Source organism: Anomaloglossus baeobatrachus, chromosome 1 (assembly GCF_048569485.1).
Source record: "Anomaloglossus baeobatrachus isolate aAnoBae1 chromosome 1, aAnoBae1.hap1, whole genome shotgun sequence".
NCBI lineage: Eukaryota > Metazoa > Chordata > Amphibia > Anura > Aromobatidae > Anomaloglossus > Anomaloglossus baeobatrachus.
In genome coordinates, this window is record NC_134353.1 from 784,262,290 (window position 1) to 785,415,722 (window position 1,153,433).

Here is a 1,153,433-nt window from a genome sequence, read left to right on the forward strand (position 1 = left end):
ATTGAGTTAATTTGAAATAACTTTTTTTTATCAATTTTGGCATTATCTCTTCTCGCTCAATGCCGATCACGTGACCCCTAGCTATTTTAGCCACTGGTATCCGGTGATGTCACGTAAACTTCTGGGCATTGGAAGTTGACGTGGCATCACCCTATTGTGCGGTAGTCACTTGATAGTGCTATGAGCAGTGTTTCACCACCCACAGCATAGCTTAAGAATGGAGCTCGGGTACAGGGTGGGCTGCAGCATGTGGGGTACACTGGTCCACCCACACCAGTGCCTTAGTGCCTGCTTCAGCAGGATGTGCTTCCAAGGGTGCACATCCAACTGAAATACATTGCAGCACAGAGACCTGTTGAGTCCCTGCAGTGCAGATTGTGGCAGCACTAGGTCACAGGAAGCCAGCACTAACGAGAACACATGTGCCCTTAGCATAAAGATATGAATATTCACTGCTCCTCATGCCTATAGTCCCAACTATCTCTCTGCACTGCGGACAATTAATATGAGGTCATTAAAGGGGATCTAGGTTCTGTATTTATTTAGAGGCTCTCTTATGGGGTAAATAGAGCTGCTATATTTAGGACGTCTTCTGCAGGGTCTCTCAGAGTATCTTGGGGTCTGTAAATTTTTAGATTTTTAGAGGTCTGTGTATTTTTAGAGCTCTGTGTTCATCATTATACACTTAAAACCTTATTATAATATCAACTCTGTTGACGTCTGCACTACACAGTTCTCATGCAGATCATGATACTTCCATGTGTTTTACATTTTATTATAAATTGTAGTTTATTTAGTATAACTTAGTAATGGAATCTGCATTTTGGACTAGAAAGCATGATTTATATATCAGCAAAGCTTTTTTTCATCCTCAATAAGCACAATTTGGTACCAAATGATTAAAGAAATGCAGCATTTGGGAATCTAACTTATTAATCTGTCTAAGAAATGATTAGGCTAAATTGAGATGTAATGGCCAAATCTATGTATTAATTTACATCAAATGTCATAATTTTAGTGTCTTAATTTGCTAATGATTGCAGTAAAATATGACTGTGTATTATGAGCAGACAGTAGCTTTATTAATTGTACTATGTGTAAAAATAAGCCCACAAATACGAAAAATATAAAGGAGACTGTAGCTTTAGATTTAATAGTGTCATTAATATATCAGGAATACTTGATTAGTGAGATTTTATTACAAAGGACATTTTTTTTAAATTGAATGGAGCATAAAATTTTCAGTATCCTTGGTCTAGTGTTCACTTTGATAGTCCAAAGCCACGGGCCCAGAGACCTGTGAACCACCACTCACACTATCCTAGGCTCCTCTTTAAATTATGTGTTTAGACACAACGTCATCATTCCATTGTGATACAGGCATATCATTGCTAGAGTTGAGCGCGGTTCTAGGTTCGAGGTTCTCTAGTTCTAGGCTCGAGTGATTTTGGGGGCTGTTCGAGATCGAACTAGAACTCGAGCTTGTTGCAAAAGCTCGATAGTTCTAGATACGTTCGAGAACGGTTCTAGCAGCAAAAAGCAGGGCTTTTTACAGCTACAGTGTGCAGGAGCCATCTCTGGCAGCCTGCCAGAAGCTGGTAACCATGATAAACATCGGGTATCCAACCAAAGCGCTTTGGTTAGTAACCCGATGTTTATCCTAGTTACTTGCAGTAAGCCCACACTGCCCCGCTCAGCTCGCTCCACCCCCTCCTGCCCGCGGCATGTACACATACACACACATACACACACACACACACATGGCCCCGCTCTGCTTACCTGCGGTGATGAAGTCCCGCCATCCCGACCTCAGCGCTGTCACTGTCCTCCATGGCCGCCGCTTGTCACATCACCTCTCGCTTCCGACCCGAGACTAACTAGCGGTGACATCACGGGCCTCTCGCGATACTTGGTGTGAAGGCGCCGGTCATTGAACTCAGTGACAGGGGCTGTCAGTGTGCTGGAGATCAGCGCAGGTAATGTACCTCGCTGACAGCAGCACTTGTCATCCCCTGCAGTGACCTGGGCTGACCCATTGATGTTAGCTCAGGTCACTGCACTGCTCTCCCAGCCAATGGGGAACATCCTGCTCTTCATTGACTGGGACAGTGTGGATCGTCATGGCAACCCCTTGGATTACACCAGACCTGGATTTGTTTTTCTTTCTAATAAATTGGTTAAAGAGGGAATGTTTTGGGGAGTGTTTTTTCAAATAAAAATGTGTTTGTCGTCTATTTTTTTTTATTACTGACTGGGTTGGTGATGTCGGGTATCTGATAGACGCCTGACCTCACCAACCCCAGGGCTTGATGCCAGGTGACATTACACATCTGGTATTAACCCCATATATTACCCCGTTTGCCACCGCACCAGGGCGCGGGATGAGCTGGGGCGAAGCACCAGGATTGGCGCATCTAATGGATGCGCCAATTCTGGGGCGGCTGCGGCCTGCTATTTTTAGGCTGGGGAGAGTCCAATACCCATGGACCTCCTTAGTCTGAGAATATCAGACCCCAGCTGTCTGCTTTACCTTGGCTGGTGATCCAATTTTGGGGGGACCCCTACGTGTTTTTTTTTTTTTTTTAATTATTTATTTAATTTAAAATAACAGCGTGGGGTGCCCTCAGTTTTGGATTACCAGCCAAGGTGAGGTTGCCAGCTGTGGCCTGCAGGCTGCAGCCGTCTGCTTTACCCTAGCTGGCTACAAAAATAGGGGGAACCCTACGTCATTTTTTTTTTTTCATTTTTTTGGCTAAATACAAAGCTAAGCACCCCTTAGTGCCACATGAAAGGCACCAAAGGGTGCAAAATTACAAAATGCAGGAGAGTGGGACATTATGTGTCTTTCTGCCATTATAATGACAGAAAAGACTGATATGAAGTGCACAAGCACAAGAAAATCACCAGAGCGCTCTACGCTGTGAAAAGCAGTAGAAAATGGCACTGGAGTGAACATGTGACCGCCTCATGTAGGATGAAGCTATGGATCCTGGGTAAATTTATGCATTTACCCTCATTCAGCTTTTTTGCAGTACACAAAAAAAAACGGAAGGCACACGGATGACAAACAGATGACATACGGACCGTCTACGGAACGGAAACGGATGCCACACGGATGCACCCGTGAAAAAAAAGGACTGTTTTTTGCAGACCACAAAAATGGATCGGTCGTGTTAATGTAGCCTTATTCTGATCTGCCGTTTATAAACAGCAGGCAGAAATAAGTGAATAACGCCCCCCAGCGTCAGAAAATCTCCGGGGTTTCAGGGCTAGCTGAGACCCTGGAGATCATGATTCAGGACGGTTTTTCCGGTCCCCGCTCATGTGATCACAGGTATACACCGTACACCGATGATCACGTTACAGTAAATGACAGCGCCGGTAAAAAATTATTTATCTCCCATCTGGCATGAACAAACACTTCTCCACTTCTTCTCCACTTTTTCTCCACTTTTTCTACATTTTTTCTCCATTTTTTTCTCCACTTTTTCTCCACTTTTTCTCCACTTTTTTCTCCACTTTTTTCTCCACTTTTTTCTCCACTTTTTCTCCACCTTTTCTCCACCTTTTCTCCACCTTTTCTCCACTTTTTCTCCACTTTTTCTCCACTTTTTCTCCGTTCTTTTTCTCCGTTCTTTTTCTCCGTTCTTTTTCTCCGTTCTTTTTCTATGGTCGGTCTACCCATTAGCTCTGCCATGCATAGTGTAGCTCTACACCTACTGCACATGTTACTTTATGATTGACATCTCTTTCGTACCAGAGCTGTCTAAGCCTACTCTGACCCCATATTTGTCATTACTATATTGTCCTTGTACTGTATTATGACATTTGTATCATGTGTTTCATTTCTTGCTGTGTTGCAATTTTTTTGCTGCATCCCAATTGTACCTCTACATTGTTCGAGTTTATGTTATTGTTCTCTCACTCTTATGTGATACTGATTATTGTCATTTTTCATGATTACATGCAGATAAGTCCAATCTGACGAAGGCTCAGGCCGAAACGTCATTTGTAACTTGTTTTGGACAAAACATATATGCTTATGAAAATTTTTTTTTTCTTAATACGGACCAATAAAGAGTGATTTTGCATTACTATCCGTTGTGACTTACTGACTTAGTCTGGGAGATTTAGAGTGCCGAGGTTACTCACTAATTTTATCTATTATTACCTCTGAGCACCTATATACCAGTGAGCAGAGCTTCCTCTACAGTAGTTCTCCTGATTAGGCATGCCCTTACCTCATGAGCAGGGCATTGCAGCTTTGGTAGCAACCATTACGACATGGACTCTGCTGCTGTGGACCCGGGGAGAGTGAGTGCAGATTCATTGCACCCACACTCCTCACATGAAGGGTCCGCACTCCTAGAAAATGGGGGATACATTCCCTGAGTGTCTCCCCCCCCATATTCTAGACGGTCCAGAGTCGTCGTGGGACCCCTTTATTTTTTTTCTTACAATAAATTGGTGAAAGAGGAAATGTTTTGGGGACTGTTTTTTCAAATACATTTCTTTTGTCGATTTTTTGTTTTTGTTAGTACTGACAGTTTATGATGTTAGGTATCTAATAGACGCCATGACATCACAAACTGCTGGGCTTGATCTCAGGTGACTTTACAGCTAGTATCAACCCGATTTATTACCCCGTTTGCGACTGCACCAGGGCACGGGATGAGCTGGGGTGAAGCGCCAGGATTGGCGCATCTAGTGGATGCGCCACGTCTGGGGTGCCTGCGGCCTGCTATTTTTAGGCTGTGAAGGCCCAATAACTATGGACCTTCCCACCCTGAGAATACCAGACCACAGCTGTCCGCTTTACCTTGGCTGGTGATCCAATTTGGAGGGGACCCTACTTTTTTTGTGTAATTATTAATATTTATAAAATAATTATAAAAAAAGAGCCTGGGGGGACCTCCACATTGGATCCCCAACCACGGTAAAGCTGCCAGCTGTGGTTTTCAGCCTACAGCCGTCTGCTTTACCCTAGCTGGCTATCAAAAATGGGGGGACCCAACGTCATTTTTTTTTTTAACTATTTTTTAAATAGAAAAAATTAATGGGCTTCCCTGTATTTTGATTGCCAACCAAGGTAACGACAGGCAGATGGGGGTGGCAACCCATAGCTGTCTGCTTTATCTGCGCTGAGAATCAAAAATACCGCGGAGCGCTATGTCATTTTTTTTAAAGATTTATTTTTACAGCACTGTGATGTCCAGCAATCAAAATACAGGGAAGCCCATTTTGTTTTTAGTTATTTAAATAAATAATTAAAAAAAATATATATGGGCTCCCACTGCATTTTTTGTATTGCTAGCTAAGGGTAATTCAAGCAGCTACTGGCTGCTAACCCCCACTGCTTGGTGTTACCTTCACTGGCAATGGAAAATCCAGGGAAGCATTTTTTATTTTTTTGGCCAAAAAACTACAAGAAAAGGACGTGAGCTTCGCCATATTTTTGTATGCTAGCCATGTACAGCATGCAGCTACGGGCTGCCTCCAACCCCCAGTTGCCTAGTTGTACCCGGCTGGGAACCAAAAATATAGGGAAGCCCTTTTTTTTTTAATTATTTCACTTATTTCATGAAATAATTAAAAAACAAATGACGTGGGCTTCGCCCCATTTTTGTGTCCAGCCGGGTACAACTAGGCAGCTGGGGATTGGAATCCGCAGCACAGGTTAGCCCGAGGTTTCTGGGCGCCTCTGCTGCGAATTTCAGTCCGCAGCCGTCCCAGAAAATGGCGCTCTCATAGAAGCGCCATCATCTGGCGCAGTATCCAACTCTTCCAACAGCCCTGGAGCCGGGTGGCTTGTTGGGTAATCATGAGTTAATACTGGCTTTGTTTTACTAGCCAGTATTAAGCCAGAGATTCTTAATGTCAGGCACGTTTGACCCGGCCATTAAGAATTTCCAATAAAGGGTTAAAAAAAAGACACCACACAGAGAAAAAATACTTTAATAGAAATAAATACACAGACACATTAGAGACTCCATCTTTATTATCCCCTGTCAGCCCAATAAATACCCAATAAACCAGCGCTGATAAGAGGTTTTTAATAGAGGCTTAAATTATAAGCAGCAATTTCAGCGTTCCAAGTGCCTTTAAATGAATTTGAAGAAACTGCACTTCAGGATTGTAGTGAGGATTGTAGTGAGGATGAGGTGCCCCAGCCCATTACTTGATGGGCTGGGGCACCTCATCCTCACTACAATCCTCACTAGTGTAGTAGTAGTGACGATTGTAGTGAGGATGAGGTGCCCCAGCCCATCATGGGCTGGGGCACCTCATCCTCACTACAATCCTCACTAGTGTAGTAGTAGTGACGATTGTAGTGAGGATGAGGTGCACCAGCCCATCATGGGCTGGGGCACCTCATCCTCACTACAATCCTCACTACAATCGGGAAGCAGCGTGCAGCCTTCACTCAGTGAGTGATTAGTGCTGCTAGCGGTAACAGCGGTAACGCTGACAGACGCGTTACCATAGCAACGGTGCTCCCGGAGCCGCGGTTAGTGGTGACATCACCGCTAACTGCGTTGCTATGGCAACGGTGATCTCCGTTAATGACCGGCTGTGTCAGCCGGTCCCTAACGGAACGGTGAGTCGACCGTGTGCTAGAGCATATCGCCGGTACACGGCGATACACAAATGTGCACCGTGTACCGGAGAGATGCACTCACAGGTCCTACATGACGTGTCATAGTCATGTGACCAGTCTGTAGCCAATGAGATAATAGCCACGTGACTGGTCACATGGCTATTTTGACGTCACGATAGGTCCTGCTTCTCTGCTGGCAGTGCCGGTCACCGGGAGGATTCAGCGATCATCGGATGGAATAGCGGCAGGAGACAGAGTGCAGGAGGGATCGCGGGGACCGGTAAGTGTTATGGCAATGTTTATTAACTGTTTTTGTACATTTATCATGCATTTTTATGTGTTTGTGATTGCCTCCCATTATAGCCTATTGGTTCGAGTTTGGTTCGTCGAACGTTCGACGAACCGAACTCGAACGGGACCCCCGTTCGGCGAACCGACCTCGAGCCGAACCGTGACCGGTTCGCTCATCTCTGATCATTGCACCAATGACAAGGCTGTTTGACCACTGTCTTGCAAATCAATTTCCCTAATTTTAATTTTCAATTATTATTGCAAACAATATCTAGGCAAAACATAATACCCCGTAAAAGAGGTTATAAGTGAAGTACTATATGCATTATAAAACCCGCTCCTTTACTTTGAAAGTGAACATATATTAAGTGCTAGCTGTAGTACCCGGCGTTGCCCGGGATAGTACCTGTCTCTCTGTTAGTCTCCTAGTCTCTGTCTGTCTCTCTTTCTGTCTGTGTCTGTCTGTCTGTCTCTCTCTTTATCACTTTGTCTGTCTCTTTCACTGTCTCTCTCTCTATCTCTTTGTCTGTCTGGCTTTGTCTGTCTATTTATTTCCCTGTCAGTCTCTATCTGTCTCTCTGTCTCTTTCCCTTTCTGTCTCAGTATGTCTCTTTCCCTATCTGTCTTTCTATTTCTTTCCCTGTCTGTCTGTAGCTTTCCCTGTCTGTCTGTTTCTGTCTTTCTCTCTCTATTTGTCTGTCTGCCTCTTTCTGTTTCTGTCTGTCTCTGTCTGTTCTGTCTTTTGAAATGTCAGTCTCTGTCTGTCACTTTCCCTGTCTGCTTCTGTCTCACTGTCTGTCTCTTTCCCTGTCTGTCTCTGTATCTTTGTCTGTCTCTGTCTGTCTCTCTCTTTCTGTCTGTCTCTGTTTCTGTTTGTTTTTCTCTCTGGTTTTCTCTTCTTCTCTGTCTGTTTCTCTGTCTATCTGTCCATCTCTCTCTGTCTTTCTCTGTCTGTCTATTTGTCTGTCCCTCTCTGTCTGTCTGTCTCTTTCCCTTTCTATCTATGTGTCTGTGTCTGTCTCTGTGTGTCTGTTTATCTCTCTGTCTGTCTCTGTATCAGTCTCTGTCTCTCTCTATCTCTCTGTCGCTCTCTATCTGTCTGTCTGTGTATCCGTCTGTCTGTCTTTTTCTCTGTCTGTCTCTGTTTGTCGCTCTCTTTCCCTGTCTGTCTCTGTCTCTTTTACTGTCTGTTTGTCTCTGTGTCTTTCCCTGTCTGTCTCTTTCCCTGTCTGTCTATTTCCCTGTCTCTCTGTCTGTTTCTTTCACTGTCTGTCTCTATCTTTGTCTGTCTCTTTCCCTGTCTGCCTTTGGCTTTGTAGCTTTCCTCTACATTATGCTGGTTTCAGATTAGGTGTTAAAAACCTGGTAACAGATTCTCTTTAAATATACTTTTTTGGGATTTTATGTGATATACCAACCCTAAGTTGCAAGTATTTGTGAATGATATATGGTTTTCTAAATATTTTAAAAATATAAATCTGAAAATAGTGACATACATTTGTATTAAGTCCCCCATAAGGCAATGGATGGAGAGTTTCTATGAACAGCAGTTTTCAAGTCTTGGACAAATTGGCAATGAGATATACTGTAGGTCTTGACTTTAATTGGCCGATTCAAACACATGATTTTCGTCACGGGGGTAGCATGCCGGAGAGTGGTCCTCTCTATTCCAGGTGTCAGGAGATTGCAGTGCATCTCTACATTTAAACTGGCACGGGTTATGTAAGGGTAGGCCTGCTGGGCTATAGGTCGTTTGTTCAGATGTAATAAGATTATCTGTGTGCATAAATAATTAAAGTATAGATGTCGTTTCATAATTATCTGTGTGTCTATATGACAATCGCACAGACGCCATAATATGATACTAAGATGTGTGTACAGTAAGGTGTTAACAGAGATAACAAAGCCAGAATGAACAATGGAGAAAGGAGTATTCATAAAACACTAGTTCTCACCATGTGAGATGTGGAATGTGAGGGAGAATTGACTCCTCGTTCTTTTTCAGCAACGTGTTAACAAAGAAGTTGTTAGAAGCTGGTTTGAGCTAGTATTAGGAAGCAAGAAACAGGCTGATGACGGGGAGGGGTACACCAGTGATCGGAGATAGGGGTTAGGATAATATATTGGTATATTTCTGTTGTTTTTGGAAGATCAGTGCCCTAATTTTTAGGAAGATCTGTGACCTGTTTTTGGGATATTTCCTGCAGTTTTTGGAAGATCAGTGGTCTAATTTTTAACAAGATCTGTGACCAGTTTTTGGAGATATTTAGCTGAGGGAGCACCTAATATACTTGTGGAACGTTTCAGTGCCGGCCGGACTGTGATGTGCACCATATAGTCATAAATTAGTGTATTCCGATTACCACCACCAAGATAGAAGTAATGTTTAGAACAGAGAAGACAAGGTTAAGAAACCTGAGGATTCACAGAATGTGTTGGATTTAGCGAACATTTCTTAGTTGGGAGCACGTGCTGGAGGGAGTTAAGCTGTGCATCATGCCCCAGAGATTTTCAGAGTATTATTTGTTGGATGATGCAGAGCTGTCTGACATAGTAGAGCAGACATTGCAATCCAAAGGATACGTGGAGTTAGAGGATGAGGACTCGGAGGGAGATATTGTATTTTACTATATGTTACCCAAGTCTGAGGACAGAGCTGAGGGTCCTCCGGCAGGTTGTTTTGTTGCTACCCCACAACCTGATCCCCATTCCATTTCCCCTGTCCCGGAGCTGCTTATGGATGTTACTGTCCCGCCCACTGGCCAAGATCCTTTAGATCTTTCGGTATCGCCCACATTGGCCCCTATGATCCCTGTCCCTGCATTAGCAGCAATCCCCACCCCACAACTGGTAGAACCACTACCCCCATATTGATACCGCCCACGCTGGCTCCGACTCCTATCTATCCCTAACTGATCCCAACTTAGCAACCACTCCCATATGATCCAGCCGGTTGTAGCTATTCCCCTCCCCTCTGGAGAAATGTTTATTCTAACTGTGCAGTTCACCGCCCACAGCCCGGGCTACACCCATGAGCCTGCCCCAACCTTCCCTAATGAAACAGAGGAAAGCCCCGGACTGCTTGCCCACCTCCTTCTGGCCCCTCCGGTTCCCATTAGCTACAGTGATTTCCGGTCCCAAGCCACCCTTCCTAATGATGCCTTCCATTCCACCCCATTCATGTTAGAGCTTCTGTGATATATGTTTCTTTAATGAAAGTTATTTTCTGTGGCTGTAATGAAAGTTCTGCCCATGGCCCCTCCTGTATCTGTAATGCTGTCCCTCTCTCCACCAGCCATTCTGACACCACGCACCCTGACTCTGGCTCCTACCAATCCCCCCCACACCTGTTTCTTTCAGGGCATATGATGGTCCTGGTGAGCCCTACTCCGAGTGGTTCCGGAGGTTTTCAGTCAATGAGATATGACCAGATACTCACTACGCCCTCGTATGGGATATTTGTTCACACAGGACACAGGAGTGTATGTTATCCCAGCTAATTCAGATTTGTATCATGCTGAGGGACTGGCTAGTTGAAGGAGAAGTGGGGGGCTATATATGCCCTCAGCGATGTGTAGGAGTATGTAATCATTGTAAGCTGGAGCATACTGCAACTCATAAGAAGTTGCAGAAGAAGAAAAAAAAATAGTTCCAGCAGAAAGTTACAAAGCTGTTTGTGTTTCACGCGTACTGATGAGTAAAATGTGCCCCTCCTGGCTGGTGGGGTGGGTCTTGTTTAACTCTTAAGGGGGTTTTACATGCAACGGCATCACTAACGAGATGTCGTTGGGGTTACGGAATTCGTGACGCACATCCGGCCTCGTCAGCGACGTCGTTACATGTGAAACATACGAACGACTGCTAACGATCAAAGATATTCACCTAATCATTGATCGTTGACACGTCATTCAAATCCCAAATATCGTTGATGATGCAGGATGCAGGTTGTTTGTCGTTCCTCAGGCAGCACACATCGCCGCACAAACCGCCCCCTTAGAAAAGAGGCAATTCGCTGGCCACAGCGACGTCGTTAGGCAGGTAAGTATGTGTGATGGGTGTTAGCGATATTGTGCACCACAGGCAGCGATTTGCCTGTGACGCACAAACAACGGGGGCGGGTGCTTTCATGAGCGACATCTCTAGCGATGTCGCTGCGTGTAAAGGAGCCTTTAGAGTTCAGGATTTTACAATAGATTATCAATAGTATTCTGCTAATATCTAAATAATGAAATTAATTTTGCAGGGAAAATTACATTTCTTAAAATATGCAAATTAGTTTTTTGTTTTTATGGTTATATTTTTGTTTTGTGTTTCTGCATACAGACTGCCAGTATTTTATTAATTGGCTTATTTTTCTTTTATAGATACAGTATATATGAACCGCGTTGTCTATTGTAAGGTATCAAAATTCCCCAGCAGTGTATGGGTTATATCCATTGGTTATTTTAATTAAGTTTTATAGTAATATATTGTCTGCTGTTTTATTTTTTTTTTTTTAGAGAGTAATAGCATAAAACTGTGAATTTTGTTAAATTGCTAAACAAAAAGAATAAAGGGGGGAGCAAGTTATCTATTATCTTTTTCCAGCAGTAGAGGCCGCAGCAAATATATTAGATAGGATTTGAAGCTGATAGGCTTTGAAGCTGGCCTTTCCTTTGCAACAGTTATATTTACTGGACTACTATGAAACATGTCTCTTATAAGAATGATCTAATTCATATTTTTAGTTTTTGTTTCATAGATGGAACAAGATGCTGGTCAATTCTACACTGGATATGCTACGGTTTACACAGCATGAAGTATTCTAAACTTGAACCACTCCCTCCCCTCCTATTGGTACAGGAGGCAGTGACATATTAATACCCTCTCTACCCTCTATAGATGGGTGGAGCAGAAGTAGGTAAGATGGTCAAATGTGTATGTAGGATATAGATCTTTCCTGTTGTCAAATAAGCTAGGAATGCTGAAGATAAAGTCTAGATCTGAGCTGACGGAATCGGATGGAGATCCCCGCAAAGGTGCAGCTGACTAGGAAGCAGTGAATGGGCCTAGAGTTGGCTAGTCCTTTACCAATGCAGACGGACTATACCTCGGTGGCACCTGTCACGTTAGTGACTTTTGTCACTCCTTGTGATCTTAAATCCCTAAAGAAACAAGCGAATCAACAAGGAATGGAGTGTGAGCCAGCTCACTGAGGAAGGTCTGTGGATAAAAGGCGGTAAGCTTTCCCTGCCATGAGATCTCTTCTCATTGATGGCCCAGGTAACCTATGAACTAAAATCTGTGTAAGACGATATCAGTGTGTGCTTTGGTGACACCAGGGTTCAGTACCCAGGTGGGCAGACTTACTCAGTCTTGTAAAACAATTCCTTAAAAGAATGTGAGAAAAAAAACTGTAAAAAGTCTGCTGAAACACCCTGCACCTGCTCTGCCCATTTTAGAGACTGCAAACTGATTATAGATGTATATCATGAGCACATTGTATGCAAGTTTTGTAAAATGTTTTCAAGGCTTGGTCAGAGGTAGAGATGAGCGAACCGGTCGTGGTTCGGCTCGAGTTCGGTTCGTCGAACGGAGGTCTCGTTCGAGTTCAGTTCGTCGAACGTTCGACGAACCGAACTCGAACCGCATAGGAAACAATGGGAGGCATTCACAAACACATAAAAACACCTAGAAAACATCCTCAAAGGTGTCCAAAAGGTGACAAACAACTCACAACACAGCACAAACGCATGGGAAAGTGACAAGGACATATACTCATGCGAAAACAAAAGAGCTGGACAAGGAAAAAGAGGAGGAGACACAGATATAGGCTTGGCACGCCCCTCTAAAATCATGTAAAACACCGCAAGGTGACTCCAAGCGGAGTCTCCCTTTTTTCCAAAAATTGGGCCATACACACACCCACGCCTTCAGTGGCAGCAGTTGTGCCCCAATTGTACACTTCACAGCTAGATTAGCATCAAGCACATTCAAAAATACGCCATTCTTAACCGTCCCCAGGATGACACCGGGGTAGGTAGCTAAGTCTTTCCTGATCGAAGCTCTGTTCATTTTGGCTCCTTTTTAAAAACACTGTAAGCAAGGGTTACTCCAAACGGAGTCTCCCTTTGTTCCAAAAATTGGACCACACAGACACCCCATCAGCGGCAGCACTTGTGCCCTAGTTGCAAACAGGATGTTTTGATTTGCATCAAGCACATTCAAAAATACGCCATTCTTAACCGTCCCCAGGATGACACCGGGGTAGGTAGCAAAGTCTTTGCTAAACCATGACTTGTTCATCTTGGCTCCTTTTAAAAAACACAGCAAGCAAGGGTTACTCCAAGCGGAGTCTCCCTTTTTTCCAAAAATTGGGCCAAACAGACACTCCATCAGCGGCAGCACTTGTGCCCTAGTTGCAAACAGGATGTTTTGATTTGCATCAAGCACATTCAAAAATACGCCATAATTAACCGTCCCCAGCATGACACCGGGGTAGGTAGCTAAGTCTTTCCTGATCCCAGCTCTGTTCATCTTGGCTCCTTTTTAAAAACACTGTAAGCAAGGGTTACTCCAAGCGGAGTCTCCCTTTTTTCCAAAAATTGGGCCCCACACACACCCACCCCTTCAGTGGAAGCACTTGTGCCCTAGTTGCAAACAGGATGTTTTGATTTGCATCAAGCACAATCCAAATCCACAAGCATTTACTCTCCCCAGGATGACACAGGGGTAGTAAATTCCTTGTGGATCCATGACTTGTTCATTTTGATGAATGTTAGTCTGTCCACATTGTCACTGGACAGACGCGTGCGCTTATCTGTCAGCACACACCCAGCAGCATTGAAGACACGTTCAGAGACAACGCTGGCAGCTGGACACGACAAGATCTCCAAGGCGTAAGTTGAGAGCTCTGGCCATTTTTCAAGATTTGAAACCCAAAATGAGCAAGGCTCCATTTGCAAAGTCATGGCATCAATGTTCATTTGGAGATACTCCTGTATCTTCCTCTCCAGCCGTTGACTATGGGTCAGACTTGTTGTCTCTGGTGGCCTTGCAAAGGACGGTCTAAAAAATTATGAAAAGATTCCATAAAATTGCTGTTACCAGCACCAGATACGGTGCTACTGGTACGGGTAGACTGTTGAAGATGACGAGACCATCCCATGTTTGTCAAGTTACAACTGGGAGATTCACTCCCTGCACCTGCACGGTTGTTTGTTGGAAAAGCAGAGCTAAGATTGAGTAACAGCTTCTGCTGATACTCCTGCATACGTGCGTTTCTATGGCTGGAATTATGTCACAAAATTTGGACTTGTACCGGGGATCTAGTAGTGTGGCAAGCCAGTAGTCATCATCACTTCTAATTTTGACAATACGAGGGTCATGTTGGAGGTAGTGCAGCAAGAAGGCGCTCATGTGTCTTGCGCGGCCATGCGGACCAAGTCCACGCTGCGTTTGTGGCATAGAGGTGCTAACCGTTCTTTGTTCCTCTGACATCTTCCCCCAACCTCTTTCAACTGAAATTTGACCAAGGTCTCCCTCATCCGCTGAGTCTTCCATGTCCATGGACAGTTCGTCCTCAATTTCTTCATGTTCTCCTGCACCTTCCTCAACATTTCGCCTGCTACCATGCGCCCATGTTGATCCCTGTCCCCCATGGTCCCATGCCTGCCGCGTTGGTGATGATGAACGTCTGGACCTTGGTGATGTTGTTGTGTCTTGCGCATATGAATCCTCCTGTAGTTACTCCCCTTCCTGTTGTCCCACCCCCTGACTCCGAATAGTGTTTAGCGTGTGCTCCAGCATGTAAATGACTGGAATTGTCATGCTGATAATGGCATTGTCAGCGCTAAACATATTCGTCGCCATGTCGAAACTGTGCAGAAGGGTGCATAGGTCCTTGAATTGAGACCACTCCATCAGGGTGATCTGCGAAACCTCTGACTCTCGTTGGCCCAGGCTATACGTCATGACGTATTGCACCAGGGCTCGGCGGTGCTGCCACAGTCGCTGTAACATGTGGAGAGTCGAATTCCAGTGTGTCGCAACATCGCATTTTAGGCGATGAACCGGCAGGCTGAAAGACTTCTGGAGTGATGCAAGTCGCTCAGCTGCGGCGGTTGAACGGCGGAAGTGAGCAGACAGTTTTCATGCCCTGGTCAGAAGGCCATCTAGGCCGGGATAGTGTGTTAAAAATTGCTGGACAACAAGGTTCAACACGTGAGCCATACAAGGCACGTGTGTCACCTTGCCCAGGCGAAGGGCCGCACCCAGATTTGCAGCATTGTCGCACACGGCCTTACCAGGCTGCAGGTTGAGTGGAGACAACCATTTATTAAACTCGGACCGCAGAGCTGACCACAACTCCTCAGCTGTGTGACTCCTATTCCCAAGACATGTCAAGCTAAAGACCGCCTGATGCCATTGTGCTCTGCTGCCAGCATAGTAATGAGGAGTGCGTGATTCCTTCTGTGCAGTTAGAACGCTGGTGGCCTGACCAGGCAGGCTTGGGGCGGAGGTGGAGGACCCAGATGAGGTGGAGGATGCAGAAGCAGTGGCGGAACTTGGACAGACAGAGGATTGACACACAAGACGTGGGGACGGCAAGACTTGTGCAGCAGACCCTTCACCATCTATCACCATAGTTACCCAGTGCCCAGTCAGCGACATGTAACGTCCCTGTCCATGCTTACTGGTCCAAACATCAGTGGTGAAATGCACCCGTTGACACACAGAATTTCTCAAGGAAGCAGTGATGTTGTGTGCGACATGCTGGTGTAGCGCGGGCACACCTTTCTTAGAGAAGTAGTGGCGACTGGGCATCTGGTACTGGGGCACAGCGACAGACATAAGGTCTCTAAAATCCTGTGTGTCCACCAGGCGGAAAGGCAGCATTTTGGTAGCCAAGAGCTTACAGAGGGATAAAGTCAACCTCTTAGCTTTGTCATGGGTCGCAGGAAATGGCCTTTTATTTGTCCACATCTGAGGGACAGAGATCTGGCTGCTGTGTGTAGACGGTGTTGAGTAGGGTGTCCCTGGAAAAATGCAGGTTTGTGAGGAAAGTGCAGGCGTAGACATGATGTCGCCTTCATCCAACGTTGGTGCTATCGATGTCTGAGAGAGCTGTATACACGTACTTGTTTCCCCTTCCAAACCAACTGACGACCTACCAAGCAAACTGCCTGTTGCGGTTACAGTGGTGGAAGTTGTGCGTGGAAAACCAGGTGTGACAGCTGTCCCCACAGTCCTAGAAGATGAAGAGCGCGCGGATGCACTAGAAGGGGCAGGTGGTGGATGGTTCGCTCCGCTAGGCCGCATTGCAGCACGGTGAGCTTCCCACCGGGACATATGATATTTATTCATGTGACGATTCATGGAAGAAGTTGTCAAACTGCTGAGGTTTTGCCCTCTACTAACAGAATCATGACAAATTTTACAGATCACATAATTTGGGCGATCGTTTGCTATGTCAAAAAAGGACCAGGCTAGGGAAGGCTTAGAGGGCATGCGACCTGCTGATCCACCCCGACTAGTGCTCAGAGGCAGAGTGGTGGCTGAGGATGCAGTTGTAGACGTGCTACCAGTACTCCTACTCTGTCCAGGAAGGCGTAAGGTAACTTCGTCGTCAGTTGCATCCTCCTCCACTATCTCTGTTGACCTCCTCGAGGGCCTGACTGTGGGTTGAAAGTAGGTGGGATCTAGAACTTCCTCATCAATTGTTGTGTTTGCACTCCCCTCACCCTCAGATCGAGCCTCTTCTTGCCCTGACCGAATATTTAAGTTGTCATCAAAATCTGGTATCTGTGTCTCATCGTCATCAGTATGTTCCTCATTGTCTATAACAACAGGTGTTACAGTTTGTGAAAAAGGGTCAACATTATGCTCAGAAACTTGGTCCTCACGGCCTGAATCAGAGTCACAAAGGTTCTGGGCATCACTGCAGACCATTTGCTGGTCTGTACTCACTGTAGCTTGGGAGCAGACCTCTGATTCCCAGGCTATAGTGTGACTGAACAGCTCTGCAGACTCAGCCATCTCTGTTCCACCACACTGTGTAGGGCGGATGGAGACTTGAGAGCTGGGAGAAAGCAAGTGTGATTGGGATGACAACTCAGAGGACTGGTGTTTTTTGGATGTGGTAGTTGAGGTGGAGGAGAAGGCACTTGTTGGACCACTTGAGATCCATTCAAGCTTTTTCTTTTTTTGGGCATCATCTACCTTTGTTCCAGTTATTCGTGTCCGTAAAAAAGGGAGCACATCGGATTGTCCACAGAAAGTAGTAGACATCTTACTTTTGCTGGTAGATGGCCTATCTTCAGCAGATGTTAATGGAGCTTTGCCACCTTCCCCACGGACACAAACTTTTTATCCTTTTAGAACACGCCTGTTCCCCCTTCCACCAGCATCTGTCATTTTGCCACTCATTTTGATTGCAACAAGATAGTGCACTTAAAATGTGGTAGTAAAAATTGAGAGGTGGTGTAGATTTCAACGGTGGTCTAGCTTTATTAACAGCAGAATAAACAACAATAATTATCCCTGACAATGCAACTACGGCCCTTAAACTGGCAGCAGTGTTTGCTAGCATAATGGCTTAGTAACAATGAGTTTGAGTGTGCAATGCAGGCAGACGTGCTGCAAATATCTTTGCTCTAGTGGGACAATACAGAAGTCCAACAGCCACTTTTATGATGCCACTAAGTTCACTCAGTGTTTGCTAGTATAATGGCTTAGTAACAGTGAATTTGAGTGTGCAATGGAGGTAGACGTGCTGCAAATATCTTTGCACTAGTGGGACAATACAGAAGTCCAACAGCCACTTTTATGATGCCACTAAGTTCACTCAGTGTTTGCTAGTATAATGGCTTAGTAACAATGAGTTTGAGTGTGCAAAGGGCCGGAGGGTACAGTGGCAGGTTTGTGGGTCTCTGGGTAGAGGAAAGGAAGCCTGCCTTTCTATTCCTCCTAATGGGGAAATGCAGCGAGGAAATCCCTGACCTTAGCTACACAGACGCTGTCATCTTGTGTAGCTGTTAAACTCTGTTTTCACGGACCTGTCACCTATGGCTCTGACCCTGCCGGTATTAGCCCTTAAAAGGACTGATAGAAAGTGCTATCCCTATGCTGTACAGCGCTGTGAATAGAGCATACACAGCAGTATCGGAGATAGGCACTGCGCCAGCGGTGACTGACACCAAGGACGCAGAAGAGATAATGGCGTCCGGACGGGCAGATACTCGTTTTTATAATGCAGGGACATGTGACATGGGCATCCTATCACACATGCCGTTGCTTTTCTGGCTAAAAGTCCACTTAGCTGTGTGTGTGTCTGGGATTGGCTGACATGCTGGCCCGCCCCACTACACGCGCGCGCTTAGGGAAGGAAGACAAGGAAAAAAAAAAATTAGCCATTATCCATACAGCAGTGAACTGAAAGCGCTGTTCCCGCACACTATACACTGAAATTTCATAATATTGTGAGTCACAGAGTGACTTACACTATTACAGCGGAAAGCCAGCTAGTAATTAGCTGGTCTTTTTGCTGCTAGAATCATTCTCGAAAGTATCTAGAACTATCGAGCTTTAGCAAAAAGCTCGAGTTCTAGTTCTATCTAGAACAGCCCCCAAAATCACTCGAGCCGTAAACTGGAGAACCTCGAACCGCGAACCGCGCTCAACTCTAGTCAGAGGCATTCCAGTGCGGGAAAACAATATTATTGCTGAAAATCCACATACTGAAGGTGGTATGTAAAAAAAAAATTAAAAAAAAAAAATGGGTTTACAGAGGTAAAAAAAGTGTATATTTTATGGAAAAGTAAAAAAATAAAAAAACTAACAGGTTGTGAAATAAATGTGTGTTTTGTTTCGTTTTAGTAATGAACAGGTCTATTTGTGGGGTATTTTTTAGTTTAGCACAGGCATGTACAATTTTTATATGATTAAATAGTGTAATAACAGGTGTATTTTCTAATTCGATATCCTAAATAAAAGTTTGTAGCATATGGTTTTCAGTCAGGGGACTGATTAATTCAAAAAGGACAAGCGAAAAAGAGCCATGAATCAAGATTAGATAGGTTGATCCAGTTTCTCCCAACCACAGAAATTTCGATGAAGCTCAACGGCAGGACAACATAGATTCATGCCTCGCATTGCAGAAGGGTCGATCCACTGGAGCTGCACTGAGCATCTTGCTTGTATTTATCCTTTTCAAAAGACCTGTACAGTTTCAGACCATCATTGCCAAAACAGAAGAGAGGACTTATAGAGCCTTGAGACAAGGCAAAGTCCAACTACAAAGGGTGAGGACTTGTCTAGGACTCCTTGGTCTCAAACCGATGAAGAAAACCTTTCCCCTCTCCACCCATGCTTCAACGTTCAGTCAGGCAGGTTTTCCCAACAGATCTTTCTTCCTCTCTTCCTAAGGGAACACAGTACCCTTAGTATTTGGAAATGGCAGAAGTGAGTCTTTGGGGGGACAGTTGAGGGTACAAATTGAGTAACCTAAAATACTTAATTCAGCCATTTCACAGACCCAAATATGTGGTTTAGTTGATGTAGTCTAACATATTTATGAATGTTTTTGTTTCCTACTAACCCATATATGAATATATTTAGTGATTTTCCTTAATACAAAATGCAAGCTGTGGACTCTCTAATCTCGGAAAAAGCTTTGGAAGAATCCTTCGTGAAGATGTTCAAAGATCCTGAAACAACTAAAGCAGAAAGCGGCTGCCATTTTACCGATTATCTCAGAAGGCTTCTCTAAGTCAGCGCCACAAACTGTTCACATGAAGCCTCATCATGCTTTGGTTCTTTATCAACAGCAGATCATCACGGTTCACAAGGTGGTCCTAAATGGACTAGCACCAACCAAGTATCCTCCTTCTCATTAAGTGTGGGTGGGTCACAAATAAGTTCCAAATAAAATATGTCTAAATGGGAAAATTTGAAAATTTAACTTTGACAATAGTCACAGATATCTTATTAAGGGGGGACTGTGAGGGTAGGCTTGCTGGGCTATAGTTCGTTTGTTCAGATGTAATAACATTATCGTACGTAAATAATCAAAGTATAGATATCGTTTCATAATTATCTGTGTGTCTCTATGACAATCGCACAGACGCCATAATATGATTCTAAGATGTGTGTACAGTAAGGTGTTAACGGAGATAACGAAGAAAGAATAAACAATGGACAAAGGGGTATTCATTACACACTAGTTCTCACCATGTGAGATGTGGAATGTGAGGGAGATTTGACTCCTCGTTCTTTCTCAGCAATGTGTCAACAAAGAAGTTTTTAGAAGCTGGTTTGAGCTAGTATTAGGAAGCAAGAAACAGGCTGATGATGTACTGTATGAACATTGCTGGATATCTCTAACCAATCAGGGACAATGTTGAACTGAATATCTGTGTGTATTTTATAATATACGGACCAGAAGACATTGAGCTTCTCCCGAATAGAGACACGTCTCTGTGTGGTTATTGCTCCTCATGCATACATCTGCGCGTATAAATTTGAACTCCGACCTCTGTGACCCAGACGAGGGACCCCATTTGTTGTCTCCCCTAAATTCCCGACCTTGACAATTAAATCTGATAGCTGTGCAGATTATCCTTTATCCAGTGCTGCAATGGTTAAGCAGTTGTTTTGGTCTCCTAACTCAGGATGAAAAGCCTGATCTCAGCTGTTCTAATTTTCCTACTCAACTCTGCTATAAAAATTCTCCTCTAAGCTCAGGATGTGGCCAGTAATAAAATCATTCTACAAGAAGGAGGGGAGAGCTGGATGTAGACCCACTATTCCCAGAACCAAGCTTACTCTGGTGACCTCCATGAATAAGTGCCTACCCAGTCTTCACCAGAGCCTCTGATGGTGAGGTTAGACTTGTCAGATAATAGGCACCAGGTACCACTCCTAATTGTTATGTTCCCCCATGGGAGCTGGTCAGCACAAAGCGAGACAGGGGAAGGGAATACACTGCTACTAGGTAAGGATTTGGAGGGACAAGCTCCATAACGTCCCTAGATGGGTTCTTTCACTCTATATGGCGATCATGTTCCTATCCTTATTTTTCCCTGAACACAACCCTCTCTAGTGTGCAGGCTGGCATGCACACTAGTCCCACTCTAGGTTAAAGATACAGAGGGGATAAGACAAACAGGTCTAAAATCAACAGCAATCATACAAAGCAAACAAAACTACAGGAAACAGTAAAGGAAATGGATAAGTGAGGCAAACTGAAAAGGGATTAAAGGAAGGCAAAACACCACATAAACTTCAACGCAGCAATATCCAGCTACTGCTACAAAAACAATTTCTTAGTGAACAGCTCACAAGTCAACTCTAAAGGCAATATATAGGTAAGCTATCACTGGCAATTACCTGAGCTCAGAGGAGCGTATTTACAGCAGAGGTGAGTTGGAAAATCAGTACATCTGAGATTAGACTTTTCATCTTGAATTAGGAGACCAAAAGAACTGCCTAACCCTTGCAGTAGCCAACTAAGCGAACCTGCACGGCTAGCAGATTTAACCTATGCAAGTGTGGGTGTAGCCATGCGCTGTGATCTTCTAACACCTGAAATAGAGGGGACCACTGTCCACCGTGGTACCCCCCTGACAATTATGCTTTGATCTAAACCATTCCATTGTAGCTCGACAGAATGTTTAAGGTGTTGTCCTGCTGGAAGGTAACCTATGCCCTAGTCTTAAGCCTTTCACAGGTATCCCTCCAGGTTTGCCCTGTATTTAGCTCTATCCATATTCCCATCAATTCTAACCACCTTCAATGTCTTTGCTAAAGAAAAGCATCCCCACAGCATGATGCTGCCAACACCATGTTTGAAAGTGGGAATGGAGTTTGTTTTCAGGGTTATGTGTCATGGTAGTTTTCCCCAAAACACAAAGGAGCAAGAAAAGTGCAATAGGGTGAGACCATAAGACAATTGTGTATGGATAAGGAATGTGTGCTCACCAGATTTATTTGTGCGTCATACAACAACTTTACAGTATATCAGCTGCTGCAGGTCACATGAGGTATGAAACAGGGGAGCTGTAGGAAATAGGAGTGATTTCTATCTGCGCTGCGAGAATTCTTGCAGTTTTTTTTAGCGTTTCAAGGTTATCCAACCTCTCCATCAGGAAAAATTACATTACCTGTTAATGTGTTTTTTTGTTCCCGTGATGAAAAGGTTAGAATATCTTTAAATGCATAGATAATAAAGCCATATTACCTACAATGTGTTACTTTTGTCTCAAGAGTAGTGCATCCCTATGCTAAATCTTATATTGGAGTGAATTTACTTTCATTTCATGTTGAAGGAGTTAAGGACTCTTTCCCTCCTGGCTGAGATTACTCATTGCCTTAATCACAGCTGCCGCATCTTATCATCACTGCTTTCCGATATATTTACCCACTCCTGGCTTCACTCCATGATGGTTATAGATCTTCTGTACAGACCACTTTCAAGAAGCCTGCCTCTGGAGAAGCTGATGTGTTCGTTTCAGTTGCAGCTGTGAAGTTTCCTGCTGGAGAAATCAAGGAGTGCTATTTGTTGTGTTTTTCCTACACTTTTTTGTTTTAATTTCCTCGTGTTCTTTTATTGAAATAGTGAGACTAATGTCTTGCTGGCCTACACACTAGTTATGGTGAGTTGCAGGCCATAAGGGTCTAGGCACGTGATGGCACATAGGGAAGGACCCATCTAGGGACATTACTGAGTGCAGATGAGATCCGATTCAGATGAGTGTGAGGAGGTGGCTCCACTTCCCTTTCAATATCACCAGGACCTTCCTTTACATCTTCCTGGGTTTCCTTTCATGTTGCGCCTAACGCAGGGCATTCCTTCACCCCGGTGTGACATTATAATCTGCCCAATTTTTTCCAGGATTCAAATACGAATCCAGTTACAGCTCTTACACAACAGTTGCAGAGTTTATCTCTGAAAATAATGGATCAGTGGTCACATGTTTTGCAGCAGATTGCGGGTCTGCTGGTGTCGACTCGCAGAAAGACTCAACAAGAACCGTAATTAACCCTCGTAGACAGGTTTTTTGGGGAAGGGATACATTTGTGGCTTTTAGAGAATCTTGTAAACTTTATTTAAATCTTCGCCCAAGCTCCTCAGGGAGTGAGGAACAGCTTGTGAGCATTATTGTTTCACTCCTGGAATGGCATATCCAGTCCTGGGCCTTCTTCTTTCACTGATTATGAGTCCTTTTGGTCAGTAGACGAGTTTTTTGCGGCCTTGGGCCTCATTTATGAGGACATTGGCTGAGTCTCCCTTGCTTACTCCAAGCTCCATAGGCTTCAGCGGTGGGGTTGGTTAGCTGAGGAATTTTGTTCAGAGTTCTGCAGATGGGCCTCTGACATCAGGTACAATGACCTCGCCTTTAGAAGTAAATTTTGTCAGGGTCTGTCTGAAAAGTTAAGAAATGCCCTGTCTATGTACGAAGCGCCTGTGTCTTTGGAGCCACTATGGCTTTAGCCTCAGACTGATAGACGCCTTTTGAGTGTTTACCACTTTTTCAATAGATCTCGTCTGAGAATGAAAGCTCCCTCATGGTTCCGGATGAACCCATGCAGTTAGGGGGAGTCTCTCCTTCATCTGGGTCTCCTGCGGCTCACCACAAGATGGGGGGGTATTTTCTTTGGTACTTAAACAGAAAAATAATCCATCTGAAAACTTCAGACCCTAGGCTGTGTGAAGGATTACAGCCTGGGAGTATATATCTCTTCCACATGTGCATCTCCATAGGTCTGAAAACTGAAATTCTCTCTGTTCTTTTGGATAGAGGGATGGGGGCCAATATAGTGGATGCTAGGTTGGCTCAAACTCATAGTTTCTCTTGTAATATTTTGGTGAAACATTTCCCCATATTTGCTATCAACTCTGTGCCTCAAGGACAGGGGTGTTTGCCATGATTTGTGCATAATTTGAACCTTTGCATAGGGGTCCTTCACAGTGAACTGATTTTGTGTCATGTTCTTGTTCGACTTCCTACCACTATAGTACTGGGCCTACCCTAGCTGGTTAGGCACAATCCAGTGATTGATTGGTAGTCCAGGGAGATTATTAGATGGAGTGATTTCTATAAGAATAACTGTCTGAATACTCTTCTTTCTATAGTCTCCACCGAGACCCTAACCTCTTTTCTGTCTGGTTTTAAAGGATGCATTTGCAGAAGTAGAGTGTAAAGCTTTGCCCCTCCTTCGTGCTTATGATTGCCCCATTAACTTTCTCCCTGGATCACATCTACGTCAAAAGTCTTTCTGGCCTCGAAAGCCAGGTTATGAAAGATTATATCTCCAAAAACCTTACTAACAGACATATTTGACCCCCCTCTTGTCCCTTGGCTGCAGAGTTCTTCTTTGTGATTGAGAAAAATGAATGCTTATGTCCTTGTTTATACTTTAATGAGTTAAATCAGATTACCATCTAGGACCCTGACCCTCTTGTGCTCATAGATTGATCTGATCAGATTGTTGGTGCTAAATGGTTCTCCAAGTTGGACATTTGGGGAGCATATAATCTGATCAGAGTCATGGTAGGGGATGAGTGGAAAATGACATTTAATAATCCTGAAGGGCACTATGAAAATTTGGTCATACCATTTGGTCTGACCAATACTCCCACTAACTTGCAACATTTTGTCAATTACATTTTTACCATATATGTTTGTCTGTAGTGGCCTATCTAGACGATATTTTTATTTACTCGGCTGATTTTGAGTCACATCAGGTACACCTCAGGCAGGTATTACAGATATTACAAACTAATAAACTGCACGCTAAACTTGAAAAAAGTGTATTTACTGTTCAAGACATGCAATTTTGGGGCTACCTCATGTCGTCTTCAAGTTTCCGGATGGACTCTGATAAAGCCTACAGTGTATCACAGGGGTTGTCTCCCCAAAGTTTCCACTGGGGGAAAAAGTTCTGATGACATTGTACCTATTTTGCAAAAGGGGTGGTCTTTTCAACTGTGTGCCCTAATCTTGAGGGAAGAGTGTTAAAGGTTCAGGGGGGGACACTCCTGCTACCAAGGTTCAGAGGGACCCCCTGTGGCCTGTCCTATAAGGAAACTTAGGTCAATATCATAAATCGGTTCTTTCAGGTAGTAAAGCAAGTTTGGACTACCTTTCTCATCATTTTTGATGGCCAGGGCTGCACTATGATATAGTTGATATTTGTCCACCTGCCACATACCTCTCATACCTTTAAAACACATGGCCCATAAACGTTTGCCAGATCTGGGCCTATGTGTTAATTTATATGTGTGTTTATCTACGAGAAAAGAAAAAGGTTTTAGTACTGTGTTAGCCAGTTGAAAAACTGTTTGGATTCTCACAGTGAGAGAAACAAAATTATAATTTTGTAGTTGTGATACCTTTTAATGGCTAACTAAAAAAAAATAAAATGATGTTACAAAGCGAGCTTTAGAGAAAAATTAGGTTAAATGTTAATTCTTGGAAACTGGGTCCTAGGTTCATTGGTCCTTACAAAGTTATCACCATCATTAACACTGTGGCTTTTTGCATTGAGTTATTGGAAGCATTTAAAATCCATAATGTATTCCATAGGTCAATGCGCAAGAAATATGCTGTGTCCTCTGAACCTTTTCCATCACTTCCAGTGATTGTTGATAGTAACTTAGAATGTCAGGTGGCTAGAGGCATTGATTCCCGTTTTCTTTGGAAGAGTTATAATCCCAAAGAAAGGATATGGGTATCAGTATCAGAAGTTAATGCAAGTAGGTTGGTGCATTCCTTTCATCTCATTTCGACAAACATGGCCCTGAAGGTCCAGAGGCCCCTTATAAATGGGTGTTATTACAGTCATGAGTGTGTCTCATCCGCATGTTGCATCTTGTATTGTAGTGGATTTATTTTCATTTGATGCTGAAGGGGTCAAGGATCCTTTGCATTCTGCCTAAGATTACTCATAGCATTATTCACAGGGACAGCATCTTATCATCTCTCTTTTCCTTTATATTTACCCAGTCCTAGCTTCACTCAATACTAGTTAGAGATCTTTCATACTGACCACTTTGAAGGAGCCTGCCTTTGGAGAAGCTGATGTGTTTGCTTCAGTTGCAGATGTGAAGTTTCTTGCTGGATAAACCTAGAAGTGCTATTTGTTGTGACTTTCCGCATCTGTTTGTCTTCCCTTCCTCATGTTGTTTTATTGCTGTAGTGAAGCTAGTGTTTTTCTGGCCTACACACTAGTCAATGTGAGCTCAGGGCTACCGAGGGCCTAGGCACGTGACTGTGCACCGGAGAAGGACTCTTCTAGGGACATTGGGTTGTGCAGGGATCAGAGTCAGATGAGTATCAGGAGGTGACCCTGTTTCCTTTTCCCTATAGGCTTTCCTTTACATGTTCCCTGGTTTTCCTTTTGTGTTGTGTCAGGCATTCTCGCTCCATGATGTGAAAAGTTTTCCGCTACAGGTAGCATTTTTTATTTACCTTTAAAAAGTTCTACTTTGATCTCATCTGATCAAAGCACATTCTTCCACATGCTAGCTGTGTCCCATACATGGCTTTTTGAAACTATAAACAGTATTCTTATGATTTGCTATAAAAATAGCTTTCGTCCAGCCATTCCTCCAAAAAGGCCAGATATGTGAAGTATACGACTAAAGGGTGCTTTACACGCTGCGATATTGCTAACGATTTATCGTTGCGGTCACGGTGTTTGTGACGCACATCCATCATCGTTAGAGACATTGCAGCATGTAACACGTACGAGTGATCTTAAACGATCGCAAAAGAGACAAAAATCGTTGGTTTTGGAGAGGTCGTCCAAACACCAAAAATAGTTGCCTCGTACGTAGCGATGTTGTTCTTCGTTCCTGCGGCATCACACAACGCTATGTGTGACACCGCAGGAGTGACGAACATCTCCTTACCTGGCTCCACCAGCAATGCGGAAGGAAGGAGGTGGGTGAGATGTTACATCTCGCTCATCTCCGCCCCTCCGCTTCTATTGGCCGGCCGCTTAGTGACGTCGCGGTGACATCGCTGTGACACCGAACGCACCTCCCCCTTGAAGAAGGGATTGTTCGGCTGTCACAGCGACGTCGCTGCACAGGTATTTGCGTGTGACGCTGCCGTAGCGATAATGTTCACTACGGCAGCGATCACCACATACCGCTCGTACAACGGGGGCAGGTGCTATCGCGCTTGACATTGCTAGCAATTGCTAGCAATGTCGCAGCGTGCAAAGCACCCTTAATAGTAGTGTTGTGAACAGATTCTACTACCTGAGCTGTGGATCTCTGCAGCTCCTAAAGAGTGACTATGGGCCTCTTGGCTGCTTCTCTAATTAGTGCTCTCCTTTCTTGGGATGTCCGTATAAGTGGACTTCCACTCCTTTCATTTTTGAATGATGGATTGAACCATGCTCCATGAGATGTTCAGAGCTAGGGCTATTTTATTCTAACCTTGGTCTGGTATGTTTCTTGGTTTTCATGATGTTGTTGTATCTCTAAATCATGTATAATTTCTTTAAAAAAACTTGATGCTTTTTGATAGTATAACATCAAATGCCCAATAACATACAGTACAGACCAAAAGTTTGGACACACCTTCTCATTCAGAGTTTTCTTTATTTTCATGACTCTAAAAATTGTAGATTCACATTGAAGGCATCAAAGCTATGAATTAAAACATGTGGAATGAACTACTTAAACTCTTAAACAACTGAAAATATGTCTTATATTCTAGGTTCTTCAAAGTAGCCACCTTTTGCTTTGATTACTGCTTTGCACACTTTTGGCATTCTCTTGATGAGCTTCAAGAGGTAGTCACTGGAAATGGTCTTCCAACAGACTTGAAGGAGTTCCCAGAGATGTTGTTGTCCCTTTTGCCTTTACTCTGCGGTCCAGCTCACCCCAAACGATCTCGATTGGGTTTAGGTCTGGTGATTGTGGAGGCCAGGTCATCTGGCGTAGCACCCCATCACTCTCCTTCTTAGTCAAATAGACCTTACACAGCCTGGAGGTGTGTTTGGGGTCATTGTTCTGTTGAAAAATAAATTATGGTCCAACTAAATGCAAACCGGATGGAATAGCATGCCGCTGCAAGATGCTGTGGTAGCCATGCTGGTCTTTGAATAAATCCCCAACAGTGTCACCAGAAAAGCACCCCCACACCATCACACCTCCTCCTCCATGCTTCACGGTGGGAACCAAGCATGTAGAGTCCATCCGTTCACCTTTTCTACAAAGACACGGTGGTTGGATCCAAAGATCTCAAATTTGGACTCATCAGACCAAAGCACAGATTTCCACTGGTCTAATGTCCATTCCTTGTGTTCTTTAGCCCAAACAAGTCTCTTCTGCTTGTTGCCTGTCCTTAGCAGTGGTTTCCTAGAAGCTATTTTACCATGAAGGCCTGCTGCACAAAGTCTCCTCTTAATAGTTGTTCTAGAGATGATAAGGTGTGTCCAAACTTTTGGTCTGTACTGTACATTTAAATTTGTTAGCTAAAATGAAATAATGTGGGTCAGCTCAGGGGGTATGAAAACTTTTTCTTTTCAAGACACTTTGGAACTTTTGTTATTAGCAAGCATTTTTAAAACATGTATCATGTATAAACATGTATGTACGTATGCTAACTAGTAATGAGCGAGTACTAAAAAGCTCGGGTGCTCGAGGCTCGGGCATCCAAAGATACTCGTGTACTCGGCCCGAGCACCGAGCCCAATGTTATCCTATGGGAGACCCGAGTATTTTTGTGAAATGACCCCCGGCAGCATGTAGAAACCCTATAAATGTCACAAAAGTCTCAGAAGAGTGCTCAAATGACATGGCAACAGCATGGGGAAGACCTCTTGAAACATTTATCACTCAAAAGTCACAGCTGTGAACAATTTTGTCCGCGTTTTACGCCATTTTTACGGACTCACCAGAAAACCTTCCAAAATGATCGCGCTACTCACCTCAATTGCTGCATGGAGCTGACTGGAGCGGCGGTGAGTAGCGCGATCAGCTGAGCTGTCACTGAGGTTACCCGCGGCCACCGCTGCATCCACCGCTGCATCCAGGTAACCTCAGTGACAGCTCAGCTGATCGCTATACTCACCTCATTAGCTGCGTGGAGGTGACCGGAGCGGCGGTGTATTCTGCAGCTCCTGTCACCTGAATGTAGCAGAGCTGGACGCGACGCTGGAGGACCGTGGATTACGCCGGACATGGAGGGTTTGTCGGGGTTAATAAATTGGTGATGAGGGACTTTGTTATTGTTTTTTATTTCTAATAAAGGAATTTTCAGGTGTGTGTGTTTATTTACTGTAATTTACAGATTAATCATGGAAGGAATCTCGGGGAGACGCCTGACATGATTAATCTAGGATTTAGTGGCAGCTATGGGCTGCCATTAACTCCTTATTACCCCGATTTGCCAATGCACTAGGGTAAATCGGGAAGAGCCGGGTACAGTCCCAGAACTGTTGCATCTAATGTATGCGGCAATTCTGGGTGGCTGCTGACTGATATTGTTAGGGTGGGAGGCTCCCCATAACGTGGAGCTCCCCATCCTGAGAATACCAGCCTTCAGCCGTATGGCTTTATCTGGCTGGTATTAAAATTGGGGGGGACCGCACGCCGTTTTTTTTAATTATTTATTTATTTATTTTACTGCACAGTATAGACACGCCCACCGGCTGCTGTGATTGGGTGCAGTGAGACACCTGTCACTCAGCGTGGGGGCGTGTCTCACTGCAACCAATCATAGGCGCCTGTGGGCGTGGAAAGCATGGAATATGAGATGGCTGTGTGCAGAGCACAGCGCGCCCGCCGGTATAAAGGCTCGGTCACGCTGTGCAGGCCGGCCAATCACTGCAATTCCACAACTAACAGGGCTGTGGCATTGCAGTGGTCTGCCAGCCAATCCCTGCATGAGGGCTGGCTCTCAAAAGAGCGCCAACATGCAGGGATGAAGACCACGAGTACAGCACGAGTATTGCAAAATTACTCGGTACCCGCCGAGTAGCCCGAGTACAGTGATACTCGTGCGAGTACCGAGTAGTGACAAGCATACTCGCTCATCACTAATGCTAACCATTCGGTTGAGCATCGGGGTGCTAAGGTATGTTCGGTTCCCAGCTGTCACGCTAAGTACAGGGAAGTTCCAAGCAAACAGTGAAAGGGAAGGGAAATACTGTGTCTAGGAAAGGGGGAGCTGGTGACCCTTGACCAAGTCTACCACTGGACCCTGGGTTCCATCACCACCCTAGATAGGTTCCACACCTATGCGCTGAGGCGGATGCCTGGCCCTAGGCTGACTCTTATCTGAGGCCTAGGAAAGGAGCAGATGGGATGAGCTCTTTGTCAACCCCACTAGCTACTAAAGGACACACAGGGATAACAAACAAGGGAAATCAACAAACAACTTATCTCTAGTTATCTCAGGGAGAGAAGCTGCAACAACCACCAAGATTCTACTGATGTATGCAAGCTGACTTGATAAAATATATCAAATATCACAAGCGGGGGGCGTGGCCTGGACAGGAATGGAGTAGGCAGCATGAGTCCGAGCTCCTGGGCTTAATCATCTACAGCGACATAAAAAAGCGAAGTGGAAATTATTAAAGCAATTAATGGTCTTAAAATTAGGAAATCTCACGGGCCTGATGGCTTTACTAATGAGTATTTTAAATCATTTTCACATCTTCTGGTGCCGTACTTAACAAAAGTCTTTAACAAGGTGTCTTCAGTTGGGGAATTTCCTGCTGAAAAACAAATATTATAGTGATCCCCAAACCTAAAGGAAAAAAGAGCTTGTTAGCAATTACAGGCTAATTTCTTTGATTAACACTGATGTAAAATTATTTGTCAAAATAATTGCCACAAGATTGAAAAACATCCTTCCGGGGATCATTAACAATGATCAGTTGGGCTTTGTTGAGGGTTGTCAGGCCTCAGACGGCACTAAAAGAATGTTAAACTTGATATCCGTTATGGGAGACACAAAATATCCCTGTCTTTTATTGGCCTTAGATGTTGAAAAGGCATTTGATCGAATTAATTGGAAATATTTGAAATTAACCCTAACTAGATTTGGCTTTAATGAAAACTTTATCAAGACCATTATGTCCTTGTACTCTATCCCTTCTGCAAAAATGTATGCGAATAACCACTTCTCCCGACCAATTGCTATTTCTAATGGCACTAGGCAAGGTTGTCCTCTTTCTCCACTGTTGTTCGCTATGGCAATGGAACCCTTGGCTGAAAATATTAGAAGTAATGGCAGCATAAAAGGCATTCTAATAAATAATCGCCAATATAAAATAGGATTATTTGCAGACGATGTTATTTTGTCACTTTCTGACCCTCTGAACTCAATTAGGGAATCAAAGGCTATATTGGATTGATTTTCAAGAATTTCCTACTATAAATTAAATTTGGGAAAATCCAAAATATTACAATTCAATTTAGAAGATGCCATTATAAGAAACATTGAGAGCTTTACCTCGTTTACATGGGTAGAAGAATCACTGGAGTATTTGGGAATCTCTCTTAGTAATAACTTGCAGTTTCTAATTGAGTCTAATTTAGAAAAATTGGTTGGAACAGTCCAGAAAGATATTAACAATATGATAAAGACTGATTTAACTTGGCTTGGAAGAATTTTGTCTTTTAAAATGGTAATTCTCTCGAAAATATTATATATTTTTAAAGCAATACCTTTAACTATACCATCAAAATATCTTAATGACCTCCAGAAATTACTAAATGACTTTGTTTGGAACCATAAAAAACCTAGATTAGCAAAAACTATTTTAACAAAGCATAAGAAAAAGGGGGGGGTTATAGTCTTCCAAATATAAAGGGTTTTTACCAAACAAATTTAATAAGACAAAGTCAAAATTGGGTGAATAATAATGATTCTCTTGCCTAGATTGAATTAGAGACAGGGCTCAATGGTGGTTCCTCACTCCGCTCACTTATTATCTCCCACATTGCGAATCCCCTTTTGATCCTACCTAAATTTCCTACTCTTTCAGCGACCGTTAATGCGTGGAAAGAGTTATCTAGACATAGACTGGGTGTATCCAAATTTGAGGAAAGATTATCCCTGAGGGCGGCTTTGCACATTGCAACATTGCACATGCAATGTCGGTGGGGTCAAATCGAAAGTGACGCACTTCTGGCGTCACTTTCGAGATCATAGTGTGTAAATGCTAGATGATACGATTAACGAGCGCAAAAGCGTCGTTATCGTATCATCGTTGCAGGCTCCGACTTTTTCATAATTATGCTGCAGCGACAGGTACGATGTAGTTCCTCGCTCCTGCGGCTGCACACATCGCTGTGTATAACACCGCAGGAGCGAGGAACTTCACCTTACCTGCCGCCGGCGGCTATGCGGAAGGAAGGAGGTGGGCGGGATGTTTACATCCTGCTCATCTCCGCCCCTCCGCCGCTATTGGCCGCCTGCCGTGTGACGTCGCTATGACGCCGCACGACCCGCCCCCTTAGGAAGGAGGCGGGTCGCCGGCCAGAGCGACGATCGCAGGGCAGGTGAGTGCATGTGAAGCTGGCGTAGCGATAATTTTCGCTACACCAGCTATCACAAGATATCGTACCTACGACGGGGGCAGGGACTATCGCGTGCGACATCGCAGCATCGGCTTGCGATGTCGCAACGTGCAAAGCCTGCCTTAATGTTTCTGGGAGTTTTAGCGAATGTAGAGATTCCTTTGTCCTGGGCCCAGCTGGGATTAAAAAGCATTAAAGATATCTATAATGGCAAGGATTTTATACATTTTATAGATATAAGACTTAGATTTGGTATCCCTGACTCAGCTTTTAAACCGGTTCTCTCACTTAGAGGGGCTCTTAAAGACTTACTCCGTAATAAGAATTCTTTGCCAGAACGTATTAGTTTCCTGTTCTGCAACTCAGCCAGTGTAGCAATTTGGAAAACAAGGAATATTTATGATTTTATTACTAATGACCACTCATTCGATAAGAGTCCTTATATGGTCAAATGGCAAAAAGATCGAAATAAGATCTTCTCGTTGGAGCAATGGCAACGCTGCCTTAAAACAACATATAATTCTATTGCTTGTGAGACTTTGCATGAATCATTTTACAAGACCATCACAAGATGGTATTATACCCCGGTGCTTTTAAATAGAGCAGCATTAACTCCATCGCCATTTTGTTGGAGAGAATGTGGAAGTGAGGGAAATCTCCTTCATACCTTCTGGAGCTGCCCGAAATTAAAAGGCTTTTGGTCAGGAATATCCGCTCTGATAAACCGGATAACCCACATTTCTATTAACCTTACGCCACAAATGGCTGTTTTATCTTTGGATATGGAGCACATCGACCCAATTGTTAGACCAATTATAATTCACATATGCGTGGTAGCTAAAAATCTAATTGCATCATACTGGAGACAAGTTTTGATTCCCACAATCACCGAGGTGAATGACAAAGTTACCTTACATAACGATCTCGAACAAAGTTATGCAATTTATAATAATTCATTTGCTGCATATCATAAAAAATGGAGCCCTTGGCTTTCTTACCAACAAAATTCTTAATAGAGTCTGGTCCATGTCTGGTCCATGTGCTTAATGTCTGATTTTTAAACTTCACAATCCTTGAAAATTGAGACTTCTATACCCGGAATTTGACTTTTTTATTCTGCATTTTATCTTCTTTATGTATATATACTTGAATTATTATAAAAGTTCTCCATTGTTTCTTACCCTTTCACACTCCCTTCCCTCTTTCCCTCTCCTGCCCAATAAAATGTTATTTCCTTCATCCCATCCCTTCCTTTTCTCCTTACCCTTTCCCTTAGGTATGATGGTTTACTCACTTGATACGTTAATGTCTACATATACAGTCAGGGCCAGAAATATTTGGACAGTGACACAAGTTTTGTTATTTTAGCTGTTTACAAAAACATGTTCAGAAATACAATTATATATATAATATGGGCTGAAAGTGCACACTCCCAGCTGCAATATGAGAGTTTTCACATCCAAATCGGAGAAAAGGTTTAGGAATCATAGCTCTGTAATGCATAGCCTCCTCTTTTTCAAGGGACCAAAAGTAATTGGACAAGGGACTCTAAGGGCTGCAATTAACTCTGAAGGCGTCTCCCTCGTTAACCTGTAATCAATGAAGTAGTTAAAAGGTCTGGGGTTGATTACAGGTGTGTGGTTTTGCATTTGGAAGCTGTTGCTGTGACCAGACAACATGCGGTCTAAGGAACTCTCAATTGAGGTGAAGCAGAACATCCTGAGGCTGAAAAAAAAGAAAAAATCCATCAGAGAGATAGCAGACATGCTTGGAGTAGCAAAATCAACAGTCGGGTACATTCTGAGAAAATAGGAATTGACTGGTGAGCTTGGGAACTCAAAAAGGCCTGGGCGTCCACGGATGACAACAGTGGTGGATGATCGCCGCATACTTCCTTTGGTGAAGAAGAACCCGTTCACAACATCAACTGAAGTCCAGAACACTCTCAGTGAAGTAGGTGTATCTGTCTCTAAGTCAACAGGAAAGAGAAGACTCCATGAAAGTAAATGCAAAGGGTTCACATCTAGATGCAAACCATTCATCAATTCCAAAAATAGACAGGCCAGAGTTAAATTTGCTGAAAAACACCTCATGAAGCCAGCTCAGTTCTGGAAAAGTATTCTATGGACAGATGAGACAAAGATCAACCTGTACCAGAACGATGGGAAGAAAAAAGTTTGGAGAAGAAAGGGAACGGCACATGATCCAAGGCACACCACATCCTCTGTAAAACATGGTGGAGGCAACGTGATGGCATGGGCATGCATGGCTTTCAATGGCACTGGGTCACTTGTGTTTATTGATGACATAACAGCAGACAAGAGTAGCCGGATGAATTCTGAAGTGTACCGGGATATACTTTCAGCCCAGATTCAGCCAAATGCCGCAAAGTTGATCGGACGGCGCTTCATAGTACAGATGGACAATGACCCCAAGCATACAGCCAAAGCTACCCAGGAGTTCATGAGTGCAAAAAAGTGGAACATTCTGCAATGGCCAAGTCAATCACCAGATCTTAACCCAATTGAGCATGCATTTCATTTGCTCAAATCCAGACTTAAGACGGAAAGACCCACAAACAAGCAAGACCTGAAGGCTGCGGCTGTAAAGGCCTGGCAAAGCATTAAGAAGGAGGAAACCCAGCGTTTGGTGATGTCCATGGGTTCTAGACTTAAGGCAGTGATTGCCTCCAAAGGATTCGCAACAAAATATTGAAAATAAAAATATTTTGTTTGGGTTTGGTTTATTTGTCCAATTACTTTTGACCTCCTAAAATGTGGAGTGTTTGTAAAGAAATGTGTACAATTCCTACAATTTCTATCAGATATTTTTGTTCAAACCTTCAAATTAAATGTCACAATCTGCACTTGAATTCTGTTGTAGAGGTTTCATTTCAAATCCAATGTGGTGGCATGCAGAGCCCAACTCGCGAAAATTGTGTCACTGTCCAAATATTTCTGGACCTAAACTGTATTGCTATGTATTGAGTATCCTGTATTAAGTTACTGTTTGTTTTGCATTGATTGTTTGTATGAAAATTCTTTAATAAAAATTATTTCAATTCAAATACCACAAGGACTGAGTAATAGGAAGTGAAGGTATATAAAGACAAGGGAATTACTAATGAACAGCAGTTGACAGGCTGAAGAACGCTACAGAATTCTAGAAGGAAAGGGATGAAAACCAAGCAGGAATGATAGAAAGTCAGGGAGCAGTCTGTGCAGCCAAACACAGTGACTTTTTATAGCTGGACACCACAGGACTGTCCGTCAACCATGACAAACCCGTGACATTGACCCAGTGCGAGGAGCTGGCAGTTTCTAAATGGCTATCACTGGAGGTAAAAACAATGTTTCAGATGTAATGTGTTAATAATAAAAAAACGCCCTCCGTTCCTCAGAAATGCTCTGTTTATGGCTGGCTGTACATGGGCAGAGAGCTGAACTGGCCAATCATTGATTTTCAGTGGGGTTCGGGGTCAGAGATCGTGTTCAGGTCCTGAACTGAACTTTATCTAAAGTCCTGCTGAACCCGGTGAAGCCGAACTTCCAAGGGTCCACTCTTCTCTAATTATATATCTGCAAAAACAATTTGCTCAGTGCTAGGGAACAACTTTGGGACGTTTCTAAGTGCAAATGTGTTTTAGTTCATCAAGACTACTGGGATCCTTGATGTGTATAGCACTTTCAGATCATGACATAGCATCTTGGTATTGCTAACTTTTGGACAGCTTTTTGCTGTCAGATAGGGATTAAACTATCTCATTCGTCGGTGTTCCAACCTCAGTCTAATCGGCAAACGGAATGAGTGAATCAGAATTTGGAGCAGTATTTGTGTTCCTTTGTTTCTGATAATCAGGAAGAGTAGTCCTCGTTCCTTCTTCTCGACGAATATGCCATCAACAATCGCCGCTATGAAACTTCTGGTTAATCTCCTTGTTTTTGTGTCTACAGTCATCATCTCCAGTTCTGTATGTTTCAGAAGGGGCACTCGTCAGGAGTACTTGGTGAGGACCAATTGGTCTCAGCATTATCATCTACATGGGAGAGGGATCAGCAGTATTTGCATGACATGGATTCTAATTAGAGATAAGTAAACCTGAGGTTTGTTGTTTGGTGTTCATATTAAACACAGACTTTACAAAAAAACAGAGTTTGGGTTTGGAGTTTGGATGCTTTACGTATGCAGTCAACTCAAGCGAGCATCGTTGTGCTTGGGTACGTTCAGTGCTTGGTGTAGCACCCCTGAAGACATCAGGGAGCTTCAATGTACTGCATCCTCACCAGGATGCAGGGACTACCTCATAGGGACCCAGAAGACCAGTGTTGGTAACATGCAAACACTCCAGAAAATCCATGCTTTCCTCAACATCACCCATAGAACGGTACGAGGCTAGGGTTGGACCAATAGATAGCCATCTAAAGGTGGAGCCAATCTAGTCCATTAGATAACCAGGTGGGAGGGGCAGACAGTGGACAGTCAGACAGTAGACAACAGTCAGTGTGAGCAGTGAGAGTGTAAGTGAGCAGACGGACTGACAGGAGTGAACCGTGACCTGAGGGCCAAGGCGGTTAGTTGCCAGTGGAGTACGGTGGAGTACTCTCGGATCTATGCACCAACGGGGTACAGAATCCTAGATCAGGCAAAAGTTCCCGGCAGACCTGATAAAATCTGCACAGTGAGGGGACCCTCAAGAACCTCACTGACCTTGAAGTTCGGGACTCAGTAGCAAAGGGAGAACTGGGGACAGGACCAGAGACTCCAACCCCAAAGGGTACATGCTATCGTCATATGGACTGCTGAAGAAGACAACCAGGAAGGGACCCCCAACCGCTTTACGCCACGGGGACCCACCAACCAAAAGACAGGTGCAGGGGAAGAAGCCACCAGGTCACTAAACCGGCACTGGGACTACGTGGACCTGCGGTTAAGACCAGCCAGCCTCGCATGACCAGTTACCAGCTTGCAGTGAGTAAAGAACCAGTTACATTGAAACTCCCGTTGTGGCCTACCTTCTTTCCACGCCCGTCTACATCACCTATCCTCTGGGGCCTGACCCTGCTTGCGGAGGGTCTAACATCCAGGCTGCCATTAACACCAGCCCCCAGTTGTGAAAACTGTGCAGCGTTGGCTCCATCCACACAGTTACAAAACCGCAAGTGGCGTCATGTATAAACTTTATTCAACAATACCCTGTAAATATTCCACTTTTCAAAAAGCACCCAGGGCATAGAACTGGGCAGCGGCCACCAAAGTGATGTTCCCCAGTTAAACACTGCCCGGGACCGAGTACTTGGCCCTGTGTGAGCTGCTTGCAGTGTTTAACTTCTAAGGGTCTCCTCATATCTAGTTCTAAGGATAAGCATGCAGCGGCCTGTAGACGTGTGCCTGGTCCAGACCTGTGTGTGAGTGATCTGTTGTGGCTGTCTACAACAAACATTAAACTTAAGATACCTTCACTGAAGTTAGATTTTGGTGTATTGGATCAAATAAAATCACAGCTGTCATTATTGCGGTTGTTCTCCACCTGGCATTACCAGCATCTTACAAGATTCATAATGTTTTCCATAAATCTCTGTTAAAGTAATATGTGGATTCAAGAACCCCTCTTCCCTTGCTGCCCTCCCCTGTCTTAGTCAATGGGTTATTAGAATTTCAGGTGTCCAAAATTGTTGATTCTCATTTCGTTCACCGATCTTTACAGTACTTGGTTCATTGGTAAGGTTATGGTCCTGAGGAGAAGACTTGGTACCAGCTTCAGATATCCATGCTGAGTTCCTGGTTAGGAAATTCTATCTTCTCCATCCTGAGAAGGTCCAGAGGCCCCTCTTAGAGGGAGGGGTACTGTCGCACTGAGTTTTGCACAAACTTCACTGACCGTCATGGCAACATTGGGCGCTGTTCAGATTTTCAGAATCTTACACTCCATCTGATGGTTTGTCTGGTGTCTTGGATCAACACAAACAGACTAGGGCGTTGACCTGCTGTGTGCTGATTCATAGGTAGGCTAGCAAGAAGTAATCTCTGTTGATCTGCTTGCTCCTTTGGTCACAAGTTGTGGGAAGGCCTATCACATCTGCTCCCTTCCTATTTATGCTGGTTGAAACCTTCCATCAATGCCAGCTATAGTTTATTTTATGTTAATCTGTGAGGTGTGATGTCCCAGACTTACTGTTAAAATTTGTGCTCTTTGCTTGGTGCAGTTGTGGATTTTACCCCTGTTGTTTTGTAGTTTCTTTGCTGCTCTTGTTTTTACTCCTAAACCTCTTATTGTCTTTACCTTTGTGTTTGCGTGCTGTGTGACAGAGTTTTGGTTTTGCCCTGTCTATTTTTTATCTGTGGGTTTCATCACATTACTGTCCTGTCCCTCCCCGGGGTAGGGGGAGGGAAATCAGATTAGGACTAGTCAGGAGCAGGACCAGGAAAGAGACTAAGGACTTTCCATTATCATCTCTGAGATTAGGGATAGCATAGGGCCCACTAGCTTGAGCGACAGTTTAGCATCTTCATTTCCTTGCTATCCCATAGTCATCGTGACAGTTGAAAGACACAATAGTAAGAGTCATTAACTTAATTTGTAGAATCTTAATCTAACTATGGATTGATATACTGGAATGATGGACTGCTTTCTGCAATTTTGATAGGATCCCTGCTTTGTCTGATGTAGACCCCCCCCCTAAAGGGTGCTTTACACGCTGCGACATTGCTAGCGATTGCTAGCAATGTCGTGCACGATAGCACCCGCCCCCGTCATACGTGCGACATGTGGTGATTGCTGCCGTAGCGAACAATCTCGCTACGGCAGTGTTACACGCACATACCTGGTCAGCGACATCGCTGTGACCACCGAACAATCCCTCCTTCAAGGGGGAGGTGCGTTCGGTGTCACAGCGGTGTCACTAAGCGGCCACCCAATAGCAGAGGAGGGGCGGAGATGAACGGCCGGAACATGCCGCCCACCTCCTTCCTTCCTTCCTCATTGCTGGTGGACGCAGGTAAGGAGATGGTCGTCGTTCCTGCGGTGTCACACACAGCGATGTGTGATGCCACAGGAACGAGGAACAACCAGCGGCATGCAACAGCAACGACATTTGGAAAAGGAGCAACGTGGCAATTATCAATGATTTTTGCCATTTTTCCGATCGTTGCTCGTCGCTCCTAGCTGTCACACACTGCGATGTCGCTAACGGCGCCGTATGTGCTTCACAACCACCGTGACCCCGACGATATATCGTTAGCGATGTTGCAGCGTGTAAATGGCCCTTAACCCTTACTGGCAGCTTGCTGTGTGAACTGTAAGTTGTTAGAAAGCTTTTACTCAGTGGAGAAGACAAGTTGCACAGATAGCCTCTCTGCTCTGCACGTGAAACCTAGTCCTATAGTGATAATACTATCCTGCTGATAAAACACTGATATGTATTGAAACAACAGCACATAGCCTAATAAGTGACACATCAATGGAATCAGGATGTGAGCTCCTAAATTATGCTGCTCTCAGATAAAATAGCAAAAAGCTGCTAACAGATTTCCTTTAATTACCTTTTCACTCTTACAAAATTCATCATTTAGGATCATTTACGTCTAAATGTGCTCAATAAATGATATGAACAACAAAACTGAGTGTTTTTCTAGAAACAAGCCAGTCAGACTTCTAAGTGTTCTGTTTTGTAATTTTTCTTCTCCTTTGTTTAGATATTCTTTATTGCATTTCACTGGAGATGAAGCTTCAGATATATATCTGGCTTTACTTTGATATTGTTTATTTCATAGACATTAAAGCACCTTACTCCCAAGACGGTCCTTATGCCTTTTGTTGTGAAATAAGTTGTAATATGACAGGCTTTAAGGTCTTCAAGGATAGCTTTGTAAATAAGTGTGTCTGATTGCCACATTGCCTTGAGCCATGCTTCAGGCTTTTCTGGGTCACAAAGCAATATTGTTTTAGTTTACTTGGATCTTCCTTCAGAATGTTATCATTTCCAAGTTCTTTATCATAGGTACAAGAACAGAGGATAGGAAGTACAAATCTTATTTAGTATAGTGTCCTTCACTGGTTATACGAAGGTACATTTCAGCTTGATTTAATAACAGATATTGCTGCAAGCAATACAATCATGTAGCAATGATGAATCAAAAGTGATGTGTTTAAAGCTAACAAATTGGGAGGGTAGTTTTCACCTGCCAAGTACACTAAATTTTGATTGCTAATGCTTGAAATGACAATACAAGCTTAGAATCTTGCACATAACGTAAAAAAAATCCCTTTAAATGGCCATTGATTACCTGTACATGTGATCTGTTGATACTGTAAAAACTATGTTCAACTCTTACTGGTGCTAGTACTATGATAAAATACATATTTAGACTGAGCCTACATCATTTTGTTGTTGATGGGATATATCTCCACTCCATTAAAGCAGGAAATATAGGACATACAGTTAGGTCCAGAAATATTTGGACAGTGACACAATTTTCGCGAGTTGGTCTCTGCATGCCACCACATTGAATTTGAAATGAAACCTCTACAACAGAATTCAAGTGCAGATTGTAACGTTTAATTTGAAGGTTTGAACAAAAATATCTGATAGAAATTGTAGGAATTGTACACATTTCTTTACAAACACTCCACATTTTAGGAGGTCAAAAGTAATTGGACAAATAAACCAAACCCAAACAAAATATTTTTATTTTCAATATTTTGTTGCGAATCCTTTGGAGGCAATCACTGCCTTAAGTCTGGAACCCATGGACATCACCAAACGCTGGGTTTCCTCCTTCTTAATGCTTTGCCAGGCCTTTACAGCCGCAGCCTTCAGGTCTTGCTTGTTTGTGGGTCTTTCCGTCTTAAGTCTGGATTTGAGCAAGTGAAATGCATGCTCAATTGGGTTAAGATCTGGTGATTGACTTGGCCATTGCAGAATGTTCCACTTTTTTGCACTCATGAACTCCTGGGTAGCTTTGGCTGTATGCTTGGAGTCATTGTCCATCTGTACTATGAAGCGCCGTCCGATCAACTTTGCGGCATTTGGCTGAATCTGGGCTGAAAGTATATCCCGGTACACTTCAGAATTGATCCGGCTACTCTTGTCTGCTGTTATGTCATCAATAAACACAAGTGACCCAGTGCCATTGAAAGCCATGCATGCCCATGCCATCACGTTGCCTCCACCATGTTTTACAGAGGATGTGGTGTGCCTTGGATCATGTGCCGTTCCCTTTCTTCTCCAAACTTTTTTCTTCCCATCATTCTGGTACAGGTTGATCTTTGTCTCAACTGTCCATAGAATACTTTTCCAGAACTGAGCTGGCTTCATGAGGTGTTTTTCAGCAAATTTAACTCTGGCCTGTCTATTTTTGGAATTGATGAATGGTTTGCATCTAGATGTGAACCCTTTGTATTTACTTTCATGGAGTCTTCTCTTTACTGTTGACTTAGAGACAGATACACCTACTTCACTGAGAGTGTTCTGGACTTCAGTTGATGTTGTGAACGGGTTCTTCTTCACCAAAGAAAGTATGCGGCGATCATCCACCACTGTTGTCATCCGTGAACGCCCAGGCCTTTTTGAGTTCCCAAGCTCACCAGTCAATTCCTTTTTTCTCAGAATGTACCCAACTGTTGATTTTGCTACTCCAAGCATGTCTGCTATCTCTCTGATGGATTTTTTCTTTTTTTCAGCCTCAGGATGTTCTGCTTCACCTCAATTGAGAGTTCCTTAGACCGCATGTTGTCTGGTCACAGCAACAGCTTCCAAATGCAAAACCACACACCTGTAATCAACCCCAGACCTTTTAACTACTTCATTGATTACAGGTTAATGAGGGAGACGCCTTCAGAGTTAATTGCAGCTCTTAGAGTCCCTTGTCCAATTACTTTTGGTCCCTTGAAAAAGAGGAGGCTATGCATTACAGAGCTATGATTCCTAAACCCTTTCTCCGATTTGGATGTGAAAACTCTCATATTGCAGCTGGGAGTGTGCACTTTCAGCCCATATTATATATATAATTGTATTTGTGAACATGTTTTTGTAAACAGCTAAAATAACAAAACTTGTGTCACTGTCCAAATATTTCTGGACCTAACTGTATATATGGATTGTTAAGGATAAGCAAAACATGGACTTTTAACAGTATGCCCGTTTCCATTTCGAGATCCTGTTCGGGTTTGTCATCTGAATAAACCTTGTTGAAAGGCTGCAGAGCAGGAAATCAGCAAGCATTTCCAGCATGGGCACAAAGCTATATTAAGTATTAGCATGGCTATGATTCGGCACCGCTTGGAAAGAAATTATGACGTGGACTCCCTCCCTATTTTAGATGACAAGCGTGAGTAAAACAGATATCTATGGGCTGCAACACCAAGCAATCTGCTTGTCTTGGCTGGTTATCAAATATAGAGAGGGTCTCATGTCAATTTTTAAAAATTATTTAAATAAAAAATATAAAATACGACCTGGGGTCTCTCTCATTTTTGATATCCAGCTGAGGTAAAGCAGACAGCTAGGGTTGGTGTTTTCAGGAAGAGAAGGGCTATGGTTATTTGGCCCTTCTGAGCCTAAAAATAACAGCTCTCTGCCACCTATTAAGTGACATATCTATTAATTGTGTCAAATCTGGCTCTTTACCCAGGTCTTACCGATTGCCCTGGTGTGGTTGCCACCACACCAGGGCAATTGGGACAAGCAGGGTAAAGCATTGGATGCACCACTTCTAGGTCGGCTGCAGGCTGCTATTTTTATACTGAGAAGGTAAAAAAACCCATGGCCCTGTTACAAATCGGCGCCGCCATAGCCGCAAGCAGACTTCTGCAGTTCCAGTTGCACCCAAGCGCTGACCGTCATTTTTGGCCGTGCCTCGGGTCGTCCAGCTGGCTGCTTCCTCCTCCACATCTAAGTGTGGAGATGCGGCTAGTGCACATGTGCATGCCGATTTACCCCAGCCAGAGCCAAAGTCCAGTGTTTCACCTAGTGAGCATGCTTAGCTTGACTGTGCCATTTCTGAGGAAGTCCTCGGTTCAGGCTACTGAGCATGCTCCTACACTTAGTGCGAAAAGCCTCTTTGCACAGGTACTTGGACATCGTGCCATATCGAAGTTCTCTGTTGTGCCTAAAGAGCATGCTCAGGCAGATAGTCTGATTTCTGAGACTGTTGTTCAGGCTACTGAGCATGCTCAGGCACTTAGTGCATCAGAGGTTAGGTCCAATAAGGACCTCACTGGGCATGTCCGTAAGGTGGCAGGCTCTGATAGGCCGACACACATCAGGTGTCCTGATGATGTGGCCACTCTGGACTGGCTCATGGAGGCTCGCCCCTATGACACGGCACCTCACCATTGGTCGTCAGACGATGACTGGTGAGGTGTTTGGGGCGTGGCAGCCATGAGGTCATCAGTGACGTGGCGGTTCCGGATAGGCCGCTGGTGATGTCGCTGATGACGTGGCACTCCGCTATTGGACCCTGGAGGTGCCATTGTGGTCCACAGTGGGTTTGGGGTGGACCCAGGTTATAAAAGGGGCAGGAGACAACATGGAGGTGCGCAGTCTTCTCATATGCTTGTTGTGAGCACACCTTCATGTATATAGCCCATTGTGGCATAAGCCTTTGTTTGGAAGTGGTAGTTAGGGTTAGGCGTCCGGTGCTTGTCACGCCAAGACACCCGTGGCTCAGCACGTTAGGGTCAGGCACCGGGCTCCCATCTCCTACTGTTCAGTCCTGCTTGTGCAGCCCAGTGGAGTTAACTGGGCTGCGGCTGCTGTACCACCTGTCCGGGTGTGCCCCCCTACGCACAAAGACAGCGTACCCCAGGACCCCTGTGGTGTTAACAAGGAGTTCCTGGGCTGGATGTGGCTGTGGGTGTACCCTGTTCCCCTCGTAGCGGCTTCCCAGTCAACACTACCGGTGTGACCACCTGGCCTGACGTGTCCTGTACACGCGTGGCCAGTTGAGAGCCCTAGTGGCCAGAAACGTTAATCGGGGGATCGCTTGGTCTGATGTGTCGCACAAACGTGGCTAACAGTATACTTTTGCGGCGGTCTTCCGGTCAACTCTACCTGGTCACCACCCGGCCTGACGTGTTCCCTGTACACGTGGTCAGTGTAGCGCCACAGGCACACCAAAACGCTAACTGGGTTGTCGTCTTGTCTGACATGTCCCTACACATGGGACCGGTTCCCAGGTCTCCAGTGTTGTTTTAGAGCTGCCCAGCTCTGTATTCAACCTTTGGGTTGCCAGCAGCTCCATCATCTGGGAGCACAGTGGACCCCGACTGGTGATTGGGAATACACCACCTTATCCCAATCCGCCAGTCACCCAATAACAGGCCCTTCCTGCCCTGATAATACCAGCCCCCAGCGGTCTACTTTAGTTTGGCTGGTTATTGAAAATGAGAAGAATACAGCCCTATTTCTTAAATTATTTATTTAAATAATTAAAAAAAGCAGCCTTTTTTTCTCTATTTTTGATAACCAGCCAAGGTAAAGCAGACCACTTTTGGTTGTAGCCCAAAGTTGTCTGTTTCACCTGTGCTTATTATTAGTGATGGGCGAACCCAAGCTGTAAAGTTTGGTGTCCATACCGAACACATAGTGTTCGTGCACAAGATCCCAAACACAAGCTTTCTGGGAAGCTTGTGTTACAGTTTGGGTCCAGTTCAGGTCTAGGGGCTGTTAAAAAAAAGCACATTATTAAAAACCATTATGATTATACTTACCGCTCCCACTATGCGTCCTGCAGACTCTGTCTCCCGTCCGCTTCTGCTTCTGGGTCTGATCATTAACTTACGGTGGTATTCACTGCATTGCTCGTCACTTGGCAGTCTTTGGCATTTTTCAGCCGTGTTTGCAGTGACGTCAGGGTTCACTTGAGTCCATGAGCCATGGACTCGATTGAACTTTGACTGTCACTGTGCAAGTCTCTCATCGGTATCACTCGGCACGACGCACACTCTCCTGAGGAGAGTGTGCGGCCGTGCTGGGTTATACCGATGCGACACTCGCAGGAGTCATATGCAAGTGGAGGCATACCCTCTGTGTCAGCCTGATTCTCGCTCTGTACAGAGCGATGAAGCAGAGATGACATGGCTCTCCATTTGGACTACATCGGACTAAGGAGTTTTTTTATAAAAATAAATAATTTTAAAAAAATGATGTAGCGCTCCACGGTATTTTTTATTCTTAGCGCTGATAAAGCAGATGGCTATGGGCTGCCACCCCATCTGCCTTGCTTTACCTAGGCTGGTAATCAAAATACAGGGAAGCCCATTATTTTTTTTTTTTTTAAATTATTTAAAAAAATAATTTAATAAATATGTGCTGGCTCCCGCCGTATTTTGATTGCTAGTAAGGTAAAATCCGGCAGCTGGGGTTTGGGATTCTCCACAGCCCGCAGCTGCCCCTGGAAATGGCGCATTGTTAGTGCCATTTCTAGGTGCTTTACCCAGTTCAGCGGCCCTGATGGTGGTGGCACACTGGCTAACAAAGGGGTTAATACCAACTTTGTATTCTCAGTTGATGCTAAGCCCAAAATTCACAACACAGAATTTTTTTTAATTAGAAATAAAAGAATAAAAAATGTAGAAACTCCATCTTTATTATAAAAAAAACTCCTTAGTCCAAAGTAATTCACAGGGAGAGCCATTTCAGCTCTGCTTCATCGCTCTGTACAGAGTGAGAACCAGGCTGACACAGAGTATGATTCCATTTGTGTTTGATTCCTGCGAGTCTCGCATTGGTATCACCCAGCATGGCCGCACACTCTCCTGGCAGCAGCACCTCACCTGCATGGAAATACATGCAGCCAACCCGCTTCTGTGGGAAGAGTGTGCGTTGTGTCGGGAGATACCGATGCACAGTGATTGTTAAAGTTCAATTGAGTCTATGGCTCAGCCATGGACTCTGGTGAACCTTGACGTCACCGCGAACACAGACGAAAACAGCCAAAGACTGAGGAGGGATGAGTAGTGCACTGAATACCACCGGACGTTAATGATCGGACCCGGAAGCAGAAGCGGCCGGGAGAGAGAGTCTGCAGGACGCATCGCGGAAGCAGTAATTATAATGACAATGTTTATTATTAACTATATTCTTTATTTTCCAGATCTCCCTGCCTCATCCAATAACTGTAAAGTCCAAGTTCAGGGTTCAGACGCAAGTTCGCGTTACCTCAGAACCCAAACTCATACTTTACAAAACGTTTGGGGGAGTCTCCCGAACACGAACATTGGGGGGTTCGCCCATCACTACTTATTATCAAAAATAGGGTAGAAGCCAATTATTTATTATTATTATTTATTTATTTTTACACTAATACAACTGAGTAACTGGACCAGTCACAGACACCGGCATAGAGGGTGGGGGGGCATGTACAGCAGTCTGACTGCAATCAGTCAAAAATGATGGTGCAGAAAGTGGGGGGGGGGGGTAAGCAGAGGATATTAATGTAGTTTAATGCGCGGGCCAGAAAAGAGTCTGACTGATGTGTTATCTTCGGGGAAACATTGTATGCATAATTGTAGAAGGGTTCAAAAACTGACACTTTCACCAACCAGTTGTTTTTAAAAAAGTTGCAATGGATTAGCAAGAACATGACTGTTTGTACCTGAACAAATGTTTCATATGGATTCCTACAGTACCTTGTTTATAATGTTGAAATCATATTTTAACACAGATTACATACAATTTTTACAAAACCCTGTCACTTTATATATAGAAAGTTTGTGCAACCATATTCTATTTTTATGTTATGATTGACATTTTCTGTGAGTGCATATTGAGGTCGGAGAGTTTACGGCATTGACTTAGTGTAAAATAAAAATTGTCTGTGATGCTAGTCACTTAGTAACGGGCAAGTCTGGAGGCAGGTTATTCAGGTAATCCAAGGTCAGATACCAGGAGAGCTCATCGTGGATTCAAGTAGTAAACTGATATGTAGTCAGGTAATGGTCCGGGGTCAGGATACCAGAAGGACACATTGTAGATACAGGGAGTAAACTGAGGCTAGTTTCACACTTGCGTTGGCAGGACTTCAAAAAAGTAGGTGCGTTAAAACAACGCATCCGTCAAACAACGGATGCCCAACGGACCATTTGACGCATTATTTTACTGGAATCCGTTAATGGATTCCCGTAAAATAACGGATCCGTTACGTCCGTTACATCCGTTATGCTTCCGTTAACGGACAAAAAAACGGATTCCGTCGGAATCAGTTTCTTTGGTAATTGGATAATTAGTGGGCGTTCCTCAGGAAATTCACGTTTTCAAGTGTATATATATATGAGAGGAGGCACAATCTATCTCAGACAGGCTAGAAAACTAGAGAAATGGACGTCATAACGGGGAAGATCGCTGAAGCCTATATCGAATATTCCTACCAGGCAAATGTCTTGGCGTATCGACTTTCAGAAGCTCAACGGCAACGTCGTCGTCAACAGAGAAGGCGTCGCTACTGGGTTCACCCCATTAATGAAACCAGGATTTTCCGTGGTGTCTTTTACACTCTTTACCTTGAATTGAGAAGGCACCCTGAAAAATGTATCAACTATATGCGCATGTCTGAGGACACTTTTAATCGTCTATTGGAGCGGGTGGATCCTTTTATCAAGTGGAAAGATACTTTTTTCCGTAAGGCTATTAGTCCTGCCGAGCGTCTACTCATTACTTTGAGGTAAGCATGTGGTACACAAAATGTAGTCTAATTTTTTGCCAAGTATGATTGATTATTAATTTTTTTTTTGATCTTTTACAGATTTCTCGCTACTGGAGAATCTTACTCATCCTTACACTTTCAATTCCGAGTGGGGATTTCTACAATTTCTGGAATCGTCTGCTCCACATGCCAGGCTTTGTGGGAATGTTTAAAAGACGAATATATTCCTCACCCCACCGAGCAGCAATGGATGGATGCAGCTGAGAAATTCTACCAAATATGCAACTTCCCTAATTGCTGTGGTGCCGTGGACGGCAAGCATATCAGGATTCTTAAGCCACAAAACACTGGGTCAGAATACTACAACTATAAAAAAAAAAATTCTGTTGTGCTAATGGCAATTGCCGATGCACAGTATAAGTTTTTGGCCGTGGACATTGGGGCATTTGGCCGAGCAAATGATTCCCAAGTTTTAAAGAATTCGGCAATTGGAAGAAATCTTTACGGAGGACATTTTGCTTTCCCGCAACCAAAACCGCTTCCAAAAAGTGATGGACCACCACTCCCCTTTGTATGTTTGGGGGATGAGGCCTTTCAATTGTCCCAAAACTTATTAAAACCATACTCAAGTCGTGGGCTAACACATGAGAAAAAAATATTTAATTATCGGCTAAGCCGTGCAAGGCGCATGGTCGAATGTGCTTTCGGGATTTTAACTGCTCGCTGGAGGATCTTGACAACGGCAATAAATGTGAAAATAGAGACTGTTGACGAAATAATCAAAGCCTGTGTCATATTACATAACTTTTTGTTGTCAAATGGCGTTCCTCCACTTGAAGAAGAAAGGACAAACTTTACCCTAACACAATACAGCAACGTATCCTTCCGCATCACCACTGAAGTCTTGCGTATTCGTGACGAGTTTGCGTCATATTTTGTGTCGGATATTGGTCATCTGGAGTGGCAGGATACAATGGTTTGATGTACTTAGATTGTAATCCGTGTCTGATAATGTACATTTTGTGATTTTGTGTAACATTTAAATCCATGTTTCATAATTATTTTCTGTGTTTTTAGTCTAAATTTTACAAAACATTCTTACAAATGATATTCAATTTGAATTTTACAATTGAAAATTGTTTTTTTATTTTTTTCAAAAGTTTGTTTATAAAAAACAAAGTTGGTTTAATTTTTTTTTCATTATTAGTGAAACCAAACCAAGTTGAACTTCAGCCAAGTTCAGACAGTGAAATTGGGACACACTGGCAAACATGGTAGTCTGATGACTGTCCCCCCCTTTACAGGAATCGCCTTCCTCCTTGTCAATTGACAACACACAACATCTGCCACAAATGTCGTTATGCTATACTGTCCCCGTGTCACCACAAATCCCCCTGAACTATACATCCTCTACCCGTGTAGTGTCATGCATCTTGCTATACCACAACATCGGCACCAGCCACTGTATGTGTACCATTATCACATTTTTAATATTTAATTCCAATAACTAAGTAAAAATAAAAACAAACACAATGTTCAAGAAAAAATAACAATTTATTATACATAAATTTAAAATTACATTAATTTAAAAAAAAACCCAAACTATAAATTTTGGTAATGTGGGGTGGAGACATCGCTGGATCCGCTCGCAGAATTGTTCCCTCCAACAGTTGGGGTATTAAGTGTGGATTGGGTAGGTGAAGGTTGGGTAAGAGGTAATGGTGAGGGTGTAGAAAAAGAAAGAGAAGTGGTGGGCAGAAAAGGGCTTGAAAGACAAGATAGTTGAGGGCTGGTAGATGGGCGAGAGCTTGTAGAAGGGTGAGGTATTGGAGTAGGTTGAGGGTTGGTATAAGGCAGAGTGTTAGAAAATGGAAAGGTGGAAGTTGGATAAGATGTTGTGGTTCGGCAGGAAGAAGAAGACTGATGTAATGGGTTAGGAATTGCAGGAGACAGTGCGGTTGGGGATGGAGTTGTGGAAGTGTTGTCGTGTGGGCTGGAAAATGGAGATGGGGAATAAAGGGATGTTTGTACAGATCTTGTAGTGTACATAGGGTTTCTGTAATGTGTGGGTATTGTAGATTGTGAGTATTGGTGAGTCTGTGTCGGAGGCTGTAAGTGTACTGGGGGTGCATCTGAGGGGCTGTGGATAGATGTGGTGCAGTGGTGGGAGGGGGATGTTGATGGAGTTGCTGGATGGCATTCTGGAAAGCCCTCATTACATGGATTTGCTGGTCAGATGGTAGGCTTTCCAGATCACCGATAACAGAATGAAAAAAATGTTGACTAGGTGTTTGCCTTACAGCTGAAAGCACCTCATCCATCTTGCTGGTCAACACTTGTAAACTATGGTTTACAAGGTTGAAGCCAGCGATTTATTTGGTCCGATAAAACTTTGATGAAGCTATGGATCGATGCGTTCAGGTGTAAGAACTCGGGGCTGGCCCTATTCTGACCACTGTGACGCTGAGGACCCGAACCTAACGCGGTTCGAGTTTCGTGAGCATCAGAGTGGTCAGATAAGGGAACACCTACTCTCTGACCAGCCTCATGTAATGAGGTTTGCCAGTATGCCGATGGGCAGGTTGGGTAAGAGGGGAAAGATGGGAGGTTAGATAGTGAGGGATTAGAGGGATTGGTAGAAGGGAGGGAGGGCTGTGAAGTTGAGGTGGAAATAAGGGAGGGTTCAGAAGAAGAGGTAGAAGGAAGGGAAGGATCAGAAGTGGAGGGCCTGTTGGAGGGTTCACCGGTGACGTTCTGTTCAGCAATCGCTCCAAGAGGGTTAATTTCTGATGCAGGCTCCACGGTGCTACAGACGGTTCTGTGGAATGATAAAAAAAAAAAAATAACATATAGTATTAACATTTGACGTAGCATGTGATCGATTACAAAGGATACATACATTCAAAGATGCTTAAATTAAACACCCAAAAAATATATACATACCTTCTTGGAAGCATGCTGCCTCTTAGGAACGCAAGGGCACGCCCATACCGGTATTGGGTGCCCTTGCGTGCCGCCGAACCGCTTGGAGCCTGCATCTCCTTGTTTAAGTCCCTCTTGAAGCGATCACAGAGTGAACGCCACTGGGTCGTCAGACGGGTAACTGAAAAGAGAAAAAAAAAACAAACAAAATTAAATTCATCTTTTAATATGGTGAGTTTTGCAAAGCATGTTTGGAATACTTACTTGCTCTTTTACGGTTCCTCGTGTCAAGGTTCTCCCACCCATCTATAAGTTCTGCTGCTACTTCTTCCCAGAGCCGCCGTGTGATGATAGAATTGGCATGGCAGGGGTCTCTCATGTCCCACAGCGGCTCTCGAGCATGGACGAGGTCGATGAGGAGTTCGACATCGATGCCACCTCCCTCCCCATCAGAATCCTCGTCCTGCCTCCGTCATGAGACATGTCAACAAAACAAAATTAATTAGAAATAAATTAAAAAAAAAGAACTTTAACATTTTGAAGCCATAGAAGGCATCAGAAAAAAAAAAACAAAAAAAAATACTCACATGGCTGTGACCACGGCCATGCCGACGACGACTCTGGGAGCAGCGAGGAGGACCTCTAATGTTCGGAACATCGACCTTAGAGAAAAAAAAAAAAATAATGAAATCCAGTTAATAATTGTACGTAGTTCGTGATGGTACCTCCATAGATAACATAGCTATGTAACTTACGTAGTTAAGCATAATACGCGTCGATATGTGTGTAGGTAGGGTAGCTATGTGTCATTAAGGTAGGTAGTTATGTTCGGTATGTAGATAGGGTAGGTATGTGTCGGTAGGTATAGTATGCATGTATGTATATGTATAAAGCTATGTGAGATATGCATGTATGTTGGTTAGTAGATATGTCGCGTTATTTGTGATGTCAATGAAGTGGATATACTTACATCCTGCGAGCTCTCTCCATGCATATCTCCACCCCTTTCTTGAATGTTTCCAACATGTAGCCTTGCGTGTTCCGCCGCTGCTGCCGCCGCATCCTGTGTTGGATTTTCTTCCTAATAAAATTTTAAAAAAAACTTAATAAAACAAACTTTGAATAAGAAAAAAAAAAAAAAATTAATATTACCTGGAATAGGTCAGGGCTAGGGCTGGATTCTCCAGACATTCTGAAATATATCTATTTGTTGGGAAATTAAAAATTAGCAAACAATGCAATACTGTAGAAGAGCATAGATTAAAACACAAAAAGTAAACTTACATTTTTTTCTCAAATTCTAAATTTGAAGTGAAGACTGCTTTGATGTAACCTATAAGTTGGAAAAAAAAAAAATGATTAAAAAAAAGGAAAATTAAGGTGGTGGGCTAGGGGGGGCTAGTTGTTTTGGTGGGGTTGGTTGGATGGTGAAGTTGTGTTTACATTATCACAATTTAAAAAAAAAAATGTTTAAAAAAAATAAAAAAATAAAAAAATTTAACCAGTGACAATTGCATATGCTACCTTCAAAAAAACCTTAAAAAACCTATGTTTAGTTAGATTGATGTTACACCACCAAATACATTTAAATTGCACCTCTTAACCTAAATCAATAACCATAGGCTAAAATTACGTGAAATAATCCAACAAACACTGCTTTTGCAAAATTTTATTTGTATTTTTTTTTTTAAAATGTAAAAACTCTTTATTGATCACAAGAAAAAACAATACAAAGAGGTGCTGAGGGTGGGGGGGTAGTGATGGCCCTGAGGGTGGTGGCGGGTTGGTGGTGCATTGCTGGGGATGAGGGTGGTGGGGGGTGGACTGGGGCTGGTGGGGGTTCAGGAAGGTTGTCCTTTCTCACCAATGGAATCTCAGGGCTCCAGGCAGGGCTCCAGGCAGGGCTCCAGGCAGGGCTTAAGTCAAGGCTCCAGGCAGGGCTCCAGGCAGGGCTTCAGGAGTGATGAACTGGACACCTTCTCTGATGAGATGTATTTATACCCCATCATTAATTGGGAGCAAACAAGATAACTGCTACAGCAAACTAAACATGCAGGATTCCGTTAACGGATTCCGCCTCTTAACGCAGAGCGCAGGAATCCGCTAACATAGGACACCATTATACACCTTGACGCATTCTAACGGAATCCGTTAAGGTGCGCTATTTTAACGATCCAAAAAACGTTACATGCTGCGTTCAATCCGCTAGACGCAGCGTCAAAATAACGCCGCTGCGTCGTCTAGCGGATGCAATGCAGACACTTGCGTTACAGTGCGTCGTCCATACAACTCTATGGAGAATAGCGCGGTCCGTTAACGGACTGCGCTATTCTCCATAGTCACGGAATGCGCTGAACGCAAGTGTGAAACTAGCCTGAGGCGTAGTCAGATTATGGTCCAGGGTCAGAATACCAGGAGGACACGTAGTCAGTACAGAAAGTAAACAGAGGCGCAGTCAGGTCAAAGTCCAGGGTCAGATAGCAATAATCAGAACAAGGAAGAAGACAGAAATTCAGGCCAGCAGCACCATGTAAACAGAAAGCAATGACTGGCAGAGTTCTGGGATAGACTGTTTAGCTAAGTAGCTGAGAATTCACTGGAAACAACCTGAACAACCCTTCACCCCCAGAATCAGATTGGATGACTGAGCTGTCATTCAACTCAAAGACTGCTCAGCACACCCCACTACCTGATTGGGTAAAAGAGCTGTCAGTCACCAAACTGACAGCTCAGCTTATCCTGATTTCATAGTAACAGCAGACATTTACTCATTACATTCTAGATGCACAGAGTGAAGGAATCGTGACATCGTCACAGTGCAGTAAGTGTTCCTATTTCTGATCTTATATAATTTGGTGGTATGTACTGTATATGACCATAACACTGCCAATTTTGTGAGACTCACAGTGACTGTGCATAACGGTCTCTGTGCTCTGACTGTAAAACATGGATGGCTGAATTTGGCTTAAGTCTGAAACAACGATTTAAGAAGTGACTGCGTTATAGTCACCTATACTGAATTTAACATTCTCGTATATGCCTAGAGAACTGTCGAGTTTAGGTGAGGATTCCAGCAGTCAGTCCAAAATAATGCTCCATGCTGGAACTGTGATATATCAATATCTTAATTCAGCCCGTGAAAATCATGCACGTGTTTCACGAACATGTCAAAGGTGCGTTTTCCCCTCCGTGTGCCGTGTTTATGGCACTACGTGTGTTCTCCGTATGTTATCACATAATAACACATGGAGAACGAGAACTTTCAACTCACCTGTCCCTGGCGTCGCTGTCTGTGGTGCTGATCTTCGGTCTCCAGCCCTGCCGACTCCCCGCTGCTGCCGCTTCCGCCGCAGTGAAGTGAATATTAAGTGAGCATAATGAGCGGCGGTCGGCAGCAAGTGACAGCAGCGGCAGAGACAGCAGGGCAGGAGAAGGTGAGTAATGTTTTGTTATTTTTTTCTCTGACACGTGTGTTTCTCCGGCGCGTGTTACACGGGACTGCATCCACACTACATCCGTGTGGTACGGGTGCGGGCCGTGTGACACCCGTGCTGCCGGAGAAAAACGGACATGTATCCGTGTGGAGCACACGGGCTCACGTCTGCTCCACACGGAGGCACGGGCCAATGGATGCACACGTGCGTGCACATAAACCCATTGATTTTAATAATTAATAGGTTTACATGTGCCCGTGTCTCCGGTACATGCGGGCACATACCGTAGACACGTGCGTGTGAAGGGGGCCTTAAAGGGGTTTTAAATTTATTTTACTCAATAGATTATGAAAAAATAAAAAGTTCCATAATTGGATGTGTTTAACAAAATGTTTCTGCCCTGAGATAATCTTATATATGTGTCCCTGCTATGTACTGTGTAATGGCCATGTCTGACCGTACAGGGACATGGTCTGATCATACCACATCTCCTGGGAAGGGGAGGATACAAAAGAATATAACATAGCTAGAGAAAAAAAGACATGAACTGCTCATCCAAAAATCCTAAGTTGATCTAATGCTGCTAGGCAAAAATTTATATACCTGAGCATCAGGTTCTTGGTTTAACATTTTGATCAGACTGTATGAAGCCCACTGCCAACGTGGTGAACCTCTGAATGGGTCCCTAATTTATTTGAAGCCTTAAAGGTATGGCTCCACTTGACAACCACCAACACAGCGACAGTGCACCAGCAGGGCAGGTGCCTCACAACAACCATGCTGCAAAGCTGAGTCCCCATGTCTCCAGGCCACACTACCCCATCAACACAAAACCACCACAGCAATGGCCACCACACAGCACAAACATTTGAAAGGAGCTGGTCAAATCACCTTCCACAAGCTCCCAGTATGTAAACTGAGAGCAAAAAAGCAGAACCTCTCTTGCAGTCTTCTGCTAATTAAAAATACCTCTACTAAATGGGAGGAGTGCTTGTTCAAGTCAAAAACAGAGGGGGCAGACCATGTAATGCAACATAGCTGGAGAAAAAAAAAGACATATGTGACACCCTGGACTAGCCAGGTAGTCACAGATAGCGCCCCGGCACAACACCATTCCCACACAAGGTAACACCAGCCAAACCACATAAACCCTAGTCACATCCCTCAGTGCCTAATGGACACACCAGGGAGGCGGAGCCAGATGGTTGGCACACCCACCGAGGAGTTTAGAGGGCCTAAGGCAGGAAATACAGCAGATTAGTTCAGAGGGTGAAGTAGAATGGAGGCAGGCCTGTGTGTCAGGTCTGCAACTAACTGACAGGTGTGAGGGTCATAGCCCGCACACCTTGGCTAGGAGGCATATGGTGGCCTAGCCTGCAGGAGCCAGGAACCGTGGTGGACCGGGACAGGGTAGTGGCCCGCCGGTACCGACCCATGGAAACGACTGGAAACCGGAGCACACTGGGGGGTACGCAGACCCTGAAACGAGGTCCAGAATCCACTGGACTGAGTTAATTCACTGATTACGGTCTGGACTATAGGTCCTTTCCTTTCCCACCCAAGTCCCGACTGAAGACAACAGCCCACCGAGGGGGATAGAAAGCCACCGCACGGGCAGAAAGATCCCACGGGCCAGCGTCTTCGGGCAAACGCGTTTTCCCGGCATACATACAGCCGGGGAGCGGACTCCCGTCGCTGAAGCGCAGGCAGTCTATGCATACACTACATGGTGCAGGAGAAAGGCAAAGACCACCGAACCGAGTGGGGGACCAGACGCAGCCGGCTGCGGGCACCGACCACCATCAACTTTGTTTACCAGAGACTTGTTTGTGTCAATAACAGTGAGTACAACAGTGCCATCCGGCCGCGCACCGCATTCCACCGCCCAGCTCTCCCCAACGGGTCCCGGGGCCATCATCCCTGCCCACGGAGGGGTTAACATCTTGCTGCATAACCATCTCCCCCGGGTGCCCCGTAACAGCAGTGGTGGTGTCTACACCTTCACCACATCCCGTGGGTGGCATCACGAACTCAAACACGGCTCGGGCCGTACACCTACCTACCACCCCCCTACATAGCGCCAGCACCCTTTCAGAGCAAAGTGACCCCGGGTCCGGAGGCGCGCGAGCAACCCACCAACGAGCCCGGATCCGAGCGGCTCGGCTGCAGCCGAGTGCGGGGCGGTACACATGAACTGCACATCCAAAAATATAAATTTATCTAATGTCACTGGCCAAAAATTTATAAGGGTGCACATGAGATTTTTGGTTTAATAACTTTCTGATAATGCACTGTCGCTGTGGCGGTGGTTGGCACACATCGCCATACTTTTACGGCTTCAGAGGCTCCCCGGGACATGGCAGTAGGCTTCAAACAGTCTGATCAGAATTTTAAACCAAAAATCTCATGTTCAGGCATATATATTTTTGCTCAGCGGCATTAGATCAACTTATGATTTTTGATGTACGGTTCATGTCTTTTTTCTCCAGCTATGTTGCAAAAGAGTATACAGACCTTACAGCGCAGGATCGTAAATAATTATTTCTTTGATGTAAAACATCTCTCAAAAACAGGCAGGGAAATATTTTACCTCACAAAAGAATCAGCTGTGATCCTATGCTGCAGGGGTATAACGATCTTGGTTGCAGAGATCGCAACCTCAACCAAGCCTGGCAGGGTTACAGGCCCAATGCGCACCCCGCAGAGAAGCAGCTGACTCCTCTCAGTGAGAGAGGAGCTGCACTGTTGACACGCCCGCACCGGGGCCGTGGGGCACTCGTTACCGGGCTGCGGATCTGTTTCTGGGATGCTGCAGTGGCAAGGCCCGGGTCCGTGACCCCGGCAGTATCGTTTAGTAGAAAGGGGATATTTACAGGGGATGATAGTTTGTGATGCCACCTGTGGTACTTGGCCAGAGATAGTTGACTCTGAGACCTCTGAGGCAGATGGTGACGCAGCTTGGTTGGTATAGCACTCCACAGGTAGAGCTGGGCCCAAGGTGGTTGGGAGTAGTAGTAGGTAATAGCGGGAGTGCAGGGCTGGAGGCACAGACACATGACAGAGCGACACAGGGATGCAGTCTCAAGGATTTTACTCACTGTAGCAGGTTCCAAGGTAACACGACTAGTCATTGACTGCCTTTGGAGTGCTGGGTTCTAGTGTGATGGGCTCCAGTCGATCCCAGGTAGTTTGGAGGTCAAGACCGCAAGACCAGTGCACCCTTCTATTGTTCCTTCCCTGGTCATCTTCCTGCTCTGACTTCTCACCCGCCTGTCCCGCACCTACGCACACAGTGCCATGAGCCAGTATCCGCGGACCCTGTTGGTGGCTTGAAGCTCTATCCCTTGGCCCTATGTGGTAAAATAGCAATCCAAATATAGATAAGGTACAAAATCAGCATATAAAATACACCTTTATTCCTAAACTTGTAGGAGCAACAGTGTTTACTCCAGAACACACAAGTCAGGTACTGAAAGCCATCACTACTAAAGGTGAAAAACACCCTGGTCACGTAGGTTAACCCAAATAGGCACGCGCCCAGAGGGGTCACGTATAGTGATGGCCACTAGAATAACAAACACATGAAAAAAACTAAACAAACATAAAGGAAATTGATGTTGCTGTAGGCAAAGGACAGTGGTCCAATTGACAGAAAAAACACAACATACAAAATAATACCTAAAAAAACAAGCAAGGTGCAATGCACTCCATTGACTGACAATGGTCAGTCATACAGATACATGAAATGCAATAAATTTTTAGGCATTAAAAAAGGAATGGTCTCACCCAATCCCTTTTGATGGAGGGACATGCAGTCTCTTGGTCCTGAGTAGTGGATACGTCCGCCATATACTGGCCCTACCACCTACCAGATATAAAATAACAAAAGACTGCTGCCCCAGACTTCCGTCCTGACAAGGACGGACCACAACTAGGTCTCAGGCTGGACCCCTATGCTGACCCTGATGACATCCCGGCGTCCCGACGCGTTTCGTCACTAAGACTCCTCAGGGGACATGATAGTCGTCAGTCAGGTCCTTACTGCCAGCCCTCACCAAACCATAGTGTCAAAGGTTCTGGCGTGGTCAAGAATAGGGTCATTTAAACCTGTGAGTGATATCATTGCTCCAATCAGAAGCTACATTCCACCTGATGCTTATTCAATCGAGATCACGTGGATATCCTCATATTGGTTTGGATTAAACATGTGTAAAACACACCCCCTATGTGATGTCACCAGCATTACACCAACGTGACATCCATATCCTCAGAGGGAGCTAGTCCAATCAACGATTAGGTGTATAGCTGCGACAGGTGCATACTCAGGAGTCCTCCCCACATCCCCTCCAATCAAGTATTTACTCACATCCGGCCGGGGAGGCACATCGCGTGTGCGCCGGCATCAGGGGGGAGGGACTTCCTCTCTAATCAGGTGTTTTACTCACATCCGGCCAGGGAAGCACATCCAGTGTGCGCCAGCATCAGAGGGGAGGGACTTCCTCTCTGGTCGGATGTTAATCCACTTCCGGCCGGGGACGCACATCTCGTGTGCGCCGGTGTCAGGGCGGGACTTCCTCTCTCCTCGGATGATGATACACATCCGGCCGGGGATGCACATCTCGTGTGCGCCCTTCTCAGGGGGGAGGGACCTCCTGTGGGCCGTGATCATGTGATCGGGAGTTTCCCGCATCACTTCCGGTCCCTGGTGTCAATCATTCCACCGCCGGAGCAGTTCCCACATGCATAAACAGTAGGGGAGGTGCTCCCATCATGCATGGACACGTCATCGGAGGTGGGCGTCAGGACTACACCACGCATCCCCACCCGCTCCATGCCCAGTATGGAGATAAGGGGACCGCCCCCTCTCCATGGGGATACGGTCCGATCGAAATATAAATGCCATAACGTGCATAACCTCCCACCCCCATAAACAACAACAGTAAGGGGCAAAATATTGCACAGAGGCATATAGCCAATAGGCTTCATCGGACAGATCACCATTCTTCATATGGGCATGTTTAGGGGATATCTCCAACACCTGAATACCTTAAACATAAAGGTTACAATAACTAAATCCAACCCAACAGGATAATCAAATCCACAAGGTGTTGTTATATTATCACATATGCATGCAGCTGAGTTGCCAGATGCATACATAATACTTGTGACAATTATTGATGAAAAGTAGGAATGGCGAGAATAAGTTTCTTGCCATGATTCCAATGAATGTAAAGGTATGATTAGAATAAGATGGCAGCGAAATACACTCCATAGGAACCTAAATAAAACTGTTGAATAGTAGCTGCTCATTTAGGCCTTTGGGGGAGAGGGTTTCTAGCTGGAAGATCCATTTTGTCTCCCTTTGCAGGATGAATCTATCCCAATCCCCCCCTCTCTTTGGTCTCAGGACTTTGTCAATTCCAGTGAACCTCAGGACACTAGCATCTCCGCCATGTTTTTCAATGACGTGTCTAGCCACCGCCGTGTCCCTACGATGTTCAACGTCACCAAGGTGCTCACCAATCCTCCGTCTGAATTCACGGATGGTTTTTCCGATATATTCAAGACCACAGATACAATCAATCTTGTAAATAACCCCCTGTGTACGGCAGTTGATAAAATGCCGGATAGCATACTCTCTCAAGTTTACATTGCTTCTGAATGTTTTGGTGGTCTGTATCACAGGGCACGCAATACAACCTGAGCACCTAAAACATCCCTTAACCCCTCTTGTCAGCCAATTCTCCTCGACTGACCGTGCAAAATGACTATGGACCAGCCGGTCCGAGAGGGATTTACCCCTCTTATATGTAATTTGTGGTCTGGTCGGGAGAATTGGACACAAGTCCTTGTCCATTTGCAAAATGGCCCAGTGTTTACCTAGTATCCGACGTACATTATCCGCCCCGTTGTTAAAGGTGGTTATAAATCTGGTTATGCCGAACTGAGTCTCCTCTATTTTTTTCGGGACCAGAAGTTCAGTTCTAGGTCTTTCCCTTGCCACATCATAGGCTCTTTTAATGATGGTATTTGGGTATCCCCTCTCCTTGAACTTAACTCCCAGGTCATTCGCCTGTGTGTGGAAATCACCGTCTCTGGAACAGTTTCTTCTAACACGAAGAAACTGTCCCTTCGGTATACCCCTTTTTAGATGTTGTGGGTGACTACTGTCCCATCGGAGAAGGGAGTTAGAGGCTGTCGGTTTGTAATAGGTGCATGTCTGTAGATTCCCCATTGGATCTTTCTGAATAAGAACATCCAAAAAGGGGAGGGAACCTCCCTCCTCAAAAGCTGATGTAAACCTTAGACCAATAGTGTTCCTATCCAGACCCGCCACATAGTCAGACAACTCATCCCTGGCGCCATTCCAGACCACCAGGATGTCGTCTATGTAGCGGGCCCAGATCTCAAAGTATGATGTTAACTCCTCCGTTTCAGATGTAAAGATCATAGTCTCCTCCCACCAGCCCAGGACAAAGTTGGCATAGGATGGGGCACAAGGGCTCCCCATCGCGATGCCCCTGAGCTGGTGGTAGAAACGGCCATCGAAGAGGAAGACATTCTTGGTCAAGCAAAAGTCAAGGAGTCTCAACACAAAATCATTATGTTGCTGATACTGAGTACCCCTAGTCGATAGAAAATATCTCACCGCCTCCATCCCTTTATCATGTGGGATGGAGGAGTAGAGAGCCTCGACGTCAATGCTAGCGAGAGTAGCACAAGATTGAACGCTAATACCCTCTAACTTGCGTAGAAGGTCTGGTGTGTCCTGGACATGAGACTGCAGGGCCAGGACAAAAGGTCTCAAGATTTTGTCAAGATATATTCCACAATTCTGTGTGAGACTGTTAATCCCCGAGACGATCGGTCTCCCTCTCAGGGGATTCAATCCCTTGTGGATTTTGGGGAGACAGTAGAAAGTTGCCACCACAGGATTTTTTTGGAGCAAAAATTCGTATTCCGTTCTGTCAATAACTCCTACCGACAGACCCTCATCCAAAATCCTTCTCAGCTCTTCCATGTAGGTCCTAGTGGGATTCCCTGGGAGAATCTCATATGTATCCTTGTCACTCAATAATCCCAAACAGAGATCAACATATTTGTCCTTATCCATGACGACCACATTGCCACCCTTGTCTGAGGGTTTGATGACAATGTGGTCGTCACTCTCCAAATTTTTCAAAGCTTGCATCTCCAAGCTATCAAGATTATACCTGGAGTAAGAGCCTGTCACAGAAAGACTCTTAAGCTCATCCGTCACCAACCGCTCAAATATATCAATCGCTGATAAATCCCCAGCGGCAGGCGGCATCTTTGAGCTCTTGTTCTTAAGATTTGTAAAGGGGCCAAGACCCCTCAAGTTAGGGTCCTCTTCCTCCAAACTACTCAAGAGCCTTACGTCTGGAAGTAAATCAGATGGGATGTCAAGATCTTGACAGACCCTGGCATCCTGCCTGAGAAAATGCTTCCTCCACCTCAGTTTCCTAAGAAACAAACTGAGGTCTTTAATAGACTCGAAATGATCAAAATTGGAGGTTGGCACAAATGATAATCCCCTTTTCAATAAACCAATTTCTATTGGGCTGAGTGTCTGATGGGACAAATTGATAATCTCTATATTGGGTGTCATTTCCCTCTGTGGAACTGCCGGTTCCTCAGAAAATGGGGCTCAAAGGATTGAGTGGGGGAGGTGAAGTCCTGGGGAAAACCTGGGGAAAGGGTGGACTTCACCTCCCCCACTCAATCCTTTGAGCCCCATTTTCTGAGGAACCGGCAGTTCCACAGAGGGAAATGACACCCAATATAGAGATTATCAATTTGTCCCATAAGACACTCAGCCCAATAGAAATTGGTTTATTGAAAAGGGGATTATCATTTGTGCCAACCTCCAATTTTGATCATTTCGAGTCTATTAAAGACCTCAGTTTGTTTCTTAGGAAACTGAGGTGGAGGAAGCATTTTCTCAGGCAGGATGCCAGGGTCTGTCAAGATCTTGACATCCCATCTGATTTACTTCCAGACGTAAGGCTCTTGAGTAGTTTGGAGGAAGAGGACCCTAACTTGAGGGGTCTTGGCCCCTTTACAAATCTTAAGAACAAGAGCTCAAAGATGCCGCCTGCCGCTGGGGATTTATCAGCGATTGATATATTTGAGCGGTTGGTGACGGATGAGCTTAAGAGTCTTTCTGTGACAGGCTCTTACTCCAGGTATAATCTTGATAGCTTGGAGATGCAAGCTTTGAAAAATTTGGAGAGTGACGACCACATTGTCATCAAACCCTCAGACAAGGGTGGCAATGTGGTCGTCATGGATAAGGACAAATATGTTGATCTCTGTTTGGGATTATTGAGTGACAAGGATACATATGAGATTCTCCCAGGGAATCCCACTAGGACCTACATGGAAGAGCTGAGAAGGATTTTGGATGAGGGTCTGTCGGTAGGAGTTATTGACAGAACGGAATACGAATTTTTGCTCCAAAAAAATCCTGTGGTGGCAACTTTCTACTGTCTCCCCAAAATCCACAAGGGATTGAATCCCCTGAGAGGGAGACCGATCGTCTCGGGGATTAACAGTCTCACACAGAATTGTGGAATATATCTTGACAAAATCTTGAGACCTTTTGTCCTGGCCCTGCAGTCTCATGTCCAGGACACACCAGACCTTCTACGCAAGTTAGAGGGTATTAGCGTTCAATCTTGTGCTACTCTCGCTAGCATTGACGTCGAGGCTCTCTACTCCTCCATCCCACATGATAAAGGGATGGAGGCGGTGAGATATTTTCTCTCGACTAGGGGTACTCAGTATCAGCAACATAATGATTTTGTGTTGAGACTCCTTGACTTTTGCTTGACCAAGAATGTCTTCCTCTTCGATGGCCGTTTCTACCACCAGCTCAGGGGCACCGCGATGGGGAGCCCTTGTGCCCCATCCTATGCCAACTTGCTCCTGGGCTGGTGGGAGGAGACTATGATCTTTACATCTGAAACGGAGGAGTTAACATCATACTTTGAGATCTGGGCCCGCTACATAGACGACATCCTGGTGGTCTGGAATGGCGCCAGGGATGAGTTGTCTGACTATGTGGCGGGTCTGGATAGGAACACTATTGGTCTAAGGTTTACATCAGCTTTTGAGGAGGGAGGTTACCTCCCCTTTTTGGATGTTCTTATTCAGAAAGATCCAATGGGGAATCTACAGACATGCACCTATTACAAACCGACAGCCTCTAACTCCCTTCTCCGATGGGACAGTAGTCACCCACAACATCTAAAAAGGGGTATACCGAAGGGACAGTTTCTTCGTGTTAGAAGAAACTGTTCCAGAGACGGTGATTTCCACACACAGGCGAATGACCTGGGAGTTAAGTTCAAGGAGAGGGGATACCCAAATACCATCATTAAAAGAGCCTATGATGTGGCAAGGGAAAGACCTAGAACTGAACTTCTGGTCCCGAAAAAAATAGAGGAGACTCAGTTCGGCATAACCAGATTTATAACCACCTTTAACAACGGGGCGGATAATGTACGTCGGATACTAGGTAAACACTGGGCCATTTTGCAAATGGACAAGGACTTGTGTCCAATTCTCCCGACCAGACCACAAATTACATATAAGAGGGGTAAATCCCTCTCGGACCGGCTGGTCCATAGTCATTTTGCACGGTCAGTCGAGGAGAATTGGCTGACAAGAGGGGTTAAGGGATGTTTTAGGTGCTCAGGTTGTATTGCGTGCCCTGTGATACAGACCACCAAAACATTCAGAAGCAATGTAAACTTGAGAGAGTATGCTATCCGGCATTTTATCAACTGCCATACACAGGGGGTTATTTACAAGATTGATTGTATCTGTGGTCTTGAATATATCGGAAAAACCATCCGTGAATTCAGACGGAGGATTGGTGAGCACCTTGGTGACGTTGAACATCGTAGGGACACGGCGGTGGCTAGACACGTCATTGAAAAACATGGCGGAGATGCTAGTGTCCTGAGGTTCACTGGAATTGACAAAGTCCTGAGACCAAAGAGAGGGGGGGATTGGGATAGATTCATCCTGCAAAGGGAGACAAAATGGATCTTCCAGCTAGAAACCCTCTCCCCCAAAGGCCTAAATGAGCAGCTACTATTCAACAGTTTTATTTAGGTTCCTATGGAGTGTATTTCGCTGCCATCTTATTCTAATCATACCTTTACATTCATTGGAATCATGGCAAGAAACTTATTCTCGCCATTCCTACTTTTCATCAATAATTGTCACAAGTATTATGTATGCATCTGGCAACTCAGCTGCATGCATATGTGATAATATAACAACACCTTGTGGATTTGATTATCCTGTTGGGTTGGATTTAGTTATTGTAACCTTTATGTTTAAGGTATTCAGGTGTTGGAGATATCCCCTAAACATGCCCATATGAAGAATGGTGATCTGTCCGATGAAGCCTATTGGCTATATGCCTCTGTGCAATATTTTGCCCCTTACTGTTGTTGTTTATGGGGGTGGGAGGTTATGCACGTTATGGCATTTATATTTCGATCGGACCGTATCCCCATGGAGAGGGGGCGGTCCCCTTATCTCCATACTGGGCATGGAGCGGGTGGGGATGCGTGGTGTAGTCCTGACGCCCACCTCCGATGACGTGTCCATGCATGATGGGAGCACCTCCCCTACTGTTTATGCATGTGGGAACTGCTCCGGCGGTGGAATGATTGACACCAGGGACCGGAAGTGATGCGGGAAACTCCCGATCACATGATCACGGCCCACAGGAGGTCCCTCCCCCCTGAGAAGGGCGCACACGAGATGTGCGTCCCCGGCCGGATGTGTATCATCATCCGAGGAGAGAGGAAGTCCCGCCCTGACACCGGCGCACACGAGATGTGCGTCCCCGGCCGGAAGTGGATTAACATCCGACCAGAGAGGAAGTCCCTCCCCTCTGATGCTGGCGCACACTGGATGTGCTTTCCTGGCCGGATGTGAGTAAAACACCTGATTAGAGAGGAAGTCCCTCCCCCCTGATGCCGGCGCACACGCGATGTGCCTCCCCGGCCGGATGTGAGTAAATACTTGATTGGAGGGGATGTGGGGAGGACTCCTGAGTATGCACCTGTCGCAGCTATACACCTAATCGTTGATTGGACTAGCTCCCTCTGAGGATATGGATGTCACGTTGGTGTAATGCTGGTGACATCACATAGGGGGTGTGTTTTACACATGTTTAATCCAAACCCATATGAGGATATCCACGTGATCTCGATTGAATAAGCATCAGGTGGAATGTAGCTTCTGATTGGAGCAATGATATCACTCACAGGTTTAAATGACCCTATTCTTGACCACGCCAGAACCTTTGACACTATGGTTTGGTGAGGGCTGGCAGTAAGGACCTGACTGACGACTATCATGTCCCCTGAGGAGTCTTAGTGACGAAACGCGTCGGGACGCCGGGATGTCATCAGGGTCAGCATAGGGGTCCAGCCTGAGACCTAGTTGTGGTCCGTCCTTGTCAGGACGGAAGTCTGGGGCAGCAGTCTTTTGTTATTTTATATCTGGTAGGTGGTAGGGCCAGTATATGGCGGACGTATCCACTACTCAGGACCAAGAGACTGCATGTCCCTCCATCAAAAGGGATTGGGTGAGACCATTCCTTTTTTAATGCCTAAAAATTTATTGCATTTCATGTATCTGTATGACTGACCATTGTCAGTCAATGGAGTGCATTGCACCTTGCTTGTTTTTTTAGGTATTATTTTGTATGTTGTGTTTTTTCTGTCAATTGGACCACTGTCCTTTGCCTACAGCAACATCAATTTCCTTTATGTTTGTTTAGTTTTTTTCATGTGTTTGTTATTCTAGTGGCCATCACTATACGTGACCCCTCTGGGCGCGTGCCTATTTGGGTTAACCTACGTGACCAGGGTGTTTTTCACCTTTAGTAGTGATGGCTTTCAGTACCTGACTTGTGTGTTCTGGAGTAAACACTGTTGCTCCTACAAGTTTAGGAATAAAGGTGTATTTTATATGCTGATCTTGGCCCTATGTGGTCAACTTTCAGCGGATTAGAGTGCGGAGTTGGCTTTGGTACTAAATATGTCCTTAGCCTCCGGTTTTACTAGATGAGCACAATGGTTCTTCTCCTCTAGTCTAGGGACCAGATCCTCGTCTGCGGCCAAATCCCTCCACTCCAATATGTTGTATGTGGAACGAGGCCACAGGAGTATGGCACACTTACCGTGGGCTCTAGGACCCCTTCTCACTTGTGCCTGGACCGAGCAGCACCAGCTCCAGACCACAGGTCTTCACTGCTCCTTGCAACTGTCTGACTTCCTACAGGCTACTCCCACTAACTAGACTCCACCCCCCAGCCTTGCCTTAGACTGTCACTAGGCCCTTACCATGGTCTGAGGAGGTGTTGCAGAGTAGTGTCATTGTTTTGTGTGCATACCGGTGGATGACCTCTTCCTTACCCAGGATGGGGCACCAGATCTCTTGCTGAGATGCAGTACCTCTGTGGTGACTGAAGCCTCAGGGGCGCCACACTGTTCAGTGGCATACCGCCAATGGTGGTGAACCACGCAGCCACTATGCGGCCCGTGAGTAAAGGGGGCCCGGTGACAGTAGTGGCAATGGCCCGTCATCGCACAAAGCACTGATGAGAAAGGAAGTGGAGTGCTCTGCTCCAACCTTCATCATTCTCCCCCTATGCTTGATATCTCAGAACAGCGGAGCGTGGTGACATCAGTACTGCTTGCCACTGTGCTGAGACAAGCAGCAGCATGCTCTGACCGGAGCAGTGGGGAAATGAGGAGAGGCGAGTACTTGTTTTATTTTTTTTTTATTTTAGTCAGTGAGTACACGATCACCCTAGGCCTATGGGGTGCATTAAATGGTATGGGGGCTGCATAATACAATATGAAGGACTATGAGGCCTGCATTATAATACATATAGAACTATGGGGGCTGCATTATAATATATGTAGAGCAAAGGGATACATATTAATACATGCAGAACTATTGGGTACATTATAATACATGTAGGACTATGGGGGTTGCATTATAATACATACAGGACTATGGGGGCTGCATTATAATATATGGAGGACTATGGGGTGCATTATAATACATGGAGGACTATGGGGGCAGTATAATATGTAGAGGACTATGGGGTGAATTATAATACCTGGAGGACTATGGGGGCAGCATTATAATATATGGAGGACTGTGGGGAGTGCATTATACAGGAATACATGGAGGACTATAGGGATACATTGTAATACATGCAGGACTATGGGGGCTGTATTATTATTCATGGAGGACTATGGGGGCTGGATTATTATACATGGAGGACTAAGGCGGTTTCATTATATAGTAATACATGGAGGATTATGGGGGTGCTTTATAATACATGGAGGACTATGGGGGCTAGCTTACACATGGACTATGGGGGTGCATTATAACACATGAAGGACTATGGGGATGCATTATAATACATGCAGGACTATGGAGGCTGCATTATAATATATGGAGGACTATGTGGTGCAGTATAATATATGGAAGACTATGGGGTGCAGTATAATATATGGAGGACTATGGAACCCATTATACTATATGAAAAGCTATGTGGGGGCCATTACTGTATTTGGAGGGCTATGAGGGAGTCATTACACTTTATGGAGGCCATTATACTGTATGCAAGCAATTATGCAGTGGGAATGTTTGTGTGCTGAGGGAAAGATGTAGAAAAAAGCATGGTGAAGCTGGGTGCTGAGGACAAGATGAATATCAGAACGGTCTTGTGTTTTAGCCCGGAAAATGGCTGTTGGTTGAATTGTCAATCAAGTCCTGTCACGCACTAACAATGTCTCTTAAGCAGCAGTAGCTGTCTATCTGCTTGCTCAGGAAGAAATGCACCTAAGATGGCGTTGTTTGCTTATTTAGACCTAATGACGTGATCCGCCTAGCCAATGACAGTAATGCCAGTAGCAAAGATGGCTACAGCATTACTGTGAATCGCAAGGAAACTCAGCATGTTTAGTGGCTGAAAATAAGACACCATACATGCTGGGAGGTTACTCAAATCTCATCAGGCGAGGAGCAAAATTCTTGTCAAGTAACGAATATCGCAAATACCGTACTATTCTATCGTACTATCGTGCGAGTAATGAATAGTGCAAAGTAGATTCACTCATTATTACTTGTGGGTACCATGTTGCATTTGCAGGTCCCCAAAGGGGCCTAAACGGCAGAAACCTTCCATAAGTGAGCAGATTTTGAAAACTACACACCTCAAGGATTTTTTCCAGGGGTACAGTGAGCATTTTGAACCCTCAGGTCCTACACAGACTTTGATAACATTAGGTTGTGATATTGAAAATGTTCATTTTTTTCACAAACGTGCCCCAAATGTTTCACTTTTGGAAGAAGTAACAGTAGAACATGGACCACACAAATTGTTACTTATGGGTGTGGCGATTCCCTACATGTAGTAAAAAAGTTCTGTTTGAACAAATGGCATGGCTCAGAATTGAAGGAGCACTATTTGAATTTTGCAACACAAATTTTGTTGAAAAGCAGTAGATTGAGGATACCATGTTCCATTTGCATCTGAGGTAAAAAAGATCCGAAACCCCCACAAGTGACCACATTTTGGAATCTAGACCCATCAAGAAATGTATACAGGGGAGTGTTGATCATTTTCTACCCATAGGTGCTTCACAGAACTTTTGAAAATGTGGATTTGAAAATTATTGTTACTCTTTTCCACTAAAATGTTATTTTAGCCCCAAAATTGTAATTTTGACAATGGATAATAGGAGCAAACTGATTCCATAATTTGCCTCAGAAAGCGAACAGTGCTATTTAATTTTTGGAACGCAAATCTAGATGTTTTCCATTTCCAGAGCCCCTGAGGTCAAAAATACAGAAACACATACATGACCCCATTTGGCAAACAAAACCCTATAATGAATTCATCTATTGGTGTGATGCGTATTTTAACCCACAATCTGCACAGAATTTAATTGGTTGAGCTGTGAAAACAAATATGTTTTGTATGGTTTTTCAGCTAAAATTTAACTTTATCCTCAAAATTTTAATTCATACAAAAGGTTAAAAGAGAAAATGCCCAGGTCTATTTGTTTTTCAAATTTTTACCGATCGAAGCAGTAACACATATGCAGTTATACAGTCATATGAAAAAGTTTGGGCACCCCTATTAATGTTAACCTTTTTTCTTTATAACAATTTGGGTTTTTGCAACAGCTATTTCAGTTTTATATATCTAATAATTGATGGACTGAGTAATATTTCTGGATTGAAATGAGGTTTATTGTACTAACAGAAAATGTGCAATCCGCATTTAAACAAAATTTGACCGGTGCAAAAGTATGGAACGCTTATCAATTTCTTGATTTGAACACTCCTAACTACTTTTTACTAACTTACTAAAGCACTTAATTGGTTTTGTAACCTCATTGAGGTTTGAACTTCATTGGCAGGTGTATCCAATCATGAGAAAAGGTATTTAAGGTGGCCACTTGCAAGTTGTTCTCCTATTTGAATCTCCTATGAAGAGTGGCATCAACTCTCAAATGATCCGAAAAAAAAAAGATTCAACATAGTTGTTCAGGGGAAGGATACAAAAAGTTGTCTCAGAGATTTAAACTGTCAGTTTCCACTGTGAGGAACATAGTAAGAAAATGGAAGAACACAGGTACAGTTCTTGTTAAGCCCAGAAGTGGCAGGCCAAGAAAAATATCAGAAAGGCAGAGAAGAAGAATGGTGAGAACAGTCAAGGACAATCCACAGACCACCTCCAAAGACCTGCAGCTTCATCTTGCTGCAGATGGTGTCAATGTGCATCGGTCAACAATACAGCGCGCTTTGCACAAGGAGAAGCTGTATGGGAGAGTGATGCAAAAGAATCCGTTTCTGCAAGCACACATACAGAGTCGCCTGAGGTATGCAGAAGCACATTTGGACAAGCCAGTTACATTTTGGAAGAAGGTTCTGTGGACTGATGAAACAAAGATTGAGTTGTTTGGTCATACAAAAAGGCGTTATGCATGGAGGCAAAAAAACACGGCATTCCAAGAAAAGCACTTGCTACCCACAGTAAAATTTTGTGGAGATTCTATCATGCTTTGGGGCTGTGTGGCCAATGCCGGCACCGGGAATCTTGTTTAAGTTGAGGGTCGCATGGATTCAACTCAGTATCAGCAGATTCTTGACAATAATGTACAAGAATCAGTGACGAAGTTGAAGTTACGCAGGGGATGGATATTTCAGCAAGACAATGATCCAAAACACCGCTCCAAATCTACGCAGGCATTAATGCAGAGGAACAATTACAATGTTCTGGAATGGCCATCCCAGTCCCCAGACCTGAATATCATTGAAAATCTGTGGGATGATTTGAAGCGTGCTGTCCATGCTCGGCGACCATCAAACTTAACTGAACTGGAATTGTGTTGTAAACAGGAATGGTCAAATATACCTTCATCCAGGATCCAGGAACTCATTAAAAGCTACAGGAAGCGACTAGAGGCTGTTAATTTTGCAAAAGGAGGATCTACAAAATATTAATGTCCCTTCTATGTTGAGGTGCCCATACTTTTGCACCGGTCAAATTTTGTTTAAATGCGGATTACACATTTTCTGTTAGTACAATAAACCTCATTTCAATCCAGAAATATTACTCAGTCCATCAGTTATTAGATATATGAAACTGAAATAGCTGTTGCAAAAACCCAAATTGTTATAAAGAAAAAAGGTTAACATTAATAGGAGTGCCCAAACTTTTTCATATGACTGTACTCTACTGTTTGAGCAGTGGGGATCGGATTGGAAGTAGCGCAACTTTGTATTTAGAACTCCGATTCCACTTGAGTATGTTTTGCTTCTACCACACAATAAAAATGCTTTTTTATAATAAGTAGATTTCAGGTTGCAATATTTTGAGAGTTGTAACTTTTTATTTTTTGTCAAACTGACTGTATAAGGTTTTATTTTTTGTGCGACAAGTTGGATATTTGTTCGGTAACATTTTAATGCACCTAGCATTTTTTATCTCTTTTTTCTCAGATTTTTCACATATAGAATTAACAAACTATCAATTCAGTTATTATTTTCTTACATTTTTTTTGCATGTTTCAGTGTGTAGCAAAATGGATAAGACAAAATTATTCTTCCGGTTGTTATGGTTACAGAGTTGCCAGATGTATATAGTTTTTTTTATACTTTACTACTTTTATACACTAAAAACTACATTATATAAAAATCAATTTGTTTATACATTGACATATTCAGAGAGCTGTAACTATTTTTTTTCCAACTGAGCCACCTTAAAGCTTTTTTTATGCATTTTCAATTCTACAATTGTTTAACTTTTTACCTTTTTTGTTTACTTTTTCACTTAGTTCCACTGTGGGACCTGTCAAGGATTCATTAAATTATAGCAGGATCTAACAGGCAGCTTTACCCTGAGGTCATCAAATGACCTCAGGGTATCATGGCAATGATTGGCACGGGGGGGGGGGGGGGGCGGGGCGATCCTGCAACTGGGGGCCATTTAACTCCCATTTAGCCTCTTAGATACTGGTGTCATGATTGACAGCGGTATTTGAGGGCTTTAACAGGCCCTGATTTGTTCCAAAACCATTAGGGGCCGATGCCCTTGGGTCTCAGCTGCCATGTACAGCTGTCAATCAAGGGAATTTCACGCATGGGGCGATGTTATTCACTTATTCCTCAGCGCTGTTAGAAAGCCGTGCTGAGGAATGAGGCCCCTAAAAAGCATGTCAGTGGTCATTAAGAAGTTAAACTGAATGAATTTACATGTTACTTTTAATATCTTAATCACTAGATTTCCATAGATACAGAAACATGTTGCACATAAATAAAATCCCTAGATAATGTGATATTATAATACTTATGCCTCCTATTGAAATTTTGAAACAGATGATGTAGGTTTCTTGCCAAATATAGTGTGGCATTTACAGATTGTAATTGAGAAGATATAAAAATAGGTTGATAAAGCACATTTTGATTGTATTGCTTAAGAATGAAACATATAGTGATGATAACACTGTGAAGGGGGCTGAAATTGTCAGATAAGGGATTATTTTATGTGATTTGCTCTGAATAATAACTGTGCCAAACAGTGGTATGTAAAAGTTTGGGCACCCCTGGTCAAAATTCCGATTATTGTGAACAGTTAAAGGGAACCTGTCAGCTTATCCTGATTTCATAGTAACAGCAGACATTTACTCATTACATTCTAGATGCACAGAGTGAAGGAATCGTGACATCGTCACAGTGCAGTAAGTGTTCCTATTTCTGATCTTATATAATTTGGTGGTATGTACTGTATATGACCATAACACTGCCAATTTTGTGAGACTCACAGTGACTGTGCATAACGGTCTCTGTGCTCTGACTGTAAAACATGGATGGCTGAATTTGGCTTAAGTCTGAAACAACGATTTAAGAAGTGACTGCGTTATAGTCACCTATACTGAATTTAACATTCTCGTATATGCCTAGAGAACTGTCGAGTTTAGGTGAGGATTCCAGCAGTCAGTCCAAAATAATGCTCCATGCTGGAACTGTGATATATCAATATCTTAATTCAGCCCGTGAAAATCATGCACGTGTTTCACGAACATGTCAAAGGTGCGTTTTCCCCTCCGTGTGCCGTGTTTATGGCACTACGTGTGTTCTCCGTATGTTATCACATAATAACACATGGAGAACGAGAACTTTCAACTCACCTGTCCCTGGCGTCGCTGTCTGTGGTGCTGATCTTTGGTCTCCAGCCCTGCCGACTCCCCGCTGCTGCCGCTTCCGCCGCAGTGAAGTGAATATTAAGTGAGCATAATGAGCGGCGGTCGGCAGCAAGTGACAGCAGCGGCAGAGACAGCAGGGCAGGAGAAGGTGAGTAATGTTTTGTTATTTTTTTCTCTGACACGTGTGTTTCTCCGGCGCGTGTTACACGGGACTGCATCCACACTACATCCGTGTGGTACGGGTGCGGGCCGTGTGACACCCGTGCTGCCGGAGAAAAACGGACATGTATCCGTGTAGCACACGGGCTCACGTCTGCTCCACACGGAGGCACGGGCCAATGGATGCACACGTGCGTGCACATAAACCCATTGATTTTAATAATTAATAGGTTTACATGTGCCCGTGTCTCCGGTACATGCGGGCACATACCGTAGACACGTGCGTGTGAAGGGGGCCTTAAAGGGGTTTTAAATTTATTTTACTCAATAGATTATGAAAAAATAAAAAGTTCCATAATTGGATGTGTTTAACAAAATGTTTCTGCCCTGAGATAATCTTATATATGTGTCCCTGCTATGTACTGTGTAATGGCCATGTCTGACCGTACAGGGACATGGTCTGATCATACCACATCTCCTGGGAAGGGGAGGATACAAAAGAATATAACATAGCTAGAGAAAAAAAGACATGAACTGCTCATCCAAAAATCCTAAGTTGATCTAATGCTGCTAGGCAAAAATTTATATACCTGAGCATCAGGTTCTTGGTTTAACATTTTGATCAGACTGTATGAAGCCCACTGCCAACGTGGTGAACCTCTGAATGGGTCCCTAATTTATTTGAAGCCTTAAAGGTATGGCTCCACTTGACAACCACCAACACAGCGACAGTGCACCAGCAGGGCAGGTGCCTCACAACAACCATGCTGCAAAGCTGAGTCCCCATGTCTCCAGGCCACACTACCCCATCAACACAAAACCACCACAGCAATGGCCACCACACAGCACAAACATTTGAAAGGAGCTGGTCAAATCACCTTCCACAAGCTCCCAGTATGTAAACTGAGAGCAAAAAAGCAGAACCTCTCTTGCAGTCTTCTGCTAATTAAAAATACCTCTACTAAATGGGAGGAGTGCTTGTTCAAGTCAAAAACAAAGGGGGCAGACCATGTAATGCAACATAGCTGGAGAAAAAAAAAGACATATGTGACACCCTGGACTAGCCAGGTAGTCACAGATAGCGCCCCGGCACAACACCATTCCCACACAAGGTAACACCAGCCAAACCACATAAACCCTAGTCACATCCCTCAGTGCCTAATGGACACACCAGGGAGGCGGAGCCAGATGGTTGGCACACCCACCGAGGAGTTTAGAGGGCCTAAGGCAGGAAATACAGCAGATTAGTTCAGAGGGTGAAGTAGAATGGAGGCAGGCCTGTGTGTCAGGTCTGCAACTAACTGACAGGTGTGAGGGTCATAGCCCGCACACCTTGGCTAGGAGGCATATGGTGGCCTAGCCTGCAGGAGCCAGGAACCGTGGTGGACCGGGACAGGGTAGTGGCCCGCCGGTACCGACCCATGGAAACGACTGGAAACCGGAGCACACTGGGGGGTACGCAGACCCTGAAACGAGGTCCAGAATCCACTGGACTGAGTTAATTCACTGATTACGGTCTGGACTATAGGTCCTTTCCTTTCCCACCCAAGTCCCGACTGAAGACAACAGCCCACCGAGGGGGATAGAAAGCCACCGCACGGGCAGAGAGATCCCACGGGCCAGCGTCTTCGGGCAAACGCGTTTTCCCGGCATACATACAGCCGGGGAGCGGACTCCCGTCGCTGAAGCGCAGGCAGTCTATGCATACACTACATGGTGCAGGAGAAAGGCAAAGACCACCGAACCGAGTGGGGGACCAGACGCAGCCGGCTGCGGGCACCGACCACCATCAACTTTGTTTACCAGAGACTTGTTTGTGTCAATAACAGTGAGTACAACAGTGCCATCCGGCCGCGCACCGCATTCCACCGCCCAGCTCTCCCCAACGGGTCCCGGGGCCATCATCCCTGCCCACGGAGGGGTTAACATCTTGCTGCATAACTATCTCCCCCGGGTGCCCCGTAACAGCAGTGGTGGTGTCTACACCTTCACCACATCCCGTGGGTGGCATCACGAACTCAAACACGGCTCGGGCCGTACACCTACCTACCACCCCCCTACATAGCGCCAGCACCCTTTCAGAGCAAAGTGACCCCGGGTCCGGAGGCGCGCGAGCAACCCACCAACGAGCCCGGATCCGAGCGGCTCGGCTGCAGCCGAGTGCGGGGCGGTACACATGAACTGCACATCCAAAAATATAAATTTATCTAATGTCACTGGCCAAAAATTTATAAGGGTGCACATGAGATTTTTGGTTTAATAACTTTCTGATAATGCACTGTCGCTGTGGCGGTGGTTGGCACACATCGCCATACTTTTACGGCTTCAGAGGCTCCCCGGGACATGGCAGTAGGCTTCAAACAGTCTGATCAGAATTTTAAACCAAAAATCTCATGTTCAGGCATATATATTTTTGCTCAGCGGCATTAGATCAACTTATGATTTTTGATGTACGGTTCATGTCTTTTTTCAACAGCTATGTTGCAAAAGAGTATACAGACCTTACAGCGCAGGATCGTAAATAATTATTTCTTTGATGTAAAACATTTCTCAAAAACAGGCAGGGAAATATTTTACCTCACAAAAGAATCAGCTGTGATCCTATGCTGCAGGGGTATAACGATCTTGGTTGCAGAGATCGCAACCTCAACCAAGCCTGGCAGGGTTACAGGCCCAATGCGCACCCCGCAGAGAAGCAGCTGACTCCTCTCAGTGAGAGAGGAGCTGCACTGTTGACACGCCCGCACCGGGGCCGTGGGGCACTCGTTACCGGGCTGAGGATCTGTTTCTGGGATGCTGCAGTGGCAAGGCCCGGGTCCGTGACCCCGGCAGTATCGTTTAGTAGAAAGGGGATATTTACAGGGGATGATAGTTTGTGATGCCACCTGTGGTACTTGGCCAGAGATAGTTGACTCTGAGACCTCTGAGGCAGATGGTGACGCAGCTTGGTTGGTATAGCACTCCACAGGTAGAGCTGGGCCCAAGGTGGTTGGGAGTAGTAGTAGCTAATAGCGGGAGTGCAGGGCTGGAGGCACAGACACATAACAGAGCGACACAGGGATGCAGTCTCAAGGATTTTACTCACTGTAGCAGGTTCCAAGGTAACACGACTAGTCATTGACTGCCTTTGGAGTGCTGGGTTCTAGTGTGATGGGCTCCAGTCGATCCCAGGTAGTTTGGAGGTCAAGACCGCAAGACCAGTGCACCCTTCTATTGTTCCTTCCCTGGTCATCTTCCTGCTCTGACTTCTCACCCGCCTGTCCCGCACCTACGCACACAGTGCCATGAGCCAGTATCCGCGGACCCTGTTGGTGGCTTGAAGCTCTATCCCTTGGCCCTATGTGGTCAACTTTCAGCGGATTAGAGTGCGGAGTTGGCTTTGGTACTAAATATGTCCTTAGCCTCCGGTTTTACTAGATGAGCACAATGGTTCTTCTCCTCTAGTCTAGGGACCAGATCCTCGTCTGCGGCCAAATCCCTCCACTCCAATATGTTGTATGTGGAACGAGGCCACAGGAGTATGGCACACTTACCGTGGGCTCTAGGACCCCTTCTCACTTGTGCCTGGACCGAGCAGCACCAGCTCCAGACCACAGGTCTTCACTGCTCCTTCCAACTGTCTGACTTCCTACAGGCTACTCCCACTAACTAGACTCCACCCCCCAGCCTTGCCTTGGACTGTCACTAGGCCCTTACCATGGTCTGAGGAGGTGTTGCAGAGTAGTGTCATTGTTTTGTGTGCATACCGGTGGATGACCTCTTCCTTACCCAGGATGGGGCACCAGATCTCTTGCTGAGATGCAGTACCTCTGTGGTGACTGAAGCCTCAGGGGCGCCACACTGTTCAGTGGCATACCGCCAATGGTGGTGAACCACGCAGCCACTATGCGGCCCGTGAGTAAAGGGGGCCCGGTGACAGTAGTGGCAATGGCCCGTCATCGCACAAAGCACTGATGAGAAAGGAAGTGGAGTGCTCTGCTCCAACCTTCATCATTCTCCCCCTATGCTTGATATCTCAGAACAGCGGAGCGTGGTGACATCAGTACTGCTTGCCACTGTGCTGAGACAAGCAGCAGCATGCTCTGACCGGAGCAGTGGGGAAATGAGGAGAGGCGAGTACTTGTTTTATTTTTTTTTATTTTAGTCAGTGAGTACACGATCACCCTAGGCCTATGGGGTGCATTAAATGGTATGGGGGCTGCATAATACAATATGAAGGACTATGAGGCCTGCATTATAATACATATAGAACTATGGGGGCTGCATTATAATATATGTAGAGCAAAGGGATACATATTAATACATGCAGAACTATTGGGTACATTATAATACATGTAGGACTATGGGGGTTGCATTATAATACATACAGGACTATGGGGGCTGCATTATAATATATGGAGGACTATGGGGTGCATTATAATACATGGAGGACTATGGGGGCAGTATAATATGTAGAGGACTATGGGGTGAATTATAATACCTGGAGGACTATGGGGGCAGCATTATAATATATGAAGGACTGTGGGGAGTGCATTATACAGGAATACATGGAGGACTATAGGGATACATTGTAATACATGCAGGACTATGGGGGCTGTATTATTATTCATGGAGGACTATGGGGGCTGGATTATTATACATGGAGGACTAAGGCGGTTTCATTATATAGTAATACATGGAGGATTATGGGGGTGCTTTATAATACATGGAGGACTATGGGGGCTAGCTTACACATGGACTATGGGGGTGCATTATAACACATGAAGGACTATGGGGATGCATTATAATACATGCAGGACTATGGAGGCTGCATTATAATATATGGAGGACTATGTGGTGCAGTATAATATATGGAAGACTATGGGGTGCAGTATAATATATGGAGGACTATGGAACCCATTATACTATATGAAAAGCTATGTGGGGGCCATTACTGTATTTGGAGAGCTGTGAGGGAGTCATTACACTTTATGGAGGCCATTATACTGTATGCAAGCAATTATGCAGTGGGAATGTTTGTGTGCTGAGGGAAAGATGTAGAAAAAAGCATGGTGAAGCTGGGTGCTGAGGACAAGATGAATATCAGAACGGTCTTGTGTTTTAGCCCGGAAAATGGCTGTTGGTTGAATTGTCAATCAAGTCCTGTCACGCACTAACAATGTCTCTTAAGCAGCAGTAGCTGTCTATCTGCTTGCTCAGGAAGAAATGCACCTAAGATGGCGTTGTTTGCTTATTTAGACCTAATGACGTGATCCGCCTAGCCAATGACAGTAATGCCAGTAGCAAAGATGGCTACAGCATTACTGTGAATCGCAAGGAAACTCAGCATGTTTAGTGGCTGAAAATAAGACACCATACATGCTGGGAGGTTACTCAAATCTCATCAGGCGAGGAGCAAAATTCTTGTCAAGTAACGAATATCGCAAATACTGTACTATTCTATCGTACTATCGTGCGAGTAATGAATAGTGCAAAGTAGATTCACTCATTATTACTTGTGGGTACCATGTTGCATTTGCAGGTCCCCAAAGGGGCCTAAACGGCAGAAACCTTCCATAAGTGAGCAGATTTTGAAAACTACACACCTCAAGGATTTTTTCCAGGGGTACAGTGAGCATTTTGAACCCTCAGGTACTACACAGACTTTGATAACATTAGGTTGTGATATTGAAAATGTTCATTTTTTTCACAAACGTGCCCCAAATGTTTCACTTTTGGAAGAGGTAACAGTAGAACATGGACCACACAAATTGTTACTTATGGGTGTGGCGATTCCCTACATGTAGTAAAAAAGTTCTGTTTGAACAAATGGCATGGCTCAGAATTGAAGGAGCACTATTTGAATTTTGCAACACAAATTTTGTTGAAATGCAGTAGATTGAGGATACCATGTTCCATTTGCATCTGAGGTAAAAAAGATCCGAAACCCCCACAAGTGACCACATTTTGGAATCTAGACCCATCAAGAAATGTATACAGGGGAGTGTTGATCATTTTCTACCCATAGGTGCTTCACAGAACTTTTGAAAATGTGGATTTGAAAATTATTGTTACTCTTTTCCACTAAAATGTTATTTTAGCCCCAAAATTGTAATTTTGACAATGGATAATAGGAGCAAACTGATTCCATAATTTGCCTCAGAAAGCGAACAGTGCTATTTAATTTTTGGAACGCAAATCTAGATGTTTTCCATTTCCAGAGCCCCTGAGGTCAAAAATACAAAAACACATACATGACCCCATTTGGCAAACAAAACCCTATAATGAATTCATCTATTGGTGTGATGCGTATTTTAACCCACAATCTGCACAGAATTTAATTGGTTGAGCTGTGAAAACAAATATGTTTTGTATGGTTTTTCAGCTAAAATTTAACTTTATCCTCAAAATTTTAATTCATACAAAAGGTTAAAAGAGAAAATGCCCAGGTCTATTTGTTTTTCAAATTTTTACCGATCGAAGCAGTAACACATATGCAGTTATACAGTCATATGAAAAAGTTTGGGCACCCTTATTAATGTTAACCTTTTTTCTTTATAACAATTTGGGTTTTTGCAACAGCTATTTCAGTTTTATATATCTAATAATTGATGGACTGAGTAATATTTCTGGATTGAAATGAGGTTTATTGTACTAACAGAAAATGTGCAATCCGCATTTAAACAAAATTTGACCGGTGCAAAAGTATGGAACGCTTATCAATTTCTTGATTTGAACACTCCTAACTACTTTTTACTAACTTACTAAAGCACTTAATTGGTTTTGTAACCTCATTGAGGTTTGAACTTCATAGGCAGGTGTATCCAATCATGAGAAAAGGTATTTAAGGTGGCCACTTGCAAGTTGTTCTCCTATTTGAATCTCCTATGAAGAGTGGCATCAACTCTCAAATGATCCGAAAAAAAAAAGATTCAACATAGTTGTTCAGGGGAAGGATACAAAAAGTTGTCTCAGAGATTTAAACTGTCAGTTTCCACTGTGAGGAACATAGTAAGAAAATGGAAGAACACAGGTACAGTTCTTGTTAAGCCCAGAAGTGGCAGGCCAAGAAAAATATCAGAAAGGCAGAGAAGAAGAATGGTGAGAACAGTCAAGGACAATCCACAGACAACCTCCAAAGACCTGCAGCTTCATCTTGCTGCAGATGGTGTCAATGTGCATCGGTCAACAATACAGCGCGCTTTGCACAAGGAGAAGCTGTATGGGAGAGTGATGCAAAAGAATCCGTTTCTGCAAGCACACATACAGAGTCGCCTGAGGTATGCAGAAGCACATTTGGACAAGCCAGTTACATTTTGGAAGAAGGTTCTGTGGACTGATGAAACAAAGATTGAGTTGTTTGGTCATACAAAAAGGCGTTATGCATGGAGGCAAAAAAACACGGCATTCCAAGAAAAGCACTTGCTACCCACAGTAAAATTTTGTGGAGATTCTATCATGCTTTGGGGCTGTGTGGCCAATGCCGGCACCGGGAATCTTGTTAAAGTTGAGGGTCGCATGGATTCAACTCAGTATCAGCAGATTCTTGACAATAATGTACAAGAATCAGTGACGAAGTTGAAGTTACGCAGGGGATGGATATTTCAGCAAGACAATGATCCAAAACACCGCTCCAAATCTACGCAGGCATTAATGCAGAGGAACAATTACAATGTTCTGGAATGGCCATCCCAGTCCCCAGACCTGAATATCATTGAAAATCTGTGGGATGATTTGAAGCGTGCTGTCCATGCTCGGCGACCATCAAACTTAACTGAACTGGAATTGTGTTGTAAACAGGAATGGTCAAATATACCTTCATCCAGGATCCAGGAACTCATTAAAAGCTACAGGAAGCGACTAGAGGCTGTTAATTTTGCAAAAGGAGGATCTACAAAATATTAATGTCCCTTCTATGTTGAGGTGCCCATACTTTTGCACCGGTCAAATTTTGTTTAAATGCGGATTACACATTTTCTGTTAGTACAATAAACCTCATTTCAATCCAGAAATATTACTCAGTCCATCAGTTATTAGATATATGAAACTGAAATAGCTGTTGCAAAAACCCAAATTGTTATAAAGAAAAAAGGTTAACATTAATAGGAGTGCCCAAACTTTTTCATATGACTGTACTCTACTGTTTGAGCAGTGGGGATCGGATTGGAAGTAGCGCAACTTTGTATTTAGAACTCCGATTCCACTTGAGTATGTTTTGCTTCTACCACACAATAAAAATGCTTTTTTATAATAAGTAGATTTCAGGTTGCAATATTTTGAGAGTTGTAACTTTTTATTTTTTGTCAAACTGACTGTATAAGGTTTTATTTTTTGTGCGACAAGTTGGATATTTGTTCGGTAACATTTTAATGCACCTAGCATTTTTTATCTCTTTTTTCTCAGATTTTTCACATATAGAATTAACAAACTATCAATTCAGTTATTATTTTCTTACATTTTTTTTGCATGTTTCAGTGTGTAGCAAAATGGATAAGACAAAATTATTCTTCCGGTTGTTATGGTTACAGAGTTGCCAGATGTATATAGTTTTTTTTATACTTTACTACTTTTATACACTAAAAACTACATTATATAAAAATCAATTTGTTTATACATTGACATATTCAGAGAGCTGTAACTATTTTTTTTCCAACTGAGCCACCTTAAAGCTTTTTTTATGCATTTTCAATTCTACAATTGTTTAACTTTTTACCTTTTTTGTTTACTTTTTCACTTAGTTCCACTGTGGGACCTGTCAAGGATTCATTAAATTATAGCAGGATCTAACAGGCAGCTTTACCCTGAGGTCATCAAATGACCTCAGGGTATCATGGCAATGATTGGCACAAGGGGGGGGGGGGCGGGGCGATCCTGCAACTGGGGGCCATTTAACTCCCATTTAGCCTCTTAGATACTGGTGTCATGATTGACAGCGGTATTTGAGGGCTTTAACAGGCCCTGATTTGTTCCAAAACCATTAGGGGCCGATGCCCTTGGGTCTCAGCTGCCATGTACAGCTGTCAATCAAGGGAATTTCACGCATGGGGCGATGTTATTCACTTATTCCTCAGCGCTGTTAGAAAGCCGTGCTGAGGAATGAGGCCCCTAAAAAGCATGTCAGTGGTCATTAAGAAGTTAAACTGAATGAATTTACATGTTACTTTTAATATCTTAATCACTAGATTTCCATAGATACAGAAACATGTTGCACATAAATAAAATCCCTAGATAATGTGATATTATAATACTTATGCCTCCTATTGAAATTTTGAAACAGATGATGTAGGTTTCTTGCCAAATATAGTGTGGCATTTACAGATTGTAATTGAGAAGATATAAAAATAGGTTTATAAAGCACATTCTGATTGTATTGCTTAAGAATGAAACATATAGTGATGATAACACTGTGAAGGGGGCTGAAATTGTCAGATAAGGGATTATTTTATGTGATTTGCTCTGAATAATAACTGTGCCAAACAGTGGTATGTAAAAGTTTGGGCACCCCTGGTCAAAATTCCGATTATTGTGAACAGTTAAAGGGAACCTGTCAGGTGCAATATGCACCGAGAACCATGAGCAGTTCTGGGTTTATATTAGTAATCCCTGCCTAACCGTCTCTGTATCTAGTAGCACAGACAAAGAGATCTTTAGAAAAAGTATTTCTAAAGATCTTTTATGATATGCTAATGAGTGCAGGGTCAAGTCACAAGGGTGTTAGTTCCTGTGCTTATTCCACCCTCTTAGCATGTTAGCATGCTCACAGGGACGTGCTAACATGTTAATTCAAAAACACTAACCTCTGATTGTCACACCCGCTCAGCGTAGGGGTAATTATACAAACACTATTTGCCCGAAGGGCAACAAGAGGTACCCTAACTAAAGACCTAATCAAATAAACTTTATTAAATTATATAAATGGACAAGGATTAAAATTGGCAGGTAGGAGGCCAATTCTGTATTAGATGAGTGCGGCCGCGGACCGACGCTGCTCTGGATAAATTCCTATAGCTTCAGTCCCCGATGAAGCCAGTCATGGCGAAACATATTGGGGAGGCTATTAGCTGTTAGGTAGTTTTTAACAAGCAGTGTAGGTGATAGCCAGCCATATTAAGTTAGGAATTTATCCAGAGCAGTGTCGGTCCGCAGCAGCACTCATCTAATACGGAATTGGCCTTCCACCTGCCAATTTTAGTCCTTGTCCATTTCTATAATTTAATAAAGTTTATTTGATTAGGTCTTTAGTTAGGGTACCTCTTGTTGCCCTTCGGGCAAATAGTGTTTGTAACATGCTAATTCAATGCCCAGCGTCATCAGCGGTGAGGCACGTGCCTGGGTCCGCTCTCACCACTATTCAGAAGTCCCGTCACTTCTACTCATACACACTAGATTTCTCTGAAGCCGGGACACGTACACACGGCTTCCTACTGCGCATGACCGGAAGTATAGGGCATTCTGATCAATGGTGACAGCGGACACACGTACATGCCTCACCGCTAATAATGATCCTTGGAAAAGTCTTCCAGTTCTGTGAGATTTCTGGGTCATCTTGCATGCACTGCTCTTTTGAGGTCTAGTCACAGGTTTTCAATGATGTTCAGATCAGGGGTTTGTGAGAGCCACTATAAAACCTTCATCTTGCACCTTTTGAGGTAGTCTATTGTGGATTTTGCCGTATGTTTATGATAATTATTAATTTGGGAAAAACCTACACAACAGTAACTAGTAATATTAATATGTAAGTATAATATATCTTGATAAATTCACAATTTTATACAGGCAGGATTGTGATAAGTTTATAACTATAGCACCCATCGGAAGCACCAGGGAATAAATGTCACAAAAAAACGACAAGGTAAAAGAATATTAAATTTAAATGTTATTCTTTTATAATATTTCAAACCATTAATTCCTGGTTTGAATTACTATATATATCATTTATATACAAAAATTAGAAAAATCTACATAACAAATATATATATATATATATATATATATATATATATATATATATACATATTTATATTTAAAAAAATTGGTAGCAAAATATAACAAAAAAGTGAGATGACAATATTGTAAAAAAATATTTTGGATATAAATATATATGTAGTGACTCTGTGAGCAGTGCAACAATATGTATCACAGATAATTATGTAAGACAGGAGTTGAGTGAATATAATTATGTATACAAATATAGAGTGCAAGTACATTAATTATAATCATGAAAAATACATAAATATATTAAAGTGTCTGTGTCCATATATGCAGCTGTGTTGGAACTTACAAAAAAATAGATGACAATATAGTGACTTAGTGACTTGTATCGCAATGTGTATAACAGTTAAATATAAAAAAATATTAATAAATATAACAATAAATCAAATAAATAATAATTAAATATACTATTACATACAAATATAAGGTGCAAGTGCATTTAAACACAACAATCCATTCACTGGTATATTAAAGTGACTACATGCATGTGTGCAACCATAATTAAAACAGATGTGTAACTAAGTGCAACAGATACAAAGGGCAGTTTATCCTAATAGCCAATAAATCTTTGGGATGATAACCCGGAAATCAATTTATTCAATGTGATAACCACATATGCGTTCACCAAGGTAAACCTGGTTATGAGGCACGCAATGTATATTTCTCGTTCACAAACAATGATCACTTTTAGTTTAGCTTAACACCCCTCAATGATGCAAACAGTCATTGGGAAAACAGAGCGATGAATTCAAACAGTAATTACATGGTCATGAGGCACGCCACTCAGACACCCTATGTACGTTTCGGAGCTTTCTTTCGTCAGGGGTGGCCTTTGTTTATTCCTTTATTCCATATGTATCCTTTCAAGGTATTGCTGCCTTAAGTCTGAAATTACAATGTGCATTTTCAATAATAACAAGGAAAATCATTTTATGAATAAGTGTGTCACAACTTTTGACCGATACTGTACATTGAAACAAATATGATGAGAATAGCAATAAGAAAACGTATTAAAGTAATTTTTGTAAATAACAAAAAATTTTATTTTTCATTATTTTACTTGGGAATCTATTAAAAAAAATGTGCATTGTAGAACTTGTAACATCACAACTCCAGCGAGTAAATAGAGACTGAATCAGTGAGAAAGAGGTGACACTGCAGGAATAAGTATCATCTGATTTTTTTTTAAGTTTGTCCTAGAGTTGGCCATTAAAGACCAGAAATATGTATTAAAAAAATAGCATTTAGCATAAATCTTAATAAGAATCATATCTATAGCTGTGGATATATATTACATGTTTGGATATGTTATATTTGATAATGTTAACTTAGTTACCGTATTTATCGCTTTATAAGACGCACCTGATTATAAGACGCACCCCCAAATTTGGTGAAGGAAAAGAGAATTTTTTTTTTAATGTTAAATGGGGTCGATCTTATAATGCCAGTGTCCCTCTAACAAATCATATAGGGTATATGTTCCTCATAGCCCCCCATCCTAAAATTAGCCCCCTTAATCTGGATATGGCCCCTTATATTGAATATAGCCCCCTTGTGATGGCACACGTTCCCCTGTGCTGCCTATGGCCCCCTATGGATTGCATACAATCCCCTGTGCTGCCTATGGCCCCCTATGGATTGCATACATTCCCCTGTGCTGCCTATGGTCCCCTATCGATTGCACACTTTCCCCTGTGCTGCCTATGGTCCCCTATGGATTGCACATGTTCCCCTGTGCTGCCTATGGCCCCCTATGGATTGCATACATTCCCCTGTGCTGCCTATGGTCCCCTAAGGATTGCATACGTTCCCCTGTGTTAGATAACGCCCCCATGCTGCTGCCCATGGCCCCTATAGATCGCACAAGTCCCCCTGTGTTAGATATCGCCCCCATGGTGCTGCCCATGGCCCCTATATAGATCACACAAGTCCCCCTGTGTTAGATATCGCCCCCATAGTGCTGCCCATGGCCCCTATATAGATCGCACAAGTCCCCCTGTGTTAGATATCGCCCCCATAGTGCTGCCCATGGCCCCTATATAAATCGCACAAGTCCCCCTGTGTTAGATATCGTCCCCATAGTGCTGCCCATGGCCCCTATATAGATCGCACAAGTCCCCCTGTGTTAGATATCGCCCCCATAGTGCTGCCCATGGCCCCTATATAGATCGCACAAGTCCCCCTGTGTCAGATATCGCCCCCATAGTGCTGCCCATGGCCCCTATATAGATCGCACAAGTTACCTGTGTTAGATATCGCCCCCATAGTGCTGCCCACGGCCCCTATAGATCGCACAAGTCCCCCTGTGTTAGATATCGCCCCCAGGCTGCTGCCCATAGTAAAATAAAACTTTCCTTACCTCCTCCAGCGTTTATCTCCCTCCTGTCTCCCTCTGTGCTTCTCTTCCTTACTTCCTGGTTCTCGGTGCGGTCATGTGATCGGCACAGCAGACTGAGATCTCTGCGTGCCTGATCACAGTGGAAGCAGGGACACGGGGAGTAACGCTGGAGGGGGTAAGTAAAGCTTTTTTATTTTAGAATGAGCAGCAGCCTGGGGGCCAAATCTAACACAGGGGGGGCATGTGGCATCACAGGGGGGCGCAGGCTCATATTATATGCACCGCTCCCCCAGCCCATCACTGCGTGCGATTTCAGCACCATTGGAGATGGACAGCGGCTGTGCATATTATATGAGCGGGAGCAGGAGATCAAAGGCTGCAGCCCGCAGCGTTCCCCTGGGCTCCAGAGCTGCTGCCCCCACCCCCCCTGGACCCTGCAGTGTACATATATATATACCCCCCCGTATATTCGGCTTATAAGAAGCACCCCCTACTTTCCCCCAAAATTTGGGGGAACAAAAATGCGTCTTATAAAGCGAAAAATACGGTAATTCCTTAAGGACAGTTGTAAATATTATAATTGTCTTTCTTTTGTACCAGTTAAATCCATGTAATTTACTGTTAATTATGTAACATCACAAAATATGAAATTGAGCGTCATTTAGTTCATGTACTAATATTCCTAACTGATGTAAAAGGAGCAGTTTAAAATCTGATATCTAGAGCAATAACTCCTTATCATGAAAAATAATTGACCTTGTAGAGTGGGTTGTTTAATGGACATTGAACAGAAGCTGTTCTATGTTAGATCCATTTAAGCATGCTTAAAATGCTGCAAAAGAACTGAACATTCCTTGCTGTTAAAAAGTGTGGCATCCCAAAGCTCATTTATATTCATTATACGTTGTACATCTAAGATTACTTATATCAATACATCCCATTATAATCACACTCCACTGAGGTCTTCACCCTGATCATCTGAGTCTTCATGGCTAGAATTAACTCTCACCCCAAGTCTTACAAAGAATAACAATTATGTTATAATGTGGATAGAATTTGTAATGGAAAGTATTACAGGCAGCATCATTAGAGGAAACATGATAAATTCCAGAAGGCAGGTACACTAAAAACTGGAATATTTCAAAACATATAAGATTAGTACTTTGAGCAAAGATATATTTCATTTCAAATATTCAAACTTATTCACACCAATTTAGTTATTGCCTAAGAGATCATTTTTAGACGGTAAGGATCATGTTAGCTACTAAGTATCTGTCTAATTTACATAGAATATGAATTTATGAGAAATGATGCATACAAGAATTTGAAGCTTTGCTCATAGAAAGATAATCAGAATTCATCTTCAATTTTTTTCAGAACTGGTCTGAATACTCATGATCAACTTAGTTTCTATTGACTTAACGTCTTGTACTTAAACAGTACCAGTCAAAATTGAAAAACAAGAGAACCAAGGGGATTCTTTGTATATTTAGATAAGAGATAGCTCAATAATTAGTCAAGTCAAACCTTCTTGCGAAAATAGAACAAGATTTTTATTATTAAAGTGCATACAGCAAGAGGTAAATACAGCGATTTCAATACATAATACAAATATCAGGTGAACATGGGGAGTCCCCAGGAACAACACTGATTGTACAGCATGACAAATCTGAAAATGCTTAAATAGTTTGTCACATGGGGGTATATTATCAGCACAATGCAGAGGGGTTAGTAAACCCCTGCATATCAGCCATAATCTTATTTTAGTAAAAAAATTAACAAGGCTCTATTAGTACACATGGTGCATAAATAACATCCCACAGAGATAAATCATAGTCTCAATCACTCAGTTACCTTGTAACCATAAATAAATGTAATTAAGAGGAAAAACCTCTAAGTCGCCAAGTGATTGGTATTATGACTCACCCATGTCAGACTGAACGTCCGGTGTAAACGTGCACTGACCCGCAGCTTTCGTGTTTTCTTCCTCGGGGGGCAGTGATATTTTTATGTGCCAGATTCCTGGGTTTAAATAGGGAGTCAGGATGACCGCCGCTGTTTCCATTGGTCGCATATGGAGAGGAAACTCCGACAGAGGTTTGCGCGGTCGGGCGCTCCCGGAAATGATGCAGGCCCTTTCTGTGTCATCACACAGGATGCCTGCTTCACTCAGTATGGAGGCCGTCTAGCGCGAACATGAGAGGAGAACCGCTGCGCATGTGCGCCACAGCGGCGGCCATCTTGGTAACTGGTAAATGACCCGATCGTGCCCAAAATACAAAGACAGCTCTCAATGCAGCACTTGAATGGAGACACATTAAAGTCCATACTCCTAAGGTTACATATATTAGACTAAGGTGTATTGGCATAGTTACACAATTCATGTTGTTTTTAGGTATGGCCCCAAAGGGCTGCATAATCCCCATATGCAGATGGAATTATCATAATCCAATAATAGAAGAGAGACACACTGTAATCTAAGCATACCGCATGAAGAGTTAAGTATCCATTTATACAGCAAATTTCAATTCATGCAGAAATTGAATCGGAAAAATACAATTAGATATATATATATATATATATCTATATATATCTATAATTGTCTTATTCTGTCTGTCTGTCTGTCTTGCTCCAAAATTGTGTCCTTAGAGTGACAACCGTCGGATTGGCCGCTGGGCTCAGCCTGGCCCCGCCCCTCCACACGGATTGGCCGCTCGGCTCAGCCTTGCCCCGCCCCCCGCATGGATTAACCGTTTGGCCAGGCCCACCCCCCGTACGCGATGCCCGCTAGGCCACGCCCCCCGCATGCGATGCCCGCTAGGCCATGCCCCCCGCACGCGATGCCCGCTAGGCCACGTAGCCCACACGCGATGCCCGTTAGGCCACGTCGCCCACACGCGATGCCCACTAGGTCACGCCCTCCGCACGCGATGCCCACTAGGCCACGCCCTCCGCATGCAATGCCTGCTAGGCCACGCCCCCGCACGCGATGCCCGCTAGGCCACGTCCCCCGCACGCGATGCCCGCTAGGCTAAGCCCCCGCACGTGATGCCCGCTAGGCCACGCCCCCCGCACATGATGTCACTAGGCCATGCCCCCCGCATGCAATGCCCGCTAGGCCACGCTTCCTCACACTATGCCTGCTAGGCCACGCCCCTCACACTATGCCCTCTAGGCCATGCCCCCTCACACTATGCCATGCTAGGTCACGCCCCCTCACACTATGCCTGCTAGGCCATGGCCCCTCACACTATGTCTGCTAGGCCACGCCCCCTCACACTATGCCCGCTAGGCCACGCCCCCGCACACTATGCTCGCTCGGCCACGCCCCCCGCACACGTTGGGCACCTGTACACCTCCCCCCAGGACAACTCCTCCCATTATACTCCTCTTTCCCCAGGACTACTCCTCCCATTATATGCCTCCTATTATAATCCTCCTATTATACTCCTCTCTGAGGGGTTTGCAGCATGGGGGATGGAGCACGATGGGGAGTGCAGCATGGGGGATGGAGCACGATGGGGGGTGCAGCATGGGGGGTGGACCACGATGGGGGGTGCCCAGAATGGGGGGATGAAACACGATGGGGGTGCACCGCATGGGGGATGGAACACGATGGGGGGTGCAGCATGGGGGATGGAGCACAATGGGGGGTGAAGCATGGGGGGATGAAACACGATGGGGGGTGCGCAGCATGGGGGATGGAGCACGATGGGGGGTGCGCAGCATGGGGGATGGAGCACGATGGGGAGTGCAGCATGGGGGATGGAGCACGATGGGGGGTGCAGCATGGGGGATGGAGCACGATGGGGGGTGCCCAGAATGGGGGGATGAAACACGATGGGGGGTGCGCAGCATGGGGGATGGAGCACGATGGGGGGTGCACAGCATGGGGGATAGAGCACGATGGGGAATGCAGCATGAGGGATGGAGCACGATGGGGGGTGCAGCATGGGGGATGGAGCACGATGGGGGGTGCAGCATGGGGGGTGGACCACGATGGGGGGTGCCCAGAATGGGGGGATGAAACACGATGGGGGGTGCGCAGCATGGGGGATGGAGCACGATGGGGGGTGCGCAGCATGGGGGATGGAGCACGATAGGGGATGCGCAGCATTTTGGAAGGAGCACGATGGGGGGTGCAGCATGGGGGGTGGACCACGATGGGGGGTGCACACCTCCCCTCAAAACACACACACACCGCCACACACTGGGAACCATAAAAACCACCCTACACAGACACCCACACACACACAGACAACGCCGCACACACACACAACACACAAACACCGCGGCACACACAAATATATGCAAATACCGTGCAACACACACATTGCACAAAACATACCTCCCCCCAAAACACACACAAGCACCCCACACACACACACACACCCACACAAACCGCGCAACACACACAGCACCACACACACACAACGCTACAGACACACAGAGCTCCACAAACAATGCAACACACAACGCAACACACAAACAACACCGCTCTCACACCCCTCCACCCAGACATCACCCAGAACATTTACAGCGCCCTACACAAACACTTGGCCACTACACACAACAAAATCTATATATATATATATATATATATATATATATATATAACAAAAATCATACATTAACTACACAATATGTAATTTCTAGAATTATTGCATTAGAATCGGGGCACCTTCTAGTATTTATATATATATATATATATATATATATATATATATATGGATCAAGGTAGATATGATAGGGTTCCTTCGTCCCCAATCTATGTTTTATACCAGGGTAATGTCTTTCATTATACAGCCAAAATATAGGGTCTCTAGATTCATCCACAGCACACCACCAATCACGTTCAAGGAAATGAATATAAAGTCCATGGACTGTGAAGGAGGTAGTCAGATTATATAGAAGTCCTCCATTGTGCATAGTCAGATCATATAACCAAAGTCTCCACATAAACTTGGATGTATACTAATTAAAATTAACAAAAAAAAATAAATGAAAAGAAAAAGAGGGAAAATATTAAAAAAAATATATAAAGACACATAACATATTAAAATGAGACAAGGCAAGAGAATCAATATCATTCTATATATAATTAGAGGGGAAACCTCAAGGTTATAGGACAAATCATTTCAAGAGAGCTGAGCAGATTAGATCAGAGAAATGGGGCAAACGAGAGTTTGTCGTTCAGTCAACTGGGCGACATCGTGCCCAGTGTGACAGTCCATCTACATTCCAAACGTGCAAGTGCTTGTTTGAAGTTGCCACTCCTAGATCCCAAATGGAGTCTGTCTATTCCCCTCACTTGAAGAGAGGCAGGATTACAATTATGGAATATCTTGAAGTTTTGGGGGATGGTTTTCAAGGAGTCAAGATCAGTTATATCCTTTGCTGCCAGGATATCCCTGACATGTTCATGTGTGCGGATGCAAAATTGCCTTGATGTTAAACCTACATACGACAAATTACATCCGCATTTGGCCAGATAAATAACAAATTCTGTGCTACATGATATATATTGTCTGATCTTGAACTCCTTTTAACCATCTGCCGACACAAAAGACATGGCCCTCTCTATGTTTTTACAGGAAAGGCATGACCCACAGGGGAAGCAACCCCATCTTGGTTTGCCAGTTTTAAATGGAAGGACATTCTTGCAGGTGTAGTGACTGTGTACAAGATTGTCCTTAAGGTTTTTCCCCTTTCTAGCAGTCGATAATGGTCGATCTGCAAGAGCCGTCCTCAAAGTGGGCTCTGTCATCAAAATAGACCAATGTTTATTAAGAATGTGTCAAATCTCATTCCACCGATTATTATAGGTGGAAATAAATCTGATTGTGGGAATCTTAGAGTCTTTTTTTATTATTGATGCTGGAAGTACTTAGCTCCTGGCTGTCGCTCTGGCAAGACCTTTTTTTATGTTCCTTGAGCTATAGCCTCTATCTCTGAATCTCTGGGATAGTTCCTCCGCCTGGACTTTGAAATTATGATCTGTTGAGCATACCTTCTTGATTTTTTAAACCGGCCCAACAGGCACAGCCTTAAGAGTCGATGGTAAATGGGAAGAGACAGATGTTGACAGATGTCTCTTTTCTATAGATATCAGTTTGGACAGATCTATCCGCCTGGATTTGTATCCTAATATCTAGGAAATCAATTGTCGCAGGATCACTCCTGAAGGTCAGCCTGTGATTATGATCATTACAATTTAGATTGGAAATAAATGTTTGTACTTCCAGATCGCTTCCCCTCCAGAAAATAAGTATGTCATCTATATAACGCAACCAGTACTGCACATGGGAAGCAGCGTGGGCGCCACCGTCAAAAACCTCCCTCTGCCAGTAGCCAACAAAGAGATTAGTGTACGATGGCGTGCATGCCGCGTCCATTGCAGTACCGTGTCTCTGGAGGAAGAACTGATCTTTAAATAGGAAGAAATTTCGTGTCAGGATGAACTCCAGGAGTTCAAGAATCAAGTCCTGCAGAGGAATATCCCAGTTGCACATACGCAAAAAATATTTTGTGGCTAGCAAGCTATCTTTATGATTAATACAAAAATAGAGGGTCTCCACATCTGCTGCTACCAAGATAACATCTGGATCTAAAAATAGACCGTCAATACTTCTCAGGACGTGAGAAGTGTCCCTGACATAGGAGGGCAGCGTTTCAACCAATGGATGTAAGTAGTATTCAATGAATCTACAGATGGGATCGCATAGTCCTCCTATGCCAGAGACAATAGGACGCCCCGGGGGACAGTGTGGATTCTTATGTATCTTGGGCAGCAGATAAAAGGTAGGTTTTACCGGATGTTTAGTGTGGAGACCCTCATAGATTTTTTTCGTAATAATACCCTGAGCCAGAGCCACATCAAGGATGCCAATCAGTTCCAACATGAATTTAGTAGTAGGATTTTCAGGTAATGCCATGTATGCATCCCGATCCCTCAGCTGTTTGAACACTTCATGCTCATACATATGGGTCTGCCAGATCACCACATTGCCATTCTTGTCCGCAGGCTTTATAACCACTTCCTCCATAGATTTTAATTCCTGAATAGCCTTTCTTTCTTAGACAGACAGATTATGGCGATAGCCTGATCTCTGTAGTTTGTTCAAATCGTCCATAACCAGTGTGTTGAAAGTTTCTACCTGCGGACAAAGAGCCATCGGGGGGAACGTGGTAGATATAGGCATTATATTGGATGGAAATTTACCTGTTGTTGTTATAGTGAACTTCTCCTCCAACTCCTTCAAAATCTCAATCGCCTCCAAATCCTTGGGTGAAAAATATTGATTGTCTGTATTCCCTGTTGCATGTAACTTATGGAGTATCAGTTTTCTTAAGAAAAGATGGAGGTCTTTGATCACTGAAAAAAAGTCACAGTTAGAGTCCGGAGAGAAAGTGAGTCCCAATTTAAACACTTCTAACTGTGTATTGCTTAAGGTAATATTGGACAAATTAATTACCTCCAATTCATTTTTGCTCTTTTTCTCCAATGACAGAGGAGGTGTCAGTTTACGTTTGCTATTGGAACTCCTTTCTCCCCGGCTCTCTGCTCTGAATGGTACCTTCAGTCTTCTCAAGAATTTGTTACTGAACCCCATATGTTGAGAATCTTCAGTTGAGGAGACCGAGGAGATGGAGTTAGATAGGGAGCGCATATCCTGCCTATTAAATCCACGATTTTGTCTCCAACCATAGACATATCCATTTTTAGAATCCAGTGTATCCCTCTGGTAATTCTTAATTTTACATGTTGTAGGCCATTTTTATTTCATCGGTTTTGGATGTTGTTAATTCCCTGGAGCATGCTACTTTACCAATAATTACTTTTAGGATTAATTCTTTGATTATTGGTTGACATGGTCTTGGAGGGGACAACTTTACATACTTTTTTCTTTCAATTGCAGAAAGAAAGTCCCCCACTTATATGCAAACGGTAACATTTGCAATAGGTGATACAAGGTTTTTTTGTTATCTTCATCAAAATAGGAGTTGTCTTTAGAGATGAGTGGATATGATAAAGTTCGTATTCAACAAATTGTGAAGATTTTACTGGGAAATTTGATTTGCAGCAAAGTTATCCTCCATGAATTGAATACTCCCTAATTAGCTCTCGGGTCCCTCTAGACATCTTCCTTTGTTCAGTTGTCAGTGAGATAAATTTTCACCGCTTTCTGTAATCACATAGTTATTAGAGATGAGCAAACCTGAGGTGCGATTTTCGAACCGAAGACCAACTTAAAAAATCAAGGTTCAGGTTTGGGGTTTGGATGCTTTACGTATGAACTTTACTAAAGCGAGCATTGCTGTGCTCATCCATGTGCTAGCCACTTGCAGTGTTTGAACGGCTCGCACTGGGGGGTAACATCAGCATGATTACATGTAGTTTGCAACCCAAAACTTGTTTAAAAAAACCCATAAGTGATCTGCTTAAGGTAAGCTGTTTGTGGGTGGAGACTCAAACTGCCAATCAGTTACTTGCTCAGGGTTCGGGTCAAGCTCGAACCAGTGGAGGCTCAGCTCCTTGGCTGCCGGAGAACTGAACTTCCATGGAACCACTCATCTCTAATAGTTGTCTCCATCCCCACAAAGGAGCTCAACCATATCAGTCTGGCTTCAAAGAGCCAAGAAATAAGGTTATAATACTGCTTCTTACTGATATGTGCCCAAAAAAATATGGTAGCTATGAGTGTTCACCGAAAAGAAGTGCAATTGCTTAATGAAGCTAGCAAGAGGCATTTCTTTGGAGAGTGCAGCGATAGAATTTCCATCCAAGCAGTGGCACCATTGTTTAAAAGGCACTTTTCCAATGCAAAAGCAGTGCTATTAGCGTTACATTTCTGGAGTTTAATGAATGCTTACAACTTATACTACTATATTTTTTACCATATGGATGAACCAGTTTACTTTTAAATCATTAGAAGTCAAGTCAAAGGAAATCAACATCATGCTCAGTCAACGAATTGTAAGCTTCAAAAGGAGGCAGTGAACCCTAATGGAATCAGCAGTAGATGCTGAGAACATGACGTAAATATAAATTTCATTTTTTTCTCATTGTTTTCTCCATTTGCATCTGTCATACTCAGTCGATTCAGTATATTTTTAACTCAAAGCAATTATCTCCTAATCGTACATTTAAAACCTCTACTAACTATTTTAGGAATTACTTTCCTATCTAAAGTAAAGGCATAAAATAAAATTTTGAAGAAGCACTGTTTAAATGTTTGTCTTTGATGGTTATTGGAACACAATAGTATTATTATTGTTAGTACTGGTGATAGTAGTATTAGTACTAGTAGTAGTTTTAATAATAGCTTTGCATTTTTGTGTAGTAGTATATTACTACAACCACAATGTCACGCTGCTGAGGCGTGGAGATGTTACTGTGGATTCACTGGACCACCGGGTGAGTGGTGGCAGCAGATTTTCGGATACAGCGAGAGACTGTAGAGAACTTGGAGAAAACAGAAGATGTTTTATTTAAAGGGATGGTGAATAAGAGCTGAAATTGAGAGGATCCAAAGGGTCAAGATGCTGCGCACCACTGAATCAGCAACTGGCAAGAGAACCTCTATACAGGGATTATCTCAACACAGCCCCAAAAGGTCAGACAGCCACTTGCCAGAGGGACAACTCAGACAGTACGTAGGAGTTCCAGCTAGATTGTGGCATGCAAGCTCAATCAGAGAGGGGAATCTGTAATGTTCTGCACTATCCAAGGGAAGCGGATCCAGTAGTTGAAGGAATCCAAAATTCTCTGCACCTTCCTGGTGAAGCCAATCCAGCCATTGAAAGTTTCCAGAGGGTTCTACAATGATCACAGAAGTAAACATGACAGAAGTGGAATCCAGGGCATGCAGTGAAGCCAGGAATGATGGACTAAAAGACTGACGGCACTCACCAAACTGAGGTGTGAACAGGTGCATAACTGAACATGACAACATACAAAAAAAGTCAGTTTGCACTCTGATAATGCTAAAGTATGGAAACCATGAATGTGTGAACATGAACCGGCATTACTGCTAAGGAAAGTGCAAAAATGAGACATTTAGCATACATAATTGGCCATTTGTATATTTGCCCAGTTGTGTCATGTTCAGTAATGCACCTGTTCACGCCTTAGTTTGGTGAGTGCCGTCAGTCTTTTTGTCTATATTAAGAGGGTCATACCTTCTGACTGTGCACCCCTCCTCCCCCACTTGCCACAGGTAATCTTATCCTATATAGCAAGTTCCTACTTGCCCGTACACAGGAGGTTTTTTAACCCAGAGAGAGGCTTCAGCATAGTGTAGGTAGCCAGTTACGAGATATGCTGTGAAGGGGCAACTGGGCAGATATACAAATGGCCATTTATGTATGCTAAATGTCTCATTTTTCTTGGATTTTCCTTAGCAGTAATGCAGGTCCATGTTCACACATTCATGGTTTCCATACTTTTGCATTATCAGAGTGCAAACTGTCTTTTTTTGTAGGAATGATGGACTGGCTGCAGGAAATTCTGTGGAGAGAGAGGTAAGTATCTTGCACAGCAAAGCAAAGTCAAAGAGCACAAAGCATTGCAGCTGAGGACTAGAGTTGAGCGCGGTTCGCGGTTCGTGGTTCTCCAGTTCTAGGCTCGAGTGATTTTTGGGCTGTTCGAGATCGAACTAGAACTCGAGCTTTTTGCTAAAAGCTCGATAGTTCTAGATACATTCGAGAACGGTTCTAGCAGCAAAAAGCAGGGCTTTTTACAGCTACAGTGTGCAGGAGCCATCGCTGGCAGCCTGCCAGAAGCTGGTAACCAAGATAAACATCGGGTATCCAAGCAAAGCGCTTTGGTTAGTAACCCGATGTTTATCTTAGTTACGTGCAGGAAGCCCACACTTCCCGCTCAGCTCACTCCGCCCCCTCCTGCCCGCGGCATGTATACATACATACACACACACACATACTCTCACTCACGCACACCCCCCCCCTCCCAGCTACAGTGTGCAGGAGCCATCGCTGGCAGCCTGCCACAAGCTGGTAACCAAGATAAACATCGGGTATCCAAGCAAAGCGCTTTGGTTAGTAACCCGATGTTTATCTTAGTTACGTGCAGGAAGCCCACACTCCCCGCTCAGCTCGCTCAGCCCCCTCCTGCTCGTGGCATGTATACATACATATGCACACACGCACACACACACACACTCTCACCCCCCCCGCTCGGCTTACCTGCGGTGATGAAGTCCCGCCATCCCGACCTCAGCGCTGTCACTGTCCTCCATGGCCGCCGCTTGTCACATCACCTATCGCTTCCCCGAGACTGACACTGCCGGTGACGTCACGGACCTCTCGCGATACTTGATGTGAAGGCGCCGGTCATTGACCTCAGTGACAGGGGCTGTCAGTGTGCTGGAGATCAGCGCAGGTAATGTACCTCGCTGACAGCAGCACTTGTCATCCCCTGCAGTGACCTGGGCTGACCCATTGATGTTAGCTCAGGTCACTGCATTGCTCTCCCAGCCAATGGGGAACATCCTGCTCTTCATTGACTGGGACAGTGTGGATCGTCATGGCAACCCCTTGGATTACACCAGACCTGGATTTGTTTTTCTTTCTAATAAATTGGTTAAAGAGGGAATGTTTTGGGGAGTGTTTTTTCAAATAAAAATGTGTTTGTCGTCTATTTTTTTTTATTACTGACTGGGTTGGTGATGTCGGGTATCTGATAGACGCCTGACCTCACCAACCCCAGGGCTTGATGCCAGGTGACATTACACATCTGGTATTAATTCCATATATTACCCCGTTTGCCACCGCACCAGGGCGCGGGATGAGCTGGGGCGAAGCACCAGGATTGGTGCATCTAATGGATGCGCCACTTCTGGGGCGGCTGCGGCCTGCTATTTTTAGGCTTGGGAGAGTCCAATAACCATGGACCTCCCTAGTCTGAGAATATCAGGCCCCAGCTGTCTGCTTTACCTTGGCTGGTGATCCAATTTTGGGGGACCCCTACGTGTTTTTTTTTTTTAAATTATTTATTTAATTTAAAATAACAGCGTGGGGTGCCCTCAGTTTTGGATTACCAGCCAAGGTGAGGTTGCCAGCTGTGGTCTGCAGGCTGCAGCCGTCTGCTTTACCCTAGCTGGCTACAAAACTAGGGGGAACCCTACGTCATTTTTTTTTTTCATTTTTTTGGCTAAATACAAAGCTAAGCACCCCTTAGTGCCACATGAAAGGCACCAAAGGGTGCTCCACTTTTTCTCCACTTTTTCTCCACTTTTTCTCCACTTTTTCTCCACTTTTTCTCCACTTTTTCTCCACTTATTCTCCACTTATTCTCCACTTTTTCTCCATTTATTCTCCACTTTTTCTCCACTTTTTCTCCATTTATTCTCCACTTTTTCTCCACTTTTTCTCCATTTTTTTCTCCACTTTTTCTCCACTTTTTCTCCACTTTTTCTCCACTTTTTCTCCACTTTCTCTCCACTTTTTCTCCACTTTTTCTCCACTTTTTCTCCTCTTATGCTCCACTTTTTCTCCACTTTTTTCTCCACTTTTTTCTCCACTTTTTCTCCACTTTTTCTCCTCTTATGCTCCACTTTTTCTCCTCTTATGCTCCACTTTTTCTCCACTTTTTCTCCACTTTTTCTCCTCTTAATCTCCACTTTTTCTCCTCTTATGCTCCACTTTTTCTCCTCTTATGCTCCACTTTTTCTCCACTTTTTCTCCACTTTTTCTCCTCTTATGCTCCACTTTTTCTCCACTTTCTCTCCACTTTTTCTCCACTTTTTCTCCACTTTTTCTCCTCTTATGCTCCACTTTTTCTCCACTTTTTTCTCCACTTTTTTCTCCACTTTTTCTCCACTTTTTCTCCTCTTATGCTCCATTTTTTCTCCTCTTATGCTCCACTTTTTCTCCACTTTTTCTCCACTTTTTTCTCCACTTTTTCTCCTCTTATGCTCCACTTTTTCTCCACTTTTTCTCCTCTTAATCTCCACTTTTTCTCCTCTTATGCTCCACTTTTTCTCCACTTTTTTCTCCACTTTTTTCTCCACTTTTTCTCCACTTTTTCTCCTCTTATGCTCCACTTTTTCTCCACTTTTTCTCCACTTTTTCTCCACTTTTTCTCCTCTTATGCTCCACTTTTTCTCCACTTTTTCTCCACTTTTTCTCCACTTTTTTCTCCACTTTTTTCTCCACTTTTTTCTCCACTTTTTCTCCACTTTTTCTCCTCTTATGCTCCACTTTTTCTCCACTTTTTCTCCACTTTTTCTCCGTTCTTTTTCTATGGTCGGTCTACCCATTAGCTCTGCCATGCATACTGTAGCTCTACACCTACTGCACATGTTACTTTATGATTGACATCTCTTTCGTACCAGAGCTGTCTAAGCCTACTCTGACCCCATATTTGTCATTACTATATTGTCCTTGTACTGTATTATGACATTTGTATCATGTGTTTCATTTCTTGCTGTGTTTCAATTTTTTTGCTGCATCCCAATTGTACCTCTACATTGTTCGAGTTTATGTTATTGTTCTCTCACTCTTATGTGATACTGATTATTGTCATTTTTCATGATTACATGCAGATAAGTCCAATCTGACGAAGGCTCAGGCCGAAACGTCATTTGTAACTTGTTTTGGACAAAAACATATATGCTTATGAAAAAAAAAATTTCTTAATACGGACCAATAAAGAGTGATTTTGCATTACTATCCATTGTGACTTACTGACTTAGTCTGGGAGATATAGAGTGCCGAGGTTACTCACTAATTTTATCTATTATTACCTCTGAGCACCTATATACCAGTGAGCAGAGCTTCCTCTACAGTAGTTCTCCTGATTAGGCATGCCCTTACCTCATGAGCAGGGCATTGCAGCTTTGGTAGCAACCATTACGACATGGACTCTGCTGCTGTGGACCCGGGGAGAGTGAGTGCAGATTCATTGCACCCACACTCCTCACATGAAGGGTCCGCACTCCTAGAAAATGGGGGATACGTTCCCTGAGTGTCTCCCCCCCATATTCTAGACGGTCCAGAGTCGTCGTGGGACCCCTTTATTTTTTTTCTTACAATAAATTGGTGAAAGAGGAAATGTTTTGGGGACTGTTTTTTCAAATAAATTTCTTTTGTCGATTTTTTGTTTTTGTTAGTACTGACAGTTTATGATGTTGGGTATCTAATAGACGCCATGACATCACAAACTGCTGGGCTTGATCTCAGGTGACTTTACAGCTAGTATCAACCCGATTTATTACCCCGTTTGCCACTGCACCAGGGCACGGGATGAGCTGGGGTGAAGCGCCAGGATTGGCACATCTAGTGGATGCGCCACGTCTGGGGTGCCTGCGGCCTGCTATTTTTAGGCTGTGAAGGCCCAATAACTATGGACCTTCCCACCCTGAGAATACCAGACCACAGCTGTCCGCTTTACCTTGGCTGGTGATCCAATTTGGGGGGGACCCTACTTTTATTGTGTAATTATTAATATTTATAAAATAATTATAAAAAAGAGCCTGAGGGGACCTCCACATTGGATCCCCAACCACGGTAAAGCTGCCAGCTGTGGTTTTCAGGCTACAGCCGTCTGCTTTACCCTAGCTGGCTATCAAAAATGGGGGGACCCAACGTAATTTTTTTTTTTTAACTATTTTTTAAATAGAAAAAATTAATGGGCTTCCCTGTATTTTGATTGCCAACCAAGGTAACGGCAGGCAGATGGGGGTGGCAACCCATAGCTGTCTGCTTTATCTGCGCTGAGAATCAAAAATACCGCGGAGCGCTACGTCATTTTTTTAAAGATTTATTTTTACAGCACTGTGATGTCCAGCAATCAAAATACAGGGAAGCCCATTTTATTTTTAGTTATTTAAATAAATAATTAAAAAAAATATATATGGGCTCCCGCTGCATTTTTTGTATTGCTAGCTAAGGGTAATCCAAGCAGCTACTGGCTGCTAACCCCCACTGCTTGGTGTTACCTTCACTGGCAATGGAAAATCCAGGGAAGCATTTTTTATTTTTTTTGCCAAAAAACTACAAAAAAAGGACGTGAGCTTCGCCATATTTTTGTATGCTAGCCAGGTATAGCAGGCAGGTGCTGGAAGAGTTGGATACAGCGCCAGAAGATGGCGCTTCTATGAAAATGCCATTTTCTGAGGTGGCTGCAGACTGCAATTCGCAGCAATGGGGCCCAGAAAGCTCAGGCCAACCGGTGGTGCGGATTCCAATCCCCAGCTGCCTAGTTGTACCTGGCTGGACACAAAAATGGGGCAAAGCCTACGTCATTTGTTTTCTAATTATTTCATGAAATTCATGAAATAATAAAAAAAGGGCTTCCCTTTATTTTTGGTTCCCAGCCGGGTACAAATAGGCAACTGGGGGTTGGGGGCAGCCGTACCTGCCTGCTGTACCTGGCTAGCATACAAAAATATGGCGAAGCCCACATAATTTTTTCAGGGGGCAAAAAACTTCTGCATACAGTCCTGGATGGAGTATGCTGAGCCTTGTAGTTCTGCAGCTGCTGTCTGTCTGTATGGAGAAGAGCAGACAGCAGCTGCAGAACTACAAGGCTCAGCATATTCCATCCAGGACTGTATGCAGAAGTTTTTTGCCCACCAAAAAAATGACGTGGGCTTTGCCATATTTTTGTATGCTAGCCAGGTACAGCTGGCAGCCACGGGCTGCCTCCAACCCCCAGTTGCCTATTTGTACCCGGCTGGGAACCAAAAATATAGGGAAGCCCGTTTTTTTTAATTATTTCACTTATTTCATGAAATAATTAAAAAACAAATGATGTGGGCTTCGCCCTATTTTTGTGTCCAGCCGGGTACAACTAGGCAGCTGGGGATTGGAATCCGCAGCACAGGTTAGCCCGAGGTTTGTGGGCGCCTCTGCTGCGGATTTCAGTCCGCAGCCGTCCCAGAAAATGGCGCTCTCATAGAAGCGCCATCATCTGGCGCTGTATCCAACTCTTCCAACAGCCCTGGAGCCGGGTGGCTTGTTGGGTAATCATGAGTTAATACTGGCTTTGTTTTACCAGCCAGTATTAAGCCAGAGATTCTTAATGTCAGGCACGTTTGACCCGGCCATTAAGAATCTCCAATAAAGGGTTAAAAAAAAGACACCACACAGAGAAAAAATACTTTAATAGAAATAAATGCACAGACACATTAGAGACTCCATCTTTATTACCCCCTGTCAGCCCTCCACGATCCTGCTCTTCTGTCTTCTTTCTTTCTAGTGTAGTAGTAGTGACGATTGTAGTGAGGAAGGATGAGATTCACCAGCTCATCACTTGGGGCTGGGGAACCTCCATCCTCACTACAATGCTCACTACAATCGCGAAGCAGCGTGCAGCCTTCACTCCGTGAGTGATCACTGCTGGCTGCTAGCGGTAACGCTGACAGACGCGTTACCATAGCAACGGTGCTCTCGGAGCTGCGGTTAGCAGTGACGTCACCGCTAACTGCGTTGCTATCGCAACGGTGATCTCCGTTAATGACCGGCTGTGTCAGCCGGTCCCTAACGGAACAGGGAGTCGACCGTGTGGTAGAGCATGTCGCCGGTACACGGCGATACACATATGTGCACCGTGTACCGGAGAGATGCACTCGCAGGTCCTACATGACGTGTCATAGTCATGTGACCAGTCTGTAGCCAATGAGATAATAGCCACGTGACTGGTCACATGGCTATTTTGACGTCACGATAGGTCCTGCTTCTCTGCTGGCAGTGCAGGTCACAGGGAGGATTCAGCGATCATCGGATGGAATAGCGGCAGGAGACAGAGTGCAGAAGGGATCGCGAGGACCGGTAAGTGTTATGGCAATGTTTATTAACTGTTTGTGTACATTTATAATGCATTTTTATGTGTTTGTGATTGCCTCCCATTATAGCCTATACGTTCGAGTTCGGTTCGTCGAACGTTCGACGAGCCGAACTCGAACGGGACCTCCGTTCGGCGAACCACCTCGAGCCGAACCGCGACCGGTTCGCTCATCTCTACTGAGGACATAAACCCTAGCAACTTTCCTAAGAAATGAGCATGTTGTCCAGGCACAACTCATAGGGAAAAGGTGCCTTATAAACACAGAGCAATCCTGCAATCAGAGCAACAAGGAACAGGTGTACTGTACCTTTAAATTGCAGAGTGCACCACACGCTGCCTAAGTACGCTTCCAGGGGACCTGCTGAGAGAGCACAGGTTCTGGTAGCAGAAGGGAAGGAGGCGGGTGAACGCACAGCACTGCGAACAGGGTGAGTAATACACTGCATAGTAGCAGTGGAGCCCACAAAAGGAGCCGAACCAGATGCAGGAATGGAGGCACGGAGAGAACGTCAATCTACCTAACCAGGGGAGACCAACCCCGCGGCCCAGGGCATGACACACAATTATGTTATTCCTTTTATTTAGCATAATCATATATTACTAAAATTTTATTTATTATTAGTTTTGTGAAAAGTTATATTACAATGCAGCAAAGCCAAGAGAGACTAATAATATTTTTGGTTTTATCAGTAAATTTATTCATAATACCTGAGTAATAATGGTGGTGGCATTAACCATTCTGTATGATAGATTAATTTATATTTTTTAATATTCAAATGTAAAACATATTAATAAAATTTCCCACAAATGCTTTATTGAATTTTTTTTCTCTAACAAACTGACATATAATCACTGGAAAACTGAGCAGATTTTTAATAAAAATACTTTAAATGGATATTGACCTGAAATGACTGATGGGGAAAAATAATAATACTCTAAATGAAAATTAAAATGATTGAAAAAAAGATTATGCACTTTGTGTGTTGCCTTAGATAAAGTTCAATAACTTGCACAACAAGGTCCTCGTGATATTAATAGAGCTGTGGGTCTTGTATTGTGTGCCACTGTAACCAATTACATCATTACAGCCAGCATGTATAATATGTTTTGACAGCTTGTCAGTTCAGAGATTAAATGGAGCATAGTTATTTGATCAATATTGTCCTATGCTTCTGTGAATTGCTGTCTCTTTTATGAATACACTTATTTAAATGCAGTTATACCATTCAGTCTCGTGTTTTACGTACATTGTCTATTTATGAGTTCAGCTCACTAAGTCTGGACTCTGTGTTGTGACCTCTGTTCATTACATTTCTGCATATAGTATTGTGAATCTTTTCACACCATTCTCTTCAACCAATAGACTTTCCTTTAAAAGAACATCATGGCTCCGATTCAGCACAGCAAATTTGCCAAAATTCTGGTGTAAATTGCTTTGAGAAGTTGTAAAGTTTTGGCACAACTTAGAGTTGCACAGAAATGTTGCTTTTCACGCTATTTTCTTTAAGTTACACCAAAATGTGCAGAACTGGGGCATCACGAAGTGGGGCATGGTGTGGTCATGACTAGAGATAAGCGAACTGAGGTTCAGTTTTCGAACCGAACACCAAATTTAAAAATCAAGGTTCAGGTTCGGGGTTTGATGCTTTACGTGTGAACAAAACTCATGCGAGCAACACTGTGCTCAGGTACGCTCGGTGCTCAGCCCTGTGTGAGCCGCTTGCAGTGTTTGAACGGTGCACACTGGGGGTAACAACAGCGTGATCACATGTAGTGTGCAACAAAAAAAAGTTTGAAAAAGCCCGTCCGCTCTCCCCTGTAAGTGATCTGCTTATGGCTGTCTCTATGTGGGCGGAGACTCAAACTGCCAATCAGTGACTTGATCCAGGGTTCAGGTCAACCTCGAGCCTGTGAAGCTAAACTCGTTTGCTGCCGATGAACCAAACCTCGACAGAACCGCTCATCTCGAGGCCTGAAGCCATGGCTTGTCTAATTTATGACATTCATGAGCTGTTGTGTTTCCTACTCCAGAAATCTTACACCAGTTCGGGACTGATATATGACTTCTGGTGTGGTGCACAAAGAAGCCACCTGGTCATCAGACGCTGCTGATTCATGAAGAGGCGTGCACCACACCATGACTTAGGGTTGTCTAACTTCACCACAACTTCATGATTGGTGAGAAAATCACCAAGTTTGATGAATAAGGGCCCATGAGTACATTTTTAAAAGATAGCTTAGAACCGCCTTGCTGTAATCCCACACCTATTGGGAACCTTGCTACCAGCAGATTAATACCTAATATCTGTATGAGAAAATATCACAATACTTTACAGCACCAATTGGTTGTTTTTCATGCTTTCCTTTAATAATATATTTATAGGTAAAAAACAATCAGATCAACATATAAATAGCATCACTGGTCTAATGATGTACCAAACTAGATAACTTTCTCCATTTCATTAGGGGTCTTAGATATGCTATCCTGTCCACTCACATTTTGTGTTTGGTTGTTTGAGTTTACTAAGTGCATAGTGTTAACAACATATATATATATATATATATATATATATATATATATATATATATATATCTATTGCTCAAATAAAATAATAATAAAAAATAAAGGGAACATCACAATGGTATTTTAGTGTTCCCTTTATTTTTTTGGAGTAGTATATATATATATATATATATATATATATATATATATATACAGTATATATATATATATATATATATATATATATAATATTTCTTTTGCTTAAAAACAGCTATAGCAACATAAGGTAGGGACACATATCCTGTTTCCAGCCATCACTTATTTTACTGCTTGCAAGAGTTATGATAGAGTCACAATTTTGTCTGCTGCAATTCTAGCAGAGCCCAGTTGTTCAACTTTCCTTACCACTGACTAGCAGTTGTCTGTGTACTTTGTATAGTGACAAAAAACTACTAATCAGTGCTCAGAGAGTGGTTGGACTAGGATGTACAAGGCTAGATTTCCTGTAGTGGTAATCTCTTGCTGGTTAAACACTGATTGTATTGAAAAGCATAGACTAGTGAATGGTGCATATGTGGTGCCCCTGAGGCTTCAGTCGCCACAGGGTACTGCATCTCTTTTTAGATGTAGTACTAATCCCGGGTAAGGAGAGGTTAATCGCTGGTGTTTCTCATACTCACACAAACCACACAGTTAGGTGCCTTCCCACTGTGGGGATGGCCTAGGGTAGGCAGGGGGTCAGCCATCACAAAGCACGGGACTTTCCCAGTCACTAGGACAACCAACTGGGGGGCAGGCCCCACTTGGGGAAAAGGGAAGGAGCATCTCTACACATCGGCAGTTAACCCCGGGCACAGCTTGGGGTGAGACACACGCTGGGACCTTGGTCCAATCCTTTACCTTACACTTCTGGGAGCTCCATAGGACCCGTGACTTGGAGCAGACAGCTCAACCAGGATTCCCTACAGCTACACGGGATTCCAGGGTCTGCAGAGAGTGCAGGAAACACCTGACGCCTGTTCCACATTCCATTTACAAAGGGATTGGAGGGACCCCGACCAGAAAGGACTCACAGTGGGTACACTGGCGGTGACCTCGAATTGCTCGGGATCGACTGGGGCCCATCATGGTAGTGACCGGCATCTTCCGAGTAAAACCAGGTCTCTGAGTAAAGAACAACTTGTACCCGCGGAGACGGTCTCCGCCTGTCCTTGCCGGCACCGTCGTCCCACGCTTCGGCGCCCACCATTACCACTTCTTCCCTCATCATCCTCCCCGGGGCCTGTTTCACCTGTACTGGCCAAAACCAAAGAAAATCCCCCTTACTGTCTCCTCTCTGTGGGAGACGTACCAGGATAACTCTGTACCTGGTCCCTCAGACCTTATCAATTATCTATTGTCGACCGGACACGTCACCCATCAGTGTATATCAGCAGTATACCTCCTGCTACACAAACAGTTAATTATTATTATTTATTTTTTTCCCTTCACTCAAAGAGACAGCTCCAAAGTACATTACCGTGACACTTCCTCATTTCAGCTGTAAGCGAACAAAGTACAGAACTGCCTGTTTTTCATAAGCAGCAAGTACAGTAACTATCTCTGCTTGCTTCAAACAGACGTTTCAGCAGATGAACACAATGACATAAAATGTAGGTATTAATATGACCGGGTTCAGGAGCTAGGACTTCATACAGGTCGGTCATCAAGTGTCTGGACTCTGGTAGCCGACACCTCCCTCTCCCCCTAAAAAATTAACACAGGAGGATAAGATAAGATAACACAGAATTTCCTACCTTCTAGGAGTTGCAATCTCCTAGCCTCCTGTGGTTGTGATAGAGTGGAGGTGTTGTCACGGCTTTCCTCGGTCTGGACTTATTACGCCCTAGCCCCGCGCTGGGACGCCAAATGATATGGATTTAAATTTAGGTTGATGCCATTCACATGATACGCATCTATCCCTTTGACACCTACACACCAAATTAGTAATTAAAGACCTTTATCGCATGCGATATATTTCTCTACACAAATCAAAGACAGCCAGTCATGATTGATGCAAAATTCTGAATTTATTTAAGAAGTACAAAAGATAATATACGAAGCCCCTTGGCTGAGGGCCAGGGGTGCCTACTATAATCCTATTGGTTAAGTTGCAAAAAGAGCTTACGTCGAGTAAAATATATATATGTATGCATTTCATAATGTTATATTAACTAACACAAGACATGGGTGTGTTAGATAAAATCAAGCGCCATTTTATTAGTCCAGCATTTTTTTTTGGTTATATTCAATATGTATTAAATTCCATTCATAACACTGTGACATTCCTGACCTGCAACAGATCGGCAACGAGTATTTAACCCCTGCCCTGTGGGGCGCTACACATCACTTTAGGAAGGTTCTCTGCTCTTTCATTATGGTTCTCTTATATTACACAGCAAAAACATGCTGACAGATTCCTTTTAATGTCTATGTGTTTTTTTTAAATCTATTGGTGACACATTTTTTGTTCTATCAATTTACTTAGTTTCCAACTTTGACTTTAAACTATTTAGATTCTTGTCATTTCACTGCATTGCTACTTATTTGCTCTTACAAATCTAAATTTAAATAGTTTGTTAGTATTTTGTAAATTCACCTTTCGCTTTCAACACTGTCTGAATCCTTCTGGACATGCTCTCGATCAGATTCAAGCAAGTCTCAACTGAAATCTGATACCAGGCCTCTTCTACACATTCCCAATGTTGGTGCATACTGATCACCTCACTTGTGTATGTATACAGGGGCTTTTTTTTAACTCTACTCACAAGTGTTCAATTGCGCTGAGGTCTGAGGACTGTGGGGACTAATCCAGCACCTCTACTTGTCATTAAACCATTTATTTGTCAATATCTTCATAGTTTTTGGGTAATTGTACGGCTGAAACACTATGTCATCCTTTTTATACTCATAGTACTTGAGTATATGAAGTAAATTGTCTTGTAGGATACTCACATATAGCTCAGCATTGAGACCACTATCAATCCTGGTCAAGCATCCCACACCTCCATAAACTTGTATTGGTGAGTCTTGTCCACTTTATGTAATCATACTCAGCATCCTGTAGTATTTCCTCAGGCTGAATACACCTGAGGAAAAAATCACAGATCAGCACTGAATAACATTTGTGCAAGTGTAATCCGATTTTTTTCTCACATTGTGAGCGAAGCAAATGGATGGGGCAGCAAATCAGGAAGAAGTCATTATTATCAAGGACTTCAACTACCACGATAAATATTGCGGCGCAGAAACCTGCAAGTTCATCAAAACAAACAGGTTTTTGACAACAAGGAAAGACAATACCTATCATAACTTGTCGGGGCACAAACCTGAAGGGGGCACTGTTGAACAATTAGCTGGACTGCAGATCAAATATATTGGTTAAGGGTCACTTGAATAATAGGGATTACAAAATAATATGTTTTCATGTATCCTTTCACTAAATCTATGCTAATGGGGATAGAAGCATACAAATTCTCAAGAAAGCTAATTTCCAATTACTAAGAGATGATCTTAATGCCATAAACTGGGACAATAAACTACACAAAGTCAAACTGTTATGCTAACTTGATCAGCTTCTATGAGGATACAAGTTCCAGACTCATCAGCAAATCACAGTGGATGTTTTCTATATAGCTTTTTCAAAGCTGTTTGATATAGTGTCACACAATAGGTTGCTATGTAAAATGAGAGTAATGGGACTAGATGACAATATGTGTAACTGGGGTAGCTGGCTCAGTGATAGGAAACAAAGAGTAGTTATTAATGGAACACACTTGTATTGTGTCACCATTAACAGTGGTGTACCGTAGGGGTCAGTATTGGGCCCTCTTTTTGAACATTTATTCATGACCTTGTAGAATACAAGGTCATAACATGGAGAGTAGAATTGGAGAGTTTCAATATTTGCAGAATATACTATATTCTGCAGGGTAATCAACACAGAGAAGGATAATTTAATATTACAGAAAGATTTATGTATCTGGAGGCTTGGACTGATAGATGACAACTGAAGTTTAGTGTAGATAAATTGGAACAGTTGCTTTTACATGTCAGTCTGGCATGGAAACATTATTGAGCTTTCATGAGCTTTCACAGACATTGCGCCTACAAAACTCAATCAGGTGAGTATTTCACCTGCATCTATTATTTATTTGCATAAAGGTATCACCCCATAGTCCAATGCACTTTGTTTCCCAACATTGTTTATCTAATGTAGATAAATATAAGCTTATGCACTTGGGCAGATGAAGTAAAATGCATAATTATGTCCTAAATTTTGAAACACTGGGCAAAACCGTTACAGTTTTATTACTGCAAAGGTCTCACAGCGATCCTGGATTATGCTGGCTAGTCTGAAGGGTGGTGACGGTGAGTGCACTAGATTATACCACAGCAGTAATAAAACACAGGGGAAGGAAGATAGACAAGGGGGAATCAAGACTTTGGTGGTGTTCAACTTTTTCTGATCAGAGCAATCCAAACAACCTTAAAGTAGGGGGAACATGTAGCACCATTCACCATGTATTTTTTTCCATGATTTAATGCATTTCAATAGCCCATGACAATACACAAAATAGAAGGTTACATAGTTACATAGGTTAAAAAAAGACCTAGGTCCATCTAGTTCAACCTTCCTCCACCAATTCTACATTTTGTCCCTAAGTCGCTTATAACCGACAATGTTGTGTGTACTGAGGAAATCATCTGCTGTTTCCTATGTCTCCGGCAAGGGTTTTGCTACCATCCTAAAAGATCAGAGTTCGGAACCTCAAAGTACGTGTCTCACCATATGACCTGCCCACCACTTAAAAATAGATCTATACACATATAATTACAGTATACCACTATTGCTAACTCTAAAAGAAAACACTTTAAAATAATCAATATTACCAGAATTACTACTTTACAAGGCCAAAATAATACAGCTATACAATGTTCAATACCATTACCACTACATAGTGAGAACATAATATTATGATATGCTCATTACCTTTACAAAACAACACACATTATAAAAGACCCATAATACCAGCATACACTTACCAATACATAATGACTGAAAGGCACCAAGCTGTTACTAAAAAGTGATTAAAAAAAGACTGATATCACCACTATTTGATGACCATAGAGTGGTAGATACCAGTCCTGCCAACCATATTAGACAGATTAAAGTACAAATATATACAGTATAGTGACTTACAGCTGGTGTTCTTTCTGATGAAATCGTTCACATTTCCCATCTTTTCTATCTTTTCCATCTGGCCCAGATATGCATAACAGTTTCTTCCAGCCACCAGTCATCTGCAAAGATTATAGCGACACATTTGACTCACATTTTCAGCCTCATCCTCATCTTCTTTCTTTCTCTCAGTTCGGAGACTGTGTGATTGCTGCAGTCAATCACTTGACAGAGCCATCAGCTCCTGATTGGTAACTTTGCAAATGAGACATGGGTGTTACCAGTGAAAGTGAGTCCCTGAGACTGACCGTTGTGCTAGAGGAGACGCAAATGTTTACGTCTCTTCACAGATTAAAAAATAAAATAAATAAATCTTTATTTTTATATAGCGCTTACATACTCGCAGCGCTTTACATAAATCAGGAACACTGTCCCCATTAGGGCTCACAATCTATATTCCCTATCTGTATGTCTTTGGAGTGTGGGAGGAAACCGGAGTACCTGGAGGAAACCCACGCAAACACGGGGAGAACATGTAAAGTCCTTGCAGATGTTGTCCTTAGTGGGATTGCTGTTCTTCTCCAATGCAGGAGCCATTTTGGCAAAATTGACATTGTAAGTATACTAGTATTATCAGGTCTACAACATCTATTTAAATATTTAAAAATGTTTGCAGGTTGGATTGTGAAATCTGATGACAGATCCGATTCTGATAAATAAAATCCTTGCATTACCTAAAATTGCATTGTCTAGAAAAGTAACTGATATCCATGAATTCTTATACCAGTACAGTATACATTTGCCACTATTCCATTTAGTTTCACAGAAAAGCCTTTGAGCTATTTACAGATGACATTTTTTTGCTTCAAGCTGATTCTTTAAGCTACTGATAATATTAGCAGATCTGTAACTGCTGTCAAGCAAGGAGTAAAGGAAGACAGTAGTTATCTGGAATGCCACATCTATGGCACACTGCATGGGTTCATTTATACTGCTGTTCTGCTGTAGCTAGAGTTTGGTTTACAGCGACACCTTATAACAAGTCTACAGATTTGCTAGAGTTTTTAGATGCAGTTTGATTTTTCTGGAATTTTCTGACAAAGTCATCTGAGTTTCACAATATAACAGACTCTACAATGTCTCAAAGCCATAGGCTCACACCATCTAAAAAATGCTGTGGACTTTCATTAAAGTCCTTTTAAAATAAATTGAAATGTGTGTGTGCGTGTGTGTGTGTGTGTGTGTGTGTGTGTGTGTGTGTGTGTGTATGTGTGTGTGTGTGTATACACTGGAGATCAAAATTAGAGAACAACACACAATTTCCTAAATGTTGAGGTCATTGTGTAGTCCTATATGATGATATCCTAACATGAATAAACTAGCAGTATTTTAAGCTTATTTCATAAATTGAGTTTATTGTAAAGCACACATGAAAAATGTAAATGAGATAAATGAAAAAGAACATGGATCAAAATTACAGAACAAATTCAGATACCTACAAGTTATTGCTGTTAATCTGACACCTGGTGCTAATTTCCTTAATTATCTGATAAACCTTATTTATCTGGCAGCCTAACTTTCCAGTTTGCACTGATTTTGCAAAAATATTGTGCCGTTCCAAAGTGACTGAAACCTCCACCAGCAGCAGGTTGTCCAGATGAAGACCAAAGGGGTGACCTTATCAGTCATAGCAAGAGAAGTTGGTCATTCCAAATGTGTGATTTCAAGAATATTGAAGCATCACAAACTTTAAAGTCTGCCAATAAGGCTGGTCATCCTCCAATGACAAATGTAAGAGAGGACAGGAAAATGCAGAGACTCTCCATGGGTAATCGTTTAAACACTGCAGCTGGAATTGCTCTCCAGTTCAGCACTGAACAGGGTAAGGATTTGTTTTGTCATACAGTGGCAGGACATTTAAGAGCATTTGGACTGAAAGCCCACTCTGTAGTGACCAAACCTCTCATTAGCAGAAAGAATCAAAAGGCTAGACTCACCTTTGGTGAGGAGCATGTTGTGTGGACATAGGAGAAGTGGTCCACAGTACATTTTAGTGATGAAAGAAAGTTTACTTTATTTGGGTCTGATGGGAGACAATATACTCGGTGAAAAACTTGGGAAAGACTGAGCCCAAAGTGTGTTAAGAAGTCAGTGAAAGTTGATGGAGGTAGTGTCATGGTTTGGGAATGTTTTCTGCAGCAGGAGGTGGACCTTTTACACAGTTACATGGCAGAGTGAATGCAAGTGTGTATCAGAACCTTCTTCAAGAACACATGACTCCTTACTTGCGTTCATCAGTCAATCAGTCAGCAATATTCATGAAGCACAATGCCCCATGTCACACAGTAAAACGGGTAAAGCAGTTCTTTGAAACAGAAAACAAGGAAACAATGAAATGGACAGCTCAAAGTCCTGATCTTAACCCAATAGAAAACCTCTGGAAAATCATTAATGTCAAAGTTATGGCCAAGAAACCCACAACCGTCAAAGAACTATGGGAGAGAGTGGAAGAAGAGTGGGCCAAAATCTCACAACAGCAGTGTGAGAGACTAGTGATGTCCTGTGTCTGCAAATGTGCTGAAGTCATTCAAAGCAAAGGCCTGTACACTTACTACTGATTGGTGACTGTTGTTACCTTCAGAAAATGTAGTTATAATTAGTGATGGGCGTACTTCCCCAATGTTCGGGATTGGGAGACTCGCCCGAGCTTTTTGTAAAGTCTGAGTTCGGGGTCGGAGATAACGTGAACTTGCACACAAACCCCGAGCTCGGGCTTTATAGTTATAGGATGGGGTGGGGAGGATGTAAAATAAAGAATATAGTTAATAATAAACATTGTCATTATACCGATCCCATGACGTGTCCTGCAGACCCTCTGTCTCTTGTCCGCTTCTGCTTCTGAGTCCGATCATTAACTTCTGGCGTATTCACTCCCCTGCTCATCACTCAGCAGTCTTCAGCTTTTTTCGGCAATGTTCACGGTGACTTCAGGGTTCACCTGAGTCCATGGCTTACCCATGGACATGATTGAGCTTTGACTGTCACTGTCAGTGTCAGCCTGCTTCTTGAAAAAATAAATAAATCTTTAAAAAAAATGTCACAGCGGTTCGCAGTATTTTTGATTCTCAGCACAGATAAAGCGGAAGGCTACGGGCTGCCACCCCTTGCTTCCTGGCTTTACCTTGGCTGGCAATCAAAATTCAGAGAAGCCCAATATTTTTTTTTTTTTAATTCTCTAAAAAAATATTTGAAAAATAATTGCATAGGCTCCGCCATGTTCTGATGGCCAGCCAGGTAAAATCAGGCAGCGGAGGGCTGGAATGCTCAGCGTAAGGTGGCTCAAGCTGTCTGGGCCTTCCCCGCTAGGGCCAGCTTTCTATTATCAGCTGCTACAAAGCCCAAAATTCATGGTATCATGCCAAATTAGACATGGCCACCATGAATTTCTAGTAAACAGTAAAAAAAAACAACACAAAAAAATGTTTATTAGAAATAAAACAAAAAAAATTAGAGAGACTCCATCTTTATTATACAAAAATGCTTAGTCCAATGTAATCCATAGGGAGAGAACTGTCAGCTCTGCTTTATCGCTCTTTATAGACAAGCAGCTCTACAGAGCGAGAAGCAACCTGTCAGTGATAGTCAATGTTCGATCGAGTCCATGGCTAAGCCATTGACTCAGGTAAACCCTGATGTCACCGCGAACACAGCCAGAAAAAAATGAAGAGTGACGAGCAGTGGCGTCAATACCGCTGATAGTTAATGATCAGACCCGAAAGCAGAAGTGGCCGGGAGATTGTGGGTCTGCAGGACGCGTCGCTGGACCAATAAGTATAATCATAATATTTTTTAGTAATGTGCTTTTTTTAACAGTCCCTGAACTTGAACTGGACCAGAACTGTAACACGGTTTTTCCTGTTCCGGACCTTATGCACAAACACTATGTGTTCGGTACGGGTCCAGAACTTTACAGTTCGGGTTCACCCATCACTAGTTATAATCTTTCTCTGTGCTACAGTTATTGTTGTTCTCTAATTATGATCATCCTGTTTTCGGCTCTGATGTTTTATCCTTAAGCCTTCTTCAGGTATAATTGTGAGAAAAAATATGTATACCTGTATGTATGTATGTACAATGTATGATTACTTGCTTTTTTCAGAAATAATGTAATCTACATTGATCAACATTGATCAATATTTAACTCACAAAAATCTTGCCTATTATAACATACTTCCCCACCGGAGTGGTAAAGCTTCTATATCAGAATTAATCACACAAAATCTGTTAAAGGTATACAGATTTAAAAAAGCTCAAAGAAGTCAAAGATTTAATTAAAAAAAATTTTCTTTATTGAAATATCTTCTCTTTTAAAAAAATATATAAATAATTCCACAATATAGTACCCAAGGACAGGATAATGAAGGTCATAGAGTAATTATCCCACACCAGCATATGGATTCAAGACATTAACATATCATAGCACCTTACAATTAATTAGACATGTATTAAGCTGCAGTGAAAATTTAAACCTTCTTTTTTTTATATAAAAAATTATTTAGTAACAATAGTCACAGCAGCATACCGTGTGGCATACCGTGTGGCAAAACACATGCTAGTACGGGATTCCTGATCATTAAGTTCGTTCCCCGTTCTGTGGACGTGTGGCAAAAAATTACTATATTTCAACTTACAGAATGACAAGCCACATAGCTTGAATGAAGGTAATGAATCCACAGATCCACCACAGAGAAAAAACTGTTCACGAACTTAATGATCAGGAATCCCGTACTAGCATGTGGTATCTGATACATAACACTCTGCACTTTTTTCAATTGATTCTTGTGATTTAAAATTGTCACAGTGAGGAATCGGTATTCATATGATATTTTATATCTTATGAGGAACTGATAAATCCTATGGCACTATATTTTTTACATATTTATGATTAATGACTCTGCACCAAATGTCAATTTATGCACTGTTTTGCCACACGGTATGCTGCTGTGACTATTGTTACTAAATATTTTTTTATATAAAAAAAAGGAGGTTTAAATTTTCACTGCAGCTTAATACATGTCTAATTAATTGTAAGGTGCTATGATATGTTAATGTCTTGAATCCATATGCTGGTGTGGGATAATTACTCTATGACCTTCATTATCCTGTCCTTGGGTACTATATTGTGGAATTATTTATATATTTTTTTAAAAGAGAAGATATTTCAATAAAGAAAAAAAATTTTAATTAAATCTTTGACTTCTTTGAGCTTTTTTAAATCTGTATACCTTTAACAGATTTTGTGTGATTAATTGATCAATATTTGCAGGTTTTTTTGTAAGGGTACACCATGCCACTAGAACAGTGTTTTATTTACAAAATAGTCAAAGCATATCACCATAAACCCTTTATTTTGCCCAAAACAGGATGATCATAATTAGAGAACAACAATAACTGTAGCACAGAGAAAGATTATAACTAGTGATGGGTGAAGTTCTGGACCCGTACCGAACTATGTGTTAGATTACATTATTTCTGAAAAAAGCAAGTAATCATACATTGTACATACATACATACAGGTATACATATTTTTTCTCACAATTATACCTGAAGAAGGCTTAAGGATAAAACATCAGAGCCGAAACGTGTTGTATAATTATCCATATTTTAATGTACAGAAAAAAAAATATCTCTTTACTTATTTGTATATTGGTCCAGTCATATCATATGACCAAAAATCATCCAATATGTTCCACCATTGGTAGCAGGAGCTGGTAATTGCCTTTGGAACTTCTTTCACTATGTGGACCTGCTGGAGGGCTCCTCTATAGTATACAGTGCGATTGCTGCATACTGCACCATAATCATATTGGAAAGTGGATCAACTCCTCTTGGATTATTCCAGGCTTTCTAACCTCTGAACCAGGTGAGAGTTCCACTATTTCAACACCTTTATATATAAAAAACTCACTACACTCAGATTGGCGCCGCGTTTGTCTTTTCCTATCTTTCCCTGTCTCCAGGGTATTTTTTCAGTAATCATACATTGTTTTGATCACCTGTGTGTATATATATATACAGTACAGACCAAAAGTTTGGACACACCTTCTCATCTCTTGAACAACTGTTAAGAAGAGACTTTGTGCAGCAGGCCTTCATGGTAAAATAGCTGCTAGGAAACCACTGCTAAGGACAAGCAACAAGCAGAAGAGACTTGTTTGGGCTAAAGAACACAAGGAATGGACGTTAGACCAGTGGAAATCTGTGCTTTGGTCTGATTAGTCCTAATTTGAGATCTTTGGATCCAACCACCCTGTCTTTGTAGAAAAGGTGAATGGATGGACTCTACATGCCTGGTTCCCACCGTGAAGCATTTGGGAGGAGATGTGATGGTGTGGGGGTGCTTTGCTGGTGACACTGTTGGGGATTTATTCAAAACTGAAGGCATACAGAACCAGCATGCCTACCACAGCATCTTGCAGCGGCGTGCTATTCCATCCGGTTTGCGTTTAGTTGGACCATAATTTATTTTTCAACAGGACAATGACCCCAGACACACATCTAGGCTGTGTAAGGGCTATTTGACCAAGAAGGAGAGTGATGGGGTGCTACACCAGATGACCTGGTCTCCACAGTCACCAGACCTGAACCCAATCGAGATGATTTTTGTTGCTACGCATCTCTGGGAACCCCTTCAAGACTGATGGAAGACCATTTCCGGTGACTACCTCTTGAAGCTCATCAAGAAAATGCCAAAAGTGTGCAAAGTAGTAATAAAAGCAAAAGGTGGCTACTTTGAAGAACCCAGAATATAAAACATATTTTCAGTTGTTTCACACTTTTTTAAGTATTTCATTCCACATGTGTTAATTCATAGTTTTGATGCCTTCAATGTGAATCTACAATTTTCAGAGTCCTGAAAATAAAGAAAACTCTTTGAATGAGAAGGTGTGTCCAAACTTTTAGTCTGTACTGTATATATATATATATATAAATATATATATATATATATATATATATATATATATATACAGTGCCTACAAGTAGTATTCAACCCCCTGCAGATTTAGCAGTTTTACACATTCGGAATTAACTTGGCATTGTGACATTTGGACTGTAGATCAGCCTGGAAGTGTGAAGTGTGGAAGTTTTTTTTTTTTAAATTGAGAAAAGTTTATTCAGAGGGTCATTTATTTTTCAACCCCTCAAATCACAAGAATTCTGTTTGGTTCCCCTAAAATATTAAGAAGTATTTCAGACACAAAGAACAATGAGCTTCACATGTTTGGATTAATTATCTCTTTTTCCAGCCTTTTCTGACTAATTAAGACCCTCCCCAAACTTGTGAACAGCACTCATACATGGTCAACATGGGAAAGACAAAGGAGCATTCCAAGGCCATCAGAGACAAGATCGTGGAGGGTCACAAAGCTGGCAAGGGGTACAAAACCCTTTCCAAGGAGTTGGGCCTACCTGTCTCCACTGTTGGGAGCATCATCCGGAAGTGGAAGGCTTATGGAACTACTGTTAGCCTTCCACGGCCTGGACAGCCTTTGAAAGTTTCCTCCCATGCTGAGGCCATGCTTGTCCGAAGAGTCAAGGCTAACCAAAGGACAACAAGGAAGGAGCTCCGGGAAGATCTCATGGCAGTGGGGACATTGGTTTCAGTCAATACCATAAGTAACGTACTCCACCGCAATGGTCTCCGTTCCAGACGAGCCCGTAAGGTACTTTTACTTTTAAAGTGTCATGTCAAGACTCGTCTACAGTTTGCTCATGATCACTTGGAGGACTCTGAGACAGACTGGTTCAAGGTTCTCTGGTCTGATGAGACCAAGATCGAGATCTTTGGTGCCAACCACACACATGACGTTTGGAGACTGGATTGCACTGCATACGACCCCAAGAATACCATCCCTACAGTCAAGCATGGTGGTGGCAGCATCATGCTGTGGGGCTGTTTCTCAGCCAAGGGGCCTGGCCATCTGGTCCGCATCCATGGAAAGATGGATAGCATGGCCTACCTGGAGATTTTGGCCAAGAACCTCCGCTCCTCCATCAAGGATCTTAAGATGGGTCGTCATTTCATCTTCCAACAAGACAACGACCCAAAGCACACAGCCAAGAAAACCAAGGCCTGGTTCAAGAGGGAAAAAATCAAGGTGTTTTAGTGGCCTAGTCAGTCTCCTGACCTTAACCCAATTGAAAACTTGTGGAAGGAGCTCAAGATTAAAGTCCACATGAGACACCCAAAGAACCTAGATAACTTGGAGAAGATCTGCATGGAGGAGTGGGCCAAGATATTTCCAGAGACCTGTGCTGGTCTGATCCGGTCTTATAAAAGACGATTATTAGCTGTTATTGCAAACAAAGGTTATTCCACAAAATATTAAACCTAGGGGTTGAATAATAATTGACCCACACTTTTATGTTGAAAATTTATTAAAATTTAACTGAGCAACATAACTTGTTGGTTTGTAAGATTTATGCATCTGTTAATACATCCTGCTCTTGTTTGAAGTTTGAAGGCTTTAACTTATTTGCATCTTATCAAACCTGCTAAATCTGCAGGGGGTTGAATACTACTTGTAGGCACTGTATATATATATATATATATATATATATATATATATATATATATTATACTGTATATATATATGTATATATATATACATGTATATGTATATATATATATATATATATATGTATATATATATATATATATATATATATATATCTCTATATATATAATTGCCTTATTCTGTCTGTCTGTCTGTCATGCTCCAAAATTGTGTCACCGTGACATGTCCTTACGGTGACACAAAGCTGATTGGCCGCTGGGTTCGCCATGGCCCCGCCCCCCCACACGGATTGGCCTCTCGCCCCGGCTGCGCCCCCACACGGATTGGCCAGCCGCTCGCCCAGGCTCTGCCCCCCCCACAGATTGGCCTCTCGCCCCGGCACCCTGCAGGCATTGGCAACTCGCCCACGCCACGCCCCGCCCCCCTCACGCAATAGACGTTAGCTCTCGCCCCCCCCGCATTGGCCGAACTGACACGGTCACGGAGCCACGAATCCCAGGTGAGTACTGTACTCCCCCCCTTTCCCCCCTCACCAACGGGAGCCCACATCAGCGTACGCCGCCGTATGCTGGTGTTGGCTCCCGTGCGAGCGGGGGACGTGTTGCGCTGGTAACCATGCTTGCATAGTTACCAGTAAATCAAGGTCCTGCAGCGGCGGGACTTCCACACGCACAAACATAACAGCACACACACACGCATACACACACACATCAGATCGCACTCACTCTCACAAACACCTCACACACACCTCACACACACCTCACACACACCTCGCACACACATCGCATCCACACACTCACAGCATCCGGCGATATCGCTTGCTTCTCGGCCTCGATACTGTGCTGTTGTGATCTTCCAGGACCTGACGGAGGATCACATGGCCAGAGGCATGTGGTATGTCCGGATGTTGTGAGTATCAGCGCGTATGTGCGATATCGTCAGTGTCTGTGTGTGTGAGTGGATGCGATCGGGTGTGTGTGAGTGGATGCGATCGGGTGTGTGTGAGTGGATGCGATCGGGTGTGTGTGAGTGGATGCGATCGGGTGTGTGTGAGTGGATGCGATCGGGTGTGTGTGAGTGGATGCGATCGGGTGTGTGAGTGTCGGCAGAGGAGAACGGCGTGCTGGAGGAGGCTGAGAGCAGAGAGGCTGATCATGGGGAAGGCTGGGAGGAGAGAGGCTGATGATGGGGGAGGCTGGGAGGGGGAGGCTGATGCTGGGGGAGGCTGGGACGAGGGAGGCTGATGCTGGTGGAGGCTGATGCTTGGGGAGGCTGATGCTGGGGGAGGCTGGAAGGAGAGAAGCTAATGCTGGTGGAGGCTGATGCTTGGGGAGGCTGATGCTGGGGGAGACTGGGAGGGGAAGGCTGATGCTGAGGGAGGCTGGGAGGAAGGAGGCTGGGAGGAGAGAGGCTGATCCTGGGGAAGGCTGGGAACGGGAGGCTGATGCTGATGGAGGCTGGAAGGAGTGAGGCTGATGCTGGGGGAGGCTGGAAGGAAAGAGGCTGATGCTGGTGGAGGCTGATGCTTGGGGAGGCTGATGCTGGGGGAGACTGGGAGCGGAAGGCTGATGCTGAGGGAGGCTGGGAGGAAGGAGGCTGGGAGGAAGGATGCTGGGAGGAGAGAGGCTGAACCTGGGGAAGGCTGGGAAGAGGAGGCTGATGCTGGGGGAGGCTGGAAGGAGAGAGGCTGATGCTGGTGGAGGCTGATGCTTGGGGAGGCTGATGCTGGGGGAGACTGGGAGCGGAAGGCTGATGCTGAGGGAGGCTGGGAAGAAGGAGGCTGGGAGGAGAGAGGCTGATCCTCGGGAAGGCTGGGAAGGGGAGGCTGATGCTGAGGGAAGCTGGAAGGAGAGAGGCTGATGCTGGGGGAGGCTGATGCTGAGGGAGGCTGGGAGGGGAAAGCTGATGCTGGGGAAGGCTGGGAGGACGGAGGCTGGGAGGAGAGAGGCTGATCCTGGGGAAGGCTGGGAGAGGGAGGCTGATGCTGGAGGAGGCTGGAAGGAAAGAGGCTGATGCTGGCGGAGGCTGATGCTGGGGGAGGCTGGAAGGAGAGAGTCTGATGCTGGTGGAGGCTGATGCTTGGGGAGGCTGGGAGAGGGAGGCTGATGCTGAGGGAGGCTGGGAGGAGGGAGGCTGGGAGAGGTAGGCTGAGAGAAGAGAAGCTGATGCTGGGGGAGGCTGATGCTGGGGGAGGCTGGGAGAGGGAGGCTGATGCTGGGGGAGGGTAGGAGGAGGGAGGCTGGGAGGAGAGAGGCTGATGCTGGGGAAGGCTGGGAGGAGAGAGGCTGATGCTGGGGACAGAGAGGAGAGGCTGATGCTGGGAGGAGAGAGGCTCATGCTAGGATGAGAGAGGCTGATGCTGGGAGGAGAGAGGCTGATGCTGGGAGGAGAGAGGCTGATGCTGGGGGCAGAGAAGCTGATGCTGGGGGCAGAGAGGCTGATGCTGGTGCAGCATGGGGGATGGAGCACAATGGGGGGTGTGCAGCATCGGGGATGGAGCATGATGGGGGGGTGCGCAGCATCGGGGATGGAGCACGATGGGGAGTTCACAGCATGGGGGATGGAGCACGTTTGGGAGTGCGCAGCATGGCGGGTGGAGCACGTTTGGGAGTGCGCAGCATGGGAGATGGAGCACGATAGGGGGTGCGCAGCATAGGGGATGGAGCACGATGGGGAGTGCGCTGCATGGGGGATGGAGCACGATGGGGAGTGCGGAGTATGGCGGATGGAGCACGTTTGGGAGTGCGCAGCATGGCGGATGGAGCACGTTTGGGAGTGCGCAGCATGGGAGATGGAGCACGATGGGGGGTGCGCAGCATAGGGGATGTAGCACGATGGGGAGTGCGCTGCATGGGGGATGGAGCACGATGGAGAGTGCGCTGCATGGGGGATGGAGCACGTTTGGGAGTGCGCACCTCCCCCCAAAACACACACACACACACACACACACACACGCGCACGCACTGCACAACACACCACACATCACACACACACACACACACTAGGAACCACAAACAACTGCCCTACACAGACACCCACACACACAGACAATGCTGCGCACACACAGCACCCAACACACAAACACCGCGGCACACACAAATATACGCACATACCGCACAACACACACATTGCACAAAACATACCTCCCCCCAAAACACACCACACACACACAAACCGCGCAACACACACACAACGCTACAGACACACAGCGCTCCACAAACAACGCAACACACGCAACACACATACAACACCGCTCTAACCCCCCGTCACACCCAGACAACACCCAGAACATGTACAGCCCCTACACAAACACTTGGTAACTACACACAACAACATCTATATATATATATATATATATATATATATATATATATATAACAAAAATCTTGCATGAACTACACAATACGTAAATTCTAGAATACCCGATGCGTAGAATCGGGCCACCTTCTAGTATATATATATATATATATATATATACATTTACTGCATTTTCCGGTGTATAAGATGACTTAACCCCTGAAAATTTTCCCTAAAGCCGGGGGTCATTTTATACGCCGGGTGTCGTCTTATACGGCAGTGCACAGTGCCGTCATGGCTTTACTGCCGTTGTTTGCACACAATAAAAGATATTCTTACCTGTCCTCCATTCCCGCGGTGCCTCCAGCAACTTCTTGCAGACTGCAGGCACACAGAACCCTCCGTATTTGCATCCAGTGCAGGGAGCGGCTGCTACAGGATGTAGTCATGGCTTTACTGCAGTTGAATGCTTTACTGCGACACAATGGGAATGGAGTACAGGTGAGAATATATTTTATTGTGTGTAAACAACGGCATAATAGGGGACAAGAAGGGAACCAGTAGGAGGATATTACTAAACAATGGGCACATCACTGCAGGAGACATTACTAAACAATGGGCTCATTAGTACAGTAATTACTGCAGGGGACATTACTAATCAATGGAGACATTACTGATGGAGACATTACCTAAACAATGGGCACATTACTCTGGTCGGCTTATACTCGAGAATATAGGCTATATCCCAAACTCTATATTTTAACTGGAAAAGTTGGGGGTCGTCTTATACGTTGAAAAATACGGTATATAGAATACAAATGTAAATGCAACACTTTTGTTTTTGCTCCCTTTTTTATGACCTCAACTCAAAGTTCTAAGATTTTGCTGTGTACGCAAAAGGCCTTTTTCTCAAATTATGTTCACAAATTTGTCTACATTTGTGTTAATGAGCATTTCTGCTTTGCTGACATAATCCATCCACCTCACAAGTGTGGCATATCAAGATGCTGATTACACAGTATGATTATTTCACATGTCTGCCTTAGGCTGGCCACAATAAAGGACCACTCAAAAATTTGATGTTTTAAAGTATTACAAAGGTTTCAGGGGGATAGGTGGGGTCAGAAAACCAGTCAGTATCTATTGTGGCTGTAATTTTCCTGTCTGCTGTCTGTCCTGAATAGTGAAAACCGGGATTCATCAGTGAAGAGAATACCTTTCCATGGTGCCAGACGCCATAGAATGTGAGCCTTTGGGGGACATTCTTGTAGTCAGCTTGCCAATTGCACATTCCTTCAAAACGTGCGACATCTGTAGCATTGTGCTGTGTGATAAAACTGCACATTTTACAGTAGCTTTTTTTTATTGTGGCCAGCCAAAAGCACACCTGTGCAATAATTATGATATCTAACCCCTTTACCCTGAGCCCATATTCAACTTAATGACCAGGCCATTTTTTTCAATTCTGACAAGTGACAGGTTATAACTCTGAAACGCTTTGATAGACCCCGATGATTATCACAATGTTTTTTGTGACATGTTGTACTTTATGACATTTGTAAATTTAGGCAATAGTTTTTGCATCTATTTTTGAAAATATTGGAAATTTGGCAAAAATTTTAAAAATGTCGCAATATTCAGCATTTTAAGTTTTATACCCATAAATGCAAGAGTTATATCACACAAAATAGTTACTAAATAACATTTCCCACATATCCACTTTACTTCTGCGTACTTTTTGAAAAGTAATTATTTTGTTAGGAAATTAGAAGGGTTCAAAGTTCATCAGCAATTTCTTCCAACAGCATTTGCAAAACCATTTTTTAGGGACCACATGACATTTGAAATGACTTTAAGAAGCCTAGGTGACAGAAAATTCCCAAACATGATACTAGTCTTAAAACTGCACACCACACACTGCTCAAAACCACATCCAAAAAGTTTGTTAACCCTTTAGGCGCTTCATAGGATCCAAAGCAATGTAGAAGGAAAAAATGAACATTTTACTTTTTTCCATAAAAATATTACTTTAGCCATAAAATCTTGCATTTTCACAACAGTATCAGGAAAAAATGCACTTTAAAATGTATTGTGCGATTTCTACTGAGTACGTCATATTTGGTGGAAATCAATTTTTTGGGCACACGGCAGAGCTCGGAAGGAAAGGAGCGCCATTTGAATTTTTGAAAGCAAAATTAGCTGGAATCATTAGCAGACAATGTCGTGTTTGCAGACCCCCTGATGTACCTAAACAGTAGAGCTCTCCCACAAGTGACCCCATTTTTGAATCTAGACCCCTCAAGGAATTTGTCTAGATGTTTTATGAGCATCTGGAACCTCTGGAGACTTGACAGAATTTTAGAACGTTGAGCAGTGCAAAAGGAAAAATACATTTTTAACATCAAAAATGTTGTGTTAATGCCAAAGTTTTAAAATGCACTATGGTAACAGGAGATAAAGTACCTTGCAATTTGTTACACAATTTCTCCTGAGTATGCCAGTATCCCATATTTGGTCAAAAACTACTTCTGAGGCACAGTACAAAGTGAAGAAGGGAAGGCGCACCATATTAAAGTGCAAATTCACTTCAAATGGTTTGCAGGTGCCATGTCACATTGGCAGAACCCCTGAGGTGCCAGAACAGCAAAAACCCAGCACAAATGACCCAATTTTCCAACTGCATCTCTTAATAAATTCATCCAGGTGTGCACTGAGCATATTGACACAATAGTGTCACAAAATGTTATACTATTGGGCGGTGAACAAAAAATAATTACTTTTTTCCCACTAAGTTGTTGTTTTAACCCCAGATTTCCAATTTTCAGAAGGGGAATAGGTAAAAATAGGTACCATAATGTGTTACACAATTTCTCATGAACGTGGCAATAACCCACATGTGACTGTGCAGTACAGTACAGTACATATATATATATACACACCCACACACAGTTGAAACTACAGGTTTACGTACAATATCTAAAAAGATATACATGCATGTTTTTTTCACTATCTGACATGTAATCAGAATAAACCCTTCCCTTTTTAGGTCAATTAGGGTTACTGAAATTATTTATATTTTCCAAATGCCAGAATAATAGGAGAGGGAAAATGTTTTAATACATTTTTATTACTTTCTGCAAAGTCAAAAGTTTACAAACATTTCATTAGTATTTGGTACCATTGCCCTTAACCCCTTAGTGAAGGAGCTAATTTTCACCTTAATGACCAGACCAAATTTTGCACTTCTGACCAGTGTCAATTCATGAGGTTATAACTCTGGAACGCTTCAACGGATCCTGGTGATTTTGAGACTGTTTTTTCGTCACATATTGGACTTCATGTTAGTTCCAAATTTAGGACAATATTTTTTGCGTTTATTTATGAAAAAAATTGAATTTTGGCAAAAATTTTGAAAATTTAGCAATTTTCAACGTTAAACCAGAGATTTCTGTGACACAAAATAGTTAATAAATAACATTTCCCACATGTCTACTTTACATCAGCACAATTTTGGAAACAAAATTTTTTTTGTTAGGAAGTTAGAGGGGTTCAAAGTTTATCAGCGATTTCTCATTTTTACATCAAAATTTACAAAACCATTTTTTTAGGGACCACATCACATTTGAAGTGACTTCAATAGGCCTAGATGACAGAAAATACCCAAAAGTGACACCATTCTAAAAACGCACCCCCTAAAGTACTCAAAACCACATTCAAGAAGTTTATTAACCCTTCAGGTGCTTCACATGAACAAAAGCAATGTGGAATGAAAAAAAGCAAAAATTAAATTTTACCTAAAAATGTTGCTCTAACCCAAATTTATTCACTTTTAGAAGAAATAACACAACAAAATGGACCCCAAAACTTGTTCCCCACTTTCTTATGAGCGCGCCGATACCCCACATGTGGTCAGAAACCTCTGTTTGGACAAATGGGAGGGCTCGGAACAGAAGGAGCAATATTTGAATTTTGGAAAGCAAATTTGGCTGAAATAGATTGCGGGCACCATGCTGCATTTACAGGTCCGCTAAGGTACCTAAACAGAAGAAACCCCTCACAAGTCATGCCATTTTGGAAACTAGACCCCTCAAGGCTTCTATCTAGGGGTATAGTGAGCATTTTGGATCCACAGGTACTTCACAGATTTTGTTAACGTTACATTGTCATATTGAAAATTTTAATAATTTTCTCAAAAATGTTGCTTTAGCATCAATTTCTCACTTTTTCAAGAGGTAATTCCAAAAATTTGACCTCAAGGTTTGTTAACCACTTTTTTATGAGTGCGGTGATACCTCACATGTGGTCTGAAACCTTTGTTTGGACAAATGGGAGGGCTTGGAACGAAAGGAGCAATATTTGAATTTTGGAAAGGAAATTTGGCTGAAAAAGATTGCGGGCACCATGTCGCATTTGGAGGTCCCCTAAGGTACCTAAACAGCAGAAACCCCGCACAAGTGACCCCATTTTGGAAACTAGGCCCCTCAAGGAATTTATCTAGATGTTTAGTGAGTAACCTGAACCCCCAGGTGCTTCACAGAATTTTATAATGTTGAGCCATGAAAATAAAAAAATTAGATTTTACCACAACATTGTTATTTCAACCAGGTAGCTTTTTTTTCACAAGGGTAACAGGAAAAAATCCCCATGAAATTTATTGTGCAATTTCTTCTGAGTTTGGCGATACCTTATATGTGGTGGAAATCAACTGTTTGGGCGCATGACAGGGCTCGGAAGGGAAGGAGCGCCATTTGACTGCAAAATTGGCTGGAATCAATAGCGGACGCAATGTTGCATTAGGAGAGCCCCTGAGGTGTCTATACAGTGAAGCTCCCCAACATGTGGCCCCATTTTGGAAAATAGACCCCTGAAGGAATTTATTTAGATGTTTGGTGAGTACCCTAAACCCTCAGGTGCTTCACAGAAGTTTATAATGTTGAGCTGTGAAAATAAAAAAATACATTTTTACCACAAAATTGTTACTTCAACCAGGTAGCTTTTTTTTTTACAAGTGTAAAAGGAAAAAATTCAGCATAAAATTTATTGTGCAATTTCTCCTGAGTATGCTGATACCTTATGTGTGATGAAAATCAACTGCTTGGGTGCACAGCAGTGCTCGGAAGGGAAGGAGTGCCATTTGACTGCACAATTGGCTGAAATCACTAGCGGACGCTATGTTGCATTTGGAAAGCCCCTAAGGTGCCTAAACAGTGAAGGTCCCACACAAGTGACCCCATTCTGGAAACAAGACACCTCAAGGCTTTTATCTAGGTGTATATTGAGCAGTTTGAATCCAAGAGTACTTTACAGAATTTGATAAGCTTAGGTTGCCATATTGAAAATTTTCATTTTTTTCACAAAAATGTTGCTTTAGCATCATATTTCTTACTTTTTCAAGAGGCAACAACAAACTGTGGACCCCACAGGTTGTTATCCAATGTCTTATGAGCACAGGGATACCCCACATGTGGCCAAAAACCAAAAAATTGCGGGCACCATGTCACATTAGCAGGGCCCCTTGGGTACCTATAAAGCAGAAACCCCCCACAAGTGACCCCATTTTGGAAACTGGATTTTATTCAGGAGTATAGTAAGCATTTTGAATCCACATGTACTTCACAAAAATGTTGCTGTAGCAACAAATTTCTCACTTTTAGGCTATGTAGCCATGATCCAGCGACACGGCATCTAGTAGTCTAGTGTCAGCCTTCCTGCAGAGATGTGAGTGTTGTCCACGGGAGAACGCAGCTGCCCATGCCCACGATTTGGGTTCAGGCTGCTGTGGAGCTCTATGCTACCTGCAGAGAACACTCTTGTCTCCGCAGCATAAATTGACATGCTGAGGCTCGGGAAGCTGCACCACAGGTCGGTTTACGCTGAGGAGAAAAGAAGCACATTGGGCATAGGATTTCTAAAAATCCTTCCACTGTGCTTCTACTGCACAATGCAGCGCTATGGATGCAGGGAAAACATTCTGCGCCCAAAACGCTGCAAACCCTGATTGTGGGCACATAGCCTAAAATGCTACAATGGATGAATGGATAGATGTCAAACATATATAACGTCCCACCCCCCTGCATATTCTAAGCTGGCGCCCTATAGTGCCTTTCATGTGGCACTAAAGGGCGCCTAGCCTTGTATTTAGCCCCCCAAAAAATTAATAATTAAAATAAACAACGTGGGGTCCCCCCTATTTTTGATAGCCAGCTAGGGTAAATCAGACAGCTGTAGCCTGCAAACCACAGCTGACAGCTTCACCTTGGCTGGTGATAAATTTGGAGGGCTCCCCAAACGTTTTTTAAAAAAAAAAAAACAAAACGTGGGGTCCCCCCCAAATTAGATCACCAGCCAAGGTGAAGCGGACATCTGGGGTCTGGTATCCTCAGGGTGGGAAGAGCCATGGTTATTGGACTCTTCCCAGCCTAAAAATAGCAGGCCACAGCCGCCCCAGAAGTGGCGCATCCATTAGATGCGCCAATCCTGGCGCTTCGCTCCAGCTCATCCCGCGCCCTGGTGCGGTGGCAAACGGGGTAATATACGGGGTTGATACCAGCTGTAATGTCACCTGGCATCAAGCCCTGGGGTTAGTGATGTCACGGCATCTAAACAGATACCCGACATCACTAACCCAGTCAGTAATAGAAAAAAATAAACACAAAAAAAAAATTTATTTAAAAAAAAAAACTCCCCGAAACATTCCTTTTTTACCCATTTTTTTGAAAATATATAAATTTCGGTCGCTGTAATCCATTTTGAAGGTCCCTCGGCGACTCTGGACCTTCTAGAATATGGGGGGCACGTTCAGGGAACGTATCCCCCATTTTCTGGAAGAGCAAGCTCTCCATGAGCAGTGTGGGTGCAGTAATCTGAGAATACTGCACTCACACTGCCCCGGTCCAACCTAGGGCAGAGTGACCTGCAGTAACCTCATTCCAGAATATGAGGGGCACGCTCACAGAACGTATCCCCCATTTTCTAGAACAGCAGGCTCTCCATGTGAGGAGTGTGGCTGCAGATTACTGCACTCACTCTCCCCCCGGTCCACAGTGCAGCGGCGAGGTCAGCGTCCCAAGGATCCAGCTGACAGCCGCTGTCTGCGCATGCGCCGCCAGCTTTCTAGGAGGCGGAGTGATCGCGGGGACGGAGCAGCAGCCAGGTAACGGGGCTGACCGGGGCTGACCGGGGGCTGACCGGGGGACCTGGGGACGACTTTTCTGCCACATGTGACGTGTCACATGCGGCAGAAAGAGCAGGATGAATGCGGCCGCGCGCTGTGCGCTGCGCACCGCAATCTTGCATGCTCCGGAGGGGGGGGAAGGGGAGCGCTCTAGAGAACCGGAGGGGCTCCGGTGGACCGGAGGAGGGGTCAGGGGGAGGACATTTCCCTCCGATCTGAAATGTTTGATCATTTCAGATCGGAGGGAAATGAATGCAGAGCCGGCGGCGGCTGCAGTTTTCTGTGCGCTTCGGCGCCATTTTGACTGCTCCGGAAGGGGGGTAGGGGAGGTGGGGGGACTCTCTGGTACCAGGGGCTTTGGGGGCACTGGGACTTTATATTTCTTTCTCATCTGACATGTTTGATCATGTCAGATGAAAAAGAAATCAGTTTTACCGGCCATTTATTTTTTTTCATGTGTTTGTCGGTATACGGTGTATACCGCCGATCACATGATCGGGGTCCAAAAAAAACACCCCGATTCATAATCTGGGGGGGTCTCAGCTACCCCCGGTAGCTGAAACCCCCAAGATTTTCGGTCGCTGGGGGGCGCTACAGGGTTTTTTCGGGCCGCCGCTTTAAAGCGGTGGAACAGAATAAGTACCCTGTTTTGCCGCCGCTTTAAGTCGTACGGCCGTCGTTATGAGGTTAAACTGTATGACTTGGGTCAAACATTTTGGATATCCTTCTACAAGCTTCTCACAATAGTTGTTAGGAACTTGGGCCCATTTCTCCTGAAAGAACTGGAATAACTGAGTCATGTTTGTGGGTCGCCTTGCTCGAATCTGTATATTCAGCTCTGCCCATAAATTTTCAATAGGACTGAGATCAAGGCTTTCTGATGGCCCCTCGGAAACATTGACTTTGTTATCCTTAAGCCAGTTTGTAACTGGTTTGGCAGTATGCTTTGGTTCATTGTCCATTTGGAGGACCATTTCTGCCCGAGCTTTAAGTTCCTGGCTGCTGTCCTGTGATGTTGCTTCAGTATTGCCATATGATCTTCTTTCCTCATGATGCCATCTATTTTGTGAAGTGCACCAGTCATTCCTGCAGCAAAACAACTATACAATCTGTGTTTAACAGTTGGGATGGTGTTCTTAGTCTTCAAAGCTTCTCCCTGTTTCTTCCAAATGTAAAGATGGTCATTATGGCCAAACAATTCAATTTTAGTTTAGTCAGACCACGGGACATGTCTCAAAATATGAAGGTTTTTGTTCCTGTGTGCATTTGTAAACAATAATCTGGCTTTTTTCTGTTTCTTTTGGAATAATAGCTTTTTACTAATAGAGTGGCCTTTCAGCCCATATTGATACAGTACTCATTTCACTGTGAATAATGACACAATCTTACAAGCTTCTGCCAGCACCTTCACAAGGTCTTTTTTCTTTTGTTTTTAAAATTATTATATATACATACAGTACAGACCAAAAGTTTGCACACTCTTGGCATTCTCTTGATGAGCTTCAAGAGGTAGTCACTGGAAATGGTCTTCCAACAGTCTTGAAGGAGTTCCCAGAGATGCTTAGCACTTGTTGACACTTTTGCCTTCACTCTGCAGTCCAGCCCACCTCAAACCATCTCGATTGGGTTCAGGTCTGGTGACTGTGGAGGCCCGGTCATCTGGCGTAGCACTCAATCACTCTCCTTCTTAGTCAAATAGCCCTTACACAGCCTGTAAGTGTGTGTGAGGTCATTGTCCTGTTGAAAAATAAATGATGGTCCAACTAAACGCAAACATCTGCAAGATGTTGTGGTAGCCATGCTGGTTCAGTATGCCTTCAATTTTGAATAAATCCCCAACAGTGTCACCAGCAAAGCACCCCCATACCATCACACCTCCTCCTCTATGCTTCATGGTGGGAACCAGGCATGTGAGTCCATCCGTTCACCTTTTCTGCATCGCACAAAGACATGGTGGTTGGATCCAAAGATCCCAAATTTGGACTCATCAGACCAAAGCACAGATTTCCACTGGTCTAATGTCCATTCCTTGTGTTCTTTAGCCCAAACAAGTCTCTTCTGCTTGTTGTCTGTCCTTAGCCGTGGTATCCTAGCAGCTATTTTACCATGAAGGCCTGCTGCACAAAGTCTCCTCTTAACAGTTGTTCTAGAGATGTGTCTGCTGCTGGAACTCTGTGTGGCATTGACCTGGTCTCTAATCTAAGCTGCTGTTAACCTACGATTTATAAGGCTGGTGACTCGGACAAACTTATATTCTGCAGCAGAGGTGACTATTGGTCTTCCTTTCCTGGGGCGGTCCTCGTGTGAGCCAGTTTCTTCGTAGCATTTGATGGTTTTTGCCACTGCACTTGGGGACACTTTCAAAGTCTTCCCAATTTTTCTGACTGACTGAAGTAATGATGGCCACTCATTTTTCTTTACTTAGAATTTGTATTATGGCAAGAAAAAAGCAGCTAACAGTCTATTCAGTAGGACTATCAGCTGTGTATCCTCCAGACTTCTGCACAACACAACTGATGGTCCCAACCCCATTTATAAGGCAAGAAATCCCACTTATTAAACCCGACATGGCACACCTGAGAAGTGAAAATCATTTCTGGTGACTACCTCTTGAAGCTCATCAAGAGAATGCCAAGAGTGTGCAACGCAGTAATCAAAGCAAAAGGTGGCTACTTTGAAGAACCTAGAATATAAGACATATTTTCAGTTGTTTCACACTTTTTTGTTAAGTATTTCATTCCACATGTGTTCATTCATAGTTTTGATGCCTCCAATGTGAATCTACAATTTTCAGAGTCATGAAAATAAAGAAAACTCTTTGAATGAGGTGTGTCCAAACTTTTGGTCTGTACTGTGTATATATATATATATATATATATATATATATATACAGTTAGGTCCAGAAATATTTGGACAGTGACACAATTTTCGCGAGTTGGGCTCTGCATGCCACCACATTGGATTGAAATGAAACCTCTACAACAGAATTCAAGTGCAGATTGTAACGTTTAATTTGAAGGTTTGAACAAAAATATCTGATAGAAATTGAACGAATTGTACACATTTCTTTACAAACACTCCACATTTTAGGAGGTCAAAAGTAATTGGACAAATAAACCAAACCCAAACAAAATATTTTTGTTTTCAATATTTTGTTGCGAATCCTTTGGAGGCAATCACTGCCTTAAGTCTGGAACCCATGGACATCACCAAACGCTGGGTCTCCTCCTTCTTAATGCTTTGCCAGGTCTTTACAGCCGCAGCCTTCAGGTCTTGCTTGTTTGTGGGTCTTTCCGTCTTAAGTCTGGATTTGAGCAAGTGAAATGCATGCTCAATTGGGTTAAGATCTGGTGATTGACTTGGCCATTGCAGAATGTTCCACTTTTTTGCACTCATAAACTCCTGGGTAGCTTTGGCTGTATGCTTGGGGTCATTGTCCATCTGTACTATGAAGCGCCGTCCGATCAACTTTGTGGCATTTGGCTGAATCTGGGCTGAAAGTATATCCCGGTACACTTCAGAATTCATCCGGCTACTCTTGTCTGCTGTTATGTCATCAATAAACACAAGTGACCCAGTGCCATTGAAAGCCATGCATGCCCATGCCATCACGTTGCCTCCACCATGTTTTACAGAGGATGTGGTGTGCCTTGGATCATGTGCCGTTCCCTTTCTTCTCCAAACTTTTTTCTTCCCATCATTTCTGGTACAGGTTGATCTTTGTCTCATCTGTCCATAGAATACTTTTCCAGAACTGAGCTGGCTTCATGAGGTGTTTTTCAGCAAATTTAACTCTGGCCTGTCTATTTTTGGAATTGATGAATGGGTTGCATCTGCATGTCTGCTATCTCTCTGATTGATTTTTTCTTTTTTTTCAGCCTCAGGATGTTCTGCTTCACCTCAATTGAGAGCTCCTTAGACCGCATGTTGTCTGGTCACAGCAACAGCTTCCAAATGCAAAACCACACACCTGTAATCAACCCCAGACTTTTTAACTACTTCATTGATTACAGGTTAACGAGGGAGACGCCTTTAGAGTTAATTGCAGCCCTTAGAGTCCCTTGTCCAATTACTTTTGGTCCCTTTAAAAAGAGGAGGCTATGCATTACAGAGCTATGATTCCTAAACCCTTTCTCCAATTTGGATGTGAAAACTCTCATATTGCAGCTGGGAGTGTGCACTTTCAGCCCATATTATATATATAATTGTATTTCTGAACATGTTTTTGTAAACAGCTAAAATAACAAAACTTGTGTCACTGTCCAAATATTTCTGGACCTAACTGTATATATATATATATATATATATATATATATATATATATATATATATATATATATATATACATATATATATATATATATATATATATATATATATATATGTATATATATATATATATATATATATGTATATATATATATATATATATATATATATACAGTTAAAACCAGAAGTTTACATACGCCATCTAAAAAGACACATGCATGTTTTTCTCACTATCTGACAAGAGATTAGAATAAACCTTGGATGTTTTAGGTCAATTAGGTAATAAGTGAGAGAATGCTAAAGGCATTTTTATTATTTTCTGTGAAGTCAAAAGTTTACATGCACTAAGAGTACTATGCCTTTGTCAGGGCCAGGCGGTCGGGCAGACCCAGGAGGTGGATCCACTGGGCCGAACTCTAAGATGGTGGTAAGGAGTCCGGTAGCTGCAGCAGTATGGGCAGTAGAACAGTCCGTGCAAGTGAAGGTACCGAAGAAGTCCCTGGGACCACGGAGTCACGGATGGTAGTCCGGGTGACGTAGCTCAGGTTCGGAAGCCGAGATGATGTCAGGCGGGGTCCGGAACCTTTTGGAGCGAGATGACGGGTCACTGCAGGGATCCGAGATGGTACGGACTGTCAGATGGCAGACGGACAGCGTGCGGGGTTCGGGATTCAGCAGGCCCGGCTGGCGAGGCAGGATCAGCTCTAGAAGAGAGATACGTGAGTATGGCAAGACGACACAAGGAGACCTGACTCCTAGCTTGGAAAACACGAAGATCAGGCCCCGCCCCCTTGGACACTAACCCCCTTTATACCCTGTACCTGTTCAACCTCATTTCCTGTTAATGGACGCTGGCCCTTTAAGAAAGGGTCAGTGACCGCGCGCGCGCCCTAATGCGCATGCGCGCCGCCCGGGTGCCAGAAGCCAGGGAAGGAGGCTGAGAGGAGGACGCAGGGGAGCCGGCCAGATCCTGGGAAGCCGTCGGGCGCTGGAATCGGGCACCAGGGGGCCTGGGAAGGACGGGCACCGGAGGCTGGAGAGCGGGGAGCGTGGCAGGTGAGCCGGGGAGCGGGGGTGAGGACCCGGGGAGCGTGACAGTACCCCCCCCCACGCCCCCCTCCCCGCAACCGGGACATGAAGGCACGGATCAGAGGAGTGCCCACGTTCTCCCTGGGCTCCCAGGACCTATCCTCAGGACCATACACTTCCCAGTCCACCAGGAAGAACTGTCGACCACGTACGGTCTTCATGGCCACGATATCCCTTACCGCATAGATGTCGTCATCGGCTATAGGAGGAGGAGCCGAACTGGCAGCAGCGGAGAAGGGACCAAGGACAACCGGCTTGAGCAGGGAGACGTGGAAGGAGTTGGGTATCCTCATCGTGGCCGGGAGCTGGAGCTTGTAGGAGACCTCATTGATTTTGCTGAGGACTTTAAACGGCCCGATGTAGCGAGGACCCAGCTTGTAGGATGGTATCTTCAACCGGATGTACTGGGAAGCAAGCCAGACTAGATCTCCAGGAGAGAAACACGGAGGGTCCAGACGCCTCTTGTCAGCGTGTTTCTTCATCCGCTGGGAAGCGCGTCCAAGGGACGCCTTGACAGAGTCCCAAATGGTAGCGAAGTCACGGGCTACAGTATCAGCCGCAGGGACATCCGAAGAAGGGGATACAGGCAATGGGACGGAGGGCTGAAGTCCGTAAACGACATGGAAGGGAGATTCGGAGGACGACTCACTGATGTGGTGGTTATGTGAGAATTCAGCCCAAGGCAGAAGCGTGGACCAGTCGTCGTGATGGGCGTTGACATAGTGACGTAAGAAGGAGGTCAAGATTTGATTGACCCTCTCCACTTGGCCATTAGACTGAGGATGGTAAGCAGAAGAAAAGTCCAGAGTCACTCCCAGATGTGTGCAGAGCGCCCTCCAGAAGCGGGAGGTGAACTGAGTTCCTCTGTCGGACACGATGTGGGATGGAAAGCCATGCAAGCGGAAGATGTGATGTATATAGGCTTCCGCGAGTTCCTGAGCAGAGGGCAGTCCAGCCATAGGGACGAAGTGAGCCATTTTGGAGAACCGGTCCACCACGACCCATATGACCGTGTGTCCGGAGGACAATGGCAAGTCAGTAATAAAATCCATTGCTATGTGTTGCCACGGAACTGAGGGTATCGGCAGAGGCAGAAGACGGCCATAGGGCAGGTGTTTGGGCGTCTTGTTCCTGGCACAAGAGGAGCAGGCAGAGACAAAAGCAGCGACGTCTGTGCGAAGGGATGGCCACCAGTAATGGCGTACAATCGCACCCCATGTTCTCTTCTGGCCTGCATGGCCGGCTGTTTTTGAGGCATGGCCCCAGTGTAACACTTTTTGTCTGTCAGTCTCAGAGACATAGGTCTTTCCGGGCGGTATCTGGGCCAGGGTGACAGGGGCCACCGGAATGATCTTGCTAGGAGAGATGATAGGTTGGGTAGTCTCTTCCTCCTGCTCCATGGGCATGAAAGACCTAGACAAGGCATCAGCGCGTACATTTTTGTCCGCGGGTCGGAAATGGAGCTGGAAGTCAAACCTGGCAAAGAATAAGGACCACCTGGCTTGCCGTGGGTTCAGTCGCTGAGCGGACCGCAAGTATTCCAGGTTCTTGTGGTCCGTGTAGATAATCACGGGGTACACTGCTCCTTCCAGGAGGTAGCGCCACTCCTCCAGAGCCAGTTTGACTGCCAATAATTCTCGGTCACCGATGGTGTAGTTGCGTTCAGGCGCTGAGAAGCTCTTGGAGAAGAAACCGCAAGTCACCATCTTCCCGGAGGAGGACTTCTGCATGAGCACTGCTCCGGCTCCCGAGGAGGAGGCATCCACCTCCAAGGTGAACTGGCGGTTTAACTCCGGACGGTGGAGTACAGGAGCGGAGGCAAATGCTCGCTTCAGTGAGCAAAACGCGGCGTCGGCCGCAGGTGACCAGTCCTTTGGATTAGCCTCCTTTTTGGTCAAAGCGGAGAGAGGAGCAGTCAGGGCAGAGAAGTGAGGGATAAACTGGCGGTAGTAGTTGGCGAATCCCAGGAACCGTTGGATTGCCTTCAGTCCAGAAGGGGGAGGCCAGTTGAGTATGGAGGAGACCTTCCTTTGATCCATTGGCAGTCCAGTACCCAAGATGATGTATCCCAGGAAAGGAAGAGAGGACTGCTCAAAGACACACTTCTCATATTTGGCGTAGAGACGGTTCTCTCTCAGTCTTTGTAGAACCAGCTGTACGTTCTCTCTGTGGGTCTGGAGGTCAGGAGAGTAGATAAGGATGTCATCCAGATAAACTACTACACAGATGTAGAGGAGATCCCGGAATATGTCGTTCACCAATTCTTGGAAGACTGCTGGTGCGTTACACAAGCCGAAGGGCATCACGCAGTATTCATAGTGCCCATCGCGAGTATTAAACGCGGTCTTCCATTCGTCCCCAGAGCGGATACGAACTAGGTTGTAGGCACCCCGCAGATCCAGCTTGGTGAACACACGGGCTCCTCTGAGCCGGTCGAACAATTCGGGGATGAGCGGCAGAGGGTACTTGTTTTTGACGGTGATCTGATTCAGACCCCGGTAGTCGATGCATGGGCGTAGGTCACCCTCTTTCTTCTTAACGAAGAAGAAGCCTGCTCCCGCAGGAGAGGAGGATCTCCGGATGAATCCCTTTGCCAGGCTCTCTGTGATGTAGGTAGACATGGCCCTGGTTTCGGCGGGAGACAACGGATATATCCGTCCTCGAGGTGGTGTTGCTCCTGGGAGCAGGTCGATGGCACAATCGTAGGGACGGTGTGGCGGAAGTACCTCAGACTCCTTCTTGTCAAAAACGTCTGCGAAGGACCAATAGGCCGAGGGCAGTTCCGGTAGGTTCTCTGGAACCGGAGGTCGTCGGATGGGTTGTATGGACTTCAGACACTTCTCATGACAAGCAGGACCCCATCGGGTGATTTCGCCAGTACCCCAGCTGACTGATGGTTCGTGAGTCCGCAACCAGGGAAGTCCCAGCAGGATTTGATGGGACATGTGTGGAAGGACGTAGAGAGCGATGTTCTCGGTGTGCAGGGCACCGATACGCAGTTCGACCGGTCTGGTGACCCAGGAGATGGTATCAGAGAGGGGTCTCCCATCAACAGAGGCAATCACTAGGGGCTTCTCGAGTGGAGTAACAGGCAGCTGGTACTTGTCCACAGTGGCCTGCTGGATGAAATTGCCTGCTGCTCCAGAATCGAGGTATGCCTCAGCCGTGAAGCGCGTCTCTCCCGTTGACACTTGCACAGTCCACATAACCGGGTCTGAGAGAGTCCCAGCACCTAGGGTGGCCTCTCCTACCAACCCTAGGCTTTGGAGTTTCCCTGCCTTTCCGGACAGGAGCGTAGGAGGTGTGTGTCTTCTCCGCAGTAAAAGCAGAGACCCTTGGCGAGCCGCTCTGCTCGACGTTGTTCAGACTGTCGTACTCGGTCGATCTGCATGGGCTCGTGGACGGGAATCCCAGCTGTTGATGACTGAGAGACGGAGGGCTTCTGTGGGGGAGAAGAATGCCGTACCGGACGCCTCTCACGAGACAGCTCTTTGGAGCGCTCCTGAAAACGAAGGTCCACTCGAGTTGCTAGGGCAATCAGAGCATCTAGGGTGGAGGGCACGTCACGACCCGCCAACTCATCTTTGATGCGACTCGAGAGTCCTTCCCAGAAGGCGGCTGTTAGGGCCTCATTATTCCACCCGAGTTCGGAAGCCAAGGTGCGGAAACGGATGGCGTATTGGCCCACCGTCAGTGTTCCTTGACGTAAGCGGAGAAGGGATGAAGCAGACGCAGAGGCGCGTCCCGGCTCGTCAAAGGTGCTGCGAAAGGCCTGCAGGAACTCTTGAAGATCCTTGGTCATAGGGTCCTCCTTCTCCCACAAGGGATTCATCCACGCCAGTGCCTCGCCCTCGAGGTGAGACATGATGAAGGCGACCTTGGCTTGGTCGGAGGCAAACAAGTGTGGTAGCTGCGTGAAATGAAGGGAACATTGGTTTATGAAGCCCCTGCAGGTCTTGGGATCTCCGGCATAACGAGGTGGTGAAGCCAAACGGAGTTGGGAAGCATTCGAAGAGGCTGCCACGGGTGCGGGAGTCGTGGATTGACTAGTGGAGGCCCGGAACGTTGAAGGCGTAACTGCCGCTTGTAACGTGTACAGGCGGGTGTCCACGGAAGTCATAAAGTTCAGCATGCGGGTCTGGACTTCACGCTGGCGTTGGAGTTCCTCTTGCAAGGCCGCTAGTGCTGCAGCGGGATCCATGGCCTGATCTTACTGTCAGGGCCAGGCGGTCGGGCAGACCCAGGAGGTGGATCCACTGGGCCGAACTCTAAGATGGTGGTAAGGAGTCCGGTAGCTGCAGCAGTATGGGCAGTAGAACAGTCCGTGCAAGTGAAGGTACCGAAGAAGTCCCTGGGACCACGGAGTCACGGATGGTAGTCCGGGTGACGTAGCTCAGGTTCGGAAGCCGAGATGATGTCAGGCGGGGTCCGGAACCTTTTGGAGCGAGATGACGGGTCACTGCAGGGATCCGAGATGGTACGGACTGTCAGATGGCAGACGGACAGCGTGCGGGGTTCGGGATTCAGCAGGCCCGGCTGGCGAGGCAGGATCAGCTCTAGAAGAGAGATACGTGAGTATGGCAAGACGACACAAGGAGACCTGACTCCTAGCTTGGAAAACACGAAGATCAGGCCCCGCCCCCTTGGACACTAACCCCCTTTATACCCTGTACCTGTTCAACCTCATTTCCTGTTAATGGACGCTGGCCCTTTAAGAAAGGGTCAGTGACCGCGCGCGCGCCCTAATGCGCATGCGCGCCGCCCGGGTGCCAGAAGCCAGGGAAGGAGGCTGAGAGGAGGACGCAGGGGAGCCGGCCAGATCCTGGGAAGCCGTCGGGCGCCGGAATCGGGCACCAGGGGGCCTGGGAAGGACGGGCACCGGAGGCTGGAGAGCGGGGAGCGTGGCAGGTGAGCCGGGGAGCGGGGGTGAGGACCCGGGGAGCGTGACAGCCTTTAAACAAAGATATGATGTTATGTCTTTGGAAGATTCTGATAGGATTATTGGCAACATTTGAGTTAATTAGAGACACACTTGTAGATGTATTTTAATGCACGCCTGCTTCTTTGTGTAGCATCATGTGAAAGTCAAAAAAATTCAGCCAAGATCTCAGGAAGAGAATTGTGGACTTGCACAAATCTGGTTCATCCTTGGGTGCAATTTCAAGTTACCTGAAGATGCCTCGTACAAACAATTATACGCAAGTACAAACAAGATGGGAATGTCCAGCCATCATACTGCTCAGGAAGGAGACGGGTTCTGTGTACCAGAGATGAACGTGCTTTGCTCAACATGTGCATATCAACCCAACAACAAAGGTCAAAGACCTTGTGAAGATGCTAGTGGAAGAAGGTTAGATTGTGTCATTAGACACAATGAAACGAGTACTGTATCAATATAGGCTGACAGACCACTCTACCAGGAAGAAGCCATTACTCCAAAAGAGACATAAAAAGCCAGATTAATGTTTGCAAATGGACACAGGAACAAAGACCTTAGTTTTTGAAGACATGTCCAGTGGTCTGGCTAAACTAAAATTGAACTGTTAGGCCATCATGATCATCGTTATATTTGGAGGAAAAAGGGAGAAGCTTTGAAACCTAAGAAAACCATCCCAACTGTGAAACATGGGGGTGGCAGCATCATGTTGCATGGTTATTTTGCTGAAGGAGGGACTGTGAACTTCCTAAAACATATGGCATCATGAGGAAAGAATATTATGTGGAAATACTGAAAAAACATCTCAGGACATCAGTCAGGAACTTAAAGCTTAGGTGGAAATGGATTTTCCAAATGGACAATGACCCAAAGCATACTGCCAAACTGGTAAAAAAGTGGCTTAAGGGTAACAAAGTCAATGTTTTGGAGTGGCTATCAGAAAGCCGAGGTCTCAATCCTATTAAATATTTATGGGCAAAGCTGAAGAGGCAGGTGTGAGAACTGATGCATGGTTACATTTCATATTGTTAAAAAGTAGAACAATGGAAATATTAAATTAATGACTACAACCCAAATTAAAGCAAATAAATATTTCAGAAGTAACCTGAGATGTATATTAGAATATATCAATCATAGCCATTTTAAACAGGTTAAGATACAGGTATGCTTATATTACACTGCTACAGTGCATACATGTCATGACCATGCTCTGCAGGCCCACCATCCTGCAGAGTTGGTTTCACGCTTTTGCTCTGTAGGCCGGATTACTGCAGAGCTGGATTACCCTTTTGCCCCCCCAGGTTTTCGGCATCTCCCTGACCTTGGGGAGGGGTTCCTCCGGCCCTCGATTTTCACTCCCACTCCGCTTTATTATGGACCTGATCCTGCTGCAGCGCCGCAAGTGATATTTCTAGTTTCAGCAAGTACTCGGCTCTGGTCTGCTTGTATCAACATGGATCTTGGCTCACTACCACTCCCCTCCTCTGTCTCTCCCAACTTTCTCCCTCTGCCTGTGTCTCCATTCCATGACCTCTCAGTGACCACTCTCCATCTCATCCCCTGATTCCGTCCCTCTCTTCCTAGTGTTCTGACCTCCTTCCTCTGTGTACCTCTCTTTGTCTAACCCACCTTCTCAACTCCTTCCCATCCGTGTGGACAAATTACATACCTACTTACTCACTGACTCCCTCTGTGTACTGACTTTGGCTAGCTCTCTGACTTTTAGTGTTCCCTATTGTCCTGATGTTACCTCTTTGTAAATTGACCTTGGCCTGTTTGACTACTCTCCACTAGGTTTTGCGCTACCTGGTGTTTCCTCCCGACAGTTCCTTTCTGTTAGTGCATTGGCGACACCTGGTGGTTTAGCCTCTAACTGCACCAGGTATAGGTTTTCTTCTAAATTTAGGGAAAATATAATCCTGTTCTAAGCACTAAAGGTAATTTCTGTGTGCTCATGAATATTTGGAACAGAGCTAAACAACAACTAACATTGAATATTGGAAGTACAAATATTTTCCTTATATTTTTTTTAAACATTATGTATTTAGCATCATCCAGTTTCAATATTACATGGGTGGCAATTATTTTAATACATCAAATATGGAACTTGGTTTTGAGCAAGATGGCACATTTAAAATTCTCTAAGTCTTGGAAGGTTTACCAGCGCCCCTAGGATATTTTTAATGTCCACTTGAATAGTGATAAGTTTCCCGACTTGTATTCTGAGGACTCATTCTAAAGTAAACTTACCCTTGCGTAGCAGGATTTGAACCCCCCCATAGTGCATTTTTGATTTGAGTTCAATGTTGTTTGACACATGGCAAAGATGCACCAATGATTAAAGGACTAAATGATTAGAATTGTTAGCCAAAAGAAATCATCACATACCACTACATATAACTCCACAAAGATTTCTCAGACTAAATTTATTTTTGGCAAAAATCAGAGTAACACTGTAGATAAAATTTAGATAATGATATGCTTTTTTACTTTTTAACTGTAAGAAAAGTGTCAATCCAGTTTAATCTAAAACCTCTTTGTCATTGAAGATGCTGCTACTCAGAGGCTCCACTTATGAGCCAGAACTGATAGATGGTTTCAGCTCAAAACACTCGACCAATTCAAGAGCTAAGTGGGAGATTATTTGCAGGGGAAATGTCTGTCCAAATGCAGAATATGGAGAGAATGTAGTGACTATGCAAGGGGGAATACTTGTAATAGCAGTAACTGCTGTGTGAATACTGGCCTGAAAAATACAATAGATACATGTAAACATGAAGACATGACAATGGAATCTGCATTACTGCCATGAAATATGAATGAAGATAAATTTAGCTATTGAATTGATCAATGCAGCAGAGCCCCAAAACCTCTTCATTGTATTCTCTTATTTTTTGTGTCTGAACTGGGTGCAAAAACCTAAAATACCTTCTCTCCATATATTGAAGGTTTTTTCCGGTTTTTGCACCCAGTTCTGACTTAGAATAGTGTTCCAAACGTTATTTCTTTATTTGCTAGTAGTCTTTCGTCTGTGAACCCAACCCCACCCACACCTTGCCGGTCCACATTATACATACAGTGCCTACAAGTAGTATTCAACCCCCTGCAGATTTAGCAGGTTTACACATTCGGAATTAACTTGGCATTGTGACATTTGGACTGTAGATCAGCCTGGAAGTGTGAAATGCACTGCAGCAAAAAAGAATGTTATTTCTTTTTTTTTTTTTTTTTTTTTTTTTTTAAATTGTGAAAAGTTTATTTAGAGAGTCATTTATTATTCAACCCCTCAAACCACCAGAATTCTGTTTGGTTCCCCTAAAGTATTAAGAAGTATTTCAGGCACAAAGAACAATGAGCTTCATATGTTTGGATTAATTATCTCTTTTTCCAGCCTTTTCTGACTAATTAAGACCCTCCCCAAACTTGTGAACAGCACTCATACTTGGTCAACATGGGAAAGACAAAGGAGCATTCCAAGGCCATCAGAGACAAGATCGTGGAGGGTCACAAGGCTGGCAAGGGGTACAAAACCCTTTCCAACGAGTTGGGCCTACCTGTCTCCACTGTTGGGAGCATCATAAGGAAGTGGAAGGCTTATGGAACTACTGTTAGCCTTCCACGGCCTGGACAGCCTTTGAAAGTTTCCACCCGTGCCGAGGCCAGGCTTGTCTGAAGAGTCAAGGCTAACCCAAGGACAACAAGGAAGGAGCTCCGGGAAGATCTCATGGCAGTGGGGACATTGGTTTCAGTCAATACCATAAGTAACGTACTTCACCGCAATGGTCTCCGTTCCAGACGAGCCCGTAAGGTACCTTTACTTTCAAAGCGTCATGTCAAGGCTCGTCTACAGTTTGCTCATGATCACTTGGAGGACTCTGAGATAGACTGGTTCAAGGTTCTCTGGTCTGATGAGACCAAGATCGAGATCTTTGGTGCCAACCACACACGTGACGTTTGGAGACTGGATGGCACTGCATACGACCCCAAGAATACCATCCCTACAGTCAAGCATGGTGGTAGCAGCATCATGCTGTGGGGCTGTTTCTCAGCCAAGGGGCCTGGCCATCTGGTCCGCATCCATGGGAAGATGGATAGCACGGCCTACCTGGAGATTTTGGCCAAGAACCTCCGCTCCTCCATCAAGGATCTTAAGATGGGTCGTCATTTCCTCTTCCAACAAGACAACGATCCAAAGCACACAGCCAAGAAAACCAAGGCCTGGTTCTAGAGGGAAAAAATCAAGGTGTTGCAGTGGCCTAGTCAGTCTCCTGACCTTAACCCAATTGAAAACTTGTGGAAGGAGCTCAAGATTAAAGTCCACATGAGACACCCAAAGAACCTAGATAACTTGGAGAAGATCTGCATGGAGGAGTGGGCCAAGATAACTCCAGAGACCTGTGCCGGCCTGATCAGGTCTTATAAAAGACGATTATTAGCTGTAATTGCAAACAAGGGTTATTCCACAAAATATTAAACCTAGGGGTTGAATAATAATTGACCCACACTTTTATGTTGAAATTTTATTAAAATTTATTTGAGCAACATAACTTGTTGGTTTGTAAGATTTATGCATCTGTTAATAAATCCTGCTCTTGTTTGAAGTTTGCAGGCTCTAACTTATTTGCATCTTATCAAACCTGCTAAATCTGCAGGGGGTTGAATACTACTTGTAGGCACTGTATATAGCCTGGGTCTCATCTTCCCATACATGGTAAGTTTCTTAAGTGCATGAGAGGACACACATTAGCTAGGGACCCCAAAAATAAGAGATTGCCGTGAAGAGGTTTTGGGGCTCTGTTGCATTGATCAATTCAATAGCTATATTTCTCTTTATTTATATTTCATGGCAGTAATGCAGATTCCATTGTAATTTTTTCATTTTTAAATGTAGCTATTGTATTTTTCAGGCCAGTATTCACACTGTAGTTACTGCTATTACATGTATTCCCCTTGCATAGTCATTGGTGTGCATACCTTCTCTTCATATAGTGAAGTTTTTTTAGGTATTTGCACCCAGTTCAGAGTTAGAATGGTGTTCCAAACGTTATTTCTTTATTTGCCATGCAGAGACAATCCCTTAATACTCACAAAGTGTGCATATTTCTTTTTTCTTTCCTTTTGTATTGGTTGCTCTATTATGTAAATGTGATCACATTTTGTCCTTGGCCATAGATGTGCAATACCTATGGGGTCTCTTAACAAGGGTAATGCAGATTCAGACCAAACATACATTTTGGGTGCACGGCCTAGTTATAGTTTTGCTTAGGCGCGTGTTGTAAGAACTCAGTTACCCCAGCTGCCATTATAGCAGCATCTAATTGGCTTCTCAATAGTCTGAAACACTGAAATTCATATACTACAGAATGATTCCACTCATTTATATACTACAGTCCAGTCGCTGAAGGCAAAGACCCAAGACCTTCACCTGTAGCAGGACAATTAACAACCAGGGGTGTATAGAAATCATTAGGTCCCACAGCAGAAGTCCTAATTGGGCTACCACAAAAGAACAATATTTGGCAGGGACACAGAAGAACACATCTCACAAGTTTGAAGCCCATACAAAGAAGTTTTCCTCTTTGCAGTCTTTACAAAGTAATTTTCCTCTAATTGAAGTTCCTTAGTGTTTCCATGCATTAAGATACCCTTTTCATGATGCCAACAAAATTGCCCCGCCCCCTCCCCAAAAAAAGTTTGATACGCCCTCAGTGAATTCCTACATTTTACCCTCCACATGCACAGTTTTATTACCCTACAGTTCACCTCCCACAAGTTATGACACCCCACCGTGACCCCAACACAGCATGATGGCCTTGACACAACCCTCCATACAGTATAATGGCCTCCACACTTCACACAGTATGATGGGCCCTACACAACCGTCTACACAGTATAATGGCCCGCATTAAGTATAATTGCCCCAATCAGCCCTCCAATTAGTATAATGGCAACACATAACCCTTCAATCTGGATAATGACCCAACATAGCTCTTCAAACAGTATAGTGGCTTTGAACTATATTGTTATTCCTCTCTGTGGTGTTACAGTATAGCTCCCTATTAAAATCTATGGGAAGAGTTGGTGGGAACATGAAGTTGCAGAGAGAATAAGTGTTTTACATAAACTTAGAATTTGTTTCACAGCATCTCATTTTATTAATGCTATATAGTATCCTCTATGCTGCTGCTGGCTCTGAATATGAGGTACAAAAGCAGAGACGATCAGGATTCACTTGTCACTGTTGTGTGCTATGTATGTGCGCCATCCTAGCTGCTAAGTTTCCACCTAGTCTCAGACAACTGAATTAGATATGGAATATGTAAACGAAAAAAAATGGTAAAAAATAAGGATTGAAGTCATATAATAGCCAGAAAGAGTGTTAATCCTCATGCACACATATATCACGTTATTCTGAACAGTCAGCTGAAATGGCAAGAATGGTTTTGTTTTCCTCACGGTAAGGCCACGTTCACACGTTCAGTACTTTACATCAGTAATTTTAAGCCAAAATCAGAAGTGCATAAAAAAATGCAGATGTGGTGGCCGTATTTCTATTATAATTTTCCTCCTGGTTTTGACCTACAAATAATAATCTAAAATACTGATCAAACACTGAAAGTGTCAATGTGGCCTTATTTTGTAGATAATACATGACTAATTTTATAAATGTTGCAGGATGATCTTTTAACTTTTGAGGCCAACAGAGCTTTTCAAGATATAACAGTTTAAAAGTCTAATAATCTCTTTTAAATATAAACTTGGTGTAGAATGTGGATTTACTTAGGTGAAAAGCAATGTTTCATGTAACTCTCTCGTTACATATTTCTGCATCTGGCACATTAACTCCTCTACTGTGTATAGCTAATCCTCACATGTAAATATTATGTAAAATGCATCTTTGTATCTCTTGAATAATGATATCTCATTTTGGGGCCACCTGGCTCTTTTGAACATATTTCATAAAAATCTAGATAATGGCCGTTTGTCAATGTATTTTTATATGTGTTTGAATAGAGGAGTTGTAAATGACTGAATAATGTAGAAAAAAAACTGTATGGAAATGTTTTGTGGAATTATTGATTTGTATGAATTACACATTAATTTTTAAAATATACAGTTCTAAAAAGAATATCAAATCTTGAGTGTCAGTTCATAGAATCATAGAATTATAGAATGGTAGAGTTGGAGTGGACCTCCTGGGTCATCTAGTCCAACCCCCTGCTCAAAGCAGTATTCACTAAATCATCCCAGACAGTTGTCCATTCAACCTCTTTTTAAAGACTTCCATTGAATGAGAACTCACCACCTCTTGTGGCAGCTTGTTCCACTCGTTGATCACCCTCACTGTCAAAACGTTTTTTTCTAATATCTAATCTGTGTCTCCTCCCCATCAGTTTCATCCCATTGCTTCTAGTCTTTTCTTGTGAAAATGAGAATAAAACAGATCCCTCTACAGTGTGACAGACTTTAAGATATTTGTAGACAGCTATTAGGTCTCCTCTCAGTCTTCTCTTTTGCAAGCTAAACAATCCTAAATCTTGTAACGGTTCCTCATAGGGCATGGTTTGCAGATCCGTCACCATTCTGGTCACTCTTCTTTGAACTTGCTCCAGTTTGTTGATGTCTTTTTTAAAATGTGGTGCCCAGAACTGGACACAATATTCCAGATAAGGTCTGATCAAAGAGGAGTAAAGGGGGATAATGACTTCACGTGATCTAGAATGTATGCTTCTGTTAATACATCCTAGAATGGTGTTTGCCTTTTTTGCTGCTGCATCACACTGCTGACTTATGTTCAGTCTGTGATCTATTAGTATAGCTAAGTCTTTTTCACACATGCTCTTTTCATTATTCTTGCAAAGATGTATGACTTTAAATTTCTCCCTTTAAAAACCATTCTATTAGTTGCTGGCCATTGTTCCAGCTAGTTTAGATCTTGTTGAATCATCTCTCTTTCTTCTCTAGTATTAGCTATTCCTCTTAGCTTTGTGTCATCAGAAAATTTAATCCATTTACCTTTAATTCCATCCTCTAAATCATTGATAAATATGTTGAACAATACGGGGCCCAGGACAGAGCCCTGTGGTACCCCTTTTGAGACAGTCTTTCAATTGGATGTGCAGCCATTTATGCCCACTCTTTGACTCCAATCACTAAGCCAGTTACGAATCCATCTAACAGTTGCCTTGTCCATTCCACACGAGCTCATTTCAATAAGGATTGTATGACATACTTTGTCAAATGCTTTGCTAAAGTCAAGATATATTATATCTACTGCATTTCCCTGATCCACCCAGTCAGTAAATCTGTCATAGAAGGAAATTAAGTTAGTCTGACATGACATATTAGTTACAAACCCATGCTGATTCTGGCCAATCACTTCATTCTCATCCAGGTACTTGCATAAATGTTGTTTAATAATCTGTTCAAAGATCTTTAATGGTTATAAATAAGAGCAACAATAGGGAAATTAATGACCCAAATAAATTATTAGAGTATAGAAAAAACTCCAAAGATGTCCCATTTTTTGGTAAATATCACAAATCTTTATTAATACAAAAGACAAAAAATCTCACACCAAAAATCAGAGGACAATAATAATACAATAGTGACACAGGTTAAAGAGTTGAGTGTTCCAGATAAAGAAATCTGCTACATGTGGATCAGGAATGGGAGGTTACTGCGCTGAAGTGCAGAGAGTTTCCAGGTGCTTCCTGGAAAGATCACTACATGCGGCTATAGTAAAGTTCTTTTTATTACACATGTAAGACTCCAGATAAAGAGTCCCACCATATATAGTGCATAGTGCATTTACCGCATGCAGTGACAGTTTCCAGCAACACACATCAGCTGAATAGTATATGAAGCAAGTGCTTACCCATCCTGGTCCACCGGCAACAGATAACAAACGCGCCCCAACGCGTTTCGTGGTCTTCCTCGGGGGGCTGCGACAAGGTGTGGAGCGGTATCAGGGATTTTATAATAAAAGGAGGGTGACTGTAATCCAATGTGGTCACGTGCATAGCGGGACTCATCAGCAGGACTCCGGCGTCAGGCGTTCCCGGAAGTTACGCGGGCATTACAGTGTCATCACACTATGCCCGCCCCATCCCATTTCAGGAAGCCGTTGCCACGGAGACCACAACAGTGAGTGACACCGCGCATGCGTGCCTCAGACGCGGCCATCTTAGATAGGGGCAAAAAGTATGGGCAATATAAGGAGAGTAAGAATGCTACTGATAACAATAACAAATATCATCGCGCAACCAAAGCGCAAGTAGTATTAAAACCAATAGCATTAAATTAGTCTCATACAAGGAGAAAAAATTATAACAGCATTTCTGTACCCAAACTTGCCAGGTGCAGCTATCCTGAAACCAGGAAAGGGAGAATTTGAATTTCTAATCCATACACTATCAGTACTGGTTCAGTAATACAGAGGATGACACATCAATATATAATATATAGATGGACGATGGTTAAAGTCAAGGCGAGGTTCATCATCCGAAGATACGATTAATCCCATAGATAATTTAGTCATCCAAAATCACCGGCTCAAACACTTTTTAAAAACTGGATGATAACTAAAACACATACAAAAATGACACCGTTAAAATCTGAGAAGGGACATATTAAAACATCAATTTAAATAGATGATGTGGAAGTCAGGCTCACAGGCCTGTAGTTCCCTGGGTCCACCTTCTTCCCCTTTTTGAAGATAGGGACAACATTTACCCTTCTCCAGTCTTCTGGAACTTCTCGTGTTCTCCAAGAATTTTCAAAAATTATGAAGAGAGGTTATAATATTTCCTCTGCTATCTCCTTCAGTACTCTGGGGTGTAATTCATCTAGACTAGGGGACTTGAAATCATTTATGTTAGCTAAGTATTCCCTCACCATCTCTTTGTTTATAGATGGCCTGGTTTCTTCTAATCCTACAATAGAACGGTGAAGATCAGTTGATTTTACATTTACTTTTTCAGAGTAAACAGATGCAAAATAGGAATTTAAAAGTTTGGCCTTCTTAACATCATTTTTTACAACTTTACCATTTTCATCTTGTAAAATTCCTATAACATCTTTGACTTTTCTATTATTTTTGACATAACTCCAAAATACTTTTTTATTGCTTTTGACATCTCTTGCAAGCCTTATTTCATTCTAATGCGTGCCTTGCAGGTTTTGCAGGCTGTGTTATATTCTTGTTTAGATATGCCTCCCTCTTTTAATTTGATAAAATTTGTTTCTTCCTTTTTAGCATGTGTTTAAGTTCTCTGTTCATCCATCCTGATTTCCTTAAATGTTTCCTATTCTTCCCTCTTTTAGGGATTATTAACGATTGCACTTTGAGAATCTCATTTTTTAAGGTGTCCCATCCTTCCAGAACATTTCTGTCTTTAATGACATACGGCCATTGAATCCCTGTAATCCTCTTTCTTAGTCCCTTAAAATCTGCCTTTCTGAAATCCAGCCTTGAAGTCTGAGTTTTCACAGGTCTCCTCTAGTTATCCAAAACTCTATGATACCATGGTCGCTGCTTCCCAGTTCAAAGCACTCATCATAAGACACTACCACGTACACTTCAGTGGCGCTCAGCAATGATATATGAGAAGTCTAAAAGATATAAGCATATAAGATATAAACATATAAGAAATGAATTGGGACACTCACCGGTACATTAATATTCCGCAAACTTTATCCCAAAGACATTACAATACAGTGAGGATGTTTGTGGAATACACAAAATACATAGGCAACAGCCATTTGACATACTTTTCCTGATGCCCAAAGCTCCTATTCCAGCATATACTTGTTTCTCATGGTTTGTGTTCAGTCCTCACCAGGAATAGCTGAAAATGCCGAAATGCTGGATGACAGGGTTAATTCTGCTCTATCAAAAGTGTACTGCATAAAAATGTACCACTAGGAACAGGATACATCTGAAGATGATGATGTTTGGGCCGTTTTCCTTACCACAGCTAATTAACAACCCTGGTCAAGCGACAGCCCTCCTTACAGCCAGGAGAGGGCCAGGACACGAATGATTAATCCCACAGAAATAAACAGAAGAAAGGAAAACCAAAGCTCATACTCACAGCAATCACTCACAGAGCTATAGACAGTACGTGATCAGGAGGAAACTAAAGGAAGTGAGGAAATAATTAGACAACAAGAGTATCTCCACAACACACTAAACAGCACACAGATGTTCACCAGAAACTGGATATTAAAGTACAAGGATGAGGATTGCATAAAGCTATCATCGGCATGGGGGACCAGGCTCCGCCTTCTTAATAAGTGATAGGTCTCCTTCAATAGGTAACTCAATCAGTAAGCCTCAGGCTAGCAGAAATTAACTTCTGATTACTAACAAGAGCACAGTTGTTCGACGTCCGAGCCTGTCTGTGCAAAAAGCAGCATCATGTGTAGTGTCTGACTCAGATGTAGTCTTGACACTCGGCGAATTTTGAGCCAGACACCTTGTGACATATTTGTCATCAACTTTGGCTAGCTAATAGCTGCTAAAACAGGTTAACAAGTGTCACTGGTAAAACTGAGTGGCCCACTCAGCACTTATCCTTTTAGAGTAAGGTGTGAATACATGAATTTATTTAAGACACTTAGGGCTCCTACACATTGGCACAACCTTGCATAGCAGAACACAGAGTCTGCTTGGCTCTATGTAAATTAGTAGTCTCTTGCTTGTAAATGCTGAAATTACAAACTGAAAATATGTTTTAAATATTAACATATTTTCAAGATATTTTTTTTTAAAGCCCAAACGATGTCTGCTAAAAAAATAAATAACTGCATCATGCATGACCCATAATTATAGATAATGAATGGCATTGCTTAGTCTCTCAGCAAAGTTATTTAAGTAGTTGTTTATATGTGAAATGGTTCAGAATTTTTAAATTACAATCTAACTTTTCTTGTTATTATTTTTTTATTTCAGATGTCTGAGTCTATATTTTTACAATGTATGTGGCAGTATTTTATAGACTTTATTTTTTTGCAAACTGAGCAGTTAACATTTCTCTTACTAAGGCCTCCTTCACACGTCCGTGTCTCCGGTACGTGTTTTGTCCATTTCCTCAGGTACCGGAGACACGGGCACACGTAGACCCATTAAAATCAATGGGTCTGCGCTCACGTGCGTATTCTGCCATGGACCGTGTGTACGTGTGGAGCATATGTGTGCCTGTGTGTTCCACACGTAAACATGGCCGTTTTTCTCAGGCATCATGGGTGTCACGCGGAACGCAAACGGGTCACACGGAACGCAAACGGACCACACGGCTGTGTTCCGTGTTACACGAACCGGAGAAAACACGTGTCTGTGAGAAAAAAACTTTACTCACCTTCTTCAGCCCTGCTGTCTCTGCCACTGCTGTCACTTGCTTCCAACCGCCGCTCATTATGCTCATTGCATATTCACTTCACTGCGGCTGGAAGCAGCAGCAGCGGGGAGTCGGCAGGATTGGAGACCAAAGATCAGCAGCACGGTCAGCGAAGCGAGGGACAGGTGAGTAGAAAGTTCCCGTTCTCCGTGTGTTATCACGGATAACACACGGAGAACACACGTGTGCCATAAACACGGCTCACGGAGGGCAAAACGCACCTTTGCCACATCCGTGAAAAACGTGCGTGATTTTCACGGACATGTGAAAGAGGCCTAAGATGTACGTGTTTATACAGTGCTCAAAAAATTAAAGTGAACACTCAAATAACACATCCTAGATCTGAATGAATAAAATATTCTCATTGAATACTTTGTTCTGTACAAAGTCGAATGTACTGACAACAAAATCACACAAAAATCATCAATGGAAATCAAATGTTTTAACCAATAGAGACCTGGATTTCAAGACACACACAAAATGAAAGTGGAAACAAGTCAAAATGAAAATCAAAACAAGACAAAACAAGACAAAATGTAAGTGGAAACAAGTCACAATGAGGCTCCATATTGTGTGTAGCCTCCACGTTCATGTATGACCTCCCTAAAATGCCTGGGCAAGCTCCTGATGAGGTTGCGGATGGTCTCCTAAGGGATCTCCTCCCAGACCTGGACTAAAACATCCGCCAACTTCGGGACAGTCTGTGGTGCAACGTGACTTTGGTGGATGGAGCGAGACATGAAGAAATGCCACCCCACACCATTGCTGACCCACTGCCAACCCGGTCATGCTAAAGGATGTTGCAGGCAGCAGATTGCTCTCCACGGTGTCGCCAGACTCCGTCTCATCTGTCACATGTGCTCAGTGTGAACCTGTTTTCCTTCTGCTTCTCCTTTTTCCTTCTGATTCTTATCTACTCTTACGACATCTGGTTAGTTAGTCAGCTAACCAAGTCAGCACCTAGTAGTTATCCGTCTGGATATTGAAGTCATACAGGACTTTTGTCCTTTCATTTTCAACAACTTTTTATGGAGTTTCCCATCTTGACTTACTGGGACTTAGCCCATTTGCTGTAAAAATGTTCCTAAAGACAAATCCTGCCAAAAGAAATCTGACCTCTGCTGCCAGATGGGAATTTTTTTTCTTCAGATAAGAATTCTTAAACTATGGCCTTCTGGTATTGTACCATTTTAGTAGCCCTCTCCACCGTAGGGTGAAGAGATTTAAAGTTTTTTCAGAATGTACCAAGCTGTTTATTTAGCCACTCTTAACAATTCTGCTAACTCTCTGATGGATTTATTTTTTCAGCCTAATGATTGCCTGGGTTTTTTCTATTGAAAGCTCCTTTGACCGCATGTTGTGGGTTTTCAGCACACTGCTTGCAAATGAAAAATGCCACAGTTGGAATCATCTCTAGACCATTTACCTCCTTAATTGATGATGGATACTGATGGAAGGACCGGCCTGGAATCCTAAGTGTTGATCTGGCAACTCGGGAAATAAAATTAAAGGAAAAAAAAAAGAATGAAGCAAGTGGGCTGTACTTACCGAGTCTTCGGAATGGCTGTAACTGCTCCCGTGGCCATTCATTCACTTCCAGGGCCACTCTACCTTCATTGCATATGCACTGATTTCCCTGCTCACTGGCATCTATGATTGGTTGCAGTCAGATGCGCCCCCAGCCTGTGTGACAGTGTGTCTGCCTGCAACTAATCACAAGTGCTGTCTGCAGGTCTATCATACCATATTATGACATCCAGCACAGATAAAACCTATGGCTACAGGCTTCAGCCCCAAGGCATGCACTTATCTTGGCTGTGTATCAAAATAGGAGGAACTGCATGCAACATTTTTTTTTAATTATTTTGATACCCAGCCATGCTAAAGTTAAACAGCTAGGGGCTGGTATTCTCAGGCTTGGAGACCCATGCTTATCGGCCCCCCAGCCTAAAAATAGCAGCCTGCAGTCGCCCAAGATTGTCGCATTGATTACATGCGACAGTCCAGGAACTTTACCCGGCTCTTTCCAATTGCACTGGTGCGGTGACAATCATGATAATAAGGGGTTAATCACAGCTCACAGCTGCAACTAATCCCTAGATTAGTAATAAGAGGCATCTATGAGACCCTCCCAATACTAATCTGTAAGTGAAAGTAAATAAACAAACAAAAACAACAAAAAGTCCTTTATTTGAAATAAAACACAAAAAAATACCCTCTTTCACCACTTTATTAACAGCCAAAACACCCATGCAGGTCCGATTTATTCCACACAAAGTTCCACAAGAATTCCAGCCCTGCTACATATCTAAATTCACAGAGTGTGATCATGGAACATGGCAACCTGCTGCAAACTTCAAATAGAGAATGAATGAGCCGCACAATCAGCGGTGACGTCACTCAGGTTAGTTGAGATCACTGCTAGAGGTTCCCACTGTTCTCCACCTGTGAGTGTAGGTAAAATGACCATAGAGGACCTCAGGTAACCTCAGTAAACTCAGGTTTACAGATCTGCATCTGGCAGAAATTGTGGTTTTGCCAAGAGAAGCAGATTTGATGCTTTAATTTTTAGTTTCTCCAGCCTGAGAATACCAGCCCCCAGCTGTTGGGCTTTATCATGGCTGGGTATCAAAATTGGGGGGACCACATGCTAGTTTTTTTTAAATTATTTATTTCAATAATTTTAAAAATAACATGCGAGTCCTCTTATTTTGATACACAGCCAAGATAAGTGCATGGCTGGGGGCTGCAACCTGCAGCCATAGGCTTTATCTGTGCTGGGTATCATAATATAAGGGAACCCTATGCTATATATTTTTTTTATTTATTTTTACTGTATGAAAGACCTGCAGACAGCACTGGTGATTGGTTGCAGGCAGACACGCTGTAACATAGGCTGGGGGCGCTTCTGACTGCAACCAATCACAGATGCCAGTGGGCGGGGAAAGCAGTGTATATGCAATGAAGATAAATGAGCAGCCCCTTAAGTGGGAATGAGTGGCCTGAAATCAGTTACAGTTGTGCCAGAGACTCGGTGAGTATAGCCCGCTTGCTCCTATTCTGCTATCCCTTCTACCAACATTTTTAATCCCCGGATTCTGGTTCCCTTAGATTTATATCGGGACCAGCATCTGGCCAAGAAACATATTTTTTTTTGTAATTCAATTGAACCCACCAATCCCGGTTAGCTGTGAGTCCGCCCATCACTAATGATGGATTAATAAGAGAATAGTCCACGTAGCCCATTAAAGAGCTTTTGAGATAATTGTCCAATTATTTTTGGTTCCTTATAAATGAGGCAGCTACATATTAAATAGCTGTCATTCCTAAACCCTTAGTCCAGTTTGGAAGTAAAAACCCTACAATTAAAGCTGAGAGTCTGTACATTAATCCAATATTAATTATATAACTGTATCTTGAATATATTTTGGTAAATAGCTAAAATGTCAAAACTTGTTTCACTGTTCAAATTTTTCTGGCACTAACTGTATATATATTAACAACTTTAAACTGGTTGACATGATTATTATCTTGTATTTGCTGTTATGCTGTACTTTAAATATAATATAGATATGAGTGAAATTGCGTACTTTTTATTGTGCCTTTTGAACATGACAAGGGCATTGGGCCAAACTGACTGCCTAAAGGGATCTAAATTTTAATAGTTTTGTGATAACAGAGAATTTTCTATTACTAGGGACTAGTGAATCTTCCTTAGAGATGCCAGATGCCTTAATGACATTGATTTATCAAGTATTGTGAGCCCTTTTATTTTAATTCCCGCTAGCTTTCTGCTGTTATTATACTAAATTTAGTTTTACAGCTACCGCTCAACCTATTGCATAATTCATAAAAGAGGGAAGGAAAATAAATATAATGATTGAACTTGCAAAAAGTGATAACTCGAAAGAAGTAATTTGTTTGTATATATTTAATTTTGCGTAAAAGTGGAATAAACTGTATAAAGAGCCAGGAAAATCATTATTTAACATCAAAATGAATACTGCTTAGAAACATCAGCAAATAATGCAAGTTACATAGAAGCTCATTTCCCATGCCTACCTATCTGATGGCAGTGAAGGCTAAGACAAGTAATAAGTAAGCTAGGCATGTACCTTTAGAACAAGTACAGTGGCTGTAGTACTGTGCTAAAAAAAACACGGTAAGGCTTCATTCAAATTTCTGATTTTATCACATACAAGAAAAACAGACCTATATATTTTTTATCAGACTTTGAATAGAGTTTGATCAGAATGTGGTTCAAATGTCTCAGTTTTTCTCGTACGTGGAAAAACAGAAAGGTTTCTCCACCTTCTTTCTGAAAGTCCATCAAAATCAAACCACATTTGAATGTCATCCAAGAGGGCTTCGATTTCTTCAGATAGACTTGCATTGCCGATTTTGATCTAGCTATTGGACATGTGTACGAATGATGCAAACAGTGGAAAATTTCACAAAGAATCACAGATGTGAATGGTCCACAGACTATCACAGGTACGAGTGCTATCTTTGTAAAACTACGGATAGCACTTGCATGCAAAAATTGAACTTCTGAATAAGGCCTAAAACTGGAATCTAATTTTAATGGATCATTTCATTACATTCAGGCTGCGCAAACCTCAGACAGCATGAATCACAGCCTGGCTGCATATACAGTGCTGGCCAAACATATTGGCACCCCTGCAATTCTGTCAGATAACACTCAGTTTCTTCTTGAAAATGATTGCAATCACAAATTCTTTGGTATTATTATCTTCATTTAATTTGTCTTCAATGACAAAAAAAAATTGTCAGAAAGCCAAATTGGATATAATTCCGCACTAAACATAAAAAAGGGTGGACAAAAGTATTGGCACTGTTTGAAAAATCATGTGATGCTTCTCTAATTTGTGTAATTAACAGTACCTGTAACTTACCTGTGGCACCTAACAGGTGTTGGCAATAACTAAATCACACTTGCAGCCAGTTGACATGGATTAAAGTTGACTCAACCTTTGTCCTGTGTCCTTGTGTGTACCACATTGAGCATGGAGAAAAGAAAGAAGACCAAAGAACTGTCTAAGGACTTGAGAATCCAAATTTTGAGGAAGCATGAGCAATATCAAGGCTACAAGTCCATCTCCAAAGACATGAAAGTTACTGTGTCTACGATCCGCAGTGTCATCAAGAAGTTTAAAGCCCATGGCACTGTGGCTAACCTCCCTAGATGTGGAAGGAAAAGAAAAATTGACGAGAGATTTCAAAGCAAGATTGTGCGGATGGTGGATAAAGAACCTCAACTAACATCCAAACAAATTCAAGCTGCTCTGCAGTCCGAGGATACAACAGTGTCAACCCGTACTATCCATCGGCGTCTGAATGAAAAGGGACTGTATGGTAGGATACCCAGGAAGACCCCACTTCTTACCCCGAGACATAAAAAAGCCAGGCTGGAGTTTGCCAATACTTACCTGAGAAAGCCTAAAACGTTTTGGAAGAATGTTCTCTGGTCAGATGAGACAAAAGTAGAGCTTTTTGGGAAAAGCCATGAACATAGAGTTTACAGGAAAAAAAAGAGGTATTCAAAGAAAAGAACACGGTCCCTACAGTCAAACATGGCGGAGGTTCCCTGATGTTTTGGGGGTTGCTTTTCTGCCTCTGGCACTGGACTGCTTGACCATGTGCATGGCATTATGAAGTCTGAAGACTACCAACAAATGTTGCAGCATAATGTAGGGCCCAGTGTGAGAAAGCTGGGTCTTCCTCAGAGGTCATGGGTCTTCCAGCAGGACAATGACCTAAAACACACTTCAAAAAGCACTAGAAAATGGTTTGATAGAAAGCACTGGATACTACTAAAGTGGCCAGCAATGAGTCCAGACCTGAATCCCATAGAACACCTGTGGAGAGATCTCAAAATGGCAGTTTGGAGAAAGCACCCTTTAAATCTCATGGACATGGAGCAGTTCCAGCAGAGCATTGTAAGAAACTCATTGATGGTTACCGGAAGCGGTTGTTCGCAGTTAATTTGGCTTAAGGTTGTGCAACCAAGTATTAGGCTAAGGGTGCCAATACTTTTGTCTGGCCCATTTTTGGAGTTTTGTGGGAAATGAGCAATGATTAGATTTTTGTTTCATTATCTTTTGTGTTTTTCCCATTGCAAGAAAGATAAATGAAGATAATAATACCAATTTGTGATTGCAATCATTTTCAAGAAGAAACTGAGTATTATCTAACAGAATTGCAGGGGTGCCAATACTTTTGGCTAGCACTGTAGGGATGTTTTAGGCCTGGTGCCCACGTAGCTTTTTTGAACTTTTTCATGTATTTTTCCTTGCTTTTTAATTAATAAAAGCAAGGCAAAAGCATCCCAGCAAAGTCTATGAGAATCGTGACTTGTGCATACGCTGCTTCTTTTTTCCTTGCAGGTTTTGTTTCTGAAACAACAATCATCATGTCAATTGTGCTTTATAACTACAGGGGATTATATCGCAGCACTTTGCCTCAAACACCATGTATATAGCATGGTGTGGAGGCTGTCCATAGCTCAGTTACCCGGAGTTGTCACGGTGATGACCCATGGTTACTATGACAGCGATCGGGTCCCTGTAATCACATTACAGGGACCTGATCGCTAGGGAGAGTTAAATGATTCCTCTCCCTTACTTATGAATGCTGCGATCACACTGATTGCAGCATTTAGGGGGTTAAATTGCCAGGAGCAGTACTGGCACCACTCTGGGCAGTGAGAGCTGGGTCCTGGCTGTAACAACAGCCGGTGACATGGCGGCGATCACTGGGGGTACAGTGTCTGAAGCCCCGCAACCACCATGACTAAAAAAAGCACAAAAAGAAGCAGGAAAAAACACATGTAAAAAAAGGCGCAAATGCAATAAAAAATGCACGTTTTTTTTCTGCTCTGTTTTTCCTGCCAAAACATGTTTTTTTATGTGCAGAAAATAAGCACATAAAAAAGCAACGTGGGCACATAGTCTCACTCTGAAACTGGATTATTTCACTGTAAACACTTTGAAAACTTGACAGGGAACCATAGACAGAAATGTGGATACTCGAATCATGGCCACGGCTGCCTTTTTCCCACCCTGCTTGAATTGATTGACAGGTTTCTCTCATGCCTCTTTTATTTTTACCACTGTACTTGTAATATTTCAAAATCACAAACATAGAAAACATTACAGCCAAAAAATTAGTAATACTGCAGTTGCAATATTGAAACAGCATATATAATGCAGCAAGATAGGAGTAGCCGTATAGGAAAGGTAATCACATCAGATGGAAACAATGTTCTGAAGTTGTAGCAGTAAAGATAAGGCTGAAATACAACATTGTTCTATGAATTAATGCACAGTAAATGATTTACTTAATGCTGTGTAATAATCAGAAATTTTTATTTTTTTCTTAGGTTAGCAATGAGTCTTTTATAATTAATTTCTTTAATTACTAACCGAAGTGCGCAATGTTGGCTCTATTAATTGGCATTTCGTCAGCCATGAGACATTAATAGTGAATTATCTGAATTCTTCAACCTACAAGTGACAATACTAACTTAATATAATAGATTAATTAGTACAATTAGTCCTTATGACCATCATCCTCTATTGAGTTATCACACTTATTATAAAAAAGTTTGTGTTTGGAAAGATGCAGTATAAGATGTTCAGCTCTAATATGAAGAAAGTATTATGGTTTAGTAATGTGATGAATAGTTATAGAATTTATCAATATATCGTCTACATCAATTTCTTATAATTTTCAAGATATTCGTTTGTAGTTATTCATCTGTGATGCAGCACTCTTAGGGCGGCTTTGCACGTTGCGACATCGCACGTGCGATGTCGATGGGGTCAAATCGAAAGTGACGCACATCCGGCGTCGCAGTCGATATCGCAACGTGTAAAACCTTTTTGATACGATGAACGAGCGCAAAAGCGTCGTTATCGTATCATCGCTGCAGCCTCCGATATTTCCATAATGCCGGTGCAGCGACAGGTGCGATGTTGTTCCTCGGTCCTGCGGCAGCACACATCGCTGTGTATGAAGCCGCAGGAGCGAGGATCATCACCTACCTGCCTCCCGGCTGCAATGAGAAGGATGGAGGTGGGCGGGATGTTTACATCCTGCTTATCTCCGCCCCTCCGCTTCAATTGGCCGCCTGCCGTGTGACATCGCTGTGACGCCGCATGACCCGCCCCCTTAGGAAGAAGGCGGGTCGCCGGCCAGAGGGACGTCGCACGGCAGGTATGTGCGTCTGAAGCTGCCGTAGCGATAATAATCGATACGGCAGCTTTTACTAGATATCGCACGTGCGACGGGGGCGGGACTATCGCTGCAGAATCGGTAACACATTGTTACCGATATCGCAGTGTGCAAAGCCCGCCTTAATCATGAGCCACTATATTTGTGCCAAAGAAAGATAAAAAGAGCAAACTAACGTACTTCTCTGTTGGAGCTGGACTTTACTTCATTTGTGGACTAGCTTCAGGCGTGACAGCACCTTGTCCGGAGGATTCTTGAGATTGATTGGAAATGGTGAGCTGAATCTCCTTTCTTATTGTACCATGCATTAATTTAGGCATTCCTTACAAGATAGCAAATAGTAGAAGACATAGCTGCATAATAAAGACACTCCCAGCATTCACCCAGCTAAACCATATCTCCTGAACAAGTCTTTGTTACAAAAGTGAAATTCCACACCCTAAGATGAGTTTTTGGAAGGTTTGATGATTTTAACTCCTCCCTTACTGTAACATTTCCCTTTATTTCTTCATTCCTGTCAAAATCATTTGTATACCTTCCTAACAAATGAGGTTGGTTAATCCACCCCCTATGTCTCACAGAAAAGAAATTGGCCCTTTGCTATATGGGTATACCATACCATTCAGGGTGAGCATCACCACCCCCATCCCTATCCCTGTCCTATCTTTGAATTCCACATAATCTATTTACATAATAAACAGTTCTGGATGTCCACCTATTCCGGCATGCACCGCGCCACTGTCAGTTGCGCAGGTGCAGTTCAAATTGCACCTGTGCAAGTAACACACATCACTCACAGTTTCCACATGTGGCTCCGCCCCTCGCACATTACACATGTGGCTACCCTCCCCTCCCCCCAACATTACACACATGGTTCTACCCCCACATTACATACGCGGATCCCCTCCCCCCCCGCACATTACACACGCGGATCCCCTCACCCCAGATTAAACATGTGGGTCTGCTCCCCCGCACATTACACATGTGGCTCCCCTCCCCCCACATTACACACACACAGCTCCGCCTCCGCACATTATATCCACGGCTTCGTCCCCTGCATATTATACCCGCAGCTTCGCTTCATACTCCCGCACAGCACAGACCTGCAGACACAGAGCAGAGTCCTCTGGAGCAGCAGCTTCTGATCATGTGACTGATCACATGACGGTGACATCACACAGGTCCTGTGAGCACATGGTTGCATCTAGATTGGAGTGGATTTTTGAGGATCTCCCTGCAGCCTCCATTCTAGACAGTTCCAATCTGAAGTGAGGACCACAAAAAAACTCCAATCTAAACAGCTCATCATACATACACAGTATATATATACAGTACAGACTAAAAGTTTGGACACACCTTCTCATCTCTAGAACAACTGTTAAGAGGAGACTTTGTGCAGCAGGCCTTCATTGTAGAATAGCTGCTAGGAAACCACTGCTAAGGACAGGCAACAAGCAGAAGAGACTTGTTTGGGATAAAGAACATAAGAAATGGAATGGACATTAGACCAGTGGAAATCTGTGCTTTGGTCTGATGATGAGTCCAAATTTGAGATCTTTCGATCCAACCACCGTGTCTTTGTAGAAAAGGTGAACGGATGGACTCTACAGTACATGGCTGGTTCCCATCGTGAAGCATGGAGGAGGAGGTGTGATGGTGTGGGGGTGCTTTGCTTGTGACACTGTTGGGGATTTATTCAAAATTGAAGGCATACAGAATCAGCATGCCTACCACAGCATCTTGCAGTGGCGTGCTATTCCATCCGGTTTGCGTTTAGTTGGACCATCATTTATTTTTCAACAGGATAATGACCCCAAACACACCTCAAGGCTGTGTAAGGGCTATTTGACTAAGAAGGAGAGTGATGGGGTGTTACGCCAGATGACCTGGCCTCCACAGTCACCAGACCTGAACCCAATCGAGATGGTTTGGGGTGTGAGCTGGACCGCAGAGTGAAGGCAAAAGGGCCAACAAGTGCTAAGCATCTCTGGGAACTCCTTCAAGACTGTTGGAAAACCATTTCCGGTGACTACCTCTTGAAGCTCATCAAGAGAATGCCAAGAGTGTGCAAAGTAGTAATGAGAGCAAAAGGTGGCTACTTTGAAGAACCTAGAATATAAGACATATTTTCAGTTGTTTTACACTTATTTGTTAAGTATTTCACTCCACATGTGTTAATTCATAGTTTTGATACCTTCAATGTGAATCTAAAATTTTCAGCATCCTGAAAATAAAGAAAACTCTTTGAATGAGAAGGTGTGTCCAAACTTTTGGTCTTTACTGTGTATATATATATATATATATATATATATATATACACAGTATATTACACACACACACACACATGCACACACATGCACACACATACACACACACACAAATATATCTACATACATAATCTCCAGTTTTATCTGTTCTCCTATTCCGTCATGCACCGCAGCACTGTCAGTTGCACAGGCGCAGTTCTAACAATGCTCTGCCTTTCAGGTCCTCATTGCACGCAGGCACGCACACACACACGTGAGCACATATACACACATAGCAGACACACATGGTTACACCGAGCATATACACACACATATGTCTTCACTCACACACACCACACACACACACTACTGTATACTCACCTGTTCGGGGCCGCCGATTCTGCTGTCAGGGTTTTACTGCAGTTGAATGCTTTATGGCGCCACAAAGCACAGAGGAGGAGAGGTGAGAATATATTTTATATTGTGTAAACAATATGTGTGTGTGTTACAGCTGTATAGCAGAGCTGTGTATGTGTTGTGTTATCTGAGTGTATAGCAGAGCTGTGTGTGTGTTAGAGTTGAGTGTATAGCACAGCTGTGTGTTAGAGCTGAGTGTATAGCAGAGCTGTGTATGTGTTATCTGAGTGTATAGCAGAGCTGAGTGTGTGTGTGTGTTAGAACTGAGTGTATAGCACAGCTGTGTATTAGAGCTGAGTGTATAGCAGAGCTGTGTGAGTCTTAGTGCTGGGTGTATACCAGAGTTGTGTGTGAGCTCAGTGTATAGCAGAGCTGTGTGTGTGTTAGAGCTGAGTGTATAGCAGAGCTGTGTGTGTGTTAGAGCTCAGTGTATACAGAGCTGTGTGTGTGATAGAGCTGAGTGTATAGCAGAGCTCTGTGTGTGTTTGAGCTGAGTGTATAGCAAAGCTGTATGTGATAGAGCTGAGTGTATAGCAGAGCTGTGTGTGTCTTAGTGCTGGCTGTATAGCAGAGTTGTGTGTGTGTGAGCTCAGTGTATAGCAGAGCTGTGTGTTTGTGTTAGAGCTGAGTGCATAGCAGAGCTGTGTGTGTGGTAGAGCTGAGTGTATAGCAGATCTGTGTGTGTGGTAGAGCTGAGTGTATAGCAGAGCTGTGTGTTAGAACTGAGTGTATAGCAGAGCTGTGTGTGTATTAGAGCTGAGTGTATGGGAAAGCTGTGTATGTTTGTGTGTATTAGAGCTGAGTGTATAGCAGAGCTGTATGTGTGTGTTAGAGAGAGAGAAAGAAAAAAAATAAAAAAAAATATATATATTTATATATATATATATATATATATATATATACATACATACATACACACACATTGTGTTTATTTACAATAAAAATGCACACAGCCTTTAACACATTTAATTAGCCCCCAAAAATTGTCCGTGGACATTTAGCTTACAAGAGACTACATAGTGTAAACACACACAGCACACAGGGGAGAGACCACATAGTGAACACAGCTCAAGAAACACAACACCAGATACCAATATACAGCACACAACAAAGAAGAGACAGTGCACAGGGGTGAAAGAGATCAAATGATGCAACACATACAATACACAAATGCGGAGGGATGACATACAACAGATACTGTATGTTGGAAAGCGTGACACATGTCCATCGGGCCTATTTCTAGTATAACATATTTGTGACATCCTGGGTTTACTGCAGCTATGACATCCGTTGGTCAAATGTGGTGGAAGATGCTGCTATAGTGCTAGTCAGCTGGTCATGGTTCAAGAGATATGAAGTCAGACTCTTTTAGCTGCAACATAAAATTTTGCATTAGATCTTTTTAAACTTAGCTTAATCTTTCTAATTTTGCACACTCTGATAGACAGATCATTATCATGCATATCACTACATACAGTTGAAACCAGAAGTTTATATACACTATCTAAAAAGACACATATGCAGGTTTTTCTCACAATCTGACATGACATCAGAATAAACCTTTCCTTTTTAGGTCAATTAGGAGCCAAAATTATTTATATTTGCCAAATGCCAGAATAATCAGAGAGACAGAATGTTTTAAAGCATTTTTATTATTTTCTGCAAGTCAAAAGTTTACATACAATAAAGGGGGCTTTACACGCAATGACATACTGTATCTAACGATATGTTGTCGTGGTCACGGAATTCGTGACGCACATCCGGCGTCGTTAGCGACGTCGTTGCATGTAACAGCTCTGAATGATCAAAAATACTCACCTTATCGTTGATCGTTGACACGTCTTTCATTTTCAAAATCGCGTTGGTCATTGTGGACGTAGGTTGATTGTCATTCCTGAGGCAGCACACATCGCTACGTGTGACACCACGGGAACGATGAACAAAAGCTTACCTGCGTCCTCCGGGAACAAGGTGGGCGTGTCGATAATGCGGCTGCTCTCCGCCCCTCCGCTTCTATTGGACGCCAGCCATGTGACATCACTGTGACGCCGCACAAACCGCCCCCTTAGAAAAGAGGTTGTTCACCGCCCCCAGCGACGTCACTGGGAAGGTAAGTCTGTGTGACGGGGCCTAGGGATATTGTGCGCCATGGGAAGTGATTTGCCCGTGATGCACAAGCGACGGGGGCGGGTGCTTTCATGAGCGCCATCGCTAGCAATGCCGTTGTGTGTAAAGCAGCCTTAAGAGTACTGTACCTTTAAACAATATGGGACAGCCCATATGATTCTTGTTGCACTATCTGCAACATGATGTCTGCATTGTTAGGATTAGAAATAGTGCTGACTAATGGGTTGCCACTTTGATAGATCCACTGTACAAGAGTAAATTTAGCAAGATGCTTCGTCCCCTGGAAAGGAAAGTACGGATACTGGAGTATCGAAATAAGCTTGCAGACCTTCTTAACTGCAATTTTTCACAAGACCACAGTGAGGCACACAGTGTGCATCAAAGTTCTAGAGTTCCAACTACGCAGCATTTTTTAGCAGCAGCAGTTCAATTGGCAGAAACAATTTTTGTGAGATTTGACACATTTTTTTAGATTATCACATGCACCAGCAGAACAGAGTTGAAGTCTGACACATAGTGAACGCTTGAAGAGGATGGTGCAGGAGTATCTAGAGCTCAATAGCAATGCCATAAGAGGGAAAGGACCATTTTGCATTTTTGTCTTTAAAAATGGAAGAGTGGCCTGAGCTCACCAGTCATGCCTTGGATGTTTTGGTCTGCCCTGCACCCAACATTCTCTCAGAACGTATCTTCAGCGCTGCTGGCGGTGTATTGATGAATAAGCACATACGGTTGTCCCCTAAACGTGTAGACCACTTAACCGTCATAAAGATAAACAAGTCATGGTGGTCCAATGACTTTTGCTACCCCAGTCCTAGACTGACCAGACTAGGTGATGGTGTACTGCCAGGAGTCTGGGAGCAACAGCCCTACGCCAGTATGCCATCTTGCTGTCTCTGGTGTAGGTAGAAATGCTGGTTCAGGCCTTGTTAAAGGGACAGTCCCACGCAGCCATCTTGTGGTGTTCTACTATTTGTAGTCTGTGCCAATTGTACCAACGTTTCCTGTTGTCTTACCTTAATTTTTGAAATGTAGAGACTCCAAGTAGGGTCTCTGAAATGTTTTTTTGCCTGCACTGCAAGGTGTCTGGGAGAAACAGCCCTATGCTTGTCTGTCTTCTTGCTGTCTCTGGTGAAGGTAGAAATGCTAATCAAGGCTTGTTACAGGGCCAGTCCCACGCATCCATGTTGTGGCATTCCACTATTTGTAGTCTGTGCCAATTTTTGCCACTTTTCCTGTTGTCTGACCTTATTTTTTTAAAAAATAAAAACATCAAGAAGGGTCACCAAATGTTCTTTTGCCTGTAGTGCCAGGGGTATGGGAGCAACAGCCCTATGTCTGCCTGTCATCTTGCTGTCTCTGGTGAAGATAGAAATGCTGGTTCAGGTCTTGTTACAGGGCCAGTCCCATGCAGCCATGTTGCAGCGTATGACTATTTGAAGTTTGTGTCAATTGTTGCTACTTTTCCTGTTGTCTGACCTTAATTTTTTGAAATGTGGAAACTCCAGATAGGGTCTCCAAATTGTCTTTTGCCTGTAGTGCCAGGGGACTGGGAGCAACAGCCCTATGTCTGCCTGTCATCTTGCTGTCTCTGGTGAAGATAGAAATGCTGGTTCAGGTCTTGTTACAGGGCCAGTCCCATGCAGCCATGTTGCAGCGTATGACTATTTGTAGTTTGTGTCAATTGTTGCTACTTTTCCTGTTGTCTGACCTTAATTTTTTGAAATGTGGAAACTCCAGGTAGGGTCTCCAAATTGTCTTTTGCCTGTAGTGCCAGGGGTCTGGGAGCAAGAGGCCTAATCCTGTGACTCATCCACCTCTTACTTTTAAAATTTGAAATGCCAGGCTACAGGCTGTGTGTTGCATGGACCAAACCTGACTGCTATGCAAAGACACTATAGAGGATTTGGGGGACAATTGATACCACTGTCCTCCTGCCTGCCTGAAATGTTTTTAAAAATCAAGACTCCAAGATGTGTCTCCAAGTTGTGTCTTATCTGTACTGGCAAGTGTGTGGCAGCACCAGCTTTACACCTGTCTCTCATCCATCTCAATATTTCTTATTTCAGTAGTCTAGGAAGCTAATGGCTGTGCCAAAATAGTGAGGTTGCAATGTAAAACATATTTTTGCTGTTTTGGAAGCTTTTCAACCACATAAAGGTGTTTTTCTCTGTCTTAGATTTGGCCTCCCACTGAATCCAATGGGTTTAAAAAATATTCGGCAGATTGTTCTGCGAATATCGGCAAGTTCGCCACAGATCGGTGAACTGAACTTTGCAAGGTTCTCTCATCTCTAGTGAACACTTCTGTTATCATCTGTGATATTCTTGAAAATCAATCACCTTAAATGAATTAATTGGATTCAGGCAAAATGGTTATTGTTCCCATCACAACTGGGCGTGCTACTACTATGTTTTTTATTGTTCTACCCTCTTAATTCAGTTCTACATGTTTAACTAATCAAGTACAAACTCCCTTTACACCCAAAAACTGTCTATGCAGGGCATTTACTTGACTAATATAGTTGTTCTAAAAATGTTTTTCTTTTAACCCCTTCACGACCTTTGACGGATCTAGCCGTCATGGTGCCCTGGTACTTAAAGACCCATGACGGATACATCCGTCATGGCGTAATCGCAGCACCAGAGCACCGGGCACCGCGATCGGTTTTAAAAAACTGTAGATTCGGGAAGGAGAGGACTTGTACCTGACCTCAGGAGGGGTGGTGTCTCCTTCCCGGACCTACAGAGGCTGTGATTGGCTGACGAACGCCGCTCAGCCAATCACAGCCAGTGTTATGTTTCAGCCATTGAAAATGGCTGAAGCATTGAAATCCAGCTATGTCAGTGCAGCTGCAGCACTGGCGATTGGCTGGAGCTCAGTGAGCTTTACTGTACCCGCCCCCAGCTCTGATTGCAGAGATCGGCCTTGTGACCTATTTCTCCAAGCAGCACCGTGCATCTGGGACCGGGTGAATTCGCTGTAGGAGATCGCTCTCCTTAGCTTCTCCCTCTGTGGAATCTGAGGAGAGCGATCCCTGCGGGCGGCCATCTGTGAGTCACAGCCCCCGATCCACCGCTGCCCTGCTCCATGTGCTTCGCCCCTGCTCTCCCGCTGCGCCCCTGCACGTGACGCCGCTACTTTTCCGCTTCGCCCCTGCATGTTATGCCGCTACTCAGCAGTAAGAGAGCAGCGGCGTCAGATGCATGGGGGCATCTGACGCCGCTGCTCTCCTCACGCTGCGCCCCCCCGCATCTGACGCTGCTGCTTTCTTTCTGCTGCCTGCTTGTATCTGCCGCTCCACCGCCCCTGCATCTGCCACTGCACTCTCCCCATCAGCCGCTCCACCGCCCTTGCATCTGCCGCTGCACTCTCCCCATCAGCCGCTCCACCGCCCCTGCATCTGCCGCCGCACTCTCCCCATCAGCCGCTCCACCGCCCCTGCATCTGCCACTGCACTCTCCCCAATAGCCGCTCCACCGCCCCTGCATCTGCCGCCGCACTCTCCCCATCAGCCACTGCACTCTCCCCATCAGCCGCTCCACCGGCTCTGCATCAGCCACTGCACTCTCCCCATCAGCCGCTCCACCGCCCCTGCATCAGCCACTGCACTCTCCCCATCAGCCGCTCCACCGCCCCTGCATCAGCCACTGCACTCTCCCCATCAGCCGCTCCACCGGCCCGGCATCAGCCACTGCACTCTCCCCATCAGCCGCTCCACTGCCCCTGCATCAGCCGCTGCACTCTCCCCATCAGCCGCTCCACCGCCCCTGCATAAGCCGCTGCACTCTCCCCATCAGCCGCTCCACCACCCCTGCATCAGCCGCCACACTCTCCCCATCAGCCGCTCCCCCGCCCCTGCATCAGCCGCTGCACTCTCCCCATTTGCCGCTCCACCGCCCCTGAATCAGCCACTGCAGACTCCCCATCAGCCGCTGCACTCTCCCCATCAGCCACTGCACTCTCCCCATCAGCCGCTCCACCGCCCCTGCATCAGCCACCGCACTCTCCCCATCAGCCACTGCACTCTCCCCATCAGCCGCTCCACCGCCCCTGCATCTGCCGCCGCACTCTCCCCATCAGCCGCCGCACTCTCCCCATCAGCCGCCGCACTCTCCCCATCAGTCGCCGCACTCTCCCCATCAGTCGCCGCACTCTCCCCATCTGCCGCCGCACTGTCCCCATCTGCCGCTGCGCCACTGCATCTGCCGCTGCACCCCTGCATCTGCCACCTCACTCCCCCATCAGCCTCTGCGCCCCTGCATCTGACACCTCACTCCCCCATCAGCCTCTGTGCCCCTGCATCTGCCACCTCACTCCCCCATCAGCCTCTGTGCCCCTGCATCTGCCACCTGCTGCCTGCTCTCTCCCATCCCCTTAATCCTCTGCCCCCTTCCTCCCTCCCGGATCTGCTGCAATCCTGCTGCCTAGATCCATTCTGTAAGGTAGCTATCCCCAATCTCACCTCCCACTCCCCTTCAACCCTTCTCCTCGCCCCCCCTTCCTCCGCAACTCCTGCATCCGTTGTGCCCTCACCCATCTTCCGCCGCTCCTCCATCCACCGTGCCCTCTCCCATCCATCCGCCGCGCCCTCTCCCATCCTCCGCCGCGCCCTCTCCTATCCTCCGCCGCGCCCCCCCTCCCATCCTCCGCTGCTCCTGCATCCGTTGCGCCCTCTTCTATCCTCCATCCATCTTTTTTCCATCCCACCTAGTCCCCCCCTTTTTGCAGCACATCCGTGCGTTCGTCCTAATTTTTTTTATGTAAACTAAGAAAGAAATGCAAATAAACTTAGTTTAGGGCCAGTAAAATTATACTGTAGTAATTGTCAACTACAGTATTTTTTACTGAATATTGTAAGGGTCAGCCCAGTGCCACACATGAGAGGGATGCACAAGACTCACATCGCATCATCCGGCATGGTCGCTCTCTTCCAGACAGGAGTGTGCGGCTGTGCCGCGTGATGCGCTGCGAGATTTGTGCATTGCTCTCACGTGTGGCACTTGCCTTAGTGTCAGTTGCAGGCGCATATATATATATATATATATATATATATATATATATATTTTCTTTTTTTTACTGACGTCTGTATTTTTTATTTTGCCAAACTAATATTTCTTTGTATGGGGGGGGGGTCTAGTTTCCAACATGGGGTCACATGTGGGGGAGCTCAACTGTTTGGGCACATCAGGGGGATCTCCAAACGCAACATGGTGCGGCTAACGATTCCAGCTAATTTTCCATTTAAAAAGTCAAATGGCGCTCCTTCCCTCTGGAGCTCTGCCGTGCGCAGTGGTTTTCTGCCACATATGAGGTATCAGCGTACTCAGAACAAATTGCCCAACAAATTTTGCGGTCCGTTTTATCCTGATACCCCTGTAAAAATTAAAAAATTGAGCCTAAAATAACATTTTTGTTGAAAAAAAAGTACTTTTTTGTTTTTATGCCTCAATGTATGAAGCACCTGAGGGTTCAAAGTGCTCATTACCCATGTAGATTTATGCCATGGGGGTCTAGTTTCCAAAATGAGGTCACTTGTGGGGGAGCTCAATTGTTTAGGCACCTGAGGGGGTCTCCATACGCAACATGGCGTACGCTAATAATTCCAACCAATTTTGCTGTGAAATGGCGCTCCTTCTCTTCTGAGCCCCGCAGTGTGCCCAGACAATTACTTTCCACCACATATGAGGTATCTGTGTACTCAGGAGAAATTGCACAATACATTTTATGGTGCATTTTTTCCTGATACCCTTGTGGAAAAAAAAGCTACCTGGTTGAAATAACAATTTCATGGTAAAAAAAAATATATATATTTTCACGGCTAAACATTCTAAACTTTTGTGAAGCCTCCAGGTGTTCAAAGTGTTCAGTAAACATCTAGATACATTCAATGAGGGGTCTAGTTTCCAAAATGGGGTCACTTGTGGGGGAGCTCTATTGTTTAGACACCTCAGGGGGTCTCCAAACACAACATGGCATCCACTAACAATTCCAGACAATTTTGCGTTTGAAAAGTCAAATGTCGCTCCTTGCCTTCCGAGCCCTGCTGTGCGCCCAAACATTTGATTTCCACCACATATGAGGTATCTGTGTACTCAGGAGAAAATGCACAATACATTTTATGTTGCAATTTTTCCTGATACCCTTGTGAAAAAAAAAGCTACCTGGTTGAAGTAACAATTTCGTGGTAATTTTTTTTTTTTCACGGCTCAAAGTTATTAACTTTTGTGAAGACCCTAGAGGTTCAAAGTGCTCAATAAACATCTAGATAAATTCCATGAGGGGTCTAGTTTCCAAAATGGGGTTACTTGTACTTGGGGTTACTCCATTGTTTAGGCAGCGCAGGGGGTCTCCAAACGCAACATCGCGTCTGCCAATTATTCCAGACAATTTTGCTTTCAAAAATTCAAATGATGCTCCTCTTCCGAGCCTTGCTGTGCACCCAAACAGTTGATTTCCCCCACATATGGGATATCGGTGTACTCAGGAGAAATTGCACAATTAATTTTATGGTGCATTTTTCCTGATACCCTTGTGAAAATGCTAAATTTTATGGCTAAAATAACATTTTTGTGTAAAAAAGTCAAATTTTCATTTTTTCCTTCCACATTGCTTTGGTTGCTGTAAAGCTCCTAAAGGGTTAATAAACTTTTTGGATGTAGTTTTGAGCAGTGTGAGGGGTGCAGATTTTAGAATGGGGTCACTTTTGGGTATTTTCTGTCACCTAGGCCTCTCAAAGTCACTCCAAATGTGATGTGGTACCTAAAAAATGTTTTTTGTAAATTTTGTTGGAAAAATGAAAAATTGCTGATGAACTTTGAACCCTTCTAACTTCCTAACGGAAAAAAATATTGTTTCGAAAATTGCGCTGGTATAAACTAGACAAATGGGAAATGTTATATAGTATATATTTTGTGTGACATATCTCACAGATTTATGGGCATAAAATTTAAAATTTTGAAAATTGCGAAATTTTCAAAATTTTCGCTAAATTTCCAACATTTTCACAAATAAACGCAAAAAATATCAGCCTAAATTTACCATTGACATGAAGTACAATATGTAAAATATGTGAAAAAACAATCTCAGAATCGTCAGGATCCGTTGAAGCATTCCAGAGTTATAACCTGTCGAAGTGACACTGGTCAGAAATGTAAAAAATGGCCGGGTCTTTAAGGTGAAAACAGGCTGGGGGCTGAAGGGGTTAAAACATTTTTAAAATCTTTTACAACCCCTCATCTTGATTGTAGATGTATATTTATTGAATTATGTTCATAACTAATACAAAACCACTTATTAAAACATATGTAGCGATGAGGTTTACCTTGTGCTAGTCTTTATTGAAACCTTTTTACAATGAGAAGTGTGTATAAAAGGGTTATATCTTTCCAATGTAACGAAGGTTGGTTAATTGGACTTAGGCGGGCTTTGCACACTACGACATCGCAGCCCGATGCTGCGATGCCGAGTGCGATAGTGCCCGCCCCCGTCGCAGCAGCGATATGTGGTGATAGCTGGCGTAGCGAAAGTTATCGCTACGCCAGCTTCACACACACACTCACCTGCCGTGCGACGTCCCTGTGGCCGGCGACTCGCCTCCTTGTTAAGGGGGCGGGTCGTGCGGCGTCACTGCGACGTCACACGGCAGGCGGCCAATCAGAGCGGAGGGGCGGAGATGAGCAGGATGTAAACATCCTGCCCACCTCCTTCCTTCCGCATATCCTACGGAAGCCGCAGTGAGGCCGATAGGAGACGTTCCTCGCTCCTGCGACTTCACACACAGCGATGTGTGCTGCCGCAGGAGCGAGGAACAACATCGGACCGTCGCGTCAGCGTAATCATGGATTACGCCGACGCTGCACCGATGATACGATTACGACGCTTTTGCGCTCGTTAATCGTATCATCCAGCCTTTACACACTGCGATGTCGCATGCGATGCCGGAAGTGCGTCATTTTCAATTTGACCCCACCGACATCGCACCTGCGATGTCGCAGTGTGCAAAGTGCCCCTTAGAATGTCCTTCAACTTTAGTTTTCAAACTTTTCTCTATGCTTGTTCATTGTAATCCAGTCTCCAATATTTAGTCCTCTAGGCCTTTTGTATCTGATATAAACAACAAAGCATGGTGATACATTTCTGGAATTGTCTACTGTAGTGCACTGACTTATTCCGTCATGTTCCTGTATAGGTGCTGTAATTGCTAACGGAAATAACAATAGTAGGAAAGGAGAAGGTAGGACTCAGCACCAATACCATATAGTAAAACTTGGAAACTTTATTTCATCCTTTTAAATAATCAAGGGTTTTCCAGAAAGAACGCCATGCGGCTTGACGCGTTTCGGACAAGAAAGGGGAATTAAAAATAGTCCTTAATCATAAGCCAAGAAGTATTAATGGCAACAAGTATTTATAGCGTTCAAGGCAAAAAGACAACAAGTCAAAGAGCAGGATGGGTGTAACCCTTAAAAATGCGAATGAGAAAAGAGGAAGAGATGAAGGAATTCCTTCCGCACGTAACTTGACTTCAGCTGACTTCAGTAAACTTAGTGACCTCACCTCAGGTGAGACCTGCATCTCCTGGTAGAAAACATTTTTTTTTGACAAAAGATGCAGATTTGGTGCTGAAATTTTTACACCATATTCCTGCACCCAATCTATACCTCCTGGCAAAAAACACATCACTACCGCATCATACCGCTAGTGGTTTTTTTGCCAGGAGGTGTAGATTAGGTGCATGCACATGGTGTAAAAATTGAATTACCAAATTTGCATCTTTTGGCCCAAAAATGCAAAAAAAAAGGTTTTGCACTATTTCAGTGCAGTTTTCTGATAGGAGGTGCAAATTTGTTGTGAACTGTCTCCAGCAGACTTAAGCAAAAAATGTGTACCTACTGGCAGAAAAACGTTTTTTGCATTGTTGGGCCAAGAGATGCAAATTTGGTGGTGAAATCCACCCAATCTACACCTCCTGGCAAAAAAAAAACAAATCAAAACCACATGCGGCATGATGCGGCAGTGATGTGGGGTTTTTTGCAAGGAGGTGCAGATTGGTTGCAGGAATATGGTGGAAAAATTTCAGGACCAGACCTGCATCTCTTGACAAAAAAAAAAATGCACAAAATGGCTTTGATGCCGTTTCAGTGCAGTTTTCTTCCAGGAGGGGCAAATTTGGTGCTAAAATCTGGTGCAGACATTACAGCACCAAATTTGCACCTCCTGGAAGAAAACTGCACCGAAACGGCTTCAAAATCATTTTTGTGCATTTTTTTGCCAAGAGATACAGATTTGGTGCTAAAATTTTTACATCATATTCCTGCTCCCAATCTACATTTCCTGGCAAAAAACCCTGCATCACTAACACATTATATTACATGCAGTAGTGAAGCTTTTTTTGCTAGGAGGTGTAGATTGGGTGCACTTATGTGGTTTAAAAATTTCATCACCAAATCTGCATCTCTTGGCAAAAAAAAAAAAAATCACAGTTTTCTGCCAGGAGATGCAGGTCTGTGAACTCAGTGAGAGTTCATTGAGGTCACCTGATGGGTTAGGTTACCTGCAATCAGAGGTGGAGGACTGTGGGAACCCCCAGCTATGACCACAACTAACCTGAGTGATGTCACCGCTCATCACGTGGCTCATTCATTCTCTGCCTGAACCTCACAATGTTCGGTCATGTTCCATGATCGCACGCTTTATCTTCAGTATGTAGGAGAGCTGGAATCATCATGGGACCTCATGTGGATTATGTCGGACCTGCAGGGGTATTTTGGGGGTTAATAAAGTGGTGAAAGAGGGTGGACTTTTTTGTCTTTTATTTCAAATAAAGGATTTTTTTAGTGTTTGTGTTTATTTACTTTCATTAAATATTGTTAAAAGAAAAAATGAATGGTGTCGGCGCTGCCAACCACTGTACCACAGTAAAGTTAAAAATCATTTATTCCACAATAAAGGATTTTTAACTTTACTATGTTATTTATCACCATTATAAGGACACAGACAGGAGGCCCCATCACACACAGAGATAAATGTTTGGCAGATCTGTGGTTGAAGTGAAATCATGGACATATTGTTCCATTTGTATACAGCCACAAACCTGGCACTGATTGTCCACAATTTCCCTGCAACCACAGATCTGCCGCAGATTTATCTCTCTGTGTGACAGGGCCTAGAGTCTGTGCTTCCAACCAATCAAGACATTGTCTCAGAGGGTGGGGATGTTGTCTAATGGCAGCCAAGCAGTGGGAAAAGCAGTAACTATGCATTAGGGTTTTTTTCCACTTGCGTACTGCTTCCGATGCAAGAGCATCGGAAGCAATTTGCTAATGACCCTCTGATGCGGTGTCAGCTGAGGTTCATGCGACTGTGATGCGATCTTGCGATTGCATCACAGGAGCGGAGAAGAGGGAGGGAGCACTTTCTCCCCATCTCCTTCGTTGTCTGTCTCTGCGTGCACCGCACTGCAGTCGCATAACATGCCAGTGCAGTGGGATTTTACACACACACACGTGAGCCGAGACTCAGTGCAAATCGCAGCATGCTGCGATTGCACCGAGAGCCCGATTCGTGTGGAGAAAAAACGGGACAGAGGAAACTGCCTCATTGTTTAACACTAATGTGAGTGCAATCTGATTTTTTATCTGATCAGACTTGCACCATGAAATCGCAGATTGAAAAGCGCCCTTAGATATATTTATCGGACCTGGAGGTAGTGCTGCAGCCGCAATATATTAGGTAAGTTTATACTGCTTTAACCTTTTTTTTATTTTCTTTTTTTGCAACCCCCCCTACCCCATTTTACAATACATCCCTTTGGCCTCCCATTAAATTTAATGGGTTCGGCTAGGATCGACGATCGGATCATCAATCTCAGTCAGGATCGGCGGTTCTGAACAGATCCGATTCTTGGTAGGATCACTCATCTTTACTTATTACACATCACATAATTTATGAACACCTATGATTTAATTTTTTTGCCTTTGTGGATTGGATTGGTGTTATCGACATCTGGTGAGAAATTCTTATTGATAGAATCTTTAGAAATTTATTTACTATGAAAATCTCAACATATTTGATACTTATTGATACTTATATTACAGCACTGTATTGCTTTCTGAGGGTACGGTCACACGAGCGTATGAAGCGGACAAGTGCAATGCGAGAAAATCTCGCATTGCACGCTGACCAATGTTAGTCAATGAGGGAGAGGAGTTGGTCAGCTTTTTTCTCATCCAGATTCTGGATGAGAGAAAAGTCGCAAAATGCTGCGATTTGCTGCCAAAATCGTCCGAGACTCGCCAATGCAAGTCAATGGCTGTGAGAAAAAAACTGATGCCACACGGACGAAACACGGACCATCCCAGTGACATCTGTTTTTATGGATACATTACTATCATGTAGAAAAGAACACTGTAAATGCTCCTATAAATGACTAATAGCTGCTGAGAAAAAAACGGATTGCAAACTGACAGCACACTGAGAGCACACGGATGACAAGTGAGAAAAAATTGTCCTACTCTCCTGGATGAGAATGGGACCGTTTTTTCATACGTCCGTGTGAGCCCAGACTTAGCTGCAGTCTCAGACCCCTCTCCTCCCCTCTGCTACTGCCGACTACTCTACCTCTTGATAAAACTACAAGAAGAGTGGTGAAATATGTGTCGGGGTCGGTCAGGGTACACACTATCGACAGCATGTCTCAAGGTAATATGAGGGCAGAAGGCTGGCTTTATCAGCTATCTTACTGATATTAGCCTTTATTTTGCTGATTTCCATGCTCAACTATGCAGGTGTTATTCGTTGCATACTAACTCTCTATGACTGGTCTGTTTCACACCATGGTTCAGCCTTGCATGCTTTTTCATCTTTTGTTATAATGTGGGCATTTAAATGGTTCATCTTCAAAGGGGGCTTTACACACTACGATATCGTTAATTATTTATCATCGGGGTCACGACGTTAGTGACGCACATCCGGCGTCATTAACGATATTGCAGCGTGTGACACTTTTGTGCGACCTAAAATGATCGCAAAAGCGGCCAAAATCGTTTGCCATGGAGAGGTTGTCCTAAAACAAAAAATCGTTCTCTTCTAATTAACGATGTAAAGTACTCCTATAAACAAATAGCTAATACACAAATGATCATAATAAAAACAGGTTTTATTAATGAATAATTAAAAAAATATATGATTAAAAGTGCAGTTTTGCACAAAAAGGTAGCACGACAGGGGACAGGAGTAATTTACAAAGTCACAAGAATATATCACAAAAAATTATCTAAATGGTTCCACCATGAATGTTATAGAAAATGTAGATGTATTTAATAGAGTTGAGCGCGGTTCTGTTAGGGCCAGGTGGACGGGCAGACCCAGGAGGTGGATCCACTGGGCTGAACACCTCACCGAGGGCAAGGTGCACGGTAGCCGGAGCACTAGCAGGACAGTCCGTTTAGAGGAGTGGTGTAAAGAAGTCCCTGGGACCACGGGGTCTCTGATGGTAGTCCGGGTGACGGAGCTCAGGTTCGGAGGCCGAGATGTCGTCAGGCAGAGTCCGGAACCAATGGAGCGAGAAGACGGGTCACCACAGGGATCGGAGATGGCAGGAACTGACGGGATGGCAGGCCGTCACCGTTCGGGGTTCGGGTATCGTCAGGACCGGTTGGCGAGGCAGGAGCGGCTCTACGAGAGAGATAGGTGAGTATATCACAGACACAAGGAGACCTGACTCCTAGCTTAGAAAACACGAAGAACAGGCCCCGCCCACTTGGAAAGGATCCCCCTATATACCCAGTACCCGATCCTTCAATATCCTGTTGGAGGACACTGGCTCTTTAAGAAAGGGTCAATGACCGCGCTCGCGCCCTAATGCGCATGCGCGAGGCCCAGGTGCCAGAAGCCAGGGCAGGGAGCGGTGAACAGGAGGCAGGGGAGCCGGCCTGGAGCAGAGCTGCCGACGGGCGCCGGGAGCGGGGACCGAGCCGCCTGGGGACCGCAGGTGATGGGGGCTGGAGGCTGTGGAGCGGGGGACGCCTCACAGAGGAGCCGGGGAGCGAGGCAGGGAAGCCGGGGAACGTGGCAGGTGAGCCGGGGAGCGAGGCAGGGGAGCCGGGAAGCAAGGCAGGGGACCCGGGGAGCGTGACAGGTTCGCGGTTCGAGGTTCTCCAGTTCGCGGCTCGAGTGATTTTGGGGGCTGTTCTAGATAGAACTAGAACTCGAGCTTTTTGCTAAAGCTCGATAGTTCTAGATACGTTCGAGAACGGTTCTAGCAGCAAAAAGACCAGCTAATTACTAGCTGGCTTTCCACTGTAATAGTGTAAGTCACTCTGTGACTCACACTATTATGAAATTTCAGTGTATAGTGTGCGGGAACAGCGCATTCAGATCACTGCTGTTTGGATAATGGCGATCGTCATTTTTTTTTTTTCCTTGTCTTCCTTCCCTAAGCGCGCGCGTGTAGTGGGGTGGGCCAGCATGTCAGCCAATCCCAGACTCACACACAGCTAAGTGGACTTTTAGCCAGAGAAGCAACGGCATGTGTGATAGGATGTCCATGTCACATGTCCCTGCATTATAAAAACGGACATTTTCCTCCAGCACGCCATTATCTGCCTTCTGCGTCCTTGGTGTCAGTCACCGCTGGCGCAGCGCCTATCTCCGATACTGCTGTGTACGCTCTATACACAGCGCTGTACAGAATAGGGATAGCACTTTCTATCAGTCCTTTTAAGTTCTAATACCAGCAGGGTCAGAGCCATAGGTGACAGGTCCGTGAAAACAGAGTTTAACAGCTACACAAGATGACAGCGTCTGTGTAGCTAAGGTCAGGGATTTCCTCGCTGCATTTCCCCATTAGGAGTGATAGAAAGGCAGGCTTCCTTTCCTCTACCCAGAGACCCACAACCCTGCCACTGTACCCTCCCGCCCTTTGCACACTCAAACTCATTGTTACTAAGCCATTATACTAGCAAACACTGAGTGAACTTAGTGGCATCCTAAAAGTGGCTGTTGGACTTCTGTATTGTCCCAATAGTGCAAAGATATTTGCAGCACGTCTGCCTGCATTGCACACTCAAACTCATTGTTACTAAGCCATTATACTAGCAAACACTGAATGAACTTAGTGGCATCCTAAACATGGCTGTTGGACTTCTGTATTGTCCCACTAGTGCAAAGATATTTGCAGCACGTCTGTCTGCATTGCACACTCAAACTCATTGTTACTAAGCCATTATACTAGCAAACACTGAGTGAACTTAGTGGCATCCTAAACGTGGTTGTTGGACTTCAGTATTGTCCCACTAGTGCAAAGATATTTGCAGCACGTCTGCCTGCATTGCACACTCAAACTCATTGTTACTAAGCCATTATACTAGAAAACACTGAGTGAACTTAGTGGCATCCTAAAAGTGGCTGTTGGACTTCTGTATTGTCCCACTAGTGCAAAGATTTTTGCAGCACGTCTGCCTGCATTGCACACTCAAACTCATTGTTACTAAGCCATTATACTAGCAAACACTGAGTGAACTTAGTGGCATCCTAAACATGGCTGTTGGACTTCTGTATTGTCCCACTAGTGCAAAGATATTTGCAGCACGTCTGCCTGCATTGCACACTCAAACTCATTGTTACTAAGCCATTATACTAGCAAACACTGAGTGAACTTAGTGGCATCCTAAACGTGGCTGTTGGACTTCTGTATTGTCCCACTAGTGCAAAGATATTTGCAGCACGTCTGCCTGCATTGCACACTCAAACTCATTGTTACTAAGCCATTATACTAGCAAACACTGAGGAAACTTAGTGGCATACAAGAAGTGGCTGTTGTACTCCATTAGTGCCCCACTGGTGCAAATCTATGTGCAGCACCTCTGCATGACACCCTCCTGCTCTGTTTTTAATAAGCTATAATGATAGCAAAAAATGCTGCCATTTAGTGGCATACAAGAACTGGCTGTTGTATTTCATTATTGTCCCACTGGTGCCAAGCTATTTCTAGCACCTGTGCAGGACACCCTCCTGCTCTGTTTTTAATAAGCTATAATGATAGCAAAAAATGCTGCCATTTAGTGGCATACAAGAACTGGCTGTTGGACTTCCATTTGTGTCCCACTGGTGCAAATCTATTTGCAGCACCTCTGCATGACACCCTCATGCACATTTTGCTACGCTAATTTTATAGCAAACTCAGGGAATTCCTTGCTGCATTTGATCATTCGGAGGGATAGAAAGTGAGGCTTCCTTTATCTTTTCCTTCTGTTCATAGACAGCATCTCCAAGTCCACACCCGAAGAGCAATTTCTCCTCCACGTCTAAGTGTGAAGCGGCAGCTAGTGCGCATGCGTGTGCCGATTTACCCCAGCCGCAGCCTAACTACAGTGTTTCGCCTAGTGAGTATGCTCAGCCTGACTGTGCCATTCTTGAGGCTAAGTCTTCATTTCGGGATACAGCGCATGCTCCCACACTTAGTGCGAAAAGCCTCTTTGCACAGGTACTTGCACTCCGTGCCGGGTCTAAGTCCTGTGTTGTGCCTAGACACCATGCTAAAGCTGATAGTCTTTTTTCGGAGACTGTATTTCATGCTACTGAGCATGCTCAGGCACTTACTGCTTCAGAGACTAGGTCCGGTAATGAACTCTTTGGCACTGCCCCTGATGTGGGGGGCCCATATAGACCACAGGGCATCAGGTGTCCTGACGATGTGGCCAGGCCACTCCTAAATGGCTTGCAGAGGCCCGCCCCTATGACTTGTCACTTCATTATTGATGGTCAGACGATGACTGGTGAGGTGTTTGTCCCGTGGCAGCCATGAGGTCATTATTGAAGTTGCGGTTCCAAATAGGACGCTAGTTATGCCACTCATGACGTGTCACTCTGCTTTTGTCTTCAGGAGGTGCATTGTGGTCCACCCTGGTTTGGGACGGACCCAGGTTATAAAACGAGCTGGAGCCAACAAGGAGGTGCGCAGTCTTCTATTATGCTCCGAAAGAGCACACCTCCATGTGTTGAACCCATTGCGGCTTTAGGCCAGAGGTAGGCAGGGATAGGGCGTCGATGCAGGCCGCCACCACAGTTGGTAACGCAGAACGGTTAAGACCAGCTCCTGTCCTACAAGTCCTCCTTGTGCAGCCCAGTGACATTAACAGGCCTGCTGCTGCTGATGCGCCTGCTGTCCACAGGTGTGGCCCCAATGCACACGGTCAGCGTACTCAATGGCCCCTGTGTTGTTAACAGGGAGTTCCTGGGCTGGGTGGGCATGTGGACCCTGTGACGCTAACAGGGCTCCCAGTCTCCAGATCCGAGTGGCGTCTAACTCGGTTCAGGCTACTATTAGTTTCATAGCCACACAGCTCTGTATCCTCCACCTAACCTTCCAGTTGCCAACCTCTCCTTTTCCATCTGGGAGCACGGTGGACATTGACTGCTGATGGGGATATATACCTTTCTCTTTCTTTTCTTATTCATTTTCGTTATATATCGGTAACATAGTATATACCACCTTATCAAATCTGCCAGTCCCACCGTAACAGATGGTGTTTCTTCATCAAATGTTACTTTTGCTTAACCACCAAACCCACGGACAAAAACTTTTTTCCCCTTTCCAACACAACTGTTCCCCTTTCCACCAGCATCTGTCCTTTTTCAACTCATTTGGTATATGACCAAAAGTGCAACTCTGCAGGGACACCGTACTCAATGCCATCTCAGCACAGCAGCCAGCCCTCGGTCCCTCAGATGTGGACAAGTAAAAGACCATTTCCTCCTATCCATGACAAAGCGTTGAGATTCACTCTGTGCAGCACTGGTGTTTACTGGAAAAGCAGATCTAAGAATCCGTACCACCTTCTGCAGATACTCCTGTATACGTGCGTCCCTTTCTATGGCAGGAATTATTTCGCCAAATTTTGTCTTGTACCGGGGATCTAACAGTGTGGCAACCCAGTAGTTAGCATTACTTCGAATTCATACAAACCGAGGTTCATGTTGTAAGTAGTGCAGCAAGAAGGCGCTCATGTGTCTTGTGCATCCAGGAGGACCAAGTCCTTGGTGTGTTGGTGGCAGAGAGGTGAGAATCGTGCCTCCTTCCTCTGCCCTCTCCCCCCAACCTTGCACAACCGAAATGTGAGCAAGCTCTCACTCATCTGCTGAGTCTTCCATGCCCATCGCCAGTTCGTCCTCCATTTCTTCATGGGCTCCTGCACCTTCCTCAACAAATTTTGCTGATACTATGCGCCCTTGTTAATCCCTCTCCCCCACCATGACTGCCGCCTAGGGGCCGCTCACCGTCTGGACCTTGTAGATCTTATTATCCCTTCTGCATATGACTCCTCCTGTACTTCCTCCCCTTCCTCTTGGACCAACACCTGACTCGGAATAATGCTTACAGTGTGCTCCATCTTGTAGATGACCAGAATTGTCACGCTGAGAATGGCATCGCCATTGCTAAACATCTTCGTCGACATTTGTAAACTGTGTAGAAGGGTGCATAGGTCCTTGATCTGACACCACTCCAGCAGCGTGATCTGCTCCACCTCTGGTTCAAGTTAGCCCAGAGTATACGTCATAATGTATTTCAGCAGGACTCTGCGGTGCTGCCACAGACGCTGCAACATGTGCAGATTCCAATTCCTGCGTGTCGGAACATCGCATTTCCGGCATTTAACCGCCAGACCCTAAGGGGCACTTTGCACACTACGACATCGCAGGTGCGATGTCGGTGGGGTCAAATTGAAAATGACGTACTTCCGGCATCGCATGCGACATCGTAGTGTGTAAAGGCTCGATGATACGATTAACGAGCGCAAAAGCGTCGTAATCGTATCATCGGTGCAGCGTCGGCGAAATCCATAATTTCGCTGACACAACGGTCCGATGTTGTTCCTCGCTCCTGCGGCAGCACACATCGCTGTGTGTGAAGTCGCAGGAGCGAGGAACATCTCCTACCGGCGTCACCGCGGCTTCCGTAGGATATGCGGAAGGAAGGAGGTGGGCGGGATGTTTACATCCCGCTGATCTCCGCCCCTCCGCTCCTATTGGCCGCCTGCCGTGTAACGTCGCAGTGATGCCGCACGACCCGCCCCCTTAATAAGGAGGCGGGTCGCCGGCCAGAGCGACGGTCGCAGGACAGGTGAGTCTATGTGAAGCTGCCGTAGCGATAATGTTCGCTACGGCAGCTATCACAAGGCTATCGCAGCTGCGACGGGGGCGGGGACTATCGCGCTCGGCATCGCAGCATCGGCTTGCGATGTCGTAGTGTGCAAAGTGCCCCTAAGACTTCAGGAGCGATGAAAGTTGTTGAGCTGCTGGGTGCGAAGGATGAAAGTGAGCACATAGCAGCGTGCCCGCTGCACAAGGCCATGTAGGCCGGGATGGTATTTTAAAAATTGCTGGAGAATCAGATTCAACAAGTGAGACATACAAGGCACGTGTGTCATTTTGCCCTGCCGAAGGGCCGCAGACAGGTTTGCATCATTGCCGCACACGGCTGTTAAGTCACCAACGTAGTCCACTCAATCAATTTGTACTCCGGTCGCCAGGTGACAACGTGTTCCTTTCGTGCATAGTGCTGATGATGGGAAAGGAGTCGATGCCAGCGGCGCAGGTGGACGCAGGTTATGGTCACCCACTGGGTTGCGTTACCTTGACAGATACAGAACCACAGGCTGAATGTAGGTGGTGGGTATCTCACAGATGAAGTACCATCAAACAGGTACAACCAATGGGAAGACACCACACCCTTTTTTAGGCCCCTCCTGTCTGAAGACCACTGCCAGACAAAGCTATGAACCTCTTGTTACTGTTAACCCCAGTTCAGTTTTATGATTTTGTGTGCTTGTTACCTGACTACTTTTCCTGCTTGCTGTTTATGTACCTCGTTGGCCGATCCGCATTTCACCTCTGCTTGTTTTCTGATTAAGTCCTGGCCATCCCATTCTGTTCCTCTTCCTCAATTAATGTTTTTGACCCTGCATGACTACTATTCTCTGGAACTGCAGCCTTCCACAGGTATTGATCAACTTGGGCCCTGTGTAATTCCAAATCACTGTATAGGGGTTAAAGGGTTTCAGGGTTCTGGGTGTCCAGCTTGGTGAGTGGCTTGCCTCCAGCCTATGCTTTACAGCCCATCTGAGTGTGTCGATCCAGGCAGGCATACACCGTGCCCTCTGCAGAAGGCCATGTAGGCCGGGATAGTGTTTTAAAAATTGCTGGACAACCAGGTTCAACACGTGAGCCATACAAGGCAAGTGTGTCACATTGCCCTGAAGAAGGGTCGCAGACTGGTTTGCATCATTGTCGCACCCGACCTTCCCTGGCTGCTGGTTGAGTGGAGACAACCATTGATGAAACTCGGTCTCACTCTCCAGAGCTTACCGTCCACAACTCCTCAGCGGTGTGACTCACATTTCCCAGACATTTCTAAGTAAAGAGTTGACCGCATCATGCTGTTGAGCTGTGCTGCCAGCATAGTAAGGAGGTGTGTGGGATTCCTTGGGCGCAGTTACAAGGAAGGGTGGCCTGACCACACAGGGCTTGGGCCGAGGTGGAGGACCCACACGAGGTTGAGGAGGCAGAAGCAGTGGAGGAACTTGTACATACAGAGGAAGGATTGACACACAAGTCGTGGGGACGGCAAGACTTGTACAGCAAACCCTTCTCCATCTCTCACCATAGTTACCCAGTGCCCAGTCAGCAACATGTAACTCCCCTGTCCATGCTTACTGGTCCAAGTATCTGTGGTGAAATGCACCCTGTCACACACAGAGTTTCTCAAAGAATCAGTGAGGTTGTGTGCGACCTGCTGTGGCAGCACGGGCACGCCTTTCTTGGAGAAGGAGTGACGACTGGCCATTGGCTCTTGGGGTACTGCAATGGGCATAAGGTCTCGAAAATCCTCGGTCTCAAAAGGATGTAAAGGCAGCGTTTCTGTTGCCAACAAGTTGCAGATGATGAAACTCAACCTCTTAGGCATGTCATGCCCTTCGAAAATCATGTAAAACACAGCGAGGGGACTCCAACCACAGTCTTCCTCGTTTCCACTAATTGGGCCACACACACACCCCCTTGACTGGCATCAGTTGACCCCCATTTTCAAGATGAAAAAGATGCTTTGCATGAAGCACTCTCAAAAATATGCGTGCCTTTCACCTCCCCCGGATGAGCCAGGGGAAGAAAAGTCCTCTGAGAGCCATGACTTGTTCATCTTGGTTCTTTTTTAAACACTGCGAGGGGACTCCAACCACAGTCTCCCTCGTTTCCACTAATTGGGCCACACACACCCCACTTGGCTGGCATCAGTTGACCCCCCTTTTGAAAAAGAAAAAGATGCTTTGCATGAAGCACTCTCAAAAATACGCGTGCCTTTCACCTCCCCTGGCTGAGCCAGGGGAAGAAAAGTCCTCTGAGAGCCATGACTTATTCATCTTGGTTCTTTTACAAACACAGCGAGGGGACTCCAACCACAGTCTCCCTCGTTTCCACTAATTGGGCCACACACACCCCACTTGACTGGCATCAGTTGACCCCCATTTTCAAGATGAAAAAGATGCTTTGCATGAAGCACTCTCAAAAATACGTGTGCCTTTCACCTCCCCTGGCTGAGCCAGGGGAAGAAAAGTCCTCTGAGAGCCATGACTTGTTCATCTTGGTTCTTTTTTCAAAAGCGAGGGGACTCCAACCACAGTCTCCCTTGTTTCCATTAATTGGGCCACACACACCCCACTTGACTGGCATCAGTTGACCCCCATTTTCAAGATGAAAAAGATGTTTTGCATGAAGCACTCTCAAAAATACGCGTGCTTTTCACCTCCCCCGGATGAGCCAGGGGAAGAAAAGTCCTCTGAGAGCCATGACTTGTTCATCTTGGTTCTTTTTTCAAAAGCTAGGCAACCACAGTCTCCCTCGTATCCACTAATTGGACCACACACACCCCACTTGACTGGCATCAGTTGACCCCCATTTTCAAGATGAAAAAGATGCTTTGCATGAAGCACTCTCAAAAATACGCGTGCCTTTCACCTCCCCCGGATGAGCCAGGGGAAGAAAAGTCCTCTGAAAGCCATGACTTGTTCATCTTGGTTCTTTTACAAACACAGCGAGGGGACTCCAACCACAGTCTCCCTCGTTTCCACTAATTGTGCCACACACACCCCACTTGACTGGCATCAGTTGACCCCCCTTTTGAAAAAGAAAAAGATGCTTTGCTTGAAGCACTCTCAAAAATACGCGTGCCTTTCACCTTCCCGGAAGAGCCAGGGGAAGAAAAGTCCTCTGAGAGCCATGACTTGTTCATCTTGGTTCTTTTTTAAACAGCGAGGGGACTCCAACCACAGTCTCCCTCGTTTCCACTAATTTGGCGACACACCCCCCACTTGACTGGCATCAGTTGACCCCTCTTTTAAAAAAGAAAAATATGTTTTGCATGAAGCACTCTCAATAATACGAGTGCCTTCTACCTCCCCTGGCTGAGCCAGGGGAAGAAAAGTCCTCTGAGAGCCATGACTTGTTCATCTTGGTTCTTTTACAAACACAGCGAGGGGACTCCAACCACAGTCTCCCTCGTTTCCACTAATTGGGCCACACACACCCCACTTGACTGGAATCAATTGACCCACATTTTCAAGATTAAAAAAAGATGCTTTGCATAAAGCACTCTCAAAAATACGCGTCCCTTTCACCTCCCCTGGCTGAGCCAGGGGAAGAAAAGTCCTCTGAGAGCCATGACTTCTTCATCTTGGTTCTTTTTTCAAAATCGAGGGGACTCCAACCACAGTCTCCCTCGTTTCCACTAGTTGGGCCACACACACCCCACTTGACTGGCATCAGTTGACCCCCATTTTCAAGATGAAAAAAATGTTTTGCATGAAGCACTCTCAAAAACTACGCGTGCTTTTCACCTCTCCCGGATGAGCCAGGGGAAGAAAAGTCCTCTGAGAGCCATGACTTGTTCATCTTGCTTCTTTTTTCCAATGCGAGGCAACCACAGTCTCCCTCATTTCCACTAATTGGACCACACACACCCCACTTGACTGGCATCAGTTGACCCCCATTTTCAAGATGAAAAAGATGCTTTGCAGGAAGCACTCTCAAAAATACAAAAATACGCATGCCTTTCACCTCCCCCGGATGAGCCAGGGGAAGAAAAGTCCTCTGAGAGCCATGACTTGTTCATCTTGGTTCTTTTACAAACACAGCGAGGGGACTCCAACCACAGTCTCCCTCGTTTCCACTAATTGTGCCACACACACCCCACTTGACTGGCATCAGTTGACCCCCCTTTTGAAAAAGAAAAAGATGTTTTGCATGAAGCACTCTCAATAATACGTGTGCCTTTCACCTCCCCTGGCTGAGCCAGGGGAAGAAAAGTCCTCTGAGAGCCATGACTTGTTCATCTTGGTTCTTTTACAAACACAGCGAGAGGACTCCAACCACAGTCTCCCTCGTTTCCACTAATTGGGCCACACACACCCCACTTGACTGGCATCAGTTGACCCCCATTTTCAAGATGAAAAAGATGCTTTGCATGAAGCACTCTCAAAAATACGCGTGCTTTTCACCTCCCCCAGATGAGCCAGGGGAAAAAAAGTCCTCTGAGAGCCATGACTAGAGATGAGCGAACCGGTCGCGGTACGGCTCGAGGTTGGTTCGCCGAACGGACCTCCCGTTCGAGTTCGGTTCGTCGAACGTTCGACGAACCGAACTCGAACTGCATAGGAAACAATGGCAGGCAATCACAAACACAGAAAAACACCTAGAAAACACCCTCAAAGGTGTCCTAAAGGTGACAAACAACTCAAACACATTGGAAAGTGACAAGGACATATACTCATGCGAAAACAAAACAGCTGGACAAGGAAAAAGAGGAGGACACAAAGATATAGGCATGGCACGCCCTTCTAAAATCATGTAAAACACCGCAAGGTGACTCCAAGCGGAGTCTCCATTTTTTCCAAAAATTGGGCCACACACACACCCACCCCTTCAGTGGCAGCAGTTGTGCCCCAGTTGTACACTTCACAGCTACATTTGCATCAAGCACATTCAAAAATACGCCATTCTTATCCGTCCCCAGGATGACACCGGGGTAGGTAGCAAAGTCTTTCCTGATCCCAGCTCTGTTCATCTTGGCTTCTTTTAAAAACACATCAAGCAAGGGTTACTCCAAGCGGAGTCTCCCTTTTTTTCCAAAAATTGGGCCACACAGACACCCACCCCATCAGTGGCAGCACTTGGGCCCTAGTTGCAAACAGGATGTTTTGATTTGCATCAAGCACATTAAAAAATACGCCATTCTTATCCGTCCCCAGGATGACACCGGGGTAGGTAGCAAAGTCTTTGCTGATCCCAGCTCTGTTCATCTTGGCTTCTTTTAAAAACACATCAAGCAAGGGTTACTCCAAGCGGAGTCTCCCTTTTTTTCCAAAAATTGGGCCACACAGACACCCACCCCATCAGTGGCAGCACTTGGGCCCTAGTTGCAAACAGGATGTTTTGATTTGCATCAAGCACATTCAAAAATACGCCATTCTTATCCGTCCCCAGGATGACACCGGGGTAGGTAGCAAAGTATTTCCTGATCCCAGCTCTGTTCATCTTGGCTTCTTTTAAAAACACATCAAGCAAGGGTTACTCCAAGCGGAGTCTCCCTTTTTTCCAAAAATTGGGCCACACAGACACCCACCCCATCAGTGGCAGCACTTGGGCCCTAGTTGCAAACAGGATGTTTTGATTTGCATCAAGCACATTCAAAAATACGCCATTCTTATCCGTCCCCAGGATGACACCGGGGTAGGTAGCAAAGTATTTCCTGATCCCAGCTCTGTTCATCTTGGCTTCTTTTAAAAACACATCAAGCAAGGGTTACTCCAAGCGGAGTCTCCCTTTTTTCCAAAAATTGGGCCACACAGACACCCACCCCATCAGTGGCAGCACTTGGGCCCTAGTTGCAAACAGGATGTTTTGATTTGCATCAAGCACATTCAAAAATACGCCATTCTTATCCGTCCCCAGGATGACACCGGGGTAGGTAGCAAAGTCTTTGCTGATCCCAGCTCTGTTCATCTTGGCTTCTTTTAAAAACACATCAAGCAAGGGTTACTCCAAGCGGTGTCTCCCTTTTTTTCCAAAAATTGGGCCACACAGACACCCACCCCATCAGTGGCAGCACTTGGGCCCTAGTTGCAAACAGGATGTTTTGATTTGCATCAAGCACATTCAAAAATACGCCATTCTTATCCGTCCCCAGGATGACACCGGGGTAGGTAGCAAAGTCTTTCCTGATCCCAGCTCTGTTCATCTTGGCTTCTTTTAAAAACACATCAAGCAAGGGTTACTCCAAGCGGAGTCTCCCTTTTTTCCAAAAATTGGGCCACACAGACACCCACCCCATCAGTGGCAGCACTTGGGCCCTAGTTGCAAACAGGATGTTTTGATTTGCATCAAGCACATTCAAAAATACGCCATTCTTATCCGTCCCCAGGATGACACCGCGGTAGGTAGCAAAGTCTTTGCTGATCCCAGCTCTGTTCATCTTGGCTTCTTTTAAAAACACATCAAGCAAGGGTTACTACAAGCGGAGTCTCCCTTTTTTTCCAAAAATTGGGCCACACAGACACCCACCCCATCAGTGGCAGCACTTGGGCCCTAGTTGCAAACAGGATGTTTTGATTTGCATCAAGCACATTCAAAAATACGCCATTCTTATCCGTCCCCAGGATGACACCGGGGTAGGTAGCAAAGTATTTCCTGATCCCAGCTCTGTTCATCTTGGCTTCTTTTAAAAACACATCAAGCAAGGGTTACTCCAAGCGGAGTCTCCCTTTTTTCCAAAAATTGGGCCACACAGACACCCACCCCATCAGTGGCAGCACTTGGGCCCTAGTTGCAAACAGGATGTTTTGATTTGCATCAAGCACATTCAAAAATACGCCATTCTTATCCGTCCCCAGGATGACACCGGGGTAGGTAGCAAAGTCTTTGCTGATCCCAGCTCTGTTCATCTTGGCTTCTTTTAAAAACACATCAAGCAAGGGTTACTCCAAGCGGAGTCTCCCTTTTTTTCCAAAAATTGGGCCACACAGACACCCACCCCATCAGTGGCAGCACTTGGGCCCTAGTTGCAAACAGGATGTTTTGATTTGCATCAAGCACATTCAAAAATACGCCATTCTTATCCGTCCCCAGGATGACACCGGGGTAGGTAGCAAAGTCTTTGCTGATCCCAGCTCTGTTCATCTTGGCTTCTTTTAAAAACACATCAAGCAAGGGTTACTCCAAGCGGAGTCTCCCTTTTTTTCCAAAAATTGGGCCACACAGACACCCACCCCATCAGTGGCAGCACTTGGGCCCTAGTTGCAAACAGGATGTTTTGATTTGCATCAAGCACATTCAAAAATACGCCATTCTTATCCGTCCCCAGGATGACACCGGGGTAGGTGGCAAAGTATTTCCTGATCCCAGCTCTGTTCATCTTGGCTTCTTTTAAAAACACATCAAGCAAGGGTTACTCCAAGCGGAGTCTCCCTTTTTTCCAAAAATTGGGCCACACAGACACCCACCCCATCAGTGGCAGCACTTGGGCCCTAGTTGCAAACAGGATGTTTTGATTTGCATCAAGCACATTCAAAAATACGCCATTCTTATCCGTCCCCAGGATGACACCGGGGTAGGTAGCAAAGTATTTCCTGATCCCAGCTCTGTTCATATTGGCTTCTTTTAAAAACACATCAAGCAAGGGTTACTCCAAGCGGAGTCTCCCTTTTTTTCCAAAAATTGGGCCACACAGACACCCACCCCATCAGTGGCAGCACTTGGGCCCTAGTTGCAAACAGGATGTTTTGATTTGCATCAAGCACATTCAAAAATACGCCATTCTTATCCGTCCCCAGGATGACACCGGGGTAGGTAGCAAAGTATTTCCTGATCCCAGCTCTGTTCATCTTGGCTTCTTTTAAAAACACATCAAGCAAGGGTTACTCCAAGCGGAGTCTCCCTTTTTTCCAAAAATTGGGCCACACAGACACCCACCCCATCAGTGGCAGCACTTGGGCCCTAGTTGCAAACAGGATGTTTTGATTTGCATCAAGCACATTCAAAAATACGCCATTCTTATCCGTCCCCAGGATGACACCGGGGTAGGTAGCAAAGTCTTTGCTGATCCCAGCTCTGTTCATCTTGGCTTCTTTTAAAAACACATCAAGCAAGGGTTACTCCAAGCGGAGTCTCCCTTTTTTCCAAAAATTGGGCCACACAGACACCCACCCCATCAGTGGCAGCACTTGGGCCCTAGTTGCAAACAGGATGTTTTGATTTGCATCAAGCACATTCAAAAATACGCCATTCTTATCCGTCCCCAGGATGACACCGGGGTAGGTAGCAAAGTCTTTCCTGATCCCAGCTCTGTTCATCTTGGCTTCTTTTAAAAACACATCAAGCAAGGGTTACTCCAAGCGGAGTCTCCCTTTTTTTCCAAAAATTGGGCCACACAGACACCCACCCCATCAGTGGCAGCACTTGGGCCCTAGTTGTACACTTCACAGCTACATTTGCATCCATCACATTCAAAAATACCCCATAATTAACCGTCCCCAGGATGACACCGGGGTAGGTAGCAAAGTCTTTGCTGACCCATGACTTGTTCATCTTGGCTTCTTTTAAAAACAATGTAAGCAAGGGTTACTCCAAGCGGAGTCTCCCTTTTTTCCAAAAATTGGGCCACACAGACACCCACCCCATCAGTGGCAGCACTTGGGCCCTAGTTGCAAACAGGATGTTTTGATTTGCATCAAGCACATTCCAAATCCACAAGCATTTACTCTCCCCAGGATGACACAGGGGTAGTAAATTCCTTCTGGATCCATGACTTGTTCATTTTGATGAACGTCAGTCTGTCCACATTGTCACTGGACAGACGCGTGCGCTTATCTGTCAGCACACACCCAGCAGCACTGAATACACGTTCAGAGACAACGCTGGCAGCTGGACACGACAAAATCTCCAAGGCGTAACTGGAGAGCTCTGGCCATTTTTCTATGTTTGAAGCCCAAAAGGAGCAAGGCTCCAGTTGCACAGTCATGGCATCGATGTTCATTTGGAGATACTCCTGTATCATCCTATCCAGCCGTTGAGTATGTGTCAGACTTGTTGTCTCTGGTGGCCTTGCAAAAGAGGGTCTAAAAAAATTATGAAAAGATTCCATAAAATTGCTGTTACCGGCACCAGATACGGTCCTACTGGTACGGGTAGACTGGTGAAGATGACGAGACCGTCCCATGTTTGTCAAGTTACAACTGGGAGATTCCCTCCCTGCACCTGCACGGTTGTTTGGTGGAAAAGCCGAGCTAAGATCGAGTAACAGCTTCTGCTGATACTTCTGCATACGTGCGTCCCTTTCTATGGCTGGAATTATGTCACAAAATTTGGACTTGTACCGGGGATCTAATAGTGTGGCAATCCAGTAGTCATCATCACTTCTAATTTTGACAATACGACTGTCATGTTGGAGGTAGTGCAACAAAAAGGCACTCATGTGTCTTGCGCAGCCATGCGGACCAAGTCCACGCTGTGTTTGTGGCATAGAGGTGCTACCCGTTCTTTCTTCCTCTGACATCTCCCCCCAACCTCTTTCAACTGAAATTTGACCAAGGTCTCCCTCATCCGCTGAGTCTTCCATGTCCATGGACAGTTCGTCCTCCATTTCTTCATGTTCTCCTGCACCTTGCTCAACATTTCGCCTGCTACTATGCGCCCTTGTCGATCCCTGTTCCCCATGGTCCCATGCCTGCTGCGTTGGTGATGATGAACGTCTGGACCTTGGTGATGTTGTTGTCCCTTGCACATATGAATCCTCCTGTAGTTCCTCCCCTTCATGTTGTCCCACCCCCTGACTCCGAATAGTGTTTAGCGTGTGCTCCAGCATGTAAATGACTGGAATCGTCATGCTGATAATGGCATTGTCAGAGCTAAACATATTCGTCGCCATGTCGAAACTGTGCAGAAGGGTGCATAGGTCCTTGATCTGAGACCACTCCATCAGGGTGATCTGCCCCACCTCTGCATCTCGTTGGCCCAGGCTATACGTCATGACGTATTGCACCAGGGCTCTGCGGTGCTGCCACAGTCGCTGTAACATGTGGAGAGTTGAATTCCAGCGTGTCGCCACATCGCATTTCAGGCGATGAACCGGCAGGCCGAAAGACTTCTGTAGCGATGCAAGTCGCTCAGCTGCGGCGCTTGAACGCCGGAAGTGAGCAGACAGTTTTCGTGCCCTGTTCAGAAGGCCATCTAGGCCGGGATAGTGTGTTAAAAATTGCTGCACGACAAGGTTCAACACGTGAGCCATACAAGGTACGTGTGTCACCTTGCCCAGGCGAAGGGCCGCACCCAGGTTTGCAGCATTGTCGCACACGGCCTTACCAGGCTGCAGGTTGAGTGGAGACAACCATTTATTAAACTCGGACCGCAGAGCTGACCACAACTCCTCAGCTGTGTGACTCTTATTACCAAGACATGTCAAGCTAAAGACCGCCTGATGCCGTTGCGCTCGGCTGCCAGCATAGTAATGAGGCGTGCGTGATTCCTTCTGCGCAGTGAGAACGCTGGTGGCCTGACCAGGCAGGCTTGGGGCGGAGGTGGAGGACCCAGATGAGGTGGAGGATGCAGAAGCTGTGGCGGAACTTGGACAGACAGAGGATTGACACACAAGTCGTGGGGACGGCAAGACTTGTGCAGCAGACCCTTCACCATCTATCACCATAGTTACCCAGTGCCCAGTCAGCGACATGTAACGTCCCTGTCCATGCTTACTGGTCCAAGTATCGGTGGTGAAATGCACCCGTTCACACACAGAGTTTCTCAAGGAAGCGGTGATGTTGTGTGCGACATGCTGGTGTAGCGCGGGCACACCTTTCTTAGAGAAGTAGTGGCGACTAGGCATCTGGTACTGGGGCACAGCGACAGACATAAGGTCTCTAAAATCCTGTGTGTCCACTAGGCGGAAAGGCAGCATTTCGGTAGCCAACAGCTTACAGAGGGATAGAGTCAACCTCTTAGCTTTGTCATGGGTCGGAGGAAGTGGCCTTTTATTTGACCACATCTGAGGGACAGAGATCTGGCTGCTGTGTGTAGACGGTGTTGAGTAGGGTGTCCCTGGAAAAATGCAGGTTTGTGAGGAAAGTGCAGGCGGAGACATGATGTTGCCTTCATCCAACGTTGGTGCTATCGATGTCTGAGAGAGCTGTACACACTCACTTGTTTCCCCTTCCAAACCAACTGACGACCTTACAAGCAAACTGCCTGTTGCGGTTACAGTGGTGGAAGTTTTGCGTGGAAAAACAGGTGTGACAGCTGTCCCCACAGTCCTAGAAGATGAAGAGCGCGCGGATGCACTGAAAGGGGCGGGCGGTGGATGGTTCGCTCCGCTAGCCGGCATTGCAGCATGGTGAGCTTCCCACCGGGACTTATGATATTTATTCATGTGACGATTCATGGAAGAAGTTGTCAAACTGCTGAGGTTTTGACCTCTACTAACAGAATCATGACAAATGTTACATATCACATGAGTTGGGCGATCTTTTTCGATGTGAAAAAAGGCCCAGGCTAGGCAAGGCTTAGAGGCCATGCGACCTGTTGATCCACCCCGAATAATGCTCATAGGCAGAGTGGTGGCTGAGGATGCAGTTGTAGACGTGCTACCAGTGCTCCGACTCTGTCCAGGAAGGCGCAAGGTAACTTCGTCGTCGGTTGCATCCTCCTCCACCGCCTCTGTTGACCTCCTCGAGTGCCTGACTGGGGGTTGACAGTAGGTGGGATCTAGAACGTCATCATCAATTGTTGTGTTCGCACTCCCCTCCCCCTCAGACCGAGCCTCTTCTTGCCCTGACCGAATATTTAAGTTGTCATCCCAATCGGGTATCTGCGTCTCATCTTCATCAGTATGTTCCTCATTGTCTATAACCACAGGTGTTACAGTTTGTGACAAAGGGTCAACATTATGCTCAGAAACTTGGTCCTCACGGCCTGAATCTGAGTCACAAAGGTTCTGGGCATCACTGCAGACCATTTCCTGTTCTGTACTCACTGTAGCTTGGGAGCAGACCTCTGATTCCCAGGCTATAGTGTGACTGAACAGCTCTGCAGACTCAGCCATCTCAGTTCCACCATACTGTGCAGGGCTGATGGAGACTTCAGAGCTGGGAGAAATCAAGTGTGATTGGGATGACAACTCAGAGGAATGGTGTTTTTTGGATGCGGTACTTGAAGTGGCTGAGAGGGCACTTGTTGGACCACTTGAGATCCATTCAAGCATTTTCCTTTTTTGCCCATCATCTACCTTTGTTCCTCTTGTTCGTGTCCGTAAAAAAGGGAGCACATCGGATTGTCCACAATAAGTAGTAGACATCTTACTTTTGCTAGTAGATGGTCTATCTTCAGCAGATGATAATGGAGCTTTGGCACCTTCCCCACTGACAAAACCTTTTTTGCCTTTTCCACCACGCCTCTTCCCCTTTCCACCAGCATCTGTCATTTTGCCACTCATGTTGATTGCGACAAGATTGTGGACTGAAAATGTGGTAGTAAAAATTGAGAGGTGGTGAAGATTGCAGTGGTGGTCTAGCTTTATTAACAGCAGAATAATAAAGAATAAATATCCCTGACAATGTAACTTAGTTATAATTCGTTGGAGTGTGCAACGCAGGCAGACGTGCTGCAAATGTCTTGGCACTAGTGGGACTATAGCAAAGTCCAATAGCCACGTATAGGATGCCACTAGGTTCACTGAGTGTGTGCTAGTATAATGGCTTAGTTATAATTAGTTGGAGTGTGCAACGCAGGCAGATGCGCTCTGCAAATGTCTTGGCACTAGTAGGACTATAGCAAAGTCCAATAGCCACGTATAGGATGCCACTAGGTTCACTGAGTGTGTGCTAGTATAATGGCTTAGTTATAATTAGTTGGAGTGTGCAACGCAGGCAGATGCGCTCTGCAAATGTCTTGGCACTAGTAGGACTATAGCAAAGTCCAATAGCCACGTATAGGATGCCACTAGGTACACTGAGTGTGTGCTAGTATAATGGCTTAGTTATAATTAGTTGGAGTGTGCAACGCAGGCAGACGTGCTGCAAATGTCTTGGCATTAGTGGGACTATAGCAAAGTCCAATAGCCACGTATAGGATGCCATTAGGTACACTGAGTGTGTGCTAGTATAATGGCTTAGTTATAATTAGTTGGAGTGTGCAACGCAGGCAGACGTGCTGCAAATGTCTTGGCACTAGTGGGACTATAGCAAAGTCCAATAGCCACGTATAGGATGCCACTAGGTACACTGAGTGTGTGCTAGTATAATGGCTTAGTTATAATTAGTTGGAGTGTGCAACGCAGGCAGACGTGCTGCAAATGTCTTGGCACTAGTGGGACTATAGCAAAGTCCAATAGCCACGTATAGGATGCCACTAGGTACACTGAGTGTGTGCTAGTATAATGGCTTAGTTATAATTAGTTGGAGTGTGCAACGCAGGCAGACGTGCTGCAAATGTCTTGGCACTAGTGGGACTATAGCAAAGTCCAATAGCCACGTATAGGATGCCACTAGGTACACTGAGTGTGTGCTAGTATAATGGCTTAGTTATAATTAGTTGGAGTGTGCAACGCAGGCAGACGTGCTGCAAATGTCTTGGCACTAGTGGGACTATAGCAAAGTCCAATAGCCACGTATAGGATGCCACTAGGTACACTGAGTGTGTGCTAGTATAATGGCTTAGTTATAATTAGTTGGAGTGTGCAACGCAGGCAGACGTGCTGCAAATGTCTTGGCACTAGTGGGACTATAGCAAAGTCCAATAGCCACGTATAGGATGCCACTAGGTACACTGAGTGTGTGCTAGTATAATGGCTTAGTTATAATTAGTTGGAGTGTGCAACGCAGGCAGACGTGCTGCAAATGTCTTGGCACTAGTGGGACTATAGCAAAGTCCAATAGCCACGTATAGGATGCCACTAGGTACACTGAGTGTGTGCTAGTATAATGGCTTAGTTATAATTAGTTGGAGTGTGCAACACAGGCAGACGTGCTGCAAATGTCTTGGCACTAGTGGGACTATAGCAAAGTCCAATAGCCACGTATAGGATGCCACTAGGTACACTGAGTGTGTGCTAGTATAACGGCTTAGTTATAATTAGTTGGAGTGTGCAACGCAGGCAGACGTGCTGCAAATGTCTTGGCACTAGTGGGACTATAGCAAAGTCCAATAGCCACGTATAGGATGCCACTAGGTACACTGAGTGTGTGCTAGTATAATGGCTTAGTTATAATTAGTTGGAGTGTGCAACGCAGGCAGACGTGCTGCAAATGTCTTGGCACTAGTGGGACTATAGCAAAGTCCAATAGCCACGTATAGGATGCCACTAGGTACACTGAGTGTGTGCTAGTATAATGGCTTAGTTATAATTAGTTGGAGTGTGCAACGCAGGCAGACGTGCTGCAAATGTCTTGGCACTAGTGGGACTATAGCAAAGTCCAATAGCCACGTATAGGATGCCACTAGGTACACTGAGTGTGTGCTAGTATAATGGCTTAGTTATAATTAGTTGGAGTGTGCAACGCAGGCAGACGTGCTGCAAATGTCTTGGCACTAGTGGGACTATAGCAAAGTCCAATAGCCACGTATAGGATGCCACTAGGTACACTGAGTGTGTGCTAGTATAATGGCTTAGTTATAATTAGTTGGAGTGTGCAACGCAGGCAGACGTGCTGCAAATGTCTTGGCACTAGTGGGACTATAGCAAAGTCCAATAGCCACGTATAGGATGCCACTAGGTACACTGAGTGTGTGCTAGTATAATGGCTTAGTTATAATTAGTTGGAGTGTGCAACGCAGGCAGACGTGCTGCAAATGTCTTGGCACTAGTGGGACTATAGCAAAGTCCAATAGCCACGTATAGGATGCCACTAGGTACACTGAGTGTGTGCTAGTATAATGGCTTAGTTATAATTAGTTGGAGTGTGCAACGCAGGCAGACGTGCTGCAAATGTCTTGGCACTAGTGGGACTATAGCAAAGTCCAATAGCCACGTATAGGATGCCACTAGGTACACTGAGTGTGTGCTAGTATAATGGCTTAGTTATAATTAGTTGGAGTGTGCAACGCAGGCAGACGTGCTGCAAATGTCTTGGCACTAGTGGGACTATAGCAAAGTCCAATAGCCACGTATAGGATGCCACTAGGTACACTGAGTGTGTGCTAGTATAATGGCTTAGTTATAATTAGTTGGAGTGTGCAACGCAGGCAGACGTGCTGCAAATGTCTTGGCACTAGTGGGACTATAGCAAAGTCCAATAGCCACGTATAGGATGCCACTAGGTACACTGAGTGTGTGCTAGTATAATGGCTTAGTTATAATTCGTTGGAGTGTGCAACGCAGGCAGATGCGCTCTGCAAATGTCTTGGCACTAGTGGGACTATAGCAAAGTCCAATAGCCACGTATAGGATGCCACTAGGTACACTGAGTGTTTGCTAGTAAAATTGCTTAGTTTAAAAAAGTTGTAGTGTGCAATGCAGGCAGACGTGCTCTGCAAATGTCTTTGCACTAGTGGGACTATAGCAAAGTCCAATAGCCACGTATAGGATGCCACTAGGTACACTGAATGTTTGCTAGTATAATGGCTTACTTAGAATGAGTTGGAGTGTGCAGAGGACAAGAGGGTACAGTGGCAGGATTGTGGTGCTCTGGGTAGAGGAATGGAAGCCTGCCTTTCTATTCCCTCCTAATGGTGAAATGCAGGGAGGAAATCCCTGACCTGGGCTACACAGACGCTGTTGCTGTTTGCAGGACCTGTCACTTATGGCTCTCTGACCCTGCCGCTTTGAGCCCTTAAAAGGACTGCTAGAATGTGCTCTCCCTAAGCTGTCTAACGCTGTGTATGCAGCGCATACAGCTGTATCGGCTATAGGACTCAGGAGGACGGAGCTGCGACACTGATGTCTGACACCAAAGACGCAGAAGGCAGATAATGGCGTTCGTGAAGAAAATGTCCGGTTTTATAATGCAGGGACATGTGACATGCAGATCCTATCACACATGCCGTTGCTTCTCTGGCTCAAAGTCCACTTAGGTGTGTGTGTGTCTGTGATTGGCTGACATGCTGGCCCGCCCCACAAGACGCGCGCGCTTAGGGAAGGAAGACAAGAAAAAAAAAAAAAATGGCGATCGCCATTATAGAAACAGCAGTGATCTGAAGGCGCTGTTCACGCACACTATACACTGAAATGTGATAATAGTTTGATTCACAGAGTGACTTACACTATTACAGCAGAAACCAAGCTAGGATTTAGCTGTTTTTTGGCTGCTAGAACCGTTCTCGAACGTTTCTAGAACTATCGAGCTTTTGCAAAAAGCTTGAGTTCTAGTTCGATCTAGAACATGCCCCAAAATCACTCGAGCCGCGAACTGGAGAACCACGAACCACGAACCGCGCTCAACTCTAGCCATGACTTGTTCATCTCGGTTCTTTTTTAAAAAGCGAGGGGACTCCAACCACAGTCTCCCTCGTTTCCACTAATTGGGCCACACACACCCCCCTTGACTGGCATTAGTTGACCCCCCTTTTGAAAAAGAAAAAGATGTTTTGCATGAAGCACTCTCAATAATACGCGTGCCTTTCACCTCCCCTGGCTGAGCCAGGGGAAGAAAAGTCCTCTGAGAACCATGACTTGTTCATCTTGGTTCTTTTACAAACACAGCGAGGGGACTCCAACCACAGTCTCCCTCGTTTCCACTAATTGGGCCAAACACACCCCACTTGACTGGCATCAGTTGACACCCATTTTCAAGATGAAAAAGATGCTTTGCATGAAGCACTCTCAAAAATACGTGTGCCTTTCACCTCCCCCGGATGAGCCAGGGGAAGAAAAGTCCTCTGAGAGCCATGACTTGTTCATCTTGGTTCTTTTTTCAAAAGCGAGGGGACTCCAACCACAGTCTCCCTCGTTTCCACTAATTGGGCCACACACACCCCACTTGACTGGCATCAGTTGACCCCCATTTTCAAGATGAATAAGATGCTTTGCATGAAGCACTCTCAAAAATACGTGTGCCTTTCACCTCCCCCGGATGAGCCAGGGGAAGAAAAGTCCTCTGAGAGCCATGACTTGTTTATCTTGGTTCTTTTACAAACACAGCGAGGGGACTCCAACCACAGTCTCCCTCGTTTCCACTAATTGGGCCACACACACCCCACTTGACTGGAATCAGTTGACCCCCATTTTCAAGATTAAAAAAAGATGCTTTGCATGAAGCACTCTCAAAAATACGCGTGCCTTTCACCTCCCCTGGCTGAGCCAGGGGAAGAAAAGTCCTCTGAGAGCCATGACTTGTTCATCTTGGTTCTTTTTTTAAAATCGAGGGGACTCCAACCACAGTCTCCCTCGTTTCCACTAGTTGGGCCACACACACCCCACTTGACTGGCATCAGTTGACCCCCATTTTCAAGATGAAAAAGATGTTTTGCATGAAGCACTCTCAAAAACTACGCGTGCTTTTCACCTCCCCCGGATGAGCCAGGGGAAGAAAAGTCCTCTGAGAGCCATGACTTGTTCATCTTGCTTCTTTTTTCCAATGCGAGGCAACCACAGTCTCCCTCATTTCCACTAATTGGACCACACACACCCCACTTGACTGGCATCAGTTGACCCCCATTTTCAAGATGAAAAAGATGCTTTGCAGGAAGCACTCTCAAAAATACAAAAATACGCATGCCTTTCACCTCCCCCGGATGAGCCAGGGGAAGAAAAGTCCTCTGAGAGCCATGACTTGTTCATCTTGGTTCTTTTACAAACACAGCGAGGGGACTCCAACCACAGTCTCCCTCGTTTCCACTAATTGTGCCACACACACCCCACTTGACTGGCATCAGTTGACCCCCCTTTTGAAAAAGAAAAAGATGTTTTGCATGAAGCACTCTCAATAATACGCGTGCCTTTCACCTCCCCTGGCTGAGCCAGGGGAAGAAAAGTCCTCTGAGAGCCATGACTTGTTCATCTTGGTTCTTTTACAAACACAGCGAGAGGACTCCAACCACAGTCTCCCTCGTTTCCACTAATTGGGCCACACACACCCCACTTGACTGGCATCAGTTGACCCCCATTTTCAAGATGAAAAAGATGCTTTGCATGAAGCACTCTCAAAAATACGCGTGCTTTTCACGTCCCCCAGATGAGCCAGGGGAAAAAAAGTCCTCTGAGAGCCATGACTTGTTCATCTCGGTTCTTTTTTAAAAAGCGAGGGGACTCCAACCACAGTCTCCCTCGTTTCCACTAATTGGGCCACACACACCCCCCTTGACTGGCATTAGTTGACCCCCCTTTTGAAAAAGAAAAAGATGTTTTGCATGAAGCACTCTCAATAATACGCGTGCCTTTCACCTCCCCTGGCTGAGCCAGGGGAAGAAAAGTCCTCTGAGAACCATGACTTGTTCATCTTGGTTCTTTTACAAACACAGCGAGGGGACTCAAACCACAGTCTCCCTCGTTTCCACTAATTGGGCCAAACACACCCCACTTGACTGGCATCAGTTGACACCCATTTTCAAGATGAAAAAGATGCTTTGCATGAAGCACTCTCAAAAATACGCGTGCCTTTCACCTCCCCCGGATGAGCCAGGGGAAGAAAAGTCCTCTGAGAGCCATGACTTGTTCATCTTGGTTCTTTTTTCAAAAGCGAGGGGACTCCAACCACAGTCTCCCTCGTTTCCACTAATTGGGCCACACACACCCCACTTGACTGGCATCAGTTGACCCCCATTTTCAAGATGAATAAGATCATTGCATGAAGCACTCTCAAAAATACGTGTGCCTTTCACCTCCCCCGGATGAGCCAGGGGAAGAAAAGTCCTCTGAGAGCCATGACTTGTTTATCTTGGTTCTTTTACAAACACAGCAAGGGGACTCCAACCACAGTCTCCCTCGTTTCCACTAATTGGGCCACACACACCCCACTTGACTGGAATCAGTTGACCCCCATTTTCAAGAATAAAAAAAGATGCTTTGCATGAAGCACTCTCAAAAATACGCGTGCCTTTCACCTCCCCTGGCTGAGCCAGGGGAATAAAAGTCCTCTGAGAGCCATGACTTGTTCATCTTGGTTCTTTTTTTAAAATCGAGGGGACTCCAACCACAGTCTCCCTCGTTTCCACTAGTTGGGCCACACACACCCCACTTGACTGGCATCAGTTGACCCCCATTTTCAAGATGAAAAAGATGCTTTGCAGGAAGCACTCTCAAAAATACAAAATACGCATGCCTTTCACCTCCCCCGGATGAGCCAGGGGAAGAAAAGTCCTCTGAGAGCCATGACTTGTTCATCTTGGTTCTTTTACAAACACAGCGAGGGGACTCCAACCACAGTCTCCCTCGTTTCCACTAATTGTGCCACACACACCCCACTTGACTGGCATCAGTTGACCCCCCTTTTGAAAAAGATGTTTTGCATGAAGCACTCTCAATAATACGCGTGCCTTTCACCTCCCCTGGCTGAGCCAGGGGAAGAAAAGTCCTCTGAGAGCCATGACTTGTTCATCTTGGTTCTTTTACAAACACAGCGAGAGGACTCCAACCACAGTCTCCCTCGTTTCCACTAATTGGGCCACACACACCCCACTTGACTGGCATCAGTTGACCCCCATTTTCAAGATGAAAAAGATGCTTTGCATGAAGCATTCTCAAAAATACGCGTGCTTTTCACCTCCCCCAGATGAGCCAGGGGAAAAAAAGTCCTCTGAGACCAATGACTTGTTCATCTCGGTTCTTTTTTCAAAAGCGAGGGGACTCCAACCACAGTCTCCCTCGTTTCCACTAATTGGGCCACACACACCCCACTTGACTGGCATTAGTTGACCCCCCTTTTGAAAAAGAAAAAGATGTTTTGCATGAAGCACTATCAATAATATGCGTGCCTTTCACCTCCCCTGGCTGAGCCAGGGGAAGAAAAGTCCTCTGAGAACCATGACTTGTTCATCTTGGTTCTTTTACAAACACAGCGAGGGGACTCCAACCACAGTCTCCCTCGTTTCCACTAATTGGGCCAAACACACCCCATTTGACTGGCATCAGTTGACACCCATTTTCAAGATGAAAAAGATGCTTTGCATAAAGCACTCTCAAAAATACGCGTGCCTGTCACCTCCCCCTGATGAGCCAGGGGAAGAAAAGTCCTCTGAGAGCCATGACTTGTTCTTCTTGGTTCTTTTTTCAAAAGCGAAGGGACTCCAACCACAGTCTCCCTCGTTTCCACTAATTGGGCCACACACACCCCACTTGACTGGCATCAGTTGACCCCCATTTTCAAGATGAATAAGATGCTTTGCATGAAGCACTCTCAAAAATACGCGTGCCTTTCACCTCCCCCGGATGAGCCAGGGGAAGAAAAGTCCTCTGAGAGCCATGACTTGTTCATCTTGGTTCTTTTACAAACACAGCAAGGGGACTCCAACCACAGTCTCCCTCGTTTCCACTAATTGGGCCACACACACCCCACTTGACTGGAATCAGTTGACCCCCATTTTCAAGATTAAAAAAAGATGCTTTGCATGAAGCACTCTCAAAAATACGCGTGCCTTTCACCTCCCCTGGCTGAGCCAGGGGAAGAAAAGTCCTCTGAGAGCCATGACTTGTTCATCTTGGTTCTTTTTTCAAAATCGAGGGGACTCCAACCACAGTCTCCCTCGTTTCCACTAGTTGGGCCACACACACCCCACTTGACTGGCATCAGTTGACCCCCATTTTCAAGATGAAAAAGATGTTTTGCATGAAGCACTCTCAAAAACTATGCGTGATTTTCACCTCCCCCGGATGAGCCAGGGGAAGAAAAGTCCTCTGAGAGCCATGACTTGTTCATCTTGGTTCTTTTTTCAAATGCGAGGCAACCACAGTCTCCCTCATTTCCACTAATTGGACCACACACACCCCACTTGACTGGCATCAGTTGACCCCCATTTTCAAGATGAAAAATATGCTTTGCAGGAAGCACTCTCAAAAATACGCATGCCTTTCACCTCCCCCGGATGAGCCAAGGGAAGAAAAGTCCTCTGAGAGCCTTGACTTGTTCATCTTGGTTCTTTTACAAACACAGCGAGGGGACTCCAACCACAGTCTCCCTCGTTTCCACTAATTGTGCCACACACACCCCACTTGACTGGCATCAGTTGACCCCCCTTTTGAAAAAGAAAAAGATGTTTTGCATGAAGCACTCTCAATAATACGCGTGCCTTTCACCTCCCCTGGCTGAGCCAGGGGAAGAAAAGTCCTCTGAGAGCCATGACTTGTTCATCTTGGTTCTTTTACAAACACAGCGAGAGGACTCCAACCACAGTCTCCCTCGTTTCCACTAATTGGGCCACACACACCCCACTTGACTGGCATCAATTGACCCCCATTTTCAAGATGAAAAAGATGCTTTGCATGAAGCACTCTCAAAAATACGCGTGCCTTTCCCGTCCCCTGGCTGACCCAGGGGAAGAAAAGTCCTCTGAGAGCCATGACTTGTTCATCTCGGTTCTTTTTTCAAAAGCGAGGGGACTCCAACCACAGTCTCCCTCGTTTCCACTAATTGGGCCACACACACCCCACTTGACTGGCATTAGTTGACCCCCCTTTTGAAAAAGAAAAAGATGTTTTGCATGGAGCACTCTCAATAATACGCGTACCTTTCACCTCCCCTGGCTGAGCCAGGGGAAGAAAAGTCCTCTGAGAACCATGACTTGTTCATCTTGGTTCTTTTACAAACACAGTGAGAGGACTCCAACCACAGTCTCCCTCGTTTCCACTAATTGGCCCAAGCACACCCCACTTGACTGGCATCAGTTGACACCCATTTTCAAGATGAAAAAGATGCTTTGCATGAAGCACTCTCAAAAATACGCGTGCCTTTCACCTCCCCTGGCTGAGCCAGGGGAAGAAAAGTCCTCTGAGAACCATGACTTGTTCATCTTGGTTCTTTTACAAACACAGCGAGGGGACTCCAACCACAGTCTCCCTCGTTTCCACTAATTGGGCCAAACACACCCCATTTGACTGGCATCAGTTGACACCCATTTTCAAGATGAAAAAGATGCTTTGCATGAAGCACTCTCAAAAATACGCGTGCCTTTCACCTCCCCCGGATGAGCCAGGGGAAGAAAAGTCCTCTGAGAGCCATGACTTGTTCATCTTGGTTCTTTTTTCAAAAGCGAGGGAACTCCAACCACAGTCTCCCTCGTTTCCACTAATTGGGCCACACACACCCCACTTGACTGGCATCAGTTGACCCCCATTTTCAAGATGAATAAGATGCTTTGCATGAAGCACTCTCAAAAATACGCGTGCCTTTCACCTCCCCGGATGAGCCAGGGGAAGAAAAGTCCTCTGAGAGCCATGACTTGTTCATCTTGGTTCTTTTACAAACACAGCGAGGGGACTCCAACCACAGTCTCCCTCGTTTCCACTAATTGGGCCACACACACCCCACTTGACTGGAATCAGTTGACCCCCATTTTCAAGATTAAAAAAAGATGCTTTGCATGAAGCACTCTCAAAAATACGCATGCCTTTCACCTCCCCTGGCTGAGCCAGGGGAAGAAAAGTCCTCTGAGAGCCATGACTTGTTCATCTTGGTTCTTTTTTCAAAATCGAGGGGACTCCAACCACAGTCTCCCTCGTTTCCACTAGTTGGGCCACACACACCCCACTTGACTGGCATCAGTTGACCCCCATTTTCAAGATGAAAAAGATGTTTTGCATGAAGCACTCTCAAAAACTATGCGTGCTTTTCACCTCCCCCGGATGAGCCAGGGGAAGAAAAGTCCTCTGAGAGCCATGACTTGTTCATCTTGGTTCTTTTTTCAAATGCGAGGCAACCACAGTCTCCCTCATTTCCACTAATTGGACCACACACACCCCACTTGACTGGCATCAGTTGACCCCCATTTTCAAGATGAAAAATATGCTTTGCAGGAAGCACTCTCAAAAATACGCATGCCTTTCACCTCCCCCGGATGAGCCAGGGGAAGAAAAGTCCTCTGAGAGCCATGACTTGTTCATCTTGGTTCTTTTACAAACACAGCGAGGGGACTCCAACCACAGTCTCCCTCGTTTCCACTAATTGTGCCACACACACCCCACTTGACTGGCATCAGTTGACCCCCCTTTTGAAAAAGAAAAAGATGTTTTGCATGAAGCACTCTCAATAATACGCGTGCCTTTCACCTCCCCTGGCTGAGCCAGGGGAAGAAAAGTCCTCTGAGAGCCATGACTTGTTCATCTTGGTTCTTTTACAAACACAGCGAGAGGACTCCAACCACAGTCTCCCTCGTTTCCACTAATTGGGCCACACACACCCCACTTGACTGGCATCAATTGACCCCCATTTTCAAGATGAAAAAGATGCTTTGCATGAAGCACTCTCAAAAATACGCGTGCCTTTCCCGTCCCCTGGCTGACCCAGGGGAAGAAAAGTCCTCTGAGAGCCATGACTTGTTCATCTCGGTTCTTTTTTCAAAAGCGAGGGGACTCCAACCACAGTCTCCCTCGTTTCCACTAATTGGGCCACACACACCCCACTTGACTGGCATTAGTTGACCCCCCTTTTGAAAAAGAAAAAGATGTTTTGCATGGAGCACTCTCAATAATACGCGTACCTTTCACCTCCCCTGGCTGAGCCAGGGGAAGAAAAGTCCTCTGAGAACCATGACTTGTTCATCTTGGTTCTTTTACAAACACAGTGAGAGGACTCCAACCACAGTCTCCCTCGTTTCCACTAATTGGCCCAAACACACCCCACTTGACTGGCATCAGTTGACACCCATTTTCAAGATGAAAAAGATGCTTTGCATGAAGCACTCTCAAAAATACGCGTGCCTTTCACCTCCCCTTGCTGAGCCAGGGGAAGAAAAGTCCTCTGAGAACCATGACTTGTTCATCTTGGTTCTTTTACAAACACAGCGAGGGGACTCCAACCACAGTCTCCCTCGTTTCCACTAATTGGGCCAAACACACCCCATTTGACTGGCATCAGTTGACACCCATTTTCAAGATGAAAAATATGCTTTGCATGAAGCACTCTCAAAAATACGCGTGCCTTTCACCTCCCCCGGATGAGCCAGGGGAAGAAAAGTCCTCTGAGAGCCATGACTTGTTCATCTTGGTTCTTTTTTCAAAAGCGAGGGAACTCCAACCACAGTCTCCCTCGTTTCCACTAATTGGGCCACACACACCCCACTTGACTGGCATCAGTTGACCCCCATTTTCAAGATGAATAAGATGCTTTGCATGAAGCACTCTCAAAAATACGCGTGCCTTTCACCTCCCCCGGATGAGCCAGGGGAAGAAAAGTCCTCTGAGAGCCATGACTTGTTCATCTTGGTTCTTTTACAAACACAGCGAGGGGACTCCAACCACAGTCTCCCTCGTTTCCACTAATTGGGCCACACACACCCCACTTGACTGGAATCAGTTGACCCCCATTTTCAAGATTAAAAAAAGATGCTTTGCATGAAGCACTCTCAAAAATACGCGTGCCTTTCACCTCCCCTGGCTGAGCCAGGGGAAGAAAAGTCCTCTGAGAGCCATGACTTGTTCATCTTGGTTCTTTTTTCAAAATCGAGGGGACTCCAACCACAGTCTCCCTCGTTTCCACTAGTTGGGCCACACACACCCCACTTGACTGGCATCAGTTGACCCCCATTTTCAAGATGAAAAAGATGTTTTGCATGAAGCACTCTAAAAAACTATGCGTGCTTTTCACCTCCCCCGGATGAGCCAGGGAAAGAAAAGTCCTCTGAGAGCCATGACTTGTTCATCTTGGTTCTTTTTTCAAATGCGAGGCAACCACAGTCTCCCTCATTTCCACTAATTGGACCACACACACCCCACTTGACTGGCATCAGTTGACCCCCATTTTCAAGATGAAAAATATGCTTTGCAGGAAGCACTCTCAAAAATACGCATGCCTTTCACCTCCCCCGGATGAGCCAGGGGAAGAAAAGTCCTCTGAGAGCCATGACTTGTTCATCTTGGTTCTTTTACAAACACAGCGAGGGGACTCCAACCACAGTCTCCCTCGTTTCCACTAATTGTGCCACACACACCCCACTTGACTGGCATCAGTTGACCCCCCTTTTGAAAAAGAAAAAGATGTTTTGCATGAAGCACTCTCAATAATACGCGTGCATTTTCACCTCCCCTGGCTGAGCCAGGGGAAGAAAAGTCCTCTGAGAGCCATGACTTGTTCATCTTGGTTCTTTTACAAACACAGCGAGAGGACTCCAACCACAGTCTCCCTCATTTCCACTAATTGGGCCACACACACCCCACTTGACTGGCATCAATTGACCCCCATTTTCAAGATGAAAATGATGCTTTGCATGAAGCACTCTCAAAAATACGTGTGCTTTTCACCTCCCCCAGATGAGCCAGGGGAAAAAAAGTCCTCTGAGAGCCATGACTTGTTCATCTCGGTTCTTTTTTCAAAAGCGAGGGGACTCCAACCATAGTCTCCCTCGTTTCCACTAATTGGGCCACACACACCCCACTTGACTGGCATTAGTTGACCCCCCTTTTGAAAAAGAAAAAGATGTTTTGCATGGAGCACTCTCAATAATACGCGTACCTTTCACCTCCCCTGGCTGAGCCAGGGGAAGAAAAGTCCTCTGAGAACCATGACTTGTTCATCTTGGTTCTTTTACAAACACAGTGAGAGGACTCCAACCACAGTCTCCCTCGTTTCCACTAATTGGCCCAAACACACCCCACTTGACTGGCATCAGTTGACACCCATTTTCAAGATGAAAAAGATGCTTTGCATGAAGCACTCTCAAAAATACGCGTGCCTTTCACCTCCCCTGGCTGAGCCAGGGGAAGAAAAGTCCTCTGAGAGCCATGACTTGTTTATCTTGGTTCTTTTTTCAAAAGCGAGGGGACTCCAACCACTGTCTCCCTCGTTTCCACTAATTGGGCCACACACACCCCACTTGACTGGCATCAGTTGACCCCCATTTTCAAGATGAATAAGATGCTTTGCATGAAGCACTCTCAAAAATACGCGTGCCTTTCACCTCCCCCGGATGAGCCAGGGGAAGAAAAGTCCTCTGAGAGCAATGATTTGTTCATCTTGGTTCTTTTACAAACACAGCGAGGGGACACCAACCACAGTCTCCATCGTTTCCACTAATTGGGCCACACACCCCCCACTTGACTGGCATCAGTTGACCCCCCTTTTGAAAAATAAAAAGATGCTTTGCATGAAGCACTCTCGACAATACGCGTGCCTTTCACCTCCCCTGGCTGAGCCAGGGGACGAAAAGTCCTCTGAGAGCCATGACTTGTTCATCTTGGTTCTTTTTCAAACACAGCGAGGGGACTCCAACCACAGTCTCCCTCGTTTCTACTAATTTGGCCACACATACCCCACTTGACTGGCATCAGTTGACCCCTATTTTCAAGATGAAAAAGATGCTTTGCATGAAGCACTCTCAAAAATACGCATGCCTTTCACCTCCCCTGGATGACCCAGGGGAAGAAAAGTCCTCTTAGAGCCATGACTTGTTCATCTTGGTTCTTTTTTCAAAAGCGAGGTGACTCCAACCACAGTCTCCCTCGTTTCCACTAATTGGGCCACACAAACCCCACTTGACTGGCATCAGTTGACCCCCATTTTCAAGATGAAAAAGATGCTTTGCATGAAGCACTCTCAAAAATACGCGTGCCTTTCACTTCCCCCGGATGAGCGAGGGGAAGAAAAGTCCTCTAAGAGCCATGACTTTTTCATCTTGGTTCTTTTACAAACACAGCGAGGGGACTCCAACCACAGTCTCCCTTGTTTCCACTAATTTGGACACACACACCCCACTTGACTGGCATTAGTTGACTTCCCTTTTGAAAAAGAAAAAGATGTTTTGCATGAAGCACTCTCAATCATACGCGTGCTTTTCACCTCCCCTGGCTGAGCCAGGGGAAGAAAAGTCCTCTGAGAGCCATGACTTGTTCATCTTGGTTCTTTTACAAACACAGCGAGGGGACTCCAACAACAATCTCCCTCGTTTCCGCTAATTGGGCCACACACACCCCACTTGACTGGCATCAGTTGACCCCGATTTTCAAGATGAAAAAGATGCTTTGCATGAAGCACTCTCAAAAATATGCGTGCTTTTCACCTCCCCCAGATGAGCCAGGGAAAGAAAAGTCCTCTGAGAGCCAAGACTTGTTCATCTCGGTTCTTTTTTCAAAAGCGAGGGGACTCCAACCACAGTCTCCCTCGTTTCCACAAATTGGGCCACACACACCCCACTTGACTGGCATCAGTTGACCCCCATTTTCAAGATGAATAAAATGCTTTGCATGAAGCACTCTCAAAAATACGCGTGCCTTTCACCTCCCCCGGATGAGCCAGGGGAAGAAAAGTCCTCTGAGAGCCATGACTTGTTCATCTTGGTTCTTTTACAAACACAGCGAGGGGACTCCAAACACAGTCTCCCTCATTTCCACTAATTGGGTCACACACACCCCACTTGACTGGCATCAGTTGACCCCCCTTTTGAAAAAGAAAAAGATGCTTTGCATGAAGCACTCTCAAAAACACGCATGCCTTTCACCTCCCCCGGATGAGCCAAGGGAAGAAAAGTCCTCTGAGAGCCATCACTTGTTCATCTTGGTTCTTTTACAAACACAGCGAGGGGACTCCAACCACAGTCTCCCTGGTTTCCACTAATTGTGTTACACACACCCCACTTGACTGGCATCAGTTGACCCCCCTTTTGAAAAAGAAAAAGATGCTTTGCTTGAAGCACTCTCAAAAATATGCGTGCCTTTCACCTCCCCTGGCTGAGCCAGGGGAAGAAAAGTCCTCTGAGTGACATGACTTCTTCATCTTGTTTTTTTTACAAACACAGTGAGGGGACTCCAACTACAGTCTCCCTCTTTTCCACTAATTGGGCCACACACACACCCCCTTGACTGGCATCAGTTGACCCCCATTTTCAAGATGGAAAAGATGCTTTGCATGAAGCACTCTCAAAAATACGCGTGCCTTTCACCTCCCCCGGATGAGCAAGGGGAAGAAAAGTCCTCTGAGCGCCTTGACTTGTTCATCTTGGTTCTTTTTTAAACACAGCGAGTGGACTCCAACCACAGTCTCCCTTGTTTCCACTAATTTGGCCACACACACCCCACTTGACTGGCATTAGTTGACCCCCCTTTTGAAAAAGAAAAAGATGTTTTGCATGAAGCACTCTCAGTAATACGCGTGCCTTTCACCTCCCCTGGCTGAGCCAGGGGAAGAAAAGTCCTCTGAGAGCCATGACTTGTTCATCTTGGTTCTTTTACAAACAAAGCGAGGGGACTCCAACCACAGTCTCCCTCGTTTCCACTAATTGGGCCACACACACCCCACTTGACTGGCATCAGTTGACCCCCATTTTCAAGATGAAAAAGATGCTTTGCATGAAGCACTCTCAAAAATACGCATGCCTTTCACCTCCCCCGGATGAGCCAAGGGAAGAAAAGTCCTCTGAGAGCCATCACTTGTTCATCTTGGTTCTTTTACAAACACAGCGAGGGGACTCCAACCACAGTCTCCCTGGTTTCCACTAATTGTGCCACACACACCCCACTTGACTGGCATCAGTTGACCCCCCTTTTGAAAAAGAAAAAGATGCTTTGCTTGAAGCACTCTCAAAAATATGCGTGCCTTTCACCTCCCCTGGCTGAGCCAGGGGAAGAAAAGTCCTCTGAGTGACATGACTTCTTCATCTTGTTTTTTTTACAAACACAGCGAGGGGACTCCAACTACAGTCTCCCTCGTTTCCACTAATTGGGCCACACACACCCCCCCTTGACTGGCATCAGTTGACCCCCATTTTCAAGATGAAAAAGATGCTTTGCATGAAGCACTCTCAAAAATACGCATGCCTTTCACCTCCCCCGGATGAGCCAGGGGAAGAAAAGTCCTCTGAGAGCCTTGACTTGTTCATCTTGGTTCTTTTTTAAACACAGCGAGGGGACTCCAACCACAGTCTCCCTTGTTTCCACTAATTTGGCCACACACACCCCACTTGACTGGCATTAGATGACCCACCTTTTGAAAAAGAAAAAGATGTTTTGCATGAAGCACTCTCAATAATACGCGTGCCTTTCACCTCCCCTGGCTGAGCCAGGGGAAGAAAAGTCCTCTGAGAGCCATGACTTGTTCATCTTGGTTCTTTTACAAACACAGCGAGGGGACTCCAACCACAGTCTCCCTCATTTCCACTAATTGGGCCACACACACCCCACTTGACTGGCATCAGTTGACCCCCATTTTCAAGATGAAAAAGATGCTTTGCATGAAGCACTCTCAAAAATACGCGTGCTTTTAACCTCCCCCAGATGAGCCAGGGGAAGAAAAGTCCTCTGAGAGCCATGACTTGTTCATCTCGGTTCTTTTTTCAAAAGCGAGGGGACTCCAACCATAGTCTCCCTCGTTTCCACTAATTGGGCCACACACACCCCACTTGACTGGCATCAGTTGACCCCCCTTTTGAAAAAGAAAAAGATGCTTTGCATGAAGCACTCTCAACAATACACGTGCCTTTCACCTCCCCTGGCTGAGCCAGGGGAAGAAAAGTCCTCTGAGAGCCATGACTTGTTCATCTTGGTTCTTTTTCAAACACAGCGAGGGGACTCCAACCACAGTCTCCCTCGTTTCCACTAATTGGGCCACACACACCCCACTTGACTGGCATCAGTTGACCCACATTTTCAAGATAAAAAAGATGCTTTGCATGAAGCACTCTCAAAAATACGCATGCCTTTCACCTCCCCTGGATGACCCAGGGGAAGAAAAGTCCTCTTAGAACCATGACTTGTTCATCTTGGTTCTTTTTTCGAAAGCGAGGGGACTCCAACCACAGTCTCCCTCGTTTCCACTAATTGGGCCACACACACCTTACTTGACTGGCATCAGTTGACCCCTATTTTCAAGATGAAAAAGATGCTTTGCATGAAGCACTCTCAAAAATACGCATGCCTTTCACCTCCCCCGGATGAGCCAGGGGAAGAAAAGTCCTCTGAGAGCCATCACTTGTTCATCTTGGTTCTTTTACAAACACAGCGAGGGGACTCCAACCACAGTCTCCCTCGTTTCCACTAATTGTGCCACACACACCCCACTTGACTGGCATCAGTTGACCCCCCTTTTGAAAAAGAAAAAGATGCTTTGCATGAAGCACTCTCAATAATACGTGTGCCTTTCACCTCCCCTGGCTGAGCCAGGGGAAGAAAAGTCCTCTGAGAACCATGACTTGTTCATCTTCGTTCTTTTTTAAACACAGCGAGGGGACTCCAACCACAGTCTCCCTCGTTTCCACTAATTTGGCCACACACACCCCACTTGACTGGCATTAATTGACCCCCCTTTTGAAAAAGAAAAAGATGTTTTGCATGAAGCACTCTCAATAATACGCGTGCCTTTCACCTCCCCTGGCTGAGCCAGGGGAAGAAAAGTCCTCTGAGAACCATGACTTGTTCATCTTGGTTCTTTTACAAACACAGCGAGGGGACTCCAACCACAGTCTCACTCGTTTCCACTAATTGGGCCACACACACCCCACTTGACTGGCATCAGTTGACACCCATTTTCAAGATGAAAAAGATGCTTTGCATGAAGCACTCTCAAAAATATGCGTGCCTTTCACCTCCCCTGGCTGAGCCAGGGGAAGAAAAGTCCTCTGAGAGCCATGACTTGTTCATCTTGGTTCTTTTTTCAAAAGCGAGGGGACTCCAACCACAGTCTCCCTCGTTTCCACTAATTGGGCCACACACACCCCACTTGACTGGCATCAGTTGACCCCCATTTTCAAGATGAATAAGATGCTTTGCATGAAGCACTCTCAAAAATACGCGTGCCTTTCACCTCCCCCGGATGAGCCAGGGGAAGAAAAGTCCTCTGAGAGCCATGACTTGTTCATCTTGGTTCTTTTACAAACACAGCGAGGGGACTCCAACCACAGTCTCCCTCGTTTCCACTAATTGGGCCACACCCCCCCCCATTTGACTGCCATCAGTTGACCCCCCTTTTGAAAAAGAAAAAGATGCTTTGCATGAAGCACTCTCGACAATACGCGTGCCTTTCACCTCCCCTGGCTGAGCCAGGGGAAGAAAAGTCCTCTGAGAGCCATGACTTGTTCATCTTGGTTCTTTTTCAAACACAGTGAGGGGACTCCAACCACAGTCTCCCTCGTTTCCACTAATTGGGCCACACATACCCCACTTGACTGGCATCAGTTGACCCCCATTTTCAAGATAAAAAAGATGCTTTGCATGAAGCACTCTCAAAAATACGCATGCCTTTCACCTCCCCTGGATGACCGAGGGGAAGAAAAGTCCTCTTAGAGCCATGACTTGTTCATCTTGGTTCTTTTTTCAAAAGCGAGGGGACTCCAACCACAGTCTCCCTCGTTTCCACTAATTGGGCCACACACACCCCACTTGACTGGCATCAGTTGACCCCCATTTTCAAGATGAAAAAGATGCTTTGCATGAAGCACTCTCAAAAATACGCGTGCCTTTCACCTCCCCCGGATGAGCCAGGGGAAGAAAAGTCCTCTGAGAGCCATGACTTTTTCATCTTGGTTCTTTTACAAACACAGCGAGGGGACTCCAACCACAGTCTCCCTTGTTTCCACTAATTGGGCCACACACACCCCACTTGACTGGCATCAGTTGACCCCCCTTTTGAAAAAGAAAAAGATGCTTTCCATAAAGCACTCTCAAAAATATGCGTGCCTTTCACCTCCCCTGGCTGAGCCAGGGGAAGAAAAGTCCTCAAAGAGCCATGACTTGTTCATCTTGGTTCTTTTACAAACACAGCGAGGGGACTCCAACCACAGTCTCCCTCGTTTCCACTAATTGGGTCACACACACCGCACTTGACTGGCATCAGTTGACCCCCATTTTCAAGATGAAAAATATGCTTTGCATGAAGCACTCTCAAAAATACGTGTGCCTTTCACCTCCCCCGGATGAGCCAGGGGAAGAAAAGTCCTCTGAGAGCCATGACTTTTTCATCTTGGTTCTTTTACAAACACAGCGAGGGGACTCCAACCACATTCTCCCTCATTTCCACTAATTGGGCCACACACACCCCACTTGACTGGCATCAGTTGACCCCCCTTTTGAAAAAGAAAAAGATGTTTTGCATGAAGCACTCTCAATAATACGCGTGCCTTTCACCTCCCCTGGCTGAGCCAGGGGAAGAAAAGTCCTCTGAGAGCCATGACTTGTTCATCTTGGTTCTTTTACAAACACAGCGAGGGGACTCCAACCACAGTCTCCCTCGTTTCCACTAATTGGGCCACACACACCCCACTTGACTGGCATCAGTTGACCCCCATTTTCAAGATGAAAAAGATGCTTTGCATGAAGCACTCTCAAAAATACGCGTGCCTTTCACCTCCCCCGGATGAGCCAGGGGAAGAAAAGTCCTCTGAGAGCCTTGACTTGTTCATCTTGGTTCTTTTTTAAACACAGCGAGGGGACTCCAACCACAGTCTCCCTTGTTTCCACTAATTTGGCCACACACACCCCACTTGACTGGCATTAGTTGACCCACCTTTTGAAAAAGAAAAAGATGTTTTGCATGAAGCACTCTCAATAATACGCGTGCCTTTCACCTCCCCTGGCTGAGCCAGGGGAAGAAAAGTCCTCTGAGAGCCATGACTTGTTCATCTTGGTTCTTTTACAAACACAGCGAGGGGACTCCAACCACAGTCTCCCTCGTTTCCACTAATTGGGCCACACACACCCCACTTGACTGGCATCAGTTGACCCCCATTTTCAAGATGAAAAAGATGCTTTGCATGAAGCACTCTCAAAAATACGCGTGCTTTTAACCTCCCCCAGATGAGCCAGGGGAAGAAAAGTCCTCTGAGAGCCATGACTTGTTCATCTCGGTTCTTTTTTCAAAAGCGAGGGGACTCCAACCACAGTCTCCCTCGTTTCCACTAATTGGGCCACACACACCCCACTTGACTGGCATCAGTTGACCCCCCTTTTGAAAAAGAAAAAGATGCTTTGCATGAAGCACTCTCAACAATACACGTGCCTTTCACCTCCCCCGGATGAGCCAGGGGAAGAAAAGTCCTCTGAGAGCCATCACTTGTTCATCTTGGTTCTTTTACAAACACAGCGAGGGGACTCCAACCACAGTCTCCCTCGTTTCCACTAATTGTGCCACACACACCCCACTTGACTGGCATCATTTGACCCCCCTTTTGAAAAAGAAAAAGATGCTTTGCATGAAGCACTCTCAATAATACGTGTGCCTTTCACCTCCCCTGGCTGAGCCAGGGGAAGAAAAGTCCTCTGAGAACCATGACTTGTTCATCTTGGTTCTTTTTTAAACACAGCGAGGGGACTCCAACCACAGTCTCCCTCGTTTCCACTAATTGGGCCACACCCCCCCCATTTGACTGGCATCAGTTGACCCCCCTTTTGAAAAAGAAAAAGATGCTTTGCATGAAGCACTCTCGACAATACGCGTGCCTTTCACCTCCCCTGGCTGAGCCAGGGGAAGAAAAGTCCTCTGAGAGCCATGACTTGTTCATCTTGGTTCTTTTTCAAACACAGCGAGGGGACTCCAACCACAGTCTCCCTCGTTTCCACTAATTGGGCCACACATACCCCACTTGACTGGCATCAGTTGACCCCCATTTTCAAGATGAAAAAGATGCTTTGCATGAAGCACTCTCAAAAATACGCATGCCTTTCACCTCCCTTGGATGACCGAGGGGAAGAAAAGTCCTCTTAGAGCCATGACTTGTTCATCTTGGTTCTTTTTTCAAAAGCGAGGGGACTCCAACCACAGTCTCCCTCGTTTTCACTAATTGGGCCACACACACCCCACTTGACTGGCATCAGTTGACCCCCATTTTCAAGATGAAAAAGATGCTTTGCATGAAGCACTCTCAAAAATACGCGTGCCTTTCACCTCCCCCGGATGAGCCAGGGGAAGAAAAGTCCTCTGAGAGCCATGACTTTTTCATCTTGGTTCTTTTACAAACACAGCGAGGGGACTCCAACCACAGTCTCCCTTGTTTCCACTAATTGGGCCACACACACCCCACTTGACTGGCATCAGTTGACCCCCCTTTTGAAATAGAAAAAGATGCTTTCCATAACGCACTCTCAAAAATATGCTTGCCTTTTACCTCCCCTGGCTGAGCCAGGGGAAGAAAAGTCCTCAGAGAGCCATGACTTGTTCATCTTGGTTCTTTTACAAACACAGCGAGGGGACTCCAACCACAGTCTCCCTCGTTTCCACTAATTGGGCCACACACACCGCACTTGACTGGCATCAGTTGACCCCCATTTTCAAGATGAAAAATATGCTTTGCATGAAGCACTCTCAAAAATACGTGTGCCTTTCACCTCCCCCGGATGAGCCAGGGGAAGAAAAGTCCTCTGAGAGCCATGACTTGTTCATCTTGGTTCTTTTACAAACACAGCGAGGGGACTCCAACCACAGTCTCCCTCGTTTCCACTAATTGGGCCACACACACCCCACTTGACTGGCATCAGTTGACCCCCCTTTTGAAAAAGAAAAAGATGCTTTGCATGAAGCACTCTCAAAAATACGCGTGCCTTTCACCTCCTTTGGCTGAGCCAGGGGAAGAAAAGTCCTCTGAGAGCCGTGTCCACATTGTCAGTGGACAGACACGTGTGCTTATCTACCAGCAGACCCCCAGCAGCACTGAAGACAGGTTCCGAGAGAACGCTGGCTGCAGGACACGACAAGATCCCCAAGGCGTACGTGGCAAGCTCAGGCAATTTATCCAGATGGGAAGCCTAAAATGAGGAGGGCTCAAGTTGCACAATAATGGCATCGACGTTTCCTTGCATATACTCATATATCTGTGTGTCCTCCTCTTTTTCCTTGTCCAGCTCTTTTGGTTTCACATGAGTATATGTCCTTATCACTTTCCCATGTGTTTGTGCTGTGTTGTGAGTTGTTTGTCACCTTTTGGACACCTTTGAGGGTGTTTTCTAGGTGTTTTTATGTGTTTGTGAATGCCTGCCATTATTTCCTATGCGGTTCGAGTTCGGTTCGTCGAACGTTCGACGAACTGAACTCGAACGGGACCTCCGTTCGACGATCCGAACCACGACCAGTTTACTATCTCTAGTATTTAATGGACAGGACAATGTATATATGTCAAAAGGTAAATAAATGTAAAAACAGCACAGGATTGCACAAACGCAGTATAAAGTAACAATAGATAAAAAAATATAAATAGGATAAATATAATAAATAGTCACATGCACTAGGTAAAGTGCTGGACTATAGTGCAAATTATCAATAATATATATAATAAATGTAAATCCAAGTGAATATATGTAAACAATAGATAGCCATCCGCAATGTAAAGTGCAGGATTAGAGAAATAGAAATCCACTGCTGATATTAAGGTGCAATCAAGTAGTGCAAAAATCAAGAACTCATGTCCAATGTTAATACATAGTAAATGTGGTGGAGGATGATAAGGGGTCAATACCCAAGCATAAGATCAGATAGATAAATCAGATATAATGAAGAGGTGGTGAGAAGGATTTACCTGTAGACATGTCTCGCTGCCGTGCCGACGCCAAACCAACACTTGTTTCGGCACGTGGCCTTCTTCAGGGAGGTGTGGTGTCGGACGGCAGGAAGGGGACCCATATATACAACCCTACACCAATCGGTGTGGGTTCCTGAGACAAACCTATTGGGCGCACATGACCTGGCCAGACGCGACGCACAGCATCCCGAAGGACGTCACCCGTGGGCGGAGCCGATGACGTGAGCGGCCATGGAGCACGTGGGAAAACCACGTGATTCCGGCCGATCACCTGACTGGGTCCGGACACAGGAGATGAGACGCTCCCTCGATGACGCGCGCCGCACGAGCCAGCGGGTGCGCACATCCCAGCAGTGTTCAGATAGTCATTGGTATGTAATAATGAAATAGGAATAGAGGATCAAAAGATTAAGAATAGTGTATGTGGCGGTGAAGAATAGCATATTTGATACAATAAGATGTTGACACAAAGAAAAAATAAGGAACAGTGTGCAAAACAAATGTATAAATATGTAAAAGTGTGTATATATATGTAAGATATAGGAAAGTGAAAGTGCAAGAAGTATGTAAGATGTCATTTAGTATGTGTATATATGTGTATATATACATACTGTACTATATACAAATATGTGAATAGAAAGTGAATAAATACAAAATATGTGATATAATTATAGATGAATAAATATATATGTATACAAAATATATATATATATAAGTGAAAAAAGTGAGAAAATTGAATAATAAAAATATAAATATATATAAATATATAAAAATAGTTAAAATAATCTTGATCCTCTTCGTATTTCTTTCTTCATCTACATAGGTACGTAACATTAGGATGGAAAAAACAAATTAGATCCAGCAGATCCAAGATACCGTAAGAGATGGGCAATACTGGGAAATAAAGTAAATAGAGTTAATATATGTAGAAAGATATGAAAAATAAGAGGGAGTGAAAGCCGACAAACAATACACCAGAGGTTAAAACATGAAAAATAGCGTAGGCAAAAATGGCGATTAAATAGATCTATATAAATATAATTAAAAAGAATAAAAACACTGATGCACAAAAGAGAACCTGTAAGATATATATTATGTCATTACTCAAGGATTAAGAAAAAGTTCAAAGCAAGAAGGCCTGCGGAGACACCATCACATGTTTCTCAACGCTGGCAGGAAACTAGCCAGGTCTTTCACCGGGAAGGAACAACCACGGAAAGGGCAGTCTCCAGTCAAGGAGACCACCTATGCCAAACATGGTATCCATCCACAGACAGCCGTTTCAGGGTATTTGCCCCTCATCAGACTGCCCTTCCCGTGGTTGTTCCTTCCCGGTGAAAGACCTGGCTAGTTTCCTGCCAGCGTTGAGAAACATGTGATGGTGTCTCCGCAGGCCTTCTTGCTTTGAATATTTCCCAGGGGGCAGTGCTCTAGAATCACTGCGTTGAGAAACACGTGATGGTGTCTCCGCAGTGGTGGATGTTGATCTCCCTAAGGTCAACCATCCTTGCTCACATAGTCTTTTACTAGGCAATGCTCCCACTAGCCAGATTCCTACTCCACACTGATGAGGGGCAAATACCCTGAAACGGCTGTCTGTGGATGGATACCATGTTTGGCATAGGTGGTCTCCTTGACTGGAGACTGCCCTTCCCGTGGTTGTTCCTTCCCGGTGAAAGACCTGGCTAGTTTCCCTTCAGCGTTGAGAAACATGTGATGGTGTCTCCGCAGGCCTTCTTGCTTTGAATATTTCCCAGGGGGCATTGCTCTAGAATCACTGCGTTGAGAAACACGTGATGGTGTCTCCGCAGTGGTGGATGTTGATCTCCCTAAGGTCAACCATCCTTGCTCAAATAATCAAGGATTAAGAAAGGGGGCGAAGCTCAAAACATCATTCAACCCTTTAGGGTGTACAGTATCCAAGGTCCAAATCCATTTACATTCCTGTTGAGCCAGTCTCCTCATCGTATTACCACCGTGAATGCCAGTGATAATGTGATCTATACCAATCACCCTGAGTAGAGAAGCATCACAATTGTGATGTTCTTTAAAGTGTCTAGGAATTGAATTCAAGACACTTAGATCCGTTTTAGTTCGTGCCTGTTTAATATCCCGGACGTGCTCACGAATACGGACTTTCATCTCCCTACTCGTGAGACCAACATAAATCAGGGACACGGGCATGTGGCATAATATGTGACTGCTTTTGTTGAGCAGGTAATGGTATGAGTGATCACATATATCTTTGTATAGAATCAAAAAACTTAGTGGCCACATCCACGTTTGGGCAAGCTACACATCTCCCACAGGGTTTGCACCCCCATTTCGAGGGAGAGATGGAAGGAAACAGTTTCTTTTGAATAGGTTGATAGTGACTTGAAACTAGATGATCACCAATATTCTGGCCACGCCTCGCAGACATGCTAGGATATGGTTTGATATATTGTTTAATAATTGGATCCGTTAGGAGGATTGGCCAAAATTTCTCAAGACATTTTCTCATAGTAGGCCAGTGTGAATGATATCTTGAAATAAATATCACCTGATCCGATTCTTGGTACTTGCGGGGTGTGTAAAGTAGGTCTTGTCTCTGAGTTTTTAGCTCTAATATAGGCTGCATTGATGGATTTATTGCTGTATCCACGATTTTGAAATCTCCTTCTTAATTCAGACGCTTGGTGTTCAAAATAAGCTTCTGTAGAGCACACTCTCTTGATGCGGAGAAATTGTCCTACTGGTATCCCGTTAAACATCTGAGGTGGATGAGACGATTTATCATGAAGAAATGAGCTCGTTGATGTTGCCTTATGATAAATATCGGTCTGTAAAAGATTAGATGCATCGCGTTTAATCCTGATGTCCAAAAAGTCAATCGAGATTGGATCATACTTGTAGGTCAAGCGCAGATTAAGTTTATTCTTGTTCAGAGAGTCAAAAAAATGTTTTAATTCCACAGCAGAGCCCCTCCAAATCAAAAAAATATCATCAATGAAGCGCGTCCATAAAATGACGCGCTCCATTGATATCTGAGACTCATCAGAAAATAGCTCCCTCTCCTACAGCCCCAAGAACAGATTTGCATAAGTTGGCGCGCAAGCCGTGCCCATTGCGGTCCCTTGGAGCTGCAGAAAGAAGGAGCCATTAAAAGTAAAGAAATTATGATGCAATGGGAATCTCAGAAGATCAAGAATGAAGTTGCTCTGCTGCGGATCCAAATTGCTCATCCTGAGAAAGACCGAAACGGCATGTATACCCTCTTTGTGTCTGATGCTTGTATACAATATATCATGCTAACTGCACTATTGAAGGTAGAATATGCCAGTTACTGTCACTGGCTTAAATATTTTTTTTTTTTTTTGGTGTAAAATTTTTTTAAAACTTCAAGCTTTTTTTTTTCATTTTTTAAAATTTAACCACACAACACCCTCACCATCAAACCAACCCCACCAAACCACCTCCCCCCCCTTTATTTTCCTTTTCTTTTAAACGTTTTTTTTTTAATTCCCAAAATCTAGGTTAAATCAAAGAAAAAATTAATCGCCACCTGGGAGAAGCTTTCCTACGCGGTTGAATCCTTGTGGTCTGTCATTTAAAATTTTTAATTTGATAAACATGTAAGTATACTTTGAGTGTTAATAACCGCTTTTCTAAATTATTTTTTGTGCTAAATAATTTTTAATTTCCCACCAAATAGATCTGTTTGAGAATGTCCTCAGAACCAAGCACACCAAGCCCTGACCAATTGCAGGTAATATTAAATATCTTTTTTTTTAATTTTTTTTTTTTCTTACCTCAATTTTTTTATTTTGTTTTTTTTTTAGGAGGAAAATACAACAGAGGAGGCGTCAGCAGCGGCAGCAGCAGCGGCGGTAGCCGCACCGCTAGAAGTTGGAGGAAATGTGCGAGAAAGGGGTGGAGAGAGCTCGCAGGATGTAAGTATATCCACTTGATTGACATCACAAATAATGCGACATATCTACTACCTACATACATGCATACCTCACATAGCTTTATACATGCCTACATACTATACCTACCGACACATACCTACCCTACCTACATACCTACCATAACTACATACCTATTGACACATAGCTACCCTAACTACACACATAGCGACGCGTAGTCACCGTAACTACGTAGGTACCATAGCTACGTTAGCTATGGAGGTACCATCACTAACTACGTACAATTAGCTATTGGATTGCATTAGTTAATTTTTTTTTCTTTTTTTCAGGTCGATGTTCTGAACATTAGAGGTCCTCCTCGCTGCTCCCAGAGTCGTCGTCGGCATGGCAGTGGTCGCAGCAATGTGAGGGTGTTTTTTTTAGTTTTTTTTCTGATGCCTTCCATGGTTTGTAAATGTTAAAAATGTTTTTTTTAACTTTATTTTAATATTTAATTTTGTTTCGTTGACAGGTCTCACGGCGGAGGCAGGACGAGGATTCGGATGGGGAGGGAGGTGGCATTGATGTCGAACTCCTCATCGACCTCGTCCATGCTCGAGAGACGCTGTGGGACATGAGAGACAACCGCCATGCCAATTCTCTTATCACCCGGCGGCTATGGGAAGAAGTGGCAGCAGAATTTATAGATGGGTGGGAGGACCTTGACACTAGGAACCGTAAAAGAGCAAGTAAGTATTACAAACATGTCTTGCAAAACTTTCCATATTCAATGATGTATTTAATTTTTTTTTTTTTTTTTCTCTTTTCAGTTATCCGTCTGACGACCCGGTGGCGTTCACTTCATGATCGCTTCAAGAGGGACTTAAACAAGGAGATGCAGGCTCCAAGTGGTTCGGCGGCACGCAAGGGCACACTATACCGGTATGGCCATGCCCTTGCATTCCTAAGAGGCAGCATGCTTCCAAGAACGTATGTATATATTTTTTTGGTGTTTAATTTCCCCATCTATGAATGTATGTATCCTTTGTAATCGATCACATGCTACGGCAAATGTGAATAATATATGTTAATGTTTTTGTTTTTTCTCATTCCACAGAACCGTCTGTAGCACCGTGGAGCCTGCATCACAACTGAACCCTCTTGGAGCGATTGATGAACAGAACGTCACCGGTGAACCCTCCAACAGGCCCTCCACTTCTGATCCCTCCCTTCCTTCTACCTCTTCTTCTGAACCGTCCCTCCCTTCCACATCAACTTCACAGCCCTCCCTCCCTTCTACCAATCCCTCTAATCCCTCACTCTCGACCCTCCCATCTTTACCCTCTTACCCAACCTGCCCATCGGCATACTGGCAAACCTCATTACATGAGGCTGGTCAGCGAGTAGGTGTTCCCTTATCTGACCACTCTGACGCTCACGAAACTCGAACCGCGTTAGGTTCGGGTCGTCAGCGACACAGTGGTCAGAATAGGGGCAGCCCCGAGTTCTTACACCTGAACGCATCGATCCATAGTTTCATCAAAGTGTTATCAGACCAAATAATCGCTGGCTTCAACCTTGTAAACCATAGTTTACAATTGTTGACCAGCAAGATGGATGAGGTGCTTTCAGCTGTAAGGCAAACACCTAGTCAACATTTTTTGCATTCTGTTATCGGGGACCTGGAAAGCCTACTGTCTGACCAGTAAATTCACTTAATGAGGGCTTTCCAGAATGCCATCCAGCAATTCCATCAACATCCCCCTCCCACCACTGCACCACATCTATCCACAGCCCCTCAGATGCCACCCCCAGTCCACTTACAGCCTCCGACACAGACTCACCAAGTACCCCAAACTTACATGCACCCTGCCCAATACTCACAATCTACAATACCCACACATTCCAGAAACCCTATGCACAATACCAGATCAGTCCAAACATCCCTTTATTCCCCGTCTCCATTTTCAAGCCCACACGACAACACTTCCACAACTCCATCCCCAACCGCACTGTCTCCTGCTCTTCCTAACCCGTTCCATCATTCTTCTTCCTCCTTCCGAACTCCAACATCTTATCCAACCTCCACCTTTCAATTTTTCAACACTCAGCCTTATACCACCCCTCAAACAACTCCAATACCTCACCCTTCTACCAGCTCTCACCCATCTCCCAGCCCTCAACTATCTTGTCTTTCAAGCCCTTTTCTTCCAACCACTTCTCTTAGTTTATCTACACCCTCACCAGTACCTCTTACCCAACCTTCACCTACCCAATCCACACTTCATACCCCAACTGTTGGAGGGAACAATCCTGCCAGCGGTTCCAGCGATGTCTCCACTAGAGTTGAGCGCGGTTCGTGGTTCGTGGAACTCCAGTTCACGGCTCGAGTGATTTTAGGGGATGTTCTAGATCGAACTAGAACTCGAGCTTTTTGCTAAAGCTCGATAGTTCTAGATACGTTCGAGAACGGTTCTAGCAGCAAAAAAAACAGCTAATTCCTAGATGGCTTTCCGCTGTAATAGTGTAAGTCACTCTGTGACTCACACTATTATGAAATTTCAGTGTATAGTGTGCGGGAACAGCGCATTCAGATCACTGCTGTATGGATAATGGCGATCGCCATTTTTTTTTTTTTCCCTTGTCTTTCTTCCCTAAGCGCGCGCGTGTAGTGGGGCGGGCCAGCATGTCAGCTAATCCCAGACACACACAGCTAAGTGGACTTTTAGCCAGAGAAGCAACGGCATGTGTGATAGGATGTCCATGTCACATGTCCCTGCATTATAAAACCGGACATTTTCCTCCAGCACGCCATTATCTGCCTTCTGTGTCCTTGGTGTCAGACATCACTGGCGCAGCTCCTATCGCCGATTCTGCTGTGTACGCTCCATACACAGCGCTGTACAGCATAGGGTTAGCACTTTCTATCAGTCCTTTTAAGGGCTCATACCGGCAGGATCAGAGCCATAGGTGACAGGTCCGTGAAAACAGAGTTTAACAGCTACACAAGATGACAGCGTCTGTGTAGCTAAGGTCAGGGATTTCCTCGCTGCATTTCCCCATTAGGAGGGATAGAAAGGCAGGCTTCCTTTCCTCTACCCAGAGACCCACAACACTGGCACTGTACCCTCCTGCCCTTTGCACACTCCAACTCATTGTTACTAAGCCATTATACTAGCAAACACTGAGTGAACTTAGTGGCATCCTAAACGTGGCTGTTGGACTTCTGTATTGTCCCACTAGTGCAAAGATATTTGCAGCACATCTGCCTGCATTGCACACTCCAACTCATTGTTACTAAGCCATTATACTAGCAAACACTGAGTGAACTTAGTGGCATCCTAAACGTGGCTGTTGGACTTCTGTATTGTCCCACTAGTGCAAAGATATTTGCAGCACATCTGCCTGCATTGCACACTCAAACTCATTGTTACTAAGTTATTATACTAGCAAACACTGAGTGAACTTAGTTGCATCCTAAACGTGGCTATTGGACTTCTGTATAGTCCCACTAGTGCAAAGATATTTGCAGCACGTCTGCCTGCATTGCACACTCAAACTCATTGTTACTAAGCCATTATACTAGCAATTTATGCTGCCAGTTTGAGGGCCGTAGTTGCATTGTCAGGGATAATTATTCTTTATTATTCTGCTGTTAATAAAGCTAGACCACCGCTGTAATCTACACCACCTCTCAATTTTTACTACCACATTTTAAGTGCACAATCTTGTCGCAATCAACATGAGTGGCAAAATGACAGATGCTGGTGAAAAGGGGAAGAGGCGTGTTGGAAAAGGAAAAAAAGGGTTTGTCCGTGGGGAAGGTGGCAAAGCTCCATTAACATCTGCTGAAGATAGACCATCTACCAGCAAAAGTAAGATGTCTACTACTTACCGTGGACAATCCGATGTGCTCCCTTTTTTACGGACACGAACAACAGGAACAAAGGTAGATGATGGCCAAAAAAGGAAAATGCCACCTCAACTACCGCATCCAAAAAACACCAGTCCTCTGAGTTGTCATCCCAATCAAACTTGCTTTCTCCCAGCTCTGAAGTCTCCATCAGCCCTGCACAGTATGGTGGAACTGAGATGGCTGAGTCTGCAGAGCTGTTCAGTCACACTATAGCTTGGGAATCAGAGGTCTGCTCCCAAGCTCCAGTGAGTACAGACCAGGAAATGGTCTGCAGTGATGCCCAGAACCTTTGTGACTCTGATTCAGGCCGTGAGGACCAAGTTTCTGAGCATAATGTTGACCCTCTGTCACAAACTGTAACACCTGTGGTTATAGACAATGAGGAACATACTGATGACGATGAGACGCAGATACCAGATTGGGATGACAACTTAAATATTCGGTCAGGGCAAGAAGAGGCTCGGTCTGAGGGTGAGGGGAGTGCAAACACAACAATTGATGAGGAAGTTCTAGATCCCACCTACTGTCAACCCACAGTCAGGCACTCGAGGAGGTCAACAGAGGCGGTGGAGGAGGATGCAACCGACGACGAAGTTACCTTGCGCCTTCCTGGACAGAGTCAGAGCACTGGTAGCACATCTACAACTGCATCATCAGCCACCACTCTGCCTCTGAGCACTAGTCGGGGGGGCTCAGCAGGTCGCATGCCCTCTAAGCCTTGCCTAGCCTGGTCCTTTTTTGACATAGAAAAAGATCGCCCAAATTATGTGATGTGTAAAATTTGTCGTGATTCTGTTAGTAGAGGTCAAAACCTCAGCAGTTTGACAACTTCTTCCATGAATCGTCACATGAATAAATATCATAGGTCCCGGTGGGAAGCTCACCGTGCTGCAATGTGGCCTAGCGGAGCGAACCATCCACGGCCTGCCCCTTCCAGTGCATCCGCGCGCTCTTCATCTTCTAGTCCTGTGGGGACAGCTGTCACACCTGGTTTTCCACGCACAACTTCCACAACTGTAACCGCAACAGGCAGTTTGCTTGGTAGGTCGTCAGTTGGTTTGGAAGGGGAAACAAGTGCGTGTGTACAGCCTTCTCAGACATCGATAGCACCAACGGTGGAAGAAGGCAACATCATGTCTCAGACTGCACTTTCCTCACAAACCTGCATTTTTCCAGGGACACCCTACTCAACACTGTCTACACACAGCAGCCAGATCTCTGTCCCTCAGATGTGGACAAATAAAAGGCTATTTCCTGTGACCCATGACAAAGCTAAGAGGTTGACTTTATCCCTCTGTAAGCTCTTGGCTACCGAAATGCTGCCTTTCCGCCTGGTGGACACACAGGATTTTAGAGACCTTATGTCTGTTGCTGTGCCCCAGTACCAGATGCCCAGTCGCCACTACTTCTCTAAGAAAGGTGTGCCCGCGCTACACCAGCATGTCGCACACAACATCACCGCTTCCTTGAGAAACTCTGTGTGTGAATGGGTGCATTTTACCACCGATACTTGGACCAGTAAGCATGTACAGGGACGTTACATGTCACTGACTGGGCACTGGGTAACTATGGTGATAGATGGTGAAGGGTCTGCTGCACAAGTCTTGCCGTCCCCACGACTTGTGTGTCAATCCTCTGTCTGTCCAAGTTCCAGCACTGCTTCTGCCTCCTCCACCTCATCTGTGTCCTCCACCTCCGCCCCAAGCCTGCCTGGTCAGGCCACCAGTGTTCTCACTGCGCAGAAGGAATCACGCACCCCTTATTACTATGCTGGCAGCAGAGGGCAACGTCATCAGGCGGTCTTTAGCTTGACATGTCTTGGGAATAAGAGTCACACAGCTGAGGAGTTATGGTCAGCTCTGCGGTCCAAGTTTAATAAATGGTTGTCTCCACTCAACCTGCTGCCTGGTAAGGCCATGTGCGACAATGCTGCAAACCTGAGTGCGGCCCTTCGCCTGGGCAAGGTGACACACGTACCTTGTATGGCTCACGTGTTGAACCTTGTTGTCCAGCAATTTTTAACACACTATCCCGGCTTAGATGGCCTTCTGACCAGGGCACGAAAACTGTCTGCTCACTTCTGCCGTTCAAGCGCCGCAGCTGAGCGACTTGCATCGCTCCAGAAGTCTTTTGGCCTGCCGGTTCATCGCCTGAAATGCGATGTGGCGACACGCTGGAATTCGACTCTCCACATGTTACAGCGACTGTGGCAGCACCGCCGAGCCCTGGTGCAAGACATCATGACGTATAGCATGGGCCAACGAGATTCAGAGGTGGGGCAGATCACCCTGATGGAGTGGTCTCAGATCAAGGACCTATGCAACCTTCTGCACAGTTTCGACATGGCGACGAATTTGTTTAGCGTTGACAATGCCATTATCAGCATGACAATTCCAGTCATTTACATGCTGGAGCACATGCTAAACACTATTCGGAGTCAGGGGGTGGGACAACAGGAAGGGGAGGAACTACAGGAGGATTCATATGTGCAAGACATAACAACATCGGTCCAGACGTTCATCATCACCAACGCGGCAGGCATGGGACCATGGGGGACAGGGATCAACAAGGGCGCATGGTAGTAGGCGAAATGTTGAGGAAGGTGCAGGAGAACATGAAGGCATGGAGGACGAACTGTCCATGGACATGGAAGACTCAGCGAATGAGGGAGACCTTGGTCAAATTTCAGTTGAAAGAGGTTGGGGGGAGATGTCAGAGGAAGAAAGAAGGGTTAGCACCTCTATGCCACAAACACAGCGTGGACTTGGTCCGCATGGCTGCGCAAGACACATGAGTGCTTTCTTGCTGCACTACCTCCAACATGACCCTCGTATTGTCAAAATTAGAAGTGATGATGACTACTGGTTTGCCACACTATTAGATCCCCGGTACAAGTCCAAATTTTGTGAAATAATTCCAGCCATAGAAAGGGACGCACGTATGCAGGAGTATCAGCAGAAGCTGTTACTCGATCTTAGCTCGGCTTTTCCACCAAACAACCGTGCAGGTGCAGGGAGTGAATCTCCCAGTTGTAACTTGACAAACATGGGACGGTCTCGTCATCTTCAACAGTCTACCCGTACCAGTAGGACTGTATCTGGTGCTGGTAACATCAATTTTATGGAATCTTTTCATAATTTTTTTAGACCATCCTTTGCAAGGCCAACAGAGACAACAAGTCTAACACATAGTCAATGGTTGGAGTTGATGATACAGGAGTATCTCCAAATGAACATCGATGCCATGACTTTGCAAATGGAGCCTTGCTCATTTTGGGCTTCAAATCTTGAAAAATGGCCAGAGCTCTCCACTTACGCCTTGGAGATTTTGTCGTGTCCAGCTGCCAGCGTTGTCTCTGAACGTGTCTTCATTGCTGCTGGGTGTGTGCTGACAGATAAGCGCACGCGTCTGTCCAGTGACAATGTGGACAGACTAACGTTCATCAAAATGAACAAGTCATGGATCTACAAGGAATTTACTACCCCTGTGTCATCCTGGGGAGAGTAAATGCTTGTGGATTTGGAATGTGCTTGATGCAAATCAAAACATCCTGTTTGCAACTAGGGCACAAGTGCTGCCACTGACGGGGTGTCTGTGTGGCCCAATTTTTTGAAAAATGGGAGACTCCGCTTGGAGTAACCCTTACTTACATTGTTTTTAAAAATGATCCAAGATGAACAGAGCTGGGATCAGGAAAGACTTTGCTACCTACCCCGGTGTCATCCTGGGGACGGTTAAGAATGGCGTATTTTTGATTGTGCTTGATGCATATCTAGCTGTGAAGTGTACAACTGGGGCACAACTGCTGCCACTGAATGGGTGGGTGTGTGTGGGGCACAATTTTTGGAAAAAAGGGAGACTCTGCTTGGAGTAACCCTTGCTTGCTGTGTTTTTTAAAAGGAGCCAAGATGAACAAGTCATGGTTCAGCAAAGACTTTGCTACCTACCCCGGTGTCATCCTGGGGACGGTTAAGAATGGCGTATTTTTGAATGTGCTTGATGCAAATCAAAACATCCTGTTTGCAACTAGGGCACAAGTGCTGCCACTGATGGGGTGTCTGTGTGGCCCAATTTTTTGAAAAAAGGGAGACTCCACTTGGAGTAACCCTTACTTACATTGTTTTTAAAAATGATCCAAGATGAACAGAGCTGGGATCAGGAAAGACTTTGCTACCTACCCCGGTGTCATCCTGGGGACAGTTAAGAATGGCGTATTTTTGATTGTGCTTAATGCAAATCTAGCTGTGAAGTGTACAACTAGGGCACAAGTGCTGCCACTGAATGGGTGGGTGTGTGTGGGGCACAATTTTTGGAAAAAAGGGAGACTCTGCTTGGAGTAACCCTTGCTTGCTGTGTTTTTTAAAAGGAGCCAAGATGAACAAGTCATGGTTCAGCAAAGACTTTGCTACCTACCCCGGTGTCATCCTGGGGACGGTTAAGAATGGCGTATTTTTGAATGTGCTTGATGCAAATCAAAACATCCTGTTTGCAACTAGGGCACAAGTGCTGCCACTGATGGGGTGTCTGTGTGGCCCAATTTTTTGAAAAAAGGGAGACTCCGCTTGGAGTAACCCTTACTTACATTGTTTTTAAAAATGATCCAAGATGAACAGAGCTGGGATCAGGAAAGACTTTGCTACCTACCCCGGTGTCATCCTGGGGACAGTTAAGAATGGCGTATTTTTGATTGTGCTTAATGCAAATCTAGCTGTGAAGTGTACAACTAGGGCACAAGTGCTGCCACTGAATGGGTGGGTGTGTGTGGGGCACAATTTTTGGAAAAAAGGGAGACTCTGCTTGGAGTAACCCTTGCTTGCTGTGTTTTTTAAAAGGAGCCAAGATGAACAAGTCATGGTTCAGCAAAGACTTTGCTACCTACCCCGGTGTCATCCTGGGGACGGTTAAGAATGGCGTAATTTTGAATGTGCTTGATGCAAATCAAAACATCCTGTTTGCAACTAGGGCACAAGTGCTGCCACTGATGGGGTGTCTGTGTGGCCCAATTTTTTGAAAAAAGGGAGACTTAGCTTGGAGTAACCCTTGCTTGCTGTGCTTTTTAAAAGGAGCCAAGATGAACAAGTCATGGTTCAGCAAAGACTTTGCTACCTACCCCGGTGTCATCCTGGGGACAGTTAAGAATGGCGTATTTTTGAATGTGCTTGATGCAAATCTAGCTGTAAAGTGTACAACTAGGGCACAAGTGCTGCCACTGAATGGGTGGGTGTGTGTGGGTCCCAATTTTTTGAAAAAAGGGAGACTCCGCTTGGAGTCACCTTGCGGTGTTTTATATGATTTTAGAAGGGCGTGCCATGCCTATATCTGTGTCTCCTCCTCTTTTTCCTCGTTACGCTCTTTTGTTTTCGCATGAGAATTTGTTCGTCACTTTCCCATGTGTTTGTGTTGTGTTGTGAGTTTTTTGTCACCTTTTGGACACCTTTGAGGGTGTTTTCTAGGTGTTTTTATGTGTTTGTGAATGCCTGCCATTGTTTCCTATGCGGTTCGAGTTCGGTTCGTCGAACGTTCGACGAACCGAACTCGAACAGGACGTCCGTTCGGCGAACCGAACTCGAGCTGAACCACGACCGGTTCGCTCATCTCTAGTCTCCACCCCACATTACCAAAATTTGTAGTGTTTAGTGTTGATTATTAAATTTGATAGCATATTATAATAAATTACAGTGCCTTCTACCGATGTGGAACAGCAAAACTGTATGCCCTGCACTTTACATTTATGTTTAATAAATCATTATTTTTTCTTTTACATTGTGTTTGTTTTTATTTATATTTTTAGTAATTTAATTGAAATACATATTAAAAATGGGATAATGGTACACATACAGTGGCTGGTGCCGATGTTGTGGGATAGCAAGTTGCATGCCACTACACGGGTAGAGGAGGTGTAGTTCAGGGTCAAGGGGGATTTGTGGTGACACGGGGATAGTATAGCATAACGACGTTTGTGGCAGATGTTATGTGTGGTGTGAATTCACAAGGAGGAAGGCGATTCCTGTACAGGGGGGTACAGTCATCAGACTACCAGGTTTGCCCGGGTGTCACACTTTCACTGTCTGAACTTGGCTGGAGTTCAACTGGTTTTGGTTTCACTAATAATGATACAAAACTGAAACCAACTTTGTTTTTAAAAAAACACTTTTTTGAAAAAAAAATAACAATTATCAAATTTAAAATGCAATATTTATATAATTTGTAAGAACTTTTAGGAAAATTTACACTATAAACACAGAAAATATTAAAATGTAACTAACACAAAATCACAAAATATACATTCTCAGACACGGATTACAATCTAAGTACATCAAACCATTGTATCCTGCCACTCCAAGCGACCGATATCCGACACAAAATATGACGCAAACTCGTCACGAATATGCAAGACTTCAGTGGTGGTGTGGAAGGATACGTTGCTGTATTGTGTTAAGGAACAGTTTGTCATTTCTTCTTCAAGTGGAGGAACGCGATTGGACAACAAAAAGTTATGTAATATGGCACAGGCTTTGATTATTTCGTCAACAGTTTCTACTTTAACATTTATTGCAGTTGTCAAGATCCTCCATCGAGTGGTTAAGATCCCGAAAGCACAGTCGACCATGCGCCTTGCTCGACTTAAACGATAATTAAATATTTTTTTCTCATGGGTTAACCCACGACTTGAGTATGGTTTTAATAAGTTTTGGGACAATTGAAAGGCCTCATCCCCCAAACATACAAAGGGGAGTGGTGGTCCTTCACTTTGGGGAAGCGATTTTGGTTGCGGGAAAGCAAAATGTCCTCCGTAAAGATTTCTTCCAATTGCCGAATTTTTTAAAACTTATGAATCATTTGCTCGGCCAAATGCCCCAATGTCCACGGCCAAAAATTTATACTGTGCATCGGTAATTGCCATTAGCACAACAGAAATTTTTTTTTTATAATTGTAGTACTCAGATCCAGTGTTTTGTGGCTTAAGAATCCTGACATGCTTGCCGTCCACGGCACCACAGCAATTAGGCAAGTAGCATATTTCGTAGAATTTCTCAGCTGTATCCATCCATTGCTGCTCTGTGGGGTAAGGAATATATTCATCTTTTAAACATTCCCACAAAGCCTGGCATGTGGAGTTGACGATTCCAGAAATTGTAGAAATCCCCACTCGGAATTGAAAGTGTAAGGAGGAGTATGATTTTCCAGTAGCGAGAAATCTGTAAAAGATCAAAAGAAAAATTAATAATCAATCATACATGGAAAAAAATTACATTACATTTTGTGTACCACATGCTTACCTCAAAGTAATGAGTAGACGCACGGCAGGACAAATTGCCTTACGGAAAAATGTATCTTTGCGCTTGATAAAAGGATCCACCCGCTCCAATAGACGATTAAACGTTTCTTCAGGCATGCGCACATAGTTGACAAATTTTTCAGGGTGCCTTCTCAATTCTAGGCACAGAGTGTAAAAGACACCACGGAAAATCCTGCTTTCATTAATGGGGTGAACCCAATAGCGACGCCTTCGATGTTGACGACGACGTTGCTGTTGATCTATGGAAAATCGATACGCCAAGACATTTGCCTGATAGGAATATTCGATATAGGCTTGGACGATGTTCCCCGTTATGACATCCATTTCTCTCCTTTTCTGGGCTGTCTTAGATAGACTGTGCCTCCTCTCATATATATACACTGGAAAATGCAAATTTCATGATGAACGCCCCCTAATTATCCAATTTGCAAAAAAACGGATCCCGACAGATTCCGTTTTTTTGACGGATAACGGATGCATAATGGATGCAACGGACGTAACGGATCCGTTATTTTACTGGAATCCATTAACGGATTCCAGTAAAATAACGCGTCAGTGGGTCCGTTGGAGATCCGTTGTTTGACGGATGTGTCGTTTTAACGCAGCTACTGTTTTGATGGAGTCCTGCCAACGCAAGTGTGAAACTAGCCTAAGCTGTCTGTAGGCCTCTACCTCATACATAGTGCCGCGGAGAGGTCGTCCTAAAACAAAAAATCGTTCTCTTCTAATTAACGATGTTTTTTCTCGTTCCTGCGGCAGCACACATCGCTGTGTGTGACACCACAGGAGCGACGAACATCTCCTTACCTGCCTCCACCAGCAATGCGGAAGGAAGAGGTGGACGGGATGTTTACGTCCTGCTCATCTCCGCCACTCCACTTCTATTGGATGCCTACCGTGTGACGTCGCTGTGACGCCGCACGACCCGTCCCCTTAGATAGGAGACAGATCGCCAGCAAGACCAACATCGCAGGACAAGTAAGTCCGTGTGACGTGGGTGCGCGATTTTGTTCACGATTTTGTGCACGACGGGTAGCAATTTGCCCGTGTCACACAAACGATGGGGGCGGGAACGCACGCTAGTGATATCGGTACCGATATAGCAGCGTGTAAAGCCCGCTTTAGACCCTTATTAATACATTTTTATAGTGTTTTGCCGTAAAAACCATACTATGTATGTTGTTTTCATTTATTTTTGTATTATGTGCACTATTTTTTCCACTTGTAATTATACCGACATAATTTGTTGTCTGTTTTTTAACAGTGATATCAGGTATTAAATATTTACAAGTATTTATAACAATATTAAAAACTTTTTTATCACATCTGCTGTGTTCTCAAATTGTTAGTAAGCTTGTTTCATACTATACAATAGCAGTTTCTTTTACTTTCTTTGTGTGTTGCGACCTGTGACAAAGTTTACACCTGAAGACTTTCTCCTGATACCTCCCTGACTACCTGGAGACTTATGCGGGCGTCACAATATGTATCACAGTATGATCTATCGTAAGAATTGAACGAGCGATCGTACCCACCCCCGTTGTTTGTGCGTCACGGGCAATTAGTTGCCCGTGGCGCACAAGGACATTAAACCGCCGTCACATATACTTACCTGCTGAGTGACCTCGCTGTGGGCGGCGAACGTCCACTTCCTGAAGGGGGAGGGACGTTCGGCGTCACAGCGATGTCACACAGCGGCTGGCCAATAGAAGTGGAGGAGCGGAGATGAGCGGGACGTAAACATCCCGCCCACCTCCTTCCTTCCGCATTGCCAGCGTGTGGAGGTGTCACACGAAACGACGTCGCAAGCGATGCCGGATGTGAGTCACGAAAACCGTGACCCCAACGATGCATCGCGCGATAGCTTGTCTCGTGTGACGCCCACATTAGGCGGGCTTTAAACGTTGCGACATCGGTAACGATATATCGTTGGGGTCAAGTCGTTAGTGACGCACATCCGGCGCCGTTACCGACATCGCAGCGTGTAAACCCTAGAAGCCGATCACCGATCGCAAAAAACATCAAAAATCGTTGATCGGTGACACGTCGCTCCTTTTCATAATATCGCTGCTGCCGGTACGATATTTTTTGTCGTTCCTGCAGCACCACACATCACTGTGTGTGACACCGTAGGAACGACGAACATCTCCTTATCTGCCTCCACGGACAATGCGGAAGGAAGGAGGTGGGCGGCATGTTATGTCCCGCTCATCTCCGCCCCTCCACTTCTATTGGCCGGCTGCTTAGTGACGTCGCAGTGACGTCGCTGTGACGCCGAATGCATCTCCCCCTTGAAGGAGATATTGTTTGGCGATCACAGTGACGTCGCCGACCAGGTATGTGCGTGTGAAGCTGCCGTAGTGATAATGTTCGCTACGGCAGCAATCACCACATATCGCATGTGTGACGGGGGCGGGTGCTATCGCGCTCGACATCGCTAGCATTTTCAAGCGATGTCGCAAGGTGTAAAGCCCGCCTTAGCCAGTAGTATGTGTAGACAAAAAGTACTGTTTTCAAAGAAGTCTTTTGGAGATGTTTGACTGTATCTTGTACACTAACTGTGTAAATGCAGGTGCTGCTTCATCATCTGATTTTATACAACTCTATCTATTGTCATTTTTTAACCCACTATCTTTTTAACACCACTTTACTCCTGAGTGCTGTAGATGTATCTGTGATCTGTGCAGGTCTATATTACAACGCATTATGGAAAGACAAATCGAATTCTGAGGTGTTTGGATCACACAGAAGAAGATTTGTGAGATGCAGAACTATTGAAAAGATGCTGGAAGAGTGCCTAACTCCATCTGTCAAGCATGGTGGAGGTGATGTGATGGTCTGGGGTTGCTTTGGTGCTGGTAAAGTGGGAGAGTTGTACAATGTAAAAGGGATTTTGAATAAGGAGGGCTATCACTCCATTTTGCAACGCCATGCCATACCCTGTGGACAGCGCTTGATTGGAGCCAATTTCATCCTACAACAGGACAATGACCCAAGCACACCTCCAAATTATGCATGAACTATTTAGGGAAGAAGCAGGCAGCTGCTATTCTATCTGTAATGGAGTGGCCAACCTAGTCACTAGATCTCAACCCTATTGAGCTGTTGTGGGAGCAGCTTGACCGTATGGTACACAAAAAGTTCCCATCGAGCCAATCCAACTTGTGGGAGGGGCTTCTGGAAGCATGGGATGAAATATCTCCAGATTACCTCTGCATAGTAACAGCTAGAACGCCAAAGGTCTGCAAAGTTGGAATTGCTGCAAAAGAGCATTCTTTGACGAAAGCAAAGTTTGAAGGAGAAAATTATTATTTCAAGTAAAAATGAATATTTCTAGATTATAACCTATGCAATGTCTGGACTATATTTTCTATTCATTATCCAACTCATTTCAAGTAAAAATGATTATTTCTAGATTATAACCTTTGCAATGTCTGGACTATATTTTCTATTCATTATCCAACTCATCTGATAAATAAAAGTCTGATTTTTTTATGCAAAAGAAAAATTGTCTGGGTGAGCCCAAACTTTTGAACGGTAGTGTGTATATATATATATAATTTTTCTTTTCAAGAGTGGTGGCATACTGTGGAAGGTTTGAGGGGTGGAGGCAGAGCTGGGGTGGAGCCTGGGCTGAGTCTCAAAGGGGCCCCAAAATTTTGCCAGTATGGGGCCATGAAATTCCTAGTGGCGGCCCTGCACATCTTTATAAGTGTGTGTAAAAAAGCACACAGGATTTTATGGGTATGTGCGTTAATGTTCTATTTATGTTCCTTTCCGCACAAAGGTTGATCCTTGGTACAATTCTAATTCAGTTGTTAGTGTACCCCTAATGTTTATGATCCACTCCATATGAAACCAAAGAGCTTTCACAATAATGTTAGACATACAGTATTTATGTGCTCTTTTAGTTACTGCAGGTATCAGGCTTTATTCACATCTGTGTTCATTATTTTTTCTTTTCCTTTTTCCTTTTATATATATATATATATATATATATATATATATATGTATATATATATAGATACATCAGAAAAGGGTAACATAAACTAAACCATAAGCATTTAAATTAATTAACTACTTTATTTAGAAATTAATAAAATGATAACATGATGAAAAAGTCAAAGAAAATATTTTGACAAAATGTCTAGTAAAATGTGCTGGAAGATAGCAAACGGTTACATTGTAAATGGCTGATATGTATCCCAGAGGTGCTTGTCCTCTGGGATGTAAACCTGTCTACTCTGGTACCTGTCATGGCACAAGCTTTGCTAAGCAGTTCAAGGGCCAGGTTTATGGTTAACTGGAAAGAGGAGCGGGTCTGGATATCCACATACCTCCAGCCGTGGGTGTATCTCATGTGTTTTTAAAAAGACTGTTTGTTTGACACATGGCAGTCTGTGTGTGAATACTCTGAGAGAGTTGTTGTACACTGACTGGAGTCAGTGTGTGTGGAGGCAGCCATACCGCGAAGATAATGGACTGAAATCCATGTGTATGCATACTGGATTGGGTCAGTGGGATACTTGTGTGGAAGAGTATATCCAAACTTGAGTGGGTGTGCCACGAGTGAGATAAATATACTGTATGTTGTGTATTTATGTTCCTATAGAGCTGACAGAAAGTTCCTTGTTTCTTTAACCTGTGTTGGTTTATGAACGACGAACTCGAACGATTTACTTCATGTTCGGCCGTTCGAGTTACCGTTTGATAATGGTTCGATCACCAAAAGCGTGGCTTTTCACAGTAAGTATGTGCGCACGTTGTGTATTTGCATGCGTCCTGCGTCCCCAGCACAGTCCCTCTCTCTTTCCTACTCACCGATCAGCTGCACAGCTGTCACAAAGCTCCAGCGGTTTTTCCTCTTTTGAAAATGGCTGCCGCTCATTATTCAATCTGGTATTCCCTGCTTTCCCCGCCCACCGGCGCCCATGATTGGTTGCAGTCAGACACGCCCCCATGCTGAATGACAGCTGTCTCACTGCAACCAAACACAGCCACCGGCGGGTCTGTATCGTGCAGTAAAATAAATAAATAAATAATTTAAAAAAAACCCTGCGGTTCCCCCCAATTTTGATACCAGCCAAGATAAAGCCACATGGCTGGAGGCTGGTTTTGTCAGGATGGGGAGTGCCACGCTATGGAGAGCCCACCACCCTAACAATATCAGCCAGCAGCCACCCGGAATTGACGCATCTATTAGGTGCAACAGTGCCAGGACTCTACCCGGCTCATCCCGAATTGCCCTGGTGTGGTGGCAATCGGGGTAATAAGGGGTTAATCATGGAAGGCATCTCCCCGAGATACCTTCCATGATTAACTTGAAAGTGAAAATAAATAAACACACACACCAAAAAATCCTTTATTTGGAATAAAAGACAAAAAAACCCCTCATTTACCTCTTTATTAATCCCCAAACAACAATCTAGGTCCGAAGTAATCCACACGACGCTTTCAGCTCTGCTACATGAAGCTGACAGGGAGTGCCGTAGAACACGAGCGCTCTGTGTCAGCCCCACGCAGCAACTGAAGTGAGCCACGCTGTCACCGGAGACTTCACTCAGGTAGTACCTGCGTGGGATATCTCTTTTTCTCTCTCTCTTTCTCTCTCTTTTTCTCTCTTTTTCTCTCTATCTTTCTCTCTCTTTCTCTCTTTTTCCCTCTTTCTCTCTTTTTTCTCTCTTATTCCCTCTTTCTCTCTTTTTCTTTCTTTCTCTCTCTTTCTCTCTTTCTCTCTTTCTCTCTCTTTCTCTCCCTTTTTCTCTCTTTTTCCCTCTTTCTCTCTTTCTCTCTTTCTCTCTCTTTCTCTCTGTCTCTCTTTTTCTCTCTTTCTTTCTTTTTCCCTCTTTCTCTCTCTTTCTCTCTCTCTCTTTTTCTCTCTTTCTCTCTTTTTCCCTCTTTCTCTCTCTTTCTCTCTCTCTTTTTCTCTCTTTTTCTTTCTTTCTCTCTCTATTTCTCTCTTTTTCTCTCTTTCTCCTCTCTTTTTCTCTCTCTTTCTCTCTCACTCTTTTTCTCTCTTTCTCTTTTTCTCTTTTTCTCTCTTTCTCTTTTTCTCTCTTTCTCTCTCTTTCTCTCTCTCTCTCTCTTTTTCTCTCTTTCTCTCTTTTTCCCTCTCTCTTTTTCCCTTTTTCTCTCTCTTTCTCTCTTTTTCTCTCTTTTTCTTTCTTTCTCTCTCTATTTCTCTCTTTTTCTCTCTTTTTCCTCTCTTTTTCTCTCTTTCTCTCTCTCTCTTTTTCTCTCTTTCTCTCTCTTTTTCTCTCTCTTTCTCTTTTTCTCTCTCTTTCTCTCTCTTTTTCTCTCTTTCTCCCTCTCTCTGTCCTCTTTGTAGCTGAATAATCCACTTCTGGATTTTCTACTGCAATACAGAGGTGAAGATTACCAAATCTTCCTATGCTTTTCATTAAAGGCAGTGGCTCAATAGGTAGGGGAGGAGCTGGACATCAGCTGTGAGCCGCGGGACACACCTCTAAAATCGGAGCAGTTCACGGAATGAGGCTGCATTGCTCTCTCCCCTCTCTCTTCTCTCTCTCTTCTCTCTCCCTTCTCTCTCTCTTCTCTCTCTCTCTTCTCTCTCTCTCCTTTCTCTTCTTTCTCTCTTCTCTCTCTCTTTTCTCTCTCTCTCCCTTCCCTCTCTCTTCTCTCTCTTACTTCTCTCTCTCTTCTCTCTCTCCTTTCTCTCTCTCCTTTCTCTCTCTCTTTTCTTTCTCTCCTTTCTCTCTCTCCTTTACTTCTCTCTTTTCTTCTCTCTCTCTTCTCTCTCTTCTCTCTCTCTTTCTCTCTCCCTCTCTCTCTTCTCTCTCTTTTCTCTCTATTTTCTCTCTCTCAGACCTGGCGATGATTAGCTTATGCGGTTACCTGACGGAATCAGCTGACACTATAAGTCAAGCGGTGAGGCCGGCTTTTTACCGCCCGGCTAAACTATCAGCTGCTGCTATCGGACAGGAGTCTGCACAGAAGTGTGTTGTTTGTTTTTGTTTTTTTTTGCACTGATGCATCAACTGATTGTATAAAAGCCGTTTCTACAATCAGCTGCTGTGCCATGTGATTCAGGCCCTTGAACCTGACACATCATCTGATCGCTTTGCCTTCCAGCGAACCGATCAGATGATATTGGATCTGGATTGGATGTCGCGGGACCCTTAACCCAGGATTACTGTGGAGGGGGGTTCTTTATTTCAATAAAGATAGAGTCACCAATTGTGTTGTGTTTTATTTCTAATAAAAATATTTTTCTGTGTGTTGTGTTTTTTTTTATCTGTACTAGAAATTCATGGTGGCCATGTCTAATATTAGCGTGACACCATGAATTTCGGGCTTAGGGCCAGTTGATAATATACAACTAGCCCTAACCCCATTATTACCCAGCAAGACACCCGTCACCAGGGCAGCTGAAAGAGTTGGATACAGCGCCAGAAGATGACGCTTCTATGAAAGCGCCATTTTCTGGGGCAGCTGCGGACAGCAATTCACACCAGGGGTGCCCAGAAAGCTTGAGCACCCTGTGCTGCGGATTCCAATCCCCAGCTGCCTAGTTGTACCTGGCTGGACACAGAAATTGGGCGAAGCCGACGTCATTTTTTTTAAAAAATTATTTCATGAAATTCATGAAATAATTAAAAAAAAGGGCTTCCCTATATTTTTGGTTCCCAGCCGGGTACAAATAGGCAGCTGGGGGTTGGGGGCAGCCCGTTGCTGCCTGCTGTACCTGGCTAGCATACAAAAACATGGTGAAGCCCATGTAATTTTTTTGGGGGGCAAAAAACTCCTGCATACAGTCCTGGATGGAGTATGCTGAGCCTAGTAGTTCTGCAGCTCCTGTCTGCTGTCTGTCTGTATGGAGGAGAGCAGACAGCAGCTGCAGAACTACAAGGCTCAGCATCTTCCATCCAGGACTGTATGCTGGCGAGAGAGGCAGGGGGAGCAGAACTGCAAGGCTCAGCATACTTCATACACTAGTAAAGAAAGTTGTGTCCAGCTCACCTGCTTAGTAGGAGACCCAAATGCAGTGGATATTGCAAGGAAGGTCGGCAAATCCTGGTAGTACAAGGAGAAGAGGTTTTCCAGCAATTGGTCCACGCAAAATTTTTCTTTAAAATCCAGTATTCTTTATTTAAGACATATTAAAAAGTCCATAACATGGTCAGGAAACCCATAGATGGGTTTCCTGACCATGGTCCATGCAAAAATTTTGCGTGGAGCAATTGCTGGAAAAACTCTTCTCTTCATCCACTAGTGTATGCAGGAGAGCAGACAGCAGCTGCAGAACTACAAGGCTCAGCATGCTGCATCCAGGACTGTATGCTGGAGGGAGAGACCGGGGGAGCAGAATTACAAGGCTCAGCATGCTCCATTCAGTAGTGTATAAAGGAGAGCAGCTTTGCCATAGTTTTGTATGCTAGCAAGGTACAGCAGGCAGGTACGGCTGCCCCCAACCCCCAGCTGCCTATTTGTACCCGGCTGAGAACTAAAAATATAGAGAAGCCCTTTTTTTTAATTATTTCATGAATTTCATGAAATAATAAAAAAAAACAAAAAAAAAACGACATGGGCTTCGCCCCATTTTTGTGTCCAGCCAGGTACAACTAGGCAGCTGGGGATTGGAATCCGCAGCACAGGTTGGCCCAGGTTTCTGGGCCCCTCTGCTGTGAATTGCAGTCTGCAGCCGCCCCAGAAAATGGCGCTTTCATAGAAGCGCTATCATCTGGCACTGTATCCAACTCTTCCAGCTGCCCTGGTGTCGGGTGGCTCGCTGGATAATAATGGGTTAATACTAGCTTTGTTTTTCTAGCTAGTATTAAGCCAGAGATTCTTAATGTCAGGCAAGTTTGACCCGGCCATTAAGAATCTCCAATAAAGGGTTAAAAAAAGACACCACACAGAGAAAAAATACTTTAATAGAAATAAATACACAGACACACTTAGAGACTCCATGTTTATAACTCCCTCTCACCCCTCCATGATCCTGGTGTTCTGTCTTCTTTCTCCTTCAACCCATGCAGCTCTGCTACATTAGACAGCACTGCATGGGTGGAAGACGCTGCTGCTCCCGTGCAGTGAGCAGAGGCTGCGGATTGTAAGCAGTGATGTCACCGCTGCCACCATTGAAATAGTAATCTGACAGGTGGGTTACTATAGCAATGGTGATCTCCGATCACCTGATTCCAGTGCCGCTATTCACCGGCTGTGGCATCCAGTCCTTGCATGTGGGCTGACTCTGTAAAGAGCGCCAACATGCAGGAACGGGGAGCCAAGTATGTGCCCAAGTATCTCGCCGGTACACAGAGATGCTCAAATGAGCACCGCGTACCGGAGAGATTTACTGACAGGACCTAGCAAGACGTCTAGCCATGTGACCAGTCTGTAGCAAATGAGATAATAGACACGTGACTGGTCACATGCTATGACGACATCACGGAAGGTCCTATGATCAGTGCTGGTTACCGGGAGGGCGCAGCGATGATCGGAAGGAAAAGCGTCGGGAGACAGAGTGCAGGACGCGTCGCAGGGACCTGTAAGTATAATGGCAATGTTTATTAACTGTATGTGTACATGCAAAATGTGTTTGTATGTGTTTGTGTTTGTCTGCCATTGTTTTCAATGGGGTTCGAAGGTGTTCATCGAACGTTCGCCGAACACACCCACCGTTCGACGAACCGAACTGTTTACCGAACTGAACTACCTGTTTCTGTCCAGCCTGTACCTTTTTTCTCCCCTGCTGTCTTCCTGCTCCATTTAGCTGCCACAGTTCCAGTTACTGCCCTCGGAATGGCACCTTGTGTTCTGCCTTATGGTGGTCACTTAGTTAAGCCCTTCCCATGAAAGGGTAAGCATTGGTCCCTTCTGAGAGCAAGTGGGTTTACTCCTGCTTGCCACCTTCACCAGCAGCGAGTTCTACAGAATGCTCTGACCATGGACTCCGTTGAGTGCAGTCAGCTGCCCTCTTGGACAGCAGGACTTTTTCCCAACCCCCTTCAATCAGCAACTGGCCAATTGAATGCTTTTTTAATTATGTTTTTTTTTTTTTTTTAGGGCCTTCGAAAGAGGGGGTGTGAAAGGGGGATACGGTAAGTTCGGCTACCCTCTCTGTAGTATGCCGGTGTGTCTTAGTGCCATTGTCTGTGCACTCTGCTCTCCTCTGCACAGCTCACCTGCATGGCCACCCACGTGTCCCATGGCCCTCTGCGGTCCTTTGTCACTGACCTTGTATGGTGCTGTCCACAGCTCGTCCCTTTTGGTTGCCTATGTTAGCGTTGGTTTTCAGCTTCGGCCTATGCCCCAGGCCCTGCGCATGAGCCCGAGAATTTCATTGGGATTTGATGCTAGATGTGTGTTGGTCAAGTCTGTCTTCTCTGGTCTGCCAGCCTCCAGTACCAGTCCTGCCTGCAGCCAGTTCTGCTCTGCTGTGTCTGTCATGCCTCTTTCCCTGGACCTATATTTCTGTTCCCCGGTACCACCTGATGTCATTCACCTGTGTTCGTACCCACCTGCACCTATCATTTTGTCTGCCCCTACCAACCCAGCTACACCTGGGTTTGATGTCCTGTGCCTGATGTCCCATGCCTGGGGATCCATGCCCAATTACCTGGACCCTGATGACAGTATTCCGTGCCTGATGACCTGGACCCTGATGACTGTAGTTCCTCCTGAGGTCCTGTCCCAGCTGCACCTATGTCCGATGTCCTGCACCTAATGTCCCTTGCCTGGTGACCTGAGCCTGTTGACCCATGCCAGAAGTTCTGTACCTGCCTGTTGCCATCCTGCCTTTTCCTGTCCAGTCTTTTTTTCTGGCCTATAGTGCCTGTCATACCTGTCCTGGGTCCCCCTGTGGTCTAGTGGTTCCACTCCCTTTTGACGGTTTCTCCAATGGCTAGCATTACTGATCCAATTGCTACCTTGTGAGCCAAGCAAAGTGAGTAACCCCATCACATATAGTGAGTGCAATATCACAGTGCATTGGGTAGAACCAGCATCTGGGCTCAGTATATATTATGATTAGTGATGAGTGAATACACTAGACACTATTTGTTACTCACATGAATATTAAGATGTTTGCGATATCTGTTATTCATCGAGTATTTTAGTATTCATCTCATGAGTTTTGAGACCCCTCACTTCATTTGTAGTGCCTTATTTTAAGCCACCAACCATGCTGGGATTGCCTTAAAATCACAGTAATGGCATAGCCATATTTACTACTGCCATTACTGTGATTCGGAGGCCCAGTGAAAAAAAATTGACTTACTGCATTTCCCCGCAGCTGTTATACTACTTTCTTGCCTGCTCTTTAGATTTCATACATATTCACTGCTTCCACCCTCTCTGCCGGAGTCAGTGATTGGCTACATCAGACTGCTGGCATGACAGCATCTCTGATTGGCTGCCCTCACTACAGCTGTCTAATTCCGCTAATGGAATGTAAAAATATATAAATTAATTTAAAAAATGTCTCAGGGTCCCCATATATAGATACCAGCACAGATAAAGCAGACTGCTGTCCCCAGCTGTGTGCGATATCTTGACTGTGTATCAAAATAAGAAAAACCCTATGCTGTTTTTTTAATTATTTAAATAAAATTTTTTTTAAAAAGTGTGCAGTGCTTCCCAATCTTGATACCCAGCCAAGATAAAGCCAACAGCAGGGAGCTGGTATTCTTAGGTTAGGGAGGCCCAGGGTAATTGGACCCTCCAGCCTAAAAATAACATTGTATAATTGTCGTATCCATTACATGCAAAAAGTCCGGCTCTTTACTCTGCTCATCCCAATTGCCTTGGTGCTATGGCAATAGGAGTATTATAAGGGGTTAATGACAGCTGTGATTTGCCAAAAAATCACAGCTGCCAACAAGCCCTGGATTAGTCATGTGGAGGGGTGTATGAGAGCCCCCACTACTAATCTTATAAGTCAAAAGAACAAAACCCACAAACACACAAAAATCCTATATTTTAAATAAACAAAAAACACAACCTCTTTCACCAACTTACTAACCCCAAAAAACACTCCTGCAGATCCAACGTAATCTACATAAGGTTCCACAATGACCGCGCCTCTGATACAATTAGAGTCTGCAGTGATCAATAATATGACTGATCACTGCAGACTGCAGGAAACACTGACAGCAGCTGGGGGACCTGGCAGTGACAAGTGGTGATTTCAGTCAGGTCACCGGAGGTCACATTTGGGGCTCCCCACTGCCCTCACTGAAAGTGGAGCCCACTGCTAGATTTTGTAGGCATGTCTAGCAATCCGGCAGTGGGTTAGGTTACCAGAGCTCACAACCACTGGGTTTCCCGGCAGCTGTCAACTCGCTAACTTTAAGAGAGCCTTTACCAGAGTTCACAATCTGCAGGTGTCCAAACAGCTGGGAACTTCAAGAAACTTAAAGACTCTTTTAAAGGCTCCTTTAAAGTTTCTAGGCCTCACAGCTACCACACTATCCAACTACTCTGTCACCGAGTGTCCTGCAATATAACAGTTGGGCAAATCGGCAGTCAGGTTACTGGAGTTCACACTTCTCTCAGTGAACTCACTGCCAGATTGCAAAATTAGGCAATGTGTGCACATTTAGTATTTGGTTGCAGACATTTTTGCACCAAATCTGCATCTCATGGCAACAAACTGTACCAAAACCACACCAAAAATGCATATGGTTTGGTTTCGGTGCAGTTTTTTGCCAGGAGATGCAGATTTGGTGCAGAAATGTTTGCAACAAATACTCAATGTGCGCACATTGTCTAATTTGGTAATTCGGCATTGAGTTCAATGAGTTCACCTCAGATCACTTTACCTGATGTCACAGCTGGAAGTTCCCTTGGTATCCCAGCTGTGACCTCAAGAGAACTGAATGAATTTACTGACCTCACCTAAGGTAAACTCATTGAACTCCATCCTGTATTACTTCATAAGGCGATGTGCACACTTTGAGTATTTGGTTGCAGACATGTCTGCATCAACTGCATCTCCTGGCAAAAAGCATCAAAACAACATGCCTTTTGATGCCGTTTCAGTGTTTTTTTGCCAGAAAATGTAGAGCAAAAATGCACACATTGGCTAATATGGCAATATAGCATTGAGTTCAATGACTTCACCTGAGGTCACAGCTGGGGTTCCAGCGGTACTCAGGTGAGACCTCAGGTGAACTGACCTGAGGTGAACTCAATGAACTCAATGAGCTCTCCCCAGGTAAACTCATTGAACTCAGTAACCTCACCTATATCTCCTGACAGAAAACCGCATTTTTTTTTGCCAAGAGATGCAAATTTGGTGATGGAGCTTATACAAAAATTCCTGAACCAAATCTGTATGTCATAGCAAACCCCCCCATATATCAAACACACATCATAATGCTTTATTAGCACCAGATGTGTGCACCTAATTTGCATCTCCTAGCATAAAACCAAAACGGAGTAAAAAACTGTGGCTTCTGTGCTGTTTTCTGCCAGACGATGCAGATTTGGGAATGGAATTTATATACCAAATTACTACACTAAATCTGCATCTTCTGGCAAAAAAACGCATGTGTTTTTTTTCCAGAAGATGGAGATTTGGTGAAGAAATTTGGTGTATACATTTCAGCACCAAATCTGCATCTTTTGGCAAAAAAAACTGCAGTTTAGATGCACCTAAACTGTATTTTATGCGAGGAGTTGCAGATTTGAAATGTCTTGCATCTGGCAGAAAACCGCACCAAACAGCATGTGTGGGGTTTTTTTTGCTAGGAGATTATGGGTGCAGGAATTTGGTGTATAAATTCCAGAACCAAATCTGCATCTCTTGGCAAATAAATGTGTTTTTTTTTATCAGGAGATATAGGTCTCATTGAACTCAATGAGTTCACCTGGGGTGATTTCACTGAATTCAATAAGTACACTTTAGATGAGATCACCTGTGGTCACAGGTGGGGTACCGTGGGAACCCCCAGCTGTGACTGCAAGTAAACTCAGTGATATCACCGATCACAGCTGCGGCTCAGTCAGGATCTACCTGAAGCTCCAGTGGTCAGTAATGTGCCCATGTGCTGCAACTTCAGTAAGTAGCAGAGCAGGGATTGTCGTGAGATGTCGTGGTGTGGATTACGTTGAACCTGGATGTTTTGGGGGTTAATAAATTGGAGAAAAATGTTTTGGGTTTTTATTAAATAAGGGTTTTTATCTTTTTATTTACAAGATTAGTAACGAGTGTCTCATAGATCCTTCCCTATTACTAATCCAGGGCTTAGTGGCAGCTGGGATTTTTGACAAATTATAGCTGTCATTCACCCCTTAAATTTCGCAGATTCCCATTGCACCAGGACAATCGGGATGATCCAGGTAAAGTACCGGCATTGTCGCACCTAATGGATGTGAAAATTCTGGGCAGCTGCAGGTTTCTACTTAAAAACCAATAACCATGGACATCCCTACCCTGAAAATACCAGCCCCTAGCTGTCGGCTTTATCTTGGCTAAGTATTAAAATTGGGAAGGAAAGCATGTCATTTTTTAAATTATTTGTTTAAATAATTATAAAAAAGCCACATGGGGTTCCTCTTATTTTGATACACAGCCAAGATATCACACACAGCTGGGACTGCAGCTTGTAGCCGCATGCTTTATCTGTTCTGGGTATCTTTATATAGTGGATCGTGCAACATTTTTTAATTTATTTCTTTTTACATTCCATTAGGGGACTCTGTTTGACTGCAGCCAATCACAGACACTGGCAGAGAGGGTGGGCGGGGAAATCAGTGAATCAGTGAATATGTATAAAATATAATGAATGGACTCGTAAACAGTGTGACAGCTGCGGGGAATCTCAGTAACCAAATGAGAAATTCATCCAGGCATCTTCCCCATGCTGTTCTCATTCAGTTCAGTTTCAACTCTTTTTCATCCATTTCAGTATTTTTACAGCCCCCCAGACAAACTTCCAATATCCTCCTGAAAATTATTTGAGTTTCCCATTGATTTGCATTGGGTTCAATATTCGTGATGAATACAGGAATAATAGAAATTATTCGGCTTGAATATTCCAAACCCGAATATTTCCGTAAATGCCTATCTCTAATTATGATACAATTGTTTGGATTTAATTTTGTGAGGTTTGTTGCTTATGTAACTTGTTATCTTGTTTGGTAGTATAGCTACTCCACAGCTACATATTTCTTTTTAGCATTTTAGCAATCAGGCACTCTAAGGCCCCCTTCACATGCACGTGAAAAACACGTGCGAGTCTTACGTTCCGTTTTTCGGGTTCGTGTTGCGTATTTTATGTCCGTTTCTCCGGTACGTGTGACATCCGTGTGATGGCATATGCTAGCCGTGTGTGCGTGTGGAATGTCCATGTGTGCGTGAGATATGTACGTGTAATGTCCGTGTGTTGTCCGTGTGAAATGTTCCATGTCTGATGCACAATGACGTTGCTACATGCCGGCTGACAGCAGACAGACAGAGTCGTGTGATGAGAATGAACTCGGGTGAACTTCACCCGACTTCATTGTCATACCGCGTCTCTGTCTGTGTGTCGCATACTGATTAGCGGTCACCCTTGAAGGACTCACCGGTGACCACTAATCCCCTGAGTAACTGAAGTGAGCAGCGCGATTAGCGCTGCTGTCACTAAGGCTACCCGCGGCTATCTGGAATCCTGCACCCGAGACCGCAACTCACCTGTGACTTCATCGCTGATCGCGCAGCTTACTTCAGTCACTCGGGCGACTTGTTGTCACAGTTGGAGGATCCAGCGGTGGCCGCGAGTAACCTGAGTGATGTCATCGCTGATCGTGCGACTCACTTCAGTTGCTGTGTGGTGCTGGCAGGAGCGGCGGTGTTCTACTGCAGCTCTTGTCAACTTCATGTAGCTGAGCTTAGAGTGTCGCGGGACCTCGTGTGGATTACACTGGACATGGATGGGTTTTTGGGGCTTAATAAAGTGGTGAACGAGGGTGTTTGTTATTGATTATTATTTCAAATAAAGGATTTTTTGACTGTGTGTTTATTTACTTTATCTTACAGGTTAATCATGGAAGGTATCTCGGGGAGACGCTGCCATGATTAAACTAGGACTTACTAGCAGCTATGGGTTGCCATTAACTCCTTATTACCCCGATTGCCACCGCACCAGGGCAATTCGGGATGAGTCGGGTAGAGTCCCGGGACTGTCGCATTTAATGGATGCGGCAATTCTGGGCGGCTGCTGGCTGATATTGTTAGGCTGGGGGGCTGCCCATAACGTGGAGCTCCCCATCCTGATAATACCAGCCTTCAGCCGTGTGGCTTTACCCTGGCTGGTATCCAAATTGGGGGGGGGGAACGCATGTCAGTTTTTTTCCATTATATATTTATTTTTTTTTTACTCATCGATATAGACCCGCCCACCGGCGGCTGTGATTAGTTGCAGTGAGACAGCTGTCACTCAGTGTGGGGGCGTGTCTAACTGCAACCAATCATAGGCGCCGGTGGGCGGTGAAAGCAGTGAATACGAGATTGAATAATGAGCGGCATTTTCAAAATAGTAAAAGCCGCCGGAGCTTTTTTAACAGCTGTGCAGCGCCGCGCTGGTGATCGGGGATCGGTGAGTATGAGAGAGGGGGAGAGACCGACTGACGGACTGAGGGAGATTGACTGACATACACAGAATAAAAAGATTGACCGACATCGCTTCAAAAAAGCACAAAACGGACACGGACCATACGGAGATGCATCCGTGTCACGTACGTTTGCTCACGGACCCATTGAGTTTAATGGGTGCGTGTGTGCGTGTTCCTTAAGGAAAACGGACATGCATCCATGTTTTACGGACAAACAAACGTATCACGCAGACGGACACATGCACCGTATGGAATAACGCACGTGTAACGCCATACATTGATTAACATTGGAGTACGTGTGTCCGTGTCTCTGGTACGTGCAGGAACAGACCTAACACATATCGGTGACACGTGCGTGTGAAGTGGGCCTAAAGCAGATAGCAATATACAGATAGATTTGTTCCAGGTATTTAAGTAAATATGAGTGAGGATAAGTTGTTAGTCTTTCTTGGCACAACAATGTCCATTTAGCTGATGGCTGCTGAAAAATGAGATAATCTAGTAAATAATAATAAAATACCAATTTTTCATTAAAAAGTTAAAATTTCATTTTATTCCAAAATAATTGCAAAATTACACATGTATGAAATGGTATTTACTTTACAGCTTTAATTATACAATATATTTGCTCATATTCTCGGCCAGCTAATCTCCATGAGTTTCCAATATTTAAGACATGACATCCACACTTTATTTTTCACCAATTAACAAAAAATAGAAAGGATGAAATATATTTCTTTGATTATATGAGTGTTTCTTTTTTCACTGTAAACCAACTTATGGGAGATGTATTTTTTCCTTCAACTTGCATGTTGTGTATTAGCAACATGTGCGCAACTTTGTGTTTTCATTATATTTCCAATACATTTTATACTGCAACAATTGCAGAACAGTCTCATGAAAGTTTCTTTACATATATCTCAATCTATGAACTACAACTGTTACATTGTCTCTTGAGTTCAGAGCTGCACTGCAATTTATTGCATGTAATTCTCTGTTATAGCATTGGGAGACGGCAATGTTGATGCAATCATCACACAAAATTCAATTTTAATGAATTTTTGAGACTGTGATAACACAGATGCATGGCATTGTATGTGTACAAAAATGCAGTGGATAACACAAAACATGTTTTGCAGAAATACAGGGATCAATAATGAAGTGTTTTGTGCATGCAATTTATATTCAATTTTTGTGAAACTAATGTACTCTTGCACTTTTGAAAGTCAAGAAAAAGACACTGTAGGTTACAATGAGTTGTACAGAAGAAGCATTAAAGGGGATATCGGGGAGTCTATAAAAAAAGTGCCTAAACACTAATGATGAGCGAGTTTCGAAATACTCGGATTCGCGATTCTCGTAATGAGTACTGTTTAATATTCATGTATGCATTCCGAACAGTATGTGCAATGCAAGTCAACTGGGAATACTCGTGATGTAACGAATAACCCGAATACCGTACTATTCATGCGAGTAGCGAATAGTGCAGAATTCGGGTTACTGTACTTGTTATATTGCAAGTATTCCCCATTATACACTAATCGGAATGCATACACGAGTATTAGACAGCACTTGTTACGAGTATCGCAAACCCGAGTATTTCGAAACTTGATCATTACTAAACAGTAACAGGCAGATAATTTCTACACACTTGCCTGTGGTGCCCAGTGCCATTGTTCTCTGTAACTGAGCAGTCGCAGTCCACTTGTGCCAGTGATTCAACTGCTTCTGCTGACATCCAATTCACAGAGCGGCAACTTCTTTTCCACCCTGCTCGGTTGACAGGGCTGGACTGCTGACATCAAGCAGATTGACAGCCAGCTCCCCCAGTTAGGGATGGGGGAGTCGGCTGTCAACCTGTATGATATTGCTAGTCCAGCCCTGTCAACCGAGCAGGGTGGAAAAGAAGCCGCCACTGTGTTGATGGGATGTCAGCAGAAGCAGCTGAACTGCCGGTGTTCTGGGGTCTGTGACCGCTCTGTGTCAATGAAGAACAGTGCTAGGCACAAAAGGCAGTTAAGTAGAAACTCCCTCCCTGTTACTGCTTAGGCAAATTGTTTTTTTTTTAACAAAGTCCAGTCCCTGACATCCCCTTTAAAGGTATATGCAACTAAAGGCCGCTTTACACGCAGCAACATCGCTAGCAATGTCGCTAGCGATCGCACCCGCCCCCATCATTTGTGTGTCACTGGCAAATCGCTGCCCGTGGCGCACAATATTGCTTGTAAGCGTCGCACGTACTTACCTTCCTAGCAACGGCGGCGAACAACCTATTTTTTTAAGGGGGAGGTATCGTGCGCCGTCACAGCGACATCACACAGCGGCCCGCCAATAGAAGCGGAGGGGTGGAGAGCAGCCGCATTAAACGACACGCCCACCTCGTTGCCGGAGGATGCAGGAACGCTGTTGCTTGTCGTTCCCGGGGTGTCACACGTAGCGATATGTGCTGCCTCAGGAACGACAAACAACCTGCATCCTGAACCAGCAACGATATTTGGGAAATTAACGACGTGTCAACGATCAATGATTAGGTGAGTATTTTTGATCATTAATGATCGCTCGTAGATGTCAAACTCAACGACATCGCTAACTAGGCCGGATGTGCGTCATGAGTTCCGTGACCCCAGCGATATCTCCTTAGCGATGTTGTTGCATGTAAAGCGGCCTTAACACATAAGCCACTAATGTTCATTTTTTTCTATCTTAAGTAGTTCTTGATAATGATGACAACATTATTAAACAATATTTTGGTAAATTTATGGTTACATAAACTTTTTACAGGGCAAAATATATAATTATAGCTGCCTTGTGAAAGATACAGTTTATAGGAACAGAGAATGTGGCATGTACATTTCACTTTCATAAGATTTTGTTATAATGGTTGCCTGATAAATAAGTCAATATAAAAAACTGCTGTTATTGTATGTGAAATGCAAGTTAATGTCAACTAAATAAAAATGTAAGAGCTGATGATTTGATTAATATTTTAAGATCTACTATGAATATTAAAAATGGCATGAAAAAACTTAATACCATGAAGAGATATTTCAGAACACTTTCCAACTTTCCAATAATACTCATAATCATTATAAATCTATTGAGAAAAAAAACCTGAAATGATTTTAATGAGAAAAATAAAAATGGCAAAACAAAAATAATGAAGTTATAATTGGAGATATTGTTGTGTTCATAATTAGCCAATCATATTAAACTCATGTTAAATAGTAGTCAGTAAACAGTAGCCATAATTTAAAGTTATTTTGATTAACTCCATATAAAGTGTAGCTATTTCAGTTGGATTTTCCTGACATTTTCTTGGGAATGTTATAGCAAAATCCATGGCCCATAACAACTTAAAACACAGCAAAAAGATCTCATTGTTGAAAATTATTAGTTAGCAGAGAAGTACAAAAAAATTCAATACATTAGATATCCAAGAGAGCACTGCAACAATGATATTACATAAAAATGAACGTCCTTTAAAAATTGATAAGACAAGAAGAAAATTAATCTGGAAGGCTGCCAATTGGCCTACAGCAACATTAAAGGAGCTGTAGGATATTCTTTCAAGTACTGGTTGCATACTGTATGTGACAACAGATTTCCATATTTTTCATATGTCTAGCCTGTAGCTTAGGGTGACAGAATGGAAGTCTTTTATTACACATAAAAAAGTCCAGCTATGTTTTTTTTCAAAAACCAATATCAAGTCTACGAAAATCAAAGTCTGAGAAACCAAGCTTGAACTATTTTACCATAATTCCAAAAGGTATGCTTGACACAATGCCAACATTGTGCATCACCAAAAGAACACTTTACTCACAGTGAATCATGGTAGAGGAAGCATTATGCTTAACTGCTGTTTTTTGGCCGCTGTAACTGGGGCTTTAGACAAGGTGGAGGAAATTGTGATCAGTTCCAAATATCAGAAAATTTGGCAACAAACCTTTCAGGCATCTACTGAAAAGCTGAAGATGAATTTAACCATTCAGCATTACAACGACTTTAAGCAAATCAAAAAAGTATGTTTCACCAGAAGAAGAAAAAAAGTTACTAAACAGTCAAGTCAGAGCCTAAAACCAAATAAAAAGCTGTGGGTGGACATGAAGAGGGCAATACACCGGAGATGCCCACACAATCTGACAGATTATGAGCTCTACTACAAGAAACAGTGGATATAGATTGCCAGTTCTACATAAACAATGCTGATAGACTCCTACCCAAAAAGATTAAAGCTGTGAAAGATTGACAGGAATCTTCAACAAAGTATAACTTTAAGGGTATGCATATTTATAAAACCACATTATTTTAGTTCACCTGAAAAGCTTTTAGTTTGTTTTTCCATTGAATTGTACAAATTATAGGTGGCATTTAAGGTGGAAAGCGTTCTGAAATTATTTTTCTTGGTATGATTTTTTTACATTAGTAAAATCTGGCATTTTAACATGAGTGTCTAGAATTTTTATATCCACTGTATGTAACTGGAACTCTACAGTAAATACATTGATAATGCATTTCTATAGAACTATGGTTACTGCTGTATTTTCATTTCTTATACACATCTAGTACTCGAAGAGCGCAGCATGATGTGACACATAACACACAACAGTAAACCAAGAACCATAAGTTATTGGAGTCAAAAAAGCAGAATGAGATTGTTAAGCAATTTTACTGCATCCAAAACACGTGTATCGCAAAAATAAAAAACAGTTGATGCATCACAACATGCAAGATAAAATCAGAGACTGACCAGGATGAATAACAAGAGTAAATGCCTACATGAGCTGTGGTTTTTTTTTTAGAACTGTATCATGTAATAAAACAATGTACATGTCAGTTTACATTTTTTCATTCTCATATAAGTTGCAGTTAAAATGTAAGGACACACATCTTGATTTAATATATTGAATGAGTCAATCTTTTTATGTTTAAAGGGAATCTCTCATCCCTTGTGACGTATATAAGCTATTAATATGAGCATACAGGTTTTAGATTGCTGAAAATAATCATACCAAGATGCCATATATCAGATGCCTTTGGAAAAATCATCTTTTATCATTCTATGTAATTAGGGTTTCCAGGCTATGGGGCAGATTCTGCCCAGAAGATAGCTCTGCTTCCTTCCTTCAGTAGTGTAGCTGTCGCCCCTTATCAGCGTCACAGCATCCTTGTGAAGTATAGTTGTGGTCCTGAAATAACACGCTTGCGCACTGCAATTGCTGATGTTCCGCTGTAGTGTCCCGCCCTTCTATGGGCCTTGGCTTTATGTTTCTTCTGCGCTAGATCACTTGCGCATAAGAAATATGAACCCAATGCCCAATGAAGGATAAAACACAGCAGTGGAATCCGCAACTGTAGTGCGCAGATGCGCAATTTGGGAAACACAAATAGGTGTCACAGAGATACAATGACACTGATGGTAGGCGACGGCTACACTAATGAAGCAAGGAGGCAGAGCTATATTCTGGACAGCATCTGTCCCATAGTCTGGAAGACCTCATTTACATAGAGTGGGAAAAAGGGTGAGCTCTCCACAAAAAGGCATCTGATATGAGGCATACAGATTGTTTTCATCACCTGTATGCCCAAATTAATAGGTTAGTTAAGTCAAATAGAATGAAAGATTACCTTTAAAGTGTGCCATGAATGCAAAATAAAAACTTCACAGTGTTCAAATATTCTTACATGTAATACTTTTAGAAAATCATTCTTTTCAGAGGAAGCCTACTTCTTCTGCAGACCTTTACTTCCTTCTGGTTCTCCATCAGGAACATGTTATCATTGTTTGTAGTGTCACAGACACAGTGGCACATTCTCCTCACCAGTCACTATCTTCACAAGCTTGTTAATTCAGATTTAATTTGTCCGTCATTCCTCGCCTTCTACCTGTTTGTACATATATGTAGTATACTTCAATCTTACCAATATTGCTATAATAACAACTATCAGGTTCCCTCTGCCTCCACATAGACATTGTATTTCCCTGTTTAGGTAGGATATTAAAGTTGTAATTATCTATCTATCTATCAACTTCTCTCTCTTCTCTCACTTCTGTCTGTCTGTCTATCTAGCTAGCTTACATTACCTCTCTGCTCCTTCCACTGACAACAGCAAGGAGGAAGAATATGTCTACAGTAATTCTTAAAGGGGTGGTTCACCCATATTCATTATTGGCCACATCGATATTATGTTGAGAAAAAATATTTCTCTCAAATACCTTGTGTTGCCAATAGTGCCTGTGAGTGGCGCTATTGTGGACCACTATACCCCATTACCTGACCCCTGGGCTCTGGGACCTCAGGGATCCGGTGATGTCATGTCAACTTCCTGTTCACTTGACATCACTGAGCCTGGCCCCAGTCTCCATGAGTGACTGATCTGTGGGCTAAGTTTCACCGCTCGTCACAGACCAGCATCACAGCGCCACATCTCCCTGCTCCCTCACTGCAGAGAGCTGCAAGCAGGAGACATGCTGGGCTGTGACGAGCGGTGAAACTCTGCCCACAGCCCAGTGACTCACGAAGAATTGGGCTGACTGCGATGATGTCAGGTGAACAGAAAGTTGACGTGAAATCACTGAATCCCTGAGGATCATGGCGCCCGGGGGTCAGGTGATAGAGAAGAGCGGTTCACAATAGCGCCGCTCACAAGCACTATTGGCAACACAAGATATTTGAGAGAAACATTGTTTCTCAACATAATATCATTGTAGCTAATAATGAATATGGGTGAACCACTTCTTTAATGTATTCTTTCAAGTGAATCGAGTCTGTAGTCTGCAGGTGTTCAATGGTACTAATCATAGATCACATTATTTTTAGTTATAAATTTAAAACTAAGGTGCATATCCTTTGAGGTTTTCTCTAAGAACCATGGCACAATAATGTATATATTACACATCCCTGAAGGTAAGAAATAGAGGTGAAAGAGTTCTGGTTTCTGCAAAACAAAAGTTGTGTAACTGTATTATTATTATTATAACTTTTTGGCCTTCTCTTGGGTAAATATAGTCATTTTTAGTGTTGGCACTAACATTTCACACAAAATAATCTCCAGTATTCAAAATCTATTTTTATTTGGAAAAAATTAGATATATATTGCATTGAGCTAAAAATTTCTTTAAACACTCATACAATAGATTAATCTATTCCTGCACTCTTAAAACCATCATATACTTAATATCAAAATATTTTTTACTGAATCTGCTTAGTGAAAAATATTATTTTTTTAATTTATACATTTATTTATGTAGAAATATACTATATAAGTTTACATTATAATTTTTACAATATAGTACATACTATTTATATTAAAGCTTTTAGCCTGAAATTGCAATGACCTAACTATGCAATATATTTTACCGCTACATTAAAAAATAATCTATGTTTCCTAACATAATAAAATAAGCTAAACAAATGACGGTTACACAATAAAGTGATTCTGTCAACTAAACATAATGAAAAGAAAAGCAAAATATTGTAAATGCTTGATACCCTCTCTCATGAGATGTGATGGATATCCTCTAGATGCTGGTATTCATGTGAAAAAAATATTTATCCTTGGCAAATTTATTTTATAAAATATTTCAAAAAGTAAATTCAAAAACATATAACATAAAATGAGACAAAAGTCAAAAATTCTGAACATATATTGGGTCAACAAGAACAATTGGTTCAAAGGCTAATTTGGCAGTATCACACCTCGATGAGCAATCCTGGGACAGGTTTGTGATTGCTACGTGTAGGTAAGAAAACCAATATTTGGGGGTTTAGGAACGTGAAGAATCCATGAAAAGAAAACATTCCCAATTATCTTGCAAGCCCCTCAAATATGTACTATGATCTTGTCTCTAGATGCTCTGTCCATCTGTGCAAATGATGGTACATATCATTACCCTGAATGGAACTGACAGTGCAGATTTATGACGTGCATTGAATTCAATCCACAACTGTTGAAATACAGCTGTTAATTCAGAGAAAGAGATATATCTCTGTCCCATCGTCAACTGTGTCGTCATCTATGGCTTTGAAAAGTACAGGAGAGAGAATTTCTTCCACTGTAGTTAAAAGCATCCAGATCTTCATGGAACCTATCAATAATACTATTTGCTTTTGTCTGGAAACATTGGGGTTCAGTGACACCGGATGTTCTAGATTTTCAGTTGTCCTTCCATTTCATATACTCAGGAGAAGGTGCAGCTCCAGTTCGCTTAGTTTTACATTTCTTTCCTTGGTGAACAGGCTGTAAATATTTTATTTAGGGAAATGGGTAAAAAAGCAAACAGTTTTTATGGAGGAAATTTCCGTTCATTGTGCTGTGCTAAGGAAGAGTCTCTTGTCTTATATATCCATTGCTTCACCCTGTAGGCATCAGAATGAAAAATGTAAATCTAAGAAACCTGTGGAGGAGCTGCTGTTCATAGTTGTTCTTCTTGCCTCTAGGTCCTGAAAAAGAAAAAAAAATTTATGAAGGTGACATACATATATAAATAATTTATAAGACTTTTATCAACATTTATATATATATATATATATATATACAGTATATATATATATATATACATATATATATTTATATTTAATAAAAATATATATCCATCCATCATCAATCAGTGTACACAAAGTACTGACTTGCTTCAAAGACTTATATGACAGCAAAAAAACAATAGTTAGCGATGTGCAAGCTGTAAAGTCCCTGTGGTGCGGTACTCAAATGAAACAAATCGGAATGCTCAGGTGTCTAGCTTTGACACGTGACGGATGCGTTCAGACCAACCAAAATCTGGACGCTCAATAAAAAATACAAAACAGTGCAACAGGTAGGGGGACACCGGGGGCACAATAACAAAGGTGGACCCTATCTCTAGTGAGTGGGGTAGATAGACACTTCCTGTATCTGACCCTGCGCTCAAACCAGGCCCTATACAGTTTCCTCAACTGTCGCCGAACAGGAACCTGAGACCCTAAGAAAAACACTGTAGTGGATCTGACTAGTGCATTGGCTGGTGACAGACGCTAGCTCCGCTGCTGCACTAATACACATAGGGAGAGGGAATACGAACAGGGAATTAAGAAGCAACATGGAGAGGATACAACTTCTGGAAAATCCACAGCAGCTTCCTTCCACCAGGGCGGCTTTCAGACAAATGGTTTGTATAGTCAGCAAAGCTTGCTGGGATACCTCGCTTTTTAAAGGGAACCAAACATCAGGATTTTCATGTATAAGGTGCAGCCAGTGGAGTACTGGCACTATCAGGCACATTATGTACATACCATTAGTGGGCAGCTCGGGTGTTTAGGCAGTGAAATCCAACTTTATAAAGTTTGAAAAATCAAGCACTTTTTGATTGACGTGTGCACCACTCTCCTAATGTCCGGGCGGGTTATGCACGTATATCCCCTCCCCGCCGCCGCCTGTTCCTCCCTCTCTCTAGTTGTTTTCAATTTCTCTCTTTAGAAACATGGCGCCAGAGTTGGCACCTGCGCATAGCGCTTATCTCCGGTGCCATGTTTCTGAAGCCCGCAGTAGCTAGTATTACCTGCAGCTATGATATCGTGCTGCCCCAGGACACCGTGCCAGCACAGCAGCTGCCTAGGACACTGGGACGCCACAGGAAAAAGCCGATAGCAGCCTGCCAGCGACATCGGGGGTCAGGTGAGGTAAGTTCACAATGGACTCACATGACCCCGTGACGGCAGTGCTGCGAGACCCGGTCACGGTGTCCTGGGGCGGCATGATATCGTAGCTGCAGGTAATACTAGCTACTTCAGAAACATGGCGCCGGAGATAAGTGCTATGCACAGGTGCCAACTCTGGCGCCATGTTTCTGAAGAGAGAAATTTGAATATAACCAGAGAGAGGGAGGAACAGGCGGCGGTGGGGCAGGGATACACATGCATAACCCGCCCGGACATTAAGAGAGTGGTGCACACGCCAATCAAAATGTGCTTGATTTTTCAAACTTTATAAAGTTAGATTTCACTGCCTAAACACCCGAGCTGCCCCTTGATGGTATGTACACACTGTGCCTCATAGTGCCAGTACTGCACTGGCTGTACCTTATACATAAAAAATAAAAATCCTGATGTTTGGTTCCCTTTAAGCTAAAGGGGGTGTGACTACTAAGCAGGTGCAGCTGACCTGAACTGCAGTAGAGCTGCAAACAAAGAAACTGGCAATAACTACTTCAGTGCCAAAGGAAATGAAATGGCATTTAAATGCAGATCACTATATAGAGATAAGTGGCTTCTGTCATCCAGCTGCTACTAGTTTCCAAAAACAAGGAGACAATCGTGACATCAGGTGTTTGTCTAGAGTAACGAGTATGATGGATGTCAATGGGAAATTGGCGCATTTTTCCACCAGACCCTCTCAGAATGTCTGGGAGGGCAATACAATTACTGAAGTAGATGAAGAAAGTGCTCAAACGGCATGGAAACAGCATGGTGAAGATGCCTGGACACATCTCTGACTCCCAGGTCACTGCTGGGGAAAATGTTGTCAAAGAATTATGCCACTTTTATGGTCTGACAAATAAAACATACACAATCAAGGATAATATTGGTTTTACAGGATAAAATGTTAGGAAATATTCCTTCCTGTATAATGATTTGCATATTAGGCAAAATAAAAAAGAAAATACCTCCTCCTCCCTTATGCTATGTTCACACACATAGCATTTTTGCTGCGTTTTACTACTTTTTCATTGCTTTCAATGGTGAATTCACCTCTAAATGTAATTTTAACATTTTGCTACCTTATCTGGGAATGTGGTGTGTGGGACAGGTCAGATACATTCTTTTTAGTTTATGAAGACAGGACTCTGAAACTCAGAAAGCCTATGCGGACAAAGCAAGAAAAGGCAAAAATTAAAAGGAAGGACTGTGATACACCATTTTTTAAATCTAAAGGAGGGTCTCATAGAAATTCTGCTAAAATTGTTAGGTAGTGGGATTCTTATGTGGGCATCACACGAGACGATCTATCCTGCGATATGTCGTCCGGGTCACGGTTTTCGTGACGCACATCCGGCATCATTTGCAATGTCGTTTCGTGTGACACCTCCGAGCGACGCTGAATGTTCACAAATCGGTTACAAATCGTGAGTCGTGTACACGTCGCTTATTTTTAGAAAATCGTTTATTCTTCTTTGCGCTAGTTGTTCATCGTACCCGGGACAGCACACATCGCTCCGTGTGACACCCCGGGAAGGTTGAACACAGCTTACCTGCGTCCTGCGGCATCCACCGGCTATGCGGAAGGAAGGAGGTGGGCGGGATGTTTACGTCCCACTCATATCCGCCCCTCCGCTTCTATTGGCCGGTGGCTGTGTGACGTCGCTGTGACGCCAAACGTCCCTCCCCCTTCAGGAAGAGGATGTTCACCACCCACAGCGAGTTCGCTCAGCAGGTAAGTACGTGTGACGGTGGTTTAACGACTTTGTGTGACACAGGCAGCAATTTGCCCGTGACGCACAAACGACGGGGGCGGGTACGATCGGTCATGCGATCGCACGATAGATCGTACTGTATGACGCCCGCATTACACTCATAAAGCCTATACACTTATGCGGGCGTCACACGGTACGATCTATTGTGCGATTGCATGAGCGATCGTACCAAAAACTGGCAGGGCCAATGCCCGCGGGTGTCAGCTATCATGTACAGCTGTCATCCGCGGCATTATTCTCTTATTTCTCAACGCTGTTTTCAAATGTCTGTGATTGATAAAAACCCTTAAAGACTGCCGATTTAAAATGTATTGGGGTTAAGTAACCCTTGAAATCATTGTTTTTGGCCACTCATAGTTCTGAATAAACAGGTGATGTCATGCCTATAACATGTTACTGTATGTGCATTGAATGTTGATTGTGCTGTGTAGACAAGCCATTAAATTACTGCCAATTTGCTTGCATTTATCCGATTGGTGATCATTTAGCAGCCACAATAATACTATGAAAATTCATCCTTAGTAAGTGAATGGTATAGATTTGTTAGTTTACTAGTTTTTATTAATCTCCAGCACACCAAATAAAGAAGACTGTACAAGACATAATACTACATACTGTGCATTTATTTATAGAGGCAGACATAAGACAATTATAATGGTTACTCCGCATTTGTCTTAAACACGCTATCAGCTAACGGAGCAACTGTGCACTGAAAATAATTGGATTTAAGATATCTCTTCCCTTGTCTATACTGTATTTAAAGATCACAAAGGTCTAAAGTTACTTAAACATCAACAGTTATCACATTTCTATAGTGAAATACTTGTCAAACTGTAAAACATTCTTTAGGAACAACTGTGGGTCAGGTTTTAGTTTAGTCTAACAGAAGTTATTCTTGTTCTAAATTTGCAATCACATAAACTGTAAAAATCCTAATTAACTACTCAAGTTTGTATCTGTTAGGCACCATGTCTCTGGGATATACCATAAATAACTGATTGGTGGTCATTTTTGGGAACTTCACTCATCAGGAGAGAAGGAGTTAGGTAATTAGCAAGCCTAAGAATAATTCAGCAAATTGAACTGGGTTGTATATTGGTTTGGAGCTTATGGAAGTAAAATATGACTAGTTAAAACTTTTTTTGAGGCACACACATTTTGAGCTGTTGACAGTCACCAGTAAAAGCCTGGATTAGAGCAGGCATATAGGCAAGGTGTTAACTTTGCATCATTTCGTGTCTTTCATGTGGCACTAACGGGTGTTTTTAGCCTGGTTTAATTTAATAAATAATTTAAAAAACTAGCATGGGGTCTCCAATAGTTTTGATAACCAGCCAGAGTAAAGCAGACAGCTGTGGGCTGGTATTATCAAGCTGGGATGGCCCATGAACTATTTGTCCCTTTCCAGTCTAAAAATAGCAGCCTATAGCCAATTTTGTGCAGCACATTATATTGGCTCTTCTTGATTGTCCTGGTGCATTGGAATTTGGGGTAACATATTTGTAGGTTGAGGTCAGCTCTGATTTGTCAGCTGGCATCAAGCCCAGGGGATTGTAATGGAGAGTCATCTATCAAACACCCACATTACTATCCTAGGAAGTGTAAAGTAGAAAAAAAAAAAACACACACCGGATAAAATATTTTATTTGAATATAGCCTCCCCTAATTCATCGATATATTTTAAAAAAAAACCCATGAAGATCTAACATAATCCATTGTGTAGTTGTCCACCGAATCCATACTCCAACCTATGAAGCCTAGTTCACTAAGTTACTGATATCACCGCATGTGAGAAATTCCAGGTCTGAATTTACAGACCCAGAATTTCTCACACGCAGTGACATTACTGAGTTACTGACTTCACCCCAAGTGAGAACTTCCAAGTCTGATGTTGACCAGGAGTTACAAATGGAACATTGTTCTCTGAATGATGTTCCATAGGTTGTAGTATGGATTTGGGGGACATCATGGGACCACTATATAATGAATTACATTGGATCTTCATTTTTTTAAATAAATTGGTGAACAAGGGTAAACTATGTTTTCCTGTGTGTGTGCTTTTTAACTTTACACTTATTGGGTTAGTAATGCATTTTGCAAAAGACCTCATGACAATAAAGATCATTATTTAGTGCCTAGAGTAAGTATTATATTTACAATTGCAAGAAAATGTAGGTGAACCCTTTGGAAATAGTTACATCTCTGCATTGATTATGAACAAAGTGTGGTATTTGTTCTTTTATTTATGTCACATTTTTAGACAAACACAAGCTAACTAAAATAATAACACACAAACATTTGTACTGCTCTTCTCTATTATTCAGCACATTGGCCCTAATTCATCAAGACCAACATGAACAATGTTGGTCTTAATGAGGGAGCATGTTGGAGTCAGACGCTGATTTATTTATAGGTGCTTGACTCTTAATGAATCTGGAGCATCTGATAAGTGGTGAGTGGAGCTAGAAGCACTAGATCTAGTAGAACTAAATGTGCCGATAACACAAGAAAAGTAGAGATATGTAAGCAATTTGGTATCTTTTGTAGAAATTCTTAATGTTTTTTTTCTTAATGCAATTTCAATGTTGAGAAGGATTGTGGATAGTAGCTAGATAGCAGTCTGGAGCAGCTGAACAGATAGCAGAACCAGATAGAAAGTATGGCTTGAGTTCAGGAAATCACTTGATAGCAATGTAGACTTTTACCTGAGTACTAAGCCATAGCACAGGCACTTTACTTTGCCTTAAAAGACTGGGGATTATGACTAGAGATGAGCGAACAGGACAAGGGTCAATCCAGTTTGGAATCGCCAAGCTCGCTTGTGTTCACCAAATGGTTACACTAACCTGACAAAACCCATTGAATTCAATTGAAGGCAAAAGAAAAGGCATAGGCAACACTTTTAGGGGGGCCAAAAGCTACCAAATCATCTAAACCTCCTTTACAGTGTAGCCACACTGTTGTGGCACAGCCATTAACTTCCTAGACTATTTACATAAGAAATATTGGATGAGTGACAGGAGCAGGCCTCTTGCTTTGAGAATCCTACATAACAGATAACACACAACTTGGAGATGCATCCTGGGGTCTCCATACTGTCAAATACTAGAGGCAGACAGCAGGACAGCAGCATCAATTGGCCCACAGTACCCATAGTGTCTTAGCACTGCAGTCAAGTTTGGGCCATGCTCCACACAGGGTCTGTCCCGGCATTTACAGCTTAGAAATCAAGAGGTGGATGAGTGACAAGAGAAGGCATCTTGCTCTGAGAATCCTGCATTACAGAGAACAAAAATTTGGAGACCCATCTTGGAGTCTCCACATTTCCGAAAATTGGAAGCAGACAGCAGGACAGTAGCATCAATTGGCCCACAGTACCCATGGTGTCTTAATGCTGTAGTCAGGTATGGGTCATGCACCATACAGGGACTGGCCCAGCATTTACAGCTTTCATATCAAGAGGTGGATGAGTGAAAGGAGTAGGCTGCAATTACAGACAACACACAACTTGGAGACCCATCTTGGAGTCTCCATATTTCCCAAAATTAGGGGTAGACACAAGAACAGTTTCATCAATTTCCCCAGAGTACCCATAGCGTCTTTTCACAGCAGTCTGGCATGGGACATGCACCACACTGGGTGTGGCCCAGCATTTACATTTTTCAAGTCAAGAGGTGGATGAGTGACAGGAGTAGGCATCTTGCTCTGAGAACCCTGCCATTACAGACATCACACAAGTTGGAGACCCATCTTGGAATCTCCACATTTCGAAAAATTAGGAGCAAACACATGACAATTTTATTCCAGAGTACCCATAATGTCTTTTCACAGCAGTCTGGCGTGGTCCATGTTTCACAGAGGGTGTGGCCCAGCATTTACATTTTTAAAATCAAGAGGTAAGTGGATGAGTGACAGATGTAGGCATCTTGCTCTGAGACCTCTGCCACTGCAGACAAGACACAACTTGGAGACGAAACTAGGAGTCTCCATATTTACAAAAATTAGGGGCATACACCAGGACAGTTTCATAAATTGTCTTAGAGTATCCATAGTGTATTTTCCCAGCAGTCTGGCATGGGCCATGCACCACACATGGTGTGGCTCAGCATTTACATTTTTCAAACCATGAGGTAGGTGGATAAGCGACAGGTGTAGGCATCTGTCTCTCAGACCCCTGCCACTACAGGCAGCACACAACAAAGAGACCCAGATAAGAGTCTCCATTTTACATTTTTTTGGCTTGTTGTGACTCAGGAAAACGCAAAAGGAGGAGGAATAGAATGAATAGTAGGTGCTTTATACATAACAAAAAGCCAAGGTGTAAAAGTAACAGCGGTGGACACACCACTTGACTGTTGCATCACCAAAGCAATTGTTAGTAACATCAGCAGCAGTAGCAACAAATGTATCACAGACTGCAATAATGAAATATCAATGCAACACACTGAAAAGTACAATATTGCCTAGTCTGCACAGTCTGCAACTGAGGTGGAAAAGTCATTGGAGATCCATGATATGTTCAGGGGACATCCGAATGTGCTTATCCATCAAGACATCACCAGAGTGCTTAAGACATGTTCTGAGAGAACGCTGGCTGCCGCGCATGACAAAACCTCCATGGCGTGACTGGTAAGCTCAGGCCACTCTTCCATTTTTGAAGCCCAAAATGCAAAAGGGTCCGACCCACCCCTAATGGCACTGATATTGAGCTACAGATACTCCTGCACCATCTTGTCCAGTTGTTCACTATGTGTCAGACTTGTACTCTGTTCTGCTGGTGCATGGGATGGTGTAACAAATGTGTTCCACAAGTTGCAGAAATAGCTTCTGCCATGTAAACTGTTGCTGCTGCTAATGTTTCTGCATTGACGACTCAACGTTCACCGGTGTTTGACGTGAAGAACTGTGATGCACACTGGGTTCCTCACTGCTGGCTTGGAGAAAAGCACTCTTCAGATTGTGTACAAGCTTGTTTCCATACTCCATCATACACACGTCCCTTTCCAGGGGAAAAGCATCTAGCAAAATGTATTCTTTTTCTGTGGATCTAACAGAGTGGCAACCCAGCAGTCAGCACTATTTCTAATCCTAACAATTCTGGAATCATGTTGCAGATAGTTCCGCAAGAAGGCGCTCATGCTTTCGTGAGATCCAAATTCAAGGTGTGATGGTGGTGGGGAAACACTGAAACTTACTTCCTCCATCCTCCCCGACCAATCACGGACAACGGAGAGGTGATCAATATATTCTTCATCCCCTGACTGTTGCGTGCCCATCACATCTTCCTCCTAGTCCCCCTCCATTTCTTCCTGGGCTTCTACACTTCCACTAACAGTTTATTTGGTACCATGAGCCCACTTTGATCGCTGTAATCCAACCTCCCTTGCCACCCACCTGTGCGACTACAGTCTGAGCCTTATAGATATTGGTATCCCTTCTGCATCCTCCTCTGCTTCCTCCTCTTCCTCTGGGACCACCACATTCTCCCACAGACTATTCAAAGTTTGCTCCAGCATATAGATGATCAGAATAGTGATTGTGATGACAGCATCATCAGCACTAACCATCTTAGTAGCCATTTTGAAACTCTGCAGAAGGATGCAGAGATCTTTCATCTGTTCCCACTCCACAAGCGTAATTTACCCCACGACCATATAGTGTTGGCTCAGTGTACACCTCATAACATACTGCCCCTGCTACAGTCCGTGCAACATGTGCAGAATGGAATTCGACTGCGTCGATACATCGCAAACTATTTGAAAAAGAGAAAAGCTCATCACTTTTGCGATGAATCCCCAGATGCGCGGACTAACGTGGCTGACATCCATGATCATAATGCAAGGGTAGAGGTAGAAATTCTTCATTTCTTTATCAGTCTATAAAATTCCATATAAAAAATGTAATATTTGGGGCACCAGCCCTGAGTGACGCGTTTCGGACATAGTTCTTACTCATAGGCATATTAACATTAAACAAAAGGAACAATAATAGTCGAAGAATACCGGAAAACAAACATTCATCTTCTAAAATGTTACTATTTTTTGGTAATAGAAAACATAATTTGAAATATTGAGTAGATAGTAAGATTTATAATATTTAAAAATCTTTTTTTGTAATTCTGTTGAGATTATAATGTTTTTGTTGTATTGATAATATTTTGTCGGGAGAATGAAATTTTGCCACTGTAATGCTGTTTGTAACTGAGAGTTTTTCAACACTGTAATTACTATATGGCCTGTATATAGAGGAGAATATGAGATTCCTCTTTTTTAAACATGTGTAATGCTTTGTACTAAATATGTTTCATTGGATTTTTGTTTTCTGGTGTTCTTGGGCTATTTATTGTTCTTGTTATCTCATGTTAATATGCTCATGAGTAAGGACTATGACCGAAATGAATGAGGTGGGGCTGGTGCCCGGTATTTGAAATTATTATTTGGAATTTTAAAGAATGAATAAAGAATACATTTTAGAGGTATGGCATGCTGGAATTCTACTTCATCCCTTGCACATCACCTTTTAACTAGTAGGCCAAAGGACCTCTGTAGCGATGTAAGTTGAAAAGCCACAGGGTCCGAACATCGAAAGTGAGCACACAGCACCTCAGCCTTATGCAGCAGCTCTTGTAGGCCCGGATAGTGGCCTAGAAATTGATTTACACCCGTATTGAGGACGTGAGACATGCAAGGCTTGTGTGTGAGATTGCCCTAGTGTAGCGCCGCCACCAGGTTCACACCACTATCACACACAGCTCCAGGTTCAGTGGAGACAGCCATTGCTGAAACTCGGCCTGGATAGCTGTGCACAACTCTGCAGCTGTGAGTTCTCCCATGGACTTTAATTTCAATACTGCCTGATTGCTATCAGCCCTGGCAGCGCTGTATGGAGGTGGGGGGGATTCTCTCTGGACTGTTGGAACATGTGTTACATTAAGGAAGAGATTGAGGGTGCAGGAGTAGACTGTAGAGGAGGTTGAGGCGGCAGAATTAGTAGAGGTGATAGATATAGAGGTTTGCCCCTTGAGGATTTCAAGACTTGTGGAGTAGCCCCTTGCCTGCCTACCCCCACAGCCACCAGAGTTACCCAGTGGCTAGTCAATGAGATGTAACACCCCTGGCCATGCTTGCTCGTCCAGTTGTCAGGGATAAAATGTACTCTGTCAGACACAGAGTTTATCAAGAAACAGGGGATGTTGTCTGTGACATGCTGATGTAGCACAGGCACAGCCTTAGCATAGGGTGTAAACGAAAAACTGGTGGATTGTGAGGGATTTGTAGGCAGAGGTGTTATGGTGGATTGGGAAACATGTGATATGCTCAGTATCTCAGACAGATAAAAAACACCAAGAATGTACACTTCCATAACAGCTGATGGGCTTTCACTCACAAGTGGAGTCGCTGTTTACAAACTTGGCAGATGACGAAAGTTTGGTTATCCTTTGCGGTCTCAAAAAAAGCCTAGGCTGGCCACACCTCCCGGGAACTGTAGACCCCTGACCAGTGCTGGCCATAACCAGAGATGTGGCTGAAGATGCAGTGCTTGTTGTAGTTGCATCACTATGTGTTTGTGCGGGAATCAGCAATATAATTTCTTCGTCTTCCTCTATCTCATCCACCTCCTCTGCTGAGCTACTCAGCTGTTTGCCTCTGGGTTCCCACCACATGGAATCTTCAACCTCTTCCTCTCTGTCATCTCACTCATCACCCTGTCAGTCACCCCCCCTCTTTTTCCTGCCCTGACACCACAGTACAGTACGCATGTGCCTCAGATATCTGAGTCTTATCATCATCATATTCCCTCCTAGTGCTTAACATTTGGGGATGAGGGTCTGGATTCTGCTCAGAGCCTGCTTCGTCCAACCCTGGATCCAACTAGCAATGATTTTGGGCATCAGTGCAAATAATTCCTACTCACTCATCTATGGTTCTCCACAGTTAGTTGGGCAGTTGGAGAGTTGTGACGCAGGAGAAAACAAAGGTAATTGGGGCACCACTTCTGAGGACTGTACTGTGTGTGACGATGAGGAAGAAGAGGAGAAGCCACTTGTTACAGTGCTTGCCATCCACTGTAGCACATGCTATTTCTGGCCCTCATCTACAAGTCGTGCAGTTGTGCGACTGCCAAAAAAAGAGTTTAGTAGCCTGTCCAGTAACAGAAGTTGTCAGTTGTCTTTGGCTAGGACAAGCCAATGCTAGTTCAGAAAATTTAGCACCTACCCCATGTACACCACGTACACCTCGAACACACTTATTCCCCCTTCCACCATGGCCTAGGGATTTCCCATGTATGTTTTATATGACGTTTCCCTTTTTTAAGCAGCTGTTTCACAATCCTAGTTCCACACCTGTCAGTCACGTATCACTAAATTAACAATCATTATTTAGATGATTAAATTACAATTTTTACATGGAGCACAGACTTTGCAGTATTTGGATGCAGAAGTAGCAATTTGGAGCTGGAACACAGATGTGGCCCTAGTTAGAATCTCAAATTGCAATTTGGAGCAGAAACACAGATTTCGCTCTATTTAGGTGCAAAAATCGCAATTTGGAGCTGGAATCCAGATATGGCCCTATTTAGATGCACAAATCACAATTTGGAGCTGGAGCACACAATTAACTATCACTAGATGATGAAATGCTGATTTGTGACACACAACACTCCCCACAGTGCACTTCCCTATTCTACACTATCACCCTATGTCCTAACTATCTCAACTACCTATGATTAAATCCCTAGCTATGTCAACTGTGTAGCAGCAGTGGCAGCAGCACTTCCCTAAGCTTTAACAATCACAAAATGGCGCAGACGCCTCACATCCACATTTTATATGCAAAAGGACATGTGACTTAGCCAGCTAATGATACAGTTCCTTGTGTCTGAACGTTGTGGATGTTTTCTGCGCCCTAACTGGCTGCAGGAACATCCATGCACAACATTAAGAAAAAATAAACAATAATATATAATAGTAAATATCTGCTGCTCCTTTGACCTCTCCCCACCCTTATCAAACATATCCCCTTGCTCATCATACATCACCACTACAACAGCCAAACTGATAGTAAAGTATTAGAAAAGCTGTAAACAGTTACCAAACAAAACAGAACTTTGCTGACCTTTCGGACTAATGTTCGGATATCCGAACCCGATTCGGTGCTGCCAAGGATCGTACGAATTTGAAATTGATGAACCTTTACTGATCAAGATTGCTCATCTATAATTATGATGTTAGAGGTGTTTCATGGGTTACAATAGTAACAATTTTCAGACTACCACAAAAGAAGCTGGGACCGTTTATAGTGAAAAATGCCAACACTGGAGTCAGGACCGGAGAGTAACATTTTCCTCTAAACATGGGACTGTTTATTTGTCTTATCTGTCGGTACAACATTTTTCCAGAAACATTATAGAATATTCAAGTGGTCTAGTGCAAATTTAGGGTGGGCAGCAATTATTTTTTGGACATTGTTGGCATTCTTTCTAGTGTCCTGGCAGGGTTTTCAGTAGGAGTCTCAAATGTAGCCTCACAGGAGAGTGGAGTTGCACTCCCTCCTCACAGTGTCCATCCCCCTGCTGGAACAGGACATCACCAGGTGCGAGGTTGAAGATAGTTTCTAGTTTCTTGAATCGCCACCCACTAAGGATGTCCTGGATTCTTGATGGTGGATACTGTGGCCAGTGTTAGTGGAGCACTGGCATGTTACTCATCCCTCTGCAGCCACTTCCATTGCTTGTGTTAAAGACCTTAGCTGAGGGCAGTGATAGATATAACAGCATTGCCCCACATCCAGTAGCACCAACCTCAAATGAAGCATCATCATGGGGCAGCACTACTTTCCCTTAGTTCTCCTATTACCGACCTCAAATTAAGTGGCAAAAGGGCACAGTGCTAGAAGTAGAGTGACACCAGCGCCTCCTCCTTATTACGCTTCATTTGGTTGGTGGTAGAGGCTATGATGCAGCGCTGGTGTCACTCACTGCATCTATCACCGCCCTCAGCCAACTTCTTTCACACAAGCAATGGAAATGACCACAGAGAGATGAATAGCATGCAAGCTTTCCACTAACCTTGGCCACAGTGTTCATTATCCAGAATCCAGAACATCCTCAGTCCAATTATGGCTGAGGAAAAACACGCAGATCTGAGCTGCAGCATTGTCTTACATGGGGCCTAGTGCAATGCGAGATTTTCTCACACTGCACTCATGTGAGTCATACTCAAGTGTGACTCCAGCCTAATTGTCAACCTTGTGTAATGTGCGGGCACTAGTTGAAAGCACCATTTCAACATTTTATTATGTTGCTGTGGTGGTGCTTTAAATGTAAGACCCTATCCCTGTCTTATACTCACCTGTCGTCTTCATCTGTTTCCAGGGTTGCTCCCGTCAAACTAGGGATTGTGACCAGCCAACAGCTCCAGTGTTTTATGGAACGATTAGAGATAAAAAATCAATAAAACTCTTTAAGAGCCTTGTTCTGGCTAATGTTGCATTGAGCAATTGTAAAGGAACTTCTGACGTCTGGCTTTTCAGACATTATGAGTAGAGTTGAGCGCGGTTCGTGGTTCGTGGTTCTCCAGTTCGCGGCTCGAGTGATTTTGGGGCATGTTCTAGATCGAACTAGAACTCGAGCTTTTTGCAAAAGCTCGGTAGTTCTAGAAACGTTCGAGAACGGTTCTAGCAGCCAAAAAACAGCTAAATCATAGCTTGGTTTCTGCTGTAATAGTGTAAGTCACTCTGTGAATCAAACTATTATCACATTTCAGTGTATAGTGTGCGTGAACAGCGCCTTCAGATCACTGCTGTTTCTATAATGGCGATCGCCATTGTTTTTTTTTTTTTTCTTGTCTTCCTTCCCTAAGTGCGCGCGTCTTGTGGGGCGGGCCAGCATGTCAGCCAATCCCAGACACACACACAGCTAAGTGGACTTTGAGCCAGAGAAGCAACGGCATGTGTGATAGGATCTGCATGTCACATGTCCCTGCATTATAAAACCGGACATTTTCTTCACGGACGCCATTATCTGCCTTCTGCGTCTTTGGTGTCAGACATCACTGTCGCAGCTCCGTCTTCCTGAGTCCTATAGCCGATACAGCTGTATGCGCTGCATACACAGCGTTAGACAGCTTAGGGAGAGCACTTTATAGCAGTCCTTTTAAGGGCTCCAACCGGCAGGGTCAGAGAGCCATAGGTGACAGGTCCTGCAAACAGCAACAGCGTCTGTGTAGCCCAGGTCAGGGATTTCCTACCTGCATTTCACCATTAGGAGGGAATAGAAAGGCAGGCTTCCATTCCTCTACCCAGAGCACCACAATCCTGCCACTGTACCCTCTTGTCCTCTGCACACTCCAACTGATAACTAAGCCATTATACTAGCAAACACTCAGTGTACCTAGTGGCATCCTATACGTGGCTATTGGACTTTGCTATAGTCCCACTAGTGCAAAGACATTTGCAGAGCGCGTCTGCCTGCATTGCACACTACAACTCATTCTAACCAAGCCATTATACTAGCAAACACTCAGTGTACCTAGTGGCATCCTATACGTGGCTATTGGACTTTGCTATAGTCCCACTAGTGCAAAGACATTTGCAGAGCGCGTCTGCCTGCATTGCACACTACAACTCATTCTAACCAAGCCATTATACTAGCAAACACTCAGTGTACCTAGTGGCATCCTATACGTGGCTATTGGACTTTGCTATAGTCCCACTAGTGCAAAGACATTTGCAGAGCGCGTCTGCCTGCATTGCACACTCCAACTCATTAAAACCAAGCCATTATACTAGCAAACACTCAGTGTACCTAGTGGCATCCTATACGTGGCTATTGGACTTTGCTATAGTCCCACTAGTGCAAAGACATTTGCATAGCGCGTCTGCCGGCATTGCACACTCAAACTCATTTTAACTAAGCCATTATACTAGCAAACACTCAGTGTACCTAGTGGCATCCTATACGTGGCTATTGGACTTTGCTATAGTCCCACTAGTGCAAAGACATTAGCAGAGCACATCTGCCTGCATTGCACACTACAACTCATTCTAACCAAGCCATTATACTAGCAAACACTCAGTGTACCTAGTGGCATCCTATACGTGGCTATTGGACTTTGCTATAGTCCCACTAGTGCAAAGACATTTGCATAGCGCGTCTGCCTGCATTGCACACTCAAACTCATTTTAACTAAGCCATTATACTAGCAAACACTCAGTGTACCTAGTGGCATCCTATACGTGGCTATTGGACTTTGCTATAGTCCCACTAGTGCAAAGACATTAGCAGAGCACATCTGCCTGCATTGCACACTACAACTCATTCTAACCAAGCCATTATACTAGCAAACACTCAGTGTACCTAGTGGCATCCTATACGTGGCTATTGGACTTTGCTATAGTCCCACTAGTGCAAAGACATTAGCAGAGCACATCTGCCTGCATTGCACACTACAACTCATTCTAACCAAGCCATTATACTAGCAAACACTCAGTGTACCTAGTGGCATCCTATACGTGGCTATTGGACTTTGCTATAGTCCCACTAGTGCAAAGACATTTGCAGAGCGCGTCTGCCTGCATTGCACACTCCAACTCATTAAAACCAAGCCATTATACTAGCAAACACTCAGTGTACCTAGTGGCATCCTATACGTGGCTATTGGACTTTGCTATAGTCCCACTAGTGCAAAGACATTTGCATAGCGCGTCTGCCTGCATTGCACACTCAAACTCATTTTAACTAAGCCATTATACTAGCAAACACTCAGTGTACCTAGTGGCATCCTATACGTGGCTATTGGACTTTGCTATAGTCCCACTAGTGCAAAGACATTTGCATAGCGCGTCTGCCTGCATTGCACACTCAAACTCATTTTAACTAAGCCATTATACTAGCAAACACTCAGTGTACCTAGTGGCATCCTATACGTGGCTATTGGACTTTGCTATAGTCCCACTAGTGCAAAGATATTAGCAGAGCACATCTGCCTGCATTGCACACTCCAACTTTTTTAAACTAAGCAATTTTACTAGCAAACACTCAGTGTACCTAGTGGCATCCTAAACGTGGCTATTGGACTTTGCTATAGTCCCACTAGTGCAAAGACATTTGCAGAGCACGTCTGCCTGCATTGCACACTACAACTCATTGTTACTAAGCCATTATACTAGCAAACACTCAGTGTACCTAGTTGTATCCTAAACGTGGCTATTGTACTTTTGTCTATTCACAGTATTGGAACGATATTTGCAGCACGTCTGCCTGCATTGCACACTCTAACTTTTTTAAACTCAGCCATTTATAGTAGCAAACACTCAGTGTACCTAGTTGTATCCTAAACGTGGCTATTGTACTTTTGTCAATTCACAGTATTGGAACGTTATTTGCAGCACGTCTGCCTGCATTGCACACTCAAACTTTTTTAAACTCAGCCATTATACTAGCAAACACTCACTGTACCTAGTTGTATCCTAAACGTGGCTATTGTACTTTTGTCAATTCACAGTATTGGAACGTTATTTGCAGCACGTCTGCCTGCATTGCACACTCAAACTTTTTTAAACTCAGCCATTTATAGTAGCAAACACTCAGTGTACCTAGTTGTATCCTAAACGTGGCTATTGTACTTTTGTCTATTCACAGTATTGGAACGTTATTTGCAGCACGTCTGCCTGCATTGCACACTCTAACTTTTTTAAACTCAGCCATTATACTAGCAAACACTCAGTGTACCTAGTTGTATCCTAAACGTGGCTATTGGACTTTGCTATAGTCCCACTAGTGCAAAGACATTTGCAGAGCACGTCTGCCTGCATTGCACACTACAACTCATTGTTACTAAGCCATTATACTAGCAAACACTCAGTGTACCTAGTTGTATCCTAAACGTGGCTATTGTACTTTTGTCTATTCACAGTATTGGAACGATATTTGCAGCACGTCTGCCTGCATTGCACACTCTAACTTTTTTAAACTCAGCCATTTATAGTAGCAAACACTCAGTGTACCTAGTTGTATCCTAAACGTGGCTATTGTACTTTTGTCAATTCACAGTATTGGAACGTTATTTGCAGCACGTCTGCCTGCATTGCACACTCAAACTTTTTTAAACTCAGCCATTTATAGTAGCAAACACTCAGTGTACCTAGTTGTATCCTAAACGTGGCTATTGTACTTTTGTCTATTCACAGTATTGGAACGTTATTTGCAGCACGTCTGCCTGCATTGCACACTCTAACTTTTTTAAACTCAGCCATTATACTAGCAAACACTCAGTGTACCTAGTTGTATCCTAAACGTGGCTATTTTACTTTTGTCTATTCACAGTATTGGAACGATATTTGCAGCACGTCTGCCTGCATTGCACACTCTAACTTTTTTAAACTCAGCCATTATACTAGCAAACACTCACTGTACCTAGTTGTATCCTAAACGTGGCTATTGTACTTTTGTCAATTCACAGTATTGGAACGTTATTTGCAGCACGTCTGCCTGCATTGCACACTCAAACTTTTTTAAACTCAGCCATTATACTAGCAAACACTCACTGTACCTAGTTGTATCCTAAACGTGGCTATTGTACTTTTGTCAATTCACAGTATTGGAACGTTATTTGCAGCACGTCTGCCTGCATTGCACACTCTAACTTTTTTAAACTCAGCCATTTATAGTAGCAAACACTCAGTGTACCTAGTTGTATCCTAAACGTGGCTATTGTACTTTTGTCAATTCACAGTATTGGAACGTTATTTGCAGCACGTCTGCCTGCATTGCACACTCAAACTTTTTTAAACTCAGCCATTTATAGTAGCAAACACTCACTGTACCTAGTTGTATCCTAAACGTGGCTATTGTACTTTTGTCAATTCACAGTATTGGAACGTTATTTGCAGCACGTCTGCCTGCATTGCACACTCTAACTTTTTTAAACTCAGCCATTATACTAGCAAACACTCACTGTACCTAGTTGTATCCTAAACGTGGCTATTGTACTTTTGTCAATTCACAGTATTGGAACGTTATTTGCAGCACGTCTGCCTGCATTGCACACTCAAACTTTTTTAAACTCAGCCATTTATAGTAGCAAACACTCAGTGTACCTAGTTGTATCCTAAACGTGGCTATTGTACTTTTGTCAATTCACAGTATTGGAACGTTATTTGCAGCACGTCTGCCTGCATTGCACACTCAAACTTTTTTAAACTCAGCCATTTATAGTAGCAAACACTCAGTGTACCTAGTTGTATCCTAAACGTGGCTATTGTACTTTTGTCAATTCACAGTATTGGAACGTTATTTGCAGCACGTCTGCCTGCATTGCACACTCAAACTTTTTTAAACTCAGCCATTTATAGTAGCAAACACTCAGTGTACCTAGTTGTATCCTAAACGTGGCTATTGTACTTTTGTCTATTCACACTACTGCAAATCTATGTGCAGCACCTCTGCATGACAACCTCGTGCTCTGTTTTTAATAAGCTATAATGATAGCACAAAATACTGCCATTTTGTGGCATCATAGAACTGGCTGTTGTATTCCATTAGTGCCCCACTGGTGACAAGCTATTTCTAGCACCTCTACATCACACCCTCATGCACATTTAGCTACGCTAATGTTATAGCAAACTCATGGAATTCATTGCTGCATTTCATAATTCGGAGGGATATAAAGTCAGGCTTCCTTTAGCTTTTCCTTCTGTTCATAGACAGCATCTCCAAGACAAATTTCCCCTCCACGTCTAAGTGTGGAGAGGCAGCTAGTGCGCATGCGTGTGCCGATGTACCCCAGCTGCAGCATAATTACAGTGTTTCGCCTAGTGAGTATGCTCAGCCTGACTGTGCCATTCCTGACGCTAAGTCTTCATTTCGGGATACAGCGCATGCTCCCACACTAAGTGTGAAAAGCCTCTTTGCACAGGTGCTTGCATTCTGTGCCGGGTCTAAGTCCTGTTTTGTGCCTAGACACCATGCTAAAGCTGATAGTCTTTTTTCAGAGACTGTATTTCATGCTACTGAGCATGCTCAGGCACTTCCTGCATCAGAGACTAGGTCCGGTAATGAACTCTTTGGCCCTGGCCCTGATGTGGGGGTCCCATATAGACCACAGGGCATCAGGTGTCCTCCCAAATGGCTTGCAGAGGCCCACACCTATGACTTGTCACCGCATTATTGATGGTCAGACGATGACTGGTGAGGTGTTTGGGTCATGGCAGCCATGAGGTCATCATTGAAGTTGCGTTTCCAAATAGGACGCTAGTTATGCCACTCATGACGTGTCACTCTGCTTTTGTCTCCAGGAGGTGCATTGTGGTTCACCCAGGTTTGGGGCGGACCCAGGTTATAAAAGGGGCTGGAGCCAACAAGGAGGTGCGCAGTCTTCTATTATGCTCCGAAAGAGCACACCTCCATGTGTTGAACCCATTGCGGCTTTAGGCCAGAGGTAGGCAGGGATAGGGTGGTGGATGCAGGCCACCACCACAGTTGGTAACGCAGAACGGTTAAGACCAGCTCCTGTCCTAACAGTCCTGCTTGTGCAGCCCAGTGGCATTAACAGGCCTGCTGCTGCTGATGCGCCTGCTGTCCACAGGTGTGGCCCCTACGCACACGGTCAGCGTACTCAATGGCCCCTGTGTTGTTAACAGGGAGTTCCTGGGCTGGGTGGGCATGTGGACCCTGTGACGCTAACAGGGCTCACAGTCTCCAGATCCGAATGGCGTCTAACTCGGTTCAGGCTACTATTAGTTTCATAGCCACACAGCTCTGTATCCTCCACCAAACCTTCAAGTTGCCAACCTCTCCTTTTCCAACTGGGAGCACGGTGGACACTGACTGCTGAAGGTGATATATACCTTTCTCTTTCTTTTCTTATTAATTTTTGTTATATAGCGGTCACAGATTATATACCACTTTATCCAAATCTGCCAGTCCCACTGTAACAGATGTTGTTTCTTCAGCAAATGTTACAGTTGTTTAACCACCAAATCCACGGACCAAAATTTTTTTCCCCTTTCCAACACACCTGTTCCCCTTTCCAACAGCATCTGTCCTTTTTCAACTCATTTTGGGATATGACCAAAAGTGCAACTGTGCAGGGACACCGTACTCAACGCCATCTCAGCACAGCAGCCATCCCTCGGTCCCTCCGATGTGGACAAGTAAAAGACCATTTCCTCCTATCCATGACAAAGTGTTGAGATTCACTCTGTGCAGCACTGGTGTTTAGTGGAAAAGTAGATCTAAGATTGCGTACCACATTCTGCAGATACTCCTGTATACGTGCGTCTATTTCTATGGCAGGAATTAGTTCGCCAAATTTTGTCTTGTACCGGGGATCTAACAGTGTGGCAACCCAGTATTCAGGATTACTTCAAATTCATACAATCCGAGGGTCATGTAGGTAGTGCAGCAAGAAGGCGCTCATGTGTCTTGTGCATCCAGGAGGACCAAGTCCTTGGTGTGTTGGTGGCAGAGAGGTGAGAATCGTGCATCCTTCCTCTGCCCTCTACCCACAACCTCGCACAACCGAAATGTGAGCAAGCTCTCACTCATCTGCTGAGTCTTCCATGCCCATCGCCAGTTCGTCCTCCATTTCTTCATGGGCTCCTGCACTTTCATCAACACTTTTTGCTGATACTATGCGCCCTTGTTAATCCCTCTCCCTCACCATGACTGCCGCATAGGTGCCGCTGACCATCTGGACCTCGTAGATCTTGTTATCCCTTCCGCATATGACTCCTCCTGTACTTCCTCCCCTTCCTCTTGTCCCAACACCTGACTCCGAATAATAATTACAGTGTGCTCCATCATGTAGATGACCAGAATTGTCACGCTGAGAATGACATTGCCAGTGCTAAACATCTTCGTCGACATTTCAAAACTGTGTAGCAGGGTGCATAGGTCCTTGATCTGACACCACTCCAGCAGCGTGATCTGCACCACCTCTGGATCAACTTATCCCAGGCTATATGTCTTACCGTATTTCAGCAGGGCTCTGCGGTGCTGCCACACACGCTGCAACATGTGCAGATTCCAATTCCTGCGTGTCGGAACATCGCATTTCCGGCGTTTAACTGCCAGACCCTAAGACTTCCGGAGTGATGAAAGTTGTTGAGCTGCTGTGTGCGCACGATGGAAGTGAGCACATAGCGAGCGTGCCCGCTGCACAAGGCCATGTAGGCCGTGATGGTGTTTTAAAAATTGCTGGAGAATTCGGATCAACACGTGAGCCATAAAAGGCACGTGTGTCACATTGCCCTGAGGATGGCCCGCAGCCAGGTTTGCATCATTGCCGCACACGGCTGTTAAGTCACCAACGGAGTCCGCTCCGTCAATTTGTACTCCGGTCGCCAGGTGACAACGTGTTCCTTTCATGAATAGTGCTGATGATGGGAGAGTAGTCGATGCCAGCGGCGCAGGTGGACGCAGGTTATGCTCACCCACTGGGCTGCATTACCTTGACAGATGCAGAATCTCTGGCTGAATGTAGCTGGTGGGTATCTCACAGATGAAATACCATCATTCAGCTACAACCAATGGGAAGACACCACACCCTTTTTTATGCCCATCCTGTCTGCAGACCACTGCCAGACATAGCTATGAACCTCTGGTTAATTTTACCCCCAGTTCAGTTTTATGATTTTGTGTGCTTGTTACCTGACTACTTTTCCTGCTTGCTGTTTATGTACCTTGTTGGCCGATACGCATTTCACCTCTGCTTGTTTTCTGATTAAGTCCTGGCCGTCCCATTCTGTTCCTGTTCCTCAATTAATGTTTTGACCCTGCCTGACTACTATTCTCTGTAATAGCGGTGTGACTCACATTTCCCATACATTTCAAAGTAAAACTTTGACCGCCTGATGGCATTGAGCTCTGCTGCCAGCATAGTAAGGAGGTGTGTGGTAGTCCTTGTGCGCAGTTGCAAGGAAGGGTGGCCTGACCACACAGGGTTTGCGCAAAGGTAGAGGACCCACACGAGGTTGAAGAGGCAGAAGCAGTGTATTAACTTCTACATACAGAACAAGGATTGAAACAACTCGTGGGGACGGCAAGACTTGTACAGCAGACCCTTCTCCATCTCTCACCATAGTTTGCCAGTGCCCAGTCAGTGACATGTAATGACCCTGTCTATGCTTACTGGTCCAAGTATCTGTGTTGAAATGCACCCTGTCGCACACAGATTTTCTCAAGGAAGTGGTGATGTTGTGTGCGACATGCCGGTGTAGCGCGGGCATGCTTTTCTTGGAGAAGCAGTGGTGATTGGGCATCTGGTACTGGGGCACAGCGACAGACATAAGGTCTGTAAAATCCTGTGTGTCCACTACGCGTAAAGGCAGCATTTCGGTAGCCAACAGCTTACAGAGGGATAGAGTCAACCACTTAGCTTTGTCATGGCTCGCAGTAAGTGGCCTTTTATTTGACCACATCTGAGGGACAGAGATCTGGCTGCTGTCTGTAGACGGTGTTGAGTAGGGTGTCCCTGTAAAAATGCAGGTTTGTGAGAAAAGTGCAGGCGGAGACATGATGTTGGCTTCATCTTGCCTTCAGATCTGTTCATCTTGTATCATTTTTAAAAAACACAGCAAGCAAGGGTTACTCCAAGCGGAGTCTCCCTTTTTTTCCAAAAATTGGGCCCCACACAGACACCTTATCAGTGGCAGCACTTGTGCCCTAGTTGCAAACAGGATGTTTTGATTTGCATCAAGCACATTCCAAATCCACAAGCATTTACTCTCCCCAGGATGACACAGGGGTAGTAAATTCCTTCTGGATCCATGACTTGTTCATTTTGATGAACGTCAGTCTGTCCACATTGTCACTGGACAGACGCGTGCGCTTATCTGTCAGCACACACCCAGCAGCACTGAAGACACGTTCAGAGACAACGCTGGCAGCTGGACACGACAAAATCTTCGAGGCGTAACTGGAGAGCTCTTGACATTTTTCTAGATTTGAAGCACAAAAGGAGCAAGGCTCCATTTGCAAAGTCATTGCATCGATGTTCATTTGGAGATACTCCTGTATCATCCTCTCCATCCGTTGACTATGTGTCAGACTTGTTGTCTCTGGTGGCCTTGCAAAGGAGGGTCTAAAAAAATTATGAAAAGATTCCATAAAATTGCTGTTACCAGCACCAGATACGGTCCTACTGGTACGGGTAGACTGTTGAAGATGACGAGGCCGTCCCATGTTTGTCAAGTTACAACTGGGAGAATCACTCCCTTCACCTGCACGGTTGTTTGGTGGAAAAGCCGAGCTAAGATCGAGTAACAGCTTCTGCTGATACTCCTGCATACGTGCGTCCCTTTCTATGGGTGGAATTATGTCACAAAATTTGGACTTGTCCCGGGGATCTAATAGTGTGGCAAGCCAGTAGTCATCATCACTTCTAATTTTGACAATACGAGGGTCATGTTGGAGGTAGTGCAACAAGAAGGCACTCATGTGTCTTGCGCAGCCATGCGCACCAAGTCCACGCTGTGTTTGTGGCATAGAGGTGCTAACCGTTCTTTCTTCCTCTGTCATCTCCCCCCAACCTCTTTCAACTGAAATTTGACCAAGGTCCCCCTCATCTGCTGAGTCTTCCATGTCCATGGACAGTTCGTCCTCCATATCTTCATGTCCTCCTGCACCTTCCTCAACATCTCACCTGCTACCATGCGCCCTTGTTGATCCCTGTCCCCCATGGTCCCATGCCTGCCGCGTTGGTGATGATGAACGTCTGGACCTTGGTGATGTTGTTGTGTCTTGCGCATATGAATCCTCCTGTAGTTCCTCCCCTTCCTGTTGTCCCACCCCCTGACTACGAATAGTGTTTAGCGTGTGCTCCAGCATGTAAATGACTGTAATCGTCATGCTGATAATGGCATTGTCAGCGCTAAACATATTCGTCGCCATGTCGAAACTGTGCAGAAGGGTGCATAGGTCCTTGATCTGAGATCACTCCATCAGGGTGATCTGCCCCACTTCTGCATCTCGTTGGCCCAGGCTATACATCATGACGTATTGCACCAGGGCTCGCCGGTGCTGCCACAGTCGCTGTAACATGTGGAGAGTTGAATTCCAGCGTGTCGCCACATCGCATTTCAGGCGATGAACCGGCAGGCCGAAAGACTTCTGGAGCGATGCAAGTCGCTCAGGTGCGGCGGTTGAACGGCGGAAGTGAGCACTGCAGACAGTTTCCGTGCCCTGGTCAGAAGGCCATCTAGGCCGGGATAGTGTGTTAAAAATTGCTGGACAACAAGGTTAAACACGTGAGCCATACAAGGCACGTGTGTCACCTTGCCCAGGCGAAGGGCCGCACCCAGGTTTGCAGCATTGTCGCACACGGCCTTACCAGGCTGCAGGTTGAGTGGAGACAACCATTTATCAAAATCAGTCTCCAGAGCTGCCCACAACTCAGTCGCTGTGTGACTCCTATTTCAAAGACATGTCAAGCTAAAGACCGCCTGATGCCGTTGCGCTCTGCTACCAGCATAGTAATGAGGGGTGCGTGATTCCTTCTGCGCAGTGAGAACGCTGGTGGCCTGACCAGGCAGGCTTGGGGCGGAGGTGGAGGACCCAGATGAGGTGGAGGATGCAGAAGCAGTGGCGGAACTTGGACAGACAGAGGATTGACACACAAGTCGTGGGGACGGCAAGACTTGTGCAGCAGACCCTTCACCATCTATCACCATAGTTACACAGTGGCCAGTCAGCGACATGTAACGTCCCTGTCCATGCTTACTGGTCCAAGTATCGGTGGTGAAATGCACCCGTTCACACACAGAGTTTCTCAAGGAAGCGGTGATGTTGTGTGCGACATGCTGGTGTAGCGCGGGCACACCTTTCTTAGAGAAGTAGTGGCGACTAGGCATCTGGTACTGGGGCACAGCGACAGACATAAGGTCTCTAAAATCCTGTGTGTCCACTAGGCGGAAAGGCAGCATTTCTGTAGTCAACAGCTTACAGAGGGATAGAGTCAACCTCTTCGCTTTGTCATGGGTCGCAGGAAGTGGCCTTTTATTTGACCACATCTGAGGGACAGAGATCTGGCTGCTGTGTGTAGACGGTGTTGAGTCGGGTGTCCCTGGAAAAATGAAGCTTTGTGAGGAAAGTGCAGGCGGAGACATGATGTTGCCTTCATCCAAAGTTGGTGCTATCGATGTCTGAGAGAGCTGTACACACTCACTTGTTTCCCCTTCCAAACCAACTGACGACCTACCAAGCAAACTGCCTGTTGCGGTTACAGTGGTGGAAGTTGTGGGTGGAAAAACAGGTGTGACAGCTGTCCCCACAGTCCTAGAAGATGACGAGCGCGCGGATGCACTGGAAGGGGCAGGCGGTGGATGGTTCGCTCCGCTAGGCCGCATTGCAGCACGGTGAGCTTCCCATCGGGCCATATGATATTTATTCATGTGACGATTCATGGAAGAAGTTGTCAAACTGCTGAGGTTTTGACCTCTACTAAGAGAACCATGACAAATTTTACAGATCACATAATTTGGGCGATCTTTTTCTATGTCAAAAAAGGACCTGGCTAGGCAAGGCTTAGAGGCCATGCGACCTGTTGATCCACCCCGAATAATGCTCAGAGGCAGAGTGGTGGCTGAGGATGCAGTTGTAGACGTGCTACCAGTGCTCCGACTGTGTCCAGGAAGGCGCCAGGTTACTTCGACGTCGGTTGCATCCTCCTCCACCGCCTCTGTTGACCTCCTCGAGTGTCTGACTGTGGGTTGACAGTAGGTGTGATCTAGAACTTAATCATCAATTGTTGTGTTTGCACTCCCCTACCCCTCAGACCGAGTTTCTTCTTGCCCTGACCGAATATTTAAGTTGTCATCCCAATCGGGTATCTGCGTCTCATCTTCATCAGTATGTTCCTCATTGCCTATAACCACAGTTGTTGGAAAGGCAGCATTTTGGTAGCCAACAGTTTGCATATGATGAAAGTCAACCTCCAAGCCATTTCATGCCCTTCTAAAAGCATGTAAAACACAGCGAGGGGACTCCAACCACAGTCTCCCTCGTTGCCACTAACTGGGCCACACACACCCCACTTGACTGGCATCGGTTGAGCCCCCTTTTGAAAAAGAAAAAGATGCTTTGCATGAAGCACTCTCAAAAATACGCGTGCCTTTCCCGTCCCCTGGCTGACCCAGGGGAAGAAAAGTCCTCTGAGAGCCATGACTTGTTCATCTTGGTTCTTTTAGAGACACAGCGAGGGGACTCCAACCACAGTCTCCCTCGTTGCCACTAACTGGGCCACACACACCCCACTTGACTGGCATCGGTTGAGCACCCTTTTGAAAAAGAAAAAGATGCTTTGCATGAAGCACTCTCAAAAATACGCGTGCCTTTCCCGTCCCCTGGCTGACCCAGGGGAAGAAAAGTCCTCTGAGAGCCATGACTTGTTCATCTTGGTTCTTTTAGAGACACAGCGAGGGGACTCCAACCACAGTCTCCCTCGTTGCCACTAACTGGGCCACACACACCCCACTTGACTGGCATCGGTTGAGCCCCCTTTTGAAAAAGAAAAAGATGCTTTGCATGAAGCACTCTCAAAAATACGCGTGCCTTTCCCGTCCCCTGGCTGACCCAGGGGAAGAAAAGTCCTCTGAGAGCCATGACTTGTTCATCTTGGTTCTTTTAGAGACACAGCGAGGGGACTCCAACCACAGTCTCCCTCGTTGCCACTAACTGGGCCACACACACCCCACTTGACTGGCATCGGTTGAGCACCCTTTTGAAAAAGAAAAAGATGCTTTGCATGAAGCACTCTCAAAAATACGCGTGCCTTTCCCGTCCCCTGGCTGACCCAGGGGAAGAAAAGTCCTCTGAGAGCCATGACTTGTTCATCTTGGTTCTTTTAGAGACACAGCGAGGGGACTCCAACCACAGTCTCCCTCGTTGCCACTAACTGGGCCACACACACCCCACTTGACTGGCATCGGTTGAGCCCCCCTTTTGACAAAGAAAAAGATGCTTTGCATGAAGCACTCTCAAAAATACGCGTGCCTTTCGCCTCCCCTGGCTGACCCAGGGGAAGAAAAGTCCTCTGAGAGCCAGGTCCACATTGTCAGTGGACAGACACGTGTGCTTATCTGCCAGCAGACCCCCAGCAGCACTGAAGACAGGTTCCGAGAGAACGCTGGCTGCAGGACACGACAAGATCCTCAAGGCGTACGTGGCGAGCTCAGGCAATTTATCCAGATTGGAAGCCTAAAATGAGCAGGGCTCAAGTTGCACAATAATGGAATCGATGTTTCTTTGCATATACTCATATATCTGTGTGTCTCCCTCTTTTTCCTTGTCCAGCTGTTTTGTTTTCACATGAGTATATGTCCTTGTCACTTTCCCATGTGTTTGTGTTATGTTGTGAGTTGTTTGTCACCTTTTGGACACCTTTCAGGGTGTTTTCTAGGTGTTTTACTGTGTTTGTGATTGCCTGCCATTGTTTCCTATGGGCTCGAGTTCGGTTCGTCGAACGTTCGACGAGCCGAACTCGAGCCAGACCCCCCGTTCGGCGAACCGCCTCGAGCCGAACCGGGACCGGTTCGCTCATCTCTAATTATGAGCACAATATGGCGTCATGGGACTGGAGTGATGCTGAAAAAAGATGAAACCAATGTAGGGTAAGTATAAGAATGGGAGCAGAGGACTTAAATTTAAAATGTCATTCTAGTGCTGAAAAAAATTGCTAAAGTGGTGCTTTAAAAAGAAGTAAAGAATCTAGTAATGGGAACAGCACAGGAGAGGGTTTACAAAAGCTTTGTGCCAGACATCTGCTCTATAGGAACCTCTGGAGCTCTCATCTGAACAGAAGTATATTTACATATTAGTTGCATCTGTGTGAAGGTCATTTTGCTCTCTTTTTTTTGTTACCAACATGTCGGGAGGCTCTAAATATCTACTGAGGAGCTGGCCCTCTTAACAAATGACCACCCAGCACCTAATCCAACCAGTTTGTGATTAGCAAAGTGAAAGTGGATGGATACGTAAGTTAAAGGCTCACAAATGAAACCCAATACATTTCTTTTTCGGGTAGTAGAGGATGACAACAGGTGATAGCTGCTTTATGCATGTCGGACTTAGATGTTTAATGTTTAATAGTATCAAGTGCAGTAGCTGGGAACAGAATTCCTGCAGGTAAATCAAAGGCTTAGGCAGAAGTGAAGTTAGGCAAAATAACTAAAAGATGTCTAGGCATGGCACAAAAGAAATGCAGGACTATTGTCACATTTAAAGGGAATTTGTCAGATTTGTCCCCTATAAGCTGTGGCTACCACCAGAGGCCCTGCACATTACAGTGCTTTGCTCTGCCTGCAAAAGAGCAGAGAGAAGTGCACCTGCGCAGAAGCACGATGGCGGACACTATGTAGATGACGTAGGACGCGTCATCCCCACGGTGCAGGGAAAAAGGACAGTGATTGCAAGAAGACAGGAGGCAGTGGGTCAAGATCAGCGATGCTCTTCGGACTGAACAGCCCCTGCAGTTGAGTATTATAAAAGATGTTTTATATCTTATACAGAGTGGCTTGGGCACTTAAATACAGTATTCTAAAATGTATATAAGAGCATACTGGTGGTGGCCGCAGTTTATACAGGAAAAATGTGGTGACAGGTTCCCTTTAAGTAACACCCAAAGCTAGGTCAGAGAAAACCTCAGCCTTCACTATACTTTACATCCCTAGGCAACATTGACTTCCAGGAATCAATAGAATGTTCTAATTAGATTTTTTTTCCGATTGAGCTGACAGTGACCATTGTTTCAGCATAGAGGGTGACTCTTGATTTTTATCCATACAATAGAAGTGTAATTTTATTATCTGTACAAATGATATCTGCAGTGTTTTCATGTAGAATCATATGAAACTAATGTATAAATATTCCCGTGTATAAGTTATGTTAATCATTATAGCAATAAATGAGAACATTATTAGTACATGAAATGCATTAATTTCTTGTATTACTAAAATCTAATAATTACTTGCCCTGATTTGCAATTCCATGAGATATTTAGGATGCACATTAAATACGGATTATCTTAAATCTCAAAAAATTGAAGGTTTAGAAAAATCACTTTTGCTTGTTCTTGAAATTAAAGTTTGGCTAGCAATATTCAACTATTGTTAATGGAAATGTAGACATCTGCTTATTAACCATTTTCCCTTGATGAAGAATAACTGCAGAAAAAGAGCAGTAGAAGAAAGGTAGGAGAGACATGATTTAGACTTTCCACAGCACTCCCAGTGTCACTGCTGTGACCAAATGGGATAACAAGGTATGTGATCATACAGTGGAGAAACTGAAATAACTCATAGTGAAAATATATCCAGCTCACCCTGAGATCCGTCCACTCTCTCGGTGGCGTAGAAGCAAATGATCCCACTGCTGCCCAGCATTGAAGCACAGGTGAAGGAAGAATGATCCAGCTTCCAGCTTGTGATAAAATCCAGCTTTTAATTAAAATTGTCTCTCCAGGACTGGAGACAAACTCTAGCGCAGCGCCACCTATTGGAAGTAGTGATCCTAAAAGTTAAATGTGGATTTTTAACAATCCTTTACATATAACTTAGGATATATATGCCAGATCAGAATCCCAATTTGCAGACACGGTGTTTCGGGTGCTTGCCCCTCATCAGTGCAAAGTATGGGGTGTCTGATCTGGCTCATGAGAAGCTTTGTGGGCACCACAGGGGAACACTATTCTCCTTATGGAGACTTTGCAAGTAAGTCTGGCTGCCAGTAAGGTAAAACCACAGTTCACATTATCCAAACTTTTGTATAATAACTATGGATGATCGAACACCCTAATAGCCGATATTCGACTATTCAAGAATTCGACCCCCAATGTAAGTCTATGGGAAACCAAGATAATTTTACGTTGGACTCAACGGTGACCTGTGGTGACTGAGGAAAAGGCTGAAATCGATGGGAAAAGGCTGAAACAGTATGGGCACAGCCTGTAGAAGGTGCCTCGCTGCATTTCTGCTGTCTTGGAATAACGTGCTCAGAGCAGCATGCGGCATTTGCGTAGTCACCAGAACAGCTCTCAAACCAAAGTAAAAGAGGGGAAATTGAAAAGAAACAGTTTTTAGTGCCTAATCACTGAAATAAAACATCAAATCAAGCCCTGACCTCCAAAAAACTCCCACTTTAGCATATGTTCACACGTTTCGTTTTTTACATTTTTCCTCATTTTTCAATTAGATAGGGCTGTAACTTATACATTATATTGGTGTCTGTCTCACACCTCCTTTTTGGGGACATATTTGACAGCACTTTAAAAGCTCAGCTACAATGTGCCCATTGGGATGTTGACCTTGCCCTCCTACTCCACCAGCACCACTGACTCCAGTGGCCCTGTACTCAAATGTAGGAAGGGCCATGGGCTGTCCTCAAATCTTAGAATCTTAGGGCTCTCAGGTTGGCCCTGTAACATACATTGGGGAGGGATGGCAGTCATTTGTAGTTTTCTGCATCCCCTATATCATTAGTGTGAAAGTTGGAATACGTACTCCATAACATTTTACAGTGCTATTGCCAATGTGGCCATTTGGGTGTTGGCTTTGCCCTCCTCCTCCTCCTCCACCAATACCACCGGCTAAAGTGGCCCTCTATTCAAATTCTATTCAAATGATTCAGTAATGTATGTTTTATGGCCAAATGAACGCCATGCTGGGACATTGAAGTTGATGTCGTTGATGATGATTGCATCTGAACAAATGCAGGTTGAGAGCAGGAGGCATCATTGCCTGCTTCCTAGACCGCAGTTTGTGAAGTATGCAGTAGCGTGGAAGTGGCAGTTGCTTCACTCTGGAACTCAGGCTTTATTCCAATAGCTAACACCGAGGATTTAAAAAAATTCAGTTTCCCCAGGGGGAAATGGTTCAAACACCATGTAGCACAGCATCAGAAGGTACTCCCAATAGCTCTCAACAGCTTTTATTAAAAAATTGTTAGGATTTGCAACAGAGCATAACATACCAAGGAGTTTAATATATTCAGTTCCCCTAGGGTGTAGTGGTTCAGACACCATGTAGCAAAGCATCAGAAGGTACTCCCAACAGCTTTTTTGTTACAATTGGTAGGATAAGCAACAAGGCATAACATGCCAAGAAGTTTAATACATTCAGTTCCCCTAGGGTGTGATGGTTCAGAAACCATGTAGCAAAGCATCAAAAGGTACTCCCAACAGCTTTTTTTTTAAAAAAATTGGTAGGATTTGCAACAGAGCATAACATGCCAAGGAGTTTAATACATTCAGTTCCCCTAGGGTGTGATGGTTGAGACACCATGTAGCAAAGAATCTGAAGGTACTCCCAACAGTTTTTTTGTTAAAACTGGTAGGATAAGCACCAGGGCATAACATGCCAAGGAGCTAAAAAAAATCTGATTCCGCAGGGGGCCAGGTGTAACACACCATGGAGCATAGCATCAAAAAGGACACAAATAGAGATTGCCTGACCAATTGTTATAGACAGTGTAGCCTCGACAGTGGTTGTGCCAATGTATAATGTAGAAAGGCTTGAAAAATATTGCCCTGGGTAATTGGGCCAAGCAATTACATCGCAGCAGCATAAAAAGTTACATTAGCCATGCGGTCTCATTAGATGATAGAAGACAAAATAGTCTTGAATGAGAAACAATGGAACTTATTTGAACTTAAGAAATACAAATTTTGGGGCTACACGTATTATTGGGTCTAGTTAACAGGTGGCCTGAGATACTCTGGGACAATCCATCTATGGTTCATTTTGATTATCGGCAAACTGTCTGCACTTTCCATAAATAGTCGTGTGCGAGTATCTGTTAAAATTGACCCCGCTGAGCTGAAAACATGCTCAGACAACACACTCGCAGAAGGGCACGCTAGCACTTCCAAAGCGTATAAGACGAGGTCTGGCCAAGTGTTGAGCTTGGAAACCCAATAGTTAAAGGGAACAGTAGACTTTGAAAGCACACTGATATGGTCACCTACATGGTCTCTCACCATATTACTTAAATGTTCCCTCCTTGTCATAGTTCCCCCAACTGGTATCTGGTTCTGAGTTGACGGTTTGTGGAAAATGGACCGGTTTTGGCACATTAGTCCCCCATCTGTGTTGCTCCTACTATGCGTAGCCCTCTCTTGTAATCATGTTGTGTGAGATGACATGCTACCTCTGATGCCAGCATGATCGGAGGGTAATCGTTTCATCAACTGCTCCACTACAGCCCTCTTGAATGTTTCCGTAGTACAATCCTTATTTGCCTCGACAAGTAGCAAAGCGAATTTCTCTTTGTAGCGTGGGTCAAGGAAGGTACATAACCATTATTTGTTGTCTGCCAAAATGTGGACTAGCCAACAGTCATGAGAAAGGCAATGTGACATGAACTGTGACATGTGTCCCAGACTCCGAACTGGAAACCTTTGTGTGTCACTGCTAATAATACATTCTGTCTCCCTAAACCTGCTCTCCTCCTCAGTCTCTCTCTACTCCTCCTGCTCCTTCTCAGGCCATCCATGCTGGATAGCCATGAAGCTTGGGTTGTCATTTCCTTGGTTACTAACTTCAAAGCATTCTTGTTCTTCATCATCCTCCTCATCCTCATGATGCTGACCAAAGGTGGCCTGAGCCTGTTGGCCGAGGTTGTGCGGATTACTAGCAACCATTGTGAAGTCTGGATCCACAAACACCTTGGGTGCATTAATACTTTGGTCAGTCAGAACATCCAGAGAGAGTTTCAATAAACAAATCAGTGGAATGGTAATGCTGGTAAGAGCATCATCACTGCTCACAATGTTGGTACAGTAATTAAAATTCTCTAGGACCTGAAAAATGTCTGCAATCCACACCCACTCTGCAGTACTTATGTCTGGCAGCTGCGTCTCATGAGCATGTTCCAGCTGGAATTGGGATACTGCCCTCTGCTGCTCATGGATCCTGGCCAACATATGATAGGTTGAATTTCATCTCGTAGGGAGGTCACATATTAGTCTGAGACAAAGCAAGTGTAAGCGCTGCTGCAGCACTGCTAGGCCAGCAAAAGAGGGAGATTACTTGCGGAAATGGGCGCTAATATGTCGTACCTTAGTAAGTAGGTCTGGTATCCAAGGGTATTTCTTCAGAAAGTGTTGAACTACTAAATTTACAACGTGGGCCATACAAGGAACGTGTACAAGCTTTCCAAGCTTTAAAGTCGCCACCAGATTACAACCATTATCGCACACTACCATCCCTGGATGGAGGTCCAATGGTGCAAGCTACTCATCTGTCTACTCAGTTATTGCTTTCAAAAGCTCAGGTGCCGTGTGCGATTTGTCACCGAAACAGATGACCTTCAGTAGAGCGTGTTGCCGCTTAGCCGATTCAGTGCTGCACAAATCCCACCTGGGGAATGATGTTGATGGTTGGACACCGGCGGATGTTGAGGAGGATGCACAGGAGCCAGATGAAGAGTAGGAGGAGGAGGGAGTTGTAGCTGTGTAGGAGACTACTGAAACTGTGATTGAAGTGGTGCCCGCTATTCTGGGTGTGGGAATTATATGGGATGTTGCCGGATCAGACTCTGTACCAGCTGCCACCAGGCTCACCCAGTGTGCCGTCAGTGAGATGTAGTGTCTCTGTCCACTTCCGCTTGTCCACATGTCTGTGGTTAAGTGGAACTTCCCTGTTATGGTGAGAGCCCATTTGATGTTTACGGACACATTATTGTAGAGTGCGGGGACGGCACAATGTGAAAAATAGTGGCAGCTAGGCACAGAGTACCGATGTTCCAACACCGCCAAAAGGTCGCGGAAAGCCTCTGTTCCCACAAGCCGATACGGCAACATCTCAAGGGCTATCAAGCGTCCAGTGTGTGCAGTTATGGTTTCTGCCCTTGGGTGCGTAATGGGGTATTTTCGCTTCTTTTCGAAGGTCTGTGTCATGGACAACTGAACGGAACACTGGGACACCGAAGCGGATGTGGGTGTTGATGATTGGGTTTAGCCAACATCAGGTTGGGAGAAGGAGGCATCAGCGCCACCTTCTTGCACACCAGTTTGGGAAATGGCAGAGTTTTGAGTCTGGAAATCGTGTTTTTCACCTAGAGCTTTCAACCACCTAGTGGTGTGCTTGGCTAACATATGGTTTCTCATGGTGGAGGTGCCCAAGCTGGAAGTATTTCTGCCTCTGCTAAGCTTGGTCTGACAGATTTGACAAATGGCAATCATTTGGTCCGAAGGACTCTTGGAAAAAAGTCCCACACAATCGCAGCACAGACCATTGGACTCTGAGATGGCACAGGTGGTGCATGAACCCTTGAACTCTGAGATGCCACAGGTGGTGGTGTCATGTGCACAGTTGATTGACTTCTGGCAGTGGTCGAAACCCTATCTCTTACAGCCTTTTTGCGGACTATGGGCACATGCTCCTCTGCACTGCTGCTCTCGCAATCCATGCCACCCATCCATGTTGGATCAATCACCTCATCATCGACCAGGTCGTCTTCATATTCCTGAAGGTTAACATTCTTCAGGAATGGAGGTTTGAGGCTAACCTGAGGGCACCTGTGTCTCATCATCCTCCAACACTTCCATCTGATTGCCCAGCATGTCACAGCCAACAACATGGCTTTCTTCTGGCCTTGGGTGCTCAAAGATATGTGCATCACTGCACACCACGGTCTCACCTGCGTTGGTAGTGTTGCGCGGTGAGAGGCAAGAAAGGTCAAAGGGTCCCGTAAACAGTTCCTCAGAGTAACCTGCTTTGGGGTCATATGTTTCCTTAGAATACTGATGTTGTGAGGAAGGAGGACCAGGCTGAGGATTCGATGGGCTACTCAAGTCTGTCTGTTTGTGTGAACCCTTGGGATTTGCTACTCGACAAGTAACTGGAGGTATTTTCTGCTAGCCAACTCGTTACTTGTTTGCACTGTTCAGGGCGCAAGAGTGGTTTCCCACGTGCAGAAGAAAATTGGGATAGGAAGGCAGAGATAGATAAAGCAGGAACCTTTTTCTTTGGCTCGGTCACAATGCTTGGGTGACCACCACTGTCACTACCACCTCGTCCACAGCCATTACCGCCTCTTTTTTCCATTTTTTTTGTATGATTATTTGAAGGTGAATACTGTAATGTGACCTTTTGTACAGGCAGTGGAACGACACTGATGCAGAGTTGTTAAACTTGTGTTAATAGTTTCCCACGATAGCTATTTCTGTAAGTCTAAAAACTGCAAGGTACCTTTATTGGACAAAGTGCCACATGGAGGAGTCGACAAAGATGTTGTGAATGTCTTTCAGCCCTAAAAGAAAACAGGGTTGTACACCACTTTTATTTTAGTATTGGTTTTTGGCACTCAGGCTGTGTTTTAGTAAGAGCAGGGCACTATGTAGGTTCTGTAAGATCTGAAGCTGCCACCAGTATGCTAGTTTGCTGCTAGTAAGGTATTGGCCTTCAGGCAGAAGTAGAACCACTGACACCGAGTATTAATTAAAAATTTGGTAATACTGACACTGTGTTTTAATAAGAGCAGGACACTATGTAGGTTCTGTAAGATATGAAGCCGCCACCAGTATGCTCGGTTGTTGCTAGCAAGGTATTGGCTTTCAGGCAGAAGTAGAGCCACTGACACCAAGTATTAATTAAAATTTGGTAACACTGATACTGTGTTTTAATAAGAGCAGGACACCATGTAGGTTCTATAAGATATGAAGCCGCCACCAGTATGCGAGGTTGTTGCTAGTAAGGTATGGGACTTCAGGCAGAAGTAGGCCCACTGACACCGAGTATTAATTAATTTGGTAACACTGACACTTTGTTTTAGTAAGAGCAGGACACTTTGTAATTTCTGTAACATATGAAGCCACCACCAGTATGCTAGGTTGCTGCTAGTAAGGTATTGGCATTCAGGCAGAAGTAGAGCCACTGACACCGAGTATTAATTAAAATTTTGGAACACTGCTACTATGTGTTAGTTGCAGCAGGCCACTATCTAAGTTCTGTAAGATATGAAGCCACCACCAGGATGCTATATATTATGGTATTTGGCTTCAGGCAGATCTACAGGCTGTGACAGAAATTTTTTTTTTTTTTATTTTTTTTTTTAAACTTACACTATTTTTTTTAGCAGTAGGGTACTGTGGAGTTTATGTACGCTATGAATCCAACACAAGGACGCAACTGTGCTGGTATGAATTGATATGGTGGCTGACAGGCAATACACTACACCTGAACCCATTGTTTTGTCAGTTTTCGGATCTGTTTTAGGAAGTTGTAATACCTATTCCTAGTAGAACACACACAAGGGATGTAGCAGTGCTGGGATTGTTGATTATTAGTAGCAGATGTCAGGACAGCTTTAAATCTCTCCCTGCCTGTGAAAAAGCTCTCCGTATATTACACAACGCAGTAACAGACCGTATGCAGCACTAATAAGTGGATTTTTTTTTGGGCCGGTTTAAAACAGGAACGGATCTCGCCGAAAAAAGAAATGCAGTACCACACACCCAAATAGCTATTTCTGTGATTTCTTCACCTGCTAGCACCTAATGCACACTGTCTTCAGCCCTTAAAAGGACTATTTTGGATTGTGCAGTAGGAACGCTATATCAAAGAACGCACTGCATTGTCCCTATACCCGGTTCTACGATTTACACAGTCGCTAGCAGCTAATGCAAAATATCTTCAGCAAAATATCTTCAGCCCTTAGAAGGACTATTATTAGTTGGCTGTAGAAGCGCTCTCCTGCACACAGTACAGTCTCGCTACACCGGCAGCTCAGGAATGAATGCGTTCACAAAATGGTGGCAGCCTTATATAGCCCCTATGATGCTTTGTGGCCAAGCCAATCACAGTAACACCACAACAAAGATGGCTGCGGCGTTACTGTGAGGGCAAGCAACATCAGATGTGTTCATTAGCTGGAAAAAGGTGCCAGGAAGTCAAAAATGAAAATGAAAGTATCGAAGGGAATACCATATTAGCTTTTGGATAGCGAATACCTCGAATACCTCATTACCCGTCGGATACCGAATAGTGGCAAATACATTTGCTCATCCCTAATAATAAGACCAGGTCTAGGGAAAAAAATATTTACGGTCAAAACTGCACACCAGACGTGTTTCGAGCACTTGGCTCTTAACCCTTGGTAAATATTAATATAGTTTAAACTTTAACTTTATTTAAACTTCTGACATATGTTAATATTTGCCTAGGTTTAAGAGCCAAGTGCTCGAAACACGTCTGGTGTGCAGTTTTCACCGTGAATATTTTTTTCCCTAGACCTGGTGTTATCATTCAAAAGTTTGGATAATGTGAACTGTGGTTTTACTAATTTTTCATTAAAAGCTGGATTTTATCACAAACTGGAAGCTGGATCACTCTTCCTTTTTTCAAGTTTCAGTCATCAAAAATACAACTTTGTATTATTTGTTAAAGCAGCATCTTTCTTACCATAAAGACAAATCTTTCAAAATTTTCAATAAAAATATTTAAAAAAAAATCTATTTTGTGTCAACTGATCTCTTTTCTAAAAGAACTCCACATTACAAATTTACAATATTGGTAGAAATTGTAGGTGATATCGAAGCCAGCACGTTGCAGATGAATGGACTGCCCAGAGATGTGCTAACTATTTAAGAACAGCGAGCCTCTTTATAAATTTTGTGTACCTTATACCTTTGTAATTTTGTTTCAAGACTGCCATTTGAAACTGAATTTTTTAACATTTTTCTTTTTTTTTTTACACTTTTAACTCATTTTTATTTTAAAATTACGATATATGCACTAAATCATAGCCAAAAAAAAGCAGTAAAAACAGCCTGTGACTAAACAGTTATTCAAGTAAGAAAATCCAGCTACATAAAATGTATTAAAAAAAGATTAAAAAATCAATTCCATAGTGCAGGTAAAAGCAACGCATTTCAAACGCAACACATGTTCTTTATCAAAGCTTAATACAAAGAAAAAGGTATACCTTAGAATATCCAATGAAATCGCATGAAAAGATCACATGTCGCAAAAAATGTAGTTTCAAATACAAAACACAAAAACAATTAACAAATATTGTATTAAGCTTTGATAAAGAATGTGTGTTGCGTTTGAAATGCGTTGCTTTTTCCTGCACTATGGAATTGATTTTTAATCTTTTTTCAATAAATTTGGGAATTTTATGGAGCTGGATTTTCTTTCTTCAGTTTCTTCAAATCACACTTTGTCATACGATTCCTTGCTCCGAATGCACACTCTGAGCTAATCCAAACAGGTGAACTGTTTTTTTCTGTTTTCTGAACTAAATAGTTATGCGTCCCCATTCTCTGTTAGGCCGTGCTCACATCAGTGGTATTTTGCCACAGGGCTGGATCCGGTACAAATATGTTTCAGCTCAATTCACCTCCAATGGAGTCGTGGTGGGATGCGGCCACATGCACCGCATGTGACCACATGTAGCCACATGTGACTGCATGTTGACGCAATTCCATAGGAAATGAATGGAGGTGAAACGCATTTGTACCGGATCTGGCTGTGTGGCAAAATGCCGCTGATGTGAGCGCGGCCTTATTATATTCCAGAAACAAAATCAAATAGCACTGTATGAACAAAGACTTTGAGGAATAGTGTTGCAGCTAAAAATGTACACAAAAAAGCAGAATCAGTACACTTTGGTACATGTGACTGTTTGGCCCCAATTTATTTTTAGGTGAATTAATTCAGAGGGATTCAAGTCAATATCGGGTATCACCTATCCACTGGATTACTGATCCATTTTTAAATTATATTGATCCCCAAATAGTCACTAGATCAGGATAATCTTATCCTTATAAAGGAGGCGTTTTCTGGAGAAACAGTTGCTCAGAACATCAGTATGGATCTTGTAGAAACTAGTTTAATACTACATAATAATCCAATAATACTACTGCACATTATAAATGCTTTGTATTATTGCAAACAGGTAATGCAAAAGCAAAAAACTGTAAAATTTGTATAAAAATAGAACATTACCTCCACTGAGAATGTTCTTTACTGATAATGAAAAGCAGTGATTGAAAATATGGAATGGAAATTGATAATGAATGAATATTACTTATGTATACTTAAAGGCATACAATCTTTTTAAGTGGTATTTGTGCTTGAAGCAGACATGCCTAAATTTAAAGATATATAAAAGCTCCTCACGTGCATTTTTTTTGCTGTTTTCTTTGCAATTTAATTGCTTTTTGGCTGTGCATTTTCAATCATAGCTCTTTTCTTATTTCCTGCAGTAAAACATTTACTGCCACCCAAGCATGAAAGTGAGAAAAGGTCTTTAGGGTGATAATGTTGCTATGTCGGAAGAATTCCCACATCCTATTTTATTCCTGTTAAAAGATACTAGTGCAGCAATACAGAGTTCCAAGTATAAGCCACTCATGTGGCTGCCAAAATATTTTTCTGGAAAACATCCATTTTTTTATTGTAGGGTGAAAATGGCCAAATTGTGGCTGATTAGCCATTTTCATGAGACTTATTAGTGTTACAAGGTCTCAGATGTGTATAGGGAGCAGGTGTGTTAAATGTGGTGTTATCGCTCACACACTCTCTCATACTGGTCACTGAAAGGTCAACATGGCACCTCATGGCAAAGAATTCTCTGAGGATCTGCAAAAAAAGAATTGTTGCTCTACACAAAGATGGCCTAGGTGTCACACAGTGTCTGGCTGAAAACTCACTGTGTGTTAAGACTATTTCTGACACTATTCGCACAGCAAGTCAGACACTCCACACTGATTACTGCTTGATTCGCATGCTGCAGGAGACCTATCACAGTTGCATCCACTCTTTTTAAGATGGTGGAGCCTGGTTTCCCATGCCGATGATAGTTTTATGCGATCCCGGTCCTTGTGTATTGATATCCAGTTGCTGGTGAATGTCTGTGTGCTGTTTGGTGTGTTGTGAAAATACTCTTGTTGTCTGATTATTTCCTCCCTTCCTTTAGTTTCTTCCTGATCACATATTGTCTATACCTCTGTGAGTGATTGCTGTAAGTTTGAGTTTTGTTTTTTCTCCCACCTGTTCATTTGTGTGGGATTAATCATTTCTGTCCTGACCCTGAGTGGAGAAAAAGGGGCCACTAGACCAGGGTTTTTAAGATGTTAGGGTTAGGAAGGCAGCCCAAACACTGTCACTTTCAGAAGTATCTTTGGGATCAGGGTCAACCATGGTTCCTCTTTACTGGAGGGTCAGTTTAGGCTCCCCTCTTCTTAGTGATCCCATCACACTCATGGAAACTAGGATATAAGAAGATTTCCACCACCGTGAACCTGAGCTGCAGCACAGTTGTCAAAACCATACAGTGGTCAACAAGTCAGGTTCCACTCAGACAATGCCTCACCATAGTCGACAAAATACTTGTGTGCATATCGAGAGGTTTTCTTTTCAAAATAGACATATGACTGCTGCCAATTGTTGCAGAGGTTAAAGGGGTGGGGGTCAGCCTGTCAGTGCTCGGATCATATGTACACTGCATCCAATTGGTCTGCATGGCAGTTGTTCCAGAAAGAAGCCTCTTTTAACGATGATACACAAGAAAGCCCCAAACAGTTTGCTGAAGACAGGTAGACTAAGGACATGGTTTACTGGAGCCATGTCCTATGGCCTGATTAGTCCAAGTTTAACTTATTTGGATCATATGATGTCAAACGTCTGTGGCAGTAACCAAGTGAGGAGTAGAAAGACAAGTGTGTCATACCTACAGTCAAGTATTGTGGTGGGAGTGTCAAGGATTGGAACTGCATAAATGCTGATGGCTGTGTGGAGCTACAGATCATTGAGGGAACTAAGAAGGCCAAGAAGTACTGTGAGATACTGAGCATGACACCATTTCTTTGATAACTGGGCCACTGGACAGTATTAAAACATGACAATGACCCCAGACACACTGTCACTATGTTACTATGGGATAGCAAGTGACAGGGGTCCTCCTATGCTGTCCCTTATGCTAGGGGACCCTAGGCAATCCCTCACCTACAGATCACTCCTAATGGTGTAGATGCCTGAGTCCCATGCCATGGAGCAGGAGTGAGATAAATAGACAAATAAGATCAGACAAGGAAAAAACAAAACTCTGACACACAGGAATAGACAATGAGAGAATCAGGAAAAAAAAACAAGAGCAGGAGGCTAGCAGCAAATTGGAACCAAGGAAAAAAATCATGTGAGCCACATGAGTGGAAGTAATTAGCTCAGTGAAATTCAAATACACAAAATTATACAGGAACAACATCAACAAACACGCAGGGAGAAAATTAAACCACCAAGTGACCAAATTTGTAATCCGCATTAGGGACATGAGGACAAATATATCTCCGGCTCTAGGTTGAGGCAGGACACCACAGCTCCTTGCATAACAAGACGCCAAAAAGTCCCACACATGGGCATGGTAATGGGGCGGCATGGGCGCATCCACTCTTCCTGGGAGGGGCATGGTGGAATGCATTTGCGCTCCACCAGTATCACAGCAACTGGAACGCAAATGCAGTCCACAGACAGGGGCGTGCCATTTACAGAATCATGCACTTGAAATAGATGAAGCAAGTAAGCACTGCATACATAAGGCCCAGTATTCAATCATGTCATATCTAATACATGGACACACATACATTTACAGGAATGATGCCAATATAATAAATGGACAATAAAGGCAACCTCATGTTTGAGAAGAAGGTAGGGAAGTTACAAGATATGGACAGATACATTTAAGATAATGAAGATATTAGAGTACCTAAGATACATCAAGGGGTATACAGTATTATATCATATGTCATTAAGCTGAGGGACATTATAGTTATCAAGAAAAAAATGGTTGATCCTTTGCAGATCAATTTATACCGTTTGAGTTCAAAGATTGATATATTAAAGAGGCAAAAATATGCCCCCAAACTAATCATCTAAGGGGAGGAAAAAGGCAGTGAAATAAAAAGCGATGGGTGGATCCGCAGATACCTGGGATCAACTCCTGGAAAAAAATACATCAAACTCATTTTGATGCATGTTTTGCCAGGAGATGCAGATTTGGGGCAGTAATATGGTGTATAAATTTGAGTACCAACTTTGCATCTCTTGGCAAAAAATCAACAAAAACGGTTTCTGCTAGGAGGTATAAATGTGGTGCTGACATCTAGTACAGACATTTGAACACAAAATTTGCACCTCCTGGCAGAAAATTACAGTTTACTGCCAGGAGATTCAGGTCTGTGAACTCAGTGACTTCACCTGAGGTGAGGTCACTGAGATTAATGAGGTCACCTGAGGTCAAGTAAACTACAGTCACAGGTAAGGTACCATGGGAACCTCCAGCTATGACAGCAGATAAACTGAGTGACATCATCAGTCATTTTTGCAGCTCAGCCTCTGTCTGAAGTCCACAGCTTGCGGACATGTTCTGTGCCTGCATGCTGTGCCTTCAGTTATGTAGCAGAGCTGGAATTGTCATGTGACCTCATGTGGATTACATCAGAACTGACTGTTTGGGTGTTAATAAAGGGAAGAAAGAGGGTGTTTTTTGTATTATATTTCAAATAAATCTTTCTTTTGGTGTTTTATTTCTTTTCTCTTACAGATTAGTAATGGAAGGGTCTCTTAGATGCCTTCCATTACTAATCTAGGGCTTAGTGCAGACCTGGGCAAGGGGCGGCCCGCGGGCCACATCCGGCCCGCCTACTCTCTGTGACCGGCCCGCCTGGCTCAGGGCATCCATGTTGGCCGGTCACTGATGAGGGCAATCTGACCTGTTGTCCGGAGCTCCAGGCTCCGGGAGGCGCGTGGTCAGATTGCCCTCATCACATGCTGCGTGCCGAGCAGGGAACAGAGGACAGATCCTGCAGCTCCGCACAGACAGTGCAGGCAGCGGAACGCAGGAATCTTTCCTGTGTTCCCTGTTCGACACCTTTTTCTGTGACACACGCGCGCCCTGATATCGTCAGTACTGCGAACGTGTGTCATTTGAAAACTTCCCGCCCGGCAGGAGAAGAAGCTGCAGCGGCGGGGGCCGTACAGAGAGAGGCAGCGGCTCCTAGCAATACAGCGTCGGCGCAGCCTGGGCATGTGAAAGAGAGGCCGCTCAGCGGGGGGAACATACGGAGGTGCCTGAGGAGGGGACAATAAGAAGAGAGGTGAGTGGTTACTAGTAACCTGCGGGGACAATGGGGGGGAGGGGGGTAACTGTTGACAAATATTTGGGGTGTAGTGGTGTAGTATATAGTGGTGTATATAGGGGTGTAGTATAATACAGGTGTATATAGGGGTGTAGTTTAATACTACACCCCTATATACACCTGTATTATACTACACCACTACACCCCTATATACACCTGTATAATACAGGTGTATATAGGGGTGTAGTGCTGTAGTATAATACAGGTGTAGTATATAGTGCTGTAGTATAATACAGGTGTATATAGGGGTGTAATATAATACAGGTGTATATAGGGGTGTAATATAATACAGGTGTATATAAGGGTGTAGTATAATACAGGTGTATATAGGGGTGTAGTGCTGTAGTATAATACAGGTGTAGTATATAGTGCTGTAGTATAATACAGGTGTATATAGGGGTGTAATATAATACAGGTGTATATAGGGGTGTAATATAATACAGGTGTATATAAGGGTGTAGTATAATACAGGTGTATATAGGGGTGTAATATAATACAGGTGTATATAGGGGTGTAGTATAATACAGGTGTATATAGGGGTGTAGTTGGTGTATATAGGGGTGTAGTATAATACAGGTGTATATAGGGGTGTAGTGCTGAAGTATAATACAAGTGTAGTATATAGGGGTGTAATATAATACAGGTGTATATAGGAGTGTAGTATAATACAGGTGTATATAGGGGTGTAGTGCTGTAGTATAATACAAGTGTAGTATATAGGGGTGTAATATAATACAGGTGTATATAGGAGTGTAGTATAATACAGGTGTATATAGGGGTGTAGTGATGTAGTATATGGGGATTGTGTGTATGTATGTATACATTGTGTGTATGTGTATATATATTATATACACACACAGTATATATGCGTGTGCATGTATGTATTGTGAGGTAGCGACCACCAATGTTGTGGATGGTCGCAGTGGAGAAGGATCCCCCTGTGATATTGAACTGAAGGTGTGACTGTGGGACTTGTAGTTCCACAGAACTTGGGTTGTAATTAAGGGTTAGGTTCCCTTTAAACTGTGACCAGTGTGATGGACAGAGCTGGAGAATCACATACCTCCACCTGTGGGTGTATCCGGTTGGGTTTTAAGAGACTGTTAGTTTTAGAAACAGGGGGAAGCCTGAGAGTGCTGCACATGGAGGATGTGTGCTGGAGATCTCAGTCTGTGTGAAGACTGAAGAGAGACTCCTGGAAATCAGTCCCGGTGATGACTGGGGAAAAATACTGCAGCCTGGCTGGAGAGGGCTGGAGGCTGCAGGAAGCAACCACAGTGACTTGTGTTCGCTGGCTGGAGCCAGAGTGTGGAGAATCCACTATGGACACTTAATTGGACTGGAAGCCCACGGTATGTGGATGTTATATTTTCCTTTAAGCCAGGAGAGGCTTCATTGTGTTTTGGAAGGGCAGTTTATGTTGGTTACTAATAAACTGCTGCATTTTTGAGAGAGACTGTGTTGCCTGTGTATGCCTAAGCTACCCTGCACCGCTGCAAGCGAGTAAAACCCCCGGGTTGCGGTAAGCAACGTTCACAGTATATATATGTATGTATATGTGTATATATATATATATATATATATATATATATATATATATATATATATATATATATATATATATGTATGTATGTATGTGTGTTTGTGTGTGTGTGTGTGTGTGTGTGTGTGTGTGTAGAACCGAGTTAATTATATTAGTCCGGCCCTCTAAAACCATCCCAACTTCTCATGCGGCCCCATGGGAAAATTAATTGCCCACCCCTGGCTTAGTGGCAGCAGTGAGCTGTCATTAACTCTTTATAACCCTGATTGCCACCACACCAGGGAAATTGGGAATAGCCGGGTAAAGTGCCGGGAATGTCGCATTTAATAGCTACAACAATCATGGGCTGCTGTAGGCTGCTATTTTTAGGCTGGGGTGACGCAAATAACCATTAGTCCACCCCGGCCTGAGAATGCCCGCTCCCAGCTATTGGCATTAACATGGCTAGTTATCAAAATTGGAGAAGACCGCATGCCAATTTTTAAATTATTTATGTAAATGATTTAAAAAAAAAAAACGACATGCGGTCCCTCTTATTTTAATATACAGTCAAGATAAGCACATGGCGGGGGGCTGCAGCCTGTAGCTATATGCATTTTCTGTGCTGGGTATCATAATATGGGGGGACGAAATGTCAGTTTTTTATTTATTTATTTTTACACTATAGGGACACACACAGATCCAGTGATTCAAAGTAGTCAGACACACTGTCACAAGGGGTGGGAGCATGTCTGCATCCAATCATAAAGACTTGGACTGTCGGTGGGTGGGGAAAGCAGTGAATATGTATGAAGGATATTGAGCAGCCCTGGAAGCAGTTGTACAGCGAGACACTGGTAAGTATAACGTGCCTGCTTTTCCCTTAGTTTCTTTCTTTCTTTCTTTTTTTTTTAATTACCCGAGTTGCCAGATCTTGATTGTTACCCGGGGCCAGCGCTCGGGTGCTTTTGAACCCGAACGACTCTGGACTTTTACAGTCCGGGTCCACCCATCTCTAGTAAATTAAAACTGAAAAAACTTAAAAGATGAAAAAACATTTTTCAAAGTCAAAAAGGCGAGGCAGGAGTGATAGAGGAAATATGGGACACTATGTTCTGAAAATGATATATGCTGACTAGCACCCTACATCTTATTAATAAGAGGACCTCAGATAAGTAACTAGACACCAGTACCTGTGTTTTTCCCTTACATGGCATACTGAACTTTTTTTCCACAAAACCCAATTCTCATATACTTTACTTTGTTCATCATTATATGGTCTATTAGGGAGTGTAGGGTCAGCCTTAGGCCTCCGCCACACATCAGTGAAAACCACGTCCGTGTAAAACGGGCCGTTTTTCGGGTCCGTTTTCCGTTTTTTAGGTCCGTTTTTATGGTATGTGTGGCCTGCGTGTGTATCCCGTATGCTAGCCGCATGTGCGTGTGGAATGTCCGTGTGTGCGTGAGTGAAATAACTGACATGTGTGTGTTGTCCGTGTGAAATGTACGTGTGTGATGCAAAATGTCATTACTACATGTCAGAAGACAGAATAGCGGGATGAGAATGAACTCGGGTGAACTTCACCCGACTTCATTCTCATGCTGCGGCTCTGTCTTTGTGCCGTGTACTGATTAGCGGTCACCTGTGAAGGATTCACCGGTGACCGCTAATCCCCCGAGTGACTGAAGTGTCCCCCCCTCTCTCATACTCACCGTTCCCCGATCACCGGCGCTGCACGGCGTTCACACTGTTCCGGCGGCTTTTTCTAATTTGAAAAAGCCGGCCGCTCATTAAACAATCTCGTATTCCCTGCTTTCCCCGCCCACCGGCGCCTGTGATTGGTTGCAGTCACACACGCCCACCACGCTGAGTGACAGCTCTCTCACTGCACCCAATCACAGCAGCCGGTGGGCGTGTCTATACTGTGCAGTGAAATAAATAAATAAATAATTAAAAAAACCGGCGTGCGGTCCCCCCCCCATTTTAATACCAGTCAGATAAAGCCATACGGCTGAAGGCTGGTATTCTCAGGATGGGGAGCTCCACGTTATGGAGAGCCCCCCACCCTAACAATATCAGTCAGCAGCCGCCCAGAATTGCCGCATACATTATATGCGACAGTTCTGGGGCTGTACCCGGCTCTTCCCGATTTACCCTGGTGCGTTGGCAAATCGGGGTAATAAGGAGTTATTGGCAGCCCATAGCTGCCAATAAGTCCTAGATTAATCATGTCAGGCGTCTCCCCGAGATTCCTTCCATGATTAATCTGTAAGTGACAGTAAAAAAACACACACACCCAAAAAATCCTTTATTAGAAATAAAAAACACAAACAAATTCCCTCATTACCAATTTATTAACCCCGACAAACCCTCCATGTCCGGCGTAATCCACGGACCTCCAGCGTCGCTTCCAGCTCTGCTGCATGGAGGTGACAGGAGCAGCAGAATACACCGCCGCTCCGGTCACCTCCACACAGCTAATGAGATGAGTAGCACGATCAGCTGCTGTCACTGAGGTTACCCGCGGCCACCGCTGGATCCAGCGGTGGCCGCGAGTTACCTGACTGACAGCAGCTGGGTGGTGGGCGTGTGTGACTGCAACCAATCACAGGCGCCAGTGGGCGGGGAAAGCAGGGAATACAAGATTGATTAATGGGCGGCCGGCTTTTTCAAAATAGTAAAAGCCGCCGGAGTTATTATAACAGCCGTGCAGCGCCGCGCCGGAGATCGGGGAACGGTAAGTATGAGAGAGGGGGGGGGAACTGAACGACAGACAGCTAGAGGGACAGATAAGACAGAGAGACCGACCGACAGACATAGAGACCGACCGACAGGCTGAGGGAGAGAACGAAACAGAAAAAGAAAAAAGACCGACATCACATGAAAAAAGCACAAAACGTACAGGGAGCAAACAGAGATGCGTCCGTGTCACTCGGACGTGCGCACAGACCCATTGACTTTCATTGGGTCCGTGTTGCGTGCAGAAAACGGACATGCTGGCGTGAGACATGGACCAAAGAACGCATCACGGAGACGGACTCACGGACATAACCAAAAACGCAATTGTAACCGCTGAGATATAGTAACATTGGTGCACGTTTGGCCGTGTCTCCAGTATACACGGAAATGGACCAAACACGCACGTGTTTCATGGATGTGTGTTTCAGGCCTTAGGGATAATTGTCGAGGAATGGGGTCACCATATTGAAAAATTAGGATGTTGAGCCCTATTGTCAGTTTGGGACTGTGCCCTTTTAGGGACCAGTGAATTGGTTTCTTATGTCATTCCTCTTTAAAGGTTGTTCTATCTTGTGGCGCCTGTCTGATAATTCATGCATTTACCATCTTTAAGCCTATTTATGTTTGTGTTGTGTAGTCCTAAATTCTGGGTGGTTTAAAATAATATTTAACCCCTTCACGACTGGCAGATTTTTCGCTTTCCGTTTTTTTCCGCCATTCTTTTTCTGAGAGACGTAACTTTTTTATTTTTCAGTCAATATGGTCATGTGAAGGCTCATTTTTTGTGGAACAAGCTGTTCATTTAAATGAAACCATCAGTTTTACCATATAGTGTACTGGAAAACGGCAAAAAAATTCCAAATGCAGAAAACTTGCAAAAAAAGTGCAATAGCACTATGGTTTTTGAGATATTTTATTCACTGTGTTCACTATATGGTAAAACTGATATGTGGGTGTGATGCCTCAGGTCAGTGCGAGTTCGTAGACACCAAACATGTATAGGTTTACTTTTATATAAGGGGTTAAAAAAAAATCGGAAGTTTGTCCAAAAAAAGTAACACACGTTTTTCGCCATATTCCGTGACCCGTAGCGTTCTCATTTTTCGGGATCTATGGCTCAGTGATGGCTTATTTTTTGCGTCTCAAGCTGACGTTTTTAACTGTACCATTTTTGCGCAGATGCTACATTTTGATCGCCTCTTATTGCATTTTGCGCAAAAGTTGTGGACAGTTGTAAACAGCAGATACGCTCACTGTCTTTTTCACTGTGCAGCGGGCACAGCGAAAGTGAAAGCAAGTCATGTGTAGCACAGGAGTCATCACATGACCCTGTGCTACCATGACAACAACTATCGGAAGTCACGTGATCGTGATCTTCCGGTATCGGGTGGTAAGTAAAAGTTTACCACGATCACGCTTATAATGGCGCTGTCACATATTGACAGCGCCATATAAGAGGTTAAACGGCACGAGCAGATAACGATTCTGCTCGTGCCTCGCAGGCACACATCTCAGCTGTGAAAATCAGCTGAGATGTGTGCCGATCGCAGCATGCTGCTGCCAGCAGACCGCGGGCAGTAAGGTTATGACCGCTAGGATGTAATTTTACTGCCCGCGGTCATTAAGGGGTTAATAAAGGTTGTATTTTTTAATAGTTAATAATTAGGTATATTCTGTTACCTACCTTGATTTTCTATACTGATATGTTATTGTTTTTTCTGTTACCTGGATAGACACTTCACCAAGAAAAGTAGACGCCACCAATACAATTGTACTTAAAATATACCACGAAACACAAAACAATAAAGATTGGAAAGTAATGGTCTCTCACACACAGATCGAGTTTTCCTGCTTGTAACACTCATGTCAAGGATGCTTTACATGCTGAATGGTCTCTTGTGGCTCTAGCTCCAGTGTTCTCAACTCCAGTCCTCAAGACCCACCAACAGGTCATGTTTTCAGGTTTTTCCTCAATCAGATTTTCAGGATTTCAATAATGTTGCATAGGTGATTGAATTATTACATGTCTAATATTGAGGAAAACCTTAAAACATGATCTGTTGGTGGGTCTTGAGGACTGGAGTTGAGAAACACTGCTCTAGCTGTTCTCTTCCACTTTCTACTGCACCTAAGTTTTGTGGTTGGCTCCTCCTGGTGAACAGAAGCAGTTAAATCTCTAATATAATGGGCTTGGGAGAGAAGTGACACTAGCGGGACTACCCAATATGTATGTGAGAGCCTGGCTCTTCCTAACCCTTATTGTTTTGAGTCTCATTGGGTATTTTTAGCTCAATTCTTTTGGTGATATTTGATTTCCTTGGTTAAGGGTCTGTCTGTCCTGCTGCATTCTATTTCCAATTGAATTTCCTTTCTACATGAATAGCTGTCTGAACCCAACTTAACTTTTTTATGATTTTTAACTAGGTCTTATTTTTGGAGTAGGGCTAATATTTTGAGCATGCTCAAAACTTTTCATATCCTTGAAACCTTTCAGTTTTTACTTCTACAATTTAAAGGCTGCTTTAAAATGGTCATTAAATGCTTAAAGCATAAAATTGTGATTAAAAATCAGCAACAATTAAAATGATGGTTGTATAATACTTCCATTAATGTTTATGAGGATTGGTACAGTTTATTACCCTAAAAGACATGTCCTGTCCTCGAAAACTATTGTACTTAAAAAGGTGACTTTATAAAAAGCCTGATCCATACAAAAGTCCAGATACATAAATAGCCTGGCCATTTATTTTACCATTTGAATCTGGTCAAACATAAAAGCTTTGGCTATTTTTTGTATCAAGCATATTTTTATTTTATAAAGTACACATACCCTATTTTATTATTTCATTTCTAATGTTTTTTTTATTCTGCTGTTAACGTCATGAAGCATGGTACTTGGGAACATTACTTATAAAAATAGACTACAAGTTGTACATTCATGAAATATTTAATATATACTGGTAATTAATATAAGGTAACAAGTTGTAGCTATAGGCATTTTAGGACCTAGACCTGGTAGCAGTTGCAAAGTGCAAGCAAAGGGTTATTCACTATACTATGATCACAGTTTTCAAATTAAATATTATCCCTAAGCCGCAGGCAAAAACATTATTGTGTCACACATTGCCTTCTAATTTCTTTTACAATTCTTAAGCAGAAATCTAATTAAATTATCCAATATAACATTTCTTAAAGGGAATCTGTCAACAGTTTTTGGATATATAATCTGAGAACAGCATGATGTAGAGTCTGAGACCCTGATTCCAGTGATGTGTCCATTATTAAGCTGGATGTTTCTTTTTAAAAATAAGTGTTTAATAATTGGCTTATCACTATAGAATTAGGTGTCTCATGCCTTGAGTAATAATCATTCCTCCACCACTGATTAGCAGCTTTCTGACAATGTACAGTGTACACACAAAGCTGCCAATCAGTGGTTTAGGTGGGGTTATACAGGCCCAGCATTCAGTGCTAGACCTGCAGCAGCGAAAACTGTGATTGGATCAAAATGACAGCATGCAGATCAGCAAATGGTCCTGCAATCAGGGTCTAAGCTCCTATATCATGTTGCTCTGAGATTACATACCAAAAACCTTGATACAGATTCCATTTAATTTAAAAAAATGAAGTTAATTTCTTAAAACTGTTCTGTAACCCTGGTTATCAATCAGGGACATCTCCTGTTTCTGAATATTTGCACAAGATATACAGTTTACCATTACCATGTAACATTGTAGATGTGCTACAGTATATATTATCTGATAATTGCATGTGTCTCAATGTTTAGATCTATAGTAATTTTGATCTTTAGGTTCCCTTCACCACCCGGCGATTTTCCGTTTTTCGCTTTCGTTATTTCATCCCTTTCTTCCAATGTATGTAAAGCGCTGTGGAATTAATAGCGCTATATAAATGAATAAATATTATTATTATTATTATTCCAAAAGCCATAACTTTTTATTTTTCAGTCAATATAGCCATATGAGGGCTTGTTTCTTGAGGAACGAAATCCACTTTCAAATTACACCATTCATTCTGCCTCATATTGTACTGGAAAATGAGGAAAACATTCCTAGTGTAATCAAATTGCAAAAAAAGGGCAATTCCATGATTTTATTTGGTTTTTAATTTACCATGTTCACCATATGGGAAAACTGATCTGGCATTATGATTACACATATTAGCATGAGTTCGAAAATGCCAAACATGTATAGTTTTATTTAAGTGGTGGAAAAAAAGTCAGAAATTTGACAAAAATAGAGTTGTGCTTTTGTCCCCATTTTCCTAGACCAGTAGCGGTTTTATTTTTTGGGATCAGGGGATATGTCATGGTTTATATTTTGCGTATTGATTTGATGTTTTCAACTAAACCATTTTTGGGTATATATGATGTTTTGATTGCCTCTTATAACATTTTATTGCAATGTTGTGGCGACCAAAAAACCCTCATTCTGATGATTTGATTTTTTTTTTTCGTTATGCCCATTTTACTAGATAGATTAATTTAGTTAGATTTTGATAGATCGGGCATTTTTGATTGCAGAGATAGGAAATATGTGTTTGTTTTTTATTGTTTTCTTTTCAATGGGGCAAAAGGTGGGGTGATTTGAACTTTGGTGTTTTTTTACATTTTCAGATTTTTTTTTTTTAAATTTACACTGTTTATTGTTTTTACTAATCCCCTAAGGGGAGTTAACACTGTGATACTCTGATCATCTGATCACTTGCATTGCACAAAGCAATGTTTTAATACAGCTCTGTACAGCAGAAATGCTGATCTCCTGTGAAGAAAAGGGCTCAGCCGGCATTTACAGGAAGTTCGGCATGACAGTGATATGGGTCATCAGTTGACCCCTGTCAGTCATGACAACTCATCAGCACCCTGTGATCATGTCACAGGGCTACAGATGGCAGCAAGGAATGACATCGATCCACCTGCACCTGTTAGTTGTACATGTTGGCTGATCTAACCAGATGACATATAGGGGGAAACTTGCGGGTTGGCATTGTGAGCTCGAATTAAAGGGTCATACACAACCTTGGATGTACCAGTACATCCAAGGTTGTGGAGAGGTTAAGTATTTCACCTAAATTTATTTATTTACAGTCTGTCAGCAACTAATCACAGACGCTGGGCAGGGGAAGCGTAAGAGAATGAGCGGACCTGAAATTAATGTGACAGCCGTGTGGGGACTTGGTAAGTGCCCACTAGCTATTATTAGCACAACATTTTACATAACACATGTTCGAGTCCCCATAGACTAGAGGTCAAGATTGAGGTCAAGTTTGGCTGCTGAAACCAATTTTTTTTTTACCCCTGCTGGTTCCGTGAACCCAAATATTCACGGTTTGTTCATCACTAACTATGTGTTACATTTATGCCCATTTTTATTATGAGTTAAGGAAGAAAGAAAATAATAGCATTATTTTTACTCATGCGTTTTTCAGATCACAATAAATAGAAAATAGTGCCTTTACTGTATTATAATGTTTGTTAAAATTTCAGGGAAACCAACAACTGTGAGGGTGATATTTCAAAGATTTTATGCCAAAAAAACTTGCATACAATAATTTCAAAAGATGTCAAATATTTTCTGAAATTTGAACTTCTGCAAACATTTTTGTGATTTTCTACGCTTTTGTGATCAGTTTCAAGCAGCTCTGCCTAGGATGGGACTAGAGAGGAGGAGCTGGGGCATGGCGTGGCTATGTCCTACTGTCAAATAATGCAAAAGTGGCAGTGTACTTTATGTAAGACATTTTTTTCTCCAGTTTTCAAATATAGTAACATTTCTTTTGAGGCACAACTGAGGCACAAATTACTGAAAATATGCCTAGAATTTATTAAGTGGTGTGTACATCAGAATGAATTTCTAAAGCATCCTTGATTAAGACTGGCATATTAAATTCTATTATTAAAGGGGGTTCTCTGAGAATGAGATAAAATAATATATATTATTATTTTTTTATTATTATTATTATATATAGTATAATTCAAACGATAGTCCATTCTGGTCATGTGTCAGTACTGGCTGCAAACTGAAGACATATAGTTTCCAAAGTTTATGTGTTAACTGCCAAGAGCTTTATTGGTCACACATACCTAAACACAGGCTGTCATATGTAAAAAAATATATCTATTCCTCACTGAGCATGCTGAGGGGTTATCTTCAGTTTCATACTTCTCAACATTTATTTGATTTTGAGTTGGGCACAGTCAGTCTCTGTGAACCGTTATAAAGCGTTTACTCCGGCAGAGGAGGACAAAGCTAGAAATCTTCTTATAAAGTACAACACAGGTTAAATTATTTCTTCACATATGAGAGCTGTGCTCCCGGCCTCTAACTGGTATGTGTGATACAGCTCTCATCAGTTGACATACAGATCTCGGGAGCTGTATCACTTCAGTCTGCAGTCCATAATTACATGTTACTAGGATGGGCTGCAGTTTGAATTTTATCAGGGACTTCTGTAAAAAAATGTATTGTAAAATGTATTTATTGTAATGTTTGCATTGTTATTTTTATATAACTTTAAGGAAAATCCTCCTAATGTTACTTTTCAGATTTTTCTTTTTAATCTTTACTGCACTGTTTTAAAGCTCTGTATTCCTCAGTATATTATTGCTGAAAAAAGTGGCACACTGAGGTTTTGCCATTAATTCTACAGTTTCTGAGTTAAATCCTAACAATGAAAGCAACACAAAGAAGATGAGAAGTAATAAAATATTTAGAGCCATCCACTGAGACCATTTAGATGCTTGGGTCCACTTAACTCAATGCCCTGCTTTGAAGGGGAACACGGTAGCATCTTGTGTAAGAATAGATCAGAGTGCTAAAAAAAACTGTTCAAATCAGTTATCTGACTGGTACCCTTCATGCCATGAGCCATTGTGCAGTTATATCAGCTCAGGTGGAATATCCACAGGTGTAATCTTGAATCAGTTTGTTTCATATGGCTTGGCTTTTCTGGTCAAACCTGTTGATTGTGGTCAACCAATGTAATTTCCAGCCTCTATTCGGATAGTTAATGTAATAGTTTTTGAGACACAGTGTAAGCTAACAATAAAAACTGACAAGCAGACATGTCTATATAATACTAAAATATAGTGGATTGCATGGTTATATGTTGAAAACTTGTTCAGGGATACAAATGTAAGAATTCACATCCTGAGAAGAAAATCCTATTGTGTGGAGGTCAATAAGGTCATAGAAATTGCGAGGAACTGCAATTTTGTATTTTTTTGTACTTTCTTTTTATTTTGTGAATAGGAAGCCACTTCAATGATTCCTGTAAATGGGTACCTCTGCACCATAAACTTTTATGTGATCTCTTTGTACAAAACATGGGCAGGATTCTGCCCATTACATCTTTCTATTCTCTTTCCATACTGATGATCCATAACACCCATTACAGTGCTATTGTCATGTCAACTGCTTGTTATGACACACTAACCCATACACCATCATAAAACTTGGAGGTTACTTCAACATTTCTAGCAAACTTTGAAAGAAAACTTTAGGACAAGAATTAAATAAAAATGGTAGTGTATTGTAGAAACTATGCAGACCCATGGTTCACGAATATCATCTTTTTTACAATATTCCAATAAAAGTTAATAAAAATAAAAAACTTGTTAGCCAGGAAGTAATTTAATTAGCAGTAAAATTTCAATCTTTGTGACTAGGCTGGTCTTGCAAATGCCAGAGACAAATACCCAATTACTTCACAGGAGGCCTAATGCCTAGGTTGGCATTGTATTCCAGAGGTACCCAGGATGCCAGTATTTAAATTTCGGCTGAGCAAGTTCTAAGGACCCTGGTACTGCTGCTACGGAGTAACACCATGGACAACAGACGAGGGTCATGAGAATCTTTTTGATCATCTAAAATTGATATATCAAGAAGCACAAATACATTCTGAATAAATGAGATTTTGGTTGTCTTAATGAATCTAAAAACATTACAGTTAGCCAATTGTCTACTGTGTGTGAGAGCCTCCTGACTTTTTCCAAGAAATGATGAGGGAAATAATGGTTGAGTTGTATAGCAGTCCAGTCTCTCCAGTAAAAACACATGAGAGCTTTTCCAAGCCAAGCACTGACCATGTATTGGAGAGTCAGGAGAGATGTTTTCTGGATGAACAAGCTGGCTGACAGCTCTCACATGTGTATTGCCATCTTAAGATATATTTTCAGAGTTCAATAACTAAAGAAAAACTCACAAATAAGTTGTCATTGGGACACTTTTACATATTAAAGGTAGTATTGCATGCTGGATATTTAAATTAATGGCTAATCTTGAGGTATATGGATGGGTCAAGGCTGCCAGACTTAAAGCCACAGCTTGTTAGAACTTTTCTTTCTAAAATGAGTGAGGGGTTAATGGGCTGTAACCCTACCTAACTCAGATGCCAGAATGCCCTAACAGCTGAAACAATATATTTTGCAGTCATGCATTGATTGTAAAATTCACACTTGATCTCTGTAGACCAGTGGTCACCAACCTATGGCTCTCCAGCTACTGTGAAACCACAATCTACAGAATGGCCGGACAGCTGAAACCTGTTCAGACATGTTCACTCCAATAAGGAAAATCACTAAAAAGGTAGAGTAAAAATCCTTGTCTGTCTTTCTCAAGGATACTTTTTCAACATATTTGGACTCATCTTTAAGCACAAGCCTTGTACTAAGTTGGTCACTCTTTCTCCCTCTCCACTCCAGTTTGGCTTCCTGGTGGACCTTATGTTTCATCTCCCTTTTCATTTTTGCTTTTGTCTCTGAGGTTTGTCCTTCTTGAAAAGTGGGTCTAACATAAAGATATTGCTTGATACCTTCCTCCAACAATTAATAAGTTACTAAAAAACCTGCCAGCCATCAGCCTCCATACTTGATCTCCTAATATTTTCTACTCATTGATTCATCTGAAAGTTGACACTTGACATTCCAAGTAAAAACAACACTGCATTGCTTCATTCAAATGTCTTGTAATAGTAACATGCATATGTCAACTTAATATCTAAAGGTGAGCCTCCCCACTTCTTGTATAATTGCACAGATATGCCACAGATTCTGCCGTGTGCTATGTAGTTATTGTACATGTCACTATGTGTATCTATTTCATTTGTGTAGCACAACCTTGCTTAATTTGTATGGGAATGGGAGTGTTATGCAGATGCAATAAAGCCATGCAGCATGAAAATCAAAGTTGCACAACATCAATACAGATGGTGGTTGCTGCATTATTATTATAATAATAATAAATAATAATAATAATAATAATAATAATAATGCAGCCACCATCTGTACTGATGTTGTGCAACTTTGATTTTCATGCTGCATGGCTTTACTGCATCTGCATAACACTCCCATTCCCATACAAAGTAAGCAAGGTTGTGCTACACAAATGAATTAGATACACATAGTGACATGTACAATAACTACATAGCACACGGCAGAATCTGTGGCATAAGTCAGAATTTTCAACCTTAGGAAAGATCTCTACAGATCTGCTAAATATTGTTATTTTTGTATACCTTGACTATGCAAATAAAATAAAGAGCTATTTTAAAATACTACATAGTGAGTGCCCTACACATGTAATCACTGCCTTTATTCCAATGTGTTTATCCTATTTCTGTGAGTAGTGCTGACCTTAGTCTCCATTATGTGGACCTTTTAATCTAGAATTCAACCTATGTAGTGGCTGTGTGTTCCTGAATATTTTATCTACCCACTGCTTTCCATGTATAACCTTGATCATTCATGTATTTTTTAATGAAAATAAAAAAAATACTTAATTTCTCATTTAACATGTACATCATGCACATATATTAATTATTCACTATATTGCACAACAATTTTTTTGTCTCAAAATTATCTATATGAATAAACAGGCATGCCAAACTTTCTTTATTTTTTATCTATTCTGGTATATTGACTATTCATGTTCTACCTTTTTCCTCCTATAGATAATAACTGACCGAGCGGTCCCTATTGTACTCTGCCATGATGTTTTAAAACTTGAATGCATAGTACAATAGCTGCATGCAATCGAACAGCTGTAGGAGTGGGAAATGGCTGCCAGACACAGCCAGACTCCCTATAGCAAAGCAAAGACAGTATATTACTTTCACTGTCTTCCCCATCACTTGGTTCACAACACTAATCAAGCAATGTCTACAAAGCATATATGCTGGAGATCAAAATTAGAACAACACACAATTTCCTAAATATTAAGGTAGTTGTGTAGTCCTATGTGATTATATCCTAACATGAGTAAACAAGCAGTATTTTAAGATTATTTCATAAATTGAATTTATTGTAAAGCAAATAATAAAAATGTAAATAAAATAAATGAAAAACAACGCTGATCAAAATTAGAGAACAGTTTCAGATACCTGCAAGTTATAGGCATTAATGTGTCACCTAGTGCTAATTTCCTTAATTATCTGACAAACCCTATTTAACTGACAGCCTATATTTTCAGCTTGCACTGACTTTGCAAAAATGGTGTGCTGTTCCAAAGTAACTGAAACCCTCTGTCAGCAGCTTGTCCAGATGAAGGCCAAAGGTGTGACCCTTTCAGCCATAGAAAGAGAAGTTGGTCGTTCCAAGTCTGTGATTTTGACAATATTTCATCTTTACTACATCACAAACTCTTTCAAGTCCCCCAAGAAGGCTGGTTGGCGTCAAAAGACAAATGCAAGAGAAGACAGAATAATGTGGAGAATCTTCATGGGTGATTGTTTCAACACTGCAGCTGGAATTGCTTGGCACTTCCACATTGAACAGGGTAAGGATCTGTCTTGTCATAAAATGTCAAAATGTTTAAGAGCGTTTGGTGTGAAAGCACACTCTGCAGTGACAAAATCTCTCATTAGCAGAAATAATCAAGACTCGTCTTTGGTGAGGATCATGTTGTGTGGACAGAGGAGAAACCGTCCACAGTTCATTTTAATGATAAAAACTAGTTTAATTTGTTTGGGTATGATGGGAAACATTATGTGTGTTGACAAAACTGAGGAAAGACTGAACCCAAAGTGCATTACAAAGTTAGTGAAAGGTAGTAGAAGAAGTGTCGAGGTTTGGGGAATGTTTTCTGCAGCAGGCGCTGGACCACTCATACAGCTACATGGCAGAGTGAATGCAAGTGTGTATCAGAACTTTCTTCAACAACACATGGTTCCTTTCTTGCATTCATCAGTCAGCAATTTTCATGCAGGACAATGCCCCATGTCACACAGAAAAACAGGTAAAGCATTTCCTTGAAACACAAAACAATGAAAGAATGAAATGGCCAGACAAGAGTCCTAATCTAAACCCAATAGAAAACCTCTGGAAAATCCTTGGTGACAAAGTTATGGCCAAGAAACCCACAACATTCAAAGAACTGTGGAAGAGACTGGAAGAAGAATGGACCAAAATCACACCAGAGTAGTGTGAGAGACTAGTGATGTCCTGTGGCCGCAGATTTGCTGGTGTCATTCATATCAAAGACCTGTACACTTCCAACTGTTTGGTGGCTGTTGTTATCTTCAGAAAATTTAGTTATAATCTTTCTCTTTGTTATAGTCATTGTTCTTCTCTAATTAAGATCATCACGTTTTGGGCAAAATAAAGGTTTTATGTTGATAAACTTTGGATTTTTTGTAAAAAAAACTCCTCTAGTGGCATGATGTACACCCTACTGTACAAAAAACCTTCAAATGTTGATCAATGTAGATTACATTATTTCTGAAAAACACAAGTGATCTTATATTGTTCTCTAAATTTGATCTCCAGTGTAGGAAGAGCTGACAGCTGTGAGTGGGCACAGGGCAGGCAGTGATAACCGTGTGTTCAGGGATCAATATGACACAGCACAGCCACTTGTTAACCTCATGCCTCCCCGTCACCGCACCACTTGAAGTATGGGCTCTGCATTGTCCCATCTGCACTTCATTCTTTCTCAGAGACAATAAATCAATCATATTTTCTTCTTTCAAACAAATGAACCTTACTGCTCTTGAACACCGATACATCTAATTGCATTACACAGGCACCGTTTATTGTCCCATAGGGGTTCCTTCTCCACTCTACCTTATTATTAAATTTAACGGCCGACGATTCTTCTGGCACCTGGGTTCCATAGGACACCACTAGACCCCTCATCCCTCCACTTAATGTCACTCTAGCACAGACCGAATCATAAAGTATTTTAGGCCACTCCATCCCACCCACAGGGACTGCTTGAACATATGAAGGACCATGCATGACGACACTCCTCCATCCATGCTCAGGCCAGGAACCAGACATACCCTACACCTGAGGGCACAACTGACCTTCGGTCTCGCAAAGGGAATCTTCAGGTTTTGAGTCCAGGAAGAATCGGATGCCTTCCCCCGACCAACCAGATTATACCCCACTTCTGGGGATGCAGTTAGCCAATCCTGGTTGCACAGGATCTCGCCTTTCCGCAATCGTAGGGGTGACCCTTAGGATCAGAATACACAATTTTGGGCTTCTCTCTGTCACTACTCCTGGGGGCTCTCCTCCTCTCCCCACTGCAACCCATCCTTTTATATGTTTTCCACTGTTATAGATAATTAAGGGGGTCCTCGCTAATTTTTCAAAAATCTTTACCCCAACTCATTACAATATGATTTTCTTCAATATTTTATTACTCATATAAATAACACCCATGAAAAAAATCAACAGTTCACCAAATTAGACCATTCTGATGATAAATTATCACTCTAGATGGATATACATATAGAAGAAATATACACATAGAAATATCAATAAATATAACAACCAGTTTAACTATACAATCCTCCTACTTGAATCAGAAAAGTTTCCTCTCATCTCCCCATAACCAGCATGCTATCAGCATGCACATTGTCTCAGATAGTAAGGGATAGTAGAGAAGTGAAAAGAGTCAAAGAACAGAAGATTCAGATACAGATATGTACAAAATATACATAACAGTGACCCAAATTTAACAGTATTTATTCCTATGGGTTCACAATAATCAGAAAAAGCACATGTACAAGGTATTAGTCCCCTTGAGGGGTACAGTATTAAATAATACAGTCATTCACATGCAATTCCTCATCAATAAGGCACATTATATTGGTAGATTAGTCCATAGGTGTAACTTGTTAGACTCTTTGATAAATAATACAAAGATTTAGTAGATGAGGACTATAATTCATGGTATTAACATCAGCCGCATCAAACATTTGCTATATGTTGCTCACCACTCCTCAAAACCACTATTAACCTTCTGTTAAAGGTATCCACTATATCTTCGGCTTTTTATACACTTCGTCAGTAATATTATAGACATCAGCATGCAGATTTAGCCGTCCTTAAACTGGCCATCATAATGCAACAAGCTTTTTATAGATAAACAAATTAGGTAGGCTCCACCTCGACGCATTTCCCCCTGTTTGATCTACTCACAGGGGTTCCTCAGGAGGCTTTCATTAATAAAAATCCATGGGTCTGATATAATCCTGTACTCCACATACAGTATGGATCCTGTTAGCCTTGTCAAAGCACCTGCTGGATCAATCTCCCGATATCCAGGCCATTAAAGCACCATTCCCCATTCCCTTTGCTGAGTAGGCTTTAAAGCCATGCTTCCCCAGCTAGAGCAGTCCTGTGTATATTTTTTCTATATGTATATCCATCTAGAGTGATAATTTATCATCAGAATGGTCTAATTTGGGGAACTGTTGATTTTTTTCATGTGTGTTATTTATAAAGTAATAAAATATTGAAGAAAATCATATTGTAATGAGTTGGGGTAAAGATTTTTCAAAAACTGTTCTTTTATATTCCAGCTTCTCCTCCTCTTCTCTAATTATTTGCCTGCCTAACAAGGTGCCAGGGCTACTGTTTCTGAGACATACTGGCCCTTGGTGGCCTTTTACAGAAACTAATGTAAAGCATACACATTAAATGTAACCCAACTGTGTGCCGGCTACTTCTGCAGGGGTGGGCATAGCCCTGACCCCCCTACACAGCACTTCCTCTTCTTTACCCATCGGTCATGTGATTGCTGGGTCTATGCAGCCAGGAGGCTAAATTTATCCTCTACTTGGGGATAATATAATAGATCCAGCTATAGGGACAATCAGGTAGAAAATATAATTGAGATATTGAAATGCCCCAAAAGATATTTTATGATGTTATTGGGGTCACTGTATGAAATAAAACAAAAATACATAAATGAATAAATAAATAAAAGCTAAACAATAAAAATAAAAAGCCCACTGCAAATCGAAATTGCTGTTACTATCCCCACTCTTGTTGAAAAAATATACGAAGCAGAAAAGTGTCTGATATATTAAAAATATTGTTATGCTAGGTAGAACAAAATTTAAAATGTATTTGCAGTACTTTTTAGTGATTATAACTTTTTGAAAATAAAATGTGAAAAATAGACATATATTTCCTACATTTTCCAACTTATGTACCTTGGCACTGGACCAAAACACTAAATAAGAGTATAAAAATTATATACAAAATTATGCTGCATGTATAAAAAGAAAAATGAATATCCGAGCAAGAAAAAGAAGTGCTGCGCTTTAAATCCCATGAATGAAAAAAATGAAAATGTGCCTAGTACAAAAAACACTTATACAATACTTGCCCTTGCCTAGGGGGCAAAGAGGAGGGGAGCCAGCACTGCTTATGAATGGCATGCAACAATGAAAAAATGAAAAGTGTAATATTCACAAATTCATTCCTACTGTAACAATTCAATGAGATTTTTTGCAAATGATTGATCAATGATTTGAGCCCCCCTGCCCCGTCACGGCAAATCTCAATAGGGGGGTCCCTTATTTTTTCATTGTTGCATGCCATTCAAGAGCAGTGCTGGCTCCCCTCCTCTTTGCGTTTAACTGGTCGGTGGTTGACCGCCACCTTGCTGTGCACGCCCAGTGTGGTTTGCAAATTCCTTCTGTTGCCATCAAAATTCATGTTGGTGCCTGTTCACACACAGCCACCGCCCCCTGTTCCACAGACATCATTATTTAAGCACCACCTGCCTGAACCTGTTCCGCCCTCATCCATGTTTGCTGGTCTGGCACTGTGAGGGTCAGTTCTGACATTGTGCTGGTGTGTGTGGTTTTGCCACACACGCTGGCACCTGGGCTGCTCTTTTACTCACAGTTGTCAGTCCTTGCAGCATGGGAGCGGTTCTGACATGTCTCGGTTAAGTGGTGTTCGGTCCTGCTCATTATATGACACCTTATGGTACAATAATAATTTATTACATAGTGTAGGGACCCCCCTATAGAGATTTACCGTGACGGGGCAGGGTGGCTCAAATCATTGATCAATCATTTGCAAAAAATCTCATTGAATTGTTACAGTAGGAATGAATTTGTGAATATTACACTTTTTATTTTCTCATTGTTGCATGCCATTCATAAGCAGTGCTGGCTCCCCTCCTCTTTGCCTAGGGGGCAGTCTGGTCTGATGGGTGTCGCTGCTCTCCTGTCTGGTGCCTCCTCTCTCTGGTCTGGCGCCTGCTCTGTGGGTGAATGCCATCCTTCTTCTGAGGCCTATGTGCATGACACGTCCTATGTCATGCACACTAGCCGACATTGAGGTCTTGCACAGGTGGAATTTGATCTACCCTGCTCTGGGCAGATCAAAGTATTGTAGTGTGCATGTGCATGCGGTTTTTAACGTTTCCTCATACCTGCGCATTGCAGTACTTTGATCTGCCTTCAGCAGGGCAGATAAAAATGTGCCTGCGCAGGTCCGCAATGCTGTCCTGGGCTGGAAAGAAGGAGGAAGGAGACACCGGACCAGATAGAGGAGGCACTGGACAAGAGAGCAGTGACACCCATTAGACTGGACCACCCCCCTAGATGAGTATTACAAAAGTGTTTTTTATGTTATACAGCCTGGCCTGGGCTATTATATACAGTATTCTGGAATGTTGTATATAAGAGCTTACTGGTGGTGGCTGCAGCTTATCATCTCCAAATCTGGTTACAGGTTCCCTTTAAGCTACCATTTTTATTGTTTTTAGATTAGAAAACTAAATAGGATAGCTATACCATTCCAAAAAGCAAGCTATATAGCCATTTAAACTATTTGGATAATTTTGTATCTAAAAAATATAATATATGTAAAGTACATATAGTGTATAAAGCATAGAAATCAGCTTTTCCAAGTTAAGCATTGTTTACAGTAATACTTAAAGATATGAGACAAAGCAGAATAGATTGATGCTCCACCATTGATGCAAAGTACACTTCATCTTTGCAGGAATGCCTCAAGCAGTGCAGCATAGCTTTATCTACCTCTATGTATGTACACCTGTGTATGAAGCTAACGATGCTCAGAGGAATTAGTGTCTGCTTTTTCCAGGAATAACGTTTTGTCCATGGTGCTCTTGGTTTGTAGTCCTACAGGCATGATGGTGGAAGATCATGCATTTCTATGTTGTCATTACATAAATCAAATGTCAAAATGCAAAAAGAATGGAAGTCATCAATAAGCAAAAAAACAAGACACTTTCTGAGTGACCTGCAAATTCTATATTTTTATCTTGGAAACCTTGGATGCACATTCCTTAATGTTATATTGATAAGACCACTGTTGTACTTGCTGCATATCTACCAGTTCTCTAAATGCTGAGCTCATTTTAACCCTGCCCGAACCCCTGTGCATAGGCAGAAGCTGCCAATAAGTGGCGGGGGCGGGGTTGTACAGATCTCAATAATATAGAGGTGTGGCGCCCCTGAATACATCACGGTGCCACAGGGAACTACATCCTTACCCAGGGTGGAGGGCCTACCCCCAATGGTTCCAGGTGCCCAAGAAACCGATGTCACTCCCATCTGCATCACAAAACCCAATCACCTCACATCAGTCACTGCCAGACACACCAGGGGCGTTGCACTAACTAGAAATGGGAAAGCCACTGGGGGACTGAGCAGACTGTGAGAGGGAGAGAAGTGAAGTAGGCTCCAAAGAGAGAGGAGCTGTAAGAGTGAGCTCCTGAGGAGCTAGGGAGGACTGGTTGGGTCGCAAGCGGTGATCCGAGTCCAAAGGAGTCGGGGACCGGTAGCAGGGACACTGGACAAGGGTGTGAAGGACGTAGTCTTGGAGGACTGTCGGCACAAGAAGGCCCAAAAGAACTGACCAGTACCAAGCTCGCCGGGGTACAGGACCCTAGGTCAGGAGCCGATTCAACGTCCTGACAATTCACCTGAAAGGGAAAGGATCTCCAAGGACTTTCCTACAAGCTCAGAGGTTGAGGGCATCAGCACAACAAGGGAGACAGGGGTGTTTCCAGACACAGTAACCCAACTGAAGTCCCACGTGCCAGCCCTCAAGAGCACGGCTACACTATACAAAGTGAGCAGGGCCCCCAACAGCTTCAAGCCACGGGGACTACCACCGGACAATAAATTCTGCACGGAGACAGGCTCGGATCATTAAGTGACATCGGTGGGACCGGGTACTTGTATGGGCTCCCAGCAGTGGCAGCTGTACACAGAGACTTTGGTTTACCTACAGTGTGCTTGTCTCCTTTATAAACCTCATCGATCACCATGACTACCCGCAGTGAGTACCCTGATCTCTGCACCCTGCTCTCCAAAATAAACACCAACCTGCTGAGCCCGGTGCCTTCCTTACCTGCGCGGGGACTGACATCTTGCTGCTTAACACCATCTGCCCCGGTACTCCTTCCAGCAGCGGCAATACTCCCATTAAAGCAACCCGCAGGTGGCGTCATGAACTTATCCCCTGTAAATACCCCCTTTTTACGGATCAAAGTTTCCGCCCAGCCAGGTCCGGACCCCCCTCGAGCCACGATCCTGGATCCGAGCAGCCCGACTAATACCGGGGCGGTACAGAGGATTACATGGCAGAAGATTTACTAGTCCTCTAGTGATGATATCTCTCTGATAGCACAGTAATTTTTATCAAAAGTACAAGAAGTTTGATAGTGAAAGACTAAATCTATAGAATCTGAATCTCTGTCCCTACATTACATTGCTCTCAGATTAGTTGATAAGAACCTGTTGACATATCCCCTTCACAGAGATGTCTGGCACCTAATTAGGCTAGTGTCGTTCCGCCAAAGAGTGAAAGACTCTAGCTACATTCAATCCCTGTGTACCGCCCCGTGGGCTCAGCTGCGACCGCTGAGCCACTCGGATCCGTGCTCGCACTGCGGGTGGTGTCTCGAGCCTCTCACGGACCCAGGGGTCACGTCTAGAGATGAGCGAACCGGTCCCGGTTCGGCTCGAGGCGGTTCGCCGAACGGGGGGTCTGGCTCGAGTTCGGCTCGTCGAACGTTCGACGAACCGAACTCGAGCCCATAGGAAACAATGGCAGGCAATCACAAACACAGTAAAACACCTAGAAAACACCCTGAAAGGTGTCCAAAAGGTGACAAACAACTCACAACATAACACAAACACATGGGAAAGTGACAAGGACATATACTCATGTGAAAACAAAACAGCTGGACAAGGAAAAAGAGGGAGACACACAGATATATGAGTATATGCAAAGAAACATCGATTCCATTATTGTGCAACTTGAGCCCTGCTCATTTTAGGCTTCCAATCTGGATAAATTGCCTGAGCTCGCCACGTACGCCTTGAGGATCTTGTCGTGTCCTGCAGCCAGCGTTCTCTCGGAACCTGTCTTCAGTGCTGCTGGGGGTCTGCTGGCAGATAAGCACACGTGTCTGTCCACTGACAATGTGGACCTGGCTCTCAGAGGACTTTTCTTCCCCTGGGTCAGCCAGGGGAGGCGAAAGGCACGCGTATTTTTGAGAGTGCTTCATGCAAAGCATCTTTTTCTTTGTCAAAAGGGGGGCTCAACCGATGCCAGTCAAGTGGGGTGTGTGTGGCCCAGTTAGTGGCAACGAGGGAGACTGTGGTTGGATTCCCCTCGCTGTGTCTCTAAAAGAACCAAGATGAACAAGTCATGGCTCTCAGAGGACTTTTCTTCCCCTGGGTCAGCCAGGGGACGGGAAAGGCACGCGTATTTTTGAGAGTGCTTCATGCAAAGCATCTTTTTCTTTTTCAAAAGGGGGCTCAACCGATGCCAGTCAAGTGGGGTGTGTGTGGCCCAGTTAGTGGCAACGAGGGAGACTGTGGTTGGAGTCCCCTCGCTGTGTCTCTAAAAGAACCAAGATGAACAAGTCATGGCTCTCAGAGGACTTTTCTTCCCCTGGGTCAGCCAGGGGACGGGAAAGGCACGCGTATTTTTGAGAGTGCTTCATGCAAAGCATCTTTTTCTTTTTCAAAAGGGGGCTCAACCGATGCCAGTCAAGTGGGGTGTGTGTGGCCCAGTTAGTGGCAACGAGGGAGACTGTGGTTGGAGTCCCCTCGCTGTGTCTCTAAAAGAACCAAGATGAACAAGTCATGGCTCTCAGAGGACTTTTCTTCCCCTGGGTCAGCCAGGGGACGGGAAAGGCACGCGTATTTTTGAGAGTGCTTCATGCAAAGCATCTTTTTCTTTGTCAAAAGGGGGGGTCAACCGATGCCAGTCAAGTGGGGTGTGTGTGGCCCAGTTAGTGGCAACGAGGGAGACTGTGGTTGGAGTCCCCTCGCTGTGTCTCTAAAAGAACCAAGATGAACAAGTCATGGCTCTCAGAGGACTTTTCTTCCCCTGGGTCAGCCAGGGGACGGGAAAGGCACGCGTATTTTTGAGAGTGCTTCATGCAAAGCATCTTTTTCTTTGTCAAAAGGGGGGGTCAACCGATGCCAGTCAAGTGGGGTGTGTGTGGCCCAGTTAGTGGCAACGAGGGAGACTGTGGTTGGAGTCCCCTCGCTGTGTCTCTAAAAGAACCAAGATGAACAAGTCATGGCTCTCAGAGGACTTTTCTTCCCCTGGGTCAGCCAGGGGACGGGAAAGGCACGCGTATTTTTGAGAGTGCTTCATGCAAAGCATCTTTTTCTTTTTCAAAAGGGGGCTCAACCGATGCCAGTCAAGTGGGGTGTGTGTGGCCCAGTTAGTGGCAACGAGGGAGACTGTGGTTGGAGTCCCCTCGCTGTGTCTCTAAAAGAACCAAGATGAACAAGTCATGGCTCTCAGAGGACTTTTCTTCCCCTGGGTCAGCCAGGGGACGGGAAAGGCACGCGTATTTTTGAGAGTGCTTCATGCAAAGCATCTTTTTCTTTTTCAAAAGGGGGCTCAACCGATGCCAGTCAAGTGGGGTGTGTGTGGCCCAGTTAGTGGCAACGAGGGAGACTGTGGTTGGAGTCCCCTCGCTGTGTCTCTAAAAGAACCAAGATGAACAAGTCATGGCTCTCAGAGGACTTTTCTTCCCCTGGGTCAGCCAGGGGACGGGAAAGGCACGCGTATTTTTGAGAGTGCTTCATGCAAAGCATCTTTTTCTTTTTCAAAAGGGGGCTCAACCGATGCCAGTCAAGTGGGGTGTGTGTGGCCCAGTTAGTGGCAACGAGGGAGACTGTGGTTGGAGTCCCCTCGCTGTGTCTCTAAAAGAACCAAGATGAACAAGTCATGGCTCTCAGAGGACTTTTCTTCCCCTGGGTCAGCCAGGGGACGGGAAAGGCACGCGTATTTTTGAGAGTGCTTCATGCAAAGCATCTTTTTCTTTTTCAAAAGGGGGCTCAACCGATGCCAGTCAAGTGGGGTGTGTGTGGCCCAGTTAGTGGCAACGAGGGAGACTGTGGTTGGAGTCCCCTCGCTGTGTCTCTAAAAGAACCAAGATGAACAAGTCATGGCTCTCAGAGGACTTTTCTTCCCCTGGGTCAGCCAGGGGACGGGAAAGGCACGCGTATTTTTGAGAGTGCTTCATGCAAAGCATCTTTTTCTTTGTCAAAAGGGGGGGTCAACCGATGCCAGTCAAGTGGGGTGTGTGTGGCCCAGTTAGTGGCAACGAGGGAGACTGTGGTTGGAGTCCCCTCGCTGTGTCTCTAAAAGAACCAAGATGAACAAGTCATGGCTCTCAGAGGACTTTTCTTCCCCTGGGTCAGCCAGGGGACGGGAAAGGCACGCGTATTTTTGAGAGTGCTTCATGCAAAGCATCTTTTTCTTTTTCAAAAGGGGGCTCAACCGATGCCAGTCAAGTGGGGTGTGTGTGGCCCAGTTAGTGGCAACGAGGGAGACTGTGGTTGGAGTCCCCTCGCTGTGTCTCTAAAAGAACCAAGATGAACAAGTCATGGCTCTCAGAGGACTTTTCTTCCCCTGGGTCAGCCAGGGGACGGGAAAGGCACGCGTATTTTTGAGAGTGCTTCATGCAAAGCATCTTTTTCTTTTTCAAAAGGGGGCTCAACCGATGCCAGTCAAGTGGGGTGTGTGTGGCCCAGTTAGTGGCAACGAGGGAGACTGTGGTTGGAGTCCCCTCGCTGTGTTTTACATGCTTTTAGAAGGGCATGAAATGGCTTGGAGGTTGACTTTCATCATATGCAAACTGTTGGCTACCAAAATGCTGCCTTTCCAACAACTGTGGTTATAGGCAATGAGGAACATACTGATGAAGATGAGACGCAGATACCCGATTGGGATGACAACTTAAATATTCGGTCAGGGCAAGAAGAAACTCGGTCTGAGGGGTAGGGGAGTGCAAACACAACAATTGATGATTAAGTTCTAGATCACACCTACTGTCAACCCACAGTCAGACACTCGAGGAGGTCAACAGAGGCGGTGGAGGAGGATGCAACCGACGTCGAAGTAACCTGGCGCCTTCCTGGACACAGTCGGAGCACTGGTAGCACGTCTACAACTGCATCCTCAGCCACCACTCTGCCTCTGAGCATTATTCGGGGTGGATCAACAGGTCGCATGGCCTCTAAGCCTTGCCTAGCCAGGTCCTTTTTTGACATAGAAAAAGATCGCCCAAATTATGTGATCTGTAAAATTTGTCATGGTTCTCTTAGTAGAGGTCAAAACCTCAGCAGTTTGACAACTTCTTCCATGAATCGTCACATGAATAAATATCATATGGCCCGATGGGAAGCTCACCGTGCTGCAATGCGGCCTAGCGGAGCGAACCATCCACCGCCTGCCCCTTCCAGTGCATCCGCGCGCTCGTCATCTTCTAGGACTGTGGGGACAGCTGTCACACCTGTTTTTCCACCCACAACTTCCACCACTGTAACCGCAACAGGCAGTTTGCTTGGTAGGTCGTCAGTTGGTTTGGAAGGGGAAACAAGTGAGTGTGTACAGCTCTCTCAGACATCGATAGCACCAACTTTGGATGAAGGCAACATCATGTCTCCGCCTGCACTTTCCTCACAAAGCTGCATTTTTCCAGGGACACCCGACTCAACACCGTCTACACACAGCAGCCAGATCTCTGTCCCTCAGATGTGGTCAAATAAAAGGCCACTTCCTGCGACCCATGACAAAGCGAAGAGGTTGACTCTATCCCTCTGTAAGCTGTTGACTACAGAAATGCTGCCTTTCCGCCTAGTGGACACACAGGATTTTAGAGACCTTATGTCTGTCGCTGTGCCCCAGTACCAGATGCCTAGTCGCCACTACTTCTCTAAGAAAGGTGTGCCCGCGCTACACCAGCATGTCGCACACAACATCACCGCTTCCTTGAGAAACTCTGTGTGTGAACGGGTGCATTTCACCACCGATACTTGGACCAGTAAGCATGGACAGGGACGTTACATGTCGCTGACTGGCCACTGGGTAACTATGGTGATAGATGGTGAAGGGTCTGCTGCACAAGTCTTGCCGTCCCCACGACTTGTGTGTCAATCCTCTGTCTGTCCAAGTTCCGCCACTGCTTCTGCATCCTCCACCTCATCTGGGTCCTCCACCTCCGCCCCAAGCCTGCCTGGTCAGGCCACCAGCGTTCTCACTGCGCAGAAGGAATCACGCACCCCTCATTACTATGCTGGTAGCAGAGCGCAACGGCATCAGGCGGTCTTTAGCTTGACATGTCTTTGAAATAGGAGTCACACAGCGACTGAGTTGTGGGCAGCTCTGGAGACTGATTTTGATAAATGGTTGTCTCCACTCAACCTGCAGCCTGGTAAGGCCGTGTGCGACAATGCTGCAAACCTGGGTGCGGCCCTTCGCCTGGGCAAGGTGACACACGTGCCTTGTATGGCTCACGTGTTTAACCTTGTTGTCCAGCAATTTTTAACACACTATCCCGGCCTAGATGGCCTTCTGACCAGGGCACGGAAACTGTCTGCAGTGCTCACTTCCGCCGTTCAACCGCCGCACCTGAGCGACTTGCATCGCTCCAGAAGTCTTTCGGCCTGCCGGTTCATCGCCTGAAATGCGATGTGGCGACACGCTGGAATTCAACTCTCCACATGTTACAGCGACTGTGGCAGCACCGGCGAGCCCTGGTGCAATACGTCATGATGTATAGCCTGGGCCAACGAGATGCAGAAGTGGGGCAGATCACCCTGATGGAGTGATCTCAGATCAAGGACCTATGCACCCTTCTGCACAGTTTCGACATGGCGACGAATATGTTTAGCGCTGACAATGCCATTATCAGCATGACGATTACAGTCATTTACATGCTGGAGCACACGCTAAACACTATTCGTAGTCAGGGGGTGGGACAACAGGAAGGGGAGGAACTACAGGAGGATTCATATGCGCAAGACACAACAACATCACCAAGGTCCAGACGTTCATCATCACCAACGCGGCAGGCATGGGACCATGGGGGACAGGGATCAACAAGGGCGCATGGTAGCAGGTGAGATGTTGAGGAAGGTGCAGGAGGACATGAAGATATGGAGGACGAACTGTCCATGGACATGGAAGACTCAGCAGATGAGGGGGACCTTGGTCAAATTTCAGTTGAAAGAGGTTGGGGGGAGATGACAGAGGAAGAAAGAACGGTTAGCACCTCTATGCCACAAACACAGCGTGGACTTGGTGCGCATGGCTGCGCAAGACACATGAGTGCCTTCTTGTTGCACTACCTCCAACATGACCCTCGTATTGTCAAAATTAGAAGTGATGATGACTACTGGCTTGCCACACTATTAGATCCCCGGGACAAGTCCAAATTTTGTGACATAATTCCACCCATAGAAAGGGACGCACGTATGCAGGAGTATCAGCAGAAGCTGTTACTCGATCTTAGCTCGGCTTTTCCACCAAACAACCGTGCAGGTGAAGGGAGTGATTCTCCCAGTTGTAACTTGACAAACATGGGACGGCCTCGTCATCTTCAACAGTCTACCCGTACCAGTAGGACCGTATCTGGTGCTGGTAACAGCAATTTTATGGAATCTTTTCATAATTTTTTTAGACCCTCCTTTGCAAGGCCACCAGAGACAACAAGTCTGACACATAGTCAACGGATGGAGAGGATGATACAGGAGTATCTCCAAATGAACATCGATGCAATGACTTTGCAAATGGAGCCTTGCTCCTTTTGTGCTTCAAATCTAGAAAAATGTCAAGAGCTCTCCAGTTACGCCTCGAAGATTTTGTCGTGTCCAGCTGCCAGCGTTGTCTCTGAACGTGTCTTCAGTGCTGCTGGGTGTGTGCTGACAGATAAGCGCACGCGTCTGTCCAGTGACAATGTGGACAGACTGACGTTCATCAAAATGAACAAGTCATGGATCCAGAAGGAATTTACTACCCCTGTGTCATCCTGGGGAGAGTAAATGCTTGTGGATTTGGAATGTGCTTGATGCAAATCAAAACATCCTGTTTGCAACTAGGGCACAAGTGCTGCCACTGATAAGGTGTCTGTGTGGGGCCCAATTTTTGGAAAAAAAGGGAGACTCCGCTTGGAGTAACCCTTGCTTGCTGTGTTTTTTAAAAATGATACAAGATGAACAGATCTGAAGGCAAGATGAAGCCAACATCATGTCTCCGCCTGCACTTTTCTCACAAACCTGCATTTTTCCAGGGACACCCTACTCAACACCGTCTACAGACAGCAGCCAGATCTCTGTCCCTCAGATGTGGTCAAATAAAAGGCCACTTACTGCGAGCCATGACAAAGCTAAGTGGTTGACTCTATCCCTCTGTAAGCTGTTGGCTACCGAAATGCTGCCTTTACGCGTAGTGGACACACAGGATTTTACAGACCTTATGTCTGTCGCTGTGCCCCAGTACCAGATGCCCAATCACCACTGCTTCTCCAAGAAAAGCATGCCCGCGCTACACCGGCATGTCGCACACAACATCACCACTTCCTTGAGAAAATCTGTGTGCGACAGGGTGCATTTCAACACAGATACTTGGACCAGTAAGCATAGACAGGGTCATTACATGTCACTGACTGGGCACTGGCAAACTATGGTGAGAGATGGAGAAGGGTCTGCTGTACAAGTCTTGCCGTCCCCACGAGTTGTTTCAATCCTTGTTCTGTATGTAGAAGTTAATACACTGCTTCTGCCTCTTCAACCTCGTGTGGGTCCTCTACCTTTGCGCAAACCCTGTGTGGTCAGGCCACCCTTCCTTGCAACTGCGCACAAGGACTACCACACACCTCCTTACTATGCTGGCAGCAGAGCTCAATGCCATCAGGCGGTCAAAGTTTTACTTTGAAATGTATGGGAAATGTGAGTCACACCGCTATTACAGAGAATAGTAGTCAGGCAGGGTCAAAACATTAATTGAGGAACAGGAACAGAATGGGACGGCCAGGACTTAATCAGAAAACAAGCAGAGGTGAAATGCGTATCGGCCAACAAGGTACATAAACAGCAAGCAGGAAAAGTAGTCAGGTAACAAGCACACAAAATCATAAAACTGAACTGGGGGTAAAATTAACCAGAGGTTCATAGCTATGTCTGGCAGTGGTCTGCAGACAGGATGGGCATAAAAAAGGGTGTGGTGTCTTCCCATTGGTTGTAGCTGAATGATGGTATTTCATCTGTGAGATACCCACCAGCTACATTCAGCCAGAGATTCTGCATCTGTCAAGGTAATGCAGCCCAGTGGGTGAGCATAACCTGCGTCCACCTGCGCCGCTGGCATCGACTACTCTCCCATCATCAGCACTATTCATGAAAGGAACACGTTGTCACCTGGCGACCGGAGTACAAATTGACGGAGCGGACTCCGTTGGTGACTTAACAGCCGTGTGCGGCAATGATGCAAACCTGGCTGCGGGCCATCCTCAGGGCAATGTGACACACGTGCCTTTTATGGCTCACGTGTTGATCCGAATTCTCCAGCAATTTTTAAAACACCATCACGGCCTACATGGCCTTGTGCAGCGGGCACGCTCGCTATGTGCTCACTTCCATCGTGCGCACACAGCAGCTCAACAACTTTCATCACTCCGGAAGTCTTAGGGTCTGGCAGTTAAACGCCGGAAATGCGATGTTCCGACACGCAGGAATTGGAATCTGCACATGTTGCAGCGTGTGTGGCAGCACCGCAGAGCCCTGCTGAAATACGGTAAGACATATAGCCTGGGATAAGTTGATCCAGAGGTGGTGCAGATCACGCTGCTGGAGTGGTGTCAGATCAAGGACCTATGCACCCTGCTACACAGTTTTGAAATGTCGACGAAGATGTTTAGCACTGGCAATGTCATTCTCAGCGTGACAATTCTGGTCATCTACATGATGGAGCACACTGTAATTATTATTCGGAGTCAGGTGTTGGGACAAGAGGAAGGGGAGGAAGTACAGGAGGAGTCATATGCGGAAGGGATAACAAGATCTACGAGGTCCAGATGGTCAGCGGCACCTATGCGGCAGTCATGGTGAGGGAGAGGGATTAACAAGGGCGCATAGTATCAGCAAAAAGTGTTGATGAAAGTGCAGGAGCCCATGAAGAAATGGAGGACGAACTGGCGATGGGCATGGAAGACTCAGCAGATGAGTGAGAGCTTGCTCACATTTCGGTTGTGCGAGGTTGTGGGTAGAGGGCAGAGGAAGGATGCACGATTCTCACCTCTCTGCCACCAACACACCAAGGACTTGGTCCTCCTGGATGCACAAGACACATGAGCGCCTTCTTGCTGCACTACCTACATGACCCTCGGATTGTATGAATTTGAAGTAATCCTGAATACTGGGTTGCCACACTGTTAGATCCCCGGTACAAGACAAAATTTGGCGAACTAATTCCTGCCATAGAAATAGACGCACGTATACAGGAGTATCTGCAGAATGTGGTACGCAATCTTAGATCTACTTTTCCACTAAACACCAGTGCTGCACAGAGTGAATCTCAACACTTTGTCATGGATAGGAGGAAATGGTCTTTTACTTGTCCACATCGGAGGGACCGAGGGATGGCTGCTGTGCTGAGATGGCGTTGAGTACGGTGTCCCTGCACAGTTGCACTTTTGGTCATATCCCAAAATGAGTTGAAAAAGGACAGATGCTGTTGGAAAGGGGAACAGGTGTGTTGGAAAGGGGAAAAAAATTTTGGTCCGTGGATTTGGTGGTTAAACAACTGTAACATTTGCTGAAGAAACAACATCTGTTACAGTGGGACTGGCAGATTTGGATAAAGTGGTATATAATCTGTGACCGCTATATAACAAAAATTAATAAGAAAAGAAAGAGAAAGGTATATATCACCTTCAGCAGTCAGTGTCCACCGTGCTCCCAGTTGGAAAAGGAGAGGTTGGCAACTTGAAGGTTTGGTGGAGGATACAGAGCTGTGTGGCTATGAAACTAATAGTAGCCTGAACCGAGTTAGACGCCATTCGGATCTGGAGACTGTGAGCCCTGTTAGCGTCACAGGGTCCACATGCCCACCCAGCCCAGGAACTCCCTGTTAACAACACAGGGGCCATTGAGTACGCTGACCGTGTGCGTAGGGGCCACACCTGTGGACAGCAGGCGCATCAGCAGCAGCAGGCCTGTTAATGCCACTGGGCTGCACAAGCAGGACTGTTAGGACAGGAGCTGGTCTTAACCGTTCTGCGTTACCAACTGTGGTGGTGGCCTGCATCCACCACCCTATCCCTGCCTACCTCTGGCCTAAAGCCGCAATGGGTTCAACACATGGAGGTGTGCTCTTTCGGAGCATAATAGAAGACTGCGCACCTCCTTGTTGGCTCCAGCCCCTTTTATAACCTGGGTCCGCCCCAAACCAGGGTGAACCACAATGCACCTCCTGGAGACAAAAGCAGAGTGACACGTCATGAGTGGCATAACTAGCGTCCTATTTGGAAACGCAACTTCAATGATGACCTCATGGCTGCCATGACCCAAACACCTCACCAGTCATCGTCTGACCATCAATAATGCGGTGACAAGTCATAGGTGTGGGCCTCTGCAAGCCATTTGGGAGGACACCTGATGCCCTGTGGTCTATATGGGACCCCCACATCAGGGCCAGGGCCAAAGAGTTCATTACCGGACCTAGTCTCTGATGCAGGAAGTGCCTGAGCATGCTCAGTAGCATGAAATACAGTCTCTGAAAAAAGACTATCAGCTTTAGCATGGTGTCTAGGCACAAAACAGGACTTAGACCCGGCACAGAATGCAAGCACCTGTGCAAAGAGGCTTTTCACACTTAGTGTGGGAGCATGCGCTGTATCCCGAAATGAAGACTTAGCGTCAGGAATGGCACAGTCAGGCTGAGCATACTCACTAGGCGAAACACTGTAATTATGCTGCAGCTGGGGTACATCGGCACACGCATGCGCACTAGCTGCCTCTCCACACTTAGACGTGGAGGGGAAATTTGTCTTGGAGATGCTGTCTATGAACAGAAGGAAAAGCTAAAGGAAGCCTGACTTTCTATCCCTCCGAATTATGAAATGCAGCAATGAATTCCATGAGTTTGCTATAACATTAGCGTAGCTAAATGTGCATGAGGGTGTGATGTAGAGGTGCTAGAAATAGCTTGTCACCAGTGGGGCACTAATGGAATACAACAGCCAGTTCTATGATGCCACAAAATGGCAGTATTTTGTGCTATCATTATAGCTTATTAAAAACAGAGCACGAGGTTGTCATGCAGAGGTGCTGCACATAGATTTGCAGTAGTGTGAATAGACAAAAGTACAATAGCCACGTTTAGGATACAACTAGGTACAGTGAGTGTTTGCTAGTATAATGGCTGAGTTTAAAAAAGTTTGAGTGTGCAATGCAGGCAGACGTGCTGCAAATAACGTTCCAATACTGTGAATTGACAAAAGTACAATAGCCACGTTTAGGATACAACTAGGTACAGTGAGTGTTTGCTAGTATAATGGCTGAGTTTAAAAAAGTTTGAGTGTGCAATGCAGGCAGACGTGCTGCAAATAACGTTCCAATACTGTGAATTGACAAAAGTACAATAGCCACGTTTAGGATACAACTAGGTACACTGAGTGTTTGCTACTATAAATGGCTGAGTTTAAAAAAGTTAGAGTGTGCAATGCAGGCAGACGTGCTGCAAATATCGTTCCAATACTGTGAATAGACAAAAGTACAATAGCCACGTTTAGGATACAACTAGGTACACTGAGTGTTTGCTACTATAAATGGCTGAGTTTAAAAAAGTTTGAGTGTGCAATGCAGGCAGACGTGCTGCAAATAACGTTCCAATACTGTGAATTGACAAAAGTACAATAGCCACGTTTAGGATACAACTAGGTACACTGAGTGTTTGCTACTATAAATGGCTGAGTTTAAAAAAGTTTGAGTGTGCAATGCAGGCAGACGTGCTGCAAATAACGTTCCAATACTGTGAATTGACAAAAGTACAATAGCCACGTTTAGGATACAACTAGGTACACTGAGTGTTTGCTAGTATAATGGCTGAGTTTAAAAAAGTTAGAGTGTGCAATGCAGGCAGACGTGCTGCAAATATCGTTCCAATACTGTGAATAGACAAAAGTACAATAGCCACGTTTAGGATACAACTAGGTACACTGAGTGTTTGCTACTATAAATGGCTGAGTTTAAAAAAGTTTGAGTGTGCAATGCAGGCAGACGTGCTGCAAATAACGTTCCAATACTGTGAATTGACAAAAGTACAATAGCCACGTTTAGGATACAACTAGGTACACTGAGTGTTTGCTAGTATAATGGCTGAGTTTAAAAAAGTTAGAGTGTGCAATGCAGGCAGACGTGCTGCAAATAACGTTCCAATACTGTGAATAGACAAAAGTACAATAGCCACGTTTAGGATACAACTAGGTACACTGAGTGTTTGCTACTATAAATGGCTGAGTTTAAAAAAGTTTGAGTGTGCAATGCAGGCAGACGTGCTGCAAATAACGTTCCAATACTGTGAATTGACAAAAGTACAATAGCCACGTTTAGGATACAACTAGGTACAGTGAGTGTTTGCTAGTATAATGGCTGAGTTTAAAAAAGTTAGAGTGTGCAATGCAGGCAGACGTGCTGCAAATATCGTTCCAATACTGTGAATAGACAAAAGTAAAATAGCCACGTTTAGGATACAACTAGGTACACTGAGTGTTTGCTAGTATAATGGCTGAGTTTAAAAAAGTTAGAGTGTGCAATGCAGGCAGACGTGCTGCAAATAACGTTCCAATACTGTGAATAGACAAAAGTACAATAGCCACGTTTAGGATACAACTAGGTACACTGAGTGTTTGCTACTATAAATGGCTGAGTTTAAAAAAGTTTGAGTGTGCAATGCAGGCAGACGTGCTGCAAATAACGTTCCAATACTGTGAATTGACAAAAGTACAATAGCCACGTTTAGGATACAACTAGGTACACTGAGTGTTTGCTACTATAAATGGCTGAGTTTAAAAAAGTTTGAGTGTGCAATGCAGGCAGACGTGCTGCAAATAACGTTCCAATACTGTGAATTGACAAAAGTACAATAGCCACGTTTAGGATACAACTAGGTACACTGAGTGTTTGCTAGTATAATGGCTGAGTTTAAAAAAGTTAGAGTGTGCAATGCAGGCAGACGTGCTGCAAATATCGTTCCAATACTGTGAATAGACAAAAGTACAATAGCCACGTTTAGGATACAACTAGGTACACTGAGTGTTTGCTACTATAAATGGCTGAGTTTAAAAAAGTTAGAGTGTGCAATGCAGGCAGACGTGCTGCAAATATCGTTCCAATACTGTGAATAGACAAAAGTCCAATAGCCACGTTTAGGATGCCACTAGGTACACTGAGTGTTTGCTAGTAAAATTGCTTAGTTTAAAAAAGTTGGAGTGTGCAATGCAGGCAGATGTGCTCTGCTAATATCTTTGCACTAGTGGGACTATAGCAAAGTCCAATAGCCACGTATAGGATGCCACTAGGTACACTGAGTGTTTGCTAGTATAATGGCTTGGTTAGAATGAGTTGTAGTGTGCAATGCAGGCAGATGTGCTCTGCTAATGTCTTTGCACTAGTGGGACTATAGCAAAGTCCAATAGCCACGTATAGGATGCCACTAGGTACACTGAGTGTTTGCTAGTATAATGGCTTAGTTAAAATGAGTTTGAGTGTGCAATGCAGGCAGACGCGCTATGCAAATGTCTTTGCACTAGTGGGACTATAGCAAAGTCCAATAGCCACGTATAGGATGCCACTAGGTACACTGAGTGTTTGCTAGTATAATGGCTTGGTTTTAATGAGTTGGAGTGTGCAATGCAGGCAGACGCGCTCTGCAAATGTCTTTGCACTAGTGGGACTATAGCAAAGTCCAATAGCCACGTATAGGATGCCACTAGGTACACTGAGTGTTTGCTAGTATAATGGCTTGGTTAGAATGAGTTGTAGTGTGCAATGCAGGCAGATGTGCTCTGCTAATGTCTTTGCACTAGTGGGACTATAGCAAAGTCCAATAGCCACGTATAGGATGCCACTAGGTACACTGAGTGTTTGCTAGTATAATGGCTGAGTTTAAAAAAGTTAGAGTGTGCAATGCAGGCAGACGTGCTGCAAATATCGTTCCAATACTGTGAATAGACAAAAGTACAATAGCCACGTTTAGGATACAACTAGGTACACTGAGTGTTTGCTACTATAAATGGCTGAGTTTAAAAAAGTTTGAGTGTGCAATGCAGGCAGACGTGCTGCAAATAACGTTCCAATACTGTGAATTGACAAAAGTACAATAGCCACGTTTAGGATACAACTAGGTACACTGAGTGTTTGCTACTATAAATGGCTGAGTTTAAAAAAGTTAGAGTGTGCAATGCAGGCAGACGTGCTGCAAATATCGTTCCAATACTGTGAATAGACAAAAGTACAATAGCCACGTTTAGGATACAACTAGGTACACTGAGTGTTTGCTAGTATAATGGCTTAGTAACAATGAGTTGTAGTGTGCAATGCAGGCAGACGTGCTCTGCAAATGTCTTTGCACTAGTGGGACTATAGCAAAGTCCAATAGCCACGTTTAGGATGCCACTAGGTACACTGAGTGTTTGCTAGTAAAATTGCTTAGTTTAAAAAAGTTGGAGTGTGCAATGCAGGCAGATGTGCTCTGCTAATATCTTTGCACTAGTGGGACTATAGCAAAGTCCAATAGCCACGTATAGGATGCCACTAGGTACACTGAGTGTTTGCTAGTATAATGGCTTAGTTAAAATGAGTTTGAGTGTGCAATGCAGGCAGACGCGCTATGCAAATGTCTTTGCACTAGTGGGACTATAGCAAAGTCCAATAGCCACGTATAGGATGCCACTAGGTACACTGAGTGTTTGCTAGTATAATGGCTTGGTTTTAATGAGTTGGAGTGTGCAATGCAGGCAGACGCGCTCTGCAAATGTCTTTGCACTAGTGGGACTATAGCAAAGTCCAATAGCCACGTATAGGATGCCACTAGGTACACTGAGTGTTTGCTAGTATAATGGCTTGGTTAGAATGAGTTGTAGTGTGCAATGCAGGCAGATGTGCTCTGCTAATGTCTTTGCACTAGTGGGACTATAGCAAAGTCCAATAGCCACGTATAGGATGCCACTAGGTACACTGAGTGTTTGCTAGTATAATGGCTGAGTTTAAAAAAGTTAGAGTGTGCAATGCAGGCAGACGTGCTGCAAATATCGTTCCAATACTGTGAATAGACAAAAGTACAATAGCCACGTTTAGGATACAACTAGGTACACTGAGTGTTTGCTACTATAAATGGCTGAGTTTAAAAAAGTTTGAGTGTGCAATGCAGGCAGACGTGCTGCAAATAACGTTCCAATACTGTGAATTGACAAAAGTACAATAGCCACGTTTAGGATACAACTAGGTACACTGAGTGTTTGCTACTATAAATGGCTGAGTTTAAAAAAGTTAGAGTGTGCAATGCAGGCAGACGTGCTGCAAATATCGTTCCAATACTGTGAATAGACAAAAGTACAATAGCCACGTTTAGGATACAACTAGGTACACTGAGTGTTTGCTAGTATAATGGCTTAGTAACAATGAGTTGTAGTGTGCAATGCAGGCAGACGTGCTCTGCAAATGTCTTTGCACTAGTGGGACTATAGCAAAGTCCAATAGCCACGTTTAGGATGCCACTAGGTACACTGAGTGTTTGCTAGTAAAATTGCTTAGTTTAAAAAAGTTGGAGTGTGCAATGCAGGCAGATGTGCTCTGCTAATATCTTTGCACTAGTGGGACTATAGCAAAGTCCAATAGCCACGTATAGGATGCCACTAGGTACACTGAGTGTTTGCTAGTATAATGGCTTAGTTAAAATGAGTTTGAGTGTGCAATGCAGGCAGACGCGCTATGCAAATGTCTTTGCACTAGTGGGACTATAGCAAAGTCCAATAGCCACGTATAGGATGCCACTAGGTACACTGAGTGTTTGCTAGTATAATGGCTTGGTTTTAATGAGTTGGAGTGTGCAATGCAGGCAGACGCGCTCTGCAAATGTCTTTGCACTAGTGGGACTATAGCAAAGTCCAATAGCCACGTATAGGATGCCACTAGGTACACTGAGTGTTTGCTAGTATAATGGCTTGGTTAGAATGAGTTGTAGTGTGCAATGCAGGCAGATGTGCTCTGCTAATGTCTTTGCACTAGTGGGACTATAGCAAAGTCCAATAGCCACGTATAGGATGCCACTAGGTACACTGAGTGTTTGCTAGTATAATGGCTTAGTTAAAATGAGTTTGAGTGTGCAATGCAGGCAGACGCGCTATGCAAATGTCTTTGCACTAGTGGGACTATAGCAAAGTCCAATAGCCACGTATAGGATGCCACTAGGTACACTGAGTGTTTGCTAGTATAATGGCTTGGTTAGAATGAGTTGTAGTGTGCAATGCAGGCAGATGTGCTCTGCTAATGTCTTTGCACTAGTGGGACTATAGCAAAGTCCAATAGCCACGTATAGGATGCCACTAGGTACACTGAGTGTTTGCTAGTATAATGGCTTAGTTAAAATGAGTTTGAGTGTGCAATGCAGGCAGACGCGCTATGCAAATGTCTTTGCACTAGTGGGACTATAGCAAAGTCCAATAGCCACGTATAGGATGCCACTAGGTACACTGAGTGTTTGCTAGTATAATGGCTTGGTTTTAATGAGTTGGAGTGTGCAATGCAGGCAGACGCGCTCTGCAAATGTCTTTGCACTAGTGGGACTATAGCAAAGTCCAATAGCCACGTATAGGATGCCACTAGGTACACTGAGTGTTTGCTAGTATAATGGCTTGGTTAGAATGAGTTGTAGTGTGCAATGCAGGCAGACGCGCTCTGCAAATGTCTTTGCACTAGTGGGACTATAGCAAAGTCCAATAGCCACGTATAGGATGCCACTAGGTACACTGAGTGTTTGCTAGTATAATGGCTTGGTTAGAATGAGTTGTAGTGTGCAATGCAGGCAGACGCGCTCTGCAAATGTCTTTGCACTAGTGGGACTATAGCAAAGTCCAATAGCCACGTATAGGATGCCACTAGGTACACTGAGTGTTTGCTAGTATAATGGCTTAGTTATCAGTTGGAGTGTGCAGAGGACAAGAGGGTACAGTGGCAGGATTGTGGTGCTCTGGGTAGAGGAATGGAAGCCTGCCTTTCTATTCCCTCCTAATGGTGAAATGCAGGTAGGAAATCCCTGACCTGGGCTACACAGACGCTGTTGCTGTTTGCAGGACCTGTCACCTATGGCTCTCTGACCCTGCCGGTTGGAGCCCTTAAAAGGACTGCTATAAAGTGCTCTCCCTAAGCTGTCTAACGCTGTGTATGCAGCGCATACAGCTGTATCGGCTATAGGACTCAGGAAGACGGAGCTGCGACAGTGATGTCTGACACCAAAGACGCAGAAGGCAGATAATGGCGTCCGTGAAGAAAATGTCCGGTTTTATAATGCAGGGACATGTGACATGCAGATCCTATCACACATGCCGTTGCTTCTCTGGCTCAAAGTCCACTTAGCTGTGTGTGTGTCTGTGATTGGCTGACATGCTGGCCCGCCCCACAAGACGCGCGCGCTTAGGGAAGGAAGACAAGAAAAAAAAAAAAAAAAAATGGCGATCGCCATTATAGAAACAGCAGTGATCTGAAGGCGCTGTTCACGCACACTATACACTGAAATGTGATAATAGTTTGATTCACAGAGTGACTTACACTATTACAGCAGAAACCAAGCTATGATTTAGCTGTTTTTTGGCTGCTAGAACCGTTCTCGAACGTTTCTAGAACTACCGAGCTTTTGCAAAAAGCTCGAGTTCTAGTTCGATCTAGAACATGCCCCAAAATCACTCGAGCCGCGAACTGGAATACCACGAACCACGAACCGCGCTCAACTCTAGTCACGTCGCTCTGCAAGGGAGTTGGCGCTAAACGCGGGGATTTGGGGTGTTTGATTTGAAAGGATAGTTTGTGACGCCACCCTGCAATGATTGTAGACACCACCGCTGCGATGAAGGTGTGGGGGCCCCCGGGAGCGGTGTAGTAGCGCAGCTAGGTGTTGACCCCTCTGTGGGTAGGGGATGTTGGTCCCGGGGTCTGGTGGGCCGGGGTCCGGGTGCAGGGTGTAGTGTTGCGGTGCAGCGCGGCACGGTGCCTGATGGCACTGGTGTACTCACTCTGACAAAAGACACTGGAGTCACTGGTAAACCAAACGGAGTGATGAACGGGGCCCGCAGCCGGCTGCAGCTTTTCCCAGGTTAGGGCGGTAATGTCCGCTTTTCTCCTGCACCTCTGTGTATGAATCTTGACTCCTGTGCCTAAGCACCGGTAGTCCGCTCCCAGACGTATATCTGTCGTAGGAGCCCGTTTGCCTGCAGACGCTGGCCCTTTGGATCTCTTGCCCTTGGCGGTGGCACTTATCCGGAATGGTTGGGCTGTGGCCTTCAATCGGGACTTAGGTGGGAATGAACCCCTGAGGTCCAGACCGCAATCAGTTAATTCGACTATGGTGGTGGCTTCTAGCCTAGTTCGGGGTCTTGAGTACCCTGCCTGGTGCTCCGGTATCCAGTTGACTCCCAGGTTCGGTTCCGGCGGGCCACTACCCTGTCCCGGTCCCTTACGGTTCCGGTCGTTTTCCTGGTCTCCTGCAGGCGGCCACTACCGTCTGCCTCCTTGCCAATGGTGACTGGGCTCCAACCCAGCCACCGGAGTAGTCTTTGGCAGGCCTGAGCACAGGTCTGCTTCTGGACACAACCTCCCACCTTCACTGTCCAAAACCCACTTCTTTACTCAACTACAACTTGAACTAGACTCCTACGTTCCCACCTCCAGGCCTGTGAACTCCTCGGTGGGTGGAGCCAACCGCCTGGCTCCACCCCCCTGGTGTGGACATCAAACCTGGAGGGCACGACAAGGCTTTTAGTTTGACTGGTGTTACCTAACTGGGAAGGGGGGTGTAGTGTTGTTGTGTCTACCTGGGACGACTTGGATAGTCCAGGGCATCACACCTGCTTATCCAGCCTGACCAAAAGTTGCAGTTCATATTGAGTCATGTGTGGTTTCAGCAGCAGCAGAGCAGGAAGGAGTGACAATGAGGGACTGTCAATTACGCTATATGCGCAGAGATTGAGATTACCCTTTAACGACATACATGGAAAAAAATAAAAAGGGAGGAAAAGCTGAAAATGCAAAATGTTGATCCTGTCATGAAGGAGATAATGGGACTGTTGTGTCGGATAAAATTATTAACCTGCAGATATACGGTTAATTTTCAGGTTAATAAAGTTATGAAGATGCATAGCCACAGTACTGAAAGTGCAGGACTTCGGAGAATATGAGCTTTATTTCTCCTGGGAGCTGCAGGCTTTCAGTCATGCAGACGTGCCCAGAGAAATTATAGGCATCGCTCACAGCACTGAAAGCAGCACCTATAATCACATTATGGTACTGAATGACAGACTCTGCAGTGCATCAATACAATGCAGGCTGTCAGTCAGTGCCGCGATGTGCTTACAACCACAACTCTAAAGCTGTTAGTGGTGGCTGTAATTGCTCCAGGTACATCTGCATGACTGAAAGTTGGCAGCTCCCAGGAGAAATACTGTTCATTTTCTCCTAAATCCTTCACTTTCAGTACAGTTCATAATGGTATTAACTTGAAGATTAACCCTATATCTACAGGCTAATAGTTTTAACGGACATAACAGGTTCCTTTAAACTTTCAAAAAGTATAGATATAAAACTTGATCATTTTTGTTCTTTGTAACTGATTTAAGTATATTAGATGTTAAAGAGAAACTTTCAGGTGCAATTGCACCAAGAACTACGAGCAGTTCTGGGTACATATTGCTAATTCCTGCCTAACCGTCCCTGTATACACTAGCATAGAGAAAGACAGCTTTAGAAAAATATTTCTAACGATCTTTTACTGTATGCTAATTAGAGAGGGCACTAGTCCTCTGGGCGTTAGTTCAATGGCCAGTCGCCTCCATTAGCATATTAGTACACCACTATGGGCGTGCTAACATGATAATGAATGCGCAGTGTCACAGGATGATCTCACTCAGCTCTCCACCACCATTGCGTCCTACGGGGGATTTTGGCTCAGTGCGCATGACCCTGGAGTTTGGGTCATGTGCACTATGAAGCTGGGTGTACGCATTGTGGCTTCAAACTGAAGTAGTGCGCATGACCCAAACTCCGGCGTCATGTGCACTGAGCCAAAATCCCCCGTTGGAAGCAATGGTGTTGGAGAGATGAGTGAGATCATCCTGTGACGCTGCGTATTCAGTAGCATGATAGCATGCTCACAGGGCCGAGCTAACATGGTAATGGGGGCGACTAGACATGTGATAAGGCCGTAATTTAGGTTGATGCAATCTAATCATGCATCCCTCTTAAACTGTCTGCAGACCAAATTATGAGTCACTCGTGGTAGCATGCATACCACTCTTTCACACCAGAGACGTGCTCAGATATGAATAGAAAGTAAGACTGATTTATTTCCGGAAATGTTACAAATATATATAACCTTATTGGCTAGGTGCCAAGAATACGTAACACGTCTCCTATTGGATAAAGTAGAACAGCTTATTCTGTGATATACAATTTACTGTAATGTGCTTGGTTCCTCATTTATATTAAGCAATGTCAGCATTATTCACTTGTCACAAGAATAGCCCAGACTGTCTGTCTGAGTCTTATGCCAAGAGATATGTGGGGTACAGTTCAAACAACATCTTAAATCTTGTTCTTTATGGATATCTCCATGTAACTCCTATATACTCATAATAATGATAATCACATCCCTAACACATGGAACTGACACCCAGGGGACTAGGTTCCTCGCTCATTAGCATATGGTAAAAGATCTTTACAAATACTTTTTCTAAAGATCTCTTTATCTATGCTAGTGTATACAGGGACAGTTAGGCAGGGATTAGCAATATGTACCCAGAACTGCTCGTGGTTCTGGGTGCATATTGGACCTGACAGGTTCCCTTTAAATCAATTCCTAGATATGAGACCATATGGAAAATTAATCCCATAATTAAAATTTGTATTTCATTATTTATTAACAACCTGCCAACATGTAAAAAATATTGCCATGTTGGAATGATCTCTAGTAAACCCCTATAAATGGAAGCCTTTAAATTGTTAGAGAGAGGTGAAAACAATTGCGCCATGTATGAATAAAAGCTAAATACCAACCAAATTTAAAGTTTGATATCATTTATAGACATCAGTGAAGAATCATGTCCTTGATTTAACATACACTACATACATAGAATTTAAGCTTGACTGGACTTCCAGTGAGTTCATAGCTATTGCATACTTTTTCATAATGATGTTTATGATGTTATTTATTAAATGAAATGAAAATACAGAAGTAATATTTCAAGGCCATTTATTTCAAGAATGACTGTTAAATAAATGTGTCTTTATCGATGCTACAGAAAAGTCCTTCCGCACATAAGGGCATTACAGCTTCATTGAACCTCTTGGTTGTATAGAGCCATAAAAAAAAGCTTCTGTGGAGCCAGTGTGCCTCTATATGACTCCAATTTATAAGAAAGTTTATTGTCTGTCAGATTCCATATAAGTTTGACAGAGAAATTAGCGGTTTGCTCCATTGGAATGCCAAAATATAGAGCTTGAATAAGTGCGGTGCCATACACAGTGTGATATAGTTGCATATGCAATTTCTATTGGTTTTTGAAATCCTGCTACTTAACTTGTGCAGAACACCATAGAAAGAAGCTTACATTTTACCTTAGAAATGCTGTAAGTTTTGATTCTCTGCAGAAGAAATGACTTGAGCACAGCTTTAGAAATTTAAATTTGCCATCTTCAACTTTTTTTTTTAGAAATTTGATTTGTAGCAAATTGCAATTAGTTCAGTTGAAAATATGTGTATCACATTTTGAGGTTTCCTTGGACTGTATCTAATTCATTTCAAGATATTAATAATATCAAATGACTTCAGCATACACGTTTCATCATTATTGATTTTCTGGCAGCCAGCAACCTTGTCGTATGTGCACCATACAAGACATGATAGTATCATTCTATCCAACCATTTAAAATAGCACATTAGAAACTGCTTAACCCCTGGTGAATCAAAGCAGATAATCAATGATGATGAAACACGTATGGAAATAGAATGATATATAGTTAGTTCACAACAGTTAGTGTTGTTTCCCTTGTTTCATTTCACTTCGATAGCAGAGGTTCATTTACCAATTTTTTGCTTTTCGACAGCACAATCAATTTAACTGCACTTTAGGATTTGTTTAATTATATACTTATCAAATGGTATATCTATATCTATGCAATGACACACTTGCTAGGCAGTACTATTGTTGTGTGATGCTCTAACACTAGGTGTCACTAGATACACTAGTGGAGGAGGTGTGTGATGTTTGAACACTAGATGATGCTAGCTAGATACACTAGTCGAGGAGTAGTCAAACAAATCAAAGGTCAAGAGCCGGGAATTCATGTCAGTTACAAAGGGAGAGAGTGGTGCCTAGGTCAGGATACAAGCCAGGGGTCCGGAAGCTAGGAGAATACATTAGGTAAAAAGGGAGAGAGTACAGCCGAGGTCAGGATATAAACTGGAGGTCAGTGAGTCAAGTCAGGGTCAGAGAAACAGGCCGAGGAAGGTACTAGGAACGAGGTAGCAGGACAAGATCAAGACAGTCACTTATGGGAGCCAACAACTGCTGCAACACAGGAACTATCACTGGCCGCAATAACCCGTAACGAGGCTCCAATGAACAGGCCCCTCCCACAGGGCTCGAGACCGGGAACAACTAGACCACTGGGAAATAATATAAAACCAAGCATCGGCTCTGCAGGAGGGCAGAGCAGCACCAATCAGAATCATGACATGGAGATTGCGCAAAACCTTAAGGTTTGAATCTTAAAATATGAAGGCATCCCTATCATTGGAGCATAACTATCTTTCATTGTATGCCAAATTTAGCATAATATTCAGTTAAAACAGCATAACATTTTACTAGGAATGGGCAATCTGCAATCCTTTTTTAGGTCTAGGATGTTTTCTTTATTTAATTAGTGTTTCCTTAAGAATGTATTTAACTTTATGGACTGCACCCCTTACCTGAGTAGTAAATTTTCAGACTTCACTCCGAACCTATAATAATATATTACAATCACAGGCAAGAAATATTTTATTAATTAAGGCAATTTAGTATTGCAAATATATCTTTATGTCACGTGGGATTATAGTAATAGCGGGAAAAAAGGGGCCGCTAAGCTGACACACAAACTAGGGGGTTCTGTGCTATTCATTTTCTCAGAGATAACCCTTATGGTGGGGATGTCTGAGTCTCCTTCTTGGCCCTGCTCCTGACCAGCCCTGATCCTAAACCCCATCCTCCTTTCCAATCACATGCAAGGAATATTTTTATTAATTAAAGCAATAATTTAGAATTGCAAATATATATTTATGTCATGTGGGATTATAGGGACAGCAAGAAACCGGGGCCGCTAAGCTGATACTAAGAACTACAGGGGGGTTCCGTGCTATCCCTATTCTCAGAGATACCCCTAATGTTGGGGATGTCTGAATCTCCTTCCTGGCCCTGCTCCTGACTAGCCCTGATCTTAAACCACATTCCCTTTTCCTAGGAGGGAGCGGGACAGAAGTGTGATTTAGCCAGTAGAAATAGACAAACAGGGGAAACAAAAACTCTGTCACACAGCTCCCACACACAGAGTTATAAGACAATGAAAGATTAAGAGGAAAAAGAACAACAGGGTGGAAATAACAAGATAACGGGTAACCTCCACAACAACACCATGTACTGGCTAGTCTCTCTTCAGTAAACCTGGGACAACCCAACACACAGACCAACAGAGCTGAAGCTATAGTGAGCAGGAGTGGAAGATCTCCTCCAACCTAAGTATGAGAGGAGCAGATGTGATAGGCTTCTTTACAACATGTGATCAGAAAAGAATAACAAGCAGGCTAGCCGAAGTTAACTCTTGTTCGCCTGTCTGACTGAGCACATAACTGATCGATGCTCAAGTCTGTTTGTGTAAATCAGAAACACCAGAGAAAATATCGGGCAGAGTGTCAGAATCTGCAATGTGAACAGTGCCTGATGCTGCCATGACAGTCGGTAAATTTTGTGTAAAACTCCATGTGACACTTTATTTACATAATAAATTATTTCCATAATAATAACATCTTAGTAGATAGGTTCATTCCTTGAGAGTAAGTTATGTAAGCCACAATAGGTTCATTGATATAATGAAATTTTGATAGGGAAAACCACTCACTACTGTATATTGTATTGGTTTACAGGTACACATTTTGGTGAGTTTCTTAGGATGCTTGTAGTTTTATAATAAAAAATAAAGGTTATATTTTAACAGACTCAAAAATATAGATCAGTGAATACTTGTGGGAACAATACTCCAATTTTTTTCAGTGAAGTCAGGCTATATTCAAGATATGATAATCCCTCTTGACTGGCTGTGCTATATCTTGAAATGTGATAACAGCAATGCCTTATGGGAAATCTTGCCCGGCTATGCCCATTTTATGTGGCCCTTCACTGGCTGATAAAATCTTCTGCACGATCCAAAATTACAGTGGCCATTTTTTGGTGACTCATAAGAATCAAAATGCAAATTACTCATACTCTCCGGGTCCAATAAGTTTCCAAAAATTCTATTTGAATTCAGTTTGCTTAAATTCACTCATCTGTACTATGCAGCTATTGAAGGAGTAGATTTGGTTACTTACTTTCCCTTATCTTTGGATAATTTTCTAGGCATTACAATATCTTTTTTGTGCATATCCTGCCCCTGCTGTGTGTCACTTTACTGCTATTAGGATTTGTGAACTTAATTTAAATGTAAAAACAAGAATATGAATTTAATCATATCCCCTCTGAATTGTAACGCTCTGCGGAATATGTTGGCGCTATATAAATACAAATATTATTATTATTAATAATAATAATAATAATAGAGCTACATAACATATTGTGAAGCCTCAAACAAAACCTCAACAAAATTGGATTAGATCTACCTTTTAGTGTCATAACAACACGATTGTGACCCCTAATATCAGATGAAGGTAATTTCACAAAATTTATCCTAAATGAATGTTTCATAAATATAACCAAAGTTACCATCATGGATGCATTATTCAGCTACTATGCTTTCCTTACTCTCTTAGTAGGATATATGCTTTTTGCATCATTATAGAGTTTTCATCCCTACAGACATCAATCAGTACATTTTTCCTTAGTCTAATGGGCTTTTCTTGCTGTATTTCTTTTATGTAATACTAAATGTGTTATGGGAATTATCCTTCCACTGATGTACGTAGGTGAGATGTGTCTGAGGGATGTGAGCATGAATTTCTGTACAAGCAATGGTAGATAGATTAGTCGCTATCCTCTCCTCTATAACCTGACCAGCTTAACAGATAATACAGGGAGAAAGAAGCAGTGGATGAATGATTAAAGTGCCCCAATCACCAGGATTTTCGTATATAACCTAAAACCAATGCTATACTGGCACTATCAGGCAGATTCTATACATACCTTTACTTATCAGCACGCATGTATAGGTTTTGAAACACAAGAAAGTAAAGTTTGTAAAATGAGCAGATGTTTGATTGGCAGCAGCTGCCAATCAGCTAATAGCTGGGGTGAGTTTTGATAATGATTCCTGACCCTCCGCCTGTTGTTCCTCCTCATATCTTTTATTTATGCTAATTCTATTATAGAAGAGCTTTACTAAGGATTGTGGCTAAATCAAAGTGGCTAAAAAGACCTTGCTGATGTCATACCCATGTGACCAGAAGGGGCGGGGCCTCAGCCAACATAGCTGATACCAATAAGTAAAATTATTTTTCTGTTGGCTAAAGCTCCGCCCCTTCTGGTCACATGAGTATGTCGTCAGCAAGGTCCTTCTAGCCACAACCATTAGTAAAACACTTCTATAATGGAATTAGCATAAATAACAGATAGAGGAAGAACAACAGGCAGGGGCGGGAATCACTATCAAAACCCACCTCAGCTATTAGCTAATTGGCAGCTGCTGCCAAACAAAAAGCTGTTCATTTTACAAACTTTACTTACTTGTGTTTCAAAAACTATACATCCAATCTGACAACTAAAGGTATGTATAGAATCAGCTTGATTGTGCCAGTATAGCACTGGATTTAGGTTATACAGGAAAATCCTGATGATTGGTACGCTTTAAGAATATTATTGATTGTACCTTGAAAAACAATGAAGTAGAAATATCTAGAGAAGATGAAATGACAAAGATAGAGTATAGAGAACAGATGATGGAGGATAGAGGTAAAAGGAAAATCTTCACTCTGCCTCTCATGTCTGTTTCTGCTAAGATGGCACTGACCAGAAAGAAAAGGATGTGAGGAACCAAGATAGGAGGAGTTACAGAGAGAGAGAAAAGCATTGTGCTAAAGTACAGATACAAATGCATGAAAATATATTATAACAATGGCCAGTAAATGGCAGCAAAGGAATAAAAACTCTGTACAACCAGAAAGGAAAAAAATCAAGAGACACTCTATTACGTCGAGCATATGTCCCTGCAATGGGTGTACGTTTTGTAGAGGACAGCTGAATGGCCTTGGACTCATACCTATGTTGATGCATTGAAGAAAATGACTGAATAACCTCCTTCACCCAATACAAACCTTACAAACAGAAAAAAAATGTTTAGATGCATCTTCTTCTAATGTTAACAATTATAGAAATGTTAAATAATCACAAATTTGGTATTGAAGTTTTATCATATTTAAGGTGATTTTTTGAGGTATAGGGAGACTAGGTTAAAGATTGACGCATAGGACAGGTTGTCAATTGCCATGTTAGTTTATATATATTTTCTGTGCATTAGGTTGTCAGTGAAGAGACTGATTTACATGGGTAGAAGCATTGAACTTAAATTGAAAAAGTGTCTGTCAGTGTATTGGAGACAAAGGCCACATAGAAAAATCAAGTTATTTTATACTTACACCTCAACATATTTTTTTTTTATACAAGAAATAAAATCCACTTATAAATGCCACCATATCCTATATCTACTTTACAAATGTAAACGTAGAGCAGCTGAGCTTAGTTTTTATATTTAGAACAAATTTGATCTTCAGGCACGAGATATAAATGGTTTTACATAGTATTGTAAGTACAGTAAGTCTACTATATTCCTAATATATGTATCAGATAGCTGTGAGACTTATGAAATAAAAATAATGCAGCATACAGTTACAGAGGACATGTCACTTCTGATGATATGTCTGAATTTGTAAATTCTTATATTTCCTATAATGACAATCTAGAATCATATTTATTCATCAGCCTGCATTGTGCCATCCCTATATTAAACCTCCTAAAAAAATAGTTAAATATCCAAAGGACAATGGTTAGCGCTCAAACCTAATATTCCTATAATTCTGCAGCTAGATTTACAGGCAAAAACCTCCAATTTTGCATAGAGTCAGACTAAAAATGTTAGAAAAAATGTACTCTATAAATAATCAGCGCTGAATTAAGGGTTAATGATAAATATTTATTTCTATCCTTATTCTAAAAAATACTTACGATAAAGATAAAAAGACATAAATACACATGAACAGCAATATATAAACTTTAGGAAAAGTATATTCTTCTAAAAATTGTGGAGCCCCGGCCGGTGGCTACCACATTCAGATAGAAATTTTTTTTGATTAACAGTAAAAAACATTTATAGTGAAGAAGGGTTTGGATGTTTTTTCAGAAAAAAAAGTTTTTTTAAAACACTGAAAAAATACTGAAAAAATACAATGACAATGTCCAAGGAGTCCGTGTAGAAAATGCATTGTTTGCAAAAATACTAAAAATATAACATGAAAACGTTTTTTGAAAGGACTAGAAGAAATTACCATTAGAGACTTAAGGCCACTTCACACATAACGAGATCGTAAACGAGATCGTTACTACGTCACAGTTTCTGTGACGCAAGAACGACTTCAATTGCGATCTCGTCACGTTTGACACGTACCAACGATTCACCCCCTGCTGCGAAATCGCTGATCGATGCCGAACAGCTTGGGCCATTTCTGGCTCGTTGGAGTCCTGCTGGGCTGCATGAATCTGTATGTTTGACACCCTATTAACGATTTCGTTGACGACCTAGATGAGATGCACGAAGGCGTGTTGTTGCGTCCCCGTTTCCGCGCCCCTCTCTGCACCGATTGGTTAGCTCCAGGTGCAGGTGCGGCTTCGATCCGAAAAACACACCAACAAAGCGACCGGGTACAATGGACGAAGGAATCAGGGTGGAGACGCAGGTTCTATCTCAAAGCAAAGCGCAAAAGAAGTGACAAAGGGTGACGCGATCCAAAATTTAACTGCTAGATACGCCCCCTGCATGCCCAATCAGAACGCAGTATTGGCCGCCAATGAAAGCGGAGGGGGGTATGGAAAAGGCGACGCAAATGCACGCCTACGTGACTCACTGCATTTTACTACGCCCCTAATGGGATTGGAATCGTTAACATAGTTGCTGTGTGACAGGGTCCCAGCGATTTGAAAGATCGTTATACGGGACGCATGCTCGTTCATAAACTCGTTATGTGTGACACCCAACATGCGATTTCAACAACGACTCATAAACGATCCAGAAAGTGTGACGTAGTAGCGATCTCGTTCACGATCTCGTTATGTGTGACTGGACCTTTAATTACTTGTCAGACAATAGGAGTGATCTATTGCATCCAGTGTCCCTGTCAAAAAAGATATATTGGGAAAACAATAAGACCCCTATGTAGAAGAGTTGGTGAACACATTAGAAATATTAAAAATAAATGTAACAAACACTCTTTATCCAAACATTATTTATTAAAACATGAGGCTCATTTAGGGGATCTCAGGTTTGGGGTATACAGAAAGTAATGAAGGATTGGAGGGGAGGTGACTTTATAAAAAAGATGTCTAGAGTTGAAAGTCAATGGATTTTTTAATTAAATACATTAAAACCTAATAGACTTAATAATGGTATTAAGCTCTTTGCTTTTAATTAGCCCATATATCCCTTTTATCCTTATATATTTATTTATTTTTATATTTAACAATATTGGAAATACAAAAATATTTTTTATACAAAAATATTTTTAATTTTTTATATATTTTAGAGAATAGAGAGAAAACCTTGCAAAAAAATTCTGCACTGAATATGTATTATATATGTGGACCTTTTATGTGTATCTATACATGGTTTATGTATTTTTTATTGTGATGAATCGCAACCTAATTAGACTATAAATAGCATCCAATGGAGTGACTGAGCCATCCTTGAGGAAGGGAACCGTTAATGCCCCCGAAACGCCAGTTGGATTTTGCTCAGTCTATCATCTGTGGTGAAGGCTTAATTGTCTGATCTATTCTAGACCTCGAAATTTCTAATCTGTATCACAGGTGGACGCCCAAGCAGTTCAGGAAAAAATCATCATCTCACCCATGCCTTGGAAGAACCTTTAACCCCGGAAACAAACGATCTCCCTGCCTTCTCAGAACGGAGCCGTGCCCTGTCAGCATCAGTGTCTCCAGGCTTAAGGATTTCGTACAGGGGAGACTTTCTCTAATCAACTCTATCCAGGCACGAAAAAGCTACATCACGCAGACACTGCACTGCCTGGGGATCTCCTCGTCGGTATTGTTTATCAGGTAACCTGCACTGGTGATCCGTCACGGGTGTCCCGGTGTACCGTTGCATTCCTGCTATACTCCTGGCTTAGTGCTAGGAGTGCGGGAAGTTTAAACATACCAAGGGGCTCTTGGTTTATGTGGAGCGCACAGCTTTTACTAATATCTGCAAAACGTGGAGGAGTTTTAGCTCTTGTGAATTTATAATTAATTCCAAAAATACTGATTTGACCCTACGGACTGTATTATTGGAAAAACACTCCTTGGACATTGTCATTGTATTTTTTTAGTATTTTTTCAGTGTTTTAAAAAACCTTTTTATCTGAAAAAACGTCCAAACCCTTCTTCACTATAAACGTTTTTTTACTATTAATCAAAAAATGTTTTCTATCTGAATGTGGTAGCCACCGGCCGGGGCTCCACAATTTTTAGAAGACTATACTTTTCCTAAAGTTTATATATTGCTGTTCATGTGTATTTATGTGTTTTTATCTTTATCGCAAGTATTTCTTAGAATAAGGATAGAAATAAATATTTATCATTAACCCTTAATTACCTCCTAAAAAGTAGCATTTCCTCTGTCAAATATGAATGTCCCTATAGAGTCTGGCACTTTCATCATCGATTAGACAGTGTCAGTGAAAAGGGACATACATATTTCATGCATTTTTCAGAGTATGTGTACAGCAAGTTTTTTTTTTTGGGAGGTAAAATATGACTGGTAGGGATGAGAAGACCCAAACTGTAAAGTTTGAGGTTTGTACCGGACACCTTGTTTATGGTTTTGAACCCCAAACATGGCCTTTTTATTCTACATCTGGCTCCTATTCTGGTTTTTTATTGGAATAAAGCTTGTTGAAAGGTTGCAGAGTAGCCAATCAGCAAGCTTTTAGGCTGTGGGCACTTCCAGAGCCATTGCAGCCATGCCAATAACACAGGTGTGCGATTAAAAAGCTGTTTGATTATTTTCATCTAACTTCCATGTATTTTGATGTGCTGAAAATCAAAAGAATATTAAAAAAGTCCTGAACATCAGGATTTGCCATAAAATGCAAAATTCTCCTCAAATTTAGTACATTTTTCTCAACTGTTGGTCTTTTTTTATGGTTTTTAACCACATGTAAAGTGAAAATTACTATGAATTAATTCACATCAGTGCATTCAAGATACATAATGCCCAAAAAATATAACTTTCAAAGAAAAAAACTTTAAGAGTGAGCCAATGAAACAAGCATCAACAAGTTTGCAAGCCCAGGCTTGTTTTTTCTTGGTTCTCGCCTGTTCACACTTTTTCATCTCAGTTTGTGTTATCTCGTCATTATTCAACTGTGTTTCCCAAAATTAGCATTATGGTTTAGAATTATAATTATCATGACTGTTATTAGCTGGCGCACCTTGTGACTTAGGCTAGGTTCACACACTGCGTTTTTTTGACGCTGCGTTTTTGTGCGTTTTTTGCGGCAAAAACCGCACAAAGCGCACCCGCGTCAAAAAAACACGGCAAAAAACGCACGTGTTTTGCCGCGATTTGGTGCGTTTTTTTGCTGCGTTTTGATGCGTTTTTGCTCACTGTGTCTTTATGCGTTTTTTATCAGTGAACAATGCCATTAAAGATTGTTGAAAAAAAAGGTCTGATGTCATTTCCTTCTTCAATATGTTCTTCATTCTCCACTAGTGTATGCAATAGAGCAGACAGCTGCAGAACTACAAGGCTCAGCATGCTCCATACAGGACTGTATGCTGGAGGGAGAGGCAGAGAAAGCAGAACTACAAGGCTCAGCATACTCCATCCAATAGTGTATGCAGGAGAGCAGACAGCAGCTGCAGAACTACAAGGCTCAGCATCCTCCATCCAGGACTGAATGCAGGAGTTTATTGCCCCCAAAAAAATGACGTGGGCTTCGCCATATTTTTGTACGCTAGCCGGGTACAGCAGGCAGGTACAGGCTGCCCTCAACCCCAGCTGCCTATTTGTACCCGGCTGGGAACCAAAAATATAGAGAAGCCCTTTTTTTTTTAATTATTTCATGAATTTCATGAAATAATTTAAAAAAAAAAAATGACGTGGGCTTCGCCCAATTTTTGAGTCCAGCCGGGTACAACTAGGCAGCAGGGGATTGGAATCCACAGTGCAGGGTGCCCATGCTTTCTGGGCACCCCCGCTGTGAATTGCAGTCCCGCAGCCACCCCAGAAAATGGCGCTTTCATAGAAGCGCCATCTTCTGGCGCTGTATCCAACTCTTTCAGCTGCCCTGATGCCGGGTGGCTCGCTGGGTAATAATGGGGTTAGGGCTAGCTGTATATTATCAGCTGGCCCTAAGCCCGAAATTCATGGTGTCACGCCAGTATTAGACATGGCCACCATGAATTTCTAGTAAAGATAAAAAAAAACCACAACACACAGAAAAATATTTTTATTAGAAATAAAACACAACACAATTAGTGACTCCATCTTTATTGAAATAAAGAACCCCCCTCCGCAGTAATCCTGGGTCAAGGGTCCCGCGCCGTCCAATCCGGATCCAATATCATCTGATGGATTTGCTGGAAGGTAGAGCGATCAGATAATGTGTCAGGTTCTAGGGGCTGAAGCACATCACACATCAGCTGATTGTATAAAAGCCGTTTATACAATCAGCAGATGCATCGGTGCAAAAAAAAAAAAAAAAAATACTCACTTATGTGCTGATTACTGGCAGCTCCTGGAGCGATGGGGCGGGAGTCTGATCCTATCCGATCGCTGCAGCAGCTGCCGGTAATCAGGGATGAAGTCTCCTGACGCATCCGCTGATAGCTTAAACCGGCCGGGCGCCCGCATCACCGCAATACTTACGATCAGCTGATGCGTCAAGTGACTGCATCAGGTCATCCATCGCCAGGTCCTGCATCCATCGGAGGTGTCCCGGCCGTCTGCACACAGCCGGAGCGGGGGTGGTGATACCGTGAGAGGAGATGGGAGCGGGCACGGCACCGGGAGTCTGCAGACAGGTGAGTATGACTTTTTTTTTTCTACTGTTCACTTTTGATTTCGCAGCTGCCTCCACCTCCCGCCCAGACATGGCGCCACACGGCAGCATACATGCACAGGACCGGAGGTGGAAGCGGCGGTGACGGTACCGGGAGGATTCACGCTTCTGTGTTTACTGACAGAAGGAATCCTCTTCCTGTACATGTCACTTTACTACCCACCTCCTGCGTTTATAGCTGCGTTTTTGGTTTTAGAAATGCACCAAAACGCAGCTATTTGCGTTTCTCATTGCGTCTTTCAACATCCCATTGCACTCAATGGATGAAAAGCGCAGTGAAAAACGCGGGAATAATTGACATGCTGCGTTTTTGTGGCACCACAAAAACGCAGCTGAAAAAAAACGCTGTGTGCAGACAGCAAAAATGAAAACTCAGAGACTTTGCTGGGGAAGCAAAGTCATGCAGTTTTCTGAGCAAAAACGCACCCGAAAACTGCGCAAAAACGTCGCGAAAAACGCACTGTGTGAACCTACCCTTAGCCTGTATAAAGGCTCAATCACAGTTTGTGCAGCTATTTTGCTTTGGCTAGCTTAGGGATTGGATGTTGTTGGAGACAGAGGGGCAGTGATAGGTGCAATTAACCAAAATTGGACATTTTTCTTCAACTTCACTGCTTTGAAAACGAGCAAAGTAGTGTAAACCTCAACAAATCAGGCATTTGTCACTTCTTGTTTTTGAGCATGCCGTTGAATGATGTTTCTTGGATCACTGTTAAAATTGGGCGCTGTATGGTGGATCTCGGGCAATGTCATCGAGGGGCTGTTATAAACAATGGGTGCTCTGTGGTGGATATTGGGCAACCTTGGTTGTGAGGGTTAACCGGGTAAACAGATGTTTTGTGGCCTTTATTTAAGTTTGGTGTTCTGCGGGGGAACACTTTCAATCTTGGTTGTGTGGGTGAATTGGTAATACAGGCTACATAGGGAACATATGTTAATCTTCTTGCTCTGTGGGGGAAGTCTGACAATATTGGCTGTCTGGGGCAACTGTTTAAAGAGGCTCTGTTGAGGCCTATATTTGAAATTTAAATTCTATAGTTAAACTCTGGCAATCTGAACTGAGAATACAGGCTCTGCTGGTCTGTGGAGAATCTCTGAAATCCATCTCTGTGGGGTCACTGTTAAAATTTGTAAGTTCTGCATTTACTTTCTATGTATCCATAATTGCCATGGTGTCAGAAGCCCTTTAAGTAATTTCGCTATCCAAATTTTGCAGGGCAATTGGCATGCTGTTGCCCCCATTTAACTTCCCTTTGCAGCTCTCTAGTCCTTACTATGACCATTTTATATCCCACAACTTTGGGTCCCCATTGACTTGTATGGGGTTCATTGTCCGGTGTCAAGTTGGGGTCTCGCTATAGAAGAAGAAAAAAAAAAAAAAACAAATCAACTTTTTTAAAACATGACGTATCAAAAAAGATGAAAGATGCGATAAAAGTAAGTGTAAATGTCTGAGTAGTGGACAGCCCCTTTAAGTTCCCATGATTAATTTTTGGTGTGTTTAGGACACAGCATATCTTCACTGTGTAAAAGACATCAAACAGTTCTGGCACAGTGTATGGGATTTATAGAAATTTCACGCCCACTGTGCTTTTTATTACTCCACAACTGACCTCCAATGCATGTGTGAAATCAGCAATATGGAAATTTTTCTTGCTAGTACACTGAGTTTTGTTTGGATTTTGCTAATAAAATAGCATTAGATCAGAAAAATTACAGGTAAAAAAATTTATGTATTTTAGGCTATGTGCGCACGCTGCGGATTTACCGCGGATTTGCAGAGGATTTGCTGCAGAAAATGTGTCTAACATTTCTGCTGTCATTCCCTAGCAAAACCTATGGTTATAAAAAAAAAGGCTGTGCGCACACTGCGTTTTTTTAAACCTGCGGATTTACCCGCGGAATTTCCGGTGCGGAATTAATGTGCATGTCACTTCTTTCCTGCAGGTACCTGCGGTTTTTGACATAGATAATGGTAAAAAAACACAGGGACCAACCCGCAGAAAAACCATGCCAAAAACGCAGAAAAAACACGGCAAATCATGGCAAAAACGTGGGTGTGGTTTTAAAGCATTTTTTGCCACAGGTGCGGTACTCTGCTAGAGAGTGCGCATTTTTCTTAAGAAAAGTCCAGTGGGTTTTTGCTGCGGAAATAGACTAAAAACACATTTAATCCACAAATGACTGTATCAATAAAATTTTGTTAAAGTAAAAATACAGGAAGTATCAAAAACATAGCAGATTTATACAAAACATGACATACCCAAAAAATGAAACAGCAGCGTCAAAACGCAATAAAAACATTAAAAACGCACTCAGAAATACAAAGAATAAAAAAACGCATGAAGCTTAATTTACCTAATGATTGGAGAAATGATGAAAAAAATCTGCAACATCAAAAACACACCAAATACTCATCATGGGATTGTAGCCATAAAGAGTTTTTCAGCATTTTTGGTGGATTTTTTTTATCAGACAATTTTTCCTGCCATTTGATGCTTAGTTTGGTGCTTAGTTTGGAGTACTTTACCTTTGGATATGCTTCAAAGAATTGCCGCGCACTTTCTTTCCTCCCACAAAATGCTGCTGAAAACCTGAAGTGGAAGAAAAGTGCTCAAAAGACTGAGTGTCTGTTGAGCAATTTGTTTTACAATAACAATGAATAGGGAGAATCTTTCAGGAGTTGTTCTTGGTGTGTGCACACAAAATCTATTGCCAAACCCACATTATTTTTGAAGCAGGAGACGCTTAAGAAAAAAATGCAGTGATGCTTTACCTGAAGCCTATTCTTTCATGTCGTTTGGACTGTTTTTGCAGCCACTTTGCAGCTGGCTTTTATTCTCTTCCATATATAAGATAGTGGTGGCTTCCAAGCAGAAGCCGTCTGAAGAATGGTCAGGTCACTTCTTTTAGCTGCTTCACAGCTTTTAAGCCTGAAGCAGTGAACTGAAATAAAAATAGACAGAACATATGTACAGCAAGTCATTCTGAAATTGCAATACACACGTTCATTATTTTTGTTGTTCTTTTAGTGGAACTTGTCTGAAAAAAACATTGTTTGCACATACCCTCTGTGCACACATCACCTAAGAAGAACAACACAACACAGTTAATATATATATATATATATATATATATACATACTGCTCAAAAAAATAAAGGGAACACTAAAATACCAGTGTTGTTTAAGCGAGCCCTTTATTTTTTTAGCAGTATGTATACATATATATATATATATATATATATATATATATATATATACAGTGCCTACAAGTAGTATTCAACCCCCTGCAGATTTAGCAGGTTTGATAAGATGCAAATACGTTAGAGCCTGCAAACTTCAAACAAGAGCAGGATTTATTAACAGATGCATAAATCTTACAAACCAACAAGTTATGTTGCTCAGTTAAATTTTAATACATTTTCAACATAAAAGTGTGGGTCAATTATTATTCAACCCCTAGGTTTAATATTTTGTGGAATAACCCTTGTTTGCAATTACAGCTAATAATCGTCTTTTATAAGACCTGATCAGGCCGGCACAGGTCTCTGGAGTTATCTTGGCCCACTCCTCCATGCAGATCTTCTCCAAGTTATCTAGGTTCTTTGGGTGTCTCATGTGGACTTTAATCTTGAGCTCCTTCCACAAGTTTTCAATTGGGTTAAGGTCAGGAGACTGACTAGGCCACTGCAACACCTTGATTTTTTCCCTCTTGAACCAGGCCTTGCTTTTCTTGGCTGTGTGCTTTGGGTCGTTGTCTTGTTGGAAGATGAAATTACGACCCATCTTAAGATCCTTGATGGAGGAACGGAGGTTCTTGGCCAAAATCTCCAGGTAGGCCGTGCTATCCATCTTGCCATGGATGCGGACCAGATGGCCAGGCCCCTTGGCTGAGAAACAGCCCCACAGCATGATGCTGCCACCACCATGCTTGACTGTAGGGATGGTATTCTTGGGGTCGTATGCAGTGCCATCCAGTCTCCAAACGTCACGTGTGTGGTTGGCACTAAAGATCTCGATCTTGGTCTCATCAGACCAGAGAACCTTGAACCAGTCTGTCTCAGAGTCCTCCAAGTGATCATGAGCAAACTGTAGACGAGCCTTGACATGACACTTTGAAAGTAAAGGTACCTTACGGGCTCGTCTGGAACGGAGACCATTGCGGTGGAGTACGTTACTTATGGTATTGACTGAAACCAATGTCCCCACTGCCATGAGATCTTCCAGGAGCTTCTTCCTTGTTGTCCTTGGGTTAGCCTTGACTCTTCCGACAAGCCTGGCCTTGGCACGGGTGGAAACTTTCAAAGGCTGTCCTGGCCGTGGAAGGCTAACAGTAGTTCCATAAGCCTTCCACTTCCGGATGATGCTCCCAACAGTGGAGACAGGTAGGCCCAACTCCTTGGAAAGGGTTTTGTACCCCTTGCCAGCCTTGTGACCCTCCACAATCTTGTCTCTAATGGCCTTGGAATGCTCCTTTGTCTTTCCCATGTTGACCAAGTATGAGTGCTGTTCACAAGTTTGGGGAGGGTCTTAATTAGTCAGAAAAGGCTGGAAAAAGAGATAATTAATCCAAACATGTGAAGCTCATTGTTCTTTGTGCCTGAAATACTTCTTAATACTTTAGGGGAACCAAACAGAATTCTTGTGGTTTGAGGGGTTGAATAATAAATGACCCTCTGAATAAACTTTTCACAATTTAAAAAAAAAAATAAAAAAAGAAATAACATTTTTTTTTGCTGCAGTGCATTTCACACTTCCAGGCTGATCTACAGTTCAAATGTCACAATGCCAAGTTAATTCCGAATGTGTAAACCTGCTAAATCTGCAGGGGGTCGAATACTACTTGTAGGCACTGTGTAAGCTTTTTTTTTTTATTTTTTTATTTTTTTTTCTTCTTTACAGTTTTACCGGCAGCAGACTATTGTGAACGATCAGCTGATCACCCGGCTGCCGGGCGCTAAGCTGATCGCTCTCAAAAGCCGGCTGCCGGGCGCTCAGCTGAACGTTCGGCCACTGAGAGACAAAATAAAGTTTCTGTGATTAAAAAAAAAAAAAAGATGAGCATGCGCAATGAAAAATCAAGGATTCCGCCGCTCAAAAACCATTACATGCTGCGTTCCTTCTGCCCGGCGAAAGCAAAGCAGCGTCGGCCAGCGGAAGCAACGCAGGTACTTTTGGCAAAATCCATCATCCATACAAGTTTATGGGAATCAGCGGAATCCGTTAACGGATTTCGCTGTTTTCCAAAAGGGCAGATTGCGCCAGAAGGAAATTAACGCAAGTGTGAAAGTACCCTAACAAAAAAAGAGAAGACTGGCAGTACTCCCACTAGTGTGAACAGGTGCATATCTGTTCATATTGTATAACATGACTAAGGCTCCTTTCAGATTGCATTTTGCCTTACGTTCACAGGTCCCATTAGCGTGTGCTCTGTTATGTATCATTATTGCACATATATTTTTTCTGCAGATGTATACCTGAACGTAGTCGACTATGCATGCGTCCAAAACACGCTTTGCAGGGTGGGGGAGGATGCCCCGACGGGACCTGTGAACGTAAGGCAAAACGCAATCTGAAAGGAGCCTAAGAGAAAAACAGTTGTACACTGTAATAGCAAACTAATAAAAAACTAATATAAAAACATTAAAGCCCCCGTCACACATAGAGATGAATCTTTGTCAGATATGTGGTTGCAGTGAAATCATGGACATATTATTCCATTTGTACACAGCCACAAACCTGGCACTGATTGTCCACAATTTCACTGCAACCACAGATCTGCCGCAGATTTATCTCTGTGTGTGACAGGGCCTTTAGAGGCGTTTGGCATATTAGAATGGCCACGTCACAGCAACCTTCATTTCTGGGTTCTACGCTATACTGCATCTGTCAGGGCTCCTGAAAACCTTCATATAATGGCAGTGAGTAACCATGAACGTTAAAAACACATAAGGCTATTGGGTAAGGTTGGGGTTTATATGTAAGTTTTTAGGAGCCCAGACAGATGTAGTATAGAGAGGGAGGTTGCTGTGATGTGGCTGCTGGGCAGGTATTACAATGGCCATTGTAATATACCAAACATTTCTAAATGTTTTTATATTAGCTTTTTAGTAGTTTGTCATTACAGTGTGCATATTAACATTTTTCTGTCAGTTACTTACTATATAATTTATCATTCCATTAGGAGCAAATGTTATGTTTCACTGTGATCAAACAACTACTGAGGCCAGAGTTTTTTTATTCTTTTCTTTTAGCAATTAATTGGAATAACCATTTATTTTTTTTTATTAAACTGGTGACAAATTTGTCACAACCCACTCTCGTTCTTAGCATCGCTGAGTCGTGCTCAACATTGTTGGCTCTTCCTTCAGCAACTCCTCCTGTTCGTCCAATTTTATTATTGTTGCCTGCTGCGCTATTTCTAATAACACTTTTTTCGTGCAAGACGCCTTTTTTATTGTAATCACTGTAGTTCTTTTAAGTTTTTTTATGCTCTTACGTACTCTATAATGTACTGCATTAAACATGAGTGAGTTTGTATGATATTGTGCAATAAAGTGGTAATTTATTCCTGAAAGTCAGTATCCTATGGTATAAAAAGTTAAACATTTTTGCACAAAAATATAAGCAACTTTTTTTTATCATTCTTGAGCTGGCCTTAACAGTTTTGCAAATAATCAGTGAAAATTAGCTGAAGAAAGTTGCCAAAGGCAGTGTGCTCAATGTGAAAGAGGGGTTTTTTTTGTATATTACTTAAAAAAAAGGATTTTTTGGTGTTTCTGTTTATTTCTTTTCACTTACACATTAGTAATGGGGGGGTCTCCTAGATGCCTCCCAATACTAATCAAAGGCTTAGTGGCAGCTGTGAGCTGTTATTAACCCCTCATTACCCAAATTGCCACCGCACCAGGGCAATCAAGATGAGACGCGTAAAGTTCCGGTATGGTCGCATCTAATGGATGTGACAATCACGGGCAGCTACCACCTGCGATTTTTAGACTGGCGGAGTCCAATAACCATGGCCAATTTTTAATTTATTTATTTTTACATCAATCTGGATTTAGACAGCATGTGTGATTGAAAGCAGTCAGACACACTGTTGCACAGGGTGGGGGCAGTGCCTGACTACAATCAATCAGAAATGTGGGGACGGGCAGAGTATATGTATGAAGATAATGAACAGCCCCAGAAGTAGAGTGAGCAGCCCCAGAAAGCAGTGTACAGCCATGTGGAGACCGGTAAGTATGAAGCGCTTGTTTTAATATTATTATTTTCTTTATTTTTCCTTTATTTTTTTAATTACCCGAGTTGCTGGATCATTACCCGGAGTTCTCTGAGAACTCCGGGCCTGGGTCGATGCTCTTGTAATTTGGAACCCGTGCATATCCAGACTTGTACAGTCTGGAACCATCCATCACTATATGTAACCATTTAAGATAAAGTTTCTTAAATACTTTATCAAAACTGAATAAAAATAGACTTATGAAAACTATTCCTAACTATTGTAATTTACAATGTATGCAGATAACATGATATACATAATTACTGTGATAGACTGCATCTAGATATTGCTACAAACACAAAAATATTTTATAGCGTACATGAGAATACATCAGCGCTTTTCATAGTGGGATTAATGATGAGTAAATGGCATAACAAAAAATAAAGTCAAAACACAAGAATTACCGTGTTTTTCTAAAAATGTCTTATATTTTTTTTTGCCAACCAAAAAAGCACTAGGGCTTATTTTTGGAGGCGGTCATACTCTTTGCGAAACACATTTGGGGGGTAAGTTTACCCCCCAAAAAAGAAGACCCCCTACTTCCCAGCAGACTCATACTTACCAGACCCGGACGCCTGCGTGGCTCCCAGGTCCTCCCTGTGATCTCCAGTGGGTGCTGCATGCCGTCCTCCCCTGCTTCTGGCTGACACACTCACACACAGCAGATTGCACACACACACACACACACAGCAGATCACAGATTACACTCACACACACACAACAGATTGCAGAACACACACACATTCACACACACATCACATCCAGAGTTAAAGAATACTTCTGCCCACAGGGAATGATGGGAGGAAGTCATGTGTGTCCGCAGTTCCCGTAAGCAAGCATTGCAGCAGCTCCTTGCGCTCTACTGCACAGCCCCTCAGGATTCTGCCGGCGAGAAGAAATTGGTGTCGCTGGATGTGGTGAGTATGTGTGCGATCCGATGTGTGTATGACTCAATGTTTGTGTCTGCGATCTGATTATGTGTGTGATCTGATTATGTGTGCGACCTGATTGTGTGTGCGATCCGATGTATATGTGTGTGGTCTGCTTGTGTGTGTGAGATATGATTGTGTGTGTGTGAGATCTGATGTGTGTGGGTGTGCGATCCACTGCAGGTCCTCTGCTCAGCGTCTGGTGAGCATGATTTCAGGGTGCCCACTGTCTATAATGAAGTGTCCTGCAGTATCTGTAACTTCTTTAGCTGCACAGACACTTCATTATTAAACCGCGACTAGTGCTTATTTTCGGGGGAGGGCTTATATTTAAGCCTTGCTCCGAAAATGCTGAAAATCCCTCCTAGGGCTTATTTTTTGGGGGAGGTCTTATTTTTGGAAAAACACGGTACCTTTCTCTGACTGCAGCCAATTAGAGATGTGGGACTGATGGTGGGCAGGGGAAACAGTGCATAAGCATAAAGATAATGAGCGGCCCCAGAAAGAGAGTGAGTGGCCCTGGAAGCAGTGGATAGCCGTACGAAGAAGGGTAATTATGAAGCGCTTGTTCCAATCCTATCATCCCTTTAAGAGCCTGATTCAGGTCCCCATAGACTTATATGGGGATCAGAGTCTGGCCAGATATCCAGGATCAATATTGGGTCCGAACTGGGTTTGCTTTTTAAACCTGGTTGGACCCGCCGATCCCGGGTATCTGCCGGTCTGCCCATCACTAGTTAAATATAAAATAGGTAGAAACATAGCACACACGTATAATATGTTCAAGAGCATACCAAAAAAAGCAAAAGAGTGAGAGATATAGAGACCTTACATAAATATTCAGTATAAAATTACTAATATAATTAAACAATCCTCAGCAGGCTTCAAGCCCTAACCAACAAGAACAGAAACTAATTTTTTTTTTACTTTTGATGGTCCATTATGGTGTAGAAAAATGGTGGACAGTCGCCTCATTTGAATAACAAGAAATCTGCATTTTTGGAAAATGAAATTTTTTAAAAAATTAGAGTTCAATTCCACTCTAATTTATTTGCTCATCTCCAGTTCATATTTAAAGCACACCAATCACCAGGATTTTCCTGTAGCATCCCTGAGGTATCAGGTGCCACAAAATGTAACCTGTGGAAACCAAACCCCCGGAATATCTGTGCCAGTCAACACACCAGCACCCTCAGGCCACATACATAACCCCAATTCCAGACTGCCTAGCAACAGGTAAAAGGGATGGGCACTTATTGGCTAATTGCCACCCAATCTGTAGGGAGAGACCCAGCAAGGGAAGGGGCCAGTGGTCAGTTGGGAAGTTGGCGGGAGGAAGTGAAGCAGTGAAATGAGAACTAGTCGGAGAGAGTTGAAGGTGAAGGAGAGAGGGGCGTGAGGAGTGAAGTAAAGAAGGACAAGTGTAAAGACCTAAAGTACGAACGGGATGCTGTAAAGTAGAGAGGGACTGTGGAGTAAGGAACCAGGACTCCAGGAACTGTGGATTACCTGTGGAAGTGTAATACTCCAGGAACCGCGGGGCGCCTGTGGAAGTCTGGAACCTAGGCTCACAGGACTCAGCACAAGGCGGGGTGCAGACCCTAGGAGAGCGGGACACTTTATAGTCAACTGTTAAATCTGCCAGGTGAGGGGATCTCCAGGGTCCCTCACCACCCAAAGAGTCTGAAGCATCAGCAGCAAAGAGGGGAACTGGGACAAGGGACAGAAGTCCACCCATTAAATAGTCCAGGCTGCCTGCAATAGAACCATTACTGAAAATGAGGGGTTCTCCAGAAGCTCTAAGCTATTGGAGCCCAATACAACAAGTGTGCATGGAGGACAGCTACCCCAGGTCACAGCTGGCATGGAGAACAAGGGGAGTGGGAACACCTAAAAACGGCACCAGCGGGTCCAGGTACCAAGCCACAAGTAAAAAGGAAAGTTGAAACTGCAATACCAGTGTGGACTGTTTCCTTCTCGCCTATGTACACATACATTGACTGTCCTCTACTATTTCCCCCTCATGATCCACTGTTGGGTCCTAGCCCTGCTTGCGGAGGGCCCAGAACACCTAAGCTGCATTACTCCACCAGCCCCAGCAGGACCCTGCAGCGGCAGCTTCAATAACCTGGCCGCACACCGCAAGTGACGTAGTCGAAAAACTCTTTTATTTTCTTTTATTTTTCTTCCATTTTTCACCCCCCTTTTATCGGAACGACCCCCAGGGTCCCGTATGCAGGCATCAGCCGTGACCATGACTGTTCCCCCTTGCACACCACGCGCCCAAAACTATACATCCAATCTGACAACTAAAGGTATGTATAGAATCAGCCTGATAGCGCCAATATAGCACAGGCTTTATTTTATATAGGAAAATCCTGGTGATTGGTGTGCTTTAAGCATGACCTGAGTAGCAATTGCTGTGTTCTCAGCCATGAACACTTTGATTTTATCAAATAATTTATTTCAGTCACCTATTACTTAATGGATCATCATGTAAGGTGACACCCAGTGCAAAACGTTTTTCTCTGTGGAAACCGCATTGACATCCATATAAGGCCACGTGCTCATGTTGTTGAGTATTTGGTGAGTTTCTTACCTCAGTATTTGTAAGCAAAAATTAGGAGAGAGTAAAAAATGCAGAGGTCGTGCACATGTTTCTATAATATTTTTCTTCTGATTGTTCCACTCCTGGGTTTGGCTACAAATACTAAGGTACAAACTCACCAAATACTCAAAGTGTGAACGGGGCGAGAGAGTAATTTGTAGAGCGTTCTCCAAATTAGGATATTAAAACCTGCTTGCTAAAATGTGTGAAAATCCACCCATACTTAAGAGGAGCTAAAATATTTTGGATTATGCAAGCTGTTAAATATTCTATTGTAATTACATTTGGTTAGTGTTATTTTATAATCTGTCAATCAAGTTTTCAGCTGTCATATGGTTTTATTTGAACAGTCATGTTTGAATGGGATGCAGTCCAAAACGAAATAGCTTAATACACAAATAACTAATGTGCTAAATTGGCGTATTGGCCAATGAATAATGCTGGTAAAACATTCGTTTTGAGAAAATAAAATGATGACACTTCAAGAGAATGTGCTGTTATATTGTTAAATATGTTATACTAGAAGGTGGCCCGATTCTACGCATTGGGTATTCTAGAATTTACGTATTGTGTAGTTCATGTATGATTTTTGTTATATATATATATATATATATATATAGATGTTGTTGTGTGTAGTTACCAAGTGTTTGTGTAGGGCGCTGTACATGTTCTGGATGTTGTCTGGGTGTGATGGGGGGTGAGAGCGGTGTTGTTTGTGTGTTGCGTTGTTTGTGGAGCGCTGTGTGTCTGTAGCGTTGTGTGTGTGTTGCGCAGTTTGTGTGTGTGTGGTGTGTTTTGGGGGGAGGTATGTTTTGTGCAATGTGCGTGTTGTGCGGTATGTGCGTATATTTGTGTGTGCAGCGTTGTCTGTGTGTGTGGGTGTCTTTGTAGGGCAGTTGTTTGTGGTTCCCAGTGTGTGTGTGTGGTGTGGTGTGTTGTGCAGTGCGCGCGCGCGCGTATGTGTGTGTGTTGGGGGGAGGTGTGCACTTCCCATCGTGCTCCATCCCCCATGCAGCGCACTCCCCATCGTGCTCCATCCCGTATGCTGCGCACCCCCCATCGTGCTCCATCTCCCATCCTGCGCACTCCCAAACGTGCTCCATCCGCCATGCTGCGCACTCCCAAACGTGCTCCATCCGCCATGCAGCGCACTCCCCATCGTGCTCCATCCCCCATGCAGCGCACTCCCCATCGTGCTCCATCCCGTATGCTGCGCACCCCCCATCGTGCTCCATCTCCCATCCTGCGCACTCCCAAACGTGCTCCATCCACCATGCTGCGCACTCCCAAACGTGCTCCATCCGCCATGCAGCGCACTCCCCATCGTGCTCCATCCCCCATGCTGCGCACTCCCAAACGTGCTCCATCCGCCATGCTGCGCACTCCCCATCGTGCTCCATCTCCCATGCTGCGCACTCCCAAACGTGCTCCATCCGCCATGCTGCGCACTCCCAAACGTGCTCTATCCCCCATGCTGCGCACTCCCAAACGTGCTCCATCCGCCATGCTGCGCACTCCCAAACGTGCTCCATCTCCTATGCTGCGCACCCCCCATCGTGCTCCATCTCCCATCCTGCACACTCCCAAACGTGCTCCATTCGCCATGCTGCACACTCCCAAACGTGCTCCATCCGCCATGCTGCACACTCCCAAACGTGCTCCATCCACCATGCTGCGCACTCCCCATCGTGCTCCATCCCCCATGCTGCGCACTCCCAAACGTGCTCCATCCGCCATGCTGCGCACTCCCCATCGTGCTCCATCTCCCATGCTGCGCACTCCCAAACGTGCTCCATCCGCCATGCTGCGCACTCCGCCATGCTGCGCACTCCCAAATGTGCTCCATCCGCCATACTCCGCACTCCCCATCGTGCTGCATCCTCCATGCTGCGCACTCCCAAACGTGCTCCATCCGCCATACTCCGCACTCCCCATCGTGCTGCATCCCCCATGCTGCGCACTCCCAAACGTGCTCCATCCGCCATGCTGCGCATTTCCAAACGTGTTCCATCCGCCATGCTGCGCACTCCCAAACGTGCTCCATCCGCCATGCTGCGCACTCCCAAACGTGCTCCATCCGCCATGCTGCGCACTCCCAAACGTGCTCCATCCGCCATGCTGCGCACTCCCAAACGTGCTCCATCCGCCATGCTGCGCACTCCCAAAGGTGCTCCATCCGCCATGCTGCGCCAGCATCAGCCTCTCTACCTGCAGCATCAGCCTCTCTCCTCCCAGCATCAGCCTCTCTGTCCCCAGCATCAGCCTCTCTGTCTCCAGCATCAGCCTCTCTGTCTCCAGCATCAGCCTCTCTGTCTCCAGCATCAGCCTCTCTGTCCCCAGCATCAGCCTCTCTGTCGCCAGCATCAGCCTCTCTGTCCCCAGCATCAGCCTCTCTGTCGCCAGCATCAGCCTCTGTCCCCAGCATCAGCCTCTGTCCCCAGCATCAGCCTCTCTGTCCCCAGCATCAGCCTCTCTGTCCCCAGCATCAGCCTCTCTGTCTCCAGCATCAGCCTCTCTGTCTCCAGCATCAGCCTCTCTGTCTCCAGCATCAGCCTCTCTGTCCCCAGCATCAGCCTCTCTGTCCCCAGCATCAGCCTCTCTGTCCCCAGCATCAGCCTCTCTGTCCCCAGCATCAGCCTCTCTGTCCCCAGCATCAGCCTCTCTGTCCCCAGCATCAGCTTCTCTGTCCCCAGCATCAGCCTCTCTGTCCCCAGCATCAGCCTCTCTGTCTCCAGCATCAGCCTCTCTGTCCCCAGTATCAGCCTCCCGCAGCATCAGCCTCTCTGTCCCCAGCATCAGCCTCTCTGTCCCCAGTATCAGCCTCCCGCAGCATCAGCCTCTCTGTCCCCAGCATCAGCTTCTCTGTCCCCAGCATCAGCCTCTCTGTCCTCATAATCAGCTTCTCTGTCCCCAGCATCAGCCTCTCCGTCTCCAGCATCAGCCTCCCCATCCCAGCCTTCCCCAGGATCAGCCTCTGTCCTCTCAGCCTCCTCCAGCACGCCGTGCTCCTCTGCCGACACTCACAGATCCGATCGCATACACTCACACACACCCACACACACCCACCCGATTGCATACACTCACACACACCCGATCGCATACACTCACACACACCCGATCGCATACACTCACACACACCCGATCGCATACACTCACACACACCCACACACCCCCACCCGATCGCATACACTCACACCCACCCGATCGCATACACTCACACACACCCGATCGCATACACTCACACACAAAGACACACACACTGACGATATTGCACATACGCGCTGATACTCACAACATCCGGGGATATCACATGCTTCTGGCCATGTGATCCCCCGGCAGGTCCTGGAAGCTCACAACAGCACAGTATCGCCGCCGAGAAGCAAGCGATATCCCAGGATGTTGTGAGTATGTGGATGCGATGTGATGTGTGAGGTGTGTGTGAGTGTGATCTGATTTGTGTGTGTGTGTGTGTGTGTGTGTGCTGTTATGTGTGTATGTTCCGCAGCTGCAGGACCTTGATGTGTGGATGCGATGTGATGTGTGTGTGAGGTGTGTGTGAGAGTGAGTGTGAGCCGGTGTACACTGGTAACTATGATACGCATCGGGTAACTAAGGGACCTTAGTTACCCGATGTTTATAATGGTTACCAGCTTTCACGGCCTCCGTCAAGATCCCAGCATCGCAAGGTTATGTCTGGCGCTGCCGGGATCCTGACGGAGCCGGTGTAGAAGCAAGCGATATCCCAGCATGTTGTGATGTGTGAGGTGTGTGTGAGAGTGAGTGTGAGAGTGAGTGTGATCTGATGTGTGTGTGTACTCACCTGGGAATCGGAGCTCCGTGTCAGTTGGGCCAGAGCGAGCGTGCATTGCGTGAGGGGGGCGGGGCCTGCAGAGAGCCGGGGCGAGAGGCCAATCCGTGTGGGGGGGCGGGGCCATGGCGAGCCCAGCGGCCAATCAGCTTTGTGTCACCGTAAGGACACAATTTCGGAGCATGACAGACAGACAGACAGACAGATAGACAGACAGACAGACAGACAGACAGACAGAATAAGGCAATTATATATATAGATAGTTAAACATGTGTCCAATGAAAATAGAAAAATGAGCCATTCCACATTTTAGTAATTGGCACATATGAATTCCTCTTATAGTATACATCTTAATCAATAATGAAAAACTTGTTAAATGATTTGCATATTATAGGTATTGAATTGATTTGCAAAAAAATAAGACCCCATAATGATTAAAGGGACTATCAGCACAGGATGACTGTTCACACCAAGTACAAGCGCTCATGCATCATGGCAGAATTAATCATTTATACACACCTACTCACCTGCTGGTTTTCTATCGATCTCCTCCCTTATCTGTTCTCTGCATCTATGAAGCCAGGGCTGTCAATCACAGAAGAGGGGAGGGTGCAGATAGAGGGAAAAACAGCAGGTGGGATAGGTGAATTTAAATGATTCGCTCTGCCATGATGCTCGAGCACCTGTACTTGGTGTGAACAGTCATCCTGTGCTGATAAAGTTCCTTTAAGGCCAGAGTCACACTTGCAAGTGACTCATACGAGTTTCGCATAGCATCATCCGGCATGGCCGCACACTCTCCTGACAGGAACCGGTCGGCTGCATGTATTTCTATGCAGCTGAGACACTCCTTTCTGGAGAGCATGTGGCCATGTCGGGTGATGCTGATGCAAGACTTGTGTGAGTCACTCGCAAGTGTAACTCTGGCCTAAGAGGGATCACATGAAAACCCTTCTTTATGTCAGTGCATGTGCCATACTCATGTCAATATTAGGGCAGGTGCAGACGACTGTATTGTTGGCCCTGGTGCTAGCCTACAAAACAACGCACTAGGACCAATTTTAATATATGAGCCAATGCACATGTCTGATTTCCTCCTCAGACCAAGTGGTCTGAGAAAAAGAATCGTGGCATGCGCAATTTACCTCTAAGAATTGGATCGCACTCGGTCATTCAAGTCTATGGGTCAGTGAAATAAATCTGCCTACAGTCAGATGACATCTAACTGCAGTGCGATTTCCATGAATTGTTAGAATGGAGAAGATGGAGAATCTTTTCTTTTATTCTTCTCCCCGTCCAAAAAAAACAAACGGATCCCACTCTGATTAAACTTAAATCAGTGTCTGATTAGCGCTATCGAATCGTTTTTATTGGATAGAGAAAATAAGGTTATGTGAACCCTGCCTTATAGTGAGAAAGAAGCTACAAGATGGGAAAACTGTCTTTCATTGCATCCCAAAGAAAGAATAGATACTAGAAAAACTTCTGTTCCTGCCCCAAAGTTATATCAGTCCATTCATGCCAGAAATTATGTTGTATAGAATGAAAACATCAACTCCATGTAATCTCTGTGCATGGTGGCATGGTTTATCAGAATAAACTATAATTTACCCAAAGCAGATTATTATAATATAGACTTGTCAACTCATCAATTACATCAAAGGTCCATGGAACCACTAAGCACTTTAACTGGCAGACAATAAAGTTAATATATAGGAGGAGATAATGTCTCAGAGGAAAAATGGGAAATCTTGTTTATGTTATGTTAGATAGAGGAAACCCATTAATTCTCAATAGGAAAGACAAACAAAGTTTTTTTTCTCCTGCGATGCACCACGGACTTGAGGAATATTTAAAAATTGCGCTTTTATTAAATAGCAATCATTCCATTGGCCAACAGTAAAAAACCCACTCCACGCAGGGAGGGGGACACGTGCTATGCATTTCAACCAACACAGTGGTCTTAAGCCCACTTTACACGTTGCAATTAGTTGTACAATCGCATTTGCGATGTGACACGCCCAGGTTGCATACGGGATCTATGAGATTTCACGTTGGTCGTTCATTTGCTGTCACACGTGCATTAGTAGTCTATGTTAAATTGATCAATTTTATGTGCGATCCTTTAGATCATGTGTTCTGTGACGTATGCATTGAGCACCTTTTTTTTTTTTTTTTATTTATTGACTTGCCAAGCGTGTGTAATGTGGGATGCGTTTTTACTATGTCATCTGCCATTCAGCTCTGCTACATGGCCGCTAACAGCAGACACAGACAGCCATGTAGCAGAGCTGAATGGCCGCTGACAGCAGACACAGACAGAGCCGCACTGTCAGAATGAACTCGGGTGAACTTCACCCGACTTCATTGTGATGCTGCGGCTGTGTCTGTGTCGCGTCCTGATTAGCGGTCACCAGTGAAGACTCACCGGTGACCGCTAATCTCCTGAGTAACTGAAGTTAGCAGCCCTCTCTCATATACTCACCAATCCCCGATCCCCGGCGCTGCACGGCATTCACACTGCTGCGGCGGCTTTTACTGTTTTGAAAAAGCCGGCCGCCCATTAAACAATTTCGTATTCCCTGCTTTCCCCGCCCACCAGCGCCTATGATTGGTTACAGTGAGACACGCCCCCACTCTGAGTGACAGGTGTCACACTGCACCCAATCACAGCAGCCGGTGGGCGTGTCTATACTGTGTAGTGAAATAAATAATTAAATAATTAAAAAAAACGGCGTGCGGTTCCCCCCATTTTTAAAACCAGCCAGATAAAGCCATACGGCTGAAGGCTGGTATTCTCAGGATGGGGAGCTCCACGTTATGGGGAGCCCCCCCACCCCAACAATATCAGCCAACAGCCGCCCAGAATTGCCGCATACATTATATGCGACAGTTCTGGGACTGTACCCGGCTCTTCCCGATTTGCCCTGGTGCGTTGGCAAATCGGGGTAATAAGGAGTTATTGGCAGCCCATAGCTGCCAATAAGTCCTAGATTAATCATGTCAGGCGTCTATGAGACACCCTCCATGATTAATCTGTAAGTTACAGTAAATAAACACACACACCCGAAAAAATCCTTTATTAGAAATAAAAACACACACATATACCCTGGTTCACCACTTTAATCAGCCCCAAAAAGCCCTCCTTGTCCGGCGTAATCCAGGATGATCCAGCGTCGCTTCCACCGCAGCTGCATGGAGGTGACCGGAGCCGCAGCAGACACAGCCACTCCGGTCACCTCCACACAGCAAATGAAGACAGCCGCGCGATCAGCTGCTGTCACTGAGGTTACCCGCGGCCACCGCTGCATCCACCGGTGGCCGCGGGTAACCTCAGTGACAGCAGCTGATCGCACGGCTGTCTTCATTTGCTGCATGGAAGTGACCGGAGCGGCTGTGTCTGCTGCGGCTCCGGTCACCTCCATGCAGCTGCGGTGGATGCGACGCTGGATCATCCTGGATTACGCCGGACATGGAGGGCTTTTTGGGGCTGATTAAAGTGGTGAACCAGGGTATATGTGTGTGTTTTTATTTCTAATAAAGGATTTTTTCGGGTGTGTGTGTTTATTTACTGTAACTTACAGATTAATCATGGAGGGTGTCTCATAGACGCCTGACATGATTAATCTAGGACTTATTGGCAGCTATGGGCTGCCAATAACTCCTTATTACCCCGATTTGCCAACGCACCAGGGTAAATCGGGAAGAGCCGGGTACAGTCCCAGAACTGTCGCATATAATGTATGCGGCAATTCTGGGCGGCTGTTGGCTGATATTGTTAGGGTAGGGGGCTCCCCATAACGTGGAGCTCCCCATCCTGAGAATACCAGCCTTCAGCCGTATGGCTTTATCTGGCTGGTTTTAAAAATGGGGGGAACCGCACGCCGTTTTTTTTAATTATTTAATTATTTATTTCACTACACAGTATAGACACGCCCACCGGCTGCTGTGATTGGGTGCAGTGTGACACCTGTCACTCAAAGTGGGGGCGTGTCTCACTGTAACCAATCATAGGCGCCGGTGGGCGGGGAAAGCAGGGAATAGGAGATTGTTTAATGGGCGGCCGGCTTTTTCAAAACAGTAAAAGCCGCCGCAGCAGTGTGAATGCCGTGCAGAGCCGGGGATCGGGGATCGGTGAGTATATGAGAGAGGGGGATAGACTGACATGGACTGAGAGTGAGGGACAGAGATAGTGACGGACTGACAGAGATTAGTGCATGACAGACATTGTGAGGCGCTTCAGAACGCAGCTTTTCAGCTGCGCTCTGAAGCAGACCTTTTTTAAGCTGTGGTGCAGAGCGCACACCTGCGCACATAGCATCAGACAACAAAATCGTATGAGGGATGTCACACGTTACAATTGACTAGGTTCGTGCAACAAAACGCTCAATTCTAGAGAATGATACGATGTGTTTGCGATCAACGGTTTTGCGTTCAATCCTGATCGCATGTAGCTGTCACACGCAGATACCTCACAAACGATGCCGGATGTGCGTCACTTACAACTTGACCGCAACGACGGATTGTGAGATATATTGAAGCGTGTGTAGCGGGCTTTAGTCATGAACTTTTTTCGCTGTTTTCAATTTTCAATGGGGCGAATGAGGGGTGATTTGAATTTTTAGGTTTTTTTAATTTTTTTAAACTTTTTTTTTAATTTTACTGGACTATAAGGATCAGCAGTCTGATCGCTGATTTATTACTGTTGATCAAAACTGTACAGCTTTGATCAGCAGAAATGCTGCTCTCCTGTTACAACTGCTGCTCTGCCGGCTGTAACAGGAACTACGTCATAATAGCGACAGGAGTCATCACATGACCCGTCACTACCATGGCAACCATCAGCTCCCCGTGGTCACGTCACAGGGCCTCCGATGGAGGCGAGGAAAGGCGATTCCCTGCCGCGGCCATGTAAGTGGCACTGTCACATTTTGAAAAAGCATTCTAGGGGTTAATAGGTACAGATAGATCGCAGATCCACCTGCGCCTGATAGTCTCACCTGTCTGCTGTTCAAATCAGCAGACATGTGCAGGGATTGGCTCTGGCTCACTGCAGCAGCCGATGTGATCACCCCTTCATGATTTAGGACATATCGATACATCCTCAGTCGTGAAGAGGTTAAGGTTAACTTTTACAAATCTGATTAGTAACACCAAGTGTATGGCAAAAATGGAAAAAAATCTGTGTTAATATTAGTGTCACACTTTGAAACATTTAATCCACCAAAGAATTTCATTCTCAGGGCCCACCTTTCATTTATTAAATTCCTTGTTAAAGTTTTTTTCAGACCAGTGCTAATTTTAATTAGGCTCTGTATTTTAAGGGGGTTGTCCAGTTTTGAGCTTCAAGCCTGCAGTTACTCTGCTGTGAGGACACGTTATAAAGATTTGCTGATTTTACCAGTGAGAGTTGGCCTTCATATGTGCCTCAAGTATGTGAGTTGCATACTTTTTGCCACATTCCAACTAGACTTGCAAACCTTCTCTCAATGAAAGAAACAAGAACATTTATTCAGCACATAGCCCCCAAGTATGGGGGCCCCACAATTCCCTATATACAATATGATGTCCATGCAGCTTCTCTTTGTGCAGTGTGGGGACCCACAGCATACTATATACAGTATGATATTCCCCTGCTCCCCTATATACTATCACCTCTGTCATTGTATTCAATAGCCTCTGCATCCTGGGGGCCCAAAGTTGTTGATATGCAGTAACCAGCTCTAAATACCCACATAACTAAAAGTGATTGTGGAAAGAGCAAAACTAAGGGTGTACAATAGAGATGATCTGATTTGAGGAGGGTCAACTTTGCATCAAAGTTGTTGAAATTCACAAATATGAATACTTTGAGATTCGATTCACAAAAACAATAATGAACTTGCCAGTCACCATTTTTACACTGCTGACGGATGAGAGAGCAGATTGCTGTCTTTTGCATGGTCACAGGGGTTTCCCCCTAATGGCCTGCAGCTATGACATACTTATCTTACCTTGTACAGTGGTGGACAGTACATAGGCCATCACAGATCAGCAGTTCCCAGTGGAGCACAGTTTGTATGGCAGAGCCATTTTCCATCTTCAATTTCATATAGTAAGTCTCTCTCTTTTGTAGAGTGTAAGACCTTATGGTCAGCAGGGTTTTCTCTTTCTCTCCTGTAGGGTCCATTCGCTAAAGGCCCAGTCACACATAACGACTTACCAGCGATCCCAACAACGATACAACCTGATAAGGATCACTGGTAAGTCGCTGGGAGGTCGCTGGTGAGCTGTCACACAGTCAGACCTTACCAATGACGCAGTAATAATGAGCGACCTGTATAACGATCTCGGCAGTCATTAGGACCCTGTTAGGAGGTCGTTGGTAGGTGTCAAACACAGCGATGCATACTGCCTAGCAGGACATCACCTTTGAAGAAAATGGTCCGGACCATTCGGCAACGACTAGCGATCTCACAGCAGGGGCCTAATTGCTGGTAGGTTTCACATATAACGAGATCGTTAGCGAGATCGTTGCTATGTCACAGAAACTGTGTCTCAGCAACATTCTCGTTAGCTATCTCGTTGTGTGTGACAGGGCCTCTACATCTCTCTCTCTTTCTGTAGAGGGTAATCTTTTACGGTCAGCACCGTCCTCTCTCTCTCACTTCTATAGAGTTCAATCTTTCATGATCAGCAAGGTTCTTCCTCATTTTCTTCTCTCTCCAATGTGTATTTACAGAGCAACTAGAAGCTTAACAGTATTGAGATTTGTGAGAATAAATTTGTCACCAATAGCACTTTAATGGAAAACTTGGTAAAGACAGCAATTTCAAGTATCAATAGATATGCCCAAATCTAGTGTATATTTATTTTCACATGTCAGATGTGAGAAGAATAAATTAATGTCCATCAGATGTATGTGTGAAATTGACAGAAATTAAAACCACACTGGCCCACAAGCAGCAGCATCATATTGTCTTGTAGAGTGGCTAAAACATTTCTTCTTTAAACAGAACCAACCTTCAGGGTTTTCATATATGAACTAAAGCCAGTGGCTATCATGCTGATTCTAAACATACCTTTAGTTGTGAGATTAAATGTATACTTTCTGAAATATAGGCAAGTGTGTGAAGTGCACTGTTATTTAATGATAGGTGCAACGAAATATCTAGTAGGTGTGGCGTATATTGCTAGTTATTCCCGCCCTATCTGCCTGCCTGTCCTTCCTCCCCTTCTATCCCCTGTAATTAGGCTAGCGCCACACATCCGTGCCTTCGGCACGTGTTTGTCATTTTTTACACGTACCGGCGGCACGGAGACACGTACAGCAATGCTACCCTATGGTAGCAGGCACACACACGTAAAACCACACGGAACGTGTGTCCGTGTGCGTTTGTACGTGTGTGCGTTTTTCAAAGCGCTGACATGTCCGTTTTTTCACCGGCAGCACGGGTGTCACACGGCCCGCACCCATACCACACGGGTGTAGTGTGGATGCGGTCCCGTGTGACACGCGCCGGAGAAAACACACATGTCAGTGAAAAAAAAAAAACATTAACTCACCTTCTCCAGCCCTCCTGTCTCTGCCGCTGCTGCCTCTTGCTGCCGACCGCCGCTCATTATTCTCATTGAATATTCACTTCACTGCCTGGCAGCAGCAGCAGCGGGGAGACGGGAGGGCTGGAGACCGAGGATCAGCACCACGGACAGCAGCGCGGACATCAGGAAGGACCAGGTGAGTATAATAATTACCGGTTCTACGTGTGCTATCGCGGATAGCACACATAGAACACACGTGTCACGCACGTACCAGAGACACGTACTTACCTGCACGCAACACGCAGGGAAAATACGTGTCTCTCGGCACGTGCGTGAATTTCACGTGAGTGTGGCAGAAGCCTAACAGAGACAGGGGAGGAAGGACAGGCAAGCAAGCAGTCTATTATTACAGTGGGAAGAAGGTAGAAGGGAAAGGCAGGCAGATGGGGTGGAAATAACTAGCAAATCCCTTCTCACCTATTAGATATTCTGTAGCACCTATCATCAAATAACAGTGTATTTCACAAACTTTACTTGCCTGTATTTCAGAAACTATGCATCCTACCTCAAAACTAAAGGTATGTCTAGAATCAGCATCATAGCACCAGTATAGCACTGGTTATAGTTTATATATGAAAATCCTTGTGGTTGGTCCTCTTTAAAGAGGATATTTTAGTTGTAAGAAAAATGCAAGAATATACTGAAAACGAAATTAGAAACTTTTCTCAAATACATATCATTTGCAAATGAGTTGATTTCTCTCAGTGATACAGCAATGCAGCTTTTAGGCGGGCTTTGCACGTTGCAACATCGGTAAGAATGTGTTACCGATGCTGCAGCGATAGTCCCGCCCCCGTCGCACGTTCAATATCTAGTTAAAGCTGCCGTAGCGATTATTATCGCTACGGCAGCTTTACACGCACATACCTGCCATGCGACGTCCCTCTGGCCGGCGACCCGCCTCCTTCCTTAGGGGGCGGGTCGTGCGGCGTCACAGTGACGTCACACGGCAGGCGGCCAATTGAAGCGGAGGGGCGGAGATGAGCAGGATGTAAACATCCCGCCCACCTCTGTCCTTCTCATTGCAGCCGGCGGCAAGTAAGTTGAAGTTCCTCGCTCCTGCGGCTTCACACACAGCGATGTGTGCTGCCGCAGGAGCGAAGAACAACATCGTACCTGTCGCTGCACCGGCATTATGGAAATGCTTTTGATGCTTTTGCTCTTGTTCATCGTATCAAAAAGGTTTTACATGTTGCGATATCGACTGCGACGCCGGATGTGCGTCACTTTCGATTTGACCCCACCGACATCGCACGTGCAATATCGCAACATGCAAAGCCGCCATTAGTTCATCTCCAGAGTGAACTCAGAGTCTGGTGAGATTCTCATCTTTGGAAATAATAACTTTGAGGGGGAGAGTGGATTTTATACAGCATCTGAATGGAAACTGGCGCCATGTGCATATGTCTGCAGGATTTAGAGTAAATTCATTAATTCGCCTACTCAAGTTGTTAAACCATTGAATACAATGAGTGAATCGATTAACCTTTCTCATAAATTCACCTAAATGGATTCACAAACATAAGGAATCGATTCATCAGTGCATCCCAATGAGTGAATCAGTGAAATGCAAGTCAGGAAAAGAATTCCTCCACTACAACCGTGAGCCTTAACTTTACCTTATTCTTAATAATACTGAAATATATCTTATGTAATAAGATGTCACTATTTATTCTGCCTCCAAGGTGAAGGGGAATTATTATGCCAGGGGAAAACATCTTTAAAGAAAAGAATAAAGCTGCTTGTAAAGGGTTAATTAGAGTCTCTTAGTACATGTGGTACAGAGCAAGTAGCAGCTAAACCACCTAGAGAATGCTGTAGGATTTAGCAATACCACTGCTTCTGTCGTCTTCCTACTCCTGCTGCCGTATGATATAAAGGGTGCAATCTTATATTTCCACATACATAACTAAAGTCAGCATGACATAAAGCTGGGTTCACACATAGCGACAGCGACAACGACGTCGCTGTTACGTTACCATTTTCTGTGACGCAACAGCGACCTAGTAAGTCGTTGTTATGATCGCTGCTTAGCTGTCAAACACAGCAGACGCAGAAGCGATCATAACGACACGCGTCACTGTGGAAGCCATGCTGCACTTGGTAACTAAGGTAAATATCGGGTAACAATTACCCGATATTTACCTTGGTTACCAGTGCACACGCTTAGCGCTGGCTCCCTGCTCTCCTAGCCAGGGTACACATCGGGTTAATTACCCGATGTGTCCTCCTTCTCCGGCTACGTGTGCAGGGAGACAACGGTGTGCTCTCACGCTGCCAGTACCGGCTCCCTGCTCATGTAGCTGGAGTACACATTGGGTAATTAACCCGATGTGTACTCTGGCTAGGAGTGCAGGGAGCAGGTAGCCGGCTGCACTGGCAGCGTGAGAGCGGCGGTGCAAGTAAATAATGTAAATATCGGGTAACCAAGGAAAGGGCTTCTTGGTTACCCGATGTTTACCTTGGTTACAGCTTACCGCAGGCTGCCAGACGCCGGTTCCTGCTCCCTGCTTGCTTCAGTTTGTCGCTCTCTCGCTGTCACACACAGCGATGTGTGCTTCACAGCGGAAGAGTGATGAGCAAAAAATGAAGCAGGACAGTCAGCAACAAGTGGCGACCTCACAGCAGGGGCCAGCTCGTTGCTGGATGACACACACAGCGACAGCGACGGGACATCGCTGCTACGTCACAGAAAATGGTGACGTAGCAGCGACGTCGTTGTCGCCGTCGCTGTGTGTGACACCACCTTAAGAGACTCCCTGAGTTTACATGCTGCACTTGCCTAATCTTCCCAGACACAATGGTATCTCCCAGATCAGAAGCAGGAAGTCTTACATAGCTGTTAAGAGGCAAAACAATTGAAATACCACAGTTAAACTAGCTTCAGTCCATCTGAAACAGCACTGCTCTGTATAGCAAACATCATGATCACCTATGAATGTCAGCTCACAGCCGGCTTTCACAGGAAGAGCATGATGACAGGCAGAGGGTCATCAGCTGATCCCCAGCTGTGGTGACAACCCTTTGGCACCCCATGATCACATCACAGGGGGATTTTGTGACGCGCTTCCTCTAAGCTTAAAGGGTACTTTACATCCTGCGATATCGGTACCGATATCGCTAGCGAGCGTACCCACCCCGTCGGTTGTGCGACACGGGCAAATCGCTGCCTGTGGCACACAACATTGCTTACACCCGTCACACGGACTTACCTGCCCTGTGATGTCGCTCTGGACGGCGATCCGCCTCCTTTCTAAGGGGGTGATTCGTGCGGCGTCACATCGACGTCACACAGCAGCCGTCCAATAGCAGAGGAGGGGTGGAGATGAGCAGCCGCCCACCTCCTTCCTTGCTCATTGCCGGTGGACATAGGTAAGGAAATGTTCATCGTTCCTGCGGTGTCACACATAGCGATGGGTGCTGCCGCAGGAACGACGAACAGCATTGTACCTGCAGCAGCAACGATATTAAGGAAAGGAGTGACGTGTCAACAAGCAACGATTTTTCACGTGTGCTTGTTAGAGATGAGCGAACCGGTCGTGGTTCGGCTCGAGTTCGGTTCGCCGAACGGAGGTCCCGTTCAAGTTCGATTTCGACGAACTGAACTCGAACTGCATAGGAAACAATGGCAGGCATTCACAAACACATAAAAACACCTAGAAAACACCCTCAAAGGTGTCCAAAAGGTGACAAACAACTCACAACACAACACAAACACATGGGAAAGTGACAAGGACATATACTCATGCGAGAACAAAAGAGCTGGACAAGGAAAAAGAGGAGGACACACAGATATAGGAGTATATGCAAGGAAACGTCGATGCCATTACTGTGCAACTTGAGCCCTGCTCATTTTAGGCTTCCAATATGGATAAATTGACTGAGCTTGCCACGTACGCCTTGGGGATCTTGTCGTGTCCTGCAGCCAGCATTCTCTCGGAACCTGTCTTCAGTGCTGCTGGGGGTCTGCTGGCAGATAAGCACACATGTCTGTCCACTGACAATGTGGACATGGCTCTCAGAGGACTTTTCTTCCCCTGGGTCAGCCAGGGGAGGCAAAAGGCATGCGTATTTTTGAGAGTGCTTCATGCAAAGCATCTTTTTCTTTTTCAAAAGGGGGGTCAACTGATGCCAGTCAAGTGGGGTGTGTGTGGCCCAATTAGTGGAAACGAGGGAGACTGTGGTTGGAGTCCCCTCGCTTTTGAAAAAAGAACCAAGATGAACAAGTCATGGCTCTCAGAGGACTTTTCTTACCCTGGGTCATCCAGGGGACGTGAAAGGCACGCGTATTTTTGAGAGTGCTTCATGCAAAGCATCTTTTTCATTTTGAAAAGGGGGATCAAGGGATGCCAGTCAAGTAGGGTGTGTGTGGCCCAATTAGTGGAAACGAGGGAGACTGTGGTTGGAATCCCCTCGCTTTTGAAAAAAGAACCAAGATGAACAAGTCATGGCTCTCAGAGGACTTTTCTTCCCCTGGGTCATCCAGGGGACGTGAAAGGCACGCGTATTTTTGAGAGTGCTTCATGCAAAGCATCTTTTTCATTTTGAAAAGGGGGATCAAGTGATGCCAGTCAAGTGGGGTGTGTGTGGCCCAATTAGTGGAAACGAGGGAGACTGTGGTTGGAGTCCCCTCGCTTTTGAAAAAAGAACCAAGATGAACAAGTCATGGCTCTCAGAGGACTTTTCTTCCCCTGGGTCAGCCAGGGGAGGCGAAAGGCACGCGTATTTTTGAGAGTGCTTCATGCAAAGCATCTTTTTCTTTTTCAAAAGGGGGGTCAACTGATGCCAGTCAAGTGGGGTGTGTGTGGCCCAATTAGTGGAAACGAGGGAGACTGTTGTTGGAGTCCCCTTGCTGTGTTTTACATGATTTTCAAAGGGCATGACATGACTAAGAGGTTGAGTTTCATCATCTGCAACTTGTTGGCAACAGAAAGGCTGCCTTTACACCCTTTTGAGACCGAGGATTTTCGAGACCTTATGCCCATTGCAGTGCCCCAAGAGCCGATGGCCAGTCGTCACTCCTTCTCCAAGAAAGGCGTGCCCACGCTACCACAGCAGGTTACACACAACCTCACCGATTCCTTGAGAAACTGTGTGTGATAGGGTGCATTTCACCACAGATACTTGGACCAGAAAGCATGGACAGGGGAGTTACATGTTGCTGACTGGGCACTGGGTAACTATGGTGAGAGATGGAGAAGGGTTTGCTGTACAAGTCTTGCCGTCCCCACGACTTGTGTGTCAATCCTTCTCTGTATGTACAAGTTCCTCCACTGCTTCTGCCTCCTCAACCTCGTGTGGGTCCTCCACCTCGGCCCAAACCCTGTGTGGTCAGTCCACCCTTCCTTGTAACTGCGCCCAAGGAATCCTACACACCTCCTTACTATGCTGGCAGCAGAGCTCAAGGCCATCAGGCGGTCAAATGTTTACTTTGAAATGTAGGGGAAATGTGAGACACCGCTGAGGAATTGTGGACGGTTAGCTCTGGAGAGTGAGACCGAGTTTGATCAATGGTTGTCTCCACTCAACCAGCAGCCAGGGAAGGTCGGGTGCGACAAAAAAGCAAACCAGTCTGCGACGCTTCTTCAGGGCAATGTGACACAAGTGCCTTGTATGGCTCACGTGTTGAACCTGGTTGTCCAGCAATTTTTAAAACACTATCCCGGCCTACATGGCCTTCTGCAGAGGGCACGGTGTAACGCCTGCCTGGATCGACACATTCAGATGGGCTGTAAAGGATAGGCTAGAGGGAAGCCACTCACCAAGCTGGACACCCAGAACCCTGAAACCCTTTAACCCCTATACAGTGATTTGGAATTACACAGGGCCCAAGTTGATCAATACCTGTGGAAGGCTGCAGTTCCAGAGAATAGTAGTCATGCAGGGTCAAAACATTAATTGAGGAAGAGGAACAGAATGGGATGGCCATGACTTAATCAGAAAACAAGCAGAGGTGAAATGCGGATCGGCCAACGATGTACATAAACAGCAAGCAGGAAATGTAGTCACAGGTAACAAGCACACAAAATCATAAAACTGAACTGGGGGTAACAGTAACAAGAGGTTCATAGCTTTGTCTGGCAGTGGTCTGCAGACAGGAGGGGCCTAAAAAATGGTGCGGTGTATTCCCATTGCTTGTAGCTGAATGATGGTACTTCATCTGTGAGATACCCACCACGTACATTCAGCCTGTGGTTCTCCATCTGTCAAGGTAACGCAGCCCAGTGGGTGAGCATAACCTGCGTCCACCTGCGCCGCTGGCATCAACTCCTTTCCCATCATCAGCACTATGCACGAAAGGAACACGTTGTCACCTGGCAACCGGAGTACAAATTGATTGAGTGGACTACGTTGGTGACTTAACAGCCGTGTGCGGCAATGATGTAAACCTGTCTGCGGCCCTTCGTCAGGGCAATGTGACACACGTGCCTTGTATGGCTCACGTGTTGAATCTGATTCTCCAGCAATTTTTAAAATACCATCGCGGCCTACATGGCCTTGTGCAGCGGGCACGCTGCTATGTGCTCACTTTCATCCTTCGCACCCAGCAGCTCAACAACTTTCATCGCTCCTGATGTCTTAGGGTCTGGCGGTTAAACGCCTGAAATGCGATGTTCCGACACGCAGGAATTTGAATCTGCACATGTTGCAGCGTCTGTGGCAGCACCGCAGAGCCCTGCTGAAATACGGTATGACGTATACCCTGGGCTAACTTGATCCAGAGGTGGTGCAGATCACGCTTCTGGAGTGGTGTCAGATCAAGGACCTATGCACCCTTCTACAGAGTTTACAAATATCGACGAAGATCTTTAGCACTGGCGATGCCATTCTCAGCGTGACAATTCTGGTCATCTACAAGATGGAGCACACTGTATGCATTATTCGGAGTCAGGTGTTGGTCCAAGAGGAAGGGGAGGAAGTACAGGAGGAGTCATATGCAGAAGGGATAATAAGATCTACAAGGTCCAGACGGTGAGCGGCACCTAGGCGGAAGTCAAGGGACGGTGTTACGGTTGCTGCGAGCACTGGAGACTATGTCCAGATTTCTTGCTACTGCACATGTGCGAGCGCTGGAGACTAAGTCCAGATTTCTTGCTACTGCACATGTGCGAGCGCTGGAGACTAAGTCCAGATTTCTTGCTACTGCACATGTGCGAGCGCTGGAGACTAAGTCCAGATTTCTTGCTACTGCACATGTGCGAGCGCCGGAGACTAAGTCCAATCTTGGAGCCATTGCACATGTGCGGGTGACATCATCGCTGACACGAGGTCACATGTCTCTGACACCTTCTATGCCGATTGGTCGCTGGTCATGTGCTTGTGACGTCTTGCTCGGTGATAGGCCAGCATGACGTCACTCCTGTCGTTCTGGCAGCGGATTGGCTCTGGTGTCCTCCATCTTGGATGAGGCACAGAGTCTATATAAGACCCTGACACACGCCGCATGGTGCTCAGTCCTCTTGGTTCATGCATATGAGTAGACGCTCTGTGCGCGTTCCTCTAGGCATTCCTCTGTCTATGCTAGGTGAGCGCTACCGGCAGGGTAGCGTTCTTATACCTTACAGCTTCTGTTGCTGTGCGTATCCTTACCTCTTAGGGGAGCGGACATAGGCAGGTGCCTGAGGCACATGGTCTGGCTGGGCCTTGTGATTCTACTCGTAGGTGGACGTTGCCGCTAGGGTAACGTTCCTTATACTGCGTCTGGCAGTTTTTCGTATCCTCGCACACTAGGGGAGCGAACAGAGGTAGGAGCTTTGTGCGGCTTACGCTGCTGTTCGTCTCTTTTGCACCACTAGAAGAGCGGACCTAGGCAGGTGCCATATCTAGTGGTTCGTGTCCTCGCACACTAGTGGAGCGAACGCAGGTAGGAGCTTTGTGCGGCTTACGCTGCTGTTCGTCTCTTTTGCACCACTAGAAGAGCGGACCTAGGTAGGTGCCATTTCGCACACATTGCCTTTGTCTCTGTGATTGTTAACAGAGATCATTCCACACACCCTCCAAGTAAGAGAGGAATTGCTTTACTTACTTATTATATCCTTCTGTGAGTTAACAGAGGTATTGCACTCTGCCATAGTCTGCAGCAAAGTCTTTGCACGGTGGACCCTGACTGTCTGATACTCATTTCAGGTATTATCAGACAGCCCCCCGTAACATTAGGACTGAGCCAAGGGTCTGGCAGTTATGGCAGAATATCAGCAGTTACACCGTTACATACAAGTACTTGAGTCACGGCTCAAGAGTATAGAGGATAAACCTCAGACCATGGTGACATCTGCACATGATCCTCGACTTGCTCTGCCAAACAGATATTCTGAGCAATAAGAGAAGCTGTGGAAAAAGAAGCGCAAATAGGGTCTTATCCGAGTTATATGCGGGGTGAAATAAAGAAAATCACTCACCCCGAGAGTTGTGAGAGTCACAACTACTATGCAGGCAAACAATCACGGCCAAAGGCAGCAGCACCCAGATTGGCTGATAACAGAGAATAGTGAAGTAGGGCTTGCACGGCCGCGCCAGTGACCACTCTGACCATAGAGAATTAATGTTCCTTTATTTCATCTTTAGGTCGACGCGTTTCTGGAGTCTCTGCTCCCTTCCTCAGGACACACAGGAAAAAAGTACATCAAATCTGCTAGACCATGAGGACTGCAGGATCTATATACATTCCGTCTATAGATCCTGCAGTCCTCATGGTCTAGCAGATTTGATGTACTTTTTTCCTGTGTGTCCTGAGGAAGGGAGCAGAGACTCCAGAAACGCGTCAACCTAAAGATGAAATAAAGGAACATTAATTCTCTATGGTCAGAGTGGTCACTGGCGCGGCCGTGCAAGCCCTACTTCACTATTCTCTGTTAAACAGATATTCTGGCGATGCCAGATCATGTCGTGGTTTCATTAGTCAGTGTCAGATACACCTAGAGGTCAACTCTTCTCGCTTCTCTACGGAGAGGTCCAGAGTAGGCTTTATCATCTCCTTACTTCAGGACAAAGCCTTAGAATGGGCGACTCCCCTATGGGAGCGCTCTGATGTGGTTACTCTGAGACATCAAGACTTTCTTGATGCTCTTAAGGCGGTATTCATGGGTCCGCAGGTTACCCATGATGCGGCCCTGAGACTGTTAGATCTATCTCAGGGTTCGTTATCCACTAGTTCTTATGCCATTGCTTTTAGAACTCTGGTGGCAGAACTAGATTGGCCAGAGAAGGTGTTGATTCCTATCTTCTGGAGAGGGTTGGCAGGCTATGTCACGGATGCCCTTGCTACTCGTGAGGTCCCTGCTTCTCTGGAGGACTTGATCACAGTAGCAACGAGGATCGATGTACGCCATAAGGAACGTAGACTCGAGGTCTCTTCCTCACGCCCTAAGCATCGGGCTATTCCAGTTGTTGAGGGTCCGCTACCATCTTCCTCAGCATCTGAAACATCTCCCACTCCTATGGAGTTAGGTCATATGTTCTCCAGACTACGCAAGTCTGGTCCTCCTATATGTTACGTATGTCGTCAGGCTGGGCACTATGCCAACAAGTGTCCTAGTCGTCAGGGAAACTCCCTGGCCTAGTAACCATTAGAGGGGGGTTACTAGAGACGTCTTCTGCACCCTCTAAGTGTTGTATCCCAGGTCAGCTCTCGTTATCTGAGAATACATGGCCTATTATGGCTTTTGTGGATTCCGGAGCTGACGGGATTTTTGTGTCCTCAGGATTTGTAAAGGGACACAATATTCCCTCTATCATGTTAGAGGCGCCTATTCCTGTCCGTGTTGTTAATGGAACTATGTTGTCTGACTCCATTACATTGAGGACAGTTCCCTTGCGCCTTTCCCTGTCTCAGGGTCACATAGAGGAGATTTCTTTTCTTGTTTTGCCTGAGGGTATAGATGACGTCCTTCTGGGTCTTCCATGGCTTCGGACTCATGCTCCTCACATTGACTGGGAGTCTGACAGCATTATTAGTTGGGGTTCGAAATGTCAGTCCCGATGTCTTCCCTTACCACCTAAGGTCGTTGCGGTTGCATCAACTGATCTCTCTCCCATACCTACACCCTATTTGGATTTCGCTGACGTGTTCTCCAAACAGGGTGCTGAGGTTCTTCCACCCCATAGGCCGTATGACTGTGCCATAGACCTTATCCCAGGTTCGGTTCCACCTAAAGGCAGGGTTTACCCCCTGTCGATACCTGAGTCGGAGGCCATGTCGACCTATATAAGAGAGAGTTTAGAGAAGGGGTTCATTCGTAAGTCTGTCTCTCCCGCGGGAGCTGGGTTTTTCTTTGTTCGGAAGAAAGAGGGTGATTTGTGTCCCTGCATAGATTACAGGGGTCTCAACGCAATCACAATAAAGAACAAATACCCATTACCTTTAATTTCGGAGCTCTTTGACAGACTGAGAGGAGCTCAAGTTTTTACGAAGTTGGATCTGCGGGGTGCGTATAACTTGGTACGAATTCGAAAGGGTGACGAATGGAAGACCGCTTTTAACACCCGAGATGGTCACTATGAATACCTCGTCATGCCTTTTGGGTTATGTAATGCACCCGCAGTATTTCAGGACTTCGTAAACGATGTGTTCAGGGATTTACTGTTATCCTCAGTAGTGGTGTATCTGGACGACATCCTGATTTTTTCTCCTGATCTGGAGACTCATCGTCAGGATGTCGTTCGTGTCCTTTCCCGTTTAAGGGAGCACTCATTGTTTGCTAAACTCGAGAAATGTGTATTCGAGCAGTCCTCATTGCCTTTTTTGGGTTACATTATCTCACAAGAGGGTCTGGCTATGGATCCTGCGAAGCTCTCTGCTGTCCTGCAATGGTCCGAACCTCATTCCTTGAAGGCGGTGCAACGCTTCTTAGGATTCATAAATTATTACAGGCAGTTCATACCCCATTTTTCTACTTTGGTGGCCCCTTTGGTGGCCTTGACTAAGAAAGGTGCTAATCCCAAAGCCTGGTCTACTGAGACATCTCAGGCTTTTGAGGCAGTAAAAAGACACTTTTCAACTGCTCCCGTTCTTCAAAGACCCGATGAGAATAAGCCCTTCCTCTTAGAGGTTGATGCCTCTTCAGTGGGTGCTGGTGCGGTCTTGTATCAAAAGAACGGTGCAGGTAGAAAAAGGCCGTGTTTCTTCTTTGCTAAAACCTTTTCACCGGCAGAGAGAAACTATACCATTGGGGATAGGGAATTGCTCGCCTTGAGATTAGCCTTGGAGGAGTGGCGTCACTTGCTGGAAGGAGCGAAACATCCTTTCCAGGTCTATACAGACCATAAGAATCTGACGTACTTACAAACCGCTCAGCGTCTGAATCCTCGCCAAGCCCGCTGGTCCTTGTTTTTCTCCCGCTTTCACTTCTCCATCAACTATCTGTCTGGGAGTAAGAATAACAAGGCAGACGCCCTGTCTCGCTCTATGCTTTCTACCCAGGAAGAGATTGATGAACCTCGTCTTATCCTTCCCTCCAGGGTTTTTCATACACTCTCCCCTGTGACGTTAGACCAAATCCCACCGGGCAAGACCTTTGTTCCGCCTGATCGACAGAATGATATACTGTCATGGGCCCACACCTCAAAGGTGGGTGGGCATTTTGGTATTAGGCGGACACGAGAGTTACTGGAGAGGTGGTATTGGTGGCCACACTTAGCCAGCCACGTCAAGAGATATGTCGGTTCCTGCTACTCGTGTGCTCGCAACCGTCCATTACGGCAGAGACCGGCTGGGCTCTTGCACCCTTTACCAGTGCCAGATAGACCATGGGAGGTGGTAGGCATGGACTTTGTGGGTGATCTTCCATGTTCACAGGGACATAGATTTGTGTGGGTCATTACGGACCATTTCTCCCGGATGGTTCATCTCGTACCGTTATCGAGAATCCCATCTTCCAGGGTACTAGCCAAACTATTCCTCAAGCATGTCTTTAGGCTTCACGGGATGCCAGATCGTATCATTTGTGATAGAGGCCCGCAATTTACTTCCCGTTTCTGGCGAGATCTTTGTAGCCTTCTGCAAATTGAGTTGAATCTCTCTTCGGCATACCATCCGGAGACTAATGGTTTGGTTGAACGTACGAATCAATCTATGATTATATACCTTCGACACTTTGTTGCTGAGAACCACGATAACTGGTCCTTCCTCCTACCCTGGGCAGAATTTGCCCTTAACAATTCCCTGGCTGAGGCCACTGGGCAGACACCGTTCGTACTCAATAATGGGCAACACCCTAGGGTACCGGTACCGTTTCCCGCTGCTGCACCTCCTCCTCTAGTTGCCGACTGGGCAACTAATGCCAGAGAGGTTTGGGATCTGACTCAAGAGTCGATCCAAGCAGCTAAGGACCGAATGAAGACGGTGTCCGATCGGTTTCGTCGCCCGGCTCCTGTCTTTTCTCCAGGGGACTTTGTGTGGCTCTCTGCAAAACACATGAGACTTAGAGTAAGCTCTGTCAAATTTGCTCCTCGCTTCCTGGGTCCTTATGAGGTTCTTCGACAGGTAAATCCTGTAGTCTATCAATTGAAGTTACCTGTCCATCTTAGGATTCATGACAAATTCCATGTCTCACTGCTAAAGCCGGCTATTTTACCTCACGCTCGTGAAGTGCACTCTCCTGCCTCTGATTCCTCTCGCTCTAGCTATGAGGTACGAGCCATAGTTGGTTCTAAGATGGTTAGAGGGCGCAGGTTCTTCTTGATAGATTGGGAGGGCTATGGCCCGGAACATCGCTCTTGGGAGCCTGAGGAGGCTGTCCATGCTCCCGACTTAGTTGCCGATTACCTGCGTCGCCGGGAGGGGGGTCCTTGAGGGGGAGGTACTGTTACGGTTGCTGCGAGCACTGGAGACTATGTTCAGATTTATTGCTACTGCACATGTGCGAGCGCTGGAGACTAAGTCCAGATTTCTTGCTACTGCACATGTGCGAGCGCTGGAGACTAAGTCCAGATTTCTTGCTACTGCACATGTGCGAGCGCTGGAGACTAAGTCCAGATTTCTTGCTACTGCACATGTGCGAGCGCTGGAGACTAAGTCCAGATTTCTTGCTACTGCACATGTGCGAGCGCTGGAGACTAAGTCCAGATTTCTTGCTACTGCACATGTGCGAGCGCCGGAGACTAAGTCCAATCTTGGAGCCATTGCACATGTGCGGGTGACATCATCGCTGACACGAGGTCACATGTCTCTGACACCTTCTATGCCGATTGGTCGCTGGTCATGTGCTTGTGACGTCTTGCTCGGTGATAGGCCAGAATGACGTCACTCCTGTCGTTCTGGCAGCGGATTGGCTCTGGTGTCCTCCATCTTGGATGAGGCACAGAGTCTATATAAGACCCTGACACACGCCGCATGGTGCTCAGTCCTCTTGGTTCATGCATATGAGTAGACGCTCTGTGCGCGTTCCTCTAGGCATTCCTCTGTCTATGCTAGGTGAGCGCTACCGGCAGGGTAGCGTTCTTATACCTTACAGCTTCGGCTGCTGTCCGTATCCTTACCTCTTAGGGGAGCGGACATAGGCAGGTGCCTGAGGCACATGGTCTGGCTGGGCCTTGTGATTCTACTCGTAGGTGGACGTTGCCGCTAGGGTAACGTTCCTTATACTGCGTCTGGCAGTTGTTCGTATCCTCACACACTAGGGGAGCGAACAGAGGTAGGAGCTTTGTGCGGCTTACGCTGCTGTTCGTCTCTTTTGCACCACTAGAAGAGCGGGCCTAGGCAGGTGCCATATCTAGTGGTTCGTGTCCTCGCACACTAGTGGAGCGAACGCAGGTAGGAGCTTTGTGCGGCTTACGCTGCTGTTCGTCTCTTTTGCACCACTAGAAGAGCGGACCTAGGTAGGTGCCATTTCGCACACATTGCCTTTGTCTCTGTGATTATTAACAGAGATCATTCCACACACCCTCCAAGTAAGAGAGGAATTGCTTTACTTACTTATTATATCCTTCTGTGAGTTAACAGAGGTATTGCACTCTGCCATAGTCTGCAGCAAAGTCTTTGCACGGTGGACCCTGACTGTCTGATACTCATTTCGGTTATTATCAGACAGCCCCCCGTAACAGACGGTGGGGGAGAGGGATTAACAACGGCGCATAGTATCTGCAAAAATTGTTGAGGAAGGTGCAGGAGCCCATGAAGAAATGGAGGACGAACTGGCGATGGGCATGGAAGACTCAGCAGATGAGTGAGAGCTTGCTCACATTTAGGTTGTGCGAGGTTGGGGGGAGAGGGCAGAGGAAGGAGGCATGATTCTCACCTCTCTGCCACCAACACACCAAGGACTTGGTCCTCCTGGATGCACAAGACACATGAGTGCCTTCTTGCTGCACTACCTACAACATGACCCTCGGATTGTACGAATTCGAAGTAATGCTAACTACTGGGTTGCCACACTGTTAGATCCCCGGTACAAGACAAAATTTGGCGAAATAATTCCTGCCATAGAAAGGGACGCACGTATACAGGAGTATCTGCAGAAGGTGGTACGGATTCTTAGATCTGCTTTTCCAGTAAACACCAGTGCTGCACAGAATGAATCTCAATGCTTTGTCATGGATAGGAGGAAATGGTCTTTTACTTGTCCACATCTGAGGGACCGAGGTCTGGCTGCTGTGCTGAGATGGCATTGAGTACGGTGTCCCTGCAGGGTTGCACTTTTGGTCATATACCAAATGAGTTCAAAAAGGACAGATGCTGGTGGAAAGGGGAACAGGTGTGTTGGAAAGGGGAAAAAAGTTTTTGTCCGTGGGTTTGTTGGTTAAGCAAAAGTAACATTTGATGAAGAAACACCATCTGTTACGGTGGGACTGGCAGATTTGGATAAGGTGGTATATACTATGTTACCGCTATATAACGAAAATTAATAAGAAAAGAAAGAGAAAGGTATATATCCCCATCAGCAGTCAATGTCCACCGTGCTCCCAGATGGAAAAGGAGAGGTTGGCAACTGGAAGGTAAGGTGGAGGATACAGATCTGTGTGGCTATGAAACTAATAGTTGCCTGAACCGAGTTAGACGCCACTCGGATCTGGAGACTGGGAGCCCTGTTAGCGTCACAGGGTCCACACGCCCACCCAGCCCAGGAACTCCCTGTTAACATCACAGGGGCCATTCAGTACGCTGACCGTGTGCATTGGGGCTACACCTGTGGACAGCAGGCGCATCAGCAGCAGCAGGCCTGTTAATGCCATTGGGCTGCACAAGCAGGACTTGTAGGACAGGAGCTGGTCTTAACCGTTCTGCGTTACCAACTGTGGTGGCGGCCTGCCTACCTCTGGCCTAAAGCCGCAATGGGTTCAACACATGGAGGTGTGCTCTTTCGGAGCATAATAGAAGACTGCGCACCTCCTTGTTGGCTCCAGCCCCATTTATAACCTTGGTCCCCCCCAAACCAGGGTGGACCACAATGCACCTCCTGGAGACAAAAGCAGAGTGACACGTCATGAGTGGCATAATTAGCGTCCTATTTGGAACCGCAACTTCAATAATGACCTCATGGCTGCCACGACACAAACACTTCACCAGTTATCGTCTGACCATCAATAATGAGGTGACAAGTCATAGGGGCGGGCCTCTTTAAGCCATTTGGGAGTGGCCTAGCCACATCGTCAGGACACCTGATGCCCTGTGGTCTATATGGGCCCCCCACATCAGGGGCAGGGCCAAAGAGTTCATTACCAGACCTAGTCTCTGATGCAGTAAGTGCCTGAGCATGCTCAGTTGCACGAAATACAGTCTCTGAAAAAAGACTATCAGCTTTAGCATGGTGTCTAGGCACAAAACAGGACTTAGACCCGGCACGGAATGCAAGTACCTGTGCAAAGAGGCTTTTCGCGTGTGGGAGCATGCGCTGTATCCCGAAATGAAGACTTAGCCTCAGGAATGGCGCAGTCAGGCTGAGCATACTCACTAGGCGAAACACTGTAGTTAATAGGTTTATAAAAAAAAAATTTTTTTTGGACCTTTCTGCATCAATAAAAACAAGCAAACTGAAATTCAAATATTATCCTGTCTCAGACTCGTACCTCTTTCTGCGTCCCCGAGTTATTGTTTTTGGTTATATTACATTTTTTTCTCGGAGGCACCTAATATTTGATAGTGAGCCAGACTTTACTTTATACAAGCAATGTCGGTAACGGCGCTGGATGTGCGTCACTAATGACGTGACCCTGACGGTATATCATTACCGATATCACAGCGTGTAAAGCACCTTTAAGTTAAATGCCGCTGTCAGAGACTAATTACAGCATTTAACTGGTTAAAAGCTGCAGGTGGACCTCTGATCCACCTGCAGCTGTTACAGGCATATGATGGCTGATAAAGTCAGCTGTCAAGTGCCAGGAAAGATGTGGCCTCAGTGTGTAAGCCTGCATCAAGGGACAAGGTTGATAACGTGCATGTATGTCATAGGTCTTGAAGGGGATAATTTTGCCTATAATCTTTACAATTGAATTGAAAAACAAACTGAAATCTTTCTGCATGAGAAAGATAAAAATAAAGAACTAAAGTAATGTTATTACATAAATATGCACACTCGTAACCCCTTTCTGAAATTGGACATACCTGTATATCTTATATTGTAGTGCAATCCCATAAATGTACATACTGGTATGTCCTAGCAATATTGAGAGTGCTGCAGCTGTACCCTCATGATTGCCACTGGGAGCTTGTTTTATATGACAGCCAAGAATCGGCTCTCACAGCCAGGGCAGGTCCTCGTAATTCTCCTGGCTGTTTAACCCCATAAATGCTGTGAACAATAGCAGTTGCAGCATTTAGGAGGCTAAGTGAGAGATTGCGCTCCTATCCCCACCTGATCGGGACCCCTGTGATGTGATCACGGGGGCGGATTGCTGCCATGGCATGTCAAGGTGAAATGACAACCTCTAGTGAGTTACTTGGCTATGGTGGCCTGTTAGACCATGCCAGGTGCATGGTCTAAGAGATGATCTGTCAGTGTCACACTGACAGGTATAATATATTATAACAATGATCTGACTAAAAAATATTAATATCCCTTATAGTGACTAAGTAAAAAAGTAAAAAGATTATTTTACAAAATCAGAAAATAATGAACAAAAACAATGAAAAAATATACCAATAAATACGTATGTTTTTGGAAAAACAAAAATAAACAACAAAAGTACCCACATTTGGTGTACTAGTCTCTGAAACAATTCCATCTATAAAACTTTCTCACTAGTTAACGAACTTCATTAAACATCGTATAAAACAATAAAAAACCTTAGCAAAATCTATTTTTCATCATACAGTTGAAAAAAAGCGGAATAAAACACGATCAAAAGTCATACGTAAATAAAAATTATATTGCTTAAAACATTAACTTCTTCAACGAGGCAGAGGGAGTCACTTTGAAATCCCGTCTGGATTGTGGTCTGGAGATGTTCATCTTTTTAACCCCTTCACGACCATGGACGGATCTTTCCGTCATGGATCGTGTCCCGGTAATCCCCGCCCCCTGCCGCGGGCAGGCGGCGTGGATCGGCACACATATCAGCTGTTTTCAACAGCTGACATGTGTGCCTACATGTTCCGAGTGGAATCGCATTCCACCCGGAACATTAACCCCTTAGATCTCGCTGCCAAAGTCTGGCAGCGAGATCTATATGCGCGCGGCCATCTTTTTTTCTTACCTCCGCCCCCTCCGGACGTCACGTGAGTGATCACGTGACGTTCGGTGGTTGCCATCGTAGCACAGGGTCATGTGATGACGCCTGGTGCTAAGAAGTTTCACTTTCATTCTTCCTCGGCACGGAGCAGAGGAAGAAAGAAAGTGACTATTTCTGCTGTTTACAGCGGAATAGCTGTGATCAGCAGATAGCGATCAGCAATCGGATTGCTGATCGCTATAGCCCCCTAGGGGGACTAGTAAAATAAAATAAAAAAAGTAAAAAAAAAGTTTTAAAAAATTAAAAAAAAATAAAAAAACCTAAAAGTTCAAATCACCCCCCTTTCCCCCCATTGAAAATTAAAGGGTTAAAAAATAAATAAATATACACATATTTGGTATCGCCGCGTTCAGAAATGCCCGATCTATCAAAATATAAAATCAATTAATCGGATTGGTAAACGGCGTAGTGGCAATAAAATTCCAAACGCCAAAATTACGTTTTTTGGTCGCCGCAAGTTTTACGCAAAATGCAATAACAGGCGATCAAAACGTAGCATCTGCGCAAAAATGCTACCATTAGAAACATCAGCTCGAGACGCAAAAAATAAGCCGTCACTGAGCCACAGATCCCAAAAAATAAAAACGCTACGTGTTTCGGAAAATGGCGCAAAACGTGCGCCACTTTTATTGGACAAACTTGTGAATTTTTTTTAACCCCTTAGATACAAGTAAACCTATACATGTTTGGTGTCTACAAACTCGCACCGACCTCAGGTATCATACCCACACATCAGTTTTACCATATAGTGAACACCGTGAATAAAACATCCCAAAAACTATTGTGCCATCACACTTTTTTTGCAATTTTTCCACACTTGGAATTTTTTTGCTGCTTTCCAGTACACCATATGGTAAAACTTATGGTTTCATTTAAAAGTATAACTTGTCCCGCAAAAAACAAGCCCTCATATGGCAAGATTGACGGAAAAATAAAAAAGTTACGGCTCTCGGAAGAAGGGGAGCAAAAAACAAAAACGCAAAAACGGAAAGTGCCCCGGGGCTGAAGGGGTTAAATGTCTTTTTGGGTTTGCACAAAAGTGCAGTCACCAAACGTTTAGTGAATGAATCTGCTGGGGGTTTCAGCTGAATCACATATTTTGGAAATATATATGGAAACCCTGATTTAAGTGCTCAACATCGAGCACATGATAAATGTGAACTGATCCAAAGGTTCTGCCTTAAAATTGCCATCAGTAGCATTCAACTCAACCCACAAAAACACAAGTTCTCACTCAGGTTCATCATTTGTTACTGGAAACATAGGGGGCTTTCACATTAGTGATATTACAAAAACTCTGAAAAAGCACTATAGCTTCACAAAAAAGAAATTCAGCAAAATTTGCACTTCAAAAATCAAATACTCCTTTTCTTACTGGGCACCACAATGTGCCTAAACCACGATTAACATCTACATGTTTGGCATTTTTGTATTGAGTAACCCTGCTTCATTTAGGGTGTGTGTCTCTAGAAGCATGAGTTGAACACAGTGTACAGGCACTACAATGTAATGGGCATTACAAGGACTTATGTGCAATATTTAAATCTGAAAAATTCACTGCGTTTGACCCACAAGTGTTTTCCAGATATAAAATCGTCACCTGTAGATTAATTCCCAGAGGAGTTTAATTTCCAAAATGTGGTCACTTGAGGGAGCACCTTTTGTTCTGGCACATTAGAGGCTCTGCAAATGGAGTCTGCAAACTATTCTAGGAAAATCTTTGCTCCAAAGTGCTCCATCCCTCCTGAGCCCTGTGATGCAGTCAAACAGTACTGTAAAGTTACATGTGGGGTATTGCCACATTCAAGAGAAATCATGTACAATTTTTTTACTTATGCCACTTGAGAAAATTGGAAATATGGGCCTAAAACATAATTTAAGTGGTAAAATTTGACTTATTTTTCTTCAATATGCTCAATGACCAGCAGTTTGTAAAATATGCTCACTTGTTGGGGATTTCTTCTGCTCTGACACCACAGGGGCTTTGCAGATATGACATGGTACCCGCAAACCTTTGTAGCAAATTCTTAAGTCCAATATGACGCTGACTCCCTTCTGAGCTTTACAGTGTACCTCAAAAGGTGTTTTCAGCCACATATGGGGTATTGTCGCACTCAGAAGAAATGGTGTAATAAATTGTTTGCTCCATTTTCTCATATTACCCTTTTTGAAATTAAAACTTTTAGGCCAAAGCCTAATATACAATTACATATATTATTTATCTAGGGGTATAGTGAGCAAATTTAAGCTTCAGGTGATTCACATAATTGTGTATTATTTAAAACCCCAATATACAATTACGTGAATCACCTGAATTTGCTCACTATACCCCTAGATAAATTCTTTGAAAGATCTATTTTCCAGAATGGGTTAAATAGTGGGGGGTTCTGCTGTTTTAGCAGGAATGGGCACAAGGGATCTTAAAATGGGACATGGCAACCGTAATCTCTTGCAACCAATGTGGCGCTCCTTCCCTTCCAAGCCCTGCAGTGAACCCAAACAGAAGTTTTCTTCCACACATGGGATATTGTTGTACTCATGAAAAATTGCACAAAAAACTGTATATCCATTTTCTCATGTTACCCTTGTGAAAATGAAATATTTGAAGTAAAAACAACATTTCTGTGCTAAAAAAACACATTTTTCCGTTTTCACAATGCAACGTTATAAAATTCTGTGTAGCACCTGTAGGTTCAAAGTGCTCACCAGACATTTACACAAATTCCTTTAGGCTTGTAGTTTCCAAGATGGAATCACTTTTGGGGGTTTCCACTGTTTAACCTCTTCACCCCCAGGCAATTTTCCTTTTTGTTTTTCTCCTCCCCTTCTTCCAAGAGCCATAACTTTTCCATTTTCCTTCAATATAGCCACATGAGGGCTTATTTTTTTGTTTGAAAAGTTGTACTTTTGAATGTCCCCATTCATTCTGCCAATATTGTAATAGAAAACAGGAAAAAAAAAGAAAGTGCGGAGGAATGGCAAAAAATGGCCCATGGTTATTGGGTCCTCCCCAGCCTAAAAATAGCAGCCACAGCGATGCAAGAATGTGTCCATTAGATGCGGCAATTCTGTCTCATTACCTGGCTCATTCTGTGTACCTTGGAGTGGTGACAATTGGGATAATATAAGGGGTGAGAGACAGCTGTGATTTTTCAAAAAAATCACAGGCGCCATGAAGTCCTGGATTAGTAATGGGGAGGGGTCTATGAGACCCCCCATTACTTACTCTGTAAGTCAAAAGAAATAAACACAGAGAACAATGATTTACTTATTAAAGAAACAGCCACTTTTTCAATTTATTAACCTCCAAAACACTCCTGCAGGTCTCACATAATCCACACCTCAACTATATCAGAAAACTGACCAACAACTTCCATATCTATCAACAGCTGCCGACCGAAAAAAAAACATCATAACTACAAAAGCATATCTAGTGGCACTCAATAATATAAGGATACTTTGGCATTGCATTACTGCTGTAAGAATACTAGAAAAAAGGAAAACGTACATAGCTAATGTGAATATGAGTCAGAGAACATAGTCACATAGGCATTGCATTACTGCTTTAGAAATACTTGTAATGTGAGATTCTTAGCTTATGTATTGGCCAATCCATGTGAGCCTAATAAGCTCGACAAAGTGATCTCATGATATCAGGAACCTAACCTCAAATACTTCTACATGTGATTAAAAATCTGCATATCTGGACAGATAGGTTCCTGGCTAAGTAATATGGTGGACACACCCTGGCTATAGGGTGGAGTACATGGTCAGAAAAAATGCACTACTATTATATCAGATAACTGACCAGCAACTTCCAAAAGTGTGAACAGGTGCTAACTGAAAAAAAAATATTAACTACAAAAGCAAATCCAGGAAGGATACTTTGGCATTGCATTACTGCTGTAAGAATACTAGATTAAAAAGGCATAAATACATATCTAATGTGAATATGAGTTAGAGGAAATAGGCATAGCATTACTGCTTTAGAAATATGTATAAAGAGAGAGTCTTAGCTTATGTACTGGCAAACCCATGTGAGCCTGATAATCTCGACAAGGTGACCTCATTATATCGGGAACCTAACCTCAAATGCCTCTGGCGAGGTTATCAGGCTCACATGGATTGGCCAAGAAATAAGTTAAGAATCTCTCTTTACAAATATTTCTAAAGCAGTAATGCAATGCCTATGTGACTATGTCCTCTGACTCATATTCACATTAGCTATCTATTTATTCCTTTTTTTCTAATATTCTTACAGCAGTAATGCAATGCAAAAGTATCCTTATATTTTTGAGTGCCACTAGATATGCTTTTGTAGTAATCCACACCTTGACATTCCACAATGTTCCCGTCTACATCTGAGGTCAAAGTGTGCGGTCAGACTAGAAAATGTGACTGAGCACTGACTGCGGAATCAGGGACTTACTGACTGTGACACAGTTATAAGCAGTTATGTCACTAAGGTCACAGCTGTGGTTCCCCCAGTGCTCCAGCTGTGACCTCAGGTGAACTGACCTGAAGTGAACTAATTAAACTCAGTGACCTCCCTTCAGGTGAAGTCATTGAAATCACTGGATTAGGCTATGTCCGCAAGTTTTATATTTGGGGGCTCACATTTCTACATCAAATCTGCATGTCCTGGAAGAAAAATGCACCAAAACTATATAAAAAATGCATGCAGTTTTGGTGGATTTTTCTGCCAGGAGATGCAGATTTGGTGCAGATATGTCTACACCTAAATAGACAATGTGCACACATTTCCTAACCCAGTAATCCGGCATTGAGTTGAATGACTTCACCTGAAGTCACAGCTGGGGTTCCCATGGTACCTCAGCTGTAACCTCAGGTGAACTGACCTCTGGTGAACTCATTGAACTCAGTTACCTCACCTCAGGTGAAGTTAGTGAAGCCAATGCCAGATTACCAGATTAGGCTATGACCACACGTTGAGTATTTGGTTGCAGACATTTCTGCACCAGATCTGCATCTCCTCACAAAAAAATGCAACAAATCCATATGCTTTTTTGATGTGGTTTTGATGCATTTATCTGCCAGGAGATGCAGATTTGGTGCAGAACAGTCTGCAACCAAATAGTCAGCACATAACCTAAGCCGGTAATCCAGCATTCACTTCAATGAGTTAATCTAAGGTGAGGTCACTGAGTTTAATGAGTTCACTAGAGATCAGTTAATGTGAGGTAACTTTAATGATCAGACCTGGAAGCACTATGACATGGGAAATTGAGGAAGTTTAATTCTCCTGCTTTAATCCACGTAATACTCTGACAACATTATTCCCAGAAACCAACTGTGAGTCAGAAATGCATCCATGCATCATCCCTATGCTGTTCCCATTCAGTTTCAGAACTTTTACATCCAATGCACCATTTTTATAGCCCTCCGCAACCTACTTCCAAGTTCCTCAAGAAAATTATTTGAGTTTCCCATTGACTAGCATTAGGTTCTATGAATTAAAACATGTGGAATGAAATACTTAAAAAAGTGTGAAACAACAGACAATATGTCTTATATTCTAGGTTCTTCAAAGTAGCCACCTTTTGCTTTGATTGCTGCTTTGCACACTCTGGGCATTCTCTTGATGAGCTTCAAGAGGTAGTCACCAGAAATGGTTTTCCAACAGTCTTGAAGGAGTTCCCAGAGATACTTAGCACTTGTTGGCCATTTTACCTTCACTCTGCGGTCCAGCTCACCCCAAACCATCTCGATTGGGTTCAGGTCTGGTGACTGTGGAGACCAGGTCATCTGGTGTAGCACCCCATCACTCTCCTTCTTAGTCAAATAGCCCTTACACAGTCTGGAGGAGTGTTTGGGGTCATTGTCCTGTTGAAAAATAAATGATGGTCCAACTAAACGCAAACCAGATGAAATAGGACGCCGCTGCAAGATGCTGTGGTAGGCATGCTGGTTCTGTATGCCTTCAATTTTGAATAAATCCCCAACAGTGTCACCAGCAAAGCCCCCCCACGCCATCACACCTCCTCCTCCATGCTTCACGGTGGGAACCAGGCATGTAGAGTCCATCCGTTCACCTTTTCTACAAAGGCACGGTGGTTTGATCCAAAGATCTCAAATTTGGACTCATCAGACCAAAGCACAGATTTCCACTGGTCTAATGTCCATTCCTTGTGTTCTTTAGCCCAAACAAGTCTCTTCTGCTTGCTGCCTGTCCTTAGCAGTGGTTTCCTAGCAGCTATTTTACCATGAAGGCCTGCTGCACAAAGTCTCCTCTTAAAAGTTGTTCTAGAGATGAGAAGGTGTGTCCAAAACTTTTGGTCTGTACTGTATATATACACATATATATGTATCTTTTAATATAATATACATATATGTCATGCAGAGAATCATACCTAGAACAATTATTTCCGAACTTTTAAGACAGCTTTTATATTTGAGTAAGATTTTTTGGTCTTCTTGTACTTTATGAAGCTTCCCAGTAGGTGATAGTTTCTTTATAAATCCTGACAATACAGATGGTTCCCTGACTAAGAGTTTCAACATTTCACCAGCATGATGATCATATTATTTTTGCTTCTATTATAGATTGTGTAATTGTATAGACGTTAAATCTGTGGTCCAAATCCTTTTTTTTTATTCATACAGAATTTTTTTTTTATATATAATAACATTATATTTGCCTGTAGTTACCACTACAGTTAGATTACTGCATATGGGTTCATACTCAAATTAACCTCTGCAATAAATCTGTGTGCAGTATGCCCTGCGTTAAAGATACACATTAACATTAAATTATGTGACCATGCAAATATTTATTTTCAGCATGTATAACATCTTCTAAGGGTCGGTAGATTTTGCACAGCCAAGTTCTTCACTAATTAAACTGGTGGTTGTTAAGAGATTATTCGTATAATTTATCTCCATTTTGTAGTTGGATAATTTTTCCTTGTTATGTAGGGAAACAAAATAACTAGAAAAATAGCTACAAATATCTAATATTTACTTGTACACAGAAAAATCATTAAAAATATAAAAAGAAATCCCAATAGACTTGCTAAACAATCTTTTTTATCTCATCAAAAACAAACATGAAGTGGGTGCTATAGTATACCTATAAAGGAATAGTCTTATGCAGCCAGTAATGCACCCATCACTGTTAGCTGTATTGGCTTGTACAGCATGCCGATACAGTTGAAACTCTATGGTAGATCTGGGAGACTCAGTTTCCCTGCACTGCCACTCTCCATTCTGTAGACTGCAGATCACTTTAGACTTGTAGCTTAAATGATGGCAGAGCATCAAACTGAATGAGTCCTAGGAGGGAACAAAGTGACGGAATGATGTCATCATCCGGCACTCTGACATCACATGCAAGCCCCAGCGAATAATGTTATCACATTGGTCCACCAGTGCTTTGCCACTATCAACCAGTGGACTTACCAGGATCCAGGGTTAGGTGAGTATTAGAGTTGAGCGCGGTTCGCGGTTCGAGGTTCTCCAGTTCGCGGCTCGAGTGATTTTGGGGGCTGTTCTAGATCGAACTAGAACTCGAGCTTTTTGCTAAAGCTCGATAGTTCTAGATACGTTCAAGAACGGTTCTAGCAGCAAAAAGACAAGCTAATTACTAGCTGGCTTTCCGCTGTAATAGTGTAAGTCACTCTGTGACTCACACTATTATGAAATTTCAGCGTATAGTGTGCGGGAACAGTGCATTCAAATCACAGCTGTTAGGATAATGGCGATCGCCATTTTTTTTTTTTTCCTTGTCTTCCTTCCCTAAGCGTGCGCGTGTAGTGGGGCGGGCCAGCATGTCAGTCAATCCCAGACACACACACAGTTAAGTGGACTTTTAGCCAGAGAAGCAACGGCATGTATGATAGGATGTCCATGTCACAAGTCCATGCATTATAAAAACGGACATTTTCCTCCAGCACGCCATTATCTGCCTTCTGCGTCTTGGTGTCAGTCACCGCTGGCATAGCTCCTGTCTCCGATACTGCTGTGTACGCTCTATACACAGCGCTATACAGAATAGGGATAGAAATTTCTATTAGTCCTTGTAAGGGCTAATACCGGCAGGGTCAGAGCCATAGGTGACAGTCAGGTCCATGAAAACAGATTTTCACAGCTACACAAGAGCAGAGTAGCACCTCTGCATTGCACACTCAAGCTCATTGTTACTAAGCCATTATACTAGCAAACTATGTTGCCAGTTTAAGGGCCGTAGTTGCATTGTCAGGGATAGTTATTGTTGTCTATTCTGCTGTTAATAAAGATAGACCACCGCTGCAATCTACACCACCTCTCAATTTTTACTACCACATTTTAAGTGCACAATCTTGTCGCAATCAAAATGAGTGGCAAAATGACAAATGCTGGTGGAAAGGGGAAGAGGCGTGTTGGAAAAGGCAAACAATGGTTTGTCCGTGGGGAAGGTGGCAAAGCTCCATTAACATCTGCTGAAGATAGACCATCTTCCAGCAAAAGTAAGATGTCTACTACTTACCGTGGACAATCCGATGTGCTCCCTTTTTTACGGACACGAACAACTGGAACAAAGGTAGATGATGGCCAAAAAAAGAAAATGCTTGAATGGATCTCAAGTGGTCCAACAAGTGCCCTCTCCTCCACCTCAACTACCGCATCCAAAAAACACCAGTCCTCTGAGTTGTCATCCCAATCGCACTTGCTTTCTCCCAGCTCTGAAGTCTCCATCCGCCCTGCACAGTATGGTGGAACTGAGATGGCTGAGTCTGCAGAGCTGTTCAGTCACACTATAGCCTGGGAATCAGAGGTCTGCTCCCAAGCTACAGTGAGTACAGACCAGGAAATGGTCTGCAGTGATGCCCAGAACCTTTGTGACTCAGATTCAGGTCATGATGACCAAGTTTCTGAGCATAATGTTGACCCTTATTCACAAACTGAAACACCTGTTGTAATAGACAATGAGGAACATACTGATGACGATGAGACACAGATACCAGATTGGGATGACAACTTAAATATTCGGTCTGGGCAAGAAGAGTGTTACGGTTGCTGTGGCGCTGGAGTCTATGTCCAGATTTCTTGCTACTGCACATGTGCGAGCACTGGAGACTATGTCCAGATTTCTTGCTACTGCAAATGTGCAAACCCTGGAGACAAAGTCCTATCTTGGAGCCATTGCACATGTGCGGGTGACATCATCGCTGACACGAGGTCACATATCTCTGACACCTTCTATGCCGATTGGCCGCTGGTCATGTGCTTGTGACACGTGGTCTCATGTCTCTGACACCTTCTATGCCGATTGGTCGCTGGTCATGTGCTTGTGACGCTTTGCTCGGTGATAGGCCAGCGTGACGTCATTCCTGTCGTTCTGGCAGCGGATTGGCTCTGGTGTCCTCCATCTTGAATGAGGCACAGAGTCTATATAAGACCCTGATGCACGCCGCATGGCGCTCAGTCCTCTTGGTTCATGCATGAGAGTAAACGCTCTGTGCACGTTCCTCTAGGCATCTCTCTGTCTATGCTAGGTGAGCGCTACCGGCAGGGTAGCGTTCTTATACCTTACAGCTTCGGCTACAGTCCGTATCCTTACCTCTTAGGGGAGCGGACATAGGCAGGTGCCTGAGGCACATGGTCCGGCTGGGCCTTGTGATTCTACGCGTAGGTGGACGTTGCCGCTAGGGTAACGTTCCTTATACTGCGTCTGGCAGTTGTTCGTATCCTCGCACACTAGGGGAGCGAACAGAGGTAGGAGCTTTGTGCGGCTTATGCTGCTGTCCGTCTCTTTTGCACCACTAGAAGAGCGGACCTAGGCAGGTGCCATATCTAGTGGTTCGTGTCCTCACACACTAGTGGAGCGAACGCAGGTAGGAGCTTTGTGCGGCTTACGCTGCTGTCCGTCTCCTGGCACCACTAGAGGAACGGACCTAGGTAGGTGCCATTTCACACTCACTGCCTTTGTCTCTGTGATTATTAACAGAGACCATTCCACACACCCTCCAAGTAAGGGAGGAATTGCCTTATTTACTAATTATATTCCTCTGTGAGTTTAACAGAGGTATTGCACTCTGCCATAGCCTGCAGCAGAGTCTTTGCACGGTGGACCCTGACTGTCTGATACTCCTTTAGGTTTTATTATTAGAAAGCCCCCCGTAACATTAGGACTGAGCCAAGGGTCTGGCAGTTATAGCAGAATATCAGCAGTTACACCATTACATACAAGTACTTGAGTCACGGCTCAAGAGTATAGAGGATAAACCTCAGACCATGGTGACATTTGCACATGATCCTCGACTTGCTCTGCCAAACAGATATTCTGGCGATGCCAGATCATGTCGTGGTTTCATTAGTCAGTGTCAGATACACCTAGAGGTCAACTCTTCTCGCTTCTCTACGGAGAGGTCCAGAGTAGGCTTTATTATCTCCTTACTTCAGGACAAAGCCTTAGAATGGGCGACTCCCCTATGGGAGTGCTCTGATGGGGTTACTCTGAGACATCAAGACTTTCTTGATGCTCTTAAAGCGGTATTCATGGGTCCGCAGGTTACCCATGATGCGGCCCTGAGACTGTTAGATCTATCTCAGGGTTCGTTATCCACTAGTTCTTATGCCATTGCTTTTAGAACTCTGGTGGCAGAACTAGATTGGCCAGAGAAGGTGTTGATTCCTATCTTTTGGAGAGGGTTGGCAGGCTATGTCAAGGATGCTCTTGCTACTCGTGAGGTCCCTGCTTCTCTGGAAGACTTGATCACAGTAGCAACGAGGATCGACGTACGCCATAGGGAACGTAGACTCTAGGTCTCTTCCTCACGCCCTCAGCATCGGGCTATTCCAGTTGTTGAGGGTCCACTACCATCTTCCTCAGCATCTGAAACATCTCCCACTCCTATGGAGTTAGGTCATACGTCCTCCAGACTACGCAAGTCTGGTCCTCCTATATATTACGTATGTCGTCAGGCTGGGCACTATGCCAACAAGTGTCCTAGCCGTCAGGGAAACTCCCAGGACTAGTAACCATTAGAGGGGGGTTACTAGAGACGTCTTCTGCACCCTCTAAGTGTAGTATCCCAGGTCAGCTCTCATTCTCTGAGAATACATGGCCTATTATGGCTTTTGTGGATTCCAGAGCTGACGGGACTTTTGTGTCCTCAGGATTTGTAAAGAGACACAATATTCCCTCTATCATGTTAGAGGCGCCTATTCCTGTCCGTGTTGTTAATGGAACTATGTTGTCTGACTCCATTACATTGAGGACAGTTCCCTTGCGCCTTTGCCTGTCTCAGGGTCACATAGAGGAGATTTATTTTCGTGTTTTGCCTGAGGGTATAGACGACGTCCTTCTGGGTCTCCCATGGCTTCGGACTCATGCTCCTCACATTGACTGGGAGTCCGACAGCATTATTAGTTGGGGTTCGAAATGTCAGTCCCGATGTCTTCCCTTACCACCTAAGGTTGTTGCGGTTGCATCAACTGATCTCTCTCCCATACCTACACCCTATTTGGATTTCGCTGACGTGTTCTCCAAACAGGGTGCTGAGGTTCTTCCACCCCATAGGCCGTATGACTGTGCCATAGACCTTATCCCAGGTTCGGTTCCATCTAAGGGCAGGGTTTACCCCCTGTCGATACCTGAGTCGGAGGCCATGTCGACCTATATAAGAGAGAGTTTAGAGAAGGGGTTCATTCGTAAGTCTGTCTCTCCCGCGGGAGCTGGGTTTTTCTTTGTTCGGAAGAAAGAGTGTGATTTGCGTCCCTGCATAGATTACAGGGGTCTCAACGCAATCACAATAAAGAACAAATACCCATTACCTTTCATTTCGGAGCTCTTTGACAGACTGAGGGGAGCTCAAGTTTTTACGAAGTTGGATCTGCAGGGTGCGTATAACTTGGTACGAATTCGAGAGGGTGACGAATGGAAGACCGCTTTTAACACCCGAGATGGTCACTATGAATACCACGTCATGCCTTTTGGTTTATGTAATGCACCCGCAGTATTTCAGGACTTCGTAAACGATGTGTTCAGGGATTTACTGTTATCCTCCGTCGTGGTGTATCTGGACGACATCCTGATTTTTTTCTCCTGATCTGGAGACTCATCGTCAGGATGTCGTTCGTGTCCTTTCCCGTTTAAGGGAGCACTCATTGTTTGCTAAACTCGAAAAATGTGTATTCGAGCAGTCATCCTTGCCTTTTTTGGGCTACATTATCTCACAAGAGGGTATGGCTATGGATCCTGCGAAGCTCTCTGCTGTCTTGGAATGGTCCGAACCTCATTCCTTGAAGGCGGTGCAACGCTTCTTAGGATTCATAAATTATTACAGGCAGTTCATACCCCATTTTTCTACTTTGGTGGCCCCTTTGGTGGCCTTGACTAAGAAAGGTGCTAATCCCAAAGTCTGGTCTACTGAGACATCTCAGGCTTTTGAGGCAGTAAAAAGACACTTTTCAACTGCTCCCGTTCTTCAAAGACCCAATGAGAATAAGCCCTTCCTCTTGGAGGTTGATGCCTCTTCAGTGGGTGCTGGTGCGGTCTTGTATCAAAAGAACGGTGCAGGTAGAAAAAGGCCGTGTTTCTTCTTTGCTAAAACCTTTTCACCAGCAGAGAGAAACTATACCATTGGGGATAGGGAACTGCTCGCCCTGAGATTAGCCTTGGAGGAGTGGCGTCACTTGCTGGAAGGAGCGAAACATCCTTTCCAGGTCTATACAGACCATAAGAATCTGACGTACTTACAAACCACTCAGCGTCTGAATCCTCGCCAAGCCCGCTGGTCCTTGTTTTTCTCCCACTTTCACTTCTCCATCAACTATCTGTCTGGGAGTAAGAATAACAAGGCAGACGCCCTGTCTCGCTCTATGGTTTCTACCCAGGAAGAGATTGACGAACCTCGTCTTATCCTTCCCTCCAGGGTTTTTCATACGCTCTCCCCTGTGATGTTAGACCAAATCCCACCGGGAAAGACCTTTGTTCCGCCTGATCAACAGAATGAGATACTGTCGTGGGCCCACACCTCAAAGGTGGGTGGGCATTTTGGTATTAGGCGGACACGAGAGTTACTGGAGAGGTGGTATTGGTGGCCACACTTAGCCAGCCACGTCAAGAGATATGTCGGTTCCTGCTACTCGTGTGCTCGCAACCGTCCATTACGGCAGAGACCGGCTGGGCTCTTGCATCCTTTACCAGTGCCAGATAGACCATGGGAGGTGGTAGGCATGGACTTTGTGGGTGATCTTTCGTGTTCACAGGGACATAGATTTGTGTGGGTCATTACGGACCATTTCTCCCGGATGGTTCATCTCGTACCGTTATTGAGAATCCCATCTTCCAGGGTACTAGCCAAACTATTCCTCAAGCATGTCTTTAGGCTTCACGGGATGCCAGATCATATCATTTGTGATAGAGGCCTGCAATTTGCTTCCCGTTTCTGGCGAGATCTTTGTAGCCTTCTGCAAATTGAGTTGAATCTCTCTTCGGCATACCATCCGGAGACCAATGGTTTGGTTGAGCGTACCAATCAATCCATGATTATATACCTTCGACACTTTGTTGCTGAGAACCACGATAACTGGTCCTCCCTCCTACCCTGGGCAGAATTTGCCCTTAACAATTCACTGGCTGAGGCCACTGGGCAGACACCGTTCGTACTCAATAATGGGCAACACCCTAGGGTACCGGTACCGTTTCCCGCTCCTGCACCTCCTCCTCTTGTGGCCGACTGGGCAACTAATGCCAGAGAGGTTTGGGATAGGACTCAAGAGTCGATCCAAGCAGCTAGGGACCGTATGAAGACGGTGTCCGATCGGTTTCGTCGCCCGGCTCCTGTCTTTTCTCCGGGGGACTTTGTGTGGCTCTCTGCAAAACACGTGAGACATAGAGTGAGCTCTGTCAAATTTGCTCCTCGCTTCCTGGGTCCTTATGAGGTTCTTCGACAGGTAAATCCTGTAGTCTACCAATTGAAGTTACCTGTCCATCTTAGGATCCATGACAAATTCCATGTCTCACTGCTAAAGCCGGCTATTTTACCTCACGCTCATGAAGTGCACTCTCCTGTCTCTGATTCCTCTCGCTCTAGCTATGAGGTACGAGCCATAGTTGGTTCTAAGATGGTTAGAGGGCGCAGGTTCTTCTTGATAGATTGGGAGGGCTACGGCCCGGAACATCGCTCTTGGGAGCCTGAGGAGGCTGTCCATGCTCCCGACTTAGTTGCCGATTACCTGCGTCGCCGGGAGGGGGGCCCTTGAGGGGGAGGTACTGTTACGGTTGCTGTGGCGCTGGAGTCTATGTCCAGATTTCTTGCTACTGCACATGTGCGAGCACTGGAGACTATGTCCAGATTTCTTGCTACTGCACATGTGCAAACGCTGGAGACTAAGTCCTATCTTGGAGCCATTGCACATGTGCGGGTGACATCATCGCTGACACGAGGTCACATGTCTCTGACACCTTCTATGCCGATAAGCCGCTGGTCATGTGCTTGTGACATGTGGTCACATTTCTGACACCTTCTATGCCGATTGGTCGCTGGTCATGTGCTTGTGACGCTTTGCTCGGTGATAGGCCAGCGTGACGTCATTCCTGTCATTCTGGCAGTGGATTGGCTCTGGTGTCCTCCATCTTGGATGAGGCACAGAGTCTATATAAGACCCTGACGCACGCCGCATGGCACTCAGTCCTCTTGGTTCATGCATGAGAGTAGACGCTCTGTGCACGTTCCTCTAGGCATCTCTCTGTCTATGCTAGGTGAGCGCTACTGGCAGGGTAGCGTTCTTATACCTTACAGCTTCGGCTGCAGTCCGTATCCTTACCTCTTAGGGGAGCGGACATAGGCAGGTGCCTGAGGCACATGGTCCGGCTGGGCCTTGTGATTCTACTCGTAGGTGGACGTTGCCGCTAGGGTAACGTTCCTTATACTGCGTCTGGCAGTTGTTCGTATCCTCGCACACTAGGGGAGCGAACAGAGGTAGGAGCTTTGTGCGGCTTATGCTGCTGTCCGTCTCTTTTGCACCACTAGAAGAGCGGACCTAGGCAGGTGCCATATCTAGTGGTTCGTGTCCTCGCACACTAGTGGAGCGAACGCAGGTAGGAGCTTTGTGCGGCTTACGCTGCTGTTGGTCTCTTTTGCACCACTAGAAGAGCGGACCTAGGCAGGTGCCATATCTAGTGGTTTGTGTCCTCGCACACTAGTGGAGCGAACGCAGGTAGGAGCTTTGTGCGGCTTACGCTGCTGTCCGTCTCCTGGCACCACTAGAGGAACGGACCTAGGTAGGTGCCATTTCACACTCACTGCCTTTGTCTCTGTGATTATTAACAGAGACCATTCCACACACCCTCCAAGTAAGGGAGGAATTGCCTTATTTACTAATTATATTCCTCTGTGAGTTTAACAGAGGTATTGCACTCTGCCATAGTCTGCAGCAGAGTCTTTGCACTGTGGACCCTGACTATCTGATACTCCTTTAGGTTTTATTATTAGACAGCCCCCCATAACAAAGAGGCTCGGTCTGAGGGTGAGGGGAGTGTAAACACAACAATTGATGAGGCAGTTCTAGATCCCACCTACTGTCAACCCACAGTCAGGCCGTCGAGGAGGTCAACAGAGACGGTTACCTTGCGCCTTCCTGGACACAGTCGGAGTACTGGTAGCATGTCTACAACTGGATCCTCAGCCACCACTGTGCCTCTGAGCACTAGTCGGGGTGGATCAGCAGGTCGCATGCCCTCTAAGCCTTGCCTAGCCTGGTCCTTTTTTGACATAGCAAAAGATCGCCCAAATTATGTGATCTGTAAAATTTGTCGTGATTCTGTTAGTAGAGGGCAAAACCTCAGCAGTTTGACAACTTCTTCCATTAATCGTCACAAGAATAAATATCATATGTCCCAGTGGGAAGCTCACCGTGCTGCAATGCGGCCTAGCGGAGCGAACCATCCACCGCCTGCCCCTTCCAGTGCATCTGCACGCTCTTCATCTTCTAGGACTGTGGTTTGGAAGGGGAAACAAGTGCGTGTGTACAGCTCTCTCAGACATCGATAGCACCAACGTTGGATGAAGGCAACATCATGTCTACGCCTGCACTTTCCTCACAAACCTGCATTTTTCCAGGGATACCCTACTCAACACCGTCTACACACAGCAGCCAGATCTCTGTCCCTCAGATGTGGACAAATAAAAGGCCATTTCCTGCGACCCATGACAAAGCTAAGAGGTTGACTTTATCCCTCTGTAAGCTCTTGGCTACCGAAATGCTGCCTTTCCGCCTGGTGGACACACAGGATTTTAGAGACCTTATGTCTGTCGCTGTGCCCCAGTACCAGATGCCCAGTCGCCACTACTTCTCTAAGAAAGGTGTGCCCACGCTACACCAGCATGTCGCACACAACATCACCGCTTCCTTGAGAAACTCTGTGTGTGAACGGGTGCATTTCACCACCGATACTTGGACCAGTAAGCATGGATAGGGACATTACATGTCGCTGACTGGGCACTGGGTAACTATGGTGATAGATGGAGAAGGGTCTGCTGCACAAGTCTTGCCATCTCCACGACTTGTGTGTCAATCCTCTGTCTGTCCAAGTTCCACCACTGCTTCTGCCTCCTTCACCTCGTCTGGGTCCTCCACCTCCGCCCCAAGCCTGCCTGGTCAGTCCACCAGCGTTCTAACTGTGCAGAAGGAATCACGCACCCCTCATTACTATGCTGGCAGCAGAGCGCAACGGCATCAGGCGGTCTTTAGCTTGAAATGACTTGGAAATAAGAGTCACACAGCGGCTGAGTTGTGGGCAGCTCTGGAGACTGAGTTTGGTAAATGGTTGTCTCCACTCAACCTGCAGCCTGGTAAGGCCATGTGCGACAATGCTGCAAACCTGGGTGCGGCCCTTTGCCTGGGCAAGGTGACACACGTGCCTTGTATGGCTCACATGTTGAACCTTCTTGTTTAGCAATTTTTAACACACTATCCCGACCTAGATGGCCTTCTGAACAGGGCACGAAAACTGTCTGCTCACTTCTGCCGTTCAACCGCCGCAGCTGAGCGACTTGCATCGCTCCAGAAGTCTTTCGTCCTGCCAGTTCATCGCCTAAAATGCGATGTGGCGACACGCTGGAATTCGACTCTCCACATGTTACAGCGACTGTGGCAGCACCGCTGAGCCCTGGTGCAATACGTCATGACGTATAGCCTGGGCCAACGAGATGCAGAGGTGGGGCAGATCACCCTGATGGAGTGGTCTCAGATCAAGGACCTATGTACAGTTCTGCACAGTTTCGATATGGCGACGAATATGTTTAGCGCTGACAATGCCATTATCAGCATGACAATTCCAGTCATTTACATGCTGGAGCACATGCTAAACACTATTCGGAGTCAGGGGGTGGGACAACAGGAAGGGGAGGAACTACAGGAGGATTCATATGCGCTAGACACAACAACATCACCAAGGTCCAGACGTTCATCATTACCAATGCGGCAGGCATGGGACCATGGGGGACAGGGATCAACAAGGGCGCATGGTAGCAGGCGAAATGTTGAGGAAGGTGCAGGAGAACATGAAGAAATGGAGGACGAACTGTCCATGGACATGGAAGACTCAGTGGATGAGGGAGACCTTGGTCAAATTTCAGTTGAAAGAGGTTGGGGGGAGATGTCAGAGGAAGAAAGAACGGTTAGCACCTCTATGCCACAAACACAGCGTGGACTTGGTCCGCATGGCTGCGCAAGACACATGAGTGCCTTCTTGCTGCACTACCTCCAACATGACCCTCGTATTGTCAAAATTAGAAGTGATGATGACTACTGGCTTGCCACACTATTAGATCCAAATTTTGGGACATAATTCCAGCCATAGAAAGGGACGCACGTATGCAGGAGTATCAGCAGAAGCTGTTACTCGATCTTAGATCCGCTTTTCCACCAAACAACCGTGCAGGTGCAGGGAGTGAATCTCCCAGTTGTAACTTGACAAACATGGGACGGTCTCGTCATCTTCAACAGTCTACCCGTGCCAGTAGCACCGTATCTGGTGCTGGTAACAGCAATTTTATTGAATCTTTTCATAATTTTTTTAGACCCTTCTTTGCAAGGCCACCAGAGACAACAAGTCTGACACATAGTCAACAGCTGGGGAGGATGATACAGGAGTATCTCCAAATGAACATCGATGCCATTACTTTGCAAATGGAGCCTTGCTCCTTTTGGGCTTCAAATCTTGAAAAATGGCCTGAGCTCTCCACTTACGCCTTGGAGATTTTGTCTTGTCCAGCTGCCAGCGTTGTCTCTGAATGTGTCTTCAGTGCTGCTGGGTGTGTGCTGACAGATAAGCGCACGCGTCTGTCCAGTGACAATGTGGACAGAATAACGTTCATCAAAATGAACAAGTCATGGATCCACAAGGAATTTACTACCCCTGTGTCATCCTGGGGAGAGTAAATGCTTGTGTATTTTGAATGTGCTTGATGCAAATCTAGCTGTGAAGTGTACAACTAGGGCACAAGTGCTGCCACTGATGGGGTGTCTGTGTGGCCCAATTTTTGGAAAAAGGGAGACTCTTCTTGGAGTAACCCTTGCTGTGTTTTTAAAAATGATCCAAGATGCACAGCGCTGGGATCAGGAAAGACTTTGCTGCCTACCCCGGTGTCATCCTGGTGACGGTTAAGTATGGCGTATTTTTGAATGTGCTTGATGCAAATCTAGCTGTGAAGTGTACAACTGGGGCACAAGTGCTGCCACTGAAGGGGTGCGTGTGTGTGGGGCCCAATTTTTGGAAAAAAAGGGAGACTCCGCTTGGAGTCACCCTTGCTTACATTGTTTTTAAAAATGATCCAAGATGCACAGAGCTGGGATCAGGAAAGACTTTGCTACCTACCCCGGTGTTATCCTGGGGACGGTTAAGTATGGCGTATTTTTGAATGTGCTTGATGCAAATCTAGCTGTGAAGTGTACTACTGCGGCACAAGTGCTGCCACTGAAGGGGTGGGTGTGTGTGGGGCCTAATTTTTGGAAAAAAGGGAGTCTCCACTTGGAGTAACCCTTGCTTGCTGTGTTTTTTAAAAGGAGCCAAGATGAACAAGTCAGGGTTCAGCAAAGACTTTGCTACCTACCCCGGTGTCATCCTGGGGACGGTTAAGTATGGCGTATTTTTGAATGTGCTTGATGCAAATCTAGTTGTGAAGTGTACAACTGGGGCACAAGTGCTGCCACTGAAGGGGTGGGTGTGTGTGTGGCCCAATTTTTGGAAAAAAGGGAGACTCCGCTTGGAGTCACCTTGCGGTGTTTTACATGATTTTAGAAGGGCGTGCCATGCCTATATCTGTGTCTCCTCCTCTTTTTCCTTGTCCAGCTCTTTTGTTTTCGCATGAGTATATGTCCTTGTCACTTTCCCATGTGTTTGTGTTGTGTTGTGAGTTGTTTGTCACCTTTTGGACACCTTTGAGGGTGTTTTCTAGGTGTTTTTATGTGTTTGTGATTGCCTGCCATTGTTTCCTATGCGGTTCGAGTGGTTCGTCGAACGTTCGCCGAACCGAACTCGAATGGAACCTCCGTTCGACGAACCGAACTCGAGCTGAACCACGGCCGGTTCGCTCATCTCTAGTGAGTATATGATGTTTATTTTCAAATCTAATAATACTTAAAGGGCAAATGTAGGGGGCATCATACAAGATGGGGACCACTGTGAAGGCCATTATGTAATGTAAAAGGGATATTTGGCTATTATATTGTGAATAGTGGAGCTTTGAAAATATTATACTAGCTATAAAGGTGCAATCTACTGTTTATAGGAGGCTATGAGGGCATTATATTGTCAGAGGACTTCTCTTTGAGAATCATACTCTGCTTAATGGAGATGTGGGAGTCATTATATTGTATGTAGAGGGATGTTGGGGCATCATACTGTGCAAAGGGGAGATGTGGGGGCTTTATACTATGCATTGGGAGGCTTTTGGGGCTTCATGCTGTCTATAGAGATCCATGGGCCCATCATACTGTATACAGAGACCAGCATATTATGTTTATGAGAGCCATGGGTATTACACTCTTTATAATGAGGCTGTGGCTATACTGTGTACAGCGAAGCTATGGGGTTATTACACTGTGCATGTAACACCTGCCTGGAACCACAGACTCCGACTGGCTGTAATGGACAGGCGAGAGGAGAGTCGCTCACAAAGCAGTACCCCGAGAACCCTGAAACCCTTTAACCCCTATACAGGAATTTTGAATTACACAGGGCCCCAAAGATCACTACCTGTGGTAGGCTGCAGTCCAATGATAGTAGTAGTCATGTAGGCTAAAACCAGGAGATGCAGAACAGGGACAAAATCGTCAGACTAGGATGTGGTCAGAAAACCAGGCAGAGGTGAAATCTAGATCGGGTAGCGAGGTACAAAAATGGTAGGCAGAAGGGTAGTCAGAGAACAAGCAGAGGTCAAAGCACAGGAATCAGAAAAGATAATAGGAACCAGGAAGCAGGAATAAAACTATCTCTGGCAGTGACCAGCTGACAGGAGGGGGAACTAGAAGGGTATGGTGACTTCCCATTGGCTGTAGCTGAATGGTGGCAACTTCAGCTGGAAGACACACGCCACCGACAGTCAGCCAGTGGTACTGCAGGTCTCAGGGAAACCCATTTTTGTGGATGAGCGGACCCTCCGCCCAGCAGAGCCGCTGGCACTGACTCCTCTCCTACCACCAGCACTATCCACAGCGGGAACATGGCAGAAGTCGCAGGAGTGGATTCTGGTGGGGACATGACAGTGCATAAGGGAGCTCTCAGTACCATTATACTGTATATAAGGAGCTGTAGGAACATCATATTGTGTAAAAGGGAGCCGTGTGGGATTATATTGTGTATAGGGAAGCTGTAAATGGGGGATTAAAGGGATATTGTTATTGTACATCAAGGACTCAGGGGTCATTATTAATCTATGTGGGAGGGACTAAACTGACATTATAAAATGGTAATTAGGCATTGAGAAGGCTTTATTGCTTTGGGGAATTCAGGTTATTATAACCAATGGTGCATTATTAATATTTAGGTAGCACAATGTGGGCACTTTCAGAAGTGATTCTTTTTTTCTATGGGGATATTTTACTATATAAAAGGCACAAAGGAGGCATTTCACTTTCTGTAAGGGGAACAGTGGTGGTCATTATTTTGTGATGCACAAAGAGCAGCATATTTTTGTACCACACAGCAGGCCTAGTAACAGCAAGCAAAAGGATCAGCATTGGGGTGACAGTAGAATGAGGAGTATTAGTAAGTTAGGAATAGATGTAGAAGCTGCTAGATATGTGAGAAGTCTAATATGTGCGCAGACGAGTTGTGGCTGAAAAAGGTTATCATGGATTTCTGGACCATATGGACAAAATGGGAAAAGTGAACAACTCCATAAGAAAGAACATCACCTGTTTAGTCACTATTTTTAGCTATACTGAAATTCCTTAATATGTTCTGCAGGACTAGTATCCACCATTATATGATCATCATATGCCAGTAATATTGGGGTTGGTTTTTGTATTGTGATTTTCTAAGGCTCCAATACTCACTATGAGGGTACGCTCACACGAGTGTATGGCTTGGACTAGTGCAATGCGAGAAAATCTCACATTGCACTTGGACCAATGTTATTCAATGAGGAAAAGTAGATGGTCAGCTTTTTTTCTGATCCAGATTCTGGATTAGCGAAAAGTCACAGCATGCTGCAATTGTCAGCGAGAGCCGTGTCACTTGCACCCATACAAGTCTATGGGTGTGAGTAAAACATCGGACTGTATTCGGATGTCATCTGAGTGCAGTGCGATAATGGCATCAGCTGACAATGGAGGTGATGAGGAGATTAACCTCTCCCTCTCCTCAATAGTGCATACCCTCTCCACCGCAGCTGTGATCTGATAGCAGGATCAGATCACAGTTGCATGACACTTGGCTCACGCTGGTAGCACAGCGGGAGCCGAGGGTAATTAGCATATCACATCCAATGCACTGGCATCGGATGCCATACGATTGTGTGAATCCAGCCTTAGGGTTCATCTCCATAGTAGTAAACATGATTACCTGGATAGGGGCCCATTCAGATGTTGTTCTGCTTCCACCCCTCTCCTTGTTCTGAACCACTAGCTATTTCTCTGATTGCAGCAAGTTGGATCCAAGAATTTAGGACCTATATGAGGCTACCAAACACACAGGAGATATCAAAGAAACATGTGCATGTTTTTTTCATTTTGTAAAATTTAAATTAACATACACTGATGTTAAATAACGATATCTGGCTGTAGCATTAGACTGCAATTATAATTGCAGTGTAATGAATTCCCGTGAAAAGCCACGCAGCCAATCATAATAGTGAAGCAGCTGTATCCCTTCAAGATTAAGTAATTCTGCAGAGAAACAGTAAAAAGACCACAGCAGCAGAGTACTCTTTAGATTAAAGATGAAGCAAAACTGTTGCATTTCTGAGATCTTGACTGATTCCTTTTGACTTTCCCATGATGCTACACAAAGAAGCAATGTGTTTCAGGTGCGCATTAAAATTAATCCACTGGTGTGTTTCTTTGTAATGTGTAATTCACACAGATGTTGACAATAAACCTATCAGAAGCTTCCGAAGATATGACATCATCATATGGGCTGACCCATATTATTTAGCTATACAATATACTTACATATTCAGTTGATATAATCTGTTTATAAACTGACATACCTTTTTTTCTCATAACTACACCACAGTCACACATACTGTATATGTTCTATACAACACATAAATTGTGGATAAAACACATACCCATTTTAGTCAAAAGGCCTCTTTTCACGTGTTCTATCTTTTGATGGAAATCTATGGCTAAGTTTAATCTGTTTTGGTGACCAAACTTCTCCATTCAATTAAATATGTCTACAGGAAAGCACGGAAAGCGCACAAATGCTATCTGAGTTGCATTCGGGGAATGTCTGTTTGTCATTGACTGGTTGCTTGGAGAAATGTAAGATTTTTTCATCAGTCAGATGGAAAGTAGATCCAATGGTTATGCACATGATCAATTTGGAAATGGTTTGAAATATTATGTCAAACTATGTTCAACAATTACGTAACTTAATTCATTAATTAAATTATTAAATAATTATATAAAAAATATTAAAGTCAGCATGTTAATTATCAGGCTTTTCCAAGGACTTTCTTGCTGTTATTTTTTTTTAACAGAAGTAAATTGCCAACATAATTCATCTTCCAAATGAGAGCTAATTGTACAAATTTGTGTAATGATCCTAGCAGTGATTCTGACACCTCTGTTCCTCATTTGAACAAGGATGAGGCTGTTGTTAAAAAAAAAAAATTGCATAGTCTGACAATTACTCATCAATCCATCTGCTAGTAAAGAAAAATAGTGTAAATATTTACTGTGCATATATATATATATATATATATATATATATATATATATATATACACTGTGTGTGTGTGTGTGTATATATATATATATATATATATACACATATATATATATATATATATATATATACACATAGTTTGTAAACAGTTACTTTTAATTTCAACCCATTAATTTCTGTTAAGAGGTACATGTAAGATATTGCTGTTTTGATTCTACAGATCGTTGCACATGTGATTAATACTAGTCTCTATAATTAATACACTCCAATGGATTTTTGATGAAGCCTGCTGATATACTTTGACATACAAATTGTTCCATAATGATAACATAATTATTATAAATGCTTTTTATGAACACTTTATAGATAAATGGAAAAAAAATCAATTAGTTTACTTATGTCAAGAGAAGATAATCAATGCTAGAAGCACATTTTTCAGGTATATTTTTATATTGAAACATACGCAGACGTCAATCACATAAGCACTGAGATTGACCCTTTTCCTTTTTTTTATCTGAAAAGGTAAAAACCCTCACTGTTGATTAATTTCTAAATACTCTGACTTAAATTTTCTGATATAGACTCTCTTGACAGCCATTTTGTATAACTTCAACAGGTCCCTCCTATAGGACCTGTTGAAGTGTCTTACATGAATCGACTGCCGTCAAAATGTTCCTATCTGCTTCCTTTGTTATTTTCAAGCTTGAACTAATAAAGTACAATGATTTTATATATAAGGATAGTGAGTGCTACTTCTATTATTCTCTGCATTTTTTTTAAATAAAATATTGTCTAAATTGAAAAAAAATATTCTGAAAAAAAAATTTAAATTGCAAATTTGTCATTAAAAATTTCAGCTGCTTCCATAGATTTTAGCCCTCTCTTTGTGTGTCACAAGTTCTGTTGTCTTCTGCTGTCTTAATACCGATAAAATTGCTTCCCTGCATTTGTGTAGAGTTTTCAAGTGACCAAAGAGGGTATCAAGTAATTGCAGTTACCTGTTCCCCCTCCCCCCACATATTCCATCCCCCGACTGCCTGTCTTATTATCCAAACTAATATGGTCACCTCATCTGATAGTGCCTGTATAAAAAGGGAAAGAAGATAGATTCCTCTTTTTCATGGCAAAATACTATAAACTTGGTAAGCAGGGAAAAGTGAAATTGATGGAAAGTATTTACATATTTATCAAAAGAACATAGGATAAATTTATCATTTATATTTTAATAAAAATTATAACATCCAAGCAATTTTTTTCAATCTTGACAACCCCTTTGTCTTTTTTTTTTAAGTCCTATTTCAATATTTACAGAGGGTGAAATGAGTATTTAACACATCATCATTTTTTTATGTAAATATATTTTTAAAGGAGCTATCGACATTAATTTCTCACCAGCTGTTGGTAACAACTCATCCAATCCACAAAGACAAAGAAATCAAACCACAGATGCCCATAAATTAAAGGGAATCTGTCACCAGTTTGACCTTTTTAAAGTGTTAATATTGGCATACAGGTTACAGAAGGCTAAAAAAGACATACCTGTATGCCTCATATCAAAAGCTTTGTTGTTTAAATATCATTTTTCATCACTTTATGCAAATTACCTCTTCCAGGCTCTAGGGGCGGAGTTATCTTCCAGGCAGCACCTGCCCCATAGCCTGGAAGAGCTCATTTACATAAATTGATAAAAGATGACTTATCCACAATTACTTTATCAGCATTCTATAACCTGTATGCCCATGTTATCAGTTTAAAATGGTCAAAGTTGTGACAGATCCCCTTTAAGTGATGGGCAATAATGAGAAATTATACAGGGAAAAAGTATTGAAGACATGAAGAAAAGGAGGAGCAAAAAGCCATGGGAAGTCATGACACTAGAAAAAAAAATATATCAGTAATTTGAAAACATTCTTGCCACTTAGTGAAAAATAATATCAGCTGGTATAACTGACAAGCTAGAAAAAGGTGTCTGATTACCAAGGTGCCACACAAGAAACATCTCATAATTGCTAAAACCAGTGAGTTGCCTGAAGACCTTCACAACTTTAATGTTGCAAAAATACCGATGGCATTGGTACAGTAGAATTTCTAAACTTCTGAAGGCTCTGCTGAGCATTGTTGGAACCATAATCCAGAAGTAAAAAGATCATCATTTTACCTAAACTAGACATAACCATGTGCTCCCTGCAAGATTTAAGACATAGGAGTGAAAATGATTATGAGAAGAGTTGTACAAGAGCCAAGGACCACCTGTGGAAAGGATCAGAAAGACCTGGAATCAGCAGGTATAATAGTTTCAAAGAAAGCAAAAAATAATGCACTCAACCTCCATGGACTGCATACATGCTCACCATGCAAAATTCTATTGCTGAAGTTTACTCAACAACATTTAGACAAGCCTGTGAAATACTGAGAGAAAGTAGTCTGGTAGATGAGACCAAAATTGATATATTTGGATGCCGTAATACATATAATTGTGCCAAAAGGCACTGCATATAACCTCCAAAACACCAAACCAACAGTGAAGTTTGAAGGTGGCAAAATTCTGGTGTGGGGCTATTTTTCAGCATACAGCCTTGGCAAACTTCATATTGAAGGAAGGATGATTGGACAAATGTACAAAAGGCATTCTTGATAAAAATCCTGCCATCTACCAGGATGATGAAGATGAAACAAGGTTGGACATTCCAGAAAGACAATGATCCCAAACACATAGCAAAGGAAACTTTCAATTTGGTTTCAGAGAAAAAAAGTAAAATTGCTAGAATGGACCAGCCAATCACCTGACCTTAAACCAATAGAAAATTTATGGAAGTAACTAAAAGTCCCAGTTCATAAAAGGAGCCCAGAGAACCTTTAGGATTTGAATTCTTGTGTGGAAAAATTGGCCAAAATCACATCTACGCGTTTCGACACGTAGTCTTAGTCTTAGTCTAGACTAAGGCTATGTGTTGAAACTCGTAGTTCTATGAGGTATATCCCCCTGCATTATTGCTGCCAAACCGATATATTTTAATGGATATTTTCTAATAAACCTTGGATTTTTAATATATCCCGAGGATCGCGCTGGATTTTCTTTGATGTATATAATAAACAACTCATTTTAAGATTCTTCTTGGCAATAATATGCTGGTAACATTTCTCCTTGAGTGACATAATGGTACTGCCACGCTAGGTACGGGGAAGTACCACGTGCACAGGGAAGGGAAACAATGTGTCTAGGGAAAGGGAAGATGGTGACCCCTGACTAAACCTACTGTTGGTGACTGGGGTCCCTCCCCACCCTAGATAGGTTCCGCACCTATGCACCAAGACGGATACCTCACCATAGGTATCTCTAGAGCTGGATCCTAAATAGGCAGTGGATGGGATGAGATCTTTGTCAACCCCACTAAACAACTATAGAAGACATAAGAGAGACACACTGGGGTAAAGCAGGAACTACTTATCATTAGATGACTCATATAGAGTTTTCAGCAACAATACCACAAGGAGTACCAACCAACAGCTTGCAACCTAGGCTGAAGGAACTGAAAAATATCACCAGCACCAGTTTATAGGACGGAAGGGGTATTTAAAGACCAATGGAATAAAGATGATCAGCAGCTGGGTGAAAGTCGAGCTCCTGCTGGGTCCAAAAGGGAGAGAGAGATTAATTCAGGAGGAAAGATACCTACCAATGAATATTGACAGCAGGAACAATGGAAAGTCAGAATTCTGTGCAGCCAAATGCTGTGACCTTCTATGGCCAATAACCACATCACTGTTTGTCACAGGTGACACATTCGTGACAGGTACTCATTTTTACATCATTAATTTGGCTGCATATAAATCCACACAAGTAAATATAATGCAGATGATAAACCTTAATAAAATATTGCCTTTAATATGATTTATTTCAGACTCAGCTATACAGTATAAACCCAAGAAGAAGAAAAAAAGCTGTTGAATTGTTAATGCTAAGTATGCTGGTCATTTCTCTGACTACAGTGGCTTTGAATAATTTAATTACTACAAATAAAGTGTTAGTAGGTGTTGCACTAAGTAGGATGGAGTCTAGAAAACTGCAATATCTGAATATCAATAGCTTCTGTCAAGCTGCCAAGTAATGTATGACAAATCTGAAAGAAGAGGAAGGTTACCAGGAAAAGTTATCTTTTCTTTGACAGGACTGAGTCACTTCTGAGACGTCGTCTAATGCATTTCCCAAGGTGCTGCAAATCAAGCCTGTGAGTGCTATGCCATATATTGTACATCTGTACAGGGGGATAAACACTACTGCTTTAATACAAATGTAACATTGGGTGAACATGTTGATCAGATAGACAAAAGTGCAAGTTAGGAATAAAGGGCTATAAAGCAATTATGCATTGGACCAGCATCCCTTCTAACAGCTAAAACACAGAGCTGTAATGCTGCTTTATTTGTACTGAAGGGAAAATCAGAGCTACATTTGCAGACTTACAAGTTTTGTTAATGATGTCAAGACAACCTGATACCTAAAACACTCCACGCACACCTCAGTCTCTCCTTAAGTGCAATATTTGTGTTGATCTGTCTCATTATCATAAGTACTCTCCGATATGGCTAATTCTCAAGATGTGACATTTTTAAAAACCATGACTTAAAAAGTAGTGTTTGCCTGTCATTGCTTCCTAATCAAGAGCTAATTCGTAGCAGTGAAAATACATCTACCAACAAATATTTTTGGAATAATTTACATAAAATTGAAAATACCACTGAACCCCATACTGTATATTTTATTTGGCTCAAAAAATAATTCTTAAAGGGAATTTGTCAGATTATTTTTCTATTTAATCTGAGAGCAGCATGATAAAGTGACAGAGATGCTGATTCCAGTGATGTGTGTGTGTGTGTGTGTGTGTGTGTGTGTGTGTGTGTGTGTGTGTGTGTGTGTCATTTACAGGTCTGCTTGTTTGTTGTAGTTTCAGTGACATCATTGTTTTATCAGCAGGAGATTATCACTAGAGGACTAGTTGACTGCTCTGTGTAACCTCACCCAACCACTGATTGGCAGCTTTTTGCTTATGTACAGTGTACACAGGAAGCTGTAATGCAGTGGTGTGGTGTGGCTACACAGAGCTCAACATTCAGAAAACTACTAGATCTGCAGCATAGAAAACATTGATTTTGTCAAAACTATAGCAATCAGCCCATTGCTGAAATCAGGTCGTCTCTCACTGCATCATGATGCTCTCAGATTATATAGCAAAAGTCTGTTGGTATACTTCCTTTAAAGGGACAGTAAACCAAAAACTGTAAAAAAAAATATTCAAAACAGAATCAAAACATCATGAATAGTGTTAGAGTAAGGTACTGAACTCCCACAAGAGGATTTGATTTGAGCATAAAATAGGATTGTCTTATGTACTCTATGTACTATATATATATTAACCCCTTAACAACCGTGGGCCGTACTACTACATCCTAAGCCATATAAGTCTAATCACCTGTGGCTGCTGCAGGGAGACGGCGGTGATTCCTGCACATGTCAGGTATGGGTTGATTCATGAATCAAGCGCGCCTATTAACACCTTAAATTCTGCTCTCAAAATGTGATAGTGCAATGTAAATGCCCGCCCTGGTAAATCTTCACTCACCCGACTCCACTGGCGGCGCTGTGACGTGATCGTGATCGCTGTGAGCCGATGGTTGCCATGGTAGCACAGGGTCATGTGACGTCTCCTGTAGCTCACATGATGAACATTTCTCTTGTTCTGAGCTGTGCAGCTCTGATAAAGAGAAATGAACCAGTAATCAGATTGCTGATCCTTATGGTCCCCTAGGGGGACTAGTAAAGTAAAAAAAGTTAAAGAAAAAGTTTTAAAAAATTGAAAAAAACCATAAAAGCTCAAATCACCTCCCCTTTCATCCCATTGAAAAGTAAAGAGTTAAAAAATATATACACACATTTGGTATTGCCGCATTCAGAAATGCCTGATTTATCAAATATAAAATCAATTAATCCGATCGGTAAACGACGTGGCAGCAAAACAATTCCAAACACAAATTTTGCACAAAATGCAATAACAAGCGATCAAAATGTAGCATCTGTGCAAAAATGGTACCATTAAAAACATCAGCTCAAGGTGCAAAAAAATGAGATGTCACTGAGCCATAGATCCTAAAAAATGAAAACGCTATGGGTTGCGGAAATGGCGCAAAAAGTGCGCCACTTTTTCTGAATTTTTTTATCCCTTTAGGTATAAGTAAACCTATACATGTTTGGTGTTTACAAACTCATATTGACCTGAGGCATCACACCCACACATCAGTTTTACCATATAGTGAACACGGTGAATACAATATCCCAAAAACAATCATGCAATTGCACTTTTTCTGTAATTTTTCCGCACTTGGAATTTTTTTTGCCTTTTTCCAGTACACAAAATGGTAAAAACGTTTAGTTTCTTTTAAAAATATAACTTGTCCTGCAAAAAATGAGCCCTTATATGGCAAGATTGACGAAAAAATAAAAAAAATATGGCTTAGGACATATGGGAGCAAAAATAAACAAAAAAAAACGGAAAATCACCCGGGGGAAGGGGTTAAGGTGACAACCCAAAAATGTAAAAAAAAAAGTCAAAACAGAATCAAAACATCATGAACAGTGTCAAACTAGGGTACTGTACTTCTACAAGAGGATTTGATTTTGAGCATAAAATAGGATTGTCTTACATATGTACTATATATTAATATAATATACTACAAGTATAATATAGTGTATTCTAATTATTCCCTATGTTGTTTTTTTTTAACTTTTAAATTGTGGTTGCCGTGCCAACATCACTGCTTTCTAATGAGAAGGCACAAATCAAAGGTTGTACAGTATGTCTCAAAGGCATAAATGTCAGCTAGGCTTAGTCTACAAAACCAGAAAAGTACAAACAATTTAATGAAAAAATAGTGAAAAAAATGTGATTTGATCATTTGATATGTGTATGCTCAAATAAGATTATGGGTTAAAAAAATTATCCTTCTACTTAAAAAGTTGTATTTTTGAAGCAGTGTGTATTTTTAAATAGTTTAGGAAAAAAACAGATGTGGAATGTCAAGGCTCTTAATCTCCTGTCAATCACCATAGCCATAGTAAACAGTGTGGAATAGAAATCCTGATCCACAAAAAGCTCCACATCCTCATGACTCCCAGTATTAATCAGTAGGATATTCACACTAATGGGAATTAGGATTGTCTTCATGCTTTTGCCTGTTTAGAAATAAATAAGGGCTTTCTTCTAGGAACAACACAACATATGATTTTGAAGTTCAGTTTTATTGAAGTGAATAGGATTGATTTGGAATATTTCACAAAACCAGTGGATCAATGGAAAAGTTTTAGGTGAAAAAAATCCTTGTTTTCTAGTACTAGGCCACGTCTCCAATCAGAGCACCTACCAGTAAAGCCTGCTTTACACGGGACGACCGATTGTGCGATTTCACAATCGATCGTACCCGCCCCCGTCGTTTGTGCGTCACGTTCAAATCGCTGCCCGTGTCGCACAAAGTCGTGAAACCCCGTCACACGTACTTACCTGCTGAGTGACCTCGCTGTGGGCGGCGAAGTCCACTTCCTGAATGGGGAGGGACGTTCGGCGTCACAGCAACGTCACACAGCCGCCGGCCAATAAAAGCAGAGGGGCGGAGATGAGCGGGTTGTAAACATCCCGCCCACCTCCTTCCTTCTGCATAACCGGCAGGAGTCGTGGGACGCAGGTAAGCAGAGTTACCTGCTGAGTGACCTCGCTGTGGGCGGCGAAGTCCACTTCCTGAATGGGGAGGGACGTTCGGTGTCACAGTGACATCACACAGCTGCCGGTCAATAGAAGCAGAGGGGCGGAGATGAGCGGGATGTAAACATCCCGCCCACCTCCTTCCTTCTGCATAGCCGGCAGGAGCCGTGGGACGCAGGTACAGAGTTCATCGCTCCCATAGTGTCACACGGAGTGACGTGTGCTGCTACGGGAACGATGAACAAGCTGCAGAAGTAAAAATAAACGATATTATGAAACTGAGCGATGAGTACACGACTCACGATTTGTGAGCGATACTATGTCGCTCAGAGGTTTCACACGAGACGACGTCGTGTATGATGCCGGATGTGTGTCACGGAAACCGTGACCCCGACGATGCATCACACGATCCGTCGTGTCGTGTAAAGCACCATTAAGAGTTGAGGACATTCTGTTCCCTATTCTTTCTGATGTAAATATTTATTGGCAGAAGCTGAAAGTAAAATTCCACTTGTACCATTATTTTCAATTTATCATTTTAATGAGAAAAAAAGATCTTTGTTGAACAACATTTGAAGGCTGCATTTGTAGAACTCTATGGAGATTCTTCAGCTATAGTAAGTAGTAAGTCTATTGCTTCATGAATGAGTGTTTTGCTACTGAAAGATACCAGAAAGATAATCACATTATATTATATGCTGAAATTCCTAACATAATGAAGAGCCAAAGTAGAAGTGTCATCCAGTGATCAAATAATACACTGCTCAAAAAAATTAAGGGCACATTTGACAATCAAAGAGAAACTCAAAATCAATTACATTTTAAGGATGTCAGTCTGTTGAATTGGGAAGCATTGTGAATCAACTCAATTTGCTTTGGTGCAAATTAATATAACAACAGGGAAAAACAACAGCAACACGACCCCCCAAAAAGAGAATGGTCTTGCAGGTGGAGGCCAGTCCACAGACAATTACTCTTTCCTTATCCTTCCCGATTTTATCTCTAGTTTCCATAGTTTAATCTGATCCCTCCTCCAGGATGACATATCAATATGATACAAAGTAGTGGCATAACTAGAGCTCGATGTTCCCCTTTGCAAAGTACAAATTCTGAGAACCAAGGGCACCTTTTCTTGTTGCGTGGAAGGGCTGCAGATTCTTCAATCTCAACATTGCCAGTGAGTCAAGAGGTCAAACCCTACAATTATACAGTGATGGAATATTTAAGCAATATGCCATTATTTTATAAACTAGGAAACAACCAATTTTAAAAAAAACTTTTAACTAACAAGAGTTACTTCTGTAATTTTACATTGCGATAAGACTTACTATTTATTTTTTAAACTATATACACTGGAGATCAAAATTAGAGAACAACACACAATTTCCTAAATATTAAGGTCATTGTGTAATTCTTTGGGATTATATCCTAAAATGAGTAAACTAGCAGTATTGTAAGCTTATTTCATAAATTGAATTTATTGGAAAGCACACAATAAAAATGCAAATGAGATAAATGAAAAAGAACACGGATCAAAATTAGATAACACTTTCATACCTGCAAGTTATTAGTGTTAATCTGGTACTAATTTTCTTAATTATCTGACAAACCTTATTTAACTGGCAGCCTAACTTTCCAGTTTGCACTGACTTTGCAAAAATAGTGTGCTGTTCCAAAGTCACTGAAACACTCTTGCAGCAGGTTGTCCAAATAAAGGCCAAAGGGGAGATCCTATCAGTCATAGCAAGAGAAGTTGGTCATTCCAAGTCTGTGATTTCAAGAATATTGCATCTTTATATCACAAACTCTTTCAAGTCCCCCAAGAAGGCTGGTCACCCTCGAAAAACAACACAGGACAGGATAATGAGGAGAATCTCCATGGGTAATCGTTTCAACACTGCAGCTGGAATTGCTCTCCAGTTCAACACTGATCAAGGTAAGGATCTGTCTTGTCATACAGTGTCACAAGGTTTAAGAGCAATTGAATTGAAAGCCCACTCTGCAGTGCCCAAACCTCTCATTAGCAGAAAGAATCAAAAAGCTAGACTCATCTTTGGTGAGGAGCATGTTGTGTGGACAGAGGAGACGTGGTCCACAGTTCATTTTAGTGATGAAAGCAAGTTTAATTTTTTTGGGTCTGATGGGAAACATTTCTGTTCATCGATAAACTGGGGAAAGACTGAACCCAAAGTGTGTTAAGAAGTCAGTGAAAGGTGGTGGAAGAGTTGGACCTCTCATACAGCCACATAGCAGAGTGAATGCAATTGTGTATCAGAACCTTCTTCAACAACACATGGTTCCTTACTTCACATTCATCACTCCATCAGCCAGAAATTTTCATGCATGACAATGCCCCCTGTCACACGGCAAAACGGAAAACAGAATACAGTGAAAGAATGAAAATGCCAGCCAAGAGGCCTGATCTAAACACAAAAGAAAACCTCTGGAAAGTCCTTGATGACAAAGTTATGGTTAAGAAACCCACAACAGTCAAAGAACTGTGAAAGAGACTGGAGGAAGAGTGGACCAAAATCACACCAGAGCAGTGTGAGACTAGTGATGTCCTATGGCCGCAGAAGTGCTGGTGTCATTAAAAGCAAAGGCCTGTACACGTCCTCCTGATTGGTGACTGTTGTTACCTTCAGAAAATTGACTTATAATCTTTTTTTGTGCTACAGTCATTGTTGTTCTCTAATTATGTTCATCATGTTTTGGGCAAAAGATATGTTTTATGTTGATAAACTTTGGATCTTTTGTAAAACACTGTTCTAGTGGCATGGTGTACCCCTTACAGAAAACCTTCAAATATTAATTAATGTAGATTACATTTTTTTTTTCATTTTTACTGACATTTGTAAATAAGGAACATTAATAAGCTTTATCATTGTTTTATGGCCAGCATGTACAAAAGTATATCTCATTTACAGTCAGTGAAATCCAATATTTTTGATAAAATTTTTACATTTATAAAGTTTTAGACTACAAGGTTATAATTTTCATTTAAACTATTCAGTGACTGAATATTCTGTTGCATGCATAGTAAAATATAATTGATCTGTGTGTATTTTCCATACTAACTTTATGATTATGAAAATGGCTGTGTGTTTTATTCAACTTAAATGTTGCAAGCATAAAAGACATTTACAGGTAATGCAATAAGATAAAGAAAATATATCAAATATGCAGGAAAGGTCACTGCATCAAAGAAAATATCTGATTACTACAGCATGGAATGCACCTTATAGAAGCTCAGCACATGTAACTAATATGTGTGAGAGAAAAAGAGTTTTTAAAAAAACATAGCTGTGTTTTTCATATTTTCCTTTTTTATATTAGTATGAGTATTCAGTATTTGTAACCACAATTTTTGCATAAATGGCTGCATAGACCTAGCAAACAATATAGATTTTGCTTGTACTATTTAAAGGTTTTACATATGACCGTTGAATAGAGATGAGTGAATAAATTTGAGTGGAATTGAATTCCACACAAATTTTTTAAAAAATGCATATTCACCACAATTTTTGTAATTGGCTTTCGTGCAGATTCAGCAAAATCACGGCCGCCATCTACCATTTTTTGAAATCATAAAAGACTCCTAAAATATATTAAAAAATTTAAAAAAACGCTTATACTCACCATCCTGGCCCCGCCACTACTACCACTACTCAACCTTTGAAAGAACCCTCCAGGACCTCACAAATCCGGAAGCCTTGGACCAGCAACCGAGGCCCTGGGGATTTCTTGGAAGCTGCAATGGCATTGGAGGAGCGTAGGGACACTAATCCTGGCCAGATCTTGTGCTTGAGGGATCCATCCTGCTTTAGGGTAGTGCCTACCGGGTTCTATTGAAAATATCGTGTAGGCACCGCAAATGTTTGCCGACGCTGCTTGATGCAGTTGCAATCGGTAACCTAGACTATGAGCATTATATATTAAAATTAAATTTCCTCTATGCTTGAGATTGAAGAGACATTTTATTAAGATTAAAATTGCAAAGTTATTTATTACTAGAAGCAGTTTGCAATTTTAATCATTATTGATGTTTAAGCTCAGCCACTTTTAGCTAAGCCATAAAGCCATAACCTTTTTTGCTTAAGGTGGAAACACATAATAACTAAGTCTAAAACTATATTCAAAAGTATAAACTAAAGTGTGCCTCACCAAGTGGTTTTGCACATACAATATCCATCAATCAAATTGAGTATTTCCTAGCCACTAGTAGGTATTCACAACAATATACTATTTATAACATACAGACCATCCACTGTAAAATTTGTTCTATTTATTAATATCTTTTATAATATGTTGAAGCACCCCTCCAATATTTTTTTTATTGCATCCCTGGAGTGGTGCTTTAAATCTAAGTCCGCTGCCCCCTATCTGATACTCAACCTCATTTTTTTCCAGTGTCGCTCCAGTTTGGTCTCCTGTGATTTGTGACCTGCCAGCTGCTCCAGTGTTTCATGGAGCACCCTGTGGGTAACAACTCAATACAAGTCTATGAATGCCTAGTTCTTGCTCTCATAGACTTGCGTTATGCACTTGTGGCATGACTTTTGACTTCCGGCCAGATGAGCGATGAAGCTGCCATAAGATGAATACTAGAAAAACAAAGACCAAGTACAGCGAACCTCATAATGATGGTAGTATACATGAACCCCATAGAATACATACAAAAACTTGTGAACGAGGGGGGGTATTTACCATGTTTTTTTGGAGTAAGATCTACTGCACCACAATTGTGAAAAAAGTATACAGTTTTTATTATTACAAAAAATACAAAATACTGGAAATCATATGTGATTGCAGTTAGTTAAAATCCAATTAAACGAGACAGAGAAAAGAAGGTCACAGGGAGGCAGACAGGCTACACCTTAATTTCTGTGCAGGGAACAGGATAGTTAGATTATATCCCAGATGGCCATATAAATAACCAGAGAAACATAGGTATATCCCCTAAGATAGTAGAGTAATAGATTGCTTATACATGAAAAGTAACCAACAGGATAAGGTCCAAATCAGGGCCTGAACACAATAGTACACACCAGCGAGTACATAGCATAATCTCAAAAAAAAAAAATAAAAATGAATACATATGACAGCGGGCAGCGGACTTATATTTAAAGCACCCCACCAATGCTGAAAATACAAAAGCTGGAGTGGTTCTTCAATGTAATTATAAAATGCAGCATGTAAAGAGAGTACTGCAACATACCATAGATACAAACAAAAGTTGAGAAGAAAAACCATAGAGCATGAAAGGAAAGTTATTTTCTTGTATCTCTTTCTATATATAATAGTAAGAACATTTTTACAATTTTAACAGCTCAATACAAACACTTAGCGTAGTTCCAGCCGGGAGATATTTATATATGGATGCAATCAGAGGCAATGCTTAAATATAGCATTGGAGAGAATTTGATAACGAAAATGGTCTGGCAGAGAAAAAAGCACTTAAGCAAAGAGATGTCTGAATATTTTGCATTCTTTGCTGGCGTGTCTTCTTTCGGACTGGCTATTTCCTATTCCACTTTGCTTCTATATTGGGGTATGTAAGTGACAACTCCTGTTAGCATATGGAAATGGCTATTATGTATTTTTACTTTTTTCTCTCCTTTCATAAATTTACAACAGGTGAATAGATTTCATGCTCACATTTTTGTTTAAGAAAATGGGAAGTGTAAATTGTGGTCCTCGGGTAACCATCTGTAAAGTTTCATCATTTTAACCTTATGAAGGACTGAGCTCTCCTTTATTAGAAATCAATAAATAATAGTGGGATTTCTTGGGTATTTATCAAAGGGACTGATTTTGTTAACTTAGCAAAGGTGGGGGATTGTGTAATGTAATGTATATAACATTAGCATGTCAAACACCTTACTCCACCTATCTGAATTATTCTAATAGGACTGCATTCACAAATATGTATGAAATTTTCTAAGACCTTTTCCATTGTTATCGAAAAGCACACAATCCAATAGGAATTCATTGATCTTTATATAAAAACATGCATCTTTTTGTGCCATCCATAAGACTTAGAGTAGTTCCTATTCTCATTCATTTGCGGAAAACAATATGCCATAACAATCCGTGAAACAAGAATGCAAATCTGAAGGCTTCCAATTTTCATCTCTTTTTCATCTATCTCTCAGGGATCTGTTACTTAGTGGTAAACGTGAATAAAATACGTTATCTTCCAGGCATCTTTTTGTTGGCTTGGAAGCTAGCACACCTCTTTAGTGGAAAAAATGGAACAGAAACAAAGGAAGCAACTAGGATACAACTAGGATGCACCTAAGAAAAAAATCGTTCTGTTCCTCTCAGATGGTAACTCCCACAGGGATGAGTGACTTTAGCCATAGTATTGCTGTCATTTGATCTCACTTCAGTAAAACGTTTCCTTGCCAGTCTTACACTTTACACGTATTCAGTGTTTTGGAGACAATTTTTTATAACTTAAATACATGGATTTTTGGCTAAAAATAATTTTTACAATATGGTTTCCTTAAAATGTGTAACCATTTATCTTCTACACCCCTTATGTATAACTATACATAGTAATGTATAGAAAAACTACAAAAACAAGAACCACAACCAGAAAGGGGACTTAACTAAAGGGGGCTTTACACGCTACAATATCGTTAATGTTTTATCGTCGGGGTCACGTTGTTAGTGATGCACATCCGGCGTCATTAATGATATCGCAGCGTGTCACACTTACCAGCAACCTTAAGCGACCTCAAAAATGGTGAAAATCGTTCACCTTGGAGAGGTCGTCCCAAAACCAAAAATCGGTAATGGTTGATTATCGATGTGGTTCATCGCTCCTGCGGCAGCACACATCGCTGTGTGTGACACCGCAGGAGTGAGGAACTCTGTCCTTACCTGCCGCTGGCCGCAATGCGGAAGGAAGGAGGTGGGCAGGATGTTATGTCCGCTCCGCTCCGCTTTGATTGGCCGGCCGCTTGGTGATGTCGCTGTGATGCCGAATGTCCCTCCCCCTTGAGGTAGGGATTGTTCGCCAGTCACAGCGACGCCGTTGACCAGGTAAGTGCATGTGACACTCCCATAGCGATAATGTTCGCTGCGGCAGCGATCACACGAAATCACATGCACGACAGGGGCGGGTGTTTTGCGTACGATATCGCTAGCAATTGCTAGCAATATCGTAGCGTGTAAAGCCCGCTTAAGTGTAAAGGGTGCTTTACATGCTGCAACATCGATAGTGATTGCTAGCGATGTCGAGCGCGATAGCACTCGCCCCCGTCATTCGTGCGACATTTGGTGCTCGCTGCTGTAGCGAACATTATCGCTACGGCAGCGTCACATGCACATTCCTTGTCAGCGACATCGCTGTAACCGCCGAACAATCCCTCCTTCAAGGGGGAGGTGCATTCGGGGCCATAGCGACGTGACTGCGGCGTCACTAAGCGGCCGGCCAATAGAAGCGGAGGGGCGGAGATGAGTGGGACGTATCATCCCGCCCACCTCCTTCCTTCCGCATTGCCGGTGGACGCAGGTGAGGAGATGTTCGTCGCTCTTGCGGTGTCACACATAGCGATGTGTGGTGCCGCAGGAACGAGGAACAACATCGTACCTGTTGCAGCGGCGATATTAAGGAAAGGAGCGACGTGTCAACGATCACCGTTTTTGAACGATTTTGCGATCATTGATCGTCGCTCCTTGCTGTCACATGCTGCGATGTTGCTACCAGTGCCGCATGTGTGTCACTAATGACGTTATCCCGACAATATATCGGTAGCGATGTCGCAGCGTGTAAAGCACCCTTATGGTGCAACACAAGCTTCAACCTCGCTGTCAGCAGTTTATGATATGGTAGTTAGCGGGTACAAAAAGGTAACAGTCACACAAGGTCCCACAAGCCTAAGAGGCAGAAAGGTCCATCTTTCACAAAAGACATCTGTAAAGGGCTTGTTTACATGTTTTACTGTAGATTAGATTTCATAAGCTTCAAGTTCAATTTATGCTCATAGAAGCAGTTATGTCTTTCTCTGGATTAAGAAAGCAAAAATAAATGGTAAACTACAGTTAACTGTATCTCTAAGTTACTAATTTATTTAAATTGTCTCTTCAGGGAGGAAGGAGACAAACTCTAGTGCCACCTAATGGAAGTAGCAATTCTAAAAGTCAAAAATGACTCTCCAACGAGCCTTTTTCTATGACCTGGGATTTATGGCAGATCAGAACCTCAATTTGCAGACACAGTGTTCCAGGATGATTGTCCCTCATCAGTGCAAAGTATGGGGTCTGATCTGGCTGAATAAGAAGCTCTACTGGGGTCTCAGTGGAAAACTTTTCTCCTTGTGGAGACTGACAAACCAATCTGGCTGTTAGTAGTGAGGAGTCTTATAGCTGCAATGCTCCTCTAGGAAATATTCAAATTGTCTCTTCAGGGAGAAAGGAGACAAACTCTAGCACCACCTATTGGAAGTAGCAATCCTAAAAGTCAAAAGTGACTCTCCAATGAGCCTTTTTATATGACCTAGGATTTATGCCAGATCAGAACCTCAATTTGCAGAGACGGTGTTTTGAGATGATTGTCCCTCGTCAGTGAAATGTATGAGGTCTGTCGATTTTCAGACATACTGGTGACACATTCATTCACAATGCGTTCACACACATACTCATTAAAATAAGTCTTGATTTTCACACCTCCATGTAATCCACACACAGAGACATGTCCATTTTTCACAGCCAGCACAGCTAAAAGGGTCAATAGAAGTATATGGGTCCTTGAAAAACATGTACAACACAAGGATGACATCCATGTGAAACATACCAGAATCAAATTAATTCAAAGAATTACTGACTTTTAATTGTTCAAGGTGTGCAAAGATGAAAGATATATAGATTGCTAGAGAGATAGATAGATAGATAGATAGATAGATAGATAGATAGATAGATTTTACAGCTTTTAACCAAATAAAAAAAAGGAAAAAACTACATGGGGTCCCCCCCATTTTTGATAACCAGCAAAGGTAAAGATACCTGGTGCGGTCGCAATCATGGAAATGGTTTATAGGCTTGATGTCAGCAATGCAGTGTCCATTTCAGCACTGTTTCCATCTACATCAGTGATTTTCCTGCCTCCCTAGCCCACCTGTTAGCATCTTCTGGAAAAATGCTAGATTTTCCCATTGACTTTTATTATACTTGGCATTTGAGTCAAACCCATACTAGCATCCGACCTGCTCGATTTGAAGACCAAGGACGTCAGCATTTTAGTGCTTGCTCATTAACTATACTAGTTTATTATGGTAGTGTTCAATTGGTTCAGGTCAGGGCTCTGGAAGGACAAGTATGTGCTGGAAGTCATTAATTGAATTCTCTCCTATTTAAACCCCTAGCATTTTTATGACTTTGTTTCTTTCCTAACTTTTTGGATTTATGCTGGCTTTCGGAATCTCCTCAGTCAGTCACCCCAACAACCAGTATTCATTCTGTAGGCTAGGAGGTCTGATGTATGTATGTCAAGATCCCTTAAAAGGTCTTAAAGAAGTTGTCCACTAGTAGGGCAATCCCTTCTCAATCCCCATGTTTGCCTACATTAAACTAAAAAAGCTTATACTCACCTCTAGTGCAGGCAATCCCAATTCTGTGGCTCATGTGAGGTTATTAGTAGAGATGAGCGAACCAGCCGTGGTTCGGCTCGAGTTCGGTTCGTCGAACGGAGGTCTCGTTAGAGTTCAGTTCGGCGAACGTTCGACGAACCGAACTCGAACCGCATAGGAAACAATGGCAGGCAATCACAAACACATAAAAACACCTAGAAAACACCCTCAAAGGTGTCCAAAAGGTGACAAACAACTCACAACACAACACAAACACATGGGAAAGTGACAAGGACATATACTCATGTGAAAACAAAGGAGCTGGACAAGGAAAAAGAGGAGGAGACACAGATATGAGTATATGCAAGGGAACGTCGATGCCATTACTGCGCAACTTGAGCCCTGCTCATTTTAGGCTTCCAATCTGGATAAATTGCCTGAGCTTACCACGTACGCCTTGGGGATCTTCTTGTGTCCCGCAGCCAGCGTTTTCTCGGAACGTGTCCTCAGTGCTGCTGGGGGTGTGCTGACAGCTAAGCACACGCATCTGTGCACTGACAATGTGGACAGACTAACGTTCACCAAGATGAACAAGTCATGGCTCTCAGAGGACTTTTCTTCCCCTGGCTCAGCCAGGGGAGGCGAAAGGCACGCGTATTTTTGAGAGTGCTTCATGCAAAGCATCTTTCTCGTCTTGAAAATGGGGGTCAACTGATGCCAGTCAAGTGGGGTGTGTGTGGCCCAATTAGTGGAAACGAGGGAGACTGTGGTTGGAGTCCCTTCGCTTTTGAAAAAAGAACCAAGATGAACAAGTCATGGCTCTCAGAGGACTTTTCTTCCCCTGGGTCATCCAGGGGAGGTGAAAGGCACGTGTATTTTTGAGAGTGCTTCAGGCAAAGCATCTTTTTCATCTTGAAAATGGGGTCAACTGATGCCAGTCAAGTGGGGTGTGTGTGGCCCAATTAGTGGAAACGAGGGAGACTGTGGTTGGAGTCCCCTCACTGTGTTTGTAAAAGAACTAAGATGAACAGGTCATGGCTCTCAGAGGACTTTTCTTTCCCTGGGTCATCCAGGGGAGGTGAAAGGCACGTGTATTTTTGAGAGTGCTTCATGCAAAGCATCTTTTTCATCTTGAAAATGGGGTCAACTGATGCTAGTCAAGTGGGGTGTGTGTGGCCCAATTAGTGGAAACGAGGGAGACTGTGGTTGGAGTCCTCTCGCTGTGTTTGTAAAAGAACCAAGATGAACAAGTCATGGCTCTCAGAGGACTTTTCTTCCCCTGGGTCATCCAGGGGAGGTGAAAGGCATGCGTATTTTTGAGAGTGCTTCATGCAAAGAATCTTTTTCATTTTGAAAAGGGGGGTCAACTGATGCCAGTCAAGTGGGGTGTGTGTGGCCCAATTAGTGGAAACGAGGGAGACTGTGGTTGGAGTCCCCTCGCTGTGTTTGTAAAAGAACCAAGATGAACAAGTCATGGCTCTCAGAGGACTTTTCTTCCCCTGGGTCATCCAGGGGAGGTGAAAGGCATGCATATTTTTGAGAGTGCTTCATGCAAAGCATCTTTTTCATTTTGAAAAGGGGGGTCAACTGATGCCAGTCAAGTGGGGTGTGTGTGGCCCAATTAGTGGAAACGAGGGAGACTGTGGTTGGAGTCCCCTTGCTGTGTTTTACATGCTTTTAGAAGGGCATGACATGGCTTAGAGGTTGACTTTCAGCATCTGCAAACTGTTGGCTACCAAAATGCTTCCTTTCCAACCTTTTTATCCGAGGATTTTCGAGACCTTATGCCCATCACAGTGCCCCAAGAGCCGATGCCCAGGCGCCACTCCTTCTCCAACAAAGGCGTGCACGCGCTACACCAGCATGTCGCACCAAACATCACCGCTTCTTTGAGAAACTGTGTGACAGGGTGCATTTCACTATAGATACTTGGCCCAGTAAGCATGGACAGGGGCGTTACATGTCGCTGACTGGGAAATGGGTTACTATGGGGAGAGATGGAGAAGGGTCTGCTGTACAAGTCTTGCTGTCCCCATGAGTTGTATCAATCCTTCCTCTGTATGTAGAAATTAATACACTGCTTCTGCCTCCTCAACCTCATGTGGGTCCTTCACCTCGGTCCAAACCCTGTATGGTCAGGGCACCCTTCCTTGTAACTGCGCACAAGGAATACCAAACACCTCCTTACTATGCTGGCAGCAGAGCTCAATGCCATCATGCGGTCAAATGTTTATTTTGAAATGTATGGGAAATGTGAGTCACACCGCTGAGAAGTTGTGGACAGTTAGCTCTGGAGACCAAGTTTCATCAATGGTTGTCTCCACTCAACCAGCAGCCAGGGAAGGCCAGGTGTGACAATGATGCAAACATGGGTGCGGCCCTTCGCCGTGACAATGTGACACACGTGCCTTGTGTGGCTCACGTGTTGAACCTGGTTGTTCAGCAATTTTTAAAGCACTATCCCGGCCTACATGGCCTTCTGCAGAGGGCACGCTGTAACGCCTTCCTTAATCCACACACTCAGATGGGCTGTAAAGGATAGGCTAGAGGGAAGCCACTCACCAAGCAGGACCTCCAGAACCCTGAAACCCTTTAACCCCTATACAGGGATTTGGAATTACACAGGGCCCAAGGTGATCAATACCTGTGGAAGGCTGCAGTTCCAGAGAATAGTAGTCAGGCAGGGACAAAACAGTAATTGAGGAACAGGAACAGAATGGGACGGCCAGGACTTAATCAGAAAACAAGCAGAGGTGAAATGCGGATCGGCCAACAAGGTACATAAACAGCAAACAGGAAAAGTAGTCAGGTAACAAGCACACAAAATCATAAAACTGAACTGGGGGTAAAAGTAACCAGAGGTTCATAGCTATGTCTGGCAGTGGTCTGCAGACAGGATGGGCATAAAAAAGGGTGTGGTGTCTTCCCATTGGTTGTAGCTGAATGATGGTACTTCATCTGTGAGATACCCACCACCTACATTTAGCCAGAGATTCTGCATCTGTCAAGGTAATGCAGCCCAGTGGGTGAGCATAACTTGCATCCACCTGCGCCGCTGGCATCAACTTCTCTCCCATCATCAGCACTATGCATGAAAGGAACACGTTGTCACCTGGCGACCGGAGTACAAATTGACGGAGCGTACTCCGTTGATAACTTAACCGCAGTATGGGGCAATGATGCAAACCTGGCTGCGGGCCATCGTCAGGGCAATGTGACACACGTGCCTTGTATGGTTCACGTGTTGAATCTAATTCTCCAGCAATTTTTAAAACACCATCCCGGCCTACATGGCCTTGTGCAGCGGGCACGCTCGCTATGTGCTCACTTCCATCGTTCACACACAGCAGCTCAACAACTTTCGTCGCTACAGAAGTCTTTAGGTCTGGTGGTTAAACGCCTGAAATGTGATGTGCCGACACGCAGGAATTTGAATCTGCACATGTTGCAGCGTTTGTGGCAGCACCGCCGAACCCTGCTGCAATACGTTATGACATATAGCCTGGCCCAACTTGATCCAGAGGTGGTGTAGATCACGCTGCTGGAGTGGTGTCAGATCAAGGACCTATGCACCCTTCTACACAGTTTACAAATGTCGACGAAGATGTTTAGCACTGGCAATGCCATTCTCAGCGTGACAATTCTGGTCATCTACATGATGGAGCACACTGTAAGCATTATTCGGAGTCAGGTGTTGGGACAAGAGGAAGGGGAGGAAGTACGGGAAGAGTCATATGCGGAAGGGATAACAAGATCTACGAGGTCCAGATGGTCAGCGGCACCTAGGCGGCAGTCATGGTGGGGGAGAGGGATTAACAAGGGCGCATAGTATCAGCAAAAAGTGTTGAGGAAGGTGCAGTAGCCCATGAAGAAATGGAGGACGAACTGGCGATGGGCATGGAAGACTCAGCAGATGAGTGAGAGCTTGCTCACATTTCGGTTGTTCGAGGTTGGGGGGAGAGGGCAGAGGAAGGAGGCACGATTCTCACCTCTCTGCCACCAACACACCAAGGACTTGGTCCTCCTGGATGCACAAGACACATGAGCGCCTTCTTGCTGAACTACCTACAACATGACCCTCAGATTGTACGATTTCGATGTAATGCTAACTACTGGGTTGCCACACTGTTAGATCCCCGGTACAAGACAAAATTTGGCGAAATAATTCCTGCCATAGAAAGGGACGCACGTATACAGGAGTATCTGCAGAAGGTGGTACGCAATCTTAGATCTGCTTTTCCACTAAACACCAGTGCTGCACAGAGTGAATCTCAACGCTTTGTCATGGATAGGAGGAAATGGTCTTTTACTTGTCCACATCTGAGGGACCGAGGGCTGGCTGCTGTGCTGAGATGGCATTGAGTACAGTGTCCCTGCAGAGTTGCACTTTTGGTCATATACCAAATGAGTTGAAAAAGGACAGATGCTGGTGGAAAGGGGAACAGCTGTGTTGGAAAGGGGTAAAAAGTTTTTGTCCGTGGGTTTGGTGGTTAAGCAAAAGTAACATTTGCTGAAGAAACACCATCTGTTACGGTGGGACTGGCAGATTTGGATAAGGTGGTATATACTATGTTACCGCTATATAACGAAAATTAATAAGAAAAGAAAGAGAAAGGTATATATATCCCCATCAGCAGTCAATGTCCACCGTGCTCCCAGATGGAAAAGGAGAGGTTGGCAACTGGAAGGTTAGGTGGAGGATACAGAGCTGTGTGGCTATGAAACTAATAGTAGCCTGTACCGAGTTAGACGCCACTCGGATCTGGAGACTGGGAGCCCTGTTAGCGTCACAGGGTCCACTCACCCACCCAGCCCAGGAACTCCCTGTTAACATCACAGGGACCATTGAGTACGCTGACCGTGTGCATTGGGGCCACACCTGTGGACAGCAGGCGCATCAGCAGCAGCAGGCCTGTTAATGCCACTGGGCTGCACAAGCAGGACTTGTAGGACAGGAGCTGGTCTTAACCGTTCTGCGTTACCAACTGTGATGGCGACCTGCATCAACACCCTATCCCTACCTACCTCTGTCCGAAAGCCGCAATGGGTTCAACACATGGAGGTGTGCTCTTTCGGAGCATAATAGAAGACTGCGCACTTCCTTGTTGGCTCCAGCCCGTTTTATAACCTGGGTCCGCCCCAAATCAGGGTGGACCACAATGCACCTCCTGGAGACAAAAGCAGAGTGACACGTCATGAGTGGCATAACTAGCGTCCTATTTGGAACCGCAACTTCAATAATGACCTCATGGCTGCCACGACACAAACACCTCACCAGTCATCGTCTGACCATCAATAATGAGGTGACAAGTCATAGGGGCGGGCCTCTGCAAGCCATTTGGGAGTGGCCTGGCCACATCGTCAGGACACCTGATGCCCTGTGGTCTATATGGGCCCCCCACATCAGGGGCAGGGCCAAAGAGTTCATTACCAGACCTAGTCTCTGATGCAGTAAGTGCCTGAGCATGCTCAGTAGCATGAAATACAGTCTCTGAAAAAAGACTATCAGCTTTAGCATTGTGTCTAGGCACAAAACAGGACTTAGACCCGGCACGGAATGCAAGTACCTGTGCAAAGAGGCTTTTCGCACTAAGTGTGGGAGCATGCGCTGTATCCCGAAATGAAGACTTAGCCTCAGGAATGGCGCAGTCAGGCTGAGCATACTCACTAGGCGAAACATTGTAGTTAGGCTGCGGCTGGGGTAAATAGGCACCCACATGCGCACTAGCTGCCTCTCCACACTTAGACGTGGAGGAGAAATTGCTCTTCGGGTGTGGATTTGGAGATGCTGTCTATGAACAGAAGGAAAAGCTAAAGGTGTGTGTTACAGCAAGGAGCCACCGCGGAAACACTTCGTTCAATTGTGAGGGGAGTCAGTTTGTAGTTTTGTGAGGAGTACCGTAACGCCAGTGAGCAGCATCCTGTGCCACAGGCCAACATTCTTACGGTGCTGTCTATACTGCTTACCGTGAGAGGAGCGTAAAGTCTGTATTTCTGACAACTGGACATCACAGTACCCGGGTACTGTAGGCTGTGCCCAGACAATAATGCGGGCACGCAACACTTTGTTTTATTATCAAAACATATATCTGTTCTGGGTAGGCCGACTATTTATAGACAATAAGACTTGCTGCCTCTGCACTGTCAAATTGTCACGTACAGTTTAAATCATAGAGGGACAGCGACACATGTTTGCATTGACTGTTGATTTTCAAGATTTCCATGACTGTGTTGCAGAGCTGTGTGGTTTGCATTCACACTGTTATCATCTGCCTTATCTGTGAGGCTTCAGCTAACAAGGGTATTCAGGGGGGGTAATGTGTTTTGTCTATGTTTACGTAGATAAATGGGAAGCTCTTGTGATGCGCCACTGGTAAGTCGTGTTCGCACACACACACACACACACGCACAAACACACAATTACTGCTACGCAGAGGGATTAGCAGGTAGTAGGCAACAGAAGGGGATTGTTCAATTATTTAAATTGTATGCATGGTTCTTATTGTTTGTTTTGGTAAAGTTAAACAATCATTTATCAACCCAACTGCCTAGAGTCCTTTTCCTGTTGACTGGTTTTGCTGCATACTAGGGAGCCCACCCTGTACACGACTTAAAATGAAGCATAAGTCGCAATGTGAATTTCACTGTGCTACAATGCGGCCTAGCGTGCCTGTGCAACCACCGCCTGCCCCATCAAGTGCATCTGCGTGCTCTTCATCCTCTGTGACTGTGGGGACAGCAGTCTCACATGGTTTTCACACTGAACTTCCACCCCTTTACACACAACAGGGAGTGTGATTGGCAGGTCATCACTTGTTTTGGAAGTGGAAACAGATGGTATTGTTGAGCTGTCAGACATCGAGAAAACCAACATTGGATGCAGGCTACATTATATCCACGCCTGCACCTTCGTCACAGATTGGCTGGACTACCTGCAGTTAATAATTGCATTCCAGAAATAGAAAGGAGTGTAGAATGCACATGTGTTGTACCTTGCTTGGCAGCAAAGGAACTCTAACTTAGTATTCCAGACAATTTTAGGAAGGCAGAAAAAGAGTCAGCTCTTTGGGCAAATTAAATAGCGTGGCAAAAGTGGACAGGTGGGTACAGTGGCCGTGTTCTGTGGGTACCAGGACAGTAAAGGAAGCCTCACTTTCTATCCTTCCGAATGATCAAATGCAGCAAGGAATTTCCTGAGTTTGCTATAAAATTAGCGTGGCAAAATGTGCATGAGGGTGTCATGCAGAGGTGCTGCAAATAGATTTGCACCAGTGGGACACTATTGGAAGTCCAACAGTCACTTCTTGTATGCCACTAAATGACAGCATTTTTTGCTATTATTATAGCTTATTAAAAACAGAGCAGGAGGGTGTCATGCAGAGGTGCTAGAAATAGCTTGGCACCAGTGGGACAATAATGGAATACAACAGCCAGTTCTTGTATGCCACTAAATGGCAGCATTTTTTGCTATTATTATAGCTTATTAAAAACAGAGCAGGAGGGTGTCATACAGAGGTGCTAGAAATAGCTTGGCACCAGTGGGACAATAATGGAATCCAACAGTCAGTTCTTGTATGCCACTAAATGGCAGCATTTTTTGCTATTATTATAGCTTATTAAAAACAGAGCAGGAGGGTGTCATGCAGAGCTGCTAAAAATAGCTTTGCACCAGTGGGACACTAATGAAGTCCAACAGCCACTTTTAGGATGCCACTAAGTTTACTCAGTGTTTGGTATTATAATGGCTTAGTAACAATGAGTTTGAGTGTGCAATGCAGGCAGACGTGCTGCAAATATCTTTGCACTAGTGGGACAATAATGAAGTCCAACAGCCACTTTTAGGATGCCACTAAATGGCAGCATTTTTTGCTATCATTATAGCTTATTAAAAACAGAGCAGGAGGGTGTCATGCAGAGGTGCTGCACATAGATTTGCACCAGTGGGGCACTAATGGAGTACAACAGCCACTTCTTGTATGCCACTAAATGGCAGTATTTTTTGCTATCATTATAGCTTATTAAAAACAGAGCAGGAGGGTGTCATGCAGAGGTGCTAGAAATAGCTTGGCACCAGTGGGGCACTAATGGAAGTCCAACAGCCACTTTTAGGATGCCACTAAGTTTCCTCAGTGTTTGCTAGTATAATGGCTTATTAACAATGAGTTTGAGTGTGCAATGCAGGCAGACGTGCTGCAAATATCTTTGCACTAGTGGGACAATAATGAAGTCCAACAGCCACGTTTAGGATGCCACTAAGTTTCCTCAGTGTTTGCTAGTATAATGGCTTAGTAACAATGAGTTTGAGTGTGCAAAGGGCAGGAGGGTACAGTGGCAGGGTTGTGGGTCTGGGTACAGGAAAGGAAGCCTCCCTTTCCATCCCTCCTAATGGGGAAATGCAGCGAGGAAATCCCTGACCTTAGCTACACAGACGCTGTCATCTTGTGTAGCTGTTAAAATCTGTATTCACGGCCCTGACTGTCACCTATGGCTCTGACCCTGCCGGTATTAGCCCTTAAAAGGACTAATAGAAACTTCTATCCCTATTCTGTATAGCGCTGTGTATAGAGCATACACAGCAGTATCGGAGATAGGAGCTATGCCAGCGGTGACTGACACCCAGACGCAGAAGATATAATGGTGTCCGGACGGGCAGATACTCGTTTTTATAATGCAGGGACATGTGACATGGAAATCCTATCACACATGCCGTTGCTTCTCTGGCTAAAAGTCCACCTAGCTGTATGTGTGTCTGGGATTGGCTGACATGCTGGCCCGCCCCACTACACGCGCGCGCTTAGGGAAGGAAGACAAGGAAAAAAAAAAAAAATGGCGATCGCCATTATCCAAACAGCAGTGATCTGAATGCGCTGTTCCCGCACACTATACACTGAAATTTCATAATAGTGTGAGTCACAGAGTAACTTACACTATTACAGTGGAAAGCCAGCTAGTAACTAGCTTGTCTTTTAGCTGCTAGAACCGTTCTCGAACGTATCTAGAACTATCGAGCTTTAGCAAAAAGCTCGAATTCTAGTTCGATCTAGAACAGCCCCCAAAATCACTCGAGCCGCGAACTGGAGATCCTCGAACCGCGAACCGCGCTCAACTCTAGTTATTAGGTCATGTGAGCACGGCAAACCAATTCCCACCAACTTCCATCTTCCAGCATTCAGATGTATAATTTATTAACATAAACGAAAGATAAGCTTTCACTTCTTGGTGATTAATCATATGTCTGAACGTGGGGAGAATTAAGCTGATTGGGCGGAAGGTTCGCATTAAAAAACAATCTCACGTGGGCCCCGGGAATGCAAGTGCCAGAACTGTTGGAACTGCACTTGCACAAGAGGTGAGTTTATGCTTTTTTATTTTAGTAGGGGATATATGGTAGACGAGAAGGGGTTGTCCAAGTAGTGGGTCACACCCTAAAACCTGCCAGATGGAGTGGCTAGCACAAAATCTGTCTGTGGAAGCTATTTTAAGTGCTGTCAGCCTTCAACTGACAGTGCACCATTATACTCACACAATTCAGTCAGGCACCTAAAATGCTCATAATGTGCAGTGAGAAATGGGAAACATGCCTATCTGTGAATGACAGCGACATTTATACATGGATGCTGAGTATATCTGATCTCCAACTATTGTTTTGCTATTACATTACATTTACATTAGTCGTCACCTACAAGCCCATAAATAATATTTTACTGCCAGTAGATAAAATTGAATTACATAATATACGAGCCACAATGCCTGATTAATACATGAAATAAAAAGAGGCAATGTTTGTACAGTATATAATTAGGGCAAAGAGCCTCGAAAATATATAATATTTTATGTCCACGGGATATTTATTTAAGAGTGAAATGTGCATGTAATGTACAATTATGGCTCACTTGATCAAGTGTATAGCAATTGTTATCATCAAAAGGCAGAAAGTTATTAAATATGTTCTTTTTCTATCAGTCTTTTTCTTGTTGAAGCACTTTCCATCCTCAAGAGAGTTTGGTAACCGAGAAAAATTAATTAGCATCAAATACATTTTTCCACAACATGAGACAGGCGACTGTACAGAATGAAGAAGGTTAGGTACACAGATGTGTCCTTTATAGGAAAGCTGTTCTGTACTTCTTTGTTAGCGAATCTGTTATCCTGCATCAAGAGCATTACAAGAGTAGTAACCCAGTGCGTGCTGTTGTGTTGGTGCGTAGGTGCGTAGGATTCCTCTACAGACATACCCATCATCCCCCAGACTCCAAAATACTTAATATTATCAGGAATTCAGATTTCAAACATTGACTTAGAACCACACAGAAGAATACTTTACTGGATATATAGATGAAGGGATTTAATTCCAGCAACTAGGTCCAAAAAAATAGACAGAGACAGACTAAGAACAATATGTTCAAAACGCGTACTCTCGCTTATTTCACTATGATGTCAGGATGGAATCTTTTTTAATCACCATAAAATAAAATTTTGAAATTTTTAACCTATTTTTTTGGACCTAGTTACTGGAATTATCTCCCTTCATCTATTGTTGCCAACCTAATACTCTCCGTGAACGGTCCAAAGTGATCTCAGGGTAACAAGTGAGCGGGTTAAACCTTTTTTCTCCTTTCACGAGAAAAAGTAGAACAAATAAAGCTATATATGTTATAAAATGTGACAAATGTTTCCTATGAATTTAATATATGCTTCAGTGAACTTTATGAAAGGTAAGGATGTTTTATTTTCATAGAATCATAGAGTGGTAGATTTTGAAGGGACCTCCACGGTCATCATGTCCAACCCACTGCTCAATTCAGGATTCACTAGACCATCTCACACAGATGTCTGTCCAGCCTATGTTTAAAGATTTCCATTGGAGGAGAACGCACTACCTCTTGTGGGAGTCTGTTCCACTCATAGGTCACCCTCACTGTCAAAAGGTTTTTTTTCTAGTATCCAATCCGTGTCTTCCTCCATTCAGTCTCATTACATTGCTTCTGATGGTACATATTTTTTTCTATTTTCTATATATGATTATAAGAATGCTATCTTGCCTTGGCTGCTGTTAACAGCATTGAAGGAACCTTTATACAGTAGCCACATGAACCATGTGAAAAAATTGACTAGAAATAGTTTTCTAGACATGTTCTTTGAATTGTGCAAAGGTCACTATACAGGGAGGAACAAATCAGTGATTATCCCCAATTCTGAATAATTAATTCAGAATTTACGATACATAGATAGAGTGTTTCTTTAAATTCAGTGTAAAAAAACTTGAGTTTATCAACTTGAGTTGGGACAAAAGATTCTCAGACTGTCTACGCACTTGGTAGTACTATCTTCACTTGAGATAGCAAAAATTAGGCAGTTAAAGATGACTAGCTATAGAAAACTACATGATTTTACGATACGGTTTTGGAAATTGTGTTCCCATGTGGCCATCAAATGGATCTCGCTAAAATTATTCAAAAGCTCTTTGATTAAGCTTAGAATTAATGTCAAATGTAAAACACTCTAGGGGTGTCACGGTCATCACCTTGCTGTTTTGAGACTAGTGACAGCCTTAGGACTGGAGCCTGCCATCTCCTTCTAGTCTCCTCATTTAAATGAGGTTTCCTTTCCTTTGGTGTCTCGTGAGTTAATTTCAGTTTTGTTGCCAACAGCTCTGAGCAGGGCAGGTCAGCTGTTTTTGCTTTGGGCCCACGTCCATTTAAATTAAATACTAGAGCTTTCCCAGCAGACCTTGCTGCTGCTAGAATCAATTTCAACTTTAGCCAGCCTGGTGGAAGGATCTGCTGAGGTTTTCTCCTGTGTTCATCCACCTGCAACTATTGAGCCCATCTGCTACGGTGAAGCTTGATGTTTTGTATTCTTCTCTTTATTTCCACATCTGTCATTCCTTTCCCTCCATGTTTATTAGTTGAATGACAAGTCTAGTGTACTCCTCGGCCTAGACACTAGACAGGGTGAGTTTAGGGCCAGCTGAGGGACCCAGGTATCATGCTCACTGACAGGTTGAAAGAACCTGTATAGGGATGCTGGGGAGCTCAAAAGTCAGTTGAGGTGAGTGCAGAAGCTGCCCCCTCACCCCTTGACCTCCATTGTATCATGACCCCGGTGATTCCCCCTTTTTTGTGGTGTTTTTTGGTAGTACATCAGACGCTCTTTAGTCAAATTGTGTATGTTACGCATTCTACTGTATATCGACATATTTTACTTTGTGCGTGACAAGGGGTATGACAACAAATTTTTCAGGTGTACTTTACATACAATCTGCCTAAAAAAGCACCACAAATCCATGGGAGAGAAATGATTATAATGCACAGCAATATCAAAGCCACATTACTGTACGCAGACTCCATCATTTTTCACTTCTATTAACTACATCAGGGTTTAATGCAAAAATTATAGCAAAACCACTTGGAAAACTTTTAGAAAAAAATTAATGGTGGATAAATCTGTTTCCTGGAAAAATAAACATTAAAGAATACATCTGAATATTTAAATACAGGTTACTAAAATGCAGCTTTTTATGCTGATATTTATTATTTTATGTTAAGGCTTTGACAAACTAACACATGTTGCTATGTAGTATCAATAGCAGTTAAGGATTGTATACATTAGACAGTTTGTTCTCACTTTCCTAAAGCAGGTCTACTTATTAAGCATCACTTCTGGAAAAATTTTGGCAGCATGTTCATCTCACGTCCTAATAAATTTGACATATTGAATGAATCACATATTGTAGAAAACAAGTGAGCTGTGAATTATTTTTAGCACATTTTATTTAATTGGTAGTTTGCTGCCAATGTAAAAATTAAACAAATCCGTGGATGTTGTACCAGAAGTTATAAGCAAGGATGAGCAATTTTATGGATTATGAATTCATATTTTAATATGTCTGCTCAAGAATTTAATGTCTGATCCTTTGAATTGGAATACCCAAGATTAGACTCCAGGATCCTTTTGGGTTGGAATAAAGCCAGATTCAGACGACGGTATTTTATTTCAATATTTGTAAGCCAAAACCAAAGTAGATCAAAATTCAGAAGAACAAGTATTTTCATTATATTCTATATTTTTTATTCCTTTACTGATTTTGGATTACAAATTTTGAAGGTTTTTTTAGTGCATTTTTTGGTGGGGGTTTGTGACAGTTTTTATGTATAATATGTTTCTGCTTCAAGGAATTCAGATGTCAAATTGACAGGAATGTTTTAAGCAAAATCATCTAAAAAAGGGCATGTAGCTTTTATTTCCACATAAAAACAGCAACAAGGGAACAATTAGGGCTCATGCGCACGTAACTGCTGAATATTCTGCAGCGATTTGACAGCACATGTGCGCTTCAAATCGATGCAGAAGCACTGGATAATGGATGCAGTTTTTTTGTAGAAAAAAGCCGATTTCATGCGCTATGGCTGCCGCCCCCATCATAGACAGAGTGGGATCTGCATCCATAGCGCACGGAATAATAGACATGCTCATTTTATGAACGCATGGATTTGGGTCAAAATTTTGACATCCAAATCGCTGCGTTCATAAAAGCAACGTGCGCACGTATCATGCACAATCTACATAGATTGTGCTGGGGACGCAGGACACATGCATTTACGCTGCAGTGCAATACGCAGCATAAATGCACGCAAATACGCAGCGTGCGCATGAGCGCTTAGTGTGTTTTCCATTTGAAACCAATAGGAAGCTCATTCCAAACTTATTTAAATTATTTATTATGAATTTTAAAACAGATTCCTCTCCGAAATATGTATGTAATGGTTTGTACATACAGATTTATTTTTTTTAATGAGGATTTTGGATCAGAATAAATAAAAAAAGTCTTCACATCCTCTTTCAGTACACTTCTTATTGATTTTAAATGTAAACCACTCCAATAAGTGATGCATGATACTGTTTTTTTTGCTAAGTATTTTTATTTTTTTTTTAAAAAAAGGGACATCTGTAATTTTTTAAGTGTTTCTGACAGTTCCACATTTTTCCCACTGAACAACTTAGGATTTGTTAGCACTGTGATCTCTTTAATATAGATTTTGGAGATGATTTTGCTGCAGATAAAGCATTAAAAACAGCTTCAGATACTGTTTGAAAAAGGTTCCCATTGTTTTTAATAATAAAAATCGCCAATGGTGCACATTGTGCTGGTTAATCCCAGAACTTGTTTTCAGCACTTACTACTAAAGACAAAAGGAAGTAGGAATGAGGAGATCATTTAAAATTAAAATTTGCAAGGTTCGGTGAATTTGTCCTAAAAACTAATTTGTGGCAAATTTGTCTACGGCAGATCACATGTAGTTTAATTGCCCAGAAAATGTTTATTTAACAAGAAGGGAAACAAGATGAAGGAGACAAGAAAAACTATAGGGAGAAAGATAAATAGACAGGGAGAGAAAGAGGCAGAGAGAGAGAGTCGAATCCATCAAATTGAATTGCAAAGTTTTTGAATTTTCAGAGACGTGCGAACTTCTGAGAATTCGACTCAAAGACAGTTCTCTGCAGACTGATCGTCTCATCTCTAATAGGAAGCTTTTATTCAATAATTATTTAAAGCTTTTTAATTGTGAATTTTTTGGATCAGAAAAGCCTTGTAAAAAAAAACTTTCTGTGAACCAAACAAAAGAAGGAGGAAAAAATGCCCTATACATGGAAAGATGGTGTAAAAATCTGCTCTGGTTTTTTAACACATTTTTATCTGTGGATTGTTCAGTGTGAAAAACAAACTTAAAAAAACCCTAAATGTGAAACTACCCCTGACCATATGTTCCCATACAGTTTTAAGTTGAGAAAAAATCCTAATTTTTTGTTAGCATAATCCATAACAAGATACTGTCACAAAATTGCAATTAGAAATGCTGCAAGTTCACAGGTGGTGTACCTACATTCAATCTTCTTTTTGAATTAGATTAGGAAAAAACTAAAACTTGAAAATGAAAATTGGACATGATGGGAATGGATTAAAGAGAATCTGTTGCCAGGTTTTTGCCACCTAATCTGAGGGCAACATAATGTACAGTAATAGACCGTGATTTCCAGCTACGTGTCACTTACTGGTCTGCTTTTTATAATTTTGATAAAATCACTATTTTATCACCAGGTGATTATCATTAGTGGACTAATAAACCTGCTGCCAGGTAGTCAAGCATATTCATGAGCTCTGTATAGCCCTGTCCCCACCACTTTTTGGTAGTTTTTTGTTTACACTGTAATGAGCAGAAAGGTTCCAATCAGTGGTGTGGGTGGGTTTTTGTAGAGCTTAGCTTTCAGATAACTGGTAGATCTATTTCAGATAAAACAGTGATTTTATTAAAATGATATCAAGGGGGCCAGTAAGTGATACATCACTGAAATCTGGGTCTCTGACTTTACATTATTCTGCTATCAAATGGGGTAGCAAAAATCTGCTGACAGATTCCCTATATGAAATGTTACTTACTGAAGTGGTTTTCAAAATCACAGAGAAAAATCTGTGGCCATAGGTGTCATGCACTGTCCAAGTCGGCACATACAGATTACCCCTATGGCATCGGACTCTCTTCACATTGCAGAGTCTGACATGCAACCTGGTCTCTCTTAAGTGCTCAGTTTGGCTGGGTGTTGGCTGAGTTCTTTCACTGCTCCCAACAGTGCAGGAGTTAATAATTTTTGGAGCAGTGTGTAACTCTTCTGAGAGCCAAGCTGCTAATTAACATCTCCAGCTTGTCTTTTCCTATTTAAGGCCATCGAAGAGAGCATCAGCGATCCTGGTGTCAGTGGTTCTCAGTTCATAGTTAACTACAGTTGCTGTTCTGCATAGTGTGAACATTCCCCTGTTGTGAGTTTTTCCCTAGCCTTTTATTTTTTCCCCAGTACACATATTGTCTCTCCTTTGTGTTTGAGTGCAGTGCGTACGAGGTTTTGCTTTCCCATGTCTGTGTCTTTTCTGTGGGGTTTTGTACTGGTCGGGGATCCAGACCTCTCTACCTTCAAGGGTATCTTCGGGGCGAGAGTGAGCATAAGTGCCCCAGCCTTAGGACCAGCTTAGGAACCCCTGGTTTATCAGTACCACCCCTGTGACAATAGGAATGTCAATGCTGCAGTTGCATTAATAACAATAGTTGACCTGATTACTAATGTATGTGTTTTTAAGTCTCTCTGCAATGCATCTTTATCCAAAAAAAAATATCTGCCAAGTATAAGCATGTATTAACAGGGATTTTACATGTGGATTTTACAAGGGATTTGCATTTTCTTTCACCTTTAACAACAAAGAAGGTGAAATGTGTTTCAAAATCTGGAATTAATCCATGACATAGCAAAACAAATAAAAATTCACAATATGGGATTAAATCCACTTCCATCTTTTTGCCGTGTAGGCGTGAATCAGATTTTTATAAACCAATCTTACCACTTTATACAGTATTGTGTTACATTTTTTGCAACAAATTTGCCAGGTGTAATTTAGAGATTAAATATTTCAACTGTGCTTGGATTCATTGGTCTATTCCTATAAATCATGGCTTTAGAAGGAAGACAAACCTGAATCTCCACTCCAAGTAAATCTCTGTTTGTCATGTCCTCCGCTATTGTTATAATTAACCTTTTTAAGCGGCAGAAGCTGAAAGTACGGTAGAATAACCACTGTTGCGGACATATGTAGCAGAATGCTATTAACAATAAGTGAGAATGTCCTTGACAAGGTTGTTCAACAATATCTGATTTATAGACCTATGGAAATTTAGAAACACGCAGCAACTCAAATAAACAGAACAACTGCTGCTGCCATCTGTATAAATTATAGCAATCTGTTATACAGAACGATTCATTATTAACAAGAGTGCTAAACCTGTGGAAGGGGCTCTTCTCAAATATTATCTCAGACTTCACCATACTTTTCATTTAGTGAGCGTTACAGTAAAAAAACCTGTGAAGCACAAATTATGACAGTTCGATTAAGTCAGCGAGCCTAAAAGAATCTGAGAAAAAAAACATGGGAGCGCTAATCTGCCCCCTTCTTTGCCTGTAACTCCAACAATACGCAGGCTACTTCCATGCTGTGCGCCTTTTGGAGATGACACCACACAGGTGCCGCTATGACATCACAACATCGCGCCATCTATCACACACTTCTATATCAGATAGAAGAGGAGATGGTGGAGAGACAGACAGGGAACTTGGACTAGGTGAGTATAAAGGCCGCTTTACACGCTGCGATATCGTTATCGATAATGCTAGCGGGCATACCCGCCCCCATAGGTTGTGCGACAGGGGTATATTGCTGCCCGTGGCGCACAACATCGCGCGGACCCGTCACACATACTTACCTGCATTTCTAAGGGGGCGGTTCATTCGACGTCACAGCGACGTCACTAAGCGGCCGCCCAATCAAAGCAAAGAGGCGGAGGTGAGCGGGATGACCATCCTGCCCACCTCCTTCCTTCTTCATTGCTGGCGGGACGCAGGTAAGAAGAGGTTCCTTGTTCCTGCGGTGTCACACATAGCGATGTGTACCGCCGCAGGAACGATGAACTACATCGTTACTGCAGCAGCAAAGATAATTGAGCTTAGCGGGGGATGTCACTGATTAGCGATTTTGAACGTTTTTGCAACAATTCAAAATCGCTAATAGGTGTCACACGCAACGACATCGCTAACGCGGCCGGATGTGCGTCACAAAATCCATGACCCCAACGAGATCGCTTTAGCGATGTTGTAGCGTGTAAAGTAGCCTTAAGACTTTTTTATTTTTCTTATATAATTTGGCTTGTGGGGACATTATGCTGGGGATTGTAGGGGAAATTTATAATTTATAGGGGGTTGGGTGACCATATTGTAAAGAGAGCTGTAATGGATCTCAAAATGTACATGTGGGCTGTGGTTAATATGACAGTGTGTGAGGTGCTCTGGGGAGCATTATAGAGTATCGGAGGCTGGGGAGTAGTACTATATGGGGACTGTAGGAACCATAATACTGTATGGGGTGCTGTGGTGGATATCATACTATGTAATGGACATCATACTGTTTATTGGGGGTTGTTGTGGCTATTATGTTGCATGGGCAGCTGTGGTGGCCATTATACTGTGTATAAGGACATTGTGAGTCAAAAGAGGTATCCAGCATCATCGTCCGGGGAGTGTAATAAAAAAAAATCCAAATTTATTCTAGTTCATTTAACCCCTTCAGCCCCCGGGCACTTTCCGTTTTTGCGTTTTTTGTTTTTTGCTCCTTTTCTTCCGAGAGCCGTAACTTTTTTATTATTCTGTCAATCTTGCCATATGAGGGCTGTTTTCTTGCGGGACGAGTTGTACTTTTAAAAGAAACCATAGGTTTTACCATATATTGTACTGGAAAACAGCAAAAAAATTACAAGTGTGGAAAAACTGCAAAAAAAGTGTGATCGCATAATAGTTTTTGGGATGTTTTATTCACCGTGTTCACTATATGATAAAACTGATGTATCTATGTGATGCCTCAGGTCAGTGTGAGTTTGTAGACACCAAACATGTATAGGTTTACTTGTATCTAAAGGGTTAAAAAAATTCACAAGTTTGTCCAATAAAAGTGGCGCACGTTTTGCGCCATTTTCCAAAACACGTAGCGTTCTTATTTTTTGGGATCTATGGCTCAGTGACAGCTTATTTTTTGCATCTCGAGCTGACATTTATAATGGTATCATTTTTGCGCAGATGCTATGTTTTGATCGCCTGTTATTGCATTTTGCGTAAAACTTGCGGCGACCAAAAAACGTAATTTTGGCGTTTGGAATTTTTTTGCCACTACGCCGTTTACCAATCAGATTAATTGATTTTATATTTTGATAGATCGGCCATTTCTGAATGCGGCGATACCAAATATGTGAATATTTATTTATTTTTTAACCCTTTAATTTTCAATGGGGGGAAAGGAGGGTGATTTGAACTTTTAGGTTTTTTTTTTTTTTTTTTTATTTTTTAAAACTTTTTTTTTTACTTTTTTTTTATTTTATTAGTCCCCCTAAGGGGCTATAGCGATCAGTAATCCGATCGCTATTATCTATCTGCTGATCACAGCAATACAGCTGTAAACAGCAGATTCAGTCACTTTGTTTTTCCCTCTGCTCTCGGCCGAGGGAAAATGAAAGTGAAACATCATAGCTGCAGGCATCATCACATGACCCTGTGCTACGATGGCAACCACCGATAGTCACGTGATAACGCACGTGACTTCCGGTGGGGGCGGCGGTAAGTAAAAAACATGGCCGTGCGCATTTAAATCTTGCTGCCAGACTTTGGGGTTAATCGCTTCCACCCGCGGCTAGCAGGCACACATGTCAGCTGTTGAAAACAGCTGATATGTGTGCCGACCGCCGCCGCCTGCCCGCGGCAGGGGGCGGGGCTTAACGGGACACGATCCTTGACAGATAGATCCGTTTAAGGTCGTGACGGGGTTAATATCTATTTAAAAACCATGCAGACAAGCATTACATATTTTGAACTCATAGGTTCTTATTCATAGCCTGTGTATGAAGACAGTGTGAGGAGGGATATCATTTGGAGAGAGCAGTGTGGTGGGACTTATGAGGTAATAGTGTGAAGACGGGACAAAGAATGGATATGGAGAGGGGGCAGCATGAAATAGGGACACAGTATGGAGAGATATTTTGCACGGTGAAGGGTCATTGTGGAGATACAGATAATGTCATTGAAAAAGTTGGCATAGTCCATGGTTCATAAGGGTGATGATATGGCATTTATATCTGATAATGGCAGATTTTGTAGTGGATATAGCTCATTAAGGCAGACAGTGTCAAAGGTATAGCTGAGGTCGTAAGGCAGACAGTGCGGAGGGCATATACCACAAGGGGCTTATTTAGGGCATAGCATAGGCAAATATTTTTATGTGGCGAGTATTTTAATAACACTTTTATTTTTAAGGGTACCAATATGCAGCAGAAAACTGGAGAAGAGTGGAGTCTGCAGAGACAAGCTGTGGATGTGAAACTTCATCATGATATCTGGACATGATGAAGATGAAAAGAAAGAGAATGACTCAATGAGAGAAAATGTTATCTAAAAGGTACCTGGAAGTAAATGTTTATCTGTGATACTGACTACCTGTCATCAGTACTGTGGTTCCTGTAGGGTTCACAACCTGGTGATAGCTGTTAACGCCAACTCCAAGTATCTTCTTACCATTGTTAATGATGTACTGGAAATTGTAGGTTCATGCTACACAACTGTATATGTGGCTGACCAGACATTACAATTGATTGCTGAAGTAAGCTTGGTTCTTGTATTTAAGTAATTATGGTGGTTATGGTGATTGTATTCATGTACTGATGATAGTTCTGTAGTTTAATTTTTTACTGATGATGGTTATGGTGATCTATTCCTGTACAATTGGTGGTTTTAGTGATGTATTATTGTACTGAACATGGCACTGGGGTTGTATTCACTCACTAATGGTAGTTATGGTGATGTATTCCTATACTGATAGTAGTTCTGGTGATGCATTCATGTACTGATGGTGTTTCTGAAAACATATTAGCGCCAGATTGAAAGCAGAGGTTTACATACACTATCTAAAAAGATACATATGCATGTTTTTCCCACTATCTTACGTGAAATCAGAATAAGCTTTTCCTGTTTTAGGTCAATTAGGATTACCAAAATTATTTATATTTGCCAAATGCCAGAATAATGAGAGAGTGTGTTTTAAGGCATTTCTATTACTTTCTGCAAAGTCAAGAGTTTACATACATTTCATTAGTATTTGGTACCATTGTGCCAAATGTTTTGGATATCCTTCCACAAGCTTTCACAATAGTTAGCAGGAAGTTGGGCCCATTCCTCCTGACAGAGTTGGTGTGAATGAGCTATGTTTGTAGGTTGCCTTTGCCACACCTGCCCTTTCAGCTTAGCCCATACATTTTAAAAAGGATTGAGATCAGGGCTTTGTGATGGCCACTTCAAACATTAACTTTTTATCCTTAAGCCAGTTTGTAAACAGTTTGGCAGTATGCTTTGGGTCATTATCCATTTGGAAGACTCACTTTTGCCCAAGCTTTAAGTTCCTAGCTGATGTCTTGTAATGTTGTTTCAGTATTGCCACATGATCTTCTTTCCTCATGATGCCTTCTATTTTATGAAGTGCACCAGTCTCTCCTGTAGCATAATAAGCCCACAGCATGATGAACCGCCTCCATGTTTCACAGTTGAGATTGGGTTCTTCTCCCTTTTTCCTCCAAACGTAATGATGGTCATTATGGCCAAACAGTTCAATTTTAGTTTAGTCAGACCACAGGACATGTCTCCAAAAATGATGGTCTTTGTTCCTGTGTGCATTTGTAAAAACCTTTCTGGCTTTTTTATGTTTCTTTTGGAGTAATTGATTCTTCCTAGCAGGGTGCCCTTTCTGCCCATGTTGATACATTACTCAATTCACTGTGAATAACGACACAATCTTAGCAGCTCCCGCCAGCATCTTCACAAGGTCTTTAACTTTTATTTTTGAGTTGATATGCACATGTCTGATCAAAGCACTTTCATCTCTAGGATACATAACCCGTCTCCTTCCTGAGTGGTACGATGGCAAGTCCACAATTCTCTTCCAAAGATCTTAGCTGATTTATTTTGCCTTTCCCATGATGCTACACAAAGAAGCAGTGTGTTTTAGGTGTGCATTGCAAAATAATACATTGCAAGATTCCCCCCGTACAGGAATACATAATCAGAACCACTATCGGTAAAGGAATACGGCACCAGAACCACCATCCGTTTTGTTGCAAGCTGCTTTTGCTGCATGATGGATGCAAAAATCATCAGACATATTACTTTATCTATAATGTGGTCTGTTTAGATTCCATTAGGGTATCTGCGAAGTGCTAGACACCTTAATTGAAACCAAATGGCCCCCATTATAGTTTAAGAGAAACTCTTAGCATGATTTTGAAGTGTAAAGTGACAACATGGCTGTAATGATGCAGAAAAACTTTTTAAATTGATACCTTTAGTGAAGAAATTCCCATTGTAGTTCTTCATTAATCACCATGTTATATTTTCTACTAATTAGACTTCGGTGCACAGGATTTCTTCTCCCTGTCTGTGATTCCCCAGGTCCTTTGCCTGTCCCTACCCTTTGAATAACCTGCCTCCTTTATTTGAAATCTCAGCAGTAAACTGTCATTCAATGACTGGAGGCAGGCGGAAGGGCTGGAGGATCACAGACAGGGAGGAGAAGACCTAAGTAGAAACCTTTAAATGTTGATTACAGAAGAACAGCAAAGTGGAATTCTTCACCAAATGTATCTATGCAATCAGTATTACAGCCCTATTAAAAACATGGTTTTACTTTACTTTATAAAATTGTGATGACGTTCTCTTTAAGCTACATGTGTTTCTATGACAGTCCCTGGGTTTTACACTTAAAATTTTGGATGTGGGGGATAAATATCGTTATTCATCACTTTTATTGTGTAAATGGTCCCCAAAGAATAAATGATTCTATAATTTTGTTTGAAATTGCACTCCCTGCTAAGCCTCACTTTTTTTTACTTTTGCTGGTGCTGGTATTTTTTGAGGAAAAAGGCAACAATTCTAGTTGAAGTGATCATCAGAGCTTGTTACCTGGACCATCAGAGGGGGGCGGGGTGTATTAGATGTCCCGATACCTTAATCTTTGACTCATTTCTAGGGGAACCATGGGCTTCATCTGCCTAGGGCACCAAAATACCATGTCTCTGTTATGGCTACCCACAGTGCAAGGAAAATAAGTGACTTCCTTGAACTTTAGAGTCAGATATTGAAGTGTACTGCATGATGTCTGTCTTTACTGCTGTAGCTTAGGAAGATGGAGGACTCTGCTAATCCACTATTTTGTAAAATAAAAACCTATTGTAACTGCTGCAGATTTATCTGTTTTGGGGTTTTTTTTAGATACACTTTTATCAAATAAGTGTATTTGTCTATAAAAGGATTTTTGATAGCTATATTTGCTTTTAGCTCCAAAATCTACAATCACAAGAGAAAGGTAGAATAAGAAAAAGCTATTAAAGGATTATTACTGGTGCATAATGTCCATAGGTATGCATTATCCCTACTAAAACCAATGAAATAGTTCCAACATGTTATATCCTTCCAGAGTTAAATATTTAAGGCTTTGCTGTGTTCCCAGTTGAGTACACTATGCCAGTCTGCTGAGACGATAATTCAGTAGCAGACTGCTGCTAAGAAAAGGATAAGTTTTGTTATTTTGAGCTGCTTACAGAAATATATAAGACTTTATAATGTACATTAACTGCAAATGTGAATATGCAAAGACAGATTTGCTCTATACATAAGTGGCTAAAAAGGTAACCTTACATTACATTAAATAGAACATAAATAGTGAAAATTTTTAGAAGTTTGTCCTTCTAAAATGAAGAATTAGGCTTTTAAAGATAAAGTGAGTGAAATGTTCTTGGCGATATATTTATTTGCTCATAATAATAATGGTAGAAGAATGCATTGGTAAAAGAAAATGTGATTATTATTAATAAAAAGTGCTTGATTTTTAGTGATGGGTGAGCACTAAAATGCTTGAGCGCTCGTTACTCAAATCAAGCAGGTAGGATGCTCATATGGGCTTGATTTGAGTAACTAGGAACATGGAAGTCATTGGGAAACTAGAGCATTTTTCCAAAAGACCCAAACAGGAGGGCCATTTCTGCAGGAAAATCCCTGAAATGGATAGAAATAGTGCTCATATTGAATGGGAACAGCATTGAGTAGAAGCCTGGATGCATCTCTGACTCCCAGGTCACTGAGAGGAACTAAATAAATAAATATATGATTAAAAAAATGACTTAGGGTCCCCCTAACTTTTATAACAAGTCAAAGTAAAGCAGACAGCTGGGGGCTGATATTATCAGGATGAGGAGGTCCAAAGTGATTTAGCCCTTCACAGCCTAAAAATACCAGCCCCCAGCCAACTTAAAATTGGCGCACCACTTTCAATGCGCATATTCTGGCACATTGCCTTACTCTTCCCAATTGCCCTGGTGTGGTGGCAGTTGGGATAATTATTTTTGGGGAGTTGATGTTAGTTGTGTAATGTCAGCTGGCATCATGTCCAGGGATTAATAATGTAGAGGTTTATTCGAATAAAGACTCCCCCCACACTATCCCTCGTTCACCAATTCCACATTCCCCCAATGTGACTGTGAATAGCAGTAAAGTATAGCTATTCACAGGTGTCGGGTAGTATTGACAACTTTCATTAGAGCCAGCGGCTGAAAGCTGAGCTCAGTGAGAGCTGACAGCTTTGATGAGAGCTGTGGTCACTGCCTGGCACCTGTACATAGTTGTACTTTTCTTCTAGTCACAGTCGCCACAGCTGCATTTGGGGAACGTGGACTAAAACAGAGCAGCTTCATGGGAACATTTTTTATAATATGGCAGGCGATTCCTGCATGTTGATTAGCTGTCTGACAGCCGCAAAACACGCAGGGTGAGGACTCGAGCATGGAGCTCGAGCATCCTTAATGCTTGATCGAGTAACGAGCGTATCCAAGCACCCCGATGCTCAATTGAGTATTGAGCAGTGGTGAGTACGCTCGCCCATCACTATTCATTTTGATTAGTGATTCATTTGCAACACATAACATCAGGACTCAGGTGCCACATCTTGACATGGACTTTTTCTTTCCAATAGGCATTTTTCAATACCTGAAGCGTAAAAAAATGCTCATATCATGGAAATTATTAAAAGTAAGCAATTTTATAGTAGAATTGCATAGTAGTCTAAAGCGTTTTTTTAAGGCATTTTTTTTAAATGTTCCCATTAAAAAGAACTCTTTGTGCACCCTTGAGTGTTAATGCAATATCTAATATAAAGCAATAACATACTAATGCTAACTGATTAGACTATAAGACTTATTTCATGCAAAAGCTCTGCAGAGAATATAAGGGTATGCTAACATGAAGATTTCTCATATAATTTGCTCACTGGAACAGTGTGTGGATTTGAAATTAAGTCTAGAAAATAAAAAATAACATGTCACCTACTGAAGCAGATTATTTTCTGAAATCAAGGAGGGTAGCTGAGGATCCATCACGTCAAACTACTAATCTGCTGCAGAAATCCAAAGGTCACGTTGGATGAGGTGGGGATAATATACCATTAAAATGCTTGAAAAAGTAGTAGGTTAGTTGCAATTAAACGTTACATATAGTAACAGTTAGAATTACCTATTAAGTGTAGATTTCAATAGATCAAAACCTAAAGGTGTTGTCTAAAGTCAAAAGTAATTTTCCTCCTAAATCCCTATTTATTTAGTGCTAAAGTCTAAACTAATTTCTAATATATTTGAATTTAAAATACATTCCCTAACTACACTTTTTAACTGCTTTCCCATTTTTTTTTCACTTCCTTTTTGATGATGCTTTCTTTGAGAATCCAAGTGCATGTTGTGTGATGTGCACAATAACAGTGCATTCTCTGTTGTAAGCTCATATCAGAGATAGCAATGGAGCGTGCTGGCAGAATACCCAGCATGCATTTTCAAGTCCACACACTGTTTCAGAACACCCCATTAAACTAAGAGCTTGCGTAGATCATGGGTAAAATATACATATAATAGGGTTAGCATATGAGCTGCAGTTATTTCTTGTATGAAAATAGATTTGTTATAAACCATTGCCAGATAAACAACATGCCTCTTTACTGGTTCGACTTCAAAGAATGGTAAAAGCATAAAATACTACAAATGGTACCATGCATTTTTGAGTAATTTCCTGTCTGGCTGATATCTAATTCCTGCAGGACGTCAATCTAAGTGGTTTTGATCTAGCAGTTCATATTTTCTGGCTGATAACCATCATCAGCATTACAGCAGCATATAATCTAAACCAATTGGTGCCTTTACCTATATTTTTAGCAGATACCAAGAGCATAAAATCAATCTGAGAAATGACTTAAAGGTCGGAACAGATAGCTGGGTATACTTTAACTTTGCATAGAAAAAAATCCTAGGCATTAAGAACAGGATAAGTGTTCAAATTCATGGTTGGATGCTTTCTTTAAGAAATGGTTGGAAACAGTGATGTTGCTATCACCAGAGACATGTGACATGTCATTTGCTTTGTGCCCTGTGTTTTTTGAGAACAATGGTCCCATACTGAAATGTGTTCACCACCTTAGCCAAAAACCAGAGATATCTTTATAGTACAACAAGACATTAGAGTGTGAAGACACCTATACACATTAAAGTTGTCCAAACCTGCTGATTTTGAGGGGAGCAGCCAACCAGCTAATGTGTATGTGGTGATTCCCAATTATTTTCCAACAGATGATGTCAGAGGAAATAAGAATTAAGATGTTTGAATTCAAATGCCCAATCTTTTTGTTCTCTAGATAAGCAAATCCCAGAAATGAGCTGGCTTTCTCCTCTATATAGTATGGGGTCATCAGTAGAGGTAGTTGTTTAGCTGACACTTATCTAAAAGGTATGGGCACCTCAAGATGCAATATTTCTATTGACTTTCGTCAGCTGCTACTTTTTGCAGCCAATAGTTCATGACAAATGAGTCTACTACTTTTGCAAGGTATTGTTGAACTACGGTCCTCCAATATTAAATGCTAAAGGGGGACCTCTGTTGGACAATCTCTGCTTCATTACTTCAGGGCTTCATTTAAAAGGCAAACAATGGATAGAATAAAAGAAACAGCACAAGGCAAAACTATTGGTCACTGTACTGTGGAATGTGTGAGCGATATGAACAATAGATATTCACCTCCCACAGTGAAGCTATTCCTGTTATGTTTGTACTGCTATTCCTAGTGGATTATGTGATCTGCTGTAACTGTGGTCCTTGGTTCAAATCCCACAAAGGACAACATCTATAAGGAGTTTGTATGTTCTCCCTGTGTTTATGTGGGTTTCCTCCGGGTCCTTTGGTTTCCTCCCATACTCCTAAGACTTAAGGCCCCATTGCACGCTACGATGTATCTGACGATATGTCGTCAGGGTCACGGTTTTTGTGACGCACTTCCGTCATCGTTAGCAACATCATTGCGTGTGACACTTACGAGTGACTCCGAACGATCTTAAAAATAGCGAAAATCGTTGATCGCTGACACATCGTTCAGATTCAAAATATTGTTTGTTGTTTCAATCGCAGTAGACATAGTGCTACATTCGACACCCTGCCAATGACGAACAACATCGTTAGCGTCCGTTATCAGAGACGCGGGCATGTCATTACGAGCAATGCTCCATGCCTCCTTCTCTCTGATTGGTGTCACGCCAGGGTGTATGCTATGAACAATTATACGCCTCTGTTGTTGCTGGAATCGTTGGGAGGATTGCTGTGTGACGGTGTTCAAACGACCGCCTTGGTCAAACAATATATTGCTGAACGATGTTACGTCGTTTGTGAGATGGGTACGTGTGACCGCTACAAAACGACCTATGAGCGATCTCGGCAAATGGTAGCAATGATCTGGGCGTGTCACATCACTAACGAGATCACTAGCGATATTGTTGTGTGTAAAGCGGCCTTTACTGATAGGGAATTTATACTGTAAGCCCCAATGAGGACCATGATGATGATGTCTGTAAGAAGGTTTTATGTTCTCCACATGTTAGCTTGGGTTTCCTCCGGGTTCTCCAGTTTCCTCAAACGCTCCAAAGACATAGTGATAAGGAATTTAGATTGTGAGTCCCAATGGGGTCAATGATGATAAGATTTGTAAAGAGTTTGTAAGTTCTCCCTGTGCTTGCCTGGGTTTTCTCCAAGTTCTCCAGTTTCCTCCCACACTCCAAAGACATAGTGATAAGGAATTTAGATTGTGAGTGCCAATGGGGTAAGTGATGATAAGATCTGTAAAGAGTTTGTATGTTCTCTCTGTGTTCGTGGCGATTTTCTCCAAGTCCTCCAGTTTTCTCCTACACTCCAAAGACAGAGAGGATAATGCCTGTAAAGTGCTGTGGAATTAATGGTGCTATATAAGTCAGTAACTTTAATAAATAATATGGTGCCAAAGTGGGCAAAATATTAAAGGCTGACTAAAGTGACTCCAATTTTACACGAGCTGTGCTAATGTGGAAGATGAGAAGCCATTGTTTATATTTTAAATGGGGCCTCACTTAACTTAGTGAGTAATTTATATTCCATAGCTTATTCTATCAAATTGAGACAAATTTATGATGCTACGAAGAATTTACATTAAGAAAGACTTATGATACCACAATGGATTTACATTAGAGATTATTTGTGGAGCACGAGACTTTGTCATGTCTCTTGCATGAAATTATAGTATAAATAACAATAAAATAAGGCCTGCCACTACTATAGTATATAAAAAAATTATCACAAAAGAAAGTGCAGGAGCTGTTACACGGCAGCAGTGAATATATACTATAGGCTTCAGTTTATGAATAATTATATAGGCAGAACTAAACAAAAAATATGCACTTACACATAAGATTGTAATGGATCCTGGAATTTAATGGCCTTGTGTGTTGCTGCATAATGTGAATTACTTCATAAAATTTGATGCAGTTTTACCTCTGCAGCATACTTATTTTCAGATTAAATAAAGTACAAAGTGTTTCGTGCGCTGTAATTTACAATAGACATCACTTTGCATGCTGATGCATGCTTCTTTGAAATATGTTACTCCTTATAAATTATTCCTTTGCATTTATCCGTTCTGTAACTCATGAAAGAATGCATTTTCTGTCCTCTTTAATTCTTGCACAAGTATATATTATATTAAAATAAGTGTCCAAGAAGATTTGCAGATCTGGTTAAAGCACAATAACCCAGTTACTTAAGAACGACGGGGATTCTGCTTGTACGGTTGATAATTTTGTTTTCCTCTTTATGTACAATAAAATATTAATGACAATTTTCATGCTAGGACTGTGGCTACAGTTTTAAATTGAATGTGCAGATCAGTTCAGAAGGTATGTGACTTTTACTCTTCATAACTAAGCTTGCTTCCCATGGCTTACCGCCTTTCTAATTCATAAATAAACAGTGTTGTACATTGAATGTTCTGGAAAAAAATGGTTCCATCTATTCCATAAAAAAACAGGTGACTAGAGAAAGATTCAAACTAACCTGTTGGGCATCCATTTCCATCCTCCTTGGCAACCAGAACAGGACATTTTGGGCACATCTTCCTCTAACTAAGCCTCACAATATCATGATGTTATAGAGGTCTAGTAAGCACCAGAAGTGTCCAAGATGCTGGGTACGGGGTTGTCAACACAGAAGTGAACACTTCCCTCTCCAAGCTGCCACTGCGAACCAAAGTAAACTTTGGATCAGAGAAGTTCAAATTGTGATGCTAATGACTACTTACGGGTAAGACGGAAGACTAGTCAGGAAAGCCGGGGTCTGGTAATGGGAGGACACGTATGAGCACAAGGAGTAAGCAAAGGCATAGTCAGGTCAGTATTCGAGGGTCAGAATTCCAGGAGAGCATGTAATAGGTTCAGGAAGAAAACAGAGGCGGGGTCAGGAAACGGTCCAATGTCAGACGGCAGGAAGTCAGGACAGGAATAGGGAACGGGCAGAGAGAAGTCAAATAACAGTCTGGGGTCAGAAAACCAAGATCAGAACACTAACAGAGACGCAAGCCAACAGCACAACTGCAGGAAAACAGAGGTGGGGTCAGGAAACGGTCCAATGTCTGACGGCAGGAAGTCAGGACAGGAATAGGGAGCGGGCAGAGAGAAGTCAAATAACAGTCCGGGGTCAGAAAACCAAGATCAGAACACTGACAGAGACACACGCCAACAGCACAACTGCAGAACCATAAAATACAACTGGCAAGGGTTTGGGCGAGCATGCTCAGTAAAGAAGCCTGAGCAATTACCAGGAAGAAGGAACACCTGAGTAATCAGCACCAACATGGAATCCTAAGCTGTCAATCAGGCTGCTAACTCAGTAACTCAGGAAAGCACAGCAGAGCATCTCCAAAGGAAAAATGCTCTGCACAGAGGAATTTTGACACAATTTTTTTGTAACCAGAATGGTACTAGTGGTACCCTGTATTAGTAGTATAACATGATTAATATTCTCCTGATCCATTCTTTAACTTCCTTTTCCAACAAACAGTTATTTTTTATATTATTAACCTATGATGTATGCTCTTTTTTTCATCTATTCACATTTCTTTATGTTAGTGTAGCGTCGGACATTTTCATAATGTCGCACCAATAGGAGATACGATGTTGTTCCTTGTTCCTGCGGCAGCACACATCACTGTGTGTGAAGCCGCAGGAGCGAGGAACATCTCTTTACCTGCCTCCACCGGCTATGCAGAAGGAAGGAGGTGGGCGGCATGTTTACGTCCCGCTCATCTCTGTCCCTCCGCTTCTATTGGCCGCCTGCCATGTGACGTCGCTGTGACGCCACATGACCCGCCCCCTTAGGAAGGAGGCGGGTCGCCGGCCAAAGCGACGTCGTCACATGGCAGGTAAGTCCGTGTGAAGCTGCCATAGCGATAATGTTCGCTACGGCAGCTATCACAAGATATCGTACCTGCGATGGGGGCGGCGACTATCGCGCTCGGCATCGCTAGCATCAGCTAGCGATGTTGCAGTGTGCAAAGTACCCCTTACACCTGAGAACAGAACATTAAACTTAAAGGATATGGCCACCTTTTGGGATTTTTTTTTGCAAAAGCATTTCAATAAAACTTTTAGATTGTTTTGTATTCTACAGCTTTTACTTACCACAGTATGTAACAGACTGCGGAACAAATCTGCCACTATGTTCATCTGATTGCAGCATGTGTAACCATTACCTCTCTTTTCTTCCATGATCACCCAAGCTGAATTATGACTAAATGAAAGTTACATTTTGATCTGGTCATAATTCAGTTTGGAAGAGGGTTTTCACACTGTGGGGCCTTTGCCATATAAGAGGATGCCATCATGATAACTGTACAATACTTGTTTGGCAGCCCTACTATAGATTTTGAATTAAGCCCCAGCAGTATTAAATTACTCCTCTGGAATATGATTGTTAAGATAATTTAATGTTAGTAACCAGGATGGATATTATTTTAAGTTATTTTATTTAGTATCTGTTGTACTTTTCCAAGATGTAGGCAAATGCCCTATTGAATTTGCAATAAAGTAGGTGGACATGGTCAGGAGACAAGTAACCTACCCAAACTCTAATCCCACCAGTTCTAGTTTGAATATCAGCCCTAAGGACAAGGTACTACATTCCAAAGCCCATCCACAGGGACATAAATCATGCCAGATTGGGCAAAATTAGGACTCTAGGTCAACTTAACAAACATATAACTTTTTAAATCAAAATGAAGCAACTTTTTGGACACTAAGGACACTTTTGTACAAGAAGAATCCAAGGCATCAAATGTTCACCTCCCCCCCAAAAAATTGTTTTGTCACAGCATATACACAAGAAAAAAAGCTACATTTTGTCCACAGCCATATACAAAAAAAGACACAAAAAAACTATAGTTGTCTTTTTTTATATAGCCTGAGAATGGCTAAACGTTATGTGGCCTAAACATGGTTTATTGTTCTGTATATGCTGTTATGCTGTGACACAGTAAAGATTACTTTTTAAAGGAAAATATCTGGTACCTTGGATTCTTCAGATAAAGGAATTTGGCAATATAGTGGGGAATTGTACCAAGACTGCATGGACCTCGAAGTAGTACATGGGACTGCCCAATTTTCAACACCACCTTTCTACAGTGTATCCACCCATATCCTGTCCACCACTATTAACTTGAGAACGGCAGAAGCTATAGGAATAGAATTGGTGTTTAGGTATAGTATAGTTGCCATGCGCTACGCAATGAAACCACCTATAGCGCCACTTGGTGGAAAACAACGGAGTTAGCATTTTTATCTCGAAAACGGAACGAGAGAGAGAAAAAAAGTGAATTACAAAGTTGTAGGGCATCAACAATTCAATACGAATCAACACCTTGCATACAGAAATGCTATGATATAAAATCCATGACCCCCCCCAAAACATTGAATGCTTGTCACGCATATGGCGCTCATTTAACTTTGATGCTCAAAGTGGCTACCGTCAGCTGCAATGCACATCTGGACTCTGGACAGTATACTGTGTCTTGCTGCATGTTGTGCAATATGGTAAGTGACACGTTTGCACAAGCATCTGTGATACGTCTTTGTAGGTCCTGCAGTATTGGTGGAGGTCTCGCATACACCTGTTGTTTGATGTGACATCACAGAAAGAAGTCCAATGGAGTTAGGTCCGGTGAGCGTGGAGGCCACTCCACGCAGCCACCATACCCAATGACTTGTAGAAAGGTCTCCATGAGGTATCGCTTCATGTCCGCAGCCTTGTAAGTTTTACATGCTCTAATGATAGCATTTCTGTATGCAAGGTGTCGATTCGTATTGAATTGATGATGCCCTACAATTTTTTTAATTCACTTTTTTTCTCTATCTCGTTCCATTTTTGAGATAAAAATGCTAACTCCGTTGTTTTTCACCAGGTGCTGCTATAGGTGGTTTCATTGCTTAGCGCATGGCTACTTTACTATACCTAGACACCACTTCTATGGCTATAACTGCAGCCATTCTCAATTTAATGGCGGTCGACAGGATATGGGTGGACACACTGTATATTACAGAAGCAGAACGGTTCGCCAGTGATGACAGTTTGCATGTAAGCTAGTAAGTTTCAAATAAACCTGAATTAACCTAATTTACAAAGTAGTTATTTTATTGTTTATTAATTAGATATATGTCCTGGTTCTGACTGGCCCATAGGGGAACAGTTGAATCTGCCGCTGGGCCTCGGTGCAGGTGTGGACCCCTGACACTTGAAATGGACAGTGCTTGTTGCATTATATTTGGTTCAACATCTACATAGAGAAGCAGCATCTCATCATTCAGTTAGCAAAAGTACACAGTTTACTTCCATACTGAAGCATAGACACATTTGTGAAAAAAGGTCAGTTAACATGAATTTTGTTGACCTGTGGATCGTTACAATCAATGTCACTGGAAACTCTAATACCCCAGTCCAACACTGTATATATCTTATATAAGGGGTTTGCACATCAGACTACACAGCAGTATCATCCAGAAATTAATTGTATATACATAAAAGCATGTGGGGGGATATTGGGTCATCTACTGTATTTCTGTAATAGATCCTATTACTGATTGTAAAAAAATGATTAACTATTCTTAGAGAAATATTGATTTATCCCTGAAGACAAATTTGACAAATTGACAGTTATAAAAGTTGTAAGATCTGAAACACAATATTATTTCTCTGCTTTTTACACAAATCTATAAATGTTATGGTTTCAACTATGAGGTCATTGATTTCCCTTGACAAACTTGTAAATGCTTAGAAATTACATTTGGGGAAGTGGAGAGATCCTTGCTGACCATGATAGCTAACACTCTATAGGAGAGAGAGAGACAGAGAGAGAGAGAGAGAGAGCCCCACTGCTCCTAATAGCTTGCACACTACAGGAAATAGAGAGAGGACCCCACTGACCAAAAGAGCTTACACACTACAAGAAAGAGAGAGATGACCCTGCTGGCCCAAAGAGCTTACATACTACAGGAAAGGGAGAGGACCCTGCTGACTGAAAGAGCCTGCACATTACAAGAAAGAGAGAGATATGACCCCACTGACTAAGAGCTTACACACTACAGAAACGAAAGAGAGGACCCCAATGACACTAATAGCTTACACACTACAGGAAAGAGAGAGAGGATCCTGCTGACCCAAAGAGCGTACACACTACAGGAAAGAGGGATTACCCCAATGACACGAAGAGCTTACACACTACAGAAGCGAGAGAGAGGACCCCAATGACATTAATAGCTTACACACTACAGGAAAGAGAGATGACCCTGCTGACCCAAAGAGCCTATACACTACAGGAAAGAGAGAGAGGATGCCAGTAACCCAAAGAGCCTACACGCTACAGGAAAGAGAGAGATGACCCCGCTAACCCTTAGAGCTTACACACTACAGAAAAGAGAGAGAGGACCCAACTGATACGAAGAACTTACACACTACAGGGAACAGAGAGAGGACCCCGCTGACCCTAACAGCTTACATACTACAAAAGAGAGAGAGATCCCTGCTGACACTAAGAGCTTGCACACTACAGGAAATAGAGAGAGATGACCCCGCTGATTCTAAGAGCTTAGAAAGTACAGAAGAGAGAGAGAGGTCCCCTTTGTATACTAATGAAGGTCTATGAGCCCGAAAAGTATTTGTTTATGGATTACAAACACCCCTATTAAATACCATACTTCAATTTATTTAATTCTATTTTGAGTGGCAAGGTTTATTGAAGTTGTATTATGGATTTGGATCCTGCTTGTTCACCAACTCATACAGAAATGCCATATTTTCTCTATAATTATACTAGAAAGGGACCCAGGATGGGGAGCATTCTTACAAGAAGGGGCAGTGGATATTGGACATTATAACTGAAATGGGCCCATGATGGGTGACATTATACTGGCAGGGGCATATGGTGGGAGACATTATTACCAGAAGTGACTCTGGATGGAAACAATTATAATAGGAAGGGATGCGTGACATTAGTACAAGATGGGGAACATTATGACATTATGGGGGTATGCAACACGTATGTCTTTACAGGATTTAGGGCCAATACATCTGACCAACATGCAAGCGGGGTCCAGTTCCAAATTTGCTGCAGGTCCATCGGGCTCTAGTTAGCCACTCATTCTAAGTGACCTAAAAAAAGAAACTATCAAATATGATTGGCTGCTATAGTCAACTGCTACATTTTTCCTCTGCTTTAATATATTCATGTGTACATGATAAAGCTATAAGCATAGCCTAGTCTATCTTAGATTTTTTTCCAATAACCACAGCTTTGTATTTTCTCTAACCTGTTTTATAAAATTAATTTCTTCCTACATTCTACATTCTCATTTTACTGTGCCTCCATGTGCCGACATTAGAAGCATTTCCTTCACAGGCACAAAAGCAGTGATTTCTGAAATAGCGTTTGACAGCAATCGTCCCTTTATTCTAGGAAAATGCTTTCTCGGAGTGTAAAAAGGTTTCTAATCATTCTGCATGTTTCTCTGTACTATAAGCTCAAAATGATCAAATTCGTGAAATGATAATACCTATTGAAGAATCACAGAGGTGTAAACAATATAAAAATATTTACACCATCTATTAATATTGGATATAGAGATGGAAGTCACAACCAGCCCTGGTGCTGAGTTTTCATAAAAGGAATAGATGTTTTTGGAAATCTCTTGTTATTAGCTATAATTTGGCATTCTGAGAGACCTCACTTTGCAAGTTTGTGAAAAAGAAAAAAAAATCGCCAAAATTAATAAGCACACCAATAAATAGAGAAGGATTAGTTGCATATCAAACAATTTTAATTATTTTCATTACATGAACTAATTTATCAACTACCCAACCTTAAAGTGAATTCCAAAGAACAAATAACATAAAAACAAACAAAATAAACATTAGCTAAACATTGGCTGATATAGAAACAAATACAATTACTGTATTTTTCAGATTATAAAACACACTTTTCCTCAAAAAAAATTGGGAGGAAAATGAGGGCTTTGGGGTACTTGGTCCTGGGCCTTGAATCACGGGGACGTATCACGGGTGGCCGGTGCCCTATTCCGTGACTCTGGGGGTCACTTAAAAAAGGGGGTAAATAAAAGGGAAAAATAAAAATAAAATGTTTTTCGTGACGCCACTTGCGGTAAGGCGGCTATGTAGGGAAAGCTGCTGCTGCAAAGTCTCTCACTACTGGAGCTGGTGGTATTGAACAGCTTGGATGTTATGGCTGTCCGCAAGTATAGCTAGGCCCCAGGGGAGGATGATGGTGATTGTAGTATGGTGATGCAGACATGTAGGAAGAATTCAGACAACACAGGGGCTGCGGTTTAACTTGTGCTTTACTCACTGGTTTGGTGTAGCTGCAACCCGGCTGGTGCTGGTCTCTACCAATCTGGACCTCAAGTGATTCGGTATTCCCTTGATTCCAGTGCCAGTGTAGTGACCTGGTGAACGTTGCTTCCATGCATCTGTCTGTAATTGGTGTGTCCCCGTGGCCTAAACCGATTTGGGTCCCCTTCTGTTGTCACAGTCAGGCCTGTATGGCAGGCAGCTTAATCCTCTCTTTGGTTGGACCTCTCTCACAGGTCCTGGGTTCCCTCTTTGCTGCTGTGCCCTGGACACTAACATTGGTGAGGAACCTTGAGGATTCCCTCACCGGGCAGATTTATCAGGTGAGCTTGAAGTGTCTTCCTGAACTAGGGCTCTGCATCCCGCCATTGCTCGGACCAGTGAGTACTCACACCGTACTTTCCCTGGCGACCGTACTCCTTTAGTCCAACAAGTCACTTTACACTCTCTGTCTGAGCATTAACTTCTGACTGACTTGATGTCTTACTGACTGAATGTCTGCTGACTAGCTGTCTTCCGACTTAAGGTCTGAAAAGATGTCTGTCTCCCATTGACTCCTTGACTAGCCCCTCCTCCTCCCAGGTTTCTGACTAGAGGATTGGATGAGTCTCGACCAATAGGTGGACATCCATAAGATCCGTCTCTAGCCTGTTACCCAGTCTGGGGAAAAGAGCATGGATGTGTGTGTTTGAATAGTATTTACCGGCACTGGTCTTCTAGGAATCCCAGGGTTAGCACCGCACCTGTTACTGGATGCAATACACTGGTTTTATAATCTGAATAGAGGTGGTGAAGAGGGGTAGCAAGAGGCAGGGAAAATGCTGCAGGCACTGTGCAGGGGCTGTGGACGCTGTGCTTTTGTGGTTGTACTGGGGCTGCAGGCACTGTGCTGTGGTGGCTGTGCTAGGGCTGCGGATACTGTTCTGTGGGTGCTGTACTGCAACTGCTGTGCTGGGGCTGCAGGCTGCTGTGCTGCGGGCTTCAAATAATGGTGCCCACAGTTGGCATGTGCGCAGAAGGAGCTGTAAGCTTAAGATCTCATCTGTGCACACGCTGCCTTCGACCCATTGAGTTCCCAAAAGTAGACTTAAGGAAAATGGTGTCTGTAGGTGGAGCGTGCGCAGATGAGCTCTTTGCTTGTCATTGAGCAGACAGCTCAATCTGCGCACGTGCTGACTCCAGGTGCCATTTCTTTGAAACTCGCACCGCCAACAGTTTCTGGATGTTGCTTACCTCAGAGCGCTCACAGGAAGTATCTCAGACACCTGCCGCAGTGCCTACAACATCGTCCTGCTACAACACTGACCCTGCCTTCTGTGACCCCACTCCACCACCGCTTCTGCCCCCTCAGTAAGACACCACAAGGTTATAAGACAGACTCCTTTTGTTACCCTTTTTTCTTCTCTAAATTTGGGGTGCGTCTTATAAAGTGAAAAATATGGTATATAAACATGTAATAATTTGACATGTCAAAAACATTGCTGTATATGGTTATATGATAAAGGAAGGTTGTTTTTTAAGGCCAATGGTCATATAATTGAGAGAGATTCTGCCTGAAAATGGATAGAGCACATCAAGAAATGAATGTTTTTCAGGAAGTTATCAAATATGCTGCACATTAATCATGTAATAAGCAATACGTGAACCTACAAAATTTTCATTAACAATTTGGGTATAAGTATGAATGATATCAGCCACATCATGTCCCAGTAGGTGATACAAGGTTGTGAAAACCTCTCTGGATGTGAGTAAAAAAATATTTTTTCACACTACTGGTATATACAGTACAGCATACAGCAAAAACGTGAGTGCAACTCTCACATTTTTGTAAATATTTCATTATACCTTTTCATTGAACAACACTGAAAATATGACACTTTGATACAATGTAAAGTAGTCAGTGTACAGCTTGTATAACAGTGTAAATTCGGTGTGCCCTCTAAATAACTCAACACACAGCCGTTAATATAAAAATTACTGGTAACAAAAGTGAGCACACCACTAAGTGAAAATGGCCAAATTATGCCCACAGTGTCAATATTTTATGTAGACACCATTATTTTGAAGCATTGCCTAAACTCTCTTGGTCATGGAGTTTACTAGAGCTTCACAGGTTGCCACTGGAATACTCATCTATTCTTTCATGATGACATCACAGAGCTGTTGGATGTTCGAGACCTTGGGCTCCTTCACCTTCTATTTGAGGATGCTCCTTAGATGCTCAAAAGGTTTTAGGTCTGGAGCTATGTTTGGATAGTCCAGCAACTTTACCTTGAGTTTCTCTAGCAAGGCAGGGGTCATCTTGGAGGTGTGTTTGGGGTAGCTATCATGTTGGAATATTACCCTATGGCCCAGTTGCCTCAGGGAGGAGATTATGCTCTGCTTCAGTATGTCACAGTACATGTTCAAATTCATGGTTCCCTTAATGAACTGTAGTTACACACAGCCGGCAGCAGTGATGCAGCCCCAAACCATGACAATCCCACCACCATGCTTAACTGTAGGCAAGACACACCTATCTTTGTTCTTCTCACCTGGTTGTTGCCATACACGCTTGACACCATCTGAAACCAAATAAGTATATCTGGGTCTCATCAGACCACAGGACATGATTCCAGTAATCAAAATCCTTAGCCTGCTTGTCTTCAGCAAATTGTTTGTGAGCTTTCTTGTACATCTTTTGAAGAGACTTCCTTCTCTGATGACAGCAATGCAGGACAATTTGATGCAGTGTGAGGCATATGGTATGAGCACTGACAGACTGACCCCACCCCTTTAACCTCTACAGCAATGCTGGTAGCACTCATATATCTATTTTGAAAAGTCAACCTCTGGATATGAAGTCGCCCATGCACTCAGCTTCTTTGTTGGACTATAGCAAGGCCTGTTCTGAGTGGAAACTGTCTTTTTAAACCGCTGTCTTGGCTACTATGCTGCAGCTCAGTTTCAGGGTGTTGGTAATCTTCTTATAGTCTAGGCCATCTTTATGTAGAGCGACAATTATTTTTTTTCCTCCTCAGAGAATTCTTTGTCATGTGGAGTCATGTTTAACTTCTAGCGACCAGTATGAGAGAGATTGTGAGAAATAACAACAAATTTAATAAACCTAATTCCCATTCACACCTGAGACTTTGCAACACTAATTCGTCACATGACACCGGGGAGGGAAATTTGCATTTAGGCGGAATTTGCCCATCCTCTTTTAGAGGTGTATTTACTTTTGTTGTCAGCAGTTTAGACATTATTGGCTGTGAGTTGGGTTATTTAGAGGACACACCAAATTTACACTGTTATACAAGATGTACACTAACTACTTTACATTGTATCAAAGTGTCATCTCTTCAGTGTTGTTAATTGAAAAGACACAACATATTTATAAAAATGTGAGGGGTGTACTCACTTTTGTGATATACGGCATGTTTTCAATTCAGACAAGCAAAGAAGCTCAATCAAGACACCTGGGTTAGTAAATGGTTAGTAATGGGATCCATCAACACATCTTCATTATCACATCTTAAACATTTTGTTCTCTCGAATTGTTTCTAGATATGTGCATACCTTGAAAAACTCCAAACAGATGAAATGCATTGGTGTAACATCATTACACTGTGCTTGATGTGTACCGGCTTGCCTGCTGATCAGATGCACTGATCACTTCTTTGAGAGGACCCCTGAATAGACGATGTTCATCTCTCCCGCGGAATGGCATGAATTATCAACAATAGCGGACATATAATAGAAAATTAAATTTTTACATAATTGTATTTGTTTCTTATTTGGTAAATGATTAGCTAATGTATATCTTGTTTTATATATATATATATATATATATATATATATATATATATATATATATATATACATATATATTATTCTTTGGAATGCACTTTAAGGTTGGGTAGGGTTTTTAGTGCTTATTAGTTCTGGTCATTTTTTTATTTTCAGATTATTACTGTATATACCAGAGAAGCTGAGCTAGAGACCTCTCCTATGTAGGAAGAGTTTTAATTAAATTATATAGGTAATTAAACAATGTAGTTCTCATCACTTTTAGAGGCATTTCAAATATTAAAGCTTCCAGTAAAGGCATTATAGTCTGTTAAACTTGATCAGAAGTTTCTCCTATTTTATACTGTATAGTGAATAACATTCCTACCAATTTACAGTAGCCTCCCGACAGACACATGTGCATAAATTCATTACTTAAAAGAGAAACTATACCCCAATAATTCAATGAACTCTAAGAATGTATTGAAAGTAACATATTTGCTCACCATATAGTCGTATTCAGTATAGAGTCCATGTAGCCATATGTAGTACTCTCCTGGATCCATTTTGGTAGGTTCCGGTACAATATGCTCTCTAAAATGTAACAAACAAATAAAAAGCAAGTCCTTTGGGTTCATTACAGACTGAAGTGTGTCCATAACAGCAATAGTTCAAGAATCCGTAAACCTAATATATGAAAACTAGTGATGCTTGAGCGCTAAAATGCTCGAGTGCTCTATACTCGAAATGAGCAGATCAAACGGCTTGGACATGCTTGACTCGAGTAATGAGTATAATGGAAGTCAATGGGAAACTTGAGCATTTTTCCAGAAGACCCTAACAGGAAGGCTGAGGGGGAAGAAAAATCATTCAAATGGATGGAAACAGAGCTCAAATAGAATGAGAACAACATGGTGAACACACATGGACACATCTCTGACTCGCAGGTCGCTGCTGTGGACAATGGTGTTAGAGTTTTAGGGTTTGTGCACACATTGAGTATTTGGAAGCAGAAATTGCTGCAACATTTCTGCATCTCTTGCCTTTTGCCGCATTTTTGAATGCATTTTTCACCTGTGCTTTTTAGTGTTTTTGGACTCTAATGAATGCTATAATGATAGTAGCAATATATAATAGATATAGATAGATATTATAGAGATAGATAAGTAAATAGCTAGAGACAGATATATAGAGATACAGACTTATAGGCAGACATATAATTGCACCTTTCCCCGACATATAATAAAATTGCACCTTGTAGAGCTTATTAGACTGCTTTTTGTATTTAAAAAAATAAGCAAAAAAAAAAGATGTGGGGTCCCTCCTAATTTTGATAAACATCAAAGGAAATGCAGAAAGTTGCAGGCTGATATTATTAGGATGGGAAGGTGCATGGTTATTGGGCCCTTCCTAGCCTAAAAATAGCAGCCCGCAGCTGCCCTAGAAGTGATACATCACATTAGATGTCCCAATACTAGCACTTCGCCTTGGCAGTGTGGTGGCAATTGGAGTAATAGTAGTTGGCATTGATGTCAGCTGTGTAGTGTTAGCTAGCATCAAGACCTGGTGCTAGTAATAGAGAGGTGTCTATCAGATACTTTCATCACAAACCCAGTAACTTAAAGAAAAAACACAAACAGTAATACTTTATTTAAAAAAAGGCGCCAGGTAGTGACAACAACTCTCATCAGAGTTGCCGGCTTAATGCTGTGCTCAGCGAAACTCATCAATGCTGAGACAGAAGAGCACCTTCAGTAACCGGCTAATCCTTCTGAGGTTTAAGAAGGAAAAATATAGGAAATCATTTGTGCCAACTGCTATGGGAATGTACAACAATAACATTAGTGTTAAATCATCAAGGTGAATGTCTACTTCTTTATTTCTTCTACTTTTCAGTTTACCCGCTGTGTAGGACCTAATCTAATGTATAATGTTCTTCTGTCAACTCTACTGTCTTGTCAATTAAGTAATTCATGTTATTATTTAAGTTGTGCTGCTGTGATACCATAATTTCCCACGGGATCAATAAAGTGTATCGTATTGTATCGTATGAGAGTTGGCATCGGTACCCAGTGCCTGTGAATAGCTGTACTTTACTGCTAGTCCCAGGCGCCAGAGCTGCATTCATGGATCGTGGACTACGATGGAACTTCATGGAATCATTTTTGTTAATAAATTGGTGAAAAAGGGATAGTGTGAGGTAGTCTTTATTCAAATAAACTATTTTTTCCTGTTGTTTTTTGGATTATTGGGTTAGTAATGGGGGTGTCTGATAGATACCTCTCCATTACTGACCCTGAGCTTGGTGCCAGCTGACATTACACAGTTTACACCAACCCCCCAAAATATTACCCTGATTGGTACCGCACCAGGGCAATCAGGAAAAGGCGGGCAAAATTCCAGAATTGGCACATCTAATGTGATGTGCCAACTATGGGGCAGCCGCAGGCTGACATTTTTAGGCTGAAAATGGCCAATTATGTGGCAGCCGCAGGCTGATATTTTTAGGCAGCAAATGGCAAAATAATCATGGGCATAACCAGCCTTGATAATATTAGCACACAGATGTCTGCTTTACCTTGACTGGTTGTGACAAATAGGAAGGACATGATGGTTTTTATAAACCATTTATTTACTTATTACGTTAAACAAAGCTAAAAACACCCTTTAGTGCCCCATGAAAGGCAGTAAAGGGTGTAAGTGTACAATCCCTTCCCTAATTTAAGTTCTGCCTCCTAGATCAACTCTCCCTGAACTGCTTCCAAAAGAGAGTGTACCGATCAGCGCATCGCAAGGTCTCAAATAAGACCCAATGAAACGATACTGCTTGCCAATCACAGGAATTCCAGTAGCCAACATGGCTACAGCATACTGTGTAGGGTAGGCAATCTCTGCATGTTTATTTTTTGTCTAACAACCACGAGACTTGCGGGGCAGGCACTCAAGCACCTGCATACACACATAAAAGGCCAAATAAGAACTGTGCCCAAGTACTCTGATGTTCGATTGAGTATCATGCAGTTCCGAGCATGCTCGCTGATCACTAATGTAAACTTATCATAGTACTAATGTAGTTGTATCATTACTCCAAAAAGCAAGTTTATCTTGGTGGTCATCTTTAAAAATAAGCTGTCAACAATATTTCAAACTATTTAAATCCACATGTAACTCTTTCAAAGTGACATCCAGCAATACCTTTACATGGCCAGTCTGTTCCTCCATTACTAAGAAATCAGCATTTGAATTGATATGAAAATGATTATGGGAGAAGCCTCTGAAACTCCAGCTCTATTTCCTGACTAGTGTTTCCTCCTTGACTGGTGACTCCTTTGCCTGAAGTCACACAGAGTAAATGCAGTCAAGGAGGAGGTAGCGCTGCCTTGGGAATAGAGTAGGCGTGGCAGAGGCTCCAGATCTAAAAAACTGCATATATATATATATATATAATATATATATATATATATATATATGTATATATATAGGGGTGTGAAATCCCTTTTGTAAACTTATGCTGATCCATGAATCAATTAATCAGGGGTTGAGGCTGGCTATACATTTAGAATGAAGATGTGATTATTTGATAAGTGATGGAATAAGCAGGAGACACGTTTTCGTCAGCTGCTCTGTCTACTTGTTCACAAAGCTCTCTATGACATACATATGCCCTAACTGGGCACTTAGAAAACACTTATCATCATGAATGAATCCCTTTATTGAAGGGCAGTGGTATGTTATACCATTATTTCCTGTAAGTCAGAAGATAAATACTATGTTATTGTTAAGTTTACAACTTATTTGTATCTTTGTGAATCTTAATGGCCTTTGATCGGTATCAAGCAAATTATTTGTCATGCATAGTGGGGGGTTTTTAAAATTGGGAGAATATTTTGATTATTTAAAGGATATGCTATCATGACCATTATAAAGACTGAACTGAATGCCAGACGCCTATATTCTATATGGAAAGCAAAATTGTATTTATCAGAAGCAATTGGTGATATCTGTTTATGTCAAGTATTAATAATCTAAACTTGTATTTGTGTAGCAAACTCAGAACAATATTTGTAAATGTATAATCCTAATCTGCAATACAGATTTCATAGTCAATATGTGGTAAATTACACTTACCAAGTGATTGATTTGACACTTCTGGAGACGGAAGGGTTGTATCTGGTCATTTATTGCTTTAAAGTGCTCATTATCAAATATTTAATATTTATTATAACAAAAATCTAAATGTAAAAATAATATCACACAGTTGTAGTGGTTGATTTCCTCAATATAGTTTTTTGAGGTTTTGGTGCGGTTGGAGGAGGCTGATTTCCAGGTTTTAAAGGAGGGTGACAACCACTGTTGGCAATTCCTAAGCCACCATTTTCAACAGGAAAAGATGGCATTTGTGAAGGTGCTAAAGGACAGTGATGAGGGAATTTCCCTGCCAATTGGATAGACTCTCCATGGTGATGTACATCTCTGTTGTTCATTTCTGATCGAACATCACAGTCTGGACAGTAACCATGATATAGGACGTTTTCACTAAAGCGTACTCGTTCTCTTGTTGAAGACTGATCTTTTTCTGGTTTGTGTGACATCAGCTGTCCAGTTGTTTTATCCATTTTGATGTTATGAATTGTACATCTGTCACCATTAGGAAGTTTGACAGGTCCCCCAGGCAAACCACCATTTCGAAGCAACACTCCATTATTTTTTCCACTGTTGGCTGAGTTAATTAACCTTTGTGTTTCTTCAAACTTCACGGGTGTTAACCGTGGAGGAGGTGGTGGTGGATTGGGCTTCCTGAGTACTGTCAGGATGGCTGATGGATGTGCAGGTGGACTTATTAAGGGTGCATTGGCTCGAACTTTAACCTTGTCTAAGCTGGAAGCTGTTGTACTGCTCGAACTGCTGTTCAAAGTATCAGTTTTTGAGCTGTCTGTCATCTCATCTTCCAGTTGCAGATCTGAAGTTAAAGTGTCAATTTGGTCGACCACCTGAAAAACATATAAGTAACAATTGGTATTGGTATATAGATATTTTTATGTTAATATAGAAAAATACTATGTATATAGATATTTACATGGATAGCTAAACTGCTGCATTTTTATATTTTATATTTAGATTTTTCCCAAGGTTTGATCATAAAGAATGTTAATCAAAGATGCTTGAAACTTAACACAAAGTTGATTGAACCTTTCAAAAGGTGGCACATAATGATTTAGGCTATACATGATATGGTTCATGTTAAAGGGAAGTAAGTGGTTTTTCATCTTGTGAGCGATGTGTCACAATGCCTAAAAACAGGGTAAAGGCAGTCATTATTCAAAAGATATCACAAATTGTCTCTAAAACATATATTATCAGTGATTTTTTTTTGTACATCAATGGGTAATGCGTAGCATCAGGTCTTATTCATGTGTGTCTTAGTTTGGGAAAGTAGGAGAAATACTTATAAGAGCAATATGTTGAACTTTTCAGCATAAAATGATCCTTAAAATCCCAGAAATTGTTCATACAAAATTGACCATGAAATATTACTTTGGGTACGTGCAAAAACTTCATGGCCGTGTCCTATAATTTCGAGTTAATTACTGCACCCTTTGTGGGATAAGCCAGACCTCTCTATCTATTGTCTCCATGCACCACATTAATTTTTCCTCTTTTTTAATCTATCCTTTTTTAATCATTATTTTCTGAAATTGTAATTGTTTTTTTGAGTAAATTTCTTTTTTTTTACTCAATTCACCTGTAAAGACCGGTTGTTTGTTAGGAAAGACAGATTTTCATGTAATAGCAACTTGTTTGCTGATAAGTGGTCATTTGGTTGCCTGTTTACACAGGTTGATGCACACGAAGTTTCTGTATTAGTATATTCAGCACACATAGGCTGCACATCTTTCTGGCTGCATGAGCATAGTTTACACACAATAATGAACTGCCAAGAATCATGATCTCATTTTGCATATCCCAACCATTTAACCTCTTTCCTTTCCTGAGGAAACACCCTGTTAAAGTTGGTATGTCAGTAAAAGTACATAAAAGAGACATATAAATGAATGTAGGAGATCTAAGAGCATTGCAAATATTGTGATAAAATATTATTGATTGAGACGCATTTATCAGCAGCTGGGAAAAAGCTTTTAAAATAAAATCAAGGTGGATTTTGAAATTTACTTAAAAGGAAACTGTCACCAGGTTTCGCCCATATAAATAGCCACCATCAGTAAGCACCTATATACAGTATGATAGAATACTGTATATAAGTCCCCAAGCTGATCTGTATAATGCAAAAAAAGAGCTTTTATTATACTTTCCTGCAGGGCAGTCCCATCCAGTGGGTGTCACTGACCTTGATCCGCACCTCCTCTCTTTTTACTATTGCAGTTTTTCTGCCCTGCTTCATGTGGATGACATGTCCTACATCATCCACACAGAGTCCTCCAATGTGCTTCTGTGCATTGGCACTTCTCTCTGCCCAGCCAAGTGAAGAGCAAAGTATTGTAGTGCGTATGCGCGGGCTTTCTCTGAATTTTCTCCAAACCTGCGCATTAACGTTCTTGGCTTTGTCCTCAGTGAGTGGGGCAGAGAGAAGTACACATACGAATAAGCGCAATGGTGGACAGTGTAGTGTAGGAAGCGTCATCTACAGAAAGAAAGGAAAAAGGACAGCGATGACAAGCAGAGAGGAGGTGCAGGATCAAGACCAGTGACACCCATAGGACCAAACCGCTTTGCAGGTGAGTATAATAAAAGCTCTTTTTTATGTTATACAGATTGACCTGGAAACATATATACAGTATTCTAGAATGCTGTATGTAAAGCGGGCTTTACACGCTGTGACATCACTAGCAATGTCGCGAGTGATAGCACCCGCCCACGTCGGTGATGCGTCATGGGGTGATCACTGCCATAGCAAACAATATGGTTACAGCAGCGTCACACGCAATTACCTCTTCACCGATGTCGCTGTGGCCGCTGAACAATCTCTCCTTTAAGGGGGAGGTTCATTCGGCATCACAGCGGCGTCACTAAGCGACCGCCCAATAGAAGTGGAGGGACGGAGATGAGCGGACGTAATATCCCGCCCACCTCCTTCCTTCCTCATTGCCAGGTATAATGTTGCTCCTCGTTCCTGTGGTGTCACACATAGCGATGTGTGCTGCGACAGGAACAACGAACAACCTACGTCCTGCAACAGCAACGATATTTGGGATTAGAACGACGTGTCAACGATCAAAGATTAGGTGAGTATTTTTCATCGTTAATGGTCGTTCCTGCGTTTCACACGCAACGATGTCACTAACGGGGCTGGATATGCAACACGAATTCCGTGACCCCAACAACATCTTGTTAGCGATGTTGTTGCGTGTAAAGCCCCCTTAAGAGTTGACTGGTGATGGCCACAGTTTATATGGGACATATCTGGTGACAGGTTCCCTTTATCATAATGGTGTATGTAAGGGGAAAGTCAACTTTTTCTTTCTACAGTAAGTTAAGATATTATATTTATTTATTATATATCTATATATAGTTATATTAAGATATATTATCTAACCATCTATCATCTATCTTCCTTTGAATATGTTAAGACAAAGCAGTAAAAAACATTTCACTGGCAATTGCTGTAGATACTTCTGTGTTATACGCACCTGATAAACTGCAAATTTAGAAAGTTATATTTCTACTCCTAGTTAAAATTGAATATATTCAAAATAATAGAATGTACTGTGCAGAGAAAATATAATGAGTCACAGGGGACTGCTCGTTTGCACTTATAAAATTAAGAAACAATCATGAGAAAATGAAATGCTGTCAGTATTAAAATACATCTTTTGTCTGTCACGGTAATTAGGAATCATTAATAAGATGAAGAACCCTTCTATTTATAAACAGATCCTACAGTGTAGCTGTATAATGGAAGAAATGTCTATGGATAAAACAAATATTGATGTAATTTTTTAGTATTAATGTATCACCACTTCATGTACTGTACTAACTACTATGTAATTCTATTTGAATGCCAAGTCCCCTGCTTTTTATTTTAGACACATATCAAAAATGTTTTTTTGTTCATATCTGCAGAAAATTGTGACTACCCATAGACTTTAACACTAGAACTACTGAGGTAGTCATTTTGACTACTTTGCACTATGTATTTCTATATAGGTGTCACGAGTCCAGTACTTCTAGTGTTAAATGTCCAGGCAGTGCTCTCTTTTTCCTTCACTAGGGTTCTAAAATTATGTACCGTTTTTTCAGTTTATAAGACACACCGGATTATAAGACACACCCCAAATTTAGAGAAAAATTGGGTGAACAAAAATTGGGTCCGCCTTATAATCCGGTAGTGTCTTACCGGAGAGGGTGGCAGCGGTAGTGGATCGGGGTCACAGGAGTTAGGGACGGTGGTGAAGCAGGGCAATGTGGGCAGTACAGCCGGCAGGTGTCCCAGATGCTGTCCCAGAAAATGTCGGCAGTGGCGACTGTGCTGGTGCTGGGGCGGTTGTGCTGGTGCTGGGGCGGAGACAGCTGGGCTTGGGCTGTGGACAGTGAGAGCTTCAATTAATGGTGCATGGGGGCCGGCATGTGTGCAAATTGAGCTCTCGGCTCAATGACAAGCCGAGATTTCATCTGCGCATGCGCCACCTCCAGGTGCCATTTTCCTTAAGTCCGCTGCTGGGAGATCAGTAGGCTGGAGGCAGAGCACATGCAGATGAGATCTTGAGCCGAGAGCTCCATCTGCACATGCACTGGCTCCAGGTACCAATATTTGAAGCCCTCACTGCCCGCAGCCGCTGCCACCCGTGCACAGCTGCCACAGCCTGTGCACAGGTGTCGCAGAACCTACACAGCCGCCACAGACCCTGCACAACTGCCGCAGCCCGTACACAGCCACCGCAGCCTATGCACAACATCCGCAGACCCTGCACAGCCTGCAAAGACCCTGCACAGCCACCGCAGATCCTGCACAGCCGCTGCAGCATTGCTCCTGCCTCCTGCTGCCCCTTGGTAAGCTACATTCAGATTTTAAGACGCACCCCTCACTTTCCTCCCAAATTTTTGGGAGGAAAACTGCGTTTTATAATCCGAATAATATGGTACTTAAATGTAGCACAGTCTAATCCTTTAACAAAATCATGAACCTGTGGAGATGGAAGCCAGCTGTTACACAGAGAGAATATATTCATGGTTTATTACCATGTTTAGCTTCTTGAAATCTATATACACAGCACTGAACTAATGCTGTGAATATAGATTAGGAAGCACTTACCCTACTTTCTTCTCTAGATCCAGTGAATATGGGATCATTGGGAGAAGCACGAGACCAGGAGCTGCTGCATCCTCAGAAACCAACAGCTCAGCTCTGCTATGCAGCCAGGAGGCTAAAAATTGATTTGTAGCTGGGGTAAATTTACCAGCTCCAGTCATAAAGGAAATAAGCAAAGAAAAAAAAAGAATATGATAATGTGTTAAAATGCCCCCCCCCCCCCCTCCTAACACCACAAGATCTGTTAAAATCTCAAGTGGGGGTACTGTGTATAAAATAAAAAGAAAATATAATAACAAAAATAGAACAGCACAAAATAATTAAAAAAGAGTCACTGTCAGTGTGAAACGCTGTTGCAAGCTTTGACCACATTGAAAACTTATATCCAATATAAAAAATAATTTCTATGGACAGCAGAACACAATTTAAAAAGTTTTTAGTGTCCTTTTTGGTCATAAATAAAAAATAAAAAAAAATGAAAAATAACCACATATCTCCAATTTTTCTTTATATTTCCCCTAATATTAGTAAAATATAAAGAAAATACAAAAATTGGATACAAATTGAAGTAAAAATTATCAGAATATCCAAACCAGAAAAAATTAAATAGCCATTAAAAGTACATGTTTGATAAAACCCAAGAATGTCACTGGTCAGGAAGGGGAGTAAATTGCTTGGTCATGAACTGGTTAAATAAAACAAAAATCCTCGACTGGGTAAAATTATAACTCCAACTACAACATTAAATTTCATTTTGCTACAGGAAACTGTAGTGTTTCCTTCTCCATGGAAAACCCTGAAGAGTTATTCAGAAGTTATGGAAGAAATGCAGAATCCATTTTTTTCTGCCAGTAGGTAGATCTGCACACATACAGATTTATTATTAAGCCCAATGAATACTCTAGAAATCACTTTGCATTCAGTTCACTGCCAATAAAATGAAGATTAATATCCCAACGTATTGTTACCCCTCTATAAATCACTTGTAAGGCCACATCTGGAATATGGGATCCAGTTTTGGGCTCCACATTTTAAAAAGGACATTCAGAAGTTAGAGTCAGTTCAAAGGCGGGCAACTAGACTATTACAAGGAGTGGAAGGCCTCCCATATGATGACAGGTTGAAAAAGTTAGATATGTTTAGCTTAGAAAAAAAGACGTCTCAGAGGAGATCTCATTTATATGTATAAATACATGTGTGGTCAATATAAAGGACTGGGACATGACTTATTTCTTCCAAAGACAGTACTAAGGACCAGGGAGCACTCACTGCGAGTGGAAGAAAAGCGATTCCGACACCTAAATAGGAAAGGGTTCTTTACAGTTAGAGCAGTCAGACCGTGGAATGCCCTACCACAAGAGGTAGTAATGGCAGATACTATAACAGCTTTTAAGAAAGGGCTGGATGATTTCCTCAGCACACACAACATTGTTGGTTATAAATGACTAAGTGACTAAATGTAGAACTGGTGGAGGAAGGTTGAACTAGATGGACCTAGGTCTTTTTTCAACCTAAGTAACTATGTAACTATGTAACTATGTAACTATGTAACTATGTAATATACACTTCCAGCCAAAATTGAGAACCAATTTTTTGGAGGCAGAAAATATTGCCCTTTTCTTTCCACAATCTAAAAATGTATATAATAATAATAATAATAATAATAATGCATAACTTTATATTGGATTTAAGCAGAAAACGGAAAAAAAAATAGAAGGGCAATCTATAAGTACATTGTTATTTTCTTGACGTACAATACAGGTGCTTGGTAATAAAGGGTTCAATACTGGACTGGTGAAAAGGCTTCAGGGATTGATAATGATCCATGATTTATGGGTCACAAAATATCTGCCTTGGCTGGGCACTGGCTATTCATGCTATGCCATAGGTTAATCCCTATTGAAACGCATTATATACTGCAATACAGCAGAATAAATATCATATATTTATATTAATGGGCACCTTGAGTAGTACCTGGTGTTGGTTGTTCACAATGCATGAATATTCTTATGGGAAGGATCCCTAAATCACCTGAGACCATAGGTTTCTGAAGAACATATCCCCTACTTGCACAGAATTCATCAAAGTATTCCCATTGCTCTGATCTTACACTGCAATGCATGAGCGGACATGCCATTAGTGCAACCTGTGCCGCTGTACAGGGGCCCAGGAGGTAAAGTGGCCCATTGCTATCTCTAAAACAAGTAGAATTATGAAATATCATGAGTTATTTGACTAAAAAGGGCCAATATATTGTTTTGCACAAAGGCCATTTTCTGTCTATGCCCACCAATGCCTGCAATGCATATTAGAAACATCAAGGGGAAACCGTTTTTCTCGCCTCGCCTTTCCCCACTCCAGAGATGAAAATGAATACATCCAAGTCTTTATTAAGAACGCTATGTACAGGTCAACGCATTTCTGGGGTCACAGCCCCCTTCTTCAGGACAAAAATAGCACTGACAAGGAACGACGAGTGGTGACAAGTGCGGTGAGACAAAACGGTTTTCCCTTGATGTTCCTATCTGCCTGATTCTCCGGTGCTGAAGCTATCTCCACTATTAGATGTTCTTCCAGGTGTTACACAGGTGAACACATTCCTATACCTGCTTTCCTCTCATATACTGGGTAAGACCCTATAGCGCCTCTTCATCCACAAGTTCTCTGTTTTATTTTGCAATGCATATTAAAATCTTAGAATGAACACAATTTGCTCACATTTCCTTATATATTGGACAAGTGCGATCTGATTTTTGATTGGATAGCACTTGGACCAATGACATGTAATAAAGCAGTGCTGATCAGCAGTTTTTTTTCTCATTTTGATTTTACATTAGAAAAAAATCATAGCATGCTTCGATTTGGCGCCAAAATCAGATGCCTCTCACCCTTTTAAGTCTATGGGTGACATCCGAGTGCAGGCCAATTTCTGTGCACCCATAGAATGGAGAAGATGGAGAAATGTTAGTCTCCATCTTCTCCTCACAGTGTATTCCGATTTTGTATCCAAAAGAATCGGATCATATTATGCTGACACTCAAATCAAACTGTGATCACAGTTTTATAGGACCTTCGTTAGCATAATGAGTACCTAAATCTCCTGAATGAGAAAATATCAATGATTGTGTAACCCTGGCCTTAGAGACATGACATGTTCCACATGGGGTTCATGTACCCTACTCCCTAAGTAAGGAGTATTGCCTTCTAAATCTTAACCATAAGAATAGGTCTGCTCCTTCTAAATCTTCCCACAATCTAAAAGCTTGAAATGTAGTGCATGTAAAAAGTTATCAAAGTGACTATAATCAAGGAGCAGATTGTTCCATTATAACTCCATTGTGGAGATCAGTCTGCATGATTGATAACATTTCTGGCCCTACTAGTGTCCCACCTTCTCCCATGTAGCATACGCAGGCGTCTGAGAAGGTGAAATGCTGGAGATTATGTCCCAGGCCACACGCCAGACATATACTCACTTGTGATGTTATTCTCATGTTAAAATACTAAAGATTCTAAATAAGCTAAAACACATCCACTTGAATGAAAGGTCATTAATGTCTTTAGAGAACATTTATTACGAGCATCATAATAATTGCATAACTGTGGAGACAGTGACCCAGAAATTGTAGGTCATCAAAGAACAAGAGTGAACAATTTAGGCGGTAAAATCTGGGATCACAGGAATTAGCATCACAAAAGCATGTTACTTAAACAGTATACCAACATTGCTGGAATAATCATGGGCTTAAGTGCTGACATAATAAATGGTTAGGTTCACTTATTTCATCACAAGGTCATGAATGCATTAAACATGACTTTTAGGACTGATATAAACTATTATTGCCATAAATTGGTATAATCATTCATTTTTATTTACTACAACAGAACTTGCAAATTATAAGGTTACTATCAGATAAGTAAGGACTGAGTTAATGCATGCAATTGTAGAGATATATGGCTGTATTACATTATTAACTATGGCTATTAATGATGCTTTTCCCACCTTCTTTCCTTCCTTCCTAATACCTTACAGTCGCATGAATGGAAGGGTAGTCAAGAGAGCCTGGGTCTAGTAACAGTATGTCATGTATAATCATAAGAGGTAAACAGAAACGTAGTCAGGGCAGAATCCGAGGGTCACAATACCTGAAGAGCACATAGTAGTAAAAGGGAGCGAGCAAAAACATAGTCAGATAATGGTCCAAGACAGGAATGTACAACAGGAATAGGGAGCAGGCAGAGGGAAGTCCAATAACAGTCTGGGGTCAGAATACCAAGCTCAGGATACTAACAGACAGACAAACTATGGCATCACAGCAGAGCCAGAGAATACAACAGGCAGAGTACTGGGAGAGCATGCTCAGTAATGAAGCCTGAGCAATTACCCAGCAGATGGAACAGCTGAGTAGCCAGCAACTCCCAAAACCAATCTGGACTCCAGCATAGTGACTAAGCTGCTAGTTCATTATCAAGGATGGTGACGCAGAGCATCTCCAAGGGCAAGATGCTCTGTACAAAGGAATAGACCCACTGCCAGAACTGTAAGTGCCACAGAGCATCTCCGAAGGGCAAGATGCTCTGCCCAACGAATGGACATATTATCAGATCTGTAAGTGCCGCAGAGCATCTCCAGGTCTGTGAAATGCTCTGCACAGAGAATCATGATCCTTCCTTCCTTCTTTCCTTCCTTTCTCTCCCTCTCTCCTTCCTTCCTTTCTTCCCCTCCTTCCTTCCTTCCTTCCTTTCTCTCCCTCCTTCCTTTCTTTCTCTCCCTCCATCCTTTCTCTCCCTCCTTCCTTCCTCTCCCTCCTTCCTTCCTCTCCCTCCTTCCTTCCTTTCTCTCCCTTCTTCTTTCCTTACTTTCTCTCCCTCCTTCCTTATTCCTTTCTCTCCCTCCTTCCTTCCTTCTTTCCTTCCTTTCTCTCCCTCCCTCCTTCCTTCCTTCCTTTCTCTCCTTCCTTCCTTCTTTCCTTTCTCTCCCTCCTTCCTTTCTTTCTCTCCCTCCATCCTTTCTCTCCCTCCTTCCTTCCTCTCCCTCCTTCCTTCCTCATCCTCCTTCCTTCCTTTCTCTCCCTTCTTCTTTCCTTACTTTCTCTCCCTCCTTCCTTATTCATTTCTCTCCCTCCTTCCTTCCTTCTTTCCTTCCTTTCTCTCCCTCCCTCCTTCCTTCCTTCCTTCCTTTCTCTCCTTCCTTCCTTCTTTCCTTTCTCTACCTCCTTCCTTCCTTCCTCTCTCCCTTCTTCCTTCCTTTGTCTTCCTCCTTCCTTTCTTCCTCTCCCTCCTTCCTCTCCCTCCTTCCTTTCTTTCTCTCCCTCCATCCTTTCTCTCCCTCCTTCCTTCCTCTCCCTCCTTCCTTCCTCTCCCTCCTTCCTTCCTTTCTCTCCCTTCTTCTTTCCTTACTTTCTCTCCCTCCTTCCTTATTCCTTTCTCTCCCTCCTTCCTTCCTTCTTTCCTTCCTTTCTCTCCCTCCCTCCTTCCTTCCTTCCTTTCTCTCCTTCCTTCCTTCTTTCCTTTCTCTCCCTCCTTCCTTTCTTTCTCTCCCTCCATCCTTTCTCTCCCTCCTTCCTTCCTCTCCCTCCTTCCTTCCTCATCCTCCTTCCTTCCTTTCTCTCCCTTCTTCTTTCCTTACTTTCTCTCCCTCCTTCCTTATTCCTTTCTCTCCCTCCTTCCTTCCTTCTTTCCTTCCTTTCTCTCCCTCCCTCCTTCCTTCCTTCCTTCCTTCCTTTCTCTCCTTCCTTCCTTCTTTCCTTTCTCTACCTCCTTCCTTCCTTCCTCTCTCCCTTCTTCCTTCCTTTGTCTTCCTCCTTCCTTTCTTCCTCTCCCTCCTTCCTCTCCCTCCTTCCTTCCTTTGTCTTCCTCCTTCCTTTCTTCCTCTCCATCCTTCCTGTCCCTCCTTCCTTCCTTTCTATCCCTCCTTTCTTCTTTCCTCTCCCTTCTTCCTTACTTTATCTCCCTCCTTCCTTCCTCTCCCTCCTTCGTTCCTTCCTCTCCCTCCTATCTTCCTCTCCCTCCTTCCTTCTTCTTTCTTTTTCTTCTCTTCTCTTTCGCTCTATTTTTTCATTTGCACATTATTGTAAAGAAATTGGTCTATCTGAGATAAAATCAAAAAGCTGTAAAATAATTTGATTTTAGAGCTTCAGTGAATGGAAATGTATGACCTTTTTATTTGCTGACATATGAGAGCAACACATAGCCTAGCCGTTCTATGAAGACTGTCGCCATACATCTAATACGTGTAATTTTCTAAAATCCTTGTGTAAAGTTCTGACATCTCTTATTTTATATTAAGTGATGGAGAAAATTAAACATTCCTTTGTATATCAGCGTCTGACATTTTCCTTATTATTTGCTTAATACTGTAACATTTTTTCCATATTTCTAATATTTCGGGAGTCAAGACACTTTTTACTCTACATTATAAAGTCTATAACTTTATAATGTATAATTTGGTGAGGGAAATATCATTGACAGCTATAGAATGACAGAAGTAGGAATTACTGATCATTACAGTTTTCCATATTTATAATGAACAGTGTTGGCTAGAAGTTTTGAGCTGCTATGATTTGATCAGTAAATCTCCTTTTTTTCAATTTTGTGATTATCTTTAGATTTATTCTTATGCAGAAATCATACAAGTAAGATAAATTAAACACATTAATATCAGTAGATGGAAGTGGCCAATTCCATAGAGTAAGTTATGACTATAAAGCAAAATAAGGGAAGGACTGTATAAGCTGAAGAACACTACTTTATATAAATGGCAGGGTCTCCAGCCAGTCCTACAATAAAAAGTGCACATATGTGATGGGGCCATAAGACAGCTTAGATTCAGAAGTTCAGGAACCAATGAAAGGGGCATTTTGAAATCTTTACATTGGGTACCAAAGAGCCTTTCATACCTCTGACTGAAAAAAGTCATACTTCACCTACAATGATTAAGGGCCAGTTGTGCCTAAATCGCATAAGCAGTATTCATATTTCCTGCTAGTGGAATCCCAATGGATACAAGTAATAAATTCCAAATTTTAGTTCATTTATTTTGAGTCCTGGCTTGTTTTCTTTAGATTATCTGCTGCCTAGCAAGCAGTTGTGTGACCAACCAGGTGTAGGGGAGGTATACCTCTTTCTGTCAACTGCCATGAAAGTTTAAAGGGAACCTGTCTCCAGATTTGGTGAGTATAAGCTTCGGCCACCACCAGTGGGCTCTTGTATACAGCATTCTAACATGCTGTATATAAGAGCCCAGGCCGCTGTATAGAACGTAAAAATCATTTTATAATACTCTCCTAAGGAGTGGTGCGGTGTGCAGACTAGTCGGATGGGTGTTTCTGTTCTCTGGTACCAGTGCCTCCTCTTTCGGACATCTTTGTCTTCCCTATTCTGAAGCCTGGGTGCATGACGCATCCTACGTCATCCACAAAAGCCGACACTGGGGTCCTGCGCAGGCGCACTTTGATCTGCCATGAGCAGGACAGATCAAAGTATTGTAATGTGCCTGCACAGTGCCTCAATGCCAGCTTGTGTGCATGACGTAGGACGCGTCATGCACCCAGGCTTCGGAAGATGGAGGACAAAGATGGCCGAAACAGGAGGAAACGGTCTCAGAGAAAGGAAACACCCATCCAATCAGTCTGCAACACAACACCCCTTAGGTAAGTATTATAAAGTGATTTTTACAATCTACACAGCGGCCTGGGCTCTTGTATACAGCATGGTAAAATGCTGTATATAAGAGACCACTGTTGGTGGACCAGAGCTTATAGTCGCCAAATCTGATGACAGGTTCCCTTTAACAGTTTCACTATGGTGCTTGGATACACAAATTATCAATTAAGCCCAACTGACCATTTTTTTAATGTTTCACATGGTAAGCTAGAAAATAAAAAACAGACTCTTTACTGTATGAAAAATATTGTTTATTTTTCCAGTTTTCAAATCTAATAAAATACAACTAGAGATGAGCGAACTTTAGGCTTGAGGCTCGGGGTTTGGGCTCAGAAAATGACGTGAAAATCACCAATGTGAGTATAGCACTGTGCTCATGTGTGAGTGATGCCGTGCATTGTCCACGCTGCGGTTACTGTTTGATCGGCTAAAATTCAGCTTACATTCAGCATTCTCAGATGTTTTGTTCATGGAGAATTAAAAAAGAAAAAAAACACCACCCAACTCCAGAAGTGTGTTGTTCTTGGCCCATAGCAAAACACTTCTGGAGGTGGGTGGGCGGTGCTTTTTTTTTTCTTTTTTTATTCTCCGTGAACAAAACATTTAAGAACACTGAATGTGAGCCAAATTTGAGCCGATCACACACATCCCACAGAGCGCAGAATACAGGGCATCACTCACACACGAGCACAGCGCTATACTCACCTGGGGATTTTCATGTCATTTTCAGCACCCGAACCCAAATCTTTGAACCTAAGGTTCACTCATCTCTAATTACAACATACTAAAACTGAAAGAATGCCAATACTGATTTAAGTACATTGACAGATTGTCTGTTATTGGCAAAAGGTGTTGCACTGCTTACACCATGAATGTAACCAAAGTCTCAAATATATGTCAATGTACCAAAAAAGGAATGATGACATAAGCTTAAAGGGGCATTCTTAATGTATTAAATTGCTTTAGTAGACAGAATGAATATAAACAAGTTTGCAACTGATGGGCGGCTTGGTGACTCAGTTGTTAGCACTGCAGTCTTGCGCTGGTGTACTGGGTTCAAATCCCACCAAGGACACTATCTGCAAGGAGTTTGTATGTTCTCCCCGTGTTTGCGTGGGTTTCCTCCGGGTACTCCGGTTTCCTCCCACACTCCAAAGACATACAGATAGGGACTCTAGATTGTGATCCCCAATGGGGACAGTGTTGCTATTATATGTAAAGCGCTGTGGAATTAATAGCACTATATAAATGAATAAAATTATTATTAATTATTATTATTATTTGCTATTTCCATCTGCTTCCATTCTCATAATGTGAAAACTTTTATCTTACATAGTGTACAGCTTGATTCTACTGGAAACTGGCTGAGTATGTGCAGTAGCTACATTCTAGAAGATGAGTTAATTTTTAAAATTGTAGTCAGTTCTCTCCATTGATTTCTATATATCAGTTAGATGCGCACAACCCCCTAACTTTAAACTCCTGACCAAGCTGCAATTATTAGTCATACATAATTACCATCCCCAGTGTCCAGCAAGGCAATTTTCAGAGCAGTTCACCTAATCATGGTTCTCACTTTTCTGAGGCATGTGCTGGTTCAAATGAATTTTTATCTCTGCAAATAGTGTTAATTGAGCACAATAATAGTAGCAGAAGGAAACTGACTAGAAATATCATTATAGTAGGAGTATCCTACCAACAAAGCAACCAGGGAGTAAGAAGGAGACTACAGAGAAGTGAACGGCTCAAGTTATAACTTGAGGATATCTATTTAATACAGAACCATATAAGATACTGTTAACAATAAAGACCTCAGCCAAAGATATACAGCTAACTAGAGAAACGGATACCCAAGACAATGCTGGGAATCGAGGATGGATATAAAATTAATATGGTTTCATATTATATATAAAACAGCATTTTAAATGTTTCCTATTCAAGAACGACATTTATATTTGATTATTAGCTTTATTTTAGCAGTAGATACATCCCATTGTGCAAATCACACCTGCAATTGTGCAGCTAATAGCATTGGTTACAAGCCTATTCCACAAATAATGCTCATATCAATTATATTTACATCTTATCCATTTCCAGCTTAAGGAAACTGTATATTGAAACCTAATGTCTTCTGAAATGGCCCTTCTTTCAAAGAAAAAGAATGGTACAATATTCACATGGCTGATAGATTCCTCATTTTAAAGTTATTGCTTGGTAATGACACGCAAGCATTGCTCCATTTTTTATGGTGATTTTGCTATTGTGTGTCACTGTTCTAGTACAGGCACTAGATAATATTTCATTTTAATTTGGCAGCCCAAGCAATATTGCAGGCTCATAAGGCTGTGTGAGAGAAGATTTGCTTCTAAGTTTAAATAAACTATTATATGATGCCATAAGAAGCAATTTAACATGTATGACACAAGGCATACGATAATGATCCTCTCCACAGAAATCTTTAGTAAAAGGCAAAAGATTTTTACATTCTAAAGAGAATCCAGAGTCTGTCTGGACCATTAAGTCATGGGCATACAGTGAGTGTATGGTGAGATTTTTACCTAAGCGTTTGTAAACCAAATCTAGGAGTCGGTAAGAATTCTAGAAGTGATGCCCATATTTCTATTGTACTTTTCCTTTGACTGTTCCATTCTTTGTTTTGGCTACAAATACTGAGGTAACGAACTCACCAAATCCTCAATAAGCTCGTGGCCTTGAAACTCTTTTCTTTATACCAAAAAACATCAAGCTGTCTATATTAGCCTCCTGAATTTCTACAAAGTGCTAAATTATTTTAATTCTCTGAATAACGTCTACTAAATGTGAATAAGAAAGAATTACCTAAAAACTTGAGATGAGCAAACCTGAGGTTGGGTTTTCGAACCGAACACCAAATTAAAAATCAAGGTTGGGGTTCAAGGATCGAATGCTTTAAATGTGGACTTCACTCGTATGAGCAACGCTGTGCTCAGGTACGCTTGGTGCTCAGCCCTGTGCGAGCCGCTTGCAGTGATTGAACGGTGCACACTGGGGGTAACAACACCGTGATCACATGTAGTGTGCAACAAATAAAGTTTACAAAATATGGTCCACCCTTCCCCGGAAGTGATCTGCTTATGGCTGGATGTATGTGGGTGGAGACTCAAACTGCCAATCAGTGACTTGATCCAGGGTTCGGGTCAAACTTGAGCCTGTGGAGCTAGGCTCGTTTGCGGCCAGGGAACCAAACATCCAAAGGTTGGCTCATCTTTCCTAAAGACCAGACTTTCCTTACTATACAACTGTAACCCTCTTTAGAATTTTTTTGAGGGCTTCATCCTGGTATCAAATTGGGATTTATCTTCAAACAATATTTTTTATTTTATTGTATGTGAAGTTATAAGGACTACTGAAATTTACTATTGTTTTATCATTTTTCATCAACGCACTCATTTATTTTCCTTTTATTCAGTTTTTTTATTTTTATGTTTAGCATATAACACATTGTCCCTTTTCATTTTCCTATTGTCTTTTTCAATAGTTTGATTCTTAAATGCCTTTCTTTTCAATTTTGTTTTAATCTTTTTACTTTCTTTCTTAAAGGTTTCTTTATCAGGGTAAATGCGTTTTAGACATAATGAATTCACCATTTCGCTGTTGAGAAAAGGATGGCATTTATCTGCTTGGAAAATCATATTGCCACAAAAGGGTTTTTAATAAGTGGAGGATTCCATGTTGCCCATCAAAATGTTGCCCTAAAATAAAAAATTTGATGTGACATCCTGATTAGAATGAGTAAATATGGGATCTACGTCAATACAATTGATATATAGTCGACGTAGTACACAGGTAATGATGGACAGATATTAATTTGATTCTGAAAAATTAAAATATTTCTCCCTGCAAGAAATATATAGGATAACTAATAGTGATGAGCGAGTACTAAAAAGCTCGGGTGCTCGAGGCTCGGGCCGAGCATCCCAAGATACTCGTGTACTCGGCCCGAGCACCGAGCCCAATGTTATCCTATGGGAGACCAGAGTATTTTTGTGAAATGACCACCGGCAGCATGTAGAAACCCTAAAAATGGCACAAAAGTCTCAGAAGAGTGCTCAAATGACATGGCAACAGCATGGGGAAGACCCCTTGAAGCATTTATCACTCAAAAGTCACAGCTGTGAACAATTTTGTCCACGTTTTACGCCATTTTTACGGACTCACCAGAAAACCTTCCAAAATGACACCAAAATGAATTTTCATGGCGGAAATGTTAAGGGCACATACCCAATAGTGAGATAGAGGTAATGTATGTTACTTTTTGAGATCAATACATGAAAGATTTTACGTAAAACATTGTGTGGCACTCCGATGTCCCTGAGAAGAGACGTACATAAAGGCCTCTGAGTCTAATGTGCCCATTTTTAGGAACTGAGTCTTTGTAGTATTTTCCTTTGCCAGGGCAGTCCAAAATTGTGAGGTCCACCAATGACCCTGCATACAGACGTGCATGAGGGCCTGTAAACCTGAAGTGCCTATTGGAAGGAAGTGGGCCTATTGTAGTATAGCCCTTAGGCAGGGCAGCCAAAAATTGGGAGGCTCCACGTTGTCCCTGGATAGAGACGTGCATGAGGGCCTGTAAACCTGAAGTGCCCATTGGAAGGAAGTGGGTCTATTGTAGTATAACCCTTAGGCAGGGCAGCCAAAAATTGGGAGGCTCCACGTTGTCCCTGGATAGAGACGTGCATGAGGGCCTGTAAACCTGAAGTGCCCATTGGAAGGAAGTGGGTCTATTGTAGTATAGCCCTTAGGCAGGGCAGCCAAAAATTGGGAGGCTCCACGTTGTCCCTGGATAGAGACGTGCATGAGGGCCTGTAAACCTGAAGTGCCCATTGGAAGGAAGTGGGTCTATTGTAGTATAGCCCTTAGGCAGGGCAGCCAAAAATTGGGAGGCTCCACGTTGTCCCTGGATAGAGATGTGCATGAGGGCCTGTAAACCTGAAGTGCCCATTGGAAGGAAGTGGGTCTATTGTAGTATAGCCCTTAGGCAGGGCAGCCAAAAATTGGGAGGCTCCACGTTGTCCCTGGATAGAGACGTGCATGAGGGCCTGTAAACCTGAAGTGCCCATTGGAAGGAAGTGGGTCTATTGTAGTATAGCCCTTAGGCAGGGCAGCCAAAAATTGGGAGGCTCCACGTTGTCCCTGGATAGAGATGTGCATGAGGGCCTGTAAACCTGAAGTGCCCATTGGAAGGAAGTGGGTCTATTGTAGTATAGCCCTTAGGCAGGGCAGCCAAAAATTGGGAGGCTCCACGTTGTCCCTGGATATAGACGTGCATGAGGGCCTGTAAACCTAAAGTGCCCATTGGAAGGAAGTGGGTCTATTGTAGTATAAACCTTAGGCAGGGCAGCCAAAAATTGGGAGGCTCCACGTTGTCCCTGGATAGAGACGTGCATGAGGGCCTGTAAACCTGAAGTGCCCATTGGAAGGAAGTGGGTCTATTGTAGTATAGCCCTTAGGCAGGGCAGCCAAAAATTGGGAGGCTCCACGTTGTCCCTGGATAGAGACGTGCATGAGGGCCTCAAAACATTAAGTGTCCATTGTCAGGAAGTGGGTGTATTATAGTATAGCCCTTTGGCAGGGCAGCCAAAAATTGGGAGGCTCCACGTTGTCTCTGGATAGAGACGTGCATGAGGGCCTCAAAACATTGTTCCCATTGCAAAGGAGCGGGTCTCCTGTCGTTGTAATGTCCATTCTGCAAGGAATGGGCGAAAAAATTTACCACTGAGGGTATACCTGAAACAAAGGCCTAACTCTTGTAATGGTCATCATGGTGGCGCATGAGGAGAAGGAGGAGCAGTCCAGCGATTATCCAAAGTCCAGAAGTGTGTACCCATGGGTGACTGGAGGTACATGGCAAATTCCCGTTACAAACTTTAAATTCCGCTCTCATTTGCTGGTGGTGTGGTGAAGTCTGGCCCAATCCAACCCTTGTTCATCTTGATCAGAGTCAGCCTATCAGCATTTTCAGTTGACAGGCGGGTGCGTTTATCTGTAATGATTCCACCTGCGGCACTAAAAACACGCTCTGACAAAACGCTAGCGGCAGGGCAGGCCAGGACTTCCAAGGCGTAGAGAGCCAATTCATGCCATGTGTCCACCTTGGATACCCAATAATTGTAAGGCACAGAGGAATGTCGGAGTACAGTTGTTCGATCTGCAAGGTACTCCTTGAGCATCTGGGCAAACTTAGGATTTCTTGTGGCACAACCCCGCACCTCAGGGGCTGTGGTACGTGAGGGGCTGAGAAAACTGTCCCACATCTTAAAGACTGTTCCCCTACCTCTGGCGGATTGGACTTGTGCCTCTCTCAGCTGTACGCCTTGGTTGTCCACTGATTCCTGACCTATGCCGCTAGCGTTTTGTGAGGGGAATGCTTTGCCTACTTCCGTGACTATGGCCTTCCGGAACTGCTGAATTTTGGTTGACCTCTCCGCCTCGGGAATAAGAGACATAAAGTTCTCCTTGTAGCGTGGGTCTAACAGTGTTACCAACCAGTAATGATTGTCGGCCAAGATGTTCTTAACGCGAGGGTCACGAGACAGGCAGCTTACCATAAAGTCAGCCATGTGCGCCAGACTCTTAACAGCCAGGACTTCAGTAGCCTGACCAACACGATGACTGAACATGCTGTCCTCCTCCTCCTCCTCCTCCTCCTCATCTACCTTGTCCTCTGGCCAGCCACGCTGAACCGAGGATAGGACTGGTGTGCATGTCATATCCTCAATTTGGCCGGAGATTTGCTCCATGTCTTCATCCTCCTCCTCGTCATAGTCCTCCACTGCACGTTGTGATGAGACGAGGCTGGGCTGTGTGTTATCACCCACACCCACTACTGTTTCTTGCTGCAACTCATCACGCTCCGCCTGCAATGCATCATGTTTGGTTTTGAGCAGAGACCGTTTTAGAAGGCAGAGTAGCGGTATGGTGACGCTAATAATGGCGTCATCACCACTCACCATCTTGGTGGAGTCCTCAAAGTTTTGGAGGATGGTACATAGGTCGGACATCCATCTCCACTCCTCAGGTGTTATGTGTGGAGTTTGACCCATTTCCCGACGGCTTAGGTGATGCAGGTACTCAACAACTGCCCTCTTCTGCTCACATATCCTGACCAACATGTGCAGAGTTGAATTCCAACGCGTGGGGACATCACACACCAGTCTGTGAGCCGGAAGATGCAAACGGCGCTGAAAGCCGGCAAGGCCGGCTGAAGTAGTAGGTGACTTTTGAAAATGTGCAGACAGGCGGCGAACTTTTACCAGCAGATCAGACAGCTCTGGGTATGACTTTAGAAACCGCTGAACCACGAGGTTGAGCACATGGGCCACGCATGGAACATGTGTCAGCTGGCCTCGCCTCAAAGCTGCCACCAGGTTCCGGCCATTGTCACACACGACCTTTCCTGGCTTTAGGTTCAGAGGTGTGAGCCAGTGATCTGCCTGCTGTTTCAGAGCTGTCCACACCTCTTCTGCATTGTGGGGTTTGTCACCTATGCAGATTAGCTTCAGCACAGCCTGTTGCCGCTTCGCTGAGGCAGTGCTGCAGTGCTTCCAGCTTGGGACTGGTGTGGAGGGTACAGTGGATGAGGATGCGCAGGAGGAGGAGGAGGCTGAAGAGCATGACATTCCGGAGCTGTAGAGTGTGGGTGAAACACTGACTGAGGTAGGGCCTGCAAACCTTGGTGTGGGAAGGACGTGTTCCGTCCCTCGCTCAGACTGGGTCCCAGCTTCCACAATATTAACCCAGTGTGCCGTCAACGAGATGTGGCGGCCTTGCCCACAAGCACTTGTCCACGTGTCTGTGGTTAGGTGGACTTTGGGTGAAACAGCGTTGTTCAGGGCACGTGTGATGTTTTGTGACACGTGGTTATGCAACGCGGGGACGGCACACCGGGAGAAATAGTGGCGGCTGGGGACCGAGTAACGTGGGACAGCTGCCGCCATCAGGTCGCGGAATGCTTCTGTCTCCACCAGCCTAAAAGGCAACATTTCCAGTGCAAGCAGTCGCGAAATGTTAGCATTTAGAACTGTGGCATGTGGGGTGTTGGCAGTGTATTTGCGCCTGCGTTCAAAGGTTTGCTGAATGGATAACTGAACGCTGCACTGGGACAAGGACGTGCTTGATGATGGTGTTATTTCTGCGTAGGCAACTGCAGGTGCAGGACCGGAGGAGGCTTGTTCGCAGGCAGCATGGACAGGGGATTGGCTCGCATGCACAACCAGCAAAGACGTAGCAGTGACATCAGCAAGCACTGCTCCTCGACTCTGTTGTACTTCCCACAAAGTCGGGTGCTTGGCTGACATGTGCCTGATCATGCTGGTGGTGGTCAGGCTGCTAGTTTTGGTACCCCTGCTAATGCTGGCACGGCAGGTGTTGCAAATGGCCTTTTTAGAATCATCTGGAGCCAACTTAAAAAACTGCCAGACTCGGGAAGACATAACATTTGTACAGGCACCTTGTGTCGTGTTGTTGTTCCGGGGAACGGTTGCCTGACTTCTGCCTGGAGCCACCACCCTGCTTCTTACTGCCTGTTGGGATGCTATGCCTCCCTCCCCCTGTGCACTGCTGTCCTCGCTCTGCATATCCTCCTGCCAGGTTGGGTCAGTTACTGGATCATCCACCACGTCGTCTTCCTCTTCCGCACCCTGCTCCTCCTCCTGACTTCCTGACAATTGTGTCTCATCATCGTCCACCCCTTGTTGAGACACGTTGCCAACTTCGTGAGAATGTGGCTGCTCAAATATTTGGGCATCTGTACATACGATCTCCTCATGACCCACTTCAACATTAGCTGGCGAGAGGCCAGAATGTGCGAATGGAAACGTGAACAGCTCTTCCGAGTGTCCAAGTGTGGGATCATTAATGTCCGAGGATGTGTACTCAGCCTTGTGGTAGGAAGGAGGATCAGGTTCTGAAATGTGCGGTGCAGTATCACGGCTACTGACACTTGACCGTGTGGAAGACAGAGTGTTTGTGGTGGTGCCAATCTGACTGGAAGCATTATCCGCTATCCAGCTAACAACCTGTTGACACTGGTCTTGGTTCAAGAGCGGTGTACTGCTGCGGTCCCCAAGAATTTGGGACAGGACGTGCGAGCGACTAGATGTGGCCCTTTGTTGTGGCGAAATTAGAGCTTGCCCACGACCTCGGCCTCTGCCTGCACCACCATCACGTCCACTTCCTTGTTCCTTGCCAACGCCCTTGCGCATTTTGCAATGCTGTGGTGACGTGTATTCACTAGACTTGGGCGTTATATCCAAGTTTGTGCAAATCGTGCACCTGTACGCTGCCACCGACAGGCACACATGTGCGGTTTTTAAATGCAAGCACGGACGCACTAAGAACCTCACAGGTTTTAGGAGCAAAAATTAATGAGAACTCTGACACTATCAGCCACTGCTGACTGACGTGTATTATACACTACACTTGTGCGTTATATAATAGTTTGGTAAAAACGCACACAAGTGCACCTGTACGCTGCCACCGACAGGCACACACGTGCGGTTTTTAAATGCAAGCACGGACGCACTAAGAACCTAACAGGTTTTAGGAGCAAAAATTAATGAGAACTCTGACACTATCAGCCACTGCTGACTGACGTGTATTATACACTACACTTGTGCGTTATATAATAGTTTGGTAAAAACGCACACAAGTGCACCTGTACGCTGCCACCGACAGGCACACACGTGCGGTTTTTAAATGCAAGCACGGACGCACTAAGAACCTAACAGGTTTTAGGAGCAAAAATTAATGAGAACTCTGACACTATCTGGACTGTTTTAGACTGTGTACACCAGCCCCAGATATGATGAAGGCTGGTATACGGTCACCACTAGGAATGGCTATATACCCTGCCTGCCTTCCTGCCTGCCTGTATACTGGTACAATAGTCCTGACAAGGACTCTTCTGGTCACTAGCCTGTATTCCGACCTGGCTATACCCTGCCTGTATACAGCAACAATAGTCCTGAGAAGGACTCTGCTACTGTACTCCGACCTGGCTATACCCTGCCTGCCTGTATACAACTAGAATAGTCCTGAGAAGGACTTTTGGTCACACTGTTTGCAGCCCTGCTACGGAAATAGCTATAAAGGGCCGCAAACCTTTCCCTGAAGCAGCGACACTCTCCCTGCACTGACTGTCTGGATGGACACACAGCGCGCCGGCCGGTATAAAGGCTCGGTCACGCTGTGCGGGCCGGCCAATCACTGCAATTCCACAACTAACAGGGCTGTGGCATTGCAGTGGTCTGCCAGCCAATCCCTGCTTGAGGGCTGGCTCTCAAAAGAGCGCCAACATGCAGAAATGAAGACCACGAGTACAGCACGAGTATCGCGAGATTACTCGGTCCCCGCCAAGTAGCCCGAGTACAGTGATACTCGTGCGAGTACCGAGTAGTAACAAGCATACTCGCTCATCACTAATAACTAATAAAGAGGAGAACATGGTCCCAATGGGGTTCCTTTTATCACCAAAATAAGTACTGATTAAAGCACTACTCCAGCATTTTAGATTTTTTTTCAGCGCTGGAGTGATGCTTTAAATCTAAGTCCTCTGCCCCCTGTCATATACAGTATTCATTTTCTACAAAATACATACAGCTGCACTCTAAAATGCTAACATTGCATAAGGGAACTCTGGTATTGCATTACTGCTGTTGGAATATTTGAAAAAAAGAGATGTATTGGCCAATACATGTGAGCCCGGTACCACAACAAGGTGATCTCTTTTATTTATATATATATATATATATATATATATATATATATATATATATCTATATATCTCGGCAGTCAGAAGTTACAGGCACTAAATAGAGACGTGGGACCGGAGCAGGCTCAGTAAAAGATCAAACCACCAGAAGGTGAATGTAACCAGGCTGTGTCAACCCTCTTTGATAGCTGGATCCTTTCTGCCCAGACATGTAGGTTTTTAACCCAGATAGAGTCATTTCAAATTAGGGTCCCAGTGTATATATATACACTTGACACAGCCTGGTTACATTCACCTTCTGGTGGTTTGATCTTTTACTGAGCCTGCTCCAGTCCCACGTCACTATTTAGTGCCTGCAACTTCTGACTGCTGATCAGAAATTATGTCACATGCTCAGAATGCATCTCTATTAGAGCAAGAACTAAAATAGAATGAGGCTCTCATAGAGACTAGCATTGAATTGTTACCTATCAGCACGCTTAAGTAAACACTGGAGCTTCTAGTAGGTCACAAATCACAGAAGATTGACCAGAGCAACGTGGATAACAGATGAAGATGGCGGCAGGTGAGCATAAGGCTAGGTGCAGGGGACTTAATTTAACCCCTTAACGAATCGCTTCCATCCGCGGCCATTAACCCCTTACATTTCGCTGCCAAAGTCTTGGCAGCGATATGTATATGGGCGCCGCCATGACAGTGACTTACCCCGCCCCCCGCCGGAGGTCACGTGACATGATCACGTGACTTTCGGCGGTTGCCATGGTAGCACAGGGTCATGTGATGACGCCTGTGGCTAACATGAGTCACTTCCTCTCAATGCCGGAATACAGCCGGCATTGAAAGTGAAGCAGCAAATCTGCAGTTCTCAGCTCTGTAGCTGAGATCTGCAGATAGTGCAGAGCGATCGGATTGCTGATCGCAATAGCCCCCTAGGGGGACTAGTAAAATAAAAAAAAAAAGTAAAAAAAAAAGTTTTAAAAAATTAAAAAAAAATAAAAAACCTAAAAGTTCAAATCACCCCCCTTTCACCCCATTGAAAATTAAAGGGTTAAAAAAATAAAAAATACACACATATTTGGTATCGCCACGTTCAGAAATGCCCGATCTATCAAAATATAAAATCAATGAATCTGATCAGTAAACGGCGTAGCGGCAAAAAAATTCCAAACGCCAAAATTACGTTTTTTGGTCGCCGCAAATTTTGCGCAAAATGCAATAACAGGCGATCAAAACGTAGCATCTGTGCAAAAATGGTACCGTTAAGAACGTCAGGTCGAGACGCAAAAAATAAGCCATCACTGAGCCTCAGATCCTGAAAAATGAGAACGCTACGGGTTTTGGAAAATGGCGCAAAACGTGCGCCACGTTTTTCGGACAAGCTTGTGAATTTTTTTAACCCCTTAGATACAAGTAAACCTATACATGTTTGGTGTCTATAAACTCGCACCGACCTGAGGCATCATACCCACACATCAGTTTTACCATATAGTGAACACGGTGAATAAAATATCCCAAAAACTATTGTACAATCCCACTTTTTTTGCAATTTTTCCGCACTTGGAATTTTTTTGCTGTTTTCCAGTACACTATATGGTAAACCTTATGGTTTCATTTAAAAGTACAACTCGTCCCGCAAAAAACAAGCCCTCATATGGCAAGATTGATGGAAAAATAAAAAAGTTACGCCTCTCGGAAGAAGGGGAGCAAAAAACAAAAACGCAAAAACGGAAAGTGCCCGGGGGCTGAAGGGGTTAAAGCTCCACTCCAGCTGTGCAACAAAAGCAAATGCTGAAGTTGTGCTTTAGGCTATGTGTGCACTGGGAAATGGAATTTTCTTGAGAAAATTCCGCATGCTCTCAAAGATTACCGCACCCGCGGTAAAAAAACGCGGCAAACCGCACCCGAAAACCGCATGCGGTTTGCTGCGGTTTTACCGCGGTATTGTTCGCGGTATTGCCGCGGTTTTGCCGCGTGCGGGTTGGTACATGTGCTTATTGCATTCAATGCAATAAAGCACGTTGAAAAAAAATAAAAAAAAAATAATTTCCTTCTTAGATAGTAGATAGATAGATAAAGAGACAGAAGAATAGATAGAGGGATAGATAGATAGACAGATGAATAGATAGAGGGATAGATAGATAGACAGATAAATAGATAGAGGGATAGCTAGAGGACAGATCGCTGCATTTCCCACGGTCGGCAGTGAGTGCACATTACCGGCCGTGGGAAATGACCGGTAATTACCTCTGCTGTCTGCTGCGAGGCTGCATTCATTCAGCGCTGTGTCAGTCGTGGCTGGATGTAAGCAGCGCAGGACCTGTGGATTATGCTGGAGCTGTGGATTACGCTGGAGGTTTGTTTTGGGAGGGGTTAATAAAAGGGTGAACAAGGCTTGTTTGTGTTTTATTTAAAATAAAGGATTTTTCGGTGTGTGTTTTTTCACTTTACTTACGGGTTGATCATGTCAGCTGTCACATAGACGCTGCTATGATGAAGCCTGGAGTTAATGGCGGTGATCCACCACCATTAACCCCTTGTATTACCCTGACTGCCACTGCTACACGGCTGCAGGAAGAGCCGGGGACACGCCGGTACTGCCGCATAATGCATGCGACAGTGCCGGGGCAGCTGCGGCTGATATTCTCGGCTGCGGGAGGGGGAATGAGGCGGGGGACATTAGCCCTGCCCCTCTCCCTCCCCAGCCTGAGAATACCGGGCCGCCGCTGTGTGCTTACCTCGGCTGGACGGTGAATATGCAGCGGAGCACACGTGTTTTTTTTCCTATATTTCCGTTTGCTTTCTATGTGTGTTCTATATGTCTGTGTCTGTGTTCTGTGTCTGTGATGTCTGTGTGTGTTCTGTGTGTCTGTGATCTGTGTGTTTGTTTACTCTCTGCTCCGCTTCCTCTTCCTGTAATGACATCACTTCCCTGCAAAACCGCAGGCAAGCAATGTACATTACTGGAGGTAAACCGCGAAATACCGCAGGGAATAACGCAGGAAAATGCAGTGAACCGCACAGAATTTGCTGCCTGCATTATTCCCTGCAGGATTTCACGATTACATTGGAGTCAATGGAGAGAAATCCCGCAGCGACGTGCGGAAAAGAATTGACATGCAATTGTTTTTGCTGCGGGAATCCCGCAGCAAAACATGCAGCTGTCAAAATCCGCCTAGTGCGCACAGGATTTTTTTTCCCATAGGTTTTGCTGGTGATTCACTGCAGAGATGTTTTGAACATTTTCTGCAGCGAAACATGCAGCAAAACCGCAAAAAATCCGCGGCAAAATCCGGTAAGTGCGCACATAGCCTTAATCTTACAGAAATTGTGTGGAAAAGGAAACTATGGGAATTCTTGATAAAACAAAAAAGTATTTGTTAATTGATTATCTAATTATTTCTATATTTTAGAGTCTTCCCAAGACCAAATAAATGTCTCTCATGTCAGTCATCCCAAAATATTGGTTATTGGGTCTCTCAATGAAGGACTCCTAGATGGATGAACAACTCCAGTTTACAAAACATACCAATCTTTACCAAAGACAGTTCATTAGTTTTAAAAATCATTTATAATATTGTGTGCATGAAGGAATACAATTTTATGTTGATGTCATTAAAAAGTTTACAAAGGCACATTTTTAGGTTTTATCATACATGTGCTTTTATTGTCTCTAAAAATGTTTTTGATTGAATAGTCAAATTATTTTTGTTTCATTTGTCATGATATATAAGGGCTCATTTTGATGTAATTTTTATATTTCTTTTGTTTTTATGGGTGTGGGGCTAGACAAAGCGACATGGACTGGAAGTATCTTTTTTAAGTTTTGTTTTATCTATTAATTTTTTATCATGATTTTTTTATATATTTATTCATTTATTTGGCACACTGTGTCACCATAAGGTTTTATATGACCTTTGGGGGTCATTTAATCACATTAATACATTTATTTTATTTCTGATTTCCTATGTAACTGGGATGGTATTTGACCTTCAGTTACAGGGGAAAATCAATCTGTTCTCTGCACAGCAAAGAAACCTGGATCTCATATACTCTTCCTACACCAAGAGATCACATGATTCTCTGGGTCCGGAGAAGGAAGCACGATCAGTGCTTTCTAATACTGTACATTCAGTATATACAATGCTTTTTTAGCGCTGTGTATATCTTGATGGAGAAGATAGATATGATAATAAATCAGTTCTACATTCTCTATTTGAAGTTCAGCCATATACAACAGATGGCTCCTTGCTTCACAGTTGTAGAATATGTGCAGCAGCTCTATTTCAGTATGTCACTATGGAGATTGTCCAGCTATAGTCTATGTGCGGCCCTCAAGTAGTTAGCTTGTATTCTTGCATGACTAATAATATGTTCAATACAACTTCAGCCATTCCAGCTCATATAAAAGTGAATTAGTGAAGCAGGTTGACTACTCCCATGGACTCCTCACGGCTTCTGTAAGTACTTTAATTCAGAAATGAGTGATTTAATCACAAGTCGCAAAGAACACTAACAGGCCAACTTAATCTACAGAAAGCTCTCAAACCACTGTTGATCACTCTTCAAGCGCAGCATTCACTTTAGACATGTTCCAGGCACCTGTTGACACAACAGTTGTACTGCTTTCCTCTAGAAAGGCTTCTATATTATCAGCGTGTACCTAGAGATGAGCGAATCTTCAGTTTTGAGGCTCAGGGTTCAGGCTTGGAAAATGAAGTGAACATCTCTGTGGTGAGTATCACGCTGTGCTCGTGTCTGGGTGCTGTGCAGCATTGTGCGAGCTGTGGGATGTGTGTGATCGGCTCAGATTTTACTTACATTCTGAATTCTAAGATGTTTTGTTTACGGAGAAATTAAATTAACAAAAAAAGCACCACCCACCTCCGGTAGTATTTTGCTTTTAGCCCAACGCAAAACACTTCTGGAGGTGGGTGGGCGTTATTTTTTTTTTAATTTCTCCATGAACAAAACATCTTAGAATTCAGAATGTAAGTAAAATTTGAACCAATCACACACATCCTACAGCTCGCACAATGCTGTGCAGCACTCAGACACGAGCACAGTGCAATACTCACCATGAAGATTTTCACATCATTTCCCCAAGCCTCAAAACTGAAGGCTTGCTTACATGTAACCCTCCACTTCTGTTTCACCAAGACCAATGTCATGATTCCCCATCCCTGGTCCATCACCTCTATGGCAAAACTTACTTTTAGAAGAAAGACTTGTTTATAACCAATATTTATGACATTTTAGTTTATAGACAAATGCTCAGCCCATATGAAATTGATCATCACTCCCCAAACTGGTGTCAAACCATTCTCCATATATGCACTTCAAACTCCATTTCCGACAGCATTGTGAAGCATAATTTCATCATCACCTATTGCAACTGTCAACTGTGGGCGGGGGCTAACTGGGACCTTTGTTATGGGGCTTCATGATTTCTTTATCCATCTCTTCATCTCCATACCTTGCCTGTGACTATTACTTATAACATTTTAATTTGTGACACCCTGGGCAAGCCAGGGGTCACAGGTAATGACATCACCACACCTTACACCCCGGTTAGGTACACCTAAGCTAGACCTGAAATCCTTGTTGCCTTCCTCCAGGGGCTGATGTCCACACCAGGGGGTGGAGCCAGGTGGTTGGTCTCCACCCACCAAGGAGTTCACAGTCCTGGAGGCAGGAAAACACAGGCAGATAGAGTTAGAGTTTAGAGGTGAAAGTGTGAGGAGTGAAGGAGAAGGAGGAAAAGTAGTGAAAGAGGAAAGTTACAGTTTGAAAGCCTGAAGTTGGTCCGGGTGTGTGCCCCGGACTGAGACAGCAAGGTTAGCAGACGGCGGTGACCGTCTGCAGTGGAGGCTGATCGGAGTTGCCGAAAGGACCGCGGACGGGTGGTAGCCCGGCGGTACCGGACCGGTACACAAAGTGAGGCCAGCACCATTGGCAGGGGCCTTTCGGATCCCGGCAAGGCTAGGAGTCGCCGTGAATTTGCCAAATCCGTCAGTGAAGGGGACCTCCGGGTCTCCAAACAACTAAGTCCCGATTGAAGGCAACAGTCCAACTGTGAAGGAGAGACACCGCCACCGCCAAGGCACCAGTTTCTCAGGGCCAGCGCCTGCGGGCAAAGAGGGGCTCTTTCGGCCCATATCCAAGTCGGGGAGTGGGTAACCGGTGGGAACCCATCGCTACCAACATTAAACTTAGGTGCAGGAAAAGGGACAGTCACCGTCACCTACCGGGGAAAAGCAACAGCAGCCGTCCAAGGGAACCGTCTTTCCAGCCGTGTGTTTTACCGAGAACTGTGTCACCGTCTCAGGCTGAGTGAGTACCACCGTGCCGTGAGGCACAGCGCTGCCCCCGCGACCCTGCACCTCGCCAGGCCCCGCACCCGGCCTGCCATCCACCCCTTCCCCATCACCGGGCCCCCGGGACAACCAACCCCCTACCCACGGAGGGGAGAAATAACAACAAAGCTGCTCCCTGTCACCGCTCCCGGGATCCCCATACAGAGCAGCGGTGGTGTCCACACAATCACCACAACCGTGGGTGGCGTCACGGACAATAAATCCCCAAAACCAAACCCCTTTTCACTCACGGGCGAGGAGCGCCGCTTGAGTCCCCGGGATCCAGCCCATCGCTCGAGCCACCGAGCAGCAGCGGCCGCAGCAGCAGCGGCAGCCGGACCCGAGCAGTGGGAGAGCGCAGCGTCCCCTCCTCCGCCCGCGACAAATTTCCTGCAACACATGCAACGACAAGTAACAAGAAAAGAAAAATGACTGGAGCAAAAGGACGTCATGCAATTTACACTTCTTATAAACTTTTCAGAAAAAGATTTACATGTTTTAATAAAAATAATTTCTGGTAGATAACCAATATTATATTTCCTATACCTTCTTCATACTGTTACAATATTCCTCTATTGGTGTATTCCATTACGATTTTTCCAATTACATTATGTTATCTTCAATTCAATAAAAGCCAATTTATTTTAATCAAGCAGAACATATACCTTATTGCCTTGGTTGTAAAGTACTATAAATGTCACTCATAACATAAGATTTTAATTAATACTCTGCTAAGTTACTCAAGCATGAATCCATTTAATCAGGAGGCTAATGAGTGCTTCTACAATGGCTTCAAGGAAACATGCATGTAAATACAGGCAAGTTTATTAATAAAAAATCCAAAGGTCCTGCATTAACCAACAATGGTTCCACTGCCAGATTACCTGAAATTTTCCCTAAAATCTTTTATTTTCAAGTCATGATTGAGGCAAGTATTCACCATTGCAAAACTATAGGCAATAGTAGATAACCTTTCTCTTTCGTTATATATTTGTACCCACCTATCCACCTTACCACCTTAGTGTTTGATAGTATTTTACCTTGATAATGTGCAATACGAGGTAATATTGTGGTAGCCAGAAAAATCAATTGAAATACTATGTCACAAGAATGACAAAAGTATTTTAGGAGTGATACCTTTATATTCCCTGAATTACTACTTTTCTCCTACAAACAGCCATTTAACTTAAGGAATCTCCTTGTTAGAAGTGTCCTCTCAATCACCATCAGAGACAGGCACATTCCACTGTAATGGTAAGAAATGCAAGACCTGTACCCACATTTTATCAACAAATACGGTCCACATAGCCAAAACAAAACAGAACTACAAGATCATGGACCTCTTTTCATGTACGTCCTCCAATATGGTATACATGATACAGTGCACAAGATGCCCTGGAGGAACATGTATTGGGGAAACTAAACATAAACTACAAACAAGGATGAATCTACACAGGCACAATATAAGGAATGAACTGGACATGCCTGTGGGAAAACATTTCTCTAGAATAGGATACAGTATGACAGATTTAAAAGTATCAATACTGAAAGGTCATTTTACAGATGACAGAGAGAGAAAAATTTGGGAATTTTTAATTGATAAGGATGTTTGGATCCTTAACAAAGGACTCAATTTACCACCTGGTTTATGACTCACTACATGGACACACTTCACACCTCCACCAGAAGAACTTCAGAAGTGATCTGAACAGACCACTTCCAACTCATCTGCATGTCTAACAAGAACATTAATTTGATTTCCTTGGCTTATCTTTAGGAGGCATCATTTTTCCCATGTCCTGTTGTAACATTCATTTAAATGTTGTGATTTTGTCTCAGTAATTCATTTGTAATTTAGCCTGAAGAAGGAGCCTTGATGCTCTGAAAGCTTGCTAATATAATTTTTCTGGTTAGCCTATAAAGGTATCACTCAGAAAATACTTTTTTCATTCTTGGGACATAGTATTTCAATTACTTTGATAATGTAACACCACATCACACAATGAAAAGGTATAATAAAGTCATTGTTTTGTTACAAATTTATGAAGCCAAATTGAGGGGCACTGCAGCCAAATTTGAGATGCTGCCCCCTGACTGCAGGCCCCCTATGCTAGATTAGGAGGTGTTCCCCCCTGGAAAGACACTGTTCAGCTACCGCCGCTCCTGTGGTATGACCTGCTCTTGCCCCGCCTCCCGGATATAGGTCACCGCGCTGGCCAGCTTCCGGTCTCTCTGTTCAAGGACCCGGACCTGTTTCCCGCCCTCCCTCCCCTTGGTTTTTATGAGTTTTGTCGTATTTCTCTGTGTGAAGTCACAGCAGCGGAAGGGGTAGGAAAAGTGGTGGTGAAATACCCGCGCCGGACGGCCGGTGGCGGAAAATTTCCCAAAACCCCGTGGTGTTGGCTGGTAATGCCTAATTTAAAAGCTGCGACCAAAAATTTATGCCAAAGGAAAAGATGAGTGTTTTTTCCCCATGCCTCTCCAAAATTGAATAAGTGAAAATAAAAGCAATTTAACTTATAAAGAACGGTGTGGTGTCTTTCTAGGGGGGAAAAAGTGGTGTTTGGGTCCTGGCAGTCATCATCTGTCTTAGAAATCAACTTCTAATACACTAATAATTGTAATATTAAATTATTTTTACTAGTCAAAGTGGTTACAAAATGTATGTCAGTCTCTGGAGGGACCAATCCAAAATCAACTGTGAGCTATTAAGGTATATGAATTATTTACTTATTATGCTTGTATATTAAAAGCCCCCATTTACAATAGATTAAAGACAGTTATGCTGATGTTGGTGGGATCAATGGGCTCAGCTAAAAAACAAATGTACATGGACTTTTCACAGCTAGATGATTTCTGGAGATAAGTTCGAATTTAAACACCCCCCTTATATTCTCTGGGAGATAAGCTAATGCTAGAGCCTATGTGACTGACACATTATGCATTAGGAGCCAACAGAGAAATGGTGTATAACAGGGCGCTGCAGACCATAAATGAAGGAATAATAATTTATTTTATTGAACTACACATTTCAAGGGCTGTGCTGTCCTCTTCCTCAGCTGCTCTTCATTTATGGTCTGCAGCACCCTGTTATACACAGTTTTCTCTCTCAGCTACTAATGTCTATCTCTTTGCATTATTGCAATTGAGAAGGGGTATAGTACAGCAGAAGACCAGGAAGGATCTATATATCTCCATCACAGGAGGGGATTGATTGCAAATACACCAGCTTCCCTGCCTGGTCAGTCACCTGACTGCATCTATCGTTACTCACTCAACTACAGCAGCCTGAGGAGGAACTGACAGACACCTACCCTGTCACATGTGGAGACACTGTGCTCCACCAGCAGCTGCAGATCTCTGTGTGCCGGCGTCTGAGTTCAGGCGATAATTGTAGTTGTACAGTGATGCACAACCATCGGGATGAGTAGTAACTCGCATTTAATTTTTGCTCATCACTTTTAGCAGGGTCACACAGGAGCGCACTCTGTTTTTTTATTTTATTCCTACATGACACATTATGCAAGCCTTATCTGTGAGGATTTATGGTTCTAATCATCCACTGCCATCAGTATTTTACAACTATACTACCTTCATCATTCACCACAGGGGCATGTCTACATCCTGCAGTGAACTGGTATTTCACCATGTATTAGTAAATATGGCCGTTTATTTACTATGCAATATGAATTGCATTTTTTTTTAGATTTACACTGATAAGCTATATCAATAACACTGTTTTTTGCTTGTAGGTGTAAATTGGGTGCAGGAATATGGTGAAAAAAATTCAGCACCAAATCTGTATCTCTTGGCAAAAAAAATGGTTTTCTGCCAGGAGATGCAGGTCTGTAGACTCAGTGACCTCACCTGATGTGAGGTCACTGAGTTTACTGAGGTCATCTGAGGTTAGGTCACCTGCGATCATGGGGGGAGGACCGTGGGAACCTCCAGTTGTGATCGCTAATAACCTGAGTGACTTCACCTCTCATTGCTGCGACTCAGTCTCTCCCTGAAGCCACAGCTAGCGATCATGTTCTATGTCTGCATGCTCTCTCTTCAGATGTAGCAGAGCTGGAACAGTTGTGGGACTGTGTGTGGATTATGTTGGACATGGATATTTTGGGGTTTAATAAAGGGGTGAAAGAGGGTGTTTTTTTGTATTTAATTTCAAATAAGGGATTTTTTTGTGTTTATTTTCACTTACAGATTAGTAATGGGGGTCCCATAGACACCTCCCATTACTAATCTAGAGCTAAATGGCAGCTGTGGGCCGCTATTAACCCCTTATTACCCCAATTGCCATCACACCAGGGCAATCGGAAAGAGCCAGGTAAAGGCCCGGGATTGTCACATTGTGAAAATCCTGGGAAGCTGTAGGCTGCTATTTTTAGGCTCGGGAGCCCAATAAGCATGTGACTTTCCAGCCTGAGAATACCAACCCCCAGCTGTTGGCTTTATCATGGCTGGGTATCAAAACTGGGCAGACCGCAGGGCAATTTTTAAAAATTATTTATGTAAAAAAACCAAAATGCATGCAGTCCCTCTTATTTTGATGCACATCCAAGAGAAGCGCATGGCTTGGGATTGGGACTACAGCCTGTAGCTCTATGCTTTATCTGTGCTTGGTATCATAATATGGGGGACCCTATGTCAATTTTTTTTATTTATTTTTAAACCAATCTACAGTGACCCGCAGACAGAATCTGTGATTGCAAGCAGTCAGACATGCTGTGAAACAGCCTGTGGACGCTGTCTGACTGCAACAAATCAGAGACACCAGGACTGTCAGTGAGTAGGGAATGCTTTGAATATGTATGAGGCTAATGAGAGGCACTGGAAGAGTGAGAGACCCCGGACAATTACAGCCGAGCGGGAGACTTGGTAAGTATAACTCGCTTGCTCCAATCCCTTTATCCCTTCTACCACTAATTTTAAGCACTAAATTCTGGTTGCCATAAACTTATATAGAAATCCGCATATGGCCAGATACCTTTATTCAATTCTGCGCCAAAACCGTTTTTTATTTTTAAACCCGGTTGGACCCGCCGATCCCTGTTATCTGCGAGTCCGCCCATCACTACTCTAGAGGAATAATTTCTTTATTATTTGTATTAGCATTGGAGTATGGTAAAGCTGCAGGTAGATAACATGGACGGTGCCTGGACCTGTTAAGAAATAAAACAATAGATTAACTAAGTAAGGCTATGTGCGCACAGTGCGTTTTACGCGGCGTTTTTGCGCGTTTTTCGGGTGCGTTTTTGGCCTCAAAACTGCAGGACTTTGCTTCCCCAGCAAAGTCAATGAGTTTTAATTTTTGCTGTCCGCACACATCTGTTTTTTTCAGCTGCGTTTTTGTGGTGCCACAAAAACGCAGCATGTCAATTATTCCCGCGTTTTTCACTGCGCTTTTCATCCATTGAGTTCAATGGGATGTTGAAAGACGCAATGAGAAACGCAAATAGCTGCGTTTTGGTGCGTTTTGAAGACCAAAAACGCAGCTATAAACGCAGGAGGTGGGTAGTAAAGTGACGTGTACAGGAAGAGGATTCCTTCTGTCGGTATATACAGAAGCGTGAATCCTCCCGATACCGTCACCGCCGCGTCCACCTCCCGTCCTGTGCATGTATGCTGCCGTGCGGCGCCATGTACAGGCAGGAGGTGGAAGCGGCTGCGAAAACAAAAGTTAACAGTAGAAAAAAAAAAAAAGTTATACTCACCTGTCTGCAGACTCCCGGTGCTATGCCCGCTCCCATCTCCTCTCACGGTATCGCCGCTCCGGCTGTGTGCAGACGGCCAGGAAACCTCCGATGGATGCAGGACCTGGCGATGGATCACCTGATGCAGTCACCTGACGCATCAGGTTATCGTAAGTATCGCGGTGACGCGGGCGCCCGGCCGGTATCAGCGGATGCGTCAGGAGACTTCATCCCTGATTACCGGCAGCTGCTGCAGCGATCGGACAGGATCAGACTCCCGCCCCATCGCTCCAGGAGCTGCCGGTAATCAGCACATAAGTGAGTATTATTTTTTTTATTTTTTTTTGCACTGATGCATCAGCTGATTGTATAATCGGCTTTTATACAATCAGCTGATGTGTGATGGGATTCAGGCACTTGAACCTGACACATCATCTGATCGCTTTGCCTTCCAGCAAACCGATCAGATGATATTGGATCCGGATTGGACGGCGCGGGACCCTGACCCAGGATTACTGCGGAGGGGGGGTTCTTTATTTCAATAAAGATGGAGTCACTAATTGTGTTGTGTTTTATTTCTAATAAAAATATTTTTCTGTGTTGTGTTTTTTTTTATCTTTACTAGAAATTCATGGTGGCCATGTCTAATATTGGCGTGACACCATGAATTTTGGGCTGAGGGCTAGCTGATAATATACAGCTAGCCCTAACTCCATTATTACCCAGCTAGCCACCCGGCTTCAGGGCAGCTGGAAGAGTTGGATACAGCGCCAGAAGATGGCGCTTCTATGAAAGCGCCATTTTCTGGGGTGGCTGCGGGACTGCAATTCACAGCGGGGGTGCCCAGAAAGCATGGGCACCCTGTACTGTGGATTCCAATCCCCAGCTGCCTAGTTGTACCCGGCTGGACTCAAAAATTGGACGAAGCTCACGTCATTTTTTTTTAAAATTATTTCATGAAATTCATGAAATAATTTAAAAAAAAAGGGCTTCCCTATATTTTTGGTTCCCAGCCGGGTACAAATAGGCAGCTGGGGGTTGGGGGCAGCCCGTACCTGCCTGCTGTACCCGGCTAGCATACAAAAATATGGCGAAGTCCACGTCATTTTTTTTGTTTGGGGGGGCAAAGAAATCCTGCATACAGTCCTGGAAGGAGGATGCTGAGCCTTGTAGTTCGACAGCTGCTGTCTGCTCTCCTGCATACACTATTGGATGGAGTATGCTGAGCCTTGTAGTTCTGCAGCTGTCTGCTCTTCTGCATACACTAGTGGAGAATGAAGAACACATTGATGAAGGAAATGACATCAGACCTTTTTTTTTTTGTTCACTGATAAAAAACGCATAAAGACGCAGTGAGCAAAAACGCAGCAAAACGCAGCAAAAAACCGCACCAAATCGCGGCAAAACGCGTGCGTTTTTTGCCGCGTTTTTTTGACGCGGGTGCGTTTTTGTGCGGTTTTAGCGGCCAAAAATGCACAAAAACGCAGCGTCAAAAAAACGCAGTGTGTGCACATAGCCTAAGGCTAGGTTCACACACTGCATCTTTTTGCCGCTGCGTTTTTGGCCGCTAAAAATGCACAAAAACGCACCTGCGTCGCAAAAACGCATCAATAAACGCATGCGTTTTTGCCGTGATTTTTGTGCATTTTTGGCTGCGTTTTGCTGCGTTTTTGATCTCTGCGTTTTGCTGCGTTTTTCAAATGCATTGCATGGGCGGAAAACGCAGAAAAACGCAGGAAAGAACTGACATGTCCATTTTTTTTTTTAAACTCAAAAACGCAGGTAAAAAAACCAGATGTGTGCGGACAGCAAAAATGAAAACTCATAGACTTTGCTGGGGAAGCAAAGTCCTGCAGTTTTAAGGCCAAAAACGCACCCGAAAAATGCGCAAAAACGCCGCGAAAAACGCACTGTGCGCACATAGCGCTGCACTTCCAGCAAGGACAATTTGCATAAATCCTAGTTTTATGTGAATAGTCATTGGTGAAAGCTTGGTAGTACTTTGTTTACCTAAAATTAAATGATTGGTTTTACTTTACATAACTGAAAAAACTATTTAGGCTGTTAATTGTCCTCATTTGCTACTTCATCTAAATGATACTGTGGTGAGTAAAATTTAGGGCTGCAGCTCGGGAGACACAGTAGGTCCTGTGCCGTGCCCATAAAGTGATTTCTTGCATAGTGAGTGAAATTCATGGATTTATCCAGTTGCTCGACAATAATATGTACATTGTGGATGTGAATCCTGGAGCTTTCTCTATCATACACCCTAAATCAATTGAGAAAATGAGCTGTGAATTTAAAAGGCAAAACTCATGTCTCCCTACTCATGGAAATCATTAAAGGGAATCTATTAGTAGGTTTTTGCTATGTAAGCTGAAGCCAGTATGCTGCAAGGGTTAACAGAAAGTTCAGGCATGCCTGTCTTGTAACAGTTTGATTTGTTGTTTATTTGCTATGTTTGTTTAAGCAGCAGGCCCCTTATTACAGGACTAGAAACACATGCATAGAAGTCACCCCCTGTTGTGATTGACACCTCACTATACAATCTGTATTGAGAGCCTGGTGTAGACAGAACAACTCCCTGGGCTCAGCTACATAACAAAACCTAAAAGGTCCGATTGTGTCAGAAAGATGGCACCCAGTAATCTAAGTGATACATTGTTGGATTCTGGGTCTCTTTACCTACATCATGCTGCTCTCAGATGAGGTAGCAAAAACCTGTTGACAGATTCCCTTTAACCCCTTCCGACCATGGATGGAAAGATCCGTTATGGTGCCCTGAGCCTTAAAGACCAAGAACGGATCTTTCCGTCATGGCGGAATCGCGGCACCGGAGCCTCCGGTGATTGCAATTGGGTAACACAAACCGCAGATTCAGGGAGGAGGGGACCTGTACCTGACCTCAGGAGGGGTGGTGTTTCCTCCCCGGACCTACGGAGGCTGTGATTGGCTGACGAACGCCGCTCAACCAATCACAGCCACTGTAATGTTTCAGCCATTTAAAGTGACTGAAACATTGAAATCCAGCCTTGGCCAGTGCAGCTATAGCACTGGCCATTGGCTGAAGCTGGGTGACCTCACTGGATCACCCTCCCCCAGCTCCAGTAGCTCTGATTGGAGAGAACGGCCTTGTGACCAATCTCTCCAATCACAGTGGAACTGTTGCCGGTGACCACCCCATCAGCTTCACTTGTCGGCCCTGCAGCACAGTGAGTGTATACAGTGCAATGGCAGGGCGACAAGATCCGGTCTCATGCTGTTATGTGACCGGAGCATGGGACCCGGAAGTTGCCGCGCTGCCATTGCACTGTATGAAACCGGAGAAAAGCCTCCCGATCCGCCGCTGCCCTCCGCGATCTGCCACCTGTCTCCCCGATCTGCTGCCCGCACCCCCACCCCTCGTATCTGCTGCCCGCACCCCCACCCCCACACCTCCCGATCCGCTGCCACCCTCCATCTGCCACAGTGCCACCGCTCCCCCCGATCTGCTGCCTGGCCCCTTTCCCTCGTGATCGGCTGCTCGTCCCCTCACCTCCGTAATGTGCTGCCAGCCCCCTCCACTCGAGATCGGCTGCCTGCCCCCTCTCCTCTGTTATGTTCTCCCCGGCACCGCCTCCTCTCCTCCGTTATGTGCTGCCCGGCCCCGCCCCCTCTCCTCCGTTATGTGCTGCCCGGCCCCGCCCCCTCTCTTTGGTTATGTGCTGCGCGCCCCCTCTCCTCCATTATGTGCTGCGCGCCCCCTCTCCATTATGTGCTGCCTGCCCCCTCCCCTCCCCTCTGTTATATGCTGCGCGCCCCCTCTCCTCCGTTATGTGCTGCTCGCCCCCTCACCTCCGTGATGTGCTGCCCGCACCCCCCCACCTCTCACCCCCGTGATTGGCTACCCGCCCCCTCCCCTGTCACCCCCGTGATGTGCGCTCCCTCCCCTGTCACCCCCATGATGTGCGCTCCCTCCCCTGTCACCCCCGTGATCTGTGCTCCCTCCCCTGTCACCCCGTGATCTGTGCTCCCTCCCCTGTCACCCCCATGATCTGTGCTCCCTTACCTGTCACCCCCGTGATCTGTGCTCTCTCACCTGTCACCCCCGTGATCTGTGCTCCCTCACCTGTCACCCCCTGATCTGTGCTCCCTCACCTGTCACCCCCATGATCTGCTGTCTGCTCTCCCTCACCTCTCACCCCCATGATCTGTGCTCTGCTCACCTATCTCCTCCGTGATCTGTGCTGCGCTCCCTCTCCCACCTCTCACCCTCCCCGATCTGCTGCCTCCTTCATCTCCAGCTGCCTAGATCCATCCTGTAGGGTAACTATCCCCAATCTCACCTCCCACTCCCCTTCCCACCCATCCCCCCCATTCCCTCTTCCCCCTCATCCACTGCCACTCCTGCATCCACTGCGCCCTCTCCCATCTGCCCCCACCCTATCCCAGCCGCCTCCACCCTATCCCAGCCGCCGCCGTCTCACAATCACAGATGCTCCCTTTATATGCTGCTGCACCCCCCATCTGCCACCCCCCCATCTGCCGCTGTTCTGATCCATCCTGTAAGTATTGTTCGTGGCTCTTTTCTAACTATCCCCAATCGCATCTCCCACTCCCTCTCCCCCTCTCCTCCCCCACCTGCTTGCCGCCAAGTGCTGATCAGGTACTTAATTGTTGCTCTAGTTTTTGCTTTTTTTGTGCACCCCAAATGAAAAAAACAAACAAAACAAAACTTGAACAATTAGGTACCTGATCAGCAATCGTCCTGCAGTCGTACTCGACTTTGGACAGGACTTCTTTTTTCCATCCCACCTAGTCCCCCCCACCCTTTTTTGCAGAACATTCGTGCGTGCGCCCTGATTTTTTTTTCTTTGCCATGGGGGTCTAGTTTCAAAAATGGGGTCACATGTGGGGGAGCTCCACTGTTTCGGCACCTCAGGGGGTCTCCAAACACAGCATGGAATACGCTAATTATCCCAGACAATTTTGTGTTTGAAACGTCAAATGACGCTCCTTGCATTCCGAGCCCTGCTGCGCACCCAAACATTTGATTTCCACCACATATGAGGTGTCTGTGTACTCAGGAGAAATTGCACAATACATTTTATGGTGCAATTTTTCCTGATACCCTTTTGAAAAAAAAGCTACCTGGTTGAAGTAACAATTTTGTAGTGAAATATTTTTTTTTTATTTTCACGGCTCAACTCTATTAACTTTTGTGAAGCCCCCAGAGGTTCAAATTGCTCAATAAACATCTAGATAAATTTCATGAGGGGTCTAGTTTCCAAAATGGGGTCACATGTGGGGGAGCTTTACTGTGTTCGGCACCTCAGAGGCTCTCCTAACACAACATGGAATACGCTAATTATCCCAGACAATTTTGCGTTTGAAACATCAAATGATGCTCCTTGGCTTCCAAGCCCTGCTGTGCGCCCAAACATTTGATTTCCACCACATATGAGGTGTCTGTGTACTCAGGAGAAATTGCACAATACATTTTATGGTGCAATTTTTCCTGATACCCTTGTGAAAAAAAGCTACCTGGTTGAAGTAACAATTTTGTGGTAACAAAATTTTTTTTTATTTTCACGGCTCAACTCTATTAACTTTTGTGAAGCCCCCAGAGGCTCAAAGTGCTCAATAAACATCTAGATAAATTCCATGAGGGGTCTAGTTTTCAAAATGGCATCACATGTGGGGGAGCTCCACTGTTTCGGCACCTCAGGGGCTCTCCAAACGCAACATGGTGCGGCTAATGATTCCAGCTAATTTTCTGTTCAAAAAAGTCAAATGGCGCTCCTTCCCTTCCGAGTCCTGCCGTGCGCCCAAACAGTAGTTTTTCGCCACATATGAGATATCTGCATGCTCAGTAGAAATTGCCCAACAAATTTTGGGGGTTAATTTAATCCTGCTACCCTTGTGAATATGCAATATTTGAGGCTAAATTAACATTTTTGTTGCAAAAAGTTAAATGGTCATTTGTTCCTTCCACATTGCTTTAGTCACTGTGAAGCACCTGAAGGGTTAATGACCTTCTTAAATGTGGTTTTGAGTAGCCTGAGGGGTGCCGTTTTTGGAATGGTGTCACTTTTGGGTGTTTTGTGTTATGTAGACCTTTCAAAATCGCTTCAAATGTGATGTGGTCCCTAAAAAAAGTGGCTTTGTAAATTTTGTTGTAAAAATGAGAAATTGCTCATAAACTTTGAACCCCTATAACTTCCTTAATTATTTTTTTTTTCCCAAAATTGTTCTGATGTAAAGTAGACATGTGGGAAATGTTATTTATTAATTATTTTGTGTCATATGTCTCATTGGTTTTAGAGCATAAAAATTAAAAGTTTGAAAATTACAAAATTTTCAAAATTTTCATTTTTTTCACAAAGAAACGCAAAAAATATCGGCCTAAATTTACCACTAACATGAAGCCCAATATGTCACGAAAAAACAAACAGTCTCAGAATCACCGGGATCCGTTGAAGCGTTCCAGAGTTATAACCTCATAAAGTGACACTGGTCAAAATTGCAAAAAATGTCCTGGTCTTTAGGGTCAAAATAGGCTTGGGGCTGAAGGGGTTAATTTATGACAATGAGCCCAACCTAGAACCATATTAAGAGTTCTCCAAAACAAGTGACATCCCTTTTAAAGAAGAAATGTGGTTGTTGTAGGGTTCCTATTTATTCTATTTTAAGCATCAATTAATATTTTTTATCATCCTTTTTTTCTCCTTTCTGTAGCAAATTACAACAAATCGATGTGTCACAGCTTCCAAATAACGAAATATGCTTTATCTGTTCAGACAAATGTTCGACTGAATATTAAATTTGTTAGTGGGCAGAATGAATAACATGGCAAACTGAACCACCAGAAATCTGTTCAGCTCTAATTTTAGGATAGTGAAAAACTCACATTCAGACACTTGGGAATAAAGAGGATGTAGTTATGTCATATTTCCCACAGCAATTCACTAAACTAAAACTATTTTTGAATTGTGCAGTTGTCTTTAAGAAATGCTTCTCTATTTTATTTGGTCATTAGCTAATGACTTAAAGGGGTTGTCTGATTTATATCCATAAGGGGTACTTTGCACGCTGTGACATCGCAAGCCGATTGTAGCGATGCCGAACGCGATAGTCCCCGCCCCTGTCACAGATGCGATCTCTTGTGATAGCTGCCGTAGCGACATTATCGCTACGGCAGCTTCACACGCGCTTACCTGCCCTGCGACGTCGCTCTGGCCGGCGACCCACCTCTTTCCTAAAGGGGTGGGTCGTGTGACATCACCGCGACGTCACACGGCAGGCGGCCAATAGAAGCAGAGGGGCGGAGATGAGCGGGACGTAAACATCCTGTCCACCTCCTTCCTTCCTCATTGCAGGCGGGACGCAGATAAGGAGATGTTCCTCGCTCCTGCGGCTTCATATACAGCGATGTGTGCTGCTGCAGGAACGAGGAACAACATCGTACCTGTCGCTGCAGCGAAATTATGGAAATGACCGACACTACACAGATCACCGATTTTTGACGCTTTTGCGATCGTTTATCGGTGCTTCTAGGCTTTACACGTTGCAACGTTGTTACCGGAGCCGGATGTGCGTCACTTTCGTTTTGACCCCGACAATATCGCAGTAGTGATGTCGCAACATGTAAAGTACCCCTAAGTCTGCAGTCACTCTGTGAGTCAATCTATGTGACTGCAGACTTGTGAATCCTCAAAATGGCATGCATTGTGCTTCGTCATGATTCTCCGGTGTCAGAGCCGAGTACTGCAGTCACGTGGTCACAAATATGCAATATACATAGTCCAGGCCATAATCTGACTAGATGGGTGCAGTTTCACTCAATACATTTGCATTGAGAGTGGCGGAAACAGTCTAGTCTGATTCTGGCCAGAGTTACCGGAATTCCCGGCTCTGACACAGGTGCATCCTCACAGAGCTCAGGACATGCTATGTGAGGATTCACAAGTCTGCAGTAACATAGAGTGATATGAAGAGTGACTAAAGACTTGAGAATTTAGACAGGACAACCCCTTTAAACCTGCTTTTTCACAGTATTTGTAGATAGACTATCTTTTTAACTGTGATATTTATTAGTGATGGAAGAGTATTAAAATCGTCAGGTGCTCGGAACTCAAGAAGAGCAGGTCAGATGCTCTGAAAGTGCTCAACTCGAGTAGCGAGAGAAATAGAGATCAGTGATGGGGCAGTTTGGCTCTTCACCACATACGACCATCCATAAAGAGAACATTTCCAGGGAAAGGGCAGGTGGGGTTTTTCTTTTGACACACCTAACATCCGAAAACATTGCTTTAACCTCTTCACCCTCGAGGGATTTTTCATTTTCGTTTTTTCCTCCACTTCTTCTGAGAGCCATATTTTTTTTATTTTTCCGTTGATATTGCCATATGAGGGCTTATTTTTTTGTGGGACAAGTTGTACTTTTGAATGCAATCAAGAATTTTCCAATATAGTGTATTGGATAATGGGAAGAATATGCAAGTGCGGTGAAATAGCAAAAAAAAAGTGCAGTTCCGCAATGCTTTTTGGGGTCTTTTTTTCCACAGTGTTCACTGTATGGTAAAACTGATGTCTCCGTATGATGCCTCAGGTTGGTATGAGTTTGTAGATAGCAAACATGAATATTTTTACTTTTATTTAAGGGGTGAAAAAAAATTCAGAAGTTTGTCCCAAAAAAGAATAGCGCTTTTGGCACCATTTTCCAAGACCCGTAGTGTCCTCATACTTTAGGGTTCTGGGGCTCAGTGATGGCATATTTTTTGTGTCAATTTTTGTGCAGATGCTACGTTTTGAACGCCAATCGCCAAACAAATTTTGGTATTGGGAATTTTATTCCTCGCCGCTTTGTGTATCGATCAGATTAATTAATTTTATATTTTGATAGATTGGGCATCTTTGATCATGGCAATGCCATATATCTGTATATTTTTTAAGCAATTTATTTTCAATGGGGTAAAAGGGGGGTGATTTGAACTTTTTTTTTTTTCATTTTTTTTAAACTTTTTTTATTTATTGTACAAGACCCCCTAAGTGGACTTTATTACTGCACACTGCGATTGTCTGTGCATTTCTTCTGATCAGAGCAGCATTGCTTTGATCAGGACAAACACTGCTTTCCTGTGAGTGTTGGTGCTCTGTCAGCTCTACAGGAAGTGAGTAATAGTAGCAAGAGGTCATCATCTGATGCCATGCTACCATGGCAACAACAAGGCACCCTGTGATTATATTACAGGACCGCCAATGGCAGCCAATTAAATCGCACAGTCAGTGTTTGTAAGAGTTAACACGAGTGGGTGGATCTCCGATCCACCTGCGCTTGTTAGCCACACATCTCTGCAGATTTGATCAGCAGAGATCTGTGGGAATTACTGCGTACAGTTTCATCCTTGGCCATAAAGGGGTAACCACAGTAAGAACCATTCAGAGACTGCAAATAGCTATGCCTGCATTGCCTGCACACATAATGCAGTGAAGCAAGCATCTGCATTGTGTTCATTGTTTCAAAGATGAAACATCCGAGCACTCGCGATACTTGGTCAAGCCCTGCAAGTACCCGAGCACCTCAATGCTCGATCGAGTACTGAGCAGTGCCAAGCACTTTTGCTCATCATTAATAGTTATCAATAATCCATGTACTGGAACTCTTCAGATTTATGGAGACCATTATTCTTTTCTCTGTCATTTATGAAATTGGACCAGTGATCTTTTTTAATCCATTTACAAATGTTACTGGTTCTAGCAAAACTCAGATCAGTTCGAAGAAATGCCATTCTATCAAAGCTGTCTGTAGCTCCTCCCTCTGCATGTAGCTTCATCTTCCTCTCATCGTTATATAATCTTATCAGTAACAACTGCGATCTCTTATCTCAGTATTAGGAAAGGCTTCTCTGAATACAGAGTTTACCTCAAAACTGAGAATTTTGATAACGACTGATTAATTCTGGCAGAGAAAGAACAAATTTGTTTGATAAGATATATTATAAAGTTGCTTATATTCATATGTGCTATTAATTTATGAAATAAAAATTAAAATAATGATTATGCTTTAAATCACCCCTTTTCTTCTTTTCTTCATTAACAAAACAGAATAATAAATAAAATAAATAAGTAAAAAATATTTGATACTGTTGAATCTTCAAAAGTCCTATTATTCTGTCACACGGCATTTGGCTCTAAACTCGCCGAGTATGATGGCAGCATCAGATGCTGTTTAGACTACAGACATTCGACTCTGTGATTTCTCTGGTGCTTTCAATTTGCACAGGCAGGCTCGGTCATTGATCAGCTGTGTACTTATTAGTGATCGGCTAGCAGGAGTTAATTTTTTACTAGCCTGCTGGTTTACCTTTTAGATCACATATTGGGAAGACCAATCACAGTTACTGACTGCCTTTTTAAGATGGAGGAATCAGTCTTGCCATGCCGATTATTGCTTTTGTTAAACCAGCCCGTGTGCTGTTGTGTTCCATTAACTGGTGATTTACTGTGTGTTGCTTGGTGTGCTGTTTAATTACTCCTGTTGTGTGGTTCTTTCTTCCCTGGTCTTTATTTTCTTTCTTATGATTTGTTGTCTGATTATTCAGTGTGAGTGTGCTGCGTGCTAGAGTTTTGGTTTCCCCAGTTTGTCCATATCTCTCGGTTCTACCACTCCTGTTCTGGTTCTCCCCTAGGGTGGGGAAGCTGGGGTATTAGAACAGGGCTGCCCAGGAGCAGAGTAAGGAAGGTGGCCCAGACATTATAACTATTAGATGCATCTCTTGGAGTTAGGACAACTAGGGCCCCCTAGCCTGAGGGCCAGTCTAGGAGTCTCGGTTCCCTATTTCCTCACCATGACAATATCAAATGAATATTATATTTTTATAATCAGTGAACTTTTCCACATTTTTTCATGTTATGCTCACAAAGTTAAATATATTTTATTGGGATTTTATGTAATATACCAAGACAAAGTAGTAAGTGTTTGTGAAGTGTACTGGAAATACATGACTTCCTAAATATTTCTAAAATATAAATCTGAAAATTTGGACATGTATGTGTATTCAGGCCCCTATAGTCTGATACCTCTAAATAAATCCTGAGTGATTAATTGCCTCCAGAAGTCACCTAATTAGTAAATTGAGTCCACCTGTGTGTAATTAATAGAGATGAGCGAACCGGTCCCGGTTCGGCTCGAGGTCGGTTCGCCGAACGGAGGTCCCGTTCGAGTTCGGCTCGTTTAACGTTCGACGAACCGAACTCGAACTGCATAGGAAACAATGGCAGGCAATCATAAACACAGAAAAACACCTAGAAAACACCCTCAAAGGTGTCCAAAAGGTGACAAACAACTCACAACATAACACAAACACATGGGAAAGTGACAAGGACATATACTCATGCGAAAACAAAAGAGCTGGACAAAGAAAAAGAGGAGGACACACAGATATATGAGTATATGCAAGGAAACATCGATTCCAATATTGTGCAACTTGAGCCCTGCTCATTTTAGGCTTCCAATCTTGATAAATTGCCTGAGCTCGCCACGTACGCCTTGGGGATCTTGTCGTGTCCTGCAGCCAGCGTTCTCTCGGAACCTGTCTTCAGTGCTGCTGGGGGTCTGCTGGCAGATAAGCACACGTGTCTGTCCACTGACAATGTGGACATGGCTCTCAGAGGACTTTTCTTCCCCTGGGTCAGCCAGGGGACGGGAAAGGCACGCGTATTTTTGAGAGTGCTTCATGCAAAGCATCTTTTTCTTTTTCAAAAGGGGGCTCAACCGATGCCAGTCAAGTAGGGTGTGTGTGGCCCAGTTAGTGGAAACGAGGGAGACTGTGGTTGGAGTCCCCTCGCTGTGTTTCTAAAAAGAACCAAGATGAACAAGTCATGGCTCTCAGAGGACTTTTCTTCCCCTGGGTCAGCCAGGGGATGAGAAAGGCACGCGTATTTTTGAGAGTGCTTCATGCAAAGCATCTTTTTCTTTTTCAAAAGGGGGCTCAACCGATGCCAGTCAAGTGGGGTGTGTGTGGCCCAGTTAGTGGAAACGAGGGAGACTGTGGTTGGAGTCCCCTCGCTGTGTTTCTAAAAGAACCAAGATGAACAAGTCATGGCTCTCAGAGGACTTTTCTTCCCCTGGGTCAGCCAGGGGACGGGAAAGGCACGCGTATTTTTGAGAGTGCTTCATGCAAAGCATCTTTTTCTTTTTCAAAAGGGGGCTCAACCGATGCCAGTCAAGTGGGGTGTGTGTGGCCCAGTTAATGGAAACGAGGGAGACTGTGGTTGGAGTCCCCTCGCTGTGTTTCTAAAAGAACCAAGATGAACAAGTCATGGCTATCAGAGGACTTTTCTTCCCCTGGGTCAGCCAGGGGACGGGAAAGGCACGCGTATTTTTGAGAGTGCTTCATGCAAAGCATCTTTTTCTTTTTCAAAAGGGGGCTCAACCGATGCCAGTCAAGTGGGGTGTGTGTGGCCCAGTTAGTGGAAACGAGGGAGACTGTGGTTGGAGTCCCCTCGCTGTGTTTCTAAAAGAACCAAGATGAACAAGTCATGGCTCTAAGAGGACTTTTCTTCCCCTGGGTCAGCCAGGGGACGGGAAAGACACGCGTATTTTTGAGAGTGCTTCATGCAAAGCATCTTTTTCTTTTTCAAAAGGGGGCTCAACCGATGCCAGTCAAGTGGGGTGTGTGTGGCCCAGTTAGTGGAAACGAGGGAGACTGTGGTTGGAGTCCCCTCGCTGTTTTTCTAAAAGAACCAAGATGAACAAGTCATGGCTCTCAGAGGATTTTTCTTCCCCTGGGTCAGCCAGGGGACGGGAAAGGCAAGCGTATTTTTGAGAGTGCTTCATGCAAAGCATCTTTTTCTTTTTCAAAAGGGGGCTCAACCGATGCCAGTCAAGTGGGGTGTGTGTGGCCCAGTTAGTAGAAACGAGGGAGACTGTGGTTGGAGTCCCCTCGCTGTGTTTCTAAAAGAACCAAGATGAACAAGTCATGGCTCTCAGAGGACTTTTCTTCCCCTGGGTCAGCCAGGGGACGGGAAAGGCACGCGTATTTTTGAGAGTGCTTCATGCAAAGCATCTTTTTCTTTTTCAAAAGGGGGCTCAACCGATGCCAGTCAAGTGGGGTGTGTGTGGCCCAGTTAGTGGAAACGAGGGAGACTGTGGTTGGAGTCCCCTCGCTGTGTTTTACATGCTTTTAGAAGGGCATGACATGGCTTAGAGGTTGACTTTCAGCATCTGGAAACTGTTGGCTACCAAAATGCTGCCTTTCCAACCTTTTTAACCGAGGATTTTCGAGACCTTATGCCCATCGCAGTGCCCCAAGAGCCGATGCCCAGGCGCCACTCCTTCTCCAACAAAGGCGTGCACGCGCTACACCAGCATGTCGCACTAAACATCACTGATTCCTTGAGAAACTCTGTGTGACAGGGTGCATTTCATCACAGATAATTGGCCCAGTAAGCATGGACAGGGGCGTTACATGTCGCTGACTGGGCAATGGGTTACTGTGGGGAGAGATGGAGAAGGGTCTGCTGTACAAGTCTTGCCGTTCCCACGAGTTGTTTCAATCCTTCTTCTGTATGTAGAAGTTAATACACTGCTTCTGCCTCTTCAACCTCATGTGGGTCCTCCACCTTGGCGCAAACCCTGTGTGGTCAGGCCACCCTTCCTTGTAACTGCGCACAAGGACTACCACACACCTCCTTACTATGCTGGCAGCAGAGCTCAATGCCATCAGGCGGTCAAAGGTTTACTTTGAAATGTATGGGAAATGTGAGTCACACCGCTGAGACGTTGTGGACGGTTAGCTCTGGAGACCGAGTTTCATCAATGGTTGTCTCCACTCAACCAGCAGCCAGGGAAGGCCGGGTGCGACAATGATGCAAACATGGGTGCGGCCCTTCGCTGTGACAATGTGACACACGTGCCTTGTGTGGTTCACGTGTTGAACCTGGTTGTCCAGCAATTTTTAAAGCACTATCCTGGCCCACATGGCCTTCTGCAGAGAGCACGGTGTAACGCCTTCCTTGATCCACACACTCAGATGGGCTGTAAATGATAGGCTAGAGGGAAGCCACTCACCAAGCAGGACCCCTAGAACCCTTTAACCCCTATACAGGGATTAGGAATTGCACAGGGCCCAAGGTGATTAATACCTGTGGAAGGCTGCAGTTCCAGAGAATAGTAGTCAGGCAGGGTCAAAACATTAATTGAGGAACAGGAACAGAATGGGACGGCCAGGACTTAATCAGAAAACAAGCAGAGGTGAAATGCGGATCGGCCAACAAGGTACGTAAACAGCAAGCAGGAAAAGTAGTCAGGTAACAAGCACACAAAATCATAAAACTGAACTGGGGGTAAAAGCAGAGCTATGTCTGGCAGTGGTCTGCAGACAGGATGGGCATAAAAAAGGGTGTGATGTCTTCCCATTGGTTGTAGCTGAATGATGGTATTTCATCTGTGAGATACCCACCAGCTACATTCAGCCAGAGATTCTGCATCTGTCAAGGTAATGCAGCCCAGTGGGTGAGCATAACCTGCGTCCACCTGCGCCGCTGGCATCGACTCCTCTCCCATCATCAGCACTATTCATGAAAGGAACACGTTGTCACCTGGCGACCGGAGTACACATTGACGGAGCGGACTCCGTTGGTGACTTAACAGCCGTGTACGGCAATGATGCAAACCTGGCTGCGGGCCATCGTCAGGGCAATGTGACACACGTGCCTTGTATGGCTCACGTGTTGAACCTAATTCTCCAGCAATTTTTAAAACACCATCACGGCCTACATGGCCTTGTGCAGCGGGCACGCTCGCTATGTGCTCACTTCCATCGTGCGCACACAGCAGCTCAACAACTTTCGTCGCTACAGAAGTCTTTAGGTCTGGTGGTTAAACGCCTGAAATGCGATGTGCCGACACGCAGGAATTTGAATCTGCACATGTTGCAGCATTTGTGGCAGCACCGCCGAACACTGCTGCAATATGTTATGACATATAGCCTGGGATAACTTGATCCAGAGGTGGTGCAGATCACGCTGCTGGAGTGGTGTCAGATCAAGGACCTATGCACCCTGCTACACAGTTTACAAATGTCGACGAAGATGTTTAGCACTGGCAATGTCATTCTCAGCGTGACAATTCTGGTCATCTACATGATGGAGCACACTGTAATTATTATTCGGAGTCAGGTGTTGGGACAAGAGGAAGGGGAGGAAGTACAGGAGGAGTCATATGCGGAAGGGATAACAAGATCTACGAGGTCCAGATGGTCAGCGGCACCTATGCGGCAGTCATGGTGAGGGAGAGGGATTAACAAGGGCGCATAGTATCAGCAAAAAGTGTTGAGGAAGGTGCAGGAGCCCATGAAGAAATGGAGGACGAACTGGCGATGGGCATGGAAGACTCAGCAGATGAGTGAGAGCTTGCTCAGATTTCGGTTGTGCGAGGTGGTGGGGAGAGGGCAGAGGAAGGAGGCACGATTCTCACCTCTCTGCCACCAACACACCAAGGACTTGGTCCTCCTGGATGCACAAGACACATGAGCGCCTTCTTGCTGCACTACCTACAACATGACCCTCGGATTGTACGAATTCAAAGTAATCCAGAATACTGGGTTGCCACACTGTTAGATCCCCGGTACAAGACAAAATTTGGCAAAATAATTCCTGCCATAGAAATGGACGCACGTATACAGGAGTATCTGCAGAATGTGGTACGCAATCTTAGATCTACTTTTCCACTAAACACCAGTGCTGCACAGAGTGAATCTCAACGCTTTGTCATGGATAGGAGGAAATGGTCTTTTACTTGTCCACATCTGAGGGACCGAGGGCTGGCTGCTGTGCTGAGATGGCGTTGAGTACGGTGTCCCTGCAGAGTTGCACTTTTGGTCATATACCAAAATGAGTTGAAAAAGGACAGATGCTGGTGGAAAGGGGAACAGGTGTGTTGGAAAGGGGAAAAAAGTTTTGGTCCGTGGATTTGGTGGTTAAGCAACAGTAACATTTGCTGAAGAAACACCATCTGTTACAGTGGGACTGGCAGATTTGGATAAAGTGGTATATACTATGTTACCGCTATATAATGAAAATTAATAAGAAAAGAAAGAGAAAGGTATATATCCCCATCAGCAGTCAGTGTCCACCGTGCTCCCAGTTGGAAAAGGAGAGGTTGGCAACTGGAAGGTTTGGTGGAGGATACAGAGCTGTGTGGCTATGAAACTAATAGTAGCCTGAACCGAGTTAGACGCCATTCGGATCTGGAGACTGGGAGCCCTGTTAGCGTCACAGGGTCCACATGCCCACCCAGCCCAGGAACTCCCTGTTAACAACACAGGGGCCATTGAGTACGCTGACCGTGTGCGTAGGGGCACACCTGTGGACAGCAGGCGCATCAGCAGCAGCAGGCCTGTTAATGCCACTGGGCTGCACAAGCAGGACTGGTAGAACAGGAGCTGGTCTTAATCGTTCTGCGTTACCAACTGTGGTGGTGGCCTGCATCGACACCCTATCCCTGCCTACCTCTGGCCTAAAGCCGCAATGGGTTCAACACATGGAGGTGTGCTCTTTCGGAGCATAATAGAAGACTGCGCACCTCCTTGTTGGCTCCAGCCCCTTTTATAACTTGGGTCCGCCCCAAACCAGGGTGAACCACAATGCACCTCCTGGAGACAAAAGTAGAGTGACACGTCATGAGTGGCATAACTAGCGTCCTATTTGGAACCGCAACTTCAATGATGACCTCATGGCTGCCATGACCCAAACACCTCACCAGTCATCGTCTGACCATCAATAATGTGGTGACAAGTCATAGGGGTGGGCCTCTGCAAGCCATTTGGGAGAACACCTGATGCCCTGTGGTCTATATGGGACCCCCACATCAGGGGCAGGGCCAAAGAGTTCATTACCGGACCTAGTCTCTGATGCAGTAAGTGCCTGAGCATGCTCAGTAGCATGAAATACAGTCTCTGAAAAAAGACTATCAGCTTTAGCATGGTGTCTAGGCACAAAACAGGACTTAGACCCGGCACGGAATGCAAGCACCTGTGCAAAGAGGCTTTTCACACTTAGTGTGGGAGCATGCGCTGTATCCCGAAATGAAGACTTAGCGTCAGGAATGGCACAGTCAGGCTGAGCATACTCACTAGGCGAAACACTGTAATTAGGCTGCAGCTGGGGTAAATCGGCACACGCATGCGCACTAGCTGACTCTCCACACTTAGACGTGGAGGAGAAATTGCTCTTGGAGATGCTGTCTATGAACAGAAGGAAAAGCTAAAGGAAGCCTCACTTTCTATCCCTCCGAATTATCAAATGCAGCAATGAGTTCCCTGAGTTTGCTATAACATTAGCGTAGCAAAATGTGCATGAGGGTGTCATCTAGAGGTGCTATAAATAGGTTGGCACCAGTGGGGCACTAATGGAATACAACAGCCAGTTCTATGATGCCACTAAATGGCAGTATTTTTTGCTATCATTATAGCTTATTAAAAACAGAGCAGGAGGGTGTCATGCAGAGGTGCTAGAAATAGCTTGGCACCAGTGGGGCACTAATGGAATACAACAGCCAGTTCTATGATGCCACTAAATGGCAGTATTTTTTGCTATCATTATAGCTTATTAAAAACAGAGCAGGAGGGTGTCATGCAGAGGTGCTAGAAATAGCTTGGCACCAGTGGGGCACTAATGGAATACAACAGCCAGTTCTATGATGCCACTAAATGGCAGTATCTTTTGCTATCATTATAGCTTATTAAAAACAGAGCAGGAGGGTGTCATGCAGAGGTGCTAGAAATAGCTTGGCACCAGTGGGGCACTAATGGAATACAACAGCCAGTTCTATGATGCCACTAAATGGCAGTATTTTTTGCTTTCATTATAGCTTATTAAAAACAGAGCAGGAGGGTGTCATGCAGAGGTGCTAGAAATAGCTTGGCACCAGTGGGGCACTAATGGAATACAACAGCCAGTTCTATGATGCCACTAAATGGCAGTATTTTTTGCTATCATTATAGCTCATTAAAAACAGAGCAGGAGGGTGTCATGCAGAGGTGCTGCACATAGATTTGCACCAGTGGGGCACTAATGGAGTACAACAGCCACTTCTTGTATGCCACTAGGTACACTGAGTGTTTGCTAGTATAATGGCTTAGTAACAATGAGTTTGAGTGTGCAATGCAGGCAGAGGTGCTGCAAATATCTTTGCAATAGTGTGACTAGACAAAAGTCCAATAGCCACGTTTAGGATGCCACTAGGTACACTGACTGTTTGCTAGTATAATGGCTTAGTTAAAAAAAGTTTTAGTGTGCAATGCAGGCAGAGGTGCTGCAAATATCTTTGCACTAGTTTGACTACACAAAAGTCCAATAGCCACGTTTAGGATGCCACTAGGTACACTGACTGTTTGCTAGTATAATGGCTTAGTTAAAAAGAGTTGGAGTGTGCAATGCAGGCAGACATGCTGCAAATATCTTTCCACTAGTTTGACTACACAAAAGTCCAATAGCCACGTTTAGGATGCCACTAGGTACACTGACTGTTTGCTAGTATAATGGCTTAGTTAAAAAAAGTTTGAGTGTGCAATGCAGGCAGAGGTGCTGCAAATATCTTTGCAATAGTGTGACTAGACAAACGTACAATAGCCACGTTTAGGATGCCACTAGGTACACTGACTGTTTGCTAGTATAATGGCTTAGTTAAAAAGAGTTGGAGTGTGCAATGCAGGCAGACATGCTGCAAATATCTTTCCACTAGTTTGACTACACAAAAGTCCAATAGCCACGTTTAGGATGCTACTAGGTACACTGACTGTTTGCTAGTATAATGGCTTAGTTAAAAAGAGTTGGAGTGTGCAATGCAGGCAGACATGCTGCAAATATCTTTCCACTAGTTTGACTACACAAAAGTCCAATAGCCACGTTTAGGATGCCACTAGGTACACTGACTGTTTGCTAGTATAATGGCTTAGTTAAAAAAAGTTTGAGTGTGCAATGCAGGCAGAGGTGCTGCAAATATCTTTGCAATAGTGTGACTAGACAAACGTACAATAGCCACGTTTAGGATGCCACTAGGTACACTGACTGTTTGCTAGTATAATGGCTTAGTTAAAAAAAGTTTGAGTGTGCAATGCAGGCAGAGGTGCTGCAAATATCTTTGCACTAGTTTGACTACACAAAAGTCCAATAGCCACGTTTAGGATGCCACTAGGTACACTGACTGTTTGCTAGTATAATGGCTTAGTTAAAAAAAGTTTGAGTGTGCAATGCAGGCAGAGGTGCTGCAAATATCTTTGCAATAGTGTGACTAGACAAAAGTACAATAGCCACGTTTAGGATGCCACTAGGTACACTGACTGTTTGCTAGTATAATGGCTTAGTTAAAAAGAGTTGGAGTGTGCAATGCAGGCAGACATGCTGCAAATATCTTTCCACTAGTTTGACTACACAAAAGTCCAATAGCCACGTTTAGGATGCCACTAGGTACACTGACTGTTTGCTAGTATAATGGCTTCGTTAAAAAAAGTTTGAGTGTGCAATGCAGGCAGAGGTGCTGGACATATCTTTGCAATAGTGTGACTAGACAAAAGTACAATAGCCACGTTTAGGATGCCACTAGGTACACTGACTGTTTGCTAGTATAATGGCTTAGTTAAAAAAAGTTTGAGTGTGCAATGCAGGCAGAGGTGCTGCAAATATCTTTGCAATAGTGTGACTAGACAAAAGTACAATAGCCACGTTTAGGATGCCACTAGGTACACTGACTGTTTGCTAGTATAATGGCTTAGTTAAAAAGAGTTGGAGTGTGCAATGCAGGCAGACATGCTGCAAATATCTTTCCACTAGTTTGACTACACAAAAGTCCAATAGCCACGTTTAGGATGCCACTAGGTACACTGACTGTTTGCTAGTATAATGGCTTAGTTAAAAAGAGTTGGAGTGTGCAATGCAGGCAGACATGCTGGAAATATCTTTCCACTAGTTTGACTACACAAAAGTCCAATAGCCACGTTTAGGATGCCACTAGGTACACTGACTGTTTGCTAGTATAATGGCTTAGTAACAATGAGTTTGAGTGTGCAATGCAGGCAGAGGTGCTGCAAATATCTTTGCAATAGTGTGACTAGACAAAAGTCCAATAGCCACGTTTAGGATGCCACTAGGTACACTGACTGTTTGCTAGTATAATGGCTTAGTTAAAAAAAAGTTTGAGTGTGCAATGCAGGCAGAGGTGCTGCAAATATCTTTGCAATAGTGTGACTAGACAAAAGTACAATAGCCACGTTTAGGATGCCACTAGGTACACTGACTGTTTGCTAGTATAATGGCTTAGTTAAAAAAAGTTTGAGTGTGCAATGCAGGCAGAGGTGCTGCAAATATCTTTGCACTAGTTTGACTACACAAAAGTCCAATAGCCACATTTAGGATGCCACTAGGTACACTGACTGTTTGCTAGTATAATGGCTTAGTTAAAAATAGTTGGAGTGTGCAATGCAGGCAGACATGCTGCAAATATCTTTCCACTAGTTTGACTACACAAAAGTCCAATAGCCACGTTTAGGATGCCACTAGGTACACTGACTGTTTGCTAGTATAATGGCTTAGTTAAAAAAAGTTTGAGTGTGCAATGCAGGCAGAGGTGCTGCAAATATCTTTGCAATAGTGTGACTACACAAAAGTCCAATAGCCACGTTTAGGATGCCACTAGGTACACTGACTGTTTGCTAGTATAATGGCTTAGTTAAAAAGAGTTGGAGTGTGCAATGCAGGCAGACATGCTGCAAATATCTTTCCAATAGTTTGCCTACACAAAAGTCCAATAGCCACGTTTAGGATGCCACTAGGTACACTGACTGTTTGCTAGTATAATGGCTTAGTTAAAAAGAGTTGGAGTGTGCAATGCAGGCAGACGTGCTGCAAATATCTTTGCACTACTGTGACTACACAAAACTCCAATAGCCACGTTTAGGATGCCACTAGGTACACTGACTGTTTGCTAGCATAATGGCTTAGTTAAAAAGAGTTGGAGTGTGCAGAGGACAGGAGGGTACAGTGCCAGGATTGTGGGGCTCTGGGTAGAGGAATGGAAGCCTGCCTTTCTATTCCCTCCTAATGGTGAAATGCAGCGACGAAATCCCTGACCTTGGCTACACAGACGCTGTCTCTGTTTTCAGGACCTGTCACCTATGGCTCTGACCCTACCGGTTTGAGCCCTTAAAAGGACTGATAGAAAGTGCTCTCCATAAGCTGTCTAGCGCTGTGTATGGAGCGCATACAGCTGTATCGGCGATAGGACAAAGGACGGAGCTGCGACAGTGATGTCTGACACCAAAGACGCAGAAGAGATAATGGCGTCCTGGAGGAAAATGTCCGGTTTTATAATGCAGGGACATGTGACATGGACATCCTATCACACATGCCGTTGCTTCTCTGGCTCAAAGTCCACTTAGCTGTGTGTGTGTCTGGGATTGGCTGACATGCTGGCCCGCCCCACAAGACGCGCGCGCTTAGGGAAGGAAGACAAGGAAAAAAAAAAAAAAATGGCGATCGCCATTATAGAAACAGCAGTGATCTGAAGGCGCTGTTCCCGCACACTATACACTGAAATGTCATAATAGTGTGATTCACAGAGTGACTTACACTATTACAGCGGAAACCAAGCTAGGAATTAGCTGTTTTTTTGCTGCTAGAACCGTTCTCGAACGTTTCTAGAACTATCGAGCTTTTGCAAAAAGCTCGAGTTCTAGTTCGATCTAGAACAGGCCCCAAAATCACTCGAGCCTAGAACTGGAGAACCTCGAACCGCAAACCGCGCTCAACTCTAGTAATTAATTTTCATTATAACTACAGATGTTCTGTAAAGGCTTCAGAGGTTTGTTTAAGAATATTACATATAAAACAGCATCATGGAAACCAAAAAACACAGCAGACAGGTCAGGGAAAAAGTTGTGAAGACGACTAAAGCACAGTTAAAAAAATAGCCCAAGCTCTAAACATCTCACATAGCACTGTTCAATCCACTATCCAAAAATCTAAGGAGTATGGCTTAGCACAACTGCAAACCTACCAAGACATGGCAGTCCACCTTAACTGACAATCCAAGAAAGGGAAGCTCAAGTTAGAGAAGCAGCTAAAAACCCCATGGTTAGTGATGGCCAAACCCCCCGCTGCTCGGGATCGGGAGACTCGCCCGAACCTTTTGTAAATTCCGAGTTCGGGGTCGCAGATAACACGAATTTCCATCCAAACCCCGAGTTTGGACTTTACAGTTATGGGATGGGGCGGAATATAGTTAATAATAAACATTGTTATTATACTTACCGATCCTGCGATGCATCCTGCAGCGGGAGCCCACGCATTGTTTTTTAATTATTTTTTTAAATAATTTAAAAAAAAATTAATGGGCTTCCCTGTATTTTGATTGTCAGCCAAGGAAATTACGTAATACCTGGAAACAGACTATACATTCTGGTATCTTCCTTTGTTCAAGCCCAGAGTGTATGATCAGTCTTCAGGTTAGTTTGTGATACCAGCTGAGCAAGACTACATGGCTGTCCACTCCTCTGTAAGCTTTATGGCTGTGTGCAGTTTCTGTCACAGAAGAATGTATGGGCAGGTTTCAGATTACTCCAACAGGCAATCACAGACGCCCATACTCTGTGCCAGTGTCTATCATTGCCTGATATCACAGTAAAAAAATTGCTTGGGCGCCCGCCATATTTTGATGGCAAGCCAGGTAAAATCAGGCAGTGGGGAGATGGAATCCTCACTGCAGGGTGGCCCAAGCTGTCTGGGCCTCCCCCAGTGCAAATTGCAGCCCCCAGCTGCCCCAGAAAATGGCGCATTCATAGAAGTGCTATTTTATGGCCCTTTAGCTGGCTCGTCCAGAGGCCCTGATGGCAGTAGAATGTTTGGTAATAATGGGTTTAGGGCCAGCTTTGTATTATCATCAGTTACTAAGCCCAAAATTCATGGTATTACGCCAAATTAGACATGGCAACCATGAATTTCTAGTAAACAGTAAAACAAAAAACACAACACATAAAAACAATTTATTAGAAATAAAAGAACAAAATGTAGAGACTCCATCTTTATTATAAAAAAAATCCCTAGTCTGACGTAGTCCACAGGGAGAGCAATATCAGCTCTGCTTCATCGCTCTGTACAGACAAGCGTCTATACAGAACGAGAAGCAGGCTGACAGTGATAGTCAAAGTTCAATTGCTAAGTTAATTGCTAAGTCATGGACTCGAGTGAACCCTGACATCACTGTGAATAAAAACAAAAAAAGCCAAAGACTGACGATTGATGAGAAGTGCAGTGAATATTGCCGGAAGTTAATGATCGGACCCAGAAGCAGAAGCGGCCGGGAGATAGCTGGATGTGTCATTGGACCAGTAACTATCATCATAATGTTTATTAATAATGTACTTTTTGACAGCCCCTGGACCCGTACTGGACCTTGTGGACTATGGTCACTCTGGAAGAGCTGCAGAGTTTATGGGAAGATGAATGAAGCTAAATACATAGCGATCCTGAAGGAAAGCCTGTTAGAGGCTGCAAAAGACTTCAGATTGGAGTGTAGGTTCACCTTCCATTAGGAAACGAACCTAAAAATCTTGCCATAACTATAATGGAATGGCTTTGATCAAAGCATAGTCATGTGTTTAAATGGCCTGGTCAAAGTTAAGACTTATATCCAATTGACAATCTGTGGTAAGACTTGAAAATTGATGTTCACAGATGCTCTCTGGTATCACTTGACTATTACTTTTTTGCAAAGGAGAATGGGCTCTTGGTAGTGTGTTCCAGAGCATAGGCGCAGCTCGTGAGAAATCTTGAAGACGGGAGTGGGAGGTTCGAATTGTTGAAGATGTCAGTCTTAGGTCATTAGCAGAGCGGAGGGCACTGGTGGGGTGATAGACAGAGATGAGGGAGGAGATGTAGGGGGGTGCGGAACCGTGGAGAGCTTTGTGAGTGAGATTGATAAGTTTATGTTGGATTCTGTAGCAAATAGGCAACCAGTGCAATGAATGGCAAAGAGCAGAGGCATCAGTGAAGCGGTTGCAGAGGAAAATGATCCTGGTTGCGGCATTCAGAATGGATTGGAGAGGGGAGAGTTTAGTAACAGGGAGGCCAATTAATAAAGAATTACAATAATCCAGGCGAGAATGAATGAGAGCGACAGTAAGAGTTTTTGCAGAGTCAAATGGTAAGAAAAGGTCGAATTCTAGAGATGTTTTTGAGGTGGAATTGACAAGAACGAGCAAGTGAATGAATGTGGGGAGTGAAGGAGAGATCGGAGTCAAATATAACCCCAAGACAACGGGCGTGCTGCTAGGGCGTAATGGTAGAGCCACACACAGAAATGGTAATATTGGGTTTCGGAAGGTTAGGAGAGGGAGGAAACAAGAAGTTCAGTTTTTGATAGGTATAGTTTTAGATAGAGGGAGGACATGATGTTGGAGACAGCGGACAGACAATCGGTAGTATTTTGTAATAGTGCAGGGGTGATGTCTGGAGAAGATGTGTACAGTTGGGTGTCATCAGCATAGAGATGGTACTGGAAACCAAATCTGCTGATCGTTTGTCCAATAGGGGCTGTGTATAGAGAGAACAGGAGGGGGCCTAGGACTGAACCCTGAGGAACCCTGACCATAAGGGAAAGAGGAGAAGAAGAGGAGCCGGCAATGGATACAGTGAAAGAGCGGTCAGAGAGGTAAGAGGAGAACCAAGAAAGAACGGTGTCCTTGAGCTCGATAGAGCAGAGCATAGTGAGGAGGAGCTGGTGATCCACAGTATTGAATGCAACAGAGAGATCCAGGAGGATCAGCAGGGAGTAGTGACCATTAGATTTAGCTTTAAGTAGATCATTAGAGACTTTAGTAAGAGCAGTTTCAGTAGAATGTAAGGAGTGGAAACGAGATTGTAGAGGGTCAAGGAGAGAGTTATCTGGCAGATAGCGAATTAGACAGGAGTGGACCAGGCGTTTTGAGATGAATGGGAGATTAGAGACAGGTCTGTAGTTAGCGGCACAATTTTGGTCCAGGGATGGTTTCTTAAGTGATGGGTGTATGCTGGCATGTTTGAAGGAGGTGGGAAAGACACCAGAGGAGAGAAAGATTGAAAATTTTAGTTAGGTGAGTGGTGACAGCTGGGGTGACAGATTTAAGGAGATGTGAGGGAATAGGGTCACTGGTGCAGGTAGTAGGGCGAGAAGATGCAAGAAGCCTGGTGACGTCTTCTTCTGTGACTGGAACAAAGAGTGAAAGTGAGCTAGATGTAGTGTAGGAGGGCAGACAATGTGTGGTGTTATGAGGCTGGGAGGAAATTTCCTGGCGTATATGGTAAATTATTTTTTAAAAATAATTGGCCAGGTCATCTGTGCTGAGGTTGGTGGTGTGGGCCAGAACTGTTGGTCCGAGGAGGGAATGGAAAGTATCAAAGAGTAATTTAGGATTGTTGGCTAGAGAGGTGATGAGGGTGTTAAAATATGCTTGTTTGGAGAGGTTAAGGGCAGCATTGTATGTTTTGAGCATAAACTTATAGTGGATGAAATCTTTGGCTAGATTGGATTTTCTCCACAGACGTTCAGCGCACCTAGAGCACCGCTGGAGAAAGCGTGTTTGCAACATGTGCCAGGGCTGCTGCCGTCTGTGACAAGTTGCTCTGCTTGTCGCAGGTACAGCTTAATCTGGGGCGCTCTGTAGGGTTTCATTGTAATGTTTTACAGCAGAGTCAGGACATGAGAGGGAGGATATTGGGGCCAGTGATGACTGCAACTTCTTAAGAAATTTCTGGGTGGTAATGGCATGTATATTCCTATATGGGAGGTAAGTGGAGGTGTCTTGAGTAGGTTGACAGCTCTTGACCAAGAATGAAAGAAGGTTGTGGTCAGAGAGTGGGAGAGGGGAGTTAGTGAAATCATGCACTGAGCAGAGAAGGTAGAAGACCAGGTCCAGCGTATTCCCACCTTCATGTGTAGGAGAGTTAGTTTGTTGTGAAAGGCCAAGAGAGGAGATTAGAGATAAAAGATGAGTGGCAGCTGGGGAGGGGGGATCATCAATAGGGATATTAAAGTCCCCATGACAAGAATGGGAAGGTCACAGGCTAGAAAATGTGGAAGCCAGGTGGTGAAATGATTCAAGAACTGACTGCTTGGGCCTGGAGAGCAATACACAACTGCTACTTGCAGGGAGAAGGGTCTGTAAAGCCTGACAGTGTGGACCTCAAAAGAAGGGAAGATAAGTGAGGGAACAGGAAGCATGATCTAAAAAGTGCAGTTTGGGTAAAGCAGCAGACCAACACCTCCACCTGATCTGTTGTCAAGTCTAGGGGTGTGTGAAAATTGTAGTCCACCATATGAGAGAGCAGCAGCAGCGGTGGTGTCTGACTGCTGAATCCAGATCTCAGTAAGAGCCAGGAGGTTGAGGGAATTGGAAAGGAAGAAGTCATGGATGGAGAGTTTGTTACATGCTGAGCGTGAGTTCCAAAGGGCACAGTTAAAAGAGACAGAAGGTATGCAAGGAATACTAATGAGATTTAGGGGGTTTCTGAGTATGCCAAGGAAGGAATTGAGCTTACTAATATAAGAAGGTCCTGAATTAGGTGCAATATCTCCTGCTACAAGGAGAAGGAGAATAGAGAGAGTGAGCATTTGGTTAAGAGATTTATGAGAATGTCTATTACATTGCATGGTGGGAGTTGATGGATCTGGATGGTTTATAATTTTGAAAAGAGCATGAGAGCAGTACATAGGAAAGGAGAGGAGAGAAGGACTGATATAGATGGAGTGTACTGGGTGTGTGAAAGAGCGGTAGAAATGAGGGATTGAAGCAGCTAGCATATAAATGGTACAAATACCTAGGGTGGAAACATTTTGCAATACACAAAGATTTGGTGCAAGTTTGTTTGTTTGTCTTACATGCCTTACCTGTCTCCTGCCCTGTACAATTGCCATGGATAACTGCTGTGCACTTATTAAAATCAGTACTTGATCAAAGCATAGTCATGGTAAAGATATACCCCCAAAAGACTTGCAGCAGTAATTGCAGCAAAAGGTGGTCCTACAAAACCTAACCAGGGGGGACAAATTCAAATGCACATCACAATTTTCTAAAGTACAGTTAGGTCCAGAAATATTTGGACAGTGACACAATTTTCGCGAGTTGGGCTCTGCATGCCACCACATTGGATTTGAAATGAAACCTCTACAACAGGATTCAAGTGCAGATTGTAAAGTTTAATTTGAAGGTTTGAACAAAAATATCTGATAGAAATTGTAGGAATTGTACACATTTCTTTACAAACACTCCACATTTTAGGAGGTCAAAAGTAATTGGACAAATAAACCAAACCCAAACAAAATATTTTTATTTTCAATATTTTGTTGCGAATCCTTTGGAGGCAATCACTGCCTTAAGTCTGGAACCCATGGACATCACCAAACGCTGGGTTTCCTCCTTCTTAATACTTTGCCAGGCCTTTACAGCCGCAGCCTTCAGGTCTTGCTTGTTTGTGGGTCTTTCCGTCTTAAGTCTGGATTTGAGCAAGTGAAATGCATGCTCAATTGGGTTAAGATCTGGTGATTGACTTGGCAATTGCAGAATGTTCCACTTTTTTGCACTCATGAACTCCTGGGTAGCTTTGGCTGTATGCTTGGGGTCATTGTCCATCTGTACTATGAAGCGCCGTCCGATCAACTTTGCGGCATTTGGCTGAATCTGGGCTGAAAGTATATCCCGGTACACTTCAGAATTCATCCGGCTACTCTTGTCTGCTGGTATGTCATCAATAAACACAAGTGACCCAGTGCCATTGAAAGCCATGCATGCCCATGCCATCACGTTGCCTCCACCATGTTTTACAGAGGATGTGGTGTGCCTTGGATCATGTGCCGTTCCCTTTCTTCTCCAAACTTTTTTCTTCCCATCATTCTGGTACAGGTTGATCTTTGTCTCATCTGTCCATAGAATACTTTTCCAGAACTGAGCTGGCTTCTTGAGGTGTTTTTCAGCAAATTTAACTCTGGCCTGTCTATTTTTGGAATTGATGAATGGTTTGCATCTAGATGTGAACCCTTTGTATTTACTTTCATGGAGTCTTCTCTTTACTGTTGACTTAGAGACAGATACACCTACTTCACTGAGAGTGTTCTGGACTTCAGTTGATGTTGTGAACAGGTTCTTCTTCACCAAAGAAAGTATGCGGCGATCATCCACCACTGTTGTCATCCGTGGACGCCCAGGCCTTTTTGAGTTCCCAAGCTCACCAGTCAATTCCTTTTTTCTCAGAATGTACCCGACTGTTGATTTTGCTACTCCAAGCATGTCTGCTATCTCTCTGATGGATTTTTTCTTTTTTTTCAGCCTCAGGATGTTCTGCTTCACCTCAATTGAGAGTTCCTTAGACCGCATGTTGTCTGGTCACAGCAACAGCTTCCAAATGCAAAACCACAAACCTGTAATCAACCCCAGACCTTTTAACTACTTCATTGATTACAGGTTAACGAGGGAGATGCCTTCAGAGTTAATTGCAGCCCTTAGAGTCCCTTGTCCAATTACTTTTGGTCCCTTTAAAAAGAGGAGGCTATGAATTAGAGAGCTATGATTCCTAAACCCTTTCTCTGATTTGGATGTGAAAACTCTCATATTGCAGCTGGGAGTGTGCACTTTCAGCCCATATTATATATATAATTGTATTTCTGAACATGTTTTTGTAAACAGCTAAAATAACATACTTGTGTCACTGTCCAAATATTTCTGGACCTAACTGTATGTATATATATATATATATATCCTATGGGGCCCCGTTGGCTCAGTGGTTAGCACTGCAGTCTTGCAGCGCTGGAGTCCTGGGTTCGAATCCCACCAAGGACACCATCTGCGAGGAGTTTGAATGTTCTCTCTGTGTTTGCGTGGGTTTCCTCCGGGTTCTCTGGTTTCCTCCCACACTCCAAAGACATACTGATAGGGACTTTAGATTGTGAGCCCCAATGGGGACAGTGTTCCTGATGAATGTAAAGCGCTGTGGAATATGTTAGCGCTATATAAAAATAAAGATTTTTTTATTATTTATTTATATTTTTAAAATATGTAGAAAACCATGTATCATTTAGTCGTGAGGGCTCCTCATGACCTTTTATTTCCTTTTTCCATTCATTCCTTATCCCTGTCATGGCTGCCTCCTGTCAGCTATGGCTCCACACCCTTGGCCTCCCTGCCTGCATAGTTGCTCTGCAACTTTTCCATTTTTGAAACCGAGTCCGGTGGGTCTGATTCCCATTACAACAGTTTGTTTTAGGTGATTTACATTGTTATTTGCTCTCCTTTTGGGAGTTTATACACCACCTTTGTATTCTCTTTAGTTACCATTTTCTGTTGTTTTCACATCATATATTGTGTGGTGCCATGGTAGCAGGCATTTCTATCTATACTATTGATAGTACTACCATATCTAATTATCTATTGTAGGTCTTAGTACGTTACGATTTTGACACTTATATGTTTAATGAAGGCATGACACTCATGTGCTGCCCCTAATCACAAAGGGACCTTAACTAAAATGTGCAAGTCACCTGTGCTCCAATCTTCCAGCACATTCTAATCATGCAGGAGGTTAGCCCAGGAGAGCAGAGATTTATCATTACATCTCACACACTGAGAAGCATAAGCTATGGTTGGCCATGTTCTTATTCTGCTGTGTTGCTAACTGCTTGAGATTAGGGAACTAATGTAGGGGAAAGAAGCACACGCCCCCCTAAAAAATATTTGATAACACCCATTTGGACTTAACTAAAATATTGTATACCCAATACTTTGATTGCTATTAGCCTTGCAACAGAGAGGTCACATGCATAAAAAATGTTTTAATCTGCTCTGTAGCCCATTTTGTGTATCCAGTTCAACATGAAAAGTTTGGTGAAACCTTCTCTTTACGAAAGCATTATTAGGATAACATCAGAATAAGGAATATGAATGTATGTAAGCAGCAGGTAACAATTTATGTTATTGTCATTAGATTGCAAAAAAACATGTTTTTGTAGAGTTAGCCTTTCAAAATAATAGACTAGAGTTTTCCTTGTTAGTACGGATGCTGTGTTGGGATCAGGACGATGTCTCAAAATTCTTGTGTATAGAGAAATAGAAAAGTGGACTTTTCATAATTAATGTCAGTTCACTTAAGATTTAAGTTGTAGGAAAAGAGTTGTGCAATGTTATGAACTAGGCCAATAGCTGTAATGATGGAGAGTTATTTTCAGTTCATTACATTTGATCAGCATAGTACATGTTCTGATAGCAGCATATTCTATCAACCTTGATTCCCAATTTAGTCTCAAGGATTTCTTAGCTAGTTTCCGAGCTTTCAGACATTAATTTAACTTTTCACAGCTTCTAACCCTGGAGATGAAAACAAACATTAGCTCTCTATTCAGCCGCACTACATAAAGCCACAATACTGAGATGAGTCTGTAAAGTACTGTACTTTAAAGTGACATATCAAAACATTGTGTTCTTTCATTTTATGCCAAGTCTAGGATGATTATTCTTTAGTGTAGTATTCAGTGCTCTTCTTCAAAGGTACATGAGTCATAGCAGTGCCCAGATGTCTCAAAAGTGACTTAAATCAAACGCTTTACTTCAGTTCAAATAGTGGAATAGTTTTACTCAAGTACGAGACTGAAAGAAAATGGGAAAAGACATTTGTGTCGGATCTCTTCAATATGGAGTAGAAAACCATTGGAAGGTCCTTGCTTTTCTCCATACCATTCTATAAACAAAGGTATTTACAGGTTACCTTGACTTACAAGTTTAATTTGTTATGTGACCAAATTCCTAACTCATTTTGCTCTTATGTCAAATTAAAATTAATTGAAATGCTATTAATCTGTTCCAGACCCTACTTATGGCCCTCATTCTGGTATATTTCCCCCAATTCTGGTATTGTATATATAATTCCCTAACCTGGTACATGTCCCCTATCCTGGTACATAAAATCACCATCTTGGTACATGCCCCCCCCCCATCCTGGTACATATGATCCCCCATCCTTGTACAAGGTGCCTTATCCTGGTACATGGCCCTTCATCCTGATACATATGATCCCCATCCTGGTACATTGCCCCCATCCTTGTACATTGCCCCCCATCCTGGTATATGGTCCCCCATCATTGTATATATGATCTCTCATCCTGGTACATGTCCTCCCCATTCTAGTACATGACCCCCACCATGCTGCATACTTAAAAAAACTATTATACTTTTTAACCTCCCTCTGGTCCCCCACAGAACATCATCCTCATCACATGGAGTCAGTTGATCAGTGTGTGAGAGCACCGTGCTCACATGCAGATCAGCTGATGTGCTCTCACATGCTGCTCACCTGACTGCATGAGATGAGAAACCTGCACTGTGGGAGCCATGGAGGAAGGGGGATTATAATAGCTTTTTTAAGATTCTGGCATGATGCAAACAGCTGATCAGCTACCTGCATGAGACGAAGACGTCACTTGTGGGGATCAGAGGAAGAGTGATTATAATAATTTTTTTAAGTGTGCAACATGATGCAGACAGCTGATCAATAAGTATAAGGTACTTGTACTTCACATTTCTGCTTGCATCATGAAGTAAAAAAGATAAAGAACGACAGGTCATAGCTTGAAAAATTCATAAGTTGGTGCACTCAAGTCGACGCACTTGGTCGACACACGTGATTGACAAGAGGTACAACCAATTACAGCTAATTTTTCACTGGTAAAAGCTGAGTATTACTAAAAGGGAATCTGTCAGCAGGTTTTTATTATTTAATCTGAACGCAACATAATTTATGGTAGAGACCCTAATTTCAGTAATGTGTCACTTAGGCTGTGAGGTGTAGTTTCAAAGTTATCATTGTTTATCAGCAGGAGATTATCACTTTAGTTCTTGGTTGCATGCCAGCCAGTCCAGCTAATTTGTGAAACCTAGCCCCCACCACTGATTGGCTGCTTTTTGAAAATGTACAGCATACAGCGGAAGCTGTCAATCAATAGTGTGAGTGGGGTTACACACAGCTCAGCATTCTGACTGCTGCTACATCTACACTGTGTGCAGACTTATTAGGCAAATGAGTATTTTGATCACATGATAATTTTTATACTTGTTGTCCTACTCCAAGCTCTATAGGCTTGAGAGCCAACTACCAATTAAGTAAATCAGGGGATGTACATCTCTGTAATGAGGAGGGGTGTGGTGTAATGACATCAACACCCTATATATGGGGTGCATACTTATTAGGCAACTTCCTCTCCTTTGGCAAAATGGGTCAGAAGAGAGATTTGATGGGCTCTGAAAAGTCCAAAATTGTGAGGCGTCTTGCAGAGGGATGCAGCAGTATTGAAATTGCCAAACTTTTGAAGCGTGATCAACGAATAATCAAGCGTTTCATGGCAAATAGCCAACAGGGTCACAAGAAGCGTGTTGGGCAAAAAAGGCTCAAAATAACGGCCCATGAATTAAGGAAAATCAAGCGGGAAGCTGCCAAGATTCCAATTGCCACCAGTTTGACCATATTTCAGAGCTGCAACATTACTGGAATATCAAAAAGCACAAGGTGTGCCATACTCAGGGACATGGCCAAGGTAAGGAAGGCTGAAAAATGGCCACCTTTGAACAAGAAACATAAGATAAAACATCAAGACTGGGCCAAGAAATATCTTAAGACTTATTTTTCAAAGGTTTTATGGACTGATGAAAGGAGAGTGACTCTTGATGGGCCAGATGGATGGGCCAGAGGCTGATCAGATCAGTAAAGGGCAGGAAGCTCCACTCCGACTCAGACGCCAGCAAGGTGGAGGTGATGTACTGGTTTGGGCTGGTATCATCAAAGATGAACTTGCGGGACCTTTTCGGGTTGAGGATGGAGTGAAGCTCAACTCCCAGACCTACTGCCAGTTTCTGGAAGACAACTTCTTCAAGCAATGGTACAGGAAGAAGTCAGTATCGTTAAAAAAAATCATCACATGCATCCAACTACTCCACAGCGTGGCTGGCCAGGAAAGGTCTAAAAGATGAAAAAATAATGACATAGCCCCTTTGTTCACCTGATCTGAACCCCATAGAGAACCTGTGGTCCCTCATAAAATGTAAGATCTACAGGGAGGGAAAACAGTACACCTCTCTGAACAGTGTCTGGGAGGCTGTGGTGGCTGCTGTACGCAATGTTGATTGTAAACAGATCAAGCACCTGACAGAATTATGGATGGTAGGCTGTTGAGTGTCATCATAAAGAAAAGTGGCTATATTGGTCACTAATTTTTTGGGGTTTTGTTTTTGCATGTCAGAAATGTTTATTTCTAAATTTTGTGTAGTTATATTGGTTTACCTGGTTAAACTAAACAAGTGAGATGGGATTATATTGGGTTTTATTAAGTTGCCTAATAATTCTGCACAGTAATAGTTACCTGCACAAACAGATATCCTCCTAAGATAGCCAAATCTAAAAAAAAACACTCCAACTTCCAAAAATATTAAGCTTTGATATTTATGAGTCTTTTGGATTGATTGTGAACATAGTTGTTGATCCATAATAAAAAAAGTCTGCTAAAATACAACTTGCCTAATAATTCTGCACCCAGTGTACAGCAGTAAAAATAAGGATTCTTTCAATGCTGCGCCAAGCAGTCTAATATATTGCTAGAATCAAGCAAAACTGGAATAACCAGTGACAGTGATGATAATCCTGTATACTGATTGAGTTATGAATTATAAATATATAATATATAATAATACATAATATAATAAATTATAACTCTGCTATAGTGACTTAAAAGTCCCTTGGACCAGATAGGATCCTGGAGAATAGTATAAAAGATACCTCAAGAAAGTTAGTGGATGACCCTTCCTTATTTAGAAGCATACTTTTAATATTACCAAAACTTTTTCAAAGAAATTATGATAGTAGCTTTACAAAAAATGATGTCACTAGATTAACATGGCTCTTGCAAAACAACCTCAGAATCTTAGAATGGAAGAAACTGTGCTTCTTCTAAGGATGAAGTCACATTAGAGTATGGCATCGGATGCGATACGCTATTGACCCTCAGCTCCTGTACTGCTGTTAGCATCAGCTGAGTGTCATGCAACTGATTCAATTCGATCAGATTGCAGCTGCGGAGGAGAGGGAGAAAGTGATCTCTCCATCTCCTCCATTGTCAGTCTGTGCATATATCGTACTGCACTTGGATGTCATCTGAGTGCAGTTCGATGTTTCACTTGAACCCATAGACTTGTATGGGGCAAGTGATCCAAAAGTCACAGACAATCGCAGCATGCTACGATTTTTTTATCAGTCCCATTAGTAGAGTTGAGCGCGGTTCGCGGTTCGCGGTTCTCTAGTTCTAAGCTCGAGTGATTTTGGGGGCTGTTCGAGATCGAACTAGAACTCGAGCTTTTTGCAAAAGCTCGATAGTTCTAGATACGTTCGAGAATGGTTCTAGCAGCAAAAAGCAGGGCTTTTTACAGCTACAGTGTGCAGGAGCCATCGCTGGCAGCCTGCCAGAAGCTGGTAACCAAGATAAACATCGGGTATCCAAGCAAAGCGCTTTGGTTAGTAACCCGATGTTTATCTTAGTTAAGTGCAGGAAGCCCACACTTCCCCGCTCAGCTCGCTCCGCCCCCTCCTGCCCGCGGCATGTACACACACACACGTACACATACACACACACACACACACACACACACACACACACACACACACACACACACACACACATGGTCCCGCTCGGCTTACCTGCGAAGATGAAGTCCTGCCATCCCGACCTCAGCGCTGTCACTGTCCTCCATGGCCGCCGCTTGTCACATCCCCTCTCGCTTCCGACCCGAGACTGACTAGCGGTGACGTCACGGACCTCTCGCGATATTTGGCTGTGAAGGCGCCGGTCATTGAACTCAGTGACAGGGGCTGTCGGCAGTGCTGGAGATCAGCGCAGGTAATGTACCTCGCTGACAGCAGCACTTGTCATCCCCTGCAGTGACCTGGGCTAACCCATTGATGTTAGCTCAGGTCACTGCACTGCTCTCCCAGCCAATGGGGAACATCCTGCTCTTCATTGACTGGGATAGTGTGGATCGTCATGGCAACCCCTTGGATTAAAGCAGACCTGGATTTGTTTTTCATTCTAATAATTTGGTTAAAGAGGGAATGTTTTGGGGAGTGTTTTTTCAAATAAAAATGTGTTTGTCGTCTATTTTTTTTATTACTGACTGGGTTGGTGATGTCGGGTATCTGATAGACGCCTGACCTCACCAACCCCAGGGCTTGATGCCAGGTGACATTACACATCTGGTATTAACCCCATATATTACCCCGTTTGCCACCGCACCAGGGCGCGGGATGAGCTGGGGCGAAGCACCAGGATTGGCGCATCTAATGGATGCGCCACTTCTGGGGCGGCTGCGGCCTGCTATTTTTAGGCTTGGGAGAGTCCAATAACCATGGACCTCCCTAGTCTGAGAATATCAGGCCCCAGCTGTCTGCTTTACCTTGGCTGGTGATCCAATTTTGGGGGACCCCTACGTGTTTTTTTTTTTTTAAATTATTTATTTAATTTAAAATAACAGCGTGGGGTGCCCTCAGTTTTGGATTACCAGCCAAGGTGAGGTTGCCAGCTGTGGTCTGCAGGCTGCAGCCGTCTGCTTTACCCTAGCTGGCTACAAAACTAGGGGGAACCCTACGTCATTTTTTTTTTCATTTTTTTGGCTAAATACAAAGCTAAGCACCCCTTACTGCCACATGAAAGGCACCAAAGGGTGCTCCACTTATTCTCCATTTTTTTCTCCACTTTTTCTCCACTTTTTCTCCACTTTTTCTCCACTTTTTCTCCACTTATTCTCCACTTTTTCTCCACTTTTTCTCCACTTTTTCTCCACTTTTTCTCCATTTTTATCTCCACTTTTTCTCCACTTTTTCTCCACTTTTTCTCCACTTTTTCTCCACTTTTTCTCCATTTTTTTCTCCACTTTTTCTCCACTTTTTCTCCATTTATTCTCCACTTTTTCTCCATTTTTTCTCCACTTTTTCTCCACTTTTTCTCCACTTTTTCTCCATTTTTTTCTCCACTTATTCTCCACTTATTCTCCACTTTTTCTCCACTTTTTCTCCATTTTTTTCTCCACTTTTTCTCCACTTTTTTTCCACTTTTTCTCCACTTTTTCTCCACTTTTTCTCCACTTTTTCTCCACTCTCTCCATTTATTCTCCACTTTTTCTCCACTTTTTCTCCATTTTTTTCTCCACTTTTTCTCCATTTATTATCCACTTTTTCTCCACTTTTTCTCCATTTTTTTCTCCACTTCTCCACTTTTTCTCCACTTTTTCTCCACTTTTTCTCCACTTTTTCTCCGTTCTTTTTCTATGGTCGGTCTACCCATTAGCTCTGCCATGCATACTGTAGCTCTACACCTACTGCACATGTTACTTTATGATTGACATCTCTTTCGTACCAGAGCTGTCTAAGTCTACTCTGACCCCATATTTGTCATTACTATATTGTCCTTGTACTGTATTATGACATTTGAATCATGTGTTTCATTTCTTGCTGTGTTGCAATTTTTTTGCTGCATCCCAATTGTACCTCTACATTGTTCGAGTTTATGTTATTGTTCTCTCACTCTTATGTGATACTGATTATTGTCATTGTTCATGATTACATGCAGATAAGTCCAATCTGACGAAGGCTCAGGCCGAAACGTCATTTGTAACTTGTTTTGGACAAAAACATATATGCTTATGAAAAAAAAATGTTCTTAATACGGACCAATAAAGAGTGATTTTCCATTACTATCCATTGTGACTTACTGACTTAGTCTGGGAGATTTAGAGTGCCGAGGTTACTCACTAATTTTATCTATTATTACCTCTGAGCACCTATATACCAGTGAGCAGAGCTTCCTCTACAGTAGTTCTCCTGATTAGGCATGCCCTTACCTCATGAGCAGGGCATTGCAGCTTTGGTAGCAACCATTACGACATGGACTCTGCTGCTGTGGACCCAGGGAGAGTGAGTGCAGATTCATTGCACCCACACTCCTCACATGAAGGGTCCACACTCCTAGAAAATGGGGGATACGTTCCCTGAGTGTCTCCCCCCCATATTCTAGACGGTCCAGAGTCGTCGTGGGACATTATTTTTTTTCTTACAATAAATTGGTGAAAGAGGAAATGTTTTGGGGACTGTTTTTTCAAATAAATTTCTTTTGTCGATTTTTTGTTTTTGTTAGTACTGACAGTTTATGATGTTGGGTATCTAATAGACGCCATAACATCACAAACTGCTGGGCTTGATCTCAGGTGACTTTACAGCTAGTATCAACCCGATTTATTACCCCGTTTGCCACTGCACCAGGGCACGGGATGAGCTGGGGTGAAACGCCAGGATTGGCGCATCTAGTGGATGCGCCACGTCTGGGGTGCCTGCGGCCTGCTATTTTTAGGCTGTGAAGGCCCAATAACTATGGACCTTCCCACCCTGAGAATACCAGACCACAGCTGTCCGCTTTACCTTGGCTGGTGATCCAATTTGGAGGGGACCCTACTTTTTTTGTGTAATTATTAATATTTATAAAATAATTATAAAAAAGAGCCTGAGGGGACCTCCACATTGGATCCCCAACCACGGTAAAGCTGCCAGCTGTGGTTTTCAGGCTACAGCCATCTGCTTTACCCTAGCTGGCTATCAAAAATGGGGGGACCCAACGTCATTTTTTTTTTAACTATTTTTTAAATAGAAAAAATTAATGGGCTTCCCTGTATTTTGATTGCCAACCAAGGTAACGGCAGGCAGATGGGGGTGGCAACCCATAGCTGTCTGCTTTATCTGCGCTGAGAATCAAAAATACCGCGGAGCGCTACGTCATTTTTTTAAAGATTTATTTTTACAGCACTGTGATGTCCAGCAATCAAAATACAGGGAAGCCCATTTTATTTTTAGTTATTTATATAAATAATTAAAAAAAATAAATATGGGCTCCCGCTGCATTTTTTTGTATTGCTAGCTAAGGGTAATCCAAGCAGCTACTGGCTGCTAACCCCCACTGCTTGGTGTTACCTTCACTGGCAATGGAAAATCCAGGGAAGCATTTTTTATTTTTTTTGCCAAAAAACTACAAAAAAAGGACGTGAGTTTCGCCATATTTTTGTATGCTAGCCAGGTATAGCAGGCAGGTGCTGGAAGAGTTGGATACAGCGCCAGAAGATGGCGCTTCTATGAAAATGCCATTTTCTGAGGCGGCTGCAGACTGCAATTCACAGCAGTGGGGCCCAGAAAGCTCAGGCCAACCTGTGGTGCGGATTCCAATCCCCAGCTGCCTAGTTGTACCTGGCTGGACACAAAAATGGGGCGAAGCCTACGTCATTTGTTTTCTAATTATTTCATGAAATTCATGAAATAATAAAAAAAGGGCTTCCCTTTATTTTTGGTTCCCAGCCGGGTACAAATAGGCAACTGGGGGTTGGGGGCAGCCGTACCTGCCTGCTGTACCTGGCTAGCATACAAAAATATGGCGAAGCCCACATAATTTTTTCAGGGGGCAAAAAACTTCTGCATACAGTCCTGGATGGAGTATGCTGAGCCTTGTAGTTCTGCAGCTGCTGTCTGTCTGTATGGAGAAGAGCAGACAGCAGCTGCAGAACTACAAGGCTCAGCATACTCCATCCAGGACTGTATGCAGAATTTTTTTGCCCACCAAAAAAATGACGTGGGCTTCGCCATATTTTTGTATGCTAGCCAGGTACAGCTGGCAGCCACGGGCTGCCTCCAACCCCCAGTTGCCTATTTGTACCCGGCTGGGAACCAAAAATATAGGGAAGCCCGTTTTGTTTTAATTATTTCACTTATTTCATGAAATAATTAAAAAACAAATGACGTGGGCTTCGCCCCATTTTTGTGTCCAGCCGGGTACAACTAGGCAGCTGGGGATTGGAATCCGCAGCACAGGTTAGCCCGAGGTTTCTGGGCGCCTCTGCTGCGGATTTCAGTCCGCAGCCGTCCCAGAAAATGGCGCTCTCATAGAAGCGCCATCATCTGGCGCTGTATCCAACTCTTCCAACAGCCCTGGAGGTGGGTGGCTTGTTGGGTAATCATGAGTTAATACTGGCTTTGTTTTACTAGCCAGTATTAAGCCAGAGATTCTAAATGTCAGGCACGTTTGACCCGGCCATTAAGAATCTCCAATAAAGAGTTAAAAAAAACACCACACAGAGAAAAAATACTTTAATAGAAATAAATACACAGACACATTAGAGACTCCATCTTTATTACCCCCTGTCAGCCCTCCACGATCCTGCTCTTCTGTCTTCTTTCTTTCTAGTGTAGTAGTAGTGACGATTGTAGTGAGGAAGGATGAGATTCACCAGCTCATCACTTGGGGCTGGGGAACCTCATCCTCACTACAATCATCACTACAATCGGGAAGCAGCGTGCAGCCTTCACTCCGTGAGTGATCAGTGCTGGCTGCTAGCGGTAACAGCGGTAACGCTGACAGACGCGTTACCATAGCAACGGTGCTCTCGGAGCCGCGGTTAGCGGTGACGTCACCGCTAACTGCGTTGCTATGGCAACGGTGATCTCCGTTAATGACCGGCTGTGTCAGCCGGTCCCTAACGGAACGGGGAGTCGACCGTGTGCTAGAGCATGTCGCCGGTACACAGCGATACACATATGTGCACCGTGTACCGGAGAGATGCACTCGCAGGTCCTACATGACGTGTCATAGTCATGTGACCAGTCTGTAGCCAATGAGATAATAGCCACGTGACTGGTCACATGGCTATTTTGACGTCACGATAGGTCCTGCATCTCTGCTGGCAGTGCAGGTCACCGTGAGGATTCAGCGATCATCAGATGGAATAGCGGCAGGAGACAGAGTGCAGAAGGGATCGCGAGGACCGGTAAGTGTTATGGCAATGTTTATTAACTGTTTGTGTACATTTATCATGCATTTTTATGTGTTTGTGATTGCCTCCCATTATAGCCTATACGTTCGAGTTTGGTTCGTCGAACGTTCGACGAACCGAACTCGAACGGGACCCCCGTTCGGCGAACCGGCCTCGAGCCGAACCGGGACCGGTTCGCTCATCTCTACCCATTAGGGCTAAGAAAAAACTTGCCGATCTGAGATGCAGCATTGCAGTTGTGCGAGTCATACGCCAGTGCGACTCTGCCCTAATATACCAAATACCTTTTGGTTTCAAAATATATTTTGCTATTATAGATTAAACTTCTATCACACTTGCAAACTATGAATATCTCTCTAACCTTTTGTCTGTAAATGGGGGTAAGGCAAAGCTGACTCCTATCAAATTTCCTATTCACACTTAAAATAGGGCCAATAATAGTATTTTTCAAGAATTATACATTTACAGAAGGTTACAAATAACAGAAAAGCTCTATGCATATGCTGATCTTGATTCTACTGTTGATGTATTGTTGGCATTGGTAGAAACAAATTGGGGTCTAGTCAGAAATTAAAATTAATTAGGTGAAGTTTAGCCAGTATTTGGTGGATGTCCAAGTGAGACAATATCTCAGCCTAATTAATAATAGTTTAATAATTCCCTTAGTTAGGTATCAGCCCTAACATACATATGCTCACATTTTACACCACAATAGTAAGGCCTAGCTTAGATTTTGGGACACACAAGCCTAACGTATGGGAAAACTACTCATATACAATATTTTTGTTTTCGTCACTTTGGTCACAAGATACATTTTAGTATCAAAATCCTATTTCACACTTTGGACAAGCTGTTAGCTTCTTTACTTTATAATGATCAGAAATATGCTAAGAGCATTGTATAATAGTGTGGATCAGCAAACTTGAATAGCTGTTATGCTGCTACTACATAATATTGTCGTTTCTGTCTCATGCCCTGCCAACTCATCATTTACCATCTATTTGGTTTGTTTCACCTCTCTCATGGCTACTTGAGACAGACAAAAACATTACATTAATTTCAATACCATGTGCCCCCCTTGATTGACTGGTATTTGTTTTTAAATTGTGATCAATTGCTGTTTTTTTGCGTGTGCATCTTTTCTACTAATAAAAATCTTCATATTTGCATATATACTCGCTTTCCTCCTGTTTTTGTAATATTGTATGCCACTTAGTGGATAAGAAAGCATTCCAATAATCTAATGGTTCTCTTAAAATCTGCATTGCTGAGTTACCTTCATACAAATGATCTGGCAATTTATTTGATCATTTTCTGAACACAAAGTTGGGTTATCTTAAGGTGAGTTCTACCAAAGTTAAATGTGTAATCTGAAAATTAATTAATGGCCTCCTGTACTGTTTAAATGTATTTTTTTAACATTTTTGGCCCCTGATATTTTTCTATATCACAAAATTTGCTAAAGAATACACATTTTTAGTCTAAAAATATTTACACTGGCCTCTAAGTCTGTGATATCACCTAGCGTGATTGGTGGATCCTGTGTTGTCACCTATGTTTAGATTTATTATCAGTTATTGTAATCTTGCCTCTGATGATAAGGAAACCGCTGGCCTGTGTGAAAATTACAAGGTTACTAATTTTTCCTAAAGATTGCAATATTTAAAAAAAAACATTGTCAAAAACATGAAAATGATAACTGTAACACAAAAAGCTGATTTAAAGTATGGGTTATTTTCTGGTGACACATTCCTTTTACATTATAGGGGTTTTTAAATGTATTCATGATAAATACAAGATATGGCTTTACAGATTTTCTGTTTTAAGTTGGACAGATGTTTCCGTTGATTCGAAATCTACACAAAATACCTTCAATGTCACAGCAAGCAAAATTAAAAGATACCAACCTTTTTCTCCACATACTAAGTTATATATTCATAAGACCCCTAACAGATTTTCCAAAATATGATATTCATAGCAACATGTACAAAACTGATATACAATACACTGATGAATAATTTTGGTCTTAAATTACAGTTGAATTATATGCAAATGACCATGGGAATATTGCTGACTTATTTTTTTCTAGAAACACACACACATATGTTTCTCATATTTTATGCAGTCTATTTTGTATAATGGCCAGTTGCTTCTATATACCTAGATTTTGTGTAACTGCTGTTTACCAACTATCGTTTTTGCTGGAAATGTGTAATTAATTTAAAACAGATTTTTTTTCCATGTCCACAGCACAAAAATATAACATAAACAGAATAGAGATCAGTAAAAATGAAATTCCAAATAGTACTTACACATTGAGTCATGGCATATCCAATAAAATCATCTATTCTTTGCATTTTTTATTAGAGTTGAGCGAGTACCTAACTATTCGTACTCACTATACTCATAAAGAATACTGTCTAATAGTCGTGTATTCATTCCGAATAGCATGTGCAATGCAAGTCAATGGGGAAAAATGTGCAAAGTAACGAGTAACCCGAATAGCGAGAATAGCGAGTACAAATAGTTAGGTACTCGCTGAACTCTAATTTGTATCTATATTGATAGCATTGGAGTTAGACAACAGAAATTATATTTATTAAACAGACTTCGTCCTAGGTTTAGAGCTTTGTCTCATGGGTTACCCTTTTTAATTCTAATCAATGCAAAAACAGGTTCAATTGCATTTGAAAATCTCAGGACAACTGCACCAAAAAACCCATACTTTCTGCACTAACATCGGAATGTCTATTATTGAAAGATATTCTCCAGCCAAAGATCTAAAAGCTACATTTAACTTCCACCCCTTAACATGTTATATTTGTTACATTTATAGTTTGTTCAATGTACAGTATGTTGTAGTTCTGAGCTTCTTTCTTACTTCTCATTCCTATTTGAAGACTAAACTAAAAAAAAATCTAAAACAGACATTCAGCGATCTATTGTTAGAAGCGTTTCTGTTTGATATCTCAGAGTGCCTTTTATACCACCTCATGCTGAGCTGACTGTATTGCTAGCAAAGAAACAACTGGCTTCTGTATACTTGATGCTGACAAGCACAGTACCGGAAAGAAAAAAATCGATCATTTATGTACTGTATCTATGTACCAATGAATATAGCAATCAATATTAAGAACAAATGGCACAATTAAATTGATACAATACAATTTAATTGATATAACAACGCCCAGTTCTCATTACTATTGTTAAGGACATACTGAGAGTCTGAGGTCTGACTTAACATTGCAATTGATGTACCATGTATTGATGGTGGTTCTGGTGATGTATATCTATACTGATGAGGGTTGTAATGCTGTGTTTCTGGTGATGTATTCTGGTGCAGGTATTAGTTGTGACCCTCTACACCTGTAACAAACCATAATTTGTAAGATTACATTATATATGGCTTATATATGGCCATGTTAATAAGATATTGTGCCATCTGACAAGTTAAGGGTTGCTATGTATTTCCTTATGTTAGGAGATGTGACTTACAGTATATGCATTCAGTTACATGACAACTAGACATGCCTTGGCTTGCACAACACAACTGATTTGAGTGAGAAAGGACACGTCTAGTGGGAATGTGGTCTGAAGTATGCAAATTGCATTCATGCGCTCACATGACCGTTCACTCTTGCCGTTGTCATGGGAGAATCAGAAAAGTGTGCTGTCAAAATTCAGACATCTATAGTCATCTAGAGTGACTGCAGACTTTCATCACAAACCTGAACAAGACCTTTAAGTAAAAAAATTAAGCTCTGTAGCATGCCTACTCTAACAGCGTGTAATATACTCACTGTAAGAATACGGACTGAGGAAAAAATAGCAGCATGCTGAGATTGGGAGCATATCAGATTAGACCTGCCAATGCAAGTCTATGGGTGCGAGAAAAAAATGGATGTGAATAAGATCCAGTATTATGGCCCCTCTATGCTTTCATATGCTAATTGTCGATACTTTGTTCCTCCATATGAAAATAGTGACCCCTCTCTGCCTAGCTGTAATAATAGTGGCACTTCGTGCTTAGATATAATAATAGTGCCACTCTATGTGCCTTTATACAGCAGTAGTAACATCTATGTGCCCTCACAATAAGAAAAAAAAGTAAAACTTAACTCTCTCACTGCACAAACAAACATGTCTTCTTCTCCTCTGCTTTATGCAACCCAGGGTAGACAGCATGATATCATACTTCTACCTGACATCCCCTGCATGACTATAAACTCTGGCTGGCCACAGGTTTATAGCAGCCTGTAGCCTACTAAAGTTAGTGGCAGAGCAGGGAGCCAATCGCTCTTTGTACTACCTTAGTATTAGAACAGTATCTATGTCCGAGGGAAACCTTCATAAATACTGTGGGGGCCAAATAAGATGGGACATACTTTTCAGCATTGCACATTGCAATGCTGTCAAATATTTGGAGTATTTTCATGTAATTTCTGGCCATTTTCAAACCATTCACATTAAATACATATTGTAGCAATATGATAGACATACTGAGATTACCACCATCCATGAGATAATTAGTGACTGATCTGCTGTTGTATAGATTCATTGACATAAGATCGCCAGCAGCTGGCTGCATATGCATGAACACTCTCTCTTATAGTCTAGAAGAGGTCTGGAAAAAGATCAATAGACATTTTATGCTGCTTCCATACCCAATGAAGATAGCATATGGATACAATTCAGAATGCCCACATAATAGCATCATTATGCGAACTGCAAACTATGTCCTATGAGGAACGGTTAAAGGATCTTGGAATGTTTAGCTTGCTAGAAGGAAGACTAAGAGGAGACTTAATAGCTGTCTATAAATATCTGAAGGGATGTCACACTGTAGAGGCATCAGCCTTAAGCGGGCTTTACACGCTACGACATCGCTAATGCGGAGTCGTTGGGGTCACGGAATTCGTGACGCACATCCGGCCGCATTAGCGATGCCGTTGCGTGTGACATCGATTAGCGATTTTGCATCGTTGCAAAACAGTGCAAAATCGCTAATCGGTGACACGGGGGTCCATTCCCAATTATCGTTACTTCAGCAGTAACGAGGTTGTTCGTCGTTCCTGCGGCATCACACATCGCTGCGTGTGACGCCGCAGGAGCGAGGAAGCTCTCCCTACCTGCCTCCCGGCAGCTATGCGGAAGGAAGGAGGTGGGCGGGATGTTACGTCCCACTCATCTCCGCCCCTCCGCTGCGATTGGGCGGCCGTTCAGTGACGTCGCTGTGACGCCGCACGGACCGCCCCCTTAGAAAGGAGGCGGTTCGCCGGTCACAGCGACGTCGCCGGACAGGTAAGTATGTGTGACAGCTCTGGGCGATGTTGTGCGGCACGGGCAGCGATATGCCCATGTCGCGCAACAGATGGGGGCGGGTACGCACACTAGCGATATCGGGACCGATATCGCAGTGTGTAAAGTAGCCTTTATTGTCATTTGCACATGGAAACACAAGAAGCAATGGAATGAAACTGAAAGGGAGAAGATACAGATTAGATATTATAAAAACACTTTTTGACAGTGAGGGTGATCAAGGAGTGGCACAGGCTGCCATGGATGCTGGTGAGTTCTCAATCAATCAAAGTCTTCAAAACAGAGGCTGAGATAGTTTAGTGAATCCTGCATTGAACAGGAGGTTGGACACAATGAAAATGGAGGTCCCTTCCAATGCTAACTTCCTATGATTCTATGAGAACATTCACATATACCGTATTTTTTGTTTTATAAGACGCACCCCAAATTTGAAGGAGTAAAATAATAAAAAAATATTTTTTACTGTTAAAATGAGGGTCCATCTTATAATCCTAATGCCTGTTATATTAATTCACCAGTTGGAAGTGGTGGTGGTGAAGCGGCTCAGGAAGGTCACAGGAGGCAGGGTAGGTAATACTGTGGGATTGGAGAAGGGGTGTCACGGCTCAAGAGGGTCAGTATGTGGAGTGTTGTCGATACTGCGAGCTCGTGGGGTGTCACGGCGGCGGGTGCCATTGATCTGCTGGCAGACATGGAGGAGGGGGTGTAACGGCTCAAGAGGATCAGTGTGCAGCAGCGGAGGGCCGGTGATATTGCAGGCCCGTGGGTTGTCGCGGCAGCGAGGACCATTAATCTGCCGGCGGACTGCGAGCTTCTTTCAATCGCCCGCAGTTGACGAAATGGACTTCAAGGCACAGGGGCAGATTTACATAATGGAAAATGGCCACGGAGTCCTATCTGCCCATGCACCGCCTCTGCGGCCATTTTCTCAAAATCTATCTCGTCAACTGCGCTCAATTCAAAGCAGCCATCCAGCAGATCAATGGTGCTCGCTGTTGCAACACTCCACGGGCCCACAGTATTGCCGACCCTGCGCCACCACTGCTGCTTTGGTAAGCCATATGTGGTTTGTAAGACGCACACCCATTTTCCCCCCAGTTTTGGGTGAAAAAAGTGCATCTTATAAACTATAAAATACTGTACTTTTCATTTTTCAGTACTTTAATCCATTACAGTCTATAAAAGGTATAGAAAACGGTGACTGGGTATTTTAGGTAAGGGTTGGTAGACCCCTGCATCATGTCCATGCTATCCTGTGCACTTTGTGCTTCATTTCTGGTACGTTGTTAGTTCTGGACCACTGTCTCTCAGGGGTTTAGGTTATGTGTGTTGTTATTTTCTCTCCTGGGTCAGAGTGACCTCTTTGTCAATTGAAAATTGTGACTTCTCTGTTAACATTAGGCTCATAAATCTAAAATAATTATACTGCTTTTTTTGGCAAAGTAACATGCTTTTGCCCCACTGATACCTGCCCATCTACATTAACACTTGTGTGGTTATTTATTTTTTATACTGGTGTGATTTTGTTTTTATGAGAAGAGTTTTAGCGACTTTATAATAAAAGTTAGAATTTTAAGCGTTTTCAGCTATAATAATAATTATAATAATTTTAATTTCCACAGCACCAACATATTCTGCAACAATACAATTCTGCTTACAGTTTGATGCTTGCGTCTAGTCACTACAAAACCAAGCAAATAACAGAAGTCATAAAATTGCCATTAAAAGGTTTTACACTGTATTTAATCATCATTATTATTATTATCATTATTATTATTATTATTATTATTACTACTACTACAATGTATTGCCATTACTATCTATGCAAAACAAAATTAATTCTGTTGTACAAAGAAAAGAACAACTCTTGCTCAAGTCATGAACATAACAGACCAAGCCAAGCACAGATAATTCTATTTCATCAGGTGAATACGTATTTGGCAGTGAAGCCCAGAGGTAAATCATTGATTATGATGTAGTCAGCTGAATGACAGCAGAAGAAGAAAGAGTGCAGGTCTTGTAAATGTAGATTAGGAACAAAGTGTGGAATACAAAAAGTGAGCTGTGTTGTGTGCAGGAGAGCAGTGTAGGAGTTTCAGGTACTGTAAATCCATAATAATGTAATTTCAAAGACTTTATTTTTCCTGGGAAGAAAGGGCTGGACATTGAAATTCAACACACAAAAAAATGAATAAAGGAGTATCTCACTGTTCACTTTCTCAGGAATATGAATCTTTAAGATGGTTCATTATACGTTGCAGTTTGTAGATGGTGCCAAGCAACATTTCCCAGCCAGTTAGTGAGTGTAGCTTACTTAATTCAAACAATTAACCATGTACTCAAACAAATTTTCAAAATTTAAACAATTAAACCAGCACTCAACTTCTGTATTAAACGATTTGCGACAATTAATACCTAATATTAAAATCCAGTGCAAAAAAAATGAATTGCAAACATCTCGAGTTCAAAGAATATAGCTATAATATCCTACCGGTTTTGAACACATGATCTCAAAATATTCTTATACATGTTATAACAAAATTCATGCCATGGTGAAGAACTAATAAAGTATGGTTGGTACTTGACGGCTTAGAAAGAGAGTGTTCCTTAGTAAATTTATAAACATAAAGGTACAGTCACACATAACAAGATCGCTAGCGAGATCGCTGCTGACACGGTTTCTGTGACGCAGTAGCGATCCCGTTAGCGATCTCGTTATGTGTGACATCTACCAGCGATCAGACCTCTGCTGTGAGATCGCTAGTCCTTGCAGAATGGTTCAGGCCATTTTCTTCAAAGGCGATGTCCTGCTGGGCAGGACACATCGCTGTGTTTGACACTGTGTGACTGGGTCACAGTGACTGCTGAGATCGTTATACAGGTCGCTACTGTGACCTGTATTGTTCCTGCATCGTTGATAAGGTCTGAATGTGTGACATCTCACCAGGGACCTCCCAGCGATCCCTATCAGGTCGCATCGTTTTCGGGATCGCTGGTAAGTCATTGTGTGTGACTGGGCCTTAAGAGAGATAAAACCAGGCGCTCCAATTAAAGATGAAATGGTTGTGTTTCATCTTTGAATTGGAGTGCTCACTTGTATCTCTCGTATGACTAAGAATTAGAGATGAACAGATGTTTAGAAATTTAAATGAGTTTTCTAAATTTTTCCAAAAAACTTGATTTGTGGTGAATAAATTAGAGTCAAATCTCAATATTGAAAAACTTATAATTGCTCAAAAAAGATAGGAAGAGAGAACCCCGATTACCATTTACTCTATAAAAGAGGGAGGGAACCCCACTAACCAGAAAAGTGTACACTCTACTGTATAGAAGACAGAGAGAGATTATCCTGCTGATTATAAGAGCTTACATTCTACAGGAGAGAGAGAGAGAATAAGTGGTTCCTGGCCATGGGAGCTTTACACTCTACACAAGAAAGAGACTAACCTAATGACTTTGAAGATGGAAAACAACTATGGCGTGCAAAATGTGTTCCTCTGGGACCCGCTGATCCATGATGGCCCAGGTACGGACAACCAATGTGCAAGGTATGATAATTCACTAGATTTCACAGCTGCATGGAAATATGCCTGCTCTGCTCTGTGATGCCTCAGCAGTTTGGGAAATGGTGTCTGGCAATTATTTTTGTTTTTTGCGAACCCCAAACGAATCTCAAAATGTCCAAATTTGTGTGAAACAGGGAATTTCAGGAAATTAAACTCAAACTCAATCCTCCACAAATTAAGCTGCTCATCTCTACTAAGAACTTTTTAAAATCATAGACTCAAAGTACACCTACAAGTATAGCTAATGTGTTTTCCCAAAAATAAGACCTATCCCGAAAATAAGCCCTTGCAGGATTTTTGGAGTATGCTTAAAGTATAAGCCCTAGTTGTGTTTCATTTTACATCTGATGCAATAGGCTCTTTTTGACATTTTAAAGGTCGCTTTACACGTGGCGATTTATCGTGCGATCGCATGCGCAATTGCACCCGCCCCCATCATTTGTGCAATATGGGCAATTTGTTGTCTGTGTCGCACAAAGTCGGTAACCCCCCGCCACACGTACTTACCTTCCAAACGACCTTGCTGTGGGCGGCGAACATCCTCTTCCTGAAGGGGGAGGGACATTTGGTGTCACAGCGACATCACTCAGCGGCCGCCCAATAGAAGCGGAGGGGCGGAGATGAGTGGGACGTAACATCCCGCCCTCCTCCTTCCTTCCACATTGCCGGCGGGATGCAGGTAAGCTGCAGTTCATCGTTCCCGAGGTGTCACACGGAGTGATGTGTGCTGCCTTTGGGAACAATGAACAACTGGCGCGCAGAAGGACTTTGATTTTTTGAAAATGAGCTACGTGTCAACGAGCAACGATAAGGTAAGTATTTTTGCTCGTTCACAGTCGCTCGTAGCTGTCACACGCTACGATATGTCAAACGATGCCGGATGTGCGTCACTAACGACGTGACCCCGACGACATATCGTTAGATATATCGTAGCGTGTAACGGGCCCTTAAGGCCAGTTTACTGCCGTTCCATCTATGTACCCCTTCATTGTGCCTTTTCTTTATCCTTCCTCAATTTTGGATTTATATATGTAGTATTTGTGTAATGAACAATAAAATGTATGTTTTGAGCAATACAATTATTTATCTCATCCATTGTCTTTTTGCAAGCAGGAAAAAAAATTAATAAATGTTGAAAAGTAGTGCTGTATGTGTGATAAAATTCAGCTCAACCATTGGCACCTATTACTACTTCCATCGCTGACAGCACAACAATGTACTGTGTTCCAACACTTAGCAGTGACTGATAGCTTCAGCACCTCACTTAGATTAGCCTACCATTGTCATGTCAACCTTTAAGATATTTTTATTCTCAACTCCATGGCTAAAAAAATCCATAAAATAACAAAAGAACAAAAGAATAGAGAAAAGGAAGGAGTAATACAATTTAGGAATGTTGGAAGAAACTCTTCTAGCTCCTATTGGACTCAGTGAATATATAAGCCCAACGTATGTCAACAGATTTGATTTCTTTCCCCATATCAAGCTGTGTAGTATACAAGAAAAAGGTAGAATGAAAGGCACTCACCGGGATAATTGTGTCAAAAAAATCTTTTATTCCGGTGTGGACCCGCAGAAGCGTTGTATAGAGACGTGAAACCGCCGTCGTCCAATGTGCCCCATGTACCCCCCTCCGCCATGCCTTCCCTTTCCACCGAATGATGGAATAAAAGATTTTTTTGACACCATCACCCCAGTGAGTACCTTTCATTCTACTTTTTTCTTGTTCAGCAAGTGTTTTTTCTGAGAAATGAGCACCACGGTTTTTACCTTAGTTGTCAGTACTCAATCTAATGGACGGATTTGGTGTATATTGATTCATATGGCAGACCATTTACCGCTGAGTGCGGATAGTGCCCAGTATTTCTGTCGCGGGCGGAGGGGAAGCGCTCACCACGCATGGGTCCGGGGCTGCTGCTGCTGCTTGGTGGCTCGAGCAGTGGACCGGACCCGGGGACTCGAGCAGCGCTCCTTGTCCACGAGTGAAAAGGGGGTGGTTTGTTTTGGGAGATAGTTCGTGACGCCACCCACGGGTCGTGGTGATAAGGGCACCACTGCTGCTGGTGACAGGGATCCCGGGAGAGATGGTAGGGAGCAGCTAGGATGTTGTCCCCTCCGTGGGTAGGGGTTAGTGATCCCGGGGCCCGATGGTGTAATGGGGAGGCTGGATGGCTGGAGTGTAGGGTTGTAGGGGCAGCGCGGCGTGGTGCCGGATGGCACTGGTGTACGCACTCAGATAGTCAATGACAGAGACTCTGGTAAACCAAACGGCTGGATAGACGGGTCCCGCAGCCGGCTGCAGTGTTGGTGCACTCCCCAGGGTGATGGTGGCTGTCTTTCCCTGCACCTGATAGAATGTTCTGACTCCTGTGGTTGCCCACCGGTAGTCCACTCCCCGGTGTATAGGTGCCGGAGGAGCCCGTTTTGCCTGCAGGCTCTGGCCTTGGATCTCTAGCCTATGGCGGTGGCTGTATATCCTCTCGGTGTGGACTGTTGCCTTCTGTCGGGTCTTGGTTGTTAGGAAACCTCTGGAGTTCCGGTCACACTCGGATTTGACCGTTGTCGGCGGCTCCAAGCCTAGTCGGGCTTGGAGCCGCCGACAACGGTCAAATCCGATGGCCCTGCCTGTGTGCTTAACTTCACTCCGCTCCCCAGTTCGGTACCGGCAGGCCAACGCCCGACCCCAGCCCTACGGCTCTGCAGAGGTTCACTAACTCCTGCAGACGGCCACCACCATCTGCCAAACTTGCTGTTTGTGTCTGGGCCCCTACCCAGACACCGACAGTTTCTGACCTCTCACTTTCACATCCAAAACTAATCTGTCACTTTTCCCGCCTCCAGACCTGTGAACTCCTCGGTGGGTGGAGCCAACCACCTGGCTTCACCCCACCTGGTGTGGACATCAGACCCTGGAGGGAGGCAACAAGGGTTTTTGTTTGACTGGTGTTACTGTCTAGGGGAGGGGGTGTGTAAGGTGTTACGTCTGTGACTACCTGGCTAATCCAGGGCGTCACATTTCCTTCTCCTAATCAGCACCAAGCTGTGTAGTCTGATTCTCCAGTACATCTACGATGTAAACATTATTTTTTTTCCTAATGGTAAATCCAACACCATATTCAATTTCAGTATTGGGTGGAATTTAGAAAACGTGTGCAACACAAGAGAAATCATATACAAGTTAATGCAGTAGTTGGAAGAAAAATGTATTTATAAAATAATCAAATGTACAAACTAACAATGCATGAATAAGAATATGGTATAATAATTACTTTGGTGAACTTTAACTCCCTCAAATTCTTAAATAAATCAGTCGCCTTGAATCAGTGTAAACATTTGCATTGGTTACAATTCTTCAACTGAAAAGCAGAATGAAATTATAATCCAGTTGAAAGTTTTTGTGTCTTCCTATAGATGCATGTTCACAGTGTCACAATAAGCAGTAATTATGTGAAAGCTACTAATTTACAGGCCAGCTAACAGAATTGCATTTGATATGGTGTTTTATTTCTGGCTCATCACACCCACTAAATGTGTCCAATTCCATAGACATGCAAAAATGTAAACCCACAGAAAGACACCTGCAGTCTTCTAAACGCAATTTGTGTAATTTTTCAATAAATTTGCTGATTATCGTGACAAAATGTGAATTATAAAACATTCAAATAATTGATGAAGGGGTAAATCATTTGAATAAAATATAACAATTTAAGCATCAAGTATATTAATGTGTTAATAAGAAATAGTACTGTAAACATTGTACGTTAACCCTTGTCTGTTACCATGAAAAAAAGAAAAAAAATCAATAGTAATACAAATTTGCATGGGGTCACATTGACAAGGGTTAAAGTACTCATGCACCAAAAGTCTGCATTGCAAATATATTATTCTATTGAATGGTCATTTTTTTTTATCCTGTCATTTTACTAATGCCAGATTAATAATCCTGCATTGGTGTTGCATATCTCTGAGTAGGTCTATGATGGAAGTTGGTAGCAAAGGAATCCAGTACTCATACAAAGGAGTACGTGATAATAATTGTGTAGTTGGTTGGTGATATTTCGATCAAAGATTAGATTAGATCTATGATGGAAGCTGTACATGTTTCAGGTGGATTTAGAGCCTACTGACATCAACGCAAACTATGTGATGCTTTATGTAATGATTGCTGTGCTGCCTAAGAGAACACTTGCTGCCAGGCTTCTTTATATAGTAAATCTCTAAAGTACCAGAAAATATTTATCTGTTAATTGTTGGTGGGTTCACCTAAATAAGGGGTGCTTTGCACACTGCGACATCGCATGCCGATGCTGCGATATCGAGCGCGATAGTCCCCGCCACCGTCGCAGCAGCGACATCTTGTGATTGCTGGCGTAGCGAAAATTATCGCTACACCAGCTTCACATGCACTCACCTGCCCTGCAACGTCGCTCTGGCCGGCGATCCGCCTCCTTCCTAAGGGGGCGGGTCGTGCGGCGTCACAGCGACGTCACACGGCAGGCGGCCAATAGCAGCGGAGGGGCGGAGATGAGCAGGATGTAAACATCCCGCCCACCTCCTTCCTTCCGCATTGCAGCCGAAATGTAGGTAGGAGATGTTCCTCACTCCTGCGGCTTCACACACAGCGATGTGTGCTGCCGCAGGAATGAGGAACTACATCGTACCTGTCGCTGCACCAGCATTATGGAAATGTCGGACCCTTCACCAATGATATGATAACAACGCTTTTGTGCTCGTTAATCGTATCAAAAAGGATTTGCACACTACGATATCGACTGCGATGCCGGATGTGCGTCACTTTCGATTTGACCCCACCGACATCGCACCTGCGATGTCATAGTGTGCAAAGCCCGCCTAAGATGGACTGTCCAATGTAGACTAATCTTATAACTCTTTCCTTAGTTTAATATATACAATTAGTAATAGAATTATTAATATATAAAAACATTTTGACATTATTTTATGCCACGCTACTGTGCAAAAATATGAGAACATGTTAAAAGGAACCTGTCATCAGATTTGGTGACTATAAGCTGCGGTCACCACCAGTGGGCTCTTATATACAGCATTCTAACATGCTGTATATAATAGCCCAGGTCGCTGTGTAGAACATAAAAATCACTTTATAATACTCACCTAAACAGTCGGTTCGGTACAAATAGTGAGATGGGTGTATCCGTTCTCCGGGTGCAGTGCCTCCTCTTTCGGCCATCTTTGTCCTCCTTCTTCTGAAGCCGGGGTGCATGACGCATACTATGTCATATACACTCAGGCCAACATTGAAGTCCTGCGCAGGAGCACTTTGATCTGCCCTGAGCAGGGCAGACCAAATTATTATTGTGTGCCTACGCAGTACCTCAATGCCGGTGCATGTGCACAGTGTCGGTCTGGCGTGGTGGGGTAGCGCGGAAACCCCTGGTAGGCCCTGACCTTGTCTTCAATCTAAGCTGTCCCCGGCAGCCTTCAGGAGCCCCCGCCGGGTGTATTAAAATTACTTGCGGCCGCGGTTCCTTAGACGGTCGGGCCGCCGCCGCAGGTACTGCATGTAACAGTCAGATTATGACATAATCAGATCTGACTGCTACATACACGTCCCGATGATCATTTTAATACACCCGGCGGGAGCTCTGCAGGCTGCCGGAGCTACAGGGGGGGCAGAGGGGGCGGTCCTGACCTGGAGCTAATGAGCTGCAGCACAGCAGGGGCAGAGCAGAAAGCTGCTTTCGAGAAGAAGATGCATTCAGTGGTGGATCAGCAGAACTTGCGATGACTCATGCCCATGTGACCGTGCGGGAGGAGCCGGACAGGAGCTGCCAGAGGAGAAGTGCCAGGTGTGGTAATAAGGAAATATTGTGATCTTGCTTTTGTGAAAAATTTTGCTTTTCACCGGTAATGAGAGATTGAGAGATGAGAGGTGCTTGGAGGGGTGCACAGGGTGAGTGGCATATGAGGGGCCAGACTGTGACAGAGGGGAGCTAAGGGATACATTGTCTGTAGGACATGGAGTTTCAGTGTGTTTGAGAGAGGGGTAATTTGAGGTACAGCCAGTCTGCCTGAGATATGCAGTGCATGAGAGTGCTGGGTGAGTGTGATTTGGGGGTGCAGGGTGTGGGTGATTTGGGGGGTGCAGGGTGTGTGTGATTTGAGGTGTGCTGGGTGAGTGTGATTTGGGGAGTGCAGGGTGTGTGTGATTTGGGGGTGCAGGGTGTGTGCACAAGTCCCTGCTTTGTGACATGAGTGAAGTCCACACAGTAACCATATATCAGTAGGGATTAGGGAAAGCGGGATAGCAGCAGTCAGAGCATGGGATGGGATTGGGAAAGCTGGGTGCTGAGTTGAGAGAAAGAGGTTCGTATCTAACGATATATATCGCCATGGTCACGGATTACGTGATGCAAATCCGGCATCGTTAGCGACGTTGTTGCATGTGACAGCAAAGAACGTCCGTTAACGATGGAAAATACTCACCAAATCGTCCATCGTTGACACGTCGTTCCTTTTCAAAAAATCGTTGCTTGTTGAGGACACAGGTTGTTCGTCGTTCCCGAGGCAGCACACATCGCTACATGTGACACCTCGGGACCGACGAACTACAGCTTACCTGCGGCCGCCAGCAATGCGGAAGGAAGGAGGTGGGCGGGATGTTACGGCCGCTCATCTCCGCCCCTCCACTTCTATTGGGCGGCCACTTAGTGATGCTGCTGTGATGCCACACGGACCGCCCCCTTAGAAAGGAGGCGGTTCGCCGGCCACAGCGACGTTGCTAGGCAGGTATGTCCATATGACGGCTCCTAACGATATTGTGCGCCATGGGCAGCGATTTGCCCGTGACGCACAACCGACGGGGGCGGGTCCTTTCACCAGCGACATCGCTAGCGTAAAGCCCCCTTTAGTCAAAGAAAGAGTTGCCAACTTGACTTTTTATGGATACATTAGAAAACCATAATAAATCATTTTGATTGTTAGGGATACATGTTTACAGCCTATAATTCTGAGCAGAAGACATCAGCCGCATTCACTGTAAACTGTAAAATTATGACAGTTACATTAAAAATAATCTGTTTAAGCTTCTTCAGCTTCAAAAAAAAAAATCACAGACTCCTTACATTTATTTATGGATAGGGCAAAAAAAATCCTATTTTTTTTTTACTGTCCTGGAATTTCTGGAGGTCGACAACAAATAATGGACTTAGTATGTCATTAGTCGTAAAGGGGTTAAACTCATGTTACATTGTAGTCAATACACAGCTGCCACCATTTAAAGTGATTTTGATTAACACCATATAAATTTTATATGTTCTAGTAGGACAGGGTTTCTTTATTGAAAGTAATCAGGACAAGGATATATAATTTTTTTACAATATATTAGACATACCATGGAACACTATGAAGATAGTCATTAATAGCTTAAATTTGGTACAGCAGTGACATAACCTAGATCTGCACGTCCCTTAAAATATGATGAAAAGACAAGAAGAAAAATAGTTTGGGAAGCTGCCAATAGGCTTATAGCAACATTAAAGGAGCTGCATAAATTTCTGGAAAGTAATGGTTGTGCACTGCATTCGACAACAATCTACTGTATTCTTCAATGGTCTGGCTTGTGTGGTAGGGTGGCAAGAAGGAAGTCTTTTCTTACAAAGAAAAACATGCATGCCAAAATCTAAATCTGATAAAAGCATGTGGGAAAATATGTTATGACATGATGAACTTTTATTCATAAATCCAATAGCTATGTTTGCCGCAAAACCAACACTGCACATTACCACAAGAACTACATACCCAAGGTGGAGGCAGCATTATACTTTAGGGCTGTTTCTGGCATTTGTAATTATGGCTTTTGTCCAGGTAGAAGAAAATAAAAATAATGATGGGGAAACTCGAACTGTAAAGTTCGAGGTCCATACTGGATACCTAGTGTTCATGCATGGGCCCAAAACATGTAATTCTCAGGAAACTTTGTGTAAGTGTTCAGATGCAGCCACATGGATAATTAGAAAAATACAGGAAAATAAATAAAATAAGTAATAAAGCAGGAGCATTATGCTTACCAATCTTTCCCGTGGCTGTAACACTTTTTTTGGGTCTACTCATTAACACTCATACACATTCACTGCTTCCCCCACTCATCGCAGTCCCTGCATCTGTGACTGGTTGCAATCGGACCGCGTCCCCACCCTGTGTGACAGCATCTGAGTTTGATTAGAATCATACACGCTAACTGCGTCTCATATAGTGGTATAAAAATAAACAAATAAAAAAATTGGCAGAGTCCCCTATATTGTGATATCCAGTGCAAATAAAACATATAGCTACAGGCTTCAGGCCCAAGCCATGTGATTATCTTGCCTCTGCATCAAAATAAAAGGGACCCTATGTGGGGTAAAAAAAAATTAAATAAATTTAAAAATGTGTGGTTCCCCTCCCAAATTTGATACCCAGCCATGATAAATCTGACAACTGAGGGCTGGTATTCCCAGGCTGGGGAGGCCCATGGTTATTGGGCCACTCACAGCCAAAAAATAGCAGCCTGCAACCGTCCAAAATTGTCGCATTCATTTATTGTGACAATTCTGGCACTTTAACCAAAGTGGCAATCAAGGTAATATAAGGGGTTAATGACAGCTTACAGCTGCCACTAGATTCCTAATTGAATAGTCTCTACGAGACTTTCCCCTTTGCAAATCCTGTAAGTGAAAAGAAATAAACATAAACATTGAAAAAAAAATTGAAGTAAATACAAAAAACCTACCCTCTTTCTCCAATTCATTAACCTCAAACACTTAGTTCCGACGTAATCCACACAAGGTGCCATGACGATCCTGGATTTGCTACATGCTGAAGACATAGAGTGCAGGAAGAGAACATGACCACCCACTGTGGCTTTAGGCAGAGCAGGCCACACTGAGTTGCAGCTGTGAGAGGTGATGTCACTGACTTTATCTGCGGTCACAGCTGGAGGTTCCTGCCATACCCTACCTGTGACCACAGGTAAGCTGACCTCAAGTGACCTCATTGAACTCATTAACCTCACCTTAGGTGAACTCATTCAATTCAATGAGACCTGCATGTCCTGGCAGAAAACCGCATTTTTTTGCCAAGAGATGCAGATACGGTGCGGATATTTATGCAACAAATTCCTGCACCAATACTGCCTCTCCTGGAAATAAAAAGCATCAAAATAGATGTGGTTTTGATACGATATTTTGAAAGGAGATGCAGAGTTGATGCTGAAATATATACCAAATTCCTGCACTAAATTTGCATCTTCTGGAAAAAACACACTATAAACAAGACACAGTTTTGATGCAATATTGATGTGGGTTTTTTGCCAGAAGATGCAGATTTGGTGCAGGAATTTGGTGTATAAATTTCAGTACCAAATCTGCATCTCCTGGCAAAAAAATGTCATCAAAACTGCAACATGTTTTGATGTGGTTTTTTTTTGCCAGGAGATGCAGATTTGGTGCAGGAATTTGGTATATAAATTTCACCATCGAATCTGCATATCTTGACAAAAACATCACAAATACGGTTTTGATGTCATTTCTTTGATGTCTTTTATGCCAGATGCTAATCTGATGCAGAAATCTGGTGCAGACATTTCAGCACAAATTTGCATCTCCTAGCAGAAAACTGCATGGCAACGGCATCAAAACCATTTTTGTATGTCTTTTTGCCAAGAAATGCAGATGTGTTTTGAAATTTATACACCAAATACCTGTACCAAATCTGCATTTACTGTCAAGAAATTGCATCAAATCTCAATGCGATTTTTTATGCAATTTTTTGCCAGAAGATGTAGATTTGGTGCTGAATTTATACACCAAATTCCTGCACCAAATCTGAATCTACTGGCAAAAAAAATTGCATCAACATTGTATCAAAACTGCATCGTGTTTAGATGCAGGTTATTTTGTCAGAAGATGCAGATTTGGTGCAGGAATATGGTGTATAAATTTCAGCACCATATCTGCATCTCTTAGCAAAAAAATGCAGTTTTATGTCAGGAGATGCAGGTCTCATTGAGCTGAATAAGTTCACTTGAGGTGAGGTCACTGAGATCAATGAGGTCACTTTATCTGCGGTCACAAGTGGGGCACCATGGGATCCTTCAGCTGTGACTGCAGATAAAATGAGTGACGTCACTGTTCACAGTTGTGGCTCAGTCAGTCCGTGCCTGAAGCCATAGGGGGCGGTCCCCTGTTGTTATGTGCCTGCATGCTGCGACTTCAGTATATAGCAGAGCCAGGATTGTTGTGGGACCTCATGTGGTTACGTCGGAACTGAGTATTTATGGTTAATAAATTGGAAGAGAGTAGGTTAAAAGAAGAGGATTGTTTTCTTGTATTTTATTTTGAAAATAAAGGATTGTTGAGATGTTTCTGTTTAGTTCTTATCACTTACAGTATAATCTATTCTAGAGCTTAGTGACAGCTGTGAGCTGTCATTAACCCCTTATATTACCCCAATTGCCGCTGCACCAGGGTAATCAGGATAAGCCAGGTAAAGTGCTGGAATTGTTACATCTAATGGATTTGACAATTCTGTATGGCTGCAGGCTACTATTTTTAAGCTGGGGGGCCATAACCATGGGTCTCCCCAGCCTGTGAATACCAGCCCCCAGCTGGGTATAAAAATTGGAGAGAACCATATGACATTTTTTAAAATTATTTATGGACATTTAAAAAAAGCCTCTTATTTTGATACACAGCCAAATTAAGCAAAAGGCTGGGGCTGTAGCCGTATGCTGTAACTGCACTGGCTATCACAATATAAAGGCCCTAGCCAATGTTTTAAATATTTTTTACGCTACAGATAGAGAGTAATTCCAATCAATCACAAATGCTGTCATACAGAGTGGGTGCACGGTCTGACATCAACCAATCACACACTGAGAACTGATGGTGAGTAGGGGAAGCATGTATGAGGGTTAATGAGTGGACTCGGAAGTAAAGTTACACCCACGTTAGAGATTCGGTAAGTATAACACTGCTGCTCTAATCCCCATAGCTCTTTCTACCACAATGTTCGAGTCCCTGTAGACTTATATGGGGTTTGGCATCTGGGCAGAAGTTCAGGTTCAAGTCCAATCCCGAACCTAATTTGTTTTCAAATCCGGTTGGACCCGCCAAACCCAATCATCTGTGGGTTTACCCAGATCTTATTATAAACAGTTAAAAATATCAGTCAATCTTATATCAAAACAGTCAGGCTTTTCCTAAAATGCTGAAGATGGATTTCACTTTTGAAGCCAACAATGACCCTAAGCATGCCTCTAAATCAACAAAAGTATGGGTTAACCAGAACAAGATTTGAGATGGCCCAGTCAGAGATGAGACCTGAATCCAAATGAAAATATGGGAGATGAATATGGGAGATGACCTGAAGAGTGCCAATTTTAGATGCACCATACTTATCTCTATGCCATACTGATGCAAGACTCATGTTACGGGGGGACTGGCGGATTAGGATAAAGGTGATGAATATCCCAATCACCAGTTGGGGTCCACCGTGCTCCAAGATGGTAAATCAGCTGCAGGCAAGGTCAGGCGGATAATACAGTGGCTCCGAAATAATATGAACCTGACCTGAGTTAGACACTCGGATTAGGATAACTGTGAAACCTTTTCATGCCACAGGGTCCACACACCCAAACCAGGAACTCCCCTGGTAACACCACAGGGGTCCTGGGGTACACGGTCCATCTGCGTAGGGGTCACATCCAGACAGTAGGCGCAGCAGCTGCAGCCCAGTTAACTCCACTGGGCTGCTACAACAGGGCTAGAATGATAGGAGGGAAGTGCGGCATCTGCCTCTAACATGCCGAGTCATGAATCTTGGCGTGACAGGCACCAGATGCCTAACCCTACCTACCGCTTCCAGTACTAGTGGCTGTAGCCACAATGTGGCTCTAAACATGAGAATGAACATGTGAAGACTGCACTCCTCCATGTCCTTTCAACACATAGGGTTTGCCCCAAACTAAGGGTGAGTCACAATGGCACCTCCAAGGGCCAATAGCAGAGCGCCACATCATCAGTGAGGTCACCAGCGGCCTATCGGGATCTGCCACGTCACTGTTGACACAATGGCAGCACATCCCCAAACACCCTAGCAGTCATCATCTGATGACCAATGGTGGGGTGCCAGGTCATAGGGGCAGGCCTCCGCGAGCCAGTCCAGAGTGATCACATCATCAGAACACCTGATGCCATCCCGCCTATCAGGGCCTGCCACCTCATGGACATGCCCAGTGAAGTCCTTACTGGACTTAAGGGGGCTTTACACGCTGCGACATCGCTAATGCGGAGTCGTTGGGGTCACGGAATTTGTGACGCACATCCGGCCGCATTAGCGATGCCGTTGCGTGTGACACCGATAAGCGATTTTGCATCGTTGCAAAAACGTGCAAAATCGCTAATCGGCGACATGGGGGTCCATTCTTAAAAATCGTTACTGCAGCAGTAACGAAGTTGTTCCTCGTTCCTGCGGCAGCACACATCGCTCCGTGTGACACCGCAGGAACGAGGAACCTCTCCTTACCTGCCTCCCAGCTGCTATGCGGAAGGAAGGAGGTGGGCGGGATGTTACGTCCCGCTCATCTCCGCCCCTCCGCTGCTATTGGGCGGCGGTTCAGTGACGCTTCAGTGACGTCGCTGTGACGCCGCACGGACCGCTACCTTAGAAAGGAGGCGGTTCGCCGGTCACAGCGACGTCGCCGGGCAGGTAAGTATGTGTGACGGGTCTGGGCGATGTTGTGCAGCACGGGCAGCGATTTGCCCGTGTCGTGCAACAGATGGGGGCGGGTACCCACACTAGCGGGACCGATATCGCAGTGTGTAAAGTAGCCTTTAGGCTTTGATGCACCAAGTGCCTGAGCATACTCAGTAGCCTTAACGGCAGATTTAGTCTCAGAAATCAGCCTGAGCATGCTCAGTAGACACAACACAGGCCTTGGACACAGAATGAAGTCCAAGTACCTGAGCAAAGAGGCTTTTCGCACAAAGTCTGGGAGCAGGCGCTGTAGCCTGAACTAAGAACTTAGGCTCAGAAATGGTACTAACAGGCTGAGCATGCTCACCAGGCAAAACACTGTACTTAGGCTCTGGCTGGGGCAATTCAGCACGCACATTCGCCCTAGATGCCTCTCCACACTTAGACGTGGAGGAAGAAGAAGCCAGCTGGACGTTTGCAGGAACCGCAGCAGGCTGCTTGCGGCTACGGCAGCGCCGATTTGTAACACTCCTACCCCCAAAAATTGAATGCATAATTTCAGAGTACTTCAACAAAGTATTAGTTTAAGGGTATGCGTATTTATGCAACCAATTACTTTAACTATTTTTTTTCTCTTCCTGAAAAAAATATTCAGTTTATTTTTCAATTGAATGTTACAGATTGATTCTTCTTGGTATGATTTTTTTTAAACAACAGAAACGTGGCATTTTAACAACTGTGTGCAGACTCTTTTAAAATTACTGTATGTACAAATTAATGTCTTGGTAAACTACATGAATAAAGGTTATCACATGGCTGGGTTTCTAAAGTCTAATAATAGAGCAAATGGAGTATAGTAGTTAAAGTTACACTGTTAGGCTGTTCTCATTTTTCTTTTTCATAAATCAGATCATAGTATGGAAAAAAGAAAAACATAAAAAAAATCCAAAGACATACTGATAGGAAAGTTAGATTATGAGCCCCAATGGGTACCGTGTTGTGGATGGGTGTAAAGCACTATGAAATTAGTGACGCTACATAATACATATATTATAAATATTATTATTATATCATATATAATATATATTATTATTATTATACAAACCTGATTTCAAAAGTAGATAACTGTACAATGACCCATTCCCTTTAAAGTGTTGGTGGGATTGCAAACACTTAAAGAGTAGAGATGAGTGAACCCTAACAGTAAAGTTTGGTCTTCGTACCGAACACAAACTTTTCCAAAAAATCAGTGTTCAAGTGTGGAGTTTGGGTTCTTTATACAGTATGTGCTGACCATGCGAAGGAGCATCGCGGTGCTTTGGTATGCTCGGTGCTCAGCGAGCCATGTGCAGTCTCTGAATAACTCGCACTGGTGGTAAAATCAGTGTTATCAGATGTAGTGTGAATAATAGAAAAATTAAAAAATATGCTCTACTTCACTGGAAATACTTTGTTTATGAGTGTCTGTTTGTGGGTGAAGAGCCGAGCTGCCCAATCAGTGACTTCCAATGAGGTTTGCGTCCAGAATAGATCTTTATATAAAGTCCAGCTGAATCTGCCGAACCCAAAGTTCATCCTGTCCTTTCATCTATATTAAAGAGCATTTACACTGGTAATCGGACGGTATAAACAGGTTACAAAACACTGAATGTATGAGCAAAAAGCTGTTTCTTCAAGTAAAATGATTTTTAAATTGGAGACCACTGGAAAGATCCCAAAGTATGGGATCTGATCTGGCTTATGAGAAGCTATAGTGGGGACCACGGGGAAGACTATTCTCCTTGCGGAGACCTTACAAATCAGTCTGGCTGCCAGTGAGGGGGTCTTATAGCTGCAATGCCTTTCTGGGAAATATTCAAATTGTCTATAGCTTCTCATAAGCCAGAGCAGATCTCATACTTTGCACTGACGAGGGGCAATCACCCCAAAACACCGTGTCTGCAAATTGCGGTTCTGATCTGGTATAAATCCTAAGTCATGTGAAAAGGCTTGTTAAAAGGCCACTTTTGACTTTCAGGATTGCTACTTCCAATAGGTGGCGCTAGAGTTTGTCTCCTTCTTGGAGAAACATTTTAAATTGGATACATACTACAATTACAGCCTATGTTCACAGAATGATCTAGCAGTGACTGGAATTGCAGCCTGCCTGTCTAAACAGGCTGTTAAATGAATGCCGATCAGCTTCTATGTGGCCAATCTGCTGTCGTTTACAGCCACGGATGAGCCAGTATAAATGAACCCTAACTCCTGACTTTTTCTATGTAATTTATATTATATGATTAGAAATCCCCTTTCCATATTTACAGCAGGAACACTGTAACAGATTTGGCAAGGCAAAGGGATAATCATGTACTGTAATATTATTATCTCAGAGTCTTGTAGTCAAAGCCATTAAGGTGCTTTATTTTCTTTGGTCTTTCTTTACTGTTTATACTCATCTGTGGGCTAAGATCCCATGGCATGAATCCTACCATGTATAAACATATGTCTTTTTCTTCCATGGCTCAAAAAAGGATCCCTTGTGTACACTTACATCTGCTGGATTCCTATTTGATAACTATGGAACATCTGCCCATCCCTACAGTATACTTTTTCTCTCTAATTATTTGCTCAATTTAGCCCAAAATAACCATTTACATAAATGTATATTGTGCGGAAATTTCATTCTTTGTAGCGGCTATGCCAAAGTAAAAAGCCATGGAGAGTATTTAAGATAAAGGTGCTAAAAGCACAGCTATTAAAGATAGTGCCACAGTTTCCAGTATAAATAAATCTGTCATAGGTTTTATTTAAAATTAATTTATATTTACATGGAACAATCCAAAAAGTATTACTGTTGTTGTACCGTGAAAGAAAAAAAAATATTTGATCCCTTACTGATTTTGTAGGTTTGCCCACTGACAAAGGGTTAAAAAATGTAACAGTCAATGATAGAATATCCAAAATAAAATCCAGAAAATCACATTGTATAAATAATATAAATTGATTTGCACTTTGCTGAGATAAATAAGTATTTGATCCCTCTGGTAAACAAGATACTTGGTGGCAAAACCCTTGTTGGCAAGCACAGCAGTCAAACTTTTTTTGTAGTTGATGATGAGGTTTGCGCACATGTCAGGAGGAATTTTGATCCCCTCCTCTTTGCAGATAATCTTTAAATCATTAAGATTTTGAGGCTGTTGCTTGGCAACTCTGAACTTCCACTCCCTCCTTAAGTTATCTATGGGATTAAGGTATGGAGACTGGCTAGGCCACTCCATGACCTTAATGTGCTTCTTTTTGAGCCACTCCTTTGTTGCATTGGCTGTATGTTTTGGTTCATTGTCGTCTTGTTGGAAGAATCAGCCAGGACCCATTTTTAATGTCCTGCTGAAGGGAAGGAGGTTATCACTCAGGATGTTATGGTACATGGCTCCATCCATTGTCCCATTGATGTGGTAAATAGTCTTGTGCCCTTAACAGATCAACACTCCCAAACATAATGTTTCCACCTTCATGCTTGACAGTGGGGATGGTGTTATTTGGGTCATAGGTAGCATTTCTCTTCCTCCAAGTGAGTTGGGTTAAGGCCAAAGAGCTCAATTTTTGTCTCATCTGATCACAGCACCTTCTCCCAGTCAGACTCATAATCATCCTGGTGTTCATTGGCAAACTTTAGACGGGCCTGCACATATGCCTTCTTGAGCAGTGGGACTTTGTGGACACTGCAGAATTTTAAGCCATTACAGCATAATGTGTTACCATTGGTTTTCTTGGTGACAGTGATCCCAGCTGCCTTGAGATCATTAACAAGTTCCCCCCGTGTAGTTTTCAGTTGATATCTCACCTTCCTCATGATCCTGGATACCCCACGAGTTGAGGTTTTGCAAGGAACCCCAGATCGATGTCGATTGACACTCATTTTTTATTTCTTCCATTTTCTTACTATTGCACTAACAGTTGTCTCCTCACACAGCATTTTACCTATGGTTTTGTAGCCCATTCCAACTTTGTGCAAGTCTATGATCTTGATCCCTGACATCCTAAGAAAGCTCTTTGGTCTTGCCCATGTTGTAAAGGACTGAGCCTGTGAACCGGAGACTTTTATACAGGTGACAATTTAAGACAGCTGTCTTTAATGCAGGTAATGAGTTGATTAGGAATGTCTAAGTGGTCTGTAGGAACCAGAACTCTTAATGGTTGGTAGGGGATAAAATACTAATTATGCTCTGCAAAATGCAAATAAATTAATATAATTTATACAATGTGATTTTCTGGATTTTTTTTTGGATATTCTATCTCTCACTGTTAAAATAAACCTACCCTTAAAATTATCGACTGTTCATGTCTTTGTCAGTGGCCAAACTTACAAAATCAGCAAGGGATCAAATAATTATTTCCATAAATAAGAGATTACCGTGAAGTGGTTATGGGGGCAGTAATGAATTGATCAATACATTAGCTAAATATCTCTTTTTCAAATAATCCTCAGCAGTTATGCAATGTCACATTTCAATTTTTTCAATTTTTCATATGGCTAATTGTATTTTTCATTCCTTATGTATTATATAGCAGTTATGCTTGTTCATATTTCTCTGAATTTGGTGTACAGCTTTCAGTTCACATAGATTGTGTATTTTTTGGCCAGCACCCTGTTCACATTTACAATGGTGTTCCAGCAGTCTTCTTGATTGTTGAGTAAAAAACATAGTCAATGACATTTGAAAGGCGAGCCATTACTAAAGTATGCTATAGCTGAATGAAAAAAGAAGACATGGACTACACATTCAAATCTTATACATTGTATTATTGTGGTTAAGGTTTTTAGTTAACATTATGACCAGAATACATGAAGTCCACTGCCACATCATGGCAAACATCTTAGTGGGTCCCTAACATTACCTGGTGTAGCAGCAATATTCCACTAATAGGAGGAGAAGCCTAGATGCCCAATAGCACCATGTTGTAAAGCAAAGCCCTCAAAGCTCCAGGTCATATCACCCCACAGGTACAGTATCACAGGAGCAATGATCACAACACAGCACCGATGCCAAGTAAATAAATCTCAAAACTTACCTTCCATATTTTCTCAGACAAAACCTGAGAGCAAGAAACCCTCTTACAGCCTCCTAGTAACCTTAAAAAAGACCTGCGCCAAATGAAATAAGTTCTGGTACCAATTAAAATAAAAAAGAGGAGACAAGCTACTATTCACTTGGTGTTTGTACTGTGTGGTGGCTGATGTTGCTGAGATGCCGTGCCTATGGGTTAGTGTTGTCTGGGGCTATTTCGGCTTTGAATTACAGTGTGGGTTCTGCAGAGAGCCTAAATCGCTCCACCTGCCAGCATAGTGCTAGAGATCATGGAGCGGTGCTACACCTATCATATCATGGATCCACTGAAAGGTTTACTGTAATATGGCAGTGGGTTTTATATACTCAGATAAGAATGTTAATAAGAATCTCATTCATTTTGCTTAGTCTCCATAATTCAATGTATAATATTTGAATGTGCAATTCGTTATTTTCTACAGTTATGTCATATTACTAAAGTATGTTGTGGGGTTTAAGTCTATTTTCTCCAAAAGGGTAAAGATTCTAATAATTTTGTGAATGAGCTTTCAAAATCTCCATCTTTACCAAGCAATGTTGTGTGAGACTGTGACCGGGGTTATCTATGACGGCCGGTATGTCTCGCCCCGGTTGTGCTCACTCCATGATAGAAAGTAACTCCACTCCAGGGTTAATGCTGTTTCCCTACAGGCTGAAAGAAGGGTTAAAAGGAAACAGGAACAAGGGCGGGGTGTGCCGGGTGTGAGGGAGTGAACACAACTCCCTGAGTTCTCTGCCGGAGAGGCACATGTGTACTGTTGTGGACTTTTGTTTGGATATTAAACCGTGTGCTGTGACCCTTGGTGCCTGGATCCCGTGTCTTCTGCTGCGCAGCCGACCACGCTACCTCACATATGGTGGAGAATCGGCGGGCATGCCAGCCCGGTGAGGTGTAGCTTCCATTTCTGGTGACCCGGTAGCACATGTCCTGGATTCAAGTGGCTATACTACAGCCCAAACCCGGCGACACCATGGAGGAAATACTAAAGCAGCAGCAACAGATCAATGCACACCTGCTCCGGTCGTTGGATCATCAGCAGCAATCTTTGAAATTGCAGGAACAAAGGCACCAAGAACAGATGGTTCTACTGGCCAAGTCGATCCGTGCCGGACCGGCAGCAACAACCCTGGGACCGGGTGACGACGGCAGCGTCCGGAAAGCGGTGAGACAAGCGTTGCAAAAGATGACCCCGGGGGATGATGTGGAAGCGTTCCTGGCGGTGTTTGAGCGGGTGGCCGAGCGGGAAAAGCTGCCGACCCCCCAGTGGGCTGAGGTATTGTCGCCCTATCTGACGGGGGAGCCCCAAAAAGCGTACCTGGACCTCTCTACCGAGGACGCCATAGAATATGCGACTTTGAAAGCCGAAATACTGGCTCGGTTGGGGGTGAATACCTATGTACGGGCTCAGCGGGTAAAACAGTGGTTCTATGAGGAAGCCAAACCCGTACGCTCCCAGGCCTATGACTTGTTGCATCTCGTAAAAAAGTGGTTGCAGCCTGACACTCTGAGCCCGGCGCAAATGGTGGAAAGGGTAGTAGTTGATCGTTTTGTGCGCACTTTACCCGTCACCATTCAACGGTGGGTAGGACAGGGCGACCCGAGTACCCTGGACCAATTAGTGTCCCTGGTAGAGCGGCATGTGGCTACGCAGGACTTGATACGGGACACAGACTTTGCGTACCGCCCGTCGGTCCGGCCCCTCCAAGCCTAGGGCCAAGGACCCACCGCTGCCACCGGTGCAGGAGTCCGCTACCGTCCCGTCTGAGGCCGCGCCCGCCGTCCCTGAGGTCCGGAAGGTTCCGTACCCTAAACGACAACTCGTCAAGGGGGTTTCCTTCCCTATTAGATGTTGGCGGTGCCAGCGGGTGGGACATATGGAAGCCCAGTGTCCACTCACCATGGAGCCCATGGATTGTGGGGTTACCCGGCGGGGTTCAATGTATGCTCAGGTGGTGTGTACCGCTGACCTGGTCTCCCCAGAGACTGAGCCCCACTTGTGCCAAATACAGGTGAATGGATGTCTGGTTACAGGCTTGTTGGATTCCGGAAGCTTAGTGACCCTTGTGCGATCAACCCTAAGGGCTAAAGTAAAGGCCACAGGACGTACCGTGGGGGTGGTTTGCATACATGGGGACCGCCGAGACTATCCCACGGGGATTGTCACCATCACAGCACCTTGCGGTCAGGTGCAACATGAGGTGGGACTTATAAACACTCTTCCCTATGACGTGATCCTAGGAAGGGATCTGCCCTATTTTTGGACTTTATGGAAGGGACCTCCTAAGTCCCCTCAGATATTGGTCAGTCCGGGACCTGAGCCCTACAATCCTGAATCCGGGACGCCTGCCGTAGGGGTTCCCATGATAGGGACAGAATGTGAACCCGATAGGTCGCCCCCAGAGGTATTGGCAGGAGAGGCTGAGACGGTCGAACCCATCCCGGAGTTGGAGGCGTCCCCGGATACGTTTGGGACAGCCCAACTGCAGGACTCTACATTAATACATGCCCGGAGTCGGGTGACAGTAGTTGACGGGGTGGCACAGCTGCCCGGTGCCCAGGTAAGGTACCCCCATTTCGCTCTTAAGCAGGATTTACTCTACCGGGTAGATGACATACAGGGCGTGGGGGTAGAGCAGTTGGTGGTGCCCCAGCCGTATCGCCGGCGGGTCCTCAACTTGGCTCATAAACACCTGATGAGTGGCCACCTAGGGGTCAAGAAAACGCAGGAGCGAATATTGCAAAGGTTCTATTGGCCCGGGGTCTTTGGGGAGGTAAAACGGTTCTGCGAAACCTGCCCGGAGTGTCAGCTTACCGCACCCCTGACCCACTTTCGCAGTCCGTTGGTACCGTTACCCATTATAGAAGTCCCTTTTGAACGGATAGGGATGGATCTGGTGGGGCCCCTCGTAAAGTCTGCTCGAGGGCACCAACACATCCTGGTGATCGTTGACTATGCCCCCCGGTATCCAGAGGCGATACCTTTCAGACGTACTGCGGCGAAGCTTATAGCTCGGGAGTTGTTTGCTGTGTTTTGCCGGGTGGGGTTGCCCAAGGAGATCCTTACGGATCAGGGGACCCCATTCATGTCTAAAGTGACCAAAGAGCTATGCCGGCTACTCCAGATCAAGCAGTTGCGTACGTCTGTGTATCATCCTCAGACGGATGGGTTAGTAGAACGATTCAATAAAACCCTGAAAACCATGCTCAAAAGGGTGATCTCCAAAGACGGGAAAGACTGGGATATGATGCTTCCCTATTTGATGTTTGCCATACGAGAGGTGCCACAGGCATCCACGGGGTTTTCGCCTTTTGAGTTGTTATACGGGCGACATCCCCGGGGATTGTTGGACCTGGCAAAGGAAACATGGGAGCAAGAGCCCACCCCCCATAAAAGTGTGATTGAACACATTTTAGGAATGCAGAATTGCATAAGCGCAGTCATGCCAATTGTGAAGGAGCATTTACAGGAGGCTCAGGCCGCACAAAGCGGCCGCTACAATAGACAAGCCACCGTGTGGACCTTTAAACCCGGGGATCGGGTGTTGGTTTTAATCCCCACGGCGGATAGTAAATTCCTGGCTCAGTGGCAAGGCCCCTACGAGATAAAGGAAAGAGTCGGGGTGGTCAACTATAAGGTATTGCAGCCCGGTAGGCGGAAACCTGAACAAATATACCATGTCAACCTATTAAAACCTTGGCAGGAACGGGAAAGCCTGATGGTTGTTTTTTCCCCATCTCCCTCCTCTTCGGGTCGTTCACATCCGGCTCCAGCGACCTCCGGAGAGGACGAACCGGAAGTAAGGATTGGAGAAGCCCTCACCAAGACACAGAGGAGAGAGGCCAGACGGCTGGTTCAGCAGAACCCCGATGTCTTCTCCGAGCTGCCTGGTAGGACCAGTCTGATACGACATGATATTGTCACCGAGCCCCACCTGAAGGTACGCCTGAAGTCATACCGCGTGCCGGAGGCTCGACGACAAGCCATATCAGAGGAAGTGAAGACAATGCTACGCCTGGGGGTCATCGAAAAATCCCGGAGTGAATGGGCTAGTCCCATTGTCCTAATACCAAAACCCGATGGCTCCTTAAGGTTCTGCAATGACTTTAGGAGATTGAACGAAATATCCAAGTTCGATCTCTACCCCATGCCCCAGGTGGATGAGCTGATTGATAGGCTGGGACAGGCGCGATATTTCACCACGCTCGACCTGACCAAGGGGTACTGGCAGGTGCCACTGACAGAGTCCGCCAAGGAGAAAACCGCTTTTGTTACGCCGGAGGGTCTCTTCCACTATGTTGTCTTGCCTTTTGGGTTACATGGCGCTCCGGCCACGTTCCAGAGGTTGATGGACTTGGTGCTGGAACCCCACCAGGCGTATGCATCAGCGTACCTTGATGACATCATTATTTACAGCTCCGAGTGGCAGACCCACTTGGAACAGGTACAAGCGGTGGTGGACGCGCTTCGAACAGCCGGATTGACAGCCAATCCCAAGAAATGTGCGTTGGGACTCACGGAAGCCCGCTACTTGGGCTACGTGATAGGCCAAGGAGTGATTAAGCCCCAAATTAACAAGGTTGAGGCGATCCAGAAGTGGCCTAGACCCCTGACCACGAAGCAGGTTAGGGCCTTCCTGGGTATCGTGGGGTACTACAGGAGGTTTGTAAAAGATTTTGCGGGACTATCAGCCCCCTTGACGGACCTTCTCAAAGGCAAGAAGTCCGTCATGGTGCGCTGGACTCCGCAGGCCGAGGACTCCTTCCGGGCCCTGAAGGGGGTTCTGTGCGGACAGCCCGTTCTTGTAAACCCTGATTTCCGGAAGGAGTTCATAGTACAGACTGACGCCTCGGAGGTCGGCCTGGGGGCAGTGCTGTCACAGGTGGTTCAGGGGAGGAACACCCCGTCACCTTCTTAAGTAGGAAGCTCACCCCTCCCGAGCGGAATTATAGCGTAGTGGAGAAGGAGTGCCTGGCGATCAAGTGGGCCTTGGAGTCCCTACGCTATTACCTGCTGGGACGGCAGTTTCGCTTGGTGACGGATCACTCTCCACTGGTCTGGATGAGGTCCGCCAAGGAACGAAATGCCCGGGTTACCCGGTGGTTCCTTTCTCTGCAGAAATTCCGGTTTACGGTTGAACACCGGGCCGGTAGGTTGCAGGGCAACGCCGATGCCTTGTCCCGCGGCCCGTGTTTGATGGCGGGAGTTCAACCCCGCACGCTTAAACTGAGGGGGGGTATGTGAGACTGTCACCGGGGTTATCTATGACGGCCGGTATGTCTCGCCCCGGTTGTGCTCACTCCATGATAGAAAGTAACTCCACTCCAGGGTTAATGCTGTTTCCCTACAGGCTGAAAGAAGGGTTAAAAGGAAACAGGAACAAGGGCGGGGTGTGCCGGGTGTGAGGGAGTGAACACAACTCCCTGAGTTCTCTGTACTGTTGTGGACTTTTGTTTGGATATTAAACCGTGTGCTGTGACCCTTGGTGCCTGGATCCCGTGTCTTCTGCTGCGCAGCCGACCACGCTACCTCACAGTTGTAATAATGTGACCAGCTACACCAATTTTAATGTTTTATGCCAAGCACTACTTCTGTAAGTTGACTTGAGGTTGGGAGGATGAGTAATGGCTCATGTCCTCTTGCATACTGCTTCCGATGCAAGAGCATCAGAAGCGATATGCTAATTACCCTCTGCTGCGGGTGTCTCTGCATGCACCGCACTGCATTCGTATAACATGCGAGTGCAGTGTGATGATTCCCACGCTCCCATAGGGTTGCATGGGGGTGCATGAGCTGAGACTTGCTGCAAAACACAGCATGCTGTGAGCACCGAGAGCACAATTCGTGCCACAGAAAATGAAGCAAGAGGACACTGTCACATAGATTAATACTGATGCGAGTGCAGTTCGATTTTGTATTGGATCGCACTCATATATGAAAATTCCAATTGGACATGGGCCCTAATAATGTAAAATGCATTTCCAGGACTGGTTTTCGTAGTGGCCCTGAAGACACTCATGACAATAAGTGATACCATCTAAGCCTGGATCTGATATGTCTATAGCACCTTCAGAATAAGGTACAGCATGGAAATATTTGCATAAAATGTCTTTAAAGTTAAGCGTTTACCTATTTCCTCTAGTTTTCCAGAAGGTTAGCTTGTGCCCTCAAAGTCATAGATCAAACATATATTTTAGATTTTTCAAGTGGAGGTCAATATAATAATGCTGGACTAAGTTATCCATGCTGCAAATATTCAGCCCCTCTAAAATTTGTGTTACTACACTTATAAGATTTATCATTTATTTGCTTTTTGTTTTGGGTTGTATTGAATATTCTTATTTACAGTAATACACGCATGACAGTTACAGTGATAAAAAAAAGTTAGAAAATAAAATTGCTGTTTTTCTATTTCGTTTGGATTTATCAGATTTGACAGCACAAACATTATATTTCAAAGAGATAAAATTCATCTACAGTGAAAATGCTTTTGGTGTTGTGTTTAGTTTTCTTGGCAGCCTGACAGGTAATTCGTATAAATCAGACAGCGTAATATCATCTACAACAAGAAATGCTAGGTTGTATATTGACTTTTTATTGACAGTTTTTATTCATATGACCTTTGTTTCGTCTAGCATAATATGACCAGACTTTTTTATTTTACAGTAAATGCAAAATATTTCTAAGCAGGTTTTTATGTCAAGAAGATAGGTCTGGTCATTATACCAGTGATGAATAAAAGTGCTGCGTGATCTCATGGTATGTATGATAGAACCTACTAATGTGAAATATGAAAGTTCAGCAACCAGCTAAAGTCAAGAAAAGTAACCAATGGAAGATGCCATAGAAACCAATGGTAAAATAAAATAAATAAAATCGCGATATAAAAAATGAAATACTTATTGCCAGTAGAGATAAGCTTTTCTTAGGAAAAATTATACATTTCTGCTTAAGTTTTTCATAATCATGTGCTGTAATTTTTAGCTTTAGCGTGAATGCTTGTATAGCCCTTAAGTGGTCAAATTATGTTGCTTTCCATTAGACATATTTTAATAAAACCACTGGATAAAGTACTTTGTCTACTAACCAAGTATCATAAAAATAGCCGAGGACTATTACAATTTCAAAGCCTTCTTTTGTGTTGGTAGAAGTAGTGATGCAGATATATAAAGAAGAGCTGAGACACCCAACTGGTGAACCCTTAGATAAACTACTTGAGGCATAGTACAGTACCTGTAAAAAGTATTCAAACAAGGGGCCCTTTTCCTAAAAAAAAAATCACATTACACTTGTAAACGTAAATGTATATTGTTGGGATTTCATGTGAAATCTGAATACAAAATAGCAAGTATCTGAATAGTGTAAAGGAAATGATACATGAAAAATTGAAATCTGAAAATTGTCATGTGCATTTGTATTCAGCCCACGAGTCAATACTTTATAAGACCACCTTTCTAGGCCATTACTGCTGCAAGTCTTTTGGGGTATGGCTCTACCAGTTTTGCACATCTAGAGGATGACATTTTTGCCCTTTTTTTGGATGGATTTGTGCTCAGCATTTTTCAGTCTTGCTACAGCTTCTTATTTGGATTTAGGTCTTGACTGTGACTGAACCATTAAAACACATGAATATGCTTTGATTATTTGATTGAAACTATTCCATTGTAGCTCTGGCAGTGGTTTTAGGGTCATTGTCCTTCTGGAAAGTTAACCTATGCCCTAATCTCAAGTTTATTGCAGCGTCTAGCAGGTTTTCCTCCAGGATTACCCTGTATTAGCTCTAACCACCTTCAATCAGCTCTGACCAGCTTTCCTGTCCCTGCTGAAGAAAAGCCTCCCCACAGCATGATGCCACCATTATGTGTGACGGTGGGGGTGGTGTTTTCAGGGTGAAGTGCAGTGTTAGTTGTGCACCACACATAGCATATTGCATTTACCCCAAAAATTTCTACTTTGGTCCTCATATGAGCAACACTTTTGGTAGGTGTCATGTGATTAATACTGCAATGCTCCATCATATGGAACCCCCACCATCCAATCATACACATGAGGTAGAAAGAAAGAGGAATGAGTTGTGAAAGGGGAGAAAGAGTGATGGTAAATGAGGGACCTGATTTCAAAATGAAAATATGAGTAAAAATTACAATTTTTTTCCTGGATCATTGATTGTAAAAGTTTAGAGGTATTTAATTTAGCACATCCTAATTGTGCCAAATAATCAGCTACCATTTTATAACAAACATTGTGATCAATTATGAGTTATTTTTATGTGATAAAAGAAAATGACTTTACCTTCTACTGCATTCATATTAGTATTTAACTGAACACAAGTGCAAACTCCTGCCATCATTTGTCACCAAAATTTGACCTTCAAAATACACTAAGGTGACAGAAGCAATGGTATTATTTAAGTTGACCTCAAAGTCCAATGTATATTACCTTCTGCTGAGATGTGTCCTAGACATTGAATGCTCTTGGAGGTCCAGGTAAGTTTAAGGTTTTCTATTTTAGAGAAAAAGAAAATTTGTTTTACAGGAAACCTAACAGAAGAAATTTATAAAATGTAATTTAATGTACAATTAAGAAAAATGTTTAAATAACTTAGTTCTATGCTGATGGTTTTTCACTTGAAGTTTCAGGCCAAAAAGTTTGAGACTGCACAACTGAGAGGTTTTGATGATAACCTATCAACAGTGTAGCCATGGAGCATTTGAGTGCTTCATAAAGGAACCTGTCGGCGTGTTTATACTAATGGAGGTAGACAACAGGCTACATAGGCTCAGTCTTCCTCCCACTCTTGCCTTTTGCCCACAAAAAGTACAATTTTTGAAGAGATCTAATGTGCCACTCATAAGAAATCCAGCATAGAAGCAGTATGTAAATCAGGCTGAAGTGCACTGGGGGGTGTCAATGCACTTGGTCTGCTTCTTCTTCTATAGCAGTGCACTTTGAGGTTTTGTTACACATGGCCCCTATGGTGGATTTCTTATAAAAGATCTCCAGCAATTCATACGATGTTCACAGAAAAGATGTATGAAATTGAAACTTCCAAGTTATTTATCCATTAAAATTGCCATGCAGTGAGACAACACAGAAAAACACCATCGGAAAATAAAGAAAAAACTGATACGTTTTGGCTATGCCTTATTCTTGGTTTGACGAAACGCGTTGATTTCTTTTTTTTTCCCATGGTATTTTTCTACATTGTCTGAACACATGATGATCTAATGGACAAATACATTGGAAGTTGTAATTCAACACATTTTCTCTGTGAACGTCGTATTGTTCTTATTATAGCTGGAATATTGACTTCTTTCATTTAGTTTTCATACCTGCTAAAAGTTCACTCTGTGTGATTCCCACAGGATCCAGAATCTGGTGACACAAGTAAGCTTACACTAAGTTTTGTATTTGAAGAGATTTCTCATAAAAAGTGCATCAGAGCTCTACAAAAATATGATTTTCATTGATGAACAAATGTCTATATAGCCATACTATTACTTCCATATGGAAAAATGGGATAACATGTTCCCTTTAAGTCACCAAATGAAACAATATCTACATAATACCTGGATTGATTAGCAACAAATATTTGTGCATTTGGTAAAAGATGTTGCTGGAAATTAGAATTTAGGTTTCCAGGACACCACTGAAGTTGACAAATATCGGAAAGGGAGATGTTATCTGGTCAAAAACATCAAATGTCAAAATATCAGCAAAGAATAAGATAAATTAAAAAAAATCACATTGTTAATGTACACTAAATGACAAGACTTTAAAAAATTGTTCTGATAGGTCTCTTAAATGAGAAAATTAAGAAGAAAACATTATTTAAAGGCTTGGCCATTATGTAGACAAACCCTTCAGGACATGAGTTTTTGCCTCTAATAAAATAACAAAAAACACATACTCACCTCCGCTGCCGTTCCAGAGATGTCGGTACCAGTACTTGCTCTCCCGGGGCTCACGTGATGTTGTTATGTCATGCAAGCCCTGCCCCAATCAGTGCTGACCTCACTCTCCCCACCTTCAGATGAATTGAACATCAAGAGGAAGCAGTTGGTTAGTGAGAGGGAAGCCAGGGCTGTATGGGGCAGAACTCGCGTGACATAACAATGTCCTCTGAGCCCCGGGAGAGCAAGTGCCGACACTTCTTTAAAGGCACCGGAGGTGAGTATAAGTGTTTTTTTTAATGTGACATAAGCCCTGGGATAGCGAGTTCCGACAACACTGGAACCGCACCACAGCTGAGTATGTGTTTTTAAGTGCTTTTATTTTAACATGGGGAAACACTCAGATTCAGAAGGGGTTGTCCGAATAGTGGACAACCCCTTTCACTGATGAGGGAGAAAAAACTTTTATTAAAGATACTTTTTATCCTATGTTTGCACGCTGCTCAAGCTTAAAATTCTTTGGTAAATGCAGAAAATAACAGTTAACAGTACTTTTTTTTTTAGATATTATGCTTTCTTATTACAGATAGGTCTTTCTTTACTCCAATTCTTTATAGATGAGGTATATGAAAAAGATCGACAATGCAGTTTACACATGTGAGAAAGAAGCACAATTGTTTCCCTTTGTTTTTCTTTGTGATAGAAAAAGTCCAATAAAAAGTAAAGTAAAGAGTCTTTTTCCATGTAGCACATTTTATAGTTATCCTTCAACATTTGTTAAAATTGATTTTCAATTTCTTGATGGATGCAACCTGCTATGGGAACAATGATCAATAAAACATAGGCGCTGTTGGAGTTTCTGGCTTTTGATGATTTATCTTTTAGTAGTAGTCAAGGGAAAGACATCTGAATTATTTTTCTTTCTGAAATTGTGTTTATTATCATTATCTTCTCCAATCTATGGATAAGATCTGAAAACATTACAAAAGACATGATAAAGCTTTATTATAAACAGATCCAGTCTATTCACGTCTCACTATACTGTTACTATTGTTATATACTGTGAAATTATTTTTAAAATACTTGAGGTGGGTTTACTCTTGTTGAAAGACCTCTAATCGGTTAAAGATTGCCGAATGGCAGTCATATCATTGCCTATTTTGGCACGTCGACCACACTTTGCACATAGAACAATTTATAATAGACCGTCAGGAGTTTATAGACTGTCATATTTTTGACATGTTCTGTTTATATTAGACAATTTGCTACCGAGAATGATGATTCTTTAGCTGGCCTAAAAATAATTTCACTGACCGAATCCGAATTTAACTTTTTTTATATGGTGATTCTGAGCCTGTTTACTCTAGCTGGTTATCAAGAAAAGAATGTTCCTCCGAACGCTCATTCAAGATAATTTTCCACTGTAAAATTCACCCTAAGAAATACACATAAGAAAAATGCAGGATATACATAAGAAAAATCAACAATTCCTCTCCTTACCCCTTAAGGACCTATGATGTACATTTTTGTCCTTGGTTGACAAAGGCAATATATCACCATGTTTGTGCTACCCCATCCGAGAGCAAAATATAGGGTTCTTTTCCACTTTCGTACTGCTTCCGATGCAAGAGCATTGGACGCGATATGCTAATGACCCTCTGCTGTGAGCATCAGCCGAGGGTCATGCGACTGTGATGTGATTTTGCGATTGTATCACAGCTGCAGAGAAAAGGGAGGGAGTACTTTCTCCCCATCTCCTCTGCTGTCTGTCTCTGCGTATATCGCACTGCAGTTGCATAAAATGCGAGTGCAGTGCGATGTTTCACACACTCCCTTAGGATTGTATGGGAGCTGAGACTTGCTGCAAAACGCAACATGCTGCAATTGAACCAAGAGCACGATTTGTGACGAAGAAAAGTAAGCAAGAAGATACTGTCTCATTGATTAATAGTGGTGCAAGTGCAATCCGATGTTTTATTGGTTCGCACTCGCACATGAAAATCGCAAGTTGGAAAGAGACCATAGGGGCACTGTATCACTTACTGGGCTACTAACTGTTATTTTGATAAAATCACTGTTTTAGCTGTTGAAGATCTCCCAGGTCTCTGAATGCTGAGCTCTGTATAACCCCGCTCCACCCAATGACTGTCACCTTTCTTTGTAGACTGTGCACAAGCTGCAAATTAGTGATGGAATTGAATTCTATTTGAAAATAAAAATCGACATGCCAGTATTGCTGCTGTTGCTTCATAGCTGCAATTCCAAAATAATTGAATTTAAAAAAAGTGGTCCATAAGACAATTGTACCCGAAAATGGTCCTGGCTCCCTGCGTTGGTAATAGTTTGTTATTCTCTTCACTTGTAATATATTGTAATATAAAGTTTTTTGTGTTCATGGTGTAGACCATGTATCTCTGTAATTTGAGGGTAATATACATGGTGCATTATCATTTTTTTTTTACAACGAATAGTTCCTTTGTCAGACTTCCCATTATTGCAACTCTACCTATTTTGGGTTTTTTTGCCTACACCTATTTACACCTGAGATATTATGCCTCTTACTGTGCTGGCCAAAAGTATTGGCACCCCTGCAATTCTGTCAGATAATACTCAGTTTCTTCTTGAAAATTATTGCAATCACAAATTCTTTGGTATTATTATCTTCATTTAATTTGTCTTCAATGTAAAAAAAAAAAAAAAATGTCATAAAGCCAAATTGGATATAAAGCCAAACATAAAAAAGGGGTGGACAAAAATATTGGCACTGTTTGAAAAATCATGTGATGCTTCTCTAATTTGTGTAATTAACAGCACCTGTAACATACCTGTGGCACCTAACAGGTGTTGGCAATAACTAAATCACACTTGCAGCCAGTTGACATGGATTAAAGTTGACTCAACCTGTGTTCTGTGTCCTTGTGTGTACAACATTGAGCATGGAGAAAAGAAAGAAGACCAAAGAACTGTCTGAGGACCTGAGAATCCAAATTGTGATGAAACATGAGCAATCTCAAGGCTACAAGTCCATCTCCAAAGAACTGAAAGTTCCTGTGTCTATGGTGCGCAGTGTCGCCAAGAAGTTTAAAGCCCATGGCACTGTGGCTAACCTCCCTAGATGTGGAAGGAAAAGAAAAATTAACAAGAGATTTCAACGCAAGATTGTGCGGATGGTGGATAAAAAACCTCGACTAACATCCAAACAAGTTCAGGCTGCCCTGCAGTCCGAGGGTACAACAGTGTCAACCCGTACTATCCGTCGGCGTCTGAATGAAAAAGGACTGTATGGTAGGATACCCAGGAAGACCCCACTTCTTACCCCGAGACAATAACAAGCCAGGCTGGAGTTTGCCAAAACTTACCTGAAAAAGCTTAAAACGTTTTGGAAGAATGTTCTCTGGTCAGATGAGACAAAAGTAGAGCTTTTTGGGAAAAGCCATCAACATAGAGTTTACAGGAAAAAAAAAGAGGCATTCAAAGAAAAGAACACGGTCCCTACAGTCAAACATGGCAGAGCTTCCCTGATGTTTTGGGGTTGCTTTGCTGTCTCTGGCACTGGGCTGCTTGACCGTGTGCATGCTATTATGAAGTCTGAAGACTACCAACAAATTTTGCAGCATAATGTAGGGCCCAGTGTGAGAAAGCTGGGTCTCCCTCAGAGGTCATGGGTCTTCCAGCAGGACAATGACCCAAAACGTACTTCAAAAAGCACTAGAAAATGGTTTGAGAGAAAGCACTGGAGACTACTAAAGTGGCCAGCAATAAGTCCAGACCTGAATCCCATAGAACACCTGTGGAGAGATCTCAAAATGGCAGTTTGGAGAAGGCACCCTTCAAATCTCAGGGACCTGGAGCAGTTCCAGCAGAGCATTGTAAGAAACTCATTGATGGTAACCGGAAGCGGTTGTTCGCAGTTATTTTGGCTAAAGGTTGTGCAACTAAGTATTAGGCTAAGGGTGCCAATACTTTTGTCTGGCCCATTTTTGGAGTTTTGTGTGAAATGATCAATGATTTGATTTTTGTTTCATTATCGTTTGTGTTTTTTCATTGCAAGCAAATTAAATGAAGATAATAATACCAAAGAATTTGTGATTGCAATCATTTTCAAGAAGAAACTGAGTTATCTGACAAAATTGCAGGGGTGCCAATACTTTTAGCCGTCACTGTATACGACATCTTCGGGGAATGTAATTAATGCGTAGGGCACGTCTAGGTGATTTGTCCAGGTGTCCCCCCCCTCCCGAAGTCTATCTTTACAATCCTCTCTGTGTTATGTCTCACTATTTTATTGTGTTAGCTCTTTCATTTTATATGATATAGAGTGATCGACTTTTTTCCTAACATTGCCTTGTTTCACTTAATATGATTGCATACCAAACACTGAAGGAAAATAAAATCTGCAATAGCTACAATATTTCTGTTAGGCCATGTGCCACTCTGCAGTTTTGTTTCTTTGGCCAAAAAATGCACCCTCTGTCAGAAAAATGCATCTCTGGCTGAAAAAATGCATAAAAAAAGGCTTGCGTTTTTGATGCGTTTTTTCCTCATACATTTTTGTTGATCCATTTTTTTTCACTTCATTGGAAAAACGCAGGGAAAAAACACAAAAAAAATTGACATGCTGCTTCTTTTTCTGCAGGCAAAAAAGAAGTGACGTGCATACAGTCTTTCTGAATTCTCATAGACTTTGCTGGAGAAGGAATTGCATTGCAGTGTAAGGCTACTTTCACACATCCGGTTTGAACCGTGCGGCTCAATCCGGCTGTGAAACCTATGCAACGGATGCGGTGAAAACACTGCATCCTTTGCATAAGTTTTTACATGCGGTCGGTCCGTTTTTTTCCGGTTGCGGCACACTACTGAGCATGCGCAGTGGAAAATACCGCATGCGGCGGCTGGATGTGGTTTTTTCCGCATCGCGACGCATCCGGCATCCATAGGCATGCATTGAAAATGCGCCGCAGCGGCTGGATGTGGCACGATGCGGTTTATTTTTGCCGGAGCAAAAAACGTTGCAGGGAACAATCTATCCGGCCGCCGCATCGGCTAAATCTGCTGCATGCGGCAAAAACCAGATCGAACGCAAGCCCCTGCGGCACAATACGGCACTAATGTAAGTCTATGCAAAAAAAAAACGCAACCGGCGTTACAAAAGCCGGTTGCGGTTTTTCTGCAGAACGCCGTATTGTGCCGCAGAGCAAAATCCGGATGTGTGAAAGTAGCCTAAGGCAACAAAGTGCACCCAAAACTGCACCAAAAATGCATCAAAAACTGCACAATGCGCACAGGGTCTTAGCCTGTTTCAGGGTTCTGCCTGTTGTCATTTGTAATGAAAAACTAATGTAATAATAATAACAATGATAATAATAATAATAATAATAAAAATATTATTACTTAATAATAATAATAATAATAATAATAATAATAATAATAATAATATTATTATTATTATTATTAATAATAATACTATTATTATAATATACAGAAACTGAAACAAAGATGTTAACAGAGTGGTGAAATTACTTGCACACGGTAATATAAATGGGGAGAGGCAAAACTAGAACTACCTAAGGGACTGCAGCCAAAACATATCCACTGTTGGTGACTATAGAAAGAATAATTAAGGAGTTTCACTGTTATATTGCTTTGGCTAACTGACACAAAGAAAGCTTTCTTTTTCCAAAGAATGAATGCATGGTAGATCATAGCTGTCACTTTGAAATTGCATTCATAGAGATAAAAGGATACATTAAATACTCTTGATACTTAAACCTATTCATTTAAAGATGAAACCAGCAATCTGAAATATAGACTTTTACAAGTATAATTACTACCATGAATATACTTTAATAGCTAAATGATGATCAAGCTAGATCTGTGGCTTAATATAACCCCTTTTGATATAAAGTATCTGCAATGCTTTGCCCTCAATATATTGTTTATAGAAGAAATTATAGATAAGATAAGTCCTCTTAAAATACTTTTGTTATATGTTTCATATTTTACTGTTTTGTGAGTTGAGCTCCTATGCATGTTTCCGAGTATGTATTACAAGCAAACTACGTATATAGTATGTTCCTGCAGTCATCCTTCACAGAGGCTCAAGGAATTGCACCTTTGTCTTAAAGCTGATTCTAAATTTTAATCCAACCAAAAAATGTGCATAGAATATGTGTTTTGTCCAGGTATATTAAACTTTGAGAATATGTTAATAGGTTAAATGGATTTGTATTAGAGATAAGCAAATTTATTTCAGTGAACTTGAATATACAAAAGAAAAATCTGCATTTTTGAAAATACATAATTTTGGAAATGTGCTTCTCACAGAACGACAGCCATCTAACTGCCATTTGCTGAACCATAGACATCCAGCAAAAGTTTTTAAAAAAGTAACCCCTCCCCCATCACTCACCCCTCCAGCCTTTTTATTGGTCGCTGTATACTGTAAGGTATTTAGAGCCACCTCTTCACTCCCCTGTCACACTCCATTTATCTCAACCTGCTCACTTAGTGTTGCACATCATTGTGTCACTGCATCGTGCAGTCACCACTAGAGATGAGCAAACCTGAGGATTGGATTCAAAGGAAACACCAAATTTAAAATTCAAGGTTTGGGTTCAGGGTTCAGATGCTTTACGTGCACACAAAACTCATGCGAGCAGTACTATGCTCAGGTACGCTTGGGGCTCAGGGCTGTGCGAGCCACTTGCAGTGTTTGAACTGCACATACTGGGGGTAACAACAGCGCGATCACATGTAGTGTGCAACCCCCCAAAAATTTTCCAAAAAAGCCTGCCCACCCTCCCCCGGAAGTGATCTGCTTATGGCTGGCTGTATGTGGGCGGAGACTCAAACTGCCAATCAGTTAATGGATTTGGGGGTTCAGGTCACCCTCGAGCCTGTGGAGCTTGTTTGCTGCCGGAGAACCGAGCCTCACCGGATCTGCTCATCTCTAGTCACCCCTAAGGATTGATTGTGACCAGACATCATATCTTAGGGGTACTTTGCACGCTGCGACATCGCTAGCCGATTGTAGCAATGCCGAGCATGATAGTCCCCGCCCCCGTCACAGATGCGATTTATTGTGATAGCTGCCGTAGCGAACATTATCGCTATGGCAGCTTCACACGCACTTACCTGCCCTGGCACGGCGCTCTGGCTGGCGACCTGCCTCCTTCCTAAGGGGGGGGGTCATGCGGCATCACAGCGACATCACACGGCAGGCGGCCAATAGAAGTGGAGGGGCAGAGATGAGCGGGACGTAAACATCTTGCCCACCTCCTTCCTTCCTCATTGCAGGCAGGACGCAGGTAAGGAAATGTTCCTCGCTCATGTGGCTTCATACACAGCAATGTTTGCTGCTGCAGGAACGAGGAACATCGCACCTGTCGCTGCAGCGAAATTATGGAAATGACTGACACTACACAGATCACCGATTTTCGACGCTTTTGTGATCGTTTATTGGTGCTTCTAGGCTTTACACACTGCGACGTCGTTACCGGCGCCGGATGTGCGTCACTTTCGATTTGACCCCGATGAGATCGCAGTAGCGATGTCGCAATGTGCAATGTACCCCTTAGTGTGAACAGGTTGAAGATGTGACAGCAAATAGAGGAGAATTGGATATAGGGCGTTTCAGTTCATGGATCGGAAGATGTGGCAAAGACCGGACAGGTGACGATGAGGAGCGCAGTCGCCGGAATGGTGACCAATGAGGTGAGTATAATATGTGTGTTGTTGATTACATATTAAATTTATTATGCTTTGGGGTCTAGTGAATAACTTCACTGCAAATTAAACTTCCCATGAAAATTGTACTTAATTTGACAAATTCAAATTATTTCAGATCTGCTTATCTCTAATTTCTATTAATCTCATTATGTGTAAAAACTAGATAACGGTAGATTATAGGATGCATTGGAAAAGGGATAGATATTAATGTGATGATTTCTGTACAGCAGTATGATTTATGTTGATGCTGCTGTAGCAAAGGAACTAGTAATAGATAATAAGTAAATTATATGTGTCCCATACTTCTTGATAACTTGCCAAATATACAGTGTGTTACCAAGGCGTAGAACAGCTGAATTTCTGTGATTTATGCTGCTGATGATATTTTGCCAGTTTTTCATATTTTTCATTAAACAATATACAACGCTCAGTGGGTGTCGGAAGGAATACAACTAGAAGCCGACACATGCTAACAAGTTGTTTTATGTTGTTTCACAGTTCATCGTTCAAAGCATTACATTATTTATATGTCATAAGTCCTTCATCTGAGAAGCTCCTTATGGTCACTTCACAAGTCTGTCAGAACCGAGCTGAACTGTGAAGTAAAAAGCTGGTGTGTACAACAACTTCCTACTTCATCTTTTTGACAGAAAACAACTTTGTAGTTTTAAAAAGATTTCAATTGGATAAGAAGTCTGCAGGAAATCCTTATTGATCGATGAGTAATATCTTTTCCATATAAATACTAGAAAGAAACCTGCACTTTGCTTTAGCCTGTTGGAAGCTTCGAGATAATATAATCCTGCAAAATCACATCAACTTACAGACATGATAAAAACTAGTACAAGTAGTAAAAGTTAGGACACTCTTTAAAGTTTATAGCTTTACGTATCATGAAATAAGAAAAAAAATCTGTTCCTTAGAAGATCTTAAAGTGAAGTAACTACAACTTCAGATGAACAACATGAAAAATTCTACTGTCATTATTTATCTATCAAAAACTTGGCGAAACTTCAGAACCAGTGTGTGAAAAATTAAGTACACTCCATGAATCTATAGATGTAGAACCACTTTCAGCAGCAATAACTTGGAGTAATTGTTTTCTGTATTAATATATTAGTCTTTCACATCGTTCTGGAGGATTTTTTTCCTACTCTTCTTTATTTCATTGAGGTTTGTGGCTATTTGTTTATACACAGATATCTTAAGGTCCCACCAAAGCCTTTAACTTGAGTTGAAGTTTGGAACTCATTCTTTTATTTTTCACATTTGCCTCTGTGGAAGCATGACCCAGTTGTGTACGAGCATAATCCTTTGGATAAATGACCCCACATTTGACTCGGGAATTATATGGTATATAGAGGAGTTAATGGATGATTCAATGACTGCACGGTGTCTGGTTCTGTGGATGCAAAAAAGCCCAAGTCACTTGCATTGACCACCATGCTTGGTTTAAGATGTTTGTGCCAATATGCTCTTTAAATTGTTGCCAAAATGTGGCACGGGGCACTGTGGTCTACTATCCCCACTTTGGTCTCATCTATCTAAAGGACATTGTTTCAGAATTCTTGTAGTTTGTTCAAATACAATTTTGCTAACTTTAGCCATGTTGGTGGCTTCCGCCTGAAAACTCTTCCTAACAAGCTATATTATTTCAGCCTTTTTTAATCGCCATAAACTTGAACATTTAACATGCTGTCTGAGCATTTTAGATTCTGAACTGTTGCGCTTGAGTATTCTTTGCAGTGTCTCTGAGTTTTGCATTGTCTGAGTTTGGGGGAAATTTGCGGCCACATCCACTCCTGGGAAGATTGATAGCCGTCTTGAATGTTTTCAACTTGTGAATAATCTTGAATTGGTGGACACAAAATAGTTTGGAAAATGGATTTTTACCCTTCCCAGATTAATGAGCAAAAACAAATGTCTTTCCTCCTTGATATTATGTTAACACTCTTTCTGGAGAGAAATCTCACTGTTCATAACAGATTTGTTCCACTCACGCATGACACTGACACTTGAAGAGGCTCTTCTAAATTTCCCCATCTGGGCTAATAACAAGCCCTTTACCAAACTTGTCATATTCATTATCTCTGCAGGTAAACTACTGATTCCTATTCTTTGGTGCACACCCAACATTCCCTCCAAGAGGCAATTATTACTCAAAATAGACCAACTGTACCACATTGAGGAGTTAGCACTGCTTACCCAGCATAGTCTAGCCCCCTTTATAAGAGTCTGCCAACTTTAGATTAACCCCAAAATATGTCTCCCTCACCTCCATCACACTGGACCAAGAGAGCGGAAATATACCTTAATAAAGGCGATAACTCCATGATTTCATCCCAATAATACCTTTATTACAATGTAGAAAATCCCTCTTTATAGGGAAATAAACAAAAGAGACACCCAATGTATACGTCAACACTTAACTCTTTCTAAGATTAATTTGTTTATGATGCTGTATTAATGTTTATAATCCAAAAAATAAAACTGAAAAGAAAAAGATATTGTGTTAACAAACAACTTACTTGGATGCTTCAGATCAACAAACTGCTAAAACGTCTATATTAATAAATATATAAGTTCATGACAAAATCTTCAGTTTTCCTCAAATTAGTTGATGCAAAAATAAACACACTCCACACATCTAAAACAACTACATCAAGTATCATGATTTTTAAGCACAGCACCACATTATCCACATCTATATTTTCATATTTTTCAAGAACAACCTCTTAAGGCTGCTTTACACGCAGCGACATTGCTAATGCGATGTCGTTGGGGTCACGGAATTTGGCCTCGTTAGCGACGCCGTTGAGTGTGAAACGTACGAGCAACCGCTAACGAGCAAAAATACTCACCTTATCGTTGCTCGTTGACACGCTGTCCAGTTCCCAAATATCGTTGCTGTTGCAGGACGCAGGTTGTTCGTCATTCCCGTGGCAGCACACATCACTATGTGTGACATCGCAGGAACGAAGAACTTCACCTTACCTGCGGCCGCCTGCAATGAGGAAGGAAGGAGGTATGCAGGATGTTCGTCCCGCTCATCTCCACCCCTTCGCTTCGATTGGGCGGCCACTTAGTGACGTCACTGTGACGCCGAACTAACCACCCCCTTAGAAAGGAGGCGGTTCGCCGGTCACAGCGACGTCGCTAGGCAGGTAAGAAGTGTGACGGGGACTAGCAATGTTGTGCGCCATAGGCAGTGATTTGCCCGTGAAGCACAACCGACTTGGACGGGTACGCATGCTAGCGATCTCGCTAGCGAGATCGCAGCGTGTAAAGCGGCCTTTAGACTTTGGATGCTGGATGGAGAGTGATGACAACTTGTCTCTTCAAAATTCCCTATAGGTGCTCGATTGGGTTCAGATCAGGAGACACTTGGCTACTGAATCACTTTCCCGATGTTCTTCTTCAGAATTCCAACAGATATCAGTATTGGATCATTGTCATGTTGGAAAAGTCCATGTTTTATTTATTTACTTTTAGGTTATCTTGCTGTTATCACAAATGCAGAGTAACCCAAAATGCAACATTGAAAAGTATGTACATGTAGGTTTCACCCCTGTAAATAAAAATATGGCAACAGCATGGTCATGGGGTGTACAGTTGATAAATTTGACTATTAACATAGGTATTCAAAAAGTTAAAAGGTGTCTGTCATATCAAAGAAAAACTTGTTTAGTTCACATCCCAAAAGTGAGCATCTGTAACCAGGCCATTGTATTTCAGTGGTGTTTAAAGGTCTAATATTGGACTAGTAAAACAAAGAAATGTGAAAAATATTAAAATTTCATAAAATGCGTATTTAGTCAATAGATTTAACATTTCTCAATTTTGGAGTGCTTGCAGGTAAAAGAGCACCATGTTGACAGTTTCTTGTAATTTTGGGCTGCATTTCAGCAAATGCAGTTAGGGATTTGGACAGCACCAAGTCAAGAAATGCAGGCAGATATTTATCCATCAATCAATACCATCAGGGAAGAATCTGATTGGCTCCAAATTTATTCTGCAAAAGGACATAACCGAAAACATTTATCCAATATCATTAGGATATTAAGTGTAAAAAAGAGCATGGAGTCCTGCAAGTGATGATATGGCCCCACAAAGCCCTGATCTCAACATTGAGTCTTTCTGGGATTACAGAAAGAGACAGAAGGATGTGCGCAACCCTATAGTTAGGTCCAAAAATATTTGGACAGTGACACAATTTTCGCGAGTTGGGCTCTGCATGCCACCACATTGTATTTTAAATGAAATCTCTACAACAGAATTCAAGTGCAGATTGTAACGTTTAATTTGAAGGTTTGAACAAAAATATCTGATAGAAATTGTAGGAATTGTACACATTTCTTTACAAACACTCCACATTTTAGGAGGTCAAAAGTAATTGGACAAATAAACCAAACCCAAACAAAATATTTTTATTTTCAATATTTTGTTGCGAATCCTTTGGAGGCAATCACTGCCTTAAGTCTGGAACCCATGGACATCACCAAACGCTGGGTTTCCTCCTTCTTAATGCTTTGCCAGGCCTTTACAGCCGCAGCCTTCAGGTCTTGCTTGTTTGTGGGTCTTTCCGTCTTAAGTCTGGATTTGAGCAAGTGAAATGCATGCTCAATTGGGTTAAGATCTGGTGATTGACTTGGCCATTGCAGAATGTTCCACTTTTTTGCACTCATGAACTCCTGGGTAGCTTTGGCTGTATGCTTGGGGTCAATGTCCATCTGTACTATGAAGCGCCGTCCGATCAACTTTGCGGCATTTGGCTGAATCTGGGCTGAAAGTATATCCCGGTACACTTCAGAATTCATCCGGCTACTCTTGTCTGCTGTTATGTCATCCATAAACACAAGTGACCCAGTGCCATTGAAAGCCATGCATGCCCATGCCATCACGTTGCCTCCACCACGTTTTACAGAGGATGTGGTGTGCCTTGGATCATGTGCCGTTCCCATTCTTCTCCAAACTTTTTTCTTCCCATCATTCTGGTACAGGTTGATCTTTGTCTCATCTGTCCATAGAATACTTTTCCAGAGCTGAGCTGGCTTCATGAGGTGTTTTTCAGCAAATTTAACTCTGGCCTGTCTATTTTTGGAATTGATGAATGGTTTGCATCTAGATGTGAACCCTTTGTATTTACTTTCATGGAGTCTTTTCTTTACTGTTGACTTAGAGACAGATACACCTACTTCACTGAGAGTGTTCTGGACTTCAGTTGATGTTGTGAATGGGTTTTTCTTCACCAAAGAAAGTATGCGGCGATCATCCACCACTGTTGTCATCCGTGGACGCCCAGGCCTTTTTGAGTTCTCAAGCTCACCAGTCAATTCCTTTTTTCTCAGAATGTACCCGACTGTTGATTTTGCTACTCCAAGCATGTCTGCTATCTCTCTGATGGATTTTTTCTTTTTTTTCAGCCTCGGGATGTTCTGCTTCACCTCAATTGAGAGTTCCTTAGACCGCATGTTGTCTGGTCACAGCAACAGCTTCCAAATGCAAAACCACACACCTGTAATCAACCCCAGACCTTTTAACTACTTCATTGAATACAGGTTAACGAGGGAGGCGCCTTCAGAGTTAATTGCAGCCCTTAGAGTCCCTTGTCCAATTACTTTTGGTCCCTTGAAAAAGAGGAGGCTATGCATTACAGAGCTATGATTCCTAAACCCTTTCTCCGATTTGGATGTGAAAACTCTCATATTGCAGCTGGGAGTGTGCACTTTCAGCCCATATTATATATATATATAATTGTATTTCTGAACATGTTTTTGTAAACAGCTAAAATAACAAAACTTGTGTCACTGTCCAAATATTTCTGGACCTAACTGTATGTACACAATAGATCTGTGGTTCGTTCTCCCAGATATTTGGAACAACCTTCCAGCCTTGTTTCTGGAAAAACTGTGTGCAAGCATAACTAGAAAAATTGCTGCAGTTTTGAAGGCAAAGGGTGGTCACACCAAACATTGATTTGACTTGCATTTATCTTTTGCTCTTGCTTGTACTTTTCTAAATTGATAAGAAATATACTATTAACACTTTTGATTTTTTAAAGTATTTTTACTTTGAAGCATTTTTCCCACACATTCTTAAAGGGAACCTGTCAGGTGCAATATGCACCCACAACCACGAGCAGTTCTGTGTGCATATTGCTAATCCCTGCCTAACCATCCCTGTATCTATTAGCATACATAAAGAGAACTTCAGAAAAAGTATAATATGATAATGAGCACAGGGACTAGTCACAAGGGCGTTAGTTCCTGCACTCATTTATGCACAGGGGCGTGTTAACGTGCTATTCATTGCCCACTGCCTACCATCATCATCGGCAGTGATGCGTGTACCTGTGTTTGTTGCTCCGCCTCACAGGGGTGTGCTTAAATACAAAGAGGGTTGATTAGCCAAGGGAACTAATGGCCTTGTGAATAGTCCCTGGCCTCAATAGCATATTATAAAAGATCTTTAGATATATTAAATATACTTTTTCTAAAGATCCCTTGATCTATGCTAGTGTATATGACACACCCAGCTCCAGGGCTGGGGGTACTTGTTACTGGGCCTGACTTGTCCGGTGATGTCATGGCGGCTTGGCCCAGTGCCATGACCTTGGCCGTGTCTTTCAATATAAAGGGAAGATGATTGTGATGATGGGAGTTGTAGCTAAGAGTATAAGTTCGTGACACCACTTGTGGTATTGCGACTATGTGGGCCGCCGCTGCGCTGTGTATTCACACCCACGGTATGCTGCGATCCACCGTGGTCAGAGGTCAATACCGGTGCACCCCTCAGATGTGCCTTTCCTGGTCATCTCTACTGCACTGACTATCCTGTCCCGCACCTCCGCAAACAGTGCCCTGAAGGGGCTGCAGACCTTCAATAGCTTTTCTGCCTGCTTGGCCCCCTAATCCTCTGTGGCCCCTTTCCAGTGGATTTGTGTGATGATTTTCGGCCCTGGATGCTTGTAGCCACCCAGGCCCACGTGGTTATGAACTGGTAACCATGAACAATTACAAAAAAATCCCATTAAACAGGAAAAAATGAAACCACAAGAGTAGCTGAAAACTAAGCTGACTGCAATCCCCTATCCATCGGACAACACTAGAAGCAGCAGTGGGATGCCCCAAACACACTCAGACACCCTGTCACTGCTGGAGAAACTCACCACACCTCAAAAACAGAAATGAGGAATGCCAACTTGCTTAGGAGAAGTCCCAAAGAAATAGCAAGCCCCCAACATGCAACGACCGCGATGCAAGAAAACTCAATACACAGATAGAAAACATAGACCAGCAAAGGTTTTCCCGACTAACTAGATACAACAGGATGGGAAAGACAACTGATTGTGGACATCAAAAAACCCTGCAAAAAGTACCAAACTCCTGATAGATAAAAATCCTAAGACCACACGGTCTCTCCTCCACTATATCAGGTACTCTTGTGCCAGACACTTTAAACAGAACTGCAGATATAATGGGAATAAACAAAATCACAGAAAAAATAATATTCTAAAGTGGAAATAATCCAAACATGAACAGGGAGCAAGCTCTCTTTCTTGCTGGAGGAACTGCCCTGCTCACAAAAAACAGAGAGACAGATCCTCACAAACAAGAAACCAAAACACAGAACAGAATGGAATAAGCAGAATCACCCTGAAGTGCAATTCCAACAATTAAGCACAGAAACTGGTAAACTTATCTGGAGTAGATTCAGGCACAAAATAAATGGGAGAAACTGAAGGGAAAACTTCCAGCCATCTTCAGAAGCAGCAGGAAACATTTACCACCGGCAACCGCCAGGCAGAAACTGCTCTCCTAAATACACTAGACTGATCTGCAATAGGACTTCCTGGATTTCTAATTAATTCCATCACCTGTTTGAGTCACAGATTCAGACTCAGCTTCATTACCATTCCTGGCCATCAGAGGCAGCTTCACACCAGCACCCACTCGGATGACATTCAAAACAGCCGCTGTTACTAAAGAGTACATTAGTTTTCTTTTAGTCTAGGGACCGGGTCCCTGTTTTGCGGCCAGATCCTTCCACCCAGAATTCTGTGGAGCAATCCCACGGGTGCTTCCCATACTCCCATGTCTCTAGGATGTCTCTAGGATCCCCTTTCTAGGATCCCCTTCTTCTGTGTCACCCGGGTCGAGCAGGACCCCCGGATCTCTACTCTCTGGTCACCTCCTCACAACAAAACACTAACTAACACTGTCAACTGTCAATTCAGCTCTGCTCACTCACCTCAGACACCTCACCCATTAAGCTCCACCCCAGACTGGCTTCTGGGACGGTGCTAGCCACTATACAAGTCCAGCTGCACTAGGCCCTAACCACGGTTTAGTGTACTGTTGTGATGAGTCTGGTTGTGTGCATGTGTCATGTGAACCGGTGGATGACCCCCTCCTTACCCTGGGATGGAAAGCCACACCTCTGGATGGGGTGCAGCACCTCTGTAGTGACAGAAGCCTCAGGGGCACCACACTTGCACGGACACTAAGGCAGGGATTAGCAATATGCATCCAGAACTGCTCGTGGTTCTGGGTGCATATTGGACCTGACAGGTTCCCTTTAAAGCTTCTCCACAGTACTATATATTAAATAACAAATAAACACTATGGTGGCATGCTGTATATCTGGTAATTAGGAGTCTATGGTCACATTTATATTCAAATTAAGTATGATATATGTACTGTACACCAAATGTGCACATTGAATTTTGCATCTTTCTTTTCTAATATAAAAATGTAAGTAATCCATTTTAAAATTCTAATGCAAAATCAATGTCAGTTAAAGCTATTACATGAAAATAAATCAGAATAAAATGTAAATTTCGTTAATATTTGCATCTATTGTTTACAAACTAACACTGCATGAAAGACAATGGATGTGGTATATGCGCACTACACTGTGATATGCATAAAAAATGTGTCTATGAGTGTAATAAACAGTATGTTACTGTAGTGATGCAATACAGGCAGTAAACTGTTACGTTTCCTAACTGTGGTGGCTCCCAAAGGCTTTGTCTGTTTTAATTACAATTTATTATGATTTAATTGCTTTGTAGTGAACATAAAGACATGACATTCAACAGCCCTAATACCTCCAGGAACTACTGTACTTATTCACTCAGCATGATGGATTTGCTGCGATCTAAGTCTCCGGCTAAATTGGAATGATTCAATACACCCCACTTATTAAATGTCAATCAGGATTGTGCTGTTGTATTCTTCTGGTTCTGTTTTAATCATCCCAGAGTTTCTACTAGTGCAGTGTAAATCCTGTAGTAACATTTGTTTCCAGATTAGATGACAAGAAAACATAAAAATTACTGGATTACAAAAGTACAGATGAAAGAAATAGAAACAGAAGGAAATATACCCTTAAACTGTATACATAAAAGCATATGTGCCACTTTACAATATTCCTGTAAATGTAAACATTGGAGAAAACTATATGAAACTATTAAATGTGTTTTACAGTTTCTTGAAGTCAATGGTTTTAGTATGTTTTTTGTGATCTGAAAAAGATGACTCTTCTGTGGAACCCTGTGAATTATTCATCCTTACTGTAAAGATTACTATCATCACTGCTGCTGTCTTCTGGGGAACCTTTGATCAGTTTCAATGAGAGTCAAGGGTTCAACAAACTGTGCTGAACATACCTCAACCAAAACATTTATTACGGCTAGGAATACAAAAGTTATTTTATATATTTTTTTCAAAATAACTTATTGAAAATCACAGTCCAAATTTTTGGAAAAGCATAATAAACCATAAAGATTTCATGTGATATGTGAATATATCAGATAAATGTTCACAAAATTCTCCTGAATAGCTGCAATTGAAGCTTTACCATCAGAGCGACCCCAGGTCACTCCGGATCTGGGGTATTGATGTAATCCAGGGTGGAATATGGGGTGGGAACCTAAGCAAGACTCTCGATCAGCGAGAGTCTAAATGGATAGTTCTCCTGAACACTTTAGTTCCGAGGGGCCTAAACAAGGTCGTCAGCTATGCCCCACATTTATGACTTCCTTTTTTCTATTGATACTCTCTTGTCTCCATACTAATTTGATCTGTCATTAGTCATATGGCTATTATAACGTGTATATATATATATATATATAATCAGTTTTGGGTACATTTGTATATTTACACTTATCCTGCTAAAAGTATTAGTCTGATAGTGACTTTTTATTTATTACCTTTTACAATATATTCTGTTGTTCGTTTCTTGTTTAGTAATTTGTGTTTTTATTTCTATCTTTTCTTCTCCTTTTCTATTATCCTCTATATACAGGCATTTTCATGTATATAATTTTCATATACTATTCAAGACTCCAGCATCTTCATTGGAATCCATGTCTCTCTACACTATTTGCATTACTATTACCATTTACTAGTTGATTGTATTTACAGTGATTATGTAGTAATGTAATTATCTATTTATGTATGCATTGGTGGTATTAGATGTGAGAGACCTAGGAGTTCCAGCTTGTAAATTATTCTTATACAGTTTCTTTATATATCTATGATACATGGCCTTCCATTTGTTAGGTCTGAGGAGATCTGTGATTGCAGACATTAGGGCGCACGCGCAGGCTACAGAGGAGCGAGAGGTAGGAAAGGAAACCATGCCATCAGTAACGGCGCACACCCAGGAGCCAGGGACGCGTCACTATGGCTCCCAAGCATGCGCACTCGGTGGCACAGGGATCCCCCACCGCTCGGCCGTCGGCAGGCCGGCTCACTTGCCGGCCTGCCGACGGCCGAGCGGTGGGGGATCCCTGTGCCACCGAGTGCGCATGCTTGGGAGCCATAGTGACGCGTCCCTGGCTCCTGGGTGTGCGCCGTTACTGATGGCATGGTTTCCTTTCCTACCTCTCGCTCCTCTGTAGCCTGCGCGTGCGCCCTAATGTCTGCAATCACACTATGATCTTTAACACCTGTGCTGGCACTATATGAACAGCACTGATACCACATGTTTTATACTGCCCCTGGAAAAAGCGCCTAGCGAAACAATCGTTGGGGACCTCCCCCTCCCATCCACTATGACCACTCTGCACTTCAGGTACATATTTTTCTGACTACACATTACTATTGTATTTGCAGTTTGTCTATTTCTCTCCAGAAATGGGTTATTAATGTCTTTCTACTTACTTTTTATTCCATCATATGGGCACCTTTTACTCAGAGACACCATTGTATTACATTTGGGCTGTCTGTTCTCATGATTGTTATAAGCGACCACTGGCCCCCTTTTTATGCCACTGTTATGTACACAGTTTGTAGTTACAAATTTGGCATTGAACACTTTTTTAACTGTTGTACGCATCAATCCTATTGGTCTTAGTCGGGTTCATTATGTGACTGCAGACAGCCATGTTTGATATATCATGTCTCTGATATTTTTTCCATCCTTCCCGTATGTTTTCCCATATTTTGAAGTAGATGTTATCACCATATAGTGAAAGACATTTCCTTTTGATAACCATTATTACATTTTGGATATTCTTGCCTTTTTCTAAAAAATTACTTTTTTCAAAACAACTACTTTATCCATTCAATGGTCACACTGGCTGGGAGAGGGTCTCAATTCTCGTTTTCTTGTCCATCTCATGCAGGTTTCTTATCCAGTAATTGCTAGCCCTGTCTCTTGCCTGATCTTTTGTGTTTTAATTTTATAGTACTCAAATTTTTGCATAATAAAATATAAAAAACCTTTTTTTAAAACTTTTTTGGTTTTTGTTCTTCTTGTTCTCCCTGTTTACAATGTGTTTCGAAGAACATACCCACTCGGGGGCCACTACGTAGTGGCAACCCAGTGTTTTTATTTGAATTATGGCCTCTCCGCATTTTGGTTAATGAATAGCTGCAATGTAAGAATTTTTCATTTATTTCTTATCCATGGACCAACGGTATGCCCATTCAGATCTATGAAATAAGTCATGCTTAAACAAAACAATATTACCAGTAACAAGATATGAACAAAAACATTGAAACTACCCTAGTCGAGTGCACTACTTGGTGCTTTGTGGTGGATGGACCAGGGCTTTGTTCCCTTCAACACCAGCAATCCTCTGTCTGGCATCCTGGAGGCCTCTGCCACTTACCAACGCAATGTCATGATGTAAGCCTAGTCACTACATTGCCTGGCTAAGTAAGCAGGAGATGCACTGAGGATGCCTACAGAGGTGGAAATTTGAACACTGCCCTGGTTGAACTGCATAACTGGAAACAAGATCAGTGTAGCTTGAATCTTCTTCTTACAGTGACCCATGTACACCCTCAACCTTATTATTGTCATGGTGTGACTGTAGGATAGCAAGGTTCAAGGGACACCTATGTGGTCTCTCCTGCTAGGTGACCTTAGGCTATCCCTCACCTCCAGATTACCTGTGATGGTGGAGACGCCAGAGTCCAGTGCCTTACTATACTCCTGAGTAAAGCTGATCTATTCATCTCCTCCCCCAGAGAAATAAGAGGCAGAAGTGTAATGGAAACACAAATGAGACAGACAGAGATAACGAAAACTCAGTCAAACTGCACACTCACAGATATAAACAGTAAGAAACCAAAGGGAAAAGTAAAAAAAAGTAATGCAACAACAAAAGGACAACAATGGTTAAAACACTACAACCGTGCACAATAATAATTTTGCAACCACCAGTAACCACCTCTATAATCCAGGTATAGTCTAGTTATAGCTGGCACTATAAAAACAATGAAGCCAGCATATATAGGAAGAGAGTGAACCTGCCCATGAACCACAGGTCTTTGTGTTGATGCCGAGCTAGCGTGTACTGACCGCAGACATCAGGGAAGTTAGCAGGCATCACTTTAGGAATCTAAAGTTTCCCAAGATACTGATGCTGCCATGACAGTAGGCAATGTCTGCAAAAACCTCCTTGTGACAAACATCTATCAACCTTGACCGCCAACAAACAAGCTGAATTGGAATGACTAATCTATCTGGAATTTAGAGAACCTTTTAGTTGTAGTTCAATTTTGGTTTTGATGTCCAAAGATAAATGCACATTACTTTAGTTTAGATACTTGAAAAGTTTGACTGACATATATGTTAGAACTTTTGAAGTGGTAACTTTCTTTCTCTCACATAAAATAAAACCAATGTCCATTCTTAGACTATATAGAGATGATTCTTGGATTTTCTTTTATTACAACACTTTTTCAATTACTAAGAACATTATTTCAGTTACTAAGGAGAGTGTTATTCATCAAGATGCTCCACAGATTCTGACAATTCTGTCTGTAGACACAAATGCTTGGAGTGAAAGTTCTCTTCGTCCTTAGTTGCAATTACATCATAGTTAATTCATAGCACAGATAGACTTCACAACGCCGTTTTGGGTGCAGACACTGAGTCATAGGCAGCAAGACAGGAAATTTTTCACAGCTTTATGACGACAGTGAGAATGCCAATTAACTGGAAAGACTGACCTACACCTGTGGAGTCATCAGTGAGTTTTCTTACTAATTTGCCTGCCTGTCCTTCTTTTAGGTTTCTAATTAATTGTCTTTATATATATCTTCAGTTTATGAAAATATGGTCCAACTGAGGTGTTAAATTACACAGCTTGAATGTTCCCTTACAAGTCAAGATGATTAATAGATTTTTCAGAAAAAAAAATATGTTTCTTTAATCAACGATTTAATTCTTTTTTTGCCAAAAACAAATCTCAGGTGGCCAGGAAACCTCCTCTATCCTTTAAGATCTCAGCATGGATTTAGCTAATATGCAGGCTAACCACAAATCCTCATTCTTCGCATAGTTCATTCATAAAAAAAAAATAAAAAAATCTTGTCCTTTGTATTCACATATAATAATAATAATAATAATAATTTATTTATATAGCGACAACATATGAATGTGACAGAAGCTACTCGTTGAGTCAAAAGTACAATACCCACACAAAATTGGCCATACTCTTGAATAGGTGTCAATATACTTAAAATTATCTTTAAATTAACACAGTACTAAAACAGTAGGCCTCATATTAAACTCTGAGAAGAATACATAAAACATACCCACCAAAAGCTGATATATGCAGTCAGTAAAGCAAAATTAATTAGTATCAATACTCCCCATATATCATTGATGCTAATAGGAACATTCTTACCTCCTCAGTCATTTTACTACTGACACTGATAAGTTGTTCATCTGTGTCCCACAAATATATAGTCACTGGCTTTTACCATTGTCCCTGGCTTGTTCTATGAAGGACCACTCATCCTCCTCCAACTGTATCCTTGGTGGCTAGACTTAGCTGTACTTCTGAAGCCTTTCTACGGTTATATCCATCAACAGTTTGCAAATAAATAATCAACTCAGGTCAAAAGTATATTTGCAAAAACATCTTTTTGTTTGTTTTTAACTTAGTAATTAATCTAAAGTCAGGAAAACAATATGAATGAAGGAGAGAAGAGGGAATCTGCCAAAACTGGAATTAGAAAATTGTGCAAATTTTCCCGGGAAATTCTATTTACAGTAAAGTTTTTTCCGTGCATTTCATATCCCTTATTATGCCTTAGGGTGTCTCCGGACTCCAAAACAGAAAAAAATAAGACATTAAAAAAACCTTACACTCACCAGTCACATGTTCAGCCCCTGTGTGGCCCTCAAATCCACCTCTTCTTTCCCCTATCCCCACATTAAGCAACCTGTTCACTCTAGCCCAGAATTTCCATCCATGGTCAGATCGTGGAGGTCACTGAACAGACGTGTGTTGATCAGCATTTAGTTTTTGGTCATGGCCAAAAGTCTCAGCTTAGAGTAAGCTATCCAGCACTATGACTGGAGAAAGAAGGGTCCTTGAGGACCAGACAGCAGGCATCGAGAAGGGATCAGTCCCCTTCATTCCTCTGTCGCATCTTCGACCTGCTCAGTTAAGGAAGTACTCAACTTAAATGAACAAATCTAGTGAAAGGTCTTCACTAAAGTGAACCTCTTGCCATTTGTTGCTATTTATTGTGAGTACAGCAGGAGTACAGGAGGATGTAAGGGCTGATACATTGATTTCAGTGATGTATCACTTACTGGGCAGCTTGTTGTAGTTTCAATTAAGTCAGTGTTTAATCAGCAGGATATTGTCACTAAAGAGCTAGATGTCTCACGCCTTGTAGTCCTCCTGCTCTGTGTAACTCTTACATGTAGGCCAGGAACGCAATATTGAGTACAACAGGCGTACAATGCAAAATAAATCAAATAGCAGTTGGCATATTAAACAGTTAGATTTGACTGACCAAGTACAGTACATGTAATGACTGAAGAATATTACAAACAAATTCTCTTAGTAACCCAACCCCAGTCCTTCTGTCAGGGGAGCATTCGTGTCACCATACGTAGGGTCACAATATGCAATTAAACAGTAAAACGTATATTTTCATAAGTGGTAATGTTCTACACCAACAGTTGACTCTAATAACAAGCTATTCTTTCTCTCAGTACCATGTGTTAAGGTGGGGTGAAGTAAATGCCTGGCTCACTCGGATGCTGCTTTGGAACAAATGACCAATTCTCAGTCTCTGGTAATTGATGTCCAATCTTTGGTGCTTGACTGTGTAGGATGATCTTCTTCCAGTGATGATGTTCGGTCTTCGGGTTCCTCTGGCAACGATATTTGGTCTGGAGGTTGCTTTGTCGATGATATTCGGTGTTTAGATTTTTTTTTTGGCGACGATACTCAATCTTTGGTTTTCTCTGGTGACGGTGCAGGCTTCAGGTTCCTTTAGAAATGGTATGTAGTCTGCAGATCCCTCTAGGATCAATGCGTTTCCAGATTATACCCCTGCAGATGAAACAAGCCTGCTCTGCTGCACAAACATCTGTTCCCCTAATGATCTTGGTACCAACTCTGTATTACTGCTGCCAGTGGAAATCTTTTATATTTGGTGACTGCGCTACAGTTGTCACCTGACTCGACATTGTCTTATAACTCTTCCGTCAAGGAACCACACTTCACATAAATTGGTTATTGTTGACCCTGATTTTCCGGCAAATGGTGATGTTGGAGCACAAATTCCGTGGAACACTGATTATGAGTATCTATTTCTGGCCACCCATTTAACTTTACCCTGCCTCCCACTGATTTAACAGCTTTCTGCCAGTATACAGTGTACATTGAAAGCTGTCAAGCAGTGGTGTGGGCAGAATTATACATAGTTCAGCATTTAGAGAACTGGTAGAGCTGCAGCAGGGAAAATAGTGACTTTATGAAAACTACATTAACACTAGAAGTCCCAGAGAGGGGTCATTTAACATTTCTACCTTTGGAACCCAGAGACGGGTCAAATGACCTGAAGGATTTTAGCTAACATCCTATAATCACCATCTTTTGTTTTGTAATTAAGTCCATTACTGTCGCACCACAGGAGGTTGTTGTTTTCCATTGAGTTTAGACATTTAGTTTCTAGTTAGTTATATTCAGTTTATTATATTGGGTCATTTGACCCTCTTTCGGGACTTCAGGGGAAGCTCGAAATTTCTTGGACTTCTAGTGTTAAGCAGCCCAGTAAGTGACACATCACTGGGGTACGAGTCTATGTCCCTACATTATGCTGCTTTCAGATTACAAAGCAAAAACCTGCTGACAGTTTCCCTTTAACTAGAGATGGGCGAATATTCAGTTGCAGATTCTTCGTGCCAAATAATTTCTATTATTCATGTATTCGTACTGAATAATGAACCTAATGAATGTCAATGGGAAACTCAAAACATTTTCTGAAAGACCTTGGAAGTAGATCTTGGAAGGGCTGTAAAAATGCTGCAATGGATGAAAGTGCTAAAAGTGAATGGGAACAGCATGAGGAAGATGTCTGGATGTATTTATGACTCACAGTTGGGTTCTGGGAATAATGTCAGAGTATTAAAGGGGTTATAGCAGGAGAATTATACTTACCGTTGCCATCCTCTATGACAGCATCTGTGATTGCTTGCTCTCACAGTAGGAGGATTTTTCTCTGTGTTTTCTATTTATTTATTTTGACTTAAAGGGTTAGTAATATGAGGTCTTATAGACCCTACCCTATTAGTAACCTCGGGCTTGATGACAGCTGTCATTTTTTTTTTTAAATCACAGCTGTCATTTACACCTTATATTACTCCATTTGCCACAGCAAGGGCAACCTGGCTGAGCCAAATAACGCGCCGGAATTGGTGCATCTAATGGATGTGACAATTCTGGGGTGGCTGCAGGCTGTTATTTTTAGGCTGGGGAGGGCCCAATAACCATGGGTTTCCTCATCCTGAGAATACCTGTCCCCAGCTGTCTGCTTTATCTTGGCTGGGTATTAAAATGGGGGGAACCGCACAACTTTTTTTAATTATATATTTAAATAATTAAATTAAAAAATGCATGGGATGCCTCAGATTTTGATACACAGCCAAGATAACGCGCACAGCTGTGGGCTCCTGCCTACAGCTGTCTGCTTTATCTGTGCTGGCTATCAAAATATGGTGCACCTTGATTATTTCAAATTATTTATTTATTTTTATACTCATCTCTGGGGACCCAGACAGCTAGTGCCAGATCACAGATGCTGGCATAGAGGGTGGGTGGGGGAAGCAAGACTGTAACTAATCAGAAACACTGTTACAGAGGGTGGGTGGGGGAAGCAGTGCATGTTCAGGAATTTAAATGATTGAACAAGATAATAGTGTGATAGATGAGGGAACTGTAAGTATAATTGTTATAATTATCCTGCTTTAACCCCTTCACGACCGCGGGCCGTAAAATTACGTCCTATTTTAACGTGACTTAACGACCAGGGACGTAATTTTACGGCCTAAACTTCATTTGATTGCCGTGGCCATAGCAACGGCTTTCAAATGATGTCCCCTGCTGTTTCTTACAGCAGGGGACCTTTGCTTGACCCCAGGGGGGGTGGCATCGCCACCCCCTATCGACGATCGATGTGATTGGCTGTTCAAATCTGAACCGCCAACCACATCGATCGCACTAATTTCGGCAAAAATAATGCCCGAATTAGTGCGATCCTGTGAGATCCAGCTATGAGATGCCGCAGCTGCTGCAGCATATCATAGGTGGACCTCAAACATGCCGCCCCCAGACCCTGCAGCACTGATTGGAGCGATCGTGCTATGACGCGCAATCGCTCCAATCAGTGTGCAGTGGGGCGGTCTGATCTGCCGGTGGCCGCCCTCCCCAGGCCTGTGCTGGCCTGCGAGCCCTCCCCCAACATGGCTGCAGCGTGGAGTGGCTGGTACTTTTGGTACCACGCCACCGCTGCTGCTGCCGCCGCCGCCTCTGATGTCTCCGCCGCTGCAGCTCTAATGGTAAGTATTCCGCTCCCTGCGCGCTCCCGTGAAGGCCCCTGCGCGCTCCCGTGAAGGCCCCTGCCCGTGCCCCCCCCCGATCTGCCCCCCTACGCCCCGATCTGCCCCCCTACGCCCCGATCTGCCCCCCGGCATCCCGATCTGCTACCACCGCTGCTGCTGCAAAGTGAGTACTGTGCTCACTTTGCAGCCCGTGCGCGCTCCCGTGGTGCCCCTGCGCGCTGCCGTGATAGCCCCTGCCGTGCCCCCCCCGCGATCTGCTCCCCCCAACCACCCCCCCCCCCCCGACATCCCGATCCGCTCCCCCTGCGATCTGACTGCCTCCCCCATTATTTCTATTCTGCTTCTGCAGCTCCCTCTCCGGTCTCCCCCTCTGCTCTCCCCCCCCTCTCCCTCTGCTCTCCCCCCCTCCCCCTCTGCTCTCCCCCTCTGCTCTCCCCCCTCCTCCTCTGCTCTCACCCCCCCCTCTCCCCCTCTGCTCTCCCCCGACGTCCTCTTACCTGTCTTCACCGGCCTGATCACATCTGCGTCCATCGCTGGGTCCTTCCTGGGCATTCTGCTGATCTGCCTGCTGCTCCTGTAAAGCTGTCCATCTCTCTGCCATCTATTCCTCTGCAGCTCTTCTGGTCAGTGATCCTCCTGCTAGTCCTCTGGGTACTGTGAGTATAACTTTTTTTTTTTTTTTCCGTATCCCCTGTCCATTTTTACACCTCATCCGTCCGTGCGTCCCGCCAAGCGCTGATCAGGGATGCAGATAACGGATCGGCATCCCTGCTCAATTTTTGGCGTGACTTTTTTTTCCGTATCCCCGACGCTTTTTGTATCGCATCCGTCCGTGCGTCCCGCCAAGCGCTGATCAGGGATGCAGATAACGGACCGGCATCCATGGTCAATTTTTGGCGTGACTTTTTTTTCCGTATTCACGACGCTTTTTGTATCGCATCCGTCCGTGCGTCCCGCCGAGCGCTGATCAGGGATGCAGATAACGGATCGGCATCCCTGCTCAATTTTTGGCGTGACTTTTTTCCGTATTCGCGACGCTTTTTGTATCGCATCCGTCCGTGCGTCCCGCCGAGCGCTGATTAGGGATGCAGATAACGGATCGGCATCCCTGCTCAATTTTTGGCGTGACTTTTTTCCGTATTCGCGACGCTTTTTGTATCGCATCCGTCCGTGCGTCCCGCCGAGCGCAGATCAGGGATGCAGATAACGGATCGGCATCCCTGCTCAATTTTTGGCGTGACTTTTTTTTCCGTATCCCCGACGCTTTTTGTATCGCATCCGTCCGTGCGTCCCGCCGAGCGCTGATTAGGGATGCAGATAACGGATCGGCATCCCTGCTCAATTTTTGGCGTGACTTTTTTCCGTATTTGCGACGCTTTTTGTATCGCATCCGTCCGTGCGTCCCGTCAAGCGCTGATCAGGGATGCACATAACGCATCTGCATCCATGGTCAATTTTTGGCGTGACTTTTTTTTTTTACGTATCCCCGACGCTTTTTTTTATCGCATCCGACCGTGCGTCCTGCAGCGGCCGATCAGTGCACTGCGTTTGAAAAGTCAAATGGCGCTCCTTCTCTTCTGAGCCCCGCCATGCGCTCAAACAATTACTTTCCACCACATATGAGGTATCTGCGTACTCAGGAGAAAATGCACAATACATTTTATGGTGCATTTTTTCCTGTTACCCTTGTGAAAAAAAAAGCTACCTAGTTGAAGCAACCATTTTGTGGTAAAAAAAAAAAAAAATTCTTTTCACGGCTCAACGCTATAAACTTCTGTGAAGCCCCCAGGTGTTCAAAGTGCTCACCAAACATCTAGAAAAAATATTTGAGGGCTCTAGTTTCCAAAATGGTGTCACTTGTGGGGGAGCTCCACTGTTTAGGCACCATAGGGGGTCTCCAAACGTGACATGGCGTCCGCTAATGATTCCAACCAATTTTGCTGTCAAATGGCGCTCCTTCTCTTCTTAGCCCCGCCATGCGCCCAAACAATTACTTTCCACCACATATGAGGTATCTGCGTACTCAGGAGAAAATGCACAATACATTTTATGGTGCATTTTTTCCTGATAGCCTTGTGAAAAAAAAAGCTACCTAGTTGAAGCAACCGTTTTGTTGTAAAAAATTTTTTTTTTCTTTTCACGGCTCAACGCTATAAACTTCTGTGAAGCCCCCAGGTGTTCAAAGTGCTCACCAAACATCTAGAAAAATTATTTGAGGGCTCTAGTTTCCAAAATGGTGTCACTTGTGGGGGAGCTCCACTGTTTAGGCACCATAGGGGGTCTCCAAACGTGACATGGTGTCCGCTAATGATTCCAACCAATTTTGCTGTCAAATGGCGCTCCTTCTCTTCTGAGCCCCGCCATGCGCCCAAACAATTACTTTCCACCACATATGAGGTATCTGCGTACTCAGGAGAAAATGCACAATACATTTTATGGTGCATTTTTTCCTGTTACCCTTGTGAAAAAAAAAGCTACCTAGTTGAAGCAACCGTTTTGTGGTAAAAAAAATTTTTTTTCTTTTCACGGCTCAACGCTATAAACTTTTGTGAAGCCCCCAGGGGTTCAAAGTGCTCACCAAACATCTAGAAAAATTATTTGAGGCCTCTAGTTTCCAAAATGGGGTCACTTGTGGGGGAGCTCCATTGTTTAGGCACCTCAGGGGGTCTTCAAACCCGACATGGCGTCCGCTAACAGGTGCAGCTAATTTTGCACTCAAAAATTCAAATGGCGCTCCTTGCCTTCCGAGCACTGCTGTGTGTCCAAACATTTGATTTCCACCACATATGAGGTATCTGCGTACTCAGGAGAAAATGCACAATACATTTTATGGTGCATTTTTTCCTGTTACCCTTGTGAAAAAAAAAGCTACCTAGTTGAAGCAACCGTTTTGTGGTAAAAAATTTTTTTTTCTTTTCACGGCTCAACGCTATAAACTTTTGTGAAGCCCCCAGGGGTTCAAAGTGCTCACCAAACATCTAGAAAAATTATTTGAGGCCTCTAGTTTCCAAAATGGGGTCACTTATGGGGGAGCTCCATTGTTTAGGCACCTCAGGGGGTCTTCAAACCCGACATGGCGTCCGCTAATGAGTGCAGCTAATTTTGCGTTCAAAAATTCAAATGGCGCTCCTTCCCTTCCGAGCTCTGCCGTGCGCCCAAACAATTGATTTTTACCACATATGGGGTATCAGCGTACTCAGGAGAACATGCACAATAAATTGTATTGTGTACTTTCTCTTTTCTCCCTTGTAAAAATGAAAATTTTATGGCTAAAGTAACATTTTTGTGTTAAAAAGTAAAATTTTCATTTTTTCCTTCCACATTGCTTTGGTTCCTGTGAAGCACCTAAAGGGTTAATAATCTTATTGGATGTGGTTTTGAGCAGTGTGAGGGGTGTAGTTTTTAGAATGGGGTCACTTTTGGGTATTTTCTGTCACCTCGGCCTCTCAAAGTCACTTCAAATGTGATGTGGTCCCTAAAAAAATTATTTTGTAAATTTTGTTGGAAAAATGAGAATTTGCTGATGACCTTTGACCCCTTCTAACTTCCTAACGGAAAAAAAATTTGTTTCGAAAATTGCGCTGATGTAAAGTAGACATGTGGGAAATGTTATTTAGTAACTATTTTGTGTGACATATCTCTCAGATTTATGGGCATAAATTTTCAAAGTTTGAAATTTGCGAAATTTTCAAAATTTTCGCCAAATTTCCTAAATTTTCACAAATAAACGCAAAAAATATCGGCCTAAATTTACCACTGACATGAAGTACAATATGTCACGAAAAAACAATGTCAGAATCGCCAGGATCCGTTGAAGCGTTCCAGAGTTATAACCTGTCAAAGTGACACTGGTCAGAATTGCAAAAAATGGCCCGGTCATTAGGGTGTTTTAGTGGCCGGGGGTGAAGGGGTTAATGACCACATTTCATTTATTCATTTATTTTTTTTCACTGTGCCTCCCAATCACAGTAATTTCAGTAGGAAAAATGGCTATAGCATTACTATAATTGGCAAGCAATCCCAACATGTTAGGTGGTTGAACATTAAGTGCCAACCATGAGAGGAAAAGACTCAAAACTCTCGAGGCGAAGAGCAAAATACTTGCCGAGTAAGAGATACCGTGAATATCGTAATATTCATGCAAATAAAGAATAGTGCCAAGTACATTCGCTCATCAATACTTTTAAAGCCTTCACCCCCCAGCAATTTTTTATTTTTCATTTTCGTTTATTCCTCCCCTTATTCTAAGGGGTACTTTGCACGCTGCGACATCGCAGGCCGATGCTGCGATGCCGAGCGCGATAGTACCTGCCCCCGTCGCAGCAGCGATTTCCTTGTCATAGCTGCCATAGCGAACATTATCGCTACGGCAGCTTCACATGGACTCACCTGTCCTGCGACCGTCGCTCTGGCCGGCGACCCGCCTCCTTGTTAAGGGGGCGGGTCGTGCGGCGTCATAGCGACGTCACACGCCAGGCGGCCAATCGGAGCAGAGGGGCGGAGATGAGTGGGATGTAAACATCCCGCCCATCTCCTTCCTTCCGCATATCCTACGGAAGCCGCAGTGACGCCGGTAGGAGATGTTCCTCGCTCCTGCGGCTTCACACACAGCGATGTGTGCTGCCGCAGGAGCGAGGAACAACATCGGACTGTCGCGTCAGCGTAATCATGGACGCTGCACCGATGATACGATTACGACGCTTTTGCGCTCGTTAATCGTATCATCGAGCCTTTACACACTACGTTGTCGCATGCGATGCCAGAAGTGCGTCATTTTCAATTTGACCCCACCGACATCGCACCTGCGATGTCGTAGTGTGCAAAGCCCGCCTAAGAGACATAACTTTTTTAGTTTTATACCAATATAGCCACATGAGGTCTTCTTTTTGCTGGCCGAGTTGTACTTTTAAATTATGCCATTAATTCTGCTACATACTGTATTGTACTGTAAAACAAAGAAAAAATTCCAGGTGTAGTGAAATTGCAAAAAAAGTTCAATTGCACTATTGTTTTGGGTTTGTTTATTTGCCATGTTCACTATACAGTAAAACTGTCCTGGCGGGATGATTCTCCAGGTCAGTACAAATTCGTAGATACCAAACATTTGTACTTTTGCTTTTATGTAAATGGTGAAAACAAATTAATAATTTTGTCAAAAAAAGTTGTGCTTTTGTTGCCATTTTCCGAGACCATTAGTATTTTCATTTTTCAGGATTTGAGGCTGTCTGAGGGCTTATTTTTTGCATCTTGACCGGCCATTTTTACTTGTACCATTTGTGGGTAGATTCAATGTTTAGATCACCTGTTATTGTATTTTATTGCAATGTTGTCATGACCAAAAAAACGTAATTGTGGAGTTTTGATTTTTTTTTTCTCACTATACCTTTTACCGATCAGATTGATTTATTTCATATTTTGATAGATTGGGCATTACAGAAGGCAATGATACCAAATATAGTATGTGTATTATGTTATTGTTTTCTTTTCAAGTCGGCAAAAGTGGGGTGATATGAACATTTGTGGTTTTTTAATTTTTTTATTCTTTATTGAATATACTAATCTCCTTAAGGGTGCTTTACACGAGACGACGGATTGTGCAATGCATCGTCGGGGTCACGGTTTTCGTGACGCACATCCGGCATCGTACACGATGTCGTCTCAAGTGAAACCTCTGAGTGACGCATTATCGCTCACAAATCGTGAGTCGTGTACTTGTAGCTCAGTTTCATAATATCGTTTATTTTTCCTGCAGCAGATTGTTCATTGTTCCCGTGGCAGCACACGGCGCTCCGTGTGACACCACGGGAACGATGAACACAGTCCCGTGGCTCCCGCCGGAAGTGCGGAAGGAAAGAGGTGGGCGGGATGTTTACGTCCCACTCACCTCCGCCCCTCCGCTTCTATTGGCCGGCCGCTGTGTGATGTCGCTGTGACGCCGAACGTCCCTCCCCATTCAGGAAGTGGAAGTTCGCCGCCCACAGGGAGGTCGCTCAGCAGGTAAGTGCATGTGACAGGGGTTTCACGACTTTGTGCGACACGGGCAACGATTTGCCCATGACGCACAAACGACGGCGGCGGGTATGATCGATTGTGAAATCGCACAATCGGTCGTCCTGTGTAAAGCAGGCTTTAGAGTAGTTGAAGCTCACACTGTCCAATCGCTTCTGCTGTTTAGAGTGGTGCCTTAGCTTTTATTAGGCAACCATTACAACATCTTGTGGCATAAAATTCAACAGTATCACTGTTATTACAGTAAAGAATTTTCTTCTGTGATGATTAAACCTTATTTCCTCTGAACATAGATGATACCTTTTTGTCTCTGTCGCAGGTCTAGGTGTAAAAAAATCATTCAAAAGGTCTCTCTACTGTCCCCTCATATATTTGTACATTGCAATAAGATTCTCCCAAAGTCTTCCTTTTAACTAACTGAATAACCCCAAGTTTAATAACCTGTCTTGTACTGCAATCCACCCATTCCTTTAATAACTTTGTTTTCTCTTCTCTGCACCCACACTAGTTCAGCTAGAGTGGACAAAATAAGTATTTGATACACTGCCGATTTTGCAAGTTTTCCCATCTACAAAGAATGGAGAGGTCCGTAATTATTATTGTAGGTACACTTCAACTGTGACAGACAGAATAAAAAAAAATCCACAAAATCACACTGTATGATTTTTAAATAATGAATTTGCATTTGATTTCATGAAATAAGTATTTGATATAATGGAAAAACAGGTCATAATATTTGGTACAGAAACCTGTGCTTGCATTTACAGAGGTCTGCCATTTATTTTAGTTCTTGACCAAGTTTGAAAACACTATAGTAGGGATTTTTCCCCCTCCTCCATAAAAATCTTCTCCATATCTTTCTGGTTTTCTGGCTGTTGCTGGGCACCATTGACTTTCAGCTCCCGCCAAAGATTTTCTATTAGGCTCAGGCTGCAGACTGGCTAGGCCACTCCAGGATCTTGGGATGCTTCTTACGGAGCCACTCTTTAGTTGTCCTGGCTGTGTGTTTTTGGCCATTGTAAGGCTGAAAGACCCAGTCACAAACCATCTTCAATATTCTTACTGAGGGAAGGAGGTTGTTGGCCAAATTCTCATGATACATGATGACCCCATCCATCCTCCCTTCAATATGGTGCAATCATTCTGTCCTCTTTGCTGAAAAGCATCTCCAAAGTATAATGTATCCACCTCATGCTTCAAGGATGCAACAGTGTTCTTGCAGTTGTACTCATCCTTATTATTTCTTCCAACATGGCAAGTAGAATTGATACCAAAAAGAGCAATTTTGATCTCATCTCACAACATGACCTTCTCCCATGACTCTTCTTGATCATCCAGATGCTAATTTTCGAACTTCAAACAGACTTGCGCATGTGCTGGCATGAGCACGGTAACCTTTTGTGACCTGCAGGATTTAATCCATGACAGCATAGTGTTACTAATAGTAATCCTTGAGTTTGTGGTCCCAGCTCCTTTCAGCTCATTGACCAGGTTCTCCTGGGTAGTTCTGGGCTTATTTCTGACCTTTCTCAGATTCATCCTTTCCCCACAAGGCGAGATTTTGCATTGAGCCTTAAGGCTGCTTTACACCAGACAATCTATCGTGCGATAGATCGTCGGGGTCACGGTTTTTGTGACGCACATCCGGCATCTCTGGCGATGCCGGCCTGTGTGACACCTCCTAGCGACGCAGTATCGCTCACAAATCGTGAGTCGTGTACTGCTTGCTAGGTTCCATAATATCGTTTAATTTAGTTGTTCATCGTTTCCGGGGTAGCACACGCCACTCCGTGTGACACCACGGGAACGATGAACAGCAGCTCACCTGCGTCTCGCGACCGCCGCCGGCTATGTGAAGGAAGGAGGTGGGCGGGATGTTTACATCCCGCTCATCTCCGCCCCTCCGCTTCCATTGGCCGGCGGCCGTGTGACATCGCTGTGACGCCGAACGTCCCTCCCACTCCAGGAAGTGGACGTTCGCCGCCCACAGCGAGGTCGCACGAGAGGTAAGTATGTGTGACGGGGGTTACTGACTTTGTGCGACACGGGCAGCGATTTGCCCGTGATGCAAAAAGGAGAGGGGCGGGTACGATCGATTGTGAAATTGCACAATCGGTCGTACCATGTAAAGCAGCCTTTAGACTGAGTAAGATTGATAGTCATCTTGTGTTTCTTCCATTTTCTAATAATTGCGCCAACATTTGTTGCCTTCTCACAGGCTGCTTGCCTATTGTCCTGTAGCTCATTCCAGCATTGTGCAGGTCTAGAATTTTGTCCCTGGTGTCCTTAGACAGATCTTTTGTCTTAGCTATGGTGGTAAGGTTGGAGTGTGATCGATTGAGTTTGCGGGCAGCTGTACTGAGTTCAAGAGGTGCAGTACCATTAATAAACTTGAGTGCAGAGTTGGAGCCCTTCATGAAGGGAATATTTCAGGATGTTTTGCTACTTAAACTGAGCACTGCATGCTATAAGCATTAACAAAATCAAAAGGCAGTGCTTCTCCTAAGGCTTAAGACACACGGCATGAAAATTGGTGCAAGTGGAGTGCGCTAAAAAATCGCATTCCACTCGGACCAATATTAGCCTAATTGCCAGCACACATGAGCAATTATTTTCTCAGCCCTAATCGTACCGAGAAAACAATTGCAGCATGCTGCGATTGTAATGTGATCATTGTTTCTCTCGAACCCATTCAAGTGTATAGGGCAAGAGAAAAATCACACTGTACTCGCGGTACACCGGTGTACCGCTAGTGCAGTGCGAGAATAGCAATAGCCAGCTACAAAGGAGAAAGGAAGAGAAATCCCTTCCTCCCCTCCACAGCGCCGGTCCGCCCCTGCTCAGTGCCGACCCGCCCCCCACAGCTGAGGTCTGCATGACACTCAGCTTTGCTATATTGCCAGCATAAGCCGAGTGTCATGCGAGGGGATCGCAGTAATCCCGTGTGGCCCCAGCCTAACAGTGTCTGTGCAATTGTTTACTTAAAGTAAAGGATTTATTGCCCTGTGATTACCATTAATGAACTAGAAACTCACATGCACAACAGTCTGATAAGCTCTCTGCTGAGTTTGACACCTCACAGACAATGCACAATCTCTATGGAGAGTCTGGTGTGGGCAGGGGGCAGCTATCTTAACTCTGCTGTTTTTCTGGATCTCAATTCTTTATTTCAGAACAGCTTTAGCCAGTAATCTATGTGATACACCATTGGATTCAGACTCTCCTTACCTACATTATGTTGCTGTGACATGATGTAGCAAAAACCTGCTGACAGAATCCCTCTTAAGAAAACTTAACATGTCTGGGAGAACTAAAATTCTTGCTGATTGGTATGTGATCACATACTTATTTCATGCAATAAAATGTAAATTAATTATTTAGAAATTATGCAAGGCAATTTTATGTATTTTGGGGGGATTCCGTCACAGTTGAAGTATACCTGAGATAAAAATCACAGACCTCTCCATTCTTTGTAGGTGGGAAAACTTGTAAAATTGGCAGTGTATCAAATACTTATTTTCCCCACTGTATGTCCTTTTTATGCACTGGAGACCCAAATTGTACCCGGTATTCTAAGCTTGGCCACACTAGTGGCTTGTATAAAAGCAAAACATTATTTTTTCATAAGCATATATGCCTCTTTTAGTGCATCCCATTATTTTATTTGCCTTGGCAGCAACTGCCTGTCCATACCTAAGTCTTTTTTGTGAGTTTTACCCAGCATTTGACCATTTAGTACATGAATATCCATTTTTTTTTTTTACTCAGCAGAAGTGCATGACTTTACATTTACCTAAATTAAACTTTAATTGCCATTTCTCAGGCCAAGCCTTCAGCTTACATAAATCCTTCTGTAATAATTAATTATCTGCCTCTGTGTTGATTAAGGCTGAATTGGGCTTTTAGTTACGGGCAGGTAAGTGATTGGACAATGGCAGACATAAAGCCCGCTTTACACGCTACAATATATCTTACGATGTGTCGGCGGGGTCACGTCGTAAGTGACGCACATCCGGCATCGTAAGGTACACTGTAGTGTGTGACAGGTACGTGCGATTGCTATTGAACATTAAAACATTCATCGCATACAAGTCGTTGAATCCTGACGAATTGCAAGTCGGGGTGTTCAATGTTCCCGATGCAGCAAACATCGCAAGGTGTGACACCCCGGGAACATTGAACAGATCTTACCTGCCTCCCGCGGCTCAAGCCGGCAATGCGTAAGGAAAGAGGTGGGCAGGATGTTTACGTCCCGCTCATCTCCACCCCTCCGCTTCTATTGGCCGGCTGCCGCGTGACGTCGATGTGACGCTGAATGTCCCTCCCACTCCAGGAAGTGGACGTTCGCCGCCCACATCGAGGTCGTATGGACAGGTAAGTACGTGTGACGGGGGTTAATTGTTTGTGCGGCACATTCAACAAATTGAACGTGCCGCACATACGATGGGGCAGTTACGATCGGATACGATATTGTATGCAAAATCGTAACATGTTAAGCAGGCTTTATGCATAATGGGATGTGAGTGAAGGGGATTGTGGCACCTATAATGAGTGCAGAATGCTTATTAAAAAAGAACAACTCACAGGTATGTGAAACTGAAAGTTTTAACTTAATGCATGGGCTGAAGGCAGTGAGCACATGGTTTTCTATAGGAACTTCTGATGAGAAGGAATGGCGGCAACTCACTGGTAGCTATTAACGGCAAATTTATTGCACAAACTGTAGCATTGTTACAGCATAACCGGGGAGGGGGGAGTGCAGGGGCGCCGGACGACAGACGTTTCGCACCGTAACAGGTGCTTCCACAGGTCCGAATTAACAATGTCAGGTGAACCTCCCTCTTATGGAGGAGTCTGACAGGTGCAACTAAAAAGCTAAGTAGCTGATACCAGATAACAACAGTGCAACAGTATTGTCCATGTTACAAATAGTTAATCAAAGTCAAATAAAGGAAACAAATACAAAGTATAGAGATGGTAATCAGCAAGGAATACTGCAAACATTTATCATATACACTTGCTCCCTCTTCCAATAGAGATGCACTACTGCTAATATTAAGAAGGATCTTTTTCTTTTTTTTTTTTTTTAATATAGGTTTTGTGCCTTTGATTAAGGCATTGGATCCAAAACTAATTTCTACTGAACTTGTTTTGTAAAATAACTTAGTGTCACTTTACCAATTTACATTTTTATTCTAATTTTAACCTTTCATACTTAAGATCAGCCTACAAAATCCAACCGTGATGCTAGTCACTACTCACGGTTAGTATAGCAGGTAGGGCAGTCAAACAAACCGGGTTCAGGAAACAGGAGGAAACGACAGGATACAGGAAGTAAGCAAAAATGCAGTCAAGTCACAGGTTGAGGGTCAGAATTCCAAGAAAGTACGTATTAGATTCAGGGAGCAGACAGAGACGTGGTCAGGTAATGGTACGAGGTTAGAAGGCAAAAGTTAATGACAAGAGCGGGCAGAAAGGAGTCAAACAATGGTCTGGTGACAAGAAACTTCGATCAGAACACAAGCACAAAGACAAGCCAACAGCACAACTGCAGAACCAGAGTGTACAACTGGTGAGGTTCTGGGAGAGCATGCTCAGTACTGAAAAACAGCAATTACCAGGAAGGTGTAACACCTGAGTAAAAGCACCTCCCAGAACCTGCATGGAATCCTGTGCTGTCAAACAACCTGCTAACTAGTGCTCAAAGAAACACAGCAGACCATCTCCAAATATGCAAAATGCTCTGCACAAAGGTTGAAAAAGTTAGATATGTTTAGTTTAGAAAAAAGACGTCTCAGAAGAGATCTCATTTATATGTATAAATACATGTGTGGTTAATGTAAAGGACTGGCACATAACTTATGCTTTCCAAAGAAAATACTAAGGACCAGGGGGCACTCACTGCAAGTGGAAGAAAAGCGATTCCGTCAGCTAAATAATAAAGGGTTCTTTACAGTTAGAGTAGTCAGATTGTGGAATTCCCCACCAAAAGAGGTATTAATGGCAGATACTGTAACAGCTTTTAAAAAAGGACTGGATGATTTCCTCAGTACACATAACAGTATTGGTTATAAGTGACTTAGTGACAAAATGTAGAATTGGTGTAGGAAGGTTGAATGATGGACTTAAGGTTTTTTTTCAACTTATGTAACTATGTAACAGGAAACAGGTGAGGAACGCATGGCAGAGCATCACCTGTGTGCAAGATGCTCTACACAGAGGAATAATGTCACTGCCAGCTCTGTAATTCATGAAGGTGCAGCAGAATATCACCAGTGGGCAAGATGCTCTGCACAGAGGAATCGTGACACCAACTTCTTTTGATGTTGCTAGTTTTATACAGATTATTTTCTACCTCATGATGTCCTTTTTATGACCTTATAAAAGAAGTCACAAAGTATACTGAAAACTGCTAATTTATGAAAAAGTTGTCACTTTTCAACTTAACACATAAGCTACACATTCCTTATTCTGTTGTTTAATATAGAAACATGGACATGCACTGTAAAGTTTATAATCTTCGCATTTCTAAATCTTGATATACCAAAATTAGTTGTCTAGCGCTTGTACAGGATTGGAGAATAAATTGGCCCAGACAAAACCCCAAACATACCTATGGATTCTCTTGCAGTGTTGACATGTTTTAGGGGGGAACAGACTATATTTTTTAACCTCTTTAACTCATTGCTTTTATCTATTCAGTATTATGTGACTGGATTGCTATGGAACAGATGATGAGTGAAAGTGTAAAGAGCTATTATTTAGCCACCTATAGAATTAGATTCAGGTGAAAGTAAATTGCAAATAAAATTGTGATGTGAAAATGACAATGAGAAGCTTTGCTCTGGGATCTATTGTATATTTCTTTCAGCCTTATAACACAATACCAAGTTGTCCGATATAGAGATGACATTTCTTTCCATGCTCTGCCTTTACAAAACATTTCCATGAAGGTTTATTTTTCTGACTTGGGCAAATCTGAAGGCTAAAGTACAATAAATACTTATAGACTGAGGATGTTTTACATATCAAGGCTGAGATCAAAGACCTTGAGTTTTCCCTGACTATATAGAACTATACCACTGCTGTGCAACAATATTAGGTAGGAGTGTAAACAATGCTGCAGTAAGAATGCTTTCAAAACGAGAAGCGCTAATACTTTATTTTTGTCAAATAATAAATTGCAAAGTGAATGAGCAAAAGAGAAATCTAAGTCAAATCAATATTTGGTCTAATCACACTTTGCCTTTAAAACAACATCAAAGCATCAATTTTTCAAGGTACACTTGAATGCAGTTTTTAAAGGAATGTGGCAGAAATGTTGTTCCAACAATCTTGGAGAAATAACCACAGATCTTCTGTGCATTTAAACTTGTGTAGTTCCTTCTTCCTGTTCAGGTAATTTCAGACCGACTCAATTTTGAGATCATCACTTCCAAAATCCTTTGTTCTTCTTTACTCTGAAGATTGTTATTGTGACTTGATAATAATAAATAGTTAACATTTCTATTTTTGAAAGTATTCTTTTTTTGCATCATTTTTCACACTTGCTTGAAACTTTTGCATTTGACTATAATTATTGTGCAATATTCTATTGTAAAGCCAGCTTTACACCATACAATTCTGCATACGATATCGTATGCAATGTGACACGCCCCCATCGTATGTGCGGCACTTTCAATTTGTTGACCATGTCACACAAACGATTAATTGCTGTCACACGTATTTACCCTTCCATACGACCTTGATGTGGGCGGCGAACATCCACTTCCTGGAGTGGGAGAGACGTTCGGCGTCACAGCGACATCACGCGGCAGCCGGCCAATAAAAGCGGAGGGGCGGAGATGAGAGGGACGTAAACAACCCGCCCACCTCCTCCCTTCCGCATTGCCAGCAGGAGCCGCGGGACGCAGGTAAGATCTGTTCATCGTTCCCAGGGTGTCACACACTGCGATGTGTGGTACCTCGGGAACACTGAACAACCCGACGTGCAATTTTAAGGAAATGAACTACGTGTATGCGATTAACGGTTTTACGTTCAATCGCAATCGCAGGTAGCTGTCACACGCTACAACAACACTAACGATGCCGGATGTGCGTCACTTACGACGTGACCCCGCCGACACATCGTTAGATTTGTTGTAGCATGTAAAGCCCACTTTATGTACTATACACACTGTATACATTATTAAGAAAATTGCTATAGCATGTTGCTAATGAAAAGATATAAAATGACATAACTGTACTATATTAAACAATTATGAACAAGCCACTAAACCTTCCATCACTAAGATAAAACTGAGGTCCACTTGTATTAAAATATAGATAATCGCATGGTGTCATTTGCATGTGCAACAGATAAAGTCCTTGACTTCACTGCCTTATCCACAATTTTAATTACGTCCATTTTACAAACCATTACCAAAGCCTTATCATCCATCATGGACTCATAATGAACATCATGAATATATTATTAAAGAGGTTTTATAAACATCTGTTCAGTGAAAAAGACAGAGTAAAACTGCGCTATCATTTTATTAAGTTCATTTGCTTTTGAAAAGGAACACATTTAAAGTAAGAAGAAATTAAAAAATGTGTTGCATTTTGATAAGATATTGTTGTAAGTGAAACAATAGGCAGCACAAAAAGCGTTATACAACGGTCTTGTCACTTGAGAGATGTTTTCTCACTCTACTATTTTAATGGAGATATTATAATAGAAGCAAATTATAGAACAACAGTCATTAAAAAAGTTTGCAACATAAAACCTTGTATACACAGAGCTGTTCTTTTTCACTTGACTGCAAGGATAACATCATGTTTACATACATGTCCATTGCAGCCAATTACTTGCCTCAATGTTTTCCCCCCAATTTTTTCTCACAGAAAACCTCTTTAAAACAGTTTTTAAGGGAATCTGTCACCCTTTTGAGCTTTTTGAGTTATTAATGTGGGCATACAAGTTGTATACAGCTGAAATTAGCCATACCTGTATGCCTCCTGACTTGTTCAAAACACGTAATGATGAATAGGTCGCCGCTATGTGAATATTCGATGCGCAATGTAAGTCTATGGGAAGCCTGAATAATTCCGAATAGTTGTTATTCGGGTTTCCCATAGACTTACATTGCGCATCGAATATTCGCAAATAGTCAAATACGGACGACCTATTCGGCAAATATTCGCGAAGCTGAATATTTGAGGTATTCGATCATCCCTACAAGTAATGTATCAGAAAAAGAAATATGGGGATCTATAAGTTTTTCCATTGTACTTGATTCCTCCTTTAAATCAAGTCGTGTTTTCTGTAGGCGCGATTAGAAGATAATTAAGTTGTAGTTCACCTCAGAATTCCACAATATAAAATTTAGGGTAGATATTAAAGTGGTTATCCAAACTTAGGACTAGAGCTGGGCTAATCAATTTAAAGCAAATGTAATTAAGATTAAAATTTCACAAAACAATCTGGATATGTCAGAAACACAATTTTTTTTTTTTTCGGCTTTAAGTTATGTGTATCAAGCAGCTGCAACATTGCTTGATTCTTTTCAGGAGTGGGAAGGTGTTATAAAAAACAAAGAAAACCCCACTATACTCACTTCATCCCTCACATCTGTATAGGCGCTGCAGATCCACTCCCAGTCATTGGCTGAACTGATCTCACTCACCCTTCACTCCAGTATTCTATTCCATATTATATTTACACTTTGGTGCCCCTGGTGTTAACTTAGCCTCAATCAACTTCATCCATGTTTCATCCATGTTTCACTTATGTAACATCATAATTATGGAAGGACTAGACCTGTAGTAATATCATGACATACATTGTAGTGATAAGCCAGAACCAAAATATTCGTACTTGCTATCCTCTTAATGAGTACTGCCTAATACTCGCATATTCATTCTGAATAGTGAGTGCAATACAAGTCAATGGGAATAACTCGCAATGTAACAAGTAACACATACTTATTGCACGAGTAGCGAATAGCATGTTGTTCGGGTTACTCATTACATAGCAAGTTTTTCCCATTGACTTGCATTGCACTCGCTATCCTCTTAATGAGTACTGTCAAATACTTGTGTATTCATTCCAATTAGTGAGTACAAATATTTTGGTAGTCGCTTATCTCTAGTGCATTGCACTATGACATCACCTGAAGCCTGTTCAGTATTGGAGACGCTGAAGAGTGAAAATGAAAAAAAGAAGACAAGACTGAAGTTGGAGGGAGGAAGAAAAAGTGCCAGTGGAAGATTGGTTGAGGAGCTGCAATTCTAGAAGAATATTTTTTAAAACATTTGTAACCCATTTGTCTATTATGCTCTGGGTTCTGAAAGAAAGTCAATTTTTCCAATTGAATTTCAGCAAATCTGGTGAATTTTAATTTTTTTAGATATCCTAATCCTTATTAGGAACACGTAAATTGGCGCCGCGGTAGCCGCAAGCAGCTGGCTGCGGTTCCTGTTATGCTAAAGGTACCAAATTCCGTTTTTGACCGTGCCTCGGGTCGTCCAGCTAGATGCTTACTCCTCCATGCCCAAGTGTGGAGAGGCGGCTACTGCGCATGCATGTGCTGATTCACCCCAGCCAGAGCCTATGTCCAGTGTTTTGCCTAGTGAGCATGCTCAGCCTATTAGTTCAATTTATGAGGCTACATCCTCAGTTCAAGCTACTAAGCATGCTCACACACTTAGTGCAGTATCTGAGGCTAAGTTCGGTGAGGACTTCACTGGGCATGTCCCTGATGTGGCAGGTCCTGATAGGCTGGATAGCATCAGGTGCCCTGATGATGTGGCCACTCCGGACTGGCTCGCGGAAGCCTGTCTGTATAACCTGCCACTCCATCATTGGTCCTCTGATGATGACTGGTAACGTGTTTGGGGCGGTTCTGCAGTTGTGTCATCAGTGATGTGGCGGGTCCGGATAGACTGCTGGTGACATCACTGATGATGTGGCACTCCGCCATTGGCTCCTGTCAGCGCCATCTTGTGTGACATGATGTTTGGTGTGAACCTTAGATATTAAAAGGTCCTGGAGAGCGCACCCGGGGCGTAGTCGTCATACATGGACAAACGTTTGGTCAGAGAGCATTGCAGAGCATTGCAGCCACATTGCAACTAGATCCACTACTGGAAGCGGTAGGAAATAATAGGCGTCCAGTACCCGCTGTGCCAAGATTCACGGCGAGGCACAGCAAGGGTCACTTTTCCCGCTTCCCCTCCTACCATTCCAGTTCTGATGTAGCAGCCCGGTGGTGTTAACTGGGGTGAGTCTACTGTGCCTACTGTCCCACACTAGCACAGACACTTACCCCCAAGACTCTCTGTGGTGTTAACAGGAGAGGTCCTAGTTTGGGTGTGTAGGCCCTGTGACGTTAACAGGGTTCATGGCTATCCTGATTAGAGTGACTTTTAACTTGGGTCAGGTTTTATTTCTTTACTGAGCCACCCATCTCTTTATTATCTGCATGACCTTCGGGTTATCAGCAGCAGTTTACCATCACTGCATGGTGGACCAACACTAGTGATTGGGATATTTGCTACCATGATCCTAATCCACCAGTCCCCCTATAACAACATGGTTGTTCACCTCAGCCTCACTCACTTTAATTAAACTATTGGGTTAACGCTTCTTTTTGAGCAAACTGTGACATATGTCAAAAACAAAACATTTACTGCATTGTATGACTTTTTTGTCATGACTTGTGGGGCGCTTCTGCATTGAATAGCATAGTCAACTGTGCTTTTCAAACAGTTAAAAAAAAGGATATTTTAACAGATAGCAGGGGCAGATTCAGTTATTTGTTGGGACTAGCCCACCCTGGGAGGTGTCACCTGAAAAGGAAAGTGACGGTTTATTTTGAAAGGAGTCAGAGAAGGCCTAGTAAGCATACGTGACAGACGTATAGTTGGTCGAACATGAAGGTTGCATACAGTGGTTGGGTTGTGGCAACGGAGCAAAAGAGACAGAAGTCAACATAGTGTGAACCTTGAGAGTGGCCAGAGGCAGAGGATGTGAACAGCATTGTAACTAGAGATTGATCCTATAACAATGTGGCCCAAGAATATAGGAGCTGGAGGAAGAACCCTAACATTGAGGCCCTTTAACTGTCAAGGTATTGGGTGACTTCTACTGCTGCGCAGGACTCCAGTGGCCAGGCCTCTAAACTGTCAAGGTACTGGGTTAACCTGAACTGGCATGTAAACGTAGTCAGCTGACCAAGCGATTTCTTGATGTACAAGCTTTAGTCTGGCCATTTTGGGAAGAGACAGAACATGAGACTGCAGGAAAGAAGATGACCATCACTATGTGTACTGTAACACTGCACATGTTTGCACTGGGACTCACTGGCCCAGTAGATTGGACGTAACCCAGAAGGAAGTTGAACTTTGTCTCAAAATGTTGTGCAAGAAAGGTACGTGATGGAAGATATATGCCCACTATCCGCACGTAAAGCTTTGAATGAGATTGAACTGCACAGTAAAGAGTTATAATTTAGCAAGAGCTTTTGGTCTCCTTGAGTGTATAAGTCATCATGCAGTCTTGACCAGCCAAGAGCAGCAGCAATATGCAGTCTGCATTGGGTTTCAGCGAGCACAGCCAAAGTCCACACACCCAGCCAGGACCAGGTTTTTCATGTAGTGTGGTGGGGTGTCCAGAGTCAATCCTTCACCATCGACTACCACCCCCCACCACTCTACAGATTCATATCTGTAACATTTCAATATTTTAATATAACTGTAGTGGAAAATCTTTAAATGACTGCACATTGCTAAATAAATATATATAAAAAGATGCGTGTCTAGTGCATGTAATTTGTGCAGTACTTCTTGTTCCTGTTCATTAAAAATTCATAACATGCATTGTACAGTAAAAAAGGCAGTGCTGACAGTAGATAAATAAATGTATTACTATTACATAATTCTTAACCAGAGACGGCTACGATTAGTCATTCTGCCTAATACATCCAGTATGTATATGCAGGGTGCAAAGTGGTTTGGGCTGGCAAAATAGCAATTGCATCTGGGGTAAATGATATAAATATATCTTTGTCACAAGCCTGTAGTTTTCAGATGAATTGATCTCTGCAGGACTGGTTTAATGCTAGAGTGCAGTCATGCAAACCACCTAAAGCGAAATGACATCAAGCAATTCCTGGCTCAGTGCCACAGTGGAGCACTTCTATGAGCGCCTGTGTGCGTGTTACTCCTTTCAAAAGTGTCACGTTTCCATGTGTGATGTGTCAGAAATATCTTCACTATGAACGTTACAATACAATAGAACAACCAATGAAATCAGACACGATCTGTTTGCAAGTCAAATGTCCAGACTAATCAAAAATGGCAGGAAGCCTGTAGTTTTTATGTAACAATTGTCATTTCATACTGCTTTTGATCTGATTGTTATCTCTAAATATAACAAATAGACTATAAATGCCTGAGCAACAAATATAAGGACAAAACTGGGTAAGTATCAGATCTGCAGAGAACGTGCTCATTCTTGCGAATGTTATACTTTCCAAACCAAACATTCTTGCTTCTAAAAAGAACTATTTCATGATAAAATATACAGTATTGGTTTAATGCATATCATAATTTGTATCACACTGTATGCTACTGCTTTGAAATTATTTTAAGATAACCTCCCACAATTACAGTAAAAATGGTTTTCCCTGGCAGTATATCCCGATCTTTCTAAGAAGGCCTGGACTGTCCATTTGACCAATTGGGGAAATTTCCAGTGAGCATCACTGTGATCACATAATGGGCCACTAGCCTTGTCATCTTGGCTGCCATCTCCTTCAGATGCACAAAGCATACAGTACTGTAGTGACATACACTAGACAGAATTAGGCTATGTGCGCACGCTGCGTTTTTTGATGAGTGTTTGCGTGTGTTTTGGGTGCACTTTTGGTCTCAAAACTGCATGAATTTCCTTCCCCAGCAAAGTCTATGAGATTTAATTTTTGCTGTCTGCACAGTGGGTTTTTTTTTGCTGTGATTTTGTGGTGATCACACAGATGCAGCATGTCAATTCTTTTTCTGTTTTTCCCTGCAATTTTTCACCCATTGAATATATTGGATAAAAGCGCAGTAAAAAAACGCATTAAAACGCTTCAAAAAATGCATCAAATGGCACAAAAACACGCGTGTTTTTTATGCGTTTTTGCCCCGGATGCGTTTTTATGCGTCTTTTGGGGCCAAAAACGCTGCATCTGCATGTGGTCAGAAAAAAACTGCAGCATGCGCACGTAGCCTTAAAAGGTGTTAGCTGACTTCAAACTAACCACCGAGTTTCACAATGGGTGAAAAACACAGGGAAAACCGCAAAAAGAATTGACATGTTGCATCTTTGTGGTCACCACAAAAACGTAGCAATAAAAACTGCACTGTGAGGACAGCACAAATTAAATCTCATAGATTTTGCTGGGAAATGAAATTCATGCAGTTTTTATAGCAAAACTACACCCAAAAAACGCACAAAAATGCTGCAAAAAACACAGCATGCGCACATAGCCTTATAGGAGATGGAACAATAAAAATATATTTTTTTTAATTTTCAAATGTGGTCTTTTGTTGCCCTCAAAACAAACTTTATTGCAAGATGGAAAAGATGGTGCTCATTATTTATCATCAAACTTGCTCCTGGATTAATGGAAGAAGTTACTTTTGGAGGATTTGGTGTCTGGGGCTTGAACTCGAATATGGACTTTTAAGAAAAGTCTGTTGCCAAGTTTGGTGTTCATGTACTGTTCGTATGTTAATAAAGTTTGTTTAAAGGCTGCAGCACAGCCAATAAAAAAGCTTTAATGCATGCCAAAGATGACTGCGCTGCTGTAAAACAGACAGCTACTGGCTGCAACCCTCAGCCGTCTACTTTACCTTGGCTGGTTATCAAAAATATATGGGATCCCATACCATTATTTATGTAAATAATTAAAAAAACAGCATGGAGTGCCCCTATTTTTGATAAACAGACAAGGAAATGCATGCAGCTGGGTGGCTGGTACTATCAGGGTGGGAAGGGACATGGTTATTTGGCCCTCTGCAGCATACCGCAGCCACAGAAGTGGCACATTCATTAGATTTATGTTACGGTAATAAATAGGCGATCGAGGGTGTGTTGGGGAGCCTATATTAATTATGAATTAAACATTGACATCTTGGGTCTATGGGAAGGAAACTTTCCGGATCTCATTCCCATTGAGAACATGCTGTCAGTCCTTAAAAAGTGGGCAGGTAACAAAAAAAAACAAAACAAAACAGAAATTGTTATAAACTCCAAGAACCGATAAAGCAAGAATGGGCTCTCATCATTCAGGATTTGGACCCAAAGATGATATCCAGCATGCCATGGAAGATTGAAGAAATCAAGAAATATAAAGGTTGGAATGGTACATATTGAGTCTATGCATAAACTTTATGTATTTGTCAATAAAAGTGTAAAAACTTATGAAATTATGAATTGGTTAGAATTGCACTTCAAGTGCTATAGAAATATCGAACTAAAAGAACTAAAACACTGAAGCAGCAGAAAACTTTGTAAGGCCCTGTGCACACTAGAAAATGGAATTTTCTTAAGAAAATTCTGCAGGCTCTGAAAGATTTCCAGGAGAAAAATGCAAAAAAATCGCACCGAAATCCGCATGTGTTTTGTTGCGTTTTGGTGCGTTTTTTGTGCGATTTTTATATATATATATATATATATATATATATATATATATATATATATATATATATATATATATATATATATATATATATATATATATATATATATACCGTATATATATAGAGGGATAGATAATCAATAGATAGAGGACAGATCAATCAATAGATAGAGTCCCTGTGAGGACACACTGCAGTTCTCACGAGCGGTAATGTGTTCACATTACCGACCATGAGAAATGACCTGTCATTCCCCCGGCAGGCTCGTTACGAGGCTGCATTAAGTACAGTGTGTCAGACGCGGCTGCAGCAGTCTGCAAGCATCGTGGGACCTGCGTGGATTACGTCGGAGCTGTATGTTGGGAGGGGTTAATACAATGGGTGAAATAGGGGGCTTTTTTGCTATTTTATTTAAAATAAAGGATTGTCTGGTGTGTGTTTATTCACTTTACTTACAGGTTAATCATGTAAGCTGTCTCATAGACGCTGCCATGATTAAGCCAGGACTTAGTGGCAACGATCCGCTGATATTAACTCATTATTACCTTGATTGCCACCGCATCACAGCAATCCGAAAGATCCGGGGACACGCTGGGACTGTCGCATAATGTCGCATACCGGGTAAGACCCTATTGCGCTTTTTTTCCCCTCCTCATACCGGGTAAGACCCTATTGCGCTTTTTTTCCCCTACACCTCATACCGGGTAAGACCCTATTGCGCTTTTTTTCCCCTACATCTCTTTCTGTCTCTCTACTCTCATACCGGGTAAGACCCTATTGCACTTTTTTTCCCCTACATCTCTTTCTGTCTCTCTACCCTCATACCGGGTAAGACCCTATTGCGCTTTTTTTCTCCTACACTCTCTTTCTGTCTCTCTACCCTCATACCGGGTAAGACCCTATTGCGCTTTTTTTCCCCTACACTCTCTTTCTGTCTCTCTACCCTCATACCGGGTAAGACCCTATTGCGCTTTTTTTCCCCTACAACTGGTACAACCCTACCAGGTGAGTGTGTCTCTTTCTGTCTCTCTACCCTCATACCGGGTAAGACCCTATTGCGCTTTTTTTCCCCTACAGCTTTACAAAGCATAATCGATGCAACAGTCCCGGGGCAGCTGCGGGCTGATATTCTTGGCTGCGGTAGGGGGGGCATTGACCCTGACCCTCGCCCTCCCCAGCCTGTGAATACCGGGCCGCCACTGTGTGTTTACCTCAGCTGGATGGTTAAAATACGGTGGAGCCCGCGATTTTTTTTTGTTTTTTTATTTTTATATGTACGTTTGATTTCTAGGTGTATTCTATATGTCTGTGTGTGATATGTGTCTGTGTATTCTATATGTCTGTGCCTGTGTGTGAGTGTGATCTGTGTGTGTTTACTCTCTGCTCCGCTTCCTCTTCCTGTCATAATGACATCCCTTCCCTGCAAAACACAGGGCAGTGATGAACATTATGTCCTGAAAAACGCGAAATACCGCAGGGAATAATGCAGGAAAACGCAATGAACCGCACAGAATTTGATACCTGCGTTATTCCCTGCGGGATTTCACAATTACATTACAGTCAATGGCGTGAAATCTCGTAGCTATCTGTGGAAAAGAAGTGACATGCAATTGTTTTTGCTGCATGAATCCCCCAGCAAAACATGCAGCTGTCAAAATCCGCCTAGTGTGCACAGCATTTTTTTTCCCCATAGGATTTGCTGGTGAATCACATCAACATGCAGCAAACATGCAGCAAATACGCGGGTAATCCACGGGAACTTCCGTCTAGTGTACACAAGGCCTAAAAACCCAAATTTGTGTCAGTTTTCAATACTTTTGCCTACCACTTTAAATATACTACTTAAGGCCCCTTCATATATCCGTGTTTCCAGTACATGTGGTGTCCCTTTTCACATCTGGAAGATACATGTTTACATGCATAATCATCATAATATATGTTGATATTCTCACGTCTATGTTTTACATGGACCATGTGTCCATGTGAACCACACGTGGGTCCGTGTGATCCATATAGATACATGTCTATATTTACAGACATAACGGATGAAAAAAGCCAATAGAAATCTATGAGTCTATAAAAAACACATACAGAACATGGATGACATTTGTGTGACATCTGTGTGCCGTCCATGTGATGTGTGATTTTTGAAAAGTTAAAAGTGTGCAAAACCTCCATAGGTTTTGAGCAGCAGCCGCTCCATGAGACTCTGACTGTAATGAGTGATGACATCAGGGATGATGCTTGATGATTAGAGATAGGCGAATAGTAACTATTTGTGTTCAGATAATGCTTACCGAATACCAAGTACTATTCCAGTATTCGTCATAACAAGAAAAATGCTCAGGTTCCCCACTGAGTTGCGTTAAGTTCGTTATTTGTGACAAAAAACGGAATAACACTTTGAAATTCATTACGAATAATCTGAGCACAAATACAATTGCATCTCAATAAATTAGAATATTATCAATAAGTTCATTTATTTCAGTAATTCAGTACAAAAAGTTAAACACATTATATAGAGTCATTACACACAGAGTGATCTGTTTCAAGTGTTTATTTCTGTTAATGTTGATGATTATGGCTTACAGCCAATGAAAACTCAAAAGTCATTATCTCAGAAAATTAGAATAATTACCAAAAAACACCTGCAAAGGCTTCCTAAGCATTTAAAATGGTCCCTTAGTCTAGTTAAGTAGGCTACACAATCATGGGGAAGACTGCTGACTTAACAGATGTCCAGAAGGCAGTCATTGACACACTCCACAAGGAAGGTAATCCACAAAAAGGTCATTGCTAAAGAAGCTGGCTGCTCACAGAGTTCTGTATCCAAGTATATTAATGGAAAGTTGAGTGGAAGGAAAATGTGTGGTAGAAAAAGGTGCATTGTTAAGAAAAGACCATTCAAAAATTTGAGGGAAATTCACAAGGAGTGGACTGCTGCTGGAGTAAGTGCTTCAAGAGTCACCACACACAGATGAATCCCACACCTGGAAGGTTGTAATAGAAGAAGCTGTGGAAAAATAAAGCGCAATAGGGTCTTACCCTTGTATGTAGGGGTATAGGATGGGGGAGCAATACTACTCACCAAATGTGGTTGTGAGAGTCACAACCACTGTAATCGCATGTAAAATTTGACCACGACAGCAGCAACCCAAAGCGGCAGATAACAGAGAGAGGTAGAAACCGGGTCCTTCAAAGCCGCGCCAATGATCACCAGCCAAAGGATCAGATAAATGAAGCTTTATTATTGCATCGGTCTACGCATTTCAGGAGCCCTGCTCCCTTCCTCAGGACCATCAGATACAAGCATACATCAAATTTGATGTATGCTTGTATCTGATGGTCCTGAGGAAGGGAGCAGGGCTCCTGAAACGTGTAGACCGATGCAATAATAAAGCTTCATTGATCTGATCCTTTGGCTGGTGATCATTGGCGCAGCTTTGAAGAACCCGGTTTCTACCTCTCTCTGTTATACACCTGGAAGGTTGGAAGAAGGCTGCATGAAAAAACACCTCAGACCACCAAATTAGGCAGCCCAGTGGCACCCACTGGATGTACCTGGGGCAAATGCTCTGCTTTCCCCCTCCTCACTCTCACACTTTTGCCCCTCTATAAAATAGTTGTAGAAATGACTAATATACATTAGGAAAGATCTTTTTAGTGGTGGTGGTATGGAGGTGTTCCATTGAGCTTAACCTTTACATGAGTTGTATTTTCAAAAACACAAACATTATACAGCTGTACTGGTGCTTCAAAAAGTCATTAAACTTAAGGTTTAGAAATCCTGCACAAAATGAAACTCTACCATAGCAGGGAAGTTGAATGGGTTTCCTTTGGCTTCTCTGAAGGCAGACACACCATATTTTACAGTCTGTGCCTGCAGCATCATAGATAGGACAGAATCAGCTGCCATAAGGAAGCAAGGTTCATGATGATGGATGTACCGAGCATTAGAGGATAACTTCCTCACAGTCTCGGAATTCTATGAGTAAATATTGTAATCTTGTCAAATATGTGATAAAATAATCCCTTTATTCTTCATTACACTTTGCTTCTGGTTTTTTTTCTGTATTAAATTTAAATTGCTTTTCATTCTGGTTCACAGCCTCTTATCAAATCCAAAAGCATGGGAAACAATGAATGCATTTTCTGAGTCTACTATATAGCACAATGTACATTTCTGTTCTGGCATATGTGAGGCTATCATGGTTTATGTCTAGAATCTTCTCTGATACTGTACATATCACTACCCATTCTTTACACACGATTCCCAATTGTTCATTAATCTACCTCTAATTTCCCTTCTTGAAAAGTATTAGATGGCTTTCTGGGAAATACCTTAATTTATTATATGTCTATAATTGATTGCCTATCCTTTGGAACTGCAGGTCTCCTGTGTTTATCCAGGCACAAAGCCCTATTCCTTTATATTCTGGCTAGTGCCTCTGCTCGACCATCATTAGCTGCCTATTTAAAATATGACGTTACAGACAACTCACTTCATTTACGTCACTGTATTATGCCAGTCGTGACATGACATGAAGTAGGAAGACGGATCAGGTAGAGTTTAGTAGGGTGGTGTTTATTGTTTTCATTACCCCAAACACTAGAGAAGGGGACATTAAGAGGGGTACATTGTACAGTACTTGGACCATAAAGGTGGACATTATACAATAAGACAGCCCAAGAAGGGACATTACAAAGTATGGGAGCAACAAAGGGGGACATCTTACAATATTTGGGTTTGACAGAGAGACATTACATAGTATGAGAGCCAGAAAGGTGGACATTATAAAGTATGGGAGCTAGAGAGGGAAATACTAAACAGTATAGGGTCAACAGAGAGGGAGACATTATACAGTGTGGGGGGAAGAGTGGTGGGACATTATACAGTATTGTTGGTCTGACAAGAGGACTTTACATTTTCGGGGCCATAGAGAGGTCAGCACGTTTAACCAGATTTCTTATTTTTTAATTTCCTCATGTATTTTCTAAGAAGTTGCAAGCTTTCAAGTATTGAGATTCACACAAATTTGGGAGGGGAATTTGGCAAAGTCAGCAAATTTGAAATTTAATAGATCCCTTTATCTCTAGTAATATATTGTCTTGTCATGGTGGGGCGGTATTTGTCCCTTGCATGCAGTATTATTTGATCACTGTTTGGTGGTAATATGTGATATGGTCATGGTAGGGTAATTGTCCCTTGCATACAGTATTATTTGATCATTATGTGGTGGTAATATGTGATCTGGTCATGGTGTGGCAGTATTTAACCCTTTTATGTGGTGTTGGTATATTTGTCTTGGCATAGTGAATTGTGTTGTGTTTGGAGCTCAGTTGTTCTCTCTGCTTACTATAAAGGGAAGATTCTTCACATTTAAAGCTAAAGAGAACTTGACAGCTTCCCCATGTCACATAAGCCGGCCCCATGTCTCTAGAACACTGTTTATATTGCTTCCAACAAGCCCCTTCCTTTTTCTTTCTGTTTTATTGATTTACATAAATTGTTCATTTATTTTTGCAAGGCATGTGCACATCAGTATTCTTCCTTAGATTAATCACCTCACTAATCATGTTATCACCCTCATGTGGGTGTGGGGAACAAATCTTCAACTCTCTTCCTCCCTGACAATGACATAGGACACAGCCAGAGATTTACAGTGTTGGCCTGTGTCCTGAGTCACCACTGTCTCCCTTGGCACATGCATTGTGTAGATTATTCCGAGATACACACACCCAGCTTAACACACATCTTTAGGAAGGTGAAGATTTGTAAAGAGCCATTGTGATGCCACCCTTGCAAATCATATTACTCATGCTTATAGGAGGGTGATAACATGATTAGTGGGATGATTGGTCTGGGGAAAGAAAATCTAGTCACACACTGATTAGCACATCCCTGTGGGAATTAAATAAACCATTTCAAGGAAATTAATTTAACAGAAATCAAAGAAAGGTTCTTGTTTGACAAAGTATAAAAGGAGGGCTAAAGACATCGGATAGATTTGTGATTCATGACAAGCCGTCAACGTTTAACTGCTCCCTGTCCTGTGACATACTATTACATAATGGTAGAGATAAACTTAAAGGGGTTATCCTATGAAAGAAAGTTATCACCTATCTACAGAACTCAGTGATTGCTGGAGGTCTGACTTCTGTGACCTGCACTGGCCAACAGAAAGGGGAACTTTACCCTGTTACAATGGGGCTTCCTGATCACGCATCGTCCCATTCATTCATTTATGTGGTTGTAAACTGCCAAAGAGGATACACTGAGCAGCAGTTACGCATCCAACCTGCTATTCAGTTTTTAAATGGGGATAAAAGTTACCAATCCTTCCAATCAGTGCAGGCCCTGGTAGTCAGACCCAAACTGATCAAAAAGTTATAATATATCCTGTGGATCAGGGTTGCCAATATTTCAGAAATTCTTGGACAATCCATAAAAATAGCGCACTTTTTTCTCCTGTGCATAAAAAGAATACATAAAAAATTGTGTCCATGATTTTTTTTGAAGTTGGAGAAACTTCTACAGATTATTAAGATTGCAATAATATTAATTTAACATTTTTGAATACTACTACAGTAATGCTTTTTATCACAATTATAGACTGTAGACTTATATATCATAAAATATTAATGATTTATTATAATTTTCCAACATGTCAGTAAAAATATTGTCTGTCAATTACTCACAAGTTGTTGAAGAAAAGAAAAAAAATCAAGATGGAAAGTGTCATCTGGATAAACATTGGCCATGGCAATCCCATAAAATTTACAATTCTCTAGATGGAGCGGTGTGAGGACTTGCATTTTTCTTGATGAGCTGATGCTTTTAGACATCAATTTGGGAAACAAACAACATTTTGATTGCTTTTTAGTCCATATTTTTAGGGTAGTGTGGGGACAAAAAAATCCCCTGCAATTTTGATATTTCCATTTTTTTTTTGTTATAGCATTTAACATTCTAATTATTTTTTTACTTTGAAAATGTTGATACATCAAACTTGTATGGATGCAGTGATAAAAAAACAAAAAACAAACATATTTTGTAATGATAAACATTTAATTTAAAATACTGACACTACAATATATAAAATAGCTCTCATAAATGCACATTGTGTCTGTAGCTGCCTTGTTAACACATCAGTCTGCACTGTACAAAGCACCAAGTCCCCTCATGTTGGGCGAGCTGCAGACCACCCAATTTTGAGTTACAATGAAGGGAGGGAGAAATGACAATAACAGTCTCACCATTACTCTAGGCAGAAACCTACAGAACTTACCCTGTTTTTTTTAAATTTCTTAATTGAAGGATTCGTGAGGTTTTTGTCTATTTTTAACATTTTTGTAAACTCTTATTTTTTTTTAGCCTACATAAGGGATTTGAACCTGAGATTATTTGATCTCTGATACAATATATTACAATACCGCAATACATGAGACAAATCATGGGTCTATATGAATGTGAGTCTCAAAGGAGCACACATTAGAGCCAAAATGGCAGTGATAGAGGTCTTAATCAAGCCCCGCTTTCTAGGCATTGGCTCCCTTTGATCGAATCAGGTTGTGGCAGTTTTTCAGAGCCGGTATATGTGCACAGTGACCACTCCATTTAAATCAAGCTGTCAAAAATTTACAGCAATGTTTAAATTGTTAATAACAGTGTTCACTTTGGAGTTAGCTTTAGTGGCTGCAGTTACGGATAAATTTTAGTTTAGAAAGAAGTAATCCAGCTCTTCAAGTTGAAGTAGTTTTATTTATAGAAAAATAACAATTTACATGTTGTTGTTATGTAAATTGTTATTTTTCTATAAATAAAACTACCTTAACTTGAAGAGCTGGATTACTTCTTTGTTAACTAAAATGTATCTCTTTCTTAACTTGTATCTGAACATGGGACCAGGGGTGGGATTCAGCCGGTTCTGTCCGGTTCTGGAGAACCGGTTGTTAAAATAGCAGAACCGGCAAGAAACATCTCTGGCGATCCGGTTCCCTGTATTCATTTGTATTAGAGTCTCTTTAAGACCCTAGCACAAATGAATCCCCGCACCTTTGCGCCGCACCTCCTGGTTCAGTGCAGCCTGTCTGCTCCCTGACCCGGCGTGCAGCGACGCGATGACGCTGCAGACAGGTCACGGCATTGAGAGGAGGGAGCTCCTCTTACTGCCGCCTGTCAGCATCAGTGTGCAGAGAGCCACGGAGGAGGACAGGAGACACAGAAGAGGCCACCGCTGCTTGGAGCAGGTATGCGCTCAGTGAGCCAAAGCTGCAGGGAGAGGGGCCGCATAAGATGGGAACTATATGTGGCTATATGGGGAGAGGAGGCCATAATAGGATGGTATTTGCATGGAGAAATGGGCCATAATGGGATGATATCTGCAGGGGCTAAAGAGGCCATAAAGCTATGGGATCTGCAGGGAGAAAGGGGCCATAATGGGATGGGATCTGCAGGGGGAAAGAGGCCTTACTGGGATGGGATCTGCTGTGGGAAAGGGGCCATAATGGGATGGGATCTGCAGGGGGAAAGGAGCCATAATGGGATGGGATCTGCAGGGAAAAAGGAGCCATAATGGGATGGGATCTGCAGGGAAAAAGGGTCCATAATAGGATGGTATCTGCAGGGAGAAAGGGGCCATAATGGGATGGGATCTGCAGGGGGAAAGGGGCCGTAATGGGATGGGATCTGCAGGGGGAAAGAGGCCATAATGGGATAGGATCTGCAGGGGGAAAGAGGCCATAATGGGATGGTATCTGCAGAGGGAAAGAGGCCATAATGGGATGGGATCTGAAGGAGGAAAGGGGCCATAATGGGATGGGATCTGCAGGGGGAAAGAGGCCATAATGGGATGGGATCTGCAGGGGGAAAGAGGCCATAATGGGATGGGAGCTGCAGGGGGAAAGAGACCATAAAGCTATGGGATCTGCAGGGGGAAAGAGGCCATAATGTGATGCTATCTGCAGGGGGAAAGGGGCCATAATGAGATGGGATCTGAAGGGGGAAAGAGGCCATAATGGGATGGGATCTGCAGGGGGAAAGAGGCCATAAAGCTATGGGATCTGTAGGAGGAAAGAGGCCATAAAGCTATGGGATCTGCAGGGGGAAAGAGGCCATAATAGGATGGTATTTGCATGCAGAAAGGGGCCATAATGGGATGGTATCTGCAGGGGGAAAGGAGCCATAATGGGATGGGATCTGCAGGGGGAAAGGGGCCGTAATGGGATGGGATCTGCAGGGGGAAAGAGGCCATAATGGGATAGGATCTACAGGGGGAAAGAGGCCACATTGGGATGGTATCTGCAGAGGGAAAGAGGCCATAATGGGATGGTATCTGAAGGGGGAAAGGGGCCATAATGGGATGGGATCTGCAGGGGGAAAGGGGCCATAATGGGATGGGATCTGCAGGGGGAAAGAGGCCATAATGGGATGGGATCTGCAGGGGGAAAGAGACCATAAAGCTATGGGATCTGCAGGGGGGAAAGAGGCCATAATGTGATGCTATATGCAGGGGGAAAGGGGTCATAATGAGATGGGATCTGAAGGGGGAAAGAGGCCATAATGGGATGGGATCTGCAGGGGGAAAGAGGCCATAAAGCTATGGGATCTGCAGGGGGAAAGAGGCCATAATGGGATGGGATCTGCAGGGGGAAAGAGGCCATAATGGGATGGGATCTGCAGGGGGAAAGAGGCCATAATGGGATGGGATCTAGAGGGGGAAAGAGACCATAAAGCTATGGGATCTGCGGGGGGGAAAGAGGCCATACTGGGATGAGATCTACAGCGGAAAAGAGGCCATAATAGGATGATATCTGCAGGGGGAAAGAGGCCATAATGTGATGGTATCTGCAGGGGGAAAGGGGCCATAATGAGATGGGATCTGAAGGGGTAAAGAGGCCATAATGGGATGGGATCTGTAGGGGGAAAGAGGCCATAAAGCTATGGGATCTGTAGGAGGAAAGAGGCCATAAAGCTATGGGATCTGCAGGGGGAAAGAGGCCATAATGGGATGGGATCTGCAGGGGGAAAGAGGCCATAATGGGATGGGATCTGCAGGGGGAAAGAGGCCATAATGGGATGGGATCTGCAGGGGGAAAGAGGCCATAATGGGATGGGATCTGCAGGGGGAAAGAGGCTATACTGGGATGGGATCTGCAGCGGCAAAGAGGCTATGATAGGATGGTATCTGCAGGGGGAAAGAGGCCATAATGGGATGGGGTACTCACAATTATTCCATGAACAAAATTACAAAAATATATTTTTATTGATTAAAACTAAACACATAATTAAAAACAGACACACATAGACCACAAAATGGAGGGGAGGGCACAAGTGAATGACCAAGGGAGCCAAAATCCTAATGCTGTTAAGCTATCAATTCATCAATTTTATATAGACAGCGTTTTACATACACGGTAAAGTCAAAATAGACAGTTATTCAGATGAGTTGAGATACAAACCATAACTGGCAATATATATACATCAGTATTCAATATATGCAGTATCAATCTCATAATATATACACAATTACACTACATCCAAGAAATGACATAAGTTTGTTATATAAATCTCCATGTCTGAGGTCACATATAATGCATAGATATCAATAGATTATTTATGAAGTGATGGCAAATAAATACCCCTTAATGTAAACTGCAACAGTGGCAGAATGGAGGAACCACTCACTCATATAAAGTGTAGCATTGTTATCCTCTATTTAGATCCCCAAAATAGGTAGAAAATTAAATGATCACTATCCAACATCAGAAAACCTGCACTAAGATGGAAGTGCAGAGCCAAAACCATGGATATAGTGTTAAAGAAATCATCTAACAGCATCAATTTCATCCAGTATAATGGTATTAATACCAAAGCTTAACCAAGGCCAGAAAAAGTTAATAGCCCACCCTCACCAAACACTCCTTTGGTCATTCACTTGTGCCCTCCCCTCCATTTTGTGGTCTATGTGTGTCTGTTTTTAATTATGTGTTTAGTTTTAATCAATAAAAATATATTTTTGTAATTTTGTTCATGGAATAATTGTGAGTACTCTGTGTTTGGTTATATTCCTGAACTTGACCTTGTTTAAGGTACATCTGGGATGAATATCCTCCTGATTATAGGTTTTCTCATAATGGGATGGGATCTGCAGGGGGAAAGAGGCCATAATGGGATGGGATCTGCAGGGGGAAAAAGGCCATAATGGGATGGGATCTGCAGGGGGAAAAAGGCCATAATGGGATGGGATCTGCAGGGGGAAAGAGGCCATAATGGGATGGGATCTGCAGGGGGAAAGAGACCATAAAGCTATGGGATCTGCAGGGGGAAAGAGGCCATACTGGGATGAGATCTGCAGTGGGAAAGAGGCCATAATGGGATGGTATCTGCAGGGAGAAAGAGGCCATAATGTGATGGTATCTGCAGGGGGAAAGGGGCCATAATGAGATGGGATCTGAAGGGGGAAATAGGCCATAAAGCTATGGGATCTGCGGGGGGAAAGAGGCCATAATGGGATGGGATCTGGAGAGGGAAAGAGGCCATAATGGGATGGGATCTGCAGGGGGAAAGAGGCCATAATGGGATGGGATCTGCAGGGGGAAAGAGACCATAAAGCTATGGGATCTGCAGGGGGAAAGAGGCTATACTGGGATGAGATCTGCAGCGGCAAAGAGGCCATAATAGGATGGTATCTGCAGGGGGAAAGAGTCCATAATGGGATGGTATCTGCAGGAGGAAAGGGGCCATAATGGGATGGGATCTGCAGGGGGAAAAAGGCCATAATGGGATGGGATCTGTAGGGGGAAAGAGGCCATAAAGCTATGGGATCTGTAGGGGGAAAGAGGCCATAAAGCTATGGGATCTGCAGGGGGAAAGAGGCCATAATGGGATGGAATCTGCAGGGGGGGAGATACCACATGGGATGGGATCTGCAGGGGGGAGAGATCACATGGGATGGGATCTGTAGGGTGAAAGGAGCCACATGGGATGGGATCTGTATGGGGAAGGTCGGCCATTACAATTTTAGTAGGGCTCCTTTAGTAATAATTTTTAAAAACTGTAGAAAAACCGTTTAATACAATAAGAGTGACAGTGACTAGTACAACTGGTGCTGGACAGGAGAGTGAAGGTAGAGGAGGGGAAGAGAAGAAAGAGATTATACTTTAAATTACTTGTATTTTTTGTTGAGGAAAGTGCATGTAAATGGGTGTGGCTAAGAAAATGGGTGTGGTTACAGAATGGGTGTGGGTTTTCAAATGGGCGGGGTTTACAGAGAACCTGTTATTAAAAATTTGAATCCCACCCCTGCATGGGACTACATGATTTTTTCAGTGCTCTCAGCAATGCTATTAAGCCTCATTGAACCAACTTCAGTTGAGCTGGTAAAAATTCTTTTTTGCTTCTGCGGATATATTTTGGCTGTGTAACAAAGCCAGTATACTAGCCTCAAAACCCCTAAACTATTATGGTCTTATATCATACAAGTTTCTTTACACCTCATCCTTTTATGACCACACTTTTTTAATATTTGATAACAAAGTTCAAAAATTCTTTAGATATGCTAGATCTTCATTTGTGGATTGCATACATTTAGCATATACATTTTGCGGAGCAAGCTCAGCTTCTGAGTCCACCCCACACACTTTGACTCACTTTACAGCATTATAGCCGAGCTCTCCATAGATCCTTTCCACCCCCTTAAGAGACACCTCAGATCTCAACTCTTTGTTCTGTTGATTGTGGGGGTTCCCAAATTCACACCATTACTGATTAAATATTGTAAATGCATTTTTAAGATACCCTATTAAAATAAATTCCTTTATACCAATAACATTAACTGCTACAACTGATTGCAAGTTCAATAATAATAATATAGGGGTAAACAACTTACGTGGGTTGTTTAATAATATTATTCATACATTATGTGTAGGAATCACTATTCAATTTCTTCTCTCTCTGTTGAAAACTAAGCACAAAAAATTGCAAATGTTACACTTATTCCATTAAGAAGATTAGACCTCAAGGGCATAATTAAGACCACTTAAAAAAAGAAAGACATAGGATGTATTGCTTGGTAAAGCTAATACGACTCCTGGCCAATCTCTTAAATCTGTGTGCACTGAGCCACCGGGATGCTTTAAAATACAGTAAGTGAGCTGTATTAATTCTCTGCTTAAACACATTGTTAGGTTTAAACTGAATTATTTACCACTTAAAAGACCTTTATCTTTATACTGCCAACAAATAAACTAAATAGTCACTATACATCTTGATGCGATCTGTGCCTATAACTAAATAACTAAAGAATAATACATCTAACTATCTTATTGTAGTACAAATGTATTATGATGTAGTACAAATGTATTACTGATATGATTATTTTGACTTCTCAGATTAACATAAGAAATAAAGGCACATAAAGCATGGCTACAACTTTTGATATATTTACAAATTTTGGTTTTCACTAGGGCTGAGCGGATCCAAACTATAAAAATGCAGATCGGCGCAATTTAATAGATTTCCGGGTGTACGATCCGGATCCGGCAATGGGGAAAATAATTGAAAAACAAAGAAAAACAGAAACAAAACAGCGTTTCATACTTACCGAGACTCAGTGTCATGACGGCACAGTGCTTCCCAGTCGCGCATTCACTTCCTGTGCTGTGCACGCAATCACACAGCTTTCCGTGTTTTTCCTGCCCATCGGCCGTCCACTCATCTGTGATTGATTGTAGGCAGATGCGCCCCCAGCCTGTTACAGTATCTGCTTTCCGTGCTGTCATCGCAGCTGTCATTATCTGCAGAGCCAGCGGTCGTGCTCTATGGCCGCTGGCTATGTAGCAGAGCTAAAATGGCGTGGGACGTCGTGTGGATTATGCCGGACCTGCAGCGTGTTGTGGGTTAATAAAGAGGTGAAGGAGGGTGTGTGTTTTGTGCTTTATTCCAAATAAAGGATTTTTCTCTCTGTCTGTGTTTATTTACATTCACTTACAGGTTAGAGTGATGCAGGTATCTCATACACCTGTGCTATTACACTAACCTAGGACTTAGTAGCAGCAGCTTTTAGCCCCTTATTACCCCAATTGCCACCGCTCCAGGGCAATCGAAAAGAGCCGGTATTGCACTGGGATTGTGACATCTAATAGAGGCGGCAATATCGGGCAGCTGCGGGCTGAGAATACCACCCCCCAGCCGGTATTATCATGGCTGGGGATGAATATTGGGGGGGACCGCACATAGGGTTTTTTCGTATTATTTATTTAAATAATAGAAACAAAAAAAAAAAAGCCGCATCACCGACACAGCCGCGCACTCTTCTGACAGGAACCTGCATGTGTTTCTAGGTACATGCACACTCATGCTCAGAGTGTGACAGGCCATGCCGGCCATACCGACTGATGTCATGTCAGACTTGTACGAGTCTGACAGCTCATCACCAGCACAGTCGCGCACACGTCTGACATTAGCGTGCATGTGTTTCTGTGTACACGCACACTCATGCTCAGAGAACCCAGGCTGTGCCAGCTGATATTTCAGACTTGTACAAGTCTGACAGCGAATCACGGGAACAGCCGCACACTCTGACAGGAAGTACATGTGTTTCTGTGTACATGCCTGCTCATGCTCAGAGAGCACAGGCTGTGCCGGCTGATGTCATGTCAGACTTGTACGAGTCTGACAACGCATCCCTGGCACAGCCTCACACTTCTGACAGGAGCGTGCATGTGTTTCTGAAAGACATGCACGTTCACCATACTGAGCCGCAGACATTTGCACTGCTTTCCCCGCCGACCAGCCATCCTGCCGCCTGTGAGTGGTTACAGTCAGCTGACATGCTTCCACTCAGGGTGGAGGCGCATCTAGCTGCAACCAATTACACGCGCCGGTGGGCAAAACAATGAATATTGAATTGTCGGCTTCGGAAGGGAAAAGCGTGACCCGGAAGAAGTTTTCCTGCCATGACAGAGCCTCAGGTGAGTACACTGCGCACGCTCCTACTTCCCTATCCCCTCCACAAACATTTTTAATCTCCGGATTCTGGTACCCATAGACTTATATGGGCACCGGAATCTGGAGCGGATCCGGGTTTTTTGCTCAATTCGGCAGGGATCCGCCGGTTCCGGATTTTGGCGGATTCGATCAGCCCTAGTTTTAATAAAATTAGCTGCTCCATTGTCAGATGTTTCTATGGTTTTAGTTAGATTTTTCCAAGATTACTGAAGTAAAATTTGAAGCATTTCACAAATGTTTAAATTTGAATAAAAAATACATGACGATTAAGCAAAGACCCCATATTTACTGTGTTATTTTCAAGACTTTTGTAATCTGCCCTGGCATGCTGGATATCAGCATCTGGGCCAAATCCTAACTGATAGCAACCCATTTTTGCCTAATCAGTGGTAGGGTTAATCGTTGATTTTGTTTGTCCACCCACTCCTGAGGATTGACCTTAGGTTCTCACTGGGATTTGGTACTGAGAAATTCCTCTCTATGGACCCAAAATTTCAATGTTTTGTTAACCATGCCAATTAGCTATCACTTTTGCCTTGTCATATTGAGCTCCATCAGCTTGAAAAAGCATCGTTCATTACGAAATTGCTCTTAGAACAGTTGGAAGAAGTTACTATAGGAAGGTCCTTTAGATACAGTCCTTTATTCATGGCAGTGTTGTTAGGAAACATTGTGAGTGAGCCCACTCTTTTTGATGAAAAGTATGGATGCTTTGCTGTTTGCATTACACATCTTTCAAGTGAAACTCTCCAAGTGATCCAGGGTAAACGCACTGATGATAGTCTAGTAATAGTTAATAGTTTAATGTCTATCCTTCATAGATATATATGAAGCATAGACATTTTCATGTCACAGTATTGATAAACCAAGGATCACACATCTGAAGATGTGCTATGCCAAGACGAACGTTAAGGAAGACCACATCTGGGTTCTCCCAACAGAAGATATCACTGAAAGAAGGATTGGGCATATTGAATTTTAACATCCCCAAACCTTTCTTCTTAGGGAAGTTAAGCTGACACCAGCGGTGCATGACAATAATTTACTCCCCTCTCTCCATTAGGAACACATACACACTTGACTGAAATAAGTAGGCAGGCATAAGCACAAGGAGATTGGGCTAACAAGCATTTAGCCAACAGCTATTGAAGGTATTGAAGGTTTATATCATATGCATACCTTAAATCGGTATTCCCGTTTTATTAATTTATGGCTTATGCATAGTTGTCAGTCCCACCATTGGGACCTTTTTCTGACTGAAGAACAAAGCTCCCCTTCCATCACTGCTAGTAGAGAGGGGTTCACATTTTCACTTCATTTGTAGAGGAATGCTGACCACCACAGATGATAGAATGCATTTTAGCATGCAACAGGGCTCCGTTCTTGTGACAGATGCAGATACCAATCCTGGGACATGCATCTGCTATACCATAATGGCATATAATTTCCTTATCTCATAAATGTAAAATAGGAAACTAACTCCTTAAAGGCCAAAAAGGAAAAAAAAAAATTATACTGTAGGTCGTTGGGATATTAATAAAAATACAGTCAGTCCAGGAAGGACTCACAGTAGGGAATACCGGCGGTGACCTCGAACTGCTCGGGATTGACTGGGACCAAGCATAACGGTGAACGGTACTTCAGAGGCAGCAACCAGAAAGTGAGTAAAGACACGTGAACCCACAGAGACTGTGTGAGCCTGTTATTGCCGTCGCCCCAGGCTTCGGTGCCAATTGCCAAGCACGACTGCCCTCATCAACCTCCCCGGGGCCCACTCCACCTGTGGGGAGCGATACCATCTCGGCTACTACTACCATCAGCCCCGGAGGACGGCAACAGCAGCAGCAGCTAATCCCTGGCCGCATACCGCAGGTGGCGTCACAAATTCTTCTTCCCTATCCCTATGTCTGTGAATACCTCGGGGTCACGAAACCGGGGAGGCCACCCATGACATCCCATTCCACCTGACCCTACACCACGAGTAAACCCTCAGGCCTCGTGGGGTGCTACATATACATATTAGATGAAATAAGTGAAAGGAGATCCAGCACTTGTCCAGATAAAATCAATTTTCTTTATTTCAAAATTTCTTAAAAAACATGGGCCAAAATTAAACAAGGTACTGGCACCAATAAACACCGCTTACGCATTTCAGACCGTGAGGTCCTTACTGATAGCTTACTCACAGATGCTATGACTAAGGACCCCACGGTCTGAAACGCGTAAGCAGTGTTTATTGGTGCCAGTACCTTGTTATATTTTGGGCCATGTTTTTTAAGAAATTTTTAAATAAAGAAAATTGGTTCTATCTGAACGAGTGCTAGATCTCCTTCCACTTACTAGTATCCTGGACTGCCCGGCATTTTGTTTCTTGTACCGCCCAGTATCAAGTGGACTCACAGCCAGTAATATGGACACTGAATAGGTGAGCTGAAAGAAACCCCCTTTTTTTCTGGATTTATATTAGATGAAATGTATTGGAATTTGTCCATTTCAGGACTGACCAAGTGTCAATTTTGTATGATGATCACCTCCCTTTTCCTGGATGGCATATTTTTGGTAGAAAGAAACTGAAATCCAATATGCTGAAATTTTTTTCCCAAAAAATTGCCATAATATGTGAAGTCAGACACAAACATACATATGAGACTATCAAATGGTTAGTTGATTCCTTCAAATTTCATACACAGATAACCTATCAGGATGATCTTACTAACCAAATTAGTGGTATAACTGAAGAGGTTGCAGAGTCACAATAAATTTGATACCGGTATTGCAGTAATCTACAGTAATGTGTCTTCACTGTGACATTGAGTTTTGAATGCATTTTCCAATGTGCCTGGAAGTGCATTGCTAATTTGCATGTAGCTTCACAGCTTGATTTCTCAATTATGACACATAAGAATAATATAAAAAAGATATCATTTTTGGGGTGGCCTATAAATATTACTATTAGTTTTATGTTTAAAGTAGTCCTATCAGGTTATTTTTACTGTATATGGGCACTTTAGTGCTTATTTATACACAATCCTTAAATAGGATCTTCCACTTGCTCAAATAAATAAGAAAAAAAATGTGAAAAAAATCCTGAAGTCCCCAGGTTCTGATGCTCTTTAGTAGTTTTCATTGTGTCAATCTATTGCAGAGAAATTCACATTGACTTCTTCTGGAGCACAGTATGTGAAATCTCTGCATGTAGTGCAACTGGGTGTGTCTTCTCAGTCTTCTCTGGGAGCGTGTACTGTGACCACTCCCTCCCAGACACTCCCAGTCACATCTCAACACCTAATATAGGAGTAAATCAGTAAGACAATTCTGAGATGGGATTGGCAGCATCTGGTAGGGAGTGCTGGATGCACGCACACTGGAGAAGACTCCGAAGAAATCCCAGTTTGACTTCAAGCAGAAATTTCACATAATAAGCTACGAAAGACAAACAAATGTGAAGCTATGCAATGAAGTGACACCACACAATGACAAAAAAAAGTGGCAGTAACGGGGCAGCTCGAGTAATTTTACAAGGTATTTTTTTCAGTAACTGACATGCAGTCTTTAAATACTAGTGTCAGCCCAACTCAGATGCTGGCCCTCGAGCATGTGGTTCTCCTGCTATTCTGGTACTGATGCCTATGAATATTATTTTATATTACGTTTATCTTTGTGCTGCCTAGCATAATATACAGAATTTGTATTCATATTTGACACACATGCGTAAGACTAGAGACTAAAGTAGATGAAAATGGACAGTTTCAACCACAGAAGACGTTTGTTGGGTAAAATTTAACATTGAAAATCATCTTAAAATAAGTTTTCTAATACATGACCAATCATTTTGTGAAAGATTTTTCAATTTTCCATAGAGTTCATTATTAGACTGTGATAGTCAAAACCAACTAAAATGAGTATTACTAACTTCTATCTAAAAGTGTGGCCACTTTTATACACTCACATCTGTGCTCAACCCCTTTGGCTCCTTCTGACTAGAGATGAGCGAACCGGTCCCGGTTCGGCTCGAGGTCGGCTCGCCGAACGGGGGTCCCGTTCGAGTTCGGTTCGTCGAACGTTCGACGAACCGAACTCGAACGTATAGGCTATAATGGGAGGCAATCACAAACACATAAAAATGCATTATAAATGTACACAAACAGTTAATAAACATTGCCATAACACTTACCGGTCCCCGCGATCCTTTCTGCACTCTGTCTCCTGCCGCTATTCCATCCGATGATCGCTTAATCCTCCCGGTGACCCGCACTGCCAGCAGAGATGCAGCACCTATCGTGACGTCAAAATAGCCATGTAACCAGTCACGTGGCTATTATCTCATTGGCTACAGACTGGTCACATGACTATGACACGTCATGTAGGACCTGCGAGTGCATCTCTCCGGTACACGGTGCACATATGTGTATCGCCGTGTACCGGCGACATGCTCTAGCACACGGTCGACTCCCCGTTCCGTTAGGGACCGGCTGACACAGCCGGTCATTAACGGAGATCACCGTTGCCATAGCAACGCAGTTAGCGGTGACGTCACCGCTAACTGCGGCTCCGAGAGCACCGTTGCTATGGTAACGCGTCTGTCAGCGTTACCGCTGTTACCGCTGACAGCCAGCACTGATCACTCACGGAGTGAAGGCTGCACGCTGCTTCCCGATTGTAGTGAGGATTGTACTGAGGATGAGGTTCCCCAGCCCATGATGGGCTGGTGAACCTCATCCTCACTACAATCGTCACTACTACTACACTAGTGAGGATTGTAGTGAGGATGAGATGCCTCAGCCCATGATGGGCTGGGGAACCTCATCCTCACTACAATCGTCACTACTACTACACTAGAAAGAAAGAAGAAAGAAGAGCAGGATCGTGGAGGGCTGACAGGGGGTAATAAAGATGGAGTCTCTAATGTGTCTGTGTATTTATTTCTATTAAAGTATTTTTTCTCTGTGTGGTGTCTTTTTTTTAACCCTTTATTGGAGATTCTTAATGGCCGGGTCAAACGTGCCTGACATTAAGAATCTCTGGCTTAATACTGGCTAGTAAAACAAAGCCAGTATTAACTCATGATTACCCAACAAGCCACCCGGCTCCAGGGCTGTTGGAAGAGTTGGATACAGCGCCAGATGATGGCGCCTCTATGAGAGCGCCATTTTCTGGGGCGGCTGCGGACTTAAATTCGCAGCAGGGGCGCCCAGAAACCTCGGGCTAACCTGTGCTGCGGATTCCAATCCCCAGCTGCCTAGTTGTACCTGGCTGGACACAAAAATGGGGCGAAGCCCACGTCATTTGTTTTTTAATTATTTCATGAAATAAGTGAAATAATTAAAAAAAACGGGCTTCCCTATATTTTTGGTTCCCATCCGGGTACAAATAGGCAACTGGGGGTTGGAGGCAGCCCGTGGCTGCCTGCTGTACCTGGCTAGCATACAAAAATATGGCGAAGCCCACGCCATTTTTTTGGTGGGCAAAAAAATTCTGCATACAGTCCTGGATGGAGAAAGATATTCCAGCAACTTGAGAAGAAAGATATTCCAGCAACTTGAACTCCTATCAAACAGGTGAGCTGGGTAAAACCTTCATTACTTTTACTAGTCCTGGATGGAGTATGCTGAGCCTTGTAGTTCTGCAGCTGCTGTCTGCTCTTCTCCATACAGACAGACAGCAGCTGCAGAACTACAAGGCTCAGCATACTCCATCCAGGACTGTATGCAGAAGTTTTTTGCCCCCTGAAAAAATTATGTGGGCTTCGCCATATTTTTGTATGCTAGCCAGGTACAGCAGGCAGGTACGGCTGCCCCCAACCCCCAGTTGCCTATTTGTACCCGGCTGGGAACCAAAAATAAAGGAAAGCCCTTTTTTTATTATTTCATGAATTTCATGAAATAATTAGAAAACAAATGACGTAGTCTTCGCCCCATTTTTGTGTCCAGCCAGGTACAACTAGGCAGCTGGGGATTGGAATCCGCAGCACAGGTTGGCCTGAGCTTTCTGGGCCCCACTGCTGCGAATTGCAGTCTGCAGCCGCCTCAGAAAATGGCATTTTCATAGAAGCGCCATATTCTGGCGCTATATCCAACTCTTCCAGCACCTGCCTGCTATACCTGGCTAGCATACAAAAATATGGCAAAGCTCACGTCCTTTTTTTGTAGTTTTTTGGCAAAAAAAATAAAAAATGCTTCCCTGGATTTTCCATTGCCAGTGAAGGTAACACCAAGCAGTGGGGGTTAGCAGCCATTAGCTGCTTGGATTACCCTTAGCTAGCAATACAAAAAATGCAGCGGGAGCCCATATATATTTTTTTTAATTATTTATTTAAATAACTAAAAATAAAATGGGCTTCCCTGTATTTTGATTGCTGGACATCACAGTGCTGTAAAAATAAATCTTTAAAAAAATGACGTAGCGCTCCGCGGTATTTTTGATTCTCAACGCAGATAAAGCAGACAGCTATGGGTTGCCACCCCCATCTGCCTGCCGTTACCTTGGTTGGCAATCAAAATACAGGGCAGCCCATTAATTTTTTCTATTTAAAAAATAGTTAAAAAAAAATGACGTTGGGTCCCCCCATTTTTGATAGCCAGCTAGGGTAAAGCAGACGTCTGTAGCCTGAAAACCACAGCTGGCAGCTTTACCGTGGTTGGGGATCCAATGTGGAGGTCCCCCCAGGCTCTTTTTTTATAATTATTTTATAAATAATAATTACACAAAAAAAGTAGGGTCCCCTCCAAATTGGATCACCAGACAAGGTAAAGCGGACAGCTGTGGTCTGGTATTCTCAGGGTGGGAAGGTCCATAGTTATTGGGCCTTCACAGCCTAAAAATAGCAGGCCGCAGGCACCCCAGACGTGGCGTATCCACTAGATGCGCCAATCCTGGCGCTTCACCCCAGCTCATCCCGTGCCCTGGTGCAGTGGCAAACGGGGTAATAAATCGGGTTGATACTAGCTGTAAAGTCACCTGAGATCAAGCCAAGCAGTTTGTGATGTCATGGCGTCTATTAGATACCCAACATCATAAACTGTCAGTACTAACAAAAAAAAAAAAAAAAAAAAAAAAAAAAAAAAAAAAAAAAAAAAAAAATCGACAAAAGAAATTTGAAAAACAGTCCCTAAAACATTTCCTCTTTCACCAATTTATTGTAAGAAAAAAAAATAAAGGGGTCCCACGACGACTCTGGACCGTCTAGAATATGAGGGGGAGACACTCAGGGAACGTATCCCCCATTTTCTAGGAGTGCGGACCCTTCATGTGAGGAGTGTGGGTGCAATGAATCTGCACTCACTCTTCTCGGGTCCACAGCAGCAGAGTCCATGTCGTAATGGTTGCTACCAAAGCTGCAATGCCCTGCTCATGAGGTAAGGGCATGCCTAATCAGGAGAACTACTGTAGAGGAAGCTCTGCTCACTGGTATATAGGTGCTCAGAGGTAATAATAGATAAAATTAGTGAGTAACCTCGGCACTCTAAATCTCCCAGACTAAGTCAGTAAGTCACAACGGATAGTAATGCAAAATCACTCTTTATTGGTCCGTATTAAGAAAAAAAAATTTTTCATAAGCATATATGTTTTTGTCCAAAACAAGTTACAAATGACGTTTCGGCCTGAGCCTTTGTCAGATTGGACTTATCTGCATGTAATCATGAAAAATGACAATAATCAGTATCACATAAGAGTGAGAGAACAATAACATAAACTCGAACAATGTAGAGGTACAATTGGGATGCAGCAAAAAAATTGCAACACAGCAAGAAATGAAACACATGATACAAATGTCATAATACAGTACAAGGACAATATAGTAATGACAAATATGGGGTCAGAGTAGGCTTAGACAGCTCTGGTACGAAAGAGATGTCAATCATAAAGTAACATGTGCTGTAGGTGTAGAGCTACAGTGTGCATGGCAGAGCTAATGGGTAGACCGACCATAGAAAAAGAACAGAGAAAAAGAACAGAGAAAAAGTGGAGAAAAAGTGGAGAAAAAGTGGAGAAAAAGTGGAGAAAAAAATGGAGAAAAAGTGGAGAAAAAGTGGAGAAAAAGTGGAGAAAAAGTGGAGAATAAGTGGAGAATAAGTGGAGAATAAGTGGAGAATAAGTGGAGAATAAGTGGAGAATAAGTGGAGAATAAGTGGAGAAAAAGTGGAAAAAAAGTGGAGAAAAAGTGGAGAAAAAGTGGAGAAAAAGTGAAGAAAAAGTGGAGAATAAGTGGAGAAAAAGTGGAGAAAAAAAATGGAGAAAAAGTGGAGAAAAATGGAAAAAAAGTGGAGAAAAAGTGGAGAAAAAATGGAAAAAAAGTGGAGAAAAAGTGGAGAAAAAGTGGAGAAAAAAATGGAGAAAAAGTGGAGAAAAAAATGGAGAAAAAGTGGAGAAAAAAATGGAAAAAAAAGTGGAGAAAAAGTGGAGAAAAAGTGGAGAAAAAGTGGAGAAAAAAGTGGAGAAAAAGTGGAGAAAAAGTGGAGAAAAAGTGGAGAAAAAAATGTAGAAAAAGTAGAGAAAAAGTGGAGAAAAAGTGGAGAAAAAAATGGAAAAAAAGTGGAGAAAAAGTGGAGAAAAAGTGGAGAAAAAGTGGAGAAAAAGTGGAAAAAAAGTGGAGAAAAAGTGGAGAAAAAAAAATGGAGAAAAAGTGGAGAAAAAGTGGAGAAAAAGTGGAGAAAAAGTGGAGAATAAGTGGAGAATAAGTGGAGAATAAGTGGAGAATAAGTGGAGAATAAGTGGAGAAAAAGTGGAGAAAAAGTGGAAAAAAAGTGGAGAAAAAGTGGAGAAAAAGTGAAGAAAAAGTGGAGAAAAAGTGGAGAATAAGTGGAGAAAAAGTGGAGAAAAAAATGTAGAAAAAGTAGAGAAAAAGTGGAGAAAAAGTGGAGAAAAAGTGGAGAAAAAGTGGAGAAAAAAAATGGAGAAAAAGTGGAGAAAAAAATGGAAAAAAAGTGGAGAAAAAGTGGAGAAAAAGTGGAGAAAAAAAATGGAGAAAGAGTGGAGAAAAAGTGGAGAAAAATTGGAGAAAAAGTGGAGAAAAAAAAATGGAGAAAAAGTGGAGAAAAAGTGGAGAAAAAAATGGAGAAAAAGTGGAGAAAAAAATGGAAAAAAGTGGAGAAAAAGTGGAGAAAAAGTGGAGAAAAAAAATGGAGAAAGAGTGGAGAAAAAGTGGAGAAAAATTGGAGAAAAAGTGGAGAAAAAAAAATGGAGAAAAAGTGGAGAAAAAGTGGAGCACCCTTTGGTGCCTTTCATGTGGCACTAAGGGGTGCTTAGCTTTGTATTTAGCCAAAAAAATGAAAAAAAAAATGACGTAGGGTTCCCCCTAGTTTTGTAGCCAGCTAGGGTAAAGCAGACGGCTGCAGCCTGCAGACCACAGCTGGCAACCTCACCTTGGCTGGTAATCCAAAACTGAGGGCACCCCACGCTGTTATTTTAAATTAAATAAATAATTTAAAAAAAAACCACGTAGGGGTCCCCCAAAATTGGATCACCAGCCAAGGTAAAGCAGACAGCTGGGGCCTGATATTCTCAGACTAGGGAGGTCCATGGTTATTGGACTCTCCCCAGCCTAAAAATAGCAGGCCGCAGCCGCCCCAGAAGTGGCGCATCCATTAGATGCGCCAATCCTGGTGCTTCGCCCCAGCTCATCCCGCGCCCTGGTGCGGTGGCAAACGGGGTAATATATGGGGTTAATACCAGATGTGTAATGTCACCTGGCATCAAGCCCTGGGGTTGGTGAGGTCAGGCGTCTATCAGATACCCGACATCACCAACCCAGTCAGTAATAAAAAAAATAGACGACAAACACATTTTTATTTGAAAAAACACTCCCCAAAACATTCCCTCTTTAACCAATTTATTAGAATGAAAAACAAATCCAGGTCTGGTGTAATCCAAGGGGTTGCCATGACGATCCACACTGTCCCAGTCAATGAAGAGCAGGATGTTCCCCATTGGCTGGGAGAGCAGTGCAGTGACCTGAGCTAACATCAATGGGTCAGCCCAGGTCACTGCAGGGGGGTGACAAGTGAGGTACATTACCTGCGCTGATCTCCAGCACACTGACAGCCCCTGTCACTGAGTTCAATGACCGGTGCCTTCCCCTCAAGTATCGCGAGAGGTCCGTGACGTCACCGCTAGTCAGTCTCGGGTCGGAAGCGAGAGGTGATGTGACAAGCGGCGGCCATGGAGGACAGTGACAGCGCTGCGGTCGGGATGGCGGGACTTCATCACCGCAGGTAAGCCGAGCGGGGGGGGTTTGTGTGTGTGTGTGTGTGTATGTATGTGTACATGCCGCGGGCAGGAGGGGGCGGAGCGAGCTGAGCGGGGAAGCGTGGGCTTCCTACACGTAACTAAGATAAACATCGGGTTACTAACCAAAGCGCTTTGCTTGGATACCCGATGTTTATCTTGGTTACCAGCTTCTGGCAGGCTGCCAGCGATGGCTCCTGCTCACTGTAGCTGTAAAAAGCCCTGCTTTTTGCTGCTAGAACCGTTCTCGAACGTTTCTAGAACTATCGAGCTTTTGCAAAAAGCTCGAGTTCTAGTTCGATCTCGAACAGCCCCAAAAATCACTCGAGCTTAGAACTGGAGAACCTCGAACCGCGCTCAACTCTACTTCTGACGCTAAAGCTAGCATGCCAGCTAACTAACTCCACTTATATTTTCTGTATCTACTAGCAAATATCTAAACTCTATATACAGAAAACTGAATAAAAATCTAGTATTCGATGTTAAAGCTTCCAACTTCCTATGTTATCTAAAAAATACTGTAAAAGAAAGGTCCAAGTTAGTTTGTGAGGTCTTGGCTTACACATTTTGAGTTTTGCAATTCTTTGTCATAGATTTGTTAGAGAAAGCAATGCAAATATTTAAAAACAATTATAAAATCTCAGCTACAACATTTAATTATATACTTAATTAATTGGACAAGTTCTAGTTGAGTTTTTCTGATTCGTTAATATTGCTTTTAATGAGTGACTAAACCTTTGTTATAACATTTAATATATTTTTTCTCTTTTTGGAAGCAGATCAGGGGGACCCAGGTCCCCATACCCCCATAGGTCGATTACAAAACTCTATGAAGTGCACGATTCAGGAAACAGCTCCCACCTTGGCTCGCACACAAAGCGGAGTATGGATTTTTTAGAAGGTCTATAATTTATGTCCATTTTGTGTGTGTCCAGGCAGCAGATGTGTGGTCCTGTCTATTGTTCAACGCACTTCAAAGGGGTTTTTTAAGAGAACAATTTGGATCTCAGAACCCATAGCTACACCAACTTAGCTGCAATTAAAGTTGATGGAAGATATGTGCCCACTATGCGGGACGCAAAGCTGTGAATGAGATTGAACCACACAGTAAAGAGTTATGGTTTAACGAGAACTTTTGGTCTCCTTGTGTGTGTATGTTATCATCCAGTCTTGGCCACCCAAGAGCAGCAGCAGTATTCGGCCTACAGAGGTTTTCAGCCAGCATGACCAAAGTCCACACACCTATTCAGGACCAGGTGTTTCATGTAGCGGGGTGGCTGGAGTCAATCTCTCACCCTCGACAACTCCCCCCCACCACTCTACAGCTTCATATGGGCATAGGGGATTAAAAAATAAGTAACAACAAGTAATTTAAATTTTTTAATATAACTGTAGTGGAAAATCTTTAAATGACTGCACATTGCTAAATTAATATAAATGTTTGTAGTACAGTACTCAAAACATGTAGGCCGAAACCATAGTAAGTGTAATAGGGAACTTTCATGATTTCAGTTGTTTAACTTGGCTATTAGCAAGTTGAACCATAGAATGTTATTGAATGGGTGAGCTGCACCTAATACTTTTATTATACAGTATTTCAACTAACATCTATGGTCAGGTTTGGTTTTTTTTTAAACTATTGGCACTGATACTTCACAATGACATCATAAATTAGGTATCACTTGTAACGCAGCAGTTCAGTTAATTACTTTTGTATTTTACATGTGCATTGAACATGAAGCTTATCAAGTTCAGTCATGGCCAGCAATTCATACGTATTATTGATTTAGATGATGTTTTATCTTAACTGTTCCTTTAAATAGTATGTTATCTAAGAAGTATTACCTCTTCTATCTTTATATAAAATATTGTGACTTCCTTTACTAAATACTTATACTGATGAATAATGAAGTGTGAAAAAGAAGATACAAACTGTGGAAAAAGCAAGGAAACACACTACAAAGGAATTGAATTTAATTTATTCTGTTGTCAGAAAGAGGAAAAAATGTAATTGCTACTTCTGAACTATATATATTAATGGATGTGATTCCTATTAATTTACGACTGTCCAGACAATGTTTTTTTTACAGATTTCTATCATATAACGGGTACAGAACCTTCGTTGCTAAACCTTTTCTGCTTGCTATTTACAATATCTGAAATATAAAAACCTATTTAGGCTATGTGCGCACGCTGCATTTTTTGTCTCATTTTTGCGCGTTTTTTGTGTGCAGTTTTGGTCTTAAAACTGCATGAATTTCCTTCCCCAGCAAAGTCTATGAGATTTCATTTTTGCTGTCCGCACGTTGCAGTATTTTTTGGCTGCGTCTTTGTAGGGACCAAAGTTGCAGCATGTCAATTATTTTGGCATTGTTCACTGCGTTTTTCACCCTTTGAATTCAATGAGGTGTTGAAAACTGCAATGAAAAACGCAAGTTCATATTTTACATGCGTTTTGGTGTGTTTTTCTGACTAGACTCGGGGGTCGGCAGGGATTGATTGCTGTTATTTGGCCAGATACCGCTCATCATATAAAGTCTATGGGGATCAGAATCGGGCACAAAGGGGTAGGAGCAAGCGCTTAATACTCACCAATCACAGGGTGGCTGTCACACTGCTGCAGCTCTTTAATCTTCCAGAGTCGGCCGCTCATTAGGCTCATAACATATTCACTCCTTCCCTGCTCATCGGTGGCTGTGATTGGCTGCAGGCAGACCCGCCTCCACGCTGAGTGACAGCTGTCTCACTGTAACCAATCACAGCCACCGGTGGGCGGGTCTATAATGTGCAGTAAAAAAAATAAATAATTTAAAAAAACGGCGTGCGGTTCCCCTCAATTTTGATACCAGCCAAGATAAAGCCTCACGGCTGAGTGCTGGTATTCTCAGGATGGGGAGCCCCACGTTATGGGGAGCCCCCCAGCATAAAAATATCAGCCAGCAGCCGCCCGGAAATGCCGCATCCATTAGATGCTATAGTCCCGGGACTCTACCCGGCTCATCCCGATTGTCCCTGGTGTGGTGGCAATCGGGGTAATAAGGAGTTAGTGGCAGCTATGGGCTGCTGCAATTAAGTCCTAGCTTAGTGATGGCAGGCGTCTATGAGACACCCCCTCATCACTAAGCTGTAAGTGAAAGTAAATAAACACAATCACCCAAAAAATCCTTTATTTGAAATAAAACACAAAAATCCCCCTCTTTCACCACTTTATTAACCCCTAAAACACCCCTCCAGGTCCGACGTAATCCACACGAGGTCCCACGACGCATCCAGCTCTGCTACATCTGACAATCCCAGCGAGTGGCCATAGAACATGACTGCTTGCTGGGAGGTTCAGGCCGCAAGTGAAATGAGCCACGTGGGATCAGCGGTGACTTCAGCTGTCTCTGCACATCACTTGACTGAAGTCACCACTGATCTCACACTCACTTCAGCGTCGGCCAGATTTGCGGTAACAGGTGGAGGACTTCAGCTGTAATCACACATAACCTGACTGGAGTCTTCCACCTGTTACCCCAAATCAGGCCGCAGCTAAAGTGACCCGCGAGATCAACGGTGACTTCAGTCAGGTGATGTGCGGCGACAGATGGAGTCCTCCACTTGTGACAGCATACCAGGCCATGGCTGAAGTGAGGCCTGACAGGTGGAAGACTTCTGTGTTTTTTTTAGGCTAAAAACGCTGCTCTTTGTGGTCAAAAAAAGATGTAGCATGTGCACATAGCCTTAAATTGTATATATCACATCAGTGTTTTTCTTTTTAATTCATTCTATAATCAGTCCCCCAATTTAGATTATTCAGCTTTTTTCACTTGAGTCATATGACCCTCTAGTTACCCACTTGGAATTACATGCCCTTATATTTTGTCAAAGATTCACCAGAGATTTCTTTATGATGAATCTGTATGAGCTGTATCACTCATCCTTACAGGGGAAAAATAAACTGCCATCTCAGTTACTGATGATGATTAGACAGATCCTGTTATACACAGTAAATCTTTAAATCTTTATTTTTATATAGCACTAAACATATTCTGCAGCACTTTACATACATCAGGAATACTGTTCCCATTGGGACTCTAAAGTCCCTATCTGTATGTCTTTGGAGTGTGGGAGGGCGCTGAAGTACCCAGAGGAAACTCACGCAAAAACGGGGAAAACATACAAACTCCTTACAGTAGTGACAGAGTTGAGACAGCCATACAAAAACTTGAGCTAGTCACATTCACAAGTTGTGTATGTAGCTGGTTGTGTGCTCGCACACATATCAGAGGAGCTGCCTGCCATTTACATGCACTTGTCTGGTAAATCTGTAAATCTGCTGAGAATTGTATATGCTGCAGATTTTTCAAAGTAGAACATTGGTCCATGTATAATACGCTCATCTAAATGAGTCCTAACAATGAAGATCCCAGTTCTGCATTCTTAACCCCTTCACCACCCAGCGTGATTTTCCATTTTTCGTTTTTCCCACCCATTCTTCAAAGAGTCAAAAGTTTTTTATTTTTTCTGTCAATATAGTCATATGAGGGCTAGTTTTTTTGCAGGACAAGTTGTACTTTTGAAGGACACCATTAATTCTGCCACATGTATTGGAAATCAGAAAAAAAATAGTGCGGTAAAATTGAAAAAAGTGCAATTGCACGATTGTTTTTTGAATTTTTTATTTGGCAAAACTGATTTGGCAATATGACTTTCCAGGTCAATACGTATTTGCAGATTCCAGACATGCATAGATTTACTTTTATCTAAGTGGCGGAAAAAAATTCAGAAACTAAGAAAACAAAAATTGCGCTTTCGTCGCCACTCTCTTAGACTTGCAGGGTTCTCATTTTCCGAGATCTGGGGCTGTGTGACAGCTTTTTTGTGACCTGAAATGACTTTTTTAATTATACCATTTTTGGGTAGATGTGAGATTTTGCCTGTTATTGCATTTATTACAATGTTGCAGGGTCCAAAAAGACAATTCTGGCATTTTAATTTTTTCTCGCTATATCCTTTACCGATCAAATTAATTGATTTTATATTTTGATATTGGGTATTTTTGAATGCGGCGATACCAAATATGTATTTTTTCATTATTGTTTAATTTTCAATGGGGCATAAGGGGGTGATTTGAACTTTTAAGGTTTTTTATTTTTTAATATTATTAAACCTTTGTTTACAATTTTTATTGATTTTACTTGTCCCCCTACTTGAAGCATGCACTATCCAATCGCTTCTGCTGTTCAGCATCCCTCTGAACAGCAAAAATGCTTATCTCCTGTGAATGAAAGCGCTTTGTCAGCATTCACAAGAAGCACATAATGACAGTGACAGGGTTCCTCAGCAGACCTCCAGCTGTCATGACAACCCATTGGTGCCAATGATCCCTGCCAATGTGTGTTAGGCCTCTGCCACACTCACGTGAAATTCACGCACGTACCGAGAGACACATATTTCCCCTGCGTGTTGCGTGCAGGTAAGTACGTGTCTCTGGTACGTGCAGGACACGTGTGTTCTACGTGTGCTATCCGCGATAGCACACGTAGAACCGGTAATTAACATACTCACCTGGTCCTTCCTGATGTCCGCGCTGCTGTCCATGGTGCTGATCCTCAGTCTCCAGCCCTGCAGTCTCCCCGCTGCTGCTGCTGCCAGGCAGTGAAGTGAATATTCAATGAGAATAATGAGCGGCGGTCGGCAGCAAGAGGCAGCAGCGGCAGAGACAGGAGGGCTGGAGAAGGTGAGTAAATGTTTTTTTTTTTTTTCACTGACACGTGTGTTTTCGCCGGCGCGTGTCACACGGGACCGCATCCACACTACACCCATGTGGTGCGGGTGCGGGCCGTGTGACACCCGTGCTGCGGGAGAAAACACTAACATGTCAGCGCTTTGAAAAACGCACACACGTACAAACGCACACGGACACACGTTCCGTGTGGTTTTACGTGTGTGCCTGCTACAATAGGGTAGCATTGGTTAACGTGTCTCCGTGCCGCTGGTACGTGTAAAAAATGACAAACACGTACCGGCGGCACGGATGTGTGTCACAGGCCTTAGATTGTGCTGTCAGAGTTGGACAGCATGATCTAACTAGTTTACAAGCACGGGTAGATCTCCGATCCACCAGCATCTGTTAGCTGCACATGTTTGCTGATCAGATCAGCAGAAGTGTGCAGAGACTACTGCGGGCTCACCGCATGAGCCCACAATAAAGAAACAGATAGAACCTAGCATGGATAGGTATGTCCTAGGTCGTAAAGAGGTTAACTATGGTTATAAAATATCATCTTATTAAGGGGAATATAGAGGGATGAATGATCAAATTGTTCTCTCAGCAGGCAAAAAGGGAAAATGCTTCAGCTCTCCTTGTGATGCTGTGCTAATGCATCATGAGGTTAATAGCAGATTAGCAGGTAAGAAAGAAGAGTGAATTCAATAAGCAATCAGAAGCATGAACTATGTGAATATACTGTGCATAAACTAAGTGCAGATTGTAATAATTATATAGGGATACATTGAGAGAAAAAAATCATGACCGCCTTAACTTTATTATGCTATATCAATAGTGCATGGCCGCACCATTGAGGACTTCAATGATGATTCTTAATTTTCTTCCTTTATTCTATCTATCTATCTCGTTGCTTTATGCCTTTGCCAATACACCCTTCATGCTCTTTACAATTGTACCTCTTCATTCATTACTTAGACAACACTAATGCGGGCGTGACATGAGACGATCTATCGTGCGATCGCATGAGCGATCGCACCCGCCCCCGTCGTTTGTGCGTCACAGGCAATTAGTTGCCCGTGGCGCACAAAGTCGTTAAACCCTCGTGACACGTACTTACCTGCTGAGCGACGTCGCTGTGGGCGGCGAATATCCACTTCGTGAAGGGGTGGGACGTTCAGCGTCACAGCGGCGTCACATGGCAAATGGCCAATAGAAGCGGAGGGGCGGAGATGAGCGAGACGTAAACATCTCGCCCACCTCCTTCTTTCCACATAGCTGGCGGAACGCAGGTAAGCTGTGTTCATCGTTCCCAGGGTGTCACACGGAGCGATGTGTGCTGCCACGGGAACAATGAACAACTGGTGCAGAGAAGAAACAACTTTTTGAAAATGAGCGACGTGTCAATGAGCAACGATAAGGTGAGTATTTTTGCTCGTTCACCGTCCCTCGTAGCTGTCACATGCTACGATATATCAAACGATGCCGGATGTGCGTCACTTTCGATGTGACCCCGCCGACATATCGCACGATATATCGTCTCGTGTGACGCCCGCATAAGACTTTCAAGACTTTCCTTGATTATAATCTCATGGTTCTTTCAGATGCCTAATGACCAAAGAGAGTGAAAATGTAAAACCTGGCTCCACATATCAGGGCTGTTAGCACTTGAGGTTGAAGTATATAAAAGACAGATAGATACTGTAAAGAAAACACAATATCCATGTTGAATTGCATTTTACATAGCTTTCTTTATTTCTAACAATATATGCTATAGATAAAGTGACCTTATTAAAAACACACAGCAGTCAGAGATATGATGTTCTGAACAACACTTATCCTGTCAGCAGGATTTTGCCGATGTCAGCAAAGAGACCCTAAATCCAATAGTGTATCACATAGTTTACTGGGTACAGCTTTTCTGTCACAATCAATGCTTTTAGATTTAGCATGTTTCATTCTTAGAAATCAGCTCCTGCCCACACCAGGCTCTGTAAATACATTTATATAGACATTGAGCAGCTAAACACAGCAGGGGGCATGCTGGGCTATCTGACCTCCAGCAATGATAATTTTCTGAAATGAAAACAAATATTACCGGTAAACAACTGCACACAGTGTGATAAGAGACACATAGCTAAAATCTGTGTGTTAAAACCTCTTTCCAACATTGGACGTACTGGCTATGTCATGGCTCATGTCGGTATAATCACCACCGGTTGCTGCGGTGAGCCAGCAGTGAGTCCCACACATGTCTGCTTATTTGTACAGCAAACATGTGCAGCTATCAGGTGCAGGTGGATCCGTGATCAACCCACACCTGTTAACTCCATAGATTGTGCTGTCAAAATGTGACAGCGCAATGTAAATGGCCGCAGTGTACCCAAGCACAATGATGATGCAGGAGTGGTTTGCATATGTAATGCATCTGAACCCTGAACTCTGTTTTTTTTTTGTAACGTTTGTGTTTAATACAAACACCAAACACTGAACCTCAGGTTTGCTCATCTCTATACACGTGTAGAGATGAGCAGACTGAAACTTTAAAGATTAGTGTTCATATCGATCACAGTCTTTACAAAAAAAAAATCAGTGTTCAAGTTTGGAGTTCTGGTGCTTTACTTATGCAAACCCCTCAAGTGAGCAACGATGTGCTTGGGTACGCTCGGTGCTCAACCCAGTGTGAGCTGCTTCCAGTGTTTTAATGGATCACATTAATCAGCATTATCAAATGTAGTGTGTACAAAAAAAAAGAAAAATCCCTCGTCCCTCCACTGGAAGTGCTCTGTTTATGGCTGGCTGTATGTGGGTGGAGAGACGAACTGCCCAATCAATGACTTCTAATAAGGTTTCAGGTCACGTTTGTGTCCTTAATAGAACTTTATCTAAAGAGCGGCTGAACCTGCAGAACCCAAACTTCAGCTCATCACTTTACATGTGTAATAGATTTGGTGCAGAATATTCTGCAGATGCATGCAGAAGTATCCACCTTTCCTTTCTAAACTAATTGACTATATATTACTGCAATATTTAGCAAAATACTTGACAAGCTGTGTTTTTTATCACATCCAGTGGATAAGTAAATATATCATATACTGTGCATCTCATGACAGATTACTGAAAAATCCTGTTGTTTTTAAAATCTTGCCTTACACATCTCAAAATATAGACAACATATACAAAGTGGAAGTTTCACCAAAATGTATTAAAGAAGCACTCCAAAGAAGATTTTCATTCCCTAAGACTGTAAATAAATGTGTAGTGTAGCATAAATGCAATAAAATACTAACCAATTGTTATCGTTCCCAGTTTTCAGTGCTGCACTAATCCTCCTATCTTCACTCTTGACTGACATATTTACTTGGATCACACAAGGGTTTATTAGTGAACAGGAAGTTGTTTTCACAATGTAAGACATGGAGCATCATTATAAAAGTGACTACCGGGTTATACAAACCCCAGTGTAACCAGGAGATTAAAATTTTAGTCTTGTGAGTAAGAAGTGGACCGGCGTGATGCATTAAACTGCAGAAGACAGCGATATTTTACAGACCACCGCACACATTGTAGACACATTGTCTTTGGACTACTTTTTTAGGTAGCATTGAGTGCAAAGTACATGTTATAATGATAAACTCTTGGACAACATGTAGTAATAAATATAAAATAAATACTTTATAATACAAGTAAAAAAAAACCCATTAAAAAACAGGAGAAGATGGAGGACACATCTTCACAAAAACATGAGCTGTAAAGCACAAGGTTAAGTATTAGGATATAGTACATAAATAGTCTACACTAATACACAAAGGGAGTGTGAACTAATGAACAAGAAGTATAAAAATGTCCAAAATAATGACTGATTACCCAGTAAGCATAGAAAACAGTACTAAAGTATGTACAAGCCATGAGATGCAACGCAACACAAAGAGAGCCAAGCATAACATGGATAAGTAGTAATACATAGTAGTGAGTATCGGATTAATATACACTGACATAGAACAGTATAAAGGGCGGAATTGATTAAAACTCCGCAAGAAGCAGGCAGTGTAGAAACACCAAAAGTACAGTGTACACACCAAATAGTCAGCAAGCATAAAAAGCTATGTACAAAAGTAGATACAAACCATGAAATACAGCGCAACATAGGTTTCGTGTATAGCTTACTCATGGAGGATCAACTCTCAACATACGTTATGCAAAGAGCATAGGTAAGGGCATCTTGTTCATATTTAATGGGGTTGTTTTAGTGAAATGCTCATGGATTTCCACAAATCCCATTCTGATGAATAGGACAGTTTAGCTGTGTAGATTTCTGCAACAAATGTAAACAATGTACCATATTTTCCGGATTGTAAGACGCACTTTTTCCCCTCAAAACTGGGGGTAAAATGGGGGGGGGTGTCTTAAAATGTGGATATGGCTTACTCGGGCAGCAGTGGTGGAATGGGGTTATAGGAGGCAGTTTCGGCGATACTGAGGGTGCCACTGCAGGGTCGCGGAAGCAGTGGGCACCTCATCTGACTGCAGGCTCCATTGAATCACCCATGGTTGATGAAATGAACTTTAAGAAAATGGCTGCAAAGTCGGCACGTGTGCAGATTGACGTGATGGACTTCAAGAAAATAGCTGTGGAGGCCTTTCTGCATACTCACCACTTCCATGGCCATTTTCTTGACGTCCATCATGTCAACTGAGGGCAATGGAGCCCACAGTCAGATCAGGCACTCACCACCGCATCGGCACCCTGGCGCCCCGTCCTGTGACCCTCCTGAGTGGCTCCACTGCACTGACACTACCACAGCACGCCGGCAGATCAATGGCGCCCACTGCCGTTACACCCCCAAAGCTACAGAATCACCGACCCTCCATCCACTGACCCTTCTGAGACATAACACCCTCTCCTCTGAGCCCACAGCATCGCTGACCTGCCTCCTGTTACGTTCCTGAGCTGCTGCACCACAGCCACTCTCCCTGGTAAGCATTAGGATTAAGACACAGTAGGATTATAAGATGGACCCTCATTTTAACATTAACATTTTTTTGCTATTTTCCTCCTCTAATTTTGGAGTGCGTCTTATAATCCAGAGAGTCTTATAAAACCAAAAAAAATATACCTTGTTTCTAAATAAGATTAACAAGTTGGTCCATCATAAAAGTTTATAAAATCATGGATAACAGTAGTACTATGAGTCATCAGGAAATCTTGACTTCAATGAGAAAACAAAAATCAAAACATTACCATCCTCTAAGTACGCACATGCTAAAGGCATCTTCAGCTGTTAGCCCCCAGGCAACAGCAATATCAAAATTATTCATGATTGTAGACCTGTTGATTTTTTTGACATAATTACATTAGTCGAGGTCTACCAGGTTTGTTAAGAATTCATAATTTATCAGAACAATCCCAACTTGTCATGCTTCATTCTACGTAAAGATGGAATTGAAACATTTGGAACTAACAGTTCACATGGTTTTACATGTTTCTACACTGGAAAAAGCATGTTCTACACATGTCACATAACTATGATTCCCAAGTAAATATCTTGTATAAAAGTGTAGCATTTAAAGTAAATGAAAAGATAATTAAAAAGGTATGTGTTGTGCATAACTATGAAAGCCTATACAACAAAAAAAACCTCACTCACAGTCTATTAGTCACGGTGAAGACCCAAAAACGTTTAGACGCAACACTAAAACACCACCTTGGAATTGGCTCTCTAAAAGATTGTCAAGGAGGTTTCTCATACCTAAATAATGAGATAAGAATAATTGATTCCCTAAGGAAAAAGGCTTGTTAGCCTTTTTAACACGGTGGCTAGCTTCTTTATCCACACAAGTTTCAGTAGTATAAGCACAGTTATGTCAATTGCTCTCCTGCTCGGTACATGGCTGGTATCCAGAGACATCTTTGGCCGAGGCCTCTGGTTACCCGCAGCCATTGTTCACTGTTTTCTATGCTGATGCTCTCCTGCTATACTGCAGGTAGTACATTACTACATTATTGTCCAGTCTGGATTGAGCATTTTCATCTTTCTTTCAACAGACACATCATTCTCAGGAAAGCTTTTCTCACACATACGGTGGGTTCTCACAGTACACGGATCTTTATTATCTGGTTACATGTCATGGCACGTGACAATATAGGGAGAGTTTATAAAATGGGGGGCCCTGTGCTTACCCTCAAGCTAATGGGGTGACTTAGGCTTATCTTCTACCCATAATAATGCTTGAAGGTAGCAACGTCTGAATCCCCAGCCTCTTTCTGTATTCTGTCCTGGCCCTGGTGACTATGTGCTCACCACACCCACGACCCTGGGGACAGATGTGGACAGAGATCCCCAAAACCCCACCAACAAAATCCAACAGACATGGGGTATAAACAGAAATGCATCCACACCAAGGACCCACACAAGGGAGCTACTAAAGATAAACAGGGAGGGGAAGCAAAGTAACGGAGAAGCAACTACACCAAGTACTTTCACACTACACAGCACCAACAGACAACAAAAACAGCAGCGATCACCTCCACAACTCTCCAGGTCAAGCTCCAGTGAAAATGAATAACTGGCCTCCCCTGCAGGAAGCAGAGGGTACTTATCCAGCCCGGAAGTGGTCATAAGAGCAAACACCTGAGTCAGGGTAATGACTTGCAGCAAGCAAAGCAAAACTGACATTAACTCCGACGCTGCCAAATGGGAAAAAAAACACATTTAAAATGTATAGTCTTAGATGGAAAAAGAAAACTAGCCATGAGCCTGTCACTAGTCAAGAGGCACGTAGTGACAACCGTGACACTACAACCGGAATAATCCTGTTATCTCATGCAGGACTCATACATTCTTACTGGATTCTAAGTCACCATTGTTTGTATCCTACATCAAGCAGAACCAACAAGCAGCACAATAGGGTCATAAGCAAGCCCATATATTTTATTTTTCTAGCTTATACATTTTGGAGCATCTTGACAGCAACGTTGATTTACGATATATATTTTTTATTATTTTTTACTTCAATTCTTAGTTCATCATTTAGACATTACCATTACCACTCTGGACATTGTGATTCTCATTCACTTGTGCCTGCATTAGTCTTCCTTTTGTTTTGTTTTTTTTTTTCCATTATATAGAAGCATGGTAGATTCTAATATATCTTTATTTCCATTTTCTAACAAGTTGCATAAATGGTTCTTGTATTTATACCAGCAGCTCTACTCATCATACCTTAATATAGCTTATACTATTCTGTTGAGCGCTAGTGATTTGTTTTTCTTATGTTGGGTTCCTCATACCTCCTGGGGACCATGGAGAAGGCCACAGGTAACCAGGAGAGAGCTTTTTGCTGCCTTTCTTTCTGGAAACAAAAACCCTGCTCTCTTGGCAGTGAAAAAAGCTGCTTCCAATAAGCAGGTTTTACTGCATTTTTGATGCATTTTTTTGCCACATCTTTGCTTTATCTTTTTAGCTGTATTTTTGGTGTGTCATTTGTCTACAGTAGATGTTTAAATAAAGTTATTTTCATTCACCACTAAAGCAAAAAAACGCAGCAAAAAATTGCAGCTGCGATTTTTCACTCATTGCTTTCAATGGTGAAAAAAGCTGCAAAAATGCTGAAAAGTTGACATGCTGTTTTGTCAAAAATGCAGCAGTTTTCCATTTCAGTCATGAAAAAAAGCAAGTTTGTGCATTTTATTTCTGAAATCTCATAGCTTTTGCTGGTACTGTAAAACACAGCTTATAATTTTCATAAAACATAAAAAAAATGAAAAACAGCAGTCAAAATGTAACATGTGAACATAGCCTAAAGCGGGCTTTACATGCTGCGACGTCGCTAATGCGGAGTCGTTGGGGTCACGGATTTTGTGACGCACATCCGGCCGCATTAGCGATGCCGTTGCGTGTGACACCGATAAGCGATTTTGCATCGTTGCAAAACCGTGCAAAATTGCTAATCGGCGACACGGGGGTCCATTCTCAATTATCGTTACTGCAGCAGTAACGAAGTTGTTCCTCGTTCCTGCGGCAGCACACATCGCTGCGTGTGACGCCGCAGGAGCGAGGAAGCTCTCCCTACCTGGCTCCCGGCCGCTATGAGGAAGGAAGGAGGTGGGCGGGATGTTACGTCCCGCTCATCTCCACCCCTCCGCTGCTATTGGGCGGCGGTTCAGTGACGCTGCTGTGACGCCGCACGAACCGCCCCCTTAGAAAGGAGGCGGTTCGCCCGTCACAGCGACGTCGCCGGACAGGTAAGTATGTGTGACGGCTCTGGGCGATGTTGTGCGGCACGGGCAGCGATTTGCCCATGTCGCGCAACAGATGGGGGCGGGTACCTGTTACACCTCGTGGCTCTCCTGTGGCAAGGAACGAGACAATCTCCTTGCCTGCCACGAGTGCTCCTGCTCAGCAGCGCCGAAGGTCTGCCAGACGGCGCAGAGTGCAGGAGAAACCTCCTCAGAGAGGCAGCACAAGGGTGACACCTCGTGGTACTCCTGTTGCAAGAAATGAGGCGGTCTCCCATTCCTTGCCTGCCGCAGCTCCTCCTGCTCAGCAGCCTTGAAGGTCTGTGAGGTTGCGCAATGTGCAGAGGTTTGCTGCTCAGGGAAGCAGTGAGACTCCCGTTATCTCTACACATTGTGAGACCGAGGATCCCGCCTCTATTTCCCAGAGGCAGGAGGGTGAGCATGTGCTATGCTTGGTGGATCCTGATTCGCCCACTGACGTCACACGGCTTGATGACAAGGCTGGTGACGTGGTGAATCCTGACTGGCCAGGCTGGGATGTCGTGGATCCTGATTGGGTCAAGTCCGTCATCTCCGCCTCGCGCCCGCCCTTGGCTGGAGCTACACCTCCTTAAAAGCTCCTCCTGCCATCATGGCGGCGCGCGACCGTCCTTCTATGTTTGGATGTCTGGCAGCGTGCTGCCACGCCACTGCTCAGGCATTATCGTCTTCTGTGGGCTTGGCCCTTGCTGCTTAGGCAGCACCTGGTTTGCAGGTCGTGTCCCTGCCTTGCTGCTCCGGCAGTAGCTCCTTCAACAGGCCGTGTTCCTGTCCCAGGTGAGCTCCTCGAGTCTCCACCGGACTCACCTGGTTATTGAAAGCACACGTGCGTGGGCACCTCTGTGCTACCCTCGTGCCATATTCTCGTGACTTCCACTGGCACACGTGCGTGGGCACCTCTGTGCTTCCCCGTGCAACAGGTACACCGAGCCGTGTGATCCCTGCTATACAACCCTCACGGGTTAGGGCAGACCGGTGTACATAGATCGTCTGTGACATTCCAGACGATCGCTAGCAGCAACCCGCTCACTCTTCACCCACCATAGCAGCGGTCCCTTACACCGCACAGTGGACCTTGACCGGCGGAAGCTGTCCATTCCCCATCTTGGCACGCTTCCCCGGGTCCCCCTCGTAACAGGTACCCACACTAGCGATATCGGGACCGATATCGCAGTGTGTAAAGTAGCCTTTAGGCTATGTGCGCACTAGAAAAGTGATTTTTCTCAAGAAAATTTCTTGAGAAACTTCTGGGAGTTGAAGATTACCGCACCTGTGGTAAAAAAAACGCACCAAATCCGTGGGAAAAACGCATGTGTTTTTGCCGCGGTTTTACCGTGGTTTTGCCACGTTTTTTCCGCAGGTTGGTCCCTGCGTTTTTTTTATGCTGTAACTATTGCAATAAATAACATAGATAATAGATAGATAATCGAAAGACAGATAATGGATAGAGGGAAAGATGGATAGATGAATAGATAGATAATAGATAGATGAGAAAGACCTATATAATGTCCCACCCCCCTGCATATTCTAAGCTGGCACCCTTTAGTGACTTTCATGTGGCACTAAAGGGTGCCTAGCCTTGTATTTAGCCATAAAATAAATAAATAATTAAAAAAAACAACACGTGAGGTCCCCCCATCTTTTGTAGCCAGCTAAGGTAAAGCAGACGACTGCAGCCTGCAGACCACAGCTGGCAGGTCTGGCTGGTAATCCAAAACAGAGGGCACCCCACGCTGTTTACATTAAATAATTTAAAACAAAAAACGTGGGGTCCCCCCCAAATTGGATCACCAGCCAAGGTAAAGCGGACAGCTGTGGTCTGATATTCTCAGACTAGGGAGGTCCACTGTTATTGGACACTCCCCAGTCTAAAAATAGCAGGTCGCAGCCACCCCAGAAGTGGCGCATCCATTAGACGTGCCAATCCTGGCGCTTCACCCCAACTCATCCCGTTGCCCTGGTGCGTTGGCAAACGAGGTAATATATGGGGTTGATGCCAGATGTGTAATGTCACCTGGCATCAAGCCCTGGGGTTCGTGATGTCACGCGTCTATCAGATACCCGACATCACCAACCCAGTCAGTAAGAAATAAAAACTAGACAACAAAAAAAGTTTTATTTGAAAAAACACTCCCCACATTCCCTCTTTCACCAATTTATTGAAAAGAACAATCAATTTTACGTCCGGCGTAATCCAATAAGGGGGGGTCCCACGGCGATCCATACCATAGTCACTGTCCCATTCAATGAAGAACAGAATGTTCCCCATTGGCTGGGAGAGCAATGCAGTGACCTGAGCTACAATCAATAGCCCAGGTCACTGCAGGGGATGACGAGCGCTGCTGTCAGGAGGTTAGATGAGATCATTACCTGCTGTGATGATCTCCTGTAGTCCTGCTATCAGCGCTGTCACTGCCTTCTATGCCTGCCGCGTTGTCAGCAGTATCGCGAGAGCCCGTGACGTCACCACTAGTGACAGTCTCGGCCGCTCGCGAGACGGGCATAGACGGCAGTGACAGCGGTGACGTCAGGAGGCAGAAGATCGTCACAGCAGGTAATGATCTCATCTCACCTCCTGACAGCAGCGCCCGTCATCCCCGCGGCAGTGTCTGCCTGCGCCGCAGTGTGACAAGCTGCTGACACTGCGGGCAGACACTGACACACTGCAGGGCAGGCAGCTGTGGGGCCGGAGCGGGACACAGACTGCACGGGCACCCGCCAGACGTGACACGGAAGTGCTTCTGTGCGGCGTCCCGGGAGTGTGACGTCTGTGTTTACTCTGCTCCGCTTCCTCTTCTGTCATAATGACATCACTTCCTGCAAAACCGCAGGCAGCGATGAGCATTACCGCAGGTAAATCCCGGCTATACCGGGGGTATACCGCACATCATTTACTAGCTGCGGTATACCCCCGGTATTTCGCGATTACATTACAGTGAATGGAGTGAAATTCCGGGGGTATTCCGCAGGTACCTGCGGAAAATAATGGACATGCACATTTTCTCAAGAAAGTTTCTTGAGAAAATTTTCTCAAGAAATTTTCTTGAGGAAAAATCCGCAGCGTGCGAACAGCTGTTTTTTGTTCCCTTAGGTTTTGCTGGTAAATGTCTGCAGAAAGATTTCAAACCTTTCTCAAGAAATTTCCGCAGCAAACCCGTGGGTAAATCCGTGGGTAAAACAGCCTAGTGCGCACATAGCTTAAAGGCTGCTTTACACGTATCAATTTATCGTGCGTTCTCATGTGCAATCGCACCCACCCCCCATCATTTGTGCAATACGGGCAACATGTTGCCCGTGTTGCACAAACTTGGTACCCCCGTCACACGTACTTACCTCCCGAACGACCTCGCTGTGGGCGGCAAACATCCTCTTCCTGAAGGAGTAGGGACATTCGGCGTCACAGCGACTTCACACAGCGGCCGACCAATAGAAGTGGAGGGGCGGAGATGAGCGGGACGTAACATCCCGCCCATCTTCTCCCTTCCGCATTGCCGGCGGCGGCAGGTAAGCTGCAGTTCATCGTTCCCGGGGTGTCACACGGAGCGACGTGTGCTGCCTCGGGAACAATGAACAACCGGAGCACAGAAGGATGTTCAATTTTTTGAAAATGAGTGACGTGTCAAAGAGCAACGATAAGGTGAGTATTTTTGCTCGTTCACAGTCGCTCATTTGTGTTACACGCTACGATATGTCAAACGAGGCCGGATGTGCGTCACTAATGACGTGACCACGACGACATATCGTTAGATATATCGTAGCGTGTAAAGCAGCCTTTAGGGCAGCGGTTGGGAACTTATGGCTCATGAGCCAGATGTGGCTCTTTTGATGATTGCATATGGATCGCAGGAGAGATGCAGCCATCAAAAGAGCAGGCGCCTTATATCCCTGGTGATGGCTTCCTGTGCGCTCGGACGCAACTCTGGACGCAGACTCTTCCGTGAGTGGTCACATGATGCTTTCACTGCACCGCTACTGGCAACCTATGCCTTTTTTAATCCGGAAATTTCCTTGATACCTTGGCGCCTTTCACTATACATTATCACTACACATTATCACTATACGCCACAGATACCAAGTGACTCCACATTTGGCAGCATAGTTGTGGATTCCACTATTCTTGTTATGGTGACTATTCACATGTCATTTTCTTTGATCTTTTCTGGTTACCCTTTTTTCATTTTTTTCTATTCTTTTGTCTTGTTGCTCTAGACTTCCCCATTACCTCTGCATCTTGTCATATAATTTCATATACCCTTTGCACTATACTATAGTTTTTGTTTTTTGCTTAAATGTTGTATGGCTCTCACAGAATTACATTTTAAAATATGTGGCGTTCATGGCTCTCTCAGCCAAAAAGTTTCTCGACCCCTGATCTAGAGTCTTGATGTCACATAAAATGGCTTTTAGAACACCCCACTACACTACGTGGTTACTACAACATGGCCTAATTAAAAGAAAGCTCTGTATATGAAAAAAATATAGAGAATCATATGTAAAGGTAGAATAGGGATACATTAGTGCTCATGTCCATGAATATTAAGGCTTAAGTTTAGGGTGAGGGCTGCAGCGGAGGGAGAGCTGTAATTACTTTTTGATGCAGAATTCTGATGACATGCATCTGTATTTTCTGGAGGCTGTTTTATTCTGTTCCTAGACACAAGATTCAGGACTTCTCATTCTGATACGCACACATTTTCTTATGCATTGAGTTGCTATGGCACCGGATAGCATCGTCGTCATTACTTCATCAATAGACATTGCTATGGAAGCGGAACTGTTGGCTCCAAGATACCATTGTTTACATTAGCAATATAATCTAGACATTCGGATTGTGATTGCACACATTAGATAAGTTCACCCTTGGTTGTAAATTCTTTATTTTGAGGACAATTCATAATAATATCTTCCACGCAGATACAGAATAATCGATATTTCCATTATTGGCTTCATATAATTTTAACATTTAATATTTTTCTAACAGAAAAACAATAAACTATGCAAACAAACATACAGAAATAAAGCAATAAATCTGACATTATCATATTTTTGGTTGGGCACAAACGAAAATGGTTTCCAATGCCAATATAACTCATTCAGACCTGAAGTTGCAGTTTTAGAAATTTTCTCTGACAATGCCAGGTAGAGATAATCAAATCAATTTTAAAGGGGTTGTCTACTACTTTGACACTGATGGCCTATTCTTAGGATAGGTCATCCATGTCTGACCAGCTAGGGTTCGACACGCTGCAGTCCCGCCGATCAGCTGAAATGCTCAGTTCTGGCGCAGCTTTGTCTTCTGATAGTGACCGTGGCCGGGAACTGCACATCCGCCTCTTATTGATTAGAATGGGATGCAGATGTGCATTATCTAACCTCGGCCGCTATCAGAAGATGAAGCAGCTCCAGAACTGAGCATTTCAGGCAGCCTGCTGCCGCCACCGGGACTGTGATCAGCTGATCAGCGGGGATGCTGCATTTCGGACCCTGGCCAATCGGACAGTGATGACCTATCCTAAGGATAGGCCATCAATGTCAAAGTAGTGGACAACACCTTTAAACAAATTGAAATGGAATCAAATTTTAACAAATTTGCTGGTCCTGGTGAATTAGAACAACTTTTGATTCAGTTTGGGAGAATCACTAAAAAAATACCACCACCATTTTACATACAATATTGCTGATGCTTCTATCAGCCACAAAAGGCTGAAATGATTATGACTGCATGGACTTCTCCACAATACCTTTCAGCTAGCACAGACAATCAGGAAGGACTATCTTAGCCTAAATAAAAGCCTAAGCAGGGAATGTAGCAGCCATTTTTGGGGGATTTTACTATAGTGTGAGGATGTCAGAGCTCAAAACTGAGCAATAGGAAGAGAACACTTTGCACCAATAATCCTGACAGTAATGTCTTGAATAATTGCAGTAGTGAAGAAGAGGAGCGTAGTAGTCTGCTTATAATATAGAGATGTAATTGCAAGGGGGAGAGAGAAATAGGGGACATAGCTGCAGCATGGACAGACTCAGTATGAGAGAGATATGGTGAATCTGTTCTGCTGTATTTGGATTAAAATTCACATTTTTTTTATGCATGCATAAAACACTACAAAAGACAAATCTGAAATCTGTTTAACAAGAAAAGGTGTGCTTGGTTATCACAAGTGACAGTACTGAGTTTTTGTATTTCTTGTTCAATCATTTTTGAGCATAGGAGAATATTTGTTTTCTCACATACAAAAGAAAATTTCCCAAAATTCACACATCTAATTGAAATTGTGTACCTCACAAAGTATGCATGTCGAAAACCATCTGTTTTACTAGTTAAATTATACATCTGCACGCGTCACAGGAATACAGCTCCTTTTTGTAGGTGCTGACTTCTTGATTGTACTTTTTGAGCATTTCTTATTTTGTCATTTTTCGGAAAGGGGTTGAATTTTTAAGAAAAAAAAACAATATTGACACTTAATTGTGCATGCATGTCTACGCACACCTGTTTTGCTAGTTCAGTTTGACAAACATGCATGCCACATATATACCCGGAGACCACTGCCATATGTACCTTTTTGTACATACAGTGGATATGGAAAGTATTCAGACCCATTTACATTTTTCACTCTGTTTTATTGCAGTCATTTGGTAAATTCAAAAAAGTTCATTTTTTTCTCATTAATGTACACTCTGCACCCCATCTTGACAGAAAAAAAAAGAAATATAGAAATTTTTGCAAATTTATTAAACAAGAAAAACTGAAATATCACATGGTCATAAGTATTCAGACTCATTGCTCAGGCACTCATATTTAAGTCACATGCTGTCCATTTCCTTGTGATCCTCTTTGAGATGGTTCTACTCCTTGGTTCCATTGGTGTTGAAAACATTTTAAAAATTAATTATAGTGTTGAAAATGTATGATAAAAGAAAAATTTAAAAAAACATGACAGCAGCAACGGAAGTTGTAGTGTAAAATGTATAATTATGGCAGATCACTCATTTTAGTCAAAGCAGGTTAACTCTAACAGCAACACCATGCAGTGTTCTGCCCAGAATGGATTGCTGGATCACAAATAACTAAAAGAGATATTTTTTTGTTAAAAAAATAATGTACTTGCTACAGATACAACCCTATTCCTATTTATAGAAAAGTTTTTAAGCAACTCAAATATTTTCACTGAATCTGCCGCATAGGTGTATATTTCTGTACTTAGAATACAGTATTTTGTGTTTTAAAAAATATAAAAAATAAAAATATGGGGTATATTTTATATTCTGGTGGTGTCTTACCAGGGAGGGGGGCAGCGGTGGTGGAGCGGCAATCACAGCAGTCAGGGATGGTGATGGAGTATGACAATGCTGTGGGTGGTGCAAATGCTCACTGTGGGCAGCGGCACTGTGCTGCAGCGCTGCTCTGTGCTTGGGCGTCACTGCTCTGTGCCAGGGCTGTGTGGTGCTGCTTTGTACAGGGACTGCTCTATACAGGGGCTGCTCTGTGCCGGTGCTGGCTTTGCTCTGTGCGACACTGCTCTGTGCTGAGGCTGCTCTGTGCTGGGGCTGCTCTGTACCCGGGCTGCTTTGTGCAGCTGCAATGAGGCACAGGCCATTCTGAAGATGTCTACGGTGTGGGCTTCAAAGAAATGGCAGCGTGAGCCAAGATCTCCATCTGCGTATGTGCAGAGTCCATTATTTTAAGCCCTCACTGCTGACATCTTCAGAATGGCCTGTGCCTCACTGCCCACCACACAGACCAGCCCCGCACAGAGCAGTGTTGCTACATTCGGATTTTAAGACGCACCTCTCATTTTCCTCCCAAATTTTGGGGAGGAGAAGTGCGTTTTATAATTCATAAAATATGGTAACTATTTTTTTATGCTGGATATGTAATTTGAGACAATATTTTAACAATAGGCAATTGAAGTGTTACCAACTTGGGTGGTCAAAGGGCTTTTCAAGTTAAACAATGTTGATGACCTACCCCTCAGATGTGGCAGCAACCAATCAACTGTTATTAAGTTTACCGGCAGCCTGATGCAAATATTGAACAAAGGTGTGCACAACTCCATTCGATGTGTAATGGCTGCTGTTAGGTATTACAGATAAACTCCTAATAAACAAAAATTTTCACCTAAAAATAAGTCATTAATATAACATGTTGGGAGAACTCACTTAAAGGGTAACCATTGTTTTAATTTTTATTTAAATAATTAAAAGTACATGTGAAATAAGCAACTTTGTAATATATCTTATCAAGGGAAATTAATTTCTTTATCAGCAAGAATTGATATTTTATTTTCAAAAATCTCATATCTTTGGTAGAATCAATATTCGGTGAAGACAAATTATTACATTATGGAGATAGAATTTTATCACTAGCAGCTGGAAACTCCTATGTAAATCAGAGAGAGGAGAAGCTCTAAAGGTCCAGTCACACTAAGCAACTTACCAGCGATCCCAACAACGATAGGGATCGCTGGTAAGTTGCTAGGAGGTTGCTGGTGAGATGTCACACTGCAACGCTCCGGCGATCCCACCAGCAACCTGACCTGGCAGGGATCGCTGGAGCGTGGCTACACGAGTTGCTGGTGAGCTCACCAGCAACCAGTGACAAGCCCCCAGCGCCGCGTGGAAGATGCTGCTTGGTAACTAAGGTAAATATCGGGTAACCAACCCGATATTTACCTTGGTTACCAGCTCATGCAGCTACACGTGCAGAGAGCAGGGAGCAGCGCACACTGAGCGCTGGCTCCCTACTCTCCTAGTACAGCACACATCGGGTTAATTACCCGATGTGTGCTGCAGCTAATTGTGCACAGAGCAGGGAGCAGCGCACAATGCTTAGCGCTGGCTCCCTGCTCTCCTAGCTACAGCACACATCGGGTTAATTACCCGATGTGTGCTGCAGCTAAATGTGCACAGAGCAGGGAGCAGCGCACACCGGGTGCAGCTGCACAGGGTACATAGATAGGGTATAGAGTACAGGGTGCAGCTGCACAGAGCAGGGAGCAGCGCACAATGCTTAGCGCTGGCTCCCTGATTTCCTAGCTACAGCACACATCGGGTTAATTAACTCGATGTGTCCTGCAGCTACATGTGCACAGAGCAGGATCCGGCACTGACATTGAGAGCGGCGGAGGCTGGTAACAAAGGTAAATATCGGGTAACCAAGGACAGGGCTTCTTGGTTACCCGATGTTTACATTGGTTACCAGCCTCCGCAGAAGCCGGCTCCTGCTGCCTGCACATTTAGTTGTTGCTGTCTCGCTGTCACACACAGCGATCTGTGCTTCACAGCGGGACAGCAACAACTAAAAAATGGCCCAGGATATTCAGCAACAACCAACGACCTCACAGCAGGGGCCGGGTTGTTGCTGGATGTCACACACAGCAACATCGCTAGCAACGTCACAAAAGTTGTTCGTTAGCAGCGATGTTGCTAGCAATGTTGCTTAGTGTGATGGGGCCTTTAGTGCCCCTTCACTGAACCCCCCCCCCGCATCACCTCAATTTACATAGAATGTTATCAGCAACTGCCATTGCCTATCTCAGTTAATGTGAAAATCTGTCTTCTCTGAATGCAGATTTTACCTGTGAATTGAGATTGTCGAGATTTAAGATCAGACCAAGAAGAGAAAGAAGCAGATTTCTCTGTTAAGATATGTTACATAGTTTATTTCCTCATGTACTATTTATTTATTAAATAAAAATTAAAATGAAGATTACATAGTGTGATGTTTCATTTTTATTAGTCTGCAAGATGACTGATTGCCCCAATTTAGCCGTTTACCAAATTTCATTTTAAATCAATAAGCATACTTACAATCTGATCAGAAACTGGAAGATAATAAATAACCTAACACAAATAACAGAAACTACAGTTGGTTTAGCAAACTGCTGATCCTGTATATTCACAAAATCATAGGGAAATTGTAAATGTAAATGTATCCAAAAAATAAAAACTTAATTTAATTAAAAGGTTATTTCCGAGACAACAATCATATTATACTACAATATGGGATTTCCAGCATTGGGATAAAAGTCTCTCTTTGTGACTGCAGGCTAAAGAATTCCCCCAACACATGCATCTCACACTGTCATGATTCTCTGGTGGAAGTGACTGGAGCAGCTGGTCATATGACTACAAAAATGAGGCCGAGCATGCCTAGTTGGCTTGTGATCACATGTATGCAAATCTTGTAGGTGCAGCCACGTGACCATATGCTCTCACTGATGACACTGGAGAATTCTGAAATTACTGTAAGCATTCAATACTCAGCAGTCACATAAAGTGATTGCAGACTTTCATACCAATCTGGACATCACCTTTAACCCCTTCAGCCCCGGGGCACTTCCCGTTTTTGCGTTTTTGTTTTTTGCTCCCCTGCTTCCGAGAGCCGCAACTTTTTTATTTTTCCGTCAATCTTGCCATATGAGGGCTTCTTTTTTGCGAGACAAGTTGTAATTTTAAATGAAACCATAAGTTTTACCATATGGTGTACTGGAAAACAGCAAAAAAATTCCAAGTGTGGAAAAACTGCAAAAAAAGTGTGATGGCACAATAGTTTTTGGGATGTTTTATTCACGGTGTTCACTATATGGTAAAACTGATATGTGGGTATGATTCCTGAGGTCGGAGCGAGTTTGTAGACACCAAACATGTATAGGTTTACTTGTATCTAAGGGGTTAAAAAAAATTCACAAGCTTGTCCAATAAAAGTGGCGCACGTTGAGGGTTGCGCAGACATCACACTGGGGGGAGGCACAGACATCACGGGAGGGCTGCACATGGGACTGGGGGAAGGGCTGCACACAGGACTGGGAGATGGGCTGCACACAGGACTGGGGGATGGGCTGCACACAGGACTGGGGGATGGGCTGCACATAGGACTGGGGGATGGGCTGCTCACAGGACTGGGGGATGGGCTGCTCACAGGACTGGGGGATGGGCTGCACACAGGACTGGGGGATGGGCTGCACACAGGACTGGGTGATGGGCTGCACACAGGACTGGGTGATGGGCTGCACACAGGACTGGGGGATGGGCTGCACACAGGACTGGGGGATGGGCTGCACACAGGACTGAGGGATGGGCTGCACACAGGACTGGGAGATGGGCTGCTCACAGGACTGGGGGATGGGCTGCACACAGGACTAGGTGATGGGCTGCACACAGGACTGGGGAATGGGCTGCACACATGACTGGGGGATGGGCTGAACAAAGGACTGGGTGATGGTCTGCACACAGGACTGGGTGATGGGCTGTACACAGGACTGGGTGATGGGCTGCACACAGGACTGGGTGATGGGCTGCACACAGGACTGGGTGATGGGCTGCACATAGGACTGGGGGCAGCTGCACACAGGACTGGGGGGGCCCTGACATCACTAAGGGAGGGACGGTGACGGAAACCTGGGGTGATACACAGCATTGGGAGGCACACAGCACTGACAGTTTCACACAACTCTGAGAGAGAGGGTATACAGAACTGGGGTGGGGAAGAACAAAGCACTGGATGGGGTACACAGCAGCAGAGGGTGGGCACTGGAGTCACAGCAGCATCGCACTCACAGCACAGTAGTGCAGGCGCCAGACACCGCATCGGAAGGAGAAAGCGGGCACTCAGCTCCGGAGGGTAGGGGGTGGGCACACAACGCTGGAAGCTGTGAGGCTGCTGTGAGATGGAAGCGCAGAGCGCTATACCCGCCCACAAAGTAAGTCCTGGTCACGTTGGCACTGGCCGGCGGGAGAACACATTGGTGCGCACAAGCAGCGATGTTTGGATTTAAAGGGCCGGCAGCCTGCAAGAACGCGGTGACGGCACGATCACTGCCACCCTGGGAAACTGCCAGGGGGCCACATAAAATGCCATGGTGGGCCAGACATTCCCCACCCCTGCTCTAAAAGATAGTCTGTCAGCAGGAAATCACTTTTCATACCAAGCACAGGCATTCGATGCACCAGTGGCATGGCAGTGCGATTCAGTGCACCTTCCCAATTTCTTGTTTTCTGTCTCCACATTTCTCTAGCCCTAATAAAGTCAGTGCTGTCAATTAAAGAATCAGAAGGCAAATACATATGTAAAATAAGCTGGTGGGAAGATGCACTGAATTGCTCAGCCATTCAAGAGGTGCACTCGGAATATGTGCATCTTTTGAGCATTAATTTTGTGCTGACAGGTTCCCTTTAAGCAGGATCAGCATGCATAGTTTATCCTTTTGATTTTCAATAACAGAGTCTCAAATGTTGAATTTGCACTATAGAACTGGACCTTCATGTGCTGGACCATACAGGACCATCAGCATACACAAAATGTACAATTGCAAAATGGTGCAAAATTTGAAGCAAAAAGGTGTAAGGAGATGGGCAAAGATAAAGTTAATATTCCAAACAGTTTATCTGCATAGTTAGTTAAGTTTCCTAACAACAACATACAGTGAGAAAGTGCAGAGTTGGAGAACTTACTTCAGCATATGCCTGGTCTTCAGGAAAGCCAGCACAGTTCTGCTTTATATGAACCCACTTTAACATTAGTAGGTACAGCATAAATCAAACAGCAATCTCTCATATTCATATGTAACAAAGAGAATGAAAAACACGATCTAGCTGACGCATATCAGACAGCTAGGGTTCTTACTCCTAACCTGATGACTAAGGATCCGAGCGGTCTGAAAAGCGTCAGTTAGATGATCCCATGTCACAAATGTGGATATGTGAAGTTGCTTCTTGATTAACACCTGCTGTGTCTAAAATGAATTCATATGAAGATGGTAGACGTTTATACAGAAAGATGCTGGCTTTCCCTCAAAGACCCATTTTCAATTTACATTTTGTAAGGTTTGGTGGCTGCAGAAGTGCAGTGCCATAAGTAACAAAAGACATGGCCAATTGAATTGCACTATCATGATTTATTTCACCCTATATAAAGACATCATAATTGCAAATATGAAGTATGAAGAATATATGCTAATTGCTAACATATAAAAGGTACAATGCAGAGATCATGTGTGAAGAATAGCTAAACTGTCTACTCTTCTGAGGGTGCAGACTTGTATTCCCAAACACAGCACATGAAAATGCAGGACTCACCACATTTAATGTTATTCACTGTCAGCTGAACATTTAGTATTAGTGTGGCGCCCTTGAGACCTCAGTCACCACAGAGTACTGCATTTGATTTAGAATGCTGTACTGATCCAGGTGAGAAAGAGTTAACAACTGTTTTCCATCAACCTCACACAAATATCTAGCATGAGTCACCACACACAGGAACCTAGGCTGGGAAATTCCCCCAACACTGCAGAGTCATTGCAAGGGTAGGGGCACGAAGTGACTTGAAGTCTGAGTAAAACAGTTTCACTTTAGAGCAGACTTCAGTCAGAGAGAGAACAGCTTGGGACAAAGAACCATGAGCAGGTCCCTGAGGGGGAGCTCCCCCTCAGGGAGACCGACCAAGCAGAAAAGTCAGTCAGAGACCCTGAAGGAGAAAGTACCAGGACATCATGGATTCGTAGAAAAGGGCAGACTAAATGGAACCAGACCCGGGTGGACCGGGAGTAGCTGCAGACGGTCGGGTGAGCCAGTGAGACTGAGAAGGACATGGTAGCCGAGGGGAAGCTTACTGAACCACTCCCTTGGTGGCCAGCTCAGACAGGTTGCAGATCCCTAAGATGGACCATACTTCATGTTGCTTCCTCAATTCTGCAGGGCCGCGGGTAGTCTAGGTAGTCCCCCCCATCTGAATGGGATATAAAGTGAAACTGAGTCCCCAAGACGCTTCATGCCAAGGGGACCCAAACTACAGTACGAATACAGTGGAACTGAGTCCCCAAGTTGCTTCATGCCAAGGGGACCCACATTACCCTACATGTGCAGAGGAGAAAGGTCCTACATGGTCATGGACATCGGTGGTTGCTCTATACTTACCCAGGATCAGCTGGAGCCCAGCACAGCAGGTGATCGGTACCCTGAAGGCAGCTGAAGGCAGCCTTCTAAAGAACTTTGAGTAAGAGACATTGACCCGCAGCCACTGCCTCGGCCTGTTATTACCATCGCCGTCGCCCTGCGCTTCGGCACCAATGGCCCACTCTCCTGGCCTCCACCGTCCTCCCTGGGGCTCGCTCCACATGTGGGGAGCTGTACTATCTGGGCTGCGTTAACATCAGCTCTGGAGGAAGGTAACATCTCGCAGCGGCGGCTAATCCCTGGCCATGCACCACAGGTGGCACTGAAAGCATCCCCCATCCCCATCCAACACTGCTACTTGGTGAGGAGAAGTCACAGGAGGTGTCAGCGGCCAAGACCCCCAGTCACCACTGCCACCGGTGACGCTCCCCAGGGACCCTACACCCTCCTTTCAACCCCCTCTACACTGGACAACCTTACACCCGCCTGTTTATCTTTCATGTAGCCGATGGGGCCACGGAGTCGGGTCAGGCCAGTCACAGCAGCAACCCCAAATACCACTGGCCCGGTGACAAGTAAATCCCTTAGGCCCCGTGGGGCACTACATTAGGGATTAGCAGGTCTTTTAACATTTCAATTTGATACAATAGCTGAATTTGCACTGAAAATTTGATTTTTTTCCACATAAAGTTTTAAAAATTGAAAAGATTCTAATTGCCTGGAAAATATCTGAAGAAAACTGTGAATTCCCCTTGGAGTCAACTGAACATGTTTTGAGCACTGGAATGCAATCTCAGCCTTTTTAAATTCAAATGATTTCCACCTATCTAGCTAGGGGAAAATGAATGGTAACAAAGGTAACCAAAAAACACACTGAAATATGACATTTTTAGGCTACCTAAATTGTATTAATGGTGCGAAAAGTATCCCTCTGGTGGAGCAGATGCTTATAAACAAGTGGTGCAAATGGAGGAATCCCATGGTTAGGTGCAACAATTATCCCTTTCTCGGAACAACTCTACATAGGTGTTACGGGGGCTGTCTGATTATAAAACCTAAAGGATTGTCAGACAGTCAGGGTCCACCGTGCAAAGACTCTGCTGCAGACTATGGCAGAGGATAAGGGGTATATAAGTGTGACACTGTAAAAAATAATAGCACAAGTGCAGAGTGCAATACCTCTGTTAAACTCACAGAGGAATATAATTAGAAAATAAAGCAATTCCTCCCTTACTTGGAGGGTGTGTGGAATGGTCTCTGTTAAAGATCACAGAGACAAAAGCAGTGAGTGGGAAATGGCACCTAACTAGGTCCGTTCCTCTAGTGGTGCCAGGAGACGGACAGCAGCGAAAGCCGCGCAAAGCTCCTACCTGCGTTCGCTCCACTAGTGTGCGAGGACACGAACCACAAGATATGGCACCTGCCTAGGTCCGCTCTTCTAGTGGTGCAAAAGAGACGGACAGCAGCGTAAGCCGCACAAAGCTCCTACCTGCGTTCGCTCCACTAGTGTGCGAGGACACGAACCACTAGATATGGCACCTGCCTAGGTCCGCTCTTCTAGTGGTGCAAAAGAGACGGACAGCAGCATAAGCCGCACAAAGCTCCTACCTCTGTTCGCTCACCTAGTGTGCGAGGATACGAACAACTGCCATACGCAGTATAAGGAACTTTACCCTAGCGGCAACGTCCACCTACGAGTAGAATCACAAGGCCCAGCCGGACCATGTGCCTCAGGCACCTGCCTATGTCCGCTCCACTAAAGGCCCCGTCACACACAGAGATAAATCTTTGGCAGATCTGTGGTTGCAGTGAAATCATGGACATATTGTTCCATTTGTACACAGCCACAAACCTGGCACTGATTGTCCACAATTTCACTGCAACCACAGATCTGCCACAGATTTATCTCTGTGTGTGACAGGACCTTAAGAGGTAAGGATACGGACTGCAGCCGAAGCTGTAAGGTATAAGAACGCTACCCTGCCGGTAGCGCTCACCTAACATAGACAGAGAGATGCCTAGAGGGACGTGCACAGGGCGTCTACCCTCATGCATGAACCAAGAGGACTGAGCGCCGGGCGGCATGCGTCAGGGTATTATATAGACTCTGTGCCTCATCCAAGATGGAGGACACCAGAGCCAATCCGCTGCCAGAATGACAGCAATGACGTCACGCTGGCCTATCACCGAGCAAAGCGTCACAAGCACATCACCAGCGACCAATCAGCATAGAAAGTGTCAGAGACATGTGACCACGTGTCACAAGCACATGACCAGTGGCCAATCAGCTTAGAAGGTGTCAGAGACATGTGACCTCGTGTCAGCGATGATGTCACCCACACATGTGCAATGGCTCCAAGATAGGACTTAGTCTCCAGTGCTTGCACATGTGCAGTAGCAAGAAATCCGGACATAGTCTCCAGAGCCACAGCAACCGTAACAATAGGTCTCTGCCAGTCAACAGCATGCCTAGAATTTCTCAAGGGCATGAAAATTATAGGCCGCCACTGACCGGCAGTAACTTCTGGAGTTTAGTTTTGAGAAAGTTCTAAGAATGAGGCTCCGGAGGTCATTCCAGGTCAGCGGTATGTATGGAATTTCTCACTAGCGTGAGAAATTATTGGCCTCCCACTGACCAGCAGTGATCTCTGGAGTCTTGCTCTGAGAAAATTCTTAGAACAAAGCTCCATATCGATCGATCACTGTGGATTATGCCAGAACTTTGCAGATATATTTTCAAGTAATAAATTGGTAAACATGGTCATGTGGAGGAGTCTTTGTTCAAATAATTCCCCCCCCCCGTATCTGTGTTTTTTTAACTTTATACATATCGAGTTAGTAATGCAAGTGTCTGATAGACACCTACCAATAACTAACCCCTGGGCTTAATATTAGCTGTCAATTCACAGCTGACATCAACCCCACAAGTATTAAACTGATTGTCAATGCACCACAGCAATCTGGAAGAGCTGGGTAAAGTGCCAGAATTAGCACATCTATTAGATGCACCACTTCTAAGTCAGCTCCAAGCTGCTATTTTTAGCATGGGAAGGCCAAATAACCATAGGCCTTGCCCACCACGATAACAGCCTCCAGCTGTCTGCTTTATCTTGGCTAGTTATCAAAAATAGTGGAGGATGGATCCCACGCCATTTTTTTAAATTATTTAAATAAATAATGTACCGCCCTGATTATTTGAAGCGTCACTCTGGGGAAGAGCCAGGCTCAGCAAGTTAAAGATAAGAACTATTAAACGCAAACTAAACTTTTCCAATTGGAAGAATATTTGTTTGACCAAATAAAAAAAAATTCAGAGAGATTCAATAGATCTTCAAAGTAGTAAATAAAAAAAATGGAGGACATACAGAAGTATATATAAATGAGGAACTTGTATACAATTAGTGTCCTCATCATCTTACACTTCAACTAATGAACACCATGGCAGGGAAACATCAGACACTTGGGAAGCAATAATAAAAGACAAATCAACCACAGGAAATTTAACGAGTCAAGAAACCTAAACATCTTGATTTAAAAGTTATTTATCTGCCTTCACATGCTCTCTCTGAGGCACAGTGGGAGGTATTGAGGCTGGGTTTGCCCCAATGATGGTTTTTGTTTCATCACATTTCATTTGCCGCAAACTAATTCTACATAAATTCCACCATTGACCTCGCTGTCATTTAAGAATTGACAGTAGGAAGCTCTAGATGCATTGGAGGATTTATTAAGAGAACAGATATCTGGGACAAAAGGTTCCCTGAATCTTAATGCCAAGATTTCCTCATTTTTTCTCTTTTCCTACGGGTTGATATTTTTGTTATCAAAATGCTGATTGATGATTCTAAAAAAAATCCTACTGGAATATTTCATGATAACCTAACAACAAAGCAGAGAAAAACTCTAAAGGAAATAAAGTCCTTAGATTACATTGTATTAGAGCAGCAAACAAAGGGGGCAATTGTGTTATCTGGACTGTTGAGAAAAATGAACGAGAGACATATCACCAAATAAAAAACAGGCATACATAACAGAATCAGCAATGCAGTCCAATGTCTCAATATTCTCATTCACTACAGATTTTGCACAAGGGAATTATTAAAAAAAAAAAGGTATTTGATGGCTTAATATCCAAGTACCTCAATATTCAAACATTTTATTTGCTGCACAAAATTCATACAGACTCTATTAATCCTCTTGGACAACCAATTGTCTCTGGCATTGGAGAGTTTTGTGTTTCTATATGCCATTATATTGACTATTATTTAAAACCATCAGTTGAGACTTTGCCCTTCTATGTCAGGGGTACTACTGACGTCCTCGCCAAGGTTGGAGGAATTCACTTTGAGTTCAATATGGTTTTAGTTGGGGCTCACATTGAATCCTTGTATACTTGAATAACACATGAGGATGGCCTGAAGGTGGTCTATTTTCCTTGGTAATGAGCAATCTGGATGTTTCTAAGCGGGAATTAATTTTGGAATCACTGGACTATATTTTGACCCACCACTTTTTTGTTATCAAGGACAAATTTTATTTGCAAAGATGATGCTCCACGATAGCTGTGGCTTGGACCCCATGCACATTTATTCTTTGGAACGTGTGCTGTTGATCAGGTATAATATTGGCTTAATTAACTGTGTGCTTATCTTGACTGTGTATCAAAATAAGGGGAACAGCTGGAAGAGGGGTAACGCACGTCCTTTTTACACTAGGATGTAAATTCAAAACACTGCACTCTCTTCAGCATGAGGTAATAGTAAAAGAAAGTCAACAGATTCGTTTTTATCGTGCAAACCAAGTGTCTTCTTTTAAAGACACTTGGTTTGCACGATAAAAACGAATCTGTTGACTTTCTTTTACTATTACCTCATGCTGAAGAGAGTGCAGTGTTTTGAATTTACATTCTATAGTCCGGACCTTGGTCCTCTCACTAGCACCTCTATACCACCCTTAATAGAGCAGTGTTCACACCATATATACCTTTACTTTTTACACTAGGGACGGCTCCAGGTTTTTGTGGGCTGCAACAAAAGAGTGTCAGTATGCCCTTTTAAATCATAATTAGAGTTGAGCGCGGTTCGAGGTTCTCCAGTTTGCGGCTCGAGTGATTTTGGGGGCTGTTCTAGCTCGAACTAGAACTCGAGATTTTTGCTAAAGCTCGAAAGTTCTAGATACGTTCGAGAACGGTTCTAGCAGCAAAAAGACAAGCTAATTACTAGCTGGCTTTCCGCTGTAATAGCGTAAGTCACTCTGTGACTCACACTATTATGAAATTTCAGCGTATAGTGTGCGGGAACAGCGCATTCAGATCACTGCTGTTTTTGATTAATGGCGATCGCCATTTTTTTTTTTTTTCCTTGTCTTCCTTCCCTAAGCACGAGCGTGTAGTGGGGCGGGCCAGCATGTCAGCCAATCCCAGACACACACACAGCTAAGTGGACTTTTAGCCAGAGGAGCAACGGCATGTGTGATAGGATGTCCATGTCACATGTTCATGCATTATAAAAACGGACATTTTCCTCCAGCACGCCATTATCTGCCTTCTGCGTCCTTGGTGTCAGTCACCGCTGGCGTAGCTCCTGTCTCCGATACTGCTGTGTAAGCTCTATACACAGCGCTATACAGAATAGGGATAGAAGTTTCTATTAGTCCTTTTAAGGGCTAATACCGGCAGGGTCAGAGCCATAGGTGACAGTCAGGTCAGTGAAAACAGATTTTAACAGCTACACAAGATGACAGCGTCTGTGTAGCTAAGGTCAGGGATTTCCTCACTGCATTTCCCCATTAGGAGGGATAGAAAGGGAGGCTTCCTTTCCTGTACTCAGACCCACAACCCTGCCACTGTACCCTCTTGCACTTTGCACACTCAAACTCATTGTTACTAAGCCATTATACTAGCAAACACTGAGGAAACTTAGTGGCATCCTAAACGTGGCTGTTGGACTTCTGTATTGTCCCACTAGTGCAAAGATATCTGCAGCACGTCTGCCTGCATTGCACACTCAAACTCATTGTTACTAAGCCATTATACTAGCAAACACTGAGGAAACTTAGTGGCATCCTAAAAGTGGCTGTTGGACTTCTGTATTGTAACACTAGTGCAAAGATATTTGCAGCATGTCTGCCTGCATTGCACACTCAAACTCATTCTTACTAAGCCATTATACTAGCAAACACTGAAGAAACTTAGTGGCATCCTAAAAGTGGCTATTTTTACTTCTGTATTGTCCCACTAGTGCAAAGATATTTGCAGCACGTCTGCCTGCATTGCACACTCAAAGCCATTGTTACTAAGCCATTATACTAGCAAACACTGAGGAAACGTAGTGGCATCCTAAAAGTGGCTGTTGGACTTCTGTATTGTCCCACTAGTGCAAAGATATTTTCAGCACGTCTGCCTGCATTGCACACTCAAACTTATTGTTACTAAGCCATTATACTAGCAAACTATGCTGCCAGTTTAGGGCCGTAGTTGCATTGTCAGGGATAATTATTGTTGTTTATTCTGCTGTTAATAAAGCTAGACCACCGCTGAAATCTACACCACCTCTCAATTTTTACTACCACATTTTAAGTGCACAATCTTGTCGCAATCAAAATGAGTGGCAAAATGACAGATGCTGGTGGAAAGGGGAAGAGGCGTGTTGGAAAAGGAAAAAAAGGGTTTGTCCATGGGGAAGGTGGCAAAGCTTCATTAACATCTGCTGAAGATAGACCATCTTCCAGCAAAAGTAAGATGTCTACTACTTACCGTGGACAATCCGATGTGCTCCCTTTTTTACGGACACGAACAACTGGAACAAAGATAGATGATGGCCAAAAAGGAAAATGCTTGAATGGATCTCAAGTGGTCCAACAAGTGCCCTCTCCGCCACCTCAACTACCGCATCCAAAAAACACCAGTCCTCTAAGTTGTCATCCCAATCACACTTGCATTCTCCCAGCTCTGAAGTCTCCATCCGCCCTGCACAGTATGGTGGAAATGAGATGGCTGAGTCTGCAGAGCTGTTCAGTCACACTATAGCCTGGGAATCAGAAGTCTGCTCCCAAGCTACAGTGAGTACAGACCAGGAAATGTTCTTCAGTGATGCCCAGAACCTTTGTGACTCAGATTCAGGCCGTGAGGACCCAGTTTCTGAGCATAATGTTGACCCTTTTTCACAAACTGTAACACCTGTTGTTATAGACAATGAGGAACATATTGATGACGATGAGACGCAGATACCAGATTGGGATGATAACTTAAATATTCTGTCAGGGCCAGAAGAGCCTCGGTCTGAGGGTGAGGGGAGTGCAAACACAACAATTGATGAGGAAGTTCTATATCCCACCTACTGTCAACCCACAGTCAGGCACTCGAGGAGGTCAACAGAGGCGGTGGAGGAGGATGCAACTGACGACGAAGTTACCTTGCGCCTTCCTGGACAGAGTCGGAGCACTGGTAGCACGTCTACAACTGCACCCTCAGCCACCACTCTGCCTCTGAGCACTAGTCGGGGGGGCTCAGCAGGTCGCATGCACTCTAAGCCTTGCCTAGCCTGGTCCTTTTTTGACATAGCAAAAGATCGCCCAAATTATGTGATCTGTAAAATTTGTCGTGATTCTGTTAGTAGAGGGCAAAACCTCAGCAGTTTGACAACTTCTTCCATGAATCAAGTACGTGTGTACAGCTCTCTCAGACATCGATAGCACCAACGTTGGATGAAGGCAACATCAAGTCTACGCCTGCACTTTCCTCACAAAGTTGCATTTTTCCAGGGACACCCTACTCAACACCGTCTACACACAGCAGCCAGATCTCTGTCCCTCAGATGTGGACAAATAAAAGGCCATTTCCTTCGACCCATGACAAAGCTAAGAGGTTGACTTTATCCCTCTGTAAGCTCTTGGCTACCGAAATGCTGCCTTTCCGCCTGGTGGACACACAGGATTTTAGAGACCTTATGTCTGTCGCTGTGCCCCAGTACCAGATGCCCAGTCGCCACTACTTCTCTAAGAAAGGTGTGCCCGCGCTACACCAGCATGTCGCACACAACATCACCGCTTCCTTGAGAAACTCTGTGTGTCAACGGGTGCATTACACCACCGATACTTGGACCAGTAAGCATGGACAGGGACGTTACATGTCGCTGACTGGGCACTGGTTAACTATGGTGATAGATGGTGAAAGGTCTGCTGCACAAGTCTTGCCGTCCCCACGACTTGTGTGTCAATCCTCTGTTTGTCCAAGTTCCACCACTGCTTCTGCCTCCTCCACCTCATCTGGGTCCTCCACCTCCGCTCAAAGCCTGCCTGGTCAGGCTACCAGCGTTGTCACTGCGCAGAAGGAATCACACACCCCTCATTACTATGCTGGCAGCAGAGCGCAACGGCATCAGGCGGTCTTTAGCTTGACATGTCTTGGAAATAGGAGTCACACAGCGGCTGAGTTGTGGGCAGCTCTGGAGACTGAGTTTAATAAATGGTTGTCTCCACTCAACCTGCAGCCTGGTAAGGCCGTGTGTGACAATGCTGCAAACCTGGGTGCGGCCCTTCGCCTGGGCAAGGTGACACATGTGCCTTGTATGGCTCACGTGTTGAACCTTGTTGTCCAGCAATTTTTAACACACTATCCTGGCCTAGATGGCCTTCTGACCAGGGAACGAAAACTGTCTGCTCACTTCCGCCGTTCAACCGCCGCAGCTGAGCGACTTGCATCACTCCAGAAGTCTTTCGGCCTGCCGGTTCATCGCCTGAAATGGAATTCGACTCTCCACATCTTACAGCAACTGTGGCAGCACCGCCGAGCCCTGGTGCAATACGTCATGACGTATAGCCTGGGCCAACGAGATGCAGAGGTGGGGCAGATCACCCTGATGGAGTGGTCTCAGATCAAGGACCTATGCACCCTTCTGCACAGTTTCGACATGGCGACGAATATGTTTAGCACTGACAATGCCATTATCAGCATGACAATTCCAGTCATTTACATGCTGGAGCATACGCTAAACACTATTCGGAATCAGGGGGTGGGACAACAGGAAGGGGAGGAACTACAGGAGGATTCATATGCGCAAGACACAACAACATCACCAAGGTCCAGACGTTCATCATCACCAACGCGGCAGGCATGGGACCATGGGGGACAGGGATCAACAAGGACACATGGTAGCAGGCGAAATGTTGAGGAAGGTGCAGGAGAACATGAAGAAATGGAGGACGAACTGTCCATGGACATGGAAGACTCAGCGGATGAGGGAGACCTTGGTCAAATTTCAGTTGAAAGAGGTTAGGGGGAGATGTCAGAGGAAGAAACAACGGTTAGCACCTCTATGCCACAAACACAGCAGGGACTTGGTCCGCATGGCTGCGCAAGACACATGAGTGCCTTCTTGCTGCACTACCTCCAACATGACCCTCGTATTGTCAAAATTAGAAGTGATGATGACTACTGGCTTGCCACACTATTAGATCCCCGGTACAAGTCCAAATTCTGTGACATAATTCCAGCCATAGAAAGGGACGCACATATGCAGGAGTATCAGCAGAAGCTGTTACTCGATCTTAGCTCAGCTTTTCCACCAAATAACCATGCAGGTGCAGGGAGTGAATCTCCCAGTTGTAACTTGACAAACATGGGACGGTCTCGTCATCTTCAACAGTCTACCCGTACCAGTAGCACCGTATCTGGTGCTGGTAACAGCAATTTTATTGAATCTTTTCATAATTTTTTTAGACCCTCCTTTGCAAGGCCACCAGAGTCAACAAGTCTGACACATAGTCAACGGCTGGAGAGGATGATACAGGAGTATCTCCAAATGAACATCGATCGATGACTTTGCAAATGGAGCCTTGCTCATTTTGGGCTTCAAATCTTGAAAAATGGCCAGAGCTCTCCACTTACGCCTTGGAGATTTTGTCGTGTCCAGCTGCCAGCGTTGTCTCTGAACGTGTCTTCAGTGCTCCTGGGTGTGTGCTGACAGATAAGCGCACGCGTCCGTCCAGTGACAATATGGACAGACTAACGTTCATCAAAATGAACAAGTCATGGATCCACAAGGAATTTACTACCCCTGTGTCATCCTGGGGAGAGTAAATGCTTGTGGATTTGGAATGTGCTTGATGCAAATCAAAACATCCTGTTTGCAACTAGGGCACAAGTGCTGCCACTGATGGGGTGTCTGTGTGGCCCAATTTTTGGAAAAAAGGGGAGACTCCGCTGGGAGTAACCCTTGCTTGCTGTGTTTTTTAAAAGGAGCCAAGATGAACAAGTCATGGTTCAGCAAAGACTTTATCAACCTACCCCAGGGTCATCCTGGGAACGGTTAAGTATGGCGTATTTTTGAATGTGCTTGATGCAAATCTAGCTGTGAAGTGTACAACTGGGGGACAAGTGCTGCCACTGAAGGGGTGGGTGTGTGCGTGGCCCAATTTTTGGAAAAAAGGGAGACTCCGCTTGGAGTAACGTTTGCTTACATTGTTTTTAAAAATGATCCAAGATGCACAGCGCTGGGATCAGGAAAGACTTTGCTACCTACCCAGGTGTCATCCTGGGGACGGTTAAGTATGGCGTAATTTTGAATGTGCTTGATGCAAATCTAGCTGTGAAGTGTACAACTGGAGCACAAGTGCTGCCACTGAAGGGGTGGGTGTGTGTGTGTGTGGCCCAATTTTTGGAAAAAAGGGAGAACTCCGCTTGGAGTCACCTTGTGGTGTTTTACATGATTTTACAAGGGCGTGCCATGCCTATATCTGTGTCTCCTCCTCTTTTTCCTTGTCCAGCTCTTTTGTTTTCGCATGAGTATATGTCCTTGTCACTTTCCCATGTGTTTGTGTTGTGTTGTGACTTGTTTGTCACCTTTTGGACACCTTTGAGGGTGTTTTCTAGGTGTTTTTATGTGTTTGTCATTGCCTGCCATTGTTTCCTATGTGGTTCGAGTTCAGTTCGTCGAACGTTCGCCGAACTGAACTCGAACGAGACCTCCGTTCGACGAACCGAACTCGAGCCGAACCGCGGCTGGTTCACTCATCTCTAATCATAATATGATTCATGATGCACAGATATGGTAGAGAAATATATGTATATTACAATGCCAAAGATTTTACTTACTTCCTACATTACAAAAGTGATATCTGTTGACAGCATCAGTAGCTCTCCCACGCACATATATATGTGTAATGATTGCATGCAAAATGTAAAATCTACACATACACACACACATATATAAATATATATATATATATATATATATATATATATATATATATATATATATATATATACAGTGCCTACAAGTAGTATTCAACCCCCTGCAGATTTAGCAGGTTTGATAAGATGCAAATAAGTTTAGAGCCTGCAAACTTCAAACAAGAGCAGGATTTATTAACAGATGCATAAATCTTACAAACCAACAAGTTATGTTGCTCAGTTAAATTTTAATAAATTTTCAACATAAAAGTGTGGGTCAATTATTATTCAACCCCTAGGTTTAATATTTTGTGGAATAACCCTTGTTTGCAATTACAGCTAATAATCATCTTTTATATGACCTGATCAGGCCGGCACAGGTCTCTGGAGTTATCTTGGCCCACTCCTCCATGCAGATCTTCTCCAAGTTATCTAGGTTCTTTGGGTGTCTCATGTGGACTTTATTCTTGAGCTCCTTCCACAAGTTTTCAATTGGGTTAAGGTCAGGAGACTGACTAGGCCACTGCAACACCTTCATTTTTTCCCTTTTGAACCAGGCCTTGGTTTTCTTGGCTGTGTGCTTTGGGTCATTGTCTTGTTGGAAGATGAAATGACGACCCATCTTAAGATCCTTGATGGAGGAGAGGAGGTTCTTGGCCAAAATCTCCAGGTAGGCCGTGCTATCCATCTTCCCATGGATGCGGACCAGATGGCCAGGTCCCTTGGCTGAGAAACAGCCCCACAGCATGATGCTGCCACCACCATGCTTGACTGTAGGGATGGTATTCTTGGGGTCGTATGCAGTGCCATTCAGTCTAAAAAACGTCACGTGTGTGGTTGGCACCAAAGATCTCAATCTTGGTCTCATCAGACCAGAGAACCTTGAACCAGTCTGTCTCAGAGTCCTCCAAGTGATCATGAGCAAACTGTAGACGAGCCTTGACATGACGCTTTGAAAGTAAAGGTATTTTACGGGCTCGTCTGGAACTGAGACCATTGCGGTGGAGTACGTTACTTATGGTATTGACTGAAACCAATGTCCCCACTGCCATGAGATCTTCCCAGAGCTCCTTCCTTGTTGTCCTTGGGTTAGCCTTGACTCTTCGGACAAACCTGGCCTCGACACGGGTGGAAACTTTCAAAGGCTGTCCAGGCCGTGGAAAGCTAACAGTAGTTCCATAAGCCTTCCACTTCCGGATGATGCTCCCAACAGTGGAGACAGGTAGGCCCAACTCCTTGGAAAGGGTTTTGTACCCCTTTCCAGCCTTGTGACCCTCCACGATCTTGTCTCTGATGGCCTTGGAATGCTCCTTTGTCTTCCCCATGTTGACCAAGTATGAGTGCTGTTCACAAGTTTGGGGAGGGTCTTAATTAATCAGAAAAGGCTGGAAAAAGAGATAATTAATCCAAACATGTGAAGCTCATTGTTCTTTGTGCCTGAAATACTTCTTAATACTTTAGGGGAACCAAAGAGAATTCTTGTTGTTTGAGGGGTTGAATAATAAATGACCCTCTGAATAAACTTTTTACAATTTAAAAAAAAAAGAAAAAAAGAAATAACATTCTTTTTTGCTGCAGTGCATTTCACACTTCCAGGCTGATCTACAGTCCAAATGTCACAATGCCAAGTTAATTCCGAATGTGTAAACCTGCTAAATCTGCAGGGGGTTGAATACTACTTGTAGGCACTGTATATATATATATATATATACACACACATACACAGACACACACACATGTGAGCACACTTGGAATTGTTCCAGGAAATGAAGTATTTCTGCCAGAAAACTACTGCAATTACACATTTTGTTGGACACGTTTATTTCCTTGTGTCTATTAAAACAACACTCAAAAACAGAAAAGAAATTCTAATTGGACATAACTTTACACAAAACCCTCAAAATGACCCAGACAAAATTGTTGCCACCTTTCCAAACTTGTGGGTAAACAACTTTGTTTCAAGCATGTAATGCTCATTCAAACTCACCTGTGGCAAGTATCAGGTGTGGGTATTCTGAAAATCACACCTGAAACCTGATAAAAAGGTTAGACGTTGACTCCATCTTTATATTGGGTGTCTGTTTGTACCACACTAAGCATGGAGAACAGTAAGAGGAGAAGAGAACTGTCTGAGTACTTGACAACCAAAATTGTTACAAAATATCAACAATCTCAAGGATACAGGTCCATCACCAGAGATTTTGATGTTCCTTTGTTCACAGTAGACAACATAATCAAGATGTTTACAACCCATGGCACTGTAGCTAATCTCCCTGGATGTGGATGGCAGAGAAAAATTGATGAACTTTTGAAACACTGAATAGTCTGGATTGTGGATTACCATCCCCAATTAAGTTGCAAAGAAATGTAATTTTTCCTGCAGGCTCAGGGTACATCAGTGTCAGCGTAAACTATGTGACAACATTTGAATTAAATGGAATGCTATGGCAGGACACCCAGGAGGACCCCACTGCTGACACATACATAAAAAGCTAGACTACAGTTTGGTAAAATATACGTGAGTAAGCCAAAATCTTTCTGGGAAAGCGTCTTGTGGACAGATCAGACCAAGATAGAGTTTTTTGGTAAAGCACATCATTCTACTGTTTACCAAAAGACAGAATGAGGCCTACAAAGAAAAGAACTCAGTACCTACAGTGAAATATGGTGGAGGCACAAAGATGTTTTGGGGTTGTTTTGCTGCCTCTAGAAGTGGGTGTAAGGTATCATGAAAACTGAAGATACTAAAAAATTTTGGGTTGCAATGTAGTGCCCGAAGTGAGAAACATGGGTTTACGTCCTATATCATGGGTCTTCCAGCAGGACAATGACCCTAAATATACTTCAAGAAGCACCCAGAAATGGCTGGAAACAAAGTGCTGGAGTGATCTTAAGTGGCCAGCAAAAAGTATGGCTCTAAATCCCATTGAACACCTGTAGAGAAATGTTAAAATTGCTGTTGGGAGAAGACGCCTTCAGATATGAGAGATAAGGAGCAGTTTGCAAAAGAAGAGTGGCCCAAAATTCCAGTTGAGAGATGTAAGAAGCTTGCTGGTGGTTAAGAAGCAATTAATTGCAGTTTTTAATTCCAATGAATGTGCAACTAAATATTAAGTTGAGAGTGCCAACAATTTTGTCTGGCCTATTTTTGAGTTTCTGCATGAAATTATGTCCAAATTATCTGTTTTTTTTCCACAGTTTATTTGTGTTGTTCCATTACACACAAAGGAAATAAACGTGTAAAACCAAAAATGTAATTGCAATAATTTCTTGAGAATTACTTAATTTTCATGAACAATTTCAAGACTGCCAACTCTTTTGGCCATGACTGTATATAGATAATATTATATATGCGGGAGACCCACTAGCAATAGTCCAGCACACTTAATTTGCAGGAGCTGGATTCATCTTTATATACTTTACATAAATTAATTCAATCAGCCATGGAGCCATACTTGTGGCCATCAGATATCTCTCCAACCTTCCCCCTCATCGTTCACAAATAATACTCCCCCCCACATGGCACAGACTGCCCCTTCATCCATCACATATATCACCCCCCAGGGCCCAGCCTTCCCCCTCCTTCACATATATCACCCCTTCATCCTTTTGCTTACAGTAAAAAAAGTGGGAGTACGGGTAGAGGAACTTAGAGCCACTACATGACCAGGACAAAGACACGCTACTGCCTGACTTGGGGTATGAGGGTGTCCTCCCTGCTACTTCCTTGTTGGAATCTCACAGCACGGGCTCCACCCTCCGCTGCTGCCAAACGTCCATAATGAGGAAGTGAGAGACGGCAGCAACAAGAGGGTCCACCCCAGTGGGAAATGGATGCCAGTGTGCAGCAACTGGCAAGGAGCAAGCTGCACGGATGGTGTCCCCGACGGCAAGTGGGCACCGCCACTTGTCCAGAGTCACAGCATTTGCCATACATAACCTTTAGCTTAAATCCTGTGAGATATCTACAGTCATCTGCCTGCTGCTTGGTCTTTATGGGTTACTACTTACCTTACATTTGAAATGAACTACAGTGGATATCCAGGCTACACTTTCAAAGTGGATTTTTTTAATCTTTTGAAGTATGAAATTGTAACTTTCTTGAGACACAGTTATTTGTTTCAGTACAAAGTCTAAGATTCTGATGTGCAAATTTTCATTAACTAAGTCAACTCATAAGAGGATTATTTCGTTCATCAGGGGAAATCTATAATAACTTAGTAAGTATATAAATATTTTCTTAAGACTTAAATTGGGAGAATTAGAAAATTAAGAAAACAGTTCTGTAGTAGCTAAAAATGTAAAACAAGCTTCTACTTTTCTAAGGTTACATGTTTTAAAAAAATGAAAGATAGGAACCAAAGGTGTACATAGAAATCATGAGGCTGCATAGTAACAGTCCAAATTCATTAAAAGAAAATAATAAATAAAAATAATAATTCTAAGTGTAACCATAGTAAGTAGTCACAGAAAGGTATACTTACAAACATTTTAGACACTGAGAGGGATATGTATTATGGCAGAAACAAAGAAATAGTACCCCAACTGAAACCCCTTAGTATTCTCAAAAGTACAGTACACATTATGATGCACTCCCCAAAGTATGATGCTCCTACAGCACTTCCTACACAGAAAATTATAATGCTCCACAGAAGTATTGACTGACAACATATAAAATAAAAAGTACACACCTAGCTCTTTTACCCTATTGCAACATGGGACTGTAACACTGGTGTCATTGTTTTTTTGCCACCTCCCAGCAGGGATATAATGAGCTCACCTTTGAGGTAGCCCACTTGTGTGTCTGCTCTGCTCCATCCAGGGAACCCTCTTCTGTCCTGGCCTATTGTCAGGTTCCTTAGGGCATTCGTGCGCACACCGCCTTTCTAAAAGCTACAGCATGCACACACCCTTAAGTTTCCCCAGCTTATAACTGTTAGTCAATATTTAAGGCACATCCCCCAGCAGGAAGGTGCCTGAGCAATTAGGTTGTTAGTGTGTATAAGTGCCCACTGGCTGTACAGTTTGTTGCTCCAACTCCTTCTCATCTTCTGCCTGTCCAGACTCCAGCCTGTGATTCCAACTCCATCTCACCTGTTGCCAGTCCTGTCTCTAGACTGTTGCTCTTATCCTGCCCTGTCTGCTACCATTCAGGTCAACTATTGCAGACTCTGGGACTGCCTTGACATGGTACCTGGTGTCTACCTGCAGCACAAGCTTAACCTCCCCACCAAAGGCTCTAGAATAGGTCAGGTAGCCACTTAGTCACGCCCCTCCTGGGTAAGCCTTGGCCCCATGCCATAGTGGGTCCACTCACCCTCTTCCATTACACACCAGCCCTTGTGGCCATAACATGGACTGAGGCTCCATGTAGCTGGTGTGATCTAGTGATGTCATTGCACCTACTGCATTAAGGGGCACTTTGCACACTACGACATCGCAAGCCGATGCTTGCAATGCAGAGCGGGATAGTCCCCACCCACGTCGCAGCTGCGATATCATGGTGATAGCTGGCGTAGCGAACATTATCGCTACGCCAGCTTCACATGCACTCACCTGCCCTGCGACGTTGCTCTGGCCGGCGACCCGCCTCCTTATTAAGGAGGCGGGTCGTGCGGCATCATAGCGACGTCACACGGTAGGCGGCCAATAGAAGCAGAGGGGCGGAGATGAGCGGGGCGTAAACATCCCGCCCACCTCCTTCCTTCCGCATAGCTGGCGTGAGCCGCAGGACGAAGGTAGGAGATGGTCCTCGCTCCTGCGGCTTCACACACAGCGATGTGTGATGCCACTGGAACGAGGAACAACATCGTAACATCGGTCATTTCCAAATTATGGAAATGTCGGACCCTACACCGATGATACGATTACGATGATTTTGCGCTCGTTAATCGTATCAAAAAGGCTTTACACACTACGATATCGCCTGCGACGCCGGATGTACGTGACTTTCAATTTAACCCCACCGACATCGCACCTGCAATGTCGTAGTGTGCAAAGTGCCCCTAAGACTCACTCTAGTTTAATGGTGGAATATAGGGCTGACAGATCCTTGCTGTTATAAATATATTCAACTGTTTCTATTTCGAGACTTCCAATTCTGTTGAATTTGAGACTCTAAGGGGTACTTTGCACGTTGCGACATCGCTACTGCGATATCTTCAGGGTCAAATCGAAAGTGACGCACATCCGGCGCCGGTAACGATGTCGCAACGTGTAAAGCGTAGATGCGCCGATAAACGATCGCAAAAGCGTTGTAAATCGGTGATCTGTGTAGCATCGGCCATTTGCATAATGTCGCACCAATAGGAGATACGATGTTGTTCCTCGTTCCTGTGGCAGCACACATCACTGTGTGTGAAGCCGCAGGAGTGTGGAACATCTCCTTACCTGCCTCCACCGACTATTCGGAAGGAAAGAGGTGGGTGGGATGTTTACGTCCTGCTCATCTCCGCCCCTCCGCTTCTATTGGCCCCCTGTCATGTGACGTTGCTGTGACGCCGCACGACCCGCCCCCTTAGGAAGGAGGCGGGTCGCCGGCCAGAGCGATATCACAGGGCAGGTAAGTGCGTTTGAAGCTGCTGTAGCGATAATGTTTGCTACGGCAGCTATCACAAGATATCGCATGTGCGACAGGGGTGGGTACTATCGCGCTCGGCATCGCTAGCATCGGCTAGCGATGTCGCAGCGTGCAAAGTACCCCTAAGTGGAGAGATGGTGATGTATGGCACAATGCTCAAAGGCCCAATAATGCTCACGTGAACTGCTGCTATTAGTGGTCACTAGCGGGAAACCATCATTTTGTAGATGGATGCAATTCTGTATTTCTTGTACAGGGTTCGTCATTATTCTCCTCTATGTAACCTCATGTTAAAAACTATCACAAGCAGAAAGTTGACTGTCCCATAAACCACCCTATATTTGATATGAGGCATAGCTGCGGGTTGTTGGGGTGAGCCAGCAGTCTCTATTGGCTAGGACACTGTATTTAGAAGCATGCCTAAAACAGTATCTTAATGTTTTCCAGAGGTAAAGAAAAGTCTTCAGCATTGCCTACAAATATTTGATTTTCCATCTCTAATGTATTTTAATTGTATACACAATGTATTTACATCCGTTTTACATCAGTTGTTGTGATTATGTTATTGGCGGCTTACAGCATATAGAGTTATTTAGGTTCAGTGATTACAAAGTTCTCAATGTTTATATTTTTATGATGTTCCTTGACTATTTGCTGCCTTGGCATGACAAACATCTTAAGAGGCAGTGTCACAGTGAGAGACCTCTCAAAAATCTATAAAAAGCAGTAAATGTCACATGAACCCTCTGGGCACTCGTGGCTGAGAGAGGCCAGCTTCCATATATGCTTATTATTGTGGTATTCTTCATTCAGACTTTTTTAATTGACAAGATAGTGACAGGTACCCTTTAAAAAGCCAGCAATATTCTGACCTGGAAACTGTAGCATCATAAAATAAAGCACACTAGTGGAAGGGTGCATGTAGCAGTATGGTAATCAGAAGGGTAACTGGAAACTATAGCATTCCCTTGAGGCCTTGACGTATCATGAATTCCACATTGCAGTTCAGCACAAAGGAAAGTTACATAGAGTGATTTTCTGTGTAGTGCTATGAGAGAGAGATGATAACAAATAAGCTCCTTAATCTTCTATATTTTGCAAAACATCACGTTTGTGTGTTCTCACATGAAGAATGTTGCACACATCCAGGGCACATTTATCTCGGTGCCCTTGGTAGGATACTACTGAGGACAAGTGGAGTCCATGCCAGCTTTACTGAGACAGGATAAATAAATCACTTCAAAGAGAATCCTGCCAATATCTAATCAAGTATTTCCATGAAGAATGTCCATTTCATTACTCTAGGCGAATGCCATCATCTCTATCATCAAATAGTTAATACTATGTTTGTAACAAAGCTGTGGTAGTTCATCAGTGACTACCAACAAATCAACAAAGTGACAATTTCTACATATAGTTTGCTTATGTTTGGGTCTGTCTTAAAGGGAACCTGTCAAGAGGTTTTTGTGACCCAACCTGAGAGCAGGATGATTTAGGGACAGAGACCTTGATTCCAGTGATGCATCACTGACTGGGCTGCTTGCTGTAGTTTTGATAAAATAACAGTTTTACAATTTATGTTGCCAATCTACCATTTGTCTGAATCCTGAGTTTTGTATAACCCCACCACACCACTGTTTGGAGACTTTCCATGTAATCTGTGGTAGCTAGAAAGCTGCCAATCAGTAGTAGTGGCAGGTAGAGTTGAGCGAGTATCAAAATATTTGTATTCGCAATACTCATAATGAGTACTTTGTAATACTCGCGTATTCGTTCCAAATAGCGAGTACAATGCAACTTAATGGGATATGGGAGTAATGTTCTGCTGATTGGGAAATGCAAGTAATTTTCTGTTGGAGTCCAGCATAAAATTACTCGCATTTCCCATTGACTTGCATTGTACTCGTTATTCGGAACAAATACAAGAGTATTACAAAGTACTCACTGCGAGTATCGCGAATACGAGTTTTTCAATACTTGCTCAACTCTAGTGGCAGGGTTATATAGAGATTATGAATATGGAGGTCTACATTGCAGTAGGTTTACTAGTTTTTTAGTGATAACCTTCTACTTATAAAACAATGATTTTGTAAAAACTACAGCAATCAGTGCAGTAAGTGACTCTTTGGTGGATTCAGAGTCAGTGCCTCTGCCCCTCATACTGTTTTCAGTGTAGTTGTCAAAAACCTGAAGATAGTATCCGTTTAATGGAACAAAAATGAAACATTGATTAGGATTTTTTTTCTAAAGGAATCTAACAGTGGATACCTCTTTTTCTTGGATGGACATGTAACAGGGTGAATATGTACATAAGATAAATTTGGATATGTTTGTTAATGTATTATATATATATTTATGCTATAACTTAAATGGCCACTAGGTGTCACTAGAGGGCAGGCACACTGCTAGACAGTAAGGGGTTACATTAGGTTTCCCTGGTAACGTAGACACAGAGAGACGGTTGAAAATTTCAGTCAGGATCTGAGGGACTGCGCAAGAGAAAGACGGCTGTCATTTTCCCGTGTTTGGATTTATAGGATTGCCTTTTTTTTCCCATTTGTGGACTGCTTACTCGTTTTTTTTCTTTGGAGCTCCTACTGCCCCTGACGAGGGGAATTCATCTGAGTGATTTTTTCTCCAGAAACTGATTGAATAAAATCAACTAAGAGTGAATCAGAAGCAGTCTGAGGGGACGGACGCCATCTTGGGTGAAGACTTCAGTGAGTAACAATTGACCTGAGACCGATCAGTGTATAATAGTCAGTCAGGGACAGACAGATAGGATAAAGAAGAAGGAAGATTATTCTTCGACAGATATTCACTGAGAAGGAGCTGTGTTTCTTGTTTATCCTGAGGAGTTTACTCTGAAGTTATTAGAGGTTAAGCTGTGTTGTGCTGATGATAACAGACTATTCTGCCTTTGCTTCATCACACTGTCTGGGTCAGTGAAGTACAGAATATTGAATAGAGGTACATGTACATATATTTGCTTGTTCCTGACTGCATATGGGAAGGTGGCCGGGTACCCTGATTGAATTGTAAACATAAGGGGAGGTGGTTGTAAGATTATATCCTTGGAGGGATCACGTGCCATTACCTGTAGTAGTGTACCCGCATAAGCCCCATTAATAGATAAGGGAGGGAGCGGTATAGTGGGGGAAATATAGTCCAGTTCATCCCTACAGACCGACACTTGAAGTCCTCCAAGTTGCATAAACTGTTATTGTTTATTCCAAGCTGTTGTGGCCCATACGTTGTAAGAGAACTATTGTTTTTATTGTAAAAAAAATGTTTTGAGACTTAGGGCGGCTTTGCACGTTGCGACATTGCACGTGCGATGTCGGTGGGGTCAAATCGAAAGTGACGCACATCCGGCGTCGCAGTCGATATCGCAACGTGCAAATCCTTTTTGATACGATTAACGAGCGCAAAAGCGTTGTTATCGTATCATCGCTGCAGCCTCCGACATTTCCATAATGCCGGTGCAGCGACAGGTGCGATGTTGTTCCTCGCTCCTGCGGCAGCAGACATCGCTGTGTGTGAAGCCGCAGGAGCGAGGAACTTCACCTTACCTGCCGCCGGCTGCAATGAGAAGGACGGAGGTGGGCGGGATGTTTACATCCTGCTCATCTCCGCCCCTCCGCTTCAATTGGCCGCCTGCCGTGTGACGTCACTGTGACGCCGCACGACCCGCCCCCTAAGGAAGGAGGCGGGTCGCCGGCCAGAGGGATGTCGCACGGCAGGTATGTGCGTGTAAAGCTGCCGTAGCGATAATAATCGCTACGGCAACTTTCACTATATATCGAACGTGCGACGGGGGCGGAACTATCGCTGCAGCATCGGTAACACATTGTTACTGATGTCGCAGTGTGCAAAGCCCGCCTTAGAAAGAAAACTGTTATTCACCATGTTTGTGTCCCTGGGTTTTCCATAGGGCCATCGTATCTTAATAATCATAACGACCGGCATTCAGTCATTACAGACACATGTATTAAAAATACACTAGGTTTTGAAGGTTGGTCATTTATTTCACATATTTGTATCACACTTTCACCAAATTTTGTGTGACCCTAAAATAATATAGTCCCATAAAGTGTAACCACAGCAGGCTCACCCTTTTTACAGACACAGTATACAGACATTATATTATCTTATACCATGAAAAAGTGGTATTTGTAAGATATGTTAGCTAAATGTTATAATCTTGATGGCCTATGTTTAAGATATGTCATCAATATCAGATTGGTGGGGGTCTGACACCTGGCATTGATGTGAGCAGTACATGTTGAATGGAGCAGCTCTGAGAAGCTCTGATCAATGCTTACATCCAGCTACCTTTGGAATTAATAACAGCTGATCAGCAGGGGTGCTAGACATCGGACCCTCAACCATCTGATATTGATGAACTATCTCTGAGATACGTCATCATTAAAAGAAAGATCATCAATATCATAAGCTTCCTTTAATGGGCACATTTATCGATTAGACTACTTTTTAGTGACTGTAAGTATGCCGGAGAGAAAATGTAGAGGCTTATCCAAGTAGGATGAGATAAATAGGGTGTAGGAACTGCTCCTTTTATACAGGTGTGGGATACAACCACTATATTAACTTAACTACCAACTGCTGCAGGCCAACCAATTATTGATAGCAGGATGAGGGGTAAAATAGCAGAATATCTGTGCTGCTGATGATTCCAGTAACCAGTCAATGAGATAGAAGATGATTGAAGGTGGTTCATGGTCTACACCAGGGGTCGGGCGACCTATGGCTCGCGCGCCAGATGTGGATCTTGTGATGGCCCCATCTGGCTCACAGATAAATCTTTAATAAAATAAATGCCATATTTTCCAGTTTTTGAGACACTTTTTTTCCCCCAAAACTGGGGGGAAAATGGAAGTGCATATTACAAACCGCATATGGCTTACCAGGGCGGCAGTGGTGGTGCAGGGTCAGCCATGCTGCGGCCTCATGGGGTGTCGCGGCAGCGGGCGCCATTGATCTGGGGGCTGTTTTGAATCTCTCACAGTTGACAAGATCAACTTCAAGAAAATGGCTGCGGAGGCAGTGCGTGCACAGATTGGACAATTTTCTTAAAGATGATCTCATTAACTGTGGGAAATTCAAAACAGAATGCCGGCAGATCAATGGCGCCCGCCGCCGTCACACTCCATGAGCCCGCAACAGTATTGCCGACCCTCCACACACTGACTCTCTTGAGCTGCTGTAGCACCCCTGCGATCATGTTACAAAGATCTGCAACCTGGTTCCTGGAGTCCTAGCTCTGGCTAAACCCGCACACACCTAAAACACTCACACAACACCATCCTGGACCACAAGAGGGCATGATTAGAGGGTTGGCCGTCCTATGGTGTAAAGCCTGCCCATGAAGTGGAGGTTGCATAGGAGGTGTAACTACAACCCTCCTGTAGTTAGATCCCAGTAGGGAAGGGGAGGAGTTGGTGGGTGGAAGTGAGGAGTCCAGACGGAGAGAGGAGAAGGAGGGAGGAGGACACCCGGCTGGGTGTCAGGTCTGGGTGCGAGGCCTGAAAATCAATTGCATGATGCCCAGGGGAGAAGAAGCTGGCTGCGGGGTCTGCAAGGGACTCTGACAGAGCTGTGCACACAACTGGGTGCAGAACCCGAGGGGAGAAGTAGGAAAGCTCCAAGCCAGGAGGGAGCCACACGACAAGAGAAGTGCACGGAGGGGGTCATAGTCAGGCTACACATGCAGAGCCGGGACAAAGGGAACCAGGAATCTTTCCCCAGCACCAGGAGAGTGTAACCTGTGAGTAAATCATCAGTAAAGACTCCCTGTTTCACTTGGACTTTGCCTTCTTGCATTCCTTTCAGCCTGCACCTCATCCAGCACCTAGAGGACACTGGGGTTCACCCATACCTGTGGAGGGGGTTAACAAACTCGCTGCTGATTCCATCAGCCCTAGTCCCTCATAAGCAGCAGTGGCGGCACCCATTCCCTCGCCGCACTACCGCAAGTGGCGTCACAAACATTAACTTTATTATCCCTTGTAAATAGCCCCTGCCATTTCATTAAGCGTCCGCCATTACCCGGATCCGGCGACCCTCGAGCCACAGTAATACCGGATCCGAGCAGCTCGGGAGCGACAGCTTAATTTGGCGTCACAAACAGGACCTTAAGGAACTGTCTTTAATGCACTGTTTGTGCTTTGGTGGTATCGGCACTAATACTCCAAGTCCCAGGGGGTAGGTCCTGCATCCCCTAGAGGATGCAGTTCCTTGTAGTGCCCTGAGTGGCTCAGGGGTGCTACACTGCGACACCCCTTCCTCTGTGCCCACAGTATCTCCTACCCTGCCTCCTGGAACCTTCTGAGCCACTCTACCACTGCTGTTACCCCTGCTGAGTATGGCTCTCACAGAATTAATAACATTTTAAAATATGTGGTGTTCATGGCTCTTTCAGACAAAAAGGTTCCCAACCCCTGGTCTACACGTTTCAAAGTCTACTGACATTTACATAGACTTTGAAATGTACAGACAACAAACTACCTTGTATCATCTTCTATCTCATGGACTGGTTACTGGAATCATCAGGAGTGCAGATATCCTGCTATTCCATCCCTCATCCTACTCCTTAGTGACCGGCACAGTAGCAAACAATAACAAAGAGCATCATCTCTGTACTTTGGTCCTATAATTACTGGACAATAATTTTAGTGTAAAATGTTAAATTGAATTTAAAAAAATCTTGACTTTCATTATTATTCCATTGGAACCTTTAGGAACCATTTGACCAGCACTGATATAGACAATGTCGTAGAAAATGCCTCATAAAGCAGTATATTATGTAACGCTTTAACAATGTCGGAAAAAAATGTTTACCTTGTGTAACAGACCATTTTATAGCATCATTAAACAGCCTCAAAAATCAACTGAAAACTTGGATTCTGTTTTCACTGGAAATTTTTGGGTAATACATATAATCTTTATAGAGAGAAGAACATTACAGATTGTTCAGCATCAGTCACTTTTCTTACACACATTAAGATAATACTATGCCTGACCTAAGTAAACACAAATCTCTAGTAATTGGATGTGGTTAACCACATATTGACTTCAATTGCATACATAAAGTGGTGATCTCATGGATTTTCTACTCACAAATACCACAGATTATACAAATGGGTGATACATTGGAAGAGAAGATATATCGTTGGGTTACGGTTCATAAACTATGATCACCGAAAAACATTTGGCCAGTGCAGTGCTAAAATAAAAAAATCAGATAGTTCTCAAGCTCCATGGGTCCAGTGCCAGTTTTTTTACTGCTGTTCTGGTCTCTGTGTATTGGCTGCAGTGGTGATGTTACTACTAAAGTGAAAATCATCACTCCAGCAAATCATTTCCTTTGTTGAGTGGATCATGCTATCCATATTGTCAGAACCCCTGAGCTCAGTGATTGGCAGCAGCAGTGATGTGTGCTGTAGTCATGACATTATATCTGTAGCCAATAAACAGAAACTGTTGAAGTGGAGGAGAGTTGATGTAGGAGGGGGTACCCTCTAGGTGGGAGATCCACCCGCACATGTTAACCCCTTAGATTGCACTGTCAAAGTCTGAAAGCGCAATCCAAAGATCTTCAGTAAGGAACTCGCTGTTCCCTGCCGCCATCGGTGTCCCTGTGCCAGCATACACCCATACCTAAAAAAAACATCCCTGGAACAAAAGTGCGCCGCTAACTACAGACCAATCTCTAATCTCCCATTTATCTTCAAACTCCTAGAATGTTTGGTCCACTCCTATCTAATTCGCTATCTGTCACATAACTCTCTTCATGACCCTCTACAATCCGGTTTCCGCTCTTTACACTCTACTGAAAATGCTCTTACTAAAGTCTCTAATGATTTACTAACAGCTAAATCTAAAGGTCACTGCTGATTCTCCTGGATCTCTCTGCTGCATTTGATACTGTGGATCACCGGCTCCTCCTCACTATGCTCCACTCTATTGGGCTCGAGGACACCGTTCTTTCTTGGTTCTCCTCTTACCTCTCTGACCACTCATTCACTGTATCTTTTGCTGGCTCCACATCCTCTCCTCCTCCCCTTACGATCGGGGTTCCCCCGGGTTCAGTCCTAGGCCCGCTCTTTTTCTCTCTATACACTACCCCTATTGGACAAACAATCAGCAGATTTGATTGCCAGTACCATCTCTATGCTGATGACACCCAACTGTACACATCATCTCCTGACATCACCCCTGCATTATTACAAAATACTAGCGTTTGTCTGTCCACTGTCTCCAACATCATGTCTTCCCCTATCTAAAACTGAACTTGTCAAAAAGTGAACTCCTCATGTTTCCTCCCTCCCCCAACCTTCCGAAACCCAACATTACCATTTCTGTTTATGGTTCTACCATTACGCCCCAGCAGCATGCCCGCTGTCTTGGGGTTATATTTGATTCCAATCTCTCCTTCACTCCTCACATTCATTCACTCATTTGTTCATGTCAATTCCACCTCAAAAACATTTCTAGAATTCGACTTTTTCTTACCGTTCACTCTGCAAAAACTCTTACTGTTGCTCTTATTCATTCTCGCCTGGATTCTTGCAATTCTTTATTAATTGGTCTCCCTATTACTAAACTCTCCCATCTCCAATCCATTCTAAAGACCGCAGCCAGGATCATTTTCCTCTCCAACCATTTCACCAATGCCTATTCTGTGCCAGTCATTGCACTGGTTACCTATCCGCTACAGAATCCAACATAAACTTATTACTCTCACTCACAAAGCTCTCCACAGTTCCACACCGCCCTACATCACCTCCCTCATCTCTGTTTATCACCCGTACCCTCCGTTCTGCTAATGACATAAGACTGACATCCTCAAAAATTTGAACCTCCCACTACCGTCTACAAGATTTCTCATGAGCTGCCCCTATGCTCTGGAATGCACTACCAAGAACAATCCGATTAATTCCCAACATCCACACCTATAAGTGGGCCCTAAAAATGCTTTTCTTTAGACTAGCCTATCACCTCATCTCCCTCATCTAATCTAGTCCAATTCTGCCCTTCATAAAATGTACTTCCAATTCTTGTCCCCTGTATCTTCCGATTCCATTCCTCTTCATGTACTTTTTTACACTCTGTACCTTTTATAAATTCTGACTGGCGACCGGTCCATGCAACTGGCTTTGAATCCCCTATTAAATCGATGGCTGGACCATATATGACAAGCTTTTCTCTCCCCTCCGCCCCCTCCCCATTCACCTTTTGTGCCTCCCCTATTTCCTCATAGAATGTAAGCTTACGAGCAGGGCCCTCACTCCTCTTGGTATCTGAATTTTGTTATTTTGTAATGTCTCATGGTGTCTGTACATGTCCCCTCGGAATTGTAAAGCGCTGCGGAATACGTTGATGCTATATAAATAAAAAATATTATTATTATCATTATTATTATTATTATTAATAATAATAATAATAATAATAATAATAATAATAATCTCAAAAGATCTATAATGGGCTGCATAGGCTATTCCCTCATTAATTCATCAACAATTAAGCAGCTAAAAGGTCTAGAGCTGATCCAGGTATGATATTTGCATTTGGAAGCTGTTGTTGTAAACACACAACATGCGGTCAAAGGAGCTTTCAATGGAGGAAAAACAGACCATCAATGGGCTAAAAAATGCATCAGAGAGAAAGCAGTAATGATAGAGATGGCCAAATCAAGAGTTTGGTATAGTCTGGGAAAAATGAGCACACTGGAGAGCATGGGAACTCAAAGTGGCCTGGATGTCCAAGGAAGAAATAGGGGTGGATGATCACAGAATCCTTTTCTTAGTTAATGAAAACCCCTTCACAACATCCAGTCAAGTGAAGAACACTCCCCAGGAACTGGGTGTTTCAGTATCTAAGTTTACCATAAAAAAATACTTCATAACATCAAATACAAAGGGTTCACAACAAGGTGCAAACCATTAATCAGCCTTAAAAGCAGAAAGGCTTTTAGACTTTGTCAAAAAGCATCTAAGAGGCCAGAACAGTTCTGGGAAAGAATTCTATGGACAGATAAAATGAAGATTAACCTTTGCCGGAATGATGGGAAGAAGAAAGTATGCAGAAAGCTTGGAGCGGCTGATGGGCCAAAGCCACATCCTCTCTAAAACATGGTGGATTCAGTTTGATGGCATGGGCATTCATGACTTCCAATGACCCTGAGTTACTAGCTTTTATAGATCATGTGACTGAAGACAGAAGCAGCAGGATGAATTCTGAAGTGTACAGGATGATAATTTCTGCTCAGATTCCAGCAAATGCAGAAAGGTTGATTGGATGGCGCTTCACAGTACAGATAGATTATGACCTAAAACATACTGCGAAAACAACCCAGGAGTTTTTTAAAGCAAAGAAGTGTAATATTCTGAAATGGCCCAGTCAATCACCAGATCTAAACTCCATCGAGCTGCACTTCACATATTTAAGGCAAAACTGAAGGCAGAAAGACCCACAAGCAGGCAACAACTGAAGTCAGCTGCAGTAAAGGCCTGGCATAGCATTGCAAAGGAGGAATTCCAACGTTTAGTGACGTCCATGGCTTCTAGACTTCAGGCAGTCATTCCCTGCAAAGGATTTTCTGCGAAGAATTAAAAATGAACATTTTATTTATGTTAAAGTAAATTTGTCCAATTATTTTTGAGCCCCTGAAATGAGGAGGCTTTGTAGAAAAATGGTTGTAATTCTTAAACCTTTCATAGGATATTTTTGTTTAACCCATTTAATTAAACCTGCAAGTCTACACTTCAATTGCATCTCAGTTGTTTCATTAAAAATAAAAAAAGAGGAACGCAGAGCCCAAATCACGAAGATTCGGTCACTGTCCAAATATTTGTGGACCTAACTTTATAAGGAAAAAAGGGAAGGGTTGTCAAGTGTTTTGACTATATTGTATTAAAAAGGTAAGGATTGTCAAGTGTTCTGACTATATTGTATTAACACTATATACACAATTGTTGTGAATGTTAGTTATGTTTTGGCTGCTGGGAGGCTCCCTCTGGTGGCCAGGAATGGTTTGGACTTGGACCAGGTGTGTTGTGCAGTGGGTGTTTCCTTTGCTAACTCTCTGCTTATTTAAGTCCTTGTTGAAGAAACATGAGGAGCCAGCAGTTCCTGCAGCAGCGCCTCCTGACCCTGTTTTGGTACAAGGGGATCTGGAGTATGAGGTTGAAAAAATTCTGGATTCCCGTCGCAGTAGGCGTCAGCTTCAGTACCTTGTGAAATGGAAGGGTTATGGGCAGGAGGATAACTCTTGGGTTGTGGCTTCTGACATTCATGCGGACAGGTTGGTTCGCGCCTTCCATCATGCTCATCTCAAGCGACCCGGTTGCGTGGGTGAGGGTTAGGTGACCCCTCCTCAAGGAGGGGGAACTGTTGTGAATGTTAGTTATGTTTTGGCTGCTGGGAGGCTCCCTCTGGTGGCCAGGAATGGTTTGGACTTGGACCAGGTGTGTTGTGCAGTGGGTTTTTCCTTTGCTAACTCTCTGCTTATTTAAGTCCTGGTCTGATTGCAGGCTGTTGCCGGATGTCAGTTGTTCTTTGTATCTCCAGCCTGTTTAATCCTGCTTTACACCACATCTACTCCAGATAAGTGCTTGCTCTTTATTTATTGCTGGTTCTTTTGCTTATCTGGGTTTGTCATTTGTTGTGGTTGGTTTCAGTTTATTTCCTTCCAGGGATTTTCCCCCTCAGTGGATTGTTGAGGAACTCCCTGCAGTTCTGTGTGGAGTATAGCTCCTTTGGGTCCATGTGTTTGAGGCTTGTTGAATTTGTTATAATTCTTGTTTTCTGTTCATTGGTATGACAAGGGTACCTGGTATAGGACGGAGTTCAGATCGAGCGATCTGAGGGCCTTTTTGTACTATCAGGAAGTTGGTATTTTGCAGGGTTTTTCTCTGGCCACCATCAGTCCCTTTCCTGTCCTTTCATATTTTAGTCAGCGGGGCCCTCACCTTTTGCTAATCCTGTCATCTACCTGTGTATTGTGTTTTTCCTATATCACCGCAGTCTTTGAATGTGGGGGGCTAGCTATTCTTGTCTATTTTCTGAGGCAGAGAGTTATTCATCTTTCCTACCTTTAGGATAGTTAGTTCTCCGGCTGGGTTCGCGGTGCACAGGATGTTAGTTCACCCCTCGGCTACTTCTAGTTGTGATGGTTAGTAAGGGGATGGCGGCCAGATTAGTTGCCAATGCTCTTGTCACCTTTTGCCAATGATTTGTGGTGGTCTTCCATGGTTCCGGATCATAACACACAATATTGCAATACGCAATATATTGCTTACATCATATTTCTTCTATATGCTTATGTCTAATCATTGAAAGACCTCCTTATTTATATATTGAATACCAAAAATATGTGTTTTAATTTGGCTGCCTAAATTCTAATACTAAGTGCTTAGGATTTCTGCTCCAAGTATTTGTCTAAAATGGCCAAAAAAAGTCAAAAATACGCTGAAAATAAAAATTACAAATTTGCTTTTTAATAACATTTTCCAAGCATTTCCACACAAACTGGTAGCCTGAAGCAGCTGCAATTAGGGTTTGCTACTGAATTTTAATTGGCAGCATGCAGCTGCTTTGCTTCCCTCAGGGTTTTATGCATGAAAGTGCTATAGTGCCTGGAAGAAACTCGGGCACAGAAACTCTCTTTATCATCCGGAGAAATTCCTGTACATTAGTTCTGAAAATGATTTTTAAACTCTTCCCACTAGCAAAGGAATTATTTGTAGAATGATGTGTTGTGATTACTGGTCATTGCTGTTAATGTAGTATGCAAATCTTTCAAACCATGAAAAACATTCTTTGTTTTGTAAAGTAATATTCAATATCAATGTACTAAGAAAATGAATGCTAATGATGACACCTAATTACATTATTAGTATCCTGCCATATTATTTTTACTATAATAACATATTTGATTAAAAGGTATTTGGTTGCTTTTTAAGCAACTTCCCCAAATAGACAGTTGGGTCCAGAGCTACTTTATTTGGACAGTGACCAAATTTTAATAATTTATCCTCTATGCACCAGTATCATGGATCAGAAATAAAGCTGTCAAGATATGATTGAATTTTAAACTTGCAGCTTTAATAAAAAGGGTTTTACACAAATATTTCATTGACTTTTAAGGAATTATTGACAATTTTTGCATACTCACTCCATTTTTACAAGATCAAAAGTAATTGGACTTAGTTATATAATTAGAGCGATAAAGAATATTTTTTAAACACATGGATCCAAATATGTTTGAAATGTGAAATTATCAACAAATAATGAGTTTTCTCCCTTTATATTCTTTTCCAGTTCTACTGCATCTGCCTTCAGTCGCTGCTGGTTTGTGGGGTCTTCTTCTGTTAGCCAAAAATATGGGGAAAAAAAATATTTGTGGTGGTTGCTGTTGCAATGAAGACAAGGATGAGACGATGCAGACAAAAAACGTTTATACTAAGCCATTATCCAAGGAAATTATATGTCCCACCCACTGGTGAGTATCTAAACCTGAACACACAATACAACCACATATGAATGGTTGTAATATTACAAATACAGAAATGAAAATGATATATACTATCTCTAGATGAAGTAAGCAAATAAAAAGGGGGACATTTAATGTAGCAGGGGCAAAGCATATGTACTGTGCTGCTCCATTCAGGAGAATATAAAAGTAGATCCCAGTGGTGGATGCCCATTGCTAAACACGTTATCACCTATCCCATGGACTGGTGATAACTTGTTTTCACTGTTCAAGCTCTATTATCATGGCTATATGATCTAAATTCACCTCTTGAATGTTCCATAATTTGCATGGAAACCCAAAAATTCAAAAAAATATGCTAGACAATTTGTGAGAATAGGAAAAAATGCCCTGTGCCATTTGACACATTTCTAAAAACTCAGATTAATGTCAATTGCGTCCTGGTGAGTTGTCGAATAATGCCATGAAGTTGTCACATCACATGATCTAGTTGTCACGATTCTCTGTGCAGACCTGGAGATGCTCTGTGGTGCTTACTGATCCAACAGTGTGTCAATTCCTTGTGCAGAGCATCTTGCCCTTGGAGATGCTCTGTGGCACTATCCTTGATAATGAACTAGCAGCTTATTCACTATTTTGGAGTCCAGGTTGGTTCTGGGAGGTGCTGGTTACTCAACTTTTCTATCTTCATAGTAATTGCTCAGGCTTCTTTACTGAGCATGCTTACCCAGAATTCTGTCAGTTTTATTAACTGGCTCTGCTGTGTTGCCATAGTTTGTGTGTCTGCTAGTATCTTGATCTTGTTATTTTGACCCCAGACTGTTATTGGACTTCCCTAGGCTTGCTCCCTATTCCTTTCGTGTATTCCTGTCTTGGACCCCGGACCATTATCTGACAAAGTTTTTGCTTGCTCCCCTTTATTACTATGTGCACTTCTAGTATTGTGACCCTCAGATTGTGCCCTGACTACGTCTCTATTTACCCCTTATGATTATATACATGACCTCCTGTTACCAGACCCTGGCTCTCCTGACTACCCTTCTATTCATGCAACCCTGTAAGGAAGTGACAAGCGTTACACTAGTGCAGCCTATCAGGGGGGCTATCTCAGGGTTTATAAAAGTTGAGGTGTGGCCAACTACACTTATTTTTGGCTTTTATAGCATAGAGATAGATTTCACAGCGCACAGCTCTCTTTACATATAGATAGATAAAAATCCCATTTGATTATGGTGTACTACTGCAGTACAAATTGCAAATGGGAGTGACATTATCAGTACGTCAATAATAATCCAAAAACTGAAAGGGAGGTGCTGTAGCTGCATGGATACTCAGAGTGATTGTGAATTTATTGCTCTGTGATGTATTGCTGGAAAGCACCTTATTAAACCTAAACACACCTCCCTGCCTCAAAAAGTGTAAGTATTGCTAAGAATATATATTTTCTGCACATTTTTTAATGTAGTAGCTAGTGATGAGCGAGCATTAAAATGCTTGAGTGCTTGGTACTCAAATTGAGTAAATCTCCGAGAGAGAGAGACAGGTAGTTGAGCATCCACAAGATACTTGATAGAGCTCCAAGCATCTCATGCACCCTGATGCTCGATCCAGTATTGGGCAGTGCCACGCACTCTATTACTACGGTAGCAATAGAACATTATTAGACCTTTACTTGTCACCCGCATACAGATGTTCGTTACCACTGGCTACTTTCCAGTTTCTTCAATCCAGATAGAGATCACTTGGATATTAATAATGCCTTGTTTGCATTAAAGAGCTCAAAAGGGTTCATCACAGTCCTAGGAGAATTGCAGTTTTCTACACATATCTTTCAGGCAATTAAAGGCTTTTAACATTGTGAATTTATTCATAACCAATCACATTTTTAGGCAATATTCAATAAAGATGGCAAATTCAAATTTCAAACTATCTGCCCAACTCTATTCTTGACTTGACTAGATGCTGTGAAGGTTTTACGTTTTAAGGAAAACATTTTGCAATCATCCACTTCAGTTGATTCTTGTAGTTTACCATGTACTTTTTTGTTGCTGAGCTCGCCATTGCATTCTTCATGTTTAGGAATGTACTAAATTGTTTCTACTATTTTTGATAGGTTTATTTTGTTTTTCAGCCGAATGATGGACTCTGTCACTTGTATTAAAAAGTCTTTTGTTTGAATATTTACCCTTACTAAAATCAACTCTATACACTTTTTGTCAATTATTCTCCATGAAATTATGAGAAAAAGCCATGCTAGACTAGAAAATGTCTTTCAAATCCTTTTGTAATAGTGTAGAGAGGACAAATTCTGAATATTCTGTCACTGTTGTGAAGTCACCAGAAAAGTTGTTGAGGGGAGATATGTATCATCAAGGTTGATAGCCTCAGTGATGTAAGCCCAGAAGCAGGATCCAGCATGGTTAATACGGCTTGTCAGTGTAGGGTTTATGCGCAGTCAGAATGGGTGTGAATGACTGCTCACATACCCCAAACCTAGGGCACTGTACAGGAGATAAAATGGAGACCATGAGTTTCATTCAATGTTGTGAATGTGGAGGTAAACAGACCTTCAACTTTAGGACTCTTGCTAAAGCCTGGAACACTACGCTGCAGTGTTTTATGGACTTGTCATTTTTATGATTGTTTCCTTGTGCTGTAAAAGGCTTTCTTTAAGTTTGTTAATGGGAGTGGTTTATGAAGACAGAATAAACCAGCCAGACATTTAACTGGAAATAGTTACTGTGCCTACCTAAACAAGCAGCCATGTGGGTTGTTTCTTCACATTGTCTAAAAACTTATGGACCCGACTACATGAAAGAAGAGGAAAAAATGTGGACTCAAAATCATCTCCCTAAACTACCGTATCCTCAGCTATCCCTTGTAGACTGTGAGCCCTCGCGGGCAGGGACCTCTATCCTCCTGTACCTGTCTGTATCTTGTATTGTTTATGATTATTGTACTTGTCCCTATTATGCACACCCCTTTCACATGTAAAGCGCCATGGAATTGATGGCGCTATAATAATAAATAATAATAATAATCTCCCAAACCTACCGCCAATTTTTAAAAGACACTTTCTTCAAGCCTTGGTGCATGACAGAATCTGCATCTTCCAAAAAAAACATGATTTCCATGCAAGACAATGGTCCATCACATGCATTAAAGTATCCACTACTTAACTGTCAGTAAAGGCCTTAAAGCTGAACGAATAATGACATGACCTTTCTTCACCTGATCTACAGTAATTCCTATTAGGAACTTGTGGACCCTACTTAAATGGGAGATTTACTGTGATGGAAAACAGTCACCACTCTGAACAGTGTCTGGGAGGCTGTGGTTGGTGCGGTGTAAAAAGTTATGTCTGTTATTGGAAAAAAAGGGAGACTATATTGGTCAGTATGCGTTTTGAAATGAAAGAAATGTATGTGTACCTCTTTAGGCATTTGGTTATTTTCACTTTAAAAGATAAAAATAAACAATTGATATTAAAGGATTTACATTTTTTATCTAGTTTAATAAATAATAGTTATTAAATAATAACATTAATTATCAAAAAATACAATTGCCTAATTCTGCGCACAGTATATAAATATAATTTGTAGATATGTGACTTGGCTTAAAGGGAACCTGTCAGGTGTAATAAGCAGCTAGAACCACGAGCAGTTCTGGGTGCATATTGCTAATCTGTGCCTAGCTGTTCCATATATAAAGAGATCTTTAGAAAAATAACTTCTAAAGATCTTTTATCTTATGCTAATGAGCGTGGGGACTAGTCCCAAGGGTACTATATCCCCTGACTAGTCGCTTTCTTACCATGGTAGTACATCCAAAGGAGCATACTAACATGCTATGCATTGCAGTGTCACCAGGGGTGCTGCACGTACCTGTGTTCACTGTGACCGCTCTTCTGAATGCCCCGGTACTTCCAGCGATGCGCCCTATACCTATCTGAAGCCGGGTCGTGTACACCCGGCTTTATACTGAGCATGACCGGAAGTGCTCACAATTCTGAAAACACGGTCACAGTGAAAACAGGTACGCGCGTCACCGCTGGAGATGCCGAATTGAATAGCATGTTAGTATGCCCTTGTGGACTTACCTATATGTTAAGAGGATGGACTAGTTGGGGGATATAATGCCCTTTGGACGAGTCACTGCGTTCATTAGAATAAGATAAAAGATCTTTAAAAATACTTTTTCTAAAGATCTGTTTACCTATGCTACTGCATACAGGGATGGTTAGGCAGGGATTAGCAATATGTACCCAGAACTGCTTGTGGTTCATGGTGCATATTGCACCTAATAGGTTCCCTTTAAGGGAAATGGAATTCACCTCAAATTTTACAAAAATTGTACCTGTATTTTTGTGATTAGCTCTGTGCAAATTCAGCGAATTGGTGTCCATCCAGTAGGCATTTTGCTGATTCATAGAGCACCAGGTAAGAGATAAAAAAAATTAATAAAATCATACCTCACTGTTCACCTGTCCAACTTCCACACAACCTCATCCAGGCTTTTATGACACTCTATTGAACCTCTTTCTTTTGTTCTCCATGCATAAACTCTCCCTTTTATCCATATTCACTCAGTGCAGTGGCTTCTAGCAATGGGTAGGTAGCAATGGGTTCCCATGACGTGGGAAAAATGTACGGAGGACCACATGTGAAGTGGCGGGACAGGTCAGCAGTGAGGTATAATTTTTTAATTTAATTTTTTAATTTTTTAGTTTTCCACTGTATGTTTAGTGTGCTCTAGGATCTAGAGATTCTTCAGAGCATAATGCAGCACATTCAATTCGCACTAATACATACACTGCAAATCAAGTTTCCTGGCAAAACATGAGAAAACTGCCAAATTTGAATTTTAGTTATTTTGCCCATGACTATTGATTTCCAAAAATATTAAAACTAGCATTGGGTTGGTTTAATGGAAACAGTCTTCGAAGAATATGCAAAGTAAAAGATACATATGCATTTTTCTAGAAATTCCTCATGGTTGGCAGGATCCCTACTGTTGTAACTATATGGAAACATTCATGAGCATGAAATATCTGGTCATGATGATTACACAAGGACATGGCTTTTTGCAGAGGACTCTGATTACTGTGACAGTAAAGAGCCCTGGATCTGTGAGATACTATCTATTTTTAATAAATTTCCTTCACTATGAGGTATGACTCAATATGATGGATCACTCCAATAAGAAACTGAAGCTTCAGCTCTTTATACATTCTCTGGGTGTTTTATCTAACGACGATAGAAACCATATCAGTGAAAGATGTCTGGTGAATATATTTCTGTTATGTCTGTAGAAATAGAGGTTGAAATCAGAATGGAACCAAGCTAAGAGCTGTAACTAGGAGTACTAACCAGGATATAATCAGGAGTCTAATGACATTACTTCTACACCAAGATGTCAGAATGATACAAATGAGGACCAGTCTAATCTGGCTGCTGAAAACTTTCTACAGCAGAAAATGGTGCAGTATTGTGCAAACATGTTACATGTGATCATAGATCACTGCATACAGAAATCCGAATCGCCTATAGCAGCCAATTAGATTGGCTGCTATAGGCGATTTCATATTTAAACTTGCATTATAAAAAATATAGCTGTCAGCTTATTGGTTCCTATGGGTTCCCTAGTCTGAGGACTGAAAAACAATTACCATGTCACTAAACACAATACAATGCTGAGTATTATACTCGGCACATGCTGTGCTTATGAATGTTGACTTGGAGAATTTGCATTAATTAAAAGAAAGAATTGATATGCTAATTACTGCTTAGATGTAAGTCTGGATAAGAAAAAGGCAAAAAATAATAATTCATATATCAGTTTGTTTAACATTTATAAAATTGCCTCAAAGAACAACTTGTTAATGGTTAACATTCCCATTTCTAAGTTATTATACAGTTGAAGTCATAAATTTACATACATTTAGTTTGAAGTAATTAAAACTCATATTTATCCCCTTCACAGATCTTAACAGTCAACAAACTATAACTTTACACCTTAATGCAATATGATAATGCTGGGGTAGCCATATATGAAAAGGATTCAGGAGCTCAGCTCTCTATAAACGCAGTAGATGCTGGCTGTGTAAAATAGCTGACATCTGTCTACATCAACAGCGGCCGAAGCAGTGCTCCGATCATGGCTGATAGATATTTAGATGCCCCTGTCAATCCCTGACAGCAGCATTTAAATAGAGCCGTTGCTGGTGCACACATACATTGGCTTTCATCAGCCCACAGGTGCGAACCCTGTCTTCTTGATATTCTTGGGAAGTTCAGCATGCTGTGTCCAGTTCTGCACACGCGGATTACTACTACAGAGACGGACTCTGTTCACAGCTCCCAGCCGTGCAGGAGTTAATCCTGTTTTGGAACAGAGTGCAACTCTGCTGAGAGCTAGGCTGCTAATTACCATATCCAGCTTGTCTCTTCCTATTTAAGGCTGGGGAGTGTAGTAGGAGGCCGCCGAAGATAGCATCAGCGATCCTGGTCTCTGTGGTGAACAGCAGCTGCTTTGTTGCGTGGTGTGAACGTTCTCGTTGTGAGTTTTTCCATGCCCATTTTTTATTCCCCAAGTACACTTATTGTCTCTCCTTTTGGTGTAAATGCAGTGTATACAAGGTTTCTTTCTCCCTTGTCCATGTCCGTCTTGTGGGTTTCTGGCCCGGCCCCAGGGTTGGGTGTTGTAAAGTCAGGGTTCGGACAGGAGACAGAACCAGGTCATGGACCTGGTCCTCCCTACCTTCAAGGGTGAGCGTAGAGGCTCCAGTCTTAAGGCCAGCTTAGAAAACCCGGGTCTGTTAGTACCACCCGCCGTGACAGCTGAGCTTCATAGTATACTGTGAATTTCACTAAATAGCAGTATAAAGAATTTTGTAATGAGTTATAGAACACATATTACAGAGGTTGTCCAGTTTAAATCCATAAATCTGCAGTAACTATGTGTCACTCGTGACTGCAGACTTGAGAATCCTCACATCTCGCTCACTGTGCCCTGTGAGGATTCACCGGTGTCAGAGGCAGGAATGGCGATCACGTGTCCACAAGTATGCAATAGTAATGATAAACTGCATACTTCTAGTGAGTCAATACACTTGCATTGATTGAGACCGCACCCATCTAGTCATGTTCTGGCCTGGACTATATAAATTGTATGCTTGTGGCCACTTGACTGCTATTCCCAGCTCTGACAATGGTGATTCCTCACAGTACACAGTGTGTGCGATGTGAAGATTCACAAGTCTGCAGTCATGACTGACACATAGGGTGACTGCAGACTTGTGGATTTAGACCAGACAACCCCATTAACTAACCAAGTTCTTTAGATACAGCACTTTGCTTTTATTTTCTTTCCTATGCTATACAGTTATCCTCAGGAGGAGGTCTCAAAAACCGTTACTTGCCCAATTAATTGTGTACATACACAGAAAGGAAATACTCATCCATGCAGCTTCTTGGTTAGATTTTGAATGACTTCAGTCTATGAAGGTTCTGCCTATAGAAGCTTTCTGATGAGAACAAGCAAGTCCATGCAGCAAACAGAGCCCCCAGAGGCAATATATACTTATAATAGATGAGTGGAAAACCTTCTCGCTCAGCTACGAAGTAGGTAACATATTAATAATAGCTTTAGCACCTCTTTATATAAAGAAAGCATGGCAACAACTAAAATATGCAAAGTAAATGTCAAGTAAATATTGTAAACCTGTGATTTCCAAATCACTATCTTTGCCTTATTTCCATCATGCTGGTGTAGTATAGGTCATTGTGACCCTGTGATTTGTTTTCCAGGCTTCTCTCCAGTATTATGTTTTGTGTTATGTATGCCATTTGTTGCTATGTATTTAAATATATTCCGAATTTATATACGCAATGCGAGAGAACGCAATCTACAGAAATCAAACAAGAATGTTCATTTGGCAAACTGATGTATAAGCTCTCGTACTTCATGCTTCCATGCTGTTCGTATTGCTCACTGAACGGGCACAGTTTTTTTATGAAACAGATTATTAGACCATATGTCAGGCCATACAAAAGGGAAGCTCATTAAATATTTTGTCAAGACATTTAAATATCAATGTGAATATCTACAGCTCTAGTATTCCCGGCTGAACTTATGATATATGGAAAAGGTCATATAGATGCTATGCTAGTTGTACATTTTATATAACGAATGAAAAATAAATCATTCGAGCTTGAGGACTATCAAATACTCTTGCTATATTCACAAGACCTATCTTAAATGTCTAAAAGGTATGTCTCCACCTTTGGAAACCCCATCTAGCAGGATAATGTCTATCAGGCAAGGTGGCTGGCAGTAGCTGCATTTAGCTTCAGATGCCTTATGAGCACTAGAGCCATAGCTCAGAATGGAAAGATTAAGGAGGATTCATTAAACAGATCCCTAACTACTACTTATAGAGGGGCCACATCCTGGGCACTTATGATTACAAAATGGGGGTCAAAAGTTAATCATAAAGTCTGCATGAGACCATCACTCCAGTAATTGTAAATTATCATTTCTTTTTCAGTAGTGTTGTCAATACTTTTTGGAGGTAAAAACTGATGAAATACTCTTTTCAAACTCTAGACTCCACTTTAAAATTACGATTTTAAGATATCCAAGTTTTAGTAGCCATATTATTATAACGTCTGCATGAGACCATCACTCTAGTTATTTTAAACTAATATTTCTTTTTCAATAGTATTGTCAATACTTTTTGGAGGTCAAACCTGATGAAATACTCTTTTTAAACTCTAGACTCCACTTTAAAACTACACTTTTAAATATCCAAGTTTTTTGGTAGCCATATTATCATAACGTCTGCATGAGACAATCACGCTAGTTATTTTAAATTAACATTTCTTTTTCAGTAGTGTTGTCAATACTTTTTGGAGTTCAAAACTGATGAAATACTCTTTAAACTCTAGACTCCACTTTAAAATTACACTTTTAAAATATCTAAGTTTTTAGTAGCTATATTATTATAACGTCTACATGATACCATTTGTCACGCTCCCCGGGTCCCCTGCCTTGCTCTCCGGCTCCCCTGCCTCGCTCCCCGGCTCCCCTGCCACGCTCCCCGGCTCCCCTGCCTCGCTCCCTGGCTCCCCTGCCTCGCTCCCCGGCTCCTCTGCCATGCGTCCCCCGCTCCACAGCCTCCAGGCCCCATCACCTGCGGTCCCCAGGCGGCCCGGTCCCCGCTCCCGGCGCCCGTCGGCAGCTCTGCTCCAGCCCGGCTCTCCTGCCTCCTGTTCACCGCTCCCTGCTCTGGCTTCTGGCACCCGGGCCTTGCGCATGCGCATTATGGCGCGCGCGCGGTCATTGACCCTCTCTTAAAGGGCCAGTGTCCTCCAACAGGATATTGAAGAATCAGGTACAGGGTATATAGGGGGATCCTTTCCAAGTGGGCGGGGCCTGTTCTTCGTGTTTTGCTAAGCTAGGAGTCAGGTCTCCTTGTGGTTTGTGGTATACTTACCTATCTCTCTCCTAGAGCCGCTCCTGCCTCGCCAACCGGTTCTGACGATACCCGAACCTTGAACGGTGACGGTCTGCCATCCCGTCAAGTTCATACCATCTCCGATCCCTGTGGTGACCCGTCTTCTCGCTCCGTCGGTTCCGGACTCTGCCTGACATCATCTCGGCCTCCGAACCTGAGCTCCGTCACCCGGACTACCTTCAGTGACTCCGTGGTCCCAGGGACTTCTACATTCCTCTGAGCGGACTGTCCTGCTACCTGTAGTGCTCCGGCTACCGGGCACCTTGCCCTCGGTGAGGTGTTCAGCCCAGTGGATCCACCTCCTGGGTCTGCCCGTCCACCTGGCCCTAACACCATTACTCCAGTTATTTTAAATTATCATTTCTTTTTCAATAGTGTTGTCAATACTTTTTGGAGGTCAAAACTGCTGACAGACTCTCTTCAGACTTCAGACTCTACTTAAAAAATTACACTTTTAACATATCCAGGTTTTTAGTAGACATATTACCATAATTTGGCTTTATATCATTACGTATGTGTTGCAGAAAATAGTATTCTGTACCTAAACACTTAGAAAAGGATGCTTTAAATGACATTCTGTGATGCATTTGTTTACTACGGTAAAACATATATAATTATAAAGTTTTTTTCACTGTGTTTTTAATATTTAGAAAAGTGAATTCTGCTTTTAGCTTTCACAAGAAGGCCATATCCAGTCATTAAAGATTCCAGTTTGTCTTCAGCTTTAATTTACTATGCTTTAATAGACTGCAATTAAAAGCTGAATGAGTTCATTCCTTGTCTTTGGCCTGTCTACTGCACAGAGATACTACCACTTACCAACAATCCAGTAATAATAATTAAATCAATAAGACAGCCAAGGCCAAAATGAACATGAAATCAAACTTTGCATATTTGTGTTGAACATTCACAGCTGTATTATCATCATGTGTTGTTCGTGTCAAGATATTTATTAAAAGAGAGTGACATAATGTGCATCTAGTTATCATCTTTACTATTCGACCATCAGACAAAATTGCCTCCATCCTCATAAATGTGTCAGAAGCCAATATCTATTCAATGGTGAACCAAGAATTGGAGTTCTGGAATGTGCTTTGCTCTACTGCTCCAATTGATCTGTGCTCCATATGTAAGGTGCTATAGGACCTCACAAAGGAACACTAATCTTCCTAATAGAATTTTATAATTGTGTAATCAAGATAATGCAGAACTGAATGTAATGCAGCATTGTCATTTCATATCTCATGATTTTTTTTTTATTCTTTAAAAACAAAATGTGCTACCTCGGGTTTTTTTCTTACTAAAACTAAATCCAGATCAGACTATATATTTTTAAAATTTATTTTCTGTTTATAGATGTATTCCTTATAGATAAGCGGATCATTTGAAATTAAAATTTGTCAGCTTTGTTGAATTCTCCCAAAATATTTAATTAATTTCACATTTGAGATCTTCAAGTTGTCTCTCCAGTGAGGAAGGAGACAAACTCTAGTGCCACCTATTGGAAGTAGAAATCCTAAGAGTCAAAAGTGACCCTTTAACAAGCCTTTTTTTATGACTTAGGATTTATGCCAGATCAGAGCCCCAATTTTCAGACACGGTGTTTCAGGGTGATTGCCCCTCGTCAGTGTAAAGTATGGGATCTGATTTGGCAGTATGAGAAGCTTTAGTGGGGTCTAAGGGGAAAACTTTTCTCCTTGCGGAAACCTGACATACCTGTCTGGCTGCCAGTGATGGGTCTTATAGTTGCAATGCTCCTCTGGGAAATATTGAAATTGTCTCTCCAGGGAGGAAGGAGAAGAACTCTAGTGCCACCTATTGAAAGTAGCAATCCTAATGCAGGAGTGCATTTATAAAATTATCTCAGCAAAAGAACCTTTTTTAACATGTCAATTTTTAGGAATTATTTTTAATTCAAGATCTATTGATTAAAATGTACTTTACTAGTGGGACAACCCCTTTAATTTTTAAGTGACCCTAACATACGTTTCAAGCTTAAACAAATGGTAAGTGATGGTAAACAGAAGCTTATTAAACCACATATTGCAGTTTTAGACTTTGTAGGATACTTATATAATATAAACAACCTAAAAAAATATTGATTTTTGGGGGGCTGATGCCTGTCTTACTATTATTTCTACAAAGGTAGGGCAAATGAAAGAAGCCATAGCATTTTGTACCACCCTCCTTGCTTTCAAACTGGTTTTATCTATGCTCTTAAAATTCTTGTATCATTCCAATAAAGATTATCATCTTTGCATAATTTAAACTCTATTATGTTCTCCTCATTTCATACATTTTCACATGTAGGAGTCCAAAAATTCTGTTATGAGCATATGCAGAGCTTTACTCTGCGCTAAATAATAAGACCGTCCAAAAATTATCCCTTTATAAGGGGGACAAAACAGGCATATTGTTTTGAATGTGAAAAAGTAATGGCCTCTGGATTAGTAGTTTAAAAAATATTCCTTTTTTGGCATCCGCATCCCATTTGCTAATCAAAAAATTATTAGACTGGTGCAGTATTTTATTTAAAATATAATCAAGAGATTTTGTCCAAGCCTTTTAAAAAAACTAGCCCTATTTTAGGAGCCGGTACATTTTGCGTACCCATAAGAGAGCACTATTGTCAACATCAATAGTACTGACTAGCACTATAGAAAGAATGGCCAGCCAGGAATTTTGTCACTGGCACGATTTGACAATGACAGTAGCAGTTTCATAAGCCACATGGTAGAGAGTTTGGATGGGGCAAGCAAAGAGATGGGTGGTCATTTAGGGCCAGCAATGGCAGCCACTGCAGCAGCAGTACAGACTTAAGGGGGATTTACACGCAGCTACATCGCTAGCGATGTCGCTCGTGAAAGCACCTGCCCCCGTCGTTTGTGCGTCACGGGCAAATCGCTGCCCGTGGCGCACAATATCGCTAACACCCGTCACACGTACTTAACTTCCTAGCAACGTTGCTGTGGGTGGCGAACAACCTCTTCGTTAAGGGGGAGGTTTGTGCGCCATCACAGCAATGTCACACAGCAGTCGAACAATAGAAGCGGAGGGGCGGAGAGCAGCCACAATAATGACACGCCCACCTCATTGCCGGAGACACAGGTAAGCTTTGTTCATCGTTCCCGGGGTGTCACACATAGCGATGTGTGCTGCCTCAGGAACGATGAACAACCTACGTCTACAATGACCAACGAGATTTTGAAAATGAATGACGTATCAACGATCAACGATTAGGTGAGTATTTTTGATCGTTAACACTCACTCATAGCTGTTAAACGCAGCGATGCCGCTAACGACGCCGGATGTGCGTCACGAAATCCGTGACCCCGACGACATATCGTTAGATATGTTGTTGCGTGTAAAGCCCCCTTAACATTATAAAACACAGTTGGCAGCCAGAAGATATGTGGCTGGTGTAACTGCAGTAGAAGCAGGGTTGTATTGAATTTGGAAGGGGCAGGCAAGGAGATACTTTGCAGTTCAAGGCCAACAACAGCAGCCCTGCAACAGTTCAGTCTTGCAATATAAAGACTATAGGGAGCCAGGAGATGTGTTGCTAGTCTGGCTATGTAGTTGCTGCAGAAGAAGCAGCACTGTAAAGGAATAGAACAGAGCAAGCAAGGAGATGTCTGGCAGTTTAGAGCCTGCAACAGCTGCCCCACCAGCAGCAGTACATCCTACCACCATGAAACACAGTGCACACCCAAGAAATGTGTGGCTACCGGGGCTGAGCATTATCAGCAGCAGAAGTAGCACAGAAGAAAATTAGGGTGGAGCAGCCAAGGTGATGTTGGGAAGTTTAGTATTAATGACAAAAGCAGCTATACAGTTTAGCATTACAAAACATAGTAGACAGTCTGCCTGGTGTGTTCAGTGACAGTGGCAGAAGCAGCATAGTAGAGAGTTAGGATAAGGCAGGGAAGATAATGGATGCCTCCGCCACTGCATATCCAAACCAGCCACACCTCTCCCGGCAGCACATTGTGTTTTATGTGGCTATGCTGTTCTGCTGCTATCTAGACTGTTTTTGCTGGCCTTACATTACCAAACATCTCTTTTCCTGTACTGTCCTATTTTTTACCATGTGTCTTCTGCTTTTTACACCGCCAGTGCACAGCCATGTCAGCCACACATCTCCGGGTGGCACTCTGTATTTTATACTGCCATACTATGCTGCTGATGGGGCTGCCATTGCTGACTCTACACTACCAGACATCTCCTTGCCTGACCTGTTATATTTTATTGTATTTACCGTACAGCTTCTTTCATTACCGCTGCCACAAACACCCACAGTTGTCTCTTGTGCTTGTCCAGTGTGGTGTATTGTTTTACAGCACTACTGGGAAAAAGTTATTTCTTCAGGTTACACAAATAGGAAACAGCTCCTAAAGTAGGGATAATGTTGTTCACGGCTTGTCTCCAAGCGATTGCTTTTTCAATTTGAAATCAGCTAGCCTGTTCTTACTCAAAAGAAAGGACCAAGGTTTGGACAGCTTGCTAAATAGCCTTTGAAATTGTGTTAGCACTTTGAGAATAGCAAACCTGTTTCTGATCCAAAATATAGATTTTTTTGCCTTAGTTGAGGAGATTTTACTTCATCACTTTCAAAACAGCTAACCTGTTCCTGCTCGATAAATAAAGAGATAATTTTTGAATATCATCAACTATTGTTCATTTAACAAAGAACACTCTTGATACTGCACTAACAGGTTAACACATCTTTCCATCTAGCCGAATCGTTTTAAGCTACTTTCACCTTTCTTACACTGTATTTTTATTAAAGAACTAGAAAGGGATCCACTACAGTCCTTAGAGATCCAGGGTTACACATTTTTTGAGGGCAATGATAATCTTACCAATACTTGAGATTCATGACAAATTTATTGACTGAAGTTCACATTTTTGGGAAAAACTTGTCAAAGCTGAGAAATTTGAATTTCCAAATATTCGATCATGTATGCTGATGTAAGCCTATAATGGTTGGATAATGTTAATTAGATTTTATGTGTGTATGTGAGCGTGTGCGTAATATATATATTGTGATGACGTGGGCCCCGAGCGTGTGGAGAACCATGCGTCAGGTAGCAGGATTGAGGCACACAGGTACACTTTGTAACTTAAACACTCAAGGTGATTTATTCAGATCTTCATAAACCACGCCATATAACGGGCCACAGCCACTCTCCCCTCAGGACAACAATGTCTCAATGTCGGTTTTAACCGCCGAGTATCCATACAGTTAATTCTCTGGTGTCAGCAAGTCCACATCCCCTTTTCTCAGGGTTTCTATGTAGGCTCGACCTCCAGGGAGACTCTCTCACTGGGCTCACTAACCCTGTCCTCGGACCAGCTCTGTTCGACGGCACCTGCTGTCAGGCCAGAGCCCCAGTAGACTCTGCAACTCCCTGGACTCTCACAGCCCTTTGCTGTCTCAGCATGCACATGATCTCCTGAACATGTGCTTTCAGCAAGATGGCTCCCACCTACTCACAGCCTGATAAAAACCCATTAGACACACCCATGTATGGGAGGCATATGTATGGTATATATATATATTTAATAGTATTTATTCATTTGTATAGCGCTATTGATTCCACAGCACTTTACATACAATGGCAACACTGTCCCCATTGGGGCTCACAATCTAAGGTCCCTATCTGTATGTTTTTAGAGTGTGGTAGGCAACCAGAAAAAACCCACGCAAACACGGGGAGAACATACAAACTCCTTGCGGATGGTGTACTTGGTGGGATTTGAACCCAAGACCCCAGCGCTGCAAGACTGCAGTGCTATCCACTGAGCCATATACATATATAGTGTGTCCACCCATATCCTGTTCACCGCCATTAACTTGAGAACGGCGGCAGCTACAGGCATAGAAGTGCTGTCTAGGTATAGTAAAGTAGCCATGCGCTACGCAATGAAACAGCCTATTGTGCTACCTAGTGGAAAACAACGGAGTTAGCAATTTTTTCTCGAAAGCGCAATGAGATAGAGAAAAAAAGTGAAAGTTGTAGGGCATCATCAATTCAATATGAATCGACATATTGCATACAGAAATGCTATGATTAGAATATGTAAAACTCACAAGGCTGCGGACGTGAAGCGATACCTCATGGAGACCTACCTACAAGTCATTGGGTATGGTGGCTGCGTGGAGTGGCCTCCACGCTCACCTGACCTGACCCCATTGGACTTCTTTCTGTGAAGTCACATCAAACAGCAGGTGTATGCAACCCCTCCACCAACATTGCAGGACCTATGACGACATATCACAGATGCTTGTGCAAATGTGTCACCTACCATATTGTACAACATGCAGCAAGATACAGTATGCTGTCCAGAGTCCAGATGTGCATTGCAGCTGACGGTGGCCACTTTGACCATCAAAGTTAAATGAGCACCATATGTGTGACCAGCATTCAATGTTTTTGGAGAGGTCATTGGTTTCATATCATAGCATTTCTGTATGCAAGGTGTCGATTTGTATTGAATTGATCATGCCCTACAATTTTTTAATTCACTTTTTTTCTCTATCTCGTTCCCTTTTCGAGATAAAAATGCTAACTCTGTTGTTTTCCACCAGGTGGCGCAATAGGTGGTTTCATTGCGTAGCGTATTGCTACTTTACTATACCTAGACACCACTTCTATGCCTATAGTTGTCGCCGTTCTTAAGTTAATGGGGGTGGACAGGATATGGGTGGACACACTGTATATATATATAGGCTCTATGTAGATTTTTTTAACAAGTGATGTTTTATGAAGAATTTGCTTGATCCTGGACTATTTTTGAGTTTGCTGTTGTCCTGTCTCAGAGCTTCTACATGTTTGGGAGAATCTCTATAATCAAGAGCGGTGAGCTGATATCACTTGTTTTATTTTATTGAGGGTCCAGTGGTCAGTATAAAAACTGTAGAATTTCAGGTTTTTAACCACAAATAGTGACATGAGATATTAACAAAAATAATTAAAATTAAAGCTATTGGTCTTTTTCTGAAAATACATTAGACTGTAAAAAGAAATAAGCAAACATTGTTATATTTTCTTCAGCCTGAGGAAACCAATTATATTCATTTACAAATGTCAAAATGTTTTACCTCACATCTGAACATGGACGAGAAAAACTGTTGACAGACTTTTAGCTGATCAAAACATAGAAGACAGATAAACAAAGGGCAACACAGCCCCAAAGGGACTGTTCTGCGCATAAGTATTACCTATGTGACTGATGAAATGAACATTTCAAGTGACATTGCTGTGTCTACTATGTACATTTTAAGGTGCATGTCACCTTTCTTCACAATTTAATTTTATTGTAGTAGGCCTATAAATTGAAAAAAAAATATGTAAGGAAAGGATTATCCAAAATTTTATTTTTGTAGGAAGTTCAAGTTAATGTTGTAAAAATAGTAAAATTACTTTAATTTCTAAATTTGTTCAAACAGTTCAAAAGAATGTATGGCTCATCCATGTGTTCAAATTACAGTAAGTGTATACGCCACTATTATACCTTTTTACCCAAAAAAAAAATCAATTCCATATCAGAAATAAGCAAAAACAAGAGGAACAGTTAGTTTGCATCACAAAGTATGGATCGGCATTACAGCGGAGGAGGACATATATAAAATGAGTCAACTCAGACAGCTATAGTATAACATATAAAGTGCAAACATTAGTCAGTTAATATTACAGCACACTGAGCTGTAATATTACTGTACTGAACCAAAAAAGTAGAAAACATTACATCACATAATACATAGTTACGTTCGACAATTCTATGGACCTACAAAAGGTTAAAAAATGTTATATTCACCACACTGCTCACCTTACGATGTGTGATGTTGGCCACCCGCACACCGGCACACGCGTCATGGCACCCAGATTCTGTACAGTGCGAGTGGACCAAAGACTCCAATGCTAGCGGCACAAGATCAGAACATGCAGCAAGGCCCAGACGGGTGGTGAAAAGTAGCAAAGTAGCCGGACAGGTGAGTGGAGGGTGAATATAACAAGTGTTTTAGTTTTTACATACTACTTTCTTATGCTCTGGGGATTGGCAAGACCCTAGAGCATAAGAGGAGACATTACATTTGCAGAAAATAACTACTCCATGTATTGAATATCCCTGGAAAACTGCCCAAACAGTTGAATGTGAATATAGCCAGATCCGCTCATTTCGATAAATAAAAAAATAGGAAAAAATTGTAAGCTCCAATGAAAGCTGTATAAATAATGGTATTGTCCCATAAAACAATTTGAGCAAAAGGCTTGCATGAAATATCAACACAAATGTCTAGCAATATCATATCTTCACATAGAAATACAAATAGATCACCAAGTGAACAACAGCACAATGAGTAAATATAAAATGTATACATTTAATTGAGAATAAATATTAAAAAGTACTAGATAAAAATACAGAAGGTGCCTCACAAAGGAGGGACCTGGAAAAAAAATTATGTCATACCCCCTTAGGAAGTCATACGTAATGCGCGTCAGGGTAGAGGGACACTCACTGCATATCATTTTGCTACATTCCTTTATAGAGCTGTACTTCCCCATATTTAAGTGTAATCTCTTTACCATTTGTTTACACAAACTGCACTGTTGCACTTTTTTGTTTGGATTCCACGGGGTAATTGGGTGATTACCACTAGCAGGCTGTTTATATACAGATATCTTTAAATGCAATCTCTTTACCTGGTAGCTCTTTGAATACGTTGATATATCATTGTTGTCCATTTCCCTTCTTTGTGAGGCACCTTCTGTATTTTTATCTAGTACTTTATAATAATAATTCTCAATTAAATGTATATATTTTACATTTACTCATTATGTTGTTGTTCACTTTGTGTTTCCCTATCCATATTAACCTGGGATTCAGGGCACCTCTTTGATCTAAAGGCTTGTATAGGTATAAAGTAAGAAACACAGTTGTTACCTCCCCCAGGATCAGTGCTGCTTTAGACAACTGCTTTGGTCTTAATTTACTGGCGGTGTCACGATGACTTTTGGATAATGAGGAACCAGGGCTGTTCCTCAAGCATGGCAGCCCTATGCTATTCCTATTCTCAGGGATACTCCTAATGGTGAAGAGGCTTGAGTCTCCTTCCTGGCTCTGCTGCTAACCAGTTCTGATCTAATTCCAGGGAGAAGTTTGTTGAAACCACAAAAAAGACAGACAAGAGAAAAACCAAAACTCTGTCAAACAGCATGCACACACAGGATAAAAAATAAGAGATTCAAAAGGAAAAGAAGAGCAGGAAGGAAGTACAAAATGTCAGGGATAGCCTATGCAACTGCACCGAGCAAAACACACCACTAAACACAACTTCCATCAGAGAGAGTCTGGGACACCACACCTCAAAGACCAACACAAAATAAGCTATAGATGGCATGAGTAGAAGGATTCTGGCACTATAAATAGGAGGGGAAGAGATATGACAGGGCTCCCGACAACATGTGATTAAAGGTGCAAGCACATTAGTAGAGATTAACTCTTGCTAGCCTGCCTATGAATCAGCACACAGCAGGTAGATGCCTGAGTCTGCCTGTGTTGATTCCAGACATCACAGAAACTATTAGGTGGAGTGTCAGAATCTGCAATCTGAACAGAGTCCACTGCCGCCATGACAGTTGGCGAAGATTTTGCAAAACTATGTGTGACAGGCTACAGCTGTGACCTTATGAATACAGTGCACATCAACTCTGCAGCCAATCACTGAGCTCAGCTGCTCACGCCTTGCCAACTTAATGAATGAACATTTTGTAGGTAGATCGAACTTGTGCAAACCTAGATAGGTCCACCAGGTTCTTCTCTGCTGTTATCTTGATAGTATCAAGCCATTGGTTGCTGGTCTTCCTTTTTGCCTTGTTCCTTCTGTTTTTGTTCCTTTATCACCCAGATTTCTCATCCATATGTTACTACAGAAAAGACCAGACTATGTAGAGCCATGTCTACTAAAATAGGTCTTGTAATTCTGATTTTCTCATTTATGTTATTAATTTTGTGAGCAGCGTGCAATATCTCAGCTGCACAACACAAACTTTGCATGCTAGAATGAATGAACATTGCCATAATACTAAAATATTTTTTTAAACAAAGTCTATCTAGATATTTTTACTATTAAATATAAGGGAAACTTTGCTGCAATCTAAGTAACACCATGAGAACAGATCTGAAAAAAATGTCCAAAATAAGAAAAATACTGAATATGAAGGAGTTCCTTTTGATTTTGAGGCTACAAAGTTTAAACCCAGATGGTTTGAAAGATGTAGTTGAGCAGATATGAGAGAGCCTGACCTCTCAGCCCCTCTTTCTTCCTCTTCCTCCCCCCTCATCCCGTCCATTGGTATACACATAGTACGCATAGCTACACATTTTTAACAAAATACCACTGTGTTTCAATTAAATGTCAACACAGGCACATATTCAAAGCAAACTAATAAAACTATGTGGATTATCGCTTCCCTGTGTCAAATCAATGGGCTACAGTGCAGTATACTTTCAATAAATGCATAACGGAAGTAGGCTTATTTTATACCCAAAACACATTGTATTTTAAGCTGTATTTTTTATTACATCATTGTGTTGAAAATTAAATTCCTACATTGGAGCCGAAAACAATTTGTTTGAATTGTGCATGCCACACTGGCGGTTTCCTGGATCTTAACTAGTAATTTTTTGAGGAGCTGCACTGAAGGGAATTCCCGGAGGAGCAGCACCCCAGCAGAATATTGCAAGTCATTCAATTCATTCTCATCTTCACCATACGTGAGTTCACTCTTTACACTATACTTGGAAACTACTACAGTCAAAGAAAGCCACTATGATCTCTTCTCAAAGAGTTATCCAGTTTTTTTCTCTACATGAGCTGCGCCTATGCTCTGGAACACACTACCAAGAGCAATCCGATTAATTCCCAACATCCACACCTTTAAGCGGGCCCTAAAAACGTATTTCTTTAGACTGACCTATCACCTCATCTCCCTGATCTAATCTAGTCACTTTCTGCCCTTCAAAAAATTTACTTCCAGTTCTTGTCCCCTGTACCTGTATAAATTCTCACCGACGGGTTCATGCAGCTGCTTTTGAATACCCTATTAAATCAATGGCTGGACCATATATGACAAGCTTTTCTCCCCCCCCATTCACCTTTTGTGTCTCCCCTATTTCCTCCTAGACTGGAAGCTTACGAGCAGGGCCCTCACTCCTCTTGGCATCTTAGTTTTGTTATTTTGCATTGTCTCATATTGTCTGTACATGACCCCTCTGAATTGTAAAGCGCTGCGGAATATGTTGGCGCCATAGAAATAAAACATTATTATTATTATTATTACATGGTTGTATTTATAATTTAATACCTATGTAGTATGCTGGAATGGGACCATAACACTTTGGGAATGATAAATGTGTATTGGTAATGTAAATATATTATAATAATGTAAATATATTATAAGGCACTGTACTTTATGATATAACAAGTAATTTGCTTTTATGCTTATATTGCTTTAACTGACATGATTGGGCACTTTTCATACATTGTCGAGAGATAGGATTAAATCACATTAGTTCTGTGTGCCGAGGTTTCCAGACAATGGGAGGGGCAGAGTTTATAAAAAAAAAAACTCCCTTGGGTTTAGACATAATTAAAGGGTAACTGTCTCTTTAATTTTTATTTAATAAATGAATACTGCACGTGAAAATAAGCAACTTTCTAATGTATCTTATCAGATAAATATATTTCTCTGAATAAGAAAAAGAGGCTTGAGCAATTTGCTGAACTGTAATCAATATTTATTTAGAAAGTTGTGTCCACTACCTTCTACATTTCCCATCATGAAGCAGCTAGCGATTTGCTAAACACCGAGAAACGTACGTCGGACTCTTCTCTACCACCTGACTCTGGTAATGCTCTTTGCATTATGCACCTTATGTTACACTCATACCTGAAATGTTTGTTCTTATTTTGGGTACATCTAACTGATCCCCTCACATGAGCAACACGTATGCTACATGATCTCTGACATTACTGGGCAAGCCTTTGCCAAATAGCATTATTTTTGGGATCCCGAATGATTTGCCTGGCATTTCATATGCAATCTTAGAAAGGCTTTACATATGAGTATTTTCTATTTTAGCATTACCATTGTCTGTACCTGATACCAACTTACTGTGTCCTCTTTTTCCTCCTTTATCACCACCTGATGTTTTTAACCATGTTTAAATTTTACACTATGCACCTTAGAACTTTCTAAATAAATATTGATTACAGTTCAGCAATTTGCTCAAGCCTCTTTTTCTTGTTCATGTATTGATAAGCTGCTGCTAGCCAATTGTGGGTCTCCCATATTGGCTCTTTATGTGTGTCTTTCTGCTGGAATTTATATTTCTCAAATTTGTTTCTCTGCCAGAATTGATCAGTAACTATCAAACTTCTCAATTCTGTGGTAAAATCTGTATGCGGTGAAGACCTTCCCATTACTGAGATAGGAGAGGACAGTTGTTACTGATGAGATGCTATGATGACGAGAGGAGGAAGGAGCTAGAGGAAGAAGGTGGGGCTATAGGCTGAGGAAGGAGCTATAGGTAGAGAGAAGAGCTATAGGCAGAGGGAGGAGCTATAGGCACAGGGAGGAGCTGATATTTATGTGACATGCTGTTAAAGTCCAAGAGATTCTTGCTTTTGCCTGAAAGCCTCTGAGCACACAATTTTGAGGCCTTAATGTGATATATCCAATTTTTTCTGCTCACAGAAAATGTAGAATCTTTGCATAGATAATTTGCCAAACTAATGATTAGCTAGGACACAGCCAATAATTCCTGAATATAGATGAGCAAACCCGAGGTTCAGTGTTCATACTGAAATAAACTTTACAAGAAAAGAGTTCAAGTTCAGAGATTGGGTATTTTATGTATCCGTATGGAAATCCCCTCTCACCCACCCCGGAAATGATCTGTTTATGTCTTTATGTCTGGCTGCATGTGTGCAGAGACCCCAACTGCCCAATTAGTGACTTCCATTGGGGTTCAGGTTATGTCCAGGTCCCAAACTGAAGTTTTTTGAAAAGTCCAGCTGCACCCATTGTACCAAACTTCCAATGGACAGCTCATCTCTATTCTTGAGATATAAAAGTAACAACAGTCACTATCAAGGAGACTGCATAGTGCGTCATGACTTATTTTTGAAACATCATTTTAAAGATAGAAAAAAAACAACAGTTCTACAACAGTAGAAAACAAGTAAAAGTTAAAACAATGACCTTAGTAATATTTTAAGGACTTGTTTATCTACTAGTGTTAAACTATGTACTTTCTCTTGGAATTTTAATCCAAATATTTCTTTGTAACCAGTGTTACAATAGATTACGAAGGTCAGAGACTATGGCCTTCAGAACAAAACTAGCACACTGTTCAAAGAATTTCATCACATGTAGCCATCATGGATAAATATAACTTATTTTTTTTTCTCTAAAATCAGTGTTTAGCATGGACAGCACATTCTGTTTTTCTTTGGCATTGAGATACCATTGTGCATAAACAATAGCACAACATGTAGATGGGCCTTCACTTTTTAATCCTCCACATTTTTTTTCCAGATTTGTTATCTGGTATTATAGAAGTAAAACTGGGTTTTAACTAGCTAACTGGCTGCATTAACCCCCCCACAAAACAACGTTTGTTTATCAGCGATCATTTGACCGCACTTCAGAGGTGTTCATATTTATCAGTGTTGGATCATTGTGTACGCATAGGCTGCCATTGTTCTTGACATGCTTGCAGGATAATGTGCTGCCGAGAACGATGATCTTATAGGCAAACCATATGATTATTTCACACAAAAAACAGGCGCACTGCCCCTGTACCTTTAACTGTACCTTAAAGTGAACCTGTCAGGTGCAATATGCACCCAGAACCATGAGCAGTTATTTGTGCATATTGCTAATCCCTGCCTAACTGTCCCAGCCTATAATAGCATAGATAAAGAGAGCTTTAGAAAAAGTATTTTTAAAGATCCCATATGAAATTCTAATGAGGCCAGCAACTAGTCGCAAAGGCGTTAGTTCACTTCGCTAGTTGGCCCTCTTAGCATGTTAGCACGCCCTGTGGGTATACTAACATGTTAATAAATGTGCAGTATCAGCGGCAAGGTCACGCTCACCTCTCTGCTGCCATCACATCCGATGCTGGACTCTGGCTCAGGGCACGTTATCCTGGACTTTCTGTCATGCGCAATACTCGAGTTGGAAACCAGGACGCATATACCCAGCTTCATAGTGCGCATGACCAAAAGTCCAGAATCATGCGCACTGTGCCGAAATCCAGGAGTCGGATGCGATGGCAGCAGAGGTGAGTGAGATCATCCTCTGATGCTGCGCATTCATTAGCATGTTAGCACTCCCACAGGAGTGAGCTTACATGCTAAGGGGGCTGTGAGGCAAATCCCGGGATATGAAGATGAATTATGACTCCAGTCATAATCCCTCATCACTCCCTGGCAGTGCCCCCTCCCTTCTTGTTCTCAGTGTTCCACTTACACCTCCATGGCCATGTCCTGTGATATGGAAATTAGGTGGCTTGGGGACAATGGACACAGGATGACTCCCTGCCGTGACCCTGTAGTGGGGGCTGCTAGCTAGTTAGCAAGGCTATGGAAATAGCCAGACAGAACGACTCCAGTAAAAAATGGTTCATATCTCGCAAGCCATATTTCCGATAAATATGGCAACCATAAAAATGGTGTCTCCGCATGCGGACGATGCTGGCACACCCTTTTTATGGGAGCAGGACATTGGGAAATGCCCCAGGCGTGATATCAGCCAATGGGGAACTGGCAGACAGGTCATGAGTCCCCTCGTTCTGTAGCTAAATTCATAACTGTCACAATGAGAGCATTGGCGTCCGCCTACGACGCTCCCAGGCAAAGTTATGGCCCATATTCCATGTTGTTGATTTTGTCCATAACTCCAGCCAGGGGTGGAGCAGTGCTCCCTCTGAGGTCACTAAGGTAGGAGGGGACCTGGATTTGTCCAGGTTGATAACCCTACTTCGGCCATTTTCCAGTGTTCTTTTCGCTGGGGGCACGTGTAGGAAACATCTGTGGGAAGGATCCTAGAAACCTGGGTACAGCGCCCCCCTGTGGCCAGACGCAACAAGGTAACTGCTGGAACTGTGTATGCCTGTTTGTAACCCATGCTTTGATTGTAACTGTACTCTGACATATGTATATTCTGTAGATTCCCTATTGTATATATTGTAGTTCTAGTGTGCTTTAGGCTGATTAAATTATATAATTAATCTTGGGCTGTTCTGTTATCTCGATCTTGAATCCCACGTCTGTGTGTTCGGCTAATAGTTACCGTAAATCGGTTGGTGGCAGCGAATGGTGCCAAGGATTATTGTGGGGAGGCCAGTGAGATTCGGGGAGATTTTATATATTCCGCCCGCGGAGGTCGGGGGAATATATACCTTACTCTCACCGGGGACCCTTCAATAATCGGCATAAGTAGTATAGCGGCCTCCTTGCTTATGGTCGGGCAATTCCATAATTGGCCTGACTATAAGAGGGGCGCTAGAGAGCGCGTCACGTGCTCTGTCTGTCGGTCGGGAGGTATAAAGGAGGGGTGACCCCCACTTGTTACCCCCCGATTGTGACGTACTGGTAGCCAGCGCGGGGGATTTTTGAGTGACCCCCCGGTGGTTTGTGACATATTGGTGGCATAGCGGTGGGATCGAGATAATAGTGTGTGTGAGTGTGAGACCCATACTCCCAGACACTAAAGACTGCCTGCAGCAGATGTGGCTGCTGGGGTCTTCAGACTAGCTCAACACTAGAGTGTCAGAGTGCAGATACTGTAAGGTGTGTGGAGGCATCAGGTGTCAGTTCTGTGTCAGTGACCAAAGGTCTGCAAGAATGGCTGATGGCACCAGGAGCAGAGCTATGCAACTGGCCAATGCTAAGGCAGGAGCCGAAGAGAGGGAGGACGGTGCTGTGGACAGTAATGAGGAGGTTGCCCACGAGTCCTCCAGGAGCTCGACGCCAGAAAACAGCTCTGCAGAGGACATTGCACAACCTAGCAATTATGGACAAGATGAGGAGCAGCTCACCCAAGGGTCCTCAACGAGCCAGATGCCAGCCCTCCGCTCTGCAATGGACAGTGAAGCACCAGGCTCCGCAGCGGGCCGCAGATCACCACGTGCCATTCCACCGAGCCTGGGAGGCTCGGATAGCCTTCTTCAAATGGCTATGGCCCTTCTCCAGGCTGGAGACCAGAAGGGCTACAAGGAACTCCTGGCAGAGCGCAGGGCAGAGCGGCAGGCAGCGCGTGATGCTGAGGCTGCGGAGCGGCAAGCAGCGCGTGAAGAGCGCCAGGCAGAGCGTGAGGCTGCGGAGCGACAGGCAGACCGTGACTACCAGCTGCATCTAGCCAAGCTCCAGCCCTCATCAGCCACACGTGACCTTCAAGACACCAAACTTCCAAAGGTCCGTGTTGAGGACTTCCCAGTGCTGGAGAAGGATGGAGACTTGGACTCTTTCTTGACTGCTTTTGAACGGACTTGCTTGCAGCACCATCTGGACAAGGAGCAGTGGGCCAAATACCTGACCCCCCGTTTAAGGGGTAAGGCCCTCGATGTCCTTGGGGACTTGCCTGCTGAGGCAGATCAGGGCTACGACACCATCAAGCGGGCCCTGATCCAACAGTACAACCTCACCCCGGAGTCCTACCGCAAGAAGTTCCGGAGCCTACAGAAGGGACCAAAGGACTCCTGGGCTGACCACCGGCGGGCACTTGCCCGAGCTGCCGACCACTGGACCCAAGGCCTGCAGCTTTCCACCGGACCGGAGATCCTGGACTTGTTCATCACGGAGCAACTCTTGTGGAACTGCCCTGAGGATCTCCGCCAGTTCATCCGAGACCAGAAGCCAAAGGGGTCCACGGCTACAGCTGCCCTTGCCGATGACTACACCAACAACCGGGCCCCTGAGGCCAGGAGAGCGGCCACCAGCAGCACCTGGAGAGGGGGTAAGATGAATTCTGCGACTGCCCCACCTGCCCCTAGACTGCAGGGGGTGTCCCCCTCAACTCCCCTCTCCAGGCCCGTGGCGGAACCAAGACGGTGCCACCAGTGCAACCTACCTGGACACTTCAAGGCCATGTGCCCTCAGCGTCCCAAGGCCCCGGCTCCGTCCCCGTCCCAAGGGCCGCCCAAGGTGTATTGTGTGGGTGGGGGTGGTGGTAGGTCCCTGGACAGCTTCCAACCTGTCACCGTCGGCCGGTCTGTGACCATAGGACTGCGAGACAGCGCCTCGGAGGTGACTCTGGTGCGGCCTGAGATGGTGTCCCCCCAAGACTTGATCCCTGGAAAAACCCTCGCTGTCTCCGGGATTGGAGGCATTGACCCGGCGCTGCCTGTTGCTGACATTTATGTGGACTGGGGCGCAGGGCGAGGGGTGAGGGAGGTGGGGGTAACTGATCGGATCCCTGCAAACGTGCTACTTGGGACAGATTTGGGGCAGATAACCTCCCAGTTTGGGCCCCAACCAAGGGCTGAACCTTCAGCCAGTACTGACATGACTCCTGACAATGTTAATGTGTTATCTATGAATGATGTAAGGGAGGAGGGAGTGAACTCTGATATTTCTGCTTGCATAGACACCATAGACACACACGCAGCTGCAGCTGTGACAGGAGGGGAGGGGGTCAGAGAAAGGTGTGACAATGCCTCTACAAGTAACCAGCCTGTGAGCTGGGATCTGTTGCCCTCTGCAGGGATAAGCAGAGAGCAGGGTGCTGCAGGGGGAGGACCAGTGTGTGGGGTGGGGGCTACCACAGCAAATGTGGGGTCCCCAGAGATTTCACAGCGGGGTTCTGTTGCTGCAGGAGGGGAACAGGCAGGTGAGATTGGGGCCGGTCCAGGAGCGGAAGTGCTCCCAGGTAAGATCTCGGTGCATGGTTCCCCCACAACCGGGGTGTCAGGAAGCCAGGTAGGTCTGCCTGAACCGGCGACTTGGTCAGGAACGGAGGAGGAGCAGGCACGACCCACGGTCGCAGCGGCTGTGGCCGCTGTCACCCGCAGTGGGAGTGCTGGGAGCCAAGGGGCCTCCCGGAGGTCCGATAGCTCTTCCCCTTCTGACCAAGTGGCAGCCGAGTCAGGTGGAGGCCAGGACACAGGTCCCGGGGTACTGACTGAAGATGTGACAGTCTCGTCGATTCTGGCCACATCTAGTCAGGGGTTTCAGGCAGCGTTAGAAGCTGACGACAGCCTGAAAGCTCTTAAGGAGCAGGCGGCACAGCCTCCCTCGGACTCGGACCCGGAGCGAGTGGTCTGGGACCAAGGACGGCTGTACCGGGCCACGGTCCAGCAGGGTTCACCGGAGGCGTGGCCCAGGGACCGACAGTTGGTGGTACCCTATCCGTTCCGGACGGAGTTGTTGCGGATCGCACATGAGATTCCGATGGCCGGACACCTAGGGATCGCTAAGACCAAGGCCAGGTTAAACCAGCATTTCTACTGGCCAAAAATGGGGGCCGATGTGGCTGCCTACTGCCGTTCGTGTGAAACCTGTCAGAGAGTGGGGAAGGCGGGGCCACACACCAAAGCCCCCACTGGTATCTCTGCCAATCATCGATGAGCCTTTCAGGAGGGTGGCTGTGGATCTGGTCGGCCCGCTGGCCATCCCCAGCAGCTCCGGGAAACGCTTCATACTGACGGTAGTGGACTATGCCACCCGGTACCCGGAAGCAGTGGCCTTCTCGTCCATTCGGGCTGACAAGGTGGCCACCGCATTGCTGGAGATTTTATCCCGAGTGGGTTTTCCCCAGGAAATGCTCACTGACCGGGGGACCCAATTCATGTCCCAGCTGATGGAGGCCCTCTGTAAGCAAGTCCAGGTGCGACATCTGGTGGCCAGCCCGTACCATCCACAGACTAATGGCCTGTGCGAGCGGTTCAATGGCACCTTAAAGCAGATGCTTAAGATGTTGGTCGACTCCCATGGGCGTGACTGGGAGCGGTATCTCCCACACCTGTTATTTGCTTACCGGGAGGTTCCACAGGCCTCAACAGGATTCTCACCGTTTGAGCTCCTGTACGGGCGACGTGTGCGGGGCCCCCTGGCTCTGGTGAAAGAGGCTTGGGAAGGGGATTTGGCCACCCCTGGAGTGTCGGTTATCGAGTATGTCATGCGCTTCCGGGACAAAATGCAGGCCTTGACGCAACTGGTACACGACAATATGGCTCAAGCCCAGGCCGATCAGAAGCGTTGGTACGACCAGAACGCTTCTGAGAGGACCTACCAAGTGGGTCAAAAGGTGTGGGTACTGGTCCCCGTACCACAGGACAAGCTTCAGGCAGCCTGGGAAGGCCCATACCTCGTGTACCAGCAGCTTAACCCTGTGACGTACCTGGTCACCCTGGACCCTGCCCGTGGAAGGCGGAAGCCCTTCCATGTGAACATGATGAAGGCACATCATGAGCGGGAGGCATGTGCGCTCCCCGTGTGCAACCTGCCCGAGGAGGGAGAAGCGGAAACCCACTTGGATATGCTAGCCCAGGTTAGGGCAGGCGGATCCATTGAGGATGTGGAGGTTGGCCACCAGCTCTTGGAGGACCAACGGTCCCAGCTGTGGGCCACCCTCCTCCCCTTCCGGGGGTTGTTTACCAACCAGCCCGGAAGGACTGACTTGGCTGTCCATCACGTGGACACTGGGGATCATCCCCCGATCCGGCGTTCAGCATATCGGGTCTCCCTGGAGGTGCAGCAACACATGCGCCAGGAGATTGACGAGATGCTGAAGCTGGGGGTGATCCAGGCATCCAACAGCGCTTGGGCCTCGCCTGTAGTCCTCGTCCCTAAGAAGGACCGAACCACTCGGTTCTGCGTGGACTACAGGGGGCTCAATGCGGTCACGGTCGCCGATGCGTACCCAATGCCACGCATCGATGACCTGCTCGATCAGTTGGCCGGGGCTCAGTACCTGACCATCATGGATCTGAGCCGGGGATATTGGCAGATCCCCCTGACTCGCAAGGCCAGGGAACGCTCTGCCTTTATTACCCCATTTGGACTGTACGAGTCCACGGTGATGCCATTCGGGATGAGGAATGCCCCTGCCACTTTCCAGCGGATGGTCAACACCCTGCTCAAGGGACTTGAAGGGTACGCGGCCGCGTACCTGGATGACATTGCCGTCTTCAGTCCCACCTGGGAGGACCACCTAGAGCATCTAGCACAGGTGCTCAGGCGGATCCACCGGGCAGGTTTGACCATCAAGCCGGGAAAGTGTCAGCTGGCCATGAGCGAGGTCCAGTACCTCGGTCACCGGGTAGGTGGGAGAACACTGAAGCCCGAGCCTGAGAAAGTGGAAGCCATCGCATCCTGGCCCACCCCCAGGACCAAGAAGCAGGTGATGTCCTTCTTGGGGACCGCTGGGTACTATAGGAGGTTTGTTCCATGCTATAGTAGCCTGGCAAAGCCCTTGACGGACCTCACCAAGAAGAAGCTGCCCTCTGCAGTCGATTGGACAATGGACTGCGAGACAGCCTTCCGGGCCCTAAAGGACGCCCTGTCCAGCCCGCCCGTGCTACAGGCAGCCGACTTCACGCGGCCGTTTGTAGTACAGACCGACGCCAGTGACTTCGGCCTCGGTGCGGTGCTCAGCCAGGTGGACTCTGCGAGCCAAGAGCACCCAGTCTTGTACCTGAGCAGGAAGCTGTTACCAAGGGAAGTTGCCTATTCCACGATGGAGAAGGAGTGCCTGGCCATAGTGTGGGCCCTGCAGCGTCTGCAACCCTATCTATACGGGCGCCACTTCATCGTGGAGACGGACCACAATCCCCTCAGCTGGTTGCACACCGTCTCTGGGACGAATGGGCGATTGTTGCGATGGAGCCTTGCGCTCCAGCAATACAACTTCACCATTCGCCACAAAAGGGGCCGTGACCACGGTAACGCAGACGGGCTGTCCCGACAAGGAGAGGTCGCGGACGGGCGCACGGGGGAACACCGGAGTGTGCTGCCCCCTAGCGCCCTCAAAAGGGGGGAGGTGTGAGGCAAATCCCGGGATATGAAGATGAATTATGACTCCAGTCATAATCCCTCATCACTCCCTGGCAGTGCCCCCTCCCTTCTTGTTCTCAGTGTTCCACTTACACCTCCATGGCCATGTCCTGTGATATGGAAATTAGGTGGCTTGGGGACAATGGACACAGGATGACTCCCTGCCGTGACCCTGTAGTGGGGGCTGCTAGCTAGTTAGCAAGGCTATGGAAATAGCCAGACAGAACGACTCCAGTAAAAAATGGTTCATATCTCGCAAGCCATATTTCCGATAAATATGGCAACCATAAAAATGGTGTCTCCGCATGCGGACGATGCTGGCACACCCTTTTTATGGGAGCAGGACATTGGGAAATGCCCCAGGCGTGATATCAGCCAATGGGGAACTGGCAGACAGGTCATGAGTCCCCTCGTTCTGTAGCTAAATTCATAACTGTCACAATGAGAGCATTGGCGTCCGCCTACGACGCTCCCAGGCAAAGTTATGGCCCATATTCCATGTTGTGGATTTTGTCCATAACTCCAGCCAGGGGTGGAGCAGTGCTCCCTCTGAGGTCACTAAGGTAGGAGGGGACCTGGATTTGTCCAGGTTGATAACCCTACTTCGGCCATTTTCCAGTGTTCTTTTCGCTGGGGGCACGTGTAGGAAACATCTGTGGGAAGGATCCTAGAAACCTGGGTACAGCGCCCCCCTGTGGCCAGACGCAACAAGGTAACTGCTGGAACTGTGTATGCCTGTTTGTAACCCATGCTTTGATTGTAACTGTACTCTGACATATGTATATTCTGTAGATTCCCTATTGTATATATTGTAGTTCTAGTGTGCTTTAGGCTGATTAAATTATATAATTAATCTTGGGCTGTTCTGTTATCTCGATCTTGAATCCCACGTCTGTGTGTTCGGCTAATAGTTACCGTAAATCGGTTGGTGGCAGCGAATGGTGCCAAGGATTATTGTGGGGAGGCCAGTGAGATTCGGGGAGATTTTATATATTCCGCCCGCGGAGGTCGGGGGAATATATACCTTACTCTCACCGGGGACCCTTCAATAATCGGCATAAGTAGTATAGCGGCCTCCTTGCTTATGGTCGGGCAATTCCATAATTGGCCTGACTATAAGAGGGGCGCTAGAGAGCGCGTCACGTGCTCTGTCTGTCGGTCGGGAGGTATAAAGGAGGGGTGACCCCCACTTGTTACCCCCCGATTGTGACGTACTGGTAGCCAGCGCGGGGGATTTTTGAGTGACCCCCCGGTGGTTTGTGACAGGGGCCGACTAGCCAGGGGAACTAACACCCTTGTGACTAGTAGCTGGCTCATTAGCATATAATATAGATCTTTAGAAATACTATTTCTAAAGATCTCTTTATCTACTATCTACTGCTACTATAGGCTGGGACAGTTAGGCTATGTGCGCACTTACCGGATTTTGACGCGGATTTTTAGCGGTTTTGCTGCATGTTTCGCTGCAGAAAATGTTCATAACATCTCTGCAGTGAATCACCAGCAAAACCTATGGGCAAAAAAAATCCTGTGCGCACTAGGCGGAATTTGACAGCTGCATGTTTTGCTGCGGGATTCCCGCAGCAAAAACAATTGCATGTCAATTCTTTTACGCACGTCGCTGCGGGATTTCACTACATTGACTCCAATGTTAATCGTGAAATCCCGCAGGGAATAACGCAGGCAGCAAATTCTGTGTGGTTCACTGCGTTTTCCTGCGTTATTCCCTGCGGTATTTTGCGGTTTACCTCCGGTAATGTACATCGCTTGTCTGTGGTTTTGCAGAGAAGTGATGTCATTACAGGAAGAGGAAGCCGTGCAGAGAGTAAACACACACACACAGATCACACTCACACAGACATCACAGACATAGATCACAGACACAGGACACAGACACATAGAACACACATAGAAAGAAAACGGAAATATAGAAAACAAAGAACGTGGGCTCCGCTGTATATTTACCTTCCAGGCGAGGTAAGCACACAGCGGCGGCCCGGTATTCTCAGGCTGGGGAGGGAGAGGGGCAGGGTTAATGTCCCCCGCCTCACTCCCCCTCCCGCAGCCGAGAATATCAGCCGCAGCTGCCCCGGCACTGTCGCATGCATTATGCGGCAGCACCGGCGTGTCCCCGGCTCTTCCTGCCGCCGTGTAGCAGTGGCGGTCAGGGTAATACAAGGGGTTAATGGTGGTGGATCACCGCCATTAACTCCAGGCTTGATCATGGCAGCGTCTATGTGACAGCTGACATGATCAACCCGTAAGTAAAGTGAAAAAACACACACCGAAAAATCCTTTATTTTAAATAAAACAAACAAGCCTCGTTCACCATTTTATTAACCCCTCCCGCACCAAAGCTCCGGCGTAATCCACAGGTCCTGCGCTGTTTACATCCAGCCGCGACTGTCACAGACACAGCGCTGAATGAATGCAGCAGACAGCAGAGGTAATTACCGGTCATTTCCCATGGCCGGTAATGTGAACTCACTGCCGACCGTGGGAAATGTAGCGATCTGTCCTCTATCTATCTATCTATCTATCTATCCCTCTGTCTGTCTATCTATCTATCCCTCTATCTATTCTTCTGTCTATCTATCTACTATCTCAGAATTAAATGACTTTTTTTTTTTTTTTTTCAATGTGCTTTATTGCATTGAATGCAATAAAGCACATCCCAACCCGCACGCGGCAAAACCGCGGCAATACCGCGAACAATACCGAGGTGAAACCGCAGCAAACCGCGGCAAACCGCATGCGGTTTTCGGGTGCGGTTTGCCGCGGTTTTTTTACCGCGGGTGCGGTAATCTTTGAGAGCATGCGGAATTTTCTCAAGAAAATTATATTTCCCAGTGCGCACGTAGCCTTAGGCAGGGATTAGCAATATGCACCCAGAACTGCTTGTGGCTCTGGGTGCATGTTGCACCTGACAGGTTCCCTTTAAGTTTCCCATGACATCAAAGTTCTTCAAAATAAAAACTACGAGCTTGGTATCACTGTAACTATACTGACCTGAAGAATCATGTTGGCAGGTCAATATTAACAATGAATGGTTTTAAATTAGGAAGCAGCCTTAACAATTAAGTTTACAATCTATGAAATATAGGTAAAAAATACAAGAGGTCAAGAAAACGAGTAAATAGCGCTCCATACATAAGCTGCAATGGTGCTGGAAGTCTGATTTAGATAACCATTAGCTGGGGTTGTATAGTTATCAGATAAGAAATGTATATATACACATACTGTATATATGAATGATATTTTTGTACACTGGATTTTACATAGCTTCAAAATGTCTGTGCAATTAGAAATTTTGTTTGAAAGGGTTTAGGGTCCATAACAAAAGAAATTTCAGAAAAGTTTTTCTCTCACTGTATAACCATGTCTGTGCAAAGTAATTTACTACAAAGTGTTTATTTTTGGACCTTAACAGAGAACTCAAATAATAGTCATATAGACACGTTAGAAGCTGATATCAGTAGGCATTCATGACCTCTGGCCAGCAACAATTTTCATCACAAAGAGGCTGTGGTGTGCCATAGAATTGACTAATTCCTTCTCTGCTACCCAGAATTCATGTGATAGCAAATGCATTTTTTTATACAAAGGTAAATCTAAAATCTAAAAGAAAACTGGACTAGTTTGGTCTTCATCTCTCTTTGGTGGTAAAAACACAACCCACTAACGTTAATGTATGCTACATCTAATATATCTCCATAAGTGATCATCAAAGTTTGTTTCCTAATAATAACTGACACACTTGAACATGCAAATATAGCAAGGAATGTAACAAACTGCATTAATATAATAGTGAACTCTGAATACAGCCTTGATTAAAATTATCTTTGAGTTACAGCCGGATTATTTTTTTTATTCAACTTGCACAAGTTAGATATGAAATGTCAAAAAATAGGTATAAAAGCCAAAAATGTCGTAAAGTCAGATACAGAATAAAAATTGTCACTATTAGGATTGTAATAATTGAAAACATAACCATTGTTTTAATTTTTAAATCATAAGTCAATAGTACACATGAAAATCAGCAACTTTGTAATAAATCTTATCAGACAATTTTGCTTCTTTCTCTCCCAGAACTGATCAGTCATTATCAAAATTCTCAATTCTGAGGTTACATCTGTATTCAGTGAAGACTTTCCCATTACTGAGATAGATGGCAGATGTTACTGATGAGACTCTATGATGGTGGGAGGAGCTATAGGCAGAGGGAGGAGCTAGAGGCAGAGGGTGGGGCTAGAAGCAGAGGGAGAAGCTAGAGCCAAAGCTGCACTCACTCCTACATCTTCTTTCTAAATAATCTCCTTTTTATTCATAAATAAATTAAAATAATAATGTGGGGTTTCCCCTATTTTTGATAACCAGCAAAGGTAAAGCAGACAGCTGTGGGCTGATATCAAGCTGGGAAGGTCCATGGTTATTTGGCCCTTTCCGCCTAAAAATACCAGTGGGCAACCGCCCTAAAAGGGGCGCATCACATTAGAAGAGATAATTCTGGAACTTTCAGACACCCCATTACTAAATCCCATTCCTAACCCAGTAAGTGAAAAGAAAAACCCAAAACACAAAAATACTTTCTTTTTAATAAAATATTGTTTTTTCAAAGAAAGAGAAATAAAGAGACTCTTCTCCAATAAATAATGTAAAAATCCTTTATTGGTACATCAATATACATATTTAAAATATTTAAAAAGAGAAAATAGGGAAATGTGTAGGATGTAAAAAACAGACCCTGGGCACAACAAAAATGTTGCTGTCTAAATTAAACCGTCATATTGGTTATTAAGTAACATTTAAATAATGGATATTAGTGTGATACACAGGGTCACTAGGTAAGCATGTATATACAAAAACTATATAAAGTAATGTGTGTGGAAAATGTCTCCAAAGTGTGAAAGTATGGGAGTCTCACAAAGGGCAAACAAATGAACAGACTAAGGAGCAAAATCAAATGACAACCACACATAACCAGGATACAATGTTTAATACACCTGTAACCAATGCAGAAGACCAGTCACCATATGAATGGGCCGCAGGGACGCCCAGGGCATATTTGTCACTCATATTGACACCGAGACCAAATAGATTTTTTTATTATCTATTATTATAGCATTCAGTGCTGTCTAAAAACGCATGCAGAAAAGCAAGCAAAAACACTACAAAAACGCATCCAATAAATAGCAAAATGACAACCATTTATAGACATGCCTTTTCATAGCGTTTTTGACTGACTTCACTGAAGTGAATGGCTGAAATAGCGCTGCAAAACAATGAAAGAATTGACGTGCTGAACCAAATCTGCAAGTCACAAATAAGCAACGTGTGCACGACGCTGCAGCTTTCTCATTGACTTTGCTGGCATCAGGATTTCCTTCAGGTTTTGTGACAAATCTGCACTGAAATACAATGGATAAAACATAAAGGGTTGTTCCAGAGAAGAATCCACATATGGGAATACATACGATCTTGAAGAAGCCGAAAGGTGTTATTGTGACGCCCTGGGCAAGCCAGGGGTCACAGGTCATAACACCACACGCACCCGACATTCCCTGCAGGTACACACAAGGTCAAAACTAAAATCCTTGTTGCCTTCCTCCAGGAGCTGGTGTCCACACCAGGGGGTGGGCCAGGCGGTTGGCTCCGCCCACCGAGGAGTTCACAGCCCTGGAGGCGGGAAAACCAGGCAGTTAGCTCAGGGAAGAGCTTGAGTGAGCAGATAAGCTAGGGAAGTGAAGGAGTAAACAGGGAGAGTAAGAGGAGAGTGGAAAGTGACAGAGAAAGTGACAGCAAGAAGCCTGAAGTTAGTCCGGGTGTGTGCCCCGGACTGAGACAGCAATTTTGGCAGACGGCGGTGACCGTCTGCAGGCGAGACTGATTGGAGGTTGCCGAAAGGACCGTGGACGGGTGGTGACCCGGCGGTACCGGAGCGGTATACAAAGATTAGTCAGCACCAGGGCAGGGGCCTTTCTGATCTCGGCAAGGCTAGGAGTCGCCATAATTTGCCAAATCCATCAGTGAAGGGGACGACTGTCTCCCAACAACCAAGTCCCGTTTGAAAGCAACAGTACAACCGTTAAGGGGAGACATCGCCACCGCCAAGGCACCAGTTTCCCAGGGCCGGCGCCTGCGGGCAAGAGTGAAGCTCCTCCGGCTCATATCCAGGCCGGGGAGCGGGTTACCGGTGGGAACCCATCGCTACCAAACAACTACACATAGGTGCAGGGAAGAGACCGTCACCGTCAACTGCAGGGGAAATCAGTACCGTAACCGTCCGAGGGACCCGTCCAACCAGCCGTTTGTTTACCGAGAACTGTGTCGTGTTTACTGGCTGAGTGAGTACCTCCGTGCCGTGCGGCACAGCACTGCCCCTGCGCCCCTGCACCTCCACAGGCCCCATACCCGCCTGTCCACCATCCAACACCACATCACTGGGCCCCGGGATCACCAACCCCTAACCACGGAGGGGCAAAACAACAACTGGCTGCTCCATACCATCACTCCCGGGTTCCCCAGCCAGAGCAGCGGTGGTGTACACTGAATCACCACAACCATGGGTGGCGTCACGGACAATAAACAATCCCCACAACCAAACCCCTTTCACTCACGGGTGAGGAGCGCCACTCGAGTCCCCGGGATCCGGCCCATCACTCGAGCCACCGAGCAGTAGCAGGCCGCAGCAGCCATGGCAGCCGGACCCGAGCAGTGGGAGAGCGCGGCGTCCCCTCCTCCGCCCGCGACATTATCTCTATAGGACTGCACTAGAGACATTGCCAGTTTATATTATGGATTTTTAATGGAATTTAAATTCACATGTAGATTCTTTGCTGGCATAACCCTTTCTTTTTTATCCATTGCGATGGCCTCTACCTTTGTGGGTGTGAATCACAAGGAATTTGGACTACCTAAAATACTGCAAGACTGGTGAACTGACTACAAAACTTTTTCTTTTTTCTTTCTAAATCTGTAATCAAAAATGCATCAAACAACACGTGTGCACACAACCTTCAAATACAGTTACATTGCAATGCACTTTAAGGCCCTGTGCGTACACTGCGTTTTTTGCCGCGGATTTGCTATGTTTTTTGCTGCAGAACTGGTGCGGTGTTTGTTCATAAAGTTCATGCAGTCCTTCCCTAGCAAAATCTATGTGAAATCCAAAATGCTGTGCGCACACTACGTTTGTTTTCCCTACAGGTTTTGCTGAAGAATTTCTGCAGCAAAAAGAAGCAGCATGTCACTTCTTTTCTGCAGGTACCTGTGGTTTTGCCATTAAATAATGGTTAAAAACTGCAGGGACACAACCGCGGAAAATCCGCAACAAACCAAGGTAAAACCGCATGCGGATTTTGGGTGCGTTTTTTTTTGCTGCAGGTGCAGAATTCTGCCAGAGAGTGCGCATTTTGCTTAAGAAACTTCCCAGAGCATACAGACCCTTAATCTGTTTTTGTCAGATCTGAACCAGCCGGCAGGTCAGATTTAAAATTGACTCCAATTAGTGTCCAATAAAATCCCCTAGAAATATTAGGTAGCTGTCGGCAGAACAATAGTTCAGTTCAAAGATGTCTCTTCAATTTCCACCATACACAGGAATGTTTGGCTCGGTTGTCTGATCCTATGTCTTCACTATGAGAAAGGTGCAATCAGAGTCCACTGGCAGCAGACTATCACTACACCAAACATAAGGATCAGCCATTGAAATTCAGGACGCGACATCCTTATTTCCCCCAACATCATCTATAGAGGGAGAGTCAGGAACCCCAATGCATATTATACTAAAGTTGGCCTTGAGGGATTGATCAACAGTCCAATGTGTATGGAGGCTTTAAAGAGGGAGGACCTGTCAGCAGGATTTTGGATTATAAAGACATGATTATAAATGTAATTTAATGCAGATGTAATGGATACTGTTTCTGAAGACATTTGTGCTCTCGGGCACAAGGTGATGGATGCTGCAGTTCTCCAGCTAGTTTGGGTATTTGCTGGCCCCTCTGCCTACCTCAAGTCTTTAGAATAAAATGTGAAGGAGACAAAATGGTGCAAATGGTCTATAATCCTAGTGAACCGGAATAAAGGAGATTTGGAAAAACTCACCTTTGGGAATTGTGAGGGTCACAACTACCATTAGAGCATAATGTCAAACCATGTCGGCTGCCGCGTACCCAGTAGATTCAAATAGTAACTGGAGGAAAGAAAGAGTTAATCGCGCTGCTGTGGATTTAAGCAGGAGATGAATCCAAGGGTTTATCTTCGTGATTTTTATTATTCAACACGTTTCAGAGTCCAAAATGACTCCTTCATCAGGATACAAAAAACATTGATGTACCCCTTCTTTCCTCTGGTTACTACCTCAAGTCCTTAACTAACAGGATACTTCTTTTTCAGTGACTTGCCAGCTATGGCCAAAATGTTACACATGCGTTATCATTGCCAAGGTGACAAATGTGTAGATTGTCTCAATTAAGTCATGTTGAAGTTACTATGCATACGCCTCCTTGGGAATAATGGGGCCTGCCAAATTCTCATTCAGATTTTCAGATTTTAGGGTACTGTTTATGCAAGGAATCTGAATGATAAACCAGACTATAGAATAGATTTACAGTCACATAACAGCTGCGTCAAGCAAATGCAAAGGAATTCTGTATTTAAAGTGTTTTAATTGCATCAATTACTCATTCTATAAAATGCATGAAGTATGAAAATATGATCATGCTATTGTTTAAACTGATACGGGTAAAACTTTTTATGTGATAATTAGGATAATTTCATGTTGGCAAATATTTGTTAAAAGCAACACGATCTGTAGGCAAATTATTTATTTTAACCAATATACTATATTCTAAATGCATATTACATTTATATAGTTATTTTACATGAGGCAAGATTATACAACACTTTGTAAAAGGTCATATGCATTTATCTTAATGAAATGCTCTTTTCTGACATTTTTGAAACAAGACCACACGTCCGCTTTGAGAACAGTAAGTCTGCCTTGGACTTTGAAAAGATAAAGATTTCAAATTTCATTTTTATTACAGTTACACAACATTGTTCAAGACAGGACTTTTACTTTCTATCACCTTTTAATATGGCTTCTAAATCTGATGCAAATGACTGTTACCAAGCAGAGCCTTAAAGGGTAATTCCCATCTCTAAGATCCTATCTAAATATGTGGCAGGTGTAATAATATTAATATCAGCAAATACTAATATATATATATATATATATATATATATAAAAATATATATACATATATGTCTATATTATATATATATATATATATATATATATATATATATATATATATATATATATATATATAAAAGTATTTTATATATGTATACATATATATATAGATATGGATATAGATATTATATATAGTATTATAAATATTAATATTCACAAAATTAGAGATGTAGTATAGTTGTCCTGATTAGCTATGTCGCTTTCCCCATGTGCAGGGCATTGGGTATGACCACTCATATGAAGAATGAAGAAAAACGATCCAGCTGAGTGACCAGGTGATTTATAATAAATCACCTGGTCACTCAGCTGGATCGTTTTTCTTCGTTCTTCATTGCTGCGGCCGTGGCAGGGCTAGATCCGAGTCTGAGGTGCGGTGAGGTCAGACGTGGGTGAGCTGGATTCCTTTACAAATGACCACTCATATATTGACAGATATTTCCTATACAGGTGGTGAACGTTTTATACAATTTTAATGCTACAAGGTAAAAATAAAACATCAGAGGTTGATAAATAACAATGAACAGAGTAAACAAGGTAATGTAGGTACCTAAGTGCATGGTTCCAGTTGTACTAGTGTGATCAGGTGAATGGATGACAAGAACAGGTTTGCCTTGGAACCAACTGAGGCAAGGTGGTCAAACAAAATAGACATGCATACTCAATTCCTTCAAGCACGCATATTTTTCAATGCTGAGAAAGAAATAAACTGCTGCCAGACATTTATTTCTAATTCCTTGGAAACATAAGTTCAGAAGTATTGAAATTCACTTACTCATTTATCATTAGATAAACATTAAATTGTTTGCCAGACTAGCAGTTACGAACTTAAAGGAGTTGTCGCTCTGAACTCAGAAAGCCTGTAGGCTCTGAGTGGACTAATGGTAAGCATACTTGACCTGTACCCCATTAAATAGCCCTTTTCTTATAATTAGTGAGGGGGTCCAGCAGTCAGAATAAGAGCAAATAATTATGCAAAAGATGAGGATGTCCAGCTCTTCAGGCAAAAAAATCACGTCTTTATTTTATCATGCAGACACAAAGAATGACATGACCAGCACAACGCGTTTCAGGTGAAAGCACTCACCCTTAATCATGATACTGGATAGATAGTGCTGCAAAGCTTATATGCAAATGCTAATCAATGTAACAGATGTTTAAATTACTTCAGCACCTTACATGCACGAAATAGGTTTTACCATGAAAATCATTACATACATATACAATTAAAAAACAATGATACAATACCATACAATGCAACAAAGTACACATTTTTCAATGGTTTTCTGGTTTTGAAGATATATGCGTTTATAACCAAACCAGTTGCAGTGCGCCATTCAGTGTGTGCAGATATAACACCTTCAAGTTTAATGCACATACATATGTGCCAATATATCATATTTAAATAAATAAATCTGCATTCAACAAATAGCGCACACCGGAATTTTTTCAAACATATTTACTCATGTATAACCCCATGTATATTCACACATATTGCCCTTCTATGTATGTGCTCAGTTGTCATACTATGTAAAAGCTTTTAAGTTCCGACATGGAAGTTTAATATCTATATTATGTGGATTTTCCTGCACTTCGGAATACCTAAATGCTTATATATAAACTCAAATGGATTTATATACTTTGAAAGAAGCCTCATTTTTTATTGTCAAAAATTTATTTTAAATTTTGTTGGGGTTTTTTTTTTTAAAAAAATAAAAAAAATTTTTGAAAAACTTTTTTTTATTTTTTGGTTAAATTATTGTTTAAACTATGCTTCAATGAAAGAAACACATAGTTATTCTATATTATGATAGAACACAAAGCGCCATGTTGAATGTAATGTAATATAACTGCACAAGTCGCAGATGGTGTAAATTTGGTGTGAATTAGAACCACAAGTAAGAGTTTTGGCTATGTATGCATGCACACTGCTTCTATATTAGTACTCGATTTATATTGTGTGAGGGCTGTTAGGTTTGAACTAGAAGATTTAATATCTGTGTTATATAAGTTTCATTCTACTCAGGAAAAAATTTTTTTATCGATTAATGTCTATGAAACATGCTTTAATAAATTTATATGCTTGAAAAGAAGTACCACAGCCAAATATATAATGAGCTGACCTTCAGCTTTAACATTAGGGGTTAAACTGCAACAATTGTTCCAAAGAGGCTAGAACACACCCTGCAGTTAGCATTTGTGAAGAAAAAAAAATGTTTTTTATTTTTTTTTTAAAAAACTTTTGAACTTTTGGTTTTTTGAAAAACCACCTTTCCCTGTGGTTTGAATCTCCGCAGGGATCTCATGATTTTCTATTAGGTGATAAAAACTTGCACTGCTTTTGGTTGGTGGGAAAAACAATCTTGTGCCCTGTAAATCTGCTGCCATATTGTTATCACATTGATATATTGGCTTCAAAAATAAAGGGGGAAACAAATATATACCAATGATTATGTCATAATTCAAGAACCCACAGCCAAAGTTGTAACGTGCGATTTCAATTCACACCACTTGCGATTCATGTGGCTATAGGCGTCACACTTATTTAGTTGTTGTGTGAAATTTTTTTTTTTTTTCCCTCAGTGTTGGAGATACTTGGCTCCCCCTGTGTGGTTTCAACAACTGCTAACTGCAGAATGTGTTTTAGCCTCTTTGGAATAATTGTTGCAGTTTAACCCCTAATGTTAAAGCTGAAGGTCAGCTCATTATATATTTGGCTGTGGTATATTTTTTTTCAAGCATACAAATTTTTTAAAGTATGTTTCATAGACATCAATTGATAAATTTTTCCTGAGTAGGATGAAACTTATATAACACAGATATTAAACCTTCTAGTTTAAACCTAACAGCCTCCACACAATATAAATCGAGTACTAATATAGAAGGGTAGTGTGCATGCACACATAGCCAAAACTTTTACTTGCGTTTTTAATTCACACCAAATTTATACCATCTGCGACTTGTGCGGTTATATTGCGTTACATTCAATATGGTGTTTTGTGTTCTACCATAAAGCAGAATAACAATGTGTTTCTTTCATTGAAGCATAGTTTAAATAACAATTTAACAAAAAAAAAGCATAAAAAAGTTTTTCAAAAAAAAAAAATTTTTTTTTTTCACATATAGGAAAATCCTGGTCATTGGTGCGCTTTAGTACATTAACTCCTTCACGACCGGCTGATTTTTCGCTTTTCGTTTTTTTTTTTGCCATTCTTTTTCTAAGAGACGTAACTTTTTTATTTTTCAGTCAATATGGTCATGTGAGGCTCATTTTTTGCAGAACGAGCTGTAAGTTTCAATGAAACCATAGGTTTTACCATATAGTGTACTGAAAAATGGCAAAAAAATTCCAAATGCGTAAAAATTGCAAAAAAAGTGCGATAGCACTATTGTTTTTCAGATATTTTATTCACTGTGTTCACTGTATGGTACAACTGATGTGTGGGTGGGATGCCTCAGGTCAGTGCGAGTTCGTAGACTCCAAACATGTATAGGTTTACTTTTATATAAGGGGTTAAAAAAAAATCGGAAGTTTGTCTGAAAAAAGTGGCGCACGTTTTACGCCATATTCCGTGACCCGTAGCGTTCTCATTTTTCGGGATCTGAGGCTCAGTGACAGCTTATTTTTTGTGACTCGAGCTGACGTTTTTAACGGTACAATTTTTGCGCAGATGCTACGTTTTGATCGCCTGTTATTGGATTTTGCGCAAAAGTTGTGGCGACAAAAAAACGTCATTTTGGCGTTTGGAATTTTTTTGCCGCTACGCCGTTTACTGATCAGATTAATTGATTTTATATTTTGATAGCTCGGGCGTTTCTGAACGCGGCGATACCAAATGTGTGTATATTTTTTTTTTTTTAACCCTTTAATTTTCAATGGGGAGAAAGGGGGGTGATTTGAACGTTTATGTTTTTTTGGGTTTTTTTAATTTTTTAAAACTTTTTTTTTACTTTTTTTTTTATTCTACTAGTCCCCCTAGGGGGCTATTGCGATCAGCAATCCGATTGCTCTGCACTATCTGCTGATCACAGCTACACAGCTGTAAACAGCAGATACGTGCATTTTCTGCTTCCCTGGCCTTCGTGGAAAGCGAAAGTGAAAGTAGTTCATGTCTAGCACAGGAGTCATCACATGACCCTGTGCTACCATGACAACCATCGGAAGTCACGTGATCATGTCACGTGACTTCCGGTATCGGGCGGTAAGTAAAACTTTTCCGCGATCGCGTTTATAATGGTGCTGTCACATATTGACAGCGCCATTACAGGGGTTAAACGGCACGAGCAGATAACGATTCTGCTCGTGCCTAGCAGGCACACATCTCAGCTGTGAAAATCAGCTGAGATGTGTGCCGATCGCAGCATGCTGCTGCCAGGAGACCGCGGGCAATAACGTTATGCCCACTAGGACGTAATTATATGGCCCACAGTCATTAAGGGGTTAAATAAGGTTTAAGTGCCATATTGTTTTCTAAAGACGACAAGATTTTATTAATTTTTATTATATATTTTTGCATAATGTTTGTACTTATTAGATGTAAAAATCATAAAAATCACTGGCCTGAAAAGAAAGTTGCTTTAAACATTGTGACATTACCACAGTGTTTCTGAAGCTGTTCTACATTTATAAGTGCGTTTTTATATTTTCTATGCCCAAGACATAGTCCACAATATGTGAAAATATAGACTCATCTTTTTTTTGTCTATGTCTTTGCAGCTCAAGCTGAACGCACACTTTTACTGTAATAAATACTATCCCTATAATAGTTAGCAATCAATAGGCAGTCATCAAACCAACAAGTCTCCTAGGACATTGTTAATATCTCAAACTATTGGAGTTTCAATAACACCATCCTTAGAAACCAGGATTAGTGGAGTTTTCTACTTTCACATAAATAGCACTAAATCATTTTTTATTAAAAAGTTAGACAGCTTTTTTTATATTCTCTGGGTCTCTCACATTCACCAATTTCAAACTATTTTACTTCGAGCTGAAATCCTGCCATAGCCCTGCATGTGCTATAGATTGTATTTTATTTTTGTTTCCTTGATATAATACCAAACAGCCTATTTAAATAAAAGAGAAGATATAGCAGTTAAATAGATGAACAGTAACTTTAAAATTTATGATTATTTTTATTTATGTATTTAATATATCAAAAAAGATGAGTATGTTTAAGTGAGTTTCAACAATATCAATGTCACAGGGGCTGTTACTGACAGACCCGGGGTTCCTAAGCTGCTCCTAAGACAGGGGCCCCTATGCTCACCCTCACCCTGGGGTATCCTTGAAAGTAGGGAGGCCCGGGTCCCCAACCTAGTCCAGTCTCCTGTCCGAGCCCTGACCTTACTCCACTCAACCCTTTGAGACAAAGACGTGGACAAGGGAGAATGAAACCTTGTACACACTGCACTCACACACAAAGGAGAGACAATATGTGTACTTGGGGAATAAAGAAAAGGGTAAGGAAAAACTCACAACAGAGGAACGTTCACACCATGCAACAAACAAACTGTTGTTCACCATGCACGAAGAACCACAGATACTAGGATCACTGAGGCTCTCTTTGGCGGTCTCCTACTACACTCCCAGCCTTAAATAGGGAGAGACCAGCTGGAGATGGTAATTAGGAACCTGGCTCTCAGAATAGTTGCACACTGCTCCAAAAATGATTAATTCCTGCACATCTGGATGCAGTGAAACAACTTAGTCAACGCCCAGCCGAGCTGAGCTCTTAAGAGAGACCAGGCTGCTTGTCAGACTCTGCAATATGAACAGAGTCCAACGCCGTAGTAGTAATCCACATGTGTGGAACCAGACAGCACATGATAATCAGGTTATTTTTTACTTAAAAACTGTTTTTTGTTTTTATAGGCATTATGGCTAAATTTTAAGGATACAAAGGTTCAAAACTCCTACATAAATAAATTAAAAAAATTGATAAAAGCTGTCTATCACCACTAGGTGATGTTCAGGAGCTTACTGCATAGTTTTAGGATTGAATTCAGGACAAGCTTCGTGATTATTTGGGCCCTTGGGTGACAGAATTCAAGTGGATCCCTTTTAGTTTTCAATATTTTAACCTCTCCTTTCAAGTTGTTCAACTTTTCTATTTTTTTAGAAGCATTGTACGAGGGCTTGTTTTTGGCAGCATCAACACTAGCCATTGTCAACCTGAGGACCATGTGATCTTTTCTATCTCTTGTTTTACATTGTTTATTCCATTTCCAACAATTCTGCTGTTAAGTAGCAAGTCACCATATGAGATATACTGTATATTATGATATTTTGTTAGGTCAGACAGTTACACACACAGTGACACCAAGTATGTGGGTGAACATGACAGACGTGAGAGCCTTCATTAGGATCCTGTCAAGACAATGCCATTTGCGCCACAAAATCACCCTGTTGGGAAAAATTGGTCATGGGCAATGAAATGGACAGCTCCTCCCTATTTCCAATTTCTTAAATATTGTTGTCACAATTGAAAGTGGCATATAATATATTAAACTCTTTACATAGACGTTAGCTGTTTAACACAAGACCCATGCTGATTTAGGTACTGAACTTACACCATTCATGAATTGCGTGTACAAACACTGTACATGTAAAGTGGATAAGGTCAATAAAAATTTAAGAAGAGGTTAAATTGGCACTAGAATTTGCCCTAGTGCTCTGCGTACTGTAACTGTGACACCATGGACTAGCCAGGTAGTCACAGTTAGAGCCCCACACAACACCTGTCCCCTAAAAAGGTGTCATCAGCAACCATTAAAACCTAGTCGGCTCCCTCAGTGCTTGATGGACACACCAGGGGGCGGAGCCAGGGGGTTGGCACGCCCACCAAGGAGTTCAGAAAGCCTGAAGAAGGAAAAAGAAAACAGTTTAGTCTGAGTTCAGTTTGAGAGTGCAGTGGAGGAGGACAGACCTGTGGAGCACAGAGGGGGGTACTCAGACCCTGAAACGAGGTCCAGAAGCAACTGGACTGAGTTAATTAACTGATTGCGGTCTGGACTATAGGTCCTTTCCCACCCAAAGTCCTGACTGAAGACAACAGCCCAACGAGGGGGATAGAAAGCTACCGCACAGGCAGAGAGATCCCACGGGCCAGCGTCTGCGAGCAAAAGGGCTCTCCCGACATCCACAAAGCCGGGGAACAGACTTCCAACACTGGTTAGGGTTAGGGTTAGGGTTAGGGTAGCCCACAAATACACAACACGGTGCAGGAGAAAGGCAGAGATCACCAACCGGGTGGTGGACCAGACGCAGCCGGCTCCGACCACTATCAACTTGGTTTACCAGAGACTCGTGTGCATTACTAACTGGGAGTACAACAGTGCCCTCCGGCCGCGCACCTCCCTGCACCACCCAACAAACCCTAACGGGTTCCGGGGCCACCACCCCTGCCCACGAAGGGGTTAACATCTTGCTGCATAACATCTTCCCCCGGGTGCCCAGTAACCGCAGCGGTGGTGTCCACCTTCACCACAACCCGTGGGTGGCGTCATAAACTCAAACATGGCTCCGGCCGTACACCTACATCCCCTAAAAGCGCCAGTCCCCCTTTCAGATCAAAGTGGACCACGGGGCCCCTGGGTCCGGAGATGCTCGAGCCACCACCCGGCAAGTCCGGATCCGAGCAGCCCGGTTGCTGCCGAGCACGGGGCAGTACATAACCAGTCCTGTTTGAGTTCAATACATAACAGTATGCAGTGAGCTCTCTCTAGTGGTGGCCAGAAGCAGACTCTGTGTCATCTTTTAAATATATGGCAATTTATATGCTGCCAATTTTAATCTGACTGGTAAAAAGCTGTATTAAGATATTATTCAGCACCAATTTTTTAACCTATTTCAAACCTAACAAATGATATTCAAGGGTTAACTTTTACTCTGAGCTTCAACTGATTTATTCATTATACAGCACATTGTTTTTGTAAAATCAAAGAAAACAATATGTGTTTACGGATGACATTTTAAGTACCATGAATTATTTTGTATACGGTAAATATCTTGTATACATTAAATGCATTTTCTCTAGTTTATTCAGCCACATGAACTATGATTGGAAACTTACCACCGAGCTTATCCTTTATTTATGAAGAAAATGAATCTTTCCCAAATAAAGTCAGACAGCTTCACGGCACATTAAAAGAAGGCTTATAACCCGCTTGCCACCCTGCCTGCTTTATAGTGATGGAGTGCTAGTGAAACCATGCAGATCTTAAAAGCCACGGGGATGACAGCTAACCATTTTTGATCAATATCTGAATTTCTACACTGAAAAATATAAGCAAGAATAATTTCAGGATGTTTCTCCTGTGACGAGAATGCCATCTGTAGAAGAGCTGAATATAAAACACAAGTATCTATCTTTCATACTGAATAGAACTTCATTCTTCTCACATAGGGCAATTTTTCAATCAGGAAGCAGACCAAAAGTTCACGTAATGTGGAAATGCTCCGCGTATTACTTAGTGACATGAAAGAATTGTTGACTATGTATTTTTCAGACATCTAGAATGTTATATAGAATCTGGTATCAGATAGTTTTTTTTTTAATATTTTACGCTATACTGTCAGCACATGAAAATGCAATATCACCCATTCACTGCTAGCATCAAACCTAATTTGGGAAACCAAGAACATGTATTGATTTTATTAAAAATATTTATTGATTGATTGACCAAAAGAGTTCTAACTCACCCACAAAAACTGTTTTCTTGGCCTGTTTTAGTAGCATACATTAAGTGTGAATATGGAAGTTTATTAAATATGAGCAAATTGTGATAAATTGAAAAACCTCAGAGAATGTATTTCCTTGATAGAATTAGAACTTAAACTTAAAGGAGTGGTCATCATTCTCCTCCAATTGAAAAACAGCTTTCACATACGCAATATTTTTCAGTTAGAGAAGGATGATAGAAAAGTCCGGTCAGAAGCTCCTCCATTAACTGACATTATGGGAATAGAAGAACAGTGCAGTCTGTGAGGAAATCTGTGCTAAGAAATTCTCACGTCTCCACCAGAGTCTGTTCCTGCGACTTCTGCTTTGAGCACCAGGCGCTGACGTATTTGCGCCGTGGGCAATGCTGGTGACAGGGGAGGAGTCAGGGCCAATGGCTTTGGTGGGCGCAAGCTTCGCTCATCCACTAAGCTAGGTTTACCTGGTACCTGCAGTACCACTAGCTGACTGTGGTGGCGTGGGTCTTCCGTTGAAATTACCACCTTTCAGCTACAGCCAATGGGAAGGCACTTTACCCTTCTTATTCCCCCTTTTGTCTGCTGGTCAGCGCCAGATATAGAGACTAGTTTATCCTGCTTGTTTCTGGTTCTCGCCCTGCTTTGTATAATGATTCCTGTGTAAAATTCCTTGTGAAAATCAAAAATTATTTGAGTATCTAAATAAAAAAATGTAAACCAATTAAAAGTTTGTGTGCAAACGAATCTGAATGTCTAAGGCTAAGTTCACATATCACTTTTTTTCCGTCAGGCAGAATCCGTCGTTTGTGTCCCGCAACGGATCCAGCAAAATTTGTGAAAAAACGGATGAGCCGGACTGTTTTTTTTCCGGATCCGGCAAAAAAATGTATCAGGTGCATCCGTTTTTTCATCCGCTGCATCCACTTTTCTGTCCGTTTTTTGCCGGATCTGTTTTTTTGGTGATTTTTTTTTTAACCCTAAACCTATACATGTTTGGTGTCTACGAACTCGCACTGTCCTGAGGCATCACACCCACACATCAGTTTTACCATATAGTGAACACAGTGAAAACATATCTCAAAAACAATAGTGCTATCGCACTTTTTTTGCAATTTCTCTGCATTTGGAATTTTGCCGTTTTCCAGTACACTATATGTTAAAACGTATGGTTTCATTTAAAAGTACAGCTTGTTCCGCAAAAAATGAGCCGTCACATGACTATATTGACTGAAAAATAAAAAAAGTTACGACTCGCAAAAGAAGAATGGCGGAAAAAAAAACGGAAAGCGAAAAATTGGCTGGTCGTGAAGGGGTTAAATCCCTCAATTTCCCCTTTTATTACATATATAACACACATGCAAGGTTTAAACACCCCTTATTAAAAAAAAAAAAAAAAAAAGATTTTCCCCATTTGTATACACCATGTTTTTTTCAACAAAGACCCCCAAAGTACCATAGGTGCTTTCCTTTGAGAAATAACCCAATCATGTAAAGTTACCTTAAAATGACACCAAATACTTGTTTTGGAACAAGTTTAATATTTCTATTTTTAATCTCTTTTTTTTCTGCAATGGAGGAGCTACATAGCTTTATATAGCTGTGTTGTGCCAGTTTGAGCATGCTCAGTTTAAAAAAACTGATCCGTCCATGTAATCCGTTTTTGCCGCATCCCGACGCATGCGGCATCCATAGACAGCCATCATACATTACGCTGCATCGCGCTGGATCCAGCGCGATGCGATTTTTCTCATGTCACAAAAAATGTCTAGGTCTACGTTTTTTCCGGCCGCCGGATCAGACAATTACGCCGCATCCGGCAAAACCCGGAGAGAACGCACGGCCATGCGGCTCAAACCGGCGCTAATGAAAGTCTATGGGGAAAAAATTGGATGCTGCGACAGCATTTTTTCAGAAAAGTGCCAGATTGTGCCGCACAGCAAAAACCTGATGTGTGTACATACCCTTACAGTTCAGAAATGGGGAATTTTTAAGGATGTGTTACTATATCTCTCACTTTAGGCTACATGTATGTGGATGAAAAAAAAAGAATGCCAGCAAAAACATACATTAAACTACTGTATTTTTCAGACTACAGGATACACTTTTTCACCAAAGTTTGGGAGGAAAATTGGAGTGCATCTTATAGTTCTAATGTAGCTTACCTAGCTCATTGTGGGGGGAGTGGCAGTGACGCGGGGTCACAGGAGGCAGGAGCGGGGTCACCACTGGATGCCAGCCGCAGCAGGAGTGGGGCGATGCTGCGAGCCCTGGAATGGAAGGAGGAGGTGTCCCGATGGTGCAAAGCAAGGGAGGCAGGAGCGGAGTGTGTAACTTTTATTGCTTTACTTTCTCTGGTTTTCTTGCTGCAAGCTCCAGTGCTGGCTATTCAAACAGATGTTAAACCAAAATGAATATTCACTGCTCGCAATGCCCATAATCCCATCCATCTCTCAGCACCAAGGTCAGTGATAGTAGAAATCTTCATAGTCATTTACGATCACTGACCTTGGTGCTGAGAGGTGGATGGGATTATGAGCATTGGGAGCAGTAAATATTCATTTTGGATTAACATTAGTGATGAGCGAGCATGCTTGTAACTACTCGGTACTCGCACGAGTATCGCTGTACTCGGGCTGCTCGGCGGGGACCGAGTAATCTCGCGATACTCGTGCTGTACTCGTGGTCTTCATTTCTGCATGTTGGCGCTCTTTTGAGAGCCAGCCCTCATGCAGGGATTGGCTGGCAGACCACTGCAATGCCACAGCCCTGTTAGTTGTGGAATTGCAGTGATTGGCCGGCCTGCACAGCGTGACCGAGCCTTTATATCGGCCGGCGCGCTGTGCTCTGCTCACAGCTATCCAGACTGTCAGTGCAGGGAGAGTGTCGCTGATTCAGGGAAAGCTTTGCGGCCCTTTATAGCTTTTTCAGTTGCAGGGCTGCAAACAGTGTGACCAAAAGTCCTTCTCAGGACTATTCTAGTTGTATACAGGCAGGCAGGGTATAGCCAGGTCGGAGTACAGTAGCAGAGTCCTTCTCAGGACTATTGTTGCTATATACAGGCAGGGTATAGCCAGGTCTGAATACAGGCTAGTGACCAAAAGAGTCCTTGTCAGGACTATTGTACCAGTATACAGGCAGGCAGGCAGGCAGGGTAGTGGTGACCGTATACCAGCCTTCATCATATCTGGGGCTGGTGTACACAGTGTAAAACAGTCCAGATAGTGTCTGACTTGTCTGTAATTGTCGCTCCCCAAAAAAACCTGTTAGGTTCTTATTGCGTCCGTGCTTGGTTTTTAAAACGGCACGTGTGTGCCTGTTGGTGGCAGCGTACAGGTGCACTTGTGTGCAATTTCCACAAACTTTGATATAACGCACAAGTAGTGAATATACACGTCAGCAGTGCACAGCATTGCAAAATGCGCAAGGGCATTGGCAAGGAACAAGGAAGTGGACGTGATGGTGGTGCAGGCAGAGGCCGAGGTCGTGGGCAAGCTCTAATTTCGCCACAACAAAGGGCCACATCTAGTCGCTCGTACGTCCTGTCCCAAATTCTTGGGGACCGCAGCAGTACACCGCTCTTGAACCAAGACCAGTGTCAACAGGTTGTTAGTTGGATAGCAGATAATGCTTCCAGTCAGATTGGCACCACCACAAACACTCTGTCTTCCACACGGTCAAGTGTCAGTAGCCGTGATACTGCACCGCACATTTCTGAACCTGATCCTCCTTCCTACCACCAGGCTGAGTACACGTCCTCCTCGGACATTAATGATCCCACACTTGGACACTCGGAAGAGCTGTTCACGTTTCCATTCACACATTCTGGCCTCTCGCCAGCTCATATTGAAGTGGGTCATGAGGAGATCGTCTGTACAGATGGCCAAATATTTGAGCAGCCACGTTCTCACGAAGTTGGCAACGTGTCTCAACAAGTGGTGGACGATGATGAGACACAATTGTCAGGAAGTCAGGAGGAGGAGCAGGGTGCGGAAGAGGAAGACGACGTGGTGGATGATCCAGTAACTGACCCAACCTGGCAGGAGGATATGCAGAGCGAGGACAGCAGTGCACAGGGGGAGGGAGGCGTAGCATCACAACAGGCAGTAAGAAGCAGGGTGGTGGCCCCAGGCAGAAGTCAGGCAACCGTTCCCCGGAACAACACGACGACACAAGGTGCCTGTACAAATGTTAGGTCTTCCCGAGTCTGGCAGTTTTTTAAGTTGGATCCAGATGATTCAAAAAAGGCCATTTGCAACACCTGCCGTGCCAGCATCAGCAGGGGTACCAAAACTAGCAGCCTGACCACCACCAGCATGATCAGGCACATGTCAGCCAAGCACCCGACTTTGTGGGAAGTACAACAGAGTCGAGGAGCAGTGCTTTCTGGTGTCACTGCTACGTCTTCGCTGGTTGTGCATGCGAGCCAATCCCCTGTCCATGCTGCCTGCGAACAAGCCTCCTCCACTCCTGCACCTGCAGTTGCCTACGCAGAAAGAACACCATCATCAAGCACGTCCTTGTCCCAGCGCAGCGTTCAGTTATCCATTCAGCAAACCTTTGAACGCAGGTGCAAATACACTGCCAACACCCCACATGCCACAGTTCTAAATGCTAACATTTCGCGACTGCTTGCGCTGGAAATGTTGCCTTTTAGGCTGGTGGAGACAGAAGCATTCCGTGACCTGATGGCGGCAGCTGTCCCACGTTACTCGGTCCCCAGCCGCCACTATTTCTCCCGGTGTGCCGTCCCCGCGTTGCATAACCACGTGTCACAAAACATCACACGTGCCCTGAACAATGCTGTTTCACCCAAGGTCCACCTAACCACAGACACGTGGACAAGTGCTTGTGGGCAAGGCCGCTACATCTCGTTGACGGCACACTGGGTTAATATTGTGATAGCTGGGACCCAGTCTGAGCGAGGGACGGAACACGTCCTTCCCACACCAAGGTTTGCAGGCCCTACCTCAGTCAGTGTTTCACCCACACTCTACAGCTCCGGAATGTCATGCTCTTCAGCCTCCTCCTCCTCCTGCGCATCCTCATCCACTGTACCCTCCACACCAGTCACAAGCTGGAAGCACTGCAGCACTGCCTCGGCGAAGCGGCAACAGGCTGTGCTGAAGCTAATCTGCATAGGTGACAAACCCCACAATGCAGAAGAGCTGTGGACAGCTCGGAAACAGCAGGCAGATCACTGGCTCACACCTCTGAACCTAAAGCCAGGAAAGGTCGTGTGTGACAATGGCCGGAACCTGGTGGCGGCTTTGAGGCGAGGCCAGCTGACACATGTTCCATGCATGGCCCATGTGCTCAACCTCGTGGTTCAGCGGTTTCTAAAGTCATACCCAGAGCTGTCTGATCTGCTGGTAAAAGTTCGCCGCCTGTCTGCACATTTTCGAAAGTCACCTACTGCTTCAGCCGGCCTTGCCGGCTTTCAGCGCAGTTTGCATCTTCCGGCTCACAGACTGGTGTGTGATGTCCCCACGCGTTGGAATTCAACTCTGCACATGTTGGTCAGGATATGTGAGCAGAAGAGGGCAGTTGTTGAGTACCTGCATCACCTAAGCCGTCGGGAATTGGGTCAAACTCCACACATAACACCTGAGGAGTGGAGATGGATGTCAGACCTATGTACCATCCTCCAAAACTTTGAGGACTCCACCAAGATGGTGAGTGGTGATGACGCCATTATTAGCGTCACCATACCGCTACTCTGCCTTCTAAAACGGTCTCTGCTGAAAAACAAACATGATGCATTGCAGGCAGAGCGCGATGAGTTGCAGCAAGAAACAGTAGTGGGTGTGGGTGATAACACACAGCCCAGCCTCGTCTCATCACAACGTGCAGTGGAGGACTATGACGAGGAGGAGGATGAAGGCATGGAGCAACTCTCCGGCCAAATTGAGGATATGACATGCACACCAGTCATATCCTCGGTTCAGCGTGGCTGGCCAGAGGACAGGGTAGATGAGGAGGAGGAGGAGGAGGAGGAGGACAGCATGTTCAGTCATCTTGTTGGTCAGGCTACTGAAGTCCTGGCTGTTAAGAGTCTGGCGCACATGGCTGACTTTATGGTAAGCTGCCTGTCTCGTGACCCTCGCGTTAAGAACATCTTGGCCGACAATCATTACTGGTTGGTAACACTGTTAGACCCACGCTACAAGGAGAACTTTTTGTCTCTTATTCCCGTGGAGGAGAGGTCAACCAAAATGCAGCAGTTCCGGAAGGCCATACTCACGGAAGTAGGCAAAGCATTCCCCTCACAAAACGCTAGCGGCATAGGTCAGGAATCAGTGGACAACCGAGGCGTACAGCCGAGAGAGTCACAAGTCCAATCCGCCAGAGGTAGGGGAACAGTCTTTAAGATGTGGGACAGTTTTCTCAGCCCCTCACGTACCACAGCCCCTGAGGTGCGGGGTAGTGCCACAAGAAATCCTAAGTTTGCCCAGATGCTGAAGGAGTACCTTGCAGATCGAACAACTGTACTCCGACATTCCTCTGTGCCTTACAATTATTGGGTATCCAAGCTGGACACGTGGCATGAATTGGCTCTCTACGCCTTGGAAGTCCTGGCCTGCCCTGCTGCTAGCGTTTTGTCAGAGCGTGTTTTTAGTGCCGCAGGTGGAATCATTACAGATAAACGCACCCGCCTGTCAACTGAAAATGCTGACAGGCTGACTCTGATCAAGATGAACAAGGGTTGGATTGGGCCAGACTTCACCACACCACCAGCAAATGAGAGCGGAATTTAAAGTTTGCCATGTACCTCCACTCACCCATGGGTACACACTTCTGGACTTTGGATAATCGCTGGACTGCTCCTCCTTCTCCTCATGCGCCACCATGATGATGACCGTTACAAATTGCAATACTTAGGCCTTTGTTTCAGGTATACCCCCAGTGGTAAATTTTTTCGCCCATTCTTTGCAGAATGGACATTACAACGACAGGAGACCCGCTCCTTTGCAATGGGAACAATGTTTTGAGGCCCTCATGCACGTCTCTACCCAGGGACAACGTGGAGCCTCCCAATTTTTGGCTGCCCTGCCTAAGGGCTATACTATAATACACCCACTTCCTTAAAATGGACACTTAATGTTTTGAGGCCCTCATGCACGTCTCTACCCAGGGACAACGTGGAGCCTCCCAATTTTTGGCTGCCCTGCCTAAGGGCTATACTATAATACACCCACTTCCTTAAAATGGACACTTAATGTTTTGAGGCCCTCATGCACGTCTCTACCCAGGGACAACGTGGAGCCTCCCAATTTTTGGCTGCCCTGCCTAAGGGCTATACTATAATACACCCACTTCCTTAAAATGGACACTTAATGTTTTGAGGCCCTCATGCACGTCTCTACCCAGGGACAACGTGGAGCCTCCCAATTTTTGGCTGCCCTGCCTAAGGGCTATACTATAATACACCCACTTCCTTAAAATGGACACTTAATGTTTTGAGGCCCTCATGCACGTCTCTATCCAGGGACATCGTGGAGCCTCCCAATTTTTGGCTGCCCTGCCTAAGGGCTATACTATAATACACCCACTTCCTTAAAATGGACACTTAATGTTTTGAGGCCCTCATGCACGTCTCTATCCAGGGACATCGTGGAGCCTCCCAATTTTTGGCTGCCCTGGCAAAGGGCTATACTACAATAGACCCACTTCCTTCCAATGGGCACTTCAGGTTTACAGGCCATCATGCACGTCTCTATCCAGGGACAACGTGGAGCCTCCCAATTTTTGGCTGCCCTGCCAAAGGGCTATACTACAATAGACCCACTTCCTTCCAATGGGCACTTCAGGTTTACAGGCCATCATGCACGTCTCTATCCAGGGACAACGTGGAGCCTCCCAATTTTTGGCTGCCCTGGCAAAGGGCTATACTACAATAGACCCACTTCCTTCCAATGGGCACTTCAGGTTTACAGGCCATCATGCACGTCTCTATCCAGGGACAATGTGGAGCCTCCCAATTTTTGGCTGCCCTGCCTAAGGGCTATACTATAATACACCCACTTCCTGACAATGGGCACTTCAGGTTTACAGGCCCTCATGCACGTCTCTATCCAGGGACAACGTGGAGCCTCCCAATTTTTGGCTGCCCTGCCAAAGGGCTATACTACAAAAGACCCACTTCCTTCCAATGGGCACTTCAGGTTTACAGGCCCTCATGCACGTCTCTATCCAGGGACAACGTGGAGCCTCCCAATTTTTGGCTGCCCTGCCTAAGGGCTATACTATAATACACCCACTTCCTGACAATGGACACTTAATGTTTTGAGGCCCTCATGCACGTCTCTATCCAGGGACAACGTGGAGCCTCCCAATTTTTGGCTGCCCTGGCAAAGGGCTATACTACAATAGACCCACTTCCTTCCAATGGGCACTTCAGGTTTACAGGCCATCATGCACGTCTCTATCCAGGGACAACGTGGAGCCTCCCAATTTTTGGCTGCCCTGCCAAAGGGCTATACTACAAAAGACCCACTTCCTTCCAATGGGCACTTCAGGTTTACAGGCCCTCATGCACGTCTCTATCCAGGGACAACGTGGAGCCTCCCAATTTTTGGCTGCCCTGCCTAAGGGCTATACTATAATACACCCACTTCCTGACAATGGACACTTAATGTTTTGAGGCCATCATGCACGTCTCTATCCAGGGACAACGTGGAGCCTCCCAATTTTTGGCTGCCCTGCCAAAGGGCTATACTACAAAAGACCCACTTCCTTCCAATGGGCACTTCAGGTTTACAGGCCCTCATGTACGTCTCTATCCAGGGACAACGTGGAGCCTCCTAATTTTTGGCTGCCCTGCCTAAGGGCTATACTATAATACACCCACTTCCTGACAATGGACACTTAATGTTTTGAGGCCCTCATGCACGTCTCTATCCAGGGACAACGTGGAGCCTCCCAATTTTTGGCTGCCCTGGCAAAGGGCTATACTACAATAGACCCACTTCCTTCCAATGGGCACTTCAGGTTTACAGGCCATCATGCACGTCTCTATCCAGGGACAACGTGGAGCCTCCCAATTTTTGGCTGCCCTGGCAAAGGGCTATACTACAATAGACCCACTTCCTTCCAATGGGCACTTCAGGTTTACAGGCCATCATGCACGTCTCTATCCAGGGACAATGTGGAGCCTCCCAATTTTTGGCTGCCCTGCCTAAGGGCTATACTATAATACACCCACTTCCTGACAATGGGCACTTCAGGTTTACAGGCCCTCATGCACGTCTCTATCCAGGGACAACGTGGAGCCTCCCAATTTTTGGCTGCCCTGCCAAAGGGCTATACTACAAAAGACCCACTTCCTTCCAATGGGCACTTCAGGTTTACAGGCCCTCATGCACGTCTCTATCCAGGGACAACGTGGAGCCTCCCAATTTTTGGCTGCCCTGCCTAAGGGCTATACTATAATACACCCACTTCCTGACAATGGACACTTAATGTTTTGAGGCCCTCATGCACGTCTCTATCCAGGGACAACGTGGAGCCTCCCAATTTTTGGCTGCCCTGGCAAAGGGCTATACTACAATAGACCCACTTCCTTCCAATGGGCACTTCAGGTTTACAGGCCATCATGCACGTCTCTATCCAGGGATAATGTGGAGCCTCCCAATTTTTGGCTGCCCTGCCTAAGGGCTATACTATAATACACCCACTTCCTGACAATGGGCACTTCAGGTTTACAGGCCCTCATGCACGTCTCTATCCAGGGACAACGTGGAGCCTCCCAATTTTTGGCTGCCCTGCCTAAGGGCTATACTATAATACACCCACTTCCTGACAATGGACACTTAATGTTTTGAGGCCCTCATGCACGTCTCTATCCAGGGACAACGTGGAGCCTCCCAATTTTTTGCTGCCCTGGCAAAGGGCTATACTACAATAGACCCACTTCCTTCCAATGGGCACTTCAGGTTTACAGGCCATCATGCACGTCTCTATCCAGGGACAACGTGGAGCCTCCCAATTTTTGGCTGCCCTGGCAAAGGGCTATACTACAATAGACCCACTTCCTTCCAATGGGCACTTCAGGTTTACAGGCCATCATGCACGTCTCTATCCAGGGACAATGTGGAGCCTCCCAATTTTTGGCTGCCCTGCCTAAGGGCTATACTATAATACACCCACTTCCTGACAATGGGCACTTCAGGTTTACAGGCCCTCATGCACGTCTCTATCCAGGGACAACGTGGAGCCTCCCAATTTTTGGCTGCCCTGCCTAAGGGCTATACTATAATACACCCACTTCCTGACAATGGGCACTTCAGGTTTACAGGCCATCATGCACGTCTCTATCCAGGGACAATGTGGAGCCTCCCAATTTTTGGCTGCCCTGCCTAAGGGCTATACTACAATAGACCCACTTCCTTACAATGGGCACTTCAGGTTTACAGGCCCTCATGCACGTCTGTATGCAGGGGCATTGGTGAACCTCACAATTTTGGACTGCCCTGGCAAAGGAAAATACTACAAAGACTCACTTCCTCAAAATGGGCACATTAGACTCAAGAGGCCTTCATGTACGTCTCTTCTCAGGGACATCGGAGTGCCACACAATGTTTTCACGTAAAATCTTTCATGTATTAATCTCAAAAAGTAACATACACCAGCTCTATCTCACTATTGGGTATGTGCCCTTAACATTTCTGCCATGAAAAATCATTTTGGGGTCATTTTGGAAGGTTTTCTGGTGAGTCCGTAAAAATGGCGTGAAACGCGGACAAAATTGTTCACAGCTGTGACTTTTGAGTGATAAATGCTTCAAGGGGTCTTCCCCATGCTGTTGCCATGTCATTTGAGCACTCTTCTGAGACTTTTGTGACATTTTTAGGGTTTCTCCATGCTGCCGGGGGGTCATTTCACAAAAATACTCGGGTCTCCCATAGGATAACATTGGGCTCGTTGCTCGGCCCGAGTACACGAGTATCTTGGGAGGCTCAGCCCGAGCTTCGAGCACCCGAGCTTTTTAGTACTCGCTCATCACTAATTAACATCTGTTTGAATAGCCAGCACTGGAGCTTACAGCAAGAAAACCAGAGAAAGTTGAGCAATAAAAGTTATATATTCTGAAAGGGCTGACCAAGTCCTATTTCAGGATGCCATTAATATGGTACTAAAAAAAATAACCTGGCTTATGCAAATTCCACTGCAGCACCAGCTGTCAAAGAAGGCACCAGAACTGTTGCAAAACTACAACTCCCATCATGCTTAGATGGGTTGGGATGATGGGAGCTATAGTTCAGCAACAGCGGCAGAACCACACAGATTGAACAAAGCTGTTCTCCCAATACAAGAGTGTTGCACATCCTGTGGCCCTTCAGAAGCAGATCTCCACCATAACAGTGTCAGCAGACCACACGCATAATAGTGCATCAGTAGCAAATCTCCCCCATAACAGTGTCAGCAGATTACCCCAATAATTGTGCATCATCAGCAGATCTCCCCATAACAGTGTCAGACCACCCCCATAACAATGCATCAACAGACTACCCCAATAACTGTATCAGCTTATCACCCTCATAACAGTGTCAGCAGACCACCCCCATAACAGTGCATAAGCAGAAGATATCACCCATAACAGTGTCAGCAGCAACAGATCTCCCCATAACAGTGTCTGCAGCAGCAAACCTTTCTAGAAAACATTGTCAAAAGCAGATCTCCCCATAATTGTATCAACAGCAACAGATCTCCCCCATACTGTAAGTGTCATCAGCAGCAGATCCTTCAATAACAGTGTCAGCATCAATAGATCACCCCATAATAGTTCATCAGTAGTTTATCTCACCCATAACAGTGTCAGTATATCTCCCCATAACAGTGTCAGTATATCTCCCCATAACAGTGTCAGCATCAATAGAATATGAAGATTAAAATGAGATATAAAAACACAATAACCAGACATGTCACACCTCACAGCTCAGCAACAAGCACAGGAAGAGAAAGCTCTAAAACATTACACAAATTCTACAGACAGTAATGCGTTGTAAAACTGCAGCAGAGAAGAAGTGGAGGAGTAGCTGGTAAATAATGCAGAGATTCAGCTGATAGATGGACAGAGAGGTAGACGAGGAGCTAGCAGCAGTGCCCGGCTCAGAGGGACTGATCAGGGATCGGCTGTGTGGGTGCAATGGTATTTTCATTCCAAGTGCAGTCTGGGAAATAAAATGCTCTATAATACTCAATTGTGCTGTTCAGATGAGCGGGTTTTTCTACACAAACCGAATGTCCGCATAAAAAAAAAAAATTGTAGCATACTTCTGTATTTCCGATGAGACTCTAACAGCCGGGGATGGATTGGAGATTCGCTTGCAGCTGTTAACCAGTTAAATCCTACTGTCAATCTCTGACAGCGGGATTTAATACTCGCTGGAGAGGAGTGCGCCATTCCCCACTCCCCCAGCGTGCTTTTGACATCATTGCAAAGCATCGATAGGTTGCTATGATAGCCAGGGTCAGCTGATGACCCATCTGTATGTCATGACGCTCTGCCTGTGAACGACAGCTGCAAGCTAGCGATCACAGAAAATCATGTTTTCTGCTGTACAGACTCTTGGAAGTAGGAAAGGAAAAAAATAGAGTGCAAAAATTAAAATTCGCAAGATCATAAAGGGGTACGACATCCATGAATAACATTAGTTTGAAGTCTATGCAGAATTTATGCAAATAGTACATATACTCCTTAAATTTTAGGTGGTATTCACATGTCTGTGTTTTTTCGTGGACTATGTGTCATTGAGATATTTCTGAATATGATCTATAGATGATCTTAGTCTGAGAGTCAAATTACACATATAAATATATGGCTCCCTGAGAAATCACAGACAGCTGCTATCAGTATGCAATCCATGCGCTGAAGGTGAATAACATTACAATGGAAAAAAGTAGCTTTGTAATTTACTTATTTATTTTTTTCACAGGAGAAAATCACTGGTGCTAAAAACCAACACGTTGCCCAAACCCCGGTGAAAATGTGCTACAAAACTGTGATGAAAATGGTCCATGTTCTTAATGTATGAAAAAAAAATCATTGATATTTAAGCTAGGCCCAAGGCTTCATTCAGCTGTCCAATATTTCAGTCAACGTTTAATTCAAGCGTCATCAGAGTTTGGTCTGTTTATCATCAGTTTGGTCCAAGTGTCATCAGAGTTTGATCCAAGCATCATCAGAGTTTGGTCCAGGTGTCACCAGAGTTTGGTCCGGTTATCATCAGTTTGTTCCAAGTGTCATCAGAGTTTGATCCACATGTCAGCAGAGTTTGGTCCAAGTGTAATCAGAGTTTCATCCAAGTGTCATCAGAGTTTGGCCCGGGTGTCATCAGAGTTTGGTCCAAGTGTCATCAGAGTTTGGTCCAAGTGTCATCAGAATTGGGTCCAGGTGTCATCAGAGTATCATCAAAGTGTCATCAAAGTTGGTTCTAAGTTTCATCAGAGTTTTGTCCAAGCGTCATCAGTTTTTCATGTATGTGAAAAAAAGTCTCTATTCTTTTCCTATAAGTGTCATCAAAGTTGGTATTAAATGTCATCAGAGTTTGGTCCAAGCGTCATCAGTTTTTCATGTTCTAGCAGACTTTGAAAATCGAACCACATTCAGATGGTGTCACTGACCCACAGACTTGCATGGCTGATTTTGTTCCGACACTCGGATAAAAATCAGACGTGTTCACAATTTTGCATGGACCACTGAGTTTATGGAAAATCATAGGCATCTGAATGACTCCATTCATTATTGTAGGTGAAAAACAAGGCTAGCACTTGTATAAAAAAACGGACATCTGAATGAGGCCCCACTTTCGAGAAAAAACTTGCTTGAAACATATAAAGTTCTAAACTTCTTGAGGATTTTATTTACTTATGTCAGAACTGCACTAATCATGTCAATAATTTATAATTCTGTCCTAAATTTATCCTGGAAAATGTTACTTTGCTTCTACTTCCTTTGCTTTGCTTGCATCATACAGCTGTAATTTGTCCTGAAGTAAATAAAGCCAATTACTCCTAATCAATTTCCTTGAACTCATTTTTCCAGCCAGCACAACTACGTACTCGGGGACTGAGATACATTTCTCATTTTATGCTTCTGCTCCTGCAATAATTTTAAGGATTGTACCCAAAAGACAATGGTGATTTCTTTGTTCACTCAGCTTGTTTTACTCATATATGTCTCCAGTCTACAATTGTGTTCAATGATCTTTTGTTAAATGATGCAAATAATAAAGTTGATAAAATTCATTATCTTTGGTTCTCAATTCATGTCATCAGATCTAAAATAGAAGAAAAAAATCACAGCTATTGAAAGAAAAGATAATTATGGTCGGTGTAATGAGTTCTTTAATATTTTTCTACTGGATGAATATTTAATGCTAGATTCAGGAGATTTCACAGGAACAGGTATTTGGGTTGTTCAGGTGAAGTTGGGTACATTTATAATATAGAAGTCATAAATAATATTTGAATTTGAATTAATTTGGAACAAAGGGATAATTTTATTAGTTTTATTGCAGAAATATAACAATACTAAGTCTTGGAATTAAAATTACTTACACATATTTCTAATGCAATTATACTAATACAATGACTTGCCCTCTCATCTAGTACACCGTAACTTGCAGATGGGTATTAATAAGTATTAATGAGTCCTTTTGTTATAATATGACAGCCTCTCATTGATAAATTACGATTATAAGACAAGAATATAAGCTATGGGAAAAAATGTTGGCACCTGGCATAGAAAACTTCAGTGTTTTGTCCTAAGAACAAAAGCACCTAATAATCTCTAAATCCTAATGCCTATTAGTCACACTTTGCAGATTTCTATGCACATGATGCAGCTATAACTACATAAAGATGTATGGAATGAATATCTAAGTTTTAAAGATCCAACTCTATTGGGTACTCTTTTGCAGCTTTAAAAGTTGTTGTCTTTTAAAAAGTACCTCTTTTGCAAAATTAGGACATCTGATGACCAGTTGATCATCATAGGCTTACCACAAGAGATAAGCAGATCTGTGAACGTTCAGGTTCAGGGGGTTCAACCGGACTGTAGATAAAGTTCAGTTCTGGCCGCATACTTGACCTGATTGCTCCTATTGTAAGTCACTGATTGGGCAGTATGGCTCTCCGCCCATGTACAGCCAGCCATATAACAGATCATTTCTGGGGAAGCAAGGGCAGGGTTTTTTATATTTTTTTGTACACACTACATCCAATAATGCTGATTTTTACCCCAGTACTTCAAGTGGCTCACACTGGGCTGAGTACCAAGCGTACTCAAGCACCGGTATACTCACTCTAGTGATTTGCATACATAAAATACCCGAACTCCATACTCAAACTCAGATTATTTTTTGTAAAGTCTGTGTTAGGTACAAACACCGAACTTTAAAATTTGGGTTTTCTCATCTCTACTTACCATGCTTTTTACCCATGAAACCTCAGGTGATCACTGATCAGATGGTATTGCCTGGTATAACTGTTAGTAGCAGCATATTTGCAGTTTCTGATAAGATGTGGTAGGAAATATCACAAATATTAGGAATAAGTACAAATGGGTTGTTCATTTTAGTAGTTTACACTTTAACAAATTGGGTTTCTCCTGTTAACAGAAATCTTTATCTTATGCTAGGACTTGGTTTTAAAAATCTAAAAGATTATATTGAGACCTCATACATACTGCAGAGATGTATGAAGGGAGTAAGTGCAGTGACAGATTACGGAACTATTGCCTCCTGTTGTACAATGCATCAATATGGCATCATATTACCTAAAGATCATACTGTAGAAGTAATGTACAAAATCAGAGGATTATAAATTTCCAATCTGGTCAATGAACTACCATGTGAGACATATCATATCTCTGTTCTTCAGGGATTTATAGAGTTAAATACAGCCATGTGCATGAAGCCCAACATTTCAAAAAACACTTTGTCTGGTAGTGTAGTGGTAGATTCAAACTGCACTTGATGAGATTCTTACAGTAATTAAAGACAGGTAGAGCAGGTAGGTATTGCTTTTATTAACAAACTTGTAGTTGGCTTACAGAATTTAATGTCATTTCCAACCAACTAAGTAATTATCAATGGAGTGCATAGTATTGCACCATAGAGGGGGTTAGATTTGAGCAGCAACCTGGCAATTGAGAATTACTGTGGAAAAAATATACGTCAACTTTCAGAGAGCTCTACACATACCCACTAGTAATGAGCAAGCAATTTCATGCTTGGGTGCTCAGTACTCGTAATGAGCAGTTTGATGCTCAGACGAGCTCGACTCATGTACGGAGTATAAATGAAGACAATGAGGAACTCGAGCATTTTTAAGGAAAATCTTCATGAAATATGCTCGAGTTCCCCAAAAACTTCAATTATACTCTGTAGTATGACTCAAGCCCATATGAGAATTTGACTGCTTGTTACGACTACCGAGCACCTGAGCATGGTAATGCGCGCTCATCACTAATACCCACCAATAGAAGCTTTACTAAAGGCCAAATGTAAACATATTGAACGGAGCTGCAGTGCATTCATTTAATGTGCAGTGGCCAATGCCAGGTACTGCAAAAAACCTCATGTTCAAAAGAAGAAGTGCAGCTGTGTTTAAAGTCTTTACCTCTGGGCGCCATTGCAGCTTACAGGTGTTCGATGGCATGCCAGGGGTTGGGACATGTGGTAGTCAATATTTTCTGAGTGGAAACCAAAATAAAATAATTTAAAACTACAGTTTGCCCTATCCTTAACATTCTCTGAAACATAAGGTAGTCACAAGGAAAGCTTTTCCTCCGGTCTTGAAGAGCTCCCATGTATACTGAGCACTTGTTGGCTGCCTTTCCTTCAATCTCCAATTTATCTCACCCTAAGGCTACAGTCAGACCAGTGTGAATTTTACAATCCATGTAAAAAGGACAATTTTGTCTCCGCACCAGAATGTGTAAGAGTAAAACATACAGTGTGATTGCAGCCAGGCTTGGATCCATGCTGCCTCTGGTTTGGGCAGCATGAATATAATGACAGGTTCCATGTAAAGTCTACAAAGTACGTGCAATAGAGATCACTACAGTTCTCATTAAAATTGCAATGGACAGTTAATCTCTACATCTTTAGGCAGCTTTGTATTTGCTGGCATTTTTAAAGATCTTGATTATATAGTTTAGCATCTGTTGTCCTTTAAGAAATAACTGGAAATGACAATATTTCTGTAAAAGAAACATGTTCCTAATGTGGAAAAGACAGAAATATTCTGGACTTCAGATTAAATTTTCTGTATTTGGCAGTAATCTGATTATATTTGGGAGCTGGTTGTACATATTTACCAGTAAACTCAAATATCATGTATTTTTCAGCCATTTGTCACTGGTTACTGTATATATGCATTAGCTTATTTAGACGCGCAGTATATAATTTATTTGGCAGCAGGGAGACATAAAGAAGTTACTTCCTTTTATGAATGCATAGATCATATATCACATAGTTTATGAGTTCACATACAGTACCATGCTATTCTTATCAGCCTCTGATCTACTTTTCCTTTTAATACCATAGCAACTTGTACAATATGTGATTCCAGGGAAAATGTCATCATTGTATGACAGACAGTATAGCTAGCTGTGCTATATTTATTTTACTTATTCTAAGCTGTGTTGTATTGCACAGTGCCACAAAATTTATACTTATGATTTACAAGATAATACTGGCTACTTATAATGGATATGACAATTTGTGGGTGCATTTACATCACTCGATTTGGGGGTGTAAAATGATAGTTGAGCAGTAGCGATGAACAAGCACTACAATGCTGGGGAGCTTGGTTCTCAGAAAAAGCAATCAGACGCTTGGATGGGCTCAAGTACCCCAGTATAATGGAAGTCAATGAGGAACTCGAGCATTTCCCATTATACTTGTTGCTCGAGTTACGCTCATCCGAGCATCCAACTGCTTGTTATGAATACCGAGCACTAGAGCATGTTAGTGCTTGCTCATCACTATTGAGCACCAGTAATTTTCTAACAATTGCTGGTCATGTAATAGCCTTTTTACCCAGACAGACCTCTCTTCCGACATGCTCTGAATGATCTTTACATACATTGTTCAGTGCACATAGACTACCATTGTTCCCAGCAGCACGTCATTTTTATACAGGATAATGTGCTGCCGAGAATGCTGATCTTTCGAGCAGCACAAAAATCTATTTTCCTGACAAATGCTCATTTGCACAAAATTCTACTTCGTCTAGTGTACGTCAGCTATAAACAGATCATGTTCAGGGGCGGGTGGGTGGGGTTTTCCATTTTATTTTGTTTGTGAAAAGTACATCCACCAATGCTAATTTTACCTCCAATTAGAGCCATTCAAACACTGCAAGTGGCTCACACTGGGCCGAGCACTCAGCATACATGAGAAGCCGGATGCTCGAGTAAGTGGTTTGCATATGTAAAGCACCCAAACTCGAATACTGATTTTTTTTTAAAAGTCTGTGTTCAGTATAAACACCAAACTCTAAAGTTTAGGTTTGCTCACTTCTAGTCACTATGCCTTAAAAAAGCTCTTTAAAGAGTCATATAGCATGTACAGGTTTTATTGTAAATGCACTCCTGTTCGCATGATTGGTATCAAGTGTATTCAAGTGTATGGACCCTGCATCGTTCATACATTTATCACCTACACTGTATAAAGTGTTTGATTTTTTTTGTAACGATTTAATGTTTTATTCATTTTCATTGAAACATCAATAATGTATTCAACATATACCTTGAAAATAAACTGCATACTGTTTGTACACTAAAACCTCAGTCAGTATGGAGGATAACACGAAAACCAAACAACAAAAAGAAAAACTTGAGGTTAGTGCAGTTAGCTTAAACAGGTCATTTAAACAGGGATTGTGTTCAATGGTGAGTTTATCCACCCTTGCCAATCTTTTATGAACCTCTGGAAATTATTATTTTTATGAGTTAACATTTTTCCAAAAGTGCATGTTTTATTGATAGTAAATATAATATCTGTATTGGAGGGGAGATCTGGTTTTTTTCAGCACCTGAAATGGCTATTCTGGTGGCCGGCAAAATGAGTGCAGACACTAATCTACCTCAAGCAGGGATGTTGTTTATGTGAAGCATAAGCAATGCCAGTTCAGGGGAGGGGTGTATTGTTTTTTTTAATAACTAAGAAAATTAATTGGAAGGTTTAGGACCACCCAGATGATATTCTTGGGCATTCCCATAGGATGGGGATAAGGGAGCCTTTTAAGCTACAATTAAGTGGACAGAGAGGTGGGATCTGAGGGAACATATAGCTAAGTCTGATCGGAGTATAATACCACATCAGAAATGTTTTCATGTGAGATAGAAATTATGATCACTTCCACTCAGAAGTGGAGAAAGACCTGATCAGTTATCTCTCCCTGGTCAAGAATCGTGTGGTTTTGACTAACCAATTTTTGGATTCTAGTAGTGAACAAATAAGTTTCAGGCCTGTGTGGTGGGGGTGGGGGGGCGTGTTAGAACTTGATAGAATTTGGATTAATTCCTTATTTACTTTTATAGGGACCTCGAAAGCAGAGCAAATTGTGTGTCTCACTGAGAGGTAGTTGTATTTAATCCTCCTTATGGAGGAGTTTAATTTTTTTCTGTACTTGTTCGAACATCGGCATAACATTGCCATTCATGATATCATTAATCAAAGTGGCACATTTTTTTGACCAGTCATGTAGGTTAACATCTTTGGAGAGGACTTCCAGTGTTTCTAGAAGTGCTTTCAATAATAACCAGGGGAAAAATACGACTTTTTTCATGAAAAAAGTCCAGTTGGCAACTGAATAAAACATTAAAGGTAGAGTGTCATGTCCCTTCATTGAGGCAACCAGCGCAACACTAAGAAGAGCACAAAGGTTTTGGAGGAGGTGAAATAAGATTCGATCTGGACCCATTGAGTGGGTGGATCTCCTCTAGTAATAGCTAGTTGGACAGTTTCAAAAAGGTGCGGGGTTAATGTCTCATTGAATATTTTACAATATAAATTTGACAACCCATCGGGACCTGGGAACTCATGTGTGGGCAGCGATTTCAGCATTTGAGATGATTCTGATATGGTGAGAGGTGCGTTTAGTTTATCTAGTTGTGCTTGTGATAGGGAAGGGAGATGTAGTTTCGATAGAAAGGAGTTTATTTCCAGTAGGGAAGGCAGGGATGTCTCTGATGAGGAATAATATTGTTTGAATTTATTTGCTATGTCTTTAGGGGTGATGATTTGTTTAGATGGGGTGAGTTTGTAAGGTTCGAGAATTTGAGCTTGTTTTTTTTTTTATCTAAAATCTGATTGGCTCTAATAAGTATTTCTCTACATTTTCCAGTGCATAGTCTTTTTTATTTCTTATACATAGTCAGAAAGAGAGAGATAAAGACGATAACATTCTCAGCTGGCCAGCAAATTAGGCAAAGATTCTTTAACACAATTTCAAGTGTCTTTATTATTAATAAAGAAATAAATTTATTTTTTTATTACTTTTCTAATGCTTTTCAACACAGTGGGATATATGTTTCATTTGGTGCTTAGATCTTTCATCAAGCCTTTGACATATGAATAATATAATAGCACAGATTTATTCAGACAACATGGTGGGTCACTGATTGGCACTGTTACCTTCAATCTCTTGAATAACTGGGTTTCAATCCGACGAAAGATAACATCTACATGAAGTTTAGATGTTCTCATTGCATTTACTTCCCATACTACAAACATATGCTTAAACTACTTACTATGAAACTGGCACTAACCTGTATATGTTTTTGTGGATTGTGAAATTATATTGTGAGCTCCACTATGGACTGGGTGACAACAAATTATGAGCGAATAAATTCATAACAAATAAAATTTTGTTACAATTTCTTGAAAAATTATATTTTCCAGAGTCTTCATTTTTTTTCAATTTTATTTGCCCAAATTCAAGCAAATAGAAGCTTTTCAACTGCCATTTTGCTGGATTTGGAGAGCTAGGAAGAAGCTGAAAAAATTGATACTCAGCTCTCTTTAGCCCTCCACATATGGTACCTCTTTTGCTTCTGCAGTATCTCAGTCTGATCTTCTATTTTTTTTTTTTTTTATTGTCTTCACTTTTTAGGCCTCCAGCATTGCCATGCTCCAGCCAAATCCAAGTGAATCTGACAATGTTGAATTTCAGCTGATACACTCTTCTGCAGAAGCAGCCTCTCTACAGTGCCACAGCCTACCATATGGTGCAGGAGGATAAACAAGTATATAGACAGTTTCGATGGATCTTCTCAGCTCGGGATGCTTTCTATTGTTGTCCAGCAAGCTAAAGAAATCCTAAGAACTTAAATGGATGACATAACTCCTTTTTTCTCTTTCCCTGGATTTTTAAAGATGTCGAAGCTAAGAAGACATAAGATAAAGAGGTAATTATCAAGATTTTTTTACCCAGGGAAGTTTGCGAAGAGAAAGGTTATTAGGTGAATTTTCTGTGAATTTTTCAGATAAGGACACATTTTTCAGTCTATATATCAGATACCAAATGTTGCTAAATTTAGAAATATATGATTGACATGGGAATACAGGAGAAATCATTACTGGCAGCATATATCCAATATGTCAATGGCTCAGCAGTCAAACTGAAGACAAGTAGTCAAGATGAACTGATAAAGGAAAAAGCCAAGTGGGATATTGTACTCATGGGAAAACAGAAGTCAAGAGAGTAACGTGACACATAACCCACCATATTGTATATTCACATACAGCAGTAGGCAGATAGTAATTGGGCATAATAGGTAATAAAAAACAGTGATATTAGTGAAGGCTCTAATAAATACTAATATATCTGACTATCTCTGTATGATAGAACTTATATATTAGACTGAATCAGGGATGTTAGAGTATCTATATTTTAGCTATTAGTACTCTAGTTTTCATAGATTGCTGTCTTTAAATAACTGGCAAAATAAAAGGCTAATGGTTACTAAAATTCAACATTGTACTTTACCATGACATGTATGTAATGTTTACAACCAACTAGGTGTATTCGTTCAGAAAAAATAAAAATAATGTGGGAAAATGCTCATACATAATAATGGGTATGTGTTCTATCTGTGAAGAATGTGATATCTGGGCAAGTTCACAGAGCAATGACATGTATCCTTTCAGGGCGTATTCAATAATTCTAAAACTCCATATATATGCAAATATCTACAATTTTATTGCTTATATTTAAATTGAATGCACTTTATAGGCCCAACACCAATCTACAGAGGCAATCTCCTGAGTTGTAATTTTAGAGTATAAATACACTTAAATAAGGTCAAACGGTCATGAGAGATGAACCTCTACTATGTAAAAAAATTGTTTAGCCATAACAAAAAAAATAGTAAATAAATAGTGGTAAATTTAAGCACTTGGTGACATCTGGTGCACATTTAGCTTAGGTTCATACTACATGTGTTCAATTAGCCTACCGGACAATGATGGACAAAGGGGACAAAGGTTTTAAGACAAACACAAACTTTGTTTTTCAACATTTGCTCTTCAGTTTTTATGGTGAAAATTTAACTTTAAATTGTTATCAAAAGTCATCGCGGATGAATTGAAAAAAAAAAATATCTGTCATTTCTGCCTTGACAATTTATTTTCAAAATCTGCATTTCTGCTGAATTTCTACTTTGCTCCAAAATTAACTTTATCATTTCACTAATCTTTTCATTAGCTCAGGAGAGAGTATTACCAAAGAAAATGTAACTTCATCAAAGTGGCTTTACAAGCAATGACATTGCTACTTGTTTAACTGCCCCTGGGGGCGTGGCCTGAGCAGCATGTGAGGAAGACCTGTGTAGAGAGAGCTCCTGCAAAAAACTCCTGTATAATCCTGTCCAGCTGGGGTTAAAGTTTGTTTTACTGCTTTCCTGGAGTGGTGACCTCTCCTAGACTGAGGGGGCTTCAAAGACCTGAGTGATATGACCAGAACTCGGGCTGATAAGAAGCGCGGGACACAGGCCACACTCATGGACGCTGGAGCTTCATGTGGGGGCAGGGCGTCTGATGCAATAGCTCGCCTCAGCAAGTTTGCACGAGATCAGCCTGAGATACCTGGAGCTGTTAAGCAGTCTGACCTCAGCGTGGAGGAGCTACAGATCCCAGGACAAGAACTGATGGAGGAGGAAGAGCAGCAGGGAGCTGTGAGTATGTTGGCTGCTGCCAGTAATGTGGAGAAGGGGGACAACTTTAGAGCTGCAGATGAAAACACAGATCCTGGGAGAGCAGAGCCCACCCTCAGTGATGTGCTTGCAGCAGTAAACACCTGCAACAATATGCTAGCCACTTTGAACATACAGATGGGAGGAATTAAAATGGACATTTCATCTATCAGGCACGAGTTGCATGGGGTCAATGTACGGGTGGGGGCCCTGGAAGACCGGGTCAGTGTCACAGAGGATAAGCTGCCCCCTCTGACTCGGGACCTTGGCAGAGCAATCCACAATATCTCATTGCTTAGGGCTAAGGTGGACGATCTAGAAAACAGATCCCGCAGAAGCAATCTCCGACTGGTCGGGGTCCCAGAAAAGGCAGAAGGCAATAATCCAGTAGCTTTTTTTGAAATGTGGCTCCCCAAGACTTTGGGTATGGATCTGTTTTCTCCTTTCTTCACTATTGAGCGGGCACATAGGGTCCCCACTAGACCCCCACCACCAGGGGCACCCCCTCAAGCTACTGCACTTCAGGGACAGGGACACTGCGCTCCGCAGAGCCCGGGAGATTAAGGATCTGGCTATTGACGGCCATAAGGTCTCACTGTACCCGGATTTTTCCACTGAAATCCAGCAGAGGAGAGCGCAATTTATTGATGTCAAAAAACGCCTGAGGCAGCTGCAGATCTCTTACTCAATGCTATACCCTACCAGGCTGCGAGTGGTGGCGGATGGTGGGATAAAGTTTTTTGACACTCCAAAGGATGCAGCCGCATGGCTCGATACCAATGAAAAAGGACTGCGCGGAAATCACCGCTGAGGATTATTGCGGATTCCTTGCTGTTGGACTTGCTGAGGTGAACTTGCTATGTTTCCCAGCTGGAACACTTATGGACGGTTGGCAGGAGCCACCCAGATAGGTTACTATGCAGTTGATGACTGTTCAGGAATTTAAACCGTTATGTGCTCTTACGGTTATGTTTAGCCCCACTTCCCTCTGTTTGAGAGGAATGTCCTGGTTTACTGTGTATGTTTTTATGTTGTTTGACCTTTTTGTTTTATGCACCTGTTTGATCTATGCTCATCTATGGGAACTGCTGCAGATGGGTCCGGGGGTCCCCGCTTGCTGCCCCCTGCTGTTACATATGTGCACTCACCCTTATGGCGAAGGAGGTTAATATAGTGGCCTGGAATGTGCGAGGATTGGGTGAAGCCACTAAAAGATGTGCAGTTTTTCTGTTTCTACAGCAGCTTAAGCCAGACATAATATTCTTATCAGAAACGCACTTGGTGAAGGAGCGGCTCCACTTGCTCCACAAAAAATGGATAGCCCATGAGTATCACTCTGTATATACCACACATTCCAGGGGGGTGAGTGTCCTGATACACAGGACAGTGCCGTTTGAGTGTCTTAAAGCTTCTGTGGATCAGGAGGGTAGATTTGTATGTCTTTACTGTGTCCTTCATAATGTGCGCTGTGTGCTAGTTGCAATTTATATTCCGCCGCCATACACAGGGGAACCATTGAAACGTATCCTCAATTTTGTTGCTTCCCTCCCTGAGGTCCCCACCCTATTAGTAGGAGACTATAATAATTACTTGCACCCGTATTGGGATAAGTTACATACAGGGAATATCTCAGTGGGGGCGGCAGCTACATCCCTTGCCAGACTGATGGAGGAGGTGGGATATGTAGATATTTGGCGTATTAGAAACCCGCAGGTCCGGCAGTATTCATGATATTCTAGTTCTCATCATTCACTGTCCCGGATTGACCTGGCCATTGGAAATGCTCAGCTGCTGCCTTGTGTAGCTTCAGTCACGTACCTGGCCAGGGGGGTGTCTGACCACTCCCCACTACAGGTCCGTCTAAGGCTTGGGGACCCAGACCGGCTGGCGGGGATACCTTGGCGGCTCAACCCTTTTTGGATACAACTGATAGGGGGCACTCTGACTGACACTATACGGGAATATTTTGTGACAAATGACGGTACGGCATCTAAACATATAGTGTGGGACGCAATGAAGGCGTATGTTCGTGGGACATATATTAGGGAAATTTGCACCCGAAAGGCGAAAACAAGAGAGCGCACTAAGTATCTGACGGACACTTTAGGTGATGCAGAACGACTTCTTATATCTAACCCTACAGATGATGCCAAGCGGGACTTAGAGAGGGCGCAGAGAGCTCTGAGAGACCATATGACTTCCTTGGCCACTAACAAACGCTTTTTCCTTAAGCAGCGGTACTTTACGGAGGGGGAGAGTGTGGGACATCTCTTGGCTACAATTGCTAGGGCGCAGGAGGGATTGACCTATATCACCAAATTGAAACTTGACACTGGAGAGGAGGTGAGGGACAGTGGGAGGATTGTGGAGGTCATGCAACAGTATTACACCCAATTATACTCCTCTAAATCGCATTATGGGGATGAGGAACTGCGGGACTTTGTGGAGGAGATCACTCTCCCCAGTCTGTCAGATAGTGAGAGAGAATCCCTGAATAGAGATATAGACCTGGAGGAGCTGGAGGAGGCGCTCGGTCAAATCCAAAATGAAAAGGCCCCAGGTGCGGACGGACTCCCGGGTGAATTCTACAAATTATATACCCATCTGCTGCTGCCAAGACTCTTGGATGTGTTCAGAGATGCTGAGGAGAAGGGATCCCTCCCTGCATCCATGAGGGAGGCTATTATTGTTCTGATTTTAAAACCCGGGAAAGATCCGACCGCGCCTGACTCCTATCGCCCAATCTCGCTGCTTACATTAGATATTAAATTAATCGCTAAAATTCTAGCTAACAGATTGTCCCGGGTGATCACGTCAGTGATCCACGAGGATCAGACTGGATTCATCCCCAATAAATCTACTTCCATTAATTTGCGACGTTTATTCCTGGGGATACAGCTAAGTTCTGAGGGGAGAAACAAGGAGAGAGCAGTCCTGTCATTAGATGCAGCCAAAGCCTTTGACAGTATTGAATGGAATTTCCTATGGGTAGTTTTGGAGAAATTGGGTCTTGGCTCCAGATTTATTGGCTGGGTCAAATTGTTATATGCCTCTCCGCGGGCCAGGATTCGAGTTAATCGTTGTACCTCCTCATTTTTTAATTTGGCCAGGGGCACGAGACAGGGCTGTCCTCTCTCTCCATTACTATTTGCAGCGGCAATTGAGCCATTGGCGGCTATGCTTCGTGCATCCGCTGGCGTAAAGGGGTTTGAGATAGGCGGTCTGGAGCATTAGGTTTCCCTCTATGCGGACGATTTGTTGCTGTATCTCAGGGAGGTGGGGACATCGGTGGGCCCAGCAATAAATATTATTATAGAATTTGGTAGGCGCTCGGGACTCCTAATAAACTGGAAGAAATCGGCCCTGCTCCCTATAGATGCACTCCCATCTAATTTTAGTACTCTGGGGCTGCCAATTCCGACGGTGGATAAATTTAAATACCTGGGGATTGTGGTTAGTGCCCGACCGCGTGATTACTACTCTCAAAATCTGGAACCAGTGTTGGCTCAGTTTAGGAACAAGATAGATGCCTGGTGTCGACTCCCACTGTCCCTTATTGGCCGTGCTAATCTACTAAAAATGGTACTGATGCCCAAACTTCTGTATCTTCTCCACAATGCCCCAATATGGATCCACTGGAAATTTTTCCGTAAAATCAACACTTTGTTTCGGGAACTCTTGTGGCAAAAGCAGCAGGCTAGAATCCGCCTTGAGACCCTGCAGAGAGGGAAGGAGGATGGGGGTCTGGCAGTCCCCAACCCGTGGGTTTATTATGTTGTGGCACAGATGCAGCACTTCAGGGGGTGGGGAAAGGATGAGGCATATGACGCTGGGGGCAAATTGGTGAGGGGCCTTGCAGAATGGGGACACCCAGTGGCTTTTTTGGATGCAGGATACTCATCCAGAGGAGGAACATTATATCCAACATTATCATTGATGTACAAGGTGTGGGATAGAGGGGAGCAGTTGCTGGGAATATCAGGAATGACTGAGTACTGGCCCTTATGGCATAATCGTGGACTGGTGGAGCTGCAGAGACTCCCGGGTTGGAGAATGTGGGTGAGCAGGGGGGTGCATCAGGTGTCTCAGATTCTTCAGAATAATATACTTAAAAGATTTGACCAGCTTCAAGCTGAGTTTGGGATACCGCACAGTTCCTTTTACCAATACCTGCAGCTCCGTCATGCCTATGAGACACAGACACGTCGTATGGACATTAGGATAGAGCGGAATCACACTCTTACTGAATTGTTGACATCTGATCGCTCCTATGGTATTATTTCTAGGTTGTATACAGTGATGTTATCTAGACACCTCGACAAATTCCCTTTGCAGGCTAGAGAGAAGTGGGAGAGGGACCTAGGCCCTATGACAAAGGAACAGTGGGGTGAGGTCCTGTCTCAGACTCCAAGCCTTGCTGTATCTGAAGGCCAACGACTGTCACAGCTATTCCTGTTACATAGAGTATATAGGAAACCTAGTCTATTGCATAAGATGGGAGTTAGGATGGATGATCTGTGTCCTAGGTGCGAACAGGAGGGTGCGAATCTGATGCATATGATGTGGAACATTGTGGGAACATTGAAGATCACTGTGGGAACATTGAAGATTACTGGAGGGCAGTACTAGATTTGGTTAGACACGTTTTCAATATCCGTCTACAGCCAAGACCTATTATATGTATCCTGGGTCTACTGGAGGGGGGGGTGGACTTGAGTTCGCCGGTAATGGTCGGTATTACACGTCTCTTGTACCAGGCTAGGAAACTGTTGGCCTACCACTGGTTGGACCCAGCGCCTCCGGTCATCGGGGATTTTAGGGAAAGAGTAAACGCTATACTTCGACGGGAGAGAGGAGTATACCTTAAAAGAAATGCATTGAAAAAGTTCTATAAGATCTGGGGGGCATGGTTGGATACCCCAGGCCTTCCCTCCTCGGCGTTACTGCAGGACAGTGCGAGCGACCAGGTCCTTCTCCTTCTGACCGGTTAACAAATTTCCTCAAATAGGGTGATATGCGTACTGCTGGAAGGTGTGTGCATGTATATGTGTGTGCATGTATATTTGTGTGCATGTATATGTGTGTGTGTGCGTGCGTGCGTGTATGTATATGTGTGTGCATGTATATGTGTGTGCGTGCGTGCGTGCGTGTATATATATGTGTATATATATATAATGTCATAATGATGCTGGGTAAGCTATACTATGGAGAATATATTGGGAAATAATATGCACTTTGAGACCCATATTGAAATGAGACGTGGACTGCGGGTGCATTGTTTATTATGTTATTTGTGTGGTTTTTCTTATTGACTAAAGGTTTTTTCCCTTTCTGTGATATTTCTATGGAGGGAATTATTTTATGTGTTGTATAATTTTGATGTTAAATAAAAATGAACCTGATTTAAAAAAAAACAAACTGCCCCTAAATCAACCATTTATTGAATTATCAAGAACTTCAAAGCGAGAGGTTTCATAGCTGTGAAGGCTTTAGGGCATTCAATAATGTCCAGCAAGTGCCAAAACAGTATTTTAAAGAGGATTCAGTTATAGGATCATTCAATACCAGTGCAGAGCTTGCCTAAGGATTTCAGCAGGCAGGTGTCAGTGAATTTGCATGCATAGGGATTTGAAGGCTTTCATAGGCTGGCCTAATATAAAGAGTGTAATCAAAAAAGCCACTTCTATCCATGAAAAAAAATCAGGGACAGACTGACATTCTGCAGGAACGACCAGGATTGGTCTACAGTGGATTGGGGTACAGTTATTTTCTGTGAAGAAACACCCTTGACACTGTTTGGGCCAGCTTAAAGAATAATGGCATGGAGAAGAAAAGGTAAGCATTACCATGAGTATTTCATGACAAAACTAAAGGAACCAGAAACAATCCATGAATAGCTCTGCTTTTCAAACAAGTGAGAGGGCTTACTCATAATTTTGCCTCAAAAGACTGCTATGAATAAAGAATCAAAAAGGTCCGTGGAGCCGCTGTTAGGAGTCTCAACACAGGAACCAGCCAGAAATCCCTCCAGGAAGGGCCCAGCCAAGGGGTGACTCTTTTTAGGAGACCACCATAACCACCATATTAAGTGGCCCTTTTAGTCAATATCCAACTTTTTGACAAGTTTAAAGATATGACAAGGGAAATACCAAGGCCATGAATAAAGAATAGTATTTAAACATTGTTCATGAGCAACGTTTTAAGTGGGGTATACATGAATGAATTATCGTCGGGGTCACGTTGTTTGTGACGCACATCCAGCTTCATTAACGAGATCGCAGTGGTTAACACTTATGAGCGACCTTAAATGATCGCAAAAGCGGTCAAAATCGTTTGCCACGGAGAGGTCGTCCTGAAACAAAAAATTGTTTTCTGCTTATTAGCGATGTTGTTCGTCGTTCCTGCGGCAACACACATCGCTGTGTTTGACACCGCAGGAGTGACAAACATCTCCTTACCTGCCTCCACCGGCAATGCGGAAGGGAGGAGGTGGGTGGGATGTTACGTCCCGCTCATCTCCGCCACTCCGCTTTTATTGGACGCCTGCCGTGTGACGTTGCTGTGACGCCACACAAACCGCCCCGTTAGAAAGGAGGCGGTTCGCCAGAGCGACATCGCAGAGCAGGTATGTGCGTGTGACACTGCCATAGCAATAATGTTGCAGCGATCACCACATATCGGCCGTACGACGGGGGGGGCGGGTGCTATCGCACTCGACATCGCCAGCAAATGCTAGCGATGTCACAGTGTGTAAAGCCCGCTTTAGTCTGGAAACAATATATAGATGAAAATGATAAAGTAAGACAGAGATAGTATAGTGGAGGTGCACACAGCAGTACCATACTCCATGTGATTGATCAATGATATGGTATAGTTGGCATCTCTTCTGCTGCATTCATAATGCAGTAGAAACCAGAAGCAAGATAGCACAATATTTTAGCACAATATTTTCTACAGAAGTCAGTGTCAATCAGAAACTGTGTACTTGCTTGTCTCGAGTGACTGTACTAAAGTTTTGCATTTCTTGTGCAAGGAGACAAATAATATATTTTAAAATGAAACAGAAAATTCCCAAAAATTCAGACATGTAATTGCAACTGTCTAAAACACAAAGTTTTTATGTTGCAAATTATTTCTTTTGCATATCTTGTGTGTCAATTTTGGGAAGGAGATTAAATTTAGCACAAAAAAAAAAAAATCAGTTTCAGTCAGTATTCTGCACAGTACATTCTGTATAATTAAAAAAAAACAATAAAGGATCATTTTTGGATAGATTTAAATTTGAAAAACAAGGACCATTAGTTACTACTGGGCTACCATACGTTTATATGGTGAAATCACTTTGACATTACTAAGGCTGTGTTTGTAGTAAAGGGGTTGAAATGGGTTGGTTAGGAGACCTCAAAGTGTTATACATATCTTTTCATGACAAATGAAATACCTTGAATTTATTTTATTCAAATTTTTTGAAAAAAAAATTAACGAATTTTGTGAATTCGAATCTCAAAAGACTCTATTATCTTTAAATATAGGTACATCAAAATAGTCTAATTAAAAATACAACTGGTTCTACAAGAAACAAAACAGAGTAAATTGAAACTACATTATACAACCAAACTGGTGGCATTAAACATACAAGTCATCCTACAGAAAACTTGCCTTTAGGACCATGACTAATGGAATGCTACATTAATGCAGGTCTGTTATCAGATCACAGAATTTAACAAAACAAACTGTATATGTGATTTAATAGCTCCCCTAAGACTGATGAGTAGGGATGAGAGAGCACTAAAATGCTCGGGTGCTCAGTCCTCCAGTTAAGCAGGTCAGATGCTCTTAAAGTGATCAACTCACGTAATGAGTATAATGGAAATCAATAATTGGGCAGTTTGACTCTTCACACACATACAGCTAGCCATAAAGAGAGCATATCCGAAAGGAGGGAGGGCAGGATTTCTTTTTTCTTTTTACATACTACATCTGAAAACATTGCTTTACCCAGAGTGAGAGCCGATCAGAGACTGCGAATGGTTTTCTTTCGGGTGCCTGCTCACATCATGCAGTGAAGCAACCCTGTGCGTTTTGGTCGTTGTTTCACAGACAAAACATCCAAGCACCCACAATACTCAGCTGTGCTCCACGAGTACTAGAGCACTCCGATGCTCCATCGCGCAATGGGCTTTGTAAAGCATGCTCGCTCATCATTACTGATGACTTGAAATGTACTTACTTTAAAAACCATGTCAGAATGGCTAAATTAGCGAAATGATGCAAAACATCCATTCCTTATAGCCAATTTGGCTATCTTTTATTTAATGTGTAGTGATGAGTGAATACTACTATGTTCCGGTGCTCGGTACTCATTAAGAGCAGTTGGATGCTTGGATGGGTGCAACTTGAGTACCTGGGTATAATGGTATTCAATGAGCATTTTTCCAGGAACTCGTCTAGAAAAATGCTTGAGTTTCCCATTGACTACCATTATACTCAAGTACTATACTGTGCCCAAAAAATGACTTCCCTGACATTTTCCAGTGTGAGAGCCTATCTTCTCCATTATGAATATATTTAAGTTTCCTGAGTAGAGGTGGAAATCAAAAATTCTATGTATTCCGAATTCCCTAATAGGGTATATGAAAATGTTTTTCTTTTTCTTTTTTTTCAAACTGGACAAGCCCTTTCAATAGGATAGTTCTAAACATATTATTTGCCTGTGTTCTCATGGATAGAAAAGCTTCCGATGTGAAACGGCTCCTAATGAATCCTGACAAACATATTGACTTAAGGGGGCTTTATACGCTACGACATCGCTAATGCGAACTCGTTGGGGTCATGGAATTGGTGACGCACATCCGGCCGCATTAGCGATGCCGTTGCGTGTGACACCTATGAGCGATTTTGCATCGTTGCAAAAACGTGCAAAATCGCTCATCGGTGACATGGGTGTCCATTCTCAAAAATCGTTACTGCAGCAGTAACGAGGTTGTTCCTCGTTCCTGCGGCAGCACACATGGCTCCGTGTGACACCGCAGGAACGAGGAACCTCTCCTTACCTGCGTCCCGGCTGCTATGAGGAAGGAAGGAGGTGGGCGGGATGTTCCGGCCACTCATCTCCGCCCCTCCGCTTCTATTGGGCGTCCGCTCAGTGACGTCGCTGTGACGCCGCACGGACCGCCCCCTTAGAAAGGAGGCTGTTCGCCGGTCACAGGAACTTCACCGGGCAGGTAAGTATGTGTGACGGGTCTGGGCGATGTTGTGCGGCACGGGCAGCGATTTGCCCGTGTCGCACAACAGATGGGGGCGGGTACCCACACTAGCAATATCGGTACCGATATCGCAGTGTGTAAAGCCCGCTTTATAATGGGTCTGTTTGGTTACCAGTTTAGTCTCGATGACTCGTGCAGCAGGTTAGGCTTATTCTCCCCACCAAGAAGCTGCAGAAACTCAATGGTACTGATCCCAGTGTCAGTGTGGGTCAGTGAACAGACTTAATAAATTGATAAATAGGGTGTTTTTGCAGAGGCCTTATTTAGTGTCACTTTTTCTTTATTTTTTCAGATATGATATATTAGGATCATCATGTGGTCCTGCTTGTATGCAAATGGTTTGATCCCTGCATTTGTGCCTTTTCTTTCATTTATTTCTGCAAAGAGTGAGATAAATGTTTTTATTGTAAGGCTATGCACCAGACTGGATAACCAAGCTGAGTGTCCTGTTTTATCAGTTAATCGCAGGTGATACTTAGAGCGAAATGACATGTCAGATTCTGAGAGCAGCAAAGTGGTTCTCCTTTGTTTACTTCTATATATAGCAGCAGAAAATTGAAGGAAGCCGTAATGCGCAGGTAGGTGATTTATGCATGCCAATTTTCTTAAGAAATGATGTGCATGAAAATTGTGACACTACACCAATTCATGTTATTTCTCACAAAAGATCCGGACGCACTCATTACATTCACACAAAACAAGACACAATATAAATATCTCTGCTTATTTTTCCTTTTGTTTCTTCTAGATTATCGGTAAATGGAGCTTTGATAAAGCTATATTAGAAAATTAGGATTCATGCATTTTAATGTTTTGGTCTTTTTGAACAGCGTCTGTGAATTTAGAATAGACTGACGCACTTCTCACACTTACATATAATTATGGGGCTTGTTGTCAGAGAATAATAGGGAAACCTTAGTCTTGTGTTTAGCCGGAGGCTGTCTATGATATTTAACTGGATTTCTTTTTAAGTTACTAAATTTAGTTCTGGAAAACTACCAGTCTGACCTAAATCTTTCACATGATTTGGGATTACTTGGCAGCTTTGATGATATCTTATTTAAGACATTTAAAACGATCTCTCTCCAGATTAATTTTTAGAATGAATGATTTGTTTTAGCTTAAAGATATTGGGATTTAGGTTTGGGACCCAACTGTTGAGTGCAAAGTGAGGGCAAATGCCGCTGAGAATATAAAAAGCTAAAAGGGAGATGCACCAATTCCAAACACAGTCCTAGATCCCCTTAATGGTCTCCAGACAGGCACAGACAGAGCTAAAGTGATACCAGCTTTCAGATACAGGGAGGTGCTCCACCTATCAATCACCATAACAGTCCAAATCCACAAAGGGAGAAAAGAAATGGTGGCACTCACCCTTAGTAAAAATCTTCTTTTATTTCCTCAAAAAATTAAAAACACATACTGGAGGGGAATGCGGGATACATCTAAATCAGGCTTTACACACAGTGACATCGCTAGCGATGTCGCTGGTGAAAGCACCCGCCCCCGTCGGTTGTGCGTCACGGGCAAATCGCTGCCCGTGGCGCACAACATCGCTTACACCCGTCACACGTACTTACCTGCCTAGCGACGTCGCTCTGGTCGGTGAACCGCCTCCTTTCTAAGGGGGCGGTTCGTGCGGCATCACATCGATGTCACTAAGCGGCCGCCCAATAGAAGCGGAGGGGCAGAGATGAGCGGGCTGAACATCCCGCCCACCTGCTTCTTTCCTCATTGCGGTCGGCCGCAGGTACGAGGTTGTTCCTCGTTCCTGCGGTGTCACACATAGAAATCTGTGCTGCCGCAGGAACGACGAACAACCTGCATCCTGCAACAGCAATGATAATCGGGATTACGACTGGACAACGATCAACGATATGGTGAGTATTTTTAATCGTTAACGGTCGTTCCTGCGTTTCACAGGCAACGACGTCGCTAACAAGGCCATATGTGCGTCACGAATTCCGTGACCCCAACGACATCTCGTTAGCAATGTCGCTGGGTGTAAAGCCCGCTTAAGACGCAAGACTCATCAAGACGACGGCAACCGTTTCATACACCTAGGCGCTACATCATGTCCTGGACCTGATGAAGCGCCTAGGTGTGCGCAACAGTCACCGTCATCATGGCCTTCCTTGCATCTTAAGATGTATTCTGCATCCCCCTCCTGTATGTGTTTTTAATTTCTTAAGTAAATAAAAGAAGATTTCTACTAAGGGTGAGTGCTACCATTTCTTTTCTCCCTTTGTGGGTATAAAAAGCTGTCCTCCTATCGCTGCTACAGGAAATAGGAAGAGACATATTTCAGTATGTACATACACTACTAATACTCTCCCTCTAGAAGACACACTTCAAATTGGGTGCCTATAGACACAGGCCACCAATGCCTATACATCAACCTGACAAAAAGTTTAGTAAAGCGCTTTCTTTATATAGTATATTTTCTTGTAGTTGAAGAGAATATGACTTAAAAAGAAGCTGAAATATACAGCAAATATTGATATACTGTCTTAAGGTGAGCCGACCATAGTATGTAGAATGATTGAATAGTGGTCTTGGCCTTATTTTTAGGATCTATAGCACTGAAACATAATAAAATAAAGAGTTGCAAACACAAAGAACATACAGGTCAGGCAACTGACAGCTTTGAAAATCGCAAGACATAATATACAGAAGAACAAGGAGCAGATGTGGAGACTGTAAAAAGTCTTTTCGAAACTAAGATTCAAAGTATCAAAGGATTGCAGCATCCAAAACCTTTTAAATTGCAGAAGTTTTTATTTTTTATTTCTAAACAGGAAGGATTTTGTGATACCAATAGGTATGATGGGCCAAGTTCAAATGTAGCATAAATGCTGCATTTATTTTCTGCTGCTTTATAGTCACAAGTTTTATGCATTAACAAACTTTTAAGATTATTGTGGTTTTGTTGCATCAATGATCTGTTATTCCCTATATTTGATGCATTTTGGTGCAGATGTAAAACTGTGATATTTTATAGCACAGAATAGGAATTGTTGCCCATACATCCAGAAAATAATTTGTGAGGTCAGATATTGATGTTCAATGAGGCTTCTGGCTCACAATCGTGTGGATGTTCATCCAAAAGATGTTTGACGGAGTTGAGGTCAAGGGTCTTCATAAAGAATTCATCTTTGTCACAACAAGTTCAAGAAATGAAAAAAAGAGGGTAGGAATGGCAAATTTAAGCTGAAAAAAATAAATCTTCAAACTTTGCTAATTATTCATCAGATTAAAAGCCACATGATGGTTTTGAGAAAAACACTCTATATATGCACCAAAAACCATGAGCAGTTCTGGGTACATTTTGCTAATCCCTGACTAACTGTCCCTGTATCTTGTAGCATAGATAAAGAGATCTTTAGAAAAAGTATTTCTAAAGATCTTATATGATATGCTAATGAGCGAGGGGTCTACTCCCCTGGACGTTGCTTCCCTTGGCTTTTTGGCCCCATTAGCATGTTAGCACACCCACAGGGGCGTACTAACGTGCTAATGAATGCGCAGCATCAGAGGATGATCTCACTCACCTCTCCGCTGCAATTGGCACCCGACGCCAAATTTCGGCTCAGTGCGCATGATCTCGGAGTCTCAGTCATGCGCACTACTTCAGTTTGAAGCCGGGATGAGTACACCTGGCTTCATAGTGTGCGTGACGGCGATTGCAGCAGAGAGGTGAGTGAGATCCTCCTCTGATGCTGCGCATTCATTAACATGTTAGCACGCCTCTATACGCCCCTGCCCCTGTTGATGTGCTAACATGCAAATGTCGCCATCTAGCAAGGAAAGTAACGCCCAGGTGACTAGTCCACTCGCTCATTAGCATAAGATAAAAGATCTTTAGAAATACTCTTTCTAAAGATCCTAAAGTGCCTGCAGGCAAATGGCAGCGCTTAACCCTGAAAAAAACCTGCTTTATTCTTGCAGCTTGGTTCTATTGGCAAAGACACCCCTTTACTTAGCCAGGTTTTAATAAATTATATAAGGGATTTTATACAAAAAATCCACAAAGAACCAGCGCTAGATGGGTTTTTTTATATATAATTTTATTAAAGAAAATATTGCTATCCTTGTTCCAAGGCAGGGTATTTACTAGTACATAATACACTAAAAAATTTTCTTAGAACCACATATACCAGAAAAAACACAATATAAATAAGTCAGAATTGAAAATACAAATAAAAATAAAGATAGAAATAAAAATATTAATAATAATAAAAATATGAAAGATAAATCAAAAACCACACAAAGGGTTTTGGTATAAACCCGTTTCCTCAGAGGTGATCCGATATTCACAATAATTAATTTCTAACTCAGCTATCGTAATGCCCCGGCCGGTGGCATATACTTGATTTAGTAAAATATTGTGACTGATAGCATATAGGAGTCAGCCTCTAAAGGACACGGTCCGGACTGTCTGCTGAAAAGGTTGAGAAGTTACCGCTGTTATTGTGTTTTTTCTGGTATATGTGGTTCTAAGAAATTTTTTTAGTGTATTATGTACTAGTAAATACCCTGCCTTGGAACAAGGATAGCAATATTTTCTTTAATAAAATTATATATAAAAAAACCCATCTAGCGCTGGTTCTTTGTGGATTTTTTGTATAAAATCCCTTATATAATCTTTCTAAAGATCCCCCTATGCTAGTGTATACAGGGACGGTCAGGCAGGGATTAGCAATATGCACCCAGCACTGCTCATGGGTACATATTGCAACTGACAGGTTCACTTTAAGCGTTTCTGGCAGTAGCTGCGCCCTTAGTCATATGACTAGTATAACTACGATTTTTATTTAATGTGGATGTGCTATTCTTCCCCTCCTTTATCATTATATGTATTTTCTATTTGTCAGCAGTATTAGAAAGGCAACCATTAACATTAAGACAGGTCTTATTTCCTTTGTACGGTGAGCAATCTTTTTTAATTGCTTAACAAGCTCACCTAACCAAGCCTGTAAAGTCCTTGCTTTGTGCACTGGGACATAATTATGTTGAAACAGGAAAGGGCTTTTCCCAAACCGTTCCTGTAAACTTGAAAACATACAATTGTCAAACAATGTCTTAGCATGCTAAAAGCATTGAGCTTTTCCTTGACTGGAACTACGAGGTCTATCTCCAGTAATACCACTCACATATGATCATGGACTAACTGACTTACAAAGTTGGATTGTATGACAAGACTAAATCAAATTCAGAGAGTTCTATGGAATGACCCATTCTTTCACAAATGTTTAAAAAGGCAGACTGCGAGGCTAGAGGCAAGGTATTATTCTCATGTGGCAATAGGGGTAAATGAAAAACATGAATACAAATATTAATACTTTTGTACAAATAGTGTATCAAGGAGGAATAACAGATGAACATAACAATAAAGAGATCTAAGAAAATGGCTCCATCAAAGCCAGAAGTCCTGGTCCAGGAGGAGTGACCCAGTGATTTCTGCACAAAGTGAAAACTCTCCAAGGTCCATAAAGGGGAGCATGAGTAGCGATGGACCTGAGAAATGAATGATGAGGTGAGTAAGAGGATTTTTTTTTTCATTTTTTTTTTACATATTACGTATATTTTTCTCTAGTGTCTGAAGAGGCTACAGATCACAATAAGTGACATTAAGTTAGATGATAATACCTTCTCCCCAAATTAAATTGTCCTGGCAAAATGTATGAATAAGCAAATTTGAATGTTCCTGATCCACTCATCTCTAGTCATCCGCATTATTTGTATAAATCTATTCAACTCCTTTCAGTGTGTTCTGGAGAACCACACAAGAACAGATCACTTTATGTGATAACCAAAACATTACCTCACATCCATATACAAATCGCTGCTACACAATGGAGCACAACTGCCACAATGCCTTCAATACCACAATTATAGGGTGATCAAAAAGCACTAGGAGTATCTAAACCAAGTAAAGTCACCAACAAGCTGTAGGCTGTGAATGCTTATGTATCAGGATCATACTGCTGGAACGGGAGGTGAGCAAATAAATATGAGTGAAATTGAGTTCTACTTGAATTTTTTTACAAAAGTTGTGAAGTATAAAGGGCCATCCAAATATTAAAAAAATAAAAAAAATCCTTGTAGTCACGTCAACACTCACCTCTACAGGCCCTCCACTTCTCACCTGTCCTTTAATTGTTGCATCTTATGGTTCCAGCCACTCACACTGAAGTCTGTGCATGACTGTGCAATGTCATGGCACATGTTGTTGTGACTCTCTGGCCTATCAGGTCGTCACAGGGTATTGTGCAATCTGACCTTCTGCACAGTATCCGTATCTTCCTTGGTTATGGATCCCTGTCTGTTGGTGTTGCTAAGAGCCAAGCCAGTCAAAATCCTAGGAACACTTTGCACCACACCCACCAGACACACCATTGGGGGGCCTGAAGGGAATAGGGCCACCCACCTGGGGGGTTGGTGAGGGGAGGTGAGAAGTGTCAAAAGGAAAAAAGAGGAGTTGTGAAGTGGGGAGTAAAGCGTGAGGAGCTGGGTTCCTTGTAGAATCCTAGGTGGCAGACGTTGGTCTGGGCCTGGTAGGAGCTGGAACCCCGGTCGCAGGGGATTGTGTCAAGGAGCATGGATCTGCCGAGGAGGGCAGCCGGCGGCCTTGAGCCATCTCTGAGTAGGGGTCAGGGCACGACGGGGTACGTGGACCCTAGGCCGGGAAGTAGCTTCACGCAGCCCGGTAATTTACCCAATAGGGGTGAAGTCTTCAGGATTCATCCCTCACCCACTCTAAAATCGGGGTACTAGTGCACCGATGGGATAGGACTTTAGATACCTATTTCCTTTATATACTCATCGTAAAGTTCCAATATTGTATATTTATATACTCATTGTAAAGTTCCAATATTGTAGTAAACTAATAAGCTGGAATTCAAAACTGTACAGTAGTTTAGCTTGACACAAGGATTATAATTAACAGTTGAGTAAAAGATACCATACATTGAAATACAGATTGATCATTGTCATCAATAGGGGGCACATAAAACAGTCCAATAAAGAATATATCATTTGCTGCTTTTGCAAAGGAAGCTAAAAACCTAGCATACATGTTCCTTTGCAATGAGATGAAATTCAGGCAAAATCCTAAAAAAAACCAAAATACTTTTATTCTACTATAGTAATTCCTAGCGATAAGTATTCCATAGGTTAATTCATAAAGCCCGTATTTCCTGCCCCTACTAAGAACAGAACATAAATTTTATACAAAGTATATAAAAATGCCCATTACATATAAAATGTATGGTTAAAGCTAAAGGGCAAACGCAAACACTTTGGAATCGACACCATTACTTATTACAGTGGGTACAGCAATAAGAAACATTTCACGGCTTTGATACTGAGGCTTGCAAATCCTGTTAAATGTTATTACTAAGCACTACAGTTGAAAGCTAGTCCTATTTCATCTTCCTTGAGAGTGCCCTTAATAATTACAAACAGAAGAACACAGAGGTTTAGTGTCGATAAAAGCCTTCTGAGATACTTGTAGATGCCCCCTGAGTGACTGATTTTGATTTTGGAGAAACAAAACAAAAAGGAAAATATAAAAGAAAAGCAGTAAATAAAAGAAGACATTCTAGCTATGGACTGCAGTAAAGGTTTGTACTGGTCAATTTATTATTTCCAGGAATAATGCATCCATTAGGTAAGGTAAGGTACGCTTCAGACTACTGACAACTATGTCTTAAAATTCATCATTATAAGGAAAATTGTGTTTGCTTGTCTAAATAGGCTAAGGGGTACTTTGCACGCTGCGACATCGCAGGCCGATGCTGCGATGCCGAGCGCGATAGTACCCGCCCCCGTCGCAGCAGCGATATCCTTGTGATAGCTGCCGTAGCAAACATTATCGCTACGGCAGCTTCACATGGACTCACCTGTCCTGCGACCGTCGCTCTGGCCGGCGACCCGCCTCCTTGTTAAGGGGGCGGGTCGTGCGGCGTCATAGCGATGTCACACGCCAGGCGGCCAATCGGAGCGGAGGGGCGGAGATGAGTGGGATGTAAACATCCCGCCCATCTCCTTCCTTCCACATATTCTACGGAAGCCGCAGTGACGCCGGTAGGAGATGTTCCTCGCTCCTGCGGCTTCACACACAGCGATGTGTGCTGCCGCAGGAGCGAGGAACAACATCGGACTGTCACGGCAGCGTAATTATGGATTACGCCGACGCTGCAGCGATGATACGATTACGATGCTTTTGCGCTCGTTAATCGTATCATCGAGCCTTTACACACTACGATGTCGCATGCGATGCTGGAAGTGCGTCACTTTTAATTTGACCCCACCGACATCGCAGCTGCGATGTCGTAGTGTGCAAAGTACCCCTTAGTGTAACATACAATGACACATTTCAGCAGACTGATAAGAATATATACAGTATATGCTCCAGACATTAGCATGAGTTCAGACACTGGACACTAATTTCCAGATTTTTGCAGAGAACATACAATTCTTATCTTGAGAATTGTATCTTTTTATGAATTTCTTTTTAATTATTATATAGATTTTATCTACATTACTTGGTTGTATTCTTCAAGGGGTTATCCAGGCTCTTCCCGACAGTACGCAATGAGACTTCTCCAGTGGCGGCAGTGAGACTGATTTGTGCGATCAGCATACTTCTGGCTACATTCCAACTAGACCTGCTCAGCATCGCTCAATATGAGTGAACTGAGTGAGGCCACACACATATAGTTGGAATGTGGCCAGGAGTTGTGGTCATATGACTACTCTGTCTCACTGCCGGCACTGGAGGGGATCTTCACAGTATGCTTTGTGCACGATGTGAGGATTCACAAGTATACAGTTTCATAGAGTGACTGCAGACTTTCTTGATAATCCTGGACAACCTTATTAACATATATCATTATGTATCGTGAACTAAGTTTTTAGGAATGGATTGATATTTTAAATATTTATTGGTTAATTGATGATCACACCGCAATAAAGCACCGCACCCATTTTTTTTTCCAACTCTTGGAATGTATTTGCAAATCTCCATAACCATCCATGACACGGACATGAACAAAATGACATATTTTACCCTTTCTCTGGACTGATGCTACATTTTCTTGGAGTGACAGTGCCAATGTAACATCTCTCTTCTGTAAAGAAAAAAAGAAAGAGAATCCAGCGGACAAGAGAAATGGAAGAAATACGTGGGTTCCTTGACAGTTAAAAAAAAACATCTTTATTTGTCCAAAAATACAAATTTAAAAATGGCTTCTTCACTTCTATGACATTTGTCAAGTCAGCAGTATTCCCCATGATTGTGTAGCCTACTGAACAGGACTAAAGGACCATTTTAAACGGTTAGAAAGCTTTTGAAGGTGTTTTGTGGTAATTGTTCTAATTTTCTTAGATAGTGACTTTTGGGTTTTCATTGGCTGTAAGCCATAATCATCAACATTAACAGAAATGAACACTTAAAATAGATCACTCGGTTTGTAATGTCTCTATATAATATATGTGTTTCTCTTTTTGTATGGAATTGCTGAAATAAATTTACTTTTTGATGGTATTCTAATTTATTGAGATGCACCTGTATGTCCCTTTCCTGAGTGCACTCTAGTAGAAAGAGTATTCTTTTGTGTAGGTGGTAGCTATTGTCCACAGTGTTACATGTGAACTGGAAGAGGCATTGGGGAGATCACAGGAGGGCTTAGTCAGAAAGTATGTAATTTTATTTATTTTCTGAACAGGGCTGCAGCTATTAAAAATGGGCTTGTCCAGTATTGGACATCTGTTTCAATAATAATACTCCACACATACTGTACTTTTGTTACATTATTCCCACATAATACTAACATTTTATTCTCAAATGATAATTTTGATATATTGCATATCCTCCTAAGGTTTTCTTTATATGGGATGTCCTAAATAAAATGAGAAGCTGAAAAGTTTTACACCCACTAAAATAAACCCTGTTTATAACGCACAACATATCCCTCTAGAATCTACAAAGACAGAATCATGAGATTACGCACTCCTTATTGTTTTTATTTTCAGTGAGGTGCTGAATTGATTAAAAAAAATTTGTCAGCAGGTTTTGCTATGTAATCTGAGGGCAGCATGGGCCTGAAACATTGATTTTAGTGATATGTCAATTATTAGGCTGTGTGCTGCTGTTTCAATACAATTGATTTATCAGCATGAGATTATCACTGCATGGGCTTGCCTCTTGGTTCAACTGTGCCCTCAGCACTGATTAGCAGCTTACAGTCAATATACAATGTACACAGAAAGCTGTTAATCAGAGTGCAGGCATAGTCAGCTTTATCTAAAAACTCTGATTGTATCACAGCTGCTGCACCCAGTAAACAAAGTGAAACATCATGGAAGTCAGGGTCTCGTTCCATACATTATGCTGCTGTCAGATAAGGTATCAAAAACCTGGTGACAGATTCCTTTTAAGCAGGGTTTATCCATAACCCCTTTAAATTCAGAAAAAAAAATCTATAAAATCAGCATGAGCTTCTTATTTTATTTTCTATGCACATACCTCATTCATTTCCATTTCAAACAAATGCATTCTCCTGAGCAGCGACGTGAGGAAATAAGTGAGACAATGATGCATAACCAATAAATATTTCCAAGCAGCTTACTGCTGAGTATGAAATACAGAAGTGGCCACACAATGTTAAATCACAGACCTTTTGAACCAATCTCTAAAATCTCTGATACATTAACAGGATAACAAGCAATGACAGTGTCATAATTTTGTCCAACTCCTCTATTAGGAGAGCACTTTGCATTTTGTGAATTGATTATGTGAAGTCCGTGAAGAATTTAGACCTTTCACAGTCTGAGAGTCTCATAACTACAATCACGTACAACGCAGTGTAATAAACCCTATAAGAACTACACGTAGGCTACGTAAAAATGTTGAACAGCACTATTTTGAGTTGGAAAACTTTATTTGATGGGAATCTGTCACCAGGTTTTTCCCTTATGAGCTGCGGCCACCACCAGTGAGCCCTTATACAGTGTGTCCACCCATATCCTATCCACCGCCATTAACATGAGCTATAGGCAGCTATAGGCATAGAAGTGGTGTCTAGGTGTAGTAAAGTAGCCATGCACTGCGCACTGAAACCACCTTTTGCGCCACCTAGTGGAAAAAAAAGGAGCTAGCATTTTTATCTCGAAAACGGAACGAGATAGAGGAAAAAAGTGAATTAAAAAATTGTAGGGCATCATCAATTCAATACAAATCGACACTACAGAAATTCTATGATATGAAACTCATGACCCCCCCAAAACATTGAATGCTGGTCACACATATGGCGCTCATTTAACTTTGATGCTCAAAGTGGCCACCGTCAGCTGCAATGCTCATCTGCTTGCTGCACGTTGTGCAATATGGTAGGTGACACGTTTGCACAAGTATCTGTAATACGTCGTCGTAGGTCCTGCAATGTAGGTGGAGGGGTCGCATACACCTGCTGTTTGATATGACCTCAAAGAAAGAAGTCCAATGGGGTCAGGTCAGGTGAGCATGGAGGTCACTCCACGCAGCCACAATACCCAATGACTTGTAGGAAGGTCTCCATGAGGTATCGTTTCATGTCTGCAGCCTTGTGAGTTTTACACATTCTAATCATAGCATTTCTGTATGCAAGGTGTCGATTCGTATTGAATTGATGATGCCCTACAACTTTGTAATTCACTTTTTTCTCTATCTCGTTCCGTTTTGCGAGAAAAAAAATGCTAACTTGTTTTCCACCAGGTGGCACTATAGGTGGTTTCATTGCATAGCGCATGGCAACTTTACTATACCTAGATACCACTTCTATGCCTATAGCTGCCGCCGTTCTCAAGTTAATAGCGGTGGACAGGATATGGGTGGATACACTGTATACAGCATTCCAGAATACTGTATATAAGAGCCCAGGCCACTCTGTATATTATAAAATACACTGTTATAATACTCACCTAGGTGGTGGCAGTCCGATGGGTGTTGCTGTTCATGGTGTGGTGCCTCCTCCATCTTATGTGACCACCATCGTCCTGCCCAGCCCATGTGCATGATGCGTCCTACATCATTCACACACAGGCCTCCATTGCACTTCTGTGCATGCACACTTTGATCTACCAGGCTGAGGGCTGATCAAAGTACTGTAGAGTGCATGTGCGGGTGGTCTTTGATCTTTCCTCTATGACCACTGTCTTCCTGCCCAACCCATGTGCATGGTGCGTCCTGCATTGCTCACACAGAGGTCTCCATTGCTCTTCTGCGCAGGCGCACTTTGATATGCCCAGGTGAGGGCTGATGAAAGTGTGACGCCCTGACAAAACCAGATAGTCACATATAGGCCCCCGCATAACACCTTCCCTCACCTAGGAAACATACAGCAGACCGAAATCCTAGTCACCCCCCTCAGGGCAAGACAGGCACACCAGTGGGCAAGACCAGGCGGTTAGGGAACGCCCACCTAGGGGTCTGGAGAGCCCGCGGCGGGAAAACAAGTAGTTCAAGTCTGTAGTTTCAAGTGTGAAGTTCAAGTTGAGAGGAGTGGAGGCTGAGGCTAGATGTAGCTCCAGCGGAGGTGAAGCTCAATTTGACTGGTGTCATGGTTGGAACCCTAGTGCCTTGGCTAGGTGGCAGACGGTGGTCCCCGTCAGCTGGCGACGGAAAGACGGCAGCTGGAGATTCGAGGTGGACCGAGACAGGGTTAGAGCCCGCCGGTACCGACACCGGAGCACCGACCCGGAAACCGAGCACAGAGGGGGTACTTGGACCCTGAAGCCAGGATTGGAACCAACGGCCTAGCAAATTAACCAATTGAGGGCAGGATTTTAGGTCTTGTCTCAACCAAAGTCCCGAAAAGTAGACAACCACCCACAGAGAGGGATAGGATCACCGCCAGGGTCTGTAGATCCCACGGGTCAGCGTCAGACGGGCACGGCTCCTCAGGTACACAACAAGCCGGGAGCGGACTCCCGTGTTCCATACCGGGAAGTCCAACACAAGCAAAACAGTGCAGAGGGAAAAGACGGCGACCACCAGCCCGGGTGGGGGACCAGAGTACAACCAGCCGTGGCAACCGGCCACCAGCACCTTGGTTTACCAAAAGACTCGTGTGATTCATTCAACTGTGAGTAACCAAACACCCCCTGGTACGTCCGGGTGCGCAGGCCCCTGCCATCGCCATCTCCTGCACAGAGACACTGGCCCCCGGGGCAACCATCCCTACCCATGGAGGGGTTAACATCCAGCTGCTATTACATCTCCCCCGGGGTGCCCCACAACAGCAGCGGTGGTGCCACCTTTCACCACACATTGTGGGTGGCGTCACAGACATTTTACAAACAACCCCGTATAAATACGTTCCCCTTTTCGTTTGGCATGTCCACATGACCCCCGGGTCCGGAGTATTCCTTGAGCCACACAGCGGGTCCGGATCCGAGCAGCTCGGCTGCTACAGGCGTAGGGGCAGCACAAAAGTACTATAGTGCGCATGTGTGGTTAGTCTTTGACCTTTCATCGCGCATTACAGTACCTTGTTCTGCCCTCAGCAGGGCAGATCAAAGTGCGCAGGAGCACAATGGAGGCCTTGCAGGATGTGTCATGCACACGGAGCTTGGCAGGAGGATGGCTATCGCACAAGATGGAGTAGGCTCCGGACCAAGAATAGCGACACCCATCGGACCACACTGCCTCTTAGGCCCGTTTCACACGTCAGTGAAAAACACTGACGTTTTTCACTGGCGTGTAAAACACGCACATGTCCCTGCGTGTGCCGTGAATCACGGCACACGTGGGTTGTCTAAGTGCAATCCGGGCTCCGTTCTCCGTGGCCCGTGATTGCACTTAGTAATCAACTCACCTGTGCCCGCTCCCGCTCTCCATGGTGCTGATCGCTCTCGCGGTGCAGCATCCGGCCGGCGCTGACCCCTGCAGCAGCTGCTTCCGGGTCGGCTGTGTCGCGCATCATGAATATGCGCGACAATAATGAGCTGGCTCAGAAGCAGCAAGGAGAACGGGCTGCAGAGGACATCGCTGGACGCCGGGTGAGTTAAAATGTTTTTTATTTTAAAAGCACATTTTTTTCTGGCACGTGTTTCACGGACCACACCACTGCGTGGTCCGTGGAACATCAGTGATGCCAGAAAAAAATGGACATGTCTCCGTGCAGCAATCACGCACACGCGGGTACGCCGCACGGAGACACGTGCAGTAAAAAATCACTGACGTGTGAGCAGACCCATTCATTATAATGGGTCTGCGTATGTCAGTGATTCTGGTACGTTTAAAAAAAAGCACAAACGTACCAGAATCACTGACGTGTGAAAGAGGCCTTAGGTGAGTATTATAAAAGTGTTTTTTACGTTTTACAAAGCATCCTGGGCTTTTATATACAGTATTCTAGAATACTGCATATAAGGGCTCACTGGTGATGGCCGCAGCTTATAAGGGAAAAACCTTCCAATAGGTCCGCTTTAAACATACAGTACTAAGTGTGACTTGTGGTAATTGTTGTAATAAATGGCAAAGGTTTCCATCAATATTGCCGTGTGAGGGCTTGTTTTTTTGTTTTTTTTTGGTGACGAGTTGCACTTTTGAATGACACCATTCACTGATGTAATGATAAAGGGGGAAAAAAATTCCAAGTGCGGTGACAGAAAAAAAGTGAAATTCAGCAACATTTTTTTTTTATTATTTACAGTGTTAATTTTACCATAGAACTGACTCTAAAGGTCAGTGTCATTATGTAGATACCAAATATGTACGGTATGTTTCTTGTATTTTTTAAGTGGTGAAAAAAATCTGAAATTTTGAAAAGAAAAATCTTTCTGGCATTTTAATCTTCCAAGAGCCATGATTTTTTCAATTTTTGTGATTGGAGCTCTGTGAGGGCTTGTTTTTTGCACCCTGAGCAGATAATTTTAATGATGTTATTTTAGTATATATCAGATGTTTTGATCACTTGCTATTAATTTTTTTTCTGTTGTTGCTGAAGCTGAAAAACTTAAATTCTGATGTTTTCATTTTTTATCGTTACGCAGTTTTATAGGATATTTCTGAATGCAAATATGTGTAATTTTTATTTTTTTACCTGTTTTATTTTCCTTTGGGTAAAAGAGGTGTTTTTTGCATTTTATTTCAAATAAAGATTTTTTTCGGTGTTTGTGTTTATTTCTTTTCACCTACAGATAAATAATGCGGCCTCTCATAGATGCTTCCCATTACTAATCTAGGGCTTAGTGACAGTTGGGAGCTGTAATTAACCCCTTATTACCCCAATGCCTCCAGGGCAATCTGGATGAGCCAAGTAAAGATTGGGGATTATCGCATCTAATGAATGCAACAATTATGGGTGGCTGCAGGCTGCTATTTTTAGGCTAGGGGGGCCAATAACCATGGGTCTTCCCAACCTGAGAATACCAGTTCCAACTGTCGGGTTTATTATGACTGGATATCAAAATTGGGGGGACAGCACATCATTTTTTAAAATTTATTTAAGTAATTTAAAAAAAAAACAAAAAAAACGGCATGGGGTCCTTCTTATTTTAATACACAGTCAAGATAAGCACATGGCTGGGGGATGCACCTTGTAGCCATATGCCTTATCTGTGCTGGATATCATAGTATGGGGGAACCCTTTATCATTTTATTTGTTTACTTATTTCACACCACAATAGGGACACACACAGTGTGTGCGATTGCAAGCAGTCAGACACACTGTCACACTGGGTGCAGGCACCGTCTGAGTACAACAAATCAGAGACACTGGGACTGCTGGTGGGTGAGAGAAGCAGTGTATATGCAGGAGATTAATGAGTAGCCCTAGTAGGAGTGTTAAAACTCCATGTGAGATTTGATAAGTATAACACACCTGCTCTAATCCCCCTAGCCTTTTCTACTACCATTTTAAAACGCCTGATTCAGGTCAGATCCCATAGACTTAAATGGGGTCTAGCGTCTGGCCAGATATCTGGGATTAATTCTGGGCCCAAACCGGGTTTTTTTTTAAACCCAGTTCGACCCGCCAATCATGGGTATCTGCGAGTTCACCCATCACTAGTCACAAAAGCTGCACTCAGTAAACCAACTGATACATTATGCTGCTCTTAGATGAAATACCAAAAACCTGATGACAGAATCTCTTTAAGTACACCTTTCAACCTATTTGTTTTACCTCTATCTCCAATCCCTCAGAAGGGCATAGATAAATGGAAAACAAGTGGGTGGGAAGCCGTACTTAAATGTTTGATCACACCAAGAGTGCCCTAAGCGCCTGAGAACACTCATTCTGTGCTGACATACTCCCTCTAAGTAGCATGTAGTGCTTTGGCTGGACAAAGCCATTGCCCCTCAAAGATTCTGATCATGATGTCTCCTTTATCATCAGTGCCATCCACAGATTGAAAATGGCTGTGCCTAGTGACAGGAGCAGATGTTTTTACAGCAAGGTCCAGTTGGAGTTGTGACAATTTATTACCAATGTGCAGGGTAGGTTACACATTTGTGATTGCCTGATGATTGGCATTCATGCAGAGGAACAATTACAATGTTCTGGAATGGCCATCCCAGTCCCCAGACCTGAATATCATTGAAAATATGTGGGATGATTTGAAGCGTGCTGTCCATGCTCGGCGACCATCAAACTTAACTGAACTGGAATTGTTTTGTAAACAGGAATGGTCAAATATACCTTCATCCAGGATCCAGGAACTCATTAAAAGCTACAGGAAGTGACTAGAGGCTGTTATTTTTGCAAAAGGAGGATCTGCAAAATATTAATGTCACTTGTATGTTGAGGTGCCCAGACTTTTGCACCGTTCAAATTTTGTTTAAATGCGGATTGCACATTTTCTGTTAGTACAATAAACCTCATTCCAATACAGAAATATTACTCAGCCCATCAGTTATTAGATATATGAAACTGAAATAGCTGCTGCAAAAACCCAAATTGTTATAAAGAAAAAAGGTTAACATTAATAGGGGTTCCCAAACTTTTTCATATAACTGTATATGGTTCACTATGGAGGGTGCATTATATTATATGAAGGAATATGGGATGTGCATTAAGCGGGGTTTACACGTTACGATATCGTTAATGTATTATCGTTGGGTCATGGTATTTGTGACGCACATCCTGCGACGTTAACGACATCGCAGCATGTGACACGTACGAGCGACCTTAGTCGATCGCAAAAGTGGCCAAAATCGCTCGCCACAGAGAGGTCGTCCTGAATCAAAAAATCGTTACTTGCATATTAGCGATGTTGTTCATCATTCCTGCGGAAGCACACATCGCTATGTGTGACACCGCAGGAGCGACGAACATCTCCTTACCTGTCTCCACCGGCAATGCGGAAGGAAGGAGGTGGGTGGGATGGTACGTCCCGCTCATCTCCGCCCCTCCGCTTCTATTGGCCGGCCGCTTAGTGACGCCGCAGTGACGTCGAATGCACCTCCCCCTTGAGGGAGGGATTATTCGGCGGTCATAGCAACGTCGCTGCACAGGTATGTGCGTGTGACCCTGCCGTAGCGATAATGTTCGCTACGGCAGCGATCACACAATATCGCACGTACAACGATGCTAGCAATGTCGCAGCGTGTAAACCCCGCTTTACACTATATTGAGGACTATGGGGATGCATTATACTATATGAAGGAATATGAGGGTGCATTATACTTTATTAAGGACTATGGGCTGTGCATTATACTATATGGGGGACAACTGGAGGTGCATTCTACTAAATGGAAGACAATGGGGTGTTTATTATACTATATGAGGACTATGGGGATGTTCATAATACTATATGGAGGACTATGGGATATGCATTATACTGTATGGAGGACTATGGGGGTGAATTATAATATATGGAGGGTTATTGGGATGCATTATATATGGAGGACTATGGAGGGTGCATTATACTATATGGAGGACTATGGGATCCATTATATTTTTGGGACTACTATGGGAGGTGAATTAGACTATAAGAAGGACTATGTGGTACCCATTATACCATATGGAGAACTATGGGGGGTGCATTGTACTATATGAAGGTAAAGTTGAACCCATTATATTTTATGGAAGACTATGTTGGGGCCATTATAATATTTGGAGGACTATGTAGAGGCCATTAGAGTATTTGGAGGGCTATTTGTGGGCTATTATATTATTTGGAAGGCTATGAGGGAGCTTTTATACTTCATGGAGTGCTATTTGAGTGCCATTATATTGTATACAAGCAATTATACAGTGTGAAGGATTGTGTGGGCTCCATCATACTATGCAGAGGGCTGTGTGGGGGCCATTATACCGTTTGGAGGGCTAGTGAGAGCCTTTATGCAGTGTGGAGTGGTGTGAAGGCCATTATACTGTCCCATTATTCTGCATGGAGCGCTGTGTGGGAGTTACAGTTGGAGATTACACTGTGTTGGAGTCACCATACTTTGCTGAGGTAGTTGAGGGGGGTACTGTGAAGGAATTCATATGCTTTTATGAGACCAAGCAGAATATAAATATATATATATGTGTGAAATGTTTTCTATGGGGCCTCACAATGAAAAGTAGTTTAAATTGAACAGTGTTAGTTCATAGTTCAGTGTTAGTAACATGCACCCTGCCATGAAAATAAAATGCTTATGGGGATGATGGAAACGGTCGAGCAGGATGCAGGAAAGCCTTTTTTAATTTCCTTCTCAAGCAGCAAGAATGCTAGAACCGGCACTGATTGTGACACACTGTAAACTTGTTTACTGGGCTATGACGTCACAATTTTATTTTACGTTCCCCACATCATTCCTCATGTTCTCATTAAACTTGATGGGTACGTATTCTTTAACCCTACTGCTGATATTTTGCTGTGTTTAACACTTGAAGAACACTTGACAAAACCACATTTCCCTATAGACTGAAGACAATCTTTTATGGCAGCCTGATTCTTGTGTTCATGCTGTAATGAATTCATTTTCAGCCAATGAGATGTGATGTGTTATTTATGTACTATATAAATATATCATGGGAATGATAAATGATTGACAATTAGAAAATGACTTGCGTAAAATGAGGAGTGAAATATGCATACATGGCCAGTTCATAGGTATGAAGTAACACACAAGACACTCTCCAGCTCTTGCCTCGTCGTCTAGAAAAGTATTACTTCACTTTAATGTTTGATGTATAGTCAGACACGTATTTTTCTCTAAATATTTAGCCAATATGCCTTTTTGGCTCTGCGCCAGTTGAAGTGTCAGTCTGGAGCTGAGAAATAGTTCTCCCAGCGTTCCTTCATTGACAGCAAGACTTCTGAGGACACCTTGGCTCAGATCCTGTATAGCCTTGAAAAAATGAAAGTAGCAAAGCTCTTTAAGATTTTCAGCTTATAATTTCTACAATGCAACTGACATTATGAGGAATATAAAATGCAACATGATTTCACAGACAGAAGATAATATTCTTATTCCACCACTGGGCCCCCTAACCATATTGTGGCTTCATTTATCAGTGAAATATGGTAAACGGATCACATTTTAGGCATCTGGAAATCCGCCTCATATACTTAGAATATTCTGACTGTTCTATTATATAAACTAAAATTTTTCCCTAAACATTTTTGCACCAGGGCTCCTGTGTTACCCGTTTGAAGAAATACACTGCACGGATAATGTTTAAAGCGTACAAATGACCAGGATTTTCCTATATAAAATAAAGCCAGTGCTATACTGGCACTATCATGCTGATTCTATACATACCTTTAGTTGTCAGATTGGATGTATAGTTTTTGAAATACCGGCAAGTAAAGTTACAGAAATGTACAGCTTTTTTGTTGGCAGCAGCTGCCAAATAGCTAATATGTGGGTGGGGTTTGTTATCTATTCCCGCCACTGTCTGCTATCTGGTCTCTGTAGATATTAGACTGTATGGGCTGCATTTCTAACACACCTCTATCATGTGACAGAAATGACTCATACCTGGAAGGAGACCATACAGTCTAGCATCTACAGAGGCCCTGGAGACAGACAGGGGCGGGAATGAATAGCAAAACCCGACCCATATATTAGCTATTCGGCAGCTGCTGCCAATCAAAAAGCTGTACATTTCTGTAACTTTACTTGCTTGTATTTCAAAAACTATACTTCCAATCTGACAACTAAAGGTATGTATAGAATCAGCATGATAGCGCCAGTATAGCACTGACTTTATTTTATATAGGAAAATCTTGTTGATTGGTGCGCTTTAAGGGTTTAATTGACTGTTTTCATGTAAGAAAAAGCTCTTGAAATGACGCCAGTAGTCACATAGATGAATTGTGAGCCTTTTTTCCCCACCAACAGCTCATTTTGTATATAACTTCATGAGTCAAAGGCTTAAGCTTCTTATATGGTCCCTCAGTAAGACCTGAGGTGGTAACATTAATATGGTTTAATATTCACCCCCATTTACCTTCTAGCTGTAGTATTGGATTTTTTTTTGTGCTGCCCAGCTTCTCCTCCTCTGCCTGTCTGTGATGTTAGCATGTATTTGACATCTTATTCAAATGCAAAAGCACTTCCTTACAAAATACATAGAATTTTTACATAAAATTCCCAACTCCCTTGCTGTTACTCTCTTGTCCTGGCTCCAGCACCAGGCATTGCTTTCTCTTTCCCCTTCGCTCGGCTTCCTCTGTTCTAGTTTGCATTGATTTTTTAAAGTAGCCCAGAACCAACCTCATATGTCATCCCAGGCATCTTAAAGAGGTTTTGCAGTACTTTTGTATTCCCTTGCCATATATCATAGTTCTTCTAAACAATACATTTTGCAATATACTTGTGTTGGATGTATTGCTTGTATGAGTGTACCGCCCCGGCGCTCGGGTCCGTGCTCGTGGGTGGGTGGATCGAGCTTCCCACGGACGCGGGGGTCCCGCTGCCTCTCTGTAAGGGGGGATGGAGTTAGGATGTTGGGGAGTCGTTGCTTTGGTGCTACGCGCGCAGGTGGGGTGGTGATTTCGGGGATTGAGAATTCGTCACGCCACCCATGGGGCTGTGGTGAATAGATGGACACCACCGCTGCCGTTGACTAGGCTCCTGGGGACGGTGTTGCGCAGCTTGGTGTTAACCCCTCCGTGGGTAGGGGTGATGGTCCCGGGGCCCGAGGGGTCGCTGTAAATTGCTGGTGTAGGGCAGTGATGGTGCGGTGTAGTGCGGTGCTCGGCCCGAGGGCACTGGTGTACTCATTATTACAAATACGCTGGATTCTCTGGTAAGCCAAACAAGATGGTGGACGGTTCCCGCAGCCAGCTGCGTTTCTTCCCTTTTCTCAGGCTAGTGATTGCCTCCTTTCTCCTGCACCTTTTATGTATGTGTTCAACTGCCTACGCTTCAGCAACGGTAGTCCGCTCCCCAGCTGAATGTGTGCTGAGGAACCCGTTTGCCTGCAGGCGCTGGCCCTTTGGATCTCTATACCTTGGCGGTGGCTTTCTATCCTTGTTGGTTGGGTTGTTGTCTTCAGTCAGGCCTTGGATGGGAAGGGACCTCAAGTCCAGTCCTCAATCAGTTGATTCGACTCAGCCCAGTAGCTTCTGGGCCTCATACTGGGTCTGAGTACCCCTCCTGGTGCTCTGGTTTCCAATCGGTTCCCCAGTTCGGTACCGGCGGGCCACTGCCGTTCCCGGTCCTTACGGTTCCACCGGCTGTAATCCCAGCTCCTGCAGGCGGCCACAACCATCTGCCTCCTGGCCACAGGGTGTCTGGGCTACGACCCGGACCCCTGATAGATGTTCTCGTCTCCTCTGTCACTCTCCCTACTCCTCTCCTTCCTTTCCCTTCCACTCTCCACTCACTGACTGACGTGCTTTCCCGCCCCAGGCCATCTGAACTCCTCAGTGGGCGTGGCCAACTGCCTGGTTCCGCCCACCCGGTGTGTACGTCAGAACCTGAGAGGGGTGACTCAGGGTTTTAGGTTGGCTGATAGTAACTTTTTTAGGTGAAGGTTGTTGTGCGGGGGCCTAACTGTGACTACCTGGCTAGTCCAGGGCGTCACATGAGGGCATATCAGCAGGGGTCACATAGTACTGGCTGCAGATTCGTCTTCCTCCTCTGTTATGTCTGATGCTTCCTTTTCTAGCACAGAAATCAAACAAAATGAAAGGAAGTTGTAAAAGGGTTCCTGATGGTGGATGTGGATGTTTTGAAGTGAATCACAATTAGTCTGCCTCACTGTCTCACCAATCTGAGCTGACCGCTTCATTCAGTAGTAGCAGGAGGGGATGACAGCTAGTGAACTGCTGCAATCTGCATTTCAAAAGCAAAGGGTTTAAACAATCCAATCACTGACATGGGCAGCTGAATCTGCTGAAATTTGCGGAACAAACACAGTGACAGGGCTGTACTGGCCATCTGGTAATTGCTGGATGGGCTGTTACCTATCTACCCTGGGCTGTTCTGACACTTGGTATCTCCCAATTTCTTCAGCAGTACAGGATGGAAAAGGAATGGGGTGAGCTAAGTGTTAGCAAACAGGCTATAGCAATGCATGATGGACTTTGCAGTATTAGCAAACAGTACCCTGGGGAGGGGAAGAGGTGGATGAAAATATCAGAGCTGCAGCTGGAGACACTAAGTGATGCTATCTGCATGATAAAAGTGCCGCGAAATTCAGATCAGCATTCACAGCAGACACAGGTAAGCGCGTCACTGCCTGTGATGCTGGATTGAATAGCATTTTAGTATGCCCCTGTGGGCATGCTGCCATGATAAGAGGGCGGATCAGTCAGGGGCTATAACGCTTTTTCAACTAGTCCCTGCAATCATTGGCATATTATAAAAGATCTTTAGAAATACTTTTTCTAAAGATCTCTTTATCTATGCTAGTGTGTACATAGACAGTTAGGCAGGGATCACTAATATGTACCCAGAACTGCTCGTGGTTCTGAGTGCATATTGCACCTGACAGTTTCCTTTAAGGGTAATTTTCTCCAGTTTCAATCCTTATATATATTCCTTTTCCTAGTTACTATGAAATGCTCACATATTCAAACTCCCCATTTTTATATAGTAGGACATTCAGCTACCCAGTGTTTTCACAGACAAATGTTATTTTACCATTTCTTTTAAATATGTCCTGCATTTCACACTTATTGACGCCTTAAGCATACATTTCCTTTTCTCACATAGTCCATTCCTAGGGACAGTCCTTACAAAACAGCGTACATCATATGTCTAGTACTAGCATATTTAGGTGACAAAGATGGATGGCAGATTATGGCTGGAAGTAATTCTCAGAGAAGAAATGTAGGTCTCAATCTCTGCATCTTCTTGTCCATTATAACCTAACAGATTCCCTAAGTAGGCCTCCTGTCAGACAGGCTAAATGTCTTTCACTACAGTTCTTTGAAGTTTTTTATAATGCATGTGACATGTGGCTTGGAAAGAAGACATTTATGTGAATTATTTGCCTTATTTTAAAAAGTATATGATTTTTTTTAAACCTGTGCTGTTTCATTGAAAAATGTTATTTTTCTATGCATTGCTTATGTTGAACTGATCCTAAGATATAGGCTGGATTATAGCCTGGAGATGAATTCCCTATCTTAGAGGCTTCAAATCCGAAATCTCTTTTCATTCCTCCAAACCTGATAATTATTCAATGTGGTGAATGTTCAAATCAATATTTGTTGTTTCAAAAAGAAAGAATATGACCACATTTTTGTGTTACTGCCCTCTTTTCTGGAAATCTTCTGTGGGAATCTGACCCAAATGCAGAACATTTGGTGCAGACTGAAAGAATGACCACCGTAAGTATCATGGATTAGAAAACTAATAAAATAAAATATTCACACAAAGTCTGCTACAACTGAAATTCGTGTTTTATAATTAGGGGAATTTCCTTTTTTAATCAAAGGAGTTTCCTAATTGGCATCTTTTCTTATATTTTCTGACTTGTCAAATTCCACAGTATATTGTATGCATGTGCTTAAAGCAAGTGTTTGATTTTCACTAGCTCAGAAATGCCTCCTACCTTCTGACATCCATGTCTCTTCTTTTCATTAGCAAACCTGGCGTGACGCAACGATGCCGTTGTGCCAGACCGGCTAATCAAAAGAAAGATGACGAGAGATAAGAGGTGGTCTCAGAACTCCTTCCTGGCTGCCTGAAATTATTGACCTGGCCTCTGGACTCTGTCCTGCAAATTGACTTGCACCAACCCTAATTATCACAAGATTTAGAATATATGATACATTTGAAGAGACTGAGTGAATAACATCTTGTACTGATTTCGTTACATCCTTAAAAAGAACATCACTTTCCATAAACAAGTAACTTGTCCAACTGATCTAAATGCTATTGTTGCCAATGTTCCCTTGAATCTGGCTTTTTTTTCTATTTGCCTTTCTATTGTGGAAATATGGCTCCCTCCTCCTTGTATGTAAATCAAGCCTTATTAGTTAGGTGAATGTGGTCCCCAACTCTTCTCTATGGGTATCGTCTTTATGATCATGCCCACGTGACTAATAAGTCTACATTTACATAAAGGAATCCCAGGAACAGAGAGGCATTGGAACAAAACAAAACAATATCATATTCAATAGAATGTAGCACTTGTGCACTTGACCTGATCTAATACCATCTCCTCTCCAACCTCACCACCATGCTTCTCCCAGCCCTAATCATCTCTTCAACTTATAATTAACTTCTGGTACCTTCCCTTCTGCTTTCAAACATGCAACAATCACACCTATCCTACAGAACCATCTCTTGACCCAACCTCTACATCCAGCTATTCTCCCATATCGTTGCTCCCGTTTGCTTCTAAACTCCTCGAACAATATGTCCACATTGATCTTTCCTGCTACCTCTCATCCAACTCGCTTTTCGACAACCTACAATTTGGCTTCTATCCCCACCACTTCACTGACACTGGCCTAAGCAAAATTATTATGAACTTATCTACCGCAAAACCCAAAAGACAATTATCTATACTACTCCTTCTAGACCGGTCCTCTGCCTTCAACACTGTTGACTACTCCCTCCAATTCTAGATCCTCTCTTCTCTTAACACAATAAACCTTGTCCTCTCCTGGATCATGCTATACCTTTCTAAATGCACATTTAGCATCTCCCATCCGCATACTATCTCCTCATCCTACCCTTTTTGTGTTGTTGTGCCTCAAGGCTCTGTCTTGGGACCTCTACTCTTATCATGTTATAACTTTTGCCTGGGACACCTCATAAAGTTCCATGGCTTTAAGTACCATCTATACACAGATTACACTCAAATCTACCTTTCTAGCCCAGACATCACCTCCTTGCTGTCCAGATACACAGAATGCCTATCGGCCATATTCTCCATCTTCTCCTCTCGATTCCTACAGCTCAATGGACAAACAACATCTCTCCTCCATCTCACCTAACTCCCCTATCTAATCTATCTATCATAATAAATGGCATCACAGTTTCCACTGGAAGTACACTGACTCGGAGTAACTATGGGCTCTGCCCTGGCCTTCAAGGCCTGATTTATTCCCACACATAATTTACCGCACTTTCCTCTTCACAATTTTAGGTACCTCAGCCAATCACTTCCAAAATTTTTCCCACATTTCCCCATTCTCTTGAATTCTGTGTCCCAACACGTCCACCACTTTCAGAACTTTCAGACGGATTTTAAAAATGAATCTCTTTAAAGGGAACCTGTCACCGGATGTTTATAAGGCTGGAAACACATCTATGCGAGTAAAATCGGTCCGACTGGGCTGAAAAATACTCGGCTGATTTTAGTTCACGTTAGGTGCGAGTGCAACGCAAGTGAGATGCTTTTTCTGAATAAATTAATGATTTTACTAGCGTGTGTAATGCGTGTGTAATGCGTGTGTAATGCGTATTTTTTACTATGTCATCTGCCATTCAGCGCTGCTACATGGCCGCTGACAGCAGACACAGACAGCCATGCAGCAGAGCTTAATGGCAGATGACAGCAGACACAGACAGAGCCACACAATCAGAATGAACTCGGGTGAACTTCACCCGAGTTCATTGTCATGCTGCGGCTCTGTCTGTGCCGTGTCCTAATTAGCGGTCACCTGTGAAGGACTCACCGGTGACCGCTAATCCCCCAAGTGACTGAAGTGTCCCCCCCTCTCTCATACTCACCGATCCCCGATCACCGGCGATCGGTGCACGGTGCACGGCGTTCACACTGCTGCGGCGGCTTTTACTATTTTGAAAAAGCCGGCCGCTCATTAAACAATCTCGTATTCCCTGCTTTCCCCGCCCACAGGCGCCTATGATTGGTTGCAGTGAGACACGCCTCCACGCTGAGTGACAGGTGTCTCACTGCAAACAATCACAGCAGCCGGTGGGCGGGTCTATACTGTGCAGTGAAATAAATAAATAAATAATTAAAAAAAATGGCGTGCGATCCCCCCCAATTTTAATACCAGCCAGATAAAGCCATATGGCTGAAGGCTGGTATTCTCAGGATGGGGAGCTCCACGTTATGGGGAGCCCCCCAGCCTAACAATATAAGCCAGCAGCCGCCCAGAATTGCCGCATACATTAGATGTGACAGTTCTGGGGCTGTACCCGGCTCTTCCCGATTTACCCTGGTGCGTTGGCAAATCGGGGTAATAAGGAGTTAATGGCAGCCCATAGCTGCCACTAAATCCTAGATTAATCATGTCAGGCGTCTATGAGACACCCTCCATGATTAATCTGTAAATTACAGTAAATAAACACACACACCCGAAAAAATCATTTATTAGAAATAAAAAACACAAACAAATTCCCTCATTACCAATTTAATAAGCCCCAAAAAGCCCTCCATGTCCGGCGTAATCCACGGACCTCCAACGTCGCTTCCAGCATGAAGGTGACAGGAGCTGCAGCAGACACCGCCGCTCCTGTCACCTCCACGCAGCAACTGAGGTGAGTAGCACGATCAGCTGAGCTGTCACTGAGGTTACCCGCTGTCACTGGATCCAGCGGTGGCCGCGATTAACCTCAGTGACACCTCAGAAGATCGCGCTACTCACCTCAGTTGCTGCGTGGAGGTGACCGGAGCGGCGGTGTCTGCTGCAGCTCCTGTCTCCTTCATGCTGGAAGCGACGCTGGAGGTCCGTGGATTACGCCGGACATGGAGGGCTTTTTGGGGCTTATTAAATTGGTAATGAGGGAATTTGTTTGTGTTTTTTATTTCTAATAAATGATTTTTTCGGGTGTGTGTGTTTATTTACTGTAACTTACAGATTAATCATGGAGGGTGTCTCATAGACGCCTGACATGATTAATCTAGGATTTAGTGGCAGCTATGGGCTGCCATTAACTCCTTATTACCCCGATTTGCCAACGCACCAGGGTAAATCGGGAAGAGCCGGGTACAGCCCCAGAACTGTCGCATCTAATGTATGCGGCAATTCTGGGCGGCTGCTGACTGATATTGTTAGGGTGGGGGGCTCCCAATAACGTGGGGCTCCCCATCCTGAGAATACCAGCCTTCAGCCGTATGGCTTTATCTGGCTGGTATTAAAATTGGGGGGGACCGCACGCCATTTTTTTTAATTATTTATTTATTTATTTCACTGCACAGTATAGACCCGCCCACCGGCTGCTGTGATTGGGTGCAGTGAGACACCTGTCACTCAGCGTGGGGGCATGTCTCACTGCAACCAATCATAGGCGCCTGTGGGCTTTTTCAAAATAGTAAAAGCCGCCGCAGCAGTGTGAATGCCGTGCAGCGCCGCGCCGGACATCGGGGAACGGTGAGTATGAGAGAGGAGGGGAGAATGACCGACAGACTGTGAGAGAGGGACAGAGATAATGACCGACCGACAGAGAGAGAATAGAGACCGAGAGGGAGAGACCGACTGACAGAGAATAGTGATTGACAGATATTGTGACACATCACTCGTTTCCAGTGTTTTAGGAAAAGAGGCGAGAAATGTATTTAGAAAATCGGATGTCACTAGGATGGTGTGAGTGCCGTCCCGTGACATCCAATTATTTACACGCTCCCATAGACTTGCATTGGAGAGACTCGCAGTAGAAACTCACAAAAAAGCAGCATGCTGCGATTTTTTTCTCAGTCCGATCTGGACTGAGAAAAAAAATCGCAGATGAGAGCTGAATCATTCACTAACATGTGTCCGATTCCAATGCGAGATTTTCTCGCATTGCTCTACTGCAAGAAACTCGCAAGTGAGAAGCAGCCCTAATACTCACCTAATGGTCGGTGCAGAGCAGACTGGTCAAATCGGCGTCTCTGTTAACTGGGTCCGCATCTCCTCTTTTGGCCATCTTTGTCCTCCTTCTGAAGCTAGTGTGGATGACGCGTTCTACGTCATACACACAAGCCGACATTAATTTCCTGCGCAGGGGCAGATGTAAGCATTGTAGTGCGTCTGCGCGGGACCTCAATGTCAGCCTATGTGTATGACGTAGAACGCGTCATCCACACAAGCTTCAGAAGGAGGACAAAGATGACCGAAAGAGGAGACGTGGACCCGGAGAACGGAAACGCCCATTCAACCAGTCTGCTCTGCACCGACTGTTAGGTGAGTATTATAAACATCCGGTGACAGGTTCCTTTTAAGAAAGCTTACAGCCTAACATGACCCCCCCCGACGCCCCCCACCACCAAAGCTGCTGCAAGCCTCCAGCCAACTGTCTCTTTTCCGAATACCCTGTAGACTGTAAGCCCGCAAGGGCAGGGTCTTTTCCTTTCTGTTTCACTCTGTCATTGCTAATTTGTTCAATATATGATATATTTATATTTTGTATGTAAACTCAGCACCATGGAATCAATGGTGCCCTAAAAATAAATAGTAATAACATTAAAATTAATAACAAAAGCATTTATATTTGGGAAAACAATATTAAGTTTGTTTGTTTTATCAATTTATCATGAGTTTTGTTGTATCATTTATAAAAGTAGCCTTTTCACCAAGTACAATGGGAATCCACAAACATTGGTGATGCACTCTGCTCCTGATAACATTGCTCATTCATGATGCGAAACCTCTCACTTACAAATCCATCCTTGTCCTGGTGTTGAAAATTAGGAGTAATATTGTGAAGCTGACTCATCCTATTGATCTATTATCCTATTAGTCTTTGTTCATCTCATCTTATGCTTTATTTTATGATCTGACTTTGTACTATTGAGTCTTTGTACTGCTTCTACCTGTACATTAATATTTCCATTTTTCTCATTCACTTTCCATAATGATCTTCCCATCAGATATTCTAAAACTTAGCACTGAATATAATATATCACAGACTGGATTTTCAGCATTAAAATCCATTTATTTTTTTCTATTGGAAAAAAACCCAAAATCACACATCTGCTTTTATGATCTCCACGTATGGTGGCAGAAAAGGATGACCTTATGTAACTGCATTCATGTTTTGTTTTTTTATCCATCAGGTTCTATTGAAATGTCAGTTGCGTAGAATTTATCTGTTTAGACACAAAACTAATTTCGATGCAATACAATTGTAGATACAATCCTGGTTAAATCTGAGATTCAATGCTGGAAATTACCATTGTTGTACATATCAGAAAAAATGGCTTGTTTTTTCATATTGGTATACTCTGTAAGGCCTCCGCCACACATCCGTGCCGCCGGCACGTGTTTGTCATTTTTTACACGTACCGGCGGCACGGAGACACGTTCAGCAATGCTACCCTATGGTAGCAGGCACACACACGTAAAACCACACGGAATGTGTGTCTGTGTGCGTTTGTACGTGTGTGCGTTTTTCAAAGCGCTGACATGTCCGTTTTTTCACCGGCAGCACGGGTGTCACACGGCCCGCACCCGTACCACACGGGTGTAGTGTGGATGCGGTCCCGTGTGACACGCGCCGGAGAAAACACACGTCAGTGAAAAAAAAACAAAACATTAACTCACCTTCTCCAGCCCTCCTGTCTCTGCCGCTGCTGCCTCTTGCTGCCGACCGCCGCTCATTATTCTCATTGAGTATTCACTTCACTGCCTGGCAGCAGCAGCAGCTGGGAGACGGGAGGGCTGGAGCCCGAGGATCAGCACCACGGACAGCACCACGGACATCAGGAAGGACCAGGTGAGTATAATAATTACCGGTTCTACGTGTGCTATCGTGGATAGCACACGTAGAACACACGTGTCACGCACGTACCAGAGACACGTACTTACCTGCACGCAACACGCAGGGAAAATACGTGTCTCTCGGCACGTGCGTGAATTTCACGTGAGTGTGGCAGAAGCCTAAAGAGGACTTGTAACCAGGTCAAAAGTGGGCAGTTTTTGCATTTATTTTATGCTTACCGCTCCCTCAAATATTACTTTTTTTTTAATCTACCACCTGGTTCCATAGATATGGACCTTTTAATCTAGTGTTAATTTTTATGGTCTTTACCAAGGGGGCATTGCTCACAGGTTATAAAGTAACACAGGATACTTTTTAGTGTGCAGTAATACACAATTTGTGCTGTAATAAACCAAATATGTGCAGTAATGAAAGTTAAAAGACAACTACAGATACCAAGATGAAATCAATGAGCAGGCAGTGACAGTGATATCACAGGAAGAGTATATAGTAACTAGAACTACAACTGTCTCCCAGCATTCCCCAGCTTCAGAGAGCATTAACCACATGAGGAGATGGTCTGTTTCACTTTCTTTCCCAGTCTCTGCGCCCAAGCTCCGCCCCAAGTCACTAGTCGGTGACATCATCCCAGGTCCTTCTCCACTCATCTCCACTCCACTGACCAATGGGTAACATCTAAATACCACTGGACAGAGGGACCTCTGCTGGTGTCATGCCCATGTGAGCAGAAGGGGCCTCCGCCAACATAGCTGATACCAGGAAGCAACATTCTTTTTCTAAGTCCACGTGGGCATGGAGTTGTTTATAATAGAAGTGGAGGTCTGGGAATAAGACCCGCAGAATGGGGGGATACAGGGGAGCCAAGCCTCCCTTGCATCAGTATAGAGGACAGGAGGAAACATTACCATGCCCACCAACCAAGCCAGCCACGCCCACTAACTAAGTCAGTCACGCTCAAGGTCCTTCTAGCCACTGGGATTTAGCCACAACCCTGACCAATGTGACCATCTCTGTGGCAGAATGGAGTTTACAAACTGCACAGGCGCTCGGCCTTGCAGCTAGAAAGGCAGCTCTGATCTGTTAGTACAAGTAGTACACTAGGGGCGTACTCACTTCTTAGAGAAGATTCGAGTTAGATTACAGTATGTGGGGTATGGCAGCCATATACTGATTTGCGCAGTAATAAAAATTGCTTAAAAAAAACTTTGACGTAACGCACCCTAAGGACACGCCCCCAGACAATCCTTTGAGGCACACCCCCTTAGGAAAGACTATAAAAAATAGCTCTAAATGAAAAGGTCCATATCTGTAAAACTGCATAAAGGATATTAAAAATAAATTAAAAAAAAGAAGTTTTCAGGGGAGCAGTGGAAATGAAATACCAGCAATAACTGGACACTTATGACCTGGTGTCAGGTCCTCTATAACGTATACCATAGAGATGCACTTTTGCTAATCGTTCTCTGTAAATTACATAATATAATGTGACTAATGTCACTTGTGTAAGATATACTTTCCACAATGTGATCTGTGCGCTGAGATAAAAGCACAAAGTTACAATTCAGATATCTCCTGGGGGCATGTTCAAGCTGTCAGCCTTGTGTATTTAACTAGATTTGCAGTTCTTCATATAGAGGGAACTAACAAAATGAAGGAAAGATTAGTGATTTCAATCTCCATCCTAGTTAAAGTCATCCTTAACTTGTAATCTGCTTTGAAAGTGATGCAGCAATCACCAGCAAAATGGACTTTACTAGAAGATATCTATGAAATCTTTAAAGCAAGAGTATCCCTGCAGAATGGAAAGAAAAAACAGAAAAGAAAAGAAAATCCATTCTAATTGAATTATTTGCCACTGGCATTTGAACGTGGGACAAAAATCTTAATCAGCGATTGCTTTCAGCTTGATTACACAGTGAATCATCCAAACTACAGAGATTTAATTCTATTTCATTCCAAGTAAATGTGTCTGATTCATAGTTTTACATTCCCAAGCCATCAATGTTACTGGACAAGAACAGATAGCCTGACTGCGAAGTATCAGTTTACACATCTATAGCGGCTTTGTATTACAATGTACCTGGTCAATGGCTGAGGCTCTGTCCAAAAATAAATACATGACCACATGCTGTAAAAAGCCTAATAATTTCAGGAACAGATAGATAGATAGATAGATAGATAGATAGATAGACAGATAATGGATAGATATAGATAGATAGAAAGAAAGATAGATAGATAGATAGATAGATAGATAGATAGATAGATAGATAGATAGATAATGGATGGATAGGTAGATAATGGATAGATAGATCGATCGATCGATCGATAGATAATGGATAGATAATGGATAGATAATGGATAGATAATGGATGGATAGATAGATAGATAATGGATAGATAGAGGGATAGAGGGATAGATAATGTATAAATAGATAGATGGATAGATAGAGGGATAGATAATGGATAGATAGATAGATAGATGGATGAAGAGATGGAGAGATATAGATAGATAGATAGATAGATAGATAATGAATAGATAGATAGAGGGATAGATAGATAGACAGACAGACAGATAGATAGTCAGACACAGACAGAAATGGGCCCCTGTGCAAGAAACATATATGGGCCCTTTACACCCCAAAAGCTCATAAAATGCAAAATTACACTTGCTTTGGAGGTAGAAATGGGCCCCTTACCTTTGGGGCACTGGATGGTTGCATTGGTTGAATCAATGATATGTCCACCCTGGGATAAATAGATAGATAGATAGATAGATAGATGGATAGATATATGGATAGATAGATAGATATATAGATAGATAGATAGATAGATAGATGGATAGATATATGGATAGATAGATAGATATATAGATAGATAGATAGATAGATAGATAGATAGATAGATAGAGGGATAGATAGATAGATAGAGGGATAGATAGATAGATAGATAGATAGATAGATAGATAGATAGATAGATAGATAGATAGATAGATAGATAGAGGGATAGATAGATAGATAGATAGAGGGATAGATAGATAGATAGATAGATAGATAGATAGATAGATAGATAGATAGATAGATAGAGGGATAGATAGATAGAGTGATAGATAATGGATAGATAGATAGATAGATAGATAGATAGATAGATGGATAGATATATGGATAGATGAGATGATAGAAATTAGATAGATGATATGATAGATAGATAGATACCCAGATAGATAGATAGATGATAGATCGATAGATATCTTATTTAGGGAGACTAAATGAGTTATATAGTCTTCACTACCACTTTGCAGATTGCAGGTTTAACTAATTAGGGGCTTACTGTTAGAAAAAATAATTTTGAAAAATATTGCCATTTTATTCTTGTTCTAACACCACATTCTTCACTGGACTGTGGTGGTCCTTTAGATCGGTCACTGCTTAGTACCATGGCTGTACCCAACAGAGAGGAGCCTTGAAATGAGGACTCCATCTATCAGATTACTTCACTATGGTCAGATACAGTACATATAATAGAGCCATCCTACACAGATCTGTTATATGTCACCCTTGTCGTTTTTTCATATACTTCCCCACTGTAGCCATTGCTAGACCTGTTGCAGTCAATTCACACTGGGAAGGACACACTCGGAGAAATGAATGCCTGCCTTCTATAAATGGCAAGCAAAGGATTATCAAAGTACATCGTCTTTGGACTAGAATTTCTATGCATAATCCAACCATCTGTCGACCAGTTGTGTTACAAAATTATGATTTAGGGAATTGCTTTGAAAAAACAATCCTTAGCTGAGCTGTAGCCGCATATATCTGCTCTCACATCCTGAGTTACAGTCAGTCTCCTTTAAACCTCAAGGAATGTGACACTTGCCATTGGCAAATCAAACGTTTCCCATGAATGTATGACTATTTCCATTTCATCCACTCCATGTTAATATTAACAGGAGATCTATTATTTATTTTAACACTTGCATAATTACTTTTCCAAACCACTGGCATTGAATCCACAAATCTACCAGCCTCATGCTTCATATTATCAAACATTATTCCAGGAGCTGACTCATTCTCTACAAGAAAAAATGCCTCTGCAAAATGCTCTAGTGATTTGTTTTCAGCATCAGAATCATTAATTTCCTCGTATGTTTGCGAGTTTATCATCACACAAATGTATATTCCAGCTCAGTAACCCAGACTGGCCATAATAAGGCAGACACCATATGTAATTACAGCTAATGGCAGATATTCGTTAGCCTGCCTATATAAATATATATATATATATATATATATATATATATATATATATATATATATATATATATATATATATATATATATATATATATATGTAAACTGCTTTGATTATATAGTATTAAAGTGAGAACACACGGATATGACTTTCCTGTATCCAGTAATGACTTAGTATATCTGTTTTATCGTGTTGTTTTTTTTCTGGGACTGGTATGTTTACTGAACTAACACAAGAGTTTTATAGTCCAGATCACTTATAAATTGGCCAAAAATGCCTTGCAGCTGTTTTAGTAGCTGGGTACTTCTTTGATGGCTCAATGGATTTGGAAATCCATTAATGAAATAGAAAGTCTTAAAGGCACCTAAGGGGGATGCTCTAATTTCTTTAAAGCCAAGTATCTTGCACACATATTTATACACACACATATTTACACACACACATATTGGCATAAAACACAATTTTACATTTGGGATAATCGCTCTCAATCCTAGCACTGACAATGTGTAAATCTTATGCAGAGCAGCCTTTATAAACATGAGCCCATTAATAGTGCATAAAATCACAGAGGCAGGATCAGATGCGTAACTAAGAAAAGCTGATTGAGTCTGCCTGCTCCATCCATCTCCCCCTGATACAATAGTCTATGTCTGCGAGGGGCAGCCGGTGGCAGCTTGATGTGTAGCTGTAGCCCCGCTCGTGCCTGTGCATACATTGTTTACAATAAAGCATATTACTATTCACAAACATCAGGAATAGGCTGTTTTGTGCGATACACTCTCCCATTCATAAAACAAGCTGGGATTACCAGTGATTCCCAGCACACACCTTCCAGTGCTCTGCTGGGCAGTGAATGTGCTTGTGTTTTATATTATTATTTATTATTATAGTTCCATTTATTCCATGGCGCTTTACATGTGAACATAAACACAAGTACAATAATCATGAACAATAGAAGGCACAGTCTGATGCAGGAGCAGACAGGAGCTCATACATAAGTTAGTTAGGGCTTATGTTGGTGGTGGACTGCCCCACTGCTTTCACCCTCCTTACCTCTTTAAGTTCCTTAGCTACATCCTTCAAGTCTCCCAAGACTAATTCCAAATCATCCACGATAATCTTGATCTGTTCTTTCACCTTGGCTTTGGAGGCTTGCCCCTCTGTCGGTGAGGATGTCCCCTTAGACTTTGCTGACATGCTGCAGTCCAGCTCAAGGGAGCTTCAGAAGAGGGTGACTGGCTCCAGCCCTCTCTGAGTAGCTGTTCCCCCGCATTTTCTTGCTCAGATCTCCCTCATTCTCCTCTTTTTCCTCTCCCTGTATACACGCTGCCATGAACTCCACAGAACTGCTTGGGGAATGGGCTGCAGACTAGTGGCGATTGTCGATCAGTGCCTGCGTCACAAGAAAAAAGTGCAAGATCCCAAAGTTCAGTATGACATCAGACTCCTTTACTTCAGAGACGCCTAAACATCCATTTACTAAGAATTGGTGACAGTCACATTCTTCCCTGGTGTTGGTCTCCTGTATACATAGCTGCCTGCTGCCTGCTACTTGCTGCCTGCTCCACACAGTCTATCTGTTCTCTCCTACTCTCCTGCATTACCGTATTTCTCCATATAATGCAGCACTAGCATGGCCATGCATTACCAAAGGGACCAGTGATAACAGGCATATTTTACTCTGTCACACACATAAAGCATAGATTATAATTTATATGCTGTGCATTAAAACATAGAAAACCTATGAAAAAAAAGAAGTATAATATTGACGTGTTCTGTACCATGTCAATAAAGCCCCATATATCATGTGTCATTCTGCAAATTGTTGTCTCCAGTCCAATGTAGCAATAACTGATGCTTTGGGATAATTCATTAGGTAAGGAAGGAGAATCTACAATGCTTTTATTCTGTAAAGAAACAAGAAGTAGGAGGTGAACATGTCATTTATTAGAATCCCATGGGACGATGGAGAATGAAGGGTCAGACAAAATAGGAAAGATTCCCTGCTTTGATTTCTCAGAAAACAGGATAAAAGGGTAAATGAAATCGAAGAGTGGCCACGTCTTGTTTCTGCCTTCTTATTTTATAACCATTGCTCGAGGGCTTTCTAAATGTATAACTCCTCATCTATCAGGTTCAATTTAAATCAATAATGGTACACTGCAAATGAACAGCCCCCGTAGCAGCAGCCGAGCCGCTCGGATCCGGAGCCGCGGTGGCTCGAGGGGTCTCCGGGACACTTGAAATAAAAAGAAGTGAGGGAGTATATATACGGGATTAGGAAAGTGTGTGACGCCACCCACGGTGCGTGGTAAGTTAGGGTACCACCGCTGCTGTTGGGGATGCCCGGTGGCGGTGGTATGGCAGCAAGGTGTTTTAACCCCTCCGTGGGTAGGGGGTTTTGTGCCCCTGGAAGCCGGTGATGGTGATGGAGGGGTGCCGTTGGGCGTAGGAGAAGAGTTTTTCAGTGTACTCACTCAGTCCAGAAATAACCACACCGACAGCTTGTAAACCAGAGTTCTGAGCACCAGTGCAGCTGGGAGGGAGCACGCTTGTGTCCGCCGTGTCCTTGGTGTTGCGGTTAGTCTGTGATCCTTTCCTGTGTTTTCTTCTTTGCACCCTCAAGTCTGAAACTTTTTGGGTTCCGCTTACCCGTATGGCTAACAGAGTGAGCTTGCTCTCAGGGTTCACACGTAGGATTTCTTTGGACTGTATTGGGAAAGTCCTACCCCATCTGTGCGCTAGTACCCCGATTTTGGAGTGGGTTGGGGATGACACTTGAAATCTTCACCCCCGTCGGGTAAATTACCAGGACGCATGAAGCTACTTCCCGGCCTAGGGTCCACGTACCCCGTCGTGCCCTGGCTCCTGCCCGGTGATAGCTCAAGGCCGCTGGCCATCCTCCTCGGCAGTCCGTGCCCCCTAACACTATCCCCTGCGACCGGGGATCCAGCTCCTACCAGGCCAGACTAACGTTTGCACCTAGTCCTTAGGAGCCCTGCTCCACCTGTGACCTCTCCTCACGAGAGTCACTTCCTTCTCCTTCCACTACCACTTCACTTCTCCTTTCACTTTCTCACTCTCCCCTACCAACTCCCCATGTGGGCGGCCCTATTACCTTCAGGCCCCCCAATGGTGTGTCTGGTGGGTACAGTGCAAAGTGTTCCTAGGGATGCGATTGGCTCAGCTGTTGGCAACACCAAAGGACCAGGACCCGTAACCAAGGAGGGTGGATACTGTGCTGAAGGGCAGATTGCACAATACCCTGTGACGACCTGATATGCCAGGGTGTCACACAAATGTCTGGCTTTATAGTTCAAGTGGTCAAAACTCAGAGGTGCAAGGGATAGATACAAGGGGTCTTGTGGAAGCAAAAATTAGGATCTGCAGCCCAAATGGTGTTCTTTCTTATGTGAATTCTGGGGTCGTCTCAAGGCCGGTAATGCACTGACACAGCTGGTATCACCACTGGTAGATTATCACTGCCAACACAGCTGGTATCACCACTGGTAGATTATCACCGCTAACACAGCTGGTATCACCACTGGTAGACTGTTATCACCATCGACACAGCTGGTATCACCACTGGTAGGCTGGTATCACCACTGGTAGATTATCAGCGCCAACACAGCTGGTATCACTACTGGTAGGCTGACATCAGTACTGGTAGGCTGTTATCACCACAGACACAGCTGGTATCACCACTGGTAAGCTGGTATTACCATGGTAGATTGTTATCACCGCCGGCAACCCTCGAAAGAGACAGCCGGGCAAACAGACAGCCGGGCAAAGAGACATATGGTCAAAGAGACAGACCTGAAAAGAGACAGACCTGGAAAGAGACAGACGGGCAAAGAGTCAGATGAGCAAAGAAACAGCCCTGGAAAGAGAAGCCCTGGAAAGAGACAGCCCTGGAAAGAAACAGCCCCGGAAAGAGACAGCAGGCAAAGAAACAGCCGGGCAAAGAGACAGACGAGCAAAGAGACAGCCAGGGAAAGAGACAGCCGGGCAAAGAGACAGCCGAGGAAAGAGACAGACCTGGAAAAAGACAGACCTGGAAAGAGACAAACGGGAAAAGAGACAGACCTGGAAAGAGAAAACCGGGGAAAGAGACATATGGGGAAAGAGACAGACGGGGAAAGAGGCAACCAGTGAAAGAGACAGCTGGGCAAAGAGACAGCCCTGGAAAGAGACAGCCCTGGAAAGAGACAGTCCTGGAAAGAGATAGCCGGGCAAAGAAACAGCCAGGCAAAGAGACAGATGGGCAAAGAGACAGCCAGGGAAAGAGACAGCCGGGCAAAGAGACAGCCGGGCAAAGAGACAGCCGGGCAAAGAGACAGCCGGGCAAAGAGACAGATGGGGAAAGATACAGACGGGGAAAGAGACAACCGGGGAAAGAGACAGCCGGGCAAAGAGACAGCCGGGCAAAGATACAGACGGGGAAAGAGACAGACCTGGAAAGAGACAGACAGGCAAAGAGACACACAGGGAAAGAGACTGCCCTGGAAAGAGACAGCCGGCAAAGAGACAGGCGGGCAAAGAGACAGCCGAGCAAAGAGACAGACGGGCAAAGAGACAGACCTGGAAAGAGACAGACGGGCAAAGAGACAGACGGGCAAAGAGACAGACGGGCAAAGAGACAGACCTGGAAAGAGACAGACCTGGAAAGATACAGACGGGCAAAGAGACAGACATGCAAAGAGACAGACGGGCAAAGAAACAGCCCTGGAAAGAGACAGCCCTGGAAAGAGAAAGACCTGGAAAGAAACAGCCCTGGAAAGAGAGAACCATGGAAAGAGAAAGCCAAACAAAGAAACAGCCGGGCAAAGAGAAAGCCTTGGAAAGAGACAGCCCTGGAAAGAGACAGCCCTGGAAAGAGACAGCCAGGGAAAGAGACAGCCGGGCAAAGAAACAGCCCTGGAAAGAGACAGATGGGGAAAGAAACAGATCTGGAAAGAGACAGACGGGGAAAGAGACAGACCTGGAAAGAGACAGAGCTGGAAAGAGACAGACGGGGAAAGAGACAGACCTGGAAAGAGACAGACCTGGAAAGAGACTACTGGGGAAAGAGACAGATGGGGAGAGATACAGACGGGGAAAGAGACAACCGGGGAAAGAGACAGCCTGGTAAAGAGACAGCCCTGGAAAGAGACAGCCCTGCAAAGAGACAGCCCTGCAAAGAGACAGCCCTGGAAAGAGACAGCCAGCAAAGAGACAGCCGGGCAAAGAGACAGACGGGGAAAGAGACAGACCTGGAAAGAGACAGACGGGCAAAGAGACAGACGGGAAAAGAGACAGATGGGCAAAGAGACAGCCGGGCAAAGAGAAAGCTGGGCAAAGAGATAGACGGTCAAAGAGACAGACCTGAAAAGAGACAGACCTGGAAAGAGACAGACGGGCAAAGAGTCAGACTAGCAAAGAAACAGCCCTGGAAAGAGACAGCCAGGGAAAGAGACAGCCGGGCAAAGAAACAGCCCTGGAAAGAGACAAATGGGGAAAGAAACAGACCTGGAAAGAGACAGACGGGGAAAGAGACAAACCTGGAAAGAGACAGACCTGGAAAGAGACAGACGGGGAAAGAGACAGACCTGGAAAGAGACAGACCTGGAAAGAGACAACTGGGGAAAGAGACAGATGGGGAGAGATACAGACGGGGAAAGAGACAACCGGGGAAAGAGACAGCCGGGTAAAGAGACAGCCCTGGAAAGAGACAGCCCTGGAAAGAGACAGCCCTGGAAAGAGACAGCCGGCAAAGAGACAGCCGGGCAAAGAGACAGACGGGGAAAGAGACAGACCTGGAAAGAGACAGACGGGCAAAGAGACAGATGGGAAAAGAGACAGATGGGCAAAGAGACAGCCGGGCAAAGAGAAAGCTGGGCAAAGAGACAGACGGTCAAAGAGACAGACCTGAAAAGAGACAGACCTGGAAAGAGACAGACAGGCAAAGAGTCAGACTAGCAAAGAAACAGCCCTGGAAAGAGACAGCCCTGGAAAGAAACAGCCCTGGAAAGAGACAGCCGGGCAAAGAAACAGCCGAGCAAAGAGACAGACGAGCAAAGAGACAGCCAGTGAAAGAGACAGCCGGGCAAAGAGACAGCCGAGGAAAGAGACAGACCTGGAAAGAGAAAACCGGGAAAAGAGACAGATGGGGAAAGAGACAGACGGGGAAAGAGGCAACCAGGGAAAGAGACAGCCGGGCAAAGAGACAGCCCTGGAAAGAGACAGCCCTGGAAAGAGACAGCCCTGGAAAGAGACAGCCTGGCAAAGAAACAGCCAGGCAAAGAGACAGACGGGCAAAGGAGACAGCCAGGGAAAGAGACAGCCGGGCAAAGAGACAGCTGGGCAAAGAGACAGCCGGGGAAAGAGACAGATGGGGAAAGAGACAGATGGGGGAAGAGACAGACCTGGAAAGAGACAGACCTGGAAAGAGACAGACGGGGAAAGAGACAGACGGGGAAAGAGACAGATGAGGAAAGATACAGACGGGGAAAGAGACAACCGGGGAAAGAGACAGCCAGGCAAAAAGACAGCTGGGCAAAGAGACAGACCTGGAAAGAGACAGCACTGGAAAGAGACAGCCGGCAAAGAGACAGCCGGGCAAAGAGACAGATGGGCAAAGAGACAGACGGGCAAAGAGACAGACCTGGAAAGAGACAGACCTGGAAAGATACAGACGGGCAAAGAGACAGACATGCAAAGAGACAGCTGGGCAAAGAGACAGATGGGCAAAGAGAAAGACGGGCAAAGAGACAGACCTGGAAAGAGACAGACCTGGAAAGATACAGACGGGCAAAGAGACAGACATGCAAAGAGACAGACGGGCAAAGAAAGAGCCCTGGAAAGAGACAGCCCTGGAAAGAGACAGGCCTGGAAAGAAACAGCCCTGGAAAAAGAGAACCCCGAAAAGAGACGGCCGAACAAAGAAACAGCCGGGCAAAGAGACAGCTTTGGAAAGAGACAGCCCTGGATAGAGACAGCCCTGGAAAGAGACAGCCGGGCAAAGAAACAGCCCTGGAAAGAGACAGATGGGGGAAGAAACAGACATGGAAAGAGACAGACCTGGAAAGAGACAGACGGGGAAAGAGACAGATGGGGAAAGAGACTGATGGGGCAAGATACAGACGGGGAAAGAGACAACCGGGGAAAAAGACAGCCGGGCAAAGAGGCAGCCGGGCAACATGACAGACAGGGAAAGAGACAGACAGGGAAAGAGACAGATGGGCAAAGAGACAGACGGGGAAAGAGACAGACGGGGAAAGAGACAGCCCTGGAAATAGACAGCCGGCAAAGAGACAGCCAGGCAAAGAGACAGACGGGGAAAGAGACAGACCTGGAAAGAGACAGACGGGCAAAGAGACAGACGGGCAAAGATACAGATGGTCAAAGAGACAGACGGGCAAAGAGACATATGGGCCAATTGACAGACAGGCAAAGAGACAGACAAGCAAATAAACAGCCCTGGAAAGAGACAGCCCTGGAAAGAGATAGCCCTGATAAGAGACAGACCTGGAAAGAAACAGCCCTGGAAAGAGACAGCCCTGGAAAGAGACAGCCGGGCCAAGAAACAACCAGGCAAAGAGACAGCCTTGGTAAGAGACAGCCCTGGAAAGAGACAGCCCTGGAAAGAGACAGCCGGGCAAAGAGACAGCCAGGCAAAGAGACAGACAGGGAAAGAGACAGATGGGGAAAGAGACAGACCTGGAAAGAGACAGACGGGGAAAGAGAGATATGGGGAAAGAGACAGACGGTGAAAGATACAGCCGGGGAAAGAGGCAGACGGGGAAAGTGACAGACGAGGAATGAGACAGACCTGGAAAAAGACAGCCGGGCAAAGAGACAGCCAGGCAAAGAGACAGACAGATAAAGAGACAGCCGAGGAAAGAGACAGCTGGGGGAAGAGACAGCCAGGCAAAGAGACAGCTGGGGAAAGAGACAGACAGGGAAAGAGAGACGGGGAAAGAGACAGATGGGGAAAGAGACAGAGCTGGAAAGAGACAAACGGGGAAAGAGACAGATGGGGAAAGAGATACATGGTGAAAGATACAGCCGGGGAAGAGACAGACGGGGAAAGAGACAGACGAAGAAAGAGACAGACCTGGAAAGAGACAGACCTGGAAAGAGACAGACAGGGAAAGAGACAGACAGGGAAAGAGACAGACGGGGAAAAAGACAGACGGGGAAAGAGAAAGATGGGGAAAGAGACAGATGAGGAAAGAGACAGAAGGGGAACAAGACTGACAAACAGATAGAGAGTGACAGACAATCACAGAGAAAGAGAGAGACAGAGATAGAGACACAGAGATAGAGAGAGACAGACAGAGAGACTGATACAGAGAAACTGATACAGACAGAGACAGACACACAGAGACAGATAGAAACTCGAAGAGATACAGTTACCATCCCGGGCGACGCCCGGCTACTTCAGCTAATATATATATTATATATATATAATGCCTCCACCGGCTATGCGGAAGGAAGGAGGTGGGCGGGATGTTTACGTCCCGCTCATCTCCGCCCCTGCACTTCTATTGGCCGCCTGCCGTGTGACGTCGCTGTGATGCCGCATGACCCACCCCCTTAGGACGGAGGCGGATCGCCGGCCAGAGTGACATCGCAGGGCAGGTAAGTGCGTGTGAAGCTGCCGTAGCAATAATGTTCGCTACGGCAGCTATCACAAGATATTGCATGTGCGACGGGGGCGGGTACTAACGCGTTCAGCATCGCTAGCCGATGCTAGCGATGTCGCAACGTGCAAAGTACCCCTAAGTAGGAGTGATAACAGGACTCAAGGATTGGACTATTCTGTGGAAACAGACTGGTAATAAACATGTATTCTCATCTTATCTGAGAGTACATAAATAAAGGGCAACTAGCCAGTATTCAGACACTTTTATCCAACATGCAGGTCCTTTTTTCCCCTGACATCTTTGTGAAGTGACCACTATACAATTAAATTGAAACTGTTTTGTAGGCTGTCATTATTTAGACATTGCCAAGAGCATTTGTAGCATCCCAGGGGGTCGGGGGAAAATACTCGTCACCGGGCCAGTGAGGGTCAGGGGATGTCACGGGTAGACCTGCCCAGTTTCGTGACCTCAAGGTGTACACGGAGGTGGAGGGGGGAATAAGGATGATGGTGGAGGTTGATTTCTTGATGACACATGCAGTATGTGTTGCGGGCGGAGGAGGGGATGCAGTGCTCTCCCACTGCTCGGGTCCGGCCGCGCCTGCTGTGGCTGCTGCTGCTCGGTCGTGGCTCGAGCGGTGGGCCGGATCCCGGGGACTCGAGCGGCGCTCCTCGCCCGTGAGTGAAAAGGGTGGGGATTGGATGGTAGGGGTTTGGTATTGTCCGTGACGCCACCCACGGTTGTGGTGAGATTGGTGACACCACCGCTGCTCTGGACGGGGGATCCCGGGAACGATGACAGGGAGCAGCCTGGATGTTAGTTCTCCCCTCCGTGGGTAGGGGGTTGGTTGTCCCGGGGCCCGGTGATGGGGTAGGGATGGATGGCAGGCGGGTTACGGGGCCTGGTGAGGTGCAGGGTCGCGGGGGCAGCGCTGTGCCGCATGGCACGGGGGTACTCACTCAGCCAATGATGTACACAAAGTCTCTGATGAAACAAACGGCTGGATGGACGGGTCCCACAGACGGCTGCGGTGTTTTTCCCCTGACCCCAGGTTGGTAATGTAAGTCCTTTCCTGCACCTTCCGTACGCTCCTCCTGCGCTCCGGTTCAAGCTGGCTCCCCGGTTCAGTACCGGTCGACCACCGCCCAGCCCCGGCTACCTACGGTTCCACCAGACTGTCTTCCCGGCTCTCGCAGACGGCCACTACCATCTGCCTGACTGCTGCACGAGGGCCCTAGGCTCCAACCTAGGCCCCAGTCTGCGTCTGCCTCTCTGCAGACCTCCTCTCTCTTTCTCTGCCTGGACTTGTCTGGACTTGTTTCCTGCCTCAGGCCAGCTAAACTCCTCGGTGGGCGTGCCCATCTGCCTGACTCCGCCCACCTGGTGTGTCTGTCTGAACCCGAGGAAGAAATCAGGTCTCACTGTGGATGACTGCTGTGAACTGCTGAGGGTGGATGTGTGTGTGTTGTTACCTGTGGCCCCTGGCTTGTCCAGGGCGCCACATATGCAGCCAGGGAATTAGCCACCGCTGCTGTCGCTGTCCTCCAGGGTGGATGGTAGTACCATCTGAGGTGTTTCTGCTCCCCACAGGTGGAGCTTCCCCGGGGAGGATGATGAGGGGAGTAGTGATGGCGGGCGTTGAGTTGCGGGGCGCCGGTGTCGGAAATGACAGGCGGACACAGTCTCTGTGGGTTCCAGGTGTTTTACTCACAATTCCTTAAGTAACCCGGTTGCCACTTCCGAAGCACTGGCCACTGCTATGATGGGCCCCAGCTGATCCCGAGCAATTTGAGGTCAGGCACATTACTGGTGTTCCCACTGTAAGTTCTTTCTGCTCAGGATCCCTTCAATCTTGGTGTATGTGGAATATGGAATGGGTCGCGAGTGTTTCCGGCACTCACCACAGATTCTGGAATCCCGTGGAGCTGTAGAGAACCCGAGCTGAGCTAGATGCTCCAAACCACGGGCCCTATGGCACTCCCAGAAGTATGAGGTAGAAGAGAGTGGACCGAGGTCCCTAAAGTGCGTCTCACCCCAAGCTGTGCACGGGGCTAACTGACATTGTATGAGGATGCTCCTTCCCTTTTCCCCAAGTGGTGTCTGCCCCCCAGGTGGCTGTCCTGGTGACCAGGAAAGTCCCATGCTTCGTGATGGCCACCCCCCTATCTACTCCAGGCCATCCTCCAGTGGGAATACACCTAACTGTTTGTGGTGTGTGAATGTGAGAATCACCAGCGATTAACCTCTCTTACCCAGGATGAGTACTACATCTTAAAGGAGATGCAGTACCCTGTGGCGACTGAAGCCTCAGGGGCGCCACATACTCATTTTATGGTAATACTTTTCACAGAACAGTCTATTGTGAAGATATGGTTAATTATCTAAAAACAGTAATTAATGTGACCCTCGCTGTCTCTTTTTACAGACCAAATATGAAACATTGGGATACTTTTAACAATATTTTCACTGTGTTTGTTTGTTCTGCCAGTGTCAGTAAAGTCATCTACCACTCCTGGAAAGTATTGGAAATGGCTGTTGGGCTAAAGGAACGATTACTGTATATGAAGGACTCATAGTTTGGAGTCCTGTATATTCATGAGGGGAGCACTTCCTTCCCTTCCCTTTCTACCTCTGCCTCTCTCATACAGAGTGGGGAATTGGTGTCCACCTCCCCTCATGAACACAGTAGACTCGAAAATATGGATCCATAGTTTTCTCCAATCAGTCTAGTGGAGGGGTTCTCAGGCAGGGACATCCAAAATAGGGCACATTATCATTGTGATAAATAAGCGAATGAATTATTTACATAATTTCAATCATTCTTGAAATAAAAATGTTAACAATATGTCCCAATAGACCTAGGGGATATAAAGAAGAGCAACAGTACATGCTGCAATAAAACAATGAGCACATCCTCAGAGACTAAATCTAGGAGAAATGAGCCTGGAACAAATGGTGCATGTCATAAACTATACATAGAGGAAAAGGAGAGCCGTTCAATCGCTCTAAGACGCCTGGCGTCACTCTAAATTTCTGGAGGAGGGGCGCCAATAATCTCTGGCTTCATTTTCACGAGGGGATGATGTAAACATTGAACTATGTGACACATAATTGCTCTGTACCTAGAACAATATTATAATAATATAAGTGAAAAGCAGCAGTTTGCAAATCTACGACTTCTTCCAGAAAGCTGAAATATTACTGCATGTCATAAATGATTGAATCCAATAAATGTTTGGCACTGAAGAGACTTGCTGACCAGCCTGATAGTATAATCTGATACAGAAGATCATTTCCTATGCACTGACATGGCTCCAATAGATGGAAAACATATTTCTTATTTGTGCATTTTGAGGTGTATGTCCATTCTAGATGTTTGTGAACAAACTCAGCATTTACCAGTAAACCTGTAGAATTCAGCTCAATCTACTTGTTGAATTAACATTTCAGTGCCATCAGTTCTTGTAAATAACCCTTTCCTGCCAAATATTAAAAAAAAAACCAACATTTTGTTTCCAGCAGTGCTGGAACAATTTACAAGACTTTAATAAAAAACAGTCAAGATTTCCTTCCTGTGAACACTTTCTTTTTACATACTAAGTGCAAACATATTTCATTTTAGGACAGGTTCAGATTTCCACTGTAGTGAAACAGATTTTTACCATTTACCATAATATTCATAGAAATGATTAGTCCGGTCACCAGGTGTTGGTTTGGCCGCACGGCAATATTCTGAATAGGAAATGATGTGAAAAGAAAAGAAGAGCCAACGTCAAGGTATAGGATAAAACCATTGTAACTTTTATTTCTTCAAATAAAAATATCACAGGGAGGATTATCCTGTCTCCTGTTGATGCGATTCAACCAAAGTTATGCAGTGCCTCCAAAACATGTTGTCATGATTCTCTGTGCAGAGTATCTCACAGACCTGGAGACGATGTGTTCATTCCTTGTGCAGAGCATCTTGCCCTTGGAGATGCTCTGCGGCACCATCCGTGAAATGAACTAGCAGCTTGGTCACTATACTGGAGTCAAGTTTGGTTCTGGGAGGTGCTGATTACTCAGCTGTTCCATCTTCCGGGTAATTGCTCAGGCTTCTTTAGTGAGCATGCTCTCCCAGTACTCTGCCAGTTGTATTCTCTGGCTCTGCTCTGTTGCCATAGTTTGTGTGTCTGCTAGTATCCTGATCTTGGTATTCTTGGTATTCTGACTCCGGACTGTTATTAGACTTTCCTCTGCTCACTCCCTATTCCTGTCGTGCATTCCTGTCTTGGACCCCGGACCATTAATTGACTACATCTTTGCTTGCTCCCTTTTACTACTACGTGCTCTTCTGGTATTTTGACTCTCGGATTGTCCCCTGAGCCCTGACTAAGTTTCTGTTTACCCCTTATGATTATACATGACCTCCTGTTACCAGAGCCCGGCTCTCCTGACTACCCTTCCATTCATGCAACCCTGTAAGGTAGTGACAAGTGTTACACGTCATTTGTACAGACCTAGAGATCCTGTACGTTCTTAAGTAGGAACATTTGATGGAATCCAATAACGTGGTCATCGTCTATTAACAGATGCACCCAGAATCAGTACTATGGCAACTGACCCAAAATATATCAATTGTGATACTACTTATATCTGACAAATCATTTCTGCTTATATATTAGGTCCATATAAATTTGGACACTGATACAAATATTGTTGTTTTTTGAAGCATATTCAAGTTATAGTTCTATAATGGACATGGACAAAAGGTTCTGACTTTTATCTTTTATTTGACAGTATACTATCCACATTAAAATTTGATGAAGGGTTTAGGAGTTTAAGCTCCTTTACATGTGCCACCCTGGTTTTAAAGGGCCCAAAAGTAATTGGACAATTGACTCTTAAGGCTCCGTCACACGCGACGATATATTGTGCGATTGCATGAGCGATCGCACCCACCCCCGTCATTTGTGCGTCACAGGCAATTCGTTGCCGTGGTGCACAATGTCGTTAACCCCCGTCACACGTATTTACCTCCCTAACGACGTCGCTGTGGGTGGCGAAAATCCTCTTCTTGAAGGGGGTTGGACGTTCGGCATCACAGAGACGTCACACAGCGTACGCCCAATAGAAGCAGAGGGGCGGAGATTTGCGGGATATAACATCCTGCCCACCTCCTTCCTTCAGCATTGCCGGCGGGACGCAGGTAAGCTTTGTTCGTTGTTCCCGGGGTGTTACATGTAGCGATGTGTGCTGCCTCAGGAACGACTAACAACCTGCGCGCAGAAGGAGGAACGACATTATGAAAATGAATGACGTGTCAAAGAGCAACGATAAGGTGAGTATTTTTGCTCGTTAACAGTCGATCGGTGGTGTCACACGCTACAACATCTCTAACGATGCCGGATGTGCGTCACAAATTACGTGATCCCGACGACATATTGTTAGATATATCGTAGTGTGTGACGTGGCCTTTACACTGTTTCATGTGCCGGTGTGGGCAATTCCTTTGATATTTCTTTCTCAATTAAGCACATAAAGAGCCTGAAGTTGACTTGAGGTGTGGTGCTTGTATTTTGAAGTTTTTGCTGAGAAGTAAGTATGAGATTAAGAGAGGTCTACATGCAAAAAAAAAAAAACATCCTTCATCTGCAAAAACAGAATTTTTTTTTTGAGAAATTGCTACAATATTAGGAGTAGCTAAATCTACAGTTTGGTACTTTCCTGAGAAAGAAAGCACTGGTGACTTCAACAATGCAAAAAGGCCTGAATGCCCAAAAGTGGTGGATAGTCACAGAATAATTACCATGGTGAAGAGAAACCCCTTCACAACATACAACCAAGTGAACAAAACTCTCCAGGAAGTAGGTGTATTAATATCCAAATCAAATACAGAGAAGACTGAATTAAAGAAAATACAGAGGGTTCACTGCATGGTGCAAGAATCTCATAATCCTCAAGAATTAGAAGGCGAGATTGGACTTTGTTAAAAAAAAAAATTATAAAAACCCAGCACATTTTGGGAAGAACATTTTTTGGACAGACGAAACGAAGATCAACCTCTACCAGAATGATGGAAAGAAAAAAGTATGGTGAAGGCATGGCACAGCTCATGATCCAAAGCATAACACATCATCTGTAAAATACGACGGAGGCATTGTGATGGCCGGGCATGCATGGCTGCCAGTGGCACTGGGTCCCTAGTGTTTATTGATGATGTGACACAGGACAGAAGCTGTCGGATGAATTCTGGAATTTTCAGAGACATAATGTGTGCTCAATTTCAGCTTAATACAGCAAAATGATAGGTTGGTGTGTCATAATTCAGATGGACAATGACCCAAAACATAGAGCTAAAGCAACCCAGAAGTTTATTAAAGCAAAAAAGTGGAATATTCAGCTGCCGGACTGCCAGATTGCGGAACACGGTGGCACAGCAGTCCAGCAATCTGGTAGTCAGGTCACCTGAGGTCACTTCTGGTGGTTCTCACGGTATCCTCTGTGTGAGCCGCCAGCTGTGACCTCAGGTGAACTCAGTGCCAAACTGTCAGACAGCTTAACATGGCGATTGCGCAGTCCGACAGTCCAGTAGCTGTGATGCCCAGAAACCTTAAATGAGCCTTTAGTGTAAACTTTAAGGTTATTGGAGTTCCCAGCCACTGGGTCTCACTGCAGCTGCCAACCTAGTAATTTTAAAGGGGCCTTTAAGATTCCTGCAGTTAACAGCTGTTGGGACATCCAGAGGCTTTGAACTCTTACCAGATTGGAGGCAAAAAAACCCTCAGTGATTATGTAAAGTGCCATTCTATAGTATACAAGATCTTCTCTTGTTATAATTTCCCTTACTCTAAAACATTCACTCTTGTTATGCATAGTGCTGTCCTTTATTACATAGTATACTCTATTGTTATGTTTAGCACTTTACGTAAGGGAAAAAAAAAATCGCACTGCAGACCACTCAAACTTTTGTTTCTGTCTCCTTCTATCTCCATAAGCAAGCATTGTTGACCTTAGGGAGATCAACATATCCACTGCGGAGACACCATCACGTGTTTCTCAACGCAGTGATTCTAGCCAGATTCCTACTCCACACTGATGAGGGGCAAATACCCCGAAACGGCTGTCTGTGGATGGATACCATGTTTGGTATAGGTGGTCTCCTTGACTGGAGACTGCCCTTCCCGTGGTTGTTCCTTCCCGGTGAAAGACCTGGCTAGTTTCCTGCCAGCGTTGAGAAACACGTGATGGTGTCTCCGCGGCTTTCTTATTTGCATACTTCCCAGGGGGCAATGCTCTAGAATCACTGCGTTGAGAAACACGTGATGGTGTCTCCGCAGTGGATATGTTGATCTCCCTAAGGTCAACAATGCTTGCTTAAGTAGTCTTATACTAGGCATTGCCCCCACTAGCCAGATTCCTACTCCACACTGATGAGGGGCAAATACCCCGAAACGGCTGTCTGTGGATGGATACCATGTTTGGTATAGGTGGTCTCCTTGACTGGAGACTGCCCTTCCCGTGGTTGTTCCTTCCCGGTGAAAGACCTGGCTAGTTTCCTGCCAGCGTTGAGAAACACGTGATGGTGTCTCCGCGGCTTTCTTATTTGCATCCTTCTATCTCCAGATATGCACCAGAACACGTGTGTGTTCATCATGTGACCTCCCAAAAATATCATGTGATATGTCACATGATATATCGAGTGCTGGGAAGCCAATGCGACCTAAACTGCCCAGGGCCTTGGATGCTGTTAATCCGACACTGGTTGTGAATTATTTTTTTTCTCACTGTTTATGACCTGTATTGATGTATTCTGCTTCCCTGGCTATACTTCTGAATACTTCACTGTAACACATGGTTGCCACTACACTAGACATTATTCATGTAATCAGGCACCAGACTAATTTAGGACAGGAAGCTCCTTGGCCCAGCTGAGTACCTCAACTTGAACTGCAGTCTTTGTAAAGGGGGTCCCAGAGGTTAATTGCAAAAATCAGATCCTTATTTATGGAAAAGTCTGGACAAATGAGATTACATCTTTAAGGGGAATATGTCATGATGTACATGTAGATTTGTCTGTGAGAGACAGACGGTGTTAAACAGATTGATAAATACTCCTAGAGGGGAAATAATTTAATATTAATTGTATTTTATTAATTTAATTATTTGCTCTTGCTATTATTAGAAGTTAAGTGGGTACTCCCAATGAGTGATTTGTAAATCACTGATTTGGCCCACCCAATAATTAAGTCCAAGATAAACTTGTCCAACAAAAATTTTATATACAGTACAGACCAAAGGTTTGGACACACCTTATCATCTCTAGAACAACTATTAAGAGGAGACTTTGTGCAGCAGGCCTTCATGGTAAAATAGCTGCTAGGAAACCACTGCTAAGGACAGGCAACAAGCAGAAGAGACTTGTTTGGGCTAAAGAACGCAAGGAATGGACATTAGACCAGTGGAAATCTCTGCTTTGGTCTGATGAGTCCAAAATTGAGATCTTGGATCCAACCACCATGGACTCTACATGCCTGGTTCCCACCGTGAAGCATGGAGGAGGAGGTGTGACGGTGTGGGGGTGCTTTGCTGGTGACACTGTTGGGGATTTATTCAAAATTGAAGGCATACTAAACCAGCATGGCTACCATAGTATCTTGCGGTGGAATGCTATTCCATCTGGTTTGCGTTTATTTGGACCATCATTTATTTTTCAACAGGACAATGACTCCAAACAAACCTGCAGGCTGTGTAAGGGCTATTTGACTAAGAAGGAGAGTGATGGGGTTCTACGCCAGATGACCTGGCCTCCACAAGCACCAGACCTGAACCCAATTGAGATGGTTTGGTGTGAGCTGGACTGCAGAGTGAAGGCAAAAGGGCCAACAAGTGCTAAGCATCTCTGGGAACTTTTTCAAGACTGTTGGAAAACCATTTCCGGTGACTACCTCTTGAAGCTCATCAAGAAAATGCCAAGAGTGTGCAAAGCAGCAATCAAAGCAAAAGGTGGCTACTTTGAAGAACCTAGAATATAAGACATATTCTCAGTTGTTTCACACTTTTATTAAGTATTTCATTCCACATGTTTTCATTCATAGTTTTCATGTTTTCAATGTGAATCTACAATTTTTAGAGTCATGAAAATAAAGAAAACTCTTTGAATGAAAAGGTGTGTCCAAACTTTTGGTCTGTACTGTATATGATTGTGTATATATATATATATATATATATATATATATATATATATATACAGTGTGTCCATCCATATCCTGTCCACCGCCATTAACTTTAGAACGGCAGCAGCTATAGGCATAGAGGTAGTGTCTAGGTATAGTAAAGTATCCATGCGCTACGCAATGAAACCACCTATAGCGCTACCTAGTGGAAAACAACGGAATTCGCATTTTTATCTCGAAAATGGAACGAGATAGAGAAAAAAAGTGAATTACAAAGTTGTAGGGCATCATCAATTTAATACGAATCGACACCTTGCATACAGAAATGTTATGATTAGAATCTGTAAAACTCACAAGGCTGCGGGCGTTAAGTGATACCTCATGGAGACCTTCCTATAGTTCATTGGTTATGGTGGCTGCGTTGGTGGCTGCGTAGAGTGGCCTCCACGCTCACCTGACCTGACGCCATTGGGCTTCTTTCTGTGAGGTCACATCAAACAGCAGGTGTATGCGACCCCTCCACTAACATTGCAGGACCTACGACGATGTATTACAGATGTGCACAGAGGTGGATTTTAATCCGGATTATCAAGTGACACTGGTGGGAGTGGATACCAGGATGGGCTCCCCGCAGTGACAGTGAGGCACAGAGACTTTTGGTTTACCTTCAGTGTGAGTGTCTACTTTATAATCCTCATCCAGCACCCCGACTACCCACAGTGAGTAACCTGGTCCCCTGCACCCTGCACTCCCAAATATCCACCAAAATCCTAGAGGTCAGGACCTTCCCTACCTGCAGAGGAACTGACACCTTGCTGCTCCACACCATCTGTCCCGGTACTCCTTCCAGCAACGGCGGTACTCCCATTATCGCAACCCACAGGTGGCGTCCCAAACTTCTCCCCTGTAAATAATCCCCTTTCAAGGATCGGAGTGTTTGCTGAGCCCGGGTCCGGACCCCTCGAGCCATGACCACTCCAGATCCGAGCACCCCGGTCCACGCCAGGGCAGCACAACTCTAATTATTTCTGGCATCACAAACAGGATAAGGACTGGACCCATTAAACCGGGTGATGTGCGCCTTCCAGAACTGTTCAAACTGTGCAGTGGCTGTCCGTTTGAATTGCTGCCATCTTGCCCGCCATTTTGGCGCCTAAAAACAACAACTGCGCCTTCTGCCCCAGCAAAAGGGTGCAAAGCTGAAGCCCCGCCCCTCATCCAGAAAGTGCAGCCGGAAACCGCTAGAAGCCGGACCCGGTAGTTCCAGAGATCTCCCGTTCCAGAGAGGTTCGTGACAAAAACCAAGGGGGAACAGGAAGATGTCGGCGCCGGACACCAGCACTCTACACAAAAGTTCCTGGAAGAGAGAGCAGCAGGATGTCGGTGCCAAGAGACTGGTCGCATGTTCGTTCCGTTCCCGTAACAGTTGCCTGGATCGAAGAGGAGACAGAGCAGCTCTGCAGGAGGATGTGGACACAGTTCCTCTTCCTGCTGGACAACTGGAGGATAAAGATGAGGAGTGTGGCTGCAGCGGTGCGGGCTCGTAAAGTAGAAGCCCTGCGTGTGGAGCGGGTAAGCAGAAGTCTAGTTCTGGTTAATCCAGCGTACCCGGCCTTGGAACCCGTTCTACCCCTGGCCACGCGATAGCCATGCCACCTCCTCCACCCTCGGCTGAAGCTATAGCCGAGCTGCTGCCCCTGACACCGGCAGCGGAGCCTCCAGCCCCCCGCGGAAGACGAGCAGGCCGCAACGCCTCCGGACCTACCACCGGCCAGACCAGACCAGGCCGCAACACCTCCGGTACCATGCACGGCCAGACCAGACCCGGCCGCATCCCCGTGCTCGTACCTCGGTATGGAGTACCCTGCCACTGCTACCCCGGCTGCGGAACAGCCGGTTCATCTTGTCACTGCTGCAGAGGAGGAACCCACTGACATGCTGGTTCCGCTGCAGCGCGGCCCCCCATTAGCTGCCGGGCCCGCGGGAATCCGAATGCAACCATGCTAGCTCCAGTCAGGTAGTTACCCGAATGTCTTACTGTTCTTGCGTTACAAGTTTGAAGAATGACTGTCATGATTGTCACCCTTGTTGAACATTTTTAAAGTGTTCTGTTTAAGTAAAAAGGCCACCAGGGATTTGGGTGATGCAAGATGGTCCCAGAGGTCCCTGGTGGAGGGCGGCAAGGAAGTTAATGTTTAGCAAGTGTATGTGCCATCCTTGTTGAACCTTTATATATTGCTCCGTTAAAGATAAAAAGGCCATTGGGGTCCTGGGTGGTGTGCCACTGGGAGTTGGTGGTACCAGAGACCGTCGGTGGAGGGTGGCACAAGGGTAATGACTGCCAGATTACCCCGGTGGTTTACTGAGAATGTAAAAGTGTTAAAGAGTGTTGCAAAATGAGTGCACCAGTTGTGCATTCCCTAGTAGTGTGCCTACCAGAGTCATCTTTTTCCCCTTAATAATAAAAAATTTCATTTATAAACTGCTCCAAATTTGTCATTGTATTAGGAGCGGATTCAGGGAACATGCTAGCCATATTACATAGCTTGCATCAACCATCAGCTGTGATCATCCAATCACTGTTTTAACCTCTTATATAGCACCTTCAATCATAAACAGCAACATTTAAGTGCCATGGTCCGATCCAGCTATTTGTTCACGCACTCATAGCCAGCTCTACGTTTTGTGCCACTGGACAAAAGAGTGGGCCCCCTTGCACACACATACATGCACATTCACATATAAATGCACATACAGGCATATGTATGCATACACATCTGAAGACAAATTCACCAAAATATATATATATATATATATATATATATATATATACTGTATGTATATATATATATATATATATATATATATACACAGTATATCTACAATATGCATGTCAGTGTATATGACTTTGCATATATTTATGTCTGTTTTTATATATATACCAACATAAATGTATGCAAAGTCATAAACACTGACTTACATATTTGTTAGGGCCAGGTGGACGGACAGACCCAGGAGGTGGATCCACTGGGCCGAACTCCTTGATGATGGTAAGGGGTCCGGTAGCTGGTGCACTACAGGTAGCAGGACAGTCCGTGCACAAAAGTAGAATGGAGAAGTCCCTGGGACCACGGAGTCACTGATGGTAGTCCGGGTGACGGAGCTCAGGTTCGAAAGCCGAGATGTTGTCAGGCGGAGTCCGGAACCGATGGAGCGAGAGGACGGGTCACCGCAGGGATCAGAGATGGAACGGACTGTCAGGATGGCAGATAGGCAGCGTTCGGGGTTCGGGATTCGGCAGGACCGGATGGCGAGGCAGGATCGGCTCTAGAAGAGAGAGAGGTGAGTGTCTCACAGGAACACAAGGAGACCTGACTCCTAGCTTGGGAAACACGAAGAACAGGCCCCGCCCACTTGGACACTTAACCCCTTTATACCCTGTACCTGTGTGCTCAATTTCCTGTCAGTGGACGCTGGCCCTTTAAGAAAGGGTCAATGACCGCGCGCGCGCCCTAATGCGCATGCGCGAGGCCCGGGTGCCAGAAGCCAGGGCAGGGAGCGGTGAGAAGGAAGCAGCAGAGCCGGGCTGGGGCTGAGTAGCCGACGGGCGCCGGGAGCGGGGACCAGGACGCCTGGGAACCACAGGCAAAGGAGGCTGGAGACCGGGGAGCGGCGGAGACCGGACAGAAGAACCGGGGAGCGACGCAGGGAAGCCGGGGAGCGTAGCAGGTGAGCCGGGGAGCAGAGCAGGGGACCCGGGGAGCGTGACAATATTGTAGATATACGAGGGGCTTCTGATAAGTCTTTGTGATGTTTTTTGTTTCTATGGTAACGAATGTTACATCACTCGAAAGCCTTATGTGTCTAACATATGTATTCAACATTTTATGTTTGTTGCTTATGGCAACAGTGTTCTACGCACACGGGAAAACAAAATGGTGGAGTGTAATGCAGTATTCACAGCAACTGAGAGCAAGGGAGTGATAAAATTCTTGTTTCTGCAAGGAAAGTCCGCAAAGGATATTCATGGTGATATGTCGCAGACATTAGAGGATCAATGCCCTTCATATTCGACAGTTAAGAATTGGGTTGCAAAATTTAAAATGGGCCACTTCAGCATCAGTGATGAGGAACGTCCTGGACGGCCGAGAGTGGTTGTGGTTCCGGAGATCGTTGATATTGCACAACCTCATACTGCAGAATCGATTAATTTCAGCTAAAGCTATAGCAGACATCATGGGGATTTCCTGTGAACGTGTTTGTGTCATTATCCATGCATATTTGGACATGAGAAAGCTATTTGCAAAGTGGGTCCCCAAATGTTTGACAACAGATCAGAGAAGCATGCGAGTGAAAACTTCCCGGTCCATTTGTCAGCATTTCCGGACTGATGAGAACTTCCTGGATCAACTGGTCACCATGGATGAGACCTGGATTTATTTGTATGACCCTGAAAACAAGGAGCAGTCAAAAGAGTGGAGGCACAGTGGTTCTCCTCATCCAAAGAAGGCGAAAAGGCGCAGCAAGCTGTCTAAAGGAATCTTGTTCCTGCAAGACAACACATTCGCTCAACTGCACAAGCGACCATGGCAGAACTGGTAGAGTTGGGCTTCCAGCTGGTTGACCACCCACCTTATTCACTAGATCTAGCTCCTTCTGACTATCATCTGTTCCCAACCTGAAGAAACACCTCAAGGGTACAAGATTTCATACCATTTCTGATGCTATGGCTGCTACAGATGCCTGGTTTGAGGCACAACCAAAATCCTTCTTTTTGCTAGACTTACAGAACATGGAATACCGATGTAAGAAGTGTGTTGACATCATCGGAGAGTATGTGGAATAAATATAAAGTTTCTTCATCCTATCTCGTTTCTTTGTGGGTAAAGCCAAAGACTTATCAGCAGCCCCTTGTATCCATGATAAATGCAGACACAAACACGTTAGAGGTATTTTTAATATGGGGAAGCCGGCAACACACTCACTTCCCACGCTTGTCTCGTGTTCATCTTCATCCAGGCATGTGGCTATACAGGCCGCACTGCTTGATGGCCATCACGAACAGACATAGCAGTCCATAGTCCACTGTGATGTGTCTGCTAGTAGTGATGCATTCAGGCTGGCACTGTGCCCTTAATTTTGTTTCAGTACTGGCCTCGCAGTGTCAATGCTAGCAGACAAGTAGATGTAGAAACTTGGCACTCAAGATCAATGTGAATAGTGGTCTTTTATTGTAAAGAACTTATAGGACTGGCACAAGCACAGATGTTTCAATCAAAGACCTTCACCAGTGTGCGTGCAGAGGGTCCTCGGAAAAGTATAGCAACTTGGCAAATGGCGTAGCACATTATGCAACAGGAGCGCATTGTGCGTTAGCCCCGTCCATAGATGAACCCCGACCTGCAATACATGTGCACAAAGCATTCAACCGTGAACGCTGAGGGCGCGTGCTTGGTGGATTTAGAGGCTGGCTACCTGCTGGAGCATTGTCTGCGGTCAACGGAAATCTGGGCCCCAGGAAAGATGGTAACTTGCTCCTGCCGAACGCAAGTGGGTCCCTCGGCTGTCCTAGGCTTTGTGACTTGCTCAGGTGTGCAGAGTGTCAATGAAATTCTAAAAGAGCGGGGGTGTACTGTAGGTCCCCAAACCTAGCATGTTAATTATTTTGTGACATTTAGCAATAGGATGAGTGTCATAGGGTACCATGAGTTTTACTATATACAGCAATACTAAAGTAGTGCTGTATATATTGTACAAGCAATTAAACACTTGCAAATTCAAGTCCCCTGAGGAGAATACAATTAAAGTGAAAACTAAAAGAAAAGGTTTAACAAATATATATAAAAACTAAAGTAACAAATATTTTACCAACCCCCCCACTTTTCCATTGCAAAAACAAAATAAAAAATGTATAGAATAAAATTATGCATATTTGTTATCACAGACAGTATCTATAAAAGTCCATTTTTACTACTTAATCAAGCTTTCCCATTTATATTTTTTTTAAATCTGTGTATATATGCATTCTGTCCATTTTGTGTCTTCGAAAATCAGATTGCACTCAGATGCCATCCGAGTGCAGTCTGATGATAGCCACGCACTCATTGACTTGAATCTGTGCACGCTGTCCAATTTGTGCTGCAGACCTTAACATGCTGTGCTTTTATTCTCATGCATATTTGCGTTGAAACAAAAGTGCAGTATGCTACAATCTGCAGCACAAATCGGCCGCCGTGCACCAATTCAAGTCAATGAGTCAGTACTAACCCATAGTATAACACTGGTATGGGTGGTATCCGATAAAAAAAGTCAGGCAGCAATCATCCAACTTATACGGTGGTGTTAGCGAGAACGGGGAGTCTGCATAGCAGACATGTCACTGAGAAGGGGAGCAGAATGGCGCTGGATCCTGGAGGAAGCTGAATCCTAAAGAAATCAGTCATAGGTGAGTAGGTGGGAATGCTCTTTAACTTGATCAGTAAAGGCTATAAAGAGGAAAAGAATTCAATCTAAGCAATAAAAAAAAGTGTAAAATAATCAATAAAAATGTTGTATCTACCCCAAAATGGAATAAATAAAAACAACATCTCGTCACGCCAAAAAACAAGCTATAGAACAGCTGTACCTGCATAAACTGAAAAAATGATGGGTCTCAGAAAATGGAGCCACAAGTCAAATTGTTTTGTTTATACAAAATTCAAATTTTTTTCTGTCACTAAAATAGTAAAACAACTATAATTTTGGAGCCACCATTATTGTACTGACCTAGAGAATCATGCTGTCAGGTCATTTTTACTGCACGATTAAATAGGTTGTTCACTACTTGAATAACTCCTTCCTCATTCCTATGGTTCCAGCCCAACAAAATATAAATATCTATGCTCACCTCCAGCGCCAACGTCAGCCCAGCATTGTTGACTCTGCCATTCCGGGGGATTGCAAAACATTTTTATATCACGCATTTCCTATAGCCAATCAGCACTGACTATGCCCTGCCCAGACGAATCAAGACATGTGAAGGAAGTGAAGCCGGAGCTGATCTCTCACTTCCTGTGGATACCTTGATTTTGACAGAATGGCTACATTCTAACTAGACCGGGCCATGCACATATAGTTTAAATGTAGCTGAGAGTAGCATATTGCATAATTGAGGTCACATGACCACTCGGTCTCACTGCTTGTACCGGAGTTCCTCACAATGCTCACTGCACGTCATGTGAGAACTCACAAGTCTGCAGGCACAGAGTGACTCCAGACTCTCATGATAAGCCTGAACAACCTGTAAGGCTGCGAAATATAATAGAGAAACAATGGTGAAAATGCAATTTTTTTCATCTTTCACTGCATTTAGATTTTTCAAGAAATTTTCCCTTACTCCATATGGTACAATGAATGGTCTTATTCAAAATTACCTCTTTTCCCACAAAAATCAGGCTTATAATAAGGGGCAAACTGATTGCAACTGCGACTGGGCCCGGAGGTACAGTGGCTCGTCGGCCCTATTGCTTGTTTCATTTGGATGTTCAGCGAATCCAGCTGAAACACATCGCAGTACAGAGATCCATTGGGACCCTACACTGCAATGTGCCGGCCGCCAATTAAGGCTATGAATATTCACTGGTCACCACACCCATAATCCATGGCATGGGGAGCAGAGAATTTGCCAGCACACCACACTGTAAGTGACATTGTCATGTTTATGGCCTGGCTCTGCCAGCGCTGATTTCATGCTGTGTTCAGGGTATGGGAGGGGTTAATCTATTGTGGCTTCTTTCCGGGTTGCAGAGCACTATATCTTGCCACTGCAACTTCGGTTGGTGCCTGTAATAGCTCCTGCTCAGCAGCTCTCGTTTCTGGCTCCCGTGAGTACCCAATCTGTCCTGCCTCCCCGCTGCCTTATCTTGACCAATGTTTCCATCCCCAGTTCGTCTGTCTCTCGTCCCTGACTTCCTGCCTCTGCCCATGCTTTTGTTTTATCCCTTTGTCGGTATCTATCCTGTCCCGTGTACCCTGCCGCCAGTACGTTACTTGTCTGTGTGGCGCCCCTGACCCGATCAGGCACCACTGAGTACTGCACCCATGCTGGGACAGTACTTCCAGGTAATTCTAAAGGCCAGAATGAGGTGTGTACGCACAGACACATAGCCACCAGGCCTCCCACACCTTTAGAGGAGACCCTTGGGTAGTCTCCAGAGGGGGGCTAGCTTTCAAATCTCATCAAGGGGTGTAGCGGAGGGGCTGGGAGCTAAAGTGCAGAGGTTGTCAGGAAGAGAGGAGAGCCAGTCTGGTAGTGGAGCGCGGCGGTTGCGCGCTGCCACTAGTCAGACCCTGCGCGGTGTAGTGACAGTTAGTGGGGGAGAACGATCACTGAGAGAGGATGGAGAAGTTGCTCCCAGTGACTAGGCATGTACGGGGTACAGGTCCCTAGAACAGGCTTCAGTTTATCCACCTCTTAAACCTGCCGGTGAGGGTTACTACAGGTACCTCACCAACCTCACAGGTCTGAGCCTCAGCAGCAACGCTGGGACCCATAAAGGGGACAGAGCCTGCAGCCATCTTCCTTGGTCCACGCTGCCAGCAAACGGACCGAACACAGGGGAGAAAAGGCAGTTGCGACTCCCTGGATAGACCCCCATGGTTCTTCAGGTCAAGGGGGTTATCCGAAAGCAGAAGTGCTAGGATAGCGAGCCAATTGTCACCCTCAGACTGGCCTGAAGGACACCTGGCTTCACCTGGTTTATTGAAGCATCGCCCGGGAGAGCTCACAATAACAACCGAAGTGAGTAAAAAACAGTTAAAAGATTGTTGGACTCTGCCTGTATTATTACTGGAACCTGCTATCCTGCTCACCTGAGCCCCCGGGGCCTGCCTCACTCACGGGAGACTACACCATCTAGCTGCAGAGCTCTTCAGCCCCAGAAGCTCATAAAACCTGCAGTGGCGGTTATTACAACCCTAACCGCAAGCCATGAGTGGCGTCACGATAAATAAAACAATTGATCTTACCTGTCTGCCAAACTGTTCAAGTCCTGTGGCATCCCTTAAGAGGATCGGCATCCGTGGGGCGTCACATCTGCCCAGCTTCTGACCCTGCTTTGTATTTGACTTTGGCTCTGATGCTCCCTCCTGCTTCTTGCTTGATATCCTGGCTCTGACTCCTGATCAGTCACCTGACCACTTTTTGCTCTTTCACTGTGTAACCTGTATTGACCTCCTATTGCTTACTCTGCTCATTTGACCATTCTTCTGCCCTCTTGTGGCTGAATTGCTAACTGCACTTTGGAGAATTATCTGCAGTCTATGCATTCTCTAGCAATTCTTGACAGACATCATGCACTGGGCCACTTACACGCTGGTCACTTGCAGCATGCCATCATTGGAGGAGAACACCGGATGACCAGGGGAAAGGTGAATATAATCATTTTTTGTGTGCGTTGCCCAGGGGTAACATATATACCAGGATGCAGCCAGGCTGGGGACATAAACCAGGTTGAGGCCTTTATCGGTGAGTTGATACACATGGCACTTCTGAGGTGGTGCACAAAAAGTAACCAAAACCATCTCAAGTAGATGTAGAAACTTGGCACTCAAAATCAATGTGAATAGTTTTTATTGTGAAGAGGTTTTAAGACCAGCACAAGCACATACATTTTGATCAAAAGACCTTCATCAGTCTGATGCAGAGGGTTCTCAGAAAGTATAGTAGCGTGGCGAGCGCCATAGCTAGGCATGACGCGGTGTCCACCGTTGTGTGTGTGGCACACACACAGTGGTAGACACTGTATAATATCCAGCTACACCGCTGGATATATATATCAGGATGTGGCTATTATGATAACATGTATACCAGTTTTAGGCCATTATGGGGGTACATATACCCGGATGGGGCCATTATGGGAACATCTATACCAGGATAGGGTCATATACACCGGGATTGGGCCATTATGTGGACATATATACCAGGATGTGACTATTATCGAAACTTATATACCAGGATAGGACATATATACCAGGATAGGACCAGTATGTGGACATAAACCAGGATAGGGGCCAGGATGTGGACATATGCCAGGATGGGCACATATATACGAATACAGTTAGGTCCAGAAATATTTGGACAGTGACACAAGTTTTGTTATTTTAGCTGTTTACAAAAACATGTTCAGAAATACAATTATATATATAATATGGGCTGAAAGTGCACACTCCCAGCTGCAATATGAGAGTTTTAACATCCAAATCGGAGAAAGGGTTTAGGAATCATAGCTCTGTAATGCATAGCCTCCTCTTTTTCAAGGGACCAAAAGTAATTGGACAAGAGACTCCAAGGGCTGCAATTAACTCTGAAGGCGTCTCCCTCCTTAACCTGTAATCAATAAAGTAGTTAAAAGGTCTGGGGTTGATTACAGGTGTGTGGTTTTGCATTTGGAAGCTGTTGCTGTGACCAGACAACATGCGGTCTAAGGAACTCTCAATTGAGGTGAAGCAGAACATCCTGAGGCTGAAAAAAAAGAAAAAATCCATCAGAGAGATAGCAAACATGCTTGGAGTAGCAAAATCAACAGTCGGGTACATTCTGAGAAAAAAGGAATTGACTGGTGAGCTTGGTAACTCAAAAAGGCCTGGGCGTCCACGGATGACAACAGTGGTGGATGATCGCCGCATACTTTCTTTGGTGAAGAAGAACCCGTTCACAACATCAACTGAAGTCCAGAACACTCTCAGTGAAGTAGGTGTATCTGTCTCTAAGTCAACAGTAAAGAGAAGACTCCATGAAAGTAAATACAAAGGGTTCACATCTAGATGCAAACCATTCATCAATTCCAAAAATAGACAGGCCAGAATTAAATTTGCTGAAAAACACCTCATGAAGCCAGCTCAGTTCTGGAAAAGTATTCTATGGACAGATGAGACCAAGATCAACCTGTACCAGAATGATGGGAAGAAAAAAGTTTGGAGAAGAAAGGGAACGGCACATGATCCAAGGCACACCACATCCTCTGTAAAACATGGTGGAGGCAACGTGATGGCATGGGCATGCATGGCTTTCAATGGCACTGGGTCACTTGTGTTTATTGATGACATAACAGAAGACAAGAGTAGCCGGATGAATTCTGAAGTGTACCGGGTTATACTTTCAGCCCAGATTCAGCCAAATGCCGCAAAGTTGATCGGACGGCGCTTCATAGTACAGATGGACAATGACCCCAAGTGTGGCGCCCCTGACCTGGTCAGGCACCACTGAGTACTGCACCCATGCTGGGGACAGTACAAAACAGGTAATCCAGAAGGCTGACCGAGGTGTGACTACACAGGCGCATAGTGATCAGGTCTCACACATGTACCTTTGGGAGGACCCCTGGGGATCCCAGGAGGGGGCGAGGCCTCCATCTCCACTCAAGGGGTGTGGTAGAGAGCCTGGTTGCTAGGTGGCGTAGGCAGGCACAAAGGGAAAAGAGGAAGGAGGAGGAGAGAGCAGTCTGAAGCAGAGTGTGGAGGAGTGAGGAGCATGGAAGTGGAGCTCAGACAGGAGCAGCAGTGCAGGTCCCACGAGTGAGCCGGTTTAGTGTGCAGCTCAGGGAGAGCAGAAGCAGACCCTGGAGCTGTTGCAGTCTAATAGCGTCCGCGCAGTGACTACTGACGGGGGAGAACGGTCACCTAGTGGTGCCGTCCGAAATCCACACAAGGCTACAGAGAGAGCAACGGAGTGGAGAGTAAGAGGACTGCTAGGGAGGTACCAGGCCCGCATGGGTAACAGGTCCCAGTGCAGGGATAGATTCACCTTTCCCTTGCCAAACCTGCTTGAGGGGGCACTTTACACCCCCAAGACAACACCACAGAGTCCGCAGCCACGTAGCAAAGCGAGGGCCCATAGTTCACAGGAGGCAAGCAGCCGGAGTGACCTGGTCCAGGCTACAAGCAAACGGGCCGAAACGAGGGGAGCAGCAACTTCCCTGGGTGACCCCCATAGGGACTGCAAGTCGGGGTTACCACAAACAACAGAGGGCTAAGGAAGGCGAGTCAGTAGCCACCCTCACAAGTCAGCCTGAAGGACGCCTGGTTCCAGCCTGGTTCATCCCAGCTACGCCCGGGTTACTCACCCTGCCATCAACAGTGAGTAAAACCCCTGAAAGACATTCTGCTTGTGTTGAGTTATTCTGCGCCTTGTGGTTCCACACACTTACACAGGGCCCTGGGGCTTGCCTCACTCTCAGGAGGCTATTACAACTGACTGCACCCACCATCAGCCCCAGGCATCCCTTAATCTGCAGTGGCGGTCCCCACTGACCGCAATTCTGAGAGTGGCGTCACGACAATCCTAAAAGAAGGTTTCCTACCTGTGACCAGACTGTTCCATCCACGTGGAGTCCCTGAAGGTAATGCACCGACACAACACTGGAGGGGCTACACACAAGCATACAGCCAAAGCTACCCAGGAGTTCATGAGTGCAAAAAAGTGGAACATTCTGCAATGGCCAAGTCAATCACCAGATCTTAACCCAATTGAGCATGCATTTCACTTGCTCAAATCCAGACTTAAGACGGAAAGACCCACAAACAAGCAAGACCTGAAGGCTGCGGCTGTAAAGGCCTGGAAAAGCATTAAGAAGGAGGAAACCCAGTGTTTGGTGATGTCCATGGGTTCCAGACTTAAGGCAGTGATTGCCTCCAAAGGATTCGCAACAAAATATTGAAAATAAAAATATTTTTTTTGGGTTTGGTTTATTTGTCCAATTACTTTTGACCTCCTAAAATGTGGAGTGTTTGTAAAGAAATGTGTACAATTCCTACAATTTCTATCAGATATTTTTGCTCAAACCTTCAAATTAAACGTTACAATCTGCACTCTAATTCTGTTGTAGAGGTTTCATTTCAAATCGAATGTGGTGGCATGCAGAGCCCAACTCGCGAAAATTGTGTCACTGTCCAAATATTTCTGGACCTAACTGTATATAGCCATGATGGGGTCATACAGCAGGATGTGGCCATGATTTGGACATATTCCAGGATGAGGCCATGATAGATACATATATACAAGGATAAGGCCATATATACCAGGAAGGACCATGAAGGGGGCACATTTACCAGAATGGGGAAATATATACCAGGATGAGGCCATATATTCCAGGATTTAGCCATGATGAGGTCATACACCAGGATGGGGGACATATATACCAGGAAGTGGCCCAGGATGAGGGACATTAGTACAGAACAGGGGTCAGTACTACACAATGATGAGGGGGAAACTCATAGGTCTTTTTAGGATTTAGAACGCTACAACTATCCATACATCTGACCAACATATAGGGGGTCCAGGCTCAAACTTTGCATTGGGGCCCATTGGACTCTAGTTACGCCACTGCTCATATCTCTATACTGATATACAAATAGAAAAATTATGGCTTTTTAAAAAGGGGAGGAAAAAAATTAGAATCCAAAAAATGAAAGATAACCTTGTCATTAAAGGGGGTTTCTGGGAATAGTAAATAAATAAATAAATAAATAAATAAAGGAAATGTCATCATTAGAAATAAATTCATAAATACTTTAAATTAGTTCATCTCAATAATTTTGACTAGGGTGGTGTGAGGTATCAACCGGCTGTATTACAAAAGGCCGGTATGTTTTGCAGAAGCGTGGGTGCTCTGCAATGTGAAACTGGCTGGGACCTGTGGTTCCACAGGATTGCATTCATGCAGAGCCATGGAAGGGTGTGTGATGCTGATTACACACTCCTTACCACCTGTGGGTGTGGCTCCAGGGGTTAAAGCAATCCTGTCTCTGAACCTGGGTGGAGAGTGTCGAGGGCAGTCTAGGGAGAGACTGGCTCTAGACTTCCAGTGTGTGTGCTGGAGATGGAGAGAGCAGAAGCAGGGTGTTTTGCACTCCTCCGGAGACCTTCTTCTGAAGGAAGGGGTTTTTAGGTCCATGTGTAAAGCCATGTGGCTGGAGCCAGGGGGAACCTGGAAAGGACACTAGCCACCTTAAGAGGAAGGTAACTGGGATTGGACCTGGGGTCTGGATACTGACAAAGGGTCAGTGACACATGGGTGGCAGTCCAAAAGTGTGTGGACTTTATATTATGTGTTGGTCTTTGAGGAGAAAGCCAACGAACGGCATCTTTATGTTATGTGACCTGATATGGTTTATGGACCTGTTAATAAACCAGATGGTCTGTTAAAGAGACCAATTACTCTGGCGTGCTTTAATCCCGCTACCTGATGTGTGGCCCACATACACTTGGGGCCCACATTGTCACATTATGGTGGAGAATGCGGGCATATGGCCTGGTTGCTAGGGGCAACGCAGCCTGGTTGCTAAGGGCAATGCAGCCTGGTTGCTAAGGGCAACGGCCTAGGACATATTCCTGTGGATACGGACTGCTTGCGGTGGATCGGCGGGTCCACGAAAATTTTTTTGAAGCGGTTTGCGGTGGATCGGCGGGTCCACGAAAATTGTCTGCGCACTCAAGCAGCTGGCGGTGGATCGGCGGGTCCACGAACAGGGACAGCGCTCTCAAGCACCTGGTGGTGAATCAGCAGGTCGTTGGGGACCCGTGCTGCAGTGGCGAGAGTCCAGCGACTGGAGGTTCCAGGCCAGCCGGAATTGCAAGGCCCTGCTTGGTGAGCAGTGATACACCACAGGCTGGAGATCCTGGTTGTACGGGCAGTACAACCCGGAAAGGTTAGTGGTTCTCTAACCCCCCCCCTGTCTTTGACCACCGGGTATTACCCATTGGAGCGCCCCTCCTGTTCCTCTTTTCATTGCAGCATGGAGGAGCTCCTGAACCAGCTGCTGCAGAGCCAGCAGCACCAACAGCATGTGCCTGGAGGTCCAGTGACAGCAGTGGGGGCTAAAAGCCAAAAAGAGGGAATGGTCCCTGCAGACGTTGTGGAGGAGCTGTACCAGTTCCTGGTGCAGGGACAGCAGGAGCTGTCAGTGTGCAGCGATGTGGCAGCCATGGACCAGTTTGAGCGTTCCCTTCGGGGACCGGTATGGACACTGGGTGCCCAGGGAGATAAGGGCGAACGGTGTGAACTGGGGGCTAAGGACGTTGCATGGAAACCCCAAAAGGGGGCGGAGTCCCAAAAAGGGGTGGTTGCCCAAAAGGGGGCGGAGTCCCAAAAAGGGGTGGTTGCCCAAAAGGGGGCGGAGTCCCAAAAAGGGGTGGTTGCCCAAAAGGGGGCGGAGTCCCAGAACGAGGTGGTTGCCCAAAAGGGGGCGGAGTACCAAAAAGGGGTGGTTGCCCAAAAGGGGGTGGAGTCCCATAAAGGGGTGGTTGCCCATAAGGGGGTGGAGTCCCATAAAGGGGTGGTTGCCCATAAGGGGGTGGAGTCCCATAAAGGGGTGGTTGCCCATAAGGGGGTGGAGTCCCAGAAAGCGGTGGTCCCCCAAAAGAGAGCGGAGCATCCCAAATCCAAGGGTGAAGTGGTGCAGATGGACTGTAGCCAGGGACAACAGTGTTCATGCCTTAAGTGTCCTGTTTGCAATATAGACCACCCATCCGACGAGAAGCCACGTCTGTGTTCCGTGGAAGTGGATGGGGAATCTGTAACAGGAGTCGTAGACTCAAGGAGCTTGGTGACCCTGGTGAGGGCCACCTCTGATGTCCACTTGATTCCTGGAAGGAAGATCCACGTCGGCTGCACCCACAGTAATGAGACAGAATACCCGGTCTCCAGCGTGGTCATTAAGACAGCCTGGGACAGTGGTTCTCATGATGTTGGTGTAGTCTCAGATTTACTGCACCCAATTATTATAGGTTGGGACTCTAAATTATTTGTGCACTTGTGGAAGCAGGGGGACGTATACGGTTGCTTGTGTAAGAGCCGGAACAGCCCAAAGGAAACCCCACCACATTGGGAGGTGAAAAGGGGTCCTTGTTGTGCAGTTATGTGTGGTAAGGAGGAGATAGCACCTCCTAAAATTGACTGTCCTAAGTTAGGGGTGACCAAAGAAAATGATGGACGGACCCAACTTAGTGACATAAGGACTAAGGGAATAACCGATAGTGTGACCGTTAAAAACGGGGTAGCTCCAGAAAGGGAGGCAGATATCTGGTTAAGTGGGGACATGATAGTCCAGGATACCAGGGGGAGCGATGATGACTCCAGTAAAGACACTGACTCTAGTAAGGTGACAAACGAGTACAGTGTGGTACAGATGGGCGAGAAGGGCAAAACTTCCTCCCGACGCCGAAGACGTAATAAGCGCCGAGAGGGGGCACAGTGTAGGCCGTCTGAGGGTGCAGAGAAAGTGACATGCCTGATTAATAAAGACATGGTGCTAATAACACCTGCTACGGTGGAGTCAGACGGTGATATCCTACAAAAGACTGAGGAATCAGAGATTGAACTGACACATTGTGACGACAGAAATCAGCGCGCTGCAAGTGCAGAGAAGGAGCCAACCAAGGACGTAATGGTGGTGGTCCCTATGATTTCAAAGTGTGAAGTTGATAGTCTGTCAGGCGAGAATGGTATAGGAAATGGAATCCTAGAGAGTGTGGGGGAAGGAATAATCCCCAACAGTCGTGGTGAGCAGACTGGTGAACTACCAAGTGCTGGGGTGGATGACAGCGAATTTAGCCCCAAATCTCTAAAAGGAACAGAGTGCCATGTTGAAGGGTGTGACACCCAGGCTGAGGGTGACACTGCAGAGACCCCAGAGGAAGTGGAAGATAATGCAGTGAAGAACCAAGAAACAGCTGGCGCTGAAGTGAAGAGAGCCTCTGAGGAGGTGAAGCCTGGACCAGAGGTCTCATCCAGGACTGGGAGCCTGCCTGACCTGCTTGGTAAAACCATGATGGAGGATATAGAGAAGGTCGTGGGTAAGAAGAGTAAGAAACCCAAATGTTCTGAAGCTGAGGTGGAAGAAGCCTCAGAAATAGTGTGTCATAGACCAGAGAGGTCCGCAAGTGAAGACTCATTCAAGAGGATGAGCAAAGACCATCTGCAACAAGAGATACTTCTTAGGCAGGCTACTGAGAGTCGAGTAAGGGAGCTGGAGAAAGAAGTGGCTGAGCTCCGAAGTCGCTTGGCAGAGTACCAGTCCAAGTCCCAGGGAGACTTGGAGCAGATGGAGCAGCGAGTGTCACTCCTGACCAAACTTGTTGAAGCAGGGGAGGCCCAAAGAGAGCTAACTCTGGAAGCTAAACTTGACAAGCATGTGGCAGGGATGAATGAGACTTCTGTAGTCAAGTGCATGGTGGATATACCTGAGGACTTAAGAGAAGCGTGTGCCACCGGGTGCATGCATGACGAATTTAAGAGAGCTGTGGAAGCGTGTGAGGTCTACTGTACCCCAGGGGCTGAACAGTTAGTGATATTGTCTACCAGTAAAATTACTGGGCAGCGGGTGGCTATTCTAAAGGACATGCACTTCAGATGTGTTCGTATGAAGTGGCAGGCCCAACTGCAAAAGGAAGAAGCCACTAGACAGCTAGAGTATAAAAGGAAAGCGCAGAGTCTGGCGGAAGATATTGTCCAAGTACCCCGGGCTCTGGTGGGGAGAGTCATTGGAAAAACCGGACGAGTCATGCAAGACATGGTGAATAAGTCGGGATTGGTGAGATTAAGAATCCCTGCTGCTAATGAGAGCAAGATACCCAGGGAAGCTGGTATGGTTCCGTTTGTCTGTGTCGGGACTGTAGAGAGTCTTGGAACCATTCGAAGCCTTATTGAATATCGGGTACACCATGTACATGACATGGAGCGGTTGTGGCAAGAAAACCTGAAAATTAAGGAGCAGCTTCGCCAACTGTGTGGGGGACAGCAGCCGTCTTCCACCCGTTGTTCAGGGGAAAGAAGTGGAAGATGGCGTGTCGGTCCAGTAGTTCAGACGCGCGATAAAAGGAATCGCCGACAGAGTGGTAACCTACGATGTACGGTAGATAGTGGCCGCTATGAGCTTAGAGTTCCCGACAGTAGCCTTGGGGGTACTCGAGAAAGCCTAGGTTCGGACAAGACAGTAGGTTTGACTGGGGACATGTCTCTCTACTACGGTGACCCTGGGAGGGGGTCAGGGAGAGAACGGTCTGGAAATGGGACGTCCTTTAACCCTAGGTTGACCGGACAGGGTTTGGTGACAGTGTCGGGCGATGCCTCAGGGACTACTGCTCTTGGACGGCCCTCTCGACTGGTGGGGCATGGCAGCGGGGATGCCCTGTCTCGCGGCCCCAGGTCATTGGCAAGTGTTCTCCCCTACGGGTTTGAACAGAGGGGGAGGGTATGTGAGGTATCAACCGGCTGTATTACAAAAGGCCGGTATGTTTTGCAGAAGCGTGGGTGCTCTGCAATGTGAAACTGGCTGGGACCTGTGGTTCCACAGGATTGCATTCATGCAGAGCCATGGAAGGGTGTGTGATGCTGATTACACACTCCTTACCACCTGTGGGTGTGGCTCCAGGGGTTAAAGCAATCCTGTCTCTGAACCTGGGTGGAGAGTGTCGAGGGCAGTCTAGGGAGAGACTGGCTCTAGACTTCCAGTGTGTGTGCTGGAGATGGAGAGAGCAGAAGCAGGGTGTTTTGCACTCCTCCGGAGACCTTCTTCTGAAGGAAGGGGTTTTTAGGTCCATGTGTAAAGCCATGTGGCTGGAGCCAGGGGGAACCTGGAAAGGACACTAGCCACCTTAAGAGGAAGGTAACTGGGATTGGACCTGGGGTCTGGATACTGACAAAGGGTCAGTGACACATGGGTGGCAGTCCAAAAGTGTGTGGACTTTATATTATGTGTTGGTCTTTGAGGAGAAAGCCAACGAACGGCATCTTTATGTTATGTGACCTGATATGGTTTATGGACCTGTTAATAAACCAGATGGTCTGTTAAAGAGACCAATTACTCTGGCGTGCTTTAATCCCGCTACCTGATGTGTGGCCCACATACACTTGGGGCCCACATTGTCACAGTGGGTTATTACTATAGAAATAAAATGGCTCCCTCTTGTAACACTGACAAGAATGTTAGGACTAGTGAAGAGCAAACCCGTGGATGTTTGCGCTCACTGAACGAGCACAGACCCCTCAAAAAATTTAGTTCAGCAGCCAAACTTGAATCTGAACTTAACCTCAAACAACAAACCCCATATAAGTCAATGGGGAGCCCAACTTCTGGGCTATAATATGATCGTAGTTATGGCTAGGAGGCTGCAAGAACCAACCTAAATTGGAGTGAGAGCATGCCAATTGCCCTGCAAGCAAATGTGGATAGGCAAGTGACTGAAAGGGCTTTGGGCACCATAACAATTATGGTTACATAGCAAGTAAAGGCAGAACCTAAACATTTTAACAGTGACCCCAGAGAGATGGCTTTTAGAAATTCTCCAGAGACCAACAATTTTAAAAAAGGCCGTTTCTCAGGGTCCCAGGTTTCTGCTCTGTGACAGTTGCGGGGACTATATAGGGCCTGGCTAGGCGTGTAGGGTGAGCTGCAGTAGAGGATATGAGGTGTCCCATCTACCCCTCTCACTAGAACTAGGGCCCACCATTGTTATTGTGTCCCTGGTATAATTGTGTCCCTGGTCCCCCATTTCTTGTTGTATTGTCTGCTGTATTTTTGTCATGCATCAGACATGTGTTGATCTGAACGCGTCTGCCATGTGTAAGGGTGACAGTTCTGTCCTCACCATTCCTGCAGCAGTACTTGGGCCTAAGAAATTACGAACACCAGCCTGTGGCCTGAGTGCACCAGAGGAAGGTGTTTCAGTTTGGAGAGCAGCAGGCACAGATCTACCACATCCTTACAATGAAGCAGCTACACCACCATGGCCACATATTCTAACAGATGTTCTCCTCATTCTTTGACTCATGAAAACTCGTTCTATCAGTCAGCGTAGGGATCAATTATTAACAATTTACAATTTGCCATTGGCAACCAGAACTCTAAACTAAAGACTGATCTATTAATATATAACTTTTAATTCATTATTTTAAAATATTTAGGACATACAATTTAAAAACACAAAGCGCTGTGACCTGTCTCAGACCATATAGGTAATCATACTAGCCATTGGGATCTCCCTATTTAGACTTATTGATCATATGTCTATGGCATAACCTATACGTTTTCGCTATAGTTTATGACCACAGTGTTTGCTTATTAAAATATAACAGACACTAGCCTCCCCGACATGTTTCGCCACACTGGCGTCATCAGGGGACTGAGGCTAATACTGACTAAAGGCCGCTTTACACGCTGCGACATCGCTCAAGCGATCTCGTTGGGGTCACGGAATTTGTGACGCATATCCGGTCGCTTTAGCGACGCCGTTGCGTGTGACACCTATGAGCGATTTTGCATCATTGCAAAAACGTGCAAAATCGCTTATCGGTGACATGGGGGTCCATTCTCTAATATTGTTGCTGCAGCAGTAACGAAGTTGTTCCTCGTTCCTGTGGCAGAACACATCGGTGCGTGTGACACCGCAGGAACGAGGAACCTCTCCTTACCTGCCTCCCGCCTGCAACGCAGAAGGAAGGAGGTGGGCGGGATGTTCGTCCCGCTCATCTCCGCCCCTCCGCTTCTATTGGGCGGCGGTTCAGTGACGCAGCTGTGACGTCTCTGTGACGCTGAACGAACCGCCCCCTTAGAAAGGAGGCGTTTCGCCGGTCACACAGACGTCGCAGGGCAGGTAAGTAGTGTGACAGGTCTGGGCGATGTTGTGCGCCACGGGCAGCGATTTGCCCATGTCGCACAACCGATGGGGGCGGGTACCCATGCTTGCGATATCGGTACCGATATCTCAGCATGTAAAGTGGCCTTTACTCTGTATACACAGGCCTTTTATAGTCCTGGCTGCAACTTCATATTAATGTCTGCCAATGGCAATCCTCATACATAGCATCCAAGTATCAGAGAACCTATCATAATACAGGGAATGTACTTTCCTTTCCAAGTTATCCATTACTATTTGTTCTCACAATCATCTATCATTTCACTGTGTTTGTATTGGATAGACTCACCACGCACATTTTCCCGCTTTTAGATTCAAAACCAATCACCGTACATCCATTTCGTCCAGTGAGAGGTTCCTGCCATCATACTGGTGTATTACATCCGGGTTGTTATTGATGATCTCATCGCGTTTGCGCCAGGTCAGACCCTCTGCGCATGCTTCCGCATTTAGTTAAAGGAAGGATAGTTCTCTGGATCGCGCATGCATCAGAGCGAGATCCTTCTGTACACAGCGCATGCTCGCAGACTTAAGGCCTCGTCACACACAGAGATAAATCTTTGGCAGATCTGTGGTTGCAGTGAAATCATGGACATATTGTTCCATTTGTACACAGCCACAAACCTGGCACTGATTGTCCACAATTTCACTGCAACCACAGATCTGCCGCAGATTTATCTCTGTGTGTGACAGGGCCTTTAGAATAAAAAACCTCAATTTCTCCTCACTGCGCATGCGTCCCGGGCATTCATTGGACTATTATCTTTATAGCTAACGTAGCAGGGCATCTATAGCTAATCCAATTACATATGTATGCGAACGCAGTGTTTTTCAGATGTCAACAGTGCATACTCATGGTGGCAGATTCCGCCACAATGCGCTAAGTGGCAGAATCCGCTGACGGATTCCGTCATGTTCTACTGTGAAAACTCAGCATGTGTAGCAGAGCGATCTAAATCATTTAAAATCACTTCTGGTCTCTCTCTCTCTCTATCTGTCGGTCTCTCTCTCTCTCTGGGTCAGTATCTCTCTCTCTGTCGGTCGGTTGGTCTGTCGGTCGGTCTCTCTCTCTCTCTCTCTGTCTGTTGGTCTCTCCCTCTCACCTCCTCTCTCATACTGACCGATCACCACAGCAAAAAAGGTCCGTGGAGCCTCTGTTAGGAGTCTCGACACAGAAAATAGGCAGATATCCCTCCGGGAAGGACCTAGCCAAGGAGTGACTCTTTTTAGGAGACCACCATAACCACCATATTAAGTGGCCCTTTTAGTCAATATCCAACTCTTTGATGAGTTTAAAGATATGACAAGGGAAATACCAAGGCCAGGTATCCATCCACAGACAGCTGTTTCGGGGTATTGCCCCTCATCAGTGTGGATTAGGATTCTGGCTAGGTGGGAGCAATGCCTAGTAGACCAACAAGACAAAACAATCACTGATCTCGAGGAGACCAGCCAGAGAAAATACTGCCAGCAGCCAGCAAAGGCGCTCAACACGGCGAAATCCTAGGTGCATTGCCCCCTGGGAAGTATGCTAATCAAAAAAGGTCCGTGGAACCTCTAATAGGAATCTTGACACAGAAAATAGCCAGATATCCCTCCGGGAAGGACCTAGCCAAGGAGTGGCTCTTTTTAGGAGACCACCATGACCACCATATTAAGTAGCCCTTTTAGCCAATATCCAACTCTTTGACGAGTTTAAAGATGTGACAAGGGAAATAGCGAGGCCAGATATCCATCCACAGACAGCTGTTTTGGGGTATTGCCCCTCATCAGTGTGGATTAGGATTCTGGCTAGGTGGGAGCAATGCCTAGTGGACCAACAAGACAAAACAATCACTGATCTCAAGGAGACCAGCCAGAGAAAATACTGCCAGCAAAGGCGCTCAACACGGTGAAATCCTAGGTGCATTGCCCTCTGGGAAGTATGTTAATTAAAAAAGGTCCGTGGAACCCCTATTAGGAATCTTGACACAGAAAATAGCAAGATATCCCTCCGGGAAGGACTTAGCCAAGGAGTGGCTCTTTTTAGGAGACCACCATAACCACCATATTAAGTAGCCCTTTTAGTCAATATCCAACTCTTTGATGAGTTTAAAGATGTGACAAGGGAAATAGCAAGGCCAGATATCCATCCACAGACAGCTGTTTTGGGATATCTGGCTATTTAATCATGGCAGGCATCTATGAGACACCCCCCATGATTAACCTGTAAGTGAAAGTAAATAAACACATACACCCGAAAAAATCCTTTATTTGGAATGAAAGACAAAAAAACACCCTCTTTCACTACTTTATTAATCCCCAAATACCCCTCCAGGTCTGACGTAATCCACATGAGGTCCCTCGAAGCATTCAGCTCTGCTACATTGGAAGATGACAGGAGCGGCTCTCTGTGAGCTCCACACATCAATTGAAGTGTATCGCGATGTCAGCGGGGACGTCACTGAGGTAGTGCTGGGGTGTGTGTGGTGGTGATGGGGGCAGTAGTGCCTGTGTGTGAGCGGTGATTATGGGTGCGGTAGTGCCTGCGTGTGTGCTGTGAAGATGGGGACTGTAGTGCCTGCGTGTGTGCGGTGATGATGGGGTCAGTAATGCCTGCATGTGTGCAGTGATGATGGGGGCTGTAGTGCCTGCGTGTATGCGGTGATGATGGGGGCAGTAGTGCCTGCTTGTGTGCAGAAATTATGGGGGTGGTAGTGCCGGTATGTGCAGTGATGATGGGGGCGGTAGTGCCTGCATGTGTGCGGTGATGATGGGGACAGTAGTGTCGGTGTGTGCAGTGATGATGGGGGCGGTATTGCTTGCGTGTGCGGTGATAAAGGGGGCGGTAGTGCTGCTGATGGATTCCTGCGAAATAACGCATCCATTGGGTCCGTTAGCAACACAAAAATTGACGGATGCGTCGTTTCAACGCAGCAATGGACCTGGCGGATGAGACACACCGCAAGTGTGAAACTAGCCTAATAGATTACATAGCCTGTAGACTGCTGTTTTGGGCCACTATGCAACACTGTGTGATGCAGCCCTGTTTTTTATTTAGAATTACATGCTGCTATCACTGTCCCTCACTCCTACAGTATCCTATCACTAAACGTTTGTTTTTTACTAACTGCACTTATCACTGTCCCTCACTTCAACAGTGTACTCTCCCTCTTCTAGACAATGCGAAATGGCGGCACAGCCCGTGATATAATAATACAGGCTGAGTCACTGGGTGCGCTGGCCAATCACAGCCATGCAAATACTTAACATGGCTGTGTTGGCTCCAGAAGTGCCCACAGCCTAAAACCTTGCTGATTGGCTGCCTTTCAACCTTTGAATACATTTTATTTGGCTGACAAACCCGAACAGAAACCGGATGTACAGTCAAATGTTTGTGTTCGGGTTTCAGCTTCAGACACAAGCTGTCTGGTACTGACCTCGAACTTTACAGTTGAGGTTCTCTTATCCCTGGTTTAGACAATTGCTTTTGTGCAGTAAAATCTTTAACCGCCTTCTTAAATAGGAGGCTGTACTCACAGTGGATATTCTGATCTGATTCTGGAAATACCAGGAGTGCTGTGGTAAGAAGAAGCTGCTCACACTGCTGTCCACCCTGACTATCTGATCTAATACTGTAAATATCAATGGTGCTGAGGTAAAATGCTGCTCATACTGTCCACACTGTCTTTCTAATCTAATACTGGAAATACAAGGAGTGCTGTTGTAACAAAAAGCTACTCACACTGCTGTCCGCCATGCTTTTCTGATCTAATACTTGATATACCAGTAGTGCTGAAGTAAAGGCCACTTTACACGCAGAGATAAATCTTTGGCAGATCTGTGGTTGCAGTGAAATCATGGACATATTGTTCCATTTGTACACAGCCACAAACCTGGAACTGATTGTCCACAATTTCACTGCAACCACAGATCTGCCGCAGATTTATCTCTGTGTGTAAAGTGGCCTTAAGAGGCTGCTCATACTGCTCTCCACTCTGTGTATCTGATCCAATACTGGAAATACTAGTGGTGATGAGTTAAGAGTCTGCTCACATTGCTGTCCACGATGTCTATCTAATATAATACTGGAAATACCACTTGTGCTGGGGTAAGAAGAAGCTGATCACACTGCTGTCCATCTTGTCTATCTGAGCTAAAACTGGAAATACTACTGGTTCTGAGAAAAAAAGAAGCTGAAGACACTGCTGTCCATCCTGTCTATCTGATATAATACTGGAAATATCAGTGTTGCTGAGGTAAAACGCTGCTCACACTGCTGTCCACTATGTCTTTCTGATTTAATGCAGGAAATACCAGACATGCTCAGATAAGAAGAGGTTTCTCACACTGCTTCCCACACTGTCTATCTGATCTAATACTGGAGATACAAGAGGTGCTAAGGTAGGAAGAGGCTGATCACACTGTTGACCACCCTATCTTTTTGAATGATCATACATGGTACAGTTCGCAGCAGTATAGCAGTCTACTACACATCCTCACAGGCACCTGTCCTAAAATTCTAGGATAGGTTTCTAGCAGTGCAACAAAGATGTTGGCCATTTTATTTCAAAATAGATTCCCTTTCAGGAGAAAACAATTGCATTTATGGTTTTCTATACCTGAGAACCACTTTAATGGCTTAAGGGAATATAAATATGTTGCTATTTTTGTTGATAATAATAATAATAATAATGTGTGTTATTTTAAAATGGCCAAAATCCCTACTATTGAAGAAGATTACGTTGTGTGCAGAATTATTAGGCAAATGAGTATTTTGATCACATGATACTTTTTATACATGTTGTCCTACTCCAAGCTGTATAGGCTTGAGAGACAACTACCAATTAAGTAAATCAGGTGATGTGCATCTCTGTAATAAGGAGGAGTGGGGTGTAATGACATCAACACCCTCTATAAGGTGTACTTAATTGTTAGGCAACTTCCTTTCCTTTGGCAAAATGGGTCAGAAGAAAGATTTGATGGGCTCTGAAAAGTCCAAAATTGTGAGATGTCTTGCAGAGGGATGCAGCAGTCTTGAAATTGCCAAACGTTTGAAGCGTGATCACCGAATAATCAAGCATTTCATGGCAAATAGCCAACAAGAAGCGTGTTGAGCAAAAAAGGCACAAAATAACTGCCTATGAATTGAGGAAAATCAAGCGTGAAGCTGCCAAGATGCCATTTGCCACCAGTTTGGCCATATTTCAGAGCTGCAGCATGGAGTATCAAAAAGTACAAGGTGTGCCATACTCAGGGACATGGCCAAGGTAAAGAAGGCTGAAAAATGACCACCTTTGAACAAGAAACATAAGATAAAACATCAAGACTGGGCCAAGAAATATCTTAAGACTGATTTTTCAAAGGTTTTATGGACTGATGAAATAAGAGTGACTCTTGATGGGCCATATGGATAGGCCAGAGGCTGGATCAGTAAAGGGCAGAGACCTCCACTCTGACTCAGATGCCAGCAAGGTAGAGGTGGGGTACTGGTATGGGCTGGTATCATCAAAGATGAACTTATGGGATCTTTTCGGGTTGAGGATGGAGTGAAGCTCAACTCCCAGACCTACTGCCAGTTTTTGGAAGACAACTTTTTCAAGCAGTGGTACAGGAAGAAGTCGGTATCGTTCAAGAAAAACATGATTTTTATGCAGGACAATGCTCCATCACATGCATCCAATTACTCCACAGCGTCGCTGGCCAGTAAAGGTCTAAAAGATGAAAAAATAATGACATGGCCCCCTTGTTCACCTGATCTGAACCCCATAGAGAACCTGTGGTCCCTCATAAAATGTGAGATCTACAGGGAGGGAAAACAGTACACCTCTCCGAACAGAGTCTGGGAGGCTGTGGTGAAAATAAGCAAGTGAGATGGGAATATATTTGTTTTTTATTAAGTTGCCTAATAATTCTGCACAGTAATAATTACCTGCAAAAACAGATACTCTCCTAAGATAGCCAAATCTAAAAAATACCCCTCTGAAACATCCCAAAATATTAAGCTTTGATATTTATGAGTCTTTTGGGTTGATTGAAAAAATAGTTGTTGATCAATAAAAAACAAATCCTCTAAAATACAGCTTGCCTAATAATTCTGCACATGGTGTAGTTACTGAGTATTTCTTTAAAGGGAACCTTTCAGGTGCAATATGCACCCAGAAGAAAATATAAACCCCGGCACACCGTGGGTTTCCCACGAGAAAAACGGATACAAGTTCAATAATCTTGATCTATTTTTTCTTTTTATTGTGAAAAAAATTTTTTGTATAGTAGAAAGTCCACCTCAAGACAACGTTTCGGCATCAAGCCTTCATCTGGTCGGACAATCTGACTTTAATACATTTTACATGTGGAAAAATATACAGAAAGGAAAAAATTGTGAGAATCACAAAGGACATACAGAGTATGAGAAACATCAATAGTACATACGACCTGATTTAAACATATGTGAACACAAGATGTAGAGACCAATGTCACATTAAATAAAGTAACTCTGAATACAGTAACTCTGAATATCTGTTGACGAGGGATTAGGAAGACGTCTGTGAAGGGTATTGTGCTATATGGAGTCTAAGATTAGGGGGATAAGATGCTCACCCATCTACGTCTGCATCCAGTGAGGCAAGGGTGTTAAAGAATTGATAGAGGGTGTTTACCTAAGAGGGAAGAGAAGAACGGGAAAAAGGGAACACCGTAAAGGGTTATGTCTTGGTGTAATCTTTGAATTGACATGGGGGAGGGAGGAAAGGGAAAAAAAGAGCAAGAACGGTGGAAGGGGAAAGTCATGCCTACCTGCAAAAAAACAGGGTCTAGTACACGTAACCTGCTGTGTAGGTAGTATATTATATAGGGTAATCCTATGGATGAGATAAATTAGATCAGTGAAGCCAATAAAACAGCAACATATGTAGGGGCTGGTAATTCTATTTGGACACATAGACATACTTGCGGGTAAAGTTGTGGCCTGAAGACCTAGTCACAGGTATGAGTACCCAATGGTCAGATATGTCAGAATTTGAACGTATTAGGTTCTAAAACAGAACATACATATTGAGAGAATATGGTAACAGATTACTATATATCATTTAGATAGAAATGAGGTGCAAGGGAACATGTATAACATAAAGAGGCCTCACCAGGCAAAGTGTTTTTTTTTTATTTGAACACAGGTGGTGTCATACAATAGTGTTTCGGGTAATGTCCCTCTAAGGGAAATGGAACAATATGATTAGGGTGATCATACATACGAAACGGTATACGTCCGTAAAACCAGTGGTATATGGAAACACTGGCAATAGTGAACAAACATAATGACATACCTGTGAATCAATTGATAGCTATAAGCGTAGTAGCGGGTATAGGGACCCAATGGTAAAGTATGTCAGACATCAACGTTATAATTTCTGAAAAAGGGGGGGGATGTATAAGGGTTAAACAGGATATATATGTCTGGAAAGAAGTCAGGCACGTTGGGGTACACATACCATTAAGTGACGTCACCAGGTGTAGCCGTCAGTTAATGCCAGCAAGGATAATGTGATAATGCTTCAGGTGTTATCACTATGTGGGAGACAAAGGGTATGGTTAGGGTGGGGAAAAACAGGCCATTGAAACGTACACCAAGTAGGGGGATCTACCTTGATACGAAACATACTATATTCAGGAATTACACGTATTCTTAATAGTGCCCAGGGTCCGGCCCAGTCTGTAACTCAAGATAGACAATAGTGAATGGGTATCCTGTCACATAGAGGGTTAATAGTGAGGTATTACCGTTACATGTGGAAGGCTGGATCGAGTTCAGGATCTGGGTGTAAGAGCCTTGAATATGGAGAGGTATCTGGGCAGGGTGACCTGGCCGAGTAAGAAGAAATGGAAGGCAGGAGAGAAGAGAGAAGGACACTATGAACGAGCATAGATAAAACCATAAGGTGGGGATGCCGAAGTATATGGGCGCGCCACCTACCCTCCTTGTGTGGGTGATCGTGCGGTCTGTGCGTCCTGTGCTGTTAGCGGCGCAGTCTCCGTGTTTAAATGGATGGTGCAGTCAGGGACGTAACTTCCGGTGATGAATGGGCGGAAGTGATGCGTGTCGGCGTGAACCGCACGCCGCGCATGCGCAGACAGCACGGATGCTCGTGGTGTCATGGATCACAGGAGCGGTACGTCACATCCGGTATTTGGAATACAAGGAAGTGCTAGCGGTGGAACGCAAACAGCGCATGCTTATTGGATTCGGTATACTCCGGTGGAAGGAAGTGCTAGAGTGCAGTGCCGCTCCAATATGATGGGAAGCCATCGTCAGTATATCGGGTGAGGTAGGGCACTGGTGGATAATAGTGGAAGTGCCTATGAGCGGGACGAATAGTTCTGTAAGTAAAATAAGAGGAGAATTAGAAGTTTTATCCAAAGCACAATAACACATACCAAAAGAAAAGTTTACTCGGATCAATAAGATATAGGTACCATGATCTCTAAAGAGAAGAGATCCAAGTACCATATTTATATTTAGCACAACAGCCAGTCATAGTAAAATAATAAGACAATTAATGAAAAGAACATTACAGAGGCGACATTTAAAGACCTGATTCGTATTTTCGATTGAGCCCAAGGGGTTCCATGGTGCCCAAAGTGTGTATCCATCTAGCTTCCAATTCAAGGAGGCGCTTGATTCTATTGCCCCCTCTACGGTTCACACAGACCTGATCAATCACTTGATACCTTAGTTGAGAGACATTATGTGTCATTGTCAAAAAGTGATGGGGAATGGGTAATAAGGTACGTCCGCAGCGAATGTCGGATTTATGTTTGTTTATGCGGTCTCGGAGATGTTGGGTGGTCTCACCAACATATCCGAGACCGCACGGACACTTGATGTAATAGATAACATATGAACTGTCACATGTATAAAAATTTTTGATGTGAAAGACTCTACCGGTTCTGGGATGCGTGAATGTGTCACCTCTGGTAACGTTGGAACATTGTGCGCAACTCAGACACGGGAAAGTCCCGAACTGAGGATTACCAATAAACCGTTGCCGGGGAGAGGTGGTGGCGGAACCTATGTCTGCCCGAATGAGTTTATTTTTCAAGTTTGGAGACTTCTTATAACAGATCAGTGGTGGGTTATGAAATTCCTGGATGTGGGGATAGGACATTCCCAAAAGGGGCCAGTGTCTGAGAATAATGCTCTTGAGTAAGGGAGAAAAAGGATGGTAGGTGTTGACAAAGTAAATACGATTCTTGGTGTCATGTGTTTTCACTGAGGTTGTTATGGTCTTCTCGGCTATTTCCTGGGGATACCCCCTCTGGATAAACTTACCACTCATCTCTTGGTGCCTGCTGGCTCTGGTCTCATTGTCACTAACCAATCTATCCACTCTCGTGTGCTGTGAAATGGGTAGGGACCGCTTGGTGTGTCTTGGATGATTACTGGTGTAGTGAAGAAGACTATTACGGTCTGTGGGTTTGATGTAGATGTCGGTGGACAGTAGGCCTGCGATATCTTTAATGACTAGACAGTCCAGGAAATTGATCTTATCAGGATCATGGTGTATGGAAAATGATAGACCTGGTAGGAAGCTGTTGATGTCCATATGAAAGGTGAGTAAGGACTCGAGATCACCATTCCAAACCATAAATATATCATCTATATAGCGACGCCATAGGAGCGCGTGCTGAATAATGAGTGGGTGATTATGTACAAACTTCTCCTCAAAACGCGTCATGAATATGTTAGCGTAGGGGGGTGCAACATTTGAGCCCATTGCAGTTTCCCTACGCTGAACATAGAATTGATCCTGGAACAGAAAGTAATTCTGCTCCAAGATAATGGTAAGCATATCTATGCAGAAAGATCTGTTATCGGCCGGCAAAGTGGTATACTGTTCTAAAAACCAGTCCACTGCCGAAAGTCCTATGTCATGGTCTATACTGGTGTATAAACTATTGACGTCCATTGTTACCAAAATGGATGATGGTGGTATCCGGTTTAAGTCTGTTAGAATTTCAAGAAAATGGGAGGTATCTTTGACGTATGATTGGGTAAGTGGAATGAAAGGGGATAGAATTCTCTCAATGGTCTTGGCTACTGGTGAGAAGACGGAATCAGTAGAAGCTACGATAGGTCTGCCCGGTGGGTGAGTAAGATGTTTGTGAATTTTAGGGAGAGTATAGAAAACAGGAATGACGGGGTGTGCATTGTGAAGGTAGTCTCTGAGTTTCTGATCAATGGTACCTGAATCAAAGTGACGTTTGGCAACGGAAGTAATCAATGAGGCAATTCTGGAAGTGGGGTCACTACCAATGGGTTCGTACGTCAACCGGTCTGACAACTGTCCCTGTATTTCGGAAATGTAATATGTCCGATCAAGGATGACGATGGCGCCACCCTTGTCGGCTGGTTTTATGATAATAGATGGATTGTTTTGAAGGGAATTTAGTGCCCTGGATTCATCTACTGTAAGGTTATGTTTGAGATGGAAATCTCCTGTGGAAATCTTTTTGTTGAGTGCACTAACATCATTAGATACTAAAGAGACAAACGTCTCTACCGGATGGTATGATCTGGGCGGCATATAAGAGCTGGGAGATTGAAGATCAAGACCTTTTAGAGAAAAACACAGGTTATTAGAATCAGGTGTTGCATTCAGGGTATTACTCTCACTCATCTTATCAAAATGCGTCTTCAGGCGAATAGATCTAAATAAGCGGTTGAGTTCTTGTTCAACTCTAAACGTATCATATTGGGGGGTGGGACTAAACGAGAGCCCTTTCTGTAGGACTAGGTATTCGGAGGGGGACAGGGTATAGGACGAAACATTGTAGACCAAGTCGGTTTTACCTGGGACCTTGTCCATACCCGATCCTCTCGGTGATAGCGCGTGGTGTCTGCGTCCCCTCCTCGTCTTCTTCCTGACTGACGACGTTGCCCTAAAAAATGGGACTGTTGGCGAAGTGGTCGATAATCGTTGTCCGAACTTCCCGAGGAGGAGTAACCTGTGAATCTCGAAGGACGCCTTGTGCTGAATGAGTCTCCTGACCGCCATCGATAGACAGAGCCTCTCGTATAGTCCTCCTGGTCCCTCTGAAACTTCTGACGTTTTCTGTTCTCTAAATTCTTCCTAAAGTCGGTGATGAGATCTTGAGTTTTGTTCCTAAGTTGATCAAACTCTGTGGTAGGGAGGACCTGTTTCAGCTGGATTTCGGTGGTCTTGATGTTAGTGGAAAGTTGTTCAATTTCTTTATACAGGTAATCGATCGTCAGGGTAATGATGTCCATAGAACATTTATTTAATATGGCTTCAAATTTGTCACAATATTCATTGTTGTCAGAGAACAAAGTCGGTCTTAATGAGACACGTAGGCCTCGTGGTATGCGTTTCGTGCGGTGATATTCAGCCAATGTGCATAGATGAAGGTCAAGTGCCGCGTGCCGCTGACACTCCTTTTCATAATCCCTCCTTCGAATCTCATCCGTCGGTATACTGAGAAAAGAGCTTGATGTTGTGACTTTGGAAACTATATTACTAGTTTCTTCGTCATTGTATGAAAAGACTGAAAAATTGGGTTGAGACATTCGCTCAAATCAAGATTGTCGTATGAATCTGGGAACCAAGGGAGCTTAGGTCAAAAAAATGTCAATAAGAAAGAGTAGGACCTAGCATCACCTATTTAAACAGGTGCTCTGGGAAAAAAATGTTTGTAGAGAAGAAAATATAAACCCCGGCACACCGTGGGTTTCCCACGAGAAAAACGGATACAAGTTCAATAATCTTGATCTATTTTTTCTTTTTATTGTGAAAAAAATTTTTTGTATAGTAGAAAGTCCACCTCAAGACAACGTTTCGTCATCAAGCCTTCATCTGGTCGGACAATCTGACTTTAATACATTTTACATGTGGAAAAATATACAGAAAGGAAAAAATTGTGAGAATCACAAAGGACATACAGAGTATGAGAAACATCAATAGTACATACGACCTGATTTAAACATATGTGAACACAAGATGTAGAGACCAATGTCACATTAAATAAAGTAACTCTGAATACAGTAACTCTGAATATCTGTTGACGAGGGATTAGGAAGACGTCTGTGAAGGGTATTGTGCTATATGGAGTCTAAGATTAGGGGGATAAGATGCTCACCCATCTACGTCTGCATCCAGTGAGGCAAGGGTGTTAAAGAATTGATAGAGGGTGTTTACCTAAGAGGGAAGAGAAGAACGGGAAAAAGGGAACACCGTAAAGGGTTATGTCTTGGTGTAATCTTTGAATTGACATGGGGGAGGGAGGAAAGGGAAAAAAAGAGCAAGAACGGTGGAAGGGGAAAGTCATGCCTACCTGCAAAAAAACAGGGTCTAGTACACGTAACCTGCTGTGTAGGTAGTATATTATATAGGGTAATCCTATGGATGAGATAAATTAGATCAGTGAAGCCAATAAAACAGCAACATATGTAGGGGCTGGTAATTCTATTTGGACACATAGACATACTTGCGGGTAAAGTTGTGGCCTGAAGACCTAGTCACAGGTATGAGTACCCAATGGTCAGATATGTCAGGGCAACGTCGTCAGTCAGGAAGAAGACGAGGAGGGGACGCAGACACCACGCGCTATCACCGAGAGGATCGGGTATGGACAAGGCCCCAGGTAAAACCGACTTGGTCTACAATGTTTCGTCCTATACCCTGTCCCCCTCCGAATACCTAGTCCTACAGAAAGGGCTGATTCTAATAACCTGTGTTTTTCTCTAAAAGGTCTTGATCTTCAATCTCCCAGCTCTTATATGCCGCCCAGATCATACCATCCGGTAGAGACGTTTGTCTCTTTAGTATCTAATGATGTTAGTGCACTCAACAAAAAGATTTCCACAGGAGATTTCCATCTCAAACATAACCTTACAGTAGATGAATCCAGGGCACTAAATTCCCTTCAAAACAATCCATCTATTATCATAAAACCAGCCGACAAGGGTGGCGCCATCGTCATCCTTGATCGGACATATTACATTTCCGAAATACAGGGACAGTTGTCAGACCGGTTGACGTACGAACCCATTGGTAGTGACCCCACTTCCAGAATTGCCTCATTGATTACTTCCGTTGCCAAACGTCACTTTGATTCAGGTACCATTGATCAGAAACTCAGAGACTACCTTCACAATGCACACCCCGTCATTCCTGTTTTCTATACTCTCCCTAAAATTCACAAACATCTTACTCACCCACCGGGCAGACCTATCGTAGCTTCTACTGATTCCGTCTTCTCACCAGTAGCCAAGACCATTGAGAGAATTCTATCCCCTTTCATTCCACTTACCCAATCATACGTCAAAGATACCTCCCATTTTCTTGAAATTCTAACAGACTTAAACCGGATACCACCATCATCCATTTTGGTAACAATGGACGTCAATAGTTTATACACCAGTATAGACCATGACATAGGACTTTCGGCAGTGGACTGGTTTTTAGAACAGTATACCACTTTGCCGGCCGATAACAGATCTTTCTGCATAGATATGCTTACCATTATCTTGGAGCAGAATTACTTTCTGTTCCAGGATCAATTCTATGTTCAGCGTAGGGAAACTGCAATGGGCTCAAATGTTGCACCCCCCTACGCTAACATATTCATGACGCGTTTTGAGGAGAAGTTTGTACATAATCACCCACTCATTATTCAGCACGCACTCCTATGGCGTCGCTATATAGATGATATATTTATGGTTTGGAATGGTGATCTCGAGTCCTTACTCACCTTTCATATGGACATCAACAGCTTCCTACCAGGTCTATCATTTTCCATACACCATGATCCTGATAAGATCAATTTCCTGGACTGTCTAGTCATTAAAGATATCGCAGGCCTACTGTCCACCGACATCTACATCAAACCCACAGACCGTAATAGTCTTCTTCACTACACCAGTAATCATCCAAGACACACCAAGCGGTCCCTACCCATTTCACAGCACACGAGAGTGGATAGATTGGTTAGTGACAATGAGACCAGAGCCAGCAGGCACCAAGAGATGAGTGGTAAGTTTATCCAGAGGGGGTATCCCCAGGAAATAGCCGAGAAGACCATAACAACCTCAGTGAAAACACATGACACCAAGAATCGTATTTACTTTGTCAACACCTACCATCCTTTTTCTCCCTTACTCAAGAGCATTATTCTCAGACACTGGCCCCTTTTGGGAATGTCCTATCCCCACATCCAGGAATTTCATAACCCACCACTGATCTGTTATAAGAAGTCTCCAAACTTGAAAAATAAACTCATTCGGGCAGACATAGGTTCCGCCACCACCTCTCCCCGGCAACGGTTTATTGGTAATCCTCAGTTCGGGACTTTCCCGTGTCTGAGTTGCGCACAATGTTCCAACGTTACCAGAGGTGACACATTCACGCATCCCAGAACCGGTAGAGTCTTTCACATCAAAATTTTTTATACATGTGACAGTTCATATGTTATCTATTACATCAAGTGTCCGTGCGGTCTCGGATATGTTGGTGAGACCTGTCTATCTTGAGTTACAGACTGGGCCGGACCCTGGGCACTATTAAGAATATGTGTAATTCCTGAATATAGTATGTTTCGTATCAAGGTAGATCCCCCTACTTGGTGTACGTTTCAATGGCCTGTTTTTCCCCACCCTAACCATACCCTTTGTCTCCCACATAGTGATAACACCTGAAGCATTATCACATTATCCTTGCTGGCATTAACTGACGGCTACACCTGGTGACGTCACTTAATGGTATGTGTACCCCAACGTGCCTGACTTCTTTCCAGACATATATATCCTGTTTAACCCTTATACATCCCCCCCTTTTTCAGAAATTATAACGTTGATGTCTGACATACTTTACCATTGGGTCCCTATACCCGCTACTACGCTTATAGCTATCAATTGATTCACAGGTATGTCATTATGTTTGTTCACTATTGCCAGTGTTTCCATATACCACTGGTTTTACGGACGTATACCGTTTCGTATGTATGATCACCCTAATCATATTGTTCCATTTCCCTTAGAGGGACATTACCCGAAACACTATTGTATGACACCACCTGTGTTCAAATAAAAAAAAAACACTTTGCCTGGTGAGGCCTCTTTATGTTATACATGTTCCCTTGCACCTCATTTCTATCTAAATGATATATAGTAATCTGTTACCATATTCTCTCAATATGTATGTTCTCTTTTAGAACCTAATACGTTCAAATTCTGACATATCTGACCATTGGGTACTCATACCTGTGACTAGGTCTTCAGGCCACAACTTTACCCGCAAGTATGTCTATGTGTCCAAATAGAATTACCAGCCCCTACATATGTTGCTGTTTTATTGGCTTCACTGATCTAATTTATCTCATCCATAGGATTACCCTATATAATTTACTACCTACACAGCAGGTTACGTGTACTAGACCCTGTTTTTTTGCAGGTAGGCATGACTTTCCCCTTCCACCGTTCTTGCTCTTTTTTTCCCTTTCCTCCCTCCCCCATGTCAATTCAAAGATTACACCAAGACATAACCCTTTACGGTGTTCCCTTTTTCCCGTTCTTCTCTTCCCTCTTAGGTAAACACCCTCTATCAATTCTTTAACACCCTTGCCTCACTGGATGCAGACGTAGATGGGTGAGCATCTTATCCCCCTAATCTTAGACTCCATATAGCACAATACCCTTCACAGACGTCTTCCTAATCCCTCGTCAACAGATATTCAGAGTTACTGTATTCAGAGTTACTTTATTTAATGTGACATTGGTCTCTACATCTTGTGTTCACATATGTTTAAATCAGGTCGTATGTACTATTGATGTTTCTCATACTCTGTATGTCCTTTGTGATTCTCACAATTTTTTCCTTTCTGTATATTTTTCCACATGTAAAATGTATTAAAGTCAGATTGTCCGACCAGATGAAGGCTTGATGCCGAAACGTTGTCTTGAGGTGGACTTTCTACTATACAAAAAATTTTTTGCACAATAAAAAGAAAAAATAGATCAAGATTATTGAACTTGTATCCGTTTTTCTCGTGGGAAACCCACGGTGTGCCGGGGTTTATATTTTCTTCTCTACAAAATTTTTTTTCCCAGAGCAGCTGTTTAAATAGGTGATGCTAGGTCCTACTCTTTCTTCAATATGCACCCAGAACCATGAGCAGTTCTGGGTGCATATTAGTGATTCCTGCCTAGCAATCCCGGTATACACTAGAATAGATAAAGAGATCTTTAGAAAAAGTATTTCTAAAGATCGTTTCTTATATGCTAATGAGGCCAGGGACTAGTTGCAAGGGCGTTACTTCCCTTGGCTAGTCGGCTCACCTAGCATACTAGGATGCCCATGTGGGCATACTAACATGCTAATGAATATGCAGCGATGCCGCACATACCTCACTTTTGATGGTGAAGGTGGATGGATGCGCACTGGGCATGATACAGAGTTCCCAGGATTTCTAATCATGCGTGTGGCGCCCTGGACAAGCCAGGTCATCACAGGTACTGCAACAACACACCCCACACCCCGAGATAGGCACACCAGTCACACACAAATCCTTGTAGCCTCCCTCCAGGGGCTGATGTCCACACCAGGTGGGTTGGAGCCAGGCAGTTGGCCCCACCCACTGAGGAGTTCACAGTCCTGGAGGCGAGAAAGGAAGAGAGAGAAGAGAACAGCTAGGGAGAGTGAAGGAGGAAGAGTGAGAAAGTAGCAGAGGAGCAGACTGACCGTGTCCGGGTACGTGGCCCGGGCACCGAGAGCAAGGTTGGCAGACGGTGGTGGCCGTCTGCAGGAGAGGCCAATCGACATAGAACCGTAGGACCGGGGATGGGCGGTGGCCCGCCGGTACCGAACCGGGGAGCGAAGAGAAGCCAGCACAAACCGGCAGGGCCTACGGACTCCGACCAGGCTTGGAGTCGCGTTAAACCGGTCAAATCCGTTAGCGACCAGAACCTCCAGGGTTTCCTAGCAGCAAAGACCCGACTGAAGGCAACCGTCCAAACCGAGAAAGGGAAATACAACTACCGCCACAGTTAGAATTCCCAGGGCCAGAGCCTGCGGGCAAAAGGGGCTCCTCCTGCCCATATCTAAGCTCGGGAGCGAGTTACCGGTGGGAAGCCATCGGGACCGAAGATACACAACAGGTGCAGAGAAAGGCAGCCACCACCAACCTACCGGGAGTAACCACAGCAGCCGGCTGCGGGACCCGTCCATCCAGCCATTTGTTTTACCGGAGACTCTGTATCCATCATTGACTGAGTGAGTACCACCGTGCCATCCAGCACCGCGCTGCCCCTGTGACCCTTCACCTTGCCAACCCGGCCTCCCCTGTCCCAACTCACCGGGCCCCGGGACCACCAAACCCCCTACCCACGGAGGGGAGAGAAACATCTCGGCTGCTCCCTGTCATCGCTCCCGGGATCCCCGTCCAGAGCAGCGGTGGTGTCCCAACCTCACCACAAATTGTGGGTGGCGTCACGGACCAACTCCCCAAACCCAAACTAACCACCCCTTTCACTCACGGGCGAGGAGCGCTGCTCGAGTCCCCGGATCCGGCCCACCGCTCGAGCCACCGAGCAGCAGCCACAGCAGCGCCAGACCCGAGCGTGGTGAGCGCAGCGCCCTCCCCGCCCGCGACATGCGCACTAAACTGCTGATGACGGGTGTAAGCTTCCCGGCTTCAGTGAGGTCAGAAGTGCTGGAGACTCTGGATCATGCCCAGTGTGCATCCATCTGCCTCAGACCGCCATCAAGAGTGAGATATGTGCGGCGTTGCTGCTAGCATACTATGTGGGGCGACTGGACTCATTAGCATGTAGGAAACGATCTTTAGAAATACTTTTTCTAAAATTCTGTTTATTTATGCTAATGTATGCAGGGACGGTTAGGCAAGGATTAGCAATATGTACCCAGAACTGCTCCTAGTTCTGGGTGCATATTGCACCTTACAGGTTCACTTTAAATATTTTAACAGTAGAAAAGACTTGTAAAATAAATTACTAGATCTTTGATCTTTGACCTTCCTCCAAAAATGTTTAATTAAATGTGGTCAATAGCAAGTACTAAGAGTAATGTTTAAAATGTTACAAATTCATTTTGTGCCAAATAGTAAAAGTCATTGAAGTCTTCAATTTTAGTGACTTGCTAAAATGTTTTCGTCATTAATTTTTACAATATAAATTAAGAATCAATATATTTGGCAGCTGTGTCATTGAGGACAAATGTTTTTGTGTTTTGCTTCAAATTAAGCAGAGTTTGTGTGAGTGAACAATCATAATAGAACTAAAGAGTCGATTTCTCAAAGCGTTTATACCAGAAAACTAGTATGAAAGCCTTTGAAATGTTACAAGATTTTGTGACTTTTGGCAGCTTCCTGCCAGTTTGAAGCAGCTTTGCCAAAATGGTCAGAGCTGGGGAGGAGCAGGGTGGGATGGGGGATGGCTGTGCCACCATTCACAATGTTTTACAACAGTGTTGGCATTTTTACATCAGAAATGCTACGTCAATTGTTGAATGAAGTAGCATTTGCTTACGAATTGCAAAAGAGGCGCATGCCAAGGAGAAGATGCGCAGAATTCACTAAATGGCATGTTCCTCTTAATGAGCGTGACTCATCGCCCTTGTGTATAACATGGTAGCCTTACTGCATAGGTCCCTAATGTTTGGTGATTTCCACTGGTTGCCTTTAAAGATGAGAGAATCAAAAACCAGGCTTTTGGGTATTTCCACACATTAAGTATTTTCTGCATTTTTGTCTCATTTTTTCCACAATATTTTGTCACCAATACTGCAGGATTTCCTATTACTAACAAAGTGAAGGAGATTCCTGAAGTCTTATGCACATGTTGTTTATTGTTTGCAGATTTGAAGCAGAATGTCAATTGTTTCATTGTTTTTGCAGCATTTTTCACTTATTTTAATGAATGAGGGAAAAAAAATTGCATGTTTTTATCATGCTTTTTTTCTCGCTAACACTTCAGTGTGCAGCAAATACATAACGTGCTCACATAGCCATAGTCAGTTATCTGTGTCCACTGGGCAGGAAACCTGCAAATGTCCTTACCTCCTGTCATTCCCAGCTGTGCTGTATCAGTCTGTGCAGTGGTCACAGAATTCTGACATACCAATGGATTGGAGTCCTGTAATCAATTATCGCATCTCTAGTTGCCTTTATATTTATTTATTTTACTCATTTATATAGCAAAATTAATACCACAGACTCCACCATCATCATTGTCACGATTGTGGGCTCACAATTTACATACCCTATAACTATGTCTTTGGAGTGTTTTGAGGGAATCAGAGGAAAGCCAGATAAACGTGAAGAGAACATAAAAACTCCTTAAGGCCTGTTTCACAGGTCAGTGATTCTGGTACATATGTGCTAGTTTTTATATGTACCAGAATCACTGACATACGCAGACCCATTATAATCAATGGGTCTGCTCACACATCAGTGATTTTTAGTTCATGCGTGTCTGTGATTGCCGCACGGAGACATGTTCATTTTTTTCTGCCATCACTGATGTCCCATGGACCACAATATGGTGTGATCTGTGAAACACATCCGAGAAAAACACAGACATTGAAAATAAAAATCTTTTTATACTCAGCTTCTCCAGCAACGCTCTCTGCGGTCTTTGCATGCTGCTGCTTCAGAGACGGCTAATTACTGACGTGCATATTCATGTATGCAGCCACAGCCAACCCGGGAGTAGCTCCAGAGGGGCAGAAACACAGCAGAGCCAAAGAGTTCAGCACCATGGACAGCAGGAGCGGGGACAGGTGAGTTTATCGCCATCACGGAGTACGGATCACGTATCACGGATTGCACATGGACAACCCAAGTGTGCCATGAATCACGGCACACGGATGGACATATGCGTTTTTAACACATCAGTGAATAACGCCTGTGTTTTTCACTGATGTGTGAAAGAGGCCTAAAGAAGTTTTCCTTGGTGAGCTTTAAACCCAAGAGCCCAGAGCCAAAAAGTGACAGTGGTACCCACTGAGCCACTGAACTGCCCATTATATTAAGATGGGGAATGGAGTCAGATAAAATAGGATGCCTACATGGCAAGAGGTACTGTTTACTTGTAAACATTTCTCGAGGCTGTAACAAGTAAAGGCAATTCACAACAGAAATGTATTTTACATAAGGAAAGGAGTAGCGGTTATAAAGTATGATCAGAGAACAGCAAAAGTGATTCCAAAAAGATAGGTTAATACACAGCAAGAGATTTACAAGTTCTAAATGCAATATTCGTATTATTGGTTTTCAACAACACTAAACAACATTAGACAATATTACCAAGGTTAACCTAGTACCTGTCTCTTTGTCAGGGAATCGTTGGTGTCACTCGAACTTTGTCACAATCCCAACTGTCCGAAATAATTCAATCTATCAATACACTGGCTCCGATGGGACTATAGTAGAACTCGCTGAGCAGCAAGTCCAATTTTAGTGGGTAACTCTCCTCACCAAGTACCATATATCTGGACAGGAAACAATGGCCTGGATCACTTAGATCTTCTTCTGGAAAAGGTATTTGGTCTTTCCTGCTTGGTATTCAGTATTTGCACTTTGAGTTCCTCCAAAGGTTGGTGGTAGATATTCTGTGTATGGTCTTTGGGTTCCTCCTGAGGTCAGAGGTCAGTACTCAGTATTTGGTATTTGGGTTCCTTCTGAAGTTGATGTAATTCAGACCTTCTCCAGCAAAATGCCTCTCCTTGGTATGTCTAGGTAATGGTAGTTACGGGGACACTCTGCTGGACATACGTCTGCTTCCTTCAAAGTCATGGACCAACTTCTCCCGTCCTTTGCTGTAACTGTGCCACAGCTGTGACCTGACCCAGAGTCCAGTTCAAACTCTTCCCTTAAGGAAACATAGTCTCCATTCTTCATTTTCTACCAGCTCAATCCATTTAGCAGATGACAATGTTTACTTGCGAAAACAATAAGGTGTTGGCGGCGTACATCTTCTGCTCATCACCTCTTACAGTCACACTGGTGTCATGACAGTAATTTATAATAACATATGTAATTGACACATCCCTCAAATGGAAATTAGATTAAAATGAAACAAGAGATTGAACCCACTGAGTTCAACAAGGGCCATTTGAGTACTTTTAAGCTTTCTGTAATTTTAATAAAAAATATGGTATACAACACAAAAAATGAAATCCAAGCAACCCCAAATTAATAATGTTTATGTAGGGCAATGTTGTCCAATGTGTGGCTTTCAGCTCATGCAGAAAGTTATATTTTTACAATAGTTAGAGAGCCACAGTAGACTAATAATGTAGGTATAAATCAGGAAAAGCCCAAAAAATTAGCCGAAGTGTGAGTTTGTATACATGCAAGTTATAAGCGCATGTTCATACTGGCCATGAGATAAGCAAAACAGATGAAAATAATATGGGCATATACCCTGCTGTAAATAAGTAAAAGCAATAATGCATATAAATAAACATAGGGTACTTATTAAACACTATTATTGATCAAAAAGGTGTAAAGTCATCCCACGCAATAGATGTAATGCTCAGCACAGTGAAAAGTGGGCCACACCCTATTTGTACTGCATACAAGAAAAAAAAAACAAAGCAAAAAAATTGAGCCGAAGCATGCGTCATGTAGAAAGTTATATTTTTACAGTAGTTGGAGAGCCACAGTAGACTGATAATGTAGGTATAAATCATATAAGACAATCATTGAGGTAGACATAAATATTTCCCATAGGTAATGATGATTTGCATACAGAGACCATTTAACTGGCAAACTTTCTAAAATAGTAAGTGTTAGAGATATTCTTCATAAACTACCAATTAATATTGTCTCTGAAAAGAGGAAAAGAAGGTGTCCTTCTTGGCCACAACATCGAGTGTAAGTCTACATTTGGAAAATGAAATCTGAAATCTAGTCACTAATCTAGTGTCAAGGTGACTTTTACATCAAATGTTTGGAAATTCACATTGGATTCTGTAATGTTCTGTCTAACATAATACATGTTTCAATTTAAATGTCAGAAATTGGATCGCTGCCAGTGGAGCCACCTGAACACTTTTAATGTAATGATGAATTAAGTAACTAGTTATGACATAGAACACAGCTAACAGTACCATATGTGGACCAAAACCATGTAAACACAACTCATACAGAACCTCGTTTGTGCAATGTTAGTTCAAAATTATTTATTTCTCCAAATTTAAACAAATATATGATATCACAGAGGAATTCACATTAGCATTTGCAGCTGACATGTTTATGTGCATGGATATTTAAGTAAATATGTAAAAGAAATACTTTAAACTTTTTGTATTTCACTTAAATAAACTTTTTTGGGGGATTTTAGCAAATTGAAATACCTTATTTTTACAATGTATGAGGTTTTGATGTTTTATGCATTGTAATTTAAAATGAGTTCATAGGACAGCTCAGAAAGTGTTCTGGATTTCAATGCCACTTTTATGAAAAGATATTCAAATTTGCTTTAGTTGCCCTGAATTTAATTGCCTGCTTGCCAGAGTTTTTGAGTATCAAACACTCGTGTCTTCTCTATCATAAATCCTAAAGCTCAAAATTAGTGATGGGCCGAACTGCAGATACCCGGGATCGGCATGTCCAAGCGGGTTTAAAAAAAAAGCAAAAACTGTTCAGACCGGACGCTGGTCCTCATTAAATTTATATGGACCTAAATCATGCACTTTAAAAAGGTGATAGACGGGATAGGGGGATTAGAGCAGGCGCGTTATACTGACTAGTCTCCACGCGGCTGTAACACTTCATGGGCTGACCCGTCCTGTATGTTTAATACATGGGGAAGATGTCTGCTAGGAAAAATAAAGAAAAAAAATGACATGGGCTCCCTTCTATTTGTTATAACCAGCGTAGGTAAAGCAGTAGCTGTGGGCTGCAACCCTCAGCTGTCAACTTTCTCCTTGGCTGGATATCAAAAATGGAGGGGATCACACACAATTTTTTAAACTTATTTAAATAAATAAGTAAAAACAATTGTGAGGGTTCACCCCTATTTTTGATAACTAGCCAAGGTAAAGCAGACAGCTGGGGGCTGCTATTATCAGGCTTGGATAACTTATGATCACTTGGCTCCTCCCAGCTTAAAAATAGGAGCCTGCAGCTGCCCCAGAAGTGGCTCTTCCTAATTGCTCTGGTGCCATAGCAATCAGGGTAATACTTTTGAAGTTGATGTCAACTGTGAATTGACAGCTGGCATCAAGACCAGGGGTTAGAAATAGAAACGTATCTATCAGACACCCCCATTACTAATCTGGTAAGTATAGAGTTAAATAACACACACAGGAAAAAAAAATGTATGCGACTAAAGATTGCCAGTCACATCCTCATTCACCAATTTATTGAATAAAAAGAAATCTTCGTTATTCCAAAGTAATCCAGGGGAGTAATGTCCCACAATGTCCTTCGATTTGTATGAATCTGCATTCTGAGAACGTTCTCAGAACAAGACTCCATAGGTCACTGCCAGTCAGCAGGTATGTGAGAAATTCTATACCTACCGCTGACCGGAAGTTATCTATGGCCTATGCAGCTTGGTTCTGGAAATACTCTCAGAACGAGGATCCATGGGTCACTGCTGGTCAGAGGCAGCCCAGAATTTCTCATAAGCAGTGATGCCACTGAGATACTGATGACACCACTCATGAGAAATGTAGAGAGTGATACAGCATCTCTGACCATCTCCATTGACTTAAATGGGTTTGGTTTCTAGGGTCCAGTTCGAGTTAAGTTCGTATCCCGAATCAAACTTTTTTTTTAAAGTCCGAGTCCACTCATCAAAACTCTTTACTATCATGTATTTTATAATACATTTTTTGACTATCATCTTTTTCAATATGTACAGGCCTAATTAAACATTAATAGAGGTAGATAATATCAGTTATATCGTTGGTTTTCAGAATGCGTTATTATTATAGATGAGAGGCCATGTGGAAGTGACGGGTCTGGGAGTTCAGACAAACTTTTTATAAAGTTCTGTTCTGGACCAGGACTTGACCTGAACTTCATTGGAAGTCACTGGCTCTCTGGCCACATGCAGCCAGCCATAAAAAGAACACTTTCGAGGCAGGTGGGCGGAGTTTTTGTGTCTGCATGCACACTACATCCGATCATGCTGATTTTTCCACCAGTGCAAGACGTTCAAACACTTCATGTGCTGCTCACTTGAGTGGTTTGCACATGTAAATCATCTGAACTCTTAACCCGAACTCTGTTTTTTTTTTAAAGTTTGTGTTGACTTGACCTTTATTTGAAGTCATTGATTGGCAAAATGGCTCTCTGCACACATGCAGCCAGCCATAAACAAAACACTTTTTTGTGTATGCAGGCTACATTCAATCATGCCGATTTTACCCTCAGTGCGAGCCATTCAAACACTGCAAGCAGTTTGCACTGGGCTGAGCATCAAGCATACCTGAGCACAGCGCTGCTTGCTTCAGTGGTTTTCAGATATAAATCACCCAAACTCTGAGCCAGAACTGAAGATTGAGTTTGTTCATTTCTAGTGACTATGTATATCTCTCACATGGAGTTTTTCACAAACTTAACTGACTGTCATGGTGGCATCAGGCTTTATTCACACTGCAAATTCTGACACTCTGCCCTATAGTTTTTATGGTGTCTCTGATCAACACAGGGAGACTCAGACGTCGACCTGCTGTGTGCTTAGTCATAGTCAGGCTAGCACGAGTTAACCTCTGCTTGTCTGCTTGTTAGGCTCCTTTGATCACAAGTTGTGAGGAAGCCAATCACATCTGCTCCTCTCATATTGAAGCTGGATGAAATCTTTTACCCATGCCAGCTCTAGGTTATACTGTGTTGGTCTGTGTGTTTTGGTGTCCCAGACTATTTGGAAAGTGTTGCTTTTTTGCTTGGAGTGCTTGTGGAGTTTATCCATAGTCTTGTTGTTTCCTTCCTGCTCTTGTTTTCCTCCTCATCTTTTATTGTCTGATACCTCTGTGAGCACTTGCTGTATGATAGAGTTTTGGTTTCCCTTGTCTGTCTATTTTTGTGGATTATTCCCACTCCTCTCCAGGTCCCCCCTAAGGGAGGGAGGAGGAAGGGGTATCAGATCAGGGCTGCTCTGGAGCAGGGTCAGGAGGGAGACTCAGGCATCCCCACCTTTAGGAGTATCCCTAAGACTAGGGACAGCATAGGGCCCACTATCCTGAGGGTTGGCCTAAGAGCCCTGGTTTCCTGTTCTCCCCATAGTCATTGTGACAATATCCTACACAGAACAGTTGATGAGGTTTTGACTAAAACAGAAGCTTTTCCAATTTATATACATGCCCTGCATACCTAAATTTAAAAGTATTACTTCTAGATGTCGTAGAGACACCCATACAGCTGCTATTGGGACTTAAGAGAAGGTGAATTCAGATCTGGTTGATTTTATTTATTTTGCTATTTGATGGTAAAAAAAACTAAACAGGTAGAGATGAGCGAATTTGTACAGATGAGCAAATTGATTGGAGAGAATCACATTTGAGTTCAATTTCCTGAAAATCACAGTTTCACGCATATTAAAATACTTTGAAATTCAATTTGCAGTTCTCAGCATAATACAGTTTGGACGGCAGAGTCATTTTCCATCTCCAGAGTCACTGACTAAAGGCCCTGTTACACGCAATGACGGATCTAGCGATATATCGCTGGGGTCACGGATTCCGTGACGCACATCTGGCATCGTTGTGTGACACCGAGTGACCGTTAACGATGGAAAATACTCACGAAATCGTCCATAGTTGACACGTCGCTCGTTTTCAAAAAATCGTTGATTGTTGAGGACGCAGGTTGTTTGTCGTTCCCGAGGCAGCACACATCGCACCTCGGGAACGACGATCTACAGTCTACCTGCAGCCGCCGGCAATGAGGAAGGAAGAAGGTGGACGGGATATTTCGGTCACTCATCTCCGTCCCTCCGCTTCTATTGGGCGGCCGCTTAGTGACGTCGCTGTGATGCCGCACAAACCACCCCCTTAGAAAGGAGGCGGTTCGCCGGCCACAGCGACGTCGCTAGGCAGGTAAGTATGTGTGACAGCTGCCAACGATATTGTGCACCACGGGCAGCGATTTGCCCGTGGCGCACAAACGACGGGGGCGGGTCCTTTCACCACCAGTTTTTTTTTTTCTGAATATTGCATACTCTTTTAGTCCGCGGGGTCCTCTCTCTGTCTCCTATAGAGTGTAACCTTTTATGATCAGTAGGGTGCACTCCCTCTTTCCACTACCCCATGGGTATTTTCTGAGCAATAGCAAGCTTTCAAATATTGAGATTCACTCAAATGTAATCACTTTGAATTCAATTCAATTCATGGGAAAAAATTAGGGAAGTCAGTGAAATTGAATCTCAAAAGATCTGCTTCTTTGTACTGCAGGTGAACTGCATTGTTAGCTAACCGGTAGGGTTACGAATTTGCCCAAGATTCATGAAAAGAGCAATGAAAGAGCCTTTGTAATAGCAAAATAAATACACGCATTATCCAATCCATTGTTCTCCAACTGTATGGTAATACATTAGTCACAATTTGTCAAGGATCTATGCAGAATATGGCGTAAATTGGACATTTCAGATAGGGAGAAGTATTTGTGGAATATCAGTTGTTCAGCAGATATGTAATTATCATTTCAAAATAGTATTTATACATTCTCGTTATTTCATGCAGCAATGTGAAAATTTCTGCACAGTTCAGTGTCCAGTGAAGCACAAAATATTTTTTTATATTAAGTTGAGACTTGTCAATGCTATTGTATTAAAAAAATATTAGAATTGTAGTAAGAGTTTGATTTCTTTCTTTCATATTATTTGAAAAACTGTGAGTGAATATATATACTAAAAGAAATTAATAAAATAGAACACGTCCAAGCATGAGGTACACAATAGTAGATGTCAAGCATAAAGCCTTTGAGGGAAGACCTAAAGTGAACCTGTCAGATGCAATATGCACCCAGAACTACAAGCAATTCTGGGTGTATATTGCTAATCCCTGCCTATTGGTCCCTGTATACACTAGCATAGAGAAAGATCTTTAGAAAAAGTATTTCTAAAGATCGTTTCTTATATGCTAATGAGGCTAGCGACTAGTCGCAAGGGCGTTACTTCCCTTGGTTGCCATAGCATGTTAGCACACCCCTGTACATACTTCACTCTTGATGGTGCAGGAGGAGGATGGATGCACACTGGGCATGATTCGGAGTCCCTGGGACTTCCAATCATGCGCACTAAGCTGATGCTGGGTGTAAGCTTCCCGGCTTCATTGAGGTACAGTGCGCATCACCAGACATTCTGGAGACTCTGGATCATGCACATCCATCCTCCTATGGCCACCATCAAGAGTGAGGTATGTGCGCGAGACTGCGCATTCATTCGCATGTCAGTATGCCCACAGGGGTGTGCTAGTATGCTATGACCAGGCTGACCAGCCACGGGAAGTAACACCCTCGGGACTAGTCTCTGGCCTCATTAGCATATAAGAAATGATCTTTAGAAATACTTTTTATAAAGATCTGTTTATTCATGCTGGTGTATACAGGAACGGTTACGCAAGAATCACTAATATGCACCCCCAAACTGCTTGTGGTTCTGGGTGCACATTGCACCTGAAAGGGTCCCTTGAAAGGGTTGTGTGGCACTCAATTAGAAACTCAGCTACAGTTATTGGTGGCAGTCAGAAGAAAGTGAACAGAGCTGTGCCTTTTCGGATCCCTTCAGTGTTGGTGCCAAAGCTGAAAATACATGAACAATGAAGGGGAGATGCCAGTTGTTCTCCTTTATAGCTCTGATGTTGATGACCTATGCTAGGGTTAGATCATAATTCTCAACATTATTTATGAGTTTGCCTGAATTGAGTATACAGATGTCAATATCATAACAGTAGTGGAGCTCGCATTTCATTGATATATGATCAGCCTGTTGAGAGCATTGTGGTCCATATTTGACTGCTGTCCCCCTGTGTTATTTTACCCCACCTCTTTAAGGATATCATAAAGGGAACCTTGTATTAGGTTCATCCATAATTACCTTGAGGGGGGTCTTTTTCTATATATTATTTGTCAATTGGTGTTTTTTGTCCCCTTGTACACTTTATTGTGTGGCTGTCCTTTTAACTAAATTATTAAAGGTTATGATTTATTTTACCGAGCTATTTACAGACTCCCAACAGGCAAGATTTCATTGTCCCCACCAGGTGAATGACTCTCCACCTTCTCCTTCTCTTTAGCCCATCCATGCCTAACAGACAAGAAGCTGGTGTTGGTAGTACCTTGTGAACCTTGTGAAGCATAGGAAACCATCTACTGTTCCTGCTCCTGTGCAACCTAATCTTCCTCATTATCACTAGAGTTGAGCGATGTTCGAGGTTCGCCAATTTCATGTTCGAGTGATTTTGGGGGGTGTTCGAGCTTGAGCTCGAGCTTTTTTGCTAAAAGCTCGATAGTTTGAGTTAGGTTCGAGAACGGTTCAATCAACAAAAACATGGCTTTTCACAGTAAGGCTATGTGCACACATTGCTATCTGCATGCGTCCCGCGTCCCCAGCACAATCCCTCTCTCTTTCCTACTCACCGATCACAGGCACCTCGCTGCACGGCAGTCACAAATCAGTGGCATCTTTTCCTCTTTAGAAAATGGCTGCCGATTCATTATTCAATCAGGTATTCCCTGCTTTCCCTGCACAATGGCGCCCATGATTGGTTGCAGTCAGAAACGCCCCCACGGTGAGTGACAGCTGCCTCACTGCAACCAATCACAGCCGCCGGCGGGCGGATCTATATCGTGCAGTAAAATAAATATTAAAAAAAAAATGCTGTTCCCCCATATTTGATACCAGCCAGGATAAAGCCGCATGGCTGGAGGCTGGTATTGTCAAGATGGAGAGCGCCACGGTATGGGGAGCTCTCCAGTCTAACAATATCACCCAGCAGCCGGCCCGGAATTGCCGCATCCATTAGATGTAACAGTCCCGGGACTCCACCCAGCTCATCCCGAATTGCCCTGGTGCAGTGGCAATCGGGGTAATAATGAGTTTAATCATGCCAGGCGTCTCCCCGAGATACTTTCCATGATTAAACTGTAAGTGAAAGTAAATAAACACACACAGCGAAAAATTCTTTATTTGGAATAAAAGACAAACAAAACCCTCATTACCAGTTTATTATTCCCCAAATACACATCCAGGTCCGACGTAATCCACACGACACTGTCAGCTCTGCTACATGGAGATGCAGCAGCACCGTAGAACACGATCGCGTTGTGCCCTCTCCACGTAGCAATGAAGTGAATCGCGCTGTCACCAGAGACTTCACTCTGCAATGCAGATGTCAAGATTACCAAATCTGCCTATCTTTATCATCAGAGGCAGTAGCTCATTGGATAGAGAGCTTGCTTAAGAAGCATAACTTTACGAGTTCTAGTCCTGGTCCCGGTAAAGATTTACATTTTTTTTTTAATTTTAAATTATAATTATTATATATTTATAATCATAATTTAATTTAATTATGCACTGAGGGAAGGAGCCGGACATCAGTTGTGAGCCGCAGAACACACCTCTAAAATCGGAGCAGTTCACGGAATGAGACTGCATTGCTCTCTCCTCTCTCTCTTCTCTCTCTCACTCTCTCTCTCCCTCTGTCTCTCTCTCTGTTTCTCACTCTCTCTCTTTTTCTCTCTCTCTCTTTCTCTCTTATTCTTTCTCTCTCTTTTTCTCTCTTTCTCTCTCTCCCTCTCTCTCCTCTCTCTCTCTCTTTTTCTCTCTCCTCTCTCTCTCTCTCTTATTCTTTCTCTCTCTTTTTCTCTCTTTCTCTCTCTCCCTCTCTCTCCTCTCTCTCTCTTTTTCTCTCTCCTCTCTCTCTCTCTTTCTCTATCTTTTCGCGCTCTCTTTTTATCTCTTTCTCTCTCTTTCTCTCTCTTTTTCTCTCTCTCTCTCTTTTTCTCAGTCTCTCTTTTTCTCTTTTTCCCTCTCTCTCTTTCTCTCGCTCTTTCTCCTCTCTCCTCTCTCTCTCTTCTCTTTCTTCTCTCCTCTTCTCTCCCCTTCTATCCTCTTCTCTCCTCTTCTCTCTCCTCTCTCTCTCTCTTTTTCTCTCTTTTTCTCTCTCTCTCTTTCTCAGACCTGGCGATGATCAGCTGATGCAATCACCTGACGGAATCAGGTGACACTATAAGTCGAGCGGTGTGGCCGGCTTTTTACCGCCCGGCCGGCTAAACTATCAGCTGATGCTGTCGGACAGGAGTGTGCACTGAAGTGTGTAGTTTGTTTGTTTTTTTTGCACTGATGCATCAGCTGATTGTATAAAAGCCATTTATACAATCAGCTGCTGTGTCATGTGATTCAGGCCCCTGAAGCCTTCCAGCAAACCGATCAGATGATATTGGGTCCGGGTTGGACGGCGCGGGACCCTTGACCCAGGATTACTGCAGAGGAGGGTTCTTTATTTCAATAAAGATGGAGTCACTAATTGTGTTGTGTTTTATTTCTAATAAAAATATTTTTCTGTGTTGTGTTTTTTTATCTGTACTAGAAATTCATGGTGGCCATGTCTAATATTGTTGTGGCACCATGAATTTTGGGCTTAGGACCAGATGATAATATACAGCTAGCCCTAACCCCATTATTACCCAGCGAGCCACCCATCACCAGGGCAGCTGGAAGAGTTGAATACTGCTCCAGAAGATGGCGCTTCTATGAAAGCGCCATTTTCTGGGGCGGCTGCTGATTGCAATTTGCAGCATGGGTGCCCAGAAAGCTTGCGCACCCGGAGCTGTGGATCCCAATCCCCAGCTGCCTAGTTGTACCTGGCTGGACACAGAAATTGTGCGAAGCCCACGTAATTTTTTTTAATTATTTCATCAAATTCATGAAATAATTAAAAACAAAAATGGCTTCCCTATATTTTTGGTTCGTTCTGGTTCCTATTTGTACCCAGCTGGGGGTTGGGGGCAGCCCGTAGCTGCCTGCTGTACTTGGCTAGCATACAAAAACATGGCGAAGCCCACATAATTTTTTTTGGGGGGGGCAAAAAAATCCTGCATACAGTCCTGGATGGAGTATGCTGAGCATTGTAGTTCTGCAGCTGCTGTCTGCAGAGAGCTGACAGCAGCTGCAGAACTACAAGGCTCAGCATACTCCATCCAGGAGTGTATGCAGAAGTTTTTTGCCCACCAAAAAAATGACGTGGCTTTCGCCATATTTTTGTATACTAGACAGGTACAACAGGCAGGTACGGCTGCCCCCAACCCCCAGCTACCTATTTGTACCCGTCTGGGAACAAAAAAAAAGGGAAGCCCTTTTTTAAATTATTTCATGAATTTCATGAAATAATTAAAAAAAGAATTCGACATGAGATTCTCCCCATTTTTGTGTCCAGACAGGTACAACTAGGCAGCTGGGGATTGGAATCCTCAGCACAGGTTAGCCCGAGCTTTCTGGACCCCTCTACTGCGAATTGCAGTCCCCAGCTGCCCCAGAAAATGGCGCTTTCATAGAAGCGCCATCACCTTGCGCTGTATCCAACTCTTCCAGCTGCCCTGGTGTCGGGTGGCTTGCTGGGTAATAATGAGTTAATACTAGCTAGTAAAACAAAGCTAGTATTAAGTCAGAGATTCTTAATGTCAGGCAAGTTTGACCCGGCTATTAAGAATCTCCAATAAAGGGTTAAAAAAAAAAAGACACCACACAGAGAAAAAATACTTCAATAGAAATAAATACACAGACATTACTCCCTCGCATCCCTCCACGATCCATGGTCTTCTGTCTTCTTTCTCTTTCAACCCATGCACCTTTGCTACATCAGACAGCGCTGCATGGGAGGAAGACGCTGCTGCTTCCCGTGCAGTCTATATCACCCAGTCAGTGAGCTGAGGCTGCAGACTGTAAGCGGTGACGTCCCCGCTGACAGGCACGTTGCTATAGCAACGGTGATCTCCGTTATTGACAGCTGTGGCAGCCGGTGAATAACGGAACGGGGAAGCAGAACGGGGAGCCGACCATGTGCCAGAGCATCTTGCCGGTATGCGGGGATGCACAAACGAGCACCGCATACCGGAGAGATGCACTGACAGGACCTAGCAATGATGTCTAGCCATGTGACCAGTCTGTTGCCAATGAGATAATAGACACGTGACTGGTCACATGCTTTTTTTGATGTCACAGAAGGTCCTATCCTCAGTGCTGGTTACCGGGAGGATGCAGTGATTATGGGAAGGAAAAGCGGAGGGAGACAGAGTGCAGGACGCATCGCGGGGACCTGTAAGTGTTATGGCAATGTTTATTAACTGTATGTGTACATTTATAATGTGTTTTTATGTGTTTGTGTTTGCCTCCCATTGTTTTCAATGGGGTTCGAGAGGTTCGTCGAACGGTTCACCGAATCGAACTCGAACGCGGCCTCTGTTCGACGAACCGAACAGAACTCAAGCCTTTAAAGGCTGGCTCATCTCTAATTATCACTCAATTCCCACTGATTCATCATCTTTCCCATTTTTTTCTTCTATTGTTTTTATCTTCTATTTTTTATTTTCATCTTTCTATTTTATTTACACCTCAATAAAATTTAGATATTTTACACACAAAAAATAAAATATTCCTCTTGTTTCAAAGACGGTATTCAGCGGAGGAGACATATGACATTGCTGTCTCCAACAACGATAGTGAGGGAGAGGATCCCACCATCCTGTATGCCTCCCACTCCTCTTACTCCTCCAGTGATTCTGAACCCCCACGCAGATGCTGCAGGACACAATGCTCCATTAGGGACCACCAATCCAGCACTAGTGATGCCTAACCCAATTCTAGTGACATCTAACCCAGCACTAGTGACACCCAACCCAACAATAGAAACCCCCTGTGGACCTCACCACCTGAAAATTATGAGCCACAGATTCCTGATTTTGTGGCGCAATCAGGAATCCAATTTAATATGGCTGGTCTCACAGAAATTGACTTGTTCAAAGTCTTTTTCTCTGAGGATTTTGTAAATGTTATGGTGCTCCAGACAAATTTATATGCCAAACAATTTCTTTCCCAAAACCTCGCTTCATGATTTGCTAACTGGACTCCCGTAGATGCAGTGGAAATGAAGTTTTGGGGCCTGGTTCTTCATATGGGGGTAGTGAAGAAGCCAGAAGTTCACCAATATTGGAGTGTTGATGTTTTGTATAACACGCCAGCATGGTTATGCCTTAGACATGCTTTGAGGCTATAACAAAATTTTTGCATTATAACGATAACGCACAATGTCTACCCCGTGATCAACCAAATTTTGACAGACTCTTCAAAGTTAGGCCGGTCATCAATCACTTCAGCAATACATTTGCTAAATTGGATGTTCCCCAAAGAGTGATCTGCATTGATGAGTCCCTCATACACTTCAACAGGAGGCTGGGATTCTATCAGTACCTGCCCAACTAGAGGGCCAGGTATGGAATCAAACTCTAAAAGCTGTGCGAGAGTACCTCAGGGTACACCCTCAGGCTTAGAGTTTATGAATGGAAAGACTCATGGATTCCACCCCCTGAATGCCCTCCTGTCCTGGTAGTGAATGGGAAAATTGTGTGGGATTTGGTCCACCGTATTCTGGATAAGGGTTATCACCTCAACGCAGATAACTACTACACCAGCATCCCACTGTTCAAATCCCTCTCTGCCAGAGCTATTGCAGCTTGCAGTACTGTGCGGAAAAACCAGAAGGGCCTCCCTAAGATGCTAATTGGGCAGCTGCACAGAAAGGGTGAGAGCAGAGCCCAATGTAGCAACAACCTGCTTGTGGTTAAGTACAAGGACAAAAGGGACATCCTTTTATTGACCACAATCCATGGTGATGGCAGCACCCCCAGCACTGTGCGAGGTACCACTGCACAGGTCATGAAACCAGACTGTGTCCTGGGGTACATTAAAAACATGAGGGAGATGAGCTCACTGATCAAGTTCTCCAGCACTACAGTGCCTTGAGAAAAGCTAAGGTATGGTACAAGAAACTGGCTGTGCACACTGTACAGATGGCACTATAAAACGCTTTCATGCTAGCACAATCTGCAGGCCAGACCGCTGCTTTCCTTCAGTTCCAGGAGGTGGTAATCAAGTTCCTGATATTTGGAAGTGAGGAAGGAGCGGGCTCCAGTACCTCTGGAACTGTAGGTGCTCGTATTGTACCAGGGCAACATTTCCCAGGTGAGGTCCCTCAAATAGCAAGGAAGGGAAGGTCACAAAAGAGGTGCCATGTGTGCTACAGATGAGGAATACTGAAGTAAACCATTTGGCAATGCGACACCTGCCCCGACAAACCTGGCCTCTGCATAAAAGACTGCTTCGAAATATACCACACATCCATGTCCTACTGAATTTATTTCTACACAACTCACATATGTAAACCTGACAAAATCAATCCAACTCACATATGCCAACCTTATGTACGCTACACAACTCACATATGCCACCACATACACCACAGTTCAAAAGTTTAGGGTCACTTAGATATTTCCTTATTTTTGAAAGAAAACTTACATTTTTTTTCAATGAAGCTAACATTAAATTAAACAGAAATACACTCTGTACATTGTTAATGTGGTAAATGAGAGGACCTGTGGTGGAATGCATCAATGTCTTCTACAGCAGGTCCTCATATTCCACTGCGTCGCAAGTCCCTGGAGCAGTACCTTATTACCGGATGTGTACATGTTCCACTGCAGGTCCTCCCATTCGGAGGCTGGTGAGTATGATTGCGGGGTCTTCTTTCTTCTCTCCTTTGGGAGTGTCTGCTTTCTATAATGAAGTGTCCTGCAGTATTTTTTAACTTTGTTAACTGCATGGGCACTTTATTATTGAACCGCAACTAGGACTTTTTTTCGGGGTAGGGTTTATACCTAATTCTTACTCCGAAAAGGCTGAAAATTCCTGCTAGGGCTAATTTTCAGGGTAGTGCTTATTTCTGGGGAAACACGGAAGCAAGCACACACATCGTAGGGTTTGGTGCTCTATATTATATTGTATTATATTGGCTATTACATGTTACAATGGTACAACATGATTTAATGAAAAAGTAAACAGAATATAAAAAAATAAAAACATCAGTAATTATAATAAAGACAACCTGTCATCAGGTTAGGATGGTGCTGCATGTAATTTAAATAAAGAAGAGATTGTTGGAATAGGCTGATGTCCAGGGAAAAGGAGGCGTGAGCCCTCATCAGTGGTCACTGCGATCCAGGACACAGTATCTCCTGCAGGCCTATATCAGGGCACATGCCCCCTTTTCCCTGCTAACTAGCTTATACCAACAACGAGGCAGCATCTCCTTCCTGATCCTCTTACAGGACATTCTGGCTTTGGTCACCTGTATGCATTACTTGGCCTATAGCCTGTTGATAGTGACAGCTCCTATAGGAAGTCACACCAGCTCCCTTTTTGGCACCCAGCTTCCATGGGCAGCTATATTTACTGTCCTGACCTCTCTACATAAAAACTATAAAACCGGCTCCAACATATATCCAGTCTCAAGACATACATACAACACCGAAAAAGCTCAATAAGCTCAATAGCTTCTACTATAAACACAGTGATTATCATCTCACTAGATCAATCCTATAAATATATACTCTTTACTACTGCTAACCCACCTTGTACGAACAGACCTGGATATTTTTTTTACTACACGGTACACAAGCTAATGTATCAGGTACAGTTAGGTCCAGAAATATTTGGACAGTGACACAAGTTTTGTTATTTTAGCTGTTTACAAAAACATGTTCAGAAATACAATTATAAATATAATATGGGCTGAAAGTGCACACTCCCAGCTGCAATATGAGAGTTTTCACATCCAAATCGGAGAAAGGGTTTAGGAATCATAGCTCTGTAATGCATAGCCTCCTCTTTTTCAAGGGACCAAAAGTAATTGGATAAGGGACTCTAAGGGCTGCAATTAACTCTGAAGGCGTCTCCCTTGTTAACCTGTAATCAATGAAGTTGTTAAAAGGTCTGGGGTTGATTACAAGTGTGTGGTTTTGCATTTGGAAGCTGTTGCTGTGACCAGACAACATGCGGTCTAAGGAACTCTCAATTGAGGTGAATCAGAACATCCTGAGGCTGAAAAAAAAGAAAAAATCCATCAGAGAGATAGCAGACATGCTTGGAGTAGCAAAATCAACAGTCGGGTACATTCTGAGAAAAAAGGAATTGACTGGTGAGCTTGGGAACTCAAAAACGCCTGGGCGTCCACGGATGACAACAGTGGTGGATGATCGCCGCATACTTTCTTTGGTGAAGAAAAACCCGTTCACAACATCAACTGAAGTCCAGAACACTCTCAGTGAAGTAGGTGTATCTGTCTCTAAGTCAACAGTAAAGAGAAGACTCCATGAAAGTAAATACAAAGGGTTCACATCTAGATGCAAACCATTCATCAATTCCAAAAATAGACAGGCCAGAGTTAAATTTGCTGAAAAACACCTCATGAAGCCAGCTCAGTTTTGGAAAAGTATTCTATGGACAGATGAGACCAAGATCAACCTGTACCAGAATGATGGGAAGAAAAAAGTTTGGAGAAGAAAGGGAACGGCACATGATCCAAGGCACACCACATCCTCTGTAAAACATGGTGGAGGCAACGTGATGGCATGGGCATGCATGGCTTTCAATGGCACTGGGTCACTTGTGTTTATTGATGACATAACAGCAGACAAGAGTAGCCGGATGAATTCTGAAGTGTACCGGGATATACTTTCAGCCCAGATTCAGCCAAATACCGCAAAGTTGATCGGACGGCGCTTCATAGTACAGATGGACAATGACCCCAAGCATACAGCCAAAGCTACCCAGGAGTTCATGAGTGCAAAAAAGTGGAACATTCTGCAATGGCCAAGTCAATCACCAGATCTTAACCCAATTGAGCATGCATTTCACTTGCTCAAATCCAGACTTAAGACGGAAAGACCCACAAACAAGCAAGACCTGAAGGCTGCGGGGCTGTAAAGGCCTGGCAAAGCATTAAGAAGGAGGAAACCCAGCGTTTGGTGATGTCCATGGATTCCAGACTTAAGGCAGTGATTGCCTCCAAAGGATTCGCAACAAAATATTGAAAATAACAATTTTTTTTTTGGGTTTGGTTTATTTGTCCAATTACTTTTGACCTCCTAAAATGTGGAGTGTTTGTAAAGAAATGTGTACAATTCCTACAATTTCTATCAGATATTTTTGTTCAAACCTTCAAATTAAACGTTACAATCTGCACTTGAATTCTGTTGTAGAGGTTTCATTTCAAATCCAATGTGGTGGCATTCAGAGCCCAACTCGCAAAAATTGTGTCACTGTCCAAATATTTCTGGACATAACTGTATATCCATACGAGCCACTTTATTCTTATTTCAGCTCTCTTAAATGTAAGCTCAGAACAAGGCACATACCCATCACGACTATACCCTCACCTGCGGGTGATCTCCTCTTCAATGCCAATAGGGGGGTGTTTTCCAGCAAAACAGTAAAGGCAGTAACATGACAAGAATCTACATAACTAATCATATCTTTAATAATTGCAAGTTAAATTAATGCATGAGATAGCCAAGATGATTGTCTATAAAATGAAGGTAGTCTCACACTCAAAGATGTAGAGGATAGTGAGATATGAAGCCTGAAAGTCAAAAGTTCAAAACATTGTTACCTTTTTGCATGTCAGTGTATATATTTCTTTATCCATCCAAGAAAAACATTGATGACACGCTGATTGAAAAAACGTACACATGGATGAAACACTGATGCATAACATTGATTGTACAGTACCATTTTTTTTTAGGGAAAGAAGTTGATCCAGCTTAGCTGTGGCAAGGTCTGGCATGCAGGGATAATACTCTGGTATGCAGGGATCCAATAGAAGAAAAAAATAATCCAGCTTCCAGAATAATATAAAATCTTGTGCAAGTTTCATTTTAAAGGACGTAAAAAATACTTGTCATTACAGGGGACAAAATAGGGAGCTCATGTGCGGCGATGTGTTTTGAACGCTACCAGGCTTGACAAAGAACGCAGGTAGCGTTCGCAATGCGTTGCCGCACATGAGCTCCCTATTTTGTCCCCTGTAATGACAAGTATTTTTTACGTCCTTTAAAATAAAACTTGCACAAGATTTTATATTACTCCGGAAGCTGGATTATTTTTTTCTACCATTTTTTTTTTAAAGATACAAGTTTAAATATGGACCTGTGAATGAGGCCTAAAGGTCCAGTCACACATAACGAGATCGTTAACGAGATAGTTACTACGTCACAGTTTCCGGATCATTGTTAAGTCGTTGGTGAGATCGTTGGTGAGATGTCACACAGTCATTTTCCCAACGACTTTAGTAACGATGCAGAGGGGGCTCGGAAAAGGTGATGCAACTATTCCCCTACGTGTCACACTTTAAGTTCTCATCTAGGTCGTTATCGAGATCGTTGGTAGGTGTCAAACATACAGATCCATCCTGCCCAGCAGGACTCCAACGAGCAAAAAATGGCCCAGGATATTCAGCAATGACCAATGATCTCACAGCAAGAGGCGGATTGTTGGTACGTATCAAACATAACGAGATCGCTGATGAAGTCGTTGTTTCATCACAGAAACTGTGACGTAGGAACGATGTCGTTAGCGATCTAGTTATGTGTGAAGTGGCCTTAAGAGTGAATAGAGAGCAGTGCGTATCAAAGACCCCTGCTACAATCAGCTAGAGGTCTTTAGAATTGGTTAAGGTGTAACTTTACTTGGGAATACCCCTTTTTTTTGTTTTTTAATTTATTTTTTTAAGACTTACATTTCAGTTTAACACCACAATATTAATGTATTGTGATAGTACAATATATAGCATAATTTATTAATTAGCCCTCATTACTTCTGACTAGTAGTGAATATTATACTGAATTGTTATCTTTTTCAGTCAAAACTATTTTGCTTCATGCACAAAACTAATCTTTTTATTTAAACTTCACACTAAAGATTGTATTAAATAGAAGTTTCTTAAATCAGCTTCATTTTTAGTGGCTGGAAATCTATGATTCCTTTGCAAAGTATAGCTTTCATGCTGAGCTTCAAATAAATACAATGTTTGTTTTGATGTTTCAAGTGGAAGTTTTAGAAAATGTTCGGTAATCCTATTTGTATTGACTGAACTTATCCAATGTGTTCGGAAATTTAATTTAAAAGCACACTTGCCTTCACATATGTTTGCAATAAAATCTTTTGTAAATGGTGAAGTTGGAACATTTTTCCATATTACTGGAAGCCAGCATGATGAAGTCATCTAAACCACATGCTTTTGGCTACAATACTCTACAATACTCAGGAAAAAGATCCATATATATTATTTTAAGTGGCTTTCAGTTTAAGAACATATTCATATAACATTGTTTATCTGTCAATTAGTTGTATATAGTTAAGTAAAATAGATAATACATATTATGTATCTATACTCTGTGAAACTGAGTTATAATTTGAAAAATGTATAACTTTTCTAATTATGGCTTGTAGTATTTGATGTTTTTTCACCAAATTCTTAAAATGTTGCATTCAGCTAAATTTTTGAAAAATTTATTTTTCAAATAATATATAAATATAATATATATATAATATAAAATTTATTTTTAACCTTTTTCTGACTTTTTAGTGCATATGTCACAAAATAGTGCATAAAGTATGTCATATTAACCCCTTTAGGACATCCACAGTACATTCATGGCGCATGTTGGAAGCAGGTGTATCAAGTGGGCTCACGGGACAGGTAATGGCTGTATATTAAAGCATGGACCTGTGCCCACAATTATTATCCTGCTAAATCTCACTTTAACTGCTATGGCCTTGCTGTATATAGCACAAGCGATCAGACTACCGCAACTTATAGTCTATTAAAAACAATGAAAAGTTAAAAAACGTTTTAAAAAATCTGAAAAAAACATAACATTTTAAATCACCCTCTTTTGCCGCATTAAAAAAATAATAAAAAATAAGAAAAGTACATATAAGTGTTATTGAAGCTTTCAGAAAAGTCAGATCTATAGAAGGATAAAAATAAACACAGTAAACAAAAAAATTCAAGAACGACAACATGTAATTTTTTTTGTCACTACAATACCACAAAAATGCTGTAACAAGAAATTGAAGCTTCTTATCAATCCTAAAATTGTATCAATAAAAATGTTGTCTTGGCCCACAAAAAATAAGCCATCAAACAGCTCGATCCATCAAAAAGTGAAAATGTTAGGGGTCTTGGAAAATGGTGACACAACCTCCCAATATTTTTTGCAAACTTCTGATTTTTTTTCCTCACTATTAAAATGATAAAAAAAATACATCTTTAGTATCACCATAATTGGACTGATTAGGAGAATCATACTGCAAGGTAATTTTTACCACAAAATCTACATTTGAAATATTCCCCAAAACATCAGAATTCAGTTTTTTCCCAAATGTCTCCCTATTTGGATTTTTTCCCCTGTTTTACAGTACACCATTTGGTAAAATGATTGGCATCCTTCAAAAGTACATCTCGTGGACAGAAAAAAAGGATACATAATTGCTGTGGAAAGAAGGGAAGGAAAAAATGAAAATGTAAAAATTAAAATTGGCCTTGTCACAAAGTGGTTAATCTTCATAAAATTGCTTTGTAGGAGACCACTGGGGCACATCTGCAACAAATTTTTAAAAAGTTGCAATTCATGAATCAACCGAAGACATCTGGGAGACAAAAACCCTGTTCACAATGGCAAACATAACAAACAGGCAAAGTGCATTTTCAAATATTAAAGGAAACCTGTCACCATGCAAATCATGGTGCTCTCCATTAGTGTAGAGACAGGGAGACAGGCGATCCAGAAGAGACTTTAGCAGAAAAACATATGGACTTTTACTTGTTCAACAGCAAGAAGGTACACCGCCATAGTTGGAATAACATGTTCACGTGGACATTGCTCTACAGACAAGCAGATTGTGATGCATGCAGGAAAAATAGTCAGATATGAGGTGTGATGGACAGTGCAGTCAGAGCCTATCCTGCTTAGAGGAGAAAATGCTGACACTTGCTTTAAATCATATAAGAGGCTTTAGTGCAGCTCAACCAACCTGGACGTTTCAGCCCTTCCAAGGCTTTCAACAACAGATTTTCAATAATAACATGGACTAAATAGTAACATTCAATGGAAATGACATTCAATGGCTACAAAACTTGGGGGAACCCTACGTCATTTTTTTTTCATTTTTTTGGCTAAATACAAAGCTAAGCACCCCTTAGTGCCACATGAAAGGCACCAAAGGGTGCAAAATTACAAAATGCAGGAGAGTGGGACATTATGTGTCTTTCTGCCATTATAATGACAGAAAAGACTGATATGAAGTGCACAAGCACAGGAAAATCACCAGAGTGCTCTACGCTGTGAAAAGCCGTAGAGAATGGCACTGTAGTGAACATGTGACCGCCTCATGTAGGATGAAGCTATGGATCCTGGGTAAATTTAAGCATTTTCCCTCCTTCAGTTTTTTTGCAGTACACAAAAAAAACGGAAGGCACACGGATGAAAAACAGATGACATACGGACCGTCTACGGAACAGAAACGGATGCCACATGGATGCACCCGTGAAAAAAACGGACTGTTTTTTGCAGACCACGAAAATGGATCGGTCGTGTGAATGTAGTCTTATTCTGATCTGCCGTTTATAAACAGTAGGCAGAATTAAGTGAATAGCGCCCCCCCCTGTCAGAAAATCTCCGGGGTTTCAGGGCTAGCTGAGACCCTGGAGATCATGATTCAGGACGGTTTTTCCGGTCCCCGCTCACGTGATCACAGGTATACACCGTATACCAGTGATCACGTTACAGTAAATGACAGCGCCGGTAAAAAAATATTTATCTCCCACCTGGCATGAACAAACATGATAAATCTCCTCCCCGGTCCCCTCCGGTCCCCCGGTGTCGCTAAAGTGCCCCCCCTGATGCCCTCCCAGAAATCCAAGATGGCCGCGCGCACAGCAGCGCGCCGTCCGCATTCACCCTACTCCTCTGATTTCTGTCGCATGTGCCATGTACCAAACTCCTCCCCAGGCCCTGCCAGGTCACCCCCTATAACCCCACCGGTGTTCCCCGGTGTCCCACGGTACCTGTGCAGCGTTGATCCCCCCACGGCCCTCTCCATCACAATAGACTCTGCCGCATGCACAGAGCGGCTGTCAGCTCAGCTTCCTGTGTTCAGACACAGTGAGTGGTGGTTATGCATATGCAAGCTAAACGGGCGGCACGGTGGCTCAGTGGTTAGCACTGCAGTCTTACAGCGCTGAGGTCCTGGGTTCAATTCTCACCATGGGCACCATCTGCAAGGAGTTTGTATGTTCTCCCTGTGTTTGCGTGGGTTTCCTCCGGGTACTCCGGTTTCCTCCCACACTCCAAAGACATACAGCGCTATGCAATTAATAATGCTATATAAATGAATAAATTATTATTATTACTGCAATGCCCTGCTCATGAGGTAAGGAACATAGTTGATCAGGAGAGCTATATACTACATTTCCAAATGGAGGGAATTGCTTTTATAGTTTCCCTGCTGAACGACTACCAAACATGAGAGTCCGTTATACACCACAAGAAAACACATCTAAATAGCGAGCTCTGTTGTTAAGTATTCATTCAGCTGGATAACTGGACTTAAAGGGGTATTCCATCTCCAAGATCCTATCCCCAATATATAGTAGGTGGAATAGCAATAATATCAGCAAATATCAATATTTGGAAATGTAGAATAGTTATCCTGATTAGGCATGCCCTTACCTCATGAGCAGTGCATTGCAGCTTTGGTAGCAACCATTACGACATGGACTCTGCTGCTGTGGACCCGGGGAGAGTGAGTGCAGATTCATTGCACCCACACTCCTCACATGAAGGGTTCGCACTCCTAGAAAATGGGGGATACGTTCCCTGAGTGTCTCCCCCCATATTCTAGACAGTCCAGAGTCGTCGTGGGACCCCTTTATTTTTTTCTTACAATAAATTGGTGAAAGAGGAAATGTTTTGGGGACTGTTTTTTCAAATAAATTTCTTTTGTCGATTTTTTTTTTGTTAGTACTGACAGTTTATGATGTTGGGTATCTAATAGACGCCATGACATCACAAACTGCTGGGCTTGATCTCAGGTGACTTTACAGCTAGTATCAACCGGATTTATTACCCCGTTTGCCACTGCACCAGGGCACGGGATGAGCTGGGGTGAAGCGCCAGGATTGGCGCATCTAGTGGATGCGCCACGTCTGGGGTGCCTGTGGCCTGCTATTTTTAGGCTGTGAAGGCCCAATAACTATGGACCTTCCCACCCTGAGAATACCAGACCACAGCTGTCCGCTTTACCTTGGCTGGGGATCCAATTTGGGGGGGACCCTACTGTTTTTGTGTATATATTAATATTTATAAAATAATTATAAAAAAAGCTGTGGTTTTCAGGCTACAGCCGTCTGCTTTACCCTAGCTGGCTATCAAAAATGGGGGGACCCAACGTCATTTTTTTTTTAACTATTTTTTAAATAGAAAAAATTAATTATCTTCCCTGTATTTTGATTGCCAACCAAGGTAACGGCAGGCAGATGGGGGTGGCAACCCATAGCTGTCTGCTTTATCTGCACTGAGAATCAAAAATACCGCGGAGCGCTACGTCATTTTTTTTAAAGATTTATTTTTACAGCACTGTAATGTCCAGCAATCAAAATACAGGGAAGCCCATTTTGTTTTTAGTTATTTAAATAAATAATTAAAAAAATATATATGGGCTCCTGCTGCATTTTTGGTATTGCTAGCTAAGGGTAATCCAAGCAGCTACTGGCTGCTAACCCCCACTGCTTGGTGTTACCTTCACTGGCAATGGAAAATCCAGGGAAGCATTTTTTATTTTTTTGCCAAAAAACTACAAAAAAAGGAAGTGAGCTTCGCCATATTTTTGTATGCTAGCCAGGTATAGCAGGCAGGTGCTGGAAGAGTTGGATACAGCGCCAGAAGATGGCGCTTCTATGAAAGCGCCATTTTCTGAGGCGGCTGCAGACTGCAATTCACAGCAGTAGGGCCCAGAAAGCTCAGGCCAACCTGTGCTGCGGATTCCAATCCCCAGCTGCCTAGTTGTACCTGGCTGGACACAAAAATGGGGCGAAGCCTACGTCATTTGTTTTCTAATTATTTCATGAAATTCATGAAATAATAAAAAAAGGGCTTCCCTTTATTTTTGGTTCCCAGCCGGGTACAAATAGGCAACTGGGGGTTGGAGGCAGCCCGTGGCTGCCTGCTGTACCTGGCTAGCATACAAAAATATGGCGAAGCCCACATAATTTTTTCAGGGGACAAAAAACTTCTGCATACAGTCCTGGATGGAGTATGCTGAGCCTTGTAGTTCTGCAGCTGCTGTCTGTCTGTATGGAGAAGAGCAGACAGCAGCTGCAGAACTACAAGGCTCAGCATACTCCATCCAGGACTGTATGCAGAAGTTTTTTGCCCACCAAAAAAATGACGTGGGCTTCGCCATATTTTTGTATGCTAGCCAGGTACAGCAGGCAGCCACGGGCTGCCTCCAACCCCCAGTTGCCTATTTGTACCCGGCTGGGAACCAAAAATATAGGGAAGCCCGTTTTTTTTTTATATCACTTATTTCATGAAATAATTAAAAAAAAAATGACGTGGGCTTCGCCCCATTTTTGTGTCCAGCCAGGTACAACTAGGCAGCTGGGGATTGGAATCCGCAGCACAGGTTAGCCCGAGGTTTCTGGGCGCCTCTGCTGCGAATTTCAGTCCGCAGCAGCCCCAGAAAATGGCGCTCTCATAGAAGCGCCATCATCTGGCGCTGTATCCAACTCTTCCAACAGCCCTGGAGCCGGGTGGCTTGTTGGGTAATCATGAGTTAATACTGGCTTTGTTTTACTAGCCAGTATTAAGCCAGAGATTCTTAATGTCAGGCACGTTTGACCCGGCCATTAAGAATCTCCAATAAAGGGTTAAAAAAAAACACTACACAGAGAAAAAATACTTTAATAGAAATAAATACACAGACATATTAGAGACTCCATCTTTATTACCCCCTGTCAGCCCTCCACGATCCATGGTCTTCTGTCTTTCTCGGTCAACAAGTGCAGCTCTGCTACATCACTGCTGCATGGGGGAAGACGCTGCTTCCCGTGCAGCCTTCACTCCGTGAGAGATCAGTGCTGCTAGCGGTAACAGCGGTAACACTGACAGACGCATTACCATAGCAACAGGGCTCTGATCATGTGATTCCCGGAGCCGCGGTTAGCGGTGATGTCACCACTAACTGCGTTGCTATGGCAACAGTGATCTCCGTTAATGACCGGCTGTGTCAGCCGGTCCCTAACGGAATGGGGAGTCGACCGTGTGCTAGAGCATGTCGCCGGTACACGGCGATACACAAATGTGCACCGTGTACCGGAGAGTGCAATGACAGGTCCTACATGACGCGTCATAGTCATGTGTCCAGTCTGTAGCCAATGAGATAATAGCCACGTGACTGGCTGTGTTTTTAAAAGAAGCCAAGATGAACAGAGCTGGGATCAGGAAAGACTTTGCTACCTACTCCGGTGTCATCCTGGGGACGGTTAATTATGGCGTATTTTTGAATGTGCTTGATGCAAATCTAGCTGTGAAGTGTACAACTGGGGCACAACTGCTGCCACTGAAGGGGTGGGTGTGTGTGGGGCCCAATTTTTGGAAAAAAGGGAGGCTCCGCTTGGAGTCACCTTGCGGTGTTTTACATGAGTTTATAAGGGCATGCCATGCCTATATCTGTGTCTCCTCCTCTTTGTCTTTGTCCAGCTCTTTTGTTTTTGCAGAAGTATATGTCCTTGTCACTTTCCCATGTGTTTGTGTTGTGTTGTGAGTTGTTTGTCACCTTTTGGACACCTTTGAGGGTGTTTTCTAGGTGTTTTTCTGTGTTTGTGATTGCCTGCCATTGTTTCCTATGCAGTTCGAGTTCGGTTCGTCGAACGTTCGACGAGCCGAACTCGAACAGGACCTCCGTTCGGCGAACCGGCCTCGAGCCGAACCGGGACCGGTTCGCTCATCTCTAGTAATAATACTCTGAGAACATTGTTCCCAGCATCGCTCTGAGATTTGTCAAGGGTTCTTCCCTCTGCTGTTCCTATTCCATTTTTATTGTGTTTCCATTCATTACAGTGATTTTCAGGAACCCCCAGACTTCCCATGGGAGTCTGCCAGAAAAATGCTAGTGTACCGCCCCGCGGCCTCGGCTGCGACCGCCGAGCCTCTCGGATCCGTGCTCGTTCTGTGGTCGGTGGCTCGAGCCTCTCACGGACCCGGGGGTCACTTCGCTCTGTAAGGGAGGCTGGCGCTACACGCGGGGGATGCGGGGATTTCGGGTGTCGGGGTAATTGCTCGTGACGCCACCCATGGGTCGTGGTGATGGTGAACACCACCGCTGCCGTAGGGGTGAGGGACTCCCAGGAGCGGAGTCAGAGCGTAGCTTTGGTTTTAAACCCCTCCGTGGGTAGGGGCGGTGTGTCCTGGGGCCTGGTTGCGGGGAGCTGGTGCAGGGCGCAATGGTGCGGCGCGGTGCCGGATGGCACTGTTGTACTCACGATTAAGTCACACAGAGTCACTGGTAAACCAAACGTTGTGATAGACGGGAGGCCCGCAGCCGGCTGCAGTCCACTAGACGGGTTGGCAGAGTCCACCTTTCTCCTGCACCTAAGTGGAAATGGACCACGGTGCCTAAGCACGGGTGGTCTGCTTCCCGGCGGGTGTGTCGAAGGAGCTCCTTTGCCCACAGGCACTGGCCCTTGTATCTCTGGCCTCTGGCGGTGGCTACTATCTGGTCGGGTTGGGCTGTTGCCTTCAATCGGGACTTTGGTGGGAAAGAACCCCGGGAGGTCCAGATCCTCAATCAGTGAATTAGACTATGCTGGTGGCCTATGGCCTAGTCAGGGTCTGAGTACCCGTCCTGGTGCTCCGGTATACTGTTGGCTCCCCGGTTCGGTTCCGGCGAGCTCCAACCCTGTCCCGGTCCCTACGGTTCCACCGGTCGTGTTCCCGGTCTCCTGCAGGCGGCCCCTGCCGTCTGCCTGCCTGACTGTTTGGTGGGGTCCTAGGCTCCAACCCAGGCCCTGCGCAGACCTGCACTTCACTCCACTATTCCTCAACTGTACTCTCCTTTCTGCACTGAGCAGAACTCAACTAACTCTCTGTGTTTTCCTGCCTCAGGCCAGCAGACTCCTCGGTGGGCGTGTCTTTCCGCCTGACTCCACCCACCTGGTGTGCCTGTCCAACACTTAAGGAGGCAATCAGGTCTTTGTGGTTGACGGGTGTTACCTGCCTAGTGTGGGGGGGTGTGTGTGGTGTGTCCAGGGCTTCACACTAGCATTTCCCATTGGCTTCAATTATGCTTGTGATGAGCACTTGAGCAGTATAAATTGCTCGAATTCAGTAGCGAGCACCTGAGCATTTTATTGCTCACTCGTCATCACTACTCAACACTTCTCATTGTAGCCTGCCCCACTCATTGATCACCCCAAAAGATTTTTCTAACATCTAATCTATATCTTCTCCCTTTCAGTCTCATTCCATTGTATCTTGTGTTTCCAAATGCAAATGAGAATAAGAATGATCCCTCTACACTATGACATCCCTATCCATTAGTAAACCCTGAGCTTCATGGCAACTGTCAATTCACAGCTGACATCAACCCCACAATTATGACCATGATTGCCAATGCGCTAGGGCTATTGGGAAGAGCCGAGTAAAGCACTAAAATTGGCATATCTTGGATGTGCCACTTTAGGGGCAGCTGTGAGCTGTTATTTTTATGCCTGGAAGGGGCAAATATCAATGTGCGTTCCCAGACTTAATATCCCAGCCTCAGTTGTTCTTTATCTTGGCTGGTTATCAGAAAAAGTGCACAGCATACTATTTTTTTTTAAATTGTTTATATAAATAATTAAAAATAACAGTGTGGGATCCCCTCTATTTTTATAACCAGCCATTGTAAAGCAGACAGCTGCAGCTGTCTGTTTTATATGTACTCATTATCAAAACTATGCCCTTTTTTTACTTATTTTATTCATATGCACATGTTTGCAGGACAATTGTCCCCCTTTTGCATCCCCCGAGACCTTACTATGACCATTTTACAGCAAAGAAATTTAGGTGTCCATTGACTTGTATGCAGCTTGGGGTCAGGGGTCAAATCCAGGTCTCGAACCGAACTTTTAGCTAAAGTCGAATCCAGTGAACCCGAAATTCTACTCATCCCTACTTACTATCTTTCTGTTTATAGATAGTATGGATAATTTTATGCCTTCAGTGGTATAGCAAAGATCAGTTGATGTTACATTTTCTTTCTTAGAGAACACAGATTCAAAATAGGAATTTAAAAGTTTGGCGTTCTCAGCATAATTATTGACCACTTCACTAGTGATAAGCGAACCTGTAAATAATCAGGTTCACCGAACCAGCATGAGAAAAACAAATAATGGTGATCAGCAAGTGAATTTGATACTGAACTTAACTCTGAACAACAAACCCCATACAAGTCAGTGGAGATGAGACATTCAGGGCTGTAAAATGGCAGTAGTATGCACTAGGGGGCTGTGGTGGAAGTTAAATGGCAGTAATAGCAGGATAGTTATACATCTCTTGTTTCCCGGTGTTTCCTGGAGGATCATGGTGCAGTAAGACTTTCTTTTTGGTCTGCTAATTAAGGATCATAAATATTTATTGATTCCCCTGCCTACCCCCTGTGCCAGTGTCTGTGAATGGCTGAAGACTGCTTCTCTCGCCCCCACCCTGTGTCCATGTCTGTGATTAGGTGCAGTCAGTTTGCTGTATAGTCATGTACACAAAAATAAATAAACAATTAAAAAAAAAAAATATCTACACTCCCGCCTTACTTTGAAGACCAGCGCGGGTAAAACAAAAGCTGCAGGCTGCAGACCCCACCTGTGAGCTTTAACGTGGCTCAATGTCAAAATAGAAGGGGGAAAGACATAGGGTCCCACCCATTTTTGATATCTAGCCACAGTAAAGCCAACAGGTGGGAACTGGTATTATCAGGATGGGAGGCGCCATGGATATTGGACATTAGATGTGCAAATTCTGGCACTTTACCCGGTTCATCCCGATTGCCTCGGTGTGGTGGCAATCAATGTAATATAAGGAGTTAATGACAACTGTGATTTGTCAACAAATGACAGCTGCCATAAAGCCCTAGATTAGTAATGGGAGGTATCTATGCAACCCTCAAATACTAATCCTGTAACTAAAAATAAATAAATGAAAATAAATAAAATACAAACACTAAACTTAGCATGGCTGTGATAGCTCCAGAAGTTCCCACAGCCTAAAAGCTTGCTGATTGGCTGCTCTGCAACAAGTCAATAAACTTTGTTTGGGTGAAAAACACTGACAGGAGCTGGACATACAAAATTCTGTGTTCAGTTTTCAGTATCAAACACAAGGTGTTTGGTATGGACACTAAAGTCTACAGTTCGGGATCACTCATCCCTATACTACACCCCTTATCATTGTGTAAAAATCCTATAGCATCTTTTATTTTCCTTTTGCTTTTGACCCCCAAAACCTTTTTTATTGCTTTTAATCTCCCTTGCAAGCCTCACTTCATTACTGGCTCTACGTCATCTAATACTTGCCCCTAACACTTGTCCCTGCTAACAGCATTATATTCTTCTTTAGCTATACCCCCTCTTTCCATTTCATATACATTTATTTTCCTTTTTAGCAAGTGTTTAAGTTCTATGTTCATCCATCCTGGTCTCTTATTGCTTCCGACTCTTCCTTCTTTTAGGGATTGTTACTGATTGTGCAGTGAGAATTTCATTTAGCAAAGTCTACCATCTTTTCTGGACATTTCTGTCTTTTAGAAATGTCATGGGCAAGTACAGATGGTACAGAGGCTCCTAGGCTGTCCCTAAGACTGGGACCCTGTGCTATCCCTTATCTCAATGGTAGAATGGAAGGTAGCCAGAGTCGAGCCTCCAGCGTGGCCCGGTCTCCTGTCGGGCACTAAACTAATACCCCCAGCACCCGCAACCCAGGGCTGGCAGAACACAAAGTAATACACCTTCGACAAGACTAAGACAAAGTGGTGAAACTGAAACTCACACCACAAATATCCACAGAGGAGAGACAAAAAGACGCCGGTGGGAATAAACCAAAGTGTAAGGAGAAATTCACACCAGGGAGCTATCATACAGCACTGATAACAAATCACTGGTCACCATATGGAGGATCACCACGGTTACTGGAATATCGTAACTGCAAGCAGAAACTATCTTCGGCAATCTCCTACTACACTTCTCAGCCTTAAATAGGAAGAGACCAGCTGAGGAAGGTAATCCGCAACCTGGCTCTCAGAAGAGTAGCCCACTGCTCCAAAAAGGATTAACTGCTGCATGACTGGAAGCAGTGAAACGACGCCCAGCTGAGCTGAGCACTCAAGAGAGACCAGATTGCCTGTCGCACACTGCAAACAGAGTCCGACCCCGTAGAAGTAATTCGCAGATTTGGACAGCGCATGACAAGAACATTCAACCATTGGACCTTTCCTATCCTCTTTCTGAGTCTATTAAAATCTGCCTTTGAGAAGTCCAACCATAAAGATTAAGTCCTCACAGGTCTTCCTCCTCTTTTAATCCAAAATTTGAGGATAGCATGATCGCTGCCTCTTAAATTCCCAGCCACTTTTACATCCTCAATCATTTCCTCTTTTTTGGCAAGAATTAGGTCCAAGATGGCAAATCTTCCTGTTCTTTCTTCTACCTTTTGAAAGATAGAGTTGACAGCCAGAGGAAAAAAAATAATTTTCTGGACACATTACTTTTACCTGAGAGAGATTCCAAACAAATATATTGGTAGATAAAATCTCCCATGATCACTCTGTCATATTGTTTTTGAGAACAAAATCATCTGCCATAGTGTCCTTTTCTGTTATTTTTCCCTTGTATTCTTAACCATACAATTTCTATAGCGCTACCATTCTGTGAAGTTTGGATTTATGTGGAGCTATATGCTTTCCTAACATACAATTAGTTATGTCATAAATAGGTTGTAGCCTTCATGGTTTGTATTCCAATCATGTGCATCACCCCAGAAAGTTTCAGGAATGCCGATGACATCACATCTATCTTCCTGTGTTAGCAGTTCCAATTCTCCTTGTTTATTTCCTATGCTCTGTGCATTTGTATAGACACATTTTGTAGTCGATTTCTCTTGCGCTTCTATGTTCATTCATAATTTGCTGTATCTGTTCTTTATTTCCACTTCTAATAGCAGGGCTCCCAAAACTCAGTTGCCGCATACTTTTTCCTGGCTGTATGCTTCCCATCCCATATTGTGTTTTCCTGTTTTCAGAAGATGTAACTCACCTCTAGTAAGGATTCCATCATACAGGTAATTCACTCTGTGCTCAAGAAAATCAAAAGATTGCTGATAGCATTATTGATGTAGCCAGATGTTCACCTGTAAAATCCTGTTTAATCTACTTGTTCCATGTCCATCCACTGGGAGGATTGGTGAGAAGATCACCTGTGCTCCCAGTTCCTTCATTTTCTGAACTAGGTCTTCAAAGTCTCTACAAAGGCTACATTCACTATATGGGAAATCTATTTAACATTTTGAAGAGATTATATGGAACTTTTAGTTTAAGCTGCCATTAGTGGAACAATATAAATCTAGTAAAATACATATGCAACGAAACTATGGCGCCCTGGCCTAGCCAGGTCGTCACAGATAACACACAAACACCCCCACCCCCATTAGACAGGGACACCAGACAAACAAAAACCCTTGTTGCCTCCCTCCAGTGTCTGATGTCCACACCAGGTGGGGCGGGGCTAAGCAGTTGGCTCCACCCACCGAGAAGTTCACAGGCCTGGAGGCGGGAAAAGTGGCAGTTGAGTTGAGGAGTTTGAAGTGAGAGGAGTGAACACTTGGGTGTCTGGGTTTGTGGCCCAGGCACTGACAGCACGGTTGGCAGATGGTGGTGGCCGTCTGCAGGAGTGGTGGAGCAACGCGGAACCGTAGGACCGGGGTCGGGCGACGGCCCGCTGGTACCGACCGGGGAGCGAAGTGAAGCCAGCACACACAGGCAGGGCCATCAGACCCTGACCAGGCTTGGAGCCACCGACAATAGTCAGATCCTAATGTGACTGGAACCCCAGGGGTTTCACAACAGCAAAAGTCCTGATTGAAGGCAACCGCCCACACCGTGAGGGTATACAGCTACCGCCTAGGGCTAGAGACCCAAGGGCCAGCGCCTGCGGGCAAACGGGCTCCTCCGGTACCCATACACCGGGGAGCGGACTACCGTTGGGAATCTATAGTAGTCAGAAGGAGAACATCAAGGTGCAGGGAAAGACAGCCGCCATCACCTGTCCGGGGAGAGACACTGCAGCCGGCTGCGGGACCCGTCCATCCAGCCGTTTTGTTTACCGAGGACTTTGTACCTTTCTTGCTGAGTGAGTACACCTGTGCCATCCGGCACCACGCCGTGCTGTCCCTGCAACCCTGTACCTCACCAATCCTGCCTCCCCGTCACATCATCGGGCCCCGGGACCACCGACCCCTACCCACGGAGGGGGAAAACAACATCCCAGCTGCTCCCTACCATCGCTCCCGGGATCCCCGTCACCAGCAGCGGTGGTGCCCATCTTCACCACAACCCGTGGGTGGCGTCACGGGCTTAATCCCCCAAACCAACCACCCCTTTCACTCACGAGCGAGGAGCGCAGCTCGAGTCCCCGGATCCGGCCCACCGCTCGAGCCACCGAGCAGCCATCGCAACAGCACCGGACCCGAGCATTAGCGAGCGCATCGCAGTGGCATCCTCCCCGCCCACGACAACTTGGCATCACGAACAGGATTGAACCCATCTACTTACCAGTAGAAGTGCGCCTTGTGATCTCCGCTGGCGGTGTACGGCCGAAAATTTTGAAGCGCCGCCATCTTGGTGCGAAAATCTCCCGCTCGAGCGTCTTCTCCGAGTAGGGAAAGCGCGAAAGCGAAGCCCCGCTCCTAACAAACAGAAGTGCTGAAGAGTACCAAGGGGGCGCGAGAGTGTGTCTGCCTGATTTAGCCGAGGCTATAAAAGCGGGGACGCCAGGACTCTGCCAGCATTTGGTTCCTGGAACACGGCCACGCATGATGTCCCGTCCGTCCGGCACCGTGGAAGTCCCCGAGCCCACGCCAGGAACAGCGGCGTGGGTAGAAGCCCGGACCGCGCAGATGTGCTGCCGCCTTGAAGCGCAGGTCCGGTTCCTGATGGAGCATTGGATGGCCGAGATGGAGGAGGTGGCGGTGGCCGTGCGGAGACGCGAGGTGGAGACAGAATTGGAGGAGCGGGTAAGCGACCCACGCCCCTATGTCCGAGAAGGACCGGCCGCTGCGGCTGAGGGGCCCGGCCTGCGCCCGCTCACCCTCCTGCCTCCCCTGCCATCCGTGTCGGCTGCTGTTGCCCCTCCGCTCGGTCCGCTACCCCCAACACCGGTAGCGGAATCCAAGAATCCAACCCGTCCGCCCTGGAGGACCGGCCTGGGGGCGTTGTTCGGGAACGGCCTGTGTCCCTCTTGCTACCGTGGAAGGCCCCGCGGAAAGTAGCCGTCCGCGACCAGGAGCCGTCAGCCCCAGAAGTGGCCGCACCTGAAGCCGTCTCGGCTCCGGCAGTCCGCCCGGCCGTGGAAGAACCGGCTGCTGCTGGCCCGAAGGCTCAACTGGTGAGTTCAGCTAACCCTGAGTCCCCTGCCTCGGCTGAGGCTGCGCCGGGCCGCAACTGCAAAGCCGCAGTCCAGGCCATGTCACCGCAGGACCCCCACGAAAGAGAACCGGTAGTGGCCGGTGTGGGTGCGGTCCAGCGGGGCCCGACCCGGGCGCAGGGGTCTGCCAACGCCCCATACTGGGACAGGGAACCAAACCCGTTGGGCTGGGAGATTGCTGCCAGACAGCAGCAGAGGGCTGAAGTGATGGCGAGGGTGATCAGAGAGAAGGATGCACTCTGCCATGCCACCTTTCGGGTGCGGGGCCCGATGTACGAGGGTCAAGTCCGGCAGTTCGACCAATGGAGGGGGTTTGGCTTCATCTATGAGCCGGGCCTGGAGACCGAAGTATTCATGGCCCGCCGCGATGTCAATTCGCACCTCCCCACGGGCCATCCAGGTAGTGATCTGTTGCCGGGAGACCTAGTGACTTATACTCGCCACTGCGGGGAGAGGGGCTGGTTCACCCTGGATGTAAAGCAGAGGAAGAGCCGCAGTGAGCAGATGCGACCCCTGCCCCCTCCTCCATCAAGCCATCCGGATGTGGAGCAGGAAGAGGCCCTGGAGGAGTATGACCTTAAGTAGTGGCAGCGGTCCGCCGTTGCAAGCAGTTGTCCCCCGTTGGGGCTCTGAGCAGTGTGATTGAATGACTGTAATGAACCGTGAACCATCATCTGATTGTCTACCTGATTATTCCGGCCGTTGCCGGCAAGTTGTCCCCGGAGGGACCTTGTGTGTTTTACAACCTGCATGAGAGACTACTCATGGACATGGCCGAGAACTGGCAGGCCACCCACGAACTTGTGGGCTTGTAAATAAGTTGAGGGGTGATATTCCATTGGAGCCGCCTCCGGAGAGGCAGGTTGGTGGAAGGGCCCGCAGCAGAGCTGGCTGGGGCCCGGCCACCACCAGGACCGGTGGCCATCCTCCTGGGGTCAGGGGTCCCCCAAGGATCTGGGGTCCCCTGAAATGACAGCCGGGTGCGAGTAACCATACCCGTTCCCGCTCGGGCAGCCTGAACCTGGACTGGGGTCAAGGGGTGCTGCCCACTTCTTAGGGGCAGCATCAGGGCTAGGTTGCTTGGGTGGGAGAGCGGAAGACATCCGTCCGTCCGTCATTATTAAAAATGTGTTTATATGTGCAACGTTTGAAGAGTCCTAACAAAAATACTTATGTTTGAAAATGTTTACCTGTTATTTATATTTTTACAGTTTTTGAAAAGAAAAATAAAACCAGTGATGGACGGGCAGCCCGCGGACGGTCTGTATTTCACCAAGAGGGAATGTGGTGCCCTGGCCTAGCCAGGTCGTCACAGATAACACACAAACACCCCCACCCCCATTAGACAGGGACACCAGACAAACAAAAACCCTTGTTGCCTCCCTCCAGTGTCTGATGTCCACACCAAGTGGGGCGGGGCTAAGCGGTTGGCTCCACCCACCGAGGAGTTCACAGGCCTGGAGGCGGGAAAAGTGGCAGTTGAGTTGAGGAGTTTAAATTGAGAGGAGTGAACACTTGGGTGTCTGGGTTTGTGGCCCAGGCACTGACAGCAAGGTTGGCAGATGGTGGTGGCCGTCTGCAGTAGTGGTGGAGCAACGCAGAACCGTAGGACCGGGATCGGGTGACGACCCGCCGGTACCGAATGGGGAGCGAAGTGAAGCCAGCACACACAGGCAGGGCCATCGGACCCCGACCAGGCTTGGAGCCGCCGACAATAGTCAGATCTGAATGTGACTGGAACCCCAGGGGTTTCACAACAGCAAAAGTCCCGATTGAAGGCAACCGCCCACACTGTGAGGGTATACAGCTACCGCCTAAGGCTAGAGACCCAAGGGCCAGCGCCTCCGGGCAAACGGGCTCCTCCGGTACCCATAGACCGGGGAGCGGACTACCGTTGGGAATCCATAGTAGTCAGAAGGAGAACATCAAGGTGCAGGGAAAGACAGCCTCCATCACCTGTCCGGGGGGAGACACTGCAGCCGGCTGCGGGACTCGTCCATCCAGCCATTTGGTTTACCGAGGACTTTGTACCTTTCTTGCTGAGTGAGTACACCCGTGCCATCCGGCACCGCGCCGCGCTGTCCCTGCGACCCTGCACCTCACCAATCCTGCCTCCCCGTCACATCATCGGGCCCCGGGACCACCGACCCCTACCCACGGAGGGGGAAAACAACATCCCAGCTGCTCCCTACCATCGCTCCCGGGATCCGCGTCACCAGCAGCGGTGGTGCCCATCTTCACTACGACCCGTGGGTGGCGTCACGGACTAAATCCCCCAAACCAACCACCCCTTTCACTCACGGGCGAGGAGCGCCGCTCAAGTCCCGGATCCGGCCCAGCGCTCGAGCCACCGAGCAGCCATCGCAGCAGCGCCGGACCCGAGCGTTAGCGAGCGCAGCGCAGTGGCGTCCTCCCCGCCCGCGACAAAAAGAACAATACAAACAGTCCTCATATTGCAGGTAATGAATGTATCACATCCCCATATGACCTTCTTTTTTATATCTGCTCTTGTCAACAGGCGCCACCATATTCATTCTGCTAGTGGCGTGGTTATAGGAAGAGAGGTCAGAACCAAAAGGTCTGGGTGGCGCAGGCTCTGCCCTTGTACTTAGACTAACATGGCTGTAACCGTTAGTGTCATCCAGCCTGGACATATAAGTACAGTCAGTGGCGTAACTTTAGTTTGATGGGCCCCAGTGCAAAGTTCGGACCTGGGCCCCCCTCTACGTATACCGACACTTGGGGTATTCGATAATGACACTGACACTTGGCTCTTTCCCTCAGCACCCAGCTTTCCCATGTTCTGATATCCATCTTGTCGTCGGCACCCAGCTTCCTCATGTCTGCTATACATCTTTCCCTCAGCACCTAGCTTTACCACATCAGAGCATGGGAAAGCTGGGTGCTGAGAGATGTATAGCAGAGCATGGGAAAGCTGGTTGCTGAGGGAAAGAGCCCTTTTCCCTCAGCACAAAACGTTCCCATCCCCTGCTTGTATCTTTGTCCTCCCTTGTATATAGTTCTCCAAATACTATAATGGCCCCCACATAGCCTTCCATATAGTATAAAAGGTCCCACATAACCCTTCATATATTAGAATTCAACTACATAGTCCTCCATGTATTATAATGCATTTCCCATATTTCTCCATGTATTATAATTCACCCCACAGTCCTCCATATATTATACTGCACCCCATAGTCCTCCATATATTATAATTCACCCCAGGCCTCCATGTATAATGCAGCCAGCCCCCCATGCTGCATGTATAATGCAGCCAGACCTCCAGGCCTTCATGTATAATGCAGCCAGCCCCCATGCCCCATGTATAATGCTGGCAGCCCCCTATGTTCCATGTATAATGCAGCCAGCCCCCCATGTTCCAAGTATAATGCAGCCAGCCGCCCATGCTCCATGTATAATGCAAGCCTCCCCACGCTCTATGTATAATGCAAGCCCCCCCATGCTCCATGTATAATGCTGGCAGCCCCCCATGCCTTTATGTATAATGCAGCCAGCCCCTCATGCTCCATGTATAATGCAAGCCCCCCCATGCTCTATGTATAATGTTGGCAGCCGCCCCATGCTCCATGTATAATACTGGCAGCCCCCCCCATGCTCCATGTATAATGCTGGCAGCCCCCCCATACTCCATGTATACTTCTTGCAACCCACCCATGCTCCATCTATACTGCTGGCAGCCCCCCATGCTCCAAGTATACTTCGGGCAGTCCCTCCATGCTCCATTTATACTTCTGGCAGCCCCCCATGCTCCATGTATACTTCTGGCAGCCCCCCTATGCTCCATGTATACTTCTGGCAGTCCCCCCATGCTCCATGTATACTTCTGGCAGCCCCCCCATGCTCCATGTATACTTCAGGCAGTCCCCCCATGCTCCATGTATACTTCTGGCAGTCCCTCCATGCTCCATCTATACTTCTGTCAGTCCCCCCATGCTCCATTTATACTTCTGGCAGCCCCCCATCCTCCAAGTATACTTCTGGCAGTCCCTCCATGCTCCATGTATACTTCAGGCAGCCCCCCATGCTCCATGTATACTTCTGGCAGCCCCCCCATGCTTCATGTATACTTCTGGCAGTCCCCCCCATGCTCCATTTATACTTCTGGCAGTCCCTCCATGCTCCATGTATACTTCTAGCAGTCCCCCCGTGCTCCATTTATACTTCTGGCAGCCCCCCATCCTCCATGTATACTTCTGGCAGTCCCCCCCATGCTCCATTTATACTTCTGGCAGTCCCTCCATGCTCCATGTATACTTCTGGCAGTCCCCCCGTGCTCCATTTATACTTCTGGCAGCCCCCCATCCTCCATGTATACTTCTGGCAGTCCCCCCAAGCTCCATGTATACTTCTGGCAGACCCCCATGCTCCATGTATACTTCAGGCAGTCCCCCCATGCTCCATGTATACTTCTGGAAGCCCCCTTATGCTCCATGTATACTTTTGGCAGTCCCCCCATGCTCCATGTATACTTCTGGCAGCCCCCCCCATGCTCCATGTATACTTCTGGCAGCCGCCCATGCTCCATGTATACTTCTGGCAGCCCCCCATGCTCTATGTATACTTCTGGAAGCCCCCCCCCATGCTCTATGTATACTTCTGGCATCCTCCCCATGCTCCATGTAAACTTCTGGCAGCCCCCCATGCTCCCCCGGCCCCCGGGTTTTTTAAAAAAAAACAAACAAAAAACAAACAAGTTCTTACCTCTCTCCTCCTTCCCCTGCTGCTGTCCTCACGTGTCCTCATTCCCCGCTGCTCCATTTTCAGCTCTCCTCCGTTCCCCTGCAGCTACGGTAGGGTCCTCCCACCTTGCGCTCTGTGCTCTGAGCACAGCGAACGCACAGGAGTGACGTCACCGCGCAGGCACAGAGGGAGAATGAAGGGGCGTGGAGCTGCACGGACCACTCCACGCTTCATGCCCCATGTATAATGCTGGCAGCCCCCCATGTTCCATGTGTAATGCAGCCAGCCCCCCATGTTCCTTGTATAATGCAGCCAGCCGCCCATGCTCCATGTATAATGCAAGCCTCCCCATGCTCTATGTATAATGCAAGCCCCCCCATGCTCCATGTATAATACTGGCAGCCCCCCCATGCTCCATGTATAATGCTGGCAGCCCCCCATGCCTTTATGTATAATGCAGCCAGCCCCCCATGCTCCATGTATAATGCAAGCCCCCCATGCTCTATGTATAATGTTGGCAGCCGCCCCATGCTCCATGTATAATACTGGCAGCCCCCCCATGCTCCATGTATAATGCTGGCAGCCCCCCCATACTCCATGTATTCTTCTTGCAACCCACCCATGCTCCATCTATACTGCTGGCAGCCCCCCATGCTCCAAGTATACTTCGGGCAGTCCCTCCATGCTCCATGTATACTTCAGGCAGCCCCCCATGCTCCATGTATACTTCTGGCAGCCCCCCTATGCTCCATGTATACTTCTGACAGTCCCTCCATGCTCCATGTATACTTCTGTCAGACCCCCCATGCTCCATGTATACTTCTGTCAGACCCCCCATGCTCCAAGTATACTTCTGGCAGTCCCTCCATGCTCCATGTGTACTTCAGGCAGTCCCCCATGCTCCATGTATACTTCTGGCAGCCCCCCCTATGCTCCATGTATACTTCTGGCAGACCCCCCATGCTCCATGTATACTTCTGGCAGCCCCCCCATGCTCCATGTATACTTCTGGCAGTCCCCCCCCCCATGCTCCATTTATACTTCTGGCAGTCCCTCCATGCTCCATGTATACTTCTGGCAGTCCCCCCGTGCTCCATTTATACTTCTGGCAGCCCCCCCATGCTCCATGTATACTTCAGGCAGTCCCCCCATGCTCCATGTATACTTCTGGCAGTCCCCCCATGCTCCATGTATACTTCTGGCAGCCCCCCCATGCTCCATGTATACTTCAGGCAGTCCCCCCATGCTCCATGTATACTTCTGGCAGTCCCTCCATGCTCCATCTATACTTCTGTCAGTCCCCCCATGCTCCATTTATACTTCTGGCAGCCCCCCATCCTCCAAGTATACTTCTGGCAGTCCCTCCATGCTCCATGTATACTTCAGGCAGCCCCCCATGCTCCATGTATACTTCTGGCAGCCCCCCCATGCTTCATGTATACTTCTGGCAGTCCCCCCCATGCTCCATTTATACTTCTGGCAGTCCCTCCATGCTCCATGTATACTTCTAGCAGTCCCCCCGTGCTCCATTTATACTTCTGGCAGCCCCCCATCCTCCATGTATACTTCTGGCAGTCCCCCCCATGCTCCATTTATACTTCTGGCAGTCCCTCCATGCTCCATGTATACTTCTGGCAGTCCCCCCGTGCTCCATTTATACTTCTGGCAGCCCCCCATCCTCCATGTATACTTCTGGCAGTCCCCCCAAGCTCCATGTATACTTCTGGTAGACCCCCATGCTCCATGTATACTTCAGGCAGTCCCCCCATGGTCCATGTATACTTCTGGAAGCCCCCTTATGCTCCATGTATACTTTTGGCAGTCCCCCCATGCTCCATGTATACTTCTGGCAGCCCCCCCCATGCTCCATGTATATTTCTGGCAGCCGCCCATGCTCCATGTATACTTCTGGCAGCCCCCCATGCTCTATGTATACTTCTGGAAGCCCCCCCCCATGCTCTATGTATACTTCTGGCATCCTCCCCATGCTCCATGTAAACTTCTGGCAGCCCCCCATGCTCCCCCGGCCCCCGGGTTTTTTAAAAAAAACAAACAAAAAACAAACAAGTTCTTACCTCTCTCCTCCTTCCCCTGCTGCTGTCCTCACGTGTCCTCATTCCCCGCTGCTCCATTTTCAGCTCTCCTCCGTTCCCCTGCAGCTACGGTAGGGTCCTCCCACCTTGCGCTCTGTGCTCTGAGCACAGCGAACGCACAGGAGTGACGTCACCGCGCAGGCACAGAGGGAGAATGAAGGGGCGTGGAGCTGCACGGACCACTCCACGCTTCATGCCCCATGTATAATGCTGGCAGCCCCCCATGTTCCATGTGTAATGCAGCCAGCCCCCCATGTTCCTTGTATAATGCAGCCAGCCGCCCATGCTCCATGTATAATGCAAGCCTCCCCATGCTCTATGTATAATGCAAGCCCCCCCATGCTCCATGTATAATACTGGCAGCCCCCCCATGCTCCATGTATAATGCTGGCAGCCCCCCATGCCTTTATGTATAATGCAGCCAGCCCCCCATGCTCCATGTATAATGCAAGCCCCCCATGCTCTATGTATAATGTTGGCAGCCGCCCCATGCTCCATGTATAATACTGGCAGCCCCCCCATGCTCCATGTATAATGCTGGCAGCCCCCCCATACTCCATGTATTCTTCTTGCAACCCACCCATGCTCCATCTATACTGCTGGCAGCCCCCCATGCTCCAAGTATACTTCGGGCAGTCCCTCCATGCTCCATGTATACTTCAGGCAGCCCCCCATGCTCCATGTATACTTCTGGCAGCCCCCCTATGCTCCATGTATACTTCTGGCAGACCCCCCATGCTCCATGTATACTTCTGTCAGACCCCCCATGCTCCATGTATACTTCTGTCAGACCCCCCATGCTCCAAGTATACTTCTGGCAGTCCCTCCATGCTCCATGTGTACTTCAGGCAGTCCCCCATGCTCCATGTATACTTCTGGCAGCCCCCCCTATGCTCCATGTATACTTCTGGCAGACCCCCCATGCTCCATGTATACTTCTGGCAGCCCCCCCATGCTCCATGTATACTTCTGGCAGTCCCCCCCCCATGCTCCATTTATACTTCTGGCAGTCCCTCCATGCTCCATGTATACTTCTGGCAGTCCCCCCGTGCTCCATTTATACTTCTGGCAGCCCCCCCATGCTCCATGTATACTTCAGGCAGTCCCCCCATGCTCCATGTATACTTCTGGCAGTCCCCCCATGCTCCATGTATACTTCTGGCAGCCCCCCCCATGCTCCATGTATACTTCTGGCAGCCCCCCTTGCTCCATGTATACTTCTGGCAGCCCCCCCCCATGCTCCATGTATACTTCTGGCATCCTCCACATGCTCCATGTAAAACTTCTGGCAGCCCCCCATGCTCCCCCGGCCCCCGGGATTTTTTAAAAAAACAAACAAAAAACAAACAAGTTCTTACCTCTCTCCTCCTTCCCCTGCTGCTGTGCTCACGTGTCCTCGTTCCCCGCTGCTCCATTTTCAGCTCTCCTCCGTTCCCCTGCAGCTACGGTCGGCGTCCTCCCGCCCTTCGCTCTGTGCTCTGAGCACAGCGAACGCACAGGAGTGACGTCACCGCGCAGGCACAGAGGGAGAATGAAGGGGCGTGGAGCTGCACGGGCCACTCCACGCTTCTTCATTGTTGTTGTGCGTGATGTCGGGGGAGGGGGCCTGATGCTGCCGCCGCTGACAACGGGCAGGGGGGCCCGGTGTCAGCGGCGGTGGCACCGGGTCATATAGCGGCTGTGTAATCTGCGCCAGATCAGTGCAGCTCCTCTCACAGAAAGGAACTGCTTGCTGATCTGCAGATTGGGCCCCTAAGCTGCTGGGCCCGGTCGCAGTCGCGACCTCTGCGACCGTGGTAGTTACGCCCTTGAGTACAGTATATGTGGTATCCAGCTAGAGTAATCACCATTGGCTAATAGAGCATTATTACACATTGATAAAACTAATACCTTAATGCTGTGGGGTAGCCAGATATCCACTGAGAAGCAAAAGGGTAACAATGAATTGAACTTTTTACTTTCAGACTCCATATCTCACCATCAAATACAGCTGCATGAGACTACCTTTATATTATTATCGACAATCATCCTGGCTATCTCATACATAAATTTGACTGGCAACTATTTAGCATATGATTACTTATGCAGATTCTTTCCATGTTACTGCATTGTTACTGTTTTGCTCCTAAAAATCTAAATGCACTTTTTTATTATTTTGTTAGTATTTTTTAAATCTACCTTTGGATTTCAACACTGCCTTAAACTATGTGGGCATCCTCTCTGTCAGATTCAAGTATGTCTCAACCAAAATATGATTACAGGTCTCTTCTTCATGTTCCCATGTTGGTGCGTCTTGGTCACTCACTTATGAGTGGTATGTATGCAGCTTTTTGTTCAACTCTACCCACAAGTATTAAACTGGGTTGAGGTCTAGGGAATGTGAAGGCCAGTCCAGCACCTCTACTCATTGTCATTGAATCATTTTTTTCACCAATCTTGACATACGCTTCAGGTCATTGTCCTGCTCGGCCACTATGGCATGCTTTTCATATCCATAGTACTTGAGTGTGCTAAGTAACTCATTTTATAGGATACTCACATTCAGCTTAGTATTGAGACCACCATTGATCCTGGATAAATATCCAACTCCTCTGGCTGTGAAACAACCCCATATCATCAGTCTTCCTCCACCAAACTTGACAGTTACTTCCATTTCTCGATCTGTTAGCCCCTTTTTCCATTGTTTCTTACAGACCCATTTGCACCCACCAGAGCATAGTTTACTGATTTTTGTCTTCAAATCACCCTTTTACAATCTTCTACTGTCCACTTTTCATACTTTTTTTGCAAACTATAGTCAACGATTCTTATAACAATTTTGAAGTTGAGCCTTCTTAACCTTTTTTTGAGCCACCATTCCAGACTTGTGTAACATGCATTGCACAGTGCTTGCATGCATGTCTGTGATGTCACTATTATAAAGCATACAAGCCACCTCCACAGCCATGTTTGTCAAACCAAAACTGATATACCTTGTCCACTTTTCATACTATTTTTGCAAACTATAGTCAACGATAGTCAACAATAGCAGACTTGTAGACTCCGATATTTTGTCCGGACGTCCACCTCTTGAATTTTAAAAGGATGGACAGACTTCATTTCAAATTCTTCCACCTGTCATGGAACAATCATGTCACATAATTCAGTTTGCCAATTTTTTGGCTGAGGGACCACTGTTGATGCTTTTTCTCTTTTCTTGGGGAATCTTCTTCATGGCTGCACTTCAATTCAAACCAATGACCTTTCACTTGGGAATCAACCTAATAACACACTGAGCTATTAGGGAATGTGACAACATTTTGTAATTTTAAGTATACGGGAAGAAAAAGATTTTTCAAATACCAGGAGAAAACCAGTAACAATGCAGTGACATGACAAATATCTGAATAATCATATGCTAAATAGTTGCAAGTCAAATTTATTTATGAGATAATACCTTCATTATATAGATAATCTTGGTTATCGTGCTCAAAGCTGTAGTGGAAGGTGAGATAAGGAGCTTGAAAGTCAAAAGTACAAAACATTGTTACCCTTTTGCTTGTCAGTGTAGTTTTACTTGCTTGATTCACACTTCTTGATCACAGCTTGTGTTCTTGTGTTTTTTCCTGTGGTACACGTAAGCCCATTTGTTGAATAATCTTCTATATTCTGATTTTGTTCCTTGACTGTGCAACTGTTTCTGACATGGCTTCCTGACCACTTTTTCAAGTCTACCAGCAGCTGGCTCCATTGTCTAAGCCCAGGTGCCAATATGTTATTGTGGCGCCCCAGGACCTGGTCGCCACAACAGCATTGCCCCATCAAAGGGTTAATGCTGAGCCTGGAGGTAATTGGGGGAATCTTTGGCCAGTAAGTTTAACATCCAACGCAGTTCCTCCCTCAGGCCAGCAGGGGGAGCTCTGAACCTGGAAGTCCAGGGAGCATTCCTTAAACCTGACCTGAGGGAGAGGTTAGTGGTCAGTCTGTAGAGAGAAGTCAGAGCAAGCAGACGCAGAGTGTGCTGTCTTGTGGAACTGTGGCCTGGAGCTGGAGTAGCTTGGCCCAGTGAAGCAAGATTTGCAGAGAGGCACAGAAGAGACTCAGACATCGGAGTCTGTGGTTGCCAGGGTATAAAATCCTTCCCTGGTGGCCGAATCCGGAGGGCAGGAGAGCTGCAAGCCCCCTGGCCCATCAGCAATCTAAAGGTACAGCCGCATTCCAAGGGCCCGGTGTGGACTCCAGCAGAGAAGCACCAAAGAGGGCCTGCGCAGCCTACCACACAGAAAAAGGGACGAACCACCGGTCCCAGCAGCAAGAGGGCCATTGCTAAATTCAGAGTGCAGGGTCCTGTAGAAGAAAAGAAAGATCAGGGAGTAGGCCTCATACTCAACTGGCCAAGGATATCACCCCCAGGCACTTCCAGGCTGGCCGGATCATCTTTACCACCTATGATGGTCTCCCTGGACTAAACTGTTGCCAAGTAAAAGAGGAGAAGGTAAAGAGACTACTGTTTGTGCCTGTTTCTTTCACTGCCTGTCGGCCCTGCACCGTATTATTCACACAACATCACACCATAGACTCTCACGAGCACCAACTGTGCCCCGGGGTACCGCTCCACCTGTGGGGAGCAGTACCACCATTGCTGCCGTATCATCACCCCGGAGGCCTTACACAGCAGCGGCGGCTTAATAGCCGCATACCACAGGTGGCGTCACGAACACAAACTTTATTTATCACCAAGTCATCAGCCATATTTAAACTGACACCCACCAGGGCCACGGAGTCGGGCCCCACCACAACTGACTACCCCCGGACTAGTCCGGCCCGGCACCGGGTGTCCCATAGCCCTGGGGTGGGCGAGTCAATTTTGGCGTCACGAACAGGATTTCGTGCCCGGTCCCACCGGGTACTGTGCGCCTGCAGAAACTGCGCTTAAAAGACTGTGCTACTGTTTGAAAATTGCCGCCGCCATTAGCCTCGCTGAGCGCAGGAAGAAGGGGGGCGTGCCCAAAAAGAGCGCGAAGGGAGCGCGCCAGCAGAGCGGAGGGTCGTTAACCCCGCGCTACCCGGAAGAGATTTTGAAAAGTGAACGGAGCCTGGTGAGGTTCACTAAGGGGGAGAAAGATATCCGACACAGAGGGAGAGCAGGTGGCTGTGGTAACTCAAGACGCAGCAGCACCGGCCGATGCAATCCCAGTCGCCGTCGCCCCAGCCCCCGCTGTAGCACCGGTAATGCCGATCACAATGCCGTACATCCCGGGAGCAGAATGGCTGCCGCAGTACTCCGGGGGGTCACATATCCTGAGCGACTTCAGAGAAAGGCTGCACAGCTTGTTCATAGTGTATCCGCTGACTGAGAGCCAGAAGGTGGGCATATTAATGGGGCAGCTAGCCGGCGCGGCCCAGCGTGAAGTGAAGTCCTGGCCTGATACAGATAAAGGGACAGCAACCCAGATACTGGCCAAGTTAAAGAGTACTTTTGACACCCGCACCGCAGCAGAAATAAAGATGAGATTCTTTGGGTGCAAACAACGGGCCACAGACAGCATAAGGGACTATGCCTTAAACTTGCAGGAGGCCCTGAGAGCAATTAAACAGGTGGACCCAGAGAGTGTACGTGAAGAAGACAAGCTCCTAACTGAGCAGTTCATAGAGCGGCTCCTGTCAGATGCCCACAGGACACAGCTGTGTATCATGGTCCTGCAGAACCCTGCTCTGGACTTTGCAAAGTTTAAGGACCAGGCCATCCGGGTACTGAGAGAATCTACACCGAATGACCCAGTACCCCTCCGGCCTCTTGCTATCACGTACCCCGGGGTGGTGCCTGCAACACGAGCCGCTGCAGGAGCTGAGGCGCAGTCCCTGGATAAGGATCCCGCTGCAGAGCTCAGACAGCAGGTCCAGGAGCTGACCAAGACTGTAGCTGCCCTTGTCAAGACCGTGCAGTCTCTACAAGTGACCCCATCGCCTGCAAGAATCGAGTTGGCCTCCAGCCCAGATGACGTCCCATGGATGCGACAGAGGAAGATACCGCCGACCCGAGGAAAAGACACAGACTGGTATGATTCAACTGGACAACCGATCTGCCCCCGCTGCAGCCAGGCGGGCCACATTGCAAGACACTGTCCTTTAAATGGGCCGAGCCTGGGGCCAGGAGCCAACCCCCAGGTGTAAGGAAGCCCGGCTCAACCCCCAGCTGCAGCAAGTATGTGGGAGGACGACCAGTCCTTCCTATTGTGCTGGATGGGATCCCGTTGAATGCCCTCCTGGATACGGGGTCCCAGGTAACAACCATCCCTTATAAACTGTACAAAAGATATTGGGCTGATTCAGACATTGACCATGGCCCAGATGATGATTTAACAATTGTGGCCAGTAATGGTCAGCCCTTTCCTCAAATTGGGTATAAGGAAGTAACCATTAAAGTGGGGCGGGTAGAATTGCCATGTCAGGGGATGATAATTGTAGATATTGATCGCAAAGAATCTAACCCACTGCTAACCATTGGTACAAATGTGATGGAAAATTGTCTTGCCGAAGTGATAATTTTATTGCAGCAGGCGTCTGAAGGTGCCAGCTCTGGGCAGCAGCGTGCCCTACAGAGGGAGATCAGAGCCCTGATGAGGAGGCAGCAGGTAGAGCTGGCCGGAGGAGAAATTGGCAGTGTGAGGGTAAGTGACCCCCTCCCCATTGCAATACCCCCAAGAAGTGAAATGTTGATATGGTGTCAGGCAGCAATAGGCCTCAAGGGTCAAGATTACCAGGCCTTGGTAGAACCGGTGTATTCAGACAGCAGGCCTGGAGTCCTGATAGCCAGAGGGGTAGCAGACGTCCGCAAGGGAAGAGTGCCCGTCCGTGTCCTGAATTGTGGGGAGGAGGAAGCCAAATTGCCCCGGTACGCCACTGTAGCAAAACTGTACACTGTCAGTAACAATACCATCAAAGCAGTGGAACCCTTGATCCCGTCCGACCAGGCGGAAGACAATGGCTCCAAGGGACAGCTGGAAGACTGGTGCCAAAAATTACATGTGGGCACCGACTCCACCCCCTCACACCAAAAGCATGGGGTTTACCGGGTGGTACAGGAGTACGAGCGGGTCTTCAGCAAACACCCCTTAGATTTTGGGCAGGTAAAAGGGGTTAAACATCAAATCCCCACGGGTGATCATCATCCCATTAAAGAGAGATACCGCCCTGTACCCCCAGCACAGTATCAGCGTGCCAAAGAAATGTTACGGGAAATGAAGGAGGCTGGGGTTATCAGAGATAGTTGTAGCCCCTGGGCAGCTCCACTAGTGCTCGTAAAGAAAAAAGATGGTACAATGAGAATGTGCGTAGATTACAGACAAATTAACCGCATTACACATAAAGATGCTTATCCACTACCCAGAATAGAGGAGTCACTAACAGCCTTAAAGTCAGCTAACTATTTCTCCACCTAGGATCTCACCAGTAGGTATTGGCAGGTTCCCGTGGCAGAGGCGGACAAGGAGAAGACTGCATTCACGAAACCAATGGGCCTCTGCAAGTTCAACTGTATGCCATTCGGGCTCTGCAACACCCCAGGGACATTCCAAAGGTTGATGGAGTGCTGCTTGGGCCATCACAACTTTGAAACCGTGCTGTTGTACCTGGATGACGTCATAGTCTACTCCAGGACTTATGAAGACCACCTGAGGCACTTGGCAGAAGTGTTCGAGTCCCTGTCGGAGTATGGCCTGAAGATAAAGCCATCCAAATGTCACCTCTTGAAGCCAAAGGTACAGTACTTGGGTCATGTGGTCAGCGCAGAAGGTGTGGCACCTGATCCAGAGAAAGTCACAGTAATCAAGGACTGGCCGAGACCCACCACGGTAAAGGAGGTGCGGCAGTTCCTTGGGCTGGTGGGCTACTACCAAAGGTTCATTGATGGTTTCACCAAGATAGCGGCGCCTCTTCAAGATCTCCTGGTGGGCCAGCCAAAGAAGGCTAAGAAGCAAAGCCCTCCATTTGAATGGAACAGCCAAATAGAAACGTCTTTTGTCCGGCTGAAAGCGGCTCTCACGGGAGAAGAAATTCTGGCCTACCCTGACTACAGCCAGCCATTTGTACTGTACACAGACGCCAGCAACGTGGGCCTGGGAGCAGTTCTGTCCCAGGTACAGGGAGGCAAAGAGAAGGTGATAGCTTACGCCAGCCGGAAGCTTCGTCCCACAGAAAGGAATCCAGAAAACTACAGTTCCTTCAAGCTGGAGTTCCTCGCTATTGTTTGGGCAGTGACTAAACGCTTCAAGCACTATCTGGCGTCGGCCAAGTTCACCATCTTCACGGACAACAATCCGTTGACACATCTGGCAACAGCCAAGCTAGGTGCGTTGGAGCAGCGATGGATGGCCCGGCTGTCTAACTTTGACTTTACCATCAAGTACCGGGCTGGCAAGAAGAATAACAATGCTGATGCGCTGTCCAGAATGCCTCACTTACCCGAGTCTGGAGAAGACCTCGATGAACTCGAAGAGATAGAGTTACCGGCTTTCCATCACCAAGGTGTTTCCCAGTGTGAGCATGCTGTAGGAGAGAAGCGCTCGAGCCAGCACGAGGTCTCGGTCAACCCATTACTCCACCATAATTGGGAAGAGACACAGAATGGTGACCCGGCCGTGCGATTGGTCAAAGAAAAGCTAGCACAAGCTGAGACCCATCTTGGCCCAGATGCTCCAGAAGAAGCCCAGCAGCTGTGCAAGGAGAGGGGACGACTGTTCACCTACCAAGGCAAGCTATGCAAGAGATATGTCAACTGGCGAACGAATGAACTCGTCTGGCAGATAGTGGTCCCACAGAGGGATGCTCCAATGGTCCTAGCAGCTTACCATGATAAAGCGGGACACTTCGGGTGGAAGAAGTTGGAGACCCTACTCCGTGATCGGTTCTACTGGGTGCACATGAGAAAGACAGTCGAGAAATGGTGCCGAGACTGTGGTCCGTGTAACCTGAGGCGGAAAGATGGTGCCAGCCAGAGGTCTCCCCTACAGCCAATTGTCACGAAGCAGCCCCTAGAGTTGGTGGCCCTGGACCACGTGAAGTTAACACCGAGCTGGTCAGGCAATGTTTACGCCCTCACCATTGTGGACCATTACTCTCGTTTCCTGGTAGTAGTGCCTGTGAAAGACCAGACAGCCAGAACAGCAACTAGAGCGTTTCAGGCATACTTTTGTCAACCTCACGGTTACCCTGAAAGGGTACTGACTGATCAAGGTCCTGCATTCGAGGCAGAAGTGTTCCAAGAGTTCTGTAACATGTACGGTTGTAAGAAAATCAGAACAACACCGTACCACCCCCAAACCAATGGATTGTGCGAGAAGATGAACCTTGTGGTTATTGATATGCTCAAGACTCTACCTCTGGAAGAAAGAAACCAATGGCCAGAGAAGTTACCAGATCTGGTAGACCTGTATAACCATATCCCAGTAAATTCAACCAACTGCAGCCCTGCTTACCTGATGCGAGCAAGACCTGGCAAGTTACCTGTAGACTTGGAGATGGGAACTGTGTCACCTGAAGCAGTTCAAGAGATAGAAGATTGGGATACAGAGCGACAACAGCAGTACCGCAGAGTTCAGGAATGCGTAGAAAAGAGCCTGTCCCAAGCAAGGACGAGACAAGAACAGAACTATAATCAAACGGCCCCAGCAACTCCCTTAGCACCGGTCCTTAAGAAAAAGTGGCGGGCGCTTAAATTAGATGATTAGTGGGAGAATGAACCCTACACCATTATTCCTTCCAACTTTGACAATAGTAAGGTATGCCTCATAAGCAAGGATGAAGGCAAGACCTATCAAACAGTTTCCAGAGACCGCCTGAAAGCGTGCCCTGAGCGGTGCAAAATCCAAAAAGAAGTGGAAGAAATTCAAGAAAAAGAGGAAGAGATGATACAAACAATCCTTGGCAAATTCCCCAAAACCTGGACCCAAATAAATAATGCCATAGTGGTACCAGTCTTGACGTTCCTGCAGTTGGTCGAGCCAGAGACAGAAGAGGTTCCAGATCCATCTAAGGAACTGTCCGCCCCAACACAAGATGACACGCCAGCAGTAGAACAGGAGAATCAACCCCCTGCCAGTGGTGAACCTGTCGTACCCTTGGCGAATCTGAGACTCCGTAGGCAACCAACACGCATACCTGTCAGGGTTAGGCCTACCAGTAACACGGAGGGGGCAGACACTCCAAGTAGTCAGGGACAAACCCCAGAGCTACACCGGTCCCAACGTAGCACTCGGGGACAGCCCCCTCCAAGGTATAGAACATATAAAGTAAAATACCTAACAGAGTGTAAATAGTTATGTGGAAATGTCTTGTATAAAATGTTTTTTGTCTTAGGTGATTAAGTAAATGGACAATTGGGCCACTGGACTATGGGTGGCCAACACTCTAATTGTACATAGTTAGCACCAGTGTGCTCAAAACCCCTGAAGAAAAACCCGTCCGGCGTGCATAGAGTGGGGTCAGCAATGCTCTGACGCACGCCCAGAACCTACGTTGGGGGTTTTATCGTGGCGGGTCCCCCATGGAGCAGTGTAATGGACACCCGGCAGGGAGCCACACTGGACTCTTATAGTTGTTTAAAGTTGTAACATGTTATGTCTTGTTTTGTTTTCTTCAGTCCAGGAGTACTGAGTTTAACTAAGGGGGAGTGAGGCGCCCCAGGACCTGGTCGCCACAACAGCATTGCCCCATCAAAGGGTTAATGCTGAGCCTGGAGGTAATTGGGGGAATCTTTGGCCAGTAAGTTTAACATCCAACGCAGTTCCTCCCTCAGGCCAGCAGGGGGAGCTCTGAACCTGGATGTCCAGGGAGCATTCCTTAAACCTGACCTGAGGGAGGGGTTAGTGGTCAGTCTGAAGAGAGAAGTCAGAGCAAGCAGACGCAGAGTGTGCTGTCTTGTGGAACTGTGGCCTGGAGCTGGAGTAGCTTGGCCCAGTGAAGCCAGATTTGCAGAGAGGCGCAGAAGAGACTCAGACATCGGAGTCTGTGGTTGCCAGGGTATAAAATCCTTCCCTGGTGGCCAAATCCGGAGGGCAGGAGAGCTGCAAGCCCCCTGGCCCATCAGCAATCTGAAGGTACAGCCGCATTCCAAGGGCCCGGTGTGGACTGCAGCAGAGAAGCACCAGAGAGGGCCTGTGCAGCCTACCACACAGAAAAAGGGACGAACCACCGGTCCCAGCAGCAAGAGGGCCATTGCTAAATTCAGAGTGCAGGGTCCTGTAGAAGAAAAGAAAGATCAGGGAGTAGGCCTCATACTCAACTGGCCAAGGATATCACCCCCAGGCACTTCCAGGCCGGCCGGATCATCTTTACCACCTGTGACGGTCTCCCTGGACTAAACTGTTGCCAAGTAAAAGAGGAGAAGGTAAAGAGACTACTGTTTGTGCCTGTTTCTTTCACTGCCTGTCGGCCCTGCACCGTATTATTCACACAACATCACACCATAGACTCTCACGAGCACCAACTGTGCCCCGGGGTACCGCTCCACCTGTGGGGAGCAGTACCACCATTGCTGCCGTATCATCACCCCGGAGGCCTTACACAGCAGCGGCGGCTTAATAGCCGCATACCACAGGTGGCGTCACAAACACAAACTTTATTCATCACCAAGTCATCAGCCATATTTAAACTGACACCCACCAGGGCCACGGAGTCGGGCCCCGCCACCACTGACTACCCCCGGACTAGTCCGGCCCGGCACCGGGTGTCCCATAGCCCTGGGGTGGGTGAGTCATTATGAATTAAAGGGTGGAAGCTAGGAAAGCCCCTAGGATCTGGTAAACAGAGTTTAGTGTGGGGGGGGGTTGTAGACATTTTTAGAGATTTTTCGAGCTTCCAGGTGACCAATGACAGATCCATGATATTCAATGGCCTTGCTGTTAGCACGTCGAATAGTTGTCATGACATTAAGAAGATGTCACAGTAAAAAAGCTGAGGAAATAGTAAAACATTGCAGAAGTTCAAATGCAGACCTGGACATGGTAAATCCATCACATTGAATCACTCTTTGAGTCAAGGAACAAGTCAGAGTTCATAATAAATTGGGCACTAAATTTACAATATCTATATACCTAAAACAGATCCATCCACTGTCATTCTCAGATGTTAAAAATCATTGGCAATCGCAAAGTGAAGCCAGACTTGGGTTAAGTAATATTGCATAGGCTAAGGGGCCCATCTTTACACGGAGACCTGTTAGTCATCACTGTAGCTGATGAAAGAGAAAAAATTAATGGAGGCAGAGGAAATCAAAGGCAGATTGCTTCTCAGTAAATGAAGGAAAAAACAAAGGAGATGAAAATAGCAAAAATAACGTCATAGATATACATGTATACATTGATTTACTCACATGTTTTTCTAATAGCACCAACTGCTGGACAAGCATTATTATTATTATACGTATATCAAATATATATATATATATATACACATGTACTGCCCCCGTGCCAGCGGCTGAGCCGCTCGGATCTGGAGCCGCGGTGGCTCGAGGGGTCACCGGATCCGGGTGGTCTGCGCGGACACTCGAATTAAAAGAAGAGGCGGGATATGTACAAGGGAGTTAGAAATTCGTGACACCACCCACGGTAAGTGGTAATGTGAGGGACCACCGCTGCTGTTGGGGAGCCAGGTGACGATGGTACAGCAGCCAGATGTTTAACCCCTCCGTGGGTAGGGGGTTTGTGTCCCGGGGCCCGTTGGATGGTTGGTGCTTCAGGTGCCATGGGGGATAGGAAAGGGATTTCCAATGTACTCAGTCCAGGAATAACAACACTGACAGCTTGTAAACCAGAGTTCTGAGCACCACTGCAGCTTGTAGGGAGCATGCTTGGGTCTATGCCCTTGGTGTTGCTGTTAGCCTGTGGCCCTTTCCTTGGCAACTTTGTCTCTATTTAGACCCTCTGGTATAAAACTCCTTGGATCCCGCTCACCCGTATGGCTAACGGAGTGAGCTTGCTCTCAGGGTTCACACGTAGGATTTCTTTTGACTGTATTGGGAAAGTCCTATCCCATCGGAGCACTAGTACCCCAATTGTGGAGGGGGTTGGGGATGAATCTTGAAGTCTTCATCCCCGTCGGGTAAATTACCGGAACGCGTGAAGCTACTTTCTGGCCTAGAGTCCACGTACCCTGTCGTGTCCTGGCCCCTGCCCGGTGATAGCTCAAGGACGCCAGCTGCCCTCCTCGGCAGTCCGTGCCCCTTGACACAATCCCCTGCGACTGGGGTTCCAGCTCCTACCAGGCCCAGACTAACGTCTGCCACCTAGTAACTACAGGAGCCCTGCTCCAGGCCGGTGACCTCTCTCTCTCTCTCTCAGAGAATCACCTGCACCTCCTTCCTCTCCTGGTTCCCTTCACTCTCTCCTCAGCTCCACTGTCACTTTTCCACTTTTTCTTTTCCAACCCCCCATATGGGCAGCACTATTCCCTTCAGGCCCCCCAGTGGAGTGTCTGGTGGGTACAGTGTAAAGTGTTCCTAGGATTTTGATTGGCTAAGCTGTTAGCAACCCTCAAGGACCAGGACCTGTAACCAAGGAGAGTGGATACTGTGCAGAAGGGCAGATTGCACAATACCCTTTGACGACCTGATAGGCCAGGGCATCACATGTACTGTATACATACTGTATATGTATACTATATAGTTCCATTCAGTATTACAGGTCATACATGTTAACTTGGATCAAAAAAATACAATGTAATAATTAGTTCAGGTATTAAATAATTTGAACTTTATAGTATAATATCATTCATAGCTCTTAAAGATGTCTTCTAACTAAGAGAAGAAATGATGTATCACTATGCTACATCCCAAGAATCCTTCTTAGGCTGGTTTCAGACGTCCGTATTTCAGGTACGTGTAACATCCATTTTTAACAAGGAATGCCACACGTACCCATGTTATTATTTCCTGTTACTCACAGGTCCGTGTTTTCACACGGACCGTGTCGTGTGACCCCTTGTGGCCCCGCACGCACACACATGCATGTCCGTTTTTTCACCGGTAGCACGGGTGTCACACGGATCGCACACTGATGTGATCCGTGTGACATCAGTGTGACACGTACCGGAGAAAACATGGGGCGTCTTTTTAAAAAGATTTTCTATATTTAACTCTCTCCAGCGATGCTGTCTTCGGCTCTGCTGCCTCCCGCTTCTAACCCCCGCTCATTATTCTCACTGAATATTCAGTGTCCTGTGGAGCTGGAAGTGGGGACAGCTCTGGGGACTTCAGTGCCAGGGACCGCGTCGCTGGGTGAGTATACAACAGTGTGTGTGTGTGTGTGTTCAGTGTGTGTATACATGCATGTGCGCTGTGTGGGTATATGTGCTCGGTGTATCCATGTGTTTTTGCTTTGTGTGTATACATATGTGTATATGTGCTCAATGTATACGTGTGTGTGTGTGTCTAGTGAAGCCGGAACATCGCGGGGACAGCATCAGGGACTCATCACAGTTCCCAATGAACTGTGATGAACCCATGAAGCTGTAGCGCGGGTGTCGGGGGTCATCAGGATGTCATCAGAGTTCATTGGGAACTCCGATGATCTCCTGGATGTCACTGTGCATGCAGAATACTCACCTGTCTCCGCGATGCTGTCCTCAGTGGTGCTGTACCCAGTGCTGAACCCGCGATGCTCCGGCTTCCAGGTCCTGAGTGCGGTAAAAAATCGATGAATATATTGAGCGGCAGTCAGGAGGGGGAGGCAGCAGAGCCGAAGAAAGCAGGTAAATATGGAAAATCTTTTTTTTTCACAGACCCGTGTTTTCTCCGGTACCTGTCACGTGTATGCAAACACTGATGTCACACATGTGACACACGCGTGACACATGTGACACACGTATCCCACAAGTATGACACACATGTGACACATGTATAACCATAACCATGCATGTGACTGGTACCTGATTAAACACAGACGTCTGAAACCGGTCTTAGAAAGCACCTGTATTCCTTTCACTGATTCTTCCTGGCCAGACAGGCCAGGCTCCAGTTCTGCAGGGCACCTCATCAGCACATCCACTTTCAAGATGTTTTTTGTTTTAAAGATCAAGGGATTCTTGAAGGTTCCAAATGATATCACAGAACATGACATATTCTCACTAGAATTTTTTAGGTTGAACATGAAAATATACTTGTTCTATTTTACAAAGAAAACTATTGAAAACCATTTGTGGTTTTAAAGGAAACTTGAAGTGCTGGAGACAGAAGAGCAGGCGAATATAAATGCATAACAATCTTTGACACAGAACATGAACTATAATGTGTGTTTATTAATTTTGTGTGGTTGTCTGCTTTGTGTTTAGATCAACAAATCCGTTGGGAACATGATTTTGTGGTACTTACAAATATACAAATATTAAAAGTTCTCCCCCTGTATTAATGCAGCCTTGCTCAAAGATTACTATTCTGTTCTCACAATCATATTTGATGGAAAAACATATGATCAGACATGTCCATAATCCACGTCCAAATGAAAAGCAGCATTCCCTTGTTAAGTTTGCATGTGTAGTATATAGGGGTGTTGTGATGTATATTGCATGTGTAGTATATAGGGGTGTAGTGATGTATATTGCATGTGTAGTATATAGGGGGTGTTATGATGTATATTGTAGATGTATATAGGGGTGTTGTGATGTATATTGCAGATGTAGTATATAGGGGTGTTGTGATGTACATTGCATGTGTAGTATATAGGGGTGTTGTGATGTATATTGCATGTGTAGTATATAGGGGTGTTGTGATGTATATTTCACATGTATAAAGGGGTGTTGTGATGTATATTGCATGTGTAGTATATAGGGGTGTTATGATGTATATTGCAGATGTATATAGGGGTGTTGTGATGCATATTGCAGATGTAGTGTGGCGCCCTGCACAAGCCAGGACATCACAGAACAACACCTACACACCCCCCACTCCTGGTCAGGCACACCAAAGTCAGACAAAAACCCTTGTTGCCTTCCTCCAGGGACTGATGTTCACACCAGGGGGTGGGCCAGGCGGTTGGCCCCGCCCACCGAGGAGTTCACAGTCCTGGAGGCGGGAAAAGTAAGGCAGAGATTAGTTTGGAGGAGAGTTGAGAAAGGAGGAAAGTTGCAGTTAAGCAGCCTGAAGTTGGTCCGGGTGTGTGGCCCGGACGGATCAGCAAGGTTGGCAGACGGTGGTGACCGTCCGCAGGAGTGGCCTATTGGAGCTAACCATAAGGACCGTGGATGGGCGGTGGCCCGGCGGTACCGGACCGGTACGCAAAGAGAAGCCAGCACCATCCGGCAGGGGCTTACGGACCCCGGCAAGGCTAGGAGTCATTGTGAATTTGCCAAATCCGTTAGCGAAGGGAACCTCCTGGGTTTCCCAACAGCCAAGTCCCGTCAGAAGGCAACCGTCCAACCGAGAGAGGGAAACACAGTCACCGCCAAGGCTAAAGTTCCCAGGGCCAGAGCCTGCGGGCAAAAGGGGCTTCTTCAGCACCCATCCAAGCTGGGGGAGCGGGTTACCGGTGGGAACCCATTGGAACCATTACACTACATAGGTGCAGGAAAAGGCAGTCACCATCAACCTGCCGGGAGGAGAAACACTGCAGCCGTCTGTGGGACCCGTCCATCCAGCCATGTGTTTTACCGAGAACTGTGTCCTCATCATTGACTGAGTGAGTACCACCGTGCCGTGCGGCACAGCACTGCCCCTGCGACCCTGCACCTCGCCAGGCCCCGTAACCCGCCTGCCATCCATCCCTACCCCATCACCAGGCCCCGGGACAACCAACCCCTACCCACGGAGGGGAGAACTAACATCCAGGCTGCTCCCAGTCATCGCTCCCGGGTTCCCCGTCCAGAGCAGCGGTGGTGTCACCAATATCACCACAGCCGTGGGTGGCGTGACGGACAATAACGAAATCCCCACAATCCAATCCCCACCCTTTTCACTCACGGGTGAGGAGCGCCGCTCGAGTCCCCGGGATCCGGCCCACCGCTCAAGCCACCACCGAGCAGTAGCAGCCGCAGCAGCAGCGGCCGGACCCGAGCAGTGGGAGAGCGCAGCGTCCCCTCCTCCGCCCGCGACAGTAGTATGTAGGGGTGTTGTGATGTATATTGCATGTGTAGTATATAGCGGGTGGTGTGATGTATATTGCATGTGTAGTATATACGGGGTGTTGTGATGTATATTGCAGATGTAGTATATAGGGGTGTAGTGATGTATATTGCAGGTGTAGTATATAGGGATGTAGTGATGTATATTGCATGTGTAGTATATAGGGGTGTAGTGATGTGTATTGCAGATGTAGTATATAGGGGTGTTGTGATGTACATTGCATGTGTAGTATATAGGGGTGTTGTGATGTATATTGCATGTGTAGTATATAGGGGTGTTGTAATGTATATTGCATGTGTAGTATATAGGGGTGTTGTAAAGTATATTACATGTGTAGTATATAGGGGTGTTGTGATGTATATTGCATGTGTAGTATATAGGGGTGTTGTGATGTATATTTCACATGTATAAAGGGGTGTTGTGATGTATATTGCATGTGTAGTATATAGGGGTGTTGTGATGTATATTGCAGATGTATATAAGGGTGTTGGGATGCATATTGCAGATGTAGTATATAGGGGTGTAGTGATGTATATTGCAGGTGTAATATATAGGGGTGTAGTGATATATATTGTATTTGTTCTATATAGGGTTCTAGTGATGTATATTGCATGTGTAGTATATAGGGGTTTTGTGATGTATATTGCAGGTGTAAGATATAGAGGTGTAGTGATGTATATTGCATGTGTAGTCTATGGGGGTGTAGTGATGTAGTATATTGAAGGTGTAGTATAAAGGGGGTGTAGTGATGTATATTGCAGGTGTAGTATATAGGGGGTGTGGTGATGTATATTAATTTGCAGGTATAGTATATGGGGAGTGAAGTAGTATATTACGGGTGTAGTATAAGGGGGTTTAATGATGTAGTATATTACAGGTGTAGTATATGGGGGTGTAGTATATTACAGGTGTATTATATGGGGGATGTAGTGATGTAGTATATTACAGGTGTATTATATGGGGGATGTAGTGATGTAGTATATTACAGGTGTATTATATGGGGTTGTAGTGATGTAGTATATTACAGGTGTAGGGTGTAGTACATGGGGGTGTAGTATATTACAGGTGTAGTATATGGGCGATGTAGTATATTACAGGTGTAGTACATGCGGGGTGTAGTATATTACAGGTGTAGTATATGGGGGGTGTAATGATGTGGTATATTACAGGTGTACTATATGGAGTGTGTAGTGATGTAGTATATTAATTTGCAGGTGTAGTATATAGGGGAATAGTGATATAGTATATTTCAGGTGTAGTATATGGGGGATGTAGTGATGTAGTATATTACAGGTGTATTATATGGGGGTGTAGTATATAACATGTGTAGTATATGAGGGGTGTAGGGATGTAGTATATTACAGGTGTAGAGTGTAGTACATGGGGGGTGTAGTATATTACAGGTGTATTATATGGGGATGTAGTATATTACAGGTGTAGTGTATGGGGATTTTGTGAGATTATATACTGTATATACGATATTTTTCGGATTATAAGATGCACTTTTCCATCCAAACATTTGGGAGGAAAATGAGGAATGCGTCTTAAAATCCGAATGTAGCTTACCAGGAGGTGGAGAATGGGCGCTGTGCTGGCTGCGGTTGGAGGTGTGTGGAGCAAGGCAGTGCGAAGCTGTGCTGGCTGCGGCAGGTGAAATGTTCTCTTGGTGGTGCGGGGCTGGACTGGCTGCGGCGGGTGACATGCTCTGTTGGAGGTGCGGGGCTGTGCTGGCGGCATCGGGTGAGATGTTCCATTGGCTGTGCTGGCTGCGGTAGGGGCTGTGTGGAGCAGGGTGATGCGGCGTGTCAGATGCTCTGTCAGCGATGTGGAGCAGGGCGGTATGGCAGGTGAGATGCTCTTTTGGTGGTGTGATCTTCAAATAATGCCGCCAGGAGTCAGCGTGTGCACAGATGAGATCTCGGATTGTCATTGAGCCAAAAGCTCAATCTGCGCAGCGCCGATTCCGGGGGCATTTCTTTGAAGCCAACACCACCAGTATCTGGGACTGCAGCTAAACCGCCCTTCTTCACACAGCCAGAACAGCTTCCACAGCCAGCCACACAGCAGCTAGCACAGCCGGCCACGCAGCAGCCAGCACATCCGGCCACGCAGCAGCCAGCACTATTGGCCACGCAGCAGCCAGCACTATTGGCCATGCAGCAGCCAGAAATCTGACCACGCAGCAGCCAGCACAGCCGGCCACGCAGCAGCTAGCACAGCCGGCCACGCAGCAGCCAGCACAGTTGGCCACGCAGCAGCCAGAAATCCGACCACGCAGCAGCCAGCACAGCCGGCCATGCAGCTGCCAGCACAGCCACGCAGCAGCCAGCGTTGCCCTACTTCAACACTGCCCCTGCCTCCTGTGACCCCACTCCACCACCGCTGCCGCCCCCCCTACAGTAAGACACCACTGGAGTATAAGAGGAACCCTACTTTCTATTTTTCCCTTTTTTATCTTTAAATTTGGGGTGCATCTCATAAACCGGTGTGTCTTAGATACCATATTTTTCTGTTTTAATATATATATATATATATATATATATATATATATATATGAAAACGTTTGGGCACCCCTATTAATGTTAACCTTTTTTCTTTATAACAATTTGGGTTTTTGCAACAGCTATTTCAGTTTCATATATCTAATAACTGATGGACTGAGTAATATTTCTGGATTGAAATGAGGTTTATTGTACTAACAGAAAATGTGCAATCCGCATTTAAACAAACTTTGACGGGTGCAAAAGTATGGGCACCTCAACATAAAAGTGACATTAATATTTTGTAGATCTTCCTTTTGCAAAAATAACAGCCTCTAGTCGCTTCCTGTAGCTTTTAATGAGTTCCTGGATCCGGGATGAAGGTATATTTGACCATTCCTGTTCACAAAACAATACCAGTTCAGTTAAGTTTGATGTTCGCCGAGCATGGACAGCACGCTTCAAATCATCCCACAGATGTACAATGATATTCAGGTCTGGGGACTGGGATGGCCATTCCAGAACATTGTAATTGTTCCTCTGCATGAATGCCTGAGTAGATTTGGAGCGGTGTTTTGGATCATTGTCTTGCTGAAATATCCATCCCCTGCGTAACTTCAACTTCGTCACTGATTCTTGCACATTATTGTCAAGAATCTGCTGATATTGAGTTGAATACATATTAATGACATTAACAGAGAACAAAGCTTTTGTAGTGCAAAAAAGAATGAAATTTATTATGACAATGGTGACAATTCATTTTGAGTTAAAATCAATAAAAACAGAGACCAATCATTTGCAAGTTAGTGCATATTATTCCACTATTTATGAGTACAGACAACGATTCCACTTGAATCACACATGGGAACTTAATAGTAACACATATGTATTTGTATACACCACGTGGTGTCCAAACAGGAATAAAGACAGTAACATATAGATAGAGTCACAGATATATATTGCATATTGCCCATGGGAGAAGGGTATAGGGGAAAGTCCCAGGAGATTGAGGAAGTAGCAAGCATTCAGCGATATACCACTGGGAGTATTAGCAGCGATCAGTCATAAAAGGATCCTCAAACCTGCCTAGGGAAATGCCAGGTACAGAAATGTTAATGCTGTTTAAATCAGCATCCGATGGGAACACGCTACAGCACCTCTCCCCTGAAGAAGAAAGAAAATCTGTATTGAAACGTACGTTGGGCTGGTTTGAGGACTTTTTAATGAGACTGACCGCTGTTACCATCCACAGCGTTAACATTTCTGTACCTGGCATCTCCCTAGGCAGGTTTGAGGATCCTTTTATGACTGATTGCTGCTAATACTCCCAGTGGTATATCCCTGAATGCTTGCTTCTTCCTCAATCTCCTGGGACTTTCCCCTATACCCTTCTCCCATGGGCAATATGCAATATATACAGTCAGGGCCAGAAATATTTGGACAGTGACACAAGTTTTGTTATTTTAGCTGTTTACAAAAACATGTTCAGAAATACAATTATATATATAATATGGGCTGAAAGTGCACACTCCCAGCTGCAATATGAGAGTTTTCACATCCAAATCGGAGAAAGGGTTTAGGAATCATAGCTCTGTAATGCATAGCCTCCTCTTTTTCAAGGGACCAAAAGTAATTGGACAAGGGACTCTAAGGGCTGCAACTAACTCTGAAGGCGTCTCCCTCGTTAACCTGTAATCAATGAAGTAGTTAAAAGGTCTGGGGTTGATTACAGGTGTGTGGTTTTGCATTTGGAAGCTGTTGCTGTGACCAGACAACATGCGGTCTAAGGAACTCTCAATTGAGGTGAAGCAGAACATCCTGAGGCTGAAAAAAAAGAAAAAATCCATCAGAGAGATAGCAGACATGCTTGGAGTAGCAAAATCAACAGTCGGGTACATTCTGAGAAAAAAGGAATTGACTGGTGAGCTTGGGAACTCAAAAAGGCCTGGGCGTCCACGGATGACAACAGTGGTGGATGATCGCCGCATACTTTCTTTGGTGAAGAATAACCCGTTCACAACATCAACTGAAGTCCAGAACACTCTCAGTGAAGTAGGTGTATCTGTCTCTAAGTCAACAGTAAAGAGAAGACTCCATGAAAGTAAATACAAAGGGTTCACATCTAGATGCAAACCATTCATCAATTCCAAAAATAGACAGGCCAGAGTTAAATTTGCTGAAAAACACCTCATGAAGCCAGCTCAGTTCTGGAAAAGTATTCTATGGACAGATGAGACCAAGATCAACCTGTACCAGAATGATGGGAAGAAAAAAGTTTGGAGAAGAAAGGGAACGGCACATGATCCAAGGCACACCACATCCTCTGTAAAACATGGTGGAGGCAACGTGATGGCATGGGCATGCATGGCTTTCAATGGCACTGGGTCACTTGTGTTTATTGATGACATAACAGCAGACAAGAGTAGCCGGATGAATTCTGAAGTGTACCGGGATATACTTTCAGCCCAGATTCAGCCAAATGCCGCAAAGTTGATCGGACGGCGCTTCATAGTACAGATGGACAATGACCCCAAGCATACAGCCAAAGCTACCCAGGAGTTCATGAGTGCAAAAAAGTGGAACATTCTGCAATGGCCAAGTCAATCACCAGATCTTAACCCAATTGAGCATGCATTTCACTTGCTCAAATCCAGACTTAAGACGGAAAGACCCACAAACAAGCAAGACCTGAAGGCTGCGGCTGTAAAGGCCTGGCAAAGCATTAAGAAGGAGGAAATCCAGCATTTGGTGATGTCCATGGGTTCCAGACTTAAGGCAGTGATTGCCTCCAAAGGATTCGCAACAAAATATTGAAAATAAAAATATTTTGTTTGGGTTTGGTTTATTTGTCCAATTACTTTTGACCTCCTAAAATGTGGAGTGTTTGTAAAGAAATGTGTACAATTCCTACAATTTCTATCAGATATTTTTGTTCAAACCTTCAAATTAAACGTTACAATCTGCACTTGAATTCTGTTGTAGAGGTTTCATTTCAAATCCAATGTGGTGGCATGCAGAGCCCAACTCGCAAAAATTGTGTCACTGTCCAAATATTTCTGGACCTAACTGTATCTGTGACTCTATCTATATGTTACTGACTTTATTCCTGTTTGGACACCCCGTGGTGTATACAAATACATATGTGTTACTATTAAGTTCCCATGTGTGATCCAAGTGGAATCGTTGCCTGTACTCATAAATAGGGGAATAATATGCACTAACTTGCAAATGATTGGTGTCTGTTTTTATTCATTTTAACTCAAAATGAATTGTCACCATTGTCATAATAAATTTCATTCTTTTTTGCACTACAAAAGCTTTGTTCTCTGTTCATGTCATTAATATGTTTATAAGCTTGTGCAGCAGGTGGGCTGCTGATTACAATCAGGCCCCCCGCTTTCTTTGTATGGCCTTGTGGAGTTTTTCCCTAACTTGTATTTTTTCTGTGTTTTTCACAGACCTCTTCTCCAGAGCCAACATGAATTTTAGAGCCAGGGATAACAACTGGCTCTCTCAAATTGATGGCGTATTGATGACTAATGGTGACATAGGTGAGGGGAGCAACGGTATTTGTTCGGATGATGCAATGATTGCCAAATATAAGGAGCTGTCCAAAAAATGGACCAAACTCTGGTGGAACAGAGCCTTCCTGGGTAAATACCTCGAGAAGGGTCTTGTTCCACTGGGTCTTAGGATCCAAGTGTTCCCCTCGTTCATTCTTGAGGAGGAAGAGTTTAAAACCAAATGGGAGGAATTGGCACAGAATTGCTCTAAGGGATTTTTGACATTATTGAGGGAACATAATTTTAATTCCCTCACCACAATCGAGCTAGAACTTGAATCCCTTGAGAAAACGATTAATGAGAAATGCACATCGGGGGTTATTACTCGATTCAATTTAGAGATGGAGCAGGAGTTGGAGAAGTGGGAGAAGGAGATTAAAACATATAAACTTAAAAAACTTAATAGAGATATCATGGATTACTCTACAAGGAGGGCCTATAAGTGGAAAGCCGAAGGTGACAGGGGACGCAATTTTGCACACCCTGGCAAAAATCCACGTCAGAGATCTACTTCCTTGCTATCCCACACATCAGCTGATGGTTCCTCCTCGGGGGCGTCGGAGAGCGCTTTCTCTGTTGTCGAAACTGTCGGAGCCAGGGTCAAACAAAGAAATAGTCAGCCTGGACAATATGGAAACCAATAGTAGAAACACTGCCCTCTTATGTCCGTGACACGACGGACATCCTGCGGCGCGTTGACAGCATCTTTATGGAGGACGACAGGATGATTGTCACTGCCGACATCGAAAGCTTATACACCTGCATAGCCCATGAGGATGGACTAAGGGCGGTGCGCTTTTTCCTTGATGTGTCCGGTCGGGGTGGCGCTTTGGGCGATTTGATCCTTGAATTGCTCCTGCTTGACCTGACACACAATTATTTTGTCTTTAAAGATACATTTTACCTGCAGAGGCGCGGCACTGCCGTGGGCGCGGCCTGCGCGCCTTCATATGCTGGCCTCTTCCTTGGATTCTGGGAGAGGCAGGTGTTTGGCGATGGAGGCGTGGGGACCTGCGCCCATGTGCAGTGTTGGCTAAGGTACATAGACAACATTCTTTTTGTGTGGCAGGGCCCGTCGGAGCAGTTGGATCAATTTATGAGGCAATTAAATTCCAACGATTTAAACATCAAACTAACTCATAGGAGTAGCAGGCATGAGATCGACTTCTTAGATATACAGATCACCATCGATGATAAGAGGTCGATCCAAATGGACGTACACCGAAAGGATACGTCCGTGAATGCCTTGCTACATGCCTCATCCGCCCATAATCCACCAATAATTTGTGCCATCCCGACGGGGCAATTTTTAAGGATGAAGCGCATCTGTTCCACTGAAGCCTCCTTTGAGGCTCAATCGGCAGATCTTTGTGAACGCTTTTTTGATAGGGGGTACAGCAGGAGAAGTGTACGACATGGCTATAATAGGGCCAAGAGAACGCCTCGTACACAACTCCTGAATTATGTTCCCAAAAATTTAAATCAATCAGGATCGATGGTGAGGTTCATTGGAACGTTCAACCAAGAATGGACTACCATGCGTGACATCATGAGGAAACATTGGCCCGTATTGTTAACGGACCCCGTCTTGGCAGAGTCAATTTCAAAAAACCCTTTGATGATGACACCAAGAAGGGCAAAAAATCTGGGAGACCATTTGGTAAGGAGCCATTACACACCCCCTAAGACTAATTTTTTTGGCTCCAGGAGTCCTTTACAGGGCTGCTACACTTGTGGTCACTGTATGGCCTGCAGTAACATTATCCGTAGTATGTCTTTTTCATCATCGGATGGCCAAAAAACATTCAACATAAAGCAATACATCACGTGCAGTACGACGCACGTGGTGTATTTCGCCACCTGCACATGCTCCCTGACCTATGTGGGCCTTACATCACGTGAGCTCCCATTAGGGTCAGGGAGCATGTGAGAGACATTTCTGCAGCCAGATCAGTTACTGATGTGACACTTTTGAAAACCTTACCCAGGCATTTCAAGTCTCACCACTCCTGTGACCCCTCTCAACTGAAAGTGAGAGGTATTGATGTCATAGATGGGGGTATCAGGGGTGGTGATCTCAAAAAGCGCCTGGCACAATGTGAGGCCAAATGGATCTCAGTACTTGACACACTGGTCCCAAAGGGACTTAATGAGTCAATTAGCTATTCATCATTTTTATAAACATAAAATATAAAAAAAAGGGGGGGGGGTCTCTCCCTCTTTGTTTGAGCTGCTCCTTATAGAATGTGATTGATATTACCTTACGTAAATTGGCAATTTTTTTGCTCCTCCGTTCTGATTCTGTGTTCCTCTCTCATCATTTTTTGTTTTTATATACAACCCTTTTTATGCTCCCATTGGTCTATCAATAATGCTGAATATTTGTCTGTTCCATTTAGGTTAAATGGTGACCCAGTTACTAATGTGCAGAAATATAAGAAAGAAAGAAATGGAAATACATGCCAGATATATGTAACTTTCCTTTTTCTGCACCTGTGGATTCCCTACTTCCCTGCACGGATCAGGATTACCGCCCTCACATGAATAGGAGATAGTTATCCCGGAGGTTTCTGTGCGCATGCGCATTCTGCGATACCTCTCTCCTGTGTCACTACTGCCGTCTATGCATTGTGCGCCTGCACGGGAGCCATGGAGACACGTTTCCGCTCCCGCGCATGCGCCGGGTGACGCGACGGTGGGCTGGCCCCGGAGTCTGGTTGTGGTGGCCCGCGCATGCACCAACACGTCACTTCCGGGTTCTCCGATAGTAGCGGCGGCTATTTAAATCAGCATCCGATGGGAACACGCTACAGCACCTCTCCCCTGAAGAAGAAATAAAATCTGTATTGAAACGTACGTTGGGCTGGTTTGAGGACTTTTTGATGAGACTGACCGCTGTTACCATCCACAGCGTTAACATTTCTGTACCTGGCATTTCCCTAGGCAGGTTTGAGGATCCTTTTATGACTGATCGCTGCTAATACTCCCAGTGGTATATCCCTGAATGCTTGCTACTTCCTCAATCTCCTGGGACTTTCCCCTATACCCTTCTCCCATGGGCAATATGCAATATATATCTGTGACTCTATCTATACTGACTTAATTCCTGTTTGGACACCACGTGGGGTATACAAATACATATGTGTTACTATTAAGTTCCCATGTGTGATCCAAGTGGAATCGTTGTCTGTACTCATAAATAGGGGAATAATATGCGCTAACTTGCGAATGATTGGTCTCTGTTTTTATTGATTTTAACTCAAAATGAATTGTCACCATTGTCATAATAAATTTCATTCTTTTTTGCACTACAAAAGCTTTGTTCTCTGTTCATGTCATTAATATGTTTATAAGCTTGTGCAGCAGGTGGGCTGCTGATTACAATCAGGCCCCCCGCTTTCTTTGTATGCCCTTGTGGAGTTTTTCCCTAACTTGAGTTGAATACATGCGACCCTCAACTTTAACAAGATTCCCGGTGCCGGCATTGGCCACACAGCCCCAAAGCATGATGAACCTCCACCAAATTTGACTGTGGGTAGGAAGTGCTTTTCTTGGAATGCCATATTTTTTTGCCTCCATGCATAATGCCTTTTTGTATGACCAAACAACTCAATCTTTGTTTCATCAGTCCACAGGACCGTCTTCCAAAATGTAACTGGCTTGTCCAAATGTGCTTTTGCATACCTCAGGCGACTCTGTTTGTGGTGTGCTTGCAGAAACGGCTTCTTTCGCATCACTCTCCCATACAGCTTCTCCTTGTGCAACGTGCGCTGTATTGTTGACCGATGCACATTGACACTATCTGCAGCAAGATGATGCTGCAGGTCTTTGGAGGTGGTCTGTGTATTGTCCTTGACTGTTCTCACCATTCTTCTTCTCTGCCTTTCTGATATTTTTCTTGGTCTGCCACTTCTGGGCTTAACAAGAATTGTACTTGTGTTCTTCCATTTCCTTACTATGTTCCTAACAGTGGAAACTGACAGTTTAAATCTCTGAGACAACTTTTTGTATCCTTCCCCTGAACAACTATGTTGAATAATCTTTGTTTTCAGATCATTTGAGAGTTGTTTTGAGGAGCCCATGATGCCACTCTTCATAGGAGATTAAAATAGGAGAACAACTTGCAAGTGGCCACCTTAAATACCTTTTCTCATGATTGGATACACCTGTCTATGAAGTTCAAAGCTCAATGAGGTTACAAAACCAATTTAGTGCTTTAGTAAGTCAGTAAAAAGTAGTTAGGAGGGTTCAAATCAAGAAATTGATAAGGGTGTCCATACTTTTGCACCGGTCAAATTTTGTTTAAATGCGGATTGCACATTTTCTGTTAGTACAATAAACCTCATTTCAATCCAGAAATATTACTTATTAGTAGTGATGAGCGAGTACTAAAAAGCTCGGGTGCTCGAAGCTCGGGCCGAGCCTCCCAAGATACTCGTGTACTCGGCCCGAGCAACGAGCCCAATGTTATCCTATGGGAGACCCGAGTATTTTTGTGAAATGACCTCCCGGCAGCATGGAGAAACCCTAAAAATGGCACAAAAGTATCAGAAGAGTGCTCAAATGACATGGCAACAGCATGGGGAAGACCCCTTGAAGCATTTATCACTCAAAAGTCACAGCTGTGAACAATTTTGTCCGCGTTTTACGCCATTTTTACGGACTCACCAGAAAACCTTCCAAAATGACCCCAAAATGATTTTTCATGGCAGAAATGTTAAGGGCACATACCCAATAGTGAGATAGAGCTGGTGTATGTTACTTTTTGAGATTAATACATGAAAGATTTTACGTGAAAACATTGTGTGGCACTCCGATGTCCCTGAGAAGAGACGTACATGAAGGCCTCTTGAGTCTAATGTGCCTATTTTGAGGAAGTGAGTCTTTGTAGTATTTTCCTTTGCCAGGGCAGTCCAAAATTGTGAGGTTCACCAATGTCCCTGGATAGAGACGTGCATGATGGCCTGTAAACCTGAAGTGCCCATTGTAAGGAAGTGGGTCTATTTCAGTATAGCCCTTTGCCAGGGCAGCCAAAAATTGGGAGGCTCCACATTGTCCCTGGATAGAGACGTGCATGATGGCCTGTAAACCTGAAGTGCCCATTGTAAGGAAGTGGGTCTATTTCAGTATAGCCCTTTGCCAGGGCAGCCAAAAATTGGGAGGCTCCACATTGTCCCTGGATAGAGACGTGCATGATGGCCTGTAAACCTGAAGTGCCCATTGTAAGGAAGTGGGTCTATTTCAGTATAGCCCTTTGCCAGGGCAGCCAAAAATTGGGAGGCTCCACATTGTCCCTGGATAGAGACGTGCATGATGGCCTGTAAACCTGAAGTGCCCATTGTAAGGAAGTGGGTCTATTTCAGTATAGCCCTTTGCCAGGGCAGCCAAAAATTGGGAGGCTCCACATTGTCCCTGGATAGAGACGTGCATGATGGCCTGTAAACCTGAAGTGCCCATTGTAAGGAAGTGGGTCTATTTCAGTATAGCCCTTTGCCAGGGCAGCCAAAAATTGGGAGGCTCCACATTGTCCCTGGATAGAGACGTGCATGATGGCCTGTAAACCTGAAGTGCCCATTGTAAGGAAGTGGGTCTATTTCAGTATAGCCCTTTGCCAGGGCAGCCAAAAATTGGGAGGCTCCACATTGTCCCTGGATAGAGACGTGCATGATGGCCTGTAAACCTGAAGTGCCCATTGTAAGGAAGTGGGTCTATTTCAGTATAGCCCTTTGCCAGGGCAGCCAAAAATTGGGAGGCTCCACATTGTCCCTGGATAGAGACGTGCATGATGGCCTGTAAACCTGAAGTGCCCATTGTAAGGAAGTGGGTCTATTTCAGTATAGCCCTTTGCCAGGGCAGCCAAAAATTGGGAGGCTCCACATTGTCCCTGGATAGAGACGTGCATAATGGCCTGTAAACCTGAAGTGCCCATTGTAAGGAAGTGGGTCTATTTCAGTATAGCCCTTTGCCAGGGCAGCCAAAAATTGGGAGGCTCCACATTGTCCCTGGATAGAGACGTGCATGATGGCCTGTAAACCTGAAGTGCCCATTGTAAGGAAGTGGGTCTATTTCAGTATAGCCCTTTGCCAGGGCAGCCAAAAATTGGGAGGCTCCACATTGTCCCTGGATAGAGACGTGCATGATGGCCTGTAAACCTGAAGTGCCCATTGTAAGGAAGTGGGTCTATTTCAGTATAGCCCTTTGCCAGGGCAGCCAAAAATTGGGAGGCTCCACATTGTCCCTGGATAGAGACGTGCATGATGGCCTGTAAACCTGAAGTGCCCATTGTAAGGAAGTGGGTCTATTTCAGTATAGCCCTTTGCCAGGGCAGCCAAAAATTGGGAGGCTCCACATTGTCCCTGGATAGAGACGTGCATGATGGCCTGTAAACCTGAAGTGCCCATTGTAAGGAAGTGGGTCTATTTCAGTATAGCCCTTTGCCAGGGCAGCCAAAAATTGGGAGGCTCCACATTGTCCCTGGGTAGAGACGTGCATGAGGGCCTCAAAACATTAAGTGTCCATTTTAAGGAAGTGGGTGTATTTCAGTATAGCCCTTAGGCAGGGCAGCCAAAAATTGGGAGGCTCCACGTTGTCCCTGGGTAGAGACGTGCATGAGGGCCTCAAAACATTGTTCCCATTGCAAAGGAGCGGGTCTCCTGTCGTTGTAATGTCCATTCTGCAAAGAATGGGCGAAAAAATTTACCACTGGGGGTATACCTGAAACAAAGACCTAACTATTGTAACGGTCATCATGATGGCGCATGAGGAGAAGGAGGAGCAGTCCAGCGATTATCCAAAGTCGAGAAGTGTACCCATGGGTGAGTGGAGGTACATGGCAAACTTTAAATTCCGCTCTCATTTGCTGGTGGTGTGGTGAAGTCTGGCCCAATCCAACCCTTGTTCATCTTTATCAGAGTCAGCCTGTCAGCATTTTCAGTTGACAGGCGGGTGCGTTTATCTGTAATGATTCCACCTGCGGCACTAAAAACACGCTCTGACAAAACGCTAGCAGCAGGGCAGGCCAGGACTTCCAAGGCGTAGAGAGCCAATTCATGCCACGTGTCCAGCTTGGATACCCAATAATTGTAAGGCACAGAGGAATGTCGGAGTACAGTTGTTCGATCTGCAAGGTACTCCTTCAGCATCTGGGCAAACTTAGGATTTCTTGTGGCACTACCCCGCACCTCAGGGGCTGTGGTACGTGAGGGGCTGAGAAAACTGTCCCACATCTTAAAGACTGTTCCCCTACCTCTGGCGGATTGGACTTGTGCCTCTCTCGGCTGTACGCCTCGGTTGTCCACTGATTCCTGACCTATGCCGCTAGCGTTTTGTGAGGGGAATGCTTTGCCTACTTCCGTGAGTATGGCCTTCCGAAACTGCTGCATTTTGGTTGACCTCTCCTCCACGGGAATAAGAGACAAAAAGTTCTCCTTGTAGCGTGGGTCTAACAGTGTTACCAACCAGTAATGATTGTCGGCCAAGATGTTCTTAACGCGAGGGTCACGAGACAGGCAGCTTACCATAAAGTCAGCCATGTGCGCCAGACTCTTAACAGCCAGGACTTCAGTAGCCTGACCAACAAGATGACTGAACATGCTGTCCTCCTCCTCCTCCTCCTCCTCCTCCTCCTCCTCATCTACCCTGTCCTCTGGCCAGCCACGCTGAATCGAGGATATGACTGGTGTGCATGTCATATCCTCAATTTGGCCGGAGAGTTGCTCCATGTCTTCATCCTCCTCCTCGTCATAGTCCTCCACTGCACGTTGTGATGAGACGAGGCTGGGCTGTGTGTTATCACCCACACCCACTACTGTTTCTTGCTGCAACTCATCGCGCTCCGCCTGCAATGCATCATGTTTGTTTTTCAGCAGGGACCGTTTTAGAAGGCAGAGTAGCGGTATGGTGACGCTAATAATGGCGTCATCACCACTCACCATCTTGGTGGAGTCCTCAAAGTTTTGGAGGATGGTACATAGGTCTGACATCCATCTCCACTCCTCAGGTGTTATGTGTGGAGTTTGACCCATTTCCCGACGGCTTAGGTGATGCAGGTACTCAACAACTGCCCTCTTCTGCTCACATATCCTGACCAACATGTGCAGAGTTGAATTCCAACGCGTGGGGACATCACACACCAGTCTGTGAGCCGGAAGATGCAAACGGCGCTGAAAGCCGGCAAGGCCGGCTGAAGCAGTAGGTGACTTTCGAAAATGTGCAGACAGGCGGCGAACTTTTACCAGCAGATCAGACAGCTCTGGGTATGACTTTATAAACCGCTGAACCACGAGGTTGAGCACATGGGCCACGCATGGAACATGTGTCAGCTGGCCTCGCCTCAAAGCCGCCACCAGGTTCCGGCCATTGTCACAAACGACCTTTCCTGGCTTTAGGTTCAGAGGTGTGAGCCAGTGATCTGCCTGCTGTTTCAGAGCTGTCCACAGCTCTTCTGCATTGTGGGGTTTGTCACCTATGCAGATTAGCTTCAGCACAGCCTGTTGCCGCTTCGCCGAGGCAGTGCTGCAGTGCTTCCAGCTTGTGACTGGTGTGGAGGGCACAGTGGATGAGGATGCGCAGGAGGAGGAGGAGGCTGAAGAGCATGACATTCCGGAGCTGTAGAGTGTGGGTGAAACACTGACTGAGGTAGGGCCTGCAAACCTTGGTGTGGGAAGGACGTGTTCCGTCCCTCGCTCAGACTGGGTCCCAGTTTCCACAATATTAACCCAGTGTGCCGTCAACGAGATGTAGCGGCCTTGCCCACAAGCACTTGTCCACGTGTCTGTGGTTAGGTGGACCTTGGGTGAAACAGCGTTGTTCAGGGCACGTGTGATGTTTTGTGACACGTGGTTATGCAACGCGGGGACGGCACACCGGGAGAAATAGTGGCGGCTGGGGACCGAGTAACGTGGGACAGCTGCCGCCATCAGGTCACGGAATGCTTCTGTCTCCACCAGCCTAAAAGGCAACATTTCCAGCGCAAGCAGTCGCGAAATGTTAGCATTTAGAACTGTGGCATGTGGGGTGTTGGCAGTGTATTTGCGCCTGCGTTCAAAGGTTTGCTGAATGGATAACTGAACGCTGCGCTGGGACAAGGACGTGCTTGATGATGGTGTTCTTTCTGCGTAGGCAACTGCAGGTGCAGGAGTGGAGGAGGCTTGTTCGCAGGCAGCATGGACAGAGGATTGGCTCGCATGCACAACCAGCGAAGACGTAGCAGTGACATCAGCAAGCACTGCTCCTCGACTCTGTTGTACTTCCCACAAAGTCGGGTGCTTGGCTGACATGTGCCTGATCATGCTGGTGGTGGTCAGGCTGCTAGTTTTGGTACCCCTGCTGATGCTGGCACGGCAGGTGTTGCAAATGGCCTTTTTTGAATCATCTGGATCCAACTTAAAAAACTGCCAGACTCGTGAAGACCTAACATTTGTACAGGCACCTTGTGTCGTCGTGTTGTTCCGGGGAACGGTTGCCTGACTTCTGCCTGGGGCCACCACCCTGCTTCTTACTGCCTGTTGTGATGCTACGCCTCCCTCCCCCTGTGCACTGCTGTCCTCGCTCTGCATATCCTCCTGCCAGGTTGGGTCAGTTACTGGATCATCCACCACGTCGTCTTCCTCTTCCGCACCCTGCTCCTCCTCCTGACTTGCTGACAATTGTGTCTCATCATCGTCCACCACTTGTTGAGACACGTTGCCAACTTCGTGAGAACGTGGCTGCTCAAATATTTGGCCATCTGTACAGACGATCTCCTCATGACCCACTTCAATATGAGCTGGCGAGAGGCCAGAATGTGTGAATGGAAACGTGAACAGCTCTTCCGAGTGTCCAAGTGTGGGATCATTAATGTCCGAGGAGGACGTGTACTCAGCCTGGTGGTAGGAAGGAGGATCAGGTTCAGAAATGTGCGGTGCAGTATCACGGCTACTGACACTTGACCGTGTGGAAGACAGAGTGTTTGTGGTGGTGCCAATCTGACTGGAAGCATTATCCGCTATCCAACTAACAACCTGTTGACACTGGTCTTGGTTCAAGAGCGGTGTACTGCTGCGGTCCCCAAGAATTTGGGACAGGACGTGCGAGCGACTAGATGTGGCCCTTTGTTGTGGCGAAATTAGAGCTTGCCCACGACCTCGGCCTCTGCCTGCACCACCATCACGTCCACTTCCTTGTTCCTTGCCAATGCCCTTGCGCATTTTGCAATGCTGTGCACTGCTGACGTGTATATTCACTACTTGTGCGTTATATCAAAGTTTCTGGAAATTGCACACAAGTGCACCTGTACGCTGCCACCGACAGGCACACACGTGCGGTTTTAAAAACCAAGCACGGACGCAATAATAACCTAACACAGGTTTTAGGAGCAAAAATTAAGAACTCTGACACTATCAGCCACTGCTGACTGACGTGTATTATACACTACACTTGTGCGTTATATAATAGTTTGGTAAAAACGCACACCAGTGCACCTGTACGCTGCCACCAACAGGCACACACGTGCGGTTTTAAAAACCAAGCACGGACGCAATAATAACCTAACACAGGTTTTAGGAGCAAAAATTAAGAACTCTGACACTATCAGCCACTGCTGACTGACGTGTATTATACACTACACTTGTGCGTTATATAATAGTTTGGTAAAAACGCACACCAGTGCACCTGTACGCTGCCACCAACAGGCACACACGTGCGGTTTTAAAAACCAAGCACGGACGCAATAATAACCTAACACAGGTTTTAGGAGCAAAAATTAAGAACTCTGACACTATCAGCCACTGCTGACTGACGTGTATTATACACTACACTTGTGCGTTATATAATAGTTTGGTAAAAACGCACACCAGTGCACCTGTACGCTGCCACCAACAGGCACACACGTGCGGTTTTAAAAACCAAGCACGGACGCAATAATAACCTAACACAGGTTTTAGGAGCAAAAATTAAGAACTCTGACACTATCAGCCACTGCTGACTGACGTGTATTATACACTACACTTGTGCGTTATATAATAGTTTGGTAAAAACGCACACCAGTGCACCTGTACGCTGCCACCAACAGGCACACACGTGCGGTTTTAAAAACCAAGCACGGACGCAATAATAACCTAACACAGGTTTTAGGAGCAAAAATTAAGAACTCTGACACTATCAGCCACTGCTGACTGACGTGTATTATACACTACACTTGTGCGTTATATAATAGTTTGGTAAAAACGCACACCAGTGCACCTGTACGCTGCCACCAACAGGCACACACGTGCGGTTTTAAAAACCAAGCACGGACGCAATAATAACCTAACACAGGTTTTAGGAGCAAAAATTAAGAACTCTGACACTATCAGCCACTGCTGACTGACGTGTATTATACACTACACTTGTGCGTTATATAATAGTTTGGTAAAAACGCACACCAGTGCACCTGTACGCTGCCACCAACAGGCACACACGTGCGGTTTTAAAAACCAAGCACGGACGCAATAATAACCTAACACAGGTTTTAGGAGCAAAAATTAAGAACTCTGACACTATCAGCCACTGCTGACTGACGTGTATTATACACTACACTTGTGCGTTATATAATAGTTTGGTAAAAACGCACACCAGTGCACCTGTACGCTGCCACCAACAGGCACACACGTGCGGTTTTAAAAACCAAGCACGGACGCAATAATAACCTAACACAGGTTTTAGGAGCAAAAATTAAGAACTCTGACACTATCAGCCACTGCTGACTGACGTGTATTATACACTACACTTGTGCGTTATATAATAGTTTGGTAAAAACGCACACCAGTGCACCTGTACGCTGCCACCAACAGGCACACACGTGCGGTTTTAAAAACCAAGCACGGACGCAATAATAACCTAACACAGGTTTTAGGAGCAAAAATTAAGAACTCTGACACTATCAGCCACTGCTGACTGACGTGTATTATACACTACACTTGTGCGTTATATAATAGTTTGGTAAAAACGCACACCAGTGCACCTGTACGCTGCCACCAACAGGCACACACGTGCGGTTTTAAAAACCAAGCACGGACGCAATAATAACCTAACACAGGTTTTAGGAGCAAAAATTAAGAACTCTGACACTATCAGCCACTGCTGACTGACGTGTATTATACACTACACTTGTGCGTTATATAATAGTTTGGTAAAAACGCACACCAGTGCACCTGTACGCTGCCACCAACAGGCACACACGTGCGGTTTTAAAAACCAAGCACGGACGCAATAATAACCTAACACAGGTTTTAGGAGCAAAAATTAAGAACTCTGACACTATCAGCCACTGCTGACTGACGTGTATTATACACTACACTTGTGCGTTATATAATAGTTTGGTAAAAACGCACACCAGTGCACCTGTACGCTGCCACCAACAGGCACACACGTGCGGTTTTAAAAACCAAGCACGGACGCAATAATAACCTAACACAGGTTTTAGGAGCAAAAATTAAGAACTCTGACACTATCAGCCACTGCTGACTGACGTGTATTATACACTACACTTGTGCGTTATATAATAGTTTGGTAAAAACGCACACCAGTGCACCTGTACGCTGCCACCAACAGGCACACACGTGCGGTTTTAAAAACCAAGCACGGACGCAATAATAACCTAACAGGTTTTTTTGGGGAGCGACAATTACAGTACAGACAAGTCAGACACTATCTGGACTGTTTTACACTGTGTACACCAGCCCCAGATATGAAGGCTGGTATACGGTCACCACTACCCTGCCTGCCTGCCTGCCTGTATACTGCTACAATAGTCCTGACAAGGACTCTTTTGGTCACTAGCCTGTATTCAGACCTGGCTATACCCTGCCTGTATATAGCAACAATAGTCCTGAGAAGGACTCTGCTACTGTACGCCGACCTGGCTATACCCTGCCTGCCTGTATACAACTAGAATAGTCCTGAGAAGGACTTTTGGTCACACTGTTTGCAGCCCTGCAACTGAAAAAGCTATAAAGGGCCGCAAAGCTTTCCCTGAATCAGCGACACTCTCCCTACACTCACTGTCAGAATAGCTGTGAGCAGAGCACAGCGCGCCGGCCTATATAAAGGCTCGGTGACGCTGTGCAGGCCGGCCAATCACTGCAATTCCACAACTAACAGGGCTGTGGCATTGCAGTGGTCTGCCAGCCAATCCCTGCATGAGGGCTGGCTCTCAAAAGAGCGCCAACATGCAGAAATGAAGACCACGAGTAAAGCACGAGTATCGCGAGATTACTCGGTCCCCGCCGAGCAGCCCGAGTACAGTGATACTCGTGCGAGTACCGAGTAGTGACAAGCATGCTCGCTCATCACTACTTATTAGATATATGAAACTGAAATAGCTGTTGCAAAAACCCAAAAATCCAAATTGTTATAAAGAAAAAAGGTTAACACATTAATAGGGGTGCCCAAACTTTTTCATATGACTGTATATAATACATATATATATATATATATATATATATATATATATATATATATATATAGTGTGTGTGTGTATGTATAGATATATATATATATATATACAGTTAGGTCCAGAAATATTTGGACAGTGACACAATTTTCGCGAGTTGAGCTCTGTATGCCACCACATTGGATTTGAAATGAAACCTCTACAACAGAATTCAAGTGCAGATTGTAACGTTTAATTTGAAGGTTTGAACAAAAATATCTGATAGAAATTGTAGGAATTGTACACATTTCTTTACAAACACTCCACATTTTAGGAGGTCAAAAGTAATTGGACAAATAAACCAAACCCAAACAAAATATTTTTATTTTCAATATTTTGTTGCGAATCCTTTGGAGGCAATCACTGCCTTAAGTCTGAAACTCATGGACATCACCAAACGCTGGGTTTCCTCCTTCTTAATGCTTTGCTAGGCCTTTACAGCCACAGCCTTCAGGTCTTGCTTGTTTGTGGGTCTTTCCGTCTTAAGTCTGGATTTGAGCAAGTGAAATGCATGCTCAATTGGGTTAAGATCTGGTGATTGACTTGGCCATTGCAGAATGTTCCACTTTTTTGCACTCATGAACTCCTGGGTAGCTTTGGCTGTATGCTTGGGGTCATTGTCCATCTGTACTATGAAGCGCCGTCCGATCAACTTTGTGGCATTTGGCTGAATCTGGGATGAAAGTATATCCCGGTACACTTCAGAATTCATCCGGCTACTCTTGTCTGCTGTTATGTCATCAATAAACACAAGTGACCCAGTGCCATTGAAAGCCATGCATGCCCATGCCATCACGTTGCCTCCACCATGTTTTACAGAGGATGTGGTGTGCCTTGGATCATGTGCCGTTCCCTTTCTTCTCCAAACTTTTTTCTTCCCATCATTCTGGTACAGGTTGATCTTTGTCTCATCTGTCCATAGAATACTTTTCCAGAACTGAGCTGGCTTCATGAGGTGGTTTTCAGCAAATTTAACTCTGGCCTGTCTATTTTTGGAATTGATGAATGGTTTGCATCTAGATGTGAACCCTTTGTATTTACTTTCATGGAGTCTTCTCTTTACTGTTGACTTAGAGACAGATACACCTACTTCACTGAGAGTGTTCTGGACTTCAGTTGATGTTGTGAATGGGTTCTTCTTCACCAAAGAAAGTATGCGGCAATCATCCACCACTGTTGTCATCCGTGGACGCCCAGGCCTTTTTGAGTTCCCAAGCTCACCAGTCAATTCCTTTTTTCTCAGAATGTACCCGACTGTTGATTTTGCTACTCCAAGCATGTCTGCTATCTCTCTGATGGATTTTTTTCTTTTTTTTCAGCCTCAGGATGTTCTGCTTCACCTCAATTGAGAGTTCCTTAGACCGCATGTTGTCTGGTCACAGCAACAGCTTCCAAATGCAAAACCACACACCTGTAATCAACCCCAGACCTTTTAACTACTTCATTGATTACAGGTTAACGAGGGAGACGCCTTCAGAGTTAATTGCAGCCCTTAGAGTCCCTTGTCCAATTACTTTTGGTCCCTTGAAAAAGAGGAGGCTATGCATTACAGAGCTATGATTCCTAAACCCTTTCTCCGATTTGGATGTGAAAACTCTCATATTGCAGCTGGGAGTGTGCACTTTCAGCCCATATTATATATATAATTGTATTTCTGAACATGTTTTTGTAAACAGCTAAAATAACAAAACTTGTGTCACTGTCCAAATATTTCTGGACCTAACTGTATATATATATGTGTATACATACATATATATATATATATATATATCTTCAACTTTTTCGCCATAGCAGAAGGGGGGGCCCAGGCACAATTTCTTGCACAGGGGCGCCAAGCTGTCAGTGTCCGCCCCTGGCAGGAAGGTAACCAATAATACTTATATATCAGTAATCTAATGTTTCAAACATATCTATATATATAATTGCCTTATTCTGTCTGTCTGTCTGTCTTGCTCCAAAATTGTGTCCTTACGGTGACACAAAGCTGATTGGCCGCTGGGCTCGCCATGGCCCCGCCCCCCCGCCGGATTGGCCGCTCGCCCACGCTCCACCCCCACACGGATTGGCTGGCCGCTCACCCAGGCTCCGCCCCCCACACGGATTGGCCTCTCGCCCCGGCACCCTGCAGGCATTGGCAACTCAGCCACGCCCCACCACCCTCACGCAATGCACGCTCGACATGGAGTCACGACTCCGAGGTGAGTACTGTACCCCCGGGAGCCCACATCAGCGTACGCCGCCAACCCAGCCGACACATACCCTCGCATTGCTGGGGCTGGCCGGCGTATGCTGGTGTGGGCTCCCGTGCGAGCGGGGAACGGGATATGCTGGTAACCATGGTAACATAGTTACCAGCGCATCAAGGTCCTGCAGCGGCAGAACATACACACACACACATAACAACAGACACACACATCAGATCACACTCACTCTCCCACACACATCACACACACATCACATCGCATCCACACACTCACAACATCCTGGGATATCGCTTGCTTCTCGGCGGCGATACTGTGCTGTGAGCTTCCAGGACCTGCCGGAGGATCACATGGCCAGAAGCATGCGGTATCTCTGGATGTTGTGATTGTGTGAGCGCGTATGTGTAATATCGTCAGTGTGTGTGTGTATGAGTGTATGCGATCGGGTGTGTGCGTGTATGCGATCGGGTGTGTGTGTGTGTATGCGATCGTGTGTGTATGCGATCGTGTGTGTATGCGATCGGGTGTGTGCGTGTATGCGATCGGGTGTGTATGTGATCGGGTGTGTGCGTGTATGCGATCGTGTGTGTGTGTGTGTGTGTGTGTGAGTGTATGCGATCGTGTCTGTGAGTGTCGGCAGAGGAGCACGGCGTGCTGGAGGAGAGAGGCTGATCCTGGGGAAGGCTGGGAGGGGGAGGGGGGAGGCTGAGAGAAGAGAGGCTGATGCTGGGGGAGGCTGAGGCTGGGGTAGGCTAGGCTGATCCTGGGGAAGGCTGGGAGGGGGAGGCTGGGAGGGGGGAGGCTGAGAGAAAAGAGGCTGGGGGAGGCTGAGGCTGGGGTAGGCTGGAAGGAGAGAGGCTGATGCTGGGGACAGAAAAGGCTGATGCTGGGAGGAGAGAGGCTGATGCTGGGGACAGAAAAGGCTGATGCTGGGAGGAGAGAGGCTGATGCTGGGAGGAGAGAGGCTGATGCTGGGAGAAGAGAGGCTGATGCTGGGAGGAGAGAGGCTGATGCTGGGAGGAGAGAGGCTGATGCTGCGGGCAGAGAGGCTGATGCTGGTGCAGCATGGGGGATGGAGCACAATGGGGGGTGCACAGCATGGGGGATGGAGCACGATGGGGAGTGCGCAGCATGGGGGATGGAGCACATTTGGGAGTGCGCAGCATGGCGGATGGACCACGTTTGGGAGTGCGCAGCATGACGGATGGACCACGTTTGGGAGTGCGCAGCATGGCGGATGGAGCACGTTTGGGAGTGCGCAGCATGGCGGATGGAGCACGTTTGGGAGTGCGCAGCATGGCGGATGGAGCACGTTTGGGAGTGCGCAGCATGGCGGATGGACCACGTTTGGGAGTGCGCAGCATGGCGGATGGAGCACGTTTGGGATTGCGCAGCATGGCGGATGGAGCACGTTTGGGAGTGCTCAGCATGGCGGATGGAGCACGTTTGGGATTGCGCAGCATGGCGAATGGAGCACGTTTGGGAGTGCGCAGCATGGTGGATGGAGCACGTTTAGGAGTGCGCAGCATGGCGGATGGAGCACGTTTGGGAGTGCGCAGCATGACGGATGGAGCACGTTTGGAAGTGCGCAGCATGGCGGATGGACCATGTTTGGAAGTGCGCATCATGGCGGATGGAGCACGTTTGGGAGTGCGCAGCATGGCGGATGGAGCACGTTTGGGAGTGCGCAGCATGGGAGATGGAGCACGATGGGGAATGCGCAGCATAGGGGATGAAGCATGATGGGGAGTGCGCAGCATGGGGGATGGAGCACGATGGGGGGTGCGCAGCATGGGGGATTGAGCACGATGGGAGGTGCACACCTCCCCCAACACACACACACACACACACGCGCACTGCACAACACACCACACACACACACTGGGAACCACAAACACCGCCCTACACAGACACCCACACACACAGACAACGCCGCACACACACAACACCCAACACACAAACACCGCAGCATACATAAATATACGCACATACCGCACAACACACACATTGCACAAAACATACCTCCCCCAAAACACACCACACACACACAAACCGCGCAACACACACACACAACGCTCCACAAACAACGCAACACACGCAACACACATACAACACCGCTCTCACCCCCCGCCACACCCAGACAACACCCAGAACATGTACAGTGCCCTACACAAACACTTGGTAACTACACACAACAACATCTATATATATATATATATATATATATATATATATGTATATATATGTATATAACAAAAATCATACATGAACTACACAATACGTAAATTCTAGAATACCCGATGCGTAGAATCGGGCCACCTTCCAGTTTATAATAACAAAGTAGACCACCATTTCAGAATCATGCCTCTGAAACCCTTAAAACGTATTACAGCTTATAGAGTAGATGTCAAACAGAAAGCAATAAGCGTAGTAAACTTGGCCATAGTCATTTAATAGCTAAATCTGAACAAACGGCAACTCTGTAAACTGAGAATGAATTAGAAAATCATTTATTTCAGTTCAAAAAGGATTAATATCTAAAAAATATTAAAGAAATGTATACAGATTAAGAACACAAATTTAAACACATGAAGGCCAAAATAAGTATTCTCAGCCAAAATTATATACATACATCCCTAAAGTTGTTGCCAGTATCACAGATGCATTAGAACTGTGCAACTCTGGTCAATGGACATAATATAAATATATGTGCGTACAGAGGCTGGGTATGGATAAATGAATGAGAAAAGGGAAGGCAATAACCACACAATGGTAATGATACAGTGCGTACAAGTAGTATTCAACCCCCTGCAGATTTAGCAGGTTTGATAAGATGCAAATAAGTTAGAGCCTGCAAACTTCAAACAAGAGCAGGATTTATTAACAGATGCATAAATCTTACAAACCAACAAGTTATGTTGCTCAGTTAAATTTTAATACATTTTCAACATAAAAGTGTGGGTCAATTATTATTCAACCCCTAGGTTTAATATTTTGTGGAATAACCTTTGTTTGCAATTACAGCTAATAATCATCTTTTATAAGACCTGATCAGGCCGGCACAGGTCTCTGGAGTTATCTTGGCCCACTCCTCCATGCAGATCTTCTCCAAGTTATCTAGGTTCTTTGGGTGTCTCATGTGGACTTTAATCTTGAGCTCCTTCCACAAGTTTTCAATTGGGTTAAGGTCAGGAGACTGACTAGGCCACTGCAACACCTTGATTTTTTCCCTCTTGAACCAGACCTTGGTTTTCTTGGCTGTGTGCTTTGGGTCGTTGTCTTGTTGGAAGATGAAATGACGACCCATCTTAAGATCCTTGATGGAGGAGCGGAGGTTCTTGGCCAAAATCTCCAGGTAGGCCATGCTATCCATCTTCCCATGGATACGGACCAGATGGCCAGGCTCCTTGGCTGAGAAACAGCCCCACAGCATGATGCTGCCACCACCATGCTTGACTGTAGGGATGGTATTCTTGGGGTCGTATGCAGTGCCATCCAGTCTCCAAACGTCACGTGTGTGGTTGGCACCAAAGATCTTGATCTTGGTCTCATCAGACCAGAGAACCTTGAACCAGTCTGTCTCAGAGTCCTCCAAGTGATCATGAGCAAACTGTAGATGAGCCTTGACATGACGCTTTGAAAGTAAAGGTACCTTACGGGCTCGTCTGGAACGGAGACCATTGCGGTGGAGTACGTTACTTATGGTATTGACTGAAACCAATGTCCCCACTGCAATGAGATCTTCCCGGAGCTCCTTCCTTGGTGTCCTTGGGTTAGCCTTGACTCTTCGGACAAGCCTGGCCTCGGCACGGGTGGAAACTTTCAAAGGCTGTCCAGGCTGTGGAAGGCTAACAGTAGTTCCATAAGCCTATCCCTTCCGGATGATGCTCCCAACAGTGGAGACAGGTAGGCCCAACTCCTTGGAAAGGGTTTTGTACCCCTTGCCAGCCTTGTGACCCTCCACGATCTTGTCTCTGATGGCCTTGGAATGCTCCTTTGTCTTTCCCATGTTGACCAAGTATGAGTGCTGTTCACAAGTTTGGGGAGGGTCTTAATTAGTCAGAAAAGGCTGGAAAAAGAGATAATTAATCCAAACATGTGAAGCTCATTGTTCTTTGTGCCTGAAATACTTCTTAATACTTTAGGGGAACCAAACAAAATTCTGGTGGTTTGAGGGGTTGAAAAATAAAGGACCCTCTGAATAAACCTTTCACAATTTAAAAAAAAAAAAAAGAAATAACATTCTTTTTTGCTGCAGCACATTTCACACTTCCAGGCTGATCTACAGTCCAAATGTCACAATGCCAAGTTAATTCCGAATGTGTAAACCTGCTAAATCTGCAAGGGGTTGAATACTACTTGTATGCACTGTATGCTTGCTGATGGATACACCACATTCAAATTAATAATAATGAGATCCCATATATACAGGGTCGGACTGGCCTGGCGAACCAGTGGGGGATCCCTCCTTGGGCCCTGGATCCTAATTGAGTCCCCATGCTAAAATTAAAGAGGGAGCCCGTCGCTAGTAGAGTTGAGCGCGGTTCGAGGTTTGCCAGTTCGCGGTTCGAGTGATTATGGGGGGTGTTCTAGATCGAACTAGAACTCGAGCTGTTTGCTAAAAGCTCGACAGTTCGAGTTACGTTCGAGAACGGTTCTATCAGCAAAAGCGTGGCTTTTTAGAGCTACAGTGTGCAAGGAGCCATCGCTGGCAGCCTGCCAAAAGCTGGTAACCAAGATAAACATCGGGTATCCAAGCAAAGCGCTTTGGTTAGTAGCCCGATATTTACCCTGGTTATGCTTGCAGGGAGCCGACACTTCCCCGCTAGGCTCCGCCCCCTCCTGCACTCAGCATGTACACACACACACTCACACTCACCTGTCCCCAGCCATGCAGTCCCTGGCACTGACGTCCTCAGCGCCACATGGCCCTGCTAGGCTCCACCCACTTTGCACTCCGCCGCCCGCACACATGGCCCCGCTAGGTTCCGCCCACTTCGCACTGCACACATGGCCCCGCTTGGCTCCGCCCACTTCTCACCCGCACACATTACCCCGCTAGGCTCTGCCCACCTCACACCGCACACATTACCCCGCTAGGCTCCGCCCACCTCGCACCGCACACATAGCCCCGCTAGGCTCCGTCGACCTCGCACCCACACACATTACCTCGCTAGGCTACGCCCACCTCGCACCCAAACACATTACCCTGCTAGGCTCCGCCCACCTTGCACCGCACACATAGCCCCGCTAGGCTGCGCCCACTTTGCACCGCACACATTACCCCGCTAGGCTCCGCCCATCTCGCACCCGCACACATTACACTGCTAGGCTCCGCTCACCTCACACCGCACACATAGACCCGCTAGGCTCCGCCCACCTCACACCGCACACATTACCCCGCTAGGCTCCGCTCACCTCACACCGCACACATAGCCCCGCTAGGCTCCGCCCACCTCGCACCGCACACATTGCCCCGCTAGGCTCCGCCCACCTCGCACCGCACACATGGCCCCGCTCGGCTTACCTGCAGTGATGAAGTACTGCCGTCCCGACCTCAGCGCTGACACTGTCCTCCATGGCTGCCGCTTCACATCTGTCACTGCGGCCCGAGACTGTCACTAGCGGTGATGTCACGGGCCGCTCGCGATACTTGGCTGTGAAGGTGATTGAAGTCAGTGTGCAGTATCAGCAGTGCAGGAGATCAGCGCAGGTAATGTACCTCACTGACAGCAGCACTTGTCATCCCCTGCAGTGACCTGGGCTGACCTTCTGATTTTAGCTCAGGTGACCAGTCACTGCATTGCTCTCCCAGCCAATGGGGAACATCCTGCTCTTCATTGACTAGGACAGTGTGGATCGTGATGGGAAACTCTTGGATTACAGCAGACCTGGATTTGTTTTTCTTTCTAATAAATTGGTTAAAGAGGGAATGTATTGGGCAGTGTTTTTTCAAATAAAAATGTGTTTGTCGTCTATTTTTTTTTTTATTACTGACTGGGTTTGTGATGTCGGGTATCTGATAGACGCCTGACCTCACCAACCCCAGGGCTTGATGCCAGGTGACATTACACATCTGGTATTAACCCCATATATTACCCCATTTGCCACCGCACCAGGGCACGGGATGAGCTGGGACGAAGCACCAGGATTGGCACATCTAATGGATGCACCACTTCTGGGGCGGCTGCGGCCTGCTATTTTTAGACTGGGGAGAGTCCAATAACCATGGACCTCCCTAGTCTGAGAATATCAGACCCCAGCTGTCTGCTTTACCTTGGCTGGTGGTCCAATTTTGGGGGGACCCTTACGTGTTTATTTTATTTTAATTATTTATTTAATTTAAAATAACAACGTGGGGTGCCCTCAGTTTTGGATTACCAGCCAAGGTGAAGCTGCCAGCTGTGGACTGCAGGCTGCAGCCGTCTGCTTTACCCTAGCTGGCTACAAAAATAGGGGGAACCCCACATCATTTTTTTTAAAATTTATTTATTTGTTTTGATAAATACAAGGCTAAGCACCCCTTAGTGTCACATGAAAGGCACCAAAGGCTGCAAAATTACAAAATGCTGGAGAGTGGGACATTATGTGTCTTTCTGCCATTATAATGACAGAAAAGACTGATATGAAGTGTGCAAGCACAGGAAAATCACCAGAGCGCTCTACGCTGTGAAAAGCAGTAGAGAATGGCACTGGAGTGAACATGTGACCGCCTCATGTAGGATGAAGCCATGGACCCTGGGTAAATTTATGTATTTTCCCTCCTTCAGTTTTTTGGCAGTACGCCAAAAAAACGGAAGGCACACGGATGACAAACAGATGACATACGGACCATATACGTGTCACGCTCCCGATGCCTCGGCACCGCTCCTTACCTACTGATCCGGTCGCACCTGCACGGCACCGCTCCTTACCCACTGATCCGGTCCACGTGTCCACCGGTCATGGCTGCCACTCCCGCTCGTGCTTTCCTGTGTTCTGTCCCCAGTCTCATGTGTCAAACTCATGCTTCTGTATAGGGTCGGGCCATGCCCACTCATCTGGTCTTATGGGCCCAGCACTGCTGCAGCAGGATATGACATGAGGCTGTGCTGGGTATATAAGACTGGCCTTGCCATGTGGGCGGGGCCTGATCAACGTGTCTTGTAAGCCTTGTCTTGAAAGCTAGGTGCTCAGGTCCCCCTTGTGCCGTGTCCTGTGATCATACTATTGCCTGACATTCCTACACAGCACCTGTGCCGGATTCCTGCAGTCTCCAGGAATTCCAAAGCCCCAGTGACTGTTCTATCTGTCCCCTGTGGGATGCAGTCCCTGCCATGCTAGTGCTCCGGCTACAGTGCACCCAGGCCTCCAGTGGGGTGCACGGCCCAGTGGATCCACCACCCGGACCTAACAATACGGAACAGAAACGGATGCCACACGGATGCACCCGTGAAAAAATTGGACCGTTTTTTGCAAACCACAAAAACAGATCGGTTGTGTGAATGTAGCCTTCTTCTGATCTGCTGTTTATAAACAGCAGGCAGAAATAAGTGAATAGCGCCACCCAGTGTCAGAAAATCTACGGGGTTTCAGGGGTAGCTGAGACCCTGGAGATCATAATTCAGGCCGGTTTGTCCGGTCCCCGCTCACGTGATCACCGGTATACACCGTATACCGGAGATCACGTTACAGTAAATGACAGCGCCGGTAAAAAAATATTTTTCTCCCATCTGGCCTGAACAAACATGTCAGATGGGAGATAAATCTCCTCCCCGGTCCCCTGGTGTCGCCAAAGTGCCCCCCCTGACCCCCTCCCGGAAAATCCAAGATGGCCGCGCGCACAGCAGCGCGCCAGCCGCATTCACCCTACCTGATTTCTGTCGCATGTGCCATGACACATGCGACAGAGAACTCCTCCCCAGGCCCTGCCAGGTCACCCCCTATAACCCCACTGGTGTTCCCTGGTGTCCCACGGTACCTGTGCAGCGTTAATCCCCCGCGGCCCCCTCCTTCACAATAGACGCTGCCGCATGCACAAAGCAGCTGTCAGCTCAAGTTCCTGTGTTCAGACACAGTGAGTGGTGGTAACCATGCATCTGTAAGCTACTGCAATGCCCTGTTCATGAGGAAAGGAACATAGTTAATCAGGAGAGCTATACTACATTTCCAAATGGAGGGATTTGCTTTTATAGTTGCCCTGCTGAACGACTACCAAACATGAGAGTCCGTTATACGCCACAAGAAAACATGTCTAAATAGTGAGCTCTGTTGTTTAGTATTCATTCAGCTGGATAACTGGACTTAAAGGGGTATTCCATCTCCAAGATCCTATCCCCAATATATAGTAGGTGGAATAGCAATAATATCAGCAAATACCAATATTTGGAAATGTAGAATAGTTCTCCTGATTAGGCATTCCCTTACATCATGAGCAGGGCATTGCAGCTTTGGTAGCAACAGTTAAGACATGGACTCTGCTGCTGTGGACCCGGGGAGAGTGGGTGCAGATTCATTGCACCCACACTCCTCAGATGGAGAATCTGCACTCCTAGAAAATGGGGGATACGTTCCCTGAGCGAAGTCCCCCCATATTCTAGATGGTCCAGAGTCATCGTGGGACCCCTTTATTTTTTTTCCTTACAATAAATTGGTGAAAGAGGGAATGTTTTAAGGAGTGTTTTTTCAAATACATTTTTTTTCATCTATTTGTTTTGTTAGTACTGACAGTTTGTGATGTCGGGTAACTGATAGACGCCATGACATCACAAACTGCTGGGCTTGATGTCAGGTGACTTTACAGCTAGTATCAACCCCATTTATTACCCCGTTTGCCACTGCACCAGGGCACGGGATGAGCTGGGGTGAAGCGCCAGGATTGGTGCATCTAGTGGATGCGCCAATTCTGGGGCGCCTGTGGCCTGCTATTTTTAGGCTGTGAAGGGCCAATAACTATGGACCTTCCCACCCTGAGAATACCAGACCACAGCTGTCCGCTTTACCTTGACTGGTGATCCAATTTGGGGGGACCCTACTTTTTTTTTGTAATTATTATTTATAAAATAATTATAAAAAAGAGCCTGGGGTGACCTCCACATTGGATCCCCAACCACGGTAAAGCTGCCAGCTGTGGTTTTCAGCCTACAGCCTTCTGCTTTACCCTAGCTGGCTATCAAAAATGGGGAGACCCCACGTCATTTTTTTTAAAACTATTTTTTTAAATAAAAAAATTAATGGGCTTCCCTGTATTTTGATTGCCAGCCAAGGTAACGCCAGGCAGATGGGGGTGGCAACCCGTAGCTGTCTGCTTTATCTGCGCTGAGAATCAAAAATATCGCGGAGTGCTATGTCATTTTTTTAATGATTTATTTTTATAGCACTGTCATGTCAGGCAATCAAAATACAGGGAAGCCCTTTTTTTTTTTAGTTATTTAAATAAATAATTAAAAAAAATATATATGGGCTCCCGCTGCATTTTTTCTATTGCTAGCTGAGGGTAATCTGAGCAGCTACTGGCAGCTAACCCCCACTGCTTGGTGTTACCTTCACTTGGAATGGAAAATGCAAGGAAGCATTTTTTTTGCAAAAAAACTAAAAAAAAAATGACGTTGGCTTCGCCATATTTTTGTATGCTAGCCAGGTACAGCAGGCAGGTACGGGCTGCCCGTAACCCCCAGCTGCCTATTTGTACCCGGCTGTGAACTAAAAATATAGGGAAGCCCTTTTTTTAATTATTTCATGAATTTCATGAAATAATTAAAAAAAAAAATGACGTGGGCTTCGCCCCATTTTTGTGTCCAGCCGGGTACAACTAGGCAGCTGGGGATTGGATCCGCAGCACAGGTTAGCCCGAGATTTCTGGGCCCCTCTGCTGTGAATTGCAGTCCGCAGCTGCCCCAGAAAATGGCGCTCTCATAGAATCGCCATCTTCTAGCGCTGTATCCAACTCTTCCAGCAGCCCTGAAGCTGGGTGGCTTGCTGGGTAATAATGAGTTAATACTGGCTTTGTTTTACTAGCTAGTATTAAGCCAGAGATTCTTAATGTCAAGCACGTTTGACCCAGCCATTAAGAATCTCCAATAAAGGGTTAAAAAAAACACCACACAGAGAAAAAATACTTTAATAGAAATAAATACACAGACATATTTAGAGACTCCATCTTTATTACCCCCTGTCACCCCTCCACGATCCATGGTCTTCTGTCTTCTTTCTCCTTCAACACATGCAGCTCTGTCTGCTCCATCAGACAGCACTGCATGGGGGAAGACGCTGTGCTCCGTGCAGAAATCACTATGTGAGAGTGACCACAGGCTCCCGGCTCTAAGCGGTGGCATGGGTTGCATTAGCAATGGTGCTCCGATCAAGTGATTCCGGTGCCGCTGTGTGCTGGTAGCGGGACGTCCCCGTCACCGCTACCAAGCGCCTTGGTATGGCAACGGTGATCTCCGTTATTGACTGGCTTTGTCACCGGTCAGGAGCTGGCTTTTGCGGACGCTGGTAACTACGGTAAACATCGGGTAACCAAGAAGCCCTTTCCTTGGTTACCCGATGTTTACCTTTGTTACCAGCGTCCGCCGCTGTCACGCTGTCAGTGCCAGCTCCCTGCTCTGTGCACACATAGCCAGACTACACATCGGGTAAAATTAACCCTATGTGTACTCTGGCTAGGAATGCAGGGAACCAGCGCTATGCAGTGTGCGCTGGTAACCAAGGTAAATATCGGGTTGGTTACCCGATATTTACCTTAGTTACCAAGCACAGCATTGCTTCCACGCGTCGCTGCTGGCTGGGGGCTGGTCACTGGTTGCTGGTGAGATCTGCCTGACAGCTCACCAGCAACCCATGTAGTGACGCTCCAGCGATCCCTGCCAGGTCAGGTTGCTGGTGAGATCGCTGGAGCATCGCTTAGTGTGACGGTACCTTAAGGGAACGGGGAAGCAGAGCGGGGAGTCGACCGTGTGCAAGAGCATGTCGCCGGTACACGGCGATACACAAACGTGCACCGTGTACCCGAGAGATGCAATGACAGGTCCTAGCATGACTCGTCATAGTCATGTGACCAGTCTGTAGCCAATGAGATAATAGACACGTGACTGGTCACATGGCTATTTTGACGTCACGATAGGTCCTGCATTACTGCTGGCAGTGCTGGTTACCGGGAAGATTCAGCGATCATCGGATGGAATAGCGGCAGGAGACAGAGTGCAGGACGGATCACGGGGACAGGTAAGTGTTATGGCAATGTTTATTAACTGTATGTGTACATTTATAATGTGTTTTTATGTGTTTGTGATTGCCTCCCATTGTTTCCTATGGGGTTCGAGTGGTTCGCCGAACCGGTTCACCGAACTGAACTCGAACCAGATCTCGGTTCGGTGAACTGAACTCGAGCCGAACCGCGGCCGGTTCGCTCATCTCTAGTTGCTAGTAACCGTGGTCATTTTCAGAAGTTGCAAGCATACTAGTTTCATTAAAATGGCCACGGGTCTTTGCACGTCAAACGTCACTGCTATGTGCTGCACACTGACATCAACATGCCGTGCATAACAGTGATGTTAAATGGCCTCTGGCTTATCAAAGGCTGCCGGCTATAGAACCTCATTGCTATGTGTTGGGAGCTGACAACAGCACGTGGTGCATAGCAGTTATATTTAATGGCCATCACTGATGACAGCCTCATGCTATACCGCGGAGGTGGCAATGACACAGCTGTAGATTGGAGTCAGAGACTGTGTGAGTGCACATTATGGGACAGTTTGAGAAAAAGCAGCATTGGAGTGGATGGACCATATGGAAAATGGGTAGCACAGTATTTATAAGTGAAGTGAGGGCAGTATGGATAAGTGGGAGCATAGGGGGGACAGTATAGATAAGTGGGAGCATAGGGGGACAGTATGGATAAGTGGGAGCATAGGGTGATCAGTAAGGATAAGTGGGAGCATAGGGGGATTAGTATGGATAAGTGGGAGCATAGGAGGATCAGTATGGATAAGTGGGACCATAGTTGGGACAGTGTGGATAAGTGAGAGCATATGGGGGGAAAGTATAGATGAGTACGAGCATATGGGGGACAATATGGATAAGTGGAATCATAAAAGGGCAGCTTGGATAAGTGGGAGCGTAGGGGGCAGTATGGATAAGTGGGATCTTATGGGGCAGTATGGATAAAGGTCCAGTCACACTAAGCAACTTACCAGCGATCCCAACAACGATAGGGATCGCTGGTAAGTTGCTAGGAGGTTGCTGGTGAGCTGTCACACTGCGACGCTCCAGCGATCCCACCAGCAACCTGACCTGGCAGGGATCGCTGGAGCGTGGCTACACGAGTTGCTGGTGAGCTCACCAGCAACCAGTGACCAGCCCCCAGTCTCCTAGTTACAGCACACATCAGGTTAATTAACCCGATGTGTGCTGCAGCTAAATGTGCACAGAGCAGGGAGCAGCGCACACTGAGCGCTGGCTCCTTGCTCTCCTAGTTACAGCACACATCGGGTTAATTGCCTGATGTGTGCTGCAGCTAAATGTGCACAGAGCAGGAGCCGGCAGCACAGGCAGTGAGAGCGGAGGAGGCTGGTATCAAAGGTAAATATCGGGTAACCAAGGACAGGGCTTCTTGGTTACCCGATGTTTACATTAGTTACCAGCCTCAGCAGAAGCCGGCTCCCTGCTCACTGCACATTAGTTGTTGCTGTCTCGCTGTCACACACAGCGATCTGTGCTTCACAGCAGGACAGCAACAACTAAAAAATGGCCCAGGACATTCAGCAACAACCAACGACCTCACAGCAGGGGCCAGGTTGTTGCTGGATGTCACACACAACGACATCGCTAGCAACGTCACAAAAGTTGTTCGTTACCAGCGATGTTGCTAGCGATGTTGCTTAGTGTGACGGGGCCTTAAGTGGGAGCATAGGGGAGGCAGTATGGATATGTGGGAGCATGGGTAGGCACTATTGATATATGGGAGCATAGTGGGGAGCAGTGTGGATAAGTTGGATCATAAGGAGACAGTATGAAGAAGTTGGAACATAGGGGAGACAGGATGGATAAGTGGAAGTGTACTGTAGGGGATAGTATGGATAAGTGGGAGTGGAGGGGGGACAGTATGAATAAGTGGGAGAGTGAGGGACAGTATGGATACGTGAGAGCGTACTGTGGGAACAGTATGGATAAGTGGGAGCATAGGGGGAACAAAATTAATAAGTGGGAGCATAGTGGGACAGAATAGATAAGTGGGAGCACAGGGGGAACAAAATTAATAAGTGGGAGCATAGGGGGACAGTATTGATAAGTGGGAGTGTACACTACATTAACAGTTTGTCTGGTACAATGAGTCCCCTCGATTGCTGTTCTCCACTCTCCCTTGCCACCCACCTGAGCGATGACAGTCCGGACCTTAGGGATCATGATCTCTCTTTTGCATCCACATCCTCTTCTTCCTCTTCCTCTGGGACCACTACGTACTATTCAAAGTGTGATCCAACATGTAGAGGACAGAAATAGTGATGCTGATGATGGCATCATCAGCACTAGTAATCATCTTAGCAGCCATCTTGTAATTCTGAAGTAGTCCTTTATCTGTGCCCACTCTTCAAGTGTGATTTGTCCATGACCGAACTGCGTTGACCTAGGCTATGCATCATGACATACTGCACCAGGGCTCGTCACTGTGGCCACAGTCTCAGCAACATGTGTAGAGTGGAATTCCATTGTGTTGGCACATTGCATATCAACCGGAAGGCCAAAAGACCTCTGTAGCAATGCAAGTCGATTAGCCCAGTGGTATGAATGCTGGAAGTGATCACACAGCAACGGTGCTTTCTGCAACAATACATCTAGGCCAGGATAGTTGCCTAGAAATTGCTGTACAACCAGGTTGAGGACATGAGCCATGCAAGGCATGTGTGTGAGGTTGTCCTGGCATAGGGCCACCACCAGGCTCACACCATTATCGCACATTATAATATAATAGACACTCCGGCACTCAAAAGGTAGATCATTTTTCAAAAGAATATTTTATTTGAATAAACAATCCATTAAAAAAACGTTTCGGCTAAGCCTTCTTCAATAACTAGTGGATGAAATCATGGATATATCTGGATAAACCACTAGAGGACTAATTATGGGCCTATCTGGACATAATTAGTCCTCTAGTGGTTTATCCAGATATATCCATGATTTTATCCACTAGTTATTGAAGAAGGCAGAGCCGAAAGGTTTTTTTGAATTGACTGTTAAGTATCATCATCATAGTATCATAGTTTTTAAGATTGAAGGGAGACTCTTAGGCGGGCTTTGCACACTAAGACATCGCAGGCCGATGCTGCGATGCCGAGTGCGATAGTGCCCGCCCCCGTCGCAGCTGCGATATGTGGTGATAGCTGGCGTAGCGAAACTTATCGCTACGCCAGCTTCACACACACACTCACCTGCCGTACGACGTTCCTGTGGCCGGCGACCCGCCTCCTTGTTAAGGGGGCGGGTCGTGCGGCGTCACTGCGACGTCACACGGCAGGCGGCCAATCAGAGCGGAGGGGCAGAGATGAGCAGGATGTAAACATCCTGCCCACCTCCTTCCTTCCGCATATCCTACGGAAGCCGCAGTGAGGCCGGTAGGAGATGTTCCTCGCTCCTGCGACTTCACACACAGCGATGTGTGCTGCCGCAGGAGCGAGGAACAACATCGGACCATTGCGTCAGCGTAATTATGGATTACGCCGACGCTGTACCGATGATACGATTACGACGCTTTTGCGCTCGTTAATCGTATCATCCAATCTTTACACACTGCGATGTCGCATGCGATGCCGGAAGTGCGTCATTTTCAATTTGACCCCACCGACATCGCACCTGCGATGTCGCAGTGTGCAAAGTGCCCCTTAGGGCGGCTTTGCACGTTGCAACATCGCACGTGCGATGTTGGTGGGGTAAAATCCGGCGTCATTTTCGACATCGTTGTGTGTAAATCCTAGATGATATGATTAACGAGCGCAAAAGCGTCGCTATTGTATCATCGTTGCAGGCTCCGACCTTTTCATAATTACGCTGCCGCGACAGGTACGATGCTGTTCCTCATTCCTGCAGCAGCACACATTGCTGTGTGTACAGCCACAGGAGCAAGGAACATCTCCTTACCTGCCGCCGGCGACTATACGGAAGGAAGGAGGTAGGCAGGATGTTTACATCCTGCTCATCTCCGCCCCTCCGCCGCTATTGGCCGCCTGCTGTGTGACATCGCTATGACGCCACACGACCCGCCCCCTTAGGAAGGAGGCGGGTCGCCGGTCAGAGCGACGGCCACAGGGCAGGTGAGTGCATGTGAAGCTGGCGTAGCGTTTATTTTTGCTACGCCAGCTATCACAAGATATCGTACCTGCGACGGGGGCGGGAACTATCGCGTGCGACATCGCAGCATCGGCTTGCGATGTCGCAACGTGCAAAGCCCGCCTAAGTCCATCTAGTTCAACCTGTAGCCTAACATGTTGATCCAGAGGAAAGCAAAAAAAAAAAACAAAAAACAATGTGGCAAACAAGCTCCCATAGGGAAAAAATTCCTTCCTAACTCTACATATGGCAATCAGACTACTTCCCTGGATCAACACCCTGTCATAAAATCTAATATACACACTGGTAATATTACATTTTTCAAGAAAGGTATCCAGGCTCTGCTTAAATGTTAGTAGTGAATCACTCATTACAACATCATGCGGCAGAGAGTTCCATAGTCTCACTGCTCGTACAGTAAAGAATCCTCGTCTGTGATTATAATGAAACCTTCTTTCCTCAAGATGTAGCGGATGCCCGTGTGTTCCAGTCGCAGGCCTAGGTGTAAAAAGATCTTTGGAAAGGTCTCTGTACTGTCCCCTCATATATTTATACATTGTGATTAGATCCCCCCTAAGCCTTTGTTTTTCCAAACTAAATAACCCCAAGTTTAATAACCTGTCTTGGTATTGCAGCCCACCCATTCCTCTAATAATCTTGGTCGCTCTTCTCTGCACCCTCTCCAGTTCAGCTATGTCCTTCTTATATATCGGTGACCAGAATTGTACATGGTATTCTAAGTGCGGTTGCACTAGTGACTTGTAAAGAGGTAGAACTATATTTTTTTCATGAACACTTATACCTCTTTTAATACATCCCATTATTTTATTAGCCCTGGCAGCAGTTGCCTGACACTGTCCACTAAAGTTAAGTTTACCATCCACCCATACACCCAAGTCTTTTTCTGTGTTTGTTTTACCCAGTGTTCTACAATTAAGTACATAATTATACTTTTTATTTCCTCCACCCAAGTGCATGACCTTACATTTATCTACATTAAAATTCAATTGCCACTTCTCAGCCTAATCCTCCAATTTACATACATCTCCCTGCAATATAAAATTATCCTCTTCTGTATTGATTACCCTGCAGAGTTTAGTATCATCTGCAAATGTTGAAATTCTACTCTGCATGCCCCCAACAAGGTCATTAATAAATATGTTGAAAAGAAGCGGGCCCAATACTGACCCCTGTGGTACCCCACTATGAACTGAGGCCCAGTCCTAGTACATACCATTAATAACCACCCTTTGTTTCCTATCACTGAGCCAGTTTTTAACCCAGTTACACATATTTTCCCCTATCCCCATTATTCTCATTTTATGTACCAACCTTTTGTGTGGCACCGTATCAAAAGCTTTTGAAAATTTATAACTTTGTTATTAAGGAATCTGTGAAGATTAAAAATAATGGTCTATCTATCACAGAACTCAATTCCTGTAGTACTCTGGGGTGTATGCCATCCGGGCCCGGAGATTTGTCAACGTTAGTGATTTCGAGGCGGCGGCATACTTCCTGCTCGGTTAAGTAGGTAATATTCAAGGGTGAATTTATTGTATCACTGGTCATGTCATCTGCCACAGCATTTTCTTGTATAAAAACCGTAGAAAAAAAGTCTTTCAGCAGGTTGGCTTTACCCTCATCCCCCTCCACCATTTCACCAAGACTATTTCTAAGGGGGCCAACACTATCGCTTTTCAGTTTTTTACTGTTTATGTAGTTAAAGAATATTTTAGGATTATTTTTACTTTCTCTCACAATGAGTCTCTCTGTCTCAAACTTAGCTAACTTAATTTGCTTTTCACATATTTTATTTAATTTTCTATACTTATATAATGCCTCATCACTACCTACCCTCTTTAATTCTTTTAAGGCTTTCTGGTTTTCTTTTATTGCTTCCCTTACAGCTCTATTTAGCCATAGGGGTTTCCTCCTATTTCTAGCATGTTTGTTCCCATAGGGTATATTTTCTGCACAAGCCCTATTCAGGATGCTCATAAATGTCTCCCATTTGCTTTGTGTATTTTTATTACTTAGTACATCATCCCAGTTTATTGCACTAAGATCATCTCTCAACCGTTTAAAATTTGCTTTCCTGAATTTTAGTGTCCTTGTAGCCCCTCTACTATACATCTTACTAAAGAATACATGAAAACTTATTATTTTGTGATCACTATTCCCCAAGTAACCCCCAACTTGTATATTTGATATGCGGTCTGGCCTATTGGTTAGTACAAGGTCTAGTAGTGCTCCCCGTCTTGTGGGGTCCTGTACCATTTGTGAAAGGTAATAATATTTCATTGTTATCAAAAATCTATTTCCTTTGCTGGAACTGCAAGTTTCTGTAACCCAATTTGTATAAAGTCCCTCATAATAATTACCTCTCCGAGACTCGCTGCTTTATCAATTGGCTTTGTGAGGAGATTCTCTACCTCTTCCATAATATTCGGCGTCTTATAACACACCCCTACCAGTATTTTATTATTCATTCTCCCCTGTTTATCTCCACCCATAAGGACTCTACATTCTCAGTACCCTCACATATGTTGTCACGCAGGATGGGTTTTAAGGATGATTTTACATATAGACACACATCTCCCCCTCGCTTATTTGTACGGTCATTCCTGAATAGGCTATAACCCTGTAAATTAACAGCCCAGTCATAGCTCTCATCCAGCCATGTCTCTGATATCCCCACTATATCATATTTTTTTTCCAACAATATTAATTCTAATTCCTCCACCTTATTTGTGAGGTTTCGGGCATTAGTGTACATGCACATTACGTATGACTCTGTACCTCTATTCCTGCTTACTGTATTAACTGTCCTAACCCTTCCCCCTGTACCACCCCCAATTTCATTACTTGTGCCCTGGTCACTATCTGCACTACATTCCCCTTCTATAAGTGAATAAAGTGAATACCCTCGCCCCCCATTCCTAGTTTAAACACTACTAGTTTATTCAAATAAAATATTCTTTTGAAAAATTATCTACCTTTTGAGTGCCAGAGTCTCTATTATATTAGTCATAGTTTTTTCTCCTGAGCACCTATCGTAATTGGTAAGCAGAGTTATACCTCTTTCTACCGTTATCGCACATGGCCTTCCACTCATATCTTACTGAAGTTTATCTATATTACCTCCCCCTCATCCAATCGCTTTCAACTGTGTATGTTTTCTATATTCTTTATTTCTCTCATCAGGCATACTCGATACCTACGCTAACTGAGTACACATGCCAATTCAGCATTTATTGTGTATATACATGTGCTTATTAAACATTTTTTATTTCGCATTGCGCATGTGGGTGATGGACAGCCATCTCACAGCTCTCGCAGAGCCAATGTTCAGAATCAGCCGCACATAGTTTCTGGCCTGATGTGATCTCTCCTCAGATGCTTCTGCCTCTGACCATGGTAATTACTTAATTTACATTTAGCCTGTATATAGATCCACCTATTCTTGATGATTACCGCACCTCTCCCCTGACAAAGCTGGGGATACACATGAGGTCTTTCAGCCCCCTCTCAGCCCTGCCACCCAGCAGCCGTCTACATTATCCCCCCCCTCATCTCTGAGTCTCATGGACTGTTTTACCTTTCTGGACTAGTTCCATTTTAACACCTTCAAGTCAGGTTTCTTACTGTCAACTTCTAGGTATAATTGTGGTAGGTTTCCCCACTATTTTCTCCTGTGTGGCTACATCACTGGGTTCAGTTGATGTCTACTGATTTGTTCTCTAACTGGTCAGATATTTGTTTTTTGTAATTTATTGCATTGTCCTTCTGGACCAGTATACCCTGTTGGCTATAATTACTATAGGCATAGATCATTTTCATACTATATATTGCTGTACTCATCTGACTGTCTGCATGTAGTGGTACTGCTTTAACCTTGTCTTCTTGGCTCTTATCCTGAGAGATGCTTTGGGTCTATTTATGATACATGTTTATCAACTCATTATTGTGTTCATGTCTGTATGGTAATGGCTCATTTTACTGTATTAATCTTGATTATACAGTATGTATTTCTAATTGCTGTGGGGCTGCTTGTATGACTTTCCTTTGTATTTTAATTGATTTTAATTTTGTGTGTTTTCTAAGCAATAAAGGTATTTTGTAATTTATTGTCCAATATTGGTGTGCACATCTCAAGTGTATAAGCCTTTTTCTTGGTCTGGAGACAGTGATTGCTAAAACTCGGCCTGGATAGCGGTCCACAACTCTTCAGCTGTGTGACAGCATTCTCCAATGCATTTTAATATCAACACTCCTTGATTGCCTTGAGCCCTGGCTGCACTGAACAGAGATGGGAAGAATTCTCTCCGTACTGCTGGAATGCATGTTATATTAATGGAGAGGTTGAGGGGGCAGGTGGAGGCCCTAGAGGAGGTGGAGGAGGCAGAAGCAGTGGAGGAAGTCGTAGCAACAGAGGTTTGTTCTGTAAGTTTTGGGGATTTCAAGACTTGTGGAGCAGCCCCTTGCCTGCCTGTCCCTGCAGCCACTACCGGTGCCCAGTAGGGGGAGATGTAGTGCTCCTGGCCATGCTTGCTCATCTAGGTGTCTCCAGTGAAATGCCCCCTGTGAGACACAAAGTTTTTCAAGGAACAGGTGATGTTGTCTGACATCCTGGTATAGCGCAGGCACAGCTTTATTTGAGAAGTAATGGCAACTAGGCAACTGGTAGAAGGGGACTACCACAGCCATAAGGTTTTGGAAAACATCTGTATCCACCAGGTTGAAAGGCAGCATTTCCATGGCTAACAGTTTAGATATAGTGAAATACAAGCTCTTTGCTTTGACATGTGTAGGAGGAAATAATCTTCTATGTGACTTCAACTCCGGGACCCAGGTCTGGCTGCTGTGCTGATAAACGGTGTAGGCACCACACCACACGACAAACTGGTAGACTGTGAGAGAGGTGTAAGCGGAGATTTTATGGTGCTTTGATAAAGATGTGGTGAGGAGAGTCTACTTGATGCAGCACTTGCCATCCACTGTAGCACACACTCTTTCTGGCCTTCATCTACAAGTCATACCACTGGGCATTTGCCAAAGAAAGGGAGTGGAGTTGCCTATCTAGTAACAGAGATTGCCAGTTATCTTCAGATAGGATGAGCCGCTGTTTGTTTAGTAAAGGTTTCAGGAACCAGCACCTTTCAGCACCTTCCCCACGAGCACCTCAAACACCACACCTATTCCCTTTTTCCCCATGACATCAAGATTTCCCACTCATGTTTGGTGTACCCTTTCCCTCTTTTAACTAACTATTTTACTATCCTAGTCCCACACCATTCAGTCACCTGTCACTAAATTAACAATCTAGAGCTGGAGATCAGATTTTGCACTATTTATAGTCTTAAATAGCAATTTGGAGCTGGAAAACAGATTTTGCACTATTTAGAGCCTGAAATAGCAATTTGGAGCTGGAGAACAGATTTTGCACTGTTTAGATGGCTCACACAATTAGCAATCACTAGATGATCAAATGCCGATTTGTGGTACACAAAGTTCCCCACAATGCACACCCCTGCAGTTCCCTATTTTAATCGCCCTGTTAACTATCTTAACTACCTAAAATTAAACCCACTAACTATGCTAAGTCTTTAGCAGCAGCAGTGGCAGCACCATCCGTAAGCTACAGCAATCACAAAATGGCACCGGTAGAAGAAAATCATTAGTGCAAACGCAAACAGTTACCAACAATGGTCAAACTATACTGATTTTGTGAACTTGAATCTGAATGGGCAAGGCAAGTGCCAAATTTGAGATTTGCAAACCTTTTTTGAATATGTTCACTCATCTCTACCCGAAAGTTCAATGTTGGCCTTCAGGTTATGGTATTAAATTTCATCCACTATGACAAGTTGCTGGCCAACTGGGAGGCGCTCTACACCATAGTTGACATAAAAGGGGCAGTCACCTATAAGATAGTGTTCGACCCCCGCCACACCCAAACTAAAAGGATTCATATTAACTGAGTAAAAGTGTAGCTAGCCAGAGATTCATGTGCGGTTGCTATATGCTGTCCCTCTCCAGGTATCTTAGCATCCGATCCCCTCCTGCACTTTCTACAGCACAGCAAAGAAAAAGGAGGGGTGGAGCAATTCACTTTAGGGAATCACTTCACCCCAGCCCAATCCAATCAATAATGGAGGTTATCAGGCCAGTATCGTGGGCTTTTCTCTAACCAGCCTTTCTGAACACTCTGACCGAAACTCGAGTGGACACCAGAACAGCAAGGCCAATTTGACAGCCACTGTACTGTTCAAAAACAAAAACATAAATTAATGGCCAGCTCACCTCTATCACTATAGATGCAATGGAGCCTGGAAAAAAATACTTTGACCAGTGCAGGCAAGCCAGAAAACATGATGAAAGATCCAGCTCCAAAGTAAAAAGGATTATTGATTTAAGACAAGACATTAAATACCCAAAACAGTAGTCATGTTTAATATAGTTGCTGAAGGCATAATAGCCATAATCACAGGAATCTCAGGGGGAAACTGCTACATGGGCAAAGCTACTTGTTTTAGTTGCAATCTGACATCCTTTACCCAAGCCTGCACTGTTCAGCAGATGATTCAGAAGGAAGTGGAGGAAATGTTAAGAGTTGGGAGTGATGGTCTCATCATGCAGTCACTGGACAGCCAGCACAGTCCTTGTCCCAAATAAGGACTAAAACACAAGGTTATATGTGTATGACTGAAGGCTGACTGATATTACCATCACTGATGCATACTCCATACCCCAAAAAAATGATTTGTTAGACCAGATTGGGAGAGCAATATTCGTGTCTAGTGTGGCGCCCCAGCGGTCTGGTTGCCACAGTAGTGTTGTCCCACAAAGGTCAATACTAAGCCTGGAAGCAAGAGGGGGAAGACCCTTGGCCAGTAATTACCTACAAACAATGCAGTTCCTACTCAGGTCAGCAGGGGGTGCTCTGACCTGGGGGAGGAGTAGTGAGGTAGTGAGGAGAACCGGTTAGAACCAGCCAGGTCTGGTCAGAGTGAGTTTTCCAGTCAGAGAGAAAAGTGACAGTTGACAGTTGACAGGAGTCCAGTCCAGTCAGCAGTTGAATGCAGACGGCTGAGGAGAGAGAAGCTTGAGTGAGGAGCTGGAGTAGTGAGGACGTGCGAGCTGTGGTCTGGGGCTAAGATAGCTCAGCTCAGAAAAGGAAGATCTGCAGAGAGGCACAGGAGGAAGATTCTGGGGAGAGTGGAGCTAAACCGGCTCGCCTCAGAAGAAAACGCTAAAAAACGGACATCGGAGTCCGTGGTTGCTAGGGTGCTTGAGTCCCAGTAACCGAATCTGAAGGGCAGGAGAACTGCAGGTCTCCTGGCCCCAAAACAACCCGAAGGTACAGCCGCACTTTAGGGGCCCGTGTTGTCTCCAGCAGAGTGGCATTAGTGAAGGCCCGAGCAGCCTACCATACGGGAACGTGAAGTACCACAAGTCCCAGCAGAGAGGGCCTCCGTCGAACCAATGCAGCGGGGTCCTGTAGAAGAGAAGAAAGCGTAGGGAGAAGTCCTCAATATTCACCTGGCCAGGGAGATACCCCCAACTGCTTCTAGGCCAACCGGATCGCTACCACCATATATACCGGTCTCCCAGGACTTTACCGGGTGTTGCAGAGTAAAAGGAAGGAGGTAAAGAAACTGCTATGTTGGTCTGTTATTATCCGTATACCGGCCCCACACCCTGAAGTCCACCAGGCTCCCAAAATAGACGTTGATACTGTGCCCCAGGGTCTCGCTCCACCTGTGGGGAGCAAAGATCACCTCAGCGGCGCCATCACCAACTGACCCGGGAAACCTGCAGCGCAGCCGCAGCCTCATAGCTGCAAAATACCACAGGTGGCGTCATGAATTTTACTAAACATTAACTACAACTCCCATCATCATATCCCCTTTATTATTAAAAGACACCGCCAGGTTCACGGAGCCGGACCGCCGCCACCGCTGACTTCCCCGAACTAGTCCAGCCCGGTTCCGAGTGCCCCCAGCCCTGGGGCGGGCGTGTCACTAGCATACATCTCAACAGAGGGTACTGGCACATTTCTTTAACACTGGGTGCCCAGGAGCATTCAGCCTTTTTCACCCCCTTAGGTCTTTTGTGATGTATGGTCATACCATTCGGTATGAAAAATGTTCCAGCTACCGTTCAGTGAATGGGGGATTTCATTCTTGTAGGCTGTCAGGAGTTCTCGCAGGGCATATTCAGTAAGACCTGGGAGTAACACTTGCAGCATGTAGTGGAGATACTGCAGCCGATTCAGCAGGCTGGGTTAACTATTCAAGTGCCAAATGGGTATGGCTGAGGACTAGTACCAAGAATACTAGCATATTGAAACATGGCTACATCATACAGGGGAAAAATCAAATGCTCACGTAGGTGATTGTTGCTGCATTGTGAATTAGCATGCTCTTCTGATATATAAAATATGCCTCACATAACCATGTGTTATGCTCATGGTGTTATGCACAAGATTATGAACTATTAGGAGTATTTATAAGAGTTATATGAAGATATCCAAAAACCAGGATTTAAGATGGTGTTTGAACTGTACCACACCTATATCTGCATTTAGACATCACAAGACTCAGACAGTCTGGACTTTCATGTGACAAGTGAATCATGCTGACATAGCCTAATATAATGTGGAAGCAAGCACATTACAGTATATTGTATATCACAGAATAAGCTCTATGATACTTTATCCAATAGGAGACGTGTTACGTGTTCTTGGCCCCTAGCCAATAACTCCTTTTAAATGTTTGTCCAACTTCCGTATTAAATCAGTCTTACTTTCTATTCATATCCGAGTACGTCTCTGGTGTGTATGAAAGAGAATAGTACGCATGCTACCACAATTGACTCATAATTTGAAATGCAGACAGGGTTAAGGTAGATGCACGATTAGATTGCATCACTGTAAATTTATGGCCCGCCTTAACAATGGGACGAGCACAGGGTTAGTAAGTCCACTGGACCCAATGCAGCATTCACTTGCCTGGAGAAGCAAACTGGACTGGCCGCTGAGTCATCATTACCACCACTGGGAGTGGCAATAGGTACACATGCTGATAAGCTGCCAGCAGAGGGCATCCCCAAGGAATCTGCAGTACCACAGCAGCAGGTACCATGGATACAAGACAGCCTCTAAGGATAGGAACAGCCGCAGCACCCAGTGTCGTGCATTCAGCCGTTATAGATGGATAGATGTGGTAGCAGCGGCCAATGAAGATACTTGCGGCAGCAGACACCATGATGGGCGGCCAGTGGGGATGCTTGCAGCAGCATCTATTGTGGCAGATGTCCGGCATGGATGGTTGTAGCAGCAGTAGATTAAAAGTGAACTGAAACACATACATGGATCAGCAGCAGAATTTAGCTCAGTAACAGTAGTACTGAAGACCTGAGAATTAGCAACGCAACTAACTCATTGCCCAAGCACCTCCCTTAAAGGGAAAGTACCTCAAATACCTGAATCCTTTCAGCCAATCTGAGAGGCATGACCTGAGAGGCACTACCGGGTCAGGTGTACAGGCCCTTTAAGAAAAGAGGCATGGCTGAACACACCCTACAGGAAATCCAAGAAGGCCTGTGCAATGTGTGTAGGTCCAGAGACACAGCAGCATGAACTGGGGATGAAGCAGCCACTGCTGGGCAGCCGGAAAGGTTAGACAGATGATGTCCCCACCAGGGGAGGAGGGCAGGACAGCACAGGGATACTAAAGAGGGCATTTCTGTACTCCCCTTATACGCAACCATTTCCAGGAATCTCTTAAGGAGAACAGGGGAATTATTATTCTTCCTTGGCTCCCATGACCTCTCCTCAGGGGCAAACCCCTTCCAGTCCACTAATAAGTATGTTTTACCTTAGAATCTTTTCACAGCGGGAATGGATTTCACCTCAAAGGTGTCTTCATCACTGACCGGAGGAGACAAAGTTCCTGGATCCCTGTAGTAATGTCTCAGAATGACAGGTTTGAAGAGTGACACATGGAACAAATTGAATATACATAGGGAGCCCAGGAGCTTTAACTTGTTGAACACCTTGTTAATCCACTAGAGCACCTAAAAGGGTAGGAAGGCACCTTGAGATGGACGTATCTGGAAGAGAGCCATACCTTGCCTTCGAGACAGAAAAAAAGGAGTATCTAGGCGTCTCTTGTCTGCATGCATCTTCATACTGATGGGGGACTGCTCCAGATAGGATTTGGTCTCTGCCCAGATGTCAGAAAATGTCTGGATGAGGGAATTGGCCACAAGATTGCTAGAGGTGAGCGCCACTAGGAATTAAATTTTGGGTCGCTGTTCATACACTATGTGAAATGGAGACTTTGTGGAGATTTAACTCACGTGATTGTTGTATGTGAATTCTGCCCAAGGAAGGAACTTGACCCAGTCACTATGGTGCTCATTGAAGATGTGCAGCAAAACATTCATTAGGATCTAGTTCACACGTTCTACATGACTTTTGGACTGGTAGACCGACGAGAAGTTCAAGGGGACATCTAATAACTTGCAGGTGGCCCTCCAGAACCTGAACATAAACTGGACACCTCTGTTGGACATGATGGGGAGCAGTAGACTCTGCAGTCAGAAGGTGTGCTGGATGAAGTGCTCAGCAAGTACATGCGCAGAGGGTATTCACATTCAAATGTGAAATAATCTATTTTAGAGAACCTTTCTATCACTATCCAGATGGCGGTGCAAGCGGAGGACTTCGGCAGGTCGGTCATAAAGTCCATCCCAATACACTGCCAAGATGAAGATGGCACTGGTAAAGGAAGCAGTTGCTCTGCAGGAACCTTCTTCAGAGTTTTGTTGCAGGCACAGAAGGGACAGGCCGAAACAAACTGCAGAAAATCTTGTCGCAGTGTTGGCCACCAATAATGTCGAGACATCAACTGCAGGGACTTCTGTCCAGCGTAATCAGCCAGCTTGGAGGAATGGCCCCACTAGAGAATTTTTCCCTTTTCTGCTTCAGCAACGAACGCCTTACCGGGATGGACGTGGAACACGTCTATAGCCACTGTTACCTTCCTGGGCGGCTAATGTGCTGAAGCTCCTGCTCCTGATTGGCTCATGGCGCATGATATCTGGCTCTCTGAAATCTTCCAGTTTGGTGCATTAATATCAGGTCTAGCACACAGCTATGGGAAGGTCTCCAGATTGCGGCTTATTTGAGTAGCCCTGCCCAGATAGGATGACACTGCTAGTTAATGGCGTGCTTGAAGTTGGATACAAAAGTGTAGTGAGTTTGTTTGATCAGAGAAATCCAAATATAGGGTAAAGTGAGAATCCCTAGATGTAAGTATGCTTCCTATAATAAGGAGGGCACAAGGTTTTGATGTGCCTTCTGTGTGAAGGCTTTGGTTGTCATCATACCTGTAATAAGGGACTTTGGGTGTTATTACTGGAGAATGGAGGCTCTGGATGTGGCTTGCGACCATCTCTCAGTGTTGAATGTGTTCAAGGTTAGAATGATTGGGGATCACTGGTCTAGTTTGTCCTTATGCACAGTTAGACCTTTGGTTTTATTGCTGTATACAGGATTTATTATACTTCAACAACTTGGGGAAGAAAAGCTTCTAGAACTTAAAGCCATCTATCAATTTCTACAAATATTTAAAAACAGACTTGTTACTTTTCCAAAGAAAGAAATGAATTTTAACCTTAATGCTGAAACTTCTGGGCAGGTCAGGGTGTGCTTGATCTTTTTTCACTGGTGAACTATTTCAGACATACAATTTTCTGGTGGCTTCGTAGGTTGCTAGTTTATGTGTAAATGCTTTGCAAATACTTTGATATATATCGGTAGCAAATTAATTGTTTATTAAAAGCTGTAATGTACTGTGTTCTATGCAATTGCTTTATATGAGACACTGTAGTAAAAAATAATTTAGAAAACAGTGATTTGAGTGTCCTTATACTGTGATACATTTATTACACATTTTGTGGTAACGCACAGAGGCTCTCCATACTAAGGAACCACAGAGACTGTATTCTGCCGAAATGCTCATAAGGGAAGGAATTATACTTTTCTTATGAACTACTTTGTAATCAATTTTCATTGAAGTGAAACGAATTCCCCAAAAGTTAGCAAACTACAAATAGGGTTAGAAAATGACAAGCAAAAGTTCATCAATAAAGTTAATGATTGGATTCAAAGTAAATTATGGATCTTATCTTACCACATGCTAAGGTAATTAATTATACACATATTAAATATACACATAGTGACGATGATTATTAGTATTAAGTAATTTTTATATAAAATGCAATTATGTATTGTGTGTATATTAACCCCTTACGTATCGGAGGATTTTTTTAATTTTTGAGGTTCTGTTTCTTTTCTCCTCTTATTCAAAGAGTATGACTTTATTTTTTGTTAACATAGCCATGTGAGGACATGTTTTTTGCAGAATAAGTTGTACTTTTAAATGACAACATCCATTTTAACATGTGTTGTACTAGAAAGCAGGAAAACATTCCAAGTGTGGTAATATAGGAAAAAAAACCCCAAAAAACACAATTCAGCATTTGCTTTTTTTACTACATTCATTTTATCATAAAACTGACTAGGTAATATGATTTTCCTGGTTAGTATGATTACACAGATAAATAAAAGGAAAACTATGCATATTTGTTAAGTGGTGATTTTTTTTTTTTTAGAAATTTGCAAAAAAAAATCCCAAACATTTGCTTCTGTTGCCATTTTCCAAAGCTGTAGTGTTTTCAGTTTTGATGATATGGAGCTGTGTGAGAGCTTGTTTTTTGCACCATGAGCCAATATTTCTTCTTATATAATTGTGGGGTAGATACAATGTTCCTGTTGTCCATTTTTGCATTTTTTTTATGTGTTGGTGCCACAGCCAGAAAAAACACAATTATGGTCTTTTGATTATTCTTCCTGATTAATTTGGTAGATCAAACTGTTACGAACACTGCGATACTAAATATATGTTTTTTTTTATTTCTTAATTTTTAAGGGAAAAGAGGTGAATGGATCACTTCAAAGTACCCTGCACCTCCTTCACATACTGTAGAACAACTCAGCACAGATGGTGGCAATTTTGGCACACGCTACAAGCACATTCTCTCCAAAAATGCACTGAACGTCTGTAGAAAAAAATCCAATCTGAATGAAAGTTTCATTCATTATAAGTTCATGCTTAATATGTACAACACTGCCCTTCAATTCTCCAAACAAGCCTATTTCAGCACCCTCATCATCTCACTATTCAATAATTTTCTCTTACCACTCCCCTAACTAAAATATTTAACCTCTCTCTCACTCATCTGGTATCTTTACCTCCTCCTTCAAACATGCAAACATGCACCCATTGCTAAAATAAATCTCTCAATCAGAACTGCACTACAAATTACAGACCTGTCTCTAATCTTCCCTTCATCTCTAAACTTATTTGTCCAATCTCGTCTAATCCACTATATGTCAGATAACTCTCCCCTTCACCCTTTATAATCTAGTTTCCACTCCATATACTCCACTGAAACTGTCATAACTAAAGCTTCAAATGATGTACTAACAGCTAAATCTAATAGCCACTACTACTTGCTGATTGTCCAGGATTTCTGCAGCATTTGACACTAGCTCTTTTTCACTATTCTCCGTTCTATTGGGCTCAAGGATACTGCTCTCTCTTGGTTGTCATATTCCTTTCTGACAACTCCTTCACTGTATCTTTTAATGGCTTGCTCCACCTTAGGCGGGCTTTGCACGTTGCGACATCGCAAGCCGGTGCTGCAATGTCGCACGCGATAGTCCCCGCCCCCGTCGCAGGTACGATATCTTGTGATAGCTGGCGTAGCGAAAATTACCGCTACGCCAGCTTCACATGCACTCACCTATCCTGCGACCGTCGCTCCTGCCGGCGACATGCCTCCTTCCTAAGGGGGCGGGTCGTGCGGCGTCATAGCGACGTCACACGGCAGGCGGCCAATAGCGGCGGATGGGGCGGAGATGAGCAGGAGGTAAACATCCCGCCCACCTCCTTCCTTCCACATAGCCGCCGGCTGCAGGTAAGCTGATGTTCCTCGCTCCTGCGGCGTGATACACAGCGATGTGTGCAGCTGCAGGAGCGAGGAACTACATCGTACCTGTCAGTGCTGCATAATTATGAAAAAGTCGGAGCCTGCAACGATGATACGATAACGACACTTTTGCGCTCGTTAATCGTATCATCTAGCATTTACACACTACGATTTCGAAAGTGACGCCGGAAGTGCGTCACTTTCGATTTGACCCCACCGACATCGAATGTGCGATGTTGCAACGTGCAAAGCCGCCCTTAGACTAGTGATGAGCAAACCCATGGATATTTGGGTCCACCGAACTAGCATAGGAAAAGAAAAATCGGTATCAGCAAGCAAATGTGACGCCGAACTTAACCCCAATGATCGAATCCCATACAAGTCAATAGGGATGAGATGTTCAGGGCTGTAAAATTACCATAGTAAGCGCTAGGGGACTGTGGTAGAAGTTAAATAGTAGAATCAGCAGGATAATTATACATACCGTGTTTCCTGGTGTTTCCTGGAGGATTACACTGCAGACAGACTCTCAGACTCTCTTCCGGGCTTGATAATTAAAGTTTATGAATATTCACAGCTTACCAATCCACCCTATGTGCCATTGCCACAGCCTCCACCTGTGAGCTTTACCGTGGCTGGATATGAAATAAAGGGGTAAAAAGATGTAAGGTACTCCCCCATTTTTGATATCCAGCCATGGTAAAGCAGACAAGTGGGGGCTTGTATTATCAGGATGGGAAGCGGCATGGATATTGCCCCAAGCATAAAAATACCAGCCTACAACTGCCAAAAATTGTCATATCCATTAGATTCGACAATTACAGTCTTTACCCAGCTCACCTTGATTGCCCTGATGTGGTTGTAATTGCAGAAATATAAGGGGTTAATGACAGCTGCCTTCAAGCCCTAGATTAGTATTAGGAGGCGTCGATGTGTCTCCCCCATTATTAATCCTGTAACTGAAACGAAATAAAATACAAACATCGAAAAAATCCTTTATTTGAAATTAAATACACACACCCTTTTTCATCTCTTTATTAACACTTAAAACACCCTTGAAGATCAGATGTAATCCATACAAAATCCCACAATGAGGAAACATGCCCGCTCTCTTCAGGAATTACAGACAGCAGCAGGGGGCAGTGATCAGTGACATCACTCAGTTCACCGGAGGTCACAGCCTGTTTCCTACAGTATGACCTCCAGTGACCTGACTGCTGGACTGTCTGCGAGACACAGCTGTGACCCATAATCTGACAGTTTGACAGTGGCTTAAAGCTAAAGTGTAACTGCTCTGGGTCCATCAATCTGGCAGCATTTTTACTTTCAAGCTACTGACGTTCTGTCAGATGTGTCCCTCAGTCCTACAATCTGGCAGTATTTTCACATTCACTTTGAAGCCTCTGCTGGACTATTAGATTGCGGGTCATCATCTGACAGAAAACCACATTTTCTTTGCCAGGAGATGCAGATTTGGTGCTGAAATGTATACACCACATTTATTCACCAAATCTGCTGGTGTTTAAATGCATTTTTTTGCCAGAAGATGCAGATTTGGTGCAGGAATTTGGTGTATAAATTTCAGGACCAAATCTACATCTCTTGGCAAAAAAATGCTCAAAATTGGTTTTGACGCTGTTTCAGAGTGGTTTTCTACCAGGAGATGCAAATTTGATGCAGAAATCAGGTGCAGACATTTCAGTCCTAATTTTGCATCTTCTGGCAGAAAATCGCACCGAAAAAGTGTCAAAAACGTTTTTGTGATTTTTTTTTTTTTTACCAAGAGATGCAGATTTGATACTTGAATTTATGCACCAAATACCTGCATCAAATCTGCATCTCCTGGAAAAAAATCACCTTAATACCACATCGCGTTTTGATACATTTTTTGCCAGAAGATGCAGATTTGGTACAGGAATTTGGTGTATAAATTTCAGCACCAAATCGTCATCTCTTGGCCAAAGAAAAGCAGTTTTCCGCCGGGAGATGCACGTCTGATTGAACTCAGTTCATCAGAGGTTAGGTCACTGAGTTCAATCAGTTCTCATGAAGATAATTTATCTGCGGTCACAGGTGGGGTACCATGAGAACCTGCAGCTGTGACCGTACATAAAGTTACCGCTCACAGCAGCGGCTCAGTCAGTTTCTGCCTCCAACTGCAGTGGACAGTTATGTTCTTTGCCCACGCATTGCAACTTCAGGATGTAGCAAAGCTGAGATCGTTGTGGGACCTCGTGTCGAATACCTAGGATCTGGGTGTTTGTGGGTTAATAAACTAAAGAAAGAATGTGTTTTTTTGTATTTTATTTCAAATAAATGTTTTTTTTCAGTGTTTCTGTTTGTTTCTTTTCACTTACAGGGTAAATATGGGGATCTCATAGACCCTCCTCATTACTAATCTAGGGCTTAGTGGCAGCTCTGAGCTGTTACCTCTTATATTACCCTGAATGCCACCACACCAGGGCAATTGAGATGAGCTGGGTTAAGGGCAGGGATTGTCACATCTAATAGATACAACAATTCTGGGTGACTTCAGGCTGTTATTTTTAGGCTGGATAGGTGTCATGGGTGTGTCATGGGTGTCTAATGTTTGACAGACAGTCCTGTAGTGTCCGGCAAAAAAAGGTCACAGGGTTTGACTGTGCAAAATGTTCCCTGACATTCTATTATTCCTGCTGTTAGTATTCCATGTTATAGGTACCTCCTCTACAGGGTTTTCATCCTTTTCCCTTTAGGACCCTTGGGAGTTTCTCTTTCCTTTAGCTAATCATCTGTATTTCCCTTTGGGTTTAAATACTCTCATTATCACTGGACATGTGATAGTGATATTCAGTTCCTTCACAAACTCTGGATGTAAGCAGGTGGCTTGCACTTCTCTGTATGATCGTTGCTGCTCTTCGCTGAACTTATTCCTGAGGCATTTGGAGATAAAAGTTGTTCATGCGCCTCCCTATGTGTGTGCGCCCTGTGACTTCTTTAGTGTTTAGTGGAGTTGACCAAGAGCTTATCCCACCTGTTCCCTATCTAGAGACCAGCTCTAAGCTGATCCTAGTGTCTGGTATCTGGCTCAGCGCATAGGTGTGGGTCCTATCTAGGGTGGTAAGGGACCCCAAGGGCCAGTGGTAGGTTTGGTCAGGGGTCACCATCTCCCCCTTAGCTAGATGCAGGGTTTCCCTTCCCTTTTTCCATTTGCTTGGTACTCCCCTATACCTAGTGTGAAAGGAGGGCCCAATAACTATGGCACTACCCAGCCTGAGATTACCAGCCCCCAGCTTAAAGCTTTATCCTGGTTGGGCATTAAAATTGGAAGGGCACCCTGTTTTTTTACATTATTTATTTAAATACTTTAAAAAAGCTGCATGGTGTAACCTGTATTTTGATACACAGCCAAGATATTGTGCACAGCTGGGGGCTGCAGCCAGTAGCTCTATGCTTTTACTGTGCTGTGCATCTATACGTCATATTTTTTACTTATTTATTTTTCCACTTTACTCAGGCAGACTGACAGCTACTGTGAGAGCAGTCAATCAGAGATGCTGGCAGTCTGACAGCAGCCAATCACAGATGATGTCATAGATAGTGGTCTGGGAAAGCAGTGAATATGAATGAGGGATAATGTGCGGACCCAGAAGCAGTGTTACAGCCATGCCGCTGAGACTGCTAAGTATTAGAGATGAGTGAACCTTTCAAAGTTTGGTTTGCCGATCCTTACCAAACAAACACTTTGTTCACTGAACTATTCATCAAACCTTTTTGAACCTCATTGGATTCCATGGGAGGCCAAACCTAAGTAAGAGAAAACACCTTTAGGGTGGTTGAAAAGCTTCCAAAACAGCAAAAATACATTTTACAGTGCAGCCCCATTGCTTTGGCACAGCCATTAACTTCCTAGATTATGGGTGGTGTAGGGCTGGAGTTCAATGTTGTCCCACTCCTCCTCTTCCTGACCTGACATCACAGGACAATATGCGTGTGCTTCAGGTATCTCATTCTCATCATCATCACCTCCACACCCGGAGGGTTAACGTCAGTTGATGGGGGTCGGAAATCTGCTCTCACCCTACTTTGTCTGGGCCAGGATTAAACTGACAAAGATTTTGGGTACCGGTGCAGATGCTTTCCTCCTCTTGAGTTTGGGAACCTTTGGAAAAGATCTATGATGCCCATGGGATAGAATGTGTGAACAGCTCTGCTGACTTGCCCATGTGTGTCTCCCCATAGTGAGCTTGCCGGTTGGAGATTTGTGACTCTGAGGAAACAAATGTAATTGTGGTGCAAGAAGAGGAGGAGAGGCCACTTGATGCAGTGCTTGCCATCCACTCTAGCACATGCTGTTTATCACCCTCATTTCGAAGTTGAAATGATGTGCAGCTGCTAAAGAAATCTAGTGGAGTATTCTGTCCAGTAATGGAAGTTGTTCTCTTTTGTCTTGGGATAGGATGATCCGGTGTTTGCTCAGTAGAGATTTCACTAATTTAGAACTTCCACACATACACCTCCAACACCTCGCCTATTCACCTTTCCACCACAACCTCGTTGTGATTTACCATTAATGGTTGATGAACCCTTCCCCTTTGAAACAGATGTTTTGCAATCCTACTCCTGTCAGACACCTGAGACAAAAGATATTTCTTACCTGAGATGGCAATATTGTGAAGGCACTAAGAAGTACCACTAGCTAGAAATGTGGTTCAGTGCATAATTTGGAGCAGAAACTGAAAAGTGCCAAGATCTTTTTAGCTAGTTCACTAGCAAATTTACAACAGACATTACTAACTAACAATACCTAGAAATGTGGTACAATGCATAATTCGGAGCAAGCACTCAAAGTGCCAAGATCTATTTAGCTACTTCACTAGCAAACTTACAGCAGGCACTACTAACTAACAATACTTAGAAATGTGGTTCACTGGCTAATTTGGAGCAGGCAGTAATAAGTAGCAATATTTAGAAATTTGGTGCAGTGCGTAATTTGGAGCAGGCACTGAAAAGTGCCAATACTTATTTAGCTAAATCACTAGCAACTTTACAGTAGGCACTACTAACACTTTACTAGAAAAGTATTTTTGGAAAACGAACATTGATGAATTTTGGGGAAAGTGTTCGTATTACCGAGCCTGAGCCGAACAGGCTAAGCCTGGAACCAAATTTGAATTTGGTGAACCTCTATAGAACAGGTTTGCTCATCTCTACTAAGTATGTCCTGCTTTAACCATTTTGCTTCCTTTTTTTTGCAGTGATTTTCCCTGGCCAATCACAGCCATACCAATAAATTGGCATGGCTGCAATGTCTCCAGAAGTGTCCAAATCCTAAAATCTTGCTGATTGGCTGCTCTGCAACCTTTCAGCAAGCTTTATTTGGGTGACGAACCTGAACCGGGCCCCTATTGTCCAGTCAAAAGTCTGTGTTCAGCACCTAACATAAGGTGTTCGGTACAGACTCCAAACTTTACAGTTCAGGTTCACTCATCTCTGCCTGAACTTGTTTGAGGCAGATCATGGCTGATTAACCCCTTAACGACTGCGGGCCGTACTGGTACCTCCTAAGTCATGTCTGGGTAATCACCGCCGGCTGCTGCGGTGAGCCTGCGGTGATCCCCGTACATGACTGCTGATTTGAACAGCAGACATATGTGTATCGCAGGCAAAGGTAGATCTGCGATCCACCCATGCCTGTTGACCCCTTAAATCGCGTTGTCAAAATGTAACAGCATGATTTAAATTTCCGCCGCCAAAAACACGCACTTACCCGACTCCATCGAAGTCACGTGATGTGATGACATGGAGCCGATGGATGGCATGGTAACAGTGTCATGTTATGACTCCTTTATCTAACATGACTCACTTCCTGTAATAGCTGGCTGAGTGCTGCCTGTTACAATAGATGAGCATTTCTGGTGATCTCAGCTGTGCAGCTGTAATCAACAGAAATGAATGAGCAATCAGACTGCCGATCCTCATAGTCCCCTAGGGGCACTAGTAAAATTAAAAAAAAATAAAAAAAGTTTTAAAAAATTTAAAAAAAACCCCTAAGAGTTCAAATCACCCCCCCATTCGCTCCATTGAAAATTAAAGAATTTAGAAAATATACACACATTTATTATCGCCGTGTTCAGAAATGCCCAATCTATCAAAATATAAAATCAATTAATCTGTTCAGTAAGCGGCGTAGCAGACAAAAATTTTAAACGCCAAAATTATGTTTTTTGGTCACCGCAAATTTTGCGCAAAATGCAATAACAGGCGATCAAAATGTAGAATCTGTGCAAAAATAGTACCATTAAAAACCTCAGCTTGAGACACAAAAAAAGTCAGCACTGAGCCACAGATCCTGAAAAATGAGAATGCTACAGGTCGCGGAAAATGGCGTAAAAAGTGTGCCACTTTTTTGGACAAACCTCTGAATTTCAACCTCTTAGATAAAAGTAAACCTATAAATTTTTGGTGTCTACAAACTCATACTGATCGGAGGCATCACACTGACACATCAGGTTTACTATATAGTGAAAACGGTGAGTTCAATATGCCATAAACAACATGCAATTGCCCTTTTTTGCCATTTTTACACATTTGGATTTTTTTTGTCATTTTCCAGCACACTATAAAGTAAAACTTATGGTTTAATTTAAAAGAAAAACTCATCCCGCAAAAAAACAAGTCCTTATATGGCAAGATTGACAGAAAAGTAAAAAAGTTACAGCTTTCGGAAGTAGGGGAGCAGAAAAAAAAAAAGAAAAATCAACACGGGTATAATACAATTAACACATTAATACAATGTAGACAAAATGTTGAAAACTGGAGGAAAATCCTCCTGGTTGTTCCTAAGTAGACCTACCTATCAAGTTGGATAACCCACTAACGGATTAGTAATCCCTGTTAAACAATCACAACCCCCCAAAAGCCATACAACCATGATGGGATACAGGGACAAGCAGAAAAACAATAAGTCCGAGAAGACAGTTAGTAGTGTCCTTTGATAGGATCTAAAGGTACAGTTAGTAGCCATTGATATCTACAGACACAATAGTTCGGATGATCCCTTGAGATGAGCAGAGAGTCCATCAAGGAATATCACAGCTCGACAAGATGGTGATTGTAATCTTCAGAATAAAAGTGCCTTGAAGCGTTTCCACAAAGTGGTTCATCAGGACGCTCTGTTCCACATAAAGAAGGCTGTCAGGACATAACCAGAAATGACACATAAATATCCAGCATCCCAAATACAGATAGACTCAATGATAAATTAATATAATTAACAACACAGGGCTGAACATGAAATTCCTATCAAAGTAAAGAAACTTACCACAGGTAAGTATATAGCCAAAGTATAGGTCAGATAAAATATGCAAGATAAATGACAGGAGAATACAGTACATCAGATAACAGTGCAATCGATAATGGTATGACCACTGTGTCTGATATTACATCAGCTGCCATGAACCATCATGAGTCAGAATTGAAGATAATCATCCTAAAGACTAAAGCTCCCTCACCTATATTTAAGAGAGAGGGAGCGCCAAAATTAGAGGCAGGGACAGGGCCAGCTGGTACGCTGAGCTTACTGCCATGAACACTGATTCCCCAGCAGTATTCCGGTGCTAATTCCTGGAAATGATAAGATGGCGCAGGCGCAGTAACGTGCATACAAGTGTGAACCGCACAACGAATACATGCATGCGTCAGGGAAAAGTGTGACGAGCCAGCGCAGGTGCAGAAGTGTGAGCTCCTGGAATGGAGTGCACAAGCAATTGTGCAGGTGCGAGACCCAGACAAAGTCACATATCTAATCATTTAAGTATAGAGGAGGCACATGCATAGAAACATGAGCCCCAGATAACAGGAATGCACATAAAAAAGTAGTCATCCGAGCTAGGAACAGAGGGAAGAGATGGAGCAAAACATAAGTGTAGAATCAAACTGAGCATAAGTGAAGCACCAGTGCTGTGCTAATATAAGGCGCTAAAATAACTGCACCCATATGCTCTCAAGGTAATGTCCCAGAATAGGTGACCTGTGGATATAAGTAAGTCCTATGCTAGTAGATAATGTACAATATAGAGAAGAGACAATGAAAGAGTTCCTGTAATGAAGGGATAATATGTAATAAGTATGACAATATGCAAATACAATGGCCACCTTACTGCAAGGGGGCCTCTAAAGAAAACAGGTATAAGATAGTTGCTCATTCAAGCTTTTTGGTGACAGGGACCCAATCCTAAATGTCCAGTCACATTCTGTAATGCCTGATTGGAGCCACAGACTCAGACTGGCTGTAAGGGGAGTCTAGAGAAATGCCACTCACAAAGCAGGACCCCAAGAACTCTGCAACCCTTTAACCCCTATACAGGGATTAGGAATTACACAGAGCCACAGAGATCACTACCTGTGGTAGGCTGTAGTCCGTGGTCATCAGGCAGGGTAAAAAGCAGGAGATGCTAAACAGGAACAGAATCGGCAGGCAAGGGCGTAGTGAGGAGACAAAGCAGAGGTCAAATCCAGAACTGGCAGCAAGGTACAAAAACAACAGGCAGGAGGGTAGTCAAACAACAAGCAAAGGTCAGCGCACAGGAATCAAAATACAAACAGCACATGAGCCAGGAATACAGAACTATCTCTGGCAGTAGTCATGTGACAGGAGGAGGAATAAGAAGGGTGTGGTGTCTTCCCATTGGCTGCAGGTGAATGTTGGCAACTTTAGCTGGAAGACACATGCCACCTACAGTCAGACAGTGGTACTGCAGGTTCCAGGGAAACCCAGCCTAGTGGATGAGCGCTCCTGTGCTCCGAAGAGCCACAGGCACCGACTCCTCTCCCATCACCAGCACTATCCATGGTGGGAACATGGCGTCATCTAGCGATCGGAGCAGAAGTCGCAGGAGCGGCCTCCGGTGGGGACGTGACATATTCTTTTTGTAAAATTACTTTGTCATAGTCTCCACCTTTAATCTTTGGCATAATATGTTCTATCAAAGAAATGACTCTATTCCTACCATGGTGGACAGTGTTAATGTGGCATGCAATAGGGGTGTACCTTCCATTACGTATGTCCCTCAAATGTTGTCTGGCTTGTCTCCTCAGTTCTCGGGTGGTAATCCAAAGGGCAAGTACACGTTGCCCTATAGATCACTGTCGTCTGATAGTTGCCATAGTCCTTGATTGTAAAGATTGCAGCACTCCTGAAAATCTTAGATTGGGACATCCATCCACAATTAACAGAGTTGGTACACCTAAAAAAACAGCAAATTTCGCAGTCCAACCATGTGCTCTGTTTTGATGGTCTCTGATAGAGACTAAATACCAACCTGTCCCCTATTGAGCGGCACCTCCTATATGTGATACCTGAGAAAAATTGAATAATATCCCTAAGATGTGGGTCTATCTGGAGGATACTCCAATGGTTTTTATTACATTTAGTACTCTTTCCAACCATGACTGACTGTCATATGTGCCTATAATTCTCACGCTGCCTTTATTATCCTTTTTTGCAAGAGGAGACAATAATGAAGCTCTATCTCTAACTTATAAAAATGACAAATCCAGCACTTTTTCAGGGTAACCCTGCTTAAGGCTATGTGCGCACAGTGCGTTTTTCGCGGCGTTTTTGCGCGTTTTTCGGGTGCGTTTTTGGCCTCAAAACTGCAGGACTTTGCTTCCCCAGCAAAGTCTATGAGTTTTCATTTTTGCTGTCCGCACACATCTGTTTTTTTTCAGCTGCATTTTTGTGGTGCCACAAAAACGCAGCATGTCAATTATTCCCGCGTTTTTCACTGCGCTTTTCATCCATTGAGTTCAATGGGATGTTGAAAGACGCAATGAGAAACGCAAATAGCTGCGTTTTGGTGCGTTTTGGTGCGTTTCTAAGACCAAAAACGCAGCTATAAACGCAGGAGGTGGGTAGTAAAGTGACGTGTACAGGAAGAGGATTCCTTCTGTCAGTATATACAGAAGCGTGAATCCTCCCGGTACCGTCACCGTCGCTTCCACCTCCCGTCCTGTGCATGTATGCTGCCGTGCGGCGCCATGTCTGGGCGGGAGGTGGAAGCGGCTGCGAAAACAAAAGTTAACAGTAGAAAAAAAAAAAAAAAGTTATACTCACCTGTCTGCAGCCTCCCGGTGCCATGCCCGCTCCCATCTCCTCTCACGGTATCGCCACCCCCGCTCCGGCAGTGTGCAGACGGCCGGGAAACCTCCGATGGATGCAGGACCTGGCGATGGATCACCTGATGCAGTCACCTGACGCATCAGGTGATCGTAAGTATCGCGGTGACGCGGGCGCCCAGCCGGTATCAGCGGATGCGTCAGGAGACTTTATCCCTGATTACCAGCAGCTGCTGCAGCGATCGGACAGGATCAGACTCCCGCCCCATCGCTGCAGGAGCTGCCGGTAATCAGCACATAAGTGAGTATTATTTTTTTTATTTTTTTTTGCACTGATGCATCAGCTGATTGTATAATCGGCTTTTATACAATCAGCTGATGTGTGATGTGATTCAGGCACTTGATCCTGACACATCATCTGATCGCTTTGCCTTCCAGCAAACCGATCAGATGATATTGGATCCGGATTGGACGGCGCGGGACCCTGACCCAGGATTACTGCGGAGGGGGGGGGTTCTTTATTTCAATAAAGATGGAGTCACTAATTGTGTTGTGTTTTATTTCTAATAAAAATATTTTTCTGTGTGTTGTTTTTTTTTTATCTTTACTAGAAATTCATGGTGGCCATGTCTAATATTGACGTGACACCATGAATTTCAGGCTTAGGGCCAGCTATACAGCTAGCCCTAACCCCATTATTACCCGGCGAGCCACCCGGCATCAGGGCAGCTGGAAGAGTTGGATACAGCGCCAGAAGATGGCGCTTCTATGAAAGCGCCATTTTCTGGGGTGGCTGCGGGACTGCAATTCACAGCGGGGGTGCCCAGAAAGCATGGGCACCCTGCACTGTGGATTCCAATCCCCAGCTGCCTAGTTGTACCTGGCTGGACTCAAAAATTGGGCGAAGCTCACGTCATTTTTTTTTAAAATTATTTCATGAAATTCATGAAATAATTTAAAAAAAAAAGGGCTTCCCTATATTTTTGGTTCCCAGCCGGGTACAAATAGGCAGCTGGGGGTTGGGGGCAGCCCGTACCAGCCTGCTGTACCCAGCTAGCATACAAAAATATGGCTAATCCCACGTCATTTTTTTTGTTTGGGGGGGCAAAGAAATCCTGCATACAGTCCTGGAAGGAGGATGCTGAGCCTTGTAGTTCGACAGCTGCTGTCTGCTCTCCTGCATACACTATTGGATGGAGGATGCTGAGCCTTGTAGGTCTGCTCCCCCTGACTCTCCCTCAAGCATACAGTCCTGGATGGAGCATGCTGAGCCTTGTAGTTCTGCAGCTGCTGTCTGCTCTCCTGCATACACTATTGGATGGAATTGGTTGAAGGATTTCACCAGCACAAAACTCCAGGCATTTTGTTCTTTAAAATAAAAATTCCTTTATTTTCTTATCATTAAAAAGTCCATGCTATGGTGGTCAAGCCCATGTCAGAGAGGACGCGTTTCGAACATCCAGTTCTTATTCAGTCTCTAAACCATCTAGTCACAGAACTGTTTAAAAAGGGCTGAACCCAAACATGTGATCAAATGCAAGGAGAGAGCAAGATAATTACAAAAACATTAACCCCTTGAGTTATATCACTCCATATAATGCTTATAACACTTATATATATACAAAGTTTTTTTAGCCAGATTAATATGCAAACATCAATTCATTTCTTTTATTTAAACCTTTCGGAAATCTTGTGCCCATTAAAAACATCCATTTTATTTCTCTCTGAAAGAGGATATCTTTCAAATTTCCACCCCTTCTAGGTAGTTGAATTTTTTCAATGGCATTGACTTTCATGCCTGTTAAATTACCTGCATGTGCGTCGCGAAAATGTTGAGACGCTCCTGATAATTTTCTGGTGGTGGCATTATTCACATCATAAATGTGTTCAGATATCCTCTTTCTGAGAGAACGACAAGTGCTGCCTATATATTGTAACTGGCAAATAGTACACGATATTAAATAAACCACATGGTCTGAACTGCAGTTTATGAGTGACATTATTTTATACGTTTTTTTATCTGTAAATGAAGAAAATTCCTTCACATTTGACATATAACCGCATAGTCCACACGATCTGTGGCCACATTTGAAAGAGCCTGTGCTGGGTAACCAATTGCCAGTGTTTTTTTCTTTTTTAGTGGAACCGCACCTATTCATGTGATCACTAGGTGATAACATGGATCCCAATGTAATGTTCCTTTTTGAAACAAATTTAACTCCATTTTTTAAGATTTTGTGTAATGTGTCATCTGTAGATAAAATGGGTAAATATTTTTTGATAATTTTAATTACATCATAATAATTCTTACTGTATGTTGTTGAAAAAACAACTGACAATTCTTTCTGGGGATTATCTCTGGTTTTATTCATGTCCAAATATTGTGACCTACTCACTTTGATTGCCTTGGTTTTGGCTTTCTGGAGATTTGTCATTTTATACCCTCTTGCCAAAAACCTTTTTTCAATAGTGCTGCATTCTACCTCAAAACCATTTTGGGTGTTGCAACATCTCCTAGCACGGACATATTCACCTGTAGGGATGTTATTTATAACATGCTTTGGATGGCAACTTCCCGCATGTAATAGTGAGTTGCCTGATATGGGTTTTCTATAAAGACTACAATTAATTTCTCCATTGTCACCCTTCCCATGGAATTGTATATCCAAAAAATTAATTTTTGATACATCATGAAAAAAAGTGAAAAAAAGATTATGGGCATTATTATTAATATATGATATGAAATCCTCAATTTTTTTGTTTGGATTTTGCCATACAATAAGTACATCATCTATAAATCTCAGATATAATGCTATATCCGAGAAAAAAGGATTGCACTGATTAAAAATATATTGTTCTTCCCACCAAAACATAAATATGCCTGCTAGAGAGGGGGAAAACCGTGCGCCCATTGAACATCCCTGTAACTGAATATATCCTTTATTTAAAAAGGTAAAATAGTTGTTTTTGAGTAAAAACTCAGTTACGTCAATCAAATAGTCCTGTAATTCAAGTGAGTAGTCAGAATATTTTTTGAGCAAATCTTTCAACGCTAAAATGGCAAGAGAATGTGGAATGGATGTATACAGTGATTGCACATCACAAGTTAACCAACTAAAATTATCTTGCCATTTCATCTGAGAAATAATATTCAACACATGTTTGCTATCCAGGACATAGCCAGGAGACATTTTAGGAAGAAATTGAAGGTGGTTATCCAACCACTCTGCTAGATGTTCAGTATAAGAATCTATACCTGAGACAATCGGTCTCATTTTTGGGGGAAATTGGTTTTTATGTGACTTGGGTAAGGCATGCAATAATGGTATTAAACAATAAGATGGATTAAGATAATCTCTCAATTTTTCATCAATTAAACCCAAATGTAAGCCTTCTTCTAGAATTTTTTCCAAGGATTTTTTTATATCTGCAGAGGGGTCACGATCGACTCTCCTGTAGGTTTAGAGACTGAATAAGAACTGGATGTTCGAAACGCGTCCTCTCTGACATGGGCTTGACCACCATAGCATGGACTTTTTAATGATAAGAAAATAAAGGAATTTTTATTTTAAAGAACAAAATGCCTGGAGTTTTGTGCTGGTGAAATCCTTCAACCAATTTCAATGCACATGGACTGGCTCTCCAAACCTCTTCTCCGTGCACAGCCCAGGATTACTGGCTTCCATCACACAGGTGAGCTGGGCAAAAAACCTCTTTCTACCTTCACTATTGGATGGAGTATGCTGAGCCTTGTAGTTCTGCAGCTGTCTGCTCTTCTGCATACACTAGTGGAGAATGAAGAACACATTGAAGAAGGAAATGACATCAGACCTTTTTTTTTTGTTCACTGATAAAAAACGCATAAGGACGCAGTGAGCAAAAACACAGCAAAACGCAGCAAAAAAACGCACCAAATCGCGGCAAAACGCGTGCGTTTTTTGCCACGTTTTTTCGACGCAGGTGCGTTTTTGTGCGTTTTTAGCGGCCAAAAATGCACAAAAACGCAGCGTCAAAAAAACGCAGTGTGCGCACATAGCCTTACTGTGCATTTCTTGCGACATTTTATTGGAATAGTTGTTAAATGTTGATTCATGTGGGTCAATTTAGAGCAGATACAGAATGGTTCATCATTGCATCACATGCTTGTTAGCGCAATCCAACTATCCTGATCTTCTTGTATATAAATAGAGTGATCTATATTGTTATTCAGCTAAGTCCTTAAGCTTTAGTGCCCTAAAGCGGCTTCTTTCACCATCAATGGAGGCATTTAGGTGAATGTGCTATGACAAAATCAACAGAACTCCATTGGACATTTTATCAAATAGACCTAGAAACAAAAATATTTTTTTTGTAAATAATCTTACTGAAAGAGTATGTTTTGCCAAATATTATGAAGAAAATGAAAGTGTTTGTCCATTTTTGACCTTTTTACCTTTAGTGAATATTATTTTATAAAACTTTCTACTGTGTCTATATTTCTGATTTATCCAAAAACTGGTGCTGTACCTAGAGATTACATAATTCCTATATTGCTTCCTCCATCTGAATTTGCCAACAAAACATAGACAGGTCAGACCTCTGTCCTGATGTCAGCAATGATTTCCCACTTTTGGGTGGATACTTGAGAGCACATGTTGATCCATCACGTAGGTTCATGCATGTGTGGAGAAATTAGTGTCTCTCTTCCCTACTGAAAAGAAATAGACACACACAACCCAGTTTATATTATGCTGACTATTTTAAATGCTGAAGAGCACCTTTTGTTAGCAGCCTGTAAGATTACCATCCTAGCAAGAGACTGTAAGCCCGCAAGGGCAGGGCCCTCTTCCCTCTGTACTAGTCTGTCTATTGTAACTTGTATATGTATTCTGTATGTAACCCCCTTCTCATGTACAGCACCATGGAATCAATGGTGCTCTATAAATAAATAATAATAATAATATAATAATAATAATAATAATAATAATAATAAAAAAAAAGAGATGTGTGGAGGAGAGCTGTGCAGTCTGTGAGAAAGTCTGTAGCTTCCACTTTAAAGCACAACCCAGCCTTTTTCTTTTATTTCAATGATGGTCTGGTGCTTTAAATCTAGGTTCCCTACCACTTTTATTATACTCACCCTCCGTCTTCATCTGTGTTCAGTATTGTTCCTGTTGCTCTTCTCCAGATTGGGCCTAAATGCTGCTCCATTGTTTCATAAAACGAGGCAGCGGTCACAACTCAATGCAAGCATATGAGGGCCTCATTCTGGCCTTGTCCTGGCTGTCATAGAGTTGTATTAAGAGCTTGTGACGTAACTTCTGACTTCCGGCCAGTCAGAAGTTACCGGCACAAAATTGCAGCGTGAGACCAGAGCAAGACTGAAGAAGATGAAAATGCCCAAGGGCAAGTATAGGACCCGGTGCAGTGCAGATATGGGTGCAGCAAATGCTGTAGCGGTGCTTTCACTTGAGGTCAATATTATACCATTCAATGAATCCATCCCAAAAGCTTGTCTGCAAACAAAGAATTTGGGTGATGAACTGGCGGCTTACATTCCAGAAGGTTTACCAGTGGAAAATATTTGATATTTTATGAAAAGATAAATCTGGTAAAGAAAACCCAGGACTTTTGAGCAGCGAATATCCTATATTAGACAAGAGTCTAATATACTTCTCCCAAAACTAAAGCCTCCTTTGGCCTCCTTACCTGCTAGTTATTTACATTGTTGTAAAAAAAAGAAGGGATGCTGCACAATGTTATATGTGGCCCTATCCCAATTTTTTTAAATTAGTTGCTGTCATTAATTTCTAATTGTGTTAATTTTTTTTAAATGAAATGGAAAATTTCTATCAATTCTTCTTTCTGTTTTGAATAATATATGGCTAGAAAAGATTTCTAGATTTTTGCAATCTTAATTTTTTGGGATTTACAAAACAATGGTAGAAGAAGAATAAAAGGAAAGCAAAACTTTACCTTTAATCTTCTTTAACCTTCTTTACCTTTATTCTTCTCTAATCATAAAGTCAATATCCTAACCTTAAGGGGTACTTTACATGTTGCGACATCGCTACCGAAATATCGTTGGGGTCACGGTTGTTGTGACGCACATCCGGCGCCAATAGTGACATCGCAATGTGTAAATCCTAGGAGCAACGATGAACGAGCGCAAAACAGTCAAAAATCGCTGATCTGTGTCACGTCGTTCATTTTCATAATGTCGCTCCAGCTGCAGGTACTATGTTGTTTGTTGCTCCAGCGGCGTCACACATCGCTGTGTGTGAAGCCGCAGGAACGACAAACATTTCCTTACCTGCATCCACTGTCAATGCGGAAGGAAGAAGGTGGGCGGGATGTTATGTCCCGCTCATCTCCGGCCCTCCGCTTCTATTGGCCGGCCGCTTAGTGACGTTGCGGTGACGTCGTGGTGACGCCGAACGCACCTCCCCCTTGAAGGAGGGATTGTTCGGCAGTCACCGCGACGTCACCAACCAGGTATGTGCATGTGATGCTGCCGTAGCGATAATGTTAGCTACGGCAGCAATCACAAGATATCGCATGTGCGATGGGGGCGGGTACTATCGCACTTGACATCGCTAGCCAATGTTAGCAATGTTGCAACGTGTAAAGTACCCCTAAGATTAGAGAAATATTGTTGAGGAACCTAAAGCAAACAGTTAATGGGAGAAAACCCACCAGCACATCCGAGTTGCAGCTTTTATAGAAGGAATGTTCTAAAGTTCCTCCAAGCCGATGAAGAGCACTAATCAGGAATTAGTGGAAACATTTACATGTCGTTATTGCTGTACAAGAAGGTCACAATAGATGCTGAAAGGAAAGGTTTACATATTTTTGCCACTCATAGACATCCGATATTGCATAACTTTGCTGTTTTACAAAACAAGAGTCTAAAATTTTAGACTTATTCCTTTTATTTGGTTATCTTTATCTACTTTTACAACGTGTGTGAAAATCTGATGCAGTTTTAGGTCAAATTTATGCAGAAATATGTAACATTTGTGAAAGGTTCACATACGTTCAAGGATCACTATAGATATATATGTATGTATATATATATATATATATAAATATATATATATATATATATATTTATATTTATATATGTATATATATATATATATACAGTGCCTACAAGTAGTATTCAACCCCCTGCAGATTTAGCAGGTTTGATAAGATGCAAATAAGTTAGAGCCTGCAAACTTCAAATAAGAGCAGGATTTTTTCACATGTGCATAAATCTTACAAACCAACAAGTTATTTTGCTCAGTTAAATTTTAATAAATTTTCAACATAAAAGTGTGGGTCAATTATTATTCAACCCCTAGGTTTAATATTTTGTGGAATATCCCTTGTTTGCAATTACAGCTAATAATCGTCTTTTATAAGACCTGATCAGGCCGGCACAGGTCTCTGGAGTTATCTTGGCCCACTCCTCCATGCAGATCTTCTCCAAGTTATCTAGGTTCTTTGGGTGTCTCATGTGGACATTAATCTTGAGCTCCTTCCACAAGTTTTCAATTGGGTTAAGGTCAGGAGACTGACTAGGCCACTGCAACACCTTGATTTTTTCCCTCTTGAACCAGGCCTTGGTTTTCTTGGCTGTGTGCTTTGGGTCATTGTCTTGTTGGAAGATGAAATGACGATCCATCTTAAGATCCTTGATGGAGGAGCGGAGGTTCTTGGCCAAAATCTCCAGGTAGGCCGTGCTATCCATCTTCCCATGGATGCGGACCAGATGGCCAGGCCCCTTGGCTGAGAAACAGCCCCACAGCATGATGCTGCCACCACCATGCTTGACTGTAGGGATGGTATTCTTGGGGTCGTATGCAGTGCCATCCAGTCTCCAAACGTCACGTGTGTGGTTGGCACCAAAGATCTCGATCTTGCTCTCATCAGACCAGAGAACCTTGAACCAGTCTGTCTCGGAGTCCTCCAAGTGATGATAAGCAAACTGTAGACGAGCCTTGACATGACGCTTTGAAAGTAAGGTACCTTACGGGCTCGTCTGGAACGGAGACCATTGCGGTGGAGTACGTTACTTATGGTATTGACTGAAACCAATGTCCCCACTGCCATGAGATCTTCCCAGAGCTCCTTCCTTGTTTTCCTTGGGTTAGCCTTGACTCTTCGGACAAGCCTGGCCTCGGTACGGGTGGAAACTTTCAAAGGCTGTCCAGGCTGTGTTAGGCTAACAGTAGTTCCATAAGCCTTCCCCTTCCGGATGATGCTCCCAACAGTGGAGACAGGTAGGCCCAACTCCTTGGAAAGGGTTTTGTACCCCTTGCCAGCCTTGTGACCCTCCACGATCTTGTCTCTGAAGGCCTTGGAATGCTCCTTTGTCTTTCCCATGTTGACCAAGTATGAGTGCTGTGCACAAGTTTGGGGAGGGTCTTAATTAGTCAGAAAAGGCTGGAAAAAGAGATAATTAATCCAAACATGTGAAGCTCATTGTTCTTTGTGCCTGAAATACTTCTTAATACTTTAGGGGAACCAAACAGAATTCTGGTGGTTTGAGGGGTTGAATAATAAATGACCCTCTGAATAAACTTTTCACAATTTAAAAAAAAAAAGAAATAACATTCTTTTTTGCTGCAGTGCATTTCACACTTCCAGGTTGATCTACAGTCCAAATGTCACAATGCCAAGTTAATTCCGAATGTGTAAACCTGCTAAATCTGCAGGGGGTTGAATACTACTTGTAGGCACTGTATATCTCTATATATATTTATTTATTTACATATGCACTTTACGGGTAAAGGTATTGCAACACATCTCTTAACCAGAGTTGAGCAGTTATTTAAAATTTGATTTAACTGGTTTTGTCGAATTTTCCAGAAAATTTTGATTTATGTAGAATACATTTGCCATAAATAGCATAACTACTATGTATAACACTCTGAATTGGCGGAAGCTATTGAACCGATTTTGAGCTCTTTAGTGCAAACACAACCTATTTACGGTCCAAGTGACCACAAACTGTTTGACTAGTGGAGAATGGATGGTAAGTGGTGGAAACCATCAGCCTATTTAATCACACATAATAGTTTCAGACTTTCAAGGCTACGTATAATTTATGAACATTTAAAAAATTATCTGTTTTGGTGGTATATGCATGCTTTGCTGTTCGTTATATACTGTATAGGCAGTGAAAACAAAAGAAGAGTTGGCCTTTTCCCATATTTGAGTGTAAAAATGATTCTTTTGTGGAGAGTATCAAGAGATTGCTAAACAAAAAAGGAATAGCTATTTCCCAATCCATGCAAAAATGATCCCTTTAAAGGGGTTATTCTGGAGTTTGGATATTTTTTCATATAGTGCTAAGAACTTACCAGCAGGTAAGTTGCTAAGTATCTGCCTGTTCAGTTTGGCGATGGTCTGTTTTGGTTCAGGCAGTGACTCTCCTGCTGCCTTTGACCTAACATCAATGGAGTCTAGTCTGCTCTGTCAATGGGGCATCACTGGCAATGTCAAGCTCATTTACAGAAAGTTCCCTGCAGCTAGGCAGCAGTCAGACAGCTATCAGTCAGCTTGAAATTGCAATGATTCACCCTTGACAAAGCTGGGCAGGAGAGCTAATTTGTTAATATAACATCACGAGAAAGCGGGCTTTACACACTGCGATATCGGTCCCGATATCGCTAGTGTGGGTACCCGCCCCATCTGTTGCGCAACACGGGCAAATCGCTGCCCGTGGCGCACAACATCGCCCAGACCCGTCACACATACTTACCTGCCCGGCGACGTCGCTGTGACCGGCGAACCGCCTCCTTTCTAAGGGGGCGGTCCGTGCGGCGTCACAGCGACGTCACTGAGCGGCCGCCCAATAGAAGCGGAGGGGCGGAGATGAGCGGGACGTAACATCCCGCCCACCTCCTTCCTTCCGCATAGAGGCCGGGAGGCAGGTAAGGAGAGCTTCCTCGTTCCTGCGGCATCACATGTAGCGATGTGCACTGCCGCAGGAACCAGGAACAACCTCGTTACTGCTGCAGTAACGATTTTTGAGAATGGACCCACATGTCACCGATGAGCGATTTTGCACGTTTTTGCAACGATGCAAAATCGCTCATCGGTGTCACACGCAACGGCATCGCTAATGCGGCCGGATGTGCGTCACCAAATCCATGACCCCAACGAGTTTGCATTAGCGATGTCGTAGCGTGTAAAGCCCCCTGAAGTCTATGACCACTCTAAACCAGCAGAGATCATCACCCAGCATGAATAGGCAGGCACCATGTTTCCCTCAAAATAAGACAGGGTCTTATATTATTCTTTGCTCCGAAATATGTGCTAGGGTTTATTTTTAAAGTACAGTGGGCACGGAAAGTATTCAGACCCCTTTAAATTTTTCACTCTTAATTTCATTGCAGCCATTTGGTAAATTCAAAAAAGTTCATTTTATTTCTTATTAATGTACACTCTGCACCTCATCTTGTAAGAAAAAAACAGAAATGTAGATTTTTTTTGTCAAGATGGGGTGCAGAGTGTACATTAATGAGAAAAAAATGAACTTTTTTTAAATTTTCCAAATGGTTGCAATGAAATAAAAAGTGAAAAAGGGGTCTAAATACTTTACGAACACCCACTGTATGGCTTATATTTTCCCATGAACAACAGTACACATTTATTGTTGTTGTTTATTCTTGGGCAAAAAAAATCAACATTTATTCAAATATAATCATGGTGTGGAACCAGTCTTATAGTGGAAGGTACATAATGTACCATATTTAGAATGGTTTAAATTATCTGCTTAAATGTATTATTCTCTATTTACTGCTATTTTTACCCCCAAAATAAAGCAGAACCACCTAAAAGAATCGCACGTACCAAACCCTAGTCATTTAGAGTTGGCAAGTGAATGGTCTCTCACATACAAATCTGCGTCGCTGTCAGGTCTCCTTGCATTCTACAGTGGTTCATTTTCCCTGGTGACTGGAAGCAGTATCACTCGCATGGAGTGATGCTGGTACCTGATCTGTTAATAAGAGCTGCAGTGCATTGCAGCTGGAACAACAAGGGACTTAAAAGCAATGCAGATCTCTATGTGAGAGCCCATTCACCTTCTGCAAATGCCAACTGTAATTGTTTGGGGTCTGATGAGTGCAATTTTTTTTTTCTGAGGGGGGGAGGAATAGGTATCTGCTTTCTTTTGGAGATATCTGCTTTACTTGATGAATAGTCATACTGTATTCTTTAACTTTTGTAGTGCTTGGACACTTTCATATGAAACCTCAAGTAGGGCTTATATTTTAAACATACTCAAAAAAGCCCCAAAAGCCTACTAGGACTTATTTTCGGGGTAGGTCTTATTTTCTATGAAAGTGGGTAGTTGGCAACTGCAGGTATGTTTTTAACCAAAATTAAAAATTTTGTACAAAGTCTCTGATAACCTCTTTAACTACTTCAGCCCCCAGCCTATTTTGACCCTAAAGACCAGGCCACTTTTTGCAATTTTGACCAGTGTCACTTTATGAGGTTATAACTCTGGAACGCTTCAATGGACCCCGGTGATTCTGAGATTGTTTTTTCGTGACATATTGGGCTTCATGGTAGTGGTAAATTTAGGCCAATATTTTTGGCGTTTCTTTGTAAAAAAAAGGAAATTTCGCAAAAATGTTGAAAATGTTGTAATTTTCAAACTTTGAATTTTTATGCTTTAAAACCAACGAGACATATGACACAAAATGATTAATAAATAACATTTCCAACATGTCTACTTTACATCAGCACAATTGTGGGAAAAAAAATAATTTATAGGGGTTCAAACTTTATGAGCAATTTCTCATTTTTACAACAAAATTTACAAAGCCACTTTTTTTAGGGACCACATCACATTTGAAGCGAGTTTGAGACCTCTACATGACACAAAACACCCAAAAGTGACACCATTCCAAAAAGAGCACCCCTCAGGCTACTCAAAAACACAGTCAAGAAGGTTATTAACCCTTTAGGTGCTTCACAGTAACTAAAGCAATGTGGAAGGAAAAAAATGAACATTATATTTTTTGCAACAAAAATGTTAATTTGGCCTCAAATATTGCATTTCAAAAGGGTAGCAGGATTAAATGAACCCCCAAAACTTGTTGGGCAATTTCTTCTGAGCATGCAGATACTTCATATGTGGCGAAAAAACACTGTTTGGGCGCACGTCAGGACTTGGAAGGGAAGAAGCATCATTTGACTTTTTGAACAGAATATTAGCTGGAATCGTTAGCCGCACCATGTTGCGCTTGGAGAGCCCCTGATGTGCCGAAACAGTTGAGCTCCTCCACTTGTGACCCCATTTTGGAAACTAGACCCCTCATGGAATTTATCTAATTGTTCATTGAGCACTTTGAACCTCTGGGGGCTTCACAAAAGTTAATAAAGTTGAGCCGTGAAAATAAAAATAATACATTTTACTACAAAATTGTTACTTCAACCAGGTAGCATTTTTTTCACAAGGGTATCAGGAAAAAATGCACCATAAAACATATTGTGCAATTTCTCCTGAGTACACCTATACCTCATATGCGGTGGGAATCAAATGTTTGGGCGCACAGCAGGGCTCAGAAGGCAAAGAGCGCCATTTGACTTTTCAAACGCAAAATTGTCTGGAATAATTAGTGTATTCCATGTTGTGTTTGGAGACCCCCTGAGGTGCCGAAACAGTGGAGCTCCCCCACATGTGACCCTATTTTGGAAACTAGACCCCCATGGCATAAAAAAAAAATCAGGGCGCACGCACGGATGTGCTGCAACAAGGGGGGGACTAGGTGGGATGGAAAAAAGAAGTCTTTCCAAAGTCGAGTATCTATATAGTCAATGGGTTTATCTAAACATTCAAGGAAATCAGCAATTTTGAAGTTTCAGATTCTCCAAATACAAATTTAAAAATTAACCTTTTAATAAATTCGTTAAAAATGATCCTTAAGAAAATAAAACCAGACAAACAATACATATAAGGTGTGGCCCCTCCTGACAAGGAGATATGTGCAGGCCAATAGATTCAACTAGTACCGCTATGATGGTTGGGACTTCTCTCACCAAATACCTGGGTGCCACTTACATCAAAGTCCACAAATAATTAATTGGGTTTATTGGGTTTATCTCACCAATTGCTTTTGGATTCAGTGGGGTTCAAACCATCTCATGGCAGAACCTTAAAGACAGACAGATATACCTCCCGAAGCGTTTCGTTCTGAAAAAAAACTCTTCAGGGGAGCTTATGAATCCATTCCGGGTCTCATAACATCATGAGCCCGTTATGTCCAGCAGACATGCAATAAAACATAGACTCATCACAGAGTCATATAAGCGGTGAATCCAATTCAGGTCCCATACACCATGGACCCAGCACCTAATTATGCTGAAACAAATATAACGATGGAAATAAATACCAGCATGCCTGGATGATTTTTTAACGCATACCTGCAGAGGGGTAACTCACCACATGGCAGGAGCAGCCGTGCTCCTCGCTCTCTCAATAGAGCCACCACTGACTGCCAAGCTTTTAAATGCTCCCGCTCTGCAGGAGCGTATGACGCTGTTTCCGCCCACCCCGGTCACATGACCGCAGCCGGGCACACCGCGTCATGATGGTAACCTGCAAAAGCGTCCGAAGTTATATCTGCCCACCCGGTCACATGATCGCGGCCAAGAATATCGCGTCATGTTGCTTTCATGGTTGCTAAGGTGACGGACCTCGTCCTCCTCTCAGCATACCACGTGATACTACATCATACAACCGGGGCGGACCAACTTAAGATCTCAGACAGAGTACGGAACACAGCAGCTCCTCTGTCTGAGTTATTTCTGCAACACCATCATAAAATCATCCTCTTATCTAAGGTGACTATCAAATAAACCTACAAATAGTATTGTTTATACCAAATACAAACTTGATAAATATAACTTGTGTTTGGGACTATATTGCCGCTCCAAAGAGTCGGTTTAACCAATGATTTCACAAGCTATTTTTAGGTGACTGCATACTGTATTTCCACAGATAATAGCCATATCACCACAAACTCTAACACATACTTGCAGAGAACAATAGCCCCACAAAAGAAGCATGTCACCCATATATTATGGCAGTTTTAGTTCAAAACAACAATATCACACTCAAAGGGTCAATTTTCAAAGGACTCGAAATTTCTGTTTGACAAAAAAAAAACCAACTACCGAGATGACTGTCAAGGGTACCAGAGTGTCTCCCCCCACCATCAAAATACACAGACATCGACCATGTCAAACCCCCACACAAACAACAGCCAAGGACCCACCAAGGGACAGGATAGAAGAAGGGAAAAAGGGGAAAAGGAAAACCTCAACCCAAAAGAAGGGGGTCTACCCTTTTAAAACAACTAACTCCAAAGTCTAGCCCTACCTATCATGTGGGGGTCGACGCCATATGATAGAACGATGTGAGGGCGCCCCCACTCAGCCGTCGTCTCACCCTCCTAGCTATAATTCAGCTACAACACCGCTAACGAAAGGGTGCGAAGGAACGCTCCTCATTCAAACCATTGGGATGGAGTGTCCTCAACCAATATATCCATCTGGATTCCTGCTGTAAAAGTCTCCTATCCCAATCTCCTCCCCTTGGTGAAGTTTTGACATGATCGATACCCTGGAACTTCACAACAGTATGGTCCCCATTGTGCATGACATTAATGTGCCTTGCTAATGGTGTATCATTGTTTAGTCTGATGTCTCTCAGATGTTCTCCAATCCGTCGTCTCAACTCCCTGCGAGTCTTACCTACATATTCAAGATGACATATACAGGTCGCCTTGTAGATTACACCCCTCGTTCTATAGTTTATAAAGAACCGAATGTCATACTCCTTCTTGGTTACCTGACTAAGAAATTTGTTCCCAACAACGATAGAAGCACAGGCAATACAACCGCTACATTTGTAACATCCCTTTAGTGTTGGGATGACCTCAAAATGGTTCTTTGGGGCAAGAAAACTATGGACCAGCCGGTCCTTCAATGACTTTGCTCTCCTGTATGTAATGGATGGTCGATCCGTGAGCAAACCTCCTATGTCACCGTCCATTTTTAGAATAGGCCAATATTTTTCAAGAATATTCCTTACATCACTTGCCCCATTATCGAAGGTTGTTATGAATCTCATTACTTCCCTATCTTCATCCCTCGCCAATTTTTTAGGGGGTATAAGAGGTCTGTTCTTTTGACCTTCTTTATATCGGCAGCCGCTTTGCTAATCCCCTGTCTTGGATAGCCTCTTTCCAAAAATCTTTTCTCAAGATCCTCAGACTGATTTCTGAAGTGCACCTCATCAGAACAGTTCCTCCGAATTCTGGAGAACTGTCCTCTTGGAATTCCTTTCTTCAGACTCAGAGGATGACTGCTCTCCCATTTGAGCAACAAATTTGTTGCAGTGGGCTTGCGAAAAGTGCTCGTTATCAAATTACCCCCTAAGTCTCTCAATCAACAGGTCCAAAAAAAGATAGTCTGGACCTATTCATCTCAAAAGTGAAGAAGAGGGCCAGGTTGTTTTTGTTCAAGTCATCCATAAACCTCCTCAATTCATCTCCACTGCCCTTCCACACCATAAACACATCATCAGTGAATGTGTACCAGATTCTGATGTTCTCATTGACAGACTCACGATCCTCTCTGAAGAGCACTGTTTCCTCCCACCAGCCCAGGAGCAGATTTGCGTACGACGGGGCACAGGGACTCCCCATCGCTGTGTACCTGAGCTGTTGGAAGGTGTGGCCATCAAAGGAAAAAACATTGCGTGTCAGGCAAAATTTGAGGATATCCAAGACAAAGCGAGTATGTTCTTCACATTGTATTCCCCTGCCTTTAAGGAAGTATTGGGCTGCCATCAATCCAAGATCATGATGTATGGATGAATATAGAGATTCAACATCAATACCGACGAGGAATGTTTCTTCCTCAAAGGTAAGTCCTTCTAGTTTCCTCAGCAGGTCAGTTGTATCCGACAGGGTAAGATTTAATTTGACTAGGGAGGCGATGAAGAGCCTTGACACTTTAGGAAGGGCAACAGACATTGTTATCAAACAGTCAGATAAAGGGGGGAATACTGTTGTGATGGATCGAGAAAAATATATTGAAATGTGTTATAATATTTTAGGGGACCAAAACAGTTATGCTAAATTGAGGTCCAATCCATCACAACAGTATTCAAAGGAGTTGAAATTGATTCTTCAAACCGCCTTGGATAAAAATTTGATAAGAAGGTCTGAATTTGATTTCCTTTTTCCGAAGCATCCGGTGATGGCCACCTTTTATAGTTTGCCCAAACTGCATAAAGGTGTCGACCCCTTAAAAGGTAGACCTATAACATCTGGGGTTAATAACTTGACACAGAATTTGGGGGTTTATTTGGATGATATCTTAAAGCCATTCGTCCTAGGTTTAGACTCCTATCTGTCAGATACAACTGACCTGCTGAGGAAACTAGAAGGACTTACCTTTGAGGAAGAAACATTCCTCGTCGGTATTGATGTTGAATCTCTATATTCATCCATACGTCATGATCTTGGATTGATGGCAGCCCAATACTTCCTTAAAGGCAGGGGAATACAATGTGAAGAACATACTCGCTTTGTCTTGGATATCCTCAAATTTTGCCTGACACGCAATGTTTTTTCCTTTGATGGCCACACCTTCCAACAGCTCAGGGGCACAGCGATGGGGAGCCCCTGTGCCCCGTCATACGCAAATCTGCTCCTGGGCTGGTGGGAGGAAACAGTGGTCTTCAGAGATGATCGTGAGTCTGTCAATGAGAACATCAGATTCATTGATGATGTGTTTATGGTGTGGAAGGGCAGTGAAGATGAATTGAGGAGGTTTATGGATGACTTGAACAAAAACAACCTGGCCCTCTTCTTCACTTTTGAGATGAATAGGTCCAGACTATCTTTTTTGGACCTGTTGATTGAGAGACTCAGGGGGTAATTTGATAACGAGCACTTTTCGCAAGCCCACTGCAACAAATTCGTTGCTAAAATGGGAGAGCAGTCATCCTCTGAGTCTGAAGAAAGGAATTCCAAGAGGACAGTTCTCCAGAATTCGGAGTAACTGTTCTGATGAGGTGCACTTCAGAATCAGTCTGAGGATCTTGAGAAAAGACTTTTGGAAAGAGGCTTTCCAAGACAGGTGATTAGTAAAGCGGCTGCCGATATAAAGAAGGTCAAAAGAACAGACCTCTTATACCCCCTAAAAAATTGGCGAGGGATGAAGATAGGGAAGTAATGAGATTCATAACAACCTTCGATAATGGGGCAAGTGATGTAAGGAATATTCTTGAAAAATATTGGCCTATTCTAAAAATGGACGGTGACATAGGAGGTTTGCTCACGGATCGACCATCCATTACATACAGGAGAGCAAAGTCATTGAGGGACCGGCTGGTCCATAGTTTTCTTGCCCCAAAGAACCATTTTGAGGTCCTCCCAACACTAAAGGGATGTTACAAATGTAGCGGTTGTATTGCCTGTGCTTCTATCGTTGTTGGGAACAAATTTCTTAGTCAGGTAACCAAGAAGAGTATGACATTCGGTCCTTTATAAACTGTATAACGAGGGGTGTATTCTACAAGGCGACCTGTATATGTCATCTTGAATATGTAGGTAAGACTCGCAGGGAGTTGAGACGACGGATTGGAGAACATCTGAGAGACATCAGACTAAACAATGATACACCATTAGCAAGGCACATTAATGTCATGCACAATAGGGACCATACTGTTGTGAAGTTCCAGGGTATCGATCATGTCAAAACTTCACCAAGGGGAAGAGATTGGGATAGGAGACTTTTACAGCAGGAATCCAGATGGATATATTGGTTGAGGACACTCCATCCCAATGGTTTGAATGAGGAGCTTTCCTTCGCACCCTTTCTTTAGTGGTGTTGTAGCTGAATTATAGCTAGGAGGGTGAGACGACGGCTGAGTGGGGGCACCCTCACATCGTTCAATCATATGGCGTCGACCCCCACATGATAGGTAGGGCTAGACTTTGGAGTTAGTTGTTTTAGGGAAAGGGTGGACCCCCTTCTTTTGGGTTGAGGTTTTCCTTTTCCCCTTTTTCCCTTCTTCTATCCTGTCCCTTGGTGGGTCCTTGGCTGTTGTTTGTGTGGGGGTTTGACATGGTCGATGTCTGTGTATTTTGATGGTGGAGGGGGGACACTCTGGTACCCTTGACACTCATCTCGGTAGTTGGTTTTTTTTTGTCAAACAGAAGTTTCGAGTCCTTTGAAAATTGACCCTTTGAGTGTGATATTGTTGTTTTGAACTAAAACCGCCATAATATATGGGTGACATGCTTCTTTTGTGGGGCTATTGTTCTCTGCAAGTATGTCTTAGAGTTTGTGGTGATATGGCTATTATCTGTGGAAATACAGTATGCAGTCGCCTAAAAATAGCTTGTAAAATCATTGGTTAAACCGACTCTTTGGAGCGGCAATATAGTCCCAAACACAAGTTATATTTATCAAGTATGTATTGGGTATAAACAATACTATTTGTAGGTTTATTTGATAGTCACCTTAGATAAGAGGATGATTTTATGATGGTGTTGCAGAAATAACTAAGACGGAGTGCTGCTGTGTTCCGTACTCTGTCTGAGATCTTAAGTTGGTCCGCCCTGGTTGTATGATATAGTATCACGTGGTATGCTGAGAGGAGGACGAGGTCCGTCACCTTAGCAACCATGAAAGCAACATGACGTGATATTCTTGGCCGCGATCATGTGACCGAGTGGGCGGATACAACTTCGGACGCTTTTGCAGGTTACCATCACAACGCGGTGTGCCCGGCTGCAGTCATGTGACCGGGGTGGGCGGAAACAGCGTCATACGCTCCTGCAGAGCGGGAGCATTTAAAAGCCTGGCAGTCAGGGGTGGCTCTTTTGAGAGAGCGAGGAGCATGGCCGCTCCTGCCATGTGGTGAGTTACCCCTCTGCAGGTATGCGTTAAAAAATCATCCAGGCTTGCTGGAATTTATTTCCATCGTTATATTTGTTTCAGCATGATTAGGTGCTGGGTCCATGGTGTATGGAACCTGAATTGGATTCACCGCTTATATGACTCTGTGATGAGTCTATGTTTTATTGCATGTCTGCTGGACATAACGGGCTCATGATGTTATGAAACCCGGAATGGATTCATAAGCTCCCCTGAAGAGTTTTTTTCAGAACGAAACGCGTCGGGAGGTATATCTGTCTGTCTTTAAGGTTCTGCCATGAGATGGTTTGAACCCCACTGAATCCAAAAGCAATTGGTGAGATAAACCCAATTAATTATTTGTGGACTTTGATGTAAGTGGCACCCAGGTATTTGGTGAGAGAAGTCCCAACCATCATAGCGGTACTACCGTAGTTGAATCTGTTGGCTTGCACATATCTCCTTGTCAGGAGGGGCCAAACCTTATATGTATCGTTTGTCTGGTTTTATTTTCTTAAGGATCAATTTTAACGAATTTATTAAAGGTTAATTTTTACATTTGTATTTGGAGAATCTGAAACTTCAAAATTGCTGATTTCCTCCAAAGTCGAGTATGGCTGCAGGATGCTTGCTGATCAGGTACTCAATTGTTCAAGTTTTGTCTTTTTTTTTTTTATTTGGGGTGCACAAAAAAAAAGCAAAAACTCGAGCAACAATTACGTACCTGAACAGCCAATCACGTAGCGGGGGGTTGGGGGTTGGGTGGAAATAGGGAGTGGGAGTTGGGATTGGGGATAGTTAGAAAAGAACCACAAACAATACTTACAGGATGGATCAGAACAGCAGCAGGATCACAGGAGAGATGGCAGCAAATGGGGGGAGCGACAGATTAAAGGAGCATTAGAGGATGGGAGACAGTGGCAGCTGGGAGAGGGTGGCTGCGGATGGGAGAGGGTGCAGTGGATGCAGAAGCGGTGGAGGATGGGGGGGATGGGAGGGACAGGGGGGAAGGGGAGGTGAGATTGGGGATAGTTACCTTACAGCATGGATCTAGGCAGCAGATGAAGGAGGCAGCAGATGAAGGAGGTAGCAGATGAAGGAGGCAGCAGATAAAGGAGGCAACAAATTAGGGAGGGTGAGAGATGGAGAGGGGGCAGCAGATCACAGGGGTGAGAGGTGAGGAGAGAGCAGACAGCAGATCACAGGGGTGAGAGGTGAGGAGAGAGCAGACAGCAGATCACAGGGGTGAGAGGTGAGGAGAGCGCGGACAGCAGATCGCAGGTGAGAGGTGAGGAGAGAGCGGACAGCAGATCACATGTGAGAGGTGAGGAGAGAGAGGACAGCAGATCAGAGGTGAGACGTAGGGGAGATCGGACAGCAGATCAAAGGTGAGTGGTGAGGAGAGAGCAGACAGCAGATCACAGGTGAGAGGTGGGGGGGAGCGGACAGCAGATCACAGGTGAGAGGTGGGAGAGCGCAGATCATGGAGGTGAGGGGGAGGGGGCGGGGAGCCGATCACAGAGCTGAGGGGGCAGGCAGCCGATCACGGAAGTGAGGGGGCGAGCAGCCGATCACAGAGGGAAGGGGGAGGGGGTTGGCAGTCGATCACGGAGGGGTTGGCAGTCGATCACGGAGGGGAGAGGGAGGGGGCAGGCAGCTGATCACGGAGGGGAGGGGGCGGGCAGCCGATCACGGAGGGGAGGGGGAGGTGGAGGGGGTGGGCAGCTGATCACGGAGGTGAGAGGTGGGGGTGCGGGCAGCAGATCGGGGAGAGTGGTGGTAGATGGAGGAGGGTGGCGGTGGAGGATCGGGAGGCTTTTCGCCGGTTTGATATAGTACAATGGCAGCGTGGCAACTTCCGGGTCCCATACTCCGGTCACATAACAGCATGGGACCGGAGCTTGTCGCCCTGCAATTGTACTGTATACTATACTGGTGTGCTCAGGACCGACAAGTGAAGCTGAAGGGGGCGGTCACCGGACCCAGGTCCACGGTGATTGGAGAGATCGTTCACAAGGTCGGTCTCTCCAATCAGAGCTGCTGTAGCTGGGGGAGGGTGATCCAGTGAGGTCACCCAGCTCCAGCCAATGACCAGTGCTACAGCTGCACTGATCATGGCTGGATTTCAATGTTTCAACCATTTTCAATGGCTGAAACATTATAGTGGCTGTGATTGGCTAAGCGGTGTTCATCAGCCAATCACAGCCTCCGTAGGTCCGGGGAGGAGGCACCACCCCTCCTGAGGTCAGGCACAGGTCCCCACCTTCCCAAATCTGCGGTTTCTGTGAACCAATCGCAGTCATCGGGGCTCCGGTGCCGCAATTTCGCCATGACAGATTCATCCGTCATGAGTCTTTAAGTACCAGGGCACCATGACGGATGAATCCATCCAAGGTCGTGAAGGGGTTAATTAGATCAGATTAGCTGCACTGTTTTGAACATGAAGAAGTTATGGTTTCTCAACTAGGATTAAAAAATATTCATTTTTTTAGAGTCTGCAACTAGTTAACAAAATAATTAGAGAACTCAAAATTACAAATACTTTTTTTAAGCCATACAAATATTAGCCTTTTTTCCTGCAGACAAAACAAGTGTACTGATTTTAAAATTATAAAGCTGTTATTTCTCAACTAGGACTGAAAAATTATGCACTTCTTGTAGTCGGCAACTGGTTTGCTAATCACAAAATAACTAGACAATTATTTAAGTTTTTTAGCAAATCATCAAAAAATTATCCCATTTTTTTCTGAAGACAAAACAAATGTATAGTTTTCAACATGAAGAAATTTTTGTTAGCCTCAATATTTAGGTGGCATGAAGATTCTTCTAATATTAGACAATAAAGCGGGTTTTACACGCTACAATATCGCTAGCAATTGCTAGCGATATCGTACGCAAAAGCATCCGCCCCCGTCGTGCATGCGATTTCGTGTGATTGCTGCCACAGCGAACATTATCGCTACAGCAGCGTCACACGCACTTACCTGGTCGGCAGCATCGCTGTGACTGCCGAACAATTCCTCCCTCAAGAGGGAGGGACGTTCAGCATCACAGCGACGTCACCGCGACGTCACTAAGTGGCTGGCCAATCAAAGCGGAGGGGCGGAGCTGAGCAGGACGTAACATCCCGCCCACCTCCTTCCTTCCGCATTGCGGCCGGCGGCAGGTAAGGAGACGTTCCTCGCTCCTCCGGTGTCACACACAGCGATATGTGCTGCCGCAGGAGCAATGAACAACATTGAAAAACAACCATTACCGATTTTTAGCTTTGGGACGACCTCTCCATGGTGAACGATTTTCACCATTTTTGAGGTCGCTTAAGGTCGCTGGTGTTACATGCTGCGCCGGATGTGCGTCACTAACAACGTGACCCCGACGATAATTCATTAACGATATTGTAGCGTGTAAAGCCCCCTTTAGAGTAATGATGTGGGCTAAAAATATTATTTTAACTCACACACCCATTTTAGTGGGTTTAGTTGTGGTTCAGTTTCATGGAAATGAAAATTTCCCTTAAAAAAAATGGTTTGCACATCTTTAAATATAGGAATAACATTTTCAGTGACACCCAAGCCTTGAATTCAGAATTTCATTTTAGTTGTAAAATTAGAAATGAGGGGTTTAATATTGACTATCCTTATATCAGAATGCAAAAAAAGCAACAGGAATTAATGTGCTGGTACTGCAGTGTACCACAGCTCAATCAATTCTCAATCACACTTGGTGACTATACAACTACAGAAGTTTCCTATATATAACTTATATCTCTGGATGAGAATTCACAGACTAAGGCGGGTGTCCCACTTGCGATTCCCTTGCGTGTATCTCGCGCAAGTTTTGCGCTGCATCACCCGTCACGGATTCACACTCTCCTCACAGGAGCAGGTCGGTTGCATAGGGATGCATGCAACCAACCTGCTCCTGTGAGCAGTGTGAGTCCGTGCCGGGTTATGCACCGCGAGACTCGGGCGAGATACACGCGAGGGAATCGCAAGTGTGACACGACCTAAAATTCTCACAATATTTTTTTAATCTCGTACATCAGCAATGAGGTAGTACACAACAATCACATTTAGTGCTTTGAGCTCCTATTAACAGTACAAGCATAAAATGGTGTATCTGGCCCACCCCAGTCTTTTATTTATGATAGCCCCCTAATTGACTTGCCTGAGAGCTGTTTGCAGTAGGGTATTATGGGAAAACTCCCTGACTGTTTCTGATGCCATTAACATACTATGTATTCAGCAGTATATGAAATTGCGCTTCTTCTCATGAGTCTAATCACAGTGTGTTCAAATTCATGTGGAATTGTGAATTTCAAGAAGTTTGCTTCAAACTTATACCTAATGTCCAATTGCCACATGTGTACAAGCACAAGCCCCTAGCTATGGAGTCTGCCTTTACTAACATTTGTAAAATAATGGCTCACTCTAATGAGCTCACTGATATCCAGCATAGTATTGTAATGGGATGCTGCAACATGAAATTTCTTTCTTATGTATTCCAGGGTAAAATGTGTGTGGAAGTTTTTAAGAACCGCCTCACCTCTGTAACTTATGTGGTCTGCCACTTTGTAGTTGAATAGTGGTCATTGAGTGCTGAGACGCATAGTGCATAAAAGTAACCAACACTGCTGCAAAATGCAGACTTCAAAAGCCCCACTTGCATTAACGAGAAGAAAATCTGTGCTCAGAACACTCCATGGGATATTTTCTTTTTTGGTTGAGCAGATCCATGACAAGTACCAAGCTTCAGATTGAGTGGGGTAAAAAGGACCCCACCACTGGATTCTGTGATGGAAATATGTTCTGTAAAGTAAAAAATAAAACTTTTCTATCTGACACTCAGATGAATGGGTTTTAGTTTGTAGAATGCCATGAGAACATTACATTCTTGACTGCATTGTGTAAACTGTTAAGTTTGGTGAAAATGGACTAAGGTTAATGGTTTGTTTTTCATGAGTTAGTATTGGCCCCTTAGATTTAGTGAAGGGACGCCTTAATAGAGATGAGCGGACCTGTTGAAGTTCGAGTTCTGCTGGTCCAGCTGAACTTTTTTAATTTTGTTTCGGAACCCGGACTTGACCTGAACTTCATTTGAAGTCACTGATTGGCAGTTCGGGTCTCTGCCCACATGCAGCCAGCCATAAACAGAGCACTTTTTGGGGAGGTTGGAGGGTGTTTTTTTCCCATTTTTGTTGCACATTACATCTGATTATGCTTTTGTTACCCCAGTGTGAGCCATTCAAACAGTGCAAGCAGCTCAAACTGGGCCGAGCACCATGCATTCCCGAGGACAGTGATGTGGTTTGCATTCATAAAGCACCCAAACTCCAAACTCAAACTTCGATTTCTTGGAAAATTCTTAGATCATACTGAACACCAAACACCGAACTTCAGCTTCGCTCATCTCTACATCTTAATATTACATCACACCACATTTTGATATAGGTAAAATATATCTTGGTACCGTGTTAGCCAAATTTTGTGTTATATTGAGCCTGATGAAAAGACCTGATGACGTCTTGAAAGCTTGCTATTTATTACCATCTTTTCAGTTAGCCATTAAAAGGTATTGGCAAAGTGTTTAGGCACAGATGTAACAATGGCAAAATCACAGGTTTCTATATTGAACATCCAAGTTCAGAAATTTGTACTTGTGATTTTTTTTTTACTATTTTCTGGCTCTAATCACCTCTAGGGGATTGAGTTTACAATGCTTATACAGATTGCGGTAAGTTAGTGCTTCCCATTGCAGTGCTTAGGATTTTCCTCGCAAGTTTTTGGACTTTGATCTTTATTACAGCTCATCCAATTTACTTGAATTCTTTTTTCAGATGTGTTACCTTCTTTATCTGCTATTAAGCAATTTTGAAAATAACGATTAAGTAAACTGCATTTTTTTAATGTATAATAGTACTAGACATTACCAGATGCCAGTGAGCAAATTTATTTTTACAAAGAGCTTACCATAATATAGAACAGAGAAGATTATAGCATGTCTTCATGGATTTTATTGGTAGAATATAAAGTACAACAGAAGCTTTAAAACCTAATTTAGCATTGCAACCCACGTTATCATTTTGCTACACTCATACCACAATAGATTCTTCTTAAAACTATAAGAGGTACTTTACATTTCTTTTTTCTCTTGTATTTTTTAATACAGCTTTCATGTGTGAACATGACTAGTGAGCATAACATGAAAGTCTGGAAATTAAACTAATCTTCAATTTTTCTATTCAGATGCAAAGAGTTTTAGCCTTTAAAAGTGAATGGATGATTATTTCCTATATACACATGTGAAAATGTATACATTAATGCAGAATTATTGTACTTATTTAAAACATTTCTGGAAAGGGAACAGTGTTAAATGGATTGTCGAAGTGTGAGAGCAAAATCTATTGTCACTTTATGTGACTGCAGAGTTCTGAATCGTGACAGCAAGAGGTGTGCACACTGTCTCGTTTCCTTGGGATTGCCGGTGTGTGCAGTCACATGGGGTCACGTGATAACTAGTCTCATCAAGTTTCTATCAATAGAACTGAATTTAGAAAAGCTAAATCCGTCTAATGAACACATAACCACATGTATCTATATCACATACATGTAGCTGTGTGGCTACTTGTCGAACCAGCAAGACCGGGAAATTGAGACAGCGTGCGCACACAGTTTGTAGTTATTCTGAAATCTGCAGACACAAAAATGTAAGTTGACTTCACAGCCTTCCACACACTGTATGATGCCCACATACTGATTTCTTGCCCCGGGTGCTGGATTACCAAGATCCGCCTCTAACGAAGGTGTGCTCTAAGTGGATATTCTGATCTAAGTCTGTAAATATCATTGATGCTGAGGAAAGAAGCTACTATTGAGTCTTTAAACTAAAATCATCTGCTTCTGAGCTTATAACAGAAAAAGCAGAACACTCTTTTCTTTAATGCCACACGTCACTTTGATTATAACATCTCCTTGACATCCCAATTTTGGATCATCATCAGTATCATCATCATCCCTGATTAGGCTAACACTAGTCTCAATGTGGGAAATGTCCTTAGCTCTTTGTCTCCTCTTCCGTCATCAGTTTACCACCTTGAGATTTCCCCTGGCTCAGTGTGCTACTACCAAAACCAGTGCCTCTACCACTATGGTTCACAGAGTCATCAAGGCAGTTTGGCGTTAGATTCATGTCCTCCATCTTCTCTGCCATCATGTCTTCTATGTGCAAAAACAATGTTCATCTCTTAGAATAATTCAACTGGAAGACATTGTTCTGGTGAAATAAGTTTTATAGCCCCCAGGATGCTGTGGGTAAGGTTAATAAGTGGCAGAAGAGAAACAGGTATAATAAGCAGAATTTAAATTCTGCTTTGCAGAACATTAAGATTTATGGTGGTAGAAGAGGTAAACTGACTAAAAGTGATGATGTGAGACAAATGATGTAATATACATTCCAAAATGACCTCCAATTCTCTCCACTAGTACATTTCCTAAAGGAATTATTAGAGCCAACACTGCCACTGATGCTGCTGCTAGCAACTACCACATTGTTTGCCATGGTTGGGTGTAAAGTTCTGAGGTTGCAGGTTGTATTAATCACCTAGATATGTTAACAATGCAACAATTTTTATTTCGTCCACACACAGTCTTACAGCAACCATAATCCTTATGCTCCTTCAGATGATGGATTCCATAACCGTAGCACATATATCCAGCTCCAACCAGCAACATCAGTCTTTAAGATAGTTCTTTAAATCCAGATAATGGATATCACAGCCATTGCATGTATATCTAGCTCCAATTTCTATAGTCCATTCTTGGACACTAGTAACAATTCTTCACCGCTCTATGTCACAGCACCAACTCCACCCTAACCAAATGTGTGTCTTATTGTTGTACCTTTCCTTCAAACAGCGACATGGAGGGGCAGTAATACTCATCACACCCACTTCCTTAGAAATTTTTCTATATGAAGCTCAAAGTATGAAGGTTCCAGAAACTCTGTCTCTGGCCCTGTCTGCAGGATTGAGTGTTAAGGTGGCTTTACACACTGCAACATCGCAAACGACATCGCTGTAACGTCACCAGTTTTGTGACGTAATAGCGACCTCCCCAGCGACATTGCAGTGGGAGAAACACATCAGCGACCTGGCCCCTGCTGTGAAGTTGCTGATCGCTACAAATCGTTCAGGAGCATTCTTTGGTCCTTTGTTTCCCGCTGTGCAGCAAAGTCTCAGTGTGTAAAGGGGACTTAAAACACTGGAAATGAGTGATGTGTCACAATATCTGTCAATCACTATTCTCTGTCAGTCGGTCTCTCCCTCTCAGTCTCTATTCTCTCTCTGTCGGTCTGTCACTATCTCTGTCCCTCTCTGACAGTCTGTCGGTCATTTTCCCCTCCTCTCTCATACTCACCGATCCCCGATCCCCGGTGCGGCACTGCACGGCATTCACACTGCTGCGGCGGCTTTTCCTCTTTTGAAAAAGCCGGCCGCTCATTAAACAATTTCATATTCCCTGCTTTTCCTGCCCACAGGCGCCTATGATTGGTTGCAGTGAGACACGCCCCCACGCTGAGTGACAGGTGTCTCACTGCACCCAATCACAGCAGCCGGTGGGCGGGTCTATACTGTGCAGTGAAATAAATAAATAATTTAAAAAAACGGCGTGCGGTCCCCCCCAATTTTAATACCACCCAGATAAAGCCATACGGCTGAAGGCTGGTATTCTCAGGATGGGGAGCTCCACGTTATGGGGAGCCCCCCAGCCTAACAATATCAGTCAGCAGCCGCCCAGAATTGCCGCATACATTATATGCGACAGTTCTGGGACTGTACCCGGCTCTTCGCGATTTGCCCTGGTGCGTTGGCAAATCGGGGTAATAAGGAGTTATTGGCAGCCCATAGCTGACAATAAGTCCTAGATTAATCATGTCAGGCGTCTCCCCGAGATACCTTCCATGATTAATCTGTAAATTACAGTAAATAAACACACACACCCGAAAAAATCCTTTATTAGAAATAAAAAACACAAACACATTCCCTCATCACCAATTTAATAAGCCCCAAAAAGCCCTCATTGTCCGGCATAATCCACGGACCTCCAGCGTTGCTTCCAGCTCAGCTGCATGGAGGTGACAGGAGCAGCAGAAGACACCGCCGCTCCTGTCACCTCCACGCAGCTAATTAAGACAGCCGCGCGATCGGCTGAGCGGTCACTGAGGTTACCCGCTGTCACTAGATCCAGCGGTGGATCCAGCGGTGGATGCAGTGGTGGCCGCGGGTAACCTCAGTGACAGCTCAGCTGATCGCGCTACTCACCACCGCACCGGTCAGCTCCACGCAGCAACTGAGGTGAGTAGCGCGATCAGCTGAGCTGTCACTGAGGTTACCCGCGGCCACCGCTGCATCCACCGCTGGATCCAGGTAACCTCAGTGACAGCTCAGCTGATCGCGCTATTGCCTTCATTAGCTGCGTGGAGGTGACAGGAGCGGTGGTGTCTTCTGCTGCTCCTGTCACCTCCATGCAGCAGAGCTGTATGCGACGCTGGAGGTCCGTGGATTACGCCGGACAAGAAGGGCTTTTTGGGGCTGATTAAATTGGTGATGAGGGAATGTGTTTGTGTTTTTTATTTTTAATAAAGGATTGTTCGGGTGTGTGTGTTTATTTACTGTAATTTACAGATTAATCATGGAAGGTTTCTCGGGGAGACGCCTGACATGATTAATCTAGGATTTAGTGGCAGCTATGGGCTGCCATTAACTCCTTATTACCCCGATCTGCCAACGCACCAGGGCAAATCGCGAAGAGCCGGGTACAGTCCCAGAACTGTCGCATATAATGTATGCGGCAATTCTGGGTGGCTGCTGACTGATATTGTTAGGCTGGGGGGCTCCCCATAATGTGGAACTCCCCATCCCGAGACTACCAGCCTTCAGCCGTATGGCTTTATCTGACTGGTATTAAAATTGGGGGGGACCGCACACCGTTTTTTTAAATTATTTAATTATTTATTTCACTGCACAGTATAGACACGCCCACCGGCTGCTATGATTGGGTGCAGTGAGACACCTGTCACTCAGCGTGGGGGCATTTCTCACTGCAACCAATCATAGGCGCCTGTGGGCGGGGAAAGTAGGGAATACGAAATTGTTTAATAAGCGGCCGGCTTTTTCAAAATAGTAAAAGCCGCCGCAGCAGTGTGAATGCCGTGCAGCGCTGCGCCAGGGATAGGGGATTGGTGAGTATGAGAGCGGAGGGGAAAATGACCGACAGACTGTGAGAGAGGGACAGAGATAGTGACGGACCGACAGAGAGAGAATAGAGACCGAGAGGGGGAGACCGACTGACAGAGAATAGTGATTGACAGATATTGTGACACATCACTTGTTTCCAGTGTTTGACTAGCTAGGTCGTTCTGCAGGTCCGGATCGCTGTTGCGTCGTTGGCCAGGTTTGCCTGTTTGACAGCTCACTAGAGACTCACCAGAGACTTTGTAGCGATCCCGGCCAGGTTGGGATCGCTGGTGGGATCGCTGAAAGTCTCTTTGTGTAAAGGGGCCTTTAGAGAAGTCCCCTGCAGAGAGGATCAGAAGACTCACAACCCCCAATTAGATGCTGGACAATGAATCCTACTGCAAGCCTGATTATTGATTACATTAGATACGATGGAGGCCAACTAGGATGATACACTGTAACAACCACTTCCCCCTTCAATTGTGTAAATTACACTGATGAACTAGCAATTACTAATAAAAAAACAACAATAAGATAGATGTAACCAGTGCTCCGTGCTGGAAAACGTGCAATAGTTTTTAGTTCATGGCCAGCTCCTTACATATGCATTTTTCTTTGAAATAGGACGGGTTCAAAAGATGGCAAAAAAATCTCATTGCAAGACTAGGCTGCTCATAATATCGCTGTGTTTTGTATGTGATTAAAATTTGCAGATATGTTCTTGCACACCTGTTTTAATTTTCTGAGTGAAATGTCTCATTTTTGTGTAATAATACACCAATATACAGTTTTTTGTATAAAGCACATTCATTCCCCCTACCCTAAAAGGACAAAGCAACAATAAATGTCAGGAAGAAGAAATAGAACTCAAAGTGCTGTACCAGATCACAATTTAGTATAATACAAACACTGGAGAGGAGGATCAGCGCTTCCTTAAAATCGTGTGTTTAATCTTTATTGGTGACAAAATTATCCATTAAAAACGATGTCCATCCCTTAAAATTGTATCAATTCTCTAACACGTTTCTGGCTATAAACTCTTAGTCATAGTCTATTTTGTGCTAATTGACTGGGTCAAATGGTTTTGGTTCTCTGCACCTACCTAAAAACAAATCCTGATATCTACAATAGCACGGTGAGGCATTTCCATATAGTTTCTTTTTTTATCGGTCGATAAGATCACAGTATATATAACCTAAACAACCTTTCCTATGACCGGAAGAGGTCCACAAGAATATGAAACCTAAAATAATGTAACCCCAATTTACCAAAGGGTGGAGGTGGGGATACAAAAGAGAGAGGACCACGGATTATCAAAGTGAAATACAAATTTATTGAATATACAAAAGGTGATACAGGACACACAGTGGAGGGAGGCTAGATGGAAACAGCCTGCCAGGAAACAACCCACAGCAATACCAGGGCACACCACCAGATGGCACAACCTGCTGACAGGCAGCAATAGAGAGAGGGAATAAACAAGGTATAAACTGGCCCATAGAGAGTCCAAAGGGACAGTGTGAGGAAGACAATTGTACATAGGAGATCTGTAGGATCCCCTAAAAAAGTCCCAGAGGCAGGGGGGCATAAGTGATTAATCTATTTTACCTTGCGTCATGTCAGAGCAGTGATGGTGGATGTGTCCGGGCGTGGGGGCGGGGCCTCGACGCGCGTTTCACCAAAGGCTTCGTCTTTTGTATCCCCACCTCCACCCTTTGGTAAATTGGGGTTACATTATTTTAGGTTTCAAGATCACAGTATAGTTGGAAATTGTCCAGCTGCCAAATTGTAATATTAAGGCCATCTGCAAACTAGAAAGTGACTTTTTCTTAAAGAAAATCCGGACCCTCTGAAAGAATCCCGCACCTGCGGTAAAAAAACCCACCAAAATCGCACAAAATCCGCATGCGGTTTTGTCGTGGTTTGGTGCAGATTTACCGCGGATTTGCCGCGGTGTTTCCGCAGGTTGGTCCCTGCAGATTTTTACCATTATCTATGGCAAAAACCACAGGAACCCGCGGAAAAGAAGTGACATGCACATTAATTCCGCAGCGGAAAATCTGGGGGTAAATCCGCAGGTATAAAAAAACGCAGTGTGCGCACAGCATTTTTTTATATCCATAGGTTTTGCTGGGGAATGACTGCAGAAATGTTAGACACATTTTCTGCGGCAAATCCATGGTAAAATCCCCAGTAAATACGCAGCATGCGCACATAGCCTTAAACAGTTTTGCAAAAAAAAAACATGTATATAATGTTTTTAAATTATAATGTAAAAAACCTGTTTATATTACCCCAACAAAAAAAAGATCGAGAGGCACTTGCAGCAACATACAGCAATATTTTTGTGTTGGGCTCTATACATTTGCTAAATTGTACTAGTAAAACAGTTATGCAAAAACTAAATCTTTTTTATTTTAGGAAAGGGAGCTGTGGCAACAGCCAAAAGTACTGTTTGTTGCGCTAAATTGGACTAGTAAAATAGTTGTAAAACCTTAACCATTTCTTTGCATTTTATTTATATAATTTTGTATTTTTTTTTATTTATCACCACCTTTGCAAAAAATGCAATTTAACCATTTGCTATATTGCTAAATAGCTACACATAGGTAAAGGAACATGTGTTAACTGCAACCCCCGGCAATTTTCCGTTTTCTTCTCAGAGCCGTAACATTTTATTTTTCTGTCAATCTTGCCATATGAGGCTTTATTTTTTATGGTACGAGTTGCACTTTTGAATGAAACCATTAGTTTTACCATACAGTGTACTGGAAAATAGAAAAAAAATTCCAAGTGCGGTTAAATTGCAAAAAAGTGCAATTGCACAATTGTTTTGGGGGTATTTTATTCACAGTGTTCACTATATGGTAAAACTGATGTGTCTGTGTGATGCCTCAGGTAGGTACGAGTTTGTACATATCAAACATATATACTTTTACTTTTATCTAAAGGGTTAAAAAAATTCAGAAGTTTGTCCAAAAAAATAGTACCACTTTTGGCGCCATTTTATGAGACCTGTAGCTTTCTCATTTTTTGGGATCTGGTGCTCAGTGACAGCTTATTTTTTGCATCTTAAGCTGACATTTTTAATGATTTCATTTTTGTGTGGATGCTTCGTTTTGATCGACTCTTATTGTATTTAAAAAATGTTTTGCAGTGACCAAAAAGCGTATTTTGGGGTTTTTGAATTTTTTTCTCACCACACCGTGTATCAGAATAATTGATTTCATATTTTGATAGACCTGGCAGTTATGAATGCGACACCAAATATGTGTATATTTTTTATTTTTTTAAATGTTTCATTTTCAATTGGGCGAGTGGGGGGTGACTTGAATCTTTAACTTTTTTTATTTTGTCATATTTTTAAAAACTTTTATTTTACATTTTAAATTTTTTTACTAGATCACTTGTGCATTTCTGTTGATCAGAGCTGCACAGCTCTTTAAGTTCCGCTGCTCTGTCGGCTCTAACAGGAAGTACATCATGATAGCGACAGGGGTCATCACATGAACTGTCTTTACCAGGAAACCTTCAGCTCACCATGATCACGTCACGGGGCCATTGATCCCCGCTGCAATCATGTAAATTGTGCTGTTACATTTCACCAGCACAATCTAAGTGGCAAGCAGGCGCGGGCTAATCGCAGATCCATCCGCGCTTGTTAGCCCTACATGTCTGCTGTTCAAATCAGCAGACATGTTCAGGGATTACTGCCGGCTCACTGCATCAGCCAGCAGTGATTACATGACACAACCAATGACTAACCAGTACGCCATTGGTCGTGAAGAGGTAAAATCATGAAATATTGTCATGGTGAGTACAATTTCGAAATTGGACTATTTAGACAGGTATTCAAACATTTAAAAAAGTGTTATTTATCAAAGAGTGCTGGACAAGAAAATCTAGGTCGTTTCACATGCCAAAATCAAGCACATGCATTAAGATGCTGTATTCAGTTGATCTATATGAGTCGAATTTTGAACCAGTGCCATAAAAAAGTGTGCAAAAAAATGCACTATTTTTGCACTTTGTAAGACGATTGCATTTCATTTTCTGTGATGCAGAGAATATTCTTTTGACTTTAAAAAATAAATTATAAATTGTCTGTTTCACAAGCCTAGAATAACACTCTCTACCTCACAGAAGACTTGGTTTTGATTTTTTTTTTCTTCATTTTCTTCAGTAGCCCCTCTTGTTTGCAGTACATAAAAAAATACATACCGTATTTTTCGCTTTATAAGACGCACTATTGTTCCCCCAAATTTTGGGGGAAAGTAGGGGGTGCGTCTTATAAACCGAATATACGGGGGGGGGTGTACATATATATATATACTGCAGGGTCCGCTCTGGAGCGGTGCTGGGGGCAGGTGACAGCTGCGAGCGGCAGCGTTTGATCTCCTTCTCCCACTCATATAATATCCACAGCCGCTGTCCAGCAGTGTGGTGCTGAAACTGCATCATGCTGAGGGGCTGGGGCAGCGGGGCATATTATATCTGCCTGCGCCCTCCTTTGATCGCACATAATCCCACCTGTGTTAGATATGGCCCCCGTGCTGCTGCCCATAGTAAAATAAAAAAAGCTTTACTTACCTCCAGTGCTGATTTTCGGTCTCCTGCTGCTGTTGTCTGTGATAAGGCACGCAGAGATGATATCACTCTGCCATGCCAAACACATGACCGGCAGCAAGAACCAGGAAGTAAGGAAGCCGGAGCTCACCTGCAAAGAGGGACAGTGCTGAGAAGGTAAGGAAAGAGTGTTTTATTTTATTATGGGCAGCAGCCTGGGGGCATATCTAACACAGGGGAGATGTGCCATCTATAGTGGCCATGGGCAGCACACATAGGGAAGATGTGCCATCTATAGTGGCCATGGGCAGCACATGGGGGGCATATCTAACACAGGGGAAATGTGCCATCTATAGTGGCCATGGGCAGCACACATGGGGGGGCATATCTAACACAGGGGAGATGTGCCATCTATAGTGGCCATGGGCAGCACACATGGCGGGCATATCTAACACAGGGGAGATGTGCCATCTATAGTGGCCATGGGCAGCACACATGGGGGGCATATCTAACACAGGGGAGATGTGCCATCTATAGGGGCCATGGGCAGCACACATGGGGGCCATATCAAACACAATGGAGATGTGCCATCTATAGTGGCCATGGGCAGCACACATGGGGGCCATATCTAACACAGGGGAGGTGTGCCATCTATAGGGGCCATGGGCAGCACACAATGGGGGCCATATCAAACACAGGGGAGGTGAGCCATCTATAGGGGCCATGGGCAGCACACATGGGGGCCATATAAAACACAGGGGAGGTGCACCATCTATAGGGGCCATGGGCAGCACAGGGGGATGTGTTTCAGCACAAGGGGGCTATATTCAATATAAGGGGGCCATATCCAGATTAAGGGGGGCTAATTTTAGGATGGGGGGCTATGAGGGACATATACCCTATATGATTTGTTAGACGGACACTGGCATAAGATGGACCCCATTTAACATTAAAAAAAAAAATTCTCTTTTCCTTCACCAAATTTGGGGGTGCATCTTATAATGTGTGTGTGTGTGTGTGTGTGTGTGTGTGTGTGTGTGCGTGTGTGTGTGTGTCTGGGATTGGCATCCGCACCATCGCAGCTACAGCCACAAAATTTTGCACACTCACACGTCTGGACCCCAAGAGCGTCATAGGCTATGTTGTGAGGCGAAATTTTAACCCCGCGCATCCAAATTTACCAATCAATTTTGCCCCTATCTACATAATGGGGAAAAAGTGAAACAAAAAGTGTATCCACACCGTCACATTTACAATCACGAAATTTTGCACAGACACCTCATGTGACCCAGGGAACGTCGTAAACTATGTTTTTACAGGAAAATTTAACCTCGCGCTTTACAGTTGCTCTCCAAAAAACATGCTTCCATCAAAGTAAATGGAGCCTGGAACTACAGGTTATTAGTAGGAGCTGTGACTGGTTGCTATAGGAACAAAAGACATTCATAGTATAAGAAGCTTATATGTGAGGTAATAAGATGTCAGTGGGGAAACGGATAGAGAGAGACAGAGAGACATACAGAGACAGAAAGGGAAAGAGACAGACAGACAGACAGACCTGGGAAATAACAGACCTGGAAAGAGACAGACGGAGCACATTACTTGGCCAATTTAGTTAAATCTGTGTGGAATATCTGTGGTGTTGAAATATATGTTGTGAAATGCTTCTATTAGCTTAGTTTTTGCCTTTTAATAATTACATTTCTATCTATTTGCTTTGTGGTTTTTGCGTGCACAATATATTTTTGTTAATACATTCTATGTTGTTAACAGCAGTTATTAACCCTGGCGAAGCCGGGTAGTACAGCTAGTACATATATATATATATATATATATATATATATATATATATATATATATATATATATATATATCTAATATGTAAAGCTGTGTGTGTGTGTGTGTGTGTGCTCTGTGTAATTCCAAATCCCTGTATAGGGGTTAAAGGGTTTCAGGGTTCTGGGGGTCCTGCTTGGTGATTGGCTTCCCTCTAGCCTGTCCATTACAGCCCGTCTGAGTCTATGGATCCAGGCAGGCGTTACAGTGGGCTTCCCCAAAATTTGTGTGTGTGTGTATGTCCGGGATTGCATCTGCACCGTCGCAGCTACAGCCACAAAATTTTTCACCCTCACACATCTTGACCCCGAGAGCATCATAGGCTATGTTGTGAGGCGAACGTTTAACCCCGCGCATCCCAATTTACCAATCAATTTTGCCCCTATCTACATAATGGGGAAAAAGTCAAATGAAAAGTGTATCTGCACCATCGCATTTACAATCACGAAATTTTGCACAGACACCTCATGTGACCCAGGGAACGTCGTAGACTATGTTTTGACAGGAAAATTTAACCTCGCGCTTTACAGTTACTCTCCAAAAACATGCCTCCATTAAAGTAAATGGAGCTTGGAACTACAGGTCATTAATAGGAGCTGTGATTGGTTGCTATAGGAACAAAAGACATTCATAGTATAATAAGCTTATATGTGAGGTAATAAGATGTCATGGGGAGAGGGATAGAGAGAGACAGACAGAGACAGATGGTAAAAGAGACAGACAGAGACAGACAGTGAAAAAGACAGACCGTGAAAGAAACAGACCTGGAAAGAGACAGACCTGGAAAGAGACAGACGAGGAAAGAGACAGACAGACATGCAGACAGGGACAGAGACAGGCAGACAGGGAAGGATGAGACAGCTAGAGAGACAGACAAAGATAGATGGGGAAAGACACAGACCTTGATAGAGACAGACGGGGAAATAGACAGAGAGATAAAGACAGACAAGGAAAGAGACAGACAGAGACAGGCAGACAGGGAAAGAGACAGACAGGAAAAGACATAGACAAAGAGACGGGGAGATAGACGGGGAAAGAGACAGACCTGGGAAAGAGACAGACCTAGAAAGAGACAGATGGGGAAAGAAACAGAGAGATAGAAACAGACAAAAAAAAGAGACAGACAGAGACAGGCAGACCGGGAAAGAGACAGACGGGGAAAGAGACAAACGGAGCACATTACTTGGCCAATTTAGTTAAATCTTTGTGGAATATCTGTGGTGTTGAAATATATGTTGTGAAATGCTTCTATTAGCTTAGTTTTTGCCTTTTAATAATTACTTTTCTATCTATTTGTTTTGTGTTTTTTGTGTGCAGAATAAATTTTTGTTAATACTAGAGTTGAGCGCGGTTCTAGGTTCGAGGTTCTCCAGTTCTAGGCTCGAGTGATTTTGGGGCCTGTTCTAGATTGAACTAGAACTCGAGCTTTTTGCAAAAGCTCGATAGTTCTAGAAATGTTCGATAATGGTTCTAGCAGCAAAAAAACAGCTAATTCCTAGCTGGCTTTCCGCTGTAATAGTGTAAGCCACTCTGTGACTCACACTATTATGAAATTTCAGTGTATAGTGTGCGTGAACAGTGCCTTCAGATCACTGCTGTTTGTATAATGGCGATCGCCATTTTTTTTTTTTTTTCCTTGTCTTCCTTCCCTAAGCGCGCGCGTCTTGTGGGGCGGGCCAGCATGTCAGCCAATCCCAGACACACACACAGCTAAGTGGACTTTTAGCCAGAGAAGCAACGGCATGTATGATAGGATGTCCATGTCACATGTCCCTGCATTATAAAACCGGACATTTTCCTCCAGCACGCCATTATCTGCCTTCTGCATCCTTGGTGTCACACATCACTGGCGCAGCTCCGTCCTTTGTCCTATCGCCGATACTGCTGTATGCGCTCCATACACAGCGCTGGACAGCTTAGGGATAGCACTTTCTATAAGTCCTTTTAAGGGCTCGTACCGGCAGGGTCAGAGCCATAGGTGACAGGTCCTGAAAACAGAGACAGCGTCTGTGTAGCTAAGGTCAGGGATTTCGTCGCTGCATTTCCCCATTAGGAGGGAATAGAAAGGCAGGCTTCCTTTCCTCTACCCAGAGCCCCACAACCCTGGCACTGTACCCTCCTGTCCTCTGCACACTCCAACTCATTATAACTAAGCCATTATACTAGCAAACACTTAGTGTACCTAGTGGCATCCTAAACGTGGCTATTGGACTTTTGTCTAGTCCCACTAGCGCAAAGACATTTGCAGCATGTCTGCCTGCATTGCACACTCCAACTCATTATAACTAAGCCATTATACTAGCAAACCCTCAGTGTACCTAGTGGCATCCTAAACGTGGCTATTGTACTTTTGTCTAGTCCCACTAGTGCAAAGACATTTGCAGCACGTCTGCCTGCATTGCACACTCCAACTCATTATAACTAAGCCATTTTACTAGCAAACACTCAGTGTACCTAGTGGCATCCTAAACGTGGCTATTGGACTTTTGTCTAGTCCCACTAGTGCAAAGACATTTGCAGCACGTCTGCCTGCATTGCACACTCCAATTCATTATAACTAAGCCATTATACTAGCAATTTATGCTGCCAGTTTAAGGGCCGTAGTTGCATTGTCAGGGATATTTATTCTTTATTATTCTGCTGTTAATAAAGCTAGACCACCGCTGCAATCTACAACACCTCAATTTTTACTACCACATTTTCAGTGCACAATCTTGTCGCAATCAACATGAGTGGCAAAATGACAGGTGCTGGTGGAAAGGGGAAGAGGCGTGGTGGAAAAGGAAAAAAAAGTTTTGTCCGTGGGGAAGGTGGCAAAGCTCCATTATCATCTGCTGAAGATAGACCATCTACCAGCAAAAGTAAGATGTCTACTACTTACCGTGGACAATCCGATGTGCTCCCTTTTTTACGGACACGAACAACAGGAACAAAGGTAGATGATGGCCAAAAAAGGAAAATGCTTGAATGGATCTCAAGTGGTCCAACAAGTGCCCTCTCAGCCACTTCAAGTACCGCATCCAAAAAACACCAGTCCTCTGAGTTGTCATCCCAATCAAACTTGCTTTCTCCCAGCTCTGAAGTCTCCATCAGCCCTGCACAGTATGGTGGAACTGAGATGGCTGAGTCTGCAGAGCTGTTCAGTCACACTATAGCCTGGGAATCAGAGGTCTGCTCCCAAGCTACAGTGAGTACAGAACAGGAAATGGTCTGCAGTGATGCCCAGAACCTTTGTGACTCTGATTCAGGCCGTGAGGACCAAGTTTCTGAGCATAATGTTGACCCTTTGTCACAAACTGTAACACCTGTGGTTATAGACAATGAGGAACATACTGATGAAGATGAGACGCAGATACTCAATTGGGATGACAACTTAAATATTCGGTCAGGGCAAGAAGAGGCTCGGTCTGAGGGGGAGGGGAGTGCAAACACAACAATTGATGATGAAGTTCTAGATCCCACCTACTGTCAACCCACAGTCAGGCACTCGAGGAGGTCAACAGAGGTGGTGGAGGAGGATGCAACTGATGACGAAGTTACCTTGCGCCTTCCTGGACAGAGTCGGAGTACTGGTAGCATGTCTCCAACTGCATCCTCAGCCACCACTCTGCCTCTGAGCACTAGTTGGGGTGGATCAACAGGTCGCATGCCCTCTAAGCCTTGCTTAGCCTGGTCCTTTTTTGACATCGCAAAAGATCGCCCAAATTATGTGATCTGTAAAATTTGTCATGGTTCTATTAGTAGAGGTCAAAACCTCAGCAGTTTGACAACTTCTTCCATGAATCGTCACATGAATAAATATCATATGTCCCGGTGGAAAGCTCACCTTGCTGCAATGCGGCCTAGCGGAGCGAACCATCCACCGCCTGCCCCTTCCAGTGCATCCGCGCGCTCTTCATCTTCTAGGACTGTGGGGACAGCTGTCACACCTGTTTTTCCACGCACAACTTCCACCACTGTAACCGCAACAGGCAGTTTGCTTGGTAGGTCGTCAGTTGGTTTGGAAGGGGAAACAAGTGAGTGTGTACAGCTCTCTCAGACATCGATAGCACCAACGTTGGATGAAGGCAACATCATGTCTCCGCCTGCACTTTCCTCACAAACCTGCATTTTTCCAGGGACACCCTACTCAACACCGTCTACACACAGCAGCCAGATCTCTGTCCCTCAGATGTGGTCAAATAAAAGGCCACTTCCTGTGACCCATGACAAAGCTAAGAGGTTGACTCTATCCCTCTGTAAGCTCTTGGCTACCGAAATGCTGCCTTTCCGCCTAGTGGACACACAGGATTTTAGAGACCTTATGTCTGTCGCTGTGCCCCAGTACCAGATGCCTTGTCGCCACTACTTCTCTAAGAAAGGTGTGCCCGCGCTACACCAGCATGTCGCACACAACATCACCGCTTCCTTGAGAAACTCTGTGTGTGAACGGGTGCATTTCACCACCGATACTTGGACCAGTAAGCATGGACAGGGATGTTACATGTCGCTGACTGGGCACTGGGTAACTATGGTGATAGATGGTGAAGGGTCTGCTGCACAAGTCTTGCCGTCCCCACGACTTGTGTGTCAATCCTCTGTCTGTCCAAGTTCCGCCACTGCTTCTGCCTCCTCCACCTCAGCTGGGTCCTCCACCTCCGCCCCAAGCCTGCCTGGTCAGGCCACCAGTGTTCTCACTGCGCAGAAAGAATCACGCACGCCTCATTACTATGCTGGCAGCAGAGCGCAACGGCATCAGGCGGTCTTTAGCTTGACATGTCTTGGGAATAAGAGTCACACAGCTGAGGAGTTGTGGTCAGCTCTGCGGTCCGAGTTTAATAAATGGTTGTCTCCGCTCAACCTGCAGCCTGGTAAGGCCATGTGCGACAATGCTGCAAACCTGGGTGCGGCCCTTTGCCTGGGCAAGGTGACACACGTGCCTTGTATGGCTCACGTGTTGAACCTTGTTGTCCAGCAATTTTTAACACACTATCCCGGCCTAGATGGCCTTCTGAACAGGGCACGAAAACTGTCTGCTCACTTCCGCCGTTCAAGCGCCGCAGCTGAGCGACTTGCATCACTCCAGAAGTTTTTCGGCCTGCCAGTTCATCGCCTGAAATGCGATGTGGCGACATGCTGGAATTCAACTCTCCACATGTTACAGCGACTGTGGCAGCACCGCCGAGCCCTGGTGCAATACGTCATGACGTATAGCCTGGGCCAACGAGATGCAGAGGTGGGGCAGATCACCCTGATGGAGTGGTCTCAGATCAAGGACCTATGCACCCTTCTGCACAGTTTCGACATGGCGACGAATATGTTTAGCGCTGACAATGCCATTATCAGCATGACAATTCCAGTCATTTACATGCTGGAGCACACGCTAAACACTATTCGGAGTCAGGGGGTGGGACAACAGGAAGGGGAGGAACTACAGGAGGATTCATATGCGCAAGGGACAACAACATCACCAAGGTCCAGACGTTCATCATCACCAACGCGGCAGGCATGGGACCATGGGGGACAGGGATCAACAAGGGCGCATGGTAGCAGGCGAAATGTTGAGAAAGGTGCAGGAGAACATGAAGAAATGGAGGACGAACTGTCCATGGACATGGAAGACTCAGCGGATGAGGGAGACCTTGGTCAAATTTCTGTTGAAAAAGGTTGGGGGGAGATGTCAGAGGAAGAAAGAATGGTTAGCACCTCTATGCCACAAACACAGCGTGGACTTGGTCCGCATGGCTGCGCAAGACACATGAGTGCCTTCTTGTTGCACTACCTCCAACATGACCCTCGTATTGTCAAAATTAGAAGTGATGATGACTACTGGATTGCCACACTATTAGATCCCCGGGACAAGTCCAAATTTTGTGACATAATTCCAGCCATAGAAAGGGATGCACGTATGCAGGAGTATCAGCAGAAGCTGTTACTCGATCTTAGCTCGGCTTTTCCACCAAACAACCGTGCAGGTGCAGGGAGTGATTCTCCCCGTTGTAACTTGCCAAACATGGGACGGTCTCGTCATCTTCAACAGTCTACCCGTACCAGTAGGACCGTATCTGGTGCTGTTAATAGCAATTTTATGGAATCTTTTCATAATTTTTTTAGACTGTCCTTTGCAAGGCCACCAGAGACAACAAGTCTGACACATAGTCAACGGCTGGAGAGGATGATACAGGAGTATCTCCAAATGAACATCGATGCCATGACTTTGCAAATGGAGCCTTGCTCCTTTTGGGCTTCAAATCTAGAAAAATGGCCAGAGCTATCCAGTTACGCCTTGGAGATTTTGTCATGTCCAGCTGCCAGCGTTGTCTCTGAACGTGTCTTCAGTGCTGCTGGGTGTGTGCTGACAGATAAGCGCACGCGTCTGTCCAGTGACAATGTGGACAGACTGACGTTCATCAAAATGAACAAGTCATGGATCCAGAAGGAATTTACTACCCCTGTGTCATCCTGGGGAGAGTAAATGCTTGTGGATTTGGAATGTGCTTGATGCAAATCAAAACATAAACATCCTGTTTGCAACTAGGGCACAAGTGCTGCCACTGAAAGGGGTGGGTGTATGTGGGGCCCAATTTTTGGAAAAAAGGGAGACTCCGCTTGGAGTAACCCTTGCTTACATTGTTTTTAAAAATGATCCTAGATGAACAGATCTGGGATCAGGAAAGACTTTGCTACCTAACCCGGGGTCATCCTGGGGACGGTTAATTATGGCGTATTTTTGAATGTGCTTGATGCAAATCTAGCTGTGAAGTGTACAACTGGGGCACAACTGCTGCCACTGAAGGGGTGAGTGTCTGTGTGGCCCAATTTTTGGAAAAAAGGGAGACTCCGCTTGGAGTAACCCTTGCTTGCTGTGTTTTTTAAAAGGAGCCAAGATGAACAGAGCTGGGATCAGGAAAGACTTTGCTACCTACCCCGGTGTCATCCTGGGGATGGTTAAGTATGGCGTATTTTTGAATGTGCTCGATGCAAATCTACCTGTGAAGTGTACAACTGGGGCACAAGTGCTGCCACTGAAGGGGTGAGTGTCTGTGTGGCCCAATTTTTGGAAAAAAGGGAGACTCCGCTTGGAGTCACCTTGCGGTGTTTTACATGATTTTAGAAGGGCGTGCCATGCCTATATCTGTGTCTCCTCTTTTTCCTTGTCCTACTCTTTTGTTTTCGCATGAGTATATGTCCATGTCACTTTCCCATGTGTTTGTGTTGTGTTGTGAGTTGTTTGTCACCTTTTGGACACCTTTGAGGGTGTATTCTGGGTGTTTTTATGTGTTTGTGAATGCCTGCCATTGTTTCCTATGCGGTTCGAGTTCGGTTCGTCGAACGTTCGACGAACCGAACTCGAACGGGACCTCCGTTCGGCGAACCGACCTCAAGCCGAACCGGGACCGGTTCGCTCATCTCTAGTTAATACATTCTATTTAGTTAACAACAGTTAACAGCTAGTACAGCTAGTAATATATATATATATATATATATATTATATATGTATATATATTTATATATTTTTATTAACAGCTTTTTAATATTTAGTATTTTGATCACATGATAATTTTTATACATGTTGTCCTACTCCAAGCTGTATAGGCTTGAGAGCCAACTACTAATTAAGTAAATCGGGTGATGTGCATCTCTGTAATGAGGAGGGGTGTGGTGTAATGACATCAACACCCTATATAAGGTGTGCTTAATTATTAGGCAACTTCCTTTCCCTTGGCAAAATGGGTAAGAAGAGAGATTTGACGGGTTCTGAAAAGTCCAAAATTGTGAAATGTCTTGCAGAGGGATGCCACAGTCTTGAAATTGCAAAACGTTTGAAGCGTGATCACCAAAAAATCAAGCGTTTCATGACAAATAGCCAACAGGGTCGCAAGAAGCGTGTTGGGCAAACAAGGTGCAAAATAACTGCCCATGAATTGAGGAATCAAGCATGAAGCTGCCAAGATGCCATTTGGCACCAGTTTGGCCATATTTCAGAGCTGCAACGTTACCTGAGTATCAAAAAGCACAAAATGTGCCATACTCAGGGACATGGCCAAGGTAAGGAAGGCTGAAAAATGACCACCTTTGAACAAGAAACACAAGATAAAACATCAAGACTGGGCCAAGAAATATCTTAAGACTGATTTTTCAAAGGTTTTATGGACTGATGAAATGAGAGTGACTCTTGATAGGCCAGATAGATGGGCAAGAGAGTGGATCAGTAAATGGCAGAGAGCTCCACTCCGACTCTGATGCCAGCAAGGTGGAGGTGGGGTACTGGTATGGGATGGTATCATCAAAGATTAACTTGTGGGACCTTTTCATGTTGATTATGGAGTGAAGCTCAACTCCCAGACCTACTGCCAGTTTCTGAAAGACAACTTCTTCAAGCAGTGGTACAAGAAGAAGTCGGTATCGTTCAAGAAAAACATGATTTTCATGCAGGACAATGCTCCATCACATGTATCCAACTACTCCACAGCGTGGCTAGCCAGTAAAGGTATAACAGATGAAAAAATAATGACATGGCCCCCTTGTTCACCTGATATGAACCCCATAGAGAACCAGTGGTCCCTCATAAAATGTAAGATCTACAGGGAGGGAAAACAGTACACCTCTCGGAACAGTGTCTGGGAGGCTGTGGTGGCTGCTGCGTGCAATGTTGATCGTAAACAGATCTAGCAACTGACAGACTCTATGGCTGGTAGGCTGTTGAGTGTCATCAATAAGAAAAGTAGCTATATTGGTCACTAATTTTTTGGGGGGGGGGTTTGCATGTCAGAAATGTTTATTTTCACCAGGTAAACCAATATAACTGCACAGAATTTAGAAATAAACAAGTGAGATGGGAATATATTTGGTTTTTATTAAGTTTTTATTAAGTTGCCCAAAAATTCTGCACAGTAACAGTAAATTCTACACTTGTGATACTTCATATGTTGTCTATTTAATTAAATGTCCATGCGGTCTCGGGTATGTTGGTGAGACCACCCAACATATCCGAGACCGTATTGGAAAACATAAGTCCACTATCAGGTGCAAGTTGACCATGTTGCCTATTCCATTTCATTTTATTCAGTGTGGACATTCTATTTCACAATTGAGGTATCAAGTTTTGGAGCACGTCCCCATGCTGAGACGCGGGGGGGACAGGGTTAAAAAATTAAAAGAAAGGGAATCCTTTTGGATCCACATGCTCAATACCCTCTCCCCTCACGGTCTCAATAGGGAATATGAGAATTACTGACTAGGAGGTATGAGGTCCGTTCTGCCTGATTTTCTAATTATCTATGATTTTTCCAAGGTGTTATTTTGGAGGAATCGGGGTGCACACGCAAATGGACTCATGCAGGATAATAAATGTTGAGTTTAATGTTGGAGTGAAATCTCCGTAAGGATGTGCATGGGCCCATTTGTTTGTGCCCTCTGATATATGCTTATATTATGTATATTGTATGTGCATGCAAGTCCATATTCTATATTATTAGATACTAGCCCTTTCATATGTTCTATATTATATCCTGCCATTTTTCTTGTTTTCCTATAGACACGCACTTAACAGCGTCTCGTCTGGAGCTTCAAGGTGTCTGAACGCTTGTGATTACAAAAAATGCTTCTACGCATGCGCGCATTCTTTGTTCTTCTGCGCATGCGTGGCGTGCGCTTCACTGTGCGTTCCACCATACAGGATTTTTTATCATGACTGCGCATGCGCGCACTTCCGGATTCTTCCACGCACGCGTGGCGTGCGTTTCACCGTGCGTTCCACGATACAGGAAATGATTATCATGACCCGCCCCCTTTTCACATATAAACCTCTCTCGTGGTTACATGGTTCCTCATTCACCGCTGACCACCGGCTGCACAGGTAATGCACTGCGTCTGCTTTCACCCTTTGGTATGTGTCTATGGGACTTTAACTTTGTGATTTCATCTTGTGGTTCTTATTCCTCACTTTAGTGAGATGTTCTAATAGTTTCTTTTTTCTTTTCCTTGCATATAGCGACTTTTCCATTTTGCCCCACTGGGATATAGCAGTCTTTTTTCTCTTTCTCCCCTCATTGAGGTAATATTTGTATAATGATTGATCTGCTTAAATAGATGTGATTTTCAAACGTTGAAACTTTATTATTGGTCCCATAGATTAACCCTTGCTTATACTGATAAACATTGAATGTTCCCATATATGGAGCCATAGAATATTGTGAGCTCTTATTAGGTATGTTGTATACCACTGGTTACTTTGATTTTGACCATAAGTTTCCATTGTTATAATTGGTTGCTCTCTTGTCTTTTTCTTAGATATACTGTACACAAGTACAATTGAGGTTCTTCTTAAAATAGAGCTTTTTTTCACCTATTAGGTAAAATAAATTTTCCTTCTTTATAATTTGATGTTACATGGGATTACTGATATGTATATATGTATGAGAAAAAATATATATATGTTTATGGTACTGACGTATACATTTTTTTACTTTTATTGAAATTTCCAGTCTATGAAGAAGGCATTAGCCGAAACGTTATGTTAATTTATGGATATGCAAAAAAGAAACAAATCTCTTTCATCACAATATGAGTGCCGGAGTTTTTTGATTATCAACTTAAATATTCTGTCAGGGCAAGAAGAGGCTAAGTCTGAGGGTGAGGGGAGTGCAAACACAACAATTGATGAGGAAGTTCTAGATCCCACCTACTGTCAACCCACAGTCAGGCACTCGAGGAGGTCAACAGAGGCGGTGGAGGAGGATGCAACCGACGACAAAGTTACCTTGCGCCTTCCTGGACAGAGTCGGAGCACTGGTAGCACGTCTACAACTGCATCCTCAGCCACCACTCTGCCTCTGAGCACTAGTCGGGGTGGATCAGCAGGTCGCATGCCCTCTAAGCCTTGCCTAGCCTGTTCCTTTTTTGACATAGCAAAAGATCGCCCAAAATATGTGATCTGTAAAATTTGTCGTGATTCTGTTAGTAGAGGGCAAAACCTCAGCAGTTTGGCAACTTCTTCCATGAATCGTCACATGAATAAATATCATATGTCCCAGTGGGAAGCTCACCGTGCTGCAATGCTGCCTAGCGGAGCGAACCATCCACCGCCTGCCCCTTCCAGTGCATCCGCGCGCTCTTCATCTTCTAGGACTGTGGGGACAGCTGTCACACCTGGTTTTCCACGCACAACTTCCACCACTGTAACCGCAACAGGCAGTTTGCTTGGTAGGTCATCAGTTGGTTTGGAAGGGGAAACAAGTACGTGTGTACAGCTCTCTCAGACATCAATAGCACCAACGTTGGATGAAGGCAATATGTCTACGCCTGCACTTTCCTCACAAACCTGCATTTTTCCAGGGACACCCTACTCAACACCGTCTACACACAGCAGCCAAATCTCTGTCCCTCAGATGTGGACAAATAAAAGGCCATTTCCTGCGACCCATGACAAAGCTAAGAGGTTGACTTTATCCCTCTGTAAGCTCTTGGCTACCGAAATGCTGCCTTTCCGCCTAGTGGACACACAGGATTTTAGAGACCTTATGTCTGTCGCTGTGCCCCAGTACCAGATGCCTAGTCGCCACTACTTCTCTAAGAAAGGTGTGCCCGCGCTACACCAGCATGTCGCACACAACATCACTGCTTCCTTGAGAAACTCTGTGTGTGAACGGGTGCATTTCACCACCGATACTTAGACCAGTAAGCATGGACAGGGACGTTACATGTCGCTGACTGGGCACTGGGTAACTATGGTGATAGATGGTGAAGGGTCTGCTGCACAAGTCTTGCCGTCCCCATGACTTGTGTGTCAATCCTCTGTCTGTCCAAGTTCCGCCACTGCTTCTGCCTCCTCCACCTCGTCTGGGTCCGCCACCTCCGCCCCAAGCCTGCCTGGTCAGGCCACCAGCGTTTAACTGCGCAGAAGGAATCACGCACCCCTCATTACTATGCTGGCAGCAGAGCGCAACGGCATCAGGCGGTCTTTAGCTTGAAATGTCTTGGAAATAGGAGTCACACAGCGGCTGAGTTGTGGGCAGCTCTGGAGACTGAGTTTAATAAATGGTTGTCTCCACTCAACTTGCAGCCTGGTAAGGCCGTGTGTGACAATGCTGCAAACCAGAGTGCGGCACTTTGCCTGGGCAAGGTGACACGTGCCTTGTATGGCTCACGTGTTGAACCTTGTTGCCCAGCAATTTTTAACACACTATCCCGGCCTAGATGGCCTTCTGAACAGGGCATGAAAACTGTCTGCTCACTTCTGCCGTTCAACCACCGCTGCTGAGCGACTTGAAGTCTTTCGGCCTGCCGATTCATCGCCTGAAATGCGATATGCCGACATGCTGGAATTCGACTCTCCACATGTTACAGCGACTGTGGCAGCACCGTTGAGCCCTGGTGCAATATGTCATGACGTAAAGCCTGGGCCAACGAGATGCAGAGGTGGGGCAGATCACCCTGATGGAGTGGTCTCAGATCAAGGACCTATGTACCCTTCTGCACAGTTTCGACATGGTGACGAATATGTTTAGCACTGACAATGCCATTATCAGCATGACAATTCCAGTCATTTACATGCTGGAGCACATGCTAAACACTATTCGGAGTCAGGGGGTGGGACAACAGGAAGGGGAGGAACTACAGGAGGATTCATATGCGCAAGAGACAACAACATCACCAAGGTCCAGACGTTCATCATCACCAATGCGGCAGGCATGGGACCATGGGGGACAGGGATCAACAAGGGTGCATGGTAGCAGGCGAAATGTTGAGGAAGGTGCAGGAGAACATGAAGAAATGGAGGACGAACTGTCCATGGACATGGAAGACTCAGCGGATGAGGGAGACCTTGGTCAAATTTCAGTTGAAAGAGGTTGGGGGGAGATGTCAGAGGAAGAAAGAACGGTTAGCACCTCTATGCCACAAACACAGTGTGGACTTGGTCCGCATGGCTGCGCAAGACACATGAGTGCCTTCTTGTTGCACTACCTCCAACATGACCCTCGTATTGTCAAAATTAGAAGTGATGATGAGTACTGGATTGCCACACTATTAGATCCCCGGTACAAGTCCAAATTTTGTGACATAATTCCAGCCATAGAAAGGAACGCACGTATGCAGTAGTATCAGCAGAAGCATTTACTCGATCTTAGCTCGGCTTTTCCACCAAACAACCGTGCAGGTGCAGGGAGTGAATCTCCCAGTTGTAACTTGACAAACATGGGACGGTCTCGTCATCTTCAACAGTCTACCCGTACCAGTAGCACCGTATCTGGTGCTGGTAACAGCAATTTTATTGAATCTTTTCATAATTTTTTTAGACCCTCCTTTCCAAGGCCACCAGAGACAACAAGTCTGACACATAGTCAATGGCTGGAGAGGATGATACAGGAGTATCTCCAAATGAACATCGATGCCATGACTTTGCAAATGAAGCCTTGCTCATTTTGGGCTTCAAATCTTGAAAAATGGCCAGAGCTCTCCAGTTACGCCTTGGAGATTTTGTCGTGTCCAGCTGCCAGCGTTGTCTCTGAACGTGTCTTCAGTGCTGCTGGGTGTGTGCTGACAGATAAGCCTGGGAAAAGCAAAGGGATCTTGCTGAAACGCGTTGTGAAGTGATAACAAGAGCTTTATCTTTTTAACAATAAAGCCTAATCTTCAAAAGAACATTTAGAATCTGATCCATCATTAGCGCTCAAAGACCGGTTTCATCACCATTATCTACATTGCCTGTGCTGACAGATAAGCGCACGCGTCTGTCCAGTGACAATGTGGACAGACTAACGTTCATCAAAATGAACAAGTCATGGATCCACCAGGAATTTACTACCCCTGTGTCATCCTGGGGAGAGTAAATGCTTGTGGATTTGGAATGTGCTTGATTCAAATCTAGCTGTGAAGTGTACAACTAGGGCACAAGTGCTGCCACTGAATGGGTGGGTGTGTGTGGGGCACAATTTTTGGAAAAAAAGGGAGACTCCGCTTGGAGTAACCCTTGCTTGCTGTGTTTTTTAAAAATGATCCAAGATGAACAGAGCTGGGATCAGGAAAGACTTAGCTATCTACCCTGGTGTCATCCTGGGGACGGTTAAGTATGGCGTATTTTTCAATGTGCTTGATGCAAATCTAGCTGTGAAGTGTACAACTGGGACACAAGTGCTGCCACTGAAGGGGTAGGTGTGTGTGTGGCCCAATTTTTGGAAAAAAGGAAGACTCCGCTTGAAGTCACCTTGCGGTGTTTTACATGATTTTAGACGGGCTTGCCATGCCTATATCTATGTCTCCTCCTCTTTTTCCTTGTCCAGCTCTTTTGTTTTCACATGAGTATATGTCCTTGTCACTTTCCCATGTGTTTGTGTTGTGTTGTGAGTTGTTTGTCACCTTTTGGACACCTTTCAGGGTGTTTTCTAGTTGTTTTTATGTGTTTGTGATTGCCTCCCATTGTTTCCTATGCGGTTCGAGCGGTTCGCTGAACCGAACTCGAATGGGACCTCCGTTCGGCAAACCGAACTCGAGCCGAACCACGGCCGGTTCGCTCATTTCTACTCAGAAGGAGTGAGGCATTTGGATTAGGCCTCTGCCACACTCATGTGAAAATCACGCACGTGTCGCGAGACACGTATTTTCCCTGCGTGTTGTGTGTAGGTAAGTACGTGTCTCCAGTACATGCGGGCCACGTCTGTTCTCCGTGTGCTGTCTGCAATAACACACAGAGAACCGGTAATTGCATACTCACATGGTCCTTCCTGCTGTCCAGGGTACTGATCTTCGGTCTCCAGCCCTGCCGACTCCCCGCTGCTTCTGCTGCCGGCTGCAGTGAAGTGAATATTAAATGAGCATAATGAGTGGCAAGTGACAGCAGCGGCAGAGACAGGGGGGGTGGAGAAGGTGAGTAAAGATTTGTTATTTTTTTCTCAGACACGTGAGTTTTCTCCGGCACGTGTCACATGGGACCGCATTCACACTACATCCGTGTGATATCGGTGCGAGCCGTGTGACACCCGTGCTGCCGGAGAAAAACGGACATGTCAGCGTGTTGGAAAACGCACACATGTACAAATGGACACGGACACACTTTCCATGTGGTTTTACGTTTGTGTGCCTGCTACCATAGGGTAGCATTGGTGTACGTGTCTCCGTGCCGCCGGTACGTGCAAAAATGTACCAAACACATACCGGCGGCACGAATGTGTGTCGGAGGCCTTAGGGAGTGCAGATTTTGCTGGATTTTATTTAAGGCCTCCAACACACATCCGTGCTGCCGGTACGTGTTTGGTACGCTTTTGCACGTACCGCTGACATGTCCGTTTTTCTCCGGCAACACGAGTGTCACACGGCCCACACCCATACCACACGGATGTAGTGTGGATGTGGTCCCGTGTGACACGCGCCGGAGAAAACTCACGTGTCAGAGAAAAAAATAACAAATCTTTACTCACCTTCTCCAGCCCTCCTGTCTCTGCCGCTGCTGTCACTTGCTGCCGACCGCCGCTCATTATGCTCATTTCATATTCCCTACACTGCGGCCGGCAGCAGCGTGGAGTCGGCAGGGCTGGAGACCAGTACCCTGGACAGCAGGAAGGACCACGTGAGTATGCAAATTACCGGTTCTCTGTGTGTTATCACGGATAGCACACGGAGAACACACGCGGCCCGCACGTGCCGGAGAAACGTACTTACCTACACGCAGGGAAAATACGTGTCTCGCGGCACGTGCGTGATTTTCACGTGAATTTGGCAGAGGCCTAAGGGAGTGGGAGACATGTAGCTTTTCTAGAGTCTTTGTTCTACCTGTAACATGGGAACCCCCTATATTTCCAGTGATAGATGACAGACCTGAGTGGGGGCTTGTCTTGTGTGGACTAAGTTAGGGTTTTTATTGGTAACATTTTGGGGTACATAACATTTTTTGATCACTTTCAGTAAAAAGTCAAGATCACATGCTTGTGTTTTACGCTGAGTGACATGGTTTTGATGTAAATCCCACAAAAATGTGAATCAGACAAAACTCCCAACAGAACCCCTCACTATAATAAAGCAGATGGAAACATTTTGGACTGTGTTTGGCATCTGTTCCAGAGGTATCCATTTTTTTAGGCATTCATAGAACTCTGGTCATCTACACTTTTGTGCTAAAAAAACGCCTTAAGGGTACGCTCACACGAGCGTGAAAAATCGGACGAGTGCAATGCGAGAAATTCTCGCATTGCACTCTGACCAATGTTAGGCAATGAGGTTGAGCTGTTGGTCAGCTTTTCTCGCATCCAGATTCTGGATGCGAGAAAAGCGGCAGCATGCTGCGATTGTCTGCGAGAGCCGTATCTCTCGCACCCATTCAAGTGAATGGATGCGAGAGATACATCGGACTGCACTCGGATGTTATCCCAGTGCAGTGCGATCTATGCACAGGCTGACAGTGGAGGAGATGGGGGGATTAACCCCTCCCTCTCCTCCGCAGCGCCTGCACTCAGCTTCACAGCTGTGACCCGATCGCAAGATCGGGTTACAGTCGCATGACACCCGGCTCACGCTCGCAGCAGAGTCTGAGCCGGGGCACATTAGCATATCGCATCCGATGCTCTCGCATCAGATGCCATACGCTCGTGTGAGTCCAGCCTAAATGAGGAGACACCAGTGGAACAGAGACCACACAGAATCCAAAGTGTCTCCACCTGCCTCATTATAGTGAGTTGTTTCATCCGAGGGTTTGTCTGAATCACGTTTTTTGAAATTTACATGGAAACCCTGACATAAGAGTTCAGCGGAGAGCACAGGATAAATGTGAACTGAGTTAAAAATACTTTTTATAAAAAAAAATGGGGGGTAAATTATATTTTTGATCACTTTTTATTTGGATTTTGACAGAGTTTCATAGACAAAATGTGCAAAACCAGTAGAGATGAGCAAACTAGAGGTTCGGTGGTCACGCAAAACACACAATTTACAAAAAAGACAGAGTTCGAGTTTAGAGCCTGTGTGCATTATGTAGGCAAACCACTCACACAAGCATCACTGTGCTTGGGTACACTGTGCTCAGCCCAGTATCAGCTGCTTGCAGTGTTTGAACGGCTAAAACGGGGGGTTACAACAGTGTGATCGGATGAAGTGTGCACTAAATGGAAAGAAAAAACCTTGCCTACCCTCCCTCAGAAGTGTTCCATTTAAGGCTGGTTGCATATGGGCAGAGACCCAAATTGCCCAATTAGTGACTCTTCCAATGAGGTTCAGGTCAAATCCGGTTCCTAAATCAAACTTTATCTAAAGTCCAACTGATTCCACTGAAACCAACTTCCATGGGTCCGCTCCTCTCTAAAAAAAAACAGCAATTCAATTAGTTTTTTTATTTTTTGGATGGTTCACCATATTGAAAAAGTATTCAGACCAATTTATTTTTCGGATCAGTACAATGAAAGCAATACAAAATGTGTATATTTTTTTGCTACTTTTACACACTAAAAACTCTAAATATTGTCCAATGAGCAATATTAGGGCTTGTTTTATTTGTGGGACAATTTGCAATTTTCATTTATACTTTTTTTATACATATGACTTTTTGATTGCTTCTTATTAAATTTTTTGTTTGTCAGTGTGAAGAAAAACTAAAGTGTTGGTGTGTTTTATCATTCCTTTTATGGTGGTGGTAGAATGGAATAAATAATGTGACAGTTTTATAGATTATAAATAAGAAAACTCATGGCACTTCCTGACAGAAAAGCTTGTACAATTATCAGTGCCATGAAAATGCGATGCTGAAGATTCAAGCCCAATGGCTGCCATGAAAAGGCACATCTGCGATCATTAAGGGGTTTATCAATTCATAATCTCAAAGACTCTGCAGGTCCTGCACATCCCTATCTTTCATTTCCCAGGACCAGTGAATTTCAGGAAATTCAAATCAAAGAGGATTTTCAGTAGATCGATCCAGTCATCTCTAACCCTCCTATATTACACATAGATCACACACTAAAATATTGGTACTGGAAAACACCCAGAAAATTCACTGAATGTTTAACTATATGATCTGACAATCTGACAATCTACTACAGAAACATTTTTTTCTTTTTTCTTTACGTAGTTGGCATTTACATTATCTCATAATAGATAAATACTATGCAGTGTGCGTTAGTTTCGAAAATGTAGTCATGGTAACAGGTAAAAGGGACATGGTGTATATATAAATGATTACTGTATGTAAATTTACTGATGTCAATAATTCATCGTATGCGTTTATAAAATAGATTGTATTATATGAGAAATGGGAAATCCACAAACTGCGAAGTGGGCCTATTTTAAGCAGAACACATTATTTAGTGATTTGATTCATTCGAACCAAGAAAAATGACTTTTTTTAGGGCTTGAAAAGGGTACAAAAACACAAGATTTCAGACACCTCACCCCTCACCTTTATTGGTGCCACAGCTCCCTGTCTGGTTGTCCACTGGCTCACTTCCTCCCTCAATGGCTTTAGTTTTCTATTTTTCTTCACTCTTTGGTGCCTCTGATGCTGACTAAAGGCCCCGTCACACACAGAGATAAATCTTTGGCAGATCTGTGGTTGCAGTGAAATCATGGACATATTGTTCCATTTGTACACAGCCACAAACCTGGCACTGATTGTCCACAATTTCACTGCAACTACAGATCTGCCGCAGATTTATCTCTGTGTGACAGGGCCTTAAGTCTTCAGAGATGTCATGGCATTGCGGGGCGATGAACGACACCTCCTACGGCCAACTGAATGCTGAAGAGGCAGAAGAGTGAAGTGAAAAAAACTTAGGATGGAAGAGAAGACTGGAGTCAAATAGAAGAATCGAGCCAATGGAGGGCTACAAGTGGAGCAGTGGTGTCAGGACAAGTGAGGCAATGAGGTGACTATAATATTTTTTATTTTTTAATGCCTATGTTATTTATCCTCTGGGGTCTGGGGGAACTTTAGAGAATAAATGGCATGTGCCAGAAAGTCAGCAACTAAATTCCTGGCCAGATATGAGCACATTTGGCAAATAAAATTTCACAAATTTCTTACACATAACAGTGGTACCTGAAAGTTTATGAACTCTTCAAATTTTTTCTTATTTCTGCATATAAATTTGACTATAAAGTACATAATGTTTTCACACATGTTCTTAATGTAGATGAAGATAACCAAATCACACAAATAAGCCAAACATATTAGGCTTTATAATTTTTAATGAAGTGAATGTTCCGCTATCACAACTTTGACTGGCATACCATATCAATACAGCATGCTTGGTTGTGTTCCTGTAATTGTGTAGTGAATTTCTTTCTGAAATTGTACCTATGGAGTAATCATATAACACTAAACTGCATTTATTTATGTGTCGTGGGCGGCGGGGCGCTGCGCTCACCATGCTCGGGTCCGGAGCTTCTGCTGCTGCTGCTCGGTGGCTCGAGCGGTGGACCGGACCCGGGGACTCGAGCAGCGCTCCTCGCCCGTGAGTGAAAAGGGATGGTTTGGTTAGGGAGATTGTTTGTGACGCCACCCACGGGACATGGTGATGATGGCACCACCGCTGCTGGTAACGGGGATCACGGAAGAGATGGTAGGGTGCAGCTAGGATGTTGTCCCCTCCGTGGGTAGGGGGGTTGGTGATCCCGGGGTCCGGTGGTGTAACGGGGAGGCCGGATAGCTGGGGGTGCAGGGACTGCGCGGCGCGGTGCCGGACGGCACTGGTGTACTCACTCAGACAATCACTGACAGAGTCGTTGGTAAACCAAAATGGCCGGATGGACGGGTCCCGCAGCCGGCTGCAATGTTGTTGTTGTGCTCTCCCCGAACGGTTGATGGTGGCTGTCTTTCCCTGCACCTTGTAGAATGTTCTGACTCCTGTGGTTGCCCACCGGTAGTCCACTCCCCGGCGTATAGTTGCCGTAGGAGCCCGTTTTGCCCGCAGGCGCTGGCCCTTGGATCTCTAGCCTGTGGTTGCCTTCAATCGGGACTTGGTTGTTAGGGAACCCCTGGGGTTTCTGTCACATTCGGATTTGACCATTGACGGCGGCTCCAAGCCTGGTCGGGGTCCGATGGCTCTGCCTGTGTGCTTAGCTTCACTCCATTCCCCGGTCCGGTACCGGCAGGCCGACGCCCGACCCTTGTCCTTACGGCTCTGCGGAGTTCCACCAACTCCTGCAGACGGCCACCACCGTCTGCCAACCTTGCTGTCAGTGCCTGGGCTCCGACCCAGACACCTCAAGTGTTCACTCCTCTCACTTTCACCTCCAAGACTGAACTGACTCTTTTCCCGCCTCCAGGCCTGTGAACTCCTCGGTGGGTGGGGCCAACTGCCTGGCTCTGCCCCACCTGTTGTGGACATCAGACCCTGGAGGGAGGCAACAAGGGTTTTTGATTGACTGCTGTAACTGCCTAGGGTGGGGGTGTGTATGTTGGTATGTTTGTGACTACCTGGCTAGTCCAGGGCGTCACACTTTCCCTTGGTAAAACGCAGACCGTCCGCGGGCTGCCTGTCCATCACTGGTTTTATTTTTCAAACTGCAAAAGATAAATAACATTTCAACATTCAACATACGTATATTTAGAAATCTTCTCTTACGGGAGGTGCATTACTTTAACGTTTCAAATATTGAACATTTTTATTAAACGGATGGGTTCATAGTCATCCGCTCTCCCACCCAAATAACCTGATCCTTGATACTGCCCCTAAGAAACAGGCAGCACCCCTTTACCCCAGTCCAGGTCCAGGTTACCCGAGCGGGAACGGGTACGGTGTCTCGCACCCGGCTGTAACTTCAGGGGACCCCACATCCAGGGGGACCCCTGACCCCCGGAGGATGGCCACCAGTCCTGGTGGTGGCCGGGCCCCAGCCTGCTCTGCTGCGGGCCCTTCCTCCAATCTGCCTCTCCGGAGGTGGCACGGATGGGAAATGGCCCAACAAACTATTTACAAACCCACATGTTCGTGTGCGGCCTGCCAGTTCTCGGCCATGTCCATGAGCAGTTCCTCATGCGGACTGTAAACACATAGGGTCCCTCCGGGGACAACTTGCCGGCAACGGCCGGGATAATCATGGTAGATAATCATATGAAAACTCGTTTGATTTGTATTCATTCAAAGTGCAAAGGGTCCCAACGGGGACAACTTTGGTGCAACGGAGGATCGCTGCCACTACTTGAGGTCACCGTCGCCACTTACTTCTTCCGAATCCGCCTTGGGACTGTATGGTGGAGGAGGTGACCGGGGCTGCTCGAGGTCATCATGGCTCACCCTTCTCTGGACATCCAGGGCGAACCAGCCTCTCTCCCAGGTGGCAGGTGTAGGTGATCACCTCACCCGCACAGGAGGTCACACTCCGGATGGCTCAGGGGTGGCTGGCTGTGCACATCTCACCGGGAGAAGAACGCCTCAACCCCCAGGCTTGGCTCATGAATGAACCCCCATCCACGCCGGGGGTAGGACTGCCGGACTTGACCTTCGAAGGTAGGGCCCCGAGCTTCGGGAGAGGCCCTCCTGAGAGCGTCCTTTGCCTCTACAGTGCAGGCCAGGATAGCAGCCTTCTCTTTCTCCCGGGCCTCTACCTCTCGGCCCATCAGGTTTGGCTGCCACTCCCAACATGGCGGCTCCTCTAGCGCGAGGGTTGGGTCCAGCATGTACCCCCCGATGCAGACCATGACCGGCACCTTCTGGGTAGGGGGGCACCGCTGTGTCGCAGCCTGCTTTGCTGCCTTGCAGCGGCAACCCTCCGCAGCCTCAGCCGAGGCCTGGAGCTTGGGAGCGGTCAGCGTCACTTTCCGGGCTTGAGGCGGGCTATCTTCCACCTCTGTACTGGCCGGGCGGACTTCCGGGGCCTCTTCGAGTGCGGCCGCTTCTGGGCTGGATGGCTTCCTTTGGGGAGCGGGCATCCTCCGGGGGAGCGGGGTCGGTGCTGGCCGGGCAAGCTGTCGTCCGCGGGCAGCGCCTGCAGGTGGATCTTCGCGGGCGGGAGCGATGTCATCTGTTGCCGGGTTCGGGAGCAGCGGGCCGACCAGCGGGGTGGCACCGACTAACACGGGCAGTGGGAACACAGCAGGCTGAGCGAGGGCAGACCGGGCCCCTCGGCCGCAGCGACCGGTCCCTGCGGGACACAGGGGCGTGGGTCACTCACCCGCTCCTCCGACTCTGTTTTCGCCTCACAGGCCTGCACGGTCATCACCACTTCCACCATTCCAGCCTCCCATTCTTGCACAAGGAGCTGGAGCCGGGTCTGCAGCCTGCGGCTTAACTGTGCCACTCGAGCTTCCACCCATGCCGCTGTTCCGGGCGTGGGCCTGCTGTACGGAACGAACATCCTGCTTGCTCGGCCTCCAGGAACGGAGTATGTTTCAGGGTCCTGGTGTCCCCGCTTCCTATGCCCTCGGCTACATTAGGCGGGCTTTCACCCGCGCCCCCTTGGTTCTTTCTAGCACTTCCTCTTTGGGGGCGGGGCTTCGCTTTTCGCGCCTTCCCTGCTCGGGGAAGATGCTTGAGTGGGAAATCTTCGTGCCAAAGATGGTGGCGCTTCAAATTTGTCGGACGGACGCCGCCGGAGGAGACTGCGAGGCACACCTCTACCGGTAGGAAGATTGGTTCAATCCTGTTCGTGACACCAAGTTGTCGTGGGTGGCGGGGCACTGCGTTCACCACGCTCGGGTCCGGAGCTTCTGCTGTTCGGTGGCTCGAGCGGTGGACCGGACCCGGGGACTTGAGCGGTACTCCTCGCCCGTGAGTGAAAAGGGATGGTTTGGTTAGGGAGATTGTTCGTGACGCCACCCACGGGACGTGGTGATGATGGCACCACCGCTGCTGGTAATGGGGATCCCGGGAGAGATGGTAGGGTTCAGCTAGGATGTTGTCCCCTACCCACAGAGGTTGTTGTGCTCTCCCCGAACGGCTGATGGTGGCTGTCTTTCCCTGCACCTTGTAGAATGTTCTGACTCCTGTGGTTGCCCACCGGTAGTCCGCTCCCCGGCGTATAGTTGCCGTAGGAGCCAGTTTTGCCCGCAGGCTCTGGCCCTTGGATCTCTAGCCTGTGGCGGTGGCTGTATATCCTCACGGTGTGAGCGGTTGCCTTCAATCGGGACTTGGTTGTTAGGGAACCCCGGGGGTTCCTGTCACATTCGGATTTGACTATTGACGGCGGCTCCAAGCCTGATCGGGGTCCGATGGCCCTGCCTGTGTGCTTAGCTTCACTCCGTTCCCTGGTCCGGTACCGGCGGGCCGACGCCTGACCCTGGTCCTTACGGCTCTGCGGAGTTCCACCAACTCCTGCAGACGGCCACCAACGTCTGCCAACCTTGCTGTCAGTGCCTGGGCTCCGACCCAGACACCTCAAGTGTTCACTCCTCTCACTTTCACCTCCAAGACTGAACTGACTCTTTTCCCGCCTCCAGGCCTGTGAACTCCTCGGTGGGTGTGGCCAACCACCTGGCTACGCCCCACCTGGTGTGGACATCAGACCCTGGAGGGAGGCAACAAGGGTTTTTGATTGACTGCTGTAACTGCCTAGGGTGGGGGTGTGTATGTTGGTATGTTTGTGACTATCTGGCTAGTCCAGGGCGTCACACATGCAATGCAAGGAAGACAATAATACCAGCACCAGCTGCCATCTTTTTAAAGCCATGTGCCCTCAGCTGTCTTTCTCTAGTGTTTTGAGCAATTCGGAGTTCTGCCTTTTCTTTCAATTCCTTGTTGCTGTGAGGTGTGCAGTCCTCCTTAACTGATGGTTCTAGTTCAATAGCTTTGTCCTATTGCTGAGTTTAAGCTACTGTGACAAATTAACAATCTGTTAGTCTTGTTCTAAAATCTACACTGTTATCACTATATTTGTATATGATAGAGATCCTTGAACAAGTGCAGATCTTAAGTCGGAAATGAATGGGAGAACTGCATTTAAAAATGCAGATTCTGGGGCGGGGATTGTAGTTTTACAGGACTTGATAACAGGTGAGGAGCTGAGAGGGATGAGGAAGGAAGCAACTAACTGATGTAAAAAAAAATAATGGGCTGTCAAGAAGTGGCTGGTATTTCAGGAGTTAACTCCTTTGCCTGGAATGTGGTTACTGCACATACTCAGGGGCTAGTGGTCAATCTCATGAAAACAGACAGTAAAAGCAAGTCAAACGCAAGTTTGTTTATTTTTATTTTATCTAACTTAAAGGGAAGCTGTCAGGTCCCCTGTGCCCTTCAACCCAGCAGCATTCACATCTGTATGACAAAATATCCTGCCTAAGCAGCCTGTATAATGTTATTCACTATTACCATTGTTTAAAAAAAGATTTAAAAACTCTGCTGTTCCTATGCTAATTAGGGCCTTGACCAGTCGATGGGTTGTTGGTAGAGATGAGCGGACAAGTGGAAATTTGGTTCAGCTGGACTTTACATACAGTTCGGTTTGGGTTCTGAACTTGATCTGAACCCCAATGAGAGTCACTAATTGTGCAGTTCGGGTCTCACATGCAGCCAGCCATAAACCGACAACCTCCAGAAGGGGGTGGGTGCGGTTTTTCCTTTTTTATTTTGGTGCACACTACATCCGATTATTGTGTTGTTATCCCCAGTGTGAGCCATTCAAACAATGTAATTGGCTTGCACAGGGCTAGAGAACCTAACTTACCCGAGTACAGCGGTGCTCGCTCGAGTGGTCAACATATGTAAAGCACCCGAACTCCAAAGCCAAACTATTTTTCTTTTGTTCTTTTGTAAAGTCTGTGTTCAGTGCGAACACCAAACTTTGGGTTCGCTCATCTATGGTCATTAGTTCTCCAGACTAGCCAGCCCTCTGTAACGCCTGCCTGGATCCACAGACTCAGATGGGCTGTAAAGGGGAGGCTAGAGGGAAGCCACTCACCAAGTAGGACCCCCAAAACCCTGAAACCCTTTAACCCCTATACAGGGATTTGGAATTACACCGGGAACTGGAGATCACTACCTGTGGAAGGCTGCAGTCCGATGAGAGTAGTAGTCAGGCAGGGTCAAACCAGGAATTGCGGAACAGGGAAAGAATCGGCAGGCAGTGACGTAGTCAGCAAACGTAGCAGAGGTCAGATCCGGGTCGGGCAGCAAGGTACGAAAACAGTAGGCAGAAGGGTAGTCAAAACACGCAGAAGTCAACACACAGGAATCACCAAACAGAATAGGACGTAACAGGAGCCAGGATTATCAGAACTATATCTGGCAGTAATCATGTGACAGCAGGGGAAATAAGAAGGGTGTGCTATCTTCCCATTGGCTGTAGCTGAACACTGGCAACTTCAGCTGGAAGACACATGCAACCCACAGTCAGCCAGCGGTACTGCAGATCCCAAGCTAACCCAGCCCAGTGGATGATCGGAGCCTGCGTCCACTGGTACCGCTGGCATTGACTTCTCTCCCATCACCAGCACCATCCACAGCAGGAACACGGCGTCACCTGCCGATCGGAGCAGAAGTCGCTGGAGCAGACTCCGGCAGTGACGTAACACCCTCTTTCCATGTCATCATGCTCTGTGGGCATGATAACATGATTTCCATGAGCTGGCTTCACCTTCAACTCCTGAAAATCTTGCTCATGTGCTCAGCTTTGTTCACTCACGTTGAACCTCTGAAGCCGAATGTATGCGTCCTGGCTTCAGAGAAGTGACCTTCTCATGATCAAAATGGCTGGTCTCCCTGAGATCAGTGATTGTTTTGTCTTGCTGATCTACTAGGCATTGGTCCCACCCACCCAGAATCCTACTCCATACTGATGAGGGGCAATACCCCAAAACAGCCATCTGTGGATGGATACATGGCCTTGGTATTTCCCTTGTCATATCTTTAAACTTGTCAAAGAGTTGGATATTGACTAAAAGGGCTAAACTAATGGGCTAAACTAAAAGGGCTAAACTAATAAACTATATTGGATATTGACTAAAAGGGCTAAACTAATATGGTGGTCTCCTAAAAAGAGCCACTCCTTGGCTAGATCCTTCCCGGAGGGATATCTGGCTATTTTCTGTGTCGAGACTCCTAATAGAGACTCCATGGACCTTTTTTGATTTGCATACTTCCCAGGGGGCAATGCACCTAGGATTTCACTGTGTTGAGCGCCTTTGCTGGCTGCCAGCAGTGTTTTCTCTAACAAATAGGAATAACGTTTGGAACACCATTCTAAGTCCAAACTGGGTGCAAAAACCTAAAAAAACATCACTATGGGGAGATAAGGTATGCACACCAGTGACTATGTAAGGGGAATACATAAAATAGCAGAAACTGCTGTGTGAATACTGACTTGAAAAATCCAATAGCTATATGCAAGAGTGAATATGTGAAAAATGGAATCTGCATTACTGTCATGAACATATGAATCAAGAGAAATTTAGCTACTGAATTGATCAATGCAATAGAGCCCCAACACTACGCCAAAGTATTTCTCTACGTTGGGGTCCCTAGCTTGTGTGTGTCCTCTCATGCAGTTAAAAACTTACCGTGTATGGGAAGCTGAGACCCAGGCTATTTATGCGTATGATATGGATTGGCAATAGGTGTGGTTGGGGAGGGTTCACAAACGAAAAAATACTAACAAATAGGAATAACGTTTGGAACACCATTCTAAGTCCGAACTGGGTGCAAAAACCTAAAAAAACATCACTATGGGGAGATAAGGTATGCACACCAGTGACTATGCAAGGGGAATACATGAAATAGCAGAAACTGCTGTGTGAATACTGACTTGAAAAATCCAATAGCTATATGCAAGAGTGAATATGTGAAAAATGGAATCTGCAGATTCCATTTTTCACATATTCACTCTTGCATATAGCTATTGGATTTTTCAAGTCAGTATTCACACAGCAGTTTCTGCTATTTCATGTATTCCCCTTACATAGTCACTGGTGTGCATACCTTATCTCCCCATAGCAGTGTTTTCTCTGGCTGGTCTCCCCGAGATCAGTGATTGTTTTGTCTTGCTTGATCGAAACTGTAGAAGCTTTTCTTCGAATCATGTGCATTGTGTCTCTCTTAAGTCAGATGTGCAACCGGCTTCACAGATTCAATGTGAGGGAACTATGCCACACACATGCTAGATATTTCCAGAATCGGGCAGTGACTAATGGAAATTATGTTATCACGCCCCCCGGAGCGTGATAACTAAAGATAAGCAAACTTTTCAAGGTTTCATTCCGGTTGTTTCACTGACTTTCCTAGTGTTTGCCGAACAGTTCGATGAACATATCCAAGCTCATTTGAATTCAATGGGAGACAAAACCAAAGGCATAGACAACACCTTCAAAGGGGCCCAAAAGCTGCCAAAACAGTTGAAACCATTTTACGGTTGAGCCACATTGTTGTGGCACAATCATTATTACTAGACTATTAACATAACAAATATTGAGGTGGATGAGTAACCGATGTAGGCCTGCTGTGTTGCAAGCCCTCATACCAGATGCAACAGCTCAAACTGCTACCAAAATTAGCTTCATTGACTGTTATTGCTAGACACATTTCGGGAGAGTAAGAGAGGTATATTAGTCTTTTGTTCTAATCATTTGGTTGCAAATGCTACAATAGTCTTTAGTGGCAATGAGCCTACATATAGTGTTATGACTGCTTCCATATTCTTAGCGTCCTACATCACAATGCACAGTAATGTTTCTAGATAGTACAAGAAGAAAATACAAGACTGCAGTAAATCTATGGTTTTCTTATCAGAAAAGCTGTGCAGTAATTGAAAGGTGTAAATACTTCTTTTACAAGTGTCTATTTTAAGGCCCTGTCACACACAACGAGATTGCTAATGAGATCGTTGCTGAGTCACAGTTTCTGTGACTCAGCAATGATCTCACCAGCGATCTCGTTATGTGTGACACCTTCCAGTGATCAGGCCCCTGCTGTGAGATTGCTAGGCGCTGCAGAATGGTCTGGACCATTTTCTTCAAAGGCGATGTCCCACTGGGCAGGACACATCGCTGTGTTTGACGCTGTGTGACAGGGTCCCAATGACTGCCGAGATAGTTATACAGGTCGCTACTGTGACCTGTATCATTACTGGGACATTGGTAAGTGTCTATTTTAAGGCCCTGTCACACACAACGAGATTGCTAATGAGATCGTTGCTGAGTCACAGTTTCTGTGACTCAGCAATGATCTCACCAGCGATCTCGTTATGTGTGACACCTTCCAGTGATCAGGCCCCTGCTGTGAGATTGCTAGGCGCTGCAGAATGGTCTGGACCATTTTCTTCAAAGGCGATGTCCCACTGGGCAGGACACATCGCTGTGTTTGACGCTGTGTGACAGGGTCCCAATGACTGCCGAGATAGTTATACAGGTCGCTACTGTGACCTGTATCATTACTGGGACATTGGTAAGGCCTGACTGTGTGAGATCTCACCAGCGACCTCCCAGCGACTTACCAGGGATCCTTATCAGGACGTATCGTTGTCAAGATTGCTGATAAGTCGTTGTGTGTGACTGGGCCTTTACAATCAGAACTTTGTGTATGGGATGAAAGGGTCAGTTCAGGGGCTCGCAATGTGGTTTCTCGGCTTTCTTCCAACTGGTTCACTCCTCTAGGACCATATCTACCATGAATACCCTAGCCAAGACACAGGACCCTCCCACAGCACAAGGTAAACCTTATCAGTTTCTTGCTGTCTTTTAAAAATAAATTAACTTTTCCCTAAAATTGGTTACAAGAAATGTAGTTGTTCATTATGGATTTTTTGGAAAACGTGCATTTGTCTTCCTTCCTGCTGTATATTTTAACATTACGGAGTTGATCCCAGATGATCTATATTTTACACTGTCACCATTTCTTTTACTAGTAAAAATCTCAACTTTCTTCAGTCCTTTTTTTTCTTTTGTAGGAAAGTAAATGAGCAGGTTCTTTGCTGTACAACATTTTACTTATTAGTTTTCATTGCAAAACTTTTCCTAACAAGAGAAGGCTGTATAGATTTTTTTGGCTACATTCATGCTCCACTGTATATATTCAGACATTATTTTGCTGTTCTTACTGATTTTCTCTTTATTTAGTTTTATCTTCTTCCTGTAACTGTTTAATAAAATTGAGCGACTATACAATGTGTGGTTTAACTTGAACTTTAGCTAATAAACTATACTTTATGTCAGCAATTTACTATTGCATTCCCTTATGTACCATTTATCGCACTACAAAATCGTATCTAATATAAATGACCTAATATAATGTTTGTTTACTATTTTATATACTCATTAACTACATGCGGAAATATATTTAGTACACTGAAAAATAATCAAGTGTTATTGTGGACATTTCAGTTTACTATTAACCCTTTAGTGACATAGCCAGTTTTGACTTTAATGACCAAGCCCAATTTTTTAAAATCTGACCAGTATCACTTTATGTAGTAAATTGAAATCTCTAGAAAGTTTCAAAATATTCCAGTGATTCTGAGATTTTTTTTCACGACACATGCTTTATGATACTGGTAAACGTAGGTCAATATCTTTTGCATTTCACCATATAGGAACATTGATGTCCCAGAGTTCTACCAATATCTTGCAAATAATACCATGTATTTTCCTGACTCTAGCCTTGAAGGCCACAAACAGGTGAATCCGATGAAAAAAATCTTCATACTTTATTTGTACATGGCATAATAAAACTCCATGATGGCGGAGATTTACAATTCAGTCAAGTTTCTGGCGCTATGCACCCTTGATCACTAAATAAAGCATTGGATAATTGTACAAGGTTTAAAAACAAAATTTAGCCAATTATAAAACATTCGAAATTTAAATAATTAATTACTATTGAATTAATTATACACAAATATATTGCAGCAAAATACACATTTGTGAAAAACCTAATATATATATATGGTATCATTTTTGTAATTCATCCTTTTCAGGTACTTAGTGTCCAATTTTACAATCCAAAATGTCTCTCTTAGTAAAAAAATGTTTCTCCAATCTCCTCCATATGGGAAGTTTAACCCTTTCTATATCATAAAAGGAAAACTAGTTAAGGGCTCGTGCGCACGTTGCGTAATAGCATGTATTTATGCTGCGTTTAGCACTGCAGCGTGATTGCATGCGTCCTTTGTCCGCAGCACAATCTATGTAGATTGTGCATAATCCGTGCGCACGTTGCTTTTTTTGAACACAGCGATTTGGATGCTAAAATTTTGACCCAAATCCGTGTGTTCAAAAATGCAGCATGTCAATTAATTTGTGTGCTTTGGATGCAGCTCCCACTCTATCTATGGGCTCTTGTCCACTTGCGTTAAAAAATCACTGCGATACTCAGATACAAATGCGAGTCGAGTGTCCTGCGTATGGTCTGCGTACGATGTTTTTTTTTTTTCTCACATAGCATCCGTATGACATGCGAGTGTCATGCAAGTGCTATGTGAGTTTTATGCAAGCAGCGTCAGACTGGCTACCGGAGGAATCTCCAGTAATACCAGTCCTGGCCGCGGTTACCTGAACAGAACTCTGGAGTGGTTACCTGAGCTCCAGAGTTCAGCCTGGTCTGTTTGCAGCTGTCATGAACTGAACAGCAATCGCCGGGGAATCAATCACTCGGCACTCGCTGTTCAGTCCAGGCTGCACTCCGGAGCTCAGGTGACAGCTCCGGAGTTCAGTGCATGTAACTGCGGCCAGGACTGGTATTACTGGAGATTCCTCCGGTAGCCAGTCCGACGCTGTATGCAAGTGTCAAGGATCCGTGTGACATGCATATGCCATCTGTATGACATGTGTATGCCACCCGTATTCTGATTTTTTTCTCGCTCCCATAGGCTTGCATGGGGGTGCGAGAGCTGAAACTCGGTGAAAATCGCAGCATGCTGCGATATCACCGAGAGCACTAGTCGTGCCATTAAAAATTTAGCAAGAGGACATGGCCTCATAGCTTAACACTGGTGCGAGTGCGATCCGATTTTTTTATCGGATCGCACTCGCACATGGAAATCGCAAGTGGACAAAAGCCCTATGGGAGAGAGAACATCCAGAGCGCATGAAATCGGCATGTAATCTGCTGAAACACTGCATCCATACACAGTGTTTCTGCAGCGATTTGAAGCGCACATGGGCTGTCAAATCGCTGCAGAAATTTCAACATTTACGTTCACACGCTGCAGTTTTTGTCTCTTTTTTTGGTGCAGTTTTGTTGTCAGAACTTGCTTACTTTTGACTTCCCAGTAAAGTTTATGACAACTTAAGGCTGCTTTACATGCAGCGACATCGAACAATATCGCGGGTACGCGTCACACCAACATACCTTACAAACGGCGTCGCTGTGGCCGCCAAACAATCTCTTTTTTAAGGGGGCGGTTCGTGCGGCGTCACAGCGATGTCACACAGCAGTACACCAATTGAAGCGGAGGGGCGGAGAGCAGCCGCATGAACGTCACTCCCAGCTCATTGCCGGAGGACGCAGGAACGCTGTTGTTCATCGTTCCTGGGGTGTCACACGTAGTGATGTGTGCTGCCTCAGGAACGACAAACAACCTGCGTCCAGAATGAGGAACTATATTTGGAAATTGAACGACATGTTAACAATCAACGAATTTTGTCACACGCAACTACGTCGTTAACGAGGCCGGATGTGCATCACGAATTACGTGACCCCAGCGATATCTCGTTAGATATGTCATTGCGTGTAATGGGGCCATTAGATTTGCTGTGCACACGTTGCAGTTTATTTGTCATCAGTTTTTTTTTTTTTTTTACATAATTTTGTTACAAAAAAGAAGCAGCAGGTTCATCCTTGTGTTTTTGTCAACTTTTGTCACCCATTGAAATCAAACAAGGGATGAAAAATGCAAGACAAAGCTCATGACTACAAATTTTTTGTATTTTACTCCTGGTTTTGTCAACAAAAACGCAGCTCACCAACTTAGTTCCAGAATGACAAAATCATTGTAGTGATTTTGGGGTGTCGGTGTCCTTCTCTCTCTCTCTCTCCAAGCGCTGCATACTCACCGATCACCGGGGCGGCTGTCACACTGCTCCCGCGGAAACGTTTTGTTCTTCCCGATCCGGCCGCTCATTAGGCTCATACATATTCACTGCACCCCCTCATTAGGTTCATACATATTCACTGCTTCACCCACTCACCGGCGTCTGTGATTGGTTGCCGTGAGAGGCGCCCCCACGCTGAGTGACAGCTGTCTGACTGCAACCAATTACAGATGCCGGTGGGCGGGTCTATATAATACAGTAAAATAAATAAATAATTTAAAAAAAATGGCATGCCGTCCCCACAGTTTTGATACCCAGCCACGATAAAGCCCCACAGCTGGGAGCTGGTATTCTCAGACTGGGGAGGCCTATGGTTATTAGGCTCTTGCCCACCTAAAAATATCAGCCAGCAGCCGCCCAGCATTTACGCATCCATTAGATGTGACAGTCCCGGCACTTTATCCAGCTCTTCCTAACTGCCCTAGTGTGGTGACAATTGGGGTAATGAAGGAGTTAATGTCAGCGCACAGCAGCCACTAAAGGTCCAGTCACACTAAGCAACTTACCAGCGATCCCAACAACGATAGGGATCGCTGGTAAGTTGCTAGGAGGTTGCTGGTGAGCTGTCACACTGCGACGCTCCAGCGATCCCACCAGCAACCTGACCTGGCAGGGATCGCTGGAGCGTGGCTACACGAGTTGCTGGTGAGCTCACCAGCAACCAGTGACCAGCCCCCAGTCTCCTAGTTACAGCACACATCAGGTTAATTAACCCGATGTGTGCTGCAGCTAAATGTGCACAGAGCAGGGAGCAGCGCACACTGAGCGCTGGCTCCTTGCTCTCCTAGTTACAGCACACATCGGGTTAATTGCCTGATGTGTGCTGCAGCTATCTGTGCACAGAGCAGGAGCCGGCAGCACAGGCAGTGAGAGCGGGGGAGGCTGGTATCAAAGGTAAATATCGGGTAACCAAGGACAGGGCTTCTTGGTTACCCGATGTTTACATTAGTTACCAGCCTCCGCAGAAGCCGGCTCCTGCTGCCTGCACATTAGTTGTTGCTGTCTCGCTGTCACACACAGCGATGTGTGCTTCACAGCAGGACAGCAACAACTAAAAAATGGCCCAGGACATTCAGCAACAACCAACGACCTCACAGCAGGGGCCAGGTTGTTGCTGGATGTCACACACAGCAACATCGCTAGCAACGTCACAAAAGTTGTTCGTTACCAGCGATGTTGCTAGCGATGTTGCTTAGTGTGACGGGGCCTTTAGTCCTAGATTAGTCATGATAGGCATCTATGAGACACCCCCTCATCACTAATTTGTAGTGAAAGTAAATAAATACAAACACCTAAAAAAATCCTTTACTTGAAATCAAAGACAAAAAAACATCCTCTTTCACTACTTTCTTGCCCCCCCCATACACCCCTCCAGGTCCGACATAATGCACACGAGGTCCCACGATGCTTCAAACACTGCTGAATCTGACACTCACAGTGAGTGTCATAGAACAAGACTGCCCATGTGAGCTCCACGCAGCAAGTGAAGTGAGCCACGCATTAAGCGATGTCATCACTCCGGTGATTTCAGGTCACAGCTGGAGTCCTCCACCTGTGACCGCAAATCAGGCCGTCGCTACTCAAGTGAGCCTTGCGATCAGCTGTGACGTCACTCCGTTGAGTCCTCCACCTGCGGCTCACTTCAGTCATGGGCTCCAGGACACATGGAATCCCGATGTGATTGCAAATCACCCGAGTTACGTTTACCGCTTATCGTACGGCTCACTTCACTTGCTGAGTGGAGCTCACTGCGAGCAGTCATGTTCTATAATGCTTGCTGTGACAGGACAGGGATGTAGCAGAGCTAAATTGCAGTGGGACTTCATGTGGATTACGTCGGATCTGGAGGGGTATATACATACATACATACACACACACACACACACACATATATATATATTATATATACTGTAACAGGGTTACTGGTCCTATAGTCGATGGGAGGTATGTGTCGCAGAGATGGTTATCCTCTGTAATGTAAGCCCGGGAGTAAGCTCCAGTACATGTAGTGCTGTTAGAATATTAGGAGAATATTAGGGCCGGGTTTTACGAGCAGCCGGAAAGATGGGTGGGTCTGGCTGCTCACATACCTCCACTTCTGGGTCTGGTTGTGGATATAAAAGGAGACCAGGAGTCTCATAGGGTATCTGTGTTTGGGGATTGCTGGACTCTAACAGAGAGGAGCTCTGTGTGAAAGTGGACTGTTTATGCCGAGCGGGCACGCTCGCAGTGACACGGACTTATTGGGGTTTTTTTTTGTTGTTGTTTTATACCTTTGTGGCCGAAAAGGCTTGCTTTATGTTTCTGCTGAAGCAGGTTATGAGACTTTTAAAATAAACCTGCTGGACCTTTCTAATGAAACCATTCCTGTCCTTACCTCAACACGCAGCCAAGTGAGTAGCCTTGTTACATTTGGTGTTGGTCTGCGGGCAACGTTCCCAGGAACAACGTGTGACGGCGGCAGGAACAATATATGTCCTGGGTGAAGGCGGCTGTGGGTGGCAAGGCTTATTCACCCAAGATGGAGGACGTGATTAAACACCTGGTGCATGCTCAGCGGCAACAACAACATGCCCAGCAGGAAAACCATAAGGCTGTTGTTACAACAGTTGCAGCAGCAGCGAGAGGAACAGCAGCAGCAGATTAAACTTCTTGCAGAGGCGATACGTGGTCCGAGAACTGATCCAACCCAGATACCAGGTGAGGACTCATGCATCCGGAAGGCGGTAAGGAATGTGATGCAGAAAATGACCCCTGGGGATGACATAGAGGCCTTTTTAACGGTGTTCGAGAGAATTGCCGAGCGTAAGAAACTTCCGCAAGTACTGTGGGCGGAGGTGCTGGCGCCATACTTAACAGGGGAGCCGCAGAAGGCATACTATGACTTGGCCCAACAAGATGCGCAAGAATATGTAAAATTAAAAACCCGGCCCTAATATTCTCCTAATATTCTCCCAGCACTACATGTACTGGAGTGTACTCCCGGGCATACATTACAGAGGATAACCATCTCTGCGACACATACCTCCCATCGACTATAGGACCAGTAACCCTGTTACAATACACACACATATTTTAACGTAAATAATAAAAAACTTATGATTTCCCTTAGAGTCCACATAAATAACGGCCAGAGTTTGTTTCAATCACCCACACACCAGATGAGGTTGCACCTTTAACCCCGTCATGACCGGGCGGTTTTCCTTATCTCATTTTTTTTTTTTTTAAATTAATCTTGCCATATGAGGGCTTGTTTTTTGCGAGACGAATTGTACTGTTTTACTATGTAGTGTACTGAATAATGGCAAAAAAAATGCCAAGTGTGGAAAAATTGCAAAAAATGAGCAATTGCATGATTGTTTTTGAGATATTTTATTCATAATTTTCACTATATGGTAAAACTGATGTGTCAGTGTGATGCCTCGCCTCAGGTGAGTATGAGTTTGTAGACCGAAAACATGTATGGGTTTACTTTTATCTAAGGGGTTAAAAAAATTCAGAAGTTTGTCCCAAAAAAATTGGCGCACTTTTTACGCCATTTTTTGTGACCCCCTTTTGCGTTTTCATTTTTCGGGATATGGAGCTCAGTAGCTTATTGCTTATGGCTTATTTTTTGTGGCTCAAGCTGCCATTTTTAATGGTACCATTTTTGCACAACTGCTGCATTTTGATCACCTGTTATTGCATTTTGCGCAACATTAATCACCACCAAAAAAAATTTTGGCTTTTGGAATATTTTGCTGCTACACCGTTTACCGATCAGATTAATTGATTTTATATTTTGATAGATCAGGCATTTCTGAATGCGGCAATACCAAATGTGTGTATAATTTGTATTTTTTTTTTTTTTTAATCCTTTAATTTTCAATGAGGTGAATAGTGGGTGACTTAAACTTTTAGGCTTTTATTTTTTTTTTTTTTTTTTATTTTTTAAAACTTTTTAACTTTTTTTTTAATTTACTAGGGCCATAGGGGACTATAAGAATTAGCAGTTTGAGGACTCATTCATTTCTCCTGATCAGAGCAGCATCGCTCTGATCAGGAGAACTGCTCCATTCTTGTTACAGCTGGCTCTGTTGGCTGTAACAGGAACTACATCATGATAGCGATAAGTCATCACATGACCTTGTGCTACCATGACAACCGTCACATCACAGGGCCTTGATTGGCAGTAGGTAAAGGCGTATTCTTGTTTTCAGGCATTTAAATCGCACTGTCACATTTTGGCTGCGCGATTTAAGGGATTAACAGGTGCGGATGGATTGCAGATCCACCTGCACCTGCGAAGCACACATGCCTGCTGTACAAATCATTCAACATGTGCAGGGATCACCATCGGCTGACCGTAGCAGCTGGTGATGATTACCCTTTCATGATTTAAGATCTACCATTACGTCCTCGGTTGTGAAAGGGTTAAAACCAGCAGTTGCCCAAAGGTGACAGTCTTTCTGCCATCAACAGCATTGTCTTTGTGCCGCCTATTCCTGGCAGAACGCACAAGAGTCCGGGATCCACTCTGCATTTTCATTCCTCCTTCTCCCTTGTTTAAGGATATCAGTCCACTGTTTCTACAACTTGGCCCAGAAGCTATGAGTAGGCATAGAGTCAATGGGGTAAAGGCAAGGTTCATGGTGTAAGGGCATAGTGTGGCAGGCACACATTTCACTGCTCAGGGCTCCACTTTCCAGCAGAGGGGGTTCACCAAGGAAAAAACTACTGGGAACTTGGACTCAGCCACCTTACCATATATAGCCGAGTGGGACCCCTGGATGATGTTTATCACTGCCAAGGGAGTCAGCTTCTGGGGGACCCAAACCAGGACTCCAGTGTGGTACAGGGGAGACTGGCCTTCGTTTTCCACTAGGATAGCGGGTCTGCAGGATCAGCACCGTCAAGAGTGTCTCTCAGTGAGGACTTTCTGGAAAGGTTCCCTTAGCCATGGCGAGTACATCTGCCATTGCATACCAATCCCGGGGCTCTTTCTCCTTGAAAAAGTGGACCCAGTCTCTCCAGGTTAGAGCAGGACCTTTACACACCAAATCAGCATCAACATACACTTTGATAGCGGTCATTTACTCCTGGATGAAGCTGTAGCCCCACTTGTGATCAATGTGATGAGTCACCCTGTAGGTAACGTGCCCACCAACTGCGCCACTACCATGGAGCTCTAGTTGATCCTGGACCCACTTATTCCCCTCAGTAACCAGGGCCACCCACTTAACCTCTGTGGGATGCAAGACTAAGGGCTTTTCAGCCACTTGTTGTCAAGGTGGGGGCCCTTGCCCAGAGGATGCACTTACGGCTGATGGGGTAAGAGGTGACCATGGTGTCGGAGATACCTCCCGGTCCGATACTCCTTGACTGAGTCCTTGATCACTTTCTGCTCACTTTGCATGCAGCTGCTGATCGCTCCGCCCCAGTTAGAATGTGATGCATAGAGAACAGTGGTTGGGATCCAACCCCATCAGTAACGTTACAGTGGGCGTCTGTTGTGACCTGGACACGCCCCCTGGGCTGTCCAGATCACAGCAGAGGGATGAGATCAGCGCCATCATTGTGTAGCTCACAGCCATGCTGTTTGCTCCACTGTACCCCTGTCAACTGCCAAGATGTGAGTACGGGCCGCCCCCCCCCCCCCTCCCTCCACTCTCCCCAGCCCCCGCTCTGCCCCCGCTACTGCTACCGCCGCCCCACCCCCCACCGTTACCGTCTCCATTGACACCTCCACTCTCCCCAGCCCCCGCTACTGCTGCAACCCCTCCCCCCGCCGTTACCGTCTACGATGACACCCCCTCCCTCCGCTCTACCCAGCCCCCGCTCTGCCCGCCGCTGCTGTGTTTGTGTGTGTGTGTGTGTGTGTGTGTGTGTGTTTTGTGTACCACTGCATGTGTGTACCGCTGCTGCTACCGTCACCAAAAGCACCCGCCGCTCAACCCTCCCCCCCCCCCCCCCCCCCTTCCGTCTGCCACCTGACGGCCTGTGTGTGTATCTAATCCTCTCCTGTGTGATACTGTCTGCTGAGCCGTGTATCTAATCCTCCTGTTTGATACTGTCTGCTGAGCCATGTAACTAATCCTATTCTGTGTGATACTGTCTGCACAGCTGTGTAGCTAATCCTATCCTGTGTGATACTGTCTGCTGGGCCATTTATCTAATCCTCACCTGTGTGATACTGTCTGCAGGGCTGTGTATCTAATTTTATCCTGTGTGATACTGTCTGCTGAGCTGTTTATCTAATCCTATCCTGTGCGATACTCCTGCTCTCCTTGGTGACACTTTAGACATTTCTGGTCACCAACAAAATGTCTCTGCACTATGTCCCTACATGTCATTCTCTGTTATCTGTTGGAAACACTCAGATTAGGAGGGGGAGCTGTGACATCACACACAGGAGAGCAGACTCCGCCCACTTCACTGCAGCTGTAATGTGAGCTTTTTCTACAGTGGGATTTCTGTAGGCTCTCAGAAGCTGCTCCCCCTAGTGTTTAACAGTGGAAAATATCAAACTTTTAATTTTTTTTTATATTTACTCAATTAAAAACAAATCACAATATTTAAACAAAACATTAAAACATTATTACTTTACATTTTTTCAGTTATTGAATATTTTTTTTTTTTTTTTTTTTTTTTGACGACACCTTCCCTTTAATATTGCACAGGTGATAATTTAATCACCTGCACAGGTGACAATTCCTACACCTGTGCAATGTTAAAGGAATCCTGAAAACATGCACTGTTGGTGGGCCTTGAGGACTGGAGTTGAGGAATTCTCATCTATGGTGATCGCAGCCACTATGGCATGCAGCCCCTAACAGCAGCCATCCTGGCTAGGATTGGCTCCATGTTTATCTCTTAACTCTTCTCTCTCTCCACTGTCCACAGAAGTGACGCCGATCTTAATTGTTGCGTACGGTTCCATCTTATGGGCCACATTCTCTGGGGTGGCACCACTTCCGGCTCCTTCCCGGTTAAGAGTAGAGTTGAGCGTGGTTTGCGGTTCACGGTTTCGGTGATTTTGGGGGGTGTTCTAGTTAGAACTCGAACTCGAGCTTTTTGCTAAAAGTTCGGTAGCTCGAGTAAAGTTCGGGAACGGTTTTATCACTCTAAATGTGGCTTTTCACAGTAAGGCTATGTGCACATGTTGCTATCTGCATGTGTCCTGCATCCCCAGCGCAATCCCTCTCCCTTTCCTACTCACCGATCACGGGCATCTCATTCCCCGGCTGTCACAAATCTGTGGCGTCTTTTCCTCTTTAGGAAATGGCTGCCGCTTCATTAGTCAATTAGTTATTCCGTGCTTTTCCCACCCACCGGCGCTTATGATTGGTTGCAGTCAGACACGTCCCCAAGCTGAGTGACAGCTGTCTCACTGCAACCAATCACAGCCGCCGGTGGGCGGGTCTATGTCGTGCATTAAAATAAATAAATAAGTAAATAAAAAAATGCAGTTTCCCCCATATTTGATACCAGCCAGGATAAAGCCGCACGGCTGGAGGCTGGTATTGTCAGGATGGAGAGCGCCACGGTATGGGGAGCCCACCACCCTAACAATATCACCCTGCAGCCGCCCAGAATTGCCGCATCCATTAGGTGCGACAGTCCTGGGACTCTACCCAGCTCATCCCGAATTGCCCTGGTGTGGTGGCAATTGGGGTAATAATGAGTTTAATCATGGCAGGCGTCTCCCCGAGACACCTTCCATGATTAAACTGTAAGTCAAAGAAAAGAAACACCCACTGCGAAAAATCCTTTATTTGGAATAAAAGACAAAAAAACAACCCTGGTTCACCCCTTTATTAATCCCAAAAATACCCCTCCAGGTCCGAAGTAATCCACACGACAAGGTCAGCTCTGCTCTCTCGGGATGTAGTGGCTCCGTAGCAATGAAGCAGAGACTTCAGTCAGTACAACAAGCTTCAAGATTAGAAAATCTGCATAACTCTTTTGTAAGAAGCAATAGACTAGTGGGTAAAGCACCTGCCTAAGAAGCATAATGTCGGGAGTTCTAGTCCCGGCAAAGAATTTTTTTTTTTTTTTTTCTTATTTATAATTTCAAATTATAATTCTCTATTTATAAAGGGAAAGTAAATAAAGGATTTTTCACAGTGTGTGTTTATTTGGAATAAAAGACAAAAAAGCACAGTTTCACCATTTTATTAAAATCCTCCAATACCCCTCCAGGTCCGACGTAATCCACACGACACTGTCATCTCTGCTACAGAACACGAGTGCTCTGCATGAGCTTCACATAGCTTTAAATGAATCACGTGGTCAGCTGAGACTTCAGCAATCCAGACTTCAAGACTACCAAATGTGCCTATCATTCATATTAGAAGCAATAGCTGAGTGGATAGAGTGCTCACCTAGGGAGCATAAGGTTGTGAGCTCAAGACCCGGTAAATTTATTCATTTTTTTTATTTTTAATCAATTATAATTATAATATATTTATAAATAAAATTTAATTATGCACTGAGGGGAGGAGCCGGAAATCAGCTGTGAGCTCTCTCTATCTCTCTTTTCCCTCTCTCTCCTTTCTTTCTCTACTTTCTCTTTTCTCCTCTTTTTCTTCTCTCTTCTTTCTCTCTCTCTTTCTTCTTTCTCTACTTTCTCCTCTTTTTTCTTTCTCTATCTTCTTTCTCTCTCTTTCTCAGACCTGGCGATGATCAGCTGAGGCGGTCACCTGACGGAATCAGCTGACACTATAAGTCAAGCGGTGATGCCAGCTTTTTACCGCCTGGCTGGCTAAACTATCAGCTGATGCTGTCGGACACGAGTCTGCACTGAAGTGTGTAGTTTGTTTTTTTTTGCACTGATGCATCAGCTGATTGTATAAACGGCTTTTATACAATCAGCTGCTGTGTCATGTGAATCAGGCCCTTGAACCTGACACATCATCTGATCGCTTTGCCTTCCAGACATCCGATCTGATGATATTGGATTCGGATTGGACAGCGTGGGACCCTTGACCCAGGATTACTGCGGAGGGGGGTTCTTTATTTCAATAATGATGGAGTCACTAATTGTGTTGTGTTTTATTTATAATAAAAACATTTTTCTGTGTGTTGTGGTTCTTTTTATCGGTACTAGAAATTCATGGTGGCCATGTCTAATATTGGCGTGCCACCATGAATTTCAGGCTAAGGACCAGTTGATAATATACAGCTAGCCCTAACCCCATTATTACCCAGCAAGCCACCCGTCACCAGGGCAGCTGGAAGAGTTGGATACAGCGTCAGATGATGGCGCTTCTATGAAAGCGCCATTTTCTGGGGCAGCTACGGACTGCAATTCGCAGCAGAGGGGCCAAGAAAGCTCAGGCCAACCTGTGCTGTGGATTCCAATCCCCAGCTGCCTAGTTGTACTTGGCTGGACGCAAAAATATGGTGAAGCCCACGTCCTTTTTTTTTTTTTTTTTTTTTTTTTCTTTTTTAAATTATTTCATGAAATAATTAAAAAAAACGGGCTTCCCTATATTTTTAGTTCCCAGTCGAGTACAAATAGGCAGCTGGGGGTTGGGGGCAGCCCATAGCTGCCTGCTGTACCTGGCTGGCATACAAAAATATGGCCATCATCTGGCGCTGTATCCAACTCTTCCAACAGCCCTGGTGACGGTGGCTTGCTGGGTAATAAGGGTTAATACTGGCTTTGTTTTACTAGCTAGTATTAAGCCAGAGATTCTTAATGTCAGGCAAGTTTGACCCGGCAAATAAGAATCTCCCTCGAATCCCTCCACGATCCGGCTCTTCTGTCTTCTTTCTCCTTCAACACATGCAGCTCTACTACCTCAGCGCTGCATAGGAAGAAGGCGGTGGTATTCCCCGAGCTGCTGCTTGTGAGCGGTGACATCATCACTGACAAGCGTGTTGCTATAGCAATGGTGATCTCCGTTATCGACCGGCTGTGGCAGCCAGTTTATAACGGAACGGGGAAGCAGACCGGGAACCTGACCGCGTGCCAGAACATGTCCCTGGCGATGCACAAATGATCACCGCGTACTGGATAGATGCCCTCGCAGGTCCTACATGAAGCGTCATAGTCATGTGACCAGTCTGTAGCCAATGAGATAACAGACACATGACTGGTCACATGGCTATTTGGACGTCACGATAGGTCCTGCATCACTGCTGGCAGTGCTGGTTAACGGGAAGATTCAGCGATCATCGGATGGAATAGCGACAGGAGACAGAGTGCAGGACGCGTCTCGGGGACCGGTAAGTGTTATGGCAATGTTTAATAACTGTATGTGTACATTTATAATGTGTTTTTATGTGTTTGTGTTTGCCTCCCATTGTTTCCTATGGGTTCGAGTGGTTCGCCGAAGCGGTTCGCCGAACCGAACTCTAACTAGACCTCCGTTCGATAAACCAAGCTCGAGCCGAACCGCGACCGGTTCGCTCATCTCTAGTTAAGAGCCGCCGCCCATTCCCCATCAGCTTTCTGGGAATGGCAGGCTCTCTCTGTTCTGTACACCTACCGGAGGTGGCTACCATTAAACACAGGGCGTTTCTCAATCCCCAGCTTTTGATCACACAGGGCACAGCTTCGTGCTCTTTCCTCTGTACCACCTACAATCGGTGATGCTCGTTTCCTGTTCCAGGCCATGTCCTGTCATCTTTGTTTTCATTGTGCCGCCCTGGCAAAACCAGGTATTCACACACACTTAGACCCCTGCATAACACCTTCCCTCACAGGGTTACATACAGCCAACCTAAAACCCTAGTAGTCACCCCACCAGGGAAGGACAAGCACACCAGTGGGCCGGACCAAGCGGATGGAGAACGCCCAACTAGGGGTCTGGAGAGCCTGGGTCAGGAAAACAGTTAGTTGAAGTTTAGAGCTCAAGTTGATGGGAGTGGAGGAGGTGAAGCTCAAGTGTCAGAGAGCAGAGGCACCGGGGTTGGAACCCTGGTGCATTGGCTAGGTGGCAGACGGTGGTCCGTGTCTAGCAGGAGACGGGAAAATGGCTGCCGGAGATCAGAGGTGGACAGGTTGGAGCCCGCCGGCACCGACTCCAGAGAACCGACCCGGAAACCGTGCACAGAGAGGGTTACTTGGACCCTGAAGCCAGGATCGGAACCAACGGCCTAGCTAGTCAACCAATTGAGGGCAGGATTATAGGTCCTGTCCCAACCAAAGTCCCAAAAGCAGACAACCACCCACCGAAGGGAAAAGGGTATCCGCAACACCCATTGAGATCCCACGGGTCAGCATCAGCAGGCACAGCTCCCAACAATAGTACCGGGAGCGGACTCCCGTGTTCCACACACAGTCCAACACAACACAACACAGTGCAGAGGAAAGTGAGAGAGACCACCAGCCCGGGTGGGGGACCAGAGTACACCCAGCTGTGGCGGCCGGCCACCAGCACCTTGGTTAAGTACTGGACTTGTCTGATTTCTTTACCCGTGAGTAGTAAGCTGAAAATCCCTGGTCTGACCGTCTGCCATCACCGTCCCCTGCCCCAAGTCACCGGGTCCCGGGGCAACCATCCCTACCCACGGAGGGGTTAACAACCAGCTGCCATCCCATTGCCCCGGGTGTCCCACAACAGCAGCGGTGGTGCCATACCTCACCACACACCGTGGGTGGTGTCAAGAACTGACTACAGCAAATCCTGTATAAATACATCCCCTTTTATTTGGAGTGTCTGCGTGACCCCCGGGTCCGGAGGATCCCTCGAGCCACACTGCGGGTCCGGATCCAAGCAGCCCGGCTGCTACTGGCATGGGGCAGCACATCATGGCCAAAAGTCCCTTACTCTTAAGGCCCCGTCACACGCAGCGATATCACTAGAGATATCGCTAGCGAGCGTACCCGCCCCTGTCATTTGTGCGTCACTGGCAAATCGCTGCCCGTGGCGCACAATATCGTTAGGAGCCGTCACATGGACTTACCTGCCTAGCGACGTCGCTGTTGCCGGCGAACCGCCTCCTTTCTAAGGGGGCGGTTCGTGCGACGTCACTAAGCGGCCGCCCAATAGAGGCAGAGGGGCGGAGATGAGCAGCCGTAACATCCCGCCCACCTCCTTCCTTCCTCATTGCCAGTGGCCGCAGGTAAGCTGTACAACCTGCATCCTCAACAATCAACGATTTTTGGAAAATGAACGACATGTCAACGATGGACGATATGGTGAGAATTTTCCATCATTAACGGCCGCTCTTTGGTGTCACACGCAATAAAGTTGCTAACGATGCCAGATGTGCATCACGGAATCCGTGACCCCGGCGATATATTGTTAGATACGTCACTGCGTGTGATGGGGCCTTTAGGTGTCTCCCTGCAGCCTTCATTATCAGTTTATGTGGGAAATAACCCCACTCCCTGTACCACTTGAAGGAAGGTGCCAGCACCTGATTGATTTCAAAACTTCAAGATGTCAACTGTCATATACAGCTGTCACCTGATATAGAGTGATATTCACATTTTTCACCGCCATTTTAGGACGGTGATGAAATCATAAAGCCCCCTAACTGGCGTTGTTTTAATGTGACTGGGCGGTTGGTAATATTTACCCCTTATGTCAGCGGAAAACTTCAAAAGTTGTCCCTAACATGTACATGCAATGAAAGGCTCCATTATGTATACCACTGCACAAAGATATAGTACAGTGCCTACAAGTAGTATTCAACCCCCTGCAGATTTAGCAGGTTTGATAAGATGCAAATAAGTTAGAGCCTGCAAACTTCAAACAAGAGCAGGATTTATTAACAGATGCATAAATCTTACAAACCAACAAGTTATGTTGCACAGTTAAATTTTAATAAATTTTCAACATAAAAGTGTGGGTCAATTATTATTCAACCCCTAGGTTTAATATTTTGTGGAATAACCCTTGTTTGCAATTACAGCTAATAATCGTCTTTTATAAGACCTGATCAGGCCGGCACAGGTCTCTGGAGTTATCTTGGCCCACTCCTCCATGCAGGTCTTCTCCAAGTTATCTAGGTTCTTTGGGTGTCTCATGTGGACTTTAATCTTGAGCTCCTTCCACAAGTTTTCAATTGGGTTAAGGTCAGGAGACTGACTAGGCCACTGCAACACCTTGATTTTTTTTCCCTCTTGAACCAGGCCTTGGTTTTCTTGGCTGTGTGCTTTGGGTCATTGTCTTGTTGGAAGATGAAATGATGACCCATCTTAAGATCCTTGATGGATGAGCGCAGGTTCTTGGCCAAAATCTCCAGGTAGGCCGTGCTATCCATCTTCCCATGGATGCGGACCAAATGGCCAGGCCCCTTGGCTGAGAAACAGCCCCACAGCATGATGCTGCCACCACCATGCTTGACTGTAGGGATGATATTCTTGGGGTCGTATGCAGTGCCATCTAGTCTCCAAACGTCACGTGTGTGGTTGGCACCAAAGATCTCAATCTTGGTCTCATCAGACCAGAGAACCTTGAACCAGTCTGTCTCAGAGTCCTCCAAGTGATCATGAGCAAACTGTAGACGAGCCTTGACATGACGCTTTGAAAGTAAAGGTACCTTACGGGCTCGTCTGGTACGGAGACCATTGCGGTGGAGTACGTTACTTATGGTATTGACTGAAACCAATGTCCCCACTGCCATGAGATCTTCCCGGAGCTCCTTCCTTGTTGTCCTTGGGTTAGCCTTGACTCTTCGGACAAGCCTGGCCTCGGCACGGGTGGAAACTTTCATAGCCTTCCACGGCCTGGACAGCCTAACAGTAGTTCCATAAGCCTTCCACTTCCGGATGATGCTCCCAACAGTGGCGACAGGTAGGCCCAACTCCTTGGAAAGGGTTTTGTACCCCTTGGCTGCCTTGTGACCCTCCACGATCTTGTCTCTGATGGCCTTGGAATGCTCCTTTTTTCTTTCCCATGTTGACCAAGTATGAGTGCTGTTCACAAGTTTGGGGAGGGTCTTAATTAGTCAGAAAAGGCTGGAAAAAGAGATAATTAATCCAAAAATGTGAAGCTCATTGTTCTTTGTGCCTGAAATACTTCTTAATACTTTAGGGGAACCAAACAGAATTCTGGTGGTTTGAGGGGTTGAATAATAAATGACCCTCTGAATAAACTTTTCACAATTTAAAAAAAAATAAATAAAAAAAGAAATAACATTCTTTTTTGCTGCAGTGCATTTCACACTTCCAGGCTGATCTACAGTCCAAATGTCACAATGCCAAGTTAATTCCGAATGTGTAAACCTGCTAAATCTGCAGGGGGTTGAATACTACTTGTAGGCACTGTAAGTCAAAATGCCCAGAGGGTCTGATTCATGTACTTTTTTTTTGTTTTTTTTTTTTTTTTGTTTTTTTTGTACTATGGATATGTATTTGAAGGTGCAACAGAGTACATTTTCCAGTGCAGTGGAAAAACTGGTTTTGGTAAATATATATCTGCCTGGCAAAGGCTAAAAGGAATCATTTTTGTAATCCATTAAGCAAAAAAAAGCCCTTTTTGCCCATGCACTTGGAACATTACAATGGCATTTGTCAACAATGAGAGCATAGTTAAAAAGTGAATTTAGACAAGTCAAGAATGGGTGAATGCGCATTTTAAAGAACGCTTGTTGACAATTATCATCCCTTGGAAAAATGCATGATTCCTTCTTAAAAAAGCAAAATGCTCATTCAGAGGATTGGATTATTTCTATCGGTATAAAATAATAGTTATAACCCTATGAAAACATGGGATGTTCTACTGATAACATGATGTTGGTACAGAACAATCATATAAAAGGAAATCTGCCGTCAGGTTTACCCTCAGAAGGTAATCAATGCCATTGCACCGGGTGATCCGACCCCCAGCAATGTAACTGACTTCCTGGCACGTGCAGGGAGAGCAAGCAGGAGGTGAAGATGACATCTTTCTTCTCCCCTTTTTCGCGTATCACACACCAGGATATCAGTTTCACTGCTGTGGGTGTCGTTTTTCAGAATATGGGGCTGGGTGACTGCCTATTTTTGCTTCTCGAGCTTGCGTTTTTAATATCATTTTGTGGTAGATGTAATGTTTTGTTATTGCATTTTAATGAAAGTTTGTGGCATCCAAAATTATGTAATTATGGCCATTTGATTTTTTTTTTTTTTTCTTGCCCCTGCTATGACCAGATGAATTGATTTTATAATTTTATAGATCGGGGATTTCTGAAAGCAGCAATACCAAATATATGTGTTGTTTTTTTCTTTATTTTATTTTCAATGGGGCAAAAGGGGGCTGATTTGAACTTTGTTTTGTTTGGTTTTTTTTCATATTCTCAACAACTTTTTTTTACTTTTTGTCGATCTTGCTAGTCCCCTTCGGGGAGTTGAAGCCTGCACTAAGCGCTTCTGCTGTTCAGAGATGCTTCAGCATCGCTCTGAACAGCAGATATTCTGTTCTGCTGTGAATCAACAAGCATGTGTGAGAGAATAATGTGGGCCCTTTATGTCCTAGGGGTAAAGGGGTTAAACTTTGTTTCTAAACACGATCAGTGTTAGCAGCATTTTAAGGCCCCGTCACACACAGAGATAGATCTTTGTCAGATCTGTGGTTGCAGTGAAGTCATAGACATATTGTTCCATTTGTATGCAGCCACAAAACTGACACTGATTGTCCACAATTTCACTGCAACCACAGATCTGCTGCAGATTTATCTCTGTGTGTGACGGGGCCGTTAAATGCAGTGTACGCATTTTCAGAGTTCACCCACAAAGCCAAAATTTTAAGAGTGCCCCCACAGAGACAAAATATTAAGAGTGCCCCTGCAGAACCTGTTTTCAGAATTCTCCCACAGAGCACAACGTTTAAGCGTGTCATCACTAGAGATGAGCGAACCGGTCGCGGTTCGGCTCGAGGTCGGTTCGCCGAACGGAGTTCCCGTTCGAGTTCGGTTCGACGAACTCGAACTGCATAGGAAACAATGGCAGGCAATCACAAAGACATAAAAACACCTAGAAAACACCCTCAAAGGTGTCCAAAAGGTGACAAACAACTCACAACACAAACACATGGGAAAGTGACAAGAACAAATTCTCATGTGAAAACAAAACAGCGTTACGAGGAAAAAGGACGAGACACAGATATAGGCATGGCATGCCCTTCTAAAATCATGTAAAACACCGCAAGGTGACTCCAAGCGGAGTCTCCCTTTTTTCCAAAAATTGGGCCCCACAGACACCCCTTCAGTGGCAGCACTTGTGCCCCAGTTGTACACTTCACAGCTAGATTTGCATCAAGCACATTAAAAAATACGCCATACTTAACTGTCCCCAGGATGACCCCGGGGTAGGTAGCAAAGTCTTTCCTGATCCCAGCTCTGTTCATCTTGGATCATTTTTAAAAAACACAGCAAGCAAGGGTTACTCCAAGTGGAGTCTCCCTTTTTTTCCAAAAATTGTGCCCCACACACACCCACCCATTCAGTGGCAGCACTTGTGCCCTAGTTGTACACTTCACAGCTAGATTTGCATCAAGCACATTCAAAATCCACAAGCATTTACTCTCCCCAGGATGACACAGGGGTAGTAAATTCCTGGTGGATCCATGACTTGTTCATTTTGATGAACGTTAGTCTGTCCACATTGTCACTGGACAGACGCGTGCGCTTATCTGTCAGCACACACCCAGCAGCACTGAAGACACGTTCAGAGACAACGCTGGCAGCTGGACACGACAAAATCTCCAAGGCGTAACTGGAGAGCTCTGGCCATTTTTCTAGATTTGAAGCCCAAAATGAGCAAGGCTCCATTTGCAAAGTCATGGCATCGATGTTCATTTGGAGATACTCCTGTATCATCCTCTCCAGCCATTGACTATGTGTCAGACTTGTTGTCTCTGGTGGCCTTGCAAAGGAGGGTCTAAAAAAATTATGAAAAGATTCCATAAAATTGCTGTTACCAGCACCAGATACAGTCCTACTGGTACGGGTAGACTGTTGAAGATGACGAGACCGTCCCATGTTTGGCAAGTTACAACTGGGAGAATCACTCCCTGCACCTGCACGGTTGTTTGGTGGAAAAGCCGAGCTAAGATCGAGTAACAGCTTCTGCTGATACTCCTGCATACGTGCGTCCCTTTTCTATGGCTGGAATTATGTCACAAAATTTGGACTTGTACCGGGGATCTAATAGTGTGGCAATCCAGTAGTCATCATCACTTCTAATTTTGACAATACAAGGGTCATGTTGGAGGTAGTGCAACAAGAAGGCACTCATGTGTCTTGCGCAGCCATGCGGACCAAGTCCACGCTGTGTTTGTGGCATAGAGGTGCTACCAGTTCTTTCTTCCTCTGACATCTCCCCCCAACCTCTTTCAACTGATGTTTGACCAAGGTCTCCCTCATCCGCTGAGTCTTCCATGTCCATGGACAGTTCGTCCTCCATTTCTTCATGTTCTCCTGCACCTTCCTCAACATTTAGCCTGCTACTATGCGCCCTTGTTGATCCCTGTCCCCCATTGTCCCATGCCTGCTGCGTTGGTGATGATGAACGTCTGGACCTTGGTGATGTTGTTGTCCCTTGCACATATTAATCCTCCTGTAGTTCCTCCCCTTCTTGTTGTCCCACCCCCTGACTCCGAATAGTGTTTAGCGTGTGCTCCAGCATGTAAATGACTGGAATTGTCATGCTGATAATGGCATTGTCAGCGCTAAACATATTCGTCGCCATGTCGAAACTGTGCAGAAGGGTGCATAGGTCCTTGATCTGAGACCACTCCATCAGGGTGATCTTCCCCACCTCTGCATCTCGTTGGCCCAGGCTATACGTCATGACGTATTGCACCAGGGCTCGGCGGTGCTGCCACAGTCGCTGTAACATGTGGAGAGTTGAATTCCAGCGTGTCGCCACATCGCATTTCAGGCGATGAACCGGCAGGCCGAAAGACTTCTGGAGTGATGCAAGTCACTCAGCTGCGGCGCTTGAACGGCGGAAGTGAGCAGACAGTTTTCGTGCCCTGGTCAGAAGGCCATCTAGGCCGGGATAGTGTGTTAAAAATTGCTGGACAACAAGGTTCAACACGTGAGCCATACAAGGCACGTGTGTCGCCTTGCCCAGGCGAAGGGCCGCACCCAGGTTTGCAGCATTGTCGCACACGGCCTTACCAGGCTGCAAGTTGAGTGGAGACAATCATTTATTAAACTCGGACCGCAGAGCTGACCACAATTCCTCAGCTGTGTGACTCCTATTCCCAAGACATGTCAAGCTAAAGACCGCCTGATGCCGTTGCGCTCTGCTGCCAGCATAGTAATGAGGGGTGCGTAATTCCTTCTGCGCAGTGAGAATGCTTGTGGCCTGACCAGGCAGGCTTGGGGAGGAGGTGGAGGACCCAGATGAGGTGGAGGAGGCAGAAGCAGTGGCGGAACTTGGATTGACACACAAGTCGTGGGGACGGCAAGACTTGTGCAGCAGACCCTTCACCATCTATCACCATAGTTACCCAGTGCCCAGTCAGCGACATGTAACGTCCCTGTCCATGCTTACTGGTCCAAGTATCGGTGGTGAAATGCACCTGTTCACACACAGAGTTTCTCAAGGAAGCAGTGATGTTGTGTGTGACATGCTGGTGTAGCGCGGGCACACCTTTCTTAGAGAAGTAGTGGCGACTAGGCATCTGGTACTGGGGCACAGCGACAGACATAAGGTCTCTAAAATCCTGTGTGTCCGCTAGGCGGAAAGGCAGCATTTCGGTAGCCAAGAGCTTACAGAGGGATAAAGTCAACCTCTTTTAGCTTTGTCATGGGTCGCAGGAAATGGCCTTTTATTTGACCACATCTGAGGGACAGAGATCTGGCTGCTGTGTGTAGACGGTGTTGAGTAGGGTGTCCCTGGAAAAATGCAGGTTTGTGAGGAAAGTGCAGGCGGAGACATGATGTTGCCTTCATCCAACGTTGGTGCTATCGATGTCTGAGAGAGCTGTATACACGCACTTGTTTCCCCTTCCAAACCAACTGACGACCTACCAAGCAAACTGCCTGTTGCGGTTAGTGGTGGAAGTTGTGCGTGGAAAACCAGGTGTGACAGCTGTCCCCACAGTAATAGAAGATGAAGAGCGCGCGGATGCACTGGAAGGGGCAGGCCGTGGATGGTTCGCTCCGCTAGGCCGCATTGCAGCATGGTGAACTTCCCACTGGGACCTATGATATTTATTCATGTGACGATTCATGGAAGAAGTTGTCAAACTGCTGAGGTTTTGACCTCTACTAACAGAATCACGACAAATTTTACACATCACATAATTTGGGCGATCTTTTTCTATGTCAAAAAAGGACCAGGCTAGGCAAGGCTTAGAGGGCATGCGACCTGCTGAGCCCCCCTGACTAGTGCTCAGAGGCAGAGTGGTGGCTGATGATGCAGTTGTAGACGTGCTACCAGTGCTCTGACTCTGTCCAGGAAGGCGCAAGGTAACTTCGTCGTTGGTTGCATCCTCCTCCACCGCCTCTGTTGACCTCCTCGAGTGCCTGACTGGGGGATGACAGTAGGTGGGATCTAGAACGTCCTCATCAATTGTTGTGTTTGCACTCCCCCTCCCCCTCAGACCAAGCCTCTTCTTGCCCTGACCGAATATTTAAGTTGTCATCCCAATCTGGTATCTGCGTCTCATCGTCATCAGTATGTTCCTCATTGTCTATAACCACAGGTGTTACAGTTTGTGACAAAGGGTCAACATTATGCTCAAACTTGGTCCTCATGGCCTGAATCAGAGTCACAAAGGTTCTGGGCATCACTGCAGACCATTTCCTGGTCTGTACTCACTGTAGCTTGGGAGCAGACCTCTGATTCCCAGGCTATAGTGTGACTGAACAGCTCTGCAGACTCAGCCATCTCAGTTCCACCATACTGTGCAGGGCGGATGGAGACTTCAGAGCTGGGAGAAAGCAAGTGTGATTGGGGTGACAACTCAGAGGACTGGTGTTTTTTGGATGCGGTACTTGAAGTGGCTGAGAGGGCACTTGTTGGACCACTTGAGATCCATTCAAGCATTTTCCTTTTTTGGCCATCATCTACCTTTTGTTCCTGTTGTTCGTGTCCGTAAAAAAGGGAGCACATCGGATTGTCCACGGTAAGTAGTAGACATCTTACTTTTGCTGGTAGATGGTCTATATTCAGCAGATGATAATGGAGCTTTGCCACCTTCCCCACGGACAAACCCTTTTTTTCCTTTTCCACCATGCCTCTTCCCCTTTCCACCAGCATCTGTCATTTTGCCACTCATGTTGATTGCAACAAGATTGTGCACTGAAAATGTGGTAGTAAAAATTGAGAGGTGGTGTAGATTGCAGCGGTGGTCTAGCTTTATTAACAGCAGAATAATAAAGAATAAATATCCCTGACAATGCAACTACGGCCCTTAAACTGGCAGCATAATTTGCTAGTATAATGGCTTTGTTATAATGAGTTTGAGTGTGCAAAGCAGGCAGACGTGCTGCAAATATCTTTACACTACTGGGACTATACAGAAGTCCAATAGCCACGTTTAGGATGCCACTAAGTTCACTCAGTGTTTGCTAGTATAATGGCTTAGTTATAATGAGTTTGAGTGTGCAAAGGGCAGGAGGGTACAGTGGCAGGGTTGTGGGTCTCTGGGTAGAGGAAAGGAAGCCTGCCTTTCGATCCCTCCTAATGGGGAAATGCAGCGAGGAAATCCCTGACCTTAGCTACACAGACGCTGTCATCTTGTGTAGCTGTTAAACTCTGTTTTCAGGACCTGTCACCTATGGCTCTGACCCTGCCGGTACGATCCCTTAAGAGGACTGATAGAAAGTGCTATCCCTAAGCTGTCCAGCGCTGTGTATGAAGCGTAATACAGCTGTATCGGCGATAGGAGCTGCGCCAGTGATGTCTGACACCAAGGACGCAGAAGAGATAATGGCATCCGGACGGGCAGATACTCGTTTTTATAATGCAGGGACATGTGACATGGACATCCTATCACACATGCCGTTGCTTCTCTGGCTAAAAGTCCACTTAGCTGTGGTGTGTGTCTGGGATTGGCTGACATGCTGGCCCTCCCCACTACACGCACGCGCTTAGGGAAGGAAGACAAGGAAAAAAAAAAAAATGGCGATCGCCATTATACATACAGCTGTGATCTGAATGCGCTGTTCCTGCACACTATACACTGAAATGTCATAGTGTGAGTCACAGAGTGACTTACACTATTACAGCGGAAAGCCAGCTAGGAATTAGCTGGTTTTTTTTGCTGCTAGAACCGTTCTCTAACGTATCTAGAACTATCGAGCTTTTGCAAAAAAGCTTGAGTTCTAGTTCGATCTAGAACAGCCCCCAAAATCACTCGAGCCGCGAACTGGAGAACCACGAACCACGAACCGCGCTCAACTCTAGTCATCACAGACTGTTTTCAGAGTTTTCCCCACAGAGCACATTGACTCCTTCTAAAATAACATAGAATAAAATAATAATAATCTTGAACCATGAGGCAAGTAGAGGAGGAGGATGACATGATGGTGTAGGTGGAAGAGGTGGTGGAGGTAGCCAAATTTTTTTTTTTATATTTGGGAAGCCCCCAAATCATTGGGAATGGCAAAAAGAATGAACAAACTGCGGTGGAGTATAAAAATGTCTGAGTTAGGCTGGTACGAGGGGCTGCTGATAAGGCTTTGGGAACTCTTTTGTTTCAGTGGTAACGAATGTTACATCACATGAAAGCCTTATATACCTAATATATGTTTTCAAAATTTTGTGTTTGTTGCTTATGGCAACAGTGTTCTACGCACGTGGGAAAACAAAATGTCGGAGTCTAATGCGATATTCACAGCAACTGAGAGCAGAGGAGTGATAAAATTGTTTCTGCAAGGAAAGTCAGTGAAGGATATTCATGGTGATATGTTTCAGACATTGGGGGATCAGTGCTCTTCATATTTCACAGCTAAGAACTGGGTTACCAAATTGAAAATGGGCCAGTTCAGCACCAATGATGTGGAACATCATGGACGACTGAGAGTGGTTGCGGTTCCGAAGATCGTCGATGCTGTGCACAACATCCTACTGGAGAATCAACAAATTTCAGCTAAAGCAATGGGAGACATCATGGGGATTTCCCATGAACGTGTTTGTGTCATTATCCATGACATTTGGACATGAGGATGCTATCTGCAAAGTGGGTCCTCAAATGGTTGACAACAGATCAGAGAAGCATGCAAGTGATAACTTCCCGGTCCATTTGTCAGCGTTTCTGGACTGATAAGAACTTTCTGGATTGACTGGTCACTATGGATGAGACCTGGATTTATTTATATGACCCTGAAAACAAGGCGCATTCAAAAGAGTGGAGGCACAGTGGTTCTCCTCATCCAAAGAAGTTCAGGGTGCAAAAAACAGCTACTAAAGTGATGACGTCTGTGTTCTGGGATAAGGAGGGCATGCTGCTAGTGAACTACCTTCAAAAGGGTTCCACCACCAATGCAACGTAATACATTGAACTTTTGGACCAATTGAAGACAGCTCTGAAGGCCAAAAGGTGCGGCAAGCTGTCCATAGGAATCTTGTTCCTGCAAGACAACGCCTCCGCTCACACTGCACAAGCGACCACGTAAAAAGTGGCAGAGTTGGGCTTACAGCTGGTTGACTACAAACCTTATTCACCAGATCCAGCTCCCTCCAACTATCATCTGTTTCCAAACCTGAAGAAACACCTCAAGGGTACCAAATTTCACACCATTTCTGATGCCATGGCTGCTACGGATGCCTGGTTTAAGGCACAACCGAAATTCTTCTTTTAGCTAGGCTTAGAGAACTTGGAATACCAATATAAGAAGTGTGCTGACATCAGTGGAGAGTATGTGGAATATATGTAAAGTTTCATCATCCCATCTCGTTTCTTTCTGGGTAAAGCCAAAGACTTATCAGCAGCCCCTCGTATACTTTTATAGTCAGCCAAAAGAATGGACAAGTCTTGTGTGATCCATGCCTGGTTCATTTAAATGAACGTGAGCTTACACATGTTGGCTGTGGACAAGTGGATATGCCTGTGTTTGAGTACAACCCCTGCTGTGCTAAACACACGTTCTAAATGTAAACTTGGTGTATGGCAGGTCAGCACCTCCAAGGCGTAAAAGGCAAGCTCAGGCCATGTGTCCAATTTGAAAACCCATTAGATAAATGGAGCAGACCCATTAATTAGTATGTAGAGACATGTGAACACATACTCTTCCAACATGTTGTTGAAATGCTGCTTCCTGCTAACTGACAAGTTCAAAAGATGATGCTGGATGGTTGTGGCATGCTGCGAAAGTTTTTCCACATTTTGGTCAGGCTATCCTTCCCTTTCGAGGTGTGCTGGTGCTCCAGCTGTGTTGGCAATTAACTTCTCCTCCTCTGTCTTGTGCTTCAATGGAGCCCCCGCTGTAAAGTGGGAACATCGTCAGTAGTGCATCTACTATCGCGTGCTTGTTTTTCCTCATTTTCCGACCATGCTCCTTTGATAGAAAAAAGAATGGCATGTTGTCCTTGTTGCGGAAATGTAACAGGGTTGGACACCCAGTAATCAGCACTGTTAACAATCCGGGCATCTCGGCAGTCATTGAATAGGCACTGCAGCATGTATTAGCTGTTACGTGCCAAACTGTACCAGAAGCGATGACAAGCTTTCTTCAATGAAATGTGTAGCATCTGTGTTCTCTGTATGCCACAAGCCATGATTCACTGATGCCTGTGCTTTGGGTGCCACCCTGCTGTGAACACTTTTCATCATCCTCCTCATCCTCCTCAAAATGGTCCCCTGGCTGGACAGTTGTGTACCTGGTACAGGAACCCACCCTTCAAGTCATGTGCGGCTGACTGGCCTAATAATCTTAATCCTAATAATCACACTGAAGAAAGCCACAGCAGTTGGCACCTGATTTGCGCAATCATTGTCAGAGAAGTTCTACGGTGGTCCGCTAACCATGGGCAATAGCCCTCCCTCAACCTCAAAAACTGAACAAGAGGTTAGGCATCAGTGCACTCAATCTCTGCCATTTTAAAGGCAGTGCCAGAGGGATGGCCCAATGAACCCCAGCCAGCAGAGTCATCAAAAAGCAGAAGTGACTGCTACATGACTTGGGGCTCTGACTGATTTCCTGATTGATTTTTTTTTTTTTTTTTTTTTTTTTTTTGGGAGTGACATGGAAAACAGATGCTCAGGGGCCGCATGTGTAAACTCTGTGTCTTCAGCAAAGGACTGTGTGTAAGGGGTACTTTGCACGTTGCAACATCGCTACTACGATGTCGTCAGGGTCAAATCGAAAGTGACGCACATCCGGTGCCAGTAACGACGTTGCAACCTGTAAAGCCTAGATGCACCAATAAACGATCGCAAAAGCATCGTAAATTGGTGATCTGTGTAGTGTCGGTAATTTCCATAATTTCGCTGCAGCGACAGGTATGATGTTTTTCCTCGTTCCTGCGGCAGCACACATCGCTGTGAAGCCACAGGAGCGAGGAACATCTCCTTACCTGCCTCCACCGCCAATGCGGAAGGAAGGAGGTGGGCGGGATGTTTACGGCCGCTCATCTCCACCCCTCCGCTTCTATTGGCCGTCTGCCGTGTGGCGTTGCTGTGACGCCACACTACCCGCCCCCTTAGGAAGGAGGCGGGTCGCCGGCCAGAGCGACGTCGCAGGGCAGATAAGTGCGTGTGAAGCTGCCATAGCGATAATGTTCTATCACAAGATATCGCATGTGCGACGGGGGCGGGTACTATCGCGCTAGTCATCGCTACCATTGGCTAGCGATGTCGCAGCATGCAAAGAACCCCCAAGACAAAGCAAAAGAATAGGAGGAACTCGCAGTCATCCAATCAGCCAGCAGTACTTGGATATAAAAATTATGCAGAATGTCCTGTCATCTGCATACACCAGAGACATGTTTTCTTTGGGCACGTAGAAGGCACATATCAACCATGTCCATTCCATCATGAAGCATAGTGGAGTATCAGATTCTGCAGTCTGAACAGAGTCAGATGCCGCTATGACACTCAGCAAGTTTAGCGCCAAACACTATGTGACAGATGGCTGCAGAGTACTCACAGCAAAAAAACTTGTTGTTTGGCTACGCTGCAACATTTCAACAAGCTTTATTCAGCATTGAATTAGTATCTGAACATTATCACAGACTTCCATAAGAAGTCTATAGTTGGATTTAAGCACAAGTGTCCGGTACAAACCCCGCACTTTACAGTTTGGGTTTGCTTATCCCTTTTATCCTTCAAATAACACTCATGGTCAGCATCCAAGTGTTTCATGCACTCTGAATATTCAAACATTTTCTGAAAAAAGCCAAAAATGCTTGCTTAACTATATTTTAAGGCTACGGTAGAAGTGAAAAAATGAGAGTCCAACATTTGTATTCGTAGCAGCATCAGATGGGGCCCTGTTCCCAAACCAGGAGCCCACCCAGAGGTGGGACCTGCATCTATCAGAGACTTACGCCATATCCTATTGCTTGCAAAAAATATCTGAGATTGGAATAGCCCTTTCCATTAAAAAAAAAAATTCAAGCACAAACTAAATCAAATTCACTTGTGGCCAGAGAAAAATTTATTGTGCAATGTACGAAACCTGACAAGGCTGGGACTTAAAAATAAACTTTAAGGAGAAAGCGTGATTCATATCCTGTTCAGAGAAATTTTAATCACTGTAAAGCTTGGCAGGTCAGATATCGAATGACTAGTACAGTAGCAAACGACATTATTAGTAAACATATTGTGACTCTAGTGCAACAAAAGTACTGTGCAGATGTGGGCTCAATTTTTTTATGCCCTAGTCCATTTGCAAGTCATAAAATAAAATTATACTGAAGAGAATCACTAGTATGCAGAGTAAGAGTGAAACCCATATCTAAGCTCACTACAAATAATGGGGGTAATATATTTATATTTATATGATACTCTATATAGAGCAGGAACTGTACCACTGCTGAGCTGGCAGGAACAATAACATTATGATGCAAATGTAACAGATGCAGAAACTGAGTTCAATGGAGTTCAAGTATTCTTCTAACAGCATATAATAAAGCTTCACCGGAACAGTTCATAGACAACTTTTCTACATTTTTTCACATTATACATTATGTAACTATGTAAATACAGTCAAGCTTAAATTTATTTTAGGCCTCTGTCACACGTTCGTGCCTCCGGTACGTGTTTGGCAGTTTTCTCACGTACCGGAGACACGGGCACACGTTGACATGTTTTCCTATAGTTTCGGGCACATGTAAGTATTTTTGCACAGAACGTGTGTCCGTTCCGTACTTACGTGTGCCCGTGTGCTCCATATGCCGACATGTCCGTTTTTCTCTGGCATCACGGGTCTCACACGGAACGCAAACGTGTCACACGTAACACACACGGACCAAACTGATGTGTTCCGCGTGACACGCACCGGAGAAAAGACATGTCCATTAAAAAAAACAAACCTTTACTCACCTTCTCCAGCCCTCCTGTCTCTGTGGCTGCTGTCACTTGCTGCCGTCCGCCGCTCATTATTCTCATTGAATATTCACTTCACTGCGGCCGGAAGCAGCAGCAGCGGAGAGTCGGCAGGACCGGACACCGAGGATCAGCACCACGGACAGCGACGCCAGGGACAGGTGAGCAGAAAGTTCCCATTCTCAGTGTGTTATCACGGATAACACATGGAGAACACACGTGTGCCATACACACAGCACACTGAGGGCAATACGCATCTTTGACACATCCGTGAAACACATGCGTCATTTTCATGGGCGTGTGACAGAGGCCTTCTAATGATTTTATGAGAGAAACCAACACTTAAGCCAGCTTTACACCTTACAATTAGATATGCGATCTCGTATGCGATGTGACACGCCCAGGTCGCATATGCGATTGAATGAGATTGCACGTAGGTCATTCATTTGCTGTCACACGAGCGTTAGTAGTCTATGTTAAATTGATCAATTTTGTGTGCGATCCTTTAGATCATGTGTTCTGTGACGTATGCATTGGGCACCCTTTTTTTTTTTTTTTTTTTTTTTTTTTTTTATTTATTGACTTGCCAAGCGTGTGTAATGTGTAGTGATGCGTTTTTACTATGTCATCTGCCATTCAGCTCTGCTACATGGCCGCTAACAGCAGACACAGACAGCCATGTAGCAGCGGTGAATGGTAGTTCACAGCAGACACAGACAGAACCGCACTGTCAGAATGAACTCGGGTGAACCTCACCCGACTTCATGGTCATGCTGCGGCTCTGTCTGTGTCGCGTCTCGATTACCAGTCACCTGTGAAGGACTCACCGGTGACCGCTAAACTCCTGAGTAAGTGAATTGAGCAGCCCTCTCTCATATACTCACCGATCCTCGATCTCCGGCGCTGCACGGCGTTCACACTGCTCCGGTGGCTTACTATTTTGAAAAAGCCGGCCGCCCATTAAACAATCTCGTATTCCCTGCTTTCCCCGCCCACCGGCGCCTATGATTGGTTACAGTGAGACACGCCCCCACGCTGAGTGACAGGTGTCACACTGCACCCAATCACAGCAGCCGGTGGGCGTGTCTATACTGTGCAGTGAAATAAATAATTAAATAATTAAAAAAAAACGGCGTGCGGTCCCCCCCAAATTTTAAAACCAGCCAGATAAAGCCATACGGCTGAAGGCTGGTATTCTCAGGATGGGGAGCTCCACGTTATGGGGAGCCCCCCAGCCTAACAATATCAGTCAGCAGCCGCCCAGAATTGCCGCAAACATTATATGCGACAGTTCTGGGACTGTACCCGGCTCTTCCCGATTTGCCCTGGTGCGTTGGCAAATCGGGGTAATAAGGAGTTATTGGCAGCCCATAGCTGCCAATAAGTCCTAGATTAATCATGTCAGGCATCTCCCCGAGATTCCTTCCATGATTAATCTGTAAATTACAGTAAATAAACACACACGCCCGAAAAAATCCTTTATTAGAAATAAAAAACACACACATATACCCTGGTTCACCACTTTAATCAGCCCCAAAAAGCCCTCCATGTCCGGCGTACTCCAGGATGCTCCAGCGTCGCTTCCAGCGCTGCTGCATGGAGGTGACCGGAGCTGCAGAATACACAGCCGCTCCGGTTACCTCCACACAGCAACTGAAGACAGCAGCGCGATCGGCTGAGCTGTCACTGGATCCAGCGGTGGCCGCGGGTAACCTCAGTGACAGCTCAGCTGATTGCGCTACTCACCGCCGCTCCTCTCACCTCCACGCAGCAACTGAGGTGAGTAGCGCGATCAGCTGAGCTGTCACTGTGGTTACCCGCGGCCACCGCTGCATCCACCGTGTGTGTTTATTTACTGTAATTTACAGATTAATCATGGAAGGAATCTCGGGGAGATGCCTGACATGATTAATCTAGGACTTATTGGCAGCTATGGGCTGCCAATAACTCCTTATTACCCCGATTTGCCAACGCACCAGGGCAAATCGGGAAGAGCCGGGTACAGTCCCAGAACTGTCGCATATAATGTATGCGGCAATTCTGGGCGGCTGCTGACTGATATTGTTAGGCTGGGGGGCTCCCCATAACGTGGAGCTCCCCATCCTGAGAATACCAGCCTTCAGCCGTATGGCTTTATCTGGCTGGTTTTAAAATTTGGGGGGACCGCACACCGTTTTTTTTAATTATTTAATTATTTATTTCACTGCACAGTATAGACACGCCCACCGGCTGCTGTGATTGGGTGCAGTGTGACACCTGTCACTCAGCGTGGGGGCGTGTCTCACTGTAACCAATCATAGGCGCCGGTGGGCGGGGAAAGCAGGGAATACGAGATTGTTTAATGGGCGGCCGGCTTTTTCAAAATAGTAAAAGCTGCCCGAGCAGTGTGAATGCCGTGCAGCGCCAGGAATCGGGGATCAGTGAGTATATGAGAGAGGGGGATAGACTGACATGGACAGAGATAGTGACGGACTGACAGAGATTACTGAATGACAGACATTGTGAGGCGCTTCAGAACGCAGCTTTTCAGCTGCGCTCTGAAGCGGACCTTTTTTAATCTGCGGTGCAGAGCGCACACCTGCGCACATAGCCTCAGACATCACAAACGTATGATGGATGTCACACGTTACAATTGACTAGTTTCGTACTACTAAACGTCCAATGTATGAGGAATAAACGACGTGTATGCGATCACCGTATTTTCGTTCAATCTTGATCGCACGTAAATACGTCACGAACGATGCTGGATATGCGTCACTTACAACTTGACCCCGACGACGGATTGAAAGATTTATTGAAGCGTGTAAAGCAGGCTTTAGTAGCAAGTATTTGTGAAGTGAAAAGGAAATGATACCTGTTTTTCTAATTATTTTAAAAATCTAAATCTAAAAATTGGGACGTGCACTTGTATTCAGCCCCTGGCTCAATATTTGTACGACCACCTCTCTCTGAAATTGCTGCTGCAAGTCTTTTGGGGCTATAGCTCTACCAGCTTTTCACACTAGAAGCTAAAATTTTGCCCATTGTTCTTTGCAAGCTCACTCCTGCTCAGTGAGGTTTGAGAGCACTGAGCAGAAATGTTCAAGTCTTGCCGCAGATTCTCAATGAGATTTAGGTGTGAACTGTGACTAGGCCATTCAAATACATTAATATGCTATGATCTAAACCAGTGTTCCCTAAACTCAAGTCCTCAGGAGCCACCAACAGTGCATGTTTTCAGGATTTCAGTGATGACTCAAACACCTCTGCAATACTAAGGAAATCCTGAAAACATGCATTGTTGGTGGCTCCTGAGGACTGGAGTTGGGAAACACTGAACCATCCATTGTAGCCCTGGCACTATGTTTTGGATCCTCCTGGAAGGGGAACCTATGCTGCAGTCTCAAGTTTTTTTCAGCCTCCATTTGGTTTTCTTCCAGAATTTTTATTTAATTTGTGTATTAAACATAAAAAAAAAAATGTACAGGTACAACACAAAGACATTTTTAACAGGTTCTGTTTTGTGTGTAGGGAAGCCCCACCCATTTTTTTTTAAAACCCACACCCCTTTTAAGCCACACCCATTCATCAAACACATATGAATAAGGGTGCAGTCTGATGGCTGTTAAAAATTGGAGCAACATTGGAATACTTCATGTTCTAGCTGGCGACTCACCTGACCTGCATGTGAAAGCTGCCTGTATTTCCACTGTAAAGGTGCTGTTTAAGAAGTTAGCACTAGTGGGTGTCACTGTCACAGCGCATCCCTGCTGCAGCCAATAGCTCCTCCCAGTCCCCAAGAAGTATCAAGTTACCAACCGCGCTACTCCTCACTGATCTCTGCCATCCCAGCCACGCTGTTTGCAGGGATGAGTGAGTGAAGAGCAGGGCCAGCTCCAGGTTTTTGTGGGCCCCTGGCGAAACATTTTCAGTGGGCCCCATGCACAAGCAGACACGCACATACACAGATACATACACATACAGGCATACGTACATATACATATTTAAAGAGAGATTCCGAAAAATACATATATAAACAAACAAATCCATACACATTCATGTACACAGACCCACATAGATACACATCATACATACACACACACACACACACACAGACGCATTAGAGATATTATTAATATGGGTAATCCGGCAGCAGCCTTATCCACCTCCATGTCTCTTGTCCAGCTCCTTGTGGACATGTGGCTGTGCTGCGTTGATTGCTGGCCATCACTAACAGACTTGGCCGCACACATGGCACACTGACACTGCTGTATATATATCACAGGAGAGGCTGGGGACATACACATTACTAAGCAGGGGGGAATACAGCAATGGAAAGGCATACAGCTCCAGAGAGGGATACAGCTCTGAGGGGTATACAGCACTGGGGTGGAGGGGGAAATACAGCTCTGGGGGGTATACAGCACTTGAGTGGAGGGAACATACAGCTCTGTGGGGTATAGAAGTATGCAGCCCAAACATTCCTCCATATAACATAATGCACCCATATTCCTCCATATAATGTTAGGCAGCCCCCATAGTCCTCCAAATAGAATAATGAACCAAATATTCATCCATAAAATATAATGCTCCCCAGATTGCTCCATATAATATAATGCAGCGTCAAATTCCTCCATATAGGGTTATGAAGCCCCCATTTAGCAGCATTATGCAGCCTCCATGTGGCAGCATTATGCAGCCTCCATGTGGCAGCATTATGCAGCCTCCATGTGGCAGCATTATGCAGCCTCCATGTGGCAGCATTATGCAGCCTCCATGTGGCAGCATTATGCAGCCCCACAGTCATCTGGCCACCGTGATTACATACTCACTTCCTCCTCATTCCCCCGCTGCTCTGGTCTTCTCAGCGCGTCCACTGTCGTGCCGCTCTGACAGCTCAGGACACATGCGTGCACAGTAATGACTTCATCGCGCTCCTCTTTACTGAGCTTTCAGAGGCAGAGTACAGAGACGCTCCAGGAGAATGATGAGAGAGAGAGCGCGTCGCTCCCTCTGTCATCATTGCTTTCAATTGTATTGGCATTTGGGATGCCGATACAATTGAAAGTGCGATCCTCAGTGGGGGTTGAACAGCACAGACGCCGCAGAGCAGACTGTGCATGGGCCGCGGCACCATCGAGAGAACCGATACGCCGCTCTGGGATCTTCCCAGTTCGGGGAACTGGCTCCTATTTTAACAAATGGTTCCACTGAACTGGAGAGAATAGGCTAAATCCCACCCTTGTATATCATCCTGGTGTGAGGTAGTTCTTTTAATATATGAGATTGTCGAGATGAGGCAGCCCCGTAAATAAATTTTAAAGATGTTCCAAAAAAGATTAGCATGTCAGGGTCCAAGATGTGCATTGATAAAGCAATCTAGTTGGTCAGGGATCCTGTCGTTCGGCCCAATTAATTTTAACCAAAATGTGTTCAGTTTCCAGATGGGATGTGCAGTGAATGGCTAAACTTGAGTGACAGATGAGTCCCAGACCATAGTCCATTGATACTGTTACCATGCTTCACATCCTCCACCCACATGGCTAGACTACTAGACCCAAAGATATAGTACATGTAGATGTAGAAGGAGAGTGCAGTGGGGGCCAAGGTTATTCCAGAGGAGTTATCATCCAGTCGGAGCCTGTCTAGACCCCTATTCATGACTAAGTACACCATACAGAGCATGTGGGCATCTGCGTAGCTGAGCTCAAAACTGACCACGCTCTTAACAATCGACAAGTTAGCAGGGGAGGATTATAAATGCATATTATGACATATTCTTGGACATTAATAACAGTATGCACAAAAATGAATCTCCCTTCGGGATCTCTGCAGGCTACCATGAGATCCCAGCATAGTGATTTATGTACCAATAAGGAGACCCCTCTAGAGTAGCTGGTATTGAAAGGCACTGAATCAAAGGTTTTTACGTAAATTTAGCCATGTCTCTAGTTAAATGTGTTTCCACGAATGCCACTATAGTGGGGTTATATCGCTTAACTTGCGAAAAGACTTTAGCTCATTTACCTGGGGACTTAAGACCCCATAAATTCAACACTAAACATTTAAAATTAGAACCCATAATAAGACTCATACATATGAACATAACTCAATGAGTCTTCCATCAACACAGTGCTCTCATCTTCATACTGAGATATAGATCCCACAGCAACCATGGTTTATGGTCGGATCTGGTAATCTTGTTGCAAGTAAGCATATAGGATGGTGCTTTCTGATGTATCCAGGGGACCCAGGGCTGCCCCCCACTTGCCCAGTAACAGAAGGAGAAGAGGAATTACTAGTTCTCCAGAGTCCCAGAGCGGTTAGCACCATCTCCAGATCTAGTTGCAAGTATACATTTCTTCTCCTCTACTTATAGCCTGGATACTGTCCATCAGAGCCTTTAGTGGCCACCAACTAGAATGGCTCAGCACAGAAATCAGGAGTGCAGGAGAAGATGGGGTAAAGAGGAAGAAGGGGGTGCCCAATGTCCTCCCAGGTTGTTGTTGAGTTTATTCTGCCTCCAGGACCAGGGTCATAGTTGCTCACAGCTGCCCCCCCCCATGTCCAGGTCCTAGTCCCCAGAGGATTCCAGGCGTAGACTGTGATGCACGGTGGTTGGGAGAGGTGAATGGAGGAGCAAGATGGCTGGCGGCACTGACTGTGAAGATGTGAGGGGAGAGTGCGGGGTCCGTTTTCAGGGCATTCACCGTTGTTTCCCCCTCTGCTGTCAATGTCAGTCTGGTCCAGCCGAGTTCTTCGGAGTGGCTCCTCTGCTGCAGGAAGGAGGAAGCAGACAGTCTGCACCGCAGGCCTCCAGCAGCGTGTGGTAAGTAGGCTGCTGGCCGCTGATGGCCTGAACATTGCTGCGCTGTTTACAGGTCCCGACGGACCAGAGCACACAGCACAGCTCCACAGAAGCCCGGGGGGCATTATCGTTAGCGCGGAGGCAGCTGACATGGACGGGTGAGGCATGTCAAATCTCCTCAAGATGGCAGCAGAATAGCAGGAGCTCCTTCTCCATGCAACTGCTCTCCATGCTACATTGCTCTGCCCCCTAGGTTTTCTTCCAAGATTGCCCTGTATTTAGCACCATCCATCTTTGCATGAACAGCTTCCCTGTCCCTGCTAATTTTTTTTAATCAGTGTACTGCATATAATATACTGTAATAATAGTAATATTTTTGTACTGTAAATGTGACCTCACAGATTTATGGAGCTTGCGATTTTAAAGAGCTAATAACAGTTCAGGAGATGAGAGATAAAGGAAGAGAGTTAAGCTGGGTTCACACATAGCGACAGCGACAACGCCGTCGCTGTTACATCACCATTTTCTGTGACGCAACAGCGACCTTGTAAGTCGCTGTTATGATCGCTGCTTAGCTGTCAAACACAGCAGATGCAGCAGCGATCATAATGACACGCATCGCTGTGCTACATGTGCAGAGAGCAGGGAGCCGCACACACTGCTTAGAGCTGGCTCCCTGCACTCCTAGCTACAGTACACATCGGGTTAATTACCCGATGTGTATAGCAGCTACATGTGCAGGGAGCCGGCACTGGCAGCGAGAGCGGCGGACGCTGGTAACGAAGGTAAATATCGGGTAACCGGAGAAAGGTCTTCCCTTGGTTACCCGATGTTTACCCTAGTTACAGCTTACCGCAGCTGCCAGATGCCGGCTCCTGCTCCCTGCTCGCTTGATTTCGTTGCTCTCTCGCTGTCACACACAGCGACGACCAAAAAATGAAGCTGGACATTCAGCAACGACTGGCGACCTCACAGCAGGGGTCAGGTCGTTGCTGGATGTCACACACAGCGACAGCGACGGGATGTCGCTGCAACGTCACAGAAAATGGTGACGTAGCAGCGACGTCGTTCTCATCGTCGCTGTGTGTGACACCACCCTTAAGCAGCTAATTGCTGCATAAGTATCAAAGGGTTGTAGTGAGCTGATTAGGATATTAGGAGTAGAGTTGAGCGATACTTGAGTTGAGCGGTTCACCAATTTCAAATTCGAGTGATTTTTGGGGGTGTTCGAGTCGTTCGAACTTGAACAATTTGCTTAAAGCTCAGCAGTTTGAGTGGCCATTCGAGAACGGTTCACCAAAAGCGTGGCTTTTCACAGTAAGTATGTGCACAAGTTGTGCATCTGCATGCGTCCTGCGTCTCCAGCACAATCCCTCTCTCTTTCCTACTCGCCGATCACGGGTGCCTCGCTGCACGACTGTCTCAAATCTCCGACGGCTTTTCCTCTTTTGAAAATGGCTGCCACTTCATTATTCAATCAGGTACTTCCTGCTTTCCCCGCCCACCGGCGCCCATGATTGGTTGCAGTCAGACATGCCCCCACGATGAGTGACAGCTGTCTCACTGCAACCAATCACAGCCGCCGGCGGGTGGGTCTATATCATGCAGTAAAATAAATAAATAAAAAAATAATTAAAAAAAAAAAACAAAAACCTACTGGTCCTCCCAATTTTGATACCAGCCAAGATAAAGCCACATGGCTGGAGGTTTGTATTGTCAGGATGGAGAGCGCTACGTTATGGGGAGCCCACCAGCATAACAATATCACCCAGCAAATATTTAAAAAAAAACTGACCCACACATCCTACAAGTGTGTATAGGTGCCAGGTGAAAAAACATAGCAAATACAAAATTTATGGCACTTAGTGTGCAGCTGTATCCATTTTTTATTTGCTATGTTTTTTCAGCTGGTACCTATACACACTTGTAGGATGTGCAGGTCAGTTTTTTTAAATATTTGTAGCGACTTTCTTTCTGACTGAGCACTCCGCCCTATAAACCAGGCTGTGTTCATGATCCTTATACCAGGAGTCCTAACTGCCCAGACATGGAGGCTAGTCCATCCAGTCCTTGCATGTGGGCTGACCCTGTAAAGAACGCCGACATGCATGGACGGGGAGTCAACCATGTGCCAGAGCATCTCGTCGGTACACGGAGATGCTGGAACGAGCACTGTGTACCGGAGAGATGCACTGACTGAACCTAGCATGATGTCTAGCCATGTGACCAGTCTGTTGCCAATGAGATAATAGACACGTGACTGGTCACATGCTATTTTGACATCACGGAAGGTCCTATCATCAGTGCAGGTTACCGGGATGGTGCAGCAATGATCGGAAGGAAAAGCGGCGGGAGACAGAGTGCAGGATGCGTCGCAGGGACCTGTAAGTGTAATGGCAATTTTTATTAACTGTATGTGTATGTATAATGTGTTTTTATGTGTTTGTGTTTGCCTGCCATTGTTTTCAATGGGGTTCAAAGGAGTTCGTTGAACGTTCGTCGAACGTTCATTGAACGGAACCTCCGTTCGATGAACCGAACTCGAACACTAGGGGGGTGGCTCAACACTACTTAGGAGTTTACTCCTCTCAAAGACTAACTACTGAGGATTTGTGGCCAGTCTCTGGAAACAAGCTTTGCGCTATGTAAGAAAAAGGTTCTCATAGTAGGAGAATGAAAGCTGATAGAAAAAGTAAAACCAATGGTATTTTTGTTATTTTCATGCTGCTTAACAAACTAAAGGGAGCTTTACACGCAACGACATCGCTAACGAGATGTTGTTGGGGTCACGGACTTCGTGACGCACATCCGGACTCGTTAGCGACGTCATGTGAGACCTACGAGCGACCGCTAACTATCAAAATTACTCACCTAATCGTTGATCGTTGACACTTCGTTCATTTCCCAAATGTCGTTGCTGGTTCAGGACGCAGGTTATTGGTCATTCCTGAGGCAGCACACATCGCTATGTGTGACACCCCAGCAACGATGAACAACACCGTACCTGCGTCCTCCGGCAACGAGGTGGGCGTGCCTTTCATGCGGCTGCTCTCTGCCCCTCCGCTTCTATTGGACGCCTGCCGTTTGACGTTGCTGTGACGCTGCACGAACAGCCCCCTTAGAAAAGAGGCTGTTCGCAGGCCACAGCGACATCGCTAGGAAGGTAAGTCCATGTGACGGGGCCTAGCAATATTGTGCGCCATGGGCAGTGATTTGCCCGTGACGTACAAACGACGGGGGGGGTGCTTTCACGAGCGACATCGCTAGCGATGTCGCTGCATGTAAAGCCCCCTTTAAGCAATTTACTAACAGGAAAATGCCCTTTTTAAGCAAATTCATAAGCTCAAACTAATTTCAATTCTACAAATGCTGTTGAGACTGTGACCGGGGTTATCTATGACGGCCGGTATGTCTCGCCCCGGTTGTGCTCACTCCATGATAGAAAGTAACTCCACTCCAGGGTTAATGCTGTTTCCCTACAGGCTGAAGGAAGGGTTAAAAGGAAACGGGAACAAGGGCGGGTGTGCCGGGTGTGAGGGAGTGAACACAACTCCCTGAGTTCTCAGCCGGAGAGGCACATGTGTATTGTTGTGGACTTTTGTTTGGATATTAAACCGTGTGCTGTGACCCTTGGTGCCTGGATCCCGAGTCTTCTGCTGCGCAGCCGACCACGCTACCTCACACTGTTTAAAATTTAATATTTTATTATCTGCATACTGTTTTCAATTAAGTAACTGATTTTGCTTCATCTATCTTCATAAATCTCTTCTTTTGATTTTTAAAAAACGAGTTTTTCTAACATTTTGAAAGGAGATCTTTTGATATAAGATTATATTCTAACTAGAGTTGAGCGATGTTCGAGGTTCGCCAATTTCATGTTCAAGTGATTTTGGGGGGTGTTCGAGCTCGAACTCGAACTTTTTGCTAAAAGCTCGACAGTTCGAGTTAGGTTCGAGAACGGTTTGATCAACAAAAACGTGGGTTTTCACAGTAAGGCAATGTGCACACGTTGCTATCTGCATGCGTCCTGCGTCCCCAGCACAATCCCTCTCTCTTTCCTACTCACCGATCACAGGCGCCTTGCTGCACGGCTGTCATAAATCTGTGGCGTCTTTTCCTCTTTAGAAAATGGCTGCCGCTTCATTATTCAATCAGGTATTCCGTGCTTTCCCCGCCCACCGGCGCCCATGACTGGTGTTAATATAATATAATATTTGTTTTTCAAAACTTTCCCTTTACTTTGATATATCATTTTCCTTCTGCACATGACTTCTTCCAAAACTTGACCCTCAGGTCCATCGAACGCTGGTGTCCCCTATCAAGTGCTCTTAGTTGTGCTCGTCACTGTACGTGTTCACTTATATGTGCATATATGGCACAAGCTTCAAACATACACTGGCAGGAACAACAGGAGTCATAGGCAACAGTCACATGTAAGGAGTGCTATTTACCCATAGTGATAAAGGAGGTTTATATGCACATGTCCTCAATGCTCGTTTCGTTTTCACTATTGTTACTTCTTCAGGGACGTTACAATATTGTTTAATACCCAACAACATGTTTTGCATTTCATTTTTCTTTAATGATTATGCTGTTACCACACATTTTATTCAGTCCTGTATCAATTTACTGCCAACTATTTTGTCCCAATGTTCTATGAGGATGATACAATTAAGTTAATTTTAGCAAACAGATCTTATAGTCTACCTAATACACTGCAAGTACTGTGTATAAAAAATTGCCTAATGTGTAAGTATTGTATATCAGAGTAAATCTGTAAAATTATTAAATCTATTAAAAAATATTACTCTTCCTATTCTCACTTCAGAGTTGTTCTTTTCTCCCTTTGTGATTATTAGTTTTTGAAGTGCACATGCAAAGAATCAATTGGATTACAAAGTTTACAAAGAATATCTATATTCCTAGAATTTAGTTTTGGTTGAGGTGCATTGTTGCCCTTTTGTTTTATTATTCTGGATAAATGCCTAAGATAAATAGAACCAAAGTACACAGGAATTGTTTGGAGTTATAGTTGCTACAGGCAATAACCACAGGATATACAAAAGAGCTCTGACAGATGTGGGTCCCACTTCTAGGATCTGATCCCATCCTAAGACACTCTAAAATGGCTAATAAATTTCCTGCCTAAGATTTTATAAAGGCCATGATAGTCAATTTTAATTGCCTTTGCTATACAATGTGATATGATAACTGCAATGCATCATGGGTAATCCTAAAGCCATATAAGCCATCTGTGGCTAATGCAATTTTCAGCAATGTGTAAAAAGCTGGCAGTCATTTTTTGGGGAATTTACTCAAATTGAAGCTCAAATGTGTCCACTTTTTTTTTTCTCAATTTTTTTTCCCAATTTGTCCTGCATGGTACCACGAACAAGTGGACACACATGTGCGACTGTCTCCATTTACTTCTAAAAGCATTCTAAAAAAAAAAGCCAAGGTGGATATAGATATGGCATTGCGAAGATGTGCTCAGTAAGTGAAATGGGGGACACTCGCTTGGCTACTAGATTGAGGCACGCAGGAACAGTTTTCTATTTAAAACAGTCCAGTTGGTTTGTTCACACACATAAACCAGTACTGCAGCAACATAACAAAGGCCTTCTTGCGCTTCAAAATAACACAAACATGAGCCTATGTTTGGCTTTACAGAGACATATATGGCATACAATCTGTTTCATTCGCAGGTTTGCCTGCAGAGGCTCGGATATAATCCCTCACAGTAGCATCCGAGAGGAGGTATAGCACTATCCACTCACTGACCTTGGCCAGTATACAACCCCCTTTTGTGAATTTACCTTTCTGGAGCTTGAGCAAGACTACATTCACTGATTCCTGTCAGCACTGATGTTTAGGAAACTGCCTCACTGGAATCACTGACCAGGATATGTGTCTTGCGCCACACACTGACTCTTGGCATTCCAGATCCTCAGAAGAACTGCTGCATCGTAAACACAGAGCGACCAAAGGCTCCACACACCTGACTTCCTAACTAGTGTCTTAAGGGAAGTGTGCAGCCAGTTCTAAACCCACGTGGTCTGCGTGCCGGTGTCTCCGTGAAGTAAACTGCTTTTAAGCACACAGAGACTATATGATCAAACAACCAGTCTCATATATCAAACCAGACACACCCATGGGTGGAGGTAAGTGATTAACCAGAGCCGCCCAGCACTCTGAAAATTCATACACTTGGCACTGTAATATACCAGCAGGGGTAGCCGGAACTCCTGGTATACACAGGGTGATGGTGAATCCACTAGATGTCACTAGCTCCACCCGTGGATTCATCGGGAAAGTCGTGTGAACCGAAGTCAGAGCCTGGAGATCACGCAGTACCAGGGAAGAGGCGGAGTCGGAGTCAAGGGAGAGCCAGGTCAGAAACCAAGAGGCATCATCAGGGACTGGAGAAGAACTATACCGGAGTCAGTAAGAAGCTGAGTTTTGGAGCTGGGAGAGCAGGTAATAGTGGTGGAACACAGAGACGGGACAACAGAGAAGGAGCTGGAGAGGGAGTACGATAGTCAGGGAGGACGCATGCAGTCAGGAGGATGGAAGTCAGGGAGGATGGATGCAGTAAAGAGGCCAGGAGTCAAGGAGGGTAGACAAGGTAGATGGGCAGGATCAGGCAAACTTACGGGGACCAGCGAACACAATGCATAGCAGAACTATAACTGACGCTGATCCGATGGAAATGACACCATGATAAGGCGCCGTGATCCCGGAAATGAGGCACAGTAGGATAGGCTCCACCGACAGCCACGCTACGGAAAACTTCGATCGCCAGAACAGGCACCAATGACAACTCTGAAACAGCAGAGATAAACATAAATCGTGACAGGCGCATAATACATCTAACAAGGACTGTGGAACTACAAGTCCCATAGTAAACATTTCAGATTTTATATTGCAGAGGATCTCCTCCACTATGATACAAAGCAGCCATTTACAATATATGTGGTCAACCTCACGGCAAATACTAGAGCTTGTAAAGGACACAAACAAGTAATAGAGCCTCCGTTCTTGAAATGAGTTGTTGGTGTATATATAATAAAGAAAATGAGGGGAGTGGAGGGAATTCTTACTAAAGTGCCCACACTCTTTTTGCAGTATACTCCTGAGGACAAAATGTGAAGGCTCGACTACACAATGGTATTAATGTTCATGAAAGCTCATATCCACTATTACAAAAACAAACTTTTCAGCTTTGATTTCCATCAATTTCAAGTACAGCTATAACAAGATAACTCTTCTTCATATCACATTTTGAAAAATAACTGGTATGTGTAATAAAAAGAAAAGAACACGGTGTGTCATGTTACCAAGAAGAGAATAATAGAACTGGTTTTATCTCTAACAATGCAGACAGATGCAGAAACCAAGGCTAGTATTCTGAATGTAAATAAATCATGTTGGTAAATGTAATGACTTCTTTTCAGATGCACAAGATTTTGTTTTTTGCATTCCAAAGTAAATGCTGACAAAGAATCAAACTCTAAAACCACTCTTCATTTAGAGCAGCTCTGAAGTATAATGGCAAATATTAGAAATAGGGCCATAATTAGCTAAGGAATAGTTCATTAGAGAATAATCCTCATATATCAACCAGAGTGGAGTGGCTACAAAATAAGGAGCCAGCTGTGAACTATCTCACACATCTGGTTATTACATTGATTGGACATTGCATTGAAAAGAGGGATTAAATGCTTTCTGCTGGGTTACAAACAGATCGCATTTTATAAATGTGAGGGGTAACACCAGCAACACATCCTATATCCAGCTTATCATCAAAGACACTAAACCATATGTTGAAGTGTAAAGCCTAATTAGTTGCATAAAGTATTCCCTTTTGGTCAACAATGAAGCACACTTTTAAATTTGGCAGTGCAAGTATAAAGTTTTTCTCTCTATTTTCACACATGCTCAGGAAACTTAAACTGACTGTCAATTTGCCAATTAATAATAAGGTAAAGAGTTACACACTAGTCCCAATGTATGGGGAAATAATGAAAAGCAGAACGGCTATGGGAATACTAGAATGAAAAATACAATGGACTATCTGAAAAATTGAAAAAACGTAAGAATGGAATATGCATAACTGCTATGAATAATAAGAATACAAGAGATGCTTAGCCATTGTATTGATCAATGCAACAGAGCCCCAAAACCACACCAAGGTAATATCTATTTTTGGGGTCCCTAACTTGTGTAACCTCACCTGCAGTTAAAAAACTTGCTCTGTATGGGAAGCAAAGGAACAAGCTATATATGTGAAATGGAACACATGGCTATGGGTGGGGCAGGATTCTCAGACCGAAAGGGCATACAAATTAAAGAATGTACGTCTGGAACTCCAATAGTGTGAACATGGTTCAAAACTCAAAAACATATAACTATACAATAAGGTAAAGAGTTGCAAACTAGTCACAATGTATGGGGAAATAATGAAGCGCAGAACTGCTATGGGAATACTAGACTGAAAAATACAATGGACTATCTGAAAAATGTAAAAAACTTGAAAATGGAATATTCAGAACTGCTATGAATAATAGGAATACAAGAGATGTTTAACCATTGTATTGATCAATGCAAAAGAGCCCCAAAACTATGCACTGATAAATACAATCCATATGAATACCCTTACTAGAGTAGTAAGACCGTTTTCACTTGCATCTTGGTTATTGAAATTGCTACAAAGCATCCACTCAATGTGTTCTTGGTATACTTTATAACTTGCACATCAGTACTGATAACAAACTATTCCCTATATCCATTCTAAAATGAAACCAGTCTCTTACCCTAAGAGATAGCTTCTCACTTTGTGGGCTACTAGCACAATTAACTCTTGCTTACTCTAAAATACGTATCTAGGGGTGCTTCCTTACCAATTATTGAATGCTCTCAGTGAGAGGAACAAAATTATAATCTTGTGATACCTTTTAATGGCTAACTAAAATAAAATAAAGTGATGTTACAAAGCAAGCTTTCAAGACATCTCAGTTCCCTTTTATCAGGCATGGTATGACAAAATATCTGAAGAAACACAAATATATGCACAAACAGAGCAGAGGGATGACATAATAAAAGACATTTAAATAAACAAACACTGAGCTTAGAAAGTGACTCCTTAATTAGCTTTCATTAGTGGTGTGAGTTTTTTTGTCCCAATATCCATGTAGGACAGTATCACTTACCAATAACACTTACCAATATCCTACACAACAGTTCTTATGCATTCCTATATATCACTAAACATGAGAAAATCACATTATATATAAAGACACATGTTGCAATTCACATATGACATAACAGTGTGATTGGTGCCTTCAGGAGATAGGAACACAACCAGCTAGGCCACCTTCCTACATGTGAGTGCAGCGCTGGATCTCTGCTCCTATCCCTACCACTGCCATAGCTTCTAATTGGGAAAGAAGACATTGTAATTGTAAGAATTATGTACTTTGGCCTAGAGCGTAGAAATGTGTAAATCAGACCCTGGTAGTGGTCATCTTGAATACTGCTGCTCAGCTTCTGATTAAATTAATTAAAATGAGCTGCAATAAGCAAGAACAGCTACTCCACAGTGCACAGAACAGTTTTGTCACGGCTTCATACACCTTGTATTTCTAATAGCGGTGTAACAACTAGAGATAAGCGAACCGGTCGCGGTTCGGCTCGAGGTCGGTTCGCCGAACGGAGGTCTCGTTCGAGTTCGGTTCGTCGAACGTTCGATGAACCGAACTCGAACTGCATAGGAAACAATGGCAGGCAATCACAAACACATAAAAACACCTAGAAAACACCCTCAAAGGTGTCCAAAAGGTGATAAACAACTCACAACACAACACAAACACATGGGAAAGTGACAAGGACAAATTCTCATGTGAAAACAAAACAGCGTTACGAGGAAAAAGAGGACGAGACACAGATATAGGCATGGCATGCCCTTCTAAAATCATGTAAAACTCCGCAAGGTGACTCCAAGCGGAGTCTCCCTTTTTTCCAAAAATTGGCCCACACAGACACCACTTCAGTGGCAGCAGTTGTGCCCCAGTTGTACACTTCACAGCTAGATTTGCATCAAGCACATTCAAAAATACGCTATTCTTAACCGTCCCCAGGATGACACCGGGGTAGGTAGCAAAGTCTTTGCTGAACCATGACTTGTTCATCTTGGCTTCTTTCAAAAACAATGTAAGCAAGGGTTACTCCAAGCTGAGTGTCCCTTTTTCCAAAAACTGGGCCCCACACACACCCACCCATTCAGTGGCAGCACTTGTGCCCTAGTTGTACACTTTACAGCTAAATTTGCATCAAGCACATTCCAAATCCACAAGCATTTACTCTCCCCAGGATGACACAGGGGTAGTAAATTCCTGGTGGATCCATGACTTGTTCATTTTGATGAACGTCAGTCTGTCCACATTGTCACTGGACAGACGCGTGCGCTTATCTGTCAGCACACACCCAGCAGCACTGAAGACACGTTCAGAGACAACGCTGGCAGCTGGACACGACAAAATCTCCAAGGCGTAACTGGAGAGCTCTGGCCATTTTTCTAGATTTGAAGCCCAAAATGAGCAAGGCTCCATTTGCAAAGTCATGGCATCGATGTTCATTTGGAGATACTCCTGTATCATCCTCTCCAGCCGTTGACTATGTGTCAGACTTGTTGTCTCTGGTGGCCTTGCAAAAGAGGGTCTAAAAAAAATTATGAAAAGAGTCCATAAAATTGCTGTTACCAGCACCAGATACAGTCCTACTGGTACGGGTAGACTGTTGAAGATGACGAGACCGTCCCATGTTTGTCAAGTTACAACTGGGAGATTCACTCCCTGCACCTGCACGGTTGTTTGGTGGAAAAGCCGAGCTAAGATCGAGTAACAGCTTCTGCTGATACTCCTGCATACGTGCGTCCCTTTCTATGGCTGGAATTATGTCACAAAATTTGGACTTGTACCGGGGATCTAATAGTGTGGCAATCCAGTAGTCATCATCACTTCTAATTTTGACAATACGAGGGTCATGTTGGAGGTAGTGCAACAAGAAGACACTCATGTGTCTTGCGCAGCCATGCGGACCAAGTACACGCTGTGTTTGTGACATAGAGGTGCTACCCGTTCTTTCTTCCTCTGACATCTCCCCCCAACCTCTTTCAACTGAAAATTGACCAAGGTCTCCCTCATCCGCTGAGTCTTCCATGTCCACGGACAGTTCGTCCTCCATTTCTTCATGTTCTCCTGCACCTTCCTCAACATTTCGCCTGCTACCATGCGCCCTTGTTGATCCCTGTCCCCCATGGTCCCATGCCTGCTGCGTTGGTGATGATGAACGTCTGGACCTTGGTGAAGTTGTTGTCCCTTGCGCATATGAATCCTCCTGTAGTTCCTCCCCTTCCTGTTGTCCCACCCCCTGACACCGAATAGTGTTTAGCGTGTGCTCCAGCATGTAAATGACTGGAATTGTCATGCTGATAATGGCATTGTCAGCGCTAAACATATTCGTCGCCATGTCGAAACTGTGCAGAAGGGTGCATAGGTCCTTGATCTGAGACCACTACATCAGGGTGATCTGCCCCAGCTCTGCATCTCGTTGGCCCAGGCTCTACGTCATGACGTATTGCACCAGGGCTCTGCGGTGCTGCCACAGTCGCTGTAACATGTGGAGAGTCGAATTCCAGCGTGTCGGCACATCGCATTTCAGGCGATGAACCGGCAGGCCGAAAGACTTCTGGAGCGATGCAAGTCGCTCAGCTGCGGCGCTTGAACGGCGGAAGTGAGCAGACAGTTTTCATGCCCTGGTCAGAAGGCCATCTAGGCCGGGATAGTGTGTTAAAAATTGCTGGACAACAAGGTTCAACACGTGAGCCATACAAGGTACGTGTGTCACCTTGCCCAGGCGAAGGGCCGCACCCAAGTTTGCAGCATTGTCGCACACGGCCTTACCAGGCTGCAGGTTGAGTGGAGACAACCATTTATTAAACTCGGACCGCAGAGCTGACCACAACTCCTCAGCTGTGTGACTCTTATTCCCAAGACATGTCAAGCTAAAGACCGCCTGATGACGTTGCGCTCTGCTGCCAGCATAGTAATGAGGGGTGCGTGATTCCTTCTGCGCAGTGAGAATGCTTGTGGCCTGACCAGGCAGGCTTTGGGAGGAGGTGGAGGACCCAGATGAGGTGGAGGAGGCAGAAGCAGTGGCGGAACTTGGACAGACAGAGGATTGACACACAAGTCGTGGGGACGGCAAGACTTGTGCAGCAGACCCTTCACCATCTATCACCATAGTTACCCAGTGCCCAGTCAGCGACATGTAACGTCCCTGTCCATGCTTACTGGTCCAAGTATCGGTGGTGAAATGCACCCGTTCACACACAGAGTTTCTCAAGGAAGCGGTGATGTTGTGTGCGACATGCTGGTGTAGCGCGTGCACACCTTTCTTAGAGAAGTAGTGGCGACTAGGCATCTGGTACTGGGGCACAGCGACAGACATAAGGTCTCTAAAATCCTGTGTGTCCACTAGGCGTAAAGGCAGCATTTCGGTAGCCAAGAGCTTACAGAGGGATAGAGTCAACCTCTTAGCTTTGTCATGGGTCGCAGGAAATGGCCTTTTATTTGACCACATCTGAGGGACAGAGATCTGGCTGCTGTGTGTAGACGGTGTTGAGTAGGGTGTCCCTGGAAAAATGCAGGTTTGTGAGGAAAGTGCAGGCGGAGACATGATGTTGCCTTCATCCAAAGTTGGTGCTATCGATGTCTGAGAGAGCTGTACACACTCACTTGTTTCCCCTTCCAAACCAACTGACGACCTACCAAGCAAACTGCCTGTTGCGGTTACAGTGGTGGAAGTTGTGCGTGGAAAACCAGGTGTGACAGCTGTCCCCACAGTCCTAGAAGATGAAGAGCGCGCGGATGCACTGGAAGGGGCAGGCCGTGGATGGTTCGCTCCGCTAGGCCGCATTGCAGCACAGTGAGCTTCCCACCGGGACCTATGATATATATTCATGTGATGATTCATGGAAGAAGTTGTCAAACTGCTGAGGTTTTGACCTCTACTAACAGAATCACGACAAATTTTACACATCACATAATTTGGGCGATCTTTTTCTATGTCAAAAAAGGACCAGGCTAGGCAAGGCTTAGAGGGCATACGACCTGCTGAGCTGATGATGCAGTTGTAGACGTGCTACCAGTGCTCCGACTCTGTCCAGGAAGGCGCAAGGTAACTTCGTCGTCGGTTGCATCCTCCTCCACCGCCTCTGCTGACCTCCTCGAGTGCCTGACTGGGGGTTGACAGTAGGTGGGATCTAGAACTTCGTCATCAATTGTTGTGTTTGCACTTCCCTCCCCCTCAGACCGAGCCTCTTCTTGCCCTGAGCGAATATTTAAGTTGTCATCCCAATCTGGTATCTGCGTCTCATCGTCATCAGTATGTTCCTCATTGTCTATAACCACAGGTGTTACAGTTTGTGACAAAGGGTCAACATTATGCTCAGAAACGTGGTCCTCACGGCCTGAATCAGTCACAAAGGTTCTGGGCATCACTGCAGACCATTTCCTGGTCTGTACTCACTGTACCTTGGGAGCAGACCTCTGATTCCCAGGCTATAGTGTGACTGAACAGCTCTGCAGACTCAGCCATTTCAGTTCCACCATACTGTGCAGGACTGATGGAGACTTCAGAGCTGGGAGAAAGCAAGTTTGATTGGGATGACAACTCAGAGGACTGGTGTTTTTTGGATGCGGTAGTTGAGGTGGCTGAGAGGGCACTTGTTGGACCACTTGAGATCCATTCAAGCATTTTCCTTTTTTGGCCATCATCTACCTTTTGTTCCTGTTGTTCGTGTCCGTAAAAAAGGGAGCACATCGGATTGTCCACGGTAAGTAGTAGACATCTTACTTTTGCTGGTAGATGGTCTATCTTCAGCAGATGATAATGGATCTTTGCCACCTTCCCCATGGATAAACCCTTTTTTTTTCCCTTTCCACCATGCCTCTTCCCCTTTCCACCAGCATCTGTCATTTTGCCACTCATGTTGATTGCGACAAGATTGTGCACTGAAAATGTGGTAGTAAGAATTGAGAGGTGGTGTAGATTGCAGCGGTGGTCTAGCTTTATTAACAGCAGAATAATAAAGAATAAATATCCCTGACAATGCAACTACGACCCTTAAACTTGCAGCATAAATTGCTAGTATAATGGCTTAGTAACAATGAGTTGGAGTGTGCAAAGGGCAGGAGGGTACAGTGTCAGGGTTGTGGGTCTCTGGGTAGAGGAAAGGAAGCCTGCCTTTCTATCCCTCCTAATGGGGAAATCCCTGACCTTAGCTACACAGACGCTGTCATCTTGTGTAGCTGTTAAACTCTGTTTTCAGGACCTGTCACCTATGGCTCTGACCCTGCCGGTACGAGCCCTTAAAAGGACTGATAGAAAGTGCTATCCCTAAGCTGTCCAGCGCTGTGTATGGAGCGTAATACAGCTGTATCGGCGATAGGAGCTGCGCCAGTGATGTCTGACACCAAGGACGCAGAAGGCAGATAATGGCGTGCTGGAGGAAAATGTCCAGTTTTATAATGCAGGGACATGTGACATGGACATCCTATCACACATGCTGTTGTTTCTTTGGCTAATAGTCCTCTTAGCTGTGTGTGTGTCTGGGATTGGCTGACATGCTGGCCCTCCCCACTACACGCGCGCGCTTAGGGAAGGAAGACAAGGAAAAAAAAAAAAAAATGGCGATCGCCATTATCCATACAGCAGTGATCTGAATGCGCTGTTCCCGCACACTATACACTGAAATGTAATAATAGTGTGAGTCACAGAGTGACTTACACTATTACAGCGGAAAGCCAGCTAGGAATTAGCTGGTTTTTTTTTGCTGCTAGAACCGTTCTCGAACGTATTTAGAACTATCGAGCTTTTGCAAAAAAGCTCGAGTTCTAGTTCGCTCTAGAACAGCCCCCAAAATCACTCGAGCCGCGAACTGGAGAACCACGAACCGCGCTCAACTCTAGTAACAACTGATTGTTGGAGTTATACTAAAATAATCAATAGGTCATCAATATCTTAATCATGGACATACCATTTAACTGTTGTATAATGAGTTATGCATTGAACATTTGTTAGGCGAGTTTCTCTGCTCAGTATTCTTTCAGTGCAGGTACAAAGTCATTATTACATCCGAACAAATATAAAACTTTTACTTTACAGTAACAGAAAAGTTGTCTATTTTTTATGATAAACATTTTGGCAAGCGGTTTATAAGTTGCACTATGCGGATTCTTGTTTCTTTCTTCTAATATAAACATCACAGTTTCTCTATGCACATTCATTTCTCATGATTGCTTACTGAATAATTCATTAAAAATAATGAACAACCAAGATGCTAATTTCTGTTTAAAATGCTATTTGTTTTTTTTTTTTGTAGCTAGTATTCAATATTGCACATTGTAATGAGTGTCTGGTAATGAGGAAGAAAACAGTGAAAGCTTAATTACATCAATTTAAGACTCATTGTATGTTTTCAAACAATCTATTTGTATTCACAAATGGGTACATGTATGTATGCAATGAAGCCATAGCAAAAAGTTTTATAATACTATCCGAAAGCAATGCGGATACAATATTAAAAAAATGATCTTAGGCTCGGTAATTATATATTTTTCTGTGTTAAACTGACCACATAGCACAAATTAAATTTTGAAATGTTCACAATTATGAATGCACCAATATTTAGCACAATATTCTGTGGAGAAATATGACGTTCTAGTTGGTGCTACTCTGTGAATGGTCTTTTTAAAGCAGAACATGGCGTCCCTATGTTATCTGCAAACTGGACAATGCAAAATAGCAGCAAATAAACAGAACACAAATAAGTTATGATTTGCTAGAGTGACTGATGGCTTAATGGTAACATCTAGTGATGAGCGAGTGTAATCCTTGCTAGTTGCTACTCACCCGGATAGTACGGAATTCGGGTTACTTGTTACATTGTGAGATTTTGTGTACTCGCTCACGATATTCCTATGTCCTACCCAGCAGGTTTGGTGCATAATTTGCAGCCACTAAATGTGCTGGGCTTCTTAACCAATCACAGTAATGCAGCAGACATCTTGGTTTGAGCATTACTGTGATTGGCTGGCCGCACAGCGTCATAGGGTCACCCACATTGTTCCAGGATAAAATCATTCTCTCTCTATCCCTGTCTCTATCTCTCTCCAAGTGCTTCATACTCACGGATCACCGACACTGTGTCACGCTGCTCCCGCCGCCTCTCATTCTTCTTCCAGAGCTGTCCATTAGGCTCATACATATTCACTGCTTCCCCTGCACACTGACATCTTTGGTTGCAGGCAGACGTGCCCCCACACTGAGTGACAGCTGTCTGACTGCAACTAACCACAGACATCGATGGGTGGGTCTATATCGTACAGTAAAATAAATAATTTTAAAAAAACGGCGTGTGGTCCCCCCAATTTTGATACCTAAACAAGATAAAGCCCCACAGCTGGGAGCTGGTGTTTTCAGACTGGAACGAATACCCAAGTATTACAAAGTACTCCTTATGAGTATAGCAATTACAAATATTTTGGTACTCGCTCATCTCTAGTAACATCCCTATAAACAAAGGTATGGAAGATGTTACTGGCTGTATCTCTGGTGGTCTACAGCAAAGAAAGGCTTTACTGCCAAAACTCCTTTTTATCTTGGGAAGATCAGTGGTGGTGTAGAGCAGGATACATTTCTCATCCTTTATGATCTATGAGAGTGAAGAGTTAATATTTCTATCTCTGGTATTATTAGAGATTGACATCTGCATTGCTGGTGGTCTGGAGGAGAAAAAACTAATGTCTAAATCGCTGGTGGTCTGCTATACAGCCTGTTTTATTTTCTTATAAGGTAAAGTGCTTCCTTAGCATGGTGCCTGAACTCTAAGTGCATGTGCATAGAATGACTTTTTGCAGAAATTTTAGAGTAGAAACTGAGCAGAACTTCCAAGTTTTTGGATTGTGGAGAAAACTCCTCAAAAAAAACCCAAATGAGCATAGCCTTAACAGAAAGCTTAGGGAGTCTGCTGTCTGGCAGATTTTCCATGAGTGGGGGGAATTTCTTAAACTCATAGCCACCAGTCCATATGTCATTATTAGAGATGAGCGAACCGGTCCCGGTTCGGCTCGAGGCCGGTTCGCCGAACGGGGGTCCCGTTCGAGTTCGGTTCGTCGAACGTTCGATGAACCGAACTCGAACGTATAGGCTATAATGGGAGGCAATCACAAACACATAAAAATGCATTATAAATGTACACAAACAGTTAATAAACATTGCCATAACACTTACCGGTCCTCGCGATCCCTTCTGCACTCTGTCTCCTGCCGCTATTCCATCCGATGATCGCTGAATCCTCCCGGTGACCTGCACTGCCAGCAGAGAAGCAGGACCTATCGTGACGTCAAAATAGCCATGTGACCAGTCACGTGGCTATTATCTCATTGGCTACAGACTGGTCACATGACTATGACACGTCATGTAGGACCTGCGAGTGCATCTCTCCGGTACACGGTGCACATATGTGTATCGCCGTGTACCGGCGACATGCTCTAGCACACGGTCGACTCCCCGTTCCGTTAGGGACCGGCTGACACAGCCGGTCATTAACGGAGATCACCGTTGCCATAGCAACGCAGTTAGCGGTGACGTCACCGCTAACCGCGGCTCCGGGAGCACCGTTGCTATGGTAACGCGTCTGTCAGCGTTACCGCTAGCAGCCAGCAGTGATCACTCACGGAGTGAAGGCTGCACGCTGCTTCCCGATTGTAGTGAGCATTGTAGTTAGGATGGAGGTTCCCCAGCCCCAAGTGATGCCCCTCACTACAATAGTCACTACTACTACACTAGAAAGAAAGAAGACAGAAGAGCAGGATCGTGGAGGGCTGACAGGGGTAATAAAGATGGAGTCTCTAATGTGTCTGTGTATTTATTTCTATTAAAGTATTTTTTCTCTGTGTGGTGTCTTTTTTTAACCCTTTATTGGAGATTCTTAATGGCCGGGTCAAACGTGCCTGACATTAAGAATCTCTGGCTTAATACTGGCTGGTAAAACAAAGCCAGTATTAACTCATGATTACCCAACAAGCCACCCGGCTCCAGGGCTGTTGGAAGAGTTGGATACAGCGCCAGATGATGGCGCTTCTATGAGAGCGCCATTTTCTGGGACGGCTGCGGACTGAAATCCGCAGCAGAGGCGCCCACAAACCTCGGGCTAACCTGTGCTGCGGATTCCAATCCCCAGCTGCCTAGTTGTACCCGGCTGGACACAAAAATAGGGCGAAGCCCACGTCATTTGTTTTTTAATTATTTCATGAAATAAGTGAAATAATTAAAAAAAACGGGCTTCCCTATATTTTTGGTTCCCAGCCGGGTACAAATAGGCAACTGGGGGTTGGAGGCAGCCCGTGGCTGCCAGCTGTACCTGGCTAGCATACAAAAATATGGCGAAGCCCACGTCATTTTTTTGGTGGGCAAAAAACTTCTGCATACAGTCCTGGATGGAGTATGCTGAGCCTTGTAGTTCTGCAGCTGCTGTCTGCTCTTCTCCATACAGACAGACAGCAGCTGCAGAACTACAAGGCTCAGCATACTCCATCCAGGACTGTATGCAGAAGTTTTTTGCCCCCTGAAAAAATTATGTGGCTTCGCCATATTTTTGTATGCTAGCCAGGTACAGCAGGCAGGTACGGCTGCCCCCAACCCCCAGTTGCCTATTTGTACCCGGCTGGGAACCAAAAATAAAGGGAAGCCCTTTTTTTTATTATTTCATGAATTTCATGAAATAATTAGAAAACAAATGACGTAGGCTTTGCCCCATTTTTGTGTCCAGCCAGGTACAACTAGGCAGCTGGGATTGGAATCCGCACCACCGGTTGGCCTGAGCTTTCTGGGCCCCACTGCTGCGAATTGCAGTCTGCAGCCACCTCCGAAAATGGCATTTTCATAGAAGCGCCATCTTCTGGCGCTGTATCCAACTCTTCCAGCACCTGCCTGCTATACCTGGCTAGCATACAAAAATATGGCGAAGCTCACGTCCTTTTTTGTAGCTTTTTGGCAAAAAAAAAAAAAATGCTTCCCTGGATTTTCCATTGCCAGTGAAGGTAACACCAAGCAGTGGGGGTTAGCAGCCAGTAGCTGCTTGGATTACCCTTAGCTAGCAATACAAAAAATGCAGTGGGAGCTAACATATATTTTTTTTAATTATTTATTTAAATAACTAAAAATAAAATGGGCTTCCCTGTATTTTGATTGCTGGACATCACAGTGCTGTAAAAATAAATCTTTAAAAAAATGACGTAGCGCTCCGCGGTATTTTTGATTCTCAGCGCAGATAAAGCAGACAGCTATGGGTTGCCACCCCCATCTGCCTGCCGTTACCTTGGTTGGCAATCAAAATACAGGGAAGCCCATTAATTTTTTCTATTTAAAAAATAGTTAAAAAAAAAAAATTACGTTGGGTCCCCCCATTTTTGATAGCCAGCTAGGGTAAAGCAGACGGCTGTAGCCTGAAAACCACAGCTGGCAGCTTTACCGTGGTTGGGGATCCAATGTGGAGGTCCCCTCAGGCTCTTTTTTTATAATTATTTTATAAATATTAATAATTACACAATAAAAGTAGGGGACCCCCCAAATTGGATCACCAGCCAAGGTAAAGCGGACAGCTGTGGTCTGGTATTCTCAGGGTGGGAAGGTCCATAGTTATTGGGCCTTCACAGCCTAAAAATAGCAGGCCGCAGGCACCCCAGACGTGGCGCATCCACTAGATGCGCCAATCCTGGCGCTTCACCCCAGCTCATCCCGTGCCCTGGTGCAGTGGCAAACGGGGTAATAAATCGGGTTGATACTAGCTGTAAAGTCACCTGAGATCAAGCCCAGCAGTTTGTGATGTCATGGCGTCTATTAGATACCCAACATCATAAACTGTCAGTACTAACAAAAACAAAAAATCGACAAAAGAAATTTATTTGAAAAAACAGTCCCCAAAACATTTCCTCTTTCACCAATTTATTGTAAGAAAAAAAATAAAGGGGTCCCACGACGACTCTGGACCGTCTAGAATATGGGGGGGAGACACTCAGGGAACGTATCCCCCATTTTCTAGGAGTGCGGACCCTTCATGTGAGGAGTGTGGGTGCAATGAATCTGCACTCACTCTCCCCGGGTCCACAGCAGCAGAGTCCATGTCGTAATGGTTGCTACCAAAGCTGCAATGCCCTGCTCATGAGGTAAGGGCATGCCTAATCAGGAGAACTACTGTAGAGGAAGCTCTGCTCACTGGTATATAGGTGCTCAGAGGTAATAATAGATAAAATTAGTGAGTAACCTCGGCACTCTAAATCTCCCAGACTAAGTCAGTAAGTCACAACGGATAGTAATGCAAAATCACTCTTTATTGGTCCGTATTAAGAAAATTTTTTTTTCATAAGCATATATGTTTTTGTCCAAAACAAGTTACAAATGACGTTTCGGCCTGAGCCTTCGTCAGATTGGACTTATCTGCATGTAATCATGAAAAATGACAATAATCAGTATCACATAAGAGTGAGAGAACAATAACATAAACTCGAACAATGTAGAGGTACAATTGGGATGCAGCAAAAAAATTGCAACACAGCAAGAAATGAAACACATGATACAAATGTCATAATACAGTACAAGGACAATATAGTAATGACAAATATGGGGTCAGAGTAGGCTTAGACAGCTCTGGTACGAAAGAGATGTCAATCATAAAGTAACATGTGCAGTAGGTGTAGAGCTACATTATGCATGGCAGAGCTAATGGGTAGACCGACCATAGAAAAAGTGGAGCATAAGTGGAGAAAAAGTGGAGAAAAAGTGGAGCATAAGAGGAGAAAAAGTGGAGATTAAGAGGAGAAAAAGTGGAGAAAAAGTGGAGCATAAGAGGAGAAAAAGTGGAGAAAAAGTGGAGATTAAGAGGAGAAAAAGTGGAGCATAAGAGGAGAAAAAGTGGAGAAAAAAAGTGGAGAAAAAGTGGAGATTAAGAGGAGAAAAAGTGGAGCATAAGAGGAGAAAAAGTGGAGAAAAAGTGGAGAAAAAGTGGAGCATAAGAGGAGAAAAAGTGGAGAAAAAGTGGAGCATAAGAGGAGAAAAAGTGGAGAAAAAGTGGAGCATAAGAGGAGAAAAAGTGGAGAAAAAGTGGAGAAAAAGTGGAGAAAAAGTGGAGAAAAAGTGGAGAAAAAGTGGAGAAAAAGTGGAGAAAAAGTGGAGAAAAAGTGGAGAAAAAGTGGAGAATAAGAGGAGAATAAGAGGAGAATAAGAGGAGAATAAGAGGAGAATAAGAGGAGAATAAGAGGAGAATAAGAGGAGAATAAGAGGAGAATAAGAGGAGAATAAGAGGAGAATAAGAGGAGAATAAGAGGAGAATAAGAGGAGAATAAGAGGAGAATAAGAGGAGAATAAGAGGAGAATAAGAGGAGAATAAGAGGAGAATAAGAGGAGAATAAGAGGAGAATAAGAGGAGAATAAGAGGAGAATAAGAGGAGAATAAGAGGAGAATAAGAGGAGAATAAGAGGAGAATAAGAGGAGAATAAGAGGAGAATAAGAGGAGAATAAGAGGAGAATAAGAGGAGAATAAGAGGAGAATAAGAGGAGAATAAGAGGAGAATAAGAGGAGAATAAGAGGAGAATAAGAGGAGAATAAGAGGAGAATAAGAGGAGAATAAGAGGAGAATAAGAGGAGAATAAGAGGAGAATAAGAGGAGAATAAGAGGAGAATAAGAGGAGAATAAGAGGAGAATAAAATGGAGAATAAGAGGAGAATAAAATGGAGAATAAGAGGAGAATAAGAGGAGAATAAAATGGAGAAAAAGTGGAACACCCTTTGGTACCTTTCATGTGGCACTAAGGGGTGCTTAGCTTTGTATTTAGCCAAAAAAATGAAAAAAAAATGACATAGGGTTCCCCCTAGTTTTGTAGCCAGCTAGGGTAAAGCAGACGGCTGCAGCCTGCAGACCACAGCTGGCAACCTCACCTTGGCTGGTAATCCAAAACTGAGGGCACCCCACGCTGTTATTTTAAATTAAATAAATAATTAAAAAAAAAAACACGTAGGGGTCCCCCAAAATTGGATCACCAGCCAAGGTAAAGCAGACAGCTGGGGCCTGATATTCTCAGACTAGGGAGGTCCATGGTTATTGGAATCTCCCCAGCCTAAAAATAGCAGGCCGCAGCCGCCCCAGAAGTGGCGCATCCATTAGATGCGCCAATCCTGGTGCTTCGCCCCAGCTCATCCCGCGCCCTGGTGCGGTGGCAAACGGGGTAATATTTGGGGTTAATACCAGATGTGTAATGTCACCTGGCATCAAGCCCTGGGGTTGGTGAGGTCAGGCGTCTATCAGATACCCGACATCACCAACCCAGTCAGTAATAAAAAAAAAATACACGACAAACACATTTTTATTTGAAAAAACACTCCCCAAAACATTCCCTCTTTAACCAATTTATTAGATTGAAAAACAAATCCAGGTCTGGTGTAATCCAAGGGGTTGCCATGACGATGCACACTGTCCCAGTCAATGAAGAGCAGGATGTTCCCCATTGGCTGGGAGAGCAGTGCAGTGACCTGAGCTAACATCAATGGGTCAGCCCAGGTCACTGCAGGGGGGTGACAAGTGCTGCTGTCAGTGAGGTACATTACCTGCGCTGATCTCCAGCACACTGACAGCCCCTGTCACTGAGGTCAATGACCGGCGCCTTCACATCAAGTATCGCGAGAGGTCCGTGACGTCACCGCCAGTGTCAGTCTCGGGTCGGAAGCGATAGGTGATGTGACAAGCGGCGGCCATGGAGGACAGTGACAGAGCTGAGGTCGGGATGGCGGGACTTCATCACCGCAGGTAAGCCGAGCGAGCGAGCGAGCGGGCGGGCGGGCGGGGGGGGGGGGGAGTGGATGTGTGTGTGTGTGTGTTTGTGTATGTGTATGTATGTGTACATGCCGCGGGCAGGAGGGGGTGGAGCGAGCTGAGCGGGAAAGTGTGGGCTTCCTGCACGTAACTAAGATAAACATCGGGTTACTAACCAAAGCGCTTTGCTTGGATACCCGATGTTTATCTTGGTTACCAGCTTGTGGCAGGCTGCCAGCGATGGCTCCTGCTCACTGTAGCTGTAAAAAGCCCTGCTTTTTGCTGCTAGAACCGTTCTCGAACGTATCTAGAACTATCGAGCTTTTAGCAAAAAGCTCGAGTTCTAGTTCGATCTCGAACAGCCCAAAAATCACTCGAGCCTAGAACTGGAGAACCACGAACCGCGCTCAACTCTAGTCATTATATCATAAATCAATATGACACTGTGTACTTTAAAAGCAATACTGCTCAGGTAAAACATGAACCCTAATGGTTTCTACTATATTAAAAAAAATCCCAATATATAACGATCAAAATTACTTACCTTATCGTTGATCATTGACGCGTCGTTCTAATCCCAATTATCGTTGCTGTTGCAGGACGCAGGTTGTTCGTCGTTCCTGCCGGAGCACACATCGCTACAGCCAGGGCCAGAAATATTTGGACAGTGACACAAGTTTTGTTATTTTAGCTGTTTACAAAAACATGTTCAGAAATACAATTATATATATAATATGGACTGAAAGTGCACACTCCCAGCTGCAATATGAGCGTTTTCACATCCAAATCGGAGAAAGGGTTTAGGAATCATAGCTCTGTAATGCATAGCCTCCTCTTTTTCAAGGGACCAAAAGTAATTGGACAAGGGACTCTAAGGGCTGCAATTAACTCTGAAGGCGTCTCCCTCGTTAACCTGTAATCAATGAAGTAGTTAAAAGGTCTGGGGTTGATTACAGGTGTGTGGTTTTGCATTTGGAAGCTGTTGCTGTGACCAGACAACATGCGGTCTATGGAACTCTCAATTGAGGTGAAGCAGAACATCCTGAGGCTGAAAAAAAAGAAAAAATCATTCAGAGAGATAGCAGACATGCTTGGAGTAGCAAAATCAACAGTCGGGTACATTCTGAGAAAAAAGGAATTGACTGGTGAGCTTGGGAACTCAAAAAGGCCTGGGTGTCCACGAATGACAACAGTGGTGGATGATCGCCGCATACTTTCTTTGGTGAAGAAGAACCCGTTCACAACATCAACTGAAGTCCAAAACACTCTCAGTGAAGTAGGTGTATCTGTCTCTAAGGCTGTGCGCACGTTGCTTTTTACCTGCTTTTTACCTGCTTTTTTGCTGCTTTTTCAACTGCAGCGTTTAATGCCAAAATGGTTGTGTTCTGCTTTTCAAGCAAAGTCTATGGGAATTTGGGTTTCTTGTCCGCACTATGCAGTTCAAACTGCAGCCTTTTTGTGGCAGAACTTTGGTCAAAAACTCAGCTTTGCAGTGCAAAACCCAAATGGCAAAAACAACTGACATGTCAATTACAGTCCCAATTTATTAAGACAGAGGTTTTGAATGTGAGTCTGATGAGTGGCATGGAGGAATAAAATGTGCCACATTTGATAAGGGGCATTAGCTACTTAATGAATTTGGGGCACCTTATCAGTGGATTGTGCCTTCGTGCTCCTCACCAGTATTTCTGCAGGAGGAGTCATAATGTACACTGCCAGATTAATTTTATTGAGCAGGTATATTGAATCCTTTCCAGGTTCCTCACACTTTGGTGGCTCTGGCCAAAAGTGGAGTGAAAACACCAAAAGTCACAACTTTTTTGTGCAAGTTTTTTTGCAACTTTTCAAAGAGTTCTAGTTTAAAGTCTTTGATGAATTGAAGCCTATGACTTTTAGCTGCACTGTGTTTAGCTAGGGACTTTACCCTGCAGAACTGTGGGAAAATGTAATTTCCCTCTATTCCTCCATAATTATTGTAAGGTAAATACTTGCTCATGATTAGATTAGGAAAATAGTAGTCAATACAATACAATAGTAATACAATTTCCCTACCTAAATTCCTTAAAATAGCTGCAAAGACCAATATATCTTTTAAAATGCAAACAACTTTGCTCTTAAGGCCGCTTTACACGCAACGATCGTTGGGGTCACGGAATTCGTGACGCACATCCGGCCTCGTTAGCGACGTCATTGCATGTGAAACGTACGAGCGACCGCTAATGAGCAAAAATACTCACGTTATCATTGCTCGTTGACACGGTGCTCCATTTCCAAATATCGTTGCTGTTGCAGGACGCAGATTGTTTGTCGTTCCTGCGGCAGCACACATCGCTATGTGTGACACCGCAGGAACGAGGAACCTCACCTTACCTGCAGCTGCCTGCAATGAGGAAGAAAGCAGGTGGGTGGGATGTTCGTCCCGCTCATCTCCGCCCCTCCGCTTCGATTGGGCGGCCGCTAAGTGACGCCGAACGCACCTCCCCCTTAGAAAGAAGGCGGTTTGCTGGTCACAGCGACGTCGCTAGGCAGGTAAAAAGTGACACGGGTCCGAGCGATTTTGTGCGCCACCGGCAGCGATTTGCCCGTGACGCACAACCAATGTGGGCGGGTACGCATGCTAGCGATCTTGCTAGCAAGATTGCAGCGTGTAAAGTGGCCTTTAGAGTAAATTGTGCCATCTATCCAACCACTCTATAATTGTCTGTATTATTTTTTGTGAATGATCCCCAGAGTCTTCATGTGGAAAGAATATAATCAGGGAAATATAGTTGTGAACAGTCACGGATGTGTGATGGAAGCCTAGGACAGAAAATACAATCTTTGCACACTGCTGCTGTGGTATACATTGTTGAGGCTAATGCTTTGACAGGGGAGGTAATGCTGCACATGGAGCACACAACATAAACCAGAGAACCAGAGGAGTTGCTATCAGAATACAGTAGGGCACAGATCAAAAACAAAACCATTCAATGTTGTGGAACTAGGTTTTTATGATAAAATTGGGTTGAACTAGATAGCACGGAGTAAATAATAGGGATAATCACAAAGTAAATGTAGCATACACTCAGCCAGGAAGGACCAGGACCACAGTACTGCTCCAATAACACTATTCAATTTGTCTGGGTATTTCAGAACAAATTTACCTAACATGTGCTGTACCTAGTGCAAGGGTGTGAGTACTACCCTATTTGTGCAGTGAAAATCACTGAGTGTAAACCAGGACCTGTCGGTGGGTCAGCACATTGGCTTACAAACTTATCTACAATGCTAACCTCCCCCTCCCCTGTGCCCTACACACAGCAACAGGCTGCCTAGGTATCAAGCTTTAACAGTAAGTGCAGTATTACATGACGGAAACTTCAGTTCCTGTCTAACGGTTGCAACCTACCTAACTAGTTTGGACCCAAACGTTAACGGATGCTTCCTAGTTTTGGGGCACCGAATCGCTCACTGGCAACCAGCTTCAGGACTATGGGTAAACGGGTCAAGAGCAGGTCACAGCATGTCTGCACTCTACAGGGCCTAGCTCAGCAGTAACATTTTTGCTCCTAAAAAAGTCTCTTGGCAAATCTGCGTAGATTCCCTCTGGTAGATGGGAGGGGACACTAGAGACATCACCTTCACTCTCTTATATATGTACCATTATATTTCAGCAAATTTCATTATTCATTATAGATTTTTATTCCTCACTATACAAATTTGATGCATTATCTTAATATTTTAGCACAAACCTCAACAGGATAAAATCCACATCAGAGGTATTAGTCAGCCATATGTAGACAGATATGGTGTAAAAACGCTCTGAAGGCTAGTCATTTGGTGCCATTCATCTTGGGATATGTTGAAAAAAAAAAGAATGGGAAGTGAGGAAGGACATATCTGTAGCTTTTCCTTTGCACATCAAAAACATGACAAGAAAAGTTATTGAAAAAAGGGGAAAGGCAAAGGGAGCAAAGTAGTAATTTGCCTCACTCATATGTTTCTCCAAATCTAAAGTGTGCTTTACACACTACGACACGATCGCGGGATAGCACCCGCCCCCATCATATTTGCGATATGTGGTGATCGCTGCCGTAGCGAACATTATCGCTACGGCAGCGTCACACGCACATATCATGTCAGCGACATCGCTGTGACCGCCTAACAATCCCTCCTTCAAGTGGGATGTGCGTTCGGCGTCATAGCGACCTCACTGCAGCATCACTAAGCGGTCGGCCAATACAAGCGGAGGGGCGGAGATGAGTGGGATGTAACATCCCGCCCACCTCCATCCTTCCTCATTGCCGGCGGGATGGAGGTAAGGAGATGTTCGTCACTCCTGTGGTGTCACACATAGCGATGTGTGATGCCGCAGAAACGAGGAACAACATCGCTACTTACCTGACGATTTTTTTGTAATTAAACAACCTCTCCAAAACAAATGATTTTTGCATTTTTTACGATCGTTTTAGGTCGCTCCGGATGTGCATCACAAACACTGTGACCCGACGAAATATCGTTAGCGATGTCGCAGCGTGTAAGGCTCCTTAAGGCTACAATCACACATCCATATGAGTGTTACCATGTAATAGTAACAGACCAATTTTTTTCTTGTCATCTAGTTGCATCTATATTTTTTCTAAGCAGTTTTACTTCTTTCACAGAATCAGGTAAACTGTCTTAACTATTTCAAAGAGTCAAGAGATGAAGAGAGTTTAGTTTAACCCCTTTACAATCAAGGACATACCGGTACATCCTTGGTCATGTTGGGGTAATCTCTGACGGTTGCTGCAGCGAGCCGGAGGTAATCCTTGCAGACATTTGGTTCTAAAGGGGGCTTTACACACAGTGATATTGCTAGCAATATCGATAGCGAGCGTACCCGCCCCTGTCGGTTGTGCGTCACGTGCAAATTGCTGCCCATGGCACACAATATCGTTAGGAGCCGTCACACGGACTTACCTGCCTAGCGATGTCGCTGTGGCTGGCGAACAACCTTCTTTCTAAGGGGGCGGTCCGTGCGGCATCACAGCGGCGTCACTAAGCGGCCGCCCAATAGAAGCGGAGGGGCGGAGAGGAGCGGCAGTAACATCCCGCTCACTTCCTTCCTTCCTCATTGCTGGCGGCCGCAGGTAAGCTGTAGTTAGTCGTTCCCGAGGTGTCACACATAACGATGTGTGCTGCCTCGGGAACGACGAACAACCTGCGTCCTCAACAATCAACGATTTTTTTAAAATGAACGACGTGTCAACGTTGGACAATTTGGTGAGTATTTTCCATTGTTAACGGCCGCTCGTTGGTGTCACACGCAACGACGTCACTAACGATGCTGGATGTGCGTCATGGAATCCGTGACCCCGGCGATATATCATTAGATACGTCGCAGCGTGTAATGGGGCCTTAACAGGCACAGGTTGATCTGCGATCCACCCATGTGTGCTTGCCATTTCATTTGTGCTGTCAAAATATGACAGTGCGATTTAAATAGCCACGGTGGGGAACACACCAATCCCTGCCTCCTTCGGTGGCCCTGTGATGTGATCATAGGAAGCCGATGGTTGCATTAGTAGCTATGTGTCATGTGATGGCTCCTTTTGCTATCATGACGTATTTCCTGTGTGAGTCGGCTCACACAAAAGCGCTGCATTTCTGCTGATCAGAGCTGTGCTGTTCTGATTAGCAGAAATTAACAAGCGATAATAAAGTCCCCTAGAGGGACTAATAAGACAAATAAAAAAATGTAAAAAAAGTTTTTAAAACTATGAAAAAATAAAAAAAACTTAAAAGTTCAAATCACCCCATTGAAAATAAAACAGAAAAATAAAAAATATGCACATATTTGGTATTGCCGTGTTCATAAATGCCTGATCTATCAAAAAATAAAAACACAATCTGATCGGTACACTGCATGGTAAGAAAAAAAAAATTCCAAACGCCAAAAATATGTTTTTTGGTCGGCACAAAAACATTTTTAAAGTACAATAACAGGAGATCAAAATGTAGCATCTACACTAAAATAGTATAATTAAAAACCTCAGCTCAAGACTCAAAAAAAAAAGCCATCACTGAGCCCTAGATTCCAAAAAAATGAGAATACTCAAAAAGGGTGCAAAAAACATCATTTCTTTGGGAAAAACTTCAGACTTTTTTTAACCCCTTAGATAAAAGTAAAAGTATGCATGTTTGGTATCTATGAACTCATACCAACCTTATGAATCATATGGACACATTAGTTTTACCATTGAGGTAACTCACGGTAAATAAAATATCCCAAAAACAATCGTGTAATTGCACTTTATTTGCAATTTTACAGCATTTGGAATTTTTTTCCACTTTTCCAGTACACTATATGGTAAAACTAATAGTTTAATTCAAAAGTACAACTTGTCTGGCAAAAAATAAGCCCTGATATGGCAATATTGGTGGAAAAAAAAAGTTATGGCTCTTGGAAGAAGGGGAGCAAAAATAGAAAACGAAAAACGGAAAATCACCTGCTATAAAGAATAAAATCCCTGGTGTTTTGCACCTGTTCAAACTGCATGTTGGGAGTGCCATCAAATTTTTTTTTACTAGATTATGGAGTCATGCCCTCTGAATGTGCACCCTTCCCCCATTAGCCAACGTTGATTTTATTCTCTAGTGGCAGGTTCCTACTTGCCCATACACACAGGGTTTTAACAAAGAGAGAGGCGTTAGAGTAGGAACCCAGTATACGAAATATGCCTTGATGAGGCTACTTGGCAGATATAGAAATGGCCATTTTTGCATGCTGAATATCTTATTTTTTTTCCCTAGATTTCCTTAAACAGTAATGCATGTTTATATATTTCAAAGTGCAACTGTCATTTTTGTTATTATATGCCATTTATGTTACATGCAGTTGACCAAGAGTGATGATTTTCTTTTGATTTAGTGGTATGGTGGTACAGTGGACATATTGACTTTTTATTTTATTTAGAGCTTAGTAATGCTTATCTCTTGCTGTATTTTTAACTGCAACTCCAGTGCTTTGTGCATTTATAATAACTGCAGCTCACTTTCTGACCCTGCCACTGAGCTAGACAGGTGGAAGTCTGCCATTCTGATGATGAGCTGGAGAGGTAATATAGGGACAGTGCTGGTGGGTGGCGGCGCAATCTCTTCAGCAGCGTGCACGCCAGGCAGCAGAAGATTACCTTGTGCACATGATTGTGCTGCACTTCTGAAATCAGCAGCATCGGGGTGGTACAGAACATCACAGTACACCACACACGGCCCTGTTGATTTCAGAAGTGCAGTATGATCATGTGCACAAGGCAAGTGTTACGAACCGGCGCCGCCATAGCCGCAAGCAGCCTGCTGCGGTTCCTGTTGCGCCCAGGCGGCGGCTGCCGTTCTTGGCCGTGCCTCGGGTCGTCCAGTTGGCTGTTCCTTCCACCACGTCTAAGTGTGGAGAGGCGGCTAGTGCGAATGCGTGCGCCGATTTACCCCAGCCAGAGTTTAATCCCGGTGTTTTGCCTAGTGAGCATGCTCAGCCTGTTTGTGTTATGTCTGAGACTAAGTCCTCAGTTCAGGCTACTGAGCATGCTCCCACAATTAACCCTAACAGCCTATTTGCACAGGTACTTGGACTTCGTGCTGTGTCTAAGTTCTGGGATTTGCCTACTGAGCATGCTCAAACTGATAGTCTGCTTTCTAAGCCTGTGGCTCAGGCTACTGAGCATGCTCAGGCACTTGGTGCATCAGAGGCTAGGTCCGGTAAGGACCTCACTGAGCATGTCCGTGAGGTGGCAGGCCCTGATAGGGCAGAGGGTGTCAGGTGTCCTGATGACGTGGCAACTCCAGACTGGCTCGCAGAGGCCCGCCCCTATGATCTTGCACCTCAGTATTGGTCGTCAGACGATGACTGGTGAAGTGTTTGGGGCGTGGCTGCCATGAGGTCATCAATGACGTGGCAGTTCCGGATAGGTCACATGTGACGTCACTGATGACATAGCACTCTGCCATTGGACATTGGTGGTTCCACCCTGGGTTTGGGGCGGACCCAGGTTATAAAAGGGGCTGGAGACAACATGGAGGTGCGCAGTCTTCACTTTTGCTCAGTCAGAGCACACCTCCATGTTAGAGCCTCATTGCGGCATAAGCCTATGTTGGGAAGCGGTAGGTAGGGTTAGGCGAACGGTGCCTGTCACGCCAAGATTCGTGGCTCGGCACATCAGGGTCAGGCGCCGTGCTTCCCTCCTGCCGTTCCAGTCTTGCTATAGCAGCCCAGTGGCGTTAACTGGGCTGCGGCTGCTGTGCTTCCTGTCCGATTGTGCCTCCTACGCACACGGACAACGCACCTGCTGCGCCACCTGTCCGATTGTGCCCTCTACGCGCACGGACAGCATACCCTAGGACCCCTGTGGAGTTAACAGGGTGTTCCTTATCCTCCTCGGCTTCACGGTCAACGCTACTGGGTACCCATCTGGCCTGACGTGTCCTACACACATGTGGCCAGGCGAGAGGTGGCCAGAAACGCTAATCTGAGGACCGCTCGGCCTGACGTGTCCTACACACGTGGCTGACAGGGCGCTTTCGTGGCGGTCTTCCGGTCAACGCTACCTGGTTACCACCCGGCCTGACGTGTTTCCTGCACACGTGGTTGGTGTAGCGCCAGGTGCACCAAAACGCTAATCGGGTTGTCGTTCGGTCTGACGTGTCCCAACACACGTGACCAGTTCCTGGGTTATCTCAGAGCCATCCAGCTCTATAGTCTCCGCCTAACCCTCAGGTGCCAGCAGCTCCTTTGTCATCTGGAGCACGGTGGGCCCCGACTGGCGATTAGGATATATACCCCCTGGTCCTAATCTGCCGGTCCCCCCGTAACAGCAAGCTTCTGTTGCCTGGCGTGCAGGCTGCTGAAGAGAGTAGTGAAATGACCACACAGAGTGGAGGGGAGAATAGTTCGAGCAGCCCACTAGAACATGTCATTTGTCTGACATGCCAGATGGCCAGTCCAGTCCTGGTGTGCAGTCATAGATGTGTAATGCAACCTTATGCACACTTGCATTATATATTTTTTTTTTATTAAAACAAGTAATCATAAATTCCATAAATATAGTTTTTATTATTCCCAACTAAATCAAATTTTGCACACAGTTTTATTGTGTTTATTTTGTGCATCAGTCAGTGAGTAGCATAAAAACATTTATTTCAGTGTTGCTAAAATCCTTATCCTAACAACAAGAGATCATGCCTGTGTACAAGACCACTGCAATAGGATGAGGGATATTGTGTAAAAAAAAAAAAAAAAAAACATATATATAGTTAAATACAGAAACAATTTGAAAATCTTTTTTTTTAGGTGGTAAAATTTACTTTTTATTTAAGATATTGTAATTAGTAGTAATAATTTTATTTATTTAGCACCAACATCATGTTCAGACCAGGGTCTAAAAACGTAAAGGCTGATGCTTTGTCGCATAGTCTGGATTCTGTATCTCCTCCAGAACCTCCATCCTCCATTCTTCCTTAGGGTATTTTTGTTACCATGGTGTCCTCAGAGTTGGAGGCTGAGATCCATGGTGTTCATTCATTGGCTCCTTCTACTGCTCCAGAATCAAAGTAATTTGTTCCTGAGGTTGCATTTGTTACAGGAATTTCATGAGTCAGTGTTAAGTGGTCACCCTGGGGTCACAGCCACCCAGAAGGCTATTTCTAGGCTCTTCTGGTGGTCATCCATGCATAGTGATGTTAAGAATTTTGTACCCTTTTGTGAGACTTGCGCACACGCTAAAGAAAGTCATAACCGGCCGGCTGGGGAATTGGCTCTATTACTAATTCCTGAAAGACCATGGACCCATTTGTCCATGGATTTCATTACCGACTTGCCTATGTCTGGTGGGAAGACTGTTATTTGGGTAGTAGTTGACCAATATAGCAAACAAGCCCACTTTGTTGCGTTATCTGGATTACAAATGCCGAGACTCCAGGTTGTTCATCAGTCATGTGGTAAGATTGCATGGTGTTTCCTGAATATCGTGTCCAATATGGGGGTGCAATTTATTTCTAAATTTTGGAGGGAATTCTGTAAAAAATTGGACAACGATTTGTCATTTTCCTCGGCTTATGGCCCTGAAAATAACAAGCAGACCGAGAGGACAAATCAGTCTTTGGAACAAATTTTAAGGTGTTTTGTTGCAGCTCAGCAGGAGGACTGGTGCTCACTTTTACATCTTCAAAATCAGTCTACTGGAACCTTGCCATTCTTTTGTAATCATGGTTTTCACCCCCTTTTTGAAGAATTTTCTAGGATGAGTTCTGGGTGTCCTGGAGTAGAAGTAGCTATACAGAAAATGAGGATGTCTGGAGAATAATTTTGACCAATAAAGACTGTGGTGCCAGTCAAAATGTTGCACATGGAATAAAGGAAAAGATTTTTTTCACCATATGACCCTGGAAGATGCTGTCTTTTCTATATTGATTATTGGTTCATGTTTCCAAGAGGATTCCTTGTTTTGGACATGTGTCTCCCATTGCTTTAAGCAAGATTCCTACAAAAAGTTGCTATAAGTAACATACAGATTATTGCTCTTATAAAATGAAGGCAGTCTCATGTTCAAAGCTGTAGTGGAAGGTGAGATATGGAGTCTGAAAGTCAAAAGTTACCCCTTTGCTTTTTACTATAATATATATATATATATATATATATATATATATATATATATATATATATATATATATATATATATATATATATATATATATATATATATATATATATATATATATATATATATATAATATATTACACACACACGCTCAGATTGCACATACAAACCAACTCCTCTTGAACTTTAGACTTCTGCAATTAAGAGACCTTTGGTAAAAACATTAACACATGGCCATGGTGTAACAAAGGTCCTTAGGCAGTCTTGCAGTATCAGGATCCAAATGCTGGGGGCCCTAACAGACTGGAGGCTCTGTGAAATTACCCAGTTTGCCCTCCCATACCCCTAATACCAGCCCTGAGAACCAGCCTGTCTCTTATTCAGTTTTTTTAGAATCCTACATTTATCAATAGTTCCATCGTGGTCACATGAGCTATTGTTGGCCCTGACTGTACCTAAGGCTTATTTTCGGAGTAGGACTTATATTTCAAGTGTACTCCAAAAATCCTGTAAAGTCATGCTAGGGCTTATTTATCGGGGAGGCCTTCTTTTCGGGGAAACACGGTAGCTCAACATTGAGCCAACCATCGATCCC

General features: G+C 44.1%; 1 protein-coding gene and 1 pseudogene across 4 annotated transcripts; both read right to left on the minus strand.

The window, feature by feature from the left end:
- Positions 1–258,569: 258,569 nt before the first annotated feature.
- PRR16 (proline rich 16) lies at positions 258,570–842,951 on the minus strand. 4 transcript variants are annotated; one of them, XM_075341880.1, is made up of 5 exons: positions 842,432–842,514; positions 592,493–592,555; positions 481,863–482,725; positions 478,241–478,328; positions 258,571–259,710 (listed from the first exon to the last, which is right to left on the minus strand). In XM_075341880.1, the coding sequence occupies exon 3, from the start codon at positions 482,672–482,674 to the stop codon at positions 481,985–481,987; it is 690 nt and encodes a 229-aa protein (XP_075197995.1). In that variant the 5' UTR covers positions 482,675–482,725; positions 592,493–592,555; positions 842,432–842,514; the 3' UTR covers positions 258,571–259,710; positions 478,241–478,328; positions 481,863–481,984. The 4 variants fall into 4 exon arrangements, with proteins under 4 accessions (XP_075197994.1, XP_075197995.1, XP_075197993.1 ...); XM_075341878.1 differs by lacking the exon at positions 592,493–592,555 and having other exon boundaries at positions 842,432–842,951; XM_075341881.1 differs by lacking the exons at positions 592,493–592,555; positions 842,432–842,514 and adding an exon at positions 654,567–654,616.
- Positions 497,048–497,170, minus strand: LOC142258609 (U5 spliceosomal RNA; annotated as a pseudogene).
- Positions 842,952–1,153,433: the final 310,482 nt, after the last annotated feature.

Coding starts and splice junctions, on each gene's coding strand:
- PRR16 (XM_075341879.1), bottom strand. CDS start 842,575: ATGTCAGCAAAGTCTAAGGGGACATCCTCACCGACAGAGGGGCAAGCC. Junction 482,726..842,431: donor TAGCTAAGGAACTTAAAGAG/GTAAGGAGGGTG, acceptor TATGTTTTTCAG/GTGGTCGACCAAATTGACAC.